The sequence below is a fragment of the Equus caballus genome, chromosome 5 (assembly GCF_041296265.1).
Source record: "Equus caballus isolate H_3958 breed thoroughbred chromosome 5, TB-T2T, whole genome shotgun sequence".
Classification (NCBI taxonomy): Eukaryota; Metazoa; Chordata; class Mammalia; order Perissodactyla; family Equidae; genus Equus; species Equus caballus.
In genome coordinates, this window is record NC_091688.1 from 82,779,999 (window position 1) to 83,933,431 (window position 1,153,433).

The 1,153,433-nt window shown below is 38.1% G+C and overlaps 9 protein-coding genes, 6 long non-coding RNA genes and 1 pseudogene across 72 annotated transcripts; 6 read left to right on the forward strand and 10 right to left on the reverse strand.

Annotated features, from left to right (window-relative positions):
- Positions 1–21,033: 21,033 nt before the first annotated feature.
- Positions 21,034–46,388, reverse strand: LOC100063509 (calcium-activated chloride channel regulator 4). Its single transcript, XM_001917775.6, has 14 exons — positions 46,223–46,388; positions 42,093–42,233; positions 41,804–41,951; positions 38,149–38,257; positions 36,440–36,617; positions 35,910–36,128; positions 33,606–33,833; positions 30,302–30,479; positions 28,909–29,015; positions 26,198–26,413; positions 25,335–25,602; positions 23,063–23,233; positions 21,888–22,121; positions 21,034–21,521 (listed from the first exon to the last, which is right to left on the reverse strand). The coding sequence occupies exons 1-14, from the start codon at positions 46,379–46,381 to the stop codon at positions 21,148–21,150; spliced, it is 2,730 nt and encodes a 909-aa protein (XP_001917810.5). The 5' UTR covers positions 46,382–46,388; the 3' UTR covers positions 21,034–21,147.
- Positions 46,389–69,948: 23,560 nt separating this feature from the next.
- Positions 69,949–93,572, reverse strand: LOC111773602 (calcium-activated chloride channel regulator 4-like). Its single transcript, XM_070267357.1, has 14 exons — positions 93,389–93,572; positions 90,335–90,475; positions 90,048–90,195; positions 86,627–86,735; positions 84,708–84,885; positions 84,166–84,384; positions 81,619–81,846; positions 79,001–79,178; positions 77,579–77,685; positions 74,862–75,077; positions 74,001–74,268; positions 71,978–72,148; positions 70,803–71,036; positions 69,949–70,436 (listed from the first exon to the last, which is right to left on the reverse strand). Exons 1-14 carry the CDS (start codon positions 93,545–93,547, stop codon positions 70,063–70,065), a joined length of 2,730 nt encoding a protein of 909 aa, XP_070123458.1. The 5' UTR covers positions 93,548–93,572; the 3' UTR covers positions 69,949–70,062.
- A 32,257-nt stretch (positions 93,573–125,829) lies between these two features.
- Positions 125,830–153,875, reverse strand: CLCA1 (chloride channel accessory 1). Its single transcript, NM_001081799.2, is given in 14 exon segments — positions 125,830–126,368; positions 127,186–127,425; positions 129,715–129,885; positions 130,973–131,234; positions 131,815–132,030; positions 134,018–134,124; positions 135,935–136,109; positions 139,621–139,848; positions 140,404–140,622; positions 141,874–142,051; positions 146,365–146,470; positions 148,880–149,027; positions 149,197–149,337; positions 153,679–153,875. Coding segments are annotated over 14 exon segments (2,742 nt in total). The 5' UTR covers positions 153,841–153,875; the 3' UTR covers positions 125,830–125,979.
- Positions 153,876–169,202: 15,327 nt separating this feature from the next.
- CLCA2 (chloride channel accessory 2) lies at positions 169,203–210,760 on the reverse strand. Of its 3 annotated transcripts, none has more exons than XM_001496218.5 (14): positions 205,475–210,760; positions 204,456–204,593; positions 201,401–201,551; positions 198,551–198,659; positions 197,370–197,529; positions 195,149–195,376; positions 191,210–191,440; positions 189,928–190,105; positions 188,791–188,897; positions 186,565–186,789; positions 183,986–184,256; positions 180,811–180,981; positions 177,234–177,467; positions 169,203–169,769 (listed from the first exon to the last, which is right to left on the reverse strand). In XM_001496218.5, exons 1-14 carry the CDS (start codon positions 205,658–205,660, stop codon positions 169,327–169,329), a joined length of 2,832 nt encoding a protein of 943 aa, XP_001496268.2. In that variant the 5' UTR covers positions 205,661–210,760; the 3' UTR covers positions 169,203–169,326. The 3 variants fall into 3 exon arrangements, with proteins under 3 accessions (XP_001496268.2, XP_070123459.1, XP_014595714.2); XM_070267358.1 differs by having other exon boundaries at positions 204,456–204,641; positions 205,301–205,773; XM_014740228.3 differs by lacking the exon at positions 180,811–180,981 and having other exon boundaries at positions 205,475–205,942.
- Positions 210,761–221,413: 10,653 nt separating this feature from the next.
- ODF2L (outer dense fiber of sperm tails 2 like) lies at positions 221,414–283,592 on the forward strand. Of its 28 annotated transcripts, none has more exons than XM_014740177.3 (17): positions 221,773–222,218; positions 223,281–223,403; positions 228,245–228,414; positions 230,304–230,421; positions 232,945–233,004; positions 233,130–233,201; positions 233,769–233,885; positions 237,498–237,683; positions 240,220–240,329; positions 241,301–241,436; positions 246,161–246,271; positions 247,574–247,678; positions 249,860–250,018; positions 251,367–251,452; positions 251,537–251,699; positions 253,987–254,112; positions 256,444–257,018. In XM_014740177.3, the coding sequence occupies exons 2-17, from the start codon at positions 223,350–223,352 to the stop codon at positions 256,570–256,572; spliced, it is 1,902 nt and encodes a 633-aa protein (XP_014595663.1). In that variant the 5' UTR covers positions 221,773–222,218; positions 223,281–223,349; the 3' UTR covers positions 256,573–257,018. The 28 variants fall into 28 exon arrangements, with proteins under 28 accessions (XP_070123465.1, XP_070123473.1, XP_070123475.1 ...); XM_070267360.1 differs by having other exon boundaries at positions 221,924–222,012; positions 230,304–230,436; positions 256,444–257,191; XM_070267371.1 differs by lacking the exon at positions 249,860–250,018 and adding an exon at positions 223,105–223,154 and having other exon boundaries at positions 221,924–222,012.
- An 11,059-nt stretch (positions 283,593–294,651) lies between these two features.
- LOC111773604 (uncharacterized) lies at positions 294,652–490,721 on the reverse strand. 3 transcript variants are annotated; one of them, XR_011438848.1, is made up of 8 exons: positions 490,572–490,721; positions 412,073–412,176; positions 380,396–380,544; positions 309,876–310,051; positions 304,617–304,725; positions 304,119–304,263; positions 300,406–300,472; positions 294,654–295,729 (listed from the first exon to the last, which is right to left on the reverse strand). It is a non-coding gene; the product is annotated as an uncharacterized lncRNA (long non-coding RNA). The 3 variants fall into 3 exon arrangements; XR_011438847.1 differs by lacking the exons at positions 304,119–304,263; positions 304,617–304,725 and adding an exon at positions 318,182–318,255; XR_002808244.2 differs by lacking the exons at positions 304,119–304,263; positions 304,617–304,725 and having other exon boundaries at positions 294,652–295,729.
- LOC111773603 (uncharacterized) lies at positions 298,518–305,219 on the forward strand. The gene is made up of 3 exons (XR_002808243.2): positions 298,518–299,282; positions 302,709–302,849; positions 303,379–305,219. It is a non-coding gene; the product is annotated as an uncharacterized lncRNA (long non-coding RNA).
- Positions 436,671–785,890, forward strand: COL24A1 (collagen type XXIV alpha 1 chain). 18 transcript variants are annotated; one of them, XM_070267382.1, is made up of 62 exons: positions 436,694–436,798; positions 436,903–437,021; positions 437,235–437,365; positions 445,212–445,276; positions 461,774–463,128; positions 470,591–470,644; positions 473,351–473,404; positions 487,390–487,443; positions 491,216–491,269; positions 499,937–499,981; positions 504,622–504,675; positions 505,874–505,918; positions 514,857–514,910; positions 518,271–518,315; positions 531,058–531,111; positions 533,158–533,202; positions 538,407–538,460; positions 538,537–538,581; positions 538,830–538,883; positions 539,145–539,198; positions 543,961–544,014; positions 572,862–572,915; positions 586,951–587,004; positions 588,257–588,301; positions 590,803–590,856; positions 594,634–594,678; positions 643,811–643,864; positions 646,144–646,197; positions 647,403–647,456; positions 649,139–649,192; positions 656,982–657,035; positions 657,301–657,345; positions 657,462–657,506; positions 665,500–665,553; positions 675,147–675,200; positions 679,461–679,514; positions 679,985–680,038; positions 681,341–681,394; positions 681,541–681,648; positions 696,793–696,846; positions 698,499–698,606; positions 701,590–701,643; positions 701,893–701,946; positions 702,600–702,656; positions 704,592–704,645; positions 710,798–710,851; positions 710,962–711,015; positions 717,376–717,429; positions 718,579–718,686; positions 740,393–740,500; positions 742,138–742,245; positions 742,338–742,391; positions 742,980–743,042; positions 746,102–746,155; positions 750,927–750,962; positions 758,220–758,255; positions 758,357–758,383; positions 769,997–770,062; positions 770,704–770,872; positions 777,896–778,005; positions 780,691–780,906; positions 784,410–785,890. In XM_070267382.1, the coding sequence occupies exons 3-62, from the start codon at positions 437,310–437,312 to the stop codon at positions 784,554–784,556; spliced, it is 5,130 nt and encodes a 1,709-aa protein (XP_070123483.1). In that variant the 5' UTR covers positions 436,694–436,798; positions 436,903–437,021; positions 437,235–437,309; the 3' UTR covers positions 784,557–785,890. The 18 variants fall into 18 exon arrangements, 16 of the variants coding, with proteins under 16 accessions (XP_023497505.1, XP_070123487.1, XP_070123483.1 ...); XR_011438845.1 differs by having other exon boundaries at positions 436,711–436,802; positions 770,742–770,872; XM_070267381.1 differs by having other exon boundaries at positions 436,711–436,802.
- On the reverse strand, positions 529,097–540,200 carry LOC138924140 (uncharacterized). Of its 2 annotated transcripts, none has more exons than XR_011438849.1 (3): positions 540,107–540,200; positions 535,640–535,753; positions 529,097–529,232 (listed from the first exon to the last, which is right to left on the reverse strand). It is a non-coding gene; the product is annotated as an uncharacterized lncRNA (long non-coding RNA). The 2 variants fall into 2 exon arrangements; XR_011438850.1 differs by having other exon boundaries at positions 529,106–529,244.
- Positions 638,091–638,754, reverse strand: LOC138924142 (uncharacterized). Its single transcript, XR_011438853.1, has 2 exons — positions 638,637–638,754; positions 638,091–638,464 (listed from the first exon to the last, which is right to left on the reverse strand). It is a non-coding gene; the product is annotated as an uncharacterized lncRNA (long non-coding RNA).
- Positions 647,347–706,763, reverse strand: LOC138924141 (uncharacterized). Of its 2 annotated transcripts, none has more exons than XR_011438851.1 (3): positions 706,655–706,763; positions 701,878–701,932; positions 647,347–647,454 (listed from the first exon to the last, which is right to left on the reverse strand). It is a non-coding gene; the product is annotated as an uncharacterized lncRNA (long non-coding RNA). The 2 variants fall into 2 exon arrangements; XR_011438852.1 differs by lacking the exon at positions 647,347–647,454 and adding an exon at positions 697,022–697,113.
- On the reverse strand, positions 707,171–707,282 carry LOC111773668 (U4 spliceosomal RNA; annotated as a pseudogene).
- A 19,825-nt stretch (positions 785,891–805,715) lies between the features above and the next one.
- Positions 805,716–860,699, forward strand: ZNHIT6 (zinc finger HIT-type containing 6). Its single transcript, XM_023641739.2, has 10 exons — positions 805,716–806,560; positions 807,627–807,692; positions 807,771–807,877; positions 807,963–808,048; positions 814,878–814,981; positions 834,505–834,573; positions 836,242–836,322; positions 838,225–838,302; positions 855,806–855,930; positions 859,718–860,699. Exons 1-10 carry the CDS (start codon positions 805,920–805,922, stop codon positions 859,756–859,758), a joined length of 1,398 nt encoding a protein of 465 aa, XP_023497507.1. The 5' UTR covers positions 805,716–805,919; the 3' UTR covers positions 859,759–860,699.
- Positions 860,700–916,967: 56,268 nt separating this feature from the next.
- On the reverse strand, positions 916,968–920,301 carry CCN1 (cellular communication network factor 1). The gene is made up of 5 exons (XM_001495078.7): positions 919,591–920,301; positions 919,082–919,295; positions 918,372–918,728; positions 918,029–918,240; positions 916,968–917,916 (listed from the first exon to the last, which is right to left on the reverse strand). The coding sequence occupies exons 1-5, from the start codon at positions 919,651–919,653 to the stop codon at positions 917,614–917,616; spliced, it is 1,149 nt and encodes a 382-aa protein (XP_001495128.2). The 5' UTR covers positions 919,654–920,301; the 3' UTR covers positions 916,968–917,613.
- A 1,867-nt stretch (positions 920,302–922,168) lies between these two features.
- On the forward strand, positions 922,169–1,001,735 carry LOC102148564 (uncharacterized). 2 transcript variants are annotated; one of them, XR_001380880.3, is made up of 5 exons: positions 922,169–922,560; positions 989,532–990,481; positions 993,533–993,664; positions 993,951–994,329; positions 998,345–1,001,735. It is a non-coding gene; the product is annotated as an uncharacterized lncRNA (long non-coding RNA). The 2 variants fall into 2 exon arrangements; XR_001380879.3 differs by having other exon boundaries at positions 993,951–994,038.
- Positions 1,001,736–1,019,192: 17,457 nt separating this feature from the next.
- Positions 1,019,193–1,144,324, forward strand: DDAH1 (dimethylarginine dimethylaminohydrolase 1). Of its 7 annotated transcripts, none has more exons than XM_070268754.1 (6): positions 1,019,193–1,019,363; positions 1,107,398–1,107,497; positions 1,113,501–1,113,574; positions 1,114,384–1,114,503; positions 1,138,690–1,138,833; positions 1,141,035–1,144,324. In XM_070268754.1, exons 2-6 carry the CDS (start codon positions 1,107,404–1,107,406, stop codon positions 1,141,149–1,141,151), a joined length of 549 nt encoding a protein of 182 aa, XP_070124855.1. In that variant the 5' UTR covers positions 1,019,193–1,019,363; positions 1,107,398–1,107,403; the 3' UTR covers positions 1,141,152–1,144,324. The 7 variants fall into 7 exon arrangements, with proteins under 7 accessions (XP_070124855.1, XP_005610515.3, XP_023497509.1 ...); XM_005610458.4 differs by lacking the exon at positions 1,019,193–1,019,363 and adding an exon at positions 1,019,488–1,020,024; XM_023641741.2 differs by lacking the exon at positions 1,019,193–1,019,363 and adding an exon at positions 1,020,054–1,020,279.
- Positions 1,144,325–1,153,433: the final 9,109 nt, after the last annotated feature.

Consider the following 1,153,433-nt stretch of genomic DNA (forward strand, 5'->3'; position numbering starts at 1 on the left):
AAAAGAAGAGAAAATTATTCTGTGGGAAGTGTCCCTCATTCGTGTGATTTCAAGAATGTTTTCTTTCAGTTTAGGACTCAGGAGTAGTATGAGATTTAGAGAGGATCTAGAGTGACCAGAAAGATACAGACTGGACAAAAAAAACAGGAACTTCACAATGAGCTACGACTTCACACGCATTTGGGATGGCTATTATCAAAAACACAGAAAATCACTATTGGTGAGGATGTGGAGAAATTGGAACCCTGTGCATTGCTGGTGGGAATGTAAAAGGGTGTAGCTGCTGTTGAAAACAGTACAGTAGCTTCCAAAAAAATTAAGCCATAGAATTATCACGTGATCCAGCAATTCCACTCCTGGGTGTATACTCCAAGGAACTGAAAGCAGGGACTTGAACAGTATATGTACACCCATGTTCATAACAGCATGATTCACAACAGCCAAAAATGGAAGCAACCCAAGTGTCCACTAACAGAAGAATGGAGAAAGAAAATTCAGTAGTACAAATAAAATACATACAACAGAATAATATTATTCAGCTTTAAAAAAGAAAGAAATTCTGGCACATACTACAACATGGATGAACCTTGAAAAAATTGTGCTTGGTGAAATAAGCCAATCACAAAAGGACAAATACAGTATGAGTCCACTTACATGAGGTACCTAGAGTAGTCAAATTTATAGATACAGGAAGTAGAATGCTGGTGCCCAGGGACTGGGAGGAGGGGGGAATGGGGAATTATTTAATAGGTATGGAGTTTCAGTTTGGGAAGATGAAAAAGTGCTGGATATGGATGGTGGTATGGTTGCACAGCAGTGAATGTGCTTAATAATGGGACTGAAATGTATACCTATAAGTGGTTAAAATAGTAAATTCTGTGTTCTGTATATTTTTCCACAATAAAAAAATCAGAAAGCATGAATGAAAAATCAGAAACTTAAAAGGAAAGTGAGGCTCAGAACAAGTACAGAGAAGAGAGTTTGAGGCCGATGAGATAGGTGGTTAGAGAACTTCAAGAGGAAGCAATGCTTCAACAGGATTTTGACAGATGACTATATTTTCCTTCTAACAATGAGTCAGGGGTTCCTGGCAAAGGGAACAACATTGCAGTCATGTGAGTGAAATAACATCAACCATCTGGGGAAGAGTGATAAGACTGGTGTTGTCAGATTGTAAAGGATAAGGTGAGGAAGGGCCTGAGAGGAGGCTGGAAAGATAGAGAAGTTTATTTTGAAAAAGTTCTCTAGTAATTACTATATGCCTGACACTATGCCAGGTGTCAGGATTGCAGTAGTGACCATGACACCGCTGTAATCCTCAGGAGTTTATAGGAGAGACCTGAAATGTTGTACAACCAGGATTAGAATTTATAGAGTCAACCATGGAGTTGAGGAAGAATCTTGAAAAGCTTTTAGGAAAAGCTGTGACCTGGTTAGAGTGTGCAGAGGGATAGAACTCTGGCAGCAGAAGGAGAATGGACCCGGCAGGGGCTGGGGGTCCTGTTGCTGGTGCTGCCTGGAGGGCAACTAGTGATGAGGTTTTGCTCTAATCCAGATAAGAGAGTATAATGGCCAGACTAAGGTGGTGTCAGTGGGGACAGAGAGGAGGGATGTGAATTTGAGAGGTAATTACAGAATACGTTCTCTAGAACTTGGTGACTGAGGGTGAAGAGAGAGAAAATCATGACTCCCACTTTTCTTGCTTGGCTATCTGGGTGGAGAGTTGGGACTCCCTACTCCCACTCACTCAAGGAAGAAAATAAGAAAGGGAGAGGGTTAGGGAGTGGGATGCAGAAACCAATTCAGTAATGCAGTTTTGGACAAATTGAGTGTGAGGTGTCAAAGTCACGTCTAGATAGAAAAGATCTGTAAAGAGCACACACAGAGATAAATAATAAATATGTGTGTGTGTGTGAGAGTATATCTAGGTACTTGGGGGGGATTCCTAGAGACAGAGTCCTGGGATTAATCAGACTAGAATACAGCACACATTTACTTACTAGCAAACATTTATTAACGTCCTTTGATAAACCTGGCTCTGTGTTCAAAGCTGGGTAGGTGAAATCCTTGCCACTGCATACATGTGGCATCTTGGCCCAGGTCTCAAAGTCTGAACATCCATAAATCAGGATTAAATATGATGAGGAGGGAGACATATCTTAAAATCAGATCACTCCTGTCCCACTGTATTAGCTTCATTTCTGTTATAACAAATTACCACAAGCTTACTGACTTAAAACCATGTTGTCTTATGCTTCTGGAGGTCAGAAGTCCAAAATGCATCTCACTGGACTAAGGGGTCGGTGGGGCTGGTTTCTTCTGGAGCCTGTAGGGGAGGATCTCTTTCCTTACTGTTTCCAGCTTCTAGAGGCCACCTGCACTCCTTGGCTCCTGGCCTCTCCTCCGTCTTCAAAGCCGAAAGTATAGCATCTTCAAGTCTCTCTCTGTCTCTGTTTCTGACTTCTGTTTCCATCATCGTGCCTCCTTCTCTGCCTTCCTGCCTCCCTATTTCCCTTATAATGACCCCTGTGATTACATTGGGCCTACCTGCAAATCCAGGATAACCTCCCCATCTTAAGATCCTCAGTATAATCCCCACTGCAAAGTCCCTTTTGCCATGTAGGGTAACACATTCACAGTTGTGGGGATTAGAACATGGGCATCTTTGGGAGGCCATTATTCTGTCTTCCACTTTCACTTTTATTTGCAGAGCTCAAATTCATTTTGAATCGATTCACTTTTAGAATTTAGATGGCTCTCCAATTTGTCATGATGGTTGCTTACCTAGCTCTCCAAACTTGATCTGGTCTTTGTCCCACCTCAAGTAAGGCCATAACATCTTCCTTGACCTCTTGGTCCTAAGAAATCTTTCTGCTCTGAACTCCTATAATGCTCCTGTCTCTCCCGTTCATTTGTATTTGTCTTTCATGAGTGTGAACTTTTGGTTCCAACAAATAGAAATTTACTTCAAAGTGGCTTAAGGAATTAAGTGGAAGTTACTGACTCAGGGAATTGAAAAAAAGGACTAAACAAGGAATGTGGGAAAGTTAAGATGTAGCTAGTTTTCAGAAGCAGCCAAAACCAGGGACTTAAAACATTCTCTCTCCTTCCTTTGTTTCTACTTCTCAGAGTCCCTTCCATTCTCTCCTTTGAAGGCTGACCTTGTCCATATGACAAGAAACAGAGCCAAGAAGAAAACTAAGTTTTACACTTTAAAGCTTCTCTCACCAGAAACACAGCCAGGAATAGACTAAAGGGAAGAAATGGTGCTTCAATTCCCCTCGAGAGTTCCGGAAAAGAAATAGAATGCTTCCACTGCACGTGTAAGAACCTCTTGTTTGCTGCAGGAAGGTGGTTTTGTTCTTTGGCCTGATCTAAAGGGGTTTCCAGTAATACCGGTCTTCTGTTAACTCACCTAACGCCTTGTGTGTGAGCCAAAGTCCTTGATTCCTACTTCACCAAGAAAATAGAAGCTACTGGAAGTGAAATCCCTCCAAGGCCAGCCTTTGCATCTACAAATATTTCTTTATCTGGACTGTCCCTTCCCTCCAGCCTCAGAGAACACTGATAATGAGTTTTATAAAGGCTAATCTCCACGCACTAGTGCTCTTTATCCTCCAGGTTCCTTCGGTACCTTAAAGATGCATCATGTGTCCCCTCTCTTTTCTGTTTCTCCCTCTGAACTGCCTTCCTCTTCCTCTTTGTTCCTTCTCAGCAGCATTGGAAAGTGATAGAAACCAGTCTCATCTTAAAAAGGAAAACTCGGTGATTTGGATGTATTCTTTCATGCAGTGAACATTTTGGAGTACTTAAACTTACTTGACCTCTCTGCAATATTTAATGTTGTTGATCATTCCTTTTTTTTTGAACCTGCCTCTTTTTTTGGTTTATATGACGCATTGCTGATGACATTTGCAAATCTCTGGCTGTTCCTTCTCAATCTAGTTCACAGTGCCTTTCTCTCTTTTTTTTTTTTTTTGCTCAGGAAGATTTGCTCTGAGCTAGCATCATCTCCAATTTTCATCTGTTTTGTATGTGGGTCACTGTGCTGATGATGACCAACTACACATCTAGCCCAGACTTCTCCACAGCAACTCTAGGTACAAGAAGCAATGGAATACTATTTTCAAAGGACTGAAAGAAAAAAAATTAAACCTAATGCGTTAAATTATCACTTACATATTAGAGTGAAGTAGAAATAGTGTTAGAAATATTAGGGCTCAGATCACCTGATATATTTATATTTGTATATTGGATGGATATTGGACGTTTCTCATATAGCACTGCAAAGGTTCAGTGGGAACTGGGGAAGCTAGGGATGTGAATGTAGCCAGGTTTTTGCCCATTTCTTGGCCTGTTGGCCTCATCATCTCATATCAGCTTCCCCCTTTAAGCAGGAATAATGGACAGAGACTAGTCCTGAGCCTCATAACACACAGCTTTGCTGTCGGAGAGACACTGATCATCTTCCCTGGTTGTGATTCAAAAAGTCCTGGAGAAAAGCTCTGATAAGCTTGTTCTGAGTCAGGCGTCCACCCCGAATGAATCAGCTGAGGAAAGGGAGTGACAAAAGCTCATTTACTTGGCATCTTCTCTGAGTGTTTCATGGGCTTGTCCCTCTGTGACGTCTTCTATTTAATGTTAGAATTAGTTTAGCCTCAAACTCTGGATCACCATTCTGTACATCAACTTTTGGGGTGTCCTCTGGAGACCAATACAATGTTCTTGGAAACTTGCTCATGTCTGTAGAGGTGTGTGGTGTCCTATGTGCCTTTAGCATGGGACGGTGGCCCCTGAAGGCACTGCTGACGTCTTGTGCTTATGTTGTACAGCCGTATATTCTCCATTTCCCTCATTTCTGGTTCTTTTCTACCTTCCCAGTGCCCATTCTTTGTTGCCATTTTGAATTTCTGGCATCACCCTTCTCTTTTCTGTTTCTCAACGTGTTTTGACTTTTGTACTATGTAGATTATTTTCTTTTTATATGTAAAAATCTGTTCTGATTATAAATAATACATGTTTATAATAAAAATTTTGAAAATATTATAATGTTTAAAGAAGGAATTTTTTTAAGGAGGGCTGTTTATTTTTTATTTTATTTTTTATTGAGGTATAATTGAATATAACATTATATTAGTTTCAGGTTTACAACATAATGATTCAATATTTGTATATATTGTGAAATGATCATCACAATAGTTAACCTCCTTTACCATACTTAGTTACAAGTTTTCTTTCTTGTGATGAGAACTTTGAAGATGTACTCTCTTAGCAACTTTCAAACTAGCAATATAGCATTATTAACTATAGTTACCATGTATATTACATCCCTCAGAAAGAAATATTAATTTCATATATATACATATATACATTTTTTTCTTAAACTATTAGGATCATACGTGTATTCAATTTTGTAAACATTTAAAAATTAGACACATTATAAGCATTCTATGAAAACACTGTTTTGGAAAGAGGATGAACATGATGGAGGTGATGAGATAATTAACATTGACTTAGTGATTCCTCTGTGCCAGACACTGTTCTAATCACTCTGCTTATATTCATTCAATTAATCTTCACATCAATCCTATGATGATGTAGGACTCTTATTCCCACGTTACAGATAAAGAAGCTGTAGGAGAGAGATAAGAAACTTTACCAATGTTCCGTAACTAGTAAGTAGGTATATATATTTTAAAGCATTTTCATACATCAATAAAATGTTTCATAAATTCCACTTTAAGTGGTTGAGTAGAATTTCATTACATGAACACACCATACTTTTCCTATTATTGTTAGACATTGAGATTATCTCCAATTTGGGTATCTTTCAAATAATGCTGCTATGAGCCTCTTTGTTGGCAGTTTTAGTTATTTCCTCATGATAGGTATCTGGACAGAAACTGATATGTCAAGGGGTAAAGAGTTTTTTGGACTTGACATTGCTTATTGCTTTCTAGAAAGACAGTGCCCATTTATAGTCCATGAAATAACATATGAGAGTGCACATCTCATTGCACTTTATCAGTTTTAACATTGAAAGATATCTTTGTTAGTTTGTAAAGTAAAAATAATGCTCTCTCTATATTTTTAATTTAGTGACATGGATTTTATTGTTGTTGTTGTTGCCAATCAATGGAATTGCTCATAGCATACAGAAAATTAGGGCTAGAAGCTACTTCCATTCTCAGATGAGGAAACTGAATGAACCAATCAATCCTAGTACTTAGGGTCTTCCTTTGTTTTTTCTGAGTGACCATTGTCACTACTTGTTATTCAGGACAGTTGATTCACTAACAGGTATGTATATTGATACACGAGTTTCTACATAGATCCAATCCTATCTAGTAGTGAAACAGAGCAAGAAAACAAACTAACTAGACAACTAGGTCATGTTATACAGTAGTCTTCTCTTATCTGCAAGAGATACTTTCCAAGACCCTCATTGGATTCCTGAAACCATGGATAGTACTGAATCTTATATATACTATTTTTTTCCCCATACATACATACCTATGATAAAGTTTAACTTATAAATTAGGCACAGTAAGAGATTAACAACACAAACCAATAATAAAATACAACAATTATAACAATATATTGTAATGAAAGTTACCATAGATGTTAGCAACCACAGCATACGATTTTTTTCTTTCCTTATCAAGTTGAGAACTTTCACCTTTTCACTTAAAGGAAGCACTTTACGGCTCTCTGTGATGTACTCGAATTGCCAGCATCAGTACTCTTGTACTTTGGGGCCATTATTAAGTAAAATGAGGATTAGTTGAACACTAGCACTGTGATAATGCAACAGTGGATCTGATAACCAAGATGGCCACTAAGTGACTAAAGGGCAGGTGGTGTGTACAGCTTGGATATGCTGGACGAAGGGATGATTCACATCCAGGTGGGATAAAGCAGGGACAGTGTGAGATTTCCTCCTGCTACTCAGAATGGCATGCAATTTAGCTTTTGTCGACGAAAATAATCCATAACCAATCTATAAATGAAAATTTGGGAGAGTCTATTCTGAGCTGAAATCTGAGGACCATGGCCCGGGGCCTTTCTTCCCAAAGGAAGAAAGGGCACCACAGAAGTGAGGTATACAGAGTGGTTATATACCCCCACACAGGATGTTTCACATATGATTGAAATGTCCCTCCCACAATAGTCACAAGATTGCCCTGTTGGCACAGCGCTTGATGGACCCAGCAGGTAGTGGGTCTGCTATCTTGGCGGGTGCAGCAGGAAGCAAGTCTGTTGTCTCGAGCTGGGTGGTCATAGGTAAGCCAGCAATCAGTTCCTAGCCTAAGGAAAGATGCTTAATCCTTAATGAAATGCCAAGGTTGGGAGAGGGAGGGAAGTTGCACCTTTATCTCAAGGGCCTTTGTTCTTGCCATGGGGAATGTCTGAAGCAGACAGACAATGCATGCTCAACGGCCATGGTCAGGCCCTTTTGGAAAAACAATGTCAGGCCGAATTAGGTTTACACCAAATGGCTTCCTCATATACTCCAATATATCCTATTGCTTGCCATTTCTATTTGTCACTTTTATGAATTGTTTATTTCTGGAATTTTCCATTTAATATTTTTGGACCACGGTTGACCATGGGTAATTGAAACTGCAGAAAGTGAAAATGAGGATAAGGGGGGACTACTGTATTAGCAAATTTGATCCACACATTATCTAAGATTAAAATAGAAAAACAAAACAAGGAAGCAGAGGAGGTATTAACTCTGTATGTTAAGTTTTCTAATTTGATTGACACTCAATTCTAAAGTTCATAGCTGTGTTGAGAACAGTCCCTTATTACAGTTCTTTTCCAAGTCAGAGTTTTCTTCTTTCCTGGTTCCTGGATGTACTATAAGAGTAGATAAAGAAGGCACACAAGACATGAAATTAAATATAAAATGTTTCCTGCATATGGAAACTTGGCTACATGATTAAAAAATTAGGTCTATCATGGGAGCGTTTAAAAATTCAACTTCGAACTGTTTCTAGAGCTGCATTTTCGGTCTTGCAAAGATTTGTAGGATAAGGATAGTTGCTTCTAATTCCTTAAAGGATTGAGTTGTAGCCTGGATGATACCAAAGGACTGACATATCCATCCACCTATGATGGAATGGTTTTCTTTCCCCCGAGTAAGTTTAGCTTAGGGTAGAAGGTCTAAAAAAATTTCCTCTCAGGATCTGAATATCAGCTTCCATTTTTGCCAAATTTTTATCATAGAGTTATTAAATTCTTTCAAATATCCTGTCAGGTTTTGGACAGGACAAACAGTAAATATTTCTGGCAGTATTAAACAACACCATGACCTGAGAGGCTTCTTCAAGGAGAGTGCAAGAGAGATTATCTTCACAAGGTCTACAGCCACTCTTAAGATCAATAACCCATGGCCTGGATTTGTAAAGGAAGGGGCAACAGGAAATTTTATTTTTCTCTCTCTGCTGGGTACTACACACAGATGTCTGGGAGTGCTGACTCTGGTAAGAATTCTCACCTTTAGCCAGCTTCTGCCAGTTTTTCCCAGGATCCCATCTGTGGGCTTGGAGTAACATTTAAAATAGAGAGTGTAGCTCCGGTTATCTACCAGAATTTGGCCAGTTTTTTCATTAATTTTAATTTTGGTTTTCCTTTCACTGTTTTAAGGGAATTACTGGTAGCAGTTTACTGGAGAATCCCTTGGAGTTCCATCAGCTCTGGGAGGGGCCCATATGGGGGCCCTCCTTTGTGGGTAGATATGAGGACATTTGAGTTGATGTTGAAAAATTTACATAGGCCCTTTGAGGACAATCTCTTTTCCAGTGTCTTAGTTGATTACAATTGAGACATCAACTCCTGGGTCGGTGTTTTGATGATGGACCCTTAGGAGGGTGCAAGGCAGTTGGCCCAGGGGTTATGTTATGTCTCTGACCTTGGAGCTCTTGTAGCTGTAAGGCTAACGGTTTGGCAGCCTTTTGTTTACAATCTGTGTCTTTAAATTTCACTTGCCTTTTGTAACAAATTTTTTAATGAAGCTATTTTGGAATTTTGAAGGCTTTTGGAAGCTTCTGTATAAAATAGGTATCCCATCTGGTTCGTTTGATTTGGGAACCCTTGCTTTCAAGTGCATTTCTTAAGTGAGCAGTCTTGTCTAATTGGAATGTTTTTCATAAGGGCCACTGTAGCTCTAGCCTGTTTTTAGTAAGATTTTGCCATTTCTGTAGATATCAGCAGCTCCTAGGACCGTGGTTCTTAGACATGAAATAAGCAGTTGTGCTGAAAGCTGATGTGCTCAACACTTTGGAATTTAAGGCTCCTGTTTTATTTATTTATTCATTCACTCATTCATTCATTCATTCATTCTAAGCTAAGACTTTGGTTCTCCCAGAGGCAAACTAGTACCTAAAAGGGATGTGCTGCTGGGTTGGGCATTGTGTGATATTTTACAGTGTACTTCATTGTATGGAAATTTTCTTGAGGCTGACAGTGACCGAGTGTCAATCTAATTTGTTCAGTGGCCAGCTTATCCTAACCCAGGAGTTGTTGGGTTAGGTGGTGAGCACTCTAACAGCTTTTAAATGCGTGAGCTGGTGCCCACCGATTTTCACAGCTTTTTGGCTTCTGAGATCTGATTAACAATAGTCTTTATCTACACAAAACAAGACAAACACACGTGTGCACCTTAACACAGTAAGTAACCAAGAGATGTTACCGCAGCCCGGGCAAGGGAAGGCCCTTTGCGCTCCACCAACAATTCTCGTGGAGCTTTGGACTGGGGAAAGGACTGAAGAAGCAGAGCCCCAAAAATGGGGACTCTGGAATGATTTCAACCTAATGGGCAACTGTAGCTGCCACCAGCAGTTCCCAGTGTGGAATCTGGGGAAAGAAGCAAAGAAAAGGGTTTTCCACTCAAATGGGGAATTGCAGTCTGAACCAAGCCTAGGGGCTTAGGCTCTAGAAGGGACGGTCTGCAAACTCAAGCTGATGTGCCCCAGACTGGAAAGCCAAGTAGATCGAGAACTCAATGCAAAGAAAGTAGAGCTGAAAACCAAGAGAAGTTACCCATGGCCCTCAGAAACAGTGAGAAAGCCTGAGACTCAGAGGGTTCCTGGTTGCCAACGCCTGTGTTTCTCGTTGTCCCCAAAGACGTCAGCAGTGTCCTTCAGATCTCATCACGGCCACCAAATCCGTTAAAAAACAAAATTCAAGTGGGTGAACTTGAAGATCTAATTGGCTTTATTTAATGATTTGTGAATCTAGCAGCATCCCATCTTAGCAGATAAAAAAGAGCTTTGAGGAGCTGTACAAAATGAAAGGGTCTATAGGCAGAAGGGGATGGAGAAAGGAAGTTGCTAGCAAAGAGTGGATTGTTTCAGGCAAGGTCACCTTTCTTTGGAGAAAGTTGTGGGTCTATTTGGGGGTCTGCCAGGTAGATTACTTCATTAGTGCTGACCAGAATATTCCCAATTTGGAGGCTAAAGGTCACATTCCTGGGAGAGGCTGAAACTGCAGTTAGGTTAGGTGGTAAGTCTTGCTTTGCTGACATTGAGCTCAGCACAAGTGACCCTATTTTGGGCCTGTTGTTTCTTTTCTAACACTGGGGAGCCCTGTTTTACTTCTAGGAAGGAAGTTTGACCAAGGGTCCAAATATATTTGAGAAATTGTACGTGGATGCACATTTGGAGAAAAGCACGGATATTGATAGTTGCTCTTGAAAGCTTCTAATTATGAAGTAATTGATGGCTCTGCTTTCATACTGCCAACTCCTTTTCTCCTTTCTCTTTTTCAAGGATGGATCTAAATTTACATCTCCATCAGGAACCTTCTCAGACAGCTGAATGAATCCATGTTTGCTGCCCATGGCTACTCTATGGGGCAAACCACGGCATTCACCCCAAAGAGAACCAGTACCTTAAGCCTGAGGGTGATGAAGAACGAATTAATCCGTTCCTTCCTAATCCTATCTCTAATATTTAAATTTTACATGGGCACGGGTTGACCACTTAAGTCATTAGGATGGTCACCAATCTCCAAGATGCCCGTGGCAGGTTTCTTTTCCTAAGGCTGGATTGGGATCCCTCCCTGTGGCTCCTGACCACACTTGGAGCCACGGGAAAGTCCCAACTGAGACTCCAGTTTAAGGAAAGTACCAAACTCTAACCTTTGGTTGAGAATGGGAACCCCTTCTTGGGAGAACAGCTCCAGGATGCAATTGGGTGGAATGTCCCCCAGACCGGCAGAAATTTCTTCACTGTTTTTCTATATTCTTTTATCTCTGGGACCATTCACCAGGCACCTGTTACTGCCAGGCATAGTAGAGAAGGTATACAAGGGATGCAATGCAGGAGGACGCCCCCATCACCCCTTGCTATAGGAACCCCACAGGCGGAACAATGGGTAGGACGTTGCTCTGGGTTCAGGGGGATCTTCAAGGTAATGGACCTTTTTCTTTCATCTCTCCTCAAGTTACAGTGGCCATTTTGGGCTCCTTTTGAGCTTTGCAAATGAGAAACAAAGGAATCTTCAAAGAGTCAAAGGCTCCACCCCTAGGATCCCCCCTACTCTGATTTCCAGGCCTGATCAACCCAGTGACCCCAAGTGGGGTGCCCTCTCTTGGCGGTTGACTCATTGAGTATTTTAGGCACCTACTGAGTCAGTTATGAGAATAAGAGACCTGTGATTTATTCTGTGTACTGTCCTGCTGGTGTTGTGTGCCCTGGCACAGGAACTGTTAAGTGATCCTTATCTTGATAACCTTCGGGAAGAGACTGTGAGGGCGAGGCCTCACCTCTTTTCCTTCCTTTGTTTCATTTGTCATCACCTCTGTTGTCACCAAGTCGAGGTAAAGTTCAGGCTAGACTTGAGCAGAACCTGGACCTTTTGTAAAATTGAAAGCTTGAAACGCTTTTGCCAGGGACTTAACTCTCAACCCTGGCACTGGGAGCCCCAGTGCTTTGCCTCCTGTTTCCCTGGCTCACCTGGGTCTAAGTGCCCAGGCTGAGCGGGACTTGACTAGATCTTATAACTATATTGATGCCTGCAGTCAAGCTCTGCACTCTTTTCTCCAGCTCACTGTTGTCGGATTCTAGCTTTACTGCCATGGGAAATGCCCCGTGCATCCCCAGAGACTCACTCTTTGTTGCATTTTAATTGGAAACACTTTCAATTGGATGGGTTATGCCCCAAAAACTCCATCTTGGAGGAAACTTGAGGGGTTTCTCTGTGCCTTTATGATGTACTTGGACAGGTAGATCCACCTATACTGTCATTTGAGTTGCAACCCAGTCTCTGGGAAATCAAGAGCAACTGTCCTTGGAAAATCCTTGTAAGGCTGGAAAAGCAGCTCTAGAGGCAGTTTGGGTTCCACTCGTTTCCCTTATCTCAAAGAGCTTGCAAATCCTCTGGGGACTTTCTAGCTCATCACTAATTCCTAAGATTGAAGGAAAAAAAAAAAAAGGGAAAAGGCCAAAAAAAAATGGCCATAAGCCTGCTCTTGCCAAAAAATCTAGCATCTTGATTGTCTTCTCCACAAATATTAGTAAAAAGGCTCGAAACCAAATTGGGATTCATAACTAGGGAGCTTTGTGTTGCTGCACCTGATTCATGACAGTAATTTTTAAAACAATAGCTGTGGAGACTCTGTATATGTCTATATGAATGTTATATATGTGTGATATTTTACCTGTGGATGATATGGCCAAAATTAAGAGCTCTGCTCTGCTTAATTGGCTTAAATAAGCGCTTATATAAATTCTAAATGTAATAGAAATTAACCCAATGCCTTTTAAGTTAACATGATACAGATTAATCTTTGGTTAATGAAAGTTTAAAGTTTGTTGGTTTGATTGTAAAGGCATGTCCTCAGAGTTGTTGGTATTTGCATATGATGCAGACACGCAGCCTGGGTTTACTAGTCAAATAAGCTCATGTTGTCTGTTAGAAATTTGTCAGCAAAATAATAGCTTTAAATGATAGCTAATTTTGTCTAATGTCTCACAAAGTTTTTGTGGGTAATCTAAACATCATTATTGGGAACAAATGATTTAGATATAAATAAGAGTTTATAGATAAACTTTCAGCAATAATTATAGTTTATGGCATGTGTATTTAAAATAACTTCCAAAATCTTTTTGGTAACTTGAAACTTTGAACTTTTGCTAGGTTAATTTAAATGATAAAATTCATTGAGTATCCAGATCATTTCCAAATAAGATTTAGATATTAATTATTAAGTGTAAGTTTATCTACTTTGGCTTCTTATTGCAGAAAGGTTAAAAGTGTTTGGGTCTATTACTGTGAAATGGTGTGCTCCTAGAAATTATGAAAAGCGTTTAGAATGCTGATATGAAAGACACTTCATAATTCCTTAGTTTTTAGTTTTTTCTAGGTTGGGAAGGGTTAAAAATTCTAATTCATATGTGTAATTAAAGCTACTAGAAATTAATAAGGAAAACAGCTTTGTATACAAGGAAAGTAAAATGTATGTTTTCAGTAAAGAGGGTATAAAGAATGGAAGTATTTTTGTTTCTTGGGTTAAGAAAGATAAAGTTGTCCTAAAGTACTAGAAAGGAAGAAAGAAAGCATGGGACAAATTCTGAAGGTAAAAAGAAAGTTGTAGAAGTTTGCGAAGGAGAAATTCTGAAAGGAGTTTTGTGCCTGGTCAAGTTGACTAATGTTAAAGTAAATGAGTTTTAATGTTAAAAATAAGCTGGTACAGAAATTAAAACTTGGTTTTTCTCTCAAAAGATAATTTTCCTGAACTTCTAGTCTGTTCTTGGTAAAGAGATTATGGAAAATTTTTAAGCAGTCTAGCAGAAAAGTAGGGATTTTACGTATTATCAAAATAAATTTCCTGTATTGTTTATCAAGTCTCTAATCACAAGCGTGAAGGTCTTACAGCTATTTAATATTCTGGATTTGCCTAAAAATCTTTAATTGTCACTATTGTTAAAATGATAACTAAACATTGTTTCATAGGGACCTATGGTATTACGTGGGTAAAAGTTATTGATATAAATGTTTTGAAATTATATAACATTCCTAAAATTCTGATGTTTTGTGGTTGTCAGCCATAATTCTGGTTATTTTAAAGTGTTGTAAGTCACAAAATTAACCACATTTCTTTGTCAATTTCCATTTTTGAGTCTTATTGTTTATAGACAGTTATTGTTTTACTCTGATGCTTTTTGATTTTGCAAATATGTCTCATCTTCAAAAAGATTTGTGGAAAGGACTCTGACACTTACTCTAGAATGCAGGTTTCTGATGAACTTTCTGATTATAAAACTAAACTGGGTAAGAAAGTACAGAATTCTAATGGAGAAACTGATGACCTCATAAATCTGCTAACAGAAGATAAAGATTAAAAAAATCGATAACACAATACTGAATGAACTGGTGAGGATGATTTAGTTTGTATGACCTTTCATTTGAGGTATTGCTGATTTTTTTGATGTCCTGTTTTGTTTTCTCAGATTTAAGGAAATCTTTTTCTCTTTTCTTTTATGCTAACTATGACATAGCAATTTGGTGAAATTACACCTTTGTGAGCAGAACTGAAACATTTATCTTTTTCTCCCTACCTGATCCCTTCAGAATTTGGAAACTTAGTGATTATTATTATTTTCATGGCAATATAGTTATTTGCATAAATTTAATAAGAATCTGTTCTCCATATAACAGGACACAATTGGAAACATCGGTTATCTTACCAAAGCTTTAATTGGAATGTCATATTTGAGAAAAATAGGCATAGACTCAGATATGACCAGACAGCTTTTAAGAAACAAGGATTGGACTTTATGGAATAAAGCCACTTGGAAATATGGGCCTGGTACCTTGTTTTCAAAGATTCCAGCAACCTTATCTGGTAAGTAAGGAAGCTTACTTATCTGGCTGATGCCTGGAAAATTGACATATTTTGGGGGACCTCCAGAAGAGATGAATCCACCTGATGTGGGCTCGGCAAGCCAAGGAGTCGAAAGAAAGATTTCTTAGACTCTCAAGGTCTGGTAGTAGTGCTCCTTTATTCAGAGAATAGCATGGGGACAGGACCCATGGGCAGTGAAGAGCTGCAGCATGATTTGAGGGTAGGGCTAAATTTATAAGGCATAGATAGGTATGTGACAAGACAAAGGAAAGATTATGTAAAAAAGTTGTTAGAATGGTATCAGTGTAGGTGGGGTCTGGTTATTGAGTGGTGCTATAACTTTAGATAAGAATCAGATCAGATCAGATCAGGTCAGGACGTCCTATGCTTCCCGAGGATGATACAGATTGGTATGTAGGCCAGGACGCCTTGGGCTTTTCTCCCTGGGGCAGCCTTGATCCTCCTCACACACAAGTCTGTAAGTATTGCAGGCTAAGTCTGATGGCAAATCCTTGGCTTGGCTTTTCTGGCATCAAGAGGCTTTCAAGTTCAATCTGAGATTCCTCATAAAAGAATTCCAGCAAAGCTGATTTAAAAGAGCCTATATGATCAATGGCTACACTTGCTGCACTTATGTAAATGATTGGGCCAATTTTATCAAAACTAAACATTTTGCAAACCTATTAGTCTTAATTTGGCTATCTTTGGTAAAAATGAGGGTGATTTTAGAGAGAAAAATTGTTTCAGTGAAAACTATAATACTCATTTGTGGATATTAGATCCTAGTTCTGTTGATTGAGGGTTTTTCTACTTGTGAACTGGACAGGATCCTGAATTCCTCTAGTCTCCTGAAATATCTAGCTACAAATCTCCAAACTAAAATTTCAGTTTTTTCCCTCATTTTCATTTGGAGTCATTGAGAACTGAACCTGCCCTTTTTCCTGAAGGCTTGCACAATGAAGCTGAACAACTTGATACTTAAGAGAGATTCATGTCTGTTGCTGTGTAAGCTGTAAGCCACTCAGAAAGATACTTGAACACCTGATGACATCATCAGAGACATGTCAAACTGCAAAAGATTCTTTGACTCTGACATCTAGAAATCTTGACTGGCTGCCCCCGTGGGCTCAGAAACTGGTTTATAATTTGCTCCAACCATTAACCTTGTTTTTTTCTTTTTGTTCCCATAAAAATACTTCTCATTAAATACTTGATTGCTTGCTTCTACAATATAGGCCTAACTTTGGGAACCCACCTGCATCACCACCTTCTAAAATAAATTTGACTGGACTCATCTATTACCAGCACTAAGAAATGTGTTCAGTGAGATGAAACAATTTACCACTTAGCTTCTGGACTATGAAACTAAGAGTTTCAAAGGACTGTGAAACTTAAAAGTTTAAAAGGTGGGACTGTGGGGGACTGGATATGTCCCTTGGGCATGAGGATTATTTTGGGCTGATTATTTTAAAAGAATTTTATTTTTATTTTATTTATTTATTTATTTTTTTGAGGAAGATCAGCCCTGAGCTAACTACTGCCAATCCTCCTCTTTTTGCTGAGGAAGACTGGCCCTGAGCTAACATCCATGCTCATCTTCCTCTACTTTATACAGGGGACTCCTACCACAGCATGGCTTTTGCCAATCAGTGCCATGTCTGCACCCAGGATCCAAATTGGCGCACCCCGGGCTGCCGAGAAGAAGAATGTATGAACTTAACTGCTGCGCCACTGGGCCAGCCCCTTGGGCTGGTTACTTTTAAAAACTGCAGACATGGGGGCTGGCCCCATGGCCCAGTGGTTAAGTTCACTCGCTCCGCTGCAGGCGGCCCAGTGTTTCGTTGGTTCGAATCCTGGGTGCAGACATGGCACTGCTCGTCAAACCACACTGAGGCAGCGTCCCACATGCCACAACTAGAAGGACCCGTAATGAAGAATATGCAACTATGTACTGGGGGGGCTTGGGGAGAAAAAGGAAAAAAATAAAATCTTTAAAAAAAACTGCAGACATGAAAGAAACTCTGAAAATTAGAAGTTATTCTTTCTTAAGAGACATTTACATTTGTAAAAGAAATCTCCATGTTTAAATGTGTTTTTCTCTCTGTACCAGGAAGGGGGGGATGACCCTATCTCTAGAAACTCTCATCAATGCAGAAGGCAAGGACTTAAAGCTGCATAATAACCTTACTCTTGTTTACTGTGTTTTTCTGGTAATCTCCCATAACTGGCTTCCCTCACTCCCCAAATCCTCCTTTGTCTTTAGGTGAGGATGGTATTTAAGGTGAGAGCTTCTGCCATTTTGGTGAGTTACTCAGTTTTTCTGGGTCTCTCCCATGTATACATGTTATAAAGCTTTGTTTAATTTTCTCCTGTTATTGCCTCATGTGAATTTAATTCATTGTCTGGCCAGAAGGACTCAGAGTGGGTAGAGGAAATGTCTTCCTCCCCTACAACAGCCTAGGGGGCTGCAGGTGGGAATGAAATTAGCATTACCCATTGTTTCAGAATTTAGACATGGCCGGTCAAAAGATATTTATGCTGCAGCTAGAACCAGATCTCAAAACCAAACCAAACCAAGCCAAGCCAAGAGCACTTCTGTGAGTGGATCCCTTAATTCTTCCTTATTATTCAGTGTCTCTGAAACCAAGACCCTCACAATGAAGGCCAGATCAATGCTTCCTTTTTCTGAAGTTGCGGAGGGCATCCCCTGCCAAACCAAGGCTTCTATTCGGAAGTCAGACTTAAAGGAAGAAGAAGAATGCGGTTACTTGTACCGTAGTTACTCACCAAAAAGACATCTTCTAAACCAAGAAACTCTCTCTCTGCTGCAAAGCGAAAATATGTGCCAAGGAGTCGCCAGCACCAAGTCAGGAAAGAATCCTGAGAACAGTCCCAGGAGAAATGCTCGCGGCAGCTGCTGGACTCATCCACAGGTTCTCCACACTGGCAAAGGGCTAACGAATCTCAGGCAAAAAGATCCACTGGGACTTAGCTCCTGGCTGGCTCGCCATTTGTTACCAAACCAGGTTGGTTTTTGCCCACAGCCCAGAAGGCCAAACACTGAGACAATGAGATTGCAGCAGAGAGAGAGTTTACTCACAAGGCAGTGATGCGAGGAAACGAGAGCATGAGCCTCAAATTTGCTTCCCCAAAAATAGGGACTCAGGGATATTTAGGGATAGGGGACAAGGTAGTCTGAAATGTGGAGAGAGGTGATTGGAGGTGATGGGAGGTGAGGTATTGATGATCTGTGCAAGCATCGTCAAACATCATGCCTCTTCACAGGACCCATGTTCACAAAATGGCAATGTTAGCGTGATCTGAGGGTGGAGTTTTCAGCCTTTTGACGTCAAAAGGTCGCCTATAGGACATCTCCACGGGCCCAGTTGATGAGTTGGTGGTCTCAACTGGCCTGAAGTAGACAAAGAGTTCTAATTCCTGAAAAACAGCTCAGACACCCATTACCATGGTGACCCAGGCTCCAGGAAGATATCTATAGGAGCATAGTGGAAGTCAGATAGCATATCGCCTAAGCAGCACAGTTAACAATGGGTGGGTTAAATAGCTAAAAGCTATAATTAGTAATTGCAAAAAGGAAAAAAACATTAGTTCCTAGCTACTTAATCATCAATGGCTAACTCGCTGTTGGTTTCAGGAGTGGAAAGACAAGTAGGGAGTTAGGTGCACAGCGAGTGGGTCTATATATCAGTAGGTTTGTCACCATAAATTTGTGCAGTGATACTGTCGAGTGTCATTGCTGTGAGACCAGTTGATTGGGCAGTTTCAAGTCATTGGAATACAAACATGAAAAAACAATGTTTTCCAGTAGTTATAATGAGCTGTGCTCTGTTGAGTTCCCCTATCTTACCGGGTAGCAATTTTTCTTAATGATGTCTCAGCCAATTCCATTACTGTTGTCACTCCTGGGTTTTAAAATTATCTGGGTTTGATGGTTAGGACCCAGTCCTGTGCATTTTCAAACTTGTATCTTTTACTTGATCTGAAGCTTTCCTCTTTCCCTTCCTCTAACTCAGGCCAGACTGTGTCGCCTGTGGCTTCAAACGGCAGATGCGGGTTGTATGGCCTCAGTCTCAATTAACTGGTTCTCCCTTTTCCCAGGGTTGTTCTACTTGGGTCTTGGGGAGCAGGGAGAGGAGAGGCCAGTTGCTCCCCAGGAGCCTGTCCTGCTGTGGAGTGGTTTCATACCTCTCTCAGAGAGATAGGTGCCTGAAAGCAGGTTCTCCACTACATTCTTAGATGCTCCTGTAAGGCTCTTCTCTCCGCACAATCTCTTGGCATGGGAGATTTTAAGTGGATTAAACCCAACCACTTTCTAATGTTTTATTCAATCAATTATAAACTTTATACTTACTGTAACAAACATGCATAATATCCTTAATGCATAAATGTGGTCCCCCTGGCAAATCTGTCTTCCTCACCTTCTCTCTCTTGCCCATTTCTTCAATCTCAGCAGCACCAAACTCTGCCCATGCAGCGGTTCTGCCATGTTGGTGCAAGAGAATTACCATCTCTTGACTTATGTGGCTTCCTGAGATTTACACTTTACTGTATCGCACTAAAGATTGGACTGAGATTTATACTTCACTCTATTGTACTTGAGCATCAGGGTGGGTAATAACCAGGCTGGTGGGCCCTGCCTCCAGAGCTTTGGGGTGGGTGTGTGGGAAGGAAACATGGAAAGTCTGGCTGTTGTGTGTTATTTCTGTGGCCAACACAGAATTTCAGGCTTTCATTTCCCTCTTGGTAAAAGGCCAAGTGTCCTACACTTACTCCTTTCCTACAGTTTCCCCATATTCCCCTGTACATCCATAGCCATGAGAACTGGCTGAGCTGGTGCCTGCCCAGTAGAGGAACTAACAATGCTAACAGACCTTCTGTTTCAACAGCGCAGTCTTCAGACGCCATATTGCACAGCTCACTTTCCGATGAATGCTGAGAGAAATCAAACCTTCCCAGCAGTCAGTGGTCTCCACTTATTTCCTCCTCCCTTGCTTCTTCACCATTTCCTGTTTAAACTACAAAGCCCTTTTTGTCAACCCTGCTAATCGTTCAAAATTAGTTGTGCCAGGTCAAAAAGTCTGGTCTATGTTTCAAGATTGTTAAAAATTACTCCTGGACTCAGCTTATGTGGCTTTCAGTTTGGATTACTTCCAAATCAGCAAATAATTCCTGCCAAGGCTGCAGGAGATGAGGATGCCGTGATGGATGCTGATCTTCAGAGTCTCTCCTGTTTCCCAGGGAGCTGAATTATGCTATAAAACTCCCTGTGCAAAGAGAGAAAACCACCAGTTGGAGGAACGACGTCATCATATGCTTATAAACTTGGACTTCAAAGTCTCCCTACTCTCATGAGTGGAAGTTCCTGTGGCACCTGGTAGTGCATAGTTACACGCTCTGTGTTCCATTCTCTTTGCATCAGTGGGGTCTCTGGCAGGTCTTGCCGTGACCTACCATGTGAACCTGCTCTTCCCAGCCTACATTCTCTCTATAATTGACCCCATTCAGTACTATGGTTGAGACTTTTAGGCTGTGACTCTGAGTGATAATTAAAATATTGTATTTTTAAAGTTTTAGTTTTCTTTCTGTATCTGGAAACAAGGGTAATGGATAGTAGCTTCAGTAATTCTTTCCTTCAATGAAGGAAAATGTTCACAGGCAGATTTGTGTTTTAAGTGAAAAGATATATGTATATATGATTATATTGAACTGAAATAAGGAAAATCTGTGGTTTGACAGGTGGTAACTGATTTTTTTGCTAGTATCTTCCCTATCAATGAATTGTAATAATCATGATCTTATTCGTGTTGTATATAGTGGTATATAGTTGGCAACTTTGGGTGAATACAGCAGCATCAATCTATACCTGAAAGTACCAAGACAAAATTCATTTTTTCTCAAATATTATTTGCTTTCTTACACTTGTATTTTGATTACTCAAATAGGCAATTTTAACTTCTCAATGAAATTTGAATTATAATTCTAGAAAGCTTTTGTATCAGATAATAGAAATACGTATCAACATGAAAAAGGATCTTTATTCATCACTTTTTATGATAAACAAAATAATGTGTAAATAAACTGTAACATTGATTTATAATTTTTCAAATACTCCTGGATGTTTATATTTCATCAAAGTATACTTCTTAGAATTCTTAAAATTATTTTGATGAGTTCGTGATCACACAGGATGAATTCAAATTCAGAAATATCTTTCACTTTTGTTGTTGTTTTTAAAAGTGTTGCTATGGGTCTGCTTGAATTTTTTTTCTTGTTTAAGAAAAAATGGTGGCACTTGAAATAATACTAACAATTGCCACAGACCCAGACACCAACAACACAAATGGAGAAACGTTAGCTCCAGAACCAGCGGAATTTTCCTCAGGACTGGAATCTGCTTCAGGAATAAACAAAGCTACTTGCGCGATGTTGGATACTTTTGATGCCAAATTGCTTTTATCCACACTTTGAATGGCAATGAATATGTGGGTTGCATTTCCTTCTGAGATGTGTCCTGGTGTAAATGCAAAGGTTTCCTCGGAGTTGGCCTCCTTTGGTAAGAGATCAGTAGTGTTTACTTGCAGAGCGTCATCAAAATTGTCTCTTAGATCCAGGAGACTTCCACTTATTCTTATGATGTACTGTTGAGCTAAGGAAAAAAGTTACATGTAGTTTAGAAACCAGAGCATACCCTATTAAATTCCTTTTTAGTCATTCTCCTTAAAATGTTGTTTAGTTAGGCAAAGCTTGTATTCATAGCCAAAGCCTTACTAATTTTTCAAGAAAAGCTGAATTCTGATTTTTAAACTCTGCCAAATACTACTTCTTTGTATGAAAGGTGGGGCCAGTTAAAAAGTGTCCTGTTTGATTGATTCAAAACTATCAGATTATAAAATTAATGCTTTGCTGAGCAGCTGTCAGTTAAAAATTGTTCCCCTCCAACCCCCCCTTACACTCTTGCTTTTGTAACCAGCACCTCTAAGTTAATCAACACCACCTGACACCTCATCCTTACCTTTTCCAACATCAAAGTCATCTCCTGGTGCTGTCCATGTTAGACTGATATCGTCCCCATCACGGGTGGCCTCAAGGTCTGTGATTTGACTTGGTGGGTACAGGTCAGGCAAGGGAAGATTTGAAACATTTGAAACCACAAATGCACCTCCGGATGCTGTTCTGCTGAAACTCTCCAAGGGTGTCTGAGTATCCGCATCAATTTCAGGTCTTGATGGATTCCCTTTAATTTTCCCTGTGTTAGAAATTTCCTGGTATTTAGTGGGGAAATCTCTACTAGCATTTTCAGAACTCGGTGAAGTGAACTCCTGTCCCACATCTTTCACTCCCTTTTATTTCCATATACAGTCACATTTTACTGTTTGTTGACAAAGTCGTAAGCATCCAATTAATTGGTGAGGGAATTCTTTCTTTTATGTCCTGACCAGGATATTGGGGGATAGAATCAGATAATGAATTTCTGTGGAATTAAGGCTGCAGTGAGTGTGAATAATGTTATACAAATCAATAGATGCCTTTGTGATAAAAAATAATTACTAATCTCTGAAATTCTCTGCAGACTGGAAGTAAACCTAGGGAGTTCCCTTCCTTCTACTTGCCCTAGATCACTTCCTCCTTCCTGGCTGCAAGTGTTAAGGAGTAATACTTTGGATTTATTCCAGTTGCTGACAGAAAGCCCCTAAAAGTCACAAGATAAGAGGCAAGAGAAAGGAAAGTTAACAAAGAATGCATTCTTAATCCTTATCCTCAACTTACTCTACTTTATTGTTTTTCTTCTGATTTAATAAAAACATTTAAAATAAATGTTTACTCATTTGTGTATCTTTTACAGAGTATATCAGCTGAAGGATAAGTTCTGCCACTGGTTTATACTTAGGTACATAAATATATTAGTCTGTTTCTGTCATTCTGAGCCGAAACTTGGCATATTGCTGTTGATATAGGTAAAATACTTCAACCTAATGTAGTAATGGCTGACATTTATTGAGTGCTTACTGGATGCCAGACACTGTGCCAAAGCTTAGGTTAATTTGGAGGCAAATCCCAGGATGACTGAGAACTTCATTCCAGAAATGGGGAAAGTTATGTTTTGAGTTAAAATGTTTGAAGGCTTAATCGTATCAACTCCCAATTAGTCAAGCCAGCACTGGATTTCAGATACCACAAGTTACTCACCATCCACTACCCAGCCTGGTATATATGCGGCTCTATTGGCTGGATGCCTTATGCTTCGTGTGGCAGCATTTGTTCCTCCACGAGCCCGTACTTTTAAGCTGTATCTGCCATTTTCTGAATAAGCTGTAAAATATCTGGAGTAGACCCCATCATTCTTGAAAGAATCAGCACCTTGTTATAGAAATGAAGGAATAAGTGATTATTGTAAAGAAAAAGAGAAATTTATTCATTTTCAAAGCCAAGCATATGGCCTTTATGAGCATATCTTCTTGATTAGGCTCTATAGGTTTGGATTGACCCCTTGGGAATATTTCCATTATGCTCAGCCAACCAGTATCTTGTTGAATTGATCTTTTGAGTTATTTTATATACATATAAATATCATATTACATATATGTATAATGTTATATATTATTTTATAATTTCTATATATAGGTATAATCTTTATTTAGGTGTAGATTATATACACATATACACACACTGGTATCTATATATGTATCATGAATACCTTCACCTTATGAACTTATATGCAGATTATTTTGGTGCTCTTCTTCTAGAATGTGTCATCATTGTGTTCAAATCAAAAGGATCAGCAGTGAGGAAAAAGCATCTTTGCATAGGATTTAATTCTCACCATAGTCACATACAGATTACTTATTTTGACTTATCTTCAACCACTCTTTTTTTTAATTCTCAGCTCTTGCTCTATGATTCATTACCTCCCTGGTCTGACAGGGGGAAACCCCATCTACTATTAGTATAAACATTGGGGAACTCAGGAATCCTATATTATATTTCTTGATATCAGTGGCAGTGGAGTCATTCGTTAAATTGCAAACACAATTCTCAGGGAGTCCAACACTGTAAGACAGAGGGTTTTTTTTTTTTTTTCAAAGATTTTATTTTTTTCCTTTTTCTCCCCAAAGCCCCCCGGTACATATTTGCATATTCTTCGTTGTGGGTCCTTCTAGTTGTGGGGTGTGGGACGCTGCCTCAGTCTGGTTTGATGAGCAGTGCCATGTCCGCGCCCAGGATTCAAACCAACGAAACACTGGACCGCCTGCAGCGGAGCGCGTGAACTTAACCACTCAGCCACGGGGCTAGCCCCTCTAAGACAGAGGCTTTTAAAGTGAGGTTTTTGGACCAGAGGTATCTGCATCTCTCTGGATCCTATTACGAATGTAAATTTCTCAGACCTCCCAGGGGAGAGCCCAGCATTCTGTGTTATAACAAGCTCTCCAGATGATTCCTTTGCATGCTAAAGTTTGAGAACCCCTGCTCCAAGTCATTGTTAGTCACCAATACCTTCTTAGGTAAAGGCATTCCAAATTAGCTAAGCAGTTGTCTGGTAAAACCTTGAGAAATGATGCACGTTGTAGGTAAGATTTAATGTGGTATGGAAAGGGTTCAGAATGGGGAGGAGGAAGGGATAGTTACGGAAAATACTGGCATATCAGATGAAGGCGTTGAGGTGTACCAAAGAAAGATTTCACTTTCTACATTTTTACAGGGCCAACAGCAGTGAGGATGGGATTATAAATTGACTGAATCAATTACACTGCAAAGGATATGAATAGAAAATCTGCTAACTCAGGTGGTTATCAAAAGAAAGTTCAGATCTGCAAAGATCCAGAGTCAGGAAAAAGGTCTCATAGCACCACTCACCCAAACAGACAAGGAGACAGAGTAAGGCCAACACTGTATCTTGTTTCCTGCCAGTCAGACCTGGTGTCTGATGCTCCAGTGATGTCCCCTCCTCTCTCGTGGCAGTTCTGCCTGCCCTTGGGCCTCAGTTCCCAGGACTACGTGTGCACTTTGTTCCAGCTGTTGGAAAGTACTCTTGCCTGTCCCCTCCTTCCTGCCAGAGACCTGAACTCTACCTCTTAACTCTACCCATATGGTTGCTTGTCTTTCACCTTTTCTGGCCAGACTTTCTTGATGATGTCCCCCTAGGACTGACTTGTTCAGAATTCTTGATGCTGTCCTCAACCTCCTGAATGAGGCCTTCCTATCTGGTGACAGACATTGCTTGTCTGGATGACAAACAATAATGGTAGTAAATACCAGGTATTGACTGCTTACCACGTGCAAGACACTTGCTAAGCACCTTGTAGGTTTTACCTGCATAGAATTTTCTGCTGGTCCTGGTGTTCATGCATAATCTGCATCACTTCTTCTGGTGCCTGTTCTACTGCCCCACACTGCCCCAGAGACCCATAACATATCCTGAGTTATGAAAATATAGGCTTATTCATAAAAACCTGTGAATTACCTGCACCGTTATCCAAAAGTTGTAAAACTTCTGTTTTTCCACTATTTGATTCAATGAAAGCAGTCACATTGGCTCCAAGAATGGGTACAAAGCCTTGTAGAATTTCTGCGTAAACAATCATTGGGCTGGGGAAGCTGTTTGTGTCTTTATTCATCTTAGCATTCACTGTGATTGGAGGCACGGAAGGATTTGCTGCCCGAGAGTTTACTGTTATCGTTAATATTTCTGAGTTTTGTTTGGCTTGAAGACTGTAAGTCCAAACACCCACCTGCAAATTCAAGGGAAATTTAGTAAGGATCCAAGATCAAGTTATTTTTTGTGTTTTCTTTATCCAAGACAAAAATAAATCTTATAAGTAGGTTGCAGAACAAACAAATTTTGCGGTTTTTGATGGTAAAAGGACAAGAGTTGAGGCAGTTTGGACAGGGCATCCTGGCTATTGCCATGCTTTGTGTCCAAACTTTGTGAAATCTCACCTTGGAAAAATAAGTTTTGGAAAGTTTTCTTTGATCTAGGCGTTTTTCTTTGGCCTCAAAGTCCACAGATTCGATGATCTGGTAGTGCTAATTAGGAATGAGTCTATATTTATCTACACACCAAGTTGCCCAAACTGTCCCTGCATTGCATCTTCAAAGTTAGTCTTAGTCTTGCTAGTTTTTCCCCTTCTGTTCTTGCCTCCTAATGCATAAGTTCTTTTTCCTTTTTTTCCACCATCATGATTCTCAGGACCATACAGGCATAGAAAGTTCATCCTACTGTATCTTAATTTTGAAGATGAAGCAAGTATTGGCATCCTCATATTAAACAATGCATTTTCAGCTATAAAACAATTTTGCAAGGAGATCTAAAAGCCAGCTGCTTACCTTTGCAGTTCCTGGAATATTGAGATAGGCCATTTTGAAACTTGTGTCCACTGTGAAACTTTCCATCCGTGTTCCATTGGGATCCCAGAGAGAAATAGAGGGAGGCTGTCCGTTCCAGGTGACGAGAAAGAATGTGTCCTTTCCCACGGTGCTATCAATTATTACAGTGCCATTCATCCAGAGGTTATTGTTGAGTGTTAAACCCTTGCTTTCAAGCTGTTTAAATATGTTTAGAATTAATGACTGGAGAATAGAGTAATTTTATTCTTTTCTCTTTTTAAATATTGTTCTTAATTTCTGGCCTGAGAACAAGCTTATATAGGGCTTGCCGTCTTAGCTTGTGATCTCTCTGACAGCTGATTGGGATGTGACAGTTGTCAGTGTGGAAGTATAGGGTCTGAAGAAAGGACAGGGTATAATAGAAGCATTAGAGCAGAAGAATGGGTTTTATGGTTGGAGATACGGCCACATTATTTTTTCCCAGTTGTCTTGGCAAACAGCCACTCTGGCCTTTAGCATGAAAGGGTGTTACAACTTCAGTGAAGAATTAGCTGTAAGAGGCGTGTGTGTGTGTGTGTGGCTGGAGTATTTGAGGAGAAACACCCTAACGGGGGCCTCGAGAGAAAATCAGGACTAGGCAATACTGAGACAAACACTCATGGATGTTTTCCTGATGTGAAATCTTGAAATAATGTTTCACACAGGATAGTGAGTAGCACCAGACGGTAATCATGTCCAACAAGAGTGGAAATAGGGCAAACTGATGTCCATGAAGGTTGGAATCCTGAGAAGAGAGGAAGTAAAAGAGAGGACCCTTCTCTGAGAGGAGCTTCAAAGAAAGTTTTTCAAGTCCTTGTGGCTAGCTCTTACTCAAGGAGAGACAGCTTCTCCACTGACCCAGAAGGTGCATCCTGCAGAGGTGTCATTTCAGGAATGATGGGAAATCCCACTTCTACTCCAACCCAGTCCTGAAACAAAACTACCTCACTGCAGTGCTGATAGAAGGGAGTGATTCTACCATTGAAACATCATTGCCATGACAAAAATCTCAGTCCTAGGTTAAGTGGACATGTCTTTGAGTGAACAAAGTATTATGATCAAGTTAAATCAGAATGTGAGTGACATTTTTAGACTTCTTATCAGGAAAGTTAAAGTTAGAAGGCTTTGGCTACATAGTAGTACTAGGGGAAAACAACTGAGTAAAGAGTAGGATGCAGCCTTTCCTCTGTATTCCAGCTGCTACCACCCAAATCTGAGTTCCCATTTACTCAGATTATTGTAATATATGTCTAACCGGTCACTATTCTCTCCCAAGACCTACCCATCATGTACACAAATCCACATTAATCTTTCAGAAATTTGCTTTCTTTTTGTTATTTCTCTATTCCAGAACCTGTAAGTCATTTAAGTGAGAAGAAGAAAGCTTTCTTCCTGCCCCTTCCACGCCATCTAAAAAGTCCATTCTCGAAACTTTGAGCAGCTCCTGCAGTCAGATGTCTCCTTTCTAGCTGATTTCCCGTGTTCTACTCTTATATTTTAAATTATTTTGGAATATTCCATTTTCATGTCTCACTATCCACTAAAAATTGCCAAAGTTAAAAGAGAACACAAAATAATATCCTCAAAATCAGTTCTCTTTCTTCCTTGTCATTTTTAGATGGTAGCATGATCATTCTCCCAGTCAACCCGATTAAAAACCTCAAAAGTGGGCTTTATTCTCCTTCAGCTTATTCTCCATACACTGCCAAGCTAGACCTCAGACCAATTATTAATCCGTTTGTAGGGTAAAGCTACAAACCAGATCTTCAGACCAAATAGTCTGCCTGTGTTATCCTAACCCTGCGTTCTGTAACTTCCGTGCTTCTTATTATTGAAGAGTAGAGGAAAATAGTTTTATTTAGGTGATCATGGCAAATTTTAACATAGGCAGTGATTTGATGAGCTGGGAGATGGAAGATGGAAGTGTTGGCATAAAGCGATGTAATATAGTCTTGGTGGGAATGGATACGGACAGAAATAGAATTTTCTAAAAATATTTTGAAGGAAACAGGCTGTGCTGTCATTTTACATAGGATACAAACAAAGAAGAATCAAAGTGCACTCAAAGGTTTTGAATGAAAGTAACCAAAAATGGTGTTGTTCTTGAAACACAAATGAGAAAAGAAGTTCAGAAGAGATGTAGTAAAATAAAAATCAGTGAAAGAAGTTGTTGAAGAAGTAAGGAAAGCCCTAGGCTTGTAGATATGCAATGATCATTCACTGTCTTTCTCCTGATAAATTTATTTCCAAGATACATTTCTTCCATTTTTAAACCAGCTACTTGAGTTCATTTGTCTACTTTAAATCAATTTCACAGCAGCGAAGAGTGAGAAAATGTTCATGAAGATTTTCATGAAGCATGAGTTTGTTTTAATGTATTCACAGAAAGATGGATGCAATTATTGGAAAGTCTATTTTTGGTGGCTAATTTAACATCTTTAAGTTTTGATGTTATCCCTTAACCAAACCCCATGGGAAAAGAAAAAGAAAAAGTGTTTGCTATTTCACTACTTAATTTGGTCATATCTGAAGAATAATTTCTATTTCAGGCTGAAGTTTTGATTTTAATTAAAAATTTACTTTGAGAAAAATGTAGAACTTAGAACACCCAAATTATTTCCTTGCTTATGGCTAAGTGCAAACTGAAAGACCTGAAGCGTGGGAGATCTGACCTGAAGAGACTGCTGGGAGAGATCAGCATTTCCTGACACGAGGGCCGAGAAAGCATCAATGAGGCCGTTGTTCGCAGCTTCATCTGTAGCAAAAAGATGGCTTCCTCCTAAAATGTAAATACATTAACTAGGTTGCTTTGTAGATATTAAGTGCGTATCACATTTTAGTGATTAATAAGATAATAGGGTAACAAAATCATAGTTTCAGTATGGATTATTAAAATAGACAAAAGTCAGATAGGTGTAAAGATTAACTCCGAAATGTTAACTTCAAAATGTCATAAAGAGGTACCTCACTTAAAGAAACGTTAGCTGGCTGAAACTCATCAAATAACCATAGAATATTAAAAATGATGTTATAAGTCATTGTACTAAAGCTCACAGACTTCACACAGCCCTTTAGGGGAATTAATCACTTGTATGTAAGAAATAGTTTTAACAGCATTGGCTTTCCGATTTTCCAGCCAGAGTAGATCAGAATCAGAAAGGTTAAATGCCACTATATTGAGTTATCCTGACAATAGCTGGCAGTGAGGAGACAGAAAAATGGTAAGTAAGAGAGACAAGTTCAAAAGAGCAGTACTTTTTGGGGGGATACTTGTGATAAAAATAAATTTTACACTGGTTGTGAAAGCAGTTTGAAATGATGAGAGTTTGTACATCTAAGCATTAAAAAGCGGGTATCTATTTGGTAACATTAGAACCAACCCAACACAATCATTGATGTTCATAATTTAAAAATTATGTATTTTCTATGTTTAAGAAGGCACTGAAAACATGTAGCTCTTTTTCATCTCACGTCTGTGTATCTAAGATGACAGCTACCAGAGTAAATGTTTATCTAGAAACTCTGTTGTTATTTAGACCTTTTCAGTTTGAGCTTCTGTTAATCCCGTGCCCCCGCCCCACAGCCTCTGCTCTGGTCTCATGGGTTGCCCACTATCCCTCCACGTGCCTGGCATTATCGTCTCAACATGGTCTTTTTGCTCATGATCTGATCATCTCTCACCCCTTTTCCTTCCAGAGAAATTCAACACCTTGCACAGGGCCCAGCTCAGAAGTCACCTCATCTCTCATGCCTCCGTCCTGACTCTGTACAACCCTGCGAGAAGTAATGGCTTCCTCTGCTCACATCGTGCTTTATTCCTGTATATTCCTTTTGTCGTGGAGGACAGTTATCTGATTATGCTATGTGATTAATAGTTTTATTTGTCTCTCCAGCCAGCTGGACTGTGAGCCCCTTGAGAACAGACATCAGGTCTGATTTAACTCTGGTCCCAGGCTCCTGGCACAGTGCCTGCAGAGCAAGAGCTTGAGAGAAGTTGCTGATTGTCAGCCTCTACACTTGTGCATTGCTATCAAAGGTCTAGAATATCTATATGTCACCTCTTACCTGTTATGGTGCTCATCTCTATGACTGCTTGATCAGCAGATGGTCCCAAAGCAATGAAATGAATGATGGCCCCACTTTGTTTCACTTCATCCACGCAACTGCCTGCAGAGTTATCCTCCCCATCGGTCAGCAGCACTATTTCAGATCCATCTATTTGGGGGTAAATTTCTCTAATTACCTGCAAATAATTACGTAATTTAGAGCATAATTAGAAGTGTTCCTAGATCAAAGACTTATGGGAGATTAGAAAAAATGTACAAAGAAAATAAAAATGTGCAGAAAGGAAGAAATAGCTTCTGTTTTAAAACCATAGAATCTGCAATCAGCAGTCCCTGGGGGAATGTAAACATGACTCTCTATTTTGTCCACCTGCTTCAGGGAATTTCTGTTCAAATGAAGCTATATGGGAGCAGGGCTGTGGAAAATCCCACCTTGGCTAAGTGACAATGACTGCCCAGTCTGGGAAACTCAGGTCAACCAGGCATGAAAAATATAATTGTAGAATGTGGCATTAAATATTTTTCTGCTCTTTGACCACACTACCCTCTGACAAGCCTTCTGTGTATAGTTTGTTGCACATACAGCTAGATGCATTAAGAATCCACCTCAACATAAAGAAACAATCCAAATTAGGGAATCCTGAGAGTGCTTATAAAGAAAGATGGGGAAAGTTCTAAGCACGTCCAAGTTAGAGACCTTGTTATATAACTTTTACTTTACCTGTAATAGTAATAAACATGAAACTAAGCATACTTTTTGTGCTCAGAGAATACATGAATTATATTTATTGAGTATGTGTGGCTTGAACCCTTTTCCTATGAAGCCAAATAGTTTGAAGCTCAGAGTTCTGAATCTAGGCGCCTGTAAGAGAGGATGAAGAGAATTTATCCCAGGAGAGCCACATTATTTCATTTCCTCTGACAGCTTTAATTGGTAGTGGCTTCTTGGAGCACCATTTTGAGAAACTGAGTCCAGGCTGAGAGGAAACAAATGACAGATTGTCAGTGGCTTTCATGAACTTGGAGTGGAGGTGTGTGTGGATTTGCAGAAGAGGATTTGGAACGTAGAAATTCCTAATAGAGCAGGTGTCAGGGAACAAAATGACTAGCCTCATTTCAATTTTCCAATGTTTTGAGGCAAGGAATGACTATTATATATGTCATAATATATTTGAAATATGCTCTGACATGCATTACCACCGAATTGAAAAATAGAAAATGCTTTTAAACATTTATAACATTTATCCAGCATCCCCATCACACTCTACCTTCACATTTGAGTGCAAAATGAAGATTTAAAGATGAAGTAGAGTTCTCTCTACTTCACCTCTCCCTTTCTTGTATTAGTTTACCCACTGAGCACTTACAGTGTGTTAATCACTGACCTGGCTACTGGGGATTCAGCAGGAACTATATGCTTGCTGCATTCATGGAAATAATGAATTAAATTTAAAAATATTTGTTGAGAATGAGTGAGAGACTGGGGAGATACACAGGTGAGTGACAAAGACACAGCAAATGTATTCTACGGTTCAAGAGAAACAGCCAAATATTACAGTGCCACCATTTACTGAATACTTGCTCCAGGTTACATGTGTTTTATTCTCTGTATAATTTAATTCAAGTCCCAATTCTGAACACATCCCTAGATCACAACCGCACTACCACTCTGCTCCCTACAGTTTATTTCCTGTGGGGCAACCAGAGTCAACTTCATAAATCGTAAATTAATTCTCAGTCTCTGATGCTTAAAGCCCTTCGGTAGCTTTCTGTGGTGCTTAAAATAAAATACAAACTTCTTATCATTATTTTTTTGAAGCTTTGAAAGTTGTAGCTACTGTCTACCTGCCAATCGCATTTCGTACCCCCTCATTTGTCAGACTCCAGTGTCACTAGCTTCTGTTATTTCTTGGAATAATCCAGTTCTTTTCCACCTCTTTCCCAAGGGACTTTGCACTTTCCTTTCTGCCTGAACCACTGACTCCTTATCCTTCAAATCTTAGCTTAAATGTCAGCCTTCAGAAAGAGCCCCAGTGGCCTCTCTACCTAAGGTAGCCAGTGCCCCTCTTTTCCCAGTTACTCTATGACTTCACTCTGGTTCCATCACAACACTGTCTCCAAAAATCTTTAATTGTTATTGTTTTAAATTAATTGATTGATTGATTGATGGAGGTATGATATATTCCCCACTGGGATAGCGTTCACCACCAGGGCAGAGAAGCTTTGCTGGGTACATAAATATATGTTAAATATTAAATTATATTATATGTTTGTCCACTACTCCCTACTCTAAACATATGTTGAATAAATTAAAACATGAACAGTCCTATCTGCTGGCTTTCATTGCTGATGAGGTTATAGAAGTCTAGAGAGGTGAAGAGTCATGCTTAGGGTCACAAAGCTAGTAAGTGATGATTGGAGTTTGAACCCAGGACTTCATGTTAGAATTTTATTGAGGGGACAGGAGACTCAAATAACATGGGATTGAGGAATTCAGATTCAATTTTACAGACCCTGTGGGGACAGTGAAGATTCCTTAGCTGGAAAATGATGCAAATGATACTAATTACAACCTCATATTGACCATTTGGATATTAATAACATTCATAATAATCGTTATTGTGAATTATATATTTAGTATAAATAGATATTGTTCTAAGTATGTAAATGTATCATTTCATTTGCTCCTCATAATAGCCCTGTGAAGTAGCATTCTTGTTTTCCTCTATTTTATAGCTAAGGCCCTGAGAGTCCAAAGAGACTGAAACGTTGTCTAAGATCACATAGCTGGTACGTAGTAGAGCCAGTTCTCTGAGGTCAAAATTCATGTTGTGACCAGTCTTCCTTACCCGACTTTGACTAACAGTCCCTGCCACATCTGCTTTAAGAGATAAACATCACTTTTCTGTAACTGGATGTCACAGACACTGAAACGAGGATTGACCCAAAGTGGAATCATACACTTAGCTTGCTTCGTTGCATTAAATGTTGATGACTTTTCCTGCCCAAGCACACTTATTTAACTAACCTTTATTGGGCACTGACTATTGCATGGTAACAAGACAAAGTCCCGACCCCATTGGGCTTGTGCTTTAGGGGCATTTTAATAGTCATTTATTCACTCACCAGTTTATATGTTGACTTAGTGATCCATTCAAAAATCATCAAGACAATTTTTCTATCGGTTAGTCATGTGCTTCTTAGGATTAGATATGTGAAAACTAGAGAGCAAGTAAGTGCAGCACGCATTTAACATAAAAATGTCTTAGTAATAAAAAAAACTATATTTTTAGTGTGATTTTCACCTGAAATGCCGATTTAATTCCTGCACAGATGGAAGTTGCTCCAGAAGCTGCTGTAGGTAAACTCTCCAAGAGCTTGTTTCTTTCGTTGCTGCTTATTATTTGGATTAAACTACTTTTTTTATAGGCAGTACTATCAAAGTGCACCATCCCCACCCACGATCCATTCTCAATGATCTGAAGCAGGAAATGTTTTGCTGCTTGATTCATTCGACTTAGCCGATTAGAACCCTGAATAAAAAAGGACAAGAAAAACAACCAAGTGTTTTCAACTGGAAAATAATAGCAGATCACATAAAATGAAGGAGTAGAATTATTTAAGAATTTTCTATCAATAGTAATCAGTGTTATTAAAGAAAGCAATTATTTTTTTAATTGATAAACTTGAAAAATATAGTTGTGTGTATTATGGAAAACATATAGTATAGTAAGGAAAACAAGCTTTTGAGTAAAGCTGATTGTTGACCGCTAAGCACCCAAATTAGAGTGGAGGGTGGAGTGGGGGTTGAGTTTTAATTGGAGAATGATGACTTACATCTTAGAATCTACCTGCTTACTCCTGGGATACTCTGTTAGTTGTGTCGAGGTGAAGCCAATCCCCAGATCCTACAGTATCTCACCAGAGTATCACAGACTCCACCTAGAGGCTGAAATCTCCCTATCCACTGGGAACCAGACTACCTAATAGATGAAACTTAATCTAGCTGGAGCTGAAATAGGAGAGGCCCAATCCCTACCTCCCCTATTTCCTCTTCTGTTCCTACCTCTTCCCACCACTTCCCCACCAACAGATTAATAGGAATTGGTTTTTTGGTAATTCATTAAGACTCATATCTCTTTCCTACGTGAATGCCCACCATGTGAGTGTCTTCAAACATTTGTCTTTTCCAATCCCTCAACACCAACTGATCTGTGGTACCACCCCCAACACATGCCCAAATTTCCCTCTGAACTCCCTAGAACCAAATCACAGTAAGAACCTCCACCTACATCCCATCTTTGAGGGCTCTCTTTACTGCCTTGCTTTACCTTTACACTTGGCTCTATCTGCACTGTGTCTAGGGGAGGGTGCTCATCTTCTCTCATTCAGGAATGTCATCTCTCCCCAGCGACACGTCCTAGGCACTTATATGTGCTCGTGTCTAACACTCTGATGCTCTTTCTGAAACTCTGTGTTATTGTGGATTATTTCATTCATACTTTGCTCTTTTCAGTGTCCACAGAATCACCATTTGTTGAAGACACTATTCCTGATCTTCAGCATGGTCTATTCTTCCTCAAATGTGCCATTCTTTTGAGTACCTTATCACATTACATCTGCTCATTTGTAGTCTATTCATTTCAACAATTTTTTTATTGAATGCCTATATGTGATAAACCCTGTTCTAATACAAAGATGAATAAGACTCTATTTCAAGTCCTAGAGGACATGATTCCTAGAGAACATGCTTTCAAGTCCTAGAGGAGCTCCCAGTCTTGTGGGGAGAGAAGTGTGTAATTTAACATAATTTATAGTAATATGAGTTTGCACAGGTCATTATGGGAGACCAGCAGAAGAGCCCTTAGCCTAGCATAGAAGCCTAGCCCATCTCCTCCTGGGGAAATGGGTACCTCTACCAAATTTTGAAGATTGTGTATGAGTTAACCAGGTGATAGAGAAGGCAGGGAAAATTTCCTCTATTGAACTATAAACTCTTTAAGGATATGGGCTTCTACTCCTAGAGCCTGTCACAATGCCTACCATTCAGTGAATGATAGTAGAAGGAACAAATGGCTGAATCTGGTCCTATCTTCGTGATGGAGATGCTCTTTGTTGGTGTCTTTGAGCATAAAGAGGTCATTGATATAAGTGTTGAAAATAAGATAAAACTGTGTTAAGAATTTTCCTGGTTGATCTTGTCCCTTGACTTGAAAGGAGTTCATAAGCCCATAATCTACCTTTTCCTCATATCTGTCAAGTATTTCCAGTAGACAATAAGGGTGAGGTTAGAAAACATTTTCCTATTTCAATCTCTAGTTCTGATCTTCTAACTAAATCTTTAATAAAGGGCCTAAAAGTCCACCTCAATAAAGCCCTCATTTTCTGGAAAAGACAGAGACTCTTGGGTTAGGTGTTTTAAACTCTATCACTATCCTACTTTCATTATGATATTCACTGCCCAACTTGAGGTCATGATCACAGGAAGTGTTGGTACTTATGTCACCATACAATTCAGAACAATCCAGGTGCAGGTAGTGTTGAGTGTTCTTAGGCCCTCAATCACCTACCTGTCCCTACATCCAGGAAAAATGGGCTCACAAACTTACCCCCATGCTTCCAGACTTATCAAGAACTAAGCACACAATTCTTTGGCTGATCTTCAGCAATGAGAAGACAGGTGGAGGGGGTGGTGCCACCATAGATGCTGTGTTTTTAAAATCCTCAGAATTGCTGATCACGTCCCATGTGCTTCTGGAATTGCACATTTTATTTTGTAGGCTTGGAGCCTCTCGGTTATGGTTGTTTTCCTTACAGAATTCAACGACCTAAGGGTTGATAAAATTTGAAAAATTTTTCTACATTATGCCTTTGGAAATCAAGTACAAATCTGAAAAATATTACAAATCTATTCTCCAAGTATGTTGTTTCTTGAATGCTATTGACTCAGGAGTCATATAATAGTAAAGTGGATTTTGAGTAGTAAGTAACACTGCTTGAGTCCTTACTATGTACCAGTCAAAGAACTCTATACTAATACATCTAATCTCTCACGTGACCTGCACAGATCTTTTATAAACATGATAACATGTCCTTTAATTATAAATATACAGTCTGAAGCAATGATTGGTATACTTACAGAATTAATTGCTTGCATAAACATTATGGATGCTTTTTCAGTTTGATCTTTCTCCGGGAAGAATTGACAATCTTTTTCATACAGTTTTGTCTTAGAATTAATTTTGCATTCTCTGGTTATACAGCTGTCTCCTTGACATGTATGAACTCTATTTATACCAGTAATACCCGTGGAACACCTGAAAGTATGTGACAGTTAGTCTTTGAGGCAACGTAACGATTAAAGTTTTTTGAAAATCTTATGTTTTCATATCATGGTTTTCAATAATGACCTTTATATCAAGGTTTTTATTCTCATTTATGTAGCACACACATCCTGTTTTGACAGCAAAGTTTAAGGGTTCCTACCAGAGCAGTTATCTGTTTTTCAAGAAGTGGCAGAGGGAAATGTTAAGTGGGCTCTCCAGTGTAGGCGATGGCTGAGTTCTCTGCTGGAATTCAAGCTCCTGCTGTCCTGCTCACACTAATGGCTGGAAGCTTCTCTTTTCCAAACACCTGTCTTGGTGGCCTTGTGATGGTAAATACACTGCAGGCATCTAGACAAGGCCACTTGTGAAACAGTTGCTCTTGGTACCACCTTAGCGTAAGGTTCTTTGTAGATTTCTGTTCAAGAAGATATCCCCAAAGAATGGGATGAGGCGTGGCTACAAGTGTTTTTATATTCATTTGTATCCAAAGTGAAATGTGGCTTGAAGGAAAGACTGAGGTACTGCCCAGGAGAGCAGAGTAAAGAATGGTGGAGGTGTTTTATGCGTATGTTTTACTGCATGGTATTGGCCATAGGTGGCACTGATTACAAGTATGCTGGGATGTGAATATATCCCATCTTTTCAATGTTTCTCCAGTTTTAATCCCAGAAGGAATGACTAGATTTTATTCAGTCATTTAGGGAGACTCCTACATATGTGCATGCTTCTATTGCCCCAAACTCAGTGAACATAATGATGTTATCTATATTAACAATCATGATGAATATTCTGCAGTAGAGACTAGACATGTAGGAGGAATACGATGCAAACAAATGTAGTCAATGTAAAACTCTAAAATACGTGTCCTCAAACTTGGTTCGACGGAGTTGAGGAAGAGCCTTCACTGAAATTGTATATCTTTCAGTTTGTACATTGTTTATAATTCCTCAGCCCCAGCAAGCCATCTAAGATTGGCTAAGCTGATGGCACCTAATTTTAGATCAACTCTCCCCAAACATTCTGCTTTCTTGATGTCAGAACCAAGAGGATTGTCTATTATTAATGGTGATGTTAGATTGGTGTTTTAAAATGAACTGTATAAACTCAAGAAATTCCTTTTTAGTTTCTTGAAGCTGGTTGATTTCTCAGCCCACGTTTGCCACTACTTTCAGCATTGTTTTTTTCATTTTTGTGTAGTGTAAATAATTTTGATCTCCTCGCATATAGTACAGGCTTTTACACAGACAACTTCAGAATGAATGAGTTCTGGAAGCTGTGGTAGAGAGATATACAAATGCGTCAAACAGGCTACCAAATGCTCTTGAAGTTACCTGTATTTTAAATGGACAACCAGCTACTTTAAGGTACAGTTTCTAAAAAAGCAGAAAAGCACTGTTTTGTGATATAGTGTCTATTACCTGGATTGGGACAAAAATGAATGACTGGCTCTTGAAAGAAATCAAACTAAGGCAAATAAGAAGCTACAGCCTGAGGTAATTTAAGAAAATTTAAATGGTCATGCCTTGTTGCTTCAATTTTTTTTGACTTAGCACTGTAGTAAGGCTCATCTTCATTGTACTCGTCAAACACTCCCCAGCGGAGATGGGCCCACTCGTGGACAAACAACCTCCCTGTGGGAAAATATTCCAAATATGTCATCATAGTTCAAATGACAAAATTTGCCCTGCAATTATTTTAAGAAACTTTTTTTCAATCAAAAATATTCATATTTAGGTTTTAAATAACTGCCAACATTTATATTTTTGTTTATACAAAAGTATTTTACATTCATTGCATTATATTATATTATGTTACATTATGTAATATATAATCTTTTTATTCCACAACATATTAAATCAGCAAAACATTTATGATGTATGTGCTATGGATGGAATAGACTGGCCTTTGGGTTTTGGTTTTGGGGGCAAAAAGTCTTAGATATTACAATGGCTTTTGGCTCTACAATGTTCACTCCTACTACAACATAAACAGATGTATAACATCCGTGGCATTAAAATTTCATGAAGATGCAATTAGTTAAAAAGTGTCTGTAAATGCTTCTTAGGAGGTTGACAATGAAAAAAAGATTGGAAAACACTGTGATAGACCATAGATAATCTTGTGGGTGTCTAAAAGAACTGATTAATATACAATACTTAGTATATACAAGCATTACTTGTGTGAAAACAATTATTATTAATTATGTATATTCAGCACTATAGTAAGTACTAGGAAATATAAAGATGAGTAGGATATAGTCCTTGACTAGGATAAGCATAGAGAGAGGGAATCAGAATAAAAGATTTTTTTCCTAAGAATTTTAGAGTGAATGGAAGAATAAAGATAAATCCAAGCTTGAAATGCAGGAAGAAAAAACAAGTGGAATTTTTGTTTTAGCAATATCAGTGAAAACTTCAGAGGAAATCAAATGGAGGAGGAGAGGTTGGAAATATAGCCTATTCTGCTACAACATGTGTTTCTCTAACTCAAATTAACTCACGAGACCTGAAAATAGGGGGGAAATGTCAGTATTACGCAAAAGTCATTTCTTCTTAAAATCCTTGCTACTCAAAATATGTTCCTTGGACCAGCAGCATCAGCATACCCTGGGAGCTAACAAGATTTGCAGACTCTCAAGCCCACTCTAGATTACTGAGTCAGAATCTTCATATTTACAAGATCCCTAAGTTATTCCTCTACACGTTAAACTTTGAGAACACTGGTTTAAGGTTTCCGAGGCAAATGGAGGCAGATTAGTGAGTATGAAATTATATCCTACAGTAAGGGAGGAAAAAGCCCTCGTGTTAGCTACTGCTCTAGAGTTTGATGAATTTTTAGAAAATTTAAAACTGCCTGCATAAGTGGCTCACTTTTTAGAGAATGTGTTTCCTTCTTAGGTCATGGCAGGTGGTCCTGCCTACAGTACCCACCTCCATTTGCTAAGAGGGTAGATTTCAGGGGCTCTCAGCACACACACACACACACACACACACACACACACACACACACACAGGTAACTATGTGAGACAATGAAATGTTAATTAGCTTGACTTTAGTAATCATTTCACTATGTATATGTACATCAAATCATCATGATGTAGACCTTATATCCTAAATTTTGGTTAAAAAAAGCAACCCCTCTGACTTAGAATTCCCTTCCCATCTATATCATTGTCTCAGTTCCCACAAACCCTATTCTCATTTATGAAAGCATTTCCTCTGTGTGTGTGTGTACTTTTAATATCTGCTATGATGGCAGCATCCAGCCACACTGAGCTGCTGCCAAGGGTGGTCCAAATGATCTTCCTTGGTATCTATTACTATTGTTGTTATCATTTTTATTACAAATTGCATAGATTTGGGGACTGTCTTCTTAATCTTATTTTTCAAAAGCCTTGTTGTTTTTAGGGCATTGTTTTGCATAACGTGAGTTTTTTCAAAAACATATGGGTCCCATTATAGTCAGCTGTGGGCTTGGGTTGAGGTTGAGGGATATGGAAAACAACAAGAGCTCAGGAGGGGACCTTGGCTTTAAAAACTGTAGAACATCCTCCTCTTCTAAGACAGCTGGAGGTGGGGAGAGATGAAGGTGGACATGAGTTTGGAAGTAAAGAGGAAGAAGATAAAGGCCTTTATTTTCTCAAAGAATCTGTTGATTGATAGGATTGACAAGAGTGACTAGAGATCTTGAGAAAACTGGTAGAAGTTTTGCAACAGCTGCTGTGGGGAATGAGAGAGAGAGCTGAGAAGAGGCAAGTAAAAATACTGTTGAGTAGCTTTGAGTGCTTCCCTGAGCTTGGAAGATGTGTTTTTGTAACGACACCAATTAGTTTTGTAATTTTCTTTTACATCTTGGAAACATATTAACAGGAGCCAAAGGAAACTACCTGGAAACTCAGTGCATAGGACTTGGCAAGTTGAATGAAACATAAGGATAAGAGTGTTGAGCTATTTATACTTGTAGTTGAATTGACTTTCTGGACATGCCAGATAGGAAAGAAAGTATAGCTAGAAGGGTACAAGGCATTAAAAGTGCCAAGGAGAACAAACATTGTCAGGCTAAACTATGGGGAAAACATAAGATTGGGATGGAGTGAGATGACGTAGCTTTCAAGACTGCAGTGGGATGGGGCTGGCCCGGTGGCCCAGTGTTAAGTGCCCACGTTCCGCTTCTGTGGCCCGGGGTTCGCTGGTTTGGATCCCAGGTGCGAACATGGCACACTTGTCAAGCCATGCTGTGGCAGGCTTCCCACATATAAAGTAGAGGAAGATGGGCACGGATGTTAGCTCAGGGCCAGTCTTCCTCAGCAAAACGAGGAGCATTGGTGGCAGATGTTAGCTCAGGGCTAATCTTCCTCAAAAAAAAAAAAGACAAACATTGCAGTGGGGAACAGGTCCAGGTAATGATGAGGACCAGAGCCAGCTGAGTGTTTAACAGAGACAAGAGACTTCATGTGTGCTCGTTGAAGGGCAACAGAAGAGGGAGATTCTGGAGTATGCAGATTCAGGAAGTTTCACTGAGTAGTGACATGTGCGTTGGGCCCTCCTTTAACAATGATTTGCATTTTATGTGAAAAATAATATGCTTTAGTTCATTTGAACCAATGATGTTAACTTTTAGATGGAAGTAGATGAAACTGTCACTTTTATAGGTGAAAATGATGACTTAATGACAAGTTCATCTGGTTCAACCAAATAAGTTGAATAAGAGTATCAGCAACTAACAGCCTGTGAGTGTTTTCTCTTGGCCAGAAACTGGCCTCTTGGCTCTTTCCAGCTTGCCAGGCATCTGCCTTCCATGGAAACAGAACGTGATTGATTAATATCTGGCTGTGAAGAACTGGAAAATTAAAATCTAAAAATATGCCAAAAGAAAACCTTTATTACCATTGCCCTGTGTTCAAATTTCTGTAGACGCTGTACTGAGCATAGTTACGTGGATTATCTAATTTAACGTTCACAACAATTGTATAAAGTAGAAACTCCTCTAATCACCATTTTACAGGAAATAGGCACAGAGAGGCTAGGTCACTTGTCCAAGGTCACACACAGCTGATAAGTAGGGGAGTCAGGATTTGAACCGAGGGACTCTGGCTCCAAGGCTTGGACACTTAAGCTGGATACAAATCTGCTTGTTGAAAGCATTGCAAAATATGTGTTTTAACCAAAATTCCTACCTGATGGTCCATATTCACTTTCGTTTTTTCCAAGTACAAAGTTGGGGGTGAGATGAATGTATTCTCCTTTCTCTCCACAGGCAGTAAACTGTTTGGTGTATGGTTCATCTCTACCTGGGAGGGTAGGTGGTGCAACTAAAACATCAGCCTGAGAATGTTTAAAAAGATTTTTAAAAGATCAGAAATAGAAATGATAGCATTTAGTCAGAACAACTCTGAAACGATCAGTTTGCTGTAAAACTGAGGAGCAGCAAAAATTATAATTTTTAAGAGAAACTTTGTGACTCACGTGTTCATAGCTTTCACGTTTTGGCCTCTTATATTCAGAGTTTTCCTTCCAATTTTCAGGAATTAATATTGAAACATTTTTGAAAAAGAACCTTTTTTCTGTGGCTTCAAACAGGTAAGTAGAAGCTGCAGTCACCATGTCCTATTGTTAAAGGAAACACATGTGAGGATGGCGAAGTGACAGTGGACTAAATGAACAAGTGTTCGTCATAGGCATTTCCCAGCTTAAGAGTGGATAGAAAAAGCAACTTACTAATGAGCAAGGGCTCTGCCTCACAATTCACTTGGCCACCTCAGTCCAAAATTATAGCTTCATTCTGCACATTAAAGGTTGAATCTTCCATAATCCTTCATCAAAAGGCAAATGCTCGTGTTTGGTGTTAAGAGAAATTGTATAAAATGATAAAGGCATAGACTTTAGTGTCATCTGCTTGGTTCCAATACTGGCATCAGCACTTTCTGGCTGACAGGGCTTCGCCAGTTTACGTAACGCTCTGAAGCCCAGTTCCCTCATCTCTTAAATGGAGTATTGCAATCTATCTTTAAGGTTGGCGTAAATATGAAATGAGTTGTATAGTACTCCACACATAGGAAGTCACAAACCGGTTGATGTCATTACTGTTTATAAGTCGTAGTAGAGAACAGCCTTAGCTGATGCAAGCTGAGGAGAACATTCTGTAGGGACTGGTCATAGGAAAGGATTTTCATTATACTCCCACTGCGCAGGAGAGGCAGCTGGGTTGGGATCTTAGAAGGTGGGGTGACGCAAAATTCATAGGAGAGGCAGAGCTTTTTGATCCTAGGCAGAGCTTATTGCTCTGCCAACAAGCTGAAAATAATATCACCTTATACTGTCCAATATCCTGAATCCAAAGATGCAACGATTATTAAGAGAAATAGTCCCTCCCTGGAGCTTACTATCTAGGTGGGGAAATAAATGGGTGAAAAGGTCTTATGGTAGATGATCAAACCCACTGAATATTTGGGGGACCCTGGGTGCTGGATGACGATGTCATCCTCTTCATCTCACTGGCAACGTCCCAGTCAAGAGTGTTGTTTTCTTCAAGGCAGGCTCCAGTCCTCCAGGGTGCTTCCTGACCTAACATAAGCCCATCATAGAGCTGTTCTATTTCAGGAGTTCCAGAGCTCTCTACCCTGTGTTCTTGAAGAGAGTTCAGTGTGCTGACTATAGTGTACTGAGGAGATCAGCAAACTGATTGGGTTCAGAGCCATGGGATCAATCAGAAGCCAGAGTACAGAGAACTGAAGGCCCAGAGGACTGGCTAGGAGTCAGGAAAAGGCCTTCAGAGAGCTCCTAATCTAGATAGGAGGTTACTTCATCACTGGCCTAGAGCAGATGAAAGAATTCTCTACCTGTTCCCTAAGGATGCCTCTCCCTTTTTTTTTGTTTTGGGATATTTATGTATCAACCGGTTACCTTCTGCTGAAGTGATGGCCCCTTCTGTGGCTATGATATAAAAGCGTATGTGGTTATTTGAATTGTGCTACTGATTGGAAAATAGTGTGGCTGCACACAATTGTGTGGCTTGTTTTTTGTACAACTTTGAGGTATTCCATTTACTTTGCTGTCTCCATAGCTCTGTACAACCCCCTTAGGTATTAGAATGTCTTCAGATCATGGAGGGATTTCATTGACCCTAAATCAAATGACTGTGATCTCCTAGGATATATTAGGGGGACTACTGATGCTTCTCACAGGCTTTCCAAGCAGAATTCCTGTCATATTCTTTCTAAATTTCTTCTCAGAATTCTTGTAATATCCTAGCTTGATTAAAGAAGATTAAGACGTCAATGTTTCCGAAAATAAGTAAGGACACATGAATAAAAGGAATAAGAAAAGTTGGCAAGTGACATTGCAGGTCATAAATTAATGGTCAATTCAGCATAAACTTATTATGATCAGATAGTACCTCAGGAGTAGGGTTATGTCCAGAAATTTGCTTCCTGGTTAGAAAAATGTGTGATTTCTGTCATCTTATACAAGGCCGAATGCAAACCCACATCTGTCAATCTTGAAAGCCCACATGCTGGAACTCAGTTTTATTGTGCTACTAAATATGACCTTGGAAAAATCATTTAACTTTCCCAACCCCATTTTCCTCTTCTGTATAATACAGATGAGAATGTTTCACAAGATGGCCTAACAATATACAAGCAAGCACTTTGTAGAGGGCTGGGAGAGTGTTAGGAGACGTGTAATCTAGGCGTGTCCACTAACAGTTGAATGTTTGCTTGTAGTGTCCCACAGAGGACTGTCCTAGCAGTCACTGTGCCTGTACAAATAATCCTTCCAAATACTGATTTAAGAGGTTCAAAATATTTTGAAATTGATCAGCTGTCCCTGAACACTTAAAAAACCATCTTTTAGGATCAGCTATATTAACTGCTATTCAAGCCTGTGTTCCTCGGTAAAGGAAGCTTTGCCTTTCCCTAGGTATCAATAAGTGAACACCACTGTGCTGCCCGAGTTTACACAGAATGAGTGCTAAATGGCAGCCACAGAAGCACCTGCTCACCACTGAGGTCATGCCCATCAGCTTCTGGTAGATAATAACACCCATGAGAGGGCTAAAGCAGTGAGCCTAAGACACAGTAGTGGAGGAATTGAATATAAGGAAGTAGTAAATGTCAGGGACGGGGGACCTAATTCACATGTCTGTAACACCAATCTCTTTCTTACATGGAATGTGAGAGGTGGAAGAAACTGTAGAAATCGGAGTCCTTGGTTCAGTCCTGGAGACTCTCTCTTCTCCATCTGCACTTCCTAGTGAACTCCTTTATTCTCATGGCTTCCAATCTCGCCCACACACTGATGACTCCCAAATTTTCATCTCCCCCCAGATTTTCCCCCTGAATCCTGACTCGTGTCTCTATCCACATGGATGTCTAATAACCGTTCTCAAAGTCAAAATGTTCAAAACTAACTGCTGATCTCTCAACTGCCGAATTTTCTTCATATAACAGTTTTTGCCTTCTCAATTACTGAAAATTCCATCCTTCCAAGTGTTCAGGCCAAAACCCTTGAAGTCTTCTGTGACTTCTATCTTTCTCTCCTCCCACCTCTACCTCCCGCACATCTAAACCACGAGCAAATTCGTCTATGCTACCCTCCGAATATGCTCAGAATCACCCTCTTTAGTGATCTCTACCACAATAGCCCTGTTGCTAGTCACCATCACTTCTGACCTGCGACAGCTTCCTACCCAGTGTCCTTCTGCACCTCTCTGCTGCAACAGATCCTATACAGGATGAGCAGAAGTGGAAACCCTCTCCAGAGTTTCCTCAACACTGCCTTCAGAGTGATCCCCGAATATGCAGGAGACAGCACACCCCTCCTCTGCTCAGAATCCTTTCATGGATTCCCATGGCACTCAGAGTAAAAGCCCCAAAAGTCTTTCCAGTGCTCTGGGCCCTGCCACCTCTCCAACTTCAGCCCATTCCGCCCTTCCTCCTGCTCATTCACAGTTGTGTCCTTGGTCGCATCAAGCATGCTCTCACCTCCATGCCTCTGCGCCTGCCGTTCCCTCCCCAGAGTTTTCAGTGGGCTCTTCCCTCACTCATCTCAGGTCTCTGCTCAGATGTCACAGCAACAGTGAGGCCTTCCCTGAGTACCCGACGTGAAACAGTAACCCACATTCTCCCCTACCCCAGCCCCACCAATGCTCCCTATCCCCCTTGGCTGATTTATTTTACTCCATAACAACTTACTACTGTCTGACCTGCTACACAGTTACATGTCTCTATTATCTACCAGCATCTGAAAAGAGTGTACACTGCACGAGGGCAGGGGCTTTTTGTTCACTCTTGTCTCCCTCTGACATGCTATAAACATTCAATAAATCATTGCTTAAAAATGGACAAGTTCAACTGCTTATATACTGAGGAAGACACTGAGGATCAGGGAGGCCCTGTTCCCTGTCTTGGGTCTTATGGTGAGAGAGGGTAGAACCTCTCTAGAACCTGCAATTCCCACTGACATTCTAGCATTGTCTTCACTGCACCACATGGCTTTTAAGCTCCCTGGACCATTCAGAATTTTCTATAATAATTAACTATTAACTTCTTGTCTTTTCCACAATTTTAACAGAAGTAATCTCATTTCTTCCTTACCTTTATCTGTTCTATTATTCTTCCATCTTCTGGCACAGCAGGGTCTATAGCAATGATGACACCTTCGTAGCCATTGTTATTCAGCTGAACGAGGGACGTATCAGACCCCTGCAGAAGCTGGAGGACTAAGAGAAAAACCACACTTCTGAATAACCCCATTGTTGCTCTGAATTGTCCTGAGCCCAATGTCGGTTTGTTCAAGAGGCTTTTCTTTCACCACCTCTCTCTCTATATATATACACTCCTAAACGTTATCATTGTCGGCTGCTGTGGGACGTTGAGCGTATAAAGGTCATTGTTATATACACGGAAAATGTTTGACTTTAGTGTACGCAATTGTTTTATTGTATGCTACTGTAAAAGTGACTGAAGCACAGAAGACGTCAAATCTTTTTATAAAATACCTTACACATCTTTACTTGGGAATTCTTTTCTATTCTTTCTAATTTCAGCTAATTTCCTAAAGGTAGACATATTCTTTTATTCTCTGTAGAGCGTAATGTGAAAATTAATAAAATTTCATAATGAAACGAACAGAAACAGTAATGTTAATGTTGTTCTTCAGTATTACAAAGAAATTTAACTATTACTTAGGTTATTTACCAAGGGTTTAAATAATGGAAGAGGATGTAAGATTATTAAATATAAGTAACACCAAATTAGATAAGATGGCTTTGAAACCCAAATTAATAATTTTAAATACTTTGATTAAAAAAGAAGATTTGATGAAGTTATTAGACTAAATTTTAAAAAAAATCCTGCCCAAATAAGAGTGTTTTTATACATATATGATGCTTGTTTTTATACAAACATATCAAAAATGTCTGGTAGCGTGTTAGTACTGAAGCAGAGTGAATAATATTAATACTTAACATCTATTCAGTGCTTACCAGAGCAAAGATTCTCTCACTTAATCCTCACTGCAACTGTTAAGGTAAGATTGAATATTATCTTCATTTTATGCATGGGGAAACTGAGGCACACGGTTTCAGTAACTTGTCAAGATCACATAGTTAGTAAATGTCAGAGTCAGGATATCAACCCAACATTCTTACTCTGAGCCCACATATTTATGTTTTATGAGGCAAATAGTAAGATTTAAAAGAAAGGAGAACAGGGGCTGGGTTAGGAGTTGTGATGATGAATCAAGAGTGTCTAGTCCTAAAGCAAAAGGAGCCAGTACCCCAAACCCAAAAAGAGAACTGAAAATAGAATAGCACAACTTGTCACATTCTAAGATAGAGGCTTTATCATACGTGCCCAGATTCTGCCCTCTTAGGCTGCCTCGCACACCCTCCTTCCAGCCCTCAAGTAAATTACAGGATAACTGTACATTCATGGAATTAATATATTTTTCAAGATACAGCATGGAGCTGTTACACTGGCAACCCCAGCAGGACCGTGATTACCTGGAGTGGGTGGGCCTGGGTATTATCAAATACATCCTGGGCAGTCTTGTCCTGGTTGCCTCGCTGACCTTGCTTCCTATGCCCTCTGCCTCTCCCTAAACTCCAGCTTGGGGGCTTCAAGCAAACCAAGAGTGCTCCCATCCCATAGACACGGTGCTCAGGAAAGTGGTTTTGGCTGAGGGATTGACTGAGTTAGTGAAGATTATCATTTTAACGACCTATCACAACCCCTAAACAGGAACTTGTCCAAGCCCTTTGAAATGTTGGAGAAACCTGGGGACTCAGATCCTCTCCAGTGTCTGGGGAGTATCTAGGTTATTTTGAGGAGATGCCATTGCTCCCTCAGTAAATCAGGAAGCTCATGGTTGTGAGGTTAGAAGAGAGATCCTTCCCCTTTGCCAGAGGAGTTAGGAAAAGCTCCCTTCAAGCACTGGGCACATGCAGCCCCATGAAAATAGACGAATATTTATAACAGTCCCCATCTACTTGTTCCTGGGGGCACAGAAAGGAGTGATGCTTCGTGGAGCCTGAAAAAGGATCTTCTTGGAATTGGTGACAAATGTATGCCCTTGGCTGGTTTTCCATCTATCTCCCTTGCTGAGTGTGTAATACTCTTCCTAAAGAGAGAAGTGGGAGCTGCCGTGGTGTCTCAGAGCCATCCCTGTCCATAACTAGTCTGCCTCTTACAAGGACCACTGTCTCCATCACCTCAACCTCAGGTAGACATCCTGGACAGACACTGGCCAGTCACAAATCAGAAAGGACTGTGCTAAGTGGGTCCAAATCGAATCCTGCTCATGGAAACAGGCTCACACAGGGCACTCAAAATTATTGGGTTTCCTTGTCTACTACAGAAGGAGGGGCTTTGAAAAAATCTAGCTGTTATCCAACATACCTAACTTATGATTTCACCAATATTACTGTTATAATGATACCACTTTTTTTTTTTTAATTTTCTCAATGAGTTGATTGAAGATACATAAAGAAAATAGTAGACTAGGTAGATGAACATGGCAACAATCCTGAAGTTGGTGTGTGCATGCATGAGGTTAGGAAATCATGTGTATGGGAGCTCATATAATTATCCAATTCACTTTAAATATTAAATACAAATTAGTAATATGGATTTAGTATAACTTAAGAATTCACTTATTGCTGAACATTTATAGGTATTTCAGTTTCCAGTTGGGGATTTCATAATGTGACAGAAAGTGTACTCCTATACCTTCACTAGCCCCAGAAATTTTAACATTTAAAAATTAGTTTTGTACCTTTGGTTATTATTTTTGGTGGTGCTCATTATCTTATTACTTCTTCTTTTATCATTAGTCATTACTTTCACTAATTTTTACATTTACACTCTACTTCTTTTTGTAGCTTCTCAAGGTGATTGCTAGCTAAATTATATTTATTTATTTTTTTTGTTGTTTAGGAATAAATGCTAAAACAAGTGCATTGAATACCATTTTTCCCATGTCCCACAAGTTTTACTAAATCATGTTCCAGTCTAGACAATCCATTTTGTTCCATTGATGTATTTGACATTTATTACCTCATGCTTGGAATTTTAATTTTGATTTTTATTTCCTCTGTAATTGTACACTAGATTGGGGATATTTGTAAAATTTAATACTGAGCCTGTTTTGCTTAAATCCTCCCAGTGTCTTTAAATATCATAGAGTAATTTCAGATTTGATTATGTTAATCTTTATTTAACTTTTTATAAGATCTCTATGTTAATATATGCAATATTGCAAAACTACTAAATATGTTTTTTCACAAATTAGTATGCATTGTTTCTGCATAAAACCTTATGTACAAAATGTTTATTAAACATCAAAGTTTTTGTTAAGTTTTTTCTTCAGATCATTAACCCCAAAAGCTAAGTAGTTGGTAAAATTTGTTTAGTAATTGATTCCAGTGGGTAACAGGTTCTATTACGTACTATTCACAGTTTAGGTGGGCATTTAGGATCTTAGGAGAACCTACCTGTTCTCTGTTAATAATTCCTCATCCTCCTCTCTTTCTGTCTCACACAGATATTTTGTTGGCTGTCATATGTCATGGTGGATTCACATTTGAATGAGTAACACTGTTTTCCAAGAGACATAAAGGGAACAAGTTTGTCCTTTTCCATGTTAAATTTATCATTGAAAGGAGAAGTTCCTTATGTTCCTCACAAGGAGAATGAATATGCCAAGGTAAGAAAATTAGATATTAATTTTATGTTCTTTTTTCCTTTTAACATCACATCCCAGATTTTCCTCTTCTCTGGGAATTTAGCTGAACAACATTGAATTCTCCAGGGAGAGTCAGACTTATGATTACCAGGGCGACAGAGAAGTGTCCTGTCATAGGACTTTTAAATCATGGTCAGTCACATGCTAAGAGAGTAATAGTCAGTTTCTTTCTTTATGAGAGGTGAATTGGATTATTTTTATAGAGGCAGGCATATGGTCTATAATTTGACTTTTTATTTCCTGGAAGGAATGATATCTGTAAATGTTTCATTTAAAAAAATGAAAAGAGCTTCTTTATGAATTGCAAGACTGAATTACTCACCCTTATATGATTTTCTGAAAGCAACGCTGAATTTCTGTTATTAGGAGGTATTCACAGAATGTAGGGTATAAAATAGCTTGGAATTCATCATGTGAGACTTAGTTTCTTCTCCTTCTCGTTTGGATCTCTGTCCACAGTGTGTGTGTCCTGTTCTAGATTCCTTGCACTAAGCATACATAGGTCAGGGTCCTGTCCTGCCTTCTAGAGGCAGGTCTGGAAAGCAGTCTCTCTTTCCCTGCTGCTAGTGTCCAATTTGTGTGAGGTTCTGATTCCCTCTGTACTGAGGCGGAAAAGTATCTGCTTTGCAGACTAGGTTTTGGGGATGGTGGAGGGAGTATGTTTCTGAGTTCTAGATTTGGAGAGAAGCATCAGAAATCCCAATTGTGGCTTCAGGTCCAGTCACATTTATTAGTCCAACTTCACCATCGATATAGCCGAAATTGATGGTCTGACTCCTACGTCTATTTCCAAGTCAATTCCACACTCTGAATCTAAAATGCCTGTTTTTCCTTGTTTTTGTCATTTTAAAGCCCAGTACATCAAATAGGGAGCAATTTGAAATCACGTTCTTGGACATTCTTGGGACATGACACCATCAAGGGGTTCTTTTTGGTCCTTTTTCTAGTGTCCTTTTTGCTTTAAACAGAAAGTTTGTCTGAAGAATTTTGGCCCAGGAGTGAGTACGTACAGATTCATCTATTCACGTGATCTCTATAACCCATTCTTCATGAATACAGGGAATCCTACAAGGATTAGGGAGAACTAATTTTTACTGAGTCCCCATGTGAGATACTCTGATTGTTACTTTACTTTAACTCATTTAGTTTTCATAATCACTCTTCAAGACCGGTACTATCATCCCCTGATTATAAATGGTGAAATAGACACCAGAGATGTTAGGTAAATTGTCCAAGTTCACAATGTCTGGAGAAGGGAGAGTGTAGGATTTGAACCTATATCTGTCTCTACATCCTGCTATGGGCGGCCGTGTTTTGCCTGGTTGGTTACACCTTGGGGTTTGAAAGTGGACATTCTTGGTGCTCTGCCCCAATCCCCTCATATCCCTTCTAGTCTTCCTGTATGCTCCTTCTCCCTGGGTCAGGGTGCTTTTGCTTCCAATGGCCCACACCAGCAACTCTTCTCTGAAGGATGGCTCACAGGCTACTGGAACCGCTTTGCCCATTTGTGCAGAGAGCTAGAGGGTGCTTCCATCCTCCCAGGTTGTCTTTAGCCAATGACTGATAGGTGCAGGGATATGAAATCTCTGTGCCTTTGCTTGTGTTGAGACAAGTCCCGAGGTGTAAGTTATACACTCGAGATCCCTGTGGGATCAGCCTGATGCCCCCTCTGTGGGACTTTGCCTGTAATCAACACCGCACTTGACTCCATTTTCCCTGTCCTGCTTCCCCTCCTCCCATACCTTTTCTCCGTGAGAACTTCGTAGTATACAAATCCTTGTCTCAGGGTCAGCTTGTGGTGAACTCAGCCTGAGATAGGGTGTCATATCTTAACTTCTCAAATAATATTTATTAAACACTTAATATATCCTAAGCACTATGTGGCATTCTTTAAACCTATTAACTCATTTAATCCACACAACAACCCTATGAGTAGACACCATTTCTGATTTTACAACTGAGAAAACTGAGCCTTGATAACTTGTTCAAAGTCACACACCAGTAGTGTCAGAAGCAAGCTGAAACCCTGGTCTGACTTCCAAGCCATATTCATAACCCCTATGCCGTACTCCTCAAGGACACATCATTTCCCCTGAGAAGGAAGCCAACTCATAGTAGGTCAAGCCCTCCATCTGTGGAAGAATTCTACAAACAACAGATGAAAATTCCAGTTCAAAAATCAAATTTTCACATATTGTACAATTTTCTTTTTGTAATAAAAATTTCTGTAATTTGGAAGAATGAGAAAGTTTGTCTGGGCATAACATATTATATAACATGCCATATAGTCTTTACAGTGGTCCTTTGAATATTTTATGGAGTATTTACTTTGTGTTAAACTCAGACGATAAAAAGGGCTGGCCCTTAAAAAAATCCCCTATTTAGTGAAGGAGACTGACCTATGATGAGTGCTGTAATAAACATATATATGGCAGTAAAGAGTAAGGAGCTAGAAATTCTGAGTCAGGTCTAGAGGTGGAGTTAGGAATCACATTTCAGCTGAGTCTCTAAAGAATGGATAGGATTTTAAGGTTTTACTTTATCTTAATTTAATTCAGCTATACTTTACTTTTATTTTATTTGTTTATTTATCTTATTTTATTATTTCATGAAGGAAGAGCACATACCAGCGTTATGTTTGAAATAGAGGCCAAAATCACAGAGGTAGAAAATGATCTTGACTTCTAGTTAAAATTCTGACACAAAGACCTAGATCCTGCTGCGCTTGCTCTGGTGGGCAGGATAGCAGCGCTCCTTTCTCTGATTGATTGGTAGAGTGGGCTGAGTCACTGTTGTCTTTAAATGACAGAGAACTTTTTCCAATTATAATATTCACTTCCAAACAGTGATTGTTTATATTCATAGTTTCGTTAAACACATGACTCTAAAATCGAGGTTTCAATTTTTCAAATGTTTCTAATCTGGAGATGAGAACTTGGAGATGTTAATGGCAGCCCTGGATAAAGGAGAGTGATTTCCAAACTGTGGATTAAATTTCTCCAGAGCACTCAAATTTGTTGAGATGGGCATTCAAATCCATATGCATACACGCATTCCTTTCCAAGTCACAGGTACTAGAGCTCTTATCCTGTGGGGCAGCAATGAGACAAAGTCGTTGAGAATATAAGGCTTTGGAGTTGTGCTGTGTGAGTTCAGACCCCAGCTTTGTCATTAAGTAGGTGAACACGGTTAAGCTACTGAACCTCTCTGTGCTTCAATTTTGTCATTAGTAGAGTGAGGACAATAATAAACTTGCCTCAAAGAATAGTCGTGTATTAAAAGAATTAAATATATGCATACATATGGGACACTAGAACACTGTGTGACACATGGTAAGTGCTCAGTAAATACCAGTTATTATCATGTATGTGAATTGCGAAAGCAGATCATTCACATTTTTTGACAATAATAATAATAATCTTTACTGGATTATTTCTGGAAAAGCTGGGGATCACTAGTCTACAGTAGATCATTGCTTATTGAAAGAAGCTTATCTCAGTGGATTACCTAGGTCCTTAGTTCTTCCTCTCACTCGCTTTCCTGCCAGCTTTTTTGTCCATACTTCATATATTGGTACCTCTAGCCTATATGTATTCATTACAAGTGTTTTCAGTTGTAAAACCGAATTATTTGTGGCCTAACCAAATATGGATTTATTTCCTTACAAGGCAGTCCAGGCATTAAGCAGCAGCTTAATGATGGCATCAAGGACACAGGATCTTTCTATATTTCTTCTCTACTAACCTTAGATTGGTGGCTTTTTACTCCTGATCATAAGCAGCTGCTACAGCTAGAGGCCCTGTATCCATGCTGTAAACAGAGGAATGCGGTGGCCCCAACAATCTTTGCTCTTTTATCAGGAGAGCAAAAGTTTTGCCAAGAGCCCCAGAGATTTCAATTTCCGCCTAATTTGCCAGACCTTCTGATTGTTGACCTCATGCATTCAAAGTGTAGACTTGGACCACCTGCATTGGCCATCTGGTAGCTTGTTAGAAATACTGTCTCAGACCTACTGAATCAGAATCTGCATTTTAACAAGATTCCCAGGGGATGCATATGCACATTAAAATTTGAGAAGGACTAGTGTTCATCATATTGACCATAGTTGACACATTTTGACTGTGTGTGTCTGATGTGGATGCAAATGCATTCTTATTAATCACCTCTCTGAAAAGGTACAATAGGCTTATGATGGCAGCCCTGGCACCCACATAATCCTTCATGCTTAACCTAGTTTCTTTGCTAGACATTTATGCCTTTGCATCTCCTTGGTAGTCGTGGCCTTGGTTCTTGGTACAAAGTCCACTTGTGCCATTAATGTTTTGTTATGGCTCTCTGAAATTTCTTGTATAACTGGCTCAGATGCTTCTCTTGTTCCTGGCTGATCCTTCTCACCTGGGGTAGGGATGGTTGGGAGCAGAGGTTCCTCTTTCAGTGAACTACTTGCCCAACTAATTGTTGGTTGGGCTGCTTGTTTTTCTTCCTTCTGCCTATATGTGCTTCAAATTAATCAAGTTCAAAGTTATTATTGAGGTTCTTATATAGTGAAATATGTTGCTTTGTGTATTTGGTTTTCCCTCTAGATAGAGTGCAAAAATTTAACTCTTTCCTGCACACAAGAGATATTTTTATTTAGGAGGTTGTCAAAAAACAGATCAATTTTAATTTTCTTTTAGGTAAAGAGTCTCTCACATGAGTCAATAAAAAATCTGTTCCATTCCTTTTTAAGAGAAAATTTGGGGAGGACAGTGATTAAAGGAAATATATCTGTAACTTCATAAAGTTATAATGACAATAGCATAATACAAAATGTTTTAAAATTTGCCCCTAGATTTTAAAAATGCAGTTGGTAAATAGTACGCTTCTTCATTAACATGCTATTGACTCTTGGATAGCGTTGCCTGGAAAGCTGGATAAATGGAATGAAGGTGTAAACAGAATAGGGTCAAAATGAACTATACAATTAAATAGAGAATGAATAAATAAATAAATAGTGAATTTTGCATAGTAACCACAAATCTCCAGTATGTCAGCACCTCCATATCACCATACATAAATGAAGAGAATATTATCCTGTGGGAAGTGTCCCTCATTCATATGATTTCAAAGACATTTTCTTTCAGTTTAGGATTCAGGAGTAGTATGAGATTTAGAGAGGATCTAGAGTGACCAGAAAGATACACGCTGGACAAAAAGCCCAGGAACTTCACAATGAGCTACGACTTCACATGCATTGGGATGGCCATTATCAAAAACACAGAAAATCACTATTGGTGAGGATGTGGAGAAATTGGAACCCTGTGCATTGCTGGTGGGAATGTAAAAGGGTGTAGCTGCTGTTGAAAGCAGTATAGTGGCTTCTGAAGAAAAACAAGCATAGAATTATCATGTGATCCAGCAATTCCTCTCCTGGGTGTATACCTCAAGGAACTGAAAGCGGGGACTTGAACAGTATATGTACACCCATGTTCTTAACAGCATGATTCACAACAGCCAAAAATGGAAGCAACCTAAGTGTCCACTAACGGAAGAATGGAGAAAGAAAATGTAGTGAATACATACAACAGAATGAGATTATTCAGCTTTGAAAAGGGAAGAAATTCTGACACATGCTACAACATGGATGAACCTTGAAACAATTATGCTAATTGAAATAAGCCAGTCACAAAAGGACAAATGCAGTATGAGTCCACTTACATGAGGTACCTAGAGTAGCCAAATTCATAGATTCAGGAAGTAAAATGGTGGTTCCATGGGCTGGGAGGAGGGGGGAATGGGAATTGTTGTTTAATGGGTATGGAGTTTCAGTTTAGGAAGAACAAAAAGTCCTGGATATGGCTGGCGGTGATAGTTGCACAACAATGTGAATGTGCTTAATCATGGGACTGAATTGTACACCTAAAAGTGGTTAAAATCATAAATTTGCAGTTATGTATATTTTATCAAAATTTTAAAAAATCAGGAACTTAAAAGGTTGAAGGTTTAACGTTTTTCTCTTATCTCAGATGTTTAAGTTAACAAGGTTAGCACTTACCACAGTGTTCTTTTCTTTATTACGTTGCTTGACTGAAGCTGGGGTTGCCAATAGGTCAAGGAGTATTTGTTGAGTCCCTGCTGACTATGAACTAGGCACTGTGGTAGGTCTGAGGGATACAAAAACAAATCAAATATAGTGCTTTGGTTTAATGAAGTCACAGATTAGCATGGGAGACAGACAAGGAGATCGATGATTGCGATTTAGTGCAGTGCAATATATGACAGAAATATATATGACACTGTGGTTAAGAGTGCAGGTTCTGGAACCAGAATGCCTGAATTTGAATGCCGGAATGATCACTTTTACTAGTTGTGTGATCTTAAACAAGTTGCTAAATCTATTTGTGCCTCAGTTTCCTCATCTGTAAAATGGGCATAAAATGGTTCCTACCTCACAGAGGATGGACCCAGCAGGGGCTGGGGGTCCTGTTGCTGGTGCTACCTGGAGGGCAACTAGTGATGAGATTTTGCTCTAATCCAGATAAGAGAGTATAATGCCAGACTAAGGTTGTGTCAGTGGGGACAGAGAAGAAGGATGTGAATTTGAGAGGTAATTACAGAATACGTTCTCTAGAACTTGGTGACTGAGGGTGAAGAAAGAGAGAAAATCAGATGACTCCCACTTTTCTTGCTTGGCTATCTGGGTGGAGAGTTGGGGCTCCCTACTCCCACTCACTCAAGGAAGAAAATAAGAAAGGGAGTGGGATGCAGAAACAAATTCAGTAATGCAGTTTTGCACAAATCGAGTTTGAGGTGTCAAAGGCACATCTAGATAGAAAAGACCTGTAAGGAGCACACACACACACACAGATAAATAATAAATACGTGTGTGCGTGTGAGAGTATACCTTGGTACTTGAGGAGGGTTCCTAGAGATAGAGTCCTGGGATTAATCAGACTAGAATATGGCACATATTTACTTACCAACAAATACATTTATTAACATCCTTTGATGAATGAGGCTCTGTGTTCAAAGCTGGGTAGGTAAAATCCTTGCCCTAGATAAGTGTGGCAGCTTGGCCCAGGACTCAAAGTCTGGGTATCCATAAATCAGGATCAAATATGATGAGGAGGGAGACATATCTTAAAAGCAAATCACTCCTGTCCTGCTGTATTAGCTTCACCCCTGTTATAACAAATTACCACAAGCTTACTGACTTAAAACCATGTTGTCTTATGCTTCTGGAGGTCAGAAGTCCAAAATGCATCTCACTGGTCTAAGGGGTCGGTGGGGCTGGTTTCTTCTGGAGGCTCTAGGGGAGGATCTGTTTCCTTACTGTTTCCAGCTTCTAGAGGCCACCTGCACTCCTTGGCTCCTGGACTCTCCGTCTTCAAAGCCGAAAGTATAGCATCTTCAAGTCTCTCTCTGTCTCTGTTTCTGAGTTCTGTTTCCATCATTGGGTCTCCTTCTCTGCCTTCCTGCCTCCCTATTTCCCTTATAAGGACACCTGGGATTACATTGGGCCCATCTGCAAATCCAGGATAACCTCCCCATCTTAAGATCCTCAGTTAATCACAACTGCAAAGTCCCTTGCGCCATGTAGGGTGAAACATTCACAGTTGTGGGGATTAGGACATGGGCATCTTTGGGAGGCCATTATTCTGTCTTCCACTTTCACTTTTATTTGCAGAGCTCAAATTCATTTTGAATGGATTCACTTTTAGAATTTAGATGCCTCTCTAACTTGTCATGATGGTTGCTTACTTAGCTCTCCAAACTTGATCTGGTCTTTGTCCCACCTCAAGTAAGGCCATAACATCTTCCTTGACCTCTGGTCCAAAATATCTCTGTGCTCTGAACTCCTACAATGCTTCTGCCTGTCCCATTTATTTGCATTAATCACTCACTTGTGTCAACTTTCGGTTCCAATAAATAGAAATTTACCTCAAATTGGCTTAGGGAATTAAGTGGAAGTTATTGACACAGGGAATGCAAAAAAGGACTGAACTAGGATTGTGGGAAAGTCAAGATGTAGCTAGTTTTCAGAAGCAGCCAAAACCAGGGACTTAAACATTCTCTCTCCTTCCTTTGTTTCGACTTCTCACAGTCCCTTCCATTCTCTCCTCTGAAGGCTGACCTTGTCCATATCACAAGGAACAGAGCCAAGAAAAAAAACTAAATTTTACGCTTTAAAGCTTCTCTCACCAGAAACACAGTCCGGAATAGACTAAAGGGAAGAAATGGTGCTTCAATTCCCCTCGAGAGTTCCGGAAAAGAAATAGAATGCTTCCTCTGCACGTGTAAGAACCTCTTGTTTGCTGTAGGAAGATGGTTTTGTTCTTTGGCCTAATCTAAAGGGGTTTCCAATAATACTGGTCTTCTGTTAACTCACTTAACACCTTGTCTATGAGCCAAAGTCCTTGATTCCTACTTCACCAAGAAAATAGAAGCTAATGGAAGTGAAATCCCTCCAAGGCCAGCCTTTGCATCTGCAAATATTTCTTTGTCTGGACTGTCCTTCCCTCCAGCCTCAGAGAACACTGATAATGACCTTTTAAAGGCTAATCTCCACGCACTAGTGCTCTTTATCTTCCAGGTTCCTTCAGTACCTTAATGACAGTTTGCGTGACACATTCCTGATGACGTTGCAAATCTCTAGCTGTTCCTTCTCAATCTAGTTCACAATGCCTCTTTCTTTATCCCCCTTTAAATGTTGTATTTTCTCACGAATTCGTTCTTGGCTCCCTTCTTTTCTCTCTGTCCTTGTTGCAGTTGTTCATATCAGCCCCACTATTGGCTTCCCTTGTCCTCTGTGTGCCTATGATGACATATCTAGCCCAGACTTCAACAGCAACCCCTGGTGCAAGAAGCAATGGAATATTAATTTCAAAGGATTGAAGAAAGAAATTAAACCTAATATGTTAAATTGTCCCTTACATATTACAGTCAGTAAAAATAATGTTAGAAATAGTCGGACTTAGATCACCTGACACATACACTAAAAAAACTCTTGTAAGAAATTCTCCAGCAAGAAGGAAAACAAAGAAGAATTAATTAGATATGGGAACTAATATTAATAAATAATTTTGTAAAGTTTCTTATCTAAACAGACAGTGACAAGAATCTGTCAATTCATGATTTAAACTGTAGGAAATACCAACATGAGGGAGGTTAGTGTTGCCGTCCAGAGAGAGACAAGAGCCTGATAAGACATTTCTGTTGGAAGTGAAGGGGATAAGGGACCATAGATATTGACAAGCTTTTGACTTCTATTACTGTAGGAAATAAATACATGAATAATAAATGTAAGAATGGGTCTTAATAAGTTGAGATAATTACCAGAAGGCTAAAATCGTAATGTGAGATTTTCAAAACAGCAGAGTAAAATTCAGTCTATCTGTGGAAGTTAGGAAAGGAGAGGAACAGAATAAACAGAAGGAGATATGTGAAATAGAAAATATGAAAGAAGATGGTCAAAATAGTTTCTAGCAAATAACACTATGTGAATGTGTTAGACTCACTTTTAGCAAGGTGGGGACGCTTAGCTTAGATTTTGAAAAGATGCAATAACATGCTGTCCTTAGAGACACATTTAAAATGATAATGTGATAACAATTCCAATATTATCTATGTGTAAAAGAAGATGTAAGAAAGATGGGATATTTGTAACAGATAATGAAAAAGACAAAATCAGTTGACCCTGAAAAGTTTTATTTTGCCTCGTTAAAACCTTGAGCAGTAACTTACTAGCTCAAAGATCACAATCTCCATCCTAACAGAGCTCCTTGTCTCTGTCCTGATTCCTCCCACTAGAACCTGCAGCATGATCTTTCTACTAACAGCTGATCTTGCCCCGCTGCAGCTTTTTACTGCCATTCCCCCATTGCCTACAGGATAAAGTCCAGGGTCTCTGGCATTTTATTCAAGGCCTTCCTTGGTTTGTAGCTTAGTGCTTCCTCATCACCTCTCTGCTCCTCAGCCTCCTGCCCTTTCCTCTTCCTCCTTTGAGCATATAGAAACATTTACATTTTTCCAAATGGAACATTCATCTCTCACTTCTATGCCTTTGCCTATTCGGCTCTTTCTGACTGGAATTTCCTTCTTCCCTTTCTATTTGTGCTTCAAGACTCATACGAGGTGCCACCTCCTCCATGATGCTTTCTCCTTTGTGCTCCTATGTGTATGTGATGTCTTATCACATCACATTGAATTACTTTGTCTGTCCCTCTGACTAAACCATAAGTTACTGGAACAGCAGCAACCATGTATCCCAGCCTCCAGCATGGTGCCTGCCACATAGTACAAACTGTGCTCAGTGAATAAATGGATCCAAGGCAGCAAAGATTATGTTCCAGGTGCTGGATGGTGCTACATTCAGACCAGTAGACAGAAACAAAAATTTAGGAAATAGGTTCTGTGTATAAAGGTTACAATGATTGGTTTCTTCAGCTCAAAAAAAAGGATGTAAGATAAAGAAGTCATTTTCAGAAATATTAATTGTATTGGGCGAGTATTTTAGGCAGCACTCTGGTTGCACGTGACAGAAAAGTGACTCCAATAAGTTAGTTATATACATATATATGTTTATATATTGGTAGCACTTGGGCATGTCTCCCATAGTCCTGCAAAGTGTGGTAGCCCCTAGAACTCAGGTTCGGTGGGAACTGGGGAAGCTAGGGATGTGAGTGTAACCAGGTTTTTGCCCACCTCTTGGCCTATTGGCCTCATCATCTCATATCAGCTTCCCCCTTTAAGCAGGAAAATTCGACAGAGACTAGTCCTGAGCCTCATAACACACAGCTTTGCTGTCGGAGAGACATTTATCATCTTCCCTGGTTGTGATTCAAAAAGTCCTGGAGAAAAGCTCTGATAAGCTTGTTCTGAGTCAGGTGTCCACCCCGAATGAATCAGCTGAGGAAAGGGAGTGACAAAAGCTCATTTACTTGGCATCTTGTCTGAGTGTTTCTTGGGCTTGTCCCTCTGTGACGTCTTCTATTTAATGTTAGAATTAGTTTAGCCTCAAACTCTGGATCACCATTCTGTACATCAACTTTTGGGGTGTCCTCTGGAGACCAATACAATGTTCTTGGAAACTTGCTCATGTCTGTAGAGGTGTGTGGTGTCCCATGTGCCTTTAGCACGGGACGGTGGCCCCTGAAGGCACTGCTGACGTCTTGTGCTTATGTTGTAGAGCCGTATATTCTCCATTTCCCTCATTTCTGGTTCTTTTCTACCTTCCCAGTGCCCATTCTTTGTTGCCGTTTTGAATTTCTGGCATCACCCTTCTCTTTTCTGTTTCTCAACATGTTTTGGCTTTTGTACTATGTAGATTGTTTTCTTTTTATATGTAAAAATCTGTTCTGATTATAAATAACACGTTTGTAGTAAAAAAAATTGAAAATATTACAATGTTTAAAGAAGGAGTTTTTTTTAGGGTGAGCTATTAAGTTTTTATTTTTTTATCATTTATAATGATTCAATATTTGTATATCTTGTGAAATGACCATCACAATAAGTCTAGTTAACTTCTGTCACCATACATCGTTACAAATTTTTTTCTTGTGATGAGAACTTTTAAGATGTATTTTCTCAGCAACTTTCAAATATGCAATACAGTATTATTAACTATAGTTGCCATGCTGTACCTTACATCTCTCAAAAAAGAAATTTTAATTACTTGCATATATAAATATATATAAAAATATACATTTCTCTTAAACCATTAAGACCATATGTGTATTCAATTTTGTAAACATTTAAAAACTGGACATATTATAAGCAGTTTATGAAAAGACTGTTTTGGAAAGAGGATGAACATGATGGAGGTGATGAGATAATTAACATTGACTTAGTGATTCCTCTGTGCCAGACACTGTTCTAATCACTCTGCTTATATTCATTCAATTAATCTTCACATCAATCCTATGATGATGTAAGACTCTTATTCCCACGTTACAGATAAAGAAGCTGTAGGAGAGAGATAAGAAACTTTACCAATGTTCCGTAACTAGTAAGTAGGTATATATATTTTAAAGCATTTTCATACATCAACAAAATATTTCGTAAATTCCACTTTAAATGATTGAGTAGAATTTCATTACATGAATACACCATAATTTGCAATTATTGTTAAATATTGAGATTGTTTCCATTTTGAGTATCTTCAAATAATGCTGCTATGAGCTTCTTTGTTGGCGATTTTAATTATTTCCTCATGATAGGTATCTGGACATAAACTGATGTGTCAAGGGGTGGAGATTTTTATGGAGTTGACATTGCTGATTGCTTTCTAGAAAGACAGTGCCCAAAGCAAAAATAGTGCTCTCTCTATATTTTTAATTTAGTGACATGGATTTTATTGTTGTTGTTGTTGCCAATCAATGGAATTGCTCATAGCATACAGAAAATTAGGGCTAGAAGCTACTTCCATTCTCAGATGAGGAAATTGAATGAACTAATCAATCCTAGTACTTAGGGTCTTCCTTTGTTTTTCTTGGCGACCTTTGTCACTATTTGTTATTCACGACAGTTGATCCAGTAACAGATATGTGTATTTTATACATTAGTTTCTACATAGATCCAATCCCATCTAGTAGTGAAACAGAGCAGCAAAATAAACTAACTAGACAACTAGGTCATGTTCTACAGTAATCTTTCCTTATCTGTGAGAAATACTTTCCAAGAACCCCATTGGATGCCTGAAACCATGGACAGTACTGAACCTTATAGATACTATGTTTTTTCCTATACATACATACCTATGGTAAAGTTTAATTTATAAATTAGACATAGTAAGAGATTAACAAGACAAAATAGAACAATTATAACAATATATTGTAATGAAAGTTACCATAGATGTTAGCAACCTCAGCATACGATTTGTTTTTTTCCTTATCAAATTGAGAACTTTCACCTTTTCACTTAAAGGAAGCACTTTATGGCTCTCTGTGGCATATCTGAATTGCCAGCATCGGTATTCTTGCATTTTGGGGTAATTATTAAGTAAAATAAGGGTTAGTTGAACAGCAGCACTATGATACTGTGACAGTGGATCTGATACCAAGATGGCTACTAAGTGACTAAATGGCAGTGGTGTGTACAGAGTGGATACAAAGGGATCCGCTGAACAAAGGGATGATTCACGTCTGGGAGGGGTGAAGTGGGGGCAGTGTGAGATTTCTTCCTGCTGCTCAGAATGGCACACAATTTAACTCTTAGGAATTATTTATTTCTGGAATTTTCCATTAATATTTTTAGACCTCAGTTGACTGCAGGTGACTGAAACCGAAGAAAGTAAATAAACAGGAAGTAAATAAGAGGATAAGGGGGAAGTACTGCATTAGCAAAGTTGATCCATGTTACGTGACATTAAAACAGAAAAACAAAACATACAAGCAAGGTAGGCAATTAATCCTGTTGGTTAGGTTAGCAAATTTGATTGACACTCAATTCTAAAGTTAAGAGCATGTTGAGAACAGCCCCTTGTTACAGCTCTTCCGGGACTTAGCAGGGTTTTCTTCTTTCCTCGTTCCTGGATGTACTGTAAGTGTAGATAAGAAAGGTGCACTGGACATTGAATTAAGTATAAAATGTTTCCTGCACATGGAAACTTGGCTACATGATAAAAAATCAGGTCTATCATGGGAGCGTGTAAAAATTTGACTTTGAACTGTTTCTAGAGCTGCATTTTCAGTCTTGCAAAGATTTATAGGATAAGGAGAGTTGCTTCTAATTCCTTAAAGGATTGAGTTGTAGCCTGGATGATACCAAAGGACTGACACTTCCATCCACCTATGCTGGAATGTTTTTCTTTCCCTCTGGGTACATTTAGCTTAGAAGAGAAAGTCTAAAAACAATTCCTCTCAGGTTCTGAATATCAGCTTCCCTTTTGGCCAAATTTCTGATCATAAAGTTATTAAATTCTTTCAAATATCCTGTCAGGTTTTGGACAGGACAAACAGCAAATATTTCTGGCAGTATTAAACAACACCATGACCTGAGAGGCTTCTTCAAGGAGAGTGCAAGAGAGATTATCTTCACAAGGTCTACAGCCACTCTTAAGATCAATAACCCATGGCCTGGATTTGGAAAGGAAGGGACAACAGGAAATTTTATTTTTCTCTCTCTGCTGGGTACTACACACAGATATCTGGGAGTGCTGACTCTGGTAAGAATTCTCACCTTTAGCCAGCTTCTGCCAGTTTTTCCCAGGATCCCATCTGCGGGCTTGGAGTGACATTTTGGCCAGTTTTTTCATTAATTTAAATTTTGGTTTTCCGTTTGCTGTTCCTTGTTGTTTTTTTGTTTTTTAAATCTAATGGAATCCATTTTCCTGCCTTATCTTTTTTTTTTTTTTTGGTGCTTTTTTTGTGGGGGGTGAGGAAGATTTGCCCTTAGCTAGCATCTTTTGCCAATCTTCCTCTTTTTTTCTCCCCAAAGTCCCAGAACATAGTTGTATATCCTAGATGTACATCCTTCTAGTTCTTCTATGTGAGATGCCACCTCAGCCTGACTTGATGAGTGGTGTGTAGGTCCGTGCTCAGGATCTGAACTAGTGAACCCCAAGCCTGAAAAGCAGAGCACGGGAACTTAACGACTATGCCACTGGGCCAGCTCCTCCCTTCGCCGTTTTAAGGGAATTACTGGTAGCAGTTTACTGGAGAATCCCTTGGAGTTCCATCAGTCTAGGAGGGGCCCATATTGGGGCCCTCCTTTGTGGGTAGATATGAGGGCATTCGAGTCGATGTTGAAAAATTTACATAGGCCCTTTGAGGACAATCTCTTTTCCAGTGTCCTAGTTGATTACAACTGAGACATGGACTGCTGGGTCAGCATTTTGATGATAGACCCCTAGGAGGGCGCAAGGCAGTTAGCCCAGGTATTCTTTATGTCTCTGACCTTGGAGCTCTTGTAGCTGTAAGGCCAGTGGTTAGGCAGGCTTTTGTTTACAATCACGCGTCTTTAAATTTTCATTAACCTTTTGTAACAAGTTTTTTAATGAAGCTATTTTGGAATTTTGAAGCCTTTTGGAAGCTTCTGTATGAAAGTAGATATCCCATCTGGTTTGTTTGATTTGGGAACCCTTGCTTTCAAGTGCATTTCTTTCTTTCTTTCTTTCTTTCTTTTTTTTTTTTTGAGGAAGATTAGCACTGAGCTAACATCTGCTGCCACCTGCATCACCACCTTCTAAAATAAATTTGACTGGACTGATCTATTACCAGCACTAAGAAATGTGTTCAGTGAGATGAAGCAATTTACCACTTAGCTTCTGGACTATGAAACTAAGAGTTTCAAAGGACTGTGAAACTTAAAAGTTTAAAAGGTGGGACTGTGGGGGACTGGATATGTCCCTTTGGCATGAGGATTATTTTGGGCTGATTATTTTTAAAGAATTTTATTTTTATTTTATTTATTTATTTATTTATTTTGAGGAAGATCAGCCCTGAGCTAACTACTGCCAATCCTCCTCTTTTTGCTGAGGAAGACTGGCCCTGAGCTAACATCCATGCTCATCTTCCTCTGCTTTATACATGGGACTCCTACCACAGCATGGCTTTTGCCAATCAGTGCCATGTCTGCACCCAGGATCCAAATTGGCGCACCCCGGGCTGCCGAGAAGAAGAATGTATGAACTTAACTGCTGCGCCACTGGGCCAGCCCCTTGGGCTGGTTACTTTTAAAAACTGCAGACATGGGGGCTGGCCCCATGGCCCAGTGGTTAAGTTCACTCGCTCCGCTGCAGGCGGCCCAGTGTTTCGTTGGTTCAAATCCTGGGTGCAGACATGGCACTGCTCGTCAAACCATGCTGAGGCAGCGTCCCACATGCCACAACTAGAAGGACCCGTAATGAAGAATATGCAACTATGTACTGGGGGGGCTTGGGGAGAAAAAGGAAAAAAATAAAATCTTTAAAAAAAAACTGCAGACATGAAAGAAACTCTGAAAATTAGAAGTTATCCTTTCTTAAGAGACATTTACATTTGTAAAAGAAATCTCCATGTTTAAATGTGTTTTTCTCTCTGTACCAGGAAGGGGGGGATGACCCTATCTCTAGAAACTCTCATCAATGCAGAAGGCAAGGACTTAAAGCTGCATAATAACCTTACTCTTGTTTACTGTGTTTTTCTGGTAATCTCCCATAACTGGCTTCCCTCACTCCCCAAATCCTCCTTTGTCTTTAGGTGAGGATGGTATTTAAGGTGAGAGCTTCTGCCATTTTGGTGAGTTACTCAGTTTTTCTGGGTCTCTCCCATGTATACATGTTATAAAGCTTTGTTTAATTTTCTCCTGTTATTGCCTCATGTGAATTTAATTCATTGTCTGGCCAGAAGGACTCAGAGTGGGTAGAGGAAATGTCTTCCTCCCCTACAACAGCCTAGGGGGCTGCAGGTGGGAATGAAATTAGCATTACCCATTGTTTCAGAATTTAGACATGGCCGGTCAAAAGATATTTATGCTGCAGCTAGAACCAGATCTCAAAACCAAACCAAACCAAGCCAAGCCAAGAGCACTTCTGTGAGTGGATCCCTTAATTCTTCCTTATTATTCAGTGTCTCTGAAACCAAGACCCTCACAATGAAGGCCAGATCAATGCTTCCTTTTTCTGAAGTTGCGGAGGGCATCCCCTGCCAAACCAAGGCTTCTATTCGGAAGTCAGACTTAAAGGAAGAAGAAGTAAGAATGCGGTTACTTGTACCGAAGTTACTCACCAAAAAGACATCTTCTAAACCAAGAAACTCTCTCTCTGCTGCAAAGCGAAAATATGTGCCAAGGAGTCGCCAGCACCAAGTCAGGAAAGAATCCTGAGAACAGTCCCAGGAGAAATGCTCGCGGCAGCTGCTGGACTCATCCACAGGTTCTCCACACTGGCAAAGGGCTAACGAATCTCAGGCAAAAAGATCCACTGGGACTTAGCTCCTGGCTGGCTTGCCATTTGTTACCAAACCAGGTTGGTTTTTGCCCACAGCCCAGAAGGCCAAACACTGAGACAATGAGATTGCAGCAGAGAGAGAGTTTACTCACAAGGCAGTGATGCGAGGAAACGAGAGCATGAGCCTCAAATTTGCTTCCCCAAAAATAGGGACTCAGGGATATTTAGGGATAGGGGACAAGGTAGTCTGAAATGTGGAGAGAGGTGATTGGAGGTGATGGGAGGTGAGGTATTGATGATCTGTGCAAGCATCGTCAAACATCATGCCTCTTCACAGGACCCATGTTCACAAAATGGCAATGTTAGCGTGATCTGGGGGTGGAGTTTTCAGCCTTTTGACGTCAAAAGGTCGCCTATAGGACATCTCCACGGGCCCAGTTGATGAGTTGGTGGTCTCAACTGGCCTGAAGTAGACAAAGAGTTCTAATTCCTGAAAAACAGCTCAGACACCCATTACCATGGTGACCCAGGCTCCAGGAAGATATCTATAGGAGCATAGTGGAAGTCAGATAGCATATCGCCTAAGCAGCACAGTTAACAATGGGTGGGTTAAATAGCTAAAAGCTATAATTAGTAATTGCAAAAAGGAAAAAAACATTAGTTCCTAGCTACTTAATCATCAATGGCTAACTCGCTGTTGGTTTCAGGAGTGGAAAGACAAGTAGGGAGTTAGGTGCACAGCGAGTGGGTCTATATATCAGTAGGTTTGTCACCATAAATTTGTGCAGTGATACTGTCGAGTGTCATTGCTGTGAGACCAGTTGATTGGGCAGTTTCAAGTCATTGGAATACAAACATGAAAAAACAATGTTTTCCAGTAGTTATAATGAGCTGTGCTCTGTTGAGTTCCCCTATCTTACCGGGTAGCAATTTTTCTTAATGATGTCTCAGCCAATTCCATTACTGTTGTCACTCCTGGGTTTTAAAATTATCTGGGTTTGATGGTTAGGACCCAGTCCTGTGCATTTTCAAACTTGTATCTTTTACTTGATCTGAAGCTTTCCTCTTTCCCTTCCTCTAACTCAGGCCAGACTGTGTCGCCTGTGGCTTCAAACGGCAGATGCGGGTTGTATGGCCTCAGTCTCAATTAACTGGTTCTCCCTTTTCCCAGGGTTGTTCTACTTGGGTCTTGGGGAGCAGGGAGAGGAGAGGCCAGTTGCTCCCCAGGAGCCTGTCCTGCTGTGGAGTGGTTTCATACCTCTCTCAGAGAGATAGGTGCCTGAAAGCAGGTTCTCCACTACATTCTTAGATGCTCCTGTAAGGCTCTTCTCTCCGCACAATCTCTTGGCATGGGAGATTTTAAGTGGATTAAACCCAACCACTTTCTAATGTTTTATTCAATCAATTATAAACTTTATACTTACTGTAACAAACATGCATAATATCCTTAATGCATAAATGTGGTCCCCCTGGCAAATCTGTCTTCCTCACCTTCTCTCTCTTGCCCATTTCTTCAATCTCAGCAGCACCAAACTCTGCCCATGCAGCGGTTCTGCCATGTTGGTGCAAGAGAATTACCATCTCTTGACTTATGTGGCTTCCTGAGATTTACACTTTACTGTATCGCACTAAAGATTGGACTGAGATTTATACTTCACTCTATTGTACTTGAGCATCAGGGTGGGTAATAACCAGGCTGGTGGGCCCTGCCTCCAGAGCTTTGGGGTGGGTGTGTGGGAAGGAAACATGGAAAGTCTGGCTGTTGTGTGTTATTTCTGTGGCCAACACAGAATTTCAGGCTTTCATTTCCCTCTTGGTAAAAGGCCAAGTGTCCTACACTTACTCCTTTCCTACAGTTTCCCCATATTCCCCTGTACATCCATAGCCATGAGAACTGGCTGAGCTGGTGCCTGCCCAGTAGAGGAACTAACAATGCTAACAGACCTTCTGTTTCAACAGCGCAGTCTTCAGACGCCATATTGCACAGCTCACTTTCCGATGAATGCTGAGAGAAATCAAACCTTCCCAGCAGTCAGTGGTCTCCACTTATTTCCTCCTCCCTTGCTTCTTCACCATTTCCTGTTTAAACTACAAAGCCCTTTTTGTCAACCCTGCTAATCGTTCAAAATTAGTTGTGCCAGGTCAAAAAGTCTGGTCTATGTTTCAAGATTGTTAAAAATTACTCCTGGACTCAGCTTATGTGGCTTTCAGTTTGGATTACTTCCAAATCAGCAAATAATTCCTGCCAAGGCTGCAGGAGATGAGGATGCCGTGATGGATGCTGATCTTCAGAGTCTCTCCTGTTTCCCAGGGAGCTGAATTATGCTATAAAACTCCCTGTGCAAAGAGAGAAAACCACCAGTTGGAGGAACGACGTCATCATATGCTTATAAACTTGGACTTCAAAGTCTCCCTACTCTCATGAGTGGAAGTTCCTGTGGCACCTGGTAGTGCATAGTTACACGCTCTGTGTTCCATTCTCTTTGCATCAGTGGGGTCTCTGGCAGGTCTTGCCGTGACCTACCATGTGAACCTGCTCTTCCCAGCCTACATTCTCTCTATAATTGACCCCATTCAGTACTATGGTTGAGACTTTTAGGCTGTGACTCTGAGTGATAATTAAAATATTGTATTTTTAAAGTTTTAGTTTTCTTTCTGTATCTGGAAACAAGGGTAATGGATAGTAGCTTCAGTAATTCTTTCCTTCAATGAAGGAAAATGTTCACAGGCAGATTTGTGTTTTAAGTGAAAAGATATATGTATATATGATTATATTGAACTGAAATAAGGAAAATCTGTGGTTTGACAGGTGGTAACTGATTTTTTTGCTAGTATCTTCCCTATCAATGAATTGTAATAATCATGATCTTATTCGTGTTGTATATAGTGGTATATAGTTGGCAACTTTGGGTGAATACAGCAGCATCAATCTATACCTGAAAGTACCAAGACAAAATTCATTTTTTCTCAAATATTATTTGCTTTCTTACACTTGTATTTTGATTACTCAAATAGGCAATTTTAACTTCTCAATGAAATTTGAATTATAATTCTAGAAAGCTTTTGTATCAGATAATAGAAATACGTATCAACATGAAAAAGGATCTTTATTCATCACTTTTTATGATAAACAAAATAATGTGTAAATAAACTGTAACATTGATTTATAATTTTTCAAATACTCCTGGATGTTTATATTTCATCAAAGTATACTTCTTAGAATTCTTAAAATTATTTTGATGAGTTCGTGATCACACAGGATGAATTCAAATTCAGAAATATCTTTCACTTTTGTTGTTGTTTTTAAAAGTGTTGCTATGGGTCTGCTTGAATTTTTTTTCTTGTTTAAGAAAAAATGGTGGCACTTGAAATAATACTAACAATTGCCACAGACCCAGACACCAACAACACAAATGGAGAAACGTTAGCTCCAGAACCAGCGGAATTTTCCTCAGGACTGGAATCTGCTTCAGGAATAAACAAAGCTACTTGCGCGATGTTGGATACTTTTGATGCCAAATTGCTTTTATCCACACTTTGAATGGCAATGAATATGTGGGTTGCATTTCCTTCTGAGATGTGTCCTGGTGTAAATGCAAAGGTTTCCTCGGAGTTGGCCTCCTTTGGTAAGAGATCAGTAGTGTTTACTTGCAGAGCGTCATCAAAATTGTCTCTTAGATCCAGGAGACTTCCACTTATTCTTATGATGTACTGTTGAGCTAAGGAAAAAAGTTACATGTAGTTTAGAAACCAGAGCATACCCTATTAAATTCCTTTTTAGTCATTCTCCTCAAAATGTTGTTTAGTTAGGCAAAGCTTATATTCATAGCCAAAGCCTTACTAATTTTTCAAGAAAAGCTGAATTCTGATTTTTAAACTCTGCCAAATACTACTTCTTTGTATGAAAGGTGGGGCCAGTTAAAAAGTGTCCTGTTTGATTGATTCAAAACTATCAGATTATAAAATTAATGCTTTGCTGAGCAGCTGTCAGTTAAAAATTGTTCCCCTCCAACCCCCCCTTACACTCTTGCTTTTGTAACCAGCACCTCTAAGTTAATCAACACCACCTGACACCTCATCCTTACCTTTTCCAACATCAAAGTCATCTCCTGGTGCTGTCCATGTTAGACTGATATCGTCCCCATCACGGGTGGCCTCAAGGTCTGTGATTTGACTTGGTGGGTACAGGTCAGGCAAGGGAAGATTTGAAACATTTGAAACCACAAATGCACCTCCGGATGCTGTTCTGCTGAAACTCTCCAAGGGTGTCTGAGTATCCGCATCAATTTCAGGTCTTGATGGATTCCCTTTAATTTTCCCTGTGTTAGAAATTTCCTGGTATTTAGTGGGGAAATCTCTACTAGCATTTTCAGAACTCGGTGAAGTGAACTCCTGTCCCACATCTTTCACTCCCTTTTATTTCCATATACAGTCACATTTTACTGTTTGTTGACAAAGTCGTAAGCATCCAATTAATTGGTGAGGGAATTCTTTCTTTTATGTCCTGACCAGGATATTGGGGGATAGAATCAGATAATGAATTTCTGTGGAATTAAGGCTGCAGTGAGTGTGAATAATGTTATACAAATCAATAGATGCCTTTGTGATAAAAAATAATTACTAATCTCTGAAATTCTCTGCAGACTGGAAGTAAACCTAGGGAGTTCCCTTCCTTCTACTTGCCCTAGATCACTTCCTCCTTCCTGGCTGCAAGTGCTAAGGAGTAATACTTTGGATTTATTCCAGTTGCTGACAGAAAGCCCCTAAAAGTCACAAGATAAGAGGCAAGAGAAAGGAAAGTTAACAAAGAATGCATTCTTAATCCTTATCCTCAACTTACTCTACTTTATTGTTTTTCTTCTGATTTAATAAAAACATTTAAAATAAATGTTTACTCATTTGTGTATCTTTTACAGAGTATATCAGCTGAAGGATAAGTTCTGCCACTGGTTTATACTTAGGTACATAAATATATTAGCCTGTTTCTGTCATTCTGAGCCAAAACTTGGCATATTGCTGTTGATATAGGTAAAATACTTCAACCTAACGTAGTAATGGCTGACATTTATTGAGTGCTTACTGGATGCCAGACACTGTGCCAAAGCTTAGGTTAATTTGGAGGCAAATCCCAGGATGACTGAGAACTTCATTCCAGAAATGGGGAAAGTTATGTTTTGAGTTAAAATGTTTGAAGGCTTAATCGTATCAACTCCCAATTAGTCAAGCCAGCATTGGATTTCAGATACCACAAGTTACTCACCATCCACTACCCAGCCTGGTATATATGCGGCTCTATTGAGTGGATGCCTTAAGCTTCGTGTGGCAGCATTTGTTCCTCCATGAGCCCGTACTTTTAAGCTGTATCTGCCATTTTCTGAATAAGCTGTAAAATATCTGGAGTAGACCCCATCATTCTTGAAAGAATCAGCACCTTGTTATAGAAATGAAGGAATAAGTGATTATTGTAAAGAAAAAGAGAAATTTATTCATTTTCAAAGCCAAGCATATGGGCTTTATAAGCATATCCTCTTGATTGGGCTCTATAGGTTTGGATTGACCCCTTGGGAATATTTCCATTATGCTCAGCCAGCCAGTATCTTGTTGAATTGATCTTTTGAGTTATTTTATATACATATAAATATCACATTACATATATGTATAATGTTATATATTATTTTATAATTTCTATATATAGGTATAATCTTTATTTAGGTGTAGATTATATACACATATACACACACTGGTATCTATATATGTATCATGAATACCTTCACCTTATGAACTTATATGCAGATTATTTTGGTGCTCTTCTTCTAGAATGTGTCATCATTGTGTTCAAATCAAAAGGATCATCAGTGAGGAAAAAGCATCTTTGCATAGGATTTAATTCTCACCATAGTCACATACAGATTACTTATTTTGACTTATCTTCAACCACTCTTTTTTTTAATCCTCAGCTCTTGCTCTATGATTCATTTCGTCCCTGGTCTGACAGGGGACACCCTATCTACTATTAGTATAAACATTGGGGAACTCAGGAATCCTATATTATATTTCTTGATATCAGTTGCAGTGGAGTCATTCGTTAAATTGCAAACACAATTCTCAGGGAGTCCAACACACTAAGAGAGACGTTTTTACAGTGAGGTTTTTGGACCAGAGGTATCTGCATCTCTCTGGATCCTATTAGGAATGTAATTCTCAGACCTCCCAGGGGAGAGCCCAGCATTCTGTGTTATAACAAGCCCTCCCGGTGATTCCTTTGCATGCTAAAGTTTGAGAACCCCTGCTCCAAGTCATTGTTAGTCACCAATACCTTCTTAGGTAAAGGCATTCCAAATTAGCTAAGCACTCTAAGGTAAAACCTTGAGAAACGAAGCACGTTGTAGGTAAGATTTAATGTGGTATGGAAAGGGTTCAGAACGGGGAGGAGGAAGGGATAGTTACGGAAAATACTGGCATATCAGATGAAGGCGTTGAGGTGTACCGAAGAAAGATTTCACCTTCTACATTTTTCACAGGGCCAAAAATAGTGAGGATGGGATTATAAATTGACTGAATCAATTACACTGCAAAATATATGAATGGAAAACCTGCTAACTCAGCTGGTTATCAAAAGAAAGTTCAGATCTGCAAAGATCCAGAGTCAGGAAAAAGGTCTTATAGCACCACTCACCCAAACGGACAAGGAGACAGAGTAAGGCCAACACTGTATCTTGTTTCCTGCCAGTCAGACCTGGTGTCTGATGCTCCAGTGATGTCCCCTCCTCTCTCGTGGCAGTTCTGCCTGCCCTTGGGCCTCAGTTCCCAGGACTACGTGTGCACTTTGTTCCAGCTGTTGGAAAGTACTCTTGCCTGTCCCCTCCTTCCTGCCAGAGACCTGAACTCTACCTCTTAACTCTACCCATATGGTTGCTTGTCTTTCACCCTTTCTGGCCAGACTTTCTTGATGATGTCCCCCTAGGACTGACTTGTTCAGAATTCTTGATGCTGTCCTCAGCCTTCTGAATGAGACCTTCCTATCTGGTGACAGACATTGGTTGTCTGGATGACAAACAATAATGATAGTAAATACCAGGTATTGACTGCTTACCACGTGCAAGACACTTGCTAAGCACCTTGTAGGTTTTACCTGCATAGAATTTTCTGCTGGTCCTGTTGTTCATGCATAATCTGCATCACTTCTTCTGGTGCCTGTTCTACTGGCCCACACTGCCCCAGAGACCCATAACATATCCTGAGTTATGAAAATATAGGCTTATTCATAAAAACCTGTGAATTACCTGCACCGTTATCCAAAAGTTGTAAAACTTCTGTTTTTCCACTATTTGATTCAATGAAAGCAGTCACATTGGCTCCAAGAATGGGTACAAAGCCTTGTAGAATTTCTGCGTAAACAATCATTGGGCTGGGGAAGCTGTTTGTGTCTTTATTCATCTTAGCATTCACTGTGATTGGAGGCACGGAAGGATTTGCTGCCCGAGAGTTTACTGTTATTGTTAATATTTCTGAGTTTTGTTTGGCTTGAAGACTGTAAGTCCAAACACCCACCTGCAAATTCAAGGGAAATTTAGTAAGGATCCAAGATCAAGTTATTTTTTGTGTTTCCATTATCCAACACTAAAATGAATCTTACAACTCTGTTGCATCAAAAACAAGCTTTTGTGGTTTTTGATGGTAAAAGGATGAGAGTTGAGGCCATTCCGACATTGCATCCTGGCTATTGCCATGCTTTGTGTCCAAACTTTGCGAAATCTCCGCTTGGAAAAGTAAGTTTTGGATAGTTTGCCTTGGTCTAGGCCTTTTCTTTGACCTCGAAGTCCACAGATTCTATTATCTGGTAGTGCTAATTAGGAATGAGTCTATAGGTATCTACGCACAATGTTGCCCAGACTCTCCCTACATTGCCTCTTCAAAGTTATTCTTAGACTAGTTAATTTTTTCCCTTCTCTTCCTTCCTCCTAATGCATAGGTTCTTTTTTCCACCATCATAATTCTTAGGACCATACAGGCATAGAAAGTTCATTCTATTTTATCTTAGTTTTGAAGATGATACAAGTATTGACACCACATAGATGATATTAAAAAATATATTTTCAGCTGTAAAACAAATTTGCGAGGAGATCTAAAAGACAAAGGCTTACCTTTGCAGTTCCTGGAATACTGAGATAGGCCATTTTGGAAAGAGTGTCCACCGTGAAATTTTCCATCTGTGTTCCATTGGGATCCCAGAGAGAAATGTTGGGAAACTCTTTCTCCCATGTGAATTGAAAGAATGTGTCCTTTCCCACGGTGCTATCAATTATTACAGTGCCATTCATCCAGAGGTTATTGTTGAGTGTTAATCCCTTACTTTCAAGCTGTTTAAATATATTTAAAATTAGTGACTGGAGAAGAGAGTAATTTTATTCTTTTCTCTTTTTTCACATAGTTTTTAACTTCTGGCCTGAGAACAAGCTTATATAGGGCTTGCCGTGTTAGCTTGTGATCTCTCTGACAGCTGATTGGGATGTGACAGTTGTCAGTGTGGAAGTATAGGGTCTGAGGAAAGGACAGGGTATAATAAAAGCATTAGAGCAGAAGAATGGGTTTTATGGTTGGAGATACGGCCACATTATTTTTTCCCAGTTGTCTTGGCAAACAGCCACTCTGGGCTTTAGCGTGAAAGGGTGTTACAACTTCAGTGAAGAATTAGCTGTAAGAGGCGTGTGTGTGTGTGTGTGGCTGGAGTATTTGAGGAGAAACACCCTAACGGGGGCCTCGAGAGAAAATCAGGACTAGGCAATACTGAGACAAACACTCATGGATGTTTTCCTGATGTGAAATCTTGAAATAATGTTTCACACAGGATAGTGAGTAGCACCAGACGGTAATCATGTCCAACAAGAGTGGAAATAGGGCAAACTGATGTCCATGAAGGTTGGAATCCTGAGAAGAGAGGAAGTAAAAGAGAGGACCCTTCTCTGAGAGGAGCTTCAAAGAAAGTTTTTCAAGTCCTTGTGGCTAGCTCTTACTCAAGGAGAGACAGCTTCTCCACTGACCCAGAAGGTGCATCCTGCAGAGGTGTCATTTCAGGAATGATGGGAAATCCCACTTCTACTCCAACCCAGTCCTGAAACAAAACTACCTCACTGCAGTGCTGATAGAAGGGAGTGATTCTACCATTGAAACATCATTGCCATGACAAAAATCTCAGTCCTAGGTTAAGTGGACATGTCTTTGAGTGAACAAAGTATTATGATCAAGTTAAATCAGAATGCGAGTGACATTTTTAGACTTCTTATCAGGAAAGTTAAAGTTAGAAGGCTTTGGCTACATAGTAGTACTAGGGGAAAACAACTGAGTAAAGAGTAGGATGCAGCCTTTCCTCTGTATTCCAGCTGCCACCATCCAAATCTGAGTTCCCATTTACTCAGATTATTGGAACATACCTCTAACCTGTCAGTATCCTCTCCCAAGACCTACCCATCATGTACATGAATCCACATTAATCTTTCAGAAATTTGCTTTCTTTTTGTTATTTCTCTATTCAAGAACCTATAAGGCCTTTAAGTGAGAGGAAGAAAACTTTCTTCCTGCCCCTTCCACACCATCTAAAAAGTCCATTCTCGAAACTTTGAGCAGCTCCTGCAGTCAGATGTCTCCTTTCTAGCTGATTTCCCGTGTTCTGCTCTTATATTTTGAATTCTTTTGGAATATTCCATTTTCATGTCTCACTAGCCACTAAAAATTACCAAAGTTAAAAGGAAACACAAGATAATATCCTCAAAACCATTTCTCCTTCTTACGTGTCAATTTTAGACAGTTGCATCATCATTCTCCCAGTCAACCCGATTAAAAACCTCAAAAGTGAGCTTTATTATCTTTCAGTTTATTCTCCATACACTGCCAAGCTAGATCTTGGACCAATTTTTAATCTGTTTGCAGGGTAAATCTACAGACCAGATCTTCAAAGCGATCTGCCTGTGTTGTCCTAACCCTGCATTCTGTAACTTCTGTGCTCCTTGTTATTGGACAGTAGAGGAAAATAGGTTTATTTAGGTGATCGTGGTAAGTTTTAATGTAATGCAAATTTTAGTGATTTGTGAACTGGAAAATAGCAGATGAAAGTTTTGGCATAACTTGATGTGATATAGCCTTGGTGGGAATGGATATGGACAGAAATAGAATTTTCTAAAAATATTTTGAAGGAAACAGGCTGTTTTGGCATTTTATGTAGAATCAACCAAGAAGAATCAAAGTGTACTCAAAGTTTTTGAATCTAAGTAATCAAAAATGGTGTTGCTAGTGAAACACAGATGAGAAAAGGAGCTGAGTTCATAAGAGATGTAATAAAATAGAAATCTAGTGAAAAAAGTTGCTGAAGAAATAAGAGAAGCCCTAGGCTTGTAGATATGCAATGATCATTCACTTTCTTTCTCCTGATAAATTTATTTCCAAGTTACATTTCTTCCATTTTTAAACCAGGTACTTGAGTTCATTTGTCTACTTTAAATCAATTTCACAGCAGCGAAGGGTGAGAAAATCTTGGAAGCATGAGTTTTTTTTTTAATACATTCATAGAAAGAGGGATGCTATTATTGGACAAAATGTATTTTTGGTGGATAATTTAACATTTTTAAGTTTTGATGTTATCCCTCAACCAAACTCTATGGGAAAAGAGAAAGAAAAAATATGTTTGCTATTTCACTATTTCATTTGGTAATATCTAAAGAATAATTTGTGTTTCAGACTGAAGTTTTGATTTTAATTAAAAATTTACTTCACAAAAAATATAGAACTGAAGACTTAGAACAACCAAATCATATCCTTGGTTATGGCTCAGTGGAAACTTGAAAACCTGAGGAGTGGGAGCTCTGACCTGAAGAGACTGCTGGGAGAGATCGGCATTTCCTGACACAAGGGCCGCGAAAGCATCAATGAGGCCGTTGTTCGCAGCTTCATCCGAAGCATATTTGTGCTTTCCTCCTAAAATGTAAGTGCATTAACTAGGTTGCTTTCTAGATAACAAGTACTTATCACATTTTAGTGATTAATAGGATAACAGAATAACAAAATCAAAGTTGCAGTATAGATTATTAAAATAGACTAAAACCAGATAGGTGTAAAGATTAACTCTAAATGTTAACTTCAACATTTCCTAACTAGAAAGTGTAAGTGACCTTTCCACCTCACTTACAGAAACGTTAGCTGGCTGAAACTCATCAAATAACCATAGAATATTAAAAATGATGTTGTAAGTTGTACTAAAGCTCACAGACTTCACACAGCCCTTTAGGGGAATTAATCACTTGTATGTAAGAAATAGTTTTAACAGCATTGGCTTTCAGGTTTTCCAGCCAAAGTAGATCAGAATCAGAAAATCAGAAAGGTTAAATGCTCCTATATTGAGTTATCCTGACAATAGCTGGCAGTGAGGAGACAGAAAAATGGTAAGTAAGAGAGACAAGTTCAAAAGAGCAGTACTTTTTGGGGGGATACTTGTGATAAAAATAAATTTTACACTGGTTGTGAAAGCAGTTTGAAATGATGAGAGTTTGTACATCTAAGCATTAAAAAGCGGGTATCTATTTGGTAACATTAGAACCAACCCAACACAATCATTGATGTTCATAATTTATAAATTATGTATTTTCTATGTTTAAGAAGTCACTGAAAACATGTAGCTCTTTTTCATCTCACGTCTGTGTATCTAAGATGACAGCTACCAGAGTAAATGTTTATCTAGAAACTCTGTTGTTATTTAGACCTTTTCAGTTTGAGCTTCTGTTAATCCCATGCCCCCGCTCCACAGCCTCTGCTCTGGTCTCATGGGTTTCCCACTATCCCTCCACGTGCCTGGCATTATCGTTCCAACATGGTCTTTTTGTTCATGACCTGATCATCTCTCACCCCTTTTCCTTCCAGAGAAATTCAACACCTTGCACAGGGCCCAGCTCACGCCTCGTCTCTCACGCCTCGTCTCTCACGCCTCCTTCCTGACACTGTACAACCCTGCGAGAATTAATGGCTTCCTCTGCTCACATCTTGCTTTATTCCTGTATATTCCTTTTGTCGTGGAGGACGGTTATCTGCTTATGCTATCTGATTAATAGTTTTATTTGTCTTTCCAGCCAGCTGGACTGTGAGCCCCTTGAGAACAGACATCAGGTCTGCTTTAACTCTGGTCCCAGGCTCCTGGCACAGTGCCTGCAGAGCAAGAGCTTGAGAGAAGTTGCTGATCGTCAGCCTCTACACTTGTGAATTGCTATCAAAGGACTAGAATATATGGGTCACCTTTTACCTGTTATGGTGCTCATCTCTATGACTGCTTGATCAGCAGATGGTCCCAAAGCAATGAAATGAATGATGGCCCCACTTTGTTTCACTTCATCCACGCAACTGCCTGCAGTGTTATCCTCCCCATCGGTCAGCAGCACTATTTCAGATCCATCTATTTGAGAGTACATGTCTGTAATTACCTGAAAATATAATCAGAGCATAATTACAAGTGTTCCTAGATCAAAGACTTATGGGAGATTAGAAAAAATGTACGGAGAAAACAAAAATGTGCAGAAAGGAAGAAATAGCTTCTGTTTTAAAATCATAGAATCTTCAATCAGCAGTCCCTGGGGGAACGTAAACATGACTCTCTATTTTGTCCACCTGCTGCAGGGAATTTCTGTTCAAATGAAGCTATATGGGAGCAGGGCTTTGGAACATCCCACCTGGGCTAAGTGACAATGACTTCCCATTCTGAGGATCTCAGGTCAACCAGGCATGAAAAATATAATTGTAGAATGTGGCATTAAATATTTTTCTGCTCTTTGACCACACTACCCTCTGACAAGCGTTCTGTATTCTACGGTTCAAGAGAAACAGCCAAATATTACAGTGCCACCATTTACTGAATACTTCCTCCAGGTTACATGTGTTTTATTCTCTGTATAATTTACCTCAAGGCCCAATTCTGAACACATCCCTAGATCACAACCGCACTACCACTCTGCTCCCTACAGTTTATTTCCTGTGGGGCAACCAGAGTCAACTTCATAAATGGTAAATTGAATCTCAGTCTCTGATGCTTAAAGCCCTTCGGTAGCTTTCTGTGGCGCTTAAAATAAAATACAAACTTCTTATCCTATGTTTCGAAGCTTTGAAAGATGTAGCTACTGTCTACCTGCCAATCACATTTCGTACCCCCTCATTTGTCAGACTCCAGTGTCACTAGCTTCTGTCATTTCTTGGAATAATCCAGTTCTTTTCCACCTCTTTCCCAAGGGACTTTGCACTTTCCTTTCTGCCTGAACCACTGACTCCTCATCTTTGATATCTTATCTTAAATGTCACTCTTCGGAGAGAGCCCCAGTGGCATCTCTACCTAAGGTAGCCAGTGCCCAGTTACGCTATGACTTCACTCTGCTTGGTTCCTTCACAACACTGTCTCCACAATCTTCATTCTTGTTTTAAATTGATTAATTGTTTGATGGATGGTTGGATGTATAACATATTCCCCGCGGAGACAGAGTGCACCACCAGGGCAGAGAAGCTTTACTTGGCACATACATATATGTTGAATAAGTTAAATTACGTGTTTTCCCCCACTCCCTACAATAAACGTATATTGAATAAATTAAAACATGAACAGTCCTATGTGCTAGCTTTCACTGCCCCATTCTACCAATGAGGTAATAGGGGACTAGAGAGGTGAAGAGTCATGCTTAGGGTCACAAAGCTAGTAAGTGATAATGGAGTTTGAACCCAGGACTTCATGTTAGAAAGCTACAGTGAAATGCCATGCAATTCATAAAAGGGGGCGATTCAACAGGGGTGAGAGTAGCAGGAAAAGCTGCACAAAGGAGCAAGGAGGTTGAAGAATAGGTAGAATTTTAACATGCAAAGATGGAAAGAAGGAAATGTTTTAGGCAGGGGAATTGCATGGAGAAAGGTCCAGAGGCTGCTAGTACATCGTGGGCTTGGAGAGTGATGTGAGCAGTAAATTGGTTGACACACAGAGCCTCAGGAGGGGAGAACTGAGAAAAAAGGCTGGCAAGAGAGCTGAGGGCAATTTTATTGAGGGGACAGGAGACTCATATAACATGGGACTGAGGAATTCAGATTCAATTTTATAGACCCTGAGGGGACAGTGAAGATTCCTTAGCAGGAAAAGGATGCAAATGACATTAATTACAAGCTCAAGGTGACCATTCGGATAATAATAAAATTCATAATAATAGTTATTGTGAATTATATATTTAGTATAAATAGATATTGTTCTGAGTATGTAAATGTATCATTTCATTTGCTCCTCATAATAGTCCTGTGAAGTAGCATTCTTGTTTTCCTCTATTTTATAGCTAAGGCCCTGAGAGTCCAAAGAGACTGAAACGTTGTCTAAGGTCACATAGCTAGTACGTAGTAGAGCCAGCTCTCTGAGGTCAAAACTCATGTTCTGACCAGTCTTCCTTACCCAACTTTGACTAACAGTCCCTGCCACATCTGCTTTAAGAGATAAACATCACTTTTCTGTAACCAGATGTCACAGACACTGAAATGAGAATTGACCCAAAGTGGAATCATACACTTAGCTTGCTTCGTTGCATTAAATGTTGATGACTTTTGCTGCCCAAGTACACCTATTTAACTAACCTTTATTGGGCACTGACTATTGCATGGTAACAGACAAAGTCCCGACCCCATTGGGCTTGTACTTTAGGGGCATTTTAATAGTCATTTATTCACTCACCAGTTTATATGTTGACTTAGTGATCCATTAAAAAATCATCTAGTGAATTTCTCTATGGGCTTAGTCCTGTGTTTCTTAGGATTAATTATGCGAAAAATAGGGAGCAAATTAGTGCAGTGGCATTTAACATACAAATGTCCTAGAAGAATAAACTGTATTTGTAGTATGATTTTCACCTCAAATGCTGATTTAATTCCAGCGCAGATGGAAGTTCCTCCAACAGCTTCTGTAGGTAAACTCTCGAAGAGCTTGTTTCTTTCGTTGCTGCTTATTATTTGAGTTAAATTACTTATAACAAGGGCAATACTATCAAAGTGCACCATTCCTACCCAGGATCCGTTTTCAATGGTCTGAAGCAGGAAATGTTTTGCTGCTTGATTCATTCGATTTAGGCGATTAAAACTCTGAATAAGAAAGGACAAGAAAAACAACCAAGTGGTTTTCAACTGGAAAATAACAGCAGATCACATAAAATGAGTGAATAGAATTTAAGAATTTTCTGTAAATAGCAATTGGTGTTATTAAAGAAAACAATTATTATTATTATTGAGGAAGATTAGCCCTAAGCTAACATCTGCTGCCAATCCTCCTCTTTTTGCTGAGGAAGACTGCCCCTGAGCTAACATCTATGCCCATCTTCCTCTATTTTATTTGGGACACCTGCCACAGCATGGCTTGACAAGCAATGCTTAGATCTGTGCCCAGGATCCAAACCAGTGAACCCTGGGCTGCCAAAGCGAATGTGCGAACACAACTGCTGTGCCACCAGGCTGGCACCAACAATTAATTTTTTCAATTCATAAAATAAAAAAGTATAGTTATGTGTACTATGGAAAACATATAGATAGTAAAGAAAACAAGCTTTAGGGTAGAGCTGATTGTTGACTGCTAAGCACCCAAATTAGAGGTGGAGAGTAGTGTGGGGGCTGGATTGAATTGGAGGGTGATGACTCACATCTTAGACTCTGCCTGATTACTTCTGGGAACCTCTGATAGTTGCGTTGAGATGAAACCACTCCCCAGATCCTACAGTGTCTAACCAGACTATCAGGGACTCCAGCTAGAGACTAAAATCTCCCCATCACCAGGGACTAGACTAGCCAAAAGATGAACTTACTCAAGCGGCAGCTATGTTCTTAGAGGCCCAGTCCCTACCTCCCCCATTTCCTCTTCTCCCACGTCTTCCCACCATTTCCCCACCAATGGATTAATTGGAATTGGTTCTTTGATAACTTATTAAGACTCACATCTCTCTTTCCTACATGAATGCCCACCATGTGAGTGTCTTCATACATTTGTCTTTTCCATTCCCTCAATACTAGTTGATCTGTGATACCTTCCCCCAACACATGCCCAAATTTCCCTCTGAACTCCCCAGAACCAAATCACAGTGAGAACCTCCTCCTACATCCCATCTTTGAGGGCTCTCTTTACTACCTTGCTTTACCTTTACACTTGGCTCTATCTGCACCCTGACGTGGGAGGCTGCTCATCTTCTCCCAGTCAGGAATGTCATCTCTCCCCAGCGACACGTCCTAGACACTTCTATGTGCTGGTTTCTAGCACTCTGAAACTCTATGCTATTGTGGATTGTCTCATTCATCCTTTGCCCTTTTCAGTAACCACCCAATCCCCCATTTGTTAAAGACATTATTCCTGATATTCAGCATGGTCTGTTCTACCTCAAATGTGCCATTCTTTTGAGTACCTTATCACATTACATCTGCTTGTTTGTAGTCCATTCATTTCTACAATTATTTACCGAGTGCCTATATGTGATAAACCCTATTCTAGGAAAAAGGGATACAAAGATGAATAAGACACTATTTCAAGTCCTAGAGGACATGATTCCTAGAGAACATGCTTCCAAGTCCTAGAGGAGCTCCCAGTCTTGTGGAGAGAAATGCGTAATTTCAATATCATTTATAGTAATATGAGTTTGCACAGGTCATGGTGGGAGACCAGCAGAAGAGACCTTAGCCCAGCATAGAAACATAGCCCATCTCCTCCAGGGAACTGGGTGCCTCTACCAAATTTTAAAGATTGTGTATGAGTTAACCAGCTGATGGGGAAGGCGGAGAAAATTTTCTCTATTGAACTATAAACTCTTTAAGGATATGGGCTTCTATTCCTAGAGCCTAGCACAATGCCTACCATTCAGTGAATGGTAGTAGAAGGAATAAATGGCTGAATCTGGTCATATCTTCATTATGGTGATGCTCTTTGTCTGTGTCTTTGAGCATAAAGAGGTCATTTATATAGATGATGAAAATAAGGTAAACCCATGTTAAGAGTTCTTGTGATTGATCTTGTCCCTTGACTTTAAATGGAGTTCAGAAGCCCTGAATCTACTTTCTCCTCATGTCTGTCAAGTATCTCCAATAGACAACAAGGGCAAGGTTAGAAAACATTTTCATCTTTCAACCTCTAGTTCTGATCTTCTAACTAAAGCTTTACTAAAGGGCCAAAAAGTCTTCCTCAATAAACTTTCTATTTTCTGGAAAAGACAGAGACTCTTGGGTTAGGTCTTTTAAACTCTATTCCCGTCATTCTTTCATTACAATGTTCACTGCCCTGCTTGAGGTCATGATAACAGGAATTGTTGGTACTTATGTCACCATGCAATTCAGAACAATCCAGGTGCAGATAGCATTCAGAGTGTTCTTAGGCCCTCAATCACCTCCCTGTTCCTACATCCAGGAAAAATTGGATCAGAAACTTACCGCCATGCTTCCAGACTTGTCAAGAACTAAGCACACAATTCTTTGACTGATCTTCAGCAATGAGAAGACAGGTGGAGGGGGTGGTGCCACCATAGATGTTGTGTTTTTAAAATCCTCAGAATTGCTGATCACCTCCCATGTGCTTCTGAAATCGCACATTTTGTTTTGTAGGCTTGGAGCCTCTCGGTTATGGTTGTTTTCCTTACAGAATTCAACGACCTAAGGGGTTGATAAAATTTAAAAAATTTTTCTATATGATGCCTTCAGAAATCAAGTACAAATCTGAAAAAAGTTAAAAATCTATTCTCCAAATATGTTGTTTATTGAATGAAATTGATTCACCGAGGAGTCATATAATAGTAAAGTGGATTTTCAATAATAAGTAATGCTACTTGAGTGCTTACTATGTACTAGTCAGCGTTCAAAGAACTCTATACTAACACATCTAATTTCTCACATCACCTGCACAGATCTTTTATAAACATGATAACATGTCCTTTGATTATAAATATACAGTCTGAAGCAATGATTGGTATACTTACAGAATCAATCCCTTGCATGAACATTATGGATGCTTTTTCAGTTTGATCTTGATCAGGGAAGAATTGACAATCTTTTTCATACAGTTTTGTCTTAGAATCAATTCTGCATCCTCTGGTTATACAGCTGTCTCCTTGACATGTATAAACTCTATTTATACCAGTAATACCCGTGGAACACCTGAAAGTATATGACAGTTAGTCTTTGAGGCAACCTAACAATTCAAATTTTTTAAAATATCTTGTGTCTTTATATCAAGGTTTTTTAATAATGACTTTTATATCAAGGTGTTTATTCTTATTTATGTACCACACACATCCTGTTTTGACAGCAAAGTTTCAGGGTTCCTACCAGAGCAGTTATCTGTTTTTCAAGAAGCGGCAGAGGGAAATGTTAAGTGGGATCTCCAGTGCAGGCAATGGCTGAGTTCCCTGCTGGGATTCAAGCTCCTGCTGTCCTGCTCACACTAATGGCTGGAGGCTCCCCTTTTCCAAACACCTGTCCTGGTGGCCTTGTGATGGTAAATGCACTGCAGGAGTCTGGACAAGGTGACTTGTGAAACAGTTACTCTTGGTACCACCTTAGCTTAAGGTTCTTTGTAGATTTCTGTTCAAGAAGATATCCCCAAAGAATGGGATGAGGCATGACTACAAGTGTTTGATTATTCAAGGAGCATTTGTATCCAAGGTGAAATGTGGCTTGAAGGAAAGACTGAGGTACTGCCCAGGAGAGCAGAGTAAAGAATGGTGGAGGCATTTTATGCGTATGTTTTACTGCATGGAATTGGCCACAGTGGCAGTGATTACAACAAGTATGCTGGGATGTGAATATATCCCATCTTTTCAATGTTTCTCCAGTTTTAATCCCAGAAGGAATGACTAGATTTTATTCAGTCATTTAGGGAGACTCCTACATATGTGCATGCTTCTATTGCCCCAAACTCAGTGAACATAACGATGTTATCTATTAACAATCGTGTGAATATGCTGCAGCAGAGACTAGACATTTAGGAAGAGTATGATGTGAACAAATGTAGTCAGAAGCGCCTTTGCTGAAATTATATATTTTTCAGTTTGTACAATTTTTTCTTTTAAAGATTAGCCCTGAGCTAACATCTGCAGCCAGTTTTTTTTTTCTTTTTCTCTCCAAAGCCCCCCAGTACATATTCTGGTTGTAGATCCTTCTAGTTCTGCTATGCGGGAGGCCACCTCAGCGTGGCTTGATGGGGGTGCAAGGTCTGCACCATGGATCCGAACCAGCAAAACCCTGGGCCACCGAAGCAGGGCACACGAACTTACCCACTTGGCTGGGGGGCCAGCCCCCAGTTTGTACATTTTTGATAAGTCCTCAGCCCCGGCAGGGCAGCTCAGATTGACTAAGCTGAAGGTACCTAATTTTAGATCGACTCTTTCCAAACATTCTGCTTTCTTTATCTCAGAAGCAAGAGGATTGTCTATTATTAAATGTGATGTTGGGTTGGTATTTTAAGTGATCTTTATAAATCCCAAGAAATTCCTGTTTGGTCCCTTGAAGCTGATTGATTTCTTACTTAGCCCACATTTACCGCTACTTCTAACCATTGTTTTTTTCATTCTTGTGTAGTGTAAATAATTTTGATCTGCTCTTATAGTACAAGCTTTTACACAGAGAACAACTTCGGCGTGAATGAGTCTGGAAGCTGTCGTAGAGAGAGATAAAAACATGTCAAATTGGCAACCAAATGCTCTTGACCTTATCTGTATTTTAAAAGGGCAATTAGCTAATTTAAGGTACATTTTCTAAAAAAAAGCACTGTTTTGTGATATAGCATCCACTACCTGCATTGGGACAAAAATGAATGACTGGCTTTTGAAAGAAATCAAACTAAGGAAAATAAGAAGTTACAGCCTGAGGTAATTTAAGAAAATTTAAATGGTCATGCCTTGTTGCTTCAATTTTTTTTGACGTGGCGCTGTAGTAAGGCTCATCTTCGTTGTACTCGTCAAACACTCCCCAGCGGAGAAGGGCCCACTGGTGGACAAACAACCTCCCTGTGGGAAAATATTCCAAATATGTCATCATAATTCAAGTGACAAACTTTGCCCTGCAATTATTTTAAGAAACTTTTTTCCAATCAAAAATATTCATATTTAGGTTGTAAATAACTGCCAACATTTATATTTTTCTTTATACAAAAGTATATTTCATTGCTTTATATTATATTATGTTACATGATATAGTATATAATCTTTTTATTCCACAGCATGTTAAATCAGCAAAATATTTATGACGTATACGCTATGGGCAGAATAGACTGGGCTTTGGCTTTTCATTCTTGGGAGGCAAAAACTCTTAGATATTACAGTAGTTTTTGGCTTTTTGGCTCTACAATGTTCACTCCTACCAACAACATAAACAGATGTGTAACAAATCTGTGGCATTAAAACTTCATGAGGATGTGATTAGTTAAAAAGTGTCTATAAAATGCTCCCTAGGAGGTTGATAACGAAAAAAAGATTGAAAAACACTGTGATAAACTGTACATAATCTTGTGGGTGTCTAAGTGAACTGATTAATGTATAGTACTTAGCATATATAAGCATTAATTATATGAAAAAAATTTTATTGATTATACATATTCAGCACTGTAGTAGGTATTGGAAATATAAAGATGAGTAAGATATAGTCCTTGACTAGGATAAGCATGGAGATAAAGAATCAGAATAAAAAGATTTTCCTAAGAATTTTAGAGTGAATGTAAGAATAAAGGTAAATCCAAGCTTGATATGCGGGAAGAAAAAACAAATGGAATTTTTGTTTTAGGAATATTAGTAAAAACTTCAGAGGAAATAGAAGTGGAGGAGAAGTTGGAAATATGGCCTATTCTGCTACAATGTGTGTTTCTCTAACTCAGATCAACTCATGAGACCTGAAAATAGGGGGAAAATTCAGTCTTATGCAAAAGTCACGTTTCTTCTTCAAATCCCTGCTTCTCAAAGTGTGTTCCTGGGACCAGCAGCATCAGCATCCCCTGGGAGCTAACAAGATCTGCAGAATCTTGAGCCCACTCTAGATTACTGAGTCAGAATCTGCTTATTTACAAGATCCCTAAGTTATTCCTCTACACGTTAAACTTTAGGAACTCTGGTTTCAGGCTTCCTAGGCAAATGGAGGCAGATTAGTGAGCCTGGAAACCTTCAGTATGGGAGGAAAAAGCCCTCATATTAGCTATTGCTATAGAATTTGGCGAATTTTTAGAAAACTTAAAACTGCCTACACAAGTGGCTCACTTTTTACAGAGCTGTGCTTCCTTCTTAGGTCATGGCAGGTTGTCCTGCCCCCAGTGCCCACCTTGCTAAAGGGGTAGATTTCAGGATCTCTCACCACACACACATACACAAAGGTAACTATGTAAGGCAATGAAATGTTAATTAGCTTGACGTTAGCAATCATTTCACTACGTAGGTGAATATAAATCATCATGATGTAGACCTTACAGCTCTACAGTTTTTGTTAAAAACAAAGCAGCCCCTCTGACTTAGAATTCCATTCCCATGTATATTGTCTCAGTTCCCACAAATCCTATTTTCATTTCTAAAAGCATTTCCTTCGTGCGTGTGTCTGTGTGTGCATGTGTGTGTACTTTTAATATCTGCTATGATGGCCGCATCTGGCCACACTGAGCTGTTGCCCAGGGTGGTCTAAATGATCTTCCCAGGTATCTATTATTATTATTGTTATCATTTTTATTACAAATTGCATAGATTTTAGGACTGTCTTCTTAACCTTAATTTACCAAAAGCCTTGTTGTTATTAGGGCATTGTTTTGCACAATGTGAGTTTTTTCAAAAACACGTGGATCCCATTATGGCAGGAAGACCTGTGTAAGAGAGAAGGGTGAAACTGTCAGTTATGGGCTTGGGTTGAGGTTGAGGGATATGGGAAAACCACAAAACTCAGGTGGGGACCTTGGCTTTAGAAACTGTAGAACATCCTCCTCTTCTAAGACAGCTGGAGGTGGGGAGAGATGAACATGGACACGAGTTTGAAAGTAAAGAGGAAGAAGGTAAGGGCCTTTATTTTCTCAGTCAAAGCATCTGTTGCTTGATGGGATTGACAAGAGTGACTAGAGATCTTGAGAAAACTGGTAGAAGTTTTACAACAGCTGCTGTGGGGAATGAGAGAGAGAGCTGAGAAGAGGCAAGTAAAAATACTGTTGAGTAGCTTTGAGTGCTTCCCTGAGCTTGGAAGATGTGTTTTTGTAATGATACCAATTAGTTTTGTAATTTTGTTTTACATCTTGGAAACATATTAACAGGAACCAAAGGAAACTAGCTGGAAACTCAGTGCAGAGAACTTGGCAAGTCAAATGAAACTTAAGGATAAGAGTGTTGAGCTATTTTTACTTGTAGTTGAATTGACTTTCTGGACATGCCAGATAGGAAAGAAAGTATAGCTAGAAGGGCACAAGGCATTAGAGGTGCCAAGGAGAACAAACATGGTCAGGCTAAAGTGTGGGGGAAATGTAAGATTGGGATGGGGTGACATGATGTAGCTTTCAAGATTGCAGTGGGGAACAGGCCCAGGTAATGATGAGGACCAGGGCCAGCTGAGTGTTTAACAGAGACAAGAGACTTCATGTGTGCTCGTTGAAAGGGCAACAGAAGAGGGAGATTCTGAGTATGCAGATTCAGGAAGTTTCACTGAGTAGTGACATGTGCGTTGGGCCCTCCTTTAACAATGATTTGCATTTTAAATGAAAAATAATATGCTTTAGTTCATTTGAACCAATAATGTTAACTTTTAGATGGAAGTAGATGAAACTGTCACTTTTATAGGTGAAAATGATGACTTAATGACAAGTTCATCTGGTTCAACCAAATAAGTTGAATAAGAGTATCAGCAACTAACAGCCTGTGAGTGTTTTCTCTTGGCCAGAAACTGGCCTCTTGGCTCTTTCCAGCTTGCCAGGCATCTGCCTTCCATGGAAGCAGCACGTGATTGATTAATATCTGGCTGTGAAGAACTGGAAAATTAAAACCTAAAAATATGCCAAAAGAAAACGTTTATTACCATTGCCCTGTGTTCAAATTTCTGTAGACACTGTACTGAGCATAGTTAAGTGGATTATCTAATTTAATGTTCACAACAATTGTATAAAGTAGAAACTCCTCTAATCACCATTTTACAGGAAATAGACACAGAGAGGCTAGGTCACTTGTCCAAAGTCACACACAGCTGATAAGTAGGGGAGTCAGGATTTGAACCCAGGGACTCTGGCTCCAAGGCTTGGACACTTAAGCTGGATACAAAACTGCTTGTTGGAAGCACTGCAAAATATGTGTTTTAACGAAAATTCCTACCTGATGGTCCATATTGACTTTCGTTTTTTCCAAGTACAAAGTTGGGGGTGAGATGAATGTATTCTCCTTTCTCTCCACAGGCAGTGAACTGCTTGGTGTATGGTTCATCCCTACCTGGGAGGGTAGGTGGTGCAACTAAAACATCAGCCTGAGAATGTTTAAAAAGATTTTTAAAAGATCAGAAATAGAAATGATAGCATTTAGTCAGAACAAGTCTGAAACGATCGGTTTGCTGTAAAACTGAGGAGCAGCAAAAACTAATTTTTAAGAGAAACTTTTTGACTCACGTGTTCATAGCTTTCATGTTTCAGCCTCTTATATTCAGAGTTTTCTTTCCAATTCTCAGGAATTAATATTGAAACATTTTTGAAAAAGAATCTTTTTTCTGTGGCTTCAAACAGGTAAGTAGAAGCTGTAGTCACCATGTCCTATTGTTAAAGGAAACACATGTGAGGATGGCGAAGTGACAGTGGATTAAATGAGCAAGGGTTCAGCACAAGCATTTCCCAACTTAAGAGTGGATAGAGGGGTCGGCTCCATGGCCGGTGGTTAAGTTCATGCACTCTGCTGTGGCGGCCCAGGGTTCGGATCCTGGGCGCGAACATGGCACCGCTTGTCAGGCCACGTTGAGGTGGCGCCCCACATCCCACAACCAGAAGGACATGCAACTAAGATACACAACTGTGTATGGGGTGGGTTGGGGAGATAACGCAGGAAAAAAAAAAAAGATTGGCAACAGTTGTTAGCCCAGGTGTGAATCTTAAAAAAAAAAAGAAAAAAGAAAAGGACCTTTAACCCAGTGTTGATGATGGTTATCGTTAAAAAAAAAAAAAGAGTGGATAGAACAAACAACTTACTGATGAGCAGGGTCTCTGCCTCACAATTCCAACTCTACCACCTGTCAATCCAAATTATAGCTTCATCCTGCCCATTAAAGGTTGAATCTTCCATAATCCTTCATCAAAAGGCAAATGCTTGTGTTTGGTGTTAAGAGAAATTGTATAAAATGGTAAAGGCATAGACCTTAGCATCATCTGCTTGGTTCCAATACTGGCATCAGCACTTTCTGGCTGATAGGGCTTCGCCAGTTTACGTAACGCTCTGAAGCCCAGTTCCCTCATCTCTTAAATGGAGTATTACAATCTATCTTTAAGGTTGGCATAAATATGAAATGAGTTGTATAGTACTCTACACATAGGCAGTCACAAACTGGTTGATATCGTTACTGTTTATAAGTCGTAGTAGAGAATAGCCTTAGCTGATGCAAGCTGAGGAGAACATTCTGTAGGGACTGGTCATAGGAGAGGATTTTCATTGTACTCCCACTGCGCAGGAGAGGCAGCTGGGTTGGGATCCTAGAAGGTGGTGGTGACAGAAAATTCATAGGAGAGGCAGAGCTTTTTGATCCTAGGCAGAGCTTATTGCTCTGCCAACAAGCTGAAAATAATATCACCTTATACTGTTCCATATCCTGAATCCAAAGATGTAACGATTATTAAGAGAAATAGTCCTTCCCTAGAGCTTACTATGTAGTGGGAGAAATAAATGGGTGAAAAAGTCCTATGGTAGATGATCAAACCCACTAAATATTTGGGGGATCCTGGATGCTAGAGGACAGTGTCATCCTCTTCATCTCACTGGCAACATCCTAGTCAAGAGTGTTGTTTTCTTCAAGGCAGGCTCCAGTCCTCCAGGGTGCTTCCTGACCTAACATAAGCCCATCATAGAGCTGTTCTATTTCAGGAGTTCCAGAGCTCTCTACCCTGTGTTCTTGAAGAGAGTTCAGCATGCTGACTGTAATGTACTGAGGAGATCAGCAAACTGATTGGGTTCAGAGCCATGGGATCAATCAGAAGCCAGAGTACAGAGAACTGAAGGCTCAGAGGACTGGCTAGGAGTCAGGAAAAGGCCTTCACCAATCTCTTTCTTACATGGAATGTGAGAGGTGGAAGAAACTGTAGAAATCGGAGTCCTTGGTTCAGTCCTGGAGACTCACTCTTCTCCATCTGCACTTCCTAGTGAACTTTATTCTCATGGCTTCCAATCTCGCCCACACACTGATGACTCCCAAATTTTCATCTCCCCCCAGATTTTCCCCCTGAATTCTGATTCCTGTCTCTATCCACGTGGGTGTCTAATAAGCATCTCAAATTCAAAATGTTCAAAACTAACTGCTGATCTCTCAACTGCCAAATTTTCTCCTCTTCTCAAGTGCTGATAATTCCCTCCTTCCAAGTGTTCAGTCCAAAACCCTTGAAGTCTTCTGTGACTTCTATCTTTCCCTCCTTCCACCTCTAACCCCCGCACATCTAAACCATCAGCAAATTCGTCTATGCTACCCTCCGAATATGCTCAGAATCACCCTCTTTAGTGATCTCTACCACAATAGCCCTGTTGCTAGTCACCATCACTTCTGACCTGCGACAGCTTCCTACCCAGTGTCCTTCTGCACCTCTCTGCTGCAACAGATCCTATACAGGATGAGCAGAAGTGGAAACCCTCTCCAGAGTTTCCTCAACACTGCCTTCAGAGTGATCCCCGAATATGCAGGAGACAGCACACCCCTCCTCTGCTCAGAATCCTTTCATGGATTCCCATGGCACTCAGAGTAAAAGCCCCAAAAGTCTTTCCAGTGCTCTGGGCCCTGCCGCCTCTCCAACTTCAGCCCACTCTGCCCTTCCTCCTGCTCATTCGCAGTTGTGTCCTTGGTCGCATCAAGCATGCTCTCACCTCCATGCCGCTGCGCCTGCCGTTCCCTCCCCAGAGTTTTCAGTGGGCTCTTCCCTCACTCATCTCAGATCTCTGCTCAGATGTCACAGCAACAGTGAGGCCTTCCCTGAGTACCCGACATGAAACAGTAACCCACATTCTCCCCTACCCCAGCCCCACCAACACTCCCTATCCCCCTTGGCTGATTTATTTTACTCCATGACAACTTACTACCGTCTGACCTGCTACACAGTTACATGTTTCTATTATCTACAGCGGGTGAAAAGAGTGTACACTGCACGAGGGCAGGGGCTTTTTGTTCACTCTTGTCTCCCCCGACATGCTATAAACATTCAATAAATCATTGCTTAAAAATGGACAAGTCCAACTGCTTATTTACTGATAAAGACACTGAGGATCAGGGAGGCCCTGTGACTTGTCTTTGGTGTTATGCTGAGACAGGGTAGAACCCCATCTAGAACCTTCAATTCCCACTGACATTGTATCATTGTCTTCACTGCAGCCCACTGCTTTTAAGCCCCCTGAACCATTCAGAACTTTCTATAATAATTAGCTTTTAACTTCTTGTCTTTTCCACAATTTTAATGGAAGTAATCCCATTTCTTCCTTACCTTTATCTGTTCTATTATTCTTCCATCTTCTGGCACAGCAGGGTCTATAGCAATGATAACACCTTCGTAGCCATTGTTATTCAGCTGAACGAGGGAAGTATCGGACCCCTGCAGAAGGTGCAGGACTAAGAGGAAGAGAAAACTTCTGAATACCCTCATCGTTCCTCTGAGTTGTCCTGAGCCCAATGTCGGTTTGTTCCAGAGGCTTTTCTTTCACCACCTCTCTCTCTCTATATATATGTACACTCCTAACCATTATCTTTGTTTACTACTGTGGGATGTTGAGTGTATAAAGGTCAATGTTACATGTATGGGAAAATATTTGACTTTAGTTTACAGAACGGTTTTATTGTATGTTACTGTGAAAGTGGATAAAATATAGAAGATATGAGATCCTTGTATAAAATACATTGCACGTTTTTATTTGGGAATTCTTTTCTATTCTTGCTAATTTCCTAAAGGTAGACATATTCTTTTATTTTCTATAGAGTGTAAAGTGACAATTAATAAAATTTCATAGTGAAACGAACAGAAACAGTAATGTTAATGTTGTTCTTCAGTATTACAAAGAAATTTAACTATTATTTAGATTATTTACCAAGGATTTAAATAATAGAAGAGGATGTAAGATTATTAAATATAAGTAACACCGAATTAGGTAAGATGGCTTTGAAACCTAAATTAAAATTTTAAATACTTTGAGAAAAGAAGATTTCATAAAGTTATTAGAGTAAATTAAAAAAAATCCTGCCCAATAAAGAATGTTTTTATACATATATGCTGCTTGTTTTTATACAAACATATCAAAAATGTCTGGGAGTATGTTGGTTACTATTGAGGCAGAGTGAATAATATTAATAGTGAACATTTACTCAGTGCTTACCAGGGCAAAGATTCTCTCACTTAATCCTCACTGCAACTGTTAAGGTAAGATTGAATAGTATCTTCATTTTATGCATGGGGAAACTGAGGCACACAGTTTCAGTATCTTGTCAAGATCACATAGTTAGTAAAAGTCAGAGTGAGGATATGAACCCTACGTCTTACCCTGAGCCCACGTATTTACGTGGGAGTGGGAGTATTGTTTCAAAAGGCAAATAATGTAATAATATTTAAAAGAAAAGAGAACAGGGGCTGGGTTAGGAGTTTTGATGATAAATCAAGAGTGTCTAGTCCTAAAGCAAAAGGAGCCAGTACCCAAAATCCCAAAAAAGAACTGAAAATAGAATAGAACAACTTGTCCCATTCTAAGATAGAGGCTTTATGATACCTGCCCAGACTCTGCCTTCTTAGGCTGCATCCCACACCTTCCTTCCAGCCCTCAAGTACATTATGGGATAATTGTACATTCATGGAATTAATATGTTTTTAAAGATACAGGATGGAGCTGTTACACTGGCAAACCCAGCAGGACCGTGATTACCTGGAGTGGGTGGGCCTGGGTGTTATCAAATACATCCTGGGCAGTCTTGTCCTGGTTGCCTCGCTGACCTTGCTTCCTATGCCCTCTGCTTCTCCCTAAATTCCAGCTTGGGGGCTTCAAGCAAACCAAGAGTGCTCCCATCCCATAGACTTGGTGCTCAGGAAAGTGGTTTTGACTGAGGGACTGACTGAGCAAATGATTATCATTTTAACGACCTATCACAACCCCTAAACAGAAACTTGTCCAAGGCCTTTGAAATGTTGGAGAAACCTGGGGACTCAGATCCTCTCCATTGCCTGGGGGGTATCTAGGTTATTTTGAGGAGATGCCATTGCTCCCTCAGTAAAATCAGGAAGCTCATGGTTGTGAGGTTAGAAGAGAGATCTTTCCTCTTTGCCAGAGGAGTTAGAAAAAGCTCCTTTCAAGCACTGGGCACATGCAGCCCCATGAAAATAGACGAATATTTATAACAGTCCCCATCTACTTGTTCCTGGGGGCACAGAAAGGAGTGATGCTTCGTGGAACCTGAAAAAGGACCTTTGGAATTGGTGACAAATGTATGCCCTTGGCTGGTTTTCCATCTATCTCCCTTGCTGAGTGTGTAATACTCTTCCTAAAGGGAGAAGTGGGAGCTGCCGTGGTGTCTCAGAGCCATCCCTGTCCATAACTAGTCTGCCTCTTACAAGGACCACTGTCTCCATCACCTCAACCTCAGGTAGACATTCTGGACAGACACTGGCCGGTCACAAATCAGAAAGGACTGTGCTAAGTGGGTCTAAATCGAATCCTGCTCATGGAAACAGGCTCATGCAGCGCACTCAAAACCCAACTGTAGGTTGTTTTTTGGGACAAGGGACAAGGAGGGGCTTTGAAAAAATTTAGTTGTTATCCAACATATCAAACTTATGATTTCACTAATGTTACTGTTATAACGATACCACGGTTGTTTTTTCTTTTTTCAATGAGTTGAGTTAAGATATATAAAGAAAATAGTAGACTGAGTCGATGAACATGGCAACAATCCTGAAGTTGGTATGTGCATGCATGAGGTTAAGAAATCATGTGTATGGTAGCTCATATAATTATGCAATTCACCTTAAATAGTAAATATAATTTTATAATATAGATTAACAATAATTTAAGAGTTCCCTAATTGATGAACATTTATAAGTATTTAGATTTCCAGTTTGGGGATTTCACAATGTAAGACGAAGTGTACTCCCTAGACCTTCACTAGCCCTGGAAATTAGACATTTAAAAATTATTTCTGCTGCTTTGAGTTATTCTTGTTGGTGGTGCTCATTATTTCATTACTTCTTCTCTTATCATTAGTCATTGCTTTCATTACTTTTAGATTTATAATGTAACTCTTTTTCTAGCATCTCAAGTTGATTTATAGCTAATTTATTTTATTTTATTGTTGTTTAAGAATAAATGCTCAAACAAGTGCACTGAGTACTGTTTTGGCCATGTCCTGTAAGTTTTACTAAATCATGTTCCAGTCCTGACAGTCTGTGTTGTTCCACTGATGTGTTTGACATTTATTACCTCATACTTGTAATTTTAATTTTGATATATATATTTTTTTTTTGGCGAGGAAGATTTGCCCTGAGCTAACATCTGTTGCCAATCTTCCTCTTCTCTTGCTTGAGGAAGGTCAACCCTGAGCTTATATCTGTGCCAGTCTTCCTCCATTTTGCATGAGGGTCGCTGGCTCAGCATGGCTGATGAGTGATGTAGGTCTGCGCCCAGGATCTGAACCTGTGAACCTGGGTCGCTGAGGCAGAGTGCGCCAAACTCAATCAATATGCCACTGGGTCAGCCCCTGAGTTTTGATTTTGATTTCCTCTTTATTTGTACACCAGACTGGGGATATCTGGAACATTTAATGCTGAACCTGTTTTCTTAAATTCTCCCAATGTCCTTAAATATCTTACAGTAATTTCAGATTTGATTGTTAATTTTTATTTCACTTCTTATAAGATCTCTATGTTGATATATGCAATATTACAAGATTGGAAAATATATTTTTTTGCAAATAAAATTACTATGCACTGTTTCTGTATGAAACATTTATTATGTACACAAACCTTTATTCAACTTAAAGTACAGTTTTTGTTAAGTTTAGTTTTCAGATCATAACCCCAAAAGGAAAATAGTTGGTAAATTTGATTAGTAATTGATTCCAGCGGGTAACAGGCTCTGTTATGTAGTATTCGCAGTTTAGGTGGGCATTTAGGATTTTAGGAGAACCTACCTGTACTTTGTTAACCATTCCCTACCCTCCTCTCTTTCTATCTCACACAGATATTTTATTGGCTGTCATATGCCATGGTGGATTCACATTTGAATGAGTAACACTGTTTTCCAAGAGCCATAAAAGAAACATAAAAGCCGTAAAAGAAATTTATCAAATTACTGGGAGAATGAATATGGCAAGTTAAGAAAATAGGATATTAATTATATGTTCTTTTTTTCTTTTTAACATCACCTCCCAGATTCTCCTCTTCTCTGGGAATTTAGCTGAACAACACTGAACTCTCCAGGGAGAGTCAGACTTCTGATTACCATGGTGACAGAGAGGTGTCCTGTTATAGGACTTTTCAATCATGAGTCAGTTACATACCAAGAGAATAATTGCTGGGGTTTTTTTTTTTTTTTATGAGAAGTGGCTTTGGATTATTTTTACAGAGGCAGGCATACAGTCTATGATCTCACTTTTGATTTCCTGGAAGGAATGGTATCTGTCAATTTTTCATTTAAAAAAATCAAAAGAACATCTTTTTGAACTGCAAGGCTGAGTTAACCTTATGTAATTTTCTGAAGGCAATGCTGAATTTCTGTTATTATGAGTTATTCACTATGAACACAGAATCTGGGGTGTACTAGGTTGGAATTCATCATGTGAGACTTAGTTTCTTCCTCCTTCTTGTTTGGATCTCCCTGTCCACAGTGTGTGTGTCCTGTTCTAGATTCCTCGCACTAAGCAGACATAGGTCAGGGTCCCGTCCTGCCTTCTAGAGGCAGGTCTGGAAAGCAGTCTCTCTTTCCCTGCTGCTGGTGTCCAATTTGTGTGAGGTTCTGATTCCCTCTGTACCGAGGCAGAAAAGTATCTGCTTTGCAGACTATCTTTTGGGGATGGTGGAGGGAGTATCTTTCTGAGTTCCAGACTTGGAGAGAAGCATTAGAAATCTCAGTTGTGATATTTATTAATCCACTTTCACCATTGATATAGCCAGTATTTTGATGATCTGACTCCTATGTCTATTTCCAAGTCAGTTCCAAACTCTGCAAGGAAAATACCTTTTTTCGTTATTTTTATTTTGTCATTGTAAATCCCAGTATATTACATAGGGAACAATGTGAAATCACATGTTCTTGTACATTTTTGGGACATCCCACCATTAAGGGGTTCTTTTTGGCCCTTTTGCTTTAAACAGAAAGTTTGTCTGAAGAATTTTGGCCCAGGAGTGAGTACGTACAGATTCATCTATTCACAGTGATCTCTATAATCCATTCTTCATGAATACAGGGAATCCTACAAGGATTAGGGAGAACTAATATTTACTGAGTCCCCATGTGAGATGCTCTGATTGTTACTTTGCTTTAACTCATTTAGTTTTCATAATCACTCTTCAAGACAGGTACTATCATCCCCTGACTATAAATGGTGAGATAGACACCAGAGATGTTAGGTAAATTGTCCAAGTTCACGTTGTCTGGAGAAGGGAGAGTGTAGGATTTGAACCTGTGTCTGTCTCTACATCCTGCTATGGGCGGCCGTGTTTTGCCTGGTTGGTTACACCTTGGGGTATGGTAGTGGACATTCTTGGTGCTCTGCCCCAATCCCCTCATATCCCTTCTAGTCTTCCTGTATGCTCCTTCTCCCTGGGTCAGGGTGCTTTTGCTTCCAATGGCCCACACCAGCAACTCTTCTCTGGAGGATGGCTCACAGGCTACTGGAACTGCTTTGCCCATTTGTGCAGAGAGCTAGAGGGTGCTTCCATCCTCCCAGGTGGTCCTTAGCCAATGACTGACAGGTGCAGGGATATGAAATCTCTGTGCCTTTGCTTTGTGTTGAGACAAGTCCCGAGGTGTAAGTTACACACTAGAGATCCCTGTGGGATCAGCCTGATGCCCCCTCCGTGGGACTTTGCCTGTAATCAACACCGCACTTGCCTTCTTCTCTTTCCCTGTCCTGCTTCCCCTCCTCCCGTACCTTTTTCCCTTGAGAACTTCCTTAGTAAATTTCTTGTACACAAATCCTTGTCTCAGGGTCTGCTTCTGGACCCAAGCCTAAGATACGGTGTCATATCTTAACTTCTCAAATAATAATATTTATTAGGCACTTACTATATGCCAAGCATGTGACATTTTTTAAATCTATCAACTCATTTAATCCACACAATACCCCTATGAATAGATACCATTTCTGATTTTACTATTGAAAAATCTGAGCCTTAATAATTTGCTCAAAGTCACACAGCCAGAAGATGTCAGAACCAAACTAAAACCCTAGTCTGAATCTCAAGCTGTATTTATAACCCTTATGCTGTAATCCTTGAGGACACATCATTTCTGCTGAGAAGGAGGCCGAGTGGGTCAAGCCCTCCATCTGTGGAAGAATAGTAAAAACAACTGAAGAAAATTCCAGTGCAAAAATCAAATTCTCACATATTTTACAATTTTCTTTACCTAATCCAGAAGACCTAGATTTCTGTAAGTGGGAAGAACAAGAAATCTCGTCTGGGCATAGCATATTATGAACATATCGTATAGTCTTTACAGAAGTCCCTTGAATATTTATGGAGTATTTGCTTTGTGATAAACTTAGGAGATAAAAAAGGGCTTGCCCTTAAATAATCCCCAGTTTAGGAGAAGAGTATGACATATGAAGATCTATTATACAATTTGAGGAATGCTGTAATAAAAATATATGACAGCAAGGAGGAAGGAGCATAGAATTCTGAATCAGATGGTGGAGTTAGGAATGATATTTAAACTGGGTCTTAAAGAATGGATAGGATTATAACATTTTTCTTTTATTTTATTTTAATCTAGTTGTATTTTACTTCTATTTTAATTAATTAACTTAATTTGTTATTTATGAAGGAAGAGCACATACCAGAATTATGTTTGAAATAGAGGCCAAAATCACAGAGGTAGAAAATGATCACGACTTGTAGTTAAAATTCTGACACAAAGACCTAGATCCTGCTGCGCTTGCTCTGGTGGGCAGGATAGCAGCGCTCCTTTCTCTGATTGATCGGTAGAGTGGGCTGAGTCACTGTTGTCTTTAAATAACCCAGAATTGTTTTCCAATTAGAATTTCGCTTCCAAACAGTGATCATTTATATTCATAGCTATATTCAACATGTGACTCTAAAATCGAGGTTTCAATTTTTCAAATGTTTCTAATCTGGACATGAGAACTTTGAGATGTTAATGGCAGCCCTGGATAAAGGAGAATGATTTCCAACCTGTGGATTAAGTTTTTCTGGGGGACTCAAGTTTATTGAGATGGACATTCAAATCCACATGCATACACGCATTCCTTTCCAAGTCACAGATATTAGAGCTCTTATCTTGTGGGACAGCAATGAGACAAAGTGGTTGAGCATATGAGTTTGGAGTTGTGCTGTCTGAGTTCAGACCCCAGCTTTGTCATTAAGTGGGTGAACATGGTTAAGCTACTGAAACTCTCTGTGCTTCAATTTTATCATTAGTAGAGTGAGGACAATAATAAATGTGCCTCAAAGAATAGTTATAAGTTGGGGCCAGCCCGGTGGCACAGCGGTTAAGTGCACACATTCTGCTTCAGTGGCCTGGAGTTCGCTGGTTCGGATCCCAGGTGGGGACATGGCACTGCTTGGCAAGCCATGCTGTGGTAGGCTTCCCACATATAAAGTAGAGGAAGATGGGCACAGGTGTTAGCTCAGGGCCAGTCTTCTTCAGCAAAAAGAGGAGGATTGGCAGCAGATGTCAGCTCAGGGCTAAGCTTCCTCAAAAAAAAAAAAGAATACTTATAAGTCTTAAATGAATTAAATATATATACATATGGGACACTAGAACACTGCCTGACACATGATAAATGCTCAATAAATATCAGCTATTGTTATGTATGTGAATTGGGAAAGCAGATCACTCACATTCTTTTGACATTAATAATAATAATAATCCTTTCTGGATTATTTCTGAAAAAGCTAGGGATCACTAGTCGACAGTAGATCATTGCTTATTGAAAGAAGCTTATCTCAGTAGATTACCCAGATCCTTAGCTCCTCCTCCCACTCCCTTTCCTGATAGTTTTTTTGTCCATACTTCATATATTGGTACCTCCAGCCTATATGTATTCATTACAAGTGTTTTCAGTTGTAAAACCGAATTATTTGTGGCCTAACCAAATATGGATTTATTTCCTTACAAGGCAGTCCAGGCATTAAGCAGCAGCTTAATGATGGCAGCAAGGACACAGGATCTTTCTATATTTCTTCTCCACCAACCTTAGATTGGTGGCTTTTTACTCCTGATCATAAGCAGCTGCTGCAGCTACAGGCCCCATATCCATGCTGTAAACAGAGGAATGTGGTGGCCCCAACAATCTTTGCTCTTTTATCGGGAGAGCAAAAGTTTTGCCAACAGCCCCAGAGATTTCAATTTCCGCCTAATTTGCCAGACCTTCTGATTGTTTAAATCATGCACTAAAAGTGTGGGCTATGGACCACTTGCGTTGGCACCACCTGGGGGCTTGTTCTCCCACCACCTGGGTGAATCTACGGTCACTATCCCAGAGCTTCTGAATCAGAATCTCCATTTTAACAAGATTCCCAGGTAACACATATGCACATTAAATTTTGAGAAGCACTGGGGTTCATCGTATTGACCATAGTTGACACATTTTTACTTTGTGCGTCTGATGTGGATGCAAATGCATTTTTATTAATCACCTCTCCGAAAAGGTAAAATAGGCTTATGGTGGCAGCCCTGGCACCCACATAATCCTTTATGCTTAACCTAGTTTCTTTGTTAGACATTTACACCTTTGCATTTCCTGTAGCCGTGGACTTGATCTTGGTACAGAGTCAGTTTGCACCATTAATGTCTTATCATGACTCTAAAAATTCCTGTAAAACCTGCTCTGATGCTTCTCTTGTCCTGGCTGCTCCTTGCCACCTGGAGTAGGGATGGTTGGGAGCTGAGTTTCCTCTTTCAGTGAACTACTTGCCCAACTAATTGTTGGTTGGGCTGCTTGTTTTTCTTCTTTCTACCTATATGTGCTTCAAATTAATCAAGTTCAAAGTTATTATTGGGGTCCTTATTTAGTGAAATATATTACTTTGTGCATTGGATTCTCCATCTAGATAGAGCACAAAAATTTAACTTGTTTCCTGCACACATGAGATACTTTTATTTAGGAGGTTGTCAAAAAACAGATCAATTTTAATTTTCTTTTAGGCAAAGAGCCTCTCACACATGAGTCAATAAAAATTTGTTCCATTCCTTTTTAAGAGTAAAGTTGGGAAGGGACAGCGATTAAAGGAAATATATCTGTGACTTCATAAAGTTATAATGACAATAGCGTAATATAAAGTGTTTTAAAATTTGCCCCGAGATTTTTAAAAATGAAGTTGGCAAGTAATACGTTTCTTTATTAACATGCTGGTGACTCTTGGATAGCGTTGCTTGGAGAACTGGATAAACAGAATGAAAGTATAAACAGAATAGGGTCAAAATGAACTATACAATTAAATAGAGAACAGAGACTAATTTTAGGCAAACACAGTAGGAAAAGCTGTGAATTTTGCATAGTAACCACAAATCTCCAGTATGTCAGCACCTCCATATCACCATGCATAAATGAAGAGAATATTATCCTGTGGGAAGTATCCCTCATTCATATGATTTCAAGAACATTTTCTTTCAGTTTAGGACTCAGGAGTAGTATGAGATTTAGAGAGGATCTAGAGTGACCAGAAAGATACACGCTGGACAAAAAGCCCAGGAACTTCACAATGAGCTACGACTTCACACGCATTGGGATGGCCATTATCAAAAACACAGAAAATCACTATTGGTGAGGATGTGGAGAAACTGGAACCCTGTGCATTGCTGGTGGGAATATAAAAGGGTGTAGCTGCTGTTGAAAACAGTACAGTAGCTTCTGAAAAAATTAAGCCATAGAATTATCACGTGATCCAGAAATTCCACTTCTGGGTGTATACCCCAAGGAACTGAAAGCAGGGACTTGAACAGTATATGTACACCCATGTTTATAACAGCATGATTCACAACAGCCAAAAATGGAAGCAACCCAAGTGTCCACTAACGGAAGAATGGAGAAAGAAAATGTAGTGAATACATACAATGGATTAATATTATTAGGCTTTAAAAAGGAAAGAAATTCTGACGCGTCCTACAACATGGATGAACCTTGAAACAATTATGCTCAGTGAAATAAGCCAGTCACAAAAGGACAAATACTGTATGAGTCCACTTACATGAGTTACCTAGAGTAGTCAAATTCATAGATACAGGAAGGAGAATGGTGGTTCCAGGGGCTGGGAGGAGGGGGGAATGGGGAATTGTTTAATGGCTATGGAGTTTCAGTGTGGGAAGATGAAAAAGTGCTGGATACGGATGGCGGTGATAGTTGAACAACAATGTGAATGTGCCTAATAATGGGACTGAAGTGGATATCTATAAGTGGTTAAAATAGTAAATTCTGAGTTCTCTATATTTTTCCACAATAAAAAAATCAGAAAGGATGAATGAAAATCAGAAATTTAAAAGGATGAAGGTTTAACATTTTTCTCTTATCTCACATGTTTAAGTTAATAAGTTTAGCACTAACCACAGTGTTCTTTCCTTTATTATGTAGCTTGACTGAAGCTGGGGTTGCCAATAGGTCAACGAGTATTTGTTGAGTCCCTACTGACTATGAACCAGGCACTGTGGTAGGGCTGAGGGATACAAAAACAAATCAAATATAGTCCTTTGGTTTAATGAAGTCACAGATTAGCATGGGAGACAGACAAAGAGATCGATGATTGTGATTTAGTGCAGTGCAATATATGACAGAAATATATATGACACTGTGGTTGAGGCTGCAGGCTCTGGAACCAGAATGCCTGAATTTGAATGCTGGAATGATCACTTTTGTCAGTCGTCTGATCTTAAGTTGCTAAATCTATTTGTGCGTCAGTTTCATATCTGTAAAATGGTTCCTACCAAACAGTGTTATTATGAGAATTAAGGGAGTTCATATTCTAAAGTATTTAAAATAGGGCCTGGAACACAGCAAACTCTTTCAATCTAGCCAGGACCGGCATCACGCATATGGCAGTCATAGTAGTGGAATATAAGGTAGAGATTTTGTCTTTTTTATTCACTGCTGACCTCCAGTGCCCAGCAGACACCTGACACAGAGTAAGTGCTTAAGAAAAGCTTTCATTTTACTGATGAGGAAAGTGAGGCTCAGAACAAGTACAGAGAAGAGAGTTTGAGGCCAGTGGGATACGTTGTTAGAGAAAACTTCAAGAGGAAGTGATGCTTCAACAGGATTTTGACAGATGACTATGTTTTCCTTCTGACACTGAGGGGCAGGCATTGCTGGCAGAGGGAACAGTACTGCAGTCATGCAGGTGAAATAGCATCAACCGTCTGGGGAACAATGATCAGTTTGATCTTGTTAGATTGTAAAGGATAAGATGAGGAATGGCCTGAGAGGAGGCTGGAAAGATAGAGAAGTTTATTTTTTAAAAATTCTTTAGTAATTGCTATATGCCTGATACTATGCCAGGTGTCAGGATAGCAGTAGTGACCCTGACACCGTTGTAGTCCTCAGGAGCTTATAGGAAAGACCTGAACAATGATTTGATTTTAAAAGATATGTCTCCTTCCTCATCGTATTTAATCCTGATTTATGGATGTGCAGACTGTGAGACCTGGGCCAAGATGCCACACATCTCCAGTGACACTAATTTCACCTACGCAGCTTTGAACACAGAGCCTGGTTTATCAAAGGACGTTAATAAACGTATTTGTTGGTAAGTAAATGTGTGCCACATTCTAGTTTGTGCAACAAGATTAGAATTTATAGAGTCAACCACGGAGTTGAGGAAGAATCTTGAAAAGCTTTTAGGAAAAGCTGTGACCTTTTAGAGTGTGCAGAGGGATAGAACTCTGGCAGCAGACAGAGGATGGACCCGGCAGGGGCTGGGGGTCCTGTTGCTGGTGCTACCTGGAGGGCAACTAGTGATGAGATTTTGCTCTAATCCAGATAGGAGAGTATAATGGCCAGACTAAGGTTGTGTCAGTGGGGACAGAGAAGAAGGATGTGAATTTGAGAGGTAATTACAGAATACGTTCTCTAGAACTTGGTGACTGAGGGTGAAGAAAGAGAGAAAATCAGATGACTCCCACTTTTCTTGCTTGGCTATCTGGGTGGAGAGTTGGGACTCCCTACTCCCACTCACTCAAGGAAGAAAGGGAGAGGGTTAGGGAGAGGGATGCAGAAACAAATTCAGTAATGCAGTTTTGCACAAATTGAGTGTGAGGTGTCAAAGGCACATCTAGATAGAAAAGACCTGTAAGGAGAACACTCACACACACACACACACACAGGTAAATAAATACGTGTGTGCGTGTGAGAGTATACATAGGTACTTGGGGAGGATTCCTAGAGACAGAGTCCTGGGATTAATCAGACTAGAATACAGCACACATTTACTTACTAACAAACATTTATTAATGTCCTTTGATAAACCTGGCTCTGTGTTCAAAGCTGGGTAGGTGAAATCCTTGCCCTGGATAAGTGTGGCATCTTGGCCCAGGTCTCAAAGTCTGGACATTCACAAATCAGGATGAAATATGACGAGGTGGAAGGCATATCTTAAAAGCAAATCACTCCTGTCCCGCTGTATTAGCCTGTTATAACAAATTACCACAAGCTTACTGACTTAAAACCATGTTGTCTTATGCTTCTGGAGGTCAGAAGTCCAAAATGCATCTCACTGGACTAAGGGGTCGGTGGGGCTGGTTTCTTCTGGAGGCTCTAGGGGAGGATCTGTTTCCTTACTTTTTCAACTTCTAGAGGCCACCTGCACTCCTTGGCTCCTGGCCTCTCCGTCTTCAAAGCCGAAGGTATACCATCTTCAAGTCTCTCTCTGTCTCTGTTTCTGACTTCTGTGTCCATCATCACACCTCCTTCTCTGTTTTCCTGCCTCCCTATTTCCCTTATAAGGACCCCTGTGATTACTTTGGGCCCACCTGCAAATTCAGGATAACCTCCCCATCTTAAGATCCTCAGTTTAATCACGACTGCAAAGTCCCTTGTACCATGTAGGGTGAAACATTCACAGTTGTGGGGATTAGGACATGGACATCTTTGGGAGGCCATTTTTCTGCCTTTCAATTTCACTTTTATTTGCAGAGCTCAAATTCACTTTGAATGGATTCACTTTTAGAATTTAGATGCCTCTCTAACTTGTCATAATGGTTGCTTACCTAGTTCTCCAAACTTGATCCGGTCTTTGTCCCACCTCAAGTAAGGCCATAACATCTTCCTTGACCTCCGGTCCAAAATATCTCTCTGCTTTGAACTCCTACAATGCTTCTACCTGTCCCATTTATTTGCATTAATCATTCACTCGTGTCAACTTTCAGTTCCAACAAATAGAAATTTACCTCAAATTGGCTTGGGGAATTAAGTAGAAGTTATTGACTCAGGGAATCCAAAAAAGGACTGAACTAGGAATGTGGGAAAGTTAAAATATAGCTAGTTTTCAGAAGCAACCAAAACCAGGGACTTAAACATTCTCTCTCCTTCCTTTGTTTCGACTTCTCAGAGTCGCTTCCATTCTCTCCTCTGAAGGCTGACCTTGTCCATATGACAAGAAACAGAGCCAAGAAAAAAACTAAGTTTTACTCTTTAAAGCTTCTCTCACCAGAAACACAACCCAGAAGAGACTAAAGGGAAGAAATGGTGCTTCAATTCCCCTCAAGAGTTACAGAAAAGAAATATAATGCTTCAACTGCACGTGTAAGAACCTCTTGTTTGCTGTAGGAAGGTGGTTTTGTTCTTTGGCCTAATCTAAAGGGGTTTCCAATAATACTGGTCTTCTGTTAACTCACCTAATGCCTTGTGTGTGAGCCAAAGTCCTTGATTCCTACTTCACCAGGAAAACAGAAGCTACTGGAGGTGAAATCCCTCCAAGGCCAGACTTCGCATCTGCAAATATTTCTTTATCTGGACTGTCCCTTCCCCCCAGCCTCAGAGAACACTGATAATGACCTTTTAAAGGCTAATCTCCACACACTAGTGCTCTTTATCCTCCAGGCTATCTTCGGCACCTTAAAGATGCATCATTTGTGCCCTCTCTTTCCTGTTTCTCCCTCCCTATTGGCTTTCTCCTCCTCTCTACTCCCTCTCAGCAGCATTGGAAAGTGATAGAAAACTTTCTCATCTTAAAAAAGAAAACTCGGTGATTTGGATGTATTCTTTCATGCAGTGGACATTTTGGAGTACTTAAACTTACTTGACCTCTCTGTAGTATTTGATGTTGTTGATCATTCCTTCTTTTGTGAAACTGCCTCCTTTCTTGGTCTTCATTACACATTCCTGATGACATTTACAAATCTCTGGCTGTTCCTTCTCAATCTAGTTCACAATGCCTTTTTCTATTTGTTTTTTTTGCTCAGGAAGATTTGCTCTGAGCTGACATCAGCACCAGTTTTCATCTATTTTGTATGTGGGTCACTGCCACAGCATGGCCACTGACAAGTATTTTAATTTCGTCCCTGGGAACCAAACCTGGGCCACCAAAACAGAGTGTGCCAAACCAGTAGGCCATGGGGCCAGCCCCCCCAATGCCTCTTTCTTTATCCCCCCATAAATGTTGGATTTTCTCAGGAGTTTGTTCTTGGCTCCCTTCCCTTCTCCCTCTCAATGTTCCAGTTGGTGATATCACCCCTACAATCAGCTTCCATTGTCCTCTGACCAACTACACATCTAGTCCAACTTCTCCACAGCAACCCTAGCTACAAGAAGCAATAGAAAACTATTTTCGAAAGATTTATACAAAAACTATTAAACCTAATATGTTAAATTATCACTTACATATTAGAGTGAAATAAAAGTAGTGTTGGAAATACTAGGCCTCAGATCACCTGATACATACTCTAAAAAATCTCTTTGAGGAAATTCGCCAGCAAGAAGCAAAATAAATAAAGAGGAATCAACTAGATATGGGAACTAAATATTAATAAATAATTTAGTAAAATTTCTTATCTAAACAAACAACAACAAAAATCTGTCAATTCATAATTTAAACTCCAGAAAATACCAACATCAGGAAAGTTGGTGTTGCCGTCCAGAGAGAGACAAGAGCCGGATAAGACATTTCTGTTGGGAGTGAAGGGGATAAGGGGACCAGAGATATTGATAAGCTTTTGACTTCTGTTACTATAGGAAATAAATACATGAATAATAAATATAAGAATGGATCTTCTTTGTTATTTTAAGATTGGCACCTGAGCTAATATTTGTTGCCAATCTTCCTTTCTTTTTCTTCTTCTCCCCAAAGCCCTTCAGTACATAGTTGTATATTCTAGTTGTGGGTCCTCCTGGTTGTGCAATGTGGGACACCGCCTCATCGTGGCCTGATGAGTGGTGCCATGTTCACACCCAGGATCCAAACCTGTGAAACCTGGGCCACTGGAGTGGAGCGCGCAAAGTTAACCACTCAGCCATGGGCCAGCCGCTAAGAATGGGTCTTAATAAGTTGAGATAACCACCAGAAGACCAAAATTGTAATGTGGGATTTTCAAATCAGCAGAGTAAAATTAATTTATCTAATGGAAGTTAGGAAAGGTGGGCAACAGAAGAAACAAAAAGGAGATATGTGAAATAGAACATATGAAAGAAGATGGCTGAAATAGTCTCTAACAAATAAACCTATGTGAATGTGTTAGACTCACTTTTAGTAAGGTGGGAACAGCCTAGATTTTGGTAAAATGCAACAATGTGCTGTCTATAGAGAAACATTTAAAATGATAATGTTATAACAATTCCAATATTATCTATGTGTAAAAGAAGATGTAAGAAAGATGGGATATTTGCAATAGCAAATGAAAAAGACGAAATCAGTTGACCCTGAAAGGTTTTATTTTGCCTCGTTAAAATCTTGAACAGTAACTCACTAGCTCAAAGATCACAATCTCTGTCCTAACAGAGCTCCTTGTCTCTGTCCTGATTCCTCCCACTATAATCCGCAGCATGATCTTTCTACTAACAGCTGATCTTGCCCCGCTGCAGCTTTTTACTGCCATTCCCCCATTGCCTACAGGATAAAGTCCAGGGTCTCTGGCATTTTATTCAAGGCCTTCCTTGGTTTGTAGCTTAGTGCTTCCTCATCACCTCCCTGCTCCTCAGCCTCCTGCCCTTTCCTCTTCCTCCTTTGAGCATATAGAAACATTTACATTTTTCCAAATGGAACATTCATCTCTCATTTCTATGCCTTTGCGTATTCGGCTCTTTCTGACTGGTATTTCCTTCTTCCCTTTCTATTTGTGCTTCAGGACTCATATGAGATGCCACCTCCTCCATGATGCTTTCTCCTTTGTGCTCCTGTGAGTATGTGATGTCTTATCACATCACATTGAATTACTTTGTCTGTCCCTCTGACTAAACCATAAGTTACTGGAAGAGCAGCAACCATGTATCCCAGCCTCCAGCACAGTGCCTGCAGCATAGTACAAACTGTGCTCAATGAATAAATGGATCCAAGGCAGCAAAGATTATGTTCCAGGTCCTGGATGGGGCTAGATTCAGACCAGTAGACAGAAACAAAAATTTAGGAAATAGGTTCTGTTTAGAAAGGTTACAATGGATGGTTCCTTCAGCTCAAAAAAAGATGCGAGATAAAGAAGTCATTTTCAGAAATATTAATTGTATTGGATGACTGTTTGAGGAAGCACTCTGGTTGCATGTGAGAGAAAAACCAACTCAAATAAGTTAGTTCAACATATTTATATTTATATTTGTATATTGGATGGGTATTGGGCATTTCTCACATAGCACTGCAAAGTTTCAGTGGGAACTGGGGAAGCTAGGGATGTGAATGTAGCCAGGTTTTTGCCCACCTCTTGGCCTATTGGCCTCATCATCTCATACCAGGTTCCCCCTTTCATTAGGGAAAACAGACAGACTAGTCCTGATCCTCCTCACACATAGCTTTGCTGCCAGAGAGACATTGATCATCTTCCTTGGTTCTAGTTCAGAAGTCCTGGAGAAGATCACTGATAGCTTGTTCTGAGTCAGGTGCCCACCCTGAATGAGTCAGCTGTAGTCCGGAGAAGACTCTGATCTGCCTGGTCAGCTGTCCACCCTGGGTGAATCAATGATAGCTAAGAGGGCAAGGTCAGATAGAAAAAATATGATAAGTCTGGGCAGTCTTGATCCTTGCCACTCAAAGTGAGGTCTTCTGGCATCATCTGGAGGTTGTTAGAAATGACGAATCTTGGTTTCATTCATAAGTGGAGGATAAAAATAACAACAACAACAAACAAACACATAGATACAGAGATTAGACTGGTGGTTACCAGAGGGGAAGGGAGCAATGGGGCTAAAAGGGGTGATAGGGCACTTATGTATGGCGATAGATAGTAATTAGTCTTTGAGTGGTGAACATGATGTAGTCTACACAAAAATCAAAATATAATGATATGCACCTGAAATTTATGTAATGTTGTAAACTAATGTTACATCAATAATACACAAAAAAATTCTGATCAGAAAAAAAAAAGAAATGAAGACTCTTGGGCCCCTGAACCTACTGCGACAAATCTGTATTTTAACCAGCTACTCCAGTGATTTGTATACACACTCAAATTTGAGAAGCTCAGGACACATTAACTGGAAAGGACTGTTCTCTATTTCTTCTGAGGCTGGGAAAATTAGCACTGGTTTTAATTTGTAGCAGAAAGAATTTCAAGGAAATGTTTGCAAGATCATCCTAAGTGTTTAAAACATAAAATACGATGTTTTGAAAAGTTTGGGAATTTTCTTTTGGAGGAAATTTTACAGAGAAATTTTATTCCCTATTTTCCTCTGGGAGTTTGTCATGTGTGTAAAGAAACAGACATTTCAAATTCCTTTACTGTGGTATCATTTTTATAATCTCACAGCCCAAAGACTAATAACTGGCTCCTAGAAATCCCCATTTCTATACCAGTGACCTGTTTCCTCAGCCCCCACTCTCACTATGTTTTTCACAGTTGGTCTTGATTAAACATTTGGACATTGACCATGGTAACTTCTAGAGTGGTCCTGTGGTGGTATTGATATATTTTCTGGGCTTATTATTATCTGACTCTGCAATCTCACTGACCTGGACTATTTTAGCGGTACAGTAATTTTGAGGAATATGGTTTGTCATGTCTATGTTGAAGCATTTCTCTTTCGTTTTCTGAACACATGGTTGTACTGTTTCAAAGCAGCACTTATCCACTTGAATTGTGATGAAACTAGAGCAGCCAAAGGCCCTCTCCATCCGGTCCAAAGATTTACTGGAGGCAGCTGACTTGTTTTTCCTTTGGGAAGTCCCTGAGAGAACGCAGAACCAGCTCTACAGCAGATTTTTCAGGAACTGATACAGAATCAGTTTGCGGACAACTTGTTCTATCTATATCAGAATCTGAAACTATCTGGGGGATGATTTCCTAAAGTCTGAGATGGTCTCAGGTGAAAACACCCTGGTTGGCAGATGCATTAGGCTACTATATAGGCTGTTCTTGGAGAAGCAGTCTTAGCTAATTTGATATTTCTCACTATTCTTTGTATGGGTTTATGGTAGCCTTGATTGTCTGGCATCAGTGAGGAATAAATAATATCATTGAACTTTCCAGATAACTGAAGCCTAACTCATTTAGTTTGAAAACTTAATTTTAAGTATTTTCATGCCTGTCTTTCTAAAAGAGGATATATTGACTAGCATATATTGACAATAACTTGGGTGATGTAATGGGACCTGAGAGTGAGCGTAAGTGGCAAGAGTCTTTATGAATGCCCTCCAGGAGGCACCAGAATTGTATAATCCAAATCGTTATCCAAAGGGATGAATTTTCATTGAAGCACACAAATGTTTTCTCAAAGGGAAGTGTCAGATTTTCTAATTTTTTAGTAATCAGTTCCAAATATATCCATACAGTAATCAGTTATGGGGAAAGAAAGTGGAGAAAGCCCATTTACTTGGCATCTTCTCTGAGTGTTTCTTGGGCTTGCCCTTCTGTGGCATCTTCTATTTAATGTTAGAATTAGTTTAGCTGCAAACTCTGGATCACTGTTCTGTACATCAACTTTTGGGGTCTCCTCTGGAGACCAATACAATGTTCTTGGAAATTTGCTCATGTCTGTAGAGGTGTGTGATGTCCCATGTGCCTTTAGCATGGGACAGTGGTCCCTGAAGACACTGGATACATGTTGTCCTTATGTTGTAGAGCTGTATATTCTCCATTTCCCTCATTTCTGGTTCTTTTCTACCTTCCCAGTGTCTATTCTTTGTTAACATTTTGAATTTCTGGCATCACCCTTCTGTTTTCTGTTTCTCAATATGTTTTGCCTTTTGTACTATGTAGATTTTCTTTTTGTATGTAAGACTCTGTTCTGATTATAAGTAATACATGTGTATAATAGAAAATTTTAAATTTCAGATTTACAACATAATGATTCTGTATTTGTGTACATTGCGAAATGATCATCGCAATAAGTCTAGTAACTTCCGTTACCACACATAGTTACAAATTTTTTTCTTATGATGAGAATTTTTAAGATTTACTATTTTAGCAACTTTCAAATATGCAATAAAATATTATTAACTATAGTTACTATGCTGTACATTACATCTCCAAAAGAAGGAAATTTTAGTTTCCTATTGTTTTATAAATATATATATACATATGTGTATATATGTGTATTTTTTTCTTAAACCATTAAGACAAAATATGTATTCAATTTGTAAACATCTGAAGACTGGCCATATTATAAGCATTCTACCAGAGGCCAGTTTTGAATGAGGATGTAGATGATGACGGAGGTGATGAGATAATAAATATTGACTTAGTGATTCCTCTGTGCCAGACACTGTTCTAACCCCTCTGCTTATATTCGTTCAATTAATCTTCGCTTCAATCCTATGGTGATGCAGGACTGTTATTCCCACATTACAGATAAAGAAGCTGTAGAACAGAGAGATATGGAACTTGCCCAATGTTCCATAACTAGTGAGTAGATATATATTTTTAAAACATTTTATGTCAATAAGATATTTCATAAATCCCATTTTAAACGATTGAGTAGAATTTTATCATATACATATATGATAATTTAGTAGTATTGTTAAATACTGATATTGTTCCCAATTAGAATATCTTTTAAATAATGCTGCCATGAACCTCTTTGTTGACAACTTTAGTTATTTCCTCATAATTGAAATCTGGACACAAGCTAATGTATCAAGGGGGGAAGATATTTATGGACTCTACATTGCCAATTGCTTTCTAGAAAGACAGTGCCTATTTATAGTTCATGAGATAGTATATGAGAGTATACACTTCATTTCACTTTATCAGTATTAACATTTAAAGATATCTTTGTTGGTTTGCAAAGTAAAGTGTTCTAAAAATATTTTTAATTTAATAACATGGATTTTATTGTTGTTGTTGCTTATCAATGAGATGCTTATAGCATACAGAAAATTAGGGCTAGAAGATACTTTCATTCTCAGATGAGGAAATTGAATGAACTGATCAATCCTAGTACTTAGGATCTTCCCTTTGTCATTCTTGGTGACCTCTGTCACTACTTGTTATTCAGGCCTGCTGACTCATTAACAGGTGTGAGTATTTGTTTGTGTTTTTATTATTTTACTTTTTTCATTTCTTATTTCAGTAATATTAGTTTATAACATTATATAAATTTCAGGTGTAGATCATTATATTTCTATTCCTGTGTAGATTACATCATGTTCACCACCCAAAAACTAATTACAATCCATCACCACACACATGTGCCTAGTCACCCCTTTTGCTCTCCTCCCTCCCCGCCAATCCAGTCTCTGTTTCTGTGTGATTGTTGTTTTTTATCTTCTACTTATGAGTGAGATCATATGGTATTTGACTTTCTCCCTCTGACTTATTTTGCTTAACATAATACCCTCAAGGTCCATCCATGTTATCACAAAAGCCAGATTTCATTGTTTCTTATGTCTGATTAGTATTCCATTGTGTATATGTAGCACATCATCTTTACCCATTTGTCCCTTGATGGGCACTTAGGTTGCTTCCAAGTCTTGGCTATTGTGTATAATGCTGCAGTGAACATAGGAGTGCATGTATCTTCACGCATTCGTGTTTTCATGTTCTTTGGGTAAATATCCAGCAGTGGAATAGCTGGATCTTATGGTATTTCTATTCTTAATTTTTTGAGGAATTTCCATACTGTTTTCCATAGTGGCTGCACCAGTTTGCACTCCCACCAACAGTGTATGAGAGTCCCCTTCTCTCCACATCCTCTCCAACACTTGTTGTTTCCTGTCTTGTTAATTATAGCCATTCTGATGGGAGTGAGGTGATATCTCATTGTAGTTTTGATTTGCATTTCTCTAATAGTTAAGGTGGTGAACATCCTCTCATGGGCCTCTTGGCCATCTGTATATCTTCATTGGAGAAATGTCTGTTCAGATCTTTTGCCCATTTTTCAATTGGGTTGTTAGTTTTTTTGTTCTTGAGATGTTTGAGTTCTTTGTATATTTTGAATATTAACCTCTTATCAGATATATGGTTTGCAAATATCTTCTCCTTGTTAGGTTGTATTTTCGTTTTGTTGATAGTTTCCTTTGCTGTGCAGAAGATTTTTAGTTTGATGTAGTTCCATTTGTTTATTCTTTCTATTATTTCCCTTGCCCAGTCAGACATGGTACTTGAAAATATGCTGCTAAGACCCATGTCGAAGAGTATACTGCCTATGTTTTCTTCTGGAAGTTTCATGGTTTCAGGTCTTACATTCAAGTCTTTAAAACATTTTGAGTTACTTTCATGTATGGTATCTTACACCAGATAATGATCTACTTTCATTCTTTTGCATGTTGCTGTCCAGTTTTCCCAACACCATTTATTGAAGAGACTTTCCTTTCTCCATTGTATGTTCTTGGCTCCCTTGTCGAAAATTAGCTGTCCATAGATGTCTGGGTTTATTTCTGGGCTCTTGATTCTGTTCCATTGATCTGTGTGTCTATTTTTGTGCCAGTACCATGCTGTTTTGGTTACTATAGCTTTGTAGTATATTTTGAAATAAGGGAGGGTGATGCCTACAGCTTTGTTCTTTTTTCTCAGGGTTCCTTTAGCTATTTGGCGTCTTTTGTTGTTGCATCTGAATTTTAGGACTCTTTGTTCTATTTCTGTGAAAAGTATTGTTGGAACTTTGATAGGGATTTCAGTGAATCTGTAGATTGCTGTAGGAAGTATGCACATTTTAATTATGTTTATTCTTCCAATCCAAGAGCATGGAATATCTTTCCAGTTTTTTGCGTCTTCTTCAGTTTCTTTCAACAATGTTTTATAGTTTTCAGTGTACAGATCTTTCAGCTCTTTGATTAAGTTTATTCCTAGGTATTTTATTCTTTTTGTTGCAATGTAAATGGGATTGTATTCTTATTTTCTCTTTCAGCTACTTTGTTCTCAGTGTATAGAAACACACTGATTTTTCTATGTTGATTTTGTATCCTGCAAATTTATTATATTCATGTATTATTTCTAAAAGCTTTTCGGTAGATTCTTGACTATTTCTAAAAGTCTTTGGTGGACATGTATAAAATCATGTCGTCTGCAAATAGTAACAGTTTCGCTTCTTTCTTTCCAATTTGGATCCCTTTTATTTCTTTTTCTTGCCTGGTTGCTCTGGCTAGGACTTCCAATACTATGTTAAATAAGAGCAGTGAAAGTGGGCATCCTTGTCTGGTTCCTGTTCTTGGAGGGATAGCTTTCAGTTTTTCTCCCTTGAGAATGATATTAGTTGTGGGTTTGTCATATATGGGCTTTATGATGTTGAGGTACTTTTCTTCTGTGCCCATTTTATTAAGTTTTTATCACAAATGGATGCTGTATCTTGTCAAATGCTTTCTCTGCATCTATTGATATGATCATGTGACTTTTATTCTTCATATTGTTAATGTAGTGTATCACATTGATTGATTTGATGATGTTGAACCATCCCTGCATCTCTGGAATAAATCCCACGTGATCATGGTGTATGATCTTTCTAATATATTGTATTCAATTTGCTAGTATTTTGTTGAGGACTTTTGTATCAATGTTCATCAGTGATATTGGCCTGTAATTTTCTTTTTTTGTGTTGTTCTTGTCTTGTTTTGGTATCAGAGTAATGTTGGCTTTATAGAATGAGTTATGAAGCCTCCCCTCCTCTTCAATTTTTTGAAACAATTTGAGAAGGATAGGTATTAAGTCTTTGAATGTTTGGTAGAATTCACCAGGGAAGCTGGCTGCTCCTGGACTTTTATGTTTTGGAAGATTTTTGATTACTGTTTCAATCTCCTTACTGGTGATTGGTCTATTAAAATTCTCTACTTCTTCTTGATTCAGGTTTGGAAGGTTGTATGATTCTAAGAATTTATCCATTTCTTCTAGATTATCCAATTTTTTGGTGTGTAGCTTTTCATAGTATTCTCTTATAATCTTTTGTATTACTGAAGTGTCTATTGTAATTTCTCCTCTTTCACCTCTGATTTTATTTATTTGAGTGCTCTCTCTTTTTTTCTTGGTGAGTCTAGCTAAAGGTTTGTCAATTTTGTTTATCTTTTCAGAGAACCAGCTCTTGGTTTTATTGATTTTTTTCTATTGTGTTTTTAGTCTTTATTTCATTTATTTCTGCTCTGATTTTCACTATTTCCTTCCTTCTTCTGATTTGGGGCTTTGTTTGTTCTTCTTTATCCAGTTCCTTTAGGTGCATTGTTAGATTGTTTATTCGAGATTTTTCTTGTTTGTTGAGGTAGGCCTGTATTGCTATAAACTTCCCTCTTAGAACTGACTTTGCTGTATCCCATAAATTTTGGTATGTTGTATTTTCATTTTCATTTGTCTACAGGCATTTTTTAATTTCTCCTTTGATTTCTTCATTGACCCAATCATTGTTCAGTAGCATTTTGCTTAATCTCTACATTTTTGCAGCTTTTCTGATTTTCTTCCTGTGGTTGATTTCTAATTTAATATCTTTGTGATCAGAAAAGATGCTTGGTATTATTTCAATCCTCTTAAATTTATTGAGACTTGTTTTGTGGCCTAATATGTTATGAATCCTGGAGAATGTTCCATGTGCATTTGAAAAGAACATGTGTTCTGTGGTTTTTGGATGGAATGTTAGGTATGCGTATTTGATACATGAGTTTCCACATAGAACCAATCCTATCTAGTAGCAAAACAAAACAAATTAACTAGACAACTAGGTTATGTTATAGAGTAGTCCCCCCTTATCTGCAGGGGATGTGTTCCAAGATCCCCAGTGGATGACTGAAACCGTGGATAGTACGGAACCCTATATGTACTATCTGTTGTACACACATACCTGTGGTAAAGTTTAACTTATAAAGTAGGAACAGTAATAGATTAACAACACAAATTAATAATGAAATCGAACAATTATAACAATAAACTGTGATAAAAGTTACCATAGATCTTAGCAACCTCAGCATATGATTTTTTTCATTCTTTATTAATTCAAGAACTTTCTCCTTTTCACTTAGAGGAAGCCCTTTTCAACATCTCTTTGGCATATCTGAATTGTCAGCATCATTACTCTTGCACTTTGGGGACCTTAATAAGTAAAATAAGGGTTACTTGAACACAAGCACTGTGATACTGTGACAGTGAAACTGGTAACCTAGCTACGAAGTGACTCACAGGCAGGTGACTCACTCGACAGTGTGGATATGCTGGACGAAGGGATGATTCACAGCCTGGGCAGGGCGGAGTGAGAAGGCACGAGATTTCATTACGCTACTCAGAATGGTGTGCAATTTAAATCTTACGAATTGTTTATTTCTGGAATTTTCCATTTAATATTTCCTGATGTGGTTGTACAAGCATGAATAAAGGGAGACTATTAGCTTGGTTCATAGGTTATCCAGCATTAAAACAGAAAAACAAAACAAACAAGCAAGCTAGGCAGTTAAGTCCGTAGGTTAAGTTAACAAATTTGTTTGACACTCAATTCTAAAGTTAATAGCTATGTCGAGAACAGTCCCTTGTTACGGTTCTTCTGTGAGTCAGCAGGGTTTTCTTCTTTCCTGGTTCCTGGATGTACCATAAGTGTAGATAAGGAAGGTACACAGGACATTGAATTAAATATAAAATGTTTCCTGCCTATGGAACCTTGGCTAGGTGATAAAAAAACATTGGGTCTATAACAGGAGCATTTAACTATTTTTTTCTGAAATGTAAAATGCAGGAAAAACTGGTTAATGTGAGGTTTTAGTTAGTTATGGCAGGTAAACTAAAATGCTATTAAACTTCCCTGTACTATTATTCTAGAAATATTTACTGGTCATCTTGTGGGTCAGTTGGCTTAGTTCCACTTGGCTGCAAGTAGACCTCACTAATATAGGGATGGGTCTATGTATAGAGAGAGATGGTTCAAAGGAGCAGAACTGCCTGAGTTCCAGAGCTGATTTTGTCATTAATCAGCTGTGTGATCTCACTCAATTTGTTGGCCTACTCTTTGCCTCAGCTTTCTCATTCGAAAACTGTGAATGATAATACTACCAACTTTATGGAGTTTCTCTGAAAAGAAAGAGATAATATAGCAGAAGGTTTTAGAGTGGTACCTGTCACATAGTAAGTGCTAAATAAATATTAGCTGTTCTTATTATTACTATGAAATAATAAGTATTCTTCTTCTTATTATTCTATGTATTCCAATTATTACTACTAAGAGCAGTAGCTTGCCTCTTCTCTCTTCATCAAGCTAATGTTTTATGAATAGCATTAGGATAATAGTTTCTGGAGCCAGCCTGTCAAAGAATCAACCTGGAAGTGCTTGTTGGCTATGGGGAAAAGAACACCTGAGAATTTGAGGCTTGCATGGTGTTAGCCCAGTTCATAAAACTGGGCTTTTCTTTTCAAGTGGGAGTATAGTAAACTGATTCAAGAGATTGGTCTCTGGATTTTGAGCGACTTCAGTTTAAAGAATGCTTAAGTAACTTGCCAATTGAGATTGTAGGTGGATTATATAAGTCTGAGCTTTAGTTACCCATCCATACAGTCTTTTGATATGACATCCCTCCCCTTTAGAGGGCCCTGCACTGGCCCTTTGCTAGCTGGTACATGCAGGAAGCAGGAAAGAAGAAAACCCTGCCGACTCACAGAAGAACTGTAACAAGGGACTGTTCTCAACATAGCTATTAACTTTAGAATTGAGTGACAATCAAATTTGCTAACTTAACCCACAGAGTTAACTGCCTAGCTTGCTTGTTTGTTTTGCTTTTCTGTTTTAATGCTGTTTCTCTCAGGGCTAGCTTCACCGGTGTGAGACCTGTGTGGTCACATATAGCCCTGAATTCAGAAAGGCCCTGTGCTTAATTTAATGCTCTGCTATAGATGTCTTGAAATTCTCAATAATTTTGTCTTTGAAGTTAGGTCTTATAAGTGAAGTCTGATGGGACAATGGATCATGTATTTAAGTAAAGGAGATGCATGCAACATATGTGTTCATTGTTCCTTGCTACACTGTTTGCATATAGCATTCATGATGTCCTGTGAGCACAGAATTCAGGTGGACCCACAATGCATTGGAGTTCAGGGAGATTCAAAGTAAGCACAAGGTAAAATTTTTATGTCTGTGACTGAGTAAGCTGTACCCTGACAGTCCTGAGAGGCTGTGCTTTCAGTTTGACCCAGAGCTTTCTTTGAATGCAGAGAGAAGACAATGACATTCTGAGAAACACAAAAGACCAAGAAACTGTATCGGATCCTTTGTTATAATGTTATTTCTCTTTGTTAGCCAACTACTTACATTGTAAAGGATGACAGAGGGAAATAGGGCTACCCATAGTTTCTTTTCCTTTTAGTCCTTCCTTACTCAGTGCTGAGCCACAAGTAGAGGGCATATACCAAGACTGAAGTAAAAACACTTGACTCAGTCTTGTGCAATATTCTCGTTGTTCTGGCAAAAACCAAATACGTATGCATGTATGAGCTACAAAATACATGTTGTGTATTCCACATACAAGTTAAATGTTTTTTTTTCTTCTTCTCCCCACAACCCCCCAGTACATAGTTGTAGGTCCTTCTAGTTCTGCTATGTGAGACAGCGGCTCAGTATGGCTTGATGAGCAGTGCTAGGTCCACGTCCATGATCCAAACCAGTGAAACTCTGGGCCACTGAAGCAGAGCGCGTGAACTTGACCACTTGGCCATGGGCCAGCCCCATTAAATGTTATTATATTTGCATTTAGAACTGGCATTGTACGATATAAAGATGAATGGTAAAGTTCATATGAGTGCTTTAAAATTGTAATTTTTCTGTATTTAGAGCAGCTTTAAATAACAAATAAGGAACACCATGACAAGCTGAGAAAGACTATGGAACTGAGGAAAAAGTGCCCGGCCCAGTGATGTAGTGGTTAAGTTTCACTCCACTTGGGCGGCCAGGGACTCACAGGTTTGGATTCTGTGCATGGACCTACACAGTGCTCATCATGCCATGCTGTGGTGGCATCCCACATACAAAATGGAGGAGGATGGGCACCAATGTTAGCTCAGGGCCAATCTTCCTCACCAACAAAAAAAAAAAAAGGAAAAAGCTTTATATGTTAGTAGCTTTAACAACATTGTTTTTACTGCTACTTGAACAGGGGTCTTGCATTTTCATTTTGCACTGGGTTCCCTGAATTATGTAGCTGGCCTATCCTCTTTCTATGGGGTGATCCGTCCACAGGGCCAAGGGATTGTGCCCATGCACTGAGTGCCCGCTCCCTCTCCCCACCTTTTAGAACACACTTCACATGGCTGAAGGCTGAAATTCCCTGATAAATAACTGATCCTACTTCCATGGCCTGCATGGGCCAGAACTGACTTGGGTGCTGGGGTTAGTAGTTCCTAGTGCGGATTGCATCGAAAGTGTGCACACTTTCAGGCTGGAGAGATAGATAAAAGGCCACTGTTGATGTGGTGTGTGGGCTGAAGGGGCCACACCTGTGAACATGAGGCCCCTCAGAGTGAGGACTGGAGTCAGGGAGGGTAGGAAGAAAAAAGAGTACACCATGGACATCTGTTCCTGAGCTGTCACGTCCCAGCATGATATTGAGAGGGGTCCAACAATTTGAAATTTGGACCTGGATTTCCAAGTCTTTAAGAAGGTGTATTTTTTCAAGATAGAGGAGCAACACATTTCAACAGCTTGTTAGCCTGATTCATTATGTTTGCATATTTAGACATGTAGTATGTGGATCTCCATTTGTACTTTTGCTCCAGACCCCTCAAGAAGAGGACCTAGTTGTGAGTATGTAAAGAACTTAGTGCTTGGCACTTAATGAAAACTCAGTGTATAGTGGCTATTATCATATTTTATATAACAAATAATGATGGTAATAATATAACCTGAATAATGTGATTCTCTTCTTTGCCAAGGCCCTGAAACCCTGCTCACTTCTCCCTCCCCTTACAGCTCTCCATCACCCCTTAGTAGATGGAGCGATGGTGGTAATGGTAGTATTCTGCTTTCTAACTCCCAGATACTAAGGCCTTGCTCTAAATAGACTGGTTGCCTAGACCCTTGAAATGCTGCCCTGGGTCCCACAGCCACGCCCTACGAGTGGGATTAACTACGGTCCTGTGCCTGCCTGAATCTTGCATGAGCTTGTTCTGCTCTCTGCAGTCTGAACTGTGCTGTCCATTCTGCTGTTCATCACATATTTTTTTGTTTTTGTTTTTTTTTCTAATGGATTTGGAATTACTTTTGAAATTTAGAAAAAATATTCATCTCCAGTTACAGTTAAAATAGGCTAAGAAGAACCATTTAACATGTTTCCCTTTTTGCATTTGGGTGCCAGGAACTGGGTGAAATAGATTTTTCTCAATTACAGTAACTATCATTGCTTAGGCTTTCTAATTCAATAAATTTTCCTGTCTCATTATTTAATTCTTACCTGGATTGTCATGTTTGACTGTTTCTGTGGAATTTTACTGTAAGCCTGCTTGAACACTGTTTTGTTGATTTGTCTTTTCTTTGTTTTAATGAATCTCTCACAAACATGCTCAGAAAGCATGTTCTTTGGAAAGAGTTTGGCACTTCTTCAAAAGTCTGAGACCACGTGAAATTATTTGGGGGTGGGTAGAATGCACTGAGGCCAGATGTCAGGTCATTTTTTAAAGGATAATTTTAAAAACATAGTTCTTATGTTCTCTCTCTTTCTCTTATTCCTTTGCTGGTGTTGATATCACTGGATTATCATCAAGTGAGTGAAAAGAATTGGATCCCTAGAGTCACTGCAGAGTGCATCTGGCAGTAGATTTTTCCCAACATGCCAGATGTAGTAATATTTGGAATGGAGATTTGATTAGAGTAATTTTGCTTCTTTTTGTTCTCTTAGTTTTCCCTCTTTATTTTATACTTATAGCCAGACATCAAGAAAATGCAAGCATCACTTCTTCTGGCAGTCATCACATGTGGATTAGATATCATACCATGGGTTCTGAAAATAGATGCTTCCCCTAAAATAGTGCCTACAACTGTGCACTGTTAATTGTCTGCTTGCTTATTTATATGTTGGCTGGGTATAAACTCCTTTAGAGTAGAGACCCTACCTGCCTTGTTTACCCATTGTTTCCCTGGCATCTAACACAGCACTTGGGATACACTGTGGGTACCTAAAAATATTTAGTGAATGAATAAATGACTGCCTTAAGCACACAGACAATATACTTAATGCAAAGTTAGGGATTCTCAGGGCAGTTGTGATAAGAAGCTAAAGAGATACAGGAGTTGAAGGAGTTGTCAAAGGAGGACATCAAGTGACACACCAAGACATGTATGGGATATTTAGAGAAGGAAATAATGGACTGGGTAAAAAAAAAAAAAAACGGCAATCAAATGATGAGAGGTCATTGTGAAATTACAAAGCCAGTTCAGTGGGAGTAGTAAGTGAAGAACTCAGGGGAGGCTGTGGCCAGAATCAGATATTAGATTTTAAGATTTCATAGGTGGAACTATTCTAGGTCATTACTATGTCTAGACTGTGGCCTTGGAAGTATTAGGTCAAACCCATATTCCTCCTTTTTTTTTTAATTTATAAAAAGACACTTTCATGATCCAATCCAATAGTTTGCTAATGTTTAGTGGTGATGGGATGAAGATCAAGGAATTTTGAGTATAAGATATGTATTGCTTCATTTATATAGATTCCCATACCAGGCAGAGTGATTTTAGAAGGTAAGAGAGGAGGAGTCTTATGACTCAGGTGCCTGTCTTGAGTGAGATTGGTAGATGACAGTGAAGAGAAGAATTGAAGGATGGCTTAGATCAACGGCACAGGATGGAGGCTTAAAAAAAACCAGACATGAGACTAGGAGTAATGGTCTAGTTGGAAGTTGCAAATGGGAGCTTGGAGAATAAATTTCTCCCCACCAACCCCTGGCACTTGGGTACTGGCAGAAGGAGCAGCCTCTTCTAGAGGAAAGGGAGCCTTCCAATAAGAATTCAGGCTCAGTTAAGTAAAAAGGCACAGAAGACATTCACAGAGGAAGCAGAATAAAGCTGTGGTTCCAGATGAGAAAACCTGGGTAGGATGTAGACCTTTATTTGAAAGTCCTAAATTACCAATGTCTAGGATATATTCACCAGATTTACCCAATCACTTAATCGGCCTATCAGAAACTAAAATAACTAAGGTTATTGTGGAGTAGTGGTGGCATAAAGCAAAATTTTGGCTTATTTTATCACATATGACAATCCCAATCCATTTTGCAACAAGCTGCCTTATAACCCAGAGTACGTAAGAATGTTTTCCTGTGCTGTTCTCTACTTTGTGTCTTGTTTCCATGATGACTTTTACCTCTTTTCTCTGAAGTAACATCACACATTCCTATGCAGTTGCCAACAATATTCCCTACTACATTCCATTGAGTTCACCCAAATGGGATATTAAAATCTCAGTGAGTGACTACTTAGAAATTTTCTGGGCTAAACCCATGGCGGTCATGTTCTATGCGAATGAGATAGAGGCCTCAGACTCATTTGTCCACATGGGGCAGGTTAGCAGCCTTCTCATCAAGCATGTGCCCTAGTTTGGTTTTGTAATTTCAGAAGAAGACTTCAATCTGACCTTCTGTCTATTTGATTGGCAAAACACCTGGATGTGCCCTGAAAAACTGGTCATAGAAAATAGCCTAAAGGACAGGCAATCCCTTCACTCCAAATTTTATCTTTGGAGCAAACTCAAGAGGTACTTGCTAAACTTGCATTGTTTGGACCCCTGTGTAATTGCTTTTCCTGAACAATGCTGGGGTGTTACTCCATTGTAACACCACTGTGAAGTGTGATTACAGTGAAGGATGTTGTGATCAGCACTACATTAAACTAGGTGTGATTATTATATGTATGTTGATGAGGCCGCAGCCCTTGACATCACAGTATCCTAACTTATTGAGGATTCATAGGTGAAACTTCACTTGGGTCTCAACTGGGAAAAGCCATGCTTCTCTTGAGCGTTTGGTTTGTTTTGCATTTTAGACTCTATTAATTTTGTTGATCTATATGTCTGCTTTGTTCTGCCTGCTTGGAAGCTCAAAATGAAATGTGTGACCTGACTGTAGCAATTGTACAGAACATTATATCAGGCATTGCATGTGCTAAACTTTCCTCTAGTTTTTATTCTATGTCCACTACAATCCATTTCTTTATTTTCTATATTTTTAAAATTATGTTTGTTGTATGTATCTCTAAGATGCCTCAAATTCTGCTTTGAAATAAGGAAAGTCTATGAATAAAGACACAAGTTTGGAGTCTATGTGGAAACAATCTCCTAGATATTTTGTTTTCAGTAAGAAAGCCACCCATATCTTGAACTCATTATGCTAATGAACTGAGAACTTGAAACACCTTTCACAAGAATACTTTCCCTTGGAGGCACTGGAATCTGTGATTAGTCCTTGATGGGGACGGCCACACTGTCAAGTCTATGTGGCTCCTTCCGTCTTCTTCCCCTTTCATCTGTCGTGCTCCTAGCCTCTTCCACCTTTATTCACTCCTTCACGTGGTCCTCAAAGGCCCACTTCTCAAGCACAGCTCTGATTATATCTGCCTCCAGATTTATTAAAAAAAAAAAATCCTCAGATCTTCTTCATTGCCTTCAGGAAAAGGCCAAATCTTACACATGTTCTTGGATAATCTAGTATAGGCCTGGAATATAGTAGGCAGCTGACGAACATTTGTTAAATGAACTGAATTGCATTACAGGAGATAATGCATACAAGGCAGAGCACTTGGCACAAAGTACACAATAAATGTTTATTTCTTAATCACTCTCCCTTCACACCTGGCCTGAACCTTCCTTTCCTACCTCATCTACCACCACTGTGGCTTTAATCATGACTGACCCTTGTAATTTCATCCAGATGACAGACATTCCTATGCCTATGGAGCCTTCACCACACTGCTATTTCTTTCTACAATGCAATCTCTTCCCTAAATGCATAATCTTTGCCCAAACCTAGAGAAAAGAATACATCTTCCTGGTGATGTTGGTCAAAATCTCCTCTAACAAGCCATGCCTTCTATATTTATACAGTTTGACCTGATTGGGCATTTCTGGCATCTTTCACATACAATTACATGTTCTTTTTTAATGAGCAAAGATCCTTAACATAAATTAAAACATAATTCCATTTGTTGATACGTGCACCCCTTCTTTTTGGTATTCAAAATCATTAAGAAATGACTGAGCGACGATTAAATTTTAGATTGGAATGGATAGTTTTAATACATACGTATCCAGTTGTTTAGCACTTTATTTCATTCTATTACCCCCTACAAGAAATCAAAAATACATTTTAGAAAATTTTATAATCAAAAGAAGGATGGGTGATTTATTTATCTCATGAAAACTCAGCCCAAGGCTACTGACAGCTGCAATTCCCCTAGCCACTTCCACATAACTTTTAAAATGTGAATGCCAGGAATGGCGCTGGTGATATTACTATCAGGACAAGGAAGAGAAGGACTAGGTGTCTCTGGAGGAGTCTGTGGGGGAAGAAACAATGATACTTGTGCAATGTTGGAGATTTCTGACTCCAGGTCGACCTCATCAACAGCCTGAATAGCAATGAAAAGATCCGTGCCATTTTCAAAAGCAATGTTTTCTGGTTTGAAGACAAAGACTTCCTCAGAGGTGGCCTCCTTTGGGATGAGATCAGTAGTGTTCACTTGAAGCGAATCATTGAACTTGTCTCTGAGATCAAGAATATTCGTACTTATTCTAATGATGTACCTGTCAGCTAAAAAAAAAAAAAAAAAGAAGGACATGGCTTGTAATTCTTAAGTCTTAAAGAAGTTTTAAAAGTCTGTTAGAAACTATATCACCATCCCATAAATTTCCAATGAATAAATGTAATCGATGGTCTGTATTTATAAGCATTCGTATCCTTTTTACACTCTTGTTTGTGTATCTCAACACAGGGATAAATGTAGAACTGGATCGGGCTTGACTGAAAGCCTTGGGCAGAATTTCTGGGCATAATGCCTGGCTGAGAGAGGATGTTGTTTAATTACTGCTTATCATTTTATTATTTATAGAGCAGTTTTCAGTATCAGTGCTTCTCAAACTTTAATGTGTATACGAATCACCCAGGGATCGTAAAATACAGAGTCTGGTTCAGTAGGTCTGGGGTGGGGCCTGAGGTCCTACGTTTCTAAGAAGCATTCATGTGATTCCCATGCTGCAGTCTACAGACCATACTTTGAGAGCTTTCTTCCAAAGGACAGCTCTGCTCCACAGATATCTATGTTCTATTCCCAATCCTCTCCAGGAGTCTTTACTAAAAATGGAGTTTATTAAAGGACAGTTTGGCAAGATTTCAGAAAAAGGCTGAGGATTGCCTTTTCCTGGTTGGAACCTCTTACACCTAAAGTATACTAGTTTTTCAGATTCTAAACCTCTCATATTAAAAACTTTCATTTCAGAGGAAGTTCGAGATCCCTCTTGCCTTCTGCTCTCCACATGCATCACAATGTGCCTGCCAGCCTCACTCCCTTCTGCACTTCTGCTTGGCTGCTAAACTCCTTTAGAGAGAGTCCACACCACGTTCAGCTTACCCCTTCCATGATCGTAATCGTCCCCAGGAGCTGTCCAAGTCAGATTAATGAGACTGTCTCCTTGGATTTTTGCCTTCAGGTCGGTGATTTGACAAGGTGGGAAGAGATCAGGAATGGGAGCGTTTGGGACGTTGGAGGCCACAAATGAACCTCCCGAGGATGTTCTGCTGAAAGGCACTTGCTTGCTCAGAAGGTCATCGATATTGATTTTAGGTCTCGGTGGATTCCATATTATTTCACCTGCGTTAAAAAATTCCTCAATATGTGGTAAGCAACAGCACCAAATGTCTGTACTTCCCTCCGTTTTGTTACCGGGTTATCCTCTTCCTACTCTTCCTTTCCCCTTCATTCCTCCCACACACAAAATTCATTTCAACTGTTTGGTGTAAAGATCCCAAATCAAGTTGAATCAGAGTGAAAAAAATCAAAGAGAGAATCACAGTTAGCTCACAGGCATTTCCTGGATATTTAGTGGAATAACGTTCATAATTTCTTTTCGTGATGTTTTTCCTGGAATTGTTTCTTTCTCCATCTTTTTGCCTGATCTTACCCTTTTTTTACCCTTTCTCTTTTTGCCTGATCTTACCCTTTTAAAACGTGAGTTTCAATACCATCTCAGTTCCAAACCTTGTCAGAATGCCTCAAGAAATCTCTTCCACTCAGATAATACTACAGGTTTCATTATCTTTCTTATTTATTCAGAATTAATCATCTGGCCCTTCAAGAATTTCATTCATTATTTATTCTGTGCATTTTTCTTTCTCTTTCCCCACGTTTGTGTTTTATCTTTCTTATTCGATTGCTATTTCTCATGAAATGCTTTATGTTATGGGTTCTAAAATTTTACGCTTTTGAAAAACTTCTGATTTTGTCAATGAAATAACGGGAACCTAGTTCTTGTAGCAATACCAATTTCCTTCACCTTCTTGTTGAAATATTGTGTAAAAGTAATCTTGGAATTCAAAAATACCCTGAACTCCTCAATCAGTGGAGTTCTCAGACTCTCTTTTCAATAAAAATATTCCATAATACCCTAACATAGCATTACTTAGAATTTGTTTTCTCATAAACTCTACGTCTTTAGCCCTTGAAATTTTTGCTGTAAAGACAAATTGATCTCCATACCATTAATCTGGTCTTGGGCAAATATGAAGTGAGTTCTTTAGCAAGATCAGGGTTAGTATTCAATTCAACAATAGAGACCATCTCTGTTGGTATTAAGGCTCATCAAGGGATAGAGGGAGGAACATGGCTTCCTAATGCCAAGCCAGGTACTATTGTATTAGTTATGAGGACCAATAATCCCTCTAGCCTCTGTTTCCCCATCTGTAAAATGGGACGACTAGGAGAATGAGATGTACTAATGTAAATAAACTACTGAGCATAAGGCTGGATATAGCCCCCAAACCATGCCCCTCCTGCCTTCTTCCCCTAACCCAAAAAGAAGGAAAAATGAGTGAAATATTTGAAAGAGCTTTGGAAGCAACACTGTCTTTTAAAGCATTTTTTCCCTATAATCACTTTGGCATGAGGAGACACCTCTTGCCTCCCAGTCCTCTCTTTATCGAGCACACACCTAAGTAAAGAGAACAATGGGAAGCTTCTTGAAGGAGCTGTTTTTATTACACATCGGTGCTGGGAGAAGACCCGCCCGGATGGAGTGGAGACTGATGGGAGACAAGTCCTGGAAGCCATCAGGACCCAGTCTCTGTCCCAGTTCCGGCTCTAGTCCAGGGCAAGTGTTTATCACCAAGAGTGGTGTGGGACTGTCTGTTTCCTGAAGCATAATTTTCCCACCTGCTTACACGTGGGCTGTGTGCTGGCAGGTGTTAGTTTCGTCTACTATTCTCCCTGGTCTAAGCAGGAGGAGAGAGGAGAAAAAGGAGACAGTGGGTTTGTGGTGATATTGATGTAGTTGACAAGCCCTAAATTGTTATTTTTTATTCTATGGAAAAGCCTATATCAGTGAAAAGAGCTTCATTACAAAATGTTTTAAAGTTAATTAAATAACAAACATTTATTGAACACTATTTACTATTTACCAGCAATAGCTTACTAGATGTATTTCCTTGTTTATTCCTCATAACTATCCTATGAGGTAGTTACTATTATTATCCTTATTTTATAAGTGAGGAAAGTGAAGCACAAAGAGATCACCTAAAATACTTTAATTAGTAGAGGCCAGGGCTTTGAACCAAGGCAATCAAAACTATGTTCAATCTAGTGTTTTCAACTGAGGGTTATTTTGCCCCCTAGAGGACAGTGGACAATATCCGAAGACATTTTTGATTGTCATGACTGGGGGCCTACTTCTGATATCTAGTGGGTAGAGGCCAAGGATGCTGCTAAACACCCTACAGTGCACAGGATAGCCCTCCACAACAAAGAATTACATTGCCTAAAACGTCAATAGTGCCAAGGCTGCGAAACCCTGATTTAAGCCTGCACCATTCTCCCCATAGGCTTAATGGTTTTCTCTTGATCCTAAGCCTCTTACTCAAGCCAGGGGTGTTATTACAGATTACTTACCATTCTTCATCCTGCCAGCTCTGTACATGGCTCCATTCTGCTGGGATATCCCCATTTGTCTGGCTGCGTTCACTCCTCCAAGAGCCCACACTTTTATACTGTATCTACCATTTGTATTGTAAGCCGTAAAATACCTTGAATAGATACCGTCATCCTTAGTAGCATCAGCACCTTGACACGGAAATGAAGGAATTAATGAATATCCTAAAGGTAACTTGGGATTTGTATATTTCCAAGTCATACGTGGGTAAAAAAAGCAAATTTTCGAAGCAAAGATAATCCAGCATTATCTCCAAGACAGTTTAGGATTTGACTATGTTAAGGATGGGATGAGATCTACTTCTTCTTTTACCAGTGTGTGGGGTGTGTGTGTATGTATAGTTTCATATATGTACATTTTGTCTTCCTGACTTGTCTTTCTTTGTGAAATCAGAGATTACGTCATATGTCTCTGTTACATCCAATATAGCACAATGTAACTACTCAATAAGTATCTGTTGAACTGAATTGAATTGCTGTACATTACTGGAGAGAAAAAAAAATGTTATATGATTATTTTTAAAAATCCATGACTTCCCAAGGTAGATTTAGGTAGGAAATTCATTTACAGAATTTGTTCTAATGAGATTACTTGCATCACAGTAAGCAGTCAAGTTCCTTCTAAAGAAAAATGTAGAATTCTCTTTCTCTCCCTCCCTCTTAGATTTCCTAAGTCCAAAGATAATGGGCAGGATTTTCATTTTGGGGGCAAGATAATAAAGAATCCATATGGATATAAGAGTCCCATGGGACTGTACTTGACTCCCCCTGTCCTGCTTTCTACATGTGAAAGCCTCAGTTTCTTCATCTGTAGTGCAGGGATAATAATATCTCAGACGTGTGTGGTGAAGATAAAAATGAAGATATGTATCTACATATATCTTCATACAAAACACTTAACACAAAATAGCTATTAATTTTCCTCTTTCCCTTCTGGGGGAGTGTAGAATACCCTCTGACAGCTCTCAGAGTCTCTGAGCCTATGGAGCTTGAGCCACTAACGTGTGTGGGCTTTGCAGAAGCTAAAGGTAGGCTCGTCTTCACGTTTTCCAACATTTTGAAATATAGGAATTGTGGGGAAGTAGAGAGCTCTCCCAACCAAATGCCCCAGTGCTGGACTCCTTGCTTCTAACTGTCCTCACCAGACCATGCCCTCTTGCTGTCCCATGGTTGCTTCTTGAAAAAGAAAGATGTATTTTCCAATTTCTTGGGTGGTTACCTGCTCCATTGTCCAATAATTCCAAGGTAACTGTTTTTCCATCCACTGATTCTATCAGGGCTGTGACAGTGGCCCTGAGAATTGGTAAGCCTCCTTGGTGAATCTTTGCATAAACCACCACAGGGCTAGGGAATTTGCCTGTGTCTTTGTTCACTTTCGAGGTCACTGTAACTGGAGGCAAGGTAGCACTTGATGCACGGGAGGTGACAGTCAGAGTCAGGGTTTGGGAGCTTGCTTGCAGACTGTAAGTCCAGGTGCCAACCTAACCAAAACAAATGGAGACATTTCCAGTTAGTAACTATAGGTGACACAGATCTGACTTCAATGCCATCTATAGGAACAGCCCATCTGATACAAGCACTTTACAAGCATATCTAAGAAGACCTTTGATACGCTGTCAGCCAAGGGAAACTTGGGTATGTTTGGACTAACTACATTGTTCTTATCATCACAAAAGTCCTAGTTGGGGAAAATGAGGTCTGAAAGCCATGTCTTTCTCTCCGTCTTGGTTTCTCAAGAGCAGGATCAAATTGATGGGTTCCTGAGGTAGAGAAAACAGTTTTCATGATCCCAAAGCTTCAAGGATCATTTTGCATCTTGACTACTACATAATTTGAAGGTTCTCCTTTTAATACCTGGAGAAAATAATACCAATTTCCTTTCTTTTGACTCGCTGTTATACTGAGTGATTTCTGTTGGATGGAGATTTTTCCTTGTTCTCTCTTTCATTCAACATAGACTCTCCTTTTGGCAACCACCCACATTTAAAAAGCTATAATTATTCAATAAAAACTTTATTTTATCTTGTCAAATAGTGGCAAGGAAGAAACCTGACCCCATACCTTGGCAGTGCCTGGGACCTGGAGGTAGGCCATTTTGGTATTTGTGTCTACTACAAAGCCATCTTGTTTCTTTCCACTGGGATCCCAGAGAAGGATTTGAGGAGGTTGTGATGTCCAGGTGATGAGAAACAGAGTGTCATTTCCCACAGTGCTATCCACAATCACTGTTCCGTTCATCCACTGACTGTTCTGGAGGGTTGATCCCCTACTCACAAGCTGGTAAAAAAAAAACAACTCTTTACTTTCTGGAGAATACAGCTTTCATCACATAGTCTCTTCCATTCTGCCCCCAACTCTGAGTTGCGCCATTAGAAATCCTCCAGTGATGCCTGAGTCCTTGGTTTGGTATTTAGGACCTATTATGATCTAATTCCAAATTACCTTTCCAGCCTTAGTTTCTACAATGTTGATTTCTACACCCAAACCAGACTCTCTCCCCAAATGATCCTTTGACTCTATGACTTTAACATACTCTCTGCTTTTCCTGTAAGTCCGTAGATTCATCTTCATTTGTCTAAGCCTCACCCGTCCTTCAAAATTCAGTAGGAAAATCGCTTTCTCCATGAATCTTTCTCTGATGTCCATCTCACTTACCAGCTGAAAATGATCTCTCCCTCCTGTGAGCTACCATAGAATCTTACTTCTATCAGTCCTTTGACATCCTCACATTGTGTTTTGCTTTATACCTACTAGTGTACACAGTTCATCTCATTTACTGGACTATACACCCTTAAGGGGGCTGACTAGGACTTATTTTCACCCACATATGGTTTTTCTGAATTGCAAATAACTAATTGCTAAGTCAAGTATCACTGCAGTCTCTGTGATGACAAATGAAAGAAGTCAATGGCCAAGGCTGATTTGTTTGGAGTAGAATGAAGGAGCTGTGGAGCAGGGATTGAGGTGGCAAAGGGGTAACAAGACTTGTAGAAAGTGTGATTTTTGAGGATTATCTCCTAGATAATTATTTATTATCCTTAAATTGATATTTATTAGAAGACAAGGTGGCCTGTCATGGGGCCAGACTTTCTAGTTTCATAGGTAGATTATGATCTTGGATGTGGAGAAAGTGAAGCCTCTTAGATCTCATTCTTATCGCAGGTGAGTAAATGAGTCCTGCTTATTTTTCTCTCTTTCTCTCCCTGTTAGGTTTCTTAAATACAAAAATAATGGTCAGAAACTGCCTGACTGTGAACTTGTCCTTTCATCAAAAGTTTATTACTTTTCTAAGATGCATTTCTCTCATTTCCAAATCAGGCTGAAGAGTTTAGTTTTCCAAATCTGAAGTAGGATAACCCAAATGAGTGTAATTGCTGTCTCCTTTGATTGAATAAATACTACATTGATAGGCCAGAAAGCTTATTGTTTTGAAATCTATTATTTGGCTTTGATATTATGTTATTCCTTTACTTTTATCCAAACTTTCGCAATAAAAGTTACAATTCACACATGTGAGTACTGATTGTTCACTCTCTCTGGTTTAAAAGTTCATGTGAGTAATTTTTGCAAATGTTAGAGATGAGCATTTTAAAATACACCTGTCCTTTTTTTTTAATAATCTCAAGACATTTAAAAGAAAATTTGGATTTCTTGAAATTTTGGAACCAGAAGGCCCCATAAAAGTTTTATGGTTCATATCTGGCTGAGAAACTGTGGCCTAGAGAGGTGAAGCTCTTTGCCCAGGGTCACAGAGTTAATGGCAGACCCAGGACCAGGATCCAGCTGTCTGGACTGACACCATGGGCTTTTCGTAGTACAAAGAACTTCCTATCCATTATATGAAAATCTTGGCAAATATTTCAGGGAGTTGAGGTAATGGGAAAATAGAGCAAGTAATCCCTGAACATATGTCCCAGAAAATTTGTGTCAAGACGATCTACTTTGGAGAAAATTTCGAGTCAATTATATTGCTATGGGTGCTTGTTAACAGATGTTAAAAAATAATTCTTGGACTCATTATTTTTTATGTTGCCGATTTTTATGAGGCAGTTATTTAGTATTGTTTCCAAACAAGTAAACACTAGTTGCCTTGTTTGAATGGGCATTATTGCATTTTAGGAATGTCATCTAATATCAGGCTAAAACTTCTATTCTAATTTTAATTCACTACTAGAAGAATGTAGAACCTAAAACTTTTAGCCATCCAACTCTCCATCTTTGCTATGATATTTATGAACACAAAAAACCAAGGAGGAGCTCTGACCTGGATGGAGTGCTGAGAGACAGCTCCGTTTCCTGACGAAAGGGCTCCGAAAGCATCAATGAGGCCATTGTTCTGAGCCTGATCCGAAGCATATGTCTGTAACCCTCCTAAGATGCAATTACATTACCAGAAGTTATTTTCTAGAAAGCAAGTATTTAAAACATTTTAGCTGTTGTTAAGGTAGCATAATACATGAAATAAATACTGTTGTGTTAGTAAAGTCTTAATAGACCAACATCAAATATGTGTCCAGATTAACTCAGAAGTTGACACTAATTTTTTAATTCTACTGAATAATAGCGTCAGCAACATCTCAGTCGTCTGGCTACTTCAACTATCTGCAAAGCAGCCATGAATCTCTGATAGGCCAAAATTAATGTCAGAAAATTCATGTTTTAAAGATCATGCAACTTCATATGAGAGACTCCATTAAGCCTTACTCCAAGCCTATTGATTTATCCTTATTTTAAACATAATCCTAACAAGCTTGACTTTTGAGTTTCTCCTAAATTAGAAAAAATGTGTATGTGACAACAGCAAGAAATAACAGCTGACGTGGCACAGTTATAGAAAAGCAAAATATATAGTAAAAATGAGATTATACAACAGGACCAGCAATCCTGGGCTGTTTAGAACAGATGCAACTAAGATAGTTGATGTGAAAGAACATTTAACTATTAATGCCATCTGAAGTCTAAGGAAGGTATTTCAATAATGCTGCTGGTGCCCTACCCAGATCCCCTTATCTATGCAAGTGCTTCTCTCCCCAGCTGCTTTAAGTGTTAGCTGCTGATGGCACATAGCTACCTCTTTTCCAGAGAAGTGCCTTACCCAAAGGGGCCACCCTAGTGACAGAAATAGCATGGCCTCTCACCTCTGCCCTGCCCTGACAATCCACAGCTACTGACTGATGGACACGGTGGTACAAAAGGCCAGCTCTCTTGCTTCAAGATTGGACCAACTCTGTGATGCAATTCCTAATCCAGAGCCCTCATGGGGTCAAGCTTCAGCTAGACTGTGCACTCGTTTTCCTGTCCCAGCCTGCTTCCCTCCCTCCCTTTCTCCTGAGAGCTCTCCGATACAAATCACAGATACGCAAATTCCTGTCCCAGCCTCTGCTTCCAGGAAGCCCCGCCTGAGACAGGCAGTATTAGGAGCAAACAGTTCTGCCGGTTAGCTGCCTCAGGAGGCAACTCGGCATAATAACTGATATCCATCATGCTGGCCCTGAGGAAAAAAAAGAGAAAAATATGTCCACTATTCTGCTACAGAAGCCAGGGACACATGGGATCTATTTTAACCATCTGACTGTGTATGAGAGTTAGAAGCACAATATATTAATGTTTGAGAGAGAAACTGTACTGTATTCTACATTCTCGGAGTGACCCGTGAGGCTCCACAGGCCCTTCTCCCTTCTCCTGCTACTCCTTGTTAAACTCCCAACTCAGATGCATCTTCCGGGACCCTTCTCCTTCCCCACACACAGTTAAGGGCTCCCGACTTTGTGCCTCATTGTACTTTCTGTTGCTAATAGAGCACTTGTATTGTGGTAGTATGTGGTTAGTTGCTTGTCATCTGTGGTCCCTGGGTCTCTTGGCCAGCTGCCCACTGGAAGTGAGTGGTTAACCTATTAGATTCTTTCCAGTCCTTATAAAGTGTCTGGGAAGAGAGCCCCAAGTTCTCACTGGAGTGCTATGCTGGTCCCATCTTCACCAGACTGCCCTAATCCTAGAACCAAGGCCTTAAAATAAATGGGTGGAGTCACTTCTAATGGTCATGTGGGGTGAGGGCAGGTAGTTGGCCCATAAGATTACCCTTGTCTCTCCCCATCCCACCCTTCCTCTGCTCCCCAGTTCACTGGAGCTCACAGTTCTGTGGAAAAGACAATACAGTGGGACCCAGCGGACCATCCCTCACCTGTCATTTTAGACAGCTCCTCCAGTTCTGCTGCTGCAGAGGGCCCCAGGGCCACTGTGTGGATGATGGCTCCACTTTGCTTCACCTCGTTAAAGCATGAGCTTATAGTGTTGTCCTCTCCATCAGTCAAGAGCACGATTTCAGATCCATCTGTTTTGTATTTCTTCCTAATTACCTGAGGACATAATTCAGGCCATGAGTTATCAGACTCAGGGTGGCCAAGGTGTTTGGGAAAACCACACTTAAAGGGAATGAGAAGAAAAATTCCAGAGGGAATAAACAAAAGTGTCTGGGAATGGTCAAACATCTCTTTGTCTTGAAATGATACAGTTTTAAATCAGCAGTGTTCATGGAACCTGAGGCTGGTCTTTTTTCTTGGTTAGCCTGCTGCAGAGAGGGCTCTATAAAGAGGATGCAGGGCATTTCCAGGGAGGGACAGGCCTGGAAGAGCAGCATAGAAGGTCTTTCTAGTTTCCTTCACATGATCCCTCCTTGGCAGACTTTTAGAGGTTCCCAGATGCCTTCAGAAACCACTGTCATTTAAAGGTGATAATATTTGTGGGATATTAGACTCAGGGCAGATGTTAGCTTGTATGATGTTCCCCAGTCTGACCATGCCAGCTGTTTGTGGTTGGCATTGTTTCTGATTGGTCAGTACCCAGGTCACATGAGTTATTAAAATTTTTAATATCCTCTTTGATTAAACGGAAATATTTGTTCTTATTAACCCCCAGTTCCTAACTATCTTATGATAGCTATGTCTCAACTATTCCTAATAGATACAGATTACAGTTTTTTACATGGTGTAGAGAAGATGGTCCTTCTGCCAATGTTGGATAAGATTATGATAGAAGGAAAATTAGGTAAAAGAATAATGTTATCCATTTAAGAAGAGGAAGGCAGGAGCCAGCCTGGTGGTGAAGCTGTTAAGTTCCCGCGCTCTGCTTTGGGGTCCTGGGTTTTGCCAGTTTGGATCCTGGACGCAGAGCTCACACCACTTATCAAGCTATGCTGTGGCAGGTATCCCACATATAAAGTAGAGGAAGATGGGCACGGATGTTAGCTTAGGGCTAAGCTTCCTCAAAAAAAAAAGAAGAGGAAGGCAGACATCCACTCTTCACCTAAAAAGAGTGGAAGGAGACACTCGGAAGTAGGAGAAATAAGCAGTCAAGCCTAAGTAACCTCCCCTCTCTGGACCAGACCTTCAGAAAGGGAAGACATCTTAAGTAGGTTGAAGTGAAAGCTGAGAGCAGAGGAGACTCCCACTCCACTCTGTTTGAACTCTGAGAAAGGACTGCCACACAAGGGAAGAGAGAACTGTGACTGCTACTGTGTGAAGGGGACCAGAGCCCAAAGCCTGTCAGGTGTGGCCATGGCCTCAGACTGACCAAGCTGAAGGGCCCGGGAGGCCTGAGAAATGGCTCAATTTGGATTCACTTGCCCCTCTCCCCATCACTGCTACGTGTCCTGGAAAACATGCAGAAGTTCCCACATATCCCAGAGGGAAGACAGAAGGCAGCTGACTTGAGAGTTGGCAGGCAAGAGAACAGATTGTCTTGCCATGGGGATTGAGGGATGTACAGCCTGTCCGGGGGCTGCATGGAGGACATGGGGTTGCTCATGGCACTGCTCCAGCAGTGAGAGCTGAAGTGGGACTGAGTCAGCCCAGGAGGACCACTGGGTCCTGCTCAAGCCAAGAAAACAAGCAAAGTCCAGTGGTCACACCTCCTCAGACATCACTGCCAGGAGCCCAGGACAGACCTGACCAGGGAGGGTCCTGCAGCATGGATCAGTGGGGGTCTTGAGGACAGTGTAGGATCCAAGACCATTTACCTCATCACCCTGAAGTCACACACAGGCTCCTCCCACCCCACACCTGGACTCCATTGGGCAGGAGGAGCTTCTAAATTTCACAAGTATCCCTCACACCCTCTCTCACTCATCTGAGTAAAAAATGCAAGACCAGAAGCTCCCTCTTCACCACCAGGTCATCTGGCATTAGGCATCTCCCCTTGGGTTTTGCATAGCAGGAGTTTAGTACGACACGTTCAGTGATTTCATTGTCAGTTTCCCTCCCTCATTTGCTTCTTTAGTCAAAGCTTGGATGAGTGGCAGAGGCAAAAGAATCCAGATGCACACAGGCATCCAGAGAGGGGTTTTGCAGCTGAGTGTGTACATGCTGGAAACCACTTTTAGGGAACTGACCTTCAACATGGAATAAAAGGGCCAGAGGAACAGATTGCATTTGAGGAAATGGTTGAGTCTGTTGTCCACGTGAAACAGTGTGAGCTGGAAACAAAATGTTCCTGCCGCTGCTTGGGAGTCTGGAACAACCCCATTCATGTGTTGTGATCCACAGCAGGCAGAGAGCAGACCTGCCCAAGACGCAGTGGAGATTCTGAGACCCTAGGCCAGCCAGCCTCTTTCAACCTCCTGTTCTTTGTTTCACGGAGCTAACCAGCCTCTAAATACATATATAATATTGTATTCTACATTTGGAGCAATTAAGCATCAGCTGCATCAAATAGCTCAATTCACTTTTATTTATTGAGAACCTGTGTAAAAGTTATTGTGCCAGCAGCCTGGAAGGTAAAAAGATAAGTCCTATCTCTCACGAAATTTTGCTTGATTGAAGCACGTGATTAGAAAACAAGACAGAAGAGCCTAGAAGTCACAAGAGATACCAAAAAAAAAAAAACCACCAAAAAAAGATCATAGGATTCAGAGAGAGAGATATTCTATACACTTGAAAGGATCAGGAAAAATGTTGAGAAGTAGGTGGTGTCTGTGATGGATCTTTGAAGAATGTGTGCGATCTGACACACAATGGAAGGAGGAGAAAGTACTCTAAGTGGGGAGCTAGCTTGGCAAAGGTGTGGAAACTCTCAATGTCGGTATCCAATTTGCTTAAGTATAGGCTACCTGGAAGAGAGTCCCTGGTACTTAAGCCTGGAAAGGAGCTATATTATGAAAGAACTTAAATGCTAGATACAGAAATTTTTACTTAATTTTGTTGAAAATGGGCAGACATTGATATCTAAGTAGAGGAATGATGGAATTGGATGGTCAGGTGGGATCTTTGGATACACCACCAATACAATTACATTTACAATTCCTAAGGGCTCCTGCTTCAATAAATAAACCATTTTCTTGCCCAAAAGGAAGTCGTATGTACCCTAAGTTTGGAGTGTTATGTTATCTCAAAGTTTAACCATACTCCTGAGCTCATTCTTTTTCCTCTTGGAAGATACTCTCTTATATCCCTGTGGACCTTTCCTTCATAGCACTCATTACACTTTGTGAGTATACACTTATTTGTGTGACTACGTGGTTAATGTATCTCCCCCAATAAGATTATAAGCTCTGCGACAGGAGGTGTGGTGTCTGTTTGGCCCTCCTGGTGTACTTAATGCCTAGCACAGAAGGCACACCATGAATATTTTTACTGTAGGCATGCATGCAGAAGAGCATGAATGCACAGATGCAGCAAAAGCACAAAAGCACAAGTGAATGAATTAACAATAGCTTTGGGGCCCTGTGTCTTTGCATCATTTGAACCATTGCTCTGCCCTTGGTTGTCTAATTCAATTAGATACCAGCCACGTATGGAAACACTGGAAAGGGGAATTTCTTAGGAAGCATAAATTGTAAACATTGGCAAACTACGATAGGGGAACTTATCTCACAGTAAAGGCTGATCGAAGCCCGGAGCAGATGGACGTTCCTCCTGAGGCCACTGTGGGTAAGCTTTTGGTGAGCGCGTCCCTATCAGTGCCACCTTTTATCTGTCTGAGTGCACTTTGTACATAGGCAGCACTGTCAAACGTCACCATTCCAACCCAGGACCCTTGCTCAACCGTCTGCAGCAGGAAAAGCTTGCCTGCTTGAGTCAGTCGTTTAAGGCGGTCACCAATCTGAATGGAGAATCAGAAAATAATTAGTTGGCTTGGGTTAAAATAGGCAGAAGTAATAATGAAACAGGCTAGAGGGAATTTGGAAGTGGCTGCCTCAATGTAGAGTAAAGTACAACAAGCTTTCTCAAGGCATATCCTTCTATGGGGGAAATTTTCTTCTTTATATTTAATAGCATCTCTGGGTAGAATTTTAGGGTCTTTGTGTAAATAGCCTTAAAAAATAAAGCCAGATTAGGCTTTACTTTAATTATGGTTCCATGCTTTAGTAATAGTTCCATAGACATACATATTGTCAGTGAAACTTAAAAAATGTTAAGGCTAAGTGATTCATCAGATCTTTGCTCATAAATTGAAAGCTAATTTGTCAAATGAGACACTTGATGCTGAATTTTTGTTGAAGAAAGTTGAGATATGCAATTCTGATGGCAACGTTATCATAACTGTTGTGACCTTTGGGACTGTATTTCTTCCTAGCCAGTTCCCCGTTGTGGTGCAGATCATATGGTGCACAAATGTGAGACCAGCATCCAGAAGACCAAGACTCATTGAACGTACCGCCATGCTTCCAGATTTATCAAGGACTAAACACACAATTCTTTGTCCAATCTGCAGCAGTGAGAAAGTGGGCTGGGGTGGCTGTGCCGTCATAGGAGTGGTTTTCTTAAAGTCCTCAGAATCACGAATCACTTCCCATGTACTTCGGAGATTGCATCTCTGGTTTTGCATGTTTGGGGCTTCTCTATTGTGGTTTTCTTCTGTACAGAATTCAACCACCTGAAATTGTCAATTGATAGAAAATGATAGAGACAGCAGTAAACTACTTACGAAAATCTTTAATAATTTGAATCTACATCTAGCATTTGGGGGATGAAAAAATGAGGCACAGTATACAAAGAAGTTCCTCCTCTCAGTGACCTTACAGTATTGTCATTCAATGAAAAATCCCAGATATTTGGGATGCTGGTAATTTAGAAAGTGATCATTAGCTGTAAAATGCTTATTTTTGTCTTTATTTGCATTTTTCAGGTTGTTTTGGTAGTGTTCCATATTATCAGTACGGCTCCTTTTGAGCAAGGAAACCTGAAAAACTTTTGTGTAAACCCCAGGCAGAGGTTCCCAAACCCAACTGTGCATCAGATTTAACTCTGTGGTTAATTTAAAACACATAATCTGGGCCGCCTCTTGGAAGCTTGGAAGCTTCTGAGTAAGTCTGGGAACAGATTGCAAAGCCAGGCTGAAGGTTGGGCCTCGTGAACCACAGTACGTCACACTTTAAAAACTTACACCCTTTAAAAACTTACACCATATTGTTATTGACAGACTCTTGCAAGATACTTCACCCTTTATTCCAAAAGAAACACGTAATTCTATGTAAGAGACTGGGTGATGGGAGGGGCTCGCTGCTAAAGTCAGTTACCTGATGCATTTGATCTCAGTTTGTGCAAATCTGCTGAAGTATATATTTAGCACTAATATAGATAATTAGTCAACTTCATTTTATGACCAGCTACTCATTTAAAAAAATTAAGTATTTTAAAACTATTTAAAGCTATTAAAACTATGTACAAACTCCCTAAAGGCACCAAGACTCTTAAAAAGATAGAAAATTTCAGTTAACAACCAAAAGCCAATTTGCAGGCTGGAAAGAGATCCCTAAAAGCTAAATTAAAGGCTAGTGATCACGTCCTTATTAACTAACAAAGAGAAGTGCCTGATGCCCATGGGTAAATTTCTTATTTAACTAAGAATTTTTGTGCTTGTCTGCCTTTAAGGACACTTGAAGTAATTCTAAGCACTTCAACTAAGGGCTAGTGGAAGGGAGGTAACAGAGAAGCAAGAATGGATCTATGGAAGGGGTGAGGGAAGATGAGACTTCATCCCTGATTCCATACTCCCAGCTTATCCCCCAGAGAATCAGCTGCTCATTGATTTCCTGAGATTTATCCTCTCTTGCAGCTTCTGGGATAAAAACCTCACTAAATTCATAAGTGCCAAGAAAAAAAAAAAAAAGAACAAGGTACTTACAGAATCAATACTTTGTGAAAACATTATGGAAGCCTTCTCAGTCTGCTGTTCATCTGGTATGAACTCACATTCTTGCGCATACAGCCCTGTTACTCTGTCGCGTCTGCATGGTTTGGTGGCACAGCTGCCTCCCTGACAGTGGTTTACCACATTTTTACCAGCAATATCTGCTGAACATCTGAAAATACATGAAGGTTAGATGTTTAGGTGATGTAATCATTTCAAAAGGTTAGACTCTGTGATCAATTTCTGACAGATGGCCTTGTCTCTGATCTCCTCTCATAATCCAAGAAACAAATACATCCCCTTACAGAGCAAAATTAATCAATTCTCATCAGAGTCATTTCTGTTTGCCAGACAGTTATCTGAGGGGTTCCCAAAATGGTATCAGAATTTGTTTCTACGCAGCAGGAAAGCTAAGTCTGGTTTATGGTTGCTGTTAGAATGAATACGGATCAACGTCCTGAGGCACCCCCTAATCGAGTCCCCTCATTCCTGGAACGTCAGGAGCCCTCTTTGATTTCCCTCAAAAGGCTTGCTCACATTCTCTGATTTGTTTTTTTCTAATTAGTTCATGTCATACATTTTTTGCACAGTTCTTGTATGTTCATAGGTATTTTGGATTTTTCTTTATGTTGCATGCTTAAGACTTTTGTTGCTGTTATAATAATGCTTTTTGCTTACATCTTACTTTTTTGAATATATAAACAATATATGAACACCATAGAAAATTTGGAAAATAGCAAAGAAGTGTAAAGAAGAAAAGAAAAACAATCATGTCCCATGATCAGAAATAAACAACTTACAGGTTGAAGCATTTCCTTCTCTCTCTATGCACCAGCGTACCTTTGCACATGCAGCTGTGCTTCCTGCTTTTAAAAACTTAGTATGCTAGTATATTTAAAAATTTAATACATTATTATAGTTCATAATATTCTTTCAAAACACGATTTTAATAATTTCATGTTTAGATACGATAATATGAATTTAGCCTAATTTGTTTAATTTGGTTTCCTCCCAATTTGTCAGATCTAAGAATAAAACTCCAATGAATAAATAAAATTTCGTATAAAGTTTTGGCTCTATTTCCACATTTGCTGCATGATTGATTCCCAGAGTAAATTATCAGAACCACAAGTGTGAGTGGTTTAAAGTCTGTTGCTACAGTTGGTTCCATCATTTCCCTTAAAATGGATTTTCAAATACGAAATAGGAATCAAGGATCAAGAAATAGGAAAAATTTTAGAGATTAGATATGTGTCACAAAATTGCTTCCCAGGGAAGTTGTGCTAATTTATGCTTCTCACAACCATCTGTGAAAGCGCTCATCCCGCTGAGAGTAACTGAAAGGCAACCAATGATTCTCATCTTTGTCCAATTTGCACCTCTTTCATTACTAGCAAGTATGAACACCTTTTATATGTTTACTGGCTGTTTTTACTTATTCTTTGGTGAATTATTTATTATTCTCCTGTGTCTATTTTTCTATTAGGGTGTTATTATTTTCCTACTGGTTTTTAAAGGTTCCTTATATGTTACAATACTAAGCTTTTAAAAGCCTCGTTTTCTAATTTTTGAAAATATCTTTTTCTGCTTTTTATCTTTTTATTTAGTTTATGTTTGATTTGTGTGCAACAAAATTTTTGGTTTATATTTAGTCAAATGTATTATTCTTTTAGTTATGTCTTTTTCCAATTCTTGAATGCATAGGAAGATGTTCACCATATAGGATTTTAATATTTATTAATATTCTAATTGTTGTTACGATTTTGTTTTTTATATTTAATGAGTCAATCTCATTGGAAGAGGGTCTGTTAATTTTTTCCCAAACACAGTTAAAAATTGTCCTGATATCTTAAGAAATTCTGCCTTTCCTCATAGATTTGTAATTCTAGTTATATTAAAAAGTAAGTTTTTATGTATGTCTGTCAGACCACATTGTTTTAATTAATGTAGCTTTATAGTATATTTAAAATTCAATAAGTAAATGTTCCCTCTGTTACTACTCTTTTTCAAAAATGTTCTTAGCTATTATCTACTGAATGAACTCACAGATTTTAAAAATGTGGTAAAAATGGATGTACTTTTGACTAGAGTTTCATAAAACCTGTATTAATTTGGGTTGAATTTACAGCTTCCGTGAATTGAAAGTCTCTCAATATATCTTGATTTTCTTTTAAATCTTTTAGAAGAATTTTGTAGTTTTCTTAAAAAATGACTTCCACATTTCTTAGTTTTCCCTACACCTTTAATTGCTATCTTGAATGAAGTATTTTTTCCATTATATTTTTGAACCTGTTACTGTTCATATATGGGAAGGCAATTTGAATATTCATTTTGTATCTCCTAAAGTTAGAAGATTGACTTTCCTTATCAATTCTAACTTCTATTTGTTCCCTTGGGTTTTCTAAGTGAACCACATATCATCTGCCTAAAAGCAATTTTCTCTCTTCTTTTCTAGTGGCTCCTTTTTTTACCTCTTCAGTTTCATGTGTTATTGCATTGGCTACAACTTTCTAAATAAGGTTAGATAACTGTGCTAATAGTGGCCATCCTTTTCTTATTCCTGAGTATGTCTCTAATGTTTCCCTGTTAAATATGATGTAGGCTATTGGCTTTTAATTAATGTTCTATATCATATGAAGGAAGTAACCTTCTATTGTGGGCGGTGCTGTCATTTTTGTGATTGCTTCTAGGCCTTAAAAATAATCAAAAAAATTTGGACAAGGAGCAATATTATTAATATGTTATAATAAAATTTCTTTTTAAGAGGGCATGGTCATCATGTCAACTTTCCTAATGTTATCCATGAAATAAGCAACATGCTGTATATGTAGATATTTCTAAAATATCTCTAGAAAGGAATATGTACTGATCAGCTTTTCTCTTGAGGGAGTATACAGTGTCTAACTGTCTGGAAGCATAGAAAAGAGTAGTGGGAAAGGTAGACATCAGGTTTGAAATGGCATCTTGGCTGAGATTTGGAAGGTCCATCCAACATATGATCACATTGGGGAAGTGACCCTAAGGTGTGGTCTATGTAGTGCAGAGGGAACAAGCTAAAGGAATCTGGTATTCATAGCTCCAGGAGGCATTTAGTGTCTACTTATGCCTGAAATGATGTAACAATCAGGGAAAATATAATGGAAGTGAACCAGGCTGACAGACTTTGAATGTACTAAAGAAAGGGAAAAGTGGAGAGTAGTAATGTTCCTGTGGGAGAAATGGGAAGCCAAAGCTGAGCTCTGAGCCCAGCACAGCTCCCCTTGGAAACAATTGTACCAAGTAAAGACAAGAACAGAACCAAAGCTGAGTGCATCTCCTTAAAGAGTCATCAGGCAAGCAGAACTGAAAGCAGAAGTGGAGGGGCATTGTACCAACTTCTAGTCTTTACAAAGAGATTGCTATTTTTTAACTAGGCATAAATATGCAAGGTTATCCAATTCCTTTTGAGAATCTATTAGAATAATCATTTATTTTTCTTCTTTACTCAATGCCCTATATTAATTACTTACCTAATACCATAGTGTTTTCGGATTTCTGGGAGACTTCTTACTTGACCTTAGCATGTTTGTTATTCTCTTAATTCTACGAGATATAATTTACTATGCTATTATTTAAAATCTTCTTAGAAAGCTGTATCTACAGAATTCTTTTTCATGCCATCTGTCAGATTTTAGTATCTGAGTGATGTTAGCTCTCTAAAATAAATTAGGATGTTCCCTATCTTTTATGTTTGTACTAAAGCAATTTATATTCACTGAAACTGTTGGTTGCAAGAACTCGCTCATAAAATCATTGCAGACAAGAGCATTTTCCAAGGATTCGATCTGCTTTCTACTGACACTGTACAGGGTTTAATTCAAATTGGGAGATGTTTTCTGTTTTGTTTTAATATTTAGATTGTCTTTCAGGTAAGTTCCACAATCTCTCCCAGGTCCATTCATACTGACAAAGTCCACATAGACATCATTCTGCCCCCAAGGCATGGAAGAGCCCACTAGCTTTGTTTATGTCACAGATTCTGATAGAGGAAGATAGAGACACCGAACATACCCCTGTGGATTTCTTGTGGTTGTACACACACAAAAAGAGGCAAAAGATTTGTAGCTACAGAGTAAAGAATTCAACTGAAGCACTTGTAAAGTGAGCAAAAGTGGTAGTTTTGTGGGAATCTGAAAAGGAAGGCGCTAAGAGAGAATGAGAGATAGAAAATAAGACAAAAGACTGATTTTTTTTTTATTGTGGTAACATTGGCTTATAACATTGTATAAATTTCAAGTGTACATCATTACATTTTGACTTCTGTATATCGTATGGTAATGGATGGAAACTAGACTTTTGGTGGTGAACATGACTCAATGTATACAGAAGTTGAAATACAAGGATGTACACCTGAAAGACTGATACTTTTGAAGTAATCAATTCAGGAAAAAATTGGTTGCAATTTAGAATAGTTTGGCAAAAGTTAAAACAAAATATAATACATACTTTACTGGTTTGATTTCTTTATTGGATAAGTAGAATTTCTGGTCATCATTGTACTCATTAAATAGTCCCCATCGTAGATGAGCCCATTCGTGGACAAATACCCTTCCTGTGAGAAAATATTTTAAACACCTGATTACAATAAGAATGGCAAAATTAGCTTCTCACACTGGGAGAAAGCAGTTCTTCTGAACATTATTATGCTTTGCTATGTTAATTTTTTTAGTTAAAGGTTTGAAAAGTTAAAGGTTCCTTAGAAAGAAAAATCTAATATGACAACGGCACACTTCTGTAAAATGTAACTACTTGTGTTGGCTCATCAAATGTTAAGTAGGCACCAAGTAAGCACCAGACAGCTGTTCATACAAAGATGAAACAGCTGCCCTGTTCTGACATAGCTCATGATCTAGCAGATGACACACGTGATCAGATAACTAAAATCCCTAATGATGCAGGTGTAATCGTGGAGGTCACTATGGACCTCTTATAGGAGCCAGAGCACTCACAGGGCAGCCAGGGCAGCATCCCCAATAGGTCTTCTCTCGTATGGCTCATATCTGGTCAAACCTCGAGGCCTGCCTACTCTACCTCTGCGTTTGCTTTGACCTATTCTCATCTTTCCAGTCTCATTGCCACTTACTCCTGAATTACTGCAATAGCCACCCACCTGGCCTCCATGTCTTCAGTTATCAATGGCTTCCCTATGGTACTCAGGGTTAAGTCCAACTTCTCAACATGGTACACAAGGTCCCTGATGATACAGGCCCTGCTCCTCTTTGCAGCCAGATTTCTTGCAGTTTTCCACCCAGTTCCAAAACTCTATAATGAATTCCTGAATTTCTTTTACTTTCTAAAGCCACACCATGCTTTTGCTTATCTCTGGTCTTTTTATATATTTTTTCTTTGCTTGGAATACTCTCTCCCCATCTCTGCCTGAACAACTCTTACTCTTCTTTCAAAATCAAGCTTATATCTACCCAGAAGCCTTCTCTGACATCCCCAAACCAGTCCAGGTCACCCTCCTTTGCACTTTCATTATATTCCATTATGGCACTTGTCACATTATACTGTCATTACTGCTTACTTGCCAGTCTCTCACACTAGACACTTGTCTCCATGAGGACAGGCACCATGACTTCATTGTCATGTCTGGGCACATAGTGTCTAGAATGTAATAGGCACTCAATGAGTATTTGTTAAATTTGGATGAATCTTAGTGACTTATGCTCAGTTTTTCTGGAAGGTAAATTCCTGGGTAGGCTGAATTTGGAGGGTTATGTGAGGGGGTACATAGTAAGGAGGCCCTAGTCTCTCACACTAAGGCTTTGGACTTTATTCTGTAGGTGCTGGGGAACACCCAGTGGCCTCTTAAAGCAAAGGCAAGATTGTGAGAGAGCAGATGTGGATTACAGTACAGAAAGGAGAGATTAGAAAGGAATGACATTATATATGATGACCACGATGCCCAGGAGTGGGATGGGGCAGTTAGGTAAATCAATTCAACACCTATTTATTGAGCCATACATTGGGAGTTTTCTGTTCCCGTCATGGAGGTGAAATGGAGTGTTGTGGAAGAACAATAAAGAAGTATGTTTGGCAAGGCTTTATCTTTCTGATAAGGTCTGTAAGGATTTGGGGGTGAGGTCAGAAGGCGCAGGGCTCTTTCATTTGCTTGTTTCTTTCCTCTGCTTTGACTATTTAAATGAAGTAAATCAAACTAGTTCCAACCTGTCCAAGATAGTAAAGAAACCTACTACTAGTTATCACTTAACCTTATTAGTTAATATTAATCACATTTGATTCAACTTGGAAAGTATATATTATATATACTCCATTGCTTGTTTGTTTTCCAAAGATTGCTCTGTATAGCTCATATGGGAATGAAAAAGAGTTCATTTTGTGAAGGAAAATTGGACTTTTTTTCCTTAGTTATAGGTTTTGAGAGCTGAACTCCAAGGATGTTCTTTCTGCTACTCAAAATGTGGTCCATGGTTGAGTATTATCAGCATCACTTGGGAGCTTGTTAAAAATGCAGATTCTTGAGTCCCACCCCTCACCTGCTGAATCAGAATCTGCATTTTTAACAATCCGTTTATAAATATGAATGCACATAAAAGTCTGAGAGCACTGTGCATCTGTGTCTGTCATCTAGTGGCTACAACCTGAATTTCAGGCAGGAAGTTTAATTTGTTCAGATGAGTTTCCCCACAGATTCATAGAAACCTGATACTACAAATTAACTTATTTTACAATTAATTTCTGATACTAATACTATCTGATAATAATTTCTAAAGATTAAAAATGCCATATTTACACAAGTATGCAGAATATGAAGAAATTACATTTTTAACAGAAATGCACCCTTCTGAATCCCTGTTTTAAGTGAAAACACATGCCAAAATAGTTTATTTGGCTTATATGTGCTTACTCAGAAAGATAATGCTAATTTTGATCTACTTGGAACATAAAATTATTCAATTATGAGAAACACAACAGAATATTTCACCCCTACCCATACCTTGTGGTCCATATTCATCCAACCTTTTTCCTGCTAAGAAGTCAGGAGTGAAATAAATTCTTTCGCCCTTTTCTCCGCATTTTCCCATCTGTTCAGTGTAGGGTTGATCATTGCCTGGAGGATTAGGTTCAGCAACTAGAACATCAGCCTAAAATTTAAGAAAAAGCTTTTATCATTACAAAATTTCAGTAAATGAATTGACCTTATTCACACTGGAATATTTTGAATCAATTTCATTTGCTTCTAGAACATTTTGATGGAAAAAATCTGAATCACAAAAGAAAATTGAATTTGAAAAAGGAACTTGATGTTCTCACATTTTTGTAGGTCTCGAGTTTTGGTCTCTCATACTCAGGTTTTGTCTTCCAATTTTCAGGAACCAAAATGGCAACGTTTTTGAAATAGAATCTTTTTTCTGTAGCTTCAAAGAGATATGGAGATGCCTGGGTCACCATGTCCTGGGACAAAAGAAAACATACATAAAAAGCACAGTTGTGACTGAAAACAGACAAACTTACCAATCATTCAAATTTACATCTCTATTTTGCATTGTATTTTGCATCAGAATGGGAGGGGAAAATGTGGAAATACCTTTCATTGATAATAATAACTAACCTTTTTTTAGCATTTGCCACACACTCTGTGTCACAGTATAATGGTTGACAATGCAGATTCCTGAGGCTGACACTAATTCTGGCTCCACAACTTACTGTGGGACATCAGGCGATTTCCTTGAGCCCTCTTGAGCATCAGTTTCCCCATTTATAAAATGGAAAATATTACAGTGACTAGCTCATAAGTTTGTTGTGGGATCAAATGAAGTCAAAAAAGCATTTGGAACCGTGTTTACTTAGCACAAGTGCTTCTGAAATGTAAGCTATTAGTTTCATCTCGTTTGATCCTTTGAGGATCAATAAACCTTTAGACAGAAACTGAGAATTAGAAAGTATAAGTCTCAAGGTCTCACACCAAGTAGTACCGGGAGAGAAATTCAAATGAAAATGAATATGACTTCAATACCCTCTGACTCCTGGAATAATTTAGGGGCTAACCAAATGTTAGGATAGTATTTATTTTTAGTTTAGTACTAAGTGTCAGATATGAGGAAGTGCCAAAATTATGTAATTTCTTTTTAAATTACACCTAACTTCATTTCTCTACAATGAAAGAGCTGAGATGCATCATGACAAGATAGTAGAGAGAGAATTAAAAGATATTTATTATTGAAAGGGGCATTGGGTCCATTAGAACTGAAACCACTGGCCTCAAAAGCAAGTGTAGACAGAGGAAGAAGAGGACTGAAGACTGAGTGCCAGGAGCCACCAGCTTTTAGAGGTGGGCAGACATGGAGCCAGCAAAGGAGACTCGGAAGGAGCAGCTGGTGCATTGGAAGGAAATCAGAAGGCATGGGGTGAGAGTATTTCCAGGAGGAGAGAGTGATCATCGGTGTCAAATGCTGCTAAGCAATCGAGTAAGATGAGGACTAAGAACTGACCGATAGATTTGACGCCCTGCATGAGCCACTTAGTGGAATGGAGATGACAGCTCCACATGAGTGAATTCAAGAGAGGGGAAGGTGAGTAAGTGGAGGCAGTGAATACAGACAAGAGGTCAGGAAGTTTTTCTTTAAAGTAAAGGAGAATGGAGGAATGAAGCAGTCGCTGAAGGAGGACTTCAGGACGAGGGAGTTTTGTTTGGTTTGGTTCTTTAAAAAACGAGAACTATTATAGCATATGTATATGCTAATGGAAAAATCCCCAATAATCCAAGAGGAAAAAGGGATGTCGCAGGAGGAAAGTCCTTCCTGGAGCAGACCAGAGTGATTAGACTCCAGTGCCTAGTGGGGTCGGCCTTAGGGGCAGAGACAGTTCAGCATTATGTGGGGAAGCAGGACTCAGGTGTTGATGCAGAGGTGAGCCCTGCTGTGCCACTTCCTAACGGGATAAACTTGGGGGATTTATTTTGTCTCTCTGAGCCTCAGTTTCCCTCTTTTCCAGTAGTGATAATAATGGTTGCCTTGCTAGTTTTATAAAAGTTCTCATATTGATTTGCATGTTCTTCTTCCAAAAAGCCAGATTTTTAACAATCACTAGGAGAATTTAACATTGTATCATTTTGAAAAATAAAAACACTGAATCAGGATCACCAAAAAGTTGAAAAGTAGATATAAAACTTCCTATGTTGGAGTATCATATTACAATTTGGCTTGTGAAATGTGAATTTTCAGTGCCTCCCAGGAGGGAGACTAAGCAGCAAGGAATGCTGTTGTCTTCCGTGTTTCAATGGAAACATTAACTAGGGATCTTTGCTTTGGCATCTGTTCCAGATTTTGAGAGTGACCTCATATTCAAATAGACTCGAGGCTGAGAGAAGGTTGAAGATGACAGTTTATGGGATAGGCTGGAGATTCCTTAAGAATAGGGTTAGTATATTGTTCACCACTAGATTCCTGCTACCTGACATAATGTAGATGCTCTGTAAATACCTGCTGGATGAACGAACAAATCAATGAATGAAGCAATTATGACGCTTGGCGAACTGTCCGGGAGTGCCAAGACAGGAGGTACCTGGGCTCACACGAATTGAGGAGACCCCAGACTACTCCCACTGTGTGTCTTGTGTGTGTGTGTGTTTGTGTGCACGACAGAGAGAGAGCCTGTTTCTCCCTGACCCTCACTCCCTCATCTTATGAAGTGTGCTTTCACTGCTTCAACTAAACCTGACAGGAGCGCAGGTGCAGCGGACGGAACTGCTGCAGCGCCGTCTGCTGGACTTGTAGGTGGAGAAACGTTGAGGATTGTGCTGCCGAAGGAAGTATTTAAGAGCTGACTTAGAGACTTCTGTCCCCATAAGGGCACCAGGGGGAGAGTCTCCCCTCAGAAAGAAGGTTGTTGGAGCAGACAGTGAGGAATGGCCAGGCAAGGTAGCAAAGCCCAAGATGAGATCCCTTAACTCTGCAGATCTGGAACATCAAAGAGGGAGGAACTCACTTTGATGAACTACTCACTTTGGGACTCTGACCACACTATTGCCCGTGAACGTGTTCCAGTTACAGAGAAGCAAGTGTGGAAACCAACTTATCTCATACCATGCTCATTTAGGACTCAAACCAGAAAGCCAACTTAATAGTTGTAGTGAGAAGTAGATTTCTCAGAAGGAAATCCCCAGAAATAATAGGGTGAAAGCACTTTGAAAGCTCTAAAGCACCATATAAATACAAATTGGCATTGTCATTAGAGATAAGGCATCTCTCTTCTCCTTCTGATATGTTCCTGAGCCCCACTGACTGTCTAGCCAGAGACAGAAACTTGCTGGCCACATTTTTCTCCCACATTTTCCGTGTCTGTTGCTCCAAGTGGCTCCTTCATTTTTGCTGATGCCATTTCTAAGTTTAGAAGCAATCAAAAACTCACCCAACGTTTCTGATTGTTAAGAAATTTCAAAAAGTATGAATTTTCCTTTTACCGATGGCAGTAATATCTGACAGTCTTCGAGTTAAACGATTAAACTTTCCCTCACCCCGCGACTACTGCAATTCTCCACCGCTAACCTCCTCTTGGTGGCTTCTCTCCAAACTGCATTTTTCTGGGTTTGCTCCTGCTCAGAGCAAGGAACCTTTGGGGCAACCCTTGGGGGTCCTTGCAGTCTTAACTTCCAAGTTCACACTTGGAAATTTTGCCCAGAAACAAGGCACAGTCCCTTCGGCTTGGTTAGGATGGATGAGCCCTTTCCATCTAGAAGGATTAAAAGGGGGACTGATGACTGATTTCTGTGCCCACCATTTACTGAGCTCTTACTGTGTACCAGGCTCTGTGCGCGCATTTTTATAGTCTTTTTTTAAATTTTTGAGATAATTTTAGACTTACAGAAGATCTACAGAAATTGTACTGAATTCCCATATATCCTTCACCCAGCTTCCTGTATATGCGTGCACTATTAAATTTAATCCTCACAAAATCCTACGAGGAAGGTACTTATGTTTACCCCCATTTTACAGACAGTACTTTTGCTTATTACACGATACTGCCTCTGACATGCTACTGATCAGTGATAGTCTACTGATATGCTACAGTCAGACCCCAGGGTGTCTTTTATAAGGCATCTACCTCTTATTCTTAACTGTTCAGTGTTGTACACGACCTCTCTAATCCCTCCACCTTACAACAGTTAGACACCCCTGCCAGGACAGGAAGAGCCTTCTTCCCTGGATTTCCTTCCCCCATAGAAGAAGTAACAAACGAGATGAGGCCGCTCAGTAGCCCTGAGAGGATCCTTGCATTAGGGCTGGTCAAATGCAGGGTTTCTTCCCACTGGAAGGGTCAGGGTTATTATTAAGTCGCAGATATTATCCTTGGCTTCTTTATTAGGATCACAGAGAAGGGGGTTACAATTAGGAGAATAAAAGGAGAATTTGATATGAGCCAACGGTAAAACCAGGCAAAGGAGGGTATCCTCTGCCCATCTCACAATATCTGGCAAATGTTGTAGGCTCTGCCTTAGTGCTGAACAAAATAATTTTCAGTGAAATCATCCACAGCCAATAAATGTAGACATCATTTTAAGTGCCAACCATGTATCAAACTCTAAGTTACATACATTGCCTTTATTTTCTCTTCTCTCAAAGACTCCTAATGGTCAAGTATTATTAACATTTTATAGCTGAAGAAACAGACTCAGACATGAAAATAACTCACCAGTGTCACACAGCTGGAGTTAGAGAACTCATGTTCACTGTATCATAACGTTATGCTTAATTTTTTTTTTTTTTAAATCATGGGTAACTGCCATTTTGAACTTACCTTTATTTGTTGAATGAGTGTTTCATCTTCTGGCACATTAGGGTCAATTGCAATGACAATGCCTTCATAACCATTATTGTTCAGATGAATGAGTGAATTGCTCAGGGCCCCTTCCAGAAGGTGAAGGACCAAGATGAAAACAGAACTCTTAAATGACCCCATTGCTTGGATTTCTCTCCTTGGAAAACGTTGGTTTTGGAGGCATCCTTCTATACCCCTATTTATATGAATTTATTGGCATACGTTCTTCCAAGTTATCAGAGGTAGTTTATCAAAGGACTTTAACCTCTTAGCCAAAATTGTTTCACTATTGTGTTTATCTCCGATATGAGGAATGATAGCTTAGTCTCAAATTCTGTGTACTTTTAAATATTCCATTTTAAACGGATCATTTACTTTGACTTCACCTGTGCCAGAATGAGGGTGGGGAGCCCACATCCGGTTCCTTGGAAGGACTCACAGGTGATAAGCAGCTTGGCTATGGAAAGATGTTTGCTTCTTACAAATGTTTGCCCATCCTGGGACACTGACTTGCCCAATGCCACCTCCAGCCCCCACCTGCCCAGTGGAGGCCTGATTGTTCTGCATATTCAGTAAGCATTCGTCAAGTGTAAACCATATCCAGTTATCCCTCATGGTGGTCTTTGTTTTTATCCTCGTTGATGTTGACATTACCTCAGCACCTCTGGTGCGCCCCTTAGACAATCCACTTGCACCAAAAGCATTAGCAAGCAACATAGAGTGGAAGTACTCAATTATAAAGCAGTTGTCCAGATGATCCAAATATGCTTTTATATGAAGATAATTTATTCAATGCTTACTGACTAAATGTATGCATTTATTGTACATGTGACATAAAAAATTTAGATTCTAAAATATCTCAGACCCCCAACTATATGTATCTTTCCTGGGTTCCCTAGAAAACAGAGCCATGAGAGTGAGGAAAGGGGGGAATGAGTCAGGGATGGCTGGGAAGTAGTGAAAGGTGAAGTGTTACTAAGCTGGCCACTGTGGAACAATGAAGAGAACCAGTAAGCCACCCTGCAGGTGCACCTGCCCTGCCACCCAGGATGTCTCCTAATGGGTTGCAAAGAAACCATGCCTTGGAACAGTCCATTGGAGGGAGGAAGGGAAAATGTTTGGCTCCTTCTCATCTCCTATAGGTGATCAACTCCACTGAACTTCCTGGCTGTGTCAACGAGCTCCTTCAGCAGTTGCTTGGAAAGAGGGATACCATGCCCTATGTATGTATGAGGTGTATGAGGAGCTAAGGCTGCCAAGCGGTCTGCTTGACCTCTGGCAGTGGAACCACTTGGCCCTGCAAGGAGTGGGTAGTGACTGAGGAGGAGCAATTGACCGAGGGTCCAGTAGACTGGTGGGACTAAGAAAATCTAAGGAAGTCAATAAGATGAGTCCAATACAATTAACCCCTTGAACTGCTCACATCCACTCATGTTCTTTCACACTATCTAGCTCCAATATTATAATGTAGAGTTTGCATTTTTTTGTGAGCACACACTCTCTCCCTTTTTCCCTGAGAGAAAGTACAAGTCCAATCATTCATAGAATCTCCTTCGAAGTGGTGGTCAATTGCAATCTCCTAAAATACTTAAAGCAAGAGAGTTGTTGAAATAAATTACAGTGTCTGCTGCTAGAGCTCAAGGCAAATAGATATTTCTTATCTCCTTCCTTCATCACCAATCTCCCTTACTTTTAGCCAGTATTTTGGCTCATCTGTGGTGTTTGTTTGCCTGTCGGTGTAACCCAACCCTTTGTTCCTGAGGGGTCTGAGCCCTTAGCTGCCCTGCCCTTGTTGGTTTGTGGCTGCTGCATTTGCCTATGACGGGAGTCATCTGGCGTGAGGGACCCAGTTTAGGCGCCTCCCCAGAATTGCTTGGCATTCCCAGCTGGCTGGGCCTTGGCTGCTTGCTCAATGGAGTCCATACTGCTGCCACAGTTGCCTCATCTCCTAACACCACCGGCTTTTCTCTGCTTTCCCAGGGAGAGGGCCCAGTTTAGCATGGCCTCCACTGGGCTGGAGTGGCAGTTCCACTCTGTCTGGTGCCCAAGTCCAGCCTAAACAGATTCACAGAGGCTTTGGCTCACATAAAGCATTGCCCTGTGGCAGCTGGGGTCTGGCTTTGTCAGAGGCAGCCTAGATGGGCCAGATGACACAACCCAGAGCTTCAGGTAGTTAATACCCTGAGAGACAAGCTTTCACCAAAGGTGTAAGGTATTTCCAGCAGGGTACGTAGGATAAGTCTCTTTTGTGCTTCCTTCTAGTCAAAAACCCCCAAATGGTAATTGCTATTCTGACCTCCATTGCACGTAGATTAATTTTACCTATTTTTGAACTTCATATAAACAAAAATATACAGTACAGTGTCTGTCTGGCTACTTTCACGTAACATTTTCTGCATGAAATTCAGCCATGCATATGCATATATGAAATTCAGCCATGCATATATATGCATATAAAGTAATATGTTCTTTTTCTATTGCATTCCATTGTAAGAATATACCACGATTTACTTACCAACTGCTGTTGATGAACACTTGGATTATTTCCTGTTTGGGACTGTTGTAAATAAAACTTCCATAGACATAAGCACTCGTTTCGGTTGCATCTATACCAAGAATGGAACTGCTACATCACAGGATATACATAGGCATAGCTTTAGTTGATCTTCCAAACACTTCTCAAAGTGGTTGTACCTGTAGCTCCACATTTCTGCCAGTACTGGGTACTGTCAGTCTTTATAATTTTAGCTACTCTGGTGGGAACGTAATCACACTGTACTGTGGTTTTCATTTGCGTGTTCCCTGATGACTAATGTTGTTAAGCACCTTTTCATATCCTTTTGGTCATTTGGATATCCTCTGTTGTGAAGGGCCTGTTCAAGTCTTTTTGCCCAATTTTTGATTACATTGTCTTTTTCTTATTAGTTTATAGGAGTTCTTTAAATGTTCTGGGTGTTGAGTGCTTTGTTGGATATACATATTGCAAATATCTTTTTCCAATTTGTGGCTTACCTTAATGGTTCCCTTAGATGAACAGAGGTTCCTAATTTTATTGGAGTCCAATTTAATCTTTTCTTTTATGGGTAATATTTTTGGGTCATATTTAAGATGGCTTTTCCAAGTTCATGAAAATATTATACAATATTCTTTTCTAAAAGCCTTATTGCTTTACATTTCACATTTAGCTCTGTGATCTATCTCAAATTATTTTTTTGTGTAGAGTGTGTGGTGAGATTCAATATTTTTGTTTTGTTTTCTTTTATGGATAGCCAATAGCCCAGACCATTTATTAAAAGGACCATACTGTCCCCCACTGAATTGCAGTTGTGCTTTTGTTGTGAATGAGGTGACTGCAAATGTGCAGGTCTGTTTCTGGATTCTCTTTTCTGTTCCACTGGTCTATATGACTACCCTAACCTCAGGAGCATATTGTCTTAACTACTGCTGTGTTGTAAGTCTTGATATCTGATAGTATAAACGTTCCAGATTTGTTTTTCTTCAAGATCATTTCGGTTAAGTCCTTTGCATTTCAATATAAAATTTAGGATGAGTTTGTCAATTCCACCAAAAAAAATCTGCTGAGTTTTATAAGATTGCATTGAATTTATATATCAGTTTTGGGAAAATTGGCATTTTTATAATATCAAGTATTTCAATTCATGGACATGGCATATCTCTTCATTTTAAGTTTTATTTAATTGATTTCAACCATGTTTTATAGTTTTCAGGGCAGAGGGCTTGTGCATTTTTCACTAGATTTACTTCTAGGTTTTTTGGGGGGTGCTATTGTAAATGGTATTTTTATAAATTTTCATTTTCTAATTGTTTAGTGCTGGTATATGGAAATATAATAGATTTTTGTGTTTTGACCTTATATTTAATAAGTTTCCTAAAAATTCCAGCAAGGTTTTATAGAAACTGACAAGTTTATTCTAAACTATGTATGGAAATACATCTATATCTAGAATAGCCAAATACTCTTGAAAAAGCAAAGTTAGAGAGCTTATTACTTGATTTAGTGATTTACTATAAAGCTACAATAATTAAGATGTGTGGTATTGATGTAAGGATAGATAAATAGATCAATGGAATAGAATATAGGTCCAAAATAGACCTGCACATATATAGTCAATAGATTTTCTACAAAGGTATGTGTAAAATAATGGCAGAGGGCAGCTCAATGCATAGAAGAGAGCTCTTTTCAATAAATGATATTGGAACAACCAGACATATGTTTTGGAAAATAATTTTACTCCTACCTTATAAAAATGTGATCTCGTGATGGGTCATAAATATAAATATTAGTTAAGGTATACACTTCTGGAAAAAATGCAAGATAATATCTTCACAACTATAGTGTATAAAAATTTCTTAGAACAGAGAAAACACTAAGGATAGAAAAAGATGTAATTTATATAATTTATAATTTCTTTATCATATTTACAGTAGTTATTGTAAACTCATTGTCTGCTAATTCCAAGTCTGGATCATTTTGGATTTTCTTTTATGGACAGATTTTTATTCTTATTAATTAAAGGACACAATTCCTACCTGTTGACATTTCTAGTAATTTTTTTTATTATATACTGGATGAAATGTTGCAGAGACTCTGTATTATGTTATCCTCCTTTGAGTTATGTTCCAGCAGGAGTTGAATTATTGGTGCATCATCTTGATTCTATGGACACTTGGTTTTAGGCTTTGTCAGAGCAGATCCATTTCAGTTTAGCCCTTGTTTCTAGAGAATAACTCTTAGTCCGGGGACATGGTCCTTACCCCGACTGTGACCCTTCTAGAGTTTCACTGGAAACACAAGGTGCTTACCAAGCCCCTGTAACTTGGGTGGGGTTGAACCTTAAACTTTTTCTTTCCAGAACTGGCAGTTGCTGAAATCTCTGTTCTGCTCTTTTAGCCTCCAAGCTTTTGTTTTCTATTAGATTCCTTTGCAGCTTAAGACTCACCCCAAAATTGAAAGGATGAAGATACTTTGTGGTTCTTTCTAGGGTTTTCTTTCTCAATTTCCAACTGCTTTGGCACCTCCAAACTCTTACTTCCGGCTTGTCAATCCAGTAAGACTGCTGCTTTCTGCCTGGGTTCTCTCGGGATGTCCTGAGCAAACTGGGAATGCCTTCCAGGGGAAAAGCTGGCTCAATGTGGATCTCACCTAGATTGCTTCCTTTCTTTTAAGGGTCACATCTCCTCCAGTTTCTACCTGCTTTGTCAGTGTCCAATGCCTTCAAAGAGTTTCGTTTTAATTTTTTTCCAGAGTTACAATTGTTGTCAGCGAGAGAATTAGTTTGATATTAACAACTCTGCCATTAGTGCAATTGGATCTGTCACATTAAGTTTTAAAGAAATAATATATCTAGGGGTCAACCCTTCTAAGAATAATTACGTTATAGCAGAAGGCAAAGCCTAAGCAAATAAAATGAATTTTGGGTAGACTTTCTAGTACTAACATGCAAGTGCAAAGGCACTTTTGCGGCAGTCAACAGTGCACGCATAAATAGCAACTTGCTCAGTGCATAGGCTGTATCAACTCGTGCCCTCAAAATCTCCTATCTCTTGCTTCTCTCTCTCATTCAGACTTAACCTTCTTTTACTATCCATAAGAGAATAAGGCAAAAAACGGAGGGGATATTCTCCTTAATTTCCAGAACAAATTTCTGTTTACTGCATAACAACCACCATTCTGGCATTTGAAGATAATAATAATACCTGCATATATCACCTTCATTCCCTAGCCTTCTCTCCCCTCTCCCAGGTAACTGAGCATCTGACTAACATTTGTCCTCCTCTTGCAGTCTTGGATCAAATCTTCAATGATGTCATTATTTGTGTGATATTCCACCAGTGACCAATGCCTAACAGTTCCTTGTTCTCTTTGGCCCAACTCTTGTCTGTTTCTATTCTTTACCATTTGTTCAGGATCAATGTCAGCTCCTTTACAGTGGCCCTGTTGTATTGATGCTTGCTGGGATCTCTAAATCAATATCTTCCCACATTTATATCTTTCTTGTTGTCTGCTGCTTCACTCTCTCACAACCACTGAACATTGTTTCCTCTATCCATTTGATGAGATTGCCCTTTCTACCCTGCTATAATATATTTCATTTTGTCACTTTAACATCCTTAATCTGTCTTAGTTTTGCCTCTTCTAGTTCACTAATTTCTGGACTTAACTCCATTTGTTTGTTCTTGCACCCACAAGATGGAAAAAATACAACACCACAGTGACATGAAGCTAGACTTGTTCTCCTGCTAATGGATCTTTTTTTTTTTTTTTTAAAGATTTTATTTTATTTTATTTTTTCTCCCCAAAGCCCCCAGTACATAGTTGTATATTCTTTGCTGTGGGTCCTTCTAGTTGTGGCATATGGGACGCTGCCTCAGCGTGGTTTTGATGAGCAGTGCCATGTCCGCGCCCCAGGATTCGAACCAACGAAACACTGGGTCGCCTGCAGCGGAGCGAGCGAACCCAACCACTCGGCCACGGGGCCAGCCCAGCCCCTCCTGCTAATGGATCTTGAAAGAGTTAAATATTTCTAGGCATAATCCCCAGCATCTTCCACATCTTAAATAGACAGGAGTGAAGGGACAGTAACGAACCTGGCTCTCCTCCTATATGGCTCTGCCATTCACCAGCACAGTGCTTTGAATTACTCCTTTAACTTCCATTTTTCTGTCTGTAAAATGAGGAAAATATTTGAGGAATTAAAATTCACTACACTCCATCTCAGTATTTTACCATCCCATTGAAGCTACAGAGAGACAAATCCCAGGCTAGCGTGTGTAATGTCAATAGACGGAGAAAGGACTGACTGCCAAGTAGGGACCTGAAGCTCCTACCTGTGAAAATTTAGGCGCCACGAGACAGAGTAAAACAGACCAGGTCTGGGATGTAGTGTGAACTGCAAGGAGGCAGCCTAGGCAGAGAGATTTGCTGATTGGTTTCCTCCCCAGCACTGTTCTAAGTCTCTTACTCAAGAATTCACGTTTTCTGCCTCCTTTTTTCTTGTCCCAGTTCTCTACAATTCCCTCCCACCCCCCAAAACTTAATCTAATTTTCATTTTTAATTGGTCCTGGTTATAAAACAGATCTGTTCCATATTATTGTTTGTATTTATCCAATAATGTTTTAAGTTCTTTAATACACAAAGCAAATGGTGTTATGGCTCAATAATCTTTTTAAAAAATAGGAAAAGTAAGGTTAGATGAAAGATTTTTATTTCCTTGTGACCTCCGGTTCCCTCTCTCTATTCATCCCCACCCTGGGTAGGTAAATAGCCCTTGATGGGGAAAGGATTCTTAGAGTCTTATTTAAACAAAAAAAGCATAATCAGTTAGTCATTTCCAAAGGTCAGTCTCTCCCATGTGACCTGTTCTGTGGTTGAAAATGAATAAAACTATTCCTCAAGCTTTATAAGAGCTATAACCATTTCCATTGAATAACACCCAAGGCAATAATTTGGAAAGCTGATGCAATGAGAGCAGAAACTTATAAACAATAAATTCAATAGAGTGCTGCTACAAAACGGTTGTCAGGGGACAAGGATAACACCCACATTTTTTTTAATTGCAGTAACGTTGGTTTATAACATAGAAATTTCAGGTGTACATCATCATGTGTCGATTCCTGTGTAGGTTCACCACCCAAAGATTAATTACAATCCATCACCACACACATCTGTGTAGTCATCCCTCTGGCCCGCCTCCCTCCCCATGTCCCCTCTGGTAACCACCAATCTAATCTCTGTCTCTAGGTGATTGCTCATTATTGTTTTTATCTTCTACTTATGAGTGAGATCATACGGTATTTGACTTTCTCCCTCTGACTTATTTCGCTTAGCATAATACCCTCAAGGTCTATCCACGTTGTCACAAATGGCCAGATTTCACTGTTTCTTATGGCTGAGTAGTATCCTACTGTGTATATTTACCGCATCTTCTTTACCTAGTCGTTCCTTGATGGGCACCTAGGTTGCTTCCAAGACTTTGCTATTGTGAGTAATGCTACAATGAACGTAGGGGTGCATGTATCTTCACACGTTCGTGTTTTCATGTTCTTTGGATAAATACCCAGCAGTGGGATAGCTGGATCATATGGTAGTTCTATTCTTAATTTTTTGAGGAATCTCTATACTGTTGTCCATAGTAGCTGCACCAGTTGGCACTCCCACCAACAGTGTATGAGAGTTCCCTTCTCTCCACATTCTCTCCAACACTTGTTGTTTCCTGTCTTGTTAATTATAGCCATTCTGACTGGAATGAGGTGATATCTCGTAGTTTTGATTTGCATTTCTGTGATAGTAAATGATGGTGAACATCCTTTCATGTGCCTTTTGGCCATCTGTATATCTTCTTTGGAGAAGTATCTGTTCAGATCTTTTGCCCATTTTTCAATTGGGTTGTTAGTTTTTTTGTTCTTGAGATGTATGAGTTTTTTATATATTTTGGATATTAACCCCTCATCAGACGTATGGTTTGCAAATATCTTCTTCCACTTGTTAGGTTGTCTTTTCATTTTGTTGATGGTTTCCTTTGCTGTGCAGAAGCTTTTTAGTTTGATGTAGTTGGATTTGTTTATTCTTTCTATTATTTCCCTTGCCCAGTCAGACATGGGACTTGAAAATATGCTGCTAAAACTGATGTCAAAGAGTGTACTGCCTATGTTTTCTTCTAGAAGTTTCATGGTTTCAGGTCTTACATTCAAGTCTTTAATCCATTTTGAATTAATTTTTGTGTATTGTGTAAGATAATGGTCTACTTTCATTCTTTTGCATGTCACTTTCCAGTTTTCCCAACACTATTTATTGAAGAGACTTTCCTTTCTCATTTGTGTGTTCCTGGCTCCCTTGTTGAAAATTATCTGTCTATATATGTGTGGGTTTATTTCTGGGCTCTCAGGTCTGTTCCATTAATCTGTGTGTCTGTTTTTGTGCCAGTACCATGCTGTTTTGTTTACTACAGCTTTGTAGTATATTTTAAAATCAGGAAGTGTGATACTTCCAGCTTTGTTCTTTTTTCTCAGGAATCTTTTGGCTATTCGGGGTCTTTTGTTGTTCCATATAAATTTTGGGAATCTTTGTTCTATTTCTGTGAAAAATGTTGTTGGAACTTTGAGAGGGATTGTGTTGGATCTATAGATTGTGTTAGGAAGTATAGACATTTTAACTATGTTTATTCTTCCAATCCAAGAGCACGGCATATCTTTCCATTTCTTTGTGTCTTCTTAGATTTCTTTCAACAGTTTTATAGTTTTCGTTGTGCAGATCTTTCACTTCTTTGGTTAAGTTTATTCCTAGGTATTTTATTCTTCTTATGCAATTGTAAAAGGGATTGTATTCTTAATTTCTCTTTCTGCTACTTCATTGTTAGTGTATGGAAACGCAACTGATTTTTGTGTGTTGATTTTGTATCCAGAGACTTGACTGTATTCATTTATTGTTTCTAGAAGTTTTTTAGTGGATTCTTTGGGGGTTTCTATATATAAAATCATGTTATCTGCAAAGAGTGACAGTTTCATTTCTTCTTTTCCCATATGGATCCCTTTTATTTCTTTTTCTTCCCTGATTGCTCTGGCTAGGACTTCCAACTATGTTAAATAAGAATGGTGAAAGTGGGCATCCTTGTCTGGTTCCTGTTCTAAGAGGGATAGCTTTCAGTTTTTCTCCATTGAGAATGATATTTGCTCTGGGTTTGTCATATATGGCCTTTATTGTGTTGAGGTATTTTCCTTCTATACCCATTTTATTTAGAGTTTTTATCATAAATGGATGCTGTATCTTGTCAAATGCTTTCTCTGCATCTATTGAGATGATCGTGTGATTTTTATTCTTCATTTTGTTAATGTAGTGTATCGCGTTGATAGATTTGCAGATGTTGAACCATCCTTGCACCCCTGGAATGAAACCCACTTGATCATGATGTATGATCTTTTTGATGTATTGGTGTATTCGATTTGCTAGTATTTTGTTGAGGATTTTTGCATCGATGTTCATCAGTGATATTGGCCTGTAATTTTCTTTTTTAGTGTTGTCCTTGTCTGGTTTTGGTATCAGGATAATGTTGGCTTCGTAGAATGAGTTAGGAAGCCTCCCCTCCTCTTCAATTTTTGGAAGCGTTTGAGAAGGACAGGTATTAAGGCTTCTTTGAATGTTTGGTAGATTTCACCAGGGAAGCCACCTGGTCCTGGACTTTTATTTTTTGGGAGGTTTTTGATTGCTGTTTCAATCTCCTTACTGGTGATTGGTCTATTCAAATTCTCTACTTCTTCTTGGTTCAGTTTTGGAAAGTTGTATGTTTCTAAGAATTTATCCATTTCTTCTAGATTGTCCAATTTGTTGGCATATACCTTTTCATAGTATTCTCTTACTATTTTTTTGTATTTCTGAGACATCCGTTGTAATTTTTCCTCTTTCATTTCTGATTTTATTTATTTGAGCCTTCTCTCTTTTTTTCTTGTTGAGTCTAGCTAAGGGTTTGTCAATTTTGTTTATCTTTTCAAAGAATCAGCTCTTGGTTTCATTAATTTTCTCTATTGTTTTTTTAGTCTCTATTTCATTTATTTCTACTCTGATTTTTATTATTTCCTTCCTTCTGCTGATTTTGGGCTTTGTTTGTTCTTCTTTTTCCAGTACCTTTAGATGCACTTCTAGCTTGTTTATTTGGGATTTTTCTTCTTTGTTGAGGTAGGCCTGAATTGCTATAAAACTTCCCTCTTAGAACCGCTTTTGCTGTATCCCATAGATTTTAGCATGTTGTGTTTTCATTTTCATTTGTCTCCAGGAATTTTTTGATTTCTTCATTGACCCAATAGTTGTTCAGTAGCATTTTGTTTAATCTCCACATTTTTGTGTCTTTTCTGCTTTTCTTCTTGTAGTTGATTTCTAGTTTCATACCTTTGTCGTCAGAAAAGATGCATGGTATTATTTTGATCTTCTTAAATTTTTTGAGACTTGTTTTGTGGCCTAATATGTTATGAATCCTGGAGAATGTTCCATGTGCATTTGAAAAATGTGTATTCTGTGGTTTTTGAATGGAATGTTCTATATATATCTACTAAGTCCACCTGGTCTAATGTGTCCTTTAAGGCCAGTGTTTCCTTATTGATCTTCTGTTTGCATGATCTATCCATTGGTGTAAGTGGAGTGTTAGAGTCCCCTACTATTCTTGTGTTATTGTCTATTTCTCCTTTTATGACTGTTAATAATTGCTTTATATATTTAGGTGCTCCTATGTTGGGTGCATAGATATTTACCAGTGTTATATTCTCTTGTTGGATTGTTCCCTTTATCATTATGTAGTGCCCATCTTTGTGTCTTGTTACAGTTTTGTTTTAAAGTCTATTGTGTCTAATATAAGTATCTCTACCCCCACTTTCTTTTCTTTGCCATTTTCACTGAATATCTTTTTCCATCCTTTCACTTTCAGTTTGTGAGTGTCTTTAGGTGTGAAGTGTGTCTCTTGTATGCAGCATATACATGGGTCTTGTTTTTTTATCCAATTGGCCACCCTATGCCTTTTGATTGGAGCATTTAGTCTGTTGACATTTAAAGTAGTTATTGATAAATAAGTATTTATTGCCATTTTGTCACTTTTTTTCCTGGGTGATTTAGTAGTTCTTCTCTGTTCCTTTCTTTTTCTCTTGCTCTCTTCCCTTGTGGTTTGATGGCTTTCTTTAGTAATACGTTTGGTTTCTTTTGTCTTACTTATTTGCTTACTTATTATAGGTGTCTGATTTGTGATTATCATGAGGATCCTATAAAATATTCTATGTATATAACAGTTTATATTGAGTTGATAGACTCTTTAGCTTGACGTCTTTCTAAAAGCTCTACTTTCTCACTCCCCTCCTCCCAAATTTTATGTTTTTGAAATCATATATAATCTCTTGTTTAGTGTGTGTCAATCCATTACCCTCTTATCATCAGAATAGGTAATTTTAGTACATTTGTCTTTTAACCTTTGTATTATTTTCACAGGTAGTTGATCTTCTACCTTTACTATACTTTTACCTTAACCAGTGATTTTATTGCCTGGTGCGGTGTTTTTTTGATAATTTTTTTATCCCTATTTGTGGTCATCAATTTCCCACTTAAATAAGTCCCTTCAACATTTCTTGTAGAACTTGTTTCTTGGTGATAAACTCCTTTAATTTTTGCTTGTCTGTGAAGCTCTTTATCTCTCCTTCCATTCTGAATGATAAACTTGATGGATAGAGTATTCTTGGCTGTAGGTTTTTTCCTTTTAGCACTTTAAATACGTCATGCCATTCTCTTCTCCTCTGGAGGGTTTCAGCTGCAAAGTCTGCTGATAGCCTTATGGGCTTTCCTTTGTATGTCACTTGTTACCTTTCTCTTACTGCTTTTAGGATTCTCTCTTAATACTTAATTTTGGGCATTTTAATTATAATATGTCTTGGTGTGGGTCTCTTTGGGCTTATCTTGTTTGGAGCTCTCTGTGCTTCCTGTACTTGGATGTCTCTTTCCTTTCTTAGGTTAGGAAAATTTTCATCTATTATTTCTTCAAATAAATTTTCTACCCCTTTGTCTCTCTCTTCTCCTTCTGGAACACCTGTAATATGAATGTTAGCGTGCTTGATATTGTCCCAGATTTCCCTCAGACTGTTCTCATTCTGTCTAATTCTTTTTTCTTTTATCTGTTCAGCTTGGGTGATTTCCTCTAGTCTTTCATCTAGCTCACTGATCCATTCTTCTGTATCCTCTACTCTGCTATTGAGTCCCTCTACTGAATTTTTCATTTCCAGTATTGTATTCTTCATTTCTGATTGGTTCTTTTTTATATTTTTCCAGTTCTTTGCTAATGAGTTCCCTGTGTACATCCATTCTTCTCCCAATATCTGTGACCATCCGTATGAGATTTTGTTTGAACTCTTTTTTGGGTAGGTTGCTTATTTCTGTTTCACTTAGTCCTTTTCCTGGGGTTTTGTCCTCTTCCCTTGCTTGGAATGTATTCCTTTGTCTCCTCATTGTGTCTCTTTCTCTGTGCTTATTTCTATGTATTAAGTGAGTCGGCTATGTCTCCTGATCTTGGAGAAGTGGGCTTATGTAAGAGATGCCTTATGAGGCCCAGAAGTGTGCTTCCCTCATGTCACCAGTCCAAATGATCCAGGAGTGACCCCTTTGTGGACTACTTGCTGTGGCAGGGTTGCTCTTACTTCAGGTACCCAGGGAGTCTAGTCTTTCCTTCCCTGGCCAGCTGTTTGTAAATCCAGTTTGGAGAGGTTCAGCTTCACCGTTGGCTACAGAGTCTGACAGCACACTCCTGTTGCAGTTTTCCTCTTAATTGGGTAGGTACCCAGTGTAGCTGTTTTCTAGGCTCAGGGGCTTACAGTTGCTATAGGCCTCAGGCCTACAAGGCTGTTGTCAGTTCTCTGAGGAGTGCAGCTGAGTGGGGCTGGCCTTAGGCAAGAGAACACTCAATTGTTTCAGGCGTTGGAAGGTAAGGCTGATCCTCTTTATGGCTATTTGTGAAGCATAGGTCTTCTGCTGCTGATAAGCCTCACCTTCCACACACACCATCAACACAGTCCTGGTCTATGCACACTTCCCAACCCCCTGGAGCGTACCCCGATGCCCCACTGCAGAGGCCCTCACCTCTCCACCAATGCCTCCCACAGTTCACCTGGTCCTCACATAGGCCCTGCCCTAAAGAGGTGGATACACTCGCCTACCAGTAGAGGATCAAGACACCCAGTCAATGTAGGCCAACAAGTAGCCTGAGGGCTTGCTGTTGGGCAGGGATGGTCTCTAGGGCAGGCTGCCTGCCCTGGCTGAATTGGATTAAATCTGTGCTCTAGTGGGTGTGGCTGGCCCCTGGGCTAACAGGCCAAGGGAAGAACCTTAATGGCATCCACTGGGGCCAGTGTCAGCATGCCTGGACCAGGTCAGAACAATGGCCCCCACCAATGTCTCAGTCTCCAGAGTGGTCCCTCCTCTCACTGAGATGTCCCCAGAGCCCACCAGGTGAGTCTCTTTTCATCAAAGGACTGTTAGTTTTCTCTGGTGATTTCAGGTTGCTGAGACTGGTGAGTTTGTCTGTGGGCCCTTTAAGACACTGGTCTTTTCAGCTTTCTTCCGATAGCTTTTCTAGAGGTATCCCTGCTACAGTTAATAGCCAGCAATGCCAGATAATAAGACCCTCGTCTCAGTTGTGCTGAGTCTGAAGGATGCTTATAGCAGTATTGACCCTCACTCCAGAACTCATTCCTCCAGGGAGGGCTGGTCTACCTTAGGGTGGCTCCCGCCTGGCCAGCTGAAAAACTCCCCAGCTCCTGAAGGTGGCTTTTTTTTCCTCTCCAGCAGGAATTTCTGCCTCTTCTGCCTTAGTCAGGACTGTCCCTTGTTTTGGGGGTTCTTTTTATCCAGTTTTCAGTTTTCCATCCAGGGTAATTTTTCCATAAATAGTTGTAACTTGGCTGTGCTCATGGGAGGAGATGAGTTCAGAGTCTGCTTACGCCACCATCTTGATGAGATCTCTAGGATTTCTATATACAAAATCACATCATCTGCAAATAGTGACAGTTTCACTTCTTCCTTTCCAATTTGGATCCCTTTTATTTCTTTTTCTTGCCTGATTGCTCTGGCTAGGACTTCCAATACTATGCTAAATAAGAGTGGTGAAAGTCAGCATCTTTGTCTGGTTCCTTTTCTTAGGGGGATAGCTTTCAGCTTTCTCCCTTGATAATGATTATTAGTTGTGGGTTTATCATATATGGCCTTTATGATGTTGAGGTACTTTCCTTCTATACCCATTTTATTTGGAGTTTTTATCATAAGTGGATGCTTATCTTGTCAAATGCTTTTTCTGTATCTATTGATAAGATCATGTGATTTTTATTCTTCATTTCGTTAATGTGGTGTATCACATTGATTGATTTTCAGATGTTGAACCATCCTTGCATCCCTGGAATAAATCCCACTTGATCATGGTATATGATCTTTCTAATGTATTGCATTCAATTTGCTAGCAATACCCACATTTTAAGGTTAACTTTTACAATGCATAAAGGCATCTTTGAGCATTAGTGGTAGAATTTGATCAGTGGTATAGTTAACCAAATGGCAGGAGGTAAAGAACTTTACAATAGGAGCTTCAGATATAAAATTCAGCTTGATCTTTAGTCATAACCAAGCAACCTGTTCTGAACAGATAAGGGGAAATTAAAAATTAATCAAAGTAACTAAACAACTGCATCATACAGACAGTTGTACGAAATAATTCAGATGGAACTTCCTTTTCTCTACTTGGGGCTATTTTTCCTGTTCAGTAAAACAAGCTTTTCTTGACTCTTTGATTCAACTTTGCCCTTGCCTTTAAAGACATTACCTTGGGGAATAATTTTCATTATTTTGTCCGTAGCCAAACTTAAGTGTTTTCTAATTTCTCCCCAAAAATGAATGTTCTTAAAGACGTTTTTGTCTATTTACCATGTAAAAATATGATCTGTAGTATACAAAAACTGAAAGCATTTTCAATAGTTTTGAGGTTAATTTGACTTTATTGGTATGTTTTTATAAAGTACAAAGGCCATGGGTCTTATATCTAAGAAGGAAAGAACTCTGTTCATAATAATGTGTTCCATTTATTCAAATTACTTTTTGTTCATAGTAATTTCATTCCATTCTCTTTGTTGTCTGCTGTCTTTTTCTTGTTTAAAATACAATGTGTTACAACTATAGTGAGGCAAATAATTCCTATCAAACCCATTGCTGTCAAAATTCCTTTCAATATAAGACGATCTCTAGCAAGTACAGGAGCAGAATTTGGGGGAATAAACAGAGATGCCTGGGCAATGTTAGATACAGCAGATTTTAAGGAGTTCCTATCTATTGCTCGTATTGCCACATAAATTCTGTGGTTTTCTTGTGCCTCTCCCTCGGGCTGATATTTAGGTCCCTCTGTGAAAAGCTTTGGTGAGAATGTAAATATCTCCTTGGTGCCAGCTTGCTGAGGAGTTAGCTTTGATGTATTCACTAAAATGGCATTGTTAAAGTCATCTTGAATATTCTGTAGACTTTTACTCATTCTTATTTCATAGCTGTTAGCTGAAATTAAAAAATATAAATGGGTGGGTTAAGTCACTTTGAGTAAGTATTCTAGTTTATTAGAAATGACTAATGAGAATAGCAACAAAAAAGTCCAAATACCTAGGAATAAGCATAACAAGAAATACACTTATGAACAAAACTTTAAAACACTACATAGGAACTCATTAAAAACTGGAACAAGAAGAAGGACATTATATTTTTGGGATAGCAAGATTTAACATAATAAAGATGTTATTTTTCCTTAAGTTATTTTATGTAATTCTATTCAAAGTGTCTCTAGCTTCTATTTTAACAAGCTTATTGTAAAGTTTAAATGGAAAATAAATAATCAAGATTGGCCACAGAAAGTCTAAAAAATAGCAATGTGGAAGGCCTAACCCTATCAGATATAAAAACACTGTAACGCTTCAATAACAAGAAAAAAAGTTAAGTAATATTTCATGAATAAATTTATTCTAAAAATAGGCCAAAATACATTCCAGGACTTAGCATATGATAGAGGTAAAATTCAACTTAATGGCAGAAAATACAAATGTCTTAATAAATGGTATTGTGAAAGTTGGGTAAAAAGCTGGAAAAAAATAAAATTGGACCTGTACCACAAACCTTTTTTTCAGGATAAACTCAAAAGTGGTCAAAAAGTTTGATGTAAAAAAATAAAAATATTAAGTATTTAGTAGGAAACGATAGATGAATTCCAGTATAATCTTGAAATGGGTAAAGCCCTTCTGTAAGACTCAAAATTCAGAAGCCATAAACAAAAAATTGACAAATAGAATACATAAAATGAAAAACTTCTACATGAGAAAAAACTTCCCAAACAAAATACAAACATAAATGTTAGGTGACAAAAATATTTGTAAACTTAAGTCAAAGGTAAGTTTATTGCTGGTAAATGGCTGAGTGGCTTCTATTGGACTAATTCTCCAGCAGATAATAGGTATAAACTCTAAAGAAAGCAAAAAAAAAAAAACCCTACCCAAAAAAAAAAAAAAACCACTGAAGCCCTGGATTCAGATAAAAAAAACAGGCAGAAACCAGAGCAGATCCAATCCTTAGAAGAAGGGAACCAGACCAAGAATGATTCGTGTTTTTACACGTGCATTCCCCTGAAGACACTTCTCACTCCAATACAGATAGCTGGAACAGGAAACTACTATCTTCTTGGTCTGAGAAGCCAGCAGACCGAATGTAGGATTGCCAGAGTGGCTGAAAATTGAGGGAGCCAGAGAGAGATTGGCTCAAAATCCATGTATTAACTTATCTCAAATCTGAAAGACCTCTGAATTGAGCATGTGTGGGTGAAAGATCAAGAAATCAAAGGAAAAAGACAAAAAAAGCTAGAAAGCTGAAGAACTGAGCAGAGTTGTATGCTAATGCTCACCACAGGGAAGATAGAGAATTTGGAGTGTGAGTCTTGCCACCTTAGAGGAGTTTGATATGTACCTTGAGATGTCCATTAAAACAGTAGAAAAGCAATGCTTTAGAAATAAAGATTGTGTTCCAGAATTAAGGGATATGCCCTGGGATTAGGAGCAAAACTGAAATAGACAATCCCTAGTCAAAAGTAAAACCAAGCCTCCTCAAATTCAAGGTGATTCAAGATATCCACTAGAAAAATTTGAAAACTCTCCAGGGGAAAATAACAGATTCTAGTCTTTAATTTACTACCACACATCCAGTATACAATAAAAAATCACTAGACATACAAAGAAACAGGAAATGTTATATATGGTCAAGAAAAATATCAGCAAATAAAAAAAGAGTCACAAATATCTGAGATTTGAAATTAATAGATTATTAAAATAATCATTGGGGAAATGCAAATCAAAACCACAATGATATATCATCTCACACCTAGTAGAATAGCAATTATCAAAAAGACAAGAAACAGCACGTGTTGGTGAGGATGTAGAGAAAAGGGAGCCCTTAGGCACTCTTAGTGGGAATATAAACTGGTACAGCCACTATGGAAAACAGTAGAGAGGTTCCTAAAAAAATTAAAATAGAACTACCATGTGATGCAGCAATTCCAATTCTGGATATTTATAAGAAGGAAACAAAAAACACTAACTCAAAAAGATATCTGCATCTCCATGTTCATTGCAACATTATTTACAATAGCCAAGATATGGGAGCAATCTAAGTGCCTATCAATGGATGAATGAATAAAGAAGTTGTAGTATATATATATATACAATGGAATATCATTCAGCCACAAAAAAGAATGAAATCTTGCCTTGTACGACAATATGGATAGACCTTGAGGGTGTTATACTAAGTGAAATAAGTGGGACAGAGAAAGACAAATACCATATGGTCTCACTTATATGTGGAATCTAAAAACAACCAAACAAACAAGCTCACAGATACAGAGAGCAGATTGGTGATTGCCAGAGGCAGTAGGTGGAAGGTGGGGGTGAATGGAGTCAAAAGGTGCAAACTTTCAGTGATAAAATAAATAAGTCACGAGGACGTGATGCACACCATGGTGACCATAGTAAATAATTCTGTGTTGCATATTTGATAGTTGTTGAGAGAGTAGATCTTAAAAGTACTCATCACAAGAAATAAAAACTTTGTAATTATATATGGTGACAAATGCTAACTAGACTTACTGGGGTGATTATTTTGCAATATATACAAATACTGAATCATTATGTTGAATAGTGAAATTAATATAATGTTATATGTCAATTATATCTCAATAAAAAATTCACTTCATGAAATCCTTATAATACTTTAATAAAGTAAAAAATAAAATAATCATGATGAATATGTTAAAGGTCTACAGGAGAGGTTGGACATAGGGAATGAAGACATGGGAAATTTGAGGAGAGATACAGAAACTAAAAAGGAAGCAAATAGAAATCCTAGAATTGGAAAGAATACAATGAATGAAAAACTTTAATGGAGAAGATTAATAGCAGATTGGACCCAACAGAAGAATCAGTAAAATTAAACATAGATCCACGAAAATCATCCAAACTAAAGCACTCAGAAGAAGAAGATAGAAAAACTGAACCGAATCTCAATGATCTTTGAGATCCACTGACATATCCATTTAGTGTGAGTGTATATAATAAAATAAATATAATTAAGATAATATAATACAAATATTATCCAAGAAGGAAAGAAGAAAGAGAATACAGAAGAAATTTTCTGAAGATATATTAGCTGAAAATATTCCAAATTTGATCAAGAAGAACACTCCAGAGATCTAGGGAGCTCTCCAATTCTAAACAGAATACGTTATCGTGAAAATCACACCAGGACACCTCGTGATCAACCAACTGAACACCAAAGATAAAGACAAATAATTTGGAGCAGCTGGAGGAAAAAAAGACACTCTATACTCAGGAAAACAATGGTAAGAATGATAGCTGACTTCTCATCAGAAAAAAATTGGGGCCAGAAGACAATGAAATGACATATTTAAAGTGCTGAAATAAAAACCTGCTGTCCTAGAATTCTACATTTAGTAGAAAATGTCATTTAAAAATTAAAGTGAAATGAACACATTTTTAGATAAACAAACAGAGAATTTGTCACCCAAGACCTGAACTACAAGGCAAATGATGCTAGGGAAAAATCAGATCTGCAGGAAGGAAGAGGACCAGAAATGGTGACTATGAGGTAACTGAAAAGGATCATCTCTTCAAAATGTCTTAGAAAGACAACTGATTGTTTCAAATAGAAGCCATAGCAATGCACTGTGGGGTTTATAACAAATGTGGAAGTAAAATATATGACAGCAAGAGCACAAAGTGTGGAAGAGAGGTACATGGAATTATACTTTTGAAAGATTCTCACATTATATGTGAAGTGCTATAATATTAGTTCAAGGAAGACTGATAAGAAAATTGCATGTGATAGGGCCAGTCCTAGTGGCCTAGTGGTTAAGTTTGGTGCACTCTGCTCTCGTGGTCCAGGTTCAGTTCCTGGGCGTGGACCTATGCCGGTCATCTATCAGTCACCATGTGTGACAGCAGCTCAAATGCAAAATAGAGGACAACTGGCAACAGATATTAGCTCAGGGTGAATCTTCTTAAGCGAAAAAGAGGAAGAGTGGCAACAGATGTTAGCTCAGGGTGAAACTTCCTAAGCGAAAAAGAGGAAGAGTGGCAACAGATGTTAGCTCAGGGTGAAACTTCCTAAGCATCAAAGAGGAAGAGTGGCAACAGATGTTAGCTCAGGGTGAATCTTCCTCAGGAAAAAAAAAAATGCCTGTCATAGAACAGCTAAATTTGGAGTGGATGAGGGTAGGAATTTTATTGTTTTGATTTTCCTTATATTGTTTTGAGTTTTCAAAGTTGTGGTAAACTACAGATAACATAAAACTTACCATCTTAAACATATTCTAAGTGTACATTTCAGTAGTGTTAAGTACATTTGTATTGTGATGCTGTTTTGATTTTCAAACCATGTGAATGTATTGTCAATTCAAAAATAAAATTATCAATAACAAATAATTACTAGATGCAAGAAAGAAAGCCACTTGTGTCACTAACCTACTCTAATAATATCATAATTATTATCTAAAATGGCTAAAAATATATTTAACAATGAACAGAGCAACTTCAAAAGGGGATTTTGTTCTGAGGAATAAAAGCCATAGGACACTCTAAGTTCTAATTAAAAAATAGAAATATTTTGGTGACTATGTTTTGAACAGTTTTCAAATTTATAATAACGTTTTTTAAAGATTTTACTTTTTCCTTTTTCTCCCCAAAGCCCCCCAGTACATAGTTGTATATTCTTCATTGTGGGTCCCTCTAGTTGTGGCATGTGGGACGCTGCCTCAGCATGGTTTGATGAGCAGTGCCATGTCCGCACCCAGGATTCTAACCAACGAAACACTGGGCTGCCTGCAGCGGAGCGCGCGAACTTAACCACTCGGCCAAGGGGCCAGCCCTATAATAATTTTTAATAATGAGACTATTTCTATCCTGAGTAGTAATTAAACTAAAGCACTCTTAAAGAAGGCTGTCAAAACAAAATAACCTTCATATTCAAATTTATCAATCAGCCAGTTTCCTCTGAATGAACCCACTTGGAGCTGAGTTGCTTTTTTACTGTGGTTCAGATACAATGGGACAGATATGGCTGAGAAGCTAGGCTGATCGTCTTCTCTACACTGACAGTGGAACACGTCCTTTACTATGGAGAAAGCCCTCCTCAGGGGGCTCTCCCAGAGTCTTCTCCTAGATAATGAAACAAGCAGTATTTCATAAACCTTAGCATTTACAAAGATTTCCCACATACACAGCTCTCCCTCTGTGATGCTGATCATCCCATTTTAAAAGAAAAAAGACTGTGACTCAGAAGGTTAAATGCGATACCCATGGTTAACGATTAGGAAGTCATAGTGCTAGAAATGAACTCATTTCTCGTAATTCTAAATTCCGTGTTTCTACTATGAGCAACTATTAAAAATGATGCAGGACAGCTGCACAACTGCAAAGACTCAAAACTAATTCAGCTCACACATTCGTGGAGGGTCTCCTTCCATTTGCTATAGTTGTTGTCTTCCTCCTTCATGTGAAAAGAGAACCGGGCTGGTTCTGCATGTTGGACCTCTTAGCTATGTATCTCTAGGTTTGGTCTCTAACTCTACTCTCACAGTATATTTCAGCCTTTGAAATTAGCTATAGGGCCAAGGACAAGACACTTAACTTCTCAGGGCCATTCCCTTACATTTAAAACAAGGGGGTCGTACTAGTGCATTTTTAAGAACTTTTCTGGTTCCAAAATATCATAAATATTATTTTGATATTTAGTGAGTACTTAGTATGGACCAGGCACTGTTTCAAGCTCTCTCTGTGCCTTATCTCATTCAGTTCTCTCAACCACTCTCTGAGATGGGTACTCTTACTAACTGCTTCTGCAGATCAGAAACCAGAAGCTTAGAGAAATTAAGTAACTTGCCCAAAGTTACACAGGTAAATGTGGTCTGTTTGATTCCTACACCTCAACACTATGCAATGCAGCTTCTGTTTGTCTCTTTGAACATAGCACTTCTGAGGCAGTGAGGAAAGAGGGAAAATACCAGACAGCAGACACCACTCTTAGCTTTAAATAGAGACAGGAGCGAGTGACTCCTGACTTATGGCTCCTGACTCCAAATGAGAAGCTAGAGAAGTCTCTAGCAATGCAAACCAGGAGCCCAGGAAACTTACTGGGCATACTTACTCTTCCCTCTCTGATTTTATTTGCGTCATATCACTTCTTCTTTATAATATCTTATGAAGTTGGTAGTCTTAGTCCTGTTTTCCATATTAGGAAACTGAGGCCAATACAGTTTAAGCAAACTGCCAAAGATCAAACAGCTAAACTTAAAGCCAGAGGGAACAGTTTTCTTTCTAATGTCTAAGTAAAGCTGTTTCCACTATACAAGCAACATGTCCATCCCACAGTCTCAATCATTTCGCATCTCCAAACTTTAAATAAGGAGAATTCTTAATTTAGAATGTAAAGTATTTCACTTCCTTTTTCTCTGGCAAGAGTAGATAGATTTTGATAAAAGAATTTGAAGACAAAGCTAGAATATTGACTGTTTTTCAGCAGCACAGAATTGTTTGTAATTGAGCCCTTTTCTGGTGAGAGTAGTGAACAGAGAATTATAAGCCAAAGAAAGATGATCTGAGTTGGAAGCAAGACTGGCAAAGGCTCAAAGTGACCACTATGATTGATTGATACCGACAAGATCAGCTCTCAATAGAAAAGGTTTGTTTCTACAGAAATGTGAATCAGAGGCACCAGAAAATAAACCACGTAATGTGTAGTCAATGATAACCATGTTTTGGTGTTGGCAAAGATGTTGGAAAGGTTATTCTTTGAGAAAAGTTATTCTGTTGAGTTGCTATGAGGATCAAGAAATGATAGAAGACTGAAGCCTGGCATAGGCCTTAGAAAAAGGAAAGAAGGAACTTATCAATGTTCACTCAAGCAAGGGAAAGAAAGCCTGAATCAGGGAACTGGTCCCCGTCTCCCTAGCAAAAATGATTGCCAGAAGTCGGAGAGGAAAATGCACCAAGTTTTACATGACTTGTGGAATTATTCCTCTAAACCTGACTCGTAAATCTTTGAATAAATATTCACTATCCAACCTTCCAACAATTAAGTACTTCCAAGTATTTAGAAGTCCATGCTCTGTAACGCAGAACCAATTTCTGCTGACTAGAGCACTGTTACCTGTGGTATTCATGTTTCCAGTCAAGGTTTCTGTATGATTACTGTCAGTCAGTCCCTAGGGCCTCTCCAATCCTGGGGGAGCTGACACACTCTCATTCCTGGACTCCAGGATATATGGCCTTATCAGCAACTCAGAGATTTTCATGACAACCCTCTGCAGCTTTGTCAGCTCTAAGCCCTCAAAACTAATTTTACCTGATTAACCCCGATATAGTTATTTGAAATACCACCTTGTAACAAAATAGGTAATGAAACCAACAAACCTACCCTGGCCCTCATCGAAGTCTTCTCCAGGTGCTGTCCAAGATAAAGTCACCTGGTCTTCCACTTTCACAGCTTCCAGGTCAATTATTTTGCATGGTGGAAACACATCAGTGTGGGGGCCAGCTGGAACTCCCAGCACGGAAAAGGAGCCCCCCGAGCTTATTCGGCTAAAGCCCCACTTCTGCTCCTCCTCACTCCTTCCCACTGATGTTCTTGGGGCATTCATCTGAATATTACCTGGGACACCAGAGAAAAGAATAGCAAGATGACAAATTACAATCTCCTCCATAGCTTGTTTTTGACAGATTACTGTGAGACATTTTCAAACCTTTTTTCCTTTACTACGTTTTTAGAAACACTGAGTTTGTTTATTAAACAATTCATTCATTCATTCTTCCATTCCTTCACTCAGTATTTTGAAGTCATATGCTGTGCCAGTAATCATGGACAAAACAGTAGCCCTCATGGAATTTATAATCATATTAATAAACATAAATATTTACAAATTGTGATAAAGGAGGAGGAATAATGTAAGGAGGGGAAAAGGCAAGGTGCTATGAAAGAAAATAACACAGGTACCTATTTAGAGTGGTATCAAGGAAGTAACATTTAAAAGTTTTCCTAGAGGATGTAGGAGTGAGCCAGGTAAACAGTGGTGGTAAGATTATCCCAGCAGAGGGAACTGGTTGTGTAAAAACCCTGAGGTGCGGAAGGGCTTTGCAAATTAGAAAAGCTTAATTAAAGCCAGGAGGAGAGTAGTTTGAGATGAGACAAGAGAGAGAAGTTCATGTGGGACCTCATGGACCCTTGTAGTAGTTTTAGTGTTTATCTTACACGCTCTGGGGAAGCAGGGCAGTGACCTGATCACGTTTGCTCTCTAAAAGGTCACTCTGGCTGCTCCAGGTGGAGGACAGATTCTAGCACAGCAAGCAATGAGGCCACTGAGACAGCCATTGCAATAGTCCAGGTGAGAGAGGATGGCAGCTCAGGCTGGGGGAGAGCAGGGGAGAGGAGGCAAGAAGTAGGCATTTTGAGATGTATTTTGGAGATGAAATCAGCAAAAGCTGGTGATGGATTTGAATATGGAATGATGAAGGCAAAAAAGTTGGTGGAAAAAAAAAAAGGACATAGCTCCCAGGTTTCTAAAATGAGCAACTTGGAGGAAAAGCAGGCTAAGAGGAAGTAGACTAAAAATGTAAGTTATGAGATTTGTAATTCCTGCAAAATATCTAATTGAAGATGCCAAGGAGCCAGTTAGATATGGAACTTAAGCTCAAAAAAGAGGTTTTAGTTAGATTTAATAATTTTGAAGTTATGAATTTGGAAATTAGAGGCATACAGATATTATTAAGTCCATATAAATTAATGAGATTACCTAATAAGAATCTCAACTATAAGAATAAATAACATTCATTGAGTGCCTGGCTTACCACGTGTCAGGCACTTTTCTGTCTTATGTGGACCAGCTATTTAATTTTCCCAGCACTGCTACAAGAAGCCTACAGTTATTGCCCCTATTTTTCAAGATGATGAAACTGAGCACACAGAAGGTAAGTAACTTGTCAAATTCACACATTTAGTAAATGGAAGAGGTAGGTTTGAAACCAAGACAGTATGGTTCCAGATGGTATTGTGGGAAGGTTAGGATTGAGCTCTGAGATTGCCAATATTCAGTGGCTTGGTAGAAAAGGAGGAGCTGGAAAAAGAGCCTGATAAAAAATTCCAGAGCTTAAGAGGTATTCAGGAGAGCATAGTATCATAGCAGCCAGGAAATGACACAGGAGAAATCAATTGCTGTGTCAGAGACTGCTGGGTTCAGGTAAAAGGAGGACTGAAATGTGTCCTTTGGATTTAACAGCAGAGTGGTCATTGGTGACTAGGGCCAGAGCAATTCCAGTGGAGTGACTTGGGTGGACGTGAGATTGTCGTGAGCAGAGCAGTGAATTGGAGGTCAGAAGCTACAGTCAGCAGATTTAGATTAATTTCAAGGAACCGGACAAGAGGGAATAGAGAGGTGGACAGTAGCTGAAGGGGGACCCACAAAAATTTTGTTTTTAATATGGGAAGTAATAAACAATGCTTGAATGCTATTCAGAGGGCTCAGTAGTGTCAGGACAAGCAAGGGAGAGCTCTCCAGGCCCACGGATGGGCAGGCTGGGTAGGATCCAGAGCAGATCCAGTGGAGACACTGGCCTTTGGGGAGGAGGGAAAGGGAGCAGATGCTGCTGTGTCTGGAGATTTCATGGTGTGAAAATAGAGCCGGTCCCATTTTTCAATGAAGTGTCTGCTCAAGGTCATCACCTGAAAATGAGCTGATAAAGTGAATGTTATGTACCATCAGCATGCCTAGGGAAACCTAACTTTTTCTTTCTATGCTATTAAGGGCCTATATGAAGTACAAAGATAAAAGCACAGTTGAATATTACTTTTCTAATCTCACTGTACTCTAGATGCTGATATTTTCATCCTTTAAACTCATGAGTTTAAAAAGATACTAGACCAGTCAGTAGGCTGCAAGGTCCTTGATGGGAATCAAGTCTTATTCTACCCGCTATCTCAAGTTCCTAGGAGTAAGCCTGTCACCTAGCAAGCCTTCAAAAATGTTTGATATATAAATGAAAAAGGCAATATCTATTTAGAAATGAAATATTATATCTAGATACAAAGTCATATCTATGCAATAAAACCATGTTTACTTTGCAAATTGATTTATACTGGTTTTGAAGTAATCCAAATTATTTTAAGTACAAGTAAGAGTAAATTGTGTTCTAGACAACACTAAAAATATTAGAAGATACAAATCCACTGTAGCATCTTATTTTCTAGTGAAAAGTACATATGGAACAAACATGTAGAATTATGTTATGGAATAGTCCAAATAATTAGTGATAGCTGCTAAAACACAGAAAATGTCTTCATAAAGATTCTGTAGTTTTGCAAATAAGAATGTTTGGAATTTTCTTTGAGATTATCCTAAAAGACTATAGCATATTTCTGTTTGTCTGTTAGACCGTAATCCACGCTTCCCATCAAGACCTATAGTAATGATGTTTAAAAAAGAGGTGTGTCTTCTATTTGCTCGTCACTTTTATCTTGAAGGAAGACAGAATATCTTCAGGAAGCACTCAAGTTGTCTGTAATATCCAAACTCATATTTTTTCAGGAACTCATTTCCTGTGTGGATTGTTTGGGCTATTTTCTTCCTTCTTTCAACTGCTAACAACTTTTGCCTGTTTCTCTTGCCTAAACCTCTGTAGAAGAAATACAGGAGCTGGAACTGAGAAAACTCAATGAGTCTCTTTGTTAGTAATTCTGATGAAACAGTGACAAGAAAGAGGTCAAAATAATGACTAAAATGAAGGTAGGAGAAATCCATGGGAATTACCTCTTGACTTCCTGTTGTCTACTGCTGTGAATCCTTGAGGATTGAAGAGATAGTCAACAAATTATGCACTGACTTAAGTATAAAGAGTTTTGAAATTCCATCTCTCTCTCTCTCTCTAATACTCACACACAAACACTCATCAGAGATATATACATTAAATGCTGTCACTCGGATAACAGTGCTAATGATTCTTACCGTTTGCTATGTAACCTGGGACGTACATAGCATGGCTCCCTGGAACAGAGTGGGTTAGGGAACTCATGCTGGGAGAGTGACGGACATGCACTTTCAAGCTATATCTACCATTTACAGCAAAGGAGAAAAAATATCTCGAGTAAATTCCATCATTTTTTATAACATCAGCACCTGTATATATAAAAAAACTCAGTGTCAAAATGTCATCACTGTTGATTACTAATGTTTAATTAAATCATTAAAAATAAGATTTAGTCCCCTTATTCTTCCCATTCTAGCATATGCTGTCATGGTCATAACTAATTTGATATTAACAGGTGATTAAAAATCCAATGACTCCATAATTTCTCCCTGTCATTCCGTAACCTCTGAGAAATTATTTTCTAATACTGAAGGAGTTGTAGCTGCTTCAGAGCATTTAATAATGACCTGTAGAGCTCTCCTTCCTATCACTGAAAATAAAACTAGTTTTTCACAGAAACCAAGTACATTCTCAAACTTGTTTATAGTCACAGGCCCTTTTGAGATAAAAGTTATTCTGTTCCCAGGAAATAAATATATATGTACATATACACATTTCATACATTTCAAGGGGTTTATGTATTCCTTGAAGCCCTAATGAAAAAAACCCACTTTGAAAAAATCTTTAGTAGTTGATAAAATAGGGTGAAATTATTTAATTGCCTCATTAGAGAGCCAATGGAACTGTTATTCTAGATTCAGTGGGGCTGGCTGACTTGGAGTTTGATAAGCATTGGTTCTGTCCAACATGCCTTGATTCAGGAGGCATTCTGAGAGCTTGACCAGTGCTAGACATGTTTCCTTTTGCATTGATCCTCAGAGAGCAGTTTAGTTTCAAACCAAGTCCATGGCTGAATGGCAGGAAGGCCTAGGCTCCCGGGCAGCAGTGGGAGGTAGGGCTTAGCCCAAGTGCAGATCACATTCACTGTTCACGTGCCCGTGGCCACAGTGGGCAAGCAGCTTGTCCTATTCTAGACTCTGTTTCAGTCTTACACCACACACCCCACTGCACTCCGGCAGTGTATCGTCACTGGAGTGCTCTAGAATCCCCACTACAGAGCCAGGATTGCTCCTTAACAGGAGAAGAAGAGGAGTATATTTAATTAAAATAAAAAGTGCTAAGCAACTTATGATCATAGTGGGTTTAGAAAATTCTTTTTTTCTACTGGAAAGAAATCAGATCTGCCACTTAGTAGTTGTGAAACAATCTCTCTGAGCCTCAGTTTTCTCATCTATAAAATAGAGATAACTTATCTCACAGGGTTATTGTGATAATCATTTGACAATGTTCATGAGAGTGAACTGATGAAGCATTTTACTGATAAAGCATTTTAACTGATAAAGCATTTTACAAGTATAGTTTTTTTTTTCTTTTTTTGCGGGGAAAGATTCGCCCTGAGCTAACAACATCTATTGCCAATCTTCCTCTTTTTTTTTTAACTCCTCAAAGCCCCAGTGCATGGTTGTATATCCTAGTTGTAAGTTGTTCTAGTTCTTCTATGTGAGCCGCCGCCACAGCATGGCAACTGACTGACGAGTGATGTGGTTCTGCGACTGGGTAAGAACCTGGGCTGCCGAAGTGGTGAGAGCAACAAACTTTAACCATTAGGCCATTGGGGCTGGCTCATAAATTTTATTTTTGTTCACTAATTTTATTTAGAAGATAAGTACTACTTCATTATAAAAATAAGTATTAGACAACTATGTACATGTGTGTTAAGTATTGGGGGAAAAAATCTAAATTTACACTTTGATGCCTAAACTATCTTTTTTATTGTTTCCTTCATTAGAGCATAAATTTAAACATCAAATAAATGAAGTGGTTCCAGGAAACAAATATAAAAGCCTATTGAGCCTCCTGGAGTGATCGTTCCTAAGATAGCTGTATCTGTCCTCCAGGCCAGCCCACAGGCTGGGGCAAGGGAGGAACATTATGCAAAGGGCACTTTTGGACTGCACACAGAAAATGAAAGGTGTGGCCACGGATAAGCAGCGGATGAGAAGTTCATTAGGATCTAGTCCAACAGGCAAAACAAGAGGACTTCTCTGGTATGCCTCTGAGGTGGACTTGAACTAAAATCCTTTCAATAAACTTTTGTTTCAGAAATGTCATACAAGATTGTCATGACAAGATACTAATGGGTGGCCAAACTTAAGACTCCTGAAAAGAATTTATCTTTGAAACAAGAGAGGAAAGGAATATAATTTTATTAGTGGATCAAATACTTAGGACTGCCAACATAAACTTTGAGGTCTAGTGTCCTTCTGGGAATTTAGCTTAAGAAAAGAATAGATCAGGAAAGATAAAACGACAGAGGAGTTTGTTTTTAAAAGTCAATAGAGTTAGTCAGAAAGAGCCTAGGTGCTGCTGTTTGCCCAGCTTGGTGCTGTGCTGTCTGTCATGTATGATGGATGATGAAGCTCTGAGCGACATGTGCAGACTGAGCGCTCTGAGGTAGGGCTTTGTTTTACTTTGTTTTCCCAGTGGTGGAAAATCTCTATCCTGATTCCACTAGGCCTGTTGGCCTGGTCTTCCAGTGACCAAATCACACACGTAAAAGGCACTGGCTGTGCCCTTTTATCAATCCAGCTGCTTAGCTAAAGAATAGTCTAGGGTCATCTCAGGGGTCACAAGTTCAATTTCCAATTTTCTCTTCACAACTGGGTCCAAGGAGAAAAAATGGATTAACTGTCATTGCCTCCCCCTTCTTGGGTTTTTATTTGCTATTTCAATTGTCCAATCTGATTATTTCAGTGATAATAAAGCTGGTGAATCTGAGAGGAATATGGACATGTCACAAAGACATATAAGCCTGTTCTGTGTGACCTCACTGAGTGTGGCCAGTGTCGTCGGACAAATGGAAGCGAAGACCTAGGTGTCAAGTGACTTCCTTCCATCATTTGGCTCATGCCCAGCCACTCTGAGGAGCCTCATGAAGACTCTCTTTTCTCAAGTTCACATGTGCTTTCCTTGTGCAGATGCAACCTTTAGCTACTCAGGAGGTCAGTGATTCTATGAGAATTTGAGAATCTCATAAGATTGAATGAGAAAAATAGTGGAATTGAAAGAATTTTAAAGATAAGCTTAATATTCATACTGCAGCATCGCACCAGCTCTTGAGAACATGAAAAATGACATGACATTACTTGTTACCTGCTCCATCATCAAAAAGCTTTAGCATAACAGGATCTCCAGCCTCTGGCTCAATGGTAGCAGTTACTGTGGCATTGAGAATGGGATAAAACCCTTTTCTCACATTTGCATAAATCATCATGGGATGGGGAAAACGGGTACTGTCTCTTTCCACAAAGGCTTCCACAGTGGCAGGGGGCACAGCTGAGCGAGAGGCGCGAGAGGTCACTGTCACTTTCAAGGCTTGCAGAGAATCGTGGGTATTGTTCAGTGTGTACATCCAGAGTCCTGGCTGCAAAACAAAGGCTTGTGTTTTGTCAAGTGTGAAGAAAAAGATCAATCTGTAATTTTGAAGCATAAATCTAAGCTCCTAGAGTTTTTTGTTCTTGTTTTGTTGATGTTGCGTTTTCTAAAATACCACAAAAGAATGATAGGAATAGTAATATTGATTAAGAGATACTTAAATTCAGTATTTACGAGGCTTTCGCAGCACAACCCACTTTAATTGTTAAGGTAACTCTTTAGGGAATTATACCCTGAATTTATTTGTGGGGAGGGACACATCTTCATTCACATTTTTAGAAGACAATGATAACAGTGTCCAGCTTCAAAGTACTTTGCAAATATTAATCTGAGCCCCTTCACCCAAAGGAGGTTCAGCACTTTTATTCCTTTTATATAACAGAGAAAATTATAATAAATTAAGTCGACAATTGTGATTCATATGGATAATCTGGACTGAAAGTCAACAGCATCCTTCCTTCCCTCCACTTCCCCCACCCCCCACCCTGGATGCCCAGAAATGTCAAGCAACAAAACCCACATATGCGATTAGGGACCAAGAAAAGGACCACTATTATCTAATAAGTCGGGATTCTACAGTGTCTATGGTGAGTAATTTATAGAAATATTGCTAAATACCATTCTCTTTTGCCTGTCTAGCCTTCCAGAGGGAAACCTGCAAAACGGTGTCTGAAAGAAAAAAGCCTGAACTACAATGGAGCAGAATTTGCTCCTTTGGTTAAACCGTGCATAAATATTTCTTTTTCCCTCATTCCTGATGCTGCTCCTTCTTAAACCTTGGAAGTAACAGGAGGCACACAATCGAGCAGGAGGAAGAAGACAGAAAACAACGGGTTAAGGTGTGACTCTCTGTGGAAAGTTAAGATGCCCCCACACCCTACCTAGCCTTCTTCCCTGGGATTTGTGTGCTTTACCATTTTCCAGTGAAGTCATAAGTCAGGTATCAAGATCATCTATCTATTTATTTGTTTGTTTTGTAATCATAACATCAGTAACAGACACATGGCAGGAACCTCCACGTGAAAAACTTCCCTTTGGGTGTAATAATTGTTTTGATACAGGGCACCTAATTTAGATGAAGAGGTCAAGCAAAGGCAGCAAGAATTAGGTAAAGTATTCCTGGCCCTTGTGCACAGGATTGAAGAGAACATGATAAGTTTGGAGAAAAGTTAGGTAGGAGCACACCATAAGGTGTTTGGGAGCAGGGTTGAGATAAGCTTGGGTGGAAGACCGAACAAGAAGGGCTTGGTATATAATAGAACCACATGGATTTTATTCTGACACCAACAAAGAGTTCTGAATAGGAGACAGGTTTGATCAGATTTGTGCTTCAGAAGGATCACTCTGATAGAAGTGACAAATGGATAGGAGGGATGTGAGCCCAGAGGCAGGGAGGCTGAGCAGAGGCTGCCAACAGCAGTCTGGGGAAAGGGAGGGACCACATTCAGGCAGTGCCAGAGTGGATCTGGTCAGTTCACCACCCTGCCTAGAGCCTTTAGTCATTCCCTCTACCTTTAGGATTCAAACTCTTACTCCCTTTGCTGGCATACGGAGCCCTTGCTGACATGGCTCCTGGTTATCTGTCTAGCCTCTTCATTTCCTCCCTTTTCCTAAATCTCCACCTTACATGCTACTCTGTAGTTCATCCATATTAAACTACTTGTAGTTCTATGAGGAGCCCTATTCTTTTTCTCTGAGCCTTTCCATGTGCTGTTTCCTCTGCCCAGCATGTCATTCACACCTCTGATCCCTTTATCCTCCATATTTCCATTTTTGATATCTTCACTTCCAGGAAGCATTCTCCTTCCCCCCGCCCCCAGCCTGAGCATCCCTCCTGTGTGCTCTGAGTACCTTGTTCTTACTCCTATCATGGCATTTTATTGTAAACACCTAGAACAAGACCCAGCACATAGTAGGTGCTCAAAAACAGACATATTGCATGTATGCATATTATAAATTCTAAGCAGAGGTTTTTCGGTAAGCATATAGATGAGTATGTCTACATGGATTTTGTAAGGAAGGAAGGAAGCAAGAAAAATTATTTATACTACATAAGGACTAATTTCCTCTGTTGAAGTGAGCAGCATTTGGTATCCATCAGTATTTAAAACTTTGAACATACCTTTGTTGTTCCTCTTAAATTTTTAACATTCACAAAACGCCCTAATAAATTTAAAGTAAAATTTTGATATAGCAGAATAGGATTTCCTTTTCACTATGCATTAAATTATGTGGTTCAGTTGAAAGTCATGTACTTGACTAAGTGTTTTCCTTATGAATCAGCTCGCAACACCCACCTTCGCAGTTCCTGGAATCCTGAGGCGAGCAGTCTGCAAAGTTAGATTGGTGACAAAATCATCTGTGTAGTATTTTCTTCCACTGGGATCAGCTAATACAATCTCAGGGGGACCGCTGGTCTGCCATGTGACTAGAAAGGCAGTGTCGTTGCCCACACTGTTATCCATAGTCACGGTGTTTTTCAGTTGATAGTGAGGTTGAACATTTTCACCTGTACTTTCTAGCTGTTCAAGAGAATAGGTATGTGAAAGTTTCCAGTGTATGCATAAGCACGCCATCTTCTTCCTTACTTTTATGACAAATAAAAATGAACTGGCAAAAATACAAATCATTTAATTCTGGTATGTACTATATTTACATAAATTATTTTTAATATAAAAATATTTTGCTGAAGCAAAACATTGTATATTAAATAAGTACAGTAGATATAAAATATTTGTTATGGCTAACAAGTGTCACTTCATTATTCTTTATCAGGAGATTTTAGCTGTTCTCATACTTATCTCTTATCCAAATCAACATGAGCCTCAGATCAGCAATTAAATAGGCGTTTTGATTTTTGTCTGTGAATGTGCTTAAATTGTTTAATTTGTGTATAATCTGTCCATATACTGTTACGTATTCTAATAAAAAATAAAACACTAGGTTTCAGGCGGTTTGGGTACATTAAAAAAATCATTTAATCATTCACAATAAGCTGTGTGCACACTCTTGTGTGTGTATGTGCATGTATGTGTAACATGTACTAATGCCTGGCACTGTGCTAAATGCTTTGCATATATTATCTCATTTTCAATCCTTATGAAACCCCTCTAAGGTGAGTGCTAGTGTCATCCACATTTTACAGATGAGAAGACTGAGGCTCAGAGAAGTAATTGGTCCAATGTCACACAGCAAGGGGATGGAACTGGGAGAGAGCACAGGCGGGCTGACACGAGAGCCCCTGCATTTAATTATTGTGTATTCACTATGGATACAAGTCTGTAAATAACTTCGAAAAATTATATTTATTAAATAAACACAGTAACACTTTGTAAAATTGCTCAGACTTGGAAAGGATATAAAATTTTGTTGGTGGATGACAGCAAAGACATTGTAGATTATTTGTTCAAATCAATTTAACAAGTGTTTTCGGACTGCTGACTCCTGAGCCACGTTCTCTGTGGGGCCCTGAGCTTCTGAAGGTGCTTAAATGTCGTTTCTGCCCCTGTCTGTTGGCACTAATGACATAAACAACTGGGGAGAGGTGGCTGAGTTTGGGAACATCAGGGTAATTTGAACCAAATATTTTGTTAATGCTTTCCTTTTAATTTTTTAAACATTTGTTTTTATTTCATATTATTAAAGAGGAAATCACGGGGTAGAAATATTATTTAGAAAAATCCATTGTAGTCTAATCTGTAATACATATTGTCATTTATAATTCACCTTTTTTCACTTCTAGTGATGGAATTGTGGTTATTGCCTTTACTTTGTACTTATGATCTTCATGTTATATATTCCAAATAATAATTTACTGATTCCCTTGTTTACATAAAGCCACTAACTTAGCAGGTTCACTTACCATCTGTGAGGAAACAGCAGATGAAATTTTGTTCAAAACATTATTGTTATGTTCGAAATATCTTTAAAGAACTTAGAAAGAAAAATAATGGACCCTTTTAAAAAATGTCTTGATTAGAGGAAGCTTTTGTTAACACAGTCAAGTAAACCATGGTAGTTTAAGAGATATTTAGGAATTTTTAGAATTTAATGAAATAGTTGGTACTTTTTATATAAGGGAGGAGCTTCAGAGACATTTTTAAGGAAGCAAAAGTAAAATGGATTCTGACTGATGGAAAGTTATTATGGAACTAAAACGAAATGCACAGTTTCTTATTTTTCTTCTGGGCCTTGCTTCCACCCCACCCCCAACCCCTATTTTGAGCCGTGAGGAAGGAGCAAGCTCTGCTCATAGACCCTGAAAAGCTGAAGTAGCAATTACAGAAAATAACTCCTGGGGCTGAGAAGTACAGACACTAGGTAAAAAAGAATAAGTACAGACATCAGTAACGATGAAGCCAGGCTCTGGTGATGCCAAGAACTCCTCGTAAGCCTTCCACACAAGGACCGTTACATATTCAAATATAGTTAATGAGGAAGTTAGCACAATTCGTCTATTTTCCTTGCTTCCTTCCCCCTCTCCCAGACCCCATCTGTAAGTATAACATTGAAGAAATTCTGACCTGAATATGTTGTTGAAAAATGTCTCCGGTTCCAGAGGAAATTCTACTGAAAGCATCGATCATGCTATTGGAGTTTGATTTATCTGGAACAAAGAACTTTAAACCTCCTGAAATACATGATTTGGATGTTAGCTATTAAAACGTATAAACTAAAACAAAAAATAAAATGATAGGCCTTTAACAAACTTTTTTTGCATAAGAGGGTTAGTTTTGGGGAAGTAGGAGCTGTGCATGGCATCCAACACAACCATATGGTGAGCAGCACATGGCAGGCGTTTTGTCTGCACTGTTCATGGCTGTAATGTTTGCGTCTGGAACTCTACCCGATACATCATAAAAAACTCAATAAATATTTATCAAATAGTCTTGTAGTAAAGATAAGCCCCAGACAATCTAGGTTAATTGCTACCTATTTACACTGTTATATATTTACATTTACATTCTGAGAACAATTATTTTCAAAAGTAATTCAGGGGGCTGGCCCAGGGGTGTAGTGGTCAACTTCCTACGCTCTGCTTTGCCAGCCCGGGGTTCATGGATTCAGATCCTGGGTGCGGACCTACCCACCACTCATCAAGCCATGCTTTGGCGGCATCCCACATACAAAATAGAGGAAGATTGGCACAAATTTAGCTCAGGGACAATCTTCCTCAGCAAAAATAATAATAATAATAACAATTCAGTAAAATCTAACTTTCAAATTTTAAAGCAGCATACCATTTTTTATTGAATATAAGGAGTATAAGATAAAATTATTTTGTGCCTCATTTAGAACAAAAACGATGTGTATCTTACAATACTATATGTGTCCTTAACATAGAAGTTAGTGCATTTAATCTTAAACACATTTTTCAGCTCCATGATTATACATGCTCAGCCTGGTTTAACAAAATATTATAAAAATAGTATTTTCATTGGATGTATGTAATTGGCACATTCTAAGGAAAATGTAAAAAAGTCAGCAAAACTTTGGCAGATTTCAGCAATGATTTTTGTGTTTTTTTCTTAAGAAAGCTTCCTATTTTTTTCAATTAAGTCCTGTATTCTGTTGACATAGTCTGAGTTTCATGGTTGTGCTTTGAATATTCAAATTGATAGGAAATGCTCTAAAATATAAGTTTTTAGAAATGTATTTACCTGTAAGATGTGATAATTCCTCCAGGTTTTCGACTGCAGAGGAACCCAGGTCAATGGTATGAATGGTTGAACCACTGCTCTGCACAGTGAGTAAGCAATTGGCAACATGCTCATCGTCTCCACTGGTCACTAAGACCATCACAGAGCCATGGGCTTTCCCATTCAGCTTTTCAACCACCTGAAAATAGAGTATCAGTCATTTGGAAGGAAATGTAATTCAGATTGTCTTATTGAGCAGAATTCACTCTCATTTCAAATTTCCCACCAATGGGGTATATGTCTCTTCCAGGTCCTCTGTAGCTCCCTGCACTCCATGCTCATCCCCATTCAGTCCTCACCTCACCCCATCATAGCACTTGTCACCCTCCACGCCATGCTGGCTTATTTGTGGACAGGGACTCTTCCTGTTTGAATCACCATTATGTGCCCTGAGTTTGGAATAGTGTCCATCATAAAGGATGTGGAGAAACATTATTGTGTGAGGTCCTTGCTCCTGAGATCCAGTGAGTGACCAATAAGAGGCCCTAGAGCAGTGGTTCTCAACCTTGGCTACACATTGAATCAGATGGGGAGCTTTAATTTAAAGGTTTTTAACGGCCAGGCTATACCCCAGATCAATTAAATCAGAATATCTAGTGGCGAGACCCAGGCATCAGAACTTTTTAATCCCCAGGTGATTTCATTGGGCAGCCAAGGTTGAGAAACTCTTGCCCAGAGGCATCAACAATTGCAGTTGATACGTCTTCCTTGCTACCAGATGTTTGACACATGGCTGCATCTTATATTTTGAATCCAAACTTACACTGATCTACGTGAACTCTATTCTATTATTCTTGAAACATACCTCTGGCCTTAATTGATTCTCATGTGTGAGGGCTAGTATGACTATAGGCAGGAGCCAGAAATACTGATTTTGACCAGAAAACCCAAGGGTGACAATGGCCACAGATGGACAGTTCCAGAATGGATAGGGACAGTGTTAGAAATTGTCCAGATGATTCTACAGTCCCCCAGCATTGGCCATTGTATTCACTTATTTACTCACTCCTTCAACAAGCACTTATTAAGCAACTATTACATGCCAGGGACTCTGCTAGGCACAGGGGGTTCAATGGTGAACAAGACGTGCTTCCTGACCTTAAAGATAATCCATCATTACAATCCCATAGTTGAAGCTGTATGACCACACTATAACAGATTGCCCAAAATCAGAAGCAACCTCAGATACAAAATGAGGGAAAGGAAAGTGATGGTGATCCGAGGCTTGGGTGCTCTACTGTACCTCAAATCCCTTCTTAAGTCCTGAGCAGATGCTGGTTTCTGCTTCGGCTGACACGGTGGCAGGCAGATATGAAACCAGCAGCTTTCGGTCATCATCATTGTTAATTTGGTGTAGCTGGGCTCTGATCTCTCCTTTGCTATTGAAACTGGCAATGCCCACAAAGGTATGAATTTCAACAATCTGCATCAAGTAAAATTCTGCTGCTTGTTGCAGTCGAAGGAGTCTGTCAGCCTATGTCCCAAAAAGGAAAAAAGAAAGGTAACAACATGTGCCTGGTAGGCGAAAGTGTGACTAAATAACTCAATTAGCAAATATCTCTGCTAATTCTTTAGAGATGTCGGATTGTAACTTTTTGAGTTGTAAAGAGTGACACAATACCAGAATATTGTTCAGCTAATTGCAGGCTCAAAAATGAATGCTTTTCGGGGAGGGTGGTGTGGTTTAGAACTCTGCCCCCAACAAGCTATTCATAATTGACAACTCTCTAAGAACGCATGTCCCCACTATTTCTCTCCAACCCAGAATTCAAAGATCGATGGAGCCAATTGAGACTAGATTTGTAACTACTGCTTTTAAAATTCAGTCTGGGTAAGATGGAACATTGCAAAGAGGCCTTATGGAAGAGAGGAATAGCAGTTAGAGGTATCTATCCAGGCACTATCCTCTGTTATCATGGTCATCTGAGGCTGGGCATTTCATCTGTAAAGTGGGGACAATAATGCCTTTCTTACTTATTAAAATAGAATTGCTGTGAGGATCAACTGAGATATGTATATGACAGTATACAGTTATACCTTGAAGTACTAAGTATGAAGTAATATTAGTGACCAGGTTTGGGCAGGTGATGCTACTGATGAACTCTCTAGGGTCACCTGTTTTGAAGGCTATGGGAGCAGCAAGCTCAGCTTCAGTGACCCCTCCCCCCATCAGTGATGACTATGGTCTCTATCTCCTCCTTAACATCTGGACCTGCATGTCCCACTGCATAGGAACATCACCAACTTAATGTCCCACAAGTATCTCAAATTCTACACACTTTGAATTCATTGCCTTCCTTCCCAAATAATTGTTTCTTTTACAATATGGGGAGGTAAATTGGGAGAGTGGTTGAAACAGGAACTTTGAATCCTGCCTTCAACTTTTGTTAATTATGTGCCCATAGAGAAATTACTTATCTTTTTTAGCTTCAGGTTTCTCATCTGAAAAATGGATACATAGTAAGCACTTAGTAGCTATTGCTAAGATCAGGATCTTGAAATCATCATTCTCAATCATGACCTCTACCCGCAAATGGTTAAGCCAGAAACCTGGAACTCTTATTACTCCTCAGTTACCAGGCCTCATATCCTTGAACAGGTCCTATCAAGTTAATGTCTTAAATTTCTCTTAAATTCGTGCCATCTCTCCGTCTTATCTGCCACTTCCTTAGACCTACCCAATGTTAGTTACAGCCATACCAGTTAATGCACTTCCCCTGAACAAATCCTTCTAATTTTGCCTCTCAGCCACTGAGAGGAAGCGGGAAAGTGGGAAGAGGAAGGGGGAAGGCATACTCTTCCCTTCCCCGGAAAGTCCTCCCTCACCTCACTCAACCTCGCAGATACCTACTCGTCCTTCAAGACTTTTTATTCTCCTTGCAGAGACAGTACGGGCTGGTAGACAAGCTGAGACTATGAGGGTTTGACAGGTGGAGGGAGCTGGTTTTCTGGCAGAGAAGAGAGTGGGATCAAAACCAATTGTGAAAGGACACAGGCTTCTGAGGTGTTGTCTGCGGACAGGGGTTTTGGGAAGGAGGGTTGTGCAGTGGAGAGGAGACGGAACAATGGAGGCCTAGGTGCGGAGGACTCTGAGACCGACGTACTGGAGCTGGAGGCCAGGGGGAATCATCAGAGTTCAAGTCCACCCTGTGAGTGAAGTTTTCCTCAGTCGCTTTCTCCTACAGCACTAGATGCTGCCTGTCAATGCTTCCACAGCAACTCACAGCTCTGTGGAGCTTGGTCAGATTCTGTTTATTCACTGTGTGTGTTATGTCTCCCTCATCAGATTGAGAGCATTTCAAAGCAAAGACTCTGTTCTTTCCTCTCTGTATCCCCCACGCCAGCACACTATAGGCACCTGATAAATGAAAGAATGGCCATGATGACTCAGTGACAGTATTGACAGGAAAAGGGAGGCAAGTTTGCTTTGTCATGAGTTTGTTACTTTATGCTTATTTCTCTACTACTTCTTTCAGGTCTTCTCTCAAGTACAACTGTCTTTCCCTTTCACTCCATCTGTTCTTGCTCATCAGAGGCAGACAGCCACTATAAATTACCTTGAGACCATATGTGAGAAGATTGTGCCCTAGTCAACCGCAGGTAAGCAACATTACAAAATTATCTAGACTCTGAATGTATTAGTAGCATTCCTAATATTTTAGAGACAAGACAAAACAGGCAAATTTTCCAGGACTACTGATCCAGACAATAAAAGAGGATAAACTCTCCCTTAGGACCAAGTGCTATAATAAAACAATTGCTCCCACTGATGAACCAAAGACTTCATTATCTCATTTATTCCCCCTCAATAACTCTGTGAAGTAGATAGTGGTGTGCTGGTAAGTGTTTAAAAACTGGCTTTCTGGTAAAAAAGGAGAGAGAGAACCCTAATTTGTTACAATTTCTGTGGGGTAGAAACTCCCACCACAGCTGGTTTAAGCTGCCAATGTGAAGTCATTGAACGCAGAGATGTGTCGTAGCAGACCCACAGAGATATGATGGACCAGAAAGAACCTCGAGAGCATTGGTCAGGGATCAGCAGACATTTTCTGTAAAGGACCAGACAGTAAATATTTTAGGCTTGGCGGGTCACATGTTCTTTGTTGCAACTACTCAGCTCTGCTATTTTAGCACTAAAGTGGCAATAGATAACATGTAAATAAATGAGTGTCACTGTACTCCAATAAAACTATTTATGGACACTGAAAATAGAACTTCATATAATTTTCATACATCATGAAATATTATTATTCTCTTGCTTTTTCCCTAAACCCATTCTTAGCTTATGGGCTATGTAAAAACAGGTAGTGGGCCAAACTTGGCCCATGGACTGTAGTTTACTGAGTCTGGGCATAGATAATAGTGAAAATTAGTAGAAAAATAATTATGAAGTGATGAAGTTTGAGCAGTTATTATGTTTGTTTTCATTATAACTCTACATAGTTTAATTTTGAATAATGGCTGTGTTTAACAACTGGCTTGCAAATTTCCTAAAAATTTAGCAATTGACTCTTGTGAGCCAGTATGCGATGGTTCCGTCACAGCACTGAAAGAAGGTATTATTATCCCTATTTTATAGATGAGAAAATTGAGCCTCAGGGAAGTTATTTTGCTCTTGATTACACAGACAGTAAGTGAAGGAGCTGGGACTTAAAGCACATCTGCCTGATTCCAGAGATGAAAGCTTTAACCGCTGTCTAGAGTTCTGGAGCTTTTGAGTGCGGGTTTCTAGAAAGCTGCCAGATTGCTAGATGACTGAGATATGGTTTTCTATACACACTGACATAGAAAATATACACATAATAGATATGCACACTCATTGCAAACTCAGTCTCTTGCCTCGGCCAGGGGTGTTTACCAGTAAGTAGAATGTGGCCAGACAGAAAACTTTCATCACCTGTAAGAGTTTTCGAAAAGGGTTTTGGTTGGAAAAGGTTGCAATTAGTAACAAAAATGAGGCTTATGAATTCTCTGTGGATTTGATTTATCTGCATTATCTCAATTTCTTCTGGGCCACATTCTGAATTCATTCCTCTTGTCCCCAAGAAAAGACGATGACCATGACGATTCCAAACCTTTGGCCTCTTCCTTCTCTGCCCTGACCCTCTGAAAATAAAAAGAATTTAAAACTGATAGAAAAAAATGATGAATGGTTGACAACCATTTTGGTTCAAAATGTTACCTCTGCCATCTTGCTGGATACATCTAGAACTAAACAGACCACTTTGTCACCAGCCTGTAGAAGTGAGAAGGTGGGAGGCGGTGGAAGCTTAGTCTCGCTCATGGGAGAGCTGTGACGAAAGTCTGCAGAGTCTGTGATTACATCCCATGCACTTCTGAGGCTGCACATTTGGTTCTGTAGGTTTGGAGCTTCTGGGTTGTGGGTACTTGCATTACAGAATTCAACCACCTGGAAAAATAAAAAGCCTATCAGAGAATAAAGTCACTCCTCTTACACTAGACACACTTCTCATTCTCAAGCAACTAAAGGTAAAAGAAAAGGTGAGCTGGAACATGGGAAATCAGAAGTGCCACAGCAGTGTCCTTTCCTTCAGGAATGATGTTGAATTTACAAAGAAGCACCATCCTTTGCTTGATACCCTCGTGGTACTGAGATCAACCTCTACGAAAGTTATTTGCACTTGGATAACAGAGAACAGACTATGTAAATATATTTTAGTTTTAAAAAAACAAGATCATCACCTACCTTCCTTAGCATGCTATTGTGTTAAACAAAACAGGAGATCTTATTTATCTTGGTCAGCCTATTCCTTGGAATCATATGTAATAACCACTGCACCTTTATTTATTGACCATTCAATATATATTGATCCAACTCAAATATTGATCTCTGTAAGAACAGGATATGGAGAAAACCAACATAAATCTACTTCCTGATCTTTCTCCCCATTTGGAAATTTGGATATAATTTATTTGCTAATGCTAAACCTATGTCAGCATCCCTTTTAAAGGTATGGCTTGCATTGCAAAGTAATATGTTACCATCTATTTCCTAGTGGCTATAATCCTACGAAGAGCAGGTGCTTCCTGCTAACAGAGCCTTGGGAGCTTAGAGCTAGAAGAAACCTTGTAGACTCTCTAGTCTCAACTACGGTTTCTTAGAAAAGGAAGCTGAGCTTCAAAAAGTTAATAATTACTTCAGCATGTGAGTTTCTTAGTAGGATGGGGAGATAGTAGTAGAACCTGTTTTGTTGTTGTTGTTGTTGTTACTTGTTTGTTTTTAACTCTTTTCTTTATGCTTCATAACTATGGTTCGGGGATCATGAAACTTTTCTGACCAGATACTATTGATGAGTAGGCCTTTCAAAGGATCACAAAGACAGTACCCAGTCACAAACAATGTGGATGAATTACGTGGAATTAGGTTGGCTTCAGATATTAAAGGTATAAATTTAAAACACAATGGATCAGACAAGAAATATGAAAAATCACCTCAAAGTTACGGAATGATTCCTAGCCTTGACTAAAACCAGACTGAAGAAAAAAATTATGTAAAAAAAGAATGTGTCAATCCAAGGGGCATTGGTCAGCATGGAAACAGAAAACCTCAGAGGCACGTGCCCACAGTATTTGCAGCCCCATGAAGAGGAGATGACCTACAGGTGTGACAAAGATGGATAAATATATCAGGTCATGAAGCCTGATGCCACTGAATCTCTGCACCACTTCACTCCCTCCTCTCTGATTCCATGCTCTCAGAGCAGGCTTCTGGTGAGAATTTGGCTGTTCCATGCCACTTCCTTCAGAGAGAAGATGAACTGGCCAGAGGATTCAAGTTTCAGACCTCATGGCAGTTGGGATACTCTTTTGAAATAATAATTTTAAAAATGGTGTTCTGGATTCATACACTAGTCTCTTGTCTTTTAGTGTGGAATACCGACAAGGTAGAGTTTCTGAACCTGCAAAGCTAAGGGTTAGTTGGCTTCCCTTGGTGACACCTGACTTTTCTTTTTAGGTTCTAGATTATGCAGAACAAGGGAAAGAGAATTAGGAAATTCAATTAAAATAAGAGTGGTTTGCTACCTCAAATGCAAGAAATATAATCCTGTGTTACATTGCTCTCTTTCCTATGAAGGGATACAGGAGCACTACCACATGAGCAATTTCTTTTACAGTCTCCAGGGCTTCCTTTGTTAAATCACCTTCCCTGGAAAGCAAATAATCATTTTTCTAAATGAATCTATTTTTGGTGATCCCCTTGCAGGGAGGCCTCCTTTTTTTTTTAATCTGTAAAATAAAAACTAAATGAACTCTAAGATCCCTCAAGTTCTAAAATGTAGTGAATCTTAATTGTCTTTTTGTTTAAATACTTAAAACATATCAGTCTATCTTGGGAAGAGATGAAATCTTGTAGGAGTTTGTCATTCCAAGGCCATACTTACAGAAGATAAGCTTTGCATGAACATTATTGATGCAGTTGCATTTTGGGTGCTATTGTATATAAACATGCATCCTTCTTTGAAAAGCTTACTAATAATACAGTTTTCTTGAGGGCAAGGGCCTTTTTCACACACGAAAATGCCTGTGATGTCAGATGAACACCTAAAATAGAAACAGAAATTGGCTCTATTTTAGAAATACGTATGTTTCTTCTTCATTGGCTCATATAATAATTTTTTTTCGAGGGTTGTAGATTGCTAGATACACATAAAATATTTTAAAAATTGCTCTGTTAAGAAAGATCGTTAATTTAGAAATGCACTCCACTTTATTTTAAAGCATTTGATCTTGATGAGAGGTTCTGTATTGCCAAGGGCTTTACCAACTAAACAGGATCAAAGTAAAAGACACCAGGAAATCAACGTGAACTTTTGGAGGTCCAAGGAAGACAATGAGCGGCAGTTTCCTGAGTCAGGGCTCCTTTGAGCCCATTGCTGTTGGACGTCAGAGGAAGAAGAGAATGAACACGTAATGATTATATTTAAAAGAATGTATTTCTAAATAAGTAATCTCAAATGCTGTCAATGGGACTGAAAAACAATACAAACTTTAGGAGAAGAATCAGTCAATATCTACAAAAATTAAAGCTAAAGATACCCTTTGACCCAGCAATTCTTGGAAACTATTCAATAGATACACAGATCTGCCTGCCTACATGAGAAATGACATATCTATACCATCATGACCTGTAGTATTATTAGTAATAACAAAAGATTGGGAACAACCTACTTGTCCAACAATAGGGGACTGGTTAAAAAATTATGATATATCCACTCAAAGGAAATCTATGCAAGGATAAAAGAAGAGTGAGAAAAATATATATTCTTATTTATTGGAATTTTCCTGAAGAAATACTGAAAAAATAAATAAGAAACTAATAAACATGGTTATCTAGAGGGGAGGAGAGAACACAGAGTGAAGAGAGTGGTGGGGCAACATATCTAAGAGCATAACTTTTTGCATTGTTTTTATATTTGAACCACATAAATATTTATCAATTTTTTTAAAATGCAATAAAATTAAAAAACTAAAAATTGCCAACTAAGTTTTAGATGCCATTGTAAACTCAATTTTAGAGTCAAAAAATAAACAATGAATTTTAAACATGAGAAAAATTACTCACCTTGTTACTTTAATTTGATTTTGCCCATTTATGTAGAAAGGTTTCTCATTGTTGTATTCATCAAACACACCCCAACGGAGATGGGCCCATTCATGGACAAACACTTTGCCTATGGAAGAGAGAGCTTTTGTTCTGAGTTCCTAAAATCTCAGTGATGGACCTTGTTAATTGGTGCAGATGTGACATCACTTGACTATATATATTCATCTGAAGGATTGAAATGCAATTCTCTCTTCCACTTTCCTCTTTCCCACCCCATTTCCATCTCTTTCTGCTTTACTCCCTACTATCATAAAAGAGACAATGTGAAAATATGTTTAGTCCTATAAATGAAAACCAGTGACTTACTTGTTGCACATCTATTTGAAACTAGTGAGGAGTCCCACATCCTCTCACTTCCCCAATGAAGCTGCCTAACAGGTTTCTATTTAGCTTCACATAAGCCTATAATTTCAGGATTCGGGAAAGGGAAAGCAGCATATCTAAGCTCAATTGACTGAATGTTTATGTGCCCCCAAAATTCATATGTTGAGATTCTAACCCCCAACGTGATAGTATTAGGAAGTGGGAGCTTTGGCAGGTGCTTAGGTCTTGAAGGTGGAGCCCTCATGAATAGGATTAATGCCCTTATAGAAGAGACCCCAGAGAGCTCCCTTCCTCTTTCTGCCATGTGAGGACACAGCAAGAAGATGGCTTTCTATGAACCAGGAAGTGGGTCCTCACCAGACAACAAATCTGTTAGTGCCTTAATGGACTTCCAGCCTCCAAAACTGTGAGAAATAAATTTCTGTTGTTTATAAGCTCCCGGTCTATGGTATTCTGTTATAGCAGCCTGAATGGACTAGGACACCAAACAAGCAAATAAAGCTTTCCTATTCTTCAGTCTGTGTTATCCAAGCACACATGCCTTTTTCTTGTAAGTAATTCTCCAATCTACAGCAATGACCGAAACCTGGGGGCCAGGGAGGGAGGAAGGAGCAAAAAAGATCTTAAACCTCCTCTCCAGCTTGCATGGTCCATTCTCTTTTATTTTATCCCTGATTCTCCATGTTTTTATCTCCAACTCTTAGCTCATGGAAACCCCCATCCTCATCAAATCCTTTATAACTTTTTCTATCTCTCTAAATCTTGCGTTGCCTTCAACATTCAGGTCAAAACTGACTTCTCCCTGATAGAAGCTTTCTAGATAAACTCTCCTCCCAAAGTGCACTTTTTTTTTTTCTGAATTGTTTTACGTTCTGAGGATCCAGGAAGCATTTGCTGAGTTGACTTGCGCTGTGGCATGTTATGCAATTTTTGGACCTTGGGACAAAGGAAGGGAGGGGAACACCCCTTGAAGGTATTAAGGAAAAGTTTGTGCCTGCTCATGGAATTTAGAAGTGCTGGGGAAGGCATATATTTGTGCAGAAGTTATCAGCACCTCATAGTTACCAGGAAAAAACCATTTCTATAAGGTTTTATAAAGTGTGTTTTATGGAGTGTGTCACTCCACTTCTTGCTAGCTATATGGAGGATAACAAAATCTATTTAGATTTAAATGGGGGTAAAAATGAAAACATCATTTGAAAGGTACTACTATATGTTAAAATCAAAAACAAAAAATCAAGAATGGGATAGTTAGCCCTTGACCTGCTGATCTTTTCTCTCTACCGTTTCTCTCTCACATCTCATCCACTAAATGTCAGTCTCCAAACCTGTGACCCTGACTTCTCTCCCAAACTCCAGCCATCCCCATCCGTATCCAGCCACAGGCTGGGCCTTTCTATCAGGACAGTCTGCTGTTCCTCCCAAGCAATTTGCCTAAATCCAGATTTGTGGATTTCACCTTTAATCTGGTCCCTTCTCTTTTCGACGAAAACTTGGTATGTTCCTTAATGCCACCTACACACACACCCTCCTTGCATTGCACTCTGTAGCAGTTCACACCTTTATTTCTTTATTATTCCTTCTAGAACAGCTCTTATCACTTAGAGTTGTTAGAATTAAATAAGATAACATTTGAAAAGCAAACAGCACAGCACCTGGCACATAAAAAATTCTCTTTCTGGGGCTGGCCCGTGACCAAGTAGTTAAGCTCGTGCGCTCCACTGCAGCAGCCATGGTTTCGCCAGTTCGAGTCCTGGGCGTGGACATGGTGCCGCTCATCTGGCCACACTGAGGCAGCATCCCACATGCCACAACTAGAAGGACCCACAACTAAAGATACACAACTATGTACCGGGGGGCTTTGGGGGAGAAAGGAAAAATAAAATCTTTAAAAAAAAAAATTCTCTTTCTGAATTGTTCTTGTTAATTACTATCCTTCTTGTCCTCAACTCACTGCCTCCATGCATATTCAAGTCTCACGGCCTCCTACCTGGACTTCTGGTATCTGTTTTCTCCCTCACTGATTTGAGGGAGCCAGATTATCCACACAGCGAGAGTCATCCTCTTAAATACTGCTTGATGGTGTCACTCCAGTGTTTATAAACCTTCAGGTGTCTCACTAATTTGAGTCTTGGAGGCCCCACATCACCTAGCCCCCACATGCATTTCAGCATTTTCTCCCACTACTTCACTACCCACAGTCTGTCTGCACATCAGTGGGGTCTACTGTTCCCATCTCTCAAACATACCCTGGGTTCTTCTGCTGCCACAGTTTTGTCCATCCTCTTCCCACTGTTCTCTCTCTTCTTTCAATTTTCAGAATGATATTCAACCTTGATGACTCTCTCTTTTGTGGGCCTCTCTCCCCATTCAAATGGTAAGTCCTTGGTAGGTTTCAGGTTTTCTGAGTCCCTTTCAGCACCAAGCCCAGAAATATTGTAAATAGTACTATCCAATGTCTATTCCCTGATTGGGAACACTTACCTCGTGATCCATAGCCAGCTGTTAAGTCATCATTTAGTAGAAAGTCAGGTGTGAAATGAATATATTTTCCTTCTTTTCCACACCCTCTGTATTGCAGGGTGTATGGGTCATCTCCATGTGCCCCATACCAGTCAGTCACTATGACATTTGCCTAAATTTAAAGAAATGCTTGTAATACATTATATCCTGACTGTGGTGTTGGTAACACAATCATACATTTGTTAAAACATTTTGAACTGTATAGTTAAGATCTGTGCATTTGATGTATGAATTATATTTCAATTTAATAGCAGATTTTTAAAAAAAGAAATGCCTTATAAATGAAGTTTAACATGCATTCACAACCAAATATCAACAAAATTATTTGGCACTTTCAAAAACACTTTTATTTTAAAAGCTTAGCAAATTTCCATGGAGCTCTGTTACTTCCATTTGACCTTCCCATTTTCCAGATTAAAATTTTCTCAAAAGTCAACACTGTAAAATTCTGACATTATAAAATACCATAAAATGTAATAAAAATATGTGAAGAACATTTACGTATCATTCAGAAACGCGCTTTAAGATGTTACAGCCTTTTGTGAACAACTTTCTGTGTGTTCATCAGTGCACAATAGGTTGTGTTTCTTTTAACCCTTGTCCTTTCATTCCCATAACCAATTAGATCAGCAAACAATCACTCTAATGAAGTTACATTTCATCTTGTACCCTGACAATTTCAATTACTAGTGCTAAAACACAACATTTTAAGTCCAAAAATTAAAGTAAATATCTATTCAAACAAACATCTAGACAGCGTGATTTTTAAGTACAACATTGTTTCTTTTATTTTTAGGAAGAAAGGTAACATGTTGTCTCAGGACTTGCCCTTAGAAGTTAACTATGTATGTTTATGTTAAATTTTCTTTAAAAAAGCTGATTTTGGAAAAATAGATCTAATATGATCCTTTAAATATGTATATAGTTATCACTATATGTACTCTATGTGTAGTGTGTGTGTGTGTGTACACACCACTGAGGAGTAGAGGAAGGTAATATTTTCATTTTTATTTCCCATTATTTCTACATTGCTTGATTTTTTTTTGCAATGAGTATGAATACCTTTAATAAAATTAATATTTATTTTTAGAAAGATAATTCAAGCCAAGGGCTTTGCAGAGTAACTCCCACAAAAAGGGCTACAGATGTCATGCCCTTGGATAGTCTTCAGTTGGGCAAAACCTCATTCCTGTGTCTGGAAATTTGTCCTGAAGCAACAAGGAAAGAGTGCCCTGCATGGGTCAGGGTACTCAGAGGCAGTTTGGGGTTACGTTCTACTTTATAGACTATAGTAATACAGTTCTTACTTACTTTCACTAACCCTTCCTCCTCTTCCCTCCATCCTACCTACATTAGTCTGTAGATTCAAAAGGACAGGAACTACCTTACTTGTCCTGGTGTCCTCTGCTGTGCCTAGTATGGCCCCTATACATAATGATCATTCACCAACTATTAGCTTAATTGGCATTATGAGGTTAAAGGAATTGGTATCCAATAGACATATGAACAGACTTCAAGCTGTCATATCAAACATTCTTTCCTTTAATCTTTCTGTTCAGTCATATTCTCATTTTTCCTTTAGCTATTTGTTTCTCTCCTTTCCGTTAGGATCAGGACTACTACCTGGTTGTGGTGTTGGTCATCTCCGATACTTCCTTGTTCCACTGAAGGCCAAATTGATCAATGCAATCTATATAGATAGCTAGAGACAGCATAGCTGAGTGCAAAGAATATGTGTTTTAGAATCAAACAGACATGAGTTCAAATTGTGACTCTGTGATTTACTGATTATTTGACTTGGGACAAAATCCTTACCTTATTTGAGTCTCAGTTTCCTAATTTGTGATAACAGCAACTAATTTTAGGATGTGTGAGAATTGAACAATATATGTAGAATGCCTGGCACTTAGTTGCAGTTTGGAAACACTAGCTGTCTTCCCAGTTTCTCCCAGTTCCTCTCTCTCTCCTATCTCCGTGCCCAAGCATTGTCAAATGCTTTCCATCTGGTCATAAATGCTTTTAAGAGCCTCTTTAGCTTTTTGCAGGACAGTGGGGTGTTATCTAGATTGCTTTATCATTCAATTACTGAGAGAGTGACTTCAAGGGAGAGCTAAGAATTAGAACAATCTTAGGGAATTTCATACCAAATGACACAAATAAGGAAAACAGGAAACTGGATCACATGTTCCAGGCCTTGTGTTTGAGCTGTAGTTACAGTTCTCAAACCCACTCCATCGCTGAAGGCCTGAGCTAAGTTCTCCATGCCTCTGCTCCTGCCCCTTCTGGTAGCTGCCAGGACTCTTGTTCACAGTAACTTCAGTCATTTGCCCCATTTAGTTAACATTTATTTATAGTGTGCATACCAGCATGTGCCAGACTGCATGAGGGATGCTTAACTATGATCTACAGCTTATGAGAGTCCTTCAAAGCTCAAGTTCTTTTTTGGTTGGAAAAGGAAATGTAGCCACTCCTCCCCTCCTCTCTTTCTGCCTGCCTTCTTAGCAACATACTCCTTGACATCAGTATCCTAGAGTTGGGCCAATGTGAAATTCTGCTAATTCACACTCTAGCACGAGAAGACAGTCATATTTTTATATGCTTGAGTAGCTTGTTTCTGTCTGGGCACGCATGTTTACTGCCCCTGAGAGGATGGGAAATGAAGATAGTCATAATTGGAATTGTTCCCTTCAAAACTCCTACTCTGTGGGATAAAACTAGTTTGTGGTTCTTAACCCAAAATTTCAGAAAGGACCCTGTAAGTTACAAAGTAAAGAGGTCTTCTGAGAAGCTACTATGGCAATGGCATTTTGCTTATTTTTCACTCCATAATTTGCACTCATTTATTATATTTCCATATATTTTGTAGATAACAATCTTTTCAATAGCATTATTTGTGAATTAATGTCAGTGATTTTTTCCGGCTTAAGTTCTCACTTTTAAATTTCGAACACAGTATACTTTGTTTTTTCCCCCTTAAGTAGAGTTAAGCTCATTAAATGAAATCCTGAATTCTTACCTTTTCATATGATTCTTGTTTTGCTTTGCTGTAATTATTAGCTTTCCATGTGGCAGGTATTAAAATCTTTATATTTCTGAAAAACACTCTCCTCTTGGTAGCATTGAATAGGCAAAAAGAAGCTTCAGTTATCATTTTCTATAGCCAAATAAAAGAAAAACTTATTTTATCACGTGTAAATCCTTTCTGTTTTGGTTTTCTGGTTACACATGAATACATAGCAATAAAAAATAATGAAAATATTTTGAAGGAGCCCATTTCTTTTAGAGACAGCTTTAGTCTTTGGGCAAACCTAGGAGCAAAATAAACTTCAAATGGTTATCTGGGAGAGATTGTGGGACACTAATTGTGTGTCTGGACTTGCCTATGTAATTTTCCCAATTTTGTGAAAGGCTTTTAAGATTTCACAGAACAAATCCTTTTCATGTCACACCTGTGGGCATGTTCAGGACCACACCTTACGAGGATACTGATTTCACAAAGCAATTCCAAAAGGAGGCTCTTAAGTAATGGAACCAGGATCCTCCCTTATCATGTTAAAGTGAAAATGTTTACAGAACATTCTGGTGAAAATAAAGAAGTTTGCTCTTTGGCATTCCATCCAGACTCTCACTCTTCCTGTCTGAGAATTCTCACTCTCGGGATGGAATCCAACAACATGATTTTAATAAGCACACTCATGCTTATTCATCAGTCAAGCGTCTGGTCTTTGTTGCCACAGTGGGTGATTTTTTAAGTTGCTACCCCAAAAACAGTCATGCAGGAAAACAAAAAAGCTAAAATTACTAGCAACCAACAACAAATAAAAGAGGACTGGATCAACACTCTGTGAGCTGAGACTACACAAAATTAGCTAAACAAACTGGCTTGGCCATAATTGCAATTTATGATGTGATCTTTAAGAAATGCTGCTCTCTTTACTGCTCAAATACAAACCAGGCAGAATTGTTAGCTCCTTAAAGAAGGCTACAGGTCTATTCTAATGAGATAATGGTTTTGACTTTATACTCGCCACTCACCTTAATGTTTGGGATGAGGTTCTGATCCTCAGATACCTGAGGATTGATTGCAACGAGTAATCCATCATACCCATTGTCTTGAAGCTGCACTCCGGCTCCCAGGGATAGGAGTTCTGGACTTAGGGCCACAAGGAGAATCAAAAACTTCAGGCTGCAAACAAGACCTTCATTGTCCCTGTGGGTCATGTTGTAGAGAGGCCTCTGGTTTATTCACACTGGTCCTGCTGGGTACATTGTTCCAGGTTGTCTATAGGGAAGCAGATAGTTTCTTCCTGAACTTGAAAGGTCCTAGAACTTGTGATGAAGGAGGTGCCTTCTTTGCAAAATCTGGGGTGGATCGCTCTGAGACCTGCCTCTACAAGTCTTTCTTCTCTAGGCAAAGCTGCACTTGCCTGTTCTGTGGCTGAGCTTCCTCTTGAATCATGGTTGGGCAAGAAATCTTCCACCCCTTACTCACTTTATATCTTCTCAGAAGGAGGAGGGAAATAAGACAAAAGGAGCTTGAAAGAGGGAGGTCTGGCTGTCTGGGCTGGAAATCTGAGAATCTGGATTATTCAATCCGTTTTCAGTAGAAACACAGAAATCTACAGTGATTTTTCTCTCTCCATCCTTGACAACCTCCTCCATCGGTCGGCACAACTACTTCCCTACTACGGTCAAGTCATTTTTTGTTTGTTGTAAGATTCTCTTTTCTGCTTATTTTGAGGCTTTGGAAATCCATCCTGCAGCCCTGTCCCTAGGGCCCTTGGGTAAGGTAGTCTAGGCGAGCTCTCAGCTGATGCCTGGGGAAAGGTATCAGATATCCCCCAGGGAGGGCCAAGTGCCAGGAATTGGGAAACCTGTGCAGGCCACAGAGGCCCTTCCCTCTGTGCTCACTGCCTTTTCTCCCAGGACAAGGGGAAAGAATGAATTTCTCTTTCAGCAACTCTCTCTTGAGGACAAGACTCTACCTCAACCTTCCATTTCTCCAGTACCTATCACAGGATCTGGTATATAGCAGGCTTCACAAATATTTCATGACTGATGAATAATACCTAATAATTCTATAGTCTTTAGAATTTACAGATGAACCCACTTAAATGTCAATTCCCTGATGCAGGTATAATTTGTACTTCTGTTTTTCAATGAAGACACTGAGTCTCAAAAAGATTATGAAAATCAGCCAATGGGGGAAGGAACTAACACTTATGGAGTGATGGGTTTTATCGTGCCTACTTTATGGGTAAAAAACTAAGGCTCAGAAAATCTAAGTAACCTGTTCAAGGTCATGTAAGCATTACCACAGTGCTAGAATGAGGCCACCTGACCTCAAATTCCATTGTTTTCCATTATATCAGGTCCTCTCTCAGATATCGGTTATCTAGGAACCCTCTTCCTCTCCTATCTTCATGTATAAGAACCCCACACACAGGGAAAGATGTTGTAAAATTATGCCTGAAGTAAAGGAAAAGGTGTATTCACTGGTCAGGGGTCCACAGCAAGCAAACCTTGAGACTTGTGTCCACCTGCACACCCTCCCTGCCTTGGGCCCACCTCTGAAGGCTGCTGGGGAGGGGAGCCTGCAGGCAGAGAAGGGTCTGTCCCTGCTCCCAACACTAAGTCTCACCAACACTAAGTCTCTTTTCTGCTTTACTGGCCATCTTCAGGGTCAGGCTAATGTCACTCTTCCTCCCCCAAATGCTGGAGTCTTCGGAAGCAGCACTTTGGGCCCTGTCTGTCCTGGCAAACAATCATAACACCAGGCAGTATTTAACCAGCACCCAACGTGCAGGCAGGCACTTTGCTTATTTGCTATAATCCTCATTTTATGAGGCAGGTATCACTACGATCTTCATTTTACAGATGAGGAATTGGGGCTTAAACCAGTTCAGTAAAATGGGGGAAGGAATATCCACCTCATAGATTTATTGAGAGAATTGTTAGCTGATATAGTGCTTAGAACAGTACCTAGCATAGCTTAAGTGACATCTAAATATTAGCTAACATTATTATCATTACCATAGCTGGCTTACAGAACCCTTCCCTTCTTTCTTCCTTCCTCAGATATTTCTTGCTCATTAATTCACTGCGCTGTGGTAGGCATTGGGAATGTCAGTAAACAAGGTTTAGTTCCTGCCCCCAAGGAGCTTCCCACCTCACAGGGAAGACGGGCAAACAGATGACAGGTTATGTAAGCATTAAGCACTGGAGAAATTTTAACCCGTTGGGGAGCATCTAAAACCTAGGCTTGAGAGGGGGCTGCAGGGAAGATTTCCCAGAAGAAGTGACATCTAAGCTGAGTCAAAAACGATGAGCAGGAGTTAAGCAAGAGAAAAAGGGAGAGAGTGGGGAGGAGGTTTATTAGCAAGCACCTGGAGGTGAAAGACTGCGTGGGAGAATTCGAGAAACTCAAATGAAGTGTAAGAGCTACAGAGACATGATGAAGGGAATTTTTCTCTTGCTGTCCTTCTGCTTGGAACCTCCTCTCACCAGCTTTTCCTTCAAATTCCAATTTTGGCCGGAAGCCTGGCCTGAGCTCCCTCATTAGGTCAAATCCCCTCTGTCATGCTTTCACTGCATCCGATACCTCTCCTTTGAAGCATGATCCTGGTTACAGTGTCATATTCACATTGTGTAATTGATTGCTGCTTCCAGCTGAAGGGCATATAAGAGAAGGGACCCTGTCTGTTTTTATCTCCACCTCCTCAGCACCTAGCTCAGAAAACTGTCAATAAGTGTTGGTTCAATGAATGAATCGAGTCAGGAGAAGTACATAAAAGCCAGATCACAAAGGAGCTCTGGATCATAGTGTGAAAATGCCCTGCCTCCCCTTGAATGTCTCTCTTCAAGGAGATGTCTCCTCTATTCTGGGGCACTTTCCCTCTTGCTCCCTCTGGCAAATGACGCTTGGGTACTGGTGCTCCCTCGGGTGTGTAGGAGAATGGAATGTCACTGGTCACCATGTGGTTGCCGAAGTTGCTTACCCTATAGCTCAGAGGTCAGCTTAGCTGTCTTATCTTCTGGGGCTGATTCCCAGATGTGGCTTTTTCCACTCACTCACTCACTCTATGTCTACGGAGGGGAAGCTCAGGGGTGTGGCACCTCTGAAGGCTTTGCCTGTAACTGTGACTCATTACACAGCACAAGGCAGTTTATTTTCAGCTTTCCTCGGCAGTTTATTTTCTTATGCCAATCTCTTGTGATTTGAAGTAAAACATTATGCCCATCAGCAGAGCAATATGCTCAAAAATGAAATTCATAAGCCACACCATTACCACATAACCACACAGTTACCAAAAGAGAGTAACTTTTCACCAACAAGCGGGGAAGCATTTCTTCTTTCTACCCTGAACACTTAATATAGGTCATTCACTGGCTGAGAGGGCATTGAGGGCGGACACCCAGCTCTTTCTCCACTTGTTCTTATCAGCAGCTACACAGGCTCTCTTAGAATGTGGGGATGGAGAATGCATGCGGCTTTATAAAGAACAGCCATAAGTGAACAGCTTGTCCAACTTCACCTGGGTTAAAACCTAAACAAGCACACTCATTGCTCACCCCAGGCTGAGTCCAGGCATGACATCCATTCCTGTCTGTCTGCTTTTTGCTTCCTTGGGTCTGGAATCCAATCTCCAGTTCTGGCCACTTGACTGGATTCCACTTTCGTCATCTGTTCCCTACAAGATTCCTTGTCACTGACCCATTCTCTGACGGTGTCACATGCAGTCCTCAAAGCCTCTTCCCACCACCTCTGCTCTGACCTACCCTCAGAACCCTTTTTGGTCTAAGCGACTCAGGCTTGGGGCCAGGCCAGTTGAAGATCTCTTACTGCCTTCTCCACTGCCCAGGCTGACCCCACAGGAGATAAAACTAAAAAGCTGGCGAAAACTGACTTGACTAAATGAATTAAAAGTCATTCCTGAGCAGAGAGTCTCCTTCTCATAAAGTGTGACTTTGTCAACAAAAAGAACAGTTTCTCCTTTTCATTCAAAAAAATATTCACTTCTCATGTCTATAGATTTTTTGATATCTGAGATTTGGAATATACCCGAAGTGAATAAAAATGGGAATACAATGTTCAAGCATTTATTTCAATGTTATATAAATTCTAGGAATCTGCTCTGCTTTTATCCACATTCAAGAAAATAAGAGTTATTCAATTTCAGTAACTGAAGAATCTAAAGCACATCTTTGTTCATTGTCTGAATCTGCAGTTTAACCTGGCCCCAGAAGGCCTCTCTGTTTCTTTTCACAGAGTCTGCGGGTAGAGCCCCACAGTCGAAGCGAGTAAAACACGCAGTTGGTGTCAGGAAGTCAAGAGATCTGGCATCTCGAGGAGTCCAGGAAAGTTTTGGATTATTTCCTCTCGGGCTTTTCTTTCAGCTCTTCAGCAATCTCATTTAGAAGAGGGAAGTATAGTCCACTGCGTGGCTGGGCTACAAAGATTATGCGCCACTTTGGCTTTGCAATATTTATGAAATAGATCAAGATAAAAAAGCGAGACAAATTGTAAAGACTAAGAATTTGAATAAAACACAGAGTTTGCCAAGGACCCAGATGGCACATTTCATACGTCCCTTATCCCATTTTCTTCACAGTTAGACTTATTTTCAAAGCAAAGGAGTGAAGCGGATGGTCCAGATAGGGTCTGGGAAGTCATCCGTGTTGGTTGTCACCACCGTGCCAAAGCCCGGGGCGCTTCACTTCATTTCTAGTTTCCTGAATTCTCCCCATGCAGTCTTTCACCTCTGGGCTTTTGCTGTTAAGCCTCTCCACTACCCTCACTGTGGCAAGAATTCTGCAGATGACCTTATACACAGAATCTGCCAAAATGAATGGAAAATGAGAACTACTTTTAATGATAACCGAATAAAGAAAATAGGAGAAAAGGTATGAAATATTCCTCATTTGCAAAACAGACACAAAATGGCCTTCTATAAAGTATTTTTATATCTATCATACTCCAGATACTATATAGCATCATGTGGATATAAGATATTATCATTGTTACTTATTTACATTATTACTTATTATACATTATTTTCCAGAGAAGGAAAAAAAAGAGAAAGAGAAAGCAGAAATGTAGGGGAAATTTTTTAAAGAGAAGAAAAATAACCAAGGAGGCTCAGAGAACGATAAATGGAAGTAGAAGCACAAAATCTTGACCCTGTTCTTCCCTGGTCTCCCCTGTTTCCTTCCCACTCTGATTCTGTCCGCAGTACGTCTCGGATGCTCCTGGGCTCTGCCAGATTCTCCCGCGGCTCCTGCTCTGCTAACAAGGGGGGCAGCTCTGTTGGTTTTCCTTCCGCTCCTTCTGCGGCTTCTAAGACTCTATTTCACCCAGCAGACCTGCAAAGAACAGGAAGCAACTCCAACCAGTTGAAAGATCTGGCATTTGGGGGATTAGGGCTCCCCCTTCTGTTCTCAGGGTGCAGGTACCTGGGGCTCCGAATTTCCGCAGACAGAACTCTCCGCAGACAGAATCCACCGGCACACACCTCCCTTTCAGAGTCACCAAAAGCTATTTAGAGTAGTGCTTTTCAAACTTTAATGTGCCTAAGAATCACCTGTTCGAATACAGATTCTGAGTCTGTAGGTCAAGGTGAGGCCAATATTCTGCACGTTTACCAAGCTCCCAGGTGATGCTGAGGCTGCTGGTCCTTGGGCCACCCTTGCAGTAGCCCGCATCAGAAGAGCTCCCGGGAGTGTCCGGGGATTTACTTCATGACTACAGCCCTTACACCAGAAAAGAGGCAGTCTACCTAGTCTTTAAACATATTTTTTTTTACCTTCTTATGGGAAAGGCCTGTGTTTTCTTCAGAACTCAGGAGAAAAACATTGCATTAATTGTGCATTTTTAAGGTGACACCATTGTTTAAATATACCTTGTAAAGAAATAACTACAGAGTACAGAGTTCAAAAAAACCAACACACGGAAATGTAGGTTTTAGATTCTTAAAAGTCATAGTCTCCTCTCTATTATTAAAGGCCCTGCCTCAAATTCAATCTCTATTTTTTCACTGATCATTATGGGAGCCATGGTAAGATTTCTTTAATGATCTCTAATATATAGCTTCAAGCAAGTAATTCCCAAGGATGTACCTTATTCAAACAGGGACTGCTTCATTAACTTTTACTCTTTTTTCACTTACTCATTCATTTATTTACTCATTCAAGAATAAAATTGTGGCAAATATACCTCAATAAAGCTGTTAAAAATCTAAAACTGTGTTCCTACTGGATGCCAGGCAGTGGTCTAAGTGCTGGGCATGAGTGAATGACACAGGATCACATCCCTGTGCTGACAGAGTTGACATTCTTGAGAAGGGAGAGAGACAACAGACAAATATAATGGGGTATCTAGTGAGAGTGGTATGGAGACTAAGAAATCAGGGAAGGGAGAGAGGCAACAAGAGGGTGGAGGTTGGGGTTTGCTATTTTGCATCAGTGATCGGGGAAGGTCTCACAGATAAGATTATCAGGAGCGAGGGAAATGCAAATACCTGAGAAAGAAATAGTGCAGGCAGAGAGAAGAGCAAGTGGGAAGCCCTTGAGGCTGGAGGGTGCCTGGAGTGGAGTGAGCACAGGAGAGAGTGGTCAGAGAGGCCATGGAGAGTCCCTGGACAGGAGGCAGCTGTGGCATGGAGGCCTTGTCTAGCACACAGATCACATAAGGCTTGCAGCTCATGGCAAAGGCTGTAGTTTACTTGTGAAATGGGAAACCAGTGGTGGATGTGGAGGAGTGACACGTTCTGACTTTCAGACTTCTTTATTGTGAGGAGGCCACGGGTGGAAGCAGGGGTCAGTGAGGGAGTTCTTGCTGAATGCAGGTGAAACAGTGGAGATGGACAGATCTCAGACAGCAGTTTTGACTATCTTCTTTTAGCCTTCTTTCAGCTTTCTAGGGGTTTCCATTCCTCTCTCTATCAAACATTTTTGCTGCGAGGGTGAAATAAAAGCCCTTCGGCTTGTAAGCTTATTAAAAGAGGAAGCAAGGAATACTTCCTCACCTTCCCAGAAGTGCCTAGCACAATGCTGACTGACAACAGAAGAGAGAAAGTGAGAAACAATGACATGAAAATAATTTGAGATCTGTAGTTGTCTGTCGTCAAATAATGTAAAAATATAGTCCAAGTTTAAGTTTATAAGATAAGGCCATGGTTCTCTGTGCCTCTGTAACTGGTCCAAAAATGGTAGCTATAGTCATTATTATTAATATAATTATCAGTTATTGTCAGCTGGGGCCCTTATTCCTCAGAGATCTACATATAATTGGCTTTTTTTCTATGTCAATTCCATCGCCTATGGAAGACCAAGCCCTCCTTCTAGATTTCTGCAACTAGCTGGACACTGGTCCAGTATATATATATACTGGAGAGGAAGATTGTCCCTGAGCTAACATCTGTGCCAATCTTCCTCTACTTTGTATGTGGGACGCCACCACAGCATCACGTGACGAGTGGTGTGTAGGTCCTGCGCCTGGGGTTCCAAACCTGCAAACCCTGGGCCGCCAGAGCAGAACAAAGAACTTCACCACTGCATCACTGGGCGGGCCCCAACACTGGACATCTTAAAACTCCTCTTTCCTAGATCCACATGTGCTGCTTCTGTGCTGAGACTATACTGTCTCATATGTAGCGTTTTGAGTGTTTTGAGTTTTCCAAAGAAACACGTACATATTGTGTTTGTGAACAATTTAGGCTTCATTGAAGAGTTCATAGAGGTAGCTAAAGAGGTATGAGTCACAGAAAAAATAAAACAAAACTTTTACCAGTCACTGAAGGCATTAGCATTCTTTAAATAATTTCCCACAAAATGTGGAGCTCCCTTGGTCCCCAAGTTCCCTCAGCCTCTTTCTATTTTGAGAAATCTTCACCTCACTTCTTTTCTCTCTTTTCCTAACTTTCAAGAACAAAATTAACCCACTAAGCAACAACAACAAAAATCCCTGCCTGGCCTCAGACAGAGCCAGTGCCCTGCTCCTCTGAGTCCTTGGCACCCCCAGAAACCAGGCAGGGTTAGAAGGGCTCCCCTCCAGCCTCAGACGTTTATTTAGGAAGTGTTCCCCCTGACAGAAATTCTGACCAGTAAGAGTTTTTAAACACTCCTCTGGCTTAGGTGCTCGTCTTCCTGGCTGGCTTCAAAAGCCATGCCAGCTCATTTCTGTTTCTCCTCCTCTAAATTCAAAGACAAAATATTTATTTTTCTCCCATTCCTTTTCTTGTGACAGTCGTGGCAATTTCCTAAAGTTGCTATTTCTCCTTTAACTGGCTGGGCACAGTCAAGGTTCCAGAGTTCTTCCCATATCCTACAGAGCCTAACACCCTGCCTGGATCCCAGTTTTCTTGAATAACCTCCTATTGTGACTATTTCAAGAGTTTTAGCTGTGGCCTGCTCAAAAGTCCCAGTGAAGGCCCTGCTTAAACTGAGACCGTCTTTGATCTCTTTCTTTTTCCTTGTTACCAATTCTTTCTGTGTCTCCCATATGTCTATTTTCTCCTCTTTAAAACAAATTATTAGTATGTATCTTTTAATACATAGCTGTTTTTATTTTTTTCTCTATTAGAAAGTAATGGGATGATTTTTGAGTAGGGATTCTTTAGAATTACATAACCAGGGAAAAGGAAAAATAAATCAGTTCTTTAATATAATGCTATAATTGGTTACTAAAAATATAATATTTTAAAAACAAAAAATGTACAATGGATGACACATTTTAGCAAGGTCAAATATTCATATTATAAAAATATTAAGAGTATTTTAAAAGCAATGGTTATGAGCAACTAACAAATTTTTTAAAAGAAACTTTTCAGGGAGCATTTTTGCCTTTTTCAACCAAGAATAGAGGAATGAACATTATCTACTTAACGTGTCATAATTTATCCTAAATGTCATTATATCACATACGTGTTTTATCTCTGCTTGGATGAGTTATCATAATGTAGATTACGGCAATGTAGATTACAGCAATGAAGATTACAGCAATGTAGATTACAGCAATTACACACATTGTAGATTACTTAAGAATGGACTAAAGTCAAAATTTTAAAATTCCAGAGTCTAAGAATATGTTAAAATTTTCTGCCACTTCTATTTTCAATTATATAATTTTTTATTGGCATTCACCTTTAACCCTGCCTTGCAATAATCACATAGAAGCAGTGGTTTAAATGGTTAAGTGACCGGACTTTGAAGTCAGACTGCCTGGATTGGAATCCCAGCTCTGCCTCTTACTGGCTGCAGGGCCTTAGGTAAGTTATTAAACGTCTCTATGCCTCAGTTTCTACATCTGTAAAATCGGTGTAAAATTAAACTAGTATATGAAACTATTAATAAACAGTGATTAAAACCATGTCTACGTCAGAGTAAGAGTTTAATAAATATTAATCCATATTAATTATGACCTTTCTGTGGTGCGTGTGGCACCTGCTTCGGCACTGTTAGTTGCCTACCCAATAGTCAGCCTACTGCTCTTCCTTGCTGGCAGAACCCATCTTCCATGACAGAGGTCAAAAATGCTCAGTTTTGATTATCACTTTTCCATGCCCCCCTCATGTTAGGGCATAAGTATGCGACCTGATCGCAGCCAATAATCTAAGGAGTAGTCCACAGGCAGGAGGGAGGCGGAGGAGAAGCAGGTGGGGGTGTTGAGCTGGTTTATAGAAAAGATTTTCCTCCTTGGAAAAAAGAGAAATGTCCAGGACAACCCTACTCTTTCCTCCTAGTATAGTGCCAGGAGCTGAAGGAGCCTCTGCGGCCATCAGGTGAACGGTGAGGAGGGCAGCCAAAAAGTGCTTTCAGCTTCTGGCTACAACTTGGGCTAAATTTGACAGTGTTTATTTAACTGGTCAAACATTCTGGATTTTTGCAGGTTATGGTAATTACTGGAATCATTTGTGGTTTAGAGGGAAAAGTAGATTCATATATGCTATTACTGTATTTGAAAAAGCTCCTGTCTGCAGACTACAACTTCTGTGGAAAATATATAGATGAAAAAAGATAATCAGATCCAGCAATGCCTCTCCCTAGTATTCACCCAGACCTGAAAACTTATGTCCACATAAAAACCTGCACATGGATGTTCATAGCAGCTTTATTCGTAATTGCCAAGGCTTGGAAATAACTGAGATGTTCTTCAGTAGGTGAATGGATAAATAAGCTGTGGAACATCCAGACAATGGAATATCGTTCAACATTCAAAAGAAAGGAGCTATCGAGCCATGAAAAAACGTGGAAGGAACTTGACTGCATATTACTAAGTGAAAGAAGCTAATCTGAAAAGGCTACATACTGTATGATTCCAACTATATGACATGCTGGAAAAGGCAAAACTATGGAGACAGTAAAAAGATCAGTGGTTGCTAGGAGTTTGGGAGGAGGGAGAGATGAAATAGACAAAGCATAGAGGATTTTTAGGGCAGTGAAAGTACTCTGCAAGGTACCACAATGGTGACTCCATGTCATTATATATTTGTCCAAACCTGTCAAATGCACAACACTAAGAGTGAACCCTGATGTAAATAATGGACTCTGGGTGATCATGATGTGTCAATCTAGGTTCATCAACTGTAACAAATGTTCCATCTGGTGGGAGATGTTGATAATGGAGGAGGCTATGCATGTGTGGGGGTAGGCATATATGGTATATCTCTGTACGTTCCCCTCAATTTTGCTGTGAACCTAAAAATGTTTCTTAAAAAAATGTCAAAAAGAAAAGAGAGAGATAATCATTCTTGATTTTATGTCATGTGTTTTGAACCTTAAAACAATCATTGTTTACTAATACCTACCACTGATAAGGCACTTAAAATTTATCAGAGACAGGGCTCTGTGTTCTACAAATATGAAGCTGATCGTCACAACAATTCTATCAGATAGGTGGAATTCTTCTTCTTTTTTTAAAAAAGAAAAACAAGGCTTAGAGAAGTAAAGTAACTTGCCCAAGACTTGTAGCTAGAAAAAATGAATACAGGTTGGTACGGTTCCACAGCCCTTGCTGCTAATCACTACGTTATTGTAACAATCCATTTCAACCTCACCCAATGCCTATGCCCAGCCCAATTTCCAATGGTTTAGTTAGTTAGTGCAGAACTGGGATAGCTGCCTTTCTGGGTGGTTTCTGGTAAGCACCTCCTTTCAACAACAGGTGGCATGTTGCCCACGGCTATAGACTAAATGTCTGTGTTCTCTCAAACTTCATGTTAAAACCCTAATCCTCAGTGTGATGGTATTTGGAGATGAGGCCTTTGGGAGGCAGTTCGGTCATGAGGGTGGAGCCCCTATTATGGGATTAGTGCCTTCATGAGAAGAGACGTGAGAGAGCTTGCTTCCTGTCTCTCTCTCCTATGTGAGGATACAGCAAAAAAGGCATTCGTTCATCTGCAAACCAGGAAGAGGGCCCTCACCAGGCATATTGATCTTGGACTTCCCAGCCTCTGGAACTGTCAACAATAACTTTCTCTTGTTTAAGACACCCAGTCTATAGTATTTTTGTTATAGCAGCCCGAACTGACTAAGATACCTGCTAACACTATCTAGTAAAAGTAATGCCTGTCTGTTCCCTAAGACTTTGCTCAGTCCTTGTATGACATAACCTGTGGACAACCATCCTTGTTGGTAAACAGAGTCCACCTAATTTTAAGACTTATACAAAACTACAGAAATTGAGAGAATGTAAAGGTGGCATATGTTTAGATTGTAGGTTATTAGAATAGAATGGAAAGTCGAGAAGTATACCCACACATATACAGTCTAATCATTTTTAATAAAAGCACTAAGTTAATTCAATGTGGAAAAGAAAGTCCTTTAAATAAAAGGTGGAACAATTGGATATCTGTATACAACAAAGTAAACCTTAACCCCTACTTCATTCCTGACAAAAAATGAATTCAAGATGGATCGTACATTTAAATATAAAAGCTTAGAATTGTAAAACTTCTAGAAGAAAACATACAATATCTTCACAAATGTGGAGTTGTGAAGCACAAAACTATAAAAGGAAAAATATTGATGAATTGGATTGTATCAACATTAAAATTTTTGCTCATCAAAAGACATCATTAAGAAAATGAATAGGCAAGATATAAACTGGGAGAAAATACCCATTAAACACATTCGACAAAAAGATTTTTCTGAAAATATAAAGAACTTTATATAAAGAAAAATACAAATCAATAATAAAAAGACAACACAAAAATGGGCAAAAGACTTGAACAGCACTTCATAAAAGATAGACATATGGTCAATATGTATATTGCTCAACATCATTAGCTATCAGAGAAATGTAAATTAAAATCACAGTGAGATGCCACCTTACACCCACTGGCACTGTCATACATTGCTGGTATGTATGTATGGAAGTAGCATTTTCTTATAAAGTCAAGGATGTGTATATCCCGTGACCCAGCAATTCAACTTATAGGTAAGAAAATGAAAATATATGGTCATAAAATGTCTTTTACAAGAATGTGCAGGGCTGGCCCAGTGGCATAGTGGTTAAGTTTGAATGCTCTGCTTCAGTGGCCTCGGGTTCGCAGGTTCAGATCCTGGGCACAGACCTACACATCGTTCATCAACCAATGCTGTGGCAGCATCCCACATGCAAAATAGAGGATGATTGGCACAGATGTTAGCTCAGGGACAATCTTCCTCACCAAAAAAAAAAAAAAGAATGTTCATAGCAGCCTTATTCACAATAACCAAAACCTGCAAACAACCTAAATGTCTATCAACAGGAGAACTGATAAACAAATTACGGTATATTTATACAACTGAATACTACTCAGCAACAAAAAGAATAAACTACTGACATATGCAACAACATGTAGAAATCTAAAAATATATATATTGAGTGAAAGGAGCCAGCCACAAAATATATATTGTATAGTTTATAGGAATTCCATTTATAGGAAGATCAAGAATAGGTAAAATTAGCCTCAAGTGACAAATTAGAAAGTGATTGCCTTGGTGTGTGTATGCGTGTGTGTGTGAGGGTGGTGAAGATAGTTTTGCTTAATGGACTGGAAAGGAATACAAATAAACTTTCTGGGTTCGTGTAAATGTTCTAGATCTTGTTTTAGGTAGTGGCTTCTTGGCTGTATATAGTCGTCAAAACTCATATTCTGAACATTTAATATCTGTGCACTTTATTGAATGCAAATTATACCTTGACTTAAAAATGGTCTGTAGTCATCAGGGATTAAGTATGTAGTTTGGGAGGCAAGCCTTTGATGAGAATGGCAGAAGTGAAGAATACAGGAATTGTGGGGTGGGTTTGCTATTTTTAACTGCACTAAGATGCTTAAAGAAAAATGTAATAAGCTCAGAGGTCCAGAGAGCTTCTATATTGCCTTAAAAAGATATCTCTATGGTTTGCAAGGATGATATATCCAATCAACTATTAATCCTGTGCACAGCTGAATTACAAAGAAACCTGAATAAACAGACTCACCAGGTCTTTTAGGTGAACAATTAATGCATTGACTGAGAAGGAGTTGGATCTTGAGAATTATAATGGAGCTGTTTGGGTGGACTAGGATAATTCTATCATCTTGATAGACAGACCCTACAGAGCTTTTTGCTTTCTGAAGAACTCCTTTCTTGTCTTTTAAGGCTGGTCTTGTCTTCTCTGAAAATTCTGAAATAACTTCATCTCCTTACTCCTTGTAAGGAGTTGCTGATTCTTCTTATAATTCACTATTACTTCTTTATACCTCTAGACCAGCACCACCCAGTGGAAATACAATGTGAGCCACAAACGTAATTCAAAATTTTCTAGTAGCCACATTCAAAAGAGTAAAAAGAAATAGGCAAGATTAAATTTTATTAATATATCTTAACTCAATATATCCAAAGTATTATCATTTCAACATGTAATCATTATAAAAATTAAGACATTTTACATTCTTTTGCATATGCAAAATCGGTGTATATTCTGCACTTACAACAAATCTCAATTCAGACTAGTCACATTTTAAACGTCCAAGAGACCTACTGGGTCTCCTGAGGCCAGGTCTGGAACTGGTCTAAGATCACTTTCACCATATTTATCGTTCAAATCCAAGAGGAGGAGAAATAGGCTCCACTTTTGATGTGTGTACAGCAATGAGAATTGTTTGGAGGCCATCTTCGGAAACAGTTAACCATGACACCAAACCATTTTTTAAATTGCTTTTTTATTTTGCTAAGTACTATTTGTATTCATCAGGTAACTTTAACCTATTATTTCATTGTTTGCTATTTTTACATTATAAGACATATTTGTCACCATGAGGAAGGGAAACACAATTTCCATCCAATACTGTATCGTGGCATCCTACAGACAAATGTACCACTAATGAATTCAATGTTTATTAGGCACTTGATATTTTAAATGATTTATATCAGGGTCTGCAGACTATGTCCTGTGGCCTCACCAATCCTGCTACCTATTGAGTTTTATTGGAGCACAGCCAAGCTCATGTGTTCATGTATCCTCCACGGCATCTTTTGTACAATAATGGTAGAGTTAAGTAGCTGTATGACAGAGACTGTACAGCCCACAAAATCTAAAATATTTACTATGTGGCCCTTTACAGAAAAAGTATGCTGGCCCCTGCTTTAAATTATGCAGAAATCTTTGGTGGATTGTTTCATAGGTGGTCAAATGTTTAATAATATTTGGAGAACTGGGGGTTTGGGGTTGGGCTGGAATGCATTATTTTTTCTCCTTAAATAATAATGGAATAACGGATTTTTCTATCCAAAACTTGACTATCCAACCAGATTTCAGGAACAGTTAGATTCAGAGGATGAGGGATGCCATATTTACTTTACCTGGACAAGTCGGTTAAAATGGTCAACATGAGAATCGTATATAATTATTTTCAAGAAGTCTGGCTTTGAGATTTTGTGAATGTTTCCTCTTGAATGTCTTATAAAGGTGGTTACACCTAATACCAATGCAATTTAATCAAACTAAGTATTTTTCCTAAGAGGAGCCTAACGTCCGTGTACAATTATTTCTAATTATGACAAGTTAGCAAGGTTAACTGGGATCCTAGGTTAGTGCTGGAAAAGGTCCTTAGAATTATGTTCCTTGCCCCAACTCCACCTGTCCCTTAAACAGCCAACACACCCCCAGCCCCACGCCCGGACCCACTATGAGAAGACTGGCCCAGAGAAGTTAGTTAGCCTGCTAGAGGTCATAATCCCTCATCAGTGCGAGTAGGTACTTAAATCCTCAGTCCCCTGGGCTTTTTAGTATTTGCATATATAGAACAGTTGAATGAATTTTTAACTCTCCGGAATTTTTTGCTGGACAATCACAGTTCTGGGCTGGAAAAAGCATTGCTAGACTCATCACTGGAAACTATTCCTTAGTAAAATCAATCAGGAGGTGCATCATGGTTAACTGCTCGGTTGATAGTTGCTCTATCTGTGAACTTGATACAATGGCGTACGATTCTTAACATGAACATTAAGTTGAGGCGTTGGATAAAGTTTTTTACTTTTCCGAATAAAAATCTCGTCTTGTTCAGGAGTTTATAAACCATACAAGCTGGCTATAGCACAGATCCAAAGAATTTGAGACCCGAAAGGCGATCACCCTCCGGCTCCCTCACTTAACAGGAGCAAAGAGAGGCCCAGGGGAAGATCTCAGCTGAAGAGCAATCCCATACACCTAAAACGAGGTTTCTTGCAGTTGCCTTCGCCTTTTCAAATCTCCCCTTTAAAAAGCAAAGCCAGGGCTCTTCCAGGCGAAGTGTCAAAAAATTCGGAATCTATCTGCCTTATTTCCCTTTCTGGTTGAGCACAAGTAAGATTCTCGTTAACTACATACAGGCACTGCCCATTTCGTAAAACAAAAGGTTTGCAGAAGAAAACTTTATCCGTAGAAGCAAGAGACAAAGCGCCTCTCCCAGGCCCCGCCCCCTCACTCCCGCCAATAGCAACAGGCGCCGGCGCTCACTTTCCCGACCTGGCCAATCGCCGCGCCGGAAGGGGCGGGGCGCCCGTTGCCAGAGAAGCCACTCGCAGGTTACCAGGTCTGCTTTTGTTCCCGGTGCACTTTAGCGCGCCCCCTTCCGCCGCAAGCAGGTCCAGGAATCCGGCTTCCTTCCTAGCTCTGCCCCCTGCACTGCCCCCCGCGTCCCGCTCCCTCCCGACCGACCAGGGCTGGAGAGCACAGGTACGCCCTTCGGGCTTTCGGCTAACGTTTGGAAGCCTCAGCCCTTTCGGCCCCTCGGACCCCTTTCATAGCGGAGCGGCGGCGGGCTGACGTCACGGCGCCGTGCTGATGCAGCGGCGGGGGCGTAGGCGCGCCTTAGGCGGGGAGCGCAGTCTGTGTGGGAAGCTTGGGCTGCCTTTGGCCGGTTACGGGGGCGCCCCCGGAGGCCCGGGGCGGGGCGTGGGTCCCGGAAGTGGAAGCCCTTCGCGCAGGCCCGGAGTACACCTCAGCCCCCTTCTGCCCGCACCCTCCCCTTCCCCCACACCGACGGCCTGGGCTAGAACGAGGCCGCGGCGCCCGGACTCTTAGGAAGGGGGTGGTCCCTGGGGCGGCAGGGCGGATCTTAGCCGAGGTGGGCTTGTTCAGAACCGAGCCCTGACCGGGCCGGCCCGGCGCCTGGCGGCATTCCTTTCCAAAATAGCGAAATCGTGCTCTCGTACTCGGCTGGCTTTTAAGTGCCCACCACCTAATATCCTAGAGTGTGGTAGGCCCTGGGGCTCCATGTTTGAAGAATACTCCAGAAAACCTCAGGAAATAACTCCTCCGGACTCCTTCTAGGTGCCAGCCTCTATAGGAGACCCCTTCAGTCCTTGGCGGGAGGCCGACTTGGGTTCTGTCTTGGCTCTGCCAGTGAACCAGCTGTGTGGCCTTGGGCAGGTCACTTAACCTTGGCTTCAGTTCTGTAAAATGAGGACGATAATAGTCACTTTGGAGAGGTTGTAATAAAAGAGATTAAGTAAACGCAGTGCTAGGTTTTGCGGATGGGTGGTCAGTTAAGCGGTGCTTGTTCACTGAGACGACCATAGCCGGACTGGCTGGTGTTGGGGTTGAAGTATTGCGGCGACAGGCATGGTCAGGTTCAGGTGTTACTCAATGAATGAGGTTCTTGGAATGGTTTTAAGCCCCGCTTGGTTAGTTGTGGTTAAAGGAACAAACCACAGAAAGGCTCTCTGCTTTTAGAATTAGTTTGATACCTTTCTGCTTGCAATAAGAATGTCATGCTCATGTTCGTAATAACAGCTGGATATCCATTTTTTGCTTCTCTTTCTCTCCTATTTTCACAATTGGTGTGTATTAATAACATAGTTTTTGTATCCCAGACCCCCAAAGGTATGAGCAAATGGCTTTGTTTCTATTGCTCTTATTCATTGTGCTTGGTCTGTGCAAATGAATGAGACCCAAAGAGTTGGGTATAGCTATAAGGTTGAAATAACATTTACCCACTGGGCACACTTCTGTTGGAGGTCAATGATTGTTTTCCCCTGGGCTTTGGTTTAGTAGTACTGTCAATTTATGACTACGCTGAAGATGCTTTGTAACAATTCTGCAAAGAATACCTCTTGAAAGTGTTGTTTTGAAGATAAGAGTTGGTTCTATACGAATAACTCAGGTCTGCAGGTAATTTCAGGAATGGTGATTGACTCAGGATTTTTTTTTTTTAAAGAAATGAAAAATTTTAAAGAGAAGACCTGGTCGGAAAGCAGCTCCAATAGAGTGAGCCAAAGGGGCCCTAAATTAAAAAAAATAAATAAACAAAAAACCCCACCTGTAAGTGCTTCTACTTCTTTCTGTTGAAACCTCACCGCAGCTTTGGCTTGCAAAATTGTTCTCATTTTGTAGAAGAGAAAACCTAGGCTCCTTGTGGCTAAGGGTTGTCCATGTCAGGTGACTCATAAAGACTAAGAATGGATGAGTCTGGCCCAATATTCTTTCGTTTTAATGTGCTGCCTCTGGATCATCAAGGTATGGTTAAATTATCTTCAGTCTGTCTATGCTCTGATTAAGAAGGAAGGAAGAAATATTTTTAAAAGGTTTTTTTCAAACTGGTCTAAGTTAATATTGGTACTTAAACGGATAAGCTATTATTATGTGGAATTTATATGGGGAGCAATCCATTCATATGGTCATGGGTAAATGAGGTGTTATATTTGATCACTTCTTTCAGTACTGATCTCTTTTTATTCTGGCATTTTAATTCTCATTCCTTCATTGTTTTTATCACCAGTGGAAACAGCATTTATTTGATTCCTTCAAAATTTTTTATAGGAAAAGAATGTTGAAATTTCATCTCTCTGGGACCCTAGTAACGAGTTTCGCTGCTTCTACCCTCCTCCTCTCCATATGCCTCGCCCATTCTCCAAACTAGCACTGGATTTATCTTTTAAAAATGCACTTCTGAGCTGTTATTCCTCTGCTTAACATTATTTAATGGTCTATCTTAACCTTTGGGAGAAAATTTAAGCTCTTGAGCTTGGCAGACAGTGACAGCTTTGAGAGTGTCCAGTTTCATCTTTTGCCGCTTGCCCTTGCAAGTCATGTTCTTTCACAATTCCTTGCTCTTGCTGGTCCTGTACCTCTACCTGAAGCGCCTTTTCCGGTTCCCTTTTGCCAAGCTCAAACTTGTTCTGCAAGACTCTACTGAGGTTCCACGTCCTCTGGGAAGTCTCCCAGGATCCTGCCAGTTGGCATTAGGATCCTCCTGTACGCTCTCCTGGTACCCCATGAGTCCACTGTCACAGCCCCTTAGCACACTGGATTTTAGTGGTCTGTTCACCGTCTGCTCTCTTTAGAATAATAGTCTGTGCCTTCAAGGAGCTCAATCTTATTCATCCTCCATTTCCTTGCACAGAACAGTTTTCATTTTTGGAGTATAAATCGAATCGGTAAGAGTGTTGTTAAAACCTGGGTGAATCGAAGCAAGTTTGTATGTTGTGTAGATTCTTATATTCATTTATATTTTAATATCTGATGACTTTTGGTTCAAAACTGAGTTTCACCACTTCCTTACTTGTAATCATGGGCAAGCTCCTTAACCTTTCTAAGACTTGGTTTCCTCATCCGTAGCTTTTAGATGTTAATAACAAACTCATAAGGCTTTTTGTGAGGTGGTGTTTATAAGATCAGTCAGTGCTCTGTTAATAAATGGCGGCTGTTGTCCTCATGTTGAAGGAAAGGACGATGCTTTATGTTTATGTGGTAAAGGATGCTAATTTTGTGATTAGGCAATATTCTGGATGTCTTTGGTCCACTCTTCTTCTGGGTGATTGTCCCAGTTTAAACAATAAATTATTTGGTCACCCTAAGTTGTCTGTTAGAACCGAACCTATGCCCTCACTGTGTTCACTGTGTTTTGAGGGCAAAGGATGATGGGTATGATATTTGCCCCCACAGATTTAGTAGCAAGTTTAAAAGAAAACTAAAATATGAGCATTTATGGAGTAATTAAATTCTCAACTGTGTGATGCTGAAAATACTATTAGATGTTTAGGGTTCTTGGTGCGCTGGAGCAATCAGGGGACTATTTTGGGCAGGAGGGGAACTTGGGCCTTGAAGTAGATATCCTGTATTTACGTATCAGTCACTTGCTGTCGACTTTTTTCTCCATATTATCCAATCTGCAACGGTCTTTTAAATTTAAATTTCTTTTTCTCTGTATTCATTGGAGAGAAGCTTTAGCTAATTATTTATCTAAGTTAACCTCTCTATATCAGAACATGTTTTCTCCAATTTTGGTAACTTTTACTGGTGAGATCTATTTTCCACCTGTGTTTTTTTTTTTACTTTTTACCTATTTCCAAATTTTCTATACAATTTTTTCATTTTGGAGTCTCAAAAGCCGTACAATTATTTCTCTAGTGAATTTTTGGCTAGTGTCTGGAATAGTGAGAGGAGTGCGCAGCATTACTGCATCTGCTTTGTGTTCCTTGCTGAATATTTCATGATGAATTTCTCAGTAGAACTCTGTGCTTTTGTTTGAAGCCATAGGGAGCTAATTTTCCAAGAATTAGTGTTTGGCAAAACAAATTGAAACCTGTGAGATTCATATGCTTTTCTCTTCAGAGAGATTAATTTTAGATACATATTTGTCTGCAGCTGGTTAGTTTACTTAGAACAATCTAGGTGCTAAGGAGGGTCATGGACTGTGATCTTTCTTTTCTCTGACCATGGCCAGCATCATGGTCCCTGAACAGCCATCCCCCAAACGCTTGTTGTGGGCCAAAGTTGAACATAGTTTAGTGAGTGTAACGGGATCAGCATAAGCCCATGACCACTCTTGGAAGAAGCTTTAAGTACATGCCTCTTGGGGAGGGAACTGGTAAAGTCATCTCTGTATAGGAAATTTAATTCTTTAAACATTTAAAGTATTTTAAAATTGGTCATCTTGGATTTGATCATTAAGTATGTGTGTGGAAAATGTGTCTTTGTTTCACCACTAACAAGTTGTACAAAAATGTAATACATTTGTCAACTGGCAGTTTATTCTACATAATTGAAAACATTTTCTTGTGAAATATCTGCTTTTCCATACAAGAATACATTTCGTTGACTAAAATATAGCATTTTTTATAAAGGCAGGATTTTTTTAAGCTAAAGAAAATTATTACATTGTTCAGCACACATATGCTTTTGATTATAGTATTGTCACAACACGAAAATAGTACAGAGCCTTGAAACTTCTGAACAATCTTTATCCTGGAAAATATTTCTAGATTGTAAGAATATGATTGCTAATAATTTCCATGGAAATATCTGAGACTTGATTTATATAGTGCTCTGCTTCGTGTTTTGAAGAATCACTAACATCCATGTTTTTCCACTTTGTTAATTTTATTTGTTTACCCTTTAAGATAAGACACAGTTACTTATTTTGGGTGATGAAGCAGAAAAATGTTGTATGATTTTATCTTGTGACAAACTTTTTAGAAGAATTGTATATGTAGCTGGCAGTAGTCCACAAAGGCAAGTTAGAACTGATTTAAAATACTGATACCAAATTGAGTCTTATCTCATAAAATATTTTCTACAAATTGAGGATCCTTATCCTCTCACAATGATTTTTGAGCTTTTATTCCAAATATAGGAGCCATTTTTCTTCTAATGATGAATCAAGGGATGACTAAAAAGCAGCAGTGTTCATTCATCATATTCGTTAGCTGCTCTAAGCCTTGAGTCCTCTCCTTCAGGTATTACTCAGCTCTTACAAGGCTTATAGGTGCTGAGGATTCAAATATCAGTAAGACATTCTTTATTGAGATTCTAGTGTACAGAAAGACAAATATTTAAACAACTGAATGGATGAAAGATAAATACCTGTCCCTTTCTGAGCGGGGTGGCTACTGCAGCTGAACCAATCAGTTCTCTCAATTGCAGTGACTTATCCAGACATCTTCTTTTTCACCCTTAGTTTTCCATTTGATTTTGTGTATCTGTATATTTTTAATTTTTCTAGACTACAGATAGCTCAAAATATTATGTCCAAATAACGGATGTTACATGTTTGTAGTATTCAAGAAGATCATCCTAGATTATCTGTAGGTTATTCAGCAGTTCCTTTTGGACATGAGTTGCTGGTATTTCAAAAATATGAGCATACTTTTCATTGGCCTACATCCTAAATATTTGTCTCTGTAGTATATAGAACCTTCAGACAAAAATAAACACATTTTTACAGACACTTTGGAAGGTTTCTGAATTGCTAATTAAATATTGTGAATAATTTTCAGCATCTACCTAAAGTATTGAAAATTCTTAAACATATGTATTTTATAATACAGAAATATGAAAATAAATTACAAAGAGGTAAAATAGCTCTGAAAAAAATGCCGGAAACTTTAAATATAACATTTAGTTTTGTAGAAACATGAAGTCAGGGAGACACATTACCATGTATTAGATTTGTGAAATACAGTCTTAATGATCGCTAAAGCTCTAATTCATTACTTAAAATGAAACAGTTTTGAAGAAATTCATAAACATTCATATTTTTTAAGTGACATCTCCAAGTTTGAGTGAAAACAATTAGATTATTTAGTAAAATTTAGAAGTAATATCATCTGTCTATTCCTTATCACCAAAGAATATCCCAGATTGAGCTCAGAAATAGGAATAAGTGAATTTAAGTTTGAAAGGTTTACTTTCAAAAGAATATCCTATTTTCTTTGTAGCTACTTTTGCCAGATAGTTCCAAAAGTATGTTAAATTTCTACTGTTCTAGGCATAAGTAGCGTACGTTTCCTATTGGGTGGATCTATTGAAACTGAGGACCATAATCAACCCATAGTTTTAATATCCATTTTCTAGTCTGATTGGATTAAGGTAATACTATAATACTTCAAGAAATAGACTGATAATGGGGCTGGCCTAATGGCATAGTGGTTAAGTTTGCATGCTGTGCTTCAGTAGCCTGGGTTCGCAGGTTCGGATCCTGAGCTCCGACCTAGCACCACTCATCAAGCCACGCTGTGGTGGCATCCCACATAAAATAGAGGAAGACTGGCAACAATCTTCCTTAAGCAAAAAAAGGACAAAAAAAAAAAAAACAAGAAATAGACTAATAAAAATTTCTACATTCTTGTGGTTATGTAGACAATAGTGGGTCTTTTGGAAACTGTGTTTGGAAATTGTTGAATGGGTGTGCTATGCAATTTTGATACTAGTTTGCATTAATATCACAATGAATAGCAGTTATAATTTCAATTTTGTCTGTGAAATATTCTTTTAGACATCTTTAGGATCTTTGTTTATAATGACAGAAAAAAAGAATCTTTACTGAAATAATGTTTAATTACTAAAATATTTCCTAGCTTTCAGCTTATGTGGAGAAGTTGTGGAAGCCACCTATGAATCCATTTGGTGAATTTATGGAGAAGCCCTCAAATGATGGAAGTCATTCAGAAGAACTGTTTTCCCATTTTAAAAGTAGACGAGAGAAAGAACATTTACCACAGCACGCCAGTGAAAGTCAAGTCTGCTGGTATTCTCAACAATAGCAGGGGATATCTCATTTTCTGATTTCAGAGTTTCATGTTTTGTCCATATTGTAAATTGTTTGAATCAAATACAGCATTCTTTTGAGAATATCTTCTTCAAAGCTAATAATTCATATATTTATTTAATCTGATTACAAATATACTCGCTTAGCAGAATTTGACTAGTTTTTTTGAATCTTAATGAAAGCAATTAAAAATGAAAACCTTACCTATTAAGAATTTGTAATGTATAAAGGTTTTTACGGTAAATTAAAATATAAATACTTTGGAATATTGGAAATGTAGTTAATAAGTGATAAGTCACTGTCCTTTGGTGTATTGCTGTATAACAAATACCTATCATATTTTGCTTCTTTAGTATGGAGAATAACACTTGTTATTTATATGACTCATTGCCCCCAAAAATGCCAATCTTAAAATACCATTATTGTCAGTATGGATGGTATAGTCCAGCTTCTGATTTAGCTTGTTATAAATGAAAATGATATTTTGTCATCTATAATCATTTTTGATGTTCTGCCCTTGGCTTTTAGTAATGGACTGGTGTCATTTATAGTCAATATTTTCTTAGGCCCATCACTTTAAGCCAGTGGTGTTTAAGAACCAAATCTAGTATTTGACATAACCACTCAGACGCCATCAATTGTTGATGAGCCATTATGTTCCATAAAGAAAGAAAAGAGCTGCCAATTAAAGACAAAATTATATCTCATCACTTGAAATTTTATTTATAAATCTTGAAAAAGCTCCTTCAAACATAATTACACATAGATTTTTAATCCAAATAACTCTGTACTTATATAAAAATAAAATGTGAGTGAAATAAATTAGTTAAGGTATTCTCAAAACTTCTTTATACTCAAAGTCCAACTCTTTGGAGTCATTCTTTGACTCAGAGTTGTCCTTGCTATTGAGTATTGGTGAGATGGCATTTCTCAGGAGCATCTTTAAATGAAATAAAACTTATCTATGCTGAGCTCTTAATTACAACATACAGCAAGCCTACATTGGAGTCTTGCTTCTGGAATGTTGCTAAACATTCCTACTTCACCAACTCCCTCAACCCCTCTCTAGGAGCCTTCGTTCCCAGGGCTTAGGAAGGTGCTGCTCCCTAGCCCTGGGATATCCTCCACAGCGTTGGATGCCCATTCTGTGTGTTTTGGTTTTGTGCAGGAAAGACAGGTCAGGACTGCCTCCTGACTGACAAAGATTGTAAGAAGCATCCTGATTTCAGGATGTAAAAATGTGGCCAAAAAAAAGAAATGTATCTTACAGTGTTACACAGTAGTGTCTAGGTAAAACATAATCAAGACGGCAAATACCAGTTTTGTTCTGAATGATAATGTATCCTAAAGTTGAATGTGAAGGCCTTTTAGACACCTGGAGAGCTTTAGGTTTTTTTTGTTCCATTTGTTTAGCTTATTCGTTCTTCTAGAGGAAATTTTTTTGTGAAAAACAGTTAAATTTCAAGAAAGGATTTGAGACTAGGATTTAGAAAAACAAATCTTTTCGGTTTGGAGTAAGGAAGAAGGAAGGGAAGAAAAAAATGCATATACACATTTAAACAAATCGTTTACCAACCAGACAAGGGATATTGAATAATTGTCAAATAGCACATGAAACACTGCTATTGGGTTTGTGTTTTACATATTTTAAAATTTTAAAAACTGTTTTCCCATGTATAGTAAGTGTAGAAAAAATGTGGATGTATAGAAAAAAATTCATACAGTTTCAGTGACAATTTACTGTTACATTTTGCACAACAGTTTATGGAACTATAATATTTAGTCAAAGTATGCTATAGTTGCATAAAAAGTATAACTAGTTTATATGTCAGATTTAACTTAAATTTTATTTGTGCATATGTAATTAGCCTAAAGCAGGACATCCTAAATGAAAAGACTGAATTGGAAGCAACATTTAAGGAAGCTGAGTTGGCAACCTTTTCTGTAGAATTACTTTTGCCATTATTTAAGGACACTATTGAAGAGGTGAGTTTTGAAAATGTGAGTATTTGACTTGTGAACATCTAATAAAATGAAAAGCTTTTATAATACCCGGAATGCGTTAACTGAGGTCTCATATCTTAAAGTAGTTAAGGCGGTACTGGTATTTTATACCAAAAAATGCACATTTATCACTGTTCCTTAGTTCTGTGTCATTAACTGCAATTCTTTTCCTCAAAGGTGGTCTCAGGCAGGCACCTGATAAGAGGCTGAGCTGGAAACTGTGTACCTTGGTACTTGACTTATCTGGAGTTGAACTAAGAGAGTCAACTTTTCTCGAGTGAATTTAAAACTAAAATATTCTGAGAAATGAAATTATCTATTTTCTGTAGTGTTATGCAGAATAGAAAACTGTATTCTAAAGTTTCATTGTACCAAAGTTTGAGTTGGGGACAAAAAATAGATTATTTTCTATTCGTTTTATTAAAATAAATGTCCAAAAAACATTTTAGGGTTTAAGCCCTTATTTTGATTTCATTTTACTTTAATGTGCTATGTAACAGGCCCTATTTACTATTGATAAACTTGGTAAAATTTAGTATTTGCAAAAGAATGATTTTGTTACTAGGAAAAAGTATTCTTTGATAATAATAATATTATATTTTAGAGTGTCAATGCTATGTCTTACAATGTGTATGTGGTTCTTATGTTTTGTCAGGCTAATCTTTCTGCAGCCAATTTGAAGAAGTTTTCTAAACAGAAGAAAACATTAACGAAAGAATTAGACACTTTTAAACATGCGAAACAAGCTTTAGAACATCTTAGGAAGACAGAATACCAACACATAAGGAACACTAAGCACTAATTTAATAGTGATATTTGTCACTTGGAGGGTGTATTATTTCTCAAACTATAGAAGTTAAAATACTGGTAGATTTGAAATGGAAATAATTCTTGAATTTTTGTTTGAAATGACAATCTTAAACTAATCTCTACTTTTTAAATGTTTCATAAATAGTTCTACATGAGAACAGCATTTTTTTAATAGAAAATGTATTTTTATTCTCTATCTCAAAAACTCACTGTTTGTCATACTTCATTCAGCTGATTACAGTAGAATACTCTTAGAATTTAAGCTGTTGTGTACATTGTATTTATACATTCATATATTCTTTTTTGTAACAGTTTTATTGATTATAAGCACATACTGTGCAATTCACCCATTTATAGTAGGCAATTCAGTCATTTTTAGAGTATTCATAGAATTCTGCAGCTATCACCACAATAAATTTTAGAGCATTTCCATCAGTACAAAAAGAAACACCACGCCCTTTTAGAAGTTCACCTCCGCTCCCCCACCCACCCTTCCTTTGCCCATTGTCTACTTTCTGTCTCTATGGATTTCCCTATTCTGTACATTTCATATAAATGGAATCATATAGTATGTGGTTATTCATAACTTCCTTCTTTCATTTAGCATAATGTTTTCAAGGTTCATCTGTGTTGTAGCACATAACAGTACCTCATTCCTCTTTATTACTGAACAATATTTTATTGTATGGGTATAACCGTTTATTTATCCATTCTTCAGTCGATGAACATTTCAGTTGCTTCTCCTTTTTGGCTATTATGAAAAAAGCTGCTGTGAACATTCATTTATAAGATGTATATACCCAAGAGAAATGAAAACATATATGTATGCCAAGTGATTCCACTGTGTATCCTTACAGAGTCCAAGGATGGGTTTCATGAAGTCCATGAGCCCTCTGAAATTGTGTGTACAATTTTGCATTATATGTACATGCATGTATGCTTTGGAGTGAAAGGAATTCTTAGCTTTTTCACATTCTCAAGCAGGAGTGTGACCGTCAAAATGAATAAACGTTCTTCTGTGTTCTCATTTAAAATGTCAGAATGCTGCTATTGATTTGCTGTAATTCTTTAAAAAATTTCATATTACAAAATTTAGGTTGTTTTTAATTTTTACCTATTTATAAACACTGTGAGCTTCCTTTGTATACACTATTTTTGTGATTTTTATGTCATTAGCTTGTACTTTCTGAGGCATTTTTTAGAGATTAATTTAGTAAATTAAGTAATTTCGTAAATCGTGGACAAAAAATGACTTGGAACACTTCTGCAAAAATCCTTCTGATGGTACACTTTATAAAAAATCTGAACTGTGCATAGTAGTTGTCCATATTAATTTCTTTTTTTTTAAGATTGGCACCTGAGCTAACAACTGTTGCCAATCTTCTTCTTTTTCTTTTCTTCTTCTTCTTCTCCCCAAAGCCCCCCCAGTACACAGTTGTATATTCTTGTTGTGAGTGTGCCTCTGGTTGTGCTGTGTGGGACGCCACCCCAGCATGGCCTGATGAGCAGTGCCTTGTCTGCGCCCAAGATCCGAACCAGTGAAACCCTGGGCCACCAAAGCAGTGTTCGAACTTAACCACTCTGCCATGGGGCCGGCCTCCATATTAATTTCTTAAGTGATGATTATTCCACTTCCTACTTTATGTAGAGAAATAAAATTTGTGAACACTGATTTGTAATATCTTTTTTTCACAGAGAGGGGACAGTTTATCCAGCATGTTAGAAAAGCTAACTGGTAATGAAAGTGAGAACACTGTAAGTCTTTTCAAACTTTGTGTCTGTTCTTCTGACATTTTTTGTTTGTATGTTGCTTGGTTTTATAAAATTAGCCAGTACATCTAAGTTTGATATTTCTAAATTTTACATTATATTTGCTGAAGGATCTTAAGAAGAAGATACTTGAAAAGGAGACCTATATCCAAGAACTTTCTTGTCTGTTTCAGAATGAAAAGGTAAGCAAGTTTTGAGCTTAATTCACCATATTTTCTTAATATTGACTCCCTTTTCACCTTCTTTCCATCCTGGCCCCCATATCCTCAGAAATAGAAACAGAAAGGTTTTTAGATTATTTGGATATTTTACAAGTTTTATGTATCAAACATCTAATTTTTTAAAGTTTTTTTTTAAGAGTTTTATGGTGTTTCACTCAGCGTACTTGGCATAGATCACTATATGTTAGGAACTGTGTAAATTTGTATCGTATTTTAATTTTAGTATAAATTGAGGAATTTCAGTGTTCGTAGGAGCATTTTAGACATACCCATAATATTACTTATGAGGATAGTGAGGGTAGATGGGACTTTTTACAAAGATAATTATCAGGAGCCATTAAATGAAAGGAGGGAGGAGAAAACATCCTGATAGTTTTATAAAAAATACATTTGTAATGGGGGGGTAGTGGTTTATATAAAGTGGTACTTCGCTTTTTATCAGCTTTTTAGTCCGTGTCTAAATATGGGTAAAGTTAAAGATTGTGGAGAAATACATGAAATAACACTTTTTTGTTTTCTCTGTTTTAGGAAAATGCTTTGAAAGCAAACCGTTTTTCACAATCAGTAAAAGTAGTGCATGAACGACTACAGCTCCAAATTCATAAAAAGGAAGCAGAGAATGATAAATTAAAAGAACACATAAAGGTTGTAAAAATCCATCCATTTTAATAGTTGAAGTGATAAAATTAATGAACAACTATAAAGCCTTTCCTTAATTCTGGAATTTGGTGGTTTTGAAAGAATTCAGTTTGAGTGTTGCCATGGGAAATACATATTTGAGGCAAATCTTAATTTTAAGATTTCTAGCCCATCTGAAGATTTGTCTCCAAATCCCAATATAAAAATGCTGTGTCTTTTTTTGTGCCAATCTAGGAAGGATTTGTAGAGCTTGAATTACTTAAAAAATCTTTCCCATTATATCGTTAGTTTATGTTTATTGTGGAAAATTTGTAAAATATAAAAGAGAAAATTAAAATAAAAACACCGAAACCATTGTTAACATTTTGGTAGATAGTATTCCAGTCTTTTTTTTTTACATTTATACATACATATAAGTACTCTCACACATATTTAGTAAGCAGTCAATAAATGTTTATTATTTTTGTGTTTGGTACTAATGGTAACAACTTTAAAATCGGTTAACCTAGGGTTTTAGGTTAGTGTTTAGATAATCGAGTAATCTCTTTGTTATACAGTTTTTTAGCAGTATAATTAAGAGGAATTTTTTGATTTAAATTGAATGGTTTAAATATTCTTTTGGAAGTCTCACAGTCACTTTGGGAAAAGAATTTGAGGATGCTATGATATGACATAGGCTAATTGGACCCACTGTCATTTTTGCCAAAGGAAAAGAAGCATCGTTCCCATCTTTAGAAGATAAGTGTACAAAGACAAACCCCACTGTGTGTGAGGACTTCTGTGCTAAATTCTGTTTGCTTTTACACTCCTGGGTCATAGCAGATGTCTGCAACCTGCGGCACATGTTTCAAGACTGCACTTGGGGTGTTTTTTTTTTCCCTTCAGTGACAAGAAACCCATCAAAGGGACGTTAAGCAGGCTTATGAGGGGGTGTAAATTTTGTCCTGTGTCCTCAACATGTGCTTCTAAGCACTTTCCCCCAGAGATTCCCTGTGTCCTTTGCATAGGTGTCCTGGGGCACAGCAGATAAACCAGAGTTGGTACTGCATTGCTCTGTTCTGTTAAAAGCAGGAGAATTCATGTGATTTAACATCTCAGATAATCATCTACTTACACAAGTACATCTTACTTACACAATTTTTAGTTATATCCTCAAACAGCAGTTAGGGAAGTTTTTGAAATGAGTCTCCTCAATTTAAAAATGAAATATTAAATGATTTTTTAAAATTAAGTTTAACAGTTACTTTCTATATCCATGATAATTTGGAGAAAGAATATAAGGCTAAAATCCTAGGATTTTGTGATGACATTCTCCTGTCTACTACTTTGAGTTGACATTCCTTTACAAAAATTCAACTGTTTATAAACGATTAAAAGAATTTGCATTAGGTTACTGATATTTTTCTACATTCCCTCTAACATACACCCTTTGGAATTTAAGGCATTAAGTAATTGGGGGTCAGAATTTAGTTCTTTGATTTAGGTTTAACAAGTTATTTTTTAGAGTACAAACACAGTGAACTCAGTTTGGCAACATAAATCCAGTTTTTTAATATTGTTGAGTCAGTGCATTATATTGGGTCTTGTAAAAATTTAAATTACATTAGGATTCTCTGAGAACTATCCCCAAGATACTTTGAACCACTTTTTCTCTCTTTATAATATATTCTCTCTTTATAATATAGCAATCATAATTAGAATATTTTCACATTTTAGAAGATATAGAGAATACTTATCTTCTAACATGCAGCGTATATAGTTCTTTGTAAATAGGAAAAGGCAAATAGTTGACTTTAAATAGGTGCCCATTCATTTGGCAAATGACTGTGAGGGATTAATTATTTTGAAACTTTAAAAATAATTTGATAGTTTCAGTACACTCCCTAATAGTCCTAAAGTGTGGGATTTGATAAATCTAGTGAGAAAGTGTTACTAGAACCTTGTTCAGAAAAATTTACTTCACCTTTGGTGTTTAAAAAGGTTTTTTTAAGGTGTAGCAGTCATTCACTGTGTGATGGTGACACCCTGTGGTTGTGTGGAGGAATGACAGCTGTATTTCCTGTGGGTCTTCATTTCTCTTAAGTAGGATTACTGTACTGCTCTTATTTGGTTTTGCCCAACTACTTATTAAAGTGTTTCCTGGGATATTTTTAGTTAGGATAGGTTTTTAAAGACAATTTAAGAATGTTTTGCTTCTTTTCCTAGTCTACCTAATCACTTTTCAAAGAGATCAAGTCTTTAAATCTTATTTAAGATGTACTTCTTAATCTCAATTTTAGTGGAAGTTAAGTTGCATAGTTTTTGTTCATCATAGAATTAAGCAGAAAAGCGCCCTATCTTTTACTGTGACTTCTTTGACTTTTTTCTTAATTAAAATGGTTGTTCAGTGAATGGGAGACTAAAACCTAAATTCTGTAGTAATTTTACGTTCTTTTCAGTATATACACAACTTTCAAAAAAATGTAAAAGCATTAAAATCTTAAATCTTTAAGTTCTTAGATACTTAATAGTCAAATATTTTAATTACAAAGTCTTAAAATAATTTGAAATAAAAACATGAGAGTTATCACACTAAATCATGTCTGTCATCTACCCATCCTAATATTCTGTCTCTCGTTATGTCACCAAGAGACAAGTCAAGGAAACAGTCATGCCAATGAACACCATGAAACACAGTGGATAGAAATATGCCCTCAAACATCTTTTTACCCTTACTCACTCTTATGGATCAGGGAGTCATTCATTTATCTAAACCTGTTTGGTCTTAGAATAACAACTTCTACAAACTTACTACTCATTGGGTAAATCAGTGTTTTTAATTTTATTTTTAATTTTATTTTTTTGAGGAAGATTAGCCCTGAGCTAACATCTGTGCCTATCTTTCTCTACTTTATATGTGGGACGCCTGCCACAGCATGGCTTGACAAGCCGTGCACACATCCGCATCCAGGGTCCGAACCAGCAAACCCTGGGCTGCAGAAGCAGAGCGTGCAAACTTAACCGCTGCGCCACCGGGCCAGCCCCTAAAGCAGTATTTTTATTGTCCTTGATGTAACTCTTTCAAGTGTCAAGGCATGTCTCTTAATTCTAGTAAATTAAAATTTGGTAAATAAGTCTATGTTTCTCTCATCTATACCCTTCATGATCTATACTTTTATGATACCTCCTTTAAGCCTTTATCATTCAAACTAGAGTCCTAATATTTTTGAGATGCAGCCGACTCCTTTGAGCTTTGTGTACCTGTTTGAATTGTCTGGCTAAGTTATGGTTTTTTGATTTGCAATACTAGTACTATATAATATTCTAGATCTGAAATTTGTGTAAGTCCTAGTTAATCACAAAAGTTTTAGGGAAGTTAGTGTTTGTACCATAATCACCAACATCTATAATACAAGTAGCATTAGTTTTATGTAGGCTTATATATTTTAAATCTGCGTTCTATAACTGGTTACAGATAAACAATGGTGAAATCATCTGTCATCACTGTTTTGCTTTTTAGTAATCTTATGATTACTCCTTTTGATAAAATCTGTGTTAAACCTTATTTACATATCTTTACAATGTTTACATAAACATTGGAGTTCTAAAATAATTTAATTGCTGCCGGTATTTTTTTAGAGCTTAGAAACCAAGATAGCTGAATGGAACTTGCAATTGAGAAAAAGTAAGCATGAGACTGTAGCAATGAAAGATTCAAGTAAGCAAAAAGCAGTAGCTCTAAAAAGAGCATCTAAAATTTACAAACAAAGGCTTGACCATTTTACTGGAGACATTGAAAACCTTACTTCCCAGATTAGAGATCAGGTAAGTATATACTTTCTTTCTTAAATGACTGTTTTATGTATTTACTTTGTGTAGTTTATGTCATGATGCTTAATGTAATAGTTTTATTCTTCTCTTAATACTATTAATACTAGAAAAACTTTACTCATACTTTTTTGTTTTAGTCTTTATTTTGAAAGATTACATAAAATGTCAAATTTGCATATTGAATTTTATCAACATTTCCTTGGGAACTTTACTTAAAGGTTATGTGAAGTGTGTCACAAACCTTCTGTGGCCAACTAAAGGTAACAGTGTATACAGATTCCCCTTGGAAGTTTACAGTGTGCATTAGCATGTGAAGGGCCCTGAGGAGGCCTTCAGTAGAGCAGTGTAATGAAGGGTATTGAACTCGGAGTTTCCCACCACTTATTTAACCACAGAACTCTTCTTTCACCCACAAAGCAACTCTTGGAACTGGTTCTGAGCAACACTGAAATGCTGATTTATGTTATTGGGTCATATGCCTTCATTCAGTAACTCATTTCATTAAACTCTGTAACGCATTTAAAACCATACGATGACGTAAACACACCATGTGAAAGTTATCTTTTGAGTGTAATACAAAGTTGGAAAATGGACTTAGTGCTTTGTTGTTGACAAATTATTATATTTATTCAATTAGCAATTAGTAAAATATTTACTGTTTTTAATGTCTCATTGGTATCCCATCTCTTAAGAACCAGTGTTCAGGCTTATAGAATTATTAGAGGCTTTTAGAAGTGAAAACAGACTTGCATAAACACTTGTGTAAACAAAACAACTTAATATTTTATAAGCTCCTGTTAAGATTTTAAGGCCTTAATATTTAACCTACGTTCAGGAGAATTTAACTAGATAAAAGAATTGAAGACTAAGTTCAAAATCTAGAAGGTTGTGTACCTCGGTTATAGAACTACGCCTGAAAATAGTCTTGAGTGGTAAAAACTAATCGAGTCAGCATTCTTGGGATTTTCCTCTTTAAATAGTGTCATGTCATCCATGCCCCAGATCATGGTCTGGGAAGGCTCCTCCACTTGTTTACCTCGTGACGTTGGGTAAGGTACTTAACCTCTCTAAGTGTCAGTTTCCTTGTCTAATAATAGGTGATAATAATACTGTCTATCTTATATGACTGTAGGCAGGAATAATTAAGAAAATATATGTCAAAGCACAGTGCCTGGCCATTCCACATTTTTCCTATATTGGCCTCCTTTCTATTCCTCTAATCCATGGAGTTTGTTTTCATTGTTTTATTTGCTCTTGCCTCTGACTGTGATGTTCTTCTCAGCTCACAATAGCTGGTTCTTTTTTAAATCATTCAGTTGTCTTTTTAATTGATACCTCTTCCTAGTGGCCTTCCTTGACCAGTCCTTTTGAAGTAGTCCCACAACAATTAATTATATCAGTGTATCAAGTTTTCTTCATAGCATCCACTTTATAGGTAAAATTTATTTTCTTCCTCTTTTTCTCTAATTTTATTGAGATATTCATAAAATTTCTAAATATCTTAATTTATATTAGAATTGCACAACTTACACTTCATAGTGTATATTAGAATTCATGTACATAAAATATGAAAACAGAATACTAGTCTTCGATATATCAAAAATGTTACTGTGGAAAAAATGTAAACAGAAGATGTCTTGCACATAGTAATACTCAATAAATACTTGATCAGTGAGTGTCTGAATGATGAAGGAAAGAAGGAGGCACCCAATGAGTGTTAAGTGTTGTCATTACTACTTCTGGGTCTTCTGGTTAGTGATTATGGGCACTGTTGCCATTCCAGTGAGTCTAATTTTTGGTAGAATGTAGATAGGGGACATAATGGCCACAGCTCACCAGGTGGATTTGCAAAGAGTAGATTCATTTCACAATTAGTTATTTATTGAGTGTCTGCTTTATGCCAGGCATTATTCAAGGCCCTAGTAATGAACAAACCAGATAAAAATCTCTGCCTCTTGGAGCTCACATTCAAAGTGGATAAGCAACCACTACCACTTTCATCTCTTTGCTGACAGAAACAGTGTTTGAAGGCCGACAGGGTGACCTCTACAAAACAGGTTGACATCATTAAAACAAAGATAAATAAGGCTGTATTATTAAATGCTGTGGAATTGTGGAATTGCAGGTGGCTTCTATGTATGCCATAGAGGGCTTCTTTCTCCTCTGATGCTTATGTCGTTGCTAGCATCTTCTATATAGAGAATGCAAAATGAAAAGTTCAGTAAATAGAAAGGGAATTATCTTCATTAATTATGAAACATTGTTTGAAAATAGTTACTTCAACATCCTTAACATGTTAAGTTGGAACTGCCACTATGTGCCTATAAAATGAGTAATATAAATATGTTGTTATTAAAGTTTGCTTTAAAACTTCCATATATTCAGAACTGTACACTGAAGTTTTCTTTAACAAAAGTTCCATACTTTGTAGGATGAGTGTTTCCTTGTTTATATTGTATTTGTGTTTAGGGCCCTGAACAAAGCCGAAGTGTTACTCAATTATAAGATGAGTACTTGATGTATTTTTTAGGAAGCCAAGTTGTCTGAAACAATCTCAGCTTCCAATGCCTGGAAAAGTCATTATGAGAAAATTGTAGTAGAAAAAACTGAATTGGAAGTTCAGATCGAAACAGTGAAAAAGTAAGAAAAAAATTTAAAGTCCTTTTACTGTTTACTAAGAAGTGTTTTCAGTTCTTTCCTCTTCGAGTGGTTTGTATTTTGGTTCTTCCGATTACATGTGGTAAAGGTATTGTCTATATGATTTGACATTTTTAATTCTATAAACTTTTCTTACTCTAAAAATACAATAAAAATGATTACCAGTTGAAAGTACTCACATTCTGAAATTTTGGACTTTTAGGTTAGTATTTGGTATGAGTATGTGTCATCTATTTACAGTAAATGTTAATAATAACTTTGTCTTAAAATGGAAGTGATATTTCTCTACTGAACAAGAATGTCTAAGTAAGAATATATAACATAGTTTAGAATAAAAGCGTAAATGTTTTCAAAATCCTTAAAGTTATTGTTCCTTAAAGTGCCTTAAATACATAACAAAGAAAATCAATGAGTAAAAATACATATACTTTACACTTTGAAATTTATTAATAATAAGCTAATAATAATGAAACCTGAATATTTGCTTTTAAATGTTTTATCTTCTGTATATTCTCTTCAGTTTTATTATTGAAAACTAGCATATACAATTTGCTTCTAAGATTAGTTATTGTCTCACTTGATCCTTTTATTTAACCTTGTTCCTGAAATTGTGCATATGTTTGTGCACATGTGTGAATGAGAGACAGACAGACATCCCTGTGGATGAGAGACAGACAGACAGACATACCTGTGGATGAGTTTAGATGTTTTATTGAATAGCAAAGAGAATGCTGTGTAAATTTTCATTGGCATCATCAATGAGTAATTATTTCTAATCAAAGTTACTCAAGTAACCGTATAGATTACTGCTTCCTATTTCACTTGTTCTATGAGTTCTATTAACTTTTGAAACAGTGCACCCTAACAAAATAATTTCAGAAACACACTTAAAATGTGTAAGTTGAATGAAAACTTCTATGACTTTTATAAAATATATCGTTTCTTTTATAAAGGCAAATCAGTACTCTTTTGGAAGACCTGAAGAAAATGGAAGACGATGGAAAAAATTCATGTGAAGAAATTCTTAGAAAACTTCAATCAATTGAAGATGAAAATGAAACTCTGAATCTTGAGAATACAAAATTAAAAGTACTTTGTGTCTGCATGTGTGTGCATGATTGTGTAATGACAACCTAGTCTACTTAGTAAAAGTAGCTTCAAATAACAGCATGTTTAGAAAAGTGCTCTTATATCATTTTGTCTTTTATGTTTCTCAGAGTATTAGAGTATCATTATAACAGGTAACTTCTAAAACTTTATATGTACATGCCTGTGTATGCACATGAATACACACATTTGTAACTAGATTTTTAAATGTTTATAGTTGTATACACAGATACATTTTCAAATTACTTTCAGCAGCATTAAGTAAGATTTATGAAGTTGAACAACTGTACCTCAATGCAAAAAAAATTATTGACTCCAATTTTAGCAGTTAAGTGAATCATCCACAGTTACATTAACTTTAATGCATGAGATTATTTCTAGGTGTCATCGTTACGATAGAATATAACCTCAGGCCTGATCTGTTTGAAACCAGAAAGTATGTTCTTGGCTGCTTCATAACCAGAAAGAATTTTCCAATTTAACCAAATCCAAGGGGTGATTGGTTTGTATGTGTACCAGAGAAAAGATGGGGGAGAAACTTTCATACTTTCTGAGAAAAAAGATAAATTTGAGTTTTCAAGCAGAGATACAAGTAACCAGGTGAGACTTTACTAAAGTCTCATGGCATCATTTTCAGTTCCATAATACTCTTTTTGGCAGATAGTAAATAGAAGGCGGAAAAGAATCTGTTTATGTAAAAGATGGCCAGAGTTGACAGTTCAAAGCCGATAGGGCATCACAGAACCTAGCCTCTTTTTACCTCTCTACTCTGCCGTTCCTAGGTTGTGACCCCCATCCTCATGATCCAAAATGGCTGCTGGAGCTCTCGCCAATAATAGTCAAGTTTCAAGCAACAAGATGGAGGGGAAAAAAGATGGATTATCTCCCTCTTTTTTTCCATCTCCTCTCTTTTAGGGAAACTTCTGAAAATTCCATACCACTCGATTCTTCTACTTGTTAGGCATGTGGCCCCACCTTGCTGCAAGGGAGACTAGGGAATATAGTCTTCTAGTTATCCTGAGCTCTAGCCAAATATGAGTGTTCATTATTTCCTGCATTTTGTTCATGTTTTCCTCTATCTATTCCTATAATTTTACTATTCTTACGGTGTAGAATGCTATTTTTCTCAGTATCTAAATCCTTTTTCTTTAAAGTTCAGCTCAAATCCTGCTTCCCCACAAAGTCTTCTCAAATAGGGTGAGTCTCTCCTTATAAACTCCCATCTTTGTAGGCACAGGATGCCAGGGAAGGTGTGACATACATTTAGCTCTCAATGAATATTTATTGACTGAATCCTTAAAATGTTTTATCCAGGAAGAGGAAGCAATTTTATTTATTATGTTTATTTTCTTAATTTCCTTGATATCCTTCAAAGAGAAAAGATTAGAAGGATATCTTATTAATTATAAGTCTAGTTTTTAATCACATGATAATGGAATTATTTTAAATCACATAGATATAAAAATCATTGAGTTAAAGTTTACATCTTATCATGTTGTATTAATTCAGAAACATGTATTTTTACTACATTATTCTATGGATTTTGTTTAAGGAAAAAATCCAGATATGTTTGGCATATGTTATTTACAATGTAAAATTGCCTAGATGGTCTAATTTGTTACTTTTAATTACTTTAGATTAATTTTAGATTTTAAAGTTACAGATGAAAAACTAGCTGATATTGCTTCCAAGGCCCAGTGACCTCCTTTATTAAAACAAAAAAAGTTTATTTGGAGGGTTATAAGGTTCTATTTGTTGATTATAGAAAGTTGGAGAAACAGAAAATCACAAAGGAAAAGTAAAAAATCACCTGTAACTTCACAACTGAAAGATAACTAAAGTGACTATTTTAGCATATATATAACTTTTGGGATTTTGGACTACTTCCAATTTTTGCTAATAAAGAAAAATGTGGATAGTTTCTTTGAGTCTTCTTGCATATCTGAGGATAAACTTCTAGAAGTAGAATTATATGGTCAAAAAGGAGACCCATTCTTAATGTTGCTGGTATATATTTCCAAATTACCTATCATAAATGGGTCCCTATACTTTTTCCCATACTAGGCAATTTTGAAACAAATCTCTCCACATTTGATAGTTGACCTCATCTAATGTTGGGCTTTAAATACCATCTGTACCCTGTGGGCTCTCAAATTTCTGTCTCTTAGCCTAGACGTTGCCCCTGAATTCCAGACATATATTTTACTGCCTACTTGGATATTTAATAGGTGTCTCAAAGTTACCATGTCCAAAATAGAGCTCCTGTATGCCCCCAAATGGTTCATCCTACAGTTTCCTCATCTCAGTTAATGGCAGTCATCCTTTCTATTACTTGATGTCATCTTTCACTCCTTTCTCTTACACCCTCTTCCAGTCTGTCAGCAAATCGCCTTCAAATATATCCAGAAGTTGACCACCTCTCTCCAGGACCACTGCCATTACGTTACCCTGGTTCAAGCCACCATCTCTCGTCGTCACAGTGACCTTTTAACTCTTCCCTTTGCTTCTGCCCTTGCCCCTGCAGTTAGCGTTCAGTGTAGCACCAGAGTAGTTCCTATAAAAATGTAAGTCAGACGTGTCACTGCTCTGCTCAACCCCCCAGTGATATCTTGGTTAATAGAGTAAACATCTCCAAGGCATTGCACCATCTGGCTTTCCTTTTCCTCTCTGACCTCACCTTGCGCTCTCCCCTTTCTTTTCTCCCTTCTGCCACACAGGCCTTCTTGCTGTTTTCTCCTAATGGCTGGGCCTTCCCCACCATTGCCTTTGTCTACAGGAATTCTCTCCTCTCAAAGAGCCATGCTTCCTTTCGCTGTTTGCTCCAAAGTCTCTTTCTCAGGAGGCCTCCCTGGCCCAGCCCCAGCTTGTCAGTCCTAGCCTGCTTTCATGTATGATATATTTTATTTCTTATTCTTGTTTTTTGTCCATCTATCCCTTGTTTTTTCTGTTTATGCATGAAGTATGTAAGCTCCATGAAGGAAGGAATTTTTGCTCTTTTCTCACTACTAGAAAATATCCAGTGCCTAGAGCATTTTTTAATAACTAGTAAACATATTTCTTTATGTATTCATTGATCCTTTACATTTCTGCCTTTTTTAATTACTTACTAATTATCTTTTGTATGTCTTTTTTCTTAATATATAAGAACTTGCTGTATATTATATTTTGTCATAATTTGTTACTTTTTTCACATTTTGATTGCTTCAGACTTTCTGAGGGGGCTATGAAATTTTGGACATATTTTTTTTCTTTTATGGCATCTGTTGGGAGTCTCTCACATTTTTGCACATCTTGCAAGCAGAGGCACTGACTGCCTATAAGCCAGACTGTCTTTTCAAGGGTGTTTCTATAATGAACATCCTTGGAAGGTAGCAATGCTTCATTCTATTGCAGGATAGGTGTGCTTTACTGGCTGTTTTAAGAGATCTGGGTTCCCTAAACTCAGGGTTGCTCCTCTGTAATCTATCTGACTGCATGTACAGGTATCATCTGGCCCTCTTTGTGTTGCCCTGTGGGAACTGGGGCTTAGGAGACTAACACACATTCTGACATCTGGCTACTGCTATTGCAGTGAGTAATAAAGTCCTGTGTCTCTGACCCAGAAGTCTCATATCTTCTGCTAGCATCCAAGAAACTGTGCTAGGCTAACTTATAAACTTGGAGGGTAAAATCTCAGACACGTACAGTTCTTGGTATCTTCTTTTGGCTTTATGCCTAATAGGGTTTTTGCTATCCTAAACTCAAATAAAATTTTACCTGGATCTTCTGTGAAAATTTTTAAAGCTTTATTTTTTATATTTAACAAATATAAAAAACTAATGTTGGGTAGAGGCAAATCTATTTTTTGCCTAGTAAACAGTTATCTTATTACCATTATTTACTGATCCATATTCTCCCCATTGATTTAAAAATCCAACCCTTGTCATATACTAAATATAATTTTAGTGTGTGTATTTTTCTGTTCCATCGATCTCTGTATTCTTATTTAGTATTTTAATAATTTTAGTTCTTTATACATTTTAATATATAATACATACTGAGATTCTCCATTTAGTATTCTTTTCAAATTTTTATTAATCTTTTCTATTTATTTTTCCATATGAATTTTAAATTAATTTTGTCATATTCCCTCTTCCTCCAACTGTTATCTTTTGGTTGAAATTGCATTAAAGTTTTATTGATTTGGAAAAAAATCTTATCTGTCAATAGTATTGAGTCTTCCCATCCAGAAACATGGTCTTCCTATTTTCCAAGTCTTTTTTCTTTTCTTTTTTTTTTTTTGGTGAGGAAGATCATCCCTGAGCTAACATCCATGCCAGTCTTCCTCTATTTTGTGTGGGGGATGCCACCACAGCATGGCTTGATAAGCAGTGTGTAGGTCCATGCCTGGGATCAGAACCCACAGACCCTGGGCCGCTGGAGCAGAGTGCACAAACTTAACCACTACACCACCGGGCCAGCCCCCCAACTCTTTTTTTGTCAGTAAATTTTAAAAGTTTCAAAAACACATTTCTTGAATAATTCTTATTAACGTTGTTCATAGGTATTACTTTTTGAAATTCTTTTTTTAGATTAGTAATTGTATACAGTCAAAAAAAGTATTTTATGATTTTGTTGATAAATGAGTTATGTTTTCATAATCCTATAGCATGAAGTACAAATGAGTTCTAATGATTTATAAAATCTATTTATATATTCTTTGCTAGACTACACTTGCTGCTTTGAAGGACGAGATCGTTTCTGTTGAAAATGAACTCGTAGAATTGCAAGAAGTAGAAAAACAACAGAAAACTCTTATTGAAGTGTATAAAACTCAGGTGACCATTGCATTTATTTTAACGTTTGTTAAATTTGGTAGACAATTTAAAATACCACATTTGTTTATGATCTAAATAAACAGAAATAAAGAAAAGTACAGCTATTATTTTGTGATAGACTATGATATGTCCCAAATATTTCTTAATGTTCCAAATACTTTTATAAATAGATGATTCTGCTGATCCTTGATTCAAACATTGTCTGTGTATGTATTGGATATTCCTAAAAGTAGATCTAAAATTAATTATATAGGTGAAATGTAAACCTTATGCATAATCTCATTAATCTTGGTTAAAGTTGTTATCTTCTATATTTCATGGTATTGTTTTGGAACAGTGACTCCCTTCTAGGGTCATTAAAGCCCCATATGCCCTATTTCCCAATAAATAAGGAAAGTATAATTCAGATTTACTCACATGAAAGACCTGAAAAAGAACATATGACAATACAGATGGAATAGAACATGTGTTCAATGTTAATTTATAGAAAAGCTTATATTTTGGAAATATAGTGTTCAAGAAAAACTTCATGAAAGATGAGACTCTTGCAGGTCCTTGAATGATGGGTAACAAACTAGTCAATAAAGAGCTAGTCAATAAACTAGTCAATAAATAAAACTTTATTGGGAGAGAGTGTTTGAATTACAGAATAATGAACTAAAGGTAAAAACATAAGGTGGGCATAGTGTAGATAAATAGGAAGGGGCTGCATCTGGATGGTTTAGATGGGAAAATGGAGTTGAGACCTCCAGTTGGAATATTGCAGTCATCGGGAGGTAAGAATGGAGACTGCGGTGGACTGTGGGACGTGTTAACAAGAACGTTATCTGGGTGTTCCAGCTGGTCGTTTGGGTTTAATCCTTTGGCAAGAATTCTGTGGATGAGTTACCATATTATAGGCTCTGGGCCTTGTATAAAGTGCTCTGTCAGATATTTTTTGAGCAGATTTTGATATGGAAGATAAAATAATTGCTATAGGAGCTAGTTTGGTATGGGAGTCTGGTTCTTTAAAGTGACATTGACCTGCAAATGAAGATCTCTAATATTCAGAGTTCCAGTGAAGAGTCTAGAAGTATTGATGGGAAAAGACAGGTTAATCATAAAAGGATTGTGGATTAGCATAGAGCATTGAGTGATTCCCATATTTAAAGAAGGGATAACGTTAGATAAACATAAGGAAGGTATTGATAGAGAACTAATTATTTGTTTAAAATTGAAAATTCAAATTTTTGGCTTTTTATTTCGTTATGGTCCTAATAATGAAATAATACATCTTACTCTAATAATATATTTTATTTTCAGATACAAAAGTTGCAAGAAGCAGCTGAAATGGTGAAAAGCAGATGTGAAAATTTACTACATGAAAATAAGCTAATAACAAAAAACAAAAGTAAAAAATTAGAGAAGGTGAGTTTGACGTTTAAATAATAGTATTTTGTTTGAGTTTGACGTTTAAATAATAGTATTTTGTTTATATGTTTTGTATTTTATGCATATTACACAAATTCTTTCATTTTTGTCAGTTTATCTCATTTAGAACTAGGAATTATCTGTTGTCAATCTCTGTAGGAGTTTGTTTTCTGAGGAAATAATGTTTCTTCCAGGCTTGAAATGTTGTTTGTTTGTGTGAATGTTTTTTACTTTTTTTCTTAATATTTGGAAAATAGCATAAATGTTTAATTTTTCTGATACAAGAGCAGACTTAAATAACCATAAGTATGCAAACTTGAGTACCTGTCATTTTTAATCTCACCTTTTTTCCTAGTAGTAAATCTTTTGTGTCTAATAAACCAAGTATTCTCTGCTAAATGTTTTTGTGGAAGAAAAATAGCATCATTTAAAAAAACCCAGTATCGTTTCCTTTTTTCACCCTATTGCAACAGAATGAGGGGAAGGCCAGTATTGGCAGGTTATGATGTTTTTGTGAATATTTTTAAGTTTTTAAATGAAACCGTATCCTTTTTTGGGTCTTTTCATGTTTTGGTAAGGAAGCAGTGAAAGTCGTCGGATGCTAACTCCCGGCCGGAGAGGTCATGGGATGTCACTGGACAGTTCTGACTGAGTGTAATGAGGTGGCTGTCTCTGGGTTGTCCTCGTGTCTTGGGGTTAAGAAGTCAAAGTGAGGCACCAGCGAAGAAGAGATCGGCGGGAGCAGGCGTTCTGCTGGTTAAACAAAGCTAAAGAGCCCATCAAACATGCAACTTACTGCTTTCTGAGAATTTCTCTTCACCTCTTCTTAGCAGACCAGAGGAGACATCATTTCATGCCTCTTGATCCCTTTTTCTCAGAAGACATACCAGTGCAAATGTCCCTTTTCTGCTAGGCAGCACTGTAAATAAAAGCCTATTAAGAGACCTGTTGAAAGCAGATGGGGCAGGAGCCTGTGTTTTTTAAATACTTTGAGGTCACAATATTTTCTTACTGATTTTAAACCAGAAAGGTCATTTTTTAAAATGAAGCCTTCCTCTCCTTTTTCTGCTCCTTTAAGTCCTGGTTTTCTCGCAGGTTCTTAGGTGCTGGGAGACTCAGAGGGATGCTTTGTCCTAGTTGTGTCTTTGGGATCAAGAATGCCAGATGTTGCACAGTAGCTCTAGGTGTTAGAGTCTAGCTCTCGTTTTTCCTCTCCATGAGCATCCTGAATGCCATATGTCTGGTAATTTTTTAATTAACAGCACAAGCATTTCTTAGTGTTGTTTCTTGTCACATCTCCACAAAAGTGCCACGTTGAGAAACTGCAGCAACCAAAGAGATTAATATAGATAAAATTGAGAGATTTGTTCATAGTAACATTAATGATCAAATTACATCTATTGATGCCTGATGATATTAGCCGTCTTGAAATAATATACAGTAAACCCCACTGATTTGGTCTAAGATGAGTGTAGCAAGGCTACTGTAATTGAAATACCTGAGTTACAAGGTTGAATGATAAAAAGGGACAATTACTTTAGAATGATGGCTGGACAGTAGAAAACTGCCATACCGGCTTTATTAGTAACATCTATGCTTGAATATAAAAGACAGGATTCAAAAAGTTTGCTTTCCTGGGGCCGGCCCAGTGGCATAATGATTAAGTTCGTGCTCTCTGCTCCAGTGACCTAGCGTTCACTGGTTCGGATCCTGGGCGTTGACCTGTGCACAGCTCATTGAGCCAGGCTTTGACAGGTGTCGCACATATAAAATAGAGGAAGATGGGCACAGATGTTAGTTCAGGGCCACTCTTCCTCAGCAAAAAAAGGAGGATTGGCAGCGGATGTTAGCTCAGGGCTAATCTTCCTCAAAAAAAGAAGAAAAAAAGTTTGCTTTCCTCAGTAGGTTAAACATTCTCCCTGCAAGCTAATATTACTATATTCATTTGCTTAACACACTTTTTGAAAACTGAAGTTCACCCCACTTTTGAGTTATATGTTCTTATTTAGCAGAGTCTAATTTAATGTTTATTCATATTTATTTAGTTGAATCTTTTTGTTTAAAAACATTATACCTAAAATACTTATTATATTACAGTCATATCTAGTGTTTAAGATAGTAGAAATGTTAATGCTGACTGTGTGATCTTGCACTTGTTTCCTTAATGCCACAACTCAGATGAGAGGCCAGATGGAGTCTCATCTGAAGGAGTTAGAGTGCATCCGCGATTCCTTGACGACGGCGGAGCAGAGGCTTCGGGAGTGTCAGGAGAGTCTGCAGCACTACCAGGGGAGATGTGCAGACCAGGCCCACACCGTTAGGGAGCTGCAGGGCCAGGTGTCCAGCTGTCGTTCTGATTTTTGCTAGAGGTGGTAAAGAAATGTTTAGGAATGATTTCACCAGTTGAGGGCACTCATGTCAGGGGTTGATTTTTTTACTCTCATCTAAATCAGTTGATAAAATAGCAGTTTCATGCAGATACTATAATAATATTTTGCAATCTAGTATTTTATGGTGAAAAACTGGTAAATAAAATCGCTGGTTTAGTTTCTCCATACAAATCTATATTTAGAGACTTGAGGACAGGGCAATAGCATGAAAGAAGTGATACTGTGTTTACATATGTATTTTTTTATGTCAAGATAAGGTAAATTAATATAATTTACCTTACAAAAATTAGAATTTATTTTGATTAGAATTGTGCCATCAAGTTTATTTGGATTATTATTTGAACAAAAATTACGTTTTTCAACATAACACTTTTTTACTTCATCAAAATAGGGATCCTGGGTGCCCTGTTAGTCACCACATAGCCATCTCCTAATTCAATGCCTAGCACATAGTAAGCACTGAATAAGTACTTTTTTAGTTAATTACTTTTTCCCAAAGAAGCGCGCCCAAGGATGGTAGTCAGTCTTTTTGTTCATTTACAAAACAATTTAAGGACTGATTCCGTGTCGCTTACAAAACATACTCTGGATTTTAATTTGGAATTATATCCTGTTTTTAAAAACATGGAAATAAAATTTTACTGAATTTAAATTCCTGATAAGAGATTTTTCTAGGAAAATGTCAAATTACATAGATAACCTAAATTACTAATTGAAATTATGAGAAAAAATTTTTTTATTTTCAAAGATGTTTAAAAACTATTTATGTATAGCTTTTGAAGCAATGGGAAGAATATTGTCTCAGTATGGACAAGTGTGTCTTTGGTTGATTTACTTGTTTATTTTATTTTGCTTCTCACAAATATGGTTTTTACTCATAGTTACAACTTCACCGATATTCAATTATCAATCCCTATCTTTAGGTGAAACGGAAAACTATAAGAGAAACCCTAATAAGTATCTAACAATAGGAGATTAATATTGTTTAAAACCTTCACATTGACTTACTAAATCCCCTTTTTCAATAAAACATTGTTCAGAATGTTTTAATTGCCATCTTTCGTCTTTCAAAAAAAATTTTAGTAGATGATTTTCCATGAGGCAACATAGTTTTTTCAACTTAACCAAGAATTTAAGAACTTATGCCTTAACAATGTAATATTTCTTGGTGTCTCTCTGTGTAGGAGTAATAATAATAATATTTATATTCTCTTGTTTTTTAACAACATATATAGATTTCTTTGAAAGTTGATTATAAAGAAAACAACCAAGGAAACTTTTTTTTTCTCTTTTAGGTTGATGGAAATCACAATCTTCTGACAAAGCTTTCTCTGGAAGAGGAAAATTATCTTATTCAGTTGAAGTGTGAAAATCTTAAACAGTAAGTATTAAAGTGACTTAAAATTGGTGTTACACTTTTCTCTATATGCACAATAATTTTAAAATATATGTTTTTTGTGAAAAGAAAATTAGAACAGATGGATGCGGAAAATAAAGAGCTTGAAAAGAAGCTGGCAAACCAAGAAGAATGTCTAAAGCAAAGCAATCTTAAGTTTAAAGAGAAATCTGCAGAATATACAGCATTGGCCAGACAGCTGGAAGCTGCTTTAGAAGAAGGAAGACAAAAGGTACAGATGGCCTTTATTTAGAAACTTTTTAATTAGTTTACCAAAGAGTCATCTTTTTAAACAGACAGTATCTCATCTTGCGAAACCTATAGTTATTGTTTTTATCCTGATGACAGGGTGAAGGGAGCAATTACATTTTTGTTTTTTTACCTACTTTTCCCTTTTGGAGCTAAATAGATATATTACTGGTCCAGAGTTACTTCACCAGATAAATGATGATGTGTCAGGGTAAAGGGCAGAGATGGAAAACACTTTAAAGGAGTTCCCCCCTCTTTTATAAAAACAAAGTGAATGTGCAAGTTATTGAACCTTTTGGCTTTGATCAGGATCTGGTGAGCTGTAAAGCTCAGCTCCCTTTTCTTTTGGCAAATACTATTGCTTGAATAAATATTTGTAAGAATTAAATTCCAGTTAAATCCATTTGGTTAGCATTTAATAAATATCTCACTGTGTGTCAGGCACTCTGCTAGTGCTTGAGACGCAAAGACGAGTAAGCCCTGGCCTCAGTTCTCAGGACACTCACAGTTCAGTAGGGAGATAACATGCGGACAGACGTCATCCAGCACGTCGGTGCTACAGTAGAGGGAGGGTACAGGGTACACCAGAGGGCATGGTTAGTTCAACCTGGGGGTGAGGGGAAATGATTCAGGAAGATCTCAAAGAAGAGGTAAATTTGTCAAATGATTTGAAAATGTAATCTTGACGTGAGTTGGGCTTTGGAGTCCAACAGGAACTGGATTTGAATTACGGCTCTGACACATTATACCCTGACCCAGGACAAATTACTTCTCTAAACTTTAGTTTCTTAATTGGAAAATGGGGATGATGAGTCTTCTCATAGGATTGATGATGCTAAAAAGAGATCATCTATCCCCTGATGACTGTTAGGTGTGTGTCTCCACCCCAGACTTTTCTCTCCCCTGAAATCTAGACTCATATATTCTGCTGCTTACTTGACATCTCCACTTAACATAGGCATCTCAAACTTAACATGTCCGACACCCAACTCTGAATCTTTTCCTCTAAACTCTCTTTCACCTATGGTCTTTCCCATGCCTGTTAATGGCAATTTCACAAGAGTCAGATAAAATCTGATACCTTGAAATGTGCCTCCTTACATCACAAGTGTCACATGTGTATATTTTGATTTTTTTAACTCTGGGAAACCAATTTAAATAGACTTTCAAAGACACATCATTGAATAAAAGCTAAGTAGTAAAATACACTGCCAGTGGTAGAAATGTAATCCAGATTTCTCAGCTCCACAAACCTTTGGGAGGAAAATAAGAGTGACTTTACCCCGACTTCAGCCTAAGTGGACTTTGGAAATGCTAAGTGCTCTCAGATTTCCTCTTGAAAGTGTTTGGAGTCCCCAGAGATGTGTCTGCCCTCTCCTTTCTCTCCTGCTACAATGGAATTTTAGTTCCCACCACATGAGGAGTGCCGTCACTACATTGTCACCACTGTCCGCACTGAGGGACATTGACATGGGCACGGGTATTTGTCCTGAGGGCTCTTTCTCCCACAGTTTCAGATCCTGCTAACATCTCTCACTCACAATCGCCCTTGGAATTTGTGCACAAGAAATCTCTGTAAATCACTTTAGGATAACTTAGAACTGAGTCCAAAGAAGTTAGAGGACAATCCTTCCCACTAGCTCCTTGCTGCCTCCACTCTTGTTCTTGTGGCCCCAACCCAGCATTCCTACAGATAGGCTCACACACATCTGAATCTTTGGAGGAGCATGGCTGAGCCAGACTTTCTGCTAAACAAAGCAGTCAGAAAAATATGAAAACTCGAATTCAGTCCACTTTGGAGGTGAATGAATGAAAAACCAATCTCTTTTGTGTGTGTGTATATCACCTGCCCTGCCCCCAAGTCTTTCCATCCAAGTCTATAATCAGCATTGAATGAGAACTTTGTATTTTCTGCCACTGCTTTAGACACCATGGTGAATATAAATACTGTAAAACATGGCAATTGGTCTCAGTGGGATATAAAAATATAGTATTGGAGAAGACACCTACCTGGCACAGAGCAGTGCAAATGCGTACATCTCTTCCATCTCAAGCTAGTTTTGCAGCTACTTATACTCCAAAGAGAAGTATCCATACTTCTATGTGCTTCCTCAAGACGGAGCATCTTTAAACATTTTCTAATTAAATTATCTAATATCCAATTAATGTGTGTTTGGAAAAAAGAGGCCCAGTATAACTATGTCAAGTCTTTAAATCATACTTTAAAGAAAGCACATTTAGTTATTTTACTCTTTTAATGAAAATTACAGGTTTCTGAAGAAATAGAGAAAATGTCATCTAGAGAGAGGGCTTTACAAATTAAAATATTAGATCTGGAAACTGAGCTTAGAAAGAAAAATGAAGAACAAAAACAACTTGTTTGCAAAATGAACAGTGTAAGTATTAGTATGGCTTAATGTGTTTTCATAAAAAATAAGTTAGCATTTAACATTCTTACCATGTAGTTTAGTTAAACAGTTAAAATACGAAGTGAGGGGAATCAGGGCTATTGCTTTACTGATAGTATTAAAAATAACAAATAATATAAATCATAAAAAATAAAAATGTCAGGATTATGTCAAAGAATTATCCTGCATCCTTGATTGCTTCTGTTACATTTCCCCCAAAGTCTTGTCAGGCCCTTCCCCTGCATATTACTTTTGCATGACAGCTGCTTAATGCAAATTACAGATATAATCTACTTATTTTCTTTCTCTTATGAACTTTTCAATTTTGAAGATAAACACAATTTAAACTATTATTATGAGTTAGATTTTGATATCTCTCTGGAATAATGAATATTATATTTTAGGAAGTAGTAAGTTGGTATTAAGTAAATACTCAGTATTATTATATCTGCATATGAGATGGATGCTTTGGTCCATTCAGCCATGAAATGAGAATACCAAATTGGCTGTGTTTAATTAGTCTTCTAATGTTTTTTCCTAAATATTCATGAAATAGTCAATTGGCATAAGATACAATGAAATCTAGCACTAGTTGTGACTAAATTACTTAAAACTATCTACTTAACAGTGACGTAGAATATAATTATACTTTATTTTTTCCAGGAGCCAGAGATTCCATGAAAACTATTTTTTTCATTCCTAAGTGTCTTAAAAGTTGAAAACCAGGTTCAAAAGTTAAATGATTTTTGGCATGCATCATTAGTTTAATATTTACCATCAAAAGATCCATGGCAGTTTAATCAGAACAAAACATTTCTCACTTTTAATTTAGCACAGGCCTTCCCTTTATTTCTAAACTTTTTTTTTTTTACTCACCATCACAGTTTCTCATGTTGTAAAGTATGTGTGATGTTCTTTGTGTAATTAAGCCTCTGAAAAAATAAAGTAAATTTACTAAGATCAGGTGGGTTTTGCTATAGTGTTACCAGTACTTTGCCAAAGCTACCAAAATACGTAGGTTTCAGATTTGGTGTTTTATTAAACCTGATAATTTTTACAATAGTAAAAATGTAGAATTCTAAGCATAGATTTAGGCATTGCTGGAAAATGAGTTCATGTGTTCTGTCCATTCCAGGGAACAGCTAGCTCAGTGAGCAGTTCAGTATTTATTTTGTATACATGCCTTAGCCCAGTTGTGCGATAAGCACTCTGAGGGCCTGTCTCATAGCTGATTGTAGCCTGGTGTCTGCCCACAGTAGCAGGCCTCTTCACATTTTCTGCCCAGGTGCCCCAGTGGGGGCCAGAGTGGATGCACAGACCCAAGAGTGACCTCAGCAGCTTAACCCAGGCCAGCCTTCCTGAAGCCTGAAATGTCTTTGGAGTCATGTATTATGCTAAAGTCCATATAGGTTTTGCATTCTACCCTACAATATGTGTGTTTGATTAATATTTTTCCCTCCAAATTGTTGAGTAAAATTGATGTTTCACAGAGATTCACTATATTAATTCTGTGACTGTGTGTAGCCCGGCCTAGCACATTGCTTCATACCACCCCCTTCCCCCGAGGGGCATCACTCAGTTTCAGAACCTATCAGGTATCACTCAACACCTGAGAGAAGGAAATAAGGTGCCTACATTTCATTTGGAAGCCAGATGATATTTTCAGCCTGTCTTTATCTAAAGTATGATTTTCAGTGAACAGATCTACTTGGGAATTTAAATGCAACTCAATATTTTAAAAAATATATTAAGTTTTTACTTTTTCCTCGAATGAAGAACACCTTTAATATTGAGTTCTTTTTATTTTTCTAAGAATTCTTTCTTAGAATTTTATAATTCTAAGAATTCTAAAAATAAAATGTTCATATTATCAAAACTAGAAGTCTGTCCATTTTTAAAACAGGGAAGTCATTTTTATGGTATAGAATATGAATTTTTAGGCAGAGGAAATGGCAAAAACTAGTATTAAAATGTCTTGTTAAATAGTGGAAACTATGACAGTTTACAGTAAACACATTTGTTAAGTTAATCATGTTAAATATGTAATAATTTGGGGCTAAGTGAATGTGCATTACCACAGACTAGATCACGTGTCTGTCACTAAATAGATCACTAGGTAGCCGTGGATGTGCTTTAGTTTTGTGGGTTTTAAAGACAAGTGAACTGTAAGATAAGTTAATGAACACATCAGATGTTAGGATTCTTTGAAAAAATTAAAAATCATGTATTAAATTATTTTATATTATAAATTTTATATTATGACTCTGTTCTTTGCTAGAATGTCACTACTGATTATCTTTATTTCTTTTTTTTATTTAGAAAGCACAACATCAGGAAGTATATTTGAAAGAAATAGAACAGACTCTTGAAAAGTCGGAGAATCAAAATGAGAGTATTAAGAATTATTTACAGTTTCTTAAAACTTCTTATGTAACAATGTTTGGATAAATTGTTGAACTTATTTTCTATAAGCAATGAGTTTTTACTATGAGTCTAAAAAGTGATCAGGTAAAAAATAAACAAATATACTATCTGTTGTTACACTTGATGATTTATGAGTGGTAGTGTTAGAGTTTTTATATAAAGATTTTGAAACATACTTTATTATCCACTGGAAACTTTAAAACAAGATAGATGCTAGTATTCCTTTTTGCTGGATAATTTTCACTTGGCTCTGGTTTAATTCCTATTTAAATTATTTTGGTTTTTAGAATATTTTTCACATACACACAAAAGAAGCCCGAATCATTCTTTGTGACTGTCTGCAGCCACCATTCAAATGAATTTGTAATAAATCTAGGCCAATTATGACCCAAATACACGATCGTAAATAATGTATATAATTGTTTTTCATTGTGGTGCTATATAGATATAATAAAGGCAAATATTCTGGATATTAATTTTTAATAATGGTATAATTACATACTTTATAAAGATACCAAATGTCTCAATGTACTTACTCTTGTTTCAAGTATATGCTAAGATGCCATTATAATTTCTGTGAGGTTTTAAATATAGAATTTGAAGTCATAGCTATTAAATGCCAACTGATGGTGACAGATGAAAATATATTGGCATGCATTGTTTCTTTATAAAGGATAGGCATTCACACTCTCCTGTGAATTCATAGTATCTTTGTTCTTCATTTTATATTAGTGATTATCTGATGTAATTAGTGTAGATGTTCTAAAGCTCCTGAGTTAACTAAAAGCTTAAGGGGGAACACCTGGTCCCAGCCCTTCCACGGCCAACTCATATGAGATGATCAAAATAAGCACTCCTAATACCAAGAAGCTTTAGGATAAGGTCTTTATTATTGGGATGATATAGATAGAGAAGATACCATGAACTTGTTCCCTGTAATCTCCCATCCTATGCTGTGTGCCAAGGCAGGATACCCTAGAAGGCAATGGATGTAGTTGATAAGGGGTCAAGTAATAGTGACTCCTCTTGGACAATGGCTGAGAGCTGTTTATTCAAAGGAACACTCAGGTCTCAAAAGATTGTTCAAGAGAGAAGTTGTGTACTACACAGTCCAGCCTATGAACAAAACCCAGTCTCCCCAAGATGTTTGATCCTCTTCTCCGATCAAAAATGGGGCCCTGCTTTTCTCTGGTTCCCTCACTGTGAAGACTGCTATATCATCTGTAGGGGCCTACTTTCCAATGACCCATGTGCTTCATAGTATTTTTCTTAAAATAGTAAAATAATAATATAAGGAACTGGCCACATTTTTTTTCTGCCCAATGATTGCTAGCTAACAATATTAGTGTTACTGTGGTTTTTGTTTTTAAATCATAGTACTTGTAGTACTGAAACACATACATTCTTGACCCTTGTGGTCCTTTCTTCATCTCCTAAGGCGAAAGGAGCCTTAACAAATACTCACGTGAAAGGAAACAGGTTCCTGAGCATTGCTTACTAGACTGTGAGCTCCTTGAGGACAGAACTGTGTCTGACTCATATTTCTATCTCAGCCCCTACACAATACCTGGGATATAGTAGGGACTCATTTGATGTTTGGGGATAAATGAATAGAAGTTGAAAGATGCAGGTATTCGTATTCTTGTTTTAGATAGGAAAAAATGTAAGCATAGAGGGATTAACTACCATGGCTATGGTATAGAAGTCAGCATTTGGAAGGCAACTGTGCTCACCACTGTACCACCAGTGCTGCACTAAAGTGGGCATTTGAACTCATGCCTTCTGACTCCAAAATGAAAGTTCTGTGTACCAGGCTGTTTTCTTGTTGCAAGCAGTGGCAGCAGCAGCCCAGCAGCAACATTGCTGTTGTTTATTGAGTCCTCGCTACTTGCCAAAGTTCTGAGGATGGTACATGTATTAACCCATGTAGTCTTTACACTTGATGAGACAGCTGCTATTAATTCCATTTACTTTTCAGGAAACCAAAACACAGCCCAAGGTCACACAGCTAGTAAGTGGCAGTCGTCCAGAGCCTCTGCTCTTAACTCTGACCATACTACTTTCATATATGTTTCATAAATAAAGGTATTGGTTACTTTTAACAGTCATGCATTTACCTCATCTACAAATACTTTCTCTTTTTTAATATTTTTAATGTTTATTGCAGTAATTTGTGTATATGGCATTTAAAAATTGGAACTTGCAATGTTTTAGATAGACTGTGGAAAGAAAAGGCTATCACAAAGTCCCTAAGGTTGGCACTGAGATGCTAGAGACATGGGACAACAAAGGGAGTTTGCTAGACCCTAGAAGAACTTTAACAGTCCCTGTGCTTACTGTTTCCATGTGGACGTTAAGCACAGACGTTGGGCTCTTCTGGGGTGTGAACCAAACTCAGCCCAGAGTCAGTGCCCTGGTGTCCCTGAGGAGTGTCTCCATTTCCAGCTTTCCACCATCCCAGAAAGCCCTTGTCCCACAGTACTAAAGTCTGGCAGGATTTTCCTTCTATCCTTGACATTCAGAGCCTCATGACTTTCTTAAGTTCTAAAAGTTTTCTTCCATTATTTATGTGATTATTACTTCTCTACATATTCCTTTCCTTCTCATTTGGTCCCCTGGATCTGACCTCTGTGCAACTTGCCTTTTCCCTTGGGGTGCCTGTCATAGGGTTTCTTGTGAGATATTTCTTCCACCTGATTTTTCTGACCACTAATGTGGTTCTCAAGGGCAGTCATTCTCTTTTTCTGTTGGATATTGAATTTATAATTAAGAAACCATATTTTTTAGTTCCTAAAAGTGTTGGGGTTTGTGGGATTTTTTTGTTTTTGCTTTTTTGGGGGGTTTTATTTTTGAGGAAGATTAGCCCTGAGCTAACTGCTGCCAATCCTCCTCTTTTTGCTGAGGAAGACTGGCCCTGAGCTAACATCCTGCCCATCTTCCTCTACTTTATATGTGGGACGCCTGCCACAGCATGGCTTTTGCCAAGCGGTCCCATCTCCGCACCGGGGATCCGAACCGGCGAACCCCAGGCCAACGAGAAGCGGAACGTGCGCACTTAACTGCTGCGCCACCGGGCTCGTCCTCAATTTTTTTGTCTTTTAGAACTGAAATTCCATTATATTTTCATTAAAATTCTCTTCCATTCTTCTTCCATTGGTTCTGCTTCACTAGGCATCTCCTGTTTCTGTTCTGCTGACAGTCTTTCTTTCCAAACCCCATACGTGAGTGTTGATTTTCCTTCTCTCCCCATGGTCGTGGTTCCCTCACTACCTGCCAGCCGCCTGGCACATTTCTTGGGCAGTAGCAGGCCAAGTGGTGAAAGGTACGAGGGCTTCAGTTGTTGTGCGCCTGGACCTGTTACCCTCTGCTGAAGTGCTTGCTATGAGAACCCACTCTGCTCCCAGACTTTTTCAGTCACAAGCAGCCGCTCTTTTCCAACTACAAAGATTGGAAACACTTCATTCCACTGGAGAACCCGCTTCAAGGTTTTCTGGCATCAGCAAGTTTGTCGTAGCAAAAAACAAGTAAAGTCTCTTTGGAGGGGAACCCAGGGAGCATCTGTACCTTGAATGAGGTGGAGCAGTTTAAAGAATTAGTTCAGTCTGTATCTACTGGCTTGAGATTGTCCATGATGTTTATTTTTAGGTGAAGAAAAGTCACAGAATTTTGTATTTGTTATGGTTCACCTTTTGTAATGAAAACAAGCATCTCTCTATTTGTGTATGTAAGTTCACATATGTTGGTATAAGCATGGAGAAAGGGAAGCCTACATGCTGTGGTAGGGATGGGGTAAATAGTAAAAACTTCTCAATTATTTTGATGAGTTTCTCTGCTTTCAATTTTTTTTCTAATCTGATAATAAAAAATGTTAAAAGGTTGGAGGACAGGCATGAGAGGTGTAGGGAGTGGAAGAGTAGGATTGGTGAGAGGTCGTGGTCTGAGAATGAAATATTGGAATTTGATTTTCAGAGGTGGAGTGGTTGTGGACAAGGAAAAAGTGAAGAGAAGTGTGCTGGAGGTAGAGATGGAGGTCACTGGAGTCCAGGAGCTTGAGTCCCTGAGAAGGCTTGGATGTTGAAGCTATCTAGGATGTGGAAGGAATTGGGATAGAGCTGAGGAACAAGCATCCTGGTTAAGTGTGAGCATAGGAGTAGATGACTGTGATAAGGAATGAAGTTTTGAAACTCTATCAATGGTTTCTGATTGCATTTAGAGTAAAATCCAAAGTCCTCACCATGACCCTCAAGGCCCTGCGTGTTCTGGCCCTCACATCCATGGCCTCAAGGCCCTGCGTGTTCTGACCCTCACATCCATGACCTCAAGGCCCTGCCCACCTCTTCCCTGCCCTCTCATACCGCTCCCCTCACCCACTATGCCCAGTTGTACCTGGTTTCCTGAGAACGAGTTCATTCCTTTCTTTTTCGCATCTCAAAATGCTCTTTCCCCTACTCATGGCCTAACTAAATCCTACTCATTATCTTGTGTACCTTCCTCTTCTTTTCTTTCATAATTGGCAATTAGTTATTTGTGTGATTATTTGTTTCATGTTTGTCTCGCGAGATTTTAACCCCATGAGGATTTACTGTTCTGGAGCCTGTTAGCTACCACATAGCAGGCATTAAGTACAAATTTATTGGATGGATAGATGGAGGGATGATGATATTGCCATTAGTGCTGAGCTTCCAAGTAGGGAGAGGGGATTTGCCTAAGAAAGGTAGGGAAATAGAAAGTCTGGGAGAATGAGTAGCTTTCACTCCTGAGGGCTGTGCGGGAAAGTTTCCTGGGTGAAGGGTTGGGTTTCCTTTCAGGTGGAGTTGGGGACTGAAGAGATGCAGGGTGCAGGGGACCTGTTTATAATCAGCCGGCTTCCAGATGCCGCAGTGGGAAACAGGAGGGAGCTGGCTTTGGGAGTGGATCAGGAAGGTAGAATGGGTTACTTTACAGCTGTTGGCTTCAGATGGTTTAAGAGGAATTTCCCTTTCTTTTCTTATCTAAAGAATTAATAAAAATCTCATGTGTTGTCTTCTTTTCGTTTGATACAGTTGAATTGGGGAAGTTGCTTAAATCCTAAGTGTAACTTAGTGTCTTTGATATATTTCACATTACAACTAGTTGTGGTACTTTCAGACAACACTTCCACAGAAGAAAAAATAAATATTAAAAATAAATAACTTTTCTTCCTTACATTTAATTTATGATTTCCTTAAAATTGTAAAGTTTAGACTTTTAAAAATAGCTCAAGTATCTTGCTTGTTTTCTTCTTTGGCATAGTTTGGGGTGGGGTTGGAGGGAGGAAGAACTGTTAGGAGCCCTCTATAGCTAGTTTGTTGTTATTAGATGGAGTTAATATTGACAACAGATTGCAGTTAAAACTATAAAAATTAAACCTGTGATTAACTATCATACAATATTTGATTAGAAACATTTTAATTATACACTGTGACTGCTTTTTGCAAGCTTAAAGTTTATTTTTTGCAACATTTTTGTAAAAAGAAAACATTATTTCCTATCTTTTTAAAAAAAAAGGAGCTCAATGTTTTTTAAAAAAAGAACTAAACGGAAAGGACATCTAAACCCAAGGTGGTAAGACATATGTAAATGATCTTTAAGAAAAAATAATTTCATTTTAAAAATTAATGAAAACTTCTTGAATGTCACCTGAATGTAATACTATGTAAAACTTTATTTTTAAGAGATTTGTTCTTACTTCTACAGACAAGCACAGTTAATTACCTTAAAACTTTATCAATTTTCATTTCTACACTACAAGTCTAACGTGGTTTTTACTATTTTAACTTGTCTTATTCGACAAATTATATTTTAGCCTTTCTGATAGTGTTCGTGAAGTTGAACACTATTAGAAGCTGAAGCATTTCAAGAAATAAGAATTTTAATTTCAGGGGCTGGCTCCATGGCTGAGTGGTTAAGTTCGCGCGCTCCGCTGCGGTGGCCCAGGGTTCGGATCCTGGGCAGGGACATGGCACTGCTTGTCAGGCCACGTTGAGGCGGCGTCCCACATCCCACAACTGGAACGACCTGCAACTAGGATATACAGCTATGTACGGGGGGGAGGGGAGTTGGGGAGATAAAGCAGGAAAAAAAAAAAAAGATTGACAACAGTTGTTAGCTCAGGTGCCAATCTTTGTAAAAAAAAGAATTTTAATTTCAGATGAGCTGACTCATGTTTAAACACCAAGCATAACACTTGAGAGTATAGTAGACACAAAGATTTCTGTACTTTCTTTCTCCTGCCAACATATAAAGAGCTCTTACAAATTAATAAAATATGAATGCCCATCAGATAAAATGGCAAAAAGATAAAAACAGGCAACTCAGAAGAATTACTAATGGCTAATAAACATGTTTACAAGATGTTCAGATTAATTAGTAGAGAAATGTAAATGAAAATTAATCTCTTTTTGTTTTTAAACAATTTTAAGAGGTAATTCCTAGTATTGAAAAGATGGGATAAAATGAGAATTCTCACACACTGAATGGGATTCATTGTTCTATTATCTCTGGATACACCATCGTGCATTAATTATTGCTCCACTGTTGGATAGTTAGGTTGTTTCCATATTTTCTGTGTTATAAATTTTTCTGCAGTGAATATCATGCACAATTCCTTGTCTGCATCTAATTATTACTTTAGGATAAATGCATAGATGCGAATTATTATGTCAAATGCCATGAAAAATTTCAAGGTTCTTGAAACACAGACTTGTTCATGCCATTTGCTACAGTAATTTGCAACTTAGGAATTTATCCTAAAGCAATAATTAGATGCTGGCAGGAACTACTTCTGTTATGCCACTCCATTGCTTAGCCAATGCCTGGCACCTAGTAAGAACAATTAAATCTTGTCATTCTACATTCAAATGAATATCAATTTGGTCAAGTCATCTCACAATTTTAGTTATAAGTAACATAGGAATGTGAACATGCTTTAAAATTATAAGGAGTTCTGAAATTGTAAATATTAGTATTTGTTCATAATTTTAAAAGTGCTGTATTTTTATTTCTCATTAATATTTAGTTGATGGTAGTTCAGATAATACCAGAAGCTGATGTTTATTCTCTATTATTTGTAGCTGATGTTACATCTCTATTTATTTGATTATCCATTTGTATTCAATCTCTTACGTTGTTAAGAGTCAGGTCCTAGTTAGTATAGAATGATTTCCGATATTAATCTTTGTTGGAGATAGATATATAAAATATTTTCTACTTCTCTGTGGGTTGCCTTTTCACTTTCTTAATTGTGACTTTTGATGATGAGAGTTCCTAATTTTAATATTGTTTTATAGTTCTCCAAAGAAATAGAATAGATATGGTATTGGCTCATGTGATTATGGAGTCTGAGAAGTCCCATGATCTATCTGCAGGCTGGAGTCCCAGGAAAGCTGGTGATGTTCTTTGAAGGCCTGAAAGCCAGTGTTATAGATTCTAGTCTGATCTGAAAGCCAGGAGTGCTGAGGGCAGGGGAAGATTGATGTCCCAGCTCAGCAGTCAGGCAGAGAGCCAGTGAATCCTCTCTTCCTCTGCCTATTTTTTTTTTTTTTTTTTTTGGTGAGGAAGATGGGCCCTGAGCTAACATCTGTGCCAGTCTTCTGTTTTATGTGTGGGATGCCATCACAGCATGGCTTGATGAGCAGTGCTAGGTCTGAGCCTGGGATCCAAACCCATGAGCCCTGGGCCACCAATGCGGAGTGCACGAACTTAACCACTACACCACTGGGACAGCCCCTTCCTCCACCTTTTCTTGTTCTATTCAGGCCCTCAATGGATTGGATGATGCCCACTCACATTGGGAAGGGCAATCTGCTTTACTTAGTCTGCCAGTTCAAATGCTAATCTCTTCTAGAAACAGCTTCACAGACACACTCAGAAATAATGTTTAATCAGATATCTGTGCATCCTGTGATCTAGTCAAGTTGGCACATAAAATTAACTTGTAAATACAGTCCATTTTATCAATTGTTTCCTTTCTGATTAGCACCTTTTGTGTCCTATTTCAGAAATCTTTGCCTCCTCCAAGCTGACTAAGAGGGTCTCCTATGTTTTCTTCTAAAAGCTTTATTGTTTTACCTTTCATATTTCAACCTGCAATCCATCTTGTATAGATTTTGGGAGAAGTTCGAAGTAGGAGATAAGATTTTTTTTTCATATGGCTCTCCAACTGACCTGGCAACATTTATTGAAAATCAAATTCATTCCCACTGTACTGAGGCACCTTTGTCATGAGGCAGATAAGTCAGATGTCTAAATCAGATGTGTGGTTTCTTTTTGAACTCTATTCTGTTCCATTGTTCAATTTTTTTTATCTTTTCACCAATACCACTCTGTCCTCTAGCTTTGTTCTTGAAAATTGCTTTAGCTGTACTTGGTTCTTTTTATTTCAATGTAAATTTTAGATTCGGCTTGTCATTGTCCACCTAATAAGTTAAACCTTGGGGCTTTCGATTGGGATCGTGTTGAACTTAAAGATCTATATAGATCAGTTTGGGAGAGATGACTGACATCTTTACTCTTTGTGAATATTGTGTATCCTTCCATTTATTTAGAATTTTTAGAAAAATTTCAGTAATGTTTTGTAGTTTTCAATGAAATGCTTTGTACATATTTTGTAAGTTCTAGGTTTTGATTTTTTCAATGCTCATATTAATGGTACTTTTTACATTTCATTTGCTGTGTGTTTGTTGTTATACAGCAATAGAGTTAATTTTTGTATACTCACCTTGTATTCAGATATATTGATGAAATTATTTAATCCTAATAGTTTATATGTTCTTTTGGATTTTCTATGTACACATGTCACTTTCAAATAAAGACTCTCTTATTTCTCCTTTTCAATTCTTATGCATTTCTCTTTCTTCCTTATTGCACTGGATAGAACTTCCCGTACAATTTTAGATAGAAATCGCAAGAGCAGATATTGTCTTACTTGAAATCTTAGGGAGAGTTTTCAGTAATTTACTGTTAAATATGATGTTTGCTGTAGGTTGTTGTAGATATTTTACCAGATTAAGCAATGTCCTTCTATTCATACTTCGCTAAGAGTTTTCATTATGAATGGATGCTGGATTTTATGAAATGCTATTTAGCACATCTATCAAAATAATTACGTGATTTTTCCCTCTTTTAGGTAAACAATGTGCGTTGAGTTAGAATAATTGATTTAAAATATTAAACCACCTTTAGACTTAAGAAATAAACCCCATTTGGTCATCTATATTATCCTTTGTGTATATTACTGGATTAAACTTGCTAATATTTTGTTTAGGCTTTTTACATCTATGCTCATGTGAGAGATTGGAGTGTAATTTTTTTTTCTTAAAAGTGTCCTTGCCATGTTTTGGTTATTGAGGTTATGCTGATCTCATAAAAAATGTTGAGAAGCATTTCCTCTTCTATTCTCTAGAAGGATTTATATAATAATAATGTTATTTCTTACTTAAAGGTTTGGACAAGAATCACTAGAAAGGCCTGGGTTTTTATTTTGTGTGTGTTTTGGGAGGAGGTTTCTTAACAGTTTTCATTTCCTCAATGAATATTGGACTATTCCAATTTTTCATTTTTTCTGTCAGTTTTGGTAGCAGTATTCTTTAAGGAATTTGTCAATGTTGTCTAAATTTTCAAAGTTATTGGCATAAAGTTGTTCAAAATCTCTTGCTTTTTTAACATCTTTAAAATCTGTAGTCATGTCCTCCTTTTCTTTCTGGATATTGATAATTTGTGTTTTCTGTATTTTTCTTAATGAATGTATTCATCTTCAAATAACTTTTGATGTTGCTTTTCTCTGTGTTTGAGTGTTATTTCATTGGTTTTAACTCTTTTTTTTTTTTTTTTTTTAGATTTTATTTTTTCCTTTTTTCTCCCGAAAGCCCCCCGGTGCGTAGTTGTATATTCTCCGTTGTGGGTCCTTCTAGTTGTGGCATGTGGGACGCTGCCTCAGCGTGGTTTGATGAGCAGTGCCATGTCCGCGCCCAGGATTCGAACCAATGAAACACTGGGCCGCCTGCAGCGGAGCGCGCGAAGTTAACCACTCGGCCACGGGGCCAGCCCCCTTTTGGTTTTAACTCTTATCTTTGATATTCCCTTCTCATTTTGGCCTGGGGTTTTTGTTCTTTTTCTAGCTTCTTAAGTGAAATCTTAGCACACTGATTTTCAGTGTTTTTCCTTTTCTCATATATATGAAATTTCCCCCTAAGCAGTGGTTATCCCACAAGGTGTGGTATATCATATCTTCATTATCCTTCAGTTCAAAATACTTTTAGATTTCTATTTTGATTTAATATTTAATCCATGGATTAGTTATGAATGCATTTCTAATTTCCGGGCAGTTGGGTATTTTCTAATTATCTATCTCATTTCCTAACACTTGGAGATTTTTCAGATTTCTTTCTGCTATTAGTTTCAAGTTTAGTTCTTTTGTGATCAGAGAATATACCTTACATGGTTTAAATCCTTTGAAATTTGTTGATATTTGTTTCAGGTCAAATTAGATGATAGTATTTTTCAAGTCTTCTATATCCTTACTATTTTTTGTCTACTTGTTTCAGTTACTGAAAGAGTAGCATTGAAAACCCCAACTATAATTGGGAATTTTCCTATTTTCCCTTTCAGTTTGATCAGTTTTTGCTTTATATATATATATATATATATATTTTTTTTTTTTAAAGATTGGCACCTGAGCTAACAACTGTTGCCAATCTTTTTTTTTTTTTCTCCTTTATCTCCCCAAACCCCCCCTGTACACAGCTGTATATCTTAGTTGCAGGTCCTTCTAGTTGGGGGATGTTGCTTTCTATATTTTTAAACTCTGTTGTTAGGTATATATATAATTAGGATTGTGATGTCTTGGTGAATTGACCCTTCAACATTATATAATGTCTGTCTTTATTTCTGGTACCACTTCTTATTCTGAAGTCTACTTATTATTCTACTTATTATTCTACTTCTTATTCTGAAGTTTCCTATGGGTTGGCTCCTCTTATCATTATTAAATGTCTTTCTTTATCTCTAATAATGCTTCTTGCCTTAAAATCTATGTTGTCTGATATTAATATAGTCATACCAGCTTTCATTTATTTAGTGTTTACTAGTATATTTTTTCATCCTTTTACTTCCAACCATTCTATGGCTTTATATTTTATTTTGTAAGCCACAAAATATATTTTGTTTGTTTGCTTATTGCTTTTTCAGTTTAATAATCCTCATCTGAATATTTTAGCTTATTTACATTTAATGTAATTTCCAATATAGTTGGGTTTATATTGATCTTCTTTTTTTTCTATTTGATCCACTTTTTTTATGTTCCTTTTTCTCTCCTTTGATTCCTCTTCTAGACCAAATATTTTATTCCAAATTTCCTTTTATTAAAAAGGCTGTGGAAGCTAAGGATGATTTGTTTTTCACCCGAGAGGCTCTACCCTTTTGCTGTTAAGCAGACTGAATGAGGATGGGCTGGTCGCCTTAATTCAATCAGCTGATTTGAGGCTAGGTTATTATTATTATTATTATTATTATTATTATTATTATTATTATTTTAAAGATTGGCACCTGAGCTAACAACAGTTACCAATCTTCTTTTTTTCCTAAAGATTGGCACCTGAGCTAACAACTGTTGCCAATCTATTTTTTTTTCTTTCTGCTTTTTCTCCCCAAATTCCCCCAGTACATAGTTGTATATTTTAATTGTGGGTCCTTCTAGTTGTGGCATGTGGGACGCTGCCTCAACGTGGCCTGATGAGCGGTGCCATGTCGGCGCCCAGGATCTGAACCAGTGAAACCCTGGGCTGCCGCAGTGGAGCACACAAACTTAACCACTCGGCCATGGGGCCAGCCCCTAGGTTATTATTTTGATAACATTCAGTCCACTTCTGGTCATCCCTTTTCCAATGGCATTTCTCTTTTGGACTTGGAACTGAGGGTCTGATGGATCCTTTTGTCTCCAGTATTGAATAACTACAGGTAATTCTGCTCTGTTCTTCACAGGCTTTTAGGTTAAGATTTTAGCCAATTGCCTCACATGGGCTCTAATGTTCAAAAAATGGCTTGATGAGGAAACATGCTATATGTTTGAGACCGTTCAGTCTCCAATTTTTTCCTCCATTTTCCACTGACCACCAAAAAGCTCTACTGGTTTCTCTGACCCCCAGAAGCAGTCTTCTGCCAAAGGCCAAGCTTGAATTCTCAACTACTAGCCATGTCCAGCATTGGTAACTGTCCCCTCAGAAAATGTGGCTGCTAGATGCTGAACATACAAAGATGATTAAGACCTATTTCCTTCCCTTACAACGGTGACTCCTAACCTTTTTAAAACCATGACACAGATAGAAAATAATATTTTTTATGTCAAACTATACCAGGCAGAGGAGGATGCTTATTGCCAGAAGTTTCTGGCCCAGAGCTCTAGTCAACATAGTCTTGACCAGATCACTCCACTTTACAAGTGGAGAAGATCAGTATCTCCACATTTATATCTCATTTGTGGCACTGGTTGGGTGGGACCCTTTGCCTTAAGAAATTCATGCTATGCTGGCATTTCCTCTTATATTTTAGCCTTTCTCTTGTGAAAGATTCTGTGAATATTTTCTCATGCTCTTTGGGGGAGAACTTGTGCTGACTCCAGATGCCTTGAGATCTGAGATGATAGGTAGGTGGGCCAGAATCCCTGTACCCTTTCTCAGTCTGGGTCTCTATTCCGTGACTCATCTAGACTACCCTCAACCTGTTGTATAGAAGCAGAAATTTGTGTCTTGTTAGCCTATTTACCACCTCAGTTTCTCTTCTGTTTTCTCTCTGTGTATTACATAGTTTTTCTTATCAAGAGGAACACATAATTTGCAGTGTAGTTTGGCTTTGAAATAGCTGAGATAAAGTTATCATTTGCAACGAGAAAATGACTGAAGCAAAATGGTATGTATAGTTGAGTTTATGCTTATTTGTAATTTTATTAACTTTTTTTATTCTAAGCCAGAGGGTAACTTTCTTAGTATTTTATAGCTGGTAAATGCATATTCTCTGTACAGTTCTCGGAAAATCTCTTGGTTTATAAAAAGTGTAAACTTATGTCTAGTTCACAAACATATGTTTTATTTAATTTGTAAGTAACTGAACCAATAATAAATTGAGAGTTTACTGTGAGCTCAGGGATGCTGTAGAAGATTATTGGAATATATTCACATATTAGAGTTTAATTGATTCAATGTGATGTCCTTTTATGGTATGATAAATATGTAGAGAGAGAAATGGCCTATGATTATGGCATTAATTCCTTCTATGATTAGATTATAATTGGACAAGGTAATCACCGTAAATACTCAAGTTGGGGTAACTGGAATGGCCAGGACAACAAGATTCCCTAAGCTGACTTGCAATCATCAGGTTGCTGCTGGTGGTGGGAGCCTTACAAATGATAGGCTGCTGCATGTATGTTAGTGGTGAGAATTAGGCAAACAGAACTGTTTAATGAGGCTAAGCCATAGGAAATGATAAAGGCTGTGGCCCCCATAATAAAACTTTATGAGGCTGTAACAACTTCCTAATCCTAAACAGTTCAGAAATGGATTAGCAAATCCCAAATCATTAAAAGCAAAAGGATCCAGTTATGATTCTTTATCCAACAGCTAATAATGAAGTGATTCTGTAATCACATACTTAGTTAATGACTTTGGGATTCCCAATAGAGACATTTTTACTAAAATAAACAAATAATCAAATTACCTATCATATGCTAATGATTAAAAAATTCATAAGAGAATAAAGAATGGGTGTATTGTAAGATAAGTTAAAGCATGTTTAATGTTTAACGATTATTAAGGCAATGGGGAGAGAGTATAAAACAGAGTTCCTTACTCTAGTTCTCAGTTAATTTAAGTATTTGTATCTATCAGTATAAGTTCTATAGTTTTCTTCAAACTGCTAACATATATTTCTTTGTAAAATTATTTCTAAGTATTTTGGATTTTTTGTGTAGCTATCGGGAATTGTTAGCTTCTAACAAGTGATTAATAGTATGTCTGAATGCCATAATTTTTATCTTGTATTTAATCACAATGCTAATTAATTCTGTTAGTTTTCCAATTGATTCTCTTGCCTTTTCTAAATAGGCAGTATAAGATTGTAATTAGCAATATTAATAGTTAACATTGTACTTTTATAAAGTATCATTCATGTTTAAAATGTCTTTTTACAAATGACTTATTCATATCAGGATCCAAACAAGTTCCACGTTGCACTTGGTGGACATGTCTCCTGAAACTATAACTGTTTCCCTTCCTTTATTTTTATGACATTTATTAATGGAATAAACTGGATTGGTTGCCCTATAGAATTTCTACAATCTGTATTTCGGTGATTATATCTTCATAGCATTATTTAACATGTTTCTCCACCTCCTGTGTTTCCTATAAACCAGTAGTTATGTCCAAAATCTTAACTGAATTCGGTTCTAAATCTTTGGCAAGAATACTTCATTAGTGATGGTGTATACTTTCAATTGCATCACATTAGGAGCAATATAATGTCTGGCTGTCCTAGTATTAATGTTAAAATGGATCAGTGGATTCAGGTGATGTCAGATTGATTCATTCATTAAAAAGAATAACAGGGCCTGGCCCGGTGGCGTAGTGGTTAAGTTCGCATGCAGTGCTTCAGCGGCCTTGGGTTCGTGGGTTCAGATCCCTCACGTGGGCCTACGCACAGCACATCAAGCCATACTGTGGCCATGTCCCACATACAAAATAGAGGAAGACTGGCAACAGATGTTAGCTCAGGCCCAATCTTCCTCGCCAAAAAAAAAAAAAAAAAAGAATTATATCAACTTTTTACTAAATGCTTTTAAGCAGTCATTGATGATCATTGTCAAGATCTATTATTTCATTAGGGAATCTCAAAATAGTGATTTTCTAATTCTATTATTCTTCTGAATTTATTCATTACTACCTTTCTACAAAAAACTTTACTTCATCATCTGTTTAATTATCCTGACATAGCTGAAATGCTTGATTCAATTTTGTGTGTGTGTGTGTGTGGAAGATTCTCTCTGAGCCAATCTTCCTCCACTTTGTATATGGGATGCCTCCAAAGTATGGCTGACAAGTGGAGTAGATCTGTGCCCAGGATCCAAACTCTGGGCCGCTGAAGCAGAGTGTGCGGAACTATAACCACTCGACCACGAAACTAGCTCCTTGATTCATTGTTTGGAATGATGAGTGAGAGCCTAACTGCCTCCAAAAGTGACAAAGAAGGTTTTTTGGGTTTTTTGGTGTATTCTTACAGACACATAGATTATATATATGTCTATTTTAACCCACTGCAGTAATTTATTTTTATTGTGTTTAACTAATGAAAGATTCTAATGCTTTCAATTTATATCTGGCCACTTCCCATAAGAGAGAGTGAGGTGTGTGGCGGTGTGGAGGTGTGTGGTTTGCATTTTTTGGTTTGTATTTTTCTTTCTTTTTTGGCATTCATTATTTCATTTATTTATTTATTGTTAATTTTCATTCTTTTTTATTTATTGCAGTAACATTGGATTGTAACATTATATAACTTTCAGGTGTACATCATAATATATTTTGAATTCTGTGTAAATTATATCATGTTCACCACCCAAAGAATAATTACAATCCATCACCACATATGTGTGCCTAATCAACCCTAACACCTTCCTCCCTCCCCATTCCCCTCTGGTAACCACCAATCCAATCTCTGTTACTATGTGTTTGGTTGTTGTTGTTGTTATCTTCTACTTATGAATGAGGTCATATTGTATTTGACTTTCTCCCTCTGACTTATTTCACTTAGCATAATCCCCTCAAGGCCCATCCATGTTGTCAGAAATGGCCATATTTCATCATTTCTTATGGCTGAGTAGTATTCCATTGTATATATACCACCTTCTTTATCCATTCATCCCTTGACGGACACCTAGGTTGCTTCAAAGTCTTGGGTATTGTGAACAAGGCTATGATGAGCATAGGGGTGTGTGTATCTTTATGCATTTGTGTTTTTAAGTTCTTTGGATAAATACCCAGCAGTGGGATAGCTGGATCATATGGTAGATCTATTCTTAATTTCCTGAGGAAACTCCATACTGTTTTCCTGCACCAGTTTGCACTCCCACCAGCAGTGTATGAGAGTTCCCTTCCCTCCACATCCTCTCCAACACTTGTTGTTTCCTGCCTTGTTAATTATAGCCATTCTAACCAGAGTGAGGTGATATCTCACTGTAGTTTTGATTTGCATATCCCTGATAGTTAATACTGTTGAACATCTTTTCATGTGCCTGTTGACCATCCGTATATCTTCTTTGGAGAAATCTCTGTTCAGATTTTTTGCCCATTTTTTAATTGTGTTGTTGGCTTTTTGTTATTGAGACATATGAGTTCTTTGTATATTTTAGATATTAACCCCTTATCAGACATATGGTTTGTAAATATCTTCTCCCAGTTGTTAGGTTGTCTTTTCATTTTGTTGATGGTTTCCTTTGCTGTGCAGAAGGTTTTTAGTTTGATGTAGTTGCATTGGTTTATTTTTTCTTTTCTTTCCCTTGCCTGGTCAGACATGGTACTTGAAAATATGCTGCTAAGACTGATGTCAAAGAGTGTACTGTCTATATTTTCTTCTAGAAGTTTCATGGTTTCAGGTCTTACATTCAGTTCTTTAATCCATTTTGAGTTGATTTTTGTGCATGATGTAAGATAATGGTCTACTTTCATTCTTTTGCATGTGGCTGTCCAGTTTTCTCAACACCATTTATTGAAGAGACTCTCCTTTCTCCATTGTATGCTCTTCACTCCCTTGTCAAAAGTTAACTGTCCATAGATGTGTGGATTTATTTCTGGGCTCTTGATTCTGTTCCATTGATCTGTATGTTTGTTTTTGTGCTGGTACCATGCTGTTTTGATTACTATAACTTTGTAGTATATTTTGAAATCAGGGAGTGTGATACCTCCAGCTTTGTTCTTTTTCCTCAGGATTCCTTTGACTATTCAGAATCTTTTGTTGTTCCATATAAATTTTAGGGTTCTTTGTCCTATTTCTGTGAAAAATATTGTTGTAACTTTGATAGGGGTTGTACTGAATCTATAGATTGCTTTAGGAAGCATGGATATTTTAACTATGTTCATTCTTCCAATCCAAGAGCACAGAATAGCTTTCCATTTCTTCATGTCTTCTTCAATTTATTTCAACAATGTTTTATAGTTTTAAGTGTGCAGATCTTTCACCTCTTTGGTTAAGTTTATTCATAGGTATTTTATTCCTTTTTTTAATTTTGCAATTGTAAATTGGATTGTATTCTTAATTTCTCTTTCTGCTACTTTGCTGTTAGTGTATAGAAATGCAACTGATTTTTGTATATTGATTTTGCATCCTGCAACTTGACTTTATTATTATTATTTATATTTCTAAAAGTTTTTTGGTAGATTCTTTAGGGTTTTCTATATATAAAATCATGTCATCTACAAACAGTGACAGTTTCACTTCCTTTCCAATTTGAGCCCCTTTTATTTATTTTTATTGCCTGATTGCTCTGACTAAGACTTCTAATACTATGTTAAATAAGAGTGGCAACAGTAGGCATCCTTGTCTTGTTCCTGTTCTCAGAGGGATAGCTCTCAGTTTTCCTCATTGAGAATGATATTTGCTGTGGGTTTGTCATATATGGCCTTTATTATGTTGAAGTATTTTCCTTCTATACCCACTGTATCTAGAGTTTTTAAATAAGGTTAAAAGACAGAAGTACTAAAATTACTTATTTCAATGATGAGGGTAATGGATAGACACACACAAAATAAGAGATTAGGTATGATATCAAAAACATAAAATGTGGGAGGAGAGGAGTAAAAGAATAGAACTTTTAGAAAGAGGTCATGCTAAAGAGACTATCCACTCAATATAGATCACTATATATATATAATATTATATAGGAACCTCATGATAATCACAAACCAGAAACCTATAATAAGTAAGAGGAAATAAATCAAACATATTACTAAAGAAAGCCATCAAACCACAGGGGAAGAGAGCAAGAGAAGAAGAAAGGAACAGAGAAGAACTACTAAATCACCCAGGGAAAAAAGTGACAAAATGGCAATAAATACATACTTATCATTAGCTACTTTAAATGTCAATAGACTAAATGCTCCAATCAAAAGGCATAGGGTGGCCAATTGGATAAAAAAACAAGACCCATGTATATGCTGCATACAAGAGACACACTTCACACCTAAAGACACTCACAAACTGAAAGTGAAAGGATGGAAAAAGATATTCCATGAAAATGGCAAAGAAAAGAAAGTGGGGGTAGTGATACTTACATTAGGCACAATAGACTTTAAAACAAAAACTGTAACAAGAGACAAAGAAGGGCACTACATAATGCTAAAGGGAACAATCCAACAAGAAGATATAACATGTGTAAATATCTATGCACCTAACATTGGAGCACCTAAATATATAAAGCAGTTATTAACAGACATAACAAGAGACATAGATAGCAACACAATAATAGTAGGGGACTTTAACACTCCACTTACACCAATGGATAGATCATCCAAACAGAAGATCAATAAGGGAAGACTGGCCTTAAATTACACATTAGACCAGATTGACTTAATAGATATGTACAGAGCATCCCATGCAAAAACTGCAGAATACACATTCTTTTCAAATGCACAAGGAACATTCTCCAGGATTGATCACATATTAGGCCACAAAACAAGTCTCAATAAATTTAAGAAGATCAAAATAATACCATGCATCCTTTGTGACCACAAAAGCATGAAACAAAATCAACTACAGGAAGAAAATCAGAAAAGCCACAAAAATGTGGAGATTAAACAAAATGCTACTGAAGAATGATGGGGTCAATGAAGAAATCAAAAAATACCTGGAGACAAATGAAAATACAACATGCCAAAATTTATGAGAAACAGCAAAAGTGGTTCTAAAAGGGAAGTTCATAGCAATTCAGGCCTACCTCAACAAACAAGAAAAATCCCAAATAAATAAGCTAATCATGCACCTAAAGGAACTGGAAAAAGAAGATGAAACAAAGCTCCAAATCAGCAGAAGGAAGCAAATAATAAAAATCAGAGCAGAAATAAATGAAATAGAGACTAAAAAAAAATAGAGAAAATTAAGGTAACCAAGAGGTGGTTCTTTCAAAAGATAAACAAAATTGACAAATCTTTAGCTAGATCCACCAAGAGAAAAAGAGAGAAGGCTCACATAAATAAAATCAGAAATGAAAGAGGAGAAATTACAATAGACACCTCAGAAATACAAAAGATTATAAGAGAATACTAATAAAAGCTATATGCCAACAAATTGGACATCTAGAAGAAATGGATAAATTCTTAGAATCATACAACCTTCCAAAACTGGACCAAGAAGAAGTAGAGAATGAATAGACCAATCACCAGTAAGGAGATCAAAACAGTAATCAAAAACCTCCCAAAAAACAAAAGTCCAGGACCAAATGGCTTCCCTGGTGAAATCTACCAAGCATTCAAAGAAGACTTAATACCTATCTTTCTCAAACTCTTCCAAAAATCTGAAGAGGAGGGGAGGCTTCCTAACTCATTCTATGAGGCCAACATTATCCTGATACCAAAACCAGACAAGGACAACACAAAAAAGGAAAATTACAGGTCAATATCACTGATGAACAAATGCAAAAATCCTCAACAAAATACTAGCAAATTGAATGCAACAATACATTAAAAAGATCGTACATCATGCTCAAGTGGGTTTTATTCCAGGGATTCAGGGGTGGTTCAACATCTGCAAATCAATCAACGTGATACCCCATATTAATAAAATGAAGAATAAAAATCACATGATCATATCAATAGATGCAGAGAAAGCATTTGATAAGAAACAGCATCCATTTATGTTTGTATTTTTCTAATTACATATATGTATTTTTAAATATTTTCTTGCTTTCATTTTTATATTATAGTAAAAATATAGTCTTTGTAATTTCTGCTGTTGGGAATTTCTTAAGTATCTTCGTTTATGCCATTATCAATTTTGTAAATCATCTTTATTTTGTCTGTTTTACCTGTCATAGATTAACGCTGACATATATTAAAGTCTCCCATTGCATGTTTGTTTCTGCCCATTTTCCCTTCTACATGCAATAATTTTATTCTACATAATTTGATGTTATTTAGATATTATCTACTTCTATCAAAAGATGTCTGAGGCCATTCACTTTTTAATCCTTTGTGAGTAGCCACAAAGTTGATGATTTATGTCTTTATCACAAATTATACTACTTAAATAGGCTTCACTGTCTTATCTGATGCTTTTTTGCCTTGAATTATAATCAGATGGTATAAATATTGCCACCTCCGCATACTTTTTTCTTCATATTTCCTGATAAATTGTGCCTATTTCATTGTTTTTGTTTCAGTGCCTTTCCTTGGAAATAAGGAATTTGCTACTTTCCCATCCTCTCCCCTTCCCAGTCCTTGATAATTTTGTCTGCGATTGTGAATCCCATCATTTATTGGTTTTATCCCCAGCATTATAAGTATTACTTTAAAATAAAAATTAATGTTGTAGCTATATGTAAAATAATCATTTAAATTTATATTTTTATCTTTAACTGATTTCATGGGATCCACACCTATCCTGGGAACCTGAGACTGGTAATAAAAGTATATAAATGAGATTCCAAAATCACTATGAAAAAGATGAGGAAGACGGTCTTTCCTTTTGTTAACAAGTCAAATGATATTTAGTAAGAAGGAATTTGGGGTTTCCTGATTTTTAGGATAGATTTTTTTTTAAACCCATACCAAAAGAATATGTAATCATTTCAGTTTTCCTCTTTGGTCTTAAGATGACAATTCTAGATCTAGGTTGGGTCTTACTGTTTTGAAACTTGTTCATATCATATGTGAAGCTACTTTTCAAGTTTCAGTCAAAGTAATTGTTTTTTCAAGACTCATTTTTCAGTTTCTTTAGTGATTTTTGGTCTTCTAAGGTTTTCAACTGAATTTTATCATTAATAATTTAATTATGAAGGTAATAAATGTGTATTTAAAAACAAATTCAAACAATACCAAAGAATATCATGTGAAAAGTATTGCTTCCACTGCTTCTCACCCCAGATTCCACTCCCCAAAACAGCCACTGGTAATGGCTGCCTGATCGTACTGCCTGACCTTTAAAAGAAAGTGAAATTTTTTAACTTTAAATGATTTAGTCCAAGGAAGTCTGGTTCTTTTGAAAATAATAAGAATTAATTTTCAATACTCTTAAATTTTGGTAACTCACAAAACTAGAGATACTGAATAATATTGAAAATGTGTGTTAATGCTGAATTGGCCACATAAACATTTTTCTGTAATTTATTTTCCATTGTCTGTTTTGAGTAAGAGCATAAGCTATGCTTTTAAAAAAGATGTTTTCTATATTTCTAATAGGTGTAGCAAGTCTCACTGTTCATGTAAAATCAATATACAATCTTAGTGATTCTAATTCTATCTCAAAATGACAGTATGGTTTATCAGGCATTTTATATGTTTTTCATCTTAATGCAATCCTTTTGAGGCCATACATTCCAGCATCCAAGTTTTAAAGTAGTTTGTATACACCCAACATGCAAGGCCATGACTTTAATCATTTCCTCACCAGAACTACAATTATGCCAAGCACTTTTTAATTATGCTGCAGCCCACAAGTCTATTCTTAGTAAAAGTCTGACTTGTACAGAGGCAGGATATTCCTCTGTGGCAAAATTCAACTCACCACTTTGCAACCCCACCCATAAGAAAGCCCTGCGAATTAAAAGCTACTAAATTAAGTGTGTATTTTTAACAACTTCAATTTTAAAGTCAATTTTGGCATAAAATTGAAGACATTTTTTTGAAGTACAAAAGTGCTATGTTGGCATTTCATGGTATTTTCAGAATGCAGTTTGTTTGGGGGGTTTTCTCTTTTACAAAGTTAGTTTCTTATAACATCAGTTCTTTTCCTAAAAGGAATATATTTAATCATCTTGCCCTGTCACTTCTTATTTTTATCTTATTCAAAATGGAAAATTCTGAATCAAGAACATTGATGGAGAAAGAACAGATGTGTGAGGACAAGGCTTAGGGTAGCAGGAAAAGGTCTGGGACACAGAGGGTGGCAGGGGAAGCGGAGAGCTGAAGTGTCCCTGGGCTTAGCATTCATGCACAGCAAAACCTGGAATACAAATCCTGAAATTAAGAGAAAAGGAAACGACATGGAATTATGATGTTGGTTTGCTTCTTTACTTCCTAATAACGGAAAATCTATTTTTTCCCAATGAAGGCAAATAGAATACAAAGTCATTTTAGGGCATGCTTGTATAAGGTTAGTGCTTAGATGCTAAACACCTAATGCTGTGTAACATATCAAGAAATAGTTAATGAGAACCTGTTACATGTAAGGCCTGACTTCTTTCATGTTATACCATAGCTCCAATAATTTATTGCTCATAATCCACCTTAGGAAAATGCAGTGTTCGAAATCTGAATTTAGGGAACACAGTTTTCCTTGCCTTCATCTACTTTAGAGGCTGGAATGTCTAAAAACTCAACTCCACAGCTTGCCTTTCAACTAGAAGTTGCACAACGGGATTCTGGCAGTGAGGTGCAAAGGGAAGGCTGCTGGTGCTGTGTGGTCTCCTTCCGCCAGGGGGCTCTGTATGTGAAGCCATTGTCACTAAGGGCTGTAGAGCCAAAAGCAGAGGAACCTGGGTCCTTGAACGTGTCCTTGACCACCATACCCGCTGTGGACTGCCTACTGTGGGACATTTTGTGGCATGAAATAAAGAAACCTCTTCCTTGTTTAAATCACCGTTTGCTGGGGTTCCTGTTACTCTCAGCTGCTTGCATTACTATCTGACTCAGAAAAAACTAATTTGGCAGTAAGCATGGCCATGGTCTTCCTATTGCAAACTGTAGTGGCCAGTCTCCAGGATGGCCCACAGTGATCCCCACCTCCTTCACACGCTTGTTAGTGCCCTCCTACACTGCCAGGGTCAGTTCATGTGACCAATAGGATGTGGCTTCTAAAGCCCTGTGACACTGTAAAAATTATAAATTTAGGCAACAAAAGACCCCAAATTGCTAAAGCAATCCTGAGAAAGAAGAACAAAACTGGAGGCATCACAATCCCTGACTTCAAAACATACTACAAAGCTACAGTAATCAAAACAGCATGGTATTGGTACAAAAACAGGTGCACAGATCAATGGAACAGAATTGAAAGCCCAGAAATAAAACCACACATCTATGGACAGCTAATCTTTGACAAAGGAGCTGAGGACCTACAATGGAGAAAAGAAAGTCTTTTCAACAAATGGTGCTGGGAAAACTGGACAGCCACATGTAAAAGAATGAAAATTGACCATTCTTTTTCACCATTCACAAAAATCAACTCAAAATGTGTCAAAGACCTAAAGATTAGATCTGAAACAATAAGTCTTCAAGAAGAGAATATAGGCAGTACACTCTTTGACATCAGTTTCAAAAGGATCTTTTTGGACACCATAACTCCTCAGATGAGGGAAACAATAGAAAAAATAAACAAACGGGACTTCATCAGACTAAAGAGCTTCTTCAAGGCAAGGGAAAACAGGATTGAAACAAAAAAACAACCCACTAGTCGGGAAAAAATATTTACAAGTCATTTATCCAACAAAGGGTTAATCTCCATCATATATAAAGAACTCACACAGCTCAACAACAAAAAATCAAACAACCCAATCAAAAAATAGGCAGGGGACATGAACAGACATTTCTCCAAAGAAGATATACGGATGGCCAACATACACATGAAAAGATGCTCATCATCGCTGATCATCAGGGAAATGCAAATCAAAACTACAGTAAGGTATCACCTTACACCTGTTAGAATGGCAAAAATAACCAAAACAAAAAGTGACAAATGTTGGAGAGGTTGTGGAGAAAAAAGAACCCTAATTCACTGTTGGTGGGAATGCAAACTGGTGCAGCCACTATGGAAAACAGTAGGGAGATTTCTCAAAAAATTAAAAATAGAAGTTCCTTATGACCCAGCCATCCCATTACTGGGTATCTATCCAAAGAACTTGAAATCAGCAATTCCAAAAGTCCCATGCACCCCTATGTTCTTTGCAGCATTATTTACAATAGCCAAGACGTGGAAGCAACCTAAGTGCCCATCAACTGATGATTGGATAAAGAAGATATGGTGTATATATATAATGTATACTATATACCAATATATATAATGGAATACTACTCAGCCATAAAAAAGGATAAATTGTCCCATTCACAACAATATGGATGGACCTGGAGGGTATTATGTTAGGTGAAATAAGCCAGATAGAGAAGGACAAACGCTGTATGACTCCACTCATAGGTGGAAGTTAAACATAGAGACAAAGAGAACTGATTGGTGGTTACCAGGGGAAAGGGGGGGTGGGGGGAGGGCACAAAGGGTGAAATGGTGCACCTACAACATGATTAACAACAATGTACAGCTGAAATTTCACAAGGTTCTAAACTATCATAATCTTAATAAAAAGTTAAAAAAATTACAAATTTAACAATAACTTTAAGATAATTTATATTTCCTTTTTAATGGAATGTCCTGTACTTCTTTTTATATATGATATATTTCCTGGTCAATTATACCATATATCCTTTGTTTGGAAAACAAAGACATATTTAAAAAATGCTAAAAACCACTTATATAATACTACATACCAGGTTTTCTTCTATATTCATTAACTCGCTTTTTTTCTTCAAATAACTCTTTGAGATATTATTTCAAACCACTTTGCATTTGGAGAAACTGAGGCAGGAGGGTTAAAAATCCTGCCCAAGGCTACACACCTAGGACACGGCAGAGCTGAGAGGTTAGGCTGGTTCCAGCATTTGAGATCCTCTCACCACATAAAGGTCACCTGCAATCCAACTGGCCAGAGAGAACTGGCCTCCTTTCTATAGATATGCATACATATTTGTAATTTGTAAGTTGTTTACTTTTTTCAGCTTAACAAATCAATTCCTGCTGGCATTCACAGTTCCTTAAGTGTCATTGCTCCTCGGATTTTTCAGCATATACGAGAATGCTGAATGTCATCCCTATTCTGCTGGTGTAGCCAACTCTATCAGTCACTGTCCACTCAGGCAATCAGAACCAACAGAGGGAATGCAGTACGGAAAAGCGATTGCAAATATGTTGGAAGGATCGAAGAAGCAAGAAAGGGAAGGTGTGTTTACGTAAAGATTATTAACTGCTGGAAGCCACCGCGACGCCTAAGCCAAGAGGAGCAGAGAGGAAGATGCTGCCGCAGAGACCCCAGGATCACTGCGCTCCTGCGGCTGTTGCAACCCCACTGCAGCTGATTTACAGGGAGCGGGAGTTCCGCAGCACTGGAAGGGAAGCTGAGCAGGCTGGACTACATCCTGCAATTCTGCAACGTCTTGCAAAGCGTTTTCTTACACTTGCGGAAGCCATCGGGCTTATGTTTCAATCACGATGACTGACAAGCTAACTTCAAAACAACAGCGTCAACTGCCCTTCCACACTTCTTTGGCTGTGTACTTAAAATAGAACCTTTTCTAAGCTGTCCCTTGGCCTGGATGGAAATAAAATAATTAATATTAAAAAAAAAATCCTGCCTATGTTACAGGAATCCAGGAGCCCTGCTGTCCAAACCGCATTGCCTGTCAGGAGCTCAGACTTTGCTGCTGCTGCCACTTTCGTAGGGGCTCCCTCCAGAAGGAGGGAAATCCTCCTCATTTCCAGTCTCCGCCAGAGTCTCCCTTCCATGGATTCTCTCTGAGGACAGCTGGACAGGGAGTGTGGAGAAGACTGGAGTGTGCAGACTCCTGGCTCGCTGCAACAGCAGGGAAGGCAGAGAGGGGTGGAAATGGAGCTGGAAGGGAATGGCCAACGAACAGACCGGTCTTCAAAACACTCACCTTCCCTTGAAATGTTTTCCTTCCCTTAACGTGTTTTCCATGTCGTTAAATATTCTTCCACAATTAATGGCTGCATCACAGTCTCTATTAATTATTAATGCTCTGGTTATTAAGTTTGTTTGCTGTCTTTCTTAGTGTCCATTTTCCTTAATTTCTTTGAAATTTTCGTTTGAAGGTTTATCTTATGTGAGAGTTTCCATCCTCCTTTCCTCCAAGCCTCCTTGCCTATGAATTTTTCTGTTGCCTCCATCATCGCTCCCTCCACTGTCTCTAGCCCAGGGCATGGTCTTAGTTGGTGGCTTGGGCTCCTGCCCCTTGGTGACTGGAGATATCGGAGATCCAGTCATTGAGCTGGCAAAGGCTAACACTGTCCTTGCTTCCAGTTTAGGAAGGACACCTTGCTCTGTCACCCCACACAAGTCCCACTCTGGACTGCTCGAGGCTTCAGCTCCTGCGTGTTGCTACAGGTTATCTATTATCCTGCTTTTGTATATGACTATGACTCTTCTCTCCATATAAAAAAAATCTATCATTGCTAGGTTTACGGTAGAGAGAGAAATGTAAAGCATGAATGTATAGTGTCATAGTAATGATAAATCTGTCTTAATAAATTTAGTTGATTTGCTTGGGTTTTCTAGGTAAATAATCATATTACCCAAGAATAACAAGAACTGGAGCCACCGTTTAATCAGTACTCACTGAATGGCAGGCACACTCTGCCAAGTGCTTCGTCTACACGTCAGGACTTGGAAATGGGCGAAGAAGATTACGGTGTCTTTCAGTGGAGTGCTGGGCACTGTCCAGGAGACCCTCAGGGGATTATCTGACTCCAGGAATGTGCGTGTTTAATTGACCTTCTTTTGACTAGATTATTTTACAGCTCTGTAGGGGTAGCTGTTAAAGTGTGAGAAACAAATAGCAATGCAAATCATTCCTGTTCACACCAATGCAAATGAATTTTGACTGATAGATTATAAAGTTTGTGAGTCAAACTCTCATTTGAACAGGTTGTACCATCTTATTGGTTCCCTCAGTAATTAAAGAGTTGAATAAAATCTTTGACACATGTCCATTTTATATTTGTATAAGAGTCATGATTTTACTTCTTTTGAAAATTATTCTTTAGCACACAAAGTTATCTTCTAATCTTCACAACCCAGGAGGTATTATTCACATTTAATAGATGAGAAAACTGAGACTCAGATCAAATAGTTTACCCGCGCAACATCAAATTAACTAGTAAGTGGCCAAGCTGGGATTTAAACACCAAATTTTGCTGTCTTTAAGATCTATGCTCTGGGGGCCAGCCTGGTGGCTGAGTAGTTAAGTTCACGTGCTCTGCTTTGGCAGCCCAGGGTTCACTGGTTTGGATCCTGGGCGTGGGCCTGCACAATGCTCATCATGCCATGCTGTGGTGGCGTCCCACACAGAAGAACTAGAGGGACTTATAAGTAGGATATACAACTATGTACTGGGGCTTTGGGGAGGAGAAAAAAAAAACTATGCCCTTACATATTATTGCCCACCTGGCAGAAACTCCATTTGCTCACAAATACAATGATTTTTTTCAGCAAAGCATAATAACTAATATGCAATGTGTTTACAATGTGTCATGCACCAAACTAAGTGTCTAAATGGATTAACTTATTTAATTAACAGGCGAGAAAACTGAGCTTAAAGATGTTCAATAACTTGCTCAAGGCTTTCCATGCTATTACCAGATTTTTCCCTTCTTTCTCCTAACTTAGTAGTTCTCAGCTGAGCTGTACACTAGAATTATCTAGAGAGCTCTTAAAAATCAGCTTGTCAGGATTTCTTAAAAGCTCCTTAGGTGATTCTCATATGTAGAATCATTGTGCAAGTGAGACCATTTCTGTCTTGCTCCCCTGGCTGGTACTTAGGAGAATCAGACTGTTTTGTTTTTCCTGATATTGGAAAGGGAATATTGGGGTGGAGATCTGTGCTATCCTGAAGTCTGAGTGTCTAGAACTGTTCAGAGTTTAAGTAAAAGCATTTGAAAAATCGAGCTTACTGAAGGTCGACTCATAACAGGAGCGTAGCATATTGAGAAACCATCTCAGTGGTAAGTAAATTACTTTACATTGACTCAGTAAGATCTGCCTTGTTGCATCAAACAATAATACTTATAAAAGTCAGTATTTCAGGGGCTGGCCCCGTGGCTGAGTGATTAAGTTTGCACACTCCGCTGCAGGCAGCCCCGTGTTTCGTTGGTTCGAATCCTGGGCGCGGACATGGCACTGCTCATCAAACCACGCTGAGGCAGTGTCACACGTGCCACAACTAGAAGGACCCACAACGAAGAATATACAACTATGTACCCGGGGGGGCTTTGGGGAGAAAAAGGAATAAAATAAAAATCTTTAAAAAAAAAAAAGTCAGTATTTCAAAGGAAATGTTTTCTTTCTGTGATTTAGAAAATTATTTTGATGGCCTCTTAAAATTTTTTATAAACTTCCTCATCCCCTTGGCCACAGAGGCAGGGACGGTGGCTTAAAAGCCACTCACAATCTATTCCTCTTGCCTTTTTCTATGTATAGTGGCTTGAAAGCTAAAATATTCCCCCCCCCCCCTTTTTTTTTTTGAGGAAGATTAGCCCTGAGCTAACATCTGCTGCCAATCCTCTTTTTGCTGAGGAAGACTGGCCCTGAGCTAACATCCGTGCCCATCTTCCTCCACTTTATATGTGGGACGCCTGCCACAGCATGGCTTGGTAAGTGGTGCTAGGTCCACACCAAGGATTCAAACCAGAGAACCCCGGGCCGCCAAAGCGGTGCGTGGGAACTTAAGCAGTACGCCTCTGGGCTGGCCCTGAAAACATTCCCCTTTCTAACAATCTTTCCACTGGAGGTGACCATGTGATCCAATTCTAGCCAGTAATATGTAAGTCGTTGGAAGAAACTTTGAAACAGCTTTTTTTTAAAGGATAAACTTAACTGCCCTGACCACGAAGGGAGATAAGTCCTGAGGTGGTACAACAGCCATTTCATGACCATGTGGAGAAAAGCCACATGCCAAGGATGGTGGAACAGAAAGGTAGGAGAGCTGGCCTGCGTTCTGGATGATATCATGGAACTCATGTACCAGCACTCGACAGCATTACTTAAAACATTTAATTACATAAAAGACTTAGCCCCTTAATTATTTAATCTACTTTTAGCTGTTTTTTTTTTAGCAGCTGAAGGAGACCCTGATACATTTGCCAAAACATGGAAATAATAATGTATTTTTTGTTATTTTATTTGAAAAACCATAGGTAAACAAATTTAAAGTTTCTGAAAGCAAAGTAATGTTCAGTCAATTTAATTAAATCCAATAGGGAATCTACATAAGATCTTCTAAGTCAGCTCTATTTTATTTTTTTTCAGGCTAGTCATGTGTGGTGTTGTCTCTGTGCCCTAATTAGTTTCCATTCTTATCTCAAATTAACTAAGTTCTTACTAAAAATATCTATTGTTAAACTACAGTCACGTCCAGCATAACGTCTCAGTCAATGACAGACTGTATCTACAACGGTGGTCCCATAAGATTAGTATCACATAGCCTAGGTGTGTGGTAGGTTATACCATCCAGGTTTGTGTAAGTACACTCTGTGATGTTTGCACAACAATGAAATGGCCTAACGATGCATTTCTCAGAACCTATGCTGTAGACAAGTGACATGACTATAATTAAACAAGCAGGCAATTAGACTGAGGTTGGTCTAAGACCTTAGCAGCCTATTGCAAGCAAACTAAAACCTAAACCTATAAATGCCTCAAGATTAAGAAATCAAAACCTAAAGACAACCAATCAAGAACAGCCAACTAGGTTTTTCCAAATAAAGCAAATACTTAGGTTACAGTCAATCAAATAATTTCCCCAATTTGCTTCTACCGCTTCTCTATAAAAGTCTTTCCCTCAGTTCCCGTTAGTGGAGAACTCCAAACAACTTCCAGTCTGGTGCCACCCACTTAGAATCAACTTCAGCTCAAATAAACTCTTAAAAGTCTCACCATGCCTCAGTTTATCTTTTAAGAATACGCAGAACTTAACTAAATACAACTCCTCTTTCTTCCTCTTTTTTTTTTTTTTCTGTTGTTGTTGTTGAGGAAGTTTCACCCTGAGCTAACATTTGTTGCCAATCTTTCTAGGTTTTTTTGCTTGAGGAAGATTAGCCCTGAGCTAACATCTGTGCCAGTCTTCCTCTATTTTGTTTGTGGATTGCCACCGCAGCTTGGCTGATAAGTGGTGTAGGTCTGTGCCCAGCAAACCCAGGCCACTGAAGTGAAGCAAGCTGAACTTAACCACTACGCCACGGGGCTGGCCCCTTTTCCTCTTTAATAATAAAATATTACAAACCCTAGTCTTTCCTACACAATAGAGCTCACTTTGCTTTTGAGAGATCAAATTTGGGGGTGGGCAGGCAGAAAGGATGCATACCAATCATTTGACTTTATCTTTTTTTCTCAGTTTTATTGAGGTATAACTGACAAATAAAATTGTAAGATATTTAAAGTGTACATCATGACAATGATATACATATACATTGAGAAAGGACTCCTCCCATCCAGTTAATTAACACATCCATCATCTCACACATTTATTTTTTTGGGGGGGGGCATGGGGAGAACATTTAAGTTCTACTCTTTTAGCAAATTTTGATTATACGGTACAATGTTACCAACTATAATCACCATGTTATACATTAGATCCTCTGATCTTATTCATCTTATAGCTGAAAGCCTGAGAAAATTTTCTTTTATAGTTGTTATCAGTGAACAATTTCAGCCTTTTCATAAGAAGAGAGAATTTGCTTCTCAAAACTGAGTAAATTGTTATATAAAAGTCATTTTGAGTGATGCAAGTAAGCCATTCTTTCCTATACGGATTGTCCTTTTTATCTTTATTATTAATGGAGAGAAACACAACCATTACAATTTTCTCAAAGGAGATGGGTGAGCTGTGAGCAGGTGTTCTGGAATGAACATGTCATTTCAGCATAAAAGCTTTATGGAACATGTTCACTATTGTCTTGCATTAGCGGAATTTTATATCTGTCAGAATCCATGATCCCCACTCAGTCTATGTGAAATAGAGGTCGGCAATATCAATGCTGCCCGAGGGGACAGTTCATAGGATTTCACTCCACCCTCTACAGAAATGTTTTCCTTGACACTGGAGCTGGGGAATTCCTTTGGCATCATCTCACAGTGTGAGGTTTGCATGTACAGTTAGCCATCTGTTACAAAGTTCCTTGATAAAGAGATCAATTCTCGTGGATTATTTTAAACTTTTGAGTGAATATTACTGCCATTTTAAGAGTTCAGGTATGCTCAGGTCTCAGGAAAACACAGGCACAAAGCATTATGTTGTACTGAATACCTTTTGGTCAGCAGGAGCAGTGATCCACATAAAGAGCCTGACATGGGAGTAGGCAGATAGGACCAGGACAAGGTCCAACAGGACTAAGAGTCTCAGCCTTGATTCCAGTAAAGTTTGGATGTAAGCATTCAGTCAGATGAGTGGGATGCGGCGTTTGGGGAACCTACTTCACAGAGAAAACAGAAGAATGAGATGAGAGCTCTCCAGCTTTCTTCCATTTCACCTATGAGCTTATGCATCCAGCTCATCCGTCCTCCCATCGCTCTTGTCACACTGGAATCACTGTCCCTACCCGTGTCAGAACCTAATCCCTTCACTGTGCCCTGAATCCTAGTCCTTTGGTGCATGCTCAGATCTTGCTCAGGAAATCATCTCTCCCCTCCCCTATATCTTAAACTTCTCATTCTCTACAGTATTTACATGTATTTAAGGTTTCTCAACCCCATATCTTGCCTCTTATTACCATCCTCTCTCCCCTTTCTAAATCTAGGCTTCTTTAAGCAGTTCTGAATATTTGTCTCCACTTCTGCACCTCCCGTGTGCTCTTCCACCCACTAAGCCTGCCTTCTGCCCTCATGGCTCCACTGCAACTGCTCAAGCCACTCCGGCTTCAGCAGCAATCTCCTCCTGCAGCCTGGCATCCCATGTGATCCGGCCCCCCTCCTGCTCAGCCTCACCTCCTGCGCTCTCCCCCTCACTCCCAGTCATCCGGCTCTGCCTGCCTCCTTTTCAGTCTCCAAATCCCCAAACCCTTCCCCATTTCCAGGCCTTTGTACTTGGTCTTCCCATAGCCTCGGATTCTCTCCCCCAGCTCTCACAGGGCACTTCGTTCTCATTCCTCAGGTCTTGGCTCAGATACCCATTCTCAGAGAGGCCTCTCCTGAACCATGCATGGTGTGTGGCCTTGGGAATGTCACTTAACCTCTCTGTGGTTCAGCTTCTCATCTATAACTGAGGAAATAATTGTACCTATCTCCAAGGGTTGTTGTAAGGATTAAATGAAATTATACACATGTAGAATTTAGAACAAGACTTGATGTATAGCAGTAATTTAGGATTAATTATAGACAACTGCTTACTATTATAGGCAACATCTCATCATCTCATCTCCCTGTTTTCTTCCCTTGTCCTACATGTGAGCTGTGATTACATTGTTTATTTATTCACTTACTGTGTGTAGCATGGTAGCATGCAAGGCCCAAAGGGACATGGAGCTCCTCTCTCTTGTCGGTTTCTCTGCCCCTTGCACCTTGCTTGAGCCTGGAGCATGGTAAGGCTCAATTCACCAGAAACTTCAGCCACTCTCTTACATTTGTCATTGCTGACCACACTGTTCTTCCTGAAAATTTCTCTTTTTTTTCCTTTGCTTCCTTGTCTTCCTCTGCTCATACCTTTAAATGTCAGGATGTGTCTGAGAGAGTACAGGACAGAACAGGGGCATGGGTAGCTGAGATCCGGGTGAGGTGCTGCTGCCCCACAGAGCGAGCTGGGCTCCTCAGAGCTCTGGTAAGAGGAAGGAAGGATGGGTGGAGCTGCTGATCCTAAGTGAAGAGGGGAATCTCAGACTGGGCCGACAGGGGGTGGAGTCAGGAGTGAAGGACTTGGGCTCACTCTTAAGGCTCTAGAATAATTCAGCATGTGTCAAGCACCCCTATGAGTCTGACAGAGCTAGGTATTAGATTAAAAATATGTAAACAAGGATCTCAAATATACAGATGTATAAACAAATACTTGTACTTCACCATAGGAAGTGCTATCCAGAGGTGTGCGCAAGGTACAATTTTGGCAATGAGGAGGGGATGATCAGCTGTCTGGGCGTGCCGGAAGATTTAAAGAGGAGTAGAAATATGAAATGGAACTTAAACTTATCAAATCAACCAGGAAAAGAAATTCCAAGCTGAGGAAAGAGCACCTGCAAAGGTACAGAAAGATTTCTCACTGATATCCAATATGGCGGATGGAGCTGACATCCACTACTCCCTGTCTCCATCCCCTACCACACATACAGAAACCTTTAGGATGGCTGTGATTGTTACGAAGTTGATGCGACTTTTTGAGGAGAAAGTTTTATATGGCTTTTAAACTAATTTTGTTTTGCAGTAAATCCCTTCTCTAATTCATGGCTTGCTGTGATAGATGACTACTAGGCAATCTTGAGGTTTCTGAATATTGAATTCCCACTCTTATGACAGTGTCAGTTTTAGAAGGGAGAGAGGATGAACGGTGGGTGAGAGAGCGGATGGCTGAGTTGACTGGACTGGTAGATGGATAGGTGGGAGGATAAGAGTTGGATGCCAAGGAATTCAACAGAGAATTGGGGTGCTGTTGCTTTATTAAAGTTCTGCTTGGGTGATGTACCAGATGTAGAGGCAAGCTGGGAAAGCCATCCACATGTTCCTATACACAAACTTCCATTTTATTATCACTGTAACAGTCATCATTGAGTATCAACTGTGTGTTAGGTTATTCTAGGTTTTTAAAATATCTTATTTCTAACCACCCTAGAGGAATAGTATGAAGAGCCTGAGACTTGGAGAAGTTAATTTACTTACCCAAGGGAACAGAGCACGTAGATCCACTTAAAGCGAAAGCTCATGTTTTTCCTACCATATCATGAAGACAATTCCTACTTCTTTCTGAGCAAGTACACGACTTACTTCTACTCCCCTCTTTCAAACCTAATCACTGCTCTGCTTCAACAACCCTCTCCAACTCTCCTAATATGAAGGGCAGTGAAGAATGACACAGCTATTCCATTTGTATGATGCCTCTCCTTTAGTATAACTGGTTTCTCTTCTAGCACTGAATGGCCTTCTGCAATATGAAATGCTTTCTTTTGAGACTGAACCACCACAGTCAGTTTACTCCCTGGATCTCCCTATTTCATGCCTCTCCAGAGAGAATCCTACTCCTGTACCTATTGTGGTTTCTGTTGTTTGCAACTGAACCCTTCTGATTGGGCTAAGGGAATTATTGTCAGCTATTAGACGGTTCACAAAACTATAAAAAGGGCTATAAGAGCAGATTTTAGGCTAAGCTTCTAGGAACAACTCCCAATTTCCAAAATCACACCACTTCTACATCCCAGAACCTCACAGTCTCTTCCCAACATTTTTGTGGGAAACTGATGACAAGAGAACCTCGACGCCCTTGCTACAATCCGCAGGCAGAAAATAAAGCTTCCCACCTTTCTCTCCACTCAGGACCCGCTTCGCGGGTAGAGAACCTGTGTAGTCAGGCAAGGTCCCACGTTTAGAAGGGCACCACTCTTGGAGTCTAGCAGTCTGCGGTTGCCATATTGAAATTTTTAATAATTTATCTTTAAATTCAGATTTTGTAAGTGAAATCCTTTGGGACAGTGAATTTTGCACTGGGAGCATGGAGCCTCAGTTGCCTCCTCCTGCCACCTCCCTGTGACAAGTTCTTGGCCAACGTGTCCCCTACGCCCTGGCACCCCAGACCTCCCCTTCCCTGTCACCGCCCTGCGACCACAGCCTCCCAGACCCCAGCCTGGGGCCTGGGGGAGAGGAGGACTGGGATTGGTTCGAGTCAGGCGCATGAGCCCTGGGGCATCCATGGGCAAGGAACTTTAGGCATTGAGGGAGGAAGGAGTGGAGGGGGATGGGGGAAGGAGGGGTGGGAGGAGGATGGGGAGCCTCCTACCCGGATCAATCCAGGTGCTGAGAGCGCTTGTGCATGGAGATGGCAGTCTTCTCCGGGTTCGCCCATCTTCTGTGGGTTGAGGTGGCAGGCCTTGGGGAAGAGAGATGCCTGACTGGACTTCTGGATGCTTCGGTCCTGCAATAGATGGGAGGGGAAACCCAGCAGCCACCAGGCCGTACCTACGCTGAGTCGTGGGCAGGGCCCCTGGGCGCCACTGAGTGTCTGCTCTCATATCTGAGTGTCCCCGCGTTCTGAGAGTGCAACGTTAAATAGCAAACAAAAAAGAAAAAAAAAAAAACCCATCCTGACAAGTTGGGGGAAAAACCACAGACGGGAGGAAAAAGAGTTTGTTCTTCGTTTTTGTATGGGGGGCCTCACATTTTCTTTTTGTACTGGGTCCCATAAATTCTACAGCTAGGCCAGTCTCCACTTAATTTAGTTTGAATCCAGGTCTTTGCTAAGTGCACCTGATCAGTGGAATCCAAATCACATCCTAAACTCTGGTTATAAGGGAATCTGGGAGAGTAGTTTTTAGCTTTCCATTGTGAGCAAGGTGACAGAAGGGCACTGGCAGGACAGGAAGGAGGTTGGAACAGATGTTGAGTAAGACAGCCGCTTTATCTGCCACAATCACCTACATTGTGAGTCTGCCAAGAGTGGTGCCTTGTCTGTACACCAGGCTCCACAGGCAGGGGCTGGATCTGGCTCGGTCACTCCTGTATCCCCAGTTCAGGATACAGGGCCTGTCACACAGTAAGGTCACAATATTTGTAGAACTGAATCACTAATCGCCTGTTTTTATATGGTCTAGTTATTAGCCTATACATATAATGGTATATTCTTTCTTACCATAGTCCATGTTAACTGGAGATCTTCATTACTAGCGACAAATTCATATTAAAATGCAGTGAGTTGCTTAAAAAAAAAGAATAGGTATATGGATTATACTAAGTGATTTCTTTTTGTGTAGTGGGAATAGCTAACACAAACATGGTACTGCATGTCCGATTAAATCACTTACTATGCCATTATGAAAACATTAATAATGTTTACCCAGCCACAGAAACCACCGATATGAAATTACATTCCTTCTAGTCTTCACCTTTTGAATTTCACAAGCTGGAATTAATTTCAAAGGGAACATGTCTGGCTGAAGTGTATTAAGAGTGGCAAATCACAGAATATTCTGTGAAAAAATTACTTAGATTTACAACAGGAACGGCCTGAGCAAAATCAGACTTTTAATATACTTCTCACCATCTCCAAAATGGAAAGTAAGAGTATTTCCACCAAAAAGTTTTAATTAAAAAGGCTTTTGACATATGTGTGCATAAAACTGTCTCAACTACAAAGATATAAAGTTGAAGCTTTTCCCTGAGAGTTAATTAACAGTCTAAATTGTGGAGCTATGGGTTAGATGATGGTGAGGACAGCGAGTAGGTTGATTGGATCATCCACAGCAATTCGGGAAGCTGCACCTCCTGGAACTTATCTGGCTGTCTGAGAAGTGGTGTGGGGTGCAGGGCTTAGTCCAGAAATTCTTTAAATTAATAGGATAAAAGAGGTCTTGGGACTCTCCATCCTTAGAGGACTGCATCACGGAGATCTGGCCTGGCAGGCTGACAGTCCTGAATGAGATCTGGCTATAACTCAGAGCACCTGGGTTGCTTAGCTGGACTCAGTGAGGCAATTGTGTGAGTAACTGGTTGTGGTAGCCTGAAAGCGCAGTCTGACCCTTGAGCCAAAGTGGGGAATGAGGGAATCCTGGTTTGTTCAGGAAAGCTGGAGCAGAGGCTGCTGACTTTCACTATCCGGGTAACCTTGTCTTTCACATCAATTTGACTGCAGGATTTATCCTAATCCATTTTCCCTCTAAATTAAATAGTTTCATTGACAAAGTGTAACTATAATACATCTATAAATTGTAACAATAAAGGTTTATCCAGGATAATCCAGGTAATCCAGGGTAATTTTCCCATCTCAAAACCCTTAACTTAATTACATCTGCAAGGTCCTTTTTGGCCATGTAAGGCAACATTCAGAGCTCCCAGGGATTGGGACAGGAATAGCTCTGCGGGCAGGGGGACATTATTCAGCCTAATGGGTAAGCAGTCTGAAAATTTGCTGAAACTCAGACCTAGTTCCTACCTACTACCCCCGAGCAGAACATCTAAGGCTGGAGATTCCGAAGACCTACTTTCTTTTTGACTAGCAATTATAAACCTAGGGATCTAAAGAAGTTTATTTTAAAAGAGGGTTGTTTGGGGGAACATCTGACAACACAAATCTGCTTTTAAACATCCAGACTAATTTAGAGATAGTCTTCAAAGATCCTGAGGGTCAGACTTGAGTTAAATTTTAGTGTGATCATTTTGTCTATGTTATTGAACGTCCTCAATTTTCATGTGTTTCTGCATATTTTTGATCAGCCATGTGGAAGCTATAAGACCTTAAATCTGGAAGGACTCAACACTGATAGTTTTTATCACCCTGGGTCTGAGAGGTTACACTTTGAATCAGATTGTGGCTGAATTAATACATTTTTTTCAATGAATTTACCCCTAACAGATCATTTAACACATCCTAACTGACTTGGAGCATAGTTATTAAATTATTATTGCTGAAGTTTAAATGAAATGGCAGGTACCTTGTTTCAGGCTCCAAACTTTAAATACAAGGGCCATTCCATCTTTTTTCCTTGTCATGACATTCTGAATACCGTGGGTCTCACTAAACGATTTTGTTTGTCCTTTTTTTGTTAAATATTTTGGGGAATTAGAAAATGTAGCCTCAGAGCCACCTCATAAACTCTCTTGGCCTTAAATTATTTTCTGCTGTTGTTGTAAATGTTAGCTTTAACACTTGTAGTTTTAGTTTTTCTCATGGCAACGTGCCTGTAAGAGACTTAACACTTCTAGGGAGCACAGACCCCATGCCAAGCACAACGCACAGGGCCAGGTGAATAGAAACACGTCTAAGATTTGGTCTGCCTCCTCCAGACTGGGATCTCTGAACTGGGACCTGGACTGGGACTTAATTTTAATCTCCAGCATCTATTTTACTCTCTAGCACATAGTCAGCTCACAGTAAATGTCAGTGTTTTATTTAGAAATTTTTTTATTGAGGTATAATTGACGTATAACATTATATTAGTTTCAGGTGTACAACATGGTGATTTGGTATTTTTATATACTGCAAAATGATCACCGCAATAAGTCTGGTTAGCATTCATCACCATACATCGTTACAAAATGTTTTTTATTGTGATGAGAACTTTTAAGATCTACTTTCTTTCTTAGCAGCTTCCAAAATGCAATACAGTATTACTAACTATAGTCACCATGCTGTACATTACATCCCCATGACATTTATTCGATAGCTGGAGTTTGTACCTTTTCACCCCCTTCACCCATTTTGCCCCCCTCCCCACAAATGTCTGTTTAACGAAGACATTTTTGTTTATTAAGTAGTTGTTAAAGGGATAAACAGTCTAGAAATTGGGCTACTTATGAAGTCAAGTAACTAAGATAGAATGCTTCTATTTTCATGTCACTTCTAAGCAATGTAATAGAGGTGTGAACAAGGTGTAATGGGACCTGCCAAGGAGAGTCAGAGAAGGCTTTGTAGAAAAGTAGTCATGTGAGCAGGGGCCCGGAGGAAATGAGTCTGATTCACTGCATAACCGCTTCTATGAATTTACTATTTCTTGTCACTACTTAGTTCTAATGGGCTAGTTTTCATTTTGTCTCCCTAATAGCATTCGAAGGAGCATCGGGTTTGTCTCTGCCCCAGCTCCTTGCTAGGGCGCTGGAGGGAGCAGGGATGAATGACTACTTGGGAAGAGACAGGGAGCAGGGTAAGCACACAGCGCAGCCCTCCCAGCGAGGAAGGAGACTACAGAGAAGAGAAGAAATGGGGCAAAATGTGTGGGGAACAAAGGAGGAAGCTGGGGGTAGCTTCTTATTTATAAGAAGAATGTATTTATAAAAAGGTCGTTTTCCTTGAGAATATATTCTTTGTGAATATGTGTTCTATGAATGTGCCCTTTTTCTTATGACCACATCTTGCCTCTCTCTGGGCAGCAATGTTTGCTGACCCTGCTCTTCGTCTTGCCCCTAGCAGAATCCTCTTTCTCTGTCCCGGCCTTTTCCAACTGCAAGAGCAGGAATCTGGGTAGAGACAAATTAAACATTCCTTAAAATGCTGTTACGAAAACAAAAGGAGAACTAGTCAACTAAATGTTTACATAAATTTTAAAAGCCATTAAAACTATCCCATCCAATGTGAATTGTTGTAAACTTTATAAATAGTTCAAAGGAACAAGAAAATTTGGCAAATTGGCCTTATGGAAAGTTGGCTTTCTGTGGTTGATTTTTGGCAAATTGACCCAGAACCAGTCTTGAATTAACATGCATTTACTTAGCAAAAATAGACAAGAGCATTCCAGGTACAGAGACAAAAACAGGAGAAATAATTTTGGCAGGAAGAGGAACATTTATTCACTCACCGAATGTTTTAGAGCACACAACCTGCCCATGGGGAGTGGACAGTCCTGCCCCCATGAAGCTTAAGTTGTTTCTTTTGTGTAAATGTCTGCCAAATTGTTGGTTTTAAAACACACATACACACTCCAGAGAGAAAGTTTTTAGATGTTGGATATGAGTTGTGACAGTTAGTGAAACAGTAGAGCGAGAGCATAGAAAAATTGTAATTGAAATGAAACAAACTAAGATTTGTCTGAAGAAGCTGCAAAAGATCCAGGAAATTGAATAAAATTACAATAGGAGGATAAAAAGCAGAAATTAATTAATAAGACAATAAAGCAAACAAAAATTAATAAGTAATATCAAGAGCCAATTTTTATAGAAGTCCAATAAAACAGATAAATATTTGGCAAGCTCTAGCCAAGAAAAAAAACACAAATGCAAGTATTATGAATGATAAAGGCTACAGAACCATAGCTAGAGATAAAAAATATAATGAAAAAGACCAGGCACAACTTTGTCATTAAAAAAAGCTAGATTAAATAGATTATTTAAGCTATCTAAAATCAAGTTAAGATAAAAAATCTGAACAAACCAATAACCATAGAAGAAATTTAAAAGGTTTAAAAATTTACTTCCAGAATCAGTAATTTTCTTCTTTTTGAGGAACATTAGATTTGAGCTAACGTCCATCACTGACTCTCCTCTTTTTCCTGAGGAAGATTGGCCCTGAGCTCACACCAGTGCCCATCTTCCTCTATTTTATATGTGGGATGCCACCACAGCAGGGCTTCATACGTGGTGCATAGGTCTGTGCCCGGGACCTGAACTGGCGAACCCCAGGGCTGCCAAAGTGGAGTGTGCAGACTTACTGGGCCTTTGCACCACTGGGCCAGCCCTCAGAATCAGTAATTTTCACTGGTGAGTTCTATAGGTCATCAACAAAGATGGCACCAAAACCTTAAACTATGTAGCCCAATCTCAGCTATGATAGCAAAAAAGTTCAAAATAAACTGTTGAAATATATCAAATCCAGAGCATTTAAACAAAATAATAGGCTATAATAATAAACTCTGATTTAGTATTTTACCCTTGCAATGCAAGAATAGTCCAAAGTAGGAAATTCATTAATACAATAAACTGTAATAATTACTTAAAGGGGGGAAAACATAAGCGCTTATTTCTATAGATATTAAAAGATTAAATTTCACATTCCTTTCTGATAAAAACTCATGGTAAACTTGTAGTAAAAGAAAACTTGCCCAATATGATAGAAAGAATTTTGCACAAGTCAACAGCAACTACAAAAACAAAAATCATGCCTAGTTTGACAATCTAGAGGCATTCTCATGAAAGTGAGGAATAAGACAAGGAAACAGTTATGAAGGCTATTCAGAATATTTCATTTCTTTTCCTTCCAGGCTTCTGATAGGATTGCACTGTTCTCAACCCTCTTGACATTAACATTTGGTGTGGCTTCTTTTAGCCAGTGGGTTGTGGCCAGAGGTCATGAGGCTTCTTCAAGGTCAGACTAATTATTTCCAGCTGGAGACCTCTGCTTCGCCCTGCTGTGGTGATTGTGGAAGCGTATGTTGAAATGCAGTCTCCATCAATCTGGGTCCCTGAGCAACAACGATGAGCAAGCACCCATCAATCTGTGTTGGACAGTAGAGGAGGGAGAAATGCACACTTGTTGTATCAAGGCATTTACACACTGAGTGTTACTGTGTTGTCTGTGTTACTGCAGCACAACTTAGCCCACCCTGACTGACACAGGAGCCTATTACTCCTGTGTTCTACATTCCTTTTAGTACTATTCCTATATTTACCTTAATTTTTAAAAATTTGTGAATTATATTTTTGTGTGTGTGAGGTATAACAATTTTTCTTAATGTGTAGTCAATTGTCTACAAATAATTACTTATTAATTTGTGTCATCTTTATCATACAGTAAAATCCCATAGATATGGTTGTTTTGTTTTGAACTCTCCTCTGTTCTGCTCTTCCTTTTTTATGTAGGCCAAAACTATGCTGATAGTGTTTGTGATGGTGCCTTTGGAGTTAGACTGTCTAGTCTAGAATTCCATTTACATTATTTATTAGCTAGTAAATTTTGGGCAAGTTTATCCTTTCAGGTCTCAGTTTTCTCTTCTAAGTATTGGATATTAAGAATGCTGTCTACTTCCTAGGGCTTGGGGGAGAATTAAATGAGATAAGAGACATAGCACACTTAGCACAGTGTCTGGCACACACTGAGCCTTGTGCTTCTTGGAGAATGTTTTAGCATTCTAAACAAAATTTGAAACTTCTTCTTAGTTTAAAACTTTTCCTCTTCACTCATTTCAAATCACTGGTGAAGGGGTAGCAAATAGGTTTCTACTAATGAGCCAACACAATCTGGTGGCCATAACAAATTAGTCAGAGTTGGCACATAAGGAGAGGAAGTATTTATTATCCAGTTCTGATTCAGTCATTCTCCTTTATTTTTAACATTGTTTGTTACAGATGGAAGAGGAACCCTGCATTGGTTAGACACAGAAGACACAGTTCCTGACTGACATAATACAAGAAAAAGAAGTGAATTAGAGTAGCTGACTTTTGACTAAAAGGTTTTGATCCATGACATAATTTTTTAAAAATTGCATTACCTGTATTACCTTGAGGTTACAAAACAGTGGTCAAAAAAGGTTGTGGGAACTTCCACTCCCGACCAAGATAAAGTAACAGGGACTATAATCTCCTTCTACCAATAACAACCCCCAAAATGGATAAAATATAGGAAGCAATGGTTTTCAAGACACCGGAGGGCAGTCAACAAAGGATAGTGATCCCTAAGAGACAGGAAATAAGCCAGACGAATCCTCTGAGTAACCCTGCTTCCCATCTTGGAGAGTTTCCAGGCCACAGTGCTGGGAGGGGGAGCTCAGTAGAGTGCCAGGGACTCTGGGAGTTGAGATAAAGTTGAGAGTCCAGGGGACTGTCATGGCTGGAGTTCACAGGACAGAGTGCTGGAGAGGAGAGAGCTGCACAGAGAGAACTTGAAAGGCCTGCAAAGGGTTCCCCTCAAGTATTCGGCTGAGTACTAATTAGTACCTGTCTGTGAGGAAATTACCTGAAGCTGGGGAAAGAAACCCCTAAATATATTAGGGGTAGCAGGATCTGGTGCTCACACAGAGCTGAGAATATTTGCCCTTCTCACCAGCCAGACTGGAAAACCCCATGATTCACAGGACATTAGGTAAGTACACAGACGGGTCTTGTCTCAGTGGTGGGGAATAAATAGGTCTAGACTGAGTATTGCTCTGGGCCAGTCTAACGAGATGTGAAAGGATAACACTGTTTTCAAGTAACTTAACTGCATTCTAGAACAAAGCTCTAGAATATTTATAGGAACACAGAAAGACGCAGCTCCCAACCAAGATAAAATTTACAATATCTGCTAATCAGTAAAAAGTTATAAGTCATACAAAGAAGAAGGAAAATACGAACCAAAGTTAGAAAACAAATCAATTAATTGAAACTGACAATAGATTTAATGCAATCTCAATCGTAATCTCAGCAGGCTCTTTTGTAGAAATTGATAAACCAATTCTAAAATTCCTATTGAAATGCAAGGGACCTAAAATAGCCAAAACAACTGAAAAACAACAAAGTTGGAGGATTAACACTGCTGGATTTCAAAGTTTACTGTAATGTTATAGTAATGAAGACAGTGTGACTCTAGTGTAAAGATGCAGAAATATATCAATGGAACAAACTAGAATCCAGAAGTAGACCCACAGATTTATGGACAACTGATTTTCAATAGTCTTTTTAACAAATGGTCAGTAAAAAAGGAACCTCAATCCATACCTTACACCATTTCCAAAAATTCACTCAAAATGGATCATAGACCTAAATGTAAATCCTAAACAATAGAACTTATAGAAGGAAACATAGGAGAGAAAATCTTTGCTGCCTTGGATTAAGCAAAGATTTCTTAGATATGACACTGAAAGCAAGATATATAAAAGAAAAAAGTGATATATTGGACTTCATCAAAATTAATAATTTAGGTTCCTCAAAAGAAAGAAAATGCAAGCCACAGAATAAAACACTTGTAAATCATATTTCTGATATATTTGGATAAACTTATATCTAAAACAGATAAAGAATTCTCAAAACTCAATAAAAAGAAAACAAACGACCTAATTAAAATGGTCAAAAGATTTAGCCAGACACTTCACCAAAGAAGATAATATGAATGGAAAGTAAACACATGAAAAGATAGTCAACATCATCAGTCATTAGGGACATGCAATCAAAAGCACAATGAGTTAGCACTACACATTAGTAGAATCACTAAGTTTTAAAAGACTGACCTTACTAATGTGAAGGAACTGGAATTCTCAGGTTCTGCTGGTAAGCATGTAACGTGGTACAACGACTCTGAAAAACAGTGTCTCAGTTTACAAAAAAGCCTTTTACTTTTCCCTTAAAAATGATTAAACATTACCATATGATCCGTCATTCCACTCCTAGGTATTTACTTGAGAGAAATGGAAGTGTATGTCCACATGTACTGGTTTGCTAGGGCAGCAATAACAAAATAGCACAGACTAGGTAGCTTAAACAACAAATTAATTTTCTCACAGTTCTGGAGGCTGTAAGTCCAAGACTAAGGTGCTGGAAGGGTTGATTTCCTCTGAGGCCTCTTTGGGTGCCTCCTCACTGTGCCCTCACATGGTCTTTTCTCTGTGTATGCCCATCCTTGGGGTCTCTCTGTGTGTCCTAATCACCTCTTCTTATAAGGACACCAGCCATACTGGATTATAGTTTACCCTAATGGTCTCATTTTAACTTAATCGCCTCTTTAAAGGCTCTATCTGAAATATAATGTGGTATTCTGAGGTACTGGGGGTTAGGACTTCAACATATGAATTTTAGGGGAACACAGTTCAGTCCATAACACTGTACAAACACTTGTACATAAAAGTTCATAGCAGCTTTATTAGTAATAGCTAAAAACTGAAAACAACACAGATGTCTATAAATAGATGAATAGGTGAACAAACTGTGGTATATCCATATAATACACTACTACTCAGCAATAAAAAGGCTTCTAGTGGAATGCAAACTGGTGCAGCCACTATGGAAAACAGTATGGAGATTTCTCAAAAAACTAAAAATAGAAATACCATATGATCCAGCTATCCCACTACTCGGTATTTATCCAAAGAACATGAAATCAACAATTCAAAGAGACTTATGCACCCCTATGTTCATCACAGAATTGTTCACAATAGGCAAGACATGGAAGCAACCCAAGTGCCCAACAACTGATGGTTGGATAAAGAAGATGTGGTATATATATATATATATATACACAGTGGAAGACCACTTAGCCATGAAAAAGACAAAATCATGCCATTTGTGACAACACGGATGGACCTTGAGGGTATTGTGCTAAGCAAAATAAGTCAGACAGAGAAAGACAAATACTGTTTGATTTCACTCATACGTGGAAGATAAACAAACACATAGTTAAGGAGAACAGATTAGTGTTTTTCAAAGTAAAAGGAAGTGGGGGAGGGCGAAGTGGGTAAAGGGGCACATGTGTATGGTGACACATAAAAACTAGACTATTGGTAGTGAACACAATGCAATCTATACAAATACTGAAATAGGGGGCTGGCCTGGTGGCATACTGGTTAAGTTTGCATGCTCCACTTCAGCAGCCAAGGGTTCGCCAGTTCAGATCCCAGGCATAGACCTACACACCACTCATCAAGCCATGCTGTGGTGGCATCCCACATACAAAATTAGAGGAAGGTTGACACAGCTGTTAGTTCAGCGGCAATCTTCCTCACCAGAAACAAAACAAAACAAAAACACACAAAAAAACAAAAAACTGAAATATATTATTGTACACTTGAAATTTACACAATGTTAAAAGCCAATATGACCTCAATAAAATTTTTTTAAAAAGCTAAGATTAGAAGGAAACTATCTCAACATAATAAAGGCCACACGTGACAGAAGTGTTGACTAATGCTATGGTGGTAATCATATTGCAATAAAAAAAAGGAATGAATTATTGATATATGGTACAGCACAGAGGAATCTCAAAATAATTATGCTGAGTGAAAAAAAATGGCCAAAAAAGAATATATACTGTAATGATTACATTTATTTTAAATTCTAGAAAATGCAAACTAATCTATAGTGGCATAAAGGAGATCAGTGATTTCCTGGGGATATGGGTTTTAGGATTACACAAGGGACTGAGGAAACTTTATGGAGCGATAGATGTATTCATTATCTTGATTGTGATGATGGTTTCCTGGGTGTGTGTGTATGTCAAAACTTATAAAACTGTACACTTTAAATATATGTAGTTTTCTGCATGTCAATTATACTCCTTATACCTCCGTAAAACTGCTTTTAAAAAAGATTGTATCTAAAAGCTTAGTAAAACCACTCTCTTTTGAGGGTCAGATTTCTCTAATCCTCAAGTCTCTGGTGCATAGATATTCACTCAGAAAATTTTTTAAAGCATGATGAAATGGCTTTGACAAAGCCACAGCACTCCTGATAAATTTCTAACTTCCTAGTGAACTTATAAAACCTTCATTCAGAGCCTGATTGATTTTACTTAACAGATAACTTCATTTAATCTTGATAGTTGTAAAGATACATTTGAAAAGAGAAGATGACATCAATATATTTGATGGCGTCCCCGTGAAGAGTGGTTGCCAATACTACAGGAAGAGAAAAGAACTTTGAAAAGTAGATAGAATTTCACTCCGCAAAGCATTGTTTAGTGGTGAGTATTCACTGAGATAAGTGAAGACAGTATCTTCGGTTTAATAAGGCAGGTAAGGATATAATCGGCTATAGAAAGATTTCTGACAAAAATAAAATGAAAAGTGTTTTAAATACTGAAAAGGTAATTTTCAGTTACATCAAAATCTATGAAGGTGCCATATCTAATGACTGACCGTGAAGTGCCTTTGAAGAGAGTCATTAAAAATATGGAAATCATTGTGTTCAAACTAAGCAAAACATTGCAAAGAATGTGCAAGAAGATCCCAGCATTAAAAGTAAAAAAGACAGGTTCACTCCAATCTTTTTCCTTTACAGATGTTCATATTTCTTTGGTTTCCTAAAGTGCTTTTGGTGTTTAAATTGACAGAAAGGAAAGAACAAGTGTTAATGTTTATGGTTCCAAGATCTGGTTTCCGGTCAGTTCACATATGGCTCTGAGTGTTAATAATCGAAAGTTGATCTGTTTTGACTACTTGCCAACTTTATGACTTAAACTCATTCTTTGACCATAAATCTTGTCCTTTCAGGGACGATTCTGGAATTAGGCTCAGAATTGTGACAGGATGACTCTTCTGTTACTGAAAATTACATCCACCGTTTAAAGCATTTTGGTATGCTAAACCCATAATGAAAAATTTTGAAAGATCATGTTTCTAAGAACCCCTAAAGAAGAAACAGGCCATTCAGTGACATCACTCAGAGAACGCGAAAGGACCAGCACTCCAACAGACTGAAACAAAAGCTTTTTTACAGGAGACATTAATGCCAGAAAGGAAAGGGAGCTAAGAAGATCAATATATTACAGCCAGAGCCCTTCCTGGCATAGCCCAGAGAGACAGACAGGGCTCAGTTGAGCTCTCTGGGCAGCTCCCATGCTCATTTCTCAGGGTTCAACAGGTCAGCATAGAACCCAAGGAAATGGATGACATTGGTGGGGTGCTCTGTATAAGGTGCTGGCAACAGTGAGATTTCCTCTGGAATAAGTCTATAGTGAGTTGGAATTTTCTTCTGGCTAGAATGCTCTTGACAGTGTATAATCCAAGATTGTTTCCTTGGCCTTCCAAAAAGTTCCATAAGCTACCTAAGGGGCTGCAATAAATCTCTTCCTTTTTAAACTAGCTTGAGTGGATTTTGTTCTCTGCAAAACAGATCCTGCAACTAAGAACCCCGCCAGTAATTGTTGCCATTAATTGGGAATAAACTAAACCACTGTAAAAAAGTAACTCCAAGTACAGTGGAATGTTTTAGAAGCTTCTTTGTCTCTTACATCACAGCTCAAGATGGGTAATCGGGCTGTGCTCCACAAACTCAGCTAGAGACCCAGGCTGGTGGGATGATGCTGACATCTGCTCCACTTGGCTTTTCTCTCTGGCTCTAAGGTGTCCGCTGCAGTTGTCTTCAGCCGCACTGCACTGTATCCACGTTCAAGCCCATGGGAAGGAAAAGGAGAAAACGTGGAGGGAAAACAACTTCATATTGAAGGACATGAAGCAGACATTGTTGCTAAAACCTACTAGCTAAAACCAAGACTCAAAGCATCACCAAGATCCAAGAGAAGATGGAAAATGTAATCTCTAACTGGAGTGGCCATTAGTCTAGCCAAAACTTGGGTGTGAGGAGTTCTTCTAGTAAAAGAAGAAGGGGGGCATGGATATGGGGAAAATTCCAAAATTTTTTAAAAGAGCACATCATCAAGCTTTTGAAACCTCAGAGGTTCCCTGCAAATGGGCTTTTCCTCTAACCCTTTCTCCCAAAGCAAGGATACCTGCAAGAAGCAGCACAGCGGTGGGGATGTCACAAAGCATCTTTCTCAACCCCTCTGTCTAGGTGGCAATGGACAGTGAAACAATGAGATGTCTGTGGTTATTTTGACTCTGAATAAAATAGAAAAACATAACAACACCTTCATTTAACATAGTGAATACCTGCTATGTGTCAACACTATAAGATACAGAAGTAAACAAGACAGTCCTGGTCCTGGCTGCTGCCCTCATGATGCTTACCTTACAGAATGGAAGACATTCACTGAACAATTTATTATGAGTTGATCATTTAATTACAATAAGTGTTCTAAGGAAGCACAGTGTGTATATGAGTATGTGTTTGTTGTTAGTGCTGTCAAGTGGATTCCAACTCCTAGTGACCATGTGTACAATTGAGTGGAACCTACACACAGCCACCACAGTAGGTCAATCGACAGACAGGTGGTGTGGTTCCTTGACCAGAAAGGGAACCCGAGCCATGGTGTTGAGAGCGCAAATCTTAACCACTAGACCACCAGGGCTGGCTGTGTGAGTGTATAACACAGGAATTTGGCCTAGGCTGCAGAGATCAGAAATGCAGTATTAAAAGTATTAAAAGTAAAAAAGACAGGTTCACTCCAATCTTTTTCCTTTACAGATGTTCATATTTCTTTGGTTTCCTAAAGTGCTTTTTAGTCTTTCATGTTTATTATTAAGTACTTAAGGCTATGATTTTCCTCTCAGCATTGCTTTAGCAATGTGTAGTTCTCTTATTTTTTTTAGGATGTTCTGCAATTTTAGTAGTATTTATTTACAAAAAAAAAATATGGACAGATTTACTAGTAAAATAAATTTATCTCTGTTAGTTGGCAAATTGTTTACAGACCTTCCTATTTTACCATTTAATTATAATCAGATTAGGACTTTTGTTATTTAAAAATATGTGTTTACATCTTTTTTAAGTATTCATTTATGTGATTTAAACATCAAAAAGTGTAAAATGTATACAGCCAAAATTCTCCCTCACATCCTTGACCTCAGCCAAGTGATTCCCATAGAACACCAATGGATGACCACTTGTATTGCTTTCTTGTTTATCCTTGATAAGAATTTTTACTTATATACAAGCCAATACAAATATATATTATTTTTTTCTTCTCTTTTTAAAGTACAGATAATAGCATACTATACACATTTTATAGCTTCAAGGTCTTTTGATATAATATATTGATATAAAAAATTTTTTTAATAAAATCATAGTATTTCATTTTATAGATATATTATTAAGGTATTTATCTAGTCCCCAATTGGTGAGTATTTAGATTGCTGCCAATATGTTGTTTCAATGCTTCAATGAATAATTTTAAAAATCATTTTATTCCTACGTGTTTGCATCTATAGGATAAGTTCCTAGCCCATTTGGGTTTATCTTGTGTTATGATATAAGGTATAGCTCAAGCCATATTTGTTCTTCACGTGACTTCCTTAGTTGTTCCCAGATGGTTCATCGACAGCACTTCTTTTTCTCACTGATTTGAGATATCACTTTTATTATATACTAAAGTTCCATACGTTTTTAGGTCTGTTTCTGACTATATATTCTGTTACATTTGTCTGTTTGCCTATTCATGTCTCAGTAGTATACTTTATTAATCACTGAGTCTTTATGTGACAAGGAAAATTCCTCTTTAGTGTTCTCGTTTTGCAGAGATTTCCTGACTTTTTTGTTTACATTTCCATATAAATTTTAAAATCACTTGGTCTAGTTCTGAAAAAAAAAAAACCTAGATTTTATTTTTATTGAAATCACCTTAAACTTACAAATTAACTTAGGGAGGCTCAACATGTTTATGATGTTGAGGTTTCCTATCCAAAATGCCTTTTCATTTGTTCAAGACTTCCTTCTGTCTTTAAAGAATATTTTACTAATTTTTTCTTTAGATTACCAGGACTTGAACATTTCTTTTAGACTTTTAACCTAGAAATGAGATCTTCTCTTCCATTATGTTTTCAATTAATATTGATGGTGAACATGAAAATTTTTGTATATTAGTTTTGCACCTTCTAATTTACCGAACTTTTTGTTTGTTTGTAGGAGTGTTTCAGTTGACTTCCTTGGCTTTTCTACGTATGTTGTCATACCATCTGCATATGTGATAGTTTTGACTCTTTTTTAGTTTTCACATCTCTAATTTCTTTCTCTTGTGTAATTAGATTGGCTAGTACTTCTGGTACAGTATCGAAAAATGGTGGTCACAGGACAGTTCTTGCCTTGTTCGTGAGTGGGTATGCTCTTGTGTTTCCCCCTTAAGCAAAATACTGATTTGGGGCTGAAATTAAAATATTGTAATATTTTAAGAATATTAATTGATAAATGCTTTCTTAAGAATTTCACCAACAATGGATCTTGAATTTGGTCAGATGCCTTTTTTAGCATATATGAAGATGATCATACGATTCTTTTTATACCTACTAATTGATAGATTATATCTAGAGCTTAATAGATTTTCTAATATTGAACCTCCCTTGCAGATTTGTAATAAATTCTACTTGGAAGAGATGCATTATTTTTTAATGTGCTCCTGGACTTATTTAGGCGTTTTCTTCACTATTTATGCATGAGATTGGAGATAGTTTTCTCTTTTATGTGCTTTGTCAGATTTTACTATCAGTGCCCTGCTTACTTAAAAACATAATCTGAAATTCTTTTTCTAGACTCTAAAAACAGTTTAAATAGCATTGGAAATACCTGGTTTTTTTTGAAGGTCTGGTAGAATTCCCCTGGGAACTCATTTCTACCTCATGTTTTGGCTGGGGAAATGGGCGAGAGGTGGCAGTAGTTCTTTGATGAATTTCTCCCTTTTCACTTACTTTATTAGCACATTTTTCATTTTTTTTTCATGAATAAGTTAGGCTGCAGTTTATCTACTTAACTGACTTTTTTCAAAGTACCAGCTTTCAGTTTTCATTTTCCAACTTCCTAAATTCTGCTTCTATCTTTATTGATTCCTTCTTTTGGCTTTCCTCCATTTTGTTTTGTCTCTTTTCTAACTTCTTAAGCTGAATGCCTAATTTATTTCCTTTTAGTCTTTCATGTTTATTATTAAGTACTTAAGGCTATGATTTTCCTCTCAGCATTGCTTTAGCAATGTGTAGTTTTCTTATTTTTTTTAGGATGTTCTGCAATTTTAGTTTTGAATCTTCCTCATATTCAAGAGTTAAGTGAGATTTTTTTTTTAATTCCAGGAGATATTGGCTTTTTGTTTTCTGATTTTATTGTTAATTTCTAGTATGGCATAGGGATCAGAGAATGTTGTCCATACCATTTCTACTTTTTGCAATGTGTTGAGATTTTCTTTGGATCTCAGTGTACCATCAAGTTCTGTGAGTGTTTCACAGGCGCTTAAACTGAAGGTGTAATCTCTTTTTTTCAGAATGCAGAGTGTGATATTTATAATCAGATTGGTGTAATTAACTGTATTATCTAAGTTGTCTATATCATATCCTTAATTTTTTTCTTCATGTTCTGTCATGGCCTGAGAGAGGTGAATTCAGTTTCCTGTTATTAGTAGGTTTTTGTTTCTCCTTGTATATTCCCTAGTTACTTGGTGCATAAATAGCCATAAATGTTATATCTTTATTGTTTACCCTTGGTATTTTAAAGTTCCCTTCTGTGCCTCATTTAATGCTTTTCAACCTGACTTCTACCTTTTCTGTTTTAGATTGTAATCTTTGCTTTCTTTTCTTTTCTTATTTGTCTAGTATACCACTCTTCTGCTGTTAGCCACTCTGAATTATTTTATTTTAGCTGCTCCTCTTAAAGACAGTATAGAGTGGGTTTAATAATCTAATCTGAGGTCCACTTACATTTATCAGTATGATAGATGTATTTGAACTTAGTTTTATTGTTTTGTATTTCCTGAATTTATGGATTGGTTTTAGGTCTTTGACTTTGAGTCCCGTTTTCTGTTTTCTTTGTTTTGATTTCTGTGTGTGATTCAACTGATATTAGGAAAGGTTTTCAGTTTTTTTCTCACCATTACTTTTGTAATTAGAGCCTTATTTAATATCCCTGGTTCTCCATAAATCTGAATTTGTTAGGGTTTTCCAGAGAAACAGAGCCAATAAAGTATGTATTTATTATGAGGAATTGGCTCATGTAATTATGAGGCTGAGAAGTCCCAAGATCTGCAGTTGGCAAGCTGGAGACCCAGGAGAGCCGATGGTGTAGTTCCAGCCCAAGTCCAAAGGCCTGAGAAGTAAGAGAGCTGATGGTATAAGTTCTAGTCTAAGTCCCAAGGCCTGAAAACAGAGAGCTGGTGGGGTAAGTTCCGGTCTGAGGCTGAGCCCCCAGGCATGGGAGACCAGTGTCCTAACTTGAAGACAGTAAGGCAGAGGAGAGCAGATTCTCCCTACTCATCCTATCTTTATTCTATTCAGGCCTTCAATACATGGGGTGAGGCCCACTCACACTGGCGAGGGCAGTCTGCTTTACTCAGTCTACCAATTCAACTGTTAATCTCGTCCAGAAACACCCTCACAGACACACCCAGAATACTGTTTAACCAAGTATCTGGGCACCCCATGGTCCAGTCGAGTCAAACTGACACACGAAATTAACCATCACAAATCCACCCCTTGTGAATTTGGCACCCATGTGAATCTCCTTAAACCACACTTAATCTCTAAATAAGGACAATAACAAGGTCATAATTCTGCCTAATATGATAGAACTCTCCTGAGCACAACCAAAAAATGTGCTAACCCCTTCCCCAGAAGAAGAGTAAAGTCCTTTAGTGATATTTATGCTTTTCCTTGATATCTTGAAACTTAAATACTAGGATGTAAAATTAAAAATATTTAAATACTTTAATATTAAGTCAATACATTTTATGTTACATGATAAGGGAATAAGAGAGGGAAGAAAACAAAGATATTTGCTATACATACAGATACAAACATTCATAACAAAATAAAGAGGAAATACTCATGACAATTACAGTCTTTGTTTCTGTAAGTGGTCACATGGTCATAGCTAGTATTTATAACTAACTTCTTCCACCACTCATTTGTATTCCCTTTGCCTTCAGCAAGCACCTCAGCTGGTCATGGTTCTTTGCCTGGTGAAGTGACCCAAACGTTTATTCCCGAAGGATCTGGGCCATTAGTGGTCCTGCCTGGATTGAGTTCTTATGGTTTTACATCGCTCTTAGTCACAGGGCATGGTAATACTAAGAAACGCCCTAAAGGATTCCCTGTATTCCAGTCATACTCTTCCTTACCTCCATTGTGGAGTAGCAGTGCAATTTCCCCTTGTAGTCAGGATCAGTCACTCCAGCCAGAACAGTAACTCCCCTCTTTGCCTGTTATTTCAGAGACACAAGGAGTCCACCATGGTTGGGCAGCAGTTTTAACTTCCAGTTCAGTGAAATCATTCCTCCCCTTGGAACTCAGACCTCTAGACCAGTAGAGCATAAGATAGGAATAGGAATAGGATAGGAATAGGAAAGGAATAGGAAGATTTTGTTAGTGCGTCACTAGGGTTAATAGTGAGTGGTGTCACTCCCATTTCCACCCCTTGAATCCTGGACCCTTCAATCCTAGATATGGGAGAAACAGCACCATTTGCTCGATGCTGATTCAGAGCATATACCACCTTCTGGAGAACCTCCCTCTAGCCCTGCAATGTTGCCACCTAGATGGTGCTATAACTGAGTCTTCAAAAGGCAAGTTCACCATTCTACCAAGCCACCTGCTTTAGGATGGTGGGGAACATGGTAAGACCAGTGAATTCCGTGAGCATGGGTCCATTGCCTCACTGCTTTCGATGTGAAGTGAGTTACTTCATCAGAAGCAATGCTGTGCACAGTACCATGCTGGTAGATAAGGCATTCTCTAAATTCATGGACTTGGCAGAAGTATTGTGTGCAGGAAAGGCAAATTCATATCTAGAGGAAATATCTATACCAGTAAGAAGATAACAATGTCCCTTCCATAATGATTGCCATACAATGTAATCAGCCTGCCATCAGGTAGTTGGCTGATCACACCAGGAGATGGTGCCATATTGGGTACTCAGTTTCAGTCTCTGCTGCTGGCAGATTGGGTACTCAGCATTGGCCATAGCCATGTTGGCCTTGGTGAGTGGAAGTCCATGATGCTGAACCTATGCATAACCTCCAACCGTGCCACCACGGCCACTTTGTTCAAGAGCCCACTGGGCAATGACATGGGTAGCTAGGGGGAGACTGATTGGTATCTATAGAGTGGGTCATCCTATCCACTTGATGATTAAAATCCTCCTCTGCTGAGGTCACCCTTTGATGAGTAGTCTCATAGAACACAAATATCAACATATTTTACCCATTCAGAGAGGTTTATCCACATACCTCTTCCCCAAATTTCCTTGTTGCCAGTTTTCCAATCATGTTCCTTCTAAATTCCTACCCATCCAGCAAACCATTGGCCACATCCCATGAATTGCACATCTGTCCACTTCTCCAAAGTGAACAACCAGGTACACTGCTTAAAGTTCTGCCCACTACGGGGATTTCTCTTCACCACTGTCCTTCAGAGATGTCCCAGAAAGGGGCTGTAGTGCCGCCACTGTCCACTGTCGGGTGGTGCCTGCATATTGTGCAGAACCATCTGTAAACCACGCCCAGGTCTTCTCTTCCTCTGTCAACTGATTGTAGGAAAGCACAGGTGCAGGCTGGGAGGGAGAAGGCAGTGTAGCGTAAGGCCTGTTGTCGGTTTTCTTCATTTTGCTTTCTGTATGTGATTCTACTGATATTAAGAAAGGTCTGGAAGTTTGTTCTCATTGTTACTTCTGTGATTATAGCTTCATTTAATGTTCTTAGTTCTTCATATTTTTAGACACTGTCTATGAGTTCCCTTATTTGAGCAATGGTAAAATTAAAATCTTTCCTATTTTTCTTCCTTTTTCTACCTTGTCTCTATCACCTAGCTTTAGAATTTACCTTTGTATTATTAAATATTTATACAGATATTACTTAACATGTTATCTTTAAATGATATCTTTTTACTCCAGATACTACACATAAGGAAATCTGTAGTTTCCCTCCCACTTCCTTTCCCATTTTTCTTCCAGTTTTTGTTGATGGTATAATTTTTACTTTGTTAGGACATAAAATATTTCTATTCTCTCACGTCACTCTAATCTCCATATTTGTTTTAGTCTTTTTTTTTTTTTTAAGGATTGGCACCTCGCCTAACAACTGTTGCCAATCTTTTTTTTTTTTTTTTCTGCTTTATGTCCCCAAAGCTCCCCTGGCCCCGTACACAGTTCTATATCTTAGTTGCAGGTCTTCTAGTTGTGGGATGTGAGACGCCGCCTCAATGTGGCCTGACAAGCGGTGCCATGTCCACGCCCAGGATCCGAGCCCTGGGCCGCCGCAGCGGAGCGCGCGAACTTAACCACTCGGCCACAGAGCCGGCCCCTGTTTTAGTCTTAATTCTACAGTTAAGTGTATTAAAGCTCACTGCCAGTCCTTTGTCTCCAGAAGTTTGCACAAGAAGGGATGGGAACAATATTCCCTAAATCCTTGGACCTGGTAATCTGTTGTGTGTAGCCTGTAAATTTAAAGCCTGGTTTGGCTTGATGTTAAATTCTCAGTTCTTGCTTTCTTTCTTTGAGTATTTTCTAGATTGTGTTATATTCTCTGGTGGTAAGTGTTGCTCTGGAGAAATCCAAGATCACCCTGATTATTTCCTTCTTTATAACATACTTCATCTTTTTGCTTGATTGCCCATAGGGTTTTTTCTTTATCTTTGAAGACAGAAAGTATACTAGATTATGTCTCTATGTAGATTATTTTGGGTAAATTCACCATGGCACACTCTATGGCCTTTCATTACATAGAGCTTATTTGAATTATGTCTTTAAATATTTGTTCTGTACCATTGTTTAGATTTTAATAGGGATTCCAGTTATGTATATGTTGGGTCTCCTATACCTATCATCTACAGCTCTCATTTTCTCTGCAATCCTTTTTAGTTCTCTCTTTATTTTTATTGTATTTGCTGTTCTCATTTTATCTTCCATATCCTTTTCATATTTTCCGTAATGTGTTACGCTTGAGCTTCTTTTAGTCTTATTCTAATTTCTGTGACGGCTTTATTTTATTCCTCTGCTTTCCTTGGTTCTTATAGCTCATGCTTCACCTTCTCTGTTTCAACATTTCCTTCTTAAGATCTTGCATTTCTGCTTTGCGGCTTTTTCTTATAGAGGAGCTTCTTTTTCATGCACAACTTTATATGCTCTGTGGCAGGGCTGCTCTGGTGAGCGATCTTCATCTGTTAGTAAGGTGTCCAGCTTTAGTCCTTGTTTTTATAACATCTTTGTATTGATGCTGTGCTACTTATTGAATTTATTGAATTCATTGAGTGTGTTGAATTTTGATTCATACAAATATACATTCAAAGTTTTGTATCAAACAAAGATACATTCCTCATTGAATGTATTGAATTCTCCTATATCAGCTCTTTGCAAAAGTTTCCCAAGGGGGCAAGAGGCCAGGATGGTCTTCCACACTAGATAGTTTTCACAAAACAAAGACTCTCCTCTTCTTAGCTGACACTAGGCTTCCTGCAAATATGGCTTATCTATGTGGTTTTTAGCTATCCTTGATTCCTCTATTTTCCTGAATGAACAAGGTTCAGGATGGCTTCTGACATTCAACTCATCACCATTCTTGCACCCTCTGGTTTAGACAAGGGTTGTAGCTTCTGCCCCTCAGAATGTGTTTCTGAACTTCAAAAGTGTATTTCTTTGTTCTTTAATTTCTGGTATTTGCCACACTGCTGGACTCCTTCTCTTCTGTGCTTCATTCTACTTCTTACTATGGGACTCCTGTGCAAATTCAGTTGCTTTTGGCAGAGTTTACAAATATTTTGGAGTCTGAGCTCTTGGGTCCACCAAATACAGGTTTGAATTTTTGTTTCCTGTTCTCCCTGCTCCCTTTGGATGTGTTGCAAGAATAATGAGACTACCAAGTGTATACAGCCCTGTTCCTACTGGATCTCAGGATTTTTTTTTTTCTATTGTTCAGGAGTGTAACGATTCTGACATTGATGGGACATTTTATATATAAACCTACGTTCCTATTTTGTATTAAGTCATTTATGGATGAGGTTATGAGGATAATTTGCAGGCATCCAGCTATATATGTGCTTTAAGCAAAATTAAGTAAAAACATCAGGAAATTATAAACTCAATAAAACTAGATTGAGCTCATGAATCCAATGTTTTCAAAAGAAAGATGAACTAAAACATTTTTCCATCAATAATTCTTTTCATTTGGTCTTTTGTGTTCTCTTTCCAACATGAAAAAAAAAATCAACCAAGAAATCAAAAAGTAGCTATACAGTATCATCAAATCTATGTTAAATCCACATATGGTTTGGAATATTTGAGACCTAGCCATGTATAAGCAAAGGCAGATGCTAAACTTCTTTTTTTACTTGATAGTACCAGCATTATTAACTCTGTTGGATGATATTAGAAGTACTCTCAGTTCCACCCACTAGAATACACCATTGTAATTTAACATAATACCCCAGAATTGATATCAGCTCTTTATTTCAGGTCCCAAGAGCCAGTCCAGAGTCCACTGGTCTTGACAAGAGAAGTTGGCTTCTGGGGCCCATTCCAACCTAAATCTTGTTCTTTGGTACCTCTGGAGTTGGTCTGGCCACCAGTGGTGTAAGCCAAAGGTCTCCAGATGTTTGATAAGTCCTAGAGTGGTCCTGATTTTTTTGGTGCTCTGACAGTTTGGGCTCTTCAAGAGGAAGTTCTGGTTTTATTTTTTGTCTCTGTATTTTTGCTAGGTCACTTCACCTTTCTTAGCTCTTAAAATGTGAATAGTAATGCTTTCCTTGCTAGTTTCACAAATTCCATTCTGTGCAGATGTGAGAGTTAAATGAGCAATGCATGTGAAAATAGTGTATAAGCTGTACAATACTAAACAAAGAGAATGGTAGCACTATTTAATTTTGTTTGACGGCAGGTAGAGGGGAGGAGATAGCACAAAACCACTTATCCTGTAGCATCAGCAATAGAAACCAGTGAAAGAGAGCACGTGGTAAGCTTCTAAAACTGCGTTGAATTTTTTTGATTCTGTTTCATAGCGCCAAGTGCTAAATGTCCAAGTCTCTATTAATTATACATCAGAACTGGCAGTGTAGCCTGACATTTGACCTACATACCTGGTCTGAAGAGAATGTCAATGCCAACCATATTCTTGGACTTGCTTTCCTGAATGACATTTTTATCAACACATTGGCACCAGCTGTGGCTGCAGAAATATTCAAGGCAGCCATATTTAAATGCTTTAAATCTAGTGAATAGGGTTTTTATTGGACCTAACAAAACTATTGCCAAATGGGCACACAGTAGCAAGGCAAACTTTTGAACAAATTTTTAAATACAATGGTGTGTAAAAGATTATAAGTAGATTTTTTTTTATTTTGTGAATTTTGGTAGTTTGACTCTAATCATTGTGTCTTTGAAACCTTGATTCTGATTTTCAGAACCAACTGGATTATAATTCAAATAGGCCTAACACTTGGGTGACATTTTTCTATTGCACCGGACTTGGGCTACTCTGATTTGGCTTTGAATGTCCATTAAGTTTCTGAGACGTGCCCTCCAGCAGACATGCCTCTCCTCCATTAAAGGTACTCGGCACCCATGTTTTAGAAACAGGGTTAACGTACACAAACTGTGTCACAAGCTTTGGATAGGAATTGCTAATAAAAACTGGGAGTCCTGCAAAATCCTAGCCTTTTAAATTTCTCTTGAGATCATTCATGGGGTGAGGTGAGAGTGAGTCAAGAAGTCTAGTTTCCAAGACTTTGAAAGCCTTGAACAACTAGTCCCAGAAATCCTCCTGAACCACACATGAAGGTGACAAACACCACTTAGACTGGGTATTCTGTCATTCATTTTCTATAATTAAAATCACTGATAAGAATATTTTGATAACACTGCATTTACTATTGTAAGTCAAGCAGTGTACTATGTATTTGGCATATGTTATTTCATATAATCACCTAACCACCCCATAAGGGTAAGTATAATTACCCCACTTCACAGATCAGGTAACAGAGATACAGAAAGCTTAAGTGACTATTAAGGTCTATCCACAGAGCTTGTGTTCTGAATCATGATGTCCCCAAATTCTTTCAACTAAGCATGTTATCTATTTTATTAATTTAGGCTTTGTAATATTGTGGCATGGCAGAACTTAATCACTTTTCCTTCAAAAATTTAAGAAAGATAAAGATTTGAGTAAATACATATGGACAATGTGGACATTTGGAGAGCAAATGCTGACTTTCAGACTTCGTATTTGTATTTGACTTGAAGAATTCTTCTGATATGTATGTATGTATGTATATTGCATTAGGCCAAAGTTGAGTCCTCATAACTCCCAGTAGATGACGACATTTCACAAACATCCATTCAACACACAAACATGTTGAACTCAGGATAATATATAAGATGAAAAATGTGGAAAAAGAACCACCCAAGTTTTTGCTGACCCAAGGCAGTTGTTTATTGGCATACCATCCAACCAAACACATTCCTCCTGGAAATGCAATCAATTCTTTAGGTGAAAAGACTTTCAAAATCCTGTATTTGCACACCAGCAGCCTCTCAGAGGATAGGAATCTCAATTTGCTCACAACTCATGCAGTGTGATTTCGATCTCTGATTGGGCTTACTCACTTCCAATCTTGGTATATGGAAGGTAACGAGTTTAAAAAGTAATATCAGGGGCTGGCCTTGTGGCATAGTGGTTAAGTGTGTGCTTCAGCGGGCTGGGGTTCGCAGGCCCAGATCCTGGGCACGGACCTACATACCACTTATCAAGCCATGCTTGTGTCCCTCATACAAAAAAAATAGAGGAAGATTGGCACAGATGTTAGCTTAGGGCTAATCTTCCTCACTGAAAAAAAAAAAGGTAATATCAGTTTTACTAATTTTGTATTTGACAGGAACATGAGTTAGTAATAAATATTTTATTAGTTTTAATCTTACAGAGTTTATCTGTTCCTGCATGTAATCTGATTGCCTTGAAATAAAATTTCTCATAGGTATTTAATTTGATTTGATATACTATGTATTTTCAGTTCAATATAGACATCTGTTGAAGTTCACTGGTCACATAGATATATGCAGACATGTTGCTGCCTAAAGCTGAGCATATATAAAACTCAGACAGTGGCTCAATAAACTACGGTCCATGCACTCAGATGATTTCTTTCTTGAAGTCGATATGAGAGAGCATTTCTGTGTTCCACTACCATGTGACTGTTAAATGTAAGGCTTGTACAATCTATATCCAGGCATGGAGATTACAAAGTTTCTCTAATGATTAAAATGTGATTACTTTTCTATGGGTATTTTCTATTCTATTTGTGATAAATAGTATTCTTTGTTATCCATTTGCTAGGCAGGTCATCTTGCCCTCATAATTGACTTTGGGAATGTAAGGGATTCTGCCATCTAAAAAAGGAATACCTAAATTCCCATACATTTAAAAAGTTACAGTATTTTTAAGTTTTAGGCAAAACATATACTATTTCTGGCAATATGCAATGACTATATATGCCAAAAGCAATACATTAAATCAGGATTTTTGTTGCTGTTAAATGGGTACGTGTTAAGAGACTTGTCCTAATAAATTATTAATTTCTGCAACCTTTCCTGTATTCCATCCCCTTCTCAGAGGACCAAGAGGTGTGGGGAATTAGGAGGTAGAGCTGTAAGAAGGAAGCTGGCTCCTTCCTGGAAATCTTTGGCATTGTAAGGAGTCTTGGTGCCAAATACTGGCACCTTCTGTTGAGATGATTCTGCCAACAGGGTGTTCCTCCTGGGCAAGAGGAGGATGAGCTAAAAGTACATAAGCCCCACAGACCAGGCTTCTGCCACTCTACATGTTTCGCAGAAGAATTCCAGCTCAAGTCAAGAGTTGTTGCTGGGAAAAACCTTTCTGAGCCTCAATAACTGTGCGAAGTATTAGAGGAGAAGAGCTTGGTCTCTCTTGGCTGATTTAGAGCAACTAAATTAAGCTTTCTAAGCCTAAGCTTCCTCTTACCGAAAAATGGAGTTAATGATATATATTTGCCGTAGGGCTGCTTGAGAGTTGAGTAACATGAAGCATGAAAACACTTAACACAGTGCCTAACACATACTAAGGCTTCACTAAATGACAACTATTCTTTATATCTTTAATAAAGACATACTATGGCTTAGCCATGGTTTGGCATGTGAAATTCTTATTCTTGCCAGAAGCAGTCAAGCTGGGAATAATAATTTATTTGGTTGGGTATGTGTCAAATTTGCTGTGGGGAAAGTTTCAGAACAATGTACTGGTGCATCAACAACAACAAACCCAAAGAAGCAAAATGCACAAAATTTTCATCATCGCATCCATAACCACCCTTGGAAAGCTTTTCCTCATGGGGCATATCTTCACTGTTAGTTGAATTAATGAGTCATCTGTGCTGGAAAAAAAAATCACTTATTTGCTATCAATAAACACTCTGTGATTTATCTCACCTTTCATTGCCTTTTCTCTGGAGAGTAGTTTCAGAAAAACGTTTTTTCATTAAAGTTCATTTTCAATTTACATGCTAAAGAGGAAAGAATGAAACAGTGAAAATCCACAGACCTTCTCAATGTATTTGGATAAAGGAAATAACTGGGCACTTGGTAGATGTAGTGATCACGGGGAACTGTGAAGTCTGTTTCTATTTGCTGAAAGTCCAGAGAGTGTGAAGAAGCCAATAGTGCTGTTCTTTTTTACCTAATATTCTATAAGTTTTCAAGGAAGACCTGGCGCATTATATTTATACCAGGAGATCTGTAGTCCTTTGAGAAAATATGGTTCCTAATTTCAAAGCACTCATTTCTATGCATAATAAAGAGACACATTATACACTGATTATCTATGAAGCACACGCTTGACTGCAATTACTGAAAGAAATTGGAAGCATCCTTGTCCTATAAAGTTTTATTATCTAGTTGTAAGAATGGGACATCTGTAAGTTCAAAACTGAGTTCTTTGAGAACAAAACTGTATTTTATCGTAGCCTGGCTGTAGGGTAAGGATGTAAAATATCATCAAAGTATTGGATCAGCCCCTACCTGTTGGATCACTGCAGTCATTGTTGTACTCAAACTTTCATGTGCATTTCAATCACCCAGGGATCTTCTTAAAAAGCAGATTCTGAATCAGTGCGTCTGGGCTGGGGCCTGAGATTCTCGATATCTAACAAGGTTTCAGGTGATGCTGATACTGCTGCTCCACAAACCACAGTGAGAAACAAGTCTCTAGCACAGTGGTTCTCAAATTGGCTCCATATGAGAATTGCTTGGGGAATTTTAAAAAATCTTGATGCCTCCAACTGTCTCTACGGGTGGAAAATTCTCCTCCCCACCCCACACAAGAATTTTGGAGTTTTTAATCCCTCCTCAGGCTTCCTGGCCTCAATCGATAGGGGTCAAGAGGGAGCCCCACATGCTTAGAGTAGGACCGCTCCTCTCCAGGCCAGGGGATTTCACATGTTGCCTGGAAAGATGATGAAAGTCAAGAATCCATGTGTCATCAGATTCATGCAGCCACTCCAAAAATGTTCCATGTAGCTCTCCAAGTCACATAATAGACCAAGGTCTGTGGTATTTTCTAAGTACTTTTGAACTACAGCTTAAAAGAAATTGCATTTGTCTGAATTTTCCATATTGGACCATCGTATCTATCTATAACAGTCTCTTCCTGGTACATTGGTGGGTCTTGATTAATGTTAGGGATTATCTTCACCTTAGGATAAATATTAGATGGCAACGTAGGAACATGAAAGCACTGCAATGACTTGTGTGTCAGCTCCTCAGATACAAGATATAAAGGCAGGTAATTTTCTGTAATCACATTTCTTCTCTTAAATTTTTATTTTGAAAAATTATAATCCTTCAGAAAAGTTCAAAAATTAGTACAATGGAACCCATACACGCTTTGCATACAGTTGCCACTTTTAAATATTTTGCTATATTCTTACCTTTTGTTGTTGTCTTTGAACCACTTGAAAGAAGTAGATATTATGGCCTTTCACCCCAAAATACTTCAGTCTGTGTCTCTAAGAACAAAAGCATTCTCCTACATAACTGTAATAGCATTGTCACGATCAAGAAATTTAATATACAAGTCATATTCAAATTTTCACTATTGAAATCAAAAGCTCTTTTATAACTCTCTATCTTGACATAGATTTTAAAAGAGGCTCCTGTTTAGTTGTAAGGATAGATTTCTTCATTCAAACTAAATATCAATAAGCCATGTAAGTTGACAATTCTTAAAGAATTGTATTTCTCTTATTTGCTGTGTGGAGTTAAAACCTTTGTGCTTTTCCCCCAAATTTACCAAAAATAATGCTACAGTTTAGATATGGTAACATTGTCTTGGATCAAGCAGTATTTATTTAGGGATTTCTTATCTTGGGCCAATTTATCAGACTCATAAGAGACAGGAAATTACATATGTGGAGAATCGAGTAGTTAATATGTAGTGTTTGTCTTCTCCCAAATTGGTCACTTAGTTGCTTCTAACTTTAACTGAAGATACTGAAATTGTGTGAGGATGTGACTGCTGAGGTCAGATAAGATGGATGTCTCTCTTTTTTCTAAGCAGAGTTTTCTTTCGTGATTAATTAATTCATCTATCTTCCCAGCTACATGTGAAATCTTTTTAATGCTACTCCACCAACTCTTTTCAACAGCTTCTGTTAGCTTGATTAAAGACCTTTTAAGGGTAGTAAAATTATATTTAAAAATGTAATCTTAGAAAGTGAGGCTTTTCTTTTTTTATTTTCATTAGGAAATATTTTAGGCTGATAAAATATGTTGCTGCCTACCAAGACATTTTCTTTCAGAACACTGATTTGAACCCATCTTTCACCAGCCACTGCGCTCCCAAATCCTTCCACTGTGTCTTTGGAACACATAGTCCATCATGTTTTGTTGAATGATGAACTTATAATAACTACCTCATGGGGTTGTTAGAAGGACTTAATGAGACGATGCATACAACATGCTAACACAGTGCCTGGAACATATTCCTTCCTCGTAGATGGCAGCCGTTATTTTATTACTATTATCACCAGTATTATTATTTTGCTTAAGTGTTCGAGGAATAACATATACAAGATGGTGGGAGTGATAAAGCCAGCAGGGTGAGTTTAAGGAGAGTATACACAGAGTGATTCAGGACTGGATGCTCATCCAGATTCAATCCTGGCTTCACCACTCCTTGCTGTATGACACTAGAAAGTCTGTTTCCTCATTTTTAAAATGGGGATAATAATAGTATCTACCTTATGGCGATATTGTGGGGATTAAATGAGAATATAACGCAAAAGGGCCGAGCCCAATACCTGACACATACTCAGTTTTCAATAAGTTTTAGCTAAGATAAGACCAATAGGTCAGGAAGCCTTTGAACTTTCCTAGTGATAACTGCCATCTTCTGAACAAAATTTGGCTTCTCCATTTCATCTTAGCAACACTCGATAGTATTCACCCAGGTAAGGTCTCCTGGCCTGATCCAAGGATTTCCTACTCAGACGCTGTGGAGTGCTTCCACCTAACTTGTCTCAGCAGTAAGAGAGCAGTTAGATCATGGACATCTTGATATTATTCTTACATGTTTGTTGCAAATTATAGTTCCCATTGATCTTTTTATAGGTTTAAGTTCATTTTTCAATAAATATATCTATGGTTGGCACTGTACATATCAGGTTTTAAGATTACAGTTATGTTCTCTAAAGTGAATTGGAGAGTGTACTAACTTTTTCTATGTCTTGGAATAACACAAACAATATAGGAATTACCTGTTTTTAAGGGTTAAGTAGAACCCAATTACAAACTATCTGGCCCTGGTGCATGCTTCTGTGGCATATCTTTTTTTCTTATGGGAGATCTTTAATTATCTTTCCAATCTAATATATAGTTATGAGTCTGTTCAGGTTTTTTGTCACCTTTTCTTGGATGATTTTGGCACTTTATTTTTTTTATAGAAAATCATATAGGTCTTCCAGATTTTCAAAGTGATTATCATATAGTCCCACATAACATTCTCTTATAGTTCTTTTAATCTATTCAGTATCTATGATATCTTTCTCATTGCTAATCTGATATGTTCTTGTTTTGTCTTCTTTTTAATGAGATTTACTGGGTTTTATCAATTTTTAATTTTTTCCACCTTTTTTGTTAGTTTCTATTTCTTTCATTATTTTAATATTTTGTCTTTATTAATTCATGTCTCCTGCTTTCTATTAGTTTATTTTGATATTCTTTAGTTAATGTTTAAGGTTAAATCATTTAATTTGTCTTTAATTATAAAAGTATTGAAGGAATAAATTTGAATCTGAATTTAGCCTTAGCTATATTTCATCTGTTTTAATATGAAGTGGTCTTTTATTACTTTCTGAATAGTTTGCTTTTACTTTGGTTTAGAACTAGAGTGTTTTTTTAATTTCCAGTAGTTAAGTTTTTACCTTTCTTTTTATTATTGATTTCTAATTTTATTTAATTATAATCAGAAAATACGTCCTGGAAAAGTTTCTGTTTTCTATAATGTATTAGGTTTATTTCTGGCAAGTACACAATCAAATATCACAATTGGAGGAATATAAATTCTTTGTATAATACATATTTCTCTGTGTTTATCAGATATATAAAATATATTATATTTCTAAAGTTGTCTTTATTTTCAATATTGTAATTGAGTAGCTTGGCACAAAAACATTGTATCTTCTTTGTGAATGATACCTTTTGTGATTTCATAATACCCTCTTTCTCCTTGAATATTTGTTTAGTCTAATATTAATAATGTAGCTATGTTTTGTCTGTGTGTGTTTTCCTGGTGTATTTTTAATAATCACTTATGGTTGCCTTTTCCTTTCCCTTTTCTTTTTTGCTGAGGAAGATTTGCCCTGAGCTAACATCTATGCCAATCTTCCTCTATTTTTTTAGTATGTGGGCCGCCAGCACAGCATGGCTGCTAACAGAGCCATGTAGGTTGCACCTGGGAACTGAACCCAAGCTGCCAAAGTGGAGCTCACTGAACTTAACCACGAGGCCACCAGGGCTGACTGCCTTGCCCTTTTCTTTTAGATGTGCTTTTTATCAATAACACTGAGTAGTTATGGAGTAGATGTGTCTCTCCTGGGGAACCTGCTGGTGACCACTGGCCTAGTATTTGCACCAAGTCAGAGCAGCCATAGTCTCTGTCTTAGGCTTCAGCAAGGGCAAGTGTTCCCTGTGGCTGGTCCTTCTGCTCTCCCCTGAATCCACAGAGAATGAACTGAACCTGATAAGTCCATGGAGATATCTGGGAAATGCAAAGTCTGAGACCCACTCCCCAGGAATTGCTGGCGTGTTCACGGAGGTTCTCTTTCATTCATTGCCACAAGGAGCAAAGTAGGGTCATGAGATATGTGCCAAGGTCAACAACTTCTTATATGTTTAATAAGTATTTGCATTTCAGGTGTATCTTCTTTTTAAAAGTAGCTTAAGTATATGATAAAAAATATCTACCAAATAAACAAGGTTTCCTGGGAGGTCACATGATGTTTTGTAAGGAGCAAGACTTTATTCAAATTGAGACTCTGCCACTAATTTAACTAGCTGTGTAAACTTGGTCAGGTTAATTAATGTCTCTGAGACTGAGGTTCCTCATCTATAAACTGGAGATAATAATCCTTCACAAGGTTGTTGTGGGGATTAGATGAGATAACACATCTAACAGCACCCAGAGTGTAATAGGCATTCACTGTTCCTTTTCACTCCTCAGGAAAATTTGATTGGACGACGGTAAGAACTCTGTTTCTAGGGACAGAGGGTCTTCAGAAGTCTTCTAGACCAGAGAGCATATCACAAAGCTGTAGCCTAACTTCATTGTGGTGCTGTCATCCTAATGTTTTTACAGAGTTTCTAATGGCTTGAAACGGAAGAAAATATGGCAAAGACTCTCTTTCAGAAGCCTGTAGCCATCCAGCCAAGGGATGTTGCTACTGGTAGTCAGACTTTCTGATTTCTGAAGTTTCTTATTGCCTTAAGTCCCGTGAGTCCATAAATGGGCTCCAGTGTGCCTCTCCTCTTTCCTTTGAGCTGGATTCACTTTCACTGGCTCCTGAGTCCTGCACATCTGATGTTTACTGCAGACTTCAGACACACTAGAAACCTGAATTATATTATGCAAGTCATTTGAAGAAGCAGCGTATCAACTGTCTTGGGGGGGTTTCCTTGTAAACCTGTTTCTAATTTTTCCACTATTTTACTTCTATCCAATTGGTGCCTATATCCTACTATAGGTTCTTTGGAAATAAAGGAAATAAAAGGCATATCTATAGCTATTTTGGTAAAATTAACATTTTTGAAATATTCTTTGTAAAATAAAATTCCTTTGTTCTCTCAGAACTTCAGTTTGGAAGAATCATTCTCTAAGAATTATTCTATCAAGCATCATGATAGATCACTAATCTTAAAACAACAGGAACCTTTTGCTTACAGGTGACTCTGCGGTTATTCACATTAGATAAAATAGGACTTGCTCCTAATCTGACCTGTGCAATCCATTGAATAGAATATGACTTCATTTTCTTTTTTGGTCTATAAATGTTTTGATTTAAATGTTTAATGGGCTGTGGTTGAGGATTTTTTTTGTTTTTTTCTTTCAGGGAATCATTAAGACCTTACATCAAAGATATCGTCTCAGATAAAAGTTTTGTTTTATTTTTAACTGAACCACATGGAAAGAACAAATGCGAATTAAGGTAGATAGCATTAGACTAAATTAAAAGTACAATGGAGAACTGACTCTCTTGGAAATTTTTCTAAACTGCATGATTTAGTCAAACAAAATCATCAGCTCTCTTTTTTCAAAGTCAACAATCTCTACATATAAATTAAACTGAGCAATGTCTGTGATCATGAAGCCTAAACGGCATTTGGATGGTATGTACCATGGCACTCACCAATAGCCATATACAAACGCAGGGTGCTTCTCAAGGATCTTTCATTTAGCAGTTGGAAATTGGGACCTGGCAAGGGTGGTAAATATTGGAATTAAGGTCTTGATAGCAGAGCATGTAGAACATTCAATCTACTTAGGATTTGAAATGCAACCAAACTGATCCACGTTTCACTCTCCAAGTTGATGTGGACTCTCTGCTGTTGTGTGTTGTGCCACCGAAGCGGAAGTAGCAGCAGCCTCACGGTCACCTTCATGGGGAAGGCAACACACTGTGGCAATTTTGTGCTGGCGAAGGGCAGTTCAGTGCAGCTGTTGGCTTGACCCTGGGAAGTGCAGGTTTGGTGTGATATCTCACGTGCATGAGCAGCACCAAAAAGGAGCTGGGTTTATGAATGAAAATAATTTATATCAAAGTGCCTTCTAGGAACAACATTATTCTCATGAGTGTTTGGCTTCTGATTTCAGCTTCTTTCATTCACTTCAAAGAACTTTAAAAAAAAATGTGTCTCAGATTTGTACTTACCATAGTATCCAGAGGCTGACAAGCCACAAAGACCAAATCTATGGAAGGCAAAAGCCTGGTGCCAGGCATGTGGAGGCACTCAATAATAGTAGCCATTATATTATGGGAGAAAAGGGCAGCTGTAGAAGCAATCTCTAGACTTGGTGCCAAGCTAACATTTTTCATTTCATACTAGAATTAGTTTTGCAAACTGAATTCTTGTGGATAGAGGTGAAATCTGCACACTTGCCTGGATTCCACAGTCAAGTCTATCGGAAATATCAGCTGTTCACCTCTCTGGGCGTCAGTCTCTCTAATGTTTATAAAAACTTCCCCACACAGTGGTCCTCTCTGATTCTTTTTCTCTCTGCCTTCCACAGCATCCAGCGCTAATTGTTTCCACTTCCTCACCATTCAGTCTGGCCTGTGCTCCACGTCCACTGCCCTTGCCTGTGTCTAACTATTTGTCGAACTTTTATCTTCCTTGATCTGTTCACAGCAGTTGACACAGTGAATACTCCCTCCAACTTGAAACTCTTTCTATCTTGGTTTCCAGGACAGCACATGACGACTCTTAACTCCTCTAAAGGTTCCTCCCCTTCCTCTTCACCCTTAAATGACTGTCCTCAGCTTTCTTCTCATTCTACACTTTCTCTTAGAAATCTTGTCCATTTCCATGACTTCAACTACCACATTCATGCTAACAGTTCACAAGTCTCTTTCTTTGGCAGCAAAAGAACTCCAAATCTTCACATCTAAACTCTTATTCAACATCTCTACTTGATATATTGTAGACCTCAAGCTTACATGTTCAAAATAGAGATCATCATCTCACCCAAACTCACTCCTCTTCCACCCCATACAAGCCCCATAGTACATTGCATATTATTCTATTAAAACTTTTATTATGCTGCATTGTCATTATTTTTCTTATCTTTCTTACCTAGGAGACTCTTTTATCATTGTTTCCATAAGACTTAGCACAATGCCCATCACAGAAGAAATCATTAAATGACCTCAGAACACAGGATTTCTAGAAAATATTCCAAACTACCTGGGTTGTATTCAATTTAAATTCAAACACCCAAAATACCCACTTGAAGTGTAAAATCATGTTTAAGTTCATGATTGTAACTTTAATGATTGAATTGTCTGATTTAGCTCTTCATGTGGGTTATAGATTTCTTTGTATTTAATCTTTCTTAGGTAATAAACATTGAAAATCTTTTTTAAAAAAATTCAGTTTTGCTGAAATATCATTTAAATCTAATAAAAAATCCCCACTTTAAGTGTGCAAATATGCACACCCATTGCCCCAATCAAGAAACAGAATATTTCCATCACTCTAAATAGTTCACTCTTTGTAGCCAATTCTTCTCCCTCTCTCCGATGCACACTTGACCCTAGGTAACTACTGATCTGCTTTCTGTCCCTAGGAATTAGTTTTGCCTGTTCAGGAATATATAAATGGAATCAAACAGTATATATTCATTGATATCTGGCTTTTTTGGCTCAGCATAATTTTTTCAAGATTAATCCACGTTGTCACATGTATCAGTTGATTCATTCTTTTGTATTGCTGAGCAGTATTCCATTATAGGGATATACCACACTCTATCCATTCACCTGTTGACAGACATTTGGATTGATTCCAGTTTTGCACTATTATGAATAAAGCTACTATGAACATTAATGGAGAAATCTTTACATGTGTGAACATATGCTTTTCCTTTCTTCTGATTAGTAATCTAATATTAGAATTGTAGGGCTGTGTGGAAGTGCCTGTTTAACTTTGTAACAAACTACCAACTGTTTTCCAAAGTGGTTACACCACTTACTTTCCCACTAGCAATGTATGAAAATTTCAGATGCTCCACATCCCCTCCAACATTTAGTATTATTAATCTTTTTAATTTTAGCCATTCTAGTGGGTATTTAGTGATATCTAATTTGCATTTCCCTCATGGTTAAGGAAGTTGAGGATAGCCTTTTATTATAATGTTTGATATTATTCATTGGTTAATATTAAACTTAAACATTATATTCGATGTTACTTACTGATGAGCTAAACTTTAGCTAGAGCATAAATCTTTTGTAAAACAGTAATAATATCATGGCCTTGAAGTCAAAGTTGAGTTTAGACATTGATTGCCACTTACTAGCTATGACCTTGGACAAGTTATTCTTAGCTTTACAAATGGGGCTGATGATACTTATCCTCTAGGATTGTCTTGTGATTTTAAATAATCATGAAGCCCCTAGCACAGTGCCTACTAGTAAGAGTTCAGTAAGTGATGATAATTAAAACTTAATTATATGAATATAATTAATTTACCTCCACTCATACCTATAATTAAAAGAGGTGAACTTTTTTTCTACATACTATCTGGCAAATTATAAGATCTGAGTAAATGATCTATGCTAATCAAAATAAAAACACCAGATGTAGTTGATTTCTAGCTGTATATTGCTAGATTTTCACAATTCATCTGACAGTAGTGTTTTGAGCATTTTATATAAAGACCCGGGAGAATCTCAAATGAATTAGCAAACTCTATTTGTAAAGAATACAACCCAAGAATTTGTATGTACATTTGGCATTCACTTTGATAAAACATCATTTCTTGGACTATAGTGACATCAGTGCCTCCAGGCTCCTTGTGATTGTCTCAGAGGCCCCTGCTCTGATCTCCAAAAAAGAGTAGTTCAGCCTGCCCCCCAGTCCCATTATCTTACTGTCTTCAAGCACAAAACTACATTTGATATTTCTTTAGTATTAAATATTAAATGCATTAAAATATCAAATTATTTATAAAAATATTTTATTGTCTGGCTCTTCACTTCTGGAATGTAAATTTCAGGAAAGCCAGTGCCTATCCTATCTTGTTCATTGCTGTGTCTTTATTTTTGAGGAAGATTTGTCCTGAGCTAACATCCGTCACCAATCTTCCTCTTTTTGCTTGAGGAAGATTTGCCCTGAGCTAATATCTGTGCCAGTCTTCCTCTACTTTATATGTGAGACACTGCCACAGCATGGCTTGATGAGTGGTGTAGGTCCATGCCTGGGAACTGAACTGGGGCCATGGAAGCGGAGTGTGCCAAACTTAACCATGAAGCAATGGGGCTGGCCCCATCATTGCTGTGCCTTTGACATTCAAAAAATTGTTGGTGCTGAGGCCACAGACATATGTAGGTGATCAATAAATATCTGATGAATGAGTAATTAATCCATAAATCAGTTAATGAAGACAACAGGCACTAAGTCACTGAGATACAAAATAATATAGCCTATTCCAGGAACTGCAGGTTATTTCACGTAAGGGCTATGTGCTGAGGTCTATATACAATGATAATAGCATTCATTAACACTTCTTCTGCATCTGGCACTACCTAAGACTTTTTACTTAACGTTTTCTCATTGAACCCCCATGACAACCCTTGAGATCAGTACCATTATTATCCTCATTTCATGGATGATGAGGCTGAGGCTAAGAGACATTTAGGGCAAATACCAGTCAATGACAGAACCCAGATGGATAGATTCCTTCAACATCAAAGGCTCTTCTGCAAGGAGCTTGTGGTCAATCACAGGACGTTGAAGATTATCAGGCAAGAGCTGATGTGTATTTTAGGAAGATCATTATGGGACAGTATAGAGAATAAAATGGAAGAGGACAAAAGGGGAGTCAGGGAGCTCAGTGAGGAGGCTGTTAAACACTCCTAGCAAGAGACCATGGTGGTGACTCCAAGAAAGGCAAGAGGGGTTGATTTAAAAGATTTCCTAGGAGGCAGATAGAATTTAGCAACCCAGTGGCTATGGATGTAGAGGAGGGAGGTGCTGAGCATGCCTCAGGGATGGATGTATGATTTAGGTGTCTGTTATCTTGCATCCTTCATGTACTCCCAATCCCAATGTTTGTCGTAGGATTCTCAAAGCCACGTTACTCACGCCTGCAGTTCCTCTGTGAAGTGGGAAGGCATGAGAGTCAGCACATGAAGTCTTTGGTCTGTTGGTGGTTACCAAGATCACGCTACATCAGGAATATGAAGCGCTAACATGGAAATAATTCAGGAACCAATAGCTTCCTCCCATCATAGTTCCATGTTGTAAACTTAGTCATGTTTTCACTGATGCTTCAGAAGTAGCGTTTCAAGTCTTAGTCCTCTCCTGTATAACCAAGAAAGAGGTTAGGTTGTGCGTGTGTGTGTGCGTGTGTGCATTGTTTTATTTTATTTTTCACAGAGTTTTGTTGGTAGATTTTTAAAAGCTGCAATAAATGTTCAACTAGTTCCTTATTCCTTCATGACTTACTCATTCTACACAGCCTGTCTTTCACACAGTCAACCTCTGAGAAGGAACTGAGCCCTTTCAAGGGTCTCTGTTGTGTGTTTAACAATGTAGTTCTGGCAGCTCCGAGATGGAATCAGAGCTCATCTCCTCACAGCTGTTGCCTCTCTTTCACGCCACATAAAGCAACACTCTTGCCTCCCTTGAAGACTTTCTTGAAGATACTTCTGAGGCTCTGCTCAGCCCCAGAGATGTTCCTGGTTCTTAAACAGGAATCAAGGCAGACTCCTACCAGCAAACCAGACTATCCTACAACAGATAGCTCGCAATACGCATTCTGGGCAAGTAGACTCTGAAATTGAACTCTTCACTAAGTTGTTTTTGTTGTCTCCAGCCAGCCAGTTAGATGGTTGAAGGGAAATGCTAACCAACAAATAATGGTTTTCAAAGGAAACCTCCCAGTTCAATGAAAGAGTGCGTCTTTTTTATTATGGGAGATGCCGCGTCACACGTGGGTGGTTTTTTTGCTCAGTTGAATAAAAAAAAGAAATAGGTCCATCTTAAAAACTGTTAATGATAGAACACATGGCATAAATTATACCGTAAACTCCAAACAACTCTGAAATTATAAACATTGCTTAGTCAAGGCTTTTCTTTTAACAATGCCCTGATGTTGCTGGCATAGCTCAATGATTTTGGTCAGTGTTATTTTACTTGAAAGGAGGAATTTCTTTTCCAAAAAAAGTCTCTCTAAGAAAAGCTGTCTTCCCGGACATCTTCATGAAACATCTTGCTCCAATGGCCTGTGTCATGTCTTGCCTGGGGCCAGGGCCAGGCAGTATGAGATAGAGGAGAAGGTTAGAGAAAGGAGTCATGTGATGAGAAGAAACTGCAGGCTTGGTCCTGACATGGGCAGGAGGCTGACTCAAGTCAGTGGGAACTATGACTAAATAGAGACTGTCATGCCTGCCTCTGAGCCAACATCCTTGAGACCTGGTGCAGAGTAAGCATTTAATTCAGAAGGCCTTCCTTTGTTTGCCTATTAGAACAGCTCCCAGGGGTGGGTAAGCAGAGAGGGTCTTCAAAAGGATAAGAATAATATTTACATCATTTACAACTGTCTTTTCTTAAGCAATTATTACAGGTCAGGCACTTGGCAAATACTTTATGTACATTGTCTTATTTAATCTTAACAACCCTTGAGATAGGTGCTATCATTATTTCTTCACTAGAGAAGGTAACTGGGGCTCAGAGAGGTTAAACCTTGCCCAAGGTCACATAGCAAGTACATGGAAGCCAGGGTTCTAACCCAGGTCAATCTGACTCGAAACCTATGCAATAAACTATTAACAGCTATGTTCTATTTCCTCCAGGAGGATTAATGAAGAAAATGTGTGTAAAAGTGTTTTGGAAGCAGCAAATGCTATTGAAGTGCTAGTGACGGGCTCTGGAGTCAGAAGAGCAGACTCATTCCACCAGTTAATAGCTCTCAGCGTAAGCTTTGTCAAGAAGATGCTTGTATCCCAATCTTACTCACAGTACTGGGGAACCAAGTTGGAGACCCAAGACCAGCTCACCTTTGTTCATGGTTTGAGAGCCTTTTCTTTCAATACTGATCTGTAACAAGTGTTCCACCTTCCTTGAGCCACTAGCTAGAGCTTCATCTTAGTCTTTTCTCACATGCTGACTCCAGATTACACTTTTTTTCCAGGGTTGTCAACATGTAAATACACAACTGATTAGCAGGGGAAAGGTGAGAGACCGTGAGTGGTTTGATCCAGCACATCCCCACTGTTGGAACAGGAGTGCACGCCTGCCCTCTAGTTAATACAAAGGTAGCACCACATTTATAAACACAGACTCTATGTGACATGAAAAAGAAAATTTAAATGAACAGGAATATAATTTTTCTAACTCAAGAACAATATTTTCTCCTGGCCAGAAATGGATCAGGCAATTGATCTAGCTAGCACACCTCTCCAATCTGAAAGATCCCTGCCACATGGGGATGCTTTAGTGCAAATGTTCCATGAGTCTCTGAGTTCATTCATATGGCAAATTTCCCTATATGATACGCATTCATTCAATGGATGTTCATTAAGCCTGTACTCTGTGCCAGGTGCTGTGCTGTTTAGACGATAAACAGTCCTAGCCTCAGAAGGGGTCACAATATAGTGGGGAATTACAGTATAAACAAAAAATCATAATAAAACATGGAATATGTTATGAGAAAATTCTGAATAAAGTGCAAAGGCGATGCAGGAAAGGGAGCTTGTAACTGCCTCTAACTCAGGGAAAATAGAGTAGAGCCAGGGTAGGTCTTCTCTATGTTGGTCCAGCAGCAGGCCTCAGAAAAAAAAGAAATTGATTCCTAATTTCTCATTTTTAGTTTTGTTTTTTTATTGCAGCAACATTCGTTTATAATATTATATAAATTTCAGGTGTACATTGTTACACTTCAATTCCTGGGAAGATTACATTGTGTTCATCCCCAAAAGACTAATTACATCTGTCACCACACACACGTGCCTGATCACCCCTTTCACCCTCCTACCTCTCCCCTTCCCATCTGGTAACCACCAATCCAACCTCTGTCTCTGTATGATTGTTTGTTGTTTTTATCTTCTACTTATGAGTGAGATTATATGGTATTTGACTTTCTCCCTCTGACTTATTTCGCTTAGCATAATACCCTCAAGTTTCATCCATGTTGTCACAAATGGCCAGATTGCATCATTTCTTACAGCTGAGTAGTATTCCATTGTGTATATATACCACATCACATCTTCTTTATCCATTCATCCCTTGATGGGCACCTAGATTGCTTTCAGTTCTTGGCTATTGTGAATAATGCTGCAATGCACATAGCGTTGCATGTATCTTTACGCATTCATGTTTTCGTGTTCTTTGGATAAATACCTAGCAGTTGAATAGCTGGATTGTATGATAAATCTACTCTTAATTTTTTGAGGAATCTCCATACAGTTTTCCATAGTGGTTGCACCAGTTTGCACTCCCATCAGAGAGTTCCCTTCTCTCCACATCCTCTCCAACACTGGTTGTTTCCTGTCTTGTTAATTATAGCCATTCTGATGGGAGTAAGGTAATATCTCCTTTGAGTTTTGCTTTGCATTTCCCTGATAGTTAAGGATGAGGAGCATCATTTCATGTGCTTTTTGGCCACTGTATATCTTCTTTGGAGAAATATCTGTGCAGATCTTTTGCCCGTTTTTTAAATTGTGTTGTTAGGTTTTTTTGTTGTTGAGATGCATGAGTTCTTTATATATTTTGGATATTAACCCCTTATCAGATATATGGTTTGCAAATGTCTTCTCCCAATTGTTAGGTTGTCTTTTCATTTTGTTGATGGTTTTCTTCACTGTGCAGAAGCTTTTTAGTTTGATGTAGTCCCATTTGTTTATTTTTTCTATTGTTTCCCTTGCCCAGTCAGACATGGTATTTGAAAATATGCTGCTAAGACCAATGTCGAAGAATGTACTGCTTATATTTTCTTTGAGAAGTTTCATGGTTTCAGGTCTTACATGCAAGTCTTTAATCCATTTTGAGTTAATTTTTGTGTATGGTGTAAGATAATGGTCTACTTTTATTCTTTTGCATGTGGCTGTCCAGTTTTCCCAACACCATTTATTGAAGAGACTTTTCTTTCTCCATTGTATGTTCTTGGCTCCCTTGTCGAAAATTAGCTGTCCGTAGATGTTCTAGATTCTTTTCCACTGATCTCTGTGTCTGTTTTTCTGCCAGTACCATGCTGTTTTGGTTACTGTAGCTTTGCAGTATATTTTAAATCAGGGATGTGACATGTCCAGCTTTGTTCTTTATTTTATCAGAGTTCCTTTAGCTATTTGGGGTCTTTTGTTGTTCCTTATAAATTTTAGGATTCTTTGTTTTATTTCTGTGAAAAATATTGTTGGAACTTTAATAGGAATTACATCGACTCTGTAGACTGCTTTAGGAAGTATGGACATTTTAACTATATTAATTCTTCTAATCCAAGAGCACAGTATATCTTTCCAGTTCTTCGCGTCTTCTCCAATTTCTTTCAACAATGTTTTATAGTTTTTGGTGTACAGATCTTTCACCTCTTTGGTTAAGTTTATTCTTAGGTATTTTATTCTTTTTGTTGCAGTTGTAAATAGGATTGTATTCTTAATTTCTCTTTCTGCAACTTTGTTGTTAGTGTATAGAAATGCAACCTATTTTTGTATCTTGATTTTGTATCCTGCAACTTCACTGTATTCATTTATTATTTCTAAAAGTTTTTTGGTGGATTCTTTAGAGTTTTCTATATATAAAATCATATCATCTGCAAACAGTGACAGCTCCACTTCTTTCTTTCCAATTTGGGTCCCATTGTTTCTTTTTCTTGCCTGATTGCTCTGGCTAGGACTTAGAATACTATGTTAAATAATAGTGCCGAAAGTGAGCATCCTTGTCTGGTTCCTGTTCTTAGAGGGACAGCTTTCAGTTTTTCTCCCTTGAGAATGATATTAGCTGTGGGTTTGTCATATATGACCTTTATTATGTTGAGGTACCTTCCGTCTATGCCCATTTCATTCACAGTTTTTATCATAAATGGATGCTGTATCTTGTCAAATGCTTTCTCTGCATCTATTGAGAAGATCATTTGATTTTTATTCTTCATTTTGTAATGTGGTGTATCACGTTGATTGATTTGTAGATGTTGAACCATCCCTGCATCCCTGTAATAAATTCCACTTGATCATGGTGTATGATCTTTTTAATGTATTGTTGTATTCGACTTGCCAGTATTTTGTTCAGGATTTTTGCATTGATGTTCATCAGTGATATTGGCCTGTAATTTCCTTTTTTTTGTGTTGTCCTTGTCTGGTTTTGGTATCAGGGTAATGCTGGCTTTGTAGAAAGAGTTAGGAAGCTTCCCCTTCTCTTCGATTTTTTGAGAGAGTTTGAGAAAGATAGGTATTAAGTCTTCTTTGAATGTTTGGTAGAATTCACCAGGAAAGCTGTCTGGTCCTGGACTTTTATTTTTTGGGAGATTTTTGATTACTGTTTTGATCTCCTTACTGGTGATTGGTCTATTCAAATTCTCTATTTCTTCTCAATTCAGTTTTTGAAAGTTGCATGATTCTAAGAATTTTCCCTGTCTTCTAGATTATCCAGTGTGTTGGCATGTAGCTTTTCATAGTATTCTCTTATAATCTTGTGTATTTCTGGGGTGTCTGCTATAATGTCACCTCTTTCATTTCTGATTTTATTTATTAGAGCCAACTCTCCTTTTTTCTTGGTTAAGTCTAGCTAAAGGTTTCTCAAGTTTGTTTATCTTTTCAAAGAACCAGTTTTTTGTTTCACTGATTTTTTTCTATTGGTTTTTAGTCTCTATTTCATTTATTTCTGCTCTGATTTTTATTGTTTCCTTACTTCTACTGATTTTGAGCTTTGTTTGTTCTTCTTTTTCCAGTTCCTTTAGGTGCACTGTTAGATTATTTGAGATTTTTCTTGTTTGTTGAGGTAGGCGTGTATTGCTATAAACTTCCTTCTTAGAACCACTTTTGTTGTAACCCATAAATTTTGGTAGGTGGTATTTTCATTTTCATTTGTGTCCAGGTATTTTTTGATTTCTCCTTTGATTTCTTCCTTGACTCAATCATTGTTCAGTAGCATTTTGTCTAATCTCCACATATTTGTGGCTTTCCTAATTTTCTTCCTGTATTGATTTCTAGTTTCATACCTGTGTGGTATGAAAAGATGCTTGGTATTATTTCAGTCTTCTTAAATTTACTGGGACTTTTTTTGTGGCCTAATATGTGATGAATCCTGGAGAATGTTCCGTGTGCATTAGAAAAGAATGTGTATTCTGCGGTTTTTGGATGGAATGTTCTGTATATCTAAGTCCATCTGATCTAATGTGTTATTTAAGGCCAATGTTTCATGCTGATCTTCTGTATGATCTATCCATTGGTGTAAGTGGAGGGTTAAAGTCCCCTGCTATTTTTGTGTTACTATTTCTCCCTTTATGTCTATTAATAATTGCTTTATATATTTAGGTGCTCCTATGTTGGGTGCATATTTACCAGTGTTATCTCCTCTTGTTGGATTGTTCCCTTTATCATTATGTAGTGTCTCTTGTTACAGTTTTTTTAAGTATATTTTGTTTGATATAAATATTGCTACTCCAGCCATCTTTTCACTGCCATTTTCAAGGAGTATCTTTTTCCATCATGTCACTTTCAGTTTGTGAGTGTCTTTAGGTCTGAAGTGTGTCTCTTGTATGCAGCATATATATGGGTCTTGTGTTTTTATCCAAGCAGCCACCCTATGCCTTTTCATTGGAGCTTTTTAGTCCATTGATATTTTAAGTAGCTATTGATAAGTATGTATTTATTGCCATTTTGTTATCTTTTTTCTGGATATTTTAGTAGTTCTTCTCTGTTGCTTTCTTATTTTCTTGCTCTCTTCCCTTATGGCTTGATGGCTTTCTTTAGTATTATGTTTGGGTTTCTTTCTCTTAATTTTTTGTGTATTTATTATAGATTTCTGGTTTGTGATTACCATGAGGTTCATATATAATAACCTATGTATATGTCAGTCTATATAAATTATGATCTGTTTAGTTTGACCTCTTTCTGAAAGTTCTACTCTTTTACTCCTCTCCTCCCACATTTTATGCTTTTGCTATCATATCTGAACTCTTTTTTTGTGTATTTGTTAACCTCTTATCATTGAAATAGGTAATTTTAGTACTTTTGTCTTTTGATATTCATATTAGCTTCATAGGTGGTTGATCTGCTACCCTCACTATGTTTTTAACTTTACCAATGATTTTATTGACTTTTTCTTTTATAACTTTCTTATTCCTACTTGCACTCTCTTCTTCTCCACTTAAATAAGTCACTTTAACATTTCTTGCAAGGCTGGTTTATTGGTGATAAACTCCTTTAGTTTTTGCTTGTCTGGGAAACTCTTTATCTCTCCTTCCATTCTGAATGATAACCTTGCTGGTTAGAGTAGTTTGGGCTGTAGATTTTTCCTTTCAGCACTTTAAATATATCATGGCCACTTTGGGTTCATCTTGTTTAGTGATCTCTATGCTTCCTGTACTTGGATATCTATTTCCTTCCTTAGGTTAGGAAAATTTTCAGCTATTATTTCTTCAAATAGATTCTCTGTGTCTTTGTGTCTCTCTTCTCCTTCTGAGACAACTATAATATGAACATTAGTGAATTTGACATTGTCCCAGAGTTCCCTTAGACTGTTCTCATTTTTAAAAATTTTTTTTCTTTTATCTGTTCAGTTTTGGTTATTTCCTCTACTCTTTTTTACAGCTTGCTGATCCATTCTCTGTATCATGGACTTTGCTTTTGAGTCTCTCTCATGAAATTTTCCTTTCCTGTATTGGATTCTTCATTTCTGATTGGTCCTTTTTCATATTTTCCAATTCTTTGTTGAAGTTCTCACTGAGTTATCCATTCTTCTCCCAAGATCAGTGAGCATCCTCATGACTTTTTGTTTGAACTCTTTGTCAGGTAGATTGTTTATTTCTGTTTCATTTAGTTCTTTTTCTGAGGTTTAGTCCTGTTCCCTTACTTGGAACATGTCTGTTTGCCTCCTCATTTTGCCTCTTTCTCTGTGCTTATATCTATGTATTAGGTGGGTCAGCTACATCTTCTGCTCTTGGAGCAGTGGCCTCATTTAAGAGATGCCGTATGAGGCCCAGGAGTGTGCTTCTTTTTTGTCACCAGTTCTAAGTTCCAGATGTTCCAGGAGTGACCCCTGTGTGGGTTGTGTGTCTCCTTCTGTTATGGCAGGGTTGCTGTTGCTGCAGGTGCCCAGGGAGGCTAGGCTGTCACCCTGGCCAGCTGGCTGTAATTCTCAGCTGCATGTGGCTGCTATGGACCCTTCTGTCACTTTATCATGTTTGGGAAGCCCCAGTACAGTTGGCTGCAAGGTCTAATAGCTCATTCCTGTTGGAGTTTTTCTGTTAAGTAAGTGGGCACCCAGCATAGCTTGCTGCTAGGCCCAGGGGTTTACAATTGCTCTAGGCCTCAGGCCTGCGAGGCTGATGTCAGCTCTCTAAGGATTGCAACTGAGTGGGGTTTGCCCCAGGCACAAGAGCACTCATTTGTTTCAGGCTTTGGAAGGTGAGGCCAATCCCCTATGTGACTTTCTGAGAAGCAAAAGTCTTCTGTAGCTGATAAGTCCCATGTCCCACAGGGCCACAAACACCCCCAACAGAGTCCTGGCCCATGCACGTGTCCTGGCTCCGAGAAGTGGACCAGTCTCCCAGTCTCCCACTGCAGAGGCCACACACACTCCACCAAGGCCTACACACTTCACCTGCTCCTCACGTACATCCTGCCCTGCAGAGGCAGATCCACTTGCCTAGCTGCAGAGGACCCAAGCACCCAGCCTATGCAGGTCTACAAGTTGCCCGAGGGCTTGCTGTTGGGTGGGGCCACTCCCTAGGGTGGGCTCTCTACCCTAGCTAAGCTGAATTAAGTCAGTGCTCTAGTGAGTGGGGCAGACTCTGGGCTAACAGGCTAGGGGAAGAACTCCAATGGTGTCTGCCAGCATCTGTGTCAGCATGCCTGTACTAGGTCACAATAATCACTGCCCCAATGTCTCAGTCCCTGAAGAGGTCTACCTCTTACCAAGATGCAGCCAGAGCCTATCAATTGAGTCTCTTTTCACCAAAGGACTGAACACCTTTCTTTCTGGTGATTTTAGGTTGCTTTCTGAAATGGGCGAACTTGTGTGTGGGCCCTTTAAGAGCTGGCTTTTTTTCTCTTATTTCCCATAGTTTTTCTAGGGATATTCCCCATTGTTGTTATTAGCCTGCAAAGCCAGATATTATGAGACTCATCTCAGTTGTGCTGAGTCCAAAGGATGCTTGTTGTGGTAATGCTCCCCCACTCAGATCCCTCACTCTTCCAGGAAAGGCTGCATACCTTAGGATTGCTCCTGGCTGTCCAAGTAGTGCCATGGCTTGTGAAGGCATCTTTTTTTCTCTCCAGAAAGGAATTTCTGCCTCTTCTACCTCAGTCAGGACTGTCAATTGTTGCAGGAGTTCTTTTTATCCAGTTTTAATTTCTCTCTCAGGGGTAATTGTTCCCAGAGTAGTCGTAAATTGGTTGTGTCCATAGGAGGAGGTGAGTTCAGAGTCCACCTAACGCTCTCCTCAGCATTTGCAATTCCCTAATTTCTGATTCACTTCTCATTCTCAAAAACTAGAGAAATAGATGTTTAGGTAAAATCCAATATTTTCACCCTTTTGAATTTCAGAGAATGGTAAGCTGACAGTCACAGAGTGCATCCCAGGAGTTGTGACATGAAAGGAAATACCTGCCTTCCACCATATGGGTGGTACCAAATCCAGCACTAAGCAAATTCGAGAGTTTTAGTTCCAATGACACTGCACATTCACATAACTAATAAGAAGTTTTCTATTTTCTAAAGAGTTATTTGTGAGCAGCACTGAGGTGTCAAGAATCTAGCTCATGCTTCTGAGTCAGTTCCATCCCTTCATAGCTATGGGAACAGCAGAGCAAGGTGCTTTGCTTTGCTGAGCCTCAGTTTCCCCATATGTTACAGGGATAATAAAAGCCACTTCATAAGAGGTTTAACTGTGGCATAAATAGGAAAAGTGGGCTGGCCCTGTGGCGCAGTAGTTAAGTTCACACGTTCCGCTTCTCAGCGGCCTGGGGTTCACTGGCTCGGATCCCAGGTGCAGGCATGACACTGCTTGACAAAAGCCATGCTGTGGTAGGTGTCCCACGTATAAAGTAGAGGAAGATAGGCATGGATGTTAGCTCAGGGCCAGTCTTCCTCAGCAAAAAGAGGAAGATTGGCAGTAGTTAGCTCAGGGCTAATCTTCCTCAAAAAATAAATAAATAAATAGGAAAAGTACTTTTCAAACTTTAAAATGTTATACCAACAATGATACTTAATATTTCCTTTAGCTAGTAATCACAGGTTATGTTCCCAAGAGCCTTTCATACACAGAATCCCACGGACACCAATGATGGACAGTTTGGTCACTAGAAGATGTTTTGGAAGAGTACTCACAACATAGATGCTCTGATCTGTGAGTTCCTCTTCTATCCATATCAGATTTCCTACAGTTTCCAGAAGACTAGTTCCTGATGACATTCCAATAGTTGATCTGTGCTATTTAGAACAATGATCTTTGAAAAAAGATGCTTATGACCATCACCAAAACTAATTTATAATTATTTGGACCTGTGACTTTTTTCTTCTTTCTACATAAAACTTGAAAACTTAAAAAAAAAAAAAAAAAAAGCTCTTGTGGAGAAGAATTTTTTTTTCCTTTTGAATATAAGAATTGTGACCCAAAATTCAATCCAAACCAAATTTCAAATGTGGAATTATAACCCCTACCTCTGAATGGAAACCATGGAGCCCCTTAGCCAGAGTGGCAATTGGCAGTTCTACCTCGGTCTCCTAGGACACATGCAGTGGGATACCAACCAAGAAAAAGAACAGGGAAGGAACATGAGGGAAAATGCTAAAACCATCTGTACAGAGTTGGGTTTTATACACTGCTGGTACAACAGGGTCCTTCTTGTCATCTTCGCTGGCATTCAGTCTCCCTCCCATGACAGCATTGAAAAGAAGAAACAATAAACCTCTCTTACCCTATTGATTTCAGAGAGTTGGTGTTGTTCAACGGAGGGAACATCAGAGTGGGGGTGAGGAGACAGGGTTCTAGCCTGGCTCCACCATCAATGAACTAAACGCTTTGCAGCAGGCCCCTTATCCTTTCTGAGACTCAGAGGCATCATCTGTAAAGGTGGATATTAACGGTTACATCCACTTCAGAGGTCATGGTGAGGAAAGCACACTGACATGTGTGTAGTATTACTTTAGGCTTTCTGTACTAGAAGGAGAGACCCAGGCCCAGCCCCTCTACATACTCAGACTCTGGGGTGCTGGTGAAGAGAGAACACAGTTGTTCTGGAGCCCACATTATGACCCATCCTCCATTCCTCTTTTTCTGGGCCGTGTCTAGAGTAGATGAGAATTATCTTGCAATGTGGGCACTAACATAATTCTCCTGTTGTCTGTGCCAACCACCCCTGCCTTCAGATGGGCCAGACAATGCCAGAAAGACAAACCTGTCACTGCCTCAGTCACCCTTCCTACTCCAGGAGCTGTGGTGCTGGGGGCATGGCCTTGTGCCTACAGGCTGAATGCCCTTTGCCACTGCCAACCTGTGGTCTTAGTCATGGACCAACTCCTATAAGTCTGGTCCACAGTCGCAGTGGGTTATTTTTATCTTCCAACAACAGTCGACCTTGCTCATTTTGAAATTCCCATTCTCTGAAACAGAGAAATTGGTTTAAACACTCAGGCAATATATAGGTTCAAAGTTGGTGATAATGAGCTTTAAGTAAAAAATAGAGATAAATGTAAAAACAGAGAGATAAATGAAAAATCGTCTGATAATTAAAGAATTATCTAATAAGTAAGGCAAAATTTAAAAGATTTAAATTTAAATTTCAAAGATAAAGGATAAAGCAAAAATTAACAAGTACCTCTTCTATGTGTATATGGAAAACATACGTCTCTGGTTGCAATTGAGCTCCACCATCATCATCTTGGTTTATGATTTCTTGTCCCTTTGAGTGGCCATCAATATGCCTTTTTACAGGGCAGGGCTCACCACATAGCAGTCTTAGCTGAAGATACGCTTTAGCAACAACTGCTCAGTGAGATGGCTTAGATTTCTTCTTATGCCATCCTCTAGTGATGGCTTCTTTCTTCTTATCTTTCTTCCAAAATGCATTTATGCTTAATGTGTATGTGTAGTCTTCAAAAGAGCCTAACTTATAACCAGCGCAGGCATAGATACAAATAGAAACTGCCTTCGTATTTACTTGCGGATTATTTTCTACATTTTTTCCATTTCTAAATCCTCCCAATAGACCAATTTTCTTGGTAACAGAGAATATATTTCTCTTTAAGTTTGTAAAAGGAGCTACATAAAATTCTCCAGACACATGTTTAAAATGTGTGGTCAAATTGGCATCTGTACTTGGAAATGGCCAGCGGTGGAGAATTTTTAAGTTTGTCTGATGATACCTCAAAGAGACTTTTTTAAAAATGGAACATTAGGCCCTCAATTATGAATTGTTCCCACATTTTGGATCTGCCCAGTGGACCTTTCAACTTTATGCTGTTTTTGTTATTTAGTGAAAAAATCCTTTATTCGTTTATGAAGCCTGGTTCTTCTTAGTGTTTTGACTTTAGAGAAGGGTTTAATTTAGAAAGTTAACCTGTGGAATAAACTATGTCTCACGTGAACCCATTTAGAGACAAATGGGCTTTTATAATGTGCACTGTGAGATCAATTTATATTTCTCCAAAGAGTTGCCATATTCATTGGACTCAAAAGGCCTCCTGTTATTGCAAAATTTAAGCTATGGAAAACTTGCTTTTCCAAACACTAAGAAAGAATTTCCCCTCATAGCCTGGAGTCCTCTGCTTTGTTGCTCCAAGATGTCAGGCACTACTGCAGTTACCTGATGCAAGTAAAGATTAAAACACAGCTGAAACAGAGCTGAAGACCGAAAAACACTGAAGCACAGTAACTGACAGGAGAGTGGATGGCCCAGGCAGGAAGGAGGAAAATAACCTCACGTGTCTGTGAAGATATTAAAGGAAGGAATTGTAGGAAGTTGGGCAGTCTATTTCACATATCAAACAAAGCAGAATTATCTTGCTTAGAAGTCTACAGACGGACACCAGGGTGCAGTGATTAAGAGCCTGGGCCTTGCCACCATGCAAACGTGGGCTCAGATCCCTGCTACCCTTCAGATTACTAGTTGAGTGACCCTCGATTTTTGCTTATTTTTTCTGTGGCTGTTTCCTCATATGTAAAATGGGAAAATAATTCCAACCTTAGAGTTATTGTGATAACTAAATAAAAACAATCTTCATAAAGTTCTTAACGCAGCACCTGACACTTACTTAGTGCTCAGCAAATAGAAGTCCAAAAAATTTCATTTTTGTTATAGCTAAGAACTGAAGAACAATTTGCCCTTTACTCTTGTTTTAAACAGTGTTATTGAGACATTATTTCATACCACAAAATTCACCTACTATTTAAGTGTATAATTCAATGATTTTTTGGTAAACTTATAGAGTTGTGCAACCATCACTGCAATCCAAATCCAATTTTAGAACATTTTCATCACCACAAAAAAATTCCTGCATGTCTCTTTGATCTCTGCCTAGGAAACCACCAATCTGCTTCCTATCCCTGTGTATTTGCCTTTGATGAACAATTTATATAAATGCAGTCATACAATACGTCATTTGCATCTGGGTTCTTTCACCTAACATAGTATTTTTGAGATTCATTCATATTGTAGCACATATCAGTTCCTTATTCCTTTTTGTTGCTGAATAGAATTCCATTGTATGGATATATCACATTTTGTGCATCCATTCATCAGCTGTTGGATTGTTTTCAGTCAATTTGGATTGTTCCCAGTTTTTGGCTATTACGAATAATGCTTCTACGTACATTTCACATACGTGTCTTTGTGTGGACATATATTTTCATTTCTTTTGGGTAGATTCTTAGGAATGGAGTTTCTGGGTTATATGATAAGTTTATATTTATTTTATTAAACTGCCAAACGGCTCTATTTTACATTCCTACCAGCCATGGAAGAAGGTTCTAGTGTCTCTACTCCTTCACCAATTCTTGGAATTGTCTGTCTTTTTAATTATGGTCATTCTAGTAGGTATGTAGTAGTATTTCACTGTGGTTTAATTTGTGTTTCCCTAATGAGTAATGATGTAGAGTATCTTTTCATGTACTTAGCAGTCTATACATCTTTGCTGGTAAAATATCTTTTTAAATCTTTTAAATCTTTTTAAATCTTTTAAATCTTTTTAAATCTTCGTTGTTTGTATTATTGAGTTGTAAGATTTCTTTATACACACTGCATACACATCCTTTATCAGAAGACGTATGAATTCAAATATTTTCTCCTAGTCTGTGGCTTACCTTTTGCACTTAAAAAGACACCATTAATGGGCCAGCCCGTTGGCACAGCGGTTAAGTTTGCATGTTCCGCTTTGGTGGCCCAGGGTTCGAAGGTTCAGATCCTGGATGTGGATCAAGCCATGCTGTGGCAGGCATCTCACATATAAAATAGAGGAAGATGAACACCGATGTTAGCTCAGGGCCAATCTACCTCAGTCAAAAGAGGAAGATTGGCAGCAGATGTTAGCTTGGAGCTAATCCTCCTCCAAAAAAAAAAAGATGCCATTAATAAAATGAAAAGTTTTAAATTTTAAAACGAAAATTTAAAATTTGTCTAATTTTATCAATTTTAGTGGATTTAATGGATTATGCTTTTGGTGTCATATCTAAGAATTCTTTGTCTAATCCAAGGCCACAAGATTTTCTCCTATTATTTTCTCGGAAATTTTTTACTTCTAGTGCTTAAATTTAGTTCTATGATCCATTTTGAGATAATTTTTGTATAAGGTATGAGGTAAGGATCTCAATTCATATTTTTGCACGTGGCTATCCAATTGTCCCTACAGTTATTTGTTGAAAAGACTATCCTTTTCCCCATTGAATTATCTGGCACCTTTGCCAAAAGTCAAATGACCATACATGTAAGAGTATATTTCTAGACTTTCAACTTTGTTCCATTGATCTATATGCCTATCCTCACAAGTGTCTTGTAACTGTGCGGAGAGTGCCCTCTTATATCAATACCACAGGGTCTTGATTACTGTGTATTTAAAATAAGTTTTGAGATCACATAGTAAGGCAGTATAAATCTTTTAACTTTAAAAAAAATATTGTTATGATCAATGTACGCCCTTTGCATTTCCACATAAATTTTAAGAGCAACAAATCAAATTTTATTAAAATTTCAAATGAGATTTTGATAGGAATTACTTTGAATCTATAGATCAATCTGGAAAGAATTGTCATCCTGACAATATAGAGTCTCACACTTTATGAATATAGGATGTCTCTCCATTTATTTACATTTTCTTTAATTTCTCTCAGCAACGGTTTGCAGTTTTCAGTGTACACATCCTTCATTTATTTTGTTAAATTTAGTTCTAAGTATTTTATTCTTTTCGACGATGTTGTGAATGGAATTGTTCTCAATTTTATTTTTGGATTGTTTGTTGCTAGTATAGAAATACAACAGATTTTTGTATATTGACCTTGCATTATGTGAATTTACTAACTTATTAATGCTAATAGAATTTTACTTGGATTTCTTGGTATTTTCTACACATAGCATCATGTCTTCTGTGAATAACGACAGTTCTAAGTCTTCCTTTCTAATATAGACTCCTAATATTTTCTCTCTTATTTCACTCACCAGAACTCCAGTACAATGTTGAGTAGAAGTGGTGAGAGCAGACCTCCTAGCCTTGTTTCTGATCTTAGGGAGAAAGTATTCTGTCTTTCAATGTTAAGTATGATGCTAGCTGTGGATTTTTTCAGATGTCCTTTATCAGGTTGAGAATATGTCCCCATAGTCTTATTGTTGAGAGTTTTTATCATGAAAGGGTGTTGGATTTTTTTCAAGTGCTTTTCTGCATCTACTGAGATTATCATGTGGTTTTTGTCCTTTATTCTATCAATAGGGTACATTACATTAATTGATATGTTAAACCAATCTTGTATTTCTGGCATGAATCCCATTTGGTCATGGTGTATCATCCTTTTTATATGTTGCTGTTGCTCGATTCAGTTTGATACATTTGGTATCTATGTTCATGTGGCACATTTGTCTGTAATTTTCTTTTCTTCAGAAATTTTCAGAATTTTCTGGCTTTGGTATCAAAATACTATGGGCCTCATAGAATGAATCGGGAAGTATTCTCTTCTCCTCTATTATCTGAGAGTTTATAAATTATTGGTATTATATACTCTTTAGATATTTGATAGAATTCACCAATGAAGCCACAGGAAACAGGCTTTTCTTTGTGGGAAGGTTATTAATTGCTAATATAATTTATTTACTTGTTATAGGTCTATTTATATTTTCTATTTTTCTTGAGTCAGCATGGTAAATTGTGTCTTTCTAGGAATTTGTCTACTTCATCTAAGTTGTCTAATATGTTAGCAGGAAGTCATTCCTTTTCATTTCTGTAAGGTCAGTAGTGATGTCCCTTTCCACTTGATTTTGTTAATTTCTGTCTTCTCTTTCTTTCACTTGGTCAGTCCAGCTCAAGGTTTGTAAATTTTGCTGATCTTTTCAAAGAACAAACCGCTTCTTTCAATGATTGTCTCTCTCTTTTTTTGTTGTTTTCTATTTAATTTTCTTATGCTCAAATCCCTCAGAAACCAACGTGATATTCCAGAGTCTCACCTTGCCCTTTACGCTGATAAACTACAATTCTGATCCATTCAGATTTTTTTAACTATAAATAGTTACTGAAATTGAACCAAGGAGAATCTTGAAATATGGTGTTGGTCTTTGAGGATATAAAGATGTCTCCAGGCTTTCTCCAAGTGGCTTTTTAAATCCCTTAACCTCCAAATTACTCTCCTGCCAAATGCAAAGCTTTCTAGTCATTTAACCTCTATACTCAACCCAATTGCTCAAACAACCTCTCCCAAATCTATTTACCATAAATAGCCCATACATGTCTCCTCTTACAATTCTGTTTGGGGGAAGTTCTTTCCTTAGCAAGAGAATGTGTGAAAGAATAATCTGGCAAAGGTAAACATGATATGTAATCTACAAAATAAAAGATTTTTATCTTCAGTTCATTTTTCTACCACCTCATAAATTCACTCAAAACAGAAAAATAAATGGAAGTCATCTTGCCCCTTGGTATACAAACATCTGGAGGAAGCCTATGTTTTGTTCTTTTTCAGCTGTTCTGAGGGTCTGTTTAGAGTTGCTAACGACATCCATTTCCATCAAGGGCTTCTGCTTGAGGCTGAAGAAGAGAGAAAGGGACTGGTACTTTTTAAAGTGTAACAACTTCACAACTGGTACCAGAAATGTGGCAAGATAAATAGGGTGATTCCGTGTCTGCAGGTTGTGAGTATAGTTTTTTCAGGTCAGGCAGCCTTCCAAATGGTCAAGTTTTTCCAAGGAAAACACAAAAGAAAGGAAGTAAACCAAAACTACTTAGGAAAGTTTCAAAATCATAGACCCAGACTGCCCTCTGGAAAAATAGCTCCTTGTAAACTGAAAAATTTTGGTTAAGTTAGTTAAATGCTTGATGTCCACTCTGGCTAATTTCTCCTCCTTTCTTTAGCCTTAATAATTTCTTAATGATCTTGATGCATTTACGATTTGATCAATAATGCAAAAATAGCTATCAGATCCTACTTGCCCCAGTCCTATCCCATGATGATGGTAAAAGATCTGCATGCTGTGATCCAAGTCTGGCAGGTTACCAGGCGCAACTTCTGGACCTGAAGGAGGGTTCTAGAGTTAATGTGATGTGAATGCATAGGTACCTGGGAGTCTGCTAAACTGCCCTCCATTGTCTATGTGTTCCTGGGTCTCTACTCAGCTTCCTGCTTTATATTCCATCTCTTACCGACCTCACTCCTTCCAGCACCTCTCTCCTAGGAGTTGGCTGAAGCTTCTTGCTTCAACTTGGACACAATGCTTGTGCCAAGACCCTATTACCCACATGAAGATGAGCCTTACCTCTGCCCAGAGAGTTCTGGAATATCACCACCAGCCTGAATCAGACTGTTGAACCTCCTTGTGATCTGGATTATAAGTGTCCAAACTCTCTCCCTTAACTATCAATGGTTACTCCCATCTCCCTGGCAGCCCACAATTTAGTGTGGAACTTCTTGCTGAGGCCACACAGACTATAACTACATCCAGAGAGAGTTTTAAGAAGCTGTTAAGCAGAGGTCTGCTGACTCTGTAGGGCAAAATGTGCTGGTTTGGGGGTAAGTCAATGGGCTTAGCTGTCCTTGTTTTCTTCCTTCAGGTTTTAGGAGCAAATCAGAGAAGCCCTTCAAGCCGTAATAGAAAATACAAGATTTTAGTTGAGAGGTAGTCATCTTCTTCTCTGCCTAATCAGCCCACAGAATAGAAAGCCAATTCAGGATCCAGCATTCTACTGTGCAATATTAGATTTCAACAGTAGCTACACATGTGTAACCAAGCTAGGCACTGACCCAGCAAACGAATCCCAGAATATAATCAGAGAGGTAGGATTTGCTTGGAGTAGAAGCTGGAAGGAATTAATGACAACTCATGGTAAAGGGGGTAATGCCAGGAAGACTGGAATATAGTGTAGAACAGGGCATCAGGCGCCAGAATGCATACCCTGCTGCTCTTCAACCCTGCCCTGCCCAATGCTTTACTTGTGGAGGTCTGGCACATGATGGAGTCCCTCAGTAGCTTTCAAAATGAAAGAGGCATGGCTGCAATCTGAACTGAAATGTCCATGACAGTAATCATAAAAGGCAAAGGCTTAAGAAAAATTTGTGGTGAATTTTCCAAAGAGGAGTTTGTGTGTCTGCCTGTCTCTTAATGAATCTGTCTGCTTCTTTCTTGAGTGCTAACCAAGTGAACTTCTGCATGACAGAAGACCAAAGAAGATTCTTGGTGGAAGCCCTAAAGGAAATGCTGTTAATTGACAGTGTTTTTGCCCTTTTAAAAAATGTCTGGGTGAACAAAGTGTTTGTTTTGGTGGTAGTAAGAGACTCAGCTATACGGACAACATCTCTCTTCCAATAACCGAAGAACTTTCTTGATGTGGGATTCCAAAAGCTGTTTCCATTAGTTCTTGTTGCAGTATTGCAAGTGATGCCATAGCTTGCCTCCCACAGAGTCTGTCCCTCTACTCATTCCTGCGTGAGCAACTATGCATTTTGTCATTATTAACATTCACATGCAGGTATGTGAGACAGGTATATTGGTTCTCAGAGTTTATTTCTTTAAACTACTTAATGAAAGTCTCATTTGAAATCAAACAAGTGAGTAATAAATTCGACCCATTTCACAAGGCCAGCATTAGGCAAATACATGTTATGAATTTCTGTCAGATAGGCGACAGAGATGGATAGTTTTGTGCCGTTGTAGAAATATACACAGTTAGGAATTGAAAGGGACCTAGTGGGTCATGTAATCCAGTCCTCGCCATGGAAACTCCATTCTACCTGGCAGAATACCTCCAGCTTAAGTACACAGGGAAAATGCGCTTTGCAGGATGTGAGGTGTTTCAAATCAGCTATGCATGTTTCAAGGAAGGAAAACATAAGTTTTTCCCCTTCTTTTCCTTGGGAGGCCACCAAACTGAAAGTTTCCATCCCAGCTGGAAGTGCTGTCTTTCTCTCTCCGCTGTACCCCTGCTATAGTCAGTGTATTTAAAACTTATGTGGCATTTATTTTATATGGTGTTAATTGTAGGATTTTACATGTGCATTTGATCCTCCTAATTAATTCAAAAATATAAGTACATTAACTCTGGCTGCATTGGTGCCCAGCGCCCCCCCAACCCTGTCCTTTGGTCAGCTGGTCTATGGAAAGTTCTTAAATGTTATTTTTTACTCTTTGAACAGATCATAATTTTTCCAGATACTTCGGAAGGAATAGGCCCTACAATATCTCATGAAGAGTTATCCACTATCTAACTCTAACCTCAAAGAAACCTTATAAACAGCCTGGGCCTGAGTTTCTTTATCTGCAACGTGAAGATGTGTCTAGAATCGTGTAGTGCTTCTCAAACCTCCTCACTTTGGAACCTTTGATGATAGAAGAAAATGAGTGCCTACTCCCTAAGTTTGAGGCTGCCTGCTGTAAGCCTGAATTTTTTTGTCACATTTTTTTTCTTAAAAATACAAGTAAATTTGCATTATATTCTGTAACATATCTACTTGTGCAGCAAAATAATTCTTGCTTGAATCTTCAAGTCAAATTAAAACTCGAGAAAGTGTCATGATGTTTATTCAATGGCTTTATGCACCCCTGGTGCTGAGAACTGTTCTTCAGTTTGAGATGGATGAGTTAATACTCTATGATCTAGTACTTTTTATACCCATTCATTGTAATCCAGCCAATATTGATACAATACCCGCTATATGCAAGTCATATAGCCAGACTCTAGTCCTGGACTAGGCCTGAGGATGATTGTTGGCCATGTTCTTAACACAGCTCCCACACAGAGTGGGATCTCAATAACTACTAATCGACGACCTGGTTTCCTGTTTTTCCATGGGCTATAGAGATGATTTTCAAATCATGTCCTCTGGACCCTCAGAATTCAGTGGCAGTGCCCTAGGCTGCACATGAACGAAGGGCTGGGGATGGAAAGTTGAACTTTCTCTGGTCAAAACAGCTTTGTTTTTGTCTGTTTTACTTAGTAGATTTTTACTTAAAGCTTCGTTTTTTGTAGATGTCTTTTATCCAGTCAAGAAGTTCCCTCTATTCCTAGATTTCTGAGTGTTTTGGCCTATAATTGATGTTGGATTTTGGAAAATGCTTTTTCTTCAACTATTGAAATTATCATATAGTTTTTCCTTTTTAGTTTATTAATATGGTGATTTACATAGATTTTTTAAATGTTAAACCAACCTTGTATTCCTGGGACATAAGTATTATCCTTTTTATATATTACTGGCTTCAATTTGCTAAATGTTTTTGTTGTTCATGTAGATTTCTTTTCTTACAATATCTTTGTATCCTTATGACTTTTTAGAATATATTGGTATGTATTCTCTCCTCTTCAATTTTCTGGAAGAGTTTCTGCAGAATTGGTATTATTTCTTCCTTAAATATGTGGTAGAATTTACCAATGAAGCTACCTGGGCTTGGAGTTTATCTAGTGGAAAAGTTTTTCACTACAAAATCAATTTATTTACTAAGTATAGGGCTAACCAAGTTATCTGTTTTTCTTGAGTAACCTTTGGTAGTTTGTGTCTTCAAAGAAATTTATCAATTTCATCTAAATTGGTAGATTGATTGGCATAAAATTGTCATAACATTTCTTTATTATACTTTTAACATCTGTAGAATCTGTAATGACATCACCTTCTTACTCCTTGATGTTAGTAATTGTGTCTTCTCTCTTTTTTCCTGATCAGTCTAGCTAAAGATATATATTTTTTATTGATGTCAAAAACAAGTACTTGATTTAACTGATTTTTCTTTATTGTTTGCTGTTTTCTATTTTATTGATTTCTGCACTGATTTTTATTATTTTCTTTCTTCTATAATTACCTTGGGTTTAAACTGCCCTTCTTTTTCTGGTCTACTTAGCTAGAAGCTGAGGTCCTGGATTTGAGACTTTTCTTCTTTTCTAATGTAGGCATTTAATGCTATAAATTTCTCTCTTAGTACTGCTTAAATATCATCCTACAAATTTTTATATGTTGTGGCTCCACTTTTGTTCAAACCAAAGTATTTTCTTACTCCACCATCAAGTGGGATTTATTCTAGGGATGCAAGGATGGTTTAATATCTGCAAATCCATCAATGTGATACACCACATTAACAAAATAAAGACTAAAAACCACATGATCATCTCAATAGATGCAGAGAAAGCATTTGACAAGGTTCAGCATCAATTAATAATAAAAACCCTGAATAAAATGGATATAGAAAGAAAGTACCTCAACATAATAAAGCCCATATATGACAAACCCCAGCTAACATCATACTCAACAGTGAAAAACTGAAAGCTATCCCTCTAAGAATAGGAACAAGACAAGGATGCCCACTTTCACCACTCTTACACAACATAGTATTGGAAGTTCTAGCCAGAACAATTAGGCAATAAAAAGAAATAAAAGGGACCCAAATTGGAAAGGAAGGAGTAAAACTGTCACTATTCACAGATGACATGATTTTATATATAGAAAACCCTAAAGAATCCACACAAAAGAAAAACCCTATTAGAAATAATAAACAAATACAGTAAAGTTGCAGGGTACAAAATTGACACACAAAAATCAGTTGTTTCTTTACACTAACAACAAAATAGCAGAAAGAGAAGTCAAGATTAAAATCTCATTTAAATCACAACAAAAAGAACAAAATACCTAGGAATAAATTTAACCAAACAGGGAAAAGACCCGTACACTGAAAACTATAAAACACTGTTGAAAGAAATCAAAAAAAGACACAAAGAAATGGAAAGATAGTCCATGCTCACAGATTGGAAGAATTAACATGGTTAAAATGTCCATGCTACAAAAGCAATCTGCACATTCAGTGCCATCCCTATCAAAGTCCCAAAGACATTTTTGATGGAAATAGAATAAAGAATCCTAAAATTTATATGGAACAACAAAAAACCCTGAATAGCCAAATGAATCCTGAGAAAAAAGGATGAAACTGGAGGCATCACACTCCCTGATTTCAAAGAATACTACAAAGCTGTGGTAATCAAAACAGCGTGGTACTGGCAGAAATATAGACACACAGATCAATGGAACAAATTTGAGAGCCCAGAAATAAACCTACACATTTATGGACAACTAATTATTGAGAAAGGAGCCAAGAACATACAATGGAGAAAAGAAAGTCTCTTCAATAAATGATATGGGGAAAACTGGACAGCCACATGCAAAAGAATGAAAGTAGACCACTATCTTACACCATGCACAGAAATTAACTCAAAGTGGATTAAAGATTTAAATATAAGGCCCAAAACCATATAACTCCTAGAAGAAAACATAGGCAGTACGCTCTTTGGCATCAGTCTTAGCAGTGTGTTTTTGACTATGTCTCCTCAGGCAAGGAAAACAAAAGAAAAAATAAACAAATTGGACTATGTCAAACTAAAAAGCTTCTGCACAGCAAAAGAAACCATCAACGAAACGAAAAGACAATCTACCAATTGGGAGAAGATATTTTCAATCATATATTCAATAAGGGGTTAATATCCAAAATATATAAAGAATTCATACAACTCAACAACAAAAAAACAAACAAACTGATTAAAAAATGGACAGAGGATCTGAACATCTTTCAAAGAGCTATACAGATGGCAGACAGGCACATAAAAAGATATTCAACATCACTATTAGAGAAAGGAAATCAAAACCACAATGAGATATCACCTCACGCCCATCAGAATGGCTATTATTAAAAGACAAGGAATAACAAGTGTTGGAGAGGATGTGAAGAAAAGGGAACCCTCATATACGGCTGGTGAGAATGTAGACTGGTCCAGACACTATGGAAAACAGTACAGAGATTCCTCAAAAAATTAAAGATAGAGTTACTGTGTGATCCAGCTATTCCACTTCTGGGTATTTATCCAAAGAACATGAAAACACTAATTCAAAAAGATATATGTACCCCTATGTTCATTGCAGCATTACTTACAATGACCAAGACTTGGAAACAACCTAAGTGCCTATCAATGATTGGATAGATAAAGATGTGGGGTTCGTGTGTCTGTGTGTGTGTGTGTATATGTATACATATATATACATATATGAATACTACTCAGCCATAAAAAAGATGAAATCTTGCCATTTGTGACAACATGGATGGACCTTGAAGGTATTATGCTAAGAGAAATGTCAGATGGAAAAGCCAAATACTATGGTTTTACTCATATGTAGAAGATAAAACAACAACAATAACAAACACATAGATACAGAGAACAGATTGGTGGTTACCAAAGGGAAAGAGGGCAGGGTGGAGGGCAAAAGAGGCACGTGTGTCCAGTGGAAAATGGCAACTAGACTTTTGGTGGTGAATACAATGTAGTCTACACAGAAGTCAAAGTATAATGATGTATACCTGAAATTTATATGATGTTATAAACCAATGTTACCTCAATAAAAACAATAAATAAATGAAAAAAAAAAGAAAATAATTTCTAATTGTTTTTTACTTTATCTTTCACCCCTAGGTTACTTCAAAGTGTGTTATTTAGTTTCCAATATTTGAGAATTTGCCAGATATCTTTCTCTTGTTGATTTCTTTACATATGTGCACTGATCAGTTATCAGCTGCCTACCCAAGGGGAACCCTCTGCAGATTTCCAGAGTTTCCTCTCTGTGCAGCTGTCTCCTCCCTAGTAGTCTGTCCTCTGAATTCTCACTGCCTTGTCTCCCCAGGCTCTTAGCTACATCTCCTTAACTCAGGATGTCATTTGGGTGCCTCCTGGGTTTCCCCTCCCAGTACCACACCCTGGACTCTCAAAGCACAAACCTGTGGTAATTGAAGGGCTCACTTTGTTTTCTTTCGATCTCTCAGAGACCACTATCCTTCATTGCCTGATGCCTGGTGTCTTAAAAACAGTTATTTTATACATCTGTCTGTTTTCCGGTTGTTTAGTTCCTATGACTTCATCTTGCCTTGGAGTGGAAGTCTGGACTGTGTTTTTTAACATTTGTTTTCATCTCTTGCTGTATCTGGTATAGCACCATTTTCAGGAGAAAAACTCCATGTGTACAGATGAAGTGTACAGGAGTAGGAGGCAGAGGCCCAGGTTCTAGTCCCCTGTGCTTGGAATAACTGATTACACCCCCTTGAGCAAACATTTAACCTCTCTGAATGTAGTCATCTGCCCTGGCCAGTCTAAAAAGAGTAAGAATTCACATTTAATGAACCCGTGCCATATGACAGGCACTGTTCTAAGAGCTTTATGTAATTATCTCATTTAATCCTCACAGGACAGTTTAGCAAAGATTATCTCATTTAATCCTCACAGTGTTCCTATGAGGTAAATTTTATTAACCCACATTTCATGACGAGGAAACTTAGCCTTTGGCCAAGTTAAGTATCTTGCTTCAGGTCACTCATCTGGTAAGCTCCGTATCAGTGTTTAAAGAAATTCACAGCCTGTGTCATACTGCCACACACTTGACAGGTTTGTGAAAACTGAGAGCTCATAATGGATACAAACATGACTTACAGAATGTAAAACAGCGAAAAATAGTAGCTATTTGGTAATAATAATTCACTATCAGTGAATCAATCTCATTTCTGACTATTTCTGTAAATACTTCTAAAGAAAAAAAAGTCTTCAAGGACTTTGGGATACTTCATTATTCAACATGTTTATAACTCATCATAGACTATAAGCAAGAAGAATTAGAAGTTTACGTCACAGACTTGCTAAAAATGAAGAATATTTCTATTGCCTCCAAGCAAGTTTGAACAGATACAGGGCCCTGTATCAGTGAGGCCTTTGATTTTCTACACTGTGCTAGTTAGTGAAAGACTCAAATGAAGAGAACGTTTTATCTTGTCATCTGCTTATCAGACACAGCTGGAGCAACACGTCCCCTCTGCCTGCCAAGCCAAACTTCAGGCCAAATTAGGCCTCTGCTCCCTGGGGGGAAAGAATATGATTTGACATGATCCAGGCAATGCACGTTTGCACTGGCTTAAAGACCATTTCACATTTTGTTGTAAACAGTTTAGGCATCTACAGTCTCATCCGAGGTTACTTACGGGAAAAAAGTGTTTCGTTTTTTTTTCTGTTGTTGTTGTTGAATGAATTGTGCAAATAAGAGGAGGGAGTTGGTTGGCCCATTCCTTTCTGTCCACGCAGGAATGCTGACTTTCCATTTTTTTAAGAAAGGGATCTCAGACTTTTCCTTCTTAAGTGGTCCAAGACACACAGTTGGGGTCACTAGAAGCAGAAAACAATTATGGACTTTATAGTATAAACAAATAGAAAAGTATTAGAGGACTGAGTACTTTTTAAGTTTTAAGGCCATGTTCTTAAGTCCAATAGCTGATGGCACAAGTCAATGGAGGGTTTTCAACGTGTTTGTGTAGAAAGCTGATGAAATTCTAAATTCCTCTCATCTGAAAGACTGTAGTGACAAAATAGAAGTCTTTTATTTTTCAGTTTTGGAAATGAGAACCTGCTTGTTTGCTGGTTGATTTTCCCTTTAGCTTCTAAACCCGTCTGGCATGTAGAATGGATTCCTGTCCATTAACTACCTCTGGTCCTACAAGCTGTCTCATGCTAGGTAGAATTTGTCTCAGGATCTAAAAGTCAGGCAAGCTGAATTATATTTTCCAACCAGAAAATGCCAACATGCAGATTAAGACTCAATGCTGCCACACTTGGCCAATTAACTAAAAATGTTTCTCTTGAAATAACCCAGAGTCATTATATCTTCATTCATTCATTCCACTGTTTTGAAAATAAGTTTTCTCTTCTGCTAAAATGATACAGTTCTTTAAGTAAGCAGCCACTAGAAATTCTGGTCCAAAAACACAATCTTTTCCCAATGAGAAATTGTTTCAGATTTCAGATTTCTGTTTTGAAAGTTTCAGTGGGCATACTGAAGCAGTACAGGAAGAGATGGTTGCAACAGTGTGTTCTTTGGACTGTCCGTGAATCAATGAAAGTGAGACACATCTCATTCATCTTTGTACCCAGGTATCCAGTTCAGCACCTCACAGTGAATCAATGAAAGTGAGACACATCTCATTCATCTTTGTACCCAGGTATCCAGTTCAGCACCTCACATAGAGCAAGTACTCAATAAAGGTTTGTCGCATGAATAAATGATGAAGACTTTCCTTTCCGGCTTCCAGTGGAAGATGTCAAAAGAACCAGGATATTATGTGCATGCTCCTGAGGGAAACTGACCTTTCGGGGATTCAATGATGACTCAGGTTGGATTTCTAAGGTCTCTCCCAGACTTATGATTCTTTAGTTCTTTTCAATATTGAGTTTTCATTTCATTGGATGTGCATTGGAGCATTTCTAAGCCTTTTCACTGAAAAAGCCTTCTTGATCTTGATACTAAACTGCTTATGAGCAAACCCCAGAAAGTTATGGAGAGGTCTTCTCTCATGTTAGGCTTTCATCAACTTAACATTAGCAGAGCCCAACTGTCTGAAACCAAATAAGAAATGTTGTTTGAGTGTGAAGTGATGCCTGCTAAAAACATCTGAACTCTAGAACCTATGTAAAGACAATGTGAATGGTCATAGGAAGTCATTATTTATCACTGGCATGCCTATCCTCATTTTTGAAGCTTTGTCTCCTGGGATTTCTGTCTTGTCAGATTTTATGAGCTTAGTTGGAAAGCTTTAAAAAGGCAATGCTGTGAAATGTAGCACTGATTAATTAAGCTACATATCTTTCTTTTGTATCTTTTCACAGTTCTTTAAAGAAACCATCAAAGATGATGATTGACACATGAGTGGGATGCTTGTAGATAACAAGAGCAGAGAAATAAGCCATGGGATCAGCTGTGCAGATAGTACCCAAATACATCTGTTCTGTGGGCTTGTGATGCCTCTTCATGCTTACCAACATGCTTTTCTCTCTTTTTCACTACTCTACTTCTTTCTTTTCATTTTTTATGATTAGGTCAGTGAATGATAAGCACCTGCCTCTTACAAATATTTTAGACCAGCGCTTCTCAAACTTTAATGTGTTTATGTTGTTAAAGTGCAGATTCTGATTTAACAGCCCAGGGGTAGTGGGTAGGGTGGGAATCTGCATTTCTCATGAGCTCCCGGATGATGCCAGTGCTGAAGTCTGTACCTTGACTACCCAGCTTTAGGCTAGAGCAGCTGTCCTTAGTTGCACATTTGAGTCACCTGGGGGAGTTTTAAAAATACTGATGCCTAGGCCCCAGACCAATTAAATCAGAATCTTCGAGATAGATCCAAGCAATGGCATGCCGGTAAATGTTTAGCAACAGGGTCTTCTAGGAAGAAACACCCTAATTTGTAGCATTTGCCAATTTCCATGATGTAAATACTCCCATCATTTCAGGTAACAAACATGATGCCACTGAATGCGGAGTTGGGAAGATTTGCTAATATTCAGCCTTTGGGCCAGTACTAGCTGGCTTCAGCGCCTCAGTGGACTGAGGCATTTGCATTTTTTTTATAGCTCCCCAAGTGGGTAAGTGGTAAATGTGATTCCAATGTGAGGCCAAAATCTGCTATTTTAAAGTTACTCATCTCTATTATTTAAAATACATAATGTTTCTGTTTCTTCATTTAGTGCCTTATTGCCTTAGTGCCCTGAACTTTTCTGTCTGCTCTCTACTCTCCTACCTCATCAGCCCACTTTCATTCTTAAAACTATCTTAGAACCTGCCCAATGTCACACCACCTCTAGCCCAATATTTAGTTAAGTACTTACGAGTTCCCATTTAACCTTACTCCTAGAGGATGCTTCGGCTTAGTCCCACTCCACCCAGCCTGAGTGTTACTCCACTCAGTCGTACCTGCTTTTTTGTAAGACAGTAGAATGCCTGCAGCCCTGTTGTTTTAAAATCCAAATTGAAAATTTTTCCGGAGTCAAAGTCAAGTCCCCAGGAATGGTGGCAGCAATCTTCTTCCAAGTTTAACGTTCGGCAACACCATTCACCTCATTCAAGTAACACGGAGATCAGGGAATGAAAATCCTGAGGATTCACCTTCTGGCTCTGCTACTGATTGTTCAGTGACTCCAGGCAAGTCAATCACCCTATTTGAGCCTCAGTTTCCTCATTAGCAAAATGCAGATAATAATAGAACTTACTTCATAGGATTGTTGTCTGAATTAAATTAGGCATATAAAGACACAGTCACAGTACCTGGCACAGAGTGGGCGTTCAGTAGATGTTAATTATCACTACAACTGTTACTACTAGTATAATTCTACTGATGACAATAACTTCATGTTCTAAGAACTCAGGGAACTCCGATATGCATCAACGGAGACATTCAGAAGGAAGGAGATAACCTGGCCAGGGTTCAAGGCTGGCGTGAGCTGCTCACCAGTTCAGGGACACCCCCAAGTCCTGGAAATACCCACACGTTCCACACAGTATCACATATTTTTGTATTTTATCTAACCTTGGCTCATAACCTCAACTTTCCTTTCTTAACGGCCTCACTCCCCTTTTATGGATTGAGGCAAAATAGAACCTGCCATGCTTCTGTTGGCATTCCCAGTGCAGAAGCCTTTATATGATAATTTTTTATGTGCTAAGGTGAATGAGCATGAGGAAGAAAGAACTAATTTTCAATTCCTTTGTTATAATCAGAAAGAGGTCTTAGTTTCAATGTCCTTTTGTGGTTCCCGGGGTTACTCAGGACACAGTGAGGACTATTTAAAGGACAGACAGAACATTTCTACTCAGGAAGAGGTTAGCTAAATGAAGAATTGATGTTTAGCAGGAAAAAGTGTGGACAAATGGCAACCTCCCACGTGGAAACTTTTGTCCTAAACGTTCACTCCCTTAAACAGAAAGCCACTTCCTTTGAATTGTAGGCTGTCCCTTTTCTTTTGAAATACATTCTTGCTTCATGATTTATGACTGTTATACATGAGAAAAGGTTTGTTCCACAGAAAAATACAGCGTACTTGTTATAAATGATATAATGCACTGGTGATGGCAGTCCAGTTTTGTGAGGGGTAACATATTTCATTTTGCAAAGAAGCAAAATTCAACCTTTGGCAAATGGCACCCGTTCTATCAAAGAATATAAAATACATCTGATAAGCAAAGGAATTTTCTCTTTCAAGGCCTGCTTCTATTTCGCCTTGTCTAGATTAACTCCCTGACTCCTACCCCCCACCAAAACAAATAAACAAATGAAAATCCTCAAACATGTTTTAGGAATCTATTATGTGCCAGATATTATGCTGAGTTCTCTCACATAAATCACCTCCAGTCAGAACTAATTGCTCTCCTCCATTTTCCCATTAATTTTTTTCCCCTCATTGTTTGGAGTGGGGGTAACCTGGGGAAACGCAGATTGAAAAAAGACACGGCATCAATCCAGGTGAAATATGAGTGTCTGGAGCTAAGGCTGTGGGAGTGGAGAGAAGGGACAGATTAAACACATGGAATTAGTGAGCCTTCAAGATTGAGTAGATGTGGAGGGAAAGGGGAGGGTGGGATCAAGGATGAGTTCCAGCCCTTCAGCTTGGGTGATTCAAAATTGAGAAGGTAGAGTAGATTGCCGGGGGATGGGGGGCAGGGGCAGGGATCTATGAAACTGCTGACTTCAGGTAAAAATAAAAGAAGCTGATTATCATGCACTAAAATTATAAAAATGACTACTTCAGAGGAAGGATTTATAAACATTGGTGTTTGATTAGTAATGCCCCTCCAATGGCTTCTAGTTAAGCCATCAGCCATCTAGATTGACTCAGGACAGAGAATTAGGTATAGCCGAGTTTGTCCAGAAAGACCATGCCTCAGCCTGAAACTAACATAGGTTCATTCTCTGCATAGTTCTTCAGCACTTACTCTGCACAGATGAATGGGACTCATTGCCTGTCCTGGTGAAGGTCTTCAGTCTGGACAGACAGATGTGCAAATGACTGACTGTGATAAAATATGATAAATCCTATGATAGAAATGCATACTAGGTGGGGGCAAGGCACCCTTACCACCCACTCACCAGCGTAGGCCAGATGGTGCCACACCCACCACTGGACCTATTTATAATACAACAGACCTGATCCTTGACTGTTGCCACCTCCATGCCCCTTTATAGGCAGGTGAGGAAGAGAAACTGAGAGGACTTAAGCTTTGCAGTTAGACGAATCTGGGTTCCAAGCCCAGATCCACGTTTATTACCTGTGTGACCTCGAGCAAGGCAGTCTATCCTTAGAAACCTCTGATTCATCGTCTGTAAAATGGAGATGACTGCTTCATCAGGTTGTTGTGAAAATAAAACTGATTAAGATATATTAAGTGGATGTCATACAGTAGGCATTCAATAAAAGTTAATTCTGAGACTGTATTCCTATTTCTCATTAATGTTTAGATAGTATCATCGAGAAAGAATGAAATTCTATGGATGAATATTTAATCATGCCCTAAAAACTCTTTTCTGTAGGATAAGCTGAAGTGAGTAGAGTCAGAACATTGGTCCTAGCAGTGTGTCTGTCTCCAGTGGGTAATTTAACCTTGAGCAAACCTCTTACACTGTCAGCTGATTTCCTTATTTATCTCCAAGCCTAGAATTTTATCTTTCCAGGCCCCAGAAACTCTCCTGTTAAAAGGAGATACCTCATACTTGCCATAATGTAATATTTCTTTTATTTGACTTGATTTTATTATTGAATGATTTAGTTTTAATTTTTATCTAGGTCGAACATGTAAGTTTAAAAGACTAGTAATTGTATGAGTCTCATAATGGAAAAGTTATAGTCCCTTCTCCATAAGTACCCCCAATTTCAGTCAACCACGTTCAGTACTTTTAACTGTTTCTTTAGGAATTTACTTCCACATACCTAAATAACATCCTTACACTACAATTCTTGATTGTCTTTTAAGTTTTAGTTATTATTTATTGACTTCCCACTATGGGAAAGAAGGACTTAATACTCCTGTTGTAAACAAACACACACAGACACACACACCCCTCCTCTTTCATCCTTCCTAGGTAGTAGATCATAAATTTTGGTTAGATATTCAAATCTTTTTTTTTTTTTTTTAGGAAGATTAGCCCTGAGCTAACATCTGCTGCCAATCCTCCTCTTTTTGCTGCGGAAGACTGGCCCTGAGCTAACATCTGTGCCCACCTTCCTCTACTGTGTATGTGGGACGCCTGCCACAGCATGGCTTGCCAAGCGGTGCCATGTCCGCACCCAGGATCCCAACCCATGAACTCCAGGCCACCAAAGCGGAACATGCAAACTTAACTGCTGTGCCACTGGGCCGGCCCCCTGATATTCAAATTTTACATTGTTATTCACAGTTAAGTCAGATCCTGAATGTGACTACAAACAATTGCATTCCTTTCCTTCTACAACTTTTCTGTTTCCCTGAAGGTAAGAATTTCATTGCTTTTCTGTTTGCTTAGTTTTCTTCCTAGTATCATTAATTCATCCCAAAATCTTTACAGAAAGTATAAATATTCTTTAGCTGTGTTTAAACACATCTGTAATCTCTCCATTTATGGAAGACATTTCTCTAGGAGTCCTTCATCCTCTTGTTCCAACTGGACCAGATGCTCCCTAGATCTACTGCGTAGTGGAATTCCTGGGATCTTATCTCCTTTCACCATCCTCCTGGGATGCTCTGCCCCTCACTCTGGTAATGCACTCTCTGTTTCCTGGATTCCACGTCTTCGTTCCACTTGTTTTACTCCCTCATTTTGGAGAAGCACATTCTTCAGGAGTGTTTTCTAAAAAGGGAAGAATGGCTTTTGTTTTTGAGACATTGCATATCTGAAAATCTCTTTATTCCACTCTTACATCTGATTGGTAGTTTGACTTGGTGCAGAGTTACAGATCAGAAATATTTCTTTCCCCAAATTTTAAAGCATTGTTCCATTGTCTTCCAGCTCCCAGTGTCACTGTTACAGTCAGGTGTTACTATGATTTTCAATAATTCCTAGGTGAACTATTTTTTGTTTTATTTCATTTTTTTTAAATCATTGTAAACTTGAAATATTTTCTCTTTAACTCTAATGTCTTGAAATTTTATAGTTATATGTCGTGGTGTAGGTCTATTTTCAACCTATGAAAATAGGTTGTCGGTGGACCATTTCAAACTGTATTCCTAGCTAAATAATATTTTCTAATATGCTGCCCAGTCACAAGTTTAAAAGTCACTTTCAGATTTGTTTTATTTCTTATTAGAATTACTGTTTGACATTATTTTAAGTGGATGAAGAGGCTAGAGTTCAGAGAATAGGAAAGGCATTTCTCAGTAAATATTGAGATATTGAATTTTCTGTGACAAGTTTCTTCAACCTCTTATAAAACAAGGTCTTTACTAGCTATGAGGGATAAAGACAATAAAATTCCCTGGCTTAGGTCATGTAATGGATAAGGGCTATCCTGTTTTCTAACACAGATACATAAAGAGGAAATTCCTTTTCAACTAAACAAAATGGAGGACACGCATGAATAGTTTAAATGTTTCCCAAGTGAGAACAATATGTCCAGTAACAGAGCGTCATGGGATTTATTTCTCAATTCCTTAGTACAATATTCCATTTTAGCAATGAATAGGCATCATTCACTCTAAGACAGAGGAACGGTTAGATTTGCATTTGGAATTGTAAATGTAATTTGGCTGGGGTGTGCATTAACATAACTTTTGGAAAAAATGTTGATATTTACTTTACAAATGACTTTTTAATGCCAGTTTTCATCATTCTTTCTGTCTGGAACTGTAAAAGGAAAAAGTCTTTCTAATACAATGAAAAAGTTGAGTTAAAGATTAGTACATCTAACATATGCTCTCACTAATTATGCTTATGAGGTCAGTTGTTCTATGGAAACTCAACCTCATTTATTGGACATCTTTAGGAAATCATCAGTTCCATGAAGAAATGTATACACACACCTTTAGTTTCATTTTACCTAGTTTTAATTAAAATCTTCCTCAAAGATATTATTTACTTGGCTAACTTAACCCAGAACCACACTTTTAACAGATTTTCCTGAATATTTATTTATTCCTTCATTTACTTAGTCCACAAGTGTTATGTAAATTTTTCTTGGTGGCTCAGGATCATCATCTACATTATTGATTATGTTAAACTTCAAGACGGTTTTGCCCTCAGGCACCGTGGAGCTGCGGAGGACAGTTGGCCCTAAATATAATGCTTTGAGAAAATTATGCTTTGTGAGAAAAAGTTCCTTGTGACTCAGTAAAGAAAAACAAAACAACCAAATAGAAATAAAAATGAATAGGCATTTCACAGAAAAGGAATAATAAATGGCTCATAAACATAGGAAAAGATTCTCAACTTCTTGGTGACCAGAGAATTACAAATTAAAACCACAATGAGTTGCCACCATATACCAGCACTCTAGGAAGTCTGACAAAACCAAACGTTATGGAGGATATGCAGCTACAGAATTCTTTTATACTGCTAGTAGGAGTCTAAATTTGACATTACCCAATGAAGTTGAATATGCACGTCCCTACTACCCAATAATTCCATTCCCAGGTGTGAAATGACTAACAAATTATCCAAAGAGTATTTATACGGGATGGGGGAAAGTAGAGAGTATGATCACACAGGACACAGAGAGGGATTCAAAGGAATGGTAATGTTCTGGTTCTTCAGTCTCATTTCATTTGACCAATGTTTATTAAATGTCTACTTTGTGTCAAGCACTGCTACAAGTACATCAGGTACAAGAAAAACAAAACAAAGACTCTTGGCCTCATGGAGAATATGTTCTACAAGGAAAGACAAAAAAGTAAACAACAAATGTAACAAATTATTATTGTGTTAGAAGGTGATAAGTTCTATGAAAAAAATAAGAAGGTGAGCAAGTTAAGGCAGATGAGAGTGGATTTATGGGTTGCGGCATTAAATAGGATGATAAGGGTAGGCTTCACTGAGAAGGTGAATTTGAGCCAAGACTTGAAGGGAATAAGGGAGTAGCCACATAGATATCTAGGGGAGTAGTATTTTAAGCAAAGATGCAATGGTCTGAAGATGGCAGTGTGCTTAGTGTCTTTGGGGAGAAATGGGAAGGGCACTGCAGCTGAAAAAGAATAAGAAATATGGTGAGAGAGGTAGAGGTGTCAGTAGGGCCTTACAATATAGGGCATTATATGCTGGGTCAGGCATTGGCAAACTTTTTCTGTAAAGGGCAAGATTGTAAATATTTTAGGGTTTATGGGCCATAGGGTCTCCATTGCAAATACTCAACTCTGCTGTTGTAACAGGAAAGCAGCCATGGGTAATATGTTATGAATGGACATGGTTGTGCTCCAATAAAATGTTACAAAAATAGATGGTGAGTGGATTGACCTGCGGGCTGCTGTTTGCCAAGCCTGTGCTAGGCGACATGGGGAGCCATTGTAAGTTTTGAGCAGAAAAGCAGCACGTTCTGACTTAGTCATTTAAAAGGACAATTCTGGCTGTTGTGTTGAGTGTAGATTGTAGAGGGTGCCGAAGAAGAAGGGAGTTCTTCTCTTATAGTAATCAGGCAAGAAATGAGAGTGGCTTGAATCTTGATGGCACAATTGGGGTAGAGAGAAGGGATCCATTTCTCCGCTTTTGAAAGTAGAGGTAACTGGATTTGCTGACAGAGTGAGTGGATGTGGGTATGAGAGCCAAGGATGACTGTAAAGCTTTTGCCCTGAGCATCATTTAAAGAGAGGAATGTGTTTTCTGGTTACACATCACTTTCAAAATTGTATATTATATTTTATACACTTTTATTTCTGGTATATTTAACAATTTTTTTAAGAGAACATGTTCCGTCCAAAGTCTGGTGTTTAATTCAGCAGCCCGACTAACCAAATTTTACCTTCTTATCCTATTTCACTAAACAGAAAATTCTGTTTTCCCTCCTTCCTATTGCATTTTCCCCCAAGGATAAGAGCTGTCCCAAATAGCACAAAGTGAGTAGACAGACTTGGGAGAAAAAGAATCAAAATGTCTAGAATAAATGGAAACTGAAGATTCAAGAACAGAAGTCTTTCCTTAGCATTTAGATTTTTTCCCCCACCATTCTCCTGAAATTAGTCATATGTAAGGGGACATCAGCAGCTACAGGAAAGGAGAGAAGAGAAGGAAAGTTGAAGGAAGGGTGAGAAGGAGAGAGAAAGGGATGGAGAGAAGGAAAATGCAAAGCACTGCTGGCTCTGCTGAGACGACGCCAAAGCAAAAGCTATCATTGATGAGGAGAAATTTTCTGTTAGATAAATTTCATTTCTCCAGGGTTACTAAAAGGGCAAGAGAGAAGCTTAAGAAAGGGAAGAAAAACAAGATCTATCCCTGGGACCCTATGCTGAAGTTCCTGTAGAGTATTCAATTGTGCTTTTGACAATGATGGTGAATCAATTTATAGTGAAATGATGTCGGAGAGAGAGGAAAAGAATTGGGGTTTTCAATATCATTCAAAAGAAACAGAAGAGAACAATGTGCTTTACGGAAGTTCAAAAGATCTTGGAATTCTAAAGAAAGGAAACCACGGTTAGGAATGAAAATGACTCTTGCCCCCATTGGAATTTATAATTTAGAGGGAGAAGACAAATACATACAAAAGCAAAGAAGCGAAGAGGTGGGTGGGAATATGGTACTACCCAGGCAGTCCGTTCAAATTGGAGCACTGGAGCTCTGCTGTGGGCTGTCTCTAAATTTCAGCACCTCTTGAGGTTCCTGAGGCCGAGGGCAGAGAGAATGTTTACGAACTATTTCTGGTCTAGAGCAGGCCTTCCAGCCTCCTCCCACGTTTCATCTGATAAGTCACCCTCATCCAATCTTAACATCTATAATGTTCTGAGAGTCAAAGCTTGCCCTGGGCTGAGATTCCAGACCAGACCTAGGTCTGAGAGGAAATAAAAATGTCTTTCCCTGACACATCTGAGACAAGGAGAGATGCCAAGGTGGAGGATTCAAACTAAGCCAGAAAACACACGGGGAAACCCAGAGAAGAAAGCCTCCAAGGACATGTGAGTCAGAGTCATAATCTGGGGTACAGGGCAAGTACAGAGAGAGCCAATAGTTCAACACTGGATTGAGGAGAGCAGGCACAATTAGACCAAGATCAAAAGGGAGGTGACAGTGGGAGCTGAGAGACTGTTGAACATCTGCTAGTATTTGCAGTTTGATTTTATGGTTTCGTGTGGGTGTGTTAGCCTGGCTTAAAAGTATCAGGGGTGGGGCAGCCACTTGGCACAGAGTGGAACCACATGGACCTCCAGTGGTAGAGTTGAGAGATGAGGCTGGAAAAGGACTTATGGGACTACTCACTCCTTGGGACTGTTCACCAGAAGCAGGTGAAGACATTTTAAAACAGAAAATGTAAGGAAAAAAGGAGTATTTGGTGTAACTTATGAATGTGGGCCCTGATGTTGTGTTTGAACTACATAGCTTAATAGTTCCACTTAATAGCTATGTGACTTTGTGCAAATAATGTAAAACTTCTGAGTCTTAAATTCCTCATCTTTAAGGTTGAGCTTACAATACCCAACCTACATTTATTGATATTATTACTTATAATAATAATATTACATATAAATATATATGAAGTATATATATGAATTATATACATAATTATATATAAATGAATTGACTTGCATGGTACTTGGTGTATAATAGGTGTTCAATAATTGGTAGTTCCCTTCTTTCTCTCTTTTTATTATAATGTTCCTTGACAAATTATTGGATTAGTCAGTAACTGATTATTTATTGAGAGGTATTATTTGCATAAAAATGTAATATAAACTGTGGGCTTCAGTTAATAATAATGTATTAATATTAGTTAATCAATTGTAACAAATGTATCACTAATGCAAGATGTTAATAATAGGAGAAATTGTATGTAGGGGGAAAAGGAGGTGTATGGGAACTCTCTTTACTTTCCACTCAATTTTTCTGTAAACCTAAAACTTCTGTAAAATAATAAAGCCTATTAATTTTTAAAAAATGTATGAGGCAGTACAGGTGAAGATAAAGAAGTAAAAGATATGGTCTCTGGTCTCTAGAATTTTACAATTTAGTTGAAAATACAGATATACAAAAAGGAAGAGCCCATTTATGGGGGCAAGGCATACCTTTTTAAGAGGTTAAACCAGGGTCTTTCAGCAGCAGCACTATTGACACTTTGGACCAGATAATTCTTTGTTGTCAGGATTGTCTGAATGCACTGTAGGAGGTTTATCAACATGTCTCCAGATTTTGCCATGTGTCCCCTGGGAGGTAAAATTGCTCCTGGATGAGAATCACTTAGTTATACAAGAAATCCTCTTTTTCACCCCCACCTCCCATTGATCCGACAGCAAGTCCGATAGTGTCTCACTCTTGCATACCTTGGATCTTATTTTGTACCATAAGATATGCCCTGAGATATGCCCTCTACACCTACAAAGCCACCATCATCTCCTCTCTAGACCACAGCAATCAACAGCTAAATCACCCAACCTGACACCCCTGCTTCTACACCATCTCCTTCAATTCATCCTCCTCACTGGACGCAGTGGTCACTCAAAAACATAAATCCAAAGCATATCACCTCCCTGTTTAAAATGCTCTTGTACAGAGATTCTTGACTAGGTGGTGCATTGGATTCATAAGGAAGCCTAAAAACAAATGCTGATGTCTGTGTGCCAGTCCCCAAAATTCTGATGTAGTTGGGCATCAGGATATTTTTCTGAGTTTTAATCTTGATATTTTACACTGACCTATTTTTCAGTTCCTTAATTCTCTTTTCACCTATATCTAATCTACTATTAAATCTTGTATTGAATTTTTAATATCAGTTATAGTATCTTTCAGTTCTAGAGATTCCATTTGATTCTTCTCTATCTTTAATATCTTGAACATATTAATTATAAGATAATAGAGATATTAGAAAGGTATTTTACAATAGGTGAATCACCTATAGATTTGTTTTTATTTTCTTTTGTTTTCTTTTGATTTTTCATAATTGTGTTGCCTTTTCTTTTTTTTTACTAAGTGTCAGACATTATATATTAAAATTACAGAATCTCTGGTTTTAGGCTTTGTTAGGGCTGGTCTATTTCAGTTTTGCTGTCACTCCTGGGTATATCCTTTACCGATGAAGTGTAGCCCTTCTGTGGCTTAAGAAACTCCAAAGTGTTTACCTCAGTCTCAGCATCTTGGTGGAGAATTCCAACCTCCCTCTCACCAGCACTGTGTGGCTGCTGAAGTTTCTGCTCAGCAATTCAGCCTTCATCTCCTGGTTGCTGAGTTTCTTGGAGCCTTGCCCTGTACATGCAGAGCTTAGCAGTTATCCAATACTTTGAGGGGAAATTGCACAAGACTTTTAGATGTGCTTTCCTGCAGTTCTCACCTCTCTGAGATTTTCCTTTCAAGGAAAAAAGCCAGCATGAATACAGGCCTAGCTTCCCTTCTCTCAGGCATCAGAGTCCCTGAAGTCCTACCAGAGTTGGTTGCTCTCCAGTGACTTCACACAGTTGTTTTGTGTACTTTGTTTAGCTTTTAAGGTTATTTTCAATGGAAGAATTACACCAGTGCAAGCTCCTCTATCATGTGTGGCACCAGAAATCTTGGCATTGGGATTTTTTTTAAAGCTTTCCAGGGGATTCTAAAGTATAGCCAAGATTGAGAACCACTGCTGGTGGTTTACAATTCTATTTAGATTTAACAATTTATAACAATTTGCCTCAGCCTATAAACTCTGAAAACCTCAGGGACTTCTCTGCCTTATTCACTGCTATATCCATATCATCTAGAACAGTATCTAGCACATAGTCAGTTTAACTGATCAATCAACAGTATAAATATTAATATAAAAGCTATAACAAAGAAATACCCCCATAAGGCTATCAGCTGACTCAGAAACCTTACAGGCTAGACGGGAGTGGCACAATATATTTAAAGTGCTGAAAAGAAAAAGCCTACAGCCAAGAATACTCTACCCAGCAAGGTCATCATTCAGAATAGAAGGAGAGATAAAGAGTTTCTCAGACAAGCAAAAACTAAAGGAGTTTATCACCAATAAACCAGCCTTGCAAGAAATGTTAAAGGGACTTATTTAAGTGGAGAAGAAGAGTCCACAAGAAGGAATAAGAAAATGATTTAAAAAACTAAAATAAAATCACTGGTAAAGGCAAATATACAGTAAAGGTAGCAGATCAAGAATGTATGAAGCTAATATGAAGGTCAAAAGACAAAAGCACTAAACTTATCTATTTCCATGATAAGAGGTAATGGATACCCACACACACAAAAGAGGTAAATAGGATATCAAAATCATAAAACATGGGAGGAAAGGAGTAAAAGAGTAGAGCTTTTAGCAAGAGATCAAATTTAAGAGACCACCAAGTTAATGCAGATTGCTATTTACATAGACTATTATATATGAACCTCATGATAATCAGAAACCAGAAACCTGTAATATGTATAGAAGAAGTCAAGAGAAAGGAACCCAAACATAATACTAAAGAAAGCCATCAAACTACAAGCAAAGAGAGCAAGATAAGAAGACAGGAACAGAGAAGAACTACTAAAACATCCCGAAAAAATGTAACAAAATGGCAATAAGCAATACTTACCAATAGCTACTTTAAATTTCAATGGACTAAATGCTACAACCAAAAGACAAGGTGTCTTATTGAATGAAAAATCAAGACCCACACATATGCTGCACACAAGAGACACTTCAGGCCCAAAATCACTCATGAGCTGAAAGTGAAGGGATAGAAAAAAATACTCCAAGAAAATAACAAAGAAAAGAAAGCTGGGGTAGCAATACTTATATCAGACAACAAGCATTTTAAAACAAGAACTGTAACAAGAGACAAAAGAAGGCACTACACAATGATAAAGGGAGCAACCCAACAAAAGGATATAACACTTGTTTATATCTATGCACAAGCATAGGAGCACCTAAATATATAAAGCAATTATTAACAGACATAAAAGGAGAAATAGATAGCAACACAATAATAGTAGGGGACTTTAACACTCCACTTACACTAATGAATAGATCATCCAAACAGAAGATCAATAAGGAAACATTGGCCTTAAATAACACATTAGACCAGATGGACTTAGTAGATATATACAGAACATTCCATCCAAAAACCCAGAATACACATTCTTTTCAAATGCACATGGGACATTCTCCAAGATAGATCACATATTGGGCCACTAAACAAGTGTCAATAAATTTAAGATGATTGAAATAATGCCAAGCATCTTTTCTAACCACAAATGTATGAAACAAGAAATCAACTATGGGAAGAAAACTGGAAAAACCACAGATTAAACAAAATGCTACTGAACAATTATTGGGTCAATGAAGAAATCAAAGGAGAAGTCAGAAAAATACATGGAGACAAATGAAAATGAAAATATGACATGCTAAAATTTATGGGATACAGAAAAAGCCACAGCAGTACTAAGAGGGAAGCTTATAGCCTACAGGCCTACCTCAACAAACAAGAAAAATCTCAAATAAACAATCTAACAGTGCACCTAAAGGAAATAGAAAAAGAAAAACGAGCAAAGCCCAAAATCGGTAGAAGAAAGGAAATAGTAAAAATCAGAGTAGAAATAAATGAAATAGTGACTAAAACATCAATAGAAAAAAATCAATGAAGTGAAAAGCTGGTTCTTTGAAAAAATGAAGAAAATTGACAAACTTTTAGCTAGATTCACCAAGAAAAAAGAGAAAATTTTCAAATTAGTAAAATCAGAAATGAAAGAGTTGAAATTACAATGGACATCTCAGAAATACAAAAGATTATAAGAGAATACTGTGAAAAGCTATATGCCAACAAACTGGATAATCTAGAAGAAATGGATAAATTCTTATACTCATACAACTTTCCAAAACTGAATCATGAAGAAATAGAGAATTTGAATAGACCAATCACCAGTAAGGGGATCGAAATAGTAATCAAAAGCCTCCCAAAAAATAAAAGTCCAGGGCCAGATGGCTTCTCTGGTGAATTCTACCAAACATTCAAAGACTTAATACCTATCCTTCTCAAACTCTTCCAAAAAATTGAATAGGAGGAGAATCTTTCTAACTCATTCTACAAGGCCAACATTACTCTGATAGCAAACCAGACAAGGACAACACAAAAAAGAACATTACAGGCTAATATCACTGATGAACATCAATGCAAAAATCCTCAGCAAAATAATAGCAAATCAAATACAATAATACGTTAAAAACAATCATACACTCCATGGGTTTTATTCCAGGAATACAGGGCTGATTCAACATCTGCAAATCAATCAACATGATACACCATACTAACAAAATGAAGAATAAAAATCACGCAATCATCTCAACAGATGCAGAGGAAGCATTTGACAAGATACAGCACCCATTTATGATAAAAACTCTGAATAAAATGGGTATTGAAGGAAAGTACCTCAACATAGTAAAGGCCATATATGACAAACCCACAGTCAACATCCTATTGAGCAGGGAAAAACTGAAAGCCATCCCTTTAAGAACAGGAAGCAGACAAGGATGCCCACCGTCACCACTCTTATTTAACATAGTATTGGAAGTCCTAGCCAGAGCAATCAGGTAAGAAAAAGAAATAAAAGGGGTCCAAATTGGAAAGGAAGAAGTGAAACTTTCTCTCTTTGCAGATGACATGATTTTATATATATAAACCCTAAAGAATCCACCAAAAACTTTTAGAAATAATAAATGAATCCAGTAAAGTTGCAGGATACAAAATCAACATACGAAAATCAGTTGCTTTTCTATACACTAACAATGAAGTAGCAGAAAGAGAAACTAAGAATACAATCCCATTTACCCTTGCAATAAAAAGAATAAAATACCTAGGAATAAATTTAACCAAATAGTGAAAGACCTGTACACTGAAAGCTATAAAACCTTGTTGAAAGAAATTGAAGAAGACACAAAGAAATGGAAGGATATTCCATGCTCTCGGATTGGAAGAATTAACATAGTTAAAATGTGCATACCTCCTAAAGCAATCTACAGATTCAATGCAATCCCTATTAAAATTCTAATGACATTCTTCACAGAAATAGAAGAAAGAATCCTAAAATTTATATGGAACAACAAAAGACCCTGAATACCTAAAAAAACGCTGAGTAAAAAGAACAAAGTTGGAGGTATCATACTCCCTGATTTCAAAGTATACTACAAATCTATAGTAACCAAAACAGCATAGCACTGGCACAAAAACAGACACACAGATAAATGGAACAGAATTGAGAGCCCAGAAATAAACCCATATGTCTATGGACAGCTAATTTTCGACAAGGGAGCCAAGAACATACAATGGAGAAAAGAAAGCCTCTTCAACAAGTGGTGTTGGAAAAACTGGTCAGCCACATGCAAAAGAATGAAAATAGACCATTATCTTACACCATGTACAAAAATTAACTCAAAATGGATTAAAGACTTGAATGTAAGACCTGAAACCCTAAAATTCCTAGAAGAAAACATAGGCTCCTCAATATCGAGCTTAGCAGCATATTTACAAATGCCATGTCTGACCTGGCAAGGGAAAAAAAAGAAAAACTAAACAAATGGGACTACATCAAGCTAAAAGCCTTCTGCACAACAAAGGAAACCATCAACAAAATGAAAAGACAACCTAACAATTGGGAGAAGATATTTGCAAACCATATATCAGATAAGGGGTTAATATCCAGAATATATTAAGAACACATGCATCTCAACAATAAAAAACAACCCAATTAAAAAATGGGCAAAAGATCTGATCAGACTTTTTTCCAAAGAAGATATACAGATGGCCAAAGGCACAGGAAAGGATGTTCACCATCATTAACTAGCAGAGAAATGCAAATCAAAACTACAGTGAGATATCACTTCACTCCCATCAGAATGGCTATAATTAACAAGAAAGGAAACAAGTGTGGAAAGGATGTGGCAACAAGGGAACTCTCATACACTGCTGGTGGGAGTGCAAAGTGGTACAGCCACTATCGAAAACAATGTGGAGATTCCTCAAAAAATTAAGAATAGAGTGACCATATGATCCACCTATTTCACTGCTAGTATTTATCCAAAGATCATGAAAACATGAATGCTTAAAGACATATGCACCCCTATGTTCCTTGCTGCATTATTCACAATAGCCAAGAGTTGGAAGCAATCTAAATGCCCATCAAGGGACAAATAGATAAAGAAAATTTGGTATTTCTACACAATGGAATACTACTCAGCCATAAAAAAAGATGAAACCTTGCCATTGCAACAACATGGAGGGACCTTGAGGGTATAATGCTGAGTGTAATAAGTCTGACGAGAATGTGAAATACTGTATGATCTCAGTCGTAAATAGAAAATAAAAACAATAATAACAAACATACACATAGATACAGATATTAGATTGGTGGTTACCACAAGGGAATGGGGAGGGAGGAGGGCGAAAGGGCAGTGAGCACATGTGTACAGTGATGGATGGTAATTAGTCTTTGGGTGGTGAACGTGATGTAGTCTGCACAGAAATCAAAATATAATGATATACACCTGAGATTTATGTAATGTTATAAACCAGTGTTATCTGAACGAAAAAAAAAGGATAAGTAAAATCAAGCAAAAGAACAAATGAGGGACCTAAAGAATGCAAACAGTAATATTTTACAGAAATGAAAAAAGGACTATAGCCTATTAATAAAAAGCTTTCCAACAAAAAAAAATAACTTAATATCTCATCTCTCTGTATGAGTCTAAGCTTTGGGGTATTTATCTAACTGAACTGGTTTTAAATGGAAACTGAGGTCAATGGAGTATGAAGGATGGCTTTGACGATGTCATAAAATGTGTGGGTCAGTGTTAAACACTTCACTTCTTTGGTCAATGATCTCAGAGTGACCCTGCAAAAAAATGACTTCAGCTGACGTGAGATAATAGAAAATATACATCGGCATCTACCCTCAGTTCCTGGCACAGAGCTCCTGAAATCATTGTAATTTCCTAAGTGATAAGAGCACTGGAGCATCTTGGTTTTAATATTTGGTCTTTGAGCCCAGTTCCTGACAAAGTGCTCCCGAAACCTCTGTAATTTCCTGAGTGACAGGATGTCTTTTGTCCTAAGGAGGTGACTCTGGATGGGTTCCTGGATGGCTCCTGGGTGAGGGCTGGTCCTCAAAAAGACCAAGCCATGATTAAAAGCTTGGAATTTTTAGCTCCATCCTCCATTCTCTTGAGAAGAGAGAAGGGCTGAAAATCCAGTTAATAATACATCATTCCTAAATAATATCACCTCCATACGAATCCCAAAAATATGGGGTTTGGAGAGCTTCCAGGTTGGCGAACACATCCACACCAGGAAGATGACATACTCCAACTCCACAGAGACAGAAGCTCCAGTGCTCAGGACTCTCTCAGACCTTGCCCTATGTATCTCTTCACCTGGTTGTTCATCTGTATCCTTTATCATATCCCTTAATAAACTGATAAACATAATTAGGTGTTTCCCTGAGTTTTGTGAGCCATTTCTAGGAAATTAATCAAACACGAGGAGGGGAGGCCAGCCCCGTGGCCAAGTGGTTATGTTCACCCACTCCCCTTGGGCGGCCCGGGGTTTTGCTGGTTTGGATCCTGGGTGTGGACATGACACTGCTCATCAGGCCATGCTGGGGGGGCATCCCACATGCCACAACTAGAAGGACCCACAACTAAAATATACAACTATGTAGTGGGGGGCTTTGGGGAGAAAAAGGAAAAATAAAATCTTTTCTTTCTTTTTTTGAGGAAGATTAGCCCTGAGCTAACATCTGCCAATCCTCCTCTTTTTTCTGAGGAAGACTGACCCTGAGCTAACATCTGTGCCCATCTTCCTCTACTTTACATGTGGGGCGCCTACTACAGCATGGCTTGCCACGCGGTGCCATGTCTGCACCTGGCATCCGAACCGGCAAACTCGGGTCCGCCAAAGCAGAATGTGTGCACTTAACTGCTGCACCACCGGGCAGGCCCCAGAAAAATAAAATCTTAAAAAAAAAACCAAAACCAAAACAAAACATGAGGAGGGGGTCATGGGAACCTCTGATGTGTAGCCAAGTTAGACAGAAGTTGTGGGTAACCTGGGGACCTACTACTTGCAATTGGCATCTGAAGTGGGGTGGGAACAGTCTTGTGGGACTGAGCCCTTAACCTGTGGGATCTCACACTCTCTCCAGGTAGATAGTGTTAGAATTTAGTTAAATTGTAGGACACCATCAGCAAGTATTGTGGAGAATTGCTTGATACGGAAAAAACCTCCACGCATTTGGTGACCAGAAGTGTCAGAAGGGAAGTGTTTTGTGTGAAGGTAAAGGAGAAAGACACAGGAGGTAGACTGGACTGAGGTTTTTCCTTCACAGCTAAGAAGAGTCAGAAAACTCCAAAAAACATTGTTGGCAATTTAGAGTTAGAAATATTGCAGATTAGAGGAACCAGCTGGCCCAGCAGTTGAACTTGCTAAATGTGAACTCAAATCAAAGCCAGCTGAAACGGTAAGAACAAAACAAAACGGGGGGCTGACCCTGCACTGTAGTGGCTAAGTTTGGCACGCTCCACTTTGGCAGCTTGAGTTCGCAGGATCCAATCCCAGGCATGGACGTACACCACTCGTCAGCCATGCTGTGGCAGCAACCCACATATAAAGTGGAGGAAGACTGGCACAGATGTTAGCTCAGGGCTAATCTTCCTCAGAAAAACAAACAAAAAAACAAACAACACACAAAAATACTTGCTGTGAGCATCTTATAGTTTAAAAAGATTAAGAGAAGCCCAGGGCAGCATTCTGCTCTCTTACTGTAGGTCCTGCAACTTGAATTAACATTGACCTAAGAAAAAGAGGGAAAGCATATCCATCTCCAGATGTCTGAAGCTTGCATTAGCCCCATACACTTCTACATCCCTTCTTGGGTTCTTGCTTCTTGTCAACTGGAGGGTTTTTTCAGGTTGCTTCAGAACCTCAAAGTGACTAGTAACAGGTAAGACCTGTGAAATGCCTTGGTGGCACCTACTATTTCAGTTAAGGTTGTTCACATTCCTACAATATAAATCTCTCCTCCTTCTCCCTCTTTGAAAATTTTCATGATATCTGGTATGATCACTAACATACACATAGAAAACAATCTTAAAAGCTAGGATGGGACTGCCTTCCCCCTTGTAGAGCTGGTTATCAACAGCTCAAAGGTTAAACATTATAAACAGGAGTAAACACACCTGGTAGGTAACCTAGAATTGACAGTTTTAGAATCTCAACTGTGATATGTAGGGATTTAGTAAAATGAATAGTGAGACTATCTCACGTGGAACTCTGTTTTTCTGGGGTCCTTGGAGGGCGAGGAGAGTGAGGAACGAGAAAGGAGATTTCTGGTTGAAGCCCAGGGATGATCCAGCTCCCTACAACCCTCCTCCTTTTATGATGCTGACACTTCAAGACTTCTACCATGGCTATAGTCTATACGGGGTGTATGCCATTAAAACAAGAGCGATAGCCTCAAGAAAACACAATACCACCGAGCTGAACCCATTGCCTCTGACGGAACACTTGCATTAGTTTCCTAGGGCTACCATAACAAAGAACCATAAACTGAGTGGCTTTAAACAACAGAAATTTGTAGTCTCAAAGTTCTGGAGGCAAGGATTTCCAAAATCAGGTTGTGGGTAGGTCCATGTTCCCTCTGAAACCTGTAGGGGAATCCTTTCTAGCCTCTTCCTAGCTTCTGGTGGTTTGCTGGCATTTTTTGCATTCTTTGGTTTGCAGCTGCTTAATTCCAATATCTGCCTTTATTGTCACGTGGCATTCTCCCTGTGTGTCTCTGTCTTCACATGACCATCTTCTTATAAGGACACCAGTCATATTGGATTGGGGCCCACCCTTCTCAAGTATGGCCTCATCTTAACTAATTACATCTCTAATGACCTTATTTCCGAATAGGGTCACATTCTGAGGTACTGGGAGTTAGCACTTCAACATATTTTTTCTGGAGGGACACAATTCAACCCATAAGAACCCTCATGTGGGCAACCACAGTAATCACGCCAGAGATGAGAGGAAAGAAACTATCTCCTCTGTGATGGAACCTAGTTCTATGTTAATAATATTCTACTGGGATGGAGACACGTGGCTACATGAACTGTATCTCACTCATACTCCTCTATTCCCCACAATCGACTCTTCTCCATGTAATGGTGTACAAAAGAGACTACCACCCAATGGTGATAGAGCAAAGCTTTCTCAACTGAAAGAAAGCTTCTATTGATATCTATAGGGAGTTATTGACCCAGACTTAATGTCTGCTACCACTTCCAAGGACTCAGGCTTCAGGATGAAAATCTACTATTCTGAGTGAGCCCAACAGTGGAAATGAGAAAGTATGTCTTTTTTTATCTGCCTTTCCAATTTGTTTGCCAAGGTCGTGTCTCCCTGTGATAAAAGCCATTCACACTTCACATACCAGCCAGTTGACTATGGCTCTGAGGCTATTAGAAAGAGAGATGGGCAAGAAACTGCCAGATGTTTTTTTTCTGACTGTCTGGAAAAAAAGACCACTAAGGCCTTTCTTAGGAAGGAGTGTTTGTCCTCAGAACTCCCTCACACACCTTAGTCATTGGTGAATACTTGAAGTTTGAGGAGATGAGAAACAAACATCCAATTTATGGCACTGCTGTTAACCAGGATTTCCTCAAGGGCAACAGCCAGCTGGGAAAGAAATTGTTAGGAATGGCGGAAGAGGATATTTACATAACAGTAGTGCCTAATTTGCATATGTCGACTCAAATTATATTGGCTGTTAGAGGGCAGCTTTAGAAGTTAAAACTCTCCTTATTTCTACCCTGAAGCTTGGTAATTCAGCGTGATGCAGTAGAAAGAGCATCAGTTCAGGAATCAGAAAGACATACGTTTGAACCTCGGTACCTTGAATTCTGGTTTTCAACTTGGACAACTCCTGAGTCTCAGTTTCCACATTTGTAAAACGTGTAAGTCAAGTTTCTCAGGCTTCAACAGCCATGCTGTAGAGTTGTTAGGAGAGTGTGCTCTTGAAGCCCACAGTTCCTAATTCTGATTCTCTAGTCACATTCCTTAGGCTCACTAAGCCTCAGTTCCTTCGTCTTTAAAGTGGGGGAGGACAATAGAATCTATCTCATAGGTTGGAAGAGGTTGGAAGAGAAGGTGTTTTAGGCCCTCTATGAGTAAGAAAGTATAAATCATCCTCTTGTTGATATTTGTTCATTGACTAAATGAATTTATTGAAATAATTTTAAGCTGAGTGATAGCTTTGACTCTAAATATGAGTATAGATTTCCTTCATACGTGTAGCACGCATATAAGGTGTGCTACATAGAGAGCTATCCGTAGGTTAAAAATGCTGTAGAATCATTATATTCCAGGGAGAGAATAGGTGTTTGCTTTCTCTCTGCTTGCCTGCATTTTGTTTCTAGTTTTCCTGTGTCTCAGAGCTGTTGAATATGGGGCATGTCCTTGGAAGAGAGAACATAGTGACATTTGGAGTCTGTTAAACTCTCTATCCTGGGTAGGATTTTCTGGAGTCTAACCAAATGTCAAACATGACATAAATGATTTATCAGACATGACCAGTCCTTCCACCTCTCCTTTCCCCCACCCCTTCCCACCTCACCACACCCAATGACCAACCCAAGCTCAGTTTGGAAGGGGAACATGATCTAGATAAAGGCTGGTTTGGTCCTGGAGTTCCAAAGGACTGTTCCATGATCACTTCATCTGAAAGGCTTCCTGGACCATTCACAGGGTACTTAGGGGATGGAGTGAAGTTTTCAAACCCCAGAGTGCCTGTATGGGGTAGAGATGAACCCCTTCACAGGAGACTGTGAACTGAGACAATCCCACCTTGAAGCATTACAGTAAACTGCGCCACACAGCCCTCTTGCCTCTGGACTCCGCCTCCATGTTGGCCATCCATGACTTCCTAGCCTGCCTCCTCTTGCACTGCCTGGCCTGTGTTTCAGCGGCACAAATGCCTCTTGTATAGAAAGCTGTAAAAAGGCAGCTCGGGTGTCACTTGTCATTATTTTCGCAAGGAGAATTCTGGCTCTCACAGAAGCCATGGGTTTGACAGTTTCCCAGGATTTCTCACAATCACTCTTTCTTCTTCTTGTACAGCTTAAAGCTACTCTGCTTTCTTTTCTGCCTTGCTGTTACACTCATTAGAAACTGTGTTGTCACAGTTGCTTTCTTTATTTTTGATATTTGCTTAAGCTAAAGTATCAGACTTGTTCTGGCATGGAGCTGGCCCAAATTAGAGAGAAAGCAACAGAGTGGTCAGGAATAAAATCCCAAATCTTCAAAACTCTGCTAATTTGCCAAGTTTAATATTTCTGTGGGAGTGAATGAGCAGGCTCCTCACTCACGAGTTTGGGAAGAAAGTTAATTTTCACCTCTGGATCTATGATCAGATTTCATTTGTCTAGTGTGTTTAATTTAACTAATGCCTACTGAACACCTACTGCACTGTGCCAGGTGCTGGGGATACAGTTAAACAAAGCATCATTTCTATCCTAGGGCTCACTACCCCCCAGACAATGAGTTGAGAAAATGCCAATTCAACCATGGGAAACCACACTCCCATGCCACGCTCACACTGTCTGATGAGCTGAATCTTCAGCATATGTAACTTAGAATATGCGCCATGTTCAGTCCTCCACCAGGAACTGCTGACCCTTTCAAGGTGGGAGCAAGACCTCCTGGGATTTCCCAGCATCTAGAACCGTACACATAGTGATAAGTCTACTGACACCTCTGTAGCACTTTGGAGTGTATAACATATTCCAATTATCCATAATGCGGTCAGGACAGATGTGATCATCCATCTTACAGATAACAAAATTAAGGCTCAGATAGGTCACGTGGTTCTCCCAAGGTCAGGCAACGAGGAAAGAAGTGACAGAGCTAGGACTAGAGCTACGGTTCTGACCATTTCTCCTCTGTTTTCCTTGCTACAACTTATTCGACCCAATAATCTGGTAATGATAATCTAAAGCTATTAATAATATTCTCATAAGTGTTTATGATGGGTAGACAGGGGAAAATACTACTTTAATCAATATCTTGCTACTGGTATACTGAAATAACATCTCTACCTCAAACCCTCTGTTTAGAACAAGGCAAGAAATAAAAGTAAAGAAGAAAAAAGAAAATATAAGATGATATAACTTTATGGTTAAGAATCCACTTTGCTCAAGTGGATGAATTTACTAAACTTCTATTTCTTTACTTGTCAAGTAGGAATGATATTAGTACCCATTTCAACAAATAGTAGGTGTAATTATTACTATCTTCGTTATAATTGCAATTATAAAACAAAGTAAAATCTCAAGCCACTCTGGCTACTTTGGAGGTCCCCCGAGCCTTCTGGAGAACGCTAAAGTCAAGCCTGGAGTTTCTCGACCAGGCCCTGTCCTTGGCCCTTTTTGCTTTGGAAAGGTATTGCTTTTGAGGAATTTAGGAAAGAAGAGGAGGGTGGAGGTGAGGAAAGAAAAAGAAAATTAGCAATAGCTTTGCTTGATTGATCGGCTAATTTCCTTTAAAGACACTATCATCTCTAATGATGTCTCAGCACAATGACACGTTTGGATGTTTTCTCTGTGGAAGAAAATGGGTACCTTTCTACAGATTTGGATGCTGAGGTAGAGGCTGCAAACTGGCAGAGCTGGGAACTGCGACTTGATGACAGCGTCAGGAGCTGGGCCAGGAGTTCAAATTCAGTCCGGTCCAAGATCTCCCAGGACATGTGCTGCGAGTGACTCACTGCCTAAAACACAGATGTTAAATGGTAGGATCAGTGATTGACATGGAACATAACTCTTGGACTTCCGTGGAACCCACAGCTTAATAAGCCCATGCATATACCCTAAAGGAAGCTAAAGTTAGACAAAGCTAGATGGAAAGGCGTTCAAATTCATTGCCCTCTGAAATTATTTTGGACTGTGTAACTGAAATGTCAAAACACTGCAGGCCTTTTAAAAAGCAGTAACAAATTGTTTATGAATAGAGTCTGGATAAGTTATTTTGCATAGTTTTTCCCCATTAAGGGATCCAAACAAAGTGGAAGGGTTTTGATTCTTCTGATAAGTGTTTTTGACCTGCCCTGTGCAGAAGGGGTAGGGATACTGTGGTTTTGAAAGGGGCTGACCAAGGGCATTCACTTACATGCCACAGTTATGTTCTGGTTTGGTCCAGCAGTCTTTCCCCAAGGGGCCACCTACATATCAGAGGGTCAAAGTTTATTTTGGATTAAATAAAAATGAGGCATGTGAGAAGCTTACACATGTAAACTTTTTTATGCGGGAACCACAGTCTTTTCCATTTCCTCTTTAAAAGTGAAGGCTGGGAAACTCATCAAGAAGACAAAGTCATTCATTTTAAACATGTTATATAACTCAGCATTGTGAGATCAGGAAATGAAATGGAAAAGCCATTTCTGCCATCAGGCTTGTAGCAGGCTGTGGTGGGGTTTTACTACTGACTCTGTGTTGTTGGGGACATTTAGCCTAACGTGGCTTTATATTCAAAACTTTAATCTGACCACTTGTACTTGCTGTGTCATATCTGGATATTAGCAAGGATGTTTCATAATCATTTGTAGAAATTCATAGCCTTAATCAGATTATAAAAATAGTCCAATCACTGATGTACATTATTCAGTGCTTGCAAAGCTATACACTCAATTATGCTAAAATGTTTTCCGAAGGAATCAAGCATATCCTGTTTTCCTGTTTCCTTTTCACTTCTATTACTTACAGAATCTAGAAACTTCCAGAAGTACTTTCATGCCATACAAGGAGATTACTTATGTGAAGAGGCATCCAGTCCAATTATCCCTAATCCAGTAAATTAGGAAGCTATTTCTTTTGTGCCTTATTATACGTACCCTATGGTGCAATGATGGATGCCTCGTTTGTATAACTTGATGTATTCATTAGTTTGGCTTCAATTACATTTTACTGACTAAACTATACAAAAGTCATGCTCTTTCCACTTTTGTTTCTCATGTTTCCTATTGACCCTGCTCTTCCAACCCCCTTTGTGGGAGATGAAAGTCAAAATGCATACATATAGAATACAACATTGTTCCAATTTGTTTGAAACTTGAGTGAAAACATTCACTCTAGAGTTCTCCATAAAGTGAAGCAAAATCCCGAAATAAGCTTTGGCATTGTAGTCATCAGGAAATTCCTATGGAAGAAAGTCTAATATCTGGGCCTATGAATAGGACACAGGCCGTCCCATAGAGGTTGAAGCAAGATTTCTGGAATACAGTAAATGGTCAATATGTGGTTTTATTATATTAAATAATTTTTTCTTTTTGGCAAGAACACTTAACATGAGATCTACCCCGTTAACAAATTTTTAAGTGCACAGTACAATATTGTTAACTATAAGCACAATGTTATACAGCAGATCTCGACAATTTATTCATCTTACATAACTGAAACGTTCATTGACCTGAACCATTGGTGTCACCTGGGAGATCTGACTGATTACAACAAAGGAAGCAGGTTTGGGGAAAATAAAATGCCTAAAAAAGAAATGTGGGACATTGTAGCATGTGTATGTTTGGCATCATCCCATGGGTTCACTTTGAAGAAAGGAAAAACAATAATTGAAAGAGAGAATTTCAGAAAGTTTTTCATTTGATAGTGAATGTGGACAAAACATATACAGAGATTTGGGTTGTAAGCATCTTTATCATCTTTCCTTAAAAATATTACATTCTTTCAAGAGTTAGCACATACTACTCCACTCTGAAGTAGATAAATATTATTCTTAGCTCCAAGACGTGTTATTCCCCAAAGTCAAACAGGAAGGAAGCGATCAATATGATAATAAAACTCAAGTTTCACTGCTCCATTTTCCTTGCCTTACTCCAGGAAATCTGTGTCTGGATGGGTCATTTTCAGATTTCTCTAAGTCTCTATCTTTTATGCTTTGCTTATGAAGAATTAGGCAGTACTAGTTAGGAAGAAATTCAGCACATCCAAAAATATAAAGGTTAGATAGTGGTGGTGAAGCAGTATTAATATTCATTAACTAGGTTCTATCTGAGGCTCAGTCCATCCCTTGACACGAATGAAGAAAATGTCTAGAAACTGTAGAGTACGTTCTATGTCCTTATGGCATAATTTTATAAGTTACTTAGAATTAGACTTTGGGAGAATCTACCTCTGTTGCTAGTGTTTTTGTTTTTAATTAAAGTATAATTTACATATGATAGTGAGGAAAATATAAATGTAGACCTCAAAGAATCATCACAAAATTAAAAACCATGTAATTAACATTCTGTTCAGGAAATAGAATATCATGATCTTCCCGGAAACCCATCTTGTGCTCTCTCCCAATCACCACCCCCTCTTTCCTCCTCTAAGGTAACCACTATCCTAAATACTAGCACTGTGGTTTAGTTTTTCCAGGTTTGAAACTTTACGTAAGTGGAAACACAGAGTCTATACTATTTTGTGACAGGGTTTTTCACTCAATATTATGGATATAAGATTCATCCATGCTGTTTCATGTAGCTGCATTTTTTTCATTTTCATTGCTATGTCATATTCCACTGTGTGAATACAGCAAATTTTTTTATTCTTTCTACTAATGATGGACATTTGGATTGTTTCTAATTTTTGGCTACTATGAAGAGTGCTGCTAATGAACATTCATAAACGTTTCATGGTAGACATGTGCATGCATTCTGTTTTGTATATATCTAGGAGTGGAATTGCAAGGTCATGGTGTATACCTATACTCAACATTAGCAGATAATGTTTAAAAGTCTTCTAAAGTGGTGATATCAATTTTTTGTCTTTGCTATTGTGCATAGAAATTTTTAAATTTCCATTTTTCGTTGGTTGCCAGAATATAAAAGTCAATTAAGTTTTCTTTTAAAGATTGGCACCTGGGCTAACATCTGTTGCCAATCTTCTCTTCTTCTCTTCTTCTCTTCTTCTTCCCCTCCTCCTCTTTCCCCTTCTCCTCCCCATCCCCTTCTTCCTCTTCTTCTTTTCCCTAAAGCCCCCCAGCACATAGCTGTATATCCTAGTTGCAGGTCCTTCTAGTCGTGCTGTGTGGGATGCCACCTCAGCATGGCCTGATGAGTGGTGCTAGGTCCGGACCCAGGATCTGAACTGGTGAAACTCTGGTCCACTGAAGCAGAGCATGTGAACTTAACCACTTGACCACAGGGCTGGCCCCAAATCAATTAATTTTAAAAATTTACTTTGTATCCAATGACCTTGCTAAGCTCACTTATTATTTGTAATAATTTATCTATAATTTTTTTTACCTTCTATATAAACAATCATATTGTCTTAAGAATAATGAGTTTTGTTTCTTCCTTTTCAATTGTATATTTTTTATTTGGTTTTCCTGCTTTGTTGAACTGGTTAGGAATACCTTATGTTCAGTAGTAGTGGAGAGTATACTTGCCTTCTTTGCAATCTCACAGAAAACAATTTCAACATTTCACCATTAATTGTGATGTTTGCAACAGGTTCCTTTGCAGATAGCCTTTTACCAAATTAGGACAGTTTCTTTCAATTTCTAGGAGTATTTATCCTGAATGGATGTTAGATATTATCAAGAGATTTTCTACACATTACAGAGATAATCATGTGGGGGGTTTTTAGCCTTTTATTCTATTAATATGGTGAATGACATCAGTAATATGGTGAATGTTAAATAAATCTTATAATTCTATAAATATAATTTGGTCATGATGTATTATCCTTTTCATAGACTCTTGGATTCTGTATACCTAGCACTTCGTTTAGGATTTTTATCTCTAAGACATGAGTGAGATTGGTCTGTAAATTTTCTTTCTTGTAATGTCGCCATCAGGTTTTGGTGGCAAGTTTATGTTGGCCTCCCAGTAGATGATTCTCATGCTCCATCTGTCTTGAAGAAGTAAGTTATCTTGATGTAAGTGGTTCACATATCAAGGAACAACAGGACGCCTCTAGGAGCTAATGTTGGTGACAAGCTAGAAACTGAAGCTTCAGTCCAGCAGCTGCAAAGAAATGAATTCTACCAACAACCCGTGGAAACTTGGGAGTGGATCTTTCCCCAGTCAAACTTCCAGATGAGAACATAGGCCAGATGACACCTCGATTGCAGCCTTGTAAGACCTTGAGCAGAGAACACAGATAAATAGTCCCTGGACAATATCCCATAGAAACTATGAGATAATAAATATGTATTGTTTTAAGCTTCTAAGTTTGTGGTAATTTCTCACATAGCAATAGAAAACTAATACACTTTCTGTGTTTTTTGACATGGCCTTTCATTATTTGAGCACTTCTTTACTTTGTGGTCCAAGAAGATATTCCAGGCTCAGCTTATACTTTCTCTGAATAAGCCTGGAATTAACCATTTTTTCCAAGGAACTCTGGTTCCTTTTAGTGGAAAATGGAATTTAGAAAACAAGACCTGGGGGCCAGCCCGGTGACACGGCGGTTAAGTGCACACGTTCTGCTTTGGCAGCCCGGGGTTCGCCAGTTTGGATCCCGGGTGCAGACATGGCACCGCTTGGCAAGCCATGCTGTGGCAGGCGTCCCACACATAAAGTAGAGGAAGATGGGCATGGATGTTAGCTCAGGGTCAGTCTTCTTCAGCGAAAAGAGGAGGATTGGCAGCAGTTTGCTCAGGGCTAATCTTCCTTAAAAAAACAGACAAACATCAAAAAAAGAAAACAAGACCTGGGTGCTAGGTGTACTCAATATCATTGTGATGTCTTGTTCCTAGCCCTTCTCACTGTAAAGAACTGGGGAATGTGTGTGTGTGTGTGTGTCCATTCACATTTATAACTATATTTCTGTATCAGTCTGCATATATTGGAAAACACAAGTTCACACTGAAAACCTCCCTTCTAATCCAGCACCAGAGGATTTATTCTAGTTTTCTTTCTTTGCATATTTTTAATTCTTTTCTCTGACAGAATAAACCTGGTTCCTATCATCTTCAATATGTTTACTTATTGGATAAATTCCTTCTACATGAAAACAATCTCCCATCATCTTCATCATTCTCCCTGACTTCGTAGATGCCTTCATCATCCTGCTCAGTCTCCATCAGTCAATGCTAAAGCTATGCCCCATCACCTTCAAAAACACCTACTTTGCTAGGCCCTACCTAATGGATTATGAACTAAATTATCAGAAAAGGAAGAGAGGTCTAGTTATTTTTTATTTCAGTGCCAGACATTGTATATGCAAAATTATAGAAATAATGTGAAGCCCAGGATGCTATTTTATTCCCTCGGAGGGTATTTACACTGTTATAGGCAACTAGGGACGCTATCAATGCTAGTTCACCTCAATAAAAGCTTGTAATTGAGATGATTTGAAAGTAGGCTTCCAACACTACAAAGACCTGTTTCTAGTTGACCCTTCCTCCTAGTTTCTAACAGAAAGCCTTTCCTTTTGGAACTCCTTGAACTTCAATTTTTATTCTCCTAACTCCATGAGGCTGGCAACAATTCTGCTCAGCTTCTCGCGTTCTCAGCAATCTGTCCAGAATTGGAAGAAACCCCTAGAGGAAAAAGGACCCCAAAGGTCAGGCTTTCTGATTTTATTTCTTCCAGATATTATCCTCATAATTCTTCACTACTATGTTTGCTCTCTGATGTATTCAAGCAACTTTTTAAAGGTATCCTAGTTATTATCACTAGGACGGCTGGTCCAAGTTATCTAGTCTGCCATTAGAGGGAAAAATATCCCCCAGTGGTAGCTTCTTATTTTTAAACTAACATATGGTCAATGCTTACTACATTCTTAGCACCACTTAAGCACTTCATATGCTTCATCTCATTTAATCTTTCCAACTATCTTATGAGTTAGGTACTATTATCATCCCATTTTACAGTTGGAGACCCAAAATTTAGTGAGGTTCAGTAGCTTGCCCAAGGTCATACAGCAGTAAGCAGAGGTCAACACAGGTCTGTCTGATTCCAAAGCCTAGCATTAAAACACTGAGCTGTACTGTTTCTCACATTTATCTTCATAGCCTAGACACAAAGCACCCTATATGGACAGTCTCACTTATTAGTCTATTCAAACAATTTTAAAAGGGAAGAAGAGAACAGAGACATTTTCTTTATTTGCTTAAATGACTGAGACAGGGCCAAAAACAGACTCAAGTGTGGGCCCAAAGTGCCACAATTATCTCTTCCTCTTATCCAAACAAGAACTGTGATGGTCTTAAATTAAAAGACTTAAATAGGGGGGAAAATGCGATCCTAAACTACCTTTATATACTTTGTGGCATAAATTAATTCCCAGTTCAGGAGCTTGAGTTCCTTTCTCCTGTGGTAGGAATCTGTCAGTTCACATAAAATTGTGCACCGTGACCGGATGTTATAGAGGCAGACAAGCAAGATGTGTCTCACTGATGCATCTGGACAGGAAACCTTAAATATGGTTTTCTTTTCTTAAAAAAAGAAATCCCAGCCACATATGTTTTTATTTTTCTTCTCAGCGTTTGGCGTATGAAAACATAGGGCATGTTATTGCAGGTAGCATTTCTCAGGAGAGTGGTAGCACTTTTAAAAAGATTTGAGGGGCCCTAAAATTCTTTCAGGGATAAAGATTCAGATATTTTAATCTCAGACGCTTTTCTAAAATATATTTATTTAAGTTGGCTAAATTTCCTTAAAAATTTTGAGAAGTTATTCCTCTTTCAGAAATAGTTTATACTTTCCAATCAGCATAATTTTACTACTGAGGCCATAAAGCTAGTCTTCTGGACTTCCAGTTTCTCTGTGGACGATTAGTTTTATTGTACCTCCTTGACTTTTTAATTGTAACATCTAGTCTTTCTGCAAAGAAGACAGAACTCTTTCTAAGATGATAACCATCCTTCCCTACAAGGTGTTTGTGAAGTTTGTAGGATAAAGGGCTGATGAATGCTCATTGATTCTTCCTTGTAGATTGAGGGATTAAATGCTGACCCAATTATAGCCAAATGCAGAGTAATAGGAAATGTCTCTTGGCATTCCAGGCTCTCTTTGCATTGCCCTTTTATCTATTTGGGCTCTCTCTCCCCCTCTCTCTTTTTTTTTGGCTCCAGCCAGCTGTTAATAATTTTCTAAAGTAGGTTCTCATTTGGTTGGTAACATTTGACCACGATCAAGCTATATTCTATCTAGACTTCAGCACTAGTAAGTAAATGGATGTAGAGGCACTCAACCATACAGTAGGAATCTCTTTTCTTTCTACTGGTTTAGATTCTCCTGGGAGAAGCAGCACCTTAAGTCATCAGCACTCTTGTAGAGCTGCTTTATTCAACTGAGCCTTGGCATATCAGGTCTAGACTGAGACAGGTGGGAGCTCTAGGTAAGACAGTAAGGGAGCACCCCATCAAACTAATATTTTTTAAGTATTTTTTCAATAATTACTTAATGGAGATGGTGAAAAAAATGGTTTCTAATAATGGAAATAGAATACAACTGACTTTATGCTTAAAATAAGGAATTTATAACATACACTTATTACACACAATTTTTTGAACTAGGCAACTTCTTAGGAGGCATGTTAAATTATTTAAAATGTGACTAACATAAATCCCAGTAAATGCATCAAGCTATGAATTACTCAGATTCAGAATTTCAGCTTCAAGGGCCTGAGAGACTGCTGGTCTCAGCTATAACTATACTAAACACTTGCTCGTATGTACCACAAAAGACTAAACTGAATTAGAGATAAAGTGTGGTCCCCCCCACCCCAATTTTGACCCAAAAGCACAATTTTCTTCAGCAGATTCCCATTTGGTAAGTTTAATTTATGTTTGACCAGATATGTTTGAAGTCATATAAAAATCTGACTCAACTGGCACTGGCTTTCCCATTTATCAAAGACAACGTTTTAATGATCCTTGTAAACTAGCAATCCTGGAAAATGCCTAGCTGGCTGGCTCCCTCCTTCAGCTCTGGGTATGTTATTATCAGTTATACTGAAGCCTGAATAAACTTATTTTGGGGAGGACAATTTTTTAATGATATTAAACTGTGTCATCTTTATAGGGACATAAGAGTAATTCCATTTTAGTTTTAATGCTAAGAATTACTTCTAAGCAACTGGTCAGTTTTTACCTTTGGAACACTATGAATTGGGCAACTGATTAAATTCTCTTTTAGTGCTTGTCACTTCAACATTGAGCAAAATTAACAACCTATTCATAGAAAACTCACAGGCCTTTATGGGTAGAAAGAAATCTTTCTAAAATTAATCTTATCCCTGGCTTCATTTCATGTTCCTACCATTGTTTTTCTTCCCTACTTTTACTTAAGCTATCTTACTTTATTTTAGGTATCCTCATAAGCTGCCCTTAAGCCTTTCTGGAATGAGAAGAGGTATATATAAGTAAGTCACCATAGTTCCTAACCTGGTAGAGACCTTGTTCATTCCGTTTGCAGAGAGAGAACAGAGTGCTGAGGGAATAGAACATTATTTTGTGCGAGTTGGAGGAAGGCTTCCAGGGGAGGGGGACAATAGTCTGGGATTCTGCTCAGAGAGGAAGGGGGCTCACTGAGCAGAGGGAGAAGGACTCTGAAATTGAAGCTGACACATCACAGATGACCACTTGACCTGTTTCACAGTTCTGCAGAGGATGGACCATTGGAGACAAACAGCCATCAGATACATTATTGCTGGAAATGCTTGTGAAATATTGTTGTATGCCTCAATTCTAGTAGCATCTACCCTTCTATTCATTTCCACTGCTCTCTAAGACATACGCCTGGGGTTAATTATATTGAATTGCCTCTAACATAACTGGCTCATGATCCTCCTTCTCTGATGTTTTCCTTTCCTCTGACAGAGTTGTCACTGCCTGTTCTGTCTCCCTGGTAAAAGCAGACTGAACCCAGTGTGGACCCCTGACCCAGATTCTCTCTCCTATGAGGGTGGAGATGGGACTTGAAGATGCTAGCTATACTCTATTCATTACTTGAGCAAAAATATGTGAGCTGAGAGTCCAGTTCTGCCATAGCTCTGCTTGTCCACAGAGCAGAGAAAAACTGATCTGCAGTGAGAGGCCAGACTAAGCAGGACACACAGAGGAGCAAGCACAGAATACCAGGAGTTCCGGAGCTGGGGCCTTCTCCTTCCCACCCCTCAGGAGGTCCAGCTATTCCTGGCTCGTGTTGCCTTGTTAGCAGTCTCCTCTTTCTGTGGCTGAGGTGGTTCAGGTAGCTGTCCACCACTCCGAGGTGAACCATCCCTCACTGAGGCATCAGGCTTGAAAAAATGTATCCAGTGTAAATCATCAAGGATATGCTTAGAGATTTAAATACAACACTCATCCATTCAACAGGTACTTGTTGAGGGCTACTCTGTTTTCCCTCACTTGGAATAAACCATTGAACCAGACATATCAAGTTGCCTACTGTCTAGTAGAGGACAAATCCATAGAGGAGGTTAAATGGCAATGTGGAAAAATGTTTACTGGCAGAGAAGTATGTTCATAATAAATTGTTAAGGGAATTTACAAGTATGCATAATACATTTATAAAACCATATGTGTGTATATATATTCAAATATATGTGTATGTACATATATGTAAATATATATTTTCTCTCTCAATCTGTACATACATACTTGGTATATTTACCACACATATATCATGTATGTGTACAGATTGAGAGAGAAAATGAAAATAATGTGAGGACTTGATGGATACCAAAATGTAAAAAGTGGTTGTCACTCTGGTGAGATAATCATGGGTGTTTTTTAATTGCCCTACTTTTTCCTGTCTGCATGTATTATTTTGAACAAACATTATAAATAACCTAGAATGTACTCTGGGAAGTTCTTCAAACATGTAGAATAATATGCATTTCACAAAATCTGCCTACATACATGCATCTTTGTAAACCACAGCAAAAAATAGAATCAGTAATTAACATTCAAATCTATATCCAATAAGAGGATGGGTTTTGGGAAACTTTGGAGAAACAGTACTGTAAAAATGCTCTTAAATGTAACATTTTTTCCAACTAAATGGCATTGTTAACAAATATAGATGAATTTTGTTTTGTTGTGTTATTCAACAAATATTGATTGAGTTTTTCCAAGGTGCCAGGCCCTGTTCTAGGCTCTAGAGGTATATCAGTGAATAAAACTGACAAACATCCCCGCTTTTGTGAAACTTACATTCTTTAAGTGGGAACCTTTTTAGAAAATAGAAAGTATCTCCTGAAGCATGGGAGATGCCGCTTTTAAGCATCAGGTCTCCTGCTCCATCCCTGTGTACATTGCTGTGTAAGCATCTCTCTGTCACAGGGAGTGTACAGATAAGTAAAGGAGCAAATTCACATTCAGGATAGGGATTCAGACGGGGGACGCAGAGGGGCAATGGGGTGCGTAAAAGGCAGACCCATCCTGGGCTGTACGCTATTTGGGGGTAGGTGATGGCAAGGCAGAATTGTTGCTAGTAGGAGACACTGTCTGAGCAAAGATCTGAAGGCTAAGTGGGAGTTATCCAGGTAAAGAGGCTGGAAGAAGAGCATTTCAGGAAGAGGAAGTAAGGGGAATTGGACAAGTGTCAGGGAATGCAAGTGGCTCAGTATAGCTGGACCTTACTTTGCAGAATTAGAAGTGGCAGGAAATGAGGTAAAAGGGGTAAGCAGAGGACATTTGATGTTTAAGAGGCAATGTTGTGTGGTAGTCAGGAGTGTGGCCTCCAAAGTCAGACTCTGTGACCTTTTAGCTGAATGATTCAGGGAAAATTATCTAACTGCTCTGTGGGTCAATTTCCTCACCTGTAAAATCAGTTAATGATATATAACTCATGGGGCTATTGTAAGGATTTCATAAAATGATATGTATAAAGTGCTTGGAATAGTAGGAGTTCAATAAATGTGAACTGTTGATTATGTCGTGGGGCCTTAGTATGCCATGATAGGAAACTTAATGCTCCTGTGGCATCCATACAGTTTCAAATTCAAGTCAACAGCTAAATAGTACTAGCCAAATAGGAGCCACTCTGAGGCTGGCAAAGCCCTAAGAGAAGGTTATACAAGTAGCCACATCGTGTTTGCCCAAAGTCATCTAAATTTGTGTTTTTATGTAAATAGAGTCAAATGTTCTGGTCTTGTTTCCCCACTGGGAGATAATTTTGTAAAAGTCATACCTATTTTGATAATTGACAACTGGCTAATTCATTGTATCAGTGAATAGTTTGTTGCTTATATAAAATCCTACATCATCTATTATTATGGTTTTGTTCTGAGAGATGAAGTAAACCAACAACTCTGATGTGTCACTGAGATCTGATTGGTAGAAATTACTTGTCGTCCAGTGAGTCCAGGAGTTAGTCAGTCATGTTCCTTGACAAGGATACAGGTTGTACCTAGATGCCCATCAAGGGACGAAATGATGAAAACATGGATGGACCTTGAGGGTATTATGCTAAGTGAAATAAGAGGGAGAAAGTCAAATACCCTATGATCTCACTCATAAATAGCAGATAAAAACAACAAGAAACAATCACGTAGAGACAGAGATTGGATTGGTGGTTACCAGAGGGGAAGGGGGAAGGAGAAGGGAGAAAGGGGTGATTAGGCACCTGTGTATGGTGATGGATTGTAATTAGTCTCTGGATGGTGAACATGATGCAATCTACACAAAAATCAAAATATATTGATGTACACCTGAAATTTATAGAACATTGTAAACCAATGTTACCTCAATAAAACAAAAAAAAGGTCTAGAACAGGATGCTAACAATGACAATGGCACAAGTAATTGAATCCAGGAAAGGCCAAATGATCGTGTTTACACAATGACAATAAATATCCCTTCCTGAGTTTAAAAAAAGAAGAAGAAGAAGAAGAAGAGACAAGAATACAGGTTGTAGTAACTCTCTTTGCAATGAAGTTATGTGCATTTCAAGTGGCTATAATAGCTTTTTTTAATTCTAAATAGATATTTGGCAATGGCCAGTTCAATGTATTTTGCTGATGAAACGTCCTCTTCTTCTAATGAAAGCTGAAAATATCTTAGTACATGCCCTATGACATGGTTAATGCAAACAGCATGTATCTGAATGATGTAGGAACATATTCACATGTAAGAGTGGAGCCATTCTCATCCATGGTCTTGTGAGGCTCCTCTATCTGTGAGGTTCTAGCTGGTTGGCTAGTTTCCTTCATGAGAGAGCCACCTCTCTATTTGCAGCAGGTACTAAATGTTGACCTGCAATATCCACTTTCCCTTTGAGTCTTAGCTGGGCATGTGGTTACCCAGTTAAAGACTATATTTCTCAGCCTCTCTTGCAGCTAAACGTGGCATAGACTTGTGGTGAGCAAGGCCACATCTGGAGAAAATTGGAGAAGCAAAGTTGATCTAGGTACTTTCTCAATTTTCAGTTTTTACATTTCTTGGCTCACCTCCTTCCTAGTCACCTCCAGACTCCTCATACCTTTCTATCACTCATGTACACTGCAGAATTTTCTCATTAGAGTTTCTCAGAACCTTTTTCCATGGTGTCTTCCTTCCCCACGTAAGGCCCGAGCTTTCAGATATTTTCAAATCTATTCCCCTAGCATCTGAATTTCACTTTCATCATTCACATTCATCATCATGCTGGCTAGCTAACTACTCAGTTGAAGAAACAAATCAGGGCCATGGGGACAATGACTCATAACAGCCTAAACCCTTCTCACATAATAGGGACCCTAGGGACTTCACGCCAAGAATCTAATGGGGAGGCGAAGAGGGGCTTTTGGGGTTTGCATAAGCAAGTTAAACGTAAGACCAAGTCTGGATGAAGAACTTAAATTTACATACTTTCAGAGAGTTTTCTTCCGTTTGAGCCAACATAGAAAATATGAATGAAGTGCAATTGTGAGGCAGGGGTTGAAGTTTTTTCGCTCTCATGAAAGCTCTAGTTCAACTCTCAGGACAGTTCAAACAAATGTGGGATTCATTTCTGGAAATGCTTTCTACACTCAACTGCTGCCTTTCTTACAAGTCTGGTAACCTGGGGAGTATAATCTAGATGGAAAGCCAAGGTCCCCATTACTTCTCTCTGTCTTAAACCCAGAGAAAATCCCAAGAGATCAGCCTCCCATTCCGCATCTTCCGGACCCTACATGACCCTTCTTAGAGTTCCAGAATCATAAATACTTCCTAAGGGAAAGTACCCCTTATGTCAAACGACAGAGATAGGAAGAGAACACAGAGAGGAGAAAGTGGCACAGGCACTTGTATCAGATTATGTAATAAAGGTGTGGACTTCTTTGAAATAGGGAATTGTAGTACACTTTGATAAATGCCACACTGCATTTACGCATTAATTGCCACTAAGCATAAGGTTTGGATGTTTTCACAGAGATGACTATTTTGCTGGAATTTGAAGGATGAATAGGAGTTTGCCAGTTTAAGCGGTAGGGAAATTCCAGATCCAGGAAAGTACACGAGCAAAAGTCCAGAGGTGTGAGCATGCATGGAGTGTTCAGGAAACAGCACAGAGTGGGGTGGGGCTGGAGCATAGGATACATAGGAAGAAATTAAATAAATAAGAATAAATGGGAGTGCGTCTTGACATGTTGTAGGACCTGGGAAGCACTAGTGCTGTGTGGGAGCCTAATGGGAGCATCCTGGAGTAGCAAGGAAATACAGAGTCTAATCCTGGTTTTGTCTGAAACAAGATTGTTTGGTGGCAGATTCCTCATGAACGATGTAGGAACTAGACCAGGCCATCCAAGTTCCCTCTCTGCATTTCCCTGGTTTTATACATGTCAGAAATAAGCTAACATCATTCTGTAATGATGCCACTATGGCCCCAGAAGGTAGTGAGGGGGACTGTTATGGAGTGACCATTATTGGTGTCTTCCTGAAGCATCTTTACTGTGGGACTATTTTCTTTTCTTTTCTTCTGTAACTCTCCAGGCAGCACTAGCCAAGTCCGAGTCCTATGCCACTTTACCGGAAAGTGCTAACTGTTTTACTGAAGTATATTACCTCAACCCAAAAGCTTTGAGAGAGGGGGATATGTGTGTGTGTGTGTGTGTGTGTGTGTGTGTGTGTGTCTGTAAAAACCACATTATGTCCTGGAGTCACTCAGAGATTTGAGTTGAAAGTCCTTCTATAGCCTGTCAACAATTGTGACATCTGCATTGGGTAGGACAGGATGAAGAGAGTTGCAATTGGTATTGCCATTAGCAGACACAAGGCAACTAGAGGCATTCGATGTTTATATAGACCACTCTCTTGCTCTTCTGGGATTATAACCAAATCCATCTGTGAGTAGGATACTTTATAGAGCAGTCACTGCCATGTACAAGAAGACTGTGGCAGTCAGACTGACGTGGAAGAGAATCCCAGTTCCTTCCATATTAGCTCTGTGACTTGAGTAAGTTGCTTACATTTTGAGACCTCAGCTTCTTCATGCGTAAGATGATTCTTCACAGGGCTACTATTAAGAAAACATGGTGATCAAGTATGTGAAAGCCCAGCTCATTGCGTAAGTGCTCTGTCAACTGTAGAATTATTTCTTCCTACTGAGTCATATGTAGCCCCTAATATATCTTGCTTGGTTTTCCTTCTTTAGAACAAATCATCTCAATTCCCTAAACTTTTTGACCAAGTCTTATTTCCCAGCCTCTTATTGTGTCTGTGATTCTTTATAGACCTTGCCGTTTGGTTCTCCTTTGGTGACACTTGAGAAGAACCCAACCATTTAGGAGCTGACAACCACAGTTACAGGACTCCAGTTTGCCTCATTCTCACCCATCACACTCGTTCCACTTCCAGTATCCTCCCTCCTCCTGGGACGTGGGCCAAGCTGAGGGACTCCGGGCCACCACCCCCACCACTTCCCAAGTGGGGATGATGACTAGTCCTCCCAGCAGCCACTCCCGAGACCGGTGCTTGGGAAGGCTTTGGCTGCTACCGAGATGCAAATCCCATCCCTGCAGCTCCCTCATTTCTGTCATAAAAAGAGAGGGAATGTCTCTCTTTCCCTCTCTGTTGCAAATCCAACTGTAGCATTTTTAACTCAGCAATGGATAGAGTGACTCTCTATAAATGATTTGAGGGTCCAGAATTGACACCACTGCCAAACAATGCCTCATTAATGCGTAACTAAAGCAAAACCAATGCATGGCTGGACCTCCAATACAGGATGGTTACTTCCACTGGAACCAATCTGAAATACCAATTTCTGTGCTAAATATGACCAACAACTGCTGAATAATGAAAGAATCTGAATAAGTTTTCTCTATTACATAAAAACAATCACATGCTTATTTAATTAACATTTTTTAGAAAACATTCAATTGCCTATTGTGTGTCAGTATGCTACCAATATGTCAAAATGCTATTCTTAAGGACAATATATGTTATCCCATTAAATGAGAATATTTGTGATATTTACAATATAACTAAGTCTGTGTCATTGTTTTCTTAATCTCTCACAATATTATTTACTTTCCACAAATGTTAAAACTGAGGCAGCATCATCTGTGCCCTTGTCTGAAGTAGAATCAGATCCATGAATGGAGTCTTGAGATAAGCCTATTATTTATATTCAGCACCATAGCCTTCATGGTAACTGAATTTCCAGTTAGGCTAATAATCCACTGCCTCTATTGAAAACATTTTAGAATTCCCACCACCACCCAAATTTCATTAATTCTTATTTTTTCAACTTAACGTGTTTGAGTACTAAGAAAGTGCTTGACATCTTATTTTGCTAACTCTTTGTGCCTTTTCAGGATGTTTGTAACATTGAAATGGTGATGTAGTGGTGGTAATGTTAAGATGAGACTCAGAAGTGGAACTTTCCACAATGGAAACCAGAAAAATTCCTGGCTTTTGTGTAGATTCTGACTCTCATAATCATATACCACTAAAATTTGTCATAAAGACTAGCAGGGGACCTACAAACTTGGTTGCTTGGCAAATTTTGATCTTTAAGAAAGAGGTCAAGTCAAATTTTACTTGAAAACTGAATTTGGAAGGTCTTTTTTGAGACAGAGTTATTAATGTGTTTAAATCCCACGCCGAATGTTCAGTTCTCCATTGTTACGCTATTATTATGGTTTTCTTGAGGTTACTTTGTGATTTCCCAACGCGATTCAGTTGATAATTGGATTACATTTCAGGTAATGTGTTCCAGAATTATTTTAATGCACATTTTAAGTGCAGGGAACTTTTAAGAAGCTAAAAAATCTAAGTCATACGATATTAGTCTCTTAACTTGAAGTTTTTTAGTACACTCATTTAATTCAAAACTGGCATGTCTTTATTCAAATAAATCTTTCAAAAAAAAGAATTCCTGTGCTTTTCTTCCTTACCTTATCCCGAAAGTGGAGCAAAAAATAAGTCTTTAAAATATTTGTTTGACTCAGGGACAAAGGAATGACTCCTCTGAGCTCTATGCAGACACGTGGGGCTAGCATGAGTCATAGCACCATTTGGGGAGGTCATTGCTTCTGCTAAATCTTCTTGAGTAAACAGCACATGCTCAAGGATGCCCTCTCAGTGTCGATATGATGCACCATCCCAGGATAGGGAGCTGTTATCAAAGAGACCTCTTTGCATTTTCAGAAATGTTGATCGCTGAACTAACCCAGATCATCTCTGGAAGGAAATTTGATTCAAGAACATCCCTTTCAAATCACTAGCTATTTGGACAGTATAAATGGATTCTCCTGTCTGCTACAGATGCTAACTTGACAAAGACCTTTCCTTTATACTAGTTCTCAAGACCAGAAATTAAATGAAATGTGCCAGCAAGAAGTTACCTCTCACTGTCTCCTTGCTCCCACAGCTTCTCTTTGTTTTTAAAAAAAAGGGTGTTATGATAGTAGCCAAAAACAGAATTTATTTCTTGATATCTTCGCATCTATGTGTTGAACTAGTTAATTTTTTCTGTTTCTACCCAAAGGAGAAGTTCATTACCAATCTTTGCTGAAGCTGTCATGCCAATTAATTGACTGATAACTAAACTGGTTTTCTCCTGACATATTTTGTTTTTTCTCTTCTCTCATAACCACACATTTCAACAAAGTATATTTCCAACTGTTAAAAAGTATAATTCTTATCACAAATGCCACATGACTTCATACATGGAATATGAAAAACATGATCTTTGGTTTTCATATCTTGTGATTTAGCTGAATGTAGGAGGATTTAAATGGCAACGTCTGAAACTCTGAGATAGACCCATCCGTGGGCTTGGCCATCAAGTATTCAAGTAGGCCAAGTGAAGGAATTTTGCAGATATATCAGTCAGGGTTCTCCAGAGAGACAGAAACTATGTGTGTGTGTGTGTGTGTGTGTGTGTGTGTGTATATATATATATATATATGATACATAAAAAAATACATCCTATATAAATATATATAAATTATATATATATATATATATATATATATATATATATATATACACACACATATCTTTTTTTAAGAAATTGACTCATGCAATTGTTGGGGCTGACAAGGCCAAAATTTGTAGGGCAGGCCAGCAGCCTGGAAACTCAGGTAGGAGTTAATGCTTTAGTCTTGAGGCAAAATTTCTTTTTCTCCGGGAAACCTCAGTTCTTGCTCTTAAGGCTCTCAACTGATTGAGTGAGGCCCACCTATATTGTCTAAGGTAATCTCCTTTACTTACAGTCAAGTAATTTTAGGTGTTAAGCACATCTACAAAATATCTCCACAGAAATGTTGAGATTAGTGTTTGATTAAATAACTGGGTAGTATATCTTAGCCAGGTTGACACATAAAACTAAACACATGGCAGGTATGGTAAAGAACATCATGGACTCAGACCATATTCCTTCATGCCTCTATGCTCCTGTACGAGCTGTAACCACCATCTGGAATGCACCCCCTGACGTTGTCCACTTATTCCTTGAATAAGCCTCCTACTTACTAATTCAGATTTTATCCCCTTCCCCGCCTTACTAAAGTATGGGCCATGGGAATGAAAAGAAGTTGAAAAATTCAAGAGCTATTCAGGAGGGAAAATCAATAGGACTTTGTGACTGATGGATTTTGAAAGTGAGAGAGGGAAATAAAATGTGGGATAATGGCCAGGTGCCTGCCTTGGGAAAGGTGACTGGTGGTGTTATTTACTGACACAGAAAATGGAGGAGAAAAATATACCTGGCTGAGAAGATGAACATTTAAGTTTGGACACATTGAGTTGCCTGTGAGTCCTGGTGAAAATGTGTGGAGGAAATATAGTGCACAGGACAGAGACCTGAACTAAGCATACAGATCTGGGATGTGTCTTACGTAAAAGAGAGTTGAAACCATGAGAATGGGAGAAGTCACACAGGGAATTACACAGAGTGAGAAGACCAAGGGCAAAATCCTAGAAAAACATCAATACTGAAGAAACAGGCAGTGAGAAGTGCTTCTGAAGGAGACTGAGAACAAATGTCAAAGATGTAGAAGAAAACCAGGAAAATGTGTCACAAAATAGAGACAACCAGTCAGTGTCAGATGGAGCGGAGAAGTCAAATAAGATGGAGTTCAAAATGCTGTCCATTAGAGTTAGCAACAGGTTGTTGGTGATCTCGGAGAAAATATTTTCAGGGAAGTTGTAGGGGTGGAAGCTGGAGTGCCATAGGATGGAGACTGGATGGGACATCAAGGAGTGGAAGCAGCAAAGGCGGACAATCTCCCATTGACCAAGTCCATCCTCTTGGTGTCAATAAAGAGATTGGTTCTTGGGTTCTAGCTGTCTGGATCCATTCAGAAGATTTAAACACAGAAGTTTAATACAAAAATTATTAAACTATGATAGTAGAATAACTTTAGGACATAAGAATACTCTTTATGGTATCGTAGGGCAGATGGAGACTGATAAATCTGGAAGGGAACCCTTTCCCCGAGGCTGTGGTTCAAATCTCATTGGACAAATGTGTCTTTGAACCCACTGGATGCCAGAGAAGTTGCCTGATTTACTGGCCAGAGCTGGTCTGCAGTCACAGGATGAGCAGGAACGAACCCTCTGGAGTGCAGGCAGTACTGGCGAGCCGCAACTGGTGGCCAGTGCATGGGTGTGCAGTAGCAGTGGGACATGAGGTCTCCTGCAGCTCAAGTGGAGGTCTGGTGTCCCTATGGGGAGGAATGTGAGGTTGGCAGGAGCACAGCATCAAGAGGACTATGAGAGACACACCTGGGGAGGGGGTGAGCACAAACTATCTGGGAGCCAGTGCTGACAGGAGGCCTGGAGCACAGGATGTCTGTATGGTGAGGGCAGCAGGAAAATGACCACCATACCACTCTGGGGCTGTAGTGTCCCTGAGGACATTGCCTTCTGGGTGAATGGCTGAGGCCAAGTACCACCAGATGTCCTCACACCCACACTGCTGTTCCACCATGCTCCAGCCAGAAACCTTGGGAGAGCCCCTTCCTCCCTCAATGTCCCTCCAGCGCTCTCTACTGAGAAAGCTTAACATCATGCTCACTTTAACAGGAGAAACGCTTAAAGCAATTCCATCCATGATCACAGAGCACATATTTGAAGGGTGAATTTGGAGCTGACAATCAGTTGATAGTGGCACAGACTATATGCAGCTTGCTACTTTGTTTACCCAAGACCTTTCTTTCTGTGTCCGGTAAAGGTGAATGAAATGGAATATAGGAAGCACTAAGTTGGGAGATCACAAATTTGTAGCAGCTCCACTTTGCAGAGTTGTTTACTTTTCAGCAGTTTTAGCCACTGCAGTACAAGAATAAAGCATGTGGACATAGTATTGATCCAGATTTGGGTTTTACTTGTAGGGGTAAAGAGGGAGATAGTAAGCCATGTGCCAAAGTCTTCAGTGAAGGAGAGGAAGTCACCAGGAGACAGTAAGTGACATTACCAAGGAGTGATAGAAGTGGAACAGTGGAATAACAGCCTGGGAAGGATAAGCTTTTACTAGAGTGGGAAGGATCAGCGATTTGGATACAACTGAGGAAAGCCAGGAGGCCAAATCCTTCTTTAGGCCCAAAGATTTGAAGATGTAAGGAAGTGAGTTAGTGATGGAATAAAGGATCCAGAGGCCATAGTAAAAGGGAAAGGGGGTGGTCAATAGTAGATGGTCCCTGAGGTGAGGCATTCCATAGCAGTAAGAGCACGACAGGGAAGTTGTGCCTGGCCTTTCAATGGAGAAGTTGAGGAAAATGCCCAGATGACAACCATTGGCCTCAAACGACCTCACTTTGCCACAAGTCTTTCTGGTATTTCAAGTGGTATTTCTGGTCTGAGATGTGATGAGGGCTGCCACAAGGCTTGCAAGAGCACGGGGAGAGTCCCATTCAGGACAAGGGATTTCTCAGTGTTCAGAAGCATGGTCAGGGTCCTGGTTGGGAACCAGGATGCTTTTGAATTTTTTATTTAATTATTCATTTTTAACTTAGATATTCTTTCTGTATAAGAATAATGTAACTATACTGTAGAAACTTTGGAAAGTGAGAAAAAAGGAAAAGAAAATTCCTACCCTAATGTAACAATTTAGGAGTGTCTCCTTCTAGGGCTTCGTTCCTGTGTACATTTACAAATATTGTTATTCTCCTAGTGACACACAATTTTATATGTTTTTACTCAACAAATCATAAACATTCTTCATGTGGCTATATGGTCTTCATAGCTGTAATTTTAAAGTTTTGCATAACAGTTCGTTTGTTGGATGCATCCTCATTTATTTCTCTGTTCTTGGTCTGATTTTCTCAGAATTGTTAATAAGTTGCTCAGTGAACTTGATTTGTGATCATGACTGTGTATGCTTATTCATTCATTTTTGTGCCAGAGTCATTATTTTTTAAACTCTGGTTTCAAAATCATAGCTATTCATGAAGAGTTTCCTAGGCTACATTTTGAATTCAATACATCTTTGATGACATCATACTGAAATGTCTTTTGTTCAAGAGGGAGGTACATAACTCTTTCTGATGTTTCTTTGACTCAGCATCAAAGGCTTTTATGCATTTTTAGTCTTTTTTAAGTCAGAAGCAAAAGAAGATAAAGGAGCTCAATGTCTTTAGAAATAGCACATTTCTATAGTGGCTATAGATCTGGAGGCTTATTCATTATGAGCATTTCTCACACCACCCCCATGCCTACTTTCCCCAATTCAACTGCAGCTGCCTCTCTCAGTGTTTCAGTTCTCACCTGCAAAACTGGATAAAATGCTAACGTAGAGTAACATGAACACATAATTGTGTCTTTGGATGGATTTTGGTTACCATATCTGGAAAACCAAGGTTTAAGATTGAGGAGACTGGATATTCTCACTGTAGAACTAAAGAACAGGGCAGGAACGGGGGTGAGAGGAGGCCTTGAGGAATTAGTGCTCAATCAGTGAATCACTGGCTTAGAGACTCTATACTCCCTGAGTCTAGGGACAGAATTAGTCTCAGAATCTGAAATGGTGCCATGCCCTCAGGTTGGGAATAAGTAATCTTATCTGTAAAGGTTAGAGAAATTCAGGGCAACAGAACCAAATAAGTGGTCCTTTCATTATCACTATAATACCAGAACTTTGTCAGAAGCGTACTGGAGCTGACTGGCCCAGATCCCAAGAGCTGACTGTTAAGTGTTATGGAATTTGGCTGCTGGTTGACTCACGTTGGTACTTTGAAACCAGCTGTCATGGGAGTATTTACACTACAGAAATCAGCACCACAGAATTACACCACAGAAATGCTACAATTCAGGACGTACCCCTCCACCCTCCACCAGAGATCTGGTTGTTAGACATTTACCAGCACATCTCTGATAGTACCTTCACATTTATCAATAGGCAACCTCACATTTTCTCTTTTTGTTGAAAAGTCAACCTCTCTGAGCCTCAGTTTTCTTATCCATAAGATGTGAAACCCAGAATTTAGATCTGACAGAGATTTTAGAAATTATCTAGTTCAACCTTTTTATTTCACTGATGCTCTCAGCTCTGACTAGAAGGTAGTTCATTTTTTCTTCAGAGGCAGAATCCACGGAGGCAGGATAACCAGCATGCTCAACCAATCTGAAGCAGGATTCTTGGCAGTTGAAGCCTGAGGTGTTGAGAGCTTGTCACATTTAGGGTTTTCATAAATCATGTTGATGGGCGAGGCAGCAGCAGGAAACTGAAGACACGGAGTGAAGGCCTCGACTCAGAGGCCCGGGAAGGCCAGTGGGGTCCCAGGAGAGTCATTCTGTTATTCCGGGAAGAAGCAGCTGGGTTCCTTGGTTTGATGGGTTAGAGTGGTAGCTGATGGATTGATGATAAGGTCTAAACCCAGGCCAAAATCAGGATTTTCACTCAAACAGAAGAGACAATCATCTGCCAAAGTCCAGGTGGTAGGACAGGAGATATCAGAAAACAAAAGTCAGTTTTCAGAAGTCAATGCTCATGTTCAGGGGAAAGAAGTCTAGTCATTGATAGCACTGGAGACTCCAGGGCCTATTTCAAATTGTCCAGCACAGACACTACACACACAACATCAAAGCTTCACATTTGCCAATATAGTCTTCTGGAATGGAAAGTCCACTGCACCCTTTGCCTTAGTGATGTAGAGCCTTTGCAACCAGGAAAACGCTCTCGATTCCTAGTCCAAAAAGATCCTTGAGAGACATCTTAGGAAAGAAAAGGGGGTATGTATTTTCCCCCTTAGATTCTTCTATTCTTTTTATGACATGTTAACTTCTACTTCCGTGCTTTTTCTTCATTCCAATCAAGGTTGCAGTTAATTTTGATTGCAGAAACCTATCGCAGAATTGGCTTGCTGCCTAAAGTTCAGACTACAAGTTCACTAGCCTTTCTTTACATGCTAGTAGTCAGAGGAACAATTAAATCCTGTTTGTATCGAGCAATTAAAAACAATAAATCCCTTTTCATTTAAGTACAGGTATGCAGTTGACGGAATGGAACTCTTTTAGGCACCATGATCAGATAAAGGCTGGCATGAAGATAGAAATCCGGTCTCTGAGGAACAAGTGCTGGTGGAGACAGTTCACATGAAATTGGTGAGGAGATCAAGCCATTTAGGGGCCAAAATCAGAGCCCAGTTGATGCGAACTAGAGTTTTTAATTCAGAGGAACATTCTCAGATTACCTTGATCAGAGGCAGCATTACGCTAAGAACACAGGGTGAACTCTTCAAGTGATGTGGATTTGGGGAAACACCATGAACTACATTATTACAGAGGAATTGGTTTAGAATTGTCTTATTTTTCTAGTAGCTAAGTAATGAAAGAAAGATGTCGTGTCGACAAGTATCACTAATAATAGTTAATGAATATTATCCTCTCATGAAACAGGAGTCATTAGCCATAGTTTAGTCATTCTAAGCTCTCTAGTACCAATGTCAGAATTCTCTTCCTTACAAGTCCAATACAATGAGGCACACTTAAGTTTATTTGATGTACAGTTTGCATGGGATTTCTTCAATGTTGGAAGGTTGCTTCAGTTCAGTAGTTTCCCATGTGCCTGAATTTATGCTGTTTTGTCAGTGTCAGCTCTATTCCCTCCTTATTGCCAAGTTCATAGGTCATACCTTTCTTTGGAATTTCATTAGTTTCTATTACAGGATTAAATTATCCACATCATGCCAAATTAATCAGTATTTGGAAAAATTAATACCTAAATTAGATCATATATTTTTTTTCTTGAGTTTGGCTTGTGTTGAAGAGAATTTGACTCACTGCAACTTAAATGGTATTTGATAAACGTTTATTTGGTATTTTACTATCTAAACCATACATCAACAGCAATAGGTCTTTTTTGAAAACCAATAGGAATTTGCTACAATGTTTCACCTTTCTGCATCATCAGGTGCATTTTGTATATTGATGCTTTTGCATATTGATGAGATGCAAAATGCGTTATGAGAATATTGATATGATGGATTTATATAGTCAACTTTTCCCCTCAGAATATCTACCCACACATATACATGATGGAAAATGTTTTTCAGCTTGTTCAATAATAGAAACATAATATTTTGATTGGTGAGGGTCCCAGAGTGGATGAAAAAGAAGGCAGTGGACTTGAGCCACTGGACACAAATTCTGTCCTATGACACACTAAACAATACTAAATCTGTATGACCAACATGCTAATTATAAAAGACGCCATCTGTGACGTTCACTCAAGGAAACAGGATTTGGGTGAACTAATAAAGTTGAGATGAGGACAACACACAGCCTGAAATTAGGCACAGGGTATTATTAGTCACGGGTGCTAAAGGCAATGGGAAAAAATATACCTGGGAAAGAGGAAGGTACATGGCTAGTGTAAAATACTGCTGGCTACAGAATTGAAACTGTTTTGTCTTAAGAAAGCATATCTTATCTGGCCCTGTGGTTGCTGGAAAATTAGGGAATTGATTGATTGCACTTCACAACTGATAGACTGTGTGGAATGTACCAAATGAGCACTGATGTAAAACAGCTGTTTGTGTATTCCAACACCAGCATCAAGGAGGCCAAATAAAATTAAGATGCTCTGCCATAAAACAAAGACATCGCTGTAATCATCAGGATGCTTTTTACACATTGTCCTAAGATCATTGTGTAATTGTCTGACCCTCTTGATAAATTCTTCTCTGCCACTGAGCCAGTTCTTTAGAGAAATTAAACATCCATGATTTAATGTTGAAAGAAGGAATGAGTTTTACAAATGGTTAGCCATGCAAGGCAGGCATCGGTGGTGGACAAAGCGGTACTTCTCCATCAGTCCTGTTCAGCAGCTTCTCAGTGCCTTCCTCCTTCATCCAATAGTGTCACAACATCCACACCAGCTAGCTGTCCCCTGGAACCATAATTCAATTCCTGAGGATGTTAGATAAATTCTGAACTATTTGTTGTGGCCATTGTTCATGTTTCATAAATGTTTCTAGGATATTTCTACAACATCTAAACAGTAAATAAGCTAAATTACTTATAGTCAGCCTCACTGATTCTTGTTCACAGCCAATTGAACACAAGTCCTTTTCAGGAAGAAAGATTCTGGAATAAATTAGGAATAATTGGGTTTAAAAAAAATCTTAGACCAACTTTGGTCAAACCAACCTAGTCAAATTTTTCTTGTCTTCTGAAGTTTGAATTCTTCATTAATTAGAGTTAGGGTGGAAATTTAAACTCCAAACCAGATGAATTCGTATAAGTACCACATTCTCTAGCAGACAAAGCATATTTGAACATTCTATCCTTAATTTAGCACCTTTAAGAGGTTCTGGTTGTTTATTCAAGGGTTACAGGAAACTTTCAAAGATATTATCTATAAGACCAGGAGAAAAATCAGCTATAAAGTTAATATTTAATTCAAAGTATTTCTGCCCTCAGATTTGAACACTTTTCTGTTTAGCAGAAAATGATTACATTTTAATCATCATTTTGATTTTTTTTAAGCAACAAGCTTTTGTTTATGAAGTTTCCAGCAGGTGCTAGTGAAAATGACACATCTTTGTACTAGTTCAAGACTTCTGCAGATCACTTCTCAATCATCTACCAGGATAAACAGGAACACTGAGCCTCAAGGTAATTGCTGCTGCTGCTCTCTAGACAAAGTCAATTTCTGTAACCAGGAACCAAGAAATACAGGGTCACTGGTTGGGGAGTGGGAAAAAGTTTTATCTGGTTGAGAGCAGAGAAGCAGAGGAAAATGAAGGCTGAACTGTAGAGCTTTGTCTTCAAGGTTAAAGGTGCAGAGTTTTGTTTTAACTCAAGAGAAAGGCACAGAGCATGGTTTTGTTCTGCAACGCTGGATTCACTGTAATGATGGACAGGCCTGTGGAGATTTTACCAGCAATTCCAAGGCTGTCACCAGGAAATATGGAATCAGGAAAATATTAGTAAGATAATTTGACTTCTAGAGTGGAGAAGTACTGTACAGATGGAGGAATAAGCTCTCCGCCCACCCATGTTTTTAATCAAAATAAATTCTTTAATACTATCTTCATATTACATTCTCTTCCCTATGCAATACCACGGTTAGAGGACAATTGTTTTGAAAAATCTTGTATGTCCTGTCACTAATTTAGCAGTTCAGTTTCCTTAAACATGTGTGTTCACCTTGTTTGTACCTATAACTGCCCCAGGCCATTTTCATTGCTTTCAATACCATCTGTTTCAACTTGAATTTAGCTACTATTTTTAACCCAAGTGTTAATTGCCTCATTAACACCACAAAGCTTCTCCCACAGCTATTCAGCACTTCCAAGCAGCAATTAATTTATCCTGGCCTAAGGGATTCCTCTGGCCTCTGGCCCTCTCCAGATCTCCCAGAACTACCTTTTTAAAGGAACGCCTGTGGTTAGTTAGCCCCAGCTGCTTTTAATTCTTTCACTGATGGCTGTTTCCCCCGAGTGAGGGCTACAATTCAGCTTAAAGGACCTAGATTCTTATTATTTAGGAAACCATTTTTAAAGGACCAAGTAAAGACAGATTATTTTACAAGGTCTCATTACATAGTTCAAAAAGTGACGGGTGTGGTGAGAGCGGAAGACAAGGCTGCAGCATTTATAAAGCCCTTACACGCATCAGGAATTGTGCAGAACACTTATATGCTCTCATAGTCAATATTCACAATACCTACATGATACAATTATCCCAATTTAGAAAAGAGGAAATAGAGGCCCAAACTTGAAACTGGGGGCCAATTTGCTTCAACTATACTCAGTTGTCTATTTGCAAAAGTAGGTAGCTAATGCATTACTAAAGTCCACCCTATCCAGAACATCTCTGCTGCTTGGGTCACCATGGTAACGGATGGGGCGCTTAAATTTTTCAGGAACTGAGAGTCAACTCCTTGTCCAGTTCAGGCTGGTTAAGACCACTGACTCATCAAGTGGACCTGCACGGATGACACTTTGACATCAGGGGCCGAAAACTCCACCCTCAGATCATACTAACGTCACCATCTTGTGAACATGTGTCTTATGAAGTGCCATGAAGCTTGACTACGCTTGCGCAGATCACCAATCAATTACCTCACTTCTCCTCACCTCCAATCATCTATTCCACACTTCAGACCACCTGCCCCTCTATACCACAAATCTCCCTAGTCCCCATTTTCTGGGAGGTGGATTTGAGATTGGTTCTCTGGTCTCCTCACTTGGCTGCTTATGAATAGCAAACGCCTCCTCTTGGTGATTGGGATAATCGAGCAGTGGGCAAAACAAACCTGGCTGGTGACAGCTTCCAAGAGGGAAAACTAGGAATAAAATCTACGTGTGCCCAACTCTGACCATGCGCTGTTAGGAGGTAAGAGAAAAGAGTGGTGATAGGACATTGAGTGAGAGCAGGATGACAGTCTGGACAAGACGGGGAAGAGCAGAGCTGACTGATACCGTGTTCATGTCACAGAGGGAGCCGCTAATTTTCATCATTTATGTGCTTGGTGCTTCAAGCTCAGACATTATTAGAAGGCAAAGTTCTACAAGCAAGACAGCCCAATGACAGAACCCAAAGAGAACTTATTTCCCAAGACGTTTCTGGAGAGCTTCAGACTCAGAACAAACAATTCAAGATAGAAATTTCAGCTTGACCACAGAGATTCCTTAGTATGCTATGCTGGGTTTTTGGATTTAAAGGATCTTTGATCTCCTTCCCACTTCAGAAAAGCTTTTAAGGCTCCACAAAGGACTGCTGGGAAGGCAAGGATTTTGGTAAGGTCGGTCCTATTAATTTTGTCATTAATTCTAATGAATCATCCCCATAAAAATGCAATTCTCTCACTTTGTTTTGATAATTATTAGAGAAAGAAACATTTGTGATCAAATATTTTGAACTAAAGTGGCTGCATTGCTATCATAAACACACAACAAATACACTTAACAATCTCCTGTACTAATTAAAAAGATTGAAAAACCTGGAGAGGGGAAATAATGTTTCTGAGAACAGAGCAGACTGAAGATTCTTTCTTTCTTAATAGTAGTGGTAGTAGCTGCTAACACTTATTTAGGGCTTTCTGTATGCCAGGGACTTTTCTAAATGCTTCAACTTATGTAACTCCTTTTAATTCTCATAATAATTCTATGTGATAAGTACTATTATTATCCCCATTTAACATATAAGAAGTGAACTAACTTATCCAAAGCCACACAGCAGTAAGCGGTGGAGCTGAGGGTCAAACTGCAAGGCCCCTTAACAACTCAGCTGTGCACGAACACCATTATATTTCTCTGATTCAGTTAATTAAGTCTTAGGCCTACAAAGTTCACTTTTCTAATATTTGGGAAGATATTAAGGCCTCCTGACCGAAAAGAAGTTTTAAACAAATTTTCAGAGCCCCAAACTCCTCAGGAAGAACACGGCGTGATAGTCTAGGAGAGGTCTGCTAACTTTGCTGTAAAGGGCCACATGGTAAATATTTTAGGCTTCGTGGGCTGTACAGTCTCTGTTGGAACCACTCAGCTCCGCCATTATAGTGCAAAAGCAGCTATGAACAATATGTAAACCAACGAGCATGGATGTGTTCCAATAAAACTTCTTTACAAATGCAACCAGCGGGTCAATTGGGCCCAGGTGCTGTACTTTGTCGACTCCTGATTCAGAGCATTGGTTTTCAATGCATGATCAGGAGCACTGTCTAGGCACTTGTTGGAAATGCAAATTTGGGGACCCCTATTCCAGACCTAGTGAATCAGAAACTCTAGGGTCCCCACCTCTGTGTTTTAACAAGCCTTCCAGGTCATTCTGATTCATGCTATCGTTTGAGAACCATTGATCTAGTAAAAGGGAACCAACGTTCATTGAATAGCTGCTTTGTGCCAGGTGTTATTTTTTCCTCACAGTATCCTTACAACAATCCTTTCAATTAAGTATTATTCCCTCTTTTACAATTTGTGCAACTAAGGCTCCAAGAAGTTAAATGACTTGGCAAAAATTGAACAACAATTACATAGTGGGGCTGAGATTCAAAGCAATGGCTGCCTGACTCCAAAACATACCTCAGCTAACATAGCTTCAAGATAATCTTGGAAATGAATCTATTCTCACCTGCTGAATTTACAGTTGAAGGAATTAGGGACCAAATAAATTCCAGAGATTTACTCCAGCCTATTTCTCATTGCTCCCAATTCAGTAGTCTTTCCTTTGCACGATGTTGGAATTGCAAAGTGAGCAGAAATCCCCTTCAAGCTCTGGAACAGAATGTGATTACACCTAAACAGGCAATTCCAGGCACTGCCTGGAATGATGGAAAGCTTCTACTCCTTCCAAGGGAAATCTAACAGGTTCTATGCTGCTAAGGCAGATGCTGGAACTGTCTAGTCATCGCCCCATAACTTGGGTCCATGAACATAGTGCTGGAATTTCATCCAGCGTCTCCCCAGTTCCTGGATGTAAAGGCAGAGAGGTGATCTCAAATGTGTGTTAAAAATTTTTTGAAGAATGAGGAAAGGTATTTATTGACTTTCTACAAATGCTAGAAATTATTCTATCTACTTTGCATATATTAGCTCAAATAATCCTTTCAAGAACCAATGAGGTAAGAATTATCCCATTACATAGGTGAGAAAACCAAAAGGTAAAATCAATGTAAGTGAATTGGCCCATGTCCTACAACTGTCTGGGCTCTGTAACCTCAAAGCCCTTGCTTCTCCCCAATGCTGCTGCTGTCCAAGCCCAGATGCCTCCTATTACTTAATGACCTCAGCTGTGAGTTCATAATTTAGAGAGCTGGTCATGTGTCCTCTACCCTAATAGAGTTGCGATATCCCAAAAATAGTGTGCTTTTGGTTGAAAGGTTTTGTGTTTAAATTTTGATTTTACCTCAAAGGAGATTGTTTTTTTAATGCAAACAAAATCAACTCCAGAAATGTGAACAAAAACAATGAATACGAATGAATTTGAAGGATGCTTACCAACACTCCCCAGAATTTGGTGTTTTGGAGCATAATACAAGATCACTTTGTCATAACATCTTTCCCTTCCCCCAGTCTCAGTGTTTTCTCATACATAACTCTTAAAAGTCCCAGCCAGGGGCCCTTAAAGCAATATTTTCCCCATGTAATGGTTTCCTGCACATACAGTTCAAAAACCCCATCTCCTGGAAAATATTATAAAGAACTTCCACAGTATTAGAATGTAACTCACACTCCTTAAACATCAGTAACATTACTTAAACATATCCCCATGTTTAAAACACCTCTTCCTGTAGTTGCTTTTCCATAGTTTATAAATATCCTTCCCCTCCAAAAAATTTAAAAAGGAAAATGAAGTGTGAAGTTCCTGCCTACAAACCATATATTTTAAACAAAATCCAACTGAAGATATTTTTAAAGCATTGTTTCACAAGCAACTTAAAAAATGGAGAAAAAATGATCCCTCTTTTCTGTCAGTTATTACATTAGTTTCCTGGAGCTGCTATAATAAAGTACCAAAAACTTTGTGGCTTAAACGACAGAGACTTATTCTCTCACAGTTCTGGAGCCTTAAAGTCCAAAATCAAGGTGTCGGCAGGGCTGTACTCCCCATGAAGGAGTAGGGAGAAGTCCCTCCTTGCCTCTGCCTAACTTCTCGTGGTGGCCGATGTCCTTGGTGCTCCTGGCCTTACAGTTGCACCACGGCAGTCTCTGTGTCCATCTTCACATGGCCTTCTTCCCTGTGTGTCTGTGTCTCTGTGTCTGAACATCCCTCTCCTTTCTCATATACAGACACCAGTCTTTGGATTGAGGGCCCACCCTAATCCTATGCTTTATCATAACTTGATTATATCTGCAAAGACCCTATTTCCAAATAAGGTCACATCCACAGGTACTGGGAGTTAGGAGCTCAACATAACTTTTGGGGGGACACAATTCAGACAACTACAGTTATCAAGTAAATAAACATACCTATACATTACTTCAGGCATAAGAATAAGCTACAAGTACTTCAAAATCTTCGCTTATATGAGAATTAATTTTTTTCTAGAAAAAAATCTTGGTCTATAGTTAGATTTTTGGTTAATAACCAAAGTATGTATATTTATTGCTTCTGATGGGCATTTATAAAAATTACCATTCTTTATGTCCTTAAAAATTATTCAATAATAATAATTGTAGTAATCACTATATATTAAGATCTTTTTTTGCCCAGCAAATATGTAATGCTATTGATTTTTAATCCTCACAATAATTCTGTGAAGTCAGTACAATTATTATCCACACTTTACAAATGAGAAAACTGAGGCCCAGAGATGTTAAGTAGCTTGTCCATTGTCACACAGGTAAGTAGTAACTGATGAGGCCAGGATTCAAGTTTTAAAGTTGGCCAACATCTATTTCTTTGGTAAAGAATGCCTATTTCATTCCACTGAGTCAGGAAAGCACATGAGGGCAGTTTGGACTGAAGAAGATGGAATGCCAACATGTTACCTTTCATTGGAGTCTCCTAGGCCAAAGTAACTGGAACAGGTGTCTTTTTCCGGTGTTCACTCGATAGCGAAGATTTGTCAAGCACACTTTCCATGGGTTAGGCACTAGGGATTTAAATAAATAAATAAATAAGATACAGACTTTAAAGCAGCCTACCCTCTAATGGTCACCAAGCTAGCTAAAGGATGTTAAATCATTATGAATTCTTCCATCTTCTGCTATAACTCTCAAAGCAAACCATAGGACTTTCTGTTTGTCTTTGTGCAACCCAGATTAGTTCAAATTAATACGCATCCACATCATACAAATAGCAGAACATGAGATAGTCAGAGACAGGTCAGAGTGGGGAAGTAGGGGGAGAGGAGAGGAAGGCCAGGAGAGGAAGGGAAAGAGGGTGGGGAGGAAGAGGGAGAAGGGAGTGAAATCGGTAAACTTGCAGCACCAAAATGTTCTTTTAGATGAGGGCTAGTATTTAACACATTTAGAGGGGAAGCCGGAGGATACAAATCACTGTGGATCTTTGGTTCAGGGTCGCAGCCGCCTTAGCCCCCAGCCATATAGGAGGAATGCCACGGACTGGATGAAAGCAGGAAGCTGTTCTGCAGAGTTATGCAGCAATGGACATAGTGTAATTTCTCTCCAACAGTGGCTGCCCCTGAATGACTGCCAAAAGAATTTCACAATCTAATCCCCAACTGCCCTTCATTCCACAACTGGTAAAACTGAAACCTCTAGTGGAATAGTGATGGCTCAGAGTTGTACAGCAACAGTGCTTTTTACTTTGATTCCTGACAGCCCACAGGAACACCCAAACATACTCATTGTTATTGCTCGTGTTCCTCCAGTTGTGTCAGCACCAGTTTCATGTTTGTGTTTGGTACATTGTAGGCATTTTACTTCAGTGTAACGTGTGTGGCACAGAGTTATTTCTAGCCTACTGTAGCCGAGAGATAATGCTTACACAGGGTGGAAGAAAAAGAAAGAAATCATTTCATCACAAGATTAAACAGATGCTCATTCCCCCCTCAAAGAAAAAAAAACCTTGAAGTTTTTGATAAGTCACTTTGGAAACAAACATTTTCTTTACCATAACTTTGATTCCAATTCTAAAATAACTCAAGGAAGAGTCAAAATTAATGCTATTCACATTTATTTTTTTTTAATTTAATGAAGCTATTTAAAGGTAATAAAATAGAAAGGAATAGTTTGTGCATGAATAAGTCGTGATCAATTTTAAGTGTGTTAATGAATCAATAAAATTATCACTATCATGAATAAGTGGTGATCAATTTTAAGTACAAGTGTTAGTGAATGAATAGAACTATCGCTATCTTCTGCCAGCCTCTCTCACACCTCCTATGCAACATGAACAAAACCTGAGTCATCATCATTCCTTCCAAACTTGCTCCTGTTCCTAGATTTCCTATGGAAATTGATGGGACAATTACCATCTAGTATCCAAGCCAGAAGGCAAAGTCATCGTATGCTTGTGGAGGACTTCTGCTTCTGGATAAGACTGAATAACTGGCACAGGACTAGCCTCCTGCCATAAACAACTATAAAACTAAACAGAATACATGAGGCAATTCTTTCTAGGCATTGAACCAGAGGTAGCACAAAACTAATCTCTGAGAGAAGGAAAGCTCACAAGGTGAGCCTCACTCTTGCCCTCCTCAGGGAAACTTTCTTGACCCTGGCCCAGTAGGCTGGAGTCCAAGCAGTGCTGGAGGATATTGGAGTTCCAGCCCAATCAAAATGGAGAGACTGAGTTAATATCTCATTAACATCCCAGCCATTTAGCTGAAATGCCAGTAAGGCCATACCTTGTGAGTAAGAACCACATTCTAGAATAAGACCTACCTGAGGTCTACTGTAACAAAGTCTCAACTTCCAAACTCTGTGTCCCCTGTAGAGATAAATATGACCAAGTGACAGGAACATGGAAAACACCTTGAACTTTCCACAGAACCATGCTAACAAAGTGTAACTCTGAGGTTACCCAAGTTCAAGTTGTTCAGCCAGCAATTTAACTACTTCTAGAACAAAAATCAACACTCTTCACAAGAAAGTAACAAAGTCCACTGTCTCTTCAATGAATCATCTACAAAGTTTTATATAGAAAAAAATTATTAGACATGCAAAGAAATCTGATAGTCAAGGAAAAGTCAGTTAATATGAACCAACCCCGAGAGTGCTCACATGTTAGTTTTAGCAGATAAAAAAACTTAAAATACCTATTAGAAATATGTTAAAAGAACAAAAGGAAAATGTGTTCAAATAAGTAAAGGAATATATAGTCTTAATGAAGGACCAGATAAGATATCTCAGCAGAGAGCCAAAAACTGTAAAAAACAAAAACAAAAACAAACAGAAATTCTAGAATGGAAAATTACAGCTAAAATTAAAAATTCACCAGACAGGCTTAACAGCAAATTATAGATGGCTGAAGAATCAGTTACCTTGAAGAAAAATCCAGGAATTTTCTAATTGCAGAACAGAGAAAAAAAATTAAAAAAAATTAACAGTGCCCCATGGCCTGTGGAATAATATCAAATGGTTTAACATACATGTAATAGAGTCCCCAAAAGTGAGGATAGTAAGGATAGAGAAGAATATATATTTGAAAACATGATCACTGAAATTTTCCTATATTTGTTTAAAAAACATTGATTTCTATCCAAGAAACAAACAGCATTAAAGAAAAAAAACTATCAAATTGTTGAAAACCAAAGAGAGAAAATCTGGAAAGTAGAGGGAAAAAAGACATTAAATACAGGAGAATAATGATACAAATAATGGCAAATTTATCAGCATCAATAGGGGCCAGAATGCAATGGAATAATATTTCTAAATTGCTGAAAGAAAAACATTGTTGATCCAATTTTGGGAGAATTGTGGAAATAATCTTCAAAAATTCTTATAACGAAGACCTGTATTTTAAGCAATGATAAAGGGTATTCTTCAGGCTAAACGGGAATGATACCATATGGAACTCCAGTCTATAGCAAGGTATGGAGGGCATTGGAAATAGTAAATAAATGGGTAAATATAAAAGTCACTCACCATTTAAAAGAAAAATAACAACATTGTAAAGTGAGATTGACAGCTATGTTGGAGTAAAAGATATGACAATAACACAAAGGGAGGGCAGGCAAATAGAGTTATATTTTTGTAAGATTATTACAATTGTGACATGGGAAGTATGAAGAGTCAGGTATAAAGAGAGAAGCGGTAAAATACTGGACTATAAATAGTCTTTGATAAATTAAATATGCCTATTGTTAGTGCCAGAGCAACCATTTAAAAATTAAAAACAAAAAGTTATTGTTAAGAAGCCAATAGAATAAATAAGAGGGATACTAAGAACATATTTGATTAACCTAAATAAAGGCAGGAAAGGAGAAACAGGAACAAAAATTTGAAGGGACAAATGGAAATCAAATAGTAATATGATACATACATTATCCATAGCAGTTTTATTTATAATAGTCCCAAACTGGAAACAACCCAAATGTCCACCAACAAGGAAATGGATAAATAAATCATACATTTATACAATGGAATACACTGTGCAACAACAAAAAAGGAGCACACTTGACAACATGGATGACTCTGAAAAACAACTGAACGGAAGGAGCCAGACAAGAGAGAACATATTACACGGTTCCATTTGTATGAAGTTCTAGAAAAGGTAAAACGAATTTATAGTACTAGAAATAAAATCAGTAGCTGCCAGGGGCAAGGATGAGGAAGAGGATTGACTGCAATGGACATGAGAGAACTTTCTAGTGTGATGGAAATATTCCATATCTTGTTTGAGGTGATGGTGTCAATAGGTATATACATTTGTCAAAGACATCAAACGGTACGCTTAAAATGAAGCATTTTAAAAACACTTCTATGGAATCTATTCTCTTCCGCTTGCTAAGTGGCAACTTCAGGCATATTGATACCAGTCCGGGTTCTTTCTAGAATGTCATACTGACCCCGTATAATCACTTGCTGATGGTTTCCAGGGTTTTGCTTTTTCATTTTGTTTTTTGGTAGACATTGATTATTATCCCATCATCTTTCATCAAGAAGAAAACTTGTAGGAGTCACACAATGGTAGTTAGTACCAAACAGTTACTAAAGTTTCCTTGTATTTCTGATTTTTTTCCCAAGTAAAACTCCACACGTTGGAACCATCTGGCTTATTTCTTAGCAAGGGAAATACTGGAGTGGTTTTTTAAAGTGAAGTTTTCTTCCTGGGAAAGTAACTTTTCCCCTAAATAATGTACAGAATTGTGGAAATTTATAATTTTTTAGAAATATGATTTTAAGGAGTTGTCTGGGTACTTTATCTTTTATTTCAATTGCTTTGGCAGTTCTTAAGCAAACATTTGACAATTCCTAGGAAATGCAACATGCCATAGCTATTTAAAAGTTGATTTTATTACATCATTTTTCTCCTAATCATCTTGGACTGATGATTTCACATTTGATTTGGAAAAAATCCCAGTTTATCTAAGTTTAGATAATAATGTCTACGCATTTGATATTAATGTTTTCTCATTATTCATTTACTCAGTAGACTTTAATAGTAATTTTAAAATTCACATCACACACACACATGTATGGTTGGAAAACATTTAATAGTAGCATATTGTGACAATTTTGTTTGGAAAACTCTTTTTACTTAAAAGTAACATATTGAGCTATGTTTGGAAAATGTCAAAGTTTAATATGAAAAATAAAATATATTTTGAAATATTTCTTAAGAGGCTGGACTTGGAAAGGGACTTGTTGAGGGACAGCTGATGTAGGATAGGGAGAATAGAATATGGTAATAATCTTTAAAATGCATTTGAATTTAAAAGGAATCCTTGAGAGAGGATAAGCTAGGAAGTATAGAGAAAACAAGACATCTGGCAGAGGAAAGGATGCTTTCCATCACATTTAAGTACTTTCTTGTAAATTCTGAAAAAGACTGTCATGAGAACAGCCGTCATATTGGGGGAAGGAATGAGATTTGATATAAGGAAGAATAAATTCATAGAATAATTTCCTAGCACAAAATGCCCTCCTGTGGTTGTTGTTTCCTTCAAAGACCAATGCCATGGCATCTCCTCCAATTGTCCCATCCCTTGGTGAGCTCCCTATCTTCTAAAGTCCCCTTAGCTCCATACTGTCTGGAACACTCATATAGCATGGAATGGGCAACTTGGTACTGTATTTGCGATAAGTTTTACAGCCTTCGGAGGGCAGCAGTTGTGCCTTTTCGCATTTGTATCTCTAGAGCCTAGGACAGTGTTGACATGGAGTAGGTCCTCCTCAGTGATGATGAGATGTTATCGGTAGAGTATAACATGTCCTTCTGACATCTTTCCAACTAACACTACAGCACTCCATCTTTACCACACTGTATGATAATGGTCCCTTTACTTGGAAGAATTCTCCTCTAGACTATGAGTTGTTTTTTTTTTTAAAGATTGGCACTTGAGCTAACATCTGTTGCCAATCTTCTTTTTTTCCCTTCTTCTTCTCCCCAAAGCCCACTAGCACATAGTTATATATTCTAGTTGTAGGTCCTTCTGGTTGTGCTATGTGGGATGCCACCTCAGCATGGCCTGATGAGCTGTGCCATGTCCACGCCTAGGATCCGAACCAGTGAAACCCTGGGCCACCAAAGTGGAGTGTGGGAACTTAACTACTCGGCCACAGGGCTGGCCCCATAGGCTATAAGATTTTTGAGGGCTGAAATGTTTTATGCATCTCCTTACTCCCAATATTTTGCACATCCTAAGAGTCTAAGAAATATTTGTAGGACAAAAGTACAAATGAGGGAACTGAACCAGGAAGGGTGGATTTTAGTTCTCTACCACTAACTTGTTTAGAAATATTGAGCAAATGACTTAGCATCTGTGTCTCAGTTTCTTCATATATATATAAAGTGAAGGAGTAAGATTAATAATTAAAGGCCCCTCCCAGCTCTAAAATTCTATGATTTGATGATAATGGTGATAGCTTATGATAGAAAGATACTTTAGTTCAAAAATTGAGCCAATGAACTAGATAATGTCAATTCTTAGCAATTGGTTTTCTCCTGCCTCCAAACCTCTCATCACCTGGAACTTTAAGGACCTCACACAGCTTGCTGAAGATTTTGGGGATGTCATTATATCACAAATAGCTCCTCATCAGAAAAAGACTGGAGACCCCAGACCCTGGAGAAGAGGTGTGAAAAGGGAATTCACACTAATAGTTCATCAAGTGAGGCAACCTATTTAGACTTTGAACCAAAGGCTAATTTACTAAGCATCCTTGGTCCTCTTCCATTGCCTGCTCAGGAAGAACATCAGTTAGTTTGAGGAGTTCTCTAAATCAAAGGTACAGAAACCCTGCGTATCCTGCATATATTTCTTGAGCATTATGTACCTACACTGTTATCAGCTCTTTATGTATTACAACATTTCTCATAATAATCTCATTTGACAGGTGAAGAAACTGAGGCAAAGATAGCCAAGGTTATACAGGTAATAAATGATAGAGATGCAGTTCAGATCCTTATTGTCTGAGCCTGAAAGGATATTAGAATGGTGCAGTTTTTATAGAAACCTCACTTTCTCAGGGACGGGTATGAGTGGGGTGTCAAAAAATGAATAATTCAGGCTTTAAGTCAACAAGGATTATTGCCTTCATTCCCAAACAGCTTTGCCTATGTAAAGACTATAGAGATGATTCCCAGACTGTTCGTATTTGCTTGGAAAGCCAGTTACCATTCCTCAGAGAGCAGCAATGGGATTACATTAACTGGTGATCTGAACTTCATCCAGGTCTGGTGTGTCCCAGGAGCAGGCCTTGTCTGAGAGAATGCAGCTGTGCTGTCAGTCAGCATGTTGAGGCAGGTGGGCCTTGTTATGAGTTACGGAACCAAATAAAGGACCCAATGGAAAGGGTCCTCTTTCCTTCCAGCCAGAAGATGGAATATTTATCAAGTGTCTCTTTAGAGAGGTTTACTCTGTCGCTTTCCATTTCCCCGGGATTCTGCAAGCCTTGTGATTTGGGACACAGAACAAGAATAATTCTGGTTTATGTTCTTATTCATATTTCCTTTATTCGTTTTGTTCCCTATTCATATTTAATAACTGTAAATAAAACTGTAACACACACAGAGCCTTCCTTTGATACAGGGGGAGTTGTCTTCCAAAGTGCTGGCAAGTTCTCTTACTCATCCTACTGGAACCAAAATGTTTTGGCTAGTAAGTCTCAGACTTTCAGCAAGCATTATTTATAAGAGGAGCATAGTTATTATATTGGCTTATATTCCCAAAATATTTGCAGCAATTTCTAAGTAGGATATGCCTAGCCCTTGACTTGGAAGACTAAAAAAGGCTCGTGTATTTCTCCTTAATGAATTCAATCAGTCCTGGAAACCTCAAGTATTAAACAAGTAAAAGTCCCCCCGGGTTTTTTTAATTCACGTTGTTTTATGATGAAACAGTAGGTTTTTCTAATCATTAAAAAGTATACTCCTAGCATGGAAAACAAATCCTCAGCAGGGAATGAAGCCCTCCTGGGACATCCAGACAAGTGGTTGTCCTGCTTCTGACAACAGCCCCAGGGGCTGGGAATTCACTTTGAACAAAAGGATTTTTTTTCCCCATTTTTTGGAGGACTCTAATTTTTAGAACATTCTTCTCATATGGCGCTGAAATTGTATCCCTGCAGATTTCACCTTCATGATATTCTTTCTTGCTCTTAATTGTGGGCTTCTCTTTCTCTGCTAGGCCCATAAATTTTAGTGTTTCTTTCTTATTTCACACACTGTCCTTGGACAATCTATGGTTTCAGGGTTCACCTACTCAGTGTTAAGGATATCTCAAGCCCAGACTTTCACACTGAGCTCTAGATAAATATATTCAACCACCAACTGGTCATATCCACCTGGCTGCCTCACAGGTACCTCATATTCAATTTATCCAAAACTGTTTTTACCTTTCCTTAGTCTCCAGAATTTGGTGAATGATGCTACCATCCTCCCAATATCCTAAGTCAGAAGCCAGGAAGTCATCTTGGATTTCTCCCACTCACAGCTCATCAGTTATTGAGCCCTTTTGATATTGCCCTGTTAAAATGTCATATATCTCTTTCTCCCCAAATTCACTACCAAAGGTCTTCATTGCTTCTTGACTGTTAATTATAAAAGCTTTTAATTATATTGTCTCCTTGCTTCAGGCTTCACCCCCTTCAGTCTTTTTCCTTAACCCCTCCAGAGTGAACCACCCAAAATTTAAATCTCTTGACACCACCTGCTCAAAATTCTTAAATGGTTTCATCTTGTGAGAGGATAATCCTAAATGCATTTGATGACTTTTAAGATCCTATAGACACATCCATCATGATGGCTATTTTTAATATATGAAGAACTCCTACAACTCAACAAACAACCTAATTAAAAAATGGGCAAAGATTTAAGTAGACATTTCTCCAAAAAAAGATATGCAAATTGCAAATAAGCACATGAAAAGATAATCAACATTACTAATCTTTAGGGAAATGAAAATTAAACCACAATGAGGTGCCACTTCACACCCATTGAAATGACTACTACAAAAACCCCACAAAATAATAAATATTGGCAAAGATGTGGAGATATTGGAACTCTTGTGCACTGCTGGTGGAAATGTAAAATGGTGGTGCCACTATGGAAAACAGTGTGGTGATTCCTCAAAAAATTAAAAGTGAATTATCACATGATCCAGCAATCCTACTTCTAGGTACATACCCAAAAGAATTGAAAGCAGGGATTCAAACAGATATATTTGTACAATCATGTTTATGGTGAAATTATTCACAATAGCTAAAATGTGGAAGCAACCCAAGTGTCTTACCAGTGGATGAATGGATAAACAAAATGTGGTATATACACACAATTTGCCTTAAAAAGGAAGGAAATTCTGACACATGCTACAACACTGATGAAACTTGAAGATATTGAGTGAAATAACCTTATCACAAAAGGACAAATACTGTACAACTTGTCTTATATTAGGTACTTAGAGTAGGTAAATTCATAGACACAGTAGGTAGAATGGTGGTTGCTAGGAGCTGGTTGGAGGGGTGAATAGGGGTAATGTTTCATAAGTGCAAAATTTCCTCTTAAGAAGATAAAAAAAGTTCTGGATCAGAGGGTGGTGATCGTTGTCCAACAATGTGAATGTACTTAAAGCCACTGTACACTTAAAAATGGTTAAAATGGTCAATTTTGTCATGTATATTTCACTACAATTTAAAAAAAGAAAGATCTTGTAGAACCTGATTCTTAACTATCCGTTCTTGTTAACAGCACTTGCTCCAGCAGTCCTGAACCGCTTATAACTCCTCAAATACACTAGGAGTTTCTGATTCTCATGAACCAGTGCTTTCCTGTGTGTTGCCTGGTAATTTCTTACTCCTTCTTCGAGTTACTGCTCAAATCTAGGGTGACTAACCATCACCCTGATTTGCCTGGAACTAAGGGGTTTCCCAGAATTTGGGACTTGCAGTGCTCCAATTAGGAAGGTCTCAGGCAAATTGGCACAAGTTGGTCACCCCACTCAAATCCCAACATTATACCATTTGCAAATTTGATCAGCATCCGCAAATATTCTGAGTGTCCTTGTTTAAAAACTTGAAAACTTCAACTTGGAAAGAATCAACATCAGAATTCTATGTGCTGGAAGATATTTATGCAGATTCATATCTATTTATTAATTGACATCTCTTGAGCAATTATATATTCTTTGGCTTGTGCTATCATCTAAAACATATTTCTTTCTTTTCTCTATAAGAGTATCATAAAAATCTAGTCAAATGCCTTGCTGAGATCCAGATACACTGTATCAAAATGCATTCTGTTCCTTTGATCCACCAGTTTTGCCAACCTGTCCAATACAGATTTTCTTTGTGAACGCATACTGGCTTCACATGGTCATAGTGTGTGTGCGTGTGTGTATATGTGTGTGTGCCCTTGGGAGTGCATATGCGTATCTGAATAATCCTTTCAATTAACCCCTCTAGAACCTTACCTTGGACCAACATTGATTGACTTATAAAGAAATATCCTACTCTACTCTGTACCCACATTGCCACAGATTTCATAAGTTTTCAAAAATATTGAAGCCAATAAAGGGAATGAAAGATTTTCTTCTCCTGACTGTATTAGATTTAGAAGCCAGTACTATAAGCAGTGTCTTTGTTACTGAAATATGTCTCTCACAGCACAGACTTGGGATCTACCTGCTAGGACCTGGTGAACTGGCTGAGTCTGAAGCAAACAAAATCTAGGATTCTTAGGAATGTTTGTTTCACATGTAAACTAGCCATGGGAATACACATTTATTTACAGGGAGACAAATACAGGTCTTGATTAGTGGCAAATCATCCACATTAAAACCAGTAATTGCTACCCTGTGGAGGGATTTGGAGACAGATGCACCTCAGTTTAAACTGATAGCTTAAATAATTGCAACGTTTGTTTTATTTTGTTTCCAAGTGGAAACAGGGCTGTGTCTGGCTGTTCTGGGTTTGCACCATGCAGCTAGGGAAGAGAGCCCTTTCCCTCTGTGAGAGGTTAGTTTATTGCCTGCCTGCAGTACAAGCTTCATGAGAGTTGCAAATAAGAAACAAATTTCAAATGCAAAGAAGAAAACGAGTTTGTATTTATTACACAAGATAAATTCCTGGCATTGAAATCTTTAGCTGCTCAATATGTTCAATCCCAGAAACTTCTGCTCTATTTCTTTATTTTGGAACAATAAACGGATTCAGTTTTCTCATCATGACACCATTCCTGAAGTACATTGTCTTAGAGTAAAATGTCAACCAACCAGCATGATAGTCATTACCTAAGAATAGTAAAAATCACAATGTTACTACTGTTGTTATTATTGTTATCATCAGGAAGACCTGTAACCCTAATATGACTCTGCCACTGATTAGCTTTGTCTTGTAGTCTGTTTCATGATTTGTAAAATTGGGATAAACAGTGCCTGGACTGTAAACCTCAAAGGATGCTTGGGAGTTGGTGACATTTACTGAGCGTGCTCTGTGTGCCAGAATGTTTGGCACTTTACATTCATCTTCACAGCAGCCCCATGAACATGAATGGTAGTATTACCCTCATTTTGCAAACTGGGAAACTGATGCTGAGAGAGATTAAATAATGTACCTGAGATCCCATGGCTTCCAGGATTTGATCCCATACTGAGCTGAATCCACCCTGCCTATAGCACATGCATGCACTTTTTCAGCTATAAGCTATAGACCTACCATAGAAATGTAGGTACATGAAAAGAGCACTGGTTCTCTCGTCCAGAGTGAGATGGGGATTTTACACATTCCTGTGGATTTCCTAAAAACCCTATATGATTTCACTGATTTCTTAAGCCAAACGTAACAAGGTTAGTGGAATCTTTCAGAAGTATCACATAACAAAGCTGATGTTTATACAATATTAAAAGCATCACCTATTATTTACATAAATGTGCTTAATGTCAATGCATTTAAAAGAAGCATTCAACACAAAGCTGATATTCATTCATGATATTCAAGTACTGCTTAACCTTCATATAATGGAAACAATTGTTTATGCAATCTGGTCCATGAGTTCAAAAAATCTTTCCTTTTATATGCCTTCTTTTATAAAATCTCAATGGGGGAAAAATTTCATCTCAGCTACTGTCGTCCAACACCGTTTCTCTTGCATTTTATTCAAACCAAAAATTTTTAGGAAGAACTTTCATCTCTCCTAGAATTAGTCTGGTTACTCTTGAAGACACACTCTAATTCTTTCCATTTCTTGTATTTCCTAAATATTTTCTACCCACATTTAGTATTTCTTTAACCAAAGTAATGCTCCATACTCTTGGGCTGGCACTAATGGAATTCTGAATACTTTCCCCTTGAATATATACTCCAAAATATATTGTTCTGGTCCTAGGATACATATATTTTGTTTTACACATTGGATATAGTGGTTATGAGGGTGAGGAAATTTAAAAAATTAAATACTCTCTGAGAAGAAAATGATCAGTGATTACAGTGGGCAGATACTATCCTAAATTCCTAATTTTGAGACAGTTTAAACATCAAAGTGATTTTGCATTTCTTTTCATTCTAGTCAATATTAACACAAACTAGTCCCTTAATTTAAAGGACTGTTGGAACTGTTATAGAGTCTTTAAACATGACTAAAGTTTCCTCCGAGGAGAGAAATGATTTGTATGTCATCCAACTAATGCCTTCGGGTCAATCTATTTCCTAAATTAAAATGTGGAAACATGAGCTGAATAGATAGACTTAAAATAAGGAGCAGCAATGAAAGAGAAAGAAACTGATTCTTGAGTCTTGTCTCTCTCTCTCTCTCTCTCTCTCTCTCCACACACACACACACACACACAACAGGTGCACAGGAAAAGAATTTTGATTTAATAATCTGTGTGCAAACACTAAACAAAATAAAATAGAAAAATAGCTCTACATGGTTAATTCATGTGGTTAGTATAAGCTTTAGTGTTTGCTTCAACAAAATGGGAGACAAGTACTATATCATAGTGAATGTGAAAGCCTAAGAATTGTATGTCAGGAAAAATAATTTTAGAAGGTGCAATTCAAAGGGTAAATTTAGAAAGTTTTATCTTGGAATTCATGCCAATCTGAAACCTTTGAGATCTTTGAATAAACAAAAGTGTGACCGTGTTGGAAATCTTATTTTAGAGCACAAGAGGGTCAAATATAATCATTTGGATTCATTTTCCCTATTGGATGAGAGCCAGTGGAATCAAGTGTAGTTACACTGAATCCTGCTATTAATCACGCGCTCTTATTTTCAGGTCTGCCGGGAAACAACTGTGGCAGACAGATTGAGCTGGCATGGAGAGATCAGAAATAGGAGAGCCCTTTCTATGAAAAGACCTAGATGAGCCTCAGAGAAGGAGTCATGGACAGACTGGAGAAATGTGAGGTGTTTGAAGCTAAAAATCAAAAGGATTTATTTTTGGTGGGGAAAAAAATTAACCCCCACCATAATCTTTCACAAAGCTATTGAGTAAATAGTAATTCTTTTTTTTATTTTTTATTTTTTTGCTGAGGAAGATTTGCCCCTGAGCTAACATCTATTGCCAATCTTCCTCTTTTTTTTGCTTTAGGAAGATTAGCCCTGAGCTAACATCTGTGTCAATCTTCCTCTACCTTTATATGTGGGTCGCTGCCACAGCATGGCTGACGAGTGGTATAGGTCTGCACCTGGCATCAAAATCTATGAACTTGGGCTGCTGAAGCAGAGCATGCCAAATTTAACCACTAGGCCATAGGGCTGGCCCCACTATAGTAATTCTTTATATACTTGAAAACAAAATTGTTTCAACCTAAACCTTTTTTAAAATATTTCTTTAAATGTTAGAAGTTGTGACTGGGTGGGGGTGGGGGTTGATGGAGGGGAGTGGGGCACACAGAGGCTTAAAGGTACAAATAATGTCATTTCTTTTTCTTTGTTTTTCTTTTGTGTTTTTGTTTTTGGGTTTTTTTGGTGAGGAATATTGGCCCTGAGCTAACATCCATGCTGATCTTCCTCTATTTCATAGGTGGGCCATCACCACAGCATGGTTTGATGAGTGGTGTGTAGGTCCACACCCGGGATCCAAGTCCATGAACCCCAGGCCACCAAAGCCTAGCGTGCAAACTTAACCACTACACTACCGGGCCAGCCCCAATAATGTCATTTCTTATATGATACTGTTGTTTTATTCTTTAAATTTTACATGCACACATGATGTACTCTCTTTCAATGATATATTTCTTTCTTTCTTTTTTTTTTTGAGGAAGATTAGCCCTGAGCTAACTGCTGCCAATCCTCCTCTTTTTGCTGAGGAAGACTGGCCCTGAGCTAACATTCATACCCATCTTCCTCTACTTTATATGTGGGACACCTACCACAGCATGGTGTGCCAAGCAGTGCCATGTCCACATGGGGGATCTGAACCGGCGAACCCTGGGCCGCTAAAGCAGAACGTGCACACTTAACCAGTGCACCACCGGGCTGACCCCTGAATGATATATTTCTTGATAAAAATTTTTTACCATTAGGAGATGCCATTTAGTATGCTGCTGTGATTCTAAGCACCTCGCTTATCTGTTAACATATCTTCATCCTATTATTTGAAAATTATTTTGTTTATGTACATCTACTACAGTATCACACTCTAATTAAAAGATGTAAGATTAAACTTTCCTTTCTGAACCACTTTTAGACTACAGTTTTGTCTTGTGACAAATGAAGAAAATTGCCAGAAGAGATTCAGGAAAATTAAATTTGAGTAGAAACTTTCCTTTACTCCTGAACCTGTTACTCCCATAGAATGGCTCCAAATAATAGTTCTGTAAAGGTATTTGGGTGGAGATATGCTGAAAGGTTTAGAAAACATATATCTCTATAGAGAATTCTCCCCCAATCTGTCCTTCTCCTGTCTCCAACATGCTACTATATCTCGTATCAGGAGCACATTGTTTGTAGCAATTATTTTTTAATGGGAAGAGGGAGTCGGGGTGAAATCCCTAAAGTTTTAAAGGCAAACTGGAAAGTACCAGTTTTAATTTAACTCTCTCTATATACATTTGAAGATTAATGGGCTCTCTGGTAATGCTGTAGCTTTTGGAACTCACTCAGAAGGGGGTTAAAATGGAAATGCTGACAGATTGTGAACTTCAGTGGTATGAATGGTGCCGCCGTAACACTTTACTACACAGGCATGATGCCGATTGTAACAGACATCCCTGTGGCCATATTTCAATTTTTTAAAAACTTTACACACACACAGACACATTTGTTTGAAGGGCAGACCAAAATAAAATATCAGTGTACTTAGTGGGACAATCTTCTGTACATCTGTGTCCCTTTTATTCTATCTTGTCTGGTGTTCGGACTGAGATTACGCTAGTGCTTTGGCTATGAACTTAAAACTGATTAAGGTTCCCTGCCAGAGAAAAGTAAGTTGCCTTCACATCAGTTGGTAGTGTCCATTTACTTCACTTGACAAATGAACTATAAAGAATCAGTGCTATATGAATAGAATAGTGAGCCATTATACGGGAGGAATGAGAAACAGGTAACTGGGATGTCAGAGACAAGTAGTTAATAGACGGTGGCTCATATTTGTTTTGGTACTTCCAAGTTTTGTTTCAACAGGTCAGCTAGGCTACAGTAGATGTGAAATTATCAACTGGATAACCTTGAGATTCTGCTCAAAGGGAATGTGGTTGGGTGGGATTGGAATGGTGGACTTTTAGTATTATCCAAAATGTGACAAGAATGTCTGTGTTTCTGTCTGGTTTTCAGGTCCAGTCCCAATAAATATGTTACAGTTCCCACCAAAAGTCAGAATAAAACACCCTTCCAGCACCACATGGCCAAAAGCGCCTTGAAGAACCTGGGCAGCCAAGTGGAAGAAGAACACATCATATAGAGTTCAGTAGCTCCTTGACCAGCAAATCAAGAAAGGAAGATCATTCTGCAAACTGTTTTGGATGTACAGTTGAGTAAATTATTGAAACTGAGAGTAAAGAACCAGAACAAAGGAAGAACGATCCTAGCATAAACAGACTCGGGAAGGAAACAGTGGCAGCAAAGAAGATCAAGAGAGCTTGAGGAATAAAAGACAGGGAATTCATGTTGGATCAGAGTTGGAAAAATTTCGTCACCATCCAAGCTAAAGATTTTCATCAGTTTCCCTAGTGAAGAGGGATTGAGAGAGTTTATCATTTGTAATCTGTTGTTTATAAACATGCCTTAGTTAGCTATGTGATAAGTGTATATAGTTCTCTTCCCAAAGTGACTATTAAGTCATTTCATGAATCTTTGTTGTCACCTTTTCAAAGTCCCCAGTTAAAGAATCTTTCCAGGTATTGGCCTGGAGCCCCCACCTCCTTATTGCAGCCAGAGAACGCATCCCTTATTACTTTAGCAAAGTCTGTGTGTCTAACTATGTGCTAAACACAAAAAGAAACCTTAACTTCCAGTACCCATATTTGAAAATGAGTAAAGTTCAAGCATGCGTCTCTCAAATATTTCATCAGTTTCCAAGGAATCATGGCCAGCATACAAGAATCCTTCAAGTTTCTCTAGTCTAATGGATAGAGAAGAAAATTAGGTGAAGTCCAAATTCCTGAAAGAGGCTCCATGATCTTTCCAGCCTCCTCTCTACATTGTAGCCATTCCAACTGCAGGCCCCCGGTCATGATGCCGGGGCCTTTCTATTGCCCACATTGCCACCTTCACCCCAACTGGCTTGGACTTTCTTGTCTACTTGGCAAATACACACTCATTCTTAAAGACCTAAGCTTTATATGTTTCCACTCACTCTCAATAGAATTGTGTCTTATCTGCTTTGTGCCCTAACTGCCCCATATCACCTGCTGGTTATTCTTACTTTTTTCTATCATCCATACTGGTTGATTTTTCTTACTAGATTCTATCTCTAGCAAGTTATAAGCTCCTTAGAGGTAGTAATTATTTCATATATCTTCATAACCCCAGGTTTTAGAACAGTGCCTGGTACCTAGTACGTAGTTATTCACTCATTCAATAAATATAAGCATGGAACTTTAAGCCATAATTATTTGTCTTCATAATTACATGAACAAGAGTACTTACTAAGAGATATCACAGGCAGTCAATAAATAAGTACTGTGTTCAGTAACTAAGTCAGGAATGGTTGGACATATTAACGTATGATCACTAGTCTATCTGCATCACAATTACCTCTAATACTTGTTAAAAATGCAGATTCCTGAGCCCCACCTCAGACATACTTAGTCAGAGCCTCTAGGCATAAAATTCAGGAATCTGTAACTATACAAAGCAACTTGTGACTTATATGCACGCTAAACTTTGAGAATCATTGGATTCCAAAGAGTACAGGCTTTGGAATTTGATGGATCTAGACCAGGGTTCCAGCTCTACCATTTATTAGCTGCATGACCTTGGAAAAGTAAATTAACCTCTCAAAGCCTCAGTTTTCTTACCTATAAAACAAATATAATAATGTCTCCTCATTGGGTGGTTGAGAAGATTATAACGTAAGATATGTTAAAGCACCTAGAACTGGCCCATTACAGAGAAGTGCTTGGTAGTATCAGTTCCTTCCTTGTCTTCCTGCTCCAGCTTCACTTTGCTCCCCAAGGTATCTTCAGCAATCGGAATACCTGAAGATAGGCACCACACCTGTCCCTTAGATATCCTCTAAGCAAGCTTATCATCATTGTCATAATTTTGAATATGATTGCTTGAACTCTATACACAAGCTAAATATTCATATTGCTTTTTTATCTCCTCATGGAACTAATCAGACTTTGATATGGGTTATATTAAATTTTTACTTTTGCATAAATGGATATTCCCTTTCTAAAGTACGCCAAGACTTGCAATGTCTGACAGGATCTGTAGGCATCTGTTGCCTCCCCATCAATTTTGAGACTGGCCTGGTGCAAATTAACTTTTCCTCCTCTTCCATGGAAAAACAGATATTTTAATGATCTTTCATAATATTGCCACTATTCTTGCAAGAATCTTGTTCCAAAATGTGGGAAAGTTTCTTCCATTTCCACACCACAAAAAAATACTCTTACCATTAGTCTGTTTTTCTTTTTTTGAAAAAGCGTGGGGGCTATATTCACTTTGAAATTCTTTGAAAAGATAAAATAGAAATGTTCTATATTGAATTTTCTAATGTTCTCTGTAGGGTGAGAGGAATTTTCACTGAGGGTGCCGGTAGAGGGTCATGAGTGTGAGTTAGAGTTCTGATGTACCACCTCAGGCAGACAGCTATCCACAATCAGTTCTGGTCTGACTTTCGATGATGTGATTCCATCCCTAGTTACTGTAAATTTAGGTTCTCTGTTAAAGTCTGGAGCGTTTTGTATGAGTATCCATGTACAATATAGCAAATACCTGACACAAATTGTTGGAAAATTGTAGTGCTGATTTCAGATGGGGAAGATAAACCTTATTATAAAAGAACCAAAGATGTAAGGAAACATGAGAGAAGCAAGACGTTTTAGCTGGCCCTCAAATACATCCTAATGGCAACTATTATACAAATACATTGTAAAGGAAAAGTGTACATCATATCCTGCTTTACATTTAAAATTCAAAGTCTTGATTGCTTTGTCCCTACTATATTTTTACCTTAGCCTCCTCACTCCGAGGTTACCTTCGAAATAAGATTCCCTGGTATTCAAGCAAACATTTGCCAGTTGCTGAGCAAGTATTTCACCTTTATTATGAGTTTTCTGTAGTCCACTTCCATTCAGCCTATCCTTTTCATTAGCTAACAGTAACTTTCCCCTTATACTACATGACATTGAGAGAACATACAGTTAGTAGAAAATTAGTCTCAGAAGCAGTGAATATGAAAAACACTAAGTTCATTTCTGAATGGAGGCGTGTAACCCTGTCATTTTGTTCTTCAAATATAAATGCTACGCTTCCTAGAAGACCATTCCAGGAGAGGACTCCAGCTTGTTTCAACATTTTATGGAGGAAAAATCATAGGGTGGTTTTTGAAACTTGCCATATTACATTTGAAATGTCGAATTTTCCCCTAGGCTGACTCTGCAAATGTGTATCTATCTACCCAGCTGTTTGACTGTCCTCGAGTCCAGCTCAGTCTGTGGATCTGCCTTCCTCTAGCTACACAAACTCATCTTAACTCATTTTTTATATGTCTTTGCTTCTTCCCTAGCATATTCTCCATGTTAGTTATTCCAAACCATCCACATACTCCTCAGGAGCCAAATCCAACTATTTCCCTCAATCTTGAAACTTTTAATAGTTCTTTTTCTGATTTATGTGAATAACACATGCTTATTGTAAAATATAAAAATGGAAAAATAAAAAAGAATTAATAATAAAATTGAATTTATCATCACTAATTTCACCACCCAGAAATTATTTTTATGCTACTATTAATATTTTGGTATATTTCCCTTTAATCTTTATTCTAGGATGCTTAATATACACCAAACATACCCATATATATTTTACTGTATGTAGTTTCTCATCGTGTTTTATCCACTTAAAATATTTTTAAAAATTGCCATGCTAGGAAATATCCTTCAAAATATTATTTTTCTCATTGTTGCATAAAGTTACGTTATATGAATGTACCATAAGTTGTCTATTTAGAAGCAAAATAATGCTGCGATGGTCATCCTTAATCATATGTTTTCATGGGCACATCTGATTATTATTTCCTTAGGATATATTTCTAGAATCAAAATCACTAATCAAAAAATATAGCATTTTTAAGGCTTTTAATCCATATTGGCAAATTTCCTCTAGTTGTACCTAATTTACACTTCTCTAGCGGGTATAAGAGTACCAGTTTCACTCTACCTTCATCAACATTGCATGTTACACTTTCTTTAAAAATCTTTGTCATTCGCCTTTTTTAAAAAATGGGAACTTATTATTTTAACTTGTACTTCTTGAGCTGAGTTTGTTACATGTTTTAATATGTTGCGGGACAATTTTATTTCTTCCCATGTAAATTGCATATCCCCACTGTTCATTTTTCTACATTTCCACATTCATGTCTTTTCTTACTGATTTATAAGAAATCTCCATGTATTAAAGATCTTCACATTCTATCAAAAAAAAAAAACGACCTGAACTCTTCGAAAATACCAAGGTCGTAAAGTGACTAACCACCCAGTTTTCCTGGGACTGCGTGGAGTTCCCAGGACATGGAACTTTCAGTGCTAAAAGCAGGAAAGTCTGGTAAATAGAGATGAGTTGGTCACCCTCACTGGGGACTGTTGCAGATGAAAGCAGACTAAATGCAACTAAATGCAACATGTGATCCTGAAGTGGGAAAAAATAGATTTTCTGTAACATATGGAAATAATTGGTAAATCTTAAATAGGTCTACAGATTAAAGAATAGTGCTGTGTCAATATTAATTTCCCAATTTTGATAATTGAACAGTGGCTGTAGAAGAGAATATCCTTGTTTTTAGGAAATACACACTGAAGTATTTAGGATAAAGTGGCATAATGTCTGCAAAGTACTCTCAAACAATTGCGGGGGGGGAGAGAGAGAGAAACAGGGCGAATATGATAAAGCCAACATGGTAAAAATGTCAGTATTTGGAGAACATGGCGGAATGGTATTTGGAAAATCCTCACACTCTGTGTTGTAACTTTTTATAAGTCTGTAATTATTTCAACATAAAATGTTTTATAAAAAGATATTAATTGTCTGCTATGCACTGCAAATATTTTCCCCAGTTTTTCATTTGTTTCTTCATTTGATTATATTGTGTAACATTTGTATTTCTTTTTTATTTTACCACTTGGAAAATTTAAATCATACTTCCGTCCGTCTTTCTGAGAGACCGCATGTCTTCGAGCACAGGCATGTCTGCCTGATGATTTTGTCCTCAGTTCTTAGCATAGTGTCTGGAACCTATTGCTGCCCAATAAATATTTGATAAATAAATTGATAAATATAAATAATCTTACCTACCTCTAAAGAAGTACATTTTTACATATATTTACTTCTAAATCGTCACACAGTCAAATATTTCTACAAACCCATTAATTTGGAATTTACTTTGGTTGTACACAATGAGGTGGAGATAAATTTATTAAGACTAATAGTTTTAGCACTCTTTGTAAAGATCCTCTTTTCTAAGGAGTTTTGAAATGCCACCTTCATTATATACTGAATCTTATATCCTCACGAGGAGCTGTAGCAAGGTTGTATGTATTCTGTTTCAGTAGCCCCTTGTTCTGAAACTCTTCTTTTGATAAAAAGAGAAGGAGGGAGGGTGGCAGAGAGAGAGAGAGAAGGAGGAGAAGGGGAAGGGGAGGAGGAGGACGAAGGAAGGAAAGGAGGATGGGAGGGAGGAAAAAGGAAGGAAGGGGAATTATCGAGAGCATCAACTTTATGCAGAGTCAGTCTTCATGGGTTTACATCTTGATTACCAGTTTTGAGATCTCAGACTATTTAGCTAACCTTTTTCTGCCTTGATTTCCTCCTCTGCAGAATAAAGATAATAAACAGTACCTACTTAATGGCATTAAGAGGATAAAATGAGTTAACATATATAATATACTTAGAACAATATTCAAGCACGGTAAGCATTATGAAGTATTTGTTATATTATTCTGTTTTGAACTCCTATACTATCACTTAATAATGCTATATGCTTTTTGTTCTATCTTCTTGAGTCTACATTGTTTCCTCCCACTTTCTGTCACCTAAGTTTGTGTCCTTGGCTCTCTGTTCTTCATTTCAATATTTACTTATTAGAAAACAGACTCCACTGTCAAGGCCTCAAGTACCATTTTATGCAGATAATGAAGAAATCTAAGCTCTGGCTGCTCTCCTGAACTCTAGCTTCCAACTCCAACCGATCTTTGGATAGTTCCGACACAACGTCTTACCAAGATCTCAAATGTAGTATGTCTCAAATGGAATTAATTATCTTCCTTCGACCTTGGGCAATGGTATAATTTCTTAATCACTCAGAGTTGAAATTTCATCTATATATATCTTAATCTAACCAGTTATCAGATCTTCTTGATTCCTTTTTTTTGAGCAAGATTAGCCCTGAGCTAACATTCATGCCCATCTTCCTCTACTTTGTATGTGGAACGCCTGCCACAGCATGGCCTGATAAGCAGTGAGTAGGTCCGCACTCAGAATCTGAACTGGCCAACCTTGGGCTGCCGAAGGGGAAGTGCAAACTTAACCACCGTGCCACAAGACTGGCCCCTTGATTCCTTTTTATAATGATTCTTATTTAGCTTTTCTATTGTTCCTACTATAGTTCAAGATACTAAAATATTTCAACACCTACACCGACCTTATCCTCCAGCCTTCCTTCTTTTCCATCTTGGCATCTGGTGCTGATCAATCTTCTTAAAATGAGAACTTGGAACATAATCACTTATCAGTTTGAAATTCTTTAATTAGTTTCCTATTGACCATAGGTTAAACCTTAACCCATGGAATGTAAACTCAATGAAGGGAAGAATTTTCATGCATTTTATTCACAGATGTACCTCAGTGCCTAGAATAATTCCTGGCACATAGTAGGTAACATGATAGATGTTTATTGAATGACTGAGTGAACTCTTATCCTGGCATTCAGGAGTTTCCATAGCTTACCCTCAACTTCTCTTCCAAGGCATCAACCTCTAACCCAAGCTACTGAATCTGCTCCTATATTAATTCAGAGGCCTTCCTCTTGTCCATTTGCTGTTAGTCTCCTACTCTCCATTTCCAAGCATAATATCTTTCTCTTCTCCACCCGTGTAAATCCTCTTCACTTTTCAAGGCCCAGCTAAGTCCCAAGGTCTCTGGTTAATCTGTCTTGATAAATTTGAGCTATGCGAATCTCCATCCTAAAAAGTCAAAAGCATTTAAACCTTACACTGTTTATTTTTTACTGGGCAAATGCTTCCTCTCCCCCAAATGAACATAACTCTATTTGAGGGTATACGCACTCTTTGGCATCTCCTGCATGATAAGGGCTCTGTTAACTCTAACCAGCAACTGCTTTCTTCTTATATTCGAAGAACCTGAGATACATTTTAATAATAACTCCATTTCAAACAGTATTCAAATATTGGGACTCAATATTGTAAATAGAAAAATATTTTTAATCTTTAAGTAACTGATGGGGAAATGGAGAGAGAAACTGAGTTGGGTGAGTTACTTAAGACCTGCTTAATTGTTATCTATGCTTTCCCCCAAACCCAATTAATTGTCCTCCTTTAGCTGGCCAGTAGTCAAAAATAGAAAATCTGTAATTTAGGGCTATTTAAGAATGACTATCTTTCCTCAGCCCTGGATTTATTTCTAGGAGGATTCCAGAAAGCTGTGGCTATTTGTTACAAAAATCGGGGGTGGAAGGGGTAGACTTTACAGAGGCTAGAGCTGGCATGTGGCCCCTTAACTAAGTGATCAAAGTTAACATCACTAGTAATAAGATATAACAATGTTATGTTTACCCAAAAGGATGCCCTGAGAAAAGGCACAGCATCGCTTCAGTGGTATTTATGCTGAAGATACACAACCTGAATCTAATTATGAGAATACATCACACAAATCCAAACTGAAGGATCCTCTACAAGTGACTCACCGGTGCTCTTCAGAAGCATCAAAGTCGTGAAAGACAAAGGGCAGGAAACCCCACAGATGGAAAGAGACTAAGGCGATACGACAATTTAATTAATCTCTTTGTTAATTAATTAATTAACAAACACAATGTGGGATCCTGGATTAGATCCTAGAGAAGACAAAAGACATTTGGGAAAACTGACAAAATTTGAATAAGATCTACAGATTAGTTAATAGTATTGTATCAGTGTTAATTTCCTGGTTTTGATAATTGTACTGCAGTGATATAAGACAATAACCTTAGAGGAAATTGGGTAAAGGGTATACAGGAATTCTCTGTACTATTTTTGCAACTTTTCTGTAAATTTAAAATTATTTCAAAATAAAAAGTTGAAAAATTGAGGGAGAGGAAGATGAGTTAAATTCTATATTCTTGGAGAAAAAATTCCAAGGGTCACATCAATCATTTCTATTCGTCTATACGGTCACTTTAACCCTTGTAATATGTGTGTAATGTGGGATGCCTTTCAGCATGAGGAATGCTTATTAGCCGCACAGAATAGACAAGGAAAATTTGGAGAAATGATATTCATTGGTATACATCAGTCATTCATTGGATAGACACGCCAAGTAGTATTTTAGGTGCTGAAAATACAACAAAGATAATAGATTCCTGGCCTCCTGAAATTTCCAGTCTTACTAATAAGAAAGGGAAAATCAGAACTTATTTTTTGCAAAAGTTGGAAGGTGGACTTTTATGAAAAGGCTGTAGAGGGTGGGGACTTACGTCAAAAAAGAAATTTGTTACAAAAATTGGAGAAGGCATTCAAATCGGCAAGGCCATGGTGTGCTAGCGTGCTCGTGATGCTTAACTGCAGACCATTAATCCCTGCTGTAAGCGGGAGAAGGGCAGAAGGCAGAAAAGTGGATTGCAGGAGAGAACAATCAGTAGAAAGTAGTAACGGGGACAGACTGAAAGGAAAGAGGGAAGGGAGGAAAGGTAGAAATGAGAACCGTGGCAGTCAGTCAAAAGCATGACTTAGGCCACAGACATAACTGAGAAAAAAGCAAGACAAGTCGCAGGAGAGGGAAGGACTCCGCTGAGCCAAGTGTGGTTTCAGAAGGTGTGTGTGAAGAGGTTAAAGAAAAAGATTAGGGATGGGAGACACGCAAGAGGGAAACATCAAATTGGGGACTGCTGAAGAAGGGAATGGTGCATGGAGACTTCGAGGAAGGAAGGATACTGGTCACCTACAAGCTTGGGAAAGGTGGAGGGAGGACGGCGTGGGAAGCGAGAGCGCCCGGGCGGTGCCAAGCGGCTGCGTGCGCGCCCGGGGCGCGGTCGGCCCAGGGGCTTGCGAACAGGGGGCCCCGGCCGGGCGCGGGGTGGGGGAAGGTTGCGGGGCGGAGGGGGAGGTGTGCACTATGTTTGGTGATGTCATTGCAAGTCAGTGAGCGGTGAAATTTAACACCGGCCGGATTCGCTTGGCTCCTCTTCTTCCAGGGGAAGCAGCCGGCGGCAGTCCGTGCCGAGCGCCTGCAGTTGCCACCGGCCCCCTCGCACCGACTAGATTTCCGAAGTGGGTGTGTGTGCTTGTCTGACAAATGTTCCGGCGCGGGCTGTTTCCAAGGACTTCCTCTCTCTCTTCATCTCCTTCCCTCCCCCACCCCTTTCTCCTCCCAGGCCCAAAGCAGAGGACTCCACTGGAGTCACAGAGTCGCCTTTGAACCGCAAGTGAACTCGCGGGCTGCACTCGCAGCGGAGCTCCCGCTGCTGCCGGCGCCCCGCCGCCTGCCAGTGAGGTCTCCTCCTCGCCCGCCCTCCCAGGGGAGCGCCCCCCCACCGCCCCCCCGGGCTCGTCCGTTACCGAGCTAGGGAGCTAGAAAGCCTAGCTGTCCACCCTTCGGGTGCTATTGCGATCCCTCTCCCCGTCGCCCCCCTCCCTTTTTTTTGGTTGTTGTTGCGGTTTTGGAGCATCTTTTTCATGTGATTTTTTTTTCCTTTTTCATGGACAGTACCTGCACCCTTAGCAGTTCGGAGTTGGCTTCTGTTTTCCGTTAGCGCTTTGCTGCACGGACAAATGCATACAAATGCATTTAGGAGCCCACAGGACAAGGCGTGGAAAGGTCTCCCACACAGCAAAAACGTAAGTAGCCCACCCGCCAGGGCAGGGGTTAGACCAACCCCTCTCCCCACCCCCGGATCCGCCGAGCCGGTTGGAGATTTGTGCTCCTGCTCCTTGGCACTTTTGGAAGTTGGGAGCCGATGAGCAGCTGTGGCATCTTCCTCTTGTCTCCTCAATTTGTAAAATACCGTGTTTGAAAGGAAGCCTCCTGCCAGCGGGTCCCTCAGACAGTTTATGCTAAAGAGATCCTGCGGCTCGGGAGGAAAAGCTCGCTGGCGCGCGTCCCGACGCCGGCGGCGGCGGCGGCTCCCGCGGCTCCGGAGGTGGGCTCGGACGCCCGCCCCGGCTCCAGCTTCCGCCGCCCTGGGGCCCTTCCTCCCTACTCCTCCCTCAGGGCCCTAGCTGAGGTCCTGCTTCCCTGCGGTGCTCCTCGGGGCGTCCAGCTTGGGGACTGCTGGGGCGCTAGCGGTCCCCTGGGCTCTGTGCGCGCAGCCTCGACCGCGGGGCACAGGCGTGGGGCAGAGTTGCCGAATGGGGGAGAGGGTGCCCGCAGAACCTCGGGCGTCAGGGCGCTGCTAGACCTACGGGACTCAGAGGCAGTCGACTCGTCGTTAGAAGGCCAACAAACGTGCAGCCCATCTGGAGCCAAGGTTGCGCCCTGATCCCTGGCATGTCACTGTGGAAGGGGCCGGACTAGGGGGCGGGGCTGCTGCTCCCGGGGAGTGTTCGCGCCGGCCCTGATTGGCACCCCACCTACACTTTGGGCAGTGTACCTGCTCCCACCCCCTCACTGGGTAAAGAGCGTGGGTAGGGGGCGAAAGACCTTGGCCAGCTGCCCGGGTCCCCCTGGAAGAGGTCAATGGATTACGCAAGTTTGCTTCTGGGCCCGGGGAGGCGAGGGACAAAAGCGGCTGTGGTCGTTCTCTGCCGGGAAGCTACTCCTCGGGAGAGTAGGTGCCCGCCGGGAGGGTAGGAGGAGGGCAGGGGGTAGAACTGCCTGGGCCAGCCGAGGGCAGGCGGAGGCGGGGTGCGGAGAAAGACCGCCTTGTGGCAGCGTTTGTGTGAACATGTGCTTCCCAGCCGCGTGCGGCCGAGCCTGGCTGGGGCTCGCGCGCTCTCTCCTCCGACCCCTGGACTCCCTGGCAGCCGGGCTTCCACTCCGGCGGGGATGCCCTTCCCCACGCGCCCGCACCTGGACGAATCAGGAGGAGGAAAGCTCCCACCCTCCGCACCCGGCGCGTGCGACGAGGTGCCCGGGCCAGGAGACCCAGGTCCGAGAAGAGGTCAGCTTTGCCGGCCGCCTTCCCCCGAGCGGCTCACGGAGTCGAAGTGGCTTCCCAGGCAGGTTTCCCATCCCTTCTCTCCATAGAAGTCCCTCCGCGTGGACCCATCCGGAGATCCGGGCAGGGGGCGCAGCCCATCCTGTAGGACCGGGAGCATCTTCCCGCTGATCCCAGAGGGGCCCATGGAATGAGGTTCGGGCCCCCGCGGGTCCAGAGCCACCAGGAGAGGCTGGGTGAGGCCCTCTACCTCCTGTGGAGCCGCAGCCTCTGCGTCCATCCGTGTGCCCTTCTTGGCCTCCTTGCCAGGTTCGGCCCCGAGGGCTTTCTCTTCGCCACTGAGCAAGGCCTACATCGCTGCCTAACATTCCCCTTGGTAGTTGTGACCAACCTCAAGGATTAAAGCAGATCTGCTCCTGGCCTCTGTCTTGTCTGGTTTACACTTCCCTTCCAGACGCTCCCAGAAAAGGTCTTGCATAAATTCTTGGGCAGTTTGGGGTTTGTAAATTGGGTCCAGATGATTGGGGGGTGGGAGGCAGAGAAACCAAACAGAAATGGCTTATACCGAGGAACTTCTGAGGAAAAATCAGACTGTGTGGAATGGGAAAAGAACCCTTGTGGAGAGACATTGGGTGGGTAGCCGGTCCTGGGTGAAGGCGCTGGTCTTCCCTGCCCTCCCAGAGAGCCTCTCCACCAGGGGCCTTGCAGCCTCTTTCTACATCCAGTTTGTTCCACCACAGTTGCCAGTGGGGGTGGGCTGCAAAGAATAAGGGTAATTCAAGGTTACATCAGATTGCAGCCCCTCACAGCTCCAGCCACACACGTGCAAAGCGGGGAAAACATAGTTATTGATTGAGCTGAGAACATTGTTTCTCAAAAAAAATCCAGTCTCCATAAAGAATTCAGAGTTCTTCAGTTTGAAAAAAAAACGCTATAACCCTGTAGGAAAGGGGCTTGGGAGAAGCAGCTGATTAGCTGATGATAATCTCAGGCCTCTGAATTAAACCTGTGGGGCCCTAATGAAATCCCTGAGGTTTTCATTTTCCACCATCCTTTTGTGGTGATGTTTTATAAGAGCAGGGGTAGTTTTTAAAAGTCACAATTATGATTAGTCACTCAAAAACATTTACAGTTTTAAAAATGGATCCTTAAAAGCCTTTTATTTCATGGAGCTGCCTTTAGATGGGTTACCTAATATGAATCCATGAAATTAATAAAAGGAAATTGAAACCAAAAGTCAGCGTTAGATACGTTGATTTATCATATTATCAGAAAGTCTCCCAGGCAGGCTATTACTGTAATTAAAGAGTTTCTATAATCAAAGTGGGGGGAGAGTTTTGGATATAAAGATCTATTTCCTAGCTGGCATGAAATTCTATTTTTAAAGTTGCTTAGTTAACTTTGTGTTCAAATAAATGTTTAAAATAAACTGATGTCTCAGGGAGAGAGATTGTAATTTCTGGAAAGTAATTTTGAGTGTTGTTTAGATATTCTGCTTGGTAATCTGTGAAGTTGCAGGAGAAAAATAAATTTTATTAGAGGAATTAGAATAGCTGTGCTAGTTACCTTGCTATACTTTGCAACTATAACTTAGAATTTGTAACTCTGAGCAACAAGTGAAGACCATTTCATTTTCATTCTTACAAAAGGCTAATATTATTCTATCAATCATTCATTCAATCATTTATTCAATAAATGTTTACTGAGCTCCAACTTTGTGCCCAGTATAGTTCTAGGGAGAAGGGATACAATGGTTGAACAAGACAGAAGCATAGTTGCTGCCCTCCCAGTGCAGCCAGTTCAGTACAGGAAACAGAAAACAAAAAAACCAAGTATAACAAAATGAGATAAGGGTATTTACAGGAGGACACCTAGCAGTCCTGGGTACGTGGGGAGGATAGGGAGGGGTAATACTGGAAGGAAAGGCTGACCAAAGGAAATGAAGTCTAGACTGAGAACTTAAGTTCCAAAGCTTGGAACTTTCCAAACAGAGAGAACAGTAAAAGGCCCAGAGGTGAGACAGCACGGGGCATTTGAGGGCCTGAGAGAAACGAAGTTAGTTGGAGCACACATTCTAGGGGAGGAGTGACCGGAGCTGCGTCTAGAGAGATAAACAGAGACTAGATCATAAAAGGCTTTTAAACCAGCTTACTTTCTTAGCTAAACAAATGGAGGTTAGGAAGACTTGACTTCTTGATCTTGGGATCAGTGTGCAGGTAGAAGATGCTGGAGAAGTCAATATATTTGTTGAAACTCAAGACCACCTGATAGTCTTATTGACTGAAGGTTGACGGATTCATTCATCCATTTAAAAACCTTTATTTAACAGTAGTGTATGCCAGGAACTTTGCTAGGCTAGGCAGCAACCAGTTTAACAATCTCTGCCATATTAGGAGGACAGACTAGTTTAGATCATTTTTCTTCCCTGTAACTGACTGGACTCTAGGCATTTTGTTCACTAGACGTCCTTAAGCATTTTCCTCCCTTGCATTCATGAATTGCCCATATGCTTGGAATTTAATCAAAAGTTCTGGTATGCTTCACACTGGATTGGTTATACAAGTACCTAGTGAGTTGAATTGATAGTCTAAGAAATTCATTGTATATAAGTTAGCAACAACACTTTACTCCCTGAATCACCTAACTTTATCCCCACTGCTGGGATGAGAACTGTTTTTCAGTTATTTTGAGAACAAAGGACGGAAATTTTACTATCTGGATCTTAGCAGCTAGTAAAGAGGAAAATCTGTAAAGCTATCACGACTTGAAGTTTTTGGCTTGTAAATGTAGTGTGATGGAAATTGTTTAAATTATTGATGTATATCATGTGTGTTTTTCAGATTAGTTCACTCTTTCCAGTTGGTTTAAATGAAAATCACCACCTCATTAAAAAAAAGTTCACTATTCACAAGATTTCACAAGGTCTTCTCACTACTATAAATTGCATCTATATAGGCATAAGCATCAGTAGCCTGAAGTCATATATCATAATATCTGAGTCTCTCATGGGTGCCCTAAACAAGAAGATGCCTGAGATTCCCCTAAAGTAACTCAGACCCTTCAGATAAAGGGAAAGTTGAATAGCATTAAGAACTATTTAGGGAAGATGCCTGGGATGGATATTAGCTCCTTAAATATTCTGAGTATGGTCTTCGGATATCTATTTCCGGCTTGATCCCATTTAGGCCTTCACCCCTCACATGTCTGGTTATGTTTTGACTGTGGCTTATATCAAACTGAAAATGTGGCTAGCAGACCAGACACACAGAGTATTTCATATTTTGTTAGATATCCTCAAATATTAATATCATGAGTTATATTTTCTGAACCTTTATTGAATGTTTGTTACCATACTGTTGGCTTCTTTTAGACCTGTCTGATTTTGTTAAATGTCTGAGCATAGGTACTTCTGTTACTTTATATTAGTGACACATAGTCCAGACAGACAAAAAAGTGAACAAAAACAGACGTGCTTTGAATATTTGAAAAATATTCATATTTAATACATTAGCTAGACTTCTTGTTAGAGTAAACTAAATATATGAACAAATTAGCAAATTTAGTAGACTATTTCAGGTTGCTTAATTAAAAGAGTATTGGCCAGAACTGTAGGAAGACCTGGATTTGTGGTTAAATGACCTGTCCTTTATTCATAATGATTTATAGAACATCTTGCTCAGTAATTTGATCTTTGTCCTTTAATGCCAGTTTATCAATGGAATCCCACCATAGACACAAACTTTAGGGTTTTATAATTGGAATGTAAAATATAAAATTTATATTATGTCATCATGTAATAGATGAGTCAGCTGAGACTCAGAAAATTGAAATGATCCACCCAAGGTCACACAGTGAGTTAGAAATAGAACCAGGATTAGTCTTTGACTCTCAGTCTATTGTTACCTTTTTATTAACCATGTTGTTTTCTCTCCAACTTACTACAGTTTTAATTTTAACTTACATGAGGACTCTAGCACGTCTCAGCACTGTACGTACAGCACAACAGGGGGGAAGGGCAAAGCACAGTTGCTGCCCTTAAGAACTCTATCATCTACTGCTAATGTCGAATTGCGATATTTTTTCTTTATTAAGTAAATGTATAGTAAATGTAATATCATGGGAAGGGAGGAAAAAAACCAAAGAAATAAACAAGCCTGGCCCAACTAGACATTTCCCAGAAAGCTTAAATTCATTAGACATCCATTTTATACAATGATGGAATTTGGCTCTTTATCAAAGGATTATGTCAATTAAACTTGATGTCTTCTCTGTGTTCCCACTTCAGAGACAAGAAAAACAGTTAAAATGAAAAAAAAAAAAAAAGAAGAACAAGAAAAAGAAGAAGGCTTCCACTTACCCTACCATAGCACATTTTTTTAAAAAAATTTCTTTCTCTTCTTTCTTTTTTGGACATCCAACTAAAAGCATCCTTATTTTCCTTTACTTTTCTCAAGTGTTAAAAGAATTAGGTCCATAGGGAAGAACTGAATTCCTCAGTCATTGGGAGATGTTACTGTTACTCCCTTCCTGTTCAAAAATATTTATCATGCCAATTTCATGTAAGAAATGGATAAAAGATGAAGACCTGTTGCTTTCTCAGATATTTACTTACTAATTAATCATAAAACGTACAACATATATGGGCTATAATAAAGTTACAATTAAAGCATCAAGAGTATGGGAAAGATCCAGTTCTCTTTAGGCTTGATGGGAAACTTTTTGGAGCAGGTGTTGTTCAAATTGGACTTTGATGATACTTAAGATTCTGACAGGTGGAGACTGAGGGGGCACTTCGGGCACTTACAAAGTCTGTCCAGGGAATAGAAAATAACGTGATATGGCTGAAGTTTTGGGGTTGTTGGGGGTAGTAGGATCCATATTGCTAAAAAAAGGACATAGGAGCAGAATGATAAGGGCCTTGAACACCAGTTGAGGAACTTGACTTTTCCTGTTCTTCCTTAATTGGCTATTAGTTTTGGGCATAATTAAAAAAGAGACAGAAAATCTATTTTAATCATCGATCTCTACCTCTCCATTAGTCATCAGCTTTAGTACATAGGTAAACTTACATAAGGTATGGCTCAACTGATTTGTCATAATCCCCTAAAATCACCTGGCTAAGGGATGATGTTTGATGTTTGATTCCTCACACCAGGAATGGACTTGTTAACATGTCTAAAAAGAACTTTATTTTCCATTTTTCTCCCCTAAGGTTATTGGGGAAGCTATGAGTTGGCTGAATTGCTAAGTGAATAGTGCTGGTTGTTGTAACATTCATTAATTAGCTTTGTTCTGAATGGAAAAGTGCCTGTTGGGTTGTTTCTAAGCTCTAAGTGAGCCAGATTACCTTGGGCAGGTGAGATGTGCTTTCTTTCACATTCCATTTTCTACTAAGATGGGATAATTCTGTCTCCTTCAGTGACTGAAATACACTCTTCTTCAGTAAGTGTAATCCTGAGCTATTCTCTAGTCTCACTGATATATATCCTGCCGATTATTTGTTGGAAGTATAAATTTGAAAGGAAAAGAGCTTCTTTTTACTCAAACTCTAGATCATATTGGGATCCACCCTGGAGAACCAAGAGAAATCATTTTAATCTCATAGAGTGGTCCTCAACTTTGTTTACACATTAGAATCACCTGGGAAGTGTCTAAAAGTCCCTGTACCATAGACAAATTAAAATCAGAATCTCTGGGAGTGGTGGTGAGGAGAGCAGGGCCCAAGTATTAGCAGTTGTTAAAACTCCCCAGGTGACTCCCCTGTGCAGCTGAGGTGAAAACAGATCATCTCTTACATCTCTTGAGCATCATCTATTCCAGAATAACGGCCTCAGAGTGTGATCCCCAGATCAGCAGCATCAGCATTGCGTGGGAAATAAATGCAAAATATCAAGCCTCACCCCAGACCTAGTGAGTCAGAAACTCTCAAGGTGGGCCCAGCAATCTTTAATAAGCCCTACCGATGATTCTGATGCACACTAAAGTTTGAAAACCACCGATCTAGAGCAGTAGAAAAGGATAAAAAAAAAAGGGTCAAATAATCCTATTTGTGTCATGCCATAAAATTAGATATATGTGATCTAGGCAAAATAATATTTATTTAAGTTTATTTTAAACACAATGTAACTATAGATAGTGAATAGTTTAAGTTGTTTTTTGTCAGAGTTTGGTACACACACAATCTATATTAGAATCGCCTAGTTAAAAATGTATGCATCCTGAGGATCCACTCCAAATTTATCAATCATAATCTCTGCAGCAAGGGCCAGAGTCTGCATTTTTCATAAGCACCTCAGGTGGTTCTTCCTCACCAAAAAAGGGGAGAAAACCTTTCTGAGATCTATTTAAACGATGAAGAAAGTAGGGCATAAAGCGATAAAAAGTGTGCCCAAGTCACAAAATAAGTAGCAAAGCTGGAACTTAAATGCAGAGCCTTTGCTCCTAACCGATATGGATATTGAAATACTGTGTTAATTAAAATAATAGCTTAATTCCTAATCTTGCACTAGCGTTCATTTTGGATTTTATGTGATTTACAGGTTGTAAATGCCCCACTAAGTTTTTCCCAATTCTTTTTCTGTTTTTAGGAAACTGCTTCTTCATTTTATTGTGCTATGTGTGGCAGTGGGCACTGTTCATGCACAAGAACAAGGTAAGAAAGTTACCTTCTTATTTGCTTGTATAAAAATTCTGCTTCCAGACAGCAAAAGTACATGACTTTAAAGTCATGATAACCCTAAATTCAACATTAAATGATAAAAATTCTACCCAGTACAATGAGAATGTAAGGGTGAAGAAACCAATTTTGGGGGGAAATATGACCTTTAAGAAATTACTCAGATCTTCCGTCTGTGAAATTGCTTACATTTTTAAGCAAACTCTCTACAAAAGGGAAGTTTTGTACAGTAAAAAGGCTTTGCTTGTGAGTTCGTTTTCAGTGGGAGTTCTTGGGGGTGGCAAACTGTGACTGAATTACCTTTGCACTTCTTGAAACAACACAAGCATATACTAAATGTTCCATCTAGATTTACATCATTACAAAACAAAATAAAATTTGCATACCAGTGGGATTTCATTTAATTCAAACGGAGAGTTTAGAAAATAGTTCAATGTTTTGTTTTGTCTTTGCTTGCTAGCTAGTTGCTCTGATAGTGTACAGATAGAATTTCAGAAATCTATGTATACTCTAATTTATTATTTGGTGAGGAAGATTGGCCTTGAGCTAACATCTGTTGCCAATCTTCCTCTTTTTGTTTGAGAAAGATTGTTCCTGAGCTAACGTCTATGCCAATCTTCCTCTATTTTGTATGTGGGACGATGCCACACTATGGCTTGATGAGCAATGTGTAGGTCTGCAACTGGGATCTGAACCTGAGAAGTCTGGGCCACCAAAGCAGAGTGCGTGAACTTAAACACTATGCCACTGGGCTGGTGCCTCTTAAGGTTTTTTGAAGATTAATTGAAAAACTTCCTGTAAAGAACACAAAACAGTACCTGGAACATAGGGAGCACTCAATAAATGTGAACTAGTTTAGATGATCTTATTATTATTATTATCATATATTACATTAAATTGCCATACAGGCAATTTTATACAAAGTAATAGAAATTTACACAAAATAATACAACTTAATAGTCAGTTAACCGTGGGGGCTGGCCCCATGGCCGAGTGGTGAAGTTCACGTGCTCTGCTTTGGTGGCCCAGGGTTCTGCCAGTTCAGATCCTGGGCGCGGACATGGCACTGCTCGTCAGGCCATGCTGAGGCAGTGTCCCACATGCCACAACTAGAGGGACCCACAACTAGAACATGGAACTATGTACTGGGGGGACAAGTACAAAGACAAGTAAATGAAATACATGTAGGTAGAGAGATGGCACAAAGGAAGGGGTAGTACTCTATCTGATTGACCAAGTTGACAAGGGGACATAGATAGATATTCTGTCAAATAGCACACAGATGAATTAAAATATATTTTGGAAGGCATTTTCTAGTTCTCTTTTATGGGGAAATTAGGTCCTATGTCACATGTAACTTCATGAAATGCTATTCTTGACCAAGTCATTTCTGTTACTTTATTTTGCTTTAAGTATCCATGAAGAGGAGATAAACTCTCTCTCTTAATTTCTTATTATTATCATTAGCTTCTGAGAACTTATTATGTACCAGTCCCTAGAATATGTATTTTCTTCACCACTTCCTCATCACAAGGTTTTTATAATTATGCCTGTGATAGAATTGTTGAGACCAAGATTAAGAAGAATAAGTAAATATCCTAAGAGGAACCAAGATTTGAACTCAGGTATTTTGACTGCAAAGTCTACGAATTCTTTAAAATTAAGCCTCTTGGGCCATAGAGAAGATAAGAAAGAGAATGAGAATTGCCATTATTAATTAAATATATAGTTTTTGTTTTGTTCTTTGCTGGTACTTTACATATATTATTCTAATCCTCATAATGAGTCTGCAGTGTAGGTATTACAGATGAAGAAATTGAGGCTCAAAGAAGGGGCTTGCCCAGGCCCACACAGCTGAGACTAGAATCTAGGTCTGTCCATTTTTAATGACAAAAAACCCTCTTCCCACTACACATACCCTTGCTTCACAATTGCTGTCCACTGGTGTTATGAATTTAATAATTTACAAAATGTATCATCAAAATATTAAAAGCTCAGGCAAAGAAACATATAAGGAAAACTGAATATTTATGAATAGATTTTTAAAACTTCAGAAATAATGAAATGAGTAATTGAAAGGAATAATATCTTTCTTTCAACCTGAAGATTTCACTTACAGAATAGAAAATGTGCTTTTATTTCAGGATGAACATCATAATTTTAGTCTTCTTATAACCATAAAATCTTATTGTGAGTTCTTAAAAAAAAGAAAAATCTTTTAACACCTCTTTGACTTTAGAAAATTGGATACTTTTGAACACAAAAAAGAGATGAAAGTAGTAGTATGTTATCAGAAACTTGGAAGTACTTTTTTCCTAAAATATATTTTTTGTTAAATTGGCATGATACAATAATGATACAATGATACATGATACAATGATCAATAACATCTAATCAGGAGATTAGAAAAACATTTTCAGAGACATTGTGATTTTTATGGTGATCACAAATATCACAATCTTAATACTGACGAATACATCTATTTGAGCTAGAGATTATCCCAAATTATACTTCTCAGAGTATATTTATTTCTGCTAATGAGAGTTTTCAAAACTTAAAAAAAGTACAAATATATAGTTTAAAAGTCAAGTTGTACTACATATAACAATAAACAGTATCCCTTGACCTTACCCACTCCTGCAATCCTCTACCCAAACCTCTTTTAGTACTGTCTTTTGATTTTAACCTCTATATTTCTTAATAAGATGCCTATATACTGTACTGCCTTCCTATTTTTGATGATGAGGATTTCACATTTTTATATTATCTTATGCCCCCCTCTTCCCTTTCTTCTATCTTCTCAATATACTTTAAAAATTTTTTTTTTTGCTGAGGAAGATTTGCTCTGAGCTAACACCTGGTGCCAATCTTCCTCTTTCTTTTGCTTGAGGAAGATCAGCCTTGAGCTAACATCTGTGCCAGTCTTCCTCTATTTTGTATGTTGGTTGCCACCACAGCATGGCTGATGAGTAGTGTAGGTCTACACCCAGAATCCAAACCTATGAACCTGGGCTGCCAAAGCAGAGTGCACCAAACTTAACCACTCTGCCACAGGGCTGGCCCCATATCCTCTCAAATATACTTTTATCAAAGTTTTTGGTTAAATTAATGTTTATAATTTACCTTATCACGACCATGTGTGTATCTTTTTTCTACCCCTGAACTATGTAAGTTTATATTTTCTTTCCTGTACAATATTACAAGATTATTGTCTCCTTTTTTTGTTTGCTTTGTGTTCTATGTCACTATCATTAATTCTTCTCAGATACTCTGTAAGACTTCTAAAACTTCTGTGAAAAATATTTTCCAAAAAAGTATACAAATACTCTAACCATTTGATATTTTTTTCTTGGTGATATTCCTTCTAGAAGCTAAAATTCTCCTGTTATACTGTGGATTGGTAGTTCTTTAAGCTTCCTGTAGAGTTGATGTCTCTCACCTCTGTTACATCCAGTGTCTTGGAACTCATATTTCCCTTTTTCATTGTCCATTTCATTATCTGAATGGAGCATATCATCCAGTAGCATCCTAAAAACATGTACTTAGGTGGTACACTGTTTGCAACACTGCATTTCTAAGAATGTCTTTATTTTACCCATAAGCTTAAGGGTAGTTTGGGTGGGTATAGAAGTTTAGGCTTTTGTCTGTTGTCTTTTGGCTTGCAGTTAAGAAATCTTATATTATACTAATATTATACACATTTGAGATTCTTTACATGTGACCTTTTATTTTCCTCTTTAAACCCTTAAGATAATTTCTTTATCCTTGATACTTTGAAATTTCACAATAATATGCCTTGGTACAAGTCTTTTTTTCAATTTATTGTGCTGAGCACTCAGTAGACCCTTTCACTGTGGAAACAGCTTTCATTTTCTGGAATTTTCCTGTGTTAGTTCTTTCTCTTTGATATATTTACTTCCTCATTCTGCAAGTTCTGCCGGTCAGATGTTGGTTCTTCTTGATTGAGCTCCTTATTTTCAGCTCCTAATTCCCATCTTTGTTTTTTGTTCTATTTTATATTAGATTTTCATGAGTCACTATTTCAAACATTTAAATTTTTTATTTCTGCTGTATTTAAATTTTTAAGAGCCTTCTCACTCAGATTGTTCCCTTTTTTTAAAAAAAATAACATCTTGTTCTTCTTTCTTTGATGCAATATCTACTCTTATCTCTCCAAAGATAAGAATAATTTTTTTGAACTTTTCTTCTGCTCCCTGAATTGTCTTTGTATCCTACAAATTTTTGTTTTGGTCTGTCTTTTATGTTGGAAAACTTCTTTATTAGTCTGTAGTACCTGTGTTATCATTTAAAAGTAAGGCACTAAAAATAGGCTCAGAAATTCTGTTTGCATGGGTAAGCTTGTTAACTGGTATATTTTACATATGGGGCGATGAGGTAGGAAGTTAGCTGACCATCTTGTTGGACCGTGAATGTCTAAGGCTGTACAGTTTCTTTAGAGGAGAATTCTCCAATATTTTACCTATAGAATATAATCCTGGTTGCCACTATGATTGGAGTTAAGTGATATAAAAAGGTTCTTGCTGGGAGCGAGGAGAGTCTGTCTCACCATTTAGTATATAGATTTTTTTTTTTTTGAGGAAGATTAGCCCTGAGTTAACATCTTCCACCAATCCTCCTCTTTTGTCACTGAGGTAGACCAGCCCTGAGCTAGCATCCGTGACCATCTTCCTCTACTTTACGTGTGGGATTCCTGCCACAGCATGGCCTGACAAGTGGTGCGTCGGTCTGCACCTGGGATCCAAACTGACGAACCCTGGGCCACTGAAGCAGAGCGTGGAAACTTAACCACTGCACCACCAGGCAGGTGGTTGCTATGTTTTCAGTTATTCCTTTAAATTTTAACACAGCTAAGAAAACCAATTAAAATAGCCTACTAATAAATATAAATTTTGTATTTGTTTTATAACCAGGTTTTAGGTATAACCTAATGAATAAATGATTCTATTTCAAGAAAAAATTATTTTTAAGGCTGAGTTTTCTAAGGATTGACAGATATAGATCCCTTTTCTTACCTGATACAGGCTACTTTCGTTATTACTCTGTGTTGGTGGGCTGGCTGCCAGTGAGATTGGCATAGCTGCAACACCTCGACATGATAACCTACACCGGTGAGATGCATAACTAATTGTCAACATGCACAGCATTCTCAGGTCCATGATCCCTAGGTGTGGCAACCACATGTGCAGAAATCTCTGTGTAGAATACTCATCTCCAAGAAGAATATTTCCTGTGGAAATTTATCCAAAATGTGTTTATTGTTAATGGAGAAGCAGCTCATTCCAGCTGTAGTAACTCCAAGTATTTTCTGCCAAAACTCCTTAAGGACACAACCAACAATTTTACACATAGGTTAAAGCTTCATTATCACTTTATAAATAAGTTTACTTTTATCTCTTTATCCAGAATAAATGTGTTATTTACATTAAGAGTACTTTAAAGTCACAACTGCCACTTTTAGCATACCCAGTGTGACAGTCATGCTAAAGCATAGGTGTTCTGGAGCCAGAAGCCTGGGTTTGTGTCCAGGTTCCAATGCTTACTAGTCATGTGACCTTGAGCAAGTTCCTTAAATACTCTGAGCATCATTTTCAGCAACTCTAAAGTCGAGATAATAATAGTTCTGACTACATAGGGTTGTTGTGTGGATAAAATGAGGTAACTCATGTCAAGTGCTTAGTGTGTGCCTCTTATATGATGAGCATACAATAAATTTTAGTAGAAAAAAAGAGTATTCCAGATTCTTTTCTTTTTCCATATACTCATAATATTGAAAAAATAAAATAAATCAAAATAATTGGCTTTAAATAACTTCCTTTAGTTCCTTAGTAAGCTGGAAGCCAAGAATCCTGAAATTGAGTCTTGATTCTGGCACTGACTAACTATTTGGCTGAGACTATATAGAACAACAGAAAGTGGATATTGGGCAATTATCTAGTTAATTTAGTCAATTTGGGTAAATTGGCAATGACAAGAACAGTATATTGAGGCCTGTATAATCTTTCTCATTTACAACTTTGGTGATTTTATTTTAAACCATCGTTTTATTTTTTCATTCCTACAAACTAGAAAGAATATAGCTTTGGGGACTTAACTGACCCAGAGATATAAAAATTTTAAACAGTGAGAATTTATTAAAATCAAGTGCTATATTATATTAATTTAGTCATTTAATAATGAGTTAACATCATAATTTATTACACTGTTAAGTGGTATTACTCTTTACTTTTTATCTAAAAGTTGATGACTTTCTTTTAAATCTTTTAAGCTATGATTACTAAGAAATGTAAGAATCCTTACATTTTGAGGGATAAACATATTACTACCCTTGTTCTTCCAGTTTATGATGGAATATTGTTGAGTATTGACAAGTAAAATGGTTCTTTGGCTCTCTGTACTTGTAAAACAAGTGTAACCATTGGCTCTCCCATATCTATTTCTTTAGGTATGTATTATTCTTCATGATTATATAGTCACTGGTTTTAGAGTCAAATACTTGGGTATGAACCATAGTTTTATTGTCTACTGAAACTTAATTTCTCATTTTTCCCTTCCTCTCTCTCATTTTCCCATCCTCCCTTCCTCCCTCCCTCTCCATGCTTCCCCCCTCTCTCTCTCCTTCTACCTCTCCCTCTTCTGCCCTCTCCCCTTCTTTCTTTTCTTCTAACTAGTGATAATATTATCAGTGCTGTTTACTATACAAGTTTCAAAGAAAAGGCAAGCAAGGTTGGAGTGTCTGTGCTTATTTCTCAGCATGAGCCTTGCAGGCTTAGAAAGCTGATTTTGTTAGCATACTGAGAGAAGATCTATTTGTCATTAGTGTATAAAAAACAACAACAAACAAAAATTGCACTGAAGGCTTAAAGAGGAGGTATTACTTGGACTCAGTCTTATAAGATCAATAAACTTGGCGTGAAACGATATACTTAGCAGGGCTCTAAAAGAATGGGATTTAAAAAAATAAAACACAGATAAGTTTTGATATGGCAGGAAATTCAAGGAGAAGTAAAAAATATTGGGAGTGGAGAATGCCGTGGAATAAGCGGTTATAGCATTGAAAAGAAAAATGTGTAAGGGCTAGTGTAAATTAAGGGGCAGTCCCCAAGACCATGCTTACTTCTGACACCAGCTGCAAGTTTGAGAGTCCCCAAGACCACCTTCTGGCTCAATAATGCTTTAGAAGGACCCACAGAATTTAGTGAAATCTGTTACACTCACAGTTATGGTTTATGACAACAAAAGGACACAGATTAAAATCAGTCCAGGGAAGAGACACATGGGACAGAGTCTAGGAAAGTCCCACATGTGGAGCTTCCAGCTGTTCTCTCCCAGTGGAGTCATGGTCAGTGCCAACTTTCTCAGCAATGGTAGTGACAATATCCACCGACTACTGTTAACCAGTGAAGCTGCCTGAACCCTCCTGTCCAGAGTCTTTACTGGGGCTTCATCATTTAGACACGATCGACTGCCCACAAAGCTGACCTCAGTCTCTAGTCCCTCTTGAAGTTGAATTGATACCACATGACCCAAAATCCTAACAATAAATCACATTGTTAGACTCTCTGTTGTGGCCCAGGGCCCCCAGGTAAACAAAGATATTTTTATCAGGCAAGATAGTCAAGGGCTTTGAGATTACCTCCCAGGCGCTGAGGATAAAGGCAAGAGAGCTCTTCGGGCAAGGTTAAATTCTTTACTACCCAGGTAGCATGTGGGATTTGGGTGCCATAGCAGAAAGTTTGAAAAAGTGGAATCAAGATGAGGGTCCCAGTGACTCACTTACATTACTTAACGGTTTTGCAATAAGGCCATCGTATCACTCACAATTATAAGGATCTTCTTCCGTGTGCTAATCTGTTCAGCCTCATAAACTGTATCATAGACACACAGAGTTCTATGCAAAATTCAATGTAAAAATTATTTTAGGATGAAGTCAAAATCCCTTAATGAGGGAGTGAGGGGATGGAAAGTGGTAAAAAGACTTTTTTAAACAGGGGATCACAAGGTTGAAAGAGCATAGATACTTCATTCCTTGTTTAATGTTCCCTTTTATTTCTAATATGAAATTTATTACTGAGAGGGATCCTTTTTTCCTACATTCTAAATCTTTCTCTTCTGCTGTTTGGGTTTTGATCAACTTTGACATTTGGTATAAACTAAAAAGACGAAAGTTTATTAGGAAGGCATGAGATGTGAGACTAGAAACGTAGCAAGGGGTTAGATCATTAAGGCCCTGAGGGCTGAAATAAGAAGTTTGAGTTTGTATTAAAAGCTGTGAGAACTACTGATGTGTTATAGGAAGGAGTGTCATGAACTAAACATTTTGTTCTATACTTTAGAAAGGTTTCTCTAGCAGCAGTGTGGGTGATGGATTGGACAAGGATGTGTTATAAGAGGCAGAGAAATTGATTAGGAGGCTGATATCATCTGACTAAAAGTAGAGAGGGCCTAACAAAGGCTTGTGTTGGACTTGGTGACTGAATTGCTATGGAGAATGGGTGGGAAGGAAGTATCAGAGATGATTACCAGGTTGGATAATTGGATTGATTTTAACTCATTCATTCAAGCAATATTTACTGTGGACCTAGTAAATGACTTTGTTTTAATCCCTGTTCTATATGCTGGAAGGTAACAGTAAAACAAGATGAAGTCCTGCCCTCACAGAATTACATTTCAACTAGGAAGCCAAGAAATAGGCAAGTTTATATATATATATATATCTACATATATTTTTATTTTTTTTTACTAAATTTTCAGTGCTATGAAGAAAAAATAAGGCACCATAAGACATTAGAGAGTTAGAGAGTTATTGGGGCAAAGAGGATGACTATTTTCTATTTTAGGTAATGTGGTCAGGGAAGGCCTCTCTGAGGTCACATTTGAGCCTAGATCTGAATGAACTAAGGGTTTAGAGCATTCTAAGCAGAGAGAATAAGTGCAAATACTATGAGTTAGTAATGAGTTTAGTGGTTTTAAGGAATAAGAAAAGGCCAGTTTGTTTGGAGCAAGTAAGGTGAGATGAAATGAAAAGAGATGAGATCAGAGAGGTAAGAAGGGAGCTGATGACATAGGTTTCATACACAATGTGAAGAGGAGGGATTGTATTTTTAGTGCAATGGGTAGCCATTGGAGGATTTTGTTCAGGAGAGTGGCATGATATAATTGATACTATAAAAGTACTAACTCTGGCTGCTGGTGTGGTACTGGGGCTCTTCATTGAGAAAGACATTAAAATAAGAGGAACAAACTTTGAGGAAAATATATTGAGTTAGAAGTGCTTACGAGACATCTAATTTCTACTGGATGAATTCAATAGGCAATTGGATATGCAACCCCAGAAGAGAGGTTTGTGAGTCAGCATATGTGGTTATTGAAATCATGGTTTGGATGAAGTCATTAGGCTTAGTGTTTACAGTAAAAAGAGCAAAGCGTTGTCTTGGTGACACCACCATTTGTTCTCCATTTAAGAAGCAAATAGGTGAAGGACATACAGCCAGTTCTGCTGTTAGGCGACATATGCATTCCTAAAAGTTGTCATGCTGAGGTGTTGGCTCTAGAGGACTGCCTGCATTCAAATTCTGTCTTTGGACTTCCTAGTTGGGTGACCTTGGGAAAATTATTTCAATTCTCTATGACTTAGTTTACGTAACTGTCAGATGGGATTAACAATAGTGCCTCCTCATAGGGTTGTTGTGAGAATTACGTGACTTCAAACAGTAAAGTTCTTTAGAATAGTGCTTGGTACATAGAAAGAATTTAATAAATACTGCTATTCTTATTCTTTTAAAAAATGCAAAGCACCTAATAAGTACCTGGTTGATAATCAATATTCTTTAAATAATTGATTTCCTGAGTGACAACAACTGGATTGATTTTGTGGTTAGGGCCACTCATGAAACAAGTAATTTACCATAGACAACTAAGTTTTTTCTTGCTATTCATTGGTACCAAATATCTAAATTTAACCCCAAAACTGCAATTTGGTGATATCCAGGTCTAAGCTAATGTTAAAGAATCTGTCCTCTGATAGAAGCCTTTCCTTTTTTTCCCCTCTTCTCCCTACCCCCTCTCATCTGTGTCTCTTTCTTTAAGAATTCTCTCTTCTCTCTATCAACATCTGCTCAAAGCATTTGCTAAACATATTCACACTAAGCTATGAAAGCTTAAAACTAGAATGACAATTAGAAATCACCTAACAACTCTGGTGGCTATCTACAGAATATTTCTCACTGTGAGATTTCTGTGGGAAGAAATAACCCTGCCTTGATTAATTAGGCTTGCCAAGGGAGATGTGAGGTTGTGTGGGGAATACAGTGGCTGTGAGGCAGTGTGGTAGGGTGAAGACTGTAGACTTTGAAGTCAGACCACTTGGGCTCAAATCTATTTCTACCATTTATCAGCTGTGTGACTTTGACCAAGTTATTTAATCTCTCTGGGGCTCAATTTCTTCATCTGTGAAATGGGTATGGGCTTTAAGTATAAACTTGAAACCATGAGATATTACCTCCTCATTTCTGTTTCTGGATATCATACAAAAGAAACAAGGTGAATGAAATAATAAATAAACCTGAAAACTCCATTTTCATCAAACTAGGGGACTGCTATAATCTGCAAATTCCTAAAATATGCTGAGAAAAACAGATGCCATATCGAGTAAAGTCAATAGTAAGATTTCAGAAAGCGCCAGCAAAACCAAACTTCCTGAATGTGAGGGGCACGCCTCGAGGTACTTTACCTTTAGCCTTTATACAAAACAAGTGCTACAGGATCTGGAGAGGACAGAAGTTCCCAGAAGGAAGTACAAAAGAAAGAAGCACAAAAACAGGCTAAATGGCTCAGTGGGGACAAATCTCAGAAAATGCAAAAATCTACATCCTGAAGTGAAGGACTCATTCTGAAGCATATAACAATAGGAGTGGATCCAGGGTAAAGACAGTGCAGGCTTGTGAGCAGAGCTGGCTATAGAAGTTTTCCTGGGCTAGGTTTGGTTCAGAGAAGAAGGTGGGGCTTTATCAAGAAGCCATTTGAGGAGGAGACTCTGCTATTGCTGAAATAGAGCCCTTGAGTTTTTATATTTGAAAGGCATGGCCCTCTGTCTTCTCCTCCCAGATTCCTTCTACAAATTGCTGAGCTGCGAAATAATAGGAACTAAAAGCAGTTGGCACAGAATAAATAGAAAGATACAACAAGGTAAAATGTAGAGAAAAGCAGCAAAAATGAGAATGGACACACATAAAACAATCACCTCTATGAAGGAAGATCACAAAGCAGAAATATAAGAACTCAGGAAAATGAAGAGATGGCAAGGTATTAAAAGGATATGAATTATGTGCTTGTAGAACTCAGAAAGGAAGTCACAGAGAAAAAACCTTTGTATAAATCAAGATGAAATTGGAAGGAGCACAAAAAGAGATCAGACATTGTAGGAAACACGGAGAAATGAGACAATCAAACAAATGGAACTGAAGATAAAGAACATATTTTAAAAGATTACAAAGAAATGCTAGAATACAGTCATGGAGATTCAACATACTCATACTTGGAATTTTTGAAGAAGAAAACTAAAACTATAAAATAGAACAAACATTCAAGGATATAATTCATGAAAACTTTGCTAAAGTAAAAACAACAACAACAATAGCAACAGAACTTGAATCTGTACACCACATGGACATACTTTGTGCCTGGAAACACTTATCCAGAATGGTCAATACGAAGCCATATCCTAATCAAATCACTGCACTTCAAAGCTAAAGAACAGCTTTTTGCGGGCATGCTAGTAAAAGATCAAGTTACGTAGAAGGAGAAAAAAAAATTACCTAACTTCAGATTTTTCTACTCTAACATTCAACACCTAAGGACAATGGAACCATATCCACAAGATATTCAAGGAAAGAAAGTATCAACAAAGAATTTTATATCCAATGAAACTTAAGACACAAGCCTACCAACAAACAATTCTAAAAAGTCAAACACTCAAGAAATGTTCTCACGAATCCTTATTGAAGAAACCAATAGAGGTAAACTTCAGCAGAAAAGGAAATGACTGAGAAAACCATTGCAGAAGACTAGCTCTATTTATCAGAAAAAAACGTGGGAAGAGAACAGAATATAAATGTCATATGAACTAACAGCATAGGGATGGTACAATCACCAAAAAACGTGAGGAGAAAGGGAAAAAAGACAGGAAATAGATTGTTTGCTGATTGGCTTATTTGTAGAAGCTGGGAATTAAATCATATTATCCAAAGCTGATAAACCAAATAAAAAATACTATAAGGATATTTAATAATAAAGAGGTAAATACTGAGAAACATAATTCTATTGACTAATATTAGATGGTAAGGGAAAGGGGAGAAAGGAAGAAAAAGGAAAAGGAAACATTCTTCATAGGAAAGAAGGAATAGATATGTCGAAGTAAAGAGAACTAGGGACATTGTATACATTCACAATTTTAAAGGTAACCCTTTAGAATAAAAATACAAACCTTTCTAAATCTCAGAAGAACTACATACAAAAACAAGGTAAAGGCAACAAAGCACACAGTGAAAAGACTTTAAAAAGTTAAAATGGGAAACCAATATAAAATAATACAACAGATAGATTAAATGAACCATCACACTGAAAATGTACATAGATTTAATGTTTATATTCAAATAAAGAAATGTTCAGATTAGATCACAAAGCAAACAAAACTTCTTCCTCTTTAGTTAAAACACAGTGTTTCAAAGTAGATGAAAATAAAAGCGTGGACAAAGCTATACTGGACAAACACAAACAAAAATAAAGTGGGGGAAGGAGGCTTAGTCTTACCAGATATGGTAGAAGTTTTACCAAAAAAAAAAAAAAAAAGCCAGACATGCAAGTTCTTTATATAATTCAGAAAGGTGCAATATCCAACGACTATATGAATTTTATGACTATCTGTGTATAATAACCATAACATCAATATTCATAAAGCTAAGACCACACAAGAGAAAAGACCAAATAGACACACTAGTGGTGAGAGACTTCTTTTACTTCTTAGTCCATGACGGATTCATTGTATAAAAATAAACAAGGATACAGAGAATATAAATAACATAAACAGAGGTTCAGCTAACTGGTATTAAATTCTGTACCCTGAAACACCTTTGCGATTGCTTATCAAACACTTGAAAATTGACCACTTATTAGCTAACTTTCAAAAACAGAAAGTGCCTATTAGACACCATTCTCTGATTACAATGCTATTAAGTTAGATTTTAATAACAAACTCAGAAAGCAAAACAAAAAACCTTCTAATTGGAAATTTTAAAATTTCCTCTTAAATCATTTTGGTCAATGGGAAAATACAAATAAAGATTGCTTAGTTTCTAGAGTAAACGACAAAAATGAAAATACCACACAGAATCTATGGAGTACAGCTAAAGCAATACTCAGAAAATTTATAGCTTAAATGCTATAAATTAAGAACTAAATACTCATCTTCAGAAATTAGAACAAGAATAAAACAAACCTAGATAAAATATAAAAAGATAATTAGTGAAGATAAATGCAGAAATTAATTAATTAATTAGATAGACAAAAAAGGTAGAAAGGATAAACAAACCCAAAGGGTATACTTTTCAAATGACCAGTAATGATACTAACTTAAAAACAAATAGAGGAAAATATTCAAAATTGGAAAATTATATAGATAACCACGGAAATAGGAAAACAAAAAGAATTGTAAGGGGCTATTACATGAAGATCCCTGATACATTTGAAAGCCTAGAAGAAAGTTATTATTTCATAGAAAAATGTAAGTTTCTAAAATTGATTCAAGATGCAGTAAAAAATTAGAATAAATCTATTAACATAGAAGATTGAGGAAGTGAATGAAATTCATTTTTATCAATGAAAAAGCCAACTTGATAAGTTTGGTTTGCAGCCGAGTTTTACCTAACTTTTGAAAAAAGAGAAAGATAATTCTAAACATATTTAAACTGCTTTAGGCCATTGAAAATAGTGAAACTTCAATATTATAGTCTGATAAAGATAGGACAATAAAAGAAAAACCACAGACCAGTCTTAACTCATAAATATCGACACAATGATTCTAAGTAAGTTATTCTTCAAGAATCTAACAAGATATCAAAAGAATAATATACAGCCATTAAATATATAGATTTTATTTTAGGAATGTAAAGATGGTTCAATAACAGGAAATGTATTGAACAGTAAATGCTCAAAGTCATTTGTTTGTTTAAAAATCTCAGCTATCTGTCATACAAATTCAAATAAAAACAGAATTGAAGGAAACGTATTGATATATATGTAAAGAAATATTGAAAACACACATATGTACTCTAAAGTTTTCAAATAATACTCTTTCCAATAATATTTCCTTTTAATAGAATCAGAAATTTGAGGCAGTAGATAGCAGGTGTTAGTGTTGGTTTTCTTCAAGCAAGGAGCAGCCCTTGATATCATACCACATAACTGTGACTCTTCCTTTGTGTAAGAATAGTCTATGTGCATCATAGAATAACTTCCACGTACTTTATGATTATATGTACTTTAAGCATTGTGATTTCATAGTAGCAATGTTCCTTCCATAGTTTACTTCTCAGATTGAGATATGCATACCCTTAGAAGCAGGTAGCATTGAGCAAGATTATCCAAAGTCATAGAGTAAGTATGGTATATGTTTCAGGAGTATAAATTTTCATTGACTATTGTGGATGGGAATAGTTAGCTGATTTAGCTGGTAATTCATGTTTTATAATAAAACATAGTCATATTATGGAGTAAAATTAAAATTTTCATAAATTAAAATTATAAAACATGAGAAGTGAAAGATTTTTTTGTGTGTTTTTACGGGGCCTCTTAAAAATATTCCCCCAAATCCCTGGAGATGCATATAATTCTAAACTTCTGTTAGGAATATTTTGGTGGAAAAGCTTGACAGATATTGTCATACAATATGTTAGATACAAACATTTATAACATTTAAAACTTATCAAATTACAACTACTTCATAAATGAAATGATGCTTGTTCTAACCTTAAAACAGTGTTTTGTAAAGCTCTCTAATAAGAAAACATCTTAATTGTACTTCTAGATTACACATGAATGATATTCAGTTATTATTTCATTGTTGTATATAGTTTTCAGTCTTGGGTCTGACATTTGCTATTATGTTTACTATTTGTAATAAACATGAATTATCAAATATCTATTAATTTCCCGTAAAAGGAAAACTAAGATGATGTACAATGTTGCTGGCTAATCTTCAAAAACTTTTTTTCCTCATTTATCACAGTTTCAAATTAACAAATCTTTGACATTTCCTGTTGGAAATGATTATATATGTACAAAGATACAGATGGGAGATTTATAATCCAAAGAATAACAAAAATCATATGGCTAACTAAACTGTTCTATATCTTTAAGAAAGGATTCATCATTCTTTACAAATAGTATTTAATTTTATAGGACTCTAGAGATAAATGTGACATCTAACCAGATTCTAGTGGGGCAAATTCATTCATTCAGACATTATAGAACTATTTGCAAGGCAGATGTAGTAGATATCCAATAATCAATTGGAATCTGTCTTCCTAGAGTTTATAATTGAGTGAGGGAGATAAGCAGTACACTATTAGTAACATTACAATAAAACATAAACCAGAAAAATCTGTAATTATATAAAATCCATATTATATAATAAATATTGAAAAAGAGTCTACAAATTCTTTGGATAAAAATTATTGTGGAGGACTGAGAAAAAATGGAAGAGAAAGAAACTTGGAAGGGAGAGAAAAAGTATGATTATCACCAACATTAGGAATTCACATTATCTTGTTGGAGACATATCAAGGTGACTAGGTACTCTATGTATATAGCACACACTTAAGGTATTATGCATAGAGAGAGCTTTTATGTGACTTGTAAATTCCCAGAAGGCTAGAAGGGAAAACAGTCTGAAAAATTATAGTTTAAAGGACTATGTGAACTTAATATGTAAAATGGTTTCTAAATTACAGATATCTTTTTGTAAGTATGTCTTTAACATAGAAGTCATAAAATTCTAACTTCTAAATTAAAGAAGTCAATGACATCTGGGAATCTTTGAATATGTCTATTCATTGGAGTAAGAAGATTTCTACTTGATTGGTAAAAATGAGAGAACATTTATTAATTAAATTTTGGGTTTAGGGATATTTGGATGTGTGTGTGTCTGTGTGTGTGTGTGTGTGTGTGCATGTGTGTGTATGTGTATGTGTTTTTCACATTGAGTGTAACATTTTACTCTCCCTCTTCGTATCTTTCATTACCTGGAAATTAGTTATTGAGAGAGCATGCTTATTTTAGGGATTACTGTTGATAGAGACAAGGAAGATTTTCTCATACTCAAACATTTATATGAACACATGAATGCATAAGAGTAAGATTCTTTCTCTTTCTCTTTCTCTCTCTCTTTTTAATTTCCAGGCATAGATATTCTTCATCAACTAGGCCTTGGAGGCAAAGATGTAAGACACTCATCATCAGTGACTGCTGTACCATCATCATCTACACCATTCCCTCAGGGGGTCCATTTAACAGAATCAGGTGTCATGTTAACAAATGATGCTTACATTGAGTCACCTCTCATGAAAATTTTACCAATCAACTTAGAACAGCCATTTACAATATTAATCGGGTTACAGTCACATAGAGTAAACAATGCATTTCTCTTCAGCATTAGAAATAAAAATAGACTGCAATTAGGAATACAATTATTACCTAAAAAGTTAGTGGTGTACCTTGGAGGAAAGCAGACTGTATTTTTCAACTACAGTGTTCATGATGAGCGATGGCACTCATTTGCTCTTACTATTAGAAACCAAGTTGTCTCAATGTTTGTTGAGTGTGGAAAGAAATATTTTAGCAAAGAGACTCTTTTGGAAGTTCAGACCTTTGATTCTAACAGTGTGTTTACCTTAGGAAGTGTGAATAATAATTCTGTCCATTTTGAAGGAATAGTGTGTCAGTTGGATATTATTCCTTCATCAGAAGCATCTGCAGACTATTGCAGATATGTGAAACAACAGTGTCGCCCTGAGACAAGCCTTCTTCATACAACTATCGTACCAGCTAGGATACTGGAAAACTCTCCCTTGCCCAAACAATTTGGTCAAAGAGTGCTGTCAGAGGACTCACTTACTGAAGGCAAAAGCATTCCAACTATCATAAATAACAATTCTGCAACAGTGCATAAACAACAAGAACTCCAGATATCAAGATCTCAGTTAACGTCTCTTCATTCAGGGAATGTCTCTGCTGTGGATCTTGTGAACCATGGGACTCAGGCCAGAGAAGCAATCACAGAGGAACATACTCAGACAAATTTAAACCTGTCAATGACCCATCATCGCCTCAGTCAGGCAAGAACAAATAGCAAGGAGAAACTTAGTTCTCTCCTAACTGTGTCCGACAATATCACACAGAATAATAATAAAGTGAGTGGTCTGTCACCATTTAAGAAGATATCATCTGTTCTTTCACATATAAAACAAGATACAATTACAAATCTCAAGAAGGCTATTACAACAAATCTACATACTAATGAACTCATGGAACTGCAAGAGATTTTAAACACAACCTTATACAGAGTGACAGATGAGCCATCTGTGGATAATCACCTTGATCTAAGGAAGGAAGGTGAATCTGATTCTCATGCTACTTATCCCATCGAAAATAGCTATGAAACTGGACTTTATGATTATTATTATTATTATGAGGATCTTAATGCAGTGCCTGAAATGGAGAATCTGAGAGGGCCAAAAGGGGACCCTGGACCTCCCGTAAGTTGTTGTTGTTGTTTTTAAAATGTATCATAATGCAGTAACTTACCATACCTTGCAAAAAGAATTCTCTAGATCGAACAATTAAAACAGATCAAATCTGTCTCAGAAATGTATTCTGGCTACAGTGAGTGAATTTATGGTTGCTGTAACATATCCAACCAGAATGCAATCCTGGCTCAAAGACTGTACTTTTTTTTTGTTGTGTTTATTGGCAGGCTGAAAAGGTTATTTAATTCTGGTAAAATGTAAGTCAGCTATATGTTTTTCTTGTTCAGTTGAAATTCAACCAGAAATCCAACCGCTAAATATAGATCAGCATTCTTTATTTAAAAAAACCGTAGACTTAATGCATAGTCATGTTAAAAGAAAGATATAAAAGTTATAGTAGACTAAAGGAAAATACATTAAGTACATCAACTAAATAGCCTTTCAGAAAAATAGTATCAAATGTATTAAAATAGAGTGTAAAATTTATTTTAGATAGAGATAATTTTGTAGTGAATCATTGACTTGGAAAAAGCAAACCCTTACATTATCATTCTAAATGAAATATTTTAATTTCCATGAACAGTAACATATTTCATTACATCTTCAATGATTTAGTCAGTTTACATATATGGATTAATAAAAGCTCTATCTACCTAATACAGAAACTAGCCAGTCAGCCCATCAGTCCACTCAATGGAAAAAACCAGCCAAGTCACTTATTTAATAATGTATAAACAAAATTATGAGATAATAGATGGATTTTTTTTTCAGCTCTGAAATTCTTTTGTTTAGGTACAATTACAGATTAACATCTGAAAAATTTTAAAATCATTTAAAACTCATTTAAAGCTATTTAAAATCACATTAGAAACATTATTTTTTGCCTTTCTTATTTGATTACTTTAAATAATCAACCTATATGTCTTCAGAAATTAATTATTTTAATTGCAAGCAGACTAAACTGTATCTTAAAGTACTTCTTTATTTGATGAAAATAAAATTTGAGTCATTGGTTTAGTTCCAGAAACCATAGAATGGGAAAAGATGATGCCACTTGCTTAGCTTGTGTTTCCTTTGTGGTTATTACTCGAAGTGATTTGATAGGTATTGAGCAACTCTTATTAGAGTGAATGTTTAAAGTCTTTAAAATAAAACTTGGAGAATATATTATTATAGTGAAATAAACTCTTTTCAGCTATGACAATTAATTATCAACAGATTAGTAAAAAAAAATTGTGCCACTGGGCAGGTCATATTAAACAAATAGCTATGGAAGTCATTTACTTTCTTTGGAAAGAGTCAGTATGATGAAATAAGCATTGATCTCTTCTGTAAATCCAAAATAGTCATTTCAGCATGGGTAGGTGAAGCACTAATATTCAACAGATAATTATTTAGTCTCTGCTATGGGCAAAGCAGGAACACAAAGTATGTATAAAGAGCTTACATTTCAATAATGGGGATACCCATTATTGAAATTCATTTCAATATTGATATTCAAATTCAATATTCAAAAATTGAAGTTCATTTATAACTCTACCTCACAGTAAAGTATAATGAATGCCACTGAAAGATACAAACTAAGTGTATGGAGTACAGATGTTAAAGGTAAGAAAAATATTTTTCGAGGGGATCCCCATGAAAGATCACTTAAGGGTAGGCTGTTCAGGATAGGTTCTTGTGGACAAAGTTAGTTATAACCTAGGCCTCAAATAATGGATATGATTTTGATAGGTGAAAGGAACTGGCATATTTTTTTATATAGGAAAAACAGCATAGTAGCTATCATTTGCTGGGCTTTTTACCTTGTTGCAGATGTTCTACCATGACCTTTACATTCATTATCTTATCTTAAAAGAACCTTGTAAGGTTGGTATTATTATCCTCATTTTCCAGGTGAAGAAACTGAAGCCCAGAAGAGTTAATTTACTTGTCCATAACCACATCGCTGATAAATGATAGAGCCAGGATTCGGACCTAGGTTTTCTGCCTTTAAAGCTCAAACTCTTTCCTAATATTAGACTGAATAATGTTGGACAAATATAAGACCAGCTAGACGTTGTCAGGTTGTAGAGAGTATCGTCAAACTGATAGTTCTAACTTCATCTTGTTCTCAATGGAGAATTTTGCAGATTTCTAAGCAGAGACATTAATAGGGGAGTCAGTCTGGAAGTAGGGCCCAGAACAGATAAGAAGTTCCTGTATCATTCTGATGTTACAAGACTAGGACATTATCTAGGATGACAGCAGTGAAAATGCAAAGGAAAGATAGGATTCAAGAGATGTTCTGAAGGAAGGTTTGGTGCTAGGGACCAAGAAAAAAGGAAGCGAATCAAAGATGACTCTCAAGTTTTAAGCCTGTGGATTGAGAGAATGGTGATACCATTACTAAAAACAGTAACTAAGAGACAAAGTCAATTTTACAAGAAAAGTAAGTTAAAACATTTAAGATACTGTTGGCAATTCAGTAAGCTGTTGGGAAAGTTGAAAGAAGCTGAAGTGAAAAAGAGAGGTCAAGGCAGGGGCTATAGATTTTGGAGTCCTCTCGTCAGTAATATAGTTGAAGCTACAGGATTGAATAATATTTTTAAGGAAAGGAGTTTGGCATAGGGTCAAGACCCACATTATGGGGAATGTTTACTTTTGGCTTATAGAAGGAAAAAAGCAGGAATGTGATGGAATGGTCAGGGAGATGGAAGAGAATACTGTACTATCACAAAGGCCAAAGAAGAGAGTTCTGAGAAGAAATCGATCAGCAGAGCAAAAAAGCTACAGGGAAGTCACAGGGGATGACGACTGAGAAAAAGTGGAGGAGATCTACTCAACCTTCTGATGGGAAAGTCATTGTTGAACTTTGAGACTCCAACTTCAGCACAGTGTAGAAGATTAAACGTAGATTTTAGAAAGCTAATGAGCGAGTGAATGGTGATGGGATGATGAACTTGGTAGGGATTGTTTCACTGCTTCCTGAAGTGGATGTTACTGTGTGAAGTCTGAGGCCAGCTTGATTTTTCCTACTTGTGGGTGACTGTTTTTTCCACTGTGTGCACAGGCAGTAATTTCATTATCTCTGAAGTTCAGTAAATCTTTTAGGTTCTGTATCAGTGTTTTCTGGTACTCTTTTGATTTGAAGACTATTTTTATTTTATTACAGGAAAGTCTCCAATATATCCTCAAGTATTTTTCTTTTCCATTTTTCTGTATTCTTTTTCAGGCACACCAATAGGCATACGTTGAATGTCCTTTGGGATGATACATAGTATTTATTGTCTTGTCTACAATCATGTCAAAGTGCTCTTTTTCATTTTGTGTGAATTCACTTATCCAACATCCATATTCCTTTATTATAAAGACTTTTCAATTGTATTTAATCAGTTTTTATTGCTTCTGATGTGGCTTCCATCTATAATGTTTTTCTTTTCTTTTTTCTTCTTTGTTGTTTTTGCTCTTTCATATCTTTTTTAAGCTCTTCTCATTCACATTTCATTACCTTTGGCTGCTCTTTTTACCTCTTGTAACTTTTTTTTTTAGCTCTCTTCTTATAGAGAAATGTCATCTTGAAATTCTTTGAAGCTACAGTGAACTATATGACTGAACTTTTTTTCTGTTGCATGGGGTAGTTCCTCTTCTGGTAAATGATTTTCATCTATCTTCTGGCAAATGATTTTCATCTACTTTTTTTTTTAAGATTTTATTTTTCCTTTTTCTCCCCAAAGCCCCCCAGTACATAGTTGTATATTTTTAGTTGTGGGTCCTTCTAGTTGTGGCATGTGGGACTCTGCCTCTGCGTGGCCTGATGAGCAGTGCTATGTCCGTGCCTGGGATCCAAACTAGTGAAACCCTGGGCCGCTGAAGCGGAGTGCCCAAACTTAACCACTCGGCCATGGGGCCGGCCCCCAACACCTACTTTTAATTTATGTTTCTCTCCTCATACTTCCCCTTCCCCTCAATATCTATGTATAGGTCTCATGCTGGTTTCTTTCTGGTTATTGCTCTTATCTTAACTAAAGACAACTTTTTCTTGTTTTTAGAATAGTATAGGGAGAGACAAAGGGAAGTAAGGTGGAGTGATAGAGTGTCAAATTTAGGTTGCTGCCTTAAACACCATCTTACCATATTTATTTTGACCTTTACCCAGAGACATATCTCCTTTCATTTTTATGTACAATTTGTTGTGAAGCCCTTTATATCATAGACTCTCTGAGAAGTAATATCGTGATTTACGCTGTTGTCTTTTACCCCCTCTCACCACTAGAAATCTCCCAAAGTTAGGAGATTTGGTTGTAGATCACAACAACAGTTCTTCCTCTTCAGCTCTACATTCCTTACTCTTGGCCCTTTGGAACTGGGTCTCTACTAGGTCATGAATTCTATCTCCTACGGCTTTCCCATTCCCTCAAACCTCGTCATTGTAATCAAAGGATTGTTGGAATGAACTTTCAGGACTGATAGACTTTCAGGTATCTGTAGCCTGTCCAGTGTTTGAAATCTGAGGAAGTTTTTTGTTTCTTTTTTGTTTTTGGTCATCTCTCAACATCCTTCCTTAGTTCAAAGTTTCTCAGTATTTGGAAGATAATCTTCATATTTTGTGGTTTGTGGCTGCGGTCCTTTCCTTGTTTCATTGGAGATGATGTCTTCTTCTTTTGGTGTTTTTTGTTGTTTTCAGTGGGTTTTGAGGGAGGGAGGGTAGTTTAAAGAATGTTCTCATTCTGCCATCTTTTACGTAAATTCTCTAGTGATATTTTTAAAAACATAAATTGGATCATGTTATTTATCTGTTTAAACTCTTCAGTGGCAAAAGCATAAGGCTCTTAGAATAAACTAAAAACTCTTTATCCTGACCTGTTCTGTCAAATGGGATCTGGCCCTGCTCATCACTGCACCCTCTGCTTGTTCCACTTACTCTCACTATTAGTTTTCTTTTAGTTCCTCAATAAGACTATGTTTTTCCTTTGTTTTGTTTTGTTTTACTCACACACTCATTCATTTTATTCCTATTTTCTTCAATTTTATTTTCTCTTTTTTTCTAACTCCCATTTACCTTTCAAGTCTACCTTAACAGTTCTGCAGAGAAGCCTTCTCTATTACCACAATATAAATTAGACACATCTGTCAATCTCTCTCTTGGTTGCTTATTTCCTTCATATCACTATGAAAAATGTATAATTATGTGTTTATCCAATTAATGTGTGCCTTTCTATCTGTACTGTAAGCTCCAGGAGGGCTTGATGCTTACTAACTAATGTTTATTGCGTGAGTGAATGAATGAGTGAGTAAATGAATTAAAAATGGAATTTTAGATACAGGACTTCCAAGATTAATTGACCAGATATTACTATCTCTTAGAAGTATTGATCTACTAAATACACTTGTCTTAGTATATATATTACCCTAGTAATAATAATATTATAAATAACATTAATTCAGTGCTTGCTGTGCCCCATGCATACCTTTAAAAAGGTATTAATTACTCTGTAGTTTACTGGTTTACTACTATATATCAGACGTAGTCACAAGTATTTCATATACAGTATCTTTATTGCCTATAATAACCCTGAAAGGTAGATTTTTATCACCAATATTTTAAAGATGAGAAAACTAAGGCTTAGAAAGAGTAACTTACTCGTCCAAGGTCATTTAGCTAGTAAATGATTGAGGCATCATTTGAATCTAGATTGGATGATTACAAAACCATTGCTCTTTTAATTGAATTATACTTTCTCTAAATAACCAAAAATCTGAAAGTTAAAGGGCCTTTTCTAGTACTTAACTTTATTTATAGAAAATAATTTATTCTCCTCAAAAAATTCATACCATATAAAATTACTTTGCTTCTCTTGTTTCTAGAAAATGTCTATTAATAACCTGTTCTCAAAGATTTGGAAATGTAAAATTGTGAAGACAAGTTAAAATTGACTTTTATTTAGTGCTTATTAAACAAGTCAAATGTTTCAATCGTGATATAAAATATAGTTTCTTTTTTCTCCAGTATCTAATATTAACTGTAAAATTAACTGCCTTTTCAGTGTGAATGGAAAAATGTTTTCTTTTGTCACAAAGTAGTACGATAGGGCAATAAACCAAACTAGACATTTTATTACTTTACTTTTCCATTTAGTTTTTAATTTTTAGTTGTTATATTCTGGAACTTTAACTGAAATCAACAGCTGTTAACTTCTAATTACAACAGCAGAACCAGAACCAACTTGAAAAGAATTTGATTTTTTTTTAAATAAGTGAAAGCCAGTTTTTGATAGAAGCTAGTGATGTAATAATACCTGTTAAAATATTTGAATGGCTCAGGAAGGAGAATGCCCTCAGTTTGGAGTTGAATAGAAATAGTATTTCCCTCTCAATATTAGGAAATATATGAAAATTTTACAGGGGTAGGAGAAGGAAAATAAAATTAAATGAAAATGGACCTTTTGAAGTATATAAAGAGCATTAGAAAACTGCAAAATAACTGTAATATCAATAAAGGAGAAAGTTTCAAAGAGAAAAATGCTACATGAAAATAAAGCTCATTAGGTTATGCTACTTGTTAATGGTAGGGCTAGCCTTGATATGTCTAATTTCAAAGCTTGCACTATTTTTACTGCGATCATGAATGAATGTTTTGTAAAATGGAGTATGTGTATGCTCTATAGATATCAAGAATAATGCCCTATCAGCAGAGTGCTCAGGAACAATTAAATGAATGAACAGATGAATGAATGAATGAATACGTATTAACCATATCCCAAATGAACATTTATTCTTCCACAGTTGATTGTTAAAGTAAGTAAAAAAAAGATTACATAAGTCATTATATGCGGAGCAAAGAAGTAGGTTTCTATGTCTTATTTGATATACTTAAGTAACATTTAACGAACTCAGAACACTTTAAACTGATCCGTTTTTACTTTCACACTTTGTTTTACAAACCATTTAACTCTATTAGTGACTTCCTAGTATGCTGTATTTCATATAAGGCACATTTATTACTGAATATACTAAAGAGAGCACGCTATAGCAGTTTAACACATTACACAGATCCTTGGTGTGTCTTTTAAAAGAACATAAAATAGTCCGCTTTAATTTTTCAAGGCAAGTCTTTTGAAATGTCTTTGAAAAAAACCTGTAGTCATTGGTCTCCAAACCCTCAACTGAATTCCTCCTTCAGTAGTAAAAGTAAATTTAGGTGAATATTACCCACAAAACTACTAGTTATGGTTCCTGTAAAAACCAGATATAGTGGCTCTAACTATATGTCGTAGACTTCCTGCTGCCCTTTCTGGCCAGATTAAAGAGGACACTTGAGTTTCAACTGTCACCCCTGCTGATTAGGGTGAGGGCATTCATGTTTCTTTAAAATCATCAGCAGCTGGGAACTGGGGACTGAAAAAGATCCCTGGAGTAAGAATATTAATAAGACTTGTGAGAACAGATGTGTCTATTATCATGCCTAATATCTTGGCACTTGTTTTCCAAGGGTCCACCTGGTCCAGCAGGTATCCCAGGTCCATCAGGAAAGAGAGGTCCACGGGTGAGTAGATGGGCTCTCTTTCCCATGTGCTGTTAGAATTATCAACTTTCCAGTATGTTTTTCCTAATATTGTACAGTATGTACTTCCTTTGGAAACCTGCCTGGATCTTCAGACTTAGCCCTACCTTTGCCAATTCAAGAAAAGGTTTGGAACATGTGCAGCTTGTTTCTTTGAGTGTGAACACCCAGCCAAAGCATTCTCTGTGGACATGTCCAGGAGAGATTATCAAATTTGTAGATTAGTGGCTATTCTGGTGCTACTTGTAACATTATTCTTAGTTATAAAGTGATCTCATCTGTAGTTGCTAGTCCAAGGTGGGGTTCATTTGCTTTGGGAAATGAAGAGGAGTGGGCTGCCTCAAAAGAGTGCATTCCTGGATTACATAGTGGAAAATATTGGAGCTCTTGACCAGAAAAATAATTGTCCTGAGGAATAGAACTGCCTTAAGGATCAGCAGTAGTTTCTCACATTACACAGGTCCAACAAAAGATTTATTGCTGTGTTAGAATGAGTTTCTTTCAAACCTAAAAAAAAAAGTCGGCTTTTATTAATAGAAATCCTTCAAAAACTAGAAAAAGAATTGTGATTTTGTGTTATAAAGACAAATACAAATACCATATATACTTTCTTTGCATCCTGATTCTTATTTCTCATACAATCTAATGAAAAATCATCCTAAAATCTTACTTTAAGTTGCCGGTATTCACATCAAACTCTTGTCCCTGTGAGGCCTAAGGTGAATGCTCACTGGGCTCTGCGTGTTCTTTAGCATGCCTTTGGTTCCTCTATACTTGAGGACCTATCACATTCCTCCCAGAGTCTCTTCTAAACCTTGCCCACTCTCCTCTAGCCTGCAAACCGTTTCCATCCTTCTACCTCTCTGTCAGGAGACCTTGGATCCTACTTTTCTGAGGGATTGAGTCTATCTTTGTACTAATTCCATTTTCTCTCCTCCACTAAGGCTGTTCTTCTCCCACAGCATGACCTCCACATTCTGAAACTCCATCTATTCTCATCATACAGCAGTCTCCTTCCCTAAATTCCATCTTTTTTTTTTCATTTATTTGTCCAGTTCTCCTCCCTTTAAAGAAGGATCAGTATTCTTCTCAAGGTTATTACATTTGTGTTCCTAATTTTATCTCCTTTCAATTATTTAACTTAAAACTTGTACTTACATTTTTTCTCCCTAGATTTTATCTCATTTGGCGAAAACCAACAAATTATCCTTTTTTCAAAAAATCCCAAACTTTCATTGATATTAATTTTTCCTTAAGTTATCATCCTGCCTCACTCTTGAACTACTGAGCTTTATATGATGGATTTACATTGCCCTTACATCTACATCAACAACTCATTTGTTTACCCCATAAATTTTTTCCCTCTTTTCTATTAAAATTTATTTTTTGAAGGTTGCAAATGACATATATCATGAAATCTAATTTTTTTCCTTAGTTTTAACCTAGATAGATAAATCTTCATTATTTTCATTACTGACATCCCTCTCCTTTCTGAAACATTTATTAATTCAGAACTAATAATTCTGAAGTATTAAATATCCCCTCTATTAATCCGGAGTTAAAAAGATAGATAAATAAATACTATTAACTATATGTTATGTGTTGCGATAGAGGTATGGCTGAGGAGCACAGAGGTGGGTACCAAACCCAGATGAGTATAGGAGGCCTGGAGACCTGGAAGGCTTTTTGGAAGTGAATCTTAGTTCTTCTACTTGCTGCTTGTGTGAGCTTAAGTTTCCCTATTTGTAAGTGGGAGTAAAAATAACCACTTTGTAGGATTGTTATAAGGATTAGTAATAAAAATTATAAAGCATTAATACAGGTACTGGCACAGAAAAGGTACTTAATAAGTAGAAGCAATTATTGAATTCAGATTGGGAAATTTATCAGCCAAGTGAAATTAAATGACAAATACTCATTTAGTGGCTAATATGTGCTAAGTACTACATTGGTAATATAAAAAAATCTCTTTTCAAAGAATTTATAATCCTGGAACTAAACAGCACATGTCATAGGCAGTTAAAATAGCAATAAAATATTTAAATGACAGATTAGAACAGTGTAGGAAATGTCCCAAGGCAATGTATAATTAATTGCAAATGAATTTTACATGCAGCAATTTCTATAGAAGTTAGTAGGAAAGAGAAATGATTCATGCTGATGTAGCTAGGATTTTAAAATGAGGTGGGATCTCAGCTGACACTTGAAGAATGATTTGGGTAGGTATAAGGGGAAAGAGTTAAATGAAGTAAGTCTTTAAGGCATATGTAATAGCATAAACAAAAACCTAGGTGGAGAAAGAGTTAACACATGTCAAGAGGAGAGTAACTAGACAATTGCACCATGTTACTTTTAGGGTTCCTACTCTGCACAGCTTTTAGAAGTAGCACTAAGTAATATGGCTGGAAATAGGGGTGGTAAATAAGAGAGGTAAATACCTCAAGGCAGTGTTTGAAGCAAAAGACAGAAACCACAGTTCTGCTCTATAATTAATGTAGCTCTCTTTTCCAAGACTGAAATATCCAACATCTCAGAAAAGATACAGAATTTTGTAAAAAAAATGAAGTAATATTCATTTTAATGAAATTATATTATGTAATATTTATTTGAATAATATAATAAACACTGTCTGTTATTTGTATCTAGATCTGTCCTAAGAATGCTTTGACTTTTTTTTACTATTTGCAGGGCATACCAGGGCCACATGGAAATCCTGGGTTACCTGGATTACCAGGTGCAAAGGTGAGTGATTACTAGTGAGTATTGCATGATTTTTCTGACATTATTAAGGAGGTCCTTAACCTTTAAAGCCAACCTTGGGACATTGAGGATCTCTCTCATGTTGAAGAGCATGATTCTTCAACAGGATTGTCTTAGCCTGGCACAGAGCTGGGTTCCTCTGAAAGCCCACCACACTTGGATTTATATACTTAGTGGTAAAGTCAGGTACAGGCCTGCTTTGGTATTCCAAAGTCTTTATTGTCAAAATATGATGGCAATACATGGAAACCTCTGGAATATACAGATTTTGAGTTCAGTAATTTATCTTAAATCAAGGCCATTTTAGAGTGTAAATAAATACTGAGGAAATAAAGTAGCATTCATTTCCCTGCTCCACACTTCCAGAATATTTTTTTTTGAAAACAGCTAACCTGAAAGCCTATATATATCAGCATACATAGTTGTATGATAGTAGTGTGATAGATAATAGCGTGATAGATAGTAGTATGAGCATAGAAAAAAGAATAGAAGAATACACACCAGGCTGGTTACCTTGGGAGGAGGTATGGGAATGGAGAGATAACTAAATTATGTATATATATGAGATTAGGTGAGCATTTAGGGCCTCAGTTGCCAGGACTTCATGAATCTTTTAGGTCTATTAATAGCCCCTCTGCTTATAATGATCACACTCAGAAGTAAACATGTAACCACATAGGATAAGGGTTAAGAACACAGATTTTGGGTTCCGACAGATTTGGGTTCAAGTCTTAGCTCTCTGGATTTATGTGACTAAAAGCAAATGACTTGCTTAGCCTCTTTAAGCTTCATTTTCCTGATTTCCTGGTTTATGAAATGGGGAAAATCACGGTCCATCCTCATAGGGTCGCAGAGAAGGCTAAGTAAATTAATGTGAGTAAAGCACTTAACATGGTGCTAACGTGTCGTAAGTGGCATCATTATTATTAATAGGTAATAATGATAACATATCGCTAACTGCCAACGATTTTTTGAGTTCAACAAAAATGTCTCAGAGAGAAAAAAAAGACTCTAACTCAAGTCCAGATGTGTAACAGTGAGAGGAAAAACAGATCACTTCTAAAGAAATTAGATGTTTGATTTGAATTTGTGATTCCCTAGCCCTTCAAGCTTTATTTGGGGACTTAAAGGTTATTTAGACTAGTAAAAGGTTAAAGTAGTTGTAAAGGCCTAGCTCATATTTCTCCAAAGGGCTGTATTTCCAGGGGCTTTCAGTCCTGTCAGCCTCATTTCCACAATAGGAGCAGCATTTCCACAGGGCTGCATTCTCCTACCCCTTTCCCTGCCAAAGCCAGTAGTACACAGTTAGGCACTCAACTAAATAAACCAATAAAACATATGAATAGGGTGGGGAGAGGTGTAGATAGAGGTAGTGGAAAACCTTCCACTGAATTGACTTCTTAAAATGTGTATACATATTCAGAGAAAATGTTTGAGAAAGTGAAGAACTTTGTATCAAATAAAAATTATCATTGTCCCAAGATTAAAAACAATGTATTTCTCAGTATTTACTAGTATAAATATGTGTCTTTGGTAAAATGATGTAGGAGAGATGAAAATTTGAATCTCAAGATTTCTCTTTAATATTATATTTAGTAATACGGATATGATTTTGACCATTTATAACTATTTGCCAGTAAAATACTTTTATGAACCCATATACGAGGGATTTTTTAAAAACCCTACTTTTAATTAGCAAGCAGCTCATTAGACCTCTTGGAGACAATCTTATAAACCTGAATATTAGTCTTTAATTCATATTTAATTTAATAATTTGATAACTGTGTCCAAAATAGCCAAAACTGACCATGGTTTGTTTTAACTGCACATACTTGTGGAGGATATTAGATTTATGTCAAAAATTACCACTGTGTCTTAAATGCATCAAATAAAGCTCGTGGTGTGTGGTTTTCTGAAAGCAATTTTTCCAGATATTTAATATGTGGTTTAGAGTAATCAGAATTAATAGAACATTCAAGTTTTCTCCCTTATAATCCTCTTATAATATTTATTCAAAACAATGCAAACAATGCTGATTGCATGCTCTTGACAATAAATTTTGACATGTAATCACAGGATTTATTTTCCTTCAAGGAATAAAGATTACTTTTAAATTAAGGGATTTTAGAGTATCAAGACAAATCCAGCTATTTTTCCTTTCTCAGTTACTGTTTAGCAAGAATAACACAGTTAGGGGCCTGCCCAGTGGCACAGCAATTAAGTTTGCATGTTCTGCTTCAGCGGCCTAGGGTTCGCTGGTTTGGATCCTGGGTGCAGACCTAGGCACCACTTGGCACGTCATGCTGTGGCAGGCGTCCCACATAAAATAGAGGAAGATGGGCACAGATGATAGCTCAGGACCAGTCTTCCTCAGCAAAAAGAGGAGGCTTGGCAGCAGATGTTAGCTCAAGGCCAATCTTCCTCAAAAAAAAAAAAAAATGACATAGGTAGAATTATTGGCTTCTAAGAAAATTGTATAAAATGTCATCTTGTCACTTGCACAAGAAATCATCTGTCCATTTCAAAAGGGGATTACCTGAACGGATGGAAAGAACAAATTAAGTCAATGGCAAATTTAGAAAGGTTTAACTCAAATGGGAACTGCAATGCATTACGGAACCTATATACAGATATATTTGGATTAATGTACTTTACAAAAATTTTTAGAACCAAAAGGTAGCTTATATTAGTTAAATGAGATGAAGCACATAAAGCAGCTGATTGAATGCTTGTACATAGTTGACACTTAAGAAAATGTTACTTCCCTTTTCTCAGAGGAGCTACTTAAGAGGAGACTGGGTCAATTAGAAAAGCAACTTTTACTGAAAATACAACATTTATTATTTGTTAAATAAAACAAAAACAGTCTTGTGGCTCTTATGAATGAAAATACCTTATAGTATAGAAATATGTTCTATTTATAAGGCTATTTTTTTTTGAGGAAAATTAGCCCCAAGCTAACTGCTGCCAATCCTCCTCTTTTTGCTGAGGAAGACTGGCCCTGAGCTAATATCCATGCTCATCTTCCTCTACTTTATATGTGGGACGCCTACCACAGCATGGCATGCCAAGTGGTGCCATGTCCGCACCCAGGATCCTCACTGCTGAACCCCGGGCCACCAGAAGCAGAACTTGTGCACTTAACTGCTGTGCCACAGGGCCAGCCGCCTTATGAGGCTATTTTAAAGTTTATAAGAATAAAGCCTATTTTGATAAAATAGTCTAGACTGATGCAAAAATTAATCCATTTTATTTTGCTATACTTTTACAATCAAATTAGCATTTATCATAAGGGACAAAAAGTGTAAGCTGATCTTGGTAGTTCTCAACTCTGTTCAGATGAAATGAGTTCTCACTTATGAGTCTATCTTCCTTAATAGGCTCTTAGTAATTTGAGTGCAGGGGCCAGATCTTATTCATCCTTGCATTTGTGCCTAGCCCAGTGCCCAGCATGTGCTGGGCACTCAATAAATGTTAAACTGAACCAATAAGCTGATTTAATATTAGTGACAAGGCACTGGTATCATAAAGGAAAGAGAACTAACATTTATTAAGCACCTAATATCTGACAATTATTTTATTATGACATCTCATTGTTTCATTTCAATTAAGAGTACTATTCAGAGTAGGCTTTATTATCTTCTGCTTTGCATAGAAAAAAACATACTCAGAGAGGTAGGTAAGTACTTAACTAAAGTAACAGTCTGTAACTGATAGAACTGGATTAAGAATTGGTTCTGTCTTACTCTTTCCCTTACACCAGATTGTGTCTCCTAACATAGTGAGAAATTCATTTATAAAACACTACCTTAAGGAGAAAGGGTGGGGGTGGGGTGACCTAATGGAATTTAAAGACTTTTTGAGTTCCTTTAATAATATTAACAAAACATGTTTATTTCAAGGCTCCAGCTTATCCTGTGGATATTGATAACATATAAAGATAAACTCCATGAAGAATGAAACTAATCTCTAGTCCCTGAGAACTGTGTTGTTAAATTGTTAAATAATAGAAGAATAAAGTGCCACACAAATTTTTAGTGGATCTATAGCATTTTTTTTTAGCATTAGACTATAATGATTTAAAACAGAGAAGGAAAGTCTTTTAAGCTAGCCTGTTAAAAACCAGCTGAAATCATTAGCTAAAATGAGGAGACGGTAGAAATAAAGTCCTTCCCAAAAAATCACAAGAAAGTAAATTCCATTTCTTGTTTGCTACGAGAATGGCTTTATTCTTGTCACCACATGCCATCTGGGTCCACACTGTATCATATTTATCTATTTAACGAACTTTATTTGCAGGGTGAAGGAAATTTTTATTAGTATGAACTAAACATGATTAATTGTGCAGTACATCTTTGAATGTGAGTAATGAACGCAGTCTATATCTTCAGCCTCCCATTTACTTATAATTTTAGTCCAGGCAGTCTATTTGTGGTCAAGATAGTTCCTTTCCAAAAACACTGCTTAAAGGAAACTTAAACCCTTCCCACAAACATTCAGAGTTTATATTACTTTAGTCAAGTCCAATAGTTCCTTCAAATTTAATCCAGTTAAATGAAAACATCTAATTCTAATAAGTTGCAATAACAATGACTCATTAGTAACATTAAATGAAATGTTATTAATAATATTAAATATTGAATCCCAAGGAGTCATATCTTAGTGCTCTGTTCTATTCCTGGTTTTGATCCTATGCTCCCATGTCTCTATTATATATTTTTCTAAACTAGAAGTCCCTAAACTAGAAGTTTTCCTTGCATGTGAATTACAGAAATATATTGAATATAGATGCTGACCCATTCTAAGAATTTTTTACCAAGTCAGATTGCTATGAAAAATTTAAGTCCAACATTCTGAAAATGTAAAAAGTGATAAAATGCTGAATATTGAGGTGCTCCTATTATTATAGACAACATAGGGAGCTTCTTGTGAAGGACCAGACAAAATATGATCCTTTCCTTTGATTCTGTGCTTGTGAGTTCACGGTTAAAATATGACTTAAATGTATTAAAAATGCTTCCTTCTAGCTATCAAAGACTATTAGGGTCTTGTCAAAAAGATTCAGGAGCCAATTTGAAAAGGCTTCCACTAGGTAAAAATTGATGTAATTTGAACATCATTAAGGATAATAATCACAGTGGATTAAATCACATCGAACATCTCTAAATTCCTAAGTTATAATGATGCTAAAAACAGACAGACAAACCGTCACTGGTCACCTTTAGAGAATGCTATTACATCTGTGAGACTGTCAAATCCTCTGACGTCAAATGGGTATTCAACAATTCAATTCAATTCTGACACTAAATACCCCGAGTTAGTGTCAGACTCCATAGATTTAAGGGCTTAGTCCCACAAGACTGCCCACACTTGAGATGCCAGCCACAGACAGGTTGCCTAGGCTACTCACTAGGCTACTCACACTGGCTGAGTACAAATTCAGGGGTTCCCACATGCCCCCTGCCAGCTGGTCTGATATTTTGCTAGAATGGCTCACAGAACTCAGGAAAACACTTTACTTAGGTTAACTTGTTTACTTTGAAGGATACAACTCAGGAAGAGCTAAATGGAAGGAGATGCACAGGGCAAGGTTTGGAGGGTGGGGGCTCTGAGTTTCCAAGCCCTCTCTAGGTGTGCTACCTGCCCAGCACATCAGTGTGTTCACCAACCTGGAGCGTTGGAATCTCTTTGTACAGGAGTCTTTTATAACCCAATCTCTAGCACTCCCCTCCTCTCCCTGGAGGTAGGGGAAGGAATGGGACTAAGTTCCTACCCAATAATCACTTGTTTGCCTTTCTAGTGACTACCCCCTATCCTGAAGCTGTCTGGGGGCCCCACCCTGAGTCACCTCATTAGCATAAACTCAGATGTGGTCAAAAGGGGCTTGTTAGGAATAACAAAAGACACTCTTATGACTCAGGAAATTCCAAGGGTTTTAGGAGCTCTGCGCCAGGAACTAGGGACAAAGACTAAATATATTTTTTATTATACCACAATGTCATTATATGGAAAACTGGTAAATAGAAGAAAAATAAAGGAAAAGAATAAAAATTTTCTTATGAAATTCCTTGCTTTTCCTATAGAATTGAACCTATATTTGGATAATTGGATAATCTGGATAACTGAACCAATTATTTGGACAACCAAATAATTTATGAAGGGAAAATTTCTCTTTATAGAAAAAGCTAGTAACTGAAGAAAGAATGCTAGAGTTAAAAATCACCATTTTTTGCAATCCTGATGAAGAAAAGGTTGAAAAACAAAAAACACCTCAGTAAGTCCAGAGGCCTTGAGCAAGAGGCTGCTTGACAGCCTTTGAGGAGTAAATGAATGGGATAAGTGGTAGAAGACAAATCAGAGAGAGAGCAGGAGCTGGATTATGTAGGACCTTCTAGGTAAGGATTCTGGTTAGATTTTACTCTGTGTTGGAGATTCACTTGCTTGAGTTCTAAGTAGATAACTGACATCATCCAATTTATGTTGTAAGAAGATACTTCTGGCTGTCAGGTGAAGAATAAATTGGGGTAAGAAAAGGATGGAAATAAGGATACCAGTTTAGAGACTACTTCACTGTTCTACTCAAACCCATGCCATTGGTGATGATGGCATAGGCTAGAGTGTTAACAGTGGAGGTGGTGTGAAGTAGTCAAAATCTAGATATATTTTGAGGTACAGTCAACATGATTTGCTGGTGGATTACATATATGGTGTGAGAGAGAAGAGTCAAAGATAATCTAAGGCTTAATCAGTTAAATGGCTGATATTGTGGGAGCACCTGGAATGAGGAGGAACAGGATTTCAGGTTTTTATTTGTTTGTTTGTTTTGTTTTGTTTTGTTTTTGCCTGGAAAGAAATGAAGAGTTCATTTCCATTAGTGTTTTCATAGAACCAACTTTTGACTTTATTATTTTTTCCATAGACTATTCAATATTTTATTGATTTTGGCTCTAATATAAACATTTAGAGCTATAAATTTCCCTCTAAGGACTGATTTAACTGCAACCCATAAAATTTGTTATGTTGTCTTTTATTATCATTCAGATTGAAAATATATGCTTTCTTTTTTGACTCATGGGTTATGTAAATATGTTGTTTTGTTTAATGTCCATCTATTAGAAGCTTTTTTAGTTATTTTATTTCTATTGGTTTCTAATTTAGTTCTATTGCGGTCAGAGAGCATACAATGGAAGAGTTCAATCTTTCAAAAATTTATTAAGGTGTTTTATGACCCAGCATGTGATCTGTCTTGATGAATATCCCATATGCACTTCAAAAGATTGTATATTTTGCAATTGTTGAATGTAGTGTTCTATAAATGTCAATTAGATTAAGGTGATTAATGGTAGTGGTCAAATTTTCTCTATCTTTACTGGTTTTTTGGTCTAGTTGTTTCAGGAGTGTTAAAATATCCAACTATGATTTTGGATTTATTTCTCTATTTACTGTTTAGGGAATGTGTAGTTAGTCAGTGTTTGCTTTATGTATTTTCATGCTCTGTGTTCATGCATGTTTAAGGATTGTTGTGTCTTCCTGATAAACTGACCCTTTTATCATTATCAAATGTCTCTATCTCACTAATATGTCTCTTCTGGAAGTCTAGTTTGATAGTAACAGAGCCACACCAGCTTTTTTATGCTTATTGTTTGCCTTGTATATATTTTTCTTTTCCTTTACCTATCTATATTTAAAGTGCATCTCTTATAGACAATGTATAGTTGGATCTTACTTGTTTATCCAGTCTGATAATCTCTGGTTTTTAATTGGAGCACATTAAGTCCATTTACATTTGTGTAATTATTGGTATGATTGGGTCTTGGCCTTCTACATTGTCATCTCTTTTCCATTTATCCCATTTGTTGTTTGTTCCTTTATTCTTCCTTTTCTGCCTTCTTTTGAGTTAATCAAATATTCTTTGGTATTCCATTAATTTCTCTATTGGAATTTCAGCTGTATCTCTGATTGATTAATTGATTGATTTCAGTGGTTGCTCTAGGGATTACAATATGCATCCTTAACTTATTCTAGTTTACTTAGAGTTAATATGGTAGCACTTCATGTAAAATATAAGACCCTTGTGACACTGTGGTTCTATTTACCCATTACTTCCATCCTTTGTGTCTTGGTGTCATTTATTTTGTCTATATCATTATAAACTTCACAGTACAATGGAATAATTTTTTTATTAAAGAAACCACCTTTTAAAGAAATTAAGAGAAGAGACAAAGGAGTCATTTGTATTTCCTCATTTATTTTCATTTCCAGGCCTCTTCATTCCTTCCTACAGATCTGAGTTTCTATCTGGTCTGTCACTTTCCTTTAGCTAGAAGAAGTTCCTCCAGTATTTCTTGGAGTGCAGCTCTGCTGGTGATGGATTCTCTTGGTTTTTGTTTACCTGAAATTTATTTTGTCTACATGTTTTGGAGGATTTTTTATAGAGTATAAAAATCTTGATTGAGAGTGTTTCTTCTGGCACTTTAGAGAGGCTTGTTGTTCTCATCTTTTGGCCTCCACTGTTTCTGATAAGTTAGCTATCATTCACGTTATTATTCCCCTCAAAGTAATGTGTCATTTTTCACAGACTGCTTTTGAGATTTATCTCTTTGTGTGGCTTTTAGCAGTTTGAATATGATATATTTAGGGGTGGTTTTCATAAGTATTTCTCTTTTGGGGTTTCCTGAATGTCTTGGATCTATAAGTGGTTTTTTGTTTGTTTCTTTTTGCTTTGTTTTTAGCAAATTTGGGACATTTTTGGCCATTATTTCTTCAAACAATCTTTCTGTTCCATTCTTTCTCTCTTCTCCTTCTGAGAATCCATTTACATGTAAGTTAGATGACAATATTATCTCACAGGTCACTAGAGCTCTGTTTTTGCTGTTTTTTGTTCTCTCTTCTTCAGATTAGATAACGTCTATGGATCTGTCTTTAAGTTCACTAAACTTTACTTCTGCCTTCCCCAATATACTGTTAATTTTACCCAGTAAATTTTTTATTTCAGATATTGTATTATCAGTTCTAGAATTCTAGTTGGTTCTTTTTATATAGTTTTCATTTGTCTGCTGATATTTCTGTCTGTTCATTCATTATGATCATTTTTTCCTTTAAGTCCTTGAACACATTTATAATGGTTAACTTAAAATCCTTAACTGCTACTTCCAACATCTGGCTCCTCTTGAGGTCTGTTTGTATTGACCACTTTTTTCTTTAACTCAGGTCAGATTTTCCTTTTCTTTGTATGTCTGGAAAATTTGATTTTATGCTGGATATGATGCATGATATGTGGAAGAACTTTAGATTCTGTCTTCTTCCTTTGAAATCTTTTGACAACTGTTCATTTTTGTTCTGTAGGTAGTTGAATAAATGGCTCATCACCTTACCCTTGTACAGGGTTGGTAACTTTTTAAAAGTACAGATTTGTTTCAGTTTTGCTCATAGATTTGGTGTGAGTCCATTACCCCAAGGATATAGCATTTGCCTCTAAAGTATGGCCTTTCCTGAATTTCAATGGAAAGGTGTTTACCAAGGCATTTGCCATGTCCCTCTAAAGTGATGTGGCACAAATTCCAAACTATTTCTCCTGTGATGGCCCGCAGCTGAAATTTGTGTTCAATTCTTTCAGCCTTCTAGTTGTTGCTTTCTGCTGAGCTCTTTGGAATCTATCTCATGCAGGCACATGTCAGGGTCAGCCAAAAATTGAAGAGTCCATAGCCAGGTTTGGGGAGAAGTTATCTTCTTTCTTTCTAGGATTTTTCTCCCTCAGTTTACAGTCATTTTGGTAGCCCCACACTCTGTCCTCTAACACCATTAGCTAAAAGTTCTATGGTTTTCTACTTGAATTATAGCCACTCTGTGCAGACTGAGAAGTGTCTTTAGGAGAAAAGCTGTATAAATATGTACTACACCAAGTGTGGTTCTCATCTTTCAAGAGTTTAATCCCCTCCAGTGTGTCTTGTTTTTGATTGTTCTCCTATGTATTCAAATACTTGTTTTATGCATCTTGTATCTGTAGGAGGATTTGTCACATACATGCTACTCTGCCACTATCTGAACCAGAAGTCCCAAGAGTTCCTTTTTGGACATACTCAATTTGAGATGATTATTTGACACCCAAGTAGAGATATAAAAAGGATATATGGATCTGGAATTCATGGGACATGTCATAGCTAAAAATATACATTTCAGAGACATCAGTATATATATGAAATTTAAAGCTACAGAAGTGATCAGATCACCTAGGGATGAATGTAGACAGAGAAGAGAAGTACCCAAGGGTACTCTTGGGGTGTTCTAGAGTTTAATACATTAAGAAGAAGAGGAACTAGCAAAGGAGACTGAGAAAGAATGATCAATGAGGTAGGATAGTGGTAGGAACAAAGACCTGACTGGAGTAGGTCCAAGAGAGAATAGAAGTCTCCTGGCTAACATAGACAACTTTCTAGGAGTTTTTCTCTAAAAGGGAACAGTGTAATGGAGCAGAGAAGGGAGATGTGGGCTTGGAAAGTTGTTTTTTAAGATGAGAGGAATTACAGTATGTTTAGTTGGTGATGGCAGTTATCCTAGAGAGAAGTAAAAATTAAAATAATTCAGGGAAGTCAGTGCACCAATGATATTCTGGTGAGAGAGGGGGTTTGGTTATGAAGGAAGACTATTTTGGAACAGATTTAGGTGAGGTAGTGGATTTGGTCATGAGAGCTTGTGAAAGTTGAAAGTAAGATCATCAGCTTAGAGTGAAGACAGAGAAGTTATGAAATAGTCACCTATGAAAATGAGAAAGTGAACTGACTAAGGCAATTACTGGACACATCAAAAAGCAAAACAAACCAATCAATGTAAGCAGTCAGGAATTTAAAGTGAGATTCGTCAGCATGATTGTTTTCTCTTAGTCACATTCAGCTGCTAGAAGGACAGGGCAGAGCAGGTGGAGAGTGCAGATTTAAGAATTGCCAGGTAAGTTTACAAGACAGAGAGAGAAAGAAGCAATGGTGTCATTATGTATGCAAGGGAGTGATTATAATGTCAGACCCTGATATTTAGGCTGGCTAAGTATTGGAAGGGAGGTCACATGGGGGACAAGACAGTAAAACTGTGATGGGATCACATACTAACAATTCCACTGGGTCAAATAATTATTAAAGTTGTGGGGGTTTAGAGAGAGTAAACTAAAAAGATAGGAAGTGTTCGTTATAGAGTGTAATGCTTAAACTTGAGATTATGTATCTTGTGTAGTTATTAGCAATGTTAACGTCAAGAATATTCAAGTGGCGCTACCACAAGATCATGTCATTTCGAGTTTCTTTTATGGTATTCTCCCAATTTAGCTCATGTATACTCTGAATTTCTCAATTCAGAATTCTTTTCATTAAAATTTTGCTGCTCCATCAATCATTCATTCAAGAGTTGTGTTCTCTGCTTTCAAGATGGCAATAATTATAAAATTGATTTTAATAGTCTTTAGTCTTATTATTTCTCATACTAACTACTGACATATTTATAATCTATAGAGAATTTGATCCTAAATTTTGCAAGGTAATCTAGGTAGGTATTATTCTTATTGTCATTTTACAAAACAGGAATTTAAAATTCACAGAGATTAAATGACTTGTTCAGTCTGTTCACTCCAAATTTCAATGCTCTTTCCATTATGTTGGATGGATTCTAATCTGATAAATCTATTCTAACATGTTAATGAGTGTAGTACCTTAAAGAGTTTCCCTCCCTAGACAGAGGGACCTCTGGAGATCCAATAACCATCTAAAAGATAGACTAAAAGACAGACTCTGATAATGAGGATTTTAGACTCTGGAGTAGATCAGTGGGGTAGGTGGGACTTTTGCAATCCTTTGAGTAATAAAGGACTGGCAACTTCCTTTTCCTCTTACTCATACTCAAAAGGATATATACCTCCTTAAACAAAAGTCATATAGGAGTGAGTAGAAGTCCATATTGAAGGTCAAAGTCAATTATGATCAATTTATAAACATTATATTTAATTCCAAAGAGGATTTGGAAAGCCAGTTCTGACTAAATGTGCATCAGAAGTCATACAATTAATACGAAATGAGGGAGAAAGTAAGAGATGTTGGAGTATTCTTCAATGGTGGGAAGTATGCCCTACTTCTGTGACATTTCAGGTGAAGTTGGCATGTTCAATAATCTCTGCTTCATGCATTTTATACTAGGAAGGATCAACATACAACTGGCCAGGTTAAGAGCATTTCCTTCATGCTGACTTGCAATTCTGGTTCTAGAACATGAGTTGAGCAAACATATTTGAGTGGAAATAAAAGAGATTTGACAAATATCTTTAAATATGTTGCCCGATGTATAAAGCTTATGACTAAGAAAAAGCTCTGTTTTTAAATCTAATTTTTATTTCTTAATTGATTACTTTTGCTCTCTTTGTTTTTCTTAAAATGGAGGGTGAAATGTTAAATTAGTTGATGTTATTAAGAAAGCCGATAGATAATAGCAAATTCAAATGGGACCTAAAAATAAGGATTTTAAATGTGAGATTTATAAGTAAAAACATTGGTCACAAAAGATTTTATTATATTTAAACTTCTCAAGAGCTATCATTTCTTAAGTTTTTCTAAACTTCTTCGTAAATATTGCCTCAAATCAATTGGTTAGGTGTTATAATAAAAGATTAAAACTAATAAATAAGATGTTTATTTTATAGACATTGTGAGATAAGAAAGAAAATTGACCTGATTTGCCAATACTTTTCTAAGCAATCTTAAGCAAATCATTTAACCTTCTGGACCTCATTGCTTCTTTATCTAAAAAATGTGATTTTCTAGATAAGCTCTAATATCTCATAAATTCCAAGTATATTACCTCTTTTTTGATAAAGAGTTGAGTTCTTAAATATTGACATATCACTAAAGCTGCTTTTCGAGTCCCATAATTTTGTAATCAATGATCTAAAATTGTAGCCTTAGAGGTAGAAGTGGTGACAGCTATTGAAGGGAAGAGGTCAGCTTGGAAAACAACTTTTTCCTTAAAAATTTTCTTTTTCTCTGGAACATAGGACTCTTTGCCAATGAAGACTGATTTCTAACTTGTAAAATGAAATGACTTACTGGGGAACATGAAGGACTTGACTTTTGGTCTTCCATCTTTCATCAGTCAGTTTGAGTGCTCTTTGAGAGCATTCCTGAATATGTGAAAGAAGACATGACTATTTCCCTATTTCCCAGAGAGTGAAAATAGCATTTAGAAATCTCTAGGAATGAGAAGTTATTTATTATTAGTTAATAATGGTAATGAAATCAGAATATGAATTATACAGAGTGTCAGTTCTGGCCTCTTAATTTTATGAGATGTGAAACAGTTAGAAAAAGAGATGCTTTGCTAGTATGCATAATAAGAAAGATTAATATTGCACAAAAAATTTGGTTGAAAGCTAATGTCATATTTCTCTCGAAATGTAAAAGATAAAGATTCCCAGAGTGTGAAAAGTATTTTGGCAATTAGAGGTATTATTAGGGTTTATTTTTTCTTTATTATAAAAATTATGTAAATTGCAAGATTTTTGGAAAATATTTAAACTTAGAATGATACCTTAAAATTTTAAAAATTAGCATTAACAGATTTCTTTTAATAAAAGTAACTAGCTTTCCAATGCTAAAATAGGAGTTATAACTCAAGATGTCACAAAAATGGAAAAGTTAATAGAGCCTTTATGTAAGTCCCTTAAAGAAAGATGTTTCAATAGTAGTATAACTTTATTAGATTTAAAAAATCAGCTATGTCTGGGGAATTTTTAGGAATCTTCTCAGCATTTAAAAATAAGTCTAACAAATATATATGTTAAGAAAGTAAATAATCTATGCCTATCTCAATTTAAAATAATTTTATTTAATACTATATAATGTGTATAGCATCTAATGATGCATACAGCTGAGAAAGTGTGATATATTATATTGTAATTTATGCTTCACCAAGCGTTTTCTAATTGTTTTATCTAGGGCCCCAAAGGAGATCCAGGATTTTCCCCAGGTCAAGCTGTTTCTGGAGAAAAGGTATTTATTTGTCCGTGAAATAATATCATGGTGATATATTTCAAGCATTTTAAAATCCTTTTTTTCTTCTTCTTCTCCCCAAAGCCCTCCAATACATAGCTGTATATTCTAGTTGTAGGTCCTTCTAGTTCTGCTATGTGGGATGCCGCCTCAGCGTGGCTTGATGAGTGGTACTAGGTCTGTGCCCAGGATCTGAACTAGTGAAACCCTGGGCCGCCGAATCAGAGTGCATGAACTTAACCACTTGGCCATGGGGCCAGCCCCTAAAATCATTTTTAAATGTAGAATTTACAGGGTATCAGACAGAGACGATAGAGAACTATTGGATTTTGATGAAGGAAGAAATATTTGAAGAATTAAGTGAATTATATCATCAGCTTAATTTATCAATTTAAATCTTAATATTAATTTTATTGAGTGTCTACTGTGGCCTACCATCATACTACCTGACAATTAGGGATGAGTGAGGCAAAAAATTAGAGCAAGATGTGGTCCTAACATAAAAAATTTGCTCTTGATATGCATGTACACAATAATACATAAATTCCAATGCCATTTTACACCTTTTTTAGGATAGTTCCACATTCTTTATCTTGTTTAAGTCCCACAGTAACTGTGAGAGAGGCAGTCATTATTATCTTGTTTTCCAGTTGAGAAAACAGAATTCATAGAATTTAATTGACTCATGGTATGTGGCAGAGTTAATGATATATTTAAGTTTTCTGATTTTTAGTCCAGTATGCTTTTGATTTTATCATAATGCTGTGAAATAAACAAATATTTAGGTAAAAAGAAACTACCATTTTAAAGTAAAGATAGCAACAAAATCTTTATTAGGAGGAGGATTCGGTTTTCCAGTGAGGATGTCTACAAATGGAGTCTTTAGGAATACATCTGGGAAGCTTTATTTACACAAGCACTTGATGAATGTGATACAATTATAGGATGTTTTTGTTTAGGTGGTATACAGTCACAAACTTTTAAAATCCCTGAATAATTTTGGTTTCTAGGTTGAAATCTGATCTTTTAATTGGCTTACAGAAACTCTGGTAAAACTTAAAAAGACATCACATTATCTTAATGGACTTTACAGATATACTAACAAGTAAGTCCACAAAAAAAAATTTATCTAGAATCTTAAGAACTTTATTGCTGTGATGTAACTGAGGTCACTGAATCTAAATAATTTAACAAGGCAATGGAAGTTTACTATTACGAACACAATATTTTCATTGGCCCCTTAATTATTACAAGTAAAAAAACAACCTTGCAATTTCAGAAAGAAATATAAATGCCATCTTTTAAAATATCTAAATATAGGACATTTAATTTCTTACTTAAAATTTAGAAATCAGGGGCTGGCCCAGTGGTGCACTGGTTAAGTTCACGTACTCTGCTTTGGCCACCCAGGGTTTGCAGGTGCAGATCCTGGGTGTGGACCTACACACCACTCGTCAAGCCCTGTTGTGGCAGGGTCCCACCATACAAAACAAATAGGAAGACTGGCACAGGTGTTAGCTCAGGGCCAATCTTCCTCATGAAAAAAAAAAAATTAGAAATTAGAGGTCCACTCTGTTTTGGTGATTGCTTTTAAATAAACTCCTCAAATTAAACATTCACATTTATATCAAATGCTTGGTTTTATCTTTCCTTGTGGCTTTCCTGTACAAAATACAGTGGTTCAGTATGTGTACAGTATCTGTATATTTACAATATAGGGTGGCTCAGCATGGGAGTTAAGGGTTGGAAGTATGTCAGTCTTTTTTTACTTTTTGAATTACTCATATACTAATTGTGGTTAATGCTATGCAGGAGAAAAGTAGTAAGATATAGGATTTAATAGTATGCTGCCATTGAGCTTTAAGTAACTTTTAAAACTGAGAGATCTATTTCTAAAATGGTAAAATTCAAAAACTTTTCTTAGAAATTGTATTACAAGGCTGGCCCTGTGGCCTATTGGTTAAGTTTGGATGCTCAGATTGGGTGGCCTGGGTTTGCTCGTTTGGATCCTGTGCACTAGCCTACACCATTAGTCAGCCATACTGTGGCTGAGACCCACATAAAACAGAGGAGGACTGGCACAAATGTTAGCTCAGGGCTGATCTTCCTCACCAAAGAAAAAACAAAGGAAAGGAAAGAAATTATATTTACAGTAAATTGGGTTCAAATATCTGCGGATGCAGGATATTAATTATATATATACACAAATGAATACAAATAAATACAAACATTGGTGGGAGTAGAGGGAGATTGGGAAACTGTGTTTTATTTTTAACCATTTAGCCATTTTTACAATAAATATATGGTTAATGATGAAACACTAAAAGAAATGCAGGGGCTAGTCCTTCACTATGTAACATCCACTAAGTAACATCTCTCATACAGCATACATAAGTGTTTAAGCCCTTTTGGGACCTCAATGACATGCAAAAATAACTTTTAAATAGTGGTAATTTTTCTTTTCCCACATGTGAGATATTATTATTGTTCCCATTTTTAGACGGGGGAACTGTGAAGGGAGAACAAGTGATCCACCCACAATTAGAGCTAGTGGAAGGAGATGAGCCTCCTGTCTCCTAGTGCAGCTTCCCTTCCCAGCCCCCCATCAGAGTAATAAATGTAAAAAAAAAAAAAAATCTGTATAAATTGGTCATCCCATTGTCAATGGAAGCCATCTTAAAGATATGTTAAGAAGCATTGAAATGAATATTAGAACAAACGGAAAAGCATTCCATTGCTAATAATCAGAAACATCCTTTTCTCTGCTGATTGTTTAATTTGATGACATACTCAAGTAGAAAAGGCACTAAAAATTAAACAACATTAACAGTCGCTAAGGAGTTTAGGATTATTATCTAAGTACTCCTTTTTTCTTTCAAACAACACTACGTTTTTCACGCACGATAAATTTGTCACAGTGCAAAGGGAGAGAAGGGAGGTAAACGGAAAGTGCACCTGGTGTACACTGGCTCAAGATTACCCCTCCTTCCTTTTTGACATGTTTTTCCTTGTCAATTCACACAGCCTCCTCTGTGTCTCTCCTCGTTGCTTCCACCCGCCACAGACACTCCTTCCCCCTCACCGGTACACTTTCTCCTCCTACCGCAAGATGGGCTCCGGGCTCTTACCAGAGTCAGGTGGAGGGAGAGGCAGCCGGCCCGAACCGGCGAAGTCTCGTCTGTTGGAGCCAAGCACACGATACTTCTAAGAAATTTTCCCTGGAGTTACTTCCCGGTGGTACCGCAGAAAGCACCAGCACCGCCCCGGAAGCGGAAGTGACCCTTTCCCTGGTGTGCCTCGTGAACCTAGCCCTGCCCCCTCACAGCCCTGCGTCGAGGTTCCGCGTCGGAGTCCCGCTAGGCTGCAGGTCTTCCCTGAAAAGGGCAGGCTTGAGCCCACCACGGATGCCCCACAAAGCGCTTGTAGAATTTTTAAGTAATCTCTGAGTTTTTTAAAACAGGGTCAACTTTGGAACGACAGGAGCTTTGGGAGTAAGGGCATTCCTAGAGAAAAAAACATCAGAGAAAAAGGAGCGGGGCATGGAGGTGGTGTAGTACAGTGCAGGTTTTCAGCCCCGCAAGAGAGAAATGCTGGGAGCCTCGGAAACGGTCTCAAAAGGTGTCAGAAACGAGGTGAAACTTGAGCCAGATTGTGAAGATCAGACATGAGTGCGGTTAGGTCATGACGTCGAAGATGAAATCCTGCAGCAAGGGAATTCTAATTTTCAACTCTCTTTCATAACACTAAATCTCTATTTGTGTTTTGTTCTTAGGGTGACCGAGGCCTTTCTGGATTAATGGGGCCCCCTGGTATGCAAGGTGATAAGGTAAGAAGTTAGTTTTACTTTGACTTAATTGATGTCATATGGGTCTGGGAGCTCTTCAACTCCTAAAATCTCATTTTGAAGTGGAGCCCAAAGCCAATGTTTTAAATTCCTTTTCTCAGCGAAAGGAATTAGTATGCTGCCCCAATCCAGGAAAGTGGTGACCACAGAAGGCAGGGTCTTAGGAAAAATAAAACATTCAATTCAATTAATGGTGGGGAACAAAATTCACATGGTGGAGAAAGTAAAAAAATCACTGATAGAATATTGAAGCTTTTCTCTTTTTTTATTGTATTAAGGCAGTAACCTACTTCTGAAACTTTGAAGTCACTTTTTAACTTTTTTACGTCCAAAGTGAGGTACACTTGGTTATAGGTAATACATTTAGCCTTTTCTATGGGGTTCTCATTTTATTAGGAAATAATAATCTGTGCCGTGATATGTGTATGAATGTGAGGCCTGAAGGGTAGGGTCGAAGTGAGGATTGGGGATAACTCATATTAACACAAGTCTAGCATGTTAACACAGGTCTAAATTCTCCTCTATATGTTCAGCTTTTTTTCCTAAACACTGAGTTGTTTATCTTTACAGGCGATAAGGAAGACACAAAATTTCTTTCTAAGGTTTTACTGGCCCCGCAATATTGGAGGGCAATATTTGACTTGATGTGGATGTCTAAATACATATGAAAATGAGCTGTGTTGGTGTCTTAGTGTCGTATTCCTGTCCTCTTGAGAGCTTTAGGTTGGAGGAGGTATTTAGGGGCTGGTTACTTGGATCAAATCCCATCTGCCATTTTCTAGGTCCCATTGCCCTTGGATGGGTTGCTTAACCTCTCTAAGCTTCAGTTGCCTCTTCTGTGAAATGTGAAGATACTACCCACTTCATAGAGAGTTGTTGGGAACATGGAATGAGATAATCTATGCAGTACAGTGTCAGACAAATAGCAACCCCTAATAAATGTTAACCATCAGCTGTTTATCTGGTTTTGGATAGGATCCTGACCTTGTTTGCTTTCCTTCATAACCCCTGTTAAAGGACTGAATTGTAAAATGATGAAAAAGGTTTTGATCTCATGGAGTATGACCACACCACACCATTATTTTTATGGTCTTCAGACTACTCTTCATCCTAGATAGTACTTAGCATCTGTTAGCTCCTTTGAGGTTGTTGGTTGCTCCCATTGAGACGTGAAACTGCAGAGTGATCGTTTCTAACAGAATTGGTCTTGAAATACACTCACGAATCTATTTGATTAATGCCACTCAGTATGCCTCTGACCATTAAGTATTCCTCCAAGAAAACTGTACTGATGAATAGGATCAACAAAAAAGATCTCATAATACAGAAATTACCTTAATTGTGTTATTTGATATTCCATATATAGTTATTGCATCTGAAAGAATGACACTACATGTGAGAGAAAAATTATTACTTGCTAAGATTAAACAATGCCTGTGGTTCACGAAATTAGCAATGCAGAAAAGGAAACACTAAGTAAAGGGTGAGTGGTTACTATGCAGAGGAGCATATAAAGAATTATTGTCTCTGTGTTTGTAGAGACAATTTAAACAGGCTGATTTTTTTTCTTTCTGCTTTTTCTCCCCAAATTCCCGCAGTACATAGTTGTATATTCTAGTTGTGGGTCCCTCCAGTTGTGGCATGTAGGACGCCGCCTCAGCATGGCCCAACGAGTGGTGCCATGTCCGCGCCCAGGATCTGTACTGACGAAACCCCAGGCCGCCAAAGTGGAGCGTGTGAACTAAACCACTCGGCCATGGGGCCGGCCCCTAAACAGGCTGATTCTAACCCTTACAGCAGATTATCATTTTAACTTTGGAAGTATACTTACTAAAGACAGAAGATACTAGTTTCCAAAGACCGGTGCACATGCTATCTGAGTCTTGGCACATCAGTATTTTAAACTATTAAGATTAATATATTCTTTTTGGTCTGTGTAAGTCTAGTAAAGTGAAATAACTGTATTATTTTAAACAAAAGGGAACATGGATTGAGTATCTTTCACAGACTTTTTTTCTCTTATATGATTTTTTAAACTTTTAAAATCTGGCTTTTATAGTCACTTAATAGGAGTAGATCCTTTAGAAGCCAGGGATCTTGACATATTATCAATTAGCAGCTGTAGCTGAATTTTCTCCAGAGAAGGTTTAGTTGAAAATATTTAGAAACTGAATTACTTCCTGATAAATGGTTTACTCTGGTTTGACAGTAGTTCAGAACAGTGTTGAAAGATTTGAGATGATTTTGTAGTTTTTCTGAGAATGTTTTCCCCCTTTTCAGAGTGTGTCTGTTAATGGAAACTATGTACAGATTTTTACAAAACAAATATTTCTGGAGAAAGGACATAAGGATTCAATCTAAACCTAAACTAATTCTCCACATAGCAGACTTGGGACAAGTTTCCATTACACCATCTATGTGCATGTCTTACTTTTATATGAATATACAATAGAAATACATTTAAAATGAGCTTGATGGACTATTCCCGTAGTTTGTATGGAAGGGGAAAGGGCAAGACCCATTATTGGGTAGAATGTTCAGGTAAGTTATGAGCTGTTTTTATGGACCTTACTAATTTTGGTTCATTTTTTGAACCACCTAGGTCACTCTCAGTTATTTCCTGCAAACAGGATCCATGCCAGGAGAATGGCTTATATTAGCTATACCTAAGAACTCCCATTTCCTTCATCCTTGCAGTTCTACCCCTAAAGTACTAGATGAATTCTTAAAGTCATGTGTGGAGAACACTGACAGCTTATGAAAACTGTTGAGATAAATAAACAGAAGATTAATATAAAAAACATTCTGAAGACTAAAATATTGAGACAGAAATAAAAAAGCAAGTAAATTGGCAGCAATATTTTTTTCACTCTTCAGTAGATGTTTTAGTTCTCTCTTTTCCTCTTTTTATCTCTCTCCCCCTGACTTTTTTTTTTTTTAACCAGTATTAACATCTTTAACAAGCAATGTGTTTCCCCAGGTTGACTGGTCACATTGCCTCAAGCTAGCCACTTTCATGTAACTCTTATTTTCCTAGGAATGAAGCATGTTTTCACTTCTCACTAAGGGTCTAAATTTGTGCCAAAAAGCAGATAAGTTGGATCCAGAGTGCATGCTGGGTTGGATGGATGACAAGCCTCATAATTCTGATCTTGGATTCCAGATGGATTTTTAAATTGGTTTTTAATATGGCTGATCAGTTGCTATATTAATATTGGAAGTCTGCAATTTAAAATTGTAAGAATATCAACAGTGATTTCAATCGGAGCAATTTTTCTAGGATCAAGAGGATAAGCCAGATGGGAGCAGTTAAGTACATCTTAGCATGAAGGTATAACTCAGAGCAATTGTGAACTATGATGTACACATTTTAAAGCAGATTTTTATGAATAATGTATGGCAGTATTTTTCTGAATATCAAAAAATACTAGCTACCATAGTTTAGCGATAATTATAAATCAGTTATTTAAAAAGAAATCTTTCCATTACATAGTAATGTACACAGTAAATGTCTTTATAAAGTTGGAAAGGAAAAACTGAACGCATCATAGTGGAATGCATTGTGATTTATTACTCCCTCAAAAGCTGTTTAAAGTAAGGACAGTACTAAGGAGCTACAACAATACTGAATGTCACTGAGAAGAACAATTAAAAAAAGCCAGGATTGGCATAAAATCAGTGCCTGGAGAGAGAAATAAGGAGAGTTCCATTGTTCCATAGTTAACTCTGTAGATAATCTTTTTACCTGCCCGTTATCTCTGTGAAACTCTGCAGAGCTACGTTTTACTTTGGGTTGGTTCCTGATTCAAGTGTGGTACTGAAAGTCTAATGCAGATGCTGCTGCTTAGGGGCTGTGCTGTCACCACTGTTGCCATCTCCCGTGCAATCCACCATTCCCACTAATGGTAGGGGAAGCTGAGAACAAGGCAACACGGTACTGAAATCCCCCACAGGCAAGCCAATGGTTGCTAAAGAGGTCTAATTTGTGGGACTTTGAAAACTTCCCTGTGTCCAAAGATATTTCCGTCAGTCTGGCTTTTGTGATTGACATTCTAACAATAATGGTATAAATTGTTTTGGGTAAACGTATTTCCAGTTTCCAGAAGTTTTTAAAAAAGTTTCTGTGTTCTCAGAAAAAGCTATTATCTATCATGTAGCACCATTTTGAGAATTAGTTTATATCTCCATGAGAAATAGTTGAGAAGGACTACAACTGGGTTGATGGGACCAAAGTAAAAACTGAGTACTAATTAAAGGAGGTTAGTGGGTCAGTATTGTGAGGAGTTTGGGACAAAGCTTGGCACAAGTCTTCTGTGTGCTTGAAGGAAGTACATTCCAAGAAGTAGGGGAAGAGAGGTTTGTGCAGTATTCATCCTATAATTTAAGTCTCGTCAAGCTCTCCAGTTATTTGGGATCATTCTTCTATTTAATTTTTTTTTAAGTAATTAAAGTCCTTATTCTTAGGACTTTAGGAAATTTATTGCCTTCCCTCAAGAAGTGTTTACATTCTCATAGTTGTTGATTTTTGTCTCATTTTGAATTGTTGCTTGGGTTTCTTTTTTGATCAACTGTGGCCGTCTTTTCACTATTTCACTATTTCTCAATTTTGCCATAGCTTTCTCTGGTTATTTTGGTCATGACATGGTTATAAGCCTTTGTATTCCCCAAGGCATTGCTAACATGAGTCCCGCAGTGTTTGACAAATTTTATTAGAAACATGGAATTACCTAATCTGTAAACTAATGCTGTTGCGTTATAGAAAAAGAAAATTTAATATTGGCTTTCAGACAACAGTGCAATAGCAGTGTCTAAAGGGAAATATATGAGTGATTTAGGAGCCCTAAAGTGCAAGCACTTCATTTTACTTACTGCGGTATCTCAGCCCAGTGTCCAGCACATAACAAGCACATATTATTAGCGAGTGAATGAACATTGCTGCTCTTAAGTTTAATTGACTGTGTGGCCTTTCACGGGGTCCTAGTGGTCATCTTCCTCCAATGGTCTGCTTCTCAAATCAGTGTCTCGTCTCCTGTCTTATCTTCCCTGAGTTCTCTGGCTCAAAACACCCTTCATCCTATTTTAGGTAGACTGAGTAGGATTAGTTAAGTCTAATCTCTTAGTGATGTTGCTTTTCACAAGATTATGTACAAGGGTAGCCCACCTTTGCCTCAGCTTCCTGAGACTAGACAGAAGCAAAAGATCCAGGGAAGTTGCTTCAAACAAAAGAGCAGTTTCCTTCCTGAGATAAAATCTATCTCTAAAGTGTTTTATTCACATTCTTTTGTCCTGCAACTCATTCAGGAAAGTCGTATTATGTAAGTAAGATATAGTTCCTGCCTTCAAGTAGCTTGCTGTCTAGAAAGCTTACACAAGACTTGAAATTAAAATCGAACGTAAATGAAATTATAAAATTCTGACCCTGAGATACTGCTGCCATTTGAGAGACCTTCGATATGCAGCCAGAGGAACTTAGTGAAGGCGAACTCTTTGACATAAATGAGGAAAGAATTGTGATAAAGAGGACAGAGATGTCCTAGAGCAGGTGACACCAGCAAAAAAACTTCACATAAGAACTGTTAGAGCTATTTCATGGTATTAAAAGTGCAAAGGATAAAATGTTGTAAGTTGATCCAGACTTAGAAGGGAATATGACAATTTGTAAAAGCGTAGGAAATCTGCTTTCTCAGGATGGTAATTTATACAAGAAGGCGGCAAGCACTATTCAAACTACTCTTCATAAATCTTTTCAAAGAGATGACAATTTAGTTCTCAATGTTTCTAATGTTTTATATTGCACTGTTCTAAATAAATGTTAGTTTAACATTTTTTTTCATTTTCCTATACAATTATAACGGACAGAGTTTTTAATGTTTTAACAAAAATTTTTAAAAATCAGGGAACAATTTAATTTTTCTCATTAAGATTGCTTTGCCTGGTTTCAGCTTGTATGGAGTTTTATGGTCCTATGCTGCCATGCAAAGTGAAAATGACCTGTTTTCTTTATGTACCACTATTTTCTTTATGGATAAACCCTTTATTTATGTATCCAAATTTTGATTACTTGGGGAAGTTCAGGTATATGCTTGAAATTTGCTTCTTTCGCATTCCTTTAGGCAAAACCCTTGATTCCAAGTGACCTTATAGGCTACTGCCCAGACTTTGTATTGGCCTCCCTTAGATCAAGTGCCATCTCTTGTGGCTGAGATAGATAGGAATGAGTTCATGTAGGAAAGATCATGACTGTGTGGTGCTTCCCCCTTATCAGAGTCTCTGACTGAGGAAGAATTCCTTCAAAGGGAATTGTACATACAAGAGATACCATGATTAATATGTCTAGTTCACTATTATCAAGTGCATCAGGGAAAGTAAGCTAAAGAAGCAATTGTACCACCACTGCATTCCATTTCCCCATGGGCTAGGGAGGGAAGAAACTCTGGTCAGAAAAACAGATGGTGGCCAAAGAAAGAGGAGCATGTAGCTAGACTCAAGTCTTCACAGAAATAAAAGTAAATAAGTAAATAAACACATCCTTTAAAAAAAAACAAAAAACAAGGCAAAAGGAGTAGGCCCACGGCAGGGAGTGTTTCTGCCTATGTGCCTCTTACCCTGGCTCCTCATTCCTCATCCTCCTGATGCTCTCCCAGGAGCTTTTAGCTCCCACCCTGCTATAGCTGCTGCCTCATCCCAGGGAGCCACTGCCATTGTCTTAGCGCTGAGGAAGTTTCTTATCTACTGTTAGAAAAAGTGAAAAAACTTAGCTTTGATGATATTTTTATTTGTGGAATCCTGTGTAACATTTGGACAACTGAGAACCATATGTTTCATATTTTGTAATTAGGCTGATCTTTAGCTATCTTAGAAAAAAGTATAAACAGCGAAATTGAGTCAAAACATTGGATATATTAGACGCTGTTGGCAAATGAGTAACTTTAATAATACCATGATTTATGAAATATAATTCGTTTGGTTGATTTCTCTTGGTGGTCTATAATTAATGCTTGAACATATTGATGAGAATGAGGACAACCCAGCCTGTATCCGAGTCTGAAACAATTGTAGGCATATAAAGTAAATACAAGGACAGGTTACTCACTTCTTGGTGAATCTAACTATCAAACCAATATGATTCCACCTTACTTCCTACATGACTTTGGTCTAATCATTTAATTTCTGAGAGCTCACTTTAGTTATCTGTAAAAATGGAGAAAATACCTACTTTATAGGACTGCCGTAGAGTTAACTGAGGTATTTGGAAGTGGCTGGCACAATGTCTGGCACATAGTAAGCAGCTCGATGAAGTCCTTTGTTTCTCCCTTACTTTTTGTCCCTCCTTTCTCATGGCCACTTCTCTGATCTCTTTCTAATAGCCCCCAGGGGACAGGCCTTTTCCCGTGCTGCCTTGTTTTTTCTTTCTGTTACTCCCTTGTTACTAATATGTGTACAGATAACACAAAAATCTTTGTCTCCAAACTTACCTGCTTGCTTTTTCCTGTCTTCTTTCTGGTTCCCAAGAGACCTCTCTACTTAAACATTTTACAGTTATTTTAAGTTTAATATCTTAAAAACTACTTAAATCATTCCCTTATTTTTCAGGTGGATGTCTCTTCTAATTTCCCCCTTGTCTAACCAAAACATCATTTTCTTCTCCAATTCATTAATCCAAGTTAATAAAACCCTCAGTGATTAATCCCTGAATAACTCTTCACTCCATTATTCTATATCCTGAAACCTCCAAACCTTGTATTCAGTTTGCAGTATATTAATTTGAAGTTTTTTGTATTTGTAAACTATAATTTATTTCAGGTTTTTGAGTTATAATTTGTTTAATATCCTATGAGGTTCTTAAAAAAGGATCTTCTTTTTGTTCTTCTATGTATGCTAAAATCTAGTAAACAATAGATTGATTTACTGATTGTTGATTAGAGCTATACAAACAAGCTCCAAAGTGTTCCTTTCTTTCTTTCTTTCTGTCCTTCCTTTAAGCTTCCTCCCTTTTGCTCATAGAAGAAGATCTTTCTGGAGGAAAAGGGATATTATTTATTTTATATCTTTGGGTGTTAATGATACGGATTAAGATTTGATTTTGGTTCTATTATTTGGAAACTTATTTTTGTTGCTAATTTCTTAGACAGCTTTATAAAACCCCTTCTGATGGACCTGTGAGCAACCTCTTTCATTTGTCTTAGCTCATTCATGGAGTGTTATGACAATGATTTGGATTAAAGAAACTGCCTGGATATGGTCCAGTTTTTCAATAATTACAAACAGATTATGTCTGAGAGCATTTTGCTTCAGCATTAATGAACTAAAACCAACTTTTAGAAAGCTTCAGCAAAATGTAGCAGATCCATTGTGAGATACCAGCCTTTTCTAAAAGATGCTGTTCTTTATTCTCTGTCAGTACTATGCTACTATTTTAGTTCATAATAACAAATCATTCAAATGACACTCAAAATTAATTAAGAATTATTAATAAAATTAATTTACTAGTTAATAAAAATTAAATTCTTATTAAACTTAATAAGAATTAAATTTGTACTGATGAAGAAACCAAAAGTTGGCGTAAAAGACAACTTAGAACCTATGTTTAGTTGTTTGGCATAAATGGGTTTACTTTTCAATGGCATGTCTTCACCTTTACCTTTGCAGGGTGCCAAAGGACATCCAGGGCTCCCAGGACTCCGAGGTGAACAAGTAAGTACTTCCTTCATTAAACCAGTATCTTCTCCAGTGAACAAGACACACATTAAGGAACTCTGCTGAGTGATTACTTTTCTCCACTATTTCAGTTTTTCTTCTCAATGATTTTCAGTCTGTTTAGTGCAGGACAAACTTTTAATTGATCATCTCTTATAGTTTTGTTGTTTTCTTCCAAATCCCAGACTGACGTTTACTCTCTGCCTAAAATGTTCCAGAGCCCCTTCGAGAATCTCATAAATGCTGTGATCCTTTCCCCAGACAATACACATATTCACGCACGTACATGCCCCTGTGTGTGTCTACACACATACACACATCTGTTTTGTTGTACAATTTTAGGGGCGTGCCTGTTTACTAAAGCTTATCCATAGCTGTTAGTTCCCCGTCCCTTGCGTGAGGAAATGCAAATAAATTTTAATAGCAATCCTAGTTAGAATTGCACATGTTCTTGTATTTAAAAGTCAAATAGATTGGGAACTATTTAGTTTTCGATCATGTTTCTCCTTCTCCCTCCTACCAGAAAATAATATAGGAAAAAAATAAAGTCACAGCTCTTGTGTTTCAATAGAATGTGTACTAGGTCAGTATAAATAAAGCAGTGAAAAGGGTAGGAGATTAGAAATGAACTGGTGGGGGGCTGGCCCCGTGGCTGAGTGGTTAAGTTCGCACACTCCACTTCTGGCGGCCCAGGGTTTCGCTGGTTCAAATCCTGGGTGCAGACATGGCACTGCTCATCAGGCCATGCTGAGGCGGCATCCCACATAGCACAACTAGAAGGACCCACAACTAAAGATACACAACTATGAACCAGGGGGCATTGGGGAGAAAAAGGAAAAATAAAATCTTTAAAAAAAAAAAAAGGAAATGAACTGGAGGGAAGGATACCGTAATTGGAGATACAACAAAGAGCTTCAGGAAGCCCTAAAGGGAGCTCCAGAAAGAAATGTGATGGATTGTCCCTGAGGGAAGGATGTAAATGAAGAAATAAAGTCAGTTTTCTCTTTCATTTATGTTAACTGGGGCAGTACGCTCTGTTCAGTCCCTGAGCACAATTTTTCAAGATTACTAATTATTAGACAGGGCAAGTAAAGTGATATATGTATCTGTAACAGGTACAGTTCTTGTTTCCTGAAGATCAAAGTTCTGAAAAGCATTTGGGCATTTTTGGGCAAAAATCAGAAGAGCAGGAGGGATTGGTCCCTGGGGAGGAAAAAAAAATCCCTAGAATAGTGCTTTGGCAGAAATGTGTGTATTCCAATGAAGAAAACGTGATACTTCACAAGTAAGTAACAAATCGACTGTGTGTCAGGAGCGAACAGTTCTCTCATGACTGCTCTCTAACCTGGTTCTGTTAGTATACTTGTTAGTGTTCTGAGGTGTTATTTCTGCCTGTTTGGAATAGTCTAAAATCAATTCTAAAGGTTGGAAAACATATTTAGGAGTCAGGTATTCCTTTCTATTCTATTTATTTCTAGAAAAAAGGCAAAGTTGGTGATAACTGTGAAGAACAACTAAAATCATTTTGCGTTTTAACTATGAAAACACTGTGGACATTAGGAGGAGCACAACTAATTTGTTAGGAGACATTCACTTCTGGAAAATTTGCAAATATTTGGAAATTGGTCAGCAAACATCTGGAAAAGTAATTCTCTCATCTACGCAAGCTCTAGTAGTAAGAACTGTTGTTTACTGAGTCCTTATTAGTTGCCAAACTGTGCTACTGTTAACTACAGCTTCTAGTAGTAGAATTATTTGTTGAATGTTTCCATATGTTGACTAATTTAATGCTCAGCAACACTAAGAATTATTGCAGTTATCCCCACTCTTAAATATATTTCTACACATTGTTCTGTTTTCTCCACGTAATAATCCTGTGACCTAGATGTTATTGTTCTATTTTATTAATGAAAAAACTGAGATATAGAGAGGACCCACGGTAGCACTAGTGGAATTCTCACTGAAGTCTGACTGATTCAGAGCATGTGCTTTTATGCTTAGACTTACAAGTGGGATTGAAGAAGGCTTCCTATTCCTAATTTCTCCAGGGGCTAAACATATAACTTTGTGTCTAAATTCCTCCATTCAAGCTACAAATTTAAGTGGCCCAACTTTTTTTTTTTTAACCATTTTTAAGTGCATAGTAAATTGAGTCATAGTATTTGTTTTGATTTTCTTTTGAGCCTCTGTGGTTGTCACAATGATTTTAGGATGTGGTTGGTTTAGAATATGTTTATGCCATGTAAGACTATGCTGAAGGCTTCCTCGTTTACTTGTTTACTGCCATTCCAGTAAAGCAGAACTTAGCCATCAAGTGGAGTTCTTTTGTGTATTTCTCTGTGCAGCTGGAATGTGTTAGATCTCTACATGTTGCCTTAACGCCCTCTATGAAAATCTGTTCAAAATCAGATTTCATTTATGTCTTAAAACAGATTGCTTTTTAATAGAGGTCAATTAACCTAATTTGTCTAGGAAAGGAATGAAAGGGATGATGGTTGACAGTAGCCAGATAGTGACCTACAGAATAAAAACAACCTTTTCGCTTTATTTCACTCCTTTCTATTGGCATACGCAAATATAAGGTTTTATGACTCTCTGGATATAGGCCTGTGTATTTTAGAATTGGATGGGGCATAAAGGAAGCAAATGTAAGTAAACTGGAGCAAATCTTATAATTAGAGGGCTTTCCCTAGAGTACTACTGGAAGTCATTAGCACTTCAGATCTACACCAGGGAGGCAACCTTGAATGGTGATCTCTTGGAGATAGACTTGCTGATTCAAATCCTGGCTTCCCACTTATTAGCTGAGCAACTTTCCACTGGTGACAAACACTTTATGTTTCATTTTTCTCATCTGTAAAATAGGGATTATGATACCCACCTTATAGTATTTGAGCACATTAAATAAGATAATACATATAAAATACTTGAAATAGTGCCTGGTACATGATAGGTAGACAATAAATGTTATTAAAGGAATAAAGTATTATGTGTTACATAGAATATTAACAAGATAATGTTTAGTACATAAATATGGTTTCTGAAATTGATAGGACATAATCTCTCCTCATGTAGACAAGAATTTTATTCTGTAATTTTCAGAAGGCCACTGTTTATTCACAGTCTGTTAAATTGTACATTGTCATATATATACGTATAGATGTCTGTATGTGTATGTATATATGTGTGTGTGTGTGTGCATACACACACACACACACACACACATATATAACTTTTGTCAGATTGTCTGGGTTCTCATCCAGTCTCTACTACTTTCTTACTGTGGCATCTTGGGCAAGTTTCATAACTTCCCTGTGTCTTAGTTCCTTTATATGTAGAATGAAGAAGAGTATCTCCCTCATACATGTAAAGTAGATGTATAGTGCTTAGCATAGTGATTGGCACATAAAAAAGTGGTCAGGAAATGGTAATTGTTAAAGCAAGAGAAGATAGGGAGAGATGATGGAGAGAAATGAGAGAGAACAAAATTGAGAAGTGGATTCTGAGGAAAGTGGAGAGAAAGACATATGAGGAGCCTACATGTCTAATAGACTGGGAGGGCAAAAACTCTCAACTATCATTTTCCATTTGCCTTTTCCTTAGTCTATTCTTTCTCTAGATTTTCCAAATCTTTAGGAGTTTTATAAGGTTTCTAAACTCTAATTGGAGGTTACACTCTTCTGTCTACTTCAGAGCAGAGGGGCAAAGGGCTAGTGTCTTTTATTGTCTCTTTTACAAACAACAAGCAAGAAATGAACTTTACATAATAAATAAGGAATCTATGAAATTTACCATTGCTGTCAGCATTTGAGGTTAAGTAAAGGCAGCTCAATATACAGTCTTCTGGAATTTCCTTGGTTCAAGAATTATTTAATATACCTAAACTCTGGATAAACTGATGAATGAATGAATGAAGAATGTATCAATGAAAGACAGTAGAAACAAATGGAGTATTTCTTCTCACTTTTCCACCTGGTTCTGCTGCAAATTTCCTTTCTTACAAGTTTGAGTGTTCATATATCAGCCTTCTTTGAACTTTGTTTTATATGAAGAATACAGAGTTGTCAATTTAAAATGAATTTACCATCCAAAATTACTATGTGAATATTTAGAAAGATCTCTGTCGTGATACAGGTGTTTACCACTTAATATACATTTACTTAATCAGACTTTCTGTAAGAATAAGTTTACTTTAGAAACGAAGAAGAGGTTGGTTTTGAAGTTCACTGCCCCTTTTAGTGTTCTGGGGCTCATGCTCAGACAGTAAAGGAGAGTTGCAGGGTGATTGAGATAAGGAATTCTTTCCAAAAAGATAGTGGTTATTAAGAAATGTACCAACTCTTTCTCTAGAAAAAGTCTTATCCTTACTTACATAGCACTGGATTTTTCCATCCTAGATTTATCGTTATTAATAATCAGTGTCTTATTTGGGGCCCTAATCTAACAGTTTTATTCATTTTTATTTGGCAATTTTGGCTCATTTTTATTTCAATTAGATAATCAATGTGCAGGACACTTAGTATTTTTATGGAGAAAAGATCTTTCCAAACTTGGGTATTTTAATTGCACCAAGTTTGTTTCCTTGGACTTCCTTTGACTGTGTTGTATTGTTTTATTTATTTTATTTTTCATTTCAGGGAATTCCAGGACTCACTGGTAATATTGGTTCACGTGGTTACCCTGGCAGGCAGGTGAGGTAACTATATTTACACTTCTCCTTTTATGTTCCTCTTCATTACTACTTTGTACATTCTGATTTCCAGTGATATTGATTCAAATGATCATTGGGTTATTTTTATTGAATAATGAATTACTCATAGGAAAATAATTTCAAAATCAAAACTTTAAAAAGATTTCAAAAATTTTACTGCAGAAAGTTTTGTTTAAAATAGAAATGGATTTTTAAATGTGTTTGATATGATATACTTTCAAAATTAAAATGACCAAGGGTCTAATAAGGTCTTAAAATAGCCCTGCTACTGATTTTACAATACTGCCATCGACTAAAATGAAGTAATGGTCAGAGTTAAGACTCTGTGTAATAACCATCATTTTTTAATAACACAGTTAAAAAAATCAGGACACAGTTGGCATTGCCACGTATACCACTACTAAATATGTTTATCTGAACTGAATTCAAGTCTTTGTATACTGTTTTGAAAATTCATTCTAATCACTTCATATTTATTTCTGTCCAATTCCTAAATTTAACTACTTCATGTAGACTAATAATAGAACAAATTTTCTTTCCTAGGTTTTCATGAATTGAGTGCTTACTCTTGAAATAATTATTCATTTAGCATACTAGAAAACTACATTTCTAATTTTTTTATTCTCAAGAATGAGAGAAATAAAAATGCCAAAAAATAATCTATTCTTAACAAAATTCCGTATTTTTAAGCTTTAAAAATGCATGAAGGGTGTTGTATATTAGAGTCTCACCACCAAGTGATGATTTGTGTTATCTGAGTTATCATAAAATATGAATACTCAAACATATGGACATTGATCTGAAGTTAAAAATGTACTTATTTATTTTTTAAGTGTATGCAAATATATTTGAGATAATTTAATTAGAAATCTTTTAAAAGAACAGTTTTCGATGAGAGATAATTTAATGAAAAATTATTTTTTCTATCTGACAATGTGTTTTAATCTACTTTATTTAGATATCTAAAATATATTTGTGTATATATTATGTACAGTGCCTTTTTTGGTTGTGAAATTCTAAAATTCCTCGAACATATAGTAGCCTTCATTAAGTAAATAGAGTTCTGAATTTTATATTTATGAAAATGATACCTCTTTGTATGCTTTTTTAATTAATCGATTTGTCAACAACTCTAAAAAATACTGTAGTATGATGATGATGTCTTTTGTTCACACTAGGGTTTAGCTGGACCAGAAGGTAATCCAGGTCCTAAAGGTATACGAGTAAGTCAACATTTTCATCATTTTGTTAAGCATGCTTGTATACAAGTAGGATGAAATATACAAAAATACTTGTTTCCACATTTTCGTAGGAACTTTGAATGTAATACAGGTTTAGCCTGAAAAGAAGTGCACTTGTTTAATAGATATTTTCACTGTTATGACCACAGAAAGCAGTCTTATAGTGGTAGGTTTTACATCATTATTGTCTATTAATTTCTAGCTCCTATATAATATCTCGTGTGTTAGAATATGCTCTATAAACATTTGTTGCATTATTTCTATATGAACATATGTAGGCCTAAAAAATCATGATTAAAAAAATATGAAGGGGCAAAAAACAATTCATATCAATTCAAGGCTGAGACAATATTATGATACACAAACTACCTAGGGTGAAGAAATATCTGCAAAGAAGGAAATAAGCTTGTCAAATCAAGAACACACCATTATACTTCCAAACCATTAAAGGAGTTGTTAGCCACTTTTAATCATGAAGGGAATAAAAAGAAAATTACTTTGATATGTTATGGAGTGTGTTACACATTAAAATCAAAGCTGGTTCTAGAAAAAATTAGTAAACTAGAACTTTTTAAAATTTTCTTTTTAATAGCCAGTTATTTTCCAGAATCTACTACTGTGCCTTATGTTGTCTAAAATACCTTTTTGAAATAAATAAAGCATAAAGTATTTAAACAGTATGTGCCATAATGATTCTTTAAATTTTAAAAATTCTTAAACATTTTCAAATACTTTCACATGCATTTTCTTCTTTTTTTGTTTTGCCATCAATCCTGTGAAGTAGGAAAGCAGGTATATCATCTCCATTTTACTGATGAGAAAATAGTAAGCTAAGGAATTTATGTGAGTTGGCAAAGTCATAGCTAGTTAGAATTAGAACCAAGGTCTTCTCTCCTTTAACTGTCTATCCCATCCTGTCTCTACTCTTGCATTAAGTGAAAATATAATGGGGAAAAGTCATGTATTTTTTATTGTAAACCACACTGAAAGCATATTTTGACTTGGATCTGGGAAGCAAGAAGAGATTAGCGGTCAAGAATATGGGCTTTTGGGGGCCGACCTGGTGGTCTAGTGGTTAAGTATGTGCACTTTGCTTTTGTGGCCCGGGGTTCACAGGTTTGCATCCCAGGCATGGACCTAGCACTGCTCATCAAGCTACACTGTGTCGGCATCGGCATAAAATAGAGGAAGAGTGGTACAGATGTTTGCTCAGTGACAATCTTCCTCAAGCAAAAAAGAGGAGGATTGGCAACAGATGTTAGCTCAGGGCCAATCTTCCTCACACACAGACGAAAAAGAACATGGGCTTTGGACCCTGAGTAAAGAGATAAATAGGTAGAGAAAATGAGGAAATTGTAGCTATCCATAAGAACAGGTTAGCGGACATTCAAGTATAACATTAAAGATAAAGGGAAGGAAAACACCAAAAATAAATATAATTTTGTCATTTTAACCACAAACCCACAGCACAAGATGGAACAGAGTGTGACAAACACAACTTAGGAGGGGAAGAAGAAAGGGATGGAATTGGCTTAGTCCAAGGAAATAAGAGGTATCAGAAAATAGGCTATTTCGTCTATGAGATTTTTCATACAAACCTCATGATAACCACCAACCAAATAAGTAGAACAGAGATACAAATAATAAATAAGGAGAAAAATAAGAAAACCAGCATAGAAAACTACCTAACCAAATTGGTAGTCTGAGATATGTGGGATGAGAAACAAAGGAATTGCAGAAGAACTGGAAAACAAGCAATAAAATGGCAGCATGAAGCCCTCATATGTCAATAAGCACTCTAAATGTAAATGGATTGAATTCTCCAATAAAAAGACACAGAGTGGTGGGATGGATTAAAAGACAAGACCCAACAATATGCTGCCTCCAAGAAACACATCTCAGCCCCAACAACAAACACAGGCTCAGAGTGAAGGGATGGAAGATGATACTCCAAGCTAATGGTGAACAAAAAAAAGCAGGTGTTGCCATATGTGTATCAGACAAAGTAGACTTCAGGATAAAACAGGTAGAGAGACACAAAGTGGGGCACTAAATAATGATAAAAGGGACACTCCACCAAGAAGACATAACACTTATAAATATCTATACCCAACACAGGAACATCAAAGTATATAAAGCAACTATTAACAAACCTAAAAGGAGATATTAACAACAACACAGTAATAATAGGGGACCTCAACACTCCACTCACATCAATGGATAGATCATCCAGACTGAAATCAACAAGGAAACAGTGGAATTAAATGAAAAACTAGACCAGATGGACTTCATAGATAAATATATAGAACACTCCATCCCAAAACAGCAGAATACACATTCTTTTCAAGTGCACATGGAACAGTCTCAAGGATAGACCATATGTTGGGAAACAAGGCAAGCAAGCCTCAATAAATTTAAGAAGATTGAAATAATATCAAGCATCTTTTCTGGCCATAATGCTATGAAACTAGAAATTAACTACAAGAAAAAAGCTGAGAGAGGGACAAAGATGTGGAGACTAAACAACAAGCGGTCCTAAAAGGGAAATTCATTGCAATACAGGCTCACCTTAACAAGCAAGAAAAATCTCAAGTAAGCAATCTCAAACTACACCTAACAGAATTAGAAAAAGAATAAACAAAGCCCAACATCAGGAGAAGGAGAGAAATAATAAAAATCAAAGCAGAAATAAAGTGAAACAAACAAAAAGTAACAGTTGAAAGGATCAGTGAAACAAAGCAGGTTCTTTGAGAAGATAAACAAAATTGACAAACCTTTAGCCAGACTTACAAAGAAAAACAGAGAGAAAGCTGAAATAAATAAAATTAGAAATTAAAGAGGAGAAATTACAACAGATACCACAGAAATACAAAAGATTATAAGAGAATACTGTGAAAAACTATATGCTAACAAATTGGACAATCTAGAAAAATGGGTAAATTCTTAGATTCTTACAACCTTCCAAAGCTGAATCAATAAGAAATAGATAATCTGAATAGAACAATCACAGGTAAAGAGATTGAAACAGTAGTCAGAAACCTCCCAAAAAAATAAAAGTCCAGGACCATACAGCTTCTCTGTAGAATTCTACCAAACATTCAAAGAAGATTTAGTACCTATACTTCTCAAATTATTCCAAAAAATTGGGGAAGATGGAATACTTCCTAACACATTCTATGAGGCCAACATCACCCTGATACCAAAACCAGAGAAGGACATCACAAAAAAGGAAAACTTCAGGCCAATATCGCTGATGAACATAGATGCAGAAATCCTCAACAAAATATTGGCAACCCGAATACAGCTATACATCAAAAAGGTCATACTCCATCATCAAATAGGATTTATACCAGGGACACAGGGATGGTTCAACATCCACAAATCAATCAATGTGATATACCACATTAACAAAATGAAGAATAAAAACTACATAATCATCTCAATAGATGCAGAGAAAGCACTTGACAATATCCAACAGCCATTTATGATGAAAACTCTTCACAAAATGGGGCTAGAAGAAAATTACCTCAACATAATGAAGGCCATATATGACAAACCCACAGCCAATATCATACTCAGTAGAGAAAAACTGAATGCCATCCCTCTGAGAACAGGAACAAGACAAGAGTTCCCATTCTCACCACTCTTATGCAACATAGTACTGGAGGTTTTGGCCAGAGAAGTTAGGCAAGAAAAAGGAATAAAAGGAATCCATATAGGAAATGAAGAGGTGAAACTCTTGCTGTTTGCAGATGATGTGATTCTATATATAGAAAACTCTAAAGAACCCATTGGGAAACTATTAAAAATAATCAACAGCTACGGCAAAGTTGCAGGGTACAAAATCAACTCAGAAAAATCAGTTGCATTTCTATACTCTAATAATGAATTAACAAAAAGAGAACTCAAGAATACAATCCCATTTTCAATCACAACAAAAAGAATAAAATATCTAGGAATAAATTTAACTGAGGAGATGAAAGCCCTATACAATGAAAACTATAAGACATTACTGAAAGAAATCAATGATGACGTAAAGAAATGGGAAGGTATTCCATGCACATGGATCAGAAGAATAAACATAGTTAAAATGTCCATACTGCCCAAAGCAATCAATAGATTCAATGAAATCCCAATCAGAATCCCAATGACATTCTTCGTGGAAATAGAACAAAGAATCCTAAAATTCATATGGGGCAACAAAAGACCCCCAATAACTAAAGCAATCCTGAGAAAAAAGAGAAAGCTGGAGGCATCACAATCCATGACTTCAAAATATACTACAAAGCTATAGTGATCAAAACAGCATCATACTGGTACAGAAATAGGCACACAGATCAATGGAACAGAAGTGAAAGCCCAGAAATAAAACCACACATCTGTGGATACCTAATCTTCGACAAAGGAGCCAAGAGCATACAATGGAGAAAGAAAATTCTCTTCAGTAAATGGTGTTGGGAAAACTGGACAGCCCATGCAAAACAATGAAAGTAGACTATTATCTTTCACCATACACAAAAGTAAACTCAAAATGGATCAAAGACTTGAAGGTAAGACCTGAAACCATAAAACTTCCAGAAGAAAATATAGGTAGTATACTCTTTGACATCAGTTTTAAAAGGATCTTTTCGCATGCCATGTCTTTTCAGACAAGGGAAACAAAAGAAAAACAAGAGGACTTCATCAGACTAACGAGCTTCTACAAGGCAAAGGAAACCAGGATCAAAACAAAAAGACAACCCAGCAATTGGGAGAAGATATTTGCAAATTACCTATCTGACAAGGGGTTAATTTCCATAATATATAAAGAACTCACAAAACTGAACAACAACAACAAAAAAACGATCAAAAAATGGGCAGAGGATATGAATAGACATTTTTCCAAATAAGAAATACAGATGGCCAATAGGCACATGAAAAGATGTTCAACATCATTAATCCTCAGGGAAATGCAAATCAAAACTACACTAAGATATCACCTTACACCCATTAGAATGGCTATAATTACCAAGATAAAAAACAACAAATGTTGGAGAGGATGTGGCAGAAAGGGAACCCTCGTACACTGCCAGTGGGAATGCAAACCAGTGCAGCCTCTATGGAAAACAGAATGGAGATTTCTCAAAAAATTGAAAACAGAAATACCATATGACCCAGCTATCCCACTACTGGGTATTTATCCAAAGAACTTGACATCAACAATTCAAAGAGTCTTGTGCACCCCCATGTTCGTTTTAGCATTCTTCACAATAGCCAAAACACGAAAGCAACCCAAGTACCCACAGACTGATTGGATAAAGAACATGTGGTGTGTGTACACACACACACGCACACACACACACACTGGAATACTATTCAGCCATAAAAAAGACAAAATTGTCCCAATCCCAACAACATGGATGGACCTTGAAGGTATTATGTTAAGTGAAATAAGCCAGATGTACTCCATATGATTTCACTCATAGTGGAAGATAAACACAAGGACCAAGAGAACAGTTCTGTGGTTACCAGAGGGGAAGGGGGTTTGGGGGTAGGCACAGAGGGTGAAAGGGTGCACTTATATGGTGACTGACAAATAATAATGTACAACTGAAATTTCACGATATTGTAAACTATTATGATCTCAATAAAGAAAAAAACAAAGAAACCCCAAAAAACAAAAAAACAAAAAGAATATGGGCTTTGAGTTTGGCAGGCCTGCCTTTTTTTTCTTAACCCCTCATTTACTAGCTTTGTGACTTTAGTTGTCATTCGACCCTTCTGTGCTTCATTTTTCTTATTAAATGGTGATAATGAAACTTAGCTTTCAGGTAGTTATGAGAACTGCCTGAGCCTCAGTGCCTAGCATACAGCATACACTTTCTCTGCTGTTCTATCATTATTATTATTATTTTTTAAAGAGTGGCCCTGAGCTAACATCTGTTACCAATCTTTTGTTTTCTTCTTCTTCTTCTTCTTCTCCCCAAAGCCCCCCAGTACATAGTTGGATATTCTAGTTGTAGGTCCTTCTATTTCTGCTGTGTGGGCCACCCACCGCCTCAGCATGGCTTGATGAGCGGTGCTAGGTCCACACCCAGTATCTGAACCGGTGAAACCCTGGGTGACCGAAGCAGAGCATGTGAACTTAACCACTCGGCCATGGGACCTGTCCCCGATTCTATCAGAGTTATTGGAATTGGGGAGTTTCTTCCTTGAGTGAACAGTGTCTCCGCGATGTGTTACTTGGCTCTGCGCAGTTTGCTCTCGCTGCATTTTCTCATCTTGCTTCAGTGATTCTGTAACTTGTCTAAGTTCTTCTTTATACCATTTTTGCACTATGTTGTCCAGCCTTTTGTTGTTGCTTTTTTCCCCATTTTATTGAAAATTAAATTAAAGGCTGTAACCCTTTTTAAGTTGTACTTTTAGGTTTTGATGGCCAGCTTCATAAGAGGATTTTTTTAAAAGAAGCAAATCTAATCTTTTTGTGATTGATTTAATTCTTTCCTTTTCCTTTGGGAGTGCTGGAGGAATCAGGAGGACCATTTAATGCTCTAGCTTTCACATTCACAAAGGGTCTCAAGTGTGGACTTTGACATTAACCCCAAATGTGTTAAAAAGACAAAAATATCGGAAACACGCTGACAGAATTATAGGATGTTTTGCATTTAATTTGTCCCCTGTTGCTGGACTATATTGTGTGCTAGCACTATAAATTTATATTTTTATAAATTATGTGATAAATGATCCTTTGACTGACACTGTTGTTTGATTGCATTTTTTGTGTTAAGATAATTACTTTGTTAAATGTAAATGTTTAAAATAGACTATCATTTTTTAACCTTCCTTTGGCGTTTCTTCATGTCATAATATGTAGGTGTCTCAAAAAATAGAAGTGTGTAGGGCCTTTCCTGACCTTTTAGTGGCCCTACTGATGACACAAAATTGCCTCCAAGTGGATATACAACTTTCGATCCAAAAAGCAAAAACATATATGTCATTTTTTTTATGTTCTTTGTTTCATTACACACTAAATTCTAGGTTAGGGGTAATGCTTTGAGAATGACCAAAACCCCATGTGATTTCTTTGCTGGGTACTGCTGACATTTTATTTCTGTTAGAATCAGCGTAATAATTATCAAGACACATTTGTGAAACGCCTACATAATTCCTCATGGGATTGTTCGCTTTATTTTATTTATTTATTTTTTGAGGAAGATTAGCCCTGAGCTAACTGCTTCCAATCCTCCTCTTTTTGCTGAGGAAGACTGGCCCTGAACTAACATCCATGTGTATCTTCCTCTACTTTATGTGTGGGACACCTACCACAGCATGACTTGACAAGCAGTGCCATGTCCGCACCTGGGATCTGAACCGGTGAACCCTGGGCTGCTGAAGCGGCATGTGTGCACTTAACCGCTGTGCCACCGGACCGGCCCCTTGTTCCCTTTAAAATCTTTATTTGTAAAATGTTATGTCTTTACCCTGTACAGGCTATGTTGAGTAGCGGTCTGACTTTTCAACTCCTGAGTTCTCAGTTGATATTTAGTTCAGTGATAAGTGTACACTAGTTAGGGTGTCTGTTTTATTTATAAACAAAACTCCAGTTGTATACATTAAAACAAAAGTTAACTGTTTTTAAACTTAAAGCCATCTGTTGCTGATGATTCTGAAAATATATGCAGCTTGTCATCATTATTCTAAATGTTTTGGTATCAGAAATACTTTTGGATGCTTCATTTTAAAAGAAAGCTTCCCCATCCTCCAGATGCTTGGCTTTCAAGCAAACAAATTACAGATGTTTCACTTATTAAAGTTATGTAGAAAGAAGCTAATTCTCTCTTTTTTCTCTTTTATTTTGTTTTTTGCTGATTCATACAATCTGTAGAACACAGGGAATTTTAAAGGCGTTTTTCTTTGTCAAGGAGAAGTGCTCCTCTTGCTGTGGCTCCCTGAGTTCTATTATGTCTCTGCTTATTTTAATCGCTCTGCTTGGAGTGTTCTTTCTCCATCCTCTACTTACCAAGATTTTATGTTCTCTGTAGGCCTATCTCAAGTGTCAGTCTCCTTTGAAACCTTCCAATTCATTCGTTGGAATGAATCTCTTTCTCCTCTGTACTTCTTATAGTCTTTTGATACTTCCATTCTGCCTTACATTTTACTTAATTATATAGATATAGATATAGATTTTTTCTGCCCACTATAAAATTCAATGAAGAAAAGGATTTGGTCTTGTTGATTTTTTTTTTTTTTTAAAGATTTTATTTTTTCCTTTTTCTCCCCAAAGCCCCCCGGTACATAGTTGTGTATTCTTCGTTGTGGGTTCTTCTAGTTGTGGCATGTGGGACGCTGCCTCAGCGTGGTCTGATGAGCAGTGCCATGTCCGCGCCCAGGATTCGAACTAACGAAACACTGGGCCGCCTGCAGCGGAGCGCGCGAACTTAACCACTCGGCCACGGGGCCAGCCCCTGGTCTTGTTGATTTTTATTAGCCACCATATCTTAAGTTACATTCCCTACCTTTTTAAATAAAGTTTTTTTAAAGATTTTTTTTAAATTTTTCCTTTTTCTCCCCAAAGCGCCGGTACATAGTTGTGTATTTTTGGTTATGGGTCCTTCTAGTTGTGTCATGTGGGATGCCACTTCAGCATGGCTTGATGAGTGGTGCCATGTGTGTGCGCAGGATTTGAACTGGCGAAACCCTGGGCCGCCAAAGTGGAGCGTGCAAACTTAACCACTCAACCATGGGTCCGGCCCCCCCACCTTTTTTTTAATGAAAAGATTGATCTATAACTTCTGGAAGAAAAGTAATAAGGTGAGGGGAAGTTATTCATACCATTAACCTTATAATTTCATGTTATTATGAAAGCATTTTAAGTATCTCTGTTTGGAATTACTGGGTGAATATTCAAATGAAATAACAAAGATTATTTGCTTACTTTAAGGGTTTCATTGGCTCCCCTGGAGAAGTAGGACAACTAGGACCTGAAGGAGAAAGAGTAAGTTCATTTGCTTCAAATATTATTTCTAAAGTGATATATTTATGATAATATACAACAGGGGTCATAAATTCATGTCAGGCAGGTCATCTCACTGAGTGAAGCAAGCCAGCTTTAAGAAAAATCACCTACCAGAAATATAATTAGACTTTCTTGAATTTTGTTTTAAGGAAGTAAGGTGATGGAAATATATATGGTTAGCTATTTTAAATTCACTTTTTCAAAAACACAAATTGAAATATTAAAATATCTAATTATGAAAATTTTATTTTGTAATTCATTAATCTTTAATTTAAGTGTCAACTCTTGACAGGTCTTGTGTTTTACAATGCAACATGCAGAAAATAATTCACCCTCAGAAGATATATATTTTTGTTTAATAATGCAAGATGGCTGTTCGTAAATGTAGGTATTTGTGAACAAATATAGAATCTTTGCAAAATGGTTTGTTATACTTAAAAAAGTTAATCAAGATATGTAAAGAGTTCTGGCATTCCAACTTCATCATATCTAGTTTTCAGTGCCATATGCATTTCACTGTCAATATTAATTGAAAAAGTAGAAGTGAACAATATTAATTTATTATGCGGTTTGAAAATAGAGAATCATAATCAGAGTTTAACGTTCAACTCTATTGTTATATGAATCTGTTCAGGCCAAAGTTTTCATTTCTGGAAAATGATTTTTTAAATGAAAGTAAACCAGATTATTTTTTGCTAGATGAATTTCTCACGTGTATAGTTTATTGAGTGAGGTAAATCACATTTTCTTATAATTACACATGAATGCCCCCACGGAGAAGAAATATTCAGAGTTTAAATGTGCTGTAATGACGATCAAAACGTCCAGTCCGCTTTGGTGTGACAAGGTGAAGATTTTCCCTTGGTGAACATACAAGTCATATTTTTCACTTGCAAAAAATATCTATAGTGTGATCCCACAACCAAACCGCTTAACCACCATATGAAACTTATAGATGATGTTTCCAATTCACCCTGCAAAGAATGAATTGCTTCTTGTTGACACAAAGAAGTGTGTATAGTTTACGTTGTTAATTACTCTGCTGCTCATGATGCAATCCTTTCCTGACCTTTTGGCATTAACTTGTTTCTAGTAAATGATGTAATAAATAAACCAAAGTTATATATCCTTGTGAAATGTTATCATCTTGGATTTAGGAATCACAGTATTGACACTGACCATCAATAGGCACACTACCTGTAGTCATACTCAGTAATTTTGATCAGTCAATATGAAAATATCAAGACCTGTCTCAAATTATAAATATAAGACCATCTGTGATTTTGTACCTTTCGTGGGTACTGTGTCCTAATACTATTTGGCCACTTTAAAATTCTCATTCAAACTGTGAATGATATGGCTAATTGGGTGTTGTTATGTTATAAAACATTTAAGTAGAGAAAGGCAAAGGAAAATAATACAATGCTAACCACTCCTGAAAACAAATGGAAAGAAAAAGTCCTTTCTGGAAGTCAAAAAAGTGCTTATATAATTCTGTCTGCATTATTATTAGGTTTCCTGCTGAGATTTAGTGAAGCTACTAAAGTTTTAGGAAATAATCTTTAAAAAAAAAAAGTTGGCTTATTGTATAAAAAAGTATAAAGTCGTAATGAAATGAGTCCTATTGCTCACCTATGAACTTTTCTTTATTATTATAAGTTTCAGGTGTACAGTGTTATGATTTGACATCTGTATACACTACACAGTGCTCTCACCACAAGTCTGGTTACCATCCACCATCATACACTTCACCCCCTTCACCCATTTCACCTACCCCTCAACCCCCTTCCCCTCTAGTAACCACTAATCTATTCTCTATAGCTGTGAGTTTGTTTTTGTTTTATTTTGTTTCTTTCGGGGTTTTTTTTTTTGATTCCACATATGAGTGAAATTATACGGTATTTGTCTTTCTCTATCTTACTTGTGTCACTTAGCATAATGCCCTCAAGGTCCATCCATGTTGTCACAAATGGCAAGATTTTATTCTTTTTTATGGCTGAGTAGTATTCCTGTGTGTGTGTGTGTGTTCGTGTTCTTTATCCGCATGTTCTTTATCCATTTATCCATCGATGGACACAGGTTTTTTCCATATCTTGGCTATTGTACATAATGCTGCACTGCACATTTGTTGTTAGTGCCATCCTTGTAACCCTGTGTATAGCAGTGTGAAACCCTGTGCTGTCTTTTTGCACCATTCTCTCACTTTCCAGCATTAACTCAGACAATGCTCTGCTGCTTTTCATAGGATTTTCAAGGCCAATTTTTTCAGAAGTGGGTGGCCACGTCCTTATGACTCGTCTGCCTTAATCTGGAAACTCCACTGATACCTGTTCACTATGGGTGCCTCTGCTGGTATTTGAAATAGTGATGACATAGCTTTCAGCATCGCAGCAACTTGCAGCTGCCACAGTATGACAACCGACAGACAGGTGGTGTGGTTTCCTGATCACAAAATGAACCACATGCTGCAGCAGTGAGGGTGCTGAGTCTTAACCACAAGACCACCAGGGTTGGCTGCAGTGAGCATGGGGTTGCCTGTATCTTTTTGAATTAGTATTTTCATATTCTTTGGGTAAATACCCAGAAGTGGAATAACTGGATCATATGTTAGTTCTATTCTTAATTAATATTTATATCCTTTTAAAGCATTTTATACTTTAAGCTTTGCAACATGGAGAGAGAGACTTGTCTAAGACTATATACAGGTAGTAAGAGCAGAGGCAGGATTTGAACATAGATATTCTGGCTCCAAAGCCTGAGTGCTTAAGTACCATGCCCTACTGCTTTCTACATGACCAGAAATCCACAGATTCTGTGGAATCTAGGCACAACATGATCTTGAGCACAGTGATATCATCTCCTTCTCTCTGCTTTGCCTTTTACTGTAAGGCTGCTTCCCCATTTGGTTGCAAGATTGGCAGTGCGAGGGCTAAATGTGCCTTTGTTTATGTCCAGCCAGAGATAGGGAGACGGAGAGGAGGTAATTGTCCCTTAGGTATGGAAAATAAGGCCTTCCTGTTTGTCTGGTTGTACCAACTTTGGTCGTGTTCCTACCTCTCAACAAATAACTATCATTAGAGGAATGTCAGGCTCCCCTTTGGAAGTACAGATGGGATGGATTCCTGAATAAAATCAGGATTCTGTTATGAAGAAGAAAAGGGGCCACTTCAGTTAAATTAATATATTGAAGCTTTTCCGAATATCACACCAGTTTAAAGATCAATTTATTTCTCTCCTTGGCATACTTCATTAATTGGTGTTTGGAAAAAAAAAGATCTGTAATAGCTCACTCAATCATTTATTCAAGAAATATTTACTTTTGACTTTTCTACATTCTAGGGTGTTCCTGGGGTCCGTGGAAAGAAAGGTCTTAAGGGAAGACAGGTAATTCGATTCTTGTTTCTTGAGGTTCCGTTTAGAACAACATAATCTAATTATTTGCATGTTTCTCACCTATTAAAATATGAAGGTAGTTGTTGTTCTTGTTGTCCACAATCCATCTCATTCAATGGAGTTGAATTTTTGCTATTTTAACAGTCTATCAAATAATACCTGAGAATGTAAAGGAAACTTTAAATTAAAAAATAACTTGAGGGGCCGGCCCCGTGGCGCAGTGGTTAAGTTCTCAGGTTCCGCTTCTCGGTGGGCGAGGGTTCGCTGATTGGGATCCTGGGCAGGGACATGGCACCGCTTGGCAAAAGCCATGCTGTGGTAGGTGTCCCACATATAAAATAGAGGAAGATGGACATGGATGTTAGCTCAGGGCCAGTCTTCCTCAGCAAAAAGAGGAGGATTGACAGCAGTTACCTCAGGGCTAATCTTGTCAAAAATAAATAAATAAGTAAAATAACTTGAAACTTAACACTTCTAATCCATTTATACACCAGTGGAAGAGACCCTTATTCCCCTGAAAAGGCACAAAAGTGTCACAGAAAATAGATGAACAATTTAAAACACTGGCAGTAACATCATTCACCCTCACATTTTAGAGGTTCTTAAAATGCCTGCTTCAGATGTTAGGTCAGAAACTAGTTTGCTACAGCTTCTTATATTTTCATATTAAAAAAGAAAAGTCAAAGAAAGTAAATTTTGCCAGATGATATAGTAATGTCAGAGATGGGAGGAAATTTTGACATATCCAATACCCCATCATCTAACAGATGAGAAAATTGTGGTTCAGTGAAGCATCTTCAGGTTATCCTGGCTGAGTTGGTATAGCTCATTAGCTATCTGCTTTTCGCTTGTGCTGTTTTTATCACTATTCAACGGTACTTCCTAGGGTAAGACATTCTGTGCTACACTGTGCTCCCTAGTCTCTGAGGAAGGAAATTGAGTTTTTCATAACAGCTTTTCCAAGGTTTTGGTGTATATAAATAAAATATTGATGATAATGCTAAATAAAGGATTACAAATCTCACCACAATATTTATATCCTTTTAAAGCATTTTATACTTTAAGCTTTGCAACATTTCCTGAAGACAGATTAGAATAGGTATTAATGTCACCATTATATAGGTGAGGAGAATGCGCTCAGCGATGTTAAAAGACTTGTTCAGGGGCTGGCCCCGTGGCACTCCGCAGCAGGCGGCCCAGTGTTTCGTTAGTTCGAATCCTGGGCGCGGACATGGCACTGCTCATCAGACCACGCTGAGGCAGCGTCCCACATGCCACAACTAGAAGAACTCACAACGAAGAATACACAACTATGTACCGGGGGGCTTTGGGGAGAAAAAGGAAAAAATAAAATCTTTAAAAAAAAAAAAAAAAGACTTGTTCAGAGTCACATAGTTAAAATTGGTAAAAATCAAGAATTGAGTCCAGTTCCTCTGAATAGAAAGGATCCTGCAGGATCCTTTTCCTTACTCCTTAGATATTTCTGCTGTCTGTCTTCTACTCACATTGTTTAAAAGAGCATGATTTATGTTTTCATACCCTTTGGCCAAAATGTGATAGAATTATTTTAAGGTTTCACTTTAAGCCTTTTAATGTAGTATTAAGATAAACTTACCAAACTGTCAAGAAATAAAAAATAAGCCATTTTGTTTTCTTGTATTTATGTTCAGCTTTAAAGTTGACCTTACAGCAATTATAACAAGACAAACTGTTACCATCTCCAGTACCATCATCACCATGTTTTATTCTCAAGCACTCTGCTAAATATTTTGTATGCCATCCCATTTAATTGCACTCTATTATACTTTGAAATGTTGGTATGTTATTTCTTTACATTTTAGCCCTCATGCACATACCCCAACAGAAATACCTTTCTATTTATCGACTCATCGTGTGTTAAATAGCTCATCTAAATATGCAAATGTGGGCTGTCTCAAAATTGACAGTAGGTGAGGTTTATCTTCTTTATTTTTGTTTTCTCCATTCTGTGTCTTTATTTTTTTGTCCTCCTCTTATCGAAGTATGCTATCAGTAAAAGAACTAATAAAGTTATTTATGCTACTATATAAATTACATCAAGTGCTTTAAGTGTTACCTTAATCTGCATAGTGGAATTTTAGGCATTGGTGAGAAAATGTTTTTGTAAAGCCTCTGTGGTATATCACTTAGGTAGCTACCAACTTCATTTATTAATATGGGCTGGTCTTATATAGATATTAATTTTGTCTTGGCAATGTATTTCTAGTTTCTAGTTTTCTACTCTGTAGTGGGCTGTAAAATTATCCATGGAAAGTTTTAGATAACTTCTGGTTTCTTACCCTATAGAGAATTATAAAATTATCCAACAGATGCTGTTGAATTCAAAAGGGGAGTTTAACAAAACTGTAGAAAAATCGTGAATGGAATGATTACTGGGTTCTTTGTTTGATTGCACTCTTCTTTATATTACAGAATTTGTAAAGTTCTTTGGCTTTGAAAATATATTCCTTTGTAATAGATTTAGATCCTTAGAGAAATTATATTTGAAAAACACATGTATCCCATTTTTCCTAAATAGTGTTTATAATAGAAAATTTGTCTGGTGCTGTAATATGTCATGTATGCTATATCTACTTTTTCTTGTTTTTACCACAAAATGATTTGGCCATGTTTATGAGGAAATCGTTGTACTTAGAGTAAGATACAGTTACAGCCGCAAGTCAAATTATGCCAAGGCTGACCTCAGAGACTTTTCCAGAATATTATCCTATGTATAAATGCTCCCCTATGTCCTGTTTATTATAAGTAAAATCATCTTCAAATAACTTTGACATTAAGTAAGGGCAAACATGTTAGCATGGGATATTAGGCATCATGGTACAGTTGGATTTCAGTTTAGAAGGTTAAATTCCATGAGCAGAATGATCACTTATTACTGTTTTAATAACAGTAAAAGGAAAATATCTTTGATACTATTTCCACTCTCTTGATGTGGAAATTATTAGATGTGTGGAATACAAATATGACCACTTTCTCTTGGTAATTTATTCAATTATGTATGCTATTTGTTGTTATATATGAAGTAGATATTCAAATACAGAGGCAGAACTAAAGGATTCCAGTCCATTATAAAGAAGACAACAGAAGCTTATACATCTGAAAGGATATGACAGAAACCTGGAAATGCTGACATCTGAAAGTACCCATATCTAAGAAGCTTTTGGCTATGCAGATGTCAGACTGTTACTTCCAATTTGCTGCTGGTTTCAGAGCTAATTAGAAGTGTGGGTTGGTGCTTAGGGTATTCCTTTGTGGATCCCATGTTATTTCATTTACTTTCATTAGTATGAATATTATTAGAAGATGTACTTTATTAAAATGATCACTCCCTTTTAGTTAACTCAGTTAGTCTTTCTGTGTGTTAAATGAGCTTGTTTCCTTAAATTTTAGGTAGATAGAAGTAGTCAATCTTATGATCATAGAATATGATTCAGTTTTAAATACTTATTATAACGTGATTTGTAGAACAATAGTAACTCTTTTTAGATAACTCCCTAAGTTTTATGTAACATTTTACACTTAGATTTTGTAAATCTCTGAAATATAGGCCAGAAACTGCTAAAATGAATTACTTTACTTTCTCTGTTATGTATGACATGAAACACTCTGACAATCAAAATAGTGAAGGTAATAGTCATAGAAAGTTCAAAATCCAAGTTCAAGTCTTTCTAAATATTAATCAGGATGAGCTTCTTTGGACTACTGAGTTGATTTCTAACCTGTGAACTAAAGCTCTGTGTTTGATGTGTATAGTTTACAAAAATACTAAGATTTTTGTGTGTGAAATTTTTGCGTACACATATATATCATATCTTATATACATATAGCACAGTAACATAGAGGAGTAGTAAAAATCTTGTCCAAAATTGTTCAATGAGTTAGTAACATTGCTAAGCTTAGATCTGGAAAGATATTGCTATAAATCATTTGCTCATGCTGCTGTAAATCATATGCTTATACCGCTGGCTAAATGATCACTTATTTCCCTGAGTAAACACTAAGCATGGAATTAAGTTGTTGTGAACCAAATTCCTTAGTGATGTCTGTATTTTTTAAATGAAATTATAGACTTACAAGTAAGAGATCTCTTCTCCTAGACAGTATGAATATTATATGAGTGCTATTGAAAATGGAGACATTTTAAAATAACGTATTATTTTGGTTATTTAAGAGTTATTTATTATTGAGCCACATACTGGTATTTTTAAATTTAATGTTTGTGTTAAAAGTTATTTCATTTTAAACCTTATTTCCCAGAAAACTCCTTTTTCCGCCAAATAAAACATTATGTTTCTTCTGTGTTTAAGATTGAGTTGACATTTGTAACACAATGTGTTTTGTTTTTTCAACCAGGAAAAGTAGGAAAACTGGTTTTTTTGGGATAGAATCAAAGAATATGTAAAAGTCGTTATATTAACAAATCCATTTGTTCCTTTGTCTTAGCTTGTTGTTATTTTAGAAGTTTTTTTCTTCCCTGTATTATGGCTATTTTTGATTTCAGGGTCTTAGTATAAGGTACTTGTTAATCAGTACAATCATTTTTAAAGACCTCCTGTAGTCAGTTACGTATTAGTTAATGTTTGTTTACTCATGCTTTTGGATACTGAAATATAGTTTTTACCTCAGCCTCTCCTTCCCTCCTACACTCCCCATATGTCACAATTAGATCGAAATCCTTATTGTCAGTTAATATTAGAGGATAGCCATGGGGCTCTAGGTACCTTCAATAAACCCAGCCTTTGAAGTTGGGGAAGCCCAAGAGGCTGTTAATCCATTCTTTTTGCTATCTGTAGATACAACTTGAATTCATCTCAAGGTTTTTCTCAGATAAAAACAAGGTAGTAGGCAGTCTTTACTGAACAGGACTCTTTTGAACACTGTAGAACTACTGTTCTATTTTACGTGCTTTACTGTCTATATATATTTGAGAAGCTTCTTGGAACATATCTGATATGAGCCAGATTCTTTAAAAGCATAAAACCATCCACTGATTTATAATGGAAAAGAAGAATGCTGTTTTTTAAAAAAAAAAAAAAAGTAGGGGAGGCAGAGAGAGAGGATTCCTATGCATTTATTAACTTCAGATTTTATATATATTACCTAATTCCAAGTGGCTTCCATTTTAATGCAAAGTTTCCAAACTTCATTCTGTAGTGCTACAGTTAGGAAATTCCATAGTTGCTTTTTAAAAAAGCATTTTACAGAGCTCCCAAATTAATTTAATCAGTAGTCTCTTGCACTGAGTTGGCTGTGAAAATTTATATGACTCCACAGCCCAAAATATTTATACCAGAACTGACCAGCTGCGATTGAAGATAAACGTGAAATTGGAGATGGGATTTACTCTCAACAACACTGACAGAACTGTTGTCAAAATTTAGAGGTTTTTCTAAGGACTTTTTCAGACTCGATAGGAATAGCTTATAAATAATTAAATCATATTACATTTAAAGTTTTGACAAAGAGAGAAAGTGTACTCAGTTTTCTTCCTATGAAAATCAAAGTATCACAGCCTTAGAATGATGGACAAAATAACACCCTTAAGGTGACCAGACTTCAGAGATGTTTACTTTTCTAAGTATAGAAAGGAGTGTCTCCTCCTCTTTTCTCATATGTCTTTCAGTTAGAAGAGTCTATTTAAAGTAAACTATATTTTAACTTCTAACTCCAGTGTTAGAATTTCAAAATGTAAAATTCTTCTGTTTGACATCTGTTATTAGTTTCTATCCTTAGCCTAAGACAATTTTAAATACGTGTTGCACGGTAGTGTCTCAAATACATATATTTTATGGAGAATTTAGAGACAGTGTCTTCTTTGTCCCAGGAGAAGGTTGCCGTTAATTTGATCATAAAGAAAGTACTACTGTTGCTAGAGCATTATGAAAAATTGCCATTAATTTTTAAGTGATTCTGCCTCTTTCACGAAAAATGTATCTTCTGAATTCTACTCTACTGCGCATGGTCTGTAGTAACTATATTTGGCTAATGATAAGCTTGACAAGACGTAGAAAAGAGCCCAGGACTTTGAATTAAACCCATTTTCAAAGTTGAGACAGCTACTGAGAAAAGAAACACCCAATGAACTACAGCTGATAATCTGGGGGAAGTCCAGGCAGAGCGTGATTTCACAGAGATAGGACACCAGCAGGTGGAAATTCAGGCAGACACTTATTTTCAGGGCAGATAATGGAAGGGAATACTAAGAGAGTCTTATAGCTTATCAAAATCAGAAATGTGAATGCAAATATGGCAGTGAGGCTTGGCTTGGGTTCAGGGACTGTATTCTCTGTGTGAGAAAATGGCAAGAATAAGGTGGGGCCCTTATGATTAAGGGATAAAACATGACGTTGTGTACCAAAACTTGTTTCTGGATGCAAGAATAAGGCAGATTCCAATTCCCAGAACTGGAGTACAAGGTTGTAACCAGTCTTTAAGAACAAGGCAGGAACTTAAACCTGAGAACTGTGGCCCAGATCATAGCTAGGTTAACAGTAAGCTAAGTCTGCGAGAATTGGGCTAGAACTCCTTAAATTCTTACCTAAGTTTAAAATTAAATTGTCCAGCTATCACGACATGGTTGACCTAAATTTTTCTACCTGTAAGGAAAAGAAAAGGACAGAGACTGGATCATCACTGTAGCCTTTTTCTACAGTAATCATGTTTCTTTTTTGAAGGATTTTAAAATATCAGGATTTCTTGGTAAGATGTATTCATGTGTAGACTATGTAGAAGTAACTACTAGGTTTTATTTTAGCATTTATAAACCTAGGCAAGTTAGTCTGATCTTCTCTTTTTATTGCTTAGTCTTGGAAAAAGTTGAATTTGTTTTTGTCGGTAATGCCTGTTTAGTGAATATGCCTTTTATGATCATTTTTATTTATCTTCACTTTAGACTGAATATGTTGTTTCTAAATTATTGTTCTTTAGAAAAGAGGAAAATATGTTCTTAGTTAACTGTAGTCTTTAACAGAAAAATTTTGCATTGCTTTTATTTTTAAAAATTCTATAAATGTAGTCATTCACATTTTATGGTTATTTTGGTCCTCATATTTTTGTAATTATTTTACATGCAGTATTTTTTCTAATTCTTTGTAGAACTAGGAAGATAATCCTTTTAGTAGACTTGCTAAGCAATAAGTTTTCCTCTCTTCCAAGATATTTAGATATATTACCAAGTATAGTATCTGTGTGTGGTCTAAATATTAACACCACATATATATTTAGGGATACCAAGTCTAGAATACTTCTTTTGTTCTTAGTGTTTGCTAACTACCGTATTTGATAACAGTACCATTCTTAGACCCAGGCAAAAGAGAAAGTTGTTCTGGGCTCTGCACTTTAGAGAGCCCTACATATCACCAACAAATAAAATAAATGTATTTTAAAAAACACATGCATGCCCTTGTCACTCAGGATCCAGCACTTAGCATTGGCAAAGTATGATGTGTAATCCTGGACATCCTCTTGTTACTGTGTATTAGTTATCTATTTCTATGTAACAGATTACTTCAAGTTAGTGGTTTAAAACAGCAATAAATATATATTATTTCTCATAGTTTCACTGGGTTGGAAATTTGAGAGTGGCTTCTTAGGGTGAGTTTAGCTTAGGGTTTCCCATGAGGTTACAGTCAAGATTTTACACAGGACCACAGTAATCTGAAGGCTTGACTGGGGCTGGAGGCTCTGCTTTTATGGTGGCTCACTTATTGGCTGGCCAACTTGGTGCTAGTTGATGGAAGGCCTTATTTCCTCTCCAGGGGAACTCTCCACATGGCAATTTGAGTGTCTTCATGACGTAGTTGATGGCTTCCACCAGAGTTAGTGGTCCATGAGAGCAAGGTGGAAGGTATAGTGCCTTTTATGACCTAACCTCAGAAGTCACACTGTCACTTGTATATTCTGTTGGTCACATAGGCCTGCTATGATTCGAAATGGGAGGGGAATATACAAGGGCATTAATACCAGGAAGTGAGAATCATGGGGGTCCATCTTTGATTCTAGCTACCACAATTTAATTATGTTCGGATCTTGGAGAAATTCTTCTCCACATCTCTTGCCTATAACCTCATGTCTGATGCCATGAAGGTTTGTAGGTGGCACCAGTGCCAACATTAGAGACAGAGACTTTCAAGATTGTAGTGAGTATCTCAGCAGACGGTAGAAGCACTTAGGTAAGAGGAAAGATGAATTAATTATCTAATTCTCCTTTCAGCATGAATGCAGTATAATCTTGTATAATATAGTACTGTTTCCTGGTAATCGAAAGCTTCTATTTTTTTGCTTGTCTTTGTGTTCTGATTTATGTGTTCAGAGGAAGTAGAATTAGTGCTGTTTGCAACAGCTACATCCAGAGACTGAGAAACGTTTTGCATTATTAAATAATTCATATTACTCTTGAATTTACATTTCATAGGTATAGACACAGACTTCAGGAAGCATGATAAAAATTCTTTACGTTAGCAACTAGATGGATATGAAATGCTAGAATGGTGAAGTTTTAAAAATATAGATATTTAGATTAGACAGTTTGTAAAGGAAATATAAAAAGTTTAATTTATGTAACTAATATTGATATTAATTATAATTTGTAATAGAAAATAAAAAGCAGTAGAAAATCTTCAAAGAGGTGACCTACTTAAATTTTAAAAATCTAGAAGCAGTGTGAGTAGTCATATTGAGCATTATTACCGCATAGTGAAATTTGCAAATAAGACTTTACATATCCTCTATTTAAAGATTTAATTACCAATGTCATTAGTTTTTTGTTTATTGCTGCATAACAAATACCACAAACTTAGCAGCTTAAAACAACACCCATTTATTATCTCACAGTTTTCATGAATCAAGAATCCAGTTGCTACTTAACTGGGTCTTCTGCTCAGGGTCATATGGCTGCGATCAAAGTGTCAGCTGCCTGCAGGATCATCTAGAGGCTTTGTTGGGGAAGTGTTCATTTCTAAGCTCATTCAGGCTGTGAGAAGAATTCACTTCTTTGAGATTGTAGAATTGAGGGCCCTGGCTTTTTGCTGGCTCTTTGCTGTAGGCCAACCTCTGGTCTTATGGACTGTCCACAGTTCCTAGAGGTCACCCACGGTTCCCTGCCATGTGGGCATCTTGGACACAGCTGCTTACTTCATCATAGAAGTCTCTAGCTCCAGGCTGCTAAGATGGAGTCTTATATAGTGTAACATAATCATAATCACATCAGTGACATCCCATAACCTTTACTATTTTCTGTTTGTTGGAAGAAGCAAGTCATAGACCCACGCACACTCAGAGGGAGGGTAGCACACAAAAGCATGAACAGCAGGAGGTGGGAATCATAAGGGGGTCTTAAAGTCTGTCCACTACACTGATCAAACAGTGGAAGTAGCAACAAAATTATTCACAACTTGAAGAGGTCAAATGAAATTCCTGAAATATCATATTCTCTATAAAATAAAATTTTATAACTGATCAAAACAATGAAAATGTAAAAATTAGAATTATGCACAATGCAGAAGCAACAGTGTAACTCTGGCATGCTCATTAGCAGACGATTATTTTGTTCATGAAATTGGCAATTAGGCAAGAAAAGCAAAAACTTGAACTTTCTTCTGGATGATAATCCTGGAAAATGGCCATTATATTCTTTGGCAGTGTGAGGAGACTTCTAGGAAGACACAACTTGATTTAAAGTAATGGTTATCATTTTCCACTAGGTAAATATGAGAGAAAATTTAGTATTTCATTTTTCAACAAATTCTTTCAAGTGGAGAAAGAAACTGTAGAAGCTATCTTTTGTCTTCTGAGTTCAAAGGCAAAGGGTTTTGTCTCTATTGTTCTGTATTTCACAACCAATCTTGAAGGTTGTTTTTCAACAGTGAAGATTTGTGGCTGCAAACATATAGGTTCATTATTAAAGGAAGACAGACCCTCTCTTGCATTAAAAAAACAAAAAATCATGCATGTAGTTACTAGAATTGAAATAACTGACTAAATAGCAAACAAGCAATGACGTATTCAACAACATAAAAGATTGTCATGATGTGTGTGTGTGTGTTTGGTAGGGAAGATTCACCCTGAGCTAACATCTGTTGCCAGTCTTCCTCTTTTTTGTATGTGAGCTGCTGCCACAGCATGGCCACTGACAGATGAGTGGTGTGGGTTCGTGCCCAGAAACTGAACCTGTGTTGCCAAAGTGGAGCACACCGAATTTAACCACTAGGCCACTGGGGCTGGCCCAGCATGAGGTTTTTTAAGAAGAAAATATATATTCATTATATAGCCAAATATAATGATGTTGTTTGTGGCATTGACTGTACTTTTCATAAAACAAAGTATGTTTAGATTTAGTAGAAATTACTTCAAAAATTGATGACACATGGTCCACATGTAAGAAGGATAAAAAAATAATAAATGATTTCTATCTAGAACACAGAATTAAGAATAAAATGAAATGTTTAATGGGTAGTAAAGTGAGAAGAAAAATAATACATAAAGATTTTAAAAGTAGATATTACTTAGTTCAACTAAATTGTTTCAGTGGCAAAGTCAAGTGGAACTAATATTTATTATACATCTTGTTGAACAAGCAGAAGAATAGGGAGTGAAATTAGCGAGTATTTCATTGTTTTTATTTGGATTGTAGAAAGTACAGGTTTTGTGGTAAGTGGAGAACTGATCACAATTCTCTCCCTTTTCCCCTCTTCTAAGGGAGAAATCACTAGTTTTGTGGGAAGCTGAACTGGAGAGCAGGTCTTCCCACTGGTTGAGGATGGGGGCCAATCAGTCCCAAAGAGTGCATCCTCTGGGCAATCCTGAGTGAGCCCCGAGGATGTTTTCAGCAGTCCTGCTCCGCATCTTGTTCAGACTGATTGTGTCTTCATTCTTTAAGAAAAACTTTATTGAGATACAATCATTTACCATAAAATTAACCCTTTTAAAATGTACAGTACAGTGGTTATTAGTATATTCAGAGAGTTGTGTAGCTATCATACTAATTTTAGAACATTTTCATCACCCGGAAAGAAACGCTGTACCCATTAGCAGTCACTCCCCATTTCTCCCCATGCCACGGGCCCTACGCAACCACTAATCTGCTTTCTATCTCTGTGCATTTGCCTATTCTGAACATTACAGGTTAATGGACTCATGCACTATGTCCCCAAGTCTTTATTATTTCACCGAGGTTTCTGGAAAACCTACTTAGTATCTATGTAAAAAATCAGTCATCTCTTGTGTTTCAGATTTATTACAGAATTTATCCTCTACTTTTTCCATTACCTGTGCATCATTAATACTTTCAAATACCCATATTAGCTCATACCAAATAGAATGATGTATTGCAGATTTGTGAGCTTGTTGACAATAGAATTTGACTTCCAAGGACAATGAAAGCAAAACGCCTGCCTGAACTTCAGCTAACTTTGAAGGGGGTATGGCTACAATATGTTCAACTACACAGATGGTTTTTGCATTATCTTCTGATTACAGAATAAGGGAAACTGCTTCTAGTATGAGTTAACTGTCTTAAGAAACGTCATACTTTTTTTCTGTTGTTAAACCATCTTTTAATCTTAGCCTATTCATGTTCGTACTAGTAAACTAGTTTTTTGGCAATCTGTTAAATATATAATATTTAATATTGGCTTGCCTAAATAAAGAGATTATAAGAATCTGATAATGTACTTTTATTTTTGTGTCTTATAAATTTTCAAAATGTTGATAATAATAAATCTTGTAAACCATTTGGTAAAGGTAACCTTTTAAGTGAGCTTTAAAATTGTTAAACCCAGTGGTAAATCTTTAGAGAAAAACTTTAGTATATAAAGTAAGAGTAACTGAGTAAGTGAGTTATTTTACAATATAATTTATAATGAGAAAGTGTGTTACTTTACTAACCTTCATAGTTTTACAGTGTAGAATTCTTGCTAGGTGTTTGAGAAGCTTGATTTTCAGTGGCATCGCAGTTTATGTTTGCAGTTTTTTATGTGCCTTATGCCTTTCCCCAATGAAATAGTACTTAAATGATTTTTTTTACATGTTGTATTGTATCTTGGAATTATGAGTTAAAGTATAGCATGATAGAAAGAGCATTGACTTTGCAGTCAGACTGCCTCCATTCACATCTCAGTCCCACCCATCACCAATGGGTGCGAGTGCCCTTGCCTCTCTGTGCTTTAATTTCCTCAACTACCAAGTGAGGATATCAGTACTCATTGATTCTACCTGTTATGAAGATGAAATGAAGTAGTGTGTATATAATAATCTGTATAAAGCCCTTAGCACATGCTAAGTGTGCTAAACACATGCTTAAATAATATCAGCCGTTTCATTCTTTGTGGTGTGGGTATAGGAACAGCATAAAATAGCAGAGATAACTAAGGGATTGATCAGCCAGAAATCTTGCATATATTCCCTCTCATTCAGTGAATCTTTATATAATGATGAATAAATTCCTATTTTCTCCAGCTTAGCTTTCCTTATATATTATGTGGCATTTAAAGTAATTTTTACAAAATATAGAAATATTGTATTTAACAAAATCGATGAAGTGTTATGCAATACAAATACAAGTTTTTATTGGACTACAATTTAGGGGTTAGGAAATAAATATTTTCTATTACTAAATTCTTTATCAGGAAACATAGCAAAAGTGAATTCTTTATCTATGTTGGCTTTAACAGCATTTCTTCCTCTTTCCCTGGGCCAGGGTTTTCCAGGTGACTTTGGAGACAGAGGCCCTGCTGGTCCTGATGGCAGTCCTGTGAGTACAATGTGGTGGTGCAGTCTTGCATATGACATCACTGAGACTCCAGAGCAACTGCACTTGCCATCCTCATTACCACATTTGTGAATAAGTATTATTGGCCAGACAGTTTCCATACCACTGTGCACATTTCAATTTGTGATTTTTCAACATGGGAAATAAGCCAAAAATGTCATAAATAAACTCTATCTTGAAAGATCATCATTAAAATTAATTATATTGACCATGTTAAATGTGACTGCTTAAGTAAAATGTTAGAAATATATGATCACAATACTGACTTGTCTATCTGGGGAGGTGTTGAAGAAGGCTTTCATTTACATGAATATACTACCAAGCCTCATGCAAAAATTGTGCACTCAGTGATTGCTCTTTTGGACTCAAACTTGTCATTCATCTGCCTTACTTTTGAGTATTTTATAGAGAAGTCTTTTGGGGGATGGTTCAGATATCAATATTCAGATCTGGGAGTTACCATTCAAAAATTAATTTAATTATATTATCAAAGAATGGTGATGGATTGCTGTTTTTTGATACTAGATAGAAAAATCTTCACTTTTTGCTCTCAAAGATCATCCAGGAACTACTCCCCAATCTATGCCATGCATCAATCTTTTCATAAGATTTTAAGGTGAATTAGAATCGACCACAAAATCCTTGTAGCCTAAAATAGGAATAGTTCCTATGTTTAGATATAGGTAAATTACTAACGTTTATACTTAAAGTAAATGTTTGAAAAACAATTTCTTTTTATTTCCTTTTTCTGAATTATAACTATATTAGCTTATTCAGTTAATTTAGCCAAGGTTTTATTTGTTATAAGACTTGGCAGGTAAAAGAAGAGTAGAGCTGATTTCCAAATAAATTGTTAAAAACTTGAATGATGTTTTAAGTAGAATGCTTGTGGTCCTTTTCTCCCCGTGATTCTGGGGAGCTTCTTATTTCAAGCATAACAGAGTAAGCATTATTTACTTTTTTCTTTAATACCATTTATGTACTTGCATACCTGATGTGAAGCCATGTGATTTAATTTTTTATCAATTAGATATACATGAAGTTTCTTAGGGTTAGACTCCTACCATATTTAAAATTTTTCTTTTTGAAATCTGCTCTTTATTTAAATATAACATAGTCCTTCCTGAAGAGCATTTTTAGCCTTTAAAATCTTTAACCTATAAAAATAAACTGGATATTTTTAGTTTGTCGATTTATAATTCTCTTTATTTTATACTATGCCTTAGTTTCAAAACAGAATTTGAAATGCAAAAAAAAGAACTATTCTTGTACCTTGTACCATGTAAATAATGTAACAATGACCTGGAGTGGATTAAGAATTATCATAAAGACTATAATGACAAGTGCAAAAGGCTGTCGCAAAAACCCATCACAAATCAACTGGAAAAATTAATATTAATAATTTAAAATAAATAAAAATGTTTATATAAATAATTTAACAGTGTTGGTAATTTCTTACATTTGTATAGTGCTTTATGATAATTTTCAAAACCTTTTATACATATGACAGTTTTCATTGTGACCTTTACAATGAGAATAAATATTATTATTCTTGTTTTATAAATGAGAAAACTGAAGTTTAGAGAATTTAAATAATATACTTCAAAAGAGTTGATAGTGTTTTACAACATCTGAATATTTTCTTCTAACCCTATATGCTGACCACCTGTCTTTTCATACAGTGTATAGGTTGGTTATGTCTATAATGCTGATTACTAATGGGATTTACTTCCTTTATTAGATACGTAAGATACATAGGAGACGTAGAAAAGTCTATATCCTAGGCTGGGCGATAGTTCTCTCGTCCAAAAGCGTGGAGCCAGGGGCACTTTTGAAGAACATAAAGTGCCACCAGAGATTTGTACTTCTTAGAAGGATGCAGAAGAGTAGGGAAATTTTAGAAGTTAGCTGTAGAAGAAAATAAAATTTGATATATTTTTTCCTAGAATTTTTTGTCTTCGTCTTTAGAAACTACACTTAGTAGTTTGGCATCATCTCTAACCGATTTTGCACATTTATTTTACATAGGGACTCGTAGGTAGCGTTGGTCCTCCGGGATTTCCTGGACTTACAGTGAGTATCAAATATCATCATTCTTATAAAATATTTTTTGTGGCTTTATAGTTGTTAGATGTGTTTTTAAAACTAGAAAAACGAGAAGTTTTAGTGTCATTTTTGGATATCAACTTGCTCAAATGTATTTCCTTACCAGATGTACGAATTAGACCAATAATATAAACCAAGAAATTAATTATACTTTATGATAAACTAAAATAACAAATTTCTACAGATTTATGAGTACATATGTATTTATGTATGTAGAGGCATGTGCTTTAGCATTCAGCTGAGCTGAAAGCAAGACTGACAAACCTTTATGAAATGTAAGGAGTCTAATGAAGATAGAATCTTAAAAGTAAACTATTTATATCCATAAAATAGTAGGATGTGACCATGAGCAGAGGTAAGATGTTCCTTAAAAATCAATTTAGAGCTTGCTCTAACGTGTGAAATAGGTAATTAAGACCCCAGAGTTTTATGCTGTAAATTATAGCCACAATATTTTTAGTTGGTACCTGAACACAGGTCTTCTGACTCCAAATCTAACCTTCTTTCCCCACCTTCACTGCCCTAAGGCAGAAGGTGACAACTTGGCCAAAGGAATAAGTCAGGATTTCAGTTATTGGAACTCTGAAGAAATCAGCGTAAGTTTTAACTTGCCATTTGGGGATGATGAGTATAAAATTAAGAGTCAGAAAACCTGAGTGAGTCTAAGACATTTAAACTTTTCTCTTACATAATAATATTAGTATAGCAATAGTAATAAAATTAGCAAGGACAGCTCACTTTTATTTAGTATTTTCTATTTTCTGTAACTAGTATGTGCTAGTCACAAGTGCTATGTTATTTAATTCTCAGAACAACCCAGAACCACTTAGTCTATAAGTGTTGAGCCCAGGTTTGAAGCCAGATTATCTATATCCAGAGTCCAAAATTCTACCCGTTGTGCTATGCCACCTCCGAAGAACTTAGATTACTTGAAAATGTATACCGTCTCTCATGAGATTTCTTTAGGCTTCATGAGAAGCTCTATGTGAAGGTGGAATCCAAAGGGCCGATTTTTTTCTCTCAGAACTTAGAAGAAGGTTAAACCTGTAGGTGGTAGTCAGTGGCCTTATCAATGGGGAGAGAAAGGAAGCAGAGGAAGGGAGTTGGACTCCAAAAATATTTTTCATGCATTCTTCATTTAGCTTACTAACATCAAGTTATTTAGCTCAGAGTTTCTGCAATTACAGTTAAGATTAAGACCAAAATTCTTAACATGGCCTAAGATGTCTAGACTGTTTTGGTTCTTATCTACATCTCGAGAACATAGTCTGTGCACTAGCAAAGCTGTTCCTTCTCAGATGCCCTGCAGCCTCCCTACTACATGGCCTTTGTACTGGTTTGTATACCTGAAACACTCTACCTCTACTTTTCTGCCTTGTCGTTAACTCTTATCCACCTTTCAGTCCCAGGGCTTAGCACAGTGCTGACACATAATAGTGCTCAGTAAAAATAACTGCTTTTTCTGTCCTTTCTCTTTCTCTACTCACCCTTTGGTAGATGGGAAGAGATTCTACAGAAAAGAAAATGACTAAGGACACTAACAGTCATCTTTGTAATCCTCTTCTCTTCTACATTGATACAGATGGCACTGTATACTTTTTGAAGTACTTTCCCATGCATATCTATCTCATTTGTTCCTCAACAAGTAGTAAAGTAGGTAGAGCAGGTATTACCACCTCCAGTGTATATTATTTAATTTTTTAATCAAAATAATGTGTGCACCTACTGAAGTATCAAATGCTGAACTAGACACTAGGCCTAAAAATACAAGTAAGATTTCTATTTTTGACAACATTATAAAATCTAATGGCGTAGAAGGAAAGGAAGCAGTATCATACAATGTGATTACTGCTATAATGGACTAAAATTAAGCCACTGAGTAAGGAGCAATTTGTGTGATCTCAGAAAGTCAGAGTAGCTTTCACAAAGGAGACGTCTTTTAAGCTGTGTCTTAAAGACTGTGTATGAGTGGGGTGGGGTGGAAAAGGGGACAGGGCTCTTCAGGCAGAAGAAGACTCATTCAAATGCACCGAAGGGGGAAAAATGGAATGTTTGGGAAATGGAAAGAGGAGCAGCAGGATTGTAGCCTAGGAGGTGTGGGAGGATGGGAGTGGCGTGGAAGGAGGTGAGGTTTTGAAGGTAATTGAGAGAGATTATGTAGAACCTTTATATTTCATATTAAATAGTTTATCTACTTGTCCAGAACTGCAGCCTCTGCTTTCTCTCTCAAGAGTTACCTTCCAGCAAGTATAGTTTCTGACAAGAAATGGTATTGCCTTCTCTAAATTATTTTTTCCCTGCAGTTGATTGTTATTGTCATTTGCTTTCTTAACTGCACTAGTGACAGTGATTATTACCTGTCAGTGTGGGTGGGTATGGTTGAAAAGCACAATGTGAAACTCACAGTCTTGGGCCGGCCCGGTGGCACAGCGGTTAAGCTTGCATGTTCCGCTTCGGCAGCCTGGGGTTTGCCGGTTTGGATCCCTGGGGTGGACATGTCACCATTTGTCAAGCAATGCTGTGGTAGGCATCCCACATACAAAGTAGAGGAAGATGGACACGGATGTTAGCTCAGGGCTGGTCTTCCTCAGCAAAAAGAGGAGGATTGGTGGCTGATGTTAGCTCAGCGCTAATCTTCCTCAAAAAAAAACCCAACATAGTCTTTTCCACAATATGCTCACTCATGTGAACTCTAATTAGCCAGTGGCTGCTGTTTTTATATAAAGAACCTATCTTTGTGTCTGTTTCTTTGACTGACTTTGACTTAAAAGTTCTCGATTATTTATGATGGTGTGGGAGGCTCTTCTCCCTCTAGTGATATATCCCAGACGCTCTCAAGCTCCCATGCATGAAAGTATATCTTCTGTCTACTCCATCTTCCCATGGAAGAAGAGTGTGATAAGTTGGGAGTACTGAAGGGCATTCTGATTATCTTTGTGGAACTGAAAACTGCTCTTAACCTATCATGGATCGCTTTCGGAAGGCTGTAGTTTGTGACGAGTAGGATTTTCCACACAACTTGTGACATGCCACAAAATGTTTGATGTTTCTCGGAAATCTCTATATCCATATCATTTTATTTTTTAATTCTCTATTTTAGCAAGTCTTTCATAACGTATATGTTTTTTGATATCTCCCAACACTTGCTATTTTGTGATTTTTCTTTGAGTCATTAAAAAGTAAAATAGGATATTGTGCATACAAAGTACATTCATCTGAAGATGCCAAACTATGCACAGGAATATATTTACTGAAACAAAAGTTAAAAATATTATATTGTCTATAGAAAAAACAACAGGACAACAAAGAAATATTTGTTTGTAAGGTATTCCTTTCCATATTTACATGATTATTGCTGCAAAATTTCCAAACAGATGTTTATTATGTTTTTTGAAACTATCATAAATTTTAAAGCTATGAACTTTGAATAAACTAGCCATTGTAATTATAAGAATGTTTGTTTCCTATTGACAGAGTTTGTCAACGATGTATTAATATTGCATATCTGTTTGTTAGGTTGGAAAGTATTACTCTTTGCCTCTCACAGTCCCATATGTTTCAGGATTAAACATGTTGGAAATAATTTATGTTAGTTATATTTCACAGACTTTAGGACTCACTGAAAAGTAAAGACATCATATTTTCCATTCTGAAATTTGTAGTATTTAAATGTAGACTATTAGAAATACTTTGTTGTGTCGGGAGATACAAGTCTAAAAATCAATGTTTTAAATTTTATTTTTAAAGTTGGTAACTTCCTCCAGTATTCATTCCATACTTTCTTTTAAAACTATCATGTACCTTTTATTATGTTGGGTCTGGGAAATAAAAAATGACTAAATTATGCTTCTGCTCTCACAGAATGCACAGACTAGAAAGACAGAATAAAAAAGTACAGTACAGTATACTCAGTAGTGTAGAAGAAGGGCATTCCAGTAGTGTAACCATATCTTCAAAGGCTTGGAGCATGAGATAAGGCAGAGCGTGTTCCGAGAATGCAGAACGGTCCATTGTGGCTAAAATGTTGGATTTGGAGGAAGGAGAAGTAGAAGAGGAGGGACAAATGGGAGGAGATGAGACTGGAAGGATTGGTGGAGCCTGGTAGGAAGGGCTGGGATGCTGTCCTAAGAAATTTGGATTGTAACTGTAAAGTTTCTGCATTGTCACAAATATACCTTTAAAAGTTCCTTATTTGAAAGCCATTAAAGGAAGATTTAAACCAACTTGGTCTTTGAGGATGAAGGATGATACGGTAGCCAGGTACAAAGAAATAATAAGAGAAAGAAAGAAAATTGAGGTGTCAGTGACCCAGAAATTATAACTGATCCCCAAACCATCAAGAGATGTCCACCATTTTTTCAAATTTTACTTTCAAATACCCTTATTGTTGTTACTGTCTTTTGTCTTCTAAAATGCCATGTTGAAGGAGTTTTTCTAAGTCTCTTGCTTGCAGGAGATGATAGTGGTATTTATGTTTTTGAGGAATCTTGCATTGGAGCATTAAAACTGAGAACCTTGACATTGGTGACTACGTCTTTTTCATCTTTGTTTCCTCAACAGTACTACAGTGTCTGGCACATATTATGCCCAATAAATGTTAAATGATGAATGAGTGAGAGAAGCCCAGAAAAGTAGAGTCTTGTGTTCTCAGTTTATCCTTGAAATTATGGTAAATTTTCTCATTCTGCAAATTTCAAATCATAAAATAAAATCATTGGAATGCCTGGCACGTAGTAACTGCCTGGTAAATATTTATTAGATAAATGAGTGAAATAAAAATCTAAGACAATCAAAGGAAGTATTTATTAAATACTTCTTGGGGACATGGCACTAAAATATTTCATCTGTCTTCAAGATATTATGTAGTTGGAGACATATTTGGAGATGAATGTCATGGACAGTAAGTATTACAGGAGCTCAAGGAAGGGAAAGGTCCTTGTGGATGAAATCAGTATGAGAAGCTTCAGGAAATAAGACGGACTTCATAAAGTTTCAAGATTGTGTGATTTATAAATGTGGAGAGAAAAAGAGGTTGTTGTTGAAGAATAAAGCATGAGTGGGAGCTTAGTGAGATGAACTGTTCTGGGTTAATTAATGAATTAATTTTACCACATTCTCTTTGTAATCCTAATGGATGCTTAATGATGCCTTTTTTTCTTACTGCTTTTCAGGGCAGTGTTGGCCCAATGGGACCAATAGGACCTTCTGGAACTCCTGGCCCAATGGTATGGTTCTGTTTGCATAGTGGATATTTCCATTTAATTTCTCTATGATGTCACAAAATATCATTTTTTCTTTTAGGGTCTTTCAGGGAATAAGGGCCTACCTGGAATCAAAGGTGATAAGGTGATTTAAATATTTATATTATCATAGAGATCATTTCTTATCACATTAATTTTTTTCTTTTGAATCAACACAACTTATAAAATATTTTGTTTTTATATATGAGATCTAATCTGTACTATCCATTATATAATTTTTCTCAGAAGTAGGAAAGCTAGAGAAATGATTTTTCTATAATTAGTATTTGTTTTCTTCTACTATTGTCATGTTTGCCACGCTTAAGTGTCTTTGTGTGGTATTGTGCTCTCCAGGGTGAACAAGGCACTGCGGGAGATCCCGGAGAACCAGGGGATCCTGGAGACAAGGTAACTGTTTTGCCATTAATTTTGTATAAATACAAAAAAAACAGTGAAAAAGTATAAACTTTTTAAAAAGAAAGGAGTACTCATTGTTTTAACCATGGAATTTTTTAGGATAAGGTAGCAATATGGCTTTACATGTTTGAAACAGGTTTTCTCAATTTTTTTGGAATATTTCCATGAATTTTTTTAGTAGTCTGTGATAGAGACATCTGCCATTTGTAGTATAATGGCTTTTCTCTTCCCTCTACTATTCTCCTCTTTTAGGGTGCTGTTGGTTTCCTAGGACCACCAGGGATGAGAGGAAAGCCAGGAACTTCAGTAGGTTTGAACTTTTGCTTTGTTCTTTCTGATTAACAGAGTACACACCATGGCATGAGTCTTGACGCTTGTTGGCATTAGTAGAATATAAGAGGTAGGATGCAAGCCTGTATCCTGGCATTTTCTCTCTTAGTTCTAGAATAAAGCTAATCCTTCAAGTTTTCAGCTCACATTTCATAGACTGTTGGACCGCACCTGCCCCACGCCTCTCATCCCAGGCCAAAACCAAATTTCCACAAGTCCTAAAGACCTTGTTGATCTATTAGAGACAGTATTTAAGTTAAGTAGTGGACTTTTAAGTCAGAAAATATAAAGCACCTTAAATAATATTTTAATTTTTCCTAATATCTGTTTCATTACGGAAACATTCTGAAGAAAAGATAGCATGTCACACACTTTTGTGGGCCCAAATATTCTAGTTCCGTGTCTTTTTTTAACCAGTTAGGGCATCAGTTATTTGGAAAAAAAGGATACCTTATATTGTAGTTACCATGAAACCAAAAAATTATAAAACTAAAATTACTGACTAATTTAAATCAAATGATTAAAACATGAGTTAAAAGTATATATCTGCATATTAAAAATCATAATAATTATTATAGATAACATTTACTGAGTGTTTACCAAGTGCCAGGCACCTTTCTAAGGACCGTACGTGTAGTTTAACCCTCGAAACAATCATATGAAGTTGGTACTGTTATTATTCCTATTTTACGTTTTAGGGAAACTGAGACACAGAGAGTTAAATGACTTGCCCAAGGTCCCATAGTTAGTTGGTGGTCACCTGGGAAAAATAGGTTTCTGACCACACGCCCAATTATGTGAGCAGTGTGGGATAGGTAGCAGAGAGACCAAAGAAAAAAACCCAGAGATAATGTACAAGACGTAAGAGTTTATTGGGAACTTACATACAGGGAGTCCAGGAGCAACTGGCTCGATGGAGTTGTGCACCACTACCACGAACAGAGAGGGAGTCGCTCAAGTAGGCAGGGTGCTCAGTAGGCTACGTGCTTGCCAAGAGGGACTGACCTTGCATGACCAGCATTTCAAGGACCAGTAGCTCATGTGGAAGGGCTCTGTGTTCTTCAAGACATGATGTTCTTTGAGATTAGCAGGTCCAGTTGGCCAGGTCCTGGATCATAACAATGCCAGGTGGTTGCTGTCCTCCCCAGAGGGGGCCAGAAGTCTACATGGCTGTGATAGGGCATTTAGGCTGGTGTTGAGCAAGCAAGGCCCTACACTAGGTGATCATGTATATCAGATCATATATTGGCCACTGTGCATTACTGTTTTAGGGTTTAACATTTTAAGATTGTTTGTAGGTTTTAATATTGATTATAACTCTGTGAAGATGATTGTAGTTAGGAAAAATAGATATAAAATTATAATTTATTAATATAATATTAAAATATACCTAAAAAAAGAATGTTGTTTTCCTGAGCAATTCATCATGTTCTCTCTAACTCCACCCTCCCATCTCAGGATTATTAATTTTCACATCAAAGGAAGCAGCATTAAGTTACAGAACGTTATATACCCCCCTAGTTTATGACTTCTAATAGGGAGCATTTCATATACATCTCTCAGTTATTACTGAATCCAAAGAATAGGTTTTGGCATCCATTTGTCTAGTGACATGTTTGTGGTGAACTTGGGTTTTACTAGTTTTTCACCTTGGACTCGGGGTAAGCCTGGTCAGCCATGTACTCAGACTTGTGTCCTGGAGTTGAATCTCAGAGTGCATACATAAGGGGCGTGAGAATAGGTCATGAGACAGCAAAAAGCTTCTGGTTTGCAAGGATGATCCTAAACCACATAACAGGGACTTCTGATATGTGCAGTGCTTGGCAAAATAAGACCATAATTTCTTACACCTTCAATTTTTTATAATGAGAGGATTTCCTAACTTTTGATAATAATAGAAGGAAATGGTTCAACACATTTTCTAAGGCCAGTGCAGAGTAATAAGTGATATCAATATTATTCTCTTATGCTTTACAGTTAGTTGAGAAAACTAGAGTCAAATATCATGCTTTTATAAGGTAAACCTTTTTGACATTTCTCTTACTCTTTGATTCAGTTTACATTAATAACATGTTTACTGGGGGCAGGAGGGCCCCTGGTCTGAGAAGCAGAGACTTGCATTTTAGTCCCAGCCCTGACACTGACCTGCTATGGCCGTGGGCATTTAACCGTCATGGTATCCAGTTTCTCATGTTTTAAATGGGAGTCAGACTACATCATATTTAAAAGGTTCTTTGCAGCTCTGTGACTCTATGATCTTTTTCTCTCTTAAATAGTGGTTACCAATATTTTCTCTAGTCTAAGCTAGAGAAAAGGCAGAGAGCCTGTTTCACCTTTAATACATTGTCTTAAAACCCTTAATATTTTTTTTTCCTGGAATAAATCACCAGAAACTCTAATGTGGGTTTTTTAGGGCAGGGATGCTGGGAGCATGAGACAGTGAGAGTGAGATTCTTACTTGCTTATTTTATATCTTTCTGTATTCTAATTAAAAAAAGAAAAACCATTTTTAATGTCAACAGGGATTACTTTGGTAGGAGATAGTTAACCATTTTTTGTTTGTTTTATCATCTTTGAAAAATACATTCTTTGGACTGAAGATAGGATAGATTTATGAATTAATATTTGTGAGATGGCCTTGTCTTTAGATTCTCACTTTATTTATCACTTGTTTATATCTTATTAATAGAAAAATTGTAGAGGTTTGACCTGGAAACCTTCCCTAGTTATAGAAGGAGACATCTGTTTAATGTAAAATAGCTTACACAGAATCAGTTATCATATTATGAAACAAACTTCCACATTCAATTATACAAATTAGTGCCTACCTAAAACATTTGTGTACTATCATGGAAAGAATGCCAAAATCGTAAGCATGTTTTTCTTATATCTCCTACTTTTGGTTTTCTGTTATCTAAAATGTTGATGTTACTGATATTGTTTCCAAATGGATCTGAGTTGTAACGAGTAAGAATATTTTTAAGATAAAAGAGTGTTCTGATCTGGAAGGTTTTTACATATTGAAACAGGAAAGCTTTTGCTCTGCAAGTATTTAAAAACTAGAAAAAACTACCAATCTGAAGTTGTTAAGAAATATTTTTTCCTTAACACAGAGAAAACAATGACAATTATATCCTTTCCATTTCTTACTAGAATTTCTGTCATTTATAGAGGTTTGCTCAATCATTATTGAATTCTCTAAAAGTTACTTGAAAACTCAGTTTTTGTAAAGGAGAATTGGCATTCAAGGAAACTTGCAATTGAAGTTTTTAAAAATGAAAAATTATTCTGAAGAATGAATAAAATTGTTTCACAATTTATGTTTTTATATATTTGGTTGTCAATAAACTTTTCTGAAAACAAAGGATTAGGGTATGCTATTTTTTCCTCAAAGCTTGTAAATTTAGCTTCTTGTTTGTATTTTGCCACAAGAGGGCCCCGGTGAGCACTCCATCTCTCTCTAAGAGAGGTACTTGTCATTTCAGAATTTGACTCCCCTAGATACAGACTATGATGGATGATGATTTTGTTTATTTAGGAGAACTTATATGAATTTCTGAATGCTATTTCGTGACCTTTCTCTAGCTTTGGTTGCAGCAGTTGTACTGTGTACTGTTTCATGTCCAGGTTCTCCAGTGCTGTATGACAATGGATTTAGTGCATATAGGAAACTGTGCTTAGTTCTTGCAAAGTGGATAAACTAATATTGTATCTTGAAATTTTATGTGATCTGAGGCCTATTTAAATCAAAATTGAAGCTCACATAGAAATTTAACATGGCAGAAATAATGAATTCAATAGTTTTTCTTAGGAAAACAAGGATATCAGACTACTGGCCTTCCCTGTTCTATACTATCGTCTCTTGCGAGCATTGCCAGCCCTCTCTAGTTTCAGGCCTTATACCCACTTCTCTCTCCTCTGATCTTCCTCTCCAACCCAGATTTAAAATTCTTAATCTGTATGTCAGAAAGTGACTTCAGAGGTACTGAAACCAATTCCTCAAAATTTTAATTGAAGGATCAAAACAGTCTAGAATTCTAGGTCTCGTTCAAGTGAGGAGAGAGGCTGTGAAGGGAAGGGTCAATGGTTATAAATCTGGGTAACATTTGATGAGGACTTTCTATGTGCCAGGCACTGTGCTTCTTTCTCACTTTACGTATATTGCCTCGTTTAATCCTCACAGTGACTCTGTGAGAATGTTAGCACTCTTATTATTCCCCTTTTATTGATGAGAAAACTGAAGCTTAGAGAGATTAAGCAACAAGATTCTTAATTACTAAATTAGCCCCTTATAGTAGCAGAGGAGGGGGAATTTTCAGTCAGCCCCAGGACCCTGGTTATTTCTGAAGGCAGTTCCTCATCTAGAGTTCCCCACCTTGTTGAGTCAAACTTTGTTGTCTTATCTCTGGGAAATGCACACACACAATTTTTTTTCTTTATTTGAGCACTTAAACTCATTAATTTGTTTGTATCTCTAACACTTAGGAATAAATATATATTACATCTGTACACATTTTATTTAAATAAGTTTTCCACAATGATGATGTTTACAAATTCTTTCTGAAAAGTTGTTACAACTTTCTTTGACATAATATATTGACCATTGTTTGCTGAAAAGTCATTACAACTTTGTGTAGCATAATATTTTGAGTGCTGTTTGCTTACCATATGTCTGCTTCCTTTTTAAATTATGTTTGTTAAATTAATGTTTATATTTTGATCCCCCCCCCCATTTTAGGGCCAAATAGGTGACCCAGGACCCCAAGGACCATTAGGCCCTCCAGGACCAGAGGTAAAATGTTGGTGGGAAGATAATAAATTTGAAACAAAAATCCTAGAAATTAAACTTGTTAGGTAAAATATGTTTTTACACAATAGTCTTAATAAAGATTCTCTTTAAAGTTTATATCTTCATAGTCTGGACTAAATTTTTTCTGTTACATTGGGAGGTATGCAGCAGTGATCCCAAGGAAACAGAAAAACTTTTAGTCACATTATCATCCTGATTAGATCAAGCCGATTTATTTGTTCTGCACAAAAGATATTAATAACACATACTTGGGGCTTGAAATCAAATTTTAGGACCTAAAATCCACAGAATTTTAATTCAGAGTGCTTCCAATTTTTGCTATATGCAAATATCATTTGGATTTCATATTCTAGAATAAAATGCAATTAAATCTATGTTACATATATCAAATTTGCTTGTATATTCTTTGAAACTTTAGCTTATTGCTTGATATAGAGTGGCTTTTTTTTCCTACAAGACCATATAGTACATAAACTTCTGAGATGAGACATGTTTTTTAAAATAATTTTGTGAGTCAAAGGTATATCACATGGAGGTAAAGTTTCTGAAGCTCACTCTAGTTCAGAAATGTAAGCCCAAATATATACATATAAATACACGTACACACACAGAGACACGTCTAATTCAGAGTCGTAGATATAGCAGTAAAGCTGAGAAAATGAATTTGGCTTCAGAATAAATAAATCAGCATAAACAAATCAGTCTCCATGTTGTCAGGGCACTAGGCAAGAGTTTCTGGGCATAGTGCTGTACTGACGCTTTCTCCCTCTCTGTGAACTGTGAGATCTCCTTGTACTCCACAGCTGTCTTTCAGGGTTGGCTGATTTCTTTAGCAAATACCTGTTCTTACTTATTGTCTAGTTTAAAAACACATTGGATATTGATAGTTCAAAAATCTAAAAAACTACATTGTACTTAGTTTTATTAATAAGGGAGGTAATAGGGTATAAAATGCTGCAATATGTTGTGTCTTCATTATGGAAAGAAGGAAACTGTTTTGAGTAACTAAAACAATTAACATATAATTAACAGGTTAATATAAGTTTATCTCTTTTATGAACCTACATTCTTTCAACAATTTTTCATGAAAACCTTTCTGGAATGAATCATATTTACCTGTTCTCATACTGAAGATGCAGACCCTAATTCATCTTTCATTATGTTCAAAGATTATTATGAACATGCATTGTTCTCTTGTAACTGTAGTTACAGATGGTATGCGTGCTGGAAAGGACTGTGTCACCTCCTTGCCATCAGGATGATTTTGGATCTTTTGCTTCTTTTTCATAAAGCCAGGTTAAAGGATGCTTAGGCCATGTTTTTTTCACTTGGTCTTTCAAAATCTTTCTTTTTTCTCTGTTGTCTTTGAGGTTTTATGGTTTGCAATCACCATTCAAAACACTGTCTCATTATCTTTGATTGCTGCACTACTAATACAAGTTTCTGAATCTCAACCTTGTCAGCCTGTGCCCATTCTTCCTCCTCACCTACATTAAACTTTTTCATGGGGCTAGAAATGGAACCTGCACTCTCTCAAGAGGTGGTGCAAGGTTGTTTTGGGAAATGGGGCCTAATCCAAAAATTATAACTTCTTGATCTTAAGAAGGTAATACGTAGGCAACCATATATGAGGCAACGCTTTTATCCAAATCCTCAAATCCTCAAAGTTCTCAACATTAGGCTTTTAATAGAACTGCAGGTCGAAGAATTTAAAATAGTATGTTTAATAGTATATCAAGCCTGAAAAGTTTATACTTGCACGGAGGATGTATTTTCTCAGATAAAGAGTCTTCTATGTTTTGCTAAATTTAGGCGTTATCCTGTAGAGAATGATCAAGGATTTTTAAGCAAGGGAATGGAATTATCAGACTTATGTTTTCGACATATGTGTTGTAGCTGGAACAAAGGTAAAAGAGGAGAGAGGGAAAGGTGACAAGAAGGAGGGAGGGAGAGATGACAAGACTAATTAAAGGCTATACGGAGGATAATGCAAGCCCAGGGGATTAACGATGAGGGCCTATGACAATAGAGAGGAAAGGACGGCTTTAAGAAATAATTAGGAAATATAATCCACAGCACTTGAATCATTCATTCAGTTTGTGTGAAAGAGGAATAAAAGATAATTTTAATATTTCTTGCTTGAACAGTTGGATAAAATGTGGATCACCATTCTAAAAATAGAGAATAAAAGAGAAGAAGGAGGAAGATATTCATGGTGGATGGAGATAATGCTTTGGTTTTGAATTTTTCAGGGCTGAAGTGCCTCTAGGACCTACAGGAAATTAGTCCCATAAGGGTAAAGAAAACTGTAGGCTCTAAACTCAGAAGAAAAGAGTGGACTAGAGATATGTATTTGTATAGTCATCCACATAGAGGTATTAGGGGAAGCAGTTGTAGTAGATGAAATCACTAAGGGAGGGTTTATGAAACAAGATCTGAAAATACTACACCTGGGCACTCATCCCCAGAGGCCTACATTCTATGTCTACAGTGCAAGTAAGTTTTAAATTGACAATGTGAGGGCAGTAAAATAAACTTTGGTAACTTAAAAACGTACTCCTAAGTAACTCATGGTCTAGATAGAAGAAAAAAATCACAATGGAAATTAGAAAATATTTAGAAATGAGTAAGAAGAAATCACTAGAAAAGTTTGAGTGTTGTGACTAAAGCAACACTTAGAGGAAAATTTACAGACTTAAGTGCATTTCTCTAAGAAGCAAGGAAAATCAAGAATAAATGTTATGTATAGCATAAGTGGTGTAGGGATTTGTTTTGAAAGGAGAAAGAAGTTGAAAGAGGTCAAATAGGATAGACTCCATTTTCTTTGTAAGTAGGAGAGTAAATCCCAAGACTGAGAGGAATATGTGCTGGCAGAAGGAGGGCTCTTGAGGAGTTTGTGAAGAGTAAGCAGAGGAGTGACTGGGGGTAATAAAATAATTTCTGAGTTGTGTTAAGAACTCAGTTGAGATTGGAAGACTTTTTCCCCAAAATATAGCCACAAAGTCCTGTACATTTTATTAGGACTGGATTGCAAATTTGAGTCTGAACTTCCTACTGGCCAAAACAATGAAACGTGATCAGTTATATGCGTCTCTCTCTCTTGGATAAAAGCATATTAATTATTCAAAAGAAGGGCAGCAATTCATGGTATTGTGCGGCTTCCATCTTTCAATATAAATTGATAGCATAAAACCAAAGTACGTTTCAGTAAGAGTAATTCTATTAGGGGTCAAAACGATGAGACCTACATATCTACTTCTGTGATAGCTTTTGTTACTTACTGGGTGAGAAAAAGTTTGAATTTATATCTGAAAAGTACTGTACTTTGGGGATTAATATCTTCTGAATGAGAATTGAGGAGTTAGCCTGAGTACCTTGAGCAAATTACTTAAGCTCTCTGTACCTTTCCTCATCTGTAAAATGGAAATATTAATAGTACCAACCTCATAAAGTTGTTGTGACTATTACATGCATTAGTACATGTAAAACACTTCAGTGTCTGGTTAATATGAAGCACTCAATATGTGTTGGCCGCTATCACCACCACCACCATCATTGTGGAACACAGTCTAACAGAGAGAAAAAATAGTTATCTGAGTTAGCTCAGTGAACTATTGCAATATTTTGCAAATATTTTATAGTCATGAAATATTTTACAATTGTATTTGTTATTCACAATTATGTTTCCACTGAGGAATTAGGTTAAATTATACAAGGCTAAGATCAGCTGCCAAGCCTTCTTCAGTAGCTGCCACTGTTACCACGTTGGGGTCTTGGGTTCACAGACACCGATGGTTAGGCCAAGTTTATTCATGCATAACTGTAAGATGTAGAAAAATAATGAGTGTTTTTTTCTTTAAAACCATATAAGGAAATATTAAACAAGTACTTATGTTAAGCAAACACTAATCTTTTAACCTTATATTTAAAACTAATTTCAGACTTCCAGAAAAGTTGCAAAAATTGTTCTAAACTATGTAAAAGTTGTTCTCAAACTATATAAAAAGTTATACTTAGAGAAATATACTACCTCCCAACCTTTCTGGTCTGTCCCCATTCCTGTTTTCTTTTTCAGAGTGCTCCCACTCACCCCCTGGGCTTGTTTCACTAGTTTTTGTTTTATCCTTGGTGTGTGTGTTATGTGTGTGTGTGTGTTTTGTTTGTTAATAAGCACATTTACATATATTTTCTTTTCAAGACTTTTTTCTTACATAAAAGGTTAGATACTCTTTTGCACTTTGTTTTTTTTTTACTTAAAAATATATCCTGGAAGGGGGGTGGGGGGAGGGCACAGAGGGGGAAGTGGTGTACCCACAACATGACTAACAAAAATGTACAACTGAAATCTCACAAGGTTGTAATCTATCATAACATTAATAAAAAAAAAAAAAAAGAAAAAAAAAAAATGGGCAGAGGACCTGAATAGAAATTTTTCCAAAGAAAACATACAAATAGTCAAAAGGTACATGAAAAGATACTCAACATCACTAATCATCAGGGAAGTGCAAATCAAAATCACAATGAGATATCACCTCACACCCATTAGAATGGCTATTATCAGAAAGACAAGAAATAGCAAGTTTTGGTGAGAACGTGGAGAGAAGGGAACCCTGCACGTTGTTGGTGGGAAGGTAAATTGGTTCATCCACCATGGAAAATAGTGCAGAAGTTCTTCAAAATAGTAAAAATGGAAGTACCATATGATCCAGCAATCCCACTTCTAGATATCTATCCAAAGGAATTGAAATCAGGACATTAGAAGAGATATCTGCACCCCCATGTTCATTGCAGCATTATTCACCATAGCCCAGATATGAAACAACCTAAGACTCTATTTACAAATGAATGGTTAAAGAAGATGTGGTATGTATATACAATGGACTATTATTCAGTCATAAAAGAGAAGAAAATCCTGCCATTTGAAACAACATGGGTGGACCTTGAGAATCACGCTAAGGGAAAAAAGCCAGACAGAGAAAGACAAACACTGTATGATCTGACTTATATGTGAATCTAAAAAAGCCAAACTCATAGAAACAGAGAGTGGAATGGTTGTTGCCAGGGCCTTGGGGATGGAAGAAATGAAGAGATGATGGTCAAAGCATACAAACCTTTAGTTATAAGATGAATAAGTTCTGAGGATGCAAGTATAGCATGGTGACTATAGTTACGAACACTGTAGTATATATTTGCAAGTTGCTAAGAAAGTAGATCTTAATGTTGTTACAACCAAAAAATAAGAAATTGTAATCATGTGAGGTGATGGAAGTATTCACTAACCCTATTGTGGTAATCATTTTGCAATATATACATGTATCAAAAAAATATATATATATATCCTGGAAAAAATGATAGCATAGCAGTTCGTGGAGCTCTTCTTGGTCCCGTTTTGTAGCTGCATAGAACATCATTGTGTGGATATATCATAGTCTGTTTAGTCATTCTCCTGTGTGGGGGAATCTAGGTTATTTCCAGCATTTTACAATACAAGCACTGCTGCAGTGGATACGCTTGTGCTTATGTGTTTTCATCTTCTTGAAGGTATAGCTTCATCGTAAATTCCTAGAATTGGGATTGCAGGGTCAAAAGAAAAATGTATATTTAGTTTTGTTTAGTTATTGCTAAATTCCTCTCCAAAAGGATTGTTCTGATTTGCATTCCCATCAGAATTTCTCTAATTATGATAATTTTCTAATTATGAGTGAAACTGAATGTTTCTTTTTCATATGTTTAAGGGCTATTTTTATTGTTTTCTTGTGAGTTGTCTATTCATGTCTTTTGCCCATTTTTCTGTTGAATATTTAGTCTTTTTTTCCCTAAATGTTTACAAATTGTTTGTATGTTAGGGAAATTAGTCCTTTACCTGTGATATATACTGCAAGTATTTTCCCCAACTTGTCACTTGTCTTTTGACTTTGTTTCTGGTATTTTTTTTGACATATAAAAGTTTTAAATTTTTTTTAGCCAAATTTGTCAATCTTTTATTGAATTTGGATTTTGAATCATTCTTAGAAAACCTTTTCCTATGCCCAGGTTATAAAGGAACCACCCATGTTTTCTTCTAATACTTGACTAATTTCATTTTTTTACATTTAGGTGATACATGAGGAGTTTTTTTTATTGTCAATATAGTGATATATATTTAATTTTATCTTTTTCCAAATGGCTTATCAATTGTCCCAGAAGCGTGTGTTGAGCAATTTGTCTTTGCTTCAGTGACTTTTTTTTTTAAAGGTTTTATTTTTTTCCTTTTTCTCCCCAAAGCCCCCCAGTACATAGTTGTATATTCTTCGTTGTGGGTCCTTCTAGTTGTGGCATGTGGGACGCTGCCTCAGCGTGGTTTGATGAGCAGTGCCATGTCCGCGCCCAGGATTTGAACCAACGAAACACTGGGCCACCTGCAGCGGAACTCACGAACTTAACCACTCAGCCACGGGGCCAGCCCCTGCTTCAGTGATTTTAAAACACCATCTCTATCATATGCTAAATTTCCATGGTTCTTGGGTTTATGTCTGGACTTCGTTTTCTATTCTACTTGAATGGCTGTTTTTTCCTGCACAAATATGTTGTTTTAATGATAAAAGCTTTTTGGTATTTTTTTAACTTTGAGAATAACTAGGAATAATTGACAAATACAATTGTATGAAGTGTACAATGTGATGATGATTTGATATACCTATACATTGTGAAATGATTACCAAGATCAAGATAATTAACACATCCATCACCTCATGTGATTAACTCTTTTTAAATTTTTTTGTGGCGAGAATGCTTAAGATCTACTCTGAGCAACACTGAAGTATATAATACCATATTTTTAACTGTAGTCACCATCCTGTACATTAGATCCTCAGAACTTATTATTTTTATAGCTAAAGATTTGTACCGTTTGACCTACATCACCCCATTTCCTCCTCCACCCTCCCCAAAGCTCCTGACAACCACCATTATTTTCTCTGTTTCTATGAAATTGGGGTTTTGTATATATATATATTCCACATATATGTGATAGCATACAATATTTGGCTTTCTCTGTCTGGCTTATTTCACTTAGAATAATGTCCTCCAGGTTCATCCATGTTGTGAAAAGCAGCATTTCCTTCCTTTTTATGGCTGAATAATATTCTATTGTATTTACATAGCACATTTCTTTATACATTCATCCATCGAAGGACATTTAGATTGTTTCCATATCTTGGCTATTGTAAATAATGCTGCAATGAACATGGGGGTGCATATATCTTTTTGAGTTAGTGTTTTCATTTTCTTTGGATAAATACCCAGAAGGGGAATTGCTGGGTTGTATGGTAGTTCTGTTTTTAATTTTTTGAAGAACCTTCATACTGTTTTCCACAGTGGCTGCACCAATTTACATTCCTACCAGTAGTGCACAAGCATTCTCTTTTCTCCACATCTTTACCAACACTTATTTGTCTTATTATTTTAAAAAAGATTGGCACCTGAGCTAACATCTGTTGCCAATCTTCTGCTTTTTTTTCTTCTTTTTCTCCCCAAAGCCCCCCAATACATAGTTGTATATTCTAGTTGTAGGTCCTTCTGGTTGTGCTATGTGGGATGCCACCTCAGCACGGCTTGATCAGCGGTGCCATGTCTGCACCCAGGATCCGAACCAGTGAAATGCTGGGCCACTGAAGCAGAGTGCACAAACTTAACCACTCAGCCATGGAGCTGGGCCCCTCTTGCCTTTTTGATAATAGGCATTCTAACATGTGAGGTGATATCTCATTGTGGTTTTGATTTGCATTTCCCTGATGATTAGTGATGTTGAGCACCTTTTCATGTACCTGCTGGCCATCTGTCTGTCTTCTTTGGAAAAATGTCTATTCAGATCCCATGCCCATTTTTTAATCAGGTTGTTTTTTTGCTATTGAGTTATATGAGTTCTTTTGTATTTTTGACATTAACACCTTATCAAATATATGGTTTGTGCATATTTTATCCCATTCTGTAGGTTGCTTTTTCAGTTTATTGATTGTTTCTTTTGCTATGCAGAAGCTCTTTAGTTTGATGTAGTCCCACTTGGTTATTTTAGCTGTTGTTGCCTTTGCTTTTAGTGTCCTATCTGAGAAATCATGGTCAAGGCCAATCTCAAGGATCTTTTTTCTTATGTTTTCTTCTAGGATTTTAATGGTTTCAGGTGTTATATTTAAGTCTTTGATCCATCTTGAGTTAATTTTTGTGAGTGGAGTAAGCTAGGGGTCAAGTTTCATTCTTTTGCGTGTGGACATCCAGTTTTCCCAAAACCAATTATTGAAGAGACTATCATTTCTCCATTGTATGTTCTTGGCACCCTTCTCAAAAATTAGTTGACTGTATATGCATGGGTTTATGTCCAGGCTTTCTATTCTGTTTCTCTGATCTATAGCAAAAGCAATCCAGAGAAAGAAGAACAAAGCTAGAGGCATCACACTTACTGATTTCAAGCTATATTACAAAACTATAGTATTCAAAACAACTAAAGTTTTGGTACTTAAAAACTTTATTTGTTATGGTTCTTTGGTACCTTAGAGTAATAGTACTTTATGCTATATTTTAACATCTGGAAAGGCTGTATGTCCTTTTAGCTTTTCTTTTTCAGTGGTTTCCTGGCTATACTTGCATACTCATTTTTCCACATAAACTTTAGCATCAATCTATCTAGCATCACTAAAATATATTATTTTCATTGGATTTGACTTACTCTTATAAATTAATTTAGGGAGCAGTGACATCTTTATGATGTTGAGTCATCCTTTCCAAGAACAGTGGATGTCTTTTGTTTGTTCAGGTCTGCTTTTGTGTTTTTCAGAAATGTTTTAAAGTTTTTGTCATCTAGGTTTTTGTACATTTCCTGTTAAGTTTATTCCTAAGTATTTTATCCTTTTTGTTCCTATTGTAAATGGGATTTTCACTACCATTATATTCTATAACAGGTTTCTGTATGTATATGAAGATTATTGATTTCTGAATGTTAATTTTACATCCTACTACCTTAATGGTTTCTTATTTTTGAGTTAGTTTTACCATTGATTTTCTAAAGTTTTCCAGGCATACTCTTACGTAATTTTCAAACAGAGGTCATTTTAGCTCTTCTCTCTCAGTTCTCCTACCTCGAATTCAATTCTCATGTCTAATGACATTAGTGCAGTGTTGAAGAGTTGGAAGCAGTGTGCATTCTTGCCTTGTTCCTGATCTTAGTGGAAATATTACAGTGATTCCTCATGTAGAATGCTGGAATTATAACTAAAACATACATATATTTTATCGTTTTAAGAAATATTCATCAATTCCATTTCCTGAGTTTTTAAATCAGAAATAGTTTTTATAATTTGTCAAATATATATATTTTGTTAAATGTTTATTATTTTTTCAACATCTATGGAGATGATTATATATATATTTTAGATCTATTTATGTGGTATATTATACTAATGGATTTTTGATTATTTTCTATATGATGACTATTTCTATATAATTTCTATATATTGACATTTCTATATAATGACTTTTTTCTATTGCATTCTTGAAAAAATTTTACTTTATCATGGTGTATTATTTTCCTAATATAATGCTAATTCTACTAATATTTATTAGTACTTCTGCATCAGTATTTATAAGTGATATTGTTCTATAATATTCTTTTTTCTGTACTTCTTTATCAGGTTTAGATATTAGTGCTGTATTTATTTCATCAAGATAATTAGGAAGTCTACATTTTTAGTGCTCTGAAATAATTTATGGAACATCGGTACTATCTTATCTGTGAATGTTTTTTTATAGGGTCATTCCTTGATAACACTCTCTATTGCTTCTGTGGAATCTAGCCTGTTTAAGCTTTCTATCTCTAATGGGATTAGTTTTGTTAAATTGTTATTTCCCTAAGAAATTATCTGTTTCATCTATGTTTTCAAATTTACTTCCATATAAATCTGCAAAATAGTCCCTTATGATTTTTAAATTTTTTGTTTTAGTGGTTATTTCCCATGTACCAATTAAAATTTTTTTTGTATTCGTGCTTTTTCCTTTTTTTGCTTGATTCAGCTTGATTCAGTTTGTCTAGTTTATTTTTCTCAAAAAAAAATCCTGAAATTTTTATTTTTTAAATCTTCTGTTTTTCTTTATTTACATATGTAGTTTCTCCTTTTATCTTTATTATCTCTTTGAAATGCTTTTGGTTTATGTTGTTCTTTTCGAATCGGGAATTTATTTTTATTTATTTCATTCTTTTATTTTTGTTCCTAAACTATTAAGGGCTATGACTTTCCCTCTGATGACTGCTTAAAATGTATCCCATAGATTCTGGTATGGAGTATTTTTATTGACATTATCTTGTCAATATTTTGTAATTTCACTTTGTATTTCCTTTTTCACCCAAGAGTTATTTAAAAAAGAATTTTAAAATTTCCAAGTGGGAGAGACTGTTGGTTTTGATTTTGTTAGTAATTAGTGATTTTATTGCCTTGGTAGCAGAGACTGTTGTTCTGTTGTATGGAACTTACTGATCTTTTCATTGTGACTTAATATATGATGACTTTTTGTGAATGTTTAATATGCACTTGACAAGAGGTGTATTTTTATCATCAGATGTAAAGTTTAGTATATAGCAACTTGCTCTTCCTTATTGCTTATGTCCTTTAGGTTTTTCTCTATCTTCACTCCTTTTCAGTCTAATTGATCTGTCTATGTTACTAAGGTGAACTATGGCCCCTGTTGATCCAGTTGCTCTTGGGGCCACGCTGGTACTCCTTTTTCTCTCCTTCATTATCCATTTTAAATTTCCTCAACCTCAGCTTCACCTCACTAGTTCTTGGTGGCTTATCCGGTGCTATAACCTAAACTTTTATAACCGGAGAGCACGAACTTTTGATAGGAGTTCCAGGAGGTTCTCACTATATCACCTGAGTTCCATGTGTATTCCTCTCTGTCCTCTTTGTGTAAAGCAGTCTGCCTCCTTTGCTTTTCAGGGTCAATGAACTATGCCAGTATGGTGACTCCTCTTTTTGTTTGCTCATATATCATCATAAAAATGTCCAAAGTGCCCTGGTGGCAGCCATAAGTTTTAGTTTAGTGGGAACTTTATTGTGTCTTCTGTCAAAAGAGAGCCCCTTTAGAAAATAGGATCTCCAACCCTGAAGGGTACAAGGTTGTGGGGACAGGAAGCACAAAATACAGTGTGTCATTGGGAGCCATGGTAAATAGGACCACACCTGCTTCTACTCATTGGTTCCCAGACTCATATATCCTTCATATTAGGGACAAAGCACCATATAGAGATCTCTGATTTAACAAAAATGCTGGATCCCAAATGGTGATACTTGATCCTTTCATGTTGTTTCCTCAAAGGTGATGCTTTAGTTATAACTTTGGTAGACAGTTCCAATGTTCTGTGAGGCTAGCTACCTCTAGATGGTACAAGATGGGTTAAGACCAATGAATCGTATCATGGGCCCTCTCTTGCACCTCCTTTGATGTAGAGAAGATCTCCTTTTCAGATGCTGTGCTCTGTGGGGTTCCTTGCCTGTGAATCGGGCATTCTGTAATTCCCTAGTTAATGATGCTAGTTGAAGCTTTAAGGGAAGGAAAGGCAAGCTGTTAATTAAGATATGTATCTATATCTGTGAAGATGAATTGCTGAGGCTTCCAGATTGGAAGTGGCTCAGTGTAAAAAATTTGCCACCAAGTGACTGGTTGGTCTCCTCAAGGAATGATGTCCTATTTGGGACTCTGTTGGTCTCCATTGATGACAAATTGGACTTTCAGAGGCAGTGGTAGCTAAATCATCCTTGGCAAGTGGAAGTGCAGGCTTTTGGGCCCATACATAGCTTCTGTGTCTGCCATCGTGTCCACTCTATTCATGTGCTATCCCTGCCTGTCCAGAATTGTCAATGATGAGGGCTGGCTAATGGCAACTGGCTGAGTCATTTTATCTACTTTAGTTTTTAGTGCCTCTTCCATGGTATATGCTTTCTGGTGGGAGTGAATGTGTGATACAAATTCTTCACACTTTGTGCTGAATCCCACATGGCCATACATATGACTCTATCTCAGATTTCCTTGTCTCTCTTATATTTCTTTTCCTTCCAGACCCCCAACCAGATGGCCACACCGTTGATTACTGTCCAGTAACCTATACATTCTTACTTCAGGTCACTTCTCTTCCCACACAAAGGGGATTATCTGGTGCACTGCTCAGAGATCTACCCTTTAGGAAGATTTTTTTTTTCTCTCCACTGTTATTCAGGGTACCTGTGAGTGTGACTGTTATTCAGTTGCTGTCCATTGTCAACCAGCACCCACTTACCAACCTGACTCATCTATAAACCAAGCTCAAGCTTTTCCTCCTCTTCCAACTGATCATATGGGACCTGCCTCCCCGTCCTGACCCATATACCCTCAGGTAAAGGCCAGGAGAGTAGAGCTGGTGCAGCTGTACAACAGTGAAGGGTGACATGGGGGTCTGGGCTATCTATTTGTGCTGCTTGTGCCCCCGGTCCTGTTTGGGCTCAATCCTGGATATAACATTTCCACCTTATAATGGACTTGGGCCATCTGAATTTATGACTTGGTGGCTCCAACAGGATCTGCAACATTATAGGAAGTTCCAAATGCATAGTCACTTAATGTCCCATGATCAAGCATTCTGCCTCTACCAGGGTCTAGTAACACAAAGAGCTGTTTCTCAAAGTGTGTATAATTTTTACTGCTGATGGCATGGCATTACTCCAGAATCCTGGGGACACTATTTGATTCTCTCCCCATAGCTTTCCATAAGCTCTGTACTGAATGTTTTCCCACCCTGACACCTCCAGTACCACAGAATCTTCTGGATTAAGTGGCAGGGCTGATTGTACCATGGCCTGGACTAATGGTGCTACCCTTTCCTGTTCTGGGCTCCAATCAAAGCTGACAGCCTTCAGTGTCACTTGGTATATGGACTAAAGCAGTATTCTTAGATGTGCCATGTTTTGTTCCCAGGACCCTAAAAGGCCTACCAGGCACTGTCTTTTCTTCTTTGTAGTGGAGTATATAAAACTCTAAACTTGCTTTTGCCTTAGAAGGGATATATTCTAGTATACCCCTGATAACTGGGATCCTAACATCTTCAGAGAAGTGGTCAGCCCCTGAATCTTTCTAGGGTTTATATCTCACCATCTGGAGCACGTGTATCTTACCAAGTCCTCCATTTTACAGCCACCTCTTTCTCATCCTATTCAATCAGCATGATGTCATATATATAATGGATTGGAGTAATGTTCTATGGCATGTCTTGAAGGTCCACATCTCTTCAGACTGTAGTGTTATGACAGAAGCAGAAGAAGAACATAGCAGTATTAAAATTGATGTTGTCCAGTTATCATGAATGCAAACTATTTTGATTCTCTTTTTTAATTATAAAGTAAAAGAGTGTATTTTCCAAATCAGTGACTACACACCATGTGTGGGAAGCCTTAGTAATCTGCTTTAATAATACTACTACATCTGACACAGCAGCTACACTTGGGCCTATGGTAGTCTACAGTCCTCCAGAGTCCCCCTGATTTCTGTATGGGCCAGTCTGGTGAATTAAACAATGTTCTGATAGAGACCAACACCCATACATATTTTAGGTCTTTAGTGGTAGCACTAATTTCTGACATTCTCTCCACATACAATATGATTGGCAGTCATGTAGATGTGAGTGATTGGCTGATCCTCAGAGCTCAAAGGTCCGTCTAACTATAGGAGTATCCCTGCCTTTTAGTCTCCTCTTTAGACAACCCAATTCTAATTGTTCATTTTCAACAGATATTTCTGAGACATCTATTATATTTTAATCACTAAAAAAATGGTGAGGTGAATTAGATTAGGTCCTGACTTCAAGGAGTTTATATTCAAGAAATCAATATTCAATTCAGACTATGTCAAATACTCCACTGTCTCTATTTGTATTTTTCCCAGACATCAAGATTGTTTAAGTTTGATAAAATAAAAAATTAAAGAGTAGATTATTCTTTAAAAGTCTGCAATCAGAGTAGTCCTCAGAGAAAATTGTAAAGTAGCCAAAGAATTTATGTCCTGAGGCCCCTGGTCTCACCCTTCTGTATTCTTTCCCTCGTGGACATGAGTTCTTGTCCCTCTCAAGCAAAGTGTCTCTTTTTTTCCTCCATAATTTACCCTTCCCGTCAAGCCTGTTTTTAGAGAAAGACCTGATAAATATATTTCACTCCGAGCAGAAAACGGTTGACTGCAATATAATCCCCTTTCAAGGATATTTACTTTTTAACGTTAAACAGAAACCTGAAACTAATGCAATGAGTCTTGAATTGTAGAATTTTGGGTGTCATTTATTAAGCAGGGAAAAATTTGTGGATAATTAGCAACTTTGATACTCTTCAAATTAATCATACTGTACAAGTGGTCATCTATACTACCAACAAGGTAGGACAAGACTGGCCAACATTTCTTGCTGGTGCCTTCTTGTTCAGAAGCTCAGATCTTCGTAAGAGTTGGTGAAGGCAAAGCACTCTAAAGTTTTTCCTGTAAATGCTAAGTTATTTGCCATTTTTATTGAAGAGAACTGTTCATCATTAAAGACCGTCCGAACAAATGTCACTTCAAAGCACTTCAAAGCTTTTTTCTTGCTTCTTAATGTTTTACTTATTCTAGGTCAGTTATTAAATTGCTGTAACAGAGAACTGACTATATCTGTGCATATGTGTTCACAGAATTGTAAATATTTAGAGGTGTCCCAAGATAAAACATCACGTGCTTTAAAACATAATATTAAAAAATTTTTTTCCATACCGGTTTTTGTCTGCTTTTAATAAAAACATATGGAAAATGCTGTATGGAAATCTTTTCTATTTTTTAAGCGTTATAGTATCAGTTTTGAGCAGTAACCCCATGCTTCCTCACGGTTCTGACATCAAACAACCTTCAAATGTGGTAGCAGGATAGTTAGAATGCTTGTTGATTCAGCTGTTAACTTCCGTGGGCTACAGAGATTTGCCGGATAGTTGAATTTTGGATGATATTCTTGGTAAATGGGGCAAGTTGTTTACTACAAAGATGAGCTGAGACCACTAATCACAGAGATACCAGAAGTGGCCAAGCAGTGGGTCCTCTTTTTCGGCCAGAGTGGTGTTCATTAGAGGCAAAGACTGAAGTTCATTTGGAGAATCTGTTCAATCAAGCAAAGGCATGGTTCTAAATGTCCATTTTAGCACCTTAGTGGACTTAAGTGGAGTAAGCCAGCCTGTGGCCAGCTGTGTTAGTTGAGTAGATCTTAGTGCTGAGGGATTCCCTTCACTTGAACCAATTACTTCTTTATTATCTTTTGTCGCTTGGGTTTGGTTGAGTAATTTGATGTTTTTAGTCGTTACTCAAAAAGTGGTGTTGAAAGAAAACATGATTAAATCAGTCAATAGAAGATTATTTCTTGAGTTCCTACTGTGTTCAAAGCTGTGCCTCGTAAACAATATATAATAATAATATATTATCCACAATTTGGGGAAATTTATCATCTAATTTGGACAAACAAGATATATACGTCTACTGTTAGATAATGGTAAAGGCATCACATAAGAATTAAATGAGTAGTTATTATAGTCGGTGTTAGTAGAGAAAGATTAACTATGAGATAGAAGGATTAGGAAAGAGTTCATGGAAAAGATGGATCTTGAATTAGATTGTTGGTTAGTAAATGGCAGGAAAAGGGAAGGGCCTTCCAGGCAGGGTAAATAACATGAGCAGAGCCTAGGCATCTAGATACTATGTATGGTGGATTTACAGAAAAGTGAATAAAACTGGCTAGCTGATGCAGATTCCTTCTGTTGCTATAAAGTGACAGATAGTGAAATTAGGTTGGTGCCAAATTGCATAAGACCTTTGATTCCAAGCTATGTCAGTGGCAGAGTATTCAGTAGTTGTGTAGCTTGGCCTAATATCACAATTCTTGTATTGTGAAAAGATATGGAACCTGCCCCCTCATCTCCCAAGTGAATCAGCCAAAGTTTTATTGATTTGCCTGGTTTCTGCCCACAGTGGTAACAAATTTCTATCCTTTCATGCTCAGTGTTGGTGGGAGTCTCTACAACTGTTGTCTGAAAGGGACAGAATCTTCTGCCTACCCAGGATGAATTTTAGTACTATTAGTTACTATTACTAATAATACTTAGTACTATGGTTATAGTGATGTGGACCTGAAGTTGCTCGAGTAGACTGATGAGGAAATCTTTCCACCCAGAGGAGAGTTAGCAACGACTAAGGCAATTGTCTTTGAAGATATTTCTGGTTCCTAGTACTTGACCTACAGCCATCTCCCCCAATTCCTCCTCTTAATAAACAATAAATGGGAGACCATTTATTGCCTGGTTAACTATAGAATTTGGTCAATATGTTTACTGCCTATTCCCATGGACTTTCCTCAAATCCTGTTAATCATCTGGTGAGGCCCTCATACTTCCTCTTCCAGAAAGCTGTGTCTGTCAATATCTCATTGTAATCACCAGAACTGTCAGGGACTGTGAAGGATCTGATATTTTATTTTATTTGCAAGCCAACAAGTCAGCCTGACAGTTTCACGGATTCTGGTAGAAGACACAAGATTGCTGGGACAGAGACAAAGGACAATTTATTACTCTCAGTAATAGCAGTTTCCGGAGTATCAACATTTTTACACTGTTTCGCTGAGCCTCAGTTCTCTTAGGGTGATGTGAAGAGAGCTAGATGACACTTGTATATGCAGTTGGTTGCATTACCTAAGAGGAACTTTGAGCTTAGGGAAACAGAGTCTTTTATATTAGGCAGTTATGAAAAAATGTGTTCCAGAAAGAGATACACAATTATATAGACAGTACACATTCCTACCTTTTGCGACAGAGGGAGACACTGTCTCTATCTTTGCTATACAAAATTCCTGAAAAGATAAACTGGAACAATGGATAGTATCTCATTTGTATGATGTGCAGAAATGTAAGGGACCACAGAGAATTATCTCCCAACAGCATGTTAAGTTCAATATTGGAGGTATAAAGATAGGTTATACTCTTTTTCCTCCTTGAGCTCACATTTCTTTGGAATAAAGAAACATATCCTTATTTACAGTATAGCATGATTGGTACTAAATTAGCCATATTAACAGAGTTCTGTAGGAATATAAAGGAACAAGCTACTGATTCTGACTAAGGGAATCCATGAAAGCCTTCCCAGATCAGTTACATTTGAGTTGGTAATAAATTGTATGATGAAGGAACCTTGGGCAGGGAGTCTAAGGAAGACTTCCAAAAGCATGGTTGCTTGAGCAAAGACTTGAAGAAATAGTAAGGATTTATCAAATGGAAACAGAGGGCAAGGACATTCAAGCACGGATATATGAAGGAACAAGGTGTATTTAAAGAACTGCAAGTAGTTCAGTGTTTTAGTCAGGTCTCTTTCCATTAAAAGTGACAGAAACCTAACACAAACAACTTTAAGCCAAAATCAGGATTGGCTAACGTAATCAGGACATTCAGTGCATGTGCCTAGAGGTTTGGCTAGATACAGGAGCTCAACAAATACAATCAAGACACTCTCCATCTCTTAGCCTTACTTATCTTTGTTGGCTTCATTCACAGGAGCACATTGTGGAAAAGGTAGCCTTTGGCAACTCTAGGCTTATATTGCCCTTGAGTTAGCAATCTTAGCAAAAAGAGAGAGTTCTTCTTTCCTTATAGCTCCAGCAAGAATTCTAAGATGGACTCCAGCCTTTCTGACTTGGATTACATGATCATCTTTAAATCAGTCGCATGAGCCATGTAACTGGAATCCCGTAAGTGGCAAGATTTGGGTCATTTACCTACTCCCTAGAAACTAGGATAGGGGCAGAAGCACATGGAACTTCAAATTGGGGAAGAGTGGTTCCCCATAGAGATGGTGAGCAGATTTAAAAATAATGCCCTCTATATTTCACATCTTTGGTGCCCAATATCTGCATATACCCTTCTTCCCACTTATATAGTTTTAAAAATACCTTTTTCTGGGCCTTGCCTGGTGGTGTAGCAGTTAAGTTCATGCACTCTGCTTCGGTGGCCTGGGGTTTGCTGGTTCATACCCCAGGCATGGACCTACGCACCACTTATCAAGCCATGCTATGGCAGGCATCCCACATATAAAGTAGAGGAAGATGGGCAGAGATGTTAGCTCAGGGCCAATCTTCCTCAGCAAACAGAGGAGGATTGGTGGTGGATGTTAGCTCAGGGCTAATCTTCCTCAAAAAACAAAAAAACCAAAAACCTCTTCCTAACATAGAGCAGCCACCCACACAGCTGAAAATACACTCCCTTGTCCAATATGGTGTCCCTTGTCACCATATTGGTCAGTTATTGCCTACAGCTCCAAGATCATGTTTGTGGGGTAAGGTATGTTCTTCTCAGTGAGGCCTGAATACAGGTCTACATTTCAACTAACCAGTATGTGATTTTGGAAAGAAAACAAGATAGCCACAATATTCATTTCATCTGGGAAAAGAGAGAATGGTGAACAACATAGATCAGCCCAGGCACATAGCTGTGCATTTTGAACAAAAGTAGATAATTGGTACATGCCAGTTCTTCATAGCGGTATAAATCAGCTTTTTTAATCACCTAATTTCCCACTCCGTATCACAAACATACACACACTGAAAGGGGGAGAGTCTTTGAGATAAAGAGTCTCTAGAATATACGATGAAACCAGGCAGTTTTTTTCTCCAGTGTATGTTCAGTGCCACAACAATGCCTGACACATAGTATCTACATGTTCAATTCTTTATTTAAGACACTCATAAGAATTCTAAATGAGTCAAATATATAGACATTAACTACCTAAAATAATACTTATCCAAAGATAAGTATCAAATCATAGTCATGCTGTTATCTCCAAAACAGTTTGAAACCTGAGCTTCACTGATTTTTATCCAGGGACAAGTTCTCTAAAGATCTTCAGTGGTTGCGTACCAAAAAGCAAGTGATTATCTAAAAGACTCAGTACCAATTACCTTTTTGTTTTACAGTTTTATTCAGGCATAATTGACATAAAACAAACTGCATGTATTTCAACTGTACAATTTGATAATGTTTGACATATTTATATAACTTATGAAACCATTACCAAAATCACGATACTGAACACATCCATCAAAACTCTCAAATTTCTTTGTTCCCCTTTGTTATCCTTCCTTTCTATTCCTCATGCCCCTCCTTTCCCGAGTCTACTACTGATCTGCTTTTTGCCACTGTAGGTCATCCAAACCTAAGTATCAAATAATGGTCAAAGTAGTTTATTTTTGAATTATAAGTTTAATATAATTTTTTGTGGATTTCAGTGGAATAAAAATGAACTTTGCAGCTGACTTTGTAGGTTCTTTTAAGAATGACTTCAAACATACTGTGATACTATTTAAACAAAGTCCTATTTAGAACAGAGTTATGTCGTGTCATGTGGAATTTTCTTTTCTTTGTTGTTTATGTATTTTCTTTGCTGAGTTTTTAGGGTGCCATCCCTATGGAATTCAAATCTCCTATATTACTGCTCAAATATGTAGAACTACAAAAGGGAAAATATATGAATACTAGCAGTAAGCATTTGCAAAGATTTCAATAGTATCATAATGAAAAAAATCTGTTTTTGATGGATTTTTAGATCTAAAACAGCAAAAGAGAATGAAAGGGAGCCAGATACCTAGATGAATTCTTTATTTTACACTTATTTTCTTCAGAAGTTCATATTTTCTGTTTGTGGTTTTCTCAGAAGACAGAACAGTTCTTTAATTTGCAGTTGCATGCCGCCTCGTGCTAAAGTTTAGTTTCTATAGTTTACTGGGAAAGCGAATTTATTACTTTTGCCCTTTCAAATATTTTTTTTGGCATTAGCTTTTGGATGGATTCTTCTCACTCAGAAAAGGTCATTTTAATCTTTTATTATGACTTTCCTACTTGGACTCACCATGTTACTGACATGGCCAGTACTTCCACAAATGCTAAAGAATAAAATCTTATGATTGTTGTTTGGATCCATGTCTCAAACCAAATTCTCCCCTTACAAAGCCTCTCTCCCTCTGGATGCATTCTTTCTTGTTTGCATATGCAAACTTTCAATCCTGTATTTAGAATCTATGCTAGTTGGGTTTTTTGCTGGGGTCGGGGGGAGTTGTTTGTTTTTTCAGGCAAAGGGAAAATTTTGAAACTGCAAAACTGAAAATATAATTATTCAAACAATTCATTTTTAATTTGGTCATCAATTTAGGCCATCAAATGTTTATTGAATGTACTGTATGCCCAACACTAGACTAGGCTTTGCATAACTTCGCCCTCTAGTAATTCATAATTTACGTGTTGCCTTATGTTAAATAACATTAATTTTATCATTTCTTAATATGTTTTTCTAAGATATATTCATCTCCACCTTTGTTCAGACTTATAAACTACTCAGAAGATAAATTTAAGCCAAACCATATTGTGTTCTTGTGTATTTAAATTACAATGAATATAAAAAATCAATGAAAATTTGAAATTTCATATGAGAATCAAATGACCTAAATGCCACTCATCTATAAGAGCAGAGTATTTTTTTTTTTAAGATTTTATTTTTTTCCTTTTTCTCCCCAAAGCCCCCCAGTACATAGTTGTATATTCTTCGTTGTGGGTCCTTCTAGTTGTGGCATGTGGGACGCTGCCTCAGCGTGGTTTGATGAGCAGTGCCATGTCCGCGCTCAGGATTTGAACCAACGAAACACTGGGCCACCTGCAGCGGAGCGCGCGAACCTAACCACTCGGCCACGGGGCCAGCCCCAAGAGCAGGGTATTTTAAAGCTACCTTATAAAATATCAGAAAAGTTTAAATTTCCAAAAATATGTACTTTATTTTCAACCTGTTATTATAATTGAACATGCTGTTACCTCCAAAACAGTCCAAAATCTGAACTTCACTGATTTCACCTGGGAACAAGTTCAATGAATAAATTCTATTTTCTCTCTAAAAAATCTTCCAATTGTTACAAACTGTTGCTACCCAAAAGCAAATGATTATCTAAAATACCCAATGCCAATTACCCTTTTTTTTCTGTTACAGCTTTATTGAGGTATATTTGAGATATATAAGCTGCATATATTTAAGTTACTTTATTTTATAGTTTTTCATATATGTGTAACCCGTTAAGTCATCACCAAGATCAAGATAGTGAACCTATCTGTTGAACACACCAATTTCTGGTCATCTTTTGTAATCTGTCTCTTCTGCCCTTCCTTCTCAGGGTACCACTGATCTGCTTTTTGTCACTATAGATTAATTTGCATTTTTCTAAAGTTTTTATATAAATGAATTCATATAGTATGTACTCTTTTTTCATCTGGCTTTTTTTGCTTAGTAAAATGCATTTGAGATTCATCCCAGTTACCACATCCAGTAGTTTCATTTCATCAGTATACCATAATTAGTTTATCCATTGGATTTATTTGTGGATTTTTTATCCATTTACCATTTTAACCATTTTTTTAAAACACAAGGGCTATGTATTTTAAGAGAAAACAGACTCTATCATTCTTATTGAGGGACTGACACAGTGCGCCATGTATGCCATAGAGCGCATAGAGCATCATATACTTAAGTGTATCAGGACACTCTAGCTTCAAGCTTCTGACTACTGCCAGAATAAGAATGATAATATTTTACTTTTATGATATCCCAGGAAACTAATGGAATCTGGTAGTGCTTTGGTTCCCAGGTTTTGCTTAAAAATGCATGCGAATTAGTCTCCAGCCTTTAGTGATTAGAGAATAATAAAACTTTGTTTTTACTGGAGAGAATGCTGAGTCACTCTTCTCAGTGCAGTAAACAGATGTGAGGATCTGAAAATAGAAGACACATTTTCTCATTATTTTTAAAGCTACTTCAGTTTTCTGCTTCTTGATAAAAACTGTTGATTAGAGTATTTCTGTTAAGAAGACACCAGACACAGGATACAAAATCAATATACAAAAATCAGTTGTGTTTCTATACTAATAATGAACTATCAGAAAGAGAAATTAGGAAAACAGCCCCACTGAAAACTATAAGACGATGAAAGAAATTGAAAAAGACACAAATAAATGGAAAGATATTCCGTGCTCATGGATTGGAAGAATTAATATTATCTCTATATTACCCAAAGCTATCTGCAGGTTCCATGCATCCTTATCAGAATTCCAAGGCATTTTTCACAGAACTATAACAAGCAATCCTAAAATTTGTATGGAACTACGAAAGACCCCGAATAGCCAAAGTAATCTCAAGAAAGGAAAACAAAGCTGGAGCCATGATGCTTCCTGTTTCAAACTATATTACAGAACTGTAGTAACCAAAACAGTATAGTATTGGCTTAAAAACAGACACATAGATCAATGGAACAGAATAGAGAATTCAGAAACAAACCCACCCATATATGGTCAATTAATCTATGACAGAGAAACCAAGAATATACAATGGGGAAAGGATAGTTTCTTCAATAAATGGTGTTGGGAAAACTGGACAGGTTCATGCAAAACAATGAAACCTATCTTACACCATACACAAAAATTACTTCAAAATGGATTAAAGACTTGAACATGAGACCTGAAACCATAAAACTCCTAAAGGAAAACAAATGCGAAAAGCTTCTTGATATTGGTCTTGATGATGATTTTTTGGATTTGACACCAAAAGCAAAGGCAACAAAAGCCAAAATAAACAATTGGAACTACGTCTAACTGAAAAGCTTCTGCACAGCAAAGGAAATCATCAACAAAATGAAAAAGCAACCTACTAAATGGGAGAAAATATTTGCAGATTGTATATCTGATAATGGGTTAATATCCAAAATATGTAAAGAACTCATAAAACTCAATAGAAAAAGAAAACCTGATTAAAAAACGGACAGAGGATCTGAATAGACATTTTTGCAGAGAAGATATACAGATGGCCAACAGGTACTTGAAAAAGTGCTCAATGTCACTAATCATCAGGAAAATGCAAATCAGACCACAATGAGATATCAACTGTTAGAATGACTATTATTAAGAAGACAAGAAATAACAAGTCTTGGCAAATATGTGGAGAAAAGGGAACCTTTGTGCACTATTGGTGAGAATGTAAGTTTGGTGTAGCCACTATGGAAAACAGTATAGAGGTTCCTCAAAAAATTAAAAATAGGGGCTGGCCCAGTGGTGCAGTGGTTAAGTTCTCATGTTCTGCTTTGGCAGCCTGGGGTTCGCCAGTTTGGATCCCGGGTGTGGACATGGCACTGCTTATCAAGCCATGCTGTGGTAGGCGTCCCACATATAAAGTAGAGGAAGATGGGCATGGATGTTAGCTCAGGGCCAGTCTTCCTCAGCAAAAAGAGGAGGATTGGCAGATGTTAGCTCAGGCCTGATCTTCCTCAAAAAAAAAAAATAATAAAATAAAATAAAATAAATTAAAAATAGAGGGGGCCGGCCCCATGGCTGAGTGGTTAAGTTTGCATGCTCTGCTTCAGCAGCCCAGGGCTTTGCTAGTTCAGATCCTGGGCACGGACATGGCTCCGCTCAATAGGCCATGTTGAGGCGGCATCCCACATGCCACAACTAGAAGGACCCACAACTAAAAGAAAATATACAACTATGTACTGGGGGAATTTGGGGAGAAAAAGCAGAAAAAAGAAATTAAAAATAGAACTACCATCCAATCCAGCAATTCCGCTTCTAGGTATTTATCCAAAGAAAATGAAACACCAACTTGAAAAAAAATATGCACCTGCCACGTCATTGCAACATTACTTACAATAGTCAACACATGGAAACAACCTAAGTGTCCATTGATGGATGAATATATAAAGAAAATGTGGTATATATATATAATGGAATAGTATTCAGCCTTTTAAAAGAAGGAAATCATACTATTTGTGACAACATGGATGCACCTCGAGGGCATTATGCTAAATGAAATAAATTAGAGAAAGACAATACCATGATACCACTTATATGTGGAATCTGAAACAAGAAAACAAAAGAAAAAGCAAACTCATAGATATAGAGAACAGATTGGTGGTTGCCAGAGGCAAGGGGTAGGGGTTGGGCAAAATGGGTGAAGGCAGTCAAAAGGTACAAACTTTCAGTTATAAATAAATTAGTCATGAGGATGTAATGTACAGCATGGTGACATAGTTAATAATACTGTATTGTATATTTGAGAAGTGCTAAGTGAGTAGATCTTAAAAGTTCTCATCACAAGAAAAAAAATTTGTGGTAAAGGATGTTAATTAGAATTATTGTGGTGATCATTTCACAAATATGCATGTATTGAATCAATATGTTTTACACCTCAAACTAATGTAATGTTGTATGTCAATTGTATCTCAATTTTTAAAAAAGCAAGCCCCGAAAGTCAGATTGCTCTTCCTTCCCCTCACTAAGGTGTTCTGTTGTCATTTGTGATGTGACTTAATGGAGATGGTGGAGCACATTTGGGACAAACCATTTCGACTTTTCAATGTTTTCCAAATTATTTTAAATTAAAAAAATATGAATTAGAGCATCTTCATCAGATTTTAAAATTTTCTTCCTGTATAATTTCATGGCAACATAGTTATTAAAGTAAAAATTATAGACTCTGAATGATGTACTTTTTATCTTGCAATCTGTAAGCACCCTGAAACTTTGCTTGGCAACAACAGCCATATTCTGTCATTTGATTATATTTTGAATGGAAAATTTAAGAGTTTTTAAAAAATTTCTTTTATAGACGTATGCTATCATTAAAGTCAGTTGATCCAGTTAACTCTGATTTTTATATTTGAAATGTGTTATTTAAAAGGCAAGATCTCTACTTGGTAGTAACCCAGGTATGAATTTTTAAAATAATAAAAATGTTCTCTGGCAAAGTTTCTAAGATATCTTATTTAAGAAGGAAATAAATATTATTTTTTCTCCTTTTAATAACTGTGCTGATATGTTTCTGAACTTTTAAAGTTTTAGTTTGAAAATATTCAGCTTACATGACTATAATATAATATCAGATTTGTTGACGTCTTTTGTCTCCCATTCCCGTAGTCTCTGTCACTTTTTCTTTTTAATATTCCTTTACTATTATTTTAACATTTAAGAAGGGACAGATATTCATGCTTATACTCAATATTCCATGTTTAACCAGAAGTCACCTCAGTAAATTTTTTCTTACTGTTTTATTGAAAAATAAAACACAGAAAACTATGTAAAACAAATGTATATCACAAACAGTGTATATATATATATATATATGTATATACATACACACTGTATGTACAAATGTGTATCACAAACAGTATTTACATATCACAGCAGTATAAGACAAACGCTCTTGTAACTACCATGCACGACAGGAATAGAACTGCCACTTACCCCCAGAAGCTGTTAGGGATCTCAACCCAACCACAAGCCTCTCCCTCCCAAAAGTAAGCAGTTCCTCTTTTTTCTTTTATGGTTTAGCACTCAAGTGTGCATCTTTTAAAACTATAGTTTACGCTATTTTGTTTGTTTTATTCACTATGTCTTTCAATTTGCAAGTTCTTTCTATTTCCTTTTTTCCCCCTGACTATTTAGTTGTTGAAGATTTCCAGTCATTTGACCTGTAGAGTTTCCCACAGCCTGGCTTTTGCTGATTGTGGTCTCATGCTGTAGTTATGCGTATTTCTCAGTCCTCTCTATTTCCTGCAAATTGATAGTCATGTACAGAAGTCTGGCCATATTCAGTTTTATTTGTTTGTTCTTGGCAAGACTATAGGTGGTATTGTGTTCTTTCATCAGGAAGCACATAATGTCTAGTTATTTCTTTTTTTGCGATGTTAGTAACATTGATTACTCAACTGTCTAGATCCATTAGATCACTTAGGGAATTGCAAAATGGATATATTCTGGTTTTATCATTTATTTTTCATTTATTGGCTAGAATACATACCCTCACCTACTATTTGCTTAGTAGTGGTACAGTATATATAGGAAATGTAGAGTAGATGCTTGATTCTTCACTTTTGTTTACCAGTTTTTGAAATAATGAGTTGGCTCCCTTTCGTCTTCTAAACATGGACAGTTTTTTTGTTATTGTGTTATCATCATGAGTTAATGAATTTAAACATATTTGACATGTTTCAATCCTTTGCAGTTCTTATCCTTGTTAAAGTTCATGTTGTCCCATGTCTGGCCGGTGGGATCCTCTTCAAGCTCCCAGAGTTATTTTAACATGACTCTAGTTTGATTCCTTTGATAGCTTCCTTGATTTCTGCTATGACAGGGTGTTCCAGGCTCATCTGGAGGATGGACAGAAGCTATGAATTTATCCATGGGGACACTCTGAACTAGTGGTTGTAAATCAGTACCCTGGGGGCTAAAAATAGCCACCAGACATCTCCTTTTCTTTTTTTCCAAAAGAAACAAACAAGCCAGTCATTCAACAAAAACAAAAACAAAAACATCGTTTTTTTTAGCACTTACTTTATGCCAAGTGTTGTACTAGTTGCTGGGAATATGGTTGTTAATAAGATATAAAACTGCCTCAAGGAGTTTACAATCTGATGAGGAAAATGAAACAAGGCAAAATGCTACATTAAGTGACCTGTAGGACCCCAGGATGGTGTGAGAGTTCTTAGAAGGAATCTGACTTAAAGTTAGAGGTCAAAGAAAGATTTGCAAGTAACATAGTCAATCCTCTATTTAAAACATAAGCCTTCCAGGTGAAGAAAGATAAGGGAAAATAATTCAAGGCAGAGAAAACAGTATGTGCAAAAGCCCCAAAGTGAAAGAGAATGTATACTTTCAGGGTATGAAAGTTGTTCAGTGACTGAAGTTTTGGGTGGAAGAGGATAGAATAGAGAGGTAAGTAGAGGCCAATTTGTGAAGGCCCCTGTAAGTTATGTTTTTAGGAATTTGGATTTTATTTTGAGGCCATTAACAAAGTAGCATGATCAGATTTGCATAGAATGCACTACAGAGTGAAAAATGCATTGTGTAGGGGATGGAAAGATGAAGAAAAGAAAGGAGACTGGTTTAGAAGCTAGGGGTAGTGACTTACTGTATGGTAGTAGAGAAGGGTACAGAGAAAAGTGGCTCAAATTGACAGGCATTAGGAGATGGAACTGACAGGACTTTAGTGAACAATTGGAAGGTGGTGGTGGTGAGGGAAAAAGAAACATTTAAAATGATGTACAGATTTTTGACTTGGACACTGGTGGATAGAGGTAAGTTTTACTTAAATAGTGAACACAGGGTGAAGAGTGGCTATAATGCAAGAAAGAAATGAGTTCTATTTTGGACGACTAGTTAGTATTACACCAGGAACTAGAACAGAAATGTCTTGATTCAAGTTGACAGGGATTTTCCCTCACTAAACTTACTAACAAAGGATGTGTTACAAAGGATATGAAATTATCAGGAAAAGAATCTAAGTTTTTTAAGTTGTCATATATACAAATATTAGCATAGGTGAATCTGATTTCCTTTAATTAGAAAAGCCATCAGCAAGTCTGTGTTAAACATCTTCTATTCCAAAACTTCCAGAAATCTGATCCTGTAACCAGGCTTTCTGATACTATTGCTTTTTCTCTTGCCAGAAATGTCCCCAAGTAATGTTTTTCTCTACAGAATCCAAGTTTTTAATCGGAGTCAAGGCATTTCTGTCCTAATCCAGACTGGATGAGTTGGTATCATTTTCTTTTGAGTTGTTTTTCTTTCCAGGATGAGTATTCCAGAATCAACCTTACTGTTCCATATTACTGTGGGCATTTTTATTCCCATGATGTTTACCCCTCCACTGAACTACCTTTTCTGGCTGACATTCTTATTTTAGTTGCAGCCTTCTTTACTTTTAAAGATGCTAATTTTGTACTTGTCTTACTTTTTATTCCTTTGTCCATGTCAGTGGGAAACTCTGAAACAGCTTTATCTGTGACAAAATTAATATAAGTAAAACTACAATCATTAGCTTATTATCATTATTGAAACAAATCATGATGAATCACATTCTTATTCATTATTTCAGCAAGAATATTGATCTAACCATTTTAGAGCAACAATTCTAGGCTTCTTCTCGGTACAGATTTTATTTAACACTATAGTCCATTTCTGTTTCTTGAGCTACTGTTTTAGACTGCTGAAGTATAATTTCCAAAAGGGTAAAATTATGCTTCTCAGGCAAATATAAAGTAAACATGGGTCAAAGATTTTATTCAACTCATTAATGATGGAACCAGTAAGATGTTAAGATGAGTTCAAACAGCATTTGAGGAGCTAAGTATTTACAGATAGTTAAATGTGAGAATGTTAGAATACAGTTGAGTTAGATACATAACTGATTAATATCCTATATATTAAGCCATAACCTTTGGGGTTATTTTTTTCACCGGACAGAAATTGTTTGTATCTCTACCTAACAAAAAATCTACAAGTTAACATAAAGTTAGTAAGGCATGAGTCTAACAGAGTACACTTACCTAATTCTTAGCGACCCTGTGTCCCTCCCACATCATATTGAAAGGACCTGTTACATACCTTTTTGCATTTTTTCCAAGTTGTGGAAGATGTTTGAATAAGACCTTCAATCTCTTAGACTCTTAGACTTCCAGTCTCTTAGATTAGAGGCTTTTCTTTGGGTCTGAGGATTGTTCTTGAATAACTGGTAAAGTAAATTCTCTTTTAATAAACTTTGTAAGTTTTGTATTCCAATGTTAGATGACTGCCTAAAAATCTTTAATACTGAGTTTTTGAGGAGTATGAATTGCTTTGGGCATGAAAGAAAGGCAATGGGAAATTTGAAAGGGAAAAAAAGGCAAAGTAATTTGCTGTGGAATAAACTCTGTACGTTTTTATGTTCCCTAGGGTTTTCCAGGAGATATTGGGATTCCTGGACAAAATGGCCCTGAAGGATCAAAGGTAAAAAAAAAAAGAAACAAAAAACTATGATACCTAGAGTTGTCTAATCTCAAATCTCAAAGAATGGGTAAAGATTTTAGGAATATCATATTTCTGGATATTTTTGTCCTGTCTCAGGTGCGTTTAATAAACTTTGTACAGCTTGTTTGAAGAGAATTAAGAAGTTTGCATGTCTGGTTGTTCCTTTGGTGCCCTTTGCTTAGTTAGAGTATGTTATCCAGTCTCCTGGATTCAGGTGTTTGAAAATGATTTTCCTAGTGTGGTATGGACTTAAATGAGGGTGACCGTATTTGCAAAGCACATAAATCACTGAAAAAAAGATTTCTTGGAGCAGATGGAAAAAAACCCCAAAAAACTAAAAAGTTACAGCATACGGTAAATGTTTTCTGATCACTAAAACACTCTAGGGCCCATTGACTATCCACTAGTTAAAATAAAAGAGAGCCTGTGTGTCCTGGAAGTTATACATAGCACAAAATACCTGAAGAAACCTAAGAATTATTAACTTTCTTTACTGTTGTTGTGTATATATACTAGAAATTATCTATAGCAAAGTTTTAAATACCAGACTTGGCCAAGCAACTGACATAGAATGAGCATTGGCCAAGCAACTGACATAGAATGAGCATTGTAAGCAAATAGAGCATTGTGAATAAAGACATGGAAGGATGAAATGGGCTGAAGTTTGGAGAATTGGCAGGTTATGAAGTATAGCTGCTTTGGAAGGTTATCATTATGAGTAGAGCGGAAATGATAGGAGATGAAGCTGGAAAGAATATTAATAATAGCTATATTTGTTAGGTCACTACGGTGTCAAGTACTATAGTAAATGTTTTACAGACGTCTCATTTAATCTTCACAACAGCATTGTGAGATAGATATTATCCCCGTTCTACAGATGGTTAGGTCATTCCCTCACAGTCACGTAACCGTCAAGTGATGTAGCCGGGATTTTAACCCAGATATTATTTCAAAGTCTTACCTCTTAACCACTTAGCTTTGGGATTAAATTGTGGAGAACGTTCAACACCATGCTGCAGAATTTCTACTTTATCCGTGGGCATCATGAAGTAATCAAAGATATTTCAGTAGTAAAGTGTCCTAGGTGATTTATGTTTTAAAAATATACTTATAATCAGTATGTAGGATAGTTTAAATAGAGAAATTGAAGCCAAGGAGAAGAGCTGGAAAAAGCTAGAAAAGAAATTATGAAGATCTGAAACAGGACATTCATTCAATCAGCAAATATTTATTGGCTGCCTCATGTGACAGCCATTGTATTAGACCCTAGGGCTACAAAGATGAAAAGTCCTGATCCCTACTTTCAAGAAACCTACAATCTAGAGAAAGATATGCAGGAAAACCTTTATAATAACCATATGGATAATATATAATATGTAATACTGTGCAAGCATTGGTTAGGGGACTCAGATGACAGTTTGTAGAGAAGGTAGCACTTGAGCTGACATGATGAATGAGTAGGAGTTTGCAAACAGACAAGTGGGTTGTATGGCATTCAGGAAAAGGAAATTGTGAGAGGATGGAGGTGCAATATTTGGGACATATTTGTACTACAAGTTATTTGTTGTTTATGTGAAATTCAAATTTAACTGGGCATCCTGTATTTTATCTGGCAACCCTACTGGCCACCTACAAACTTTCCCTGTATCCAGCGATGTTTCTTCTTTCCTTTATGTCTGCAGAGAGGTAGAATTCCTCCTCCTCCTTGGTATTCAAGTTCCACGTATGTTTTGCATCGGACTCTTCTCTTGACTCCTGAATGACCTCATGCCATCAATTATCACCTTTACCCTGATCTTTCCTTTGACTCAGAATTTCCCCTCTTTGCCGTTAAAACCATTCTCACTGCCAATTTGTAGTTTAGGTCCTTTTTATTTTTCACCAGGATTAGTGTAATGTTCCTCCAATTCTTCCTGCCTCTGGTGTGACATTTCAAATCTACTTCAAAGCTGCTGATGGAATAATCTTTGTGAAGTATAGATCACGTCACGTCACTCTTGTGCTTAAATTCTTCAGTTATCTCCACAGCTTCCAGGTTAAGGCTTGTTCTTCTTTACTTTTTACACAAGGCTCTTTATGACCTACCCTCTCTCTCTAACTCTGTAGTCATATAGTCACATCTACCATCACTCTTCCAAAAGCATTACTCCAGCCAAACTATTTACAATACCAGACCATGCCATGCCTGTTTAAATCTAACAGCTTCCTGTGTGCTGTTCCTTTTGTCTGGATATCTCTCTACCTTTCTATGCCCTTGTTCATCTACCTAACACCTACACCTTACATACCACGTTGTCCAGCAAGCTTTCCCTGTTCTTCCCAAATGTAATTGAGATATCCTTTCTCTGTAGTCCCTAAAAAAAAACTATCAAGCACTTATCTTATATAACTACTGATCTACTTATCTCTCTCTTAGACTGTAAGTTTTTTGAGAGAAGAGAGTGATTTTATATACATCACAATAACCATAATAATATCCATAGCACATAATAAAAAAGCAATAGATTTTGGCTGAATGGATGATTGATTGAATGATTGTATTTCAAAGCTGTTTTGGAACTAGAAACAATGCAACTTGGTAACTGATTAAATGAAAGTGATGGGAGAAAGAGAAGTCAAAGATAAAACTGAGACTATACTTTGGGTTACTGATGTCATTGACTTAAATAGGGAACTCAGGAGGAGGAGCAGGTTTGGAGGATGGGGAAGGGAAGAAGTTGGATTCTACGTGTATTTAGTTTGAGGTACCTGGTTGACCTCAGGGTAGAAATAATCAATATCTAATAGTAAAGCAAGGCCAAAAGTAGAAATAGTACTATGAATGGATGTTGAAAAGGAGAGAAAGAGAGACAGACTATAGAGAATGGAGTTGAGAATTTCTCATGTCCAGTTTAGCCCTTCACCTACTGTATGCTTAGGAACTTGAACTTGATGCATATATAAACACATTCATTTATCCATTCATTCACTTAGGATTTATTGTTTCTTTTGTGTGTTAGGCCAAGTGCTAAATGTGGGTTTGTAAAGATTTCTAAACTATGGTCCCTCCCCTGGATTAGGTTACAGTTTAGCGAGAGATACCGAAAAAATCATCACAAAATGTAAGGAGTGCTGTATAAAAGAGCTGGTGAAGTGCTAGGAGAGCCTGGAGGATTGAACAACAGATTCTGCCTGAGGGAACTGGGAATTACTTCAAGGGGAAGTGATCATTGAATTTAATGTTTTTAAGTATGCGTATCATAGTGGATGAAGAACCAGATAGCTTTCTAAATTCTTTTCAATTTGGAAATTTTGTTTCTCTTGAAGTTTTGGCAAAAAAAAAGTCAGAGAACTGAAGAAAACCAGCTGATCTCTTGTATGTTATTGCAATAGTGATCTTTAAAACTTCCTTCTCATTACTTACTTCTTTTTTGTCTTAGAATTGTGATTTTTAAAAGTGGGACAAAAGACCAGAAAGCCAGACATTTTAATAGATACCAATGGTTGAATTTCCAGTGGGTAATAATTTCTTTGTGGATTACTTTATCTAAATTTATTCCATAAACACGAGCTTGTACCCTCATCAGTACCAACATGATGGTACTGATTGACTTTGTACACATCACTGAATTTTAAAATAATATCTTAGAAGAGATAATTTTATTAAAAGAACCAGAAAATTCTTCAAGGAACAGCAGTACAATTTTATGTTTTTATCTCTCTTCTAGGTCCTTCCTATTTGCCTTGAGATTGTTTCTAGAAACAAGAAAAAAACAGAGTCAAACATACTGACCCTTTTAGCATGTTGTGTTTTTTTAGTTGTGTACACTATATCATGGAAGCATCTTAAAACTTCCTTTATTTCCATATACGTGTCTTCTTTGAAAAGTGGAGACAATACGAATTACTACAGCTCTGTTGAGGCTATACGAAGTGGTCATCAAGAAAATCATGTGCACTCGAAGTACTTGGTTATCCTGTTTGCAAACAAACTGGGTTCTTTCCAGAGCAATTTGGCACAGCTCTAAAGACTTTTATTTTCTCTTCATTTTCTGCCAGTTGACTAACAACCTCAAACTAAGATTGGAAGCTTGTGTTAATTATGGTTCTGTTGATTGTGGGATTGTGTGTGTGTGTATATGTATATATAAATACAAAACATACTTCAGCAAGCCTTCTTGAGAGCTACCCAATTTGGCAGTCTGCTTTCAAGCATCCCATAACATTAGCAAAACCACATCCTTTTCTGCTTAATGCAGAAAGTGAGTACCCCATAAATATTCTCTCTTCTTTGTAAACAGAGGAATAATTTATTTGTTGCCATATGATTTGTGTTGTTACTTTGGCTATGGATTTAAGGATGGTAAAACAGGCTGTTATTGCCTGTTGTATATCATCCCTGATAAATTTTTAGAGAGAAACTACCATTTGTGAAGTTGTGTTATAGAATATATGGAAATAACTTTTGTACTGAATTATTAAAATATGTCATGTGTTTATCTGAATAGAGGTGAGCTATCTTGGTAAGAGGAAAATGCATAACTCTAAATAGAGCTCCGAGATCACCTCACCCCACCCCTGAAGATTCACGTTGCATAAGCTAGATCAAGATTTTATACACAGATTTCTTATATTAATCATTTTATTTTCCAGGCAGCATTTAGTCAGCTGAGAAATATTTGTTGAGTTTGTACAATAAGCAATGTAGTGTATTAAGTAGTTACTTGAAAACAAGATTAAAACATGGTCTTTTATCTTCTAGGAATTTGTAATCCTCTGGAAATTTTAGATTTCCAGAAAAGTTAAAAAGCGTAACTAGGCAGCATATGATAAGTGAATAATAAGGAGCTCAGAGGAGAGAATAACTTATGTGGCCATTTTCTGAAAGACTTCATAGAGATATTAAGATTTAAGTAGGATGGGTTAGATTTGGCCAAGTAAAGTCAAGGGCTGAGAAATTCTATACAACAAGTACAAAATGAACACAAGAATAGAGGTTGGGAGTAAACCTACATAACTTTAAAAAAAAAAAAGTTAGGAGGCAGATTGTGACAGATCTTAAATATAAAGTTGAGAAGTTCGAATGCTAGTAAGCCCAATGGAAGGTTTTTTTTTATTGTGGTAAAAACATAACGTAAAATCTATTTTCAACAAATTTTTAAGTTTACAGTACAGTATTGTAAACTACGTGCATATTGTCATACAGCATGTCTCTAGACTGTTTTCATCTTGCATGACTGACACTCTATACCCACTGAACAGCAACTTCCTGTTTCCACCTACCCCAACCCCTGGCAACCACTGTTCCACTTTCTGCTTCTATGAGTATTGACTACTTAGATGTATCATAAAAGTAGAATCATGCATTATTTGTCCTTCTGTGACTGGCTTATTTCACTTAGCATAAGGTCTTCAAGGGTTATTCATGTTGTAGTATATGTCAGGCCTTCTTTTTTAAGGCTGAATAATAAACCATTGTGCAGTAGTTCAAAAATCCACATTTTCTTTATCCATTCATCCACTGATGGACATTTAGGTTGTCCATCTATAGGCTATTGTGAATAATGCTGCAGTGAACATGGGAGTGCAGATGTCTTTTTGAGATCTGGTTTTCAGTTCTTTTGGATAAATACTCAGAAGTGGGATGGCTGGATCATATGGTGGTTCTATTTTTAATTTTTGGAGGAACCTCCATATTGATTTCCATAGTGGCCGCATCATTTTATATTCCCACCAACAGTGCATAGGGTTCCAATTTATCTACATCCTTGCCAACATCTGTTATTTTCTGTTTGCTTGTTTGTTTTGTATGCTTTTTGGTAAGGCAGATTGGCCCTGAGCTGACATCTGTTGCCAATCTTTCTCTTTCTTTTTTTTTCCTCCAGTACATAGCTGTATATCCTAGTTATAGGTCACTCTAGTTCTTCTATGTGGGATGCTGCCACAGCATGGCTTGATGAGCAGTGTGTAGGTCTGTGCCCAGGATCTGAACCATTGAACCCCAGGCCATCAAAGGGAAGTGCATAAACTTAACCTCTCAGCCATAGGGCCAGCTCCTCTTTGTTTTCAGTAGCCATTTTAATACGTGTGAGGTGATATCTCATTGTGGCTTTGATTTGCACTTCCTTGGTGATTAATGATGTTGAGCATTTTTACATATACCTGTTGACCATTTGTATGTTTTATTTAGAGAAATGTCCATTCAAGTCCTTTGCTCATTTTAATTAAGCTATTTGGTTTTTGCTGTTGGGTTGTAGAGTTCCTTATATATTTTAGATGTTAACCCTTATCAGATTTATGGTTTGCAAAGATTTTCTCCCATTCCATGGGTTGTCTTTTCACACTGTTGATTGTTTTCCTTACTGTGAAGAAGTACTTACTAGTCTATTTTTGCTTTTGTTGCCTTTGATTTTGTCTCAAATCCAAAAAATCATGACCAAGACTGATGTCAAGGAGCTTTCTGCCTGTGTTTTCTTCTAGGAGTTTTATGGTTTCAAGTCTAATATTTAAGTTTTTAATCCATTTTGAGTTGATTTATGTCTATGTTGTAGGATAAGGGTCCAATTTCATTCTTTCACATGTGAATATCCAGCTTTCCTTACGCCATTTGTTGAAGAGACTGTCTTTTCCTCATTGTGTAGTATTGGCCCCCTTGTCAAAGACCATTTGAGCATATACACATGGGTTTATTTCTTGGCTCTCTATTCTGTTCCTTTGGTCTATGTCTGTCTTTATGCCAGTACCAAACTATTTTGATTATTGTACCTTTGTAATATGTTTTGAAGTCAGGAAATGTGAGGCTTCCTGCTTTGTTCTTCTTTCTCAAGATTGTTTTGTCTATTCAGGGTTCTTTGTGGTTCCATACGAATTTTAGGATTGTTTTTTCTGTACCTGCAAAAAATGCCTTTAAGATCTTTCTAGGGATTGCACTGAATCTGTAGATTGCTTTGGGTAGTATGGACATTTTAACAATATTCAATCTTTCAATCCATGAACACGGGATGTCTTTCCATTGTTTGAGTCTTCTTTAATTTCTGTCAGCAATCTTTTGTAGTTCAGTGTACAAGGCTTTCATCTCCTTAGTTAAGTTTACTCCTAAGTATTTTATTCTTTTTGATGCTTTGATAAATGGGATTGTTTTCTTAATTTCCTTTTCAAATTGTTTGTTGTTAATGTACAGAAAAACAAGTGATTTTTTAATGTCAATTTTATATCCTACAACTTTGCTGAATTCATTTTAGTTTTAACAGATTTTGTGGAATCTTTAGGATTTTCCACACACAAAACCATGTCATCTGCAAACAGAGATTTTACTTTTTCCTTTGGGTGTCTTTTTTTCTTTTTTCTCCTAATTGCTCCAACTAAGAATTCAATAGAAGTGGTGAGAGTGCGCATCCTTACCTTAATCCTAATCTTAGAGGAAAGCTTTCAATTTTTCACTGTTGAGTGTGATATTAACGGTGGGCTTTTCGTGTATGGCCTTTATTATGCTAAGGCATTTTCCTTCAGTTTTTGGTTTGTTGAGTGTTTTTATCATGAAAGGGTGTTAAATTTTCTCAGCTGCTTTTTCTGCATCTATTTAGATGATCATGTTATTTTTATTCTTCATTCTGTTAACGTGCTGTATCACATTGATTGATTTTTACATGTTAAACAATCCTTGCATCCCTGGGATAAATCCCATTTGGTTATGACATATGATCCTTTAATGTGCTGTTGAATTCATTTTGCTAGCATTATTTTGAGGATTTCTGCATCTGTATTCATCAGAGATATTGGCCTGTAATTTTCTTTTCTTGTAGTGTCTTTGTCTGCCTTTGGTCTCATAAAATGAGTTTGGAAGTGTTCCCTCCTCTTCAATATTTTGGAAGAGTTTGAGAAGGATTTGCATTAATCCTTATTTAAATGTTTGGTAGAATTCTCCAGTGAAGGCATCTGGTCCTAGGCTTTTCTTGGTTAAGGGGGTTTTTGATTACTGATTCAATCTCCTTACTGGTTATAGATCTGTTTAGATTTTGTATTTCTTCATGATTCAGTTTTGGTAGGTTGTATGTTTCTAGGAATTTTATCTATTTCTTTTAAGTTATCAATTTTGTTGGTGTATAACTGTTTGTATTGTCTCTTCTGATCCTTTTTGTTTCTGTTGTATTAACTCTAATGTGCTGTCTTTCGTTTCTGATTTTATTTATTGGAATCTTGTCTCTTTTTGTCTTAGTCGAGCTAAAGGTTTGTCAATTTTGTTGATCTTTTCACAAAACCAAATCTTAGTTTTGTTGATATTTTCTTTAGGTTTTCTATTCTCTATTCATTTATTTCTGCTCTAGTCTTTATTATTTCCTTCCTTCTCTTAACTTTAGGCTTAATTTGTTCTTCTTTTTCTAGTTCCTTGAGGTGTATTTAGGTGGTTTCTGTGAGATTTCTTCTTTTTTTTCTTGGTGAGGAAGATCCGCTCTGAGTTAATATCTGTTGCCAATCTTCCTCTTTTTGCTTGAGGAAGATTGTCACTGAGCTGACACCTGTGCCAGTCTTCCTCTATTTTGTATGTGGGACACTGCCACAGTATGGCTTGATGAGTGATGTGTGGGTCCGCATGTGAGATCCAAACCCACAAACCCTGGACCACTGAAGCAGAGCATGTGAACTTAACCACTACCCCACCAGGCCAGGCCCCTTTCTTCTTTATTATTTTAAGATTTTTTTATTCTTTCCTTTTTCTCCCCAAAGCTCCTGGTATATAGTTATAGTTTTTTTGGGGTTTTTTTTAGTTGTGGGTCCTTCTAGTTGTGGCATGTGGGATGCTGCCTCAGCATGGCCCAATGAGTGGTGCCATGTCCGCACCCAGGATCTGAACCAGCGAAACCCCAGGCCACCAAAGCAGAGCGCACAAAGTTAACCACTCAGCCACGGGGCCGGCCCCTCCTTTCTTCTTTTTTAATGTAAGTGTTTGCCACTATAAAATTCCCTCTTAGTACTGCTTTTGCTGCATCCCATAAATTTTGGTATATTGTGTTTTTGTTTTTTTTGTCTTCCAAGATATTTTCTAATTTCCCTTTGGATTTCTTCTTTGATCCATTGGTTCTTCAAAAGTGCATTGTTTAATTTCCATCTATTGGTGAATTTTTTAGTTTCCCTGCTGTTATTGATTTCTGGCTTCATTCCATTAAGGTCAGAAAAGATGGTTGGTATAATTTCAATTTTATTATATTTGCTAAGACTTGTTTTGTGACCTAATATGTGATCTATGCTGGAAAACGTTCTGTATGCACTTGAAAAGAATGTGTATCCTGCTGCTTTGAGTGGAATGTTCTGTATACGTCTGTTAGGTCCATTTGGTCTGTAGTGTTATTTAAGTCCTCTGTTTCCTTATTGGGCTTCTGTCTGGTCGTCCTATCCATTATTGGAAGTACAGTATTGGAATCTTTTGCATTTATTGTGTTGGTGTCTATCTCTCCCTTCAATTCTATCAATATTTGCTGCATTATTTGGGTACTCTGATATTGGGTGCATATTTATTTATAATTGTTATAACTTCTTGGTGAATTGACTCTTTTATCACGAGTTAATGTCTTTGTCTCTTGTGACAGCTTTCGACTTAACATCTATCTTTTCTAATATAGGTATGGCCATGTCTACTCTCTTTTGGATATCATTTGCATGGAATATCTTTTTCATCCTTTCACTTTCATCCTATGTGTGCCCTTAAATCTAAAGTGAGTCTCTTGTAGATAGCGTATAGTTGGATCTTTTTTTATCCATTCAGCCACTCTACATCTTTTGATTGCAGGCTTTAATCTATTTACATTTAAAGTGATTGCTAATAAGGAAGGACTTATTATTGCCATTTTGTTAATTGTAATCATTTTCTGTCTTGTAGCTATTTTGACCCTCTTTTCTTCTCTTACTGTCTTCCTTGTGTTTTGTTGATTTTTTTGTAACTTGCTTTAATTCCTTTCTCATTTTCTTTCGTGTATCTTTTATAGATATTTTATTTGTGGTTACCATGTGGCTTACATAAAATATCTTATAGCAATCTATTTTAAGCTGATAACAACTTAACTTTAGTAGCATAAAAAAGGTCTACTCTTTTACTCTATGGAAGATTTTGAGAGGAGTGAGATGATGAAAGAGGTGTTTTAGGAAGAATAATAATAGTAAATTATACGTATGAATGTGGTAAATGTATAGGGCAGATAAGTGAACTGTCAGTTCAGAGACTGTTGCAAACACTAATCAATGTGTGCTACACGAGGAGAAGGAAACTAATATTTATTGAGTCTCTGTTGTATTCCAAGCACCATTTTATTTATCACAACAACCTTATGGTGCTGATGGTAACATGATTCTATGGATAATGGAACTCAGGTCATATCTCTAGTAAGCTTCAAAGCTAGAATTCAAATCCAGACTCGATTTTAGATTCTGTTCATTTTAAATTTAAAAACAATTGTGTTTAACATATGATAAATATGAAATATGTGCAGTGCAAACAACAATAATAAAACAAACCCTATTAATGTTAAGAAGTAGATCATTGGAAGCCTGGCGTGTGTCCCTCACTAATGATATCTCTCTCTTCCCTTCTTGCTTTTGCAAGTAACCACTCTCTTGTTTTTGCCATACTTTTATCATCTATGTATATACCCTTATAATATTTGTTGTTTTACTTGTTTTGGAAATTCATGTAAATGGAATCATACTAGACATATTCTTCTGTGACTTGCTCCTTGACTCAATCTTGTCCTTTCAACTTGTTCTATGTTGATGTGTCTAATTATACCTTGTTCATTTTCACTGCTGTATAGTAATCCACTGTATAGATATACTATAATTTTTTAACACTATTGATAGTCGTTTATGGACTTTCTTGTGGTTAGTTTTCACAAATCTTCCACGTGTGCTTGTAAAGACTCTGTAAACTCTAATTTAGTGATTCAGTGTTCTGCGTATGGCCAGTAAATCAAGTTTGTTAATTTTGCTTTCTAAGTCTTCTCTATTCCTACAATTTTTATCTGCTTGACCTACTAATTTCTGAGAGAGATGTGTTAAAATGTCCCTCTCTAATAGTAAATTTCTCAATTTATCTTTATTTATCTATCAGTTTTTACTTTATAAATGTCAAATTTATGTAATTAGATGCGTAAAAATTTAGAGTTTTTATCCCTTCCTGATGAACCTAGCCTTTTATCATTATTTAGTGACCCTTTTAACTCTAATAATCTGTTTTATCTTAAAGTCAATTAGATCTAACATTAACATAATTACTTCAGCTATTTTGGGGTGGGTAAATCCCTTGCATATTTTTTTTTTCCATTTTTTGGACTTTAAATTTTCCTGTATTTTTATTCTAGGTGTGTTTTTGTAAATAGCATATGAATGGGGTTTTCTTTTCTTAATTCAGCTTTTATTATTTCCTTAAGATTATAAATTGGTCTTAGACGATGAAGGAAAAAGGAACCCAGGTTTGTCTGCTTCCCTTTTGGTTCTTGGTCAGGGATGCCACTCTGCAGGGTAAACAGCTGCCGTGAGAGCCTAAGGGAACCGAGTTCTCTGTGCTCACTCAGCCCTCTCTGCTGGCTACACCCTGGATATGGAGCTGAGCCAGTTTCTTACACTTACACTTTAACCTGAAACTTTGTGTTCATCAGTGTCTTCTGAGCCCCAGGTATTGTTTATAAGTTTTTGGTGTATGCTTAATTTTAGCTGTAAGTCCTTATTAGCTTATCAAAACTCAATACAAAATTATTTGCCTACATTAAAAATTTTCTGACCCTCCCAGAAAACATTTTGCTGCTTTATCTAAGTTCCTATTTACATTCTCTTATACTTTTAGTTCTACTAGAACTCTTATTTACTAATTTTTATTTTAAAGTGTCATCATCCATAATAAATTATGAATTGATTGAGAACAGGGACTGTGTCTTACTTGTATTTGTATACTCAGGGCCTAACGTTGTGTTGTTTATTGAAGCTTACACATAGTAGAAAATAAAATGTTGGATGAGAAACTGAAGTGACAAATGAATTAATTAAACATTAGCTGTCCTGTGGTGGAATTTAAATATCACAGCATTCTGATGCCTTACCTTCAGTTATCTAAACATTTAAAACCTATCATTTAGAGAGCTGGAAGAGTATTTTCGACATTAAAAAGAGTTAGAAATCATTGTAGCAATCAATATTCTTTCAGTTGTAAGTAATAAAAACACAACTCAGAGGCTGGCCCAGTGGTGTAGTGGTTAAGTTCACGTGCTCCCCTTTGACAGCCTGGAGTTTGCAGGTTTGGATCCCGGGCACAGACCTAGCACCACTCGTCAAGCCACACTGTGGTGGCATCCCACATAAAGCAGAAGAAGATTGACACAGATGTTAGCTCAGCAACAATCTTCCTCAAGTGAAAAGGGGAAGATTGGCAACATATGTTGCCTCGGAGCCAATCTTCCTCACCAAAAAACAAACAAACAAACAAACAAAACCCTTAAACATGATTATATAAATATGAGAAAAGTTTAGGAATTCAAACACAACAGAATCCAAGACCCCAAACAATGTTAGAACCCAGTCACTCCTACTCTCTCCATTTTGTTAATTCGTTCATCTCATTCTCAGGCTCTCTCCCCTTCATGGTTTTCTGCTGTTTAGGTTTACATCATCCTTAATGCTATTCTGTTTTCTCAATTGTTCCACTGTAGTTTGAAATTTGCTTAGGTAGACTGACTTGGATTCTTGGCTCGTTACTGAACCAGTTACTGTTTCTAGGGTGTAGAATATGCTAACTGACTTAGGTCCATGTCACATGTCCACCCTTAAATTTAGTCACTGGTAGAGTCACCTCCCCTCAAATCACATGGACTAAGAGTGAAGAAAGAGTGTTTACCTGAGGAAAATTAGGATGCTTTTGCCTGAAAAAAGATGAACATATTTTGGACTTGCGTAAAACAACATATGCCCATTTCAATAATCTAATCCGTCTCTTCCCACTAAAAATAAGAAAGCTGAGCAAAAATGTTAAGTTATTGCCTAAAGCAATGCAGTTTCTTGAGTGGTGCTGTGTACATAATAAACCTGTGATAATATATTACTGACTTTTAAACTGACCGAGTTTTTTATTTTTTGGTTTTGTTAGAACAAAGCAATGAGAGAGCAAGATATAACATGAAGGAAGGATTGTCATGCAGTTTGTCACTCCACTGCATTCCAAAAGTAAAGTTCAAAGTCATCTGGGTAGTTTTGCTATTTGGCATAGTTATTTACCATGGTTAAAAATTAGATAAAATTAAAACCAATAATGCAAAAGGTAGTTCTTAAAAGAGATTTACTTAACACTTTGCTGGCACATTGCATAGTTGGGAGAACAGAACTGAGGAACAAAAGTGTTGCCATCTTGAGTAGATATTGTAGGGTATTTTCTGAAATAGGAAGATTTCTTTTAGTTACTTCCATGAATTTTTGTTCAGTGAGCATGTAATTTTTAACAACATGCCGTTTAACAAGAGACTTCTCTTAATCTCGAAATTCTTAATCATGTTCAGATTGGTACTTTCTTCTGAAAATTGCCCTCTCTTTTTACCTGCTTGTACCAAGAAGGGAAATAAGTTGAAGAACATTTAGTACAACTGACGTGTTCCCGACCACGCTAGTCTCTGAAGAGAGGGTATAACTCTATGTATGCCCTCCATCTGTTTGCAGATTGGTGGACGCTCTATTATGTATTTATTGTACTGTTATCAGATTAACAACTGAACTCATTGCTTTAAATTTAGAAGTACTTTTTCTGAAAAAGTGTCTTGTTGAAGAGTAACATACTGAGCAGGTTATTTGAACACTAACACCCTGTTTAAAGATAAGTTTATCCTGTTTCCCAGCTTTTGGATGCCCTGTAGTTTTTTGCTCGCCTACCCACCCACCCTATTTTGATAACTTCCTAATGGGAAATGAATGGTACCAAGTAGTATTGCCCATGTCCAGATTAATGCCGACTGAAACAATGTTAATTGAGCTGAAGTTTTTACCATACATGCTTGTGTTGCTTTTGTAGGGCCTCCTTGGACATAGAGGGCCTCCTGGTCCTCCCGGTCTCAAAGGAACTCAGGTATGAAGGAAATCAATATCCAGTCAGCAATTTTTTTCGTTCAAATTTTCCCTTTTTATTTTTTGTGGGAATTTAGTTTTTGCTTAAAGAAAATACTGCCTTAGTGTGGACAGTTCTTTCCATAGAGGGTTTCAAATTACCATTTCCTGCTGACAGTTGTGGAATGGGATTTGGAATCATTTTGCAGTGTTCTGAATGCTTTTGGAGATTTTGATCAGTGGTCTCCATGGAATGAGGGACCTGAGCCTAGAATCTTCATCAGATGCACTAGAATTTGTATTTACTATTTGTGTCTACTTTATATTTATGACCCAATAAATTATATTTTAATTGAATTGTGAATTGAGCAAAACGTTCATTAATCAAATAAATAGAATGAAATATGTGATTCTAGAGAGGTCTGTATATGTTGTTCAGATGTGGTAACATCAACCTTTAAAGGTGAAAAACAGCATATTTAGAAAATATGTCAATAAATAGAGTAAAAATATTACTTTTAAATTTTCTTAAAGAATGATGTATAAAAATTCTTTATTTTTTCTACTTTCTACTATTCTCTTATCCATCCATACAGTTTTGATCCTTAGAAGAATGCACAAGATTTCATATTTTATAAACAATATCACTGATTTGATACCAAGAATATTGGACTTGTAAATTAGTCAAGAAACTCTAGACATTAAGCCCCGTTTGGGTAGGATCTGATATACTTTTGTATCTCTAAGGCTTAAGACAGAACTAAGACTCAAAAACATATTTGTTGAGGGAATGAAGTATCAGAATCTCCCAAGAGCAAACATGCTCTGTACCAGTAATTGTTTAATATATCAATGTGTTTTGATTTCCATCTATCAAGAACTTTATTGAGTTCCTCTCTGTGTCAGAGATATATTAAGCCCAAGAAGGTAAAGGTTATCCTTAATTCATGGTCTCGGTGATTCCTAATCCTGATTGTGTGATACCCTAGTCACTTTCACTCTTATTCACTTTCAATTGTCTGTATGTAATCTGTATCATCTACCAATTTTAAAATACCCAATAGTACATGTCCTCCTTACAGTAGATGTGGGGTTGTCACACAAAAAAGTAAAATATCATGGGGTGACACAGTTCTAAATACAAGAAAATCACAGAATTATTTTCATCTTATCTCAGAATGAGCTTCAGATTTCAGAATAAATAGAGAGCATAAGGGTTTACAATTTTAAATACTTATTTCAGGCCATGATATGTTCTGATATTTTCTTTTAAGGGAGAAGAAGGACCAATTGGACCCTTTGGAGAGCTGGGGCCAAGAGTAGGTATCATATAAATAATTTTTAAAAACTGCTTCCTTAATAAAACTACTGTTCTGTAAATGTTTTTTAATAGCACCAAATTTTAAGTTATAGCAAAAGACAAAAATTAAAACAAACTATATAGGCCGGCCCCATGGCACAGTGGTTAAAGTTTGGCACTCTCTGCTTTGGTGGCCTGGGTTCGTGGGTTCAGATCCCAGGCATGGACCTACAGCACTCGTCAGCCACACTAGGCAGTGAGCCACGTATAAAGTAGAGGGAGATTGGCACAGATGTTAGCTCAGGGCTAATCTTCCTCAGCAAAAAAACCAAAACCAGAAACAAGAACAAACTATAGCCATACAATCCCTTCAGATAAAATAGGCCTATAACTGGAATTTTCTAGGGATATTTTAAATGATATTATGCTTACTAATTTACTTGTTCCTTCAGTAGTCTTATGGTTTTAGTAATTTGTGCAAATTATTTATAAAGTTTCTCAAAATGTAATAGGAAGCTAAATACCTTAGCCATTTTAGTAAAATTCTGGGAATTTCTGTTTCTAAGTGTGTCAGTAAAATTATGGGAAGCTAATAAGATGTATTTTCTGCCAAATACAAAATTCTGCCAAATTTTGTCTTCAGATAATATTCTGTGGTAATATGTGAATTACTTGTTTTCAAATCTTGAAAATGAATTATTTAAGAATTTGGGTATACGTGCCCAAAAGTTTACATTATCATGAAGTAATGAAGGTGTGTGCATCACATTCATTTTAAGAAACATTATTAGAGTCACATGAAATACATTTCATTCTTTTTTCTTGAGGCCATCATAACATACAGGTTCTTAAAACATTTTTACATTTAAGGAGACAATAATTCTTTCTTTCGCACCTCTACCTCATAGCGCATATACTGCTACTATCCCATTGAAAGAGAAAGAAGAATTTTTATTTCATTTTTTGTGAGGTGAGTTATATAACAGAAACACTATTGTTATACGAGCCCAGTATAATTGATCTTATTTAAAATTTACTTTTCTAGAAAACAGGAGAACCACGTTCATTTCTTGCCTACTCAGTCTTAACATTTGTTATTATTGCTGCCACTATTGGTTGAAGATCAATTTAGGGCTAGTATTGCTGTTAGTATGTCACATGAATCATCTCTAATCCTGAAAATAACCCTGCAAGATATTGTCCATATTTTTTAGGCATAAAAATAAGGCTTTAATATTATGTGCTCAAGCATAACATGCTCAACATAAACCTAGTCTGACAGAACTTAAACAGGACCAGAAATGATGACTCCAGTACTTATGCTCTGAATTGCTTGATTTCAAAGAGGTTATGAATGTGCTGATATCAGATTCCAGTGAGATTCTTTCCATAATGTAGATATGATGTATAATAATTTCTAATATACTGCAGTTCCTGAGGAATATTGCATTATTAAAGATGAAAGAAATATTCTTACTAAGGCTTTTTCCAACAGTGTGAATAAAACGTATTATTAAAATTTTTTGTAATTATAGACAAATCTAATAATTTAGGCAACTGTATTTCTTCTATATGTGCAAATTGATTAGGAGCAACTGACATTTAATAATAATGGGATGATTTTTTATTCTTTGTTGTTCTTGGTAGGAAACCACTAGATAATTTCAAGCAAGATAGAGGGAAAAATTAGAACAACTTTTTGGGTGAAAGTCCTAAATATAATTTTAAGTTGCTGCAGTTTTTATATGTAGTCAAAACAGAATGAGAAATAGAGGGTTGTTTCGTTTTATTTTGTTTTAAGAAAGGAAAATATGAGAGTATTTGTTAATGGACAGGAATAATAAAATCCAAACCTGTAATGCCTAGTAGATATTATAAATTAGTGTTCTATTTAGCAATCTCTCGCCACACTTGCACTACTCCTAGATATGAATTTGTCACACACATTGGTTGAGGCATATTAATCTCCTTAAGCAAATCTTGTGTAGTGAGGTATAAGTTGTTTGATGTTAGAAACCATGTACTATGGATTAGTCCACCCAATATCCAGGATGTTAACTTTCTCTCCTCCAGTGATCTTATCCTCTACTCTCTTCCACTACTAACTGTTGTGATCCTACCCTTTACCTTGTCATTACCAGTGACAGCAGCCTCTCCTTATGTTCAATTTCAAACTTCTCACTTCCCAGCCATCATCCCCTTTCTTCCTAAGACATTGTCTCTTGTGATGAAATCTAACAGTCCTGGTAGGAATTTCAATCTATTGATCCTACCACCATTCTATTATTCCTTCTCTCCTTCGTGATCTCACATCCCTCCTCAGCATGCTTAAAACATTGTAATTATTGCACATAGTAGACAAACATCATAGGGTAAATGGTTAATGAGTATGATAAAATCCATTTATCAAATAATTTTTGAGTGTTTCATCTCATAGAATAGTCTCAATTTCGTGAATCTTAGGAAACTTTCAAAAATGAGAATGATTAAACATATCTCTTTTTTTCTGTTCTCTTCTAGGGAAAACCAGGTCAAAAGGGGTATGCGGGTGAACCAGGACCAGAAGGCTTAAAGGTAAAGCAGCTGACTTTATTACCATTATAATGTATAATTTGTAAAAAGATAACATTATGGCTCTTATAAAAGTATAAAATGACCATATGTCAAAGGTTTTATTCAACTCATTAATGAGGGAACCAGTAATATGTTAAAACTGCATCAAATAGCATATGAAAAGCTGTTTATCTATATATCTATATCTACATCTATCTATAAATATCTATGGCTATGTCTGTATCTGTATTTTAATAGATATTCAATTTAATAAAGAAATGTTAAAGTTTGTGGTTAGATGCAGGACAATAAACGGTAAATTTTTGGGCTGTCTACTCCACTGGTCAGAAATCTACATGTCAATATAACTCCATTAAAAAAAATTACACACAGACACTCACATATATATATATATATATCTTCACTAAGTCTGGGTCCTGGTCCTTTAGCCAATAGTATACAGTGAGTCTGAATAAGTACATTCCGTGGATGGTCACTGGGTGGCCTTCACCCCTTTATGATGTTGAAAAGATATGTCACCTACTTTTTTGCCTTGTTTCCAAGTTTTGTATGATTTTTGTAACACCAACAAAGTAATGCAGTAGCTTTATATGTATGCACTCAGGTCTGAAAGAAATTAACTCTGAAGAATTGATGATTTATACAGATTTAAAATTTAGTGAAAGATTAAAAAGTATCACAGCGTTATTGCTAAATTTCCTAAAGCTAGAGTTCATCATTTATGTTAAACTCATCATTTTTATAACTCTGGAATCTAAGGAAAAGCCAAACTCTTTTCAAGGTCAATTAATAAAGAAATATGAGGTAAAATATTTTTTAATTTATCAGCATGTCTATCTGTGGCTGCAGTTATCCTGAGGGAATAAGTATACCTGACCCTCAAGTTACATGCAAAAACCCCCAGAAAATCAAAGCACAGTATTGACAAACAGAAGACTTAATTCTCTTTTACTGAGATTAGTCTACATACTGCCAGAGAGCTCTAAAAAATCCATCTATGAGCTACCATCTAGTCAAACTGGTAAGAAACTGAATCTCAGTGATTATTGACATCCTGACTCCTCCCCAGAATCACACCAGCATGTAGGTATCCTCTGTGTTACCCAGGAGATGAGGGAAGTTCTTTAGGGGAAACTGGCACTCCTGGGGGAGCACTTGGGAATTGGTTAAGGACCACCACTTTTCACAGAACCCTAGGATCTCTCTTCTCTCCTCAGGCCTGGGAAAATAGTCTCTCTCTCTCTCTCTCTCTCTCTCCCCCTCTCTCTCCCTCTCTCTCCCTCCCTCCCTCTCTCCTCTCTCTCTCTCTCTCTCTCTCTCTCTCTCTCTCTTCTCTCTCTCTCTCTCTCTCTCTCTCTTTCTCTCTCTCTCTCTCTCTCTTTCTCTCTCTCTTTCTCTCTCGTGGCCCTCAAGGACAGTTCTCCTGTCTTCAGGCTCTGTGAAAACTAAAGCAGGAATGCTGGTAATCTGCAAGCAACTTCTGCTTTCTGCTTGTTAATGCAGACCTCCCCTAAGACTACAAAGCACAGAGTCCATCTCCCTTGTAGGAATTTGAGAGGGCAATTGAGGAAAGAGGAGAAAATATAATAAAATTAATCATCTATATATTATCCCACCACAGATTTTCTATAAAAGCTGTCTAATGAACTGTCAGTTAAAAACTATGATTTACAACCTACTGCAACGCTTTATTCTTTACTGTTTCTCTAAATGCATACAGAAATTGAAAAGAAACTTTGTTTAGTCCTTGAAAGTTTATTTCAAGTTGATTACTCATTATGAATATTAGGTTTCAGTGCTTAAAATCAGCGCTATCCCATAGAGTATATAATATGAACCACAGATGCAAAGCGCAGTAAAAAATTGAAAAGAAACAGGTGAGATTAACTGTAGTAATATATTTTCTTTAACCCAGCATACCAAAATATCATTTCAACATGTAATCAACATTAAAATTATTAATGAGATGTTTTATATTCTTTTTTTGTACAAAGTCATTGAAATCTAGTGTATATTTTATACTTACATCACAGTTCAGTTCAGCCCAGCCAATTTCAAATGCTCAGTAGCCATATGTTATTAGTGGCTGCAATATTGTTCAGTGCAGTTTCACATTTTACTACTACACACTGCAATATAATTATTAATTTTTAGACAGCAATTGGTGATTTAATCATACATAGTCCCGCCTTATTTGTAGTTTTGCTTTCTGTAGTTTGTTACCCGTAGTCAGCCGTGGTCCAAAAATATTAAATGTGAGAGAGAGAGAGAGGCCACAGTCACAGAACTTTCATTATAGTATATTCTTATAATTGGTCGATTTTATTATTAGTTATTGTTGGTACTCTCTTACTGTGCCTAATCTATAAATTAAACTTTATCATAGGTCTGTTTATCTGTATAGGAAAAAACATGGTATATATAGGGCTCAGGACTATCTGCGGTTTCAGGCGTCCATTGGGGGTCTTGGAATGAATCCCCTGCAGATAAGGGGGGGTCTACTGTACATTCCTGTCAGAATAACTATACGTGGTACCCTGAACTTAATCTTCTACCTTTCATTCATCTACGCTTTTGTTCAGCTTCTGTTCATGCCATTCCTTACCACCAAAATTGGTCCTTTCTCATCACCAGTGTAGCTATCACCTATTCTTCAGGGCCCAACCCAAATATAATTCCACAATCCATTAGTTGAAATCGTTAGTGTTTGGATTTTCAAAAAGTAATATGGTGCATGTACTGTATTTTATTTAATATTGCCAGCAGGCTATGGGACAGCACACCATAAGTAGACAGGTTAATATTTCTGTGGTGAAATGTAAGGATATTCAGGTTAATCAAAATAAATCAAGACTATAAATAGGCTCACCTAGATCAGTTAAAGCATTGCTGCCAAATAAATTCAGATTAGGTCAAGTTTGCCACCAAATGAGTTGTGAAAAACTGGCTTTTCAGACCTTTAGGGACTGCAAAATTGTGGTTAAGGTTATGAATGTACATTATTTTCCAGTGAAGTCAGCCCCAGCCGCACCAGCCCATGGGGTGTCTCTCCTGTGAACTCCATTATTACCTACCCGTGGCACGTATTCTGTTCTGCTCGGCATCATGAGATGTCTTAGCTCCTGAAGCAAGTAGAGCATCCCTGTGGGCAAAGGCTTTATTTTTATTCTTAGTATCCTCCACAATGCCTACCACTCTGCCTTTTAAAATTACACCCCAATAAATATTTTATTTTGAAAATTTGATTTGTGGGGCTGGCCCCGTGGCCGAGTGGTTAAGTTCACACGCTCTACTTCGGCGTTCCAGGGTTTGGCCGGTTCGGATCCTGGGCGCGGACATGGCACCACTATCAGGCCACGTTGAGGCAGCGTCCCACATGCCACAACTAGAAGGACCGACAACTGAAAATGTGCAACTATGTACTGGGGGGATTTGGGGAGAAAAAGCAAGAAAACAAAAAGAAGATTGGCAACAATTGTTAGCTCAGGTGGCAATCTTAAAAAAAAAATTTGATTTGTGAAAGTGTTTTAAAAGTGATTAAAAGCCATAAATAGAAGAAAGTAACTTAAGAAAATAGATTATTACTGTTTGAATGAAAATAGAGGAAAGACAGCATTGCATAGAAATACTGTAACATTTTTGAATAACTGAGATTTTCTTTGCCATTTTCTAAGTTATGACTAAACAATTACATTAAAAATAAAAACAGAAGTAATGTCATGAGTAATCTTGTTTGAAAATTAATCATTTTTGCAACTTTACATTTTTTACTAACAGGGAGAAGTAGGAGATCAAGGAAACATTGGAAAGATTGGGGAAACAGTAAGCTTATTTTATACTCTTATTTTCATTTTTTAAATCATTTATAAGTATTTTTAGGAATCATGTTAGCCATGATCTGTGCTTATAAAATTCAGAATACAAAATTCTTATCCACTGCAAATTTAAACTCACTTGAGTGACAAATAAAACCTATACAAAAGAGAAATGAGAGAAAACAGTACTGATATTTTTGTCCAATGTAAGTTATTTTTATGATCTCAAGAGCATTTCTGTTTCTAATATTTGATTTAATTTTAGTTCTGATCATTTCAATCTAAATTTGACATTAACATGTTTCAGTATTAAAAAGCTACAAGTTATCAAACCATAAAATATTTTAATAGTTTGAAGATATTTTTCCTTAGCTTTGAAAGATTGGAGTAAACCAAGAGTTAATGAATTGGAAAGCATATTATAATTTCTTTCCTCAAAAAAATTTGACTTATTTAAATTTACATTACTGTGAAAGTAGGAGGCTTCATGTTTTATTTGAATTAGATATTTTACAAGCAAATTTATTTTCTACAATGGGGAGAGCCAGCTAAAATATTCTCTAACAAATTAATCTGCATAACATATATAAAGTGGTAACTTAAATTAACACAAGGGAAGTGAATTTGTTTACAAAGAGTCACAAAGCAAGTGGTACCATTTAATGGGTTAAATGAGCAAATTCAATTCCCTATAACCTATCTTATAACTTAAATAAAAGTAAAATTTTCTAAAAACTTGTTTTATAAGCTTAAGTAAACAGTTATATTTTCTGGTCTTGTAATAAAACAGCAATACATTTCAGATACCTTTTTTTTGTCATTAATTATTAATAAAAACAGAGGATTCATTTAGTGTTAAAAGATCATTACCATGCCAATTAATGCTGACTTCACTAGAACGCGAACTTTTTGTTCTTGTTTTTACTGAGAAGGGAAATTTCGATGGAGTATTTATATCAATTAGATTATTCAAGATTTCTCATCAAATATAATTGTTACTCATATTTCTCTAAGGTCACTCAAAGAAGTTAAATGCTGCCATTTCTGAGTGACAAATTGCTTAAGAAATACATATAAATTATAATTAATAGCCAAAATTAAAATACCAATAAAGAGCATCTTTTCTTAAAATAACACTTGTTTATCAAGCTTCTAAGTGTTATTTCCTGGTAGTCTAGTGGTTAAGATTCAGCACTCTCACTGTCCAGGCCTGGGTTTGTTTCCCAGTCGGGGAAGCACACCACCTGTCTGTCAGTTGTCATACTCTGGCTGCTCTGTGTTGCTGTGATGCTGAAAGCTATGCCACCAGTATTTCAAATAGCAGCAGGGTCACCCATGATGGAGCTTCTAGACTAAGACAGACTGCAAAGAAGGACCTGGCCACCCATTTCCAAAAAAATTGGGCGTGAAAATCTTGTGAATAGCAGCAGAGCATTGTATTGTCTAACATAGCACCGGAGGGTGAGAGGATGGCGCAAAAAGACCAGGCAGGGTTCCTCTCTGCTGTACATAGGGTCCCTAGGAGTCAGAATTGACTCAAGGGTACTAACAACAACAAAGTATTATTTACTTAATAGTGTTGGATTCGTTCCACACAGTGCCAGAACCCATCACCAGTGCTGTCCAAAGAGGAAATGGACTGTCTTGGCAGGTAGTGGATTTCTGTTGGAGGGAAATTAACATTTATTGATCATTTGCTATTTGCCAAGCATAATGCTAGGAGATGTTTCATATTGTGGCATTTCATTTACTTCTTAAACAGTTTTAAAAGGCGCAGCTTGCTATTCCAGTTTTTGAAATAAGGAAACTGAAGCACAGTAAATAACACGTTCAAAGTTACATGCTAATAAATTGCTGAACTGAGATTTAAACCCAGACTTCTAACTCAAAATCCAAATCTCAAAAGCCAGTATTACCATGCTGGGAGGTTTTTTTCCCAGCTTCACTGAGATATAATTGACAAATAAAATTATAAGATATTTAAAGCATACATGATGATTTGATACACGTATACATTGTGAAAGGATATCCCCCCGCCCCCATCAAGTTGTTAACACAGCTGGGGATGTTTAAATATTAGTTGAACAGCCACTTGGCTTAGATGTTGTAGAGAGGTTATAAGCATCCAATAAGTTTTCAAACAAAAGAACGTTACCAACTTTGAGATTCCATCTTTCTCATTAAGGATAGGAGATAGAGGCTTTTAAAAAACCTCAGTGGCTGTATTGAGTTAATTAAAATATATAAAATGCCTAAAGAATATTTTTGGCTCTTGATAATTCCCAGCTTCTGTTTTATCTTATTAATTTCAAAGTCTTGGAAATATAGTTCTTCTAATCCAGAGTTCTGTTAAAACAAAACTCTCAAGAGATATGGGAAGATATGGTTGCACTTCGTGACATCAGTCGTGTAATTTTGGGATATCTAAGGTTAATTGTAATCACATAGCTAATTTTTACTTTTCCCAATCTTTTTGTACAGTCATTTAATTGCCTTTAACTAGAGCTCCTCCAGTTTTATTTGTTTCTTTCTAGATTTATACTAATTAGAAGTCAATTTGTGCCAGAGCACAGCAGTCCCATCTATGTTTCATGCGTGTATACCTCTTAGATTCATCTACTGTAGGCAAAGAATTAATGTCTATAATTGTGCCCTAAATAAGTCTCTAATTTCAAGTATGCCCCCTCATCATCTTCATTCTAGCATTATTTTTTACAAATAAATCTGGAATTATCCCACCTTAATTGCCAGTCCTCTCTGTCTTTAACTTTCTAGTATGAAAGTATTGAAGAACTGTAAAAGAGAAAGGACTGTACTTTTTTTTCAAGAGACCAGAATTAGTATCAGTAGACAGACGTTATTGAGGAACAGACATGTAAGGGGTAGACGTTATAAGGGAACGAATTTTTTTTGTAGGCAAGAATATTTTAATAGAATTTCTGACACTGGCTGAAACAGACTCTTCCATAGAGTAACTCAACACATCATTCTTAGAAGGTTTTGGTGACTTTCTTCAATCATTTATTCAGCGGGTATTTATATTTATATTCAATCACATTCATTGAACATATGATCGCTGCCTTCATGAAACTTAGTCTCTTGGAGTTTTGACAGACATTAAATAAATAATCACATGAAGAAATATACAATTATAAACTGTGATACGTTCTGTAGAGGAAGAGTTTAAGGGACTATGACAAGGGTGCCAAATTTAGAGCAGGAGATGAGAGAAGACTGTTTTGAGGAAATGACATGAATTGTGACCATAAAGAATGGTATGAGTGGGCCTGCCTGGTGGTGCAGCGGTTAAGTTCGCACGTTCCGTTTCCCAGCGGCCCGGGGTTCGCCAGTTCAGATCCCAGGTATAAACATGGCACCGCTTGTCAAGCCATGCTGTGGCAGGCATCCCATGTATAAAGTAGAGGAAGACGGGCATGGATGTTAGCTCAGGGCCAGTCTTCCTCAGCAAAAAGAGAAGGATTGGTAGTAGTTAGCTCAGGGCTAGTCTTCCTCAAAAAAAAAAAAAAAAAAGAATGATATGAGTTAGATAGGGAAGAGTGGAGAGAAAGAACATTCCTGGAATATGCAGTGTAACATGCAACCTTTGCCACTTACCTTGCTTTAGAGAAACTTCTTAATTTCTCTATGTGTTTTCTCAACAGTAAAAGAATGAAAATAACTACCTTGTAGAGTTTCTTGTGAGGATTAAACGTGGTTGTACACTTAAAGCACTTAGCACAGAGTCAGTCACAGTAGAAACCTGATAAATGTTAGCTGTAATGGTGGTGGTGGTGGTTGTATGTGATGGTCCTAAGTGGGAGAATGTTTAGCTGTTTTGAGGAACTGAGAGAAAGCCAGTGTGGATAGAGTTTGGTGAGCCAAAGGAAAAGCAGCATGAAGTGATATTAGTGAAGGAGATAGGGGCCAAGTCATTCAGGGCCATGTTCATTGCTTTGGACTTGATCCTAATGTAAATGGAAAATCATTGAAGTATTCTAAGTAAGCCAATGACATGATTTAATTCGTGTTTTAAGGTCACTCTGGTTGCAGTAGATTGGGAAATTGGAACATGGCTGTGAGGAGCAGAAGTAGAAGAGGGTAGCCAGTTAGGACACTATGGCAGTAATCTAACTGAGAGAGAAAGATGATTTGGGCCAGGGGGATGGCAATGGAGATAAGAGAAGTGGATGTATTTGAAATATATCTGAGGTGATAGTTTGGACATAGTCTGCAAAAAAGGGGAAAGATTCTAGTCTCCAGCGTGTAATAGGCCTTTGATAACTAAATTATTTATGATTTATCAGGAATATTCTGGAAGCATAAAGGATTGGTATATATGATGTCTAAGGATAATTCCAATTCTGAGAATCTATAGCTCTTTTCTAAGAATTTTAATGTTCTCCAGTCTTCCTCTTACCTGCCAATTTGGCTTCCTTTGTCTGGCTCTCCTCCAGTTTAATTATGTCTTTCTGGAGTTGGAGCAAACAGAACTAGACTAAATATTTTAGAGGCAACAGCTCCACAGCCTTCTCCATGAGTAGGATAATAACTTCTATTATGTTTTCTTTATTGTTGATTCTCCTCAAAACCATGCAGGCTTTTTCCTATAGCAGGAAACTGAGATGTCTTTGGAAAACAATCAGCAGTCACTCCTAAGATCCTTTTCTGTTTTCTTACTTTATGTATAAAATTTGAATTTTGTTTCATAGAGTGACCTTTATTACATTAAGTTTCAGTTGCCACTTTTCTGCCCACTTGAAGAGGTTCCTATGATTGTCCTATAGTCTGGCCACATTGGTTTCTCTCTTAAAATATAACCCAACCATTTGATTCCACCTCATTTCTTCCTTAATTTATCAGTTTAGTAAGATTTCATAAGCAATCTACTGTGTCTTCTGTTTTTCTGCCTGCCCTCTGGTGTGCTAGTGTATAGTAAAAGACTGATGACAGAAAGGAAGAGGAAGAGGAAGAGGAAGGGCCATGGGTAATCCTCAAAATCAGATATTCCACTTCTCAGTACAAATCCTTTAGAATCATAGAGCTTCTGATGGCTGATTCTAAGGTGAATTATGGCCAGTTCATTCAAGTTCATTCAGAGGAGGAAGTAAAAGGAAGGAAATCTATTTATTGAAGACCTATTATCTCATTTAATTTTGAAATAACCTTTGTAAGATAAGTCTTACTGCCACTCTGTAAGTGAGGAAACTGAAATTTATTGAAGTTATGTGGTGTGTTCAAATTCCTACAGCTAGTAGACAGAATATCTGGGTTTCAAATCTGAATTTTCTGCTTCCAGTTCCAAGATTCTTTTCTGTGTCAAGCAATACTTAGTTTGTCCTGTCTTTAAGTGGAAACTTGAAGTGCATCCTTGGGAATCAGTGGTTAGAAAGATTTGGAAAAGGGCAAAATAAAATTTTACCCTGTAATCTCCTAAGTCAAGCTGGCAATTAAATTTTAAAATATTGTCAAATGTTATTAGTTTCTGAGATTCAGTGAAACAATTTAACATATTTACAATGCAATCAGCACAGATTTTGAAAGATCTGGAAGCAAATATTTTAGAAATGCTCAACACAAAACCTCATTTGATACAGTGGTTAGTTTTGCTTTTCTCTGGTAGCATTACAATGATATTATTGTCAAACTTGATACAAGTTGATTTGGTTTAATGAGGTCCATTTTTCCTTTCATTAAGAGCAGAATGCCAGCTTTAGATGGACCCATCTAAATCATAAAAAGTGACTCATATTTTCTTGACAAAAAGTCCCAGAAGCTGACAGGACAGTACCATTTAGCCAAACAGGGAGAACAAAGTAAAACTCTATCAACTGCCCCTATGCAGGGCCTCTGTAGCCTCAGTACCTTTGTCTTATAAAGGGTAATCTATCTCCTGCTTTCAAAGCTGTCATGTATCTCCTACGTGGCAGGGAGTGGTAATTTTTCTCAGAGAATGGAAAGTTATACAAAGTGTATATCCATGATACATTCCATCATGAGAAGGATGTTTACCTGAATATGATAAAAATAGCTACCATTTCTTGAAAATCTGTGATATGCCAGATACTTTACATATATTATATCATTTAATTCTCACAGAGACCCAGGGAAATAAAAATTATTCCTATTTTATACAAAAGGAAACATGTTTCAGAGAAGTTAAGAAACTTGTCCAAGGTCAGATAGTGAAGTACCAGAGCTGGGATTGCAAAGGGGTGATTGCTAACTTCTCCATGTCACCCTGCTTCCTCTTAGCAATGAGGTGAACATTTCCAATTGTCTTTTTAACAAATATATATTGTCCTGTCATAACTCTGTGAAGTTAGAGATTATGGGGACCCACGTGCCACACTGTAGTTCAAGAAGCATCTCAAAAAGATGGATGTGTTAAAATTGTTATGTCTTAGGATCATGTATTTGACATTTCTCATGTTTGAAATGTCTAACTAGTATCTCTTATTTGATTAAGAAGCCACAGTGAATTAATTTCACTATGGTATTAAGTCTATGATGGTGAAGAAAATCAGAAATAAGTATAAATGAGTGAAATCAAAAAGGAAGATACAGAAAGTGTGTGGACCTATCAATGGATATGGACAGAGAAGATTCATGACGTTGCAATTACAAGTAAATTGAAGGGAAGTGAATTAAAAAAGACAATTCTACTAAACCTATCATTCCTTGTAAACCAGGTACAGGTAATTCCAAGATAAACTATTACTTTATACATATGATGCTAATACTTTTTAATTGCAGACACAAGAGATTTATCTAAGAAAATAGAGTCAGCAAATTCTAGGAACAGTTGACGTGCTTACCAAGATGGAAGCTCCTTTGAGCTATAAGATATACTATTTTCTTGACATTTATGACATCTCTTTGTAAAAAGAAAAGTAAATTACTGGGATAATAACAAATATTGTGTTCGATGTGGTCCTACAGAACTTTTTTTCTACAGCTGTGGAAGTTAGGGAGCATGGGGAAATGAAGACTACAGAATATTGTTCATATCACAAAACTAAATGTGATAAGAGGTAGACCAAGATTAAATTACATGTAAGTGGTTATTAAGGAGAAACCAACAAAAATGAAAAAAAATTCATATGCCTAAGATAAAAGCTAAAAGTCAAAATTTCTATCTATGGGAAAAATGAATGATACACATGATGCTGTGCTACAAGTTAAAAACACAGAAGTTATTGAAAGCCAAACATGTTTGAGACATACTTTGTTTTTATATTAAGTATATTTTTCTTTTATCCTTATTAAATATGCATTTAGTGACTATTAAAAAGTAAAATATTCTAGGAAAAAGAATAAGATCCAACATTTATAGAGTAATATATGGAACACAGTATTTTTCATATGTATCATATTAAAGAGTAATAAACAGGGGCTGGCCCTGTGGCTGAGTGGTTAAGTTTGCACGCTCTGCTTCCGTGGCCCAGAGTTTCACCAGTTCAGATCCTGGGCACAGACCTGGCACCTCTCATCAGGCCATGCTGGGGCGGCATCTCACATAGCAGAACGAGAAGGACCTACAACTAGAATATACAACTATGTACTGGGGGGCTTTGGGGAGAAGGAGAAGAAAAAAAGAATAATAAACAAGAGTACCCTTCTTAGTCTAATAAAACTTCTTAGACTGCCCAAATTAGAATAGCAATAAACTGCTTCAAAGGAATCAAATAAAAGAGAAACTAAAATGGAACTTTATGCTTCCAAATATAAAACAATAACATCAGCCTCTTTCAGATGTGAACATTTAGTGTGCTTACTTCCTGGGGTGCTGAGCTTGTTAGCCTCCTAAGGAAACATGAACTTGGTCACTCTACCTATTTTAGAATTGATAGAAGTAATTATGTCCTAGTTCCTGGTTTTTAAGGATTTACTCCTAGAGATTATTTTTAAAAATCACACTCAATGTAATTCTGTATTTGAGCCTGGATCGTTAAGATTCAGAATACAAATAGGTTTAAAGATTATTATCCTATGATTTGAAGTAAATTAATTGTCTAAAAGTACGTGTATCTCACATGTTTCTCTTCATGTACTTATATTTCTGTGTTCTGGAAGGATATTGTGATTTCTTATAGCCAACAAAAGTGAAAGACACTGGTAAACTAACTTTCATTTATTTGTTCTATCATTCGAAAGATACTTACTGAACACTTACTATGTGCTAAATAAGGCTTGATCCTTACATGATTTACCATCTAGTAAATGGCTAAAAAATTCTACAAATAATTTTGTCAAAACATTAGTCCTGTTATATAAGATACTCTAAGAAAAAGAAGTAAAAAATTGTTTCGACAACTACTGTAAGGATGTGCATGTCTATAGAGAAACTCCAGTTTTGTTTGGCTAAAAGCATATTACTGTTCTCTTAGGGAGGAATGCTACGAAGTGGTGATCTCAGCTTTTGAGGAGCTTTTGAGCAGCTCTAAATTTCTATATAAGAAGAAGTCTGGGGGTGGCACTTTGATTGGAAGAGGCTGCTAAGGGACTCCCCTTGAAGCTGTACTTTCATAGAAACTACATTATTTTCATTTGTTACTAGTGCACTATTTTATTGTTATTTAGATATTTGCACATCAGTAAAAATAGCAAAGATTTCTAATGATGCTTTTATGCTCAGAATTTATAAGATGAAGAATACATCACTTGCTCATCTCAAAGAATAAGATGGACTGATGGAAGTAATGGTGAGACCAGGGTACAGGTGTCACCTTGGGCTACCTGTTGGCACTACCACGCTTACAGAAGATGAATGCAGAATTAGAATCTGAGAGAAAGGCGAGTGAAAAATCTTTGTGGTTCTTATTTTTTTTAATTATTTAAGATCTACATAACCAATGTACTAAATTTTGAAATTTAAGGGTTACATTCATTCCAGAACAGGGGTCAGCAGACTTCTCTATAAAGGGCCAGTATTATATATTTTGGGCTTTCTGGCTAAAGGATCTCTGTCACAACTGCTCAGCTCTGCTGTCGTAGTGCAAAGCAGTCATAGACAATTTGTAAGTGAATGAGTCTAGCTGTGTTTCCAATAGAACTTTATTTATAAAAAGAGACAGTGGGCAGGATTTGGCCTACAGGCTGTAGTTTGCTCTTTCCTTTTCTAGAAAGTTATACTTTACATGGGGTACACCAGTTTTTATTAAATGAATCTGCCATATGCAATTCTGCTTCGTTAGTCTTCTGTTATTAATGAAAAAAATCACTAAATGCAAATGTGATTTCTTCAACTCAGAGAACAGATTCAAACTGGCAAAGAGGTTGTGTTGCTACCATGCATTGATTTTGTGTACTAAGTGTGAACATAAGGAATTAATTTGCATTTATATGTAGACCACATGTATATCTAACGTACTCCACTGGAATTTATCTTTTTTTTCCTTAACAAACACTTAAGAATCTTACCAACAAATATTTTCCAAAAACAATGAAATCTACTCTTTATGTGCACATGTTCGCTAGAAACATTTTTATAAACATTATACATGTTTTTTTCAAGTCCTATTTTAAGGGTCAAAGGATTTCCACATATTAAGTTATAGTGAGTTTTTCTTTCATTACTTTGGAAAAATTTCTAAGACAATGTCATTAGACTTACATTTCCCATTAGGTTGAGATATTTTCCATTTGCGCTTTATTTTCTGTTTATGAAACATCTGTTTTTTTTCATCAGTTCAACAAAGCAGCCTGATGGGGGAGCATCGCAGCATTTTTGTTCAAAAAGATATATGGAACCTTTGATGTTCTTCTTTTGGCTATAGGAAAAGCAATTAGCTACAATCTGGATTGTATTTTTACCACAAATAGAGCCAGCTTTGTTTTATAGAAAACTTTTTATAAATATGTAACCTTTTCACTTCTTCAGGCCCAAGTAGAAAGATACTAGCTGCTGAGATACAAAGATTATATGCTCAGTTTTTTGGGGTTTTTTAAATGAATGAGTTTTGGAAAAACTCTATGTGACAAAATCTATGTTTCTCTGGTGTGTTGCTTATACCATTAGAAATAAAATCAATTTACGATCACTAAAACCAGGAAAGGCCTAGATGATATAAGCTCCTCCAAAAATGCTAGGGGGATGGGCCGTAGTAGATTATAAGTGGGAGATGAGTCTGTAGTGGCCTGCAGAAGATAGATTGTAAGAATTTTTCATCCTGACTTTTAAGACTTCCCATGATATATCTGTCACCTATCTTTGTCGTCATTTCTCACACTTCCCAACTTTCTAGGCCAAACCAGGCCAGTCGATGTTCCTTGAATGAAATCCACTTACTTATGCCTTTGTTTGAGATTGTTTCTGCCACCTCTAAAGACCGTCACTTTCCCACTCCCTTACTGCCTTGCATCAACTTTCAGTATCCATCTTAAATCACCTGCTCAACCATGAAGTCTTTTCTGGTCTCCCTGCCCAATTAGATTCAATCTCTTCTTTTGTTAAGGCCTTCAGCACTTTATCTACATTATTATGGTCCTTAGCTTATTTTGCTTTATATCATAGCTACTTTTTTATTTAAACTATCTCTGCAGAAAACTGTCTCCCACAGCAATAAGCACATGCTTTATATATTGTACATTGACAAAAAGTATGTTTTATATGATGAACTGAGATAAATTAAGAAATGCAAGGTATTTTTTCTAATTTATTTGCTACTGGCTGTGTCCTAAGAGGACTTTAGTGTGCTTGAGTTAAGTCTGAAAATAGGACATATTCTTGTGAGACAGTCAGAGTAAGGAAGGGTGTTTCAAATGGGAACAACATGAGAACAAAACATGGAGGCATGAAAGGTCTGGAATATTTGTAGAACTGTGTTGTAAGCAGTTCACAATGGCTGGAGGAAGGTAAAGCACAATGGGTCACAGCTCACCTGCCTCTTATTACTTATCTCTAATGTCCTTCCCATCTTTTCTGGCTCACAAATACCTTCTCTTCTTCCACAAGTCAACTCAAGCATCACTTCCTCCAAGCCTTGATTTGCATTATGCTCTGTATCTTACATGTGTATCTATCATTTATTGCCCTTACTTATTTACATGTCTTTCCAGTACTAAACTAAGTCCTTTAAGGACCAGGGTTTGTGAAGCAAAACATAAATCATGAAGTGTAACTTCTGTTTAAGAAATCAATAATAGATGAGGTAAATCCAAAAGCTTCCTCTGATCTGTAGTTTTCTTTAAAGGTAAAAATTGTGCCTCAAACTCATTGAGTTCAAATCTGTATTTGTCACCTCTCTTCCAAAATCCATTCCAACTCTTCCTCTCAGCATTTTTTTTGAGGTCTTCCACTTCTTTATATTATCAAAAATCATTCAGAATGTCAAGTAATAAAATTTTCCATTATATCAGTTCATTGTTTTCAGCTTTATTGAGATGCAGTTGACAAATGGGTGTGTAAACTGTAGAATGTCATCATTTGGTATACAGTCATACCTTGCTTAGTGACAGGGATACATTCTGAGAAATGGGTTGTTACGTGGTTTTTCCTTATGTGAACATAATGGAGTGTACTGAAGGGGAACAACATTTGCCACCCCAAAATGTGTCTCTTTAACACGAGGATTATTTTAGGCTGACTTATTTTTAAGAAACAAAAGACTCAGACAGGTTTTCTTGTTACCTTCCCCTTAGCTGCCTAAAAGAATTCAGATTAGAAAAACCTGTCTCAGGAAGAAACCTGTCACCTTAGCACAACATGAACTAGGTGCCAGACAGGGAGGCACCTAAAAAGCCTGTTTGTCGTTCTCCCCTCTGTGTTCTTCTGTTTCTGTGTGACCAAACACTTGTCTTTCAAATGTTTGCTCCTTTTCACCTACCTGTGAATTGCCTTCCTTTCCTTTAAGGTCCCTGACTCTCCCCACCCCCAACATCTTCTTTTGTCTTTAGCTGAGGTATTTAAGTCGAGGGCTTCAGCCATTGTGGCAAGTTACTCAGTTTTCCTGGGTTTCTCCCATGTATATGTGTTATTGAACTTTTGTTTGTTTTTCTCCTGTTAATCTGTCTCATGTCAACTTAATTCTTAGATGAGCAAGAAGAACCTAGAAGGGTAGAGGAAAATGTCTTGCTCTCCTACAGGACTTACACAAACCTAGATGGTATAGCCTAGGTTATATGGTAGTAATCTTACAGGACCTCCATCCTATATGCAGTTCATCATTGACTGAAACATCGTATGTGATGCATGACTGTATATATACATGGTAAAAGGGTTCCCCTGTCGAGTTCGTTAACACATCCGTCACCTCACATATTTTACCTTTGTGTGTGTGTGTGTGAGAACATTTAAGTTTTACTGTCTTAGAAAATTTCAATTGTACAATCATTGTTATCAACGGTAGTCACCACGATATACATTAGGTCCTCAGACCTTATTCATCTTATAACTGAAAGTCTGTACCCTTTTACCAGCTTCTCTCTATTTACTGCCCCCACCCCTAGCCCCTGGCAATTAGTTCTCTACTTTCTGTTTCTGTGAATTCAACTTTTTTTCTTTTTCTCAAGATTCCACATGTAAGTGATACTATGCAATATTTGTCTTTCTCCATCTGGCATATTTTACTTAGCATAGTCCTCTCCAGATTCATGCATGTTGTCCCAGATGACAGGATTTCCTTCTTTTTCAGGGGTGAATAAGATTCCAGTGTGTGTGTGTGTGTGTGTATCATATTTTCTTTATCCATTCATATATTGACACACACTTAGGTTGTTTCCATATCTTGGCCATTGTGAATAATGCTGTTGTGAACATGAGAGTACAGATATCTCTTTGAGATAATGATTCATTTCTTGTGGATAAATACTCAGAAGTGGAATTGCTGGATCATAGGGTAGTACTATTTTTAATTTCTTGGGAAACTTCCATACTGTTTTCGATAGTGGCTGCACCAATTTACATTCGCACCAACAGTGCACAAGTGTTCCCTTTACTCTACATCCTCACCAGCATTTGTTATTTCTTGTCTTTTTGATAATAGCCATCCAAACAAATGTGAGGTGGTATCTCTTTGTGGTTTTGAATTGCATTTCCTTCATGATTAGTGATTCTGAGCACCTTTTCATGTACCAGTTGGCTACTTGAATTTCTTCTTTGGAAAAATGTCTATTCAGATCCTTTGTCCGTTTTATTAATTGGATGATTTCTTCTTGATATTGACTTGTATGAGTTCCTTGTATATTTTGGATAGTAACCCCTTATTGGATATATGGTTTGCAAATATTCTCTCCCATTCCATTTTTCATTTTGGTGATGGCGTCCTTTGCTATGCGGTAGCTTTTTAGATTGATGTAGTCGCACTTGTTGTTTTTGCTTTTGTTGCCTTTGCTTTTGGTGTGAAATCCAAAAAATATTACCAAGACCAATATCAAGAAGCTTATCCCTATATTTTCTTTAGGAGTTTTATGGAAAGTTTCAGATCTTATAGTTAAATTTCTAACCCATTTTGAGTTGGTTTTTGTAAGATAGAGGTCCAGTTCCATTCTTTGCATGTGACTATACAGTTTTCCCAACACTGTTTAGTGAAGAAACTGTCTTTTCCCAGTTGAGTATCCTTGGCTCCATTGTCAGAAGTCAATAGACCACATATGCATGGGTTTATTTCTGGGCTCTCTGTTCTGATGATCTATGTGACTCTTTTTATGGCAATACCATTGTATTATCATTATTACACCTTTGTAATATAGTTTGAAATCTAAGAAGTATGATCTCTCCAGCTTTGTTCTTTTTTCTCAAGATTGCTTTGGCTGTTTGGGATCTATTGTGGTTCCGTACAAATTTGGGGACTTATTTTAAAATTTTCTGTACAAAGTTGCCATTGGAATCTTTGTAGAGATTACATTGAATCTGTAGACCACTTTAGGTAGTATGGACATTTTACCAATATTAATTCTTCCAATCCATAAACATGGGATGTTTTTCCATTTATTTGTGTTTTCTTCAATTTCTTTTATCAGTTTCTTACAGTTTTCAATATATGGATCTTTTACATCCTTGGTTAAAATATTCCTAAGTATTTTACTCCTTTTGATGCTATTGTATATGAGATTTTCTTAATTTCTCTTTCTGATAATTCAATGTTGATGTACAGAAATGTAAGTGATTTTTGTATTTTGATTTTGTATCCTGAAACTTGACTGAAGTTGTTTATTAGTTCTAACAGTTTTTTTTAATGGAATGTTCAGGGTTTTCTATAATATCATGTCATCTGGAAATAGAAACAGTTTTGCTTCTTACTTTGCAAATTGATGCCTTTTCTTTCTTTCTTTCTTTTTTTTTTTTTTTTTTTGCCTAATTGCTCTGACTAGGACTTCTAGTACTATGTTGAATAAAAGTGATGAGTGTGGGCATCCTTGTCTTGTTCCTGATCTTTTTTTTTCTTTCTGCTTCTTTTTCTCCCCAAATCCCCCCAGTACATAGTTGTATATTCTAGTTGCAGGTCCTTCTAGGTGTGGCACGTGGGATGCTGCGTCAACGTGGCCTGACGAGTGGTGCCATGTCTGCACCAAGGATCTGAACCAGCGAAACCCTGGGCTGCCGTAGCAGAGCACACTAACTTAACCACTCGGCCACAGGACCGGCCCCTTGTTCCTGAACTTAAAGGAACAATTTTAAAACTTCAACCACTGGGGGCTGGCCCAGTGGCACAGTGGTTAAGTTCACACATTCTGCTTTGGTGGCCCAGGGTTTGCCAATTTGGATCCTGGGTGTGGACATGGCACGACTTGGCAAACCATGCAGTTGTAGGCATCCCACATACTTAAAAAACAAAAGTAGAGGAAGATGGGCAAGGATGTTAGCTCAGGGCCAGTCTTCCTCAGCAAAAGGAGGAGGATTGGCAGCAGATGTTAGCTCAGGGCTAATCTTCCTCAAAAAATAAAACAAAAAAGAATAAACCTTCAACCATTGAATATGATGTTAGCTGTGGGCTTATCATATATGGCCTTTATTATGTTGAGGTGTGTTCCCTCTATACATAGTTTATTGAGAGTTTTTGTCATGAAAGGATGTTGAATTTTGTCAAATGCTTTTTCTGCATCTATTGAGATGATCATATGATTTTTATCCTTCATTTTGTTAATGTGGTGTATGTATCACGTTGATTGATTTACAGATGTTGAACCATCCTTACATCTATGGAATAAATTCCACTCAATCGTGACACATGATCCTTTTAATGTATCGTTGAATTCAGTTTGCTAATATTTTGCTGAGAATTTTTGTGTTTACATTCATCAGGGATATTAGCTTGTAATTTTCTTTTCCTGTAGCCTTCTTTTCTGGCTTTGGTATCAGGGTAATGTTGGCATCATAAATAAGTTTGGAAGTGTTCCCTCTCTTTCTCTTTCTTGGAAGAGTTTGAGAAGAATTGGTATTAGATCTTTAAATGTTTGATAGACTTCACCAGTGAAGACATCTGGTCCTGGACTTTTGTTCTTTGGGCGATTTTTCATTACTGATTTTATCTCCTTAGTAGTAATTGGTCTGGTCATATTTTCTGTTTCCTCATGATTCAGTCTTAGTTTAAGTTGTATGTTTCTAGGAATTTATCCATTTCTTCTAGGTTGTCCAATGTTTTGGCGTATAATGGTTAGAGTGGTCTCCTATGATACTTTGTATTTCTGTGGTATTGGTTGTAATGTCTTCTCTTTAATTTATAATTTTATTTGAGTTCTCTCTCTTTTTTTGGTGAGTCTAGCTAAAAGTTTGTCTATTTTTTTTTATCTTTTAAAAAAATCAGCTCTTAGTTTCAATTATCTTTTCTGTGGTCTTTTTAGACTCTATTTCATTTTTTCCCACTCTGATTTTGTTATTTCCTTTCTTTTACTAGCTTTGGACTTAGTTTGTTCTTCTTTTTCTAGTTCCTTGAGGTGTAAAGTTAGGTTATTTATTTGGGATCTCCTTCCTTTCTGAATGTAGGCATTTATCACTATGAACATCCCTCTTAGAACTGCTTTTGCTGCATCACATAAGTTCTGGTATGTTATGTTTTGATTTTCATTTGTCTCGATATTTTTTGATTTGTGTTTTGATTTCTTCCTTGACCCATTGGTTGTTTGGTAGCATATTGCTTAATCTCTATGTATTTGTGAATTTCCAATTTTCTTCTTTTAATTGATTTCTAGTTCATACCATTGTGGTTGGAAAAGATGCTTGATATGATTCCACTTTTCTTAAATTCATTAAGACTTGTTTTGTGGCCTAACATATGATCTGTCCTGGAGAATGGTCCCTGCACATTTGGAAAGATGCATATTCTGCTGCTGTTAGGTGGAATGTTCTGTTTATGTCTGTTAGGTGCATGTGGTCTAACATGTAGTTTAAATCTAATGTTTCCTTATTAATATTCTGTCTGGATAATCTATCCATTGTTGAAGGTGGGGTATTGAAGCCCCCTGCCATTATTGTATTGCTGTCTATTTCTGCCTTCAGATCTATTAATATTATATATTTAGGTTCTCCTATGTTGAGTGCATAAATATTTACAAATGTTATATCATCTTGATGATTTGATTCCTTTATCATTATACAATGACCTTTTTTGTCTCTTGTTATAGTCTTTGGCTTAAAGTCTATTTTGTCTGACATAAGTATAGCACCTCTCCTTTCTGTTAGTTTCCATTTGCATAGAATATCTTTTTCCATCCCTTCACTTTTAGTCTGTGTGGTATCCTTAAAGCTGAGATGAGTCTCTTATAGAGAACATGTAGTTAGGTCTTGTTTTTTTACCCATTCAGCTACTCTGTGCCTTTTGATTGCAGAATTTAGTCCATTTACATTTACAGTAATTATTAATAGTATGGACTTACTATTTCTATTTTTAAAATTTTTTCTGTTTTTTTGTAATTCCTTTGTTTCTTTATTCTTCTCTTGCTCTCTTCCTTTGTGATTTGATGATTTCTCTGTAGTGGTATGCTTTGATTCCTTTCTCTTTATCTTCTGTGTATCTACTGTAGGCTTTTGCTTTGTGGTTACCATGAGTCTTGCATAGAACATCTTGTATTAGAACAGTCTATTTTAAGCTGATAATAACTTAACTTTCAACACATACGAAAGCTCCTTCCCCCTAGTTTTCTGTTTTTAATGTCACAATTTGCATGGTTTTACAGTATGTATCCATTAACAAATTATTGTAGTCATAGTTATTTTTAAGACTTTTGTCTTTTAACGTTCATGCTAGAATTATAAGTGATTTACTCACCACCATTACATTATAGTATTCTGAATTTAACTATATATTTAGGTTTACCAGTGAGATTTATACTTTGATATGTTTTCCTTTTACTAATTAACAGCCTTTTGTCTCAGCTTGAAGAAACCCCTTTAACATTTTTTGTAAGCCTAGTCTAGTGGTGAAGAACTCGTTCAGCTTTTTGCCTGTCAAGAAAACTCTTCATCTCTTCTTCAATTCTGAAGGACAACTTTGCAAGGTAGAGTATTTTTGGTTGGAAGTTTATTCTTTCATCACTTTGAATATATCATCCCACTCCCTTCTGGCTTGCAAAGTTCCTGCTGAAAATCTGCTAGTGGTTTTATGGGGGTCCCCTTGTATGTAACAAGTTGATTTTCTCTCATTGTTTTTAAGATTCTCTCCTTGTCTATAACTTTTGACAATTTAACTATGATGTATCTTGGTGTGGGTCTCTTTGGATTAATCTTGTTTGGAACTCTCTGTTCTTCCTGGATCTGAATGTCTGTTTCTTTCCCCAGATTACAGAAGTTTTTAGACATTATTTCTTTGAATGAGCTTTCTACCTCTTTCTCTCTCTCTTCTCCTTCTGGGACCCCATAATGTTGTATATTGGTCCCTCTTATAGTGTCCTATAAGTCCTTTAATCTATCTCTACTCTTTTTCATTTTTGTTCCTCTGAATGGATGAATTCCACTTCCCTGTCTTCAAGTTTGCTGATCCTTTCTTCTGCTTGATCCAGTCTGATGTTGAACACCTCTAATGAATTTTTCAACTCAGTCATTGTATTCTTCAGTTCTGTGATTTCTGGTACTTTTTTATATTTTCTCTCTTTGTTGAAATTTTTACTTTGTTCATGCATTGCTTTCCTGACCTCGGTGAGCACCTGTTTTTTTTTTTATTTGAACATATTTCTTTGTTTCTTCATTTTACTTGACTTTCTATGTTGTTTTCTGTTCATTAGATAAAATGGTCACCTCTCCCCAGCTTGACAGAGTGATCTCCTATAGGAGATGAACACCTGAATGTCTCTCAAATTTGTGAATGTCCAAACCTCTTTCTTTGTTCTTAATGACTCCTATTAGTTGAGGGTGTGCCAAGACCTGTCAATGTCCCAGAGGGGAGGATTGCAGTCAGCACCGATATGCAGGCTGATTAGAAGCTAGACCCTCAGGCAGCAGCTGAGAAAGTATGTTTAAGCTCCTTCCAGGGAGAAACTGGAGATGAAAGTTTTTGGCTGTTCTCTCTGTACTGGCCTGGTTGTATACCTATAGGGGAGTGCTCCTGTACCCATTAAGAAATATTCTTGGGGGCAGTCCCAGTGACCTAGTGGTGAAGTTCAGCATGTTCCACTTTGGCAGCTCCGGTTCAGTTCCTGAGCATGGACCTACACTGCTCTGTTAGCAGCTATGCTGTGCTGGTGGCCCACATACTAAAAACAATAGAGGAGGATTGGCACATATGTTAGCTCAAGGCAAAGCTTCCTCAGGAAAAAAACAAAATGTGTTTTCTTGTTTTCCTTCAGTCCTGTGGGACTCATGAATGCAAGCTCTTGTAACTAGTAAAGCCTGCTAGATTAGAATCCTGGTCCTCAGAAAGCAGCTTTTATAGTATGCAGGTAAACATCTTTCAGTAAAAGACTGGGAGATGGGTGATTTGCCTGCTCATTCTATGCTGAGACTTAGGGGGATAGCCGTGGTGAGTGCTCCTGTACTCGTTAAGTATTACTTCTTCATTTGCTATAGTCTTATGGGTCTTGCAGACACAGGCCGTGTTGGTTTTCAGAGCTGGGTGTTTTTGGAGCTCATTTCTAAGGTAGGAGTCTTAAAAGTTGGGTTGGTAGATGTGGAGACTAAACCCTTCACTCCTCAGGGAGAAGCTGGGAGTTGGGGGTTCCTTCCTAATTGTGTAATGCTGTGCCAAGGGTGGAGTTTATGGTGAGAGTGTGTCTCAGCCCTTCTTACCTGTTTTGATATAGGTGTTTTCTCATTTTCCCAATGTGTAGGAGTAGCTCAGCTTGTTTCTGGATCTCTTTCTGAGGGAATTGCTCCATGTATAGCTGTAGATTTGGTGTGTCTGTGGGAAGACATGTGTTCAGGAGCTACCTATGTTGCCATCTTGGTCGACTCTCTATTCCTCTCATCATTTTCTGTAAGTGGCCCCACCATCTTTCAGTTGGCCAGTGTTGAAATCTCATCATTTTGTTTGTATTCCCTCTCTTCTTTTACATTTACCTTTAATAAATGACTAACTCTTGTAAATTCTACATTTGCAATTTATCTCATATCTGTTCTTTATTCTACAGCCTTAATCCACTGACTTTTTGAGGCTCTCACTATTCCACAAATATTAATTGTATACCAATTATTTATCAAATAATCTGCTAGGTGCTACAGATAAGAGGTGAAATAAATGGTTCTTGCTTTTGATATATTAGTGGCGAAATGTAAAACAGCAGTTACAATACAATAATTGTATAGCTATAAGAAAAGAGCATTGTATTCTGTATGGGGGATCCAGGAGAAGGCTTTGAAGGGGACCAGCATTTGAGTGGGACCTGGAATAATGTCAAAGAGTTTTCCTAGAAATAGAGCAGGGCCTTAGGCAGCACTCCAGATAGCAGGCCAGACCTGCAAAAAGGCCAAGAATCATGAGGGAACTCAGCATATACTGAATTGCTGTTAGTTTAGTACGACTAGGATTGTACAGTGAAAAGGGAAGAAAGGTAAGAAGGATTCTGAACAGGTAGGCAATGATCAGATAATGAAGAGCCCCACATATATGCCATCCACAATGGTTCACATTTTATCCTGTAGGCAGTAAGGACATGCTAAATTTATATGAATATTGTAAAACAATCATATTAGCCAGTTAGAAATGTCATGCCGGCTACAAGGTGGAGGATAAGTTGGAGATAAAGAGATACCAATAGAGAAGTGATTGCAGTAGTATTCAGGAGAGATGACATCGGAGTACTTTAACTAGAGCAGTGGCAAAGGGGAAAGTTATGAAAGATATTCAGGAAATAGTGTAAAAGCTCCCTAAACTCAGGAACTATATTTTATATATAGTGCCTGCTACATTATATGTGTTAAATAAATATTTGTTCAAAGATTAATGATTGAGATAGATTGTATCTTAGGCCCCTTTTGAAATGCCATACCCTTTCATCTCTGTACATGGAAATCTTATGTATCCTTTAAAGGCCCAGCTCTGACACTGCCTGTAGGAAATTTTCCCTAGATCCCTCAGCTGAAATTAAGCTTCCCATCCTATAAAATTTCATTAAATGTAGTCTTTTGTCATATTTAACACTTTAGTCTCTGTATGTTAGATATTAATGTATATCTCTTGGCTCTCTTTTTGATTATAAATGTCTTGGGGGAAGAATTCATGTTTATATTTCTATTTATATCCCTCATACTATCTCACGCAAGAATCTTTTGCTTGCTAGCTATCCTGTAAATATTTGTTCAGTGAAATAGGGAAGATCCTATCAACTACAACCATGGAAACAAAATACCCTAGATCAGTATAATGAAGTGATAAGAGTAAGGACTCTGGAACCAGACTGCTTTCTCAGTCTAGTAGAAGATACTCATATTAAGTAAAAACCCAAGTAGAAAGGAAGATACAATAAGGTAAAAAATTGTCAAAAGAGTGTCAGAAAAGAATGTTAAGCAAAAGTTTCAGAAAACTCCATAAAGATTAAGTAATTGGCAGTTTTTGTGTTTTTTAATGTTGTATCTCTCATTAAACAAGATTTTTGACTCCGTGCTGGTGCTGCATAGTGTGGAAATACAAAAAGACATGACTACATGCCTCTCCTTAAGGATCATAGACTCTCAAAAAGTAACAAATTTGTAATAGAAGAAATAGGATAATAATGAATGGTTTATTATTAGCTACCAAAACATGTATGATAAATAATTCATTTACTAAAGAAGATCAGAGTAATGAGAGCTTAGCATGGTTTAAAATAGTCAAGAAGTCTTCCTGAAAAAGTTAAGACTTGATTTAACTCTTTTTTTTAATTTTTAATTTATTTTTTAATGGATTTTTATTTTATTTTTTTTGGTGAGGAAGATTGGCCTGAGCTAACATCTGTTGTAAATCTTCCTCTTTCTGCTTGCGGAAGATTGTTGCTAAGCTAACATCTGTGCCGATCTTCCTCTATTATGTATGTGGGATGCCACCACAGCATGGCTTGGTGTGTAGTTCTGCACCCAGGATCTGAACAGGCAAACCCTGGGCCCCCGAAGTGGACTGTGCAAACTTAACCACTACGCCACTGGGTCAGCCCCTGATTTAACTCTTAAAAAGCAGTGACAGATTGATTATTCTGCTCAGGATACATGCATCACACTTCATGGAGTAATTGATATCTTTTTTTTATCCCCATGACTAATTTATTTTGTAAATGGAACTTTGTACCTTTGACCCCTTTCACCCAGCCCCTACCTGCCCCCTCTGGCAATCACCAATCTGTTCTCTGTATCTATGGGCTTGGTTTTTGTTGTTGTTTGTTTTTTGCTTTTTAAATTCCTCATATAGGTGAGATCATATTTGTCTATCTCTGACTTATTTCACTTAGCATAATACTCTCAAGGTTCATTGATGTTGTTGCAAATGGCAAGATTTCGTTCCTTTTTGTGGCTGTGTAGTATTCCATTATATGTATATATCACATTTTCTTTATCCATTCATCCATCAATGGATACTGAGGTTGTTTCCATACATTAGCTATTGTGAATCATTCTGCAGTGAACATGGGGGTGTGTATATCCTTTCTACTTAGTGTTTTCATTTTCTGTGGGTAAATACCCAGTCATGGAATTGCTGGATCATATGGTAGTTCTGTCTATAGTTTTTTAAGGAACCTCCGTACTGTTTTCCATTGTAGCTGCACCAATTCACATTCTCACCAACAGTGCATAAGTGTTTCCTTTTCTCCACATTCTCACCAGCACTTGCTATTTCTTGTCTTATTGATAATACCCATTCTAACAGGTGTAAGATGATATCTCATTGTGGTTTTGGTTTGCATTCCCTGGTGATTAGTGATGTTGAACATCTTTTCATGTGAACGTATGTCTTCTTTGGGAAAAGGTCTGTTCAGATCTTCTGCCCATTTTTCAACCAGGTAGTTTCTTTTTTTCCTGTTGAGTTGTTTGAGTTAGTTTTATATATTTTGGATATTGACCGTTTATCATATATATGATTTGTAAATATTTTCTCCCATTCAGTAGGTTGCCTTTTCATTTTGTTGATGATTTCCTTTGCTGTGCAGAAGCTTTTTAGTTTGATGTAGTCTCATTTGTTTATTTTTGCTTTTGTTGCCATTGTTTTTGGAGTCAGATCCAAAAAGTCACCACCAAGACCAAAGTGGAAGAATTGGTATCTTAACAGTAAAACAAGTAATAGAGGGAAAGAAAAAGGAACAACCTATTTCAAAAACGTCAATTTATAAAGAAATACAATGGTCTAGGGGGAAACATAATGAAATAAATTCTTACAGCATACTTTTTAAAATGCATGACCTTGAATTTAATTCTAACAGAAACATCTCAGATAGCTGTAGCATGCATGCCTGCAAAGTTCCATGAAACTTCCATGATGGAGAAAAGTGTCAGGAGGTGGAGTTTCATGTACCAGTGATATAAATAAAATATTCTTCTATAAAAATATTCTTCTATACTTCTATAATTCTCTTTTTAAAAATATGCAAAGAAATTTACAAATGACTATTAGCCTGGATTAGAACTTTTATCTTTTAGGAAGCAGTGTAATTTAATGCCTTTTTAATGAGATATCAATGTGACATACCAAGTGCAGTTCAGTTACATTGATTAAAAAAAAAAAAGTAAGCTCTCTAAGATAATGATTTTGTTCCCCCAGCAGAATTACTAGGGGTTCTGTCTTGTTTCCCTATAGCAGCATTACCAGAGGTTCTTTATTGTTAAAGTATCAGTTGTTTTTCCTCATTGATGTCAATAGACATACTGACATGACATGCCCAGCATGAAAACCTGTCCAATAGTCATTTATCTTATTTTCATTAAATTTCTAGTTAATATAACTTAGCTAGAACTGAGAGACTATGTGTTCTGTGCAAGGCAGTTTTGCTGATTTAGATTTCTCTTCTCCATGCTTCCTAGACTAACCTGCATGTCTTCCACTGTTGGGGGGCAGTAGATTGTAAACAGGGGGTTTCGTCTTGGTTTCCTAATTATCTAGCACATGCCTGGCATATGGCAGAAACTCAGTAAATAAGTTTTGGATTGAAATACTTGCCAACCTGGTGGCAACTAGAGTTAGCTCAGTTCCTCATGAATTTACCAAAACTACTGTGTGCTCTTCTAGTTATGGTAGGCAACTCTAAAACATGTTAGTGTCACTTAGGAGTGGGAACAAGGATGTTAAGGAATCTATCCAATCACCAAGGCAATTACTCACCTATGAGGATATAGGGACTGATAATTCTTGAAACATCTGTTGATGCCGTGTGTTAACTATTTTACATTAAAATCTCATTTAATCCTAAGTATTTGGAACCCAGGATTATCGCTTTTGTCCTGTGGGAAGAGCATGAAGTACACGCTAACTGATTTCTTTCTTTCTGTAGTCATTATTTTGCCATATTGACTAGTTAGTACACAAATAACACAGAAAAAAAATAGGAATTTCCACCGAGTAGTAGTTTTGTTTCAGTTTGAATGTTTAAGAGTAAACAGAAACTACAATATAAAAATGTGATTCTCTTAGTCAAATGTTACATATCAAGGAGAAGGAGTGGATGTGATATTTTACAAAGAGCATGATTTTTTTAGGTAATGTAGATTTTAATTCTAATCCTGGATTTTTTCCTCCCTTATTTGTAAAACCTAGGGTGAAAAATCATGTTTATTGTCAGAGTTAGAAAATAAGAACTACCTAAGATGTATCCTGCACACAGGAGCTGCTGAATAAATGGTGATGGTTGTATTTGTTGTTGCTGCTGCTACTGCATAAAAAAGAAGGATACCAAGGCAGTTCTATTTTTATTTTTTGTTCAAGTGTCTCATGGAGATAGTATTAACGTAGGTACTTGAGAACATTGTGTCAGAAGGTCCCCATGTCCACTCCCAGGTTCAATGATTCGTTAGAAGGACTCACAGGACTCAGCATATAGTCATACTCATGGCTAAGATTTATTACAGTGAAAGGATACAGAGCAAAGTCAGCAAAGGGAAAAGACACATGGAGTGAAGTCTGGAAGAAACCATTGCAGCCTCCCAGAGTCTTCTCCTAGTGGAATCACAGAGAACTCGCTTAATACTCCCAGCAATAAGCTGTGACAACATGTGTGAAATATTATCCACCAGAAAAGCTCATTAGAGACTCAATGTCTATGGTTTTCACTGGGGGCTGGTCACACAGGCCCCCTCTGCTTAGCACAGACCAAAATTCTAGACTTCCAGAAGGAAAGCAGGTGTTCAGCATAAACCATATTACTTGCATAAACAGTTTAGACACTCTGATAAGAGGCACTCTTATCAGTTCCAGAAATGATGGGAACCCTCCCAAAATCCAAGTTCCCAGACACCAGCCAGGAGACATTGTAAGGATAGCACTTCTTGTAAGCAGGCCATTATAAGGACAGCAATCTCAGGCCTGCTATGTTGACTGTTTTCTGCACTGACATGCAGATGCAATGTTCACAAGAGGCAGTATTTGAGGAACTTATCATAATATCATCCAAGTAACCAGGGATTTGCCAAACAAATAAATCATGAAGAACTACACTAATATCCCTCTAGAGAACATTTTAGCGACTTAAAGATGTAGATAGTCACATAGACTGCCTATAGGAAGTCTGAAAGTGGGTCCATTCAGCTCACTCTTAAAATTCAGAACCACCCAAAACTGGAACTGTCCTCTGCCCTCGCTCTCTCTAAGATCTAGTTTATTATATATCTGGTTACCCCATAATTAGATCAACCTACGTGGCATCTGTGGCAGTGGTTAGCAAATCAGTTGGCGATTGTCTTGAGGTTCCAATCATTAAAGGATGAGAGCATTGCTTATTTTTTTATATATTTCAGGACTCCAGTATAAGAGAAGGGTCATACAAAACCACATTCAAGGTTTCTGCTTAGAAATTCCCAGTAAGCTTGCATCTTGAGTAATAACAAGGAGTAAGCCTGTTTGGCTAGACTTGGTACCCCAGGTAGCTGAGAAATAGTTGAGTTGGAGTCCTGGTCTCTCATTGGAAAATTAAATGCCTTCTAAATATCAGCATACTCTGGTGGAGCTATCCCATCACTGTTCACTTCCTAAATAAGAAGTCAGAATATTTATTTATTTATTTATTTTGATTATTATTATATTATCATCTTTGGATTTATTAATTTAATATTATTATTTTTTTATTGTAGTAACGTTGGTTTATACAATTATATAAATTTCAGGTGTACATCATCATATTTCTATTTCTGTGTAGACTACATCATGTTCACCGCCCAAAGACTGATTATACTCCATCACCACACACATGTGCCTAAACACCCCTTTCACCCTCCTCCCTCCCCACTTCCTGTCGGGTAACCACCAGTCCAACCTCTGTCTCTATGTGTTTGTTTGTTGTTGTTGTTATCTTCTATTTATGAGTGAGGTCATACAGTATTTGACTTTCTCCCTCTGATTTATTTCGCTTAGCATAATATCCTCAAGGTCCATCCATGTTGTCACAAATGGCCAGTTTCATCATTTCTTATGGCTGGGTAGTATTCCATTGTGTATATAGACCACATCTTCTTTATCCATTCATCCCTTGATAGGCATCTGGGTTGCTTCCAAGTCTTGGCTCTTGTGAATAATGGTGCAGTGAACATAGGAGTGCATGTATCTTTACACATTCGTGTTTTCACGTTCTTTGGATAAATACCCAGAAGTGGAATAGCTGGATCGTATGGTGGTTCTATTCTTAATGTTTTGAGGAATCTCCATACTGTTTTCCATAGTGGCTGCACCAGTTTGCGCTCCCACCCCCAGGGTGTGAGAGTTCCATTTTCTCCACATCCTCTCCAACACTTGTTGTTTCCTGTCTTGTTAATTATAGCTATTCTTATGGGAGTGAAGTGATATCTCATTGTAGTTTTGATTTGCATTTCCCTGGTAGTTAATGAGGTTGAACATCTTTTCATGTCCCTGTTGGCCATCTGTATATCTTTGGAGAAATGTCTGTTCAGATCTTTTACCCATTTTTTAATTGGGTTGTTAGTTTTTTTGTTGTTGAGATGTATGAGTTCTTTATATATTTTGGAGATTAACCCCTTATCTGATATATGGTTTGCAAATATCTTCTCCCAGTTGTTAGGTTGTCTTTTTGTTTTGTCAGTGGTTTCCTTTGCTGTGCAGAAGCTTTTAAGTTTGATGTAGTCCCATTCGGTTATTTTTCTATTGTTTCTCCTGCCTGGGCGGACATGATACTTAAAGATATGCTGCTAAGACTGATGTTGAAGAGCATACTGCCTACGTTCTCTTCTACAAGTTTCATAGTTTGAGGTCTTACATTCAAGTCTTTAATCCATTTTGAGTTAATTTTTGTGTATGGTGTAAGATAATGGTCTACGTTCATTCTTTTGTATGTGGCTGTCCAGTTTTCCCATTTATTGAAGAGACTTTCCTTTCTCCATTGTAATTTCTTGGCTTACTTGTCGAAAATTAGCTGTCTGTAGTTGTGTAGGTTTATTTCTGGGCTCTTGATTCTGTTCCATTGATCTGTGTGTCTCTTTTTGTGCCAGTACCATGGTATTTTGATTAGTATAGCTTTGTAGTATATTTTCAAATCAGAGAGTGTGATGCCTCCAGCTTTGTTCTTTTGCTCAGGATTCTTTTGGCTGTTTGGGGTCTTTTGTTGTTTCATATAAATTTTAAGATTCTTTGTTCTATTTCTGTGAAAAATGTTGTTGGAACTTTGGTAGGTATTGCACTGAATCTGTACATCGCTTTAGGAAGTATGGACATTTTAACTATGGTAATTCTTCCCATCAAAGAGCACGGAATATCTTTCCATTTCTTTGTGTCTTCTGCAGTTTCTTTCAACAATGTTTTATAGTTTTCAGTGTACAGGTCTTTCGCCTTCTTGGTTAGATTTAGTTCTAAGGATTTTATTCCTTTTGTTGCAGTTGTAAATGGGATTGTATTCTTAATTTCTCTTTCTGCTACTTTGTTAGTATGTAGAAACACAACTGAGTTTTGTATGTTGATTTTGTATCCTACAACTTTGCTTTATTCATGTATCATTTCTCAGAGTTTTTTGGTGGGTTCTTTAGGGTTTTCTGTATATAAAATCATGTCATCTGCAAATAGGGACAGTTTTACTTTTTCCTTTCCAATTTGGATCCCTTTTATTCCTATTTCTTTCCTGATTGCTCTGGCTAGGACTTCCAACTATGTTAAATAAGAGTGGTGAAAGTGGGCATCCTTGTCTGGTTCCTGTTCTTGGAGGGATAGCTTTCAGTTTTTCTCCATTGAGAATGATATTAGCTGTGGCTTTGTCATACATGGCCTTTATTATGTTGAGGTACTTTCCTTCTATACTCATTTTATTCAGAGTTTTTATCATAAATGGATGCTGTATCTTGTCAAATGTTTTCTCTGCATCTGTTGAGATGATCATGTGATTTTTATTCTTCATTTTGTTAATGTGCTACATCACATTGATTTATTTGTGGATGTTGAACCATCCCTCTATTCCTGGAGTAAATCTCACTTGATCATGGTGTATGATCTTTTCAATGTATTGTTATTCGATTTGGTAGTATTTTGTTGAGGATTTTTGCATTGATGTTCATCAGTGATATTGGCCTGTAATTTTCTTTTTTTGTGTTGTCCTTGTCTGGTTTTGGTATCAGGGTAATGTTGGCTTCATAGAATGAGTTAGGAAGCTTCCCTTCCTCTTCAAGTTTTTGGAACAGTTTGAGAAGGATAGGTATTAAGTCTTCTTTGAATGTTTGGTAGGATTCCCCAAGTAAGCCATCTGGTCCCGGACTTTTATTTTTGGTGAGGTTTGGGATTAGCATTTCAATCTCCTTACTAGTGATTGGCCTGTTCAAATTCTCTGCTGCTTCTTGGTTCAACCTTTTGGAAGGTTGTATGATCCTAAGAATTTATCCATTTCTTCTGGATTATCTAATTTATTGGCATATAGCTTTTCCTAGTATTCTCTTATAATTTTTTGTATTTCTGAGTTGTCCATGGCAATTTCTCTTCTTTTATTTCTGAGTTTGCTTATTTGAGCCTTCTTTTTTTACTGATGAGTCTAGATAAAGGTTTATCAATTTTGTTTATCTTTCAAAGAACCAGATCTTTGTTTCATCTGTTTTTTTGTATTTTTCTTTAGTCTCTATTTCATTTATTTCTGCTCTGATTTTTTTTATTACCTTCCTTTTACTGATGTTTGCCTTTGTTCTTCTGTTTCCAGTTCTTTTAGGTGAATTCTTAGATTGTTTATTGGACATTTTTCTTGTTTGTCGTAGTAGGCATGTATTGCTATAAACTTCCCTTTTAGAACCAGGTTTGCTAGATCCCATAAATTTTGGCATGTCGTATTTTCTTTTTCATTTGTCTCCAGTTAGTTTTTGATTTCTCCTCTGATTTCTTCATTGACCCAATCATTGTTCAGTAGCATTTTCTTTAATCTCCACATATTTGTGGCCTTTCTAATTTTCTTCCTGTAGTTGATTTCTAGGTTCATACCTTTGTAGTCCAAAACAAGGCTTGGTATTATTTCAGTCTTCTCAAATTTATTGAGACTCGTTTTGTGGCCTAATATGTGATCAATCCTGGAGAATGTTCCATGTGTGTTTGGAAAGAATGTGTATTCTGTGGGTTTTTGGATGGAATATTCTGTATATGTCTACTAAGTCCATCTTGTCTGTGTCATTTAAGGCCAGTGTTTCCTTATTGATCTTCTGTTTGCTTGATCTATCCATGGTGTAAGTAGAGTGTTAAAGTCCCCTACTATTATTGTATTGTTGTCTATTTCTCCCTTTATGTATGTTAATAATTGCTTTATATATTTAGGCACTCCTATGTTGGGTGCATAGATATAAACAAGTGTTTTATCCTCTTGTTGGAGTCCCTTTATCAGAAAGTAGTGACCTTCGGGGCTGGCCTGGTGGTGCAGCAGTTAAGTTTGCATGTTCTGCTTCAGTGGCCCGGGGTTTGCAGGTTCGGATCCCAGGTGTGGACATGGCACCGCTGGCAAGCCATGCTGTGGCAGGCGTCCCAAATAGAAAGTAGAGGAAGATGGGCATGGATGTTAGCTCAGGGCCAATCTTCCTCAGCAAAAAGAGGAGGATTGGTGGCAGATGTTGCTCAGGGCTAATCTTCTCAAAAAAGAAAAAAAAAGTAATGACCTTCTTTGTCTCTTGTTACAGTTTTTGTTTTAAAGTCTATTTTATCTGATATAAGTATTGCTACCCCAGCTTTCTTTTCATTGCCATTTGCATGGAGTACCTTTTACCATCCCTTCGCTTTCGCTTTGTGAGTGTCTTTAGATCTGAAGTGTATCTCTTGTATGCAGCAATTATATGGATCTTGTTTTTTTATTCAATTGGCCACCCTATGACTTTTGATTGGGGCATTTATTCCATTGATATTTACAGTAGTTATTGATAAGAATGTGCTTATTGTCATTTTGTTCGTTTTTCTCTGGCTCTTTTAGTAGTTCTTCTCTGTACCTTTCTTCTTCTCTTGCTCTCTTCTCTTGTGGTTTGATGGCCTTCTTTGCTGTTATGTTTGGGTTCCTTTCTGTTAATTTTTTGTGTATTTATTATAGGTTTCTGGTTTGTGATTACCCTGAAGTTCGTATATAATAATCTACTTATATAGCAATCTATATTAAGTTGATGGTCTCTTTAGTTTGACCTTTTACTAAAAGCTCTACTGATTTACTCCCCTTCTCCCACATTTTGTGTTTTTGATATCATATCTAACCTCTTTATTGTGCGTGCATATCCATTACACTCTTATCATGGAAATAGATAATTTTAGTACTTTTGTCTTCTGACCTTCATATTAGCTTCAAAGGTGGTTGATCTGCTATCTTTACTGTATATTTGCCGTTACCAGTGATTTTATTATTCTTATTTTTAATAATTTTCTTATTCGTATTTGTGGCTTCTCTTTTCCACAAATAACTCCCTTTAACATTTCCTGTAAGGCTGGTTTCTTGGTGATAAACTCCTTTAGTTTTTGTTTGTCTGGGAAACTCTTTACCTGTCCTTCCATTCTGAATGTAGCTTTGCTGGGTAGAGATTCTTGGCTGTAGGTTTTTTCCTTTTAGTACTTTGAATTTATCATGGCGCTCCCTTCTAGCCTGTAGAATTTCAGCTGAGAAGTCAGCTGATAGCCTTATGGAGTTTCCTTTGTATAGAACTTGTTGCCTTTCTCTTGCAGCTTTTAGTATTCTCTATTTATATTTATTCCTTGACATTTTAATTATAATGTGTCCTGGTATGGATTTCTTTGGGTTTATCTTGTTTGTTGCTTTCTGTGCTTCCTGTATTTGGATGTCTGTTTCCTTTTTAGGTTAAGAAAGTTTTCAGTTATTATTTCTTCAAATAGGTTCTCTGCCCCTTTGTCCCTCTCTTCTCCTTCTGGGACACCTATAATACAGGTGTTAGTGAGCTTGATGTTGTCCCAGAGCTCCCTTAGAATGTCCTTATTCTTTTTAATTCTCTTTTCTTTTATCTGTTTAGCTTGCATAATTTCCTCTAGTCTTTCATCCAGCTTGCTGATCTGTTCTTCTGTATTATCCACTCTGTTATTGAGTCCCTGTAGTGACTTTTTCATTTCCAGTATTGTACTCTTAATTTATGATTGATTCTTTTTTATATTTTCCAATTCTTTGTTGACATTCTTACTGAGTTCATCCATTCTTCTCCCAAGATCAGTGAGCATTCTTATGACTATTACTCTGCACTCTTTGTCAGGAAGATTGTTTATCTCTCTTTCAGTTAGCTCTTTTTCTGAGATTTTATCCTGTTCCCTTACTTGGAATGTGTTCCATGTCTCCTCATTTTTCCTCTTTCTCTGTGCTTATGTCTATGCATTAGGTAGGTCAGCTGTGTCTCCCAATCTTGGAGAGGTGGCCTTATGTAAGAGATGCCCAGCAGTGTGCTTCCCTCTCATCACCAGTTCCAAATGTTCCAGGAGTGTCCCCTGTCTGGGCTACACGCTTCCTTCTGTTGTAACAGGGTTGCTCTTGCTGCAGGTCCCTGGGGAGTCTAGGCTCTCCTCCTGGCTGGCTGGTTGTAATGCTCAGCTGTGTGTGGCTGCTGTGGTCTCTTCAGTCACTTTATTGGGTGTGGGGAGCCCCAGCGCAGTTTGCTGCAAGGTCCAATAGTGCATTCCTGTTTCAGTTTTTCTGTTAAGCGAGTAAGCCCTCAGTGTGGCTTGTTCCTAGGCTCAGGAGCTTACAGTTGCTGTAGGGCTCCAGCCTGCAAAGCTGTTGTCAGCTCTCTCAGGATTGCAGCTGAGTGGGGCTGGCCCCATGTGTGGTAGCACTCAGTTGTTTCAGGCTTTGGAAGGTGGGGCTGATCCCCTATGTGGCACAAATAGAGGAGAAGCACTTCAGTCCCTGGGGAGGTGGTCCCAGCCTGGGGAGGTCTCACCTCTTACTGAAATGCTCTCAGAGCCTATCAAGTGAGTCTCTTTTCACCAAAGGACTGTATACCTGTCTTTCTGGTGATTTTAGGTTGCTTTCTGAACTAGGTGAATTTGTGCTTGGGCCCTTTAAGAGCAGCCTTTATTTTTTTCCCTTATGTTCGCTAGCTTTTCTGGCTATATTCCCCATTGTTGTTAAAAGCCAGGAAAGCCAGATATTCTGACACTTGTCTCAGTTGTGCTGAGGCCAAAAGCTGCTTATTGTGGTAACACTCCTCTGCTCAGATTCTCCACTCCTCCTGGAAGGCTTCGGACCTTAAAATTCCTCCCAGCCAGTCATGAAGTGCCACGGCTAGAAGGGGACTTTTTTCTATCCAGAAAAGAATTTCTGCCTCTTCCACCTCAGTCAGCACTGTCCCTTTTTTGGGGGGTTCTTTTTATCCAGTTTTACGTTCTCTCTCAGGGGTAATTTTCCCAAGAGTAGTTGTAAATTTATTGTGTTTATGAGAGGAGGTGAGCTCACAATCTGCCTACACTGCCATGTTGACACCAGATGTCCAAATATCTATATTCTTATAAATTGAGGATTTGTAAACTGCACTTGGCAATGTTGACATATACCTTGAGTGGCATTTTCACATTGTTAAGGACTCCAAAGATCTGCTGGTATTCTGGCATGAAAGCTTCATGCCTCTCTATAAGGAAAATCTGTGTTTATTTGTACAGGCCTGCTACATTTCCACATTCCCTGAGTTAAGTAAAGGGGAAAATGAAATGACCAGCATGATGGTATGCAGGGCTACTTTGCCAGCCTCCTTACGGAAAGTCTACAGTATGAGGAACCTAACAACTCACATGGAATTTGTGTGAAATTGCTGCACCTTCTCAAACAGGGAGTGAGGGCATCCCTGAGCTTCAGTATTTTGAGCACAATGTTATTATGATTATCCTCAGCACAGTAAATGTTCAAGGACGTGTTCTCTCCCCAGAGTGAGTTTTCTACCTGTAAGGTACTAGTGAAATTACTAATTTACTCAGCATATTCTACAATGTAAGACAACCAAAACCAAAGGTCTCTAAAAGTCAATACTAAAGAATTAGTGAGCAACATCATACACAGTCTGAAAGGCAGAGAATGAAGCCAAAAATAGGCCAATCACTTAGTAAGACCAAAACTATATAGGATAGATCCTCAGAAGTAGCAGGAGTAAATGATATAAGGGGAGATCAAAATGCAAGAAAGAAATGAGAAATGTGATTCAGTATAATTTTATTCTGCAAAATGATATCTTTACCTTACAGGAGAACTTTCCAGGTTTTTCTACAGCATATCTCAAAGATGCTCTCCCGCACTGGAGTCCTAAAAATGTCATATGTGTCAATCAAGTGGTCTTGCAAAGAACCATTGTCCAGCCAGTTGGCAGAGAACTTCAAAACAGTTTGTCATTGCTTAAGGAGAGAATAAAGACAGTCTCTTGAGGACATCCTTCTCTCTCTCTGATCTCCACTTTTCCTCCTTTTTTTTTTTTTAACTTAAACCAGAGAAGTAAAGATCATCACATTTCTATCTATAAATAAACCATGGTGACTTCCACAATTTCCATATGTTAACTAGATTCCAGCATCCAATTTATACTCTGCATTCATTCTACAGATATTTACTGAGCACTTGCTGTGTGCCAGGTGAGGTGCTAGGCAATGAGTGAGCATTGAGATGAACATTGAGATGAACAGAACACAGCCTCTACTCTCAAAGAGCTCACCTAAGTTTAAAAGATAAATTTCTAAAAAAATTAATAAACAGTGATATTAAAGAAAACAATAAAGTAAGATCTATGAGAGTTCTCGAATTCTGCCTCCTGTGGATGTTGTCAGCAACAAGTGTCTTTAGTGATATTGGAGATCCAGAATGCTAAATACATCATCCTCATTATGAAATAAAAGTATTCTGATTTTTAAAAAATGGAAAATACATCTCCTTCTCACCTGTTTAAAAGATTTTAAATAGCTAAGTGTTTTTCATCTTCTTTATGGTTAAATTACAGAATTTTAGAACTGGGAAGTATGAGAGGGATGATCCAGTCCATCCTCTTTGGCTTTTAGAACTGGGAAAATGAGACCCAAACTGGATCCATGATTTGCTTCAGAATTGAAGATCTAAACTGGATCTCAAGCCTTTGGATGAGTAACCCACCAATACCATGCTGTTATTCTTTTCATTTTTAGGTACAGAGATTTTGGTGGATGAAGGAGTTGATGGAAGGCATCAGACAATAGGTTTTCTGACTCTAATTTTGTCTTCAGATAGAGTCCACAAAAAATTCAATACCTGTGAGGTCTGCATGAAAGGGATGTAGAACTAATTTAATGCTTTATATGTGAAAAAAGTGTGCAGTAATTATAAGAATGTATTCTCTTCTGTGAATGATCTTGCTAGTTATTAGAGTCTTAGGAAGAGTTTTCAATTCAAATGTTTTGCAACACGAGTGTCATAGCAGGAGAATTCCTATTTCTTATCCAACTTACTTTTTTTTTAAAATTAATAACCTAAGAAGTTCAACCAAGATAGGTGGTAGCCCTGAGATGATATTCACTTTATCACCTTTGATTTATTGCCAAGAGACTCACTCAGAAGAGAAGACCATGTGAGCAACATTGCCGGGCGATTTAGGGCAGGGAGGATAGCACAGTTGCCTTTCTGTTCTCAAGCTTCCCATAAAATAAGCGTGAGTAAAAGCATCTGTTGAGTAGACATTCCAGGCATATTCTTTTAATCATTGCCAGACCTTTCCGTGGCAAAACTTCATTCTGAACTTTTATTTCATGACCACATGTATGATCCAAGGGAATAAGAGTCAAATAGTTGTTAGGGAAATGTCAGAGATTGAAATCCTTATTCAGTTACTGAGCAGACCATTCAGTTACATCTTTTAGGAAACCTGCATATCCACATGTCAGGAGTCTGAAGCGGAGGAACTGTGGCACCAAAATAAACCATTGTCCAGTCAGAAAGCTCTAAAATAATGAAGTGCTTGGCCATGTTCTAAATTTACTGGCTATATACAATATTCCACATTTGTTAATGCCTGGCATGTATTATATTCTCAAATAATGTTTGACTAAATAAATGAATAAATGAATTTATTTTATGGTGCTTCTGTACTTTTTAAAGTGTTAATGTAGGCTTTCTATATAATTGTCTTTTCTTTAGTCATCAGTGTTTATAGAGAGTTTATCTTCAATTTTCAGAAACTTTAAATTAATAAGGCTAATTAGGCACATTCTTAGTTTCAAACTCAGTAGATAGCACAAGTGAGTAATCATTGTTTTTATTAACTTATACTGTACCTCATCCCAGAAAAAAATTAATAGAGCTGTCCATCTCCTATGTTCAGTAACAGGTATGATTTAGTATAATCTGTGTGCTACATCATTTCCTCATTTGGTTTATTCTAATTCTTTATGCACTAGATATTGGTGTAGTGAAATTATCTGTGGATCATGTAAGCACAACTCAGAAAAGAAGTAGGCTTAAAGAATTTTTTGTAAAGTAAGTCAAATATTCTGGAAAACAAATTATAATGTGCTATAATTTTTGCTGCCCATTGTGTCCTCAGTCTTTGGTGAGCTCCAAATCTTCCATTCCCGGCCTATCAAGAAAAGATTTATCACTCGGTCCAGATGCTATCTGAGAGAGTCTCCTTCAGGTTGGATTCGGGATACATTCCAAATGCTGCTTTCTTATGCTTTGGACCTGGGAGCCAATCCCCAGACACCACATATAGACAAGGAACAATTTCCTCCTAAATAAAACAGGATAAAACATTTTATTGATCCTAAGGATGATAACAGCTATTACCCAGGCACTAAAAGTAGGTTTAGAGTATGTACCTTAGTAATCACACTACTGAGTATGACAGTTATATCTTGTGTTCATCAAACATAAAAGAACAGTGAATACAGGTAAAATTAGCCATGTTTTTCCAGAACCTCAGGCTTTGGTTAAAGAGAATCTGCCCTTCTTTATTAATTCAGACATACTCTAATCTTAGTAATTTCCAATATCTTCAAGAATGAAGATTGTTTTTACAGACCAACAAGTAGTAGTTGTGCTAGTGTGTCTTCAGTATACTCTCAGTGCCTGTATATGGACTCACTGACGCTTTGCAGTAATTCCATGGCCTTCAGTGGATTGAGGCTTGCAGTTCGGGAAAAACTGCAAGCATAAGTTGGATATTCCAGAAGCAGATTGCTGAGATGACATTTTGCTACAGGGTATTTATTAGGAAGCAACACGTAGAAAAAAGCAGAGGAAGCAGGATTGGGTAGAAGGGAGAAGTCAAACTGGTAAAGGCCCCACCGAGTCTCAACCATCCCTCCAGGAAGCTCTGAATCCTTTATAACCCATCATGCTGGGCTGAATGGCTGAGCTTTTAAACTCTAACTCAAGCAGTCATTGTGTAAGGGCCACCCTGGGAAGGGTGTGCCTTTGGTCAAGAAGGCTCTTCGAAGCTGAGGCAAACCATGAAACTTATGACAGCTTGGGCAATACGTTCTTCCTTGAAGGAGGATCTGGGTGGCCCATCTTGCTGTTCAGTTTACTGCTATGTCACTTGGACCCACTTCTTCATATCCTTTTAGGGAGATGTTCTCCTAGGATTTTGGTGGACTCTCTTCCTAAGGGAAAACTTAGAGGAGAAGTTAGTAGTACAAATTATAACCCCTAAGACTACAGCTAGTTTTAGGACCACAAATTATATCAATCCTCCTTCTTCCTTATGATCAAGGTGAATTAACTGTGCCAACATGGTGACTCTTTTCTTGCCTACTGATACCTGGATACAGGGAACTTGAAGTGTTCGGGGGCAGCCATACCTTATAGTTCAATAGAATTCCTGCTGTGTCACCTTGTGAAAATATATCCTCTTTGGGGACAAGAACCTCCATTCTTGCAGAGCTCACATTTTGTGGTGATGCAAAGTACAGCTTCCTCCACAGAGACGCTGGGAGTTATAGTAAGTAGGATTAAGTGTGTTTATACCCCTTGGTTCCAAGAGCAATGAATATTTCCTGTTGGAGACACAGCACCATATAAATGTCTTTGATTCAATGTATATACTTTTTCATCCTATGGGATGGGGCCCTATCCTCATAAAGTATCACTTCCTAGCTGTCACTTTAACTGCACCTTTAGCAGGCCATTCCAGTACTCTGTCAGGTTCGAAGCTTCTTGTTGTCTTGTGATATAACTATTAGATCCCACAAACATAGACCCACTTCCACACCTTATTTGCTATAAAATGGGTGCTTGGTCTGACACTTTTTTTGAGATCCTGTATGGTAGATTAGACATTTTGTAAGCCATTGGATACTGCTGTTAGTTGAGGCCTGAGTGTAGGAAAGCAACCCATTCCCAGAGTATATGTCGTTTCTGTTAAAATAAATCTTTGGCCCTTCCAGAGCAAATTTGCCCCCATGTGGCTGAATGGTCTCCTCAAAGAATGGCATCATCTCCTGTTCATTCAGTTTGCCTGTCCCTCTGTCCTGCTCGTGTTCCATCCCAGATTGCACTAGAACTGCTTGACTTTATGTCTGATACAACTCAGCTTACGATAGATCGATCCAGATGCATGGTCATTTGCTGACCAGCAAATGGTTGGGTGCTCAGTCTCTACCAGAGCCCAGTAGCACATTAGAATTTGTTTTTCCAAATGCTTAATTCTCTGCCACAAATGGCATGGCCTTGCTGCAGAATCCTAAAAGCCTGTGTTGTGACCTTCCCATTGAGGCTTGCCATAAGGTCTACATGGCTTCCTTTCCCACCACTGATGTCTTTAATACCCTAGGGCCTACCAGGTCGTATGGCCCAAGTGGCAGAGCTGCTTACCTCACAGCTTAGACCTGCTGCATGAGTTGGGTTGAAATCTCTTAGGTCCTTGCCAGGATGTTAAATCTTATATCTTGGAAAAGTGTTCCAAAATTAATAAACTCTTCCATATCTAATTTTATATTTATGTTTTTATATTATGTTATGGCTTCTTTGATCAAGTGCCTATAGAATCAGATCCCACGCATATTCTCCCAGCTCCTAGCAATATATATTGGCTAGATCTTTCATTCCTTTGAGATATAATCCCTTCTTCCTGTATCAGGCCCTAGTAAGTTCCCAAGAGGGTTATGCTGTGACTTACCACTAGTTATTGACATAATGGCCAGTTATTGACATAATGGAGAACATATGGACAAATCCTAATTGAGGAACATTTTCTTACACGGGAGAGTGCTAGCATTAATAAGGAGGGGTCAGCTACTTTTGTAAGCTCGTAGCGTTCGAAGGAGTCTGGTGCTTCAAAATCTTCAGGAACCTCTGTCCAGATGTCCCTGTCACAAGTGTTGGTGTCCCATTTTTGTTTCCCCCAACCAAGGCCCTGACGTTGGTATAACAGACTTGTCTTAGTTAGGAATTCAACCTTCTCTGGAGTTTGGTCACTCCGACTGTAAGTCCTGGGCTTTTGCTCAGTTTTGTCCTTCCACTGGAGGGGATGAGAGCCCAAACAACCCGTTCGGGAGCTCTGGGGCATATATGGCCCATCAGAGTAGTCCCATATTAGGCAAAAGTGGCCAGGCCTTTATACTCTCGCTTTAATTAGTCTTTGGATGTAGGCCTCTTTGCTAAATCCTAAACTTTGAAGGAATTGATTGCAGGGGCAATAAGATCTTTCTTGAAGAGTCATGTGGGAAGCTCATCTCTGTTTCCACCTATAGTATCAGACAAGACATCATCCTTGCTTTACAGAGCATGCAGACTAATGAACTTAAAGTCGTATCTTCCCAAATGGTGAAGGATGAGGCACAATGAGCTAAAGTAGTTTACTCCAAGTCACACTGTCAAAGGAATATATCCTTAGCTCACAGATTTTACTTGAAAATAGGAGTGAAGTGATCCAAAGGTTAGCTATTTGGAAACAGTGGTGTATTCACAAATAGACAGAAAAGGTTCATTCTTGTCAGGTCATAAAATTACCCGCAAAGGAAAAGCTCTGAAGAAACTTTATGGGTAATAAATAAATAAATAAATAGACAATATCCTCCTTTTGGCAGTACACTTTCTAGTCAACTCCATAAGTTTACTTTTTTTCATCCTGCTCTCTGAATGTTGTTGTTCTTGGCCGTTTCCTTTTCTTGGTCTACATACTCTCTTTGGTGACTTATCTACTTCCCAGGTCTTTGTCATCTATTTGCTACTGATTCACAAATTATCTTTCCTTAGCTCTAGACACAGATGCTCAATTGTGTAGTGATAGTGAATATTTCTACCAGAATGTCCCATAGGTATCTCATATTCATCATCAGAATTCCTCTTTCTTACCCGTGTATACACGCTTTCTTTCTGTTTTTCTGCATCTTCCCCTTATCTGTCTAGACTGACAACAGTTTGTGTCATCATCTTCTTGGACAAAAATGTGGAAGTACAAGAACCTAAGGTGGAGAAACAAATATTAGATATGGGAGGACACGTTCCCAGGTGGTGCTTGAAGTTGTCCTTTTCTCCTGTCTGGCTGATCTTCGGTTTCTCCTGCCCTTAGAAGTTTATACTAAATTGAACCATATAAAATTAACATTTTTTTAAGGAAAAATAGTCAAATATCAGCAACTTCATGTGATACAACCTAATACTACCTTTACTGAGGTAACGTGGCTTCTAAAATTCTTTGATTTTTAAACAGAGAATAAACTCGATAACACTAATGCAAACTTTGAAGTTAATATGTTTCTAAAACAAAACAGAACTAAACCTTAGAGAGTTAGCCTTGTATCTTTCAATTTAAAGTAAATTTTAAGAGCTTTGGGGTCTGAGGTTTTTTATCCTGTAAATGTACTTGTTTCCACATTGAAAAAAAAATTGAAACAAAATAGACAAGTTCTAAAACGACAGGTGGTAAGGCACAATGAGTTTTTAAGGATCATTGTCAAGTCTAAAAACTTTATATAAAAATTTTCAAAAACATTTTAGTTTCAACTAGGAAACATTCTAATTTTGTATCAGTCTTTAATGAATAAGTAGGAAGTGGTTATTTTAAAAAAATAGAGCTAGAGTATTTTAGAGTTTTCACTGACTTTTGGAAAAAAATATTTCTTTTCAATTCCAGCAAGTGATTTATTATACATAAGGCTTTTTAGCCTTCTGAATTTCCACGTTAGCCGACAAAATCTTTAAATAGACTATTACATATCATATTTTGCAAAAAGTGAAATGTTTCACTTATTATAGAGTTGTCTAGCTCTTAACACACAGCATGTTCTGGCTAAAAACTAAGTCATTTTCTTTAATGTGTTAGATGTGGAATTAGTGTTTTGAAACATTTATAATGAAAATTCTTGGTAAAAAGTTATAAATTGCTGATAATTCTTATAAGTGAAGGCTATGGCTTCAATGACTGTTTTGTATTTCCCTTAAATACCCAACAGAAATGGCTTGGGCTTTGTGGGCCAGACAGTCTCTGTCGTAACTACTCAACTCTGCCTTTTACAGGGGGAAAGCAGCAATAGAGAATAGCTAAACATGAGCATGGCTGTGTTTCAATGAAACTTTGTTTACAAAAACAGGCAGCCAGCCCTTGGCGTAGTTTGCTGACTCTTCCTTTATCTGATATCCTGTAGTACTTAATCTTCTAGCTATTTTTGCTGTCTACTTTAAATTTTAATTATTAGTTATTTCTAAATTGTCTAGTATAGTGCCTTATATATGATAGACAATCAGTAACTAATGAAATAAGAATGAAATTTTATGCATTCCGTCTTGGGGAAAATGTACATCATTCCAACAACACTAATTTAAAATGTTCCTGCAGAACTATATAACTTGAAAATAGATACGGTGATGCGCCACATAACAATGTTTCAACCAACAATGGACTGCATATACAATGGTGGTCCCATAAGATTAGTACCATATAGCCTAGGTTTGTAGTAAGCTATACCATATAGGTTTGTGTAAGTGCACTCTATAATGTTCACACAATGACAAAATTGCCTAATGACACATTTCTGAGAACACATCCCCATCATCAAGCAAAACATGAGTGTATAAGAAACTAAAGAAAATTATTGAGAGGAATCAAGATCTTAATAAAGTATCAAATCAAGCCAAGAATAAAATGTAGTCATTGTGATGGTTTTAAAATATGTCTGCAAATTCTTTGATATTCTTCCCTCTGAAAGGTAGAGTCTAATTTCACTCTCTGAGTGTGGAGTACACCTAGTGACTCAATTCTAATGAATAGGATATGGAGGAAGTGACAGTGTGTAACCGGGTCATAAAAGACATTGCAGCTTCTTCCATGCTCACTCTCTCCCTTGGATCACTCCCTCTGGGGTAAGCCAACTGCCATGCAGTCAGGCCCTATGGAGGCCTACAAGGTGAGGAATTGAAGCCTCTTGCCAACAGGGGTGAGGAACTGAGGTCTCCAGCCAACAGTCTTCTTGGAAATGCATTCTCCAGCCTCATTCAAACTTTCAGATGACTGCAGCCCATGCCAGATCTTGATTGCAACCTCATGAAAAACTCTAAGCCAGAATCACCCATCTAAGCTACTTTCAAATTCCTGATCCACAGAAACTGTGAGATAATAAGTGTTTATTGTTTTAAGCCACTAACTTTTGGAGTAATTTGTTCTGCAGCAATAAATAACTCACACAATAGTATAAAAGATTTCAACATTTGTTTTGAAATGAAGAAGAGTGAATTGAAAGGAACAGAAACAGAAGTCATCCATATTTTTATTCTGAGGGTCCATAGGTAAAAAATATGAATAAATTACAGCCATTTATATATACACATGATTTGCACTTGAGCGCTTTAAAGTTGAAAATATAATTTTCTTTCCATGGCTCTCGCTTACGTATGTGGCACTTGAGGTTTCACAGATTAAAATTAGAACAAGTCACTGCACCATAGTCTGTCCTTTTAAACAGTACTTCTGCTGATAAGGAAGAAGTACTTCTGCTGATAAGTTATAGGGCAATTTTTCCCAAAACTTGTCTCTCTGCTATGAGTTCTGCCACTCACAAAGCATTCCCAGTGCCAGGAAGCTCTCTAGAGATAAGGAGCTGGCTAGAACAGAGTCCTTGGGAGCAGATGAATCCTGCCAGTATCTTCTCTCTGATACAAGCGTGTTGATTCCCAACCAATCAAGATGGATCAGGCTATAATGTTAGCCAGTTAAAAAAATTCATTCTGTGAAACAAATTTTAAAAAATAGGTTTTGAATATAACTTCCTTCTATTCAGAAGAGTATTTTTCTACTGTAGGTAAGTTTCTTTTATTGGGTAAACAGAACAAAAATTATAGAATAATTTTTCAAACTACACTTCAAGTAGTTGTTGTGCTTCCTCCTTTTTGCTGCCAAACTTCTTAAAAGAAAAAAAACTACACAATTTTTTCCCACTTTCTCTTCACCTGTACCGTCTTAACCCTTTGGCAAACATATCCAAACGCACAAAAGCTGCTGAAATTGTTCTTAGAGGTCACCACCAACCTTCTAATTGCCAAATCCTAGGCTTTGTCTCCGTGCTCATCCTCCTCAGTCCTTCTCATGTGACGCTGATTTCTCTCTCCTTGAAACTTTTCCCTCCCTTAACTTCCTTTGTATATTCCTGGTTCTCCTCCTGTCTGACTCTTCCTTTTGTTTTGGCTTCTATCTCTTGCCTCCAAAGAATCGTCATTAAGATTCTCTTCTATTATTACTGTGTGCACTGATTGATACTTATGTTTCAGTTGATTTTTCTATTGACTCACAAATTAATACTTCAGGATAGACTCGTAGGAACCATAACAGTCCCATGGCTTAATTGATCTTCTTTGTTCTAACACTGGCATCTCCTCTGAGCTACTGTTTCTTTGAATCATGATATCATTATCACAAGTCATTACACTTAACCTAGACTAATACAATATCTTCTAACTCTTCACCCCGTTTTCTATTTTTTGCCATTTCCACACACTGAACACAGTGTTGTGAAATTACTGTCTGTGCAGTACAGATATAATTGCATTCCTCTTTTACTCAAACCAACAATGATTCTTCTACGAACACAAATTCTTCTGCAAATACCACAAACACAAATGTTTCACGGCATTCAAAACCCTCAATAGTATATCACCAACATATCTATCCTAGTCTATTTCCTACACATGTCCTACATCTCAGACAGTATGGATTTGCTTTATGCTTGCCAAATGTTTTGTCGTTTGCTACCTCCCACCTTCTGTTCAAATCATTTCCTCTACTTTGAATATACCTTCACCATTTAGCTTATCAACCTTTAGCCATCCCTCAAATATTGCCTTCTCTGTAAAGCTTTTCCTTATGTTCTCAACCAGATATAATCTCCCCTGCCTTTGCATTATATCGGATTTTGCTTTTTCTTCTCTTAACTTACGGAAAATATGCACTTACCTTACTCAATTTACTAAATTATGAACTCCATATTATATTTTACTCATCTTTGTATCCTCTACAACTCTTAGCAGAGGGCTTGTTACATGGACAAATAAATATACATTTAACTGTATTTTCTTCAGATCGTTTTGCATTTATTGAACAAGTTGATTTGCTATCTAATCCAAAAGTTGGTTCAGTGCATTTTATGCCGTCTTCATTTATAAAATGATTTCTGTGAGACTGACTTTTGAATACACCAATTGAGCTAAATTACAAAGTTTTTCAATTTTATGTCAAGCTATATTTTAATTCACTGTCTTATTAGGATAGTACTAACTGCTGTAACAAATAAATGTAAAGTTTTTTGTTTACTTAACATGAAAGAAAGTTATTCTTGCTCATGTTAATGGTCCAATACAGGTATTCCAGAGTAACTCTCCCCTACAAAGTGATTCAGAAGTCCAGGTTCCTTCTTTCTTGTGGCTCCACCATCTCCTAGAACCTTTAGTACATGGAATAAAAGAAGGGAAAATCATGTTTCTTAGGTAAATGAATGTCAGATTTCATCAATATTAAAGTACACATTGCATTAGTCACCTTAGACTAAGTTTTGCTGCAGTAAGAAACAACCTCAAAATATCAGTGTCTTATAACAACAAAGGTTTATTTCTTACTTGCACTCTATCCACTATTAGATGGCTTTGGCTGTGTTCCATCTCCTCTGCATTCTGAGGCTCACGTTTCAGGAGCACTTCCTGTCTAGGACATCGTTGGCCTCGCAGTAGAAAGAAAAAGGAAACTGGGTTTAAAAAAAAAAAGTGGTGCATGTCACTTCCACACACACTAAGTTTTATCTGGTCAAAGTAAGTTACATAGAGAAGCCCAATGTCAGATGGCGGATTATATTCCTCCCATTGATGCTACAAATCACATGGCCAAGTCAGACATCAATAGCATAGGGATGTATGATCCTTCCACCGAAACGAGCACTGAATATTTTCAACGATAATACAATTAACCACACATTTTTTTCACATTTTAATATCTGTAAGATTTGGGATGTTTGTTATAATCAGTGGTGAATTACAATTACTTGACAGAATCTTTTTTTCCCTTTAAAGATACAAAAATAATGGTGCATCTTACAATCAACAACATCTTAGATTTAAGGAAATTTGATAGGCCTCAACTGTAAATGTACTCATCTAATTCACCTATTGATTTCCAAGTAGGTAGATAGTTTCAAATTGAAGAGTTGTGTAGGTTTAAAGAGTAAGTAGATTTAAAGCTTGTGTAGTTCAGACTCTTTAACATTGACCTAAGCCTGTTTTAGAGTGCTTATTTTCAGTTCTGTAGTAGAGACAGCTATAAAACATTAGAAAAAATTGAGTGAGAGAAACTTGCAAAGAGGAAAAAGCAGAGAAATAACCCATGGAATAGAATAGAGTGTTTAGAAATAAGCATGTATAAATGTTGTAAGAACAGCACCACAGATTTTTTGCATCTGACTCCAAAAGCAAAGGCAACAAGAGCAAAAAGAAACAGGTGGGACTAAGTCAAATTAAAATGCTTCTGCATAGAAAAGGAAACCATCAACAAGATGAAAAGACAACCTACTGAATGGGAGAAAATGTTTGCAAATCATATATCTGATAAGAGGTTAACATGCAAGATATATAAAGAACTCATACAACTCAACAGCAGAAAAACAACCTGATTAAAAAATGGACAGAGGATCTGAATAGACAGTGGATTTTTATTCAGCCATAAAAAAGAATGAAATCTTGCCATTTATGACAACATGCATGGACCTTGAGTGGATGCTAAGTGAAATGTCAGACAAATACCATATGATTTCACTTATACGTGGAACGTGGAAAAAACAAACAAGCTCATAGATACAGAGTACAGAATGGTGGTTGCCAGAGGTGGAGGGTGGGGAATGGGCAAAATAGATGAAGGGAGTCAAAAGGTGCAAACTTCCAGTTATAAAATAAGTAGGTCATGGGGGTATAATGTACAACATGATGACTATAGTTATAATAATACCATGTTGCATATTTGAAATTTGCTGAGAGGGTAAATCTTAAAAGTTCTCATCACAAGAAAGAACAATTCTGTAACTTTGTGTGGTGACAGATGCTTTCTTTCATTTTGCAATATATACAAATATCAAATCATTATGTTGTAAACCTGAAACTAATATAATGTATGTCAATTATACCTCAATAAAAAAGTTTAAGAATGGCACCACAAATCAATGAGGGAAATAGATATTATTCAGTGTATATAGTATTTGCAAAACCGGGTCACTGTATGGAAAAAAATTAAGTTGGATCCTATCTTACACCTTGTGGAAAAGGTGGACTCCAGATGAATTAAAGACCTACATGGGAAAGTTAAATACTAATAGAAAAGAATGCCCATTGCCTAATGACATAAAGGTAGGGAAAGGCTTCTTAGATAAGACCAAGAAAATGCAAATCGTAAGGCAAAAAACTGTTAGACATGACTACATCAAAATTTAGAATTTCTGTCAATGAAGGTAGTCAAAAATAATCTCATGGATGATAGATCATGAGAAAGAATTTACAATATCTAAAACCAGCAAGGAATTTATACCTTGAATATATAAGAATTCCTGAAAATCATCATGAAAAATACAGGAAACCTCAAGAGCAAAAACTGAGCAAAGAATATGAATAGAAATTGCACAAGAAAAATCCAAAAGTTCAACAAGTATATGAAGAGTTCAGACTCACTAGTTATCAGAGAAATGCAGGTTAAAATAACAATGAGCTACCACACTCTACATATACATAAGCTATTATCCTAAAGTTGTGCATATCATTCCCATGTGTGTTTTATGTCATTAACAATAGACTATTATGTTTTAAACTTTTGCACAAAATGGCTTCATACTGATGTTTCCTTTGAAAAGGATGTATGCTTTTTTCTCAACATTATTTTCTTAAAAGTTTTGTCCATGTTGATACACGTTTATCTATGTGGTCCATTAATTTTAGCTGGTGTTGTTTTTCCATTATGAAGAAATTTCAGTTTATCTCTTTCCGTACTGATAATTCAGATGATTTTACTTCTATACTTAAATTATGCTGCAATGAACATCTTTCTGTATGTTTCCTAGTGTACATGTGTGAGAATAGAAACTCATGTAAATAATCAGAGATGAAAGTGCTAGGTTAAGTGCATTTTCAGTTTTACTACATACAGTAAATTGCTCTTCAAAATGATGTACCAATTTATACTCCTTCCTATGTATGAATTCTTTCCTCATATTCTAGCCAGCACTCGTGGTGTTATCAGATTTGGCACGTTTGTGTTAGAATTTTTGAGATCCTGGAGTGGTGCAAGGGAACCATTTTAAATCTATGTTCTCCTACTTTAAGTTTCATTAAAGGTTCTCTGTGGACATGAATGTAAGTCTAGACTGTGTATTTTCCAGTAAGAACCTGTCTCTTCCAAATATTCCCTTTTGACAGACTGCACCTTCTAATTCCTACATCAAGGGTGACAAACTCAAATGCCCTATTGGAACCAGGCAGGTAGTATAAATAAGTGAAATGGGTCAGAATAAAAGAGAAGAGCAATTGGTAGGGATTGTGGTGAACTCAAGAGTGCATCTAAGTGGCAACTGCTACTTAGGTCTATCCAATATTTGCCTTGGAGTATGCTCGCCTATACTTGCTAGGTCATCTGAAGCCAGGAATCTTATAAATCTTTATATGTAAAATCTTTTTATATAAAATCTCCAGGTTTTTAAATCTTGGCACCTAATTCAGTTTTTTAAAAATTAGTAAGCACATGCTGTGGGCTAAGCAGAATACTTTTGTAGGTGATGTTACTCCAATACACATGGTCAATATTAGGATTATGGAATTAAAGCCAAATGGCCTACTCCATTCACTCATCTAGATTATATGTGTCAAGAAAAGGTTTTTATTCCTGGATCAGGACTAATCTGACTAATCAGGACTAATGCTTTCAGGTTCTGCTATTTTGTTTATTGTCTCATAAAAGAGTTCTATTTCATTGTTCCTGCTCAGACTTGATTAACTGACCATTGATTATTGATTGCCTGAGTGAAAGAGTTCACTGTCTTAAATTAATTTCTATACAAATAAATTATTAGATCACTTCCAACTGGAGATAACCACTAATATTAGCATAATTTTTAAGACTGTAGATCAATGCTGTCCAATAGAAATATAATACAAGTCACCAATGTAACGTTAAATTTTCCAGTAGCCATATTAAAAAAGATAAAAAGAAACAGTTGAAATTGATTTTAGTCATATTCTATTTAAACCTATATATCCAAAGAATTATTATTTTAATATATAATCAGTGTAAACAATCATTAATTAAAAATTTGGATTCTTTTTGTAGTAAGTCTTCACAATCTGGTACATTTACAGCACTTGTCAATTCGGACTAGTCACATTTCAAGTACTCAATAGCCAGTTAAACTCATCCATACTACTTAAATTCATCTACCTCAGCAAGCTGCTTGATTCATTTGCCTCATCTGTAAAAGGAGAATCCTGATAATTCTACAAATATGGCTGTTGTAAAGATTAAAGCAGACACACAGAAAGTGCTTAACATCTGTTAGTGTTTCCGTGATCACAAGATAGATTGATAGATAGATAGGTAGGTATGTAGATAGGTAAGGGTATAGATATATGTAAATAAAATTATGCCCCAAGCATTAACTTCAGTTTGCTTCAACACAGCAAACCATTTTTTCATGATTCAGGTACCTTCTATATGCTAGTGTATATTATTGTATGATAATCTGTTTAAGCAGGGTCTTTGCTTGGTAGCTGTTGAAAAAGAAAATGTTTCATACATCTTTAAATAAAAGTAGAAAATAACTTCTTCATAATTAAAGACAGTTAGGAGAAGGATTATGCTCTTGTAAAGCTTGTTGTTACTGCTTGAGGTAGAATCCATAAAGACAAAGGTCCATGACCCCGAGTCTTGTTCACTCTGAAACAGTGTTACCCATTACCTTCTTTCGCTTCTCCTGCACACCAAATTCCTTCTTTAGTCAAGCTGTTTACTCTGCCTGGAACGCTCTTCCTCCTTTCTTTGCTCTGCTGGCTGGCTTCTTCTTATTCTTCGGCTTTCAGATTAAATGCCAGGCCTTAGGTCTACCCTGACCATCTTTCCTAAAATAGATCTTCTCTTTTATTCTCCACCTCAGCATCATAGTTGTTTCCTTTATGAGCTTGTATCATAATTTGTAATTATTCACTTTTTAATTTAGTTGTTTTTGTTCTGTTAGAAAACTTTTTGCCTCGTGAGGGCAGGGCCTAGGTCTGCCTTGCTTACTAATGAAATCTCGGTAATCAGAATAGTCAGGGACAGAGTAGGCAACAAATATTTCTTGAGTGAATAAATGAATTAATGAATGGGTGTGTGCTGTTCCCTCGTGTATTGACGAACTTTCAAGGAAGGAAGTCACAGAAATGATTTCTTAAACTGATGTATTCACATCAAGAAGCTATGAAAATTGCAGGAGTTTTTGTAATCCACTGGGTTGTAGATTCCACGACGGCAAGAACCATGTTTGGATTTGAAACTCAGTGCCTCCCTACACAAGGCTTGTCACATATTAGACATCCATATATATTTGTTGATTGACTGAATAGATTAATTCTGACATGAAGTCATAGGCTGGACACCTATACTCAGAGGAATTTTACTGTAAGATAAAATTTAGGATGAGTTGGAAACATAATGATTACAGGAGATTTAAAACTAAGATGCTGTAACAGCAATGCAATATATGTGTGTTTTCTGTTACATTTTTTCCTAAAAGGGACCTGTTGGTTTACCTGGAGAAGTTGGAATGACTGGAAGCATTGGTGAAAAGGTAATTTTTTCATTATTTTGTTCAGTAATAAGAGTTGGACTAGGCTAAACTCAAAGGAGAAATATTTGTATGATATTTATGTTAATTAGAAATCACTCATAACTTAAAACACATTACCTATACTGAAGCTCTTAAATATGTTGAAATATAACTAATAGCGTATATATTTCCAATTTTTAAAGGGCAGAGAACTCTTTTGGTTGTAATGATATGGTCTGAAGAGAAAAGAGGAAATTTATGGCGTAGGTCTATGACAAGAAAATATTTAAATCTACTTTATGAGAGCAAGCTCCCTAAAGGAAGCAGTTTTAAAAGAGAAGTATAAGTTATCACTTTACCTGGGCCAAATCTCAGTCATAATCTCATTATTTCCAGTTGGAATCCAGTATGCAGTTATTTGTGGAGATTCCTGGCTATTGTGATGGAAATCATAATTTGTTTAAAGATTACCTCTGGAGTGATTTTCCATATTGAGTTTCAAATTTAGGGAAGTTTTTTTAAAAAATAAAGAAGTAATTCTTTACTTGAAACCAGCAAGGGCATTTTTTTATTTTTTATTTTTTGAATGGAATCTTATAATGGACTAGTAGGTAATAAACCAGAAACTTTGGATCTTCAACTGAAACCTGACTTGCTGAATATAAATTATAAGCTTGATAGTCTGGTGACGTTGCTATACAAGGCTACTCTTTGTGAATAATTAAGAAGAGCTAAGACTAAAAGTAAATTACTAAATAATATTTCGGGTACTTCCATCTGAAATTTTTAAGTCAAACTCAACATATCTAAAGTTAAATATATCTTTTTTTTTCCCGCATTCAAACTGGTCTCTTTCCAACTATCTCATTTCTATTAGTGTGTCGTATACCTGTTTCTATTCTTCCAATCTTCCAGAATAGATAGAGTGAACTCATCTTTGTGTTTCCCCTTTCCTCCGTCCTCTATGCCTAATCTTTTAGCAGATCTTAGAATTTTTTTCCTTACAATTCATTCTTTCTAATGGTCACTACAAAGCCACCTTCTCAGACGTACTCTTATCAGTTTCTCTTAAATTTATCCTTTATCATATTTACCCTGACCTTTCCTTTCCTATCCTTTAATCCATTCTACATACTATGAGAAAAGACTCGTTTTGATGGGTCATGGTGAAACATTTTGGAATACTTTCGTTGACTCCCTATTGTTGACCCTGTTAACTCCTCTACTTTGCTGTTAAGATACTACATCATTTTGGCTTTATCAGTTCGTCCAACAAATTCTCTAATATTCTCCTTTATAAACTTTTTCTCTCCCCTGTCTCATATATTCTGTATTTGTTCTTATTCCTGTTCTTACTGTTTTCTTGGTTTAGAATATCCTCTCTTCTTCCCTCTATTTATTCAAAGCCAAACTGTGGGACTCAGTTAAATTCCCATCTCCTCCACAAAGTCTTCCCAGATTCCTTTAATCCTTCCGGATTTCTTCCTTTCCTGGATTTAGAATAAGTACCATGCAATTTAAAATTTAACTGTCCTCTAACTGATTTATCTTTGTTAATGTCATATGTCATGTCTCTAATTACTTGAAGGTAAACTCAAAGTCAAATTTCTGTTCTGTCTCTCCAGCTCTCACTTAGTACATTAAAAGTGCTTAATATATACTTACTGATTTGTAGCAATAATATAAAATGAGCTCAGTTTAAAAAATTTAGATAGTTTTATAATTTTTTCATTCTGATTTAGATACTTCTGACCTAGGTCAAATCTTCTACACTAAGATTTTGACGACCCTGGGAATTTTAATGTGAATCAGTTTAGTCCTTTTAATCTGCTGTGGCATATTTTGTTATCATGATTACACTTAATTGTAGTGTACAGACTACAGAGATAAAACTTTGTTCACTGGTTATACAGATCAGTTAATTTTTACGATGTACTTTGATACTTTTACTATTCTTATACTTTATATGTCTCAAAATTGTAAGCATTTCTACTTACAAAACTTTAGCATATGATGCATGCTCAATTTTAAATCCTGTTTATTCATAATTTCTATTTTCTTCATTTTAATAAGATGTTTAGTATTTATTCCTTGAAAAATATCCTGAGGATTTTTATTGTATTAAAAGACTAGCAACTTTAGGATAAAAATGCAAAATTTGTAAGTTTAAAAATTATTGAAAATTGCGATGAGATATGCATGTAAGGTATGATTCTGACTGACAATTTTCCTGTCTAGGCTTAGCTCAGTCATGGTTAATGAACATGCCTCAATGTTTCTCTTTTTCTTTGTTTTAAAAGGGAGAGCGCGGAAGTCCAGGTCCACAGGGTCCCCAGGGGGAAAAGGGTATTATGGTAAGAGCTCAGTGATTTGAAAGATATGTTTCCAAAGAATGTAATAAAGTTAAGGCATTCCAGAGGTGGAATTGCCTTGAATGGAATTTAAGTAAGTGAGAAATGCTATTTTGTAGTAAATTTCCATTAGAATTTTCTTCTCCTTTAAACAGTTTTCCTTTCAGAATGCTGACTGGCACTAAGAAGCGTACGAATCCGAAGGTGGTCAAATGAGTCTATAGTTTTAAGAGAAGAATTAAATCACCATAAATTAGCTAAAATGGATGAAGAAGAAAATTCTTTTAGGAGTCTACTTTTCTTTTACAGCTTATAGTTTATATAGCACATATCATCATTGCCACTCTTCCGTGAGTTTGTGGTCACGATGTAATTCTTTGGTATATGAAAGATCAGAATCCAGAATTCACCTTGTTCTCTTGTATCTGTAAGATAGTAATAGCTGATAAATTTTATACCTAGAGTGCCTTTTTTAATTTATTAAACAGTTTTTAAATGTGACAGGAACTAGAACAAAAAGATTGTTATCAATAAAAGAATCTTGCTTCCAGAAAATATGTTGTGATGGATCTAGTGGCACATAATACCGTCTACAAATTCATTTTACTTAAGTTGTTCTTCATTTTTAACTTCTATTTTATCAGTAAAGCACTATAAGATTATTTTTTTTTTACCTATCTCCAGTTGGTGTCAACTAGGAAATTTAATATACCCATAAGGCTAATCAATTTCAGGAATGATTACTTCCTAAGATATTCTCTGCATCACTGTTAACACCATAAAGGGTAGAGTATTTATGACAGGCTAGAGTGTTTGTGTGCATTCATATTCCTTAATTATAGAATTCTCTGACCTCTGAAAATGATACACTTTCATACTCTAGATGACGAATCTATTCACAGCATAATATAACCTACAGAAAGATAAGATGAATATTCTCTTTTTAATAGGTTATGTGATTCTGGCTAGCAAATGTCATTTCTAAGCAAAGAATTTCTAATAAAAGGCTACACAGCTTCTGTGTAAACATTTTTTATTTCTGTTGTCTGTGGAACATTTCCTGTGGCCTCTTCTCTCTTGGATGGAAGAGGGAGATCTTGTCAAATTATCACTTTTTATTACTATCTGTAATTACTGCTTTGTCTTCAATGACAATAATTAAGTATGATGGAGAGTTGATGTCTTTCATATTTTTGCTCAAATTATAGGGATATCCAGGTCCTCCTGGGGTTCCAGGACCCATCGGTCCACTGGGGTTACCTGTAAGTACAGAAAAGACTTTATATTCCCTTCTAGAATGTCTATTTAAATTTAAATCCATGACTTTGGTTATGCTGTATTTTTTTGTTTTTGTGCAGAATAAGTAATTTATAAATTGACTTAGGCTGCTTTTCTCCCCAGTCAGTGCAAGACAGTGTGGAATCATGGTATCTTGAACTTCCTCACCTCTGTTTGCCATGTTATTTACTGCTCACTTCTAGTAGTCAGTACAATTCTGTAGCCTAAAACTAAAAACATTTAAACTTTCTATTGAATAACCACATAGAAGAAAATAGAGTTAGTACTCAAGCTAAGAAGTGAGCCAATTGGATAAACATGTCACATCCATAAGTTCCAACATATTTTTCTTAGAAATTTGTAAACATTCTCAAACAACCAGATAAAATTCATAGAAAATATACCTTTATTAATAAAAAATTGTTTTGAAAATACTCCATTTGTTATTTACAGAAAGATAATGCAATCTTGTCTCTGACGAGGTAAAGTTTGGGGCCAGCCCTGTGGCCAGGTGGTTAAGTTCACACGCTCTGCTTTGGCGGCCCGGAGTTTGGCCAGTTCGGATTCTGGGCACAGACATGGCACTGCTCATCAAGCCATGCTGAGGCAGCATCCCACATAGCACAACCAGAAGGACCTATACAACTAGAATTACAACTATGTACTAGGGGGCTTTGGGCAGAAGAAGAAGAAGAAGAATAGAAGAAAAGAAGAAGATTGCAACAGATATTAGCTCAGGAGCCAATTTAAAAAAAAAAAAAACAGTAAAGTCTGCTTATCAAAATTTAACAGTAAGTGTGAACTTAAATATGAAAAAGATCAGCCTTTATGATCCCCTAAACAGAACCATTTTCAGAAATGGTTTGTGGCATTTTGTGAAGCTTCTGTTTTGAAGAAAAACCTGATTTTGCAGTATATTGATAGACGTGTTGTTGATTTCTAAAATTAGGAAGGCTGATCTAGGGGACAGTTGCCAATCTTTTTACTCACATAGGATAATGAGTAAATTTGAGATCCTGAAAAAATTCACTATTTTTATCTACCTAATGTTATATAGATAAATTTTGTTTACTAATTAAGTCTTTATTGAAGACTATCAGGTATAAAAATAATTCTTTGTAATTGACTTAGTAAAAAATAACTTAATCTTTGTTGTAGGCTATTTTTTTGTGTTGTATTAGTTTGGAACATTTTGTGGCGTTTTTCATTGTAACAGAAAAAAATCTATTTTTTATGTAATGGAATTATCCTAAATGTCTGGAATAATGAGAAAGAAGTCTTACAGCAATAGTCATTGCCCTTTGAAGGACCAGGCAGATTAAACTGGTCAGACTGGCTAAGTGAGTGTCTCCCTCCACCATCACTCCATGTGTGTTCCTCCTGAAAACTACTTGGTCAGTGAATATTAGAAACACCCATTCCGTTAATCAGGGTGTAACAAGTAAAAGTGAAATTTCTCCGAATAGTAGAAAAAGTCAAAAGCAGAATACTTGGGGAGAGAAGTATGGTATTTGTTTAATAATTAAAGCATATTTTTTAAGGAGACTAATCAGTTTTATTGTAAGAATTCCCACGGAGAATTGCATGTCATAAGAAAGGTTATAACTACTATTCTGATAACATTCCTGTGAATTCTATAACTTATTTTTAAATTTTCAACATGTAGGGTCATGTGGGGGCAAGAGGACCACCTGGGAGTCAAGGTCCTAAAGGACGAAGAGTAAGTTATCTAATAAAGGAAGTACATTAACCTCAAAAACATAACTTCATAAATAGCGATGTATTCACCTAAAATAGCTATCTTCTAGATTGTACTTAGATATTGTTGAGTTTTTCTCTTGTTTTCATTGTATTAGCTGAACTGCCTTCATTAATTGAAACGTGACTCATAATTGTATGTGCTTATAAAATCATATTTTTCCATTTTATGTTTACAGATTTCACTAATTCATATAGAATTCTTTTTTCTTATTCCCAACTTCCAGTTCCACTTTTTGGAGAAGTTGTAAATGCAAAGATATTTAAATAAATTGTTTTTCTACTAACACGAGACTTACATAGAAAGAATAGTAACATCGTGACAAAATAAGAGCAATAGGAAATGGAATGAAGATACACAGAATGACAAAGAGTTTATTAATTGTAAATCAGAGATTATATAATCATTGTCTAATAATTATGTATAAGAATTCGATTAAAAACCTTGCACTCTTTAAGTCTTTTAAACATTAAATCCTTTTATTTTCTTTAAAGAAACAAGAACCACCATTTATTTCATGCCTGTCACATGCCAGGCGATTTTACATATATTGTCTTAGTGAATACTCAAAACCACCCTAAAAGGGGAGGTATTATCTCAGATATTTTAGTTGAGGAAAATGGGCTCAGAGAGTTTAAGTGTACAGCCTGTAGACACACAGAGAAATGATACAATCAGGATTCAAACCTTAGTGTGTCTGATTGCATGGAATATTAAGGACTGTTTTTCCTTGATTAACTTGAATATGGGGCTTTCAGAATTCTCTTTTCTCCTTTGGCTTTACTTTGACTTTTAGAGCCAGTGAAGAAAATATATAAAAATTCTAAAAAGAAGCACCTCCACTAACAAAGGTTAAAAGCAAAAGAAAGACTGCTGTTTTCCAGTTGGCAAATGGGAGAAAAGTGTTACAAATCCCCAGTTTGAAATAACAACTTTAGTTTCATGTCCTGTGTTTTAGATACAGATTGAAGAAAGAGAGCAAATTTGTCTTTGTTATTATTTCTTTTCTGAAAAACTATTTTCCTTTCTGGGTTATAGATTTACAGTCTATAATTAATCCTGATGGCCACATCTATTTTAGCCCAAATGAGATTTAAAATAATAAAATAAAAATGATGGTAGATGATCTGTACCCAAACCGTCTTCAGTGGTCCGTGCCCTGCCAGCATTCAGTCGTTGGTCAGGTCAGATCTGTTTGTATTAGTCATAGTGGGAAAGTTCAACCAGTTTTGTGGCAGACGAAAAAAAGGAAGAAATACTTTACTGCCACCTTTTGTTGGTGAAGTAATTGAAGTCATATTGATTATCCAGGCAGGGGTCATGTACCTAAGCAAGATCTGCTCCTGAAGCACTTGTGCTATCTCATAAGTCAAGTGAAAAGCTCATTTGCTCTGCAGTGTTTTAACCCCACCCATGATCTCAGGGTAAATTATTACTCTTTCCTGATTTGCCACTTTTTCTTCAACTATCACCTCCTCAAAGATCTATTTTCCTCTCAGCCTCCAAATACTGATTCTTTCCCAAATGGTTTCTCATAATTATTTAAAGTTCACCTAGTACTTTCTAAACAAGGAGACCTTGTTAAAAATAAGCGCTTTATTTAGAACAAATCGTTTTCTTTACAGGAGAATATTTCAGGTAATCAAAGAACGTTGGGAATACAAAAAAGAACTGAAGACCACAATATTTGAGAAAGAACATAGTATTAGGAAGTTCTATTCCAGTAGTCACCTAGTGTCTTCTATCATCAATCCATCCTTCCAAATGTTTTTCACTCACAAAAAATGAGAATGTATGTCCCGTCTGCTGAAATAAATAATAAAGGTATGTGGCTGGAGTTCCTGTGCCCCAGCCCTTCTCTGCCACCCCAAAGGCTGAGGGAGTTGATATTTCCAGCACATCTGTAACCCCTTTGTGCCACACATCTTTGTGGCAGTACATTGAAGGGGAACTATGCCTGAGGCACGTTTGCCAGGCAACCACACAAAGAACTGTCTATATGAACTCATGCTTATACACCCTTACAGTCAAAGGTGAACCTCATGAATGGTAGGACTGCTCTCGGAGCAGTCTGCCTGCCCATCTGCTTCCTGCCCATCTATCTGCCATTCACCTATCTACCATTTACTATTTGCCTACAGTTTGTCAAATACCCTGCTAGTACCATGGAGGATTCAAGGTTAATTATCCCTTAGATCTAGACCACATGGATTTTATAGTTTAATGACAGTGTAGTGGCTTTTGAAGTATCATGCAGTATTGACAGAGGATAGGAAAAGCTCAGGCAAGCAACAATGCCTGCCATCTCAAGAAACAACCTAAGTAACTTAGTATCATGAAGATTTTTCTAACCTGCTTTGTGTAGGTTGTGTAATCCTACCCTTTGTGTGTGTGTGTGTGTGTGTGTGTGTATATATATATATATATATATATAGCTGAAAAAGATAACAAGATTGGCTGAAAATACAGTTCATATAGTTTGAGATTCTTATATGGGAAAATTGGTATCAATTTAAAGTATTATTATTTATCCTACATACTCTAAACTTTGTTTCCATCTACCAAGTTTGGCTGAAGAATAGTTACTTAAGTGAAGTGAAATAATTTAATATACCAAAGCTAATTAATATAGTATAAACAATCATATTCCTCACATAGACAATATAGGCTAGCAGATTCTTTTCTGTGGTAGCAGAGAGATAGTGGCTTAGCCTTTTGGGTCACTAGGAATCAGCACAATCTCAGCTGTCGTCACTCATGTGTACATTTAACTCTCTGAGGCTAGGTGACTGATCTCTTGGTGTGTCTCCAATACCCACTTCTGTGTCCAGCTGCCCTGACAGAAGAGATGACGCACAGAGCAAAGTTAACCTCATCTCCCTTCTTACCCAGGGATTGAGCCTTTGATCATGAGATACCATTAGATTTTGTACCCTTTCTCTAGAGGGGTGGAATAGAGGCATGCAACTGAGTAATTTTTTGTTCTGACTATACTGCTTGAGATTTAAGAAAAGAAAACATTGAAGTAACTGTATTAGAAATATGTAATGTTTTAAGATTTTCTATGCAAGATGTAGAATGGCTAGGACTATAAAAATTTTGATGTACACCTGAAATTTATATAAGGTAATAAACCAATGTTACCTATAGAAATTCTTTTTGAATTGTGGCCCCTTCAAGGGAATGCGTATCATATTGGGAAAGCAGCCGATAGTATTTGCATTCAGATTCGATACTGGTGATACCTGGAGTACGCCAAGTGATGAAGAAGAGTTTCTTCTGTGGTTTCTTCTCCAGAAAAAAAGTTTATACCAAGAATAGAATCCAAAGTTTTTTTTTTTCTACAAAATCAAAGATAACGTTAGTTTTTGTTTAAAGGAACATTTTGTTCCAGCTGTATTAATCAACAGCCAGAAGAAGCCTGCTAGGGATAATTAGGCATCTGAGTAATTTAGCATTAATGGAGAGGGCAACCAAAGACAGACATGGTTAAAAAGAAATATAAATATACTGAATCCATGTTAGAAAGATATTTGTTCTGTAAATAAGGGCTGTTTCTTTCATTCATAAACACTTTAGCTTATTAAAATTGAGTACAAGGGTTATAAAGATGGGCTTGAAGTTCTCATAAAATCCTTCCTAAATAAACTAGTCTACAGTTTATGTCAATGTTTTAGTTAATCACAGGTTTTTTTCTCTTAATTGTAGCATTTATATGAAGTGGTGCTTCTGTCTCCTATCATCTAATGCCTTTAGGATTATATTGATTATCCAGGGATTTGGTTAACTCTTTAAGATTATTGCCTACAATTCAAGTACTTGTTACTTTACAGACATGCTTAGTTTATATAGCTGAGCTATCAGACTTTATTCCAGCTTTTAGAAGCTAATAGCCACTCATTGTAGCCAATTTAACTTTTCTAAAAGAGGATAAAGGAAAAAATTATATTTTTTATATAGCTAGCATACATTCTCTAAGAACTTTATAGATAATCAGATATTGTAAAGCAGGTGTTAAAAAAATAACTTTCGGCCAGCCCCAGTGGCCTAGTGGTTATGTTCAGCATACTCCACTTGGGCAGCCCAGGTTTGGTTCCCAGGCATAGACCTACACCACTCTGCTAGCACCATGCTGTGCTGCAGCCCACATGCTAAAACATAGAGGAAGATTGGCACAGATATTAACACAGGGTGAACATTCCTCAGCAAAAAAAAATAATACTAACTTTATACCTAATTAGGGGCCTGTTAGGATACTATTTGTCTAATTTTCTCAGGGCTTATCCTAAAGCTTCTTTTGTCTCAGGAACTAGAGAAGGCATGTAGGCTAACCCACGGTTAACTCCTACAACCAATATCAAAGTGAAGCTTATGCTGATAAAGCTGAGCTTTTAGTTAATTGACCCTTAACTGGAGCATAAAGAGTACTAAACTTTCTTAGAGTTCTGGCAGCCTTAACCTCTTAACTAGCAACCTTAGGCCTTATAGCCTTTAATTAATGTAATTACTATGCTTAGATCTTTTTTGTTTTAACTGAATGTGGTAATCTTTGTCGTCACTGTAGGAGCAGAAACTTCTCTTTCTTTGTTCCCTCTGTAGTCCTGGTTTAGTGAATGGAGTAATAAATGTGAAAGTATTCTTTTAAGTAAAAGGTATTTTTGAAGTAAAGCATTATAAAATGGCTGATTATCATTACTATATGTATTCCTTAATTTTGGAGGGAGTTCCTTTCAATTATAATACCAGTCAGCGCTTTACTTTTAAGCTTTAATATTTATTTTGTAAACCTGTTCTAAACTTCAAGTCCTTTGTTTCAGCCTGAATTCACTTGCTAACAGAATTAACCTTTATTCCTTTTTAACATTTGAAAAAAATATTATGAACTTAATAGAGTACAGTTATTCGGAGTCTTTGGACATTTACACATCATGTGCATCAGACCATTCACTTGTATCTGTAGGCTTCAGTATCTTCATCTTAAAATGCCAGGTTTGGACTAGTCCAGCCTTGACAGGAGGTGATTTATGTGCTGAGGCAGAAACTGGCAGTTAATTATGAGATTTTCCTCCAGAGCTGGATGCAGCCTTTTCTACATATATATCTAGACAGCCACTTAATCTGATTTTATCCAAGAAATGAAACTTAATTGCCATCTTTGGACAAAATAATCTTTTTTAAAAATTCTAATTAACCGCTCTGCATCTAGGGCTTTTTCAAGCTTTATCCTCATGGCTGCTACCATTTAAACCTAGATGGAATGACTTCTAACTCTAGCACTGGCCTTGGAGATACTTGCCTCATTGTACTTGATTGTCTAGACCAAACTCATTATCTTCTCCCTACTCCCCCCAATCCACCCCAAACTTACATTTTCAATATGTTTTTCTATTAATGCTGTCCTCATTCCACCAGTTACTTTCTAACGAAATATCCAGGAAAGACAAAAATTTCAGGTTGCAAAGGAGTTAAGTTCCTAATTACCAGTGGACATATTTTCAGTCTAGATCTTTTGTTTTCTGCAGTGTTTTAGAATGTTAACCACTCATTCTTTTTAATACTTTCTCAGCCACCTTCTGTTACTACTCAAAAAAATTTTGCAAAGTGTTTTCTTACAGGGCAGAAAAAGGAAAATAGGCATAGAAGGTGCCAGAGAAAGAGAATCAATACAAGCTGCAGAATTTTTAAGATGGAGGTGATTATTAGAGCAGGATCCTGAGGGATCCTTGCACTTTAAACTTCAGAGTCGTCCTTTAATCAGTGTTCTTTTTTTCATCTTCAGTTATTTAATTGCCAAACATTCCAAGCATGCCCCCCGCCTCAAGACCTTTGCAGTTGCTCTTTCTTCTACCAGAATGATCTTCCCCAAGTTATTCCCAGCACCTGCAGTCTCACCTCCTTCTGGTGTCTACCCACACTTCACTTTGGAGAGACTTCTCAGATCGCCTATTTAAGTAGGGCTTTCCGTCTCAGATTCTCCAGTCCCTTAACCTCCTTTGCTTTCCTTCATTACACTTGACTACCTATTGTCACTTTATACTTTAATTTTATATATTTATTTCCTTGTTTATGAATTTGGGGATTTGTCTCTTCTCCCTACCATATCCTCTGGGCTTGAAACAGCGCCTGGCTGTAGTAGGCACCCAGTGAATGTTTGCTAAATGAATAACACACTCTGAAAATCACTTATCTATTAAATTCAGTCCATACTCCTCCACTTGACATTCAAAATCCTGCACAGTAAGACTGTAAATTAGTTTTGCAGCCTTTCATGGGAAAATAGGGCAGAACAGGAAGTTGGGAACAGATCATGGAGTACCTTCAATACAGACTGAGAAATTGTAGGGCTCGAGCTATCGATTTAACAGTAGTGTGACCAGTGGAGCTATAGATCCTTGTGGAGTTTGAGTCTTCTCTTCAATTCCATGAATGTGCCCAAGAGGGTGAGGGAGTGGAGTTACCCTAAAAGCACTCAGGAAGAAAGTCCTTTTATAGGAAGTAGCTTTTTAATCATGTAACGCTGAACCAAGCTGACTTCAGATGGGACACAAGAGAAGGTGCTGAAGTCTAGGGGGCCCCTTCAAATCAGCATGTTGTATTGGGAGATTTATATCACTGTTTTGTATAGAAATCTTCAGTGTTGTCTCATTGCCTATTGATTTAAATATAAACTCCAGTCCTTACCTTTTAAGTCCCAGTCTTTCAACAATAGAACCAATAGCCCAATTAAACAAACTGTTTTTTTCATTCTTGGGTATCTTCTTTCCTACCTCTGTACCGTTTTCTCATTCTGTCCCTCTATCTAGAGTTCCTTCTAGAACATGATCTCCAAGTGTCAAAATAACATCTTTATTCCCTTTACAAACATGTGAAAGCTCTCTCCCTCCTTTGAACCCTTTTAGCCCTTAACTTGCCGTATCTCTCCCTGTATTACAGTCATTTGTATAATTTGCTTATCATTCTATAAGCTTCATAACAGAGAAACTTTCTTACAATTATGTATCCTCATACCATTTAATGCAGTGCCTTTTCCACTGTAGATGTTCAGCTAATGGTTGTGGAATTGAATTAATTCCCCTGAAAAGGACTTTAAGATCTTCCAAGGACAGTTGTAATTTAGGCAGGGAAACATATACTGTCACTTTATTAGAGAATGACTTTTGCAACTAATACTTCTTCACAACTAATTACTGAATGAATATTGGTAGCAACTTAGTTGAGAAATTTTAAGTTTGCATAAATATTCCCAGCAGCGTTTCTATCCCTCTTCTGTGACCCCGCCATCTTCCGGTAACTATTGTCAAGTAGGTACACAGCAGGTGTAATGCACAGCACTCATTTTCTAGTAAAGTGAAGAGTGCCATTTCAGAAGACTGTTTGGACAAACAAACCAGCCACTTTTAAGTTAATTTAGAGTTATTTTTAGACTAAATCCTGGATGACTGCTGAGTAAGTGATAAGGTGAACAAAATACTCTATTAAATAATAAACCTAAATTATAGCTACCTCAAACTGAGTCAGCTGTTTTTGTGATCATCTGATTTACTATTTGGCGTTAAATCTGGAAAACACTGGCTTGATTCTCCCATGCAAGAGGGTTCATCCATACACTCAGCTGTATTCTTTTCTGTGGTCATGGCACGGAAACAAGGAGTTTGTCAATTAAAGAGGAGCACAGTGTCATTTGCAAGGATGCATAACCGTAAAAAGGGAACATTTCAAATTAACAGCAGGATATTTTTTCCATCTCTAGGGGCCAAGAGGACCAGATGGTCTCTCAGGGGAACAAGGTATACAAGGTGCCAAGGTAATCATTGATTTTTCTAATTTCATCTGCAGTTAAGTTCTTTGGAGCCTCTGCCTGCCTAAAGAGTGATGAATTTGCAAAAGTATGACTCTAAATTTTCTTTTAGTTAAATTATGAAACGTGCATAAACTACATACACAGAAAGATTTTCTTCTTAGTATTGAACTATATACTTAATGTCTTTTTTTTTTTTATGTGAGTGTATCCTAGCAAGTATAAGACTATAACTCACATTCTTATTAACTCACCTGGTATTGATTCTTAGGGTGAAAAAGGAGATCAAGGAAAAAAAGGGCCTTATGGTCTTATTGTAAGTAGAAGACATTTCACATTAAAAATAAACATTGATAATCTTCCATTTTTCTTGATGTGTGATTAATGTTTGAGGAGCCAGCTATTGACCCAAGCATTTTCTTTCTTATATAGGGTAAGACTGGAAACCCTGGAGAGAGAGGAGTTCAAGGGAAACCAGTAAGTAATTAAAAATAATCAAGCTATGAACAAATTTTATTCACTTTATTTTCTGAATACTTGTTTAGTATTCAGTATATTAAACTAAGAGAATACAAGTTCTTTCCCTCCTTCACTCATTAGGTCACTGTTTTATTTGGACAAATTGCTTATTCATTCTGGGCCTTGGTTGTTTCTATCTGTAAACTGATGGTGATAACTATTACTTTTACTTCACCCTAGTTATGATAAATTAGCTATTCTGTAAAATCCATTTCAAAATAAAATGGTGTGATAGCATATAAATATAATGGAATATTAATAAAGCTAACATAACAAGAAACTTCTTTTAGGCTGCTTGCCTAGTATCATTTTAACTAGATTTGAGTGTTTTTTATACCCTTGGAGTGTGGAGCTGTGTGTGTCATCATGCTTTGCCATGGCACAGCTCTAAGAGTTTTTAACATTATGTAATGCTGGATATTTCCCTACCATCAAAAAATCTTTTCAGGGGCTGGCCCCATGGCCGAGTGGTTAAGTTTGCGCATTCTGCTTCAGGGGCCCAGGGTTTCCCCAGTTCGGATCCTGGGCACAGATATGGCACTGCTCATCAGACCATGTTGAGGTGGCGTCCCACATGCCACAACTAGAAAGGGGATGTACTGAGGGTATTTGGGGAGAAAAAGCAGGAAAAAAAAAAGAAAAAATCTTTTCAGAAGTATACAATTTTTTCCCTATGAGGTAACAAGTTCTGTGGTTCTCATCACTAACTGAGGGGGAAAAAATGTTTAAAAAAAAGAAAGAGACACATACACATACATACATGTATACAAATATACATACATACTAATATATGCTATTACATATATATATAATTTTGAGCACATAAGTTTAAATGGATGAGAATTTTTAATTACTTTCTTTTTTAATCAAATTTTTGATGATGACATTTTGATTTGTCATATACATATATGTATATAACTTAAAGTTATAAAATTAGATAATTTAAATAGACTGCAACTTAAGAGTCAGAAAAGAACAGGAGAAAAATGTTTTAGCTGCTATAGTAATTGTCATTGATGTCATTGCATTTACTTGTTCCTCTTTGAAATCTGCTGCCCCCTGCCTGTTGTTTCCCATAATAGCATTATATGTGACAGTGGTCAAACCTAAAATATCAGAGACCTAAAAGAGAAAGAAAATTGTATTCGAGGAAAGAAGTTGTGTGTGACATTGTATTATTAATTGAAGTCATTCCCAAGGAATATTTTGAGTATTAATATTCATCATCTAGGTTTCTGTTATATCAGTGTAAATGCTATTTCTGTGGATTCCTTCCACTTTGCTACATTGTATATAAAGTTAATATGTTGCAATGAGTGGAGAAATTTGGAGCTTGTCTAGTTCATTCCTCTTATTTTAGAAAAATGAGGCCTAGAGAAATAAAATACTTATTGGTTTTGTATGTTGTTGACATTCCTTAGAATTTTACCTTCATTTTCAACCTATCAGATGGTATTTGATTTCCTCAATCAAATAAAAGACACTTCTAGAAGCAAGTTTCATAGACAACTAGAAGCGTAAAGTTACCTTAGTGGATGATATGGGTTGAACATTAAATCACGAGTTTATAATAGCTGTGGAGGTTTTCTTAGCTCTATGTCTACATTACCTCCTTCATGATTGAACTGAAAGACTTTTGAGATCCTAGGGAAGCTAAGATCAAGCAATCCAAGAAATCCAGATGGCCCCAAAGATTTATTTGATCCTGCACAATAATCTCAGTGTCTCCAGTTATTTATGCACTGTCAGCAAGCAGACAGTGTTGTATAATAGAAAGATGTGTGAGAGGTCACATTGACCTTTGTTCTACTGCATGTTCCTAATAGCTGTGTAGTCATGGCTAAATTGGTTAGCTCTCTGTATCATATTTTGCTCATGTGTGAATAAAGAGACATCTCTAAATTGTCATAATTCTAAAGCCAGATCTTAAATAAAAAATGGTAACACATATAGTACTCTGCCAGTCCAGATAGCCAGGAAAAGCATATTTGTCTGTGGGCCAACATTGTTTCCTATACTTGCCTTCCATCCACACATAGATCTGACTCAAAGGGAGAATCAAGAGGAAAGGCCATGATCGTTGTGTTATGAAGGTAATAAAACCTGGGTAACTGTTTATAGTTTTCTAAATCTTATAAAAACTGTAACAGTTCATACATTATTGATTTTTTAATCTAGATATTCTTTTAGTTAATGAGATGGGGTGTTAAATCTCCAACCATGATTTTGTATTCCTCTATTTATCTCTTTAATTCTGTCAAATTTTTCTTTATCTGTTTTGCAAATCTATTTTGAGAGTATTCACATTTATGATAATTATGTCTTCCTGATCTACTGACCCTTTTATCATTACAAATGTTCCCTTCCATCTCTGGTAATACTTTTTATTCCTGCTAGTGCTATTTGTTTTGAAGTCTACTTTATTTGATATATAAGTCTCTCCAGCCTTCTTATGCTTGCTGTTTGCATAGTGTATCTTTTCCATTCATTTACTTTCAACCCATCTGTGTCTTGATATTTAAAGTGAGTTTCTTATAGTTGAGTGTTGCTTTTTTATTCATTCTGACAGTCTCTGCCTTTTAATTAGTGTTTGGCCCATTTCTATTTAATACAATTCTTGATATGGTTGCATTTAGGTCTATCATCTTATGATTGCTTTTTCATTGTGATGGTGGTGGTGTTGTTCAGTGCCTTCTTCTGGCATTGATTAATTTTGAGGACGCCATTTTAATTTAGGTATTGGCTTTTTAGCTGTACTTATCATTATTATTTTTAAGTGGTTATTCTAGGTTGGGAGTCAGCAAACTTTTTCTGTAAAGTACCGCAAAATAAATATTTTCAGCTTTGTGGACTATATGGTCTCTACTACAGCTATGCACCTCTGTTGTTGTAGTGTGAAAGCAACCATAAATATGTGAAGGAACGAGCATGACTTTGTTCCAGTAAAACTTTATTTACAAAAATAGGTGATGGTGCAGATTTGGCCCCCAGGCTGTAGTTTGTGAACTGCTGGTTTAGGGATTACAGTATGCATTGTAATTTTTCATAGTCTACTTAGAGTTAATATAGTAATACTTAACATAATCGGAAGAAACTTGCAACCATACAGACCCATTTACCGACATTCTGTCTTTTATGCTGTAATTGTTTTATGTGTTATGTCTATATATGTTATAAACCCCATAAGGCAAAGTTAAAATTTTGCTTTAATATAAGTAAAATATTTTTTGCTTTAATGTAAGTGAAATATGTGTTTTGAGATATTTAGGGGAAAACTGATTTTTTTTTTATTTATCCATGCATTTACTCTTTCTGATACTCTTCATTCCTTTCTGTAGATCTGCATCTCCAAATGGTGTCATTTCCCTGCAGCCTGTAGAACTTCCTTTGGATTTCTTATAGACAACTTCTACTAGTGATGAAATCACTTAGTCTTTATTTATGAAAATGGCTTTATTTCACTTTCATTCTTGAAGGATATTTTCACTGGGTATAGAATTCTGGGTTGAGAGGGTTTTCTCTTATTTCTTTTCATTCAGCTCTGTAAGATGCATGTCATTTTCTTTTGGCCTCCATTATTTCTGATGAGAAATCTATACTTTATCATTATTCCCCTGCATATAATGTATCACTTTTCTCAGGCTGCTTTCAAGATTCTCTCTTTATTTTTGGCTTTCGAGTTTGACTATGATGTGCCTAGATAGATTTTCTTTGTAGTTATCTAGCTTAAGTTTTGCTGAGCTTCTTGAGTGTGTAAATTTGTGTTTTCACTAAATTTGGAAATTTTTCAACTTTTTTTTCAAATATTTTTTCTGTCCCATTTTCCTCCTTTTCTTCTTAGATTCCAATTAAATATATGTTAAACATTTTTATATCATCCCTTAGATCCCTGAGGCTCTAGTCATTCCTATTTCAATCTTTCTTTTTCCTGTTTTCTCTTTTTAATCAGATAACCTGGCTCTATCTTCACTCACTTGTTAAACCCTTTAGTGAAATTTTGTTTATATTGTATTTTTAAGTTTTATTTCAGATATTTAATTTTCAGTTCTATAATTTTTAGTTTTTTTTTACAGATGCTATTTTTCTTCTGAAATTTCCTATTTGTTTATTCATTATGAGTATATCTTTATTTACATTATTGAGCATATTTATAGCTACTTTAAAATCCTTGTATGAGAAATTTAATATCTGGATAATCTTGAGTTTTGTCTCCCTTGATTGCCTTTTCTTATGAATATGGGAAAATTTTCTGTCCAGTAATTTTGAATTGTATCTTGGATATTTTGAATGATTCATTATAGACTCCAAATTCTGTTGTATTTCTTTGAAGACTATTACTTTTTTTTTTTTTAATTTGGCAGACGATTAACTTGGCTGTATTCACACTCCAAATTTTCTCTCCCCCATGGTAGGTGGCTGCTGAAATCTCTTTTCAGTCTTTTAAGCCTTGGGTGGACTGTTTAGAGTCCTGCCATAACAAAACATACTTCAAATGTCACCAAGAGATTTAAACAGAGTTTATACTCAGAATTTGGGGCTCCCTCTCTCTGGCTCTTTCTTTCATGACTTTCCAGCAGCTGTGGTAACTCCAAATTCTGCCCTGTGATTCTCTATGCCAGTAAGACTGCAGGTTTCTAGCCTGTTTTTTTTTTCAATCATCCTATATGGCTTACTTTCTGGCTAAAAGCCATATAAAAAGAATCAGAAACTCAGTGCTATTCCCTTCTGCTAAGTGTAGATGCCTCAACTCTAGTTTTTGCCTATTTTTGGTTTTTCTCCAATGCCTTCAGATGTGTTTTTTTAATATTTTGTCCTGGGTTTGTAGTTATCTGTATATAAGTTGATTTGATGGGAGTTCTGCTTTGTTGTTAGTGCCATCAAGTCAATTCTGACTCCTAGGGAACCTGTGTACACGAGAGTGGAACCCTGTGCAGTCTTTTTGCACCATCCTCTTATCTTCCAGCACCATATCAGATAATGCTTTGCTGCTATTCATATGGTTTTCACAGTCTTTTTTTTTTTTTTTGGAAGTTGTTAGCCAGGTCCTTCTTCCTAGTCTGTCTTAGTTCTGGAAGCTCTGCTGAAACCTGTCCACCACACTTGATGCTGCTCGAATTTGAAATACTGATGGCATAGCTTTCAGTACCACAGCAACATACAGCCACCACAGTATGACAACCAACAGATGAGAGGTGTGGTGTTCCCTGACCAGGAAATGAACCTGGGCTGAGGTGGTGAAAGTGCTGAGTCTTAACTACTAGACCATTAGGTCTTTGATAGGAGCTAATTGGCCAAAATTGGAAGTGGAAACTCTTCACCTTTCTTCTTTAAATAGAGTTTTCTCTGAAGTAACTCAGAATACTTAAGAAACACTCACTTAATAATCCTTGTAATAGAAAAGGTATATAGTATTAACTCTACTCTTTCCCTTCTTCAGATAAGGAAGCAGAATGCACACAGTTCTCACAATACTGCAATGAAAGTGTAGCCACAGAAATAACATTTATATATTCCCTTGGTTATTCTCATAAAAAGTCTTTGAGGATGCACTACACAAGTTTACTGAAAATGGAAAAGGCGTTGAATGCTTGATTTCTCATTGGAATCAGTAGAAAGCAGTTCAGTATAGTGGAAGAGCACGGCATTAGAGTCAGACATATTGGAGGTTAAATACTGGTTCTGCCACTTACTAGCTGTTTTGACCTTGTACAAATTATTTAACCTCTCTGAGCCTCACTTTCCCTATCTTTAAAATGAAGTACCTTTCACAGTTATAACAAGTGATGTTCACTATGTTCTTGGTACAGGCTCTTAATAAATAGTAACCATGGTAGTCATTATCTTCCTGGTCATCATTATAATTGCTGAGTTGAAGTCATGGAGCAAGGAGTTCTACTCCAGTAATATATTTTCAATATCATCTGAAAAGCCTTAAAGAGAATTTTTATTTTGCTCCAGCCTGTGCTTTTCTTCATCTCCAATAAAAATAGAGTCCATTTAGATAATTTCATAACTTTGCCAAATAGCTTTTATGCACCATTAACATTAAAAGTATGTATTAAACTTGACGTGTACTAACATGCTTTACAGAGCAAATTGAGCAGATCTTATTTAAGGTTCTGAACTTTTACTGCATGTTTCAGTTGGTAAAGCAGGCACAGAGAGATCCCTTCTATGGATCCTGTTTGTTAATTTAGGAGCCTGGAGTGAATGAGTGGCACATGATTTCCATGACTGAAATGGGGCCTAGGTCAGATAGGAATTCATGGTTTTACACATCTTCCCTTCTCTAACCAGTGAATCATGTGTAACTAAATATAGCATTGATGATTATAACTTAGAAGATTGTATTGCTAAGAATTTTGAATATCTTTACTTCTAATTTAATGTCATATTTTTTTCTTAGCTTTTAGTTTTAAGATAAAATGGTAATTGTCATCCACTGTATAGTTACCAACCATCTCAAGGGCAATAATGTAGAAGAGGCAAATTGCAAATACTAAAAGGCAGTATATTATATATTATTAGTAGTCATCAGTGTCTAGTACACATTACATGCTTAGGAAATCTTTTAAAGAGGACCTGGAATTGTATTTAGAGTTATGTACCATTTTAGAATGTACCCCATATTTAAGACTCAATTTGATGATAACATAGACAGCATGTTGTAAAAATGGGGCAAAATAAAGGACATTGGAGAGGTTCAATTTGGTCATTTCTAGTGATCTAGGTTCTGAGACCCCTGTGCCTTGCCAGGTTTTAAGGGCATACGTCGTACTTATTGACACATCACAAGGATATTATTTTTGAAAATAAACACTTATTTCTATCTATATATATTAAAAGTATAAAAGAATCTAAATTTAAAATAATTCTGGATAATTGTCACTGTGCAGGAGAGAAATTAAATATAAAAATACAAGTAAACATAGAAACTCCTACAACTTGAAATAGAAAACTCAATGAAAAAATGAGCAGAAGGACTTGAATAGACATTTCTCCGAAGAAGATATGCAAATAGTCAATAAGCACATGAAAAGATGGTCAATATCACTAGGCATTACGGAAATGCAAATCAAACCCACAAAGAGATACCACTTCCCATCCATTAGGATGACTATTAATTAAAACACACACACACAGAAAATAACCAGTGTTGGCAAAGATGTGGAGAAGTTGGAACCCTTATGCAGTGATGGTAAAATGGTGGAGCCACTGTGCAAAATAGTTTGGTGGTTCTTCAAACGGTTAAACATAGAATTACCATGTAATCCATAAATTCCACTTCTAGGTATATACTCAAAAAAATTGAAAGCAGGGACTCAAACAGATACTTGTACACCAGTGTTTATAAGGGCATTATTCACAATAACCAAAAGGTAGAACACCCAAGTATCCATTGATAGATAAATGGATAAACAAAATGTAGGATATACATATAATGAAATATTATTCAGCCTTAAACAGGAAATAAGCCTTGACACATGTTTACAACATGGATGAACCTTGAAGACATTATACTACGTGAAATAAGCCAGACACAAAAGACCAAATATTGTATGATTCCACTTGTATAAGATACCTAGAGTAGTCAGATTCATAGAGACAGAAAGTAGAATGGTGGTCCCCAGGGGACTGAGGGTCGGGGACAGGGAGTTATTTAATGGGTATGGAGTTTCAGTTTGGGAAGATAAAAAGGACTAAAGATAGATAGTGGTGATGATAGCACAGCAGTGTGAATGTACTTTATGCCACAGAACTGTACACTTAAAAATTGTTAAAATGGTAAATTTTGTTATGTATATTTTACCACAAAAGAAAAAAGAAGAATAGAATAGAGGTAGACAGAAAAGTTAGGTGAGAAGATTGTGAAGGAAAGCCAGGGTAAGGAAACTGACTGAAACATTTTCATGCATCACTTTTTCTTCCCGTTTTGCCTTTGTTTGTTCAGGGTTTACAAGGACCCCCTGGGAGTACAGGAGACAGAGGACTTGCCGGAGAACCAGTAAGTTGATCTTTAAACTTTTCTAATGGTGTTTTTCCCATAATGCGCTTTTACCTTTCTGCTATTATTGCTCTCTTGTGCTGTGGCTGGTATGTTTTTGCAAGCAGCATTTATCATGGACACCTATTTATAGAGAACAAGTATTTTGCTGTGAACTTAGTCTTTAGTGCCTCCCTGGTTTCATATAGTCAGATTTGGTCCTGTTTTTCTGGAACTGTTAAAATTTCACAAATTTCTATTTTCAACAAAGATAACTCTGTTTATTGAATATTAGAAATTTTCTTTCTGAATGGCTTGCTGTTCATAATAATAATTATGACACTGCCACACACAAATGCACAATCACATTTATGAGGCCAACTCTGTAATAAAAGACCATATGGAGAAGCCAAACTCTACATCTCATGGGCCAAAATGTACAAACAAACAGAGATGCTGTTACATCAGTAATACAAAAACTTACATCACAATTTTATAAATGTGATTCACTTATAGAGTTTCCATGGAAAATAGATTGTGAAAGGGAAAGACCTTGTCACATACCTTCTTTCTCACAATTTATTCTTTATTGCCTATGAAGTCATTCTTCTGGTTAATGGTATCAGATGTAATATGCTGTAACATGCTTCTAAGATTTACAATACAATGTAGTCTTTCAGACTATTGGGCTGATCCTATCCGTGAGTTGATACACAGGTTTACAGGTGGCCTTTGTGTTATTCATTCAGCTGGTAGCAAGTGGAAAATTCTAACAAAGAGTTATTCTTAGCAAACTGTGTCCATTTCCTCCTTCACATATTTAATCTATAGTATAAGCGCTCCAAACAATAAGTAAAGATTTAGCTGTTTATATAATTCTTTCCAAATAAAGAATCTTAGACATGGTGTTGATTTTATCAAGCTGAATTTTTCTTGGTTTTCTCCCTATTTTGCATCTTTTAGCTTCCCATCCCAATTCTAATATTTATTTGATCAAAAATAATGCAACTTTCCTTAGCATTGTTTACTTAAATATCTCTTTCTTCCAAAAAGTGTGTGGCTCTTTGAAGTCAGAATTATTTCTTTCACCTTTGTAATCCTCTTTCCTGGCATAATGTCTGGCATATTGTATCTATCTAATGTATGTTTGTTAAACTGAATTAACCAAAGGTCATATATACAAAGGCATAATCATTAGCCATATTAGATGAAATGAAATGGAATGAAAACTAATTTAATCTTAATAAACAACACATCTAAGTAAAGTGTGTCAGTAAAGCTATAGCAACAGCAGAGACAATATCTCAGGCTTTATACAAGAGAAGATTCATTACTGTAGCTGTAAATGATGAAATGGCTTCATAGCACTTAAAATTGACGTTCAGGTCACACACATGGTCACTGGGGCTGGTAAATAGAAATCAATTTATGATTTGTTTCATATATTTGAGCTGCCTGGTCAAATCATAGAAAAGAAAAGAACAGAAATAATTTGGTAAAATGAAAGACACAGAAGAGATGTTGAAACATATTTATATTTTGAAAATAATAAAATAGGACTACAGCTTTTCTATAGCCAGTACCTTTTAGAGTATCTCTTTTTCCCAGACAAGATGCAAAACTGGTTTGCTCATTGCAGTGCAAGTATTGGGATTTGGATAGTTGACCATTCATTCATTCAATCAACAAATACTTATTAAGAACCTGCACTTGGGGACCAGCCCAGTGGCGTAGTGGTTAAGTTCACGTGCTCCACTTCAGAGGCCCAGGGTTCACGGGTTCAGATCCAGGTGTGGACCTAACACTGCTCATCAAGCCACGCTGTGGTGGCATCCCAGATAAGATAGAGGAAGATTGGCAACAGATGTTAGCTCAGGGCCAGTCTTCCTCAAAAAAAAAGAACCTGCACTTGGATTGTAGTAGTAAGCATGGAGTTTCCAATCTAATGATAAAAGTACACATTCATTAAATAATCACAGAGATAAATGGGTAATACAAACTGAGATAAATGCTGTAAAGTATAGGAATTCAGTTCTAAGAGAATGTATAACAGAGAAACTGTCCTGATCTGAGGTTAAGAAAAGCTTCTGAGCTGTGATCTGAAGGATGAATAGTAGTTACCTAGGCAAAGATGGAAAAAGGTCATTCCAGAGAGAAACCATGAGCTGGGAGGAAGCCCTAAATATTTGAAGATCTAAAAGAAGGCCAGCATGGCTGTGGCACAGAGAGTCAGATGGGAAGTAAGTGCAAAATGAGGATGGAAAGGGAGGCAAGGGACAAAACACATGCAGCTTTATAAGCCCTGTTCCCAAGGGATTGTATTTTTATCTTAAGAACAAAGGGATGTCGTTGAGGGGATAGGGCTAGTTTTATGATCATATTATTGTTTTGTAAAGATGACACAAACCAAATTGGCAGGGACCAATAATGGACAAGAACAGCCTTCTGTTTCAATAATCCAGATAAGAGATGGTAGAACCCTTTTGATTAGCAGATAAAAAAAGTAGATATATATAAAAGATTCAAAAGGAGATAAAATCAACAGGACATAGATATCATGTATCTGAAGTGTGATTCCTAAGTTTCTGGCTTGAAGAATTAATGAGATAATGATATCACTTACTGAACTGGGAATACCAACAGAAATCTGGATTTGAGAATGGAAGATTGTAAATTCAGTTTACCTATGTTGAATTTGAGGTGTCTTTGAGAAATGTGAAGTTGGCATTTGGGTGTGGAGCTCAGAGCAGAGGAATGTGCCAAAGTTAATATTGGAGTCATTGGTCTAGCAAGAGAGTATGAAAGTGAGAAAAGGATCTAAGGCTGAGCTTTGAAGAAATTCAACATTTTATAAATATTGGTAGAAGAGGATGAAACTGCAGAAGAGGTAAGAGGAAAATCAGATATATAAGTTAGGAGTTCAGCTCTAATCATAGCCTACCTTAAACTCTTTGTGACAATCTTAGATTCCTTTAGAAGTATGTAGGCAAGACTATGTATTTAGATCAAATTTACAGCCCTCGGCAGGTTCAATAAGGTTGTACTGAGTCCTAACTACAACCATTCATTTATGTATGTATGGCTGTTTTCACGCTATAATAGTAAAGTTGAGTAGTTGTGATAGAGACCACATGACCCACAAGCTGGAAATACATATTATCTGGCACTTTAGAAAAAAGTTTGCTGACTTCTGACCTAGATTTTCATCACATTTACCAAAAAAAAGTCCAATCAATGCAAAACTGATACCTAGTGCTCCTAGGTTTGTTCAGTGCAGAACTGTATATAGTGGGCTTCAATAAGAGGAAAACGGTGGGAATTTTTCTTTTTCTTTCTTAGTTTCTTTTACTCAGAAAGCTTGAGCAGAAAAAAATTCTCCTGACCCAAATAAATATTGTTGATATCTCTAAACGTTGAAAACTGCCTTTAAAAAAGAGAATGAAGGGAATGCTACAATCTTAAACAATTAATTCTTGGTAAACTTGCTTCAGGATATCCCCTGTAATTTAGAAAACTATTATTTTCAAGGTGCTCTTCCTTAGTTGTATGAGAAGTCACTTCCACATACCTCAAAAGATAATTAACATGGTTCTCAGGTTAATTAAAAGTGTATAATAAAATCTCACTCAGTTCCACATTAAATTAGTTATGAAGATATACAAAATGGCAACAGCTCTGGAAATAAAAAATAAAAGAAGACCGTATATCAGTGTCTCAGTGGAATTTTGACAGTACTAAAATCAGACAAAAATAGCACCCACAGAAAAAGCTAGAGGAATTTCACTTACAATATGATTGTAAAAGTCTAAATACCAAAAAATCAAGTAAAATTCAACTATATATAAAGAATTATCCACCTCAGTGAAGTGAAACAAGAAATACAAAAAAAGGAAAAATTACTTAATATTAAGAAATTCATAATATAGCATATCACAGATATAGTGAAAAATCCTAAAAACAGGTACTAAAGATTCAACAACCATTTTTGATTCATTAAGAATCATAGTAAAATGGTCTCTGATCTGAAATGTAAGGAGCTTGGAAGCTATTGTTCCCCTCCTTAAAACATGGAAAATGCTGAACAAACTGAAAATCAGCAATCCTTCTTCGGTCCTTTAGAGAAATGAGGTCACAGGACAAACTGCTTCCGTGAAACCTGGAGAGACAGGAAGATACAGAGAATCACAGCTTACCAGAAGCAGAAGCCCATCGCTGGATGAGAGGAGCACTTTAAACTGTAATGGACAGCTTGCTGGAGATACAGTGTAGATTATCTTGAATGTTAAAAAACTCAGAGGGGACCCAACTTGGGTGGGACCCCACAAGTTCCTGAGTTTTAACCACCAAGAGACCTGCCAGATTCTCACTATAAAGATCAGAGGAAAATTCATTCCTACTTCCAACCTTGGGAGGGGAAAAGCAACCATTGTGAAACACATCCAGAGTTCTCTGTTCTCCTTAACAAAGCTTGCCCTCAGGGAAACTGTTTTATCAGAGCCTAACCTAGTGGGGTTTACCAAAGCCTAATGAGCTTAGGAGAAGGGAAATTCCCAGCTTGAGCCCCCTCTAGCCCTTGAGTGGGGAAAGAAAAATATTCATCTCCGGCCTTTCTAGCCTCTGACACAAGGAAATGAAATACCCACCTCAGGCTCACTAAAAGAGTGAGACCTAATCAGAGAACTACAGAAAACTTCCAATCCCCCATAATTTACCACCACATTAATAGGGCTCCTGTGTAATAGCAGAGGATTACAGCTAAAAGAACTGCATACACAGACTCTTTTAAGGAATCTCAGGAACCCTCAAGAAATCCTGAGGATAACAGACAAGACAATGACAGTCACAGTAGGAGGGAATTTTAGCCTCTGACACCACAGTACAGTAAACAGTAAACACAGCCTAACTCCTAGCCAGATAACATAAAACCTTACACTAAAGGCCTGTTTGCCTCTTGTTCTTTTACCTGATACATCATGTTTGGCTTTCAAAAAAAAAAATTATAAGACATGCTAAAAGAGAGAAAACTTTGAAGAGACAAGGCAAGCATCAGAAACAGACTCAGATATGGCAGAGATTTTGAAGTTCTCAGACTTCAGCACCCATCTGTCAGTAATTGAGAGATCCAGCAAGTAGATAATCACTAAGGATAGTTGTGCTGAACAGCACCATGAGTAAACTGGATAAGCTTGTCAATTATAGACTAATCCAATAACAACAGAATATACATTTTTCTCAAGCTCCCATGGAACATTCACCAAGATAGACAGATAGACCATGTTCTGGGCCATAAAACACAACTTAACAAATTTCAGAGAAGAGATAGCATACAAAGTATGCTCTCAGGCCACAGTGGAATTAAACTAGAGATCAATAACAGAAACATAACTGGAAAATCCCCAAATATTTAGAGATTAAACAACATACTTCTAAGTAATACATGAGTAAAAGAGGAAGTCTCAAGAGACATTAAAAAAATATTTTGAACTAAATGAAAGTGGAAATACAATTTATCAAACTTTGTGGGACGCAGTGAAAGCAATGCTCAGGGGGAAATTTATAGTGTTGAATACACATATTAGAGAAGAAAAAAGATATGAAGTCAATAATCTAAGCTTCCACCTTAGGAAACTAGAAAAAGAAGAGATAATTAAACACAAAGTAATTAGAAGAAAATAAATATTAAAAATCAGAGCAGAAATCAATTAGATTAAAAACAGGAAAACAATAGAGAAAATCAATGAAAAAAAATTGTTCTTTGAGGAGATCAATAAAATTGGTCAAACTCTAGCCAAGCTAACCAAGAAAAAAAAAAAAAAGAAGACACATTGCTAATATTGGAAATGAAAGAGGGCTCATCCCTACCAATCCCATGGACATTGAAAGAATAATAAAGGAGTACTATGCCTAACTCATTCTATGAGGCCAGCATTACCCTAATCTCAAAACCAGACAAAGTTATCACAAGAAAAGAAAACTACAGACCAATATCTCTCATAAACACAGATTCAAAATCTTCAGCAAAATACTAGCAAATCGAATCCACCAATATATAAAAATAATTATACACCACAACCAAGTGGGATTTATCCCAGATATTCAAGGCTGGTTCAACATTTGAAAATCAATTATAATCCTTCACTTCAACAGACTAAAAAAGAAATTATGATCATATAAAATAAATGCAGAAAATAATTTGACAAAATCCAATGCCTAGTCAGAATAAAACCTGTCAGCAAACTAGGAATAAAGGGGAATTTCCTCAGTTTTATCAATAACATGCATAAAAAACCTGTAGCTAACACCATACTCAGTGGTGAAAAGCTAGATACATTCCCTCTAAGAACAAGGAAAAAAAGAAAGGATGTTCCTTTTTTTTCAATTCCTATTCAGCATTGTACTGGAAGTACTAGCTAATGCAATAAGACAAGAAAAGGAAATAAAAGATTGGGAAAGAAGAAGTAAAAGTATCTTTGTTTGCAGATGACATGGTTGTCTAGATAGAAAACCCCAAAGAACTGACAAAAAAACTCCTGGAACTAATAAGAAAGTATAGAAATGTTTCAGGATATCAGGATACAAGATTAATATACAAAAGTTAGTTCCTTTCCTATATACCAGCAATAAGCAATTGGAATTTGAACTTTAAAATGCAATGCCATTTATGTTAGTATCAAAAAAAAAGAAATAGGCTTAAATCTAGCAAAATGTATACAGAATATGAGCAAACTACAAAACTCTGATCAAAGAAAATCAAAGAAGATCTAAATAAATGGAGAGATATTCCATGTTCGTGGGTACAAAGATTCAATATTGTTGGGATGTCAGTATGTTACAACTTGATCCATAGATTCAATGCAATTCCAGTCAAAATCCTAGCAAGTTACTTTGTCAATATTGAGATTCCAAAGTTCACATGGAAAGGCAAGAGATCCAAAATAGCCAGCATCATATTTGAAGAACAAACTCAGAAGACTGACACTACCCAACTTAAATGCTTAAAGTAAATCTACAGTAATCGAGACAGTATAGTACTGACAAAAGAATAGACAGATAATTGGAACAGAATGGTGAGCCCAGAAATAGAACTCCACAAATATAGTCAACTGATCTTTGACAAAGGAGCGAAGGCAATTCTATGGATAGTCTTTTCAAAAAATGATGCAGGAACAGCTGGATATCCACAGGTGAAAAAAAAAAAAAGTAGATCTAGACAAAGACCTTTCACCTTTCGCAATAATTAACTCAAAATGAATCATAGACCTAAATATAAAATGCAACTATGAAACTCTTAGAAGATATCATAGGAGAAAATCTTGGTGACCTTGGATATTGGCAATGAGTTTATAGATACAACACCAAAAGCATGATCCATGACTGAAAAAGTTGATGTTAGACTTGATTTAAATTAAAAACTTCTGCTCTGTGAAAGACATGTAAGAGAATGAAAAAAACATGCCACAGACTGGGAGAAAATATTTGCAAAACACATATCTGATAAAGTACTTATATCCAAAATACAGCAAGAACTCTTAAAAGTCAACAGTAAGAAAAAAGACAATCTGACTAAAAAGAGGGCAAAAGATCTAAACAGATACCACACCAAAGAAGACATACAGATGGCAAAGAAGCGTATGAACATATGCTCAACATCTTATGTCTTTAGAAAATTTCAAATTAAAACAATGACATACCATTACACACCTATGTGAATGGCTGAAATCCAAAGCACTGACAATACTAAATGCTAGCAAAGATGTGGAGCAACAGGAGTTCTCATTCACTGCTGGTGGGAATACAAAATGGTATGGTAATTTTGGAACACAAATTGGCACTTTCTTACAAAGCTAAACACATGCTAACCATACAATCCAGCAATCATGCTCCTTGGTATTTACCCATATTAGTAGAAAATTTATGTCTACATAAAAATCTGCACATTAATATTTATAGCAGCTTATGCATAGTTGCCAAAAATTGGAAGCAACCAATATGTCCTTCAAAAGTTAAAAGGATAAACAAACAATGGAATATTAGTCAGCAATAAAAAGAAATGGGTTATTATACCACAAAAAGACATAGTGGAACCTCTGAATATATCCTGCTACGTGAAAGAAGCCACTCTGAGAAGGCTAACTACCATATAATTTCAACTTTATGACATTCTGGAAAAGGCAAAACTATAGAGATAGTAAAAAAAAATCGTTGGTTGCCAGGAGTTAGGGGAAGGGGATGAGAGATAAATAGGTGGAACACAGGGGAATTTTAAGGCAGTGAAACTGTTTTGTATGATACAGTAGTGGTGAATACATGATATTGTGCATTTCTCAAAACTCATAGAACTTGTGCAACAGAGTTTACTAATGTAAATGAGTAACTTTAGTTAGCAATAATGTATCAGTATTGGTTCATCAATTGTAACAAATGTACCACACCAATACAAGATGTTAAATAGTAGGGGAAACTGGGCAGGAGTAGTAAATGGGAACTCTCTGCACTTTCTTTTCAATTTTTATGTAAATCTCAAACCTCTGTAAGTCTATTAGCTAAACCAAAATATTGTAGTAAAGTCAAGCATGTTCTGTAATGTGGTAATGTATCTTATATCTGCATTCAGCCTGCTAGGAAACACCAAAATACTAGAAGCATAGGAACCACAAGATAAACTTGCCAACTGTCACTGTATTATCTAACATTATTCAAAAAGTTATAGCTAGTGTAGTGGGATATGATGCAGAAATGATCATATAAGGAAAGGAAAGCATTATTATTTAGACAAAATGCAAATAAACCCAAAAGACTTAGAAAACCCAAAGACTTAATTCTGTTTTTTTCAACTACCGAGAGAGAGTAATATAATGGCAAGACATAAAATAAACATTTTTTAAAAATCAGTTTTCCTATATGCAAGTAATAAACAGAAGGGTTATTCCACACACTAAGAAGAGGTTCAAGAATTTAACGTTTATGCAAGAAGCTAATCATTCAATGTTTGTTTACTTAAAATTGTACTATTCCGTATTACAGTGACTGAGATTTCCATAAAGGTCCCAACATGCATTTTATTGCACCTTAGTCGATTATACCACGTTACATCTATTCATGTGAAACGGAAGAATTCTCCAGCTGGCCGCACTACTGCAGTAAAGGATGACATCAGGCAAAGACCAACATATTTTTATTTCATTGGAGACCATATATTTGCTTTTTAAAAGTGCTATTTTGTTTGTCACATGTTTGCCAGGAATATTAAGTAGATCTATAATTGTCATACCCATTAAATAAGATAACTTTTGAAAGCACTTACCACAATATTTCATAGTTATTACATGCTTAATAATGTATTAGGGAATGAAAGAATGAGAGGTACTGTCCTTTCTTTCCTTTTCCTTTTCTTTTGAATCCAAGCATAACTTAATATTATTTACAAAAAAACACAGATGAATCAACTAAAGATATATTATGTTTATACAGAGAATAAAGTAATACATTGATAAATGTATTATGTATTATATTACATATGATATATTATAAATTCCATATTTAGATGCATATGTCAATTGAAATATTAGAATAAGATTTGATTCTCAGACCTTAAATTTTATTTTAATATATAGGGACCACGAGGATTGCAAGGTGATCCTGGAGCTCCTGGAGAAATGGGTGCTGAGGTAACTTTTTTGTGGCTCTTTTTAGTCAGTACTCAATACTGTTGTAAGACTTCCCTAAGGTAAAGTTGATATATTAGATATATATTTTGGAGAATAATTCTATAGTGTTTTGTTTCATATTCAGAAAATAAAGCCTAAAATTCCATTAAAAGCAGAGATGACTGTTGTATGAACCTAATTTTATACATGTAAAGTTCTCTTAACACCTCATTTAAATAACAGAGTGAATAAAACTTCCCTTCTCTGATTTAGAGTTAACTTGAGAGCCCTTCACTCCAAGATGTTCTATGTCCTTTCTAGAAGAAGATTGAGAAGTGTATCAGAATATATTTTGGAATAATAAACCACACTTGCTACAATTATAAAATCCACTTACTTCATTTCTGTTGTCTGTTAACTTTAGCTCTAAATAAGTTAGACACACTCTCTCCTCCCTTGGCGTCTGTGAAACCGCTCTCTCTCGGTTCCGCTCTTTACCTTCTGATTAGTCTTTCTGAGTCTTGGTGTGAAACTGTCCTTCCTCTTCCTCAGTTTAGCAATTGTATTATCTCAGTGACTTTAATTACCAACATAATTCTGATATCTCTCAGCTTGATAGCTCTGACTCATGCCTCTCTCTTCAGTTCCAGTTATTGATTTCCTCTTGTCTTTTACATATACACCTGGATATCTCACAAACATCTCAAATTCAAAATATCTAAACCGAACCTATCACTTTCCCACTGTTCCTCCTTTTATTCCCATCTCACTGAAAGATATTCCTTATGCCCAATAACCCAAAACTGAGAGTCGTCCTAGACTACTCTTCCTATTTCATCCTCTCCAGTCAGCAACCTTCTCCCTTTGAATAAGCCCCCCTAGTGTCTCAACTCTGTCCTTTCCTTTTTATTTCTATTGCCAGTGCTCTAGTCCTCTGCTCTTATTCCGTGTCTCCTCCAACTCCCATCATTCCTTGGCTACTTGTTGCCAGTGCATCTTTGTCATATCATTTCTCTCCTTGAAATTTTTCAAGGGTTCTCATAGCCTTGAATGCCAATTTCTCAACATAATAAATAAGGTTCTACATTATCTAACCTCTGCAGACCTGTTCAACAACATCCCAATGAAACGTTTCTCCTCCCCCATGTGCTTTAGATTTGTTGACCTGTTTTTAATTCCATGATTCTCCCATATTTTCTTGCTAGGCACTTTGCATCCACTGGGGATTCAAGGATGACTGAGATATGGTCCCCAACTCCTTCAGGAGTTTATAATCTATTCCAGAAGATAGTCATATAAAAGATCACTATATTGTAGTGTGTTAGACCCAAGGATGGAGATAATCACAGGGCAATATAGGAGTACAGCAATGGGCACTTAACCCACCTGGATAAGGGGAAAAAGAAGACGCGGGGCGGGGGGAGGCTGCAATGGTGTGAGTTTTAATGAGTAGGAGTTAGCCCAGAAAAGGCATAGTATAATCAGGAACATGCACACATGTAGCAATATGGATTCTTTGATGCTTAAAATCGAAGCAAGGAGGGATAATAGATGAAGTTACACAGAAATGGCTAGATCATGAAAAGTCCTGTTTCCTCTGTTAAGAAGTTGCATCTTTTTAAAATCTTGTAGGGTATAAGCAGAGCAGTGATAAAATCAGATTTTTATTTTTGGAAGATAATTCTAGCAGCCGCGTGGAGGATGTATTTGAAAAGACAAGAGTAAAGACATGTAAAAGGCTGTGGCATTCAGCCAGGCAGGAAATGATGGAAGTCTGAACTAAGGTAGTCTTGCAAGAAAGGACAGGAAGAGGATGGATTTGAGAAATGTTTTTTATATAAATTCTGCAGAACCTGCATCTTTGTGGGATATGGAAAGTAAACGGGAAAGAGAAGTCAAAAATTATTCCTAGACTTCTAGGTCATGCAACAGGATGGTTGGCAATACCCTTTCCTGAGACCAGAGAAGAATGTTAGAGAGATTAAGGTTATAATCTGCTAATCTGCCCAAAGTAAATGGTTAACAAGTAGCAGAGCCTGTCTTTGAATTCATATCTGACTCAAAAGCTAATGCTGGTAACCTACATCATGGTACATCCTCTGAGCCTAAAGAAAGCTGAGAGAAGTCATACCTCATAACTTAAAGATTTTTAATAGAGTAGGAGACAAAAATTCTGTTGTGATAAGAAGTAAGCATTGAGTAGGTCAGTTGAGGAAAATATGCTGGTTTAGAATAGTGGTTGAGGTTGATATCAGAGAGAATGACTAAAGACAAGTAAAAAAGCAGATGTACCTCACTAAAGTCAAGCTGAAGTAGGAGATTGTGAATTTGTATTATATTGATAATAATAGCTAACAATGGTGGAGCACTTCCTATGTGCCTAGCAGTATTTATGTGCTTTACCATATTAATGAATTCTCACGACACCCTATGAAATAGATGCAGTTATTATCCTCATTCTGCAGATGAGGAAACTAAGGCATGAAATGGTTAAATAACTTGCTCAAGAGTGATAGCTGGTAGAGTCTACGTTTAAAATTAGGCAATCTCTCTCTGCAACCCATTCTCTTAGCCACTATGCTTCTCAACAGGTGATGATGCCACTTTGCACATAAGTAATTTTTTCCAACAATATTCAACTTGGAATAGAAATGGAGAAGGTGATTTAAAGTGCTAATCCAAGATTGGTGTAAGAAATGAGGTACCACAGAGATCAGAAGATCAGCTATTGGATTTAGCATAAGAAAGGGATAAAAGAAGCTAAGACGAACTGACATATTGGGAGAAATTAGGGATTAGAGAAAGTCTGTGATTTTAAAAGCAATTTTGATGTGGAAGAGGTCCTGAGAGAGTTTCAATTCTCCCTCTTAGAATTTTAATCTTCGCGTGGGATATTATTAAATTCTGCGGTTTCTGAGGCAGAGCAGAAACCCAGGCATTCTGTCTTCATAGTCCTTCCTCTTAAGTAGCGTGCTATACTGCCTCCCATGACGGTAAAGAAGTCACAAAGGTGACCAACAGAAAACTTTAAATAATATAGCTATTAAAAAAGTAGTGAAATGATGGTAAAATGGAGGGAGTGTAAGGGAACTAAACTTTCGGCAAGGTGATACATGAAGAAGTAGAGGTATACTTCTTGAGTTATAGAAGCAACCACCAGAAGAACTAACAACGAAAATTGTTTTATAAATCTTGCCTCTGAGGAATAGGACTGTGACTTTCTGTTGTCAGTCCATCTGTACTGTCATGCGTGTATAGCTTTTATTTTGAAAAAGAGCAAAGTGAATATGGATTGCGAAAGCTGAGTCAAAATGGAAAACTGAACTTCCTCTTATCTAAAATACTATAAGGGCGTAAAAGATATTTTAATCACTAATAATTACAAGGAAGATTATCAACCATGGATGAGAACTATTGAGGAATCCCCGAAAGATAGAAAGCAAACAGGAAACTTTTGATTAAGATAGTATTGTGAGTTAACGCTGCAAACTACACACACAGAGAATGAGGGAGAGAGAAGCAGGAGATGGGAGGGGAGGGAACGGAAAGGAAGGGGAAGTGAGGAAGGGGAGAAGGGGGAGGCATGCTTAGCATGCTCAAAAACAAAAACAGACAAAAAAATACCCATAAATATCTCTGAGATATGAAAACCAATACAATAGCAGTTGTAGGAGCTCCAGGCCTACAAATAGCCAGAGGTTGCAAGAAGTCGTATGTTTTCAAAGTAAAAGGAACCAAATGCTTCCCAACTGGACCCACACATGAAAGGAGAGTCGAAAAAATGCTATATAAATATATTTATCTTTTATAATGTGAATAATTTCATATCTTCTTTGTGTAATATATTTTGTAAAACCAGTAAACAAAACCAAATTTTTTTAAGGAAGTGTGTTCCAGAGGGCTGAATGGAAATAGATAGGAAGAGTAAAACGTGAAAACAAACAGAGAATAGTAAAAGTAAGAGGGTAGAAAATTAGAAGAAACAAGATTTAGTTAGTCCTTGACCAAGGATTAAATGGTGAAAAGAAAGATTAGAAGAAACAAGTCTTAAAAGTCTTGATTTCGGGTGACGTTGTGTTGGCATTTGAACATTTAAAAGGTCTCAGAACTTATCTGGTCCTATGCCATGAAGTTTATGAATGGGCAGCAAAGACCCTTTCTTGGACATAGATATTTTAGCCTTGAGCTAAAAATTATTACTGGCTTCTTATGAGGCTGTTATTGCCTTTGTAGTTGGTGGAGGAATGTTTACCAACAATGTGTCAAATCATTCTCTTCTAGGGCCTTTCGGGTATTGAGGGAGAATCTGGTCTGCAGGGCGAGCCAGGTGCAAAGGTAACCTTCCGAAATAGGAAAGGGGAGGGTCTCTAAACTTTCACTATTGAATCTCTTATGTTTGCCACGTTTTGGCAAACACCCATCACCTTGAAAGCAGGTGAAAGAGAGCAGATAAAAATGGGAAGTATTCTCAAATGAGTCAGAAAAAAATCGTTGTCAGAAAAAATAGTATCTATGTATGTATACAGATATGTGTACATATATATATATGAGGGAGGGAATACATGTATATATGTATATATGCACACATATACATGTATACACATGTACATGTACATATATACATGTATAAGGGAGGGACTACAAATGATAAAGCTAATGGGGCAAAATATTATCAATAAATTAATCTGGAGGAAAGGAAAAAAAAATAGGAAGTATTTTGGAGCCACTATCCTCATGATATGCCCTCCACAATAGACACTCAGTTTTAGTAGTAAAGAATTTAATCTTTCCCTTTATTTCTTTAGGGAGATGTTGGACCTGCAGGCAGTGTTGGGGTTGCTGGGGAACCAGGATTACGGGTAAGTGCCCACTGGAAACCATTTTAATACTCTGGCCCACCTATTTCAGAGGCTCCAAACTTATCCTAAAGACTTCAAAAATTGCATAATAAACCTTTATGGTGCATTATAGAAAATGTTTGTTTTTATTTCATAATTTCAAAAGATGCATGCCAAACCTTGTTCACATTGTAATTTAGTAGCATTTAGAGTCCTAACCTCATGCATCCTTTTCTCAGAATCAGGTCTGCTCTGCAGACCCCTTGCCAAATATGTGGAGTTACTGTGTTTGGCACTAATGTTAACATTAAGAAGAAATTCTCAAACACTAGTGATCAACTCTCAGGATGTTTCCTGACCTAACAAGACAGAAAAAAGAATAAAATCTAATTTATGTTTAAAAAAACTGCAACTAAAAACTAGAGTCATGCAAACTTAAGATTCAAGGAAATAATTGTAAATAGTTGTAATTAGATAGCTTGCGGAAATTGCTCTAATATAAACAGCCTTTAATTTTAGCTGTGGTAAGTTTTTTCCCACGATAACAGTGCCCAAAGTACTTTTAAGAGATATTTGTTTACTAAAAGGCAAAGTAGGGAGATATATTTTGTATCCGGTTTCTTTCTTTTTCATTTTCTGTTCTTATGCAGTGGGGCAGGCAGTGTGAGCTCAAGGTAATGGAAATGTCAGTTGGGGGAGCAACAGGCAACTGTGAAGATGGACTGACTAATTTACTGTTAAATAGTTGAGGTAGCAAGAGAGTCAGTACTAGTTTAATAGCTTCCTAAAGCATGGCTCTGCGTTTCTGTAAGTTCTGTATCAGAAAGATAGCTTCTTGATGTACCAGGGCCTTAAACATTGCCTCTCCTCTGTAACAGAGAAAATGCAGACCCTAAAAATCTGGTATACTGATTTTGACTGAGTTAACTTGTATTCATCCATGTAAATTCAGTATGGCAAGGTACTTTAATTTTATGATCTACAGTATTTACAGTCCTTGAGCTCAAAAACACAGGTCTAGCTGTATAAATTTCCAGAGCTAACAAATGAATATATATTAACTTTAATTATCTAAAAGTTATTAATATTATGGGATCATCTTGTGTTTGAATTTACAAGTCTATGACTCTTTAAATCATCTTCAGAGCTATTCTAGGCAAATTAAATCATGCTTATTATACTGTCAAATACTCCTTACAAATACAGTAGAAGTAGGAACATGTACATAAACCTTCTACTCTCTATAGATACCATGGGCAAAACATAAATTAAGATAAATGATTTAGCAGAATAATAAATCTTACTGTTTCTGCTACAAAATAGGGTGAACCAGGAGCTGCTGGAGAAGAAGGTCTCCAAGGAAAAGATGGATTAAAGGTAAATTATACTTTTTTTAGTTGTTTTTGTGAAATCTTTAAAATATTACACACAATTATTTTTATGTGCCAAACAAAAATCTGCTTATTGTGTGGCATAATTATTTCACTGCTTTCCCTTTCTTAAAAATTTTTACTGGGTTACAGGGGGATCCAGGAGAAAGGGGATTTCCTGGAGAGGATGGAGAAAAAGGAGAGACAGGCTTACCAGGGGCTACAGGGCCTTTGGGTAGACCAGGTCTAATGGGCCCTCCGGTGAGTACTGCTGGGTTCATTTTCAAATACTCAGTGAACTCAGTTCTCTGTATAGGTACACACACCCACCCACACACACACACACACACACATACACACACATTCTGACCACCTTATATGTTCAGTGGGTAATTGGAGGTGTGGACCTGTGCCTTGAGAGAGGGACAAACCAGGGACTGATTATCAGCCTTCCTAACATCCAAAAAGAAAAGACACTTTTTCCATGTGTCACACAAGGCATTGAACTTTTTTTTTCTCCAGCTTTATTGAGATATAATTGACATATAACATTGTGTAAGTTTAAGATGTGTGACATGATGATTGATATACGTATATATTGCTAAATGGTTACCATAATAAGGTTAGTTAACACATTCATCACCTCGCATAGTTACCTTTTCTGTGTGGTAAGAATTTTTAAGATTTACTCTCTTAGCAACTTTCAACTATGCAATACAGTGTTATGAAGTATAGTCACCACGCTGTACATTACACCCTCAGAACTTATTCATCTTATTACCACAAGTCTATACCCTTTGACCACCTTCACTTATTTCCCCCATCTCCCTGCCTTTGGCAACCACCAACCTACCCTCTGTTTCTGTGAGTTCAGTTTATTTAGATAACACATATATGTGAGATCATACAGTATTTGTCTTTCTCTGTCTGACTTATTTCACATAGCATAATGCCCTCCAGGTTCATCCATGTTGTTGCAAATGGCAGAATTTCCTTCTACCTATGGCTGAATAATATTCCATTGGATACATAAACCATATAATATGCACCATATTTTTTCAAATATTAGTTGACTGTATATACATGGGTTTATTTCTGGGCTCTTGATTCTGTTTCATTGGTCTATGTGTCTGTTTTAATGCCAGGATCATACTGTTTTGATTACTATAGTTTTATAGTAATATAGTTTGAAATTAGGAAGTGTGGTGCCTCCAGCTTTATTCTTCTTTCTCAAGACTGTTTTGGCTATTCGGGTCTTTTGCAGTTTCACATGAATTTTAGGATTGTTTTTTTCTGTTTCTGTGAAAAATGCTGTTGGAATCTTGATAAGGATTACATCAAATCTATATATAGTTTACTTCGGATGGTATAGACATTTTGACGATATTAATTCTTCCTATCTATGAACGTGAGATATCTTTGCATTTATTTGTATCTTCTTCAGTTTCTTTCATCAATGTCTTTTAGCTTTCAATGTACAGATATGCACTTCCTTGGTTATATTTATTCCTAAGAATTTTATTGTGTTTGATGCTATTGTAAATGGGATAGTTTTTTTTCTTTTTCAGATAATTCATTGTTAGTATATAGAAATGCTGTTGGTTTTTGTGGGTTGGTTTTGTATCCTACAACTTTACTGAAATCATTTAGTAATTCTAACAGTTTCTTCATGGAGTCTTTAGGGTTTTCTGTGTATTAAGATCATGTCATCTGCAAACAGAGACAATTTTACTTTTTTCCGATTTGGATGCCGTTTATTTCTTCTTCTTGCCTAATTGCTCTGCCTAGAACTTCCAGTACTATGTTAAATAAGACTGGTGAGAGTGACCACCTTTGTCTTATTCCTGAGCTGAAAGGAAAAGCTTTCAGCCTTTCACCATTGAGTATGATGTTAGCTGTGGGTTTGTCGTACATGACCTTTATTATGTTGAGGTACATTCCTTCTATGTCCAATTTGTTGAGAGTTTTTATCAGGAAAGGTTATTGAATTTTGTCACATGCTTTTTCTGCATCTATTGAGAAGATCATATGGTTTTTATCCTTAATTCTATGAATGTGGTGTATCACTTTGATTCATTTGCAGATGTTGAACCATCCTTGCATCCTTGGAATAAATCCCACTTGATCGTGGTGTATGATCCTTTTAATGTGCTGTTGAATTTGGTTTGCTATTATTTTCTTGAGAATTTTTACATCTATATTCATCAGGGAGATTGGCCTATAGTTTTCTTTTCTGCTAATCTTGGCCTCAGTTTGTCCTTCTTTTCTGGTTCCTTTAGGTGTAAAGTTAGATTGTTTATTTGAGATCTTTCATTTTTTCTTAATGTAGATGTTTATAAACATTTCTCTTAGAACTGCTTTTGCTGCATCCCATAAGTTTTGGTATGTTGTTTTTCCATTTTTGTTTATCTCAAGATTTTTTTAATTTCTCCTTTGATTTATTCTTTGATCTATTGGTTGTTCAGAAATATGTTTTTTAATTCCCACATATTTGGGAATTTTCCAGCTTTCCTCATGTTATTATTTCTAGTATCATATCATTGTGGTTGGAAAAGATACTTGGTATAATTTCTGTCTTCCTGAATTTGTTGATACTTATGTTGTGGCCATATACATATGATCTGTCCTCAAAAATGTTCCATGTGGACTTAAAAAGAATGTGTATTCTGCTGCTATTGGATGGAATGTTCTGTATATGTCTGTTAGGTTCATTTGGTCTATAGTATTGTTCAAATCCATTGTTTCTTTATTGATTTTCTGTCTAGATAATCTAGCCATTGTAGAGAGTGGGGTATTAAAGTCTCCAAGTATTATTGTATTACTGTTTATTTCTCCTTTTATTTCTGTGAGTATTTGCTTTGTTTATATAGGTGCTCCAATGTTTGGTACATAAATATTTGCAATTATTACGTCATTGATTAATTGACCCTTTTATCATATATAATGACCTTCTTTGTCCCTTGTGACTATTTTTAGTTTAAAGTCTATTTTGTCTGATATAAGTGTTGCTACCCCTATGTTCTTTTGGTTACAATTTGCTTGAAATATCTTTTTCTCTCCATTCATTTTCAGTCTTTTTGCATTGTTAAAGCTTAAATTAGTCTCTTATTGGCAGCATACCATTGGATCCTGTTTTTTATCCATTCAGCCATTCTGTGTCTTTTGATTAGAGAATTTAATCCATTTATGATTAAACTAATTAAGTAAGGACTTTATATTGCCGTTTTGTTAATTGCTCACTGAGATTTTTAGATCATTTGCTCTTTGCTTCCTCTTTTGTTCTCTTCCTTTGAGATTTTATGACTTTTTGTAGCAATATGCCTTGAATCCTTTATCATAATCTTGTGTGTCTACTGCATGTTTTTCCTTTGGGGCTTACATAAAATATCTCATAACATCCTATGTTGAGCTGACAACAACTTCAATAGCAAACAGAAACTTTATACTTTTACTTCTCCATCACCCCCCTAAAATTTTATGTTTTCAATTTTAGAATTTATGTTTTGATATTATGTATACAATAACAAATTATTGTAGGTATAGTTATTTTTAACATGTTTGTTTTTTAACTTTTTGACTGCAATTTATGTACCACCATTACAATGTTAGAGAATCTGGCTTTGGTTACAGTCATGTGCTGCCTAACAACATTTCAGTCAATAACAAACCACATATACAATTGTGGTCCTAACTCCATATACAACAGTGGTCCCATAAGATTAGTACCATACAGCCTAGGTTTATGTACCACCTAGGTTTGTGTAAGTATATTCAATGATGTTTGCGAAACAATGAAATCTCATGACACATTTCTCAAAACACAGCCTCCTCGTTAAGTGACACATGACTGTATATGTTTACCTTTACTTATGAGTTTTACACATTCATGTGTTTTTACGAGGTTATTTACATCCTTTTATTTGAGCTTGAAAAGTGCCCTTTAGCATTTCTTGTAAGGCAAGTGTAGTGGTGAAGCATTCTTCAGCTTTTGTTTGTTTGGGGAAGTCTTTATTACCCCTTCATTCCTGAGGGACAGGTTTGCTGGATGTAGTATTCTTTTTTGACAAGTTTTTGTTGTTCATGTTATTGTTTCAATATTTTGAAGATATTATCCCAGTCTCTCCTGGACTGAAAATTTCTCCTGAGAAACCTACTTGTAGTCTTATGGGGGCTCTCTTGTATTGACAAGCTGCTTCTCTCTTGCTTTCAAAATTGTCTCTTTGTCTTTGACTTTTGACAATTTAATTATAATGTGTCTCAAAGTAACCCTTCTGGGTTCAACCTGTTTGGAGTCCTTTGGACTTCATAAATCTGAATGTCCATTTCTTTCCCCAAGTTTTGGATATTTTGAACCACTATATCTTTAAATAAACTTTCTAATCCTTTCTCTTTTTCCTCTCCTCATGGTATTCCCACAATGCATACATTGTTTCACTTGATGCTGTCCCATAAGTACCATAGGCTTTCTTCACTCTTTTTTATTCTTTTTTTCTCTTTGCTCCTCTGGATATTTTCGAATGACTTATCTTTGAGTTCACTGATTCTTTCTTCTGCTTAGCCAAATCTGTTATTGAAGCTCTCTATTGAATTCTTCAGTTCAGTCATTGTATTCTTCATCTCTAGGATTTTCATTTGGTTTATTTTTATGGTTTCTATTTCTTTGTTCTCATTTTGTTCATGCATTGTTTTCCTAATTTCATTTAGTTGTCTGTCTGTCTGTTCTTGTAGTTTATTGAACTTTTCTAGGAGGATTATTCTGAATTCTCTGTCAGACAGCTTCTAGATTTCCATTTCTTTAGTGTCAGTTATTGAAGCTTTATTAGTTTCCTTTGGTGTTATCATGTATACCTGATTCTTTATGATCCTTGTATCCTCCTTTGTTATCTGCATGTTTGAGTAAGCTATTCCTCTTCCACATTACAAGTTTGTTTGGCAGGGAAAGACTTTCACCAGTCTGCTTAGCTCAGGTTACTGGATGGGTCAGCTGGTAGTGTTCATGAGCAGGTGCAAATTGCTATTGGGATCTCCAGTTGGGTGAGGTCCCTACCCCTGTCCTGAGACAGGGAGTGTTGCCACTGGCTGGTCTCTGCAGTGAGTGTGCCTGCTGGCTAGGCTCTGTGTTCAACTGGAGCCACTGAACAGGCACCCTGGTTGGGCAGGGATGCTGGCTGCCTCCATGATCAAGTGGGGCCACTATCTGTGCTCTGAGGTTACTTCTGGTAGGGCCAGGTCATAGGCTGTGTCCCTGGCAGGGTGGTACCACTGGTTAAGCTCTGTGATTGAGCGGTGCCTTATGTTGTGTTCCATAATTGGACTCTCCTTTCTTCCATTAGCAGTGGGGCTAGACTCACAGAGAAGCCAAGTAACAGATGCTGAGAAAGTGTGGTTATCTCCCTGAGAATTCTTATCAAATTCATTTTTATATAAGAAAGTCATTATTGGGGCTAGCCTGGTGGCACAGCAGTTAAGTTCACACATTGGGAGGCCTAGGATTTGCTGGTTTGGATCCCAGGTGTTGACCTAAAAACTGCTTATCAAGCTGTGCTGTGGCAGGCATCCCACATATAAAATAGAGGAAGATGAGCACAGAGCTCAGGGCCAATCTTCCTCAGTAAAAAGAGGAGGGTTGGTGGCAGATGTTAGATCAGGGCTATCTTCCTCAAAAAAAAAAAAGTCATTATTAATACTTTTGCATGGATTTTTTTCAATCAACTAGCCTAGTTCTCTAGCAGAACCCTAAAAGTTGGTGAGGAAGGGAACACAGAAGTAAGAAAAAAGAAAGGCCTAAGCATGCCATAGTATAACACAGCCAGGAATCCAGAGAGGGATGATGCAGCATGACAGCTGGTGATGGGTAGAGCAGAGATGAAAAAGGGGCTCAAAACAAGGCATGGAAAAATGATAAACACAGATTTCATCTGCTTCATAATTTTTCCCAGGAACAATCCTGCCTTGTACACATCTTTGGTGCCTTTTTTAGTAACAACACATGTGTGTTTCTTTTTTATTCTTTTTGTTGTTCCCCTTGGAATTTTAAATGCCTTTCAGCTCATAAACTCAGTAAAAATACCATGGCATATTTTTTCAAAAGAATTTTATGATCCAAGGAACTATTGCTTAATCAGACAGCCTGATGTTGGATTTATTTTTGCATTTTAAAAGATCCTTCCTTAAGCAATGTCATAAAGATGATACCTTAGATTCTTAAAAAAATAAACAAGAAAGAGAGTGAGCAAAAGAAATAAAACTTTTTTCTTTCAAGTTAAAGAGATACTCTTTTTACTTTCTAGAAGATTGGGAAATGAGATCTGGATTGAAAGATAAGGCAAAGGAAGCATCGGTAACAAAGTCCCAAATCCAAGATGTAGACTTCTCTGAACAGAAGAAAAAATTATATATATAAAATAGAAGCATTAAACTTGAATTCTGTGCTAAAATGCTTAGTTGCTTAAATGCCACGGAACTCTGTATGATAAAAGAGTTTGGAAGCATCCGAAAAGAAACATCTGTCTGACTTATGGTCTATCATTCATTTCTTAAAAAAAATCTATCACTGTGGTATGTAAGAACTAACCGTATGTGAAGCTATGGACTCCAAAGTTGAATGTATAAAAATGAAATTGTCTTGTTTTATTCCTTTAGGACAAAATTTGGTTGGATTTATTGAAGTGTGATGTTTCCCATCTGTGTAGGATGGTATGATATTAGGTAAAGATGAATATCTTAAGAGAAGATGAAACTAAATAAAGCACCCTTTTCTAAGAAGCTTTTTCAATAGGATCTTAAAAGTGAAATCAAAAAGATTATAAGAATATTGATGGTTAGGAAAGAATGATAAGATGTATGTGACTCTTATTTCTGGGACAGTTTCCTTGGAACTCCTAAAAAATAATCGATTTGGAAAGTTGAGGTCAGCGGCATTAAGGAATAAAGGATTATCTATATCTTTATCTTCTGAATGATTCCTATGACTCTGGTGTTAGGCTTGTTTGTTCTGAACTCTTGTGTCATAATGCAAAACAGAAATAGAAAGAATCCTGCACTGACCTCTGAATTGCTCAAACTTCTGCTCTACTGCTAAAGAGCTGTACATTGTTACGTAAGTCATTCTTTGGTTTCTCAATTTACACATTCGACATAATACAGGAGTTGGAACTATGCAGAACCTCCCAAGATGATTGTGTCAGGGAGGATGCTGACTTGGCAAGACTCTGGTCCTTCTATTCCTACTTGAGTCAGAAAAGATCCTTGTATATCTGTTAAATGTATTTGCTTCTGTATAGGTTTTCTTTAGAAGAAAAGGTTTTATAGCTTTAAAAAAGCATTAGTTTGGATGTTTCTAAATTTTTACTAGCCTTACAGACTGTGACTCTATAAACTATATTTGTTCATTCATTAATTCAGCAAAGTTTTTGAGTACCTTCTACGAGCCAAGAGCTCTGCTAAGCACTGGGCATGCCAAGGGGAACAAGATTATCAAGATCCTTGATCTCACATTTTATAATATCATGGAGAAGACTGACAATAGACAAGATCATTACAGATTATGATAAATGCAATGATATAAATAAACAGTGATGAAAAAGAATAACTGGTTAAGGCAAGGGAAGCCAACTCATTAAGGGTAGAGAAGCCTACGGCATTGAGGGAAAGCTTCTCTGGATAGGGGACAATTCAGTTGAAACCTGAAGAATGAAAAGGAACCAGTTATGCAAAGAATTTTGGGAGATCCTTCCAGGTAGATGGAATAGCACAGGCCTGGATGCGGAGGTGAGAATGATCTATGTATTTTTGGAACACTGAAAGGGAGCTATTGTAGCTGCAGCACAGTGAGTAGTGAAAAGTTGAGATAAGGTTGAAGAAACAGGTAGATGCAGATCATGAAGGACTTTTTAAACCGTAGTAAGAAGTTTGTGTTTTATTCAAAGTATAGTGAGAAGCTGTTGAAAGGTTTCAAGCAGAAGAGAAACATAATCTCTGATGGGAATCACTCTATAGCTTCTAAACTTTGTTTAACAGTATTTAGTGGTATTGACTATCTCAAGGGATGAAATAAATTCCAGGAAGAAAAACTAGAACAAAATAAATTTGAATTACAAAAGCATATGATGTACCAAGACAATTCAATGAGAGAAGGAATGATCTTTTCAACAAATGGTGCTGGAACAACTGGATACCCACATGCAATAGAATAAAGTTGGACCCTTCTACACACAAAACTTAACTCAAAATGGGTCATATACCTAAATGTAAGAGCTAAAACTATAAATGTCTTGAAAGAAAGCATAGGAGTAAATTTTCATGACCTCAGGTTATGCAAAGCCTTCTTGGATAACACCAAAAGTACAAGTGACAAAAGAAAAAATAGATAAATTGGACTTGATTAAAATTAAACCTTTTATACTTCAAGGAACACTATCAAGAAAGTGAAAAGATGCCCACGGAATGGGAGAAAATATTTGCAAATCATACGTGATAAGGGACTTATATCCAGAATATATAAATAACTCTTACAACTCAATAATAAAAAGAAAAATAACCCAATTGAAAAATGAGCAAAGTTTAAACAGATATTTATTTAGATATTTAAACAGATGTTTCTCCAAAGAAGATATACAGTTGACCAATAAGCACCTGAAAAGATGCTCAACATCATTAGCTATTAGGAAAATGCAAATAAAATCACAATGAGGTATCCTCTTCACATCCACTAGAATGGTTATAATTTTAAAAAAAAAGAAAATAAGTTTTGATGAGGATGATGGAACCCTTATACATTGCTGGTGGGATGTAAAATGGTGGAGCCACTTTGTAAATCACTTTAGCAGTTTCTCAAAACGTTAAATCTGGAGTTAGCATATGACACAGCAATTCTACTCCTAGGTATTTACCCAAGAGAATTGAAAACAGATGTTCAAATGAAATTTGTACGTGAATGTTTATAGCAGCATTATTTATGATAGCCAAAAAGTGGAAACAACCCAAATGATCATCAACTGATGAAATAATAAATACTTATTAATAAATGTAGTATGTTCATACAATGGAATATTGTTTGATAATAAAAAGAAATGATATACTGATGCATGCTATAGTATTGATGAACCTTGAAAACATTATGCCTCATGAAAGAAGCCAGTCGTAAGAGACCATATATTGTATGAAATATCCAAATAGGCAAATCTATAGAGGCAGAAAGTAGATTAGTGGTTGCCTACAGCTGAGGGGGTTGGGAGGAAATGGGAAGTGACTGCATGTGGGTACAGGATTTCTTTTTGGGTGAGAAGATGTTTTAAAATTGATTGTGGTGATGGTTGTACAATTCTGAATATACTAAAAACCATTGAATTGTACAGTTTAAATGGATTCATAATAGGGTATGTGAATGATATCTTAATAAAGTTGTTAAAAAAAATAGATGTGATGCATTACTTCTGACCATATAGCTACTTTCACAAAGTTTAAAATAATCAATAGGAATACCAACTCCTTTCTCTATTTTGTGAGTAGCCTGAACATCAAGCCAACTCTTCTCTGTCAATAGGACATTTATACAAAAGCATTCTTATTTCTGTAATTATTGAAGATATCTATTAAAACATGCACAGTGTAGAAAATGTTGCTATTTTTCCAGTCTGCTCTATAAGTCTCTAAATACACAAATGGGTTGCAGTGGATCATGTTAACTTTTAAAAACCAGCATTTTGGAGCAAAATATTACTTTTGTATTTCAGAACAAGCACTAAAATAAACCAGCCTAAGTTTACCTACTTACTCTTCCCCCTAAAAAGAAAAACAACCTATCTTTGAAGAGAGAAAATAAAAGTGAACCAAAGAACTAAGGGAGACCTTTCTCATTATAATGACAAAAGAAAAGGCAATATAGAACACAGACAGCTTCTTTTCTCACACATAATGAGTTCTTCATGTATGTGCAGAAGGTCATTGTGCAAAAGGTTCCTAGTAGATCTGTATGTTCCATTTACTAGAAGCTAAAAAGTATTATAAAAATCTCTCGCTACCCTTTTCCTTTTATTCACAAATTTTGGTTTTACTTCCAACATTTAGTACATGTTCTTTAAGATGTTATTTAGAAATGAATACCTAGTAGACTAGCTTACTGTCTGATTAAGGCTAAATATTTTCTACTTTGGGCATGCATTCTATCATTCATTTATTTGTTTATTAAATATTTTATTAAGCATCACTTATATTCCAGGCACAGTTCTAGGTACTAATGTTACAGCCATGAACAAAACAGACAAGGTCCCTGCTGTCATGGAACTTATATTGTAGTGTGGAAAGGCAATGTAAACAAGAATAATTATCTCTCATAGTGATAAGTGCTATGAAGAAGGTACAACATGGTAGTGGGGTAGAGAGTGTAAAGGAGCCACTTTAAATTGGGGTGATCGGCAAAAGGACTACCTTAGGTTACAATGAGCCAGATGCCTGAGGATAAGAAGAAGCCAGTCCTGTGAATATCTAAGAAAAAGAGCTTTCTAGGCAGAGGGAACATCTAATGCAATTGCCTTAAGGCAGAAAGGATGTTTATTGAACGCTCTGTTTAAAAAAAAAAAAAAAAAAAAAAAAAAGCCCAAGTAGCTAGAGTGTAGTAAATAACTGGAAAACATGCTGTCAGAGAAATGGGAGGAGCCAGATCATGTAGAGGATTGTAGACCATGATAAGAAGTTTGGAGGTTGTTCTAATTGCAACAGGGCAGCCATTTAGAGGGTTTTAAATAGGGAGAGATGTTTGATTAATGCTGGCAGCAATCATTTGGATTGTTGTGAAGAAATGGAGTATGAGGGTAAGAGTGGACCAAACCACTTAGAAGGCTGTGGCGGGAGTGTAGATGAGAAATGATATGGTGGTTTGGAATGCAGGGCAGCAATACAGGTAGTGAATAGTGATCAGATTTAAGGCATATTTTGGAGGTGTAGCTGACTGGATTTCCTAATGGTTTGGATGTTGAAAAAGAAGAAAAAATAATAAAGAATAAGAATAAATCCTGATTTTTAGTCAGAGCAACTCAGTGCATGATGATATCATTAAATGTGTAACAGGGCTACAAACTGGTACCTACACGTGTGCAAATATATAATTATTTTATTTTTAGTTCATCTAATTTTCCTCACAAGCTGTAACTTACTGATTAGTGAGGAGTGGTTGAGGAATTGGGGGAGACAGAAAATTTTGCATCCAATTCTGTTGAAACCTTGAACAATCTATCCCTACAATTTAGCAGTCTCTTTGGGTAATGATCAGACTCTTCGGCTGCTTAGTCTCTCAAATTTATCAGTCCTCAACCTCCATCTTTTACTCCTTTCCATGTTGAGTCTGCATATCTCATGATGGCAAGGATGAGGAAGGCTTGGATCCAGATGCAGGTGTTAGTCATAGTGATAGGTCCATGGTAACATCCCATGTCAATTTACTTACTGCTTATCTGGCTGGCCTCTGATGGTGATGCCTGCATCTGGCAATTTCCATTTCTTTTTTGGAGGATGTTCACTTGCTCAACTAGCCTGTCAGCTCCCCATGAACCTGTAGATCCCTCTGAGTTCTGCAGTATCTCATTCAGTTCTAGCCCAGGCAGTCTGCTCCTCAGGCCTTACTAGAGAGCCACATCTTCGTAGAGTAGTAACCACTTCACACACACGCACAGGCTCCCTGGGTATTTATGAGTTCCCATCGACGACATATAAGAATCAGGAAGTTGCTCAGGGAAATTTAACAATATGGTCTTCCTTATTTTGACTTTGCTGAGCAGCTAAATTGATATGGCCATAAACCAGGTGATATCTAGAGAGAAGATACCTTTCCTGAATTCTGAATGAGTAGTGGGGAACAAGGGTCACTCTCTGCCAAAACTCACAAAGAGGAAAATCTGAACACCTATGTGTCTCTCTCTCTCCCTCTTTGCTTTCCCACATTCTCCTGGAGCCAAAAGAAAAGCCTAGGCTTTCTCTTTACTTCCCCCATGAAATATCCTCATCCTTCTACCATCTATTAAAAAGCCTTACCGTTTTACTGTGATAGATGGAAGGTGTGTCTTCTCTACAATACAGGACAGCCTTATGTGCTGGGTGCTCCAGGCCCAACTTGTAAAATGTTAAAGTTGGAAAGAAAGAAAATAGAGAAACCTTCTCTTAATACATTCAATTCTTGAGCATACAAACTGCTCAGGCTGACCAAGTTAAAGTTCATGTACTCAAAAAAGCAAAACAGAAAAGCATTTTAATAGTTTTCAAAATATTGCCCCATTCCAATGGACATAGGGAAGACTAGGAGAGAAGCAGTTTAGGGGTTCGAGGAGGGAATTCAAGAGTTTAATTTGGGACACAAAGTTTAAGATGCCTGAAATTCAAGAAATTCAAGAAGAGACATCAGTAGGAAGGCTAATCGGAAGGTCAGTGGTACAGTTAGGACATGTGACATAATTTTAGGACTCATTAGAATATAGATGGTATTTAAAGGCACAGGAACAGGATGAGATCACTTAAAAAGACAGAAGAGGGCACTCCAACGTTAAAAGGTTGAGCAGAGGAAGAGCCAGCAGATAAATAAGGAGATGTTGAAAGTAAGTGGAAAATCAGGGAAGCATGAAAACAAAGGTAAAAAAACTGCAAGAATGAAAAAAAAATGCTTCAGATAAAATGAGTCAGATAACTGACCATTGGATTTGGCTCTATGGAGGTCAGTTGGTGACCTGAAAAAGAGTAATTTCAGAGGTGTGGTGAGAACAGCAGCCCGAATGAAGAGAGAATGAGAAGTAAGGAAATAGTGACAGTGAGCATAAACAAGTCTTTCCAAAAAATTTGCTGTGAGGAAGACACAGAAAATGGAACTAGAAAAGTACCTGAGAAATTGAATGAGTGAATGGATAGGAAGAAAGGAAGGGAGGAAGGGAAGGAAATCCAGGAGGTCAAGGGAGGATTTTTTTTAATGAGTAATATTTAGCGTATTTAAATGCTGTTGGAAGTGATCCAGTCAGGAGAGAAAAGTTAATAGCAAGTGAGATAAGGGTGTTTTCATGAGAGAGGGCCTTGAATAAGTGAGAAGACATGGGCTTAGATACAGTCCAGGAGCTGGCCTTAGACAGGAAACAGACACTTCTTCCTTTGTAAGAGAAGAGCGGCAGAACATGTAGGTACATGGTAGGTGTATTGGTAGATTGGACATTGGGAAGAGGAGATGGCTCTTGATGGATTCACATTTAGATGTCAAGTAACTGTGAATAAATATTCATTCTTCCCTAATAATCAGGAATATGCAAATAGAAATCGCAAATAACATACCATTTTGCACTCATGTGATGGACTAGTTTTAAGTCTGAAAGTACTAATAAGCATTACAGAAGATTTGGAGTAATTAGAACTCTGAAACGTTGCTGTGGGAATGTAAATTGGCAAAACCACTTTGGAGAACAATTTAGCAATATCTTGTATACTCGAAGATTCATATATCCTACAAACCAGCAATTTCAACTCTGGGGTATATAGCCTTTAAAAACCTCTTGACATGGGCACATAGAGGCATACACAAGAGTGTTTATTGCAGCATTGTCTGTAACAGAAAAAAAAAAACATCAAACATTCATTGGAAGGAAAATAGTTAAATAAGTTGTGGTTTGATAATAAAATGGAATCCTATAGGAGTAAAAACAAAAAATGAGTGAATTAAAGACACACTGAATAATTTCGAAAAGAAAATGCTGTGCTAAAAAAGCTTTCAAAAGAATATATAAAATATGATTCTGCTTATTTAAAGTTTGAAAAGATGAAAAATAACCATATATTGCTTGAGGATACCTACAAATGGAGTGAAAGTATAAAGAAGTGCGTGGGAATGATGAATAAGTTGAGGACAATGGTGGCACCTGACTGGAAAGAGAGGGGGCTGTGTTTGGAAAGGTACATGCAGCTTCAATGTTATGTATATATGGCTTCTATTTCTTAAAGTGGGTGGCGGGTACATGGGTATTCGTTGTAGCTTTGAATATCTTTATATATATATATGTATAGGTATATTTAAATATTACATAATACACTTTAAAAAGAGAACAGAAGTTAGTAGGAACTAACATTTGTTGAGCTCTTCAGTGTAATTCCAGTCCTTTCTAAGCTTTACATGCATTATGTCATTTAATCTTAGTAACCCTTTGAAGAGGTATTATTATACCCTTTTATATCACAGGAAACTGAGGCCTTTAGAAGTTAAATAATCTACCTGCGGTCATATACCTGTCAGGTGACAGAGCCAGAATATGAAACGAGAGCAGTCTGACTTAAAAAGCTCACACAATTAACTTGTATGAAGGTTAACCAGCCTCTTCTTAAAAGTCCGTGATAACCACAAAGAAGTCTCAGGTCAACTATCAGTGCAACCATCATTTCAACCTCTGAATGCAGCTCGAACTACAGCAATGGAACTTAACCGCTTTGACCTCTAAATCCGGCGACTTTCTGAGGCTAGAAGAGCATTTTCTCAGGAGCACGGGGCATGAGTCATCTCCTTGGGTATCTGTTTATTCGTTCAACAAATATTTATCAAGAGCCTACATAGCACAGTGGTAAACCACAATTTATTTCTTGTCTACATCATTTTTGCAGTTTGCCAAGCTTTGGGACACAAATTTGAGATTTCCATTTTCGTTTCCAACTGAGGCAAGGAATGCTGTGATTAATTATTAGCCATTTTAGAACTTGCAACCTGGCTTGCTGTGGATCTCATTTAAGTCTAACTGTTGTTGACCTGCAAATTCACATGACATCTGAAGTATTTTAGATACTTTTTACTAAAAAAAAAGTGTGTACGTATTGAAAACTTTGTCTCCTTTTGTCTAAACAAAGTACAGATTGAAATGAAACCACTGTTTTAAACGGTTTTAAACAGTTTAATAGGACTACTTCCTTTTTCTCCATGTATTTCCCTCTCTCATTTTTTTCCACAGATCAAAGATTAATCTTCTACTCCAGTGAGATTTTGAGATTCTCCCTGGTCATGTATTACATATATTTTATAATCCTACCCATTCAACAAGATGTTGACCCCACAGTAGCTCATAGCACTGCTGAAATGGATGCATTTGGGTTTACTTTAATTACATTCACATCAATTAGATGGGTATACTAAAACCAAGTAATTTTCTTCCTATAATAACTAACAGTTTAATTTTATCTATCTTGGCTAGTTTGTATAAGTGAACTTTACTTGCTAGTAACAGCTATGCCTATAAATCATCATGACCTATTTTTAAATAATTCTACAAACATTGTTGAGAAGTAACCCTAATTTCTACTTAGCGTTCAATTCAGTGATTATGTGATATAAGTATTTTTAAACATTCCATCAAGTACTTTCATTAACAATTTATTTCCTTTTTTACATTGAATATTCAGGGACCTGAAGGAATTGTGGGAATTCTGGGACAAAGAGGTCGTCCAGGAAAAAAGGTAATTTTTTTTTTTATATCTTTTTATGCTAGTTTTCTTTCTTCTGTTGTGCCCAGAGCTCTGTAGAATGCTGTGATATTTTTATTTGCCCTAGATTTAAAGTAACAAAACTGTAAGTTTGGCTTAAAAAGACACATTTGTATATGCTAATTTTTAATTCCATTTAAGATTGCTTGTCACCTTAATTATTTGAAATTTTCCACTTGTAGTTTCTAAAAAGATTTTTGCCTTTCCTTCTTCTGTTTGGCAGAAATTCTTTAGTAGACCCTGAGCAGGAAAAGAGAGAAAAGGAAAATACTATACCATTTGTGCCGTCTAGTAACAACTTTAGTAAAATGTTTAGGGGAAAGGAATATGATTAGAAGTATTTCTTGATTTGTTGTTAATGTGTTTTTCCAAATTGAAAAGGTTGATTGATTTTATCTTTCTATATAGTAGCTAAGAAATACAAATCAAGAATATGTTTTATTTGCTTCCTTCACATTTTACTAAAAGAACCCAATATAGTTTAAATTCTAGTTCGTTATAATGAAAAATTCATCTTTGTATGGGACTAGTAATTTGTTCAAGTATTGGTGAGACATAGAAATGATTTTCTTATTGTACTACAACAGTTCTGAATTTATTTACTATAATTAACTTCAAATCACACCATATTCTAGTTCCCAAAGTCCATTTCTGCTGTTTCTGCTAATATACGTGTAGTCTATCTTTCTCATAATTTGGCAGCAGTATAAGGGATAGTAAAAGATAAAGAAAAAGGAATGAGGTAGATTTCAGTTGCCGTTCTTGTCCATGAAAATAACCTCAATATTGAAACCTTTTTTTATTGTACGTAATGTTATGTCTAAAATCACCATTAGAAGCAGGACAGTGTGGGTCCTTCCAACAACCTGCACCCGTGGAAAACTGAATTATTATGAATACCCAAAATTTCTTGACGGACCGAGATCACAGTTTAGTTTTTCTTTGTGTCTACTTGATTATCAATAATAGAACAAGTTGGTTCCCATGTTGGGAAAATGAGTTATAACATTTAATGTTGTTTAAGAGCAGCTGTGTTTTGATACTAGAGAATGCTAGTTAGAGAATGCTAGAGTCAGCCTAACGGAAAACAGAAGATAGTTAGTTTTCAGAAGGCTGTCATGACATAAAAATGTTATGGATCTTGTAAGGCAAACTCCGAAACAGTAAGTGATGATTCTGAATGTACAGAACCGCACACAAGAAGCTTTGTGTCATTGAAGTTCGCTGTAGAAACAGGTTTCTCTTAGGGCCTGTGCGTTCTCATGATAACAATAAATACAAGCATGCATGCATACATACATACATACATAAAATACAAAATAAAAACCTTGGTTATTATCTAATTCAACATAAACACTAGATCTCCCCTGCTTGCTGGGCCAAAATTATTTTTTTAATATTCTTTTTCCAAAATCACTTTTAATTATATCCTTAACATAACCTAGGTGGTGATGGTTGTTATTGTTGTCAGTGGTGGTCCGTATTACTACTAAGTTAAAGCAAAGTTACTATTTATAGAATTTGGCTCACAGAATATCATCTGGAGTCATTCAGGTATATTATAGTTAATCTAAGTGTAAACTTATTTTTTTCTTACTTTTCTCTCTTACTAATAACATCCACAGGGTGATAAAGGACAAATAGGGCCCACAGGAGAAATTGGAAGCAGAGGTGCTCCTGGGAAAATTGGGGAAAGTGGTCCTAAGGGTGCCAGAGGAACTCGAGGTGCTGTGGTCAGTATTTGATTTGTTTCCAGAACTGAGTTCACTGTGGATGGAAAAGAAATGTATCCATGTCCTTAAAGCTTCATCCCTTGATTAATTTTACAGAGAAAGCAGTAGTTCCATTGAAAATAATCTACCTCCATGGGATGTGGAGAATTGTAAGCATTCCACAGTACTTAAATGGCTTAGTGGTTTCTGGACATGAAAAAAGAAAGAGGAAAAAACTTAAAATGGAAATAAAATATGAAATAAGGTTTTTTAAAAAATCAGATTATAACTCCTAACCTAAGTAGGAAAGTTTATGTGCCTTGCACTTAAAATCAGAATTTAATATCTATATAAAACTATGCTGTCATGGTTGACAAATTGCTTTGAAAATTAGGTTTACTTGAAAATAGGTTTTCTTTATATGCTTGGACTCCATATGCTTATCTGGAGATTATTTTTCTAACCAGCTGTGATAAATCTCCGTAACATCTAATAATATATGATCTTTTGCTGAATTTACATAATGGTGGAAGCAAGGGTAGCATGATACTTCTGAACCCATAGTAGCAAAATTATATTGCTAATATATTTGGACCTGTTCAGAAAGTCACAGCATGAAAGAGATGCGAAATATTTATGAGATTATTCAGTTTAGTCTTTTGACTGTTTCATAAGCTTATTTACAAAATGCATTTGTATTTCCTAGTCTCCATTTAAATGTCACACATGCTAGACTTTTCACCAAGGTCTTTTGGAGAGCATTGCGTAATACATTTGTTGTTTGAGGAAAGTTTGCCTCAGGCTCATTTCAAGTATTCCATTTCTGTCATCTTACCACTCCAGATCTTTCTTATTTCCTTTTATTCAAATTACTAAAGTTTCTCTGTCTTTGGCTTATACGTTCAAAAACATTATAAAATGTGATTAAGTGTTAGTGAGCATGAGAACTGATACATCCAAAGAGTATTGCCGTCAAAGTAGCCTCCTAAGTTGGATTTCCTCTGAAAAGAATGTTCACTTTTTAAATTTCGACACCTGTTCCCAAACTACCTTCCCAAGAGGTCTCACCAAATTTACTCTCCCACCACCAATACTCCATAGTAATCCTTTTGATGTTTGCAATCTGATAAATGAAAAAGTATATCTCATTTTCTATTTACTTTTTCCTGATTACAACTAAGTAATTTGTGTTTTTTTTCCTCTGAAAGTTCCCTGTTCATACGTACTTTACATGTTTTTCTATTAGGTTGTTGTCTTTTTCTTAATGATTTGCAATAAATTTTTATACATTTTGTATATTAATATATTTTTATTAAGTATTTGCAAGATATGTTACAAAGACATTTCATTTTCTGTCATTTATCTTTTAATTTTGTTTATGATATCTTTTACTGTACAGAAGGTTTTAATTTTTACATAGTCAAATTTGCCAGTCTTTTCCTTTACAATTCTAGGTTTTATTTGTTTGTTATACTTTCCATACCTAAAGTATAAAAATATTCTTCCATCTTCTTCTTCTAATACTTTTATAGCTTTATTTTTACCCTTAACTCTTTAAGGCATGAGGAGTTTATTTTTTTCCTGTGTATACGTTGTAGAGGACTAATTTTCTTTTTTCCAAATTGATATTCAGTTGTCCCAATATCATTTAATAAACCAGCAATCAATTTCCCACTTTTCTGAAATGCTACCCTTACTGTAAACTAAACTCTCAAATATTCATTGGTCTGTTTTCATTCTCTCTATTTTCTTCTCTCAATCTGCTAGTCTTAGTCTGTTCCTCGGTCAATACCACAGCATTTAAATTATTATACTATTACAGTATTTTTTGAGATCCGTTAGGGCAAGTCTCCATAATTCATTTTCAGAAATGTTCGGCTCTTATGGTTTCTTCCTCTTTCGTGTGAACTTTAGAACCAGTTCGTCAAGTTCCCTTAATCTTGAATCTTTCAGTAGAGAAACACCGTATGTCTTTCCATTGACTCATATCTTCTTATATATCCCTCAATAAAGTTTTGTTATTTCCTTTATCACCTTTCTTGTTAGGTTAATTCTTAGTTTCTTATGGATTTTATTATTCTAATGTAATCCCTTTTTCCATTATATCTCATTGGTACTGTGTGAGAAATACATTTTATATTTTGACTTTATATCCACTTTAATGAATTTAGGTGATTCTCGTGGGTTCTTTAGTTAAATAATCTTACCACCTCCTCTTATTTGTTATCCTGACTTATTACCTTGATTACAACTTCTGGTTAGTGTGATATTTGGCTAGTCCCGTACCTGTTCTGTGCCTTAATTTCCCCATCTCCTACTTATTTTCAAACTCAAATAGGAGAGTTCATGTGGAAACTTTTTGATAATTTGCAAGGAGATTTTTAGGATTGTTATTTTTGCTTTTCTCAATTGCCTGAGCCATCTTTTCAGTAGTTTCAGGGCGTGTACTGATTAGCTTTTAATTTATATGGTTTCCTCATCTATCAAATACTGATAATAAGAGTAATCATAGGGTGATTATTACACATAAGTTGTCAACCATTTCTATTTTAACAATTTTGATGAGAGCTGAAACCATATTCATTAAAGTATCTGAAATTATCAGTGGGTACAGAGATCTCCTTAATCCCATAGTGACAACATCAGAAACTGTCAGACTTCACTCTAATATTCAGTGATGCACATCTACCACACACTTTGACAGATATAAACTACATTTCCAAGAATTTGCTAGAAACCTTCAGGATTCTGACAACTGAAAGTATTTCTCTTAACATGATTAAGGATGTTTATACCAGAAGTAAACCAAATACACATTTTTTGTTTGAGACTTTTGTGGTTCAGAAGAAAAATAAGACAAAAGCTGGGGTGTTATTTTCGTTTTCCCATTTCAGATTAGATAGAATTTCATATCATGAAAAATCTAAAATTTAAATAATAAGAGTACAAGTTTAATGATTTAAACAATTGTCTGGTTTCTCTCTAATATTCACTTTGTTTTTAGGGACATTTAGGATTGATGGGACCTAATGGAGAACCAGGAATTCCAGGATATAGGGTAAGCATTTCTAACTGGAAATAAAATGTATATTTGCATGAAAATATTTAGATAAGGATGTCATCCAAGATATGCAAATTAGAGTGAGATCTCCCTTCCTTCTAATGTATTTAGGCCTCATTCACTGTATAGAGTGAATCTTATTTTTCTTTCGGAATAGTGCAATATCTGATGAGATGGGCTTGGTGGTATTAAGTGAAGCAGATACAAATAATATAGAGAATGTCTACTTACTTGTCCTTTTGTTAGGGCCATCAAGGTCAACCAGGACTTTCTGGGTTGCCAGGACCTAAAGGAGAAAAGGTGTGTGTGTAATACTGACTTTTTAATCCTAAAGTTAAACATTGAATTTATGTATTCTTTCTGAAAGTATGCATGGAAACATTTTCAAAGAATAAAAGAAGTGCTTTTCAACTTGAGAAGGATCTTGCAAATTCTAGAAGAAAAACAAAGAAATATCAAGTGTGGCTAAAATTTAAATAAATCATTAAAATGTCTTCCGTAGGTGATTTGAAGATTGAGGTGAACTAATATATGTGAAAGTACTTTGCAATCTGTAAAACTTTGTAAAAGTAAAATTAATTGCTTATTGTAAGTGATTTTGAAACTGTAGATTAAATGATTATAGTATATTTATAGTAAAAATTTTTATGAGTTAGGAATAACTGCAACAGTACTTCTCTTGGTTTATAATGCCATTGGAAACCTGACACTGACATAATTCCTTAGCGACTTTTTATGTAATTAAAGCAGACTGACACTTCCAAAGAGAATCATATTCAAATTACAACTGTGTATAAAATATCGTATGCTAAGTTTTGTAGCTAACAGTTGACCATTTAAAAAGATAAAACCAGATTGTATATTTCATAATATATTAGAAAATAATAGGCTGCGTATTTTAAAGGTTATTTTATTAATTTGGTTTCGTTTCTAAATCATTATCTTTATCATAGGGTTATCCAGGAGAAGACAACACGATCCTAGGACCACCTGGCCCTCGAGGTGAACCAGTAGGTCTTTTCCTAAAATTATTTTGATGTTTCAAGATAAAATGCAATTACTGTAATAGATTCACAACACCAATCACATCTTTTCAAGGAGTTTTATTTTGTTAGTTTTATAACGTGGTTTTATAGCAGAGCAGTATTTGCAGTTGCATAATCTAAATCTGAAAACTACTTATATCAAGGTCCATATCCTTAGCATAATATATAAGTTTAATTCAATGACTTTCAGCATTAAATGCATAATACATTTTTACAGAGCTTATCAAAAAGTTATATACTCTAGACATTTTATAGCAGATAATTCTTTAATCATCAAATTCAGATTTACTTCTAAAGTATTTAACAAGTCTTATTTATATCCTTTTTTATAATAGTTTACATGAAGTTACCAAATGACTTCAAAAGTCGTCTAACCAGTTATTAGATCCAGTACTCTTTAAAGATCACTCATCCGCAGTCTTCTAGTTAAGCATTTTAAGAGCTAACTATAACCATGATTTTTGAAAAGTAGCTATTGTAGCTTTGATTATCTGAACTGTCTGTTCATGTTTGATTAAAACAATCTTAAAGGGTGTATGTAAATTAAATGGGTACAATGAAAATGCTTAATTCACAGAAATAAATATCATTGGTTAAATGTTTTATTTTCACATGGTATCATATAGGATCAAACAATCCCTAAGGAAGAAGGTCAGAATATGTTGTCACTCCTGATGTTTGGATCTGGCTCTTTGGAGACGGTTGAAAGTTATATTTTGTTTTAGAAATAGGAGAGATTTTGGATTTTTTCTGATTAAGTCAGGAAGCCATCTCACATATAGACAAACTTATCTATAAGAATATATAAGGTTCTTTATCAAATATGTTCTTGTTTCTCTAAACCTCTGAGTGGGAAAAATAGGAAAATAATGAAAAAATTTAAAAGCTAATGGAAAAGAACGAGCAAATGGAGTACAGTAGTGCTTGTTTTCTCTAGAGTCATGTATCCCAGGATCCAGGAATGTCACTGAAATATAATAAATATATTAAAAGTCTACCATAACAATGGTCATTTTTTATCTAGTAGACATGGGACAGGTGTGAAACCTAAATCAAGAATATTCTAAATAATTAAAGCAGAGTCAGAGATTATTGTCTTTATGTTTAATATCTTTATCCACATAGGAATAAATTAAAATTTATCAATTAATGGTCCATAATAAATTTTATGGTTTTGCCAACTAATTTCACTTTGAGTTTCTTTAAAGACAGTAGGTCCTATTATGTGATAAGTGATATTTCAAGTGCATTTTAGACTAGATAATTTGAACAGCTTAACATATCAAAGATAGTATATTAGGAATGTTTGCAGAAAGCTAAAAGGGTGAGTTTATTACATTAATTTCTGCCTTAAGGATCAAAATTAATAATTGCAATTTTTATTAGGCTAACATGTCTTAAAAATTAAAAATTCCACAGATTACAGAATAAACAATAGAATTTTTGATGAAGAATGGTAAAGTAGGATTAGCTATTAGTTTTTGAGATCATGAAATATAATCTGTTCTGATTAATATAATTAATTAAGTAGCTGAATGGTCCTGCTTTTACATCTTTTTAAATCACTTGAAGATTAAGTAAAAATGTAAATTATTTTGATATCATGTATAACAGACTTTACTCATCTGAACATTCATATTGTTTAATTGGACTTCCTATCCTCAATATTTTTTCTAGCAGAATCATTAAGAGAATCTCTTTAAATAATTCAAGGCTAATGATATTCTTAGTGTCATTGAAATTCAGTCCTTTGAAAGTATTTAGTGGAACTAAACCAATTATTATACATTTGATTTCATATTTTTGAAGAAAAATATTCCACACTAACTATGTCATCTGCATTCACAAATACTTAGCTGCAGCTGTGAAACTGGTTATTTTTGCGTGTGGTCTCTGTAGGGTCCAATGGGGGAACAAGGAGAGAGAGGAGAGCCCGGAGCAGAGGGATATAAGGTAATTACTGGAAAATTCACACCTTGCTTCTAAATTTGAATACTGCTCTCTGTGGTTCTGCTCAGTTTCAAATGAAGATAGGCATGGCTGAGATAGTTAGTAATGTCTTGTGTTTTTGATCCTAGAAGAAGAGTAGCTCTTTGTTACTTTCTGTTCCTTCTTTCTGGAATCATCTTTGTCTCCTCCCATTGCTGCTTTTTTCCCACAGTTCAGATCTCAGCTGAAATGTTACCTGCTGAGAGGCCTTCTCTAATTGCCCTTTTTATCTGTCGCTTTGTATCATATTACTCAATTTCTTTCATGAAGTTTAATGCCATCTGTATTATCTTGCCACTTTTTTTATATAATTGTTTCTTCGCTTGTCTTCCCCCACCAAAATGTAAGATTCATAAGAATAAGGCTCTTATCTGTCTTTTTCATCATTATATCCCCAATTTCCAGAACACAAAGTTCCTGGTATATAGTAGGGATTCAATGAAGAGTTGTCAGGTGGGTGGATGAACGCCATTATGTTCCCAAGCCCATGTCAGTACTTATCCTCTTCCATTCTTAAAAGGATTTTATGAGACCAATTTTATCAGCTAAAATTATATTTTAGCTGATATAGACTGTGTGTAGAATTTACTCAGTGTCATTTTTTATTAGCACAAATGTGTTGAGGATTCCTGTCCTGTATTCCTGCCTTATATCTCTTCCCATTCTGTTTACAATGTTAGTTGCTGAACAAAATGGTCATCTGCTAACTCTCTTCCTATAGTTTCTGTCTTATTCCTTTGCTCACAACATTCTCGGTCTGCTCACAATGTTATGTAATCTTTATGTACATAAATCTTATCTATCCTTTATAATTTAGTTCAAATTCCCTTTTCCCCTGACCCACTCTAACAGCAATCTTTCCCTCTTCTGCAGTCCTATAATATTTATTATTTGTAGAAGTCATTCAACACAAATGTTTGACCATCTCCTCTTGCTATTTTTTTTTTTTAAAGATTGGCACCTGAGCTAACATCTGTTACCAATCTTCTTTCTTTTTTTTTCCTCTTCTTTCCCTCAAAGCCCCCCAGTACATAGTTGTATATTCTACCTGTGAGTACCTCTGGTTGTGCTATGTGGGATGCTGCCTCAGCATGGCGTGATGACTGGTGCCATGTCTGCGCCCAAGATCTGAACCAGCAAAACCCTGGGCTGCCGAAGTGGAGCACACGAACTTAACTACTCAGCCAGGGGGCCGGCCCCTGTTGCTAATTTTTTTTGCTATTATTTTTTAATATGCAAGTATCCTAACTTCTCAGTTTGAATATGACTTCTTTCTTTCTTCTACAATGTCTTGTTCTCAGCCTTGTACATAGTAGTGCATAATATGTACATAAACGTAATTCATTTTTAATAATGAATTGGTGGTTTATTTGATCTAGTGTACCCCTCTCACATGTAAAATTTCTATGATCATGTCCGAAATGGAGACGATAAAATAGCCAGATTAAATAAAATAGCCAGATTGAACGGACAAGCTGGTAGGTATATAACTATCATCAATAAACTGAATTTCTCAAGCCTGAAATCTGGAAAATTAACTTTCACTTCCTAAAACTCTCTTTGAAGCAAATGTTGAAGGTAGCTCTAAACATTTGTGAAATTATTATGATGGCCATCTTATATTTTTTCTATTTTCAGAGAAACCTTTTTTAGAAGGTTATATGTGTTCTGTTTCCAATTTACATATTTGTATATAAGGGGTTTCCTAATCCTGGGAGTCCAGTAGATTTACTTGAAATTAACTTTTAGGTTGAGAATCAACCCAGCTGCTTCCAGCATAATTTGAGAAGCTTCTGAAACTCCCTTAGCTTTTTCTGTGCTTCACTTCTCCGCATATTCTCAGGAAAGTAAGATTCTTGCAATATCTGCCTTTGGCCTCTACCAACTACAGAACATTCAGTAGCTAAATCAGCGTATTTACTGGCAAACAAGCAGTTAACTATTCTATTGGAAGAAGAAAAGAATCACTTCACCTGGCTAGCAGAAGCAGTCCTGCCCCCATTATTCTGGACAGTCAGACGTTCTTCAGAAATCCCTCAGCAGAGAAAAACTTTTCCTTAAATTCTGTGTGGAATGTTTTCTCCCTCCTCCTTCCGCAAACACTCCTGATTACGTTTTCAGCTGTGGATGTTTGATGAGCTAGTTTGATCCCACATCTTTGTTTCTGTCTTATTATATCCTATGTCTGCAGGCTGTAGGGATCATTTTATCATTTGTTGATGGGTTCTATTCTCAACAACCGTCTTGTGCCAGACAACCATACTAATTTTATTGCTTAGACATCTCAAAGTCATGAAATATCCACACTTATCCTCGGTCACATTTTCACAAGCAGAGGTTTGATTTATAGAAGGGAACCATGCTTTATTTCGAGTTATGTTATTTGGTTGTAGCCTCAGGTGATACTTTAAAATGTTTACTTTTCCAAATGGATATTGTGCATACTGCCATTTCACTCTAGTAAACTTATGGTTAGCACTATCACTAAGGTTTTTTTTAATTGTGCTAAAATATGCATAACATAAAATTTACCATTTTAATTAGTAATAATTGCACCTTGGATAAACCTCATTGGCTACGATACTGCCACTGCGCAAAGCTAAAATTTACCATTTTAATCATTTTAAAGTATACGTTCAGAGACATTTAGTATATTCACAATATTGTGCAATCATCACACAATATCTCATTCCAGAACATTTTCATCATCCCCACAAGGAAGGTCCATTCCTGTTAAGGAGTTGCTCTCTATTTCCCCCAGCCTTTGGCAACCACTATTCTGCTTTCTGTCTCTGTTGATTTATCTATTCTGGGTATTTCGTATAAATCATAAATATATAACCTTTTGTGTCTGGCTTCTTTAACTTAACATAATGTTTTCAATTCATTCATGTTATATAATTTATCAGTACTTCATTCCTCTTTATGGCTGAATAATCACCAAGCTTTTTAAAAATACTTTTACATTCACAAATATTCTTACAATTGTTGTGAACTCATGATTATCCTGTTGGAGAAAAAAATGGAATGGGTAATGCAAATTTTGCTTCCATTTGGTGGTGAGTAATCGAGATTTTTTTTTAATCCTTCTCACCATCCTTTGTTCTGTTTTCTTCTTGAAGAAACTGAGAATTACAAAAGTCAAGTGCCACACTCATTGTCATCAATGAATATTATTAGACGTCGTTATACATAACACATTTTGTTATGTATGATAAAATCTCTAGTTATTCAGCATATATTTAAGTATCTGCCATGGGCCAGGAGCAGAGCTAGGTGCCATGAATATAACACTGGGAACCTCAGGCACATTCCCTCCCTCCATGGACATCACATATGGAAGACGTACAGAATAAGAACGTTTAATCAATATAAAAATAGACATAGTAAATTATAGCTGTCGTCCAGAAAACGGTACATTACAGAGGTCAAGATAAATTCATCTGAGGCTTGAGCGAGCCAGAGGACATGGTGGGAATAAGCATATTGTACTGTTCAACATCCGCTTTTTAAAGATCTGAGCCAAAACACACAGATACCCAAGATTAAGTCAAGCTAAACTTGTGTGAGACAAAGTCCCAGAAATACGTTGAATAAATTATGTTCTATCTCAAACTCCTTTGTACTTTAGTTTGGCACACAATAAAATAACAATAACTAAATTACCACTTGTCCTTCACTGTGTAGCATCAGACGTACATTTTCAAATAGCTATTGGGCATCCTCAAAGGCATCTCAAACTCAGTATGTCCAAAACCCCGGTATTATTGTGCTCTCCAAATCCCATCTTCCTCTTTTTATGTCCTCAGTTCAGTGTGAATGGCACCACCAAACATCCAGATGTCCACGCCCGTGAAAGAATCCTCCCTGTCTCTCTCCTCTTTTTCTTTCCTCTCTCTCTCCTCTCATTGCTCAAATTCAATTGGCCATTTCTTTTGATCTATTAAATATCTCTGGAATCCAGCCACTTTGCCTTCCTTTGATTTAGGCTCCATCATTTTTCACCTGAATTGTTTTAACAGCTTCCTATCTCGATGCCGTATCCCCAGTCATAGCCCTCTTGAGTCCATTCTCCACTTAACATGTTCTTTCAGATGAATCTCCACTTATTTCCCCATACTATTCCCTCTACCAGAATGTTCTCCTTTTACTTCACTGCCTGGAACCCTCATCCTTTAAGGTTCAGCTTATCCTCATTTCCCTTATAAAATCCTCTCCAAGCTCCTGTCGGCCATTTAACTCATCCTACCACTAATATCATCAGGCAAAATTAATCACTTCCCATAACCTTGCCTACGTAACTTTATAATAATATTTACTACAGAATATTTAACTTTTACCACTAGAGAAAAATGGTCTTTGTCAATTTTTATTGGAATGGAAAGGACCAGAGGAGTTATAGTTAAAACTTCTAGAAAGCAAGTTTGGTTTTGGTGAGATTTGTATTCAGACTTCACAAAGCCAGGAGACACAATTGACTGTTATATGATCATTCTAGAAAGGTCTCTGTAAAACTACAGACAAGGCTGGTGGCAAAGCCATAATTGGCCATCATAGTTTTGAGTTTTGTAGTTTGCTTTTATGTTCACTCTCACTTCACTCTGTAACTCCAGCTTTTCACCAATCACTTGTCTCCTGAGTCCTATTTAATAAGTGACCTACATGTCATATTTACTTACACCAAGCTCCCTCTTGATTGACCTGATTCTGTTATTTACTGACTCTGCTCATGTTTTGCTGGAGGGTCATGTGTGGTAATGGTTTTCTCTTTAGTTGTGTCCATGCGCTATATAGACAGTTTTCCAAATTAGCCTTTTTTTCTTGCCACTTTTCAGTCTCTTAAACAGGATTCATTGCCTTTATCAGGAGGCTGAATCTCAAAACCGTAAACGCTTGCCTCACAGAATGCAAACAGAGAAGAAGTCAGTTGACCTGTCTGTGAGAATAAATATTGTTAGCCTACATATGGAATCCCTTCTTTCTAGCCCAGAAAAAGGAGATGAGCCTGATAACTATCTATCTTTCCTATGGCATTCTTTCTGTAATACACAGAGAATAGGAAGAAAGGACTCTGAAGTGAAGAGGACACTAGGGAAGGGGATGAAAGAGATCACGTGCAGAATTTTCCTGCATCACTCTCGCCTGATAAGCCCCTGGATTGTTGCTAGTTTCTGTTTACACACTTGAAAAGGGAAATGTGGTAAGTCAGCATTCCTTCCTAGGAGAACTAGGGTGATGACAGATTGCTGAATGTCAGAGTCACTTGATGGGGCTTGGCATTATATATGCTAACAACTCCCAGTCTTCAGCCCAGTAAACCTACTATTCAAACGGCTACAAACTTTGTAAAAATGGAGACCGTAGTACACTTCCACAGTAGGGATAGGTTGAAGAAAGAAATTGGTTCTCAAACTGTTTATTCCTGTGGTTATTTACTGTATTGGTTTTCTGAGCCTGCTGTAAAAAAAAAATACCACAAACTGGGTTGCTTAAAACAACAGAACTTTATTCTCTCACAATTCTGGAGACGAGAAATCTGAAATCAAGGTGTTAGCAGAGTCATGCTCTCTTGTAGGCACTAGGGGAGAATCCTTCCTTGCCTTTTCCAGCTTCTAGTGGCTGACGACATTCCCTGTGGCTGCTTCACTCCGGTCTCTGCCTCTTTCACGTGGCCTTCTCCTTTGTTGTTTGTATGTGTCTCTTTCTCAGTGTTTCTTATAAGGACACTTGTCAATGGATTTAAGGCCCACATGGATAACCCAGAATAATATCCTTTTAAAATCCTTAACTTAATGACATCTGCAAAGACCCTTTCCAAATAAGATCACATTCACAGGTTCTGGGCATTAGCACACAGACCACTTTTGGTGGATCACCATTCAACCCACTACATTGACCTACATTGGGGGGAAAAACACAAAACTCTGTACTCTTTCTCAGTCATCACAATATCTAGTGGCTAATGTGTTCTATACTATTTTCAAGGGAGAATCATAGTTTCTATGACATTTAAACTTAATTTTGCAACATTTTGCTACCATTTTAAGTGATACTTCCCTATTCTCTAAGTCATATGTCTCTATTTACTCTAATAATATAATCTTTTCTATTCCTAGGGTCATGTGGGTATACCAGGACCAAGAGGTGCCACTGGACAACAAGGGCCCCCAGTATGTTTTAAAAGCATTCTTTGTAATTCTGGCATTTAAAAGAATTAGTGGTAATATATCTTATTTGGTCTCTGCTTCATATGTGATTTCTGTTTTGGTTCCTCTTAAAGGGTGAGCCAGGTGACTGTGGTGAACAAGGACTAAAAGGAGAGAGAGGATCTGAAGTAAGTTGAAATCGTTGAAAACAATTTGAAACGTACTGTTGACTTGAGAAAGCAGAGGCACTAGGAGTTACTAGTCATTGTAATTTAAGTGATCATTCATCCCTCCAGAGCGAGGATCACTGTAGGCCTCTAAACAGTGTTTGTCAATAATTGTGCTAAAACATGATTATTGATTAATTCATGTGTTTTGACTGCCATCCAAATTTCCCTTCACCAGCAGCCTACTCTGGCTTTGTGAAAATTGCCTAAGGTTGTCCCAAACTAATTGTCTCTCTTTGGGGTTTCAAGCAGAAATACCAGTGGGCCTTAAAACCAGCATTGCAGAGTGAAGACATATCAGTCAAACCTGTTTAGTTGTTGTAGTAAGATAGGGTTAGAAATAGATTGACTATGTGACACAGACTCACAATTGGTTTAAAGATGTTTTTTGATAAGATAAATCAATTATTTGTTATTAAACAAACTAAAAATCTATTGGCTTGTTGAATTTATCCATCTCTTTCTCCATGCACTGATAGAAGGTACCTCAACTTATGTAACAACTGGCTTTGTAATTTGTACTGTCAGTTCATTGCTGCCCTGTGTATCATGGCATTTTGATTTTACATGCTATTGATTTTAAATTAAGTTCTGAAGAAAATCTACTATATTTTAATAATAAATTAGGTGAGAATAGATAAAAAGTAATGAATTTGACACCATCTTTCTTCCAATTTGTTAAGCAGTCTTCACTCATACTTGTGTTTCACGCTTGTGGGAGTAAGTAATAAAATTGAGTTGAATCTGATATTACATAGGTGTTCACACACCTAGAAGTCGTTTTGAATAGTCTTGGCATCTACCTAGTAACTTTCCGTCAGGTTCCTTAATAAATATGAACTAACAAGTAAATAAAAATATCCCTTTGAAGGCAAGCTTTAACAAGAAAAAATGCAGAGAAAGAAGACAGTTGTCTCATTCATTTAGAATTGTTAGTCCTGAAATTGGGAAAAGCAGTAGAAAGGCTGTGGACCTGAGACACTGCTGCTGCTTTTATGTGACTTCCTTATATTGCAGTAAGTACCCAGGGATGCAAATGCTCTCTCAAGGTTTAATCCTACAATTCAATTTCTAATCTTTTACAATGAGTACTTTCATATTCGCAATGTTTTCTTTTTCCTTTTTGACATATCTTAGGAAGAAGAATTTTTTTTTTTTTGAGGAAGATTAGCCCCGAGCTAACTGCTACCAATCCTCCTCTTTTCGCTGAGGAAGACTGGCCCTGAGCTAACATCCATGCCCATTTTCCTCTACTTTATATGTGGGACACCTGCCACAGCATGGCATGTCAAACAGTGCCATGTCCGCACCTGGGATCTGAACCGGTGAACCCCAGGCCGCCAAAGTGGAACCTGTGCACTTAACTGCTGCGCCACTGGGCCAGCCCCAGGAAGAAGAAATTTTTTGATGTCTATTCGTATCTGTTAAAATTAAGCCAATGAAAAGAAAATTTTTTTTTATAAGGAAGATTGTCCCTGAACTAACATCTGTGCCAGTCTAACTCTATTTTGTATGTGGGATGCTGCCATAGCATGGCTTGATGAACAGTGTGTAGGTCCCTGCCTGGGATCCAAATGGGCAAACCCCAGGCCACCAAAGCAGAACACATGAGTGTAAACACTATACCACCAGGCTGGCCCTGAAAATCAAATATTCTTACTAGACAACTGCATCTCCAGCCTTCATGGTCAGCTCTCCCTGGGTTGGGAGCTGAAAGATGCTGAGGAGCCATGGTTTAAATTCTGTATAATCCAGGGGAACTAATTCTTTTCTCTTTTGGGCAATGCTGGTATACAGTCCAAGGTTACATTAAAAAGCCTCTTAGAATTTAAAATAGTAATAATTGCTATAAGAACAACCATTGACTATGTATTATTCACTAGGGACACCTTTAATGGCCAGGTGGATCCTGGCCAACTGTTGTCGTCTTGTTTTTGCAGAGCTTTAAATTTGTTTTTTAGATTTGGAAATGACCCTTTAAAATCATCTGGACAACTCTCATTTTTCAGATGAAGGAATTTAAATTCCAGAGAGATTATGAGCTACCTAAGTTCACAGAACTAGTAAACAACAGAACCAACATTAGAAACTTCATTTCCTGTCTCTCATTATACAAAAGCCTTCCATTACTTTGAAGTCTTTTATAAATTAAGTAAAATATGATTAGTCTTACTTAACCAACTAATTCATTCATTGGGCTCTCAGACATGAGGCTGTGGGCAACTATAAAGAAAAAGTTAGAGCAAGTCGAAACCAATTGCGGAACCACTTCATTTTTTAAAAAGACTTTTGTAATGCAAATGTAGTGAACTGTCCTATAATGGCTTTCAAAGACTAAGACTTAAGCCAAAATCTTATTTTCCTCCCAAAACAAAATTCCAGCTTTTAGTAAATTGAAATTTCTGGGTCAGAAAAAAAGAAAAGAGAAAATGTAATTCTTGCCTAACTCTAAATCTATGTTTGTATTTGAAAGCTACTCTCTCTAACAGAGTTAGAACTAGCAAAGTATTGCAGTAACTGTCTTTCAGCCTCATTTAAATAAAAAACGAACAAGAGTTTGGACTAAAATAGAACATTTAAAAATATCCATTATCTAAAGAATTAGACTCCCTTCTCTAGTCGTCTGTGAACTGGTACAATCCCAGTGAACAGAAAGCTATTTTAAATGGATCTGATTTCAGATGGCCCATTCGATTTTCCAATACTAGCCAGACAAAAGAGAAAGCACAATCTTACGTGCACTCTGAAGACTACATATATAATTCCCTTGCCTTTCCTATTACGGTTGGTTTATGAGGTACTTATATTTAAATAAAATAATATGAGTAAGTTAAGTTTGGAAGTAGTGTAGAATACTTCTACCTTTGTTATATTTGACTTCTGAGGATTGGTTGAAGAGTGACTTTTTTTCCTTCTTATGATGTCAACTCAATTAGTCATCTACTAACACCTTACATAACAACATATTTTCTTTGTCTTTGGCCCAATCTGTAATTTCCTACCAAACAGACCACCTGTGTGTAACATTAATGTTAAGTAATGTTTGGCTCTTAATTTACTTATAAGACTATCCAGCAATTCCAACTTTGAGATTTATTTTTTTTTAATGCACAAATTCAAAAAAAGATCTTTGTTGATCGTTATGTATTTAAAATCTCCATTGAGAGACTATGGTTCTTCTAGCTGGCCTACTTCCTTTTGGTGACGATTGTAATAAGGAAATCTTTCCTGAATTGAACATTTAAAAACAGCAGAGACTATAGTTTTGTTATTTGTTAAACACTTTTTGTTTTCAATAAATAGATTTTGCCACAATTGTACTATTACAAGTAACAAAATGTACTTTAAAAATAATTTTCCTTTAGTTTTATTCTATTGGGAACTGCTTCCTGATGCCCATCCAAGTCTGAATAACATTCTAGTTTTCATGATGATAGACCCATATATGTAGATTTTAGTACACAATATTTAACTCTTCTGAAATAATCACCAAGAACGGTCATCCCAAAATGTAATCAATTTGTGATGACATGTGAATCTCTTTGTTTTTATTTTGTTATTTGTTTGGAATAAAACACTCACGTAAATGTGCAGCATATCTGAACCTTAAGCCATAAACTCAGATATACTAAAAATATATATTTGTTTATATTCTTTATAATGGAACTTAATATCTGTTTTGAATGCCATCATGCCTGGTGGTAGAAATCTAATCAATGGAAATCTAATCAATTGACTGCCTTTAGTGTCATACACTCAGATATTCTGTGTTTGATTTAGAGTTTTCCCCACTCACCCTCTTGTCAAGTTTGCGTTATATCCTGGGTGGCAGTGGTGGGGCGTGGGAATGGGAGGTAAGTTCGGTCTTCAGTCATCATCTATTCACACTAGCATCCACTGAAATGCACACCATCCCTTTTTGACCATCAGTTGCTGGCATCCCACCATGTTGGCATCTGCCTTGGCCCTCCTGGCAGTTCTTTGATCCATGCTTGCATGTGTAGCTCTTTTCTCATCTCAGATGCAAAGTCTCCTTTGATAGACCTCTAAGGGCTGTATGCTTCTGTTCTTGGCCACATGGAAATAATATTCTGCTGCTTCCCACACCATGCTGAGTGCTTGGGGCACTCAGACTTTCTCAAGCCCACTGGCCTAGACATCCATGCAGAAGTTTCTACTCTATTGCTCACACTCAGTGCAGTTTATGTGGACTTCTCGATGAAGACTTTAGTCTCCCTAGCCATCACCTCTGTGTCCAAATCCCCAAACTTACTTGGGGATATTATTGTTTCTACCCACCACAGAATTTAAGGGCAGAGTTGAGTAAAGGGCTCTTCTCAGCAACACCTATCAGTGTCTAACACTCTTGCTTCTCTTCTTACTTTTCTCTAACTTGAAGATGTTCATATCCCCTTAGATAGGAAACATTCTCTCTTACATTATTATAATTGTTCTAAATCTGTTCTTTATGGCATAAATTTTATGACCTGAATTCTTTATATCCTCAGGTGTTGGGGGGTGTGTGTGTGTGTGCGTGTGAGAGAGAGGAAGATTGGCCCTGAGCTAACATGTGTTGCCAGTCTTCCTCTTCTTGCTTCAGGAAGATTGTCGCTGAGCTAACATCCGTGCCAGTCTTCCTCTATTTTGTATGTGGGATGCTGCCACAAATGTGGCTTTACGAGCAGAGCTAGGTCCACGCCCGGGATCTGAACCTGTGAACCCTGGGCCGCCGAAGCGCAATGAGTGAACTTAACTATTATGCCACTGGGCTGGCCCCATAACTTTGGTTTTTGATACTCAAAGATAGCCTTTAATATTTAAAAAATCAGGCTTTTGCATGTAAAAAATATATTCTTCTCAAACTATTATATTTTTTTTAAACTATTACCCCAACAGGAGTTTCAGAGGACTATTTTGAAATTCATAAGCTAAGGAAAAGTCTATTTTGAAAATCAAAAATCTAGAACAGATCTATCACTTTGCATAAAAAGAAATACTGTGAAGGAAAACACACTGGTTAACATATTTGAGTATAATCACAAATCATATACTATTTAATCAGTGCTATTCAAGATAACTGAAATCAGAATTTCTTTCAATATTTAAAATAGGCTTTATTTGCTTATTTTGCTTCTTTATTGTGTCCTGAAAGATATATTTTACGATAGGCATCATATGTTCCAGAAATTGTATCTACTTCAACTAAACCCGGGTCACCAACAATCCCATTTTCTGGCTTTCTTACCCTTAGAAAGACTTTACATTAGTGACTTTTTAAAGCAAGTAAAATGGTTTTTCAAAGTTGGAGGTAGAACCCTTGATCCATATAAATCCCCATTATCAAATTCTACAAAGTTGGCTTTTTATCTTCTACAGAAAATGCCCTTTTTCTCTGTGAACTACTATACTATTTCTTTGTAAAATGTTTAAGCTCATTTTCAGAAGATGTAATGTCTTAGGAAATTATTTATTTTGTTATTGTCATCAAATTGAATCTTTGGCACATTTTATATTCAGATTTGAATAACTTAACATCCATTTTGGTGGAATTATCCTGTTTGTGAGAACTTTTGATGACTTCTGGGAAATGTGTCTGGTAATGACAATATGCTTCTTTTTCTTATTTGTGAACTAGGTCACTCTTTTCCACATTTTTCTTTTTAAAATAATTTTAGGATATCATCAGAATAATGGCATGATTTATAGGGACAAAGTTCCTAACTATCCTGGAAGACCAGTTACTGCTGAATCAGTTATGATTTAAAACATCTCACACATGGAAAAACAAACAGCTCCATGGGAAATAAATATCTTTCCTTTGGTTCACAAGTATGTTCTTCTCTGTGCTTCCAGATAAGCACATTTTAGGCTATTGATTCACGCCCCTTACTACACTGTAAGTGCCCTGCGGTTAGGAGCTTTGACTTTGCATTCACAGCACATAACAGAGTCCCTGATACATAATACTCAATAATTGTTCACTGGATCAATTAAGTAAGTACTTAGCCATTTTCAGTAGGGCGACAAAGGCCTTGCTTGAAAGCGGGGACTTTTTTCAAATAATCTATTTCAGTTCTTTTTAACTATGATTTAAATTCTTAAATCATAGAAGTTGGAGCTAGATGGAAATTCATAGATTGATCAAATTCTCTCATTTTTGGATGAAGACGATGACTCCTAGGAAAATAAAAGTCAATCCCAATAATATGCACTGGTTACCGGCAGTACTTGCTGTAGCTTCCAGGTCTAAGAGTTCTTTTCTATGCCTTCAGTTTAATTACGTTTATTACAATCAATTGACAACTGTGCTTCACATTTTAGGGTCCTAAGGGGAAAAAAGGAGCTCCTGGTCCTTCTGGGAAACCTGGGATTCCTGTAAGTAACAGACCTTTTTCATCTTTCTTGTTTTTCTAAATAAAATTGGCAACTTAAGCAAGCAGAAAAGGTTAGGGCGAATTATGACAAGTGTTGGATAAATCAGATTGTCTTCAAAAAAAATTTAAGTCCATCCTGGAACACAGAAGGAACAAAATATGACCATTAGCTCAAAACCAAGCTTGCTGTTTAATCTAAGCCTCTGCTCTTGAAGGATGCTGTTTTCCGACGTTCTGGAGCCCTCTCTGTGGACTCATGCTACCCTGTGGTGGTGAAGCACTAAAAAACAGGGACTTGGAATCATGACTGAATGAGTGCTGACAAAGGTCAGAGGTCTTCAGGCATGGATAAAAAGACATGAGCTGTATTTTAATGGAAGCACTCAGCCTCTCATTTCCCTGGCAAATAGAACAGAAAGTCTTAGAAAAAATTTTTTAAATCTTTCATCACAGAACAAAAATTAATTTTACCTTAGCCATCAGTTTCCTGCTCTGGCCAGGCAAATGTGTGTTGACTGGCTTGTTAGCAAAGACTTCCTGCTAGCCTGCCTTAGCCAAGGACTAGATGCCTGCTTTGGGTGGCCTGTGTTGGTTCAAAAAAAGTAGAGAAAATTAACATAAATTATAAGCACAGTCAGATCAAAATTCCTACAGATAAAATTCAGTTGCCCAAGAGTAGAAACAAAATGTTCAGACCTTTACTCAGTCAAAAAATTATCTAATTCAAAGTGGCAATAAAAAAGAGCCATAATTTGTATCTTGAGAAAATGATGTATGAGATTTTTCAGAAGGTGAATGACAGCCTGTATCATAAGCTCACAGGTGCATATTACTGATCTTTTTTCCACAGCTGGATAAAGCATGGGCTGGCACAATGAGAAATACCAGAGAATTACACTAAAGCTCAAAAGGATACACCGTAAACTGCTGATTAGCTTGGCATTTTTGTTTAGGGAACTTTTAAAGACAGCTACCTGATCTGTTGAATCCAAAGAGTAAACCATTAGGAAATTCAAGAAACAGGAAAATGTCCTGGGACAGGGTAGTAAAAATGTAAATATCTGCCCCATGCCCATAAATATAAAAGTGTTTGTCATTTAAACATCTGTACAGCATGTCTCTATAATCCAAATAATTTTTAATTACCAAGGGACTTCCAGGCCTACCTGGGCCAAAAGGTGTGCAAGGATACCATGGAGCAGATGGCATTTCAGGAAACCCTGGAAAAGCTGGGCTACCAGGAAAACAGGGCCTTCCTGTGAGTAGACTGAATATCTCTTTGCTCTTTATTCCTTATGCATAAGTGTCTCCTGGCTAGACCATAGATATTTCAGCTATCTTTCTCAGCTTTGACACTGGCTCAGGTTAAACCAATCATTTCTTTAATAGTTATTTTGGAACTGTGTTCATGATTTCTGGAGAATGTCATGAGTAATTCTCTTGGCTATTTTATATCTAATAACCCATATTGTCAATAATTTATGCTATTTTTACAAATATAAAAGTTTGTAAACAAGAATACGAAGAAGAAAAATTTTAGGGAGTATACAACTTGGCTGTGTTTTGAGTTCATCAAATGTCTTAAGCCACCTTTGGAACATTTAGAGCTTGGCAGTAACCCAAGGTGGGTTCTGCCAAAAGTCATTTTCCCTTTACTTTCACAGGCTCAGTATTTTACAAAAATTGTGTGCATATTTTCTCTGTGTTCATCTATTGGTGATGCAATGATATAGATTGTTACTTTTATGCAAATTTCTCTTATTTGATCAGAAATGTAAAAATCATATTTTTGTCTTCACTTATCCATTTCCCCTCTTTCCTCCCTAATGTCATCATAACCCAGGTATCTTTTGTTATCGCATGTTGTATTTTCACTTGAAATATTAGAATAATTAACCACATACTTTCAAGAACCCAGTAAAATGTACCCATTTATATTTCTGTTATTTGACTAGGTCTATCTATTGACCTATTTTTCTTTTCTTAAATAATAAATCATCCTAGTTGTTTGTTCAGGGTAGTAGGGTACTGTACCTAAACCCAAACCCAGATTAATATTCTTCTTTCACTATGATGAGTTATCTCATTTGTTAAAAACAAAAAAAGAAATCTATGATACTATGACCCAGCCAATTTAGTTACTGGAAATAATTATCTAGCTAAATTCTATTTAGAAAAGTGAATATTTTTGAGGAGTCTTAACATGGTTTCCATTTGTGTTGGAGGCAGTATGTCAGAACATCAGAGCATCAGGTTAAGGCCTAGAAAACTGACAGCTAGGCTGATGTCTTTAACTAAAGTAGATATTTTACAGACCTCAGCCATTAACATCAGTCTCGTTAAAAGAGGGCTTTCATTTGAGATCTCAGTCTTAAAGGGAGCTCAAGCACTGAGGCTTCATTTTCATGCTCCTCTCCAGGCTCACCATGTAATAGTCTTAAAATGAGGTTGTGGATTAAAAATACAACAATAAAACATTTTGAATTGGTCTAAGAGTCTATATTTTTGTGGTTTAAGTTTTACTAGGAAATGTTGTAGTGAATCTTACCCTATTGCTTTGAATAAGATTTTGAGAGTTGAAGCAAAGAAAACCACATTTGAAAATATGTCGTATTTCTTGCTGCTGAACACAAGTTTAACCATGGAGTTGGTGTGTATATTGATGTACCCTGTAGTTTATGAGACTAAAATGTGAATTCTACATACTCATAATAGCAAGTATTTTTATTTCATTACAAGGAAAAGAAAATTATTTGTTCTCTGGCTAAAATACTACTAGTCCAGATAATCATTCCAGATATAGATAATAGAAACCAGAATTCCACATATATATGTTTAATAGGAATTTCAGATATTCAGTTATATAAGATATTCCTCATATATTAGTAACAGGTCAAAGTCATCAATTATTTTTTACATCAGGTCATTTAATGGTTCATTGAGACAAACAGCTTCTTTCTGGCAGTATGTGACACCTGAAGTTCCCCCTAGAAAGGTCTGAAAATTCCATGGAATGAAAACATTGATTTGGATAAGATAAATATGAACCATTTTCTCTTGTATAAAAACCAGCAATGTGACAAGTGATTGTTATCTGCTGTTAGTTTCTAACAAGAAAACAGACATTTTCCAACAACTCTACATCCTTCTTCAATAGTGGGGTAATACTTAAAGGACAGCAATTTGCTAAGAATAAGACAATACAGAAAATAATCAATGCAAATAAGATACTGATTTCATTTGATGCCACTCCAAGCCTTATTCCTAGCCTTATCTATCATACTGTTTTTATTGGCTATTTTGGTGAAGGCTCATGCATGAAATCAAATCACTGGTTCTATGCAGAATAGGCAGGAATGAAGTGGACTTAAGGCCAGATGCTGAGGCCTTGTGCACATTCAGGGCTATTCCAAAACTCAGTTAGGACTCTGGAGTATCAACAGTGCTGTTTGGTTACAAACAACCAAGTGGATATTTGGATTGCCCATATCCACCACATGGATATAATCACGTAATTCATATGGACTGCTCCAAGTTCTGCCCACTGGGAAGAGTTCTCTTCCCTGATATCATTCAGGCTTTAATGCAGTAGCTATCCACTTCTAACTGATGTTGACATTCAATACGGATCTATCTATAAATCAGGCCTGAGCTTTTTAACTCCTCCATTAACTGGTAAAAGGTGTTCTCTAGGAAGGCTGATGGAACAGCGGTAAAGTAATAGAACAAGGATCATCAGGGTATTACTGCCAGGTCATCAGCTGCTGTTGCTAATGGCTATGTTGTTTAGTAAAGACACCCATATCAGAAACTACAGCTGTGAGTGGCATCAACACACAATTAAGTTTGTAAGTTTAATCTTGGAGTTATCTTCAAGACTTATCTGGTGTTTACACCAACCAAACGGGTGGTAAAATGGATATGGGATGTGGTAGGATCACTACCCCCGCATCTTTCAGGTCTTTGTGGCAGTAGTATATACAGTTTTCCACAGGGATGTGGTTAGTATGCACAGTTTCCTGCAGGGATGTGGTAATACCTTAGGTTTATTGGTGGGGTTTGGGGCGGGGGGATTGCAGAAGAGATAGTTGCAGGGGCCTCCACTTGTCTCTTCCCTTCCTGCCATAATAGCCTTTACTTTGTGAGTTAGGGGTTTTCACTATGCCCTGATGTTGGAGGAAAAAGCAATGACAAAAACTGGGCTCACGGTCCCACTGGATCCCCTTGGAAAAGAAATTGGGCGGAAACTCTGTTTATCACCTGGCCTTGATAAGCTTCCACTCTATCCAGAGTGCCATGATAGTATTTTGGATTTCCAGGGATTATCAGTGGTTCAAATCCAGTATCTCACATCCCCCAGAAAGGCTGAGAGTTTCTCTTTCCCCAGTGTTCAGTCATCTAGTAAATGACCACAGGTCCATCTGAAGAAAAGAAGGCTTGGGGTAGAAGTCACTGTATATACCTATGACCACCATTGAGGGGTTCTTCCTCAAAGAGAACCTGCCTCCCCCTTAAGTGAGGGAGTCTGCTCTAGGAACTGGCTTGCATCTGGGAACTGAGTGAGAGGCCATGAAACCCAAGTACAGTGACCTGAATTAAGTTTATGCTCCTCAGACCTAGAATTTTTCCACCTATATGTCAATATATTAATAGTAGACTATGGTATATTTAATTTCTATGGATCTTTGATCAACTAACCATCACCACAGATCCCTGCGGGTCAAAAGATTCTGATTCCACTCCATCCTGTGGCTTCTTGTGATAATAACTTCTACATTTTCCGTGATGGTAAAGCACTACCACTTAGACTCTACCATTCAGAGAGTCCAATATTCCCATTTAAATCGGGATCTTATTCTGATGACATTTCTTAACAGCTTGGTAAAGAATGTTCTTTGATCGCTTAGGGACTGGTTAGAAGTGGTTAATCAGATTGTGCATGATAAATCTATCTCTACAATTCTGTCTTCTTGAGCCTTTGGACCCTTCCTATACAGTATACTAGGAAATTTATAGCATTTCAACCTCATTGACTATAGCCCACAGTTGAGTCCAGGCTTTAAATTGGCAAGCTATCATACTATTAATAGTGCTCCCACGTGCTTGAGCAAAGGCTGCTTTCCACAAGCAAGGAGAATTAAGAGTGATTGGAGGTTCAAAGTTCTTAGTCTTGCCCATGTCTGCTCAAATAATCCCCATCCCTTGTCTTGGAGTTCTACTCTTTCTGCACCCAGTGCCCTTATCTTAGCACAAGAGATTTGGTTAGTGAAAGATGTATTAGTATGTAAATTCTGCGAACTTTACGGTGGATTGTGTCCTCAGCCACATCTGCCTTGTGACTACAGGAGATAAAGGACTCCTTCAAGATGCCGTGGAGATTTCCTGATTTTCTGTTATGTTCTGAATTGAGCATGAAAAACCTTTAATTTTTCCCTTTCTCTGTGTATTCCCTCAGATCATTTAGAGGCAGGCCTCTGGTCATGCAGTCTTTATAGACACTGGTTCGCTACGGTGAATACATGCCAAGGCCACATGATCTTCTAAACTTTGCCCTCCAGCTGCACTTAATCTAGCACCATGACCAGTGCTAATTTGAATAATCATGATGCCACTATATACCACAGGTTACTAGTGTCCATTTACCCTCAACAAGGAAGTTATCTGAGCATTCCTTGATAATGAGCAAACCAATCTCAGAATCCCATTTTGGTGGTTAGTTTCCAGTCATCACTCTTATTACCAATTACTATATCAGAGTCTAGCTAAAAAAATGGCACACTCAAATAGGGCAATTAAGGAGGGTTTGATAAAGGAATACTTAGGTGCAAGCAAGGCTAAGGGAAACCCAGAAGAGATGCTAAAGCACCCAAAGGATAGCACCAATAGGGAGCCATTACAACCCGTAGGCCTGAAGAGGCAAGGGGAAGGAAACAATTATCAAATTATAGAGACAGTAGTTATTGCTGTCGGAGGGAACCATTTAGCAGGAGCTGAGACCTTCAATAAAAAGATTCAGCCAATGCACTGCAACCCAGCAAAGAGAGCCAGAGGAATAAATATTTCAGTCTCCTTCTCCTGTCCTGCAGTCATCTGCCAGGACGTCCCATTAGCCAAACTCGACAAAATAAAGGTGAAAATAGGAGCCATCTGCCCTGGCTGGGAGGACTACTTTATCACTGAAATTGTTTAGAATTGCCAGCATATGATGGGGGGGGGGCGGGGAGCAGTTTTACTATTACTTTAAAAGTTCACTACCAACAATGTACTCCCTTACTGCCTGCACCAAGGGTGGGCTCCCTCCCATCCACCTCCCCTTGGTATATCCCGGACCAGCAGCTAGAGGGTAAGGGAGCCCAGTGGGTCATAGAGCAGGGTGGAGAAGGGCAGAGATTGGATCTCAACAGGCAAACAGGAAACATCTAGCCAACTCTATTAAGTCTCATTTATACATGGTCTGTATCTGCAGTGTGTTCTGGGTGTCAGCAAACACCCAGTGAACCAAATCGGCCTATTCTTGTATGGCACATGAGCTAAGAGTGATTATTACATTTTTAATGATAGAAAAAATAAAAAGAAGAAAAATGTTTTCGACACATGAAAATTACATGAAATTTAAATTTCAGTGTCCATAAATTAATTTTATTGTAACACAGCTACAGTCATTTGTTTACATATGGCTGCTTTTGCACTAGAATGGCAGAGTTGAATAGTTGCAAGAGAGACCAACGCCCCACAAAGTCTAAAATATTTACTATCTGGCCTTTTTACAGGAAAAAATGGCTGATCTCTGGTTTGTTTATATTGTCACATTGTTCTTATTTCTATGGCTTTGTAGTATGTCCCCATATTTAGTAGGGCAAATTCCCCTTCTTTACACTTCTACTACATACATTTGAGATTAGATTTATTGAGTTTCTCTGAAAACAAAGCAAAAACTTGAATTACCATTGGGTTTACCTTGAATTTATAGTTTTATTTGGGGAAAATTAATATCTTATCGTTTTAGTTATCTAATATAACAGATGAAATATTTATTCTTGTCATCTTATAATAGATTTTCTCATCATAATAATGGCAAAAACTCATATAATGCATAGTATGTGCCAGGTAGCATAAGTGTTTCACTGTATTAACTCGTTTAACCTTTACAATCTTGAATAAGATAGATACAATTAGCATCCCTATTAGAATGTGCATAATGTCTTAGAATACATGAAGAAACAGATACTGAGAGATTGTCACTTTCATAATCACGTGGCTACAAAGGCAGTCTAACTCCATATTCTTTGTTTTTATCTATGTGCAATACTGTCCCTCAATAAAGACCTTGTGTATTGTTTTTTTACTTTCTAGTTATTACTGCTTTAAATAAATATTACTGATTTAGGTTATATTCCACACAACTGGATGTTTTTATTTCTAATAATTTGCTGGTGTGATTCTGTTGGATTTTTAGGTAAATAATATCATCTTCGAATAATGGCAGATTTAGCTCCTCCCTTCCACTCGTTGTTTCCTTTACACGTGGGCTGGCAGGGGCCTTCAGTGCTGTGTGAGACGGTAGCAGCAGTAGTGCTCAGCCTTCTGCTGCTCCAGCTCTTAGGAGAAATCATCTGAAATTTCTCCCTTAAGAATATTTGCCATCTTAATTCTGTATTTTCCTTGTTCTGTGCCATCTTTTTGGTTTTTTGTTTCTTTTTTCTTCTTTTCTGACTTCCATTGGATGGTTTAACATATCACTATCTGTATAACAAGTACCTGTGTGTGCTCTTGTACTTGTGTGTGCTCTCATGTCCTTCTGTTTCTGTAAACCACTCTTCACCTTCAATTACCTTGAATTTTGACTTGTAGCTTTTATGCATTTACTTTCTCTTTTCATTTTCTTTGTCTCTTAAGAGAGTAGGAAACTTATTTGAAGTATTTGATCACTATTACTTTCTATATCCATTGTAAAATCTCCTAAGTTTGTTTCCCTTATTATTTGAGTACTTCCTCCAAAAACTATGTTCAGTGTAGATGTTTGTGAGGCAAACCTTCTGAAGCCTCACATGCCCACAGACATCTTGATTACCCTCTCACGTTTATATGACACATTCAAGACTGTGCTGGAAGTTCTAGTCAAGGGTTGTAGACAGTGTAATAAAAAGAAATAAAAGCCACCTAGATTGGAATGGAAGAAATAAAACTGTCTTTATTCACAGACAACATGATCATCCGTGTAGAGAATCCTTCAGAATCTACAAAAAAACTAATAAGTAAGTTTAGTAAGGTTGCAGGATGCAAGATCAATACAGAAAAATGAATTGTATTTCTCTATACTAACAATGAACAATTAGAAATTGACATTTAAAAATCAGTACTTATAATGGTGTCAAAACAGGATAATCTGATCCCCAAAAAAGTGCAAACCTTTATACTTAAAAGTATAAAACATTACTGACAGAAATTAAAGAAGACCTAAATAAATGGTGTATATTCTGTCTTCATGGATCAGAAGACTCAATACCATTAAGATGTCAGTTATCCTGTACATTGGCAGTATGTTAAAATGTTAAACATACACCTATTGTATGACCCAGCCATTCCGCTTCTGGCCAAGAGAAATGAAAGCATGTGTCTACACAAAAACTTGCACATGAGTATTCATAGCAGTTTTCTTTGTAATAGCCACAAACTGGAAACAACTCAAATATCCATCAAAAGGTGAATGGCTAAACAAATTGTCGTACATATGTGTAATGAAATATTAGTCTGCAATAAAAAGAATGAACTGTTGATAAACACTACAACATAAATGAATCTCAAAATAATTATGCTGAGTGAAAAACAGCAGACGAAAGGGACATACTGTGTGATTCTACTTATATAAACTTCTAGAAAGTGCAAACTAATCTGTAGTGACATAAAGAAAATCAGTGGTTTTCTGGAGATGTGAGTACATGTGGGGAGACATGGGAAGGAGGGCTTACAAAGGGACGGGGAGCACTTTGAGAGTGGGAGACATGTTATCTTGACTGTGATGATGCATTGGTGTATCCTTTATGCTGATTTATCAAATTATATACTTTGCAATTTACTTTATGTCAAATTATTATTATAATTTATGTTAATTTATGCTTCAGTAAAGTGGTTTTATATGAGAAGGTAGGGAAAGAGAGACATGACACTGAATGCTAAGTAGGAGTTAGTAAGTTAGGAATGATAACTGTGGGTGGGGAAAACAAGAAAGATTCTATTCAGAGACAACAGCGTATACAAAGCTGGGAAGAACATAATGTGTTTGAAGAACCAGAACAAGACCAATTGTGGCTAAAGCTTAGTGAGCGACGTGTAAAGTGATGCAGTGTGATGCTGTTGAGGTATACAAGAGCCACATCATGGAGGATGTTGAAGGCCATGTTAAGGATATTGAACATTACCTAAAAAAAGTAGGACCCCATTGAGGTTTATGCTTAGTAGGGACATTATCCAATTGTACGTTTTTAACGGATTCCCTCTGCCTCCAGTGTGAGAAATGGATTGGAAGGGACAAGAGTAGGTGCAGGGGACTAGTAAGAAGACTATTTATTGCAGTTTTCCTGGCTACGTATGTTGATGCTTTGGACTAGACTGGTGAAGTGGAAGTGGAAAGAAGTGGATAGATTTAGGTAGTATTTAGTAGGTAGCTTCAACAGGACTTGATATTTCATTATGGGAGGTGAGGGAGGGAGAGAGATGTCAAGGATAACTTCCAAATTTCTAACTTGTGCAGGTTTATAACTCAATGTGTTATAATCCCCATCACTAAAAAAGCAAATGCTGAAGGAGGCCCAAATCTTATGGGCAAGGTTATAGCACTGAAATGGAGATGTTAAGTGGGCAGTTAGATATTCTAGACTAGAGCTCAGGGAGGATGTCAAATATAAATTTGAGAGTCACCAGCATATAAAATGTGCTAATCAGAATCCCATTAGGAAGCTGAAGGTATACTCAACTGGAATTTTCTAGAGACTATTTACGCAAGTGTAGACAGGGGTAAGACAGCCACAAAGGCATGGGGGGGAACCCAGAGACTATCAACAGTAAGAAACAGTTACCACCCTTAGACCTGAAAGGTTAAAGAAAAGAAATAATGTCGAGTTGAGAGCTGGAGCTGTTGGAAAAGGGGCACCTCACAGAAGCTATAGTTGAAAGCAACGCAGCCACTGACAGAATGCCAAAGCTGGGAAAAAATGGAAGAAATAAATATATTACCTCTCTCTCCTCCTACCGTTCAGTATCCTAGTGGTGCATCCCATTGACCAACCTCAACTGAAAGTTAGAGAACCCAGGTGCTACAGTCTATGAAGGTCAGAATCCCAGGACAAATAGCAAGATAGAGAAGGGTCAGTGAATGGATTTGGGGAGCAAATGAAGAAAAACGAACACAAATATTAAGTAAACAATGGGAAGAAGATCCAGAACCAAGCTGTGATGAATTCTGTCATTTAAAATTCAGGTAAAGGAGGAAGAGGAGACTATAAAGGAAACTGAGATAGAGTGATCATAATAAATAGGAGAAAAAGAATGTAATGTCCTGGAAACTTAAGAAAGAATATTTCAAGAAGGAGAAAATCATCAACTGTATCTAATAAGATTGTGTTGGACATGAGTTTTTTTACTTTTGGTTTTTGTTTTTTTGGCTACTCAGCATCTTAAGCCTGTTTTTGTGTTTACTCTCTTTTTGAATCTTGGTGGGAGGCCACGTTCTACTACAGAAGTCAAAAATTCCAGGCTCTCACCTTCCAGTCCCTCCTTGAAATAAGGATGTAAGCCCATGACCGAGGCCTAACCAGTTATATTCACCTACACTTTCAATTGAGGAGTTAGTGATATATAGAAACAGGGATGATGGAGGTTGTCTTCTGGTGGCAGTGGCAGTGGCAGTAGCAGTAACATCAACAGCACTCAGTTTCCAGGTGTGACTGGTGTCAATGTCCAGCAGCTGGGGTGGTACACATAGCAGTGTCCAAATTCCTACTGCTTAACCTTCCTTTAATCCTACCCATTTTTCAAACCTGGTATTCCAGGTTTATCTGTAATTATATGAGCTACTCAATATCTTTTCGTAAATTTTCTGCTTAAATTATCCAGGATTGGTTTCTTGGTGTTTGTAAGTAAGGACCCTAACTAATACAGAGCTCTAATCAGATAAAATTATTATAACCATTATATTTCAGTATATGAAGGTCATTGGTAACTTTAGCAAATAACCATTTGATTTGATTAATAAGGGCAGAAATAAGATTGGAGTGCTTAAGGAGAGAGTACACTGTGAGGAAATGAACACATTCAGACAATTCAATGGAGAAATTTGGCTCTTAAAGGAGAAAGCAGAGCAATATCTAGAGAAGCAGCTGTGATTAAGGTATCAAATTATCTTTAAATGAGAGAAACTTGACCATCTTTAAATGCTCAAAGGACCTGGTGGAGAGAGGCGGAAGACATAATTAAGGGAAAGGAGAATCTGAGGATGAGTTGGTCAGTCAACGAAACATGCACCTTCCAGCTCTACTTGCCCTTAATTATTCTACTTCTAATTGGGGGGTGGGTCATTTTGAAAAAACAGATTCTGAGCCACATGTCCCTTTATTTATAACTACTATAAAAAGCTTATTGAATTTTGTGATGAAAGAAATTCAAATAAATTACAATAATGTTGAATATTGCTGCAGTATACCTTTTAGGGCCGTGAAGTTGGATGGTCTCTGGTATTGCCATTAGTAAGCAATTAGGTATCAGATCATGATTCATCATCTCCTACTTTTCAGCATTTTCAAAGAATAAGTTATAAAAATTTTACATGCATACTTAGGATATCAGGATGTCAAAAATATTGAATGTTTTGTATCCATCAAAATAAAAGCAAATAACTTTCCCTTGAGGAATCTTCTTTTTAATGCCAAGGTTTGCATATGCTATTGGTATTTATGAATATGGAAATATTTTCTACAAATGTCTCTACTCTCGTAGAATATTTGATATGAAATTAGAATAATAATACTTTATAAGGAGTTAGTCTGTTCAATGAAATTAGGTAGCAATGGCTAAACTGGTCATTAGGGAAAGTGATTTCTAAGATAATTATTTCTGAACCGCGCTATGGTAGTAGAAAACTACTTAAGACAAAGCATTGGTCTCTAAATACTAGCAAATTCCCTGGAATATTTTCGACAAAGGATAAGAACATCTTTCCATTAGTCTTTTTTTTTTTTTTTTTTAAATCATGGCACCATGGTGTTTCTTGGCTTACCTTTAAAGATTGCTGGATTTTTCCACTGAGAAAAATATTTATTCTGGGATTTCTAGCATTATGCAACTACTTGATTTTCCTAAACAATATTCTTTCTTTTTTTTGATGTGGCCAAGGAGTTAAAGAATTCCTGGCATATTCTCACTGCAGTTTCAATGTTTTTTCAAGGTCATGTGACTATATTTGAAGGATAGTCCTGGGGAGGCTCACAGTTGCCTGTGTGAATTTCCTTGTGTACGAATGAGTGTTTTGAGACTGGTCAGCTTAGCACATCTGTCGTAAATGAGTCTACCATGCTGTTTTCATTGAGTTGGACTTCTGTATAAGCATAGAGCCTCGGTCATTTATGAAAGAGGAAAACAACTCTTCCCTGCAAAGATCATAAATCCATTTGTCATCAGAACGAGGACTTACCAGTCTTTTTATTTTTTATTGCTGCAACTAATAAAATTGGTTATTGGAAAAGAGGGAAAGAAACAAAACTAATAACTTGGTTTAGGACAAATCAAGGCCTTTCAATCTTGACTTTGCACTTTGTCAGGTGAACACAGGCTTAAGTGTTGTCTAAAATGAGATGCTTGCCGTAAAAGAACATTGAAAGTCTTGATTTTTCTACTTGTGGACTATGTCTGGTATAAGGGAAAACACGCTTCATCAGCCCACTCATAATCCAGGCATAGAAAGCAAGACCCCCATGGAAACCTCTATTAGGAACACCAGCAGCCTGCCACTGTCTGGGCTGTGTGTTCTCTAGTTTATGAGCTTAATACACTAAAGAAACTTCTGTTTCTAAGAAGATACATTTCTTTCCTTACAGTACTTTGGAGAATGAAACATACCTACATTGGCCAGATCTACATTCAGTAGATCCTGTCAACTCTTGCTTATTAAGATACTGATTATCCAGTTCTGGCTTATCATGATTGCTACATTCTCCCTCTCCTCCACCCTGCTGCTTGTTTTGGCCCATTTACTGCTCATTAGGAACTCTTCCAGAACAGACGACTCAGTATATTTGGCTGCTTATTAGCAACAAAATGAAAGATTTGCTAAAGGATGTAACTTTCCTAATTGAATCTTCAGTGACTCCCAATCCATTAAGTTCATGCTCTTTTGGAATGTTGCCCTTCATGATCTGGCCTTTGTTTACGTTTCTAGTCTTATATTCTTTCTCCTCACATGTACTGTGCATTTCAGCCATAAAACGGCTAACAATTATTCAGTGTTTACTAAGTGCTGGGCACTATGCCAGGTGCTGAATATATATGTGAAGTTATTTAATATATATATGAAGTTATTTAATCCTCACAAAAAACTGTGAAGTATGTGTAGCTATCATCTCCAGTTTACACAAAAGAATGATGAGACTCAGAAAGACAAAGTAACTTGCCCAAGGTCACACAGACAATAATACTAGAGGCAGAATTTAAAATCAGGCAGTCTAGCTTCAGAGCCTGTGTTGTAAACCACTATGCTATTCTCCTTCAAGTACGCTTAATTACAGCCCCCAAATTCTATGCATTTCCCTCACTTTCATGCCCTTCTACATGTAATTCATTCCCTCTGCTTGGAAAGCTCTTCCATCTTTCTTTCCAAGTTTAGGATAAGCAACTTCTTGATCTTTCAGGACTTAATTGAACTGTTACCTCCTTCAGATACTACTCCTTGGACTCTCCAGTCAGAATTAAGCATGCCTACTCTGAACTTGTGTACACTCTACTCTGCTTCCGTGACAGTATGGATCATATGGATGCTAATTACTTATTTTTATATCTTTCTGCCCCCAAGAGATTGCAAACTCGTGTAGAACTGGGACTGTGTTTTATTCATCTCTGTATCCCTAGCACCTCATGTAATGTCAGGCCCACAGCAGAAGCTCAAATATTTGAGGAATGAGTATTCTTTACATAACAACTATGACTTTGGAGACCTGAGTTTAAAATTAAAATGTGTTAGCTGCTTGACACCTTAAGCATCATCTATAAAATGAATACATAATATCTGATTTGTATGTTTTTTATGGGAATCAAATGAGAGATTTTATGTGAAGTGTTCAGTAAACTACATGCACTTATTGAACTACTATCATCTTTCCATGATAATAAATATTTATGGTTAATCTAACATTCATTTATTCAATAAATATGTATTCAGTGCTTAATATGAGCCAGGAGTTAGAGAATATAGCAGTGAATGAGATGGGCAAAGACTCGCCCTCCTGGAACATATGTGGAACAGCAACAAATTTCTGACATTTGACCGTGTTTGACCTAAAAAGAAAATCACAATGTAATATGGATCAACCTAATAACTGAGTAGTAGTCTACAAATAAACAAATCAGGTAATTCCAAATTTGGTAAATGCTGTGAAGGAAATAAATAGGGTTTTGAGATAGAGCATAATGGGAAATAAATTTTAGATGGAGTAGACTATGGAGACCTCGCTGAGAAGGTTGCGCTTAAGCTGGAGAGTAAAGGCAAGATTTAGCCAAGTATATAAAGAATGAGGGGAAAACATGCCATGTGAAGGAACCAAAATAAAAAAACCTACAATCAAGAAAGAGTTTGACATATTCACAAGATTATTGGAGGATCAAATAAGATAGTATGGGCATAGATTTGTTACCTTTGAAATAAAAGATGAACATTTATTTCTTCATTGTTGTGTAAGCCTAGACATTTCTGAGAGCCTAAGTATAGATAAAATATCCTCTTTCAGTCCCTGTTAGTCCTATGATTATGGGCTGAGACCTGGGTAAAGGAGATTTCATATGATGTACTAATTTTGTCCAATATTATAGTGGCATTTGCACTGTCCATTTTGCAAGACTGAGAAACCACCAGCTGTTCGAATGGAAATGTGTAAATAATTTCTGCAACGTAATACAATGTCGAAATGCCTGTATTCATTACCACTGAACAAGAGTTAGTTTTGTATTCTCTTGGGAACAGACCTAAGTCAAGCAGACCTGTCTTCATTATCTTAAGACTTGCCTCAACCCCACTCCAAGTCCCATAAGCTTTAATATGTCTAGATTCAAAACGAAAGTTACCTCCTGACTTTAGTATGCAACTCACTCATAAATCTTATTTCTGGCATTTGGCCACATTACTTGTGATTGGCACTGTAGAAAAGTATTATGAATGCTACATTATTTATGTATAATGTAGCCTTGCATATAATCACCTAATAATTACTATCCCACATATTTTTAGACAGCAAATTCTTTCCTAGGAGGGATATATTTAGTAAACTAAATAAAATGAGAAATTCCTACTTAAACAGAAGTGTTTTTAGTTGCTTGGAGTAAAGGAAGCACAGAATTTTATAACTCATTGGTTGCTGTCTTAACGAAAAATACAGTACTTACGTTGCCTAATAATGCAAAAAAATTTCACGGCATCCTACTTTTTTTTTGTATTATGGAAAGTAAATTAATTTTAATTACTATTTTCTTACACAGTAAATAACTATATATATATATATATATATATATAAACATAATTCTACGAACACAAAGGGTGCTTGGCAGGAGGGAAAGGAAAAAACTATTTTCCTAGTAATTTTCAAGGTAGTACTTTAACAAAAACATAAACTGATTTGAAGTTCAGTGTCATTTTATTTTTTTTTATTTTTTTTCCCCAAAGATTGGCACCTGGGCTAACAACTGTCGCCAATCTTTTTTTTTTTTTCTGCTTTATCTCCCCAAACCCCCCTGTACACGGTTGTATATCTTAGTTGCATGTCCTTCTAGTTGTGGGATGTGGGACGCCGCCTCAATGTGGCCTGACGAGCGGTGCCATGTCCGCGCCCGGGATCCGAACCCTGGAGCCGCCACAGCGGAGCGCGCGAACTTAACCACTCGGCCACAGAGCCGGCCCCAGTGTCATTTTAAATTTATCTATCTAGTGATGAGAAATGAAATTAACATTAAAAATATTTATCATTTCACTTAACATAATTTTAAACATTATATTCCTTTGCTAATCATCTTTACAATGTGGGTTCCTGTTGTTACCTGTATTGAACAAATATTATTTCTTTCTTACTTATTTCTTAATACATCTGTTTCAATGCTAATGAGAATAAGACAGCTAAACTGAGGAGTCCGGGGAATCACAGAGTGACATTCTCTTTGGTGTGTTTCACTATTATATACAAACCAGTCAGCATAGTTCCAAAATCTATCTCTGTGTCTGTCCTCTAAATGTGTTTAAGTAGCCCCATTTTCCTTCCCAAATCTTTCCATCCAGTTCCAGAAAGAATGCAGACTTATACTTAAACTACTCCTTCCTTTCCCCACAGGAGAGTCAAAGTAAAAGGCTCCCTCTTCTTTCCTTAACTGACGTCAGATTAAATAAAACAATACAGCCATAGTGCCATTACAGTTTCTGATACATAGAAGACACTCAATAAAAAGTAACTCCTGGGGGCTTGCCCAGTGGCGTAGTGGTTAAGTTCACACATTCCATTCTGGCAGCCAGGAGTTTGCAGGTTCAGATCCCGGGCACACACCTTTGCACTGCTCATCAAACCATACTGTGGCGGCATCCCACATACAAAATAGAGGAAGACTGCCACAGATGTTAACTCAGCAACAATCTTCCTCAAGCAAAACCAGGAAGATTGGCAATAGTTGTTAGATCAGGGCCATTCTTCCTCACCAAAAAAAAAAAAGTAACTCTTGTGGTAGTGGTTGATGTTGATGTTGTTGTTGTCATTACTGATCCAAGTACTTGTTTCCTTAGAATCTCAAGGCTTAAGCAGCCATCAGTTTCAGTATTGTCAAAATTGACACTTTCCTGCAGAGTTCAAAACCAATATAAAACAAACTTACAACTAGTAGATAAGTTCTGGAGATCTAATGCACAGCATAGTGATTATATTGAGGATAATAAGTCAACAATGCTATATTTATAAACTTCAAATATGCTGAAAGACTAAATCTTAACTATTCTCAACACAAAAAGGAAATGATAAATACGTGACATGATAAACGTATTAGCTAACACTAGTGTAGTAATCATATTGCAATATATAAATGTATCAAGTCAGCACGTTGTACACCTTAAACTTATACAATGTTATATGTCAGTTATATCTAAAGTGAAAAAAAACAATTTTAACAGGGAGTCTGGCTCCTATCTGAGGTTAATGGAAATCTCTGGCCATGAGACATCAAGTATTCTTACCATTCTGTTAACTTTTTTAAGACTCAGGTAGGGGCCCGCCCGGTGGCGCACCGGTTAAGTGCACGCGTTCTGCTTCTGCGGCCCACGGTTCACCGGTTCAGATCCTGGGTGCGGACATGGCACCGCTTGGCAAGCCATGCTGTGGTAGGCATCCCACATAGAAAGTAGAGGAAGATGGGCATGGGTGTTAGCTCAGGGCCAGTCTTCCTCAGCAAAAACAGGAGGATTGGCAGCAGATGTTAGCTCAGGGCTAATCGTCCTCAAAAAAAAAAGACTCAGGTAAGCTGTTGATTGGTTTCAGCATCTCTGAACAAGTTAATAATAACTGTGACTTTATTTGCTTTTTAAAATTTGCTTGGAATGACTTACCCTCTGCTGATCAGTTTTAGACAAATCATTTAGAAGGCAGTGGAAAGAAGGGCTAGGGATTAGCATCTGTTTTTCTTGAAAGCAAAATTACTCATCCATCTGTGTATTCATAATGTGAAATGTTTGTTCTCTATTTGTATGAAACATTGTTTGGAACTTTGTACAGAACACTCTGCTACTATCCTCAAATTTCTAAGAAACCAACATGAACAGTAAATGACTTGGAAGATATTTATTATTCTGTCTTAAATGTCTGATAGCACTGCAAGTAAAATAAAGTTGCTAATTTACAGTTACTCCTAAGGACTAGTCTCATGATCCTTATTATTCTCAGCTAAAAATACCTATTGACTTCAGGAGTGTTCAGCAGTAATATTCATTGTCCATGTAGCACCCCAAAGATACATTTTTTTCTGTTGAAAAATACAGATCTTAAAAATTGTCTAAAATTAAATGAGGTTAAATGAGGTGAAGTGGTACTATTTTAGAATTCTGGAATGTTGAGGTATTCTAAAATCATCTAGGGTAATCTGTCCTGTGATACATGTCCTCTTCCTATGGATCCATTACTTTTATAATACACCCAGGGGTGGGACACTCACAGCCTTGAAAGACAACCCACTTTATATATTTGGGGGAGCGAGGTGGCTGGAGGGGACATTCTTACAGTGAGTAGACAGTTATAACTCTTGACCTAGTTTAACTCTGGAGCTACTTTGTTGGTCTAAGTCTATTTGGTTTTATTTTTCCTTGCATACGTGCCCTTCCTTCCATATTTTGTACACGACCTTTTAGAATCTGGTTTCTCTGCAGGCCATTGGTTTCTTTCAGTCTTTCACCTGATTTTATTTTTATTGGGGAGGACACTGTTCATCCGAATTTTTTTTAAACTTACCTTTCCCATAAAGTCATATTCTTATTTAGAGACCTAAACATTGATATAAGATTGATGTCTTCTCTGAATGTTTTTGAAGTTTTATATCCCAGAGTCTCAGATGTCTATGACTAGATTGACATTCATTTGCCTTGAAGAGCTCTAAAATGGCACCATCTCATGACTGCAGGGTTCTCATCATTCGTGTGGAAAGTACACTACCAGATAATCTATCCCACAGATATGGAACAAAAAAGCTCACAGACCGAATTAAATCAAGTCAACGTAAAACACATAGTAAGAAGCAAGGGGAAAGGAACAGAGGAGGTTAATGCACTTAGGATGAGGTGCAGGCAACGTGGAAGAACCACACCGCCTGAATCCTAAGTCCCCTGTGTGTATCTCCCTCCCTTTCCCTCCCTCCCTCCCTCCCTCTCTCTCTCTCACCTCCGGTCCTCCCTCCTTCTCTGTCTCTTTCCCCCCTTCCTTCCTCTCTCCCTCTGTAAGGATTTTGCCCTCATAATGTTCCTTACAGCTATTGAGAGCCACTAATAGAGAGGAATGGTGGGAGATAAGGCGGTCACTGTAGATCGGGACAAAAAAAGGTTTAAAGGTCAAACTAAGGAATGTGAACCCCCACCCTTAGACAGCTCCCTGTCAACAGCCAGCGTAGCCACCTAGTGATGTAAAATGCACTTTTATTCATTATTTTAGTGAGTTTTGTTGTCATGAAGAAAATTTAAAAATATAACTTTAAAATATATTGAATTATTTTTTACCATAAGTAAGAGAAAAAATATATATGATGATATAATTTGAAGGAAATAGTATTTGGGGAAAAAAAAGGAAAAATGCTCTAGTATTAAATTCAAAATTGACTTTACCATTTCAGTCCTGTTCTCCCAACTGGGCCTTCCACAGAAAGGACTCTCACCTGTCCTGAGCAGCTCATCTCTCCTGTCGCATTTATAGCTGTAAGGGCAGTATCTTTATCTTATGATCCAGTTCCAACCTACCTTTTCAGTAATTCCTTTTCTGATTAGTACAAAGAGTAACTTCTATTCAGAACCTCTCCAGTATTTACTCTGGATCTCTCTTCTCAGCTGGCAGTTTTCTTTACATTTCTGCCTTTATTAGAACTATTTATATATTACATTCTTTTTTACTTAATTTTAAGCTTCTTGAAAAAAGTCATATTTATATTTGTATTCCCACTGGGCTTCCCATGTACCTTCCTAACACGTAGGTGATATTCAAAAAGTGTTTGTTGAATATATGGAAGAACTATTGTACAACCCAATGTAGCATCCCAGGAATCAACTCAGAGAGTAGCAGTGTCTCCTAGAGCAAGGGTCAGCAAAATTCTCCTGGAAATATTGGGAACTATTTTAGGCTTTGCAGAGCAAGAGACAAAATTAAGGGTATTACTTAAGAAGTTATGTAATACAAGAGAAAATAGATTTCCATGGGATTTTTCTTTGTGAAATTCAAAATGCAATAATTTAGTACAATTTTTTGTAATACAAGTCTACTAATGAGAAAAATGGAATACTTTTGAGGAGGATAAAATTTAGCCTATTACATTTCCCTTTCATCAAAATTTTCTTTTCATCTGTTAATGCTGACCTATAATGACATTTTGCATATTTTACATATTTCTTCTTTGAAAATTCTTTTTACACAAATAGGTACTGCCAAATACTGCAATTCATGAACATATGATTTTAATTGAGCATATTCATTGCTTGGAAGGAATTTATAAAATTCTGTTAGAGTCTTCTCTTGATGTTTGCCTTCTAGAATGTCATTACCTTGTAGATTAGTCATTTCCAGTTGCAGGTTAGGTGGAAGCTCCTGAACTGCACAGTTAAATGGATTTTGAAATATAGAAATTTCTTGCATCTAAGTCTAAAAATGCTCCTGAAACTGAGCTCAAAAAATCTACCCACTGCAAGTTTGTGTGGAAATGGAGATCTCACTTATTGTTTTAATCTTTGACAGCACAGGAAGTATATAAAGTTGCTTAACATTGTGATTCAAACATTGCTTGTCATTAAAATGACTTTACCACAGTGTATCTTTCACGTATAAGCGTTGTTTGACCTTGTAATTTTAGATTTAATTCATTAATAAACATTATAGAGTCTGCAGCAAACCCAATTTCTAAAGCTCTTCATCATTCAGGAATAGAGATTGAACACAGTTCTCATTCAAAAAGATTTCAGTCTTAGTCTTAAAAAATCTCAATAAAACTTTATCCCTGCTAAGCTGTCACTGTTGTGTGATAGAGAAAGTCAGGCTATTCAGTTTCTATTTTGACAAGAAAATTCACAGAACTGGTGAAGGGTAAATTTTACAACAGTCAGTGGAGTTCACTGGCAGACGCTGCTGGTTCCATAACACATGCTAGATTCCAGTACTTTCCTCAGAGTACCTCATGGTGGATAATATAGTAAGTATCCATAGCTTTAAACAACTTACATTTTCACAAGTTTTGTAAATTTGTCCAGTAAGTCTTTTTCCAGTCCATCATCGTCAGCTTTATCACATTTTAGCAGATTCCACTTTAGGTTGTACTGATTTAGTGTTTTAACTTCTTTGAAAATATTCTCACCTTTAGTCACTCCACAAACTATTCATACAAGTTATTCTTCAGTCACTTGAAACTCAGCATTGACTCCTCAAATAAGCAACTGAGTAGTATTACTAGTATCTATTGATTCATCAAGAAGCAAGGAAAACCACTCAAAAGCATTTTCTTTGTTTTTTAATTGACCGTTAATAGTGCTCCAGTGTCCTCAACATTTCAAGAAACTGTTCTTGCCAAAAGTCTAACAACCTTAAATAAGTTTATTTTGCTGCATGATTTAATTAAATCACTATCAATAAGCAATTTTCCTTGCTGGGCTAACAGATGAACTACTCAAAAACATACTTTGGTTACAACTTCATTTTCATTTTTTTGTGAAGTTCTGTTGTGGTAAGATATTCCATTTTAAATTTCGTAATATTTCTGTTACATTCCAGTGGGATTGGAACATTGTGTCAAGTGCTTGGTCTGATAATGTTGATGTATATTGTTTTGTTTTGTTGTTAGCACAGCTATAGTGTCATTACATAATAAAACACAAAGCTTTGACATCTAATTTGATAACAAAATAAATCACATTCCACTGTGCCTTAAAAACACAACATTCGACGTCCTCTTTTTTCTTCTTTTCTTGTTTCGACGCATGGGTATACACTGGTAACAAAACAAATGAAATAAAATTTCACACTTAGTCAGTATATGTTCCACTCAAAACACTGTCAAGTTTTAACTGCATCCCTGCAATTTGCAGTGCAACAAGCAGCAGTGGAAAGCATTGAGTGCCATACACAGTCTCTGCCACAACTGCTCAACTCTGCCCTTACAGTACAAAACAGCTGCAGACAATGAATACATGAGTGAGCAGGACTGTGTGCCAATAAAACTTTATTTATAGATATCGAAATTCTAATTTCATATCATTTTCACATCTTGAATATTTTTCTTCTTTTGATTTTTTCAATATATAAAAATCTAAAAGCTATTCTTAGCTCACGAGCTCTACAAAAACAGGCAATGGCTTGGATTTGGCTTGCAAACCATAGTTTGCCAGCCTTGTTTTAGGATTTGGCTTTGAGGTAATACTATTTGCTTGTTTAAATTTATTCCCCATAAAACCATTTGTAGTAAATTGTCTGGAATCACTTGCGATTGAGGAATAAGATATTCTTTTTTAAATTTAGATATAATTGACAAATAATATTATGTTAGTTTCAGGTGTACAACATAGTGATTCAATATATGCATTTATTGAGAAATTCTCACCACAATAAGTCTAGTTAACATCCATCAGAATATTCTTAAGGAGACATTAATCAGTTATTAGAGTTGTCGTGTACACCAGAATATAATACAAGAAGTTGGAATGCAACAAACATACTTCTCACCTAGGCTACTTAAGTCAGAAGGTACTAGTGGACTTTGTCCTGCCTCAGTATTTTCATTTTAAAAACCCAAGACCATTATATTAACTTTAATTAGAGAGTTTAGGTGAGCCAGAACATTATTTAAACACTTCACATGTTTGGGAAAGAAGCCCAGGATAACTCCCAAACCTGGGCAGTGTGTCAACAGCAGCCTTTCAGAACACCAGCCCCTCCTACATTTATTGAGCTTCTGGGTGGATTTTCTAGGAAATCCAGTTTTCGTTTCTTATCTATGTTATTTAGGGCATCAGAGGCAGCCCAGGAAGAGCAGGACTGGTTGGGTCTCCAGGCCCTCGAGGAGCAAAGGGTTCATCAGGCCTGCCAGGAAGCCCAGGAGTTCCAGGCCCAAAGGTACTTTAATGCTTTATTCTGATGGATGAGCATTATTGACCATTCTTACTGGTCCCGAGTTCATTGGCTAGATTACAAGATGGTAAGATTAATAGCTTTTAATGAAATTTGGCTAATAAAAACATATTAGGGAAAAAGGAAAGAATGTGGCCTTGACTGATCCATCTCTTGTGATAGCCACAGAGCATATAACTTGCCAAAAGCACTCATTAAGTTAGGGATTGGCAATGCTTTAAAAAATACTCTTTGACTCATTTGGTTCTTCTTCCTTCTCTGTCATCCACCTTCTCCTCCAAAACAGAGAAATCTTACTTACTTCTAGATACATACTTTCTCAGATACACTCCCTGTACCTCCATGTCTGAACCTAACCAACCAATGAATACACTTGATAAAAGTACAGATGATTTCCTAGAGTTAAAGTGTTAGTAATTAAGTCTTGCATTAACATCCATTGCATAGAGTATTGTCACGTGTCAAAAGGCTTTCCAAACAAAACCTCTCTTAGAGATATCTCAATACAGAATTGACCCACACAACCCAGAGATTAGTCCAATGCCTAAGCTATTTCATAAAAGCCTGGGATTAAGACATTGACACTCTCACCATTATTACCTCTTAGATTTTCATAGTTCCACTTCTAAAGAATTTTCGGATATTCCTACCCATTTGGATAAACTGAAAATGGTACTTCCTTTTCACAGTTTGAGCCTTCTGTTAATGCTTATACCATGAATATCCCTTTCCACTAAAACTCAAGGTACTTGAGCAAATGCTAAAACTAGGAAAAGAAGTAAGATCCCTACCTCTTTATGTGTGAATAAAAGGATCCATATTTGTCAAGTCCCAGAGCTGTATCTTTGTCTCAAGACAGTGAAGTATAATTAGCTAATCGTAAAGAATCTTTGGTCAAAGTCTCCCAAGCATCATTTGTCATTAACCTATCTCTAAACTCCTCCTGATTCCTCAATTTATTTTTAGAAATGGTGTGAACGACATTGCAACTCATTTCAACAACAAAATAAAAATAAATTTTACAAAGATTTGCCTTTTTAAAATAAAATAATGGTGATTAAGTATATCTTTACAGTGAACTTTTAGAAGATAAAGAGGTTTTATATCAAAGGAACCTTGGAAAACATAAGGGAAATTTCTTAATGATGGGATTAATAAGACAATCATGGCAAAAACCGGCTTTCACACTTCAGGAGACACTGCTGTTTTTTGGTATCAGATAGCTGAATCATCTCTGTCTAGTAAGGAAAACACAACAAAATAATATCAGTTCAAATAAAATACAAGTTCCATCAGAAGCAAACACCCCTCCACACCACAGACCCTCATCCTCTCTGTAGCCCCACTCTCCTCCTCCTAGTTTTGTAGGTCTCCCCTGCCCTCCTCTTCCCACATCTATGACCACAATCTCTGGGATTTTCTTTCCCCACTGCTATACTTCTTGCTCCTTATAATCAAATGTTATTTATGTGGAAAATAGTGGTGGAGAGAATGATCATGCAGAACTTCATTTTACCAGTGCCTTGTACTATGCCTAAGGATGGGCTTGTATTTAGGTTTCATTTAAAAATCAGTATGTTTGTAGATCCTAAAGTCAAGATCACCTTTCTTCTTGTCCATAGGGTGAACAAGGGCTAACTGGTCAACCTGGAATTCAAGGTAAAAGAGGTCAGCGAGGAGCACAAGGTGATCAAGGACCATGTGGAGAGCCTGGCCTGAAAGGGCAGCCTGTATGTGCCAACTCAGAAATTCACTAAGCACTTGTTCTGGAGAACAGGCCACCATTACACAATAGTGATTGTTGTATCTATTCACATTGCAGGGAGAACATGGTGTGCAAGGTTTGACAGGTTTCCAAGGATTCCCAGGCCCCAAAGTATGTTTACATGTTTTCTGCTTATCTTCTAGCTATCTAGAAAAAAAAGATGTCGAAATAGCAATATTTCGTCTCTGACTTGAGCATTTATTTTTTTTTAATCTGAAAAATTTCAGTTGGTATGGAGTTATATATTTGAGTTTTGAATATGTTAATTTTAAAACTTATGTAAAACTACATATTTCCCTAGCCGTTTTATTGAATAATTTGTTTTTGTCCCCTCTCATTTCATTTTCCCAAATATTTTATTATGAAAATTTTCAAACATACGGCAAAGTTGAGAGAATGAGTGAACACCCATATACTGATTACCTAGATTCTACCATAGCATTTTACTCTACTTGCTTTATCATGTACCTGTCCATATGTCCAGCCCTCTCTCCCTCTCTCAATCCATTTTTGGTGTATTTGCGAGTAAATTGCAGGCCTCAGTACAATTCCTCCAAAATACTCCTCAGGTACTTCATTAACTATCACATCCTATTTTTTAAAAGTCAATTCTTAATAGATTGGTACAGGATTATTTCGTTTGTAAAATATTCATATAGAGCTAAAGATTTTTACTTTTTCTTTTTATTATATTTCTAGGGTCCTGAGGGAGATGCTGGCATTGTTGGAATATCAGGCCCTAAAGGTCCTCTTGGACAGAGAGTAAGTGCAAAGTCATTCTACCTGCCCAGAAACTGTGATTCTTTGCTGATTGTAGGAATTAGGGTTAAGAACTCTAAAATTAATACACTCCAAATAACTTAATAAAATGACTTTTAAGGTAGAAACTCGTTAGAGCTCATGCAGAGGTTCTCAACCTTTTTCAGTTCATATATTAGTTTGAGCAAAAGACCCCACAGACCACCCATACTTCTCGGATCTTATTTTAAACGGAATCATCAGAATTAATGTGAAAACTGGATAATGTGTTTATTAACTCACACCAGGAACAAAACCATAAAGCAGTTTCATGTTATAAACATTAATACAAGCAGGGACCAGAGACCACCCCCAGGAACCACCTGGACAAGGTTTGCCTATGAGCAGAGCTCCTCAGACTAAACTTGGAAAAATATTTCCCAATAGCTGTGTTTCCCCAGCTCAGGGGTGGGTATCCCCAGAGAGTGATGAGGGACTGCTTAAAAAGTTGCAAAGATCAGGGTCTGGAGAACTCCGATTAGCTGTTTAGCACCTGGAATAGCAAACTGTAGAGAATACAAATAGGGCAGACACGCCACTGACAGTTACTGGTTATTGTTTTTGTTTGTCTTTTTACTTTTTTGTTTTGTTATTCTTTTATTAACCACAGTCTCGTAATTGACGAGATGGCCTGTAAAACTGAAAAGAAAAAAAAGCTCTAAAATCTCAAACAGTGGTGTGACTGCAGTAATCGCTCCTCTGTGACTAACAGCAGCTGCTGGGGCAAGGGAAGGGCGGAGAGAGCAGAGACAGGAAGGAGGAGAGCAGCTCAGAGGCAGGAGAAAGGAATCGGAGAACTTTACAACTGAAAACTACTGTCTTGTGTGAAATATTAAATGAAAAGTCCTATTTTTTAAGTCCTGCACCCCCTTCCCTAACTCTTATGCAATAAACTCCTTTCACTAATACAAAGAGCAATGTTGTCATGGGAAATGTTTGTTTAAAGACCCTTCTCAACATTCCTTCAGGTGCAAATTTATTAATTATTTTTATGATTTCTGAAGAACCCTGGAAAGCTAGTGCTTTTATGTAAAGTCCAGTTTTTGATTATCCACAGGCGAATTGTATGTGGCTAGGCTTCTCTATAGTAAATATTGCTTTTAAGTTCTTACATGTATTAAGTTCCCCACTAATTAAATCCATTCATTCTGGTTTTATTAAGTTCACAACTAATTAAATCCTTTCTTGATATCGTCAAAGAGGAGTTGGCTGCCTGCCTAGCATCTGCCCTAAGCAGAATCTTACCAAATGCTGGGCCTCTGTAGGGCTTTGCAGCTCCAGAAATTTCATGAGCTGACCAGTAGTCAAGCTCTGGTAACCAGCTCACAAATACTAATTTATGAGATATTTCTTCATTAAGTTATTATAGAAACAAGTGAAAAGTCTTGATAGGTTAATATTTAGCAAAACTCTTATGTCCCAAGTACTGATGTTGAGCTTGTATCCCTTATATCATTCAGTCCTCATAAAGATCCTGTGAGAGATGCTACCATCCCTATCTTGCAGATGGGAAAACTAAGTCTCTGAAAGGTAATTTGCTCAAGGCCATATATAGCCAGTAGGTATAGGAGCCAGAATTTGAATCCACATCTGATTGACCAAATAATATGTTAGAATTCTGCTTGCCAGTTGCATTATTAGAATATAGAATGGATATTAAGTGGCCCAGTGCTTAGTTCTTGCTCAGTGATCAATATTCCATGATTAAATAAATTAATAGAAGTAGGAAATCTGGATTAATTGTGCTCTAATTCAAAGATATATTTATATAGTTAACTGGTGTGAGCCATTACAATCATAGCACGTTGTCTTTCGGACACATGAGGATAAACATGGCAATTTTTTGCTCTTTTGATCTACTTTTTCTAGAGTCCATGTACACCTCTCCATTCTTTTAACAAATTATTTTAGAGAGTCAGATCATGGTCAAGTTTATTAAATTAAAGCCTTCTTGACTTTTTTTCAGTGATAAGCCAGTCTAGATGATATATTTACTTAGGTTAAGATATCAGCTCTCTTGGTTTGATCATGGATCTTTGAGATTTGGGTATAATATTTATAAATTATCGCTTACAGACCATCTTTGTGATTCCATTAGATTTCCTTTTAGAGTATTAGTTAATTTCTCTCCTTCTAGGCCAACTTAATATAAAAGTTAACTGTCAATAGATTGTGTGGCATTATGACTATCTCAATTGATAGTATTTTCTGTACCTTGGCAGGAGTTGGACAAGGAGGAAACCTGTTAGATATCTACATTTATGTATTCCAGGTTAAGTGCAAGCCTGAAATTTGCAGCCAGTGAGAGGGGGAGTAGATGTTGAGGAAAAATAGCTAAAACAGATATTTTGTGTTCGTTAAGAAATGATAGGCTCCATACTTAGTTTGGGAGATGACCCAGCTTATTCAAGGTTATCTTTATAATCAAATAGCAGCTTACAGTTTCAAAGTCATTTTTCACTTTTAATTATTTTCTCACTTTTAATTCAGTTTTCATTTAATTATCACAATGGCCCTATGAAGTAGCGTTCTTATTTTACAGATGAAGAAACTGAAGTTTAGTTGGTCACATATAATATTATCTGGTTCTTTCCCATACTTTCTCTCAATTCCACACTGCATGTCACTCAAACATCTGCTCCTTCAACATCCATAAAGAAATTTAATCAAAATTTTGATCATTTTATGTAATCTTTTTTATATAAAGTAATTGCATTTGTTATGTAACAACATGCATATAAAATGGCATCATTGACGTTATCACCATATAAAAAGTGGAATGTTGATTTATCAGCTTGTTAGAAATTATGCAGATATAACCATCCTGATAGGAAACTATAATAACATGCAGAATTGTGTCACATGCTGCAAATCAAAATTAGTGTAATTTCTGCTAGTACTATAAATTTTTTTAATAAAAACTGGAATTATGCAGACAATTTTACCATTGCACAAGAAATTTTCTAGAATTTTTCTGAATTATCCTGGCAATAAGACTGACTATTTTTCCTTTACTCCAACAGGGAAACACTGGCCCCCTTGGCAGAGAAGGTATAATAGGCCCAACAGGTAGAACTGTAAGTTTGTCGCAATACAGGTCCTTTTTTTCTTTTACACATTTTTTTCTTTAATCCTATTTCTAGAATAATCCACAAAGGATTACCCTGTGTATTTGAGAAGCAAAAGGCAAAAATAGATGTACATTTTCATCTGGAAGGTGATTCCTGAGAACTTAGATCATATGCATGATGAAAAAGGTGTATACGGGAGGTAGACACCTAAAATTGGAGGTGAGGGGCTGGCCCGGTGGTTCAGTGGTTAAGTGTGCATGTTCTGCTTTGGCACCTCAGGTGTTTGGATCCCAGGTGCGGACATGGCGCCGCTTGGCAAGCCATGCTGTGGTAGGCGTCCCGCATAGAAAGTAGAAGAAGATGGGCATGGATGTTAGCTCAGGGCCAGTCTTCCTCAGCAAAAAGAGGAGGATTGGCGGCAGATGTTAGCTCAGGGCTAATCTTCAAAAAAAAGAAAACAAAACTGGAGAGGAGACAGGAAACCAGAACTGGGGCAGAGAGCAGAGGTTGAGCATCGTGAGGACGGGGTGATCACTAAAGCAATAAAAAGAATCTGTTTTCTGAAGGAGAGAGCATAGCAAAAGAAGTGCAGACAGCCAAGATTCGAGTCTTTGGACATGCCCACTATTAAAAAAAAGAAATAGTTGGTGAGAACAGCAGGATAACCAGAAAAGCACAGGTGAAGATAGATGAGTTTCAAGAAAGGAGTAGTTAACAGTGATCTTTAAGAGAATAAACTGCAGTAGAAGATAGAGTACAGATTGCAGTGAGGAGGGAAGCAGACAAAAATATTTAATAACTTTTCTCAAATTTGTACGCAAACTTCTGGAGTAGGTGTTATTATTTCCTTTTAAGACATGAGGAAACAGATGAGATTTATAGAGGTTCACCTAGTTATTCAAGGTGATACAGCTGATGAATTACATAGCTGATATTTCTTACTTCAAGACCAGTGCTCTTTCCACCCCTTCCAAGCTATGTCTGGAGAGGAAATTGAGACAGTTAGTAGATGCCAGTGCCTTAAGAAATTTGGCTATGAAATAAAATAGAGAAAGAAGACAGTGGTTGGGAAGGTGGTCCTGGAAGAGTTTTAGAGTATTAACAACAGTGTAAACATAGAAAAGACAGAACACGGTAGAAGGGGGCAAATTGAAACTTGGAGAAGAAAGATTCGTTCCCTGCAGGGAAGCAATATTTGGAATCATTTGAACGTGTTATTTATAGAGACACAGAGTGTTAAAATGTAAAATGGAGTGCTTCAAGTATTAATTATAACTATTCTCTTTGATAAATTTAGAGAAGAATTCACCACCAAAGTTACTGGATTTTTAATTTTAAAAAGATGAAATATGTAGCTCAACATTTCTCTAGATTCTCAGCATTTACCACTCAGAGCTATATAGTCTAAGTGGGAGATTGTAAGTGGGAGAATTCTCATATTTCAGGGGGCGGTTCTTCAGCAAGCTAAGGAACACATACTGTTCTGATTACAGAATGCTTGTTCTCTCTCAAAAATGTGAAATATTAATTGGTCAAGGAAAAGATGATAAAGAAATGGCTCAATTAAAATCTCTTACTGTGTTTTGTTTATACATACTTCTTAAAGGCCCTTATAATATTCAGCATGCACATCAAATTTTTTTCATATTCTGTTTTTTCCATTCTGCAAAGAAACCTCTAAGAAAAGTTCAATGTGAAAGAATAAGCATTTGAGAATGGCCAAAACATTGTGAAGAAAATAGTAGTGGGGGATGGGGCTTTTCCAAATAAGAAAACATTACTTCAAAGTCATTGTAAGTGAAACTGTATGGTAGTACAAAGAAATAAGTAAATACAATCATGCTCCACATAAGGACATTACAGTCAATGATGGACCGCATATATGACAGTGGTCACATAAGATTAGTACCATATAGCCTAGGTCTGTAGTAGGCTACACCATCTAGGTTTATGTAAGTACACTCTATGATGGTCACACAACACAATTGCCTAACGATGCATTTCTCAGAACGTATCCCCATTATTAAGTGATGCGTGACTGTCGATCAGTGTAACAGGCTAGAACCCAGAATTCAATCTCAGAATGTATGGGAATTTAATTATAACCAAAATGGCATATCAGGATGATTTGGACTGCAAGTAATAGAAACGCAGAATTAAACTGGCTTTAACAATAAGGAAATTTATATCACAGTATGGGAAGCCCAGAGGTAAGAAGGGCTTCAGATGTGGTTAATTTAGTGACTCAATCACATTATCCAAGACCAGGTTCTTTCCTTCTCTCTACTCTGCTCTTCTGAATATTACCTTCATAATTAGGCTTATAGCAAGATGACTACAATTTCTCAGGAATTACATCCAGGTATAATTATCCAAAGTGAAAAAGTGATCTATAGCCCTATCTTGGAAAAAATAAAACTTTTCCCAGAAGTCTCCATTGCATTTTTCCTCGTGTCTGTCAGCTGTATGCCCATTCCTACACCAGTGGCAGGGAAGGGAGATGGAATTACTCTCAGTCCTACTATTGCTGTAAGAAATTGGAACTCTTTTTCGCCCAATTTTTTTTTCAATCTCAGATCAACTTTTAAAGACTTTACTGTAAAAAAATGAAAGAAAAATCTTAGAAAAATTATCTAGAAAACTAAAGTGTAGCTTAGGGGTTGGGAAGACTTTTTCTATTAGATAGGAAATCTGAAAATTATAAAAGAACAGAAAATGTATTTGAATACTTGAAAATTTTCAAGTTTGGTATGGGAAAAGATTCCATAAATAAAAATTATTATAAATTTGGAAAAAGTAATTGCAAAGCATACAACATAAAATTGATTAATGTATAAAGAGCTCTTACAAATTGGCATAAAAAGATGGAAAATTGAAGAACAAATCTAAAAGGTTAATAATTATTTAAAAAGATGCTCTCCTAAATTTTAGTCAGAGAAATGCAAATTAGAGTAATAAGGAGACATTACATCTCACCTCTCGGAAGGGGATATAGGTAGAACAGTACTTGTGTTTTCACCAGTAGAAATGTGAACTACAGCCTTTATGGAAAGATATTTGTTAAAATATAAGTACATATATCCTTTGACCAAGCAATTCCTCTTTAAGGAATTTGTCCCACAGAAGTAAAAGCACTCAAAACACTAAGGAAATTTTTCAAAGATTTTTTTCACAGAACTGTTTGCATTGGCAAAAAAGCTTGAAATCACATGAATCCTCATCTGTAGAGGAATGGTTGAGTAAATTGTGGTCTAGCCTTTCATCAACTATTATGCAACTATTAAAAAGAATTCATTATGTCTAGTTTGGCTGACTTGCAGTTGTTTTGTGATATATTAAGTGTGAAAAATTGAATGGATGCATAGAAGAATATATAATGTGCTATCAATATTTTAAAATATGACCAATCATCCCATGTATATGTAAATATATTTGTCAATATTTGATTCAAAAAAACCACGAAGAGATATGTACCAAATTGTTCATACTGGACTGGAGGTAGGGAAGAGTGTAAAAAAAAGAAAGTTCTGTAAAGTTATCTTAAAAATCAGTTTTAAAAAGTTAATATCCTAGTTTAAAATGAGTTAAGGACAAGATAGGAAACACAAAAGAAGTAATGTAAATCGAGAATAAATAATGGGATAGTATTTTTAGCCTGCAAGATTAACAAAGAATGATAGTACATGGCATGTATCAGAAGAAATATGAATTCCCATTGATTGCAGGTGTGCATGTAATTTCAAGCAAACTTTCTAGAGGATGATTTTTATGAAAAATTTTAAAGTGTACAGGATATTTATCACAGTATTGTTTGTCATCACAAGAATTAGGAAAAATCTAAGAAATTCAATAAAAATATTATGATATATTAAATACTAGGTAAGCATTATATTTAGAGGAATGTAGATTGTATGGAAGAACATTCATATTATATTGTGAAGGTGTAAATTTGGGTTTCAGGAAAGATGAATGGTATTATCTCATTTTTAATTAAAAAACATATAATTTCTGCAAAGTTGATCACAAAAATATTAGGAATTTTTTAAACAGTAGGTCCATCCAACAATAGCAGATTACACATTCTCTTCGAGTGCACATGAAACATTCACTAAAATGGACCATATTTGTGGTCCTAAAACAATTTTATTAAACTTAAAAGAGCTGAAGTCATATAAGGTGTGTTCTCTGGCCATAATAAGATTACTAAAAAAGCAGTAAACTAGAAAGGTAATAGGAAAGTCTCCAAACACTTGAAAATTAAACCACACACTTCTAAATAATCCATGGATCAAAGAGGAAGTCTCAAGAAAAGTTAGGAAATATTTTGAACTGAATGAAAATGTATACATTGTATCAAAATTTGTGGAATGTCGCTCAGAAGAAGGAATCGAAAGAGAAGATGGGCAAGAAAGAGGAAACCACCCTAGAAACAAGGTTTTCAAAGGCTGAGGGAAACAAATATTAGAAGACTTTAACTTGGTAATTTTCTTTCCAGATTGTTTTGTATTTGATTATCAGATCAGCTGTTCTGACTTAATCCAATAAACAGGGAGCTTGTATCCTTGTCTCCCTTTAAGGCGGAGCTAGGGATAGCAAAACACAGCACGGATGAATCAATAGATTGTTTTGCTTTGCTTAACTTAGAAGAAGAAAAGTAGAGTTTGTATAAATTTACTGAACAAGTCTGCTAGATAGAAAAAACGTTTCTGTTTACAGCCTCACCTACATTGTATAAATGACTATCAATAACACTAAACTAATATTTTTCTTCTTTTAGGGACCCAGAGGTGAAAAAGGCTTTAGAGGTGAAACTGTAAGTTTAAGTAAATTTGTGGTTATAATATCACTTGTCACCAGGCTGTAAGCACCATGAAAGCAAGGACTTTGTTTGGTTTTTTTCTTTAGTATGTGTCTGATACTTATGCAACAAAAATAAAATTATAGTTTTAAGGAAGTAGATACCACTGCAATGTGGTATATTGCAGTGAAACCTGATAAGCCCTAAACATGTTTAAGAACCTGCCAGTCCCATTCTTCCCAGATGACTGTGTGGAAGGGGATATTTGTCTTGTCAGGCGTCAGGAGAGGAGGTGTGAGCCTTCTTCACCAGTGCCAGAACAAGGACATTGCCAAGTCGCTTAGGTATATTCCCACTATGTCCAGCCGGCAGTCAGCACCCACAAGGGCTGCAGAGCAAATCTTCAGTCGTGTATTTCAGCCACCTGGACACGGTGATGAGAGGCTGGGCAAAAGGTCCACAGCACTTTTGGGACTTAAGTGGCTTTTACTGGCACTTGTGTTTCCTGCCTTTCTGGGATGTTAATTTTTCCGAGTTAAAGAGGATATTTTGTAAAGCGGCCATTCTCCCAGCAGAGATCCTGCTGAACTTATTGAAGCAGCAGCCATAAACAGAGAGATACTCATCTTGAACGTGCAGTCTAAAGATAATTTGCTCAAGGTGGACTTGCTGATGTATTTTAGCCTCACACAACTGCCACCCGTGGACATAATACCTAGTACCTAGACCTAGTACAATGCCTGGCAGCTGTTCGTCAGTCTTTCCTTAAATCCCGCTTATCAGAGAGGCTATTTCTGACTAGCCTGTGTAAAATAGCAGTGCCCCAGCCTGCCTGAGACTCCCTCTCTTTCCTTAACCTGTTTCCTTATCACCTGGCATATTACATATTTATTTGGTATTTTGCTTATTATAGTTCCCCTCACCAGAATGTAGGCTGCATGACACAAATGTTTTGTCTGTTGTTTGTTTTAACGCTGTGTCCTCAACTCCTAAGACAGTTTCTGTCTTATAATTGGTATTTAATAAATATTTAATAAAGTAAGTGGTGAATGCATTAGAGAAGATATGAGGTGTTGGGACGTGATAGTTGTCTTTAAATATTTGAAAGGAAGAGAGAATATGTATGTGAGTAGCTCTAGAGGATAAAATTAAAATGATTTATTTATTGAATTGAATTTTCCATTTCTGTGCTTATCTCCCTGAGAAATGATAAGGTCAATGAGGGCATGAAGCATTTGATACCATCTAATTCCCAGCCTATTATAGTAACTAGCACGTAATTAGCACAGAATAGATACTGAGTGACTAAATGGATGGAATGCTGAGGCTGATTTTGGCTCAATAGAATAATGAGCTGTCTAATGTAATAATGATCTGCTTTAAAACAAGGTCGTTTTGTGAGATAGTGAGTGCCTGTCACTAGAAGCCTAGCGACTGACTCTCTGTTACTGGATTGGTTTTCCTACACTGAGTAGAGAATTAGAATATATATCCTTAAAGTCCTTTCCAGCTGTAAGAGCCTATGATGCTACACAAAAGAAAAATAAATAGCCCCTCGACACCGTGAAAGAACAAACAAAGGCATAGAACATAAAGAAGAGTTCTTTAAAGCAGAGGTAGTTCCCGTCAGGTCTAATCCCATTCCGAATCCATCCACTCCTTCTTCATCACCGGCATCCTCGTCCAGGTCGCCATGATGTCTGCCCTGAAATCCTGACTGCTTTCTGTTCCTTCCTCTTTCCCACTACAATCCATTCTCTACCTAGCAATGAGAGTGATATGGTTAAAGCATAAATCAGATTATATCACTCTCCTCTTTAAAACCTCCCTAAGACTCCTTCTTGCACTTGAAAGAAAATCTAAATTCCTTACCTTGGTCTGCATGAACTGGCTCTGTTTACTTCTTCAAACTCATGATGTACCACTTTCTCCGCCAACTGCACTCACCTTCTTTCTATTCTTGGGAACACGCCTTCCTTTTACTGGAAAATTCTTTCACCTACCCTTCAAATGACTGGTTCTTATGTGATTATTCAGGTCTCTGCTCAAGTATCATCTTAGAGTAGCCTTCCTTGATCGCCCTGCCTCCTTAACAGTTGGCACTGTTTGAAGTTATTTGTTTTCTGTCTTCTCTGTTAGAATATAAACTTCATGAGAGCAGTGAACCTTGTCTGATACACTGGTTATCAGTGTCCAGAACAGAACCTATCATGTAGTAGGAAATATTTGAGAAATGAATTGATAAATAAATAAAGTTGCCTAAAATTAAAGTTAACTATTTCCCATTCTAGCTGGTAAAGTAGTGTTTCCTGAATTAATATACTTATTGGTCTATGGCCCTGTGGGTCACCATAGTTCTCTTCATAAATAAGATGCAAACTCCCAGTACACAATTGGGGACACGGTGACATTTAGTGTAGGCAGTAAAATTAGCCATTGAAAAAAACAATTAACTGGCACGTTAGAATTGTTAGTTTATTCTGTGTTTATTGTTGAATAACTGATACTAAATAATCTTTTTAGAAATAAGAGGATACAATTAGTAAAAAATAAAATTGTAGCTCATAGCAGAAATAATATCCTAGCGTCAATCATCTTTGAAAAGGATGTTGACGAAACATCACAACTTGAAACATATAACTTAAAGCCACAGAAGTAGAAAAAAATAGAGACCAATCCCAGTGTGCATTTTTAGATTAGCTGCTTCATTTTTATGACTTATAATTTAAAGCCTTAGAAGTAGAAAAAATATAGAGAGGATAATCTCAGCATATGAATTTTTAGTTTAGCTGTGTCATTTTTGTAGCATATTATTTAATGAAAGTAAAATGTTGAAGAAAATGAGAATATTTTCTCAAATATTACGTCTGAGTTAATGTCTTCACAATTCTTGATTACCAGAATTATCTTATTTGCCTCCAATTTGAAAGTGAGGAGGATGGTTGAAGCATTATAAGGAAAAACTAAGTTATTGGAAAATCTGTCATAAATATTAACAAATTAAGAATTTAAAGCATATATGTATATGATTCTTTTTTAAATTCATAGATAGTATAATTCATTAAAATGAAAAATTATGAAACTCTTTTAATTCAAGTACATTTTCTCTTACATTCGTACAAACTTCAAATTTAAAATTCCCAACTTGTATGCATGTGTGTACCTTCTTTCTCCAGATAGAAAACATGAGGAAGAAAATTGATGACAGGCTTGAAAATCACAATTCTAAAGTGAATCTTGGAGATTATCTTCACCAAACCTGTTATGTTACAGTTGAGGTATCTGAGATCTGAACGAGCAGCAGCTCACTCAAAGATATACAGCTGATTAGGTCCAGGGAGAGACCAGAGCCCAGGTCACCCAAGTCCCACACCGTTGTGCTTTTCTATTAATCATAGTACCTCTCAGAAAATAAGGATTAGGAGCAACTTGGGTGAGGAAGATGGTGTATACATACCCCTCACCTACATTAAGAGTAGCCCAGCCACCCACATGACAGATTCCGCATGAACATCTTCCTGATTTGTGGTAACCATGCCATATAATTCACTGATTCCGTCCTGATTACATTACTGTCTAAGAAGTCTTATTTAATATTACTAAAATTCCAATTAAACTCTCTAAACTAGTGAGCCCTTTTGTTCCCCCCCTCCCTAGGAGACATTTGGCAATATGTGGAGACATTTTTGATTGTCACAACAAGGGAAAAGGGGGAGTTGTTAGTGACATCTAGTGGGTAGAAACCAAGGATGCTGCTAAACATCCTACAGTGCAACCTTCTCAATTTATGAATAAGAAAAGGGAAGCTACTTGTACCTAAGCCAGCTTACATAAAGATCATGAAACTAAATCAAGATTACATTTACACAGACCTAGCCCTGATGGCCTAGTGATTAAAGTTCAGCGCCCTCTGCTTCAGCAGCCGAGGTTCCGTTCCTGGGCGTGGAACCAAACCAGTTGTCCATCAGTAGCTACACTGTGGCGGCAGCTCACATAGAAGGACTTACAACTAAAATATGCAACTATGTACTGGGGCTTTGGGGGGAAAAAAAGAGAGAGGAAGATTGGCAACAGATGTTAGCTCAGTGGGAATCTTTCCCAGCAAAAAAAAAGGAAAAGATTATATTTACATAAAGGAAAAGTCTAACATACTCAGATTCAAGGACATACACTTATTAGTATTTTTAAAGTCCAATGAAAAAATATGTTACTTTTGGAGGATCATATGTAAATTCTGGGATTAAATAGAGAGAGTGTCGGTGCCCGCCTGGTGGTGCAGCGGTTAAGTGCGCACGTTCCGCTTCTGCCGCCCGGGGTTCACAGGGTTGGATCCCAGGTGCAGACATGGCAGCACTTGGCAAGCCATGCTGTGGTAGGTGTCCCACATATAAAGCAGAGGAAGATGGGCACGGATGTTCACTCAGGGCCAGTCTTCCTCAGCAAAAAGAGGAGGATTGGTGGCAGCAGCTAGCTCAGGGCTAATCTTCCTCAAAAAAAAATAAATAAAGAGAGTGTCTATTTTCAGAGGTAGTGCTCTTACTATAGCCAAATAACCACTATAACCATTCACATTAATTTGGTTCCCCTTTAGGAAATTAACATAGACAATCATAGTTTTATTATAAACTGCTTTAGATACTTTTTTATATAGTATCTAGAAAGAGTGAATCACTTTTCCTTCATGGTAGGTCAGCTAGAGGAATAAAAAAGAAGTAATAAATGTCATATTGCTAAAATAATATTTTGTTTTACTTGGCTAATTGCCTTATTCTAGTAGCTGTTTCACTGAGGTTGTCCTGCCCTGTCTTGTTTGGTTTGAAGTATTTCATTTGATTGTATTTGTGGTGATCTGACTTGTTCTGGGTAACAAGCTGAAATGAACTGAAAATCAGCAGTAGAAATAGTTTCCTCTTTCTATGATAAATTCCTCTTTCAAAGTCAAAGATAAGATATATATTTTGTACTGAACCATCAGTGAGATTTTGCAGATGTCATAAATATGCTAAGTGGGGTGAAATGTCAGCTGTTTATTTTTACAATGTTGATCCAGAATGGAGAAACTTACATAGCCAAATTCACTCTGAGCCTCTGTGTATTTAAAAGGCTATCTCCAACATGATGTTTCTGAAACTTATGCAGCTGCTGAGGTACAAGTTTTGCACAATTTCTACTTTAAATTGTAATCATAAACTATGCAAACGAAGAAATGTCCAACAGGCATGGTGTTGGAGCACTCTATGCTTTTTTAGTTATATGTGCTGTTTGTTCTAGTTTTCACAGTGTATTTAGAATCAACAACTTGGCAATAAAAGATACTTAATACAAGCCAGGCATAGCATCAACATTATTCAAAACTCAGCTGAAGATAAATTTTGCTTTGCCATCTTTCAACCATAATCTAAATTTGACTCAATGCAGTTTTACCATTCAATTGACCATCAAGTAAGTTAAATTTTGAGCAGATATTCTTAACAGTGGTTACTGTTGTTTTAATTTGAAAAATGTCAACATGATTTTTCACATTTTACTGAACACATTTTAACCATTCTAATTTCTGAATTAATGCTAGTTAATTTTAACATTATTCACTCATTCATTTAGTAACAGTTTTTGAACGCCTCCTGTGTATTAGGCACTGCTCTTATTCCAGAAAATGAAAAGGTGACTAAGATACTTTTAAGGGCCCCTAGGGGCTTTCCAATGTATTATGTACTATAGAGTGCAGAAGTGGTTACTTGAGCAGGAGGGAGGTGTCGTGGGGGGTAGGCAAGGTGGGTATAGAGTTTTAAAGAAGTAGTAGAAGATGAATGTGGAAGTAAACAGATAGAAAAGGTAAGAAGGCGCATTCCTGGTCAAGCAAATAGCAGACGAAAGAGAATGCAAGTGCAAGTGCGAAGGAACTTGGAAGATTCAGAGATGTACGTATAGTTGGTTGTAGGATGTGTTGGGGAGAGTAAGTGGAAGCGAGGCCCAGACCTTGAAGAAGAAGCAGGAATGCGCCTTGACTAAGAATGTGTACTTTTGTATCCAGTTGATTTGGATTTTAATCCTAGCTCTGCCCCTCATTGACTGGTTACTTAACCGTTCCATTTTTTAACTGTAAAATGTAATTATAGCACACAACTTGGCATACAGTGAGTTCTCAGTAAATGAGCACACAACTTGGCATACAGTGAGTTCTCAGTAAATGAGCACACAACTTGGCATACAGTGAGTTCTCAGTAAATGAGCACACAACTTGGCATATAGTGAGTTCTCAATAACTGGTAGCTATCACTGTTAAGAAGTTTATACTTTATCCTCTAAGCAGTAAAGGGCCATTGAATGATTTTAACTGAATAACGACATGATCAGATTTCCATTTTAAATGTAGAATGTAGTTAGCATAGTAGAGAGAATAAAGTCAGGAAGTCAAATTAGGAGTCTAGGCAAAACATGATGTCACAGTCAGCTAGGGTGCTATAACAAATTGCCATGCACTGGATGGCTTACACAGCAAACATTTATTTCTCTCACTTCTGGAGGCTAGAAAGTCCAAGATCAAGCTGCTGGAAGATTCACATCTGGTTGAAGATCCTCTTCCTGGTTTGCAGATGGCCGGCTGCCTTTGCCTTCCTGCTATGTCTTCACGTGGTGGAGAGAGATCATCTCTCTGGTGTCTCTTCTTCTAATGGCACTGTCATTCCTAAGGGCTCCACATGATCTAATTATGTCCCAAAGACCCCACCTTCACATACCATCATATTGGAGATTAGGGCTTCAATATGGATTTGGGGGGGACATGAACATTCAGTGAATAGCACATGATTAGCACTAAACTAAGACAGTTGCTTTGAGGATGGAGAAGTAGCATTTTGGAGAGCCTTGGAGGTGAAATCAACAATAACAGGTAACCAAATTATAGGTGGATTTTGAAGGAAAAGGAGACGTCAAAAAACACCGAAGTTTCCATCTTTGACAATTAGGTGGATGGAAGATAGAAATAACAGGAAAAACAAACTTAGGCAGTATTAACATTTTTAAATGTTACATTTATAATAGTTAATTAAAATGAATAAATTCAGTTTCTAGTAATATCAGTAAAACATGAAAATAAATATCCAGCTTGTTCTTGAATGTGGCTAGTCATAAGCTAAGTGCAAGAGCATGAAACAACTTTGAATCTTATGACTTGCCTCACACAGACAGGCAATGATAGAAGTTGAATCTTAATTGCCTTGTTTATACTAAACCCAAAGCGTAATGTGTAAGTAATGTCTCTATTTCTTCTAGGGTCCCCAAGGACCAAGAGGTCACCCAGGGCCTCCAGTGAGTTTATTTACATTTATATCTGTTTACCACTGATGCTTGTATCTTACGTGGTTTGAGATAGCTACTAAATAAATACTTTGTAAAATTTGTTGTTATAGGGTCCACCTGGAGCACCAGGCCCAAAAGTAAGTTTTCTTGGTTTTATCATATTATCTTATTATATCATATTAACTTTTAAAAGCTCCTTCTATTAACTCCCTGTTGAAAGGCGTCCCTCTTGCCTGCCTCTGTTCTTTTTGCTAATATGATATAGAGCCTTCCCAACTACAATAACTTAAGGTTTAAGCCTCAGACTCCTTGTCTATAAAATGGGGATGGTATGTCTTACTCTCTTGGGTGAGTTTGAGTTTTAAATAAGAAGTAAAGCACTCAGCACAGTGCCTGACATAATGAGTGCCCCCAAAATACCAGCTCCCTCCATTTCTTCCTACTTCTGGCTCCTAGCTCTTCTTTTTCTTTTTTTTTTCCTTCTTTTTTTTTTTTTTTTTTTTTTGAGGAAGATTGGCCCTGAGCTGACATCGGTTGCCAATTCTCCTCTTCTTGCTGAGTAAGACTGGCCCTGAGCGAACATCCATGCCCATCTTCCTCTACTTTATATGTGGGATGCCTACCACAGCATGGCTTTACCAAGTGGTGCCATGTCCACACCCGGGATCCGAACTGGCGAACCCCGGGCCGCTGAAGCGGGACGTGTGCACTTAACTGCTGCACCACCGGGCCGGCCCCTCTCCTTTTTCAAATGTTCTTTTTTGCCAACCAGTTTTTCACTTTGTAGGCTTGGCATGAATCCTTCTCAGTTGCTGATGGCTGTAGAAGCCCTCAGACTTATCATGTATTTGCTTGTTACCTTTTACAACCCAAAACTTGCTACTTGTATCTTTGAGGCAATGCTTCTATTGCCTCATTATTCCATATGCTGCTCTGTTGTCCTTTGGATCTCTGACCATCTAGTTGGTGGATCACTGCGGTCTACTCTCAGCGGGCCAGGAACTCTTCATTCCCCTCAGCTTTTCCTTGGGGCAAGGAATAACTTTCAAGCAAAGTGCTACAAGGGAGCTTGTCCCCTTGGAAATGGAAGACCTATTTCTCTATGATTTTTTAAATTACGCTGCATTTCTGGCCATCTGATTGATGGGGGTTGAAAGCTTCCCTGGTGTAAATATCAATGAGAATGTCTTTCTTTAAATTTTCAAATTACTGTCTACTTCTCTGTTCTTTCTGTCCTCTGGATCCCCACAATGCATGAGTTACAAGTACCCTCGTCGGTCGCCTTCCCACCTTATAATGACTTTGATACATCAAAGCTACCTTCCTAAGAAAGGACAAGTTCTGAAAGATCTTACAACATTGGCAAATCAGAGGTGTTTAATGAAAAGTTGCACGTTGAAGTGCCAAGCTTTGGGCACCCTATCCCTGTCTCACTTGGAAAATGTTTCTATACAACCAAATGAACTAGGACACGTGAGAGGTCTTTGCTCTGAGAAAAATGTGGATAAGAATATATACTTTCAGTAATTATTAGGAGGATTAAATGAGAAAATACATGTGCTTGACACATTATAGGTACTCAGTAAATGTTAGTTTCTTTGTTTCCTTCTTTTCTCCCTTTCTCTCCTTCCTGTCTTCCTTCTTCTTGGCCGATATGAAACCCAGTTTCCTTGTACTCTCTTTCTGGGACTTGCAGAGTCCATTGTAGAGAAGTGGCAGAATAGCCTTGAGAATAAGACTTCTAGAGCAGAAGTTTAAACGTCAATGAGAAAACACCTACATATATACTTTCTACAGTCAACTTATGATCATATCTTCTGTGAAACTCATCTTAATTCCTCCCCCCCATCACACTACAAGAGAGAACTGACCGCTTCCCCTCCTTCATCCATACTCATTTATTTTTATATCAGTCTCCTTCTATTAGATTGTGAACTCTCTGAAGGTAAAGACTGTTTTTTTCATTTCTTTTTCATTCAAACCCTTAACATCTGTTAAATGAATGAATAAATGAGTCCAAAAAGCAAGTGGCATCTCTTAGAAAATGTCAGTGGGAATCTTCCAAAATAGAAAACTTTACTTGGAAGGAAACAATGTCTAGAATGGAATAGGATCATAAAATTAGAGATAGAAGTCCTCTTAGTAATTATTCAGCATTTGTTTCAGACTGTGAGTTGTGATTCCTTAATCAGTGGATCATGAGAGCAGTTCAGTGAGTTTCATTCAGCATTATTTCGAAATGAAATCAAGTGAAATAGAATAGGAAAAAATTGGGCCAGTGACTGCTTAATAGGTACAAGCTTTCTTTTAGAGGTCGTGAAAATGTTCTGAAATTAAATAGTGGTAATGATTGCAAAACATAGTGAATATGCCAGAAGCAACTGAATCATACACTTTAAAATGGTGAATTTTATTTTATGTGAATTTTACCTGAATAGAAAAAAGGCAAAAAAAACCCCACAAAAATTGGTATATTACCACTAGTAAGAATAAATATGGTTCTGTAAATCTTTTCGGTTCAATATATGTATGTTTGCACAAACCTTGTCATGATGTAAAAATGTATTTCTTACTGTATATCAAGATAAGAAAAGTTTGAAAACCTCCAATCTAGTCCAACCCCCTCTTTTTAAGACCTATGGAAATAAAGTAATTTGCCCAAGTTCCTAAAGTAGAATAGCTGATAGGAAATGTTTCAGGAAAAGGGATCTATATTGATGGCGCTTTTGAAAGTGACGATATTATCAGGATGGTAGCCAGACCTCCGTGCACATAATAAGATATTTAGAAAGTAACGAAGAAATCTCTAGCAGGATGTCAAAGTTAACCAAAAATGATTGGTGAGATAAAGGGAAGAAAGGATGGGTATGTTTGTGTGTGAGGTAAGGGTGGAAACAATAATCATTAAAAATTATTAAATAAGAAAAGGAGTTTTCAACTGATTTATTCCAATTAATGGGTCAACTGTGAAACCTGGATTAGTGAATGTAGAGGTTATAGCTGCTAGTATAGTCTTGGTTCCCTAGAACAAGCAATTACTCCACCATGGAGAGGAGCATGCCCTGAAATCGATTCCTATCCCACCAGTGTTTTCACTATCTGGTGATCTGGATAGTAATACTTCTCCTCAAAATACTGGAGTGCCCAGACTAGATCTACATGTCATTCGAATAAATTGGGAGAGAATTGTGAAGATTACATTCCCCCAAGGTATGATAAATCCTAATTGCCCTCATTAGTCCCAACAATCTGGTTACTTCTTATTCTCTGTTTTCTATTTTATGTGCACGTTTTTATATACCTTAAGTGATTTTCATGTGAGAACGTGTTCTCTCTAACTAGAGTACGTGGAGGAAGCTGTTTTTTGGATTCCCTCACTGCACCTAATGAAAGTTTTACACTCAAATGTAGGCGTTAAGATGTTGCTGAATGACTTCCCAGGCAAATTCTCTTAATACAGTCTCTCTGGGCCTGCTTTGCCTAAAGGCTACCTTTGGAAGAAAGTTGTTAAATCAACAAATTGAATGCCTACTATGTGCCAGGCATGAGTTGGGTTTTGGGAATACACTGGGGATTATAAGAATATGGATATTACCAAGAAAATTCGTGAGTGTCCAAGTGTTATGACATTTCTTTTCTTTCTAATGCCTGTTGAAAAACATTGCCTTTTCATTGAGTTGACGTTTAGACTGATGGATGTTAAAATTGCTGGTATCTTAGCATGAATCAGGTACCAAACTCTACACTACTAATCTACTAAAAGTCATTGTATTCTTCACTGCCACACACTCACAGAGCATAAAACATGGTCATTTCACTTAAGAATATCCTGCAATTAATTCATCCAGTCCTTTGTTGATGGGCATTTGTTTTCAATCTTTTGCTAGTACAAACAGCACAAATGTCCTGTCCATATACATATCATTTTACAGAACGTCTGTAGGACCAATTCCCGGAAACAGGATGGTCAGAGATAAGGGATAATGAGCACATTTAGTTATTATTTCTAATTGTAGTAAGATATAAATAACATAAAATTTATTGGTTTAACCATTTTTATGTGTACAGTTCAGTGGCCTTAAGTACATTCACATTGTTGTGCAGCTGTCACCGCCACTCATCCCCAGAACTTTTGTGATCTTCCCAAACTGAAACTCTGTACCCATCAAACAGCAATTCCCCCATCCCTCCCTTTCCCCAGCTCCTGGCAGCCACCATTCTACTTTCTATCTCTCTGAATTTGACTACTCTAAGTACCTCATATAAGTGGAGTCATACATATTTGTCCTTTTTTGACCAGCTTATTTCACTCAGCATAATGTCTTCAAGGTTCATCCATGTTGTAGCATGTGTCCGAATTTTTTTCCTTTTTAAGGCTGTATTATATTCCATTGTATATGTATGCACCACATTTTATTTATTCGGGTGGACACTTGGGTTGCTTCTGTCTTTTGGTTGATGTGGATAATGCTGCTGTGAACATCGGTGTGCTAGGATCTGTTTGAGCCCCTGCTTTCAGTTCATTTTAGTATACACCCAGAAGTGGAATTGCTGGATCATATGGTAATTCTATGTTTAATTTCTGGAGGAACTGCTCTACTGTTCTCCACGGCAACTGCACCATTTCACGTTCCCACCAGCACTGCACGATGTTCCAACTTCTCCACGTCCTAATCAGCACTTGTTATATTCTGGGTTTTTGTTAATAGCCATCCTAATGGACGTGAGGTGGTATCTAACATTGTTTTGATTTGCATTTCCCTGATGATTAGTGATGTTGGGCGTCTTTTCATGTGCTTATTGGCTTATATATATTCTTTGGAAAAGTGTCTGTGCAAGTCTTTTGCCCATTTTTTAATTGGGTGGCTTGTTTTTTGTTGTTATTTTTGTTCAGTTGTAAGAGTTCTTTATATATTCTGGATATTAATCCCTTATCAGAAATATGATTTGCAAATATTTTCTTCCATTCCACGTGTTACCTTTTTATTCTGTTGATAGTGTCCTTTGCACAGAAGTTTTTAATTTTGATGTAGTCCAATTTATCTGTTTTTTCTTTTGTTGCCTTGCATTTAGTGTCATACCCAAGAAGTCATTGCCAAGAGCTGTGGCCGAGTGGTTAGGTTCGCACACTCTGCTTCAGTGGCCTGGGGTTTGCCAGTTCGGATCCTGGGCATGCACCTAGCACCACTCATCAAGCCATGCTGAGGTGGCATCCCACAAAGAAGAACTAGAACAACCTACAACTAGGATATGCAACTATGTACTGGGGGGCTTTGGGGAGGGAAAAAAAAAGGAAGATTGACAACAAATTTTAGCTCAGGGCCAATCTTCCTCACCAAAAACAGAAAAAGAAAATCATTGCCAAATCCAATGTCATGAAGCTTTTCCCCTATGTTTTCTTCTAAGAGTTTTATAGTGTTAGTTCTTAGGTTTGAGTCTTTAATCCATTTTCAGTTAATTTTTATATATGATGTAAGGTAGGGGTCTAACTTCATTCTTTTGCATGTGGATATCAAATTTTCCCAGCACTATTTGTTGAAAAAACTGTTTTTTCCCCATTCAGTGATCGCAATGCCCTTGTCAAAAATCACTTGACCATATATGTGAATATTTACTTCTGAACTCTATTCTGTTCCACGGGTCTATATGTCTATGACACTACCACCCTATTTTGATTACTATAGCTTTATACTAAGTTTTGAAATTTAAGGGGGAGGCCTCTAACTTTCCTCTTCTTTTTCAAGATTGTTTTGGCTATTTGGGATCTATATTCTCTTTTATATTTACCTGTATAGTCACCTTTACTAGTGCTCTCTATTTCTTCATGTGGATTCCAGTTTCCACCTAATATCCTGTAATTTTGGCTTGAAGGACTCCATTTATTATTTTTCTAGAGAAGGTTTGCTAGTAATGAATTCTTTGTTTTTGTTTATCTGGAAATGTCTTCCTTTTTCCTTCATTTTTGAAGGATACTTTTATTGGATATAGAATTCTTGGTTGACAGTCTTCTTTCAGCACTCTGATTACATCATCCCACTACCTTCTTGCCTTTGAAAAATCAGCTGTTATTCTCATTGAAGATCTCTTGGGAATGATGTTTCCTCTTCTCTCTTTCTGCTTTCAAAATTCTCTCTTTTTCTTTAGCTTTCAACAGCTTAATTACGATGTATCTAAGGGACTTCACTGAGTTTCATGGATGTGTAGATTAATGTTTTTCATCAAACTTGGGACATTTTCAGCCATTCTTTTTTTTTTTTAATTGAGATATAATTGACATATAACATATTAGTTTCAGGTGTACAACATAGTGATTCAATATTTGTATATATCGCAAATGATCACCACAATACATCTAGTTAACATCTGTCACCATACATAGTTACAAAATTTTTTTCTTGTGATGAGAACTTTTAAGATTTACTCTCTCAACTTTCAAATATATGATTCAGTATTATTAACTATAGCCACCATATTGTATATTACGTCCCCATGAACTTATTTATTTTATAACTGGAAGTTTGTACCTTTTGAGCCTTTCTGTCCATTTCACTAGCCCCCCATGCCCCTCCCTTTGGCAACCGCTAATCTCTGTCTCTGTGAGTTTGGGGTTTTTTTGTTATTTTCATCTTCCACATATAAGTGACATCATATGGTACTTGTCTTTCTCTATCTGACTTATTTCATTTAGCATAATGCCCTCAAGTTCCATCCATGTTGTTGCAGTGGCAATATTTCATTCTTTTTTATGGGTAATCTCCCATTGTGTATATGTACCGTATCTCCTTTATCCATTCATTCATTGATGGACACTTAGGTTGTTTCCATATCTTGGCTTTTGTAAATAATGCTGCAGTGAATGTGGAGGGGTACATATATCTTTTCAAGTTAGTGTTTTTGTTTTTTTCAGCTAAATACTCAGGAGTGGAATTGCTGGATCATATGGTAGCTCTATTTTTAATTGTTTGATGAACTTCCATGCTGTTTTCCATAGTGGCAGCACCGATTTGCATTCCCACCAACAGTGCACAAAGGTTCCCTTTTCGCCACATCCTTGGCAACACTTCTTATCTCTTGTCTTTTTGATAATAGCCATTATCCAGTTTTCTTCTTTTACATGTGACTGTCCAGTTTTTCTAACACCATTTATTGAAGAAACTGTCCTTTCTCCATTTTATGTTTTTGGCTCCTTTGTTTTAAATTAATTAACCATATGTGCATGGGTTTATTTCTGGGCTTCTCTATTCTGTTCCATTTATCTGTATATCTGTTTTTATGCCAATACCATACTTTTTTGATTACTGTAGCTTTGTAAAATAGTTTGAAATCAGGGAGCATGATGCTTCCAGCTTTGTTCTTCTTTCTCAAGATTGCTTTGGCTATTTGGACTCTTTTGTGGTTCCATACAAATTTTTGGATTGTTTGTTCTATTTCTGTGAAAATGCCTTTGGAATTTTGATAGGGATTGCATTGAATTTGTAGATCACTTTGGGCAGTGTGGACATTTTAACAATAGTAATTCTTCCAATCCATGAGCATGGAATATCTTTTCATTTATTTGTATCTTATTAAATTCTTTCATCAATATCTTACAGGCATTATTTCTTGAAATATTTATTCTTCTTCCCCTTTTTCTGTCTCCCCCCCTTCTGAGATTCAAACATTATGCATATATTAGTATGCTTGTTGGTATCCCATAGGTTTCTGAGTCTTTGTTCATTTTTTTCATTCTTTCTTCTTTATACTCCTCTGACTAGATAATCTCAATAAACCTGTCTTCAAGTTCACTGAATCTTTCTTCTGTCTACTGAAATCTACCATTGAGCCTCTCTAGTAAATTTTCATTTCATTTATTGTAACTTTCAACTACAGAATTTCTATTCGATTCTTTTATATAATTTCTACCTCTTTATTGATATTCTTTATTTGGTAAGACATCCTTTCCATACTTTCCTTTAGTTTTGTAGACATGGTTTCCTGTAGTTCTTTTAATCTATCTAAAATAGCTAATTAAAGTCTTTGACTACTAAGTACAACATCTGGGCTTCCTCAGTGACAGTTTCTATTGACTGATTGCCTTTTTACTTGTATGTGGGCCATTCTTTAATGTTTCTTTGCATTTCTTGTAATTTTTTGTTGAAAACTGGACATTTTAAATAGTATAATGTGGTATCTCTGGAAACCAAATTCTTCCCACCCTCAGTTTATTGTTGTTGCTATTTGTTGTTGTTGTTTGTTTGTTTAGGGACTTTTCTAAATTATATGAAGTCTGTATTCTTTGACACATGTGACCATTTAAGTGTCTACACAGTTAGCTTAGTGGTCAGCTAATGATTGGAGAGAGATTTCCTTAAATGCCAGAACCAATAAATCTCCTGGTTTTTGCCAAGTGTCTCTGTGTATGTTGGAGCATCCCTTCAATACTCAGCCAGGCAATTGACAACCAGACCTTAGCCTTAACTTCCTGATTTCACAGAGACTGAAAGTCAGCTAGAAGGGAGAGCTTAGGGCCTTCTCACATATTTTCTTAGTGTGCACACAGCCCTATGCATGCACGTGGACTTCTAGATCCCAAGGAATATGTCAGAGCTTCTCAAGGTCTCTGTGGACATTTCATCCCCTAGTTTTTCCTCGTAAGCTTTGTTTTTAGCCTATTGTTTTCCACGACGGTTTTCCACTACTTCAGGTAGCCACAAAGTTAAACAATTCCCTCTAAATGTTTTTGGAAAATGCTCCTGGGGAAGAAGTTTTTGGCATTGGACAAGCTCTGAGTCAGATGAAATAAAGATAGCCTTGTAAATGGTGTCTTCCAGGGAACTACTAGACAGGTCAAATAATGGAAATGAGACTTGGAAGCAACTCCAATCCCATTCTACTCCCCCCCTAGAGCTTCTAGGCTTCTTGTTTTTACTGTTATTACAGACTATTGGTTTTTAAGGCTACCACAGAGCTGGAAAGAGAGAAATGGGAATAGGGCAGATAAAGCTCCACAAAGCTCACTGCCCTTACCGAGATTCAGCTATTTTTCTTAAATAAATGCTCCCCAGATTTCTGCAAGCATTTTGATAATTTCCATAATCCTGGAAAACTTCATTCTGACATTTTTTCCAGTTATCTCATTGCTTTTATAGAAGAGAGAATCTGGAAGGTCATTACTTTGCCATTTTTGCTGTCTCTTAAATCTCTAATCTTGAGTACACATCTTTTTTAAAATCCTGTGTGATGAAATGGAAGAACATATAAAGCACTTCTGCTGCATACTGAAGTAAAGTTGTTGTCTCAAATAAAAGGACTTGCGCAATTGTTTCAGTTACAGACTGAACTAGCTGTTTTTTTCTTGGAACACCATTTTTACTTGACAGACTAACTGTGTTATTCAGACATGAGTATTTGGCCGATTTTTCTTGAACATGAATGAAGTGAGCCTGTCATTTCAAGGACAATTACTGACAGAATTTGATGCAAATGATAAATTTCAAACTTTCAAGCAAAAATGAGAATGGAGGAAACTTGTATCTACCATTATGAGTTCAACAGCTTCCTATTACTTATGTTTTTCTGATGACATTGGTGATGATGTTAACGAATATAGTTTTTTGATAGTACGTAATGAAACGTGTCAGTATTTGGAAGATCTGCGTAATTCCATGAACCAGTATTTTCCAAAAGACCAATGTATGATGTTAACAAAATCATGCATAGGTAAAGATTCTTTCACAGTTTAAGATAGACCAATAGATTTTAGTATAAAAGAGTACAAAAAGTTCATAGATATGGTTTCAGATTTCACATTTCAACTAACCCTTAAGAAACTACCATTTGTCAAGTTTTGGTATAGTATCAAAAAATAATATCTACACTTATCTGAAAAGACTACTAAAATAATCCTTTTTCCAACTACTTTTCTCTATAATGCCAGATTTTCTTCATTTATTTCAACTAAAATAACATAATATCGAATACAGGAGCAAATATGAGAATTTAGCTTCTTCTATTAATCCAGACACTACAGATATGTACAAAAGTGTAAAAAAGTGCTACTCTTCTCAGTAATTTTTTATTTTGGAAAATACAGCTATTTTTCTTGAAAAATATTTTATTTATGTTAACATATAATGGGTTTGTTGATTTAAGGCAATTAACACAAATAGTTTTTAAATTTGTGTTTTAATTTCTACTATGATGTTTCAAAAGTTATAACTTACATAAATAAAGGTTCTATAAGGCCCTAAATGATATTTAAAAGTACAAAATGTCCAAAGTCTAAAGAGTTTGAGAACTGCTGTGCTAGGTTTTCTAAGATCAAAGCCCTAATCATAAACCAAATGGAAAGTACAAAGGTGGCTCTTGTTTAGTACTTAATTCAGTTGCCCATATTTAGTGCCAATATTTTTGTGTGACCCATGTCCAGAATCTGCCCATTCACACAGATATGATGGTCAGAATTATTTAATCTGCACAGAACTTTTTAGGCTGACCCTTTCTGCTTCTTGAGTAGGCCATGCTTCTCTATCTCATGGCCTTTTTGCAAGATATTACCTCTGCCTGGAAAGCTCTCTCACCCCTTCTCTTAACAGTTCTTATTTACTCTTCAGATCTCAGCTCAAATGTCACTGCCTCAGAAAAGCCTTCCCTGATCTGTCCCCTCCAAACCTCTTATATCCTCCAGATTTGATTGAGTCCCTAATTTCTCTCATGCACTTTTCTTTCATAGCACATATCACAACTTGTAATTATGTAGTGTTGAGATGATTTGATTAAAGCCTTTCTCTTCCTCTAAACTTCAGCTGGACAAAAGCAAGTTTCTTTTTTGCCTACCATTTTATACTCAGTATGTATGACAGTGTTTGGCAGTATATATATGCAGAATGAGTCAGTTATTTTCCAATATGAAAACCACATGTCAAGGCAAGGAAGAGTGCATTGTATTGATTGTCCCATCATTTTAAACAGTTTTTTTAAATACCAATCATGAATTGTGAAAGGTCTGTTGAAAACAGTTTCTATTGTATGGACCTCCAAGTAAAAAGATATCTTAGCAGTACAATCCCTCAGAATGAAATTAGATTGCTTGATTTGCTTACACAGATGCTATTTCACAGAACTTTCTCCCAACTCATGTTTCTTAGTTTCCAAGCTTTTTAAAAAATAAAATATAAAAAGGCTTTCACTAATGGTTATGCTGAGCCTTTCTCTAAAAATATCTTTTATTAAATGCAGGAGGAGATTGGACTCATGCTCTATTATTTCTTTTGGGACTAATGGTACATTTTCCAACTTCAGAAATTGTTTTTAAGACCGCAGAAGTATCAGATTAAACTAATGGGTGACTACCTCAGGACAGTAGTATTTTATTCTATTTTCCTTCCAAGAATGTAACTGTTAAAAATTACTAAAGTTATTTATTCTTCACTTTATAATTTATTACCTGAGAGGATCATATCTCATTCTTATTCCATTTCAGTAACTTTTGTGTGTGTTTTCATGGAGCATAGACAAATAGTTTTTCATTTTAGGGCTCTAGACTTTGTGTTTTAATTAGGAGACTTTGAGAGTTGGGTGAAGGCAGCGTATTGTCCTTTCAGATAGCCAGGCAGTATTCGCACCATCTGTCTAACCATGAGAATTACAAACCCCTTTCAGATAATAAGTCTAGTATACTTTTACAGCAGTACTTTCAGAATTTATAGCCTTTACTTAGAGCACTCAGTGTTGATCTTATTGCTAATCTCAAATGGTTTTGTTTTACACAGAAACAAATGGATATCAACGCTGCTATTCAAGCCTTGCTCGAGTCACATACTGCCCTACAGATGGAGGTAATATATCTGACGTTATTTACGTTGGCACTCTCAATATACAAATTAAACAGAAATATTTTTCAGAGTCCAAAATGTGACTTTATCTCAAAGATTGTATTTTAAACAGATTGAAAATAATAAAACCATTTTTAAGAACAAAGTAAGCGATGTTAATAAACAGAAATATATGCATAGGATGTTTTTTGAGGAAAACATTTAAAACACAAATGTAATATTGCTTAAGGATTTTTTAAAACAAGGAATTAGATACTATAGAAAAAAATAGTTAAATGAAGTTAATCATTTCTTAAAATGGGATCTATCATCACTAATCATTTTTCTTAAATAAATTCTAAGTTTTCAACGTATAATTTTTTTAAAACATTATATAGTAGTCATAGTAAATGTTAAGTTTTATGTCAGCTTGAAAACTAGACTTTTGAGCATAAATGTAATCTATTTAGGATCAAGATTTATAAAACATACACATATGCTTATATTTAAATATAAACTGTTCTCTACATCCTACTCCCAACTCATTGCACACAATAGGAATACATTTTCCTTCTACCTGGATCCGTGTTAATCATTAGGCTTACACACTGGTGATGGCAACTCCATGCTTTTCTGCTAATATGATTCTTGTGATGACTTGGCAGAGCTACCAGAATACTGAAATGACTTTAATTGACTACAGTGCAGAGATATTCAAAACCCTGAAGTACCTTAGCAATTTACTGCACAGCATCAAGAATCCTCTTGGCACACGAGATAACCCAGCACGAATCTGCAAAGATTTGCTTAACTGTGAACACAAAGTATCAGACGGTAAGTTCTTGGTTTCCTCAAACTGTGATGTCTAGTTTCATTTCATCATTTCAGTGTGTTTGAGATTTGCAGTGTATTCATTCCAAATCTTAGTCATTTCGATAAAACCCTGGCAGAAGGTATTTTAAAGTCGTCAAGAACCAAGTACTCTTAGAGGGAGACATGCTTCTGATATCACAGCATCCTTTCCCAAGGATTCACATTACAAAGGTCTAGTACACAGCCTTACTGATCCACCCACTCCTAACTATATCACTTGCTTACATTTTGTGCTTGGAATGTATCACATTTATGTGAAAAATTAAAATAGGAAGGGTTGACCTTGAGTTGACAGACAGGAGCATCCGTCAGGACCGCCAAAGTTGGCATCATGAAGAAAGATATCAAAGAGTCCCTTCACCACACCTCCTAAATTTATAGGTTTATACAAAATGGAATTTAAATGCCTCATTTCAGAATCAGTGACTATGAAGATGGAGTGGTTTGTTATTCTTGGAAGTTTCTTATCCCTACACTGATACCCCAAAAACCATTAACCAAAGGTGCAAAAATGAATTTAGAGTGGAACCATCAAGGAAAAGTTTTACGGCAAGTGGAGTAGTCATTATTATCTGATGATAAGTATGGGAAACCCTATCTGCTACAATGTCATTTAATTTTAAGTTCTATTGGGTCTCAGGTCACTATGCGGTCAATATTAGTAATCGTTTTTTGCTAAAAACTCTAGTCTCAACACAATGACACATATGCTGATTTGAAAAAAAAGCTATGTATGTCAGTCTGTAGGGTGAATTGTAGTCCATATTTTATTGATTTTAATTTTATATATACATACACACATCACACAAACCCATATATTCTTGTCCAAAAACATCTGCTTCCATTCTAGAAGTGCAATAAAAATATTTATTTTATTTATATTAATAAAATGCTTAACATCTATAGATACTTCCTACCCTAGATTACCAGAAAAACTAAAATAACGTTTATAGTTATAGCTGCCTATAGTAATTCTAAGTTTGATGTTTTTCCCCCATATTTGAGGGCATAAAAATGCAATTCTGTAGAAGTGAAAGGAACAAAGACATGGTAAGATATACAAATCACTGAAATCTAATTCAAGGTCTGCCTTCCTTGTAGGAGAAATAGCTAAGTGGTGTGGATTGCAAGGTATCAGAAAGGTCTTTATGCCCAAAAATATTTTCATCACTAGGAGACAGTAAGTGTTATAGAGAAACATAAAACAACAGGAAAGGGGGATAGGATAGAAAGTGGAGTTGGGGGTGAAGTTTTAAATAGAGTAGTTACTAAGGCATCTCTGCCAAAGTAACATTTGAGCAATATCAGAAGGGGCTAAGGGAAAAACCTACAGGAAATCTAGGGAAAAAGCTTTCCAGGCAGAAAATAAAATGTAAAGACCTTGGGTCCTGAGAGTGTGCTTAGCATGTTGTAGGCTTAGCAAGAAGGCCAGTGTGACTGGCAGAGAGTGCATGAGGGAGAGAATGGTAGGAAGTGAAGTCAGAAAGATATCAAGAAGCCAGATTGTATAGGATCTTAGAGACTACTCAAAAGACTCTAGTTTTTACTCTGAGTAAGATGTGAAGCCTTTGGAAGTTTTTGAGCAAAGAAATGACATGATTTGACTTAAACTTTTAAAATATTACTCTGGATGATGTATTGTAAATATAATGAACACAAGGGTAGAAGAAGCCACTGAGAAGGCTGTTGAAATATTCCAGGTAAGAGATGATGATGGATTGGACTAGAGTTGGTAGCAGGGAAGTGATAAGAAATGGTTAAATCTTTGGATATGATGTAAGGTAGAGCCAGTAGTTTCTGTTAATAATTTGGATTTGAGTTATGAGAAAAATAGAATGATAAAGGATGACTCTAAGGTTTTTGAGTAAGAGGCTAGAAGGGTGGGGTTGCTGTTAATAGAGATGGAGAAGCAAGTTTGGAGAAAAGATCAGGAGTTCAGTTTGGAAGATGATTGGTTTGAGAAGCCTGTTAGGCATTCAAGTAAGAATGTCAAGTAGGTAGTCGGCTATTCAAGAGAGAGATCCTGGCTGAGGGTAAAAATTATGAAGTTGTTTGCATATAAAAATCATCTAATGCCCTGAGACTGCTTGAGACTACCTAAATAGTAGGTAAAGAAAGAAGAGATCTAAAAACTGTGCCTTAGGGCTCTCCAATGTTTAGAGATCAGGGAGATGAGGGGAACTAGCAAAGAAAAGTAAGAAGCTATCCCTGAGATAGGAGGAAAGCCAGATGAATGTGGAATGAAGAAAACGTTTGCCTGAGGAGGAAAGGATCAACTGGGTCAACGTCAAGTAAGGTGAGGATGGAGAAAGACTACTTACTGGATTGAGCAATGTAAAGATCTTTAATGACCTTCACAAGAACAGTTTAGAGAAATAGCAGTGGTTAAAACCTTCTCAGATTTTAAGAGAAATTGGAGGAGCCAGAGTTTCCACTCCCAGTAATGAAGCAGGTAATTCAAATTGCCTGGCTAAAGTTAAAAAAAAAAAAATTTAGATTAAAATTAGCAAATTGCTAACAAAGTAGTGAGGAACTTTCAAGCCAATATTTGGAAGAAGACGGCAGAGAGTGGAACACAACACTTAGAGCTCCTTTTGCCCTGGGTACGTTCTGAAGCTGAGTACAGTCCTGTGCCACATAACAACCTTTCACCTCAACGATGGACCTGCATATGCGATGATGTTCTCATCAGATTAGAGCCACGTAGCCTTAGGTGTGTAGTAGGCTATACTATCTAGGTTTGTGTAAGTACACCCTATGATGCTCACACAATGATGAAACTGCCTAATGATGCGTGTCTTAGAATGCACCCCCATCGTTAAGCGATGCGTGACTAGTGCTTTTGGTGGCTTCATGGGGCTACAGGTCAAAAGTTGGAATCTGTGGCCCACCAAAGGTAGGAACTTAGGCTTTCAAAGGGCTCCACTCTAAGAATGAAGATAAACTGGAAGAGATGAGACGTTCATATAGGTTGTAGCCCAGTTCACGTCATCTAAATAGCTCAGAAAATCTCAAACTTTGAATGTGGGCTAAAAGGGTTCCAGACTGCCAGTACCCCTACCTGCAGAGAGAAACAAAAATCTTCCATAAAAGATAACATCATCCTAGGGCTCAAATTATCTCCACAAAAAATTTCTCAAATATAGTGCCCAGCACACAATCAATAATAATCAGACCTACAAGCTGACAAAACGCCATTAATGAGAACTGGCAGAAACAGCAGACAACAGAAGTAGACTCAAAGAAAAAATGAGAGGAAGAATTGGAAACTGAAAGTACAGTAGGCAAGATAAGCCTTATATAGGAACACAGTTTATTCACAATAATAAGAGGGAAGGCAGAACTTCTGCGTGCAAGTACAGATAGGGGGGTAGACGTAGTTGTGGGAGCTTACATAAATTTTCTTCAGATTGCTTTGGCTGTCAGGGAAATTGAAAGGCTATCAGTCAGGAATAAGGATGAAGCAATAGGTATAATAAATTTGAAGGGAGAGGGAAAGGTTTCAAATTGGTAACTGGGAAAGCGACAGAGGGACTGAATTAGGGAAACGTAGTATTATTGTCTGGCAACCTTACAAACATTTGAATTCAAAGTGAGGCCCATCAGCATAGTTGTGTTTTTCTCCAGCCACGTTCAACTGTACAGGAACAGGCACAGATTAGGCACAAAATTGGACTTGTGTAGGTTGGGCTTTTATAAGACAAGTACAATGAAGTGAGGCAGGGCTGGAATGTTAAGAAAGTCTCTAAGGAAATGATTAAAGTATAGAACTGTGGGTTTTAAGCTGGATAGGAAGGAAAGTGACCATATGATTAAGAGGGACAATGAAAAACTATCAATGGGTAGTCCTAGTGGAATTGAAGAATTATTAGAGTCAGGACCCTTAAGGGAATGAGCTATAAAGAGAAAGGAGGTGAAATTATGGAGGAATTCCAGTTGTAGATAATAACAAAGGCTTGGGTAGGGCCTTGGAAGTTAATGGTTGAAGTAAATAGGGTGGAGGGGAGCATGGAAAGGGTACAAGAACATTGGTGGAAAAGAGTTCAAGGAACTGAGAGGGCATGGTGTTGGAAGTATCATCCATGTGGATTTAAAATCACCAAGAATTAGGTCATAAATAGATTTTCTGAAGGTCATAGCCAGCCAAAGCAAAATCTTCAAAGAAAGAAAGTTGATGATCGCAACGAGAAGAGATAATGGAGGACATAGTGGGATGACAGTAATTTTACCATGGAGTTGTTTTAGGGAAAAAGTGGGTAAATGGTCTGCGGGTGGCAACGAGGAGCAAGAAAGATACCTTCCCGCCCAGGACACAGTGCTATAGAGGCTGAGGCAGAACTCGAAAGGGCAGCAAGGGAAGCAGTGCCCTCAGGGGAGAGCCAGTTTTAAGTTAGAACATTAATGCCTACAAAAGATATATTATGGTACAATGCTTTATTTATAGCTCAGCACATCCTGAAAAAATTATGAAACATCTACCAGCTCACCACTGTACAACATAATGCCTGAATTCAAAGCATTCCACCCCATACAACAATGAGAGTTTGCTTGATGAAAAACTTTCTATAAAGTATTTGTTACCTCACTTAGTAGTAGGAAACTCTTTCTTGGAAGAGAAGAAATGGTGAATGAAGATATGTGTTTACCCCATTAGATAAGAATAGAGGGCCGGCCCGGTGGTGCAGCAGTTAAGTTCCCATGTTCTGCTTCAGCGGCCCAGGGTTCGCGGGTTCGGATCCCGGGTGCGGACATGGCACCGCTTGGCATGCCATGCTGTGGTAGGCGTCCCATGTATAAAGTGGAGGAGGATGGGCACGGATGTTAGCTCAGGGCCAGTCTTCCTCAGCAAAAAGAGGAGGATTGGCAGTAGTTAGCTCGGGGCCGATCTTCCTAAAAAAAAAAAAAGAATGGAAGCCTGCATCAGATCCTTGTGAAAACTCCAGCTCTAATTTCTACAAACTTTACAAAATGTTCAAAATTCTGAGGAAATGGAAAAAAAAGAGAGGGTAGTATCTCTTTCGTCCCATTTCTTCCATATCTCAGTGAACCAGTGCTTCTGCAAATGTTGTCCCTCGACAAGAATTCAGTTTTGTTGAAATGCAGATCCTCAAGCCCTGCCCTAAACTAAGGACCCAGCAGCTCTCAGGGTCGGGTCCAGCTGTCTGCTTTAACAGATGGCTCTAATGCCACTGAAGCTTGAAAACCACCTCGCAAGAGGACAGTCCCCCACTATTGGCGCTGTCAATTCAGCAAGTGCTCATTCTGAAGGATTTGTAGAACAGTAGAGGGGAGAACAGTCAAGGATGTGTTGGAAGTCTAAAATGATGAACCAGAGGAAGCCCAGGATGAGCTAGAGGAATCCGCTCGAGGGTAAGGGTGGACCGGCAGAGGATTTCTACCTATTGTGGAAAATGACATTGACAAATACCTTTTGGTTGTCTTGCCTTTTTAATGCAAGAAAGCAGGGCTACCTCATTTAAATATTTCTGCCCTTTGCATTTGAAATAAGGTGCTATATCAATATTCTAAGCCTGTTATTCTGGAATTAATACGCTAGCTCTATACTGTTTCAGCCTGAGTATTTCTTGTAGGCTAACTTTAGGCCCCATTTGCTTCTCTTGGGCACTCAGTGAAGGCACAGATTGGCAGACTTACACCAGCTGTAGGGACTTTAGTTTTTGCTCTTTTTTTTTTTTTTTTTTGAGGAAGATTAGCCCTGAGCTAACTACTGCCAATCCTCCTCTTTTTGCTGACATCCGTGCCCATCTTCTTCCACTTTCTATGTGGGACGCCTACCACAGCATGGCGTTTTGCCAAGCGGTGCTACGTCTGCACCTGGGATCCAAACCAGCGAACCCCAGACCCGCGAAAAGCGGAAGGTGCAAACTTAACCACTGTGCCACTGGGCCGACCCCATGCTCTTTTTTTTTTAAGAGTGGCACCTGAGCTAACATCCGTTACCAATCTTCTTTTTCTTTTTCTCTTCTTCTCCCTAAAGCCCCCCAATACATAGTTGTATATTCTAGTTGTGAGTGCCTCTGGTTGTGGCATGTGGGACGCCTCAGCATGGCATGACCAGTGGTGCCATGTCCACGCCCAGGATCTGAGTCGGTGAAACCCTCGGCCACCAAAGCGGAGCACAGGAACTTAACCACTTGGCCACAGGGACTTCAGCTTTTCCCGCTTACAAATATGCTGATGAAAACATAAAAATGATAACCATTTAATTGTACATTTTCTTTCTAAAAACAAAAACTTTTATTATTTTTATTTTAATTATCATAAAGATATATTTTACCTCAGGAAGAAGTTGTCTCTATTTTTTCTTTACATATTCATTTTTAAACTCTATGATGACATAGAACAGAAATATACTAGGGACCTGTCCCGTGGCCAAGTGGTTCAAATCGCATGCTCCGCTTCTGCAGGCTCGGGGTTTCACAGGTTCGGATCCTGGGCGGGGGGGACATGGCACCGCTCATCAGGCCATGTTGAGGCAGCATCCCACATAGCACAACCAGAGGCACTCACAGCTGGAATAGGCAACTATGTACTAGGAAGCTTTGGGGAGAAGAAGAAAAAGAAAAAAAAAAGAAAGAAATCCTTCCTATTAAAAAAGAATACACCACATTAACTACAACTTTTTTGTTAACTGTGTAACTTTAGACAATTCACTTTAAGCTGCTGAGCTCATCTTATCTGTAGAATGAAGCAATAAATTAAGCCATTCTATCTTTTTTAATTAAAATTATGAAATGCCCTTAAATTGATAAGTATGTGAAAGTACAGTATTTTCACTATCAGTTCTACATAATGCTTACAGCTTTCATTCATTCACTAAATGTAAATGCTTTATAATCTAATTTTTTTACAGGTAAGACTGTGAAAATATATATTTAGAGTATTATGATAATTTGTAAGGATGTTTCAAATGTATTTTAGCATGGCATTTAAATATCTTTATGTTTGACAAAAAACTAATAGGAAGATACTGGATTGATCCAAATCTTGGATGCCCTTCGGATGCCATTGAGGTTTTCTGCAATTTCAGTGCTGGTGGTCAGACATGTTTATCTCCTGTTTCTGTGACAAAGGTATGTAATGAATTTTAGACTTTATGTTGGTACTTGCCCAATATCCATGAACAATGATTTTTAAAATTCTGTCACTTTAAATAATTACTAATTTTATGAATGGAAGCAAGATATCATTCTCTACCATATATAAGAAAGAAATTTTTTGTTTTTTAAAAATAATCCTAGTAAATCTTGACATTTTGATTATGTGTTTTTGTGATTGGCTTATCTTGACTTACTTTACTGGTTATGCTTTTTAAATTCCTTTGAAAATGTGGAACTTATGTTTTTGTGCATGCACATCCATTAGAAAATCCCCAAACAGGGGGCCAGCCCAGTGGTGCAGCAGTTAAGTTCACACATTCCACTTCGGCAGCCTGGGGTTCACCCATTTGGCTCCTGGTTGCAGACCTACATACCGCTTGGCAAGCCATGCTGTGGCAGGCATCCCACATATAAGATAGAGGAAGATGGGGATGGATGTTAGCTCAGGGCCAGTCTTCCTCAGCAAAAAGAGGAAGATTGGCAGCAGATGTTAGCTCAGGGCTAATATTCCTCAAAAAGAAAGAAAGAAAGAAAATCCCAAAACACCTGTAGTGTTTGTAATCAGGAATTAGTTACCTAAAGTTTTACTAAAAGTGACATCATCATTAAAGGAGGATTTTTGCCACAAAGCTTCCTATTTTTGGTGATTGAGCACAAAATAACCTCCCTTAAACATCCACTGAATATTATTTAAAACTTCTTTCAAGTACAATTCTATAAACCAAATGCTTAGAATAAATGAAAGATAGTTTGGTATAATACTGGGTGTTCTAACAAGCATTTATAAAACCTAAAGCTTAGTTCTACCCGCAACACATACTGAAGAAATCAAAACTGCGTTTCTTTTTTTTCTGGTTAAACCAGCTTGGTATTACCCAGAACTTACTTCTCTTTGACGAAGAACTGATATACAAGCCTATTGTGTGCTGTATCCCTCATAAAAGGGCGGCAGCTAAAATGTTCCTTCGGTCTCTCTAGCTGCTTACTGTTAGACCGCACTCTCCTCCTAAAATATCCCCCTTCGCTCACTAAGGTGTTTCCCTGCTTCATCTCAATGGGCATGCACCATTGTTACCCCCAAAGCAGAGGAGGGCAGGACGCTTCCATTCCTAGGGAATCCGTGTACCCCTGAGGAAGAGTAGCATGATAGTCCTACTTCCAAAAAAGCCACATCATCCTCCCCACTCCCCGGGATTTGGCCCAGGATTTTTATTTGGATTACTATGGAAGAAAGGTGGGGAGCGGTGTGCACAGGAGATAGGAGTGGTGAAGGAGCTGCACTCCAGTTCTTTCCTTAACTGAATCAATTCTCCCGTTTCTCCTATTCATAAACTCAACCTGAGGAAGACTGGGCAGGCAGTGGAGAGAACGGTAGACTCGGCATCAGGGACCAGGGTTCTAGTCTCTGTCCCTCTACTAACCTGAGAAATGCTCCTGTGAGCCACCAGAGAGCCAACTCTGTGCCAGGCTCTGTACTAGGTGAATGACACCTGGCACCTCACATCCTCAGAACAACCTGTCATGTCGCTTCCATACCTGGCTTTACCAACAAAGAAACTAAAGCTCAGAAAGGTTGAATGTTTTATAAGTTTGCGGTTCTCATCTGCAAAATGAGGAATTTGAACTATTTAAACTCTAATGATCCTAATGATGGTCCTTCTGTGTTTTCATCCTAGGCCCTTCCTTTGCCTTTCCTTTCTTTTCCTGGGGCTTTACTTTTTTTGTTGTCATTTCTTTCCTTCTTTCTTTTTTTCCTTTTTTGTTACCTCATAACTGATATTTTTCTAATTTTATGTTTGTAGATTAGTATAAATTCCACAGCAGGAAGCATTTCTGTGCACTTATGACCATACCCCCACTTGAATAATGCTAAAATAATAATAATAATAATGATGTCTAAAGCTATAGAAAAATCTACTCTCTTGTCCAAGCCTGGAAAATGTGCAGTCAGACCTCCTTGCTCCAATTTTGCCCTATGTATCGCTTTATTAGTTAATTGTTCATGCATTCATTCATCCGATAAACATTTATTGATGATTCACTGTATGACTGGAACTGCATTAAGGGCTGGCAACACAACGAGTAAGATTCTCTCCTTGTCTTTAAAGGCTCTCATAGTTAAAATGACTCAACTGAGTTATTATTATAACTTGTAACTTATCTTTGGAAACTCAAAAAAAACTCTTCAAATGAAAGTATAGACAGAATTTCAGGGTTTTATGAAAAAAATTATTAAAGCATTAATCAATAACAAGTTATTAATGCAGATAACTGAAAATTGTCTTCATTTTCTGGTCATGTCTAGTAGCCTAGTGGCATGCTGAAGCCACTCATACTGGCTCAGGAGAGCCTATTGTTAACATCTCCTTCCAACTCCATGTTCAATGACACCATCTTGATAGCCTGAAATCAGCCATGGTGGGAATATTTATACCAAGGAAATCAGAAAAATGCTATAAATTAGGGATTTTTCCCCCCACCCAACCCCTGTAAGAGCCAGTGGTTAAGCATTACCAGCACACCACTGACCAGCACTTAGATGCCGAGAAGAGCAGCTTTCTCAAGGCTGCCTTCCAAGGGCTTTCCTCAAGTTTCCCCAAACTATTAGTTTCTCAGTTGCCACATCTTGTAATCTGCATGTTGTTTCTATGACATCAGTTGGAGTTTGGAGTTGGGAAAGTCCAGATGAACTTCCTTCATTTACTGAGCTCAGAAGCCACCCACATCGTCACCATTCACTGTCTAAACGCTCCAGTGTGGACGGGTGCTCAGACAAGTGGCTCAGGATTGCCTGTTGGTTTCAAGGGATGGAATGGCCAGATTTTTAAAGAAAACACTCTACTTGAACCTAAAGTGCTTTCAGATGACTGCAAGGTAAGAGAATGACGCTTTTAGAATTGTTCAATATAACTAACTTAAAATTGATAAAGCTATAAAATTAAAATAATGAGATTAAGACTTTAATTGCAAACTGCAGATACAGAAAAGTAGTAAGTTTTCATGTACCTGATTTTTCAGGTACCATACATTTTCCAGAATCTGTCATTTGCTTGTATCATAACTTATCAACTTTTGTCACACCCATTGGTCGTTCGTGGATTTTTGTATGTGCAACAGGTGTTAATACGTAAATTTAATTTTTATTCCCCATATGAAATAATTAAATCACACCTGGATAGATAGATGGATGGATAGATAGACAGGTAGGTAAGTAGGTAGATAGATAGATAGATAGATAGGTAGGTAGGTAGGTAGATAGAGATGGCATGTAAATAGATTTCTTTCGTGTATTTTCACCGCTGTGATGCTACAGCTCATTCCTTCGTGTAAGACAGGTTATAGAGGCAAGTCAGTTTTATTTCATTTTGTCAGTCCCCATACCTGATACCAAATGTAGGCATAATTGCAGACTGACAGCTCCTACCAATCAATAATTGAAGTGTATCCCATTTTTTCAATTAAAATTAATAATGAATGTTATGAAAAATCTGTAATTATAAAACATTGTGTTATAGAGCAGGGCTGGCAAACTACAGTCCACAGACTAAACCCAGCCCATCACTCATTTTTGTAAGTAAATGTTATTGGAACACAGCCACACTCATTTGTTTACTTACTCTCTATGGCTGCTATCACACTCCAATGGCAGAGTTAAGTAAATGTGACAGAGACTGTATGGCCTGCAAAACCTAAAGCATTTGATATCTAGCCCTTTACAGAAGAGCTTGCGAACACCTGTTACAGAGAAGAGAGTTGTCCACTTTACACACGTATCATTGATGACTTTTTTTTTTTTTGAGGAAGATTTGCCCTGAGCTAATTGCTGCCAATCCTCCTCTTTTTGCTGAGGAAGACTGGCCCTGAGCTAACATCGTGCCCATCTTCCTCTACTTTATATGTGGGACGCCTGCCACAGTATGGCTTGCCAAGTGGTGCCATGTCCGCACCCGGGATCCAAACTGACAAACCCCAGGCCACCAAGAAGCGGAACGTGCGCACTTAACCGCTGTGCCACCAGGCCAATCCCTCATTGATGACTTTAAATAGCTTCATTTCCTGGTCTTGTATACTACGAAGCCCGTGATTTTACATCTCTTACCATTTCCAGGGTACTCTACTTTTTCATAACATTTCATTTCCAGACAGTACTTGGGTATTTGAAAAATCATACACAAATGGTCAGAAGTATGTGGCTCATTCTCTGTAAGCAAAGAGATCAATATTACCAACAAATTCATTTAGTTTTTACAGTTTTGTCCAGAAACTTTCAATAACTCACTACTGTCTCTGAGACACAATTGAAACTTATCAGCTCTAAGTCAACACTTAGAACAGCCACACCTCAACCTGCCTTTCTAGCTTGGGCTCACCAGCTATCTACCCTAAACTGAGGCCTGATCTATTCATAAGAAGAAGAAGAAGATCAACAACAATTCCTATTACTAGTTTTTGGGGGCTTATTATATGGCAGATGCCATGTATTCATGTATTAGTGTATTTAATTATAACAGCTTTGTCAAGAAGTTGTTATCAGTCTCATTTCATAGTCAAGAAACTGAAGGCACAGAAAGGTTAGGTAACTTGCTCAAGGTCATGCAGCTAATTAGTGGAGGAACAAGAAATCAACCTCAGCTGTGTACAACTCCAAAGCCCATGCCACACTATACTGCTAGACTTTTAACTGAAATCTCATTTAATCCTCACAAGCCTGTGAGGTAGCTTTTTATTATTCCCACTTTATATGTGAGGAGAATGGTGGTACCTGGATTTCTGTCAATATCTGTTCCAGGCCAAAACCGTGCACTTAAACCCCATGCTAGGCTTATTTTCACAACCACCATCTGCTTTTCCAACTTTTTTTTTTTTTTTTAAAGATTTTATTTTTCCTTTTTCTCCCCAAAGCCCCCCGGTACATAGTTGTATATTCTTCGTTGTGGGTCCTTCTAGTTGTGGCATGTGGGATGCTGCCTCAGCATGGTCTGATGAGCAGTGCCATGTCTGCGCCCAGGATTCGAACCAACGAAACACTGGGCCGCCTGCAGCGGAGCACACGAACTTAACCACTCGGCCACGGGGCCAGCCCCTCCAACTTTTTTTTTTAATGCATGTCATTCCCTTTCTCTGAAATGCCCTTCTCTACCCCTCTAATCAAGTGGAAATTTTAGGCATACTTTAACACCCATCTTAAATTTTGAATTCATGAAGCTTTTCCTGACTACTCCAGTTGGAACTGAGAATTTAGCACTCCTTGTCTACATTATTTATACTGCGCTTACCATATATGGTCTTGTATTGTAGCATTTATTTATGTTTCTCCTCTCTCCTGCTAGATTTATAAGCTGCTAGAATTCAGAAGCCAGAACTAATTTATTCATCTTTATATTTCCAAAACACTGTAAGAAAATAGAGGATTACATCTTATTCAACTGTGACACATGTACTTAGTGTTCAATAAATATTGCTTGAAAGACTTACTGAGTTAGTCCAACAGTGTCTTACACACAGAACCCCAGTTCTAGCTACCACACCGAGCTTATGACTTTAGTCATTTATCTTCGCTTAGCTTCAATGGCCTTAGCTTAAAATGGAATTTATAGCTTAAATAATCTCTATAAACTTTCTTCAAATTTTAAAGTTTATAACATGATAATTCTGTGAATGAGTGAGTGAATAAACTCCTGAATAAAAAGTTTTACAAATCTAGTCAATTGTTTCTCTATTTTGTCTTGTTGAATCTTAATCACAGGATATTTTATGATATGTTTCTGTTCCATATAGAATTTATCAGAAGTAAAAGAGATACAGTAATAAGAGAAAAAGAAAGGCCTAGAAGGAAGAGAGGAAAGAAACTATATAAACAGTAACCACAAAATGGAAAAAAAGAAACCTAAAAGATGTTTCAACATAGTTTTCATTTACTTCTGACCGAAGTGATTCTGGTTACTTCCTGCCTAACGTACAGAGAGATTGAGACAGCTCATTCCCTTTCATCCAAGAAAAATGCCCAACCTGAAGAATCAGTCCCAAACAAAGGAATACAGAGCAGATGTTAGGGACAGTTCAGCCTTTTAATTCGTATCAGGTGCAATGATTCACAGGCAACAAAAGCAGAAGCCTAGCTTTAGCCTCCGAAACTGAAAAGTCAGAGCACACAATGGCATTTAGAGAAAGGAATAAACCCGTGTTTTCAATTACTCATAGTAATTGTTACCATTCTTTGAGCACTTACTCTCTGCCACACATTGTTCTAGGCACTTTCTATTCATTATCTCTAATCCTTAAAATAAATCTACGTTGTCTATGAAGGGCATTGTCTGCTGAGAATGGCGGCTACTGAAACGTTTACATATTTAAAGGATTTTGTTCTTATTTTACAGATTCAAGATGGCAGCTGGCATAAGGCAAAATTCCTTTTTCACACCCAGGACCCTAATCAACTTCCAGTAATCGAAGTTCAAAAACTTCCCCATCTCAAAACAAAACGGAAGTTCTACATTGAAAGCAGTGCTGTATGCTTTCTCTAAAGTCTCTGAATTAGGTCAGAATTCATGCTGTTGGCCAGGTAATTGCTGCAGAGGGGAAAATATAGACAGAAAGATACTATCATTATGAAATGCATGCAATAAAGCATTGGCTAAGTCTTAAAGAATCTCAGGAAGAAAAGACTTCCTCCTAAGAAGGAGAAAAGGCATTTTTTTAAAGGACTTTAATTGATAAAGTATTTAATTCTTTTAAAAATTATATTGATCTGAGCTTTCTTAGATAACTCCCTAGAAGTGAAAATTTATAAACAAAGAATTCTTCAGGGTATCGTATATTTTTTGACTGTCTCAGAGCAAAGTACCCATTAGACAGCTGGAGATGCAGAGCACTATGGAGCAATACTGGCTAATGCTCCCAAATGTGCATGCTTCTGTCTAAAAATTACAAGCCACAGTCTAATATGTCTTACTTTCCCAAATACTAAGCTGTATTCAGGTCCCCATTGGGCATATACATCTTAGCTGGTGGTACACTACCTCTTATGTGTTGCCTTTTTGTGTTGCTTGGTGCTTTTTCTAAAACAAGGTGCTTGTGGCTTTTGTAAACTATTTTATTTCCTTTTTTGTCTTTGTCATTCTTTAAGAGTGTATGTACTGGTTACATCAAGATATGTTTTGGTTGTTGGTACTTATTTTAACTTGTTTGCTCACATACTTAATAACAAGTAAAATATTATTTATGTGAAGTTCTTGTTTTATTTTAAAATTCTCTTTGTGGATATGGAATCAAAGCCAGCACATTATAACCTGTGCTTATGCACAAGAGAATTGGGAGGTTTCTTTTGTTTTTTATTTTTTAAATTGTTGTAAAAAATATCATAGGCCAGCTACATCCGGTAGTAGGTTTGGGTTAGAGTTTGGGGGTTGTGATATACGTACTATTTTTAAAATTCATGATCATCTGGAATGATACTTTGTGTATATATATTTTGTAAAGTTTTAATTCAGCAAATTTTTTGAAGTTGCTGCTGTTTTAAATTATAAAAACTTTATATTTCTGCTTCATAGAAATTACATGTTTTTGTAATATTCATTGATTTTCTTTCACTGTTCTTAAATTTAATGTGTTACAACTTTAAGGAATTCAATTTACCAGTCTTTAAAGCAACATTCAAGAAAACATCAGTCTTTGCCATTTAATATAGGCTCAGCCAGTTCAGACGTTCCTTGTTGTCAGAGAAATGTTAGTTCAGTATTAAAAGAAAGAGATTATACCTTTTGGTATATAAAAAATCTTGTATAGCCATTCTAAATATACCTTTAGCCACAGCAAACAGCACTTACCTATCTATAATAAAAAGGTGCTTTAAATCTTTTTTTGGTAGTATTTGTTTTTCTTCTTTTGTTACCATATCCTTTTATTATATATGGTAGCTCCTCTGGCAGAGCCCTCCGTACTATACACATATTTACATTATTATAAAGTATCTGTTGCATACCTATAGAAGGATTGTAGGACCTATTTCCTATTTGTACAAAATGATATCATGGCACAGAAATAAACTCTCTCATTTATGGTTAATTGATTTTCAACAAGGGTGCCAAGACCATTCAATGGGAAAAGGACAGCTTTTTCAACAAATGGTTCTTTGAAAATTGGATATCCACATGCAAAAGAATGAAGTTGTACCCTTACCTTACATATATACAAAAATTACCTCAAAATGGATCAAAGTCCTAAATGTAAGAGCTAAAACTATAAAACTCTTAGAAGAAAACACAGGAGAAAAGCTTCATGACATTGTATTTGGCAATGATTTCTTGGAGATGACACAAAAAGCACAGTCAATAAAAGAAAAACAGAAATAACATAAATTGGACTATATCAAAATTAAAAACCTCTGTGCATCAAAGAACACTATCAAGAGAGTGAAAATACATTACACAAAATGGGAGAAAATATTTATAAATCATATATCTGATAGGGGATAAATATCCAGAATATATAAAGAACTCCTATAACTCAAAAACGAAAACAAAACCAAAAGAACAATCCACCCAATTGAAAAATGGGCAAAGGACTTAACAGACCTTTCTCCAAAGAAGGTATACCAAATAGCCAACAAATGAAAAGATGCTCAATATCACTAGTCATTAAGAAAATGCAAATCAAAGCTGTAGTTAGATACACGTCACACACAGTAGGTTGGCTATTATCCAAAAAAGGGAAAATAACAATTGTTGGTGAGGATATGGAGCAATGAGAACCCTTTTATATTGCTGGTGGGAATGTAAAATGGTGCAGCCACTGTGGAAAATAGTTTGGCAGTTCCTTAAAAGTTAAACATAGAATTACCACATGATCCAGCAATTCTATTTTGCTGATGTACTCAAAAGAATTGAAAGAAGGAATTCAAACAGATATTTGTACACCAGTGTTCATAACAGTATTTTTCAGAATAGCCAAAAGGTGGAAACAACCCTAATGTGCGTCAGCAGATGAACTGGTAAGAAAATGTGGTATGTACATACAGTGAAATATTATTTGTCCTTAAAAAAGGAATTAAATTCTGATATAAGTTACAGCATTGATGTACCTTGAAAGCATTATGCTATGTGAAGAAAGCCAGACAAAAAAGGACAAATATTGTATGATTCCATTTATATGAAGTACCAAGAATAAACAAATTCACAGACAGAAAATACAGTAGAGCCTACCAGAGACTGGGTGAGGTGGGAATGGAGAATTATTTTTAGTGAATACAGAGTTTCTGTTTGGGATGATGACAGAGTTCTGGAGATGGATGGTAATGATGGTTGCACATCAATATGAATGTACTTAATGCACCTGAATTGTACACTTAAAATGATTAAAATGACCAATTTTATATTGTATATTTTACCACAATATTTAAAAATGGGGCTGTGGCAAAAATGCCTGATTTCCTGCTTGAGGAACATAGAAATGTTCTTTTAAGGAAGCACAGGATGTGGACCTGCCTGGTGGCACAGGAGTTAAGTTCACAAGTTCTGCGTTGGCGGCCCAGGGTTCGCTGGTTCAGATTCTGGGCGTGGACCTCTGCACTGCTTCTCCAGCCATGCTGTGGCAGGCATCCCACATATAAAATAGAGGAAGATGGGCATGGATGTTAGTTCTGGGTCAGTCTTCCTTAGCAAAAAGAGGAAGATTGGCAGCAGATGTTAGCTCAGGGCTAATCTTCCTCAATAAAAAAGAAGCAAGGGCCGAGCCGGTGGTGCAGCGGTTAAGTGCGCACATTTTGCTCTCGGTGGCCCAGGGGTTCACCAGTTTGGATCCCAGGTGTGGCCATGGCACCGCTTGGCAAAAAGCCATGCTGTGGTAGGTGTCCCACATATAAAGTAGAGGAAGATGAGCACGGATGTTACCTCAGGGCCAGGCTTCCTCAGCAAAAAGGGGAGGATTGGCAGTAGTTAGCTCAGGGCTAATCTTCCTCAAAAAAAAAAAAAAAAAAGCAGAGGATGATTCTAAATGAAAGAAACCATAGTTTATACTCTAGTTTCAATCTATGTGCTATATCTTGTATTCCCCCCAAAAAAACTTATTTCAGAGACAAATGTTTTTCCTAGATATAGTTTAAGAAATATATATAAAATAGACCTGAAACCACGAAACTTCTAGAAAAAAATATAGGCAGTATGCTCTTCGACATCAGTCTTAGCAGCATATCTTCAAGTACCATGTCTCACTGGGCAAGAGAAACAAAAGAAAAAATAAACAAATGGGATTACATCAAACTAAAAAGCTGCACAGCAAATGAAACCATCAACAAAATGAAAAGACAACCTAACAATTGGGAGAAGACATTTGCAAACCATATATCTGATAAGAGGTTAATATCCAAAATATATAAAGAATTCATACATCTCAACAACAAGAAAACTTAGAATCCAATTAAGAAAGGGGCAAAAGATCTGGACAGACATTTCTCTAAAGAAAATATACAGATGGCCAACAGGCACTTGAAAAGATGTTCAACATCATTAACTATCAGGAAAATGCAAATCAAATCTATAATGAGATATTACCTCGCTTCTGTCAGAATGGTTGTAATTAACAAGATAGGAAACAATGAGTGTTAGAAAGGATGTGGAAGGAACTCTCATACACTGGGGGTGGGAGTACAACCTGGTGCAGCCATTTAGGAAAACCGTATGAAGATTCCTCCAAAAATTAAGAGTAGAACTACCATACTATCCAGCCATTCCACTGCTGAATATTTATCCAAAGAACATGAAAACACGAATGCATAAAGATACACACACCACTATGTTCATTGCAGCATTACTCACAATAGCCAAGACTTGGAAGAAACCTAGGTGCCCATCAAGGGACCAATATCCATCCAAAGAAGATGTGGTATATGTACACAATGCAATACTACTCAGCCATAAGAAACGATGAAATCCGGCCATTTGTGACAACATGAGTGGACCTTGAGGGTATTATGGTAAGCTAAATAAGTCAGAAGGAGAAAGTCAAATACCATATGATCTCACTCATAAGTAGAAGATAAAAACAAGAACAATCACACAGAGACAGAGACTGCATTGGTGGTTACCAGAGGGGAAGGTGGGAGGTAGGAGGGCAAAAGGGGTGATTAGGCACATGTGTGTAGTGATGGATTGTAATTAGTCTTTGGGTGGTGAACATGATGTAATCTACACAAGAATTGAAATATAATGATGTGCACCCGAAAAAAGTCTATTTCCAAGTCTGCAATAACTTTAGCTTGAAATATAGATTATGTCATCAAGATCACCATAGATTTGTAAAGCAAAACTCAGAAACATTGAATGGCCCGTAAGTGCTTAAAAAAAAAGAACCACCATGCTAAGCATATTGTGTTTGCCTCCTGACTTGTATTCAATCCAGTTTCCTCATATTTCAAGCTGTCTTCAAAGCTGCTCATACATTCTCTGAACTGACTTGGAAAAAGAGAAAAAAAAATCATCTCAGAGTTGGCACTTGTGATTTCACACATGGGCTTTTCCATAAGAAATCAGGCATTCACTCATCTGTCCATTCAGTAAACACATACTAAACACTGGTCGCATCTCCATCCTCCAGCTCCTGCCAAGGGCGGCCGTCAGAAATGCATGTCTGATTCCCTTTCTTCTCTTCTTAAACCCTTCGATGACTCGCCATTGCCTACAGAATGAATTCAAACTTGAGCCTGACGTATAGGTCTTTCACTGACTGGCCCCAGCCTACGGTTCCAACAGCCCCTTTGTAATTTCTGGAATGAAACATGTGCCCTCACAACTCTGAGTTTTTCTGAGAAAAAAAAGAACACATTCTCATGATTAAAATTTTAAATGATAAAAAATAAATGGAATAAAAAATAAAAGTTCCTGTCCACTTTCCACCTCTGACCCCCAATTTCACCCCCCTTCCCACAGTAACCGCATGACAATTTAAGTTCTAGCTCTAGAAACTTCTTTAAAAATACACTTACATAGGGGCTGGCCCTGTGGCCGAGTGGGTTAAGTTCGCGCGCTCCGCTGCAGGCGGCCCAGTGTTTCGTCGGTTCGAATCCTGGGCGCGGACATGGCGCTGCTTGTCAGACCACGCTGAGGCAGCGTCCCACATGCCACAACTAGAGGAACCCACAACGAAGAATACACAACTATGTACCGGGGGGCTTTGGGGAGAAAAAGGAAAAAATAAAATCTTTAAAAAAAAAAAAAAAACACTTACATACATATATAGTGCATAAATAAATATATTGTTTTTATTTCAAAGATAAATGGGTTTATACTATATGTATTATATGCAAAATAACTGTTTTTACTTTCTGTCTTTGAGATCTTCCCATGTCTGTGCATCTGTATATCTAACTCATTCTTCTAAAGAACTAAATTGATTTCCATATAAAAATAAAATAAAATAGAACTACTTTACTATGTTTTGTATTCTGAAATATTCATTTTAAAGAAAATTTTAATCAACTTAACCATAGGCAGTATAGTATAGCGGTTAAGAGTACTCTGAGGATTAGCTGTGTGACTTTGAGTGTGTTATATCTTCTTCATTGCCTCAGTTTCTTCACTGTAAAATGGGGATAATAGAAGTAAAAATCTGTATTAGTTAGGGTTCTCCAGAGAAGCAGAACCAGTAGGAGATACAGATAGATAGATGATAGATATAAATAGAGATACATATCTTATATAACATACATATATTATTATATTAAAATATACATGATATATTGTGCATAATAAAAATATATTATACATAAATATATTGTAATACAGTAATCGTGTATTTTTATTATATATATTATATGGAGGTTCATTACGATGAATTGGCTCACACAATGATGGAAGCTGAGAAGTCAGGTCCCACATTCTGCTGTCTGCAAGCTGGAGACCAGGAAAGCTGCTGTAATTCACATAACTCCAGAGGCCTGAGAACCAGAGGAGCCAGTGGATTAAAACTCAGTCTGGGGACCAGAGAAGATGAGGTGTCCCGACTCCAGCAGGCAGACAGAAAGCAAAAAGTGGCCAACTGCTTCTCGCTCTGCCTTTTGTTCTCTTCAGGCCCTCAGTGGATTGGATGATGCTCACTCTCACGGAGGAGGACAATTTACTGAGTCCACAGGCTCAGATACTAATCTCCTCCAGGAATGCCCTCACAGACAGACACAGAAATAATCTGTTATCTGGGCCCATCGAATTGGCACACAAGATGAAACTTCACTCGGTTTTTGAGTGGATTCAGTAAATTAACATTGGAAAGGACTTAAAACTGTAACTGGCACAACACAACCACTCTGTAAACGTTAGCTTCTGCTATTGCCTTCATCATTCTCGTCATCATCGTCAACATCACTCGAGATTTAATAGTTCCATGATAAGCTTCCTGATAATTATCACCAAAAGAAGTTGTGGTGAATCCCTTATTAAAATTATTCATCTGTTTTAAAGCCATGCCATCCTCATAATTTGTTTCATTAGTATAGATATTTTATATTTTTATTATATACATTAAATATAAAGCCTTTCTAAAAATAAGGCACAACTGTAACTATATATAATTACAAAATGTTCCTTGCTTTTCTCCCCGTTTTTGTATATTAATGTAGAAATTACAATGGTCATTATAAGGTAAATATCACAAATCTTTCCTGTAATATAAAACTAGAGCAGAAGGAATATTGAACGTAGAGGTAGAAAACTTAAACTCAGTTCCAACCCAGCCAACTCATTATTTTTGGGTACTTGGTTAAGTCACTAATTCTCTGTTGCCTTTTCTATATTGGGCAATTTTCTGCCAGTTATGAGAGAGATGTGTTAAAATCTCCAACCATGATTGTGGATGTGCCTGTTTCTCCTTTTAGCTCCTATCTTTTTGCTTTATACATGTAATTAGTTTCATTCAGATTTAAAATTGTTATATCCAGTGGTGTACTGGTAAATGTTTAACAGCTAGCTCTCCAAGGGGTGAAAGGAAACAATCCCTAATTTGTAGCATTTTCCAATTTCCATGGTGTAACTACTCAGACTATGCCAATTTTAAGCTACCATTGTGATGTTACTGACCATGAAAATGGAAAGAGATGGACGCATTGGCTCTTGCAAGCTGGTCCACTTTGGCTCCTGCACTGATTATATTATCCCGTTAGATTGATTACTTTATCATTATGATGTGTGCCTTTTATCTCTGGTACTCTTTATTGCCTTCATGCCTTTTCATCTATTATTGGTATATTTATACTAGCTTTCTTTTTGTTAGTGTTTACAGGGTATATCTTTGTCCATCTTTTTATTTTTAAACTTCTGCATCCTTTTATTTAGCCATATCTCTTGTAGTCAGCATATAGTTGTATTTTTGTTTATTTTTAATCCACTTTGACAATTTTAGACTTTTAATTAGGGCATTTAGTCTGTTTACAGTTAATGTCATTACTGTTATATTTCCATTTAAATCTAGTATTTTACTGTTATGTTTTATTTGTCTCATCTCTAATTTTTTTCTTTTTTTCCTTCTTTCTTGCCTTCCTTTGGATTGGTAAAATATTTTTATTATTCCATTTTCCTTCTTTTAGCTTGTTAGTTATACATTTTTAAAAATTTTCTTAGTGGCTACCCTAAAGACAATAATAAGTATCCTTGACTTTGTAGAGACTTCATAAATTAGTACTTTTCCACTTTCCAGACAACTCAAGGATGTTATAAAACTTTCCTTCCACTTATCTCTCTGACATTTTGGGATGATATTGTTATGTATTTTTATTCTGCACAAATTTAGAATCCTACAGGATATTATTATTTCCTAATATTTTAAACTGACAGTATTTACTTAGTTTTATCCACCTATTTACACTTTCTGTTGCTTTTATTTCCTTCCTTCATTATAAAGCTTTCATCTGGGTTAATTTTCCTTCTGCTGCAGAACTTAAGTATTTCTTTAACAAATTCTCTCAGTTTTTTGTTTGTCTAAAAACTCTTTATTTTGTCTGTAGGACATTGTCACTGGGTATAGAATTCCAGATTGTCATTTATTTTCTCTTTAAAGAAATTGTTCTATTGTCCTATATCTTCCATTATTTTTGATGAAAAGTTAGCTGTCAATTTTGGTTTTACTCATTTGAAGGGTTTTTTGTTTGTTTGTTTGTTTGTTCACCTTTGGTTTTTAACAGTCTTACTACGATGTGCTTAGGGTAGTTTTCTGTGTAATTGTTTTCTAGGTATTCAAAGAGTTTCTTCAGTCTGTGATTTGATCTCTCTGGTAAGCTTTAGAAAACTTTTGGCCAGGGTTTCTTCAAATATTTCTACTGCTGTTTTTACTGTTCTCTCCTTCTGGGACTACAATTACACATATTTTAGACATATATACTGTGTCACATATATCTTTTATGCTCTTTATATTTATCATCCTTTTTCTCTTTATGTTTCAGTTTATATATCGTTTCATTGATTTGTCTTTTAGTTCACTAACCCTATTTTTGTTATGTCTAATCTGCTGTTAAATCCACCTTTGAGTCCTTAATTTTAGAAATTGTATTTTTCAATTCTAATGTGTTCACTTAATTTTTTGTAGATTCCATTTCCTTGGGGAAATCTTCCGTCTTGTCATTTATCACTTATTGAGCATATTAATCATTGTTGACTTAAAGTCCTTATCTGAGTACTCCAATATTTGCACATCCTAAGGTTTTTTAAATATTGTCTATTTTTAATTTTAGTTTCCAGTCATTTGGTCTTGTTTCCTGACATATATAACAATTTTTATTAAATGTCATACATCATGTCTGAAAACTTTCAGAAGGTCTAAATTAAAATAGCTCCTTCCTGAGAGAATTTAATTTCCATTTCGCAGGCAATTGGATTCAAGCAATGACTGCGATAGTTCAAAACTAGGCCTTAGGCCTTCTGAGAACTGTTCTAGTTCTTGTTTTCCATTACTTTTATGGGGTAGCCCTTAAGGTGTTTCACCTGAAAACTTATGGTTCAGGGACCTTATCCTCCTTTGTTGGTCCTGAACTCCAAGTTTCATTTCACTCTCCTCCCTACTCTCACACCCCATCAGTCTTGAAGACTGGCTAAACCTCTAGGACACTGTTTTTCTGTTCAGCATTTTCCCCCAGGGAAAAAAGTATTGAACAAGGTCCAATTCACTTCAGTATATTTCCTTCTTCCTTACTTATCATCTAGGCCTGGCTGCTTTGTATGATTATTGATGCTGTCAAACATCTAGTTTTTGTATTCATCCAGATTTTAGAGTTGTTCTTAGCAGCAGGTTTGGTCTGATATGAGCAATCCCAATATAGCTAGAAGCAGAAGTTTCCTTATCTATAAAAAGGGAGAAAAATTCCTGACCCTTATTCTCTTTTTTAATAGTTGCTGTAGGGATTACAGTAATAAGCTCTAATTTACCACATCTAATTATAGCTAATACTGAATTATTTCAAGTAAAATATGGGAAATTTACAGCAGTATACTTCCACTTAATCTCTTCATCCTTTGTGTTATTGTTGTCATATATAGTACATCTGTATATATTATAAATCCAACAATTTAAACATTTATATATTTTTTGAATTATGAGAATAAAATTTAATATATATAAATTTTTTTTCTGGAGATCCAAGTTACTATCTGGTATCATTCCCTGTTGTCTGAAGAATTTCCTTTACCATTTCTTGTAGTGTAGGTTGGCTGGTGATTAATTCTGTTTGTCTTTATTTCACATCTATTTTTGAAAGATATTTTCTCTAGATATAGAATTCTTAGTTCTATTTTTTTAGTGGTTTGGATGTGTCAATTTAATGTCTCTGGCCTCTATTGTTTGTGATGAGAAGCTAGCCATCATTCATATTGTTGTTCCCACATGTAATATGTCATCTTTCTCTTGCTTCTTTCAAGATTTCTCTTTTTCTTTGGCTTTCAGCAGTTTATCTACGACATGCCTAGGTATTTACTTTATAGCTATCCTCCCTGGGGTTTGTTGAGTTCAGGTCTAAAAGGCTCTATATCATCACAGTACAACATTTTTCACCTAATTTCTTGTGTTATGTTAATTCTCATACAGCAACAGCATGAATATCCAAACCAAAACGCTTATGCACATAGAGACAGGTAACCATAAGTCTAAAGTAAAATCCTTAAAAGCACAAATTACACTATAAAAATATTTTCTCATTGATGAAATGGTTTAGCACATTAAACTAAAGCCTAAAAGTCACAACAGTAAAAAAAATTCTACCACATTCACCGAAAATATGCTTTCTATAGAGGCAGAGTTACTGTAAAGCTAATAAGTTTAAGCCTTAGGGCCCTGAAGTGACCTTCAAAATGTCTTTGTTTAGGCATTTATGTTTGTAAAGTTTGCAGAATTACAATAATTTTTAGTTCTTCTTCATAAAGAGGACCTAAATTGTATGAGCCTCAGGACTCACAAAATCTGGATCTATCCCTGCTTCCTGCCTGGGATGAAACATGAATGTAGTTCTTTCAGTAGGAAGCAAAAAGGTTCTGTTGGTTTGCTTGTTTAATGACTTTGCAATAAACAAGGAAAGGGGATGCTGTTAGTGGCACAGAAATGACCTGAGCAACAGGAACATGGTGTTTGGCCCAGGCACTTTGGCAGATCTCATTTTCTGACCAAAATGTGTGAGTTTGATCCTTCCACACAAGATTAGCAGATTTTAAAGTTTCAAATATAAGTGTAAGCTAAGATGTCAGTACACAATGCCCTGCCCTATTAAAGCATACCTTTTCCCCATGACCTACATAGTAATTGGCTGTGATAGGTATGATGAAGGTGTCACTTCAGCCTGGGTACACAATTATGCAATCTGTTTGCTTTGGATTCTGAATCCTGGTGTACTCCAAAGCCACATTAGGAAAATGGCACCTCTATAGAGAAGAGCAAGTGGTGGAGAATCTGAGCTATCATCTTGGCTGGACCTAGCAGTGGAATTTTAGGACCGCACACAAGTACAAAAAATAACCTCAGTAACAATCCGTTAAGAATAATTTGATTTTACTGGATATCTAGTTCAGGACAAATTCAGAGTAGAAATTCAAGAAAACTTCTCAGTTGAAGCAAACACTGAAACCCCAGCTTTATGATAAGGAGATTCTTCACATAGGGATAAAGGTCTTCCTCAACTATTAGACAATAAAACTTTACTTGAACTTTATTAGTATTACACTCAATTTTTCTCACTTGAACATTTCCAATTTGTAAAACAGATTAAGCCATTTAATTACCAATACAAATGCCAAGATACTATATAAAACATTCACTGTTAAAATAATGTTTATTTGTTCCCAGATATTTCCTACATAACTCAATATGCCATAGAAAAATATTATGTTTTATTATGTATTATGTATTTTAAAAATATATAATATTTTTCTGTCTCTTCCTACGATGAAAAAATAGAAAACTTTGTACAGAACTTAATAGTAGACACATATAAGATTTTGGTGTAATAGTTGGAAGTGAGAAATTAAAACAATTGGAATTTACTTAGTTTAATTTCATAACCAAGTAAAATTCTAGCTAGTGGGACTTGCTGCTTTCAGATTTCAGGTGTTAAAAGTATAATAATAAATTTTTTCTAGAATTTTTTTCAGAAAATTCTTCTCTAAAATCATTTTAGAAATCTGTTTCACATACTTCTCTGTAGCAAATAGTTTGCCTTCTGTATTAGGTCCTGGATTCCTCTAATAGCAATGACTCAATTGTTGGATCCTTCTAAAGGCTCATCAGTTATGATTGAAACTCCTGAATCATGATTTATTTGTTTGATCTGAATCACGCTTTTGCCAATAACAGATCTAGCCAATTCTTTGGAAGCAGTTGCTTGTGTTGTAATACTAGGCCCATCCAAAGCACAGGATGCCATGCTCCCTGCTAAAGAAGAATCACACCCAGAACCAACCTGTGGTTTCTTCCCCGACCTCTTATTTCTGTGTCCCAACCTCAGAACCCAAGCCCAGGAAACGAGTCTGGCTCCTGATCACCTATAGGATGAAAAAATGTAAGCTTCTCAGCAAGGCCTCCAAGGCCTTGGTGACGAGGCCTCTGATGACCTGTCTACCATCTCTCCCTCCTTTCTCATCAGAATGGATACACTCCAGCCATACCTAACTTATCTGATGTTCCCTGAACAGACTACACTTTTTCTGGAAAGCTCTCCTGCCTTGTCTCCCTGGCCCACTCCTACTCATTCTTCAAGTTAGCTCCTCGGGAAACCTTTCCTATGCTGCTTCCTCTTTAGGTCACGTTCTACAGGCTACACTTGCTTCACTGTGCTGTTATTGCTCTTCACATGTTTGTCTCCCTTCACTAAACTGTGATCTCCCGGAAGGCAGAGTGTTCATTTTAATGTTTATAATCTCACGAAATAGCACAGTGCATGATGCAAGTAGGTGCTCAAGTCCTTCCTGTCTTCATGTTTTATTGTGTTTTGTAAAGTAAACACTGTGCTCTGAGTTGGCAATTCAAATAGAGCAAAAAAGGCAAGGTCCCTGTGTTCAATGAGCTTACTATCTGGGAGAGAAACAGATATTAATGAAATGATAATATTCATGAATGTATAATTACGACGTGAAATAAGTGCTCTGAAAGAAACACACATACACAAAAACTCTGACCTAGGCTGGAGCAGAGGAAGGAGGAGTGGCTAAGGAATGCCTCCCTAGGGAAGTAGTGCTTACTTGCCATCTGAAGGATGAGTAATCAGAGATGAGACTGAAGAGAAGATATGGGCCAGAAATAAGGGGTTTTGCAAGGCTACAAGAAGGATTTCGTTTTTTATCCTACAAGAAACAATTAGGCATTGAAAGTTTTTAAGGAGGTGACTGGTATTTTCAGACATGTGATTTGCAAAAATGCTTGGTCTGTAATTTGGAGAATGAATTGAAGAGACAAATATTTATTGACTGAATTAACAAATTTATAAGTGAACTAATATGCTTAGCTAATTCTTGAGTATTCGCTCAATTATGTTAACCACATCTAATAGAAATTTGAATTGTTTTTCTCCCCAAATCCCCCCCGTACATAGTTGTATATTTTAGTTGTGGGTCCTTCTAGTTGTGGCATGTGGGACGCCGCCTCAACATGGCCTAATGAGCGGTGCCATGTCCACGCACAGGATCCGAACCCTGGGCCGCTGAAGTGGAGCGTGTGAACCCAACCACTCAGCCATGGGGCTGGCCCCAGAAATTTGAATTTTAATAACATCTTCTAGTGTAGCACTGTCCAATAGAGATATAATATGAGCCACATCTGTAATTTTAAATTTTCTAGTAGCCACATTAAAAACGCTATAAGAAACAGGTGAAATTAATTTTAATATATTATACATAACCTAATATACCTAAAATACTATCATTTCAACAAGTAATCAATATAAAATATTATTAATGAGATACTTTACACTCTCTTTTTTTGCACTACATCCTTGAAATCCAGTGTATATTTTATACTTACATCACATCTCAATTTGGATAAGCACTTTTCAAGCGCTCGATATCCACTGTGGCTATTGGCTACTGTATTGGACAGTGCAGTTGTAATGCTTTCATCCAGTGGTTCCCGAACCTGACTGTACATCAGAAGTATACACAGAGACACTCATTAAAATGATTTCCCAGCAGCTCTCTCCATTTTGATCAAGTGCCCCTAAGAAAAGGCCCAGAAATCTGTTTCTGATCAAGTACACCAAGTGATGCTGATGCAACAGTCCGTGGACAAGCTGACAGGAATTACTGCATTGCCTCAAAGTTCTGAATATAATGAATCTTGGCATACTGGGAAAATTTGAGCAATGTCATGGGAAGCGCAGTAGGAACGATATTTGGCACACACTTCAAATCATTTCAGAAATTCATTACCATCACTATTTCTAAAAAGTTCAATCTGGTGAATTCTAGTTCCTGAAAAGATAGCAAACTAACAAAACTATTGCCTCCTGGAGTCCCCAACTCTAATCCTGAAGATGCCATGTAAGTGAGAGGGTGGTGATGGATCTTGGAGCCTAACTGAGAAACTCTGAGAACTCTCTGGGAGATTAAAGGTAATTGGGTCCCACTGTGGTGGAGAAAGGAAAGCCTGCAGTCAAAGAGGAACACTGATGGAGTTCAGGGGTGGAATAGAGGGCTAGAATCTCTGATTATGCCCTTTTCTACCCATATTACCCTGGGTGGATCATGGCCTGCCCTAACTCAAAGTGGGCATGGAAATAGCAGGGCCAGCCCAGCAGCTTCCCAAGGAGGCAGAATAACATCTGGGAGGCTGATAACTGTGTGTACAGTTTGGCTTGGAACAGTTCTCCTCTTCTCTTTCTTCCATCCTGGGGTCTAGGTAATACTACAGAATACAGTAGCTCTTGAAAAAGGGACGGCAAATGCAGGGGTCCTGGGAGGTGACTGGAGGGCCTTGTTCTCCTCAGGGAAAGGCAGACTGGGAGTAGTGGAGCCCAGTTTGTAACACCAGAGGCTTTCTGTGGTAAGGCTCATCCACTCTCCCCTTCACCTGCCCCCCTCAAAAAAGAAAAAAATCACCAGAAGAATCACAGTCCAAGTCTCAGACTTTTGATCCTCCCTTTCAATATGAATTACAGCTAATGTTGCTGATGCTCCCAAGGGAATATGAGGTCACGGGGGAAAATGTTACAACATCTGAGGAGTACAATTCCATAAAAGAAATATTTTTCAGAAAACTGGACAATTTGTACTAGAGGAGCAGAATTAATGGACCAAAAAAGAAGGAAAGTGAGAAATTTTAAATGAGTAAGAGAAATACCTCCAAAGAGACAAGGGAGAATATTAGCAACATGAGGCAATAATAAGCTGGAAATACAGGCTATGAAAAATATAGTGATTGAAGTGAACTTAGTGGATGGGTTGACTAACAGATTGCATAGCATCAAATGACAAATTAGTAAGGTAGAAATTAGTTGGGGAACTCTCCCAGAAAGTATCTGGAAGCAATAAAGAGATGGGAAACATAAAAGTTAAAGAATATGGAGAGAACCCTGATAACAAAACCTGATGGCATTACAAGAAAAAAGAGCTATAGATAAATACCCCTCATAAGCATACATGAAAATTCCTAAACAAAATATTAGCTAATTAGGCCCAGCTATATATATGTAATATATAATAAATGATTTTAGTAAGTTTTCAAGACACAAATTCGATATACAAATGTCAATTGTATTTCTATATCCTAGCAATGAAAAACACAAAAATGAAATTAAATAATTCCTTTCAAAATCATATCAAAAAAGAATAATATACTTAGGAATAAATTTAGCAAAAGACCTACAAAAACTTGTACACTAAAAACTCCAAAGCGTTTTTAAGTGAAATAAAAGACAATCTAAATAAATGAGTGACATTCATTATCATGGATTGTAAGACATACTGTTGTTAAGACGCCAATTCTTTCCAAATTATTCTATATATTCCACACAATCCCTGTCAAAATCCCAGCAAGCTCTTTTGTAGAAATTGATAAACTGATCCTAAAATTTATATGTATATGCAAAGGACCTAGAACAGCCAAGACAATTTTGAAATAGAAGAGCAAATTAGGAGGATTCACATTACCTGGTGTTAAAACTTACTATAAAGTTATGGTAATCAAGGGACTGTGGTATTGGTGTAAACATAGGCATATAGATCAATGAAAGAGAATAGAAAGTCCAGAAATAAGTCCTTATATTTGTGGTCACTTGATTTTTGACAAAATGTCAAGGCAATTCAAGGGGGAAGGATAATCTTTTCAACAATTGGTGCTTGGACAATGATACATCCATATGCAAAAAAAGAACTCAAATCCTTATTTTACCCTATAAACAAACAAAAAACTCAAAATGGATCATAGACCAAAATGTAAGAGCTAAAACTATAATACTAGAAAACATAGGAGAAAATCTTTGGGGCCATGGGCTAGACAAAAATTTAGTGGTGGGACACAAAAAGTACAATTCATTTGATAAATTGCACTTCATTGAAATGTAAAACTTTTGCTCTTTAAAAGACATAATTAGGAAAATGAAAACAAGCCACAGATTGGGAGAAAATATTTGAAAACCATACAACTACTTGGTACTAATTATGTATTGGTGTGGAACAACTGCCCCAAAACTTAGCTGTTTAAAACAACAAATATTTATTATCTCACACAATTTTAGTATGAAGAATCTGGGTGCAGCTATTGGCCAGAGCTGCAGTCATGTCAAGACTTGTTACATGTACAATGTTCCAAGTACAGTTCCATGGCTGTTAACAGGTGTCAGTTCCTTGCTGATAGATGGCCAGTGTACTAGTTTGCTAGGGCTGCTATAAGAGAATATCATAGACTGAGAGGCTAAAGCAACAGAAATTTATCTTCTAACAGTTCTGCAGCCTGGAAGTCCAAGATCAAAGTGTCGGCAGGTTTGCTTTCTTCTGAGGCCTCTCACATTGGCTTGTAGGTGATTGCCTTCTTGCTGTGTCTTCACATGGTCTTTTCTCTGGGTGCATACATCCCTGGTGTCTCTTTTTGTGTCCAAATTTCTTCTTCCTATAACTACATCCATCATATTGGATTAGGGCCTACTCAAGTGGCCTCCTTTTAATTTAATCCCCTCTTTAAAGGTCTATCTCCAAATACAGCCACATTTGGAGGTAGTAGGGACTATGGCTTCATTATAAGAATTTGGGGGAACACAGTTCGGCCTATAACAGCCAGAGACTTCAGCTCCCTGCTACATGGGCCTCTCTGTAGTGCCACTGACAACATGGCAACTTGCACCCCCCAGAGTGAGTGATCTAGGAGAGAGGGTAAGAAAACAATTGCCTGAGACAGAAACCACAGCCTTTTTCAAACCTAATCTTGGGAGTAACATAATATTACTTCTGCTGTGTGCTATCGGTAACAGAGACCAATCTTGGGATAATTTTGGAAGGTTCTACATATTGGTACGAATACAGAGGGTGGGGATCATTGGGGAATATTTTGATAGCTGTCTACCAAAGATTTTTATCTATAATATATGAATAACTGCTACAATTTGATAATAAAAAGACAACTCAATTAAAAATAGGTAAAAGATTTGAATAAACATTTCACTAATGAAGATATACAAATAGCCAGTAAGCACATGAAAAGATGCTCAACATCATTAAACATAAGGAAATGCAAAGTAAATTCACAAGACACTATTATATACCCATAATCAAACAGACTGACAATACAGGCATACCTCGTTTTATTGCACTTCACTCTATCGCACTTCACAGATGATTGCATTTTTTACAAATTGAAGATTTGTGGCAACCCTGGGCCAAGCAAGTCTATTGGCACCATTTTTCCAACAGCATTTGCTCACTTCATGTCTTTCTGTCACCTTTTGGTAATTCTCGAAATATTTACAACTTTTTCATTATTATTATATTTGTTACAGTCATCTGCGATCAGTGATCTTTGATTTTACTATTGTAATTGTTTCGGGGCACCACAAACCGCTCCCATTAAGACAGCAAGCTTAATTGATAAACGTTGTGTGTGTTCTGACTGCTCCAGCGACTAGCCATTCTCTGTCTCTTATCCTCTCCTCGGGCCTCCCTATTCCCTGAGAAACAAGAATATTGAAATTAGGCTGACTAATAATCCTACAACGGCCTCTAAGTGTTCAAGTGAAGGGAAGAATTGTACATCTCTCACTTTAAAACAAAACTAAAAATGATTAAGCTTAGTGAGGAAGGCAAGTTGAAAGCCGAGATAGGCTGAAAACCAGGTCTCTTGCACGAAACAGTTAGCCAAGTTGTGAAAGCAAAGGAAAAGTTCTTAAAGGAAATTCAAAGTGCTACTCAACTGAACACATGAATGATAAGAAATTGAAACAGGCTTATTGCAGATACAGAGAAAATTTTAGTGCTCTGGATAGAAGATCAAACAAGCCACAACATTCCCTTAAGACAAAGCCTCATCCAGAGCAAGGTTCTAACTCTTGTCAATTCTATGACGGTTGAGAGAGGTGAGGAAGCTGCAGAAGAAAAATTTGAAGCTAGAAGAGGTAGGTTCATGAGGTTTAAGGAAAGAAGCTGTCTCCATAACATAAAAGTGCAAAGTGAAGAAGCTGCAGCTTCTGAAGAAGCTTCTTCTTCAGCAAGTTCTCCAGAAGATCTAGCTAAGATAACTAATGAAGCTGGCTATACTAAACCACATATTTTCAATGTGGATGAAACAGCCTTATATTGGAAGAAGACGCCATCTAGGATTTTCGTAGCTAGAGAGGTGAAGTCAATGCCTGGCTTCAAAGGACAGCCTGGCTCTCCTATTAGAGGCTAATGCAGCTGGTGAATTTAAGTTGAAGCCAAAACTCATTTGGTTTCAAATCTCATTTGCAGCATCAACATCAACACAAGACCATCCAACAGCAAAAAGATTATGACTTGCTGAAGGCTCAAATGATGGCTGGCATTTTTTAGCAATAAAGCTTTTCTTTTTGAGGAGGAGGAGGATTAGCCCTGAGCTAACTGCTGCCAATCCTCCTCTTTCCACTGAGGAAGACAGGCCCTGAGCTAACACCCATGCCCATCTTCCTCTACTCTACATGTGGGACACCTACCACAGCATGGTGTGCCAAGTGGTGTCATGTCCGCACCCGGGATCCAAACCAGCGAACCCTGGGCCACTGAGGCAGAACACACACACCTAACCGCTCTGCCACCAGGCCGGCCCCTAAAGTATTTTTTAATTAAGCTATGTACATTGTTTTTTTTTTCCAGACATAATGCTATTGCATACTTAACAGACTACAGTATAGTATAAATGTAACTTTTATATGCTCTGGGAAACCAAAAACTTTGTGTCACTTGCTTTATTGCGATATTTGCCTTATTGCGGTAGTCTGGGACCGAGGAGCTAACTTGAAGAATGAATAGGAGTGGGCCAGGGGGACAAGGCAGGAGAGCTTTCCAGACAGAGGAATGAAAACGTGTAGTCTGTTCAGGGAACATCAGATAAGTTAGGTATGGCTGGAGTGTATCCATTCTGATGAGAAAGGAGGGAGAGATGGTAGACAGGTCATCAGAAGCCTCGTCACCAAGGCCTTGGAGGCCTTGCTGAGAAGCTTACATTTTTTCATCCTATAGGTGATCAGGAGCCAGATTCATTTCCTGGGCTTGGGTTCTGAGGTTAGGACACAGAAATAAGAGGTTGGGGAAGAAACCACAGGTTGGTCCTTGGAGTGATTCTTCTTTAGCAGGGAGAATGGCATAGTATGGGCCTATATTTGGATGGGCCTAGTATTACAACACAAGCAACTGCTTCCAAAGAATTGGCTAGATCTATTATTGGCAAAAGCATGATTCAGATCAAACAAATAAATCATGATTCAGGAGGCCAAATCATAATTGATAGCCTTTAAAAGGATCCAACAATTGAGTCACTACTGTTAGAGGACTCTAGGACCAAGCGTTATTCTGACTAGTTAAACTTGCTGCTTGCTGCTTTCAGGTTGCAGGTGTCGAGGTAAGTTGGGAGAGTTTAATATAATCTTCTTATAGGGTTGTGAGAAAGAAGCTTTCAGAGGATATAGACAGCATCTTTTTGGAGATACTTAGAAGTACCATGTGTCCACCCAGTCAAAAGTCCCTGACTTGATCTTCAGGCTAGATTACATCTTTACACTAGAAAAAGGGGCCCTTTTTCAATGCTTCTTCCAATGCTGCACAATCTGTGTTGCCCCAACTAAGGTTTCACAAGTACCTCTCTTCCTCACTCTGCTCACCCATTCAAAATTCCCATTCCTTAACCAACTGTGAAAGACTGATGACAGCTAAAAGCCCTGCGAACTATAACAGGGTTTGAGGGGGTAGCACAAAGCAGCGCACAGGTAAGAGCCATTCCTTTGAAGTCTCCTTATACAGCAAGAAAAATAAAAATCTCACAGAGATGATGTGAAGATTAAGTGAACATGCCTAATGCTCAGTATGTAATAATCATTTTTAAAAGTAACTGAAACAGATGCAAGGGTTTTTTTTTTTTTTTGTATGTGTGTTTTTTCTGATCTTCTAGTCCTGGAGATTGGACTTTTGGCCCAGTCTTTACATAGGGATCTATATATTCTCTTAGAAAGAATCCTGCAGGATGCTGGAAATGGGAAACTGGATGACGTGGACGTTACTGACAATGAATTGGAAGAATAAAAATTAATGCCCTCTTTCCTACCTGAAACCTATCAAGATTCACAGTAGTAACAGTCATCATATACTGTTTGTTTCAGTCACTGCTAGCTGATTTCCATCACGATTCCATTTAATGTTCACAATAACGCTGAGATTTCTAATACCACCGCCTCTAGTGTACAGGTTTAGACTCCGAAGCTCGAAGACGGGTAACAGTAGGTGTTTCTTCCATTTTCATACAAGGTTAGATTTAACCGTTGATACAGATTAGAGTGAGTTTTCCCATTCCAAGCCGATGAGGGCTTCTCTCCCCTCCCCTCGGCCAGGTTCTTCCACTCTCTTTGCAAAGAAGAGCATGAACCCCGCTCCAACAGAGCGGCCGAGGAGGCCTCCCTGGGGGAAAGGTTTGAGGAAGCCCCGCCCTGGAGGCGGGTTCACGGTGGGAGTGGCCTCACGCAGACTCAGAGGATCTGGGCCAGACCGCCGCAGAGCCGTAAAGAGCTCGTAAAGAGCCGTAAAGAGCAGAGTCGTGAAGAGGCAAGGCGCGGAAGCGTTGCTTTACGACAATTGGGGCTCTTGCTTGGCCGGCGTGCGCGCTGCTTGCAGCTTCTCGGTTTCACACGTGTGCTGCTGTTGGTGTTCCCGTCCCTAATTCATTCCACTTGGCGTGGACTAGCTCCATTGAAGGACAGTGTGCCAGCGGAGGCCAGGGGTCGTGAGCTGATGGATTTTGCTGCTGAGAATGAAGGGACGTCGGGAGGCGGTCTCCAAAGGGTAGCTGAGGGGGCGCGGCGAAGTCCGGAGTTGGGGAGGGAGGAGGCCAGCGGTGGAGAGGCGAGGGATGGACTGATAGGAATGGGGAAGACAGGGGATGGAGAGGAGGGAAGTGGACAAAGGGCAGAGGACATGCGTGTGGACCTAACAGCTGTGAAGCAAGAAGTTATGGACTGGTCGGAAGTGGAAGAAGGTATGTTGGATGGCCAGTGGATAAAGCAGGAGGTGGAGGATGGGCCTGAGGTAAAGGAGGAGAAATCAGGCACATTGGAGGTGAAGCAGGAGATGGATAGTAGTTTGGTGGTAAAAGAAGAGAAGGCAGATGAACCAGAGGTAAAGGAAGAGAAAGTGAAGGTGAAGGAAGAGGTAATGGACTGGCTGGAAGTGAAGGAAGAGAAGAAGGGTATCTTGGAGATAAAACAGGAGGAGGCATTTATTGTTCGGAACATAAAAGAGGAAATGATGGACGAAGCGTGTGTAAAAGAAGAGAAGTATTTCCCGAAGAAGGAAGTGATGGATGATACAAACGTGAAAGAAGAGCCTCAGGTGAATCCCCCAGTGGGCTCCAAGCGGAAACTGGCCATGTCAAGGTAGGGCAGGGAGAGCTCCATTGGGGGAATAAAGCTGTGGAGTCCTCTGTTGTTCAGATTGAAGGAAACTACACTACCAGCAGGGTGTGGAATAATGAAAAATAAGTGAAAGTTTGGGTCCCTTGATCCTGAGTGGTGGGAGGGCAGGAGGGGGAATTGGGAAGCGAGGTCTTCCCTGTAAAGAGAGTCAGATGACAACAAATGAGTGAAAATATGTGAGGTTGGTAGCGCCCAATGGCAAGTAAGGATGTGAAAATCTGGGGACCAGAAAACCCTTGGACCAGATTCTGGCTTGACTTAATATGCTCTTGAGTTGATAGTCCTTTGAGAGAGGATAGAGATGAAAAAGTCTAATAAAACCAGCAACAACAAAGTGGATTAAGTTAAAATTAGACAAAAATACACTTGAACTCGCCCAATTGTCTAGTTTCTTTATGAGTACTCTGAATGTTTGTCTCTTTTGATTGTTTTCCTCATAGTGTGTGATTACGTGACAGCATAGTTGAAAAAAAGAGTGGTCAGATTCTTGGGACTATTACTGTCTAGAGCACAAGGACCAAACAGAAGTGGCTGTAGTTTGGTTGTCAGTATCCCAAGATCCTGGAAGAGCAGTTAAGACAGATATTAGGTAATAGCATCTCTAGATTATTTTGATGCCCATTCTAGGTTGGGTGTAGAGTTGAGGAAAAAGATTCGCTGCTACTCTCTAAATTTGACTGGGTCTTATGTTCTTTTTCTGGTCTGTGTGTGTTTAAGATATCTAAACACAGCTCCTGTTAAAGTGAGATGATCTTTTAAAATTTAATACGTGTTTTCTTGAATTACGTATCACTAACAACATTGTAAATGTGGTTGTCGTTTGGAGGTGGTTTCGTAGAGGAGAATTTTCTGGCGATGTGTGACAGCTGTCAAGTTATTTCATCACTTCCTGCATGTGCTTTATTCACCGTGACTACATATCTGTAAATTGATCATGATGAGTAATTGACTCAGCAGTAAAAGTTTATAAATAAATAAATAGAGTTAATATTTGATAATTTATTAAGTTTCATATGGGCTTTTGTAGATGTGAAACTTGTGGTACAGAAGAAGCAAAGTACAGATGTCCACGTTGTCTGCGATACTCCTGCAGGTATGTGTAATTTCCTACCTTATTACTTCTGTCTGTACCCTTCTTCCCTCAGTATAAAAGTACCTCTTGTCTCTTCAGTTTGTCCTGTGTAAAGAAACACAAAGCAGAAATGACATGCAATGGAGTTCGAGATAAAACTGCATATGTTTCAATACAACAGTTTACTGAAATGAATCTTCTAAGTGGTAAGCCATCCTATGCATAGTAGGTTGATACTTCCTGGCCATTTGCATATGTCATTTATTTATTTTTCTATTTTGAAATTTTTAGATTATCGATTTTTGGAAGATGTAGCAAGGACAGCTGACCATATTTCTAGAGATGCTTTCTTGAAAAGACCAATGAGCAATAAACATGTAAGTATTTCTTTTCATCCCTTCCAGTAAGAATTCCTTCTAATCAATTAGATTCACTTTTTCACTCGAAAGATGTTTTAAGTGGCCACCATGAGCTGGGGCTGTTCCAGTTGCTAAGGATACAGCCGTAACCAAAAAAAAGTCGTTCCCCTCATGGAGCTTGTATTGTAGGAAGAGAGCCAGGAGATAAGTAGAGGAACAAATATAATTTCAGACAGAGTTAAGTGCACGTGGAAAATAAAGATGGCACAGAAGATTAAAGAAAATGAAAATGATGTTTGTTGTGGGGAGGTTGTGAGGGTACTGTTTTCAGTACAGTGGTGAGGAGAAGCTTCTCTGAGAGATGACGTTTAAGCATCTATCTGAATGATGAGCAACAGGCAGTCCTGTGAACATTTGGAGGAAGGCTATTCCAGCTAGAGACAAAAGCAAAAGTAAAGACTGCATCAGGAGCAAGGTTGGTGTGTTGGAGAGATTAAAAGAGAGGCAAGGTGACAAGGATAGTTGAGTGAAGAGGAGAACGTTGAACATGAAGTTAGAGGAACTGGTGAGGACCTCTAATGTATTCTAAGTGAAAATGGGAGCCATGGCACAGGTTTGAGCATGTTTGCTTTTTGAAAGTTTGAACATGAATGTGAGATGGAACACTATATAGCTTTTAAAAAATAATTATGGGAGAATAGCTTCGTAACTTCAAGGTAGGGAAGGATTTCTTTACAAAAACATAAAAATACTAACTATAAAAGAAATATATGATAAATTTGACTACATTAAAATTAAGAACATCTGTTCACCAAAAGACACTAGAGTGAAAAAACAAGCCACAGAATAGAAGGTATTTATAACACATATAGTTCCCCCTTCCCCACCTGGGAATTTTAATTGGGGTTGCATTTATTGTATAGAGTAACTTGGGTCATTGGACTTGTTTACAGCAATGAATCTTTAAAGCCTTGACTGTGTTGTATCTCTGCCTTTATTTGGGTCCTTTAATATCTCTCTATAATTTTCTCAGTGGAGGTCTCGCACATTTTTTGTTAGATTTATTCTTGGGCACTTTGTTTTTTCATGCTATTTTCAGTAGCATTTTAAAAAAAATTTGTATTGTCTCTTTTCTAGTATTTAGGAATGAGATTTTTTTGTTGTTTATTTTATAGTGAGCATTATTTTACAGTGAGAATTAAAGTCTATCCCAGCACCTTATCTATAGATTCTTTGAAATTTTCTTTATAAACAATTCATCACAATTTATTTCTGTCTTTCTATCCTTATCTTTTTAATCTCTTTTTATTGCCTTTTGGAATAGCTAGGACTTCCAGTTCAACATCAGATACTAGTGATGATAGTAGATGTTTATGTTGTAAGTCCTATCTTAAACCAAGTCCACTCCTAGGTTTGATGATTTGCTGGAAGAGTTCACAGGACTCAATGTACACTTGTACTCATGGCTAAGATTTATTACAGTGGAAGGATACAGAGCAAAATTAGTAAAAGGAGAAAGCATTCCAGGCAAAGTCTGGAGGAATCCAGTCGCAAGCTTCCCAGAGTCCTCTCCCATTGAGTCACACAGTACACTGTTAATTCCTCTGGTAATGAGTTGTGATTACATGTGTGAAGTACTGTCTATCAGGGAAGCTCATTAGAAACTCACTGCCCCGGGTTTTTATTGGGAGCTGGTTGAAGAAGCACCCTCTGCCTAGCATGTGCCAAATTCCAGACTCCCAGAAGGAAAGCAGATAAAACCACATGTGTATACAAACAATTGAGACACACTGAATCACTCTTATCATTTTAGGAAATGTTTTATGTCAGTGCAGGGAACCGTTTACCAGTCAGTCAAATTCCCTGACACCAGCCAAGGGCCAGCCTTGCAAGCAGAACCTTCAAAAGATAACAGTCTCAGGCCTGCTTTGTTAACTCTTCTGTACATCTTTGTTTTGTAACTTCTGATCATACAGGAAAAATTTTCAAGATTGTACCATGATGTTTGCTCTTAAATTTTTGGTAGATATAATTTGATGTCTAGATTAGGGAAGTTCTATTCCTAGTTTGGTAATAGATTTCATTATGAATGGTGGTTATATTTTATCAAATGCTTTTTCTGTGTTTGTTTCATTTTTGTTCTTTTAATCTATAATATTCTAATAATAAGAATATAAATAATCTTTTAATTGGTTTTCTACTTTAAGCTAAACTTGCATGGTGTATTTTCATACTTTGCAGAATTCACATTTTATGTGTGTCCACATCATCATTTCATTTTGTATTCTGTTCATGAATGAAATTGACCTCTAATTTTCCTTTTTCATATTCTTCTCAGGTTTCCTTGTCAATATTATTCTAGTTTCATAAAATTATTTGGGAACGTTCCCATTTTGTTCTTGGATGCATTGACTAATATCAGAATTATTTCTTCCTTAGAGTTTGGTAAAATTTATTAATGAACTGATATGGGCTTAGAGTTTAGGCCGCTGAGGTATATTCTTTACTACTTGTGGGACTGTTCAGGTTTTCTGTGTCTTCTTAAGTCGTCGTTAGTAGATTACATTTTTCTAAGAATTTGTTCATTTGACGTAAGTTTTCAAATTTATTGCCATAAAGTTCTTCATAACATTCTCCTTTATATGTTTGTAAGAGTTGTAGTAATTTCATTTGTGATATTGTTTTCTTGTGTCTTCTTTTTTTTCTAGATAATTGCTATTATGTGTTGCTTTTCTATTTTGTTAGTGTCCTTCTGACTCTTGTTATATCCTTTTTAATTTTTAGCTTAATTGCATTGTGATCAGAGAACATTTTCTTTCTGAGTTTTTTCCTTTAAAATATGTTAAGACTTGTGTTTATGGCCCTGCATATAGTCAAGTTTTCTGTTTGCTTGGGGGAAAAAAGTATTCTGCAGTTGCTGAATATAGTATTGTATATATCCCTTTTAGGTCAGTTTTTTAATTATGTCATTCAAATTATTTATAACATTATTGATTTTTTTTGTCTGTGTGTTCCATCAGAGGTATGTTAACAAGAGAGGTATGTTAACGTTTCCCAGTAGGTAAAATTGAAAGGATTTGTATGTTTCCCCCTGTGGTTCAGTTAGCTTTACTTTATGTACTTTAAAGCTAAATAATTAAACGCATACCTCAGGAAATATTGCTTCTCGGTATTTTAACCTTTGGTGTTATGCGGTGACCCTTTTTATCCTTTTTTTTGTTTACTTTGTCTAATATTGATCAAACTATACCAGTCCTTTGCTTGGTATTTGCATGGTGTATTTTTTTCTACTTTTCCTTTATGCCTTTCTGTTACTTTATGTTTTGGATATGTCTTTTCTAAGTACCATATAGTAGGGTTCTAGTTTGACTCCAGTCTGATAATCTGTAACTTTTAACTAAATCATTAAGTTCACGTACATTTCAATAAAATTACCTATATATTTGACTTTAAACATGTCACTTTATTTGTGCTATTTGTCCCATTTGTTTTGTTTTTTTCTTTTTGTCTTTTGGACTGATTTTTTTTTTTATCATTTGAATTTTTCTACCAGTTTAGAAGTTATAAACCCTTTTTCTGTCCTTTCATTGGTTAGACTACATGTCACAACATGCATACTTAATTTACCAGTATCTAAAGTTAATCGGTACCTTACCCCTGTACCTAGACAATGCAGGGACTTTAGAGTAGGAGTTTTTCTGTAAAGGGCTGGATAGTAAATATTTTTTTCCAGGCCATATGCTTTCTGTCACAACTATTCAATTCTGCCATTGTAGCAAGAAAGCAGCCATAAAAAGTACATAAACAAATGGATGGGGCTGTATTCCAACAAAATTTATTTATGAAAATAGGTAGGAGGCAGGATTTGGCCCTAGTTTACCAGCAGTTACCTTAGAACACTTAAATTCCCTTTAACTTTCTACTGATTATTCTTATTGTTTTCATGTATTTAAATTGTCATTTTTAAATCTCCATGCAATAATTACTGTTTTATCCAGTCAGTGTTTATTTTGGTTTATCTTCATATTTCCCACTTTCTTTGCTCTTTAATTCCTTCCATCATCTTAGACCTTCCATCTGAGAGATCACTTTCTTTCTGCCCCAAGTACATCCTTTAGCATATCCTTTAGGGAGGGTTTGCTGGTTGCCAACTCTTAGATTACTCTATTGGTTTTTGTTTGAATTTTTATTTCATCCTCACTCTTAAATGATTTTCCTCTATAGAATTCTGGGTTCAAAATTATTGTTCCATTATCTTATGGCTTCCATTGTTATTGTTGTAAAGTCATCATCTTTTTTTTTTTTTAAGTGAGGAAGACTGACTCTGAGCTAACGTCTGTTGCCAATCTTCTTCTTTTTGCTTGAGGAAGATTGTCACTGAGCTAACATCTGTGCCAGTCTTCCTCTGTTTTGTATGTGGACACTGCCACAGCATGGCTTGATGAGCAATGTGTATGTCTGTGCCCGGGATCTGAACCTCCAAACTCCAGGCTGCCAAAGTGGAGTGCACAAACTTAACCATTATGCCACTGGGCTGGCCCCAAGTCATCTGTCATTGTTAAACTGACTTTGAAATTTTTTTTCTTTGGCTGAATTCTTTTTATATTTCTGCATTTTTATTTTTTGAGGAAGATTAGCCCTAAGCTACCATCTGCTGCCAATCCTCCTCTTTTTGCTGAGGAAGACTGGCCCTGAGCTAACATCCATGCCCATCTTCCTCTGCTTTACATGTGGGATGCCTACCACAGCATGGCTTGCCAAGTGGTGCCATGTCCACACCTGAACCAGTGAACCCTGAGCCGCCGAAGCGGAACTTGCACACTTAATTGCTGCGCCACCGGTTGGCCCCCCCTGCATTTTTACTATAATGGCAAAATGCAAATTTCTTTTTATTCATCTTAGTTGAGAATTGTTAGGTTTCTGTTAGAATTTGTGGAGTGTGTTTCATCAGTTCTGGGAAATTATCAGTTGATTACTATGTAAAATGTTATTTCTGCCTTATTCTTTGTCTCTTCTCCTTCTAAAATGACCATTAAATGTGGCTTAGGCCTTTTCCCTACATCTTACCTATCCTTTAACCTTTCTTCTGAATTTTTCATCTTTTTATCTCTATAATGCATTCTGAAAATTTCTGGTTTGTTTCATTCTTTTAAAAACCTGCTGAGACACTTTCTATAGTTTCTTTTCACAGTATTTTCAAGCTTTCTTTTATTCCTTTGAATTTTGCAGAGTTCTATAATCTGTGTATGATTATTTCCATGTCTGAAAATATGGGGAGCTTTCAGCTACCTTTTTTTTTCTCTTTTGGTTCCTGCTCACTGAGCCTTGTTTTCTTGTATTGTTTATGCTTATTTTTTTTTTTTATCAAGTACTGCTTTTTTCCCTTAAAAAATTATTTGTGAGAATTTTTTGAAGACCAGGACAAGCGGACGTTCTTTTATTCTACCAGGTACCTGGGAACTTTGCAAATCTGCACCTATCTTAAACCAAGTTGAAGCTGTGTGATTCTCTTGACCACACAAGCAAGGCAAATCACTTCATATCTGAGCAAGGGCTGGCCCATGGCCACAACTTCTAATGGATTTTTTTTCCTTTTTTTCTTTTTTCCTGTTCTAGTCACACTAATACAAATTTCCTAGCATGCTCTGGAGGTGGAGTTTATTTCTGGTTCATTCTTATGCTGAGGTTGTATTACTGTGCGACTCAGCTTCATTTGCAGAAGCTTCCTAGAAGATTGCTGGGTCTTGACGCTGACCCACTTGCTGAGGAAGCTGTTGAAAGGGGCACTCAGTATTTGCCAGAATTAGCAAAAGTGGCTTCATTGCTTTGCTTAGCTGTCTGAGTTTTCACTTTTCATTAAATATTGTCCTGTATTTTCCAACCTGTTTCTGTCAGTTCTTCAGTGCTTTTAAGGTGATTTTTAAATGTATTTTATATTTTATTATGTGTATATATTTCCCCCATTATCTGGCATCCTTAGATGTTTTCAGGGGAAGAGTTGGTCCCTGTAATCAATGCCATTACTGAAACCAAAGTTTCGTAAGTTAAAAATTGCATGTACTTTCTTAAATCATTTTCCCGCTTAGCCAGTAATAGCTGGCCTTTCTTTTCCCTTGGCTTATGACTTGATTGTCTAACTCTTTGCATTGCAAATTCTAGATCCCCATTCACTTAACCATCAACTTGCATTTATACTATGCCATTTCTTTGAGTGATCTTTCTCCTTTCTTCATGGTATTACGTCCTTCGCTGTTCTCTGGAATTGACTAGCTCAGCTCAACCAGCCCCGGTGGTCAGTGGAGTAACACACGTCTCATATCCCATTTTGTACAGCCTGCAGTAGTGGCTGTTTTAGGTTAGGCCTTGTACTAGGCAGTGCCATGGTTCCTCCCCTGAGTGAGCTAACTGCCTAGTAATAAAATCAGGCATATGTACAGCCAACTATGTTATACAAACATCAGTAAAAGAGAAAGAACTGTATAGGTAGCCACTATGATTGCTAAGTGGCCTGTATTTTTGAAATCCCCATGAAATCCTTTTGGCCTCTAGAGCATATGGTTAAAAACACCAGCTGGAATGAGACAGACCTGGGTTTGAATACAAGCCCGGCCTCTCAGAAATAGCTGTATAATATTGGCATCTCCTTAATTCTCATTGCTAAAATGGGGATGATAATAGTACCTGTCTCATAGTATTGTGAGGGTTAAATGAGATATTGCTGCTTAGCACAGTTTGTGAAACATAGTACTCAGTAAATCTTGACTATTATATTTTGAACATTGTGTTATTAACTTTTGAAATTTAAGGCATTTTAAAATTAATTTGTCTATTTGTTTTTGGCTATTAGATGTACTTTATGAAAAATCGTGCCAGAAAGCAAGGTATTAACTTAAAACTTCTACCCAATGGATTCACCAAGAGGAAAGAAAATTCAACGTTTTTTGATAAGAAGTAAGTTTCTAACTTCTTTCTGATTTGGTCAGGAACGTCTTTTAAGGTTTGCTTTGCTGTAGAGCATTGCTACCCAGAGTGTGATCTGTAAGCTGTATGTTATTGGGCGATGACAAGATAACTGCACAAATTGAAAATAAGCATTTAGAAACTTATGCTAATTTTATGTCATGTGACTCTAATAAAAATTTGGGCTTGGAGTGTGTGTGTATGTGTTTGTTTGTGTGTATGTGTCTGTATCTCTGAGACCCAAGATACATGGCAGTATTTCAGAGGCTTTAGGGACAGAGCAGTGAGTCAGAGCAGGCCCTCTGCACAGTTGTAACCAGAGCGTCTTGGCTTTTATAATCCCTTCTACTTTAGGATTCCAAATAAGATTTTATTTGTAAACCAGTGATGGGGAAGAAGGGGACTTTGAAAATATTCACTCTGTAGTGAATCTGTTGAGTACAGATAATACAACACACATTAGTTTGCTGCTTTCTGAAAGTGCTGGATTAAAAAGGCCCCATTAGTACAGAGGAGAACAGGATCCCAAAGAACTGTAAGCGGCCCACTAAATTATTGGATAATACCTTTCAAAAATCAGGATTCTGGATTTAGAATCAAAAAACCTGAGTGAGTCCCTCCCTCGTCAGCCGCTTAGTAACTGTGAGGCCTTGAGTAGAGCAGTTCATTTCTCTGGGCCTCATCTGTTTGATGTGGGAGTTGTACGAGGTAAACTCTTAGGTTCCCTTCCAATTTTACCACTCCATAAATTGAAAAGAAAGAACCATCGGAACTGTCATTATTCTGATGAACCTTCCACCTTTTCAAAAGATGTTATATTGTTAGAAGGAGATGTTTTCCATTTATTTTATGTATGTTTCAAGACATAAATACTTGTAAAAGTGGTTTTCCTTTTTCCTGGTTGGCGTCCAGAAGTAAAGTAATGCCTTGTGTTTATCAAATATGAGATGGTTCCTTGGTGCATTTTGAAGCTGAAATATTTAGAAATTGACATAATGCATTTGAAATGTAAGGTAACTGGCTTTTCCCTTCTCAAATATAAAATGTTTTTCTGTTTTATGAGGGAAACCATTCAGCACGATTGCCATCAGATTTTATTTCTCAGTACTAAAAAGCAGATATCCTCAAATGTAAAATTTGGGGGTCTCTAGATACATGAATATATGTGGGAAGTTTTTTGGAAGAATATTGCATTCAGTATATTTTCTGGGTTTAGAACCCAAATTTATACTCTGTTATTTTGGAACACTTCAGATCTCTGAAATGGCAAATTGGACTCTTCTTGCATGATGCGTTTTGCTCATGAATTTGCAATGATTTGGGGTTGGTTTTCATACATTTTTAGTAAGTTTTCCCCTGGGTAGATTAGCAACATAGTATGCGATAGGCTTTAGAATTAATTTCTTAGCTTCTTGCACATCTGTAAAATGGAGCTGATGAGAGCTACCATGTAAAATTGCGACCTTTGGTGTATTAATTTACCTAGACACCAACTGGAGTGTAGGAAGGAATCAGTATATGGGAGCAATTGTCAAAATAATACATCCTCATATAAAAAAGTTTAAAGGAAAAATAGCTCCTGTAATTCTACTATGTAGAGTTGACTAGTGAGAACATTTCATGTTTCCTTCTCATCCTGTTTTCTTCTTTTTTCAATTTATTAAGTAAAACACAATATTAAATACTTACATAAAAGTATAAAAAGTTACATGACTCTCCTCAAGTTAAACATTAATTTTTTATGAATAAAGGCACACTTTTCTCTGCAGCTAGTTCTTTTCCGTTTAACAATATATTATGGAACTCTTTACTTGTTAATGCAAATCTGCCTCATTTTTAAGTAGTGTATTCCAACTATGACTATTATATCCTGATTTATTTAATTGTTCCCATATTCAGGAACATTTAGCTTATTTCTAGTTTTTACTTATTACAAATAATTCTGTAATAAACTTCCTTGAACAGATTGTTTTGTGTGCTTATGTGACTTTTCTGTAGGTTCAATTCCTAGAAAGCAAAATAGCTGGGTCAGAGACTACATGCATTTAGACTTTCTAGAGAAACTCCAAATTGTCCTCCCAACAAAGTACCACTTTGTACCTTCATCAAAAAAGTATGAGTGCCTATTTTACTTATACCTGCACTTTAATTGAATATTATTAAACTTTTTTTGCATATCTGATTATTAGAGAGGCTGAGCTCTTGAATTTTTTTGTTTAAGATGTGCGTGTTCATATCTCACCTTGGTCTGTTACATACATTGTGAATATTTTCACCAGTATGTTTATCCTTTAGTTTTGCCTTCCACTTATTTTTGATGCACTTTAAATACTTGTTAAAAAAAATCTGTATAACCTAGAGATAGTAAAATGGAGTGGTTAAGAGCTCAAACTGGAGGCTAGCCCAGTGGCACAGCGGTTAAGTTCACACATTCCACTTCAGCGGTCTGGGGTTCGCTGGTTCAGATCCCGGCTGCAGACCTACACACCGCTCATTAGCCATGCTGTGGCAGGCATCCCACATATAAAATACAGGAAGATAGGCATGGATGTTAGCTCAGGGCCAATCTTCCTCAGCAAAAAGAGGAAAATTGGCGATGGATGTTAGCTCAGGACTAACCTTCCTCAGAAAAACAAGAGCACAAACTAGAGCCAGGCTGCCTGGGTTTAAATTTCTTATCAGCTAGCTATATGATCTTAAGCTAAACCACCTAATTTCTCTTTGCTTCAGTTTCCTCATCTATAAAGTGGGACTATTAATAAACAAAGGTTAAACTAGTTTTCAATTCTATTTGTAGTATATGAGAATATCTATTTAAACATCTCACTAGCACTGAGTTGTCTCTTTTTTAAAAAAAAATTGTTGCTAATTTGAAAGGTTGAAATGATACTTGGTTTTAATTTGCTTTTATTCAATTGCTGCTGAGATATGGAATATTCATTCTGTGTTCCAGAGTGAGATCTTAAAATTCAAATGTAAAGTTTGACTTGATCTAATTTGTTCTGATAAGATGATCTTTCATTCATAGAACCATCTGGGAGTCAGTTCAGTGAAAAAATAATTCAGATCTTTGTAAACTGAATTTTTCCATTTGTTCATTGTTAAATTACCCGTGATTATTTTTAAGTGGAAAGTAGTTTTGCCATTAACTGAATTTAAAATGTCTATATTCAGGTGTTGGATGAATAATAAAGCATTAAGATGAATTCCCAGCTAGTTGAAAGCCCTACTTAAAGAATGTTGCTGGTTAGATCATAGATCGTCAACTTGGACATCTCTTTAGTGTATTATCCCAATATTTTGTTCATTCTTGTTCAGCATTTTCATCAGTGATTTAGATCTTGATTTCTCAACTTGGCACTGTTGATGTTTTGAGCCAAAGAATTCTTTGTTGTGGAAGGCTGCACTTGTGCATTTTAGGATGTTTAGCAGCATCCCTGGCTTCTACCCACTAGATGTTGGTAGCAGAAACACACAGGCACAACAAAAACATGACAGCAAAAAATGTCTCCAGACATTGCCTGATGTCTCCTGGAGTAGGGGCACGGGAGAAGCCAAATCACCCTTATTTGAGAACCACTGACTTAGATTAATACGGAAGACATTCTTAGTGAATGTAATATATGGCAGAATCAGGATTGCAGAAAATTTTGCTTGCTAAAAAGGTGATGTAGAAGTAACAAGATGAATATATAAGGTCCTGTACTTCACTTTTAGGGAAAGAAAATGAAAAAAGACACTTAGAAGTACCTTCTTCAGCATACCTGTGTTTTCTCAGCCATTTGTATGAAAATGACCAAGGTTTTAGATAATGTTATTAGTTATTTAGCTGTAGTGTTATTTACTAAAAAGAGGGAAGAAGGGGATACTAAATATTTTCAAAGAATTATTTTCAACTCCTATGCATCCAATATTCTGTTTTTAAGAGACTTGTTTTCAGTGCTTTTTTCAGTTTAGGGCGTTGACTCAGATAAACTTGAATTTGAATATTGCCTCTGCCATATGGTACCCGTTAGGTGATCTTGGGCAAGATCCAATTTAATGGATTGTTGAGAGGATTAAATGAAATGGTACTCAATGACAATTAGATGTCTACATTCTCTTATCTGAAATCCTTGGTGATATGGTACATTTACTATAGTATATTCATCCCTAGTAGGACTGGGGCACTGTTGCATAATCAGACACCACCGTTTCTACAGTGAAACCTACAAATGTTCACATTATAATGGGTAAATAATGACTGTAAATGGGTTCAGTCAGGCTTTGCTGCTGAAGGAGTTAGGAAGAAGCTTTGAGTTTCAGAGATTTGGGGATTTTGAAATTGTTGATATGAGACTTTGGTCCTATACTAAGGTTATTATTACTCCCTAGGTACTAAATTGAACTTTTGTTTGTTTAAGGAGATTAGGCTACAGTATAGTAAAAAACTCAAATTGAAGTTGTTTAAAATTAAATGTTCCAACAGTAACTTTTGAGCAATCTGAGTGAAGAATTCTTTGTGGTGTTTTTGTAACTTTCCTATGAAGTCTGGAATTATTTCAAAATAAAAAGTTTACAGAAAATTTAAATACCCCCATACAAAGTGTGACTCATGTGCCGTTGTGCCTGAATTACCTCTGTAGAATTACCAGCAGGCTATGTAGCAGCAGGTGCAATAGGCACCTGAGACGCATAGGTTCATTCTAACCTAGGCATCCTTTATGGCAGGAGTTTTTGACCGGTGTGACTATGAATTTCCTAAAATCATATGCAAAATTATGTAATGGTTAGTTTTTCTAAGAATAGGAACTGTAATTTTCAATTTATAGTCGAAGTGAGGTGTAATCCTAACAAGTCTGTGAGATCAAATCAAATATGTATTTGATAGCAATGAATTTTAGAGGACTGGTGAGTTTGCAGGAATGTTGTAATGGATAGCTTTAAGGAACAAAGAAAACTTAAGGGATGCTTATATTAAGAATAAGTTGAGCCAAAGCAAGATTGACATTCTCTGTTAAAAATAGAGGAGCTTGATAGGGGAATGTGTCCAGTACAAGGCTCCCCTACTTACTTTGGAGCAGATCCCAAACTACTTCTTTAAAACAGTAACTCTTTCAGAGGTAACTGCTTTACCTCGTGTCTTTGTGGGGCATGTAACTTTATGTTCACCTTTGCCTGGTGCTAATCAAAAACTATTGAAAGAAATATGGAAGATCTATGTGGAGAAAACTGAAACTCCACCAAATGACTTAAAAGATTTGAATAAATGGAAAAAAGTACCTTGTTCTTAGGAGACTAAATATTATAACACTTATTTCTTAAATGAATGATCTTTAAATGTGATGTTATCCTAATCAAAATACTAATGGGATTTTGTTTATTTTTAATTTGAGATTTTTTTTTGAAAAGGAAAGAGTTAGTGATAAAATGACTGAAGTGCATTTTGAAGAATAGACATGGGAGAAGCACCAGGAAGAACCTGAAAAAGAAGAGTAATGAAGTTGGACTCATTAAAATTTATGAAATTCTAGTAAAGTTTTATGGTGTGGACATAGAAATCTGCAGTTAGATTATAGAAAATAGGCACAAGGATATTTGGTACTCTATTATATGATCAAGATAGTGTTTCAAATTAATACCAGTAATTACTTATTCAGTAAATGAGGTTGAGACAGCCTCCCATTTGGTAAGGAAAAAGCTGGGTCTAACTAAATTTACGTAAAGTTGTAAAAAAATCGTGTGGCAAAAAAAGACCATAATAAAGTCAAAAGACTGACTGAAAAATGCTTAACATGTATAGCAAAGAATGCTTATGCATTAATAAGAAAAAAGACTAGCAACCAATTAGGAAAAGGGGAAAAGGATAAGAATAGTCATAGAAAGATATATATGTACGTGTATCATAGAAATATATTTATACATAGATAATATACGGCTGATAAACATATATTAATGATATCTAATTTAATGAAGGTATGGGTTAGGCAGGCTATTTTCCTCTTTTACTGTTCTTGAAAGTGTAAACTAGTAGTCATTTTAGAAGACAATTTGGTAGTATTTCTCAAAAATATTATACATGCCTACTCAAGGAATTTAGCCTACACATATGTTAGTACAGTTCACAGAGATGTATGTAGACGTATATCTATTGCAGCATTATTTTTAATCGTTTAAACACTGGCAACAGCGTCAGATATCTATGAGTATGGGACTGAGTTAAATTAACGATGCAGTGGAATTCTACGCAAACATTAAACAAAACAGAATTACATGAAGAAATATTGTCATGGAATGACATCTATGATATGTTCAGTGAAAAAAAATGTTAGAGTTTAAACAGTTGTCTGAAAGATATGAAGCTAACTTTTCCTATTGATGTAAGGTATACATGCAATGAAATGCACAAATCTTAAGTGTACATTTGTTGAGTTTTGACAAATGTATACACCTGCATAACCCAGTCTTTGTGAATATATAGAACATTACTGTCACCCCAAAAAAGGCTTTTTCAAGTTAGCGCCTGTCTTCCCCAGAGACAACTTGCTCTAATTTTTGCCCTTGAAGATGATTTTTGCCTGTTTTAAAATTTCACGTATAATAGAATCCTATAGCTCACTCTTGCTTTTGAGTGATAGTTTAGCTGACTATGTCATATTTTCAGGGGACATTTATTTTAGTGCGTCAGTTCACTTCTTTATTCCACTGCCTTCTGACTTCTTTTGCCGCTGTTGAGAAAACTGTTGTTTTATATCTATCATTTGCTTTTAAATTCTTCACTTTTGTCTTTGGAGTTCTGCAGTTCCACTGTGATATGTGTTTTCATATGATTTCTTTTTATTTATCTTCCTTGGGAGTTGTGCTTTCTGAATATGACAGTTCTGGAAAATTTTAATGTATTATCTTAACTCATATTTCTGTGTGTCTCTTTGCTGCATTCTGGATAATTTATTCAGCTGTAGATGGATGCTAGTTACTTTCTCCCCTCAGTCGTGTCTAATTAATCTGATCTTTAGCCCGCACTGAATATTTTTTTGTTTGTTTCAGTTATGTTTTTCATTTCTAGAAATTCTATTTCTTTCCCAAATCTATCTGGTCTTTTAGATAGAATTATATTCCTTTCTAATGTTTTAAACCCTCTTTTGTTCAAGAATTTAGGACATGTATTATCTGTGTAGATAATTCCAGTATCCAAAGTTCTTGGAAGTCTGTTCCTGCTGTCTGCTGTTCCTGCTGACTCCTGATTATGGTGGCTTGTTTCCTTGTTTTTTTCTTCAAATGTAATTGTGAACTCAAGTTCATGTAGAAGGGGTGTGCATTTGCTTATGCCAAATACTCTCTGGCACCAATCCAGGACCTTCTTTAATTTCTTAGTCTGAAGTTGCTCAGACTATACTAATAGTAATAATTTGAACCTCATACCCATTTGAGGAAGCTATACTTATGCATTCTCAGTTGAAACCTTTCCCCCCAGCCCCTCAGCCTTTTTCTCTCCCTAAAGCCTATGCTGAGGTGACAAGTTTTCTCGTCTCCCTTTGCCAGTGGATTTTTCTGGTTCGCCTTTTCACTGGTTTTATGCAGTGATCTCAGTTTGAGGTCTCCAGCTTATGTGGACCCAAGATCTTCTCTCATGTCACACTGGCTGTTGAAACACAAGCCTCTTGGTTACCATAATTGGCAAAGGCCTCCAGAGCAGTGTAACTTTTCACCATTCCACTGGGGTTTGTAGTTCCTGCTTCCTTTTGGCCCCTGAAGCTTTTTCTTACTCCCTGATTACCTCAGTATGTTTGTTATATTTCTCCAGGATTTCTTAATGTATGCTATTGAGAGGGTTTTCAGATTATCTTCTCTACCATGGTGCCCAAATTGTGTAAAATAAGCACTCACCCCAGTCCAAGCGTAAGATCTGTAGCGGAAAAGAGGTGGGTCAGGAAGGCATGATAATTACTTGTTCACATAGCAATTCTGCTTCTAGGAATTTATCTGATAGATATAACCATACATGTGGAAAATGAAATATGTACAAGGACAGTCAGTGCAACTTTGTAATATCAGAAGAGTAGTATGACTCTAGATATTCATTGATAGTGAACTCCTTAAATAAATTGTTGTATGCCTTTACAATGGGAAAAGGATGAAGCAGTTCTAAATGTATTAATAGGGAATGTTTGCCAGAAATATCAAGTAAGTAAAGATAGATGCAGAACCATGTTTACCGTATGCTACCATTGTGTGGAAAATAAAGTTTATATACATATATGCTTATATTATAAACTGGTAACACTGGTTATCTTAAGGAAAGGAAATTGGGTGGAAAGGTACAGCGATGGGAATTATGTGCCCTTTTGTACCTTTTTGAATTTTAGACCATGTGCATGTAATGCTTACTTTAAGAATGAATAAGTGAATTTTTTAAAGTAATAATTTAAAAAGACATGATAGATGTGGGCAGGACTTATACATTTTGAGTGGTAAATATAACCTTTGAAAAGTATTCTGATGCTATCATATAAAATCCTATGTTTTTATCTGGGGCTACTGGTCTTTTTTAGTTGTGTTTTAATGTTTTGCTGCAGGAAGCCATGCATATCAAACTGGGAGACTGTATTGGTTGTGCCTGGATAACGTGTCTCATTTGGCCACATAAGTCCCTTATTTTATTTTCCTGGCTGTTTGAGTCTGAGGATTTGGCAGTGAGGTAGAGAATGCATTTTAACTTGTCAATTGGAAAGAAAAATCGGACTGCGAGACCCCTTTCCACTAGTATCTTTAGCTTAACTCCAGGCTTAGATTCTTACCATTCCTTTACCACTGTCAGCTTAGAACTGAGTTTTTTTAACTGCCTTTTGGCCCAGGGCTCTTTAGCTGTCTGTCTGTGGGTCTCTCTTAGCCTTACCATATTAAGATGGTAGAAGTGTGCCCATTATTAAACAGTGTGAATTAATATTTGAGCTTCAGTCTTGTTTTAGAAGCTAGCCACTAGATGTCTCTCTTGTAAAGAAGTAAGCCTTTGCAGACTCAAAAAATTACTTTTTGTTCCTTGGGTAAAATTACAGCATTCTAATTATATTGCAGTGATACACCCATCCACCTCTGTATTAATGTCATTCACACTTTTTTCCTTAAACAATTATGTAGTGATACACTTCTTCAAGGACAGTTTTGGTGTTTTTGGGCATGGTATCTTCCTAAGTAGTAATGGTTTATCCTTTCTTTGTTACAAACTAACTTTAGAAAAAGGCAAAGGAAAATGAAGTGATGGGTCCAACAGTTATGGTCATGAGGGGACAAGTGGATTTTTCGATGATTGTTGGAGGATTGCATAATAGGTGCTCAATACAAACTTGTTAAGTAGTTGAAAACGTTTAGCCCTACAGTTTCTCTGTCACGCCAGCTTTGATATGGTTTGATGGAAGAATTTCAGAGCAACAGCAGGGAGTTAGGAAAACTGTGTGAAAAAATAGAAGCCTCATAGTTCCCAGTAAGGCATTTCCTTACTGGGTCCATGTAGACAGTGGTAAGGAAGTTCTTGTGACGTAGCATCACAGGGTGTACCTTTCCACAGCAGTGGTTAGCCAGCATTCATGGAAATGGAAAACCAAACTCTCTTGATCATCTTGGGGTCCCCAAACTGGTTCACTTAGGGAAGTCCTTCCCCAGTCACCAAGTCTGCTGCTTCATGATGTGCTTCTGGAATGTGTCGCTTTCCGTCTCCTTCACTGCAGCATTTATCAGTGAATTCTCCCATGCAGGCCCATCTTGTCTCATCCTGGACTATTGGGGAACTTCTAAGTGCTTTCTTTACCTTCAGTGTCTCCTCACCTCAATCACTCTCATACACTGCTACCAGAAACATCTTTCTAAAACGTATTTTTACTATGCTGATCACCTGCTCAGAATCCTTTCATGCTTCTGGGCCCACAGGAGCTGTTAGCTCAGCGATACCATCACTGGCCATAGACGGAATTACCAGTAGGTGAAATTTGTCATCTCATCTCCTGGCCTTGCACTGTCTGAAGCTCTCAAGTGTTGTACCCCATTCCTTTGCCTAAAATTAACTCTCTTTCCTTATCCCCCCTATTTGAAATTGCTACCTTTCAGGTAGTTAGAAATATAATGTTTCAAGTATTTCTCACTAAGCAAAATAATCTGTCTTCCTCAGTGTATTTGTTTTTTAAAAGAGGACTTATAGTTAATAATTCTTGACTGTTTATCTTGTGTTAAACATGACACAATTTAATCCTGATATGTAAAGAAATTTTCTTGACAAGTTAGTTACCTCTGTGTGCCTGTTGCCTTATTTGTAAGATGGGGACAGTGATGGTGCCAGTTTTGTGTATGTGGTTTTCAATCTAGAGTGCACGTCAGAATTAACTGGGACAATTTTAAAATGCAGATACCTGGGCCTGGACCAACAGAATTGCTAATTTGTTGGGCCTAGCGTAGAGCTTAGGCATCATTATTTTTAAAAGCATCAGATGAGGTTGTGCATGTGTGGTGGCAAAGGGTATATGGGAAATCTCTGTACCTTCCTCTTGATTTTGCTGTGAATCTAAAAATACTCTAAAAAAATTGTCTTTAATTAAAAAAAGAAGAAAGCACCAGATGATTCTGATGTTTACCTGTACCTGAAAACCTCTGACCTATATGCCAATAAGTCACCGACTCGACTGACTCGAGTAGTTCAGTCAGTGGGGAGACAAGTCAGCAGACTCTTACAACGTGATGTAGTTAATGCTCTGATAGAGTGCACATGAAGTGCTGTGGGAGCACAGAGGAGGGCCCACTGCCCCAGCCCTGGGGAAGTGTTGTTCACTGAGATCTGGGGACTGGAAAGACCTCCCAGAGAAGATAGAATTTGAACAAATTTTTGAAGGACAAGGAACAGTTTTTAAGTCTAGGTTTTTAATAAGACAGAAGGGAAGGGCGATGTTGTAGTGAGAACTTCAGATGCAAAAAGATAGAGTAGCAAATTTAAGACAATGTAAGTAGTTTGGTGTGTCTAGAAACTGGGGTGGGAGTTGGTAAGTGGTACGGGATGAGGCTGGAGAGAGCCCCACTGGGGCTGGACCTTGCAGGACCTTATATACCATGCCAGGGAATTTAGATAGAGTCATACTTTGAGCAGAAAGTTTTCCTGTTCCTATGAAGGATCCATATTAAATACGGATATTCATATTCTGTCCCTACCTGCTTTCCTAATGTATTTAACTAAATGTACCCAGGCTGGTCACCATTCTTAATCCTAGAATGGCTTCTTTTCCGTATTTCCTCACCATCTGTGAAAGTACACATGGTAGCTCATCTTCTCTGTTATTTCTCCTTTGCCAGAGTTCCTATGGTACATATTTTCTCCACAGTTGACATGAAATAGATGCCAGCATTTAGTGCTGGTATTCAGTTTTTGGTATGTTTATGTCTGCTCTCCTTTCTGCATTGTAAATGTGTTTCTTAGGAGGGGCTTTACTGGCATTTGAACAGGACAATTTGTTGTTGTGTGGGACTTTGCTCTGTGTTACAGGAAGGTAGCAGTTCTGGTCCCTGCCCACTAAATGCCTGAAGTGCTCTCAGTCTTGCACAATGGCAACTGCCCAGCCGTTTCCAAGTGCCTCTATCCTCCAGGTTGCTACCTCTGCCAGTTGAGAACTACTTTATGGAGTGCTCAAGTATTTATCAATTATTTGAAGCAAAATGTACCTTTTCATTTCAGTCTTCACCTACTACATCCATTTTATTAATATACTGTCTACTAAAACCACACTACTGTTTCCTATGATTATCTTATAGTGGTGAAGCTAACTTTTTAAAGAGCAAAATATAATATGTAACTGCAACTTTTCAAAGTATTTTCATAAGGATGTGAGACATATAAAATTATGGTTTTCATTCTCTCCAATTCTGGTAATTTCAATCCATGCTAAGTAACTACACAGATCCTTTGAATTCACTCTTCAAAAATACTTATTATAGTACCAATTCTAAGAAAATTGATGGATTATTTTTATGTGGAATAGTTACATTTACTTTTGAACTTTAAATTTTGATCTTGAAATACATTTTAAAAGACAAAATGCCTGTGAGGAAGAATTATGTAGATATTTTATACATTTGTTTTTTCCTTGAAGGGTTTCAAAATCTGGTAGATTTTTTTCTTCTTTAAATTAAAATGAGATTTTATAAACAACAGGGCAACAAAAATGCTTTTTTCCTGAAATTTTATCAGATATTATTTGCTGGTTCCAAATTTCATAACAGTTGATAATTAGCAGATTAGTCTGTCTTCCCTTTCTGTTGCTTAGAAATGAAAGATGAAACCTAGAAAGAAGAAAACTTTAATCCCTTGTGTCAGTTAGGATGCTTTATGTTGCATGAAATAAAATATCCAGTTTAAACCACTTTGGGATATAAAAAGGGTCATAACTGGATGTCCAGAGGTAGGATGGACTTCAGGGTTAATAGATGCAATGACTCAATTATATCATCCCAGACTCGGTTTATTGCTAATTCTTCATTGTTTCTTCCATGGTGTCACCTGAATCCTGATGGTCATATGATGTTCCTGGTATCAGTTTGAGTTATAGTAAATATTCAGGACTGCTTCTGTCTCAGCATTACTAATCAGGAAACCTGAAATTCACCATGATTGGGCTACATAGGTCATCTGCCCGATCCTGAGCCATTGTGTCCAGGAGAAATAAGATAGTGATTTTCTTAAGCCAACCAGTAAGTGCATATCCCTGGAGGTAGGAGTGGGGTCTATTCATCAAAGTATGGTTAGGGATTAGGAAGGAGGATGGATGGTGATAAGGGATTGCCATGTAGACAATCAAAATGTCCACTATAACTCTTAAAAATGATTTTAAGAATTAGCAATAGAGAAAAATACATGGTGTGTTATTGAATTTTCAATTATGGAAAGTTCATAAGAGTATAGTAGATTAGAGCATAAACTCTAGAGTTATTGTACTGCCTGGATTCAAATCCCAGCTCTGCCACTTTCCAGCTGAATAATGACCTTGGAGGAGTAAATTTCTTCTCTCTACCTTAGTGTTCTCATCTGTAAAATATAATAATAGCATTTATCTCATAGAGTTATGAGAATTAAATGAATTAATACTTGTAGAACATTCAGAACAATGTCTGACATAAAAAGCACTTAATAAACTATTGTTATTACATTGCTACTTGCTAATGCTCTCTGGTAAAAGGCTCTACTGGTAGTTTTCATAACCTGTAGACTTTGCTAATTTAGTTAGTGGTATAGTGTTCTGAAGATCAGACATGTGGAAAATCTAGCTTTAGCTTACCTCATGGAGTCACCTGTAATTAAAAATCAGAAGTAAACATTTCAGGCATATTTGAACTGACATGGTATGTTGGCGTGCTTCTCAAAGCAGTGGGAAATACTTCCCTTAATAACTGCAAACAAGGACTGAAAAGTTAATGTCCTGAATATATTACAGAAACACTTTCTAGGAGAGTAAGTAGTAGGATAATGGATCTCCTTGTAAGCCCTTCATTTCATTCTTCTTTAAAAACCTTTGTCAGGGGCTGGCCCAGTGGCGCAGTGGTTAAGTTCGCACGTTCTGCTTCTTGGTGGCCCGGGGTTTGCTGGTTAGGATCCCGGGTGCAGACATGGCACCGCTTGGCAAAAGCTATGCTGTGGTAGGCATCCCGTGTATAAAGTAGAGAAAGATGGCTATGGATGTTAGCTCAGGGCCAGTCTTCCTCGACAAAAAGAGGAGGATTGGCAGTAGTTAGCTCAAGGCTAATCTTGCTCCAAAAAAAATAAAAATAAGGATTAAAACCTTTGTCGCTGGTGCATTAACCACATGATAAAATCCATACTGTTTAGCAAAACATTCAGGGCCCTTTACAATCTGGTATTAATCCACATGTCCAGTTTCATCTCTAGCCACTAAACACTAAGTCCAGTGCAAGTAGAGTTTGGTTATGAACTCATGGCGAGATATTCTCAGTTAAAGGCCCTGTCAGTATTTCTGTTCTAAGCTTCATAATTCAGGACATTGAATTGAATGCAGAATTATAACAATGGTAATAATAACAGGAGCTCACATTTTTGATTGCTGTGTTCTAAGCTCTTGATGTATATTTACTCATTTTAATACTTTTACCGTGAGAAACCTGGCACAGAAATGTATTTCTTGCTCAAGATCACATCAAGTAATAAATTGTTGAGTAGGATTCAGACACAGAGTCCACTTAACCTCTGCCCTGTCCTACCTCTGGGCATTACAGTATAGTGAGAATTCTTCCTGTGTACAGTGTCAGTAATAAACAGGGGGCTTTCATGTGAAAACTCTATACTCTCGTAGTGATAGAGAAGGAAAAGAGCAGTGCCCGGGGTTGATGCTTGACTCACTGGCCTCAAGAGAAGTCTGCTTGGGCTTGTCCCTTCAGTGTCTTTGCGTCCCTATTGCCTAGCTAGCCCTCAGAAGTGTTCTTTGAGTAAATGTTGGTTAATCAGTGATGGAGTAGAATAATAATTGGTGATTTTTTTTTTAAGAACAAAAATTTCAAGCTCATTTAAACTTCATATGAGAAATCTTAGTTCTTAGAATTCAGCCTCCATATGTAACTCTTAGTTGTAGTATATTTCTTGAGAAAAATAGCTTTGAAGCTGTCAGAATGATTAGATAAGTAACCCTAGTTCTGGTTGAGTAATAATTTCTGAGATAAAAAGGAAACATCTTAAAAGAATACTTCCAATAGTGAAATATTTTCATGTTTAAAAAGAAAGTTAAAAGTATTCCTGTCCTTTCTATGGCTACCATCCTGCATTTCCCCATGAAAACAGCTTTGACTTTGCTGATTATAAAAAATAGCAAATCTACGTCAAAGATTTATTTAATATGGACATGTAAAGTAAGAATTAAGTCCTTTTGGGGGCTGGCCCCGTTGCTGAGTGGTTAAGTTCACGCGCTCCGTCGCCGTGGCCCAGGGTTTCGCTAATTCGAATTCTGGGCACGGACATGGCACCACTTATCAGGCTATGCTGAGGCAGCATCCCACAGGCCACAACTAGAAGGACCTGCAACTAAAAAGACATAACTATGTACCGGGGGACTTTGGGGAGAAAACGGAAAAATAAAATCTTTAAAAAAAAAAAAAATTAAATCCTTTTATAATGTCAAGAAGTAACTATAGTTAAAAATTTGGGGTATATTCTTCATATTTGTAAATACATGTATGAATATATATTTCAAATATAAATGCCATCATTCAACATGCACATTTTTCTACCTCAGTACATACAGTTCTGCCTCATCTTTTCATTCATTATGTAGACCTACCATGATTTATTTAATCACTTTCTTGATGATATACATTTAGATTGTTTCTGACTTTTTCTGTTATAAAAAGTGGTGCGGTGGACATTTTGTACATACATCATTACTTGTCCACTTATTTCCTTGGAGTAATAAAACTGTTGAGGCAAAAATATATGTATTTTTTATTACAAATTTTTATTTATAGCTTTTATGAAATTGAACTGCCAGAAACTTGCACCAGTTTATACTCCTGTCAGTAATGGAGAGTGTCCATTTCACCACACCTCCCTAACATTTCTAATCTTAACAACATCTTTGTAACTCTGGTAAATGAAAATATTTTCTTTCTCTTACATTTCTTTGGCTGTAAATGAGCTTGCACCTCTTATTGTATCAAGAAAGCAGTGCCATTTAAAAGGATCTGATCACTTTTGATTTGCTTCTTGGAATCGTGGTAGCACTCGAGAGATGAAAATTAGCAATTTTAAGTTATAGAGTCAGGAGAATAATTGAGTACCATATGGGTATAGAACTTCCCTCCTCCCCAAATTTGTTTCTTTATCACATACCACTTTCTTGAAACTGTGTGAGAAAATGATCCTTAACAGTTTCTAGTGAGCAAGAGTTGTTGAATAAGTGCCCTGTATTAACTCACTAAACCAAATATAAAATAATGTTTATTTTCCTCATTTAGTATGTGCACCATCGGAGTGTTTCTCAACCTTTTTGTTCATTATCACCTCCCAAGGAGCCTTTTTAGACATTTTCCCTCTAATTGCTCCCCATGATATTTTGATAGCACAGATATACTGTATATCTGTTTATGTACAGTGTCCCTTTGTAGGGCCATAAACCATTATAATATCTAAGATTTTCTTTTTACCCTCCAAAGAACCAATTTTCACCCCCTTTGGGGTGATGCTCCCTCCATTGAGAATGCATGATGTGTGTGTGTGTGTGTGTGTGTGTGTGTGTGTATTTGAGGGAGGAAGAGAAAAAGCTTTGCTATGCATGAATAGTTACTTCAGTTTCGTGGGACTCAGAAGAGGTAGGTGTTTCTGTTACTTTGTCAGGTCATCCAGGAGGGAACATTAGGTTTAATAATTGCCACCATTACTTCGCCACCCTATTATCAAACTCTAAACATAGTGTCTTGGGGTCCCTAAGTTAACTAGAATATTCTGGGTACAGTATTTCCATTCTTGAGAATGTTGATAAATATGACAAGGACACAATGATGTTATAGTTGAAGGCAATTTATTGAATTTAGGGAACGGTAGTCCTAATGCATTGGGAGTAATAGTAAATGTTTAAACCTCTATCCCCATGGTTCTCAAATAGTGGTGATTTTGCCTCCCAGAGGACATTTGCAATATCTGGGAGCATCTTTGATTGTCATAACTGGGGGAGTGGGTGTTGGCTGGTGGCATCTGATGGGTCGAGACCTGAGATGTTGCTAAACATCCGGGCGATACACAGGACAGTGTCATCATTGCCTCTCCCACCTCCCAATAACAAAGAATTATCTGGTCCAAAATGTCAGCACTGCTGAGGTTGAGAAACCCTGCTCTATCCTAATGATTCTACTTCTTGGAATCTATCTTTAAAAATAATCCAGAATACAGAAACAATTACATATATGCATAAAGATACTCACTGAAGCATTATTAACTTGATTTTTGTTTTTTTTGCAAAGTATGTTCTTTTAGAAAACTAATAAAAAAGATATAAAATTACTCACAGTCCTCCTCACAAGTAATATTGTTGGAATTTTGGTGTATATTTTTTTAAGTGAGCCATGTATCGCTATATATAGTTATGAAAAATGGGAAACAAACTTAATTGAGACTTAGGAAGAGATTTGATCACCTGTCAGCACTACATCAATTTCAGGAACACTGAAGAATTGGAAACCACTTTAGAGGTAGTTCTCTCACTCATTTTAGGAATTCTTTATACAACACCCTTCAGCTTCTCTTTGTCTGCTGTTTCACTTAAATCTTTTACTCTGAATAACTGTTCTCAAATGCCTTTTATGCTACCATAGAGTAAAAAAGTACAGGCATTTTTTTGATGAAGTTAACTTTTAGTTCTGTGTACCAGTAGAGAGGTAAATAATAACCCCATCCCTGGGGAGATTCTTTTATTTTTTTCTTTACTGTGATTTAATAATTTTAAGTTTATTACAGTTTATTAAAGTTTAAGAACAACTGGTAAAGAACTAGTAAAATATTGTTTATAAGTATGTGTGTATATATATTAAAAATATAAAACCAAGGATGGCAAGAATACACAGACAACCTCAGGATAGTAGTGACCTCTGACGATGGGAAGGGAATTGAATCAAGGAACAGTACAAAGGATCGTCAACCATATCAATAACATTTTATTTCTTAGAAGAAAAAGAATCTCAAACAAATATGGCAATTGGTTAAATCTGAGTTTGGGTACGCTGAGTGTTCTTTATATTATTCTCTTATTGTTTCTGAAATATTGCAAGGTTACGTTTTTTAAAGGTAAATGTGCTTTTCAGATTTGCTCATGTTTGAACTGAGGCTATATATAGAAAGATTTTTATAATAGTCACAATTTAGCAATGTATGTATAATAAAAACAGTAATGAATGACTTCCTTATAAGTACAACTAGTTAACTACAGCAAATAAAATGATTTCCAAGGGCTTTTCTCTCTTTGTTTTTGGAATGTTAAGTATTTTTTGAAGGTATTTAGGGTCTACTGAATGTTAAGAAAGGTGAATGGTTCTTGAAATTACTCAAGCAATGATTGGGGTGATTGAGTATGAGTTACAATTCCACAAGACAAGTTCATAGTCTCTTTTTTGCCCTGGTAACTTAACGTGGAAAACAGATGTATTTAGAAAGAAACCATATTATGCATTCAGATTTAGAAATCGGTTTATTTCTTACTAAGAGAGAAATGTGGTCTCCCTCAGCCTCTTGATGGTGATATTATTTTATGCCTGTTTCACAGATAACAAACATTGCAAAGTGTTTCGTTTTGGAAGAATTATTTACTTAAATCCAGTAACTGTTAAATTTGCATGCAAATTTTTTTGAAGTTTTTTCCTCTAAGATTTTAGATATCTGGCCTTTAAATTAGTAAAGGGTGCTTTACAGCTTTTTTTGTTAAAAAATAAATTAAACTTATCATGATTGTTTCTTATATGATAAGTAACAGTATCAACATAAGCATAATTAAGCATATTTTTCTCTAGCTAGTACCAAAAACTATCTTGTTATTAAAGAAAACTTCCATAAGCAGATCTGTGATAACTTATCCTAGTAGAAGGATTTTTACTTGATTTTACGGTCATTGTCGTCTGACAAAAATAGAACTAAATCATGTAAATGTTTAGTAGGAGATACTCTGCTAGAATGTATGAAAAGAAAATTATTTTAGATTTTTGGGCTATGTTGCCAAGGGATAGATTTATAGGAGATGCTGGCCATTGCTTGGACATGCTGCCGGCCATTAACTTGCCAATGAGTTGTTAGAAATTTCTTCTAAGTAAGGAAAATGTGTAAAGGCATCATGTAGTGAAGGTGTTTAAATTTCTGTAATGGATTAAATATTTTGAGCATTTAATTTTTTAAAAAAAGGAATGATGTCTAGTGTCCCCAAATTTAGATATGTTAAAAAGAATATATGGGCATTTTTCTAAAATCAGACATTTAGTGAATTATTACTGTTGATTCTACATCAAACCAAAGTTTAGACTGGAAGCTAAGACACTGTAGCTCAGAGTGCATTCTGCTTAGCAACCAACTTGTCTACTGTTTTGCTACTGAATGCACGTACTCATGGCTCAAAAGTGTATCTGCAGCCAGCTGGTCTCAACTGGACAATACTTCATTCACCTAATTTCCAGACTAGTCAGGCAAAGACATCAGCTCATTGTTTTTAGTCGTGAGGAAATTTATTTGTAAACTTCAAGTAGTAGCACACTCATCTCAAAAGCCCCTGAACTCTGAGAAACTGCCTTCTAATTCAGGGATGTGAGGTCCTTGGGATTTAGAGCTGCTTCTCTTAATTTTTTTTGGTCTTAAAAACTCTTGCAAGTCTGTTGCTTAAAAAACTTAGTCTCTAAAATCTTGGAAAAGAGATAATAGCTCTTAGTAGAAAAAATACATTAAATTCTAGGAATAGTTTAGAGTTATTATCTGAAAATGAAAATTCAGGAAGTTTGATTTGTGTTCAAACTTTTATTATTTTCCCTCTTAGAAAACAACAGTTTTGTTGGCATGTGAAGCTCCAGTTTCCTCAGAGTCAAGCTGTGTACATAGAGAAGAGGTATAGTATCACCACTGTCTATTAAGAACTTACTTGTTTTTAGGGCCAGCCCCAGTGGCCTAGTGGTTAAAGTTTGGCATGCTCTGCTTTGGTGGCCCAGCTTCGGTTCCCAGGTGTGGAACCACACCGTTTGTCTGTCAGTAGCCATGCTGTGGCAGCAGCTCACTTAAAAAAAGAGGAAGATTGGCAGCAGATGGTAGCTCAGGGCAAATCTTCCTTAGCAAAAAAAAGAGAGAAAGAACTTACTTGTTTTTATTATGTCTCTGTATTTAAAATAAACTGTTAACTTAAATGTGATATCAGTAAATGTATGTCAGTAGTAGAATGGATAGCTAAGTTGTGATGTATATATATACACACACACACAATGAAATGCTAAACACCACTGAGAATGAATGAATTATACAGATACATCAGTGTGGATGAATCTCAGAAATAATGTGGATTGAGAAAAGCAAGTTAAGGAAAAATGCATTGAATGTGATTCTGTTTGTAAATATGAAAAAAAAAAACCCAGAAAAGGAAACAGTAGTTTTTAGGAATATCTACAGAGGTGGTGGTACTTTGAGGGAAATGATTAATGCAGAAATCCTGGTGTTTACTTCAGTGGGGAGAGCAGGTGTTAGGGAGAGATGCAGGGAGAATCAAGAGGGCTGAAAGCTTTCTATTTCTTAAGCTGGCTGGTTGCATAGGCGATAAAAAATGACCCAAAATTCTACTATTCAAAGATTACTACTATTAATGTCACACTGTGTCCTTCAGAAAATACATTAATTTAGACATGTATAGATATATACTCATAATTGTAATTAATTTACACAGTTTTTTATCCTACTTTTTTCATATTATGGACATTTTCAGGTATCATTTAAAAATCTTAATGGTTGTGTACTATTTGATTCCTTGGGTTAGGAAAATTTTAAAGTTTCTTTTTAAGTAATGTATTTAGCACATATCCACATTTTGCATAAATTTACTGTCTTTGTAATTATCCTATGGATTTTAGTGAAGAACTTTATTATTTGAGGTTGTTACCAGACTAAAGACAGAGAGAAGACTTAAATTTAGAGGTGGGGTATATAGCACACTAGTATATATGAATCTGTATAAATGATTGAGGAAAGTTCTAGTTCAAAACAGTGTCTTAATTTTGTTTCTACAGCCTTATAGTTTAAAACAATGTGCATACATACAGGAAAGTTGGAAAACCTAAAATACTTTGTTTCCAGGGAAAGCAGTATCAATTTTTTTAACCTGGTCTTATGATTTAGAATGAATAAACTTGAACATGCCCTAAAACTAGCTTCAACTGAAACTTTTTCTCAGATTTTTGATTTCTGCAATTTTCAAATATATTTCGTCCCGACTTCTTTCTTTTCATCTTTGAGCACAGGTGTGTGTTAATTATTTTTATAATTGATTTATAGGGAGCTTCTTAAAATATTGCTTTTTAAGATTTTGTTAAGTGTGTCCAAGAAGTCTTTTTGAGCTTTTTTTTCTAAGTAATTTTTGCTTAAAAGGATGTTATATTTTGCCAAGAGTGAAATAAAAGGTCTCTGTTCACTTGTTTAAACAAAAAAGCCACAAGATTTAGTAATTCTAAGTTAACACCTTTAGTAGAAAATTATAAATAATAAAAGTTTTGTTTTTGTTTTCTTTGTTGGGAAGAGTACCAGATGATAAAACTATTAATGAAATCCTAAGACCTTACATTGATCCTGAAAAGTCTGATCCTGTAATTCGTCAAAGGTATGTTTAAAAAATCTTGTAACTTTCTGAAATTATTAAAAATGTTGAGGTATTTATTATGTATCTATTTATTATGTAAAGTCGTGACTTTATTGGAATGTGATGTGTCAGTGCAGTTTACTTTCTGTGCCATTTCCTTGGTGTTTACTCAAGGCTTTGGCAGTGAGAAATGATACCTTTCAATAGTAATAATAACAGTACTTAAAACTTACTGTTTATACTGTGTTCCAGACACTCATTGAAGCAGATAATAATAAATGTATTAATTCATTTAAATGTCACAATAACCCTTTAAGGTAGATTACTGCTATTATACCCATTTTACAGATGGGGAAACTGAGCCTTAAAGTGGTTAAGTGATTTCATATAGCTATTAATAAGCAAGGAAGCTGGGATTCAAACCCAGCCAGTCTAGTGTCAGAGTCTGTACTCTTAACCCTTAAACTAAACTGCCTTTCAAGTTGAACCAAAAACTCTGAAAATTAAGAGTTTCCAAGTATCTGAGTTTCCAAAGACAGGAAATCCTGTTTCAGCCAAATCTTGATAAAGCTAAGTAAAATACACTCTGTCTCCTGTCCAGTAATACAGAATGGACAAAAAGGGTTAACATAGCATAGTGGAAAGATTTAGTCATCAATATCTGGGTTAGATAAATAGCTCTGTCCTTTATTAGCTATGTGATCAGGAGCAAATTACTGAACTTCCACGTGTTATTTTTTTCCATCAGTGAAATGAGAATGATGATATCTAAAAAATAGAGTTGTCATGAATCAGCCCTTGTGGTTTAGTGGTTAAGATTTGAAGCTTTTACAGCCATGGCCCAGTTTGTTTCCAGGTCAGGGAATCACACCACCCAACTGTTGGTTGTCATACTGTCATACCGTGTGTTGCTGTGATGCTGAAAGCTAAGCCACCGATATTTCAAATACCAGTAGGGTCACCCATGGTGGACAGGTTTCAGTGGAGCTTCCAGACTAAGAAAGATTAGGAAGAAGGACCTGGCCACTTACCTCTGAAAAAATTTGTTCACGAAAACCCTATGAATAGCAGTGGAGCATTGTCTGATACCCCACCAAAAGGTGAGAGGATTGCGCAAAAAGACCAGGCAGGGCTCCGCTCTGCTGTACAGAGTTGCTAGGAGTTGGAATCGACTCGATGGCACTAGCAACAGCAGCAAAGGGTTGTTAGGAGCTTAAAAAAATAGCATATGTGAAGTTCCTGATACAGGGCCTTGCACACAGTAGGCAGTGCTCAAATAAGGAAACTGTTATTAAAGTGTGAATTAGTAGTGTTCCTGGCAGGAAGCCAGTTGACTTTCTTTTCTCCAGATGGTACCTGCTTGGAATATGAGTGCTTGGTTTGGTTCCAGAGTAACCTAGTGTTTAAAATTTAGACTAGGTGGATTCTAAAGTGTCTGATCCAGTTCTACTTAAACCTCATTTTCTACTTTTGATAAAAGGTAGTGCCCAGACTGAACCAGATCCATGTCCCAAAGACAGCTAGAAAAGTTGAGTTTCTTTCCTTCTTATTACTGATAATCCGGTTGTTATCATTGGTCATATATTTGGCAGTAAGACAAAATACTTGTTGCTAAGTTGGCTCCATTTTTAGAAAATAAATAAGATTAATTTAATTTACTGAAATAGGTAATTTTTAATTTAAGATATTTAATTGCACAGAGAGAAGAAAGGTGATTTTTTAAAATTCAGAACCTTGGTTAGAAAATATCTTTAACCCCATTTCTGTGTTTGGATAGATGATTTTAAGTATCATCAGCTACTCATAAATGCTTAGTCTTCCATAGATGCTTGAGGTATACTTGAATCTTGAAATATACTAAAATAATCTTGAAATAAACTAAAAACCAATTTTATTTCCTTCAATATGACATTTTTATTTCAGGTTGAAAGCCTACATTCGCTCTCAGACTGGGGTCCAAATTTTAATGAAGGTGGAATATATGCAACAAAATTTAGTAAGGTAAAATTGCTTCCCTCCCCATTTCTTTAAATATTTGCTAATTCTATAATGTAACTAAGTATCTTGATTAGCTTAAGTAGCCAGTTATAATACTAATATGACTTTCAAACTAAAATTTTAAAATAATCACACTTATCATAATATAGGATAAATTCAATTGAAAAATCACCCTGGTTAGAATATTTTAAAATAACGTCATGTGCAACTAAAAGATTCCCCATAAAATCCCATTTTAACTTATTTCAAGAAATATTCTCTACAACAGAGTTCTAGTGTTCAGGTTTTTACCTGAATTCATGTGATCAACTGACCATTGCACATATTGCAGTGGAAAGAAAACTGCATAGAAATGTGAAGAGAGCCAGGTTCTAACAAACCATATGATTTGAGAAAGTTAGCGTCGCTGGGCTCTCTTCCCTTGTGAATGGGACGATGAAATAGACTACACTAACGATCTCCGCGCGTCCCTGCGAAGTCTGCTGAAGTGCCAGTTATGTGTCAGCATGCTGAACTACAAAACACTGATCTTTTAAGACCTGTGATGCTTTTCCCCTGTTTACTTAACAAACTTCTAAATCTGGTTCAGACTAGATCTGATCAGTCTCGTCTCTGATTTGCTTTGCTAGTATAGTTTACAGGTTTAAGAGTCCAAGTTGTGAAAGCAGAGCTGGGTTTGAATCCCAGCTCTGCCTGCTTCCAGTCACGTTAACTTGAGTAAATTGCATAGCCTCACTTGCCTTAGTTTCCTCATTCTCTAAAATGGGAATGATAATAACTGTAAGATTGTTGTGAGAGATTAAGATAATTCATTTAGCACATGGTAAGTGCATTCTTTTATCACTACTACTACTACTATTAATGTTGTTGCTACTACTACAGATAAATGAATTCTTACAAAAGGTCTACATATAAGATTAAGACTTTCATAGCTAAGAACGGATCTAAACAGCAAATCTTGACCACTTTTTTTAACCAACATATCTCAAGTACTCCCAGCGTCATATCATTGATCACAGTTCAGTGATGACAAATTCAAGTTTTCTGTCACATAGTCCTTTCCCTAAACTTCTTAGTTCAATGTATTTACATGCAGATCATGCTTTAACTGCCCTCCCTCCCCCAAAAGACTTGGGGTCCTAAATGAGAATAGGTTAGAAAGTTCTGTGGTTTCTGCAAAGATGGGTACATAGAGTTACAAAATCCGTGTTAACCAAAATCAATATTTCTAAAATTGATAATCAAACGTTTATGTAATTAATGAGAAATACTGGTGTAAAAGGTGTATTCTTTCAGTTTTGTTTAGCGAAATCCTAAAGTGAATTCCATATAATTCACGTTTAAACAAAGAAATTTGCATTGTTCCTTTGGAATTTACCTGTGGTTATTCATTAAATAATTCTTCCTTCTTTTATTATCTGTGTTTTCTCTTTTAAAATCAGTTCCTTTCTTAACATGCACCATATTTTATCTAGATAATTCATGTAAATATAATTTGTGTTTCATACCGTAGTGCGTATTTAATGAATATACTATGGCTTCAGTCTCATGAGCCTGTCAGAAGAACGCCTCTGAGGGTTTTCATGAAAAGTGAAGTTGCTTTTTGGATAGTTGTCTCATTTCATCTCCTCTGGGCCATGGAACTAATATGTACTCTCCCAGTCTTCTCCTGACAACCTAGTGTCATGTTCAGCCATTCTAACACTCTGTACCACTCTGAGCACTTGCCAACTCCTTGTCATAGATTGCCACTGTGAGGATAACATAGAAATGGCTCCAGAAGGAATGTGGAAGGGAGACAGTAGAAGTGCTATCCATCTTTATTCAGGAAATTTTTATGTATTTATTTTTTAAAGATTTGCATCTGAGCTCACAACTGTTGCCAATCTTCTCTTTTTTTTTTTTTTCTGCTTTTCCTCCCCCAAATCCCCCCAGTACATAGTTGTATATTTTAGTTGTGGGTCCTTCTAGTTGTGGCATGTGGGATGCCGCCTCAGCGTGGCGTGACAAGTGGTGCCATGTCCGCACCCAGGATCCAAACCAGCAAACCCTGGGCCACCAAAGCGGAGCGTGTGGACTTAACCACACCACCACAGGGCCGGCCCCCAGGAAAGTTTTATTCTTAAATGCAGCAGGGAGAATAAAACTGATTGCCTCATGATTTCCTTTGTATGTACATCTGACCTTGAATAATTGTGAATAGTAGCCACTGGCTACTATTTTAATGGCTGTGTGAATTGGAGTCTTTATTCTATTTTTTTGATTAATAAGTCTGTATTTGATACACCAGATTGCTTTTACAGAATTAAATTACTTATTTTGGTGAGTTTGGGCATTGACTTGACCATTCTCACCTTATTTACCTAATCTGTTAGCCAGACAATTAAAACTTCTTTACTAAAGCTAAAGAAAGCAACTTGTATCATTTTGTTACAACTGCTAAGAACAAAAGGTTTGGGTTTTTTGTTTTGTTTTGTTTTTGTTTGTTTGTTATGGTTTTGTTTTATTTCTTTGTTGTTTCCATTTTTATTTCCTCCATTACCTAAAAGGGAAAGTTTGTTGTATTTCCATTTTAAGTCAAGGCAAACTGGTCTGTAGCCAGTGAAGAAATGCGCCAGCTCACTAAGTTGGTCAAACTTGACTCTTTGGCAAAATATCCTCTTTCTCCAAAATTCAAGGAAACTAAAATTTTATGTGATAAAAGGTAAATATAGGATACTGAGTATTTTAAAGTTTATTGTATAGAACGGACTGCTTGGGCCCAGATCGCATTCATTTTTAACTTGGAAATGTGTTCTGTAAATCCACGGAGAGGCAAAGGGGGTGGAGATCTTAGCCTGTCCTGGCAGACCAGGGTTTTCTAGGGCCGTGGCGGCAATGCCTACAGCATGACATGATCCAAAGGGAACAATCGGGAAAACCATTTCATGCAGTTGCATAGAAAGAAATCAGGATACATAGAGACCAGAACACAGGAGGATACTAGTCAGATTGGTACGGTTTCTTTGAACCAAGAGGGTAAACCTGAACAAAAAAACGATCAAAGAAGTACACTGAAATGAAGGTCCGTGACCTAATTGTAGACACTCAACTTCTCTTTGCTTCATTTTCCTTTAAGATCCTTTATTTTCTCTTATTTTATGACCTTCTTTCTTTAGGAACCCAAAGGGGACCAAAGCTGGGCCTTGGGTTAACCTTCCTAATCCCCGTAAGGGAAGGAATGATGGATTAATTAAAGTAAAAGCTGAGTGGCGTTGACTTTAAGGAATACCTAGAATAGGCTGTTTTGATACTAAACCTGAGGTAGACTGAGTAATGTGAAAGGAGTTTGACTTTATCCTATTTACATAGGAAACTTGTCATTCAGATTTCCCCATTTGAGTTGTTTAGTTGAACTCAATGATATATGAGAATACTACCAAAGAAGAAGTGGAAGGTTACAACCCAGGTCCTGGAATTTTGGATTTAAAAATGGCCACCATACTTAACTTTGAGTAGTGATGACATCACTTTTAGGCAATAATAACGTCAAAAACCCAATTGAGGTAGCTTTTATCCTGAAGGTGGACCCAAATTGGAGTAAGATACATCCTTATATTTATAATTGTTAAGTCAGTCTCAAGACTTAGGTATCCTAATTTATACAAAACTTCCCAGTTTTACAAGTATTTTCTAGTCATGAATAATGAAATTAGATACTATGGAGATTCATTTAGAAATAGATTTTTATTTTGTTTTTTTTAATTAAAGATTTTTAAACCTATGTGTTCTCCAGATAGTACATTCATAGGCTAAGATGATTTGATTTATACTTAATACAAGTTGTATTATTAAAGGAAAGTACATTCAGACAACATCTAAGTAAGATTATCATAGGTTATAAAATGTTAGGTTTCTAGTTTAAGATAAGCATGCTAAATAGGAGAGTTTTGTTCTTTCCTCAAAAGTGCTTAGAAGGCAGAAACATGTAGTTTCCTTGTGGCTGTTTGATTTTAAAAGTATCCTACGATTTATAGCATTTCAGTAACTTCAGAATAAAGTCTTTTTACCAAACATTTGATGTTGCCAATTTTCACTGGTGATGTTTTCCATTCTTGGAGGGTTTATGACAATTGTCTCTTGATACACCTACTCAGCTAGAGCAGTCTTTTTTTTTTTTTTAAAGATTGGCAACTGAGCTAACAGTTGTTGCCAATCTTCTTCCTTTTTTTTTTTCTTTCTACTTTTTCTCCCGAAATCCCCCCAGTATATAGTTGTATATATTTTTTTTAGTTGTGGGTCCTTCTAGTTGTAGTACGTGGGACGCTGCCTCAACATGGCCTGAGGAGTGGTGCCATGTCCGCGCCCAGGATCTGAACCAGAGAAACCCTGGGCTGCTATAGCAGAGCACGTGAACTTAACCACTGGGCCACAGGGCTGGCCCCAGCTAGAGCAATCTTGAATGTTTCCCAGGCTTTAGCTTTGCCCATACACAGCTGTTGTTTTTAGATTTAGGTGATCATAGAATGCATGTCTAATCCTAAGGAATTTGCTGCTGATCTATTTTGGAATTTTCTTTCCAGAATACAGAGTTTGAATTTGTGTCTTTTTATAAAAGCTAATATGACTTCTTAAGTAAATTCATTTATTCATTCAGCAAACAGTACCCACTATGGCCTGGGTACTGTTCTAGACATTAGGGTGATAGCAGTAAGGAAAACAGTTCCTGCCCCTGAAACTCACATTCCCAGTGGAGGGGACTTCATGTAAGGTGCTTATGTTAGCAAGTCCACACTTACTCTCTTGCCACGTCATTTCTTACCAGCTTTCTATTCTCAGAAAGTAAATTAATGATTTAAAGCAGAAAAGCTTATATTGGTAATGTCGGGCACTGTAAGAGGCAGCCATTGTATTGCTGCTCCCTTAAGTTATCACTGAATGAAGAATTTAGAATACACCAGCTTTGATACTGTCCATTCAATTGTAATTTTCCACATCTGTTAAATTTTAGGCTTGTATTTTATTTTTACTTATTAATGGAATCCTTTATTCTCCATAAACAAGTTCAGATAGATTTTCTATTCTTTAATTTTACTTTCCTTCTTTGATGTGTATATAAGATCCTGGTTTTGATCAAAATGTGGTTTAAGCTGTTGTGGGATGATTCTTTCCAAATTTACTTAAAAACCATTAATTAAGCACATTTAATCTTTTAGGCATATAAATAAAAAATGGGGTTTATACAGTCATGCATCACTTAACAATGGGGATAACGTTCTGAGACATGCCTTGTTAGGTGACTTTTTTCGTTGTGCAAACGTCATGGAGTATACTTACACAAACCTAGGTGGTATAGCCTATCACACACCTAGGCTATATGGTACTAATCTTTGGGAGCGCTGTTGTATATGCGGTCCATTGTTGACTGAAATGTTCTTATGCAGTGTATGACCATACAAGAATGAAGAGCGTACAGTAGTGGCGAAAACAGATATGAAGCAAGGGTCACTGACGTTCCTGGTATGGATCTGTTTTATGAGAGATGCAAGTAAAGCCTGGAGGCTTAGGGCATGTTGAGTTTCAAATAGAAGTGGCATCATTTTTTGGAACGTTATTTTCAAAAAGGATGGACTTCCTGTACTAATCCTTTATTATTAGTATTCCTTCAGAGTGAAATTATATCATATTTCAGTGAGAAGTAGTAATATTATCCTTCCAGAATACATAATCTGTGGAGAAGTAGACCTTATTTTACGTTAAGAAGACAAAAAGTCTTTGTAGACCAAAAGTCTCACCATTACAGATGCTAAATTTGTTAAGTCACTGATTCTGAGACCTAACCCACATTATGTTTCTAAATAATCTTTTTGCTTTTATGCAAAAACCTACATCAAAGTAGATTTTCTATGAAGTCAAAAATAACATTATAAATTTGATGCAGACCTTGGAAAGTTACTAAGCTTCTGTTTTCCCGTCTGAAAGTGGGAATCAACACTGAAACGATATTGCATTGTTGTGAAGATTACTTTGAGATGATGCATGGCAGCTACTTAGCACAGTGCCTGGCACATAGCAGCAGATCACTCTCAATAAATGTTTATGATTCATCTATTACAAGTTGTAACATTCAGGTCAACATCTTGCAGAATTGACTCAATGAATATAGGAGTTTTTGTTGTTGTTTTAATCCTAGAAATTACTTTCTTACTAGAAGAGAAAATCTGTTTAAAACAGAAAGTTCACTATGGCTGGCAGTTGACTGTATTGTGCGTTACTTTTTTTAAATAACAACTTCTTTCAGCCAAATGCTTCCTTGTACTTCTGGGCAGTACAGTAAGTTCAGTATTAGCTGTACTCCCAACAGGCCACTCACTACTAGCCACAAGGGGGCAGATACCCAATCATCTTAGTTTACTTTTTTTTTTTACATAAATCGGATATTTGAAGAATACGAAGCTTCAGGAGCTTGTTTATTTAAGATGTTGTCAACTATTATTTCTGTATAAATGACTCCCAAATCGAGATATATTTTCAGCCTTTCTCCCAAGCTCCAAATCCTGGTTTGCAGCTCTCTTCTCTTTCATATCTCATTAAATCTTAAGCTCAACATGTCTAGATCTCATCACACCACATCCATTTCTTCCTGATGTGTGTGTATATCTGTGTGTTTTGTTTTAAATGAGGATTAAATGGGCTGATTATGTTCCTGGCATCTAGTCAACAGTCAACAAATGCTGATACCCATTCCTTGTTATTGGCACTGTCATTCTTCTAGTAAGCAAGACATAAGATCTTAGAGCCATCTTTCACTTCTCCCTTGCCACCTTGCCTTACACGATTGGCCCCCATAATGGGTCTCCTATATGTTCTTTCCTCTCCATTCTTCTGAGTAGACTTGTTTAGAGCCATCTTTCACTTCTCCCTTGCCACCTTGCCTTACATGATTGGCCTCCATAGTGGGTCTCCTATATGTTCTTTCCTCTCCATTCTTCTGAGTAGACTTATTTATCACTGTCTACAGTGGAGCCAATGCCTTCCCCTCAACTGGATGTAATTTCCTTATCCTTTGAGCCTCAAAAAATGTTTTGTACTTCTCATAGGTTTTTACAATCCTGTCTTATATGTTATCCCAATAAAATTTATCCCATATGATGGTGAACTCCCTTTTGAAGACAGTGACTGCCTTAAGCATCTTCGTCTTTATATTTCCTGCAATGCTGAGTCAGTGACTTTCCCATAGTAGGAATTCAGTCTTAATTTTTTAATAAGTAGTGTACTAATTCAGTTAAATGTATGTGTACCTGCTATGTGCTAGGTATTGAAACAACTTTTCTGTAAATGGCCAGAGAGTAAATATTTTTGGCTTTGTGGGTTGCGATTGTCAACTCTGCCCTTGTAGCACATAAGCAACGATAGACAATACATAAATGAATGGGTATGACTATGTTCCAGTAAGACTTTATTATAAAAACAGACAGTGGGTTGGAGTTGGCCTACTGACCATAGTTTGCCAATCCCTGCTCTAAAGGATTTTTTTATTGGTCATTTGTGACTTCATATCATTTAACCAGTTGGAGGCTTCAATTCTCAATATATAAAATGAGAGAGAGATTATAACAAATTCCCTGGTATAATTTAAAATTCCTTCAGAAAAAGTAGCACCTGCTCAGAAGACAGGCTTTTTGATATATGAACTTGACCTAAAGTATCAATGAGTTGATTGATCACGTCTATATTTTTCATTTATTCAGTTAATATTCATTGAGCCCCTTCCATGTCCCAGCACGGTACTAAGCCCTAGGGATACAAATACATCTAAAGACTAGCCCTCAAGGAGCTCACAGTCTAGGGGTGGAAATAGATATGTTTGTAATACATAAGGCATAACAGACGTCTAACGGAAGGCATGGGCATCTTTGCATAGATACGCCAGATTTGTCATTTTTTTCTTTTCTTTTTTTTTTGCTTGAAGAAGATTAGCCCCGAGGCAACATTTGTGCCAGTCTTCCTCTACTTTGTATGTGGGATGCCTCCACAGCATGTCTGATGAGCGGAGTAGGTCCACACCCAGGATCCAAACCCACAAACCCAGCTGCAGAAACTGAGCCTGCAGAACCCTGACCACTCTGCCATGGGCAGCAGGCCCTGCAGATTTGTCGTTTTTTGATGGAAGCTCATACCAATTGCCTTCACTCTACTTCCAAAGATTGGCATATAAAGCCAAGAATTTAGACTTTAAACCCAAGCCAAATTAAACCATTTTCTAGGCTTTGATTTAATGAACATCACAGAAGATTATTACTCTTCTTGGGGGTACTACCCTATTGTACTTGTACAGATTCTATTAGTTGTTTCCTGCTGTGCTGGTTGTAGTTAATAATTTTGGAACTTTTTTTTGAAAAGCAACCAACAAAAGTATGAACTATTTCTCTTGGATGATTTTATTTCCATGCTGAGAGGATGTTTTTTAAATAAAAAACTAAGGTTACTTTACTTTCTTTGGACCTGTAACATGAAATATTTAAAAATCATTTACAGTAAAGTTAGGAGGTGAGATACTTTTTCCTATGCCCTTTTGAAAAATGGATTTTGCTTATGTAAAGGCCTCAAGTGAGATCCACTTGACCTCTTTTTGGCTTTCACTAATACCCACCACCAACAAGCAAAGACCCTCTTCTACCTTACAGCAGAGCTGACCTCCCACTTCATGTTACTTGCTCAGATTCTGACTTCCTAGACACTCAGCTCTGCTTGCAAGATACCACCTCTCAGCCCTAGCTGATTCTAAGAGCCTGGTCTCTTGCCTGCCTCATCTCATAGTCCTGCCAAATCCCTCCTGGCTTTTCACATAGCCCATACCCCTACTGGCCAATTATTCTCCCTTACCATAAACATCTCCCTGACTGATTATTTAACCTGTATTTCTTCTTTTCTCAGAGTGCTTCTCAGACTTCAGTGCCTATCATAATCATCTAGGATAGTTGTTGAAAATGTAGATTTGCAGCTCACCCTCAGAAGTTCTGGTTTAGTCACTCTTACATAGGACCCAGAAACCTGTGTTTTTTACAATCTCTGCCTCCTAGGAGACCCTGATGTAAGTTATGCCTGGGATCTCACTTTGAGAAACACTGGCCAGGATGGTAAACTCCTGGAGGACATTTTTGGATCTCATACAGTATCTAACATGTTTTCTGTATAATAAGTACTTTATAGATGTTTATTCAGTTGAATTGTTGAAGTTGTATAAAAAAATATGTCATTTGATATTAGGATGAATTTTTTTTGTTTGTTTATGAGGAAGATTCGCCCTGAACCAACATCCGTTGCCAGTCTTCCTCTTTTTTTTTTTTTTTGCTTGAGGAACATTAGCCCTGAGTTAACGTCTGTGCCAGTCTTCCTCTGCTTTTTATGTGGGTTGCCTCCACAGCATGGCTGATGAGTGGAGTAGGTCTGCACCTGGGATCTGAACCCACAAACTGGGTTGCCAAAGTGGAGTGCGTGGAACCTTAATCACTCAACCATGGGGCTGGCCCCTGGGATGAATTTTTTTAATCAAATTTTTACGTCCTTAAAGATAGTAGTCTGTACCCTTGCCTAATTGAATTAGAAATGGAAAATTAAATGGTCTTGCTTCAGGCTTACAGAGAATGATTGAAAAATATACTTTGAAGATATTCTAAACAGGAGATTTATAATATGTATGTTAAAAGTTAGGATTTTTAAAAATGTCCTACTATTGGAAAGCTGAAGATCTTGAAAGTTAAGATTATTTTGATAATAATGGTACACAGTTAAATATCTGTCAGAGAACATTAAAGGAATTCCAGAGTTTCTAAGAACGGCATTAACTACTTTCAGATGCCTTGTCTTATGTGAATAGCCAGAGACCATTTTTGCCTTTTAGTTAGATCACTTGGAAATAACTGTGATGAAGGAAGGGTTAGTGAGTAACAGCAGTGTGCTCTCTAGATGAGCTTACTTAAACTTTCTCTTGTTTTCCTTTTGGAATTTGATTCTGTTAATGAGTACTACAGAGATAAATGGGGAAAAATCACTTAAGTTAAGAATCAGTAATAAACTTGCATGTGGTAGAAGATGCCATCCTCAGTGCTTGCCTATCACATTGAGTTGCATTCCCAATAAAATTTTACTTTAAATGTTTGTAGTATGTTTTTGTTTTGGTCAATTTTATACTAATAATATTAAAATTATTCAATCCAGAAAAATTTTAACATTTAAAGCCCTAAGGTCATAGTAATAAAATTAAATTTTTAGCTTATGTACACATTTTTGTTACAGAGAATTATGAAGGTAATCAGTAAAAGATTTTCAAGCGTAAATGTATTATTTAAGATAAAATTCTTTGGAGAATTAGAATGGAAATACAAATTCCAGGAGAAAAGGAAATCATATAAGATTTCTAACTGTTAAGGAAGAGCTTGTTCATAGGTTTTTTGAAGGGATGATATTGGTATCAAATTGCCATGGTATTTAGATTCTAGTGGATTTACTTAGAGTGATGTAACAGTTTCATTTAAAATCATCAGTATTTCACTACACCATAAATTACGTTCTTTGCATCTATTTAAACTTGTGATCAAAGATTTTAAATGATATTTTAGATGTCTATTTAAAAATGTACAAAGATATCATTGCTTTCTAAAATTATTTTAGGTTATATATAAGCAAAAAGTGTGAGGACCCTGAATAAGTTTTCCCAAACACAAAAAAATGTTTGCTGCAAGAGTGAGTTAAAATCAAAGTTAAATCTAGAGGCCAATAGATGTCTTTCTGGAACATGAGTATTAGTGACAACCTCTTACTGAGTGCCTCCTACTGTTTTTAGGTACTGTGTTAAGCATTTTATATACATTATAATTATGTTATATGTTTTAAATATATTATAATTACATAGAGAGCACTGCCTTCGGCTTTATAACCACTAAATATTGGAACCAAGATCCCAAACCTAGGCCTGCCTCAAAATCCTTGGTGTGTTCTTTGTGAAATAGCACATACTTCTCTGTGCCATAAACTACCATAATGCATGTTTTTAGATTATGTGAAACTCAACCCCGATTCTTTGTTATATCTTTTTAGGATTGTTGATTGTTTTTCAAAGTTAAATCATGATCAGGATGAGTACGTGCTCAAAATGGTATTAACCTTTGGCCACATTTTGGATCTAGACTCTAGAACAAAGGAAGCAAGGAATCATTTGAGGACTAGACATGTTAGAATCAACCTGAGGAATGTCCACACACATAAAGGAAATATGTAGAGCAGAGTACTAAATATTTTTATCATCTTGGAGATGATACATCTGCTGATGGAATGGGTTTCATATGTGATGTTCTGCTTGAAGTAGTTTTATAAGAATTGTAAACTTAGCTCAGGGCAGCTAAAGCTCAGCTAGTGAAGTGTTTACAGGACAGATGCAAACACAACTATTGAAATTTCAGTAGCTGTGAACTTGAGAATTTTAATTTGAGAGGCTGTACTGAAGAGTAGATCCAAAGTGATATGATAGTCAAATTCCTAGCAGATTATAAGCCTACAATTTCCATAGTAATCATCTCATTTCAAATATATACTGTTTTGATTATTGGTTAAGAGAATTATGTGAAATAAAAAATGAGAGTTTTTTCTAAAACCTTGGGAAATATATTTTAACTTTCAACTTGATGTTAATCGACTAAATTTATCCATTCTGGTTATGTTATATAATAATTTGTAACCAACTTTATATACTCTTCAGAGGGAATAATGACTGGATTAATTGAAATTTCCAGGTGATTCAGATATTTCATTTACTTTATATAGTATATTACTACATAATAGACACTAAATAAATATTTGAGGAATTAATTAATGAATAAGTTCCAGGCACTCTGCTTACAACGTTTTCATGTGCATTAATTCTAATGAGGTACATAAGTAACACTACAATATAGAAATCTTAGGCTCTAAGAAAGTGACTTACCCAAAGAAACCAAGTTACAGTTACAAAGCCAGGATTTGGACTTAGGTCTGTTTGTCTACAAAGTTCGTTCTTTGTCTCCTAACTAGTCTTGTCAGAGATCATGAACTTAATTCCTGACAAGTATGTCATTTCCCTACTAGAGGTGCTAAATTACCTTTGGAGTCTAAAATCTTATTACTGATACTGGTTTGGCAAGCTTCACTTTAGAAACATTTTCACCTTTATATTTAAACTTTACAAGCTAACCGATGAATAGATATCCTTTCCATCATTACACCGATGAGGAAAACTGAGTACCCTTGTCCTCACAGCTCAAAAAGACCAGTAATAAGATTGGAACCCAAGCCTCTAGGTTTAAAAGTAGTTGAACTTACCAGTGAGGCTAAGAAAAGACTGAACAAATGGCATCTAGAACAAGTAAAAGCCTTGGAAAGCCCACATTAAAGCATGTTTATAATGTATAATTGATCATTTTATTTCACCACGTCCCATAGCTTTCATATCATGGTTAGACTGGGATTATTTTTCTACCAGTGCAGTTCTGAACTGAGTTTTCTGAATGGAGGCTATGTCTGCACTATGTAACACATGGTTGGTGCCCCATGTCAAGCATGAGTAGTCCTCATTTACGTGGGTACATAGAAGTCCCACGACCAAGTGCAGCAAACCGCTAACTCAATTACTGTATTTTTTCTGAATATGAAAACTAAGAGAGATTAAGAAAAAATTTACTTTGACAAGATCTGTTTCTACTGTGACTTGGACAGTATGAGTTCCAACAATTGTCACACAGGAGTATTATTTGGAAAAATTTTAAATAAAATCTTTTTCTTTTAAACAGAAGAGTTAAAACTCTCTGACCCTGTACTTAGTTTGGTTTTTTGTGTTTTAGTTTGAGTTCACGTATCTTTTTTCCCTCTAATTCTGGGTCTTCATTAACAATCTGGTTTCTTTCTTCCTTCTCATTTGGATTTTGAAAGCCAATTTGTTCATTTAATTCATTCTCTTTCTACTCTTAAAATAAGTTTAGTTCTTTTAAGTTTGTGTTATTTTAAAGGAATTTGATGAGCGTGAATATAAAGTATTTAGTTTATAATTGATACAGGAATCTTATTGAATTCACTTATGCCAGGATGAGCCATACTTTAAAAATGTTTAGCTAACAGGTAACAATAAATTGATTTATATTAAGGTTAATGATTTTAAACAGCCAAAGATTCACCTTTGTACATTTGGAATCACTTAGTTGCACTTTTAACTGAGAAACCTAGATTGAGAAATAAATACAACTATTAAGAATAGAGGATAAGCGCTACTTTTGACAGGTAAATATCAAAACTTATAGAATTTTAGAGTTGGAGGGATATTGGTGATCATACATTCATACAGTGACCTTGTTTTATAGTGGAAAAATTCTGTGGCCTAGGGACTACTATTAGATTGTTAAATTTGGAGAATATTCAAATTTAGTGTCAGTATTTTTTAGGAGGTGGAATGGGAGATTATCCTAAGGAGTATCAGTAATCAGATGGGAAATAAAGTGGTTTGTGATTTTTTTTTTAATTCTCTGTCTCCTTTTGAATTATGAGAGCAAATTAGGATTTCTGTAAAATTCTAATTTGCTAATAATAAAGTGCAGAGAAAGAAGTTCAAGAACTTGGCCTGTTTCTTTGAAAGTTAGTATTGGAGCCAAGATTAAAAGCATACCCTTGACTATCAAGACAACTTTATTTATATAGTGTCAGTCAGCATAGCACCTGTTTAGCCTGCTGAGCCATGCTGCCCTTATAATGCCCCATGAGGCTGCCTGGAGCAGGGTCAACTAGCCAGCCTGTGAGGGTCAGCAAGTGAAATAACAAGAGGAAATGTCTGAGAGGGTCCCTGAGGGTAAAAGACAAATGTTAGTATCTAAATTCTTCCAAACCTATGTAGTTTGTCTTATGGTAACAGAGTTATTCTACTAATGGGAATACCAGAGTTTGTGAAAATTTCAGAAAGATAAAGCTCTCCTTTAGGATTCACTGACTTAAGGGCTTGCAGAGGAGCTAAAGCCTAGACATTTGAGGCAGTGCCGAGCTGGACTCTACAGCTTGCCTCAAGATAACAGAAACAGAAACGTTCAAACTACTTTTAGCCTCATAGAAGTAAATGTGATATAAAATAATGGTTTGAAGGTTATGCTGAAAGTTGTAAGGCTACATTTAAAATGCAAAATGCATAAAAAGGCAGATATGTGTTTCAGTGCTTATGTAATCAGTGCCCTTCTTTGTTACTAAAGAAGTTCAATGACTTTGTGCTGAACTAAAGTTTCCGTGAGGATGTGTTATTTTAGGTAAATGCAAATGTAAAACTCTGTCCATGGCTTAAGGAAATGAGCTAACAGTTTCTATGTTTTGTCATTTAGTCCTCACCATAACTCTCTGAAATGATACTGTCGTTATCTCCATTTAAGCCTGGAAACTAGGGATTAGAGACGTTGAGTAACTTGTCCAGAATCACAGATCCGTGAGTGATGGAGCTAGTACTTTTAACTCAGAGGGTTAGACTCCAAACCCAAGCAACCACTGAAAGTTACTGCTTCAATTAACTGAATGCCAAGTCCGCACAGTGTTACCCCGTGTGTGTTTGATAGCCTTTCTTTATAAACGGTTTACATAATTTACTTTCTAATCACTGACAGATATTAATGATAGACTAATAGTAACCATCAGTTAGAAAAATCAAAGAAATACAGAATTTCAGCTAAAAGATTATCTAGTGAAGTCCGACCTCTTAATTAACAGACTAGAAAGTTTAGGCCTAGAAGCTTACTGGCACTAATAGCAATAAGGCCATGATTAGAAGTTTGCAACATTTTAGAGTAAGCTCTCAATAAAATTCAGTGATTCTAATCAAAACTACATAACATACCAGATTTTCACTGCATTTGAATAAAGTATTTTTTAAATAATTCATTATAAATGCTTATAAATCTTTGCATCCTGAGTCCTTTGTGCAGTGCCTGCTTGGCACATAAAATAGGAACCAAAGTTTTTTTAATTAAACAAGTGTCATCATTATAGTTTTAAGATTGAAATAATGTATAACTTATTACATGATAATTTTTACATGTCTCTAAATATACATGCCTCTTCTAGGAACATATTTTGAAGTGTATCAGCAATAATATTAGGCTCTGGTTACCATATGGCTTTTGAAGAATTTTTTTTAATTGTTTCAGCTTTGGAAATCTAGAGAAGCCTGACGAAGATTTAATATTATAAAAAGAAATAAAATGCCTAAAACGTTAAGTATACACTGAAAATTATTTAACAAAAACTGAAATAAGTAGAAAACATTCCCTTATTTGGGAAATGGCTCCTAATAGAAGCCTATGATTCAATTAAAATGCACCAAAAATAAGTTACGGCAAATGTTTCTAGGATGCTACTTGAAAAGTTCCTATTTGAGAATTCATTTTGTTTTCTCCTAAGAAAAATTTAGTTAGATCCCATTTTATTTTATTTTATTTATTTTTATTTTATTTGTTTTATTTTATTTTATTATGCTTTTTGGTGAGGAAGATTGGCCCTGAGCTAACATCTGTTGCCAATCTTCCTCTTTTTTCCCCCTCCCCTAACCCCCAGTACATAGTTGTACATCCTAGTTGTAGGTCATTCTAGTTCTACGTTGGATGCCACCACAGCATGGCTTGATGAGCAGTATGTAGGTCTGCGCCCAGGATCTGAACCGGTGACTCCTGGGCCACAGAAACAGAGTGTGCAAACGTAACCACTTGGCCACAGAGCCGGCCCCATGTATCCCATTTTATATTTTACTTTATAAGTTATTCTTGTAGTTTAATATCTAATTCAATTTCATTTTTCTGTTTTATATAATTACTGCTAACTTTTTAAAAAATACTACTCATTTCAAAGGGAAATAATGTTTAAAAGATGTGACGCATTTAATCCTTGGATGCTGGAACCACTTTTAAAGTATTGTAAGCACATCTGTATTATATTACACAAGGAAAAGAATTATGCCTTCTATAGCCTCTGGGCACTAGCATGGCTGGTTTAGGAAAACTGAGTATTTTGCATTTCAAGTTTCTTTTCAACATAAAAATAGATTCTAAAGATGAAAAATTTAATTCTAGGGGTAGGACAAACATAAGTAAAGTTTTGGTTTTACATTTGTTCTCTCACTTGTCACCTACTTCTTAAAAATAAATCAGTTTTTATAGCAGGCTTGGCTTTGCATTTTGTTAAGCACTTCTGTTTTCCCTCATTTGAAAACTGTTGCACAGGACAAACTTAGAACATAGAGAAATCACTACACCAGGAGTTCTTAATAGGCGTACTACATGTCTCAGTCAGCTGCAAGTTATGGTGCAAATAATTTGTTAGTAACTAAGAAATACCAAGGGTTGTGAATGATTTACTCTCAAAACAAAATTACAGCAGATTCAAATGTATCACGATGATAACCTCAGTCTTGATCATTTATATTCCAGTGTGCTTTCTTGAGTGGGAAGGAAAAGGATGGAGTTACAGCTGTTAGGCTGGGAATCTCTTGGGATGTCTGTTTTGCATGTGAACATCATCTGTCATTGGTGGAGATGGAGAAAAAAAGTTGAACTTCTGCAGTACACTGGTGAACATGTTCTCGACTTTTTCCTCTTTGACATGATGTGATATTCACATGCCAACACATTCCCATATGCAACTCCTAGTGAGCTAGCTCAAATTCCACCTCTTTGTCTCCTACCCAAGAAAGCAAGCAAGGGAGAATGTTAGAGGAATGTATCTTTAGTCAACTCGAATTTTTTTTTTAGTAATGACTTGAGAATTTCATACCTTAAGGAATATTAAGCATCTAATTACCTGTGACACATTTGACAGCTATGTCCTGATACCATGACTGATAAACTCCATATTTCTTAAATTTTGTGCTTTTGCCTCATTCAGAAATCCAAACCTGGTTTTTTAAAATTTCAAAATAAAGGAAGGCCAAATTTAATTGTATGGCAATATACATTCTGGAAACTATTTATAATTAGAATTAACTTTTTATAAAAGTATTTTGTAGCCAATTATTTAACCACCATTTGTTACTAGAAATTATTTATCATGGAATGGTTGTTTGTTTTTCTTTTAAGGCTGAAACTAAATATATTTGAGGAATTTGAATTTTTAACTGGTCATTGTTTTATCCAAGAAAAATTCATGACACATTAAACATAGATATTATATAAAAGTTATTCTTTATTCTTCACTTGATGTGAAAACGAATGACTTGTTCTAGAACTTTCCTAATATCAAATTATTTGATATAATATTATTGATGATTGATCTGATACTAGCTTAGAACCTCTATAATAATAGCTCTTTTACCTGGTTTTCTTAGAGGTATTAAACTTAGTATATTATAGGGAAGTAACTACTGAATTAATGTCATCACCATTTAAAATTTTTTAATGCAAGGGACTCTGATACATTTTATTTATCACTAATTTTGAATATTAAGAGTGTTTTTATTTTTGTTTTACTTTTTTATTATAAGCTATTATGAACTGGATCCTTACAAAAGCCTCCTTGACAATTTGAGGAACAAAGTGATCATTGAGTACCCAACATTACATGTGGTATTAAAAGAATCCAGTAAAGACATGAAAATTCTTCACCAAGGTAAGTATATATTTGTTCCTGTAACACTTAGAATAACTGTAGTGAAACTGAAGCAATTACATGACTGTCTTTATTTCTTGATAGGTGTTTTCCCACTGTATTTGCACACTTAACTGAATTTACTCTATAGCTACACTTAATACTTATGAAGAACCAAATGAATTAGCTGCTGCTTCTGTCCTTTTTGAGAGCATGTAAGCTTATAATATCAATTTGAAATGAATGAATCAGTTTGAATGTCTGGCTATAAAAGGACATTCTTTGCCTTATTGGAGTTCTCTGTATTTTTGTCTTTTGTTAAGCTAATAGTCTTTAAGTAACAGTCTGTTCTTGATCAGATAAATTTACTCCCTTGTTAAAACTCTTTCTTTAAAGATTCCTAAAATGAGGGATTACAAAACATTTTTAGTATCCTACCTTATAGAAAAGGATAATGTTGCAAAGACCATTCTGTTTAAAATTTGAACTGCATTTAGAATAAGCTAGTGCCATTGCCGTGACCCTTTATCTCATTTTTTTTAAACCCACTGCTTTTATTTTCTTTAATTTTGTTTCCTTGGCTATATTGCTTGGCGCTTTTGTGATTCGTTAAAAGTGGATACTTTTCCCTCTTTGGTGAGTAATGGAATTTGGAAGGAAGTAATAGAACTGGAAATGGTATATGTAAAAGTTTAGTATATAAAATGACATTCATATTTGCAACTACTGATAAAAGTAAGCTAATTGTTTTTCTAAATGCAGATTCTAAAAGATGAATACAATTCAGAAATTACTTTTAAAAAAGGAGAGAGGTTACTCATCTGAACTCAAAACCATTAGATATCACTTTCAGCAAAGAATTACAGATACAGGCCAAGTTTCATTGGAACAAACTCCAGAGAACCGTAGAATCCGTGGATTGAATTGAACTCTTTTTTTTTTTTTTTTAACTAATATCATTTGAAATATGTGGTTTAGGTTTTATTACACCAGCATTATAGACTCTAACAGGCAGTAACTTTTCTTTCTCTGTACATGTGTATAATAGCTTTTTTTCTTGGCAAAAGTTAAAGGAGAAATGTTTTTTTCAAAGTGGCCAAAATTTTGTCAGTGCCACAATTTGAAACTAGATTTTTAATTAGCAAACAGGAAATTTCTAATAATCAATTATGGACCTCTAAATCTTTAATTCTTGACTTTATATTTTTCACAATTTGAGAATATCCGATTTTATTTTATCAAATTTAGTTAGAAATTTTGGTTTTAAATGAGCAGTTTCACTCTGTGTAAAGCCTTCCTTTTTCCTGAATATAGTTTGTATTGCTCTCTCTCTAAATGTTGGTTTCAGGGAAAGTTGTTTAGCAATGTGGGTTACTAGCCAGGGCAAACATCGTCTGTGTCAATAAACACAGCACACACAGCTCCTCTTTCACCTTGTTTAGGAATGCACATTGAAGTAAGCTTCCTGTACCTAAGCAAAAAGAAAAGGCCGCTTTTGTAGTGTAGTTGGAACCTTATTAAGTAAAGTTGGCTATTTTTTGGTGGTTATATGATGTTTGACTTATTTACAGGAGGCACAAGATACTAGTGCTTTCAGTGTAGAGGGTCATGGAGAGGTGCTGTAGCAAAGAACTGAGGAGCATCTGACAGGGTTTTAAGGACCATGCAGTGTTGTCACGTCATAGATACACACACTCTAAAAATAATGCCAGCTCTTTCTGTCCATGCATTTCTTTGTGTAAGCACTTCGAGGTGTCTGTTTCTTTGTACATTCTCATATTGGATTGAGAATTGGATGTTCTGCGGGGTGGTCCCTTACTGCGGGAGGAGGGTTATATAAGAACAGGGCATTTTCTTTGGAAAGCCTTGAAATTCTTTCCCTCTCCAGAGGCAAAAAAGTTGGATTTTCATCTTGAGTTCATAGCACAAGGTGTCTCTCTTCTCGTTTGGGGAAAATGTGTTTCTGGGCAGAGATTCAGTCATTTCCACACTTGATGGTTGTTACAATGTTTGTTATGATTGTAGATTGCCATAATTTATTTTTTCAAAAGTCTGCCTATATTGATGGGCAGTAGGTACGTTCTGTTTGCTTTTTGCTTTTTAAGGAATGAAAATGGTTGACTGTAAAAGGTTACGCAGTTAAGGTGGCCCACTAGATTGGAGATGTAGAGTGCAGATCACCCATCTTGTATAAGTCCAGTGAGAAGTGCTGAAAATGGTGTCAACTTGCTTCACAGGCCCTTGTTTGCCAAAGTTAGCTGGTAAATTTAAATACCTTGGTAAAAACACTCTGCATTTCAATCTAAGGAATAAAGAATGGAACTCTATGAAAAGAAGAAAACTGGGCAACTTCAGTAAGCAAAGAAAGGGAAAAGTTTTCCCCAAACCGCAATGCCAAATAGTACAAAGCCCTATTAATTTAAAAATATCAGCAAAACATATTTCTCTGTTGTTCTAAGATAACTCAAAATTAGAAAATGCCTCTGCCTTTTGAGAAGGAATCCAACTCAAAATTGATTACTTGAATTAGTGAAAATACCTGGCATAGCAGCTTCTCATACATCAGTCTCTTGTTGGGCCTCTTTCATCCATTCTCCCTCCCTCTCTACTCCCCTCATTCCTCCTCACCCCTCTTTTTCTTCCTTCCTCCTTCAGTGTGTGTGTGAAGTAGGAGGGTGAGGGATGGGGAGGATCTCAGACACAAGAACACACGTGTGAACTTTATAGTGCAATAGGTGCTGTCACAGATTTTGCATAAAGTACAGAGAAAGCCAGAGGAGAAGACAACTAATTTGTGATACCTTGGAGACACTTGAAGGACACTGCTAGAGTTTATAAAATTCCACAGAAATCTGGATGGAACCTCTGTCAATGCCTTACTCATAAAAAGGATTCAGTTTGATTGATGGTACAATCTTAAATCTAGGTACCATCAGCAAGATCCAAGTTTATGGTTCTAGCATCAGCTCTAATTAGCTGTGGGCCCTTGAGCATTCACTCTGCCTCTCTGAGTTTTATTTTCCTTATCTACACAATAGAGATAAATGGCTATAAGCCTCAAGCAATAATAATCTGTAAAACCTTAGTTTTCATGGTGTTTTTGTATATTATTACTTTTAGTGTCACTGTACAAGGAAGTAAATAGATTAGTTACTTTTTCTGTTTTAATGATTAAAAAAAAAAACTAAACGATAGAGTGACCTGCATTTATATTGATTCAGCAAACATACTACGCTGCGGGGGATAGACATAGAGAGGAAAGGTCTAGTCTCTATCCTCAAGTTTAGTGAGTGAATCATAGTCTTGCTTTAGTCAAGACAGCTCCTTTAAAGGAGCTCCATTTCTGCTCTGAGTCTTCTTTCCTCTGAAAGGAAGGAGATGGCGATTAGCTGGTCTTCTGTCAGCCCACATTCACTCAACATATACTGACCCTCAATTTTAAATTTAAAAAAAATCGTGGAAAAATTTATTCCAACCACACTTGGCCAGCCTATGTGATAATAGTGATCTATTCAATGGTATGAGAATGGGATCATAACCACACTGTGAAGTGACCATTCCCAAGTCTTCCACAGAGTCAGGAAGGATGTTACCTCACAAAATATAATTGCCACTTTCAGACATCATTTCTCTATTTATTGTGGCCAGAATTGTATATCCCAGCTGCCTGGGACATGACATGGTTTGTCTCTCCCCATGAGCAGTGCTGTTGGTATGCATCAGAAGGGAGGAGAGAGGAGGGAAAAACAGAACAGGCTAAACAGAAACAGTGTAAACACTTGACTGTATGTTTGCTTATGTTTTTCAGTGAAAAGTGAATCTACCAAGAACACTGGCAGTGAAAATTGAGCACTTCTGGAGGAAGAAGGTGAAAATTCGCAGACAAATGCTGAGAACTGTACATTGACTAGATGTTGGGTGATTGGGGTATTGTCAGTGGGTGGTTGGCATTTTTTGTTTCTCTGAAAAGTAATTAAACAATCTAAAATTTTTTTGAGAAAGGTGTTGAATTGACTTGTAAGGCCCTTATTCCTATTAACAGCCCCTTTTTTGCAGCTGATCGGCATAGTGCTTATTTTAATTAGGCCCTGGCTTTTAATGTGCTTTAATTCTATAGGCTGAAAACTTAGTTTGATGTAAGACCAAACCCAGGGATCACCTGTGTTAGCCACCAAGTTGGCATTCTCTTTAAACATAAAGGCCATGCGATACACCATCTAGCCACAGGAGAACTGATCCATCAGTTGCCCATTCTTGCCTTTGGGATTATATGTAACCTATCCTCTTGGGATGACTGAATGGGTCTTTTGTACTTGGGTAGCATCCAGTACGGTATCGTGTAAAGGCTGAATAAATACTGTTAACTATTATTTCTTATATTCAGTTCAGAAGATCAGCACCTCCACATTACTGTTTGAACCATCAGTGCTCATGAATTTGGCTCTACTTATTCACACAGTGAGCTGGGTCTTGTAATGAAGTCTGTGCCTTTCATCCCAGTCCCACTCCACTCTTGTCGTTACCACACAGGGATGTTGTGATGAGCAGTTTTATGCTGTGTTTTGAAACATCTAGCAGTAGCTTAAAAAAAAAACACTTGGAACTCTGCAAAGTGTTATTGGAATGTATATGTGTATTTATGTATTTACATGGCTTAATTTATACCTTATGGCAGCTCTGTATACATTATGATCTCACATATTGAAATTAAAAGTTTCCTAGCTTTAATGGAATTTATACAGTTGTGAAATTGCAATAACTATAAAAGAATAAAAGATTATTACATCTGTGTTGCATGTGTGTACTTAATGGTTAAGAAAACAATGATAAAATTAGACATTAGTGAAATTCATTTTTAGTTTACAAAATAAGTTTTAGACCAAAAGGAAACCAGAGGCATTAATTAAAGAGACTTGGAAAGATTAGAAATATGAAAGAATAATGAGAAGATGAGCATCGGAGAAACTTGTAGCAAACGAATATATATAACTTGGTATAGAAATTGGAGAAAAGAATCCAAAGACGATAATGCCGCAAAGACCCTTAGTGTAAAAGTAATAGTGGAAATATGACTCATAGAAAATAAGGCCCTGCAATTTGAGAAATACATATACTTCCTAAAGCAACTTCAGTAATCTCCCTCATACAGTAATAAATTTGTGTAGAATTATGTTGTTCGTGATATTACTGGAGAGACAACTAAATGGGATTTCAAGGGATTCATATTTAATCTAAAAGTAAAATTTGTCTTCTTGAAATAGGCAAGGAAAAGGATGAATTGAATCAAATGCGTCATAGAATTGTTATTGAGAAAAGTGGAGTTAAGTACACAAAAAGAGCATGTGATCTGAGTATCAGAGTGGAGAGGAATTTCCTGACAGTGAAATCTGTTATGACGTAGTCTCATTTCCAAGAAAAGTGGTGAGTTCCATCCCTTCTAAAATTTAAATTGAAAACTGGACAGAAACGAAAGGATTTATCCTGTACTTTCTGCCCAGGAGGGGAAAAAAAATATCTACATGATCTAATGCATCTTTCCCATCACTATTTTCTAGGATTCTATTAGACTTTTCAATTATAGACTATTCCTTAGGAAAGAATTTAACTAACAGAGTTCCCATAAATATAACTATCAGCTCATTTGATTAATATGTACATTTATTCCTACAGGATTTACAATAAACATATGTTTTAATGAATAGCCATGTCAACTGCTTAGAGGGGGTGAAATTGGAATAATGCATTGAGAGCCTTAGAAGTTTGTAGTATTAAGACCCAATTTCTTTTTTAGAAGCCCTTTCCATTTTGGATTCTTGACAAATTCTGATGAATAAGCACACTCCCTGCCCCATGTTAAATTCAACATCCTGCATTTTGTTCATGAATCACAATTTAAAAGGAGAAAAACTCCACCTGGCTTTCTTTGTTTTTTAAACAATGATTTCAAAGGGAAAGTAGGCCTTTCATAATTGCTAATTATTACATACAGCATTAATAGCCATAAATTACAGTAAACAAAGCTTGCACCTGTTCATATTATAAATATGAATTAAAGAGAGTTACTATAAAATAGATATTTAAGATTTCAAAGTATAGTTGAGCCAATTTGTTTCCCTGTAGCAAGTAGTGGGATTCAGGTTTTATGATGTGTAGTAAAATGTTACACACATAACTATAATGCCAGTGATTTCCTTTATACATTTTGTTTAATTTGGTTGACATATACAGTGTGTTGTACCTGATTTCATATTAGTCATTAAATTTTAAGGAAACATACTTACTCTGCTTTTATTTAATCACACGCTACTGCATTAAATGTGTTAAGTTTATTTTCAGGTAGCTATTGTACACTTTTGATTATTAACCAATCATCCTTCAGCTGCAAGTGCCAGAACCTCAACTCAAACTAGTGTCAGCATGAAGGGCAATTTACCGGCTTATATACAGGGAAGTCCAGCCATTGACTGGGTCCAAACACCCAAAGAAACCATCTTCCCATCTCCCATACTTGGCTCTTATGTTTTTTTCTTGCACTGTTTTTCTCTTCCTGACAGACATTCTCTTTGGGGAGACTCTTTGGGGTGGGAGGCAGTGAGGTGAGGATGGTGGATAACACCCGTTGACAGTTTCAGCTACATCATCGTGACCAAAGCATGGCAGCAAGTTATGTAAAATTGAGGGGAAAAGCTTTGATTTTGCCCAGATTGGGTCACATTCCATCCCTGAGCTGATCAAGAGAGGAGTTCCCCCAAAGAAAGGGGAAAGTATCAGAAAAAGGAAGGGTGTAGGGAACAGGAGAGAGAAGGTGGTTACTGAGAATACAAAGGTAACAGATGTCCACGGCACCCTATTTAAAATTGAGTAGCAAGAGGTTTCTGATTTGAAATAAAATAAGGAGTAAAATTCAAAATTAACCTGCAAACCCTCACTGGCTTTAACAAGAGATTTTAATTCCTACTTGATGCCGTTGCTGCTTTGAGTTGCCATTGTAGGCTTTTTGTAATGTTTGACATTATGTTGTTACTGGTTTGATTTGATGCAGATAGCAGCAGTCTGTTTCCATCAGGGATTTGGAAACTTCCAGTTTCATCAACAGTTGAGAAATATGATTTTGAAATGAGAGTCATAACTGGAGGGAAATGCTTCAAAAAATGAAGACCACTTGGGGCTGGCCCCGTGGTCGAGTGGTTAAGTTCGCGCGCTCCGCTGCAGGCGGCCCAGTGTTTCGTTGGTTCGAATCCTGGGCGCGGACATGGCACTGCTTGTCAGACCACGCTGAGGCAGCGTCCCACATGCCACAACTAGAAGAACCCACAACGAAGAATACACAACTATGCACCGGGGGGCTTTGGGGAGAAAAAGGAAAAAATAAAAAATCTTTAAAAAAAAAAAAAAAAAAAAAAAAAAAAAAAAAAAAAAAAAAAAAATGAAGACCACTTAATAAAACTAAGCTCTTTAAACCTTGGGGATCTGTGCTTCACTGCAAAGCATGGTCATTCAACTTGGGTCAGTGAAAGCTATCCTAAAGTCTGTGTGCCTGTGTTCTTTAAAATGAACTGCAATGTAAACGTGTTCCATGTTGGAGTGTGGTGGACTGTACTCATTTTAAACTGCTTAAGCAGATGCATCCTTTGCCTGGGATGAGCTACTACCTAACTCTATTGTTGCCAGTTTTATTTTCTTGCTAAAGTACCAATACCCTCCATGACTTAGCCCCAGCCTAATTTTATAGGTTTCTTTCTTTCTCTCTTTTATTTTCACCTTTGGCTTCAGTCACATGAAACAACATAAAGATTACCATGTATACATCCTAGGCTTTTTCCCCCGCTTTCCTCGTTCATCATCTCCACATAAGTGTATTGTGCCTATCCTTGCAGAGCTGGCTTGAACAGTAATTACTGTGATCCTCCCATGTAGAGGTCACAGTTATGTTCACACTGTTTATGTGTCTCCTGATTGGCTGATACTAATGCCATACTGATTGTTAAATGTTTTTAATATCACACTGATAATAAAAGAACTGATGTGTGTTAATAGCTTACTAAATACCAAGTGCTATTCCAAGCAATTTAAGTACGTAACTCATTTAAGATTTCTCATAACCATCCAGTGAAATAGATGCAACAGTAAGGTCCTGCTGTAAGTGGGGTGCAAAAAAACTCAGTAACATGAAGTGAGTTGCGTTATTGCAGGCTGAAAGAATGACAGGGTGCCTGTACAACTAGCTGTCTAGGAGTTCCTAGTATCTAACTGTAGGGTCCCAAATCCATCCTATAGTTTGGCACCACATGGTGGCAGATGTACACTCAGGTTAAAATATCGATGGGGACAATTCTGAGTTAGTCCTATGTCTCACTTGTAATTCCAGGATAACAGAGTGACTCTAGTAATCTCCTGGGTAGTTGATGCCCATTTCATCCTTATCTGAGATTAATCTACCCTCTGCCTCCCCCGCCCCCACCCCAATTCCTGAAACAGCCTGCCATTTCCAAACCTGGCTTCACCCTCCCTTTCATATTCCTCATCCTCACCAGGAGTTAAGAATTTGAGTCCACATGCATTTACAAACAGGAGCTAGGTGGAGGGTGGAACTGATTCATGTTATTGTGGGCAGCATCATTGATGGGGTTTACTATAAACCCATTTTCCAGATAAGAAAACCAAGCCTCATAGAAGTTAAAGCTTATTCTTAGGTCAAACTGTTAAATAGTGGAGCTTGGATATTTTCCTTCTCTTAATTCCTCTCTGTACCTGGCATTATCTTCCTTCCTGTCCATATAATTATTGATAAAATTCTAATGTATTTAACTGGTCTTGAGGACCAAATCTGTGATAGATACTTGCATCACAGCATCATCACAGTTGCTGGCATAAAGCAAGCCCTCACTAAAGTGAGTATTGAGATGAGCTGGGAGGAGTAGGGAAACTCTCTTCTAGCTCTCTGGAAAAAAACACATTTTTTAAGGCTTTGTTATGGATTGATATCCCTCAATCCGTAGCAAAGCCCTCGACAAGACAATATTAATAGCTAAAACCTTAGAACTTAGCATAAGCTAGGCACCGTTCTAAGCACATTACAACTGTTAATCATTGAATCCTCGCAATCCTGTGAGGTAGGTACTGCTGTATTTCATTGAATCTAAAATGTCGTTAATTGTAGAATGTGCCATTTTATGTAACACTAAGAAAAAAAAATCCTGCCAATTAAATTATGACAGTGCTTTTTAAAAAGTCAATTTAGAATGTTTACACTTACGTAAAGAGCTATTTTAGGCATTTTATTTCAACAAATCTAAGATTGCATCAATTGTAAGGCACACCATTTTGTATACCACTAAGCATGAAAACGTAGCTTAATTGTATGACACATCCTGACTTGAGATGTTAAAGTGTGAAAAAATATCTTAGAATTGATGTAATATGGTATTGAGACAAATTTTTATATTGTTCTATTCTGATATAAAAAGAAAAATGAGTGAAATTAACTGGGTAAGCCATTTCTAAAACTTCGCGTTCAGTCTGACATTTGTGACTCAGACCTTGTGATGCCTCAGTTCTTTTTTTCTTTTTCTGAGGAAGATTAGCCCTGAGCTAACATCTGCTGCCAATCCTCCTCTTTTTGCTGAGGAAGACTGGCCCTGAGCTAACATCTGTGCCCATCTTCCTCTATTTTATATGGGACACCTACCACAGCATAGCCTGACAAGTGGTGTGTAGGTTCACACCCAGGATCCAAACCTGCAAACCCCGGGCTGCTGAAGCGGAACGTGCGAACTTAACTGCTGTGCCACCGGGCCAGCCCTGATGCCTCACTTCTTAATGAGGTGGTCTACCACTGTCTGTCATTTTCTTCAAAGTTACTGATACTCATTCTGCAAGTTCTGATGCTGACGTTTTTTTGATCACAAGGTGTTACTAGAAGGGTTTCTGTCAACAATCAGGACAATGGTTTATGGACTGAAATAACAAAGGGTTGCAGTTGTCCATTTATGCCACCGGAAACAACCACCAAGTCTACATATGCACAAGCAATGACAACTACATCATGAATGGCCTGGCCACCAACCTGTTGGCCAATAGCCTTTAAGACCCTACAGATTTCAGGGATCTTAAAATGTGAGCTCTTGAGTCAATTAAATACAATACCATCATCCTCATTTTATGTGGGCAAGGAAACAAGTCCAAACAGACTGGTCACACCAAAAGTAAATACGTGAACCAGGATTCAAACCAAGGCCAAGTTGGGCTTCAGAGGTCATGTCCTTAACCATTGGGCTACATGGCCTCCTGAGTGGGCTCTGCCCAGGTCATCTGGCCATCCTGAAGTCATACTATGTTTCATGATAATTTGAAGTGAATACTATAATTTACTGCTACTTAAAAATGGATAATTATTTTAATAGGCTCCTTTAACTTATTTTTTGAAAAAGTAGGGCAGTTCCTTCATAATTTGCGAAACTGCTTTTCTTGGAGGCTTTTCTCTTCATTGATGGACAGCAGGCTATTTCTCCTAGCATGTGTAGTTGCTGTCCTCAGTTTTTCATCCATGTTACATATTTTGCTGGTTTGGGCATAAAAATTTCAATCACTTCAGTTAGTTTGAAACCAGCTGTTAATGCTAATGCCAGTTTCTTTCAGTGGGTTCCAAGATAATAGTATCAAGTCTGTTTCATTGTCCATTGTGAACTGTGCACTGCTGCGTAGAGGGAACGTGGCTCTCCAGGACTACCAGGTAAAAGGGGCCCGTGTGGGAAGGACAGAAGGCTGTAAAGACAACTGTTAGTGATTACCACGTTGACATTATGTGGAACTGCAGGGGGAGCCTGTGCTTGGCATACTGGTGAATCCAGCTGAGAGCTGTTGGGCATTGCCCCTGGACAGCATGGGCTTGAGGGTCGGGCTACAGGGAGCCAGGACAACCACAGGAGAGGAAGTATAATTTCAGGACCTGATAGAAATCTTGGGAGTGGCTTCAGAAGTGGAAATGGGGTGGTTGGAGAAAATCCATGAAAAGACCACAGCAGGCAAATAAAAGCCCTTGTAAACAGCGAAATAGGAATCTTAATTCTTAATTTCATGAAATGGGAACAAATGTTCTTGCTCTGAGCTATATAACCAAAGAGAAGTAAACTAAGCCACATGATTTTTAAAAGGGAAATTTTCTGTCTCCCTCAGGTAGGTAATGCAGGGACTATCAAATAGTGGTTTTGCTTTTTATTTCAGAAAAACTTCCTTTCTCCCAGGTTTCTGCTAAGCACTCTAGGTTATTTTTGCAGTGAGAAGAAATTGTCACATACCACCTCTTGGTATCATGATTTCTTTTGGCTCCTTGAACAGTTGATTCAAGTTTGAGTCCATATGGTGTGAATCCATGGTGCAAAGACTATCCCTCAAGCCCAATAGCTCTTTATTTTGCCTAGAGCCCTGTGGTCCTACTCTTGACTGCTGCTCTGTGTTCCTAAAGAAAAACAGTGGAGTCCGATCTCTGCGTTTTGAGGTTTCGGTGGTTGGTTAACCAGATGCTGTGATGCTGTGCTTTAGGGCCCCCGCCAACATAGAAGAGACAGCCACTTTTTCCATGTTCTTGACAGATTGGAAGGTGTTTTTTCAAATTCTCTGCCTCAGATCTCTTCCTGGAAAGGTTGGTCAGTTGTTCAGCCAACAACCTTGGCCTCCAGAGCCAGTGCAGCATAGAAGCCTGTAACTACTTTCTGCCACATTTGGACCCTCACAAACAAATCTTCTAAGCATTGGAAATGGAAAACTTGAAGTGGCCAAGAAAGCCAAGGGCGCGCGGGCATCCAGTCTTCCAGGTAAAATGAATTGATGGGACTCTGGAAGAAGGAAGCTGCTGTTTGTGGCTGACCTGTGTGTGGACAGTAGAAGGGAGAGCAGGATCCAGGTGTTCTTTTCTCACTTTCCTAAGTGACAAGGAGAGCAGTTGTGAGGTTTGATTTGATTTTTTTTTCTAAGCAAGCAAATTCTTTCCCCTACCAAACTTGCATGCCCCTTAGGAGTGAGAGGAAAAGAAAGTTATTTCTCAGCTCCCTTAGTGCATCAAAAAAGTACTTTATTTGAAATTCAGTAACAGCCCGCCCAAAAGTACTTTATAATATTCTGTAATCTCCTATAGTTCTATTTAGTATTTCTCCAAAGAGTAGTAATGAATCTATAAAACTTAGGCCAAGTGATGGTACAAGTATAAATCATATCAAAGAGTATGGTAAAAATCTGCTGTTTGCTACCAAACAGGCCTCCCCCTTCTTTCTGGTAACCATACCTTGAGTTCCTTTGGGAAGCTGCCAGCCCTGGCCAATTCTCAGCCATCTTGTTTGGATTAAGCCCAACCCTAGCTCCTGGGTGGGTTTTCATCAGCCCAGACAGATCAGACTATCCCACCCCTGTGATCACGTGTTTGGTTCAAACTATGCAGGTGACCTAAACTGGTGCAATCTGAGGAAAGAACAGAACAGGCAGGGCAGAGACGCCCCTGCTGTAAAGATGGAAAGCTGAAAGTGGGTTAGCCGGTTTTGCTCCTGTAAGGAGACTGAGACTGGTGACAACTCAGAGGAAGCTGATTGGGTCTAGAATAAGCCAAGCCATCCATCCATGTGGAGTGTTCAGTTGCATTTCTTCCTTTGTTTTCTTTTCTTATTCATTTGTGTAAGTTGGATTTTCTGTCAACTATATTATAATTTGATACCAGGAAATCAAGTATGGCAAGATAAAGGCCCTGGATTATGGAATTGGCTGAAGCAAGATAGTGAGGAGAACCTCTACATCCTAGGCTAGAATAGTAGTAAGGATTAGTATGGACATTGGTCCATAAAAGGAAAAATAATCTTAAGATGTCCTCCGAGCCCCATCTCCTACTGATACCAAGTTAAGGACATTTTATAGAAGTTGCACACAGAACTTCTGTTGACACCCCATTTGTAGAACTTGGCCATGTGGCCACACCTCCTGGCAAGGAAATGGAAGAAAGTCTATTCTGGGTGGCAAGGTGCCTAACTAAAAGTTGTGGGTCTTCCTTCTGAGAAGGAGGATTAAATGGCAATTGGGGGACAAGTAACAGTCTCTGCCACAGATGGCCATTGTGAATTCTTGCTATGTGGTACCGTGACAGCTGGTTCTTCCATTGCCTAACGTACGTACACTGGGACCTTCAGCCCATCTGTCTCCCCAGGCTGCAGCAATAAGGGACTTGGACTAAAAGTTCAGGCTGTAGGTTGAAGCCTTTGTGACTCTTACAAGAAAGAGAGATTTACTTTGAAAATAATAGCTCTAAAAACCAAGAAGAAATGAAATAGGGCCTTGCTACAAGAAACACTTTCTGCCTGTGACTTCCAATCCAAGGACCGCAGTAGTCCGGGTCCTTGACTGAATGGAAAAGCCAAATTCCTTCCTAAAGTTAAGTCAGTTTGAGCAAAAGAAGGGAGAAGGGAAAAGTACAATACAGACAGATAAGGACCTGAATAAGTGTGATCTCCCAGGCCTCTCCTAGAATCCTCTTGTTATACCCTTCCAACCTGTCAAAAGGGACATCTTTGCCTCTTGAAAAGATGCAGCTGATGGGGAGCCTTCCAGCAAAGGGGGAATGGCTTTTCCTCCCCTTTCCAGGCCATTGCTTTGTCTTGCCCCCGAACAGAGGCCAATATGGAAGCAGAAGTCATCCCAAACCTGTGTTCTAAATGAAAAACTATCAACCAACTAGATCTCCACTTTTGTTACAAACCCATGGAATTGACCAGTGTATTAATCAGGGTTCTCTAGGGAAACAGAACCAATAGGATGTATATATATACAGAGAGAAATAGATTTATCATAAGGAATTGGCACATGCAATTATGGAATCTGGCAAGTCCCAAAATCTGCAGGGCGAGATGGCAAACTAGATACTTGGGAGAGCTGATGTTTCAGTTCAAGTCTAAAGGAATATTCCAGTTCAAAGGTGGTCAGGCAAGAGGAATTCTCTCTTACTTGGGGGAGGGTCAGCCTTTTGCTCTAGTCAGGCCTTCAACGGATTGGCTGAGACCCACCCACATTAGGGAGGGCAATCTTCTTTACTCAGTCTTCCGATTTAAATGCTAATCTCATCCAAAAAACGCCCTCGCAGCAACATCTAGAATAATGTTTGACCAAATATCTGGGCACCTTGTGGTCCAGTCAAGTTGATAGCTAAAATTAACCATCACAACCAGAAACACATAGATGGGAGCCAACTAAAGTCATGAGGGATTTACATCACAGAGAAACTTCCAACTCTGACAAAAATGATTGCCCAGCCCCTAAATCTGTCCTCCGAGCCCCATCTCCTACTGATACCAAGCAATGGGCTCGCTCTGCTCACCACGATCTGAGCCAATTAACCACAAGTTAGAGATCAAGAAAGGAAGTTTGATTAGATTAGCTGGCTAATTGGAAGATGGGTGACTAATGTCTCAAAAGCCCATGTTCAAAGATTACAGAATCTTGAGGCAGTTATATAGGGAAAATGGGCAGTGAGGAGGGGGTCCAGGGTTGTTGGTCTCCAGGCGTGACGGGCTCCAGACATCACACTGTTCCCTTGGTCTATCAGCTGTGATGGATACCTTGTAGATGTGTTTCCCACCTGTGGTCAGCCTGTTCCTGGAGAGACACTCATAGAACAAAATTTTAATTTATCAAGGTATCGGGAAGTACGTACATAAGCAGAGGCCATAAATCAGGAGAGCATGTGAATCTTTTTAAGTACATGCAGAGCAGCCAGTAGTCACACAGAGGAGGGGCTGGGGCCATTTAGCAAAACAAGATGGCCTCACTTTTGCTCACTTACAATTTCCCCTCCTGTCAGCAGTAACCTATAATCTTATGGTCAAGGAGAAACCGGGTGTTGTAATTCCTCTAGCTGCTTCCTGCTGAATCAGGGCGTCGTACTGGGACCATAGACTTTCCTTTTGAAATAGAAGAAGGGTTATATAGAAGTGATCAAAGTTTTCTTTTAAAGACATATTTTAGTTCTCCAAGGGGTCCTGCCACCCACTTTCCCTTCGATACAGGTGGGATACTTTCCTGTGATTTGAGGGCTGCCTCAATCCAGGAGTGGTGTATCCAGGGCTTCACATCTGCAAATTTTACGGATGTGTGAGTGGTGAGAAGAATCTCAAAGGGGCCCATCCATTTGGGTAACAACTGTTTTTGGGGTCCCTGGTCTTTCCAAGTTTTTAGCAAAACATGATCACCAGGTTGGAAGGCATGTAGAGGAACATCAGACGGATATGCAGACGTATGAGAAGCAAACTCATGGACATACGTTAATACCGAGCTTAATGTTTTAACATAATTAGCAATCGTGGCATTCCTCAAAACCTCCAGAGATTCAGTCCCAGGGGAAGATGCCTGAAAAGGTCTCATAGAATTTTGAAAGGACTTAAGTCCACTTCGGAGAGCAACTCTAACCCGTAGCAGGGCAAGGAGCAGTAAAGTGCCTTGTCCCAGGTTCGTTTTGTTTCCTGATAGATTTTGGTCTTCTTTAAGGTGTGATTCATTTTTTCCATCTTTCCAGTTGATTGAGTTCTCCAAGCTGAGTGTGGTATCCATTGGAAGCCTAAGCTCTTGGATTATTATTATGTCCACTTGTTGGGTTATTTGGGGGGCAAAAGGTGGTCTATCATCACTCTGCAAGGTATTAGGCAGACCATACCTGGGGATGAGTTTTTTTTAGCAACATACGAATGACTTTTGATGCTTTCAGTCTGAATAGGAAAGGTTTCTACCCACCCAGTAAGGTGTCCACAAACACTAACAGAAACCTAAAATTCCCAGCTGCCTGGGGTGTCTGGGTAAAGTCTATTTGCTAGTCTTCATTAGGCCAAATTTTTTTACGTTGGGTGCCCAGATGTGGGGGACCAGAAGCGATCTTGGGGTTGTTCTTTTCACAAATTATGCAATTTTTAGTCACCTGTTGTATAATCTTCTGTAGGTAGGGCCCTATGATGTACTTCTGGACCCATTATATTCTCCTTCTGGTGGCCAGAGCAATGCATAATATCTACCTGAGCAGGCTCATTAATAGCACCAAGCAATTTTAAGGTTTTAGGGCCATATCTGATTTCCCTTTTTTCCCCGCTGTTGAGTCTCCTTTCTTTCCAGATTGCGCCGTGAGCATGAACTACAGCAAAGGCACAACAGGAATGTAGTATACACTTACTCATTTCCCTTGAGCTGGATGTTAGAGCCCAAGTGAGGGCAATGATTTTCGTCTTTTGGGCCGATATCCCTGCGGGTAGGGCTTTGGCCTCTATAGTCCCCACGCATCTCTTACCTTGATCCATGAAGATGCTGCCATCTGTAAAGAGTTACAAGTCCGGTTCTTCCAGCGGAGAGTCCAACAAATCAGGTCAGCTAGAATACACTGTCTCGATATCTTGTAAGCAGTCATGTTTTAGGGCTTCTGATGTCTTATTAGGGAGCAAGGTGGCTGAGTTTAGGGATCCTTGCATCCGTACATTTGGATTGTCCAAAAGGATGGCCTGGTATTTGCCCATCCTTCCTCAAGTGACCAGTATCCGCCTTTTTGTTCTAATAATGTGAACACTTGATGTAGCAACATATACCGTGGTGGGTTGGCCTAGGGTGAATTTTTCAGCTTCCTGCTGGATGTCATAAGTAGCAGCCACTGTCCTGAGGCAGAGTGCCAGCCTTTAACAGTCTGATCCAATTGCTTGGAAAAATAAGCCACTGGGGTTGGGTCGGGGGAGGGGAGGCATGCCCAGTTTTTGAGTTAATACCCCAAAGCTTATTCCCTGCCTTTCATGTACATATAGGCTGAAGGGCTTGTCCAAGTTAGGAAGCCCCAAGGCTGGAACTGAAATTAACTTTGTCTTGATGGTATCAAAGTCCTCCTGACATTCCTTTGTCCATTCTAGTGGCTCCGAGTCTAGCCCTTTTAGAGCCTCATAGAGAGGCTTTACTATGAGACCATAGTTAGGAAATCCAGATCTGACAGAAACCAGCCATGCCCAAGAATCCTCGTGGCTGTTGCCGGGTGGTGGGAGGTCTCGGGCATGCAATCGCTTTCTTTCGGTCTGGCAGCAGTTCCCTTTGGCCTTTTGATTAGGTAAATCCTAAGTATGTAACTTTTTGTTTGCAGATCTGTGCTTGCTTTTGTGAGACCGTATACCCACATTCAGCCAAATGATTCAAGGTCTTTATTGTGTTGGCCAGACACTGCTCATAATGGGGCTCACTATCGGCAAGTAATTCACAGACTGTAACAGCAGTCCCTCTTGTAGTTGTAAGTGGCTCAGCTCTTTAGCTAGGGCCTCCCCTAATAGCACGGGGAGTTTTTAAAGCCCTGGGGGAGCAGTGTCCAACAATATTACTGAGTAGCCTGAGTGTCTGGGTCACACCATTTAAGGCAAACAGTTGTTGTGACTCTTTGGTGAGCGGTATGCAGAAGAATGTATCCTTGAAGTTCAAGACTGAAAGCCAGCTGTATTCACCCAGAATGTTGGTTAGTAAGATGTAAGGACTGGGCACCACGGGGTGCAGGTCCTGAACCACCTTGTTTACGGCAGAAGGTCCTGAACAAACTGATGTTCCTCTGAATTGGGTTCCTTGATGGGAGAATAGGAGTATTATATGGTGACTGGCAAGGTCTGATTAAACCTGCCGCCAGGAATTGCTGCAACACTGGCTGGATGCCCTTCTGAGCCTCCTGTTTCAGCAGATATTGTTTCAGACTGTATGTATTGGCTAGACATTCCTTGCTTTCCCAAGCTTCCCATCTGCCCACACGTTCAGTCTTACCTCCTTGAGAATCTCCAGTAGCACTGGATCTGGAGGTGCTGTTTGAATACCTAAAGGGCCACCTGGAACCGTAAAGATGATTGTTCTGGTGGCACTTGCACGGGAACTGGCCAGGTGCCCCTGCCCATTTATGCCTATGGGATATTGTCGCGGTGGACATTGCCTGACTCCGAGAAGGGCCCCCTGACCAAATTGTGTCCCTTGCCGGGTTGGAGAAGGAGAGGGTCCCTCTCTTAGACCTGGCAATCTCTCAGGCATTTCCCCTTGGGCAAGTGGCAGGCCTGGAAAAGGGGGAGGAGAAGGAGGAGCCGGGGGACTCCTCAGTCCATCATCCCCTCTTCCCTGATCTCGATACAGCAGCATGAAGGCTTGAACATGGGGGATTTTACCTTCCTTTTCTTCCTTCTTGAAGAACAATTCTAGCTGTAAGATGGTACTATAACTGAGTGACCTGTTTGGGGCCGCTTTTCTCCTGTAGAGTGGGGCCAGGCTACCTGACAGTAAAAGATCATCTTTTTCTTTGTCATGGGCTCGTAACTGAAGTCAGCCCAGTTGGCCAGCATGCACCCTAGCAGGCCTCTTTTCTTTTTCCTAGGAATGGACAGAGTAGCGCCTATGGTAATAAAGTTTGTGTCTGGCGATTAACGGACCCAGAGAAGGGTGCAGGGGTTGACTCCAGGTGTCCAGATAACTATAGGACTTATCCAAACCGTGCCCTGCCTGAGCACACAGTTCAGGCCCCAGTGCTAAACAAGCCAGAGACAAGAGGGAAGGGCTTAAGGCGGGGTAAAGATCAAATTTCCCAATGCCGGTGTAGGGGGTCAAGTGCCTGGCAGAAAGATTTTTAGATCTTCTATTTTGTAGGAAGTCCAAATCTGGCTTACTTTAAGCCCAAACCTGACATTTACACAATGACAGCAAAAAAGATGCCGGACAAGACAGATGAAGAGGGGAAAGATGGTCAAGCCGTGCTCTCATGGCTTCCCCTCAAGGGTTAACACAAACAGCAGTACCCAAATTGAGGTGTACAATTCTGGCTTGACACTTGACAGAAAAGGTCACAAACTTCACGTCCCCACAGATGACGTAACAAGCACTGGAGGTATATTGTGGGATTCTGACAGAGAAAACCCGGCAAACAGACTAGTGGAACAACACACACACTCAGGAGAACAGACCACACAGGCAGGCGCACCACAGAAAAACCAGAGACTCGTGTTCCACATAATATCCTAGGCAGTCTGTACTTTCCTTTATCCCTAAACAACGGCACCTAAACCAGATGGACCTTGGCCTGACCAAGGCTCCCAGACCAGGAAAAATGGATATAATACCCAGGAGGTGCACTCACCTAGCTGCAGATATAAGCTCCTCAGCTTACGATTGATCCAGTTCTTCGTTTTCCCATCACTGAATCGTTAGAGGCAGTTGGCAGGTGAGCAAGCCATAGGAGGAATTCCCCAGATGGAAAAAGCTGCCTGGCAGCTGCAAGGAAAAATCCCAGAACAGCTTCCTCCAAGTCGACCAGCCGCAGGCAGAGGCTATGGTCCCATCTGTGTCGCCAGAATTTGATACTGAGCAGTGGGCTCACTCTGCTCACTGTGATCTGAGCCAATTAATCACAAGTTAGAGATCGAGAAAGGAAGTTTAATTAGATTAGCCAGCTAATCAGAAGACTGGGTGACTAATGTTTCAAAACCGATCTTCAAAAATTACAGAATCTTGAGGCAGTTATATAGGGAAAATGTGCAGTAAGGAGGGGATGGAGGGATGCTGATCTCTGGGCGTGACGGGCTCTAGGCATCACATTGTTCCATTCTGTCAGCTGTGATGATACCTTGTAGATGTGTTGCCTGCCTGTGGTCAGCCTGTTCCTGGTGAGACACTCATAGAACAAAGTTTTAATCTATCACAGTATCGGGGAGAACCTATGTAAGTGGAGGCCATAAATCAGGAGAGCCTGTGAATTTTTGAAAGTACATGCAGAGCAGCCAGTAGTCACACAGAGGAGGGGCTGGGGCCATGTAGCAAAACAAGATGGCCTCACTTTTACTCACTTAACACTACCACACATACACTCCCATTTACACCAACAAGCAGTAGCTGCTAACACTGTGTGATTCTCTGAAGAGGCTGTCTCACAGAAATACAGGACAAGAGAAATCCTCTTGGAGAGTGAAACTGAGCCAGCCCCAGACTTTCACTTCACTGCAAGATAGGGCGTCTTTGCCATTTCTGTGTGAAAAGATTGTAATATGTGTGAGGACTGATGGCCACTGGATGTTTTACATTCTCCCCTTTGCAATTTGGAATTTTTATTGCAGTTCTGTATTCTCTGTCCTATAATATAGGGTGTGGTTAAGCTTTTTATTTACCCACAGATCACTGAACCAGGAAGAGTCGCTTGACATGATTTGCACATTGACATGAAATATTAGACTTGGATCTAGCCTTAGTAACTGGATGAGATTTCATATTATCTTCCTTCAGGGAGGGAATGTGACCTGTATGTGTGCAAGTTGTGTGTGGATGTTAGGCAGCCAAAAGCTGGACTCTCCAACATTGCTCAGTCCTGTCTAGTACTCCACATTTCCTTTAGAGCCGCTTGCCCTCATTCTCAACTGTACGGTTTGGTTGGGATTGATACTCCCCTCCCCATTGCACCTTCTCAGCTACAGTAATTGGTTCACGAGTGGTCATGTAGGTCCATACCAGACTGAGCCTCTGGATTTCTCTAGGGATGCTGGAACTCAGTCTCTCTGCCTCACTGGACTAGCTTCTGTGGAGAGGTGAGCTTTAGAACTGCTGTAACCACTTTTGGTGCCACAAGGGGCTCTAGCCTGAGAATCAAACTAGATGCAGAGCTGAGACGTGGATCCCAGTAACAACATTTTGCTTCCATTTTGCAGTAATTCTGGAGTGCTTTCCCCTCATTTGCAACAATGACAATAACAAAGTTCCCCGAGTGATATAGAAAATGTGAGGAAGTTCAAAGGAGCGCCTCCTTTTACTGGTCTTGTCATCTTTTCCAAACAGCGCTCCCCTGTGGTCACCTCCAAGATGTGTGATTGAAATCTGCAGAACCACAGAATCTTAGGATTTGAGGACCAAAAGATCATAGAAATCAACTAGTCCAGGGCCTCCCAAGGTGCCTTGGGGTAAACAAGGTGATTTTGGGGTGATACATGAATATTTTTAGTTTAACAAATATAATTTTTATAATGAATCCTAGTAAAATATAACTAGCATTTTCACATCAAACTTGTGATTTCACTGGTTTTATGTAATGCTTTTACTGAAGGGGAAATTGAAGTTTTGAGAGATTAATGGCTTTTTTAGGGATTGCTTGATGGTGAATGAAGGGTGAGAGAGATTAAATGTGAATCTTATAAGTGGAAGGGATCCTAGAGATCATGAAGTCACTTCCCCAACCTCACCCACCTCCAATGTCAGAATTCCCTCCAAAGCATCTCTCACAAGTGGTCATCCAGCCTCTATTTGAATACCTCCAAGGATGGGAAGCTTACCACCATTTGAGGCAGCACGTTTCGTTTTGGCAGTTCTGATAGTGAGAAAATTCTCCCTCATACTGAGCCAAAATCAGACCCTTGAAATTTTTTTCCATTTGGTTCTCCCCTCCGAAGCCACTTCCCAACTTCAAATGTTTCAAGACAGTTACTCCGCCCTGCTCCATTTCTCCCTCAACACACACCCCGTCTCTTTTCATGGAATGTGGTTTCAAATAACTCCATTTTCTCATCATTCTTTTTTTGTTTAACATTCAAATGTGTCTGTTGCTATTAAAGCTGTATGTCTAGAACATGACTTAGTACATACAGAGTATAGACTAACCTAGAGCTATCCCATCCTTTGTCCTGGACCTTCTATTTCTATTAAGGCAGCCTGAGATCACCACACCCCATGGTTGATCACTGAGTGACAGCATCCATCTTTTTTTTTTAAGATTGGCACCTAACTAACATCTATTACCAATCTTCTTTTATTCTTGTTGTTTTTTCTTCTCCCCAAAGTCCCCTAGTACAGAGTTGTATATTATAATTGTGGGGGGTTCTTCTGGCTCTGCTATATGGGATGCCGCCTCAGCATGGCTTGTTGAGTGATGCCATGTCCGCACCCAGGATCCGAACCGACAAATCCCTGGGCTGCCAAAGCAGAGCCCACGAACCCAACCATCCGGCCATGGGGCTGGCCCCCCATCGTTTTTTTTTTTACCATCAGTCTCTAGTCAACGGGCTGACTAACTGAACCTCAGTTTACAACGTACAATTTAGTCTTACTCATTTTCATTCCATTACATCAGTCTGTTGAGATTTTTTGGATCTTGATTCTATCAGCCAATTTATTAAATCTGGGAATAATAGAGCATTAGGGCTTCCCTTGAAACTTAACAAAAATAATTTCAGGATACATAAAAATGTAGTGAATGAAGAAAATAAACTTATGGAACCTAGGATACAAGAGGTTGATGAAAATATTAATGAGTTTAACATAGATCAATTAGAGATTAAGACAAATTTAGGAGATTATTCAACCTCTTTAATACAATGTCCTAATCTTGCCTACCTAATGTCCCTGCTGGTCAGTATCAGAGACAGAACGTTGAGTTATACTAGTCAACGTACTAGCTCAGCATGGAATTTCTTACTAATTTCTCCCTGTTGCAGAAATAACCTATCTTTGGCCCCTGGAGCCAATCTAGTATATACTCCTTGAAGAAACTGGTTTGGGAGTTAAATAGAACTGAGTTGAAATCTTGACTCCATGATTTACTAGTTGTATATCCTCTTGCAAGCTGTACAGCCTCTCTGAGCCTTGATTAACCAAGAAAACAATATGGTACCTGTCTCAAGCTTATAAGAATTACACAAGATAATATATATATAAAGCATCTGGCACATGGCAAACACTCAATATACCGTGGCTGTGATTGTTTCTAAATCTATCGATATGCACACAAAATAATTAGAAAAATTGAAAATAAAAATTAGCCTATGAACACTGGAGCTGTCCATCATCATCTTGTATCCTTTGGATTGGTCATTTCTGTCCTGAAGTACTTTAATCAGGATGTTCTGTCAATTTGGTGAAAACATTCCCACCTCCTAGGGCTTCCCATGTTGGGAGGAACAGAGAGATCTATGAGAGGTTTAGAGAGCAACTTTGATGAAGGAAACCTGCAGAAACCAACTGGAGATGTTTCCTTCACCAACAAGCTAAACACAGCATGTCTAGAGGGCGCAGAGGTGTCCCCTCCATTAGGAGGCCACTCACTGAGTGTCACCTCCAGAGGCATCAAAGTCCTTCTAGACTTGCCTTCCAAAGTGTTTTTAAGGGACTAAAGGGCTTAGGAGCGAAGAGACAAAAGGAGCAGTAGATGGGTTGTTTCTCTCCCAATATATTTTTTCAGCCCAGCGACTTGCCATCCCACCTGAACACAGTTTTGAACGTAAAGAAGTTGCTGAGTGCATGTGTCTGGGCAGGCATAGGCTTCTAAGGATTGTGCTTTCAAACACTGACTGGGCTTGCCAGAGCTGGGTGAGGGTGGCCTCATCTGATCTCAGGATTATTGTCAGGCAGGAGGGTTTAAAAAATTAAATCCCAGTTTTTTAACATGCAGGAAAACACCTGGCTTCCTACCCTGTGAAATAGGCGGCTTCAGTTGGCTTCCCTTTTTTTTTTGGAGAGTTTTTAGATCTAGGGTTTTTTTTTCTTCATCAACAAGAGAGCAGTCAATGCCCAGATATCCATCTATGTGCCCCGCTGTCGGGACTGGCAAAGACTCCCAGATTTCTAGCTCCTGGTGACCCCGTGATTTACACCAGCTCTGCCACATCAGCATTCAGTGCTGCCTTGTTGAGACTGGAGCACCAACAGACTTTTTGTACTTGGAGATTTTTAGGGTATTTAATTAGTCATTCATCTCTAGATATTCAAAGGGCTGTGTGTGTGTGTGTATTTTGTCCTTGGCCACATTGGTTGTTGTGTTTTGTTTTTCTTTTTCCATTTGCACAAGGTCACATTCAGAACTCTTCCTCCCTGAGGGGAGTTTGCACATTCGTCACTTAATCTGCCTCCCATTTCCTTTGGTTGGGATCACACAGCCCTTCCTGAAGTATTACCGTTTTTCCATTTCTTCTTTGCTCCCTCCTTTCTTTTAATAACTCTGGGAGACAGGGAGGCACCTTGTAAAGTTAATTTCCTCCAAAGCTTTCAAAGCAAAGGCATCTCTCAGCCCAGACACCACCACCCCTCTCCACCCCTCAGCGACGACACACACCCCTCCTCGAAGCCTTAGTCACTCAGGGCTGTGCCCGCCGCCCAGGACTCTCCGTGCCCCAGCGCCGTCTCAGGGCACAGTGAATTGCTCTGTCTAGTGGCCCTTCAAGCTGGCAGCAGGGACTGAGCTGAGAAGAATCTCCCCATTTATTTGCTCTATACCTTCCTCCCCTTTCATTTCCTAACTCTGCTCCCCCTTCCCCTTCACTGCTTTCTGCTTCTCTCTGGAACTTTCAGGACTCAGGGGCTGGCTGCCTGCCTGTCCCAGGGATGGCATTTCCTCTTCAAAGGCCTGTGGCCACAGCCACCCAGCTCTACCAAGCACACAAGCCTTTGGAATCGCTGCGGCTTTGCTGCCTGCCTCCTTGGAAGGAAGGGCAGTTTTTTAAACACTGCTTTGGTTTCTTGGGGTGAAGCTTTTCTCAGTCCCATTTTATTTATGTGAACACGATCTGTGGCTTTTGAATGTTTGCTTTTGAATGTTTGTGTTAATGGACTAAGCTGAAAGCGTTTCCTCTTACCGGAGAGAGGGCCCTGCACAGCTGGGGGCCAGGCCGCTCTGCTCAGGCGAAATCTGCCCCAAGAGGAACAAGTCGCCAGCCAAGCAAGTCTGGAGGCTCTGAGAGGAGTTCATTGAGGCCTTCACGGGCAGCAGCGGTCAGAGCTGGGATCACAGACTGGGCCACGAAGCTCAAGTAATTCCTTTGATTAATAAGACTGCTGGACCCGAGATGCCTAGATTTCTGCAAATGCATTTTTTAAATTGTGTATATATTTACCAAAACTCTGCGTGGTTTTCAACAGCTTGGGTGTCTGATCTTTCCACCCATATTCCCAGCCTTCTGAGGCACTCCTGGCAGTATTAAGAACTCCAGATCCACTTCATTGATCCCTGATTCATTTGTCTGTAGGTGACCTGTCATCTGAAAGTGTGGCAGGCTTCTAGCTCAGCCTATCAATGTGCTTCCTGTGTATTTCCCTTCTCTTCTCTCTTTCTGGTACCTAAGGGTACTTCAGATGAAAACAGAAACAAAGACCCAAAGGATCCACTAAATGCATCTGACTGGATAGCCTAGCACTGGAGTAAGAAGAGAAGCAGGCGAAGGCCAAGTGGACCAAAGAAGACTGTGTGGAGGGAATGAGACCCTCAAATCTGCCATGAGGACCAAGGAATAGAGTAGAAGGGACTCAGTCAGGGCTAGGCTGTCCTCAAGGGTGGACCCCACAATCCCACCACCAACAACCCATAGCCTGTGTAGCCCTGGGTCAAATGGCCCTGGAAACCTATAAGCCCTTGGACTCAAGGTGGGGGACTTACCTGGACAATTTAGGTAAGGATGTGGGCATGATGAGGAACACCTTTCCCTCCAAATAAGATAGAACTGAACGGAACTAGTTGGAAATATTTCTGTGAGCTGGGCCACGTGGTGGATCCACCAGGAATGTTACCTAAGTTATCAACCTTCTTAAGTGAAGGGGCTGGCTGTTGTGGAAAACTATAGGAAACTGCAGCAAAGAAGAATTGATGTGGGGCTCCATGGAACATAGAAGTTACAGTTCTTGAGGCAAAATATTCCAGGGTTCCTTTATTTAAAATATGAGTTCAGGGGCCCGCTCCGTGGCCGAGTGGTTAAGTTCGTGCGCTCGGCTGCAGCGGCCCAGGGTTCGGATCCTGGGCGCGGACATGGCACCGCTCGTCCGGCCACGTTGAGGCGGCGTCCCACATCCCACAACTAGAAGGACCTGCAACTAAGATATACAACTATGTACGGGGGGGGGGGGGGGGGGGGGGGTGGGGGGGGTTTGGGGAGATAAAGCAGAAAAAAAATAAAAAGTAAAATAAAATATGAGTTCAATGTTGGTGACCCTCTCTACTCAATCTACAACCTCTCCTTGGGCAACGTCTTCTAACTCTTTGGCTTAGTGACCGTCAATAACTCCACATTCTGAATCTCTCTCCTGAGTTTCAGACCTGACACATAACTGCTTACTTGACATGAGAATCACACATGTACTCAGTGTGACCCACAGCTAATTCATCCTTTTCTCCACCTACCCCTAACCAGCCCCTTCTAGGTTACCCATTGTCATCACTAGTCATCCAGTTGCTCATGCCAAAAATATCAGAGTTATCTCTTTCCTCTCCTATAATACTCCCATCACCTGATCCTGTTGGTTTTACCTCCTAAATATCTCTTTATTCTGTTCACATCTCTTTATCTCTTTGGCCACCAAACTTGTCCAGGCTACCAGCTTTTCTCATCTAGCTACTACATTGGTCCTCTGACAGGGCTCTTGGCCTCTGTTCTTATTCTCTTGCAGTCCATTCTCCACATGCCAATTAGAATAATGTATCTACAGTATAATCTGATCATATTTCTTGCCTGCCCAAAACCTTTCAATAGCTTTCTATTGCTTTTCAGATAAAATCCAAAGTCCCAATTTCAACCTTGCTTACTCCTTCCAGCCTCATCTGTTACCAGGACAGAGACCTTGTCTTTCCATTTCATTGCTGTTCCCTCAACACCTAGAACAATGTCTAGCACAAGTTTGCTCTCTATAAACAGCAGTTGCATGGATCAATGAGTGAATAAATGAATACACAAAATTTCTATGCCTTCAAGGATAACCAAGGAGAATGGAGAATGAGTGAAGGACAATATTAAAACTTCTCAGGATAATTGTACTTATTCTGAGACTCACATATTTTGATCCCAAGGCTGGAATAATGGAAAGGACTTGAGCAAGTGTTGCACAAAATTCAAGGAGTAGGATGGTCTCTGCTGTTCTGCCCTTTGAGCTCCCATTCTGGATGTGAGCAGCATGCTGTCTGTCAGATTATTCATGGTGACCCTGGGCACTGGACAGGTTTACAAGGTGAAGGGAAGCAATGGCACCTGGAAAGTTTAGTGTAGGGGATAGTTTTGCTTGTTTGTTTTGTATTGTTTTCATCTGACTAACATCCATTTCACTTCCTAACAATACCCCCAATTTCCTTTTGAAGAAGAATCTCATTCCTGTTGGATTCAGTCTGTTGAGAGTGTAATTAGGAGCCTGCCTTCCCTTGAGGCCCAAGTTAAGCCAATAAGATGCTTTCTCCCTGGAATTAGACTCTTGAGCACAGAGATCAAGAAACTTAAAACATTTGCTGTGCAGAGGTGACCTCCCAGCCACACCGTGCCTGATATGAGACCACCATGGAGGTTCCTGGGGCCCAGTCATATATTAATTAGCCCAATAGCAGGCTCCCAATAGTGGTCTAATAAATTTCTTTTTCCATAACTTGATCAGAGTTGTTTCTGTTACTTGTAACTGTTAGTATGATAATGTTGACACAAGGGAACAGTATCAGCATATTGTCCTGACATATTTTAATGCTTTGGGCCAAAGCCATTAAATGAATCTCAGAAAAAACATCGGGTTTATTGGGAGTTCAATTATGACTGACTTTTCTAATGTGGAAATGTGTAACATTCAAATGTGGATCTTCTTAGGAAACAGTAGCTCAAAATATCACTGTTTTGGTTGGCCATCTGTATCTAAAAGAAATAAACCAAAACCACGCTTTCAGCTTTGTCTTTCATTGTAGCCATAGTAAAAGGAGAAAACTAAAAATGATGATCAGTCTTACTACTGATCAGGTAAATACAAATTAAAGTAAGTATCATGCTCTTCCCAATCAGTTTTGCCAAAATTAAAAAGAAACTGTCAATGCCTGTTGTTGATGAGAATGTAAACAAAGGGCACTCTTTCATAGTTGGCAGAAGCATAAATTGGTCAGTCTTTCTGGAAGGCAACTTGTCAGTGCCTATCAAAATTAACACATGCATACCCTTTGACCGAACAGTTCTACTCTTAGAAATAAATAAAAGCAAAAGGATACAGGTGTAAGAATGTTCATTGCAACAGTAATTTATATTATCAACATATTAGAAACAACCTAAATGTTCCTTGATAGGCTGAGACATTATGGTATATTTTCACTATGATTTCATGATTCATTCGGGAGCCATTATAAAGAATGTAGTTAATGGGTAAGAGAAGTAGAATACACAATATTTTAATGAGTGCAAAAAGCAAGTTACAGAATAATGTGAATAGAAAAATTCTTCTTTAAAAAATAAAGCTATACACAGACTTTATAAATGTAGAGGTGTGTGTAAATATGTCTAAATGTACATAGAGAAGATGCAGAAGTATTCATCCTAAACAGTTATTGCTGGTTACTCTTGATGAATGGTGAGGAGCAATGGAATGGGAGAAGAGGAGGAACGAAGAGGAAGTTTGAGTTTATATTTTATATACTTTGGTACGATTTAGATTTTTATTGCCTTTGTATTTCCTTTGAAATTTTAAAAAAATTGCATTACTTTTGTAATTAAAAAAAACAGAAAAAAGGAATAAAAACTACTAAAATATAGATAAATAATCTGAAAGCAGGCAAAGTAACCTTTCCAGAGGTCAGAAGTGAGTTTTGACCCACTGATCTCGACAAGAGTCTGGTTAATTCCAATACAGGGAAGCTGAGGGACCAGCCATGCCCAGGACATGGCCAAGTTTCTGTAGGAGAATCACCCAGGCAGGTTGAAGGAGCTCCTCCTGGAAGCCTTTCCCGGACCAGGCTGGGTGGAAATCAACCCCTATGGAGTTGAAATTGCACACTGCATTGTTTTTATTGACTCTGCCCATCTTACCTTGAATACCTCCTCCTTTTGTTCATGAACGTTTAATTTGCTACCCTATTATGGCTTAGCAAGATTCCTGTCTATCTAATGAACTTAATGATTCTGATGTGGGTGTCTAACAGATAGTAATTAGAACCTCTTCAGTTCATTGAGATGTCATAACACCACCAGATGACTGCTTTTCATGCTGCCTTGTTTGGGCAGAAACTTTATTTATTCATTTGTATTCTACTTCATTCCAAAACAAATGGCATGTCAAATATATTGTTTTTTAAAAAATCAGAAAATGGGGGATGAGAGAAAAATAAGGGTAGAAAAACAAGATTAAGCCAACAGTGAAGATGTCACACAAGCTACATGCTACTTAAAGTTGTTTTAAGTACTTAGTAAGTTAAGGATGGGCTGCAAATTTGGTTGTGAGTTTCCTAGTGACTAATGCAAGGTGGACGTGATCAAGTACAGAATTAAAGTGGCAGTCTTGGTTTTCTTGAGCAATAAAAGGAGAAAAATTTCTCATTGAGTATGAATATATACATATACACATGTATATGTAGCTGAGACTACTATAGTCTCATGAACTTGAGAGCTGAATCCTGACTAATGTCAGTGAATTTCGGTCCTTTTCTAAGGCAGCAGTAGTTTCCTTCTTTCATATGAACTACCTTGAATCACTTAGCCCCCTTGAGTTGTCCCTCCTTTCCAGAGGGATGCTTGTCCCTTCTCTCAATGCCACGAGCCTGAGGAAGAATGCTACTTCGTCAAGTTATTCTTGATTATTTTGGAACTTCCTAAAGCTTCTGTCATGTGGTTCCAAGTTTAACCATAGTGACTTTGGACATGATTTTGTTTCCACAGTGATGTATGTCAGCAACCACAGAGTGAGCTTCTTGTATTTTTATATCAATATGATACCCTTTGTTTATTTGTTCCTCAGAGGTTTCACTTTCGCTTATGTAATGGGCTATGGCATTTTTCGGTCATTACCTCATGCTGGGATCTCCTTTTTCTTTGTACCTCCTGATGCGTCATGTTCTTGATTCTACTCCCTTGGATCTCTTGGATACAATGCTCTGAGCTGGTGGGCGGGAGTGGATGGGAGCCAGATTACGTGACAACTTCTCCGCCCTTCCGCCTGGGTTTGTCACCAAATCGTTTCTGTACTCAGTCTTTTGGCATCCCTCAGAAAGCACACTGGCTTAAAATACAGCAGCTACCAAAAGCATCAGAGTTAGATGGGCCTGGAGACTCCAGGATTGGGCAATAGGCCAGGCAGTCTCCTGAACTCCAGAGCTACATTGACCCTGTTCCCACAGAGTCTGTAGCTGGAAGTGATCAGTCCCCTACACGTACTCCTATCCAAGTTTACACTTAGGAGGATCTTGAAGGAAACACAAGTCTCAAAATATAAGCATTCCTTGGCTTGGGGCTCATTTTCTTGAGTTCCTCCATATTCTTATATACAGATCTCTACTCTGATGTCTAATAGGCCATCTCAAGCTTAACATGCCCCAAACAAAACTCGTGCTTCATGTTCCCAACCCACGCTCACCCAAGTGTTACTCTTCTACTCTTCTCCATCTTGGAAAATGGCACCACTATGCACCCTGCTGCTCAGTCCAAAAACTTAGGAATCATGTTTGATCTCCCCTTCCCTTTCCTTCATCTTGTATATACATCTATATATGTATATGCTTCAACCTTGTTTCTACTTCCAAAATATATCTAGATCCATCCACTTTTCTCCATACTCACGGCCATGGTGCTAGTCCAAGCTACTCTCATCTCTTGCCTGGAAGATTGAAATCACTAACTGGGCTCCCTGCTTCCATTCTTGCCCCCACTACAATCCATTACCATATAGTAGCCAGAGTGACAGAGCACATTGCTACTGTGCTTAAAATCTTCTAATGACTTCCTGCTGCTCTCAGGAAAAAGAAAATCCCATTGCTCCTGCCCACTTCTCAGATTACACCTCATACCTCTCTCCATGTCACTCGTTGTACTCCCAGCACACTGGCTTCTTTCCCTTCCTCAAAAATGCCAAGTTATTTCTCACTCAGGGCCCTTGCACTTGCTATGTCATTGGAAAGTTTTCACTTGACTTCTTACCATTGAGGTCTTACTTCTTCAGTGAAAGCCTATTCCCAGTATCTCTATTAATAACCCTTTTACTTCCTTCATAGCACTTCTTACAGTCTAAAAGTATCTTCAGTATTAATTTGTTCTCTTGTTTATTATTTCTTTTCTTCATCCTGAGCATAAGCTCAATGAAGACAAAGATTTTGTCTATTTTGTTCTCACCTGTATCTCTGGTGAATCTTTTTTAAATAAATAGATGTACGAAGTAATGGACAAGCAAATGCTACAACACGTTTGTCAATTCAACCCAACAAACATTTACTGGGCAACTACTATGTACTAGGCACTTGCCAGGTGCTTTAGATTCAAACATTAAACAAATCCTGCTTCTTGTCCTTAATTCTGAAAACATTTTAGCCATTTTCTCTAAATATTGCCTTTCTCACATTCCATTTTTTTCTTCCGGACCCCTTTAACATCTCGTGTTTCCCATTTCTTTGCCTTTCCTTTTTTGCTGTATCCTGAATAATTTCTTCAGATTTATCTTCCAGTTCCCTAATTCTCTCTTTACCTGTATCTACTCTGCTTTTACTCATTCAGTGTGTTTATAATTTTAATCATTATATTTTTTTATTTCAAGAAGTAGTATTTGGTTCTTTCTCACTTCTGCCTGGTCTTTTTAGATTTTATTTATTCTTTTTTCATGTTTTTGTTTCCCCTTTTTATTTCTTTAATCATTTTAAACAATTTATATGTGGTACATGACAACTGTTATATAATGTCTAATTCTATTCATTGTGGTTTCTACTGGCTTTCACTCATGGTAGCTTGTTCCTAGTGTGGTTTCTCATTTTAGATTGTGATCTCATGTTCAGTGGGGCTTTTTCTATTAGACTCCAGTGAGGCCTCAGTGGCTATCCTTCCAGAGAAGACCTGATTCTGCCAGGTAACCTGGGATGCTACCACCCTGGGACCAATTGAAACTAACTTTTCAGCTGAAGTTTCCAAGACCATGTAGATAGTATAAATTCAAACCCTAAACATGTGAGAGCAGAAGGCTGTGATCTTAACATCTGATGAGCTCAGGCCAAGACAGACAGATTTTCTTGCTTTCCTTCGTTGCAGATATGCAGGGGGTTTTTCTATTCTACCCTTTCACTGAGTAGTATCCCTTTGTGAATCTCACTTTTATGCAGAAGTCTCAGTTCCAACTCTCCATCTTTTGAAGGCACTAAGCTTTGTCTCCTGTCTCCCATAAAGACCCTAAAACCAAACCTCAAAGTCCCAGAGATAGACTTCCCAAAGTAGCAGAGCTTCAGTGACCGTTTGTCTCTCTCAATTCCATTCCCACTTTGTATGTGTGTGTGTGTGCGTGTGTGTGTGTCTCCTTGAGAATTTCCCTAATTCAGCTGAGAGTTTGGCCGTGTATTCAAAAGTGTCTTTGTTATGTTTTATCTAGAAAATCCTGATGTTTTGTCTACCTTGAAGCTAGAAACAAAATACTCCCTGCCTTCTATGAGCATGTGATGTAGTTCTGGAAGACAGAAGCATCCATTTATCCAACAATCAAAACTCAAAAACACATATTTATTGAGTGTTTTTTCTGTGCCTGACACTAATAACCAGGTACACATAAGAATGTGCTGAGAGGCACGCCCACAGTGATGTGAGGATATAGAGGTAAAAGAGACCAATTCTGATGGGGATCTGGGAAGGCTTTGCAGATAAAAAGGGGTTGGAGCTGGATAATAATAGTAGTCCCTAACTTTTATCTAGTGCTTGCTCTGGACCAAGGACCATGGCAAGCACTTCACATGTATGGTCACCTTATCCTTACAACAAAGCATAAAATTGGTGCTTTCTTATCATCTCGATTTTACAACTGAGGCAGAGAGAATTTGAGCAATTTGCCAGAGTCATACAGAAAGTAATTGGCAGTGCCTGGATATGAAGTCAAACAGTTTGAGTCCTGATCCAAGGCTTTTAGCTATTACACAGTATTGTGCTTGAACAGACAGGGATCGGGGTAGGGCATTCCATCCATACCTGAAAGAAATGAATGCCTACCTCCTAATTTGTGGTGAGGATTATTGGAGATACTGTAGGGAAAAGCAGGTAGCGCAGTGCCTACCACATGATAAGCATTTGATAAATGCCTACTTTCTTCCCTGTTGGACCTTGTACCACCAAATTGTCCATAATTCCTTTAGGGATGAGGCCCCACTACACATGAAGACATGCCTCATCCTCACAGAACCTAGTATTGATTTGTGATTAATCCCTCCACTGATTCATTGATTGAATTAACATATTAGATAGTGGCTTTGGTGCTTGGGCTTGTATTGCAGTTTAGCACTCAAAGCACTTTTACCTTTATTGGCTCAATGTATCAGCACATCAATTCTTAGACAGAGATAGGGCAGACATCTGGCTTTAGTGATAAATGTGAATTTTACTGACATGGGAATAGCGTAGTCTTGGGAAAAGGGTGAGTATGAACCATGTGCGACTGGATGAGAAAGAACCAGATGAGAAGGCTCTGACTGTGGGGCTCTGGAGAACCTCAGGAAGGAGGTGGTGGCAGGAGGCCAGGTTTCTATTCCCGAATGATCTCCTTAGTTCCAACCCTGTCATCAGCCATCTATGAGAGCTTGGATAAGGTATTCCATCTCTCTGAGTCTTAGCTGCCTCATCATTCAGCTATCACTCAGCACCCGGACATAGGTTTCCCTTCACATGATTCCCATCACACCTCATTGTCTGTGTCCCTCATGAGACTATGAGCTCCATGAGAGCAGAGGCTCCTTATTCGCTTGTTGTAAGTCCAGCATGTAGCACATGTCTGATGCATGGGAAGTGATCAACTGTCTAATAAATAAATGATGAATGAATGATTTGGATAAAAAGAGGAAAGAAGAGGGGAAATACAAGGCCAATGTCCTAGATTCAGATCTAAGGTACCAAGAGAGGAAGCAAGCAGGAAAGAAGGCGAAGGTTGAGCCAGAGAGATGGTCCTGCCCATAATGGGGCATTCAATGAGCTGGGTACGGTCATGTCTGATTATGAAGCACTGTAAGAGTCAGGGGGCTTCCCCAGTGACTTTAATCACAGCCTGTCCTTTCCATTTGTTTAGCCCAACCTTATTTCAAAGGTGGCACAAACATAAACTTTAGCACTGGCCTTGCCCAAAGGGCCACAAATACCCAAGAGCTGAGAAAGCTGGATTAGTGGGGTGTGTATCAGTGAGATTTTACACCAGTTAGGGATTGCAGAGCACTCTGTAAACATGGCCCTAATCAGCTTCCATCTGTAAAATAAGCCTCCCTTCCTTTGGGATCCCCTTTCTCTCATTCTTCAAAGTCCTAGGTCAAAGTCCAGCCTCTGTACTGACTTGAACTTCTACATGCATTTCTGAGCTCACCTTTGGGCGCAGCTTGCTGTTCCTCCTCACCTGTTACTTCTCTTTCCTTCTCCCTTGCCCAGAGTCTACTTCAGCAGACCTGCTACAGAACAAGAAGCCACAGGCTGCCAAGAAAGAGTCCTTTCTTTTGTCTGGAGCATAGCAATACAGGGTCAGATTTGGCCCAAGGAACAGCATGATTAAATCAGCAAACCAACCCGAAACTTATAGAAACAAGATGTGCTTACCCACCATTACAAAGAGATGCTGTGGTTCTTTCCACTTGGTTGGATGACCTACATTAAAACTTTCAGGACCTGGGCACAGGTAGAGTCTTTGGAACCAATGGAATGGGGATCTCAGCGCACATCCCAGAGGGGAGCCAGCTACCAACTGTAGCTCCTCTCACGTCTGAAGCATCTCCTCACCCAACTATAAAAATGACCTAATTGTGTACAGACAACAGCAATTGTACAGGGAAAATAATACAGTAATGCAAATATTCAAACCAAATTGGAAAAGCAAAGTAAGAAGGAGCCAGAAAACATTAGATCATTCAAATTGCAACCTGGCCAAGACAGCATCTGGGCGTGCATCCTCTGTCCAGTTTTTGTTCACATACCATCCCTAATGCTTCTTTGCATTTACAGAATAATGGCTCAGTATTTGCACAAAACCCTTTGTGTGGCTGCATTCTAAGGAACAAGGTTTCTCACAGCATCCCTTCAGAAGGGTCAGAGAATTCCCCAGTGGAATGCTTTAATAGGCTTCCAGGTCAAAAAGGGCCCTTCTCTCTCTGAAGGAAGAGGTGGAGGAGGGAAGTACCTTTGGCCAGCGTATATGTTTTAATTGTGTGACCAGGGCAGGCTGTGCTCATTTTCCTTCCTCACTGGGTCATTGCCGCTTTATTCTGAAAACAAAAAACAATTGATTAAAAAAAGAGTCTTCCTGACTGAACCTTGGATCCCCTCTTTGAATTTGGACAAGAAGCGAGGGATGTTCCCATTGCTCTCCCCTCCGTATCCTAAAGCTGGTTCAAGTTCGCCTGAGGAACAATGGGGTCTCTCCTGGCACAGTCTTACTTGTGTGTCTCTGTTGAGCGGCCCCCGCCCCTTCTATGGGAAATCACTCCTGGACGGGCTCAGGAGTCTGAAGCCCTGGGCGGAACCGGCTCTGCCACTGCAGGATCCTGGACAGGACAGACTACCTCTTAAAGCTTAGGATGGCTCATGCATTAAGTGAGAAGAATAATACTACCTGCCTCCTGGGTTTGTGAGGATGAAACGCTATAAAGACTTTCTCAGAGCGCCTGGCATCCAGTAAGTATTCCAGAAATGGTAGGTGTCCTTGTTATCACCATCTGACTGTCCCTCACCTCCGTTGGCTCACACCAGTAGACATTTAGATACCTCAGCACAAGTCCAGTGAGGAAGCAGCCAAGGAACATTTCTTCAGGTTTTAGCACCTGGTCATAGCAAGATTCTCTGGTTCGTGGATGTGAAACACAGAGAATGGCATTCACCCGGCGAGATTCCTCCCTCCTTCGGCTAGTGAGTGCTGGACCTTCGGCTGTAGGAACCGGAGCAAATCACTGCACAACCCCAGTTACCTGATTGCTTGAGAATGTCTTCATTTCGGTGGCGTCGCCAATGTCAAGACGTGGAAGCCTTAAAAAGCTGGGGCTCCGGGGAGACGAGAGAATCAGTGGGAAGAAGCAGGGACTGCAGACAGACAAACCCGCCTTTACCTGCATCACTTAGCCAGCCGCTGCCTCCAAACCCAGCCGGTCCCTGGAGGCGCAGCCGGGGCTGCTCAGGGAGGAAGTCACAGCACTGGTCGCGTAGGGGCGCAGAGAGGGTCCCTGGGGCCCTGGGGAGCCTGGAGCCAGGCGAAGTAGAGGGAAAAGTCCTGGTTTCAAATCCCTCCGCCATTCCTTCCCAGCAGAGTCAGCTTGGGCAAGTCGTTCTCCTCCGTGAGGCTGGGTTTTCACTTGTAACATGTAGCTAATAGCAGCACCGCCCTGGGAGGGTCGTACGGGGATAAAATGAGCCGCAGCACGCCCTGTGCCCGGGCTGCGAAGTGCGCGGTGATGCAGGGATGGGACATCCCCGTGTTCCGCGCAGGAGAGGCCTGCCCGGCGGGGAGTCCAACAGACCCTTTGCCCCAGCCACACGCGGTCCTGCGGGGCGGGTTGCACTCGGCCTCCCGCGGGGACTGACCCAGCTTCGTCGCCCAAGGCGCTCTCGGGTTCCTGGAGGCCGGGAGCCCGGCCCCGGGGCTCCGCGTGCGTCAAGAGCAGGCGGCCAGAGCTCCCGGCCGGGACGACGCTCGCGCGTCGGGCAGGGGCCATTGTCCCGCAGGAGGCCCGCGCCGGGCTGGCGGCTCGTCTGTCACCGAATTGGGGCCCTGCTTAGTCGCAAGTGTTGCAAACCAGTTCTTGATATTCTAAAACTATACCCCTGCAAACGAAAGAAGGAAGATTTAAAGAAAAGAACCCACGTTTATGTTTGTATTTGTTGCCATGGGATTCAGTTCGACTGTACACAGATGTAGGGGTTTTCTTTCTTTAAAAAAGAAAAAAAGCCTTCCAAGCTGTGTACTGCAGTGGACATAGATTACACCGTGTTTGTGTTGCAGTGTTGCTATGGAAGTGTGTGTGCTTTAATTTGGTAGAAATTTGCCGAGAAATTTAAGGAAGTTGCATGTATGCATGACAAACATGAAGTTTCAGACAATAGGCCTCCGAATAAATATTGGCATTAAGAGGGCTCTTGACAATAACTTAAAGTCTGGAACATGGGCGCATGGGTGCCGCTCCACCTGCCTGGGCCCTAACCCAGCAGGCAGAGGTTTTGGCATCAGAGTCAAGGGTTTAACCATTTCTGCCAGTTAGTAGCCATGTGACCTTGGGTGAGTTACTGAGCCCTGGCTGACCTTGGCTTTCCTCATCTCTGAAAGGGGCAAATACCCGGACCGAGCATTGTTGCTGTTGAGAGGAAATGAGACAACAGGTCTTGAGCGTTGTACATAGTTAAGTGCTCAATAGATGGTAGCCGTTGTTCTGGAGTGGTGATACCAGGCCCAGTTATGCTCTGAGTGTGGGCTCATTCATCAAACTTGCACTTTGGGGGCAGCCAAGGTTGTGCGGTGCTGGCCAGACTTGGTTTTGTGGACAGTTGTCGTCAGACTGGAGGATCACTGAAAATTGTAGACTTCAGCTGTCAAGGGATTGAAAGGTTGTCCACTGCAAAATGTGAGGGTGTGTCGAGGCAAGGTGGTGACATTTGCCTGGTGGAGCAGTGTGGCCTCCCAGTATCTGGCTCTGACACGCACCGCCCCCCCCCTCCCCCGACTCCATGTCTCCAACAGTGGTCTAGCCCCTCATAGGCTCTAGCACCTCTGAGAGGACAGAAGACCCATCTCCAAGGTATTCACACCTGCTCCCCACTCTGAACACTTTTGGAGGGCTGAATAGTTATTGCAATTGTAACATTTTAAAATCGTCGTTTGAATCTTCAAGTTGATTCATGTAGATTGAAATCTGCCAGGGAAGTACTCTGCATACACTTTTCATATGGCTTGCATTTCGAAAGATTCACAGACCTATTGGAACGCCGTCTGCCCCACCCTCACGCCAGCCCCCTCTCCAATACACACGCTGGAGGCTGCAAAACACACTGAGACTTGTGCTAACCTTGATCAAGTTACTAAATCTATCTGGACCTCTGTTTTCTGACCTGGAAAATGAAGATGCTGGATTAGGTGATTTCTGGGGTCCTTCTAGACCTGACTGACTATGATTGTATGTCATTCATCTATCTGGAATAGAATACAAGAGGTCTCTTTCAGGATTCTACACTGTTGATGTTTAACCTACATTAGGAAACAATGAGGAAAAAAGTCTGTATCCTCTCTCAACCTGGCATTCTAGTTTCCCTTAGCCTCTTGAAGGGCCCTCAAAAGTAAGCATCTAAAATATACCAGCCCCCTCGTACTTTTCATAGGCATGTCCTTCTTCCTTGCCCCAACCCACAACTGGGCAAGCTGTTCCTCACCCTGCCACGGTATGTGTAGGGCTGATTGAATGGACTTTTGTCTTTACGTCTGCTTTTTCAACACCTTCATTATAACTCAAGTCACTTTTTAAAAACTGATAAACAGTGAAAAAGGGGAGTGGGTCCTAACCAATTTTGTTTTTAAACTGCAAGCCACGTACTTTGTTCTCATTCTGTGTATAATTCAAGTTTTGTTATTTTCTTTTTTCTGGCAAATTAAGGGGCAAATGTTCACTCATTCAGTCTACATAATAAAATGGTCAAAGTGTATGTTTAGACAGGGATTACGTCATGTAAATCTCTTTCTATATATGTATTATTACTAGAACCCTAAACTTGAAAAAAAATGTCTGCCACAAATAGCTAATGGTACCTGTCACTCATTTGTACAATAGACATTGCCTCTCACAATGAGGACATTAGCAGGTTTAGACGGCTAATGATGTTAGCTGTGTATCTAATGATAGGATTTCTAATGACTTTCAAAGTCCGTTACTTTTCCCCTTCCCCCTGCCCCCCAACTATTTTGATCTTGGATTACACATTGGCTGAGGCCCGGGAATGAAAGTCAGCTTGCCTGGGCTCTGCTCCTAGTTGTGCCATTAACCAGCTGTGTGACCTGGGACAAGCCTTTTACCCCTTCTGCACCTAGATTTCCTCATCTGTAGAGTGAAGGACTCAGCCATGGCCCATCTCTGAGATACCTTCTGGCACTAACAGTCAAGGCTCCTGCCATCCGTGAGCCTGAAGAGGTTAAATGCTGCCAGCTACTGTTGACTCTTGGAACTTCTATTCACGTGAGGCTGATTCTTAGACACAGCCAGCTCTAAAAATCCTTGGGCCTTGCACTCTACACAGTTCCTCCAGGAATCAAGACTGAGGCTTTTGCTCAGATTTGGGTTCAAAACCCTAGAGTCAATAAGAACCCCCTCCCATTTCAGGACTAATTCAAGAACGATAGCCCTTCCCAGAGTAGGTGAGTCAGATTTCCTGTGTGTTTGCTCTGGCACCCGATGTTTGCTTATCTTCTGTTCAATCGTTCAGGGTGAACATTCCATTTATTTGCCCTCTTCAGATTCCAGCCAGTTGAGCTTGTGGGTCCCTATGAAAACCTTTGTTATGGGCATTTTTCATCTCCATTCTCTTTTTAGAGAAGTTACCAGGAAGGAATGTGATATAATTTTGTGGAATACAGCCACCAAACGGAGTGGTATGTAGTTATCCAAGAGCAGTGTCTACAAGCTCCTGGGCCAGAGAAACAGCAGCCCCTGTTGATGTGGACTGAGAGTTCACTCTGGCCTTGGCAGACCCTTCCCCATCCCTGACTAGCTGTGGGAGTATGTGGTCACCCCCTGCACACTTTCCTCTTGTCTGCAATGGGTATAAAACACCTTTCAATAGATGCCAGGTTGAAAAGTCATTAGAAAGTAACACAGCTTATATAGTACTCTACTACTCATCAAAGGAAGTCTTTATAAAGCATTTAAGTGGGATCTTCTTTCTGCACTTGGATAAGGTTTATTTTCAACTTCTCTCATAAGCTCTTTACTCTTCTTTTCCTATGCTTGTTCTTTCTTCCCCTTCTCTCCTTCCACATCTTAACTGATAGCTGGAGGATGATTTTTGGATTATCTTGGGTCTTCTGTAACTTTTTTTGCTGCTAACATAACTGAGTGAGATCATGACCAGTTTGAAAGGCTCTCTGGCAGCCGCTATAATTATTTCTTACAGGTTGGCAGGTAAATAGGGCAGAGGTCTCTGGGGGCCCATGCAGTGGAGCCTTCCAAGAGAAGGCCCATGTGGGGAGAAGGAATGTGATGGACCAAAACCAGAAGCACAGAGTCTGCCATAGGGCACATCCTTTGCCTCCGCCTCTTCTGCTGGACCCAGTGCAGGCACATGTTGTGCTTGGGAAAGGCCTTTCTGGAAGGACGAACCACAAGAATGCAGTCCTGCATGTTGCCTCCTGAGCCAATCAGGGCAGTGGTGACTGGCCCCACACAAATGTGCAGATTGGTTCTGCTGCTTAACAGCTCATATCTGGAAATAGATACTCCTGTCATTGCCAGACGAGGAATGGGGACTGATTTGACGGTTTGGAATTTCAAATTCATGAGTGGGGCCCACAAGTGGACAGTGTGTCCAACTTTGCCCTGCTGGTACCATGTTCCTGCCCCTATTTTCCGATTCCTCCCCCAAACTGGTACTTTGCCCTGAGTCTTAGGGCACAAGCGAGCAAACAAACAGATGGAATATATTAGCTGCATCTCTTCTTAGGCCTTTGCTGATATTAGTTAAAGCTGCTTTACTCTTTACTTGGAAGTAGTTTTGACTACACTTGAAAAGTAACATTTGCAGAGGGAACGCAAACCAGTGCTTTGTCATGATTCCTCGTGTTCAGGGAATTTGAGATTTGAGTTCCTGGCTGAACGATTGAGGCCTCTAAAAGCATGTTGTACTGAGCTGTGGCTGCAAAGATGCTCATCAGAAACAAAGGCTGCTGCCCCAATCTCCCCTCTCCTAGCTCCGACATACCTTTCTACACAAATCTCAACACGAGGCTACTGGTTTTCAGCGTTGGACACATCTGGAAGTGAATTTTGGCTATCTGTGGACTCTTTAAGGCATTTACAAAACCATTTAAAGAAATTTGAGGCTTGCGAGGGTGAGATGGAGAGAATGTGTGTATGACATGCAAAACCTCAAGCCAGCAGGGATGGTCTCACCAGCAGCAGCCAGGGCCTCCACTTATTCAAAGATATTGTTAAGTCTTGGCTGAAATTCAGTGACATGGATGCATCTCACCAGCATAATGGTGAATAAAATGAGCCAGGCATAAGATTTTATGCAGTGTGATTCTTTTCATAAAAACTACATGATCTAGCAAACCTCATCTAGTCTGTTAAGAAGTCTGGAGAGTGGTTCCCCTTGGTGAGGGGATGGGTAGTGTCTGGAAAGGAGCAGGAGAGAGACTTTTGGGGACTGATAATCTTCTCTTTCTTGGGAGGGTGCTGGTTATAAAGATATATTCGATTTGTGAAAATTTAGCCAGCTGTACACTCATAGTATATGCACTTTTCTGTATGTATATTTCAATAAAAAATAATTTCCTGAGAGGCAGTTCTATGTACAGTGACCTGGAACAATCTCCAAGGTATATAGTTAAATGGGAAATGCAACAAACAGAACAGTATGTAGAATATGCTATTATTTATTTAAAAAAATATGTAAGCATATATAATTGTATGTTCATAGACCTCTCGGGAAGGATACTGGGAAGAGTGTTTGCTTCCGGGGTGCCTGGAGACAGAGGTGGGAGGAGAATGTGGTTTTTTACTCTATGTCCTTTTGTGCCTTCTGAATTTTGTATCATGTGTTCACATATTTTATTCAATAAAATTATTCATTAAGATGTTAATTAAAGAAGATATTATGCTAAGTGAAATAAGCCACAGAAGGACGAATATTGTGTGATTCCACTTCTATGAGGTGCCTAGAGTAGTCAAATTCATAGAGATAGAAAAGAGAGTGCTGGTTGCCAGGGGCTGGAAGGAGGAAATGGGGAGTTTTTGTTTAATGGGTGCAGAGTTTCAGTTTGGGAAGATGCAAAAAGTTCTGGAGACGGATGGTGGTGGTGCTTGCACAACAATGTCAATGTACTTAATGCCAATGAACTGTACACTTAAAAAATGGTTAAAATGGTAAATTGTATGTTATGTGTATCTTGCCTCAATAAAAAAATTTAAAATATGTTAATTAATGCTAAACAGTCATTTTAAGATTAAGGTAATCTTATATGTGCTAGCTCAGTCATTTGTGACCTGTGTGACCTGAGGAAGTTACTTAACCTCCCTATGTCTCCATTTCTTTGTTTCCTCTACTGTGAAGTGGAACAGTATTAGTACCTATCTTATGGGGTTGTTGTAAAAATTAAATGAAAGAATACATGCTAAAAGCTTAGAATAGTCCTTAGAACATAAGTGCTTAAGAAATGTTAATAGTAATAATTATTATTATTGCAAAATTCTGTGTATAATACCATCCCACTTGTATTTCGTGGAAAGAATCTATACAGGTGTGTGGTGTATGTGTGCACCTAATGTACTCACTCGTGCATCCATCACGTATTTGTCAAATACCATCTGCGTGCCAGACATTGTGCTAAGGGTTGGGTAGACAGTGGTGAGTATGGAGTGTCAGGGTGGAGAATGGCAGTGATCATGGGATTCCTGTTTAAATACAGAGGTCACAGAAGACCTCTCTGAGTAGGTGACAGTTCTGAGTAGACAGGAGCAGAATATGAAGGAGCCAGCCATACGAAGACTAGAAGAGCTGCTGCTAGATCCCAAGTTTGAAGACCTTTGGTAGGTAAGGAGTAGAGTTGTGTGAGAGGGAGTTGGAATGTTCATAGAAAATTCTAGAAAGATGAGGAAGAAACTGTTTAGAGTGGTTTCTGCTGGGGAGTGGGACTCAGGGAGGTGAGGGGAGGAGGATGTGGTTGGAGAAAAGGAATTTTACTTTTCACCTCATTCCCTTCTACACTTTTTGAATTATTTGCCATACGCTTGTATTTTATTATTAGGGGGAAAAAAGCTGGTTAATAAAAAATTGAAGAATTTTAATGATTAATAGTAAGGAATCTAATAACCTTTCCTTCTTTCAAGAATCACCTCGTCTCAACTCTCCAGTAACTTTCATGAAGCGAAAGAGTAATGTAAGTTATAGCTGCTCGTTGGTCTGAAATTAGGATGGGCATTGCCTTCTCCTCCTATCTTTCAGCTCTCTTTTTGAGCTGGTAATAATTTTTTCAATTCCCTTCAGTGAAACCCTTGAATTATCTCTTCTGCTAGGACTATTCTTACTTTTTTTAAAGGCCTTTCAAATTCATGTAGGATTCTTACTTTGTGGTCACTACAATGACAGACGCACACAGAGGCAGGTGCTCAGCCTTTCCCTTTGGAGTGGGAGAGGAGAGGGGATGAAACCGAGAGGCTGAGGGAGATGAAAGAAATAGAACACTGTTCCGGGGAAACGAATTCCAGAGGCTCCACGGGGCTGTGCGCTTCCCTTCTCTGTCCCCACCAGCTGCCCAGTGCCTTGTCTAAGTTAGGCAGAAGTGGGCTTCCCTGTTCGGGGAGTATTCTGAAAGTCAGAGAGAGGTTCGCCTTGTCCAAATAGAATTCCAGCAGTGGTCAGACCACTTAGACTCAAACCTTGGAGTCAAGACAACTGAGGATGTGTTCTAGGACAGATCCCAAAATCAGCTCCAAGGCAGGGTGGATGGGGGTTTTGATCTGGAAGTCTCCTGGCATTTTCAATCCTCTAAAGTGAGCTGGACTCAGAAAGGGGGAAAACAGAGCATCTGATCTGTTCTTGGTCTGCATGCCTCACTGATAATTTCATTGCCTCCACGGCAGCAGGAGAAATAAGGGGAATAACACCAATTTGGAAACTTGCACTGGGCCTTCTCTATGCCCAATCACGCCCTAAATATCTCTTCTGTGGGCCCTGTGTTTATTCCCTGGACATGTGATACCTGTTTCCAACCTGGAAGAAGTACTTTAGTTGAAACTTTGTCTTTAGCATCTGGCCAGATGTGGCATTTGAGTGTCTTCTCTTCCAGGCCTTGGCACTGCCCTTCCCACTGTGTGTCCCAAGTCCTCTTCATCCAGACAACTCCACACTCTGCAGGGACACTTTCCTTTCAGGTTTCACCCAAAGGGTCCTGTTCCAGGAAGACTTCCTCTCTCCTCCATCACTTTGTGTTTAGAACACTCACTCTTTGGTAAGCAGGAGCAATAATATTAATAATAAACTAGTATTTTTGAGTGCTTATTATGTGTCAGGCAGTATTGTAAGTACTTTACATGGATTAACTCATTGACTCTTCATCACAACCCTCCGAAGTGGGTTTGGTTATTGTCCCTGTTTACAGAGGAGGAAACCAAGGCACGGAGAGGATGGCTTCCACGGCTTTCCTTTCTGCCAGAGGATCTGCTCTCTGAGCAAGCTTGCCATTCTCTGTGCGTTTAGGTGGCCCTGCCAAAGAAGCCTGGCTCTTGTGAATACTCTCTTCTTGATCTCCGTAACTCCTCATCTACTTCCACATCCTGAGCAAAAAATGTGTCCCTGGATTCTTCCTGCCAGCTCCATCTGTGAAGCATGTGGGCCGTTGTTTGAATAAGAATGACTAAAGGGGAAAGCGGTTTTATGAACTTCAGACTGTGAACTCAAGGAAGAGAATGAGTCAGGCTTCACATTCCTGAAATACTTTCAGGAGGCTCGGTGACCTCAGACAATAAGAACCTGAGGCAGAGCTCTCCAGACGTCCTTGGGAGGCCCCCCACAATGAAGAACGTGAGCGCAGACGCTCTGCACCTGGTTCCCGTGTACGCTGTGTGGGCTTGGAGGAAGTCACCAGGCAGAGCAGCCTATGACTGGCCCATGACTGCAGAGAGCACTCCTCGCTTTTGCCAGGCTTTTCCTTCTGCCAGAATGCCTTTCCCTAAGCCTTTGTCAGCTTGTCCTACAAGGTTCAGCTGACCTGTCGCCTCCTCTGGCTGCCTTAGGCAGAAGCAGAGGCTCCGTAGTCTGGCTCCAGAGGGCTTTGTGCTTGCCTCTCTCAGCCCCAGACTCCTGGTCCCTAGAGAAAATTGCTTTCAATGTGTCTGCCCAATAGACCTGTTACACCTACTGAGGTTGGCAGCAGCTCCAAGGTTGAGGAAAAAGTCTCTTCCTGCAAGGTGGAGGTATTGATCTTGGCCCTGGCCATGCCATGTAACCCCACCGCTCACATTCTGCATGAATTGAAACGATTTTGATTCACGTTTTGATCTGCCTCTCCCATGGATGGAGACATCCTGAAGTACAGGCCTATAACCCTGGACTCTGTTCTCACTGAGAAATAGGTACGTGTCTATTAAATGAGTTTAAATAATCATGGACAGATCTTTCTCCTTGGCTTGCACCTCCATCCATCCCTTTCCTCACCGAGTTTAACTCCACAGTTGGCAAGGTGTACAGTCATCCACAAAGGGAACGTGTCACCCACTAAGTCAAAAAAGGTGATTTCTTGTGTGTGTGTCACAGGGACAGAGCTGCATGAGGCGGAGTTCTAGCACCACACAGGTGAATCGGGGAGAATAAAGAAGAACCGCACGTTACCTCAGGGAATCCTTGCAAGATCCTTGAGCAGAGGAGTGAAAGGCTGTACTGGGGGTCTGTTCTGTGGATGCAAATGCTGAGAGAGCAGATTCACAGGCGTGAGAATTCTCCAATAGGCGCACCACTTTCCAAAAGGAACAGTCAGTGAAGGAGGAATGAGGGCAGGAAACGAACCGGGCTGTGAATTATTGGCCTTACAGGCCAAGATTTGGATGCTCTAGTCCCCTGACTTCTTAGGAAAAGTGCTTTCAACTGTCCACCCAATACACTCATTAAAGCTATTGAGATTGGCAACAGCACAAAAGCCGAGAAAAGCCCTGGCCTACAGGTGGGAGATGTGGGTTCTAGTCCCATCTCTGACACTAACAATGTCAGTGGCCTTGGCCATGTCACATAACCTTCCATGTCACCTCACCTGGGGCATGAAGAGGCTGGGCTGGTGAAGACGTTAGCTGAGGCTCTGTGACTCCAGCCGCTTCCCCTGCTCTCCTGTGTCATCTCCACAAACATTTCTCCAAGGACCAATCTGGCGCCTGCCCAGCCTTTACTTTTACATGTAACAGGGCAGTCACGCAGTAGTTCCACCCTCCAGGAGAGGGAGGAGGGAATGTGGGTAAATGCGGGTACATATGGCACGCATTTAATCAGGCAAATAGGATTTTTATTACCCAATGAGTTTAAAATCTGTTTGCAGGCTGGACAGGGGAGTCCCTCTTTCCCTCTGCCATTCTTCATTCTCGCCCACTGGCTCAGCCCCACTCTCCCCACCCAGTGGTGGCCTTTCCCTCCTTCTGTCTGACCAATGGAAGCTGCATGAGGAAGCCAGTTCTGCCATCCTAACCGGAGCTGCCCTGGTTCACCTTGCTGCACCTGCCAGATGCCTTCTGCAGCCTCCCAGGTGGTTAATGATCTCTCCCTGGGCAGAAGAGCCCTTTAATAATTTACCAGGGTAGATAAAGAAAAAAGCATAGTTCTCTACTTGGAGGCCAATTAGGCTGGCAATTCAGACAGTATGGATGGAGTTAAGATTGACTTCAAGCGTAAACCCAGCTTTTTTGTATAGGAAGCCCGCCTTAGAGCTATGCGTAAAGTCTTATCAGAACCTTCCTTCAGATTTTTAAACATCCCCGCCCAACTGTATGATCAGCACTTTAGGGCTCTTTCACTACTCAGGAGAATTAGCTATATGAAACAAAAGAAACCAAAATACCCTAGGGCAAAATGAGATTAAACATTTAAAGAACTCTAGAGAAAGAAACATTTTTTTGCAGGGAATTCTACATTTCTTTGAGTCAAAAGTGCAGACTCTGAAAGACAGCATGGTGCGGGGATAAAAATACGCAGGCTTTGGAATTAGAGACGCAGGTGGAAATCTTGCCTTCAACTAATTGTGAGACTTTGAGGAACTGATTGTTTCCATGAACCTCAATTTCCTTATCTCTAAAATGGGTGTGACGATTCTATCCTTGCGATTTTTTTAAGAATCATAAAATGTAAAGAACAACCTGGCACTCAGTAGACAGTAAATGATATGTCCTTATCACCATTAGGCTTGCCTATATCCAGAACAATTTGGATTTTGTAAAGAAATGAGAAAAAAAACTCCCTCTCAAGAATGTCACAATGAAATTTGATAGGGATCAATGTGGTAGGCTGTAACGTTGATGCCTCTAGTGAACCACATGTCCTGGTATCCATGACTTTATAGAGTTCCCTCCCATATTGACTCTAGGTGTGACCATGTGACTTGTATGGACCAATGAGGCATTAGTAAGTGTGAGGCACTCAGAGGCCTAATAGGTGCTTGCACATTGGATTTGTCCTCTTGGAACACTCTGTCTTAGAAGCCAGCTCTTTGGCAGTAAAGAAACTCACTCAGGCTAGACCACTGAATGATGAAAAGCCACAAAAAGAGAGACCCTGGAGGATGAGGGGTCATTTTGGACTTTCAGCCCCAGCCAAGCTCCTAATTGAGTCACTGCATGAGTAACCATCCAGATGAGCCTAGTCAACAAAATTGTGACAAATAACAAATCGGTGTTGTTTTAAGCCCCCAAATTTTGGAAATGTTTGTTACACAAATGCCAAGTCCTAAATTTACATTAAAGAAAGTCAACAGTACATGTAGAAGTGGCAGATAATCCTTATAGAAGATTATATGAAATACTCCTTAAAATTTCAGTTAACCATAAGCATTGACATACTGCTAGGAAACAATGCAAGCTTAGCCTGCTTTCATTAAATACATGAATTGGTTGATTGACCATACAGTTATTAAGTGCCTGCTGGTTACCGGGCTATGTGCTGGGGTCTGGAGAAACCAAAAAAGTTGAGACTCAATTCTCCTGTACCATGTCATCTCTTGGATTCTGAAGTTTAAGCTTGTACTTGTGTTGGATGCTGGGAAGACAAGACGGGAAGTGCTCCTGATCCAGTAGGGAAGGCAGATATGTAAATAGAAGTAGCCTTAGGTTCCTTAAGGAGCTGATAGACTCCCTGGACTTGGTGCTCAGGGAGGATCTAGAGGACCCTGTTAACCCACTAATATCTCATTTTTAGGAGGACTTTGACAAACTCAGGTACCTGGAAGCAAGCAGGGAAATAAAGGCCCGAAGACGAGATCATGTTGCACCCACTATAAATGTTTATCCTAGGAAAAAAAGAAAAAGAAAATAAGAGAAAGGCTGAGAGTGCAGGTGGGGATGAGTACATAGTTTAGAGGACTTAAATATGACATGTGGAAGAGGATTACGTTTATTTGAGGCATGTCGGGAGGAGAACCATTAACAGTTACTAAAAGTTATTGGGAGATGGATTTCAAGTTACTCAGAAGAATGGCTAACACTCTGGAGCAAGAACTGCAGAAAGAGGCAGAGTGGGTGCCATCTCTGTCAGTGAGGAAGGCCTGGATCACCTCTTGCCAAGGAGATGGGGAAGGGGTTCTGGCAGCAGGTGTAGCTAGGAACCTCTAAGTCTCTCTCAAGTGTCCCATGATTTATCCTGGAGTTCTGTCATCCTTATCCTAACTGACTGGTATTAAGAAGTAAAACAGATGACACATGCCGGCCAGTAGTCAGTGGGAGAATTGTTCAACGATGATGACAGGAGACTGAGCCCAGAGATTAGGGATATGAGAATTCAAGCCTCAAAGACCCTTAGCCGCTGCCTCCGATGTCTCTTACATTTGAAGGGGTCATGAGAACTTGTGTTTTCCAGGGATTATTTATCACTCTCTGGGGGCAGAGTCAGAGGAGCAGGTCAGGCAAATATGAGCCTGCAGATTTCGCAAGCGTGTTAGGAAAGAAGGACAAGGGAAGACAATTAAGCAAGTGTAAGCAAGTCACCTGGCATTTCTCATTGGGTGTTACGGCCCCATTCTAGAACCATCGTCAGGGAACCCAACTGGCTCTCTCCTGCTTCTCTCACCTTCTAGCCTGCAAAACCATAGGGGAGAAGATTTTTTCAGTGGTGTGGACTCCATTTCCTGGCAATGGGTCCTGCAGCACTGACAGCACCAGGACTAGAGAGAGCAGGTTCACAGGTCTGTGGGAAACAGGTGATCTGGGAGGTCAAGCTTAGGATTCCCTGGAAACCTTGCAGTTATGGGCCCAGTTAAGGGGCATCTTCTACCTTACTGTCATGGGCTCTGGGTGGGAAAAAAGGGAGGGACTGCAGAGTGCCCTCTGACCAACAGTTCCCAGATTCCTGGGCCCCCCTGCTCCTGCACCTCTGGGCCTTTGCACATGCTGTTCTCACTGCCCTGGTTGCCCTTTCTCCCCTTGTCCTACCAAGTCCCAACTTCCAGATTCTACCCCATGTAAAACCTTCCCTAACTCTCCCAGGCTGAGGCAGCCTCAGACCTGCATTGTATCGTTCAGCACAGCTTACCGTACCTAGACGTGAGGCCAGAGGCTGAGACCTGTTTATCTCTTTAATCCTCAAAAGAGGCGGCACAGAACCTGGAATGTCTCTGATGCTTAGTACACGTGGGTCGAATGTATGAGGAGCCCTTGCTCTCCCTCTGCATGCATGTGGCATGCTCACTTATGCTCTGTTCTTGCAGGGTACATACCTGCATTATCGCTATGGCCCATCTGTCTAAAGTTGGAATGCAACTCTGGTCAGAAATAACTTCATTCTAAAGTAAATAGAACAAAGGAAAATGTGGTTTCCATTTGCTCCTTCCACGACAAGGAAGTCCTGGCACTTGGGGGAGGGGTTTTGGTCTAACTGGGGCCTGAACAGACCAGGAACCCTCAAGGGAGAGAGGTCAGTCACGACAAAAACGCTTCAAGCCACTGACCCAGCACAAAGACTCCACTGTGAGGAAACTCAATATAAGGGTGTGCCTGGCTCTACGGGAATGTGATACACAAAAATCCTAAGTCATAAAATAGATAAATCTGGGGTGGTTATTGACTTTACAAGAGAACTCGCCAGCAGGTTCCTCTAAATAGCCAGCTCTCACAGTCCACTTAAACTGTGACTTTATTTTCAGGAGTTTGATATTACACACCGGTTTTCAGGAGAAACATAAATAGGTCCCCAGGGAGCCTGACGTCACAGTGTGTCTGGCCAGCAAGTTGTTGACCAGGCCTTAAGGTGAACAGGCCTGGAGCTGCCGAAAGTGCTGGAGGAGCTGTGGTTTGGGAGCTCCCTCCATGTCTGCTCATGGAGCCTGGCTGTTTCCAAGGTTGGGTGCAATAGGAAGAGCCAGACCCAATCTGGGCCTTCTTGCCTCTAATTGAGTGGGCTGATGGATTGCTCAGCACATTTTTCTGTAAGGGGAACATAGAATTTGTATCCGCTACTCATTCGTTCATTCATTCAAGAGTGTTTACTACCTCCTTTCTATGTGCATGACACTGTGTTGGGCAGAGCAATGCAGAGAAGACTGTAACGTGTACTCCTGTCCCCTAGGACCTCACAGTCTAATTAGACAAACTCCTGGATATCGTTGATTCTAGAAAGTACATTTTTACCGTTGCTCAGCTCTGAAATCAAAATGCATCTTCCGGGGCTGGCCCGGTCGTGCAGAGGTTAAGTTCTCACATCCTGATTCGGCAGCCTGGGGTTCGCCGGTTCAGATCCCAGGTGCTGATCTACGCACTGATTGTGAAGCCATGCTGTGGCAGGCATCCCACATAAAATAGAGGAAGATGGGCATGGATGTTAGCTCAGGGCCAGTCTTCCTCAGCAAAACGAGGAGGATTGGCAGTGGATGTTAGATCAGAGCTAAGCTTCCTAAAAAAAAACAAAAAAAAGCATCTTACTGCACATAATATGACACAGTTGGACATAATTGACTGGATTTCTCTTAGTGGTATGTAAAATGATGGTGTCTCTTTTCAGTTGTCAGTGTCTTAGATGAAATAGGTATATGAAAGTGCTAAATAATGGTGTAATGCCCAGGAAACTAAGTGGGATTTGATGTTTGAAGGATAAAATTGGGCCCCTGTGTGACTATACCTCATGGATTTACCTTTGCAGAGAATGTATATCATAAATTTGAAGTAATGTCCATTTTCCACAGTTATCCAGGGAAGCTGGGCTAGAGTGGCCTTGCCTTTCCTCCATTCTGGGAGCAGGAAATATGTCATGGCCTAGCCATGATTCCCTTCCATGCCGGTCATGAGAAAGCCAGAGGAGCAAAGCAGCAGGAACAGGTCTGGGTATCAGCCCTTCAGGAATGAGGAATTGGTGTTGACTCGCTGACTGCTCCATGGCAAGGCCTTGGTCAGTTGTACCTTCCAGGACCCAGAACCATGCCTGGCCTGTAACAGACAGGAATATAAACAACAGCTCATGTGTGTGTGTGTGTGTGTTTGTGTGTGTAAGTGCAACAGATAGATATAAATATATGTACAGAGATATGTCCAATGAATGAATTTTTGTTATTGAGGCCAAAAATGTATTACCAAAAAAAGTTCAATGTGACTGCTAATCTTGATTTCTTGGCCAAAATTCAGAATAATTTCTTACAGTCTGTCTAATGTTACAGGGGATTTCTTCCCTTTCTTTTTTTGGCTTCACCATTCCTCACCCAAAAAAGCAGTGGCTCCTGTTGCTGGTGCTGACCCACTGCCATGTTCTATTTATTTAAATGGCTGCATGCCCCCAGTGTGCCAAGAGATCCGGCCTCTAACTTTTGGGAGCATAAAGAGAATGTGCAGCTTCTAGGCAGATGACAGTAAGAGTGACTGTGGGGGTTAAATAAGTTCTTAAGAGCATACGGGGATACCTGGAATGGTATAGACCAAGTGCATTGACATAATAAAATAATACAAATCCTCCAATTCAATTATCATTGATATAGCGAATGAAGACTATGAATTACTTATTAATACTTGCCCATTTTACAGAATGTAAAAACTCTTGGCTGTTTAGTTATGCCTTGTCTCGACATTTGCTTTATGAGTGCAATTATGATAATTCTTTCCTGTCTGGAAGAGTAGATGAAGTTTAAGGAGCCCGCCCTGAGCTGCCCTTGTGGCCTTTTGTTTGCTTGTCATATTACTGCAGGCTTTAAAACCCTAGATAAGAAAGTTGTGTGCAGCTAGTGGTAAGTATAAGCATTACTCTAGGAGGAACCGGAAATCATTACGGGGCTGGCCTCCTGCGAGAATCTGACCTGTGGCACAAACACAAGAGCGTCAGGTGGCAGTAACCAAGTCATCCAGGCCACTTCTCTCTGGGCTTTTTGCCTTTGCCACTGGGTCCAAGTAGTCACTGGGGCTGCCTCGGATGACCCACCAGTGGGTCAGGCCCAGGCTGGGTCCTGATATCAACCTGTCATATTGAGGCTGTCGAGTGGGAGAAGCAGACTGCTTTGTCTCCTGGTGGTATGATGCAGTGGCTGCCCTCCACCAGTTCCAGCTGGTGGTGCCAATGCTAATTTACCCCCTGCAGCTGGCAGCTCTTGTTACTATGGCAGTGGGGGATTTCCAAAGGCAACTCCTATGGAAAGGACAGGCCTGTCCCCATCACCAGGGCATGTCTCCTATAGGTCCCTGATGAGGGCTGCTTTTCCTCCTATCAGCCATAAAAACCAAGATGCAAAATGGCTGGTACTACTTAGGTCTTGTCTGAGACTGTAAGTTTGCTGAGTTTGATAGTATTTCTAGGCTTCGAATACTTCAGTGTTTTCAAGTTTTGGAGGTGATTCCAAATAGCAAACTCCTATTCATCCTTCAAGACCCAGTTCAGATATTTTGTCTTCTGTGAAGCTTTCTCTGACTACTCTCTATGCCCTCATATTCTTAGGTTCTCTGGCACTGTTACAATGCACCAGAATTATTGATATACATTGCTATCTCTGCTAGGTCTAACATCCTTCAGGCCAGGCACCATTATTTCCTTATTTGTCACTCGTGTCTGGCTGGCCTGTAGCCTGTCAGGTGATATATACTCAGTAAATATAGGGTAAATGAATGAGAGTTATATTCCTCCCAAATATTTGTTGGTTGGTTCATTCATTCGTATCTAAAAGTACTTTCTTTTCCTTTGGAAGAGGTTATCACTATGTTATTTATAAAGTCTATAGACACCAAAAAGGGCTAAGTGTAAAATCATCAGTTAGGATGATTTTAGCTGTAACACTTGACTTAAGAAAAATAGCTTAAACAAGGGAAGGTTTATTATCACACCAAACAAAAGTTCTGGCTGTCAGATGGGCTGAGAGTTGGGTGATTCAACAGCTCAGTGATCTCTTCAGGGACCCAGGGGCTTTCCATCTATCTGCCCTGTCATCTTCAATGTGTTAATGATGCCCCTCCCTCCTGGGCTCAAGGGGGATGAGGTCCAGCAAAGAAGAAAGGCATTTCCTCTCCCAGTCTCCTTTTATTATCAAGGAAACCCTTTCTCAGAAGCTCCCCCTCCTCCCAGGAGATATCTCCCTGTGTATTATTGATCAGGACTAAGTCACAACCTATCCCAGATAAGGAGAGGAGACCATCATGCTGGCTGAAGCCAGTCCTGATGCAATCCCTGGCGTTAGAGTTGGGACGGGATTTCCTTCCTTGAACACAAGGGAGGGAGAACACCTGAACAAAACTGGGGTTCTGCTAGCAAGGAGTCAAGGAACTGGGAGGATGGCTGTTAGATGGATATCCCATAGTGTCTGCCACACCATGTATTTCAATAAATTATGGCATATCAATAACACAATGAAAGTCTATGAAACCATTACAATGACTGTGGGAGAACTACAAGGATCAACATGGATTGATCAAGATGTAGTGAACGTAAAGCCTATGTATAGTCTAACCTTTTTTTGTTCATAGTAGTGATATTAATAAATGTGAAGTTAGGCACACCCCAAAATCTCTAAGAATAATACACACTCTGCACTTAAGAGGGGCTGTGTGTGTGAGCGTGTGCATGCGTGTGAAGGGGGAGGGTTTACTAGGGACCTTCACTTTTGGCATTCTGTGTTTCTTATCATGTTGAATTTGTATAAGTATGCCTTTCTTTTGTTAAGAACCACCCCCGCCCCAAACATTAAAGAGAGCACTTTAAATGGCCAAGTATCATTTTGAATGCAAGAAGTCAATTAAAGCTGTGGGCTCCTTTCCAAGAACAAACTAATTTGGACCATAGGAGGGACTTCTCTGAAGGTTTTGCTCATGAGCCCGGAATTCAAACACCCTCCATGAACGAGCAACTTTTTTTTAAAGCTAGCAAATCTCCTTAACAGAAGATCCAAACTTTTACCATGTTGAATCATTCTCTGTTTGCTGGAGAAGGGCGTCATCCTTGCTATAGGATGCTGAAGATGCTGACTCACCTGTAGGTCATCCATTGGCGGAAGTCTTCCCAGGAGCCACATTGACACCAAAAACCAGCCAAACCTCCCTGTAACTCAGATGCTTTCCCGTGCCCCAAATACCTCCGTCAAGGATAAGCTTGGAGAATAAATCCTCTGAGGTCTACCTCCCACTTTGCTACTGGCTAACTAACTATAACTACTTAGGCAAGTTCTCAATCTCTCTGGAGGTCATTGAATGCCTCGAAAAATGAGTATTATTCATGTGACGGCACTTGAAAGATTTTGAGCCATTAAAAAAATCCTAGAGCATACTCCTTGGCTATCTGTAGAAATTCTCCTGGGAAGGCTCTTTGGTTACTATAAAAATAGGTGGTTAAATTCAGCGGCAGTTCAGGATGCGGTGTATATCTTTGATCGACTTACTCAGTGTCGGTTGGAAAATGTGATGTGGTATTATAAATGGAATAGACACACTTCTCACAAAAATACCCAGACTGGAATCATTTGAAGGCCTTATGAGAAAAGACTGAGATTTCCCAAGGAAGAAGGAATCTGGCCTCAAGACTGCACCATAGAAACCCTACATGAGTTTCTAGTCTGCCTGGCCTGACCTGCCGATTTAACTCTTACCTGAATTCCAGCCTGCTGGCTTGCCCTAAGGATTTTGGACTTCCCTGCCCCAATGATTGCATAAGTCAATTCCTTAAAATAAATCTTTCTCCTTCTCTTGATATGTGTGTGGGTGTAAATATACACAGATATCCTATTAGCTCTGTTCCTCTGGAGAACCCTAATACAGATACCCCTTCCTGATACTTCTGAACCCAAAGCAAAAATACAGACTGTTTCAAATACTAACGGCCTGTAGGACTCCTGTCCCAGGTGGTGGAGATGTCTTTGATTTCTCTTTATGGATGAGATGAGGAAGCCATCACTGGTTATTTCAGAAATTTCCAATTAGCACCAAGGCTTTTAGATAGTTTCCAACCTACTTATCTTTCAAAACACAACTGAGATGACAACGCCTCCAGGAAGCCCTCTTCGATCCCAGCCCCAGGCAGTTAGTAGCTTTCTCCTTAACCCTCCTCTGTGCCCTATTGTACTCATTACAGCATATTTTGGCTTTGTGGTACCGACCACTAGTTCTCCCTTCTGTGGTAACAGGAGCTCTGAATTTTAGCTGGGTACATGGCAACGCAGGATAAAAACTACATTTCCTAGGCTTCTTTGTAGCTAGGTGAGGTCTTATGCCATGGGGTGAACTAGGGAATAGAGGCCACACATGGTGAACAGCAAGATAGCAGGAGCTTTGGTCCCTAAAACCTGGCGGCACCACATCAGCCCTGCCCTGTCTACCTGGATTTACACATGAGAGAAAAATAAACGCCTATGTTACTTAGGTCATTGTTATTTGGGTTTTCTGTTACTCACAGCTGAACCTAACCTTAATTCGCTTTTGTTTAAATGTGTGTCTCCTCTACCACAAAGTAAAGGAACCACACTTCTTCATCAACTACTGCATAGCACTGTGCCTAGAATGTAGCAGTGCCAGACAAGTGTCTATCGACTGGATGTATGAATGAAAGGATGAATGAATGACACAGGTTAGAGGAAAGCCCAAGGTGAAGTAGAAGGAAGACCTTGTGCCAGTGAGGGGGTGCCTCCTACTTTAGCTTCATCTTAAGACAACATTATTCTACATTAATGAGCACCTGCTTTATGCCAAGCACAGTGTCAAGTAATGCTTTTATAGTGGTGAAAAAGACGGACAGATTTTCTGTTCTCATGGAGGTTATTCTAGGAGGGCAGACATAATAAACAAGAAAATATTAGGTGGTGCAAAGTGCCGCGATGAAAACAAGAGAGCTGGATGTGAGGAGCTACCTTAGACTGGGTGGTGAGGGAAGGTCACTGAGAGGGTAGCATTTATGCCGAGACCTGCATGAGAAGAAGCAGCTGAGCTCCAAGAGAGGGGCGTTTGAGGCAGAGGAGTAGCTAGTGCAAAGGCCTTGAGGAGGAACTTACTTGGCTTATTTCAAAGAGGAAAAGGCAAATGGGACTACGGTGAGTGAGGGTGAGTGGTAAGGAGTGGGCGGGGTCCAGGACCTGTGTGCCAAGTAAGGAGTTGAATGTTATTGCAAGAGTAATGGGAAGCTGTGAAGCCTTTAAACCAAGGAGTCGGGTGTTGTGATTACATTTTTTAAGAATCACTCTGGCTCCTGTAAGGAACATAGATGGTTGCAGGGCAAGAATGGAAACCAATGATGTTTCAGTTAACTATTGCTGTATAACAAATAATACCCAAAACTTGGGGCCTTAAAATAACCATATTAGTTAGCTCACTCTTTTATGGGTCAGGAAATCTGGGAAGGACTCAACTGGCGGTTCAGTCAGCTTGTGAGGCAGCTGGGGCCGAAGGATCCACTCCCAAGCTGGTTTCTTCATGTGCCTGTGATACTCAATACTCCCTGACTTTTCTCTTTCTCCACATGGCATCTCGTCCACTAAGGCCTATCCATGTGGCATTGGCTTCTCATACCTGCTGGTCTTTGGGTAGTTATACCTCTCACATGGAAGCTCGTTTCTCAGAGGAAGGAAGTAGGAGCTCCTAGCCAGTGCTACACTGGGAACTGGCACCACATTGCATCGCTTCCTGGATATTTTTGGTTAAAGCAGTCAAAGAGCACACTCAGATCCAAGAGGGTGGGAAAATAGGGTTCTAGGTAATTTCCGCTAAGCATCTTTGCCATAGACATCTTTCCTGCAAACATCTTTGCCTCATAACTAATGGGCTGTAGGTCAATTTTGCAATAAAGGATAAAATAACGAAAAATAAAAGAGGAACATTAAAAAGGACGTAATGAAACATGTACATATCTAGACTACATTTAAATGTTCCATCACCTGCCCAGTCCTTATATTTCACCAGATCATCTAAGCCAGATTCTGTGACAAATACCAAAATTCTGTCCACATGATGTTCTCCACTATCAAATAGCAACAAATTTTCGCTGTTTTCAAGAAACTTATATCCATCAGGAATCACATAATCTTTTCTTTTATTTGATTTTTCTTTTGCCTTCAACTTCTAATATTGAGTGGTAAATTTGGTGAGGACAGCGCTAGAGAACAAGCTGTTATATCTAAATTAGCTAAAGAACCGATAATTCGTGCTCTCGAACATCGTTGTGAATGTCTAGCCTCCTCTTTTATATTCGCCATAGCTTGGTAAACTTTTGGTTTTGACAGGTGGGAGGGATGACTGTGCTCACAGGATTTGCAAACTGATATGTTATCAATTTCTAGTGTAGTATGCAATCTGCTTTACACTCTCTTATTTCACACTTCCAGTAAGTTTGTCACTGTATTTTCTAGTCGAAACCAAATGGTCAAACCAAACCGTCAACCAGTTATTTTACCTTTTATGGCAAAATTGCCTACGGCCAATTAGTTATATGGCAAAAAGGCTTGAGGCAAAAATGCTGCGGCAAAGATATTTACGGCAAAGATGCTTATGGTGAAAATATCGGACATGGAAAAAATAGACCCCATCTATTGACAGAGGAACCACAAGATCACATTGTAGAAGGGCACGTGGGGTGGAAGACATTATTGCAGCCACCTTTGGAGAATACAATGGGCCACAAGTGAGGAGGCTATTTCAGTAATTCGGGCAAGAGATGATGGTGGCTTAGATTTGGATGTTCCCACTGGATGTGAGAAAGGGGTGTATTCAGAATAGATGAGAACTGTAAAGCGCTAACAAATGCATCTGAGTACTTCTTTAATTGAACTGCACTTTATAAGATTACGTAGATGAATGTTGCCCACCACCAATAAAGTAAGTCACAAATGTCTGTTCTATTCATAGGACACATACATCATTGTCATGCTTCACAATGTGCTTTGTTTGAAAGAATGAGTTATTTAGGGCAGGGATTTAATGAGGCCTAGATATCGGGGCTATAGAGGGAGGTGAAAGTATGGACCTACAGGCTGTGGGATCCACAGATTGCCACATCCTGTAACCAAAGGTGCTTTAGAGAGTAAAGAGGGCCTAGCAACATTACATTTTCAAAGGCTTCACAGGGATGAGTTCATTTGCCCACAGAAAGACCTAAGTATTTTTCACTTCATACATTCAGTTGCTTGAGGAGAAAAAATTTTTAAGGTATGGGAGTCAATGCACCAAAAAGATTATATGAAAAAGAATGTTTTTGGTGACAAAAATGCTGAAAGCTACTGTTCCATTTTAAAACAGTAGAAACTTGCCCAGAGTCACTCAATAAATTAATGGCAGAGCTGGTGCTAAGAGCCGTGTCTCTCGATTTCAGTCTGCGATTCTTTCCACTGCATCACCTGCCACTCTGCCCAGAACACAGCTTTGTTCTGTACTATGGTCCTACTGGGTCCTTGCTATTGCCCAACTGACATTCAAATAGTGCCAGAAGGCAGGAGAAGAGATTGTGAACAAATCAAATCTGTCTCCCTACTGGAAAAATAACTCTAGAATATACTTTGCTGATTTTGACTCAGTTGCGTCTCTTTGTGGAATAGATAGCACATGCATTTATGTGAAAATCTTCATGCTGAGACCACTTATTGTGCTGCTAAATGTCCCATAGAATAGTTCTGAAAATTCACTAAATTTCTAAGATTCAGAGGTCACCCTGTAACTCTCAGTTCTTACATCTCTATCAAAAAAAGAAAACAGCTCAAGACCACCAGGGTCTTTTGGATTAGAAAGTGACAACAACATAAAATCTTTACAGTGTGTGGAGGGTACATATGTATTATGATGAATGTTTATATCTGTAATTTATATTTCATATATGTAGACGCATGCTTTTTCTTTTGTTTTCTAAATATTTGAAGTAGACAGAGCTCTATGCCCTACCTATAAAAGTCATTTTTTTCTAAATCACATAATTTCATTCTCAATTACTTGGAATTTCTTCACTTTTTTCCTATGGCCAAATAAAATGGACATAATTTGTGTCTATTCATCTTTTTGCATTAATTGATCACTCTCATCTAAACAGAACCAGCACTTGCACGTCCCCTTGTTGTATTTACTACAATAAGATCAATGACCCAAAGATCCAGTATTTCCCATGCTAGGTTTTGTTTCACATCCAAGCTTATTTGGACAAACACACCTCCCTACACGCTTAAAGGATCTATAAAATATTGCTCCTTGGTCTCTATGTAAGAAGTCATTTGCTGGGCTCTACTCTTGGGGGAAAATACCCCAGGATTGGTGGCTGGGAATGTGTAAATCTTCCCTATGAACTTAGATGTTTGTTCAACAAGACTGCACCACAAAAACCCCACACCTTTACTATGTTTCACGCATTATGTTGCACTGACAAGTTTAACTGCATCCAAGACTGAGCCAGGTGGTGTTGAAATTCCCAAATACCTTAAAATTTGAATGCCTCAGGCAAGAAAAACTGACTACTCAGTAGACACAAGTTGTTAGACTTCAGGCAAGACATCATCAAAATCAGAAGAGCGAAGGCCTTTGCCGATAGATTTTACTATCCTGTTTATATTAACCTTTATGCATTTCGGTAAGGCTTTAAAACAGATGCTTAGGAATGCTTTTTCTGTAGGTCTTCATTAAAGCATCAATACTATTTTTGAAAAATCACCCTTACAGGACCCTGGAAGTGTTCCCTTTCTCCCCTTTTAAAGCACTTTCTCTTATTGCATAAAAACTCAAGTACTCTCTTAACCAAGTGCAGACTGAAATATTTCACTATGGATTTGAACAGGAGCCAAGAGGGTCGATGAAAGAAAAACTTCTCTCTATAAAAGGTTTATTGTCAGTGCTTTCTAAAGATGTGGATTCTTCTAAAACAGGCTACCAACATTTTCACAAACATTGATGCAGCCTTCTCAACCTCTCCTGGACCGAGAAGTCAGGTCCTTTTCTTTAAGGAATGCTCTGCATCTAGCCTTTGACCTTCTGGATAGCCAACGCTCTCTAACCACCACCCCCTCATCAATATAATGTATATTATAAAAAGGAAAGGGGTACGGGGTAGCTTGGTCCTCACGCTATTGGAAAAGTACTTGAAATTCCTTGCATTCCTTTGCATTTAACAGCATGTTTACCTAATCACCGGCTTATTAGGATTAACACAAGTCATTGCTTCAAGCTCATTCAGTGAAAACTGACTCCTATAGACTGCAAGATTTTTTCTCTGATCCCAACCAAAGGTACATTTTTAAGTTATTTTTCTAAGTTTTAGGAACAATGTTGGAAAGATAGAAAGTTATTAAACAAGTGGCTTTTTATAACACATTATCCAACCATACTTAATCTTGCCCATGGATTTAGTTTGGGCAGCCTGGGTTATGGACTGTTTTCATTAAAGTTTCTGTCCTCTACTGAAGTGACATGTACAATAACCTAGTGATTAAAATGATAAATGACTCAACTGGACCCTCCTCACAGTGATCGGGTGATGGAGACCCCTAGGTTTTGAATTCTTGTGAAAATAAAGCATTATTATTTAAATCACAAACTTAGCTTCAGATTCCTTCTCCTGCTTCCTACAATGCCTGGTGTTCAACACATGTTGTTTAAACAGATTACTTTCAATGCAAAGATTTTTCTCTACTGAAGATAAAAAAAGCAATCATTGTCTTATTTTTGTGGGTTACTTCCCTGCTCTATCCCAAGCACCTAGAACAGTTCCTGGCACAAAGTAGGCACTCAAGAAATCCCGTCCGAATGATGGAATGCATAAGCTAGATTGTTCCCAATGATTCTGGACAGTCTCTAAAAATAATGAAAGCTGCACACTCAGATATTAGGTAAATATTTCTTTATTAAATGATTAATTCCATAAATAAATTCTTTTCACTGAATATAAAATTAAAATCATTTACAAATTATTCCAGTATTACATTTCCCCTCCCTCCCCAAAAGCTACATTTTGATAAATAAAAACATTCAGTCTTAAAACACCTGATTTCTGTTTGCAGTTCAGAGCCAGATAGCTGCCTCTCATGGACACTCACAGAGTGTCACCTTCAGGAAGGGCTGGAACCCTTCCCCATTTACTTCTGTCAAAGGAGGAAGGCTGTAGCTGTCTAGCTAATCTGATTATCCTTTACACTTGCAGAACCTAAAGGAAAAAGGCCTAGAGAAAAATACACTTACCAAATAATTTACAAACAGAAAACAGAACGTCATCAACAGCACAAGCTCCAAAATGAAGCAGTAACGTGTGCTCCAATATTATGAAGCAAAGTATTCTCCAATTGCGGCTGTGTTAGTGTCCATCTGCACCAGCACACCTGGCAGTTTCGAAATACATCAATACTACTCGAGAATGAGCAATGCATCCCTTCTACAATGAGTCCCTTCACCCCTGCCGCCCCCACCCATGTCTCCGTGATTCTGGCACTCTTCTCCCCATCCGTCCACCCTTGTGCTGGAAACCCAGGTGGCATTTAGTCCCTAAATTTGTGGATGTCGTTGAACAGCCGGTAGAAGGGAAACGCTGCCTCGTTGGCATGCGGGCAGTTGTAGTTGCACTTGCAGGACTGGATCATCATGACGTTCTTGGAAAACATCTCCCCATCTTCGCAGCGGAACCGCATCTTCACAGTCCTGGTCTGCAGGGGTGTGCAGCATCGGCCGTCCACGCAGGAGCCGCAGTATTTGGGCCGGTATTTCTTCACACTTGAACATCCAGCGTAAGTAAACTTGACTGGTTCGGGGGATTTCTTGGTCTTGCTGCATTTCTTGCCCTTCTGTAAGAAAGAGGAGAGAAGGAAAGTTAGGGACGAGGCTTCTTTCTTGGAAGAGCAGTGCACATCTCACCCAGCTGCCAGGGAACAGCCTACACGCCCCTCAGGAACTTACTTTCAGGCTGCTGTACACCGGCTGTCCACAAGGCCGCACTTCACAAATCCGGGTTTCTTTCACCAGGCGGCATTCAGGGTTGTCATTGGTAACCCGCGTGGAGATACCAGTTCCACAGGTCTTTGAACACTGGGACCACGAAGTTGTTTGAACAATACATTTCTGGCCGTGTAAAGAAGGGTTGTATAGGATGCGAGGTTCCATTCCAAAAACTAGAGACAAACAAGAGGGGAGATTTCTCAGAGGCATCCTGACACACACAGATCCAAGAACTCATTTCTGTAAAGATTCAAACTAGGAAAGTATTTCAGTACAATGTCTTATGGGCTTAGTCTCCACTTACCAGGGAGCCGCTTCAGGGAGCCGCCTTTTCCAACTGCAATTAATTCATTGTTTCTTGTTAACTCCACCTCTGAGGCATCCAATGGCAGCCCCTTGCCCAGGAGGTCGTCCCTGTCGTCCATGGGGTCCTTGGCACCATCCTCATCACAGACCCATTCCTCACAGCACTGCCCGGTAACTTTGACCAGCCGAGGGTTGGGACAGCCCAAGTTAGGGAGGGAGAGCTCTTGGGGACACAGAGGAATGCAACCCACAGCGCCATCAATACATGTGCACTGATGTTTACAGTTGGGCTGGAAACTTTCCCCGTTCTGGTAGATTCTGGAGTTATATTCACAAGGTCTGCCCTCTGACTGAGCTGTAAAGAGCACCAAAAGAGAAAGGGAGAAGAGGATAAGGTTAAGATTCCGAACTACACACGGCCTGAAACTCATACATATTTTCTGCTGTTAAATTCAATTTATGGTAAAGTTCCCTGCAATTCCCCGGAGACTCCAGACCAGAACAATAAGTTAGTCAGGAATCACTTTTCCGTATGCGCTTTTCGTTGGGCCCAGACACACTGAATTGCATTCCAGACTGCTGAAATCATGTGCCTTTCTGCCAAGCTACCAACAACAAAGCATCACCATACATGGTCTCAAAATTACTAAACTTCTGGACTACGGGGACTATTATTTTTTTAAAGGGGCCAAACCACAAGCATCTTACCTCTGCAGATCCCCTTCAGAGCGGTGGAGCTGGCGCCGAAATTGCATTCCAGCCCCTTGGTGTGGTCGCAGGGCTGCGTTTTGCTGCAGTCCTCGTTGAGCTGCTTGGCGCAGACCTTACAGCAGCCGCAGCCGTCCCGGACCAGCCCGACTCCCGGGGCGCACTTGGGCGCCTCCAGGGGACAGTGGCAGGCGGCGGGGCAGGTGGAGAGCGCCTGGAGAGGGAGAAGACACGCGTGAGACTCGGCGCGGGGCGCAGGAGAGGTGCAGGGGAAGGGACTGGGGGTCGCGGACCCTGTCGGCAGGGGGTCTCTGATCCCGTCTAGCCTGGCCACTCCGGGCGGCTGCGCGCGCCAGGAGGCCCGCGACACGTCTTCAGGGGCTTAAGGAAAGAGCTCCCCCGAAACGCCGCCGGACTTTTTAGTTTAGTTTCTTTTCTGCCGTGGTCAATCTACGGGAAGGGGAAGGGGCTGGGAGAGCGGACGGGGAAGCGGTGGCCAAAGAACTCACCAGCCTGGCCAAGTGGAGCAGGGTGACGGCGAAGGCGAGCGTCCTGGCGGTGCGGGAGCTCATTGTGGCGCGCAGGAGGAGCCCGGGCGAGCGCGGAAGAGAAGACGCCAACACACCGGGGCGCAGCAGGAGGGCCGGCGCGGCGGGCTCGGGGCGGCGGGTGCGCTGGGCCGGTTGGCAGAGCGGCGAGGGCCGGGGCGGGAGCGGACTCGGCGTCCTTCTCTCGAGATCCTTCGCAGGAGGCGCGGAGGGCGCGGGTGCTGCTCGGGGGCGCTCTCGCTCGCGGTCTGCCCAAGCGCCCAGAGCCCGCCTTTTATACGGGCCAGCTGCTGCGCCGCGTGTTGCAGTGACGTCGGCTCTGTCTGCGCGTTCCAGAATTCTCAAACATCTCAGGAATGCTGGTTGGCGCGGGCTGCTGCCAAGCGCCTCCCCTGGCTCCGTTGCACCTTTTTTTTTTTTTTTTTTTTTTCCTGGTCCTGGACGCGTCAAGAAAACAATCTCCCGTTTTTTCCACTTTAAATAACGACTTCTATTGGCGTGCTGGTGGTGATGGTGGTGGAAGGGACGAGGGGGGCGAGTTCAGAACTTTGCTTGGACTGGGAGGGTGGGAGGACCTGGTTGGGACGAACAAAAGTCGTTTTGTTTGGTGATGCCGAGTTGACCGGGCAGCCTTGGAAGCCCTCACCCGGGAAGGCAGCGAGCTGTTTGCTTGTTTACAGCGAAGGTGAGAGTCAAGTTATCTATTGAGAGAGGCGAACGGGGAGGGGGACTGTGCCTGCAGCCAGGAATCTATTTGTGGACTTCATAGAGGCATGCTCGGATCAAGTCCCAAAGCTTTGGCATGGTGTTTATTAGCCAAGTTGTGTATTGCAAATTAATACCCGCAGTGGCGTTTATGAATGAGAACGAGAAAAAAAAAATCAACTTCCCCCATGTTTGGCAGCTTCCCAATCAGAGGTCTTCCCCCTTCGGCCCCCCCCTCCCCTTTTTGGTGTGTCGTACTTGTTTGTTTTTGGAGGTTCCCACTTTGTTCCAGCCCACTGCCTGGGTTGGAAGTCCGGGAGGAAACGAACGCAGGGAGTTCTCCGGGAGGCTGGCTTACACTTCCTACGGATGCGGGAGACGGGGTAAGCCCATCCAGCATCCCTCCGCGGGCGGGAGGCGATGATAACTAAGCAGCCAGCCAGAAGCGGAGGGGACCACCATGGAAAGATTTGTACTGAGGTCATCCCCTGCGTAAACTGCAAGGCCAAACCAGATTCCAACACCGCTGTACCCAATGGATCTCCGGGAAAGGCAGACTTCTTAAAGCTGAAAGTTTTGTGCGAGTTTTAGCTCCTTTCCTTGGGACCATTTAGAAGCCTCCCATTTCAAGTGAATTGCAGTGCTTTTCTCTCCCAGTACAGAGAAATAAGGTTTGGGACGTAATATTCTGTAATAAAAATGTTGGCAACTTTTAAGATCCTATTCTACCTGCAACATACTCAGCAGAAGACTCTATGAGGCAATTCATTTTAATGTCATCAGTCATCATCAGTATCGTTTTGATAGTGTGCTGATAAATTTTCCCTCAAGGTTTCAAAAACTATCTTCTTGTGTAATTTTAATAAAAACATACACAAGTAATTATGGGAGTCTCCCTTTTACTTGTGCTCCGGGACTCCTTGTCCTTTTTAATGTTCAGGGCTGTTCAGTCTTCATAATTTAAGTCTTATTTAAGAAGGCCTTTAGTGCCGACTTTTCTGTGAATGACCGATAAGCACAGTGAGAAACTATTGCAGTGAAAACATTCTCCAGTGAGGAGAACTGTGGCAGGAAAGAGTTAAGTTTCATTCATTCCAAAGTGCCCTTTCATAAGTCTAAGAGGCTTTTGCTTGGGGGAGTAGGATCTCAAAGGCTTTGTTGGAGGGATGTGGGGTGGGGGGTTTACCTCTCAAGACGATAGATCGTCAGGTATTATGCCAAAAAAGTGAGGAAAGTCTGGGCCCTATATCTTACCCAAGCCAATCCATCAATTGCTATTTAGGAAACGTTCTTTTCCTGTATTAGAGTTTCATTATTGTTTCCTTCTTAATGAAGTGATGGGGGGGCGAGGTGAGTATGCGCAGTGCTGGGTGGGAGGAGGTGATGGAGAGAGAATGGAGAGGAGCGTTCCTGGCTTCTGTTGTGGCGTCTTTTCTATTTGACTTCATGGTTGTAAGTATTTCCAGATGGTGAATCAGACACCAGACGTAACAATATTTCCATATTTGGGTATAGCAGTAGCCTGCGTTTTTAACATTTTTCTGCCTCTGTTATCCAACCACAAAGCATTCTTGACAGCTTCAAATGTTGTTAAATATAGACTTAACTTCTGTTCCCAGAGCAGGAAATTCTTTGGAATTCCTTGTTTTTCACGCAACCTGTCTATCATGATTTAAAATAAAATTACAATGAATGATCCAACTGGCCCGTGTATATACCTTGTTCTTTTATTGAAGGGGTGGGGGCTGCGCAAAGAGATTCAGCCTGCTGCACAGCGTTCAAACACACGCCATTCCAGAGATTCCTTTAAAAATCAGATTAAAGTTTTCTAACAAGGGTGTGTGGGTTCGTTTCTGGACTTCAACTGGGAATCTTCGAGGATGAGTTTGCCCCAGAGGAGAAACTTAGAGAACCTTACCGTCAGCTGCCCATTTAAAGCAAGGGGTGTGTTGTGGGAGGGGGCTGGGAGCTGGAGTAAACAGGGCCAGGAGGTGGGGGAGCCGGAGAGGCTGGAGTAACCTATGTGCACAGCCTTTCCGTATGCTATGTCCTGGTGCGCCTGCTAGTAAAGGACAGCACCAAGCGAGAGGAAGAGCAGCTCCTCATGTCCTGCTCAAGGACGGTCCAGAAACCCCAGTCGTCCCCTCGCCTTCTCGCCTCCTCTGCTGAGAGCCGCAGATCAGTTCACCTTGACAGATTGGAAGGGAAATGTGCAAATGTTTATGGGTAAGTGTCTTCGGGTGCTAATTCTGCATGGCTCCTTTGCTCTTTTTCCTCCCTCCCTCCCAATACGGGTGCCCCACGAGGGAATAACGGCCGCCTTGTTTCTTTGGGCTGCAAGGCACGGAGAAGGGGCTGCTTGTCTCCTGCAGCTTTGGGCTGAGCGGTGGGGACGTCTCTCACCCACTGCTGCCAGGGAATTTTAGGTCACCAAAAGAAGGGTTCACTGTCTGGCAGCAACTGAGAACAATAATCGCCCTAAACCTGGCGACTCCGGTTTCCTAGCCCCAGACCAGTGGTTCTCAAATTCTGGCACGTCTCAGAATCACCTGGAGGGCTGGTTAAAAGACTGACTCGCTGGGCCCCACCTCAGCATTTCCTATTAGTTACGTTTCTAACAGGTCCCGAGGTGATGCTGATGCTGCGGGTTCGGGGAATCACACCCTGAGAACCAGTCTTGGACGACAGGAGCGCCTGTAATGGCTGTGTGTGTGCGTGCGTGTGTCTTCATAGTCAGGTACTCGCCTGCACACCCAGTCTCACAACTCCGCTTTTTATAGCCACCTTAATGAACAGAAAAATCTGCGGTGACTGCGAAAGGTCAGCTTTAAGGTGGCGGCCCCATGCCATCCTCTTCCCCTCCACCCTGCCCCCACCCCGTGTGTTGGAGTGATCTTGGAGGGAGCCAGAGGAAGCCGGGAGGGAGGGCGGCGGGAACTGGGTGGCAGACGCATCGGGAGGGCCTCGGCTGCCCGCAGGACCCCTGCGGGACAGGGAGCAGGGTTGGCGCGGCCGGGGGCTGGAGCTGCGGGGCGCGCGCGGCCGCCTGCTACCCGCCGCCCCCTGCCGGCTGCCCGGCCTGCGCGCCCCCAGTCGCCGCGGTTGCCAGGACTCGAGGTTTCCGGCGGCGCGCGGCGCAGGACGTTTCCAGCCCCAGCCCATATTTGGTGAAAGTCTTTCAAGACTCCGTCATCCAGCTCTGGGGGGCGGTGGCGGCGGCGGCCCCAGGAGCGGGCCGGCGACCGCGCGGCCGCCGCGTTGCTGCGCAGCGCCCGCGCTCGGGCCTCGGGCCGCCGGGCCCCGGTTGTGGCGGGCGTGCGGGCACGCGGGCGCGGGGAGCCCGCCGCAGCCCAGCCCCAGCCCGCACCCCGGCCGGCGCCGAGGCCCGCCCCGCGCTGCGTGGGAGGTTGGCTGGGAGCGCAGCACGGCCGATTGTGTCACTTTTCCCGTCCACCCCACTGTTGACTCGTCCTCCCAGCGGGGCAGCGAGTTGGCGCGCTGTGCCAGACTTAGAGGGTACGCCCAGGCGCGGGGGGTGTGGGCTTGTGTGTCAGAGGGTGGCGTTTGCTCAGACATCGAGCCCACCCGAGAGCGGGGACATGGAATTGACTCTGGGGAGAAGTCCCAAAGGGCCTGGGTCCCCCTATCCCTAGAAGCGAGAGAGGCTGGAGCTCGCTCTCTGTTTCTCTCGCTCTCCCACAGCCCCTTCCTCTCTCGCTCGTCGGTGAGCTCCCTGCGGGGGCGCGCGGGGAGGGACGTGCCCTGCAGAGGAAGCCCTAGCTCTGCCGTCCGCTTGCCTGTAGCCTTCGGTCAGCTGCTCCTCCTCTCTAGACCTTGTACCCTTCATCAGTAAACTGGGAAAGGACCAGCAGGTAGTAGAACTGGGGCAGCCCCTTTCAGGGCTAAATCTCATGCCATCCTCGCCCAGTAGTGACAGCAGCAGACACTTATACAGGGCTCCCTCTGTGTCAGGCGCTGTTGGAATGCTTGCTCTATATTGGCTCGTTTAATTCTCTGGATGCTCCGTTGAGGCAGATCCTCTTGTTAACAGCATCTTCTATCCAAACGAGGAAAAGGAGGCACAGAAGATGACTAGCAAAGGGCACTCGCCTAGCAGGTAGCAGAACTGGATCCAGCCGCTTTGGTTCCCACAGGCCTTGCCCTTAACCACTGTGTTACACTGTCTCTTCCCATCTCTAACTTCAGATGCTCAGGCCCGTTCCCTCTCCTGGAACTTTACCTTTATTTAACTCTATCACAACTTACCCATATTCCAGGATAAATGCATCAGAGAGAAAAATAGTTGATAAGTTAACTGAAGCTGTGCTAACCTTTAAGAATTGCCTAATGCACCGGCTCTTGGGGAGGGGAGGAGAGGGGGTGCTGCATTTTAACAGAAAAAATCTTAATGCAGGTAAGTTTATATGGTGGACGTTAAGGCACCTTGGCAGGCTGGTTTGGGAGATATCTGGGACCCTTGGGGTTCTTCTGACACCTCACAAGCCACATTGATCCGGCAGTCCCTACCTCTGGAGTGAGCCTGGTGGGAACTGCATTTGTCACTGAGATAAAGTTTTCAGTATCACTTACTTGATGGTTCATCAGTCTGAGTGTTCCTCATGGGCTGACAATGCTTTTAACCTGTTTTTTCCAACTATATGTTATGAGTATAATTACCTATGTCTCCAACGGCAAATTGTTTATCCTCTCTGAACCCCAGATTTATTCAAAGCTCATGATGCGTCATGTGGTAGGCACCAGAGGTATAAAAAAGAGGACTTTAACATTGATCTTCCCCTGGAGGACTCTGCAGTCTGTTGCTGAAGTGGGTATAATATGCTGTGTGGACACTTCCTGCTGGAGAGTGAGGATGGAACTAATCTGCGTTTGAAAGGATGGGCAAGAGTCTGATACAGGGAAGGACGTTTGAGACAGAGGGAACAGAGCCTCGACCATGCATGCTGAGGGTCCATCTAGTGTGGCTGGACCATAGGATTCCTTTGGGGAGCTGGCAAGAGAGGTCAGCAGGGACCTTCTGTGAGTGGCCTTGCCTGTGGTAGCACTGGGACTCGGCCTAAAGGCAGTGGTGAGCTATGAGGGCTCACAGGGATGAGCCAAGTAACAAAGTGCCATTTCAAGGATTAATGCTAGCTGACCGTTGGCCTCAGCATTAGGGAACTATGGGGATACTAGGGACCAATTATGGGGTGCTGAGTGGTTGGGAGGTAAAAATGTAGGTCCAGTGTTTGCCTATTTTCTCATCTTTTTAAAGAGATACTAGAGATCTGGATTTTTATGTGAAGTCTTTTATTTATTTGTTTATTTATTTATTTATTTATTTATTGCTGAGTTAACATCTGTGGCCAATCTTCCTCTAGTTTGTATGTGGGCTGCTGCCACATGTCCACTGAGGGGTGGTATAGGTCCTCACCCGGGAACTGAACCCAGGCCACCAAAGCAGAGTTGGCCAAACTTAACCACTAGGCAACCAGGGCTGACCCTGAAGTCTTTAAATTTTTTAAATATTGGCAATTAAGTAAATAATGTTAAAATGTCGTCTGAATTAGTCTTAGGAAAACCAAAGAAGACAATGTCTGGGGGCTGCCAGTTGTGACCTCTGGACTGAACGTCTCTAAGAGCCTGTCCTACTCCAGTGTTCTGTTACCCCTAGCCACTCATGAAATATTGGGGGCTAGTACTGTGGGTACCATTTAATTGTCAGGTTGACCAGACTTTCATTTGTTTAAGAATCAGGGCTGCCACTTGACTCAGGTGTAGGAGTTTATACTTTATCAACAATATTGGAATAAGTATCTTTTTCTTATTTTCTGCTTTACTCACTCCCCAAACACTACTCAGTATCCCTCTTACTTCTCCCCCTGAATTTATATTGTAAGCAGCTAACATTGCCTTGGCAGCATGATAGGAAACACTTTTTTTTAGGGCATCCGTGTTTAGTGGGAACTATATCTGTTTATTTCCTCGACCTGGCATGTCTCCAAGGAAGCCAGGCATTTCTAACCCCCTTACCTTCCAGAACTTCTCGTTTTGTGATAACACAGAAACATTTCATTGGAATAGACTGGAAGGCACCTCTCCCACTCCACCCTGCAATCCATCTTCTAGACGTGATTGAGCAATACGAAATATATTATATAATTATAAGTCACTATCAAATGGGGGTGGCTCCAGATTCTATCTCTTGTGTTTTATTTCCAGAGATACCTGTCTCTCAATTGCCCACTTAGAACCACACATAGCACGTTTAGAATTTAGAAAGGATTTGATTTGGGCACAGTACATCAGCACACAGATAGATCCTACGGAGAGACTGAAGACATTTTTTCGTGCCAGCTTCCTCAGGTCTGAGGATTAGTGCAAGGAGGATTCTGGCAGTTGGGGTGATTATGCAAAATAAGACAAAGACATGTTTCATGCTTAGCAGGATGCTTGGCTCATAGTAAGTGCTTAATAAATTACAATTACTCTGACTGCTAAGCACCACCATTACCTTCACTTTTACTAAATTAGCATAGAACGAGCTAGCCTTATTCTCTAGAGAATATGCTCTATTCTTTAGACTAGATGAACTCTAGTTATAAAATCATTTGAGAAATGGTATATAGATGATGTGATTTTAAGATCCATCCAGCCCAGGATTCTTGCTTACACTGGGGCCCCAGGGACCATCTAAGAAATCTACAGGCAGCAGTGAGCCACGTGAGATATCACCTTGGTTTCCTCATCTATAAGACAATGGGGTTGCCCCAGCTCAGGGGTCATGCACTCAAGTGCCCCAGGGATCAACCGGGTACAGAACGCCATGCCTTAGGATTAATGCCAGCTGACACTTGGCCTCGGTGTTGGGGAGCCATGAGGATGGTTGTATCTACTGGGCCTGGATTTTTCCAACCAAAGACTAGGCAGTTAGTATATATAGATGAGTTAGTGATCTCATCTAATGTTTGTAAACAACCTTGTAGGGTGAGTATTTTATTTCCATTTAAAAGATAAGAACACTGAGGCTTAGCTAGAGTCAGTAATTGCTGCAAGGGCACAGAGCTGTTAAGGTGGAACAGAGTTTCTGTCTCCAAAGGCCATTCTTTTGAGGGAAGATGTGGTATTTGCCCTTCATTAAATCTGCCTTAAAGTTTAGGAACTGGCTCCCAACTTCTTGACTTCCTCTTAAATACATTTTTAAATGTGTCTTGAGCTTATTAGTGTTTTCAGTAGCTGTGGACACCGAGTTCTTCCTGAGAGTCTGGTAAAGAACAAGTTAAACCATAAAAAAGGGTTCCCTCCTCAAGAACCCTTGCCCGAGCTTGTTCCTATCTCCTCTGAAGAAAACGAGATGTGTCAGAGCAGAGGAGGAACTCAGAGATTAAGAGAAACTTCTACGGTTACTTAGTCATCACCAGCAATTTTGTTACCTGAGGCAGATGGAGCTGCCGCCTCCCGGAACCTGTGGTCACTCTCATAGAGTCACTAAGCACAGAGGCCTCCAGACACCCACCAAGTACACCATGTTTGCGCCTTAGGCAAGGTGTCCCTGAGCCTCAGATGCTGGAGTAGGGGTGAGGTGCCCAGGGTTACGGCAATAAATAAAAAGCATAGTGTAATTTGAGGCTAGTCCCAGGCATTTCTTCAAAATCTTTTACCATCTCTCCTCCAATTAGGTTTTAGCTTTCAAAATAAAAGCAAAAGAAAAGCCATTTTCAAATTTTTTAAACTTTTATGATCTACTCTCGGGCCAGCCTGGTGGCATAGTGGTTAAGTTCTGGCGCTCTGCTTCAGCCGACCAGGGCTGGCAGGTTCAGATCCCAGGTGCAGACTTACGCCACTTGTCAAGCCATGCCGACACAGCATCCCACATACAAAATAGGTGAAGATTGGCACAGATGTTATCTCAGGGCCAACCGTCCTCACCAAAACATTTAAATAATTACATAAATAAAACTTTTAAGATCTACTCTCTTAGCAACTTTCAAATATACAATACAGTATTATTAACTGCAGTCACCGTGCTGTACATCATGTCCCCAGGGCTTAGTTATTTTACAACTGGAAGTTTGTACCTTTTGATCACCTAAACAGTCAATTCTTAAAGGATGAAGACAATATGTGTTCAAGGCTTGAAATTTCTAAGGCTCTGGGAAATGCTGCTTGGGAATTATCAAGTGTAGAATGCGTACTGAAGCCTTGCAGATCCAGAAGACAGATGGTTCAGTTCAGTCCCGTAAATATGGTTTGTATGACAGGCTTCATGCTAGGTGGTGATGCAAAGAGAAATAACATCTAGACTTTGCCATAGTGGCTCTCACAGCCCACGGGAAATGCAGATACTTAAACAAATACTATAATACAGTGATTGATGCTCTGGATGCAGTGCAGTCAAGTTCCTTTGAGAATACAGATCAGGGACGTCTAACTTCGAGTCTCAGACTTTAAAGACGTGATCTTGTTTGATTTACGTATTTTGATGGATGGGAGGGGTCAGGCACAATTATTCCCTATCATACACATTCCTTTTGAAGCTGGCGATTGCAGGGAACATGTGCATCTTCGTGAGACATTAGAAAACACCTGAAAGTGAGGACCCTAGGGTGAGCCTTTAAAAATGCATCAATTAAACGCTTTGAGTGCTGTTGGAAATTATCCCTATAGATCCTTCTTTCTGAGGGGGGCGGGAAGGGAACTGACACGAGCCAAATGCCTTAAAGGTTATCTCACTTAATGTTCAACAGAATCCTCTAAGATCAACATTTTAACATCTTTCTAAGCTTACGAAATAGGGCTTCAGAGAAGTTAAGCAACTTGTCCAAGATCAGACAGTTAGAATGTGACCAAACAAGGATTCTTTTTTTTTTTCCTAAAGATTGGCACCTGAGCTAACATCTATTGCCAATCTTTTTTGTTTTCTTCCTCCCAAAGCCCCTCAGTACATAGTTGTATATTCTAGTTGCAGGTCCTTCTGGTTGTGCTGTGTGGGACGCTGCCTCTGCACGGCTTGATGAGCAGTGCTAGGTCCATGCCCAGGATCTGAACCAGCTAAACCCTGGGCCGCTAAAGCAGAGCATGTGAATTTAACCACTCAGCCACGGGGCCAGTGGTTAAGGATTCTACTCCCCAAACAAGGATTCTAATCCTGGCCTACCTAACTCAAAGCCAGTGCCCTTTCTACATTTCTGCTACATCATCCTGACTCCCTGAGTTTCCACTCCCTTTGTGAGTGTTCACTCTTTTTCCATTTTCTTTTCTTGTTACCACCTTGCCTCTAGAGACCCAGGCCTTTAACATTTTCTTAGCTCTTGCAGATCCGTTGATGCTAAAGTCTTTGAGCCACTGGTGAGTCTAAGTTCTAAAAGGAGGTACAAATTAAAGTGAATAGGATCATTACCATCATGTCGACATCGTTATCATCATTATAATCAGAGAACAGGCATGGTGACATTAAATCTGCACTGACATTTGCTTCCTTGCTAGGCACCGTATAGAATGATTTAGATATAGGTGATTTCTGTTTTCTAGGGACAGATGACAGTTTCCAGAGGTCCAGAGTTTAATTAGAAATAGTGAAGGAAGTATGATTTAGGGATTTTGTGTTAGAAAGACAGATGGGAAGTGCCATGGCAGCCTAAGGCTGTGCTGGAGTACTAAGGTGTAACCTGAGAGGCTGCTGCAAGAAGGAAGTTACATGACTATAGGAAGGGGGTTTGGACAAGAGCACTGGGGAGTGTGTGTGTGTGTGTGTGTGTGTGCGCGCGCACGCTCATGTGTTGGGGGAGGTAAGGATGGGAGGGATGGAATAAGAAGAACATAGTGAATTATGACATTCCTGTGGATTTGTTGTCTTTTCTTGTTGCCGCAACTAATCTGGACTCCATTTACCTTTCTTTCCTCTGGGTTTCCTGCACTGTCAAGGTCGTTGCTCTGCTATTTTGCGTAGAGAAGTCCTTGAGTCTCAGTCCAGGAAAGGTAACCAGAAAAGGTCTACTCTCATAGCTGGGCCATACTGCAAACACAATTTTCAAGGACTTGCAACCCTGAAAGCTGGGACCAGGGAAAGAGGTAGAAGATGAGGGTGGGAGTGGGAACAAACTTAGGGAAGACATCTGAAGTGACATAAAGTGAGAACTGAGACAATTTCCACTTGAAGTCACCTCTCCATTTATTAGTCATTAACCATCTGGAACCAAATGCAGTTAATTTAGCACCATGTTGGAAAGCTTATAACACGAACCATATCCTAGGGCCAAGCATCCAGGTTTTGATCCTTTATAAACACCTCTTTTGGAACACAATTTGGTGTCAGTACATAGGAACTAAGAAGAGCGCCAAGTTGTGAGTCATCGCTCTGTGCTTTCTTCCAGAACACCGTGGGAAAAGGATGGGCAGACTGATTCAGATAAAACCTGGTCCCACCCAAACTCTCACTAACTGCTGGAAATAAATCCATTTTTAAAATGTTTGAAAAATCTGATTGAACTAAGAAAAGAGATAATAAGCCTCTGTTCCTTGATTTCAACTTGGATTTGAAGCCTCATCTTGTTTTCTGTTATCACCAGGCTATCACATTGGCTGTTACCTATAACCTTTTAGATTTCTAAAGGGCTTGAGCTTGCCATTTAAAGGACATTTATTAAATGATTACAGCAGGCTAGAGTTTGGTGATACAAAAATGACTAAGATGTGGTCCCTGACTTTGAGGACGATGCAGTCTGGCGTGATGAGAGCATGTGTAAATAATGTGTATGTGTAAATACTGCACAATAAGTCCCTTCATAAAGGTATAGGGTGCACGAACTGCTTCGGGATCCCTGTCTGAACATGGCCTCCATGCTAGGGGTGAGGGCTTCTCTTTGCACTGGACAGTGTTGCACTTGGAGTTTTCAATGCTTTCTCTGCAAAGCTTGGAAGAACAAGCTATGTTTTTGTCTGCTTGGAGAGAAATTTAATTGTCTATGCCTAGGACGTCGTTATCAGCATAAGCCTTGAGGGTCCTCTAACAACTTCTCATTAATAAGGGGTTGGGTATTTTTGTTTTGAATGCCTTTCTGTTTTCCTTTGGTAAGCAATCCAGGCTTCCTGATATTTATAGTCTTTTGGGTAAACTTATATCTTCTGGTGTTCTAATGATAGCTGGTAGATAAGTGAATTATATTCTTGGCCTTACCTGAAATGGTGCACGGTGAATCTCAAGATTTCTGTTGTATAGTCTTAAAGGTGAGCCTAGTTATTTGAAACCGTTTTCCTAGGCAGTGGATCACAATGGAAGAGGACAAGAAGGGACAGCATGTTGAGTAAAGGAACTGTACTCCAGGACTCCATTACATTTAGTGGCATTTTAGAGTATTGTTTGATTCCACCATTGTTTGTGCTGTGCCATCTGGTGTTATTTACTTTCTTCTGTTTGCTTTGGGCTTAGTTTTCCCTTATTTGTCAAGTTTTTCAATGTGGAAACTAAGGTCACTGATTTAAGATATTTTTTCTTTCTATTATAAACATTTTGTGCTATAGATTTCCCTCTAATCTTGCTTCAACTGCATCCCACAAATTTTTACATGTTGTGCTTTTGTTTTCATTCAGTTCAAAGGACTTTCTAATTTCCTTTTTGATTTCTTATTGACTCTTGGGTTATTTAAAAATGTGTTATTTAGGATCCAACATTTGGATGTTTTCCAGGCATCATTCTGTTATTTATTTCTAGTTTAATTTCTTTGTGGTCACAAAATAAACCATGCATGACTTGAATTCTTCTAAATTTACTGAGACTTGTTTTATGGCATAGAATATGGTCTATCTTGAAAAGAATCGACCATATGTTGTGGATGGAGTGTTCTAGAAATGTCAGTTAGGGTAGTTGTGATAGTGTTGTTCAAGTGTTCTATATCCTCACTGATCTTTTTGTGTACCTAATCTTTAAATAATTGAAAGAGGAGTATTGAAATCTCCAATTACAATTAAAGATTTGTCTAGTTCTCCTTTTGTTCTGTCAGTTTTTTGCTTGATGTATTTTAAACATCTGTTATTAGGTGCATAAACATGTAGGATTGCTGTATCCTCTTGATAAACTGACCACTCGATAATTATGAAATGACTTTCTGTGACAGTTAATTTTATGTGTCAACTTGACTGAGCCATAGGGTGCCCAGCCATTCAATCAAACATTCTGGGTGTGTCTGTGAGGGTGTTTTTGGATGAGATCAGCATTTGAATTGGTAGACTGAGTAAAGTTGATTACCCTCTCCACTGCGAGTGGACCTCATCCACTCAGTTGAAGGCTTGAATAGAACAAAAGGCTGAGTAAGAGGGAATTCCTCCTGCCTGAATGCCTTCAAGCTAGGACATGAGTTTTTTCCTGCCTTTGGACTTGAACTGAAACATCTGCTCTTCCCAGCTCATAAGCCTGCTGACCTTTGGGCTGGAACTACATCATTGGCTCTCCTCGATCTCTAGGTTCCGTACTCACATGAGCCAATTCCTTATAATAAATAAATAAATAAATATGCACACACGCACACACATGCACACACACGTACACACATTCTATTGGTTCTGTTTCTCTGGAGAACTCCTACTAATATACCTTTTTTATCCCTAGTAATATTCTTTGCTCTGAAATCTACTCCCTACTCCAGCTTTCTTTTTGTTAGTGTTAGTGTGCTGTATTTTTTAATCTCTACTTTTAATCTATTCGTGTCTTTATATTTAAAGTGGCTTTCTTGTTTTGCTTGTTTATCCAATATGACAGTCTCTACTTTTTAATTGAGACGTTTAGACCATTCACATTTAATGTGATTATTGATATAGTTAGGATTAATATATCCTCTTGCTATATTTCCCATCTATTTTTTATCCCTCTTTTCTACTTTTTCTTCCTTTTTTGGATTGAGTGTTTTTATAGTTATATTTTACTCCCTTTATTGGCTTATGAGCTGTAACTCTCTGTTGTTTTATTTCAGTGGTTGCTTTAGGGTTTATAGTATACGTTTTAAATTTATCAGTCTACCTTCAAGTGATTTTGTATGGTTTCAAATATAGTATAAGAACCTTACAACAGTATGCATTCATTTTCCTCTTTTCTGTTTTTGTGCAATTTTTCCCACATATTCTACTTCTACATATGCTATAAACTCCATGGTACATTGTTAATATTTTGACTTTAAACAGTCACTTATCTTTTCAAAGATAAATAAAATACTAAAAAAAGATATTTTATATTTACCCACGTTTATCATTTCTGGTGCTCTTCATTCCTTTGTTGAGATCCAGATTTACATTTGGTATAACTTTTGCTTGTTTCTGAAATGTTTAATGTTTCTTGTATAGATGTACTGGTGACTAATTCCTTCAGCTTTTGCATGTATGAAAAAATATTTGCTTCCTTTTCACTTTTTTAACTCTTTGGTTTGGAATAATATAGACTCACAAGAAGTTGCAGAAATAGTACACAGAGTCAGTGCCTTCACCCTTCACCCTTTGCCCAGCTTCCTCCAATGGTGGCATCTTATAACTGTAGTACAATATCAAAACCAGGAAATTGGCATGAGTACAATACTGTTAACTGGTTTACAGACTTATTCATATTTTACCAGTTGTTTCATGTACTTATTTGAGTATTTATTTCACCTTCATATTTGAAAGCTATTTTTATTGGATATTGGACTTCTTTGTTGGCAGTTTTTTCTTTCATTACTTTAAAGATATTGTTCCACTGTTCTGGCTTATGTTGTTTCTGATAAGAAGTTTGCTGACATTCTTATCTTTGATCTTCGCCATGTAATGTATCTTTTCTGTGACTGCTTTTAAGAATTTTCTCTTTACCACCAGTTTTGAGCAATTTGATTGTGGTGTGCATTGGTGTAGTTTTCTTCACGTTTCTTGTGTTTGGGGTTCTTGGATCTGTGGGTTTATAATTTTCATCAAATTTGGAAAGAATTTTCAGCCATTATTTCTTCAAATATATTTTTGGTCTCAGCATACCCCCTCTCTGCACTTTGAAGTCTCCAATTACATGTGTATTAAAAATTTGAAGTTTTTACCAACTCACTGGAACTCTGTTCATTTTATTTTTAGTCTTTTTCTTTTCTCTGTGTATTTATTCTGGATAATCTCTAATGCTATATCTTCAAGTTCATTAATCTTTTCTTTTATGATAGGTATATAATCTGCATTAATCAGATTTATTGTATTTTTCACCTCAGACATTGTACTTTCAACTCTAGAAGCTTGATTTGAGTCTTTTAAAATATCTTCCCTGTTGCTGTGTAGCGTGGTTAATCTTTCTATGACCTTGTTGAATATTCAGAATATAGTTGTAATGACTCTTTTAATGTCCTTGTCTACTAACTCTATCATATGTATCATTTCTGGTCTGTTTTTGTTGATTAATTTTTTTCTCCTCAGTATAGATCATATTTTCCTGTTCATTTGTATGCCTGGTAATTTTTGACTGGATGTCAGACATTGTGAATTTTACCTTCTTGGGTACTAGATATATTTATACTCCTAAAAATATTCTTAGATTTTGTTTGGAACATAGTTAAGTTACTTGGAAATAGGTTAATCCTTTCACGTCTTGTTTTTAAGCTTTGTCAGGAACCAGAGCAGCATTTACTCTAGGACTAATTTGTCCCCACCACTCAAGCAACCCCTTTCTGAGTACTCCAGCTGATGTCTCATGATTTATGAAGTTTTTCACTCTGGCTGGTGGGAACATAAACTATTCCCAGTTCTGTATGTGTTCCAAGAATTGTTCCCTCTGCTTCTTTTAGGCAGTTCTTTTCCCAGCCTCGGGTAGTTTCCTCACCTGAACGCACTGATCACTACCTAGGTGAAGGCATGAGGGCCGTCCTTTTCAGATCTCTGAGACTTTCTCTCTGGGCAGCTCTTCCATGTCCAGTACTCTGCCCTGTTGTCTCTAGACACTTTGCCTTCCCCTAAACACCTAGCTCTGCCTGGTCAACTTAGGCAGACTATGGGACTCTGCCTAGATATTCTTTTAAGCAGGAAGCTGAGGCAATTGTAGGTCTCATCTCTTTTATCTCCTCACTCTAAGCAATCGCTGTCTTGTGCTGTTTGATGTCCTATGTCTACAAATATTGTTTCGTATATTTTGTCCAGTTTTATTATTTGTTTCAAGAAGGAAGGTAAATCTGGTTACTGTTTCTCCATTTTGGCTAAAATGGAAATCCTGCCATTGGAATTTTTCTGAAGAAACTTTACCGGTTCTCTAGGGCTGATTTAACGAAGTGTCACAGACTGGGTGGATTAAAACAACAGAAATTTATTCTCTCAGAGGTCTAGAGGCCACAAGTCCAAAATTAAGGGGTCAGCAGGACCACGCTACCTCCAAAGATTCTAGGAAAGAATCCTTCCTTGCCTCTTTTAACTTCTGGTGGTTGGCTGCAATCCTTGGTGTTCCGTGGCTTATAGCTGCATCACTTTAATCTCTGCTTCTGTTTTCATATAGCTGTCTCCCCTGTGTGCCTGTGTGTCTGTATCTAAATTTCCTCTTCTTATAAGGCACCAGTCATTGGCTTAGGGTCCATCCAAATCCAGTGTAATCTCATTTTAACTTGATTACATCTGTGTCTTAGTTCAGGCTGCTATAACAGAATACCACACACTGGGTGTCTTAAAAGACAAACATGTATTTCTAACAGTTCTGAAAGCCGAGAAGTCCAAGAGCAAGGTGCCAATAGACCCAGTGTCTGGTGAGAGCACTCTTCCTGGTTTGCAGAAGACCATTTTCACTGTGTCTTCAGAGCAAAGACAGCAGAAGGGTAATCATCTCTCTCATCTCTCTTCTTATAAGGGCACTAATCCCATTCATAATGACCCCACCCTCATGACCCAATTACCTTCCAAAGGCCCCACTTCCAAATATCATCTCATTGACAATTTAGGCTTCCACATATGAATTTTGGGGGGAGGTACAAACATTCAGTCCATAGCAATCTGCAAACACCCTCTTTTCAAATAAGTTAACATTCACAGGTACCAAGTGTTAGTATTTCAATGTATCTTTTGGGGGATACAATTCAACCATAACAATAACTTTTATTCTCCTTCTTGATTAAAGAATATTTTGAATAGAACAAAGATGATCTTTATGGTAAACTATTAAAATACTCTGCATTGTTACTTTATCTTTAGACGTCCTCAAGTGTTTATGACAGTTGTAGTGGTTTCTAAATCAACTCCATGTTTCTCTTTTCTTAAATATGATTTGTTAATACAATGAAATTATTGCCTTAAAACTTCTCATTTTTGCTGGGTTTTTTCATTTGTTTAAAATAAACCATTGTGTATTTTTTGGCCTCCTGTTTCACCCTGGACCAGAGGGATTATTAGGGATTAGAAGGGGTTCAAACTGGGAAATTGTAGTAATGAGCTGTTGTGATTCTATCTCAAAAGTAGCTTCTTGCCTGAGGGTTAAAATATGTAGTCAATTAAATCTTCATTATTGGAGGGATTAGAAGGAGTTCTGTCAAATAGGCTGACCCTTGGTTCCATTTACAACTTCTTTTTAAAGGAAAGTCAGAAAGGAATCACTCACCTACTCATCTGATCTCCAGCAACGTTCAGCTCCATGAGCTAACATCACCAATGGGAGAAGCATGGTCAAAGTAAGAACAGGAGTCATACGAGTCTACACTGTAAACTGACTTTTGTTAGGGTGATAATAGTTCATCAGGCCCATGGAAAAACAGGCTTTCTTCAGTGGACGGAAATTCTGAGATCTCCATCATTATACTTAATATGTTATACTGTTTTAATTGTCTGTTTATGTGACTTTCTCCCCCCAGAAGCCTTGAGAGAACAAATATCCTGGTACTTAACATTGTGTAATATACTAGGTTCTCACTAAATATCTGTGCAGAGATGACAGTAGGAAATGAGGAAGGAGTTCACTCAGATGAATGAATGAGGTCAGAGAAGTTTAGCATCATGTCTACGGCAACACTGGTAGTTAGTGATAGGGTAGAACTAAAACTGGCTCTCCTGGTTCTCAAGTAGTTTTCTTTACAACATCTTCTATGTTTATTATCTCTTTGAATCTCAGTTCTCTTTCCATATTTTACTAATTTTTATGAATAATAATAGATAGCAGTCTTATAGCACTCACTATCTTCTGGGTATTTTTCTAAGTTCTTTCAATATATTAAGTCATTTGATCCTTATTACAACTCCATAAGGTAGGTGCTATTATTCTTATGTTACAGGAAATTAAAATACAGAGATTTTAAGTAATATGCTCAAGACCACATGTCTAGTAAGTGGTAAAGCTGAGACTGGAACCCGGGCAGTCAGGTACCAGAGCCTATGCATAAACCACTGTGATACATTCCCTGAAGTAGAGTCACATTATCTTTTTGTTAAAGTTGTGTAAGGAAAAGTAAACTAATATTTAATAATATAGAGCAGCATGATATAGATTTTATTGCACAAAGAACATATATTTTTAAAAATCTAAGTTGATTTTATGTTCAAGATGCTCATTAATTTATTTTCCACTGAAAGATACAGAATCAATAGAAAAAATAACACGGTTTATAAACTAATATTACTGAGAGGTAAATTAAATATTTCTTGGAAAACACACTTTGATAGTAGCCTGACAGGGTTTTTATAAACAACAACCAATAAGTCAGAATGGATTCCTCGTTTCTCAACGGGGGTTAAGCCTTATTGTTTTTCTTCCTTTCTGTATAGTTCTAATGTGAAAGTCATTCTAGTGCTATTCATTTTCTTTTATTGATTGCTCTAGGGTTTGCAATATGCATTGTTAAACTTATCACTGTCTTTCTTCAAATAATGTTATACTGCTTTGTGCATAATGTAAAAACCTCACAAGATATATTTCCATTTTCCCTCTCTGACCCTTTGTGCTATTGTATCATGCATTTTACTTCTATAAATGTTTTAGACTCCACAATGCCTGGTAATTATTTTTGCTTCAAACAATTATCTTTTAAAGAAATTTTCAAATGAGAAGAAAAGTATTTTACATTTACTCACATATTTGTCATTTCTGACACATTATTCCTTTCTGTAGATCCAAATTTCCGTCTGATACAATTTTCCTTTTGTTAGAGAAACTTCTTCGAACATTTCTTTTTTTTTTTTTTAAGGGTTGGCACCTAGGCTAACAACTGTTGCCAATCTTTTTTTTCCTGCTTTATTTCCCAACCCCTCCCCCCCAGTACATAGTTGTATATCTTAGCTGCAGGTCCTTCTAGTTGTGGGATGTTGAACATTTCTTGTAGTTCATGTCTACTGATGGTAAGTTCTCTCTGCTTTTGTTTATCTAAAACAGTTTTTATTTTGCCTTAATTTTTGAAATATTTTTGCTGGATTTGGAATTATAGGTTGATAGGCTCCCTACCCTCCCCCACACCCCCATGGCCATTTCAGCACTTTAAAGATGTTGTCCCATTGTCTTTTGGCTTTCATGTTTCTGAAAAGAAGTCAGCTGTCATTCTTATCTTTGTTGCTTTATAGGTAATAAGTTTTTTTCCTCTGGCCGCTTTTAATATTTCCTCTTTATCATCGGTTTTCAGTAATTTGATAATCATATGCTTTGTTGTCAATTATTTTTTGATTTTATCCTGCTCGGGACTCATTGAGATCCTTGGATCTGTGGGTTTATAGTTTTCATCAAATTTGGGAAATTTCTCACCATAATTTCTTCATGTACTTTTCTGTCCCCTATTCCTCTCCTTCTGGGACTTCAATTTCACATGTGTTAGACTGCTGTTATTCCACAAGCCACAAAGGCTCTGTCCATTTTTTTTCAGTCTTTTTTCTCTCTGTGTTTCATTTTGGATATATTCCAAATTTCTATGCCCTCAAATTCGCTAATTTTTTCTTCTCCAGTGTCTTATTTGCTGTTCACCTCATCCAATGAAATTTTTATTTCAGGCATTATAGTCTTCATCCCTAGACCTTTTATTTGATTCTTTTAAAAATATCTTCCACTCCTCTTCTCATTATATGTGTTTTACTTTAAATACTTGTACAAAGCTATGATAGCTTTTTTTATGTTGTTATCTTTTAGTGTAATTATCTCTGTCATTTCTAGGTCTGTTTCTATTGATTAATTTTTCTCCTGATTCTAGATCATGTTTTCCTGCTTCTTAGCATGTCTAGTATTTTTTATTGGAAGCTGAGTATTGTAAATATTACATTGTAGAATTTCTGGATTCATTGTGTTTCTTTAAATAGCGTGGGACTTTATTTTGGCAATTAGTTAAGTTACATGCTGATCAGTTTGACCCATTCAAGATCTTATGCTTTTCTGGGGCAGATCTAGACTAGCCTTCACTCAAGAGATGGTTCAGCCTTACTATGAAGATGCGACTCTACTTGTGTCTCTACTGAATGACCTAGAATGTCACTGAGGTGTCTCTACTAGTCAAAGTCAAAAGGCAGGGATGCAATATAAAATAAGATGGTCAAGGATGGCTTCACTGAGGTGACAGTTTACACATAAACGCTTGTCTTTTGACTTTTATTACTGGAGCAATGGGTGTAAATTCTTTTAATAATATTGATACATAATGTCAAACTGCTTTCCAGAAGGTCCTAACATTTTATACCTCCACTAACAGCTTAGGAGAATGCCTCCTTCACAATATCCTTACTAGCACTGAGTATTATGTTTAATAAATTACAGTGTAATCTGTTGGAAGGAATATCATGCAGCCATTAAGAATCATGTTTTTTTGAAAACTAATGACTTGGGGTAAATCTCTCAAAACAGTGTTGATTGAATAAAAGCAGGAGAAAAAATTCCATATACATCAAGATTTTACTTTCATATAAAATCATATATGTATGTTTGTTAATAGCATTTATCTGTGGATAATGGGATTGTGAGTGATTTTTATATTCTCATTATTTTCTTTTTAGTGTAACTTTTATACTAAAAACTACTTTAAAATATGAGGTACCTGATAAATGAGTATATAGAAAAGAAAGGGCTTTGTTCAGAATGTAGAAATACCTGCAGGCAAGAACATCTTCAGACGTAGAAACCATGTACCCAACTATACCTGGAGTCACATTTTTCAGTCACTGTATTCTTCAGGGATCCTCTGAAAATGGACCTGTCTGAGTCATCCAAAGGAATGTCCTGACAGCACCTCCCACCTAATTGAGAATTTGCAAAAGTTGCGTAGCTAGTCAACCTGTATCCATGGAAGGGAAGCAACTATCTGCCTTGGATTGGTTTTATTTGTTTGGACTAATTTGACCCAAATGCATTTTCTTTGGCTCAGTTTTATACCTTAACACTGAATGTATTGGTTTGCTAGGACTGCCATAACAAAAAATCACAGATCAAGTGGCTTAAACAATAGAAATTTATTCTCTCACATTTCTGGAGGCTAGAAGTCCAAGATCAATGTGTTGGCATGGTTAGTTTCTTATGAGGCCTCTCTCCTTGGCTAGCAGATGGCCTTCTCCCTGTGTGTTCATTTGGTCTTCCCTCTGTACATATCTGTGTCCAAATGTTTTCTTCTTATAAGGATGCCAAACATACTAGATTAAGGCCCTCCCTAATGACATCATTTTAACTTAATTACCACGTTAAGGATCCTATCTCTAAATACAGTCACATTAGGAGGTACTGGGGGTTAGGACTTCAACATACGCATTTTGAGGGAACACAATTCAGCTCATAATACTGAGTGAGTTTAGCTCTTCTCTTCAAACTTCTCATGGGTGTAGCAGAGGCAGACAACTCGTTTCTTTGCAAGCATGAGCTCTAGATCCAAAAGTAGCTGATGTTGGATTCTGGCTCCCCCACTTAAGAGCTGTTTGACCTAGAGCAAGATATCTAGCCTTTCTGTACTTCAGCATTCTCATCTCTCAAATGGGAGCAATGCAAGCACGTATCTCATAGGTTCATTGTAAGCATTCAATGGTTTAATTTATGCAGATCTTGTAGAACGGTGCTTGTCACAAAGCTATACACTAAGCACCCAGTAAAGGTTAGCTGTTATTGTATATCGAATTATCTCATTGATGCAGCTGTTTGTTTAACATTGTGCTCGATACGGGAAATGTAGTGATGAACACAAAGCATAGTCTCTGTCTTCGCTAAGGAGGAATTTTCTCCTGAATCTATGTGTTGTTGTTATTTCTGATGAGGAAATTTTTGTTCTCCTTTTAAAAATTGTGTGTGTGTAGAAATACTTTTCTAAGGGATACTGAGCAGTCAAAGCATGCTTGTTCTCTCTGCCCTTCCCTCATTGCAGGCACTGACCCTTATATATGGTTTATAGATTTAGGGAGAAGTAAAATCTGAAAAAGAAACCTGAAGTGATAAATCCTATATCTTCTTTATGGTTATGTCTCCCCTTTCTCTACCTCTTAAACAATACACACACACACACACACACACACACACATACACACACACATATATCCCTTTAGCTGTGCCGGACGCATTTTGTAAATCCACGTGCCCAGATTCTGCACCTAGACAACGCTGTCTTGTGAGGTTGTGGTATCAACTACATTAAGCAGTCCTTCTAGAATGCTTTGATGACTAAAAATATGGATGATGTATCTGTCCTTTGTACACCAGCGCTCACCCTCATGTGGGAACATGTGCTTTGGGTACTTTTTCAAGCGAGGACTTGTACGGCTCTACCTCATGCATTAATTCTAGCTGTAGCAATACTTTGGGAAGGGAATATGATCCCAAAATAACCTCCAGAAGAAGCGTGTCATGAAAGGTCATGGCAACGGGGGCAGAGGGTGTTGGACAGAAGAGTTCTAAAAATAGGGAGCAGGAGATCAAAGAACCAGCAGCGGTGAGGAACCTTTTTTGGCTTTGACTCACAGAAGGAGGCGGCAACTCTTCCCAGCGTGCTCATGCCTTCTGCTCGACCTGCCACTCACACCCCACTTGTGGAACTGCAAGGGGTAGGAGGATGGCGAGCTGAGTGCTGACAGCCTTTAAATCATTTTGATAAAAAGTGTATTTATATAATGCTTAAAAACATGTCAAAATAAGTAACATTATGGAGATTTTTGCCTTACTCCCATATTCCTAATATTGCAAGGAAAGTCTAAACATTTCTGGTCAAGAATACTTAATTTCAGCTTTCTTCAGGACCAGATTTTTAGTTGATTTTTCATTGTCTCACTACATTGTACCTGATGATTAGGTGTTTGCAAAGCCAGGCATTGAATTTCCTGTGCATGCACTAGAAATTGGGTCGGCAGGTTCAGCCACATCAGCATTCATCAGCCACTCTGTGTGTTCTGTGGGAATGGGGTGTGGGCATATCTGGCGGCCATTGAAGAAACTGATTATTTTAGATGTGCTGTCCAATACCCTCCCCCTGTGAATATAGCTTTGATGATAATGAGGTGGGTAGATTAAGACCATGTTAAAAACATGAGCCTCTTGAATGAATTTTGGCAGATTGTGTTTGAGTGTATGTGTGGTTTTGTTTTCTAATTCCATAAACTGCAGAATCAGAAAATCTGGGATGAATCTCATAATCTCTCTAAAGGTTGATTTCCTCAACAGTAAAACAAGCTTTTTGACATTTGGCTTAGAGACAATAAATGTGTGGAAGTGCTTGCAAACTCTACAGGGCTGTACACATGTCCCTTTGAAATCACATGTTACCAGAGAACCAGTCTATGTGTTCAAGTGGAATCCACCCTTTCTTATTCAAAGAGGCTTCTTTTCATTCATTCCAAAACTGTTTACTTCACTCCAGTATGCACGGGACTGGGCCAGACACCAAGAAGCATTCAAAGATGAATCCTACCCAGATCCCGCCCTCAAGGAACTTAGGGTCCAGGGAGACAGTAGACCATTGAGAAATGCACTGCTTGGTTTTGTAGATTTAGCTTCAAGTGACTGCATAATGGAGCATAATATCACATTTAAAAAGTGGTTTAGCAGTCACTCTTAAATATTTAAATAATAATGTAAGTGGTAATTAACATGCATTAGTCTGCTAATAGATTAACATGTATGCCATTAGTCAAGAATATTGAAAAATGCATGTGAAAGCAAAGGTGTCTTGACTCAAGAGAGGCAATCTGGGGTACTGCGGTGGTTAATGATGAGTGACAGTGTGCTAATCCCAGTCCTTGTTGAGTGATCAATCTTCATTAGGCTCCCCAAACCCAAATTGACCCAAAAACAATTGATTCTGTCTGGCTCTAAAGCCAGTCTCTCCATTTGTTTTGATTCAAGTCTTTCTCAACCTGAATCCAGGAGTGAAATGCCCTTTTGTTTAACATTTTAGTTGCAGTATAGTTAACAAATCTCTGACTTTATTCTAAAAACAGAGACAAAGTTGAGATTTCTCCAGGAGACTGGAAATCTTAGTATTTATGTGAGGGAAAACAGTTATAATCCTGAAAATCATCTAATTTGTTGTCAATTTAATGAAAATAAGGTCTTTGGCTAATACAATTTCCAACCATTTGAAAAATCACAACAAAATCTTACTCATAAAATTCTAGCTTAAAGCACATTCTCAGTCAGAATTATGGCTTCAAAAATATTCCTTGAATAAAAATATTAAAGGTCTCCTGAAAACATGGGATGTGATTCTGATCTCTTCTCCCAGTGGAAGAAAGCTGCTTTGGAGATCAGAAATCTCCCAGTGTCCTTTTCAGCATAACTATGAGGGCCTGTACATTGGTCTTGAGTCAACCTCTCCTTCAGGCATTACCAGGTTTAAATCCATATGAGAGATATTAAATATGGTCCTCAGGAAAAAGAAGCTATTGAGAGCTCAGGAAAGAGGAATGCTTCATTTAGTGCTCAGAATAATGGTTGAAAACTATTGGGGATCTGTGGGTGCTAACACTTAGCTAATGAGTTCCATGGAATGGTGGGAAGAGAAATGTAAATACTGTGTGAGCGACAAGTATAACCTCCAAGTGAGGATGCTCATGGTAGGCACAGAGGCCTGGGTTACCAGATGAGGGCAAAACAAACAACATCCAGGCAGACTCCTCAGAAGGTCCACCCACAGAGTCCAGCAGGCTGGCCCCAACTCTCCAACCTGCGAGCGCTCTGCCTAAAATGCCTCAGGAGAGATCTGTGTTACATAAACAATTACAAGCTCATTATGGCTTCCCTCGTGCCTCAGTTGCTCTTGCCTCTCCATAAACAGTACCACCAATAGAGCCTCAGGTCCTGGATTCAGTCAATTCATACAACAGATATTCATCGAGCCTCTAGTCTCTACCGTCTGCCAGGCACAGGGCGCCTTTTCATGCCCCTGACCTCTGCAGGCCTATGATGGGACGCCTTCTACTGGTCAGATTAGCGACATGTCCTTTACAGGTAGCTTCTGGGCCCCAGTGGCTTCTGGCCTCATGTTCACAGTTAGGACCCAAGTTGCTCACTGGTTCTCACCAAGCACCCTAGATGTTTTCAGGAGGTCCCAGAAGTTTTCGTCTTGAATTGGCTGGTGATTATAACTCTTTCAGAGGATTGATTAGCTTGAGGAATAAAAGGCAGGGTCAGGATTCATTCCCTGGCTTTTCTGGTATTTACTGCTGAATACCAAGCTACTCCAAAACTTAGTAACTTAACAAAGTTAAGTTATTGAATTCTATCTCATGGATTCTGTGAGTCAGGAATTTGGGCAGGACTCAGCTGAGAGGCTCTTCTGCTCCTCCTGAGGTGGCTCAGTCACCAAGTGGTACTCTGATGGCAGATAGGCTGGTTGAGAGGATCTAAGATTAGATTTTACTCACAGGTCTGGCATCTTGGTGGGAAAGGCTAGAAGTGTGAGCTCAGCTGGGACTGTCTACATGTGGCCTCTGCTGCACTGCAGTCTCAGGGTGATCGGACATCTTACATGGAGGCTGGGCAAGCATCCCAAGAGAACCAGGAGAAAGCTGCAAGGTCTTTTCTGACCTAGCCTCAGAAGTCATGTGGCAATACCTCTGCAACATTCTATTGCTACAAGTGAGTCATAAGGCCATCCCCGACTCAAGGGAGGGAAATAGGCTCCATTTCTTGATGGGAGGCCACATTGTAGAAAAGCTTGGGAAATGTTGTTGCAGCCATCTCTGGAAAATACCATCTTTTACTTTGGCTTCTAACTGTGTCTCACTTATTTATTGCTCAACAGCCTCTGAATGCCTGATTCTTGTCTAGGAGTCAGTTACTGGGTTCACTCTAAAGCCAAGCTTCTTCCCTCCCTTCTTTCCCTTCTCCCTAGTCAAGATGCCCACTCCATCGAAACCTCCCACAGACCGCCTAAAAGACAAGGCAGCATAGATAGGTTCTTAGTTGGAACCAGCAAGGTGACATAGGTCAAAGAGGAAGGAACAGTCGTGACAGGAAGAGTTAAGGGAGGCTTCATCGAGGAGGTGACCATTATGTCGGACTTTGATGGGCAAGTAGAATTTTGACAGATTACGAATAGGGGAGAAAGTCATGTCATTCCTACATGAGCAAAAGCACAGAAGTGTAGAAAGGTATATTGTATGAGGAAAAGCTAAGGCTGCTAAAGAATTTGAGCTTCAGCCACTAAAGTTACTGAGAAGCCAGGTTTCAAAGTTGTGTTTTAGGAAGAAAACTCTGGCCGCAGTACGGAAGTTGCATTGGAGGCTTTGGGGAGAAAAGATGGCCAGTGTGTGTAGGAGGTAATGTAGTATCCTTTTGAAAGGAAAGGAAAGGGCTTTCTTTCTCTCCTGATCTATAAGAGAAGCAGTAGCAGTGACTCCTTCTCTAGAGATGATGGCTTGACGTGCTACAGTTCATCACTGGGCGTCCTTGGACCTTCGTTCAGCAAAGACTTATCCAGATGTATTTGGATTGGATACTTGGTAGACTAGTCATTCCCCTGGGATTTCATCCCACCCACTCTCCCCCTTCCCAGTGAACCTATGCCTCAGCAGTCCTGGAAACCTGCCTTCAATTTCCCAAGTCCACCCCAAACCCTTCCCTGGGTAAGAAGATCTAGACCTTCTGCTATTTCTTCCATCATTCCCTCCAGCTCCCCTTGCTTGCAACCACACAGAACTTCTCACCATTTCCTGGCATGCCATGCCCTATCACACTGCCACGTCTTTGCTTATGATCTTGTCTACGCCTGAAGAGTTCTATCACCCTGTTCTCCAGCAGGAAAATTCCTAATCATCAGTTAACACCCAACTGAAATGTCACCTCTGTGAAGCATGATGCAGTAGGCCTCTGCCTTCTGGTCTCCCATGACATTCTGTCTTCTATTATAACATCTGTTCTTTTGTAGTGTCATGTGTATTTCATGTTTATTTTGTAGATTAGACTGAGCCCCTTGGGGAAACAGACCATGTCTTATCATCTTTATATCACTACTGTCTCTCATATAAGTGGGTGATTAGTAAATGTTACATGAAGGAAGGAAGGAAAGTAGTAACTCATGTTGGTCTGTGTTTCTAATCTAGAAATCCCGACCCTCTGAATGAGCAAGGAGTTGGTACCATTCTACGCAGTACAGTGGTGTTTGGTATGCTCAGAAGAAGCTGGGTTTCTGTTGACGTAAGGTTACCAAAGTAATCTGGGAAATCAACCGGTGGAAACCAGCAGATCGTGGAGTAGTACAGCTCTAGTCACAAACCTGGTTTATTTCTAACAGTTTCTCAGAGGTATTGTGAATAGCCCAGTTGCTGTATCTCTCACACCCTAGCAACTATTTAAACACAATTTCTTGCCTGGTTTCAGAGTTGCAGAGCAGCCCTATGTAGTTGCCTGGATTCATCAGTAACGTTCTCTTTGCTGAAAGGCTGACATTCATGGGTAGTGTAGGTCATTGTCAACTTCTGTGGTCTCCTTTTAAAACCTAAGGTCACACATTCATAAAATCCTTCCTGACATAGTGTGGATAATAGCAGGGAACTCAGCTTACACATATACTAAGCCCTAAAGAATGCTCCGTGGCCAGAGCTCAGCTTACTTGGAAGAACTTTGTTTGCACAGGGTTTCAGAGCCTGGGTATATGGGATGTTTTCCCTTTTACCAAGAACCCTTCCGTGAACTGCTTTATATAACCAAGGCACTGCTAGCAAGCTGGTGGTGGTGTTTTCTCTATGGCTAGAGCATATCGACTGATGCTGTATGTGCCCTCTCAAGCCTCAGATTAATCTAAATGTGCTCATGGAGAACCTTGAAACTGTACTTTTTTATTACATCCTTGGGATGTTTGCTGGGCTTATGAAACAACAGTCTGTAAATGTGTAATATTTTGCATCCTTCTGAGTAAAATGTTCTGATTTAATTTTATCCGTTAGTTAGCACCCACCCTGCCTCTCTCACTTAATTTCAGTTTCAGATCTTTTCACCTCTAAGGTGACACATATGTGAAAATAGTAATTTTAAAGCTTATAGATTGTGGGTAATTCATCCCAACACCAAATAATTCTCCTCTACGGTGGGCCTTTAATACCTGAGCTCCTCTATTCCATCCAAGGATCACTAAGGACTTGCAGAGTAGCTGGTGAGGTGAGGTGAAAGGAGAGTGGACTTTGGACTGGCCACAAGTGGTTTAGTCCTAATGCTACCACTTATCCATGTGACTGGAACCTCTCTGGGCCTCAGCTTTTCTTGGGATCAATCCCTCATCATAGATTTGACGTAGATGAAATGAGGTAGCCCTTAGAAGATGCTCAGTAAAGATTGGTTTCTGTCCTTTCTTCCTGGACAGGCCAATAGGACTGGGGAGGACAAAAGAAGTGGAAACTTCAAACTAAAGAGTTAGGAAACAGTGTCAGTTGGGCATATCTAAAATTAGAATATGTAAATATGTAAATAGGATCCAATTGACAGTAATTTAACTTGCAATTTTCCGGGAACACATCCATTATACCAGGCGGTGCCAATTTTGTGATTCTGTAGCTACATTTATAATCATCATTATTTTAAAGGGCCCCTTGAGTCTATAGCTTCTCTAGCATCATAGAAATTTCTATTGTAATAATTAAAGGTCTGTTGGTTCCAGTGAATGGAGCCCCAGCCCAAGTGTCAGTAATATAAAACTTATCTATATTTACAAAGTATTGCTGAATCATTTCTCCAAGGAGACAAGAATAAGTTCACCCCACTGAAATTTAATCCATACGATTAAATGAGAAATAAGAGATTTAGCTCTTAAATAAATGAGAACTGAGTATTTTCAGAATATCTTCTTCTGTTAAAGCCTGATCAAAGACACTCTCTATTCTCCTAGCTCCTTTCTTCATCTTTGATTCCTGAAGCTTTTGAAATTTTTGTAAGTAAATAATTTAAAGCACAAAGAAAATACTATAGACATTTGGCTAAATATCAAAGAGTCAAACTTCCAGAAAGCAAGAGAAGAGATAACAGCCCTTGATGATGGAAGCAGAGGTTGAACATCCTCCACGTTCTAGCTCGAGGTGTAGATCTAATACAAGAGGTCTAGCAGGATTAGCACCACCTGGGAGCTTGCTAGTTGTGTGAATTCTCAGGCCTCATTCCAGAGCTACTGGAGGAAAAACTCCGGGGTTGGGGGTGCTCAGTAGTCTTTGTTTTAACAAACCATCCAGATGAGTCCAATGATGGTAAAGTTTGAGAACCATTAGTCTAGAATAGATTTTGAAGAATAGAAGAACATAACCTTCAGGGTGTCATTGTTATAAAAATTTTATTCCGTACTTGAAGAGGAACAAAAAAGTTAGCAGTAGGTATAGTCCTTAGATAAACATACCTTGAGACCCAAGAGCTTTCTGAAGGCCAATACCACTATGGAATGACAGTTTCTGGAAGACTCTCAAAAGGTCACTTTTCATAGCCTCCCACATGAGTACAGACATATTTTAACTGCCAAAGTTGGGTTATAACCTACGAATGTTCTGTGGAACTAGTTCCATGAAATAGTTATGTACAGAAGGGGTTTAATGCCCTAGTATTTTTAGGGTAATCTGGGTTACACAAAATGAAAAGAGTTGCCTTGTTGAGAAGTCTTACAAGAAGAGAACATGTTTAATTTTGTGTAATCCAGGGCTCTGCAGGACTTCTCAAAGCTTTTAATATGTGAAAGTGTAATTATGAATTTCCAAAAGATGATATTCTTTTGTGTATGATCGTTCTTTCAGTTTATAATGTTTCTCAAACTTGTTTGGCTATGGAAATCTTTTTCTCTGGAGCCTCCCTTGCAACCAGAATTCTGCAGAATCTACTTTGGGAACTGATGGTTTGAATTATAGAATGATAGAATTTCTGGCTTGGAGCTGTCTCAAGAAATCAACCAGTTGAGTCCCTTAGTTCTGAGCGCTGGCTTGTCTAAAGTCACAGAGCTAATGATCCTGGAGCCACTTCTAACCTCTGGTCTGTGCTATTACTAGCCTGTGCAGATATGAGAATCTTTTTCAAACATCAAATTTCATGGATGAACACCCACCTCCTATACACACATACATGGATGAAAATAGGTAAAATGTTTCACAGCCGTCAATTAGCAAGTGGCTTCACAATGGGTAATACCACAAGCTTTGGAGTCCGATTCCAGCTTCATTATTTACTACCAGCATAACTAAAGGATGAGTTATTAAACTCTAAAAATCTCAGTTTCTTGTGTGTAATATGGGGATAACAACTGTACCTACTTTCTGGGTACTAATAAGAGGTAAACAAAATAATCTCTATAACGTAGCATTCTGCTTGCCACACTGTAATGCTCAATAAATGTTAGCCACTGTTTTATTGATCAATTTAAAAAAGACAACATAGACAAAAGTTACAACCAAATCCACAATGCTTCTAAAGAATTTGTATTTTATTAAATCAAAATGGACTGGACATGCATTTGGGGGAAGGAAGGTACAAGACATTATTTATTCATTCTACAAAGTGTGATGTATAAATCATTTTGCAGATCCTTTGCAGTAACTCTGCAACATTTGGGGTTTACCAACTACAGGTTAGGAACCAACGGCCTGTATCAATCTATTTTTGTCTAAAAATAGACTGTCTATTTTTAAAAACATTTACACAAGGAGAGAGCCCTCAGCCTTCTTTGCTCCATTATTCCTGTGTTTAAATTCCCTTGCAGTTAATTTTTTATGGGTCTCTTTGGGCATGTTCAAAACCCATTTCCTCTAATCTAATCTTCTGCAGACCTGAACAGCTGGTCAGCATCAACAGTAACATTTTATTTGGAGTAAAATCTCTTCCTAAAGCAACCACTCTACCAATCAATTAACAATATTGTGTGCCCAGAATTTGAGTAAACGCCTTTGGAAAGATAGAAGACATTTGAAACCTCTGCTGTCACTTCAAGGAACTTACAATATGGTTGAGGGAACAAATTTATCATTTAAGACTATCCAAGAGTTACACTGATGGTACTGGTTAAAAATGCAGTTGATGTTCAGAAAAGGGCAAAATCAGTGTGGGAGAATCTTTGCAAAGCTCCATGGAGGCGGAAGCATGTTTAGTGCAAACATACTGATTTAGGAATCAGGATTTAGGTTCTAATCCAAGATTTGAAATAAATTGACTATGTGACTGTGGACTAGATCTTAACTTCTTTAGATCTTAGTTTTCTTATCTGTTAATGAACAGCTGAATCAGGCTCAGACTGCTGCCACTTATGGTGGGAGACCTTTATCCCCAATGTGCATGTCACATGAAATGCTCACACAGCCCTCTGAGATAGCTACAATTCGTAGCCCCATTTTTCAGATGAGGACACTGAGACTCAGCAAGGTTATTCACCTACCACCACGTAGCTAGTAAGTGGTTGTTCCAGCCCTCCCACCTGGGGTTTCCCTACTCTGGCCTCTTTTCTCATAATTACAAGGCCAAATTTCTCTTTTGAGGGGATGGGAAAGGGTTCAAGCTGGACCTTCTGAGATGGGTGAGGGCAGAGATTGAGTTACACAATGGGTCTAACTCAATCCCCAGAGTACATGATAATTTATAGTGTAACTCCCTGCTTGCATCCCAGAAAGCCTATAATATGAGTTATTTCTTTCCCTAAACACCAGCGTCATTACGGAGATCATGGAATGAGTCGCTTATTCATTAACCTTTTCTTTTTTAGGCATTTCTTTTCTTTTTCCTTTTTTAATTGTTCAGTTATTTTTAAATTACTTTTTTTGAAGTTCTCCTTAATTTCTCGAATAAAGCTCTGCCCGTTATCATGAATATAGGAAGACTGTCTTCTCCTCACCTCTTGTAAACCCTTAGCCTGTAAATAATTACCAGTATCATATCACATTTAGATTTTTAATAAAAGGATGACTACATTGATTTTCATTTGCTTCTGCTCCATGAAGAGCTCAGAACTCTTCTATCTATGACTTTTCTGTCTCTAATCAGTGTTGTTTGCCTTCTGTCCTTGGGTGGTCTGCTTGAATCTGGCCCTTTAGAGATGGAAGAGCCACTAATAGTAATTAGGAACTTTCACTGAGTGCTTACGTGGTTCCAGGTACTGTTGAAGGTGTGTTATGTTTATTCTTCATAACCACCCCAGAAGTTAGGAACTACTATTTTTCCCATTTTACAAATAAGAAAATTGATATGAAGAAAGAAATTGAGATGAAAGTAATTTGTCCAAAATTGCATAGTCACTTAGCAGAGTTGAGTCAAACTCAGTGAGCTTGGCATCAAAACCTAGGCCCTTAATCTGGCCACTCTCCTTTTGCCTTCCCCAAAGGAAAGAAGGGAGGGTCAGCTGCCTCTTCTCCTTTAGGCTGAGCTGATTTAGATGGAGTTTATTTGAGGAGTGTAGGAAGATTAATTATTTAGGCTCGGAGAAAATTAGCAGCAAGGGAGGAAATTAAGAAAGGGAACATTTTGGATAACATTTACATCTCATATGTGCCTCTTTCCCGAATGGAGAGTTGTTTCCTGACCAATTTCCCTAGTGAAAGAAGTCATTCACAGCTGGGAAAAGCAGGCCCCACCGCTGGCAGGATGGGACTGCCACTGCCATCACGGTTAGCAGTGAGAGCGGGAGAAATCGATAGCTTACTGTCATTTCTAACATAGTTTAATAATTGACAGAATAAAAATTGATCCTTTAAAAAAGCAAGAAGGGCTTCAGGAAATTACTCTGTCGCTCCCTCATCACCTCTGCTGTGTCTTATTGTCTTGATAAAATCATGTGTCTGATATTTTCTTTTCTCCTGTTAACGGCAAGGCTTTAAATTATTAAAGAAGATTTTTCAGGGCCTCTGCTTCGCTGCTTGTCTCCTCTCTGCTTCGGGAGTTGGTTGACTTTTTGAGCTTCTTGGAAAGGTTCATTTTCTGTCGGGAGTCACGTCCCGGCCCTGCTTCGCGCCTGTGAATGTGGAGGGCAGAGTTTAGGCTGCTGAATGAGGCAGAGGAATGTTTGAGTGGCAGGGGAAGGGGGTTGTTGACTTTGCTTAAAATATTTTTTGAAAATATCTCATATAATGTTAGGTTTTGTAGCTCCCCCGGCTCTTCTCTGACCCCCCATTTTTAAATAAACATGTCGAATTATAGTGTGTACAGAGGAAGTTAGAAAATGAACCCCACTGTTCCTATCTCCACAGGCATCTGTGCGGGTGTGACAGGGTGAATGGGCCCTTTGGGAATTCTAAAGGGAATCCTCTAGAGCCAAATTCCTCAACCAGGGCAAGCTTCCATCAGCTGTGTAAATAGTGTGGCGATGTGTGGAGGCCACAGGCAGTTTTCTGATAGTCAGCTACTGTGCCCAGGTAGTTAAAGGATTCATGTTCCATTCTGAGGTTTGCAGGATGTCAGTTGAATCTTGTAGTCCTTGATGAGTGGGTAGGTAGAAATTTCTTCTCCAATTTATTTAGCATGAGGGAAGGCAGTCTGATTAAGATAGGTAGAGCTGCCAGATAAAAACCACACCTAAAAGAGGGCTTCTGGGTGTCTGAATGAAGGAAATAATGGCCTGCAAATTGTGGACAGAATTGGGCACTCACTGGCAGCTGTTCATCCGCTCAAGAAATTCCTGTGCTCTGTGGTTGTTTCTTTAGCTGTTCTTTAGAACGGTGAACTTCAATGCAATTCATGTATCTAGTTTCTTTTCCCCACAACATCTGAAAGAGGGAGCAACCCTGAGGGCTATCTGTCCTTCAAGCGGTGCCATCTGCATGTGCCTATGCCTCTGTTGGGCGTTGGTTTGCAGCTGCATTAGCTTCAGCTCTTCTCCGTGCAGAAATGTGGATGCTTGCTCCAACTCCTGGATCTAAAGAAGTTGTTTGAGTTTTCTTATTCTTATTCTGCAGCCTTCATCACTCTGACATCCAATTTGTTTAGTTTGAATGAATGGGCATGGAGACAAAACAGCTGGGTACCGGCAGTCCTCTACGTACCTCCGGACGTGATGCATTCCTGAAAAGATGAACAAACCTGCAAGACTCAAATAATAGACTTACCTATTGTAAACAGCATGCTAGTACCAAACTAAAAAGGCTATAAAGTTCCTGAATTAGAGATAGCCTTTAATTGCATATTTCTAGCATTTTCTTTATGCTGATTAATTTAACTCTTTCCCTTCACCGCTGGACACATGGAGTACTGGCTGAAGTCCAACCATCATGCAACTGAGGCAAAGATTTCTCTGCTTTTGGCTTGGCCACTGTTTTCCATCTTCATCTTAATTGTATTTAGTTTATGAGACTATACTATTGATAAGAGATCAATAGTATAAGTAATTATTTTTCCATTTTCAGGCCCACTTTTATAGATATATACAGATAAAACCCATCAAGATTTTCAAATGATTACTTAAACAAGTACTCTTGTACAAAGATGGCACCATGCTGCCCAAAGAGAACAACTGTACCCGCTGTTCTCCAATTTCACCATGACCAATTTAAGTGCTATGTTTCTCCTTTCTTTAGTGTTCTCTCAACTTGCCTAAACTATTTCAGGAATTACCAAATACCAGGATTGCATGCTGTTGTGGGTATGTTTTCTTGAAGTGATCAACTTTTTGGCATTGGTCAATGGTCCAGAACCACAGGAATTGATGGAAGACAGCTTTAGAGGCAGTTGCTTGTTTTCTGTGTCCATTATGAACAAGTCTGCGTCATACAGCCAAGTCTTGCTGGGAGATGCCTGTCACCCAGGTAGATCTCAGAGTATCGTTTATATATGGTAGTTTATTCATAGTTTATTGTTCCTATATTCTTGTTTTCTTCAAAACAGTAGAAAGTTTGAACTGTTGTTGTTTTATTGTTGTTGTTTTTAAGGTTCAATGTCTTAGAGGTGTATACAGATAGTTGTGACTGAGAGTTTAATTAAGAATAATTCTTGTGAGGAGGGAGGAAATGGAAACAAATTGGGAATTCTGTATCATTCTTTGTCTTCTGTTATCATATTTACTGGCTCCTTGTGAGGATAATCTGGTGATATATTATGTTGGACTTCATCTTCATCTTAATATTGCATAAAAATAGATCTGAGAAATAGTGTAGTAGAATCATTAACAGCATAGACTTTGAAGGAAGACAGAGAGTTTGGATCCCAACTCTACCACTTTCTAGCTGTATGATCTTGGGTGAGTTATCTAATCTTGCTGAGCCTCAGTATGCTCATTCATAAAATGGGGATAGTTATGCCCATCTTTCAAGGTTGTTATAGAGACTAAACATACATTTCATAAATTTTTGTGAAATCACTCAGTGTAAGCCAACCAACATAGGTTTGTTTCAAAGATTTCCTTGGTGTGGTCTGAAAACCTGTGTTTCCCCATTTCATCTTTAACGATTATTAGCCAAAAATCAACACTAGCCATAGTGGCAAGGGGATGGAGGGTGGCTGGAGGGGATACGTATGCAAGCAGACTTTGTGGTTGGACAAGGTGGGCCTGCATGGTGGTGCCATCACTTTCTCCCTGTTTGTGGGTGGCTTTTCATAAATCAATACATTGATTGAGGTTATGGATAGATAGAGGGCTATTTCCTTCAAAAAACTAAAGAAGCATTGATCTAGCCCTTGGATCCTCATATGTTATCACCATTTATCTGGGTTTATGATGTTGGAAGGTTTTCAGAAATTGAGATCTGAGGTGACATAAACCGCCTGTTTTCTTATGACAGACATCCCAAGCCAGATAGCTGGAAATAGGAGAACGTAGAGAGGAGGTTCAAGAGGATAGAAAATTCTGATTTTCTCAGAATCTAAGCAGTAGTGAGCTGAGGAAACACATTTTAAAATCACATGGATTCTTGCATGTGCAAGCTTTTCAGATTATTCACTCTTGGTGTCTTTTCAAAGGTCAGGACATGAGAGTAATTTGTCAGACTCTCCCATGAATGGTCTCATATTAAAAAAACACCAGTTTCTCCTATAAGTTCCCTTGTAGTATTCTGGACAATGTTCAGACCCTAGAATAAGGAGATCTGCATTCAAACCCAACCTCTGCCATTTATTAGCAATATGACCTGGGATGAAAGGATTCTTAAATAACTGAGCCTCAGTTGATTTATTTGTAAAATGTATATATTAATACCTATATCAGGGGGTTGTTCTGAAAACTAAATGAGAAAATGTGTTTAAAATTTTTTCAAGCTCCACTACCAAATTGAAGAGTTTGAGTAGTAGATCATCACAAGATTCTGCTGTATCCTATAAAACATAACCAAACAAATCTCTGTAGCGTCACTAACGTCTGAGACTATGATAATGAGGAATAAAAAAATTCCTGTGAAATACTTTTCTTTTTTAATGTAACACTTTCCTATGAAATACTAGGGCAGGGGCGAAGGCCAAGAAATATTTAGGTTTCCCGCAACAACTTCCCCTCCAGGCAATGGCAAGAACAAAATGACAAAAAATTTCCACTTTAGCACACAGGGCGTTTCTTCTGTTTGTTGCTTGGAAAGATTTTACATTTTTAAAAGGAAAGTTGGTTTAGCCTAAGTTCTAAAAAGCCTCCTTCAAAAAAAGTTTTAAATCTTGGAGAAATAAAAAGACCATGACTTATAAAAAGTGAGCTCTGCAGGGGCTGGCCCCGTGGCCGAGTGGTTAAGTTCGCGTGCTCCGCTGCAGGCGGCCCAGTGTTTCGTTGGTTCGAATCCTGGGCGCGGACATGGCACTGCTCATCAAACCACGCTGAGGCAGCGTCCCACATGCCACAACTAGAAGGACCCACAACGAAGAATATACAACGATGTACCAGGGGGCTTTGGGGAGAAAAAGGAAAAAAATAAAATCTTTAAAAAAAAAAAAGTGAGCTCTGCAGGCCTGTCAAGCTGTGACTTGACTGTGGCAGCAGAATGAAGTTTTCTTGAAGTACCACACCTTGATTCTTGGCTGAGTAGTGGCAAAATGCTTGGGGACCATAAATTTTCATTTGTTCATAATGAATGATAGAGGAAAAGTACTAAATGTGTTCTGATTAGCTATCCAATTGATAAATATTTTTTGAGGCTATCATATGTGAGAAGTTGCCAGGCTTTATAAAGTGAGGACAGGAGGAAGGCATTGGGGGTAGCTGTGCAAAGATGTGTGAGTTACGGTCTGGATCTCAAAGAAACTTACCCTCTAGTGGAGAGAGAGAGTATACATAACCCTGTTACAAGATACGGAGAGTAGTTTCCTACGAGAGTGCAAAATGTATGACGGTTCAGAGGAGTAAGAGGTTGCTTTCATTTGGGGAATCAGGAAAGAGTTAATGAAGAAGCAGGGGGTTGAGCCACATATTGAAGCATAGCTGTCTTTGGACATGTGGAGTAAGGAGGAACACAGATTCCTAAATCAAGGCCAAGGCACAGGAGTGAGTAAATGCAAGGAACACGAAGCGAAAAGAGGGGAAAAAGACTAAAAAGTTGAACCCTAGGCCAAATGAAAAGGGAACATAGTATAGTGAAAAGAGCATTGACTTGGTATAAAATGGGATGATATTGCATTTCCTTGTCTCACATTTTTTTCTTGTTTTAATTTTTTTTGAAATCAGGAAGAATCTTACAGTCAATATGGATATTTAGTGTAATATTTCTTTATCACCTAAAAAGAGGTTACTGAATCAATGATATATCCATAATTGATGAAAATATTTCATAATTATAATTATCTATTTCATACACAAACAAGCTTTATAAGTTTTTTGGAGAAATAAGTAAAATAATATATGTAAAGCACTCAATAAACTTATTATTTTTATAAAAATAGAGTTGAACTAAATTTGATAGCCAATGGAGCAGTATAGAAAGATTTCAAAAAGGAGAGAGATGATGAATCAAACTGTGACATCAAAATCACCTGCCTATGATTTCAAGAATCGATTTAGGGATGGAACCCCTCTGGGACACTGTTACAATAGACTAGGCAAGAGTTAATGAAGAGTCAATCTAGGGGAGAACCAGCGAGATTGGATGTGACATGTGCTTTGCCTTAGAGATGCTATCAATTGGACTTGCTAGCCTATGGGGTACAGCAAAGGGAGAAATAGACATGATGGAGAGGATTGTGCTATTAACAGAAATAGAAGATATGGGATGTCAAACTGTGATTTATAAGAAAAATGTATATTTGGCCATTCAAATGACCAAACTATGTTTCTTATATATATTTGATCTTCCTCCATAGTTCCTGACTCACAGCCCCCAAAACCGTTAGAATTCTCTAAGTGTCGAGAGTGACAAAGGTGTCACTCATTATGTTAATGAAGTGACGTTTGGACTTCACCTAAGAATGGAGGCTGGTTGCTAGGAGAACCAACCATTTGATTAGAGGGTTGGAAATTTTAGTTCCTCCTGGGAGGGGAGATAGCCTGGAGGTTGAATCAATTGCCAAAGACCAATGATTTAATCAATCATGACTATGTAATGAAGTCTCCATCAAAAAGGAAGAGGACAAGGTTCAGAGAGCTTCTAGGTTGGTGAATATGGGGAGATTTGGGGAGAGTGGCCACCAGGAGAGGGCATGAAAGCTCCGTGCCCTTTCCTCATACCTTGTGCTATGCATCTCTTCCAGCTGGCTGTTCCTGAGTTATATCCTTCCCTACTAAACCAGTTATCTAGCAAGTGAAAATATTTCTCTGAGTTCTGTGAGCTGCTCTAGCAGATTAATCAAACCCAAGGAGAAGGTGTGGGAACCTCTGATTTATAGCCAGTTGGTCAGAAGTACAGATAACAACCTGAACTTGCAATTAGTGTCTGAAATCCAAGGAGGAGGTCATGGGAATCTCCAATCTATAGTAAGTTGGTCAGAAGCACAGGTAATAACCTGGCCTTGGGACTGGTGTCCGAAGTTGGGGTGGGACAGTCTTGCAGGACTGAACACTTAACCAGTGGAATCTGATGATATCTCTGGGTAAATAGTGTTAGAATTGACTTGAATTGTAGGACACCCAGTTGGTGTCTTGAGAATTACGCGGTGGGGGCAGGAGGAAACCGCCCCCCCCCCCCCCACACACACACATACTGGAATTGGTGATCAGGAACATTTTATGGGAGAAGCAGTAAGTTTGGAAGCAAAAGTAATATGTTTGATTTGGGACACATTGAATCCTACTCCAGATGACGATGTCCAGGAGGCATTTAAAAATCTGTAATTTCATTTTGGGAAAGAGATGGGGCTACAGATGTAATTTGAGAGTCATCTTCATTTAGGTGATAGTTGAAGCCATGGATGCAGATAAGATTTTTAAACAAAGGGAATATAGAGGGAAAAGAGAAGAGAATTAAGAATGGAAACTGTAGAGAAAAACACCACGTAAACAATTCATTGAAAATAAAACAGAGCAACCAGAGGAAAAAGAATTTGAAAGTTTGGGGAAGAACTGGAAAAGGACGATGATCCTGAATCCAAAAAGAAAAGAAAAGCTAGTCAACAGTGCCAAGTATAACTGACCCCATGGGCACACATTCATGGACAAATTGGTAAGAACAGATATCTCTTTTTTTTTATATTGAGATATAATTAACATATAACATTGTCTTAGTTTCAGGTGTACAACATAATGATTCAATATTTACGTATATAATATACAGCATGGTGACTTTAATTAATAATACAGTCATAGTCACTTGATGGGGATACATTCTGAGAAATGCATCATTAGGCAATTTCGTTGTTGTGCGAACATCATAGAGTATACTCATACAAACCTAGATGGTCTAGCCTACTACACATCTACACACCTAGGCTATATGGTATTAATCTTATGGGACCAGCATTGTGTATGCTTTCATCATTGACCAGAATGGTGTAATGCAGTGTCTGACTGTACTGTATTATACATTTGAAAGTTGCTAAGAGAAGAGATCTTGAAAATTCTCATCCCAAGAGATACCTTTCTTGGCCCACCTGAGTTGTCCTTGAATATTTCTTGGCATTTGGCTGCCATCTTTTTTGTCACTTTGACTTTTTTCCTTTGGCAGCAATTTCTGAACTCTTTCGTTTTGACCTGCATTTCTGTGGTTGCTTTAGCAGCTTTGAGTGTGCTGTTTTGTTTGCTTTTCCCTTTTGCCTGTGTACTTGTGGGAAAATGCAGAGCACAGACTATCTGAGGTAGCTCCAACTGCCTCGGTACATCCAACACTGATGCTTAAGAATGTCAGAGAAAGAAATGAAATCAAGCCCACCTGGGCAAATCATTGAGGCAGGCCCCCGGTGCTCCCCTTTCATGGCAATCCAACACTAATAATAATAATACCATATGGTTTAGGATCTAAGCACAGACCTAACCTGCTTCACCTTAAAATTTCCTGGAAAGGATGCTGTTCCCTGTCGCAGAGAACCTTCCTACGCCTCCTCAGCTCTTCCCACTATGTTGATGTTTCTATTTCCATGTTATTTTATGCATTAATTAGTTCTTCCTTTACCTTGCCTTTTAGAGTCCTTTAAATGAGCTCATATCCACCTAGACCAGCATAAATTTTGAAAGAGTTACTGCATAACTTATGTTGAATGCATTATATACTTGCAGACAGTGGTAGTCTTGTATTTGTCATAATCTCATTTTCATGTGATAATGTATTATACATCAATAGCCTGTTGGCAGTGCATTTAGTTTTAGTGTGGGAAACTTGTAGGCACAGATTTGGTTTGGTTTTGATTTCCCTGCTAATGGGGGTTGTGATGTCGATGTCCAGGAGAACACCAAATACTTGACTGTTAATGTGTCAGTTTTAAGTGCAAAAGCAGAATGGGCTTTACTGAAGAGAAGGAGAAGACATTTTTTTAGTGTTTTTCCTGTTTGATTTGTTTCTATTTTTAATAATGGGCTTGATAACTTTTTAAAAAGTGCTCTTCTTAACTAAACCAAGTTAAGACTTCCTAATGAGAGCAACTGAAAGATGTCAGGATCCTAAAGATTATACTTTACTGAGTGGGGTCAAGACTTGGGCATCTGATTTTTAAGGAGCTTCCCTAATTTTCCACTGCACACCAAAGTTTGATGACCACTGTTTTTCTGAAATAAGTTCTAGAATAAATTACAAGAAACTGAGCGTAAGTAGGAAGCTATTTGGTGAAAAATGTATTTAAATTAGCTAGATAAACTAAAATCTGCAATTACTTGTAGCTTATATAGATATGTACTAAAATAACAGAGTAAAGCCTTTAAAAGATGGACAGGTCTTTCTGAAGATTTGTGGAAGAATGGAGAACTTTCAGAAAACTGAAAAAGAGCCAATATCATATCTAAATATTTTTGGAGGAATAGAAGAGATCCAGACAACTGCAGGCTGTGTGTTTAATTTCCATTGCTGAAAAAAATGCACAGCACTGGGAATATTCTCATAATGTTGGTTTGGTAAGTAAGCGACTGTTCTTCAGCCCTACTTAGGCAGAGCAAAAGGAAATGGGCTGAAACTAGAGCGTGAGGGATTTAGGTTAGAATGTAAGAGTTTTATGAGTGGGAGGAATATTGGAACAACTTCCTAAGAAACGTTGTGCAACCTCTTTCTCTAGAGGTCTTTAAAAATAGGATAGATTTTCATGTCTGGTTTAAATCTGGTGCTGCCCAAAGGTAAAGGAAAGCCAAAGTGCTTTATTTTATGCCTCATATACATTTTGAAGACCTTTTAAGGTCTATTTCCTCATCTCAAATATTGGAAACCAAGAATTTGTGTTCTAATATGGCATCATTAATTTTTAAAATATTCTTTCACCTTAAGTGAATTCTGCTTTTTAAAGCAATACATATACATGTGTGTGTGTGTGTGTGTGTGTGTGTTTGTTTTTGTTTTTTTTTTTTGCTTGGCCTTAAGTCTTTCATCTCATTTCCATGGAAAAAAAAAGAGTTGCTAAGCACATGCAGTCCCACCCCACCCCTTCTTTTTCTTTTGCTTTGGTTCACCATGTTTTTCATCACATGTATACACAACAAGTTCAAATAAGTAGTCACAGGAACCTTTTCTGGCAGGCTTTGGCAAATCAAGTATATGCTATATAATGTATAATAATTATACATGGAGAAAAGAGGCAGAGGGCCCAGAAGCTCTTGGCAGCAGTGCTGTCTGGTTAGAAAAGGAAGCAAAGTTACAGAGTTTGGACATTCAGTTCTGAGACATTATTCCTGAGTCAACAGGATTTTAATTATGTATGTGGCCTAGAAGAGACATTTACGCAAGAGGAACATATTGTTGTCGAATGTGTTTGTGATTTCGCTCATGGTTCAGAATTGGAAAGAGGCCAAAAGCAATTTCTGAAGGTACGTGACTGAATTGAAGGAACGTAAAATAATGATATCTCTCCTAGCGGCAGGAAAACAACCAATATCTCTGCTTTTCCTTCCCACTTCCTAGCTCAACACACTGCCTTTTCTTTTATAATTGTCTTTTTGCGAAAAAAAATAATAAAGAAAAATATATATAGTATATTTTTCACACAACATTCATACATTTTAAATCACACTATTTAGACAGAAATAAAAGTCATTTTTAAAAAACGTTAAAGAAATAAAAGTTAAATATAACTTCATCTTTGAACATCTTTTTCTCCTATCATGATGTTGTGATCACTTAGAGTTTTTGTTTATAAGTTCATTGTGCACTTGTGTATATATTAATCTAGTTTTGGAAAAAGTTTAAAATCTACTGCACTGAACTGAGATGCTGCATGAGGAATATAGAAAGACTATTCTGAATTATGGTGGATAACTTCTCTCTGATGAATATATTAGAGGGGATGAAGGGGCTGGAAGAAGGCAAAGAATTTAGCTTTTCTGAGAGTAAGCTTTTCTTCCTGTGACTCCATTCACTGATTCATTGATTGGTTGATTCACACATTCAATATTTACTGAGCACCTACAACGTATCAATTCTATTATTTATGTTACAGCAGTAAACCTATGATTATTCTTGTTTTGTTTTAAAGTACCTTCACACCCATTCATGTGTGCTGCAACAATAATGACACTTTCTGCTTTTAATAGCTAATAGTTATTGAGCACTTCCTGGACATTGTGCTAAGGGCTTTTTATAAATTATCTTATTTAATTTTCACAGCAAGCAAACTTAGGAGGTAGGTCTTGTTCACAACCTCATTTAAATAGGAAGGAACTAAGTATGGGGAAGATAGTTCTCTTGTACAAGGTCACACACCTAATGAACTCAGGCTATAGGCCTCTGAGCCTTTTCTTTACTTTTTTTTTTGCTGAGTAAGATTCACCCTGAGCTAACATCTGTTGCCAATCTTCCTCTATTTTGTACGTTGGTCACCGCCACAGTGTGGCCACTGACGTGTGGTGTGGGTCTGCACCTGGGAACTGAACCAGGGCTGTCAAAGCAGAACATGCTGAACTTAACCACCAGGCCACTGGGCCAGCCCCACTCTGAGCCTTTTTTTTAACCCCATGCTCTATCACCTCCCAGGATTATTTATTCTACAGTTTTTGATTTCGAGATTTTCTTTAGGTGCAACTTCGCAAGGCTGCCTCTGTGCCTCATTAGATGATCATTTTTACCTTTTGTTTTCATTTCTTTTACCTCCTTGAAAATACACCTGTAGTTGTCTTTAAGAAAACCATAAACTGCTCAAGTCTCCAGTTATTTTAAATTTTTCATCACTTTCTTAATGCAGTCTTGATTCTCTCTAAAGCCTTATAAAGTAATCCAATCAATGTGGCATGTTTGTGAAGGTTAGTGTAAGACAAATTATTTTAGAATATAAAGTGACTTTCACCTCTAATGTCCATATAGAGAAAAACAATCCTTGTTTTGAGTGCTTTGAGTAACTAAAAATACTAAAAACCCTATGAGGTTCTTTGATGAGGGAAGAAAAGAGCAGAATGTACCTAAGTGTGTACAGTATTGGTTTTCTCCAACTTAGTGAGGGATTGCAAAACAGTCTTCAGCAAACCTAGAAATGACAACCATGATTTTATAAGCATGAGAACTCGAATCATGCTTCTTTAATACCATATTATTCAGTTATACCTTCCAAAAAAACCTCCTTTTAAGATGAGCCAGATCTGCCAAACCAACATATCATCTTGGAGCAATGAAAGGTTTTAGGGTTTCCCCCTCTGGCATCTTTTTTCCAGTTGACATATTTTGAAGGTTCCCCAAGGGTAACCATTTGGTGGATGTCATGTACCTTTTAATGTGGGGCTTGCAAAAAGCAAATGATCACTTTGTTAGATCCTGGGGCTCAAACTTGGCTTTGCTCTCTGCACCCCAGGGGTAGCATCTAAAATGGCTGGGGAGATTTAAAAACCAGGTTCTCCCCTTCGTTTCTGGGCTTTACCACTTGCTAGGTAACTGTGTGATCTTGGGCAAGTTACTTAAACAACTAATGCCTTGGGTTTTGCTTCTGTAGAATGGGAGTAACAACAGTATGGATCTCATAAAAATGTTGTGAAATAAGATAGCATTTGGAAAGCACATGGCAGAGTACCTGGCCCATGATAAACACCCAATAAATGTTAGATTTTATCCGTCACAATAATAGTGAGACTGAAGGTGACATGTTGAACTCGGTTCTTTTACACGACCTTCGTAGAGTTACTTGATATTCACACTGCAATTTGTAACTTCACAATGCTGGAGACCTCTAGGGTTTTAGTATTTTTTAGTTGCTCAAAGCACAAAAGATTGTTTTTCTCTATATGGATATTGGAGGTAAAAGTCACTTTATATTCTAAAATAATTTATTATACATTAACTTTTACGAACGTGCTACACTGATTTGGTTACGTTATAAGGCTTTTAGAGAGAATCAAAATTGCAGATGGACAGTTTTTGACAACTGGCTTCTGTAGCCAGGAGACGTGGTTAGTGAAACATGGGCAGCAAACGGATTCTACAGGGTCCCTAAGAGAGCGGGTAGAGCATCGTGGTAAAGGGCATAGAAGGGATTGTGAGAGGCTGGAGGTAGTTGGATTAAGGGGACGGAGTTTGTCCTGTGATTCCCAAACCGTGTTCTCCCACGTTGTTAACTGTAATAATAGGCAGGACCTGCAAGTAATGATTCCCCAGTCAAACAAGTTTGGAAAGGCCTGGGTCAGATGTGGTTAAATGGCTTTCTTTATTATAGAACCAATAAAAATCGTCAGCCTCAGTCTGGATTCCAGCCCTGCCAGTTTCTAGCTGTGGGACCTTAGGCAGATTGGCTAACTTCTTCAGCCTGTTTCCCCAGTTGGAGAATGGGGATGGTAATAGTACCTTCATTGGTTTATTATGAGTTAAATGAGTGAAAACTTGGTGCCTGGATCGTAGTAAATACTACATAAGTGTCAACTCTTATTAATGTGGTTGAGGGAGCATAAGAAATGGTGTCATTAGATCCCACAAAACTTAACATCTTTTTTTTTTATAAATGTGCCGTTTTACTCCTTTTGCCCCCCCTTCCCTTCTCCCCCTCTAGTAACCACCAATTTTTTCTCTGTATCTATGTGTTTGTTTGTTGTCGGTTTTTTATCTTCCACATATGAGTGAAATCATCTGGTATTTGGCTTTCTCTGTCTGACTTATTTCACTGAACATAATACTCTCAAGTTCCGTCCATGTTGTCACAAGTGGCAAGCCTTCATCTTTTTTATGGCTGAGTAGTATTCCATTTTGTGTGTGTGTGTGTGTGTGTGTGTGTGTGTGTGTGTCTCTCTCTCTCTATATATATATGTATACACCATATCTTCTTTATGTATTCATTTGTTCATTTGTTCATGGGCACTTAGGTTGTTTCCAAGTCTTGGCTATTGTGAACAATGCTGCAATGAACATAGCGATGCATACATCTTTTTGAATTAGGGTTTTTGTGTTCTTTGGATAAATGCCAGAAGCGGAATAGCTGGATGGTATGGTAGTTCTATTTTTAATTTTTTGAGAAATCTCCATAATGTTTTCCATAGTGGGTATACCAGTTTACATTCCAACCAGCAGTGTATGAGGTTCCCTATTTGCTATATCCTCACCAACACTTGTTATTTCTTGTCTTTTTAGTAACAGCCATTCTGATGGGCATGAGGTAATATCTCGTTGCGATTTTGATTTGCATTTCCCTAATAATTAGTGATGTTAAATATATTTTCATGTGCCTGTTGGCTATCTGTATCTCTTCTTTGGGAAAATGTCTGTTCAGATCCTCTGCCCATTTTTTAATTGGGTCTGTTTGGTTTTTATTGTTGTTGAGTTGTATGAGTTCTTTATATATTTTGAATATTAACCCCTTATTGAATATTTGATTTGCAAATATCTTCTCTCAATTGATAGATTGTCTTTTCATTTTGTTGATGATTTACTTTGCCATGCAGAAGCTTTTGAGTTTCATGTAGTCCCATTTGTTTCTTTTTTCTTTTGTTTCCCTTGCCTTAGTAGACATGGTATTCAAAAAGATATTGTTAAGACTGATATCAAAGAGTGTACCGCCTATGTTTTCTTCTAGGATTTTTATGGTTTCAGGTCTTACATTCAAGTCTAATCCATTTTGAGTTAGTTTTTGTGTATGGTGTAAGATAATGGTCTATTTTCATTTTTTTGCATGTGGCTGTCCAATTTTCCCAAAACCACTTATTGAAAAGACTTTCCTTTCTCCCTTGTATGTTCTTGGCTCCCTTGTCAAAAATTAGCTGTCCATAGATGTATGGGTTTATTTCCGGGCTCTTGATTCCGTTCCCTTGATCTCTGTTTGTTTTTCTGCCAATTCCAAGGTGTTTTGATTACTATAGCTTTGTAGTATATTTTGAAATCAGGGACTGTGATGCCTCCAGCTTTGTTCTTTTTTCTCAGGATTCCTTCGGCTATTTGGGGTCTTTTGTTGTTCCATGTAAATTTTAGGATTCTTTGTTTTATTTTCATGAAAAATGTCATTGAGACTTTGATAGGGATTGCATTGAATGTGTAGATTGCTTTAGGGAGCATGGACATTTCAACTATGTTCATTCTTCCAATCCCTGAGCATGGGATATTTTCCATTTCTTTGTGTCTTCTTCAGCTTCTTTCAACAATGTTTCACGGTGTGTGGTGTACAGGCATTTCACCTCCTTGGTTAAATTTATTCCTAGGTATTTTATTCTTTTTGTTGCAGTCGTAAATGGGATTGTATTCTTGATTTGTCTTTCTGCTGCTTTGTTGTTACTATATAGAAACCCAACTGATTTTTTATGTTGATTTTGTAACCTGCAACTTTACTCTATTTGCTTATTATTTCTAATAGTTTTTTGGTAGATTCTTTAGGGTTTTCTGTACATAAAATCATGTCATCTGCAAGTAGTGACCGTTTTACATCTCCTTTTCCAATTTGGATAGTTTTATTTCTTTTTCTTGCCTGACTACTCTGACTAGGACTTCTAATACTATGTTGTATAAGAGTGGTGAAAGTGGGCATCCTTGTCTTGGTCCTGTTCTTAGAGAGATAGCTTTCAGTTTTTCACCAGTGAATATGAAGTTAGCTGTGGGTTTGTGATATATGGCCTTTGTTATGTTGAGGTACTTTCCTTCTATACCCATTTTATTGAGTTTTTATCATAAATGGATGCTGAATCTTGTCAAATGCTTTCTCTGCATCTGTTGAGATGATCATGTGATTTTTATTCTTTCTTTTGTGAATGTGGCGTATCACATGATTGATTTGTGAGTGTTGAACCATCCTTGCCTCCCTGAAATAAATCCCCATTGATTGTGGTGTATGATGCTTTTAATGTATTGTTGTATTTGGTTTGGTAGTATTTTGTCGAGGATTTCTGCATCTATATTCATCAGTGATATTGGCCTGTAATTTTCTTTTTTTGTGTTGTCCTTGTCTGGTTTTGGTATCAGGGTAATGTTGGCCTTGTAGAATGGGTTAGAAAGTGTCCCCTTCTCTTCAGTTTTTTTGAAAAGTTTGAAAAGCTTACGTGTTAAATCATCTTTGAATGTTTGATAGAATTTACCAGGGAAGCCATCTGGTCCTGGGCTTTTGTTTTTGGGGAGGTTTTTGATTACTGTTTTGATCTCCTTACTAGTGATCAGTCTATTCAGATTCTCTGTTTCTTCTTGATTCAATTTTGGAAGGTTGTGTAATTCTAAGAATTTATCTATTTTTTCTGGATTATCCAATTTGTTGGTGTATAGCCTTTCACAGTATTCTCTTATAATCCTTTGTATTTCTGTGGTATCCATTGTAATTTCCCCTCTTTCATTTCTGATTTTATTTATTTGAATCTTTTCTCTTTTTTCTTAGTGAGTCTAGCTAAAGATTTGTCAATTTTGTTTATCCTTTCAAAGAACCAGCTCTTAGTTTCATTAGTCTCTTCTATTATCTTTTTAGTCTCTTTCATTTATTTCCACTCTGATTTTTATTATTTCCTTCCTTCTACTGATTTTACGCTTTATTTTTTTCTTCTTTTTCTAGTTCCTTTAGGAATAATGGTATATTGTTTATTTGAGATTTTTCTTGTTTCTTAAGGTAGTTAAACTTCCCTCGGAGTACCACTCTTTCTATATCCAGAACTTAACATCTTTGAGGCACTAAAGATTATCTATAAAATGGGGGCAAAAATACCTACTTCCTTGGCTCATCGTGAGCAATGTAAGGTACACAAGAGGTAATGAAAAGGTAAAGCATAATACAGTATGGAAAGTATGTGGTAGCTATACAATAAATGGCAGGTATTCTTATTCTCCAGCGTCTATTATTATTATTCACTAGAAGCCATAAATGCTGGGTTGGTGGCATTGTGAGACATGAATGAACTGAATATAGAATCAGTAGAAAGCAGCTTGGGTACTGACATGTAGAGTATCCTGAGCTTCTGCCTTTTTCCCATTGTTTGGAGACAGCGAGGAGAAGTTGTAATGGACCTCTATCAGGGCCCCCTGTGTCTCGTATAGGGTTAAGTAGGTAGTGGATTCAGGCCTCAAGAGTCAGAGATTGGAAGATGCTAGAAGTGCCTGGGTCATGGGACGGAAGTAGTCCTGCTAATCCCAAACTGTTAACTGTGATAGTAGGCATTACCTTCAAATAAGATTTCACTAGTCAGATGAATTTGGAATGTCCTGGATTCAACATGGTTAAATGACTTTACTGTAGAACCACTCAGATTGTTTGATATCCATTTGATACTTTAATATAAATTTTGAAACTATAGGAAAGGAATACTGTTTGCAGCATTTCCTAAATCAGTCCTTTTCTTCTTTCCTCATAAAATGTCTTGTGGAGTGCATTAGAATACACTTTGGAAGAACTAACCTAGGGCAATTGTGCGTCCTCAGTTCTCCCAAAGAGCTGCTAAAGGCCTGATACACCATTCAGGCTTTCTTCTTATCAGCAGGATTCCGATTTGACTTGTTTCTAGAAATGAGGCAGTGCAATTAGTGTATAGGGACTGGATTCTCCCTCTTTGTTCATTCATTGAACAAATATTTATGGAAAGCTTATTATATACCTCGGGCAATGCTGTCCATAGCAATTTACCTGTAAAATATTTCCTTCCTTTCTCTCATTTTAGCAGTGAAGTACTTGCTGCAAAAAGTTTGGAGGAAGAGAAGGCAAAAAATGATGTCTGAATTTTTCTATCAGACCCTGGATGTCACCACCTCTGCTGCTTCTGGATTTTCCAGATGCCTGGGTCAGCAGCTTCCACCCTCTCTGAGACTCCTAGGGCTGCTCCCATGGGCTATAGCTGTAATCGGACACTGGCTGGAGGCCCCCTGGAAGTGAGCTCCCTGTTGACTTTTGCAGGGAGGGGTTCCCCTGAAGAGTGCTTGGAACTTGCCTCTTGCTAAGCTGGATGTACGGAGAAGGCTGACTCTTGAAGGGGGGATGCAGGTGGGTGATTAATTTAAAATTCGTTCTCTCATCTATTCTTTCCCTCAACACATTGTTATGGAGTGCCCAGTTCACCATGCTGGTTTGGGGATGCAACACTGGACAGGATAGACACCCTGCCTGCCCCCTCCAGCTTAGAGTCTAGCCTAGTGAGGGAGGCAGAAGTCAACAGGCACAGTTGGGTGTGGTGAGCACTGTGGTGGGAGAGTCAGGGGAGGCCTGTGCAGAACCGAGTGGGGTGGGGGATAGAAGGGCATGTTGAGAGCTGTGTAGTCAAAATTTCCTGCTCTGGGTGGGGAAGTAATTTGTACAGTGTTTCCACCCAACCTGCTACTGAGGAGGGGCTAGTCCAGTGAGGCAATTCTCAAAAGGTCATTCTTATCAGAAGAGTCTGTCTGTCTTGCTGTCCAGGAAATCCACGTGGTGCTATTTGTGGTATTTGTGGTTTTAAAATACCTATCTCTCAACACCAATTTGTGAACTCTGTGGGCAGAAAAGGTCTAAGTAGGGCCCATTTTAATTCACTCAGTAGGCAAAAATCTAAATTTACAAACCAGATGTGTTAAGGTGGAATACACAGTCTATTTCAGAAATAGTTCCCTCAGTGTCTTCAACTTGCTGAGCTCTGCCCAGCCCATCAATTTTATCGACAAGTAGAGGACCTCTGAATTAGGGAATCAGTATTCACACTACGGAATGAACCTCCATTTTCACAGATGGTGTCACCACGAATTTTTTTAAATAATTACCCTTTCTTGGTAATTAATGTCTGATCTTATCTTCAAAAGTCACATTTACAGATCACTTCTCAGGAATCATTGAGCGTCCAGAGCCTGATTCTTTGTTTATCCTCATGCTGTGTATGGCCTTTTTATAATCCTGACGCAATCTTGGAGAAGTCTGTTATGGTAAAACCAGACTTTTAGTCTTAATTTTGTGTTCTATTAAATATCATTATCTTTTCTTTAAAAAAGTTGGTGGAGGGGTGGTGGAAAGACTAAGGAAAAGAGGCAGCTTAATTTTTAAGTTTGAAAGGTTGTGAAAAATGCTGTCTAAAAAGAAGAATAATAACATGACTATTCTCATTTTCAAAAAGTTAATGTTCTCCAGAATGTGATAACATCATAATAATGATCATAATTAGCTTAAGTGAAAGATACAGAGTCCTTTTCTTAGCACTCACTTATTTCCTTGAATCATTTCAAATGGATACCCATATTATTGCATTGCAACACTTTATTTCCTTTAATAGAATTATGAAATTACTTAAAGGATCAGGTAGAACAGGATTTCCCAAACTTCAGATCATGACCCATTAGTGAGTAAGGAAATTAGTAAACTGAGTCATGATTGATATTTTATCCAAATGAAGAAATAGGATAAAATAGAAAACACCAGAGTACATCACACTTTGTAAGGGTAGATTTTGTTTCATGAAATTTTGTCTCAGATACATAAATATACACACATATATACAGTCTTACATAGTTATATATGTATATAAATAGCGTATAAGTGCATACATCTGAGTGTACTCAATCAAAATTTTTAATGTATTTCTTACTGTGGAATGCAGACACAAAGTTTGAGAACTCCTATGATGGAGAATATTCAAAACGCAAAGTAAAACATAAATGACCATGTTACTCTGCACACTAAATAGGATTTTATAAATGCTAAATATCTTTATTAAAGCAAAGTCTTCAGCCTAAACAAATTTACAATTCTGCTAAACAAAAGAGGCATTCAGGCAAAGTGTATTCATATATGTGTGTGTATACGTGCCTACAGACTTCAACCTATAAATAGAATTTTAAAAACTTTTAAACATATTTAAAAGCTTTAAAATATAATTAGAAATAGAACTTCCTGATTCCATGAATAACCGTTGTTAATAACATAAAATCAAAGGCACAGCTGTGCTGATATTTTCACGGTGTTCACTCATTCACATGCTAAGCTAAAGGCCAGTGTGAGAAAAATTGCAGGTAGCTGCTAGTTTTGTAGTTTAAAATTTATAGCCTATTTAGCACCTACCCTCTCATTAGCCCGGGACTATAGTAGATGGTCTGTGTGGTGCAGTTGGAATCCAGGAAGAAATTCTGAAACTGCATTTAGTGGTTGAAAAAAGATCCCTCATCTTAATGACTTTTCCCCTTGATCTCCCTCTGACGTGAATCAGCCTTGCTGAACATTGTAATACTGCTTTGCTCATTCCTCATGATGGACCATATAGGCTTCCCGGGAACTCTCAGGACTAGAAACATTCCAGACATTCCTTAACACAACATTCCTCAAAAGGTTGGTTTCTTAGGATCCTGCAGGGGAACTGCCTGCGTGGTTCACAGAGACGGCTGACACGCCTTTCATTAGTAGATGGGTCAGATGGCGGCAGCTGCCTCTGCTCTGAAAGACTTGCTTTACTCGACTGGGAGTCCATCAAACTGGCTTCTAGAGGGGTAATTGAGGACACTGGGATTCTCGGTAAGGTAGAATCAATCAGTGGGGCTGCGTGTTCCAGCTGCACAGTGAAGCTACACATTGGTTGTATATCTTGGTATGATGTGTGTTTACTTTGGAAAGAGGCATTTAAATGAAGTTTCCTATAGCAAAGTCTTGGCCCCCCAAATCCAAGAGTCTCAAAGTTACTTTCAACAAATCCAAGAAATAGAAATTCTACACTGGAACTCTTGTTAGCTGCCTTTCTTGTAAAAATAATTATAGGACACACCATTTCGCTCTTTTTCCGTATTAATATTTCCGATTCTGCCTCTTTCCTCCCTCCACCTCTCCTCCCTTTGCTCCTCATACACTTCCTTTGAAGTTCTCTAATTCTCTTTTTAGACTAGGACAAATTGATATCAAACATTCTAGTGCTGAAGGTTTTCAAGAAGAAGCCAAAAACCAAGAAACTTCTTTCACATATGACTGGATCCCTTCACATTCTTTCTGGCTGATGGGCTATTCACTGCCAACCTCAGGGGTTTCATTTGCCTGGAATTCTCCTTACCCTCTTCTTCCCAACCCAGCCTCTCCTCTCGGTTTCCACATTCCTTGATAAATACAGCCAAACCCAGTGTCTTTCTCGGAAACACAAAACCCTAGTGCAAGGCCTTACACATAGCTCTCACTCCATGAAATATGAGTTCTTGGCCAAGTGTGGTAGGCTGTGATAGCACACCTGGGCCTGGGCGATTTGACCAGTGGAGTTTGTCCTCAGGCCCTATTCTTTCTCAGTGACCCACGAGATGCTGAACAAATTAGAGGAGCTCTATATTCAGCATGTGATTGACTGCCAGTGAAATGTGACTCAGAGCCCAGAGGTGCCTCACAGAATGAGCAGATGATTAAGAAGCTGGGGATCATGTCACACTCCAAATGTACAGTAGAATAGTTGGAGGGAATGTGATTAGCTTCAGGGATAAGTATTTGTCTCTCCTCATCTCCCCCTCCATGTAGCTGTGGGCTGGGACTCACTGGAAGTGTTGCTAAAATGAGAGTAATGTGGGCAGCGCTTTTTCCTCTAGCGTGTATAGGACACTTACATTGCTGTGTCCTTTGTTGTCATATTTGCTAGTCACCTCTCTGGTTCATTTAACCAGAAGGCCTTCTGACTTTAGAATCTGTAGGAGAAGTTTCAAATGCCAGCTCTGAAACAGAGCAACTCACCTAGACAAGTCCTGTAGGATGTTGTCATCTAAAAATACCCCTAGTGGATCACTGGGAGCAGGAAATGAAGCAGAGATAGCAAATTCACACCGACTTTTAAAACAGTCACTATGGAGTGTTTACAAGGATCCCACAGATGACTAAAATTAGTTTATTCTGCATGGCATTATCCACTGCTGACTCAAGATGGTGATACAAGCAGTGTTAAGCTGTGAGCTCACCAGGAAGCTCATTCTCTAAAATTGTTCTCTGGCAGGGAATGACCCCTGGTTCACATCACTGGGGGAAGATGGGGTATAAATAGCAACTTGTTATGCCATCACTCAGAAGCTATGTTTTCCTCTTGTCTCCAGTTCTCTGTTTCTAGCAGATGGAAGGGTCTCCTGATCAGTCTGTTGTCTCTCTGTGCTCAGGAGTATGGTGTGTGCATGTGTGTGAAAATCATTCTTTTAATCGTGCAATATAATAATTAGAAAGCGTGGAGGCTAAGTGATCTGGTAAGGATCATGCAGCAACTCACTGACTCTCAAAACTGAGTTTTTGGTCCTATAATTTTCAAAGAGTTTTAAACATACTGAGATTCTGCTGTTTTTCCTATAAGGCAAAATGCAGGTCCTGTGAGCCGAACTAAGTGTAGATGGTCAACTGGTTGAAAACGTGTTCAGATAGGTATAGGCAGAGAAGAAACTATAGATACATGTGCCATTGGGGTGGTTTCTCTGTTATAAAAAAAGGTTTTCTGTATATTTAAGGTCAAGTTTATCAGAATAAAGCTGCATGCACACTCTACTAGAAGTTATTTTTTTGATTGATTCTCTCAAGTAGTCAATTCAATAAAGAAATAAAGTCATACAAATCAACTATTTAACTAAATTGGCCACTTAATCCAGTAAAAAAGTGACGCCAGCATTTCTGTATTAGCCCATAACCTGTTATGTTTTCGTGGCTCGTTTTATATTCTTTTCCATACAGATTTTCTGTAAAATTTATTTCGGGATACAAATAGATATTCTTCAGTGTGTGCTAGAGTCATTTTAGTTCTAAATCATTCTATTTCTCTTCAGGTGCCCATTCTCTGCTCCTGATAACTTTCCCCCATCTGTTTAATCCATTTTCTGTCTTATTAAATACTGGGATTATTTCTTCAGCAACAAAGCCCTCAAACTATGCATCACTGATTTTCTATTTTTGAAGCTCTGGAATTTTCCTTGTTGGGACACTGAGTGCCTCATTTCTAATTAGACTTTCCTTCTTACTCATATTTGGCTTTGCTTTATCAATAAATTACACAACCAATAACTGGGAGCAGGATCCTCGAGTGTGCTGCAAACATGATTCCCAGTGACTCGTGGAAAAGAAGGAGCATTCCGGGAGAGATGGGACTGGAACTGTGATGCGGGCAAGATGACTATCAGTGTTGATAATGTAATGAGAAGTTGTTAATTTTTAAGCAACAGGTGGACTCTTACTCAGATTGGTAGTGGCTCTATTTTGTAGTCAGATGAAAGTTTTTAGTAGAAACTATCCCGTTTTATTGGATATTTCCTTTAAAAGTCTTTGTACCAAGAAGCATCTTTAGAAAAGACCATTGGACCTGTCCTGTCGTAAAACCAGGGTTGAGCAAAGTGCTCCAGAAGCAAAGTGTTTTCTAAGATCTTGTTCTGATGCCTCCACCTCCATGAAGTTTTCCCTCATCACCCCAGAGGGGAACCACGTCTCCATCCTTTCGACTCCCACAGTACTTTGAGATATTCCAGGTAAGCCACTTAGCACAGAGCCTGGTATAAAGAAAGCATTCATTATTATTGTCCCTGCCTCTTTGTAGCCTGTGTCATCTTCTGCTGGAGGGTCTAATGCATCATTCCATCCTCAGCATTGACTTTGTACTTTCTGGGTACTTGGGAAGCATGTATTGAACGAATAACAGATTGTTAGTCCATCTCAGGTATTTTATACCCCTCATGCTGACATTCAGTAGACACTCAAAAGTGTGGGGATAGTCAGTGTTCAATGAATGGACGTAAACAAAAAACTTTATTGTAACTTTTTTGAATGGCCGCCAAAATTCAACCTTTGTGTTCACAGGGTTACCTGTCTTAATCTTCTGTTAGGGCTAAAGATATTAACGTCAACTTTACTCCTGAGCCCAGTTCCTGTAAATGGAGTGCTGTTTCTTTAAATAACTGGCCAACTAAGCTTCATCAGCATTTCCCATATGAGGAGTAAAATAAATATGGCTAATATTAATTGGGCATTTGTTTTGGGCCAGGCTCTGTTCTAAGCACTTTACATATACTCACTTATTTAATTCTCACTGCAATCCATTCTAAAGTCAAGGCACTAAGGCACAATGTGGTTAAATCCCTCGCCCCAGGTCAGCCTCTTGCCAAATACTGAGTTACAGCCAGAGCTCGTCTGGACATGCAGACAAGTTATGGTTTGATGGCACCTATCACCTTGCTTCATGCAAAATGCTAAAATGAGAGCAAATGCCAGATCAGTCCAGCCGAGATGCTGCTGCCCAGAGGCTTCATGTCTCTCTCAAATATACTCGAGCTCTCAACTGTCCTCTTTATCGCAGGTATCCCAGCTAGAGAGGGGGCGGAGGGCCGAAGAAGCTGGTGCTGGGCTGTGAGCAGAGGAAATTTTTATTCAGATGCTCGGACTCTACATCTTTGTAAATATCTGCTCCGCTCTATTAGTAAGCACCACCCTGCCTCGTCTACTACCACTTTCCTGCTCATACTCTGATCTCTTCCAACTCTTCCCTCAGCTTTGAATTTTCCACTTCCCGACCCTCCTTCAATTGTCTGGGCCCTACAGGTCATGTGTGATGCAACTTAGATGGCCGGTCTTGCTGGAAGCTGTCCCTGACCCTCCCAGACAGGTGTCAGATCCCTACAACCCCCTGTGTTTCTTCCTGTCTCGGCGGCTTATTGTTCCACATTGTAATTGGTGGTTTAATTGTCTCTGATACTAGACTGTGAGCTCATCAAGGGTGGGGACCCTGTCTTGCTCACTGATATCCTGAGAGCCCAGCACAATTCTGGGCGCATAGACGTCTCATAAATGTTTATTGAATGAAAATATAAATGAATAAATAAAAATGTTCCCTTGCATATCCACTCCACTCTGAAAGTATTACATAAACCAACTACAAGGGCTGTGCACCTCCGCATTCAGATGCCTGAGACGGGCTAGAAGGACACAGCCAAGAATAACAGGTTGAAGATGTTATTTCTTTGTCCCTATATAGCAGAGAGAAAATATCCCACCGTTATCCAACCCCAGACCATAGGAATAAATAATCTTTGATGAGGAGGGAAAAAAAGTAATCCTGAAAAATTTGCGGCTAGAAAAAAATGTTTCAAACAGCATTTTATCCTTCCCCTCTGTGGGCTTGTTGTGTAAATTATGTGTGAGACAAATATGTGATAGAGCGATTCAGCGGTAATTACTTGTTCTCAAATGTTTGGTTAACCACGCCTCTTAATCCCACATACAGTAGTTTAGCACAGAATTAAATTCTGCCCTTTAGGCAGGATAAGCATTTGGAGTTTCTTGTTTCTGTAGTTTAAATGTTTTTATCCCAATATTTGTCCTTTTCCATTTAGAATAAATGCACTGAGTGTGTGTGAGGAAATGTAAATAGCATGGAATTTTTATGATTCAACTCATCATCCTTATTGGTTTGAGGTCGATTTTTATGGGCACTAATTTTTTAAAAATTACTTATCTGTAATTAGTTACAGGAACATAGAAAGAATTACCAGACCACTCTTTCCTCTAATGAATATAGCATCTTCTCTTTGCCAATAATTGAAGCCTTTAATTTTATAAAGGAAAAACAATTCCTTCCACCTTTACTCTCAAAATGCAGAGACTTCATGGAACAGTGTTATTTGACATAATTAGAGAGAAAGGTTTTCCCTGCTGTCACATATAGCAAGAATGGGAAAAAATGTTGATCTAATTAACTGGGGAATCTCTTAACCCCATATCAGTGGTAGTACTAATTTATTCATTCAGAATCTATTAATATTCACTACGTGCCTAGGATGTATCAGAAGCTGCTATTTACTGGCAATATAAAAAATGCTTTGACGTGGTCTCTGTCCTCAAGTAGCTCACCATGGAATGGGAGACAGTTGTATAAACAGTTGCAATCAAACAAGACAAGTCTTACACGGAAGTCGATACAAAGTACAGCAAGGCTTTAGGAGAAGAATCTGAGCTGGCTGGGGAAGTCAGGAATATGGATTCACAGAGGAGAGAGCAACTGAGCGGAGATGAGTGGGAGCAGGAGCTTGCCAGGAAGCAAAGCCAGTAACTGAGCGATGGGGGAGAAGGCATTCTAGACACAGAGCTGAGAAAACTGGGTTGTTGAAATCTTTGGGGCTTAATTATCAGTAACATGTGACCTGTGACGCACTTCACAACTCACAGAGACACATCAGTGTGAGGGAACTGCACTGCGAGGACCACTGGGGAAGCCTTTAAGCATGGCGAGGCTTTGTTCAGATTGGCCTGTAGAGAGAGAGAGCATGAGTTCACTCTGGTAGTTGTTTGTTGGGGAGACCACAGGGAAGCTGATGAGGATCCAGAGGCAGCTGGACCTGGTGATTGACCAGGTGGATCACAGGGCACTTTCTGTGCTGTAAGCCACAAGATCTGGATCAATTCAAGTTTCCAGTTAGTGTCATGGCCACTTACATCCTCCCAGTATAACTTAGGTTGAGCCTTTCACTCAAATTAATTTGTTTTTTGTGTGTATGTGAGGAAGATTGCTGCTGAGCTAACACCTCTGCCAATCTTCCTCTATTTTATGTTGGATGCCACCCCAGCATGGCTCGACAAGCTATGCTGGGTCCTTGCACGAGATTCAAACCTGCGAATCCTGGGCCACTAAAGTGGAGTGCAGGAACTTCACCACTACACCACTGGGCCAGCCCCTCACTCAAATTAATTTGAAAGCAGAAAGATGAATTTAGCCTAACAATAGAATATCTTGATGGCATTAAGTGGGGTATTTTCAAAATAGATTTTCCTCTTTGGGGGGAGGATGTTTGTCTGCGTTAATCTATTAAATAGTTGTATCTAACCCTAGAGAGATAATTCTAACACTTCCAATAGAGCATGAACTGAGGCTCGCTCATGGTTCTCCATCAGCATTTCTCCTCTTTCTTTCAAAGCAGTTCATAAATATCTTCTTTATGCTTTATATTTGTACTGTGGCTCCATTGGAGCCAGCAAACATAAAGGAAAGAATTTGATTGTCAATGATCAATGTAAACCTGTGATGTCAGATCTATTCTCCTGGTAGCCTAAATCTTCTATTTAATTGTGTATTGACATTTTTCTGTGCTTATGTCCTTGTAAATACCTATATTTGTTTTCATAGCTCTTCAGTATTTCAGGAAGGAAATTCTCCTCCAACCACCTTAATCTACTACTGTCCCCTGCATTCTGTTGATGAGGTCCCTTCTTTGTGCCTTGGCACAGTCCATTTTCTTGCCTGAGTTCTTCCCTCTTAGGAATCCAGGAACCTCTCCTTCTTCAGAATCTGGCTCAAAATTAAATTTCTCTGAGAAATTTAATCAGTATTCCAATTGCTTCTTTGTTTCTTGATGTTTGTGAACTGTGTTAGGTTTCCATGCATGTTTCTGCTCGAGTCTTCTTAAACATTTTCGTGTACATATTTTGAGCATTTTCAAACAGTATCATCCTTAACCTAGTGTGAGTGTCCAATAGGTGGTAAGTTTAACTGATGGACAGATAGTGGAAATGCATTTTCATCTGTCTGCCCTAATTTTATGTTTACCTCTAAAATTTTAGAATTTTTTCTAGAACTCAAATTACATGTTCCATCAAGACATCATCTTTATTTCTGATTTTACAGTACAGTTATTAAAAACATTTTTTTTAGGGGCTCGCTTTTTTAGTGATTAAGTTCATGCACTCTGCTTTGGCAAGCCAGGGTTCGCAGGTTTGGATCGCAGGCACAGACCTACACACCACTCATCAAATCATGCTGTGGAGGCATCCCACATACAAAATAGAGGAAGATTGCCACAAATGTTAGCTCAGGGCAATCTTCCTCACCAAAAAATAAAAATAAAAAAAATTTAAATTTGTTATGTACACAGAAAAGTACAGAATATAACAAACCAGAATTTTAAAAGGCAAATATCCAGTCATTTGCATTTCAAATATTTTGTTTTTGTTAGGAAGAAATAAAATATTAGAGATATAATTGATATCCCTTTTGTAACTTTCTCTTACACTATTTTCTTTCTTTTCTTCCTAGAGGCAACCACCAGCCTAAAATTGGCACTTTTACTTTCCATCTCTGTTTCTATACTTTTACTAAATATGTATCTTTCCATAATCAATATATTTGTTAATGTTTTTGTTTAAAAATTTTACCTAAATGCTATCTTCACACATCTGGATTTTATTGTTTTCTCCAATCTAAGAATCTCTGTATTTTAATAAACAGATGTAATCCATTCATATTTATTGTGATTATTGACATGTTTGGGATTATTTCCAGCATCTTACTCGGAATTTATTTACCAACGCTTTTCAGTGCTTTTCTTCCTCTTCTTCTTTCTTGTCATTTTATAAGTAATCATTCCTTTATTTCCTTTTTGTTTTCATGCTGGTTTGGAAGATAAACACTCTATCTTCCTAATGTGGCTACCATTTTAAATTTAAAAATATGCACTATTTAAAAAATTTCAAGTCTGTGCTCACCTTCTCAATTTTAATTTCTTGGTATCCATCTAGACATTTTTTTCCCTATGCAGATACAAATGTCTATCTTTCTTTTCCTTTTTCCTTATTTTACAAAAAGATGGTTATACTATACACACTCTTCTACAGCTTACTTTTCTTAAATATATCTTTCGAACTTCTTTCTATGTCAGTAATATGGTTCTGTCTCATTTTTTTAATGGCTACCAAGCAATGATGATAACAGCTAACATTTGCTGAGTGATTACTGTGTGCTAAGAGTTTTTGTCTCATCTGCAGTTTACAAGAACCATAGGTGGAAGAGAGTGCTATTTTGGAGATGAGGAGCCTGAGGTTTAGAGAGGCATGATAAGTAAAAGAATGGCCACCAAAGATGTCCACGTGCAAATCCCTGGAACGTGCGACTGTATTACCTTACACACCAAAGGGGAATTTGCAGCTGACAGTAAGGTTAGAGCTTGAGATGGGGAGATTATTCTAGACTATCTGGGTGGGCCCAATCTAATCATTTGAGTCCTTAAAAGTGGAACCTTTTCCTGCCTGGTTAGAGAGATATGTGATGGTCGAAGCAGGGTCAGAGAGATGACAGTGTGAGAAGGATTTAACGCCCCATTGCTGGTTTTGATATGTAAGGGTCTATGTGTAAGGACCAGCAAGAGGACCCTATGAGTGAAGGGCAGCCCTCAGCACACAGCCAGCAAGGAAACAAAGACCTTAGTCTTACAACCACATGGAACAGGATTCTACTAACACCTGAATGAGCAAGGAAAAGAATTCTCTCCCAGATGCTACAAGAAGAACCCCAGCCCTGCTAACACATTGATTTTTGCCCAGTGAGACCCATATGGGGCTTCTGACCTAGTGAACTGTAAGATAATAAATTTGTGTTGTTTCACACCTCTAAAATTGTGGTAATTTGTTATGGCAGCAATAGAAAATAACTACAGTAGCCACAACTAATAAGTTGTAGTGAAATGGGAACTCAAACTCAGGTGGTCTGACTCCAGGGCATGTGTATGGCTAAGTCATGATTTATTTAACCAGTCCATATTGATGAGAATTTAGATTGTTTTTAATTTACAGTGTTCCAGGCAATAGGACAGTAGATTTCCTCATATCCGTATCTTCAAACACTTTAGTTAGACTTTCTATAGGAAAAGCTCCTAAAAGTGAAACTATTGGATCAATGAATAATCATATTAAACATTTTTATAAATACTGCCAAATTGCCTTGCAGAATGTTCTCAATGTAGCACTTAGACAAGAACTGAAATCAGCAGGAGAAGAATAAACAAAATGTATGGATGGATCTGGGTCACTGGTGACCATTTCAGGCAAGCAAAGAACTGAAGAGACCACATAACTGAAAGTGCCCTTCTTCATTTTAACTGGAGAAACTGCAGACATTTGTTCCAGAAGTGTCCCGGCCGCGTCTTTCCTACGTGCTTTGTGGATAAAATCATTCTTTGTGCTTTCACTTCTGGTTTTACTACTTGTTTTTGGCCTTTGAAGTAATAAAGACTGACAAAAATAAATAGCCTTTTCAGTAAATATCCCTTGTACTACACATCCATCCAAAAATGCTCTTTACTTCAACTGAGGCTAGCGTTTCCCATGTGCACAATTAGATACTTTAAAATACTAATAGCATGTCATTAATTTTGTATGAGAGGCTTTCCAGCAGGGCCCTGTCACCTTAAGGGACCCCAGGCTCTGAAAGAAAAGGAGTCTTTCTTGCTGGAAATAAACATTTACTTTCCTTAGGCATCTTAACTCCACTCTTATCTGGAAAGTGGTCTCTCCTGGCTTGCACCAATGCTTTTGTTGAGCATGTAGATCTGATAGCATCTATTTTTTCCCCCAGGCTCTTTCTTTTGTTTCGGAACTTCCTTTTCTCTTACTCTACTCCCTCGGAGATGTTGATTTTCCCCTTAGGCTGTGATTTTTTTATCTTTAGGTTTGTGACACCTTTTGACGCAATTGTTAAGCTTGTTTTTTGCCCTTGTGCTCAACTGCTAGATCCTGGGACACTGTAATAAACATCCTCTTGGCTTTGAAATGGAAAGAAGTCTAACTAATGATGTTTCTGGGTTTGTTTACTTATTTATTTATCTTTGCTTCATTTCACCTAGGAAACCAGAATGGAAAATTTGATTTCTGATAAATTTTAAGCTATTATAATGACTAATAACTCCACCTATTTATTGAACACTTACCATGTGCCTGATACTAGTCTTTTTTGAAATAATGCTATAACTTAAACTCCTCAGGGCCATTTTTTAAGGTAGGTGCTGTTATTAGCCCGTTCCACTGTTGAGGAAATTGAGGCTTCAGAAAGTTAGACAGCCTGCTCAAAGTCATATCATAGTAAATAATAAAGCTGAGATTCAAACACAGGCTTGTTTGATCAGTCTATGCTCTTAACCACTGTGCCATCATGTTCTTTGGCATTTCAAATCATTTGTAAGCAATATTTCCAAGAATGTTTTTAAACAGAAAAAAATTAAACACAGAGCTACTTAGTTGTGGTGAAGTAGGAAGAACACTGGGACAGGAGTCGAAAGAGGGAGTCCTCACTGTGTCCTTAACTAGCTGAGCAGGTCCCCAGTCAAGTCCTTTCACCAGCCCTTCCCTTAGCCTTTTTCCCATTTGTGAGGGTGCCAGTCTTCCAGCATCCTTAAAAAACTTGATTTCCTCTTCTTTAATTTTTCCTATACTGAGATACATGAAACCTGCCACTCCCATATCATTTGTGACAGTGAAGGCTCATATCAGATGAGTCGGTTGGCACAAGGCTACTTTTCCTAAAAAAGGAAGGGAAAAGCAATGATTAAATGCCACCCTCCTGGCAGAAAGCAAGCTAAGCATAATGACTCAAGTTCAAAGCCTAGAAAATCTTGGCGGAAACTGGGTGGCTATATCCTTCTGTTTCTAATTTTCTCTGTGTATATTCATCGTTGACCATAGAAATGTGGATGAGTGTGTGGCTCATTATTTATCATCATCTCAAACTTGCTCAAGCCGTTGTGGAGTAATAAAGCGACCAGATTGTATTTGTCCAGTCAGAAATGAGACCCAGCCATCAAGAAGACATGCTAACTTTCTCGAGCATTTATCTTTATTCTATCACAGAGCTTTTTTCTACCCCATGTGTTGTGGGGTGAGTTGTGGCTCCCCAAAATTCATATGTTGAAGTCCGAAGCCCTAGTCCCTCAGAATGTGACTGTATTTGGAGATAGGGTCTTTAAAGAGGTAAGTAAGGTAAAATGAGGTCATAAGGGTGAGCCCTAATCCAACATGACTGGTTCCTTATAAGAAGAGGAGATTAGAACACAGACAACATAGACAGAGGGATGACCAGGTGAGGACACAGTGAGAAGGTGGCCATCAGCAAGCCAAGGAGAGAGGTCTCAGAAGAGACCAACCCTGCCAACACCTTGATCTTAGACTTCTAGCCTCCAGGACTGTGAGAAAAATCAATCTTTTCTTGTTTAAGCCACCCCGTCTGCAGTATTTTGTTATGGCAGCCCTAGCAAACAAATACACCGTGTTTTAAATCCAGAGTTGTTTTAAGGTTTCTCCTTTAATTCCCGGAAGATCTTCACCTTCATTTTTTTTTCCCTCCTTTGCTTAAGCAAGATTTTCTTGCCCTGATAAGTCATACTCAGGTGTCAAGCTTCATCCATGTACTGGGGTACAGAGATTTCACAGAATTAATGGTATTTGAAAAGTACCCAATGTTAAATGAATCTTGACTGGTACTTTGAATATAGCTTACATATTTACACCTATGTAAAATCCTTGTCTTGTCATTGATTCACCTGTGTGTGTCAGTTCTTAAATAGATTATTTAATTTTATAACTAATAAAATAAAACACTGAACTATATACAATTGATTTCTCGCTTCTCACCCTACGTCCATGAATTTTCCTCCTTCATCTTACTTCCTATGTTGATAAAATGGCAGCAGCAGCAGCAGCATCCATCTAGGCTCAGGTTCTCAAGCAGTGAATTTAGAGAGTCATTCTTGATCTTTTCTTTTCCTTATCCTGCACATCCAACTCATTACCACTTCTGTTCGTTCTTCTTTTAAAACATCTGATAGGAAAGAGACTTGTAATATTAAACTATAATGTTAAATTTGAATTAGAAGTATTGACATGGACTCATGAATTAGAATATGCACGTGTGTCTATCTCTATCTATCATCTATCTATCTATCTATCTATCTATCTATCTATCTATCTATCTATTCTAGCTCTGTCCACTGAAAGAACATAGAAGCAATGACATCCCTCTAGCAGTAAACATACCTAGAATCCAGATTTGGGTTTCTACTCACTATTACCTAAAAAAGAACAATGATCTTTGGAGAAATAGCTGATTCTAGTTGTTGAGCAGGGAAAGTACAAAGAGAGTTTAGGATATCTTGTTGTGTCAGAAACAAAGGAAGTGCCCAGTAATTTATGGAGGCGTGTTAACAGGACCCAAGGGCTAGTTTGAAAGGACTCCCACTAGCCAGATTTTAGGCAATTTGAAGATAACTATAACTTATTGTAAAACATTAAATATGTAAAAATCCATGAGTCCATAGTGGTACACAAAAGAGTGAAGGGAAGGAGAAAAAAAATAATTTGCATCATTGAAGGCGACTATTCAATAAATCCTTACTCTGAAATTGGTAGTAAAAGGGAAAGAACTAAACATTTGCCTTGGCTTTTTAGGGGAAATTGTATATCATCCTAGTTAATCAGGAAAAACTCATCTTTAGAAAAGAATGCCAAAGAAGGAGTGGTAACATTTGAAAGTCATCGTTTTGCAACTTCTAATGAAATCATTGATTCAAGCAAGTATCATCAATGGTGAAAGATTATTGCGGAACAGGATATTCACACAGTGACAAAGCATCACTTCACAAGTTACTTACCAATTGCATAGAGCACAAAGGAGAGATCTGACAGTTACCACTTTGGCCAAATGATCAACCTAAGCATTAATAATATGGGATACACTTGCATTGTGTTCCTCCTGATGTGATGAGGATGAAACTCACAGAATTGTTTATAACCTATTCTTGCCAAAAGTGTTTAACCTGAGTCTAATTAAGTTTTTAGACGTTAAGTCAAATATATAAAAATTTTAGAGACTCTAAGAACAATCAAATTATAGGGAAACTTATAGAGGAATCCCAAATGTGAAATAGTCTATAAGACAACATTTTGGATTTTTCCAAAAGTCATTATCATTGGCAGAGAAAGAGTAGGGTGAGCTCTAGCTGAAAAGAGACTAAAGAGACATAACAACCAAATACAATGTATGAAACTTGATTGGTTCTTGGCTTGATGAAAACAGCTAAAAAAGCATTTTGGGGAAAATTGGAGAAAATTTGAATATGAGCTATATATTAAATGATATGATACTAAGAAGTGAATATCAATTTTCTTAGACATGATGACATTGTGGTGATATATAAGAAAATTCTTATTTTTAGAAGACGCATATTTGGGTGTGAATATTTAGGTGTGAAGTGTGATCATTTCTAGAACTTTCTTTCAAAACAAATGTATCTATATGTACATTTTCCAAAACTTATATATATGTATACGTGTGTGTGTGTGTGTAAAAATAAAGCAAATAAGGCAAAACGGTAACCATTATTGAATTGATGTTGAATCCAGGTAGAAGTTGCATAGGTATTTATTTTACTATTGTTTCAACTTTTCCAGATGTTTAAACTTTTTCGTATTAAACAGTTTGGGAAAATTTTTATGCCTCTTTTCCTTTTATGCTTCCACCCTCATCTCTGTCCCCATTGGTACTCTCCTACTACCACACTTCATCATCTCTTGCCAGAAATATTGTGGTGGCCTCCTAAGTAGTTTCCATCTGCAGTCGAAATGCCCTCCAGGCCATCTGCCAGAGACAGCTTCCTAAAAGTCAGCTCTTACCATTTGCCTACCCTGCTTCCCTTCATTAGTAGTCACACCCTCCTCCCCCATCACCCACATGGTAACATCTGAATATGCTTAGCAAGCAAGACCGTTTACACTTTCACTCCAAACTACTCTCACATCACATTCTCATTCAGGGTATTCTCCTGCCATCTCATAGCCTCTGCTCTACCAGGGGTCACAGCCGCAAATGCACACGGAGAGGACTGGGAGTAAAATAGTAGAGGGTGTGGGGTCTGGGGTGGACAAGGGAGAAGGAACCCCCTCTAAAAGGGGTAGCTATTACTCAGGACCAGTTGAATGCGGGCCCAGTGTTGCTAAATCCTTGTGTTTCCAGTAAGTTAGAAATAAAGATTTGTATACACATTCTCCTAATTTTAAACACTGATGAGTAATTTATTTTTTTTAAAACACTGCAGGCTGAACAAAAAGTTATGGGCTGCAGTGTGACTCCTCCATGACTGAATGCTCACTCTTTCAAACTAACCTCTATGTCATTCTTCCTTCTTTCTCCTTGGTCTGGAGTATTTTCTCCATCCTTTTCTGAGTGAAATCCTACAAATCCTTCAAATCCTAGCAAGCAAGGCATTCACCTTCCCTAACTCCCCCAGGCAAAGCCGGCACCCCGTCTGCAGAGTGCCTAGCCATTCCTACAAACCTTCATCCCAGGACTTGTAACAGAATTACATATTTGGTTGTCGGGCTTCTCCCGCTGGATTCTGAACCTCATGATTAAGAGCCATGTTAATGCCTTGCTGTCTTTGCTGTGCTGCTCAGTGTCTGGTATGAAGTCAGCATTCAATGAACATGTGTTGACTGAGTTGCGGGTTGTTAAAAGTAATGCTTTAGAAGAATTTAGGACATGGCTTCTAGGGCTTTCAGTTAGAAATGTGCTTAAGAATGTCTATGAATCAGTAGAAGAAAAATTTCTGTTTTATTCCAAGTAAGATTGTCTTCTGGGATCATTTTTCTAATATAGGAAATCAGGTAAATAAGTTTAGTTTTAAAAAGAAAAAAATTCTCAAAATTGGATTCTTTCTGGCCTTTTAGCCCAAAAGAATGATAACAGCATTGTTTCAAGGATTGTCTTTCTAGGACAATCTTGGTGAAGATCAGGCCAAGGATCCAGACGGCTTCAGTAACCTACCGATGTGCTAAACCTGTTTAAACCTATGGAATAACTGAGTGGTGGGGTGTGTGCTGACTCAAGTCTCCTCCTCTCCTGGGGACATCAATTCCTATCAGTGCCCTACACATCCATTCTCTCCTTCTTGTCTCTTTCATGCCTTTCTTTTCTGGAATGCTTTCTTTCTTTCATTCACGATTCCTTCCAAAATCCAGCCCAAAATGAACTTCTTCCATAGAGTCTCTGATAAATGTCATCTGACTTGATTGTTCCTTTATAATATATTCTCCATTTGTCTGTGTTCCTTTATGTTGGCTATGGCTTACTCCAGTGTAAGCTATATAATTAGAATGATTATTATATTAAGAATAAGACAATAAGAATCATTTGAGGGCCATTGTTAAAAATAATAGCTTCATAGACCCCTCCCTGGAGATCCTGATTTGGTGGCCCCGGCATGGAGAAGGGGATGGGTACAGGTATTTGTATTTTTCAAAAGTGCTACAGGTAATTCTTATCATCAGGCAACTTTGGGAAACACTGGTCTCCTCTTTACAAGCTAGGATTTGAGGTAAGACTGATCAGAATTTGAGGTGGGCTTTGGCGCTTCTTAGCTGCGTGCAACATTAGCTAAGTTACCATGTCCAACAGCCATGGTTTTTTATCTGTAAAATGGGAAAGATAAACACTATCACAAGGTTGTTCTAGGGAATTAAGTGATTCACATTATTAGCATTAGAGCTTTAGCACAGTGCCTGGAACATTCTAAATTCTCAGTAAATGTTGACAATTATGTTTATCTTTGCTTGAGTATATAACTGATTCAAAGACTGGATGGTGGTTTCTTTGATTCTGTAACACTGTGGTGATTTAGGGTAGGGTGACCCAGAAGATTTTACCCCAGCCAAAGACTGGGACCCTGCCAACCTCTGCCAATGTTTCATTGCCTCAACAAGGTGTCATCCTTTGTCCTCTTTCTTTTTACCTGTCACCTCCATTAAATTATAGGAAGGTCTTTGAAGCCAGTGACTCTGTCATGTACGTTTGTTACATAGTAGATCCAGTACCCTGCACAGTAGGCTACTAGCAGAGGGTATTATCTAGTAGAATACACATTTATTTCGTAGCGTTCTAGAACCATCATTTCTTACTTAGGTTACAACAGCTCCTAGTGGGTCTTGGGGTCCTACACTCTTGCTCCTCTGCTATCTAGTCTCTGCACAGCAGCCAAAGTGATCTTTGAACAATGTAATCACAGAATGTCATTCCCGTTTGAAATCTTCCAATGCTTCCCACTGTACGTAGAGCAAAATCCAAACTCCTTACCGTAGCTGTATAAGCCCTGCATGATCTGGGATAGGCTGTCTGTCTGACTTCATCTCCCGTCATTCACTTTCAGGATGCACATTCCCGTAACTTCACTGTTCCCTGCCCTGCGCTGTCCTTTCCCTAGATATCCACATCATTCAGCCCAGATGTCACCTTCTCAGAGACCTGGCTTCACCTCCTTTTCCAATGTTTTTCTCCCATTAGTTTCCAACCCTTTACCCTGCTTTATTGTCTTCTGATCACTTACTACCATCTGATATTGCACATATCGGTAGCTGATGTTAGCTGTCTTGTTTATTGGAAGTTCCACGAGAGCAGGCATCTTGTCTGTCTGGTATTCCTAGCACTGGGCTCAGAACCTGGTACATTTCATGTGCTTGGTATATATTTGTCAAATTGATGAGTGAACTTTACAAATAGACTAAAGAACATCTACAGAGTCCAGTAGATTCCAAGTTTTGTAAAGCAGAGGAATCTTTTATCAAACATAATACTTAATTATTAATATGTGTTTGTTTAATTCTTTTTGCTTATTTCTTGGCAATCAATAGGCTTCTATACACATAAAAAGTTCTTTGCAAGTACTTAACAATTTAATGCATCCTTTTTCAATGAGAGCTACCACCAGGGGGAAATCAATGCCCTGACTTGGCATGGGGTGGACAGTGAGCTGTGGACAGTGAGAAATCTGTCTGGAGGAGAAGCAGGCCTGACAGGGACAGGTGAGAGTGCTGAGTGTTCTGGCGGCATGGCTACTCTAGGGCTTCCCAGCTGCTCTGCAGACAGAGGGAGGAGGAAGCAAGAGAGGCAAGGCCATCATTTGGAGCTCCCAAAGGAGAAACAGCAGGAGAGGGCTCTTTAATGCTGGCCCAGGCATTGGTGAGACACTGACTGGCCTGGAACAGCCCTGGGCCATGGCTGCAGTGCTGCAGAAAGGATGGCAGTGTGGTGGTGGCAGCAGTGATGGTGCCACAAGAACAACATCTCAGGGAGGTATTGATGTGTGAAGCAGCTTCCCACCAGGCTCAAACCATAAGAGACTTGGGAAGGAGGTAAGGACTGCAGTGACAAACAAGTGGCAGCAAGGAGGGCATTTGACCCCTCATACTCTTCCAGGTGACAGGAAAGGATTCAGAGACCTTTAATTCCAGCAGGTGAGCATGTGTGATCTCAGCCAGAGCTATTGGTTTTGTTTTCATTTGGGTTTAATTTATCTTTCAGTATCATTTTCAAGGATTAAACACACCCAGAAATGACAGAGATGTTGGTGTTAGCAAGCAAGGACTTTGAAACAGCTCTTATAAACATACTTAAGGATTCAGAAGAAAATGTGGACTCAAGTGAATAGAGGGACAGTCTCACTAGAGAAATGGAAACTATTTTAAAAAACCCTAGAAATTCTATAACTGAAAAATAAAATATCCAAAATGAAAAATAAAAATCACTAGATGGGCTTAAGAGCAAATTGGATTCTACAGAAGATAAAAATTTGTGAATTTGAAGACAGATAAATTATCTGAACTGAAGCACATAAAGAAAAAAGGCTAAAAAAAATGAACAGAGCCTCATTCACTTGTGGGGTAGTATGTGGTGGCTTATCACCTGTCAAACTGGAGTCCGAGGAGGAGAGGAGAAACCGACTGAGGCAGAAAAAACATTTAAGAAAAAAGGATGAAAAAAATCCAAATTTGATGAAAAATATTAACCCATGAATCTAAGAAGCTCAGTGAACCCCAGGCAGGACAAAAATTTTAAAAACTACCTCTGGGCACATCATACTCAAATTCTGAAAACCAAGAATCAAAGAGAAGAGTCATAACAGCAGCCAGAAGAAAAAGACTCATTCTGCACAAGACCTAGAGGAATGATAAATCCGACTTCTCAACAAGCCAGAAGACAATCAAACAACATCTTTAAAGTGATGAAAGAAATAAAACCTATTAACTTAGAATTAGAAACCTAGTGAAAAGAGCCTTCAAAAATGAAGGCGAGAGAGAGAGAGAGAGAGAGAGAGAGAAACATTCCCAAATAAGCAAAAGCTGAGAGAATTTGTCAGCAATAGACATGTACTATAAGACATGTTAAAGGAATTTCTTCAAGCTGAAGAAAGTGACACTAGATGCAAACTCAGATCAACATGAAAAATGAAGAGTGCTGACCATGGTAAATACGTGAGTAAATAGAAATTACTTTTTTTCTTGCTTATTATTGAATGAGTAAAATTCTTAAGTGTAGAGCTGAGTTCTTAGTGGACATTGCAGTTGTTGGAGTGTCAGGAAATCTGGAGCCCGGTCCATTTCTATGACCTTAGATAAGTGGCCTAATATTCTTATCTTGGTTTGATCATGGGCCAAGTAGGACTCTAATACCTCATATTCCTCTCTCCTTGGCAAGCATTAAATAAATGTTTCCTTTTACCACTGCCAAACACCTCAAAAGAGCTACCTACCCATTGCTTCTCAAATTTAATGTGTGTGTGAATCACCTGGGGATCTTGTTAAATTCAACCACAATAATAAAGTCATTGTGGTATTGGTAAAAGGATAGAGAAATAGATCAATGGAGTAGAATAGAAATTTATTCTTTTTTTCCCTTTTACTTCTAATCTATTGTCTTTATACTCATATTTTATATTTAAAGCATCTCTCTTACAAAGTGTATAGAGTTGGTTCTTGTCTTTTTATTCAGTTTTATAATCTCTGCCTTTTGATTGGAGTGTTTAGTCCAATTACATTTAATATAAGTATTGATGTTGAGTTTACGTCTACCATCTTGCTATTTGTTTTTTCCCAAGTGTTTCTTTTGTCCCATCTGTTTTTAATTCCTTTGTTTCTCCTTTTCTTCCTTATTTTGGATTTATTGAGAATTTTTAAGTACTCCATTTTATTTCTTCTATTGGCTTAAAAGTTATACCTCTTTGTTTTATTTTTTAGTGGCTGATCTAAGGATTGCAACCTGCATTGTTTACTTAGCAGAGTCTACTATGATTTCATATTATATCACTACATGTGTAGTATAAAAAACTTTCAAAAGTATATTTCCTATTTTCCAGTTTGTCCTTTGCACTATTATTTTCATATATCACACTTCTACATATGTCAAAAATGCCCCACAATAAGTTTTTACTATTTTTGCTTTAAATAGTCAATTCTCTTTTAAAGAAATTAAGTGAAGTTGATATTAGAGCAATCCTGGAAAACTTTTCTCTGCTTACTGTATTTTCCACACATAGTATGAGAAGTCCTCTACAGTCCCTACCTGCTGGGCTGGGTAAAGCAATCTGTCAGTGAAGTTACCACTGCTGTCCCAATGGCTACTTCTCAGAATCTCTTCAAAATTCACACTAGTGAAAGAGGAGAGCAGGATGCTTAGAGAGGAGGGCAAATACCTCTAAGAGGATGGGGAGAATGAAACCTCTTTAAGTCTATATTTTAAAATCTCATTAAGCTTCATTTCTTATGAAGTATAATTTGAAGAGATATATTTCTTTTTAGAAAACAAATTATAGGGCACTTGGGGGTTAGTTCACCCAGGGAGATGTTGATAATTTTATTTGAATTGTCAGTAATACTAGTTCCAGCTGCTGAAAGCAAAATGCAAGCTAAAGAATGAGTCTTTACTTGAAATCCCTGGGCAAAGAAAGTCCTTTGCTTCCTCTCAATGCCACCTGTTATGGGAATAAGGGGGTTTGAAGAAAATATGTCATTGATGATTTTTGAAAATAATATTTAACATGAAAGATTACATTTTTATAATTTTAATTTTTTTTTTAACATAGAAAACTCAGGTTGCCTTAAATCTTCAAGTGACATATTTGGGTTAAAATTGCATTCAACAATATACCATACACTTCCTCATCATCTGAATGTTTTCAATCACTGTGCATCCCTATTAAAATACACGTCTACATTATACTTTAAAACTGTATTTCCTTGGGATATTCTCATATTTTTTAAGAATAGAAAGCTTGTCTAAGACTTCTCTATGACAGGAATGGAAGCCTTGCTAACATCTGAATCATACTCAGTGTAAAAAAGAAAATTGGAGCCGTCTCAACACTCAAGTACCCTTTTTTGGCATTGAATGGTACAGTATTGGTATAAAAAGGGCTGCTTTTTTTAAAAGAAATATTCAAAATGTTACTAAGCACCATAGTTCTTCATCTTTGGAAATACTGTGGCTTTCAGGGTCACTGACTGTGTGTCATATACCAGTAGAAAGCATGACTCATCAGCTGTGGACATTCTTTGCACTCTTAGCATTGTTCATGCTATTTCTTTACCTCACGGGCTGTTTGACACCTTTCATTAAAATAAGAACTCATGTTTGTGATTTGTGTGCATCAAGTTATTGGGTCTGTGGTTGGCCTTCCAGCTGTCCACCTGCCTGAGTTCAGGGGAAAGTGGGCATGGTTGTCAATGTCAAGGCAGTGTTCTGTTACAGTAAATCCAAAAAACTATTAGTATCCAAAAAACTTCTGGTATAGGAATTAGTTTTTTCAGTTTTGAATTAACGAAGGAGAAACACAAGCTATGAGCAATGTCTATAAATAGACTTGGTTCTTTCATGAGGAATGTGCTCCATGTTAGCACCTGCAAGAAGATAGCGTGTGTCATATTAGTTTTATAATATCAGTGTTTGTACAAAATGATGGCAGGAAGACAAATTGGGTTTTATTCTTTATTACTTATTCTTAGTTGAAGATACTCCTGTGAGGGCTTATGGTATTAGGTTAAACCGTGTGAGATTGCTATTTGAGTAGGCAATTTTATATGGCTCTAGGAGACAAGGTATATTTTAATTAGTTCTCTCTATATCATTGTGAGTCTGCCACAAGTATTTTAAATTAATACATATAATTTAAAAATTGGGACTTGAAAGGCAAGATTTGTTTGTTCTCCTTCTTGCTCTGTTTTTTATTCTTTGTCACTGCTCCTTTGCTTTCAAGGAAATGGAGAGTCTGTATATGGAACGTCTCCTGATACTTGGCCATTCTGTAGCCCCTTGAGGGGCAAACAAGTAAAAACACAAATATTACTTGCTCATTTGTGGGTTAAAGTCATCTTTCGATCCTTCTAAGAATAATTTAAACTTGCAGCTGTTCCTTTATGATTTTTTATGAATTCATTTTTCTGTAGAGAAGACAATTCCATCACAGGAATACGTTAGAAGTGCTGAAATGCCTTTCTCCTCTCAATTCATCCATATTTCTCCATTTGCAGTTTCATCTGTATAGAAAAGGAGCTCTGGTAGCTTCTGCTGAGAGTTTTCAGTGGGAAATGCTTCCAAAAGAAAAAAAGACAAAGAAAAAGCAACAGCTATTTTGTAGACTGCATTTCTAAAATTATATTCAGGTAAGTCAATTTTAGATGCCATCCCTTACAGCTAAAAGTAAACACATTTGATTTAATCATGTTAATCAAAATGTTCTTGCATTCAAGTGGTCTGATACATCAGTACTCCTGGATGGATTTAAATTATATTGACAGAAAACATCCATTTCCTCACATTTTCAAATACCAAGCAAGTTTTAGAACCTGGTCTACAGCATGGTTGTTTTTGAAAAAAATGTAATTCAGCTGAGGCTGATCTTGTTTTTCCTTTATTCTCTAAGCCAGAAGCAATTACTTTTCATTTCAGGATTAAGCAGCTGTAACATTGCCATTCATCGCCGAGGCTCCTGGTTTCAGCATGTCTCGTTGGTTCCTGGCCAGTGCTGGTTGTTCAGGTAGCAGCGGTGGCTGGGAGTGCCTCTCCAGCCTGCATTCTTTGGCTATGAATTTTATAGCCCTGTTTATCTGATGAAGACCTCCCCATAGTGAGTTGCTCATGACATGGTCACACAGACCACGAATGATAGGGAAAGATACTGGATGTTTCTCTTCCTGGAAGGCCAACCAATCCTGAATTTCCCAGTTCCTTTACTCTGGCTGATTGCTGCAAAGGCCTGGTGCTGAGATTGGATGAGACTCTGCCCTGCATGAACCAGATTCTAGCAGGATGCGTGCAAGTCCTCTCTGTGAGTTGTCACTGAAGCCTGTTCAGAGAATTTTCAACAATTACATTTGCCCAAACATTGGCTCTCACTTCTCTGTGCTATTTCCTTCAGTTTATACTTTTAATCTATAAATGCTATCACCAACTTCAGTGCTTAAAGACCTCTCTTCCTTCTCTTGAAACCGTGACTTTGCTTGGGACGGCTTTAGAGCATGGCTTTCTCACTGTTTCATGTATCTTCATTTTCCTTCCTAAACCGGACTGTAAATTCTTTGAGAGAGGACTCCCTGAAAATTGGTAATATCTTATTTAGACAGTAGACAGAAAAAAACATTAGGACAGAAAGACCCTTGTTGCTCTTAATAACCCATAAAATTGCCTCAGTGTCTTCAGAAGACCCTAGATCATCTGCTGTAATGTGCTACTCCTCTCCTTTCCCCTGCCTGCCCTCTGCTGGAACTGCTAATGAGCAATAAGATAGACAAGGCAGGACATCATATGAGAAATGTGGGAAAACAGGGGTGTTGTCTGACTGAAAAGCAAATTGAATAACTGAATTGTGAGTCTACAATCTAGATCTTTAAAGCTCCTCCTTATGTGCCTTTGGATGACTATAAGCCTCATTATAAGACTCCTTATTTGTTCAACTGTGCACCAGGATGTGATTCTGCCTACTGGCATGAGAGGGACAAATGAGCTTGTGTGTCCTCCTCCTCTGTGCTTGTTCCATCTCCAGAAACATGCAATAGACGGCAGATAGCTGAGCCAGGTAGTCTCCCCTGTCAAACACAAATGCCCTCCTTATACACCAGCCTCAAGGCCTTCACCACCTTCATATATAAGAGGCATGTACGAGGATCTGGCAAGACTGCCAGTTTGGTAATGGAGAAGACAAGTTTGAAACTCTAGACCGGTTTCCTGTTTCCAAGGGCAGCAGGATATGACAGCTGCTGAGGCAGCCCATTTGCCCTTGGAGAGGAGAAGCAAGAGTGTCGGATCACTAGATGACCTCTCCCTACTGCTGGCTCAAGGGTAGTGTGGGTAGTTCCCCTCCTGTTCTTGGTCAGGAGGCTAGATGATATGAAAAAGAAGAGGAAAAACATGTTTTTTCCTTTTTTTGTTATTGCAAGAGGGCACTCTCTGGAGAGGGAGAATCCATTAGCTGAATCCATTTCAGTATCTATGGTTAATTAATTTAGGCAGTTTTAATGCACTCTTATTATATAGCCTTTAAGAGCTGTTCTGGTAAATGTCCATCCCATAAATACTATCACTACTTTATACATATGATATCCTTTTTGGAAGGGTGGATCTGAGTTATCCAGATATTAGTTTGTACGCAACCCTGTCTAGACATTGCAAAAATGCTTCCTCATAGTTTGAACATTATTCGATACATTTTGAAGTGGGAAAACACTGCTCAGATATGACACTCTACATTTTAAGTCACTGGATAAGTCAGTCTGCTCGCCTCCCAAAACATAATTTTGAAAGTCAGTTTTACCATTCTATGGACTGAATAATTGATTTCTGCATTTCAGTCTGTAAATTAAACATTAGACTTTGAATTACTAGAAGAAATAGCACGGTTAGCCAATAAACCTTTCTTATAAAATGATAGCATTTTAATTTATTATATGCATTAGCATTTATTCATGCCTAAGATTTCATCGATCAATTTTCCATTTAAAAAAGATGTCTCTGGAAACAACAGTGGAGAAATGCTGAGTTCCAAAAGCAATGTTGTGAAAGGCAGCAGGTCTAGTATTCTGGGTACATGTTTAAATATTAGTCAACAGCTCTGTAGAAGCCTACTTTTTAAAGTATCTACCTTATGAATTGACTCTCTTGGAATGTCAGAGTTTAAAAAAGAAAATATTTAAATTTCACTATTTAAGAGGTGTGCTGTATTTGCTCAAAATTACAGCAACCTCTGATTTTTTTTTAAATATTTATTTTGCCACTTGACAGGCTTCTTCTACACTCCTCTTGGGTTTTAATTTTGTTTACAGTAGTACATTTCAATAGTTGGCTTCAGATTAAATAAATATTAGTATTTTGTGATGCTTTTATTAATTAGTTGCTTTTGAAAAATATTTTAAGTTGAAATTTACTCCAAAATAGAATCTCTAAGAATCATTACCACCAGATAAATGTTAACTTTAAATCATTTATTTCATTCATTCAACAAAATTGTATTTAACACATATCAGGACTGACTTATCCATAGGCAAGGTAGGCAGAGTACCTGGAGCCCACGATACTTTTAGGGTCCTATGGAAATGTTTTAATTTCTTTTAAAATAAGAAGAAAAAAATGAAATTTTAGGTCAAGAAAATATTTTAATATATAATATTAAACGTTAGTATTTATATCAACATAGTCATAAAATACAATTTTAAGGGGATGGCCCAGTGGTGTGGTGGTTAAGTTTGCATGCTCCATTTCAGTGGCCTGTGGTTCATGGGTTTGAATCCTGGGCACGGACTTAGCACTGCCTGTCAAGCCATGCTGTAGCAGCATCCCACATAAAATAGAGGAAGATTGGCACAAATGTTACCTCAGCAACAGTTCCCAGGACCCATGAAAGTCATAATGAAACCTATGCCAAATCTTGTCTATACTAGTTTCTAAGGATAAAAATATGAGTAAGACACAATTTCTGTGCCCAAAGCATACACAGTCCAATGAAGAAAACGGACACGACACAGATAGTTCATAATTTGGTTTCCTTGAAGTTGTTTGAAATAATAATTATGGTTTGAAGAACAGAACCGTTTTACTACAAAATATCGTTTAACACATAGACTTGGTCTTATCCTTCTTTCAGTTAAACTTATGCAAAAATAGGGTTTGCATATATTTTAATGGTACATAGCACGACTATATGTTTATTCATTTCAAATACCACTGATATTACCATCCAGATCTTTAAGTCGGAATGTTCATATTTTAAAAGCACACTTCATTAACAGGGCCACAAAGGAAATGCCAGCCCTAGATATTGACGGTTCAATGAGGAAAATGAGAAAAGAGGTTTGCTTCTCCCTAGCTTAGCAAAGCTCACTTACTTATGTCCTTTGGAATTTTATTGCGTCTTCAGAAATGGAATAGAATCTTGGGTGCACTTTCTCTCTTCATAAAATTTCTTGCTTATATGAGATTCAGCATATATTTTTTCAATTACTGTTTCTAAAACCATAATTAGGGTAGTCCGAATGCTCTGCTTAACCTAAATCTTCCGTGTTAATATTTGGGCCCACTTGCTCATTTTTTTGTTGTTAATTGGAGAATGATTTTTGATATTTTTTATTTTTAGAGCAATTTTACCTGCTTTTTGCATAAGTAAGACATCATAGGGCATTGGGAAGAGCACAGGCTTAGACAAACCTGGATATGAATCAGAATTCTTTCACTCCAGCTGTATGATCTTGCTCAATTCAGTTAATCTCCTTGCATCTCAGCTTCCTCGTCTATAAAATAGTGACCATTATGTGTGTGTTACAAAGTTGCTGTAGGAATTAGAATAATGTATGTTAAGCATTGGACCAGTACCTGTAATATAGTGGATGCTAAGTAGATGCTATTATTATTGGCCATACTTTACAAATTAGGAGACTGAAACACAGGCATATTAACTTACCTTGGCCAGGGTTAGGGACTAGGGCACCCAGTTGTTCTTGGAAAATTTCAGCCTTACTTTTGATCAAGGCTTATTGAGAATGAGGTTGTAGGACACAAAGGAAGTACAGAAGCAAAAGGTACAGAAAAGGCGCTGACATCGAAGGAACCAGATAATTAATATATATTTACTGAGCATCTTGTAAGTATAAGATATTCTGTGCACAAGCTGGGCCACTTTGGGTTGCAAATGACAGAATCTCAACTTGCCCACACAAAAGGAGAATTTGTTTACTGGTGAAACTCAAGCACAGGATGTAGGGAACTGGTCTTGGGGATGTCTGGATTCAGTGGCAGGAACACTTTTAGGGCTCACATCTTTTATTTCTGACTAGTGTTTCTGGTTCCCTTTGCAGATGGCTTTCTTCATGCCATGGGAAACACGGCTCCTAGCAACCTGGGTCTCTCATCTCGTCCTAGAGTTCTTCTACCAGCAAAGAAAGAGGATTTCTTCCTCTTTGGCAGCAGCCTGAAAACAATGCCAAGAATGACTTGCATTGGATCAACTTAGGTCACATACTCCTCTCCAAACCAATCACCAAGCCAGGAAGATGGGGTAATATGAATGGTCCAATCAAGAGCATGTCTCCACCCTTGTCATTAGAATGTTTTTTTTATCCTATGGAAGGAGGTGGATGGGGCAAGCAAAAAAGGGAACCTTATTGTCTATGAAATGTAATAGAGAAATTAGTATTTTAATGGTAGGGCTAGGTTAAAAGAGCCAAAAAACTAGAATCAGGATGTCTGGCTAAGATAGCACAAGGCTCAAGTGGACATGTCAAGTGGACTTTTCAGCCAAGAAGGGAAGCCGGTCATACTTTTGTCTCCAAATATATTAGCTCATAGAGTACAAAAATTTATTTTTTAATATACACATCTTTTAATGGAGAAAGTTATAAACACTTGGGTACTGTCTTAGAAAAAGCAAAACTCTCCAAAGAGGATGGTTGGAGGCTGGACCACAGACTGACATCCCTGTTTGAAAAACTGCAAGATGTCTTGTCCTCTGGGAATGCATTATTCTAACAGCTTGCTTAATGCTTTTATTTCCTGTGGAGTGGGCTGGGGATGGGAGCTCAAAGCAGACACATAAATTGAATTATATAGAGGAGAACTTCTCTTAAAGTCTTTGCTGGGGCTGTTTAAGACACTGAACTCTTTCCTCTTGGCTCCAGGACTTTACTGTCCACTCTATTACGTTAGTGGGAGGACTCTTGTATTGAGGTCTGGAGAGCTTGTGACTGGGAGAAGAGTCAGTGTTTTGACTTTTTATGCCAACATCATCATTTAGTCACTCGTTTCACATTTCTCCTGTCAGTTGGGCCCTCGATTCAAGGTTACCTTGATTACTTCCTCAAGTCCTTAGTCAAGAATCTTTCTAAATTATTTTTCCTCAAAAAGTTCTTGTCTTTTCACCAACTCACTTTTTCTTCTTTCTGTCTTAAAATTAGACATATTCCTACTCTTTTCCAGCACGAAATTCTTCCCTCTTTTACCCCCTTAGGAAACGAATTCCATCCATTACTTCATCTTCAGTTATCCCTCTCTGCTGCATCTTTCTCCACTTATCCACCTGCAAGACTATCCCCCTGAGATACCAGCATAAGAGATTATGTATGTGGAAGTGCTCTGTTACTCTAAAGTGGAGCATAAATATGGAATAGCACTGCTATCCTGACTTTCTTCTTCACTCCACAATCATCTCAAAAAGTTGTCAGTATAAAGTATTTCTTGATTTTACTTTCTCACTGTTCAATTCATTACTTAATGTCTTAAAATCTGACCTTTGTCTCCTAAAGTACTGTTTTTGGGTTCCACATCTTTATCTTCCTTCCAGCATGGGCCACAGTTGACTATGCCCTTCTCTTTTGGTTTCTATAACCTCACTCCCTTGGTTCACCTTCTCTCTCTCGCACCACTCCTCTCTCTCCTTTAATGCTCATCTTTTTCCTTCTACCTCTGAATGTGAGTGGTTTCCATCATGCCGTCCTTGCTCCTTCTGCCTCTAACTCTCTCTCTCTCTTGTTCTTGTAAATACATCTTGAAACAGCTCCCAGATCTCTCTCTTCCCTTCAGCCTGTTAAATGCCTGCTGACAATTTTAACCTACATATGTCTTTAGCCTCCAGATACAATGTATATTAATATAAACTCTTACCCCATCCTAAATATCTTCCACCTTATCTCAGCCAACAGTGTTACTTTTCTACCCAGTCACCTCGGCTTGAAACCTTGGTTCCATCTTTGATTCCTCTCTCTCCCTTACCTCTGAATCCAATTTTAGCCTTATTTTAGGGACACATTGTTTTCTTCACCTACCTCCTCTCTGTCCCTCCCCTCCCCCTTACTCCCCTCAGGCGCTAAGAGTTCTGGTTGCTGGAGTAGCACACAGTCTGTTATTTCGCTTTCAGTGGGGTTTCCCAGAAGTATTTTGTGGCCATGCTTTTGTTCTCTTCCTCATTTTTGCTTCTTTCCCTTTTCTGGGCTGAATAGCCATTTGAACTTTATTCACAGAGATCACTGAATCTTCTTCTACACAGATATCCTTCTCAAAACCTAAATACCCACTAGTGTGTTTAGAATGGCCTGTGTAACATGCCTAGTAACAAATGTAAGCTGACCATTGTTTATAAGCAATGATGTAAAAAATACATTCCATAGCTATGTCTTTTATTAACGTAATTTGCATTTTCAAATACAGTCAGTATCTTCATATTAGGACAACATTTCAACCATATTTGATTTAGAAAGCTGAAGTTTTGAGGATTTAATGATGGGCTATTGAATGTACACTAAACATATTGCTTGAGTTTTAATACATTTCCAGCAATCATCAGAATATGATATAATTCCAGTTTATTTGTAACCTCATCAGAAACCTCACCTTTCAATCTCTAGGACTCAAATCCTCTTACTTTATTTCTGCAGGTCTATTTAACAAAGAATGATTAAGGACAGCTTCAGTCTTCCCAGTTTCAACACTAAAGATGTATAATGTAACAAATAGCATACTGTGCAGCTACAAAAAAGAGTAGGAAATCTCCTTATGTGTTTATATGGAAAGATATATGTTATAGACTGAATGTATCCCCCCAAATTCATATGTTGAAGCCCTAACCCCTAGTGTGATGTTATTTGGAAATGTGGCCTTTGGGAGGTAAATAGGGTTAGATGAGGTTATAAAGGTGGGGCCCTCATTGTGGGATTACTGCTCTTATAATAAGAGACAGTGTAGGAGAGCTTGCTGTCTCTCTCTGCCGAGTGAGGACACAGCGAGAAGGCAGCTGTCTACAAGCCAGGAAGAGAGCTCTTAGCAGAACCCTAGCATGCTGGCACCCTCATCTCGGATTTCCAATCTCCAGAACTGTGAGAAAATAAATTTCTGTTGTTTAAGCCCCCAGTCTACGAGATTTTGTTACGGCAGCCCAACCTGACTGAACAATCTCCAAAGTTTATTTTTAGGTGGGGAAAAATGGGTGACAGAAGATTGTACTAAAGGCGTGGGGAAAAAAAGAAGAGAAAATAATCTATGCTTGTACTGGCCTGTATGTACATTTATAAAGTCTTGGGAAATCAATGAGAAACTAATACTGTTGGTTACTTGTTTTGAAGGGATGGGAACTCGGTAGATAGAAGACAGGGGTGGAAAGGAGACATTGCTCTATATCCTTGTATACTTTTTGATGCTTGAACTATGAGAATGTGTTACTGCTTCAAGAAATTAAATAAATAAAATTTATTTAAAAAATAACACACTTTTTATTTGGAAAAAGACTATACAGAAATAAGGAAAATACTGATTATATTGAAAGAAGATTGCTGACTAGCAGAATAATTATAGCAGAAGTTGATATTTGATGTAGGCACAATTTGAAGAAGATGAAGGAATATGAGTGGTTGTATTAAATTGTTTTCTCAGTCAGTTCTTTAATAAGCTCCATGGCGATGTAAACAGTTCTTATTGTCTACTACTCCTTTCTCACATCTGCTTTGGTTAGTGCCAGCAGAGCTTGAAGAATTATTTTAGGGACATTATATCACGCTACCCCGGAGTGTTGTCCTTAAATATAATTCTGATCATTTCATTTCTGTTTAACATCCACCAAAAATTTCTTCTCCATTGGTGATCTGGCCTCTACCTATCTTTCTAGCCCCATCTACTCATTTTGAGCTGTTTTGGCGTGACCTCAAAGTACCTTTCTTTCTGTCCCCATTTGGAAATACCATTTGCATTACCTGGACCACCATTCTATTTTTTCCTTTTGATGAAGCACTGCCAAATGGAGGTGAGTGTTTTTCCTGACAGCACCCTGTGTTTATTGAGTATCATTGAGATTCTCTATGTGCTTGTTCCTGCCTATCAGATTCAGGAAGTTCAGGGGCCATAGCATATTCATTTTGCATCCCCAATGCTGGCATCCAGTAGGCACTTGATGGTTGAATGAATGAATAAATATGCAGTCTGACTGAAATGTTAAAGACAAAAATATCATAGTACCCTATAATAAAATCCTAACCAATGTTCAGGGAAAATGCTTCGCAGGAGAATTCTAACTCTCAGCATTTTAAGTGTTATTCAGCCCCTGATTGACTTGTAAGAGCTGAATTCTGTCAGGCCAATTCTCCATGAGCCTTTTGATTTTTTGAAAGCTTTCGGTTTTGCAGATTTCTTGTGTGTGGTTTGAAAACTCTTCTAGCACCCCTCTACTAAGGCATCTCTTTGAGGATCTCTGTTTAAGAGCATTTATTTCTAACATTTTAAAGCATAGGTGACAGCTCTCAATCCAGTGGATTTTCATCCTTATCTCCAGAAAACCAGATTTTTTATGCTTTGTGGTAAAGTAAGTTACATACCTATAGAAATCACTCTGTGGAAGTGAGCCTTCCGCTAGAACCCCAAATGCACGTTTGCTTACCAGAGAACAAGAGTAACAGCAGGCTAATCTCTCCTGTTTTGTGGTTAGATATCTTTCTCTTGTGTCTTTCTCAAAGATGTTCTTTAAAATGTTGTGAAATTTTCAGAAGACAAATGATTAATATTTTCAAGCTGAAAGAATTCACTTTCCAAACTAAAGGGGCTGATTTTGGAGGGTTTCAGCTGTGCTAACTAGGAACTAGTGAGACAGATTCTAGAATTAGGCCCATTATCTTTTGTTAATTCAGTTTATCCTGAACACAGAGAAAATAAATGCTAGAATTCCAGCTATTCAGACATGCTTATGTAAACACAGTTGCTTAATAATTTGTTTTCAGAGTTCGTTGACTTTAATTGTCCTACTGATGCTGTTGAAATGTGCCCATTGATATATCTAATATGTTAGTACTCATTTTCTACAGCATCTTCAGATCTAATGTACAGCATGATGACTGTAGTTAATAATACTGAATTGTATACCGGAAATTTGCTAAGAGAGTAGATTTTAGGTGCTCTCACCACACACAAAAAAATGGTAAATGTGTTAGGAGATGGGTATGTTAATTAGCTTGACTATAGTAATCATTTCACTATGCATAAGCACATCAAAACAAGTTGTACTCCTTAAATATATGCAATTTTTATTTTAAAAAAGCCACAATTTGCAATAGAGTGAATGCAGAAGGAGATATGAGAGTTCGGCTGTCCTCCATTTTGCAAAAATGTAAAATAATGCCACTCAGTACATTTTTTTGTTTTGGAGATTATGCTTATTTTTTCACAAAAAAATATCTTGTGTTCACCTGGGAATGTGGCGATGAGCTCTGTCACAAGCCTGAGTTCGATATACATTTGAGCACAATCCTGACAACTTTCTCAATACAAATAGCACATTTGCTCTTAGTGACCTGTGGCTGAAGGCAGAACTTAAATCCAACAAAATTTGCCAGTTCTGATGCCATTTACTTCAGAGATTGGAGATAAAAACCATAGGAGTTCTGGAATATTTCTCCCACCCCATAACTTTAGTTATTTTGCACTCACCAAATCTGCAAAGTCTCCAGATTTGCCCTGAGTGTCTTAATTAAATAATTAATTAAGCCCTTTTGGAATCCAGCAGGTCCCTGTGGGTTGCTTCTGTAATTGCCTCTTCACTCATCAGCTAAAGGTCTGCCTAAGCTACTGTCTTGTTTGTTCTCAATATGATGTTTTCCTGATTTAATTCATGCCAGTGTTTATTGGGTAGCTTATGTGTGTCTTTTTTTATTGTTATTATCTGTTCAAAATTGTAAGGTCCCGGAAGACAAGACCTGAGTATCCTTAATTTATTTTCTATGGAGTTTACACAGAATTATATGATATTAAGCAGGTAATAATTATTTTTAGTGTGATGATGAAGACAGGAATGTATAGTACACTGATAAAGTGTGAATTTGACATGAAAAAAGAAACCTACTGAAGGTCTAGCTGTGCTATTCATAGCGCACAGTAGCCTGTATCAGTTGCTAAGAAGAGTTTAGTGTTATGTGAAAGCAGTGATGAAAATGTTCAAAATAGCCAATTCCCAATGACTCATAGGGTACGTGTGTCCTTTAAGTTTCTCACCTGCTTTTGTCCTAGGGCCACGTTTCTGCTTTTATGTTTCCAGACAGAGGCTGAAAAGGCATACAGGAGGTGAAATCAACCACTTTTCTAAATACTGGTAGTTTTGGTAATAAGGTTACTCAACGAGAAGGTGGTAATGATTGCTCAAGCATTGTTTTTAGGGATTATTGAAGAATTTAGATCTTGATGGTCAGCTTGCATTAATAAATCAACATTCATTGAATGCCTGGTTTGTAGAGCCACGGAGAAATTCCTTTTTCTGTCAACAGCTCTGTATGGTAAGTCTGTCTGTGGAAGATCTCGTATCCACAGGAGAAAATTAAACGGTACATCCTGACAGACCAGCAGAGCTTGGAGGAGCAAGCCTTAAAGACAAAGCAGCTTCCTAGAACTGAAGAATTTGACCTTTGCTCTAGCCCTCCCTCTGTCAGCCTTGTCAGCAGGAAAACTGTCAAGGTTGCTTTCAAATGAATCATCCTTGGCACTTTTTCCCCCTCAAATCGCTTATCTGTCACTTCGTGGAAACTGCTACTTGTCTTCAGTGGTATGCAATATTAGCTTAGATGCTGCACACAATTCATTATACCATGGCAGTTGAGAAAAAAAAAAACCCACATCATATATATGTTATATATAAAAAAAAGTCATATTTAAGATAAATAAGTAAACAAAATTTCTTCTGGACTGGCTATGTATCAATAAACTCAGCAGTTTTGTAGTTAAGGTCTGAAAGCACCGTCTTTGGGTGACTTAGCAGCTAGTGTTCTTCCAAGAGAGATTAGGAAATGTTTGGCTCGGAGACAACCTTTAAAAGGACTGAGAACTGCATTGTTGCCAGCGCTAGTAATATTACTTCTACTCAGAAGGCTCACATATTTCTTGGCGTTTTAAAAATGTTTGTAAAGTGTGTTTACCATAACACGTCCTTCTCCTTTAACACCATCTCAGACCCCTTAAGAGGGTGTGTCTTCAAGACACAGAATTGGAGCATTTTTACTCCTGGAGTGCATATCTATGATTAAATATAATCACATACTCTAATGTGAATCAAAATTAGTTTTGTGACTTCTACAATCAGAGCAAATGTTAGGCTTAATGACCCAGGAGCTAAGAAGTAGATAGCAAACATCACCTTCCACAGACTGTGTACTGAGTCCCCACATTTCTCATCCAGGTCCCAATCCTTTATCTGCAATTCAGGAATCCAAAGGGCTATGGACAGAAATACTTTTTTTTGAGGAAGATTAGCCCTGAGCTAACTGCTGCCAATCCTCCTCTTTTTGCTGAGGAAGATTGGCCCTGAGCTAACATCCGTGCCCATATTCCTCTGCTTTATATGTGGGAAGCCTACCACAGCATGGCTTTTGCCAAGCACTGCCATGTCTGCAGCCGGGATCCAAACCAGTGAACCCTGGGCCAGCGAGAAGCGGAACGTACGAACTTAACCACTGCACCACCGTGCTGGCCCCAGAAATACTTTTTAGTAACAATTTGGTGGCCAAAACTGATGAGAAACTCTGTAGTTCTGGGGACGGCCCCTTGGCCGAGTGTTTAAGTTTGAGCACTCCACTCCAGCGGCTCAGGGTTTCACCGGTTCGGATCCTGGGCGCAGACATGGCACCGCTCATCAGGCCATGCTGAGGCAGCGTCCCACATGCTACAACCAGAAGGATCCACTATTACAATATGCAACTGTGTACTGGGGGAGAAAAAGCAGAAAAAACCCCAACAACTTTGTAGTCCTTATTCCAATAGTCCAACCTCACTAAATAGGAATATTAATATGTTGGACTGTTGGGTGCTGCCCCAGATCCACTGGGGGTGTTATGTAAACACATATACTTATCACATTACCTTTCTAAAATCCAAAAAAGTCTAAGTTTTGAAACACATCTGGCAATACATCTGGCACCAAAGATTTTGGATAAGGAATTGTGAACTGTACCTTTCCTTACCATACCAAAGACTTTTCCAAAATCACTGGGGGCAGTAGCATATTAAATCATCCATCACCTGTATGAGTGGTTAGTTGTTCTCATGACACCTTGCACAAAACTATGTTTATAACACTTAGCATAACATACTAATGGTTTCCAATCCAGTATCTTCTGGACTACACTGACAACTCTCTCAGAGACAAGTTGTCTTAAAAAAAAATAATGTTTATTTTTTTAATAACACAAGTATAGGCTCCTTGAAGAAAATTTGGAAAGTACATAAAAGTTTGAAGAAAATAAAAATCATATGTAATCCCACTTCTTAAAGATAGCCAAAGTTTCTATTATATTTCATTGTCTTTTTTTCTATGCACATTTAAAAAATAAAACTAGGACCATACTAAAGCATTCTTTTCTTTTTTTCCAGTTTTATTGATATAATTGACATACTACACTGCATAAGGTTAAGATATGCAGCATAATGACTTGACAAGTGTATATATTGTGAAATGATTCCCACGATAAGCTTAGTTAACATCCATCATGGATGGAAGCATTATTCTCAAAGCATTATTTTTAGTGGCTACAGGATAAGAAACTGTTTCTTAAGCAGATTATTAGCCACAGTGCCTAGTACACTTAGTCACTCAATAAAAAAGTACTGAATTGGTTAATGTTATTTTCGTCTACTAAGATCCTAGCTCAAACAGGTTTGTTAGGTTTAATTAGATGCTTAGGAGGAATCTGAAAGAATGAACTCCAGAGCAAATACATCTTGGTTATGGAAGGGAGCAGTTTATGCCTAAGTTGAAAGAGGGAACGCAGGGATGGGAGCTGCTAACAGTGTGTGGGCTGGGGATGGGGAGCATTGAAGAACCCCAAGATGAGTTTTAACTATGTTACAGTGTGACCTACTGACGGAAGTGCTGAACTATTCACAATGGTTTCATTCTTCCACCCTTCCAAGAAGTAGTTCTTTTGTTACGTGTTCTGTTTTCTCTTTTAATTGCTCACAGTTGTTCACAGTTGGTTCCATGAGAGCGGACACGTGCTCTTTGAATTTAGTTGAACGTCTGCTTTAGAACAATGTGACAAGGAAACATTATCTTCTTAGATTCCAGAATGTGTTAAGATGGGTATCATCATTTCTGGAAATTCCCAACTCAGATCACTGCGAACTCTTCCAGGAAATGTGATTAGGCCAGCGCGACATCACTCTTCCCCCAAACAGGGCCAAGCAGGGCCAAGCGGATGGAAGCTAGAAGCACCATTTTCTCCCAAAAGGGATTAAGACAAGGCTGGGCAAACTGAACCAGCAATGTCCGGTGTTTTGATGGTACTCATATGGTCTCCACCTCCAGAATGCCGGTTCCCATACCACCAAGAACTAATACCGCCTGTTGTGATCTGTGCAAACCTACTCCACTTTCAGACTGTGTGAACATTGTCATCATACTCAATAAGCAATTAGTGGTGCAAACACTGACCGTGGTAACATCAGTGTTCAGCTAATTTGTTTAATTTAATTAAGCATTTAATTTCCTTCTGGTGTTTTTTATAAAAGAAAAACAGGAGGGAGGAAGAATAACCTCAGGTTATTACCAACTTCAAGCTTTTCGGGTACCACCTCTCGGGCTGTAGCAAACTATGAATCTTTTAAAAGCAAAACACAAAGCAAAATAAAAATTATGTTTAAACTTTCAAAAGATAATGAAAATATAATTCCTTTCAAAGGGTGTCGTAGTTTCACCATGTTCCTTAGAATAAATATTATGAAGAAGTATAAAATTATATAGAATACAATATTACAGAGTTATGTAAAGTCCTGAGGACTAGTCCCGCAAATGTCATCATCCCATTCTTCAGCAGTTGACATTTATCAGTCTTTCCTGACAATGCCTGGCCTCTTCCCCGCTCTCCACCATACAGTCAATGACATTTCTAATGAGGATCAGAATGATAGTCCAGTGAGGCAGACAATATTGTAAAGCTCAAGAAACATCAACTAAGTCACAAAAGGAAGGAAACAACGGAAAGTATAATCCCTAAAATCAGTTAGGATGTTGGAAAGAGTTCTTGGCAAAAAGCAAATTAGAGTTGAAACTTCTTTTCTTTCTTCTTAAGGATGAAATGTGTGATCTTTTGTGGGAACTCATGAGTTTCCCATAAAAGTACAATTCTGATTTTTCTATATAATATTCTTGCCCCCTTTCTCCTTAAAATGATGTATCTATCACAGCCTTCCCACAGAAAAAAAACTTGCTTTCCAAGACAATCTTCTTGATTTTTTTCCTTTCTATATTTTTGAAAAAGTCATTCTTGAAAGGCCTTTCTAGTTTTTTCCCACTTTTGAGTTGGCAGATGGCATAGTTAATTAATTTTTTCAATTTTAATAAATACATTAAAAATAACTTAAGAATTGAACAGAGAATTGAAGCTCACATACTAGCGTGTAAAAGCATAAAATATCCTAGACCAGTAAACAATAGATAATCTGTGCAGCATTTTATTTTATTTATTTATTTATTTTTGAGGAAGATTAGCCCTGAGCCAACTGCTGCCAATCCTCCTTTTTTTGCTGAGGAAAACTGGCTCTGAGCTAACATCCATGCCCATCTTCCTCTACTTTATACGTGGGACGCCTACCACAGCATGGCTTGACAAGCGGTGCCATGTCCGCACCCGGGATCCGGACCGGTGAAGCCCAGGTCGCCGAGAAACAGAACGTGTGAACTTAACTGCTGTGCCACCAGGCCGGCCCCTGTGCAGCATTTTATATTCATGCATATACTGATTTGCTGGAATGTTTAAATAAATTATCTGGAAAATTTAGTAAGTAGCTATATATGTGACCTGTATGAACACAAATTACCATTTTCCTCTAGCTTTCATATGAAAGTTGTTTATATATATATATATATATATATATACATATGTATAATGAAGATAGTAGTTTGAATCATATAGCATTTCTAAAGAGTTAGATAATCTTGATATGAATTAGTCTTGATTTACATTTAAACTCCACTCCTATCTGTAATACCACCAGGATGTGTTATAGTGTCTGTAGATAAGGTTTTCTTAGGGTGATTTTTTGTGCTAATTTCTCTGAGTCTGGCTGACTCTCACATCAGATGTCATTAGTTTGTAGGCAACACTGTTCCAGTTGTAAAAAGCTGTAGAGGAAGTGTGAAGGCAAGTTGTGCATCACGGGCAAACTCTCCATCATTGGGGAAGCACATCCTTACCTTGTATCAAGCTCTCAGCTGGGTGCTGACCCTCAGTTTCCTCACTTTTAAAACGAGATTAACAATATCACCCACACTGCCCCGGTAGCACATGGATTTTTCTTTTATTTCCTCAAACACATTAAGCTCCCTCTCACTTTTTGTCTTTGTTCCTATGCTCCCTTAGTCTGGAATGTTCTCTCCAATCTTAGTTAATACCTACCCATCCTTCCAGTCTCAGCTCAAAAGTCAGCTCTTCAAGGAAGCTTTCCTTGATCTCCCAGAGAGATGATATTTCTGTTATTATACATGCTGGGGGAATCCAGTCCTTTTCCTTTATAGCATTTTGTTTGTAAGTATTTAATTATGTGATTGCTTGATTAATAACTACCTTCTCCACTAGACAGCACTAGTGCCTAGCACCAGTCAGTAAATAGTACTAGTTGTGTAAATGAATCTGTATGTATGGACCCTGATTTTAACTCAGGAAACATTAGGAAATTCTCTGAAAAAGTTGTATAAATACTACACTGGAATAATAACAGAACTTGGGGAATGAGTGTGGCTGATTAATGGTGGGCACTCCTTCCATCGAGGGGTGGTATCTATTTCCTCTCTCTTTGAATCAGGACAGGCCTGTGACTGCTTTGACCAATACAGGATGGTGGAAAAGAAGCCATGCTAGTTCCATGTGTAGCCCTCAAATGGCCTGGCAGTTTCCCCTTCCCACCTCTAGGAAGCCAACTCCCAATTAAGAAGTGAGACTACTCTGAGATCACCATGCTGTGAGAAACCTAAGCCACTTGGAGAGGCCCTAGAGGAAGAGACTCATGTAGAGAGAGAGAGGCCAAGGAACACTGAGGCACCAGAGATGTGAATGAGGAAGCCATCTTGGAGCCAATTCCACATGGACCAGGGATGAACCACATAGACAAGCCCTTCCTAAATTCCTGATCCACAAATTGAGGTCAAAATAAAATGATTATTTCAAGCCATTAAGTTTTGGAGTAGTTTGTTATGCAGCAATAGATAACTGGAACAAAGAGTGAGAAAAGTAAATTCACAATGAGGAGGTGCTGAGGAAAGATGATTCAGAGGAGAAAATAGATGAAGGGTGAAATAAGGAAATAGGTGACAAACACCTCAGAGGTCAGAGTTCAGGTAATGGGAATGGTGACACTCTCTCCATAAAACCACTAGAAGCTTGCAAACTCCCTATTTATGCATGATGCAGGTCCCATTTATAGGACCTCCTCTTGCCCCCACTAAAATTTTATAGTAGTGCTAGCAAAAAAAAAAGTATAGAGAAATAATCTGACACTATTTTTTACATGACCTATATTTCCAAGACTTGTACCTGTGCATCATCAAGCATATGGAATATAAGTAACCCAAGTTATTTAAAGTGTAGTAAACTTTCACCAGTATTCCACACAAGAAGATTCTCATTCATCAGGGGAAAGTTGGGCAACAATTTTGTTGTAATGAGATTTGACCCTAAATTGGGTAAATGAAGCTTTACCCAATCATGAATAGAATGGGAAAGAGGAAAAGCAATAACTTTCACTGAAAATCAATTATTGTCAGGCTTTGCATATCTTCTTCTTCCTCTTCTTCTCCTCCTCCTTGTTCTTCATCATCATCATCATCATCATCATCATCATGGAAGCTGATAACATTTGTTGAATGCTTCCCCTATCTATATCCTGCAAAGTTTTACATGGATCATCTCATTAATCTTTATAACACCTTAAGGTAGATGTCATCTGCATTTTACAAATGAAAAAATCAAAGTTCTGTGTCTACAATTGATTGACCAGGATTGAATAGGAATAAGTGGCGAAGCCAGGATTTGAACAAAGGACTATCTGAATACTGACTACCTTAACCAGTGGAAAGGATAGCGAGAATATGTTTTCTATGTTGTTTAAGTTAATTTCGTTTAATCCTCTTAAAATCCATCTAAGATTGGTATTACTAGTCCCATTTTACATATGAGTGTCTGAGTCTCAAAAAGGTTAAGCAAATTGTGCAAGATCACCAACGGGGACAGAGCCAAGATTCAAACCTAAACCATGAACTCTCTACTGCCCTGCAGCAATTAACAGACATTTGGAGCAATAGAATCATAGACTCTTGGAGCTGGAAGTGGACCAGGTGTAATCCTCTTATTTTGTAAGAACTGAAACCCATTCTCATGAAGGTGGGCTGATGAGAGTACAGAGAAGTGAAAGCCATCCATTGTTTTAAATAAGCTATTCTCTAAACACTTGAATTGAAGATTCAGCAATAAAAAGATGTGTCTGTCTGTCAAGAGTTCCTCAGACTAGCAAGTAGTGCAATACTCTGTTATGGGAGTGAAATCGGGGATACAGATGTATCACATCCAGCCTGTGTGGGCCGGGGAAGGCTTCAGGGATGGGGTGATGTCTTCACTGAGTCTTAAAGGAGGATTAGGAATTATCCAAGCAGGGATGGTGTCAAGCACATTCCAGGTAATAGAACACCATGTGCAGAGGCCCATGTAAGAGGAAGAATGGGGAAATGACCAGAATGAGAATGAGGAGAGGTGTCTTGTGGGCCATGGCAAGACATTTGGACTTCATTCTGATAGTACTGAGAAGCCACTGGAGGATTTAGGCAAGAGAGTGGCATGGTCAGATCTGCAGTTTAGAAAGACCACTCTGGATAGGAGGGCTGTTGCAATAATCCAGGAGACCAATAATTATATTCTAGACCAAGTGGTGGCAGAGTGGATGGGGAGACATAGATGGATCTGAGCCATTTTAAGGAGATTGATATGACAGAACATGATTGATTAAATGTGGAGGCAAAGGAGAAAGTGAAGCTAAGGATAAACAGTCAGATTACTGGCTTGAGCACCTCTCTGTGAGAATAAGGGAGCAAAGGAACAATCCTGGACAGTAAACAATAGATTCAGCTTTGGGAATATTGACTTTGGAGTTCCTATGGGACAGTCAAGCGGACTGATGTCTTCTAGGCAGTTCTGAAGCTCAGGAGAGAGCACAGGATCAGGAATGAAGGTGCGGGCATTGTTGGCATTGAGGTGACATTTGAAGTCGTGGGCCTAGATTAGTTCACCCACAGGAGGGAGCATGTAAAGTTGGAGGAAAAGAGAGTGAGGCCAGAGAACTCAGGGAAACACCAACATTTAAAAGCAGTGGAACAGAAGCAGAGAGAGAGAGAAAGAAAGAGACAGAAGAAGCCATGAGAGAGCAGTATCACTGATGCAAAAGAGGAAAGCAGGAAGGAGGATTCCTGGCATATGTGTGTTCTGATGCTATGTTAAACAATTGTGGGTTGATACCACAAAAACGAATGTAACAATTCCCTGGTTATTGCAAAACTGACATTCCATTGTTCTTCATAAGGAAATGAAGCAACTGCATTTCATAAGGAAATGAATGGGGCTTCTCAGAGCCCTGGAGTGTGTGCATGTGCATGCATGTACATGCATGTGTGTGTGTGCATGATAAATATGTATACATATATAACAATTTCAACTGTAGAGAAATGTTTTTCTTTTCTTCAACATTTAGATTACCTAAAATCTGAAAGAGCTTTCCCTCAATTTATTTGTTCCCCCACAGACATATATTTGCGTATGGAATAGTCATAAAAAATCCTTCTGGAAACAAAATGTTAGAAAAAGCTCTGAGAAACTGTAAAAAAGTTTGGGGCCACACTAATCTCTGCATATCATCATAATACATCACAGACTTGTTGTTCAAACTCAATATATTTATACAGTACTTTGTACTTTTCGGGACACTTTGAATACCTCATTAGCCCTTAATGTGGCTGTAATGAAGTAGATGACTCTGGCATCAATGGGTTATTACTCTGCTAAGAGAAAGAAATAAGCAGCACAAGAGAGGAATATAGAAAGAGCTACTGAAGTTCGCAAAAAGGAAATGTTGCTTGTGTGGGAGACGGTGGGGAGCAGAGAAAGCTGAGCTTTAAAGAGCCAAGAGCACTTATTGAGCACTTACTAGGTGCCTATCACTGAGGTGGCACTTTATGTGTTATCTCATTTGAAAGACTTGAGTCTGTTGAGTGGTGGAAATGGGCATTTTACACAGAGGCAGATGGCTGCTTTGGGATTCATGATAGTGCCTGACACAAGAGTACAACAGCTATTAATATTAGTGGTTATCATTAATTGACTACTTCCTGGTGCCAGGAAGACCCTTTGTACATGCTGTCATATTTCAGCCTCATAACAACCCTGAGAATGAGGTATTATAACTCCTATTTTACACATAAATTCAAGTGACTCACCCAAGTAAGGTCCAAAATAAATGGCATACTCATCTAACAATTTTAAAGAGAATGTTTAACAAAGGGAATAGTTTTTAGAGGTGCTGCCAGGGTAAAGAGAATCAACAAGGAAAGTTGAGCCACCCAAGGACTAGCAAAAATGGGAAGACGTTACCACTCTTAGATGTTGATAATTCAAGGAACGTCATGAAGCAGTTCAAGCTGAGCTGCAGTTAATTGGCCACTTCTTTCTAGAGCATGGAAATGAGAAATTCTAACTTCGCTGCTTTCATTGGCATCTCCACATTAAATCCGTACATGACGGTTATGTTGGATCCATCGATCCCTTCTCCAGCTACTCTGATCAACATTCACAATGCCAGGAAAAACTCTGAGAAGCTAGAGAGAGTGGATGGCCCCAAGCACAGTGTTGAATATTGCCCAATGCTTTTTCTGAAAATGCTGAATTGCCTTTTTTCGTATCCTTTAAAAAAAAAATTCATAATAACCTGTGCTTAAAAGTGGGCTTTGAAATGTGTGCTGCTTAGTACTTCCGTGTAAGTAGTTACATGGGGTTATGAGAACACAGTCAGGAGCTGGAATCAACAAAGGGAGGCCACCAGACAGAAGCTATGGTTATAGAAGGGTGTGGCTCTTGCTACACCACGAAAAATCAGGAAGGGAACGAGAGGAATAAATACATTGACCTCTCTCTCCTCTTTCCCTCCAATCTCCTATGAGAGCCTCCCATTGGCCAACGCCAACAATAATGGGATCCCAGGGGATGCAGAGCATGAAGGTCAGTCCTCCGGGGCTTAGAGCAAGACAGAAAATAGTGGAGCATGGATCTTGGACACATCAAGGTTACATGACTAGAATGTAGGAGGGCCAGGAGTCAAAGTCAGTTTTATCATCCCTTAGTCATTGCTTTCATGTATTCCTCTACCATATGCTTTTTAGCTGCTTGGTAAATATTTGTATAATGAGTGAATTCCTAGGTGAAAGTTGAAGAAACTGAGGTTAGGAGGCTACACGTCTTGACTTTAGGAACCAGAGCCCTGGCTTCCCTAGAACTATCTCCCAGTCTGTAACCCACTGCCTGCCCTCTCAACCAAACATCGCTCACTCCTTGGATGGCAAAGGAACTCTGCAGCAATGGGTTTCTTCTGCAGAAAACCTTTTTGTGTCAAATTTAGTGATTCTCATGTGGAAACACTCAGGACTTAGTGTCAGATTGTGGACTTAGGGTACTTACTTGATCCAGTATCTCTAGCACGTGGGGTAGACAAGGACATCCTTGAGCACTCATTCTCTTTTAGGATTCCCACCCCCACTCTCAAACACTCATCCCCAGTGAAAGTAAATCTTGCATCTGCTAAAAATGGAGTAAAAAAGGAGGAAGGCAAGAGTGTCTGTTTTAATCCTGAAATAATTGCTACCTAAAATTGACTTCAAATGCAGGTACCGGCAATATTGTCAATGGAAAAGAAAATTGTCCCTGTATCAATCAGTGTCAAGCTGGGAGAATATAAAAAGCTTTAGGTATTTCAAATAGGGGGAATTTAAACAGGGAATTGATTACAAAGGTCTTGAGATGTGTGGAAGAGCAAAAGGAGCAATTTGACCATAAGATCCACATTATCATTCACAATTGCATCCCCAGTACCTAGCATAGAACCTGGTATGTAGCAAGGGTTCAATAAATGTGTATTGATGATATTTGTGGGTGAGATTTGGAAGGCCTAGGAAGGCCATGGGTTCTGTCGGGAACCATTAGGATACCCGTATGACTCTGATAATTCAGTGGATGTGGATATGTGGTTTGGTCATTGGTAGGAAATCATGTTCAAAGCCTTCTGTTCAAACCTGTCGATGGATAATATTTATTGAGCACGTGCTGGGTGCTATGTCCTATGCTAAGCATTTTTCTAAGCAATTTGCATTATTAGGTTAACCTTCGTAATAACCCTACGATAATGAGTTAATTGTTTCCCATTTTACAGATGAGGATGAAACTAAGGCAAAGAGCTTTTAAGTAACATGTCTAAGACTTTACAACAAGAAAATAGCAGAGCCAAGCTTCCACCCACAAAGTCTGGCTCCAGAAGCTACACTCAGTCTCCACACCATATGTCTCTCCATTGCTCAAGTGATGAAAGCCTAGCCCATCTTTCTACCTTTATTTTCCATTTTCCCCATTGTACTCTGGGGCAGAAACCAGCTGGCTGTTTCCCCAACCTGTTTCCTCTTCTTTCTGAGCTCACACAGGCTGTATTTTCTTGCCCTTCCCTGTAGTTATTGTAGCTGTGTGACTGAGTTCTAGCTAGAGGAATGTGAGCAGAGGTGATATACATCACTTCTTAGCCTGGCCCATTAAGTCTGTCAGACATGGTGCTTTCCCTTTCTTAGAGCTTGAAGAAAGTGAGCACAGTGAACTTGGATGCCAAATTTTGAAAAGCTGGAGCCACAAAATGGAAGATGTCTAGATCCCTGAATGTTGCTTGGAGAGGCGTCAGGAACCAACCAGGAATGTCTGAAGTTTCTATCAACTTTGTGCCATAATATGGGTTGGGGTCATTTGGTTACAGCAGCTAATTACCTTAACCAATACATATGTGAATCAAGTTGATCTATCTAGTGTTCCTTGAACATGTGTCTGGCTTTTGCATATACTTTTCCTTAGGATTCTCATCCTCTCCTTCCAATTATTCACATCCTAAAAATTATTCAAGGCCTGAACCAAGTCTAATCGCCTTCAAGCAGCTTTCTTCTACTCCCATCAGACACAGTTATATCTCTTTCCCTCAACTTCCTGTAGCACTTTGTTGTCTGTATCTCTTGTATGCCCTTATCATAGCTCCAATTTTGGATGTCTTGTTTTCCCAGTGATATTGTGAGCTCTTCAAGGTCAAGGACCATGTTTTTATGCTTTTTATATGACTCTGAAGTGTTGTACTTTGGGAATTTTCAGTAAATATTTGTGGGAAAAATGAATTTACAAATGCATCAGGCTCAATAAAGTCCATTTCCCTAAAAAACTGTCCTCCATTGCTCAAGCAGGGAGGCATGCAAACTATAATTTGCTGGAGTTGGTGTTTTTATTACTCTTTTCACCAATATACACATTCTAACATTTTTTGACAATCGCTTAGAGGAGAAAAAAGGCAGGCTTATAAATTTCAGAAGACATAAAACTAGAGATAATAAGTAATGCATGAGATGACAGAATCAAAACTAGACAAGTTGGAATGAAGCAGATAACATTTAATAGGGCTAAGTACAAATTTAGATTTTAAAAAACCAGTGGCCCAATTTCAATATGGAAAGACATGGCTAACACCAATTTATAGAAAAAATTTGCAGCTTTTAATGGTTTGCAAGACTGACATGAGCCCAGAGTGGTACACAGGACCCTGTTCATAGTTAGGCTCAGGGCACTAGGATGTAGGCCAAGCATTCAGGCTCCAACATTAGGTACAGGCATGAAATAAGGTTGCTAAGTGGAGGCCAACTGGAGATGGATGGAGCCTCAGTGTTGGGTAAAGAGGGGAACAAAGTCCTACATTTTAACTTGGGCAAGCTTAGCACATGGGTCAACTTTCATTTGTAGCACTGGTGGGAATCCCCCGTCTGAAGACACCATTCAGTGATTTCTGACACTAAGCTGGCACCAATAGGCAGACTGAGTCCTCTTAGAGTTTTGCCTCAGAAGTAGAACCTAGTAGGTCTTAAAGTTTTGTTATTTTACTTTTGGTCCTACTTCCAGTGTCAGGGTCAGAGATGTCCTTCACTTAAGACCCCTCATTTCTGAAGGTGAGAAATGCCATGTCATCTGGGTAAACTCAGGTCACCCTTGGGAGAGGGGGAGAAGGCGGATCACATGTTCTCCAGGCTCAGTTGAGACAACTGTTCCACCATCCTCGGATAGATCTGCTCCTAGAAACCCATATGTCCTAAAAACTGGGATCAGAGTTCTGGCAAGAAGACTGTGGCCTGGGCCTTGGCACTCGACCACCAAAAAAAGCGAATACAATCTTAGGCAGTGTTAATAGGAGCCTAGCATGGAGAACAAAGGTTCTGCTGTAGTCTGTGCTCGTCAGACCACACAGGAAGAATTGCTTCTTTTCCGGATACTATGATTTAAAAGGGATAGAGACAAATTAGGTGAATCAAAAAGGAAGACGACCAGAATGCTGAAGGGACTTAAAAACCAAATCACTAGCTCCTTTTTGGTGGTTCAAAGACTGGAAGAGGTCAGGATGGTGGGTGGGAGGAGAATGTCAGGTAGCATAGATATCAGAACTGTCTTCAGGTACATGAATGCTGTCTTGTGAAAAAATATTCGCGTATTAGGTAATGCCAGAAGGCAGAACTCGGACCAGTGGGTTTTAAGCCAAAAATGAAGAATTTTTTTAACCATGATAGCTCTTCAAAAGTGGAATACACTGTAAGTAAGTGAGCTTTTAAAATGTTCGAGTAAAGATCTGATGACTGTCATAGATGTTTTGGCTGGAATTCAAGAACATTGATTAGGAAGTTAGAAGAGAGGGTCTCTAAGGTCCCATGCAAATTTCAAGTTCTTACGATCCAATCAATCTTTAAATTAGAAATGTGCTACAGAATGTGAGGGAAGATTATTACACGAGAGTATTTTGGAGTTAGAAACTGGTTTTTGAAGTGGGTCTTCCTCTCAAAAAAGCAGAACCCATGGATTATTACATATGTAATACGTGAGAGGGGAAAAAAAGAGAAGTTTAGTATCATTAAGAAGGGAAAGGGACTGCCTAAGGGGTACAAAAAAGAAACGTTCAACAAATACAAGGGGAATTGCCCGGAGTCTGTACAGGCGTGAGGGAGGCCAGAGAGAAGGTGGGAAAACATTTTTCTCAAAGACAAGGAGTTGTGAGGCTACACACCTGACACTGCACAAGCGCACAAGGTGAGCACATGTCTATCGTGGGGACAGCTCGCTCGGTCTTTGCCTCCCTTCCTCTGTGGGCCCTGGACACGAACACGCTAGAATCACATCGCTCAGGAGAGCCGATGGTCCTTGAAATACTGTTTCTCTCTATTTTTCCCTATGCATGTGTTTCTTGGTCTCTTCCTCTTTCTCACAGACGGGAAGAAATACATTCTTTTTGTAATGTCGAGTCTCACGTCGGGGAGAGGTTAATTGCAGGGAAAGTTAAGGTAACGTGGACTTGGGTGCGAAGACAGATTCTCACACTAAGAACTGGGGGTGCTCCCACGCGCTGGGCAGCCTGGGAACAGGAGAGCAGAGGGAGAGGTCAAAGTATTTATCCAGAAAAGAATCATCCCATCCTTTGCCTCCTGCCCCCAAGAAGCCCTCCGGTCGCTCTCCGAGTCCGCCGTGGGGGCGATGTGCGGTGTGCACCTGCGGCGGAGCACAGGTACCGTCAGGGCCGGGGACGCCGACTTGTCGCCGAGGCCCCCCGCCTGCGCACACCTCCCGCGCTACCCGCCTCCCCGGCCGCTCCCCCAGCCCACTCCTGGCGCGGGGCTCACCGCCCCATCGCCCGCCGCAGACGGGAGCGCCGGGGTGGCGCGCGGGCGGCGCGCGGGCCGGCGCCCGGAGCTCTGGGCATGCTCAGTCGCGCGGGCAGGGCTCCGGGCGCGAGCCGGGCTCCCTCTGCACCGCAGTCCGCGGCTGCCAAGAGGAGCCGCCGGGCGCTCGCAGGCTCGGCGCGCGCTGCCCGCGGGAGGACCCGGCCGCCGCGCCCCCGCCGCGCCCCGCCGCCGTCCGGAGCCATGGCCGCGCTCGGCCACCCCGCCGCCTTCGGCCGGGCCACCCACGCCGTGGTGCGGGCGCCGCCCGAGTCCCTGGTCCAGCACGCGCTGAGGCGCGCCAAGGGCGACGAGGTGGATTTCGCCCGCGCCGAGCGGCAGTACCAGCTCTACGTGGGCGTGCTGGGCAGCAAGCTGGGGCTGCAGGTGGTGGAGCTGCCGGCCGACGAGAGCCTCCCGGACTGCGTGTTCGTGGAGGACGTGGCCGTGGTGTGCGAGGAGACGGCCCTCATCACCCGCCCCGGGGCGCCGAGCCGGAGGAAGGAGGTAACTGCCCGCGCGGCGGCGCGAGGGGCGCGGCCGGGGCAGCGCGCCGGGCCCTCCCCTGCCGCCCGCGGCCGAGTTGCCGGGGCAGTCGCGGAATGGGCCCCGGGCGAGTTCCAAACTTCCCGTTTGGGGGCGAGGGGGTGTGTGTGAGACAGTCAGAGAGAGAGAAGTTCATTGTTCACGCCTCCCGGCTGTCGGTGCAGCTTGGGTGCCTCCGAGAAGACCCGATTGAGTGTGGTTGTGCGGACTCGGCAGGTGGGTGGGGTGGGGAATCCATTTCACCAGCAGTTTTATTTGTAAAGATTAAACAGCGTCAAAGACAATGCCGTGCAACTCCCGGAGAGCGGGGGCAGGGAGGGTGCCGCTCCAGGCGGGCGGATGCAGGCTGGGCGAGGACTCCAGGGGCAGCGCCAGTTGGTGACACGGGAGCCCCCAAGTCCTGCCTGGGGCTGGGAGCAGGGCGGGCCAGATGAATTAACAGGGTGTGGGTACCCACAGACCTAGGGCGTCCGGAGTTACTTTTCAGTGGTGGCGAGTGAGTCCTGCAGAAAGGGACTGGCAAGTGAATGAATCGAAGGAGAGTGGTTGGTTGGTGAGCTGTGGTCAATGTGCGCATGAATAGGCTAGGTTTGAAAAGCTGTACTCCGTGTAAGGGTATGGGGGGGGGGTGTTTAATTAGAAATGGTTGTTTCACAGATTCCATAATTTTTATTCTCTATTTTCAAACTCATGGCAATTAGAGCTTTTTTGTGTTCTCAAGGTTTAGTGACTACTTTAAAATATTGCAGCTTGTGAAAATGGGGATTGCTTTAAACACAAGGTAGGTTAGTGGAGAGAGACAAATAAAGTGAGATTGGATTTTAAAATGCCATCTGGCCTGGGATTCTTCTCGTTGCCCGCTAAGAGCCCAGGCTGGAGACTCTCTGTTGCTATTGGCATCAAGTGGCATTGCAAGAAGCTGGTGCTTTCTTTCATGTCTGGAGGGTTAGGGTGTTTTTTTCCTTCTTTTTTGTCCTTATTCAATTCACACTGGAAATGCCTCATAGAACTTATTGTACACATGCTTCACGACTTGGTTGATAGAATCTTACATGGTCAGAGAGTATAAGCATATTCCATTTATTTCTCACTGAGATTATCAGCTTTTTTTCACTCTACCTTCGCAGAAAGCCAAGAGTAACAGATCTCATTCTCTTAGCTCTTCTATCTCCTTTGCCACACCTCTCTATCTTTGAGGTTGTGGGATGACCCACTCTATTTTAAAGTGATGTGTGTAAACCCATTTGAATATTTTCTAACGTGTCCTGGGCCATATGGCAGAGCTGTGGTTGGTACTTAAAAGAGTAAAATAGATTTCAAAAACCCTTTCAGAATGGTACTCATTCGATGAGGGTAGTGCAATTTCCTGTAAAGAGACTGTTGCATATTTAATCATCAATTTAATTTCATTACTATAATAAAACTTCCAGATTTTGGCCTTCCTGATACTAAAGCGGGCTGTGATCTTTCTCCCCTGTCGTAGTTTGAGGCATACATTTTAAATTGGCTTCATTCTTATATCAGGGTTGTGGCCTGCTGCCAGAGGCCACATGGTGTAATAGATAAGAACATCAGACTGGATCTAATTCTGTGATGTTGGGGAGTGTCTCTTGACTCAGTTTTCTCACCTGTAAAGTGGACGTATTAATACCAATTTCATAGAATTGTTGTAATAAATTTATTAATCCATCTGAAGTTTATAGAACAAGACATTTCAAGAATGTTGGTTATTACTTACTTAACAATGGGTCGTGGAAGATGTACTCTTTCTTGAACAGTAAGAAGTCTGCTGTACACTGATGCAGTTATAGTGACATTTCCCTTTCCCAGGGTGAAGGGGAGTCATCTTCACGCCTTAGGTTCCATTCTAATCTGCTATGTAGCAGTCCTCCCAGCTTGAGTTTCCTGCTGGTGTGTGGTCTCTCCCCAAAACGCTTTTGCTGTTGCACTTGATCTAGATCACCAGAGTAACAGACCTTCCAGCCAGAGAGAGGAACATGGGCAGTTGCGTTGGATGAGGTGCTTCTGAAAAGCAGGGCCGTGCAGCGTAACTAACTCTCTTTGAAATCGCTCACACACCAGTTCACTGCCTTAGCCTTCAAAGCCCTCATTGGATTGTTATAGATGTCTTTCATGTGATACCTGCCTCCCTAACTGTGAAATTCCACAACAGCAAGGCATTATTTGAAAGTTATTATCACTGATCCCCTTGCCTCCTGTCTCCTCGCTCTCCTACACTGTAGGCAAGCTGGTTTTTCTAAACTCAAATCTGAGTCTGTCCCTCTTCTGATTAAAATTCTTGAGGGGGCCTCCCTTGAGCTCGAAAAACTGGTTGAGCTGGGCTCTGCTTGCCTTTCCATCCTCAGCTGCATGTCTGACCCCACCGCAGGGGCCTCCCAACCCTTGGCTCAAGCCAAGTTCTTCCCCTCAAGCTCATTATGCTATTGCTTTTCTGGGTGCACATTTCTCCTTAGCCTATGGCACTCTTCCTGCTTCCTCTCCTCCATTTTACCTGGGTACTCCTACTCATGCTTCAGTTCTCAGCTTCCTATTATCATTAATATTATTAGCTAATCTTTCTTGGGTGCTTGCCATTTGCCAGACATTGTGCCAGATTTATGGCATGCATTTCACTGAATGCTCACATGAACTCTGTGAGCTCAATACTCTCATTATTCCTGTTTTAAAGTTGATGAAACTGAGGCCTAGAGAGATTAGATAAATTGGCCAAGGTTATAGAGTGGAACCAGTGAAACCAGGGTTGAAACTCAGGTTTGCAGGGCACTAAAGCTCTAATCCCAAGCACTGTGATATTAGGCATCACCTTCCCATGCCTAGGACTGGTTTTCCTTTTATGAGCTCCTATAACCCTCTGTACTCCCTTTTGTGATGTTTATCCTACCATATGGTAATTGCCTATTTACCTTTCTGCATCCCCCACACTATGAACACTATGAGGGCGAGAATCAAGTTGGCATTGTTCAACATTTTATCCCCAGGGCCTTGTGCACAACAGTTATGCAGCCATTTTGTTGAACAAACGTGTCCATGATTTTAGGTCAACCTTAGTTTTCCCTCCTTATGACATATTTGGTGTTTTACAAGCATTCCCCATCAGTAGAGTCCCAACAGTTTCATTACAAATATAGTTTATAACTGTTTTTCTCTCCCTCTCCCATTCCCTGTATCTGTCTCTTTTTTTGTTTGTTTGTTTTATTCTTATAAAAATCCTGAGAGGTTTCTTCTTAATGCAAGCATCGTGCTATATTTAATGACTTTTCTTCTTTGGAAGATAGGACTGAGAACCAAACTCAAGAAAGTAACCTTCTGTGAAAGCTCAGTGTTTGCCACGATGGGGCCTCCATATATTAATAACACAGGCCCTGCCTATGGGAAACTTGAGTTTTAGTGAAGAACTCTGTGTATACAGAAAGCAGCAAATAAGGTTAATTGTCTAATAACTCTGTGTCTTCAGGAGTATGAATAATATGTTTAATACTTTGAAGACAAATAAGTTAGTCTTGAGGAGCCAATCATATTTCAAGCAACTCCGACTTACTTTTTAGAGAGGAAAAAAAAAGTCAACTTCAAATGTCAACGTTTAGATATCTTCAGATGTTTAGATATTATAAATAAATATCTGAAAGTTAAAGTAAGATGAGTGACAGGGTGTGAGGATTGTTTTTTTTTTTTTTAAATAAAATTTTTGTATGGATTACACACGCCTGCAGTACTAGACTCAAAAGGTACAAGAGTGTGTGTGGTGAAGGTAAGTCTTGCGCCCGCAACCCTGCTCTTGTACCTGACTACCCAGTTCCCTTTCTTAGGGGCAAGTACTAATGCCATTTTCTTGCGTTTTTTCCGGAACATTTTTAGTACCTAGTAAATGATTAACAGACAAAGGTTCCTCAAACAAAATTGTGAAATACATCCTGTGCCCTTTCGCCCTCTTTCAGAGCCCTTTTATCCTTTCCCAGACACCAAGTGTTAGTATGTGGTATATTCCGTCTAGGAGGAAAACCACACAAATTCATTCTCACGAAGTGATAATGGCTTTAATTATCCTTTCTTGGAGCATTTGTGTTGTTAGGGGCCTCTCTAGGAAGAAGGCAATGCTTAGCACAAGGTAATAAATAATAAAAGTAGAATCAGACATCAAGGCGGGGGAAACACAGGGGCATAGATGGTGGGGTGAGCAATACATATTTGGATAGAAATTCCCCTTCTGTTAGGGCACTTAACTATTCAGACCCACATATTTTGGTCCTTGGTTTATTCTTTGGTTAGGAAAAAGCATAATTATGTTGATCCCAGAGGCAAGGTGAGCATCAACATGTCTAATGATTAGCTAACGTGTGCCAAGTTGTGTATGTGTGTGAATCCCAAAAGATGGTATATTATTAGCTCTATTTAAAGGATAAGGAGGGACTGGCCCCATGGCCTAGTGGCTAAGTTTGCGCGCTCTGCTTCAGCGGCCCAGGGTTTCACTGGTTGGGATCCTGGGCACGGACATGGCACCACTCATCAAGCCATGCTGAGGCGGCGTCCCACACAGCACAACCAGAGGCACTCACAACTAGAATATACAACTAGCTACTGGGGGGCTTTGGGGAGAAGAAGAAGAAAAGAAAAGAAGAAGATTGGCAGCAGTTGTTAGCTCAGGTGCCAATCTTTAGGGGAAAAAAAATAAAGGATAGGGAAACTGAGGTAACCTAGGTTCAGTAATTTGTCCAAAGTCACAGACAGCTAATAAGTGGCAGAGTTGAGGTTTTCATGAAAATGTGAAGGTCATTTTCGCTCGAAGTGCTTGTTGCCAGTTGTGGTTAATTATAACACAACATTAAATCAGTATAGACTAACTACTTGTATTCCACTTTACACACTAACAATATAGTCTAACTTGGATATTAACTAAATGAAGCATTTTACTTTCCTCCTCTCATAAATAAGAGTAGATTGTTTCATTTTAGTTTAAAAAATAATTTTTCAGTCATTTACGTGAAACCCCAGAATTGCCTAGGCACAGTTTGTGCATAATTGTGTCTTATTTACCAGCAGACTGAATGATTGCTTTTTTAAATGCACACATTTTCTCAAACTTCTGTTTAACTTCAGGTGTGAAAAGTTCCCTAAACCGTAATTAGAAATTTCCTCTCACCAACATGGACGGTGCACAGGCTGGAGGCTCTCCACATGGCAGCAGATTAATGGTTCCTGATAAATTGTCATCTCCAACTGGTTAGAACAACTGTTCCTTTTCAGGATGTTGCTTTTTAGTTCTTCTACGTGGCCTTGGCAATAAACGTTTGCAAATTGTTGTGTCCTGGAAACTGGGATGCATTCAATAATGTAATCTATCCCCATGCAGTTGATCTTGAAAGCCTTGAAAATAAAGAACATAATGATGAGCAGGGAGTGACTTCTATTAGATACTATTAGCTGCAAATGAGCTTTCTGCAGAGATTCCTAGAATCATTAGAGAGCCATTATAAGGCTAAGAAGACAGGGATGGATCCCTGATAGTTCAGATATGCGGGAAAATTGCTTTGGCATGTTTTTCAATTCTTATTGAGCTCAGATTTCTTCAAAATTAGTTTTATTATAGTAATGGTAGGTATCCCACCTGTTAATATAAACTACAACACAGAAAAATCTACTTAAGACTTTTGAACAAAGAGATTTACCTTCCACTGCCTTTGCATCATAAATAATTATTTGTGGCCTCTTATGAACCTCAGTATAAATTTGGAGGTGCATGTTTAAAAAAGGACTGCTAGTTATTTATTTTATGGCATTTGCTGGTGAAATCTGGAACCACTTCAGAAAGCCTGGAGATCTGGACATGTGGTAGAATTCATTCCCCTAATCAAGGGGTATCATAATTAAAGCTAAAATAGCTGAAATCTAATGAGATAGAGAAAGGCTTCATTTATACCTTCTACCGAACGTAGTGCATTGTTCACTCCAGGTAGTCAATAAATATTTATTTACCATAACTAAATCCCCGATGTTCCAATAGAATGCTCCCCTGACCTTTGAAGTTGGCTTTCATTGCTTTCCCTAAACTAATATTAGGTATTAAATCTGCCAGTCCTCAGGCTCATTGCATAAACAGGCATATTTCATCCAAATGGACCAGTAAGAGTAATCTCAAACAACAAATCCTATTAAAAAATGTGTGCGTGTAATGCCATTCTAGTTCATTTTGTCGTTGTCAGATGATTTAATAATGTACATTGTCTTCCTGAAGCTGAGTGCTGAAGGACTGGTAGCATCACATGGAAAGAATAAATCACCGGACTTTAGACTCCTGTTTCTAAATGTCTAGATTATCCAAGCAAATGCAGCCAGAGAAATCATAGCAGAGTATGAAGATTGAAGTACAAATTATTACGGGGTTGGTTTAATTTTTCCTACCTAATCAATGTGGGCAAGCTTGACTTAGTTTAGGTTAGTAAACTAATGGGAATACAATTTTTAAGCTGCTTTTGCAGCTGGACAGGCCCAGAGGGGTAAGTTGTCATTCCAGTGAAGATGAATACGTCAGTATTTTGCTTGATTTGAATATGTGTAAGTAAATAAACCTTTGCCTTCATGAAAAATATTTTTGCCTTGATTCCTTTGTTCTTATTTTGTTTAAGAGATATTAAAGTTTTCTTATTTGCTTATGGCAGTAATTATGAGTGCCATGATTGCATTAAAAATGACTATGAAAGAAATGAATATGAAGGAGAATACCTCAACATAATAAAGGCCATATATGACAAATCCACAGCTAACATCATACTCAACAGAGAAAACCTGAAAGCTATCCCTCTAAGAACAGGAACCAGACAAGGATGCTCGCTTTCACCACTCTTATTTAACATAGTATTGGAAGTCCTAGCTGGAGCAATTCGGCAAAAAAAAGAAATAAAAGTGATCCAAATTGGAAAGGAACAAGTGAAACTGTCACTGTTTGCAGATGACATGATTTCATATATAGAAAACCCTAAAGAATCCACCAAAAAACTTTTAGAAATAATAAATGAATACAGTAAAGTTGCAGGATACAAAATCAACATACAAAAATCAGTTGCGTTTCTATACACTAACAACGAAGTAGCAGAAAGAGAAATTAAGAATACAATCCCATTTATAATTGCAACAAAAAGAATAAAATACCTAGGAATAAATTTAATGAAGGACGTGAAAGACCTGTACAATGAAAAGTATAAAACATTGTTGAAATAAATTGAAGACAACACAAAAAAAATGGAAGGATATTCCATGCTCTTGGACTGAAAGAACTAACATAATTAAAATGTCCGTACTTCCTAAAGCAATCCACAGATTCAATGCAATCCCTATCGAAGTTCCAATGATACTTTTCACAGAAATAGAACAAAAGCATCCTAAAATTTATATAGAACAACAAAAGACCCCAAATAGCCAAAGCTATCCTGAGAAAAAAGAACAAAGCTGGAGATGTCACACTCCTCAAAATATACTACAAATCTATAGTAACCAAAACAGTATGGTACTGGCACAAAAACAGACACATAGATCAATGGAACAGAATTGAGAGCCCAGAAATAAACCCACACATCTATGGACAGCTAATTTTCGACAAGGGAGCCAAGAACATACAGTGGAGAAAGGAAAGTCTCTCAATAAATGGTGTTGGGAAAACTGGACAGCCACATGCAGCAGAATGAAAGTAGATCGTTATCTTACACCATACACAAAATTTAACTCAAAATGGATTAAAGATTTGAATGTAAGGCCTGAAACCATAAAACTTCCAGAAGAAAACATAGGCAATTTGCTCTTTGACATCAGTGTTAGTAGCATATTTTCAAATACCGTGTCTGACCAATAGAAAAAAATAAACAAATGGGACTACATCAAATTAAAAAGTTTCTGCACAGCAAAGGAAACCATCAACAAAATAAAAAGACTTACTAACAACTGGGAGAAGATATTTGCAAACCATAATCTGATAAGAGATTAATATCCAAAATATATAAAGAACTCATACATCTCAAAAAGAAGAAAACTATCAACCCAATTTAAAAAATGGGCCAAAGATCTGAACAGACATTTCTCGAAAGAAGATATACAGATGGCCACCAGGCACATGAAAGGATGTTCAACCTCACTAATTATTAGGGAAATGCAAATCAAAACAGCAATGAGATATCACCTCATGCCTGTCAGCATGGCTATAATTAACAAGACAAGACATAACAAGTGTTGGAGAGGATGTGGAGAAAAGGGAACTCTCATACACTGCTGGTGGGAATGCAAACTGGTGCAGCCACTATGAAAAACAGTATGGCGATTCCTCAAAAAATTAAGAATAGAACTATCATACTCACCTGTTCCACTGCTGGGTATTTATCCAAAGAACATGAAAACACAAATGCATAAAGATACATGCACCCCTGTGTTCATTGCAGCATTATTCACAATAGCTAAGACTTAGAAACAACCTAAGTGCCCATCAAGGGACAAATGGATAAAGAAGATGTGGTATATATAATATATACATAATGGAATATTACTCAGCCATAAAAAGATGAAACCTTGCCATTTGCAACAACATGGATGGACCTTGAGGGTATTATGCTAAGCGAAATAAATCAGAGGGAAAAAGTCAAATACTCTATGATCTCACTCAGAAATAGAAGATAAGAACAATAACAACAACAAACAAATGCATAGATACAGAGATTAGAATGATGGTTACCAGAGGGGAAGGGAGGAGGGAGGAGAGTGAAAGGGGTGACTGAACACATGTGTACAGTGATGGATGATAATTAGTCTTTGGGTGGTGAAAGTGATGTAGTCTACACAGAAATCAAAATATAATAATGCACACTTGGAATTTACGTAATATTATAAACCAATGTTACCTCAATAAAAGAAAAATCAAGTTCAGGATCTACTGCATGAAGCAAAAGAAATCTTAAAGTTTTCTAATATGCTTATGGCAGTAATTATGAGTGCCATGATTTTGAAAGTGAAGGAATGATAGTTGTATCACTCATATATGTTTGCGCATCAGTGACTGTCTACTACACGCTGGACCCAGTGATTGGTGCTGGGGAGATGTAGATAAATTATATACCACTGTTGCCACAGGACCTCACCATCCAGCTGGGGAGGCAGAGTAGTAGCAGACGCTTGGAGAACAAGAGGACAGGTTTTATGACGGAGCTCTGTCTGGTGCTATGGAAACTGCAAGAGGTGTGTCTGACCCACACCAGGACTTCTCAGAGGAAGCAACTGTTGAGCTAGAAGTAACCGGGTGAAGGCAGAGAGGGGCAGCCTTCAGAGAGAGAGAGCACTATGAGATAGGATGAGGGTGATGGTACAGTACAGATTAATTTCATTAATGTTGGGAAGGATGCAGGATTGCAAAACACCTGCCTGTGCCCTCTCAGATCTCTGAGGTTTGGGAGCCCCAGTTCCAACCATGTTTCCTATTTGGGGCCTAGAGGGATTCAGCTGCCTAGCACACCCCATTTTTTCTTCTACCACTTACTCCATAATGGTCTTGACACCCCTTCCATGATTTCTGGCTAGCATAGTTGGGATCAATATAGCCTACCTTGGAGTGGACTGAAGTCCACTCTAAATCTTAGACTTGTTTCTTGAGGTTTCTAGAATGTCATTTGGCTGAGTAGTAATTTTTCCAATTTGGCCCAAAATTTGCCATATTAGGATGTGTCAGGCAAGCTTGGCATCTTTAATATATAGATCTATATAACATTATTCATGTCAGTGTCAGGTAAGAGAAAACTAATTCCAGTTTGCTGTTGAAATGTACGTTTATTCACACATCTCTGCATCTTGGCAGTAGACACTGTTGAATCTCACACTCATATCAATCAAGTGCAGCCTAACGTGAGCGAGCTGCTATCATCATGGGTTGAATTTTGTACATGCTACAGAAGGCAGCGTGGTAGGGACACAACACTGTTCTAGGGGTCAGGGGACACTGGTTTTGATTTTTGCAGTGATAATAAAATATTCTATTATTTTTATATTCTTTCTAGCTTGGAGATGCTGTGCTTTCTTTTGGAATTCAGGGTGTGTTGGGATGGAGAATGGAAGGTGGGAAAGGGATCAGGAGATCGGAAAAATGGATGGGGAAATTATGATAACTTACATTCATGCGATGGGATTGGGGTTTGATGAATAAAAAGTACTGGATTTTATTAGACTCAAGACATTATACTTGTTCTACTTAATTAACCAATCGTATAAACTCATGCTTTGCTAATGATAATCCATTATGAGATGAAGTTGAATTTGCTAACTCTATTTCAAAAGCCCTGCTTATTCAACCATTTATAGCACATTTGACAAGTAATTTTTCCTATAGAAAACTTTAAATAAAAGCCATTGAAAGACCATAAGATTCCTAGACCCACACAGTTTCTACCATCAGTGTCCACCAGTTGATGTTTCTTTGGTAAATGTGAATCAGTGGCTAGAAGAAATGGAGAGCAAGTGGATACAAGGTATGTGCTGTAAGTTGAGTTTTCTGTTATAACTAAAAGTCTTGATTTGCCCATGGCAGTTCTTTCTTATAAACCCTCCATACATAACGTACTGATTTCCATTCCTGGTGCTCAAATTAGAGTTTCATTTTCCAAATTTTGACTTTTGTCTTCCAAAATTGCATAAAGTTATTTTCTTGGATAAACACAAAAAAGTAAAAGATGCCCATTTAAATGTAGCCTTTTATAATAAACTGTGTACAAATTGTTTGAGTGTTAGCATAGTAAGATATTGATGTAATTATTTTTACAACTTGGAGATATACTTGTGGTAAACTTAGACGTTTTAGTGTGAAATGATTCGAAAAACTGAAATTAGCAGTTTGGCTTTGGGTCCTATTTTAGGCCATTTCTGATATAAACTTATTTTCCAATTCAAGAGTTTTGTGTGGAGAAATTTAAATTTAGTGCTTTATTTTGAAGTACTCAAACCATTTTTGCTCTTGCTTTTGGGGTTCTGACTTTCTGTGTGCCATCTTAGTCTTCCATCCGGGCCCCTCCCCTTTCTCTGAAGGATCCAGTGAAGGGAGAGAGAGGAGTCCTGGTCAAAAAGGGCACTGATTTCTTCATTTTTCTCTGGGTTACTCTGCAACTAAATATCTCTAAAGCTTTGGGCCTCACCTAATCTCCAAACTTCCACAAGCCACCCCAAATGTATAAGCTGTTTAACTCTGAGTAGAACACAGCTTTGAGACCAGCCTTTTTATACCATCGAGTGTCTGTGTGTATGCTTTCAAATTGCTGCTTTCCACCAACTATAGTGGGGTCATGAAATCAATTTAATGGGTCATGACCAGCTCTTTTATTTTTATTGTAATAGACTCAACAGAAAATGTGAGTACACAGCAGCATAGTAGAGGCAGTATTGCTTCAGGAAACTTTTTTCATTTGTGTGCATTTGTGTTTGTATGTGTACTACTTAGGTATATAAAATATGTTTCTTACTCTGGGTCATGATAAAAAAATGTTGTGAAAACCCACTCTATCTCCTTTCAACCAGATTGCACCACTCAGCCTCTTTATAGAAATTCCAGAGGGCCATGCCTGTTGGCCAGTGGGTTCTGGGAATCATGGCCAAAATCCCCAGTGTTTCTCTGGGCATGTCAGGTCCTGCTTGGTTTCCACTTGCCTAGGTTGACTCCTTACAGTGATAACGTCCTGGATGTTTGGACCCCTGTCCATCCAGAAGAAAAAAAAAAGCATAATTGGGGAAGATGAGGAGAAGGAAGATTGTCATCTTCACCGTTCGCTAGAAGCTGATTCTACCTTTCATTCTATGACATTCTAAACCAGTTAAGGGAAGCTTACATTGACTAAGACGGGCAAGTGTAGTTTCCGTCCGAGCTTACGTCTTTTTCACTTTTTTGAGAGTAGACTCAGTGGTGGCAGCACAGCCTGAAGCCCTTGCATCCGGAGGGGTTGTACGCTTACATCTTCCTACCAGCGGCCTCCAGGTGGGAGCTGAGATCTGCACCCACACCAGGAGGCCTCAGGGTCCAGCATCACCTTTGGCCGTGGGCATTCTTGGAATGGGGATGAAGACTCAGAATACTTTACTGTTGTTGTTCCAAGAAGCCCAGAATGTGTCAAAACACAGAATGTGCTAAAGCAGTTGGAATGTTCATGTCATTCTTAGACCACTGCCTAAAGGCCTAAAAGGACCCTTGAAAATCACTGGTTTCACCATTTTTTGTTCATGCTTCTGCAACACTATTAAATAGGTGGAAATCCAGCCTTTATGAAAGAATGCCCAAAGGAAATTTAATTTTCTTTCTCAAGTAACCCATTTCGGCAATATTTGTTGGTGATGGTGCCCATTAAGTATGAGACATTTGGACTGACACGTAGGTTGTGGTTCAGCCTGACAAAGTGTATTTGGTTAGTAATGAGTTAGATTGTGATTACAGGGAAACAGAGCATCCGGTTTTCAGCAGTAACCCCCTTTTCACAGCTGAGCAGCCTAGTACTAAGAGTGGAGTGTACTCCCTCACACATGCTCTTTTGTCCCCCCCCAACCCCCGCTCCAAAAGGAGAGTTTTGAAGATTTTGAGAAGAGACATTAATGATAGAGGCAAACAATGTGTGGCTGTGACTGGAGAAGTCGTGTGTTTGTGGGAAAAGGGCTTGGAATTGTGCATCCTGGAGCTATAATTACATGACAAAAAATGGGTAGTACAATTGTCATGTCCGTCTCTGCATTTTTCTTTGTGAGCACTGAGCTGGATAACTGAAGCCTCTGAGTGGTTTGCAAGAAAACTGAGGATTAATATTATTTCTAAACTAGACCCCAGAGAGAAGCTTCTTGGTGAGGGGGAGGAGTAATAGGGATTTAAGTAGAACATTTTCTTGAAACTAAATGCAGAAAAACATACAAGATATAGTCCACTGGCCTCAACGCGGCTGAGGGCTCAATTATGATTCGATACACGCTCCCTGAAACACTCGTCTGCCCTGAGGGCAGCCTAATGACTGGAAATTCCGCAAATGTAACAGCTACTGTCCCTTGACCTCTTTTAAAAACACCCCCCCCCCACACACACAGTTTATACACATTCCGAATCAGGTTTGATAAAACCAGTTTTCTAACAATACCTTCCTTGTACATAATGCTTGGTTGTAATGTGGGTCATCAAGAATGATTAGAGGGATTCTTGAGTTATATTATTTTGGTGAACCACTAGCCAGGAGAAGTGTTTCTTAAAATGCACTCTGCTTTTTCCCTGGGCTCTTTCAGTCTGCAATCACCTCCCTGTTGGCCTCCCTTCCTCTTGATTTCACCCTTTTCTGGAGCTGTCAGTGGAGGAGAAAAAGTGTTTGAGGTTCCTGGAGCCTCTCTCCCCTTTTTTACACTCCTCTTGTTGGGGAGTTCCTGAAACACCATGAATTTGTCCTCACATTCTGGTTCTGGATAGTGACTGTCAAATTACAAGTTTTAAGTCATAAGTGGATCATAAAGTCAACCTAATCGGTCACATCACTTCTTGTTTATTTGTGGTTTATAAATGAACTGGAATCGAATAGAAAATATCAGAGTGTGTGCCTTAGCTATAAGCTAGCCAGGTGTTTTTTCATGTAACTTTCGTCTCATTTATACAAATACATGCATATGCGTATTCCCGTATGTGGATTCTTATATAAAGTATATTTCTTACTGTGGGTCGTTGTCACTGAAATCTGCGTATCTAGAAGACCAAGACAAAACTTAAATAAATACTATCATTTTAGATTTTATTGATGTTCTTGCTGTCTGCAGTAACAATAGAATTTTGGCGTGTGTTAAAGGCACTTGACTTTCATGGAGCAAATGGGCAGTTTGGTCTCAGGCACTTCTTTTATTACCTAGTGGGAAGGTAAAGCCAGTCATCTAAATGCAGCAAAATGCAGAAGATGGAGAAGAAGAGATGGAAAGCAAACACTGGAAAGGTAGTGAAAAAATAGGGAGAGTCTTGGGCTTTTCTTAGTGAATTTTCTCAGTGAACAGGCATTATCAAATATCAAGAATCTCTCATATAAATTCTGTAGAGTATTTCCATACACTTAGAAGTGACATGTTCATTTGTAAACCAAATTATGATGTGCTTTTACAGCCGAGATGGCAGGTGTTCAGAAAGTGCACCTCTTAGTAAAAGGGCCACGTTAGAGCCCAGCACATTTTCATGTTTTGTTGCCCCAGCCTCATTTCCATGGATTCTGCTCTCCTGCTCTCCGCTGATCTGCCCACCTGCGCCTTCAGCTTGCCCCACTCCCCAAATCTGTCATCGCTTGAGGTGCCAAATCGTCTCAGGTCCTTCAGTCATCGTCATCCCCAGCATGCACACCTCTCACACAGAGCCTGGTATCTAGAGACACGTGCTTTTAAATTGACTTGGGAGGCAGTCTGATCCTGTGACATTCCTTGAGCTGTGCTTTCTCCACCTTTCCATGTGCCCTGAGGGGTGGCAGAGGACAGCTGTGAATTCAAATTGTGGCTCCGGTACTTATTAGCTGTGTGGCTTTGAGCAAGCTGGGCTTCAGTTTCATCATCTGCAGAAACTGGGGTGGTTTTGACTACCCTATAACTTTGTTATGCTGACTCGATGCTTTAATACATATAAGTGCCTAGTGGTACCAGCAAGAGTAGCTCTTCCATCAGTGATCAGTCCCTCCTCTTTCTGCTGTTATCTGCTTTCTGTCTTTCTAGAGAGCAGTCATTCAAGCCCCAAGGACTGAGGCTGTGCTTTTCTCCTGCTGCTTTCTCTTCCTGGAAAATAGAGATCTCTGTCCCTTTGGCTGTGGCCTTGCTGTCTATGATTTGTCTAGACATTGAGACTCTGCCTAGCCATTGGAATTGATGGCTCTTATATTTGGACTCCCATGCTGACTCCACCTGAAACATCCCAGGAGATTGGGAAGACCGTTAGAAACATCCACTTGAGCCTCAGCGGGCAGCGGGCCAGTCCCCCCAGCACCTGTGCTACTGTAAAGCAGGTCTAATGTGGGCACTGGCCTTCTCCCCACCTCACTTTTTTAGGAGTATGTCACCATGCTCAACTGAACCAAAACATACTACCTTTTCTGTGATTCCTCCTCATCCTCTGATCTTCTGAGTGAATGAATTCTTAGAGAAACAGACCATTTGATCTTGCACTGGTTGTATATGGCTGTTTAGACCTGAATTCACATTTCCAGCATTTTTACATGTTTAATATGTTTTCCATTTTTAAGAACTTGTAAAATTCTTACGTTGCAAGCTGAAATGCCACCTGGAGTTGAGTCTTGGTTCAACTTCTCAGTTACATCATCTTGGACAATTCACAAATTTCAGTTTCCAGTAAAATATCTCTCTGCCTGCTTCCCAAGGATGTTGAAGATCAAAGTGTTCTGAATACTCTGATGCCCTATACAAATGTGATTACACTGGTAACATTGTTATGATGAGTGATAGGAGTAACATTATTATTTATGGACTGGAGGTGACCAGCTTATTCTTGATGGTGTCTCTGACTGACTAGATTCAACCAGTGTCGCTCGCACTATGACTACTAAGCTCTGACAAACCTTTGAGAGGGTCCCTGATAGAGAGAAGCTACTCTTAGGAAGTTTTAGTCAACTCTAAAGACTCAGATCTACTACTTATTAGCAAGATGAACTTGAGAAAATAACCTTTGGATGCAGCTTTGTCATCTGTGAAAAAGGGTAACATGACTTTTATTCATTCAACAAGCAATTAGTGTTGAGTGCCTGCTATCTGTAAAACTGGTAAACATATAATGCCTACCCTGATGGAATATATAGTCTAATTGGGGAGATAAACATAAAATACATAATCACAAATATATGTGTGCTTAACACAATGGTAAGTGCTGTAAAGGAAAAGGATGACTTGCCACATGAGGTTGAGAGACCTTAGCTGGAAAGGGCCTGAGTATCAGCTTGTGGATAAGACCTCTTATCACATCGTAGGCAATAAATGTTTGTTGATTAAATGATAAATAATTAGTGTAATATGGTGTTACCAGAGACGCTGCCCCAGGCAGCAAAGAGAGAGGTTGGCATTGAGCAGGACCTGGACCAGAAGTCGTACAACCTTTCTACTGAAAAGCTGTGTAGCTGGCGGCCAGTAGGTGATCACTGTGGACTTCAGGATTCCCATCTGTAAACTGGGAATAATGCTGCTCTCAGTCAACTTCTGTTATGCTGAAGTTTAAATGAAGAAACAAAGGTGAAAGCACTCTGTAAGGATCATGGTTGGTATTATGTAGTGCCTGCCTCAGAGCTCTGAACTCAGTATCCTTGGGAATCAGGCCACACCCTGCCCTGCCATGACACCTGAAGATGGTTCCCTGGCCCCACAGTCCTTCACAGAAGCCTTAGAACCAGCTCTTGGTGTCCCCTGGCCTGCCTGAGATGGCTCTCAGACCTTTGATAGCAGGATCTACAGCAGTGGCATGGAGTATGCCTGGCCTTTTGCCCCAGGTTAAGGGACTAGCTAGTTTATGGGACCCCTGGGGAGAGCTCTCTACCTTGAGAGACACAAGAGACTAATCTTATCAGAATATGCACCCTGTAAGTGGAGTTTGGGAGCAAGGTGGCTACCACTTATTGTGTGCTATGCTTGCTGCTTCGTTTACCCTACTTCATCTCACCTATATGTTTCCCCCCATTTTATGGATGCAGAAACTGAGGAGACGTTATATGACTTACTTAAGGTCAAATAGCTACTAAGTAGTGAAGCTAAGATGGGGAACCGGGTCTTCTGACTCCAAAGCCTAGGCATTTGGCTACTATGCCACAGAGAAGGCATGAACCGCCTTGCCAACGATTAGGGAATTTGGGTTGGTGAGACCCTATTGATACAAATACCACAGCCACAGGCTTGATGCCACCAAGAGACAGCTGTCCCATCCCTTAGTGAGGACACCAAGAAGGATGGGAGACAAAGGCTTCTCTTTCTGAGGACAGGGTTTCAGCTCAGCAACTACCTGTCCCTCTACCCCTCATCCGTGAGGCTAGCCCAGAAACCTTCCCCACCCTGGGGAATCACAGAGGGGCTGGCCAGTGTCTCCAGCCATGCATTTAGTCTGGGCTTGATATTTGTTGACAGGTTTCCTTGCCAAATAATTAAGCAACTTATGGAGAACCTTAACCTAAACTTGTACACACAGGAGGGTATGCTGTGTAAGAGTCTGAACAGGAATCCTGGGAATGGCATCAACTCAAGGAAGGAATTCCCAAGGGTCTTTGCAGTACAAAACAAAGGTTAATCCCATCCATCCACCCACACTAATTCTTGCTCAGTCTCCCCATAGCTGAATAAAAGGGGAAATTACGTGAAAAATACATGAATGATAGGGACGCCAATTATTCTGGATTATTCTGTCACTCTTCTGGAAGTAGATGTTACCTTAACTCTGTGTGTGCCTCAGTTAGTAGCATAGACCCCAGGTCAATAATACAAGAAAATATTACAAGCGTTAACACAAGTAATCTGCAACTTGTCCAATTCCTGTGCACCTGCATTTTGGTTGAGGGAGTGGGGATGCAGGTAAAGGACCCCCAGACATGGTTCTCCCTGTGTCTTAGAGGAGGGAGGGTAGGATAACATGCCTGGTTTGGGGTCCCAGCATCCCTTATCCCCACAACTAAAATGCTTAACTTGTATGATGGCTTAGGGAAGCCCTTGGCTCCCTACCCTTCCTCTCTCTTCACTTTGATCTTGGGACCAGTGTTACCATAGTGAAGAGAAATTAATGCATTACTCATACTGTTGCTCCTGTTTGTACAACTCTGATTTTGTTCTCATGAATATTCCTTCTCCCATCTGTAGAGGACTAGAGTCCTGCCCTGTACTCCAGCCCCATGGGGAGCTGCCTCTGGCCATCTTTGACTTTAGAGCCTGTGGTCTACCTGTCTCTCTGCCACCACCACACCTTCTCACGCCTCTCAACGTCACCTCCCGCTTGTTCCTGCCACCATGCTTTCCAGAGATTCTGCCCCACATGCTTGGACTTCCACCCACCAGACATGTGTCTCCATGTGTCTGGGTCTGGTTTTCAGGTTCATGAACCCCCTCCAGTGTGACTCATCTTCTCCCCGTTTACCCACAATAAGCAATATAAATAGTAATATAATTTATCATATATTTATTGTGCATCAGCACTTTAAATCTATCATTCTCTCCAGCTGTCTTGGTCTTGTTCCAAGCTCTTGGAGCAGTCTGGCTATTAGCAGAGGAAATTAAAGGACCCCCTTGGTCAATAGGTTGGTGGGTTAGCCTCATTATTTCTGCTGTTGCCCTTGCTCTGACGTGACCCTTGCTCGTTTCATATGCTGAAGTTGTGGTCTGATTCCATTAACTGGGTTTTTATCTTGACCGCCTTTGCTGATTTCCTGCCTGAAACACCCAAGAAAGACCTCAAGCCTGATGTCTAGTCCTTGTGTGAGAGAATCACTGAAGCTTACTGCCAAGCCCTCCCGTATGTCTGCCTGGTGAACGTATCAGGCCAGACACCAGCCTGCCTTGTGCTGAGGTGAACCCATCAGCCTGGCCCCTTTTGCTGGGGCCTCTGATGCCACTGCCACTCTGACTCTTCTTCCTTCTGCCCACAGTCAGAACTGTCCCTGGTCACAGGCTTTACCCTAGTGGACCATTCTGCTGATTGGACCTCAGATTCAACACATGCCCACATGTTTTAAAGTGTTTATTAGGTTCACCCTGTTAGGAAGTTTGGGGTAAGGTGACTTGACTAAGGCATAATTTTCCTTCTCCCTCCTCAACTCCTGTTGTAATTAGCTATCAATTAAATGCTACTTTTCTGGTTCAGTTTAATAAATAAATTTGTTCTTGGAATTCTCATGAAACTGACTTTTGAACAATTTAGTAAATTGGCATTTGCTGGTAGAAAAGTAATCTTACTGTGTATAATTAGGCAGATTAAAAATGTGATTATCTCAGTTGTCAAAACTGTTTCTATGGATTTCCTGTGTTTTGTGTTGTTTTTTGTAGAAGAAAAATTGTTCACATTATTGTAATTCCATATAGTGCAAAACGAGAACAAAGGAAGTGATGCAAATCCTTTAGCAGAAAGGTCGTTTGAGTCAGTGGAGTGTCCTGGGCCATAGTGGGAACTGAGAGCTGCTGTCGATGCACAGCACATTTCTTCAGTTTATGACACCACTCATTTATGTAGATGTTTTTCATGTGAATATTTGCACTGAAGGAGAGCAATAGAGAGACATTCACTTATAAACAAAGGCAGTTGGTGTGAGAAGGAAATGAATTCTTCACAGAACTCTAAAATAAACCGAATTCTCAGAACCTTAGTAATTCCTGTCATTCTTTATCTTTTAGAACAGAGGTGATTGAGAGAATTAAAAACAGGATCAGCAGTGACAAAAACATGAATTCTGATTGGTGATCCAGCATAACAACTTCAAACTAATAGATCTTGATGTTCTTACAAGAAAGGATGATGAAGATTCCGGCTACTGATCATAATTCGTTTATATTTACCGCTGAACACAGCACTGTTCAAGGTCTCCGTGTATGGCTTGGGTTAATGAGAATAAGTGATGACTGCAGGGGCACAGCTGGCTTATTTCGATGATTGAATGTGAAGGAAGAGGGTGGTTTTGCAGAGGAGAAATCTTTTCAGTGTCTCCATTGAAGATTAGCCTATTGATGAGGAAATTCAGAGAGCAAAGGCCAGTATACCTTTTGGTTAACATTTTGCATAATTCAGACTGACTAACTTACAATTCCTGGTAACTCAGTTTGAATCTTGGGCACGCTTTGGAACCAGATAGGGAGTTATTGGATCTCCCTCCAGGATAAAACTAGCAATCTTATTACTGGGTCAATGATTTTGCATTCTAGTCAGATTGTTTTAGGGTTGTTGCAAACAACAGAGACCTATCCACGTCTACTGCAAGACAAAGGAGGAAGATTGGAAGCATATACTCAAATTGAGATGACAAAATCCTTAGCAACATGGAGTCTCTCTTTTTCTTCATGCGCTCTCTTCTCTCCGTGGATCTGCTCCATTCTGTTCTGTTTCCTCATCACTTTGGCCTCCTTGTGGTCCAGAGTCATATTAATCTGACTCAGACTTCCGATTTCTCAATTTCAGATTCCCAAATGGGGAGTCTCATGAGCCCATACTAATTTTTTAAGCCACGCAACCAAGTCATAAGTAGTTGGCCAGCCGTTGAATGGACTGGATTTATGTCAGGTGCCCAATATTGGTTCATTCAGCTGTGCTTCAGAGTGAGAGGCCTGAGTAGTTTGCTTGGAGGAGCAGAGTCTGGACAGGGCAGATTCCTCATATAATGGTTGGCCTCACCTGTATAGCGAGTTTCCTCCTGCTAGTAAATGAATCTGAACACTGAACTGTTGTGAAAGAAAAAATGCTCTGGGTGAGGAAACCACAGTCTGGTCTTTTTTTTCCCTTCAAGTTTTGAAATTAAATAATAATGACCTTCTTTTCTCGCCTGTTGAAAGGTGGCCTGCCCTATATTCCATCAGTGAGAACACATCTCTCCTGTCCCCAGGTGAAAATTAAGACATAATATAATAAGTTGCAAGGAGAGTGGAGACTGAGAAGAAAAAAGGCAAGTGGGAAAAAGAGAAGAATGGGGGATTTGAGATCTTCAGTTTCTACCCAGAAACTTGACGCGTCTCTCTGATGCTAAGCCATAAATCGTGATTGGAGGTGGTGATTGGAGGTTTGTGGGAGGAAAAAGAGAGAGGGAGGCAGGGTTAAAACAAGGATAAAAGAACATGAAGGAGAGGATTTTGGATATTTGGCCTCAGAAGGTAGGAATTCCACTTTGATGTCTTTGAAGTGATATTGCCAAAAGGTAAGACAAAAGGTAGACTTGAAATGGAGAACAGCTGAGCCAGGCTGGCTTTCAACTCTCTCTTTTCCTGAAACCACACCAGCAGACAAGTTCATGAGCAATCTGTGGGGCAGTACAGCTCAGCATGACTGTCTCAACCTCTAATCAGCCCCAATTAGAGATGCACCAGAAAACCAGCATCTGGACATTCCAGACATCTTTATGGGGCTGTAATATTTTGCTTTGCCATTCTACCAAATGGTCAGAGTTGCAGATGACATTCAACTGTTGGGATAAATTCGTCTGACTTTAAAATGTAACGTGATATTTTCATTGAGCATTTACCCTTTAGGAAGGAGAGAAGGATCTCTTTATTCTTTTGTGGATCTTCACTTGCCTCTAACATTAACCATCCCTCCTGATTTGCTGTCCTGTGGTGTGGCCTGCAAAGACCACATGTGTGAAGTTTGGAGATATTTACTCTTGGGCATAGTGTGCTTATGTTGCACAAATCAATAATCTTTTACTTTCTTGACAGTTGAAGGAGTCTGCTCCTGAGCTCCTGAATTCATCCTACTAAACCTCGCTCAGTCGTCCTCCTCCTTGAGGTGTTCCAAGAGTTATTGTGTCCCCTGTTCTTTGTCCAGCACAAATCACTCAGTATTGTAGTTACTTATTTGCACGATGGTCTCCCTAGCTAATCCATGAGCTCCTTTCCTGCATCATCTGTAACTTTTTCACTTTTGAGCCTCCAGCACTGAGCACAATGAGTGACAGGCTGTAGGTGTCAGTGGATGTTAGTTGAATTGAGTAGACTACGTTGAATACGGTTTAGCTTTCACAATATTCTCGGGGCCCTTTCTCGTAGGTGGCAGCTTTGGTGTAGTGGGAACAGCACAGGAGTTGGAGTCAGGACACCTGTGTCCAAGCCCTTGCCTTGTTCTTTATGAATGAGTGACTTTGGTTGTGGTCTCCCTGGGCTTCGGTTTCTCATATGTAAAATAGGGATTATGGTTTCTCGTATGTAAAATAGGGATAATGGTTCCTGCTGTTCAAGGCTTTTGTGAAGATGAAATGAAAAATAAAATGTGAAAAGACTTTGTAATGTTAAACACTGCTATGTTGCTATATATAGCATAACTGCTAATGTTGCTATATATAAGCAAGATATCATGAAAATCATCCTTTTGGAAATTCAGAAAATAATCTTCCTTGTATGCGATCCAAGACAGACGTTTCTTCTGCTGAATCCGGCTCTGTAGCAAACATGTAATACAGTTGAAAGCTATGCCCTTGTGAAAATAATAAATATGAAACATCTAGTATAATGTCTAGTATATAGTAGTCACTCAGTGAATGGTACCTGCCATTACTGTTATCACTACTGCTATTACTAGGATAATGTAACATTTCCTCAGCTGGCTCGGAGGAAGGCAGTTGGGTGATCTGAGAAGGGTTGGGAATCATCAGTCCTCATATGGTTCTGGCTTCTGTAACCCTCTATCCCTGAATAAACCACTGATTTGTCTCCTTTCTCCATACTCTAATCTTCACCTGTGTGCTGTGAGGTTGACTTTGACCTCAGAGAAGAGGAGCTATAAAAATCCAGGTGAGTGTCGCACTCCTCTTGAGCAGGCACTTTAATTCTCTTATTATCTGTGTCTGTCAGACACTGGAGCCTCCACTGAGAATGGCGAGGCTATAAAAATGTCTGCATTTATCTGCAAGGCCGATAAACTACTTTATTTGGAAGTTGAGGTGGAGATGGAAACCTTTCAAGTGCTTGATGCCATTGAGCCTTGTTAATTTGTGAAAGGGTTTTGTACTTGTCCTCTTTCTCTTTTTTTTAACCATTCTTAATTTTCCAATCCTGCTTTTTGTTGGCTTCAAATGTGCTCACCAGAGTCCTGCCAGCTTTAGTTGGAAGGAATATATTTCCGAGCTTAGTTGGACATCAGTTTTTCTTGGGCCCTGCCCAGACTTTTGACAGAGAAGGTAGTGTTAAGGGGGTTGATGGTGTCTAGACAGTAAAATCAGAAACTGTGTAATTTATGTTGTATTACAGACATCCATTTCCCGGATTGGAAAAAGGAAACTGGTTTTTATCTAAGGAAGTTACATTAAAAACCAAAGCCCCTGGGTATTTCTGACCTATGAAATGTTGAAGCTTGCATAGTTTTACATAACATTCTCCAGCCCCTTCAAAGATGAGAATTATTGAGAGTATTACTGTGTAGGGCCAGTGATGAGAAATAAATTTCCAAGTTTCAGGAGACAATTCATGGCACCATATAGTGCTCCTTCCCGGCTGCTCACCTCTGGTTAGACCCCTATAAGCTCACAATGCAATTTGCGTATTGCACATTGGTTTCAGAGGACTATTGGAAAGTTGGAGAGGAGAGAGGTTAATAGCAAAAGAGCATGGAGTTGTTTGGATCTGTAAAGAAGATTGAAGATCTGACTCAGGGATCAAAAAAAAGAGAAAAATCAGACTTTGCCTTAAAGAAAACCATGCTCTTGATTGGGAAAAGGTATAATAAAAATGAAAAATGCCCCAATAATAACACAATATTTTGTGTTTCTTTTTAGGTTACTTAATGCTAATAAACATCAGCTACTCAGTATTCATTACTGTGGAAAATAATGGAAAGATAAAATCTTAATAAGCTATGCAAAATTTATGTGGAACTAAAGGATTTTAAAGCCTGTGATAGCTTTCATTTTGTTTTCACCTGGATAATCATCCAGGTCTTCAATTAAAAGTGTGTTTTTCTTTCAGAAAAGTATAAACTCCTGTATGTAGAGCTATGAGACATCGTATCAAAGGCTTCTCTCTGAACTGTTTTGGAACACATGCATTTAAAATGCCATGCTCTTATTAGTATTATGAATTAAACTTTGCTTTTCTATCATTCTTTTAAAAATTATTGATGTCTTACAATAGGAGAATTAATCATCAAACTTTATTCATTACCAAGGAATTGTCTTGTTATCCTTATAAGATACAGCAGGAGGCTGGCACAGCTGAGGCTTCACAGGCCCCTCTCTCCATCTCTCTGTGCATTTGCCGTGTGGTCTCTCCAGCATGGAGGCATCAGAGTTACCAGGCTTCCTCCACGTCAGCTCAGGGCACCCAAGAGACACAGTCAGAGAGAGAGAGAGAGAGCGCGCATGAGCCAGGTGGAAGTTGTATTGCCTTTTCAACCCAGTCTTGGGAATCACGCACCATCAGTTCTTTTCCTTAGAAGTGAGCCGCTAAGGCTGGTCCACATTCAAGGGAAGGGGAATTAGTTTTTACCTTTTGCTGGAAGAATGTCAAAGAATTTGTGAACCACAGTAACATGAATCTTGCTTGAGTAGCTCCTCTCCTGTCTCAACTTTAGGTGATAGGGCTGGCCCTGGGGAGAAAGGTGAAAGAAGTGTGAGTTGTCAGCCACATCCATCACTCCACAGTTGTGGCCCTCACCTCCTTTCAGGGACTCTCTTCCCACCAGTAATGGCCCTGTGTGGCCATAGAGCTTCTCTGCTCTCCCAAGTTCAGAAGTTTCCAGCTATCCCACTCCACATCCTGCTAACCTCCACCATAATACTTATCTAACTGATTAATTCACCCAGGACAGTGAAGCCCAGAGAGATGCTGGGCACCATTACCAATTCAGTCAGTGGAGTTCCTGCAGCATCAGCACCACCTGGTGCCTGAACCAGCTCTGACCAAGGCTCACAGTGTGCCAATATTGCCATAGCCCACATTTTTACCAAGCATATTTTATTGCTTGCTCGTCGTTTGTATTAATGATATGCCAGGCTTTCCAAGGATGTTTCTGCCAAAACCTTCATTGTCCACTTTAGTACACCATGAATGGTATTAATAGAAGATATTAGCTCTAGTATGGCAAACACTTGTTCGATGGCATGTGAAAGAGGTGGGTTCACCTTCCCAGGAAGAATATAGTGGTTTCAGGGACGAGCAAGATTTTTTCTTCTTTGGCCCTCCTGATGATTTCAATGTGCGGGAAAATAAAATACAGCACTTTGGTATTTTGATAAATCATGCTGCATATTTTTCTCAAGTTTGTGAAAACGCATTGTTAGAAAATAAAATTTAAATAATAAACCTTCTTAGAGCTTTTATAAATAATAGGGAATACTGTTTTATGTGCTACTGAAAGAAATTATTGTAGTTTTGTCTGTATTGTCTGAAATGTCCTCTGCCTTATTTCCCAATCATATTTCATTGTGTTCTTGAAGCTGAAATAGTCTGCAGGATTTATGGTGTGAGGGCCAATGACTCTATACCTTGTTTTTAATCATCTTATAAATTGCATAGTGGTCTATGAAGGCACGAGCCAAGTACATTTTCGAATTTTAAAATATTGCACTTGATTTGGGGAGTGTAGACATGGCCCTTAACTCCTAATTCTGAAATACTTCATCATATGTGAGCAGTGGGTCTTATGCTACTTAATCTTCCATAAGCAGCTGTCTCCAGTCTTTGCTATCCAGGAGGATGCCATAACCTGCACCAGGGATCCCGGCACGTTACTGCAATGCTCGGGTCTAAGGCTGAGTTTAGGCACAGTTGACTATGACCATCACTAGTGGCTGTTTAGGGAGTGTTTACTCTGTGCCAGGGACTTGAGATGTTTTATCTCATGTAATCCTCTCAGATAGGTGTTAATATCCACACTTTAAAAGCAGCAAAAACAAGGCTTCAAGAGATTAAGTAATTTGTCCAAGTTTGCACAGTGGTACATGGTGAAAACTCGTTCTAACCTGGGTTTTCTGAGCCCCTGGCTCTTGCTTTTCACCTAATCCTCTACTACAACCATTCTTCTCCATCCTTTTACCCCTCCTACCACATTGTCTTCCTGCAGAAAACCTCCAGTTGCTAGAAGATGTGCTTTCTTTCCAGTGATATTGCTGTGAGATAAATCCTTTCTCTCATGCACCATGAGGTAACATGTGTAGTAAGAAGAGAATCCAAATAGAAGCTTGCTGAGTTTTTGTTTGCATGAGGGCCGGATAAGCCTCACAGGGCTCAGTGACGTTGTGTTGCCACATAATGAATATCTTTTTATAATTCAGTCGAACTCATGGGAAGCATTAGAACTGATCGTTAGCCCTGGATTGGGATTGTGGAGCAACAAGGAAGGACCCAGCTGCCTTCTTCTTCCCTGTGTTAATTGAACTGTTTTGTGAGCGAGCCTGTGGGGGACTTGTGCAGAGTTCAGTGAGGTAAGAAATTGTGAGAAACTGGGAAAGCGAATCTAGTAAAAGGAACAACACTAGGCAAGAAGAGCCTTTAGAAATTAGGAAGCTGGAGGATGAAGTGCACTTCTGCCTCACACAAAGATTGCTGAAGAAAGAAAGGAGGGAGCAGAGACTTCCAGGTTGGTACTCACATAGAAGCAGTGAAAATCATTATTCATAGCCTCGTCGGCTGACTCTAAAGTCGGTGGCAATGAGATGAGTTTGCCCTACAAAATTCATGATAGTTGAGGTTCTGATGGAGAATTTCCTTTTGACTTCAGCTTGAGTTGTCATCCAGCCAACTCTAATGATAAAAGTCCTGTGTGAGGTCAGTGTGCTAGGCACTACACCATAGTCTACTGGGGTTGGGGATGGGAAGAAAGACAGACAGACACGTGTAACAATGATAAGAACTGTGATCGAGAGAAACACTGAATGGAGTGGAATGGGGGATCTCATCTAAAATAGCTAGGTCCAGGAAGACTTACCAGAGGTGGTGACATCTGAAATGAGATGAGCACTTATTTGTTTTTTAAGATAGTTTCATTACTTTCAGAGGTGTGTGTGTTTGTATACATTTATCTCAGACAAATGAAACCTTCAAAAACTTGTTTAGTGCTATGTTGAATAAGAGTGGTGACAGCAAATGTCTTTGCTTTGTTCCCAATCTAAGAAAGAAAGTATTTAGTCTTTCACCATTAAGTATAATGTTATCTGTAAGGTTTTTCATAGGTAACCTTTATCAAGTGGAGGAAGTTCTCTATTCTTGTGTTTTTGAGTGTTTTTATCATGAGTGGTATTGAATTTTTTAAAATGCTTTTCTGCATCAATTGACGTGGTCATATGATTTTTCTTCTTTAACCTGGTAATATGGCAGATTATGTTGATTTATTCTTGAAATATTGAACCAGCCAACTTTATGATGTATAATTTTTTTCTATATTTCTGAATTCTATTTGCTAATATTTCATATGGATTTTTGTATCTATGAGGGATATTGGTCTGTAGTTTGTGTGTGTGTGTGTGCGTGTGCTGTCTTTGTCTGGTTTTGGTATTAGGATAATACTAGCTTAATAAAATGAATTGGGAAATGTTCCATCTTCTTCTGTTTTCTGGAAGAGACTGGAACATTGGTATTAAATCTTCTTTGAACATTTGGCAGAACTCTCCAGGGAAGCCATCTGGGCTGGGAGAGTTCTTTTTTGAAGTTTTCAAATTATAAGTTCAATTTTCTTAATAGTTATAGAGCTATTCAAATGATCAGTTTCATCTTGAGTGAGTTGTAGTAGTTTGTGTTTCACAAGGGGTTGGTCCATGTCCTCTAAGTTGTCAAATTTATGAGTGTAGTGTTGTTTGTAGTACTCCCTTATTATTCCTTATTTGTCTTCTGAGTCCTCAGTAATATCCCGCCTTTCATTCTTGACATTTCGTTCTTGACATTTCAACCTACCTATATTATTATGTTTGAATTGAGGTTTTTTATGGACAACATATAGTTGTGTTTCCTCTCTTTTTTTTCTGTCAGTCTTTCTAGAGGTTTGTGAATTTTATTGATGTTTTCAAAGAAGTAGCTTTTTGTTAACATTGATTTTCTCTATTGTTTGCTGTTTTCAATTTCATTGATTTGTGTTCTTTATTATTTTCTTCCTTCTGCTTGCTTGCTTTTCAGGGGGCTTTTGCTCCTCTTATTGTCTGTCTTGAAGTGAAAGCTTAAATTATTGATTTGAGACATTTCCTTTTTTTCTTTTGTTTTTGTTTTTTTTTTGAGGAAGATTAGCCCTGAACTAACTGCTGCCAATCCTCCTCTTTTTGCTGAGGAAGACTGGCCCTGAGCTAACATCCGTGCCCATCTTCCTCTACTTTATATGTGGGACGCCTACCACAGTGTGGCGTGCCCAGCAGTGCCATGTCTGCACCCGGGATCCGAACCAGCAGACCCCGGGCCGCCAAGAAACAGAACGTGTGAACTTAACCACTGCGCCACCAGGCCAGCCCCGGCATTTCCTTTTTTTCAATTGAAGCCTTCAGCACTATAATTTTCCTTTTTAGCACTGCTTTAGCTGTCCCACAAATTTTGATATTTTGTATTTTCATTCAATCAGTCTATTTCTCAATTTCCCCTGAGACTTCCTCTTTTACCCATTGACTATTTAGAAGTGTGTTTAGTTTCCAAGTTTTTGAAGCTTTCCTGCTATCTTTCTATTATTAATTTCAGATTTGATTCTACCATGGTGAGAGAATACACTGTATAATTTCAGTTCTTTAAAATCTGGTGAGATTTGTTTTATGGCCCAGGATATACTAGGTTAAACATATCTTAGTATATGTTCTGTGGGCACTTGAAAACGATGTGTGTTCTGCTGTTGTTGAGTGTTCCATAAATGTCAATTAGATGCTGTTGGCTGATGGTGTTGTTGAGGTCTTTGATATCCTTCCTGACTTTGTGCCTAGTTGTTCTATCAATTGCTGAGAGAAGGATGTTGAAGTCTCCAACATAATTGTTGGTTTGTGAATTTCCCTTTTCAGTTCTATCAGTTTTGGGTTCACATATTTTACAGCTCTGTGGTTTGGAGCACAATCGTTTAAGATTGCTGTGTCTTCTGGATGTATTGACCATTCTAACATATTGTAATATCTCTCTTGTCTCTGGTAGTTGTCTTTGCTCTGAAGTCTACTTTATCTGATGTTAATGTAGCTACTACTGTTTTCTTTTGACTGAGGATTGCGTGATGTATCTTTTTCTATCATGTTATTTTCAACCTACCTATATTATTGTGTTTGAATTGAGGTTTTTTTATGCACAACATATAGTTGTGTTAGATTTTTTAATCCACTTTGTCAATCTCTGTCTTTTAATTGGTATATTTAGACCATTTGCAGTTAATGTAATTATCAATATTTTAGAGTGGTCAGCCATTTTATTTTTTGTTTTCTGTTCTCTCTGTTTTTCGTTTCTCTGTTCTTCCTGTCACCCTGTGTATTACTTGAACAGTTTTTGAATTCCATTTTTATTTATCTATAGTGTTTTTTAGTCTATCTCTTTATATAGCTGCTTTAAGGTTGCTCCAGGTGTTAGATTACACGTACATAACTTACCACAGTCTGCTAGTTTTGACATTTTTTTCGTTTGAGTGAAGTGTGGAAACTTTACCTTCCTTTACTTCCCTCATTTATTATATAGTTGTCTTAAATATTTCCTCTGCATACATTTGGAACCACTTCAAACAGTATTATAATTTTTGCTTCAAATGTCAAACATTATTTAGAAAATCAAGAGGAGAATGGTATTGAATTTCTTCATATTTTTATTGTCTCTTGCTCTTTCTTCTTTCCTAATGTTCCAAGATTCCTTCTTTTATTATTTCATTTCCATTTAGAGAGCTTCTTTTAGCCATTTTTTTAGGGTAGGCCTGCTGGCAACAAATTCTTAGTTTTCATTCATCTGAGAATGTCCTGACTTTTTCTTCATTTCTGAAGGATATTTTCATGGATATAGGAATCTAGATTGACAGACTTTTTTCAGCACTTGAAAGTTGTTGTGCCATTTTTTTTGTGGCCTCCATAGTTTCTGATGAAAAATCCACTGTTATTCAAATTGTTTTCCCTCTATAGATAAGTTGCATTTCTCTCTTGCTGCTTCCAAGATTTTTTTTTTATGTCTTTAGTTTTCAGAAGTTTGACTGTGATATGTATTGGTGTGGATTTCTTTGAGTTTATCCTGTTTGGAATTTGTTCACCTTCTTGAATCTGTAAGTTTTCGGTTTTTGCCAACTTTGGGAAGTTCTCAGCCAATTTCTTTCTCCTCTCCATCTGGGATTCTGACATGAATGTTAGAACTTTTGTTATAGTCCCACAGGTTCATTTGATTCTTTTTTGTATCTTCTATTTCTTTGCTGCAACTTTCTATTTTTTCGTTTGTCTTAAGCATGTTTGTAGTTGCTCATTGAAATATTTTTATGATGGTTACTTTAAAATATTTGTTGTATAATTCTACATATCTGTTGGTTGTCTTTTAAAATTCAAATGGTGATTTTCCTTGTTCTTGAGATGATGGGTAATTTTCAATCGAAACCTGAACATTTTAGGTATTATATTATGAGACTCTATGTCTTATTTAAACCTTCTGTTTTAGCTGGCTTCCTCTGACACTGCCCTGGCAAGGGAAAGATGAGGGCCTGCTTCATTACTTCCGGGTGAGAGTTTTGTATCTGGCTGCTTTTCCTCAGCATAAGCTTTTGAAATCCCTTCATGTCATTGCCAGTATCAGTAGGTCGTTCATTTTGATTTCTGAATAATATTCCGTTATATGCTTAGTATTCCTGAGTACCTATGAAAAAAATTCCACAATTTTTTTTCATTCACCTTTTACCCATGATGGTTATTTATATTATATTGAATCTGTAGGTCAATTTTGGGAGAAATGACATCTTAACAGTATTGAATCATACAAAGAAGACTCAAATATTTATTTAGATCTTATTTAATGTCTCCCTGCAGTGTTTTGTAGTCTTGTAGTTTCCTCAACTAGTTGATATTTTTTGATGCAATTATAAATGGCATTGTTTTTTAAAATTTATTTTCCAGTTGTTCGTGGCTAGTATAGAGAAATACAGTTGATTAAATTGTGTAGTGACCTTGCATCTGCAACCTTTCTAAATTCACTTATTCTGGTACTTTTTGGTGGACTTTCTGTGTACATGATCATGTCATTTGGAAAAAGAAAACATAGTTTTACTTTCTCTCTAAACGGTATGCCTTTTCTTCCTTTCTTTCTTTCTTTTTTGGCTTATTGCTCTAACTAGAACCTTTAATACAACACTGAAAGAATTTGTAAGAGTGAGCATTCTAACCTATTTTCATACTTAGGGGAAAAGTTTTCAGTGTTTCCCCATTAAATATGATGTCAGCTGTAAGTTTTTCACAGATGCCCTCTGTCAGATTGAGAAAGTTTCCTTCTGTTCCTAGTTTACTGAGAGTTTGCATGAATTTCATGACTAGGTATTAAATGTTTTCATGTGGCTTTTCTGTAGCCATTGAGATAATCATATGGTTTTCTTTATCCTACCAATCTGGTGAATTGATGTAATTTAATAATGACTACTTAAATAATTGATCAACATAAAAACATAAAAGTATTCCTATGACAAACGATCACAAGTTAAGGAGACCTCTTTCACCTTTATTTAAGGTTGTCCATGAATTGCTGGCCAATGCAATAAAATGTAAAGTGGAAATAAGTGGCCTAGCACAGTCAGATGCCTCATCACTTTACTTACTTTTATGTCCTGTACTCACTCCTGTATAGCCACTGCCCAGGTACACTTCCTCCTCAGGGCTTTCCACTACTTGTTCTATCTGCCTTCAACACTCCTCTCTCAGATGGATGTATGGCTCACTCCCTCACTTTTCAAGCCTTTAATCAAGGAGGTCTATGCAGACCATGTTATTTAAAATTGCAAAGTCCTCCACCTCCTGCATTACTTGTCTCCCTTATCCAGCTCTATTTTTTATAGGATTTATCAACTTCCCACGTGCTATATTTATTTATTGTGTTTACTTCTTGTTTGTTTCCTTCACTAGAGTGAAAACTCCTCTAGGGTGAGAATTTTTGTATGTATTGCTCACACATATATTCCTACTGTCTAGTATCATGCTTAGGATATTAGATGCTCAATAAATATGTGTTGAATGAATGAATAACTACTGGAAAGGAAGAGGCCAAAATCATGATTATTTTCCTTGCTAAATTGTCTAATTAGAAATCCCAAGGTAATCAAGTAGAAAACTATTTAATTAATAGGCAAATCTAGTGGGAAATATCACTTGTTATTTCATACAGTATCAATAATCTATTAGTAAATGTTCTTTTAAAATCTTATGCAAATATAAAATGCCTGGGAAATACTTATATTAAAAAATTTATGGGACCTACATAAGGAAAATTATAAAACTTTACTTAGAGATGTAAGGCAAGAAAAAGAAAAAGTTGTTTCTGAGTGATCACTAAATACCACTTTATGTTGTGAGGATTTCCATTTTTTCTAAATTAATCTATATATTTAATAATCTTTAATATTAATATTATTTAATATTATACGTCATTGTTCCAGTCAAATCCTGAGGAGATTTTTTTTTTGCCTTGACTAATGAATTAAAGTTTATCTAAATTTAGGAATAAGTGGATGAAAATAGCCAAGAACACTTTGAAGAAGGGGGAATTGTGTTTGGTTAAAGAATTTCCTTTGTTATGAGATACTAAAACATAATATTATACAGTAATAATTCAAGTGGTACTGGCACAAAAGTAGACATAAAAATTAAGGAAACAGTCTAGGACCAGACTCAAGGGTACTGAAGAATTTACTAAATGTGGTAAGAGGCATCACAAATCAAAAAGTAATTGATTAATCATTTTTTAAAATTGATGTATCACATGACACATCAAAATAAATTCTAGGTGAATGGAAATGTTAAATGTAAAAACCAAAAAGTAATAAATTATAAGAGGAAAATAGAAAAACGTCCTTTTTATGTGCTGTTAGGATAGGTGGTGAGAAGACCTGTGTGAGTGTGTAGTAGGGAAAAGAAGCACAATAGGAAAAATGAATCCCTTTGAGTACATTTTACAACTAATATCATCCCTTAAATTGATGTTCAATTGATAAAAAATATGGTATACAAAAAATATACATAAATGTTGAATTATTTTCTTTGAATCATGCGTTTGATCTAAATAACTGAAATCATTATCTGAAGTTTCTGTGTGTTTCTTTTCTACAAAATCACATATCAAAAACATTTAACATCATATGCATGGATTTTGAATTAAATCAGAAAAAATATTTTTCTCTTCAGTTCTCTCTCATAATTAGCATAGCTTGGGCTACAAATCATATATCTAGATTGCATTGCATGGTTGTTAGCTTGTTGACATTGTTTTATGAAAGAACATGGATGATTTTAATGATATTAAAGATTGGTACAAAATATAGAAGCTTGAGATTTAAAAACATTTGTTCAATTTTTTCCAGCTTAAGAATTTAGTACAAGTTTTATGTATATTATTTGTTTTCCTAGTTGTTGGATTAACAACAATATCTGTGAAATTTCTTACAATTTTGTGTATTAATTAGGCTTCTCCAGAACGTTCTAATGATGTTCTCAGACTGTGTGCTAGATGTGTATTATTGGAGTTGTCATTGTTTAGCATTAAGGACAGGGATCTCTACAGATGTCACCCAAATACTTGATGCATTTTCCAGAAATTATTGAGGAGAGGTAGATTTCCTATGCAGAGGTGAAGGACAAAGCCCCTACTTCTCCCCAGACAAGCTCAAACCCACACTGCTCCCCTGGCTCTCCATTCCTCGGAGTCTGCCAACTCAGGTCCCTTGCCAGGTCCTTGATGATTTACCTCCTAATTACAACTCTTCTTGGCACCTCAGCCTTTCCATGAAAATCACTAAGTGGCACGTACAGGAGCTTAAAAACAAAAACAAAAAAAATTGAATACTATATAAATATATACAGCCTGGCCCTAAACCAGTTTTTTTAGTGTAAATATGTGTCATAGAATGGATTCCATGGTTTGGAGTCATCTGCTCTGGACCAATAAGTTTAAGCCAAAACTAAATGGAGAATTATAAGGTCTGGAGTACTGTTTTATTCTGTTGGTTTTGGTTTGTGTGAGTCAGCCCAAGTCTGGATCAGTTCATGCCTCTAATTTGCTTTCACCACCATGCCTTCAAGATGCTAAAATACCAGAATGAAAAGTGGAACATTCTGTAAGTTTTGTAGATGCCTTAAATATCAAACATTTGAATTAACTAATAGAAGGTGGGGTAGATAAACCAAGTCATCAAGTAAGCTAAAATTCATTTATATTTGTTTCTGGAATATGTCATGTGATATTTTCCTCGGAAGAGTCACGTTCTTAATTATGTTTGGTTTACAATAATATTAAAATAACCACATTTCCTGAGTACAATTCAATTGTGCAATTTAGGGATGTGGTGTTCTTTCATCATTTCAGGCAGCATTGAATCCACTGAGAATAAAAATTGGCCATGAGTAATCCACACACAAAGAAAATAGATTTGACTATATTTAGAAGCATCCATAATGACACAGTTTTGCATTATCTTTGTGTTCAGGTGTTGCTTCGATAACTCAGAATCAGCTTTGGGAGGGATATTGGGAAGTCTTCATTGATTTAGCATAAGTTAGCTGAAGGCCTGCTTCATACCATGCACAGTCTTAGCCTATGAGGAAAGGAAAACAGGAGATGGAGAGACCACACCCCCAAGGAGTTCCCTCTTTGGTGGTGCTCAATCTAACTATCTGGAGCCTTTGTTCATTCATTCACATTCCAGGACTACCAAACAGGGCTAGACCTCTGCCCTCAAGGAGCTCACAGTCAAGGAGAGGACATAGAAGGACACGGACCTAAAAAGTGGGAATGTATCCCACATGGTCCTTTTAAAACTTTCTAATCCACAAAGTCACCTTGCATTTCCTGAGGCTCTTTCAGAAGTGTCTTTTATTGTACTTAGGGATGAACAAAATATTTAACTATAAAGCTTATCACATTTGAGTTAACAGAAATAGTACCCACTGGGGATGTGAGAACAGATCAAGTGCCTGAGGTTGTAGGAAAGTTTATCATCCTCTGAGGACCCTGCCTCCTGTACTGATTCCAAAAGCAACCTCATGTGTGAGAAATCAACGGACACTTTGTGACCATTCACCTCATCTATCTTAACTCTTCTGCTCATTTTATGAGGCTATAAGTAAATGTATGTAAGGAAGGTCGCTGATGCCTCCAAGCATCAACTTCATCAGAATGGAGGTGCTGCTCACCCAGTGACTGATCAAGTGATGCCTAATAGGGTCAACATGTTACTGCACAAGGGGAGACATATGGAAGTATTTTTAAACACTATCATAGAACATTGTTTAAAACCAGAAGGGCAGGAGGAAGGAAAGTTTTGCTGGTTAGTAGACACAGGAGCAGGATTCTAGCTTGAGAAATAGCCTAGTCCCCTTTAGTCCCTGGAACTTTTGTCTTCTTGCTATCAGACAAGGAACACTAGGCGTTTTCCCAGGACCCTGCTCTGCAGACTTCTCCTATCTATCCTTAGTAGGACCCAAAAGCCTCCTATCCCATTTCCAGCCTTCTTGTCTGTAGCTCTGGACTTCAGCAGGTGCCTCCTCTGCCTTTTTACTTCCCTGTGTTGCTGTCTCTAGCCTGTGGCCACAGATTCTCATCTTTCACCGTACATAGTCAATAGGAAAAGCCTTCACTTGAAAATTGTAGCCCAGTAGGGCCCTGATCCTCTGGAACTAAAATGCTTGATCATTCTGAATAAAGCACTGCTTTCTTTGCTGTCCAGGCAAGCAGGAGTAAACAGGCAAGCTGCCAGCTGTTTGTGCTGTCTGGAGTTACTTGTCTTGAGTCTGCTTCAGGAAGTTGGTGGGGAACAGACCATTCCCACTGCCTTCTCAGATATCCGTTCACTGACCTGGCAACAACCTTACCCTTCTTGAGTAGTCTTCATCTCCAAGCAAACCTCTGCACATGCAATAATATCCCTCTCCTGGGCCTTGATTCTAAGAAGTCTGGAAAGGCAGATGGATAACTTGAAGGATCTTGGCTGACACAAACTACTTGGATTCTTAATATGGATAGACAACTTAGTGGCAGTGAGCTGGGACTCAACGGGTTAACACCTGACTGCCACAGCAGTCTATAGCCTTCCATAACCAGTGAGACTGGGATATGGGTTGGTGCCATGAATATCAGGGTTGGGCCTCAGTGTCTCGGATTAGGCTTCTCCCACTCATGTTCAGATCTAATATTGGAGGAGACATTTGACACCTGAAAGACCAGAGCCTTTCCTACCCCCTCACTCGCCTAGGATATTTAGAGGCACAGTTCATTAGGAAATACATAAATGTTTATGAGGTGGGAAGGGTGCAAAAAGAAAAAAATTATGCTCAAATATCAGGGGCCCCTGTGGTGACCTTTTCTCCCGCTTCCACTTTTTCTCACTCTTACTTCTGTCACATCCTTAGAGAGAAACAAGATATTTACACCATATTTATTTGTTTGTTTTCCAAGAGAGGTTGACAACAGACAGCCATGTAAACACGCCTAATTTAACGATCATGTAAGAAGATAGGTGACTATTCCAGTCTGTCCCTTTGAGCTGGCCCTGTACAGCCTGGCAAGACACCAGCATTTTGCACATGCCATGTCTATATAGAAATCTCACCACTGTAAAAGTCTTACTTGACTCCACATTCCCAGTTGGAATAAAAACCCCAAACAAACTTCTATAACTAGCTTGTTTCTTCTGAGCGGGCTCCTTGACAGCTGGAAATATGAAACTTTACATAAAAAATTTCAGAAAATGAACAGACTTTTTGACATGCCATAATACAGAATGCCTTCTCTAATTTGTTTTCCATTGTGTCTTCCACTTAAAAAAAAACCCAACAAAACAAAACCCAAGAAACAAAAAAAGAACCACACAAATGATGAGCTCTCTACACACTGCAGAACTGAGTAGAGCCGAATGAGAATTGGAGAGCCATTTTCTATTCTGTACGTGAATGCACCTAACATGTACTCGTCTTTGGTTAAATAGGAAATGGAAACTGATGCTGACCCTAACTAGCTGTGATCCTGAGGAAGTTACTTAACTTCTCTGAGCCTAATCTGCCTCAACTGTAAAGTAGGAACTTGAACTAAGATCATCCATAAGATTATAAGAAGATTTAGAAGTTTTAGCTCAAGTGGGTGTGCAAAGAAAATGTCATGTTTTTCACATTTTTAAGATCTTAGGTAATTTGTTGATAGCCAATGTTAAATTAACAGAAGTTGTTCGAGTAAATTGGTGGCTAGTTACCTGTTTATAAGAGGTTAGTGTCTTGGGTCTCCACCGTTTTTGGGACTACCTGAACGGTGGCTATGTAATTGCTTAGGCAACAAATTAACATTTAATTAACTAAACATGTATTGAGGGTCTTCTGAGTGCAAGGACTTATGCCAGGTGCTGCATAATGACGTCTTTAATCTGTGTAGCACTTGATAGTTTACAAAGCACTTTCATGTGAATTATTTCATTTGATTTTTATACCAACACTGTGCGTGGAGAGGGCAGATATTATCACCATTTTACAGATGAGGACGCTGAGGGTCAGTGATGTCACATAGAATGCTAATTTCAACCTATTATTTCTGGGTTTGAAGGAGACAAGGAATGGGGAAAATAAAAAGTAAAACTTTTTATGAAAATTAAATCTCTGATGGATGATGATGATGGTGGCTAACATTTAATGAACTCTCACTGTGTGCCCGACACTGTTCTAGGTGTCTCATATGTGTTAACTAATTTAATTCTCATGACAGTCCTACGAGTAGTACTAGTAGTACTAGTCCTACTAGTAGGGAAGTTATCCCTACTAGTGATGAATAGATGTAAGATCCACGAGGACAGGATGTTTTATTTTTGTTCACTGCTGTATTCCTAACAGTTAGAATAGTGCCTAATACAAAATGGTCACCCCATTTTTTGAATGAATAAAAGCCTCTGAATGTTTTGAATGAATGAATCTCTGTTTTTCAGATAGAGAAACTGAGGCACAGGATAATGGACTGTCCTTGACCAAGGTCACTTAGCTTATACAAGGTGGATGCAAAATTTGAACTTAGATCACCTAATCCAGAATTCTTTAAGACTACAACCTATCCTTCTATTAAAACAAAACAACCCACCAACCAAACCAAGTGTATGTGTTTTAGGGAGGGGGGAGTTTTAAACTGCTTCAGAAAACCATAATAACTTTTCTTATCCTTGGATTTAGGTTCTTGCAGAGAAATACTTAATTGATGTAAAATCCCAGGCTTGATGTATAATCCTTATGTATTGATGGTGATCAGGCTTGGAAAACAGTTGTTTACTAAGTACTCTGGTACTTCTACTTAAGAACACCTTCTCTAATTAAATGTATGATATTTTATGTTTGTGTTGGCCGAGGCACTCATTGTAAACTAGGGAAGTCTAGCTGTAATTTATCCATCATAGAAATATAAATGTCTGACAGATGGTGTGACTAGCCATAGAAGCTTGAGGTGGGAGGTGGGGGATGAGGAATGCAAATTCGTGTCAGTCAAAATAAAATACTTAAGAAAAACTGAGTTATCAGGAAGTTGCCAGCTTGCAAAGATGAACCAGTGAAAATCTGAAAAGAAAAATAAGACAAGAAAATAAGTGATGGATTGCTTTTGAAAACTACAAACCTAAAACATACAATCCCAAAGTGAGATTTTGGTTTCAACATGAAAGAATTGCAGTGAGAAATGTAATGCTTGGCTTCATCCGGTAGTTAATATGACATGACAGCTCACCTGGAAATGAACTGTAAAGAAATGTTTAATTTAAAAATGATATTGTATGATATCAATAATTGAAATATTAAAAGCTTCTTAGCAGACCATAAGTAAATGTTTCAGTAAAAAAGTATACCTTCTCCTACAAACAGCCTGTGACAATAGACTGGACGACTGATTATTTTCATTATTGTTTGTATAATTAATGCAATTCTTACCTCTTTCCTGTATGTTTATGCTTGCTTCTTCTTTTACATTGATAAATAGAAAGGAAAGCCAAAGATGGATTCCTCTTTATTTTATAATTTTTTTTCTAATTATGAAACTAATTAATATATATTTATTGGATAAAATTTTGAAAATATAGATAAATTTTAATTTCTCAGTTTAGAAATTTCCTTTAGAGAGGTGGTGTATATGTCTATGTTAAGTTCTTTAGGAACTCAGAAAAATTGACTGATATTCTCTAATTATATGCCCGTATGAACTAAAGAGGAGGGAGATAATGGTACCTATTTTTACATTTGAGAAAACGGAAATGCTGGCTAAGGAATGAAAAAAAAGAAATGGATTTTTTAAAAATCATGCTCAGTAGACTATATCTGCATCTACGAAGATCTTGTTTTCTGTACTTATATCATGTGTTGATAGATATCACCTTAGTTCATATTTGTGCGGAAAACCATGGGTATGTCAGGTTGCATAACCCATACAATGCCCTAGTCTCACTAGTCTCATAGTCTCTTTACCATCCTGATCTCAGTAATAGCTTTTGAAAACAAAAAAAGCACCAAGACCAGTTGGTTTTTATTGGTGAATTCTACCCAAGATGTAAGGAAGAAATGGCACCAATTCTCTGTAATATCTTCCAGAAAATAGAATCAGAGGAAACACTTCCTAACTCATTCTATGAGACCAGTATTACCCTAATACTAAAACCAGGTAAAGATATTACAAGAAAGGAAAACTACAGGCCAATATCTCAAAAGGAAAACTACAGGCCAATATCTCTCTGAACATAGATATAAAAATCCTCAACAAAATGTTAGCAGATTGAGAGGCTGGCCTGGTGGCGTAGTGGTTGGGTTTGTACGCTCCGCTTTGGTGGGGTTCACAGATTTGGATCCTAGGTACAGACCTACACACTGCTTATCGAGACATGCTGTGGCAGCATCTCACCTACAAAAACATGGAGGAGGATTGGCACAGATGTTAGCTTGGGGACAGTCTTCCTCACCAAAAAAAGAAAAACGCAAATTGAATCCAACAATGTATAAAAGGAATTATACACCATGACCGAGTGGCACTTATTTCAAGTATGCAAGGCTGATTCAGCATTTGAAAATCACTCAATGTAATCCACTGTATGAACAGGCTAAAGGAGAAAAATCATGTGATCATATCAATACATCCAGAAAAAGCATTTGACAAACTTCAACACTCATTCATGATAAAAACTTTCAACAAAAACTAGGAATAGAGAAGAACTTCCTCAAGTGAATAATGAACATCTACAAAAAAACCTCAGCTAACAAATACTTAATGGTGACAACCTAGATCTTTTCCCGCTAAGATTGAGAACAAGGCAAAGATGTTTTCTCTCACCACTGCTATTCAACCTTGGACTGAAAATCCTAGCTTGTGCAGTGAGACAAAAAAAGGAAATAAAAGATACACAGATTGAGAAGGAAGAAATAAAACTCTCCTTTGTTTGCAGTTGACATGATTGTCTACATAGGAAAATCCCAAAGAACTGACCGAAAACAAAAACAAAAACAAACTTCTGGAACTAGTAAGGAAGTATAGCAAAGCCTGAGGGCACAATGTTAATACACAAAAGTTAATTGCTTGCCTACATACCAGCAACAAACAATTTGAATTTGAAATTAAAAAGCAATTTACAATAGCACCAAAAAAGAAAGAAAAGTAAAAGGAAGGTAAGAAGGATGGCAGAAAGGAAGACAAACCTATGTATAAATCTAACAAAATATGTACACGATCCATATATGGAAAACTACAAAATTCTGATGAAAGAAATCAAAGACCTAAATGAGAAATTTCATGTTCATGAATTGGAAAACTCAATATTGTTAAGATGTTAATTATTCTCTGCTTCACTTAGACTTTGATGCATTCCCAATCAAAATACCAGCAAGCTATTCTATAGATATCAGTAAATTGATTCTAAGGAATTTATGGAAAAGCAAGAAACCTAGAATAGCCAAGACCATATTGAATAAGAAGAACAAAGTTGGAGGACTCACAACACCTGATGTCAAGACTTAGTATAAAGCTACTGTAATCAATACAGCATGGTATTCATGAAAGAATAGACTCATAGATCAATAGAACCAACTAAGAAGGCCAGAAATAGACCCAAGAATATAGTCAAGTGATCTTTGACAAAGGAGCACAAGTCATTTGTCTTATTCTACTTGGGCTCCTATAACAAAAACCCATAGATTAGGTGGCTTAAACCACAGAAATCTATTTTCTCACAGTTCTAGATGGTGTAAGTCTGAGATCAGGGTGCCAGCATGGTTGAGTTATGGTGAGGGCTCTCTTCCTGGCTTGCAGATGGTCACCTTCTCACTGTATGCTCACATGGCCTTTCCTCAGAGCGTGTGTGTGGAGAGAAAGAGAGAGCAAGTTCTCTGGTGTCTCTTCTTATAAGGGCACTAATTCCCTCATGAGGGGCCCACCCTCAATAACGTCATCTAAACCTAATTATCTCCCAAAGACCCTCATCTCTAAATCCAACCACATTGGGGATTAGGGCTTCAACGTATGAATTTTTGGGAGACACAGTTCAGTCCATAGCACCATTCAATGGAGAAAGGATAATCTTTTCAATAAATGGTACCAAAACAATTGGATGTCCATAAGCAAAAAACTGAACCTAGACGTAGACCCTACACTTTTCATAAATATTAACTTAAAATGGATCATAGACCTAAATGTAAAATGCAAAACTATAAAACCTCTTGAAGAAAATATAGATGACCTTGGGTTTGGCAGCAAGTTTTTAGATGCAAAAACGTGATCCCTGAAAGACAAATGTGATATGCTTTATTAAAATTAAAAACTTCTGTGCTGTGAAAGAAACTGTTGAGAGAATGACAGACAAACCACAGATGGGGGGAAATGTTGCAAAACATATGATAAAGGACTTGTGTCCAAAATATACAAAGTCTTTTTTTTTTTTTTGAGGAAGATTAGCCTTGAGCTAACATCTGCTGCCAGTCCTCCTCTCTTTTCTGAGGAAGACTGGCCCTGAGCTCCCATCCGTGCCCATCTTCCTCTACTTTATATGTGGGACACCTGCCACAGCGTGGCTTGCCAAGGAATTGAGCAATTGAGTAAATGGATGGCAGATGGTGGACACTAGATTTCTCACTGTTGGAGTGAGAGTTTACTGATAAGCAGGAAAAGCTAGAATGAGCCCTATGGTAATAGACTAGAGTTGGAGACATCAGTATGAATTCGTGTTCTGCTTAATATAAATACAGATGGCTACATATAGAAATATTTCTAGATATTGAAATTGTGTTTATACGTGGGTTCATATGTGGAAATATATTTCTTGCTCTGTCACCTGAGAGGGCCTAGAAAGAACAACACCCCAGCAGCCGCAAGCATGCTTAGCGTCCACATCTTGGTTTCTAATATCACTCTCCACTAAAAAGAACCAGGACTCCTTGGAGAAATAGCTGATTTTAGGACTAGATCAGAAAATATACAAGATGAACCCAGAGCTTCTTGTAGTGCCAGAAAGTGAAGAAGTCCTTTCAAAAACACACACAATGATGGAGTATGTCAAAGGGACACAGGACCCGATTAGAAGAGCTCCCAATGGCTAAAGATGGAACAATGTGAGCAACAAAGTACTATTGGATTATAACTCAAAGAAAAAATAAATACTCTTCAGTCCATACTGATGTCAAAAATGATTGAATAAATAAATACATGGGGGAGGTAAGACAAATCATTCATGCAGAAGAATTCCAAATAATTTATGTAGGTGTTCTGCCCTCAAGGAGATAGAGCAAAACTCCCCACACTTGAAGTGTGGCTGTATCTACTGACTTCCTTCCAGAGGTACAGTATGGAAAAGGGGGGAAAAAGTAACTTTACAAGGGAGGAACCTGACACACACTGTCTCAGCCAGCTGGTCAAGGTCAACATCAGCAGTGCTAAGTCCTATGGATAATGTGTAGTCTTGATATAGTGTGGCACTTTACCTCAGCGATCCTCCACCCCCAAAACCATAAACCTAATCTAATCATGAGAAAAGTGTCACGCAAATCCAATTTGAGGGACATTCTGCAAAATGCCTGACCAGCACTCCTCAAAACTGTCAAGGTCATCAAAAACAAGGAAAGTCTAAAAAATTGTTACAGCCAAGAGGAGGTTAGGAAGACATGATGACTAAATGCAATGTGGTATCCTGGATGGAATCCTAAAACAGAAAAAGGATATTAGTTAAAATCAAGACAATCTGAATAAAATATGGACTTTAATAAAACTGTCAGTATTGGTTCATTAACAATATAACAATGTTTTTGGAGAACTTTCACGTTGGGGAACCACAACACTTCCATGTGCCACTGTGCTGGGCCCCAAGCTCCACAAGGACAGAAGCTCCTTTGTTTGGGACCTCGCCCTGTGTATCTCTTCACCTGGTGGTTGATTCGTATCTTTTAATATCCTTTGTAATAAATTGATAATCTAATGAGTAAACGGCTTTTCTTGAGTTCTGTAAGCCGTTCTAGCAAATTAATTGAACCCAATGAGGGTGTTATGGGAACCTCTGATTTATAGCCAGTCAGTCAGAAATACAGGTAACAACCTGGGTTTGTGATTGGCATCCTGAGTTGGAGGGGGTTGTTGGAGCCTCCAGCTTGTAGCTGGTAGGTCAGAAGCACAGGCAACAACCTGGGCCTGTGACTGGCGTCTGAAGTGGAGGGTGGTCTTGTGGGACTGAGCCCTTTACCTGTAGAGTCTGATTCTGTGTCTGGGTAGATAGTGTCAGAATTGAGTTGAATTCTCGGACGGTCTGCTGGCATCTGAGAACTGCTCGTTAGAGTGGGAAAGCCTCCACGATTACACACTGGAATTGGGTCCAGGAACCCTTTGCAGAGCTAAAAACAAAGTTTATTTTTTTTAAATGCTACCCAGACTTTCTTGTTGCTGCTGACCTAAGGGTGGCTACATTGCACAACTCCAAGAAACTCATTCATATAAAATGCTGTATGAATTGTCTCCTCTGGGGTTGTGCAAGGTTGCAATACTTCTCCAATTTTAGTAGCTTTTTCTTAAGAAAAGTGGTCATGTTCACCTCGTGTCAACTTATGTTTTCTCTGTGAAACTTTCCATCAGTCGATCACAGATCACCTCACTGGTTTCCTCAGGAGGGGAAGGTTAGGCTGGATCAGTGACCGACCTTTTTCAGACAGAGGTAGCAAAGACACTTTCTTATTAAGTAGGTATAAACCCACTTGATACCTGGGCAGAGAGGGAAGGTGGAGCCACGTTGGGGAGCCTTACCCACCTCTGAGCTTGGTTATGGGGTAGGAACCACAGCATGAACAAATGACAGTCCTGGTGCTTCAACCTCCTGAACCAGGAACCAACCCAAATGGGCCGGAAAAGCCCAGAGAATGTGGAAATTGTGTTGAAAGTGGCGGCAGCAGCATTTCTGAACAGAGAAGGGCTTTTCCAACATCTGAACAAATGCTACATTTTCCAGCTTGCTTGAGTGAGAACCTGAAAGATAAAAACTTTTGTTGACTACTCTGACAACTTGGGCATTTAACTGAAAAGTGTGAATGAAATATTAAATCCCTATGAAACTGAGGCCTTCCCCTGGTATTTGGTCCATAAATTATGTTCCACCAGATTTTAGATCATAAAGTTCCCCCATTCCAGACCAAACTAATGGTCTTTCACTTTCCGTTCCTATAAATTATAAACCCAGATGTGTCAAATTATGTAATGAAAACCATATAAAAAGAAATTTGTTTTTTAAGCAACTTCATAAATTTCTTGTTTTACTGAGGTTTATTAGTCTTATTTTAATGGGACAGAAGAAAAGTTAACCGTTCGTGTTTTCACTTTTTTCCGCACTGAAGGGAGACCTTGAATTGTTAGGGCAAAAAGAGAAAAGGCTTTACTCAGCCCACTTTTTTGAACAGTAGGTCCAGTTGTTGAGATAAGCCTCCTGCTGAATCAAATGTGTGTTTTTGTGCTTGGTCTTGGATCTTATCTGCCTGCAGCAGCAAGCTTAATAACAAATGAGGTTCAAAGAGATGAAGCTGCTGTTTCAGCCTCTTACCCTAGTGTTTTCAAAGAGCTCTGCAGATTTGCTCATTATGCCCATCCTAATCAAACTCTTTGAAAGCTTATCTTTGCCACCATTTCCTACAGTCTTTCCGCCAAGCAACCATTATTTGTAATCATTAGTAGAATGGTATGTGGTGTGTAAATATACTCAATAGTTAAATTTCTAAGATAGCATTTAAGACCATCTTTTAAAGAATCGCAGCTTGACATGAGTTTTTTGTTTATTTTTGGTTTTCAAATCAGAGTATTTCGCCGTTATTTTGCACATGCTGCGGTTGACTTCCTCAATTTGCTCTTCAATTCCTGAGAGATTTGGCTTTTATAGTGCAAATAAGTTAAATAGATGCCATTTGGGGGTATAGGTGACAGATTGTTTTATTCTTTTTGTGTTGGATAATTCTGCAGGAAGATGCTACTGGTTACAGGTGGAGTTATGCATATGAAGGTTGATAAAGAGGAATATTTTTAAGATTTTAAGATTTCCCTAGAACAAGATGGGATTCACAGTCTAACTCTGGTTTTCTTCAAAGGACATGGTTGGCTTAAATTCCCAGAAAATATGATTGAACTCGATAGTTGACTAAGAGATCAGGAGCCCTACCCTGAGGAGGGGACCTGTCAACATCTGGAGGGTCTGGGAGTGGTGACGTTGGGAATGAGACTGGCATGCTGGGAAGGATGGGGACCAAGATTCCTAGAATGCAAGCATATTGAACCCACTTGCCTCTCTGTGAATGGGGCTCTTGACCACAGGCCTGGCTTCCCTCTCCTCCCCTCCCACTCACCCAGCAGAGGACTGACCCAGCCCTGCCAGGAGGCAGCTGTCCTTGGCTAGAGCCAGCTCCTGGCTGCACGCTGTGCTCCACACAGCCTTACAGCCCAGCCAGCTTGGCTATGGAAGCCTCGGATTTCATCTCCAGGTGCTGACAGTGTCCCTTTACTAAAATCACATTTTTTTCACCTGGTAATTTGATCATTTCACAGTTGGTGGGTTTCAACCACAAAAATTGTCTTCTAGAAAATAAGATAAAATCCAACGTCATCTTGCGTAGTGTTACATCTAGGAACACTAGCCAGTAAAAGCTCCTGAGAGAACCTTGGTTAAACACACCAGTTGAGCAGTCTCATCCACTCCAGATCTGACTACACTGTTCTAAACTCTTTCTTTTGCAGAAATTGGAGATACCTGTTTTTAAAATAAATATCGTTTGGGAATGTGTTATTAACTTCATGAGCATTTTCCCGCAGATAAACTAATCACATACTATTTGTAGAAGGAAACCAAAATCACAAAACTCAAAAGCATGAATATCAACGTAGATAAATCGGGGAATTATTTTATTTGATTTACTAAGCCTTTTATGATATAATTTATGTAAATTGATAATTCCTATGGTAGGATTAAGGTAGAGTTTGATTTATTTAAAAATGCAGCTCACATAGGATTTTTAAAAATTATTTAAAAATATATTTTACACTCAGAAGTGTTACAGAACATAACTAAACAGCTTAAAGAAAAACAGTAAAATGAACACGTGTATTTATTACACAAATTAAGAAATCAAAACTTAGAAAGCCCCTGAAGACCCCGCCTCAACCACAGTCCTCCCCACAGAGGTAACTACTCATCTGAATTTTATATTAACCTAGTCTCTTGTTTTTCTTGATAATTTAATCACGTATGTATTTTCCTCCAAAATAAAATAGTGTTTAGTTTTGTCTGTTTTTGAACTTCACATAAATAGAATCATACTTCATGTTTTCTGTGTGACTTCTTGTGTTTAACGTTACTGTGCCCTGTATTCCAGTGTATGAACATATCCAATTTATTCATCCATTCTACTGCTAATTTATGTTTGAGTTGTTTCTAGTTTCTTGCTATTATAATGAGCAGTCCTGCGATTTATAGTCTTAAACATGTCTCCTAGGCTACATGCAGAAGAGATTCTCTCAGGTAGATATCTAGGAGTAGACCTGGGTTGTAAGGTACATATATTTTCAGCTATGCTAAGTAAAGCCAAAATGTTTTCCAAAGTGATTGTTCCTATTTATGTTCCCACAAGCAGTGGATAAAAGTGCCCATTACATCCCATCTCCTCCAACCCATGATATCATCTGATTTTAATTTTTTCCAGTGTACTGAGTATGAAATGGTATCCCACTGTGATTTTCATTTTTATTTCCCTGATCACCAGTGAGGTTGGATATCTTTTCATATGTTTATGGACCATTTGTGTTTTCATTCATTCAACAAATCCTGTTTGAGTACCTCCCATGTGCCAGGCACTGTTTGGGTCTCTCTTCCATTTCTTTGAAATATCTTCCTATCTATTGCCCATTTTTCCATTGGGTTGTTTTCCTTTGTCACAGGAATTCTTTATATATTCTGGAAACATCTTTTGTTGGTTATATGTTTTCAAATATTGTCTCCAAATTTGTGGCTTGACTTTTTACTCTATGGCATTTTTTTAATGAACAGAAGCTCTTAATTTTAATGTGGTCAGATCCCTTTTCTTATATTGTCTTTTAAAAGCTTTAGAGTTTTGCCTTCCAAATTTAAGACTTTACTTCCATTTGAAACGTATTCTTAAATAATGTATGAGAAGGGATCCAATTTCTTTCCTTTTAGTTTTTTTCCCCATGTGGAGAACTAACTCTTCTGGCATCATTATTGAATGATCTCTCCTTTACCTGCTAATCGACAATGCCTTCTTTGTCATGAGTCATGTTCCTACGTATATGTGTTGGTCTGTTTCTGGGTTTTCCCTTCTATTTCATTGTTCTATTTGTCTCTTTCTATGGCAGTGCCACTCTACCACTGTATTAATTACTCATCATAAAAGGAAAAGCATAATAATTATTTTGGAAGTTAAAAGCAGAGTGCCTGACACATATTAAACCCTTAATAGATATCATTTATTATTATTTTAGTAAGGAACACATTTTGATATCTTGCTTTAAACAATATCTAAAACTCTGTAGAGCATTAGTAAACATTCAATAGAAAGAGCCACTTTTTGCATTTGATCTGAGTACCTGGGTGTCCAGAGACTTAAGGAATACACATGCTCAGTCATTGTCTTTTCCTTCATCTGAAGCATGTAGGAAAAAGTGGAAGATGAACTCTATAGATTCTTTACTCATCCTCACTCAGCACTTTCTTAAAAAGACTAGATGAAGGAGGCGTGACTTCAGTAGCTTGTTACTTTTTCAGAATTGAATTTTGGAAGAGAAAATGGTATAAAAGAATAAAGATGCATATTTGGGAAAGACTTTCAGTGATGAGTATCTACAGCATCCAATTTTCTACACCTTGTTTCTGTTCCATATTTTACTTATTATAAACTACCTCAGGATCTTTACAAAATCAACCCATTTATTTGATGAAGGAGAGGGAAGTGCCACATTTTAATGGTTACTGAAAGAAATGTTCTTTGCTCTGTTGGTCTTGGACTTCCACAAAATACTTGATTCCAGATGTTAAATTGTTTTTTCAGAAGCCTTGTTAAAGTGCCAGAGCATTAGATTTTTGAAGACGTTTCCAAACCCCAGCTGATTATCACAACACACAGGAATCCAGATTTTCAAAGCTCAGCTTTGGCTCTGAAGCATATCAGCAGCTGCAAAAAATGTGTGCGAAGGCACAGGTCCCTGCAACTGGGATCCAGTGTCCTGATAGGGTAAATCTATAAGTCAATTTCTTTTGCTTCCTGATTATCAGAGATTCAGTTCACTTGTTTAAAGGGCACTAAATTTCCTTAATTCCATAAAAAATAATTGTAGCTCGATAATGGTGATAGTCATGGAGCCAGGTGATATGTGGGTTCTATTATGTAATGTTATAGATATTTAAAAATTCTTTAATTTTATTAATTCTTCTAGCAAAGTATTCACAGTGATTAACTTATTTTACATTTTAATCCAGCTGTATGTTCCAGAATACATTAACAAAGTAACCTTTCCTCAAATTATTTTGTACATGTTCACTGTCCATGTTCTTCTTGAGAGGTTTTATCACTCCCTAGGGAACCAACTTTGTGCTTTCCCAAGAATGGAGAGAAAGTCCTCTCTGTCCACCTCATCTCCCTCCAGCTGATGGCAGAGGGATCGTCAACAGATGCCCTCAACGTGAGGGCGGAAAGAGGTGAGATCAGGAGAGAACTGAAGGGAGACTTTGGAGCTACATCTCACCAATTGAAAGACTTTTTAGATGGGGCAAATGACTAAGCAAATGCACAGAGGCAATGATTACAAGAGAGTGTAGTCATAGGAAGGCAGTCCTGCCCTGAGTGAAGGGGACGTTCTGGTTTGTTAGGAGGGGAAACAATCCTAAAAGGTGAACTTCAGTGTGTTCCAACAGCAGACTGATTATTTTTATGTTCATTTGTATCATTTAACAAATAGCATTAGGGCATCTAGCATGAGGTAGTAGCCTCCACACTCAATAAATTCTTATTGTCAGTTAGAGTTAAATTATACAAACAGTTTATAGTAAATGAGAGACTATCCCATGTCTTAAAACACAAGGTTTTAAATTAATTTTTTAAAATATATATTCTATTTCCTACCACTGGCACTATGCCTGGGATTTGCTACATGTAGGAATGAAAAAATCAGTCCAATGCCTCTTTCTCTCCTAAATTCTACAAGTACATTATACATTGGCAGGATAATTTAGAAGGAAGCCCTGATGATATCAGTGCAGAAAATTCCTCCAGGCCTGGGTAGGGCAGAGGTTCTGCTTTCATCCTTTTCTCATTCCTTTTCCAGCTATTGGTTGGCCTCTACAGTGCTGAGGCAGAGGTGTCAGCTGATCTTTCTCTGGTTTCTTAAGAGTCCTCCCTTTCAGAGCAGAAGCCAGCATGACCAGAATACTTCTAAGGAATCCTCAGCAGCAGTCTCCATGGGGAGTCTCAGAATGATAGTGAAATACATTTACCCTCAAATGGCTCAGCAGCTGTCATCATGGCAGCTATCAGGAACTGCAGATGTCTCTTTCACAGTCTTTGTATTTAGGGACCAGTAGAATTAATTGTCTGCTGTCCTGGCATCTGGATCTAGACATATGTACACTGAGCAGCCATTTTGCTAAGGGCTGAGATCCAGAAATAAAAGACACAGTGACAACACAATGTGATAATCAACACAGCATCAGTCTCCCCATCAGGGTCAACAATTACTTTTTCAGGCAAAGGAGCACCCTACTTAAGGCAAGTCTGTTATCTTTATAATTGTTTTTCCAGCTATATGAACTTTTCTCTTGGTCCTACTTGATCTTAACACTTGTAATTTGTTTTTAAAATCTTTCTCTCAGCTACTTATTACCATCATTCCAGACGTTTAATTTATAATTCTTTGTTCTAGCTTCTCTAACTACTTGGTCAAGTAACTATTTTTAAAACCATGCCAAAACAACAAAAACAACAACTCAAACCTACCTTTCTTTAAGCAACAATTCTATTCTAAAAAACTGTGTGAATATTTAGTTCAGACAATTCCTAACAATTGATGGCTATTTCTTAGACTCCTGCATCTCCATTAGCTATTGTCTGTTTCATGGATGACAGTGGCTGAATATTTTCACATGTCCTGCAGTGGTTTTTGTGATGCCGTGATAACTTGTGGGCTAGATCAAGTGTGGCCGATATGGATCCCTGCCAGGCATTCGGTCAGAGGACCTATGAAGAATATAGTTGGATAGAGTTGGGTCTCAAGACATTATCTCAGCCCTATGGATGAATAATGCTGTCTACCCCCCTTTGATGGTGACTCTACAATTTTGTAGCGTCTCCTTCATCAGAGTGCCTGCTCCTTGTTGGTCCATATTCCCCAAGATTGTTACACTAGAAGCAAAGAGATATTTCTCTTTGGTTTATTTGCTTTGGTGTTCCATCAGAAAAGCAAAGACTTAATTATTTATGAGATAAAGGTAAGTAAAATTGAGAGTCAAAATATTCTTAGGACCAGATAGTGCCTACCTCTGTAAAATTATCTTTAAAAATGTATTCAAATTATGCATTCTAAACAAAATCATATTCAGTACCTAAGCGAAAAATATTCAATATTAATCTTATTTTCCCTTTTTTCAAAAGGAAATAAACATTAAGGAAATTGCTTCGGATCTATCTTCTCATAATCTATGTTGGAATAGACATAAGGAGAATTGTTATGATTACGATAGGCATTGGATCTGCCTTAGTTAACTTTTAATCCAACAACTCAAGTAGGGATGAAGACTAGTGGAGCAGAGAGTCATAACTGATAGCTTAAGTTTTGATAAAAACTTAGCATAGGATCCTCAAAATTGCTTTTAAACAGAAAGTACCATTTCCTATAAACATGGTTGAAAGCTCATATATTCATTACAAATAATGCTGCTACAGCATGAAATGCCATTACAGAGGTGAAAGCATACTGCTTTGGGTACACAGAAGTAAGTAACTGCTGTGGGAGTTAGGTAGCCCATCACGAAAGAGGCAATGTTTGAGCTGGGTCTAAAATGCTGAGTAGAAGTTCCAGATGGAGAAAGCTGAAGGATATTTTAGGCAGAATGTGAAAAAGCGTAGAGGTGTGACAGAGAATCTCTATGGAACAGTAGGAAGTTTAATGTGAGCAGAACTTAAAGTAACAAGAGAAAAAAAATGGGAGGTAAGACTATGAATGCCTAGTTGAGATGATTATGCTTTGTGCTGCATTGTAGTTTAACAGAAAATACTGGAGGTGTTTCATTAGGGCAGTGACATGATCAGATCTTGCTGTTTGGGCATATCTCTGTCTAGCTTAGAAAGTCAAAACACTGGACTTGGTGAAGCCATTTAGGGGCTCCTGCAATAGTTTATGCCAGAAATGCGGAGAGTCTGGACTAACAGTGACTATGGGAATGGAGAGGAGGAGGTGAAGTTGGGATGTATTTAGAGTTAGGCTCTTAGCTCTCTGAGGGCAGGGACCTTGTGTGTTTTATTTGATTTTGCCCCACAAAGCTCTCTACACCTGTTGTGATCCTCAGGTTGGCATGGACCCTTTCTTGCAAAATCTCCATCTTCTCCACTTTACTACTCAGTTTTTACTGGTTGGTCCAAATTGTCCAGTGTAACAAGCCCATTCATTGCTTCTGCTGCTGTCAGATACATAGAATTGTCATCAGTGAAGTAAGTAAAAAATTAAACTGAATATCCTCATTCATTTTTACTTTTTCATATATTTCTGTTTCATTCTGTTTGTCCATCTAGTTTATGCTGGAAGAACAGCTGCCTTTTTAGTGGATATGTGTAATTTGCCCCATTTCAGAAAGTAAAGTGAGTATTATAAAATACTTTTTAGCAATTTTTAAAATGAAGTAGATTTATATGTACAAGTTTGGAAACATTTCCAAGAAGTGATTTTTTAAAGAAGTAATTTGTAGAACAATGTGACAATATGTTAAACAGAAAAAAACACAAATCAAAATTATGTATTTTATATGTGTTGATGTAATTCATGTAAATGACTAGAAAACAGTGTGAAAGAGAATACTCTACATTGATAAGACTAGTTACCTCTGAGGGAAAGACCAGATGTGGAGGGGGCATCTTTCAGTTAATCTTTATTATTTGAATATTTTACCCCCCCAAAAATGCAAGAAAAAGAAAGAGGGAAAAGAAGAGAAGGAGGAAGAGGAAGTGAAGCAGCCAAAAGCAAAGTTCTTTCAAGGCAGAAAATTCCTTGTTCTGTGCTTGTGTTTGTCAAGAACAAAAGAAATTGGAAAGTAAGTCTGTCCAACACTGGAAAAGAAGGATTTAGTTTCATGAATTATTTTTATTAATGCTGCTGAAGTTGTGATTGGTGAAGTGGTACAATAGATCTCATACCCAATTTTAAACTAGAAAATCTATGTTCTAATCCTAGATCTGTGTTTGAATAGCTGTGAGGTCAAGCAAACAATTTAAATTCCTTGTGCATCATCTTCCAGCTCTAAAGCAGGAGAAATAATACTTAGCCCTAAAAAGGATGTTGGAGGAGACAAGTGACAGATGTAAACAAAAGAAATGAACTCTTTGAATTTTATGTAAACATAAGACAGGCTATTCTGGTATAATCTCTACATATATGCTTATACTGACAGATACCGGGGATCTGTTGCACAATATTTACCAATTTAAACGTACAAATTATTGTTTGGGGTAATCTTGCATAATCCTCGGGTCAATACTACAAACAACTAACAATCAGGTCTTTCAGTTTCAGATTTCAAAAAGCCTCCTTTCAGATTTAAATTGAATGAGCAACCATTATTTTTAGTGCTTAAAAACACAGTGGTGTCCTCTTGGAAATCTCCAATTAGTAGCAGCTATTGTCTAATTAGGTGAAAAGGATAATGTGAGAATATCTATTGATTGTTATAAAAGCAAGATATTATAATTCAAACATATTTCCAGATGCCAGTGAATTGCTGGAAAGCTGCAAGTTTAACTTTCCGCTCTGATAGAGTTTTAAAAGAGGTCAGAGTACGTTTTACCATAGTGTCTAGCAATGTGAGTTTATTCAGACCTTTTGGCAGACATTCCTGCACACTCAAGCTAAATCAATGAATCATCCATTGTTGGCCAGCTCCACTCTCAGTTGCTAAGAGATTTTTCAAGCATACTGAGGCTTCATTCTACATGGTCTATAAAAAGGGCAAAATGTATTAAATTTTCAAATGTCTCATCTTTCCTAAATTAGTAATTAAAACTGCCTAGAACTTTAGTACTGGGTCAATGGGAAAGTTGATGTGCAGCTGGAGGACTTTCTATTCGGGACAATACAAGAGAAAACTTCCTGTTCCTAACTCTTCAGAAGTATTTGTGTGGAGGAAATGGAAGCATTTAAAAAGTGGACACATGCACCAAAAACAAAAACTCAGCTAGGAAGGTCCAAACTCTTTTATAGAAATACAATGTGTGTTTGTTCTTATATGTTTCAAATGAAGAAGGTTTTCTTTTATTTTTATAAAATATACTCTAATTTTCACTGTTTCTCTTTGAGTCATAAAGACTTTCTGTGTAACTTAGCATGTTATTTTAAAGCTTTGATATAATAGTTTTTCTTAATGTAAAAATAAAAAACTACCGTAAAAGAATGGAATATAATTTTTTCAGCTTGCTATTTTTGAATATGTAAAGTATATTACATTCTATATGTATCCTTCCTGAATATTTCAAGTTTTAAAACGTATGACAGTTGTTTCATTTATCTTATTTTTGGACTTGGTGATGATTTCACATTATTGAGAATCCCATTATTTATCACAGAGGTTAATATTTCATTTTGATGAGACAAAAAGGATAATTTGGACTAAAAATTTTTTAAAAAAGAAAGAGAAAGAGGGGCCGGCCCCGTGGCTGAGTGGTTAAGTTCACGTACTCCGCTTTGGTGCCCCAGGCTTTTGCTGGTTCAGATCCTGGGCACGGACATGGCACCACTCATCAGGCAACGCTGAGGCAGCATCCCACGTGCCACAACTAGAAGGACCCACAACTGAAATATACAACTATGTACTGGGAGGATTTGGGGAGAAAAAGCATTAAAAAAAAGAAGAAGAAGAAGATTAGCAATAGTTTTTAGCTCAGGTGCCAATCTTTAAAAAAAAAAAAGAAAGAAAGAAAGAAAGAGAAAGAGAGCATAACGAATCTTAAAAACAAGTATTTTTAAAGTCTTTGGAGTTGGGTCAATTCCTTATTTTCCCAGGATAAACTTGTATTCCCTAAATCTCTCATGAGGATGAAGCTTTTAAGATAGAACATAGGATTTGAAGTTGGACAGGCCTGCGTTGCAGTCCTGGCTGCTCTGTGTTAGAAATGGTGTGCCCTTGAGCAAGTTTCTTACCTTCTTTGGGCCCCAACTGACACATCTCTAAAATAACATAATAATGCACACCTCACCGGTTGTCATGGGATTCAAATGAGGAAGCGTCATAGCTCTGGCGCATAGTGGGTCCTGGATAAATGTCAGTTCTCAGCTTCTCTAACACCATTGGAGGCTAATATCAATATGCTCTTCAATGCTCACAACCAAACCCTGTTTGTTTTAAGTTGGCAACATTAGTGTTTGTTTTACTTGTAATTTGAAAAGAGATGTGTTTAGGTGAGTGGGGGAGATCATGAATCTCGCGTTGGAGAGCCTGGGATAGTAGCACATGGAAGAGTCGTGCACCCTGGCCTTCTTTCTTGCAGAAAAGCAAACCATTATGCTTCTTGGCTTCTTGCATCTCCTCTCTCTCTAAGGTCCTCTGTTTCTCATTGCAGACCCTAGCTTCTTTTAAGACCTCTATTCCAACATGCTATCTCCAGTTTAGTAGTCACTGCTGTAATGCAGGACTTCATTGAAGGTATTTTAATTTCAGCCAAGGACTCACTATTTCCCCCAGCCAAATGTGGAGCCGGGACTGAACCACACCTTAGTGCTGGCTCTGTTCTGTTGATCCAGAACGTTATTACTTTTTAAGACTTTAAAGCAAACTTACAGAAAAATTAGGAGTGACCCTATTTATATGCTTAAGCTTCCTGACACCTGTGTTTGTTTAGAGGAAATATCTCCATGTCTGTGCTAACATTTGATGATGTACACCCTTTATAGAACCAAGTACATTATTTTTGCAGTAAGTTTTTTAATCTCGGGGAAAAACAAGATCTTTTTCTCAGGTGTTTGACTATTTCCCTCTGTAATCTTAGAAACAGTTTAAACCCTATTTCCTTTAGGCAATCTTTATTATGCTAGATTGTAGACCAAATGGAATCAAACCCATTTGGCCTATCTATTGAATTAAACTGAAGAGTATCGTTAGCATCTCTGCTCTCAGAATAATATGAAATGGCAGCTGGATAGAACTGATAAAGAATCTGGTAGCCCCTGCATTAAAAAAAGGAGGCCTCGTGTAGCTTAACAGTAGTGTCAGCAAAAGAACATGTCTGTCTTTGCCAAGAGAAGACAAAACAGAGTTGAAAATGACAGAGTGAGGATGTAATAAACTCAGGCTCTCCTAGGGCGGATTGTAGAGTTGGTCATTCCCTGGCAAAAATGAAGCAAAATGAAACCCAGAGGAAAGAAGTTTAGGCTTAATGCCTAAAGAAATGACGTTCCCACAAAATAAAGAAAATCGGCATACGCTGACTTAAATTGCAGCGGTGGCATTCAGTGAGAGCACTACATGGAACAACTCTTGTGGCTTTCTGTTGGCATTTTACTTTGCAATTATAATTTTTGTATAATTCAACTTGAGAGAGAAAGAAGGAGGGAGAAAGAGGGAGAATTTTCCTCACTTTCTAAATCATGGCTCAGTCGTGTGTTATAAAACACCAAGAACGGAAAAGCCATTACGTGGAATATAAAGAAATACTTGAGTCTACAATATCATTGAACTCTTGGATTCAGTTTCAGCAGACATGCTCTGTATTCCCACAAGAGTCTGGAAAACTAACTTCGATTTTTTTCTGTCTGGAGTTGCAGTTAGTGTTATTATTTGCTCCATGGCTCAATCCGGGTCAGACTGTTCTGCAGGAACACAGGTGGATGTTAAAACAGGGGATCTGTTGAAAAGATTGCAAAGGAACTGCTTCCCTAAAGCAGTTTTGGATGGCAGTTTGATGGCAGTCAGCTATGGTAAGGACAAATGAAGCTTAGCAGTACCTTCTAGAATGTGGTCTTGCAGGGTTTGTCACCTGTAGTCCTATAGGTAGCAGTTTCATGTATAATGATGGGTCATTAGGACCGGGTGGCATCCTCTAAGAAGTAGATCTGAGAGATGGATGAATTCTTAATACTTATGAATTGTAATGTTGCTCTGCATTTTTCTGATTAGCTTTATTTGTGAAATACAATATGCAGTTCTTAAAGGAAAATTCCATAAATCTTTCCTTCTTTCGTGTGGGCTTTGAAATATTCTAGAAATTTACTGTTAAAAACTAGTTATAGAAAGGTTTCTTATCCTATTAAAAGTAGCAGGAGGAATATAGTATGATTTAAGATATAGAAATTGTTTTGTATTAACTTAAAGTGTTTTATTGTCAGCAATTATGTTGTTAAAATGTAACATGTAAATTTTGCCAAGAGTACGTGTATCCATTTGTAAGCAATCACACAAGGGAAACTATATTTTATGGTTCTACCCATTAAATTGTTTTTCTAGTAAACAACTTGACATAAAATAGATGAAGCATCCATTTATTTTAACAACTATGTTAAATTACAGATGAAGGGTCCAAAATAAAATTTGAACTGAATTAATACATAATTCAGCATAAGGAGGAAAATAGATCTTTTCCAACTGAGGATAGAGACAATTTTTTCTTTTGTGAATAAGTTATTTTCCCTTTAATAAGTTTAGGACTCGCCTGAACCACAGCCAAGCTTAAGGGATCTCCTTGTTCAGAAATGTTCACATATTGACCAAGGAGCAACTTGGGGGTTGAAAAATAGATCAGTATTTCAGTTTCTAACTTTAGACTATTTTTAAACTGAAGTACTGAGAGTTCCAATTGAAAGATTGCAAATGCTCCAGGATGCTGTGCCTGGAAATAAGATTCCTGAATAGTAAAGCTTGGGGATGTTTAGGCGGCCCTTATAGAAATGAGCCTTCAAGTATGTTTTAAGTACAGTGTGTCTTGCACGTTTTGAATCATTCTTCTCAGATTTTCTTGGATGTAACTATTTTATTTTGTTTTACTTCTTTTCTATAATTCCGTTTGGTAAACCCGGGAGTTTACATGTCCAAGGGAATAATTCCCTCAAACTCACTATCATTAGTCTCCTGATCAAACCCTAGGAGGCCCTAAGGGAGTGTTCCAGCCCACTGCCAAGGCACACAGATTCCTTCTTATCACTCTGAACAGGCACTCCTCCATGGGCACATACACAGCTCTCTTAAGAGAGCAGGTGTCTGTTAAGGTTAAACTAATATTTTTGGAGTAAAAACGACAATTCTGAGAAGACTTTTCTTAGTTAATTGTGTTTTCTAGAAGTGAAACTTTAGATCAGAAAATCCACAAAGCACTGGTATATCTTAGTATTTATAACTGAAATTATAGATTTAAGAAGAAATTGTCAAATTAATCTGAGTCTAAAACAGTGTGGGAAATTCACATATACTGTCTTCTAAAAATATTTTGGCTATAAAAAATTTTGGAAAGTAGTTTCCTTTGCTATTAGGTGAAAGACTGATTGAGAAAAAATTCAGACTTAGACTGGCTGGAAGAAAGAAAGAGGAGGTGAATTTTTAAAAGACTACACTTTCAAAACACATTAAAAAAGAATTAGGTACAAAACAATTTATGAAAATATTTTCTTTCAAATAAGATAGTAATAGTGCTTCTTTTTTAAAATTTACATATAACAATATCTGATTCTACAGTTGAGTGATAGTAGTTTAAAAATAACTCAAAAGCTGCTTCTCTTAAAATTCAAAGTAAAATTGTATTTTGGCCTCATTGGAACCTTTTTTCCTTAAGGTAAATATTAACCATGCTATTCTGTATATGCTGTTAGACCTGTCTTTAGTATTTCTGATTTATTTAATCATTCTTTTATGCTTCCAGAAAGTGAATAAATCCAGGTAAAAAGAAGGTGTCGATAATGGAAGATTTCTCTTTTAATGAATTTCAAGTTTCCATAGTATTCTCCCTTCTCTTTTTGGAACTGTAGTCTCTTGGAAAAAGGAAATGTTCCTGTCAGTTTGTTGTCACACTGTGTCAATACAGTATGTCATCATAGCTACTTTTAAGAACTCAAAGACCGTTTCTACACAGCACCAAAACTCACTGATGAAAGGGAGTGTCAGTCTAGTGTTCACTTTTCAGCCCAGTGTTCTGGCGTTGTATAGGTAAAGCTTTAGAAAGCCCAGACATTTGTTGGCCACATCTTTGAAGAGTGTAGTCACATTGTGGGCGTGGATCATATGTCTGCTTTGCATTGTTCTGTTTTTCATTATGCATCATCATGCTGCAGAAGGCATATGAGACACCTTCGAAGGATATGTAAAATACAAGATAGAATCAATCAAAATAGGAATAAACGAAGAAAATAAGGTGGCATCAGGTCGCACAGGGAATGCACTTAATGATTTGCGTGATCTGCACGCTGTGATCGGTGGGTCACAGATTCCAGTCTAAGCTTTCTTACTGCCGGCATTAAGGGGAGATCCTCGTAGGTGTTTCAGCCTGCAAGAACCCCAAGATACAGGCAAATCAGTTATTGAGGAGAAGCGAAAATGTGCTTACTACTAAGTTGAGAGAGGACTTTCCTCTTGGGCACCCCATGTGGACAGTGTGTGATGCTAAAAATAGCATCATCTATCACATTTCTATAGTAGGTGCAATTCACTGAATTCAGTGTTACATTAAGTGAACTCTCTTAATTCAGATGTACATTTTAGAATTTCTGAAGGAGTGGACTGCGTTCTTCAAAAAATTTCCCTGATTGTTTTTGAAAAACTGTGCTAATGAGCCCAAGATTTTATTATGAAAAAGTGGTTGGGATACAGCAAAACAAGGCCAAGCTTTTCCAAAGGGAAAAAAAAAAATCTTTGAGTCTACTCAGGCAGATAGACAAAAAAAAAAAAAAACCAGTAGGCCTTCACAACCCCACAGTTCTGTTCCTTTCCTAGGGCTGACAGAGAAGCAATCTCAAAAAAACATAAGTTCCTGTATTTAGACTCCTCATGACCAAAATAGAATCTCAATAAAATGTGTTAAACTTAGGCAATATTATTTCCTTGTGTTGTCTCCAATATGAGCTGTTTGAGAACTGCACAGCCAGGCAACCAAAAGATTTAGTTTCCCCCTTATGATTACTTATAAGAAAAATAAACAGTAAAATAACTTTGGTTTTAGGATATTTGTTATTACCAGCCAGTAAGTTTGTCTTATCAAGTGCTTCCTAGTTAGAGATAAAATAAATCAGAACACTGGGCTTTCTGCTATGTATAGCAGAAGAACAGGCATCTCTTTCACCCACAAACAGTGTAGGATCCTCTCTCTCCTGAATAAAAAGCTGCACGAAGAGTACAAGAGGCAAGGACCATTTATTTCTTTTGCTCATGCTTCCTTAGGGAGACCACTGCAGTGAACCATTCTGGTCCTTTGATCCATGGCAGGAAGTGGGTAATCCTGTTGTTCAGCCACATTTTTGAGTGGATTGGCAGGTCAGTTTACCTCAGAAGGTTCCACTTTTTCCTGTTTGCTCAGCAGAGCACGCCCTGCCCCTTTGTTTCCTGTTTCCTTGTGGAATGTCTTGGGACAGATCAGTGAAGTGGAGGATGATGCAATTGGATTTTTAAAAGAGATTTGCCCTGCTTGCAGATAAGGCTCTGTTCAGTTCTGACTGGAAGGTAGGAGACCTCGCCAGTTCTCTAATTTGGCCATTACCAGGGGACCCTGGATAAAGCTGAGAGCTGATCGTCATTTGCCCTGTGTCTCTTGCTAATTAGCTATCGAGTGAGGAAGAGGAGTGGGATAGTGATTGGCACCCCTAACCACCAGCAAATAGGGCAAGGGACCCTGGGGCAGGATTGGGCTTGACCTAACGTGGACAGTATATTCCTTTCTATCTTTTGACTTCAGATATAAAATTAACCAGTTTCTTTTTTCTATGATAAGTAATAAAGATACTTCTGTTTTTTGTTAGAAGTTAAGAGGTCATCTAGAAATGCCAAGTTCTATTGCACATTCCTATGCCATTATCGCTGAACCAAATTAGCATAACTGTAATAGAAGTCTTTGGTGTTTTACTCTTGGTGACCCCACTGCCTAAAATTTCCTCCATAACCCTCCCTGCTTCCATTTCCCTTTTTGGGGCCGAATTCCAACTCCAGCTAGAACATGAGTTCCCTGAGGTCAAGGAGTTCACCTTAATTATCCTTGTATCATATCATTCATTCATCCCATATTCATTTATCCATTCAAAAAAAACTTGTAGCATGTGCTCTCTGGTAGGCACCATGCCAGGACCCGTAGTGATGTAGCTGTCGACATGAGAGCAAAGATGCCCTTAGAGAGCTCGCAGACTCTGGTGACGACCCTCGTGATGAGCAGATTTCAACCTAGTAAAGCACAGAGCACAGGCCTGACCCAGCATCAGCCACTCCGCACACGTCAGTTCAGTGGATGAATAAATCACTAGTGATGGAAGCAGCGCATAGTCGGTGTGGTGAGTTTTTCATATGGATTGTGTGGACTGCCAGACTAAAATTTAATAGATAGTAAGTAAATAATATTTACTGAATATTTACTGTGGGCACAGCATCATGCTGAGTGCTTTATGTATACCGTTTTGTTCATCACAACAACCTTATCAGGTAAAAACAACTTTTAATGCCCACTTTACAGATGAGGGAACTGAGGCTCAGAATATAGGTAACTTGTCCAATCAACTAACAACTATCAGAACAAGGATTTGAACCAAGTTGTTCCATTCCAAGGCTTGTGAACTTAAGCACTTTACTGCACAGCCTCTCAGGGGTTGTCTCTTTGAATTCCTTTTAGTGAATCCTGGGCCAGTGGGTCCGTCACAAAGAAGCCATCTGTCAGTCAGGAAACCAAATATCCTGCGTCAAAAGTAGATAAAATTAGCTTCATCGGGAGCACAGTGAAGGTGATACGTTCTTCCTTTTTGTCATTTTTCAAAGAGCCATTGATTGTCCTAGAATGGTAGTATCTACTGGGATGTTCCTGAGTGCTACATGCAGATAAGTTAAAGAGCAGGTGCCTGTGGATTCTTATAATGAAATTGTCATAAATGTTTTTAATATAAAGTATAATTTTATACTTTACTAAGGGGCCTAATGATTCTGGACAACACATTTAGAAAGAGAACAAAGAGCGGGTGGTGAGGCAGATTGAATATGTTGTTTTCCTCCATGCTGCCAGTTTTGTTTCTAAGGGAAAACAATGGACATGGTTAAAATTTTTATATAATTACTTTTCACTCAACCATTCAGATTACTTCTATGATCTCGTAGTTTATAACATTTACTGTCTTTATCTGAGTTGTATTTACAAAGCTAGTGTTCAAGAGGCAGGGCTTTTTTTTTCTTTATAATAGTAATAACAGTAACAACAGCTGAAATGGAGATTTTGCTATGTGCCAGCCATTGTACACAGGCTTTTAACACAATATTTTGTTTAATCATCACAGCAACCCTATGAGACATTTACTATTATAATCTCCACTTTAAAAAACAAGGAGCCAAAAGTTGGAGAGGTTGAATAATGTCTGAAGGTCACACAACTAGTAAGTGGTTGATCTTACATTCAAAATGAGCACTGGCTGATTCCAATGTCCATGCACTCAATTACTCTCCTTGACTGCCACCTTGCGAGACTGGCCTGACTGCTGAGTAAACTGCCATTAGGTAAGACCTTGTGGTCCAAACATACATGTTTCCCGGTGGCAGAATGATTTGAGGAAGAGATCTGCACATTTTCCAATTTAATAATGTTCTTTCATTTTTAAAGTATGCTCTGTTTTCTTCTTTTTTTGGTGAGGAAGATTGGCCCTGAGCTAACATCTGTTGCCATTCTTCCTCTTTTTTTTTTTTCTCCCCAAGGCCCCAGTACATAGTTGTGTATGCTAGTTGTAGGTCGTTCTAGTTCTACTGTGTGGGATGTCACCACAGCATGGCTTGATGAGCGGTGTGTTGTTTGCACCCAGGATCTAAACTGGCGAACTCTGGGCCGCTGAAGTGGAGTGCACAAACTTAACCACTCGGCCATAGGGTTATGTTCTTTTAAATGTGTTTTAAAATGAGACAGCTTTCCTAAAAGTAAATTATTAAAGTACATGGTCATTAAGACAAAACTTAGTACCTATTTTCCTAAACCTGTATTTTCTTCCAAGATGTTCTTAGTTTTCTTCAACAGGCCTAAATGGAATATTTTTTCCCAAGCTGTTCCAAATTTGGATTTGCTTCAAGTGAGAGAAGCTCCCTGAGTGTAGCCATGGCTCCATGTTTCTAGCTGCTTTGCTCTGTGCTGACGGCTTTGACTCCTTCAGCAAAGGTGCTCTGGCATACCAAGGCTCCCTTTCTCAGGAGCTTAAATAGGTATTGCAGAGGAGAAGAGGAGAAGAATCAGCAGCAATTATTAATTGTGCTTCTGGGTCTCTGTTAATTTTAATAGGATGGTTAAATTTGCTTGCTAATCTCTTTGCTATAGGTCCATCTCCCAAACACAGTCCAGAGACAGACTTCTGTATAGTTACAAATGGCCTCCTTAATTAGCCTCCAAGCTCTACTAGAGTTAACAGCTATATTAGAGCATGACATTTTAAGTAACATTTAAGTAAATCCTAAAGGAGTTTTATCACACTCACTGTCTGCTCTTTCCCATGCCAATGTCACCAATATCATCAAGAGTCACTATGCTTATTCTTAAAGAAATGATTTCTAGACCATCCATTTATTTGTTAAGGGGGAAAATGTTGGTCCTCATTGTTTTATTGGGGAAAAACAGTCACTTGAGTTATAAGAAATTATATAATATCGTCCCAGAGGTTTTCAGGGAAGCAAAGTAACAATGTTTAAGTGTATAGGATTGAGCCTTCCACTTCCATCCATGAAAGCCTACAAAAATTTCCCTTTTTCTGTAAACAGTTAGAAAACTGGACCAGATGAAACAATGGTTTTCAGATGATGTACAATAGGAAGTATGGGACTGTGATCCCTGAGGGAAGGGAAACAAATGAACTGAGATCTACCATTGCCCCAGCTTACTCTCTGGAGGCAGCTTCCAGGCCACAGAGGAGGAAGAGGGAACAGAACAGAGCCCAGTAGTCTCACTGAGTTGGGAGGACAAAGATCAGAGTCTGGGGAGACCAAGATGGTAGAATTTCCAGGACAGAGTACTGGAGGTGAGGGGGCTTCATAGAGAGAGCATTCCAGAGATCTACAGAACTTTTCCTTCAGTCTTTGGCTGAGAATTTGTGTGGGTATTTATAATAGGAACTACCTAAGGCTGGAGAAAGAACTAGCAGAAAATAGGCTAAACAATTCCTGGAACTCACACGTAGATGGGAATGGTTCATATTCCCACAGCCAGAATGGAAAGACCTCAGAATACACAGGGCATTGCATAGAGCCTCAGAAGAGCCATGCCTTAGGTAGTGAGGGGAAATCAATACCAGAATAAACACTGCTCTGGAGTTGCCATAACAAAGCCTAAAAGAAGTCCTCAAAAAGATCAAACTGATCTAAAAGTTATTTAACTACATGTCAAAGCAAAAAAGAAATACAGTAAAATCTAGCACCCTGTAATGTAAAAGTTTACAATGTCCAGAATCTAATAAAAAATTTACAGCCATGTAGCGAAGCAGGAAATTATGACCCATGTTCAGGAGAAAAATCAGTTCACTAGAAGGAGACATGTAAATGATAGAGCTAATGGAAGTGGTAGGCAAGGACCTTTGGACAGCCATCATAAAATCTCATAAATATGCTTAAGGATGTAAAGGGAAACTCAGCAAGACATTAAAGATATATTTTTTTAAAGATTCAAATGAAATTTCTAGAAATGGAAAAAAATCTTAAATGGAAAACACACTGGATGGGATTAACAACAGATTAGACATCCTCAAAAGGAAGATCAGTGAACTTGAAGACATTGCAATAGAAACTCCAAAATGAAATGGAGAGAAAAAAGACTAAAAAAAACGAACAGTTGGAGATTGAGAGAGTACAGAAAAAATATTTAAAGAATAAAGAAATAATGAGTGAACATTTTTCAAAGTTGATGAAAACTATAAGCACACAAATTTAAAATGCTCAATGAATCCCAAGCACAAGAAACATAAAGAAAACCAAACCAAGATATATTACAGTCAGATTACTGAAAACCAATGATGAAGAGAAAATCTGAAAAGCAGTCAGAGGGAAAAAATGCATCACATTTAGAGGAACAGCAGAATTCTCATTAGAAACAATGCAGGCCACAAGACAATGTAATGCCAGTCTTTAAGTGCTAAAAAGGAAAAAAGAAAACCATCAATCTAGAATTCTATATCCAGAAAAAATATCTTTCAGGTCCACAATTCCTTCTGTGAAGCCCAGAAGGCCAGATGTGTTTCAAAATTCAGAATTTTTCAGATTTTGAAAAGAAATGGAGCATGTAAACTCTATACTTCATAACATGTCTAGATGGGTCTGAGATAGCACTTTGTAATCAAACATTAATATATATGCAGCAACACATATATTATTCATTCATTCATTCATAGAATGGGTAAATAAAGAGATAAAGTCTATAAATACCTTCACATCAGTTCAGGTCAGATTTTGCCATCAAATTTAAAATAAAAAAGACTCTTGGTTTTCAGAAATTTGAAATTTCAGAAATGTGGATAAGAGATTTTGTGCCTGCCTTACCTCTAATTCTTACCAAACATATATTATTATCCCAGTTTTACCCAAGTGGAGGCTGAGATTAGTAAGTGGTGGAGTCACTCCCAAACAGAAGAACTGCCGCTCTTTGAGATGATTGAGGGAACCAGGAGGAGGGCTCCTCTAGGCTCGTCCTATCAAAGACACCATCCACTACCATCATGTAACCCAAGGGCATTTGGCAAAGCCCAGAGAGACTTCAAACCTCGTGGAATCCAGGGGTTGATGAGGAAAGTCTTTAGTAGAGTAGAAGTCACTAACATCCTATCCTAAACTCTGGGTTGCAGCCTTGTGACACGTGTACTCTTGTGGCCTTGGTGTTCATACACCCATCCCTAGTCTACTGTCCCTTCACCATGAGTAAGCAAAGAAAAAGAATGTGTGAGTGAGTGTATGTGTGTGTGTGTGACAGAGAGAGAGACAGACAGACGGACAGAGAGATAAAGGAGAGAGCTAATAGTGCAAAGGGATCTCACAGTCAGGACCATAATATAAAACTAGAGAAGGAAGCATGGATGATGTAACCAGAGACCAGTGGGAGTATGACCATTTCAGCTATGTCAGTGTCAGTGACCAAGAATACAGGACTATGGTGGGATGATTATGCATCCTGGAAGATACCAGCACAGGATTTGTTTTAAATGCTCAGTGTGAATTTCACCTAGAAAGAAAGGGGTGGAGAGGAAGGGAAAGGACCTCAATTTAACTGAGTTTAAATTTTAAATGATTGAGAAATTAGTGGATTTGACTGCATTTACCTGGATTGTTTTCTGTCTCTAGAAAATATGTTCCTTATAAGAAAATAAAATAACATTTTTATATGACAGTATTTGTGGTTTTTTAAATTTTCTACTGTATAGTACTTAATGTCACGGGACCTGGTTCATCATCTTTGAAATAGGGAAAATACTACCAACTTCACACAATTTGTGAATTGTAATGTTTGAAAAAAAAACTTTATACATTTAAAAGAAAATTTTAAATTTGAATATTAGTTAAGCTTAGGTTTTTAGACCAATGAGATTTCCATTGTTTCAGGAAAATTACTCAGGCTACAGTATGTATGATGAATTGGAGAAGGGAACATCATTAGGAGGAGACCAGTTATGTGGCTTTACAATTGTCCAGGCAACAGGGAATGAGACCATATTTAGGAAGTTGCAGTGCACCTGGGTTCAAGAGCCTTTCCAGTGGTAGAAATGTAGAGAAGGTGAAAAATTAGAAAGGAATCAAAGATGACTGTAAGGTTCCAAGCTTGGTGACAGTGATGACATTAACTGAGCTGGTAAGTAAGGACGTCAGCAAGTTTGGGGAAAAGATAAGTTCAGTTTAGAGCACACTGAATGTAGGGTAAAAAGATGCCAAAAAAAGGAAAAGTCAGCAGGAGTGTAATGGTTAAGAGTGAGGGTGTGGTGTGTGTGACTCTGGAGCCTGGCTCTTCGAAAGTTACTTAAGCTCTCAGTTTCCTCATCTGTAGAACGGTGGGGAAAACAGTATTTACTTCATGGATTTGTTATGAAGCTTGAATATAAAGTCATTCAAGAGAAGTGCCTAGAAGGGCGCCATCATTGAATATAGCTATTATGGCCATTGGTGGTGGTGGGAGGACAGTGCTAAGGACATGATGGAGAAAACACTGCCCACTGCTCTGCGTGGCAGAAGATACAGCTCTGGACCGTAACACCTGGTGACTTTGGCCAAGGAATTCAACTAGACCTCAGTTTGTTCATCTTTGAAAACAAGGAAATTCTCTATAAGGCTGCTTACAGCTCTTACCATTGTATGATTGTGTTGAGGCTAAAAGCAGAATTTGCCACAGATAAACCATAATGGAAATAATTTATTCACAGATAATGGAGCAATCAATGATGTTTTTGAGTGCTCACAACACATTTTTTAGTACCTGTGTGTCCAGCCTAAGACGTATTTTTGCATTAAAAGCACAGTAGGAAATTTAGACATGGTAAAGTAAAAAGCTTTTTGAAATTCACCTCTGAAGGTTTTTTTAATTTAGAGTTTCAACTGTGCATTATTCTAGTGGCTTTTTCTGTTTACCTCTCACTATAAATTTTGTGCAGGGACATGTACAGAGCCTTCTCCTGTTGCGCTTGGCTTATGGATGTCACGAAACAGCTGTCTGGACGCTTACTTCAAATGCAAGAATATTTTATTTGCCAGGATTTTCACTTGTTAAAAAGAATCCCAGGTTCCTTTGACAGGGTACTAATTTACTGTTTCTGGGTAAGCCTTCTAGAGCAAAGTGCAATCCTCTTCCCATTAGGTCTAGAAATTTTTAATAATAGGTACATGCTAAGCATGTAAACAAAGCTTAGATTTTGATTTGGTATATCTGGGGAAAGCTCAGGAGGGAGCAGCCTTTAAGGAGAAGATCCCGAGGGCTTCCCCTTACTGGCTTACACCTGCTGTATCACTTTGCCTTTAATAGGGGAGATTCCCTTCACCCTTGTTAACTTCTTTTATCCCTTTATGGTTTTCAAAATTTGACGTCCACCTGTATGTATTGAACAAAATCATTTTTCACTTATGTCCTTTGTAAATTGCAATATGCAGAATATAGTTAAAACAATAGGATGGAGTCCAGTAAGTAACCTATAAAAATCAGTGTAATTACTTCATTACCTTGTATTCATACTGAAAACTTTCTTCATGTGACACTTGTTTTGTATTCACTTTAAATACATTTTCAAAATGGTCAGCTATCAGATATTAGAAATCAAATGCAAAAGCTGTGTCACAGTTTATACTATATATTTTCCTGTTTTTCCTGTGGGAAGGCTTCAAATATTAAAGAAGAGGAAGAGAGGTTGTCAACTTACTTGGGAAGCCAAATCTTCAGTCGTCAAATAGATTCCTCAAGAGTCTTACCAAATATCTGTGTGTGTGTGTGTGTGGGTGGGTGGGTGGGTGTGTGTGTGTGAGAGAAAGAGAGAGAGAAAGAGAAAGAAATGAATGTGTTCCTCCATGAAAGAACCTTTTAGGGAAAATCTGGCAGACATTGTGAATAGCTTTGATTTTTTAAATTTTTCTTATCAGTTGAAAAACACCTGGACCATTAACTCTGCATTGTATGGAAATCTCTAAAAATGAGCCTGGCTGCCTGGCGTCATGGAGGGCCATGGTCCTCAGTCTTGTCTTCCACTGCCAAGCCACATTTGTTCTGTGGTCTTTGGTTTTGTCAAATGGTAGATGCTTCCTCATTTGATGCCATGAAAAGTGAAATCCCAGCCAATACGAAAGCTTTAAGTGAAATCTGGTAATTTGTAGTTGAGTCTAAGAAGACAGTTTAAATTTATATGTATATATAACTAATAACATATTAATTATTCTCAAGCTGTTTAAGTAGAAACAATTTTTTATTAGTAGTCTTAATATTGACTTTTTGTCTCAAAAACATTTATACTGAATCAGGAATCTTGTTACACTGTAAATAAGAGGACTTGGGTTGTAGTCCTGTTTTGCCCATGTGACTGGGGAAAGTTACTTAACCCTAATGGGACTTGGTTCCCTGATCTGTATGCCTGCTAAGATCTCTTCTGATTTTACTCTTCCATGATTCTGTGAGCTATATATCCTGTGCCAGTTTCTTTTCATTTAATTTTCCAGTGCAGAAATTTACCATGCATATATCTGCATCTAGCTTTGACATCTCTTAGGTGATCAATAAATATTTGTTAAAGTAATGGTGTGTTTTGCTGTGTCTGATGGATCGTGAAATTACTGTAATTTCACAGCTTTTTATATTGGGCTATTATTCATTTTTATTTTTGTTGAATGATATTATTGTTGCTTTAACATTTACTTCCTCCCTACCATGGTTTTGTGCATGATATAGAGTTGGTTTTTATGTGTTCTCACTAAGGTGTTTCAGAGAGGAAGTTGCAGGAAAAACTCTTTCACTACATTTAATCTTGGTTACTCTAAAAGATAGATACAAAATATTTTCATAATCATAAAGTAATCCAGAAAGTGAATTTTACTTTTATTCAGCTTGATTTTGCTGGTGAAAAAAAAAATACCATTCTGAGTACATTGGCAGGTTATTCCAAACCAGTTGCCCTATGGAAAGAACTGCTCCCCCAACTCTACCCATTGGAAAACTGTCTGGTTAGAGACAAATATTTGCTTACCCTGAGGTTGGGGAGACCTATCCTTTCTTCCAAGGCTCTGAGATGGATATACTGAATTTTCAAAATTACAGGAAAATAATGCTTCCTGTTTGATTAAAGAATTTTAAAATTAAAACATTTGTTCCCTTAACTTTAATTTTTTTTTCAGGTTTATTGGTTTATTATAAAGGCTAGAAATGAACAGTCAAATGAAATGGTGCATAGGGTGAGGTCCAGAAGGGTCCCCAGGGCAGGGCCCTCTGTCCCCATGGAGATGGAGTACGCCACCCTCCACCACATGGAAGCTTTCACCAACCTCTAATTTTTTTTCATCATATATTTCAATTAATCTTTAAATGGAGAATAAACTATTTAACTAAGTCAGCCATCAGGTAGACAGTATATATAGTATATTAGTTCTTTAAAAATTCCTAAGTCTATAGGAGATATATTCATCTTCATTTATTTTCAGAATTTAACATTAATGCAGTGGTGACTTAATATGTCATTTATAAGGGAGCAACAGTTAATTAGTTATGCTGGTAAAAAGCAAACTTTAAAGCATTTAATCCATTCTATATTATTATTTGTTCTGAGAGACTAACTCAAGATTTATAGGGTTCAATTTTGAACCCCAGGATAAATGAAGGGAAGGGAAGCCAAAACTGCCCTGGTGTTGAGGAGAAACCCTTGCTTTCTAACTTCCTATGAATGGCAGTATTGTTCACCACCATTAGTAGAGGGGAACCAGGACCTTGCCATTCCATGCTTGGGCTTGTTTTTATTTTTAAGGAATGTCGGAAAATTGTGGAAATCAATGTTTTTTTCTTTTTCTTTTTTTTTTCCTTAATACCTCATGGATCCTGACCTTTTCCTTTAAACTGGTTTAGTATGTGTTTCCTTTAAAATTGGTCATTGCCCCAAAAATAAGTTTGATTTTCTTTTTCCATCATCTTCTTTAAAGAATTCTGTTAATAACATATTAAACTGGATTGCAAACTTACTGAATAAGTGCTTTGAATTCTGGGCAGCCTTGGAAATAAAGGGCACAGAAAGAGCAATACTGCACAGAATGAAATTGCTAAATTGGTATAAAGGAAAGGAATGTAACTGTATGGCTGATGTGATCAACATCTTCTGGTAGGTTTATTAGCAATTTAATGGGATATGGTTATTCAAGCACAATAATAGTTTCAGTTAAAATGTCTGCTCTGCTCTTTTTCCTGTACACTTTGGAATGAGTCAAATGTGACAGTTGAGCTTTCAACAAGCTTCATGGATTTTAATCCTTTTTGGTCATAAAATGGAGTCCATAGCATGTAGTCGGTCTGAACAAGGGGTTGGCAGCCTCGTCGGGTGTCACGGGATATCAGGCGTCTTCAAGATAATGAGGACCTGGATTCGCCAGGTGCATTCTGAGTCTGCTCTGCGTATCCACAAAGAACAGAGGACCTCTCTCTGTCCCACATTGAATAATTAATCATTTTGCAGTTGTAGGGTTACATTCCCAGCATTTAGTTCAAGACTTAAACTTCATATCCTCGCAGAAGAAAATCTTTACTGATGTCTCAGAACAAATTATTTTTTGGCAGCTAAGTATTTCTATTTTTTTCCTTTCTCTTGCCTCATTCACGTATATTCAGAGAAAAAATGCTCTGTGAATTGGAACATAGCTTCGTATCCTCAAATTTTAACATATGTGCTAATTGATCGTGAAGTATTTCTTTAAATATTTAAATTTTTTATAAAGTTCTTCTCAAATTCTTTTTTTTTTTTTTAAAGATTTTATTATTTCCTTTTTCTCCCCAAAGCCCCCTGGTACATAGTTGTATATTCTTCGTTGTGGGTCCTTCTAGTTGTGGCATGTGGGACGCTGCCTCAGCGTGGTCTGATGAGCAGTGCCATGTCCGCGCCCAGGATTCGAACCAACGAAACACTGGGCCGCCTGCAGCGGAGCGCGCGAACTTAACCACTCGGCCACGGGGCCAGCCCCTCAAATTCTTTTACCACCATAAAAATCTGAATCTTTGCTTAGGGTTAAGTCTTGAAGTATTCTGAAATTCAGTACAAGGAGCTTTACTTATTGTGTTTGAAATTGCCTAGCAACAAAAGACTGTTTTCAGAAGATAATTTTTCAGGAAGTCCACTTTAAAGCAATCTCAATTTAAAGTATGAATTTGTTTTTAAATTACCTCATGATAATGTCTTGTGTTTTATTTCAATATGGAATCTGTGTGCTTAGTATAATTTTATAATGATATGAGCAAAAAATGTTCTCATAAACATACTTAATAGGAAATTCTGGAAGTTTATGTGAAAGATTATTAACAGTGGTATCTATGCATGGTGTTAGGATTATGAAGATTTTCAGTGGTTTTATTTTTACTTATCTGTGCTTACTAATTTTTCTCCATTGAATGTATGGGATGGGATGTGCTGTGAGAGTAGGCTTTACAGAGACCTCTCAGAGCATTGATATATATTTCCCGCAGTTGGGAAACACATTGGCCAGGAGTCTAGGAGATCCTGAGTGCAAGAAACTGGGTGACTAACTGTTTGGATAGGGAGCCAGAAGAGTGCTACTGCATTGGGCATAGATGCACTGCCAGAGTTTGTGGAAATATTTGGGTGGACTAGAAATGAGTCATGCAGAAGCAGAAGCTGGGCTAAGGCTGTTTCAAATCCAGTCCAAGGGGGTTAGCCCAGGGAAGCGAGGGGACCCCAGAAGTGAGAGCCTGGATGGAGTGAACCACAGATGAACCAGGGGCTGATAAGCCAAGCGAAAGAGACTCCTGCAATATAGCTACAAGCTACACTCTTCCTTACTCAGATTTGCGTTAGTATTTGGATGTTTAAAATAATAGAAAGCATGCATTGACAAGCCACGTCCTCTCTGCGTAGATCTGCCTTGAGAGCCAGAATGGGCAGTGGTTAGTGCAGTTGTAGGTAGCAGATGAAGTTTTAAATGTTCAAGTCTTTCTCGACTTCTTCCACCAGTGACACTGACCATTATCCACCAACCAACCATGGCTCTTTTCATTTTTGAACATTTCTTTTTAGTCTTTATTACAGTCATACTTTAAAAAAATTGTTATAATCTAGTTTTTTGCATAGTCTTTTATCTGCTAAATTTATCCACATTCCTCTTGCTCTTAGAGATATCTTAGTTTCTCCCTGGGTGTTTATAAGGGTACCCTTCAGTTCATTGCACAGATACTAAGTGACAATAATCACTCAAACGGCACTATGTTAAATTGTGCTCTAAAAACCTGAAAGAGTTAATCTACTTTTTAAAGTTCCTGAGGTTCTATCTGGGAGAAACTAAAACAACAAGAAAATCTGGCTAACCATATAATGTCAATAAGAAATACTTAGGGAGTTATTTGCATAATACTAAAATGCATTTGGTTTTGACAGTATAAACATTACTGTGTTCACTAGGGATTTATTTCAAGATTTGAGTGTCAACTTATGTGATATTAAATTTAGTTCAGATACATCGGAAACTTTACAAACTATACCCACTGTTAAACAAAGTGTTTTTTTGCCAACAGATTGTGTGCTTTGTTAAACTGTAAGCTTCGTACATTTTATAATAAGCACATTCCTGTTGTGAAATGGAATGCATCTGATCCGTAATAAATCTGGTTAGGAGACAGTGGATCCTAGCCAACTCAGCCCTGGTTCAAGGAAAAAGACAATAAATAGGGGCAGTGACATTTATGAGAATCTAATTTCATCATGCTCTCTCATAAGAAGAGAATCTAGATGGCTTTAAGATTTTTGTACTTTGAGAATTATTCAAAACCAGTCCCTTCTGTGTTGTATCCCTAGTAGCTATTTCTCAAATGAATGTTTTATTTAAAAATTAGTTAATATTTAGTGATAAATTGGAAGCAGAAATAAGCTTTTTTTTAAAAAAAAAGAAAAACTGTAAGGGCAAGAAGGTTACCATATTTTTCTAAAGTAATTTGGGAAAGGTAAAACTCATTAGCTAGACGATAATTAGTTTTCCTTGGTAAAACATTGACTGGAATGTTTCTATTAGGAAAATATTATCAAACTGTTCCAGTCTCAGTCCAGCTGAGGATGCCCAGATTCGATAAGAGAGAAAAGAAATTACTCACTATTTTTGTTACCACCATGTTAGAATATGGACTACTGTCAAAAACAAGGACAATTTCTTGAAGCTAGCCGTTTTATACAACTGTGATTGGAAGTAAGCCTTTGTTTAATATCTGTGAGCATACAAACATTCAGCTGGTAGTTTTTCACCAACATACTTTAAATAAGCTCCAAGAGAAGCAAATGTTTCAGCATATGACAAAGGGTGAATACATAGAAAATCATTTGCCATACTACAGCTCGGAATCAAAAGGAAACTGCTCCAAGTGAATTAGTGTCCTCTGCTCACCGTGACTGGAGCCTGTCACAACCCTCTCCAGTGAAGCGTTCAGTCACAGCACATGAAAAAGCCCAGGACTAGGAAGGAAAAAAGTAAAATCTAGCATTCCAAAAACCATCCTGAATATTGTGTTCAAACCTGGGCAATGTGGTACAGTCAAAAAAACATCAACTTGCACCCATTTTGGAGAAAGCTTATTTCAAATGGCAAAAAATTAGTACAATATTTTTTAAAGAAATGCAGCCTTCCTCATTTTTAGCACATGCGGTGGTCATTGAGGATATGCTAATGGAGAGTTTCTGAGTCAAATCTTTAATGGACCTACTTAAATAAGTGAATAAGAATTTGTTTTAATTAGCGCAGGGAGCATTCATTCAGTCCTAGGATGCTATAGTGCGAATGTATTTTGGACTGACTGGTCTACAATGTGTGTGAAAGTTGTTCTTCACTATCACCTTGCTTACTCAGTTTATTTGGTTAATGAACTTCACCTTGTCTCTGGTTCAAGCGATCACAGCTTCAAATTTATGGTTTCTGAAAGAATAAAATCTTATACTACTGCTATGTTTTATAGCTTCCATAAAACTGAATTTAACAAGAAAATTTGCAGGCAATTGGCAAGAATAGCACTTGAAGCCTTCACATACCTATTACATCCGGAAAATTCATTACAGTCCATTTATGTGTTTCCAGAACTTTTATCCTGGTGGTATCTGTGCAGTCATAATGAATGTTCACTAAATAGTCCTTTCCTGCCAAAGGGAGATTTTTCTATCCTATGCTGCAAACAGCCACTATACCTTGCAATAGCAGTGGACCAGACATGTCTCCGGGAGCCTCTTTCTTGGAATACTGTTGTTAAGAGGAACTGTCAAGACCAGATTTCTCACCTGGCTTCCTGCAGGCCGCAGTTTGAGATAGTTCCATTGTCTCTCGGTTTTATATACCATTTTTATGTCATTGACTCCCAGATCTTATTTCCAGTTCTGACTACTCCCAAGAAGTCTAGACTAATATTTTCAAATGTGTTGACCTGTCCATTTGAGTATCTAGAAGGCATTTCAAACTTAAGATGGCCAAAACAGAACTCTTGAATTTTTTCCCCAGACTTATTCCTTTTCTCTGCCTTTTCTGTATCAGAAATTGGTACCACCATCCACTCAGTTTCGAAAGACAAAAATCTGTCATTCTTGATTCTTTTTTTCCTTCACCTGCACATCTAATCTACCAAGACATCCTCTCAACTCTCCTTCAAAACACATCCCAAATTCAGCCACTATTTTTTGTCTTTGCCATCACCACCCTTGTTCGTGCCACCATGCTGTTTCACCTGGACTACTGAAACTGCCTCTTAACTGATTTCCCTGCTTCCATTCTTGCCTTTTAATCCATTTTCCACGAAACAGCTAGACAGAATTGATGACGTTGCTCCCCTCCTTCAAACTTCCAGTGGCTTCTGATAACACTTAAAATTCCAACCCTTTATGTGGCTTAATAAATTCTGTGTGATCTCTCCTTTTCCTACATCCCCAGCTTTATCTGGTACCTTGCTGTATTGGTTTTCTAGAGCTGCCATAACAAAGTACCACAGACGGGGTGCCTTAAACACAGAAATTAGTTTTCTCCCAGTTCTGGAGGCTAGAAGTCCAAGATCATGGTGTTAGCAGGGTTGCTTTCTCCTGAGGCCTCTCTCCTTGCCTTGCAGACAGCTGTCTTCTCTCTGTCTTCACATAGTCTTCTCTTTATACCTGTCTGTGTCCTAATCCCCTCTTCTTTTAAGAACACCAGTCATATTGAATTAGGGCCACCCTAGTGACCTCATTTTAACGTAATTAGCTCTTTAAAGAACCTATATCCAACTACAGTCACATTCTGAACTGTACTGGGTGTTAGGAGTTCAACATATGGGGGGACATAATTCAGCCTATAATACTGCCCTATTCATTTTAGCCTCATGCTCACTATCTTTCTGTTCCTTGAACAAGTTAAGCTTGTTCCTACCTTAAGGCCTTTGCCCTGGCTCCTGTTGGAGCATTCTTCTCCTTGATGGCAACAAGGTTGGTGCTTTGTCGTTCAGGTCTTAGCACAAATGTTGCATTTTCAGAAAGGCTATTCCTGACTTCCCAATCTATAGTAACCACCATTCATTTTATATCACATCCTCTGAATTAAATCTTTGCATAGTACCTACCACTAACTATCTAATATTTTTTGTTTATTATTTATTGTCTATCTCTCCATATCCCACCAGAATATACACAAGGATCTTCTCTCTTCACTCATATATTCTTAGGGCCTAGAATAATACCAAGCATATTAAAACTGCTGAATAGATGTTTGTTGAATGACTAAGTAAATTATTAGAGAAGGTAACAAGAAGAGTGAAAATTAGTGATTATTGTGATGAATAGACCTGGGGTAGTTTTCTCATCTGGAGGTCTTTAGAAATAAAGATAAATGTGCTCACCCTTGGAATGCTGTAAGAGTTATCTAGAAGAGGTCACCCTGCCTTGTGACTATGCCTTGGATAAACAAAGTGGATATTTTTGCCTTATACGTAAGTTAGTTTTAACATCTCTAGAAATTATATCTAATTTGCAAAGTTGTTCAGCTGTTCATTCAGTAAACGTATAGGGAGAGTCTGTGGGGGCCAGATCTTTTGTTAGTAGAATGCCCTGGAGGACCTGGGAGCACACAGAAGTCCTATCTAACTCAGCCAGGGGTGGGAGCAGGGGTCTGTTGGAAGGTTTCTGGAGTAGCTTAATGCCTACAATATATTAGTTGTGTACTGAACATACAAAATACTTCTCATACATTCAATCTGTTGGCCTTTATAAATGTCAGCATGCAACTTCTCTGAACTCACAGAAAATTATGGGCGCTTCAAGCTCTGTGTCTGGTGCTTGTTTTAGATGACATGCACAGCAAATTTTTATGTGTCTCAACTGGGGAAAATTAGTTTAAAATTTTAGAAACTTGTCAGTTCCCTACTTTTTAATATACTAAATTTGGTAGGCCTTTTGGCAGCTGACACTTATTTTCATTTGGTATTTGGCGACAAGTCATATTTTTATTCGTTCTCTGCAGACAGAATGTCAGTAGCTCTTAGACACTCAATACATGTATTGTATCATTATCATCAACAAGGAAATGGGCCACTTGAATTAGTACATTATATGTCAGGAGAGCGACAAGAGCAGCAGAGTTCCTGCCTTGTTTTTCATCTAAAAAGCTAAGCTCCGGCCTTCTTCTGGGAAACTGTCTTACTGTGATGTCTTTATGGAGAGGCCTTTGAATGCCTAGAACTTTGTTGTCATGTCCTCTCCAGATAATGAGGAGGATCTTTCCCAGTTTTCCTCAGAGCTGTTTTTATTTCTCGTGTGTACTCTGGCCCCATTGGCTTTCCTTCTGCATTTCTTCCTATTCACATGTCCTGCAGATCTGAACCCTAGTTCAGAGATGAGAGTGTTGGAATGTTTGCTTCCAACCCTGACATATGGAGCTCCAACAGTTGTGCTTTATCTACAGAAGTGAGGTAGTATAATACTTCCTGGGGTGCCTTTGGCTTTATAAATCGTTGTAATCTGCTGTTTTCTATAAGCAAGATGGTCTTAGTGTTACACATAGCATTTGATCAACATTCTTATCAGCCAAGATATCAGGTATTATCAGTTAAAATAACGTCTCATATATTGTGTAATTTGTTGAATGGCAAGTGATGGTGTATTCCTAGAGAAAGAAAAATCTGCCATTAATAGTTGTTTCTACATCAGAATTTAATGAGTTTTAATAACGTGGCCTATTCATATGAACTCTTTGGATACTGCTTGTCAGTTTTGTTATATAAATAAATGAGTTGCTTTTAGCTGAACTAAAAGAAAACTCAGTTCAAACTGATCAAGGAAATAAAAAATCTGATATATCAAGAACTCCAGGGTTCCAGGGTTGGTTGATTCATTAGCTCAGCAATGTCATCAAGAACCCAGGTTCTTTCCATCTCTCTGCCGTGCCATCATTGATGATGGTTGTATTTTCAGAATAGCACCAGTTCTGGGTACCATATCCAGACAAGACAATGTCCAGTGGAAGAAGAGGGATTATATTTCCTTCTATGCATCCAGGAACCTCTCAATAGACTTCCCTTCAGTGGCCAGAATTGGGTCGTTTGCACCAGTCCCTGGCAAGAGGGATGGAACTTCCATAGCTGATTTAGCCTAGGAGGTGCATGAGGGAATGTGGTAATAATCAAGTGAGATAGTCCCTATAAAATCACTTAGAACAATGCTTGGCACTTAGAACGTAATATATTTTGCTTATTAATAATGATGACAAGCTAAGTCTGTGGCATTAAAATTGTAAAAGAAGGCCAGAGTTATGAGCAGATAAGAGGTAGATTCCTCAGATCTTGGTGATACTAATGCTGCCTTGAGGAGATGGAGGGAGATGACATAGATCACTTGCATTTAGCAGGATTTAGAAAGCCCGTCTACAGTACTGGGTTGTAAGACCAAGGCTCAGAACCTTAGGGAGAGCACAGAGAAGGACCCTACTCATAGGAAGAGACTGAGATAAGTTAGTAGAAGAAGACTGCAGAGAAAAGAACCACAGTAGTGCACAGGTGTATGGTCTAAAGCAGGATAAAGCATAAAGAACGACTTCATGCTGAGTCCCACGGCATTGGCCTGGGGCTTGTTAGATCCTCCTTCCTCAGGTCACAGTTGTTCCTGGGAACTGGATAGCAATGACCCCAAAGCTGCTGAACCTACTGTACTGTATATGGATATGAGAAAGTATGCAGAGATTAGCAGCTAAGCAGGGCCTGACATCTGTCTTCTCACAGGAGAGGCATGATGGATGCTCTCCGTAGTCTAATTATTCTCACTGTTGGCAGGTAATTAGCAGCAGCTTGGGCTACTCAAAACAAAACAAAGCAAAAGTATCATAAGTTAGTGTGAAGTTGACACTCACACACCTTTTTTTTCTAGATAGAGTTTTTCCCAGTGCAGCAGAATCGTTCTGTTCACCTCTGAGGGTTCCCATCCCTGTCAGATTTCTTTAATCCACTTTTGATTTTGTCCTCTGTTTCCGCCATCCATATACCCGTCCTCTTGCTTCTGATTGAATTTGTTTAAACACGAAAATACTTTACTCGTGAATAACCATCAGGGATGTTTTCAGTAAACTCTACGGTAGGGGAATAGAATTACAGTCAGAGTCACATTTATGAATGCCAAACATTGTTTTGAGAATAAAACTCAGAAATCTAGAGCTGGAAATGATTTCATTTTTAAGCTCTGCCCTCTTATCTTACAAATATTGAAACCAAGATGTTAAATATCCTGGTTAATTTTTTGGAACTAGTCACTCGAAATGAAACAGAAATTTTAGAAATCCAAGAAATCAACGTGAAAAAATGCAGTGGATATTTAATAGTGTGTGGGAAATGTTTCAAGAGATCTTATTCATGTCCCAGTTATTATTATAGAAGTTCAAGAAGAGCAAAATGAACTAGGTGGTTATAAAAACTTTCAAACTTGTTGACTATCCTACAAATGTCGTGAGTTCCCAGAATAATTACGGGATTAATGACATTTACTTGGCTCTATCAAAAGTTATCAAACTTTTGAAGATTTTAATGTATTAAATAATTTCCAGTTCTAGTGACCATTTTCCTGATACAGTAAACCCTGCATTAGTTTTTCAGAGACTAAGATGAGCTGTTCATGATCTGAGGATAATCCAGAAACCTCTTTTGTTTTTGAGGAAGAATTCCAGATGACCCACCTGTGGGAACATATAACTACTGTTTACATTTTGATACCTTAAGTCTTACTTTCTCAAAGTGACCTTCCTTGACCCCCTCTATATGCATTTATATACCCCTCTTAGTTCTCAAAGCATGTTGTAGTTTTCCTTCATAGCCCTTATAACCTATAGCTGTATATTGACTTGTGTGAATGTTTAATTTCTGTTACCTTAAAGGCACCAAACAGCAGAGGTCACGTCTATTTTTTGATAGACACTGTCTAGCATGGTGTCTAGCTCACAACAGATGCTCAATATTTACTGACTGAATGGAACTGAGAATAAGATTGGGGTGGCCCAAGGCACATTTTTGCTTTGTATTACTATTTACATACATGCTTTATCATTTTAATTTTTGTGAGTGTGTATTAGATTAGTAACTTAAAAAACAGTATTGCAACTTGTTTTCTGCATTTTAAAATAGAACCGTACAACATTTCAGCAAATAATAGATTAAAGAAGTTGTTGGTTCTGGGATTCTAAACTTATTTTAAACATTGTTTTCTTGGGAATTTCTTCGGAACAGTGTAAGAACTGGCGTATCATGTTCTGAATAAACAACTTGGAAGTGAATATTTAGTTCAACTTTTTGGCTTCAGACCAAAGGCCTTTACAAATGCATTTTTTAAAAATAAAATCTGTTTAAATTGGGTCTTTCTGTATTAGTTTTCTATTGCTGTATAACAACTTACCATAAAGATAGCAACCAAAAGAACACCCACTTCTTATCTCATAAATTTTGTAGATCAGAAGTCTGCACACAGCATACCTGGTTGTCGCCTGGGCCATGTTCTCATCTGAAGCACAGGTCCTCTTCCAGGCTCATTCAGATTGTTGGCAGAATTCAGTTCCTTGCGGTTGAAGAACTAAGGTCCCTATGTCTTGCTGGCTGTTGAGGGTTGCTCTCAGTTCCTGGAGGCCACCCTGTTGGCCCCCTCCATTAGCAGTTCACCACATGGCTATTTGCTTTCTTACAGACCAGTAGGAGAACATCTCTGTGACTTCCTCCATCTCTGACCTTTAAACTCTTTTTAAGGGCTCACCTGAGTAGGTCAGGCCCACCCAGGATAATCTTCATTTTGATTAACTCAAGGCAGTTGATTAGGGACCTTAATTAAATCTGCAAAATATCTTTACCTGTGCCATAGAATGTATCAATCTCAGGAGTGATATCGTATCATATTTACAGGTCCTTCCAACACTCAAAGGGAGAGATTTGCGCATAGCACGTACATCAGGGCGGTGGTGGTTTGGGGCACTATCTTAGAATTCTGCCTATCATACTTCTCAATGTGGTAGAAACCCTTCTCATCTTTCCAGATTGATTGGATTGGTTTGGCATGTGTCTTCATGTCCATATGCTTTTGTATCTCACTGTAATTAAAATACATTGTTGACTGTTTAAGTGTTTTTCCACAAATAACTCCTTCTCATAATCTGATCTAGAAATTGGAAGAATGAAGTAGTGGCTTCCAAAATTCATTAGCTTTAGTTTGTGTATGCTTAGGAAAGCAGAATCATGGATCTTTGGAAACCAAACCTAAGTTTAGATTTCTGTGATTTGTAACCTCTGTCCCTCCATTCCTCCGGAATGTCTGAGTCCACATTTTTGTTCAAACAAATAAGTTAAAGGGACCATAATCTGTTTTTAAGAGTATTATAGATCTCATAGTTATTCTAACATTTATTTTCCTTTGACTGCATAATAGATATCTAAATTATCTTTTTGTTAGTGGCAAGTTGTATAGGAAAGAACAGAAACTTCAGAGCAAAGCTCTCTAAGTGCAGATCTCAGCTCTACTACTATATGACCTTGGGCAAGTCACCTACCCTGCCTCAGTTTCCTCATCTGTAAAACAAAATAATGCTTGTGTTTGTTTCATCAGATTATGAGGGTTACGTAAGTTAAATGTAAGTTCTTAGTAGAGTGTCTGGCACATATATATAAATGTTTGCTGTTATCATTGCTAACTAAATTCCTCCTAAGAGCTTTGTCCTAAAATTAGAGTATAGAAGAGGATTCCAATATGTTTTTGTGTAGGAATTTTTATGACTGAGTTATTTAGCATGTTAAACCCCCTTTTGATCCTTTTCTTTTTTTTGGTAGTTTTGGTTAGTTTTAGTAATTTAATCAGCACGTGGAAAAGTTGAGAAACGAACCACTGAATAAACCCAAGGCATCCCAAAGTTAAAGGGGGTAATTAATATGCAGGCGCTCCTTGGTGAACATTCCCGATGTGGTTCACACACTCTATTCGTATACTTAGCGTTGTAATCACACAGCACCTTAGTATCCTAAGGTCCTTGTCTACAGAAATGTCTTTCATCTCTTATATGAAGAGATCATGGAATCCAAAGTCTCATCGGCATAGGATCTTGGAATACCCAGTGGACTTAGATTTACAGAGGTGGAAAGCAGAAGGTGTGAGCTCCAGTTCTCACGTGAACTGTGCTCTGTGATGAGACCTCTGGAGAATCGTAATCACGCGGCGTAGCGAACATGAACATGAACATGGGGATGGGCTCAGGAGGCTGCCTTGGCAAGTCAGTCGACCTCCCCTAGCCTCAATTTACTCATGTAAAATGGGTATACTAATGCCTACCCTTTCTATTTTTGGAGTTGTGAGCATCACAACAAATATTCCACTTTATTGTCACTATATATTCGAAAGGTATATTGCCCCATTAGATTGTTAACTTCCCAGGGGCAGGGACTGTATTTTTTTTTTTTTTAATCTTTGTAGCTTGGTTAAAAAGAAAAGAAAGTTGGCATTCAGTAAGCAATTTTTGAACTGAAATGTTGATCAAATGAGAAAATATATGTGAAAGCATGATATGGATATTGTGTATTATAAAATCAGCCTAATTCACTCATTCAGGTGGCCACAATAACCAAAGATGTGCTGAGTAACAAAGAACATTAAGGTGGCAACAACAAATGAAATGTGGCCTTTGAGTGTGACCAGCGACAACACAGTGTAACTTTGATGCATCAGCGAGTTTCAAGCCAGCTGTGCGTTGCCGTGGTAGAGACATCACATCAGCTTCTTGAGTGGCTTCCTCAGCATTATCTACATGTCACACTTCACATTAAAAGGCAAAACAAAATCAGCGACAAGTTGAGAAAATGAAACCATCTCACTACCCACAAAGCTATGTTGCTTCTATTCAACTCTTTAGAGCTAGATAAGAGTGTGAATAGGATAGTGTAATTTTAGAGCTCTTATGATATGAGGAGTTATAAAGGGACTCGGAACATTTAAATGGGCATTGAAAACATACTGGTGTTAGAGTTGATAGCACAGCTCCCAGTGCATGGCAGAACTGTGGGTGACTGAGACACGTCAGCGGCAGACAAGCCAACACCAAGGGCCTCCTTTGTAGTCATAACATCTGGCAGCCCACTGAGCAGAAGCAGCTAAAGGAAAGCGGCTTGGCTGGCAGAGGTTGCTGCAGGTTCTTAATGGAGCCGCAGCACAGAACTGTTCATCAGGCCTCGTGAGCACATTCACAACATCCAAAGTGGAGATGTGACACATTCAAACTAAGCATTGTTGAAAATATTCAGAAAAAGTCAAATTTGGGCAAGACCAACTGGAAAATATTGGCATCTAAATAGAGTATTAAACTACTTACAGTGCCATTGCAAGCTATTGTGAAAACACATAGCTTCCCAATAAAAAATGCATAAGGCTTTATATATTTGTTTTGCTATTTTTGGTTTGGGGGAGATTTTGCAAGAAGAAAGGAGGAGTTGAGATTAAAAGATGTTTTATTTTAATGCTGAAAATGTTATGTTTTAGCCTTTATTTTTTTTTTTGAAAAGTAGCCAGAATCCAAGCACTGAGTTAATTTGAGGCAAATAATGACACCACCAGCAACTACTTGTTTTGAGCACCATGTGCCAGGCTCTGGACTAGGTGCTTTGCATGTATTAGCTTATTTGTTACTCACATAATCCCTGTTAGAGAAAAAATGCTATCCCATTTGCAGATTAGGAAACTGAGGCTCGGCGATGTTACCTCGTCCCAAATCACGTAGCTAATAAATGATAGAGCCCGTGTTCAAGTCCCCGGTTCTTCCCATTCACCACGAGAACCCAAAAGGAGTGAAATGAGAAGACAGGCGGACGATGTAAACATGACAGGACAAATGAGGGAGCAAAAATGAGAGCCGTAAAAGAAGGTAAGAAGAGACTAGAACAAAAAAGGAGACCAGGCATTGAGAAAGGGGGAATTCTTTAGACTGACTGGGTCCTTTTGAGTGGTAATGTCTTCAGTAACTGTAATCGTTCTGTATCATCTTGGCTGACTCCGTTTTGAGTGCTGTGGAACATCTTACCAGACAAGCCCACTTCCCACCTGATGTCGTACCTCAGAGGGCTATTTCAAAGCAGAGATTAGACAAGACATCTACCGCATAGCCTGACAGCTTCCAGGAGCTGGAAGGAAGTCAAATTGGAATGACTTAAATTTAAACGTGCCCTCGATGTATGTTCTCTAACTTTACATTGGCTCTGCAGAAAGGACTGTAATTTTTAATGCACTGGAAAGCAGATGGGGTCTGTCAGTGGGGAGCTAAAACAGAGGAAACTTGTCCAAATGTAAGAAAAATCAACAGCTTTCTCTTGTGGGTCAGTTTCATCGTACAAATATTTGCCACTAGGTGCACACAGCTGGTATTCATCAAAATAATAAAAGTCATATCGAATATTTATCGAGCAGTTCCTGTGTGCTGTTTTGCATGTATTTAATGATCAGAAGGAGCCTAGGAAGCTGCTACTATTATGGCTAAACACTCATTTTAAAGATGAGAAACCTTTTAAAGATGAGGCTCAGAAAGTTAAACAACCCAAGATCACTCGGCTGATAAGTAGCAGAACTGGGATTTGGATCCCAGGCCCTTCGTCATAACACTACGTTATACAGACGTTCCCGGTGGAGTGACTGTGAATGTGTAACCCAACACCTACATTTTTTGACACTGGTACTCCAGGGGGAAAAAAAAGAAAGGGACAGAAGAGGAAAGAATTACCTCGAAGCTAGTACCAGCTCTTGCAGAGAAAGACGTGTGGGTTGGACGATTGGAAGCAGCAGAGGTGGTCTGAACCCCCTGTGGTCAGGGCAGGAACCTGTAGCAAAGGGCGGGAGGAGAAAAGATGGAGCAAAAAGAAATGGGAGTAAAAGTAAAAAATTGAAACAAAGTGCGTGAGGAGGGAAAAGGGAAGAAAGAGAGTTCTTGTAAATCATTAAAGTATGAAAATTATATGGTTAAGTTTCTAATTAATCAAGGTCATTTCTCTAATTTACCCTTCTTATTTCTAATTTAATGGGCCAAACTGACCCATTCAACTCAGCCTTTGGACTTAATAGTGTCTGTTCTGACAGTTTCTCTCCACCCTGAGTAATGCTAAGTTCCACTCTGCAAGGTTAGTGTCTCCGTGAAGGGTGGGTGTGTCGTTTGGTCTCTTTTTTTTTTTTTTCCTCTTGAAAGTTAATTAAGTCAACATTAACCATGGATATGTAACCACAGAATGGGCAGTTTCTTGAGGCTCGTGGTTTGGATCTTTCCCTGCAAAAATTCCTACTTTATAGTTATATTTAGTGTTCTGACTGCCTGAATTGCTGGCTTGCCGTGGGTCCATGTGTCAGGGGCTACGCCAGGCCCTGTTTGCAGCCGTGTTTGTCTGCTTCATGGAACCCCTGTGCCAAGAGTATGTGGTTCTCAGTGGACAGCTTCTGGATTCAGCCTCTCTTGTTTCTTCTCCAGAAATTTCCCTGGGTTTAGCATTGCCAATTTGATGCCGGATGGTCCTGCAAGTCTCAGAACTGTTTACTGCAGGTTGAAAATTTTTTAAGCTTGTTATAACCTTAACTCTGAAAGTAATATAGTATCATCACAGTTTGTGGTATGCACCCATCCTGATGACTTTGTTGATATAGGTGTGACTGAATATTAAAAAAAAAAAAAGTACTGCCCTTGCACAAAAGCCAGTTTTTTCATGTCAGTGCAGCTGTTTTAACTTTTAAGAAACCACAAGCATTTTATTCTCTAAAACTTTAATTTGAAAGGCATAGGACTTAAAGAAATACAGTGTTTCTGAAACTGGCATATATGTCTCCCTATTTCTGTTCTCTTTAAACTCTTAAGAGTTAAATAAAGTTCCTGAGTTGAGATATTGCATACAAACTTTTCAGACCATGTTATTACTGCATTCGTAGTAATCTTTGAGATGTTAAATTACAGGTAGAAGCAATAGCATGCATAATAGAAACAAAAGGTAACAGTAGCTCAGTTCTCATGATCTCTCTCAGTGAATTTTCCATGGGCACAGAAGCAGATGCCAGAAGGAAACAGTTGTGTGTTTTCACTGTAGCCCAACAAGTCATGGTAAATGTTATTTTGCTTCTTTTGTATGCTATAGCAACAATTCCACTTCCTATTACATAGGAAAACCTATTCTGCTGTTAAAAGAGATCACTAGATGTATTTATTACAACGTTAAGACCATTTCGTCCATGGAAATAATTTTTTATTGTTCTGAGTCACTCTGGTTCATGGAACTTTTAAATGAGTTCCAGGGCAAGGATGAGATGATGTATTTATTTTATTTCCTATCCTCTTTAATTTTTTTGACTGCATAAATGTCAGGCTTGTTGTCAAACTATTTCCATGTTTTGTTACGTTAGAAGTTACTCTGCTGTATTTGTGTCTCCTCAACTCTTCATTGACAGTTCACCATGTATGTTGGGCATGCTGAATTGTGGCAGAACTATCTGCTCTTCCCAGTGTCGTGTGATCTCTTGTTTTCCCCTTAGCCCCTATTCCTGTCTTCTCTGTGTGTGTCTTTATCATGTTAAAGATTGTACAGACCTTCAGAAATATTTAAATTGTTTTGTTGAGCCACTGGAAGGGCTTGAATTAAATTGTGAACTTCAGAGGGCATTTGTTATGTCTTAAATTTTTTTCCTTGTATTAAAGCAAACCTCACTGGAAGTATTCCCCAGTTCAGCCCAGAATATCTCTGAGCTTTAGACTCTACCCTGGAATCATAGAACGTCCCTGAAATTCATTTTCAAATATTCTTTGGTTTGATTGCAATTATTGTGTTTGTTAATCACCTCTAGGGATTTAGGTTAAATTTCAATAACCGTTCAGATTTACAGAGAAGCCTTAGATGTTCTGACATTTTAGAAAATGTTTGAATAGAAAACAATGAGTGTCCTGTGGACTGAAATTTCAAGTTACTGGTTATTGTCATTGATATTCCTTCTGTGTATTACTCTGTGTGTGTGCAATTCTGACTGACTGACTGACTGACTGACTGACTGACTGACTGAAGGTTTAGAATTGAGTCCTGTACTTTCTGGTGAGGGTAGGAGGATTGGGTGTTCTGCCTCCTAACTTTCTTGACTTATATGCCCTAATTAGTCATCCTTCCAACAGTGTCCTAACTTATCAGCCTCCATCAGTGTCCTAATTAGTCAGCATTCCAACAGAAAAAAGAACTATAATACTGACTTGAGCATAGACTAGAAGGGGACAAAATGGACAATTTCTGATAGATAACTTCTTCTCCTGCAAATGATCACAGCTGGTCCAAACTATACTGCATATATTCATATATTCACAAGGGTGTATGTGGGAGTGTGTGCATGCATGTGTACCCACGGGGGCATGATTCAATGTTCAGAAGTTTTAGATGATTGGTTTTCTTGTTAGAAAATGGTGGGCTATTAATCTGAATCATTTTATTTTCAACAGGTTGACATGATGAAAGAAGCATTAGAAAAACTCCAGCTCAATATAGTAGAGATGAAAGATGAAAATGCAACCTTAGATGGTGGGGATGTCTTATTCACAGGTATCGTATTTACTTTTTTATACCCAAAAATATTTTTAATACCTCGCTTATATCCACTTGTTCAATTATAGCCTTTTTTTAAATTCCCAAAGTAAAAAATGCTAAGCACAGGGAATTTGGAAAATACAGAAAAGCACAAAAGAGAAAAAAATGAAAACGATCTTTCATTCAAAGATAATCGTTCCAATATTTGGGTGTATTGTCCTTTTAGTGCTTTTGTATGTGTGTATTTGCATATTGTTACAAAAATGTTATCAGGATGTACATATCACTTTGTAGGTTGTGTCTAATATATTCTTCTGAGTTTATAGGTTGCATGGTTTTGCATTGGGTAACAGTATATCTGGTCTATTTTTAAAGATTATTAATTCAAGATGTGTCATTTACAAATAATTTTATTCCCAGATGGCAAGATGAATTTAAATAATTTTCAAATTGCCTAGGCTTAATGCAAGATGAATAATAGCAGAACTCAACAAAATATAAACAGCTAATATTATTATTGATGTAACTGGAATCAGTTTTTACAGTGGATATGACATAACTACTAAAGAAATGGTAATTTTAGCATTTAACTTTTCCAACTCTTTATGATCATATTATTATTGTTTTATAAAGTCAGGTGCTAAAATCTGGATCCTCTGATTTATTTTAGTTATACTGATAAGCAAGATTATCAAGAATAATTTTTAATTTATAGTGAGAGATTATTTTCCCCTAAATGTCAGAGAAGAAATGACTGTGTCAAAGATACAGCCCTAACAGCAGCGGCTGGTCGCCAGGGCTTTGAAAATGTAGCCCCAAATGGCCCACGTAAAGCATGAAGCTTCTTGGAAGTCTAATATTTTAGCTGATGTGAATTTTATGTTGAATTCCATGTATATAGACAAAATATAGCCATCTTCATTTTAATGTAAAAATAATGTTTTGTATTACTTATATTTTAATATAATTAATGTTCCTGGAGGAGGAAGAGTATTTATCCTGTGACATTTGAAAAGTTCCTTGCTCAGTGTCACATACCTATAAGTGGGGCCACCATGTTGCCCAGCTCCAGGAGGTGCCATTCCTACCATAGGAATAGTATCCGCTGGAGTTGTGCTCTGTACAACGTATGCTACCACTGTCATAGGCAGTGGCCCTGCCCCTGGGGTTTGGTGTGCAGACCCTCTGAGCCATGAGAACACAGAACAGGAGTTAAGGAGGCCGACGCTGCATTCTCAGCTCGAGTTGTGACCAAGCAAACTCAGGCATTCTTTGAATCTGCCTAGTAAGTTCCCCCTAGAATATTCTTTGTGTCTCCCATTGACGGCACTTTCATTCTTTTTAGCAGCAGAGAACAACAGCGTGTTTCTGTTATAAAATAAACTTTTGTGAAAAGCTAGATGTGTAAATCACACTCCCTTACAGTAGAACTCTTTTTTACCAGAATATAGCCATATAAATAAATAGCTTGTTGTAAGCAGGTACCAATGATATTTGACTTATGGTTTTAAACAAGCTGGGCTCACAGCCATGTAGTTCTCTTAACAGCTGAGCTGAGCAGATTCCCTAACATCTTCTCAGTGTGATGGTGCAACCTATTCTAGGAACCTCTTCCTTTGGTCAAAGGTCTTTCCTCAGCATCTGAAGCCTAATGTCTTTGCCCTAACTTCTAATTAGATGCTAAGCACTGAGGCTTGCCTTTGACACCAACTGTAAACTTTTTTTTGTAATGTTAAATACTTATGTTAATGTCTTAAAAGTTATTTTATTCAAAACTGAGGTGGTGTTGGGATATTAAGATCTTTTTCTGCTTGACACCTCGTTCACATCCACTGTCTGGCCCTGCCTTCTATTCCCTACTTATCAGTGTGTTTTCTTTTTTTTTTGTTTTGGTAAAATATATATAAAATAAAATCTGCCATTTTAAGTGTGCAATTCAAGTGGCATTAATTACATACACAGTATTCTGCAACCACTACCACTCAATTTTTGGATAGGCTGAGCTGGTAAGAAACAAAACCTGTAATACCTTCCATGGGCTCCATGTCCTCTTCCTTATGTAATTCAGAGCTTCATTAATAATTGACCAGGAAATGGACAGAAGGAAAGCAGCTTTCCAATTCCGTTTCCACTGAAAAATCTGTCAGTCAGGCAAGCAGCTACTAGCAGAAATTGTTTTAATCCTATTTCTCTTAAGTAGACATCAACTTACCTCTCCTTTTATTTATTTATTTTCGTGAAATATGGAGCATATAAAAAAGAGTAATAAAACGTTTATGTACAGTTTAGAGACCAATTATAAAATGAACACCTGGGCCCACCATCTGGCTTAATAAATAGTACATTGCTGGGACTCTAGAAGCCCCAGGTGGTCCCCCGGTCCCAACCTCTCCCTCCTCCCAGCTTGGGGTAACCACTGCACTGAATTTTGTGTTAATCACTGCCTTGTCTTTCTTTGAATTTTACCTCAATATTTGTGTTCGTAAATTATGTGTTGTTTAGTTTTGCTTGTTATATGGCTTGATGTGATTGGGGTCGTGCTGGATGAACTCTCGTGTGATTTTTCTGCTTTTGATCTAACTGAATGCGTGTAGCAGTATTTATTCATTTTCACTGCTGTGTGGCATTCTGTGGGAAGAATATACCACGATGTATTCATTTTACTGCGCATGTGTATTTGAGTGTTTTCCAGTTTTTGTCTATTATCTTCAGGGCTGCTGTGTACATTCTTGTGTGTGTCTCCTGGGGACATGGATAAGATTTTCTCTAAACTAAACACCCAGAAATGAAATTTCAGGTCATAGAGTAAACTTTTTTCTTCAATGAGATGATTATATGATTTTCTTTTATAACCTGTTCATGTGGTTAATTATTTTAATTGATTTTCTGATATTTGGCCAGTCTTGCATCCCTGGGATAAAATCAAACTTGATCATGATGTATTCTGTTTTTAATACAGTGTTGGATTTAGTTTGCTAATATTTTGCTTAATATTTTTATTTCCGTGGCCTGTAATTTTTCTTTCTCTTTATCCTTGTCTGGGTAAAAGAGTTATGTTAACTTCCTAGAATGTATTAGGGAATTTTTCCTATTTTTCTATCCACTAAAATCAGTACTATTTGACTTGTGCATTCCTTCAACCTTGGTAGAACTTCCCTGTAAACAGGACCTGTGGGCCTGGGCCTTCTTTGTGGGGAGATTTTAAATTGACTTTCTTTCTGTAATGATTACATGACTATTTAGGTTTTTCTGAGTCGGCTTTGGAGAGTTCTGTTTTTGAAGATTTTTTTCTATTTTATCTAAGTTTTCCAAATGTTGGGTGTAAAGTTATTCATATCTTCTTAATATCAGTTTTAAGCTTCACAGCAGCTAAAGCTTTGTCCTCTTCATTGGTAAAGTTTATTTGTGCCTTCTCTCTTTTTCCTTCCAAAGGTCTGTCAATTTTGTTTATCTTTTCAAAGAACCAACTTTTGGCTTTGTTGAGCCCTCTCTGTTGTACGATTCCTTTCCTCTTCCTGTTTCTATCTTTCTTTCTTTCCTTCAACTTAGTTTTTATTCTGTTGTTTTTTTCTTACATTTCACATTGGAATTTTATCTCTTTGGTTTGAACCTTTCATCTTCTTAATGTAAACATTTAAGGCTATGGAACTTTCCCTCCAACTGCTTTAGACTGAATCCAGTGTGGTTTAGTATGAATATTTTTGTTATCATTAGTTCTAAATGTTTTCTGATTTCCACTATAATTTATTCTTTGACTCATTAGTGGATAATGAAGTTTTTTAAAAAAACGTCTTGGTCATTATTGTAAGTTTCTGGGACACCAACTCATTACTCTGATAGCTGTTATGTGAAGGAAAGACTCAAGCATTTAGCCTATCTTTCCTTTATGAATTCTGTTTCAAGTAGACCAAATACTTCATTGAGGAAGGCTTTTCTTTTTAGAATTCTAGCCAGTAAATGTAGATCCCTAATACAATAATGGAACTGTGCAATGATAAAGGATTTTAAAACTATTATATGAAAGCTTAATGGGGAACTTTATAATAGAGGAGTCAGGCTGATACCACCTGAACACTCAGATCATTCTAGCATCACTGAAGATGTGACAGTCAGGAGTGCACCTCATGATGTGAGGCAGTAGAAACACAGCCCTGCCTCGCCAGTAACCCTATCAAAAAAAAAACCATTGAACAAGAATCGAAGTAAGCATCTATAGGAAACTATCAATTTTCTGAAAATACAAAGAATAAAGGAACAATTTAATGTTCAATAATACACAAGGAAGCAATCAGCCAGATCCAGAATGTAGGATAGTCAACAGGACAAATGGCTTGGTTTCTCCTATAAAAGAATGAGATGAGGAAGGGAAAGAAAAAGAGAGCAAATTGGTAGAGAAGAAAATGACAAAAGAGACGTAACAACCAAAAAATTTTTTTTAATATTTCTGTTCTAGCACTTTAGTTATTTTTATCAGAAAGGCCATTTAGGGGATGTAGTTCGTCATACTGCTAGAAACAAAAGTCCAACTTACTTTGTAAAAGTTTGCTTTTCTTTGTACTTTCCTATCTCACCTTAGTCTTTCAAAATGGAAATAATGTGGAAGCCCCATTATAAATTTGTTTAAATTTGCTTAATGCATTAAATGTTTTTCTTAAAAAGTATGTATAAACCTAATTTATACAAGTATTTTTATATTAAAAGAATTTAAGAAATTTGGGGTTTTCTAATTGCAGCTGACTTTTTTAATAAAGTGAATAATATTTTTGTTAAGTGAGAGACCTTTCCCTTACTTAAGTTTTAATTTGTATGTAACAAGTTTTATTAAGGACAAAACAATCATATCATTACCAAAACACTGTCAGTGTGCCACCCAAGATTCCTGTGTCTGCCAACACATAAGCCATTGGAGTTTATCATAACATCGTTTGACCTAAGTCATTTACCCCTTTTATAAGGACAACGTGAAGATTAAAGTTAACATTTGTGAAGTCTGTTGAGCAATTCCTTCTACGTGACTACTCTTCTTATACTTCACCCTAATGTTCTGGGGCAAGAATATACTGATTTCTCTTTTGATATTTTTTCCACATTTCATGTAGAATTCTTTTCCAAAGAATTAAGGGAGGATGGGAATCCCCTTATTTATGTATTGCCTAACTCTACCCACTATAATTGTTTGTTTCCCTATAACTAGGAGACCGTTTTTATTTAATGTTTTGCCTTCTGAGGAGAAAAATTGTAGAATTTCAGAAAAGCCAAGTAAGTAGAAAGTTACGTCCTCCTAAACTTTAGTACTTTGTAGATAGGCATCTTTGATGTTTTGATTTGAAATAAATGGATGCATAGTTTTAAAGACAGCTCTCAGAGGTCAGACCTGAAGACCCCATCAGCACTAAACTCACTTTTCCCAGGTGGTTTCTTCAGCCCTTACATCAGCATTAGAAGAGAAGGAATCCAACTTCATCAAGAATGTCTAGTATTGTTCTTTTAGGGGGAAAAAAAAGGAGGCACTGCTAACTTGTCATTGCTATTACTTAATTCCTGATAACAGATTATGAATGTGTTTAACTCTGCTATTTCCTAAATAAAAACTTTATGCTTATTGTGTTAAACTATACATAGCATAAAATTTACTATTTAACCATTTTTAAGTCTACAGTTGAGAGGCATTGACTACGTTCATGTTGTTGTGCAACCCTCACCACCATCCATCTCCAGCACTTTTTCCCCTTCCCGACTGAAGCTCCGGACCCGTTAAACACTGACTCTCTGGTTCCCTCTCCCCTCAGCCGCTGCCATCCCTTCTACTTTCCACTTCTTTGAATTTGAAGAAGTTTATTTCTAAGGGCAGTAATTTGAAATCAGATTTGTGTAAGGAGATCAGAGGTCAGAGGACAAGTGGAACTGCCTTCTGTGGTGAAAAAGAACTGTGTGATGCTTTAAGGTCATTATTTATAGATAAAGAGTACACCGTCACCAGTGCCACCTACTCACTATGTTCCATGACATTTGTTATAGGCAGAGAATTTTTTGTGGGCCTTTCCAAAAGGACAAATCAACGAGGTGCTGAAATCTTGGCTGATACTTTTAAGGTAGGTAAAGGATAATTTATGCCTGGCACAGAGTAATTACTTAATAAATATTCATAGATCCATTGAATCAATATGTCATGAATAATGCTATTTATATGTCATCAGCTTTACAAAATAATTCCTAACGTGTATGTTTGCTAGAAGTTTTAGAAGCTATCGAATTCAAATTTCTCAATAAATAGGCGTCATTGGGCTACCACAGACAAAGTTATGGACATCTTCGGTTTTCTCCAAGTGTGTAATCATACAACCACCTGGCAAATGTTCCAGGCACAATCAATGACTTAAAAAAAAAATCTGGAGACCCAATTGATTCTGAGATGAAATGTGGATTTTTCAGATTGGAATCAAAGATCCCCTGTACTTGGGTGCCTACTAAGTGCTGGAAGCTGTGCTGGGTATTGCACATACATCCTCTCAAGGTCCCTTTACTCTATTGGTCATTCATAGATTGACTCACCAGACTGCTCAGGAAGGGATATAACCCCCAAGAAGCTCTGTTCCCCATGAAGACATGAGGCTCCGGTTTGCCCAGGATATTGAGACACATCCTTCCAGAGCAGCCCACTCTATAGATCAACCAGCAAAGCTGTTGGCACAGTCACACATCTGGAAGGAGGCTCTGTACTTTTTTCTTAGAAGCAGTCTTCACTTAACTGGCAAGACCAAAACCTGTGGGTCCCAGCTTTTCTTCCAGACATTTAGGGTCCCTGGCAGCCTCCAGAGGAGCAGGCATGTTTCAGACAGGTTTAGATAGGTTTTACAATTATTCTACAATGACAAACCACTTGTTTCTGTTATATACATAGGACTATGCGGTCTCCACTGTCCCTGTGGCTGATGCTTTGCATTTGAAGAGTTTCTGCAGCATGGCTGGGCCTAACCTAATTGCAATTGGATCCAGTGAATCTGCGCAGAAGGCCCTCAAGGTAAATACAAAACTATGCTCTTTCTAAGTGCAACAGGCAATGCCTGCCACATGGTTTTTCTAATTCTGCCTGCTGGGTGGGCAGCAAGCAGGGGTGGCAGGGAGAGAACAGGCTGGTACTTGAGCTTTCTCTGATGTATACTGTTGTGACCAAACATTCGTTAGGAACTGGGACCACCTAAGTGTAGGAAGAACTCTTTTCTGGTGAACCATTCTTACTCACACACCACATTTCCTCGAAAGACCATGATTCACAGTAATAAACACTAAACTCATCACCGTTATTTCCTCGGGGGAAAAGGAAGATGTGCCACCAGTAGAGTTCCTTGTAAGGTTTTGTCTCTTTAGTCGGGTAGTTGTTACACAGGGGTTGTCATATTATTCTTATGCTTTTGTAGGTCTGAGCTATTTCATAATAATCTTTCAGAAAGCTATGATTCATAAGTACCTAAAAACCTTACCTTCTTCAGTTGCATTTGGAATACTTAAATTTTAGGACAGGAACTTTTCTCATTTCACACAGGAGAATAGGGAGCCCAGAAAAATTGTGACTTGCCCAGGTCACATCAAGAGTGGAAGTCATTGATAACGAAAAAGACCTTCCATTGTCACAGTGCTTTCCAGTTCAAAGACACTTTCTTTCTCTGTAGCTAACAACCCTGTGAGAAGATATGGATGCTCCATAAAGACATAGACCATATCAGTTTTGCTCACCATTGAGCTCCTTTGTGCTTGGCCCCTAATGGGCCCTTAATAAATATCTGGTGAATGCATGAATAAATGAATGAGAGAGGTGGTATTATCTCTGTTTTGCAGATGAGAACTAGATCGAGTGATTCACCCCAGGTCACAAGGCTGATGCTAAATGGTAGGCTGGGACCATTGCCCCTTCTTCTCAGGTGGTCCCACACAACAGGATACAGGACTTACTAAAGGACCAAGCTAGAAACTCCTCTTAGGCAAAGAGGAAATATGTGTGCCCCAAGGTGCATAATTTACTTTTTTGCCCTTTCAGGTCTTTACTCTTCTACTTCAGTGCTAGACTTGGCGCAGTTTGTCTGGGAAGCAGTCATTGCCTCCCAGTTGCTGAATTTCCCCTCTGCTTTATCAGCAGCGTCTTCAGCCAGCTCACCTGGTCTTTCTGTCTTCCTTTTCTCAAACTGTATCTTTGATTGTATTTCTAGGACTTTTAACAATTGTTGCAGAACAATCTGCCTCAGAATTTGAACTTGCTGTCTTTTTCTGTTTCATTTAGAGAATCTCTTGTTCTGCCCATTCTGCAAGGCTAGGTCGGCCTTCTGCATGTAAAAAAGATGATGTCTTGAAGGAAAGCATTTGATGAATGGTGTCGCTCAGAGGAGCTAGGAAGATTATTTTTCTCCTTAGGGACTAACTGTGGGTGTCCATCCATGGCAGCTGGGTTGGTCTGCATATGTCTGAAATTGATTACAAGGGAAGGAGAAGGCTGAAGCTGACCTATACTGTGCCTTTGTGTGAATTAACAGAAGGAACCTCTTCTGGATAGACATATCAGAAAAAGTAGCTCCATCTGCCATTCTGGGTAGACTAGGTCCCTAGTTCAAATAGCTTGGCCCCTAGCTCAATAGGTCTCTAAGTCAAATAGGTCCCTAACTCAAAAAGCCTGGAGAAACTAACATAACAAACTAAGAGGTAATATAACGTGGTTAACTAGCCCTACACTATATAAAATAGCCCTAACGGAGTTAGGGCTAGATATCCAGAGAAAGCTTTGTGGAGGAAAATGTGGCTGGATGTGGATCCTAAAGGATTTGGCAGAGTGGGATTCAGTGAGAGAGTGTTCCAGGTAGGGACATGATATAAGCAAATACTGAGCGAAGTACATACATGTGATATGAGCAAACTAGTCCAACTAATGAAGAGTTTTCTTGTGGGCTCTTAGAGATACAGCTGGATGGGGCAGGTGAAGTCTGAAGAGGTAGGGACTTAAAATGAGGGAGAGGATAACTTTATCTCCATAAAGCAGGAGTCTGGGTACCAACAGGACTTTGAGCAGAAGGGTCTGTATTGCTTCAGGGATGTTGGACCATCATTCCTTTTGCAAAAAAAAAAAAAAAATTGAAGAGGGAAGAAAGGAAGATCACTGATGACCTGGAAAAAGAAAGCCTCAAGTCCCTTTGTTGCCTTGATAACTCACTGCCATTTCTCCATTCGTCCTTCCCTTCCCATTGTCAAGTTCTCTAAGATGACATCTTTTAAGGGCATCCTATGAGGACTTTATAGTTCCCCTTCCCGTAGAGTTCATTTGAGTTAGTATTAATAATGATGTTCACTCTATACTTGAAACTTTCTGTGTCAGAAGCTATAAATAATCCTCACTGACTAGAAAGAGATTCTTTGGAGAATGTATTTTCCATCAGCAAATGTGCTTCCTAAACTGTTGGCCTGCAGAGTTGGCAAATGCCCACCTGCCGTGTTCCTAGCTTCAAAAAGGTCTTCTTACCTTGTAGTGAAAGCAGGAGGATAAACTGAACCGAAAAATAATGAGATCTCCGTGAGGGCATGTTCTCAGGTCAAAACTAGGTGGGTCGGTGAAATTCAGATTTGGTGGACTGAACTGCTTATTTATTTGAGAGCAGTTTTGGCTCCTGGATTAAAACAATCAATAAAATTGATAGTGGGGTAAGTCCTACTACTATTTTGGAGATATAAATACTGATATAGATAGGCAGGAAGACAAATGGGTAGAGACAAATACACCATTTGCAAGTAATGAAAGCATATCAATTTTATTGTTTCCATTTTGCAGGTGAATATACTGAGATGTGTTGGTAAGGCATTTTGAATAGGATCTCTTGGTTTCAGAATCAGCTTTCCTCGGCCCTGATTCTCCTCTCCCCAGTTGCCTACCCTAATGCATACTCATTCTTTTTCTATTGGAAAACCTTTCTTAATTATTTTGTCATGGATTTGTTCTAGCTGAGCTTCCTCTTTCTCCTTCCCTCTCTCCACCTGTCCTCCCCTTCCCATTTTTTGTTGGTATCCAGGGTCTGACCTGTCTCAGGGAAGATGTGACTTTGGTCCTAGATATCTATTTTTCCCTTGAAAATCTTGATGTTGCAATCTTGTCTCCATAGAGAAGCCCCTGGCCACTTGGGCATCTCTTTGAAGGGCATAGCATTTAAACGGAGGTGAGTTGTGCCTGCCTGTGCCACACACTGAAGCTCGATTACTTCCCACATCTGTCACTGCTTGCTGAGTACTTGCTTCCTTCAGAGTCTGAAAACTACTTCTTACATATTTATGCAAAGTTGAGAGCTGAACGGTTCCTGGGTAGTCTTAGTCCACTTGAAACTCTTTGTTATGGGTTGCAATCTATTTTTGGCTAACGAAGTGGGTTCCTACGGAGATAGTCATCATACCTGTCTAGGTCGTAGTAGACGTAATAGTGTACATGTTGTGTATTTAAATGAAATCATCCATCTAGGAAGACTTTAGCAAGTCTCTGTTAAACAAAGCCCAGAGCACATTTAAAACAGAGTACATTTAATACACATTAACACAGAGTATATTTAATATAGGGAAGGAAGAAAGGAAGACATATTATTACTGCATTTTACCATTGATATGGCTAAGGTTCTGCAGGTTAGGCTGATTTGAACAATTCCTAAAGATATTAGCATCAAGTCATATCCTAGGAATGCTATTATCTAAGCAAATTTAGCCTTTAGAGCAACCTGCCATTTCTATAGTTTTTCTCCCACACTTTCCATCACGCCCTTCATGCCCCTGGGGAAGTACCACCTTCATCCTGCCCCTCAGGCTATAAAAGAAAATAGTATAAGATGAATTCATTCATACACAGGCAGGAGACCTATTAGTGCTCTTGCGGAAGGAATGCTTGCCTTCTCAAAGAAGATGGGAACTGCACTGGCTCCGCTGGAACTGCTGCTCCCAAACATGATTTGAGCAAAAGAAGCCAATCGCCGAAAAGTACATATTTCATTATTCATTTAAAGTTAAACAAGAGACAAAACTGCTCTGTGCTGTTAGCAGTCAGAATAGTGGTTACTTAAAGGAGAAAGGGAGTCGTGGTCCAGAGGGCCACTTTATGTGTTACACTTCAATTTTGAAAATTTAGGAAAAAATGCTTATATTGTACTGTTGGAAGTGGGCTATGATTAACTCACAGAAACAGTTCTTCAATAGCTGGGTCTAGCTCTCAAACCCATGCGTTACCTTCTACATGATGCCTGTCTTTTCCACAGACTAGCCTGTTTTTTATTTTTTTAACTAAGAAAAAAAAAAAGACTGACACTTTGTACTCCTTAACCAACATCTCCCCATTTCCCATCCCCCTCCAGCTCTTGTACACCTTAAATATATACAATTTTTAACAGTTAATTATACCTCAATAAAGTTGGGGAGGAAAAAAAAGACATAGTACAGAGTAGATTTGTACCACATCTCACCCATTCTTTTTCCAGATGCATTCCAAAGTTGACTTCCTTTCCAGGAACTTGGATTAATTACATGCTGTCTGTCACAGGAGGACAGATTGTAATTCCTGCCCTCCGGAGGGACTTGCAGTAATGATTTTTATAATTCAATCTCCTGAGTAGCATTCAGTCAGGGGGAAAAATAGAAAGGAAGGAAGGATGAAAGGAGGGAAGGAAGGGGAGAAGGAAGCAGAGGAAGTGACACTTAACTAAAATTTTCCTGAAACTAATCAGATGAGGAGGCTGCTGACCTACTGGAGCTCCAGGGGCTGCAGTACTGACAAGTTGGGGGGCTGTGCCATCTGCTGGCCGGGCAGCAAGAGGAGCAGTCTTACCTTCTTAACCCCGTGTAGCAGACCAGTTACTTTCTCTTTTTGGCATCTGCACTTTTGTTTAATGGCCTTTTTTTATTAATAAGGGATAAAGGGGCACATATGTATGGTGACAAATAGAAGCTAGACTATTGGTGATGAACACAATGCAGTCTATATAGAAACTGATATATAATAATGTACACCTGAAATTATACAATGTTATAAGCCTATATGACCTCAATAAAATAATTTTGTTAAAATTCTATTCTTTTGTATCACAATGAATTATTATTTAAGAATACTTTTAATAGAAGTACTAAAAGGATATGGTAAGAAAAGAATTAGGAGATCACCACTCTGTCTTTTGTGTCTTTCTCATGTAAATGGAACTGAAATATAGTAAGTGGAATTCCACTAGACCTATACTTTTAAATTAAAATGCTCATAATGCATCTTAATGGAAGTGTCTTAGGTTTCTTATCTACTTCGTGAAATAACTACATTTGTAAGATTCCTTGAATGAGGACATAGACTGCAGCTCATTTAAATTGCATAGCACACAGTGTGTTTTTCTGTTGAATGACTAACTGTATAATAGAGGTCACTCAGACCGTATTTCCTCTCCTTTTGACTCAGCTTCAGCATTGATTTTATGTCCAAAAATGTCCATGTTATTTTATAGATGGTCATATAAAAATGAAGATGGAAAAACCCTAAATTTGTTCAGATTTTATATATTTTTTTATTGCCTGGAATTTCCTTTAATGGCAACTGGAATAGCAGTAGCAAAAACCAAAAGACAGAATGAGAGCTAACTAGTATCAACAGGGTGATTGAAATAGGAAATAAAGACTGCATTTTTAGTTGTTGTTGTCACAGGGAATTATAGTGTGCAGCCACAAGATTTCCCACTTTGGGATGTATGTGTGAAAAGCATACTGACATACACATTGTCGGTTTAATTTAGTCTTATTATCTGGTCATCTGTTCCAGTTGTATTCACCAGGTCCACAAAACAATGATTTTTTTATTTTTAAATCTCCCATGCCTGAACTCAGAAATTAACACAAAACCAAATAGCCTCTGAGTTTGTAACAACTGTTTATGTTCTTTTTCCTGGCAGCAGTTGCCTTATCTGACAATATTCCCAGAGCTGTATGCCAACAAGACTGAGGTGGCCAAAATAAAATGCTTTGGCATGATAGGGCAATAAATAATCTGAAGATGTGAAACCAAAACAGCCATGATGAATTTCAGCACCAGTCCCAAGGCAGGAAGGAGGCAAAATCAGCCAAGTAGGAGAAAGGGAATAATAACATTTGGGTTTTTTTCTCAAGCTTTCAAAAAAATATCAGAAGGAAAAAAAGGAAAAGTTGTATTTAAAGTGCTGTTCATTCTGTCCATTATATGATGGGACATCAAAAACTATTCAACAGACTCCACAGGATATTGTAGGGAGAATTCAAGCATCTGTTGGGTGGTTGAGCAAATGGCCTTTTAAGGGGCCTTTCAATCCACGACTGCTGCTTACAAAAGAAAGGCTCTAAGAGATCTTAAGTGAGTGGTTCTAATGAGAGGTGTGGTTTGAAATCACCTGAGACACTTTCTGAAAACACGCTGCCCTGGACCTGTCTTAAAAAATTCTGATGTTCTGGGTCTAAGATTGAGCATAGGTGCCCTCATTTTTGAAAAGCTCCATGGGTAGTTGTGATGCACAGACCGAGCTGAGAGCCATTGCCTTCAAGGATTCCTGCAATTTCCGAAAGCACCTGACTTAGAATCCTGAATAATGTGCTCCTGAAGAAGCCAACCACTGTAGAATATAGGTACAAAATAATATATTCCAAGTAGCAGTAAAGGTAGACAGTATCCACATTAAAGTCATGGAAAGTTAGAAACTCCTTACCTTTTTGCTGCCTAGAATTCAACATTGTATAAACTTAAAATATAACACCTAACTGGGTAATAACTTGGATGCCATCATTCAACACATTCGGCATGCTAAAATTCCGTATTAAAATATTCCAAGTTACTAAGAATCGCTAATGTTATTATTTTCTGAGAACAGGAAATTTGCATTTGACTCATATTTCCATGTCCCCACCCCCAACACACGCACAGAGAAAAATCTAACAACAGGACCTCATCTGGATGTGTGAAAATTTGTGCCAAAGAGAAAAAAATGTTAAACTTCACACCATTCTGTTATTAAAGAAGAACTTACTTTTAAAAATTATCATATGTTGGGGCTGGCCCCTTGGCCGAGTGGTTAAGTTCACACGCTCCGCTGCAGGCGGCCCAGTGTTTCGTTGGTTCGAATCCTGGGCGCAGACATGGCACTGCTCATCAGACCACGCTGAGGCAGCGTCCCACATGCCACAACTAGAAGGACCCACAACGAAGAATATACAACTATGTACCGGGGGGCTTTGGGGAGAAAAAGGAAAAAATAAAATCTTTAAAAAAAAAAAAAAATTATCATATCTTGATTCTACTAAAGAAACATAGTTGTCTAGAAGGCCAAAATGGCTATGAGGGCAAAGCAGAGAACTTAGAATCCAAAATCACGGTTGTCATTCCGGCTCTGCCTCCAGCTCTCCCTGTGTGACCCCTGTCTCCTGCACTCAGTCTCGTCCAGAAAAAACAAAGTTGAATCAGCCTCACTAGGAAATGAGAGCTTCGTTCCTTCCCACTGGAAAATTCATGACCAGCATTCAAGGTGAAGGTCTGTGTCTTGGACATGGGGTGTGCAGGCACTTGGCACACAGTAGCAACCATTTAATTATAAAACACCACGATAAGGATAGTTCCCAAGTGGATTTGCTGTAGACTCTTGACCGCTGTGACACCGTCCTTTCAGTGGCTGTAAGTGATGGAAGACTTGTGCTTAGCTGAACATCCTCGTTCCTGTTTGGGAATAGAAAACCACAGATGACTCCAACCTAGTTCCCTTTTTCTTTGAGGAGGCTTCAATTACGTATATAACTTTTAAATTGGATATGTAACAACAATATCATTGTCTAATTCCTACATAAAAATCTGATAGGAAAAAAAGGTAAGGTTTCCAAAACCTTTTATTTCTGTCTCTTCTACAATAAGATATTTAAAAAGACGACTGAAAAGAGATCATAGTTGAGCTTGAAGCTTGGGCTTCTTAAGCACCAAACAGCAATAATATTTATGGAGCAGCAGTTATATGAAAGATACTGTCCCAAGCACAGGGAACACTGAGATGGATGAGAAACAGTCTCTCCCATCAAGGCCCCCTCAGTTTAGCTGGAGAAACAGGACAGGACATTAATAGATAAACACTGTAACAGTGTAACACAAGGTAAATGGCTGATAAACAGTGCAGGGTCCTAGTAGAGGTGATAGGAGTTCTGAGGAGGAGTGACCAGAGGAGGCGGGAGTCAGAGTCTGAGTGGGCCTGAAGGAACAGCATGCAATAGACTGGCACAGAGGAGGAGTCGTCAATACAGACAGGACAACTGGGGGGATATCTATTCTATAATCAAGAGACAATGGCTAGAACAAGGGGTGTGTGCAGGGAAGGAAAGAGAGTTAAGATCCAAGATTTAAGTTGGGGCTGGTCCAAAGGCCAAGGAATAGGGGTTTTCTTATCTGCAGGCTGGGGAGCCACTCAGTTTTTTAACAGAGGTGTAAAAGCTGAAGATTGTATTTCAGAAAGATCTTTCTGGCGTTATGCCTGTAAAGATTTAACAGGAAGAAAAATTAGGAGTAATAAAAGGAGTTAGATGCCATCACACAGTCCAGAAATAAAGGACAGGAGGATCTGGATGAGGAAAGTAGCCATGAAGACAGAAAGGACCTTGCAGAAGGTGAGGTCCACTGAGAGAAGTAACAGAGCATTGTGACTGATGGACGTGAAGGGGCAAGGGCGAAAAAAGGAGCAGATCAACACTTCGACAGGTATATACAGAACTGCTGTTCTCTACCAGGCACTGTACTAGGCCCTAGGCAACAAGGATGAACAAAATGACTTCAGAAATGACTACCAGACGGGTGCCTTTGGTTTAATTTTTGGAAAAGAGTTCAAACTCTCCTCGTCACCATGAACTCAGCTCTCCCCAACAACACAGGAACAAACCATAGAAAACTGGTGAGCAAAAGTACGTTGCTGGATTTCACTGACCTAGACTCACATTTTGGTAACTAAACTATACTCGGCCACATCCAACTGACAGCAGCTCTGGTAGACATCCGATGTTTAAGCTTGTGAGATGCTAATGGGGTTGGCTCTCATTTCAGTTTCCATTGGCAGCAGCCACTGGCTCATCCGAATTTGGAGTGTCTATCCTTCACCCTTTTCTGTTTATTTTTTATTATCTTTATCTACTCACTCCTGAGGCACATCAAAAAAATCACTTTAACATTTGCATGCCCTCCGTCTCCAGCAGTGTCCTATTGTTTCTTGGCTGAATTGAGTTGGCAAAAGACTGCAAAAAAAACCCAGGATGATTTCTGCCTCTTGGGCTGAAATTGTACATCACAGCATGACCTGTGGGACACCTGTTGGCCATGCCATCACCAGTACCCTTGATATGAAGGGATTAGGAAATGTGTCAGTTGAGCTGGAGGGAGGATGGTTGAGTTTTGGGTTACTGTTTCTCCGTGGAAATCACATGTATTAAATGCCTTCGTGTTGATGAGTATCCTATTGCTTGGCTGAAGGTTAATAAAGCATATGGTAAAACATAGACACTAAATCAGAAGTGACATTTTAACCATGAAATATTCTCCAGCCTCTAAGGAGAAGAAAGCACTACCTGATACAACACTGGAATTTGGACCTCCTCAGAAATAGTGACATACAAGAGAAACAAATTAAATTTCTTCTGCAAAAGCATTCCAATAGTATTACCCTGCTCTGAATAATCGCTTACTATTTCTTCTGGTTTCCATCTTTCAAAATGTCATCTGAGTCCAGCAATCTTTGAGAATATTTCTAAATCTGTTTTTCATTTATGGTCACTGGATGCTGCAGTTGTGGCCCAGTGTTACTCAAACACTATCTTGTCTACAGATGGAAAAGGCAGCTTTGGAGATAGATTACAATAGCCATCACCTTTTATCTCTTTCTGAAATGGGACCAGTTCAAAGCTGTGGCCACATATCCAGAGGTGACTCAAGGTACAGAGTTTCAAAAGAAACCAGTTAGAAGCTAACTGAAAGGTGTCGAATCTCTTACATTTTTTGCCCATTTTCTAGTCCTTCATTTCTTTTTTCCATCCACATGCTGTCAAATGATAAGAGCTGAACATAGATTAGCTACTAGTTAGTAGTTGCAACATCAATAGCAGTAATAATACCTTTTAGGTGTGAAGCCCATGTTAATTTAATTTGAAAAGTCTCCAGTGAGTGGTTTTCAAATTTTAGTGTACCCGAGAATCACATTGAGTGCACGTTTGAAACACACAGCACATTCTTGGGTTCACTACGAGAAATTCTGATTCAACAAAATGGGGATGGAGCCCAGGAACAACGGCATGATTCGAATGCAGGTAATCCGTAGACCACACTGGGAGAAACACTGGCTCTGTCTGGAATTCACCAGACTTCAGTTCCTGCATTAGCATCTGAGGGCGTGGGGAGAAAATTCATTCCAAAAGTAAATTGCTGTGTGTCCTTGAACAGAAAATGCCACCTAATAGCACTCAGAATAATATCATATTGAGTAAAATAACTGGCACTTCAGGGAAATAGCTCTCATATGAAAGAAGACCATGCAGAACTCCAGTAGATTATTGAAATATAAATGCTTATGAAGAGCTAACTTTTCTCTAAAATCCCGTATCTTTTTAGGGGGAAGTGCTTACAGAATAAAAGATATTTATCATTGTCTTCCATCTAGTGCCTCTCTGTTGATAATATTTGCATATTAAAATACAATGTATCTGCAGTGAGTGCTTATTGCTCCAATTTTCATTAAGCACATAGGCCCTCAGACTTGCATAGAAAAGTCTGCATTCCTTCCTAGCTCTGAAGTCCTGTGTCTTGAAAACAAACATGATACTAAATTCTTCAGGTAGGAATAGTGGAAGGAGGAGAGAACCCCAGATCTCTACTTGAGTAAAAAGTTTGTCTGGTCCCATCCCTGAGCTTGTGAGGGAGGATTGGAGAAGGGCCTCTGGAGAGCACCCAAGCTGATTAAAGTCAGAGATTCAGTGACCAGTATTGACTGCACAGAAAGATATGGCCCAAGAGCCCATTGGCAGCTCTTCTTTGCTCTTCACTGAAGGTTGAGCTCTGAGTGAGTGTGTCTTATAGGAAATTGTATCAGGAGATTTTAAGAATTACTGAAATGCACTGCTAAAAGATCATTCATTCATTCAACATTCAACAAATGGCATTGAGTGCCTACCGCCTGCCAAGCAGAACTGCAAAGCCCTGCACGAGGAGCCAGTGATGCCACGGGGCCTGTCTGGAAGCTTTAAAATCATCGGTCCTTCCCGGACGGCTTGGATACCTTTACTCAATTGAATTCAGATAGTATGTCAAGCACCTAAAGGGGCAGTGGTCAAAATATGTATAGTGGGGATGTAAAAGAAATACGTCTCAGGGCCACCTGGTGGCATAGTGGTTATGTTCGCGTGCTCCACTTGGGCAGCCCGGGGTTCGCAGGTTCAGATTCTAGGCATGGGCCTGCGTACCGCTCGTCAAGCCATGCTGAGGTGGCATCCCGCGTACAAAAAAATAGAGGAAGATGGGCACAGATGTTAGCTCAGGGACAATTTTCCTCACCTAAGAAAATATATACATATGTTACTCTCTGAATCAGTTAATGACAGTCAGCCAGTTGCCTTCTCCAGCCTCCTTTCCACTCTTTCTTCTTATTAGTTGAACCTTGAGTTTCAAATATAAGCACATTTCCACTTGGAATAAAGTCCACATTTCTCAGCTTCCTTTCTACTAGGTATAACAATAAGACTAAGGTTTGCCCAATGAGATGAAAGTAGGAGTGCTGGGTATGAAATCCAGGACGCCTGGATTTGAAAGGAAGGAGTTATGCCTTTCACCCCTTCCTGAATCTTGCTACTTGAAAAAAGGATGTGATGGTTGGAGCACCAACAGCTACTTTATACCATGAGGACAAGGGGTTATATCCCAAGTATGGCACAGCAAAAGGCTAGAAGGAACCTGGACCCCTGGTGACAGGCAGGTCACTACCCTACACTATGACCTCAAAACTCCTTTCACATGAGAGAGAAATAAACTTTTTTAAGTCACTTTTGGGGTCAGGTAAGTTTCTGTTACAGCCAAATTTAGTCCTAATTGATAAAGACTGTTTGTCTTCCCTAGCTATTAACAGAAAGCCCAACTCAAGTTGATGGAAACAATGAAAGAGATTTGTTGGTCCATATAGTTCTGAAGCAACGCAAACTTTAGAGTAGGTTTGATAGGTCTGCTCAGTGATGCCATCAAAAAAACAGATTCTTTTGTCTCTCTTCTCCACCTTCCACGGGTGAGCTTCATCATAAAGCTGGCTCCTATTCAGGGAGGCACAGTGACTGCCAGCACCTGCTGGCTCCATGCTTCCCCACCCACCTTTAGGGAGTGGACATCAGTCGTCTCAAAAAAGTAAGGAAGCTTCTTTCAGGTCTTGTCCATTATTACTTTGAATCAGTCACCTGCCCATCCCTGAACCACTAACTGTAACCAGGAGGTGAATAACCCTGGAGCTACAATTGCCTAACTGCCTCCAGGCTTGCTGGGGCACTGCAGCAAACATGCAGGGGCACCATGGCATATTTCAAATTTTCAAAAAGAGCGCAGCTATGCCTGTCAGATATCACACACAATTCTACTAAAAAGTTGTTTGGATCTAACTACTTAATAAGCAAAAGTGTTAGATTGGGGGTTTTGTGGGGTTTTGATTTTTGTTTGTTTGGGTTTGGGTTTTTTTGGCCAGAGGCACCATAAAAACATTACTGAGACACTACAGGTACTGTGAACCAAGAAAGGAGCCTCTGGCCTAGAGCCTCAGACCTGGAGACAGGGGTGGAATTAGCTTCCCCCAGATTGGGTGGGCTGCACTGGGAGGTGTGGCTATACAAATGAAAACTGGGGTGGTTACTAAGAAAGGGAGGAATAGATATGGGGGAAGCAACCACAATGTCCACTAGGCCCTTGGAAGAACTAAACCCTGAATTCCTCTTAGGGGAAGAATTGTCTTTGATTAGGAAAATACAAGTCCTTTGGGGTGAAAGGTGAGACCCTTGAAGGCTTAGGGTCAGCAGGAGACAATAAAGCAAAAATGTCCTTCATTAGAAGCAACAGGAGTGTGGAGAGAGGGCAAGAAGAGAAAAGGGAGTGAGGAGAGGTCTGAACCACGAAGCAGAGCTGTCAGGTCTTTGAAGAACACCAGCGTTTAGTATTCGAGTCTAAGTGTTCGTATTACTGCACTACTCCAACCCGCCAAACTTGAGAAAAATCTATTACCCTAGGCGGAGAGGGGTTTTCAGGCAATCAAAGAACAACTGAGGTCCCTGCTTATGTTGACATGGTTTGAAAAAGGGATAGCACCTGTAAAATAATTGTGTCTCCAAATGGATCTAATTCAGTGGAAGCTGGGGCCAGAGATAACATGAAAATATAAGCTTCCTCTCCCCCCGCCCCCAAAATTGGTAGAGATTATGGAGACGTCACAGAATAGGGGTTCTCAATCCTATCTATGTATTAGAGTTTCCCGGGGAGCATTTAAAAAGAAATACAGGTATTTGCCCCATTCAAGACAAGTAAATAAAAAAATCTCTGTCGTTGGGGTCCAGAAATCTCAGTTTTTTTTAAAAGCTCCTCAGAAGCTGTAGGCAGGGTTGAGAATCACTGGCCCAGGACATTGCACAAATCAAGGAGTAGAGGTGCAAGACAGTCATATTTAGATCCTGAGGAGAAGAGAGACCCCTTAACTTAGAATGGAGGAGAGGGCTGAAGAGGAGTTGACATTGTTCCTCCTTGTCCCACTTAAACTCTTTCCGCCAAACCAGGACCGATAGAAAAGGCCTGGACTGAGTCTAGAGACCTGGGATCTAGTCCTGACTTTGCAGTGCACCACTTTTGTGTGATTTTAAGTAAATCACTTAATTGTTCATCTATCTGAGCATCTGTAAAAGAGAAGTAGGCTTGATGATTTCCAAATGCCTGCCTATTTCTCAAACTTATGATTCTTAGTTTTCTATAGAATGACATCACTTTCCCAGCACTCAGAGTCCCTTATCAACACTCACTGTCTGGCACTGTCTGACACAAAGGCCGTATCCAGAAGGAAACCAAGATTTCTCCTCCCCACTTCAGAAATGTAAAACTTGAAATGCAGAGAGCCCAGGTAACTCCCCAAACAAGAGCAGGCAAGGTAGAGATGGCTGCTTTCTTCTTAGCCATAGTTTGTAGTCATTTACAGAAGATTTTGGTTCCTTATAAAAGATATGTGGGGTCAACAGCTGTTTTCTTAAACACCAATCCATTTCTTTTTAGGGATCTTATTAATTCAGAGGAAGAATAGAAGAGTAAATGGTATGCTTATTTGGAAGTTTGATTTCTTTCTCTCTTTTTATGGTTTTTCCTCCTGTTTCCCATAAGTATCTGCTCATCTTCTAAAATATGAATAGATTTGATGGCTTTCTCCTAAAAACAGTGGTTCTCAACCAGAGGCAACTTTGCCCCCCCAGCGGATATTAGGCAGTGTCTGGAGACATCTTTGTCACAATATGGGAGATGGGAAACGGGTGCTACTGGCATGTAGTGGGTGGAGTGCAGCGATGCTGCTAAACATCCTGCAATGCACAGGACAGCCCCCACAACAAAGAATTACCGAGCCCAAAGTCAGTAGGGCTGAGGTTAAGAAACCTCATGCTAAAATATAAATGAGATTCGTCAACCCTGTTTCACAGAACTTCAACTTCTGTGCATATCACAGTTAAGGTGCGCATTCCCGATGCTTTTAGGGACAGCAGTGACTCCTGGACATCAAGTAGCCCACGCCAGCAAGACTGTTTTTCAGTGGCAGGGCATTAAATAGCTATATACAGTCCCAATATTTATTATATTTTTGTGTAACATTGTTTTCAGGCATTGGAACTGCTTAGTATATGTGGGCTAAAATGCTGTCAATGTGAAACAGTCACAGAAATTGAGTAACAAGGCAGCATGTAACTACCTTCATAGGTGCAAAGCCTCCGGGGGCCTTCAGTACCAGCCTTTGAGAGAGGTGGAGTTTGGGGTCTCTCAATTGGGGTGTTCAGGCTCCTTCACTGACAAATTCAGTGGGTGGAACAGGTTTTGTTTTGAATGTGTACATGTGTAAAAAAAAAGGTCTGAAGGACCTGTATCAACCTTTTAACAGTAGTTACCCATAGGGAAACGGGGAAGAGAAAAGAGAAAGATGGGATAGAGCAGGGAGAAAGAGGACTTCAACTTTTTTTTAATCTACTTTATTGAAATATAATTTCCATACAATAAAATTCACGAGGTTTTCAATGTGAGTTCAGTGAGGTTCGACAAATGTATGCAGTTGCATTAAGTCCAATAGAATAACTTTTCATATTTGAATCTTTTACAAGAAGCTCATATTTATAATTTTGTTTATAATTTGTATTTTTGTCTATAATTTAAAAACATGTTTTTTAGAAGAACTGTTTGAGGATATGTAATCATACCTCACCTCATTTCGTAAAAGCAGCTCGAAAAGATGCATAAAGTATAGCAAAATAACATAACAAGAAATAAAAGGGAAAGATGATGTAAAAGGGAAACAATGACTTAAATTGGAGCCGAGTTTAAAAATGCAGACCGTGAGTTCTCATTTCCTTTTACCCACAGGACAAAGTCTGTGGGACGATCAGACTGTAAACTTCCAATCAGTCAGTGTGAAAAGGGAAACTTAATCATCTTCTCTTGTATGTTTGAGGACGTCAATGAATTTAGGCTCCTGTTTAGCACATCCAATTTGCCATCCTCTCTTCTGAGTATTTATGATCGCTTCAGTGTATTTCGTAAGTTCATTGAGAGCTAAGCTCCAAATATTGTCTGCCCATGGAGGAAGCAAAAGTTACATGAGCCAAATTTTAAAGCTAAAATTATCCATGGCATTAACAAAGAGGGTGGAGGTCGACTTAAAGTAACTTGCTATGAAAGGCCAACTTACCCTGAAATCTGGGAACCAAGTGTTGTAAGACTGTGAAATCTCCTGCGTAGAGCAGGGGTTTGCTGGAACCAGCTCCTACCAGCTTAGTCGGGCCAGTTAAATTTTCAGGAATTTTGACAGCTGGTTGTTGAACATACCCATTATTAAAAATCAAATTACATAAACTTACAATGAAATAAACGTTATTAAAAACAAAGGTCATAAATATTTAAAACTCGTCACTTCCTAATTATGTTACTACATCTTACCATCAGTTGTTCTCTTAAAGTTATTTACATCTGTTGTATGTGTGTGATGGTAATATTATATAACAGCGTGCCATTGCCATCCCTTCCCAACTCCATATTCAGTAATGTCACATCGGTAACTTGAAACTGGCCATGGTGTGAATGTTTATACCACAGGAACCAGCAAATGCTACAAAACAGGGCTTTATTTATCCTTTTATTGATTATCTAGACATAAGAAAGTGAGATAGAAAATTTTAATCATGCAGATTAAACTTAAAAGTGTGTTGTGTGTGGCCATTATATCGAGGGAAAAATGAGGAAATATTCTTCCAGTATTCAAAAGCTATTATGCAATTCAGCAAAGATATTGCTCACGATATTGCCAAATAAGTGAAGTTCCAGTATATGTCTTCCTTGTTTCACTGGTCTCTCTCATTAGTGTAAACAAAAATAGCAACCAACAGCCATGTTGGAACCACACTGATTTGTCGATTGTAACTATAGGTTTGCCTCAGATACACAAACTCTGCAAAAATCAACAGAAGCATTCTGTGAGAGTCGATGGGCAATATGAAATTTACAGTCAAGAGTATTGAACATTTTAGTATTATTTATATATTATATGCTACATATCCTTTATATTGGTAAAATTTATAGTAAACTTACATGGATATATTATGCATATATTTTCCCTCACATTTACCATCACACTGCTGCCTAGACAGGAAGATCTCAGGGAACTGAACTTGTGCTAAAGACTTTTTTCCTAGCTGCCTAGCCTGAGTACACTTATGTAGAGTGATAGAATTGGAGGTCCCAATGATGATTTTCTTCGTCGTTGTAATGATAAAAGAACACTCTTATGTGGGCACAGACTCTTCCATAACCCCCAGGCGAGGCTTTCACAAATGGTCAAGCAGACTGGGCACAGAATTTTGAATGACTTACAGCAAAGCAATCACAACTATTGCAAATAAATAAATAAATTCATGTCCTACTGATGAGATAACAAAGGAATTGTTTGCTCGTTCAGAGAATGAGCTTTAATCCACCGGTGGTGGGGTCAGAGTGAACAGGCTGGGTCTGGACATCATTGCGAAGTGCGTGTTTGGTCATTTCTCGTCTGTCACCCTGGAGCCTGCCTCTCTGCTGTTCTAGAAGCAGTACAGCCTCTTCACCCACTGTCTTTTTCCATTACCAAAGGCTTTGCCCTTCTTTCGTTTTCTTAAAGAACATAATAACTGGTTTGAGGAAACCAACCCAGGTAGTCCATTAGCAAACTCGTATGGCTTCAAGGGGCCAGACTCTCTCTGTCTAAAATGCATTTAAGTGCAAACTTTTAAAAATATGTACATGTCAAATAAATTGTATCTACAGGAAAAATTAGCCCACAGGCTGCCAGTTGGTGAGCTCTGAGTCTGGTCTTTCAAGGGATATTGGCAAGGTATAGTTTAGTGTGACAGGAAAAAGGTGGGCATTTAGAGGCTGGTGTGCCTGGACCTGAATCCTGGATTTACTGTGTTAATGTATGACCTTGACCAAATTTCTGAGTTTCTCTGAACCTTGGCTTTCTCATCTGTAAAAATAGATTATTGTGAGAAACGATTGAAGAATAGATGAACCATCAATAAATAGAAGATAGCTCAATAAATGCTCCAGTTGTTTCTTGCTTTTGAATGACCCAAGGGAACCTAAAAGATCTCCAAGCCCCCAATACCTGAGGGAGTTAATTTTTGATGGTGAGATTTAGGGTGCAGGTATCTGGGGAAGCATAGCCAGTGCTTGGCCTCCATAGCCGAGTAGGCAGCTGTCCAATGTACTTACATACAAGATAGAAGAATAAAGCTAGGGAAAAATAAAACTAGAGAATGCATGGGCAGGGGTAAGAAGGGAGAGTAGGAGCCCAGGTCTTACATTCTGGAAGGGGTGCTTTGGTCTGAATTTCTTTCCTCTCCACCCCTGAAATCAAAAACATAGTCAGGACTGTGACTGACCCAGAGAAGCACCCCTCCTGCCTCCTGTGCATGCCCTGCTCCCCAGCCCTCCACAGAGCTCAGAGCAGTCCGCTAAGAGTGCGGGAGGTTTTCCCAGCCTTCCACAGAAACCGTTGTTTTTGAGGGTCCCCTCCAGAAATGGTTCATGTGACTTGTGCTTGGAGTTTGCATAAGAGAAGGAGTCTTCCCTCCTCATGTTCACGTGGGCCCTTTGACCTGTGCAAAATCAGCAGCACCAAGTATGAGAGAAAATTTGTGGAGGAAATGGTAGCTAGTTCAAAGGGAATATTTGGCATTGAAGGTTTACCCAGATTTGACTAAAAAGAGCCGTGTAACCTCATTCTTAGGATCTGTGCAGCCCATCAATTCAGAGGAGATGTTTAAAAGATGACCTTTCTCAGGTCCTGTTCATTTTGAGCTGATTCTTGGAAAGACTATAAAAAATGAAAACATGTTATAAATTCTAGAGTGTTAGGCATGGCTATGTTGGCTCAGTCTTAAAAGGACTGCCGTGGCTTGATGCCCGGTATATTGTCAGACTCTCAATAAACTCTTGATGGATGGATAAATAAATGAATGATTTTAGACATCCAATAGCGATAAGTATGCTTGAGCATCATATATTGTATATATCAATAGAATTGATAATCAGTTGCTTTTAATATCGGCTTAGTTTTTATATGTTGAGATTGGTACATTTCATAGGAAGATCAATTTTGAGGGAGCCAAAAAGGTACTCTGAATATTTCCTAAACATCTCTAAATATCTTTCGTTTCTATACACCGTCACTTCAATATTTGACCAGTAAGTCCTAAATTGTTCTGTGAAACAACCTAACCCAGGAATTTTTTTCTTTTTAATAATTTATGTAATTCAAAGAAACCATGAGTAACAAGTGGGAGCTGCCTTCCAGTCCTTTGGATGAGAAAATTCCCAGAACTGTTGGAAACTGCCGGAAATGCCTTGTTGTTAATGCAACTAGCCATGCAAATTCTCTCAGGCTGAAAGCCAGACATTTCCCACTCTGTTTTGTGACAGCTCCACTCTGGGGAGCAAGGCGGGTTCCTCCAAACCACCAGCTGTGTAACAGACCACAGTATCGTGGCCAAGATGATTCTCAGAGCCGTTTCCTCTCTCTGGAGTGCCTTCTTCACTAAGGAGCTCCCTGTGATAGGAGCGAGGTTGAGTTCGTTTTTACTGCTAGCATACCCTTCATCTGCTTGTCCTGCCTTAAATTATAGATTATCCTATCCTCAAGGCAGAGCCTTTGACAAGTTACCTTTACATCTCTTTCCTTTTCCCACCTCCCACCACCATTGTGCCTGGCCCAAAGGGAGCGCTCCATAAAGGACTGTTGAATTGAATGGACCACCAACTGTATCCAGTCTCAATAATAATTACTCTATTTTCCATAAAGTGGAATAACTCTTTTGGGAAATGACGAGTCAGAAAAGGCATTGAGAGCAGCAGTTTGACTTCTCAGATCTTCCCCTAAAGGCCAGGAGAAGTCGTGTGCATCATCCATTCTGGGGCCTCTCAGGCCTGTGTAGTGGCTGTTGAGGGTCAGCTGCCTTCTTTATCTTCTCGCTTGGGGCACGGTGAGAAGCAGGAAGTACAGCCCCTGGGGTTAAAAGAGCACTTTACACAGAGCTCTGGAGCAATACACCTCCTCCATCCTTTTTTAGAAAAAAATGTTGGAACATGGGACTAAACGGCCCAACAACCACGTTCTTGAGATATTTGAAATGATGCTCATCTTTTAACAAAGGCTTCTGTGCGTCCACAAAGGGGAAACAAAACCCGTTCCTCTGCCATGCGGTGGCTCTGTCCTGGTCCTCTGAAGCTGGAGCTGAGGTGATGCCCTGCTGGGCGGGCTCTGTGAGGACCCACAGTGCCGGTTCCAACACAACAAGGGAAAGATGTCAGAGAGAGACACAGTCTCCTGAATCTTTTCCTGTGTGTTCCCCTCTGAATGGCGAGCGCCCTGGGTTGTGTATATACATGTGTCTCCTGAAACAGCTATAAATAAATGGCAAGCTGTCTTATTCAGACAACAACAACATATGAGAGAAAGGGAAATGATCACTCTGACAGGAGAAAAGAACCCTGTTCTTTGTCCCGAAAGACAGAGACTCTTTGTGTTTAGAATAAGCACCTTTTAGCTTTTTCATGGAAAAAAAAATGCATTTTTTGTTTATCTACAGTTACCACTTCCTAAATCCTTTTCATTTCGAAAGACTACACCTGACATAGCTTTTGTATTTTTTCCTTCCCACAGTTAAGCAGAACCACTCACTGCTCCAAATGGAGCCTGTTCTATTATTAAAAGTCATTTCTTTTGGCACATTTTTTAACCTGTCTTAAAATGATAACCATGGGGCCTTGATAAATTAATTGAAAAGCTTCTCCTAAGTGACTTTAGTGGTTTTGTTAAGACATTTATTTTAAGAGTAACTCTCAGTAGAATTTATCAGTGAATTACTTTATATATTCCCAGTGTTAAATTATTTCCCCACTATGGATAATTCCTTTCCCCACAGTAATGAAAAGATGAAACTATCCTCAAATAATGCTAGGTTGGACACTGGCCCTTCTGTCAGTAATTTTAGGAATGCTCCCACCAGAAGCTATAAATTATAAATATAAGGCCCGGAAAAGAGAGAAACATTACAGTGAGGAAAAACAGCGCTTAGAATTTCATATAAATTCCATTAACTGAAGAACAACAAATCAAACACATAGGAACCAATGGGGGTGGAGAGGAGTGTTCACTCAAGGACGTGCAGGTGGGGGATGGGAGGGACCATGGAGAGAGCTGGAGCCCAAGTAAATAAAGCACACTGGGAAAGGAAATAGACGGTCTCCGTTACTCCACGGTAACGGAGGTAAGCACAACCTTGAAGATTTTATTCTGTTCCTCACTGATAAACAAGAAGTCAGCGCTGATAACAATCCTTCATAACACTTCCTCTGGAATGTACAACATTCCGTGTTTCTGCTTCATAGTCACCACCGGACATGCATGAGTCAGGCTGAGATGTGGGGAATTTGCCCAGGCTGTTCCATTGAAGGTACAGTCAGGCCTGTGAGATGTGGAATTGCCACGCTTCTTTCTCTTTCAGCTGATCTACTGAGAGCCATAGGTGATTTCTTTATCTATGGATAAAGAGTTCATGAATTATCTGTGAATTCATGAATTAAACTGGAAAACCAACTGGCAGTTATCTGGTGCTTATGAATAGTGGGAGCAACTAGCCTAAATGTGATGGACCAAGATATTTAAATTTACATAGCTCATAAAGGTTAGAACTGAGACTCAAACTCAGGTCTTACTCCAGAGTGGATGGTCTTAATGTGCCCTGTCCACACAATAATAAACAGAAGCTATTATGACTGTGTTTGTTTTTATTGGGTTTTTTTTAAAGATTTTATTTTTCCTTCTTCTCCCCAAAGCTCCCTGGTACATAGTTGTATATTTTAGTTGCGGATCCTTCTAGTTGTGGTGTGTGGGATGCTGCCACAGCATGGCTTGATGAGCAGTGCTAGGTGTCCGCCCAGGATCCGAACTGCTGAAACCCTGGGCCACTGAAGCAAGGCACGTGAACCCAACCACTTGGCCACGGGGCTGGCTCCTATTATCGTGTTTTGAAAGCAACCAAAAAGAAAGTGTGCATAAGGCATATTAAATAGAAATTCATAATAGGAGAGTGACTTGGGTCTGCATTTTTTTTCTCTTAAATATGCCTCTTCATATTATTTCTGGACATATCCATTTTATAAAGAGGGCTAAGTTGTCAATTTGCTTAAAATAGTTGGCTTTAGGAGTGTCTTTAACTTCTTAATTGCCCGCATGTTTGAGTAGATCTAAGGTTTCTCAATCAGGGCTCTAAAGAACCTACCCTGCAGGTGGTTCACTCTCTGGGCCTGTCCCTTCAGGGAGCAGTTTAAATTAAAAAGTGCAGGAAAGATGTCCAGTCAAGTCCTGTAGCTACACCAAACTGTAACCGTGTCATAATAGGATTTCATATGAAAAGAGAATTAATGGTACCACAGGAGAATGAATAATAAGTACCAACTGTGTGCAGCAAAGTAGATGTTATGGTAGTGTGTAGCAGAGATCTGCGGCTATAGAGGTCAGGAAGGAAAGCAGAGTAAGATGATTAATCAAGGTTTCAAGTTGCACAGATCTGGGCTTGAATCCACCTGTGTGGCCTTGGGCAAGTTATTTCACCTCTCTAAGTCCAGTTTCTTCATCTATAAAATGGGAATTTTGAGATTATGTAATAAATGTAAAATGTTTAGCACGGCGCCCTGCTTGTACTTATTCTAATGTAATTATCTATTTGTCTGACAGTCTCCAACATTAGACTGTGATCTCTTCAAAAACTACATCTATGTCTTGCTCATCTTTGTGTCTCTCAGCCTTTGATATAGTACTTAAGCTCCTCCCCATGTCTGATTTTTCCTCCTATGTGAAGGATATTCCATTGTCAGGTTACTCCTGGCCTCTCTCAGCCCTTGACATATTCCATACTAGGAGAAGTGAATGGTTTACCTGATTCACTAGTCAGGAGGGGCTTACTATGTGCCACTCTTCATGTTCTCTTGGGAATGAATTTTCTACCAGAAGCATGCAGTTTCTTCTCCTCTTTCGTACCATAAATCTTACTGTCCAATGCCACCAGGACTGAGTGGGCAAATCTACTAACTCTGGGGTCTAGTAATATGAAACATATTTCCACACAAATATTGAAGGGTAAATGGGGACCTGGCTGGAAAGGTGGATTAAAACCAGATTGTGGAAAAGATTGTTAGACCTTCATGGCATGACATTTCAGCAGATGCCTTAAAACATGTGGATATTGATAAAGAATAGAAAGAGTTTACGTAACTAAGCCCAAAATAATATTTGTTTTTGTTTTCGGTATTTGGATATTTTTGTTGTGTGTGTGTGGAGGAGTGTATTATTTTTTGGGTCTTTGTCTTGATTTGTTGAGGAGAAGAGGATCGGGTATCAATAATTTAAATTTTGTTCAGAGTTCATTTTTCAGTTATTTTTAAAGTTATTTCATACTAAGGCATTAATAAACCTGTCATTTGATGAATAGACCTGCTAAATCGGCTTCTGTCCAAGTGTGGTCCAAAGACCATCTGCCTCAGAATTACTTGGAGAGCTTCAGAATGCAAATTTCTCTGCCTCACTTCAAATCTGCCAGACCAGAGTCTGTAGGGGCGAGGCCTAGGAATGTGAGTTTAACATTCTCCCCACGTGATTTTTATGCTTATTGTATGAAGGGCATCACTTGCCAACAGACAGGTGAATTCACTTTAAATGTACCTACAAGAGGGGGTGTGTGTGTGTGTATTTATAACAAAGTCAGATTATTGCCCACTCTGATGACTGCTTTGGTCCTTTTTTCCTATAGACCAGGGCAGCCCTGCTTACTTGGCCAAGAATATCATCAAAACCCCAACTGGGCCTTTTGTATATGTGGCCATTTTGTGTCTTACTGATAGGTCTTATGAACAAAAATTAGAAAAATTATAGACAGTTTTAAAACCTTTTTAAAATTAGAGATAAACACATACTTTTCAAAGAACAACAAGAACCCTTGCAGTTCTTGCAATGAATCAGGTTTTCCTTTTCTGATTCTTTTTTTTTTTTTCCTGCTTCTTCTTCTCCCCAAAGTCCCCTAGTACATAGTCGTATATTCTGGTTGTGCTCTGACACCGCCTCAGCATGGCTTGCTGAGCAGTGCTTGGTCCGTGCCCAGGATCTGAACCAGCAAAACCCTGGGCCACCAAAGTGGAGCACGCGAACTTAACCACTTGGCCACAGGGCCAGCCCCTCCTCTTCTGATTCTAAGTGAAGAGGTAATAGACAGGAACCTCAACATGGAGGAATGTTCTTAGGCATCAGTTGCAAGCTTATCTGCCATCGCCCTGCCTTCCTTCTGTTTGAAAGTGTGGCGAGACACCTGTTTAAGCCTGCTTTGTTTCTCTTTATAGATCATGCAACAGATGAGTGACCACCGCTACGACAAACTCACTGTGCCTGATGACATTGCTGCAAACTGTATATATCTAAATATCCCCAGCAAAGGCCATGTCTTGCTACACCGAACCCCGGAAGAGTATCCAGAAAGTGCAAAGGTAAAAAAAAAAAACAAGCTTCCTGGCCACTGCAGCTGGGTTGGCCTCCCTGACAGCCTTCCTGCCTGGGGGGTTTTCATGATGGTGTGACAAATAACAGGGGCTTCCTTTCCTCTCCACACATCAAATCATTCAGAAAGCAGAAAGGATAATATAGTTTAGGGCACAAGGAAAGTTTGTTTAACTCACTCTTCTCCTTCATGTCCTTGGTCACTAATGCATGCACAGTAATGGAGATGATCACGCCGGGTGTTCAGAGCTTTTCAAAAAGTCCTTGAATCATACAAGTCAGTGCTCCAGCTCTGATCAAATGTACTGCCCCACACTCACATACTCTTTATGCATAGAGACCTCCAATTAGATGGTCAACTGTATCATTATTTTCTGACAAATCAGAGCTTCCCTTCATCAGAAGGTCATTTGTTTCTTAAGGCGGAGAAGTATGAATGACCCAAAGAGGTGAGTGCCCTTATCAGGGCTGCAAAAAGAAGGGCTTTTAGGCTGCACATTCTAGGTAGTGAAGGATCAAAAGGATAGAGCAGGAAAAAGTACAGTACACTTAGAATCAGCCAACTGGTGCCTCTAAGAGTCTCTGCCTTTGTGTTCCAGCAAGGGCATTGCCCCTCTATACGGAATTCTTCCTGGTCTGAGACCCCCTTTCTTGTCTTTCGGGGCACTCTGTAGTCTCATCTGTGTACTTTAGTAATTTCAATTTAATCCCACCGAGCAGATAGGAAGTTCTTATCCACAGATCCTTCAAGTGTCCATATCTTTTTTAGGCATTTGGGCGTCTTCGTCTCTGGCCAGAGGAACAAGATATTTATACTAAGCATTACTGAAGAGCCTTTAGTAATAACTGATCTTAATTGTTTCACATCTTAAGCTTTAAAAATTTTAAAAAATATTTTATGCCATCTTTTAAGAATGCAATGCTGTATAATTACCAGGCTTACTTTCATAATCAGTCTCCCTCTTGACAGATAAAAGGAGAAGGGTGGGGGCTATGTAGATAATTTCTGTTTCCATGGCTGAAAGTGTGAGCATGAGGAAAATATAGAACTCCTGACCCCACACTGGGGCTTAACCAGCCCTCATACTTTAACGTGCATCAGAGTTGTTGAAAATACAGGTTCCTGGGCCCCCACCCTAGAATCTGCAGCATCAACAGACACCCGGGTCATAGAACTCACTTGGAGAAACACAGCTCTGGATTCTTCATGCCTCTTGAGCCACATGGGTCATCTGACAACGAGACGATCATTAACTGCTTCTGCGTTCAGCCCTGTGTCTGTCAACAATAACTATAAAACATCCATGTTGACTGAGGGCTTCCCCTGTGCCAGGCACTGAGTTCAACATGCTACATGCATTCTCTTATTGACTTCACAACAGCCCTGTGGGGGCGCTGTTATTCTTCCACTCTCACAGAAAAGTAGTCTGAGGCTGGGGGCGATGTCACTTGACTAAAGTCACACTTTAAATAGTAAGTTGACAGAACTGCTTTTGGAACCCAACTTTGTCCAGCTCCAGCACTCTTAATTAACCACTGTACCAAATTTTAAGGAACAAAGTGCTTCCTAAAGAAGCATGGTAGATTGTTTTTAGACACCATGTTTTCAAGTGATTTTGTTTTCCAAAAATGTGCTTCGTTTGATCATCAGAGAAAAATCTGTGGACTGTTAAGTGTTGACACATGCCTTCTATTAGTGTCAAAAGATGCTATAAAATTCACACCTGTAATTTAAAAACAGTTTGACCTGAAATACTTCACTTAAATTCTATTTTGTCAAGTTTTTCCAACGGCATTGGTAAGGAAAGAAACCTAAGTATAGCTGAGAGGGTTTTAAAGTGTGGAGAAAGAGTAATATTCAGACTGAAAACACGGCCACCAACTTTCGGGTATCACTTAATCTAGCAATGACAACGGCAGAGTGAAGGCATCTCTAGTAACAACCACATTTCTGACACATCTTTGGCTTTGAGGTTAAAGCATAGAGCTCGTGGTTAACCAATGCTGCTAGTTCTATGGGTATGGCTGTGGGCATGTGTGTGGTCTCAATTGCATGCATCTCTTGGGGTTAAATGAGTGAAAAGCCTAAATTCACAAGCCAAATTAATTCTCTATACCAGATGGGGAGGAGGGGGTAAGACAGGCAGAAACATAATCCTTCTACTCTACCTTTCCTTGATTCCTGCCGTAGGTTTATGAAAAGCTGAAGGACCATATGCTGATCCCCGTGAGCCATTCTGAAATGGAAAAGGTGGACGGGCTGCTCACCTGCTGCTCCATTTTAATTAACAAGAAAGCAGACTCCTGAGTCGCAGTCCCTCCCTCATAGCTGGCAGCACTGCGCTCACAGGCCGATAACTGTACCCACTCCTTTCGTTCTCGTTGACAATCTGCTGTGCCACTGTGCCACTAACTCTGGTTTAGGGAAGTTTAATTCTCAGTTTAATTGCTTCGTTCTGTACCCTCTCCTCCCTCCCCTCACAGTGGTACCCAAGCTATGGATTTGCTAAATGAATTAAGCAATTTAGAAAATATAGAGCTAATGAATTATTGAAATGTGATTAATAATAGTAAGGAAACACTCATTTTGGTGTTTGTACTATCAGTGTGAAATCATTTAGTTGCCAATATATGCTGAAGTATGTCTTCTTGATCAGTCAGATAAGTTGGGTCTTTTTTTCTCTGTATCATTAATCATCTTTGGTTCCTGTGAAATTCCCTGGTCCATGGATCCCCCCCTTTCCCTCTTTTTTCTTTCTGAACTCTGGAGACTTTCTTTCCAGTTACTTTCCTTTGCCTTTTCCATTGCTGTCACAGTCACCTTGGCCTTGGGTAAAATGCAGGGTGAAATGCCTTCTGGATAACTTGCTGCAAGTCCACCCTGCCTGCCATTGGTCTCCTCTCCCTCTTGACATCTTTTGCCACCATCCCCACTCTCCCCCAGAGGGGCAAATGGGCCCCCCAGCAGAACTGAACTGTGACCAAAATCAGAGCGACTGTTTGGGGGAGAATTAACTACACAGAGGCACATCCTGATGGGGTTTGTTCCAGAAATCTAAATTCCAGAAGAAGTAGGGCACCACACCTAGGAAGGTAAATTTGGCTTCACATGTTTGCCAGGGGATCGTAGATCAAGAAGCTTGGAAACACCCCGTGGGTACAACATGTTAGAAAGTCTTTAAGTCACATTCCATGAATTTTTGCTTCATTACTAGCCATATCCAGACCTTGGGGAATAGTCTTATTTTTTCCTTCAGCTCCTTTCTGTTTTCCCCCATCATGACTCACCCTATTTCCAGCCTTCTATTCCCTGCAGTTATCCTGGTCTAGCAAAGTTATTTCTTTCAAAATAGACATCACATCTAAAAATGTTTATTGATGGTCTAGTGCAAGCCAGATGGAGCATGTTCAGGAAGTGATCAGCTTGGTGCTTGAAACCAACCGCAGATAATGAACAGTTCTGCTTTCAAATATCCATGAATATTTACTGTGGAATTCAATTAAGACTTCTTTCCTCTTTAGCCTTCAAATTACACGACCTTAAACTTGCAAAGAACAATCCCGCAGGGATGGGAGAGATCATTGTCTTCTACTTAAACCTGAAAGAATCAGCCTTTTAAAGCAAGCCAGGGAAATGGTACTTTCGAAGGAATGGTGACTGATCCAGGCATGTTATCAAACTTCCTGGTCATCTCTACGTTTCCTGTATTGCCTGTGGCTTGTTTAAGATTAAGAATCAGGGAGATTAAGAAATACTGCTTCAAGCTTTGCTCTGCTCACCTGTGTGTTTGTTATCAAACATTTCTTATGTTTGGTGACCAAGAGAGAATGATTTTCATTAATTTCATCTCCCCCTTAGCAAATGGAAATGATAAACGTCTGAGAAAGCCAAGACATCCTTAACCACTATCTGCCTTTTTCATTTATTTGATGGTTTTATGCCAGACTTTGAAGAAATTCCTTCTCTTCCTTTTTGCTTAACTTTAAAATTTGTGGGGCTGGCCCAGTGGCACAGCAGTTAAGTTCACACGTTCCACTTTGGTGGCCCAGGGTCTGCCGGTTCGGATCCCGGGTGCAGACATGGCACCGCTCATCAAGCCATGCTGTGGCAGGTCTCCCACATATAAAGTAGAGGAAGATGGGCACGGATGTTAGCTCAGGGTCAGTCTTCCTCAGCAAAAAGGGGAGGATTGGTGGCAGATGTTAGCTCAGGGCTGATCTTCCTCAAAATACAATAAAATAAAATTCATTTCACATGCAAATGTCTAATTATATGCATCCTATGAATGAATCATATCTTGACCACTGTCATATTTCCAACTGTCTCATTGTGGGTGAATAATATATTTTTACCAGAGAGAATGAATGTTACCCACATGCCAAGTTAATAAAGAAAAATTGTCCCCTGCAGTGATGGTTGCCCTTTTAGGTTAAATCTGGCCCTGTGCTGGCAAAAGCAGAAAGTCTCCTTGTGAGAGTTCATCTCAAAAACAACCATGGGAAAACTACCCCAATCCACCAGTTTAGGCCTAATATTAAAGTTAACTGACAAAATTTCCGTTATCTTTTCTTCTATCCTTCCACATTAAAGAACTTTCCTCTAGTGGGTTTAGTCAATTGCAAATGAATAGATTTTTTGGGGAACAATTTGTTCTACAGAAGCCTGTTTTTCACTTTTCTTTACTTCTTTCCCTTTTGCCTTTGTCTCAAGAAATCACTTAGAGTCTGTGTGCCTCTTCCACAGAATCTTACTCTGCACTGCTGCGTCAGCTGCTAGACTGGCTTCTTTGGACTCCGTATGTGATAGGATGATGTGAAGATCTAAAATATTACTTCTTTGATGTTCTCATCAGCATAACATTATCTTTGAAGAGGAAAGATAACCCTCTTGTCTATTGTGATGTGTAAGGGTAGATACACTAACGGAAACTGCTTTTCAACATTATAAACATATTATAATATCTATTTAAGTAAGTAAAAGTTGAGTCAGAATTACTTGGCCAGTAAGACTCAATTTAATAAAGATAATATAGAGAAAGTACATTATTTAGCATTATTTCTCCAAATATGATGGATTGCTATAGAAATCAGCAGGCAGAGCCCTCTAATGTGTATTGATTGCTCTTTTAAGCTACTGTGAACAGATTACTAAGACCATCTCTTCATCTCTAAGGCAGGAAGATAGTCCATAGATGAATAATGTGACTTATATAGAGTTGCATGTTAGACTTTGTCATTATTTACTCTTTAACATTCTACAGACCTCAGACATGATTTCCACATGGTGTTAGATTCGTGCATTTTATTTTACTGACCATCTTCTTCCAGCCAATGTATGGTTATCCACTCTGTGTGCCAAAACCAGTAATGCCTTTCACGGCCCTTTAGTCCAGAGAAGTCCTGCACTGATTTTAGTCTCTTGCTGTCCTGATCCTACAAGTGTACCAATCATGATGGAATAAAGTGTGAGTTGTACTGTGATCAACAGCGTATGTCTTTTTTTTGCAATAGAAACTGCTGAGGTGAATGAAGTCGCCGTTTCCTTGCTATCAGAGATGGGAAGTTTTCTCTCTTGTACTATGAGCTGTGGAATTAGAAATACTGTACCTGTAAATTGGCTACCATCATAAAGCTTGAATTCAAATAATATTTGCAGTGGTACTTCATGCTTCAGGTACTTAGAAAGGATGCATACTCTCCATGCTAGGTCAGGAGATCTTGATTTCACATATGCTCCTCCTTCAAAAGGCTTCCCTTGGGCCCAGCCCCATGGCCGAGTGGTTGAAGTTCCATGAAATCCACTTCAGCACCCTAGCTTCACAGGTTCACGGGCACAGACCTACTCCACACACCAACCACACTGTGGAGGTGTCCCACATACAAAAAAATAGAGAAAGATTAGCACAGATGTTATCTCAGGGTGAATCTTCCTCAGGGGGAAAAAAAAAGGCTTCCCTTCTTCCCTTAACTCATAACTCTGGTCAGCACATTATATGGCTCGGTTATGGAGGCAGCTGATCAATCTTTTTCTTCCTTCATGCAAGAGTTTGGTTTTGGTTTTTGCTTGTTTTACAGTAAGTGTCTTTTAGGAAACTTGAAAGTCTTTTTAATGAGGGTTTTTATTTCCAACAATTTTTTTTTAACTGAAAGTAGCTTTATTGGCTTCTTTTTCAAGTTGTAAAAATAACTGCTCACTGTAAAAATAAAATTCACACAATACAAAAGAATCTATAAACACAAAAGTAAAAAGAAAAAATTAACCCAAATTTCATCACCTAGAGATAGCCACTATTAACATCTCAGAGAATATCCACATATCTATGCATAGGTGCAAATATGGAATAATTTTGCATAATCCTGCTGTTCTGTAGCTTGCTTCCTTCACTTAGCAATATATTGTGAGCATCTCTCCATGTCAGTAGGTATAGACTTACATCATCAGTGTTAATAGCCCTGAATATTCCATGACACCGTTGTCGAAGTGGCTCTTTCTAGTTTATCTGGAGTGTTTATATCACAGATGTTTGGTATGCCCACATTGCTGGGGCCTTCAAGCTGTTGAAAATATGCTGCTTATAAGGTTTTACACACACCCAGAGTTAGTCCAATCTGGTATCTTCTTATTGTAACTGAATGGTATATGCAAATGCTCACCAGAAGCACAGACCAGTACTAAAATTCTTGGGAGAGGTCATTGATTTAATCACACTGCCTCAGTTGATGGTGCATTGGTTAGTTCTCCATTGTTTAGACTGGCATGGATATGGGTGATGAAGCTACAAAATGCCAACAGTCAGCCCTGCAAACCTGTTCTGGGCCCCCATAGCAGATGGAACCCCTCCACATAAGTGCCAGAGGGCCCCACACAGAGGAGGGGGAGACACTTATTAAAGGAAGAGTTGGCAAGGGTCCCCTGACTGATTTTCCTCACAGCGTTCCAGAAGAATGGAGGAAGGAAAGAATGAGGAAAATCCCCTCTCGTGACAAGCTGCAGATTCTGGAAATGGGAATTTTGCTGAACAAAGAATGCTGGTCAACAGTAGTTTTAGACAAGTGAGCACATGTTTAACAAGTGCCCACACCCTGCCAGCTCCGGGTTCAGCTCCTGTCTTTCGAGAGCCCACAGTCTGGGAGAGGCACAGACGATTATGACACAACAGAAGGTAAGGTAAGAACTAAAAAGAACAGTGCCGTAGAGGTTCCTACGGAGGGGAGACCAGACGGAGGAATCAGCATTTGAACTTGGCTTGGAAGGACGGCGCTGGCTTCATTAGGCTGGATGTGAGTGCAGGAATTCGACACTGAGAGAACAGCGTGAGCAAAGCCCTGGAGGTGGGAGAGCATAGTGTGCGCTTCAGAAGCACCTATTGTGTACCAGTTAACTCTGCTAGGCCCTGGGCATGCAATGATGACAGTCCCTGCTTTTCTAGAATTTACATCCAAATAGGAAGATGGACATTAAACAAGGTACAGCAAGTGTGATGAATATTATGAAAGGAGAATGGGTGCTCAGAGCAGATGGTAGGGGCAAGCAAGTGGATTTGTTTGGCTGAAACATGGGACAAATATAAGAGCATAGTGAGACAATGTGGGTGGAATGTCAAGGGCTTGCTGCTAAGGTAGAGGGTTTGGACTGAATTTGGCAGTCTGTGAGGATCCCCTGAAGACTTTTGGGTTAGAGAGTGATATTACTGGAGCTTGATGTAGCAGCATTATATAGGATGGATGGGAAGGGAGACTAGTGTTTCTCTAAGTTTAACTTTTCCAAGTTTAACGTGTCATTTAAACATCTCTTCTCACCACCAAAATGGAGCCTGAAAGCTGGGCAATTAACTCTGTATTTTCTGTCTTGAAAAACAGATTAATAACACCTTCCTCTTCCAACTCCAAAGGGACAATTTCAACACAGGTGAGATAAAAGGACTGAAGGGTTCTTTGGAAGAAATGTATAATGTAAATATCATTATCGTCATCATTATCCTCATTAACTCCTATCACAGCAAGTCTGGATCCCATCAAAATGTCATCTTCTATTTGAAACATCAATCACCTACTCCAGAAATAACTCCTAATGTTCATCATTGATGCCTCTAAAATGGCCTGACAGCTCCTGTGGCGAATTCACAGGTTTCCTTGGTAGCCGACACAGCTGCTCCAAAGACATACTTGCATTAGGGAACTGTTGGCAAATTGGAATGTTCCCCATCTCCCTTGCCCTCCAAACACTCATTTCTAACTGTGAAAGCTGGGCCACTTATAGCACAAGATACCTGGGATTATCAAGCTTTTTGTAGAGCATGTAAGTGCCAAATATGTTACTGTCACTATAAATAAATAAAAGATTCAAACCAGTATGCCAGCTAACCACTTGGTAAAATATAGCTTGGGCTGGCTTGTGACATGAATGCCTAAAAGCAATGGTGGGTATCTAGGTCTTGGGAAGCCCCCTCTATTCATAAATAGAAGGCTTAGTCATTTGGCTATGAGTACAAAGAAAGAGCTTGAGTGAATCAACACAGACATAAGAAGATAGTTTGCTTTTTCCTATGCTTAAAATTTTTTAAATATGTATTTTTAAGTTCTTGCTCACGGACAAGGAGACTTACTGATTAGCTAGAACTTTGGGGCAGAGCTCAGGACAACTGTTCAAAATTAAACTAGGAAAACACGTGTCAAAATTTCCCACTATCCCATAAGAGTACAAAGACTGCATATTTCACATAATGCAGGAAAAGTTCAGGCATTAAACAAATTCTGATTCCAAGCAACAGTTGAGCTATGTAGAAATGTTAGCTCTTCAACCTCTGGAAAGAGCTTGTGGAATAAACAGATTCATGGATCCAACAGAGGCTTAAAATTCCAGGGCGGGATATGAACAAAGTCATCTGTTTTATTTACATGGGACCCACATGAGCATGTGAGCTCCACTAGAGTTAATGCTGGGATGTCAACCTGGGTCTTGCTTGCTTTCTAGGCCTGATAATAAGTGGGGAGGATGGAAGGAACATTGTTGCCATGGAAGGATGATAACAAGGAATCTGTTTGATAGGAAATAGGATTCACCCCGACTTGAATCAAATGAAGAGCTTTTTAGTGAAGGTCTGTTTCAAAGGCGTGGATGTTAAGGGTACAGACAGGAGGTGGTAAGACACCCAGCAACCAGCTGTCAGCTGCACCCCTAGGCCCAAGAGGACAAGGACAGGAAATCGTGCTACTGGATCTAGGACAGATGAGGGGCCACAGCACCGGGTTCCAGAGCAGGGAAGCAGTACCCCAGCCTCTCTCTTCTCACTCTCTGAAGTGCTGGTGCTCCCTATTGACTGAACACAACTGCAAGATGGCTACTGATGGGGCCCAGTTGATGCTGCCTGCAGGGTTCAGCTTCCTGGGGCATGGAGCTGGCAGAGAAGGGCAGAGAAAGGATCTGGAGAGGGTAGAGGATAATCAGCACGATGCCACTGTGAAAATGAGCTCTTAGTCCGTCAGAGAGTAGCCATCACCAACTCTATCTCTCAAGGTTGGCATTTAAATCATATTTCTTGGCAAATTCCTCAGGCACATGCCAGTTCTGTGGTCTGGCTCTCCCTCTCTCCATATCAGAAAATGATTGGAGCAGAACCAATGGTAGAACATGAGTCTGCACAGCCCGAGGGTGAAAGAACATCACATTCCAGACTCATGAGTCCTGGACCTCTTTAGTAAGCACTATGTTAATTCTAAAATTAGTGCAGTCTCTGGGGCACCTGGTGTCCAAAAACAGCTAGTTGCCTTTTTACAGCATGCCCATGACCTGCTGGTGACATAAAGTTGTTTAGGATTCCAAAGAACCTATTTTCTCTGTTTCCCCTTGTGTTTGCACATACAGCAGGCCTTGCCAGGCACAAGGTTTTTTGATTTTACATAGTTATGTTGCTCGTGGGGATAATATTCAGTGTAAACTCATAGTAGTGAGTTCCCCATTACTGGGAGTGTTCAAGTAGACACTGAAGGACCACATCTAAGAGTGAGTGTAGAAAGATTATTCTATCCAGTAAAATCTGATATAGATGCCATCTGATGTCCTTTACCACCCTGGAATTCTATGATTAGGTATTTGTACTGTTCTGATCCTGGGTGACTTTCCTTTCCCCTCTGCCACCCCTGGTCTCCCAATTATGTGAATATTGTTCTCATTTATTAAATAATGGTAATAAGGGTTCCTTGTCCAGCATGACAGCATGAGATCTGTGGACCGGCTCCCCAGTAAAGCTGATGAAGATTATTTTTGAAAAGCATTTAAAGTCTTTGGAAATGGTCATGAGTATATACAGCAAATGAAGAAACATTTATTCAAGAAAATCTACTATACTTGGTAACATCAGTGAGAATCTGCGATATGTGAACCAGCGCTGTGCCTCCTCTCCTCCCAGCTCCGTGAGACAGACCTCCACTCTGGACTGGTGGAGCTAAGAACATAAGGCCGTCTCTCCCAGCAGCCCTGCTCAGCATCACATCAGCCATCACAATCATTTCAGCATTGCTCATCCTGCCCTCAACTACCTGGTGCTGAGATTAAGTTCTGAGCAACTGTGGCCGGGAGATGGGGGCTCCCCCTTCCTCCCAGCCCTACTCGTGGGATAGAGGCCCTAACTTGAATATGGCACCAAGGAGAGTACTGGGACCCTGAATGCCCTTGCCCTGGCTCATATGGCAGGATTTCTAGCCAGGAGAAACAAGCCGAAAAGACCTGAGGCTACTGCCTTGCCTCCATCTAGCACTCAACAGCTAAAGCAAAGATGTCACTCAGAGAGGAGGATGCCACTGTCCCTGCCCCCTGCTACAGATCCATGCCACACAGATTTTGGCCAGCGGTAGAAGCAGGTTATAGAACAAAGAGCTCCAAATTCCTCACCAAAGAACTGACTGCACTTGCAACAGAGTGTGAAGAAGTTCGAGTCTAAGGGTGCTCTCAAAAACAGTGGAGGTGGTAGTGAAAAGCACTGGCAAAGAGATTGGTAGACTCCTTGAAGATAAAGGCTAACTGTGGGCATCCAGATTGGAAAGGAAGAAGTAAAACTCTCTCTATTCACAGATGATATGATCTTATGTATAGAAAATCCTAAGGAGGCCTCTAAAAACTGATTGGAACTAGTAAACAAGTTCAACTAGATTTTAGGATAAAAAGTGAATATAAAAACAGTGTGCTTCTATATACTTGCAGTGAACAATCCAAAAATGAAATTAAGAAAAGAATTCCATTTACAATAGCATCAGAAAGAATAAAATATTTATGAATAAATTTAATAAAAGAAATATAAAACTTATACTCTGAAAATTACAAAACTGTTGAAAAAAATTAAAGATCTAAATAAATAGAAAAAACCTCTCATGTTTAAACATTAGAAGACTTAATATTGTTAAGATGGCAATACTCCCCAAATTAATCTACAAAGTAATCCCCATTAGAATCCTAGCTGACTTCTTTGTAGAAATTGACAAGCTGATTCAAAAATTCACATGGAGGGGCTGGCCCGGTGGCGTAGTGGTTAAGTTCGTGTGCTCCACTTCTGGCAGCCCGGGTTTGCCAGGTTCAGATCCCCAGTGCAGACCTACACACCGCTCATCAAGCCATGCTGTGGCAGCGTCCCATATACAAAATAAAGGAAGATTGGCACAGGTGTTAGCTCAGCAACAATCTTCCTCAAGCAAAAAAAGGAAGATTGGCAACAGATGTTAGCTCAGGGTCAATCTTTCTCACAAAAAAAAGAAATTCACATGTAGTCACAAGGAGGTCCAAATAGCTAAAATAATACTGAAAAAGAAGAATAAAGTTGGAGGACTCACTTCCCAATTTCAAAACTTAAAAAGCAACAGTAATCAAGACAGTGTGGTACTGGCACAGGGATAGACATATAGATCAATGGAATAGAATTGAGAGTCCAGAAATAAATCCCTGTGTCCATGGTCAACTGATTTTCAACAAGGGTGCCAAGACCATTCAATGAAGGAAAGAATAGTCTTTTCAACAAATGCTGCTGGGAGAACTGGATACTCACATGCATATGAATGAAGTTAGACCCTTTCCTTACACCATATACAAAAATTAACTCAAAGTGGGTCAAAGACCTCAACGTAAGAGCTAAAATATAAAACTCCTTGAAGAAAACATAGGAGAAAATCTTCATGACCTCAGATTTGGCACTGGATTCTTAGATATGACACCAAGAGGTAACAAAAGAAAAACTAGATAAATTGGGCTTCATCAAAATTGAAAACGTTTGTACTTCAAAGGCAATTGTCAAGAAAGTTAGTAGACAACCCACCAAATGGGAAAAAATATTTGCAAATAATATATCTGATAAGATGTTATATCTAGAATATAGAAAGAACTCTTACAACTCAATAATAAAAAAAAGACAAATAACCAATTTTAAAATGGGCAAAAGGAACTGCAGAGACATTTCTACGAAGAAGATGTTCAAATGGCTGATAAACACGTGAAAAGATGTTTGACATCATTGGTCATCAGGCATGTGCAAATCAAAATCACAGTGAGCTACCACTTCATACCTGTTAGAATGCCTAGAACCAAAAAGTCAGACAATCACAAGTATTAGCAAGGATGTGGAGCAATCAGAACCCTCACACACTGCTGACGGGAATGTAAAATGCAGCCACTTTGGAAAACAGTCTGGCGGTTCCTCAAACATTTAAACGTTGAGTTATCATATATAGACCCAGCAATTCCAGTCCTAGGTACATACCCAAGAGAAATGAAAGCATGTGTCTACACAAAAACTTGTACATGGGTTATAGCAGCATTATTCAAAATGAACAAAGGGGGGAGAAAACCTAAATGGATATGAACTGATGAATGTGTTATCTTCTTACAATGGAATATTATTCAGCCATAAAAGAGAATGAAGTACTGACACATGCTACAACATCATTGACCCTGAAAGCATTATGCCAAGTGAAAGAAGCCAGTCACAAAAGACCACACGCTACATGATTCCAATTATGTGAGATTTCCAGAATAGGCAAATCTGTAGAGACACAAAGTGGACTAGTGGTTGCTTAGGGCCGGGAGTGGGGGGAGGAGAGAGGAGGGAGAGATGGAGAAATAACTAAAGGATAGGTTTGTTTTTTTTTATGTAATTGACCGTGGTGATGATTGCATATATCTGTGAACATGCTTAAACCATTGAATTTTACACTTTAAATGGTGAGTTGTTTAGTATATGAATTATATCTCAATAAAGCTGATTTTCTTAGCGACGGTAATAATACTTTTTGTCTTCTTCATATCTCAAAGGGTGGTTGGCAACATTAAATGAGAGAATTTATACCAAAGTACGTGGTACCTTATGCAGTGCTATACAAATGTGGCCTATTATGTTCTTGAATGGGATTAATGAGCTTTTCACCAGCACCTGTCAGTACAAACTCATAAGCTCCCATTCCTAAAACTACCTTAGCCTCCAATTAGATTTCCTTTTCTTTAGTGGTTAAAATTCATTGACAGAGTCCAACTCTTGAAATAGTGCTGCATAATAATTGCTTATGGAATGCTTCTTACCATCACAGCCCTTTTAAAAGAGGAAATAACGTTTCTTTTATATGTTTTTCTAAAACTCAGCTCAAGTGCACATAATTACCACACATACCAAGTTCCTCGTTATGTCAACCTGGAGTCCACATGGCCTGTATAATAATTTGCTAACTGGTAACTGTTCCTTTAGCTAGCCCTGGTGGTCTAGTGGTTAAGATTTGGCACTCTCACTGCCACAGCCTGGATTCGTTTCCCAGTCAGGGAACCACACCATCCAGTCTGCCGGTTGTCATACTGTGGTGGTTGTGATGCTGGAAACTATGCTACCAGTATTTCAAATACCAGCAGGGTCACCCATGGTGGACAGGTCTCAGTAGAGCTTCCAGACTAGGACAGACTAGGAAGAAGGACCTGGCCACCCACTTCCGAAAAAATTGGCCATGAAAACCCTACGAATAGCAGCAGAGGATTGTCTGATACAGCGCCAGAAGGTGAGAGGATGGCGCAAAAAGAGCAGGCAGGGTTCTGCTCAGCTGTCCACAGGGTCGTTAGGAGTTGGAATCCACTGGACAGCACTAACAACAACAAAATTGTTCCTTTCCTCTAGACTTCCCAAAACCTGCATTATTTTTTGGCCGTACTTTGCTCTTCTGAGTTGGGGTGAACAGCAGTCTGAATAAGCAGAAGAAGAGAAGAAAGAAATTGCTCAGAATGGCCAGGATGAGAGTAACAGTGAAAGAAACTGGTTCTTGGCCAAGTGAGCCCTTGAGTGCAGCACCAAGCCAGCGTTTTTATATGAGAAAGGGAGGGAGACATCAAGTTCCCCTCTCTGGTGGCATGTTCTTTCCCTTGCCTGGCCTGGCCAATCCCACAGTCTAAACACTGCTTCCTTTTTCATACATTTATCCAGCTTTGGACCCCAGCCCACCCTCCATTTGACGTGCAAGCAGCTGATACCTTTTTGGTCTCTTTTTGAATTTTGTAAATAGTATTTAATAATAAGAGCTTTTAAAAACATTTTTTTAGCTCTATGTGCCTGGCATGGTACCAGGAAGTGTT

Coding starts and splice junctions, on each gene's coding strand:
- LOC100063509 (XM_001917775.6), bottom strand. CDS start 46,381: ATGGGGTTATTCAGAAGTGTGGTTTTTCTCTTAGTCCTCCAGCTTCTG. Junction 26,414..28,908: donor TCTCCCAGCAGTCTCTTCAG/GTCAGATCTCCC, acceptor ATATTTAAACAG/CTTGAAAGCAAGGGTTTAAC. Junction 25,603..26,197: donor ATATTCCAGGAACTGCAAAG/GTAAGCAGCTGG, acceptor TTGAATTTGCAG/GTGGGTGTTTGGACTTACAG.
- LOC111773602 (XM_070267357.1), bottom strand. CDS start 93,547: ATGAGGGTATTCAGAAGTTTTCTCTTCCTCTTAGTCCTGCACCTTCTG. Junction 81,847..84,165: donor ACAAGTCTGGAAGCATGGCG/GTAAGTTTCTGA, acceptor TTTCTTATTCAG/AGTTTTAATCGCCTAAATCG. Junction 71,037..71,977: donor ACCAGGCTGGGTAGTGGATG/GTGAGTAACTTG, acceptor TTTCTAACACAG/GGAAAATTAAAGGGAATCCA.
- CLCA2 (XM_001496218.5), bottom strand. CDS start 205,660: ATGACCCACAGGGACAATGAAGGTCTTGTTTGCAGCCTGAAGTTTTTG. Junction 195,377..197,369: donor TCATGCAAAGCTTATCTTCT/GTAAGTATGGCC, acceptor TTATTTTTCCAG/GTGGTTGAATTCTGTAATGC. Junction 191,441..195,148: donor TATCCAGCAAGATGGCAGAG/GTAACATTTTGA, acceptor TTTGGGACATAG/GCTGACAGACTCCTTCGACT.
- ODF2L (XM_070267360.1), top strand. CDS start 223,350: ATGAGTCTGGCCCAATATTCTTTCGTTTTAATGTGCTGCCTCTGGATC. Junction 230,437..232,944: donor AAGAGGTGAGTTTTGAAAAT/GTGAGTATTTGA, acceptor TTTTTTTCACAG/AGAGGGGACAGTTTATCCAG. Junction 251,700..253,986: donor TAGAAGAAGGAAGACAAAAG/GTACAGATGGCC, acceptor TGAAAATTACAG/GTTTCTGAAGAAATAGAGAA.
- COL24A1 (XM_023641737.2), top strand. CDS start 437,310: ATGCATTTAGGAGCCCACAGGACAAGGCGTGGAAAGGTCTCCCACACA. Junction 505,919..514,856: donor CAGGTCCTAAAGGTATACGA/GTAAGTCAACAT, acceptor GCTTACTTTAAG/GGTTTCATTGGCTCCCCTGG. Junction 544,015..572,861: donor TAGGCCCTCCAGGACCAGAG/GTAAAATGTTGG, acceptor TATGTTCCCTAG/GGTTTTCCAGGAGATATTGG.
- ZNHIT6 (XM_023641739.2), top strand. CDS start 805,920: ATGGATTTTGCTGCTGAGAATGAAGGGACGTCGGGAGGCGGTCTCCAA. Junction 807,693..807,770: donor TGTCTGCGATACTCCTGCAG/GTATGTGTAATT, acceptor TTGTCTCTTCAG/TTTGTCCTGTGTAAAGAAAC. Junction 808,049..814,877: donor GACCAATGAGCAATAAACAT/GTAAGTATTTCT, acceptor TTTGGCTATTAG/ATGTACTTTATGAAAAATCG.
- CCN1 (XM_001495078.7), bottom strand. CDS start 919,653: ATGAGCTCCCGCACCGCCAGGACGCTCGCCTTCGCCGTCACCCTGCTC. Junction 919,296..919,590: donor TGCTCCACTTGGCCAGGCTG/GTGAGTTCTTTG, acceptor CTCCCTCTCCAG/GCGCTCTCCACCTGCCCCGC. Junction 918,729..919,081: donor TCTGAAGGGGATCTGCAGAG/GTAAGATGCTTG, acceptor TGCTCTTTACAG/CTCAGTCAGAGGGCAGACCT.
- DDAH1 (XM_005610458.4), top strand. CDS start 1,019,557: ATGCTCAGTCGCGCGGGCAGGGCTCCGGGCGCGAGCCGGGCTCCCTCT. Junction 1,020,025..1,107,397: donor CGCCGAGCCGGAGGAAGGAG/GTAACTGCCCGC, acceptor TATTTTCAACAG/GTTGACATGATGAAAGAAGC. Junction 1,138,834..1,141,034: donor AGTATCCAGAAAGTGCAAAG/GTAAAAAAAAAA, acceptor TTCCTGCCGTAG/GTTTATGAAAAGCTGAAGGA.